Source organism: Bos indicus, chromosome 3 (assembly GCF_029378745.1).
Source record: "Bos indicus isolate NIAB-ARS_2022 breed Sahiwal x Tharparkar chromosome 3, NIAB-ARS_B.indTharparkar_mat_pri_1.0, whole genome shotgun sequence".
NCBI classification, from domain to species: Eukaryota; Metazoa; Chordata; class Mammalia; order Artiodactyla; family Bovidae; genus Bos; species Bos indicus.
In genome coordinates this window covers 81,430,366-82,583,798 of record NC_091762.1, presented here as the reverse complement: position 1 = coordinate 82,583,798, position 1,153,433 = coordinate 81,430,366, and the positions used below count along the sequence as shown (strand labels likewise).

The 1,153,433-nt window shown below is 40.7% G+C and overlaps 7 protein-coding genes, 4 long non-coding RNA genes, 2 other non-coding genes and 2 pseudogenes across 31 annotated transcripts; 9 read left to right on the top strand and 6 right to left on the bottom strand.

The window, feature by feature from the left end:
- Window positions 1-76,472: 76,472 nt before the first annotated feature.
- On the bottom strand, window positions 76,473-78,484 carry LOC109557074 (uncharacterized). The gene is made up of 3 exons (XR_002180475.2): window positions 78,021-78,484; window positions 77,711-77,830; window positions 76,473-77,019 (listed from the first exon to the last, which is right to left on the bottom strand). It is a non-coding gene; the product is annotated as an uncharacterized lncRNA (long non-coding RNA).
- Window positions 78,485-78,973: 489 nt separating this feature from the next.
- Window positions 78,974-81,553, top strand: FOXD3 (forkhead box D3). Its single transcript, XM_019957333.2, has one exon. It carries the CDS (start codon window positions 79,456-79,458, stop codon window positions 80,899-80,901), a length of 1,446 nt encoding a protein of 481 aa, XP_019812892.2. The 5' UTR covers window positions 78,974-79,455; the 3' UTR covers window positions 80,902-81,553.
- Window positions 81,554-116,373: 34,820 nt separating this feature from the next.
- On the top strand, window positions 116,374-174,442 carry ALG6 (ALG6 alpha-1,3-glucosyltransferase). 2 transcript variants are annotated; one of them, XM_070786424.1, is made up of 15 exons: window positions 116,374-116,490; window positions 119,200-119,476; window positions 137,488-137,572; window positions 145,151-145,240; window positions 146,362-146,450; window positions 148,413-148,495; window positions 149,143-149,207; window positions 153,091-153,276; window positions 154,003-154,138; window positions 155,997-156,082; window positions 158,249-158,333; window positions 161,421-161,491; window positions 167,616-167,684; window positions 167,805-168,003; window positions 173,621-174,442. In XM_070786424.1, exons 2-15 carry the CDS (start codon window positions 119,395-119,397, stop codon window positions 173,816-173,818), a joined length of 1,524 nt encoding a protein of 507 aa, XP_070642525.1. In that variant the 5' UTR covers window positions 116,374-116,490; window positions 119,200-119,394; the 3' UTR covers window positions 173,819-174,442. The 2 variants fall into 2 exon arrangements, with proteins under 2 accessions (XP_070642525.1, XP_070642526.1); XM_070786425.1 differs by lacking the exon at window positions 116,374-116,490 and adding an exon at window positions 133,173-133,208 and having other exon boundaries at window positions 119,205-119,476.
- ITGB3BP (integrin subunit beta 3 binding protein) lies at window positions 166,419-273,241 on the bottom strand. Of its 5 annotated transcripts, XR_011565851.1 has the most exons (9): window positions 273,089-273,241; window positions 252,506-252,548; window positions 225,898-226,033; window positions 214,060-214,126; window positions 190,297-190,375; window positions 189,808-189,901; window positions 189,410-189,469; window positions 177,402-177,525; window positions 166,419-166,610 (listed from the first exon to the last, which is right to left on the bottom strand). XR_011565851.1 is itself a non-coding variant. In XM_019957331.2 (8 exons), the coding sequence occupies exons 1-8, from the start codon at window positions 273,091-273,093 to the stop codon at window positions 166,606-166,608; spliced, it is 489 nt and encodes a 162-aa protein (XP_019812890.1). In that variant the 5' UTR covers window positions 273,094-273,241; the 3' UTR covers window positions 166,419-166,605. The 5 variants fall into 5 exon arrangements, 4 of the variants coding, with proteins under 4 accessions (XP_019812890.1, XP_070642529.1, XP_019812887.1 ...); XM_019957331.2 differs by lacking the exon at window positions 177,402-177,525; XM_070786428.1 differs by lacking the exon at window positions 166,419-166,610 and having other exon boundaries at window positions 176,734-177,525.
- Window positions 273,242-273,447: 206 nt separating this feature from the next.
- Window positions 273,448-328,447, top strand: EFCAB7 (EF-hand calcium binding domain 7). 2 transcript variants are annotated; one of them, XM_019957327.2, is made up of 14 exons: window positions 273,448-273,601; window positions 275,573-275,760; window positions 290,063-290,274; window positions 290,885-290,971; window positions 291,520-291,715; window positions 292,180-292,301; window positions 299,931-300,072; window positions 302,937-303,046; window positions 309,153-309,310; window positions 310,149-310,282; window positions 313,908-314,056; window positions 323,879-324,088; window positions 326,979-327,086; window positions 328,180-328,447. In XM_019957327.2, exons 2-14 carry the CDS (start codon window positions 275,574-275,576, stop codon window positions 328,252-328,254), a joined length of 1,890 nt encoding a protein of 629 aa, XP_019812886.2. In that variant the 5' UTR covers window positions 273,448-273,601; window position 275,573; the 3' UTR covers window positions 328,255-328,447. The 2 variants fall into 2 exon arrangements, with proteins under 2 accessions (XP_019812886.2, XP_070642523.1); XM_070786422.1 differs by lacking the exons at window positions 299,931-300,072; window positions 302,937-303,046.
- A 23-nt stretch (window positions 328,448-328,470) lies between these two features.
- On the top strand, window positions 328,471-333,957 carry LOC109556851 (glycerophosphodiester phosphodiesterase 1 pseudogene; annotated as a pseudogene).
- A 13,124-nt stretch (window positions 333,958-347,081) lies between these two features.
- On the top strand, window positions 347,082-415,049 carry PGM1 (phosphoglucomutase 1). 4 transcript variants are annotated; one of them, XM_070786423.1, is made up of 12 exons: window positions 375,872-376,406; window positions 381,804-381,966; window positions 382,312-382,458; window positions 384,044-384,169; window positions 386,988-387,178; window positions 388,845-388,999; window positions 393,032-393,147; window positions 404,490-404,625; window positions 407,439-407,622; window positions 410,487-410,621; window positions 413,133-413,240; window positions 414,886-415,049. In XM_070786423.1, the coding sequence occupies exons 1-11, from the start codon at window positions 376,107-376,109 to the stop codon at window positions 413,220-413,222; spliced, it is 1,743 nt and encodes a 580-aa protein (XP_070642524.1). In that variant the 5' UTR covers window positions 375,872-376,106; the 3' UTR covers window positions 413,223-413,240; window positions 414,886-415,049. The 4 variants fall into 4 exon arrangements, 3 of the variants coding, with proteins under 3 accessions (XP_019812883.1, XP_070642524.1, XP_019812882.1); XR_011565850.1 differs by having other exon boundaries at window positions 375,874-376,406; window positions 413,133-413,792; XM_019957324.2 differs by lacking the exons at window positions 375,872-376,406; window positions 414,886-415,049 and adding an exon at window positions 347,082-347,499 and having other exon boundaries at window positions 413,133-413,795.
- On the top strand, window positions 347,510-360,982 carry LOC139182222 (uncharacterized). Its single transcript, XR_011565852.1, has 2 exons — window positions 347,510-353,879; window positions 353,914-360,982. It is a non-coding gene; the product is annotated as an uncharacterized lncRNA (long non-coding RNA).
- On the bottom strand, window positions 388,395-388,467 carry TRNAC-ACA (transfer RNA cysteine (anticodon ACA)). The gene has a single exon. It is a non-coding gene; the product is annotated as a tRNA-Cys (tRNA).
- A 109,284-nt stretch (window positions 415,050-524,333) lies between the features above and the next one.
- On the top strand, window positions 524,334-994,177 carry ROR1 (receptor tyrosine kinase like orphan receptor 1). Its single transcript, XM_019957322.2, has 9 exons — window positions 524,334-524,848; window positions 787,893-787,964; window positions 850,971-851,258; window positions 851,923-851,953; window positions 950,461-950,588; window positions 952,673-952,990; window positions 954,723-954,968; window positions 973,097-973,308; window positions 989,659-994,177. The coding sequence occupies exons 1-9, from the start codon at window positions 524,758-524,760 to the stop codon at window positions 991,084-991,086; spliced, it is 2,814 nt and encodes a 937-aa protein (XP_019812881.2). The 5' UTR covers window positions 524,334-524,757; the 3' UTR covers window positions 991,087-994,177.
- Window positions 524,868-688,845, top strand: LOC139182220 (uncharacterized). Its single transcript, XR_011565849.1, has 2 exons — window positions 524,868-559,964; window positions 560,713-688,845. It is a non-coding gene; the product is annotated as an uncharacterized lncRNA (long non-coding RNA).
- On the bottom strand, window positions 955,420-955,555 carry LOC139182435 (U5 spliceosomal RNA; annotated as a pseudogene).
- Window positions 994,178-999,796: 5,619 nt separating the features above from the next.
- On the bottom strand, window positions 999,797-1,010,716 carry LOC139182219 (uncharacterized). Its single transcript, XR_011565848.1, has 3 exons — window positions 1,010,593-1,010,716; window positions 1,008,423-1,008,498; window positions 999,797-1,003,109 (listed from the first exon to the last, which is right to left on the bottom strand). It is a non-coding gene; the product is annotated as an uncharacterized lncRNA (long non-coding RNA).
- A 196-nt stretch (window positions 1,010,717-1,010,912) lies between these two features.
- Window positions 1,010,913-1,085,033, top strand: UBE2U (ubiquitin conjugating enzyme E2 U). 10 transcript variants are annotated; one of them, XR_011565847.1, is made up of 10 exons: window positions 1,010,913-1,011,422; window positions 1,012,754-1,012,835; window positions 1,013,829-1,013,921; window positions 1,018,214-1,018,311; window positions 1,029,006-1,029,126; window positions 1,040,459-1,040,507; window positions 1,049,559-1,049,652; window positions 1,063,497-1,063,578; window positions 1,074,330-1,074,424; window positions 1,080,820-1,080,948. XR_011565847.1 is itself a non-coding variant. In XM_070786412.1 (10 exons), the coding sequence occupies exons 1-10, from the start codon at window positions 1,011,357-1,011,359 to the stop codon at window positions 1,080,993-1,080,995; spliced, it is 951 nt and encodes a 316-aa protein (XP_070642513.1). In that variant the 5' UTR covers window positions 1,010,914-1,011,356; the 3' UTR covers window positions 1,080,996-1,085,033. The 10 variants fall into 10 exon arrangements, 9 of the variants coding, with proteins under 9 accessions (XP_070642515.1, XP_070642513.1, XP_070642516.1 ...); XM_070786412.1 differs by having other exon boundaries at window positions 1,010,914-1,011,422; window positions 1,049,559-1,049,647; window positions 1,080,820-1,085,033; XM_070786420.1 differs by lacking the exon at window positions 1,012,754-1,012,835 and adding an exon at window positions 1,013,199-1,013,316 and having other exon boundaries at window positions 1,010,915-1,011,422; window positions 1,049,559-1,049,647; window positions 1,080,820-1,085,033.
- Window positions 1,085,034-1,142,167: 57,134 nt separating this feature from the next.
- TRNAS-GGA (transfer RNA serine (anticodon GGA)) lies at window positions 1,142,168-1,142,239 on the bottom strand. Its single transcript has one exon. It is a non-coding gene; the product is annotated as a tRNA-Ser (tRNA).
- Window positions 1,142,240-1,153,433: the final 11,194 nt, after the last annotated feature.

Sequence of the window (1,153,433 nt, the reverse complement as noted above, 5' to 3'; positions counted from 1 at the left end):
ATGATTATCTGGGTCGTGAAGATCTTTTTTGTACAGTTCTTCTGTGTTACCACGTTAAAAATCTTACCTAAGCTGTCTTTCCATGTAAGAAAGCCCAGGACCAACTGGGTAAGTATATCTAATGTCAGGATTTTGTTAGAAATTCCATTCAGCCCCCACACTAAGCCAACATAGCCTGTATCAGTAATAAAGATGCTATTTTGGCCTCAGCATTTACTCTTATAAAAAAGAAAACCTTTCAAATTACTCTGAAAGAAGAAGAGCAGGGTATTATCTAATGCCAACTCCTTTCAGAGAACATGTCCAGCATAACTGCAGGACAAACCTTTGATTTCTATTATCTCTACCATTTGAGAGGCCAGGAGAAAACATGAACCTTAATGGAGGTGGAATTATCCTTGCTATGACTGCAGTAAATATTTGTTGAAGGGGAAAAAAATGGAAAGAGAAGATACACCATATATACTTAGTTTTAATGGAAAGCCTATTTCTGCCATATACATTAGAGAAATTGTTCAAGAACAGTTCATCCATGTGAAAATATTAGCACTGTAATTCTGCCAAGGTCAGTAAGACCTAGTGATTTGCTGAGATATCACCTTCATTTCACCAGGTAAATAAAGGCTCCTTTTTCAGTATGTCCTATCCAAGAAGGCACTCCATAGCCACAGTTAAATTATGAATACAGCACATATGTTCCATACCATATCATTTACAGCACAATTTAGCATAGACATAATGCTTTGTAACAAACTACAATACCATTCACAAAATGCATTTAAATAGCATAATTTAGTTCATTAAATTCAGTCATTTACAGTAAATCAAAATCATCATAGGAATTGAAGAGAGTACACAGTTGTTTGTTTGAATAGTTAAGCTAGGTAAGTCAATTTCTTTTTGAAGGTCAAGGACACAGTTGTTTCCATTTTCTTTTATAAAAAAGATACAGCTGGTATCAAAAGATAATTTAATGTCACTTCGAAATGATCAACCCTCTTTTTTTTGCCCCCCACCTCCAGTTGCATATCATATCCCTGCCACTCCCAAAATACAAAATTCTCCAAAAACAGTTTACATACTAGTAACTAGAAGGTGTCTACAGATTTTACAAGATCTCAAATGGACAATTTCTTTAAATTTTTAACCAAAATATGTACCTTTGGCCCTGAGAAAGGTTCAAACACTAAATCATAGTACATGTAGTCATGTTTATCTGCCTGCTTTTCATACCATATTGTAAGCCCCTTGTGGGGCTTAGTCAACCATATTTAGATTCCTACAACCTAGCAGTGTTTGTTGATTGTAAATTCTTTGAAAGCAAGGACTGGTTCTTTTATTTATCTATTTCTAGTCCTTATGGCCCCTACCATAGTGCTTCACACAGACAATAAATATTCATTGATTTAAAAATCTCATTGGAGTGGCTTACCTAAGGATACATCTTATAAGCACACAAATTCAGTATATTTTTTATTGTCTTAGTAAGGCCTGGCATGCTGCAGTCCATGGGGTCACAAAGAGTTGGACACAACTGAGTCACAAAGAGTCGGACAGCGACTGAACTGTTGGTAAACCAGTGCCTAAAATGACAAAGGCAAAGAAAGAAAAGAAGGACTTCTTTCAGGGTTTAATACAAACTATTTGGCCTATCTGATTGTTACACTGTCCGATGTTCTCTGAAAAGAATCACATTCCAGGAGGACACAATTGTCTTTACCTTACCCAAATCTTTCTCTTAGCCTTTTCCTGAAATGCTTTCACCAGAAACTCAACAATAATCGATTGTATGAGAATTTCAGCTAGAGTACAACTGCTTTAAGGCTAACGCAATCTAGACAGCATTCATGGGCTCAGCATTTATCCAGACATTCCATAACCTTATATATGCCTTGCCCTAGGCACTGTGTTAATTGCAGAGGATATGGACTCAGGTGAGACCTGAATGCTGTCCTCAAGCTGCTTAGAATGCAGCAGGGCACACCATCAATAGTGCAGTGTCCGAGGTAAACACAAGTGCTCAGAGAGAGCATACACTGTCTTGATAACAAAAAGACACCACCTCCCTCTATTCAGTACTCCCCACCCTCTAGGAAGAAGAACTAGTTTCCACTCTCAGCCTTTTTTTGTTGCTGTTATTTATTGATTTATTTTTGGCTGCCCTGGGTCTTCCTTGCTTTGCACGGGCTTTCATTGTGGTTCTCAGCCCTTTTTGAGAGGGCCTGGAGGAAGTGATAACCTGGAGGAAGTCTAAAGGAGACTACCGGGTGGAAGGGTTGCATGCTCACATTTCCTCCCTTCAGGCTACCTTTCCCCTTACTTAAAAAGGAGGCAGAGTAGGAAAGAATGTTGGAAGATGAAGAGGGAAATTTTTTAATTGAAAGTAACTGTTCTTGAAAGTTTCTGAATATTGCTGGGGAGAATATTGCTGGTATGAGGAACCACGTCAGAGTCCATTACCATGAACAGCCTCTAATTCTATTGACCCTCTACACTGAGAATATCAACAGCTCCACAGAGCCCAAGCAATAAAGCACAAACTCCTTAGACTGCATTAAACACTTCTGTACTCTGGCTTCAGTCTAGAGACTAGAAACTGCTAGTGTCTTCTGATATCCATTTTTCCCTTCTTCTATCAGCAATAAAAATTTTAGCTGGAAACACAGTTTCCCAGATAAAAAAATTATTTCCCAGTTTCCTTTACAGTTAGATGTGGCCAGATGACAATTCGGGCCAATAGGACACAAGTGAAAATGTCAGGAGGAAGCTTCTGGAACCTGAACAGACAGCAGACGCACGCCTCATCCTGCCCATTGGAACACGCCATACTGATACTGGATTGTCTACCTCCAGATTTTTAACTCAAAGGGAAATTATTTTCTATCCTATTTCAGCCACTGGATTCAGCCACTACTTGAACATCGTGTATTCTGCAACCTCCCTTTCCCCCAGGTCCGCCCATAGAGGCCTTCTATCAGCCAGGCAATGTGCTAAGTCTCTAAATACCTCGTCTTATTTCAAGCCTCACAAATACCCTGTTAGGTAGCTGCTATTATTAGTTCCATTTTACAGATGAAGAAACTGAGAATTATAAAGATGAATTTGCTCCAGAGGCTATGTTTGTAATCTTTGTAACAGCACTGTCCAGTAGAACTTTCCACAGGAATGGAAATGCTTTATATCTGAGTTGTCTAATACAGTAGCTACTACCCATATATAGCTGTGGAGCACTTGAAATATGGCTAGTTCAATTTCAATTTCATTAAATTTTAATTAATTAAATTTCGATAGCTATGTGTGGGTAATGGCTACAGTGTTGAATGCTACAGCTCTCAAGATTCCATGTTGAAGCTTTAGAAAACAGCACCACCATGCCTTGTATTGATCAGGTGCTCAATAGCTGTTTGCTTTAGTACTTTGAGTTGGATTGAGGTGAACATCAACCACATTAGACATAATCTATGTAGGGATGGAAAAAAAATGGAGAAAGGGAGAAACTTCAACAAATTCAGGGACAATATGAAAAATGATGAAGTTGAAGCGACAACAACAAAACACTCAAGCTCAGCATCAGCAGCAGAAGAACCCTCAACTCATTTTGTCCTTGCTCAAGCGGAGTCTGGAAGAGGTATGTCAAGATGGGCAAGGATAACATATATAAACCCAGTTTAATAAAAGCTGGGTTGGCATCCATTTATAAAAACCTCCAGAGGACACTGAGGTTTCTCATACTGTCTATTAAGAAACTGTCTGTAAAAGGTTGGGATGGGTCTCACTAGGCTGGAAAGAATAAGTCCAGATCACTCTATTTAACAACCATTCATCATAAATTCCATTTTTCATTTGGTGGGGAAATGACAGAAACTTACTCACTCCTGGTTACAGCAATTCAGAGCCAAAAAAAAAAAAAAAAACCTAGTTATACTATTAGACCAAACTCTAAATTTTAGGCCCCTTTGGAATTTTTCACTCTTGCTTTTACCCCACTGAGGTGGAGCACCAAAGAATGCAGTCAGGGACCCACACTGTTTAGTGAGCTCCTCTCAGCCTGGCCATTCTGGGTGTGACCTTTCACTAGGTCCCTGGCATAAGGCAGCATGTCGTCTCCTGGAGCAAAGCCAGAATGTAAGATGAAAAGCCACATGCGGAGGATGACGCAAGGGAAATAATCATGACTTTCATACTGAGAGCCAGAAAGAAATTTGAGGTCTTAGGCACACTGGTACCTAAGCCTGGGGGTTTTACTCAGCATAAAATTCCCTTAACATTTTATTTTGTAGGGCTTCCAGCCACAGAACAGTAGGTATTCTAGCAGTGGAACTTTGGGTGTGCCACTCTGCACTACCCAGAGAGGGGTCCAGATGGTGCTGTCCTGGGTTTCCATAATAACTTAAAGGGAAACATTCACAATGTCCAGAGCCCTTGATGTCCTACAGATGAAGGGGGAGGATGTCCTCAAATTCCAAGCAGCAGGAACCCACTTAGGTGGCACCAACCGTGACTTCCAAATGGAAGAGTGCATCTGCTAAAGGAAAAGAGATGGTGTCTACGTTCTAGATCTGAAGGGGGCCTGGGAGAAGCTTCTGCAGATGGCTTGTGCCATCTTGTTTAAAAACCAGCTGACCAGTGTCACATCCTTCAGGAACACAGGCCAGAGGGCTGTGCTGAAGTTTGCTGCTGCCACTGCAGCCACCCCTCCTGCTGCCTGCTTCACTCCCAGAACCTTCACTAACCAAACCCTGGCAGCTTCCAGGGGCTGCTTCTTCTGGTGGTCACCGATCCCAGGCCTGACAACCAGCCTCTCATGGAGGTGTTGTGTGTTAACCCACCGACTACTGTGCCCTGTACACAGATTCTCCTCTGTGCCTTGTGGACACTGACATCCTTGCAGCAAGAAGGAAGCTCACTCAGTGGGTCTGAGGAGATGGATGCTGCCCAGTAAGTTCTGCATGCACATGGTACCATCCTGGGTGCACACCTGTTGGAGGTCACGCCTCCCCTCTGCTTCTACAGAGGGGCTGGAGAGATGGAAAAGAATGAGCAGGACGTGCTGAGAAGGCCACAAGGAGGAATGTCAGGGTGAATGGACCGCTCCAGCTCCCACCTTCACCTGAGGTTGCAGACGGGTCTGAAGGCACAGGCACCAGTGTGCCTGCCCAGCGGGTCCTGCAGAAGACAGGAGACCTCAGCCACCACTGTGGACTGGTCTGCACCTCCCACTGCTCAGGTGACTGAACGGGTAGGAACAACCACTGAGTGGTCCTCAGCTGCCCTTCTCCAGGCTCTTACGCAGAAAAGAAATAAGGTGGATAGAAAATAAACAGCAGTTTCTTTCAAAACAAGACAAAACAATGTTGGTTGTAATGTGTTTATATTAGGCAACTAAAGGGCCCATTCAGTCCAGCAAACATTGTTTTAGTTCCTACTATGCGAAGGTAATGCTAAATGCTAAGAGCACAAATACGAATACAGTGACACATATCATAAGCTTTGGGACATTCTGTAGCAATGTTTTACGGAGAACAAATATTTTTAAAATCGCTGCCATGCCTTACATATATTACTTCAGGTAAGTCTCAAAAGCCTCTATAAGATTGATATGATTACTCGTTTTTTCAAGTGAAGAGGTTGAAGTTCAAAGTGATTAAACAACCTGCTTGTTTGTACAACTGGTAATTACCACAACCCAGATCCAAATCCAGGCCTACCTAAATCCAAAATGTGTGTCCTCAGCAGGCTTCTCGCTTCCCCCGTCCCTTCCAAATACAACAGCAAGACAATATACTCAAAGATTAGCCCCCCGAATAATATCAGATATCTTCAGGGCCTGTAACAGCATGGCCTTTCACAGACTGAAGTAACACAAACAATACCCAATCACATATATTTGATCTCCAGCGTCACAATTATCCTGTAAGACAAGTCCTGTTAATATTATCATGCCCATTTGACAAATAAAGAAACTAAGTCTCAGGGAAATTAATTGAGTTGGTCAAAAACCATACGACTACTAAAGGAAAGAATCAGTGTTGGAACCCAACGCTGACTTTAACTTCTAAGTCAATACTCTTTCAACTAACCACTCTGCCTTGAAAAACAAAGATTCTGAAATCAGAGTAAACTTTGGATTTAATATTAGACCCAATCCTCTTTGGGGAGGGTGGGAGGACTTTCTTACTCGATTACCTAGCAGAAAGCAATGGGTCTGGAAGCAGAAAACCACTAAGACATGCCTAAGAAATAATGAACAAACCAGATTCCAAGATAAAAGGAAAGCTCCACAAGTATCAGGAGAGTACCAAAGACCCCCTGTAAATCAGATATGGACTAACACTGCTGAGAGTAGGGAGAAGCACAGACAATTGGAGCTGAAAAAAAAATCTGATTTTGAATCCTAACTTTGTTGCTTACTATTTATGTAATTTTAAGCAAGTTATTTCAACCTCTTTGGACTTCATTACTGTTTTTATATCTGCCAAAGTAGATTATTGAATTTGCAAAGGTGAAGTGCTTTGCAAAAAGAATCAACAGTTTTAAGAAACTGCAAGTGCTGGGATCTGAACTAGAGTTGGAAGTTGTGAGGAGATTGGGAAAAGATTACATACAAAACCCCCTTAACACTAACAAGAACCATGAGATCATTTTTAATAGTATCTCTTTTTACAGAGAAGGAAACTGAGGTCTGGAAAAGTGAAGTACTTTGGCCAAGGTCACACAGCCAGTAAGTGCTGGAGCTATAACTTGAAACCAGGAGCCTGACTCTAGAGACCACACTTTTGCTCTCTGCACTGGGGTGCTCTGAAAAGCCAGGGAATAGCAGCAGGAGCAGGACAGGAACACTTATGGAAGCTGGCACTCAAATTAAAGCTAAGAAGCCTGGAGAAAAATGACTAGCCCGGAGCTGCTGCTGCTGCTGCTGCTGCTGCTGCTGCTAAGCCTAGAGCTGCTGCTGCTGCTGCTAAGTCACTTCAGTTGTGTCTGACTCTGTGCGACCCCATAGACGGCAGCCCACCAGGCTCCCCCGTCCCTGGGATTCTCCAGGCAAGAACACTGGAGTGGGTTGCCATTTCCTTCTCCAATGCATGAAAGTGAAAAGTGAAAGTGAAGCCGCTCAGTCGTGTCTGACTCTTAGCGACCCCATGGACTGCAGCCCACCAGGCTTCTCCATCCCTGGGATTTTCCAGGCAAGAGTACTGGAGTGGGGTGCCAATTCCTTCTCCAAGCCTAGAGCAATGAGGGTCAAATAAAGCACTGGGCAACTAACAAGTAAAGAGGCAGCAACTTGAGGTTACAAATATCACTGAATAAGGCAAAACAAGTGGTCAGAGGACTCAATTGATAAGAAACAGAAGACTCCAAGGGAAAAACAGAAAAGACAGAAAGAGAAAAATACTAATAGACAAATATGGAGGTCTCATTAGCCAATTGTTAATAGGAAAGGAATTATAATTGGGAACAGGGATGTGCTACATACTTCTTCTTTTATTACCGAGGAGCAATGCTGCTTCTGCAGCTTTAAAACTAATAAAACTAAAAGCACTAACATGTACGATAAAACAAAAAATATCACTGGATCTAGATAGAAGAACAGGGTAGAGAGGTCAAAAACCAAACAATCAGCTTGGCACAGCAGAGAATGCAAACAAAGTGCACCTAACTGGATCAGAATCCAGGGAGACACAGACTAGAATGGCAGAGCTGGAAGGGAGGGCTCTGAGACTATAGCTAGCTTCCACCCCTCCTTCATTTTTTAAGTGCGGGAAACTGAGGCCCACAGTGGGAAGTGTAATGAGTCCAGGGTCACATCATTCATTGCAGCACAGCACAGACACAAACTTGGCCCCAGGCTATAGGCAGTTCAGATTCTACAGATTCATACAAAAGACAGGCTGAGATGGAGGAACAGGTGCCAAAGAGAACACATTTCCTGACAACAGTCACTAAAAAAACAAGTCTAGATATAGGGCAAACAATCATATGCCTTTGTGGGTGTGCAGAACCCCTGTGGTCTTCTTTGTAGAACTAGGGAATCTTTGGGGGAAAGTGGAAGGATGCCTGCGCAGAGAAATCAAGATTTTGTGAACAAGCAATTGGAGCCAATGATGCAAAGGGACTATCTTTTCTGTAATAAATATCCATGAGACTTCAGGTGAGTCATTTAATCTCCCTCAACCTCAGTTTCTCCATCATTTGGATTATCTCGCCAAACAAGGCTGTTGTTACAGAATCAGGATTTCTCGATGTATTTGACAAAATTCTCGAGGACAGGGTTTGGGAAGTTACATTAATACCTGTGTTTTGGAAACACTGCATTCTCTGTCTGCCACCTTGGAGACTCAAGGTGCACATGAAATAAGCATTTCCTCCCTGGTAAAGTAAAAAGGTAATAATGTTTTTCTAGAATAGCTGAAAGCATTGAGATAATGCATGTTAGGCATCTAGTTCCATATCCACGAGCGTGCTCAGTTGCCTCAGTCATGTCTGACTCTTTGCAACCCTATGGACTGTAGCCCGCCACGCTCCTCTGTCTATGGGATTCTCCAGGCAAGAGTATTGGAGTGGGTTGCCATGCCCTCCTCCAGGGAATCTTCCCAACCCAGGGAACGAACCCACATCTCTTACGTCTTCTGCATTGGCAGGAGGAATCTTTGCCACTAGCAGCCCTGGGAAGCCCTACCATACCTGACACATCACCAGTACTCAATAAAAGAGAATTATTAATATTACTGTAATTTTTTACTGTATTAAGGCTAGGAAAAACAGGTATAAACATCCAATAGGACTCTTTTATCTTGTCAGCAACCAAAAACTCAACTCAAACCAGATTGAGCAAAAAGTAGAATTAGCTCACACAACTGAAAAGTCCAAATTAGCCCACACAACTGAAAAAACTTTTCCGGCTTTCATCTAAACTTGATCCAGAGGCACCCATCATTTGCCTCCCACTCTCAGCCTTACTCCCCTCCACATTATGTGCCACAAGGAGGCAATGTGCCATTCCGCAACGCCATGCCTACAATTCTCCCAGGTTTTGGTCCAGCGGAAAAAATATCAGCTCTTCCTGGTGACTCCCATCTGAGTTTGGGACTTTGGAACAATGTCAAAGCATCTTAGGAGTAATGAGTAAGTGAAATATATCATACTGTACATATTATATATACTGGAAAAACAATGTTATTAGGAATGGCAACTATGTGAGGTGATGAATGTGTTGTTTACCTCAATTGCAGGAAGAATTTCAGAATGTATATGTATATCAAATCATTTTATGTTGTACAGTTTAAATATATACAATTTCTCATAAAACTGGGAGAAAATAAAACACTAAAATAAACAATGTTATTAGAAGGATTTAAATACTCTAGCCAGGACTGAGTCACAAGATCTATTCCAGGTGAAGCCCTACCAACTACAATGGAAAGAAATGGTTCTCTAAAGGACATCTGGGTAGAGCTCAGAAAAAGGAAGAGCAAAAAAACCAAATATCTATTAGAAGATAAAATCTTTGTAACAAACTAATAGCAAAACAGCAAATAAAAAAGCAGACATTTTCATATATTATTGAGAGGGCAATTTGGCAAATGCACGTTCTTTTTGCCCAACTCCATTCCTAGAAGTTTATCCTGTACATAAATCACATCAGTGTGCAAGGATTTAATTTAAACAGTGATCATTGAAGCAACAGTTGTAACACAGCAAAACACTGCCCATTAATATGAAAGTTGTTAGATTATTATATTCATAGGGAAATATTACAGTTATGTTTTAATAAGGTAGATATATATGTTCTGATATGGAAATAAGTCTATGATATGCTGTAAAGGGAACAAATTGCGAAAAAATAGATAAATTTGGTCCTGCTTATGTAGATACATGGGGCTTCCCAGGTGGCTCAGTGGTGAAGAATCTGTCTGTCAAGCAGAAGGTGCAGGTTCGATCCTTGGTTGGAAAGATCCCCTGAAGAAGGAGATGGCAACCCACTCCAGTATTCTTGCCTAGAGAATCCCATGGACAGAGGAGCCTGACAGGCTGCAATCCATGGGGTCACAAAGAGAGTCAGACACGACTGAGCAAGTAAACAACACATGTAAATATGTAAAAAATATATGGAAGAATATCCAAAAAATGAGTAATACTATTTATTGCTGGGGAAGAAGTACTAGGGAGTTATAAAGAAGAAGGAAGAAGACATTTACTTTTCACTTTGTATCCTGTGGGATTTTAATTTGTTTACCTAAATACACATGATTTTTATTGCTTTAAAAAGTCTAAAAAACACCTGTTTATGTGACTATTAGCATGACTTGTAGTTTGCAGCACTGACTCTACAGGAACAAAAATGTTTGCTTTATATGTGCTGAAGGAATTTATTAAATTACTAAAAAGATTTGTAAATGGAATTTCACCATGAGACTCTACATACTTCTAAAAAATTTACAAGTCTTCTTGTTAAGAAGCAGTATAATACTGTCATGCTATTCTAGCAAATTATCTGGGCTACTGAATCAACTTGGTTCATTTATTTACTTTGTTTATCGGTCAGACCAGCCCATTACAGGATTTTGCCACTATAAATTGGCCCCTGGACTGACTCGTTCAGGCAGGAAGAAACTCCATCAAACCCAATAATTAATCGGGCAGTCCTCCTCCATATGTCGTGATGACTATTCATTAAAGCAATGCATATGGCTCTTACCTACATGTGCTAGCTTTTTGCTTTTAGTCATGGTTCAACAAATTTATGAACCTTAGATCCAATGGAACAAAGTAAAATTAGTACAGAAAATATTATAATTAGGTTGACAGTTTAAAATCAGAAAAGAAAAACTGAAATTGAGAAGAGATGTTGCCATTAAAAGTAGAACTCATGACACAGGAAACACCTTTTGATGGCCTTCTATGTGCAAGGTACAAGGCTAAACTCTAGGAACACAAAGAGATATATATGATATTGTGCATGCCCACAGTCTTCCTATTTGTTTGAAGAGATAGCACATGTATTGAAAGGAAGCTAAGTAACTATATAAGGTTATCACGGGCCAATGCCTATATTTCTATTCATCAAGATTCCCATTTAAGATGCATAAAGCATCTTAGAAATAATGAGTAAGTGAAATACATCATACTGTATATATTATATATACTGGAAGAACTATTGCTAAATTTACAGTGTTGTTATGGACTGAATATTTATGTTCCCCCCAAATTTGTATGTTCAAATCCTAACACCTAGTGTAATGGTGTTGGGAGATGAGGCCTTTGGGAGGTAACAGGTCTTGAGGGTGGAGCACTCATGAATAGGACTAGTTCCCTTATAAGAAAACACATGAGAGCTTATTCCTTCTCTCTGCTCTTCCCTCCACGTGAGGATACAGTGAAAGCACCAGTCTGCAACCCAGAAGAGGGCCCTTACCAGATTCTAACCATGTTGGCATCCTGATCTCAGACGTCAAGCCTCCAAAACTGAGAAATTTCTGTTGCTTATTAGCCATTCAATCTACCTTGTTATTGCATCCCAAACTTATGTAAGTGTATAGCAGTTAGCCATATCACTTTATAGAATAAGAAATGAATATTACCAAATTGAATTGACAATGCTTTGGTAACTTAAGTATTAATAATATAATTTCTATATGATTAGTTTTAAAATATACACCAGAAGTACAACCAAAATAATGATTTTGAATTATCACTGTGAGTTAGATATGACAATAATCATAATTACAATCATAGCTAACATTTGCCTGGTATTTATTGTGTGCAAGGTACTATTCTAAGTTACATATAAATATATATTTCATCCTCACAACAATTTTATGATGCAAGTAATTTCTCATCCCTATTTTATAGATGGGCTTTATATACTTTACACCTGGACTTTCCAGGTGGCTCAGTGATGAAGAATCTACCTGCCAATGCAGGAAATGCAAGTTCAATCCCTGGGTCTGAAAGATCCCCTGGAGAAGGAAATGGCAACCTACTCCAGTATTCTTGCCTGCATAATGCAATGGACAGAAGAGCCTGGTGGGCTATAGTCCATAGGATTGCAAAGAGTTGGACATGACTGAGCACGCGTGCGCACACACACACACACACACACTTTACAGAAAAACTGAGGCGCTGAGAAATTAAGTAATTTGCTCAAGGTAAGCATCAGGGCCAGACTTCAAAACTAGGCAGGCTGACTCCAGAGTCTATACCCAAAACCACTATGATGAATGAACAATATGCATTCTCTGAATAATCATTTTGTTCACATTTTTTAAGAGAAAATAGAAGGCGAAGAATAGTAAAGATATGATTTCTTTATTTTGGAATTCTGCACTTCCTTTGAAGCCTCAAACCATGCCTTGCACATAATAGACAATTGATAAATACCTGTCTTACAAACGGTTGAGCTCTTGGGATCCGTATTCCCACCCGCCTTCAAAAGCCCTGACCGTGTGACTTTTCCCTAGTAGTCTAGTAGAGAGGGCGGCTCTCCTCTCAGGGTTCCACACAAGAAGCAGAAAGAGTGTCTGAGAGAAAGTGTGTAACAGAGCAGAACACAGTCTGAGAACCAGCCCTGACCCCTTTTAGTTATATAACCTTGGATAAGTTGGTCAACTCCTCTTGGAAATGAATGCTCACATTTTCAAATGAAAGAGTTGGATCAGATGATTTTCAAACCGTGCTTAGAAGGAAGGAAGAAGGGGAAGCATGTGAACAGGTGCGACCTCTTTGGCTTCAAGGAGAGTAGCTCCCCTTAAACCTGTTTTACATATTAAGTATATGAGATTTTGTTGAAATAATGGAACTCGAGGCTTTACAAAGTTTGAAGACCACTGGATTTGATCAAACTCTTAAGTACTGTCTCATTTCAAATACTCTGTCCCTCTTGACTGCACAGGCACACTCCAATATGTCAGACTATTTGTTCTGACCTGTTCAAAAGACATTTTAACTGAATCTTAGAATTCTTTCCATCATTACAATTCTGGATCTATTCTTTCAGAAGAGAAATTGATTTTTTCCCTCCACCCACATTTATCAGTCCATTTTGGGGAGCTCTTCTTGCCACATCTTAAATAAGTAAATAGGATAACTGTGGTAATTGCCTGACCTGCAAAAAGTATAGAACTTCAAGGTTAATGTTCTTGGCACAAGATTTTCGCTACAAACAGCAGAATTCCTCTAACCCTTTGCTGAGGCATCGGTTCAATAATAAGAGAAAATCATGCTATGTACTGAATTACTCAAAAGAGAATTATCAGAGAGTTGATGGTCTAACCATGGCTAAACTATACTCCAAAAAGAACTAGTCTTAAAGAATTTCAGGAAGGACCTTCACTAGAGACATAGCAGAAGATACAAATATTTAACAACAATAACAATAACTATAAAACAAACTATAAATCCAAGAATTGGTACAATCCTACCCCAAATGTTGTGCTAATTGCTTACATTTAATTTTATAATTTAGCACTTCCTTCCATATGAATGAAAATAATTGTTACCATTAAGCCTATTTATTCTCTGAAATTCCTTTAGTCAGTTTTCATTAAGGACTGTCAAACACATACATCATTTAGGGACTTTTAAATCTAAATTTTATTGAAGATATATTACATATGGTTTAATATTTCAGTTCAGTGATGGCCATCAGCAATAAGCATTACTCCAAGAGTGGGACTAATTAAATATTCTAGCAAACACAGTGATCCAAATAGCAAAGAAAAATTCTGGGCACTGAGCCCAGATTCCCCACCCTCTCTTATGGTGTATCTCATGTCTCTCTCAGATAAACAAGACAATCAACAAATCTTTCATCATTATTATTGAATTTGTAGATGTGCAATAAATGATCAAATTCCTCTTCCAGGTTGCCTATTAATTTTTTTAAGCAGGAAAAGTTGCACACGAACTGCTCTATAAAAAGGTATTTTCAAAACTGAGGAGAAATATAGTTGTCAGAAATGAAATATAACTCTCCATGATGACCAGCAGTTTTCTTCTAACCTGAGTTTACCACTCCTCCAATGACTGGTGGGAAATGCGCTATTCTATAATTATGAATCTGTTTTTGTTATGCTAAAGATATTTCAACTTTGTATATTATAGAGAATATGAATCACAGCTCCACAGAAACCAAGAAATTCAGAGCAAACTCATGGTCTGGTCCCTCAGGGATTACTGGTTTTGTATTCATCAGTTAAGGCTGATAATAGTCCAATTTTGAATCTCAACTTTACATCTGAACTACTTGGTGTTCCTATGTTAATCTATTTTAACACTGAGGTGGTAGGAGGAGCTTCAGGAAGAATATTTATAAAGGGGCTTATTCATCAAACTTTCCTGGTTCCTCTTCTTCATTTCCTCTCAGCTCCCAGCAGCAGCTACTTAGTAACAAAATGGGAGCATCTAGCCCAGTCAAACATGACCTAACAACAACATTTCCTGTCATCACCAAATCTGCATTTTGGGAGTGCCATGTACCTTAAATCTTCTATCAAAGCACTCTCTCAGTTCAATGAGGAAGCTGTTAAGAAGGCAAAATCTTTGAAGCTAGAGCAGCTAATGAAACAAAAATATCTTTCCAGTAAATTTGTCAGGTGGTTATGGTCTTAAGTCACTTCTGTGGACTTCAGAATCTTCACCTTTAAAATGAGGATAATATTTCTCCAGGTTGTTGTGAGGCTAGAACAATAACATGTAATGTACTTTGTACAGAGTACTCCATAAATGGTAGCTAGCTTTATTATTATTATCATTGTTAGAAATATAATAGAGGAAACAATCACTTAGAGAAAGGAACCAGCCCAAGAACATTCAGTGAATAGACTTCACTGATTATGAATAGAGCTGTGAATATAAAAATGTGTAAGGTCCAATCTCTGCCTTCTGTCTAGGAACTCACACTCAGTAAGAAAGCAAACAAATTCTATTACCAAATGCTCTCTTCACTCCATTTTGATGCAAATCTAGAAAGAAAGGGGTAAACTCAGACCCACATCAACTATTTCTTAGGTGAAAATCCTTCTTAAGTGGTCAGCTTTTTTCACTATGGCTAAGGATACTCCAACTCAGTGGGCCCTCTCCAACCTGCCTCCCCTCCGTAATCAAGAAATCCTTATTTACACACTACTATATATAAAGTTGATAACGAATATACTTATTAGATAACTAATAAGTATAGCAAAGGGAACTCTACTCAGTACACTGGAATGACCTTCATGGGGAAAGAATCAAAAAAACAAAAAGTGGATAAACGTACATGCATAACGGATTCACTTTGCTGTTCAGCTGAAACTGGTACAACATTGTAAATCAACTATATTCCAATTTAAAAAAACACAAACAAAGAAAGAAAACAATTTCAACTCCCCTCATTTTAGAGGTAAGAAAGGAAAAAAAGTTCCCTTTCTCTAATCTTTTCCTAAGTACTCTTTAATAGACTATTAGCACAGTCTTTTAATACAGCACAATGGTAAAACAAGGTTTTAAAGCAATTCTTTAAAGATATTCTTAATGTTTTGTATAGCTATATTTTTGCTCATTAAGTGTAGAAAACTTAAAAATTACTGATAAGCCATAAAGTTAACATATTTTAGATGTATCTTTAAAGAGATAAATGACCACTCCTTTTTAAAGTATCAAAAAGGGGATAGAAAAACTCAGAAGAAATTACAATGTATCTTAATTGCTACATTTTATTTCTGATTTCCCATCTATTATTAAATATGTAACAGGACAAAATAAAGTCACAAAACAAAGAAGAAACTATTAAGAAATCCTTAACAGTGGTATTTTCCTCCTTTGAATGGAGAATTCACACTATTACTTTGGTATATTGCTGTACTGTTAACTAAAAACACTTTAACCTATGCTAACAAAACTAATCTAACTAGCTAACTTAATCTTCCCCAAATCACTAAAATCATTTTAGAGAGGAGGAAATTGAGACACAGCTATCATAATCTAGATTAGAACAAAATCAAAAAGCCTCATCCCAGTTTAATTACTCTTGTAAATCTTGACCACTAAGCTACACTAAACATATATTAAAATGTTTTTCCACCCTCACCTAGATTGCCTTCTATTTTCTCTGAGTCTGTGACACTTCAATTCTCCTAGGGGTCTAATACTGAACCTTTTATTTGAAAGATGCCTTTGGGCAATATGTTTATTCAATAATCCATGCAACATAATATAATATCACTTTTTCAAGTATGCCTATGACTTTTACATAGACTAGATCCATAAAGAGAGATGGAGAATGATACTTTGCATTTGTTTAGCAGTCTTTCAAAGTGCTTTCATATATATTATTCAGAGAGGGAGAATGGAATTTGAATTTAAGAGAAGAAAGGATGTTAGAGATTCTCAAATTCAGTGTTTCCTCACCTTCTTTAGGTCACTTGCCCATTTGAGAATCCGATAAAAGCTACAGACCTCATACCTAGGAAGACATACATACAAATTTGCATAGTTTCAAAAGGATTCTTGGAACACCCCCAGGTTAAGAACTGTCTAATTTGCAGCTCACATTTTATCAACATAGAAGCTACTATTTATCATGAAAGTATCCACACCAGGAGGCAGAGTAAGGATTATTATCCACATTTTCCAGATCTGGAAATTAAGGTTAAGAGTCAAGAGAAGTTGCAAGACTTGCCCGTAGTCTTAAAGCTAGTTAATAGCAGTAGCAGAACCCAGGACCCTGGGCTAGTCTAGTTTTATTTTTAACTGACATATATTTAACATACAATATTATATCAGTTCCATATGCTTCAGTCATTCTTCTAGATCACACTGACCATGTACTGTATTACCATAAAATTCCTTCACCATAAGAAAGCCTTTTACAGTCAACAGTTTACTTTACTTTCCATATCACACACAAATGTTAATATCCAGTGAAAAAGATCCAAACACAAAATCTGTTCTATGCACAATAGTAACTAATTACTTAGAGATCTCCAAAAGGTTTTAGTTATCACTGACACATTAGATGTTGAAATCTGGAAATTAGAATTGTAAACAACTCTGTAACTTCTGCATTGGTCAACTAAATACCAATCTGGTCAACTTCCCCTTTTAGCACCAAGTGAACATACTGGAATCCAAGCAAAGAAGGCAAAATGTTAGCACTTGTCTTGAAAGAGTATGAGAAAATAGTATTAGTAAGTTAGAATTGTTGATAAGTTCATTATAAACTATTAATAAATATTTACTGAACGAACAAGTGAATTACTAATAAATATCACAGAGTTTTTCAAGTATTTTTGCTTTCACTTTCAAAAATTATATTTAAGAATACACTCAATTATAGTACTTTTCACTTAAGATCTAAGTTAAATCAGCAACAGTATATTCAATACTAAACTATACATTAAAACATATAGTTTTTGTAATGTTTATGCAGATTTTATCAAAACAGCCTATGTTGTTAAGACAGTGGTTCTGATGAATTTTATTATAATTTATATATTCTCCCACAGCAATAAATATACATAAAATATTTATTGAGAAGAAAATATCTTAGATATGCCAAAGATACCATAGCATTTATGATGAGTGTTAAATTTTTGAAAGAAAACGGTTTTCATTAACATTTAATTTAACGTCACTTAGCAGCATGCTATCTTGCACACTCAAGATTTCTATTCCTGAGGAGCCGTCTTTGTTTATAAGCCAAAAGCCTCCATAATACAGGCTGGGGTGCTGAGCATTCTGGTTTTTAGGAAGAATTCAAGATGTTATGTTTTAATTTTGCTTATTTATGCTGGCTTTTGTATACTTCAAGTCTGAATTTTAATGTTTCATTATCATAGTTCTGTCATAACTAGATAGAATAAGAATTTTCTACAAAACAAATGCTTAATACAGCAATAAACCTGTTGAAGGAATAAATTAGCAGGCAAGTTATGCTTTTAGGATATCACACCACAGAAAATGTATTGTAGCCACTCTACCTAGTGATTAGGTTTATATTGCAATGTGACTCATAAGACTCACTGTGCTGAATAAAAATTTAAGCAATTAGTAATCTTATTTCTTAGGAAGAACTGCCTGCTATCGTATATTAACACAGATCTTGCTCAATTAAAATTGCTCACAGTCAGCAAAAATAATTTCTGCACTGTAATGAAATAATGAAATAATTATATGCAAGGGAGGACTTGTGATCTTTTTAATTATTCTATTCTTCATTTTTAAAAGGGCTATTTGAAAACGTACTCTTATAATTGATTGCTATAAATCAGTCAAACGCATTCTAAGGATCATAAATATTCTAACTTTTAAAAGACAAAGAAATGCTAAATATTCAATGGAATACTTCAATATTCAGAAAATTTAATCTGGGGGGAAAAGGATAGACTGCTCTTTGGAAAATAAAAAAGTAAATTTGTTGTCCTGTGAAAAATGAAATATCTTGAATGTCAGTAACAGAAATGGAATTAACAAGAGATCTTTTTATTGTTTTTTAAGGTCATTAGGCTGTGAATTCTATAATTATGGAAATTGTCAGTCCAGTTCTGTAAGAATGTTTGCTCCCATCCATAAGGTAGTGGAATGTTCAATCAGTCTCTCTCGTGGGAAAGTTAGGTCATAACTGTAAGTGTACCAGCAAAATTGAATTAAGCAAAGAGATTTCATTAGTATTTATAGCCAGAAGGCATCTGTAAAAGTACAGGGCAAAGAAGTTATGTGGAAGTCAAAGGAGAGGAAAAAAATGGGTTTCTAGTGACAAAGGCGAATCTGAAAGAGATATAAGTGTATAATGAATAAGAGCTATTGAACGCTACTGCAAAGAGGGAGTTGCAAAGATGTCAAATATTGATTTTCTTGTGTATGCCTTTGGACTACATATGTAATTGTTTGGATTTGCTGTCTTCATGGTACAACAATATTTGTTGTCGAAGGTTAAAAAGCATGATGTGAAATAAACTAAAAACAAGAAACATGTTGGAGAATTGTAATAATCCTCTACTCAGTATCTCATTAAGATATTTCTATAATTTCTTGCAAAAGAACACTTTTCATGAACAAAAATATTCTATATTTTTCAAGCAGAACACACAATTCTTACTATTAATTATGTTATTAAAAATTATTTGACTTGCAGTATCACTTTAAATTATACTAGGTTTTCTACTTCTTTATTTTATTGAATGGATATTCTTAAACCATATCTCTAATTCCGAAAGTACAGTTAAACCATACTTTATTTTTCAGTATGATTTCAATTAATCCAATTAAAGCTAAAGTGACAATAAAAATCTAATGTTACCCCCTTAAAAAGAAATACTTCCTATAGCATTTTTCTTTTAAAACTCCAGAAAGAAAACTTTCATTTTTAAGTCTATGTAAGCGTATAAATTTAATAACAAATCACAATCTCAAGTAATCAAATTAACAATCAAGCTAGTATGGTCCTTAGATAAACAAAATATTTTTATTTTCAGAGGTTACTTGCCCTTTGAATATTCAAGTCTTAACAAAGAATATTAACTATTATAATGCTCTTTTTACATAACAGTCTTGTTTCTTTTATCTGATTTGATTATTTATTAGGCTCTTGAATCATATTTATTAACATTACCTTGTTCTCCTTCCTACTTCAGGTTGTTTAGAAACAATAGCAAAACTCTCCAGGTGGATTTTATTGCACTTAAAACCACAATGACCACAAACTGAAAAAAGGAAGAAAGAAAAAAAAGTATGAGATGTTTTGAGCATTAGAGGTGGACAGGTGTACAAATAAAGAACGGTATAATACATGGCAGAAGTCTATCACTTTACCAGCGCAGAAAATACTAGCTAGGAAAACTGCAGAGAAAACAATGTCTGCAGCACAAGTTTCTGATTTTGTTTTCAATGTCTCACTTTTAACGTTAGTAAATATTTAATAGCAAAGTAAAACAGAGTGACAACGTTGAGTCTATGTGAAATCCAAGACATTGTTTTTCCAGTGTTTTGGAAGCATGTAGGACACCAGGAAGATAATCCAGCAGCAACAGCAGCCCCTCACGGAGGTAAATACTTGTTAGGAACAAAACATAATTCAATTCTACTCTTCTTTTCAAAAAGGTTGCTTGTGGAATATCCATCATAAAGTCATTTCTGTTTCTTAAGAGCTATTAGTGTCTGGCCCCTTGGCTTCATTAAGACACTCTTTTTCAATACATTCTTTTATTTTAGATTTCATCCCACTTCTCAGTGACACAGTGCACACTGCAATTTCTCAGCTCCCGAGGGAGATGTTAGCCACGCCCCCCAGTGACTGGCATGCAAGGACAAGGTAGCAGTGGAGAAGAAGGCGGATTTGCTGGCATGAAGTCAAAAGCATTTCTTAAACCCCAGAGGTTAAAAGGGAGTTTGGCCAAGCCTCTAAGACAGAGTGCTATATCATTCAGCTGACACTAACATTACCAAGCTTCCCATTAAGAGGGCATGGGTCTCCCACCTGTCAATCTCACCCAGTGTTTGGAGGGAACTAAAGAAGCCAGAAGTTTTGAGAGTCCCTGTCACCAGATTCCAGTGTTGCCCAAGCAAGCATTAAGAGATTATAGTAATAATAAGTATGCTTACACCAAATAAAAGGTTTCATTAATCAAACCATATTGAGATAAACCTGTCACTGGACAGAGGAGACCAGAAATCAAATGCTGTGAAAGTTCTGACAGATTGTTAAATAGAAACCCTTTAAAATAGAATTTAATTTACTGTGATATTATAGATATTTATGCATCAATAGGCAAGTGCAGATTGAGTTCAGAGGTCGGCTCTGGTATTTGAAAAATAAAAGCACAGGATGAAACAAAAGGGGACAGTTACCTTTGTCTGAAATTAGGGTTCATTAGACTAAATGGGAAGGTTCCCACTGATTCATGGAAGGAAGGAACTGAAGCACGGCATGTAATGTGGTGGGCAATATTAGATAACAGGCAAATCCAATTAAGGAATCTTCATTCTGTTAAAGACTTGTCTACAAACTTAAAAAAAGAAAACCCAAGGGCCAGCCAGAGAACAGCCCAGGTGCTAGTCTTTAGTGGTCCTCTTTTACACTGCAGTAGATGAATATATTTCCTTCACGGCCTCATGGTTAGAAATGCCGGATTTGGGAGTCAGACAGAACTGAATTCAAATCACAGCTCTGCTACTTACTAACAATATGACTTTTGGCAAATGACCTCACTTGAGGCTCAGTATCCTAGCCAGTAAAACAGAAGTAATACCAGTACTAACTTCACAGGGCTGTTGTAAGGATTGGAAAAGCATTTAGCACAGTGGCTAGCAGTGCTCCACAAACTATGGTTACTAATTCTTCCTTTCCTTCTCTTTTGTTTATGTCCTTCTTCACTTCTTCCAGTCCAGTTCTTTATGTCTTTTGCCTCCTCTTCCTTTTGTCTTCTATCTCCCTCTACCCTCCCCCACCAAGTTCCACAGCACCAACCACCAGCACCACCAGCACCTCCCAGGCCCTGGGATTGAAGGGCCTGCTGACCTCTGGTTTGCAGGCAGAGTTCAAAATGAAGTTATAAAAGGTCTTTTCATTCTTACTGCCTCATTCATGAAAGACTGTTGGAAGTTCCCTTGGATTTAGAATGTCTGAAATTTGCTTGTTCAAACTGACAGAATTAAGTTCCAGATTCTACCAAATTGATCCACAGGTGCAATCTTTCCTTCCAGGGCAATCAGCACTTTGCCACAAATTTCTTTCCGACCAGTAGCTAAAACAATTGTGATGGATCACTAAGATTTGTTTAATGAATTGTTTTAGAATCCCACATCCTAAATATTTTATTATTACAGCTTGACATCATGTGGTTCAGTCTTCTGCTGCTGCTGCTGCTGCTGCTGCTAAGTCGCTTCAGTCGTGTCCAACTCTGTGCAACCCCATAGACGGTAGCCGACCAGGCTCCCCTGTCCCTGGGATTTTCCAGGCAAGAACACTGGAGTGGGTTGCCATTTCTATCTCCAATGCTTGAAAGTGAAAAGTGAAAGCGAAGTCGCTCAGTCGTGTCCGACTCTTTGCGACCCCATGGACTGCAGCCCACCAGGCTCCTCCGTCCATGGGATTTTCCAGGCAAGAGTACTGGAGCGGGGTGCCATTGCCTTCTCCTAATTCATGCTAATTCATGTTTTCGATACTTCCATACTTCCTGGGTTTTGTTTTGTACTTTAAGTTTTCTTTTTCTTAGTGTCTCTGTTTCATTCCATTTATCCTCTTTGAAAGAAAAAGGAAGTCTCTCTTTTTTTTAAGTTCTTTTTAAAAAGAGGTTTGCATAATATCTCAGTGAAAAAAGTTGTAGAACTCACTCAAAAATGGGCAGAAGACCTAGAGACATGTCCCCAAAGAAGACATACAGATGGCCGATAGGCACATGAAAAGATGTTCAACATCATTAATTATTAGAGAAATGCAAATCAAAACTACAATGAGATATCACCTTATATCAGCCAGAATGGCTATCATCAAAAAATCTACAAACAGTAAGTGCTAGAGAAGGTGTGGAGAGAAGGGTACCTTCCTACACTGTTGATGAGAATGTAAATTGGTACAGCCACTGTGATGAACAGTATGGAGGTTCCTTAAAAAAAAAAAAAAAATAGAGCTACTATATAACCCTGCAATCCCACTCCTGGGCATATATCCAGAGAAAAATATGATCTGAAGGATACATGCATCCCAAAGTTCACGGCAGCACTGTTTACAATAGCCAAGACATGGAAGCAACTTAAGCACCCATCGATAGAGGAATGGATAAAGAAGATGTGGTACATACATACAATGGAATATTATTCAGTCATTAAAAAGAATGAAATGCCATTTGCAGCAACATGGGAGGACCTGGAGAGTGTCAGAATGAGTGAAGTAAGTCAGACAGAGAAGGAGAAATATCATTTCACACCCCATATATGTGGAATCTAAAAAGAAATGATACAACTGAACTTACTTATGAAACAGAAACAGACTCATAGACTTAGAGAATGAACTTACGGTTGCCAGGAGGAAGGATGGGGAAGGGATAGTCAGGGCCTTTGGGATGGACATGTACACACTGCTGTATTTACAATGGAAAACCAACAAGGACCTACTGTATAGCGCAGGGAGCCCTGCTCAGTGTTATGTGGCAGTCTGGATGGGAGGGGAGTTTGGGGAGAATGCATACATGTATATGAATGGCTGAGTCCCTTCACTGTTCATCAGAAACTATCACAACATTGTTTGTTAACTGGCTATACAATATAAAAATTTAAAGTTTAAAAAAAAATAAAGGTTGAAGAAAGGGTCTCTGTAGAAAAACAGAGACCTCGCCAATGCATGAAAATCAATAGGCAGGCAGCATACAATCTTATTACCCCTTCCAAGTGTCTAGAAAACTGCCAAAATGGATTCAAAGTGCTACAAAGTAGCTATGCAACTTTGAGGAAGTCATTTGTCCTTGCACACTGAGTTAGGTGCTCCTCCTCCGTACTCTGCAAATTTCCTGTGAATACCTGTAGCAGAACTCTTCCCTCACTACTAACATCACCTGCCCCATCACTAACCTATAAACCATGCATGGGCAGAGATGTCTTGTTTACTTTTGTATTCCCTGGCCAGCACTGGTGATCTTGACAAACTTTTGCTGAATTGATCAAAAATATTCATATCTAGGCCTGAGTTAAAGGATCCATTGAAACCCTCTCCAAGTTGATTAACTGAAGGAAGCATAACCACCTGTGTGTAAAAATAAAATGACTCAGACTCCTTGAGATGATTTCATATTAAAACAATAGCATTCCAATCTAAATGTCCATTGACAGATGAATGGATAAAGAAGATGTGGAATATATATATATATATATACACACACAATGGAATATTACTCAGCCATAAAAAGAATAAAATAATGCCATTTGCAACAATATGGATGATTATCATACTAAGTGATACTAGGTTTAGTGATACTAAACCTAGAGATTATCATACTAAGTGAAGTAAGTCAGACAAGACAAATATGATATTACATATGTATTGAATCTTAAAAATGATACAAATGAACTTATTTGCAAAACAGAAATAGACTCAGACATAAAAAACAAACTTACAGTTACCAAAGGGGAAGGTAGGATGGAATAATTTAAGAAGTTGGGGTTAACAGATACACAGTATTATATATAAAATAAACAAAAAGGACCCACTGTATAGCACAAGGAACTATATTTAATATTTTGTAATCACCTATAATGGAAAAGAATCTGAAAAAATATATTAATATACACTTATGTATGTATGTATAACTGAATCACTTATACACTTGAAACATTGTAAATCACCTACATTTCAAGTAAAAATAAACAAAAATAAGAAAACACAATAGCTCTCAGTAAACTTTTCCTTAAATAAAAATTTCCTCAAACATATCTCTTTTGAATTCGTTGGTGTCATTTTGAGTTTAGTCTTTACTTGTATTTTGATAGAGCTGTATTTTAAAAAGAAGTGGAAAGAGAAAAAAGTGTGTTTCAATTCTTAGCTACCACCACTCCCTCCGATTATTAAATCATATAATTTTTCCATTCTTCAGTTACCTATTTAATAAACTAAAATTGCTGAATATAGGTCACGTATTGATTTAGCTTTTGCTCCTAAGTGTCAAAAACATAATAAAAACATCTACATCTACTGTTATTATAATTGACTTTATTTTTATTTATTTATTTTTTCAGTGTTACAGCTCTATTTTATTTAGAAGATAGCAGGAGAATCCAAGACTTGAAGAGAAGAGAGTGGAGGAGTGCGTGGGGAGGGAGGGAGGGAGAGGGAGAGAGAGAGAGAGAGAAAGAGAGATAGAGAGAGAGCGCGCGCATGCACGCGGGAGAGAGAGTCCCTATAATTGACTTTAAACTGTAAATGTTCAACTTTTGTTCTGTAAATTGTATTAGCTACTTATTGCTGTGTAACAAATCACCCCCCAAATTTAGCAGCTTAAAACAACAAGCATATATTTTCCCACGTGGTTTCTGGGATCAGAAATCAGTGTGGATCAGGTGGGTTGTTCTGGCTCAGGGTCTCTCATGAGGTTGCGGTCAACCAATCAGGTAGTGCTACAGTCTCTTGAACGGTTGACCAGACCTGGAGCATCCTTCTAAGATGGCTCACTCACATGGGGATTGGCAGAAGACCTCAACCAGTTCTTCACTGGTTGTTGGTAGAAAGCCTCAGTTCCTTGCCACATGGAACTATTAATATTATAGGACTGTCCTAACATCCTCATAACCTAGCAGCTGGCTTCCTAGAGTGAGGGATACAAAGAGTACAAGGCAGAAGCCACAATGTCTGAGATTGCCTCAGAAGTGATATAGCATTATGTCTGCTATATGCTAATGGTCACATAGACAAACTCTAATGCAGCGTGGGAGGGGATATACAAAAGCCATGACTGCCAGGAGTTAAGGGACCATTGGGGACCATCCTGGATCCTCGCTAAAACAGCAATAAAAATGAATATTGAGGACTTCTCAGGTGGTCAAGTGGTTATAAATCTGCCTGCCAATGCAGGGGACATGGATTTAATCTCTGGTACAGGAAGATTCCACATGCTGCCGGACAAGTAAGCCCATGTACCACAGCTACTGAGCCCAAGCGCCCTAGAGCCCGTGCTCTGCAAAAAGAGAAGCCATTGTGATGAGAATCCTGCAGGTTCTCTAGTTATAGAACTAGAGAAAGCCCACGAGCAGCAACAAAGATCCGATGCAGCCATAAATAAATAAATAGTTTTAAAAATTAATATTCACATCAGTGGAGGAGGGAAGAAATGATTCTTACTTCTTTTGCTGTTGTTGTTCAGCTGCTCAGTCTGTCTAACTCTGCGACCCCATGGAATGCAGCATGCTAGGCTTCCCTGTCCTTCACCATCTCCCAGAGTTTGCTCAAACTCATGTCCATTGAGTCATCATGCCATCCAACCATCTCATCCTTTGTAGTCCCATTCTCCTCCGGCCTTCTATCTTTCCCAGGATTGGGGTCTCTTCCAATGAATCAGATCTCCTCATTAGAAGGCCAAAGTATTGGAGCTTTAGCTTCAGCCTCAGTCCTTCCAATGGATATACAGGCCTGATTGCCTTTAGGATGGACTGGTTTGATCTCCTTGCAGTCCAAGGGACTCTCTTGCAGTCCAAGAGTCTTCTCCAACACCACAGTTCAAAAGCATCAACCTCTCACATCCATATATGACCACTAGAAAAACCATAGCTTTCACTATATGGACCTTCATTGGCAAAGTAACATCTCTGCTTTTAAATATGCTGTCTAAGTTGGTCATAGCTTTTCGTCCAAGGAACAAACATCCTTTCAATTTCATGGCTGCAGTCACCATCTGCAGCGATTTTGGAGCCCCCAAAATAAAGTCTGTCACTATTTCCATTGTTTACCCATCAATTTGCCATGAAGTGAGGAGACCAGATGCCATGATCTTAGTTTTTTGAATGTTGAGCTTTAAGCCAGCTTTTACACTCTCCTCTTTCACTTTCAGGCTCTTTAGTTCCTCTTTGCTTTCTGCCATAAGGATGGTGCCATCTGCATATCTGAGGTTATTGAAACTTCTCCAAACAATCTTGATTCCAGCTTGTGCTTCATCTAGCATGGCATTTCGCATGATGTACTCTGCATATAAGTTAAATAAGCAGGGTGAAAATATACAGCCTTGACGTACCCCTTTCCCAATTTAGAACCAGTCCATTGTTTCATGTCTGGTTCTAATTGCTACTTCTTGACCTGCATACAGGTTTCTCAGGAGGCAGGTAAGGTGGTCTGGTATTCCCATATCTTGAAGAATTTTCCACAGTTTACTGTGATCTACACAGTCAAAGGGTTTAGTATAGTCAATGAAGCAGATGTTTTTCTGAAACTCTCTTGCTTTTTCTATGAGTCAATGGCTGCTGGCAATTTGATCTCTGGTTCTTCTGCCTTTTCTAAATCCAATTTGAACATCTGGAAGTTCACGGTTCACAAACTGTTGAAGCCTGGCTTGGAGAATTTTGAGCATTTCTTTGCTAGCATGTGAGATGAGTGCAATTGCATGGTAGTTTGAACATTCTTTGGCATTGCCTTTCTTTGGGATTGGAATGAAAACTGACCTTTTCTAGTCCTGTGGCCACTGCTGAGTTTTCCAAATTTGCTGGCATATTGAGTGCAGCACTTTCACAGCATCATCTTTCAGGATTTGAAATAGCTCAGCCGGAATTCCATCACCTCCACTAGCTTTGTTCGTAGTGATGCTTCCTAAGGCCCACTTGACTGCGCATTCCAGGATATCTGGCTCTAGGTAAGTGATCACACCATTGTGGTTATCTGGGTCATGAGCATCTTTTATGTATAGTTCTTCTGTATATTCTTACCACCTGTTCTTAATATCTTCTGTTTCTGTTAGGTCCATACCATTTCTGTCCTTTATTGTGCTCATCTTTGCATGAAAAGTTCTCTTGGTATCTCTAACTTTCTTGACAAGATCTCCAGTCTTTGCCCTTCTGTTGTTTTCCTCTATTTCTTTGCATTGTTCACTTAGGAAGTCTTTCTTATCTCTCCATGCTATTCTTTGGAACTCTGCATTCAGATGGGTATATCTTTCCTTTTCTCCTTAACCTTTCACTTTTCTTCTTTTCTCAACTATTTGTAAGGCCTCCTCAGACAACCATTTTGCCTTTTTGCATTTCTTTTTTGGGGGGGATTGTTTTGATCACAGCCTCCTGTATAATGTTACATATCTCCATCCACAGTTCTTCAGGTACTCTATCAGATCTAATTCCTTGAATCTATTTGTCACTTCCACTGTATAATCATAAGGGATTTGATTTAGGTCATACTGAATGGCCTAGTGATTTTCCCTACTTTCTTCAATTTAAGTCTGAATTTGGCAATAAGGAGTTCGTGATCTGAGCCACAGTCAGCTCCCAGTTTTGCTTTTGCTGACTGTATAGTGCTTCTCCATCTTTGGCTGCAAAGAATATAATCAATCTGATTTCAGCATTGACCATCTGTTGATGTCCTATGTAGAGTCATCTTTTGTATTGTTGGAAGAGGGTGTTTGCTAAGACCAGTGCGTTCTCTTAGCAAAGGAGAAGAAGGGAAGAAATGATTCTTAGTTGTTTAGAGGGTGGAAAGCCAGAGTTCAAATGACTTCCTCAGCACTGAGATTAAACTCTACTAACAATGGCACCCCACTCCAGTGCTCTTGCCTGGAGAATCCCATGGACCGAGGAGCCTGGTGGGCTGCAGTCCATAGGATTCCTGTCGAGAAGAGTCGGACACGACTGAGCGACTTCACTTTCACTTTTCACTTTCATGCATTAGAGAGGGAGGTGGCAACCCACTCCAGTGTTCTTGCCTGGAGAATCCCAGGGACGGGGGAGCCTGGTGGGCTGCCGTCTATGGGGTCGCACAGAGTCGGACACAACTGAAGCGACTTGGCAGGCAGGCAGCAACCCACTGGAAATAATGCATTAAGTAAGTGGATGAACTTGGGGTTCTGACTCCTTATTCAAGCTTTAATTCCTCCATCAAAACAACTCACCAAAAGTAAATTCACTTGGCCAACTTTACCTATAACTGCAGCTCTTGAGGTTGGGCGAAAATCATATTTCTCGTACACGATAACCAACATCAAGAACCAAGACAAAAACGAACCCCGTTAGACATAGGAGCTAACAGACATGGACTAGATATTCTGTGGGAAGCACTTAATTTTTATACCAATTCTCTTCAACACCTTAGCTGGTTACAAAGATCATATGAAACCAGAAACTTGGATTGTCAGCTGAAGAGTACAAAAGTCTGAAACCTGTGGATTTGACAAATCCTTCTCCAAACAAACAAGAGTTCTCCCCCTCCCTCAAAAGATAATTTTCCCTAGACCCTATTTCTATATCCTGTCGGGTAAAAAGAAAACTGGAAATTGAGACCTGGGTTCCAGGTACAGCTCTGCTATTAACTTGTTGTGTGATCTCTAATAAGTCACTTGACATCTCTGCTCTTCAACAGAAATGGATTAAAAAAAAAAGTCTTACGAGGCTAAAAAAAATCCTATAATTCCGATTCATTTGTGCTTTCAGATGACCAGCTTGCTTACCCTTATCTACTGTCAATAATGACTCTAACTGCATTGATTTCCTACTACATTGTATCAGAAAGCAATAGGAAAATGGCTGCATCAGAATTTATATTAAGCCTTTATCCATCCTTCCCCCTCCACAAAAATACTGCTGGAAAATGCTCTACGATATTCACTGTGGGAAGCTCAGCAGAAATGAAAATACTCAGCCAGTAAGGTAAAACTATTCTGTGACCAATGGAACCAAACTGGAGATAAATTTAGGTGCATGGGTATAAAAACCAATTTTTAAAAAATTGTTTTAACCAAATAATGATGGCTTGTAGAAAGACAGGAAGATGTCTTTCCCCAATGGATTCACTCTTCATGAGGTTTGGCAGCTTGATGAAAAGCAAAGGAGTATGATTCCATGGCAGTAGAGGAAATGATCTGCTCATCAGCTGGTAACCAATTTTCCTCAGAGGAGGTACAGACACAGCTAAGTCAGGCCAGAAGTTATGAATGTTCCTGGATTCCCACAAGAAAAAGTGTAGAGAAAGAAAGAAGTCTCACGTATTCATCCTAGTCAAATCTGAAGTCGAAAGGGAAGCCCTTTAACAATTTCCAAAGAAAGAATGGAAGAGAAGTAAGAAAATGAGGGAAAGAATAAAAGTAGAAAACGTAGGGGTAGAGAAAGAGAGAGACCGAAAAATGTAAGGATGAAAGAAAGAGAGCAAAAAAAAATTGTCCAGGACTAGACACTCAGCAAGGGAGCCCTGATGGTCTTATTCAATAAAGACCCTCTACCGCCTAGCCCAGTGCCTGGTACAGAGCAGGTGCTCTGTAGATGCTGAATGAGTGAAAGAATGAAGATAATGCAACAAAGAACAGCTTGGAAAAAAGTAGGATATTCATTGGCTTTGAGCTGTGTGCTTACTCCATCCCCAAATCTCACAACTGAAGAAATAGATATGAGCAAGAGAGAGAAGGTAAACAGATTAGTACAAACCTATTACCCCTCTGGAGAAAAAAAAAAAATGAAATCACATGTTCTACTGCTACATACTTTGTGACTTTTTCCAATTTTATTCCGTATTTTAATAATCTGTATCAGTTAAGTACCTCCTAAGTATTTTAGGATCTCATGTTTAAAAAAAAGAAAAAAGAATAACATTTTTATTTGTGTATCCGTTCAAAAAAGCCTAATGGTTCTAAAAAAAAAAAAAAGTGCTTTACTTGAACATCATACCATCTTTTTTAGAGCTCTACCAATGTTTCAGCATTAAAATAAATAAAATTATCAAGAAAAAGCATCTGAGTAAAATAAACAGCATTTAAATGTTTTATAGGATTTTTATCCTTCTGCAGAGTAAGTTGTTTACAAATGTGGTTCTTTTGGTTAAATACAGACACAAGATCAAATTACACTGCAGTCTGAATCCTCAGTTCATTCCCTTCCACAGATTATTTTAGATCTTGATCTAACACAACTATCCCTTCAGGACTAGTTGGATGGCCATAGTAATTGCTCAGTGACCACAGTTGTTGCAACTTTGACACAGGAGTGACCACGGTTCTAGGTCAGCTTTCATTTCACTGAGAAGTGAAGACACATAAACAAAAGTGAGACCACACACATACAGAATGACAAACACAATATCTGTTACAGAGAGGAAACAGAAAGAATAACATCCATTTTAGATCTCATGAAGACTCAGATTAAAAATATTATTTTTTTCTTCCATCATTCCTCTTTTAAAAATAAGAAAAAGGTCACTTCCACACAGGATTTTAATCAGATATGCCTTTCTTTCCAAAGAATTATATTCCTAAGTGGAAATAATCAAACCAAATAGCCTATTAATAACCCATGCAACATTCCTCAAAAGTGTACATTTTATGGGAAATAAATATTTTAGAACAAGACAGAGATTAATTTTTCTTAATAAAATGAATTTAAAATTATCTAATTTTATGTCAGCTTAATGTAAGCATTTTTAATATGGAAACTATAAACATGTTTATAATATAAGCCACCTTCTGAGGAAATGAAATTCAACTGTAAAATGAAACTATATATATGTGTCAATTGAATCAGGCATCAAATATCTATAAATACTGTTCCATGACCACCCACATGCTGAGTAAGATAAATACGAGGTGAGACACTCAAGGATATATCATACAAAATAATATATATTTAAGCAATAAGTTTTGTATATTCCTTTTTTATCAAATAAAAGAACTAACTTAAATGATCCATAACATTCTAAGAGGGGACCAAAATATTAATTTTAAAATTCATTTTATTAATTTTTCTTATGCAGATTTGCACTCTTATCTAGAATTTCTCAATCAGTATTGTTGTTGTACAGTCCTACAGTCATGTCTGACTCTGCCACCCCATGGACTGCAGCATGCCAGGCCTCCTTGTCCCTCACCATCTCCCAGAGTTTGCATCCGTGATACCATCCAGTCATCCTCTGATGACTGGATCCAGTCATCCATCTCATCCTCTGATGCCCTTTTCTCCTCCCGCCTTCAATCTTTCCCATCATCAAGGACTTTTCCTATGAGCCTTCTGTTCACATCAGATGACCAAAACATTGGTCAGCATTAGTTAGTAGGCACCCCACTCCAGTACTCTTGCCTGGAAAATCCCATGGACGGAGGAGCCTGGTAGGCTGCAGTCCATGGGGTCGCTAGAGTCGGACACGACTGAGCGACTTCACTTTCACTTTTCACTTTCATGCATTGGAGAAGGAAATGACAACCCGCTCCAGTGTTCTTGCCTGGAGAATCCCAGGGACGGGGGAGCCTGGTGGGCTGCCGTCTATGGGGTTGCACAGAGTTGGACACAACTGAAGCGACTTAGCAGCAGCATAGTAACTAACATTTATTGAGCACTTACATATCAGGCACTAAGCTAAGTGCTTTATATACATTATCTTATTTAATCCTAAAAACACTATTAAGTAAATAACTTTCCCCACATTAATGGTAAGGAAATTGAGACTTCTGATACTACAATGATCCAAGATACCCAAAAGTAACTGCCCAGGACAAAGACACAGAAATGCTAAAAGAAATAAAATAAACATTATTTTTAAAGCATGACTGATAAAGAGGGAAGGAAGAGAAAACCCCATCTATCCTAGGTGCCCAAAATGAAGAGGTTCATACAATAGAGTGAAGTTTTAATTTACTTGGAGGAGAATTAGTCTCAGTAACCTAAAAGCTTAGGTTTTAATATTCATACAGGAAAAAAGAAATGAGAATGTGCTTGTGCATGAGGAATTGAGAATCTTTAGATAAAGCCAAGACTACCAAGTGGCTGCTTTTTCTGGGAAGAGATGAACTATTAATAGAAAAGAAATATTAGCCAGGACAAGGTAACAAAGACACTTGTCCATCTCTTTTGAGCTTTAAGTTTGAGGAAAATCCCTTCCCTTAAATTCAAATTTTCTGGTTTGTGCCTCATACAAATTTGGGGATAAAATGAATATAATGTGCATGACTTAGGAAGTTTCAAACTGAGACATTAACATGATGGATGAGCCAGCAAATTTGGAAAACTCAGCAGTGGACACAGGACTGGAAAAGGTCAGTTTTCATTCCAATCCCTAAGAAAGGCAATGTCAAAGACTCCTCAAACTACCACACAATTGCACTCATCTCACATGCTAGTAAAGTAATGCTCAAAATTCTCCAAGCCAGGCTTCTACAGTACATGAACTGTGAATTTCCAGATGTTCAAGCTGGTTTTAGAAAAGGCAGAGGAACCAGAAATTAAACTGCCAGCATCCGCTGGATCATCGAAAAAGCAAGAGAGTTCCAGAAAAATATCTATTTCTGCTTTATTGACTATGCCAAAGCCTTTGACTATGTGGATCACAATAAACTGTGGAAAAATTCTTCAAGAGAGGGAATACCAGACCACCTGACCTGCCTCTTGAGAAACCTATATGCAGGTCAGGAAGCAACAGTTAGAACTGGACAGGGAACAACAGACTGGTTCCAAATAGGGAAACGAGTACATCAAGGCTGTATATTGTCACCCTGCTTATTTAACTTATACGCAGAGTACATCGTGAGAAACACTAGGCTGGATGAAGCACAAGCTGGAATCAAGATTGCCGGGAGAAATATCAATAACCTCAGATATGCAGATGACACCACCCTTATGGTAGAAAGTGAAGAACAACTAAAGAGCCTCTTGATGAAAGTGAAAGAGGAGAGTGAAAAAGTTGGCTTAAAGCTCAACATTCAGAAAACGAAGATCATGGCATCAGGTTCCATCACTTCATGGCAAATAGATGGGGAAACAGTGGAAACAGTGGCTGAGTTTATTTTTCTGTGCTCCAAAATCACTGCAGATGGTGATCGCAGCCATGAAATTAAAAGACGCTTACTCCTTGGAAGAAAATTATGACCAACCTAGACAGCATATTAAAAAGCAAAGATATTACTTTTCCGACAATAGCCCGTCTAGTCAAAGCTATGGTTTTTCCAGTAGTCATGTATGGATGTAAGAGTTGGAGTTGGACTATAAAGAAAGCTGAGGGCCGAAAAATTGATGCTTTTGAACTGTGGTGTTGGGGAAGACTCTTGAGACTCCCTTGGACTGCAAGAAGATCAAATCAGTCTATCCTAAAGGAAATCAGTCCCGAATATTTATTGGAAGGACTGATGCTGAAGATGAAATTCCAATACTTTGGTCACCTGATGTGAAGAACTGGCTCATTTGAAAAGAGCCTAATGCTGGGAAAGTTAGAAGGTGGGAGAAGGGGACGACAGAGGATGAGATGGTTGGATGGCATCACTGACTCAATGGACATGAGTTTGAGTAAAGTCTGGGAGTTGGTGATGGACAGGGAGGCCTGGCGTGCAGCAGTCCATGGGGTTGCAGAGTCCGACACGACTGAGCAACTGAACTGAACTGAACTGAACTAAGATTGGTGATCTCTCTGAAGCAACTGGTGGAAACAAAAGCAAAAAAGCCTCAATAAAGATAATCTCACAACAAAATACATGAGGAAACAATCCACAGTGAGCAAGAGTCCACATTTAAGAACTCAAAATAAAACAACATTCTGAAAGAGAATATGGATAAAGAAATAAAGCCATAAAAAGGAGGTACTATAAAAAATAATATGTTGATTATAGAGGAAAATAAAACTGTATTTTTAAAAAATGATAACACTTTTACAAATGAAAAATTAAACTCTTTAAAGTGAAAACTCAAGGCATGAGTTGAATGAAAGATTAAACCAGTTGAATAAAAGAATTAATGAACTGGAAGATAGATCTGAGGAATGAAGCACAAGAGCTAAAAACTGGGAAAGTGTAAAAAGAACTAAAGAGACATGCACGATAAAATAAAAAGCTCCAACATATCTCTGATAAGAGTTCCACAAAAAGGGACAGGGTAGAATAGGAGAAAGGCAATATTCAAAAGATTGCTGCTGCTGCTGCTAAGTCGCTTCAGTCGTGTCCGACTCTGTGAGACCCCATCGACGGCAGCCCACCAGGCTCCCCCGTCCCTGGGATTCTCCAGGCAAGAACACTGGAGTGGGTTGCCATTTCCTTCTCCAATGCGTGAAAGTGAAAAGTGAAAGCGAAGTCGCTCAGTCGTGTCTGACTCTTAGCAACCGCATGGACTGCAGCCTACCAGGCTCCTCCATCCATGGGATTTTCCAGGCAAGAGTACTGGAGTGGGGTGCCAAGATTATGGCTACTGAAATAGTGCGGCCACTTTGGAAAACAGTTTAGCAGCTTTGCAAAATGTTAAGAATAATTACCATATGTCCACACAAAAACTTGTACATGAATATCCGTAACAGTTTTATTCATTATAGCCAAAAAGTAGAAACAACCCAAATAAATGCCTTCAGCTGATGAGTGAAGAAAATGTATTATATTCATAGATGGGAATATTATTTGTCCACAAAAAGGAATGAAGTTCTGATACATGTTACAACATGAATGAACCTTTAAAACATTACACGAAGTGAAAGAAGTAAACCCAAAATGCCACATACTATATGACTCCAATTATAAGGAATATCTAGAATAGGCATGTAGGTAAATCCACAGAGACAGAAAGTAAACTCGTGGATGCCAAGGGCTGGGGAGAGAAAGGAATGGAGAGTAATTGCTAATGGATACAGGGTTTCATTTCCAGACAATAAAAATGTTCTGAGCTTTGAAAGTGTTGATGGTTGCACAACTTCGTGAACATACTACAAATCAATGAATTATATGCACACTTTAAATGGGTGAATTTTTTGGTAGGTGAATTATATCTCAATTTTTTAATAACTTAAAAAATATAGTAACCAAGGGGCTTCCCTGGCAATCCAATGGTTAATCCTGTTTCCTCTGCAGGGAATCCTACAGGGCACATGGATTTGATCCTTGGTTGGGGAACCAAGATCCAACATGCCATGCTGCTGTTGCTAAGTCGCTCAGTCGTGTCTGACTCTTAGCGACCCCATGGACTGCAGCCTACCAGGCTCCTCCATCCGTGGGATTTTCCAGGCAAGAGTACTAGAGTGGGGTGCCATTGCCTTCTCCCAACATGCCATGAGGCATGGTCAAAAAAATAGAAGAAAAAACACAGTAGCCAAGAATTTTCAGAATTGATGCACTCAAGACACAATGAATCTCAAAAAGAATAAAGGAAATTAAAGACACAATTACTAGAGTATAAGAAACCACAGAACACTGAAAATAAACAGAAATAGCCAAAAAGAAACATTAATTATTCAGTGAGGAACGATAATTAAGCTGAAAACAGACTTCTCAACAGCATAAACAGAAGTGAGAAGAAATTAAATAATATATTCAAAACATCAAGGAAAAATATTTATGAATGCATAATTCTATCAATATAATCAACTAAATTATATTTAAATGAGAACATATTAGAGATATTATCATTAGACAGAGACTTTGTCAAAAAATTTTCAATAAATCCTCATTTAATACATATTACTGAAAGAAGAAAAATCAAATCCAAAACTTTAAGAGAAATTTAAAGGAACAGTGAGGGACAAAGAAGTTGGTAAATGTATGGATAACAGTAAAGAAGAACCGATGATATAAAACAAAAATAATACTTTTAATTTACAGTCAAAGTGAACAAAAATACATGACAATATCATGTGTCATGCAAGAGAATGACTAAAATTAAATTGTTCTATGGTCTCTTCATTATTTGAAAGAAAGTTAAAGGTATTGACAAATATTGAGATTATTAAGTCAAATATACATGTTTAAATTTTACATGTGTGCCAGAATGAGAAAAAAATCAATCAACCAAAATCAACTCAGAACTAACACATGTTAGAATTACTAGATAAGAACATTAAAAGAGTTACTATAACTGCATTTCATATATTCAAAAGGCTAGAGAAAATGTTTAATATGTTAAATAGAGACATTAAAGGTACTAATAAAAAAAACAAATCAAACTTCCAGAGATTAAAAAACTGTAATATTTGAAATGAAAAATGTTTTAGATGAGACTAACATCAGATTTGGCATTGTTGAAGAAAACGCCAGTGAACTGGAAGACATAGCAATAGAAATTATCCAAAAAATAAACATAGAAAAAAACATTTGAAAGAGAGAGAGTGAGAGAGAGGGAAGAAAGGAAGGAAGGAAAAAAGGAAGGAAATAATATCAGTAAGTTGTGCAATAACTTCAAAGGATCTAGTATACCTGGAATTCCAAAAAAATAGAAAAAATATTTGAAGAAATAGTGGCTAAAACTTTTGAAATTTGATGAAAACCATAAACCCACAGATCCAAGAACTTCAGCAAACCCTAAGCACATAAAAATGAACTATACCAAGGCACATTATAATAAATTACTCAAAATCAGTGATAAAGAGAAAAATATTAAAAGCAGCTAGAGTAAAAAAGTCACCTTACTTAGAAGGTGAAGGTGAAGTCACTCAGTTGTGTCCGACTCTTTGCAACCCCGTGGACTGTAGCCTACCAGGCTTCTCCGTCCATGGGATTTTCCAGGCAAGAATACTGGAGTGGGTTACCATTTCCTTCTCCAGGGGATCTTCCCAAAGCAGGGATCGAACCCAGGTCTCCTGCATTGGAGGCAGACACTTTAACCTCTGAGTCACCAAGGAAGCCCACCTTACTTAGAGGACGAAGATAAAAATAACTGCAGATTTCTCATCACAGCAAATGTAATCAAGAAGTCGTCAGAACAACAGCTATAAAGTATTGAAATAAAAAACTATCAAACTACTATTCTATGAAGAGGGAAAATATCTTTCAGAAATGAAGGTGAATATTCACAATAGCCAAAAGGTGGAAACAATCTAAATGGCCACCAATGGATGAATGAATAAACAAAATATACTATATCCATACAATGGAACACTATTCTACCATAAAAAGAAATAATAAACTGATACATGCTGGAATATAGATGAACCTTGGAAACATTATGCTAAGTGAAAAAAGCCAGTAACAAAAGACTACCTATTACATGATCTCAGTCATATTAAAGTCTCGAATAGGGAAACATATAGAGACAGAAAGCAATGTAGTGTTTACTTAGGCCTTGGGAAGGGGGGGAAACAAGGGGGTGAGAAGTGATAGCTAAAGAACATCAGGTTTCAGGTATTCTCTGGTGGCCTAGTGGTTAGGATTCCAAGCTTTCACTGCCATGGTTTCGGTTCAATACCTGGTCAGGAAAAAGCAGCATGGCATAGAATAGCGTGCCATAGCATAGCATAGTATAGCCAAAAAAAGAATACCAGGTTTCTCTTCAGGTGATGAAAATATTCTAAAATTGACTATGGTAATAGTTGCACATAATTGTGAAGATACTAAAAACTGTTGAATTGTACACTTTAAATGAGTGAATCATGTGAATTAGTCCTCAAGAAAGCTGTTTTTGGGGATTTTCCTATTGGTCCAGTGCCTTAGACTCTGCATTCCCAATTCAAGGGGGTCTAGTTTCAATCCCTGGTCAGGGAACTAGATCCCACATGCTGCAACTAAGAGCTCCCACACTGCAACTAAAAAGATCCTGCAGGCTGCAACGAAGATTGAAGATCCCATATACTGCAATTAAGACCTGGCACAGGCCAATAATTCTTTTTTTAAAAGTTGTTTTTAAAAAAAATGAAGGTGAAATAAGAACTACTTCAAACATAGAAGATATGAATGTATTCATCATCAGCAGAGCTGCACCACTAGAAATGTTAAAGAAATGCCCTTCATGGAAAAACAAAATGATACCAGATAGAAATATGGACCTACTCAAAAAAAATGAAGAAAAGCACCAGAAATGATAACTGTGTGAGAAAATGTTTTTTCTTATTTAAATCTCATTATAATATAAATAAAAGTAATAACAATATGGTGGGAAGGTATATAGTATGCAAAATACATGACGTCAGCACAAAGGCTGGGAGGGGAGCAATGGAAATATACTAGAATATTAATATAAGGTAGTTATATTAATATGACTATAACTTGAATGTAAACTGTTATAAATTAGATGAACACAATGCATTCTAAATCAAACACTAACGTAACAAAGAAAAGTAGAATTAATAAAGCAATAAAGAAGATAAAATAAGATTATAAGAAAATACCAATTCAGTAAAAAGCAGTAAAAGAGGAAAAGGAGAAGAAAGGAAGAACAAACAAAAAATAAGATGGCAGATTTAAACCTAACCATCACAAATAATCACATTAAATGTAAATGGTATAACAACTCCCAATTAAAAGGTATCGGTTACCAAATTGGGTAAAAAAACAAACCCAACTATATGCTGCCTACAAAAAAACCCACTTTGAATATAAAGATACAAATAGGTTAAAAGTATAAGAATGGCAAAGGTTATTCTATGCTAATACTAATGAAAAGCTGGAAGTGCTATCAAAGTAAATTTCAGAACAAAGACTATTACCAGGAATACAAAAAGTTATTTCATAAAGATAAAAGAGTTGATTCATTAAGAGGGTAAAAATCTTAAGTTTATAAACCTAATAATTAAGCATCAAAATATATGAAGAAAAACCTGATTGAGCTGTAAGAAGTAAATAAGTCTACAATCTTAATCAGAGATTTCAATTTCCTTCTACCCAAACTGGTCAAATAACTAGAAAGAAAATGAGCAACTATATAGAAGACTTGAAAAACTGTCGACCAACCTAATATAATTAATATTTATATCAATAGAACACTCCACCCAACAACAGCAGAATACACACTGTTTTCAAGTGTACCATAGAACATTTACTATGATAGAGACCACATTCTGAGCAATAAAATGTCTTCTTATATTTAAAAATATTCAAGTCATACAGAGTAAGCACAATGGAATTAAACTAGAAATCAATAACAAGGACATGCAGAAAATCTCTGACTGTTGGGGAACTAAACTTCTATTAATACATAACCCATAAGTCAAAGAAGATATAAAAAAAATACAAACTGTTTTCAACTATATAAAACTGAAAATACAGCATATCAAAATTTGTGGGATGTAGATAAAGCCATACTCAAAGGAAAGTTTACAGCACTAAAACATCTATATTAGAAAAAAAAGAGATTTCAAACCAATGACTTCAGCCAAAAAAAAAAAATTAAACCAAAAATAAGAAACAGAAAGGAAGTCATAAAGATCTAAACAAAAACCAATAAAAAAAAATCAGTGAAATCAAATGATGAGAAAAATCAGTAAAACTGATATATTTCTAGCTATATTGATCAGGAAAATTTAAGAGTATAAAATTAATTGATTAGAAGGGTGCATATCAACCCAGGGGCTTCCCTGGTGGCTCAGTAGTAGTAAAGAATCTGCTTGCCAATGAACAAGATGTGGGTTCAATCCCTGGGTCAGGAAAATCCCCTGGAGAAGGAAGTGGCAACCCACTCCAGTATTCTTTTCTGGGAAATCCCATGAACAGAGGAGCCTGGCAGACTACAGTCCATAGGGTCACAAAAGTCGGACACTACTTAGCAACTAAACCAACCATATCAACCCAGATAAACCTCATAAATGTAATGCATAATGTAGAGGTGAAAAAGCAAGTTGCAAAAGAATATACACAGTATGACTCTGCTTAAGTTCACAAACATGTAAAATGTGTATATGTATGTGTGATATACATAAAGTATTTTTAAAAGAGCAAGGTAAATATGGTTTTAAAAATTCAGGATTGTAATTATCTCTGGCAAAGATAGTAGGAAATGGTTCACTGAAGGCTTCAATTGAGTTGTTGACAGTCTTTCTTTTTTAATCTGTGTGATGGTTATATGGGTGTTAATTTCATTATTTTTATAACTTATATGTACATTATATATATTCTTTTGTGTGTCTAAAATATTTCACAATAAAAATTTCAATAAAATATATAGCTAACCAGTAAAGGAGAACTGAATGTATAACTTTCAAAACAACAGAAAGGAAAGAAAAAGAACACAAAAAATGTAAGCAAAGCAATAGAATGTAGAAAAAGAGCAAAGCAAGGAGAAGGAACAAAGAAAAGCTAAGATAACTATAAAGCATGAAAGGAGATGATAACAATAAATATCCAAAATTGCAATTAATATAAATCAACTAAATTTGCCAGTAAAAAACAGAAATTCATATTGAGTTAATAAAATAAAACTTTGCATGTGTATTTGTAAAAGAAACACCTAAAACATAAAACAATATAATATCATAGAAAGGTTGAAAGTAAAGGAGTGGGAAAGTTATTTCTATTCAAATTCTTACCAAAAGAAAGTTGATGTAGACTATAAATATTAGTTAAGATAAACTTTAAAGCAAATATGCATAGGTACAAAAGAGAATCACTACATAATGAAAAGATAAATTCACCAAGAAGCTCCAACAGTTCTGAATTTAGCCACACCTAAAAACATGGCCTTAAAATATAGAAAGCAAACATGCAGAGTACTTCCAACTCTCAGTTCAGTTCAGTTCAGTCGCTCAGTCATGTCTGACTCTTTGCAACCCCATGAATCGCAGCACTCCAGGCCTCCCTGTCCATCACCAACTCCCAGAGTTCACCCAAACACACATCCATCGAGTCGGTGATGCCATACAGCCATCTCATCCTCTGTCGTCCCCTTCTCCTCCTGCCCCCAATCCCTCCCAGCATCAAAGTCTTTTCCAATAAGTCAGCTCTTCACATGAGGTGGCCAAAGTACTGGAGTTTCAGCTTTAGCATCACTCCTTCCAAAGAACACCCGGGACTGATCTCCTTTAGAATGGACTGGTTGGATCTCCTTGCAGTCCAAGGGACTCTCAAGAGTCTTCTCCAACACCTACTTCTCCAACCCTACTGTTACGTTATTAAATTCTAACTTACTTCTCCCAGCAATGATACAGATATGTATAGATACAGATGTTTTAAAGAACACAATTTATATACTTGGGTTAATGATAGAACTCTGAAAACTCTTTCTTTTCAAGTACATGTGGAATATTTAATATAAATATTAATACATACATACATACCAGGCACTAAAGAGCAAATTCTAATACTGAAGAATCTGATGCTATTGAGATGAAGAAACTGAAATTTCACTGAGTTTATAAGTAATATACCCCAGAACATACACTTAGGTAGTACATGGTTGACTTCATGGTCTCTAACAATAACCATTGCTATGCTATGCTAAGTCACTTCAGTCGTGTCCGACTCTGTGCGACCCCATAAACGGCAGCCCACCAGGCTCCCCATCCCTGGGATTCTCCAGGCAAGAACACTGGAGTGGGTTGCCATTTCCTTCTCCACTGCATGAAAGTGGAAAGTGAAAGTGAAGTCTCTCATTATACCATTTCTATTAAATGTTTAATTAAATATTAAAAAATTGTATGCCCCATAAGATAGTACATTCATTCCTTCTACATTATCAATGACACACTTGTCTCTGAGTAGGTATTCCTAATAATAGAAACATTCTATTTTACTAGAAAGCCATAATTTGAAATATGGGTAATTTTAATGGATTGTATAAGCACACTAGATAGAAAAAAAAACACACCAACAAATAAGTCAGAAAAATAAAATTATGGGAAGGTAGATTAGGGTCACATCAGTGACAGTTTATTCATTAGACAAAGGTAGAGTACAAAAGATTATTAGGGAAGTGTCATGTTTTAGAAAAAGTACATGATTCATATAAGAGGGATCCTTTCAAAATATTGCTTGCAAACTACATCATAAAGTATCCAAATTGACTCTCATTTGTTTTTGAGGTGTCTATCTCAAGAACTAGCATGGCAGTGTAGAGATATACTACTCTCTATTCCTGTGTTATGACCTTGATAGAAGTGTTTCTTTTTGTAGGATCTTGGATTTGGCCCAGAATCTTTCTGAACACAATTCTAGCAAATGTTGAACCTAGTACTGTAACAGAGAACAAGATTAGGAATTAATGTCTAGCACCAGCTCTATCACCTACTTAGCTGTGATCATATGCAAGGTACTTTGCACCCCTAAGCCTTGATTATAAAATGAGGCTGATGATATTTGCCTTACAGGATTATATAAAATAATGTAATCAGTACGTAGCCCAAGTAGCCATTTAATAAATGTTAGTCTTTCTTTTTTCCATATTGCTATTGAAACTAGTACATACTATGGGCCTGGCATTTTCATATTATCTTCAACAACTATAAATATATCCCAATTTAAAGAATTCATGGCATTCAGATATCGTGTGTGTGTGTGTGTGTGTGTGTGTATGCCTAGTCATTCAGTCCTGTCTGACTCTTTGCAACCCCATGGACTGTAGCCTGCCTGCCAGGCTCCTCTGTCCATGGAATTTTCCTGGCAAGAATACTGGACAGGGTTGCCATTTCCTACTCCAGGGGATCTTCTGGGCCCAAGGATAGAACCCATGTCTCTTGCATCTCCTGCATTGGCAAGCGGATTCTTTATCACTGGACCACAGGATAGTATACCAAATATACATCTCCTTCCAGTGTCCATGCAAATGTTCCTTTAAGGCCTACCAAGACAACTCTGTTTAAAGTTACACCTATGCCCCACTCCTAGCACTCCTAATTCCTTTAGCCTGTTCCTCTTCCCTTTAACACTTATTTCTTTCTAAGGTAATGTACCAACAGTGATATTTTTGTTGTCTTGATAGAAAGTAAGCTCCATTAGAATTGTTGTTGTTCAGTCACTATGTTGTGTCTGATTCGTTGTGACCCCATGGACTATAGCCCAACAGGCTCCTCTGTCCATGGAATTTTCCAGGCAAGAATACCAGAGTGGGTTGCCAATTCCTCTTCCAGGGGATCTTTCCAACCCAGGGATCAAACCAGTGTCTCCTGTGTCTCCTGCATTGACTGCAGATTTTTTTTTTTAATCACTGAGCCACCTAGGAAGACCACCTGCCCTATAACAAAGTGAGTGAAGTTGCTCAGTCATGTCCGACTCTTTGCGATCCCATGAACTGTAGCCTACCAGGATCCTCCGTCCATGGGATTATCCAGGCAAGAGTACTGGAGTGGATTGCCATTTCCTTCTCCAGGGGATCTTCCTGACCCAGGGATTGAACCGGGGTCTCCTGCTTTGTAGGCAGATGCTTTACCGTCAGAACTGGAGGAGAGGACTGCCCTATAACAAGTACTTTTTAAAGATTTTTAAAATTATTACTCTCAAAGCATAATACACATTTAGGATGAAGTTTATCATCAACAATAGTGAAAATAAACCCATATTTCAAAAACTCTTCTTGATAAAAAGTTCTTTGGCTAATTTCTTTGGCCAATTTCTTGTCAGCTCTAATTAGATTATCAATGCATTGCTTTTATTTTGTAATGTGCTAAAAAGAGCTCTATTTAGATCGTAATTATTTTTACCTTGTAATGCGGCTAAGGAAGACCTCTACTAGGAGGAGGAGAAAGTTAGTACTACCATTTTATCATCAATAATATCTTCAAAGTTTCTTTGCAGGAATCTTTTCATGCTTAAATTATATGCACAATTTGTCAGGTTATTTAAAATAATTTAACTATGTAATATAATCTATAAATTTCACTTAACCCAACAAATGCCAGCTGCAATCACCTCACAGTAAACTGGAAGCAAACAAAAAAACCAAAGTCCCTGGAAAGCCTCTGTATCGTACAATTCCGACTCTCATCTCTCAGAATCCTTCATCTCCCTGTTTTACACTTTCCTCCACTTAGGAGACTACTATTCTAAATCACCAAAGCAAACGAAAGAATAAATTATATATTGTTGTCCTCAATGTTGGCAAAAACAGCAAATCTGGATACCTTCCCCATTCTACAACACACACTATTATTTGATTTTTAATGTCAGAGTAAAGCTTAATTGCATGAATATCTTGTTTAGTCCCGGTAGCTCTGGTGGCTTGCATTCCTGAGATAGGTGTGCAAATGAAATCGGTCTATATGTAGTTGGTTTAGCATAGCCCCTGTGGAGATGATTTTTAGGTCAGCAATTGTTCTCTCCAAATCCCCTGAAGTCACTCTACCCCTTAGATAACAGGTGTCTTCTGCTACCTCTCCTACAGCTATCAATCCTGCAAGGCTTCAGCGATTTTATAATGCTCTTGACAACTTCAATTTGGTAAAGAATCCAGCTCAGTTGGTAAAGAATCCACCTGCAATGCAGGAGACCCCAGTTCGATTCCTGGGGCAGGAAGAAGGGCTAGGCTACCCACTCCTGTATTCTTGGACTTTCCTTGTGGCTCAGCTGGTAAATAATGTACCTGCAATGAGGGAGACCTGAGTTGGGAAGATCCCCTGGAGAAGGGAAAGGCTACCCAGTCCAGTATTCTGGCTTGGAGAATTCCATGGACAGTATAGTCCATGGGGTCCCAAAGAGTTGGGCACAACTGAGTGACTTCTACTTTCACTTTCTGACAATCTCAAGAGGCTCCACCAATCCTTAAGATCTCTGGCTATTCATTACTCTCTTACAGTCACCCTTCACTTGAATACAACCTCAGTTCAGTTCAGTTCGTTTCAGTCACTCAGTCGTGTCTGACTCTTTGCGACCCCATGAATTGCAGCACGCCAGGCCTCCCTGTCCATCACCAACTCCCGGAGTTTACTCAAACTCATGTCCATTGAGTTGGTGATGCCATCCAACCATCTCATCCTCTGTCGTCCCTTTCTCCTCCTGCCCTCAGTCCTTCCCAGCATCAGGGTCTTTTCAAATGAGTCAGATCTTTGCATCAGGTGGCCAAAGTATTGGAGTTTCAGCCCCAGCGTCAGTCCTTCCAATGAACACCCAGGACTGGTCTCCTTTAGGATGGACTGGTTGGATCTCCTTGCAGTCCAAGGGACTCTCAAGAGTCTTCTCCAACACCACAGTTCAAAAGCATCAATTCTACGGCACTCAGCTTTCTTTATAGTCCAACTCTCACATCTATACATGACCACTGGAAAAACCATAGCCTTGACTAGACAGACCTTTGTTGGCAAAGTAATGTCTCTGCTTTTGAATATGCTCTATAGGTTGGTCATAACTTTCCTACCAAGGAACAAGTGTCTTTTAATTTCATAGCTGCAATCATGATCTGCAGTGATTTTGGAGCCCAAAAAATAAAGTCAGCCACTGTTTCCACTGCTTACCCATCTATTTGTCATGAAGTGATGGGACCAGATGCCATGATTTTAGTTTTCTGAATGTTGAGCTTTAAGCCAACTTTTCACTCTCCTCTTTCACTTTCATCAAGAGACCCTTTAGATCTTCTTCGCTTTCTGCCATAAGGGTAGGGTCATCTTCATATCTGTGGTTATTGATATTTCTCCTGGCAATCTTGACTCCAGCTTGTGCTTCCTAGAGCCCAGCATTTCTCAGGATGTACTCTGCATATAAGTTAAATAAGCAGGATGACAATAGACAGCCTTGACGTACTCTTTTTCCTATTTGGAACCAGTCTGTTGTTCCATGTCCAGTTCTAACTGTTGCTTCTTGACATGCATTCTCTTTAAGAATTTTCCATAGTTTATTGTGATCCACAGAGTCAAAGGCTTTGGCATAGTCAATAAAGCAGAAATAGATGTTTTTCTGGAACTCTCTTGCTTTTTCCATGATCCAGCAGATGTTGGCAATTTGATCTCTGGCTCCTCTGCCTTTTCTAAAACCAGCTTGAACATCAGGAAGTTCATGGTTCACATATTGCTGAAGCCTGGCTTGGAGAATTTTGAGCATTGCTTTACTAGTGTGTGAGATGAGTGCAATTGTGCAGAAGTTTGAGCATTCTTTGGCATTGCCTTTCTTTGAGATTGGAATGAAAACTGACCTTTTCCAGTTTTGTGGCCACTGCTGAGTTTTCCAAATTTTCTGGCATATTGAGTGCAGCACTTTCACAGCATCATCTTTCAGGATTTGAGATAGCTCAACTGGAATTCCATCACCTCCACTAGCTTTGTTCATAGTGATGCTTCCTAAGGCCCACTTGACTTCACATTCCAGGATGTCAGGCACCATCCTGATTATCTGGGTTGTGAAGATCTTTTTTGTACAGTTCTTCTATGTATTCTTGCCACCTCTTCTTAATATCTTCTGCTTCTGTCAGGTCCACACCATTTCTGTCCTTTATTGAGTCCATCTTCGCATGAAATGTTCCTTTGGTGTCTCTAATTTTTTTGAAGAGATCTCTAGTTGTTCCCATTCTATTGTTTTCCTCTATTTCTTTGCATTGATTGCTGAGGAAGGCTTTCTTTTCTCTCCTTGCTATTCTTTGGAACTCTGCATTCAAATGGGTATATCTTTCCTTTTCTCCTTTGCTTTTGGCTTCTCTTCTTTTCACAGCTATTTGTAAGGGCTCCTCAGACAGCCATTTGCTTTTTTGCATTTCTTTTTCTTGGGGATGGTCTTGATCCCTGTCTCCTACACAATGTCACGAATCTACATCCATAGTTCATCAGGCACTCTATCAGATCTACTCCCTTAAATCTATTTCTCACTTCTACTGTAAAATCATAAGGGATTTGATTTAGGTCATACCTGAATGGTTTAGTGGTTTTCCCTACTTTCTTCAATTTAAGTCTGAATTTGGCAATAAGGAGTTCATGATCTGAGCCACAGTCAGCTCCTGGTCTTGTTTTTGCTGACTGTATAGAGCTTTTCCATCTTTGGCTGCAAAGAATATAATCTATCTGATTTTGGTGTTGGCCATCTGGTGAAGTCCATGTGTAGAGTCTTCTCTTGTGTTGTTAGAAGAGGGTGTTTGCTATGACCAGTGCATGAGATACCCCACGTCCAAGATGGTAGGTGCTGAGAGAGGGCATGCCTGCTGAGTGGCAAAGTAGCACAGGAGTGGCGACCGGCAGAGAGGAGATACCTCACTTCCAAGGTCAGGATCGGTGGCCGTGAGGAGATACCCCACATCCAAGGTAAGAGAAACCCAAGTAAGATAGTAGGCGCTGAGAGAGGGCATCAGAGGGCAGACAGACTGAAACCACAATCACAGACAACTAGCCAATCTGATCACATGGACCACAGTCTTCTCTAACTCAATGAAACTAGGCCATGCCATGTGGGGCCACGCAAGACAGACAGGTCATGGTGGAGAGGTCTGATAGAATGTGGTCCACGGGAGAAGGGAATGGCAAACCACTTCAGTATTCTTGCCTTGAGAACCCCATGAACAGTATGAAAAGACAAAAAGATAGGACACTGAAAGATGAACTCCCCAAGTCAGTAGGTGCCCAATATGCTACTGTAGATCAGTGGAGATCAGTGGATCAGTGGAGATCAGTGGATAACTTCAGAAAGAATGAAGGGATGGAGCCAAAGCAAAAACAACACCCAGTTGTGGATGGGACTGGTGATGGAAGTAAAGTCGGATGCTGTAAAGAACAGTATTGCATAAGAACCTGGAATGTTAGGTCCATGAATCAAGGCAAATTAGAAGTGGTCAAACCAGAGATGGCAGGAGTGAACATCGACATTCTAGGAACCAGCAAAATAAAATGGATTGGAATGGGTGAATTTAACTCAGATGACCATTATATCTACTACTGTGGGCAGGAATCCCTTAGAAGAAACGGAGTAGCCATCATAGTCAACAAAAGAGTCCGAAATGCAGTACTTAGATGCAGTCTCAAAAACAACAGAATGATCTCTGTTTGTAAACCATTCAATATCATGGTAATCCAAGCCTATCTCCCAACCAGTAACGCTGAAGAAGTTGAAGTTGAATGGTTCTGTGAAGACCTACAAGACCTTCTAGAACTAACACCCAAAAAAGATGTCCTTTTAATTATAGGGGACTAGAATGCAAAAGTAGAAAGTCAAGAAACACCTGGAGTAACAGGCAAATTTGGCCTTGGAATACGGAATGAAGCAGGGCAAAGACTAATAGAGTTTTGCCAAGAGAAGACAACCTCAAGCTACCTTAAAAATTCATCTTAATACCCAGTATGACACCCTCCCTTTGTGACTTATTAACAAAATACTATTCATGTATATCTTTTGTCTGCTGTGATGGATTTGCCAGAATACAGGATAAACAGCAGAGGGAGACCACAGTAGAGTACACCCACTGCAAAACACACTCAACTCAGGAGAGCAGGATAAAGAGCTCCGAGAATCAGAGCAGGTGACCAGAGTTCAAATATCTCCTGAGTTCAGTAGCCAAGAGTGTGTAATGGCTCACAAAACTTGGGGGTGGGTACTGGAGGTGTGGAGTTAAATCCCAGTAAGATGCATTATATTCACATGGAAAATATTTCTGAGATAGAGACAAGCAGTGCTACATAAAGCTGTTCTCTTTCCAGAGGCGTGTTGTCTCTCTGAGAGTTCATCTTGGCAGATCATATGTTTATTTTCAAATACTCAAAACATTTTAGAATTCTGTTTGAAAAGGTCTTTGCAGACTAAAGCACATTCTTTCAATCATCTTTAAGGATAAGAAATTATCATTATTTGAAGCTGGCTCTTATTTTAGACAATAGCCTCCAAGAGTAAGTTGTAGAAAAGTGGATAAACAAGCCAGTACTAAATACGGGTCAAGAATTAGATGTGAGTGTAAAGTGAATGGGACTGATTTTCTTCTCATGGTTATCTATAACATAGCTTATTAATTTTATCACATTACCCCATAAATGGCTTCCCAGGGGGGTGCTAGTGGTAAAGAACCTGCCTGCCAACGAAGGAGACATAAGAAACTCGGATTCGATCCCTGGGTCAGGAAGATCCCCTGGAGGAGGGCATGACAACTCACTCCAGTATCTTTGCCTGAAGAATCCCATGGACAGAGGAGCCTGGCAAGCTACAGTCCATAGGATCGCAGAGTTGGACATTACTGAAGTGACTGAGCAGACATGCACCTCATAATTATTTTGGAGTACTTTACAGAAGAGAATTTGAAAATGATATATGGTATCACAAAGAAAACTTAGAGGAGAAAGAAACAAAAGCATTTAAATTACAATATTCATTATTTACATCAAGTACGATTACCAATAACTCTAACTGGACCCATTTTAAGGATCTATCTGGTCCAAGACAATAAGCAAGAATTAAAATATGTATATTGAGAGGCTCATATATACACATGTATGTGTGCTCAGTTGCTTCAGTCATGTCTGACTCTTTGCAACCCTATCAACTACAGCCCGCCAGGCTTCTCTGTTCATGGCATTCTCCAGGCAAGAATATAGGAGTGGGTTGCCATGCCTCCTCCAGGGGATCTTCCCAACCCAGGGATGGAACCCTCCTCTTTTATGTCTCCTGCATTGGCAGGCAAGTTCTTTACTACTAGCGCCACCTGGGAAGCCCCCATACATACACACATGTGTAGAATAATCCAAGTTTTATTATACCATGACATGAAATGAAGTGAAAGTCGCTCTGTCATTTCCAACTATTTGTGACCCCATAGACTATAGCCTGCCAGGCTCCTCTGTCCATGGAATGCTCCAGGCCAGAATACTGGCGTGGGTAGCCATTCCCTTCCCCAGGAGATCTTCCCAACCCAGGGATAGAACCTGAGTTTCCCGCATTGCAGGCAAATTCTTTACTGTCTGAGCTACAGGGAAGCTGTTTGTTATAACATAGAAAAATATATTTAAAAGGGTGAAACATTTGTATAATTGGTATCATTAATGTAGTATCTTAAAGCTGGACGTAAGTACTTAAGTATAATTATGCACAAAGTCAACTTTTTTCTTGCTATGCCATCTCCAAGAAAGCTTATTTTCTCATTCCCATAAGGTCAGTCCACATTCAACCCAGTTTAATATCAAAACTTTGGTTTAAAAGACAAAATAGTTATTTTCAATATATGTTTTTTTTTTAACCTTTCTAAATATTTTACACATTAGAACATAACCTCTAGAAACCCTGGTTTGGGATTAGGGTCTACCTATAAAATAATAAGTAAAAGTTAAAGTTTCATTCAAAATATTTTCTCTGAAGAAGATATCAGAAATCACTAAATAACATATAAAACAAATATATAGTTGATGGTATTGCTACGATTTTGAAAGGTTAATATGTATCGAGAGTTTTTTAAATTCTTTGGGAAATAGCTTCATTAATTAACTAAAGGTCTTAATTTTCTTTTGTCTTCTTAGTATTTACAGTCAGAATTACTTCAAATTAGGATCAGAAAGAATAATCTCCTTCAAGTAGTAATCATAATTATTTAAATATATTAAGGTTAAGAGAATTGGGAGGTTGGTGAATATAATAAATGCTTCATCACAATATACTTTACCATTCTTCAACTGTAGTTTTTTTTTTCAAGATATACAGCGATGGCTTTCAAAATAAAATAAAACAATGTTGCATCTTAGTTTTCAAGAAATCCCTATTTTCTAAGAAATTCTTCTGTACAGCCTCTAGAGCCTTACTCCAAATATTTTTTATGCTTTGGCTATAATTGATGTAATTGCATCCTGAAATTATTGTGAATGCTGCTTTTTAAACTGGTGTTGAATTTAGCTTTCCACTTTCAGATTTTAACAAAGGACACCACCCCCATCCTCCCCACCCAGTTAGTCAGGACAAACAGCCTTATAAAATCCCTTCAGAATTGACCACACTTAGCCACAAATTTAAATATCTCCAGTCGTCTTTTAACTTCCTAACTGAGATATTTTGTTTAAAAAAGGGAACAGAGAATTTCAAATTATCCCATGATTCTATACAAAGCCTTCTGCCTAAGAGTTTAAACAACATTTTGCATCATAGTGCTTTCTTAATTGTTGTTTTTATTGATTTGATTTATGCAGTATCTTTCTTCTGAATTTTTTCAAACCACTTGTAGTCATCTCTGCCTTCAAAGGAAGAGGGTAGAGGGACAGAAACATCACTTTCCATTTTACCAGCAGAGGAAACAGATCACACATCAAGACAAGAAAATAAGAAGACTGGACTCTTCATTTCCCCATTCAGTGCTTTTAAAACTGCCTCTCTAATTCTTTAGGCCTCCATATAATTTGTTAATAAATTTAAGCAGCTGAGAAAATCAAGACAAACAGCCCTGGCTGAATCTACAGATAATTTCCTGCAGAGGGTTATGAACTTCAATCCTACTGCATAACACTCTCAAACTATTTTAGTCCTGGATGTCTCCCAGGGGTCTGGTGACAATCATATCAAATTGAGGATCCGCAATGTAGTAAGGACCACGCTAAACACACAGGCAATCATTTATACTTGGAACTTTTAACAGGACTTTTTGTCCTTTACTCAACTTCCTAATGTTTAAATCCCATTTATCCTTTCAAAACCAGGAGCAAATGCTACCTCCTTCAGGAAGTCTTTCTTAATCCTCCCCTCCCCTCCCCCTCAATCCCCCAGTGCTACAATAAATCTCTCTTCTGAACTCCCAGGAGTATTTTATTTATATCTTTTAGCCCACTTAATACATTCTACTTTATAATATTTTATGTATCTTAACTCTGCTAATATTCTGCAACTTCATTAGCTTAGGATCCATATCTGAATCTCTTTGTAAGACTTCAACACATTCTTTCTAAAAGCCAATCAGGTCGATTATAGGGATAGATAATAGAAAAAATAAAATGCTGGGCATTTCCAAATGGAAAATTACCAAAGAAAATACATGCATTCTTGAAAAGGGTATTAGAAGGCTGGATAATAGTAAGACATGCTAATTAATTAGATATTTCATTACGTCACTGTTATCAGGACTGATCTCTTTTTATATGTGTCCAAACTCCTCTCCATGGCCTCTAAGACCCTTGTTCGATGTCAAGCTGCATTTCCTGTTCCTCTGCCACAAAAAGTTCCTGTCCAACAAGCCAAGCTCTTTTTTGCCTCACGACTTGTGCCATTTTTGGTCATTCTGCCACCTGGAACACTCCTCTCCACCCGCCTCCTTGCCTCCTCACCACACAACAGCTACTCCAAAACTCTTATGTAGACTGGTTCCTTATCCTTTAGATCTCAGCTTAAAAGACCCACCAGGCAATGCCATTTTAAAATGTCACCATAGGTTTCCCTATCACGGTACTCTATTTCCTTCTTCATCACAATGTGTACTTTTTTATTTGTTTCTGAACTTGTCTACATCATCTATCTGCTCTATCAGATCCTATGCGCAAGAGCAGAAACCAACTATATCTAGTACTGTGGTTGTTGTTCAGTCACTCAGTCATGTCTGACTTTTTGCGACCCCATGGACTGCAGCTGCCAGACTTCCCTGTCCTTCACTATCTCCTGGAGCTTGCTCAAACTCATGTCCTTTGAGTTGATGATACCATCCAACTATCTCATCCTCTGTCGTCCCCTTCTCCTCAGGCCTTCAATCTTTCCCAGCATCAGGGTATTTTCTAGTGAGTCACTTCTTCACACTAGGTGGCATACACTGTGCTTAAAAAGCAAGGCTGTAGATCCATGTAAACATGAAGTGAATATATCTATAATTAAAGCCTAACTCTACAACAGGTTTACAGAAGCAGAGATAATAAGAAGAGGCGGCAAGAATATAAAAAAGAACTATACAGAAAAGATTTTAATGACCCAGATAACCACAATGGTGTGATCACTCACCTACAGCCAGACGTCCTGGAATGCAAAGTCAAATGGGCCTTAGGAAGCATCACGACAAACAAAGCTAGTGGAGGTGATGGAATTCCAGCTAAGCTTTAAATCCTAAAAGATAAGGCTGTGAAAGTGTTGCACTCAACATGCTAGCAAATGTGGAAAACTCAGCAGTGGCCACAGGACTGGAAAAGGTCAGTTTTCATTCCAAATCTAAAGAAAGGCAATGCCAAAGAGTGCTCGAACTACCATGCAGTTGTACTCATCTCACAGGCTAGTAAAGTAATGCTCAAAATTCTCCAAGCTAGACTTCAACAGTACATGAACCAAGGACTTTCAGAAGTTCAAGCTGGATTTAGAAAAGGCAGAGGAACCAGAGATTAAATTGCCAACATCACTGGATCATAGAAAAAGCAAGAGAGTTTCAGAAAAACATTTACTTCTGCTTTATTGACTAGAAAGACTTCTCTGGTGCCTCAGACGGTAAAGTATCTGCCTACAATGCAGGAGGCCTGGGTTCAACCCCTGGGTTGGGAAGATCTCCTGGGGAAGGAAATGGCAATCCACTCCAGTATTCTTGCTTGGAAAATCCCATGGATGGAGGAGCCTGGTAGGGTACAGTCTATGGGGTCACAAAGAATTGGACACAACTGAGCAACTTCACTTTCTTTCTTTATTGACTACACCAAAGCCTTTGTGTGGATCACAACAAACTGTGGAAAATTCTTTAAGAGATTGGGAATATCAGACCACCTTACCTGCCTCCTGAGAAATCTGTATGCAGGTCAGGAAGCAACAGTTAGAACTGGACATGGAACAACGGACTGGTCCTAAATTGGGAAAGGAGTAAGATGACAAGGCTGTGTATTGTCACCCTGATTATTTAACTTATATGCAGAATACATCATGTGAAATGCCAGGCTGGATGAAGCCAAAGCCGGAATTAAGATTGCTGAGAGAAATATCAATAAACTCAGATATGCATATGACACCATCCTTATGACAGAAAGCAAAGAGGAACTAAAGAGCCTCTTGATGAAAGTGAAAGAGGAGAGTGTAAAAGCTGGCTTAAAACTCAACATTCAAAAAGCTAAGATCACGACATCTGGTCCCATCACTTCATGGCAAATAGAGGTGGAAACAATGAAAACTGTGACAGACTTTATTTTCTTGGGCTCCAAAATCACTGCAGATGGTGACTGCAGCCATGAAATTAAAAGACATTTACCCCTTGGAAGAAAAACTATGACCAACCTAGACAGCATATTAAAAAGCATACACATTACTTTGCCAACAAAGGTCCATCTAGTCAAAGCTATGGTTTTTCTAGTAGTCATGTATGGATGTGAGAGTTGGATTATAAAGAAAGCTGAGCACCAAAGAATTGATGCCTTTGAGCTGTGGTATTGAAGATTCTTGAGAGTCCTTTGGACTGCAAGGCGATCAAACCAGTCAATCCTAAAGGACATTAGTCCTGAATATTCATGGGAAGGACTGATGTTAAAGCTGAAGCTCCAGTACTTTGGCCATCTGATGGGAAGAACTAACTCATTTGAAAAGACCCTGATGCTGGGGAAGCTTGAAGGAAGGAGGAGAAGGGGACAACAGAGGATGAGATGGTTGGATGGCATCACTTTCTCGATGGACATGAGTCTGAGCAAGCTCCAGGAGATGGTCTTGGACAGGGAAGCCTGGTGTGCTGCAGTCCGTGGGGTCACAAAGAGTCATACTCAACTCAGCAACTGAACTGAACTGATTGAACGATAGGTTTAAAGTGTAACCAACAAGGATCCATTAGTCATAACACAAGTTACAGCTATTTCATTCCTTAACAATTTATTCTATGAGATACTTCCTAGCTACAACTTCCTCTGCTCCTGAAGCTAGCAATAATAAATATTATCTTTCCATTTTTCAATCTTTAAAATTTCAGGTCTAAATAAAGCAAACAAGAAAGAAAAGTATAACATGAAGGAAAATACGGAAGACAATGTAAAAGAAGGAGGCTGGTTTCACTTGGTTTCATAATTCCTGAAAGAAGAATGTGCTCTTCAATTCTATTACTTCTCTAGAGTCTCAGTTCAGTTCAGTTCAGTTCAGTTGCTCAGTCGTGTCCAGCTCTTTGCGATCCCATGAATCGCAGCACGCCAGGCCTCCCTGTCCATCACCAACTCCCAGAGTTCACTCAAACTCATGTCCATCAAGTCGGTGATGCCATCCAACCATCTCATCCTCTGTTGTCCCCTTTTCCTCCAGCCCCCAATCCCTCCCAGCATCAGGGTCTTTTCCCGTGAGTCAACTCTTCGCATGAGGTGGCCAAAATATTGGAGTTTCAGCTTCAGCATCAGTCCTTCCAATGAACACCCAGGACTGATCTCCTTTAGGATGGACTGGTTGGATCTCCTTGCAGTCCAAGGGACTCTCAAGAGTCTTCTCCAACACCATAGTTCAAAAGCATCAATTCTTCAGTGCTCAGCTTTCTTAACAGTCCAACTCTCACATCCATACACGACCCCTGGAAAAACCATAGCCTTGACTAGACGGACCTTTGCTGGCAAAGTAATGTCTCTGCTTTTGAATATGCTATCTAGGTTGGTCATAACTTTCTTTCCAAGGAGTAAGCGTCTTTTAATTTAATGGCTGCAATCACCATCTGCAGTGATTTTGGAGCCCCCCAAAATAAAATCTGACACTGTTTCCACTGTTTCCCCATCCATTTGCCATGAAGTGATGGGACCAGATGCCATGATCTTAGTTTTCTGAATGTTGAGCTTTAAGCCAACTTTTTCACTCTCCTCTTTCACTTTCATCAAGAGGCTTTTGAGTTCCTCTTCACTGTCTGCCATAAGGGTGGTGCCATCTGCATATCTGAGGTTATTGATATTTCTCCCGGCAATCTTGATTCCAGCTTGTGCTTCTTTCAACCCGGCGTTTCTCATGATGTCCTCTGCATAGAAGTTAAATAAGCAGGGTGACAATATACAGCCTTGACATACTCCTTTTCCTATTTGGAACCACTCTGTTGTTTCATGTCCAGTTCTAACTGTTGCTTCCTGACCTGCATATAGGTTTCTCAAGAGGCAGGTCAGGTGGTCTGGTATTCCCATCTCTTGAAGAATTTTTCCACAGTTTATTGTGATCCACATAGTCAAAGGCTTTGGTATAGTCAATAAAGCAGAAATAGACGTTTTTCTGGAACTTTCTTTCTTTTTCCATGATCCAGTGGATGTTGGCAATTTGATCTCTTGTTCCTCTGCCTTTTCTAAATCCAGTTTGAACATTTAGAAGTTCAAGGTTCACGTATTGCTGAAGCTTGGCTTGGAGAATTTTGAGCATTACTTTACTAGTGTGTGAGATGAGTACAATTGTGGGGTAGTTTGAGCCTTCTTTGGCATTGCCTTTCTTTGGGATTGGAGTGAAAACTGACCTTTTCCAGTCCTGTGGCCACTGCTGAGTTTTCCACATTTGCTGGCATATTGAGTGCAGCACTTTCACAGCATCATCTTCCAGGATTTGAAATAGCTCAACTGGAATTCCATCACCTCCACTAGCTTTGTCTGTAGTGATGCTTTCTAAGGCCCACTTGACTCCACATTCCAGGATGTCTGGCTCTACGTGAGTGATCACACCATCATGATTATCTGGGTTGTGAAGATCTTTTTTGTACAGTTCTTCTGTGTATTCTTGCCACCTCTTCTTAATATCTTCTGCTTCTGTTAGGTCCATACCATTTCTGTCCTTAATTCTGCCCGTCTTTGCATGAAATGTTCCCTTGGTATCTCTAATTTTCTTGAAGAGATCTCTCATCTTTCCCATTCTGTTTTTTTCCTCTATTTCTTTGCATTGATCACTGAGGAAGGTTTTCTTATCTCTCCTTGCTAGACAGTGTTTAATCAAACTCTTGGTTGCAACTCATTCATGGGCCACGAGATTGATTTTGTTGGTCATAACAAGCATCTTCTCCCCAGAATAGGAAAAAAAAATCATAATCCATACACACAGTGTGAAATTTATTTTATGAAATGTGTGTTTTATGTATGTATATCAACCTAGTTATATGTATTTATATATGAGGTCATGTATTTTTTACCATTTTAGGAAATAAACCCTGAACATTCATTGGAATGACTAATGCTGAAGCTGAAGCTCCAGTACTCTGGCCACGTGATACAAAGAGCCAGAGCCTGCTCATTGGAAAAGATCCTGATGCTGGGAAAGATTGAAGGCAGGAGGAGAAGAGGATGACAGAGGATGAGATGGTTGGATGGCATCATCGACTCAATGGACATGAGTTTAAGCAAACTTCGGGAAATAGGGAAAGACAGTGAAGCCTGGCATGCTGCAGTCCATGGGATCACAAAGAGTAGGACATGACTGAGCAACTGAACAACAATAATTTTTTCCATGAATTAAAGATAAAAATACTATGAAATCTTCATATGTTGGGGAGGAGTAAGGGAGCGGGTCACTTGTAGGTGCAAAAGTGAGAGGAAAAGCTAAGTTTTATAAATCAAATAAAGTTGATATTAAAACTTTCAAAATGATAATCTGCTTATAGATTTTTGTTTTATTAATCATTTGAGTGAGAAGCATTAAAATTGATGCTGGTTTAAAACAAACCTTTAACCTCTCTTTCTCTTAGACATAAAATGCTCTGTTCAGAAATAAAACTAAATGCATTTTGAGTTTATCTTCAGATTCAATTTCTAGCTTTAAAGTACCTTAATCACCATAAAGATTTAGCAATCCAAGATCCTTTGTCTCCTCCCAGGGAGAGTGATCCTTCCTTCCTTTATAAACTAACAAGTAATACCTAGGGCAAGGATTAACCTCATTGTAAAACAAAACAAACAAATGTTCCTACCTTAACAGTTGCTAAATTCAGGTTTCCCAGCCTCAGGCTTCTTCTGAACTGAAAAATTATTTGTAGTGCCTTGTAAATATTATTTGAAATAGGAGCCCCTATATCAGGAAAGTCATTTCTTAGGATATTAATTCACATCCTTTGAATGTTATTTATTTACATGGCTTTAAAAGCAATTAAGACATTTAGGGAACACATTAAACCAGATTAATGTACATTTTTCTCTCAGCCAATCTATCATTCAAAGGCTTACCCCTACCCTTTTCCACCCAGGGAGATAAATGTTTCAGAACCACAGAGGCATATTTCCTTTCTGTCTGGTTTCTTAGAATTCATTTAAACATGCTTGTTGAAATTTCCTGTCATGTAATATTTTAGCAAGATTCCCTAAATATATACAGCATGCAGACTGTAAATATTGCATGACAAGATTGCTACCAAGTTTTCTTCCTTAGGCAAACAATACCACAGTCAAAATCCCCTACATAAACAATTCCAGTTAGTATGTAAATGAGATTAACATAATAAAAGAGTAAGCATAGCTGTTTTTCTCTAAGTCTTTTAAATAAGTAGGAGTGAATATTCAAAAAAAAGGTAAATGCCTTGAGGGCACCAGGGCTGTCTGTGAGCTATCACCACAGGTCTCCAGAAGGACAAGAGGACTGCCCGTCTCCAAATTAAAGATCACTTTCTCTCAACAACACCCAAATCAGAGCACAAAGAAAACTCTTTCCTCTTTAAAGGTACTGTGTTCAATAATTTTCAAATTCCTAAGAGGTCCCAAGGAGTTACAGATTGATATGACTGCCAGAGACAAATTTCAGGACTTTTTTGAGACTAATTTCTTATTCCTGAAAGATACATACAAAACTAAATATGACTCCCTTTAAACAAGTGTAAAATCAAGACTGTAAAAGTGAAGATATCTAAACTAATATACAAGAAATTATTTCCTTACAGAATGACTGATTCTCATAGAATGATCAGGCCTCACAGAATGATCTCTTGGCCATCGCTTGGTATAAAACACTCTGGGAAAAAAGATCAATATCAGATATTTTTCAATGCCACCCTTTTAGCAGCTCATTATAGGTAGTGATGGGAGAGAGGGACTGGGCTGACTTCTTCCTCCTGTCTAGCTACTTAAAGGTGGCAAACTAATCAGGTCTCCCTGGAACCAGCTCATTTCATAGGCTAGGACTGCTTAGAGAAATTAGAATCTTGATCATGCTTTAAACTTTAGGGTTTAACCTCCTTTGTTTTAAAGGAAAATAAACACTGAAATTTTGATTATTTTATAGTTACAATATTGGCTTCCACAAGAATTAGAGGCCTAGATCAGTTTTCTGTTTATCTATATCCACCAGGTTGGGGCATAGACTTGGATTACTGTGATATTGAATGGTTTGCCTTGGAAATGAACAGAGATTATTCTGTTGGTTTTGAGACTGCACCCAAGTACTGTATTTCAGACTCTTTTGTTGACTATGAGGGCTAGTATTCCATTTCTTCCAAAAGATTCTTGCCCACAGTAGTAGATATAATGGTCATCTGAGTTAAATTCCCCCATTCCAGTCCATTTTAGTTCACTGATTCCTAAAATGTTGATGTTCACTCTTGCCACCTCCTGTTTGACCACTTTCAATTTACCTTGATTCATGGGCCTAACATTCCAGGTTCCTATGCAATATTGTTCTTTATGGCATCCAACTTTACTTGCATCACCAGTCACATCCACAACTGGGCTTTGTTTTCGCTTGGCTCCATTTTGTTTGGCTCCATCTCTTCTTTCTGGAGTTATTTCTCCACTTATCTCCAGCAGCATATTGGGCACCTACCGACCTGGGGGGTTCATCTTTCAGTGTCATATCTTTATGCTTTTTCATACTTTTCATGGGGTTCTCAAGGCAAGAATACTAAAGTGGTTTGCTAGTGCCTCCTCCAGTGGACCATGTTTTTTCAGAACTCTCTACCATGACCAGTCCATCTTGGGTCCATGCCTACACAGCATGGCTCATAGTTTCATTGAGTTAGACAAGGCTGTGGTCCATGTGATCAGTTTGATTAGTTTTCATTTTGTCTGCCCTCTGAGGGATAAGGATAAGAAGCTTGTGGAAGCTTCCTGATGGGAGAGACTGACTGAGGGTGAAACTGGGTCTTCTCTGATGGGCGGGGCCATGCTCAGTAAATCTTTAATCCAATTTTCAGTTGATGGGCGGGGCTGTGTTCCCTCCCTGTTGTTTGACCAGATTGAGGTGGAGGTAATGAAGACAATAGCAACCTCTTTCAAAAGGTTTCCTGCACACTGCCCCACTCAGTGCCCTGACCCTGCAGCAGGCCACTGCCGACCCACACCTCCACTGGAGACTCCTGGACACACATAGGCAAGTCTGGGTCTGTCTCTTGTGGGGTCACTGCTCCCTTCTCTTGGGTTCTGGTGTGCACAAGGTTCTGTTGGTGCACTCCAAGAGTCTGTTTCCCCAGTCCTGTGTAATCAAAATCCTAAAATCAAAATCTTGTAATCAAAAGTTCTGTAATCAAATCCTGCTAGCCTCCAAAGTCAAATTCCCTGGGGGTTCTCAGTCCCTTTGCCAGATCCCCAGTTCAGGAAATCTGAAGTTGAACAGGTCTGTTCAACTACAAGACCTTCTAGAACTAACATCCAAAAGAGATGTCCTTTTCATTATAGGGGACTGGAATGCAAAAGTAGGAAGTCAAGAGATACCTGGAGTAACAGGCAAATTTGGCCTTGGAGTACAGAAAGAAGCAGGGCAAAGGTTAACAGAGTTTGGCCAAGAGAACACACTGGTCATAGCAAACACCCTCTTCCAACAACACAAGAGAAGACTCTACACATGGACATCACCAGATGGTTGATACCAAAATCAGACTGATTATATTCTTTGCAGCTAAAGATGGAGAAGCTCTATACTGTCAATAAAAGCAAGACCAGGAGTGAATGTGCCTCAGATCATGAACTCCTTGCCACCAAATTCAGACTGAAATTGAAGAAAGTAGGGAAAACCACTAGACCATTCAGGTATGACCTATATCAAATCCCTTATGATTATACAGTGGAAGTGATGAATAGGTTCAAGGGATTAGATCTGATAGACAGAGTGCCTGAAGAACTATGGACAGAGGTTCATGCCATTGTATAGGAGGCAGGGATCAAGACCATCCCTAAGAAAAAGAAATGCAAAAAGGCAAAATGGTTATTTGAGGAGGCCTTACAAATAGTTGAGAAAAGAAGAGAAGCGAAAGGCAAAGGAGAAAAGGAAAGATATACCCATTTGAATGCAGAGTTCCAAAGAATAGCACAGAGATTAAAAAGCCTTCCTCAGTTATCAATGCAAAGAAATAGAGGAAAACAATAGAATGGAAAAGACTAGAGATCTCTTCAAGAAAATTAGTGATACCAAAGGAACATTTCATGCAAAGATGGGCACAATAAAGGACAGAAATGGTATGGAACTAATAGAAGCAGAAGATATTGAGAGGAGGTGTGCAAGAATACACAGAAGAACTATACAAAAAAGATCTTAATGACCTAGATAATCATGATGGTGTGATCACTCACCCAGAGCCAGACATCCTGGAATGTGAAGTCAAGTGGACCTTAGGAAGCATCACTACGAACAAAGCTAGTGGAGGTGATGGAATTCCAGTTGAGCTATTTCAAATCCTGGAAGATGATGCTGTGAAAGTGCTGCACTCAATATGCCAGCAAATGTGGAAAACTCAGCAGTGGCCACAGGACTGGAAAAGGTCAGTTTTCATTCCAATCCCAAAGAAAGACAATGTTAAAGAATGCTCAAACTACCATGCAATTCCATTCATCTCACATGCTAGCAAAGAAATGCTCAAAATTCTCCCAGCCAGGCTTCAACAGTACATGAGCCATGAACTAGATGTTCAAGCTGGTTTTAGAAAAGGCAGAGGAACCAGAGATTAAACTTCCAACATCCGCTGGATCATAGAAAAAGCAAGAGAGTTCTAGGAAAACATCTATTTCTGCTTTATTGACTATGCCAAAGCCTTTGACTGTGTGGATCACAATAAACTGTGGAAAATTCTTTAAGAGATGGGAATATCAGACCACCTTACCTGCCTCCTGAGAATTCTATATGCAGGTCAAGAAGCAACAGTTAGAACCGGACATGGAACAACAGACCGTTTCTAAATTGGGAAAGGAGTAAGATGACAAGGCTGTATATTGTCATCCTGCTTATTTAACTTACATGCAGAGTACATCATGTGAAATGCTAGGCTGGATGAAGCCAAAGCTGGAGTCACGATTGCCAAGATAAATAACAATAACGTCAGATATACAGATGATACCACACTTATGGCAGAAAGCAAAGAAGAACTAAAGAGCCTCTTGATGAAAGTGAAAGAGGAGAGTGTAAAAGCTGGCCTAAAACTCAACATTCAGCAAATGAAGATAATGGCATCTGCTCCCATCACTTCATGGCAAATAGATGCAGAAACTATGTAAACTGTGACAGACTTCATTTTTCTGGGCTCCAAAATCACTGCAGATGGTGACTGCAGCCATGAAATTAAAAGACGCTTATCCCTTGGAAGAAAAGCTATGACCAACCTAGACAGCATATTAAAAAAGCAGAGACATTACTTTGCCAACAAAAGTCTGTCTAGTCAAAGCTACGGTTTTTCCAGTAGTCATGTATGGATGTGAGAGTTGGACAATACAGAAAGCTGAGCCCCAAAGAATTAATGCTTTTGAACTGCAGTGTTGGAGAAGACTCTTGCGAGTCCCTTGGACTGTAAGGAGATCCAACCAGTCCGTCCTAAAGGAAAGTAGTCCTGAATATCCACTGGAAGGACTGATGTTGAGGCTGAAACTCCAATACTTTGACCACCTGATATGAAGAACTGGCTCTTTGGAAAAGACCCTGATGCTGGAAAAGATTGAAGGTGGGAGGAGAAGGGGACAACAGAGGATGAGATGGTTGGATGGCATCGCTAACTCGATGGACATAATTTGAGTAAGCCTCGGGAGTTGGTGATGGACAGGGAAGCCTGGCATGCTGCAGTTCGTGGGGTCGCAGAGTCAGACACGACTGATAGACTGAAATGAACTGAACTGATATCCACCAGGGCTCAACTACTTTAATACTGAGAGTTTGTGAATGGTCTTTCTTTAGAAGTGTTCCTTTCACTCCTGCATACTGGTTAAAACCTCTGGTGGCTCAGCTGGTGAAGAATCCACCTGTAATGCAGGGGAGCGCCTGCAATGCAAGAGATCTAGGTTTGTTCCCTGGACCTGGGTCAGGAAAATCCCTGCAGAAGGAAATGGCAACCCACTCCAGTATTCTTGCCTGGGAAATCCCATGGACAGAGGAGCCTGGTGAGCTACAGTGTATGAACTCCCAAAAGTTGGACATGACTTAGTGACTAAATCATCACCACTACCACTGGTTAAAACACAGAGGTTGGAATCATATAGGCTTGAGCTGACACCAGTTGTATGGCCTTGAACTAGTTCCTTAATCTAATCACTCCATTAGAAAATGGGATTATTAATCAGTACCTGCTACATAGGGCTATTATAAAGATTAAGACAATTCATACATATAAATGGTAGTTTAAATAAGACTGAGAATCAGGAAGCAACCTGTGCAGAAGGAAGAAGAGGAAGGAGAAAGGGGCAGGGAGAATAGAAAGTGAGGGGAAAAGAAAGGAATAGGAGAGAGGGTCGGGGCCAGGAAAAGTTTGGTAAAGGAGAGAGAGAGGGAGCCATAATTATAATAATCATGCCTTTGTAAAGTATATCCACTGTACTCAGCAAACCCTAACCCTAATAAAAGTAAACAAAACCTGCTTGAATCCCAGTATCCACTACTTTTTTCTTTCTTTAATGATATTTTCAATTGGAGTATAGTTGCTTTACAATGTTTTATTAGTTCCTACAGTATAGTAAAGTATATCAGCTATATGTATACATATATCCACTCTTTTTTTGGATTTCTTTCCCACTTGGCTCACCTCAGAACATTGAATAGAGTAGGTTCTCATTAGTTTTCTATTTTATACATAGTACCAAATAATGTATTTGTGTCAGTCTCAATCTCCTAATTCATCCCACCATTATCTATTACTTCTCTCTAGCCTTGACCTGAGCGATTAGCCCAAAAAACAAAACCAAACAAACAAACAAAAAAACACACAGCCATGCTAATTGGGTTTCACTTTAAATCCTTGAAAACAACTAGCAACTGGTTTAAAAATACAGAAAATTTGTTTTTCTGGCCTTACTTCATTCAGTTTCTCAATTACAGAATGAAAATACAAGTGCTCCCCATCGTTTTCTTTGGTCAAACTCAAGGGCAAAAGATGACAACTGCAAGTATCACACAGACATAATGTCAAGTAGAGAAAGAGGAACATTTCCCTACCTGGAGATCTTTTTGTCAGCAAAGAAAACCTTTCCTAGAAGCCCCTGAACAATTTTCCCCTTCTTTCTCACTAAACAGAATGGTATTACTTTACCACGTCTTCATTAGTCTTTGGTAAGGTGGATAAAACCATCCTAGCTGAATGAAGTCAATCAAGTTTCACCCCCCTAGAATGGGGTTCATCTCTTTCAATATACATGACCAGGAGGATGACAGGAGATACCTGGAGAATTATATTAGCAGAAGAGAATTAGGCTGTCAGAAACATCACTAGATTGGTCTAAGAGGGATATAAACAGTACAAAATGAAAAGAGGTCTTTTGATCCCCCAGTATTCTACAAGCAGCAAGCAGGTTAAGAAAATTACTTCAGCTGCAAACTTGTTGCTATCCTTCATGAGAAAGGAAGGGTAACTTGGAGAATGGAAATAAGAACCCAGAAGATAGAGCCAACAGCCACTAAGAATTATTTTCAAACACTGAGCTCTAACCAAGGAAATGTCAACCTGTGCATAACTGAACATAAGAATTGCTCAAGACCAGTGACTCTTGTGTGACTCCCTATTCCGCCTTTTTGAATAAGAGTCTGTATAGCAGTTATCTTATGCCTGCTGCTGCATCGCTTTAGTCGTGTCTGACTCTGTGCGACCCCATAGATGGCAGCCCACCAGGCTCCCGCGTCCCTGGGATTCTCCAGGCAAGAACACTGGAGTTGGTTTCCATTTCCTTCTCCAATGCATGAAAGTGAAAAGTGAAAGTGAAGTCGCTCAGTCGTGTCCGACTCTAGCGACCCCATGGTCTGCAGCCTACCAGGCTCCTCCTTCCATGGGATTTTCTAGGCAAAAGTACTGGAGTGGGGTGCCATTGCCTTCTCCATCTTATGCCTAGCCTACCATTATATGTTGAGTGTACAAGAAGGAAAATAATTTGGCTCTTTAGTTCACAAGTCTTCAGAGCAAGAGAAACTGTACTCAAGGAGCTCTACGTTTTGTGGAACTTCATCTGAGAAGTTTTGTCTATACTTGACTTACATGAGAAGATTCTGAACTCTGAGGAGATGCTGTAATGGAATGAAACTTTCAGGGACTTTGGAAAGAAAAAAGTACACTGTACATATAGGAACAACGGGAACCAGGGAGCAGAGAGTGGATTGTGGTGACCAGCCTCCGAGATGGCCCTCAAAGATCACCATATTCTGGTATTCACATCCTTACACAGTGCATTCCTACATTGTATCAGCATTGTTCTGCGTGGCCAATAGATTTGCAGAAGTGACAGCATGTGATGAGACTAGATCATAAAAGACACTGTGGCTTCTGCCTTTCTTTTTATCTTAGGGGACCCAGCTACCATGAAATAAGGACACTTAAGCAGTCCTATGGAGAGGTCTCCATGGCAAGGAACTGAGGCCTTCTTCAGTCATGTGAGTACGTTCCAGTCAAGTATTCTCACGAATTCAGCCCCCATCAACAGCTTATTTGCAGACTCAAGGGAGATGCAGGGTAAGAATAACCAAGCTACACCCTGAGGATGCCTGATCCATAGAAACTATGAGAAAATAAGTATTTAATATTTTAAATTTCTAAATTTGGGGATAATGCAGAGATAAATAACAATTTAAGTTGCTGTTACTTAAAAGCTCTATAATATTTTTTCCCTAAAGACAGGCTGTTCAGAAAGACTCTCAAACCAGTTATTAAAAAAGTATTAGGGGGACAACACTGGTGGTCCAGGGGTTAACACTTCAGCTCCCAATGCAGGGGGCTGGCTTGGTGTCTGATTGGGGAACTAACATCCCACATGCCAAACGGCAAAGACAAAAACAAACTAAAAAAAAGTATTAGAGTCCCTCTTAAAAGAAAATAGAACAAAATGGTTGACACATATCTTCATCCCAGAAAAGAGCAAAATATCAAACTCTACAGTAATAATTAGACAGTAAAGCGCTCTGTTCTTTGTGCATCATCTTCCATAATGAACATAATTAATATTAAAATTATAGAGGCATTTAATCAACATGCCCACACTGAAAGGTTTAATTCAGCTGTGGGTGGCAGTGAGAAAGCCATTGGGAATGAGGAAGGGAAAAAACAGGCAGATGAAAAGAAAGATGCTACTAAAGGGTAGTGCAGTGTAGTGGTTAAGAGCCAAACTGCCTTCAAATCCTGACTGAGTGAACTTCCTCATTTGTAAAACGGGAATAATGATAGTCCCTTCCTCAAGAGATTGTTATAAAGATTAAATACATGTAGAGTACACAGGAGAGCACCCAGAACATACTATGTACTTAATAAAATCACTTACATCATCCTGGAGATGTGGATGGAATGGAAATGGACAGATGTATTTTGAGTTACAAAGAAGATTCAGTCTTACTTACTTGGCAGGTTATGCTGCTTTAATTTCCCTTCAGAAAACCTCAGCAGAGTGCAAAGAGAAGCCCTAATCTAACTGGGAGGCAATTAAAACTATAGTTCAGTTCACTTGCTCAGTCATGTCCAACTCTTGGCAACCCCATGAACCACAGTACATCAGGCCTCCGTATCCATCACCAACTCCCAGAGTTTACCCAAATTCATGTCCATTGAGTTGGTGATGCCATCTAACCATCTCATCCTCTGTTGTCCCCTTCTCCTCCTGCCTTCAATTTTTCCCAGCATCAGGGTCTTTTCAAATGAGTCAGCTCTTTGCATCAGGTGGCCAAAATATTGGAGTTTCAGCTTCAATATCAGTCCTTCCAATGTAGTGGCACCTATGTTTGCGTTAAGCACTTCTCTATCCATCAGTAAAAAAGCAGATTGAATAGGTTCTTAGTATTGAAAGCTACATCTACAATGTATGGAGTGACCCAAATAATTTATTATACAAACTTGGACACTTCTAGATTGGTTCAAGATGACAGAGTAGAAAGATATGCACTCATCTTCTCCTTGTGTGAGCACCAAAATTGCAACTAACTGTTGAACAACCATCAAAAGGAGGACACTGGGACCCACCAAAAAAAGATACCCCACATCCAAGGACAAGGGAGAAGCTACAACAAGATGGTAGAAGGGGCACAATCATGATAAAAAAATCAAATCCCATACCCACCAGGTGGGTGACCCACAAACTGGAGAACAATACCAAAGAAATTCTTGCACTGTTGGGAAGGCTCTGAGAATCACATCAGTCTTCCCCAGCTGGGGATCCGGCAAAGGGACTAGGAATCTGACTTTGAAGGTCAGCAGGATTTGATTACCAGACTTCCACAGGTCTGGGGGAAACAGAGACTCTGCTCTTGGAGTGCACAAATAGACTGGGACACTTCTGAGAATAAAATAGGCTCTAGATATAATTATATGTGAAAAATAGGCTTAAACCGAAACTATTCCAGACAAGGAGTAACGAACATTTTGGTCATTGTGACTGTGGCACAAGTTCATAGAGGCAACATGCATATTTTAATGAAATCAAACAAGTTTGCCATCTATGCACAGAATAAAGAAATGGTATCTACTTTAATAACTGCTTTGCCAGAATTTCAATAATTCCTTTCAGAGATGGCCAAACCCTTATAACAATATAACAATTACACATAATAAAAATACATCTCAGAAACACCTGACCTTGTTGACACCTGTTATCTTCTCAAAAGTCCCTCTTCCTACCTTAACAGACATTTCTCCAAAGAAGACATGCAGATGGCCAACAAACATATGAAAAGATGCTCAACATCACTCGTTATTAGAGAAATGTAAATCAAAACTACAATGAAGCATCACCTCACACCAGTCAGAATGTCCATCATCAAAAATCTACAAAAAATAAATGCTGGAGAGGATGCAGAGAAAAGGAACACTCTTGTACTGTTAGTGGGAATGTAAATTGATACACTGTGGAGAACAGACACTATAGAGATCACTAAGTTCTCTAAAAAACTAAAAATAGAACTACCATATGACCCAGCAATCCCATTGTTGCGTATATAACCTGAGAAAATCATAATTCAAAAAGACACATGAGGCTTCCCTGGTGGTCCAAAGGTTAAGAATCTGCCTTGCAATGCAGGGGACACTGATTCCATTCCTGGTCCAGGAAGATCCCACGTGCGGGCGGCAACTAAGCCCATGCGCCACAACTATTAAGTCCATGTGCCACAACTACTGAAGCCCATGCACCGAAGAGCTCGTGCTCTGCAACAAGAGAAACCACTGCAATGAGAGAAGCCCACATACTGCAACTAGAGAGTAGCCCCTATTCTCCACAACTAGAGAAAGCCCTCTCACAGAAATGAAGACTCAGCGCCAGCCAAAAATAAATAAATATTTTTAAAAAGACACATGTACCCCAGTGTTCACTGCAGCACTATTTACAATAGTCAGGACATGGAAGCAACCTAGACATCCATTGACAGATGAATTGATAAGGATGTTATGCTGCTGCTGCTAAGTAGCTTCAGTCATGTCCGACTCTTTGCGACCCCATGGACTGCAGCCTACCAGGCTCCTCCGTCCCTGGGATTTTCCAGGCAAGAGTACTATTAGGGTCCAATTCCTTCCAATTTATTACAGGAGAATTAATGCTATTGTTCATAATTCATTTACCAAATCTAGAAAAAAGAAACTTCGGTGCTCAAGCAGATAAACAGCCCAGCCAGGCAAAGGACTATTTTAAAAAGAGGTGGCCAAGTCTATAAAGATACAAGATATCCTCCTGAAGTCTTTATGCAATTGGAAGCTCTGATACTTGTAGAAGTATAAATGCTACAAACTTATAAAACATCACCTGAGAGTCCACTTGAATTTCCTCCAAACTCATTAAGTTTTGTAAATTTTAAACATCAAGCTCTCAACCTTAATTTTTTGTTTCAGCCCATTGTTTGCCATCTTCAAGATGGGCTGAAACAAAAAATTAAAATTAAAAGCTTAACATCCAAGATCCACAAAATTAAATGAGTTTAGTTTAAATGAGTTTAGTTTAAATGACGTTATAGTATACATATATTAAATACAATCGTACATTAGCCATAAAAAGAAATCTGAGTCAGTTGAACTGAGGTGGATGAGCCTAGAGCCTGTTATCAGAAAGAGACAAACAAATATTGTATATTAACACTGACAACCTAGAGGGGTGGGATGGGCGGAGAGAGGCTCAACAGGAATAGGATATATATTTATTTATTTATGGCTGATTCGAGTTGTTTTATCAATGAAACCAACACAATATTGTAAAGCAATTATCCTTCAGTTAAATAAAAAAGTCCCTCTTCCTTGCTTCCCACGGTGGTACTTGCTTCCAATTATGCTCTATTTCTTTTCTCTCTTTCTTTAATGGGTTCTTCTTCCTTCTTCCTGCTCTGATAGTCCCTTGGTCTTTTTCTCATTGCACCCACTCCCATTTTCTAAGCTTACAAACTCTCATTACCTGAACTATCACGTTTAAATACTGATGATTCCTAAGTATTTGTAGTCCCAGCTTCTCTTAAGATCTAGACCTGCACTATCCAATATGACAGCCATTAGCTACTTATTGCCATGGAGCACCTGAAATGTGACTAGTTCATAGTAAGATGGCTATAAGGATAAAATACCCACTGTACTTCAAAGACTTCATCAGGAAAAAAGTGAATAGAAAATATCTCAGTAATTTTTATATTTTTATATACATGACATGTATATTTTATATACATTTTTAAATGACGATATTTTCAGATACCTTGGGGTAAATGAAATTTATCATTGAAATTAACTTACCTGTTTCTGTTTATTTTTTTATTTTTGTTTACTTTTTAAAAAGTGACTATTAGACATACCTAACAGATAAAAGTACATACACAATTCACATTTGTAGCTCACATTTTATTTCCATTAGACATCAGTGCTCTAGAGCCTTATCTCCTACTAATTATTTCAACTCTGAAATTCCACCAGCACCTCAAATTTAGTATCTGCAACAACAGAACTCATCAACTTCTGTGTTCAGTCCATTCTCTATCTCAATAATAGAGTGATACTGCTAAACCACACATCCAGTCACACCACTTCCCTGCTCAAAATTCTACAATAGTCACTTTCAAGATTAAATGAAATATAATCTAAGCCTCTCAATCTCTACCTTCAAGGGTTTGCAATGTCTCCTCTCTCACTTTTTACAACTAGACTGAAAACTCTAAGAAAGATGGGACTATACTATGAGTCTCAACCAGAAAACAGAAAAAGGTATCGCAAAAACACAATTCACTGAAAAAAAATTTTTTTCCAGTGATTCTTAAAACTATGTGTCAAACCTGGTTCTAAGTGTTCTGGGTATTCTTAATCCTTACAATAATCCCCCAAAGAAGGTACTATTATCCCCATTTTACAGATAAATTATTTCCTTATTTACAGGAAATAAGGCACACAGAAGTGTAAGGGATATGCTCAAGGTCACACAACTGGTATATAATGGAGTTCATGGTATGTCCTGGAAGGGAGTATAGTCTCATGGGCCTATTGCATGGAGTACAAATGAAACTAGAAGATAAGTTGGAGCCAGATCACAACATACCTGAAATGCTTTCCTAAAGAGTTTGGATTTTCCTCTATAAACAATGAGGGTTTTGATCCGGGATGTGATTGGCATACTCTGACTGATATTTAAGGAGGTAACTTGGGTAGTCATGTGGATGAGGAGCAAGAGACTAGAGTGTTCCTCCATCTGTATTCTTCCTCCAGACACCCAAGTTTTCTATGTGAGAGTTACTGTGAACTCCTCCTCTCTTATCAGACACCTAGTTTTATCAATTTTACCTTCAAAATCTTTCTTCAATTCACCCCTTCTTCTCCAGTCCCACTGCACTGAGGTCACATCTTTATCACCTCTTACTGAGACAATGGAAATAGACTCTTTACTACCTCCAGTCTTACTCTTTTAGCTTATTTTTCACTTGGCCCCAAAACATTGTTGCAAAATTTTACTCTCACTGGAAGGACTGATGCTGAAGCTGAAGCTTCAATACTTTGGTCACCTGATGCGAAGAAATGACTCACTGGAAAAGACACTGATGCTGGGAAAGATTGAAGGCAGGCGGAGAAGGGGACCGACAGAGGATGAGATGGTTGGATGGCATCACCGACTGGATGGACATGAGTTTGAGCAGCCTCAGGAAGTTGGTGATGGACAGGGAAGCCTGGCATGCTGCAGTCCATGGGGTTGCAAAGAGTCAGAGGACTGAGCTACTAAACTGAACTGCCAATAATAAAGTTAAAAGCCTTCAGTGGCTCTTTATCAATTTAGTCTCTTTAACACAATATTCAGGAATCTTTATGATTTCACTCTTGTCTGCTTCCACTGTATCAATTCCAACTACCTTGTTTCAGTCCAATTAAACTATAAGCTCCTCCTCTTGTCTTGCATAAGTCTGTCTTCTCTGCCTAGGACAAGGTTCCTCCCTTCATCGACCTAACAGCAGTTACTCATCATTCAAGAGAGCTCAGGCTTTATTTCCTTTGGGAAACCTTCCTCCACATACCTCTTTTCCAGGCAGAGTTAGGTATGTCTACTCTGAGATCCTCTAATGTTTTATGATAAATATTTATACAATTAATTACATCCCATTTTAACTTCAATGAGTTATGCATCAGTGATGCATCAGTGATGCTGTGTCTTACTGATTCAGTTACTGAACCAATATTTATTGAATGTTGCCAGCCGGTTCCGCACTCCTCCCCTAGTCACCCAGAGAATGCTTGGTTAGAACATCCTCTGGTCCTGAATTCCAGGGTTCCCCTGGTGGCTCAGATGGTAAAGAGTCTCTCTGCAGTGCAGGAGACTTGGGTTTGATCCCTGGATCAGGAAGATCCCCTGGAGAAAGAAATAGCAATCCACTCCAGTATTCTTGCCTGGAAAATCCCATGGGTTGAGGAGCCTGGCAGGCTACAGTCCATGGGGTCACAAAGAGTCAGACACGACTGAGCGACTTTACTTTTTTTTCCCTCCCTGAATTCAGCTGTATGACTTTCATCCTTCTCCTATACATTGTAGGGAGACCTAGAAAAAGAGGCAGACAGAAATAACTGCTTTGGACCCAAGGCTAAGAAAGTCCTTTCTTTAAAAGCATTAGGAGAAGAATTAAAATTTTAAAAGTGTATCCCAGGTCTTGTCACATCTGTCTGTGTTCTTTTAATATGTGACTTTTGCTTTTGTGTGTGTGTGTAAATTCAGTCTGAGAGAAAAAGTATGTATTATGGCGGTGTTTCTATATGTTATCCAAATGGGTCCTTTCCTTGGGATGTGACTGAGCCAGTGGCATGGTCTTCTGGAGATTTTTGACGAGCAAGACTAGGCTGAAACTGAGAAGCTGGTTTAAACTTAAGTATGCTGTTGCCCTGTGTTCAGGAGTAGGGAGGAAAGGGGATTTCTGCATGAATACAAAAATCATTACCTTTCTGAAGGGCGGAGTTGTAAAAGGTCTTCCAGGTCATCTGGGTGCTCTGGGTCATGCATAAGTAGGAAATGGACCCAATACTTCCCGCAGAGAATTCTCCCCTAGGGACTGAATCCTCCTCTACACTCCCCTCCCCCACCCAGGACTGACCGTCTACTGTGTGTGTGCAGGCACGGTGGCCACTGCTTCTCGGACCAGTCCTCTCAACCTTCCCTCTCCTAGCCAAGCTCCGGAGATGTCAAAGATTCTTAAGCTGGGGTTTTCCAACTTGCCCCTGAAGCTAGGCGGGCGGGCCCAAGCTGCGATGTAGAGAATTCGATGTCCCAGCGACCTCCTCTGAGGAGTGGATCGAGTTAAATATAACCGCGCGAATGGAATAGCGCTAAAAATAAGGCAACAGCTGGCCGGTCCACAGCCCGGTCCCGGGAAGGGCGGGGGCCTGAGTGGTCTTGTGCAGGAAGGCCGCTCCGGGCGCAGGGACGAGGAGGCAGCAGCGTCCGCGGGCCTGGGACGGAAGGCCAGCGGGATGGGCGCGAGCAGCCAAGTGCGGGTCCCAGGGACTGGAGTCAGCGTCGCTCGGTGGCCCGAGAGGCATCTTTTGAAAGACTCAGAACCCTGGGAGAACTTGCCTGGACGTGACAAGGCAGAAGGGCTGAGAGCTGAACTCCTGCTCGCCCCGCCGCCAGAGGGAGCTGAGGGCAAGCGGGGGAAGCAGAACCCTCGAGAAGGCCGCGGCGTCGCCCGGGATCCGAGAGTGGGGGTCGTGCGGCAGTGGCCGCGCGTGCACACTCGAGGCTCCCGCAGCGACTGGTGCTCGGCCTTAGCGCCCTACACTCACCCACAAGCCCCTCCCGGCGCACGCCCCTCGGCCCTGCACCCTCCCGCGTTAGCGCCCCAACCATGAAGCCCACAATTGAAACGTTTCCAAAACGGGCTATTTATTTGCTCCCAATAAATCGATCCGCAGTGATTAAGAAATCGATGTGGCCTGGGTGGGCGACGTCGCTTTCGGGGAGGGAAAGGCGCCTCTGCCCTGAGCTCGCGGGGAGGCAGAGGGCGGGTGCAGGCCTGGGAGAGGCGTGTCCCGAGGGGGCCACACCCGAGGACCCGCAACCTGGGCGCGCGGGCCCCGCCAGGCCGCGTTCCCTCGGGCGGCGAGGGGCGCGCGCCCGCCGCCCGCGCTCCTCGGCCCCTCTCGGCCCCTCTCGCCGCCTCTTTTGCGCGCGGGGGAGGCCGTGGCCGGCAGCAGCCGCCGAACAGCTCCGAGGCTTTTGTTGCTCCTCGGCGGGCTGAATGGGGGTTTTGTAAAGCGGGACAGATAAAAATGAGCAGCATCATATTGTTTGACAGAATGATCCCATATGATGAAGTGTCGGCTCCGAAGGGGGTGAAAATGGTGAATTCCTAAAAACCCGGCCCTCGGCTCCTCCGAGAGCTGCCGGTAGCCCGGAGCGACTCGCGGACAGCCGGGCCCCGCCGCATCGCACCAAACCGTGTCGGGAAGACTCGAGCTTTCAATGCCAAGTCATTTTTAAGCCCCGATCCTGCCCAGGACCTTTCTCCTCGAGGATGAAAAGAACAATTTTCGAGAGAAAGGCTCGTTTTGATTAAATCTGACATGCTGCTGATAACTCCATGCTAATGTGAAATAATTAACATAATAGCCATAATTAAAAGCACGCTAACAATGCCATAAATTTATCACACAATTTTACTAGCTTTCTGCCCCTAACTGCTCTCTCATCGTTAATTAAACGTGTTGCCTTTTACAGAATGGATGTTTATACATTTCCAATATAAATAAATTCGAAGCCATCCTCTCTCCCTCTCTCTCTGTCTCTCTTCCTCTTCCTTTGGTCTCTCGCCATTAGAAGGCACTTCTTCGCATGGGCCCTGAGTGGCGGACACCTTAAAAATAAATGAAGTTTTGAGATGCAAATCCAAACATGAACATTAAATTAATCCCCCCCCCCCCCCCCCGCCCACCAAAGAGATCCGGAGAGGTATACAAGGGTGGTGGGAAATGAGTTGAAAATCCCACCCTCTTGGAAACAGAAATAACTTAGGTGGGGTGGGGGCCCGGGATGTCCTTTCAGCCCTTCCCACCTCCCTCGGTGGCCGTCATCCAGGCAGAGGCTGATAATAGTTTAACATATCGGTGAAGACTGTCAATAAAGAGCCAACTTTGTTTTTTGGGGGGTGGGGAGAGGGGTATATTCCAGATGGACTCCGCCCACGTTTAGTTTCCCCTGCATTAGAGGAAGGGTGGCTGCTGTCTGTGGGGGTCGTGCCCCTTACTGCGCGACATGGTCCTGTCTCCCCGTATAATAAGAAAAGTGCACCCGCGCCTGGCCGTAACGATTCTATCTCACCTCCGGCCAACGATTTATTCAACCACGGGCATAGTTTCTGACTTAAAGGGCGAGGAAGAGGGCACCTGGTTTCTCCCGCGCCTGACGAGGGGTAGGTGGGCCATTCCAGCTTTCCGAACACGCTGACCGTGCCCCTCCTCCTGTGTTGACCACTTAAGAACCCAAATTGAGTTGTAATTAATTTCCCCTTCTCCGTCATAAATTGTTTCATCCTCTTCTTGTCTCCCCCATCCCCATCTCACCCCCCAGGACACACACACTAAATCTCCCCTCCCCCGAGACGTCTCAATTTCCTTCCTATCGATCCGAACTCCACTTTTCTTGTTTCCTGTTGCTAGAACCTCGGTCCCCTCCACCACCACTACCAATCCCCGCCCCCAACGGACCCTGTCCTGGTGGTTTCTGCAGCTGGGTACCACGGATTCTGCCCACCCCAGGAGAAACGGAGGGAGCCTCATTACATTCTCTTTTGGCTGAAACGTTCCAAACATTTGAACAGGTGAGACAGCTGGCTGCCATCTTCTTTAAATCCCTCCTGGGAAGTTCGATTGTTGTGACCCAAATAATCACTCTCATTCATATTAATTGTTTGTGCCTGTGTTTTTCATTCTCCCTCTTACTATCTCCCCAGTAACCGAGACTCAGAAGATGTTTTATCCACATTTCTCTCTCCTTCCCACCCCCACCCCCAATATTTCCGTTCCCTCTATCACATCTCCCCCCCGCCCCAAGTGTGTCACTGTCGCTCTGTATCTGTCTCTCTTCTCCCATCTCTGTTCCAAAGTTGGCGGTAACTGACGACCTGTGGGCTTTTAGCCGCTAACTGGGATCATGCGGCAAACAGGATTTACTAAACCCGGAATCTAGTTGGCCTAGGACAGGACCCTGCACCATGTCGGGCTCGCGCCCTTCCGCCCTGGCGGTGTCCCGCAGTGATGGCAGCGGGAACCTTCCTGCCTCCCACCTGGGCTGCAGCTTAGCCTCCTTCCCGCCACGGCAGGTTGCGCGGCGCTTCTGTCCGCCCAGAAGAAGGAAAAGGGCGACGGGCTGCCCAGCCTAGAGCTGTTGGGAGAAATCCGCCGTCTCCGCTGGAAATCGATATTAAGCCGTTGGGCCGGCACCGGCGCAGGACGTCGGGGGCTCAGCCAGTAGGTCCCGCACGTCTCATCATTTAGCTAATCGAGTCGAAAAGTTTCTGTAAGGGCCAGACCCGGCATCAGATGGTAACACTGATTGAACAAGAGATTAGCACAATAGATCTCTAACCGAGGGGAAGCGTTGCTTTTCACGCTACGTGCCGTAATTAATGGTATGAATCAATTAATTTGACTTTTATTGTGTCGAAAGAAAAAAGCGCAACAAATGGAACTGGCGGCTGGGAGTTGTTCACCCCCACCCCTTTCCCCAGGGAGGTCCCAAAGAGACACGGGGGAATGGACGGATCGGGCCAGGTCTTGGCCGAGGGAGGCTCAGAGGCAGTAAACAGCGGCGCCGAGGGAGTGCTGAGAGCCAGCCCTGGCGGGCCGAGGAATTGAAATTAGGCTCATTTGGAGGATGCTTCAAGAAGACTGCGGAGGGCATCCCCGGGAGCCGCTAACCTTCCGCGCGTACACACACACGTGCAACGCGTCCACGCGGGCCCAGCCTCCTAGGCTGCGGTGGGGCTCCTGCCGGCCCGCGCCTGCCTCTGGGGCTGGACAACCGAAGCTGAGCAAAGGGAATTTGTGGATTCAGTTTCTTTTCCGTGCCCCTCGGACGTTCTTTTTGTAATTATTGGGTTTTGAGACAGTTTCACCGGGACCTCCGCTGCCGAGGGACAGCGGGCAGCCAGTTCGCCGCTGCAGTCGGTTTTGCAGGAAGCTGTCTAGAAGGTATCGTAAATGGTTCGGAGCCTGCGGGCGACAAAGCGGTGCAGCTGCGGGAATGAACTCAGATGCATTTTAGGGTCAAGTGCAACCGGGATATCATTTAGATACAGAAAAATCGTGGAGTTACCTGGGCGTCTCAAGATGGAGGAACTGCCCTGGTTTCAACCAGAAACATCCTGCGAAGTGGGGGTATGCAATGTGCTAGTGTTTTATCCGGGAAATTATCTAGTGAAAATTGAAGTCAATCTGTGTGTCGCACTGCCTATAAGTGAAGCAAGTTTACGTGTGTATCTGGGCTAAGGAATGAGAGAGGTGGTAGGTGAGAGAGACACAGACAGGGAATCATAAGTACTACTGTCCTCCAGGAAATACATCAGTTTCTTAGTATCATCTGTAAATACTGTATTTCACTGTTTCTTCTCAGACTATATCCCCTTGTGCTCCTTCCTCTGGTAAGGCCTGCACTCCCTTCTCAGGCCTCAGTGGCCAGACTGGGCTTGGGTTCCAGGAGCCCTTAACACCCGGCAGGCACTCGCGGCTCACAAGGAGGCTGCCTAAAAATGCAGGAGGAAAAAAAGCAGCGCATCGCGGCTTCACCGGGTCAGGAACACTATTCCGAAGTGCGCGGTCCGCGCGCCCCAGCAATGTCACGCATCCGGGGTCGGTTTGCGCCCCCAACCCTCCATCCCAGTTAAATGCCGATAGTCTTTCCTACCATCACTGACTTTCCTTGCCAAAGAAACTCGGTGTGCACTGGCCATATCCTCGCCTCCTCCTCCACCTCCTCTGCTGCCGGTCTCTGAGGAACTAAAATCTTGGAGGGTTTGTCTATACCCTAAGGGGAAAGAATCCACGTTAGTTAGCCGCAAGGAGAGTCTAGGCCGCCAACAAGCTCGCTCCCAGGAGGCTGGGCCCAGAAGCCTGAGAAGTCACACCGCCCGCTCCCCCTGAGGTCAGCCATCCCAAACAGGGCGCGGCGTCTAACCTAGAGGCCCGAAGCCTCTTCCCGTCCCCACTCGACTTACCCAGGCCGCTGCCAATGCCGGCTCCTTCCCCAGCGCCTCATTTCCGACTTTTTCACATGCTAAGTCGTTTAACAACTCCGAGCAGCTAGTTGCGGCTTTATTTATAGGTTCTCCGTTATTTTACGTCCTTTTTATTTCTCTCTGCAACTATTCTGATAGATTAATCAATAGCCATTTTCTGACCTTCGGATATCCCAACTGATGCTGCTGTGGCCGAGCGGGGGAGGGGGGGGGGAGAATATATTATTACACACACATACATATAAACACGCCCACATCGAGCCAGGAAACCGAAGACAGGACCCTGTGGTTTGACTTTAGCGGGAGGAGCGCCTCCCCTCAGCAGGTGTCTCCGCCGACTAAGCACTGAGGCAGGAGAGGCTCTTAAGTCTAATTAGCAAGACAGAACCGGGGCGCTGCCCTTAATCTTTAGAGCTAAAAAGAATCAAAAAAACAAAACTGAGACTACCAAGTTTTTCTTAAAAAAAAAAAAAAAATAGGATGTGAATCTTGTCCTACATTCTATGCCTAGGGAGCTTTGGCAAAGGGCGGGTGGCAAGAGGGGGGGCGGGGAAGGGAGAGGGGGCGGGTATGTCAGGGAAGCAGAGCCGAGGATCCGGCGGGGGCTCCCGGGCCCACACCCTCCCTAGCTCACACGCACCCACCCTCACTCACACCCACAGGCTCCCTCGACCCCCTCGCCAGGCTCCAGCCCAGGGTGGGGTCCCAGGGCGGTCCCAGGCGCCCTTGGGCCCCGCGGGATGCTGGCGCACGGTGCGGCGCGGAGTTGCGCGTCCCTTGTCCCTTTGTTGACAATTCTCTCGACCAACTTGAGTTTGGCCGGCTCCGCGGCGGCCCTGACGTCACGCTCGGTCACGTGGCCCCGCCTCCCGTTGGATCTTTAAGTAGAAAGTAATCTATCAGGCCAGTCCTTAAAACGGGACTTTCGACTGCGGGGGCTTCGGCGTCCCTGACACCCCCTCCCCCGGTTGCCCCTGCCCGCGCCCTCCTGAGCTGCTCGGCGCCCCGCGTCCCGCGCCCGCCGGCACCGCTCCTGCTCCCCACGCCCGGGCCGGAGGCAGAGGAAGGCAGGCGAAGTGAGGGGGCGCGGCGTGGAGAAGCTGCCGGGCCCGGGCCGGGTCCGGGGCCGCTGCCGGGGGCAGCAGGGAGCGCCTAGTACCGAGCGCCAGGGACAGCTGGAGTTTGCGGAGCGCTGCCACGGGGGGCGGACGGCACAGCCCGAGTCGTGCGATGCCCGGCCGCCGACTGTGAGCCAAACCGGGAGGGCCCCGGACCACCTACGCCCCCCTCCCCTCTCCTAATCCCCTGTCTTTCGGGGGCACCCCAAACCCCTTTCCTGAGGTTGGCGGCAGCCCCTGAAGACGCCCATCGCGCGCCGCTCCTTCCCCGCCGCCGCCACCAACCCCGAGGAGGGATGACCCTCTCCGGTGGCGGCAGCGCCAGCGACATGTCCGGCCAGACGGTGCTGACGGCCGAGGACGTGGACATCGATGTGGTGGGCGAGGGCGACGACGCGTTGGAAGAGAAAGACAGCGATGGGGGCTGCGACAGTCCCGCGGGGCCGCCCGAGCTGCGCCTGGACGAGGCGGACGAGGTGACGCCGGTGGCACCCCACCACGGGCAGCCTCAGCAGCCGCACCAGCAGCCCCTGGCACTGCCCAAAGAGGTGGCTGGAGCCGGGGCCGGGCCAGGGGGCGAGGCGGGAGCATCCGAGGCCGACGGCTGCAAGAGCGGCGCTGGCGGCGAGGAGGGCGGCGGGAGCGGTGGCGGGCCCGGCTCCGGCAGCGGTGCGGCGGGCGGCCTGGCCCCGAGCAAGCCCAAGAACAGCCTGGTGAAGCCGCCCTATTCGTACATCGCGCTCATCACCATGGCTATCCTGCAGAGCCCGCAGAAGAAGCTGACTCTGAGCGGCATCTGCGAGTTCATCAGCAACCGCTTCCCCTACTATCGGGAGAAGTTCCCCGCCTGGCAGAACAGCATCCGCCACAACCTCTCGCTCAACGACTGCTTCGTCAAGATCCCCCGTGAACCGGGCAACCCGGGCAAGGGCAACTACTGGACCCTGGACCCTCAGTCCGAGGACATGTTCGACAACGGCAGCTTCCTGCGGCGCCGGAAACGCTTCAAGCGCCACCAGCAGGAGCACCTGCGTGAGCAGACGGCGCTCATGATGCAGAGCTTCGGCGCCTACAGCCTGGCGGCGGCGGCCGGTGCCGCGGGGCCCTACGGCCGCCCCTACGGCCTGCACCCTGCGGCCGCGGCCGGCGCTTACTCGCACCCGGCGGCCGCGGCAGCTGCGGCGGCGGCCGCGGCGCTCCAGTACCCGTACGCGCTGCCGCCCGTGGCCCCCGTGCTGCCGCCCGCCGTGCCGCTGCTGCCCTCGGGTGAGCTGGGCCGCAAAGCGGCCGCCTTCGGCTCGCAACTCGGCCCGGGCCTGCAGTTGCAGCTCAACAGCTTAGGAGCCGCCGCGGCCGCCGCAGGCACGGCGGGCGCCGCGGGCACCACGGCGTCGCTCATTAAGTCCGAGCCGAGCGCGCGACCGTCGTTCAGCATCGAGAATATCATCGGAGGGGGCCCTGCGGCGCCCGGGGGCTCGGCCGCGGGTGCTGGGGGCGCCGGGGTAACTGGGGGCACCGCGGGTAGCGGAGGCGGTGGCGCCGCGCAGTCCTTCCTGCGGCCGCCCGGGACCGTGCAGTCGGCAGCGCTCATGGCCACGCACCAGCCTCTTTCACTGAGTCGGACGACGGCGACCATCGCGCCGATTCTGAGTGTACCGCTCTCTGGACAGTTTCTGCAGCCTGCAGCCTCGGCTGCCGCTGCTGCCGCCGCCGCTGCTCAAGCCAAGTGGCCCGCTCAATAGGGACGCGCTGGTGGCCGGGATGCGGGGCCTGGCAGCGGCCTGGATTGTCGGCTGCAATTTGCAAGCTGCGCGCCCCGCCCCGCTCCTGGCCCCCCTGCCCAATCCTGGACTCTGCCTCTCTTCCATTTCCTCCCCCTCGACCCCTCAACACCGACCTTCGGCGGCCTCCACCCAGTCCTGCACACCTAGGCTGGCGGAGCAAACTCACTGCGCGCCCGCGGGGAATATCTTTCCGTACAGGTAAAACCGAAAACCGATTTTTCCAAAACTGTACCCGGACGGCGCCTGCTCTCAGTACCTGGGGGATGAGAGGGAAATTCTTTGTACATATTTGTATAAAAATTATTGACTTTCCTTTTGGGGTTTTTATTTTTTTAAGAAAAAAAAAATCAGTAGATTTAGAGCTCTGAACTTTCATTTTTTCTGAAGGTTCACTCTCCGCAGTTTTATGTGAGAAAAAATGTATAGAGACGTTGGGAGATTTTAAATATAAAATTTTCAGAAGACGAAAGTCATTCTATATAAAAGTCTGTTTATATATAATGAATATATATGGTATTCTAAATGTTATTCCATCGTGTTGTACACAACTTTGTAAATAAAATTTTTAAAGGCTCAGCTTAATGTTTCATTTAGGTGTCTGAGGTAAATGACAAGATTTTAAAATAATATTTGCATTTTATTCTTCCCAGATGAGTTTCAAGGAATGACCTTTTCAAACTTTGCTAATTCATAATTTGAGTGTAAGAAAAATTTAATTGGAAAAATATGCCTAATTTAAATTGTACTAATATTCTTTTAGTTTTCACATAACATGGGTGTGTAGGTGGTGATTTTCTTCCTATCAATATATTACATCTAAATGACTAGATATTTCTGAAGATAAAGTAAGCTGCCATTTAAAAAACCAACCTAATTCTAAACTTCAGCACAATTTTAATTATTTTTAAACATCAGACTTCATCTTTCACAATGGAAACTTTCCAAATGAGAGTTCTTAATCATTTCAGTTAACCTTTCAAAAGAATGTTAATTCCAAACATTTCCCTCATCTTAGCATTTAAAGCCTTGATTTTTTCCAAACTATTTTCATACCCTAAGTGGAAGTGGTAATAAACCCAGTTAACTTTTTAAACATATGTAATAGCATTTTAAATTTTGTAGTGAAATTGTATTACCTATATGAACTTCATAGATGATACATAGTTGTTTTGTTTTTTCATAATATTTTCAAATAAGATGCCTCTTTTCTATGGCAATAATCAATCCACAACATAATTTCGATATCTGAAGGGTTCCTGTAAATGTTTGTTTTCTTACCAACCCACAGCTTTTCCAAAGGCCAAGAAATAAACCTTTAATATCCTCTTAAAACAGATACACCTCACCCCGTTTCTTAAACTTTAAAAAAGTACCTTAGGCTAGTTTGGTATGAAATGGGAGATCACAAAGCAGGAATGGAGAAATGTCCTTGTGGATTATTTTTAATGTGCATTTCAGCTGTTGCAACCATAAGTATTAACGTAGAAATGAAACATCTAGATGCGGAAAGTCAGTTCCCATCACCACCAACACATCCTCAAATGACATCAATTCTAATTATTTCGTAATTAATTTAGCTGTTGCAATTACGTATGCGAAATTGCTTTTTAAAACTGGAGCGGGTAGCAGTACTGTCAGCTCGGCCCTATGCGGGTGCTGTTTGCAAAACACCGTCAGTCCCCGGCGCTGACGTCCACCTCGCCTCCCTCGTCGCGGAGATGGCTCCCGGCTGCTGATCCGAGCCTTATTTCTCTGCTGTCGGCGTGGGCTAGGGCGTCACTTTAAAAGACACTTCCTCGCAAATACCGAATTTGTCTTCTGGTAAACAGTAAACATTATTGTGTCCTGAGTAAACATTCCTTCTGGATCAGAGTCCTAAAATAAAACAAGCTGCTGGGGGTGAGATCGTTTAACTTGATAAACAAGAACTTGATAATCAACCGCCACCGAGAGGAGCTACAGTAACCTTCACGAAGAAGAGATTATGGACCACACAGTCTACGGGCGGGTCCCTTCTAATCTCTTTTTACAAGGAAAACTAAACGGATCTAAATTTGTTTGTGTGTTGCAGCTATAAAAGTAACAAGTTGTTTCACAGTTGTGTCTGGCTAATCGGTTTTTACACAAACAGCAAATGGTACATGATTTGTGCAAACACATAGAGGTTATTTCTAAATTTAGCTTACACCCCTGGGAAAAGGGAAAGGCCGGGCTTCTTGAATTCACTTTTAGCCTCAAGAAGCTGCTGATCCAAGGCTTCTAAATGACATTGGATAACAGGGGCCTCATTCCATCCCTGATCCTTTGTTACTTATAAAATTACTCGCTCATATTTCCGCGCATAGCAGCAATACCGGCCGAGCCTGCGCCCGCGGCGTGACACTCGGCCACAAGCCGCCGCTTGAGATCCGCGGAGCATTTTTCCCCCCTGATATATTCGGCGATGGAGTGTAGAGGAGAGATCCGCCGGCAACTTTCCTTCCAGACACTTCCTAGCCTTGAACTAGAGCTTAAAGATGACCGTTTTCTTTATTTTTGGTTGGGTAGGAGACTCTTAGCCCCAGACCTCAAACCGACCAGCGACTCTTTTAAAAGTCCAGGCAGATGTCAGGGATATAGGCCTGGCCATTCCCCCCAAAAAGCTCTTTTTGGTTTAAGCTTGTTAGACCACGAAGCCTTAGAGCAGCAGAAGAAAATGCAAATATCATATATAATGAACACAAGCACTTGGGCTTCAAGGGAGGGCCTGAAACCCATATTTTATATGAGCGAACGCGACCACCGGCGTCGAAAGGCACTGAAAATCCCCTTTACACTGAGATTTAAAGGCAACACGACTGATATCAGCTTTTTATTTCACTTAGGCAGATTTATTTGTAATAAAAAGAGGAAGCGGATTTTTTTGGGGCGGGGGGCGGATTTTAGCTTTCGGCTACACACCAATTTAAACTGGTTTCCACTTCCTCTGGCACTTATTTCTAAAAAGTCCATCCAGTTCCGAGGGCTGTGGCCCTTAGAACATCCCCTGGATGGAGTCCCTGAGGGGGTCCCGGTACTTAGTCACTGCTCCGGGAATGGAGGGTGAATTCGGAGGTCCAGGGAAAAGCGAAGCAAGGCTACAATATACGCACGCTCTTTTCAGGGCTCTTGCTGCGATGGCGGACGTGGCCTGTAGGGGGCGATGAGCAGATGCAAAACTTCCCAGTTTTGTCTCCGAGGGTCCCAGACCCAAACCTGAGAGACCTTCCCTTCCAGGCTCCGAGCACCCTGACCCTCTTACCCTTTTCATCCTCCCGGCCTGGGACACCCAGGTCGAATCTCAGAAAAGCTGCTTTTCTCGATCACTCTCTTGGAAGGGACAGAGTCCCGAGGGGAATTGGCCCTAAAGATTGGGAAGCAATAAAGTTTAGTGATGAGGAAACATAGACTTGGAAGCAATTAAGAGTTATATTTGAGGTTATTTATTTTATACGGTTTATAGAAAGAGTCTTGGCAGTGAAAGGACCATGAAAGGCTGATGTGTGTGTGTATGTGTGTGTGTGTGTGCGCGCGCGCATGCATGTTTTAACGCAGGTTCCTTGAAGAACTGTCCTGAAGAGACTATGATCTGAAAGAAAGCCAGTTCCAGAGCCATGCCTATCAGACTGCACTCGTGTCCGTGATGGTGGCAAGTTGCAGCATTATTAGTGAATAAACTCCTCTCTGAGAGGTGGATGGGAGGTTGGAAGGTCTCAGAGTGCCCGGGTGGAGTGTGTGTGTGTGTGTCTATTTCATGGGAGGGAATGATAGGAAGCAGTGGAAAGAGAGAGGTCTTCCAGAGGGAAGAGAACATCCCAATCGGGACATAGGTATTTACTGACTGTGACCTTGGACAAACTGCTTGGTTTCTTTGAGTCTGTCCATTCCCTTGTCTCTACAACGAGAGAGAGAATGATACTTTTAGCTTGGGCTTGCAGGACTAGGTGAGTTGGTGTCAGTGGGGGGCGGAGGGGTGGTGTTTTGTGAACTGTAAAGACCTAAGGGGATGTAAGGTGGTTTGTTAGTGGCTTCTAGAAAGACAAACGGACTTCCCTGGTGGCTCCATAAAGTCAGTAAAGAATTCGCCTGCAATATAGGAGACCTGGGTTCCATCCCTGGGTCAGGAAGATCCCCTGGAGAAGGAAATGGCTACTCACTCCAGTATTATTACCTGGGAAATCCCATGAGCATAGGAAGGGTTCCGACACCACTTAGCGACTAAACCACCAACCGACAGAAAGACGAACAACTCTGTTACAAACACCTGCAGTGTTGGGCTGGGTTTTGCACCACTAGATTTTAGATGTAAAAGATGAGCAGTTCAGCCCTCCCCCCTCCCCCCGCCCCCCCACCCGCTGTCTGAAAGGATGGAGCAAAAGAGAGGCTAGTCAGAATGGGCTTTTCAAAGGAGGGGTCTCGTCCTGGTCTAAAGTCCTTCGACCCCGCCCTGGGCTTGAGGACAAGGCCGGGATGCCCACCTGCTCTCAGTCCGCAGTCCCAGCTCTAGAGGCCTGGCCTATTTCTTTCTGTTGAGTCGTCTACTTTTCTCTTTGCCCCTTTGCTTCACTGTCCGAGGCAAGTGGGGAAACCTGAGCCCTCCGCTGACAGACGCCCATTAACGCAACGCGCAGCCTCAGGGCGAATTAAAGGTAACCAGATCTCAGACCCACGTGAAAGACCACCCTCCCTTTGCCTGCCTCCGACAGTTGGCAGAGATACACCCAGAGCCAACTTCTCTCTCTTAATCATCACCACCCCCTCCCCTTGCCCTCTTAGGAATGTACTAGCCATTCTTTGCTCCCCGAGGGCAACACCAGCCAAGAAAGGCGGGTATGCAGAACAAAATTTGTAAAAAAAAAAAATGTTGCAAAATCAGCGGAGGAGTCGTAGAAAGCATTATCTTATTTTTTTTTTTCTTGAGAGGGTGTCTTATATCCGAATTTTTCAAAATAAGAAGGAAATTAGTCACCTCCCTTCCTCCTTCTTCAGATTATTTTGTGCTTAAAGCACACAGCTCGGTCCTGTCAGTTGAGATGGGGAGGTGTTCATTCTCTTGTCTGAGCCCTCTGGGTCCAAATTTCAGGGGCATCTTCAGAAAAACAGCCCTAAAGAACACCCTCTCTTCTTTCCACACAGGCCCTGAAAGTTCTGTGACTTTCCCAAGGTCACTGGGCAGCCCAAGGATAAGCCTTAGAAATGCTCAGCGGAGGAAAAATTGTTCTCTATCCTGGAAAGACGCCGCACTTGAGGAAAGGAAAAAAGCGAACAGTGACACAAAGAAGACTGGAAAGACTGGGGGTGCGGGGAGGGGGGCAGAGAGAAAGAAAAAAAGACAAACGCAGAGAAACACTGGGCCGAGCTGAACTCAGTTCTGCAAAGGCCAAGACCTAGACCCAGTGCCACCCCGCGCGGCTCCGGAGGCCCGCTACGCCCAGACCCATCCGCGCCGCGCCGCGCCTCTCGCCCAGAGCCAGGCGGTTCTTCGGCCACCTACGCCTCGATCTCCCGGCCTCGTGATTTGGGAAGGGAAGGACGAAGGCGGAAACTCCAGGCCCGAAGCTCAGAGGTCAGAGGTCCAGCCATATCGCTCAGGTCCCCACGAGCTGGTCCCCACCGGTGTCCCCAGCCCCTCCCACGCCGGGTCCACTTTGGCGCCAGCCACTAGGGCTTGGCCTGAGGGACTCCAGCTCCCCTGGACTGGAGGGGAGAGGGCGGGGGTTGGGGGGAGAGGAGAATTTGAATTGATTAGGGAGGAAACCCATCCTTTAAAAGACACCCGCTCCTGCGGCGCCCCACTGGCCCGCGCCTGGGAAGCTCGTGACGAGGACAAATCTCCGCGGTGTGCACCCGGACTGCCGTAACGCCCGAGCCCAGGATCTCCAGGGAACCCGGGGTACTAGGTACTAGGTACAAGTTAGGGCGCAATCCTAGGAGTCGTAAGGAGGATCGTGAGAAGTCGGGCAACAAGGCCAGGATCTTGGGACTGGAGTGCCCCTCGACCTGGGCCTGTTTGTCCGGCCGCCAACGCGTGGCAAGAGGTCTCTTCTCCGCCATCCGCGCCCCTCTGCTCCCGCTTCAGCGGACTGGACGTTTGGGATGCTCCTTCGCGAGATCCTGCACAGGAGCTGAAGTGCACGCCTTATCGAAGAGGGGAGTTCTCTTTCGCCCTCCACTCTCTCTTCTCTGCAGATGGTGAGCGAGACTGTTTTCTCCAAAAGATCAAGAACACATTTTTGCCAGTTACACTTATCTGCAAGGGGCGCATGCAGAGGAACGCAGCGGGCTAGCAACCCCAAACCTTAACTTTTCTGTTTGCTTTCAAGCGCCACCTGGGAGGCACTGCCTCCTCCGGGAAGCCTTCTTGAGCCTCCCAGCTCAGGTCAGTTGCGCCTTCTTGGAGTTCACGGTGCCAACTAATGAATCGTTGCCTACGTTGCCCTGTGATCTCGTTACTATCTAATATTGCTGAGCACAAAGGGAACGATCAAAAGTATTTGTCTAATAAAAGACAAACTAGGACCATGGGAATGGGGATGAGGAACCTTGAAGGCTGTTAATTGATCGAATGAGGTTTTTTCGAGATTGGGGGCGGTTTTCTTCCCATTCGTTTCCTTCAGTCTCCCCCCCCCCCCTTTTTTTCCTATAATAAATGCTTTTATAAATACCATGTTAAAGGAATTTTAAAGAGTGCTTATTAGAGATCTAAAAAGTATAACATGTCAATGTTCATAAAATAATTGGATTTTATGCAATATTTTTTCTGCCATTGTGAAATTAGTTGAAAACTTCTTGGCCTAGCCTAAAATATACCTACAGACAGTTCCACCTCCCTCCTAAGGAAGAAAGCTCCATTAGAGTACCTTGGGATTTTCAGTCCCTCTGCTTCAGTTCTTCCAGTAGAAGAGCATTCACTACCTCACGAAATATCCATTGCACATAGAGACAGCTTTATTTTTTAGAGTGCTTTTCTTTTATAGACCTTTTATTTCCTTAGAGAATTTGAGAGTCATTTGCTTAGTTGTCAATACTGAAGATGTTATATTGTCATGTGTTGGGTTTCTCTATCTTGAAGCCCAAAGAATTCACCATGGTTTGACCTCTGTGTTTGTGGAGAAAACTGAGCAACAGCTAAAGCTTTGAGAAGGTGTTCTGTATTGAGTATACATGTTCCAGGCCTGTATGGGGTCTGTTCTGAGATCTATTTTGAGAGCTCACTTTGTTTGCCACCTCCCCCAGGGTTGAGTTCAGACTATACTGGTAGTAAAAGTTTTGTTGGATGGTTGTTAGGATCTCGTGGGGTTTTTTGTTTGTTTGTTTGTTTTTAAACCAGAAAAAAACCTAGTTTTAAAAAGTTATTTAATTTCTCTTTCGTTGCTGTGAACATTGGCATAAATATTAATCTCTTAACTGTCAGTTATCCAACCCATTCACCATATGAAACTAGGAACTTAGATGGCTTCCCTATATGTAGAATTCATACAGATTCTACTATTTAATATAGAGAAGAAGAAAGAAAATCTTAGGTTATTTGGCCATTGCCTTCCAATTGAGATCAAGATACTATGTTCTTTAGTGTTATACACTTAATGGATTTTTTTTTTTTTTTTGCAAACTTATATCTAGTTTGTGTAGTCCCTATTGATTTAGGGTTTTTTGTTTTTTTTTTTTTTTAGTTACTGATGTATACTTGATTTACTGATTTAGCCTTTATATAGCTCAGTTAACTTCTTTCTTTGCCATTGTTACAGATTATACCAGTAAGCCATCTCTCAAATTCTACCATCTTGCAAATGTAAATGTTGGTTACAAGAACAAGGTGGTATCAAGATCAGCACAAATTAATCACAACCACTGTGAAACATCTGCTTTATTGATGGTACTTCAACAGCATCACCTTTCCACATACATCAGGAATTATGACTTTATGATAAAGTTGCTCTTGCTGCTGGAGGGAATTGAGTACAAGAGTTAATAGATTGGATTAAAAGACAAGAGTAATTCTTAGTCCTAGGCCTGACATTGAACTTGGAAGTATCTGATGGACTCTATATTTGCCCATATAAAGACCACAATTTTTTTTATTATAGAATATTGGCTATGTTCCCTGTGTTATACAATATATCTTTGTAGTGTATTTTATACATAATAGTTTGTACTTAATTCTCTAATCCTATATTGCCTCCTCCCTTCTCTCTCCCCACTGGTAACCACTAATTTTTTCTCTATATCTGTGAGTCTGTTTCTGTTTTATTATATTCGCTAGTTTGTTGTATTTTTTAGATTCCACATATAAGTGCTATCATTCAGTAATTGTCTTTCTCTGTAAAGACCACTATTGAAAATGTAGCTGAAAGAGAAGAGAGGAATTTAGTATTATAACTATCATTTTAACGATTCAGGCAACAGATCTTTTTGAGTAACTGTTTAAAAATTTAGAGATTTTTTTTTTAAACCTTAGTTTCACTTTTGTCTTGATTTAAGGTATCTGTTATATCAAGATATCTGCTGTTCAAATCTCCAGTAGTTTGATGACTCCTTCACTCTGATATTGGTAGTGTATATGATAGTTCAGGGGAGGAGACTAGATCACCCACCTCTACCACCACCACCCATGGGGGTCACATGAATAAAGTGAGGAAGCCCCACAGGAAACTGAACAAATCTGCTCTTTACTTTGGGAAAAGAAAGAAAGATAGTGCTAAGTCATGTCTGACTCTTGCGATCCCATGAACTGTAGCCTGCCAGGGTCCTCTATCCATGGGATTCTCCGGGCAAGAATACTGGAGTGGGTTGCCATTTCCTTCTCCAGGGAAACTTCCCAACCCAGGAATTGAATCCAAGTCTCCTGCATTGCAGGCAGATGCTTTACCGACTGAGGTATGTTGGGAGCCATCGTTCTAGTACAGAAAAAAAAAAAAAATGTATAAAATGTATGTATACATATATATATATATATATACAAAATAAAGTAACCCACTACATATGTGTGTATACGTATACGTATACGTACACACATATGTAGTGGGTTACTTAAAAAAATATTTTTTTCCACTCCTCACTATATGCAGGATCTTGATTTCCTGACTAAGGAAATGCCCCTTGTGTGGAGTGTGGAGTCTTAACCATTGGACCACCAGGGAAGTCTTAATGGGTTACATTCATTTATCTGTTGCTTTAAATATCCTTTTATAAATGAGATGAAGTGTGAGAAAAAAAAAACTTTATTAAATTATAAGAGCTAAAAACTTACTGTGGAAGAGATAGCTGTACTGTATTTTCAAAATTGATTCCCTTTCTGGGAAGGGTTTGAGATGCAGAATGATTGTCTAGAAAGAGCATGGATTTTTGGATCTGTTTCCTACGGTCAATCAAATTCTGGGCCTGTCATTTCCAAAATGTGATTTTGGTCAAAGGCATTTGGGTTCTCTGAATCTCAATTTTTTTATCTATGAAATGGGAATGGGACCACAATATGAAGATTTACTATGATAATGCATTTGGAGTGCTCAATAATGGTGGCTATTATTACTTTACAGTTTTTGCTGATTTAATAGCAGTCATATTTTCATGAAGCTACCTTTTGTTTCCCTCTAATATTATATAACCATACTTGTCACATTTCGTATTTTAAAATGATATTGATGATGCCACTGTCCCTTCCATCTGTTTGAACTAGGTATCATTTTTGTGTTCTCACAACCTAACAAATGTGAAACAATTTACTCTGTAGTGCCACTTGGTAAATCACTTTTTCACTTTCAGAGTATTTTTCAGTCTTGTGGATGAGAGGTCTTGACAATAGTCATTAAAGACATGATAGCACTTTCACAAGAACAAGGACATGTGCCTTATGTCTTTGCTGATCTCTGGGTCTAGGTGGACTAATTTTAACATTTTTCTAGATCTACACTACAATTATACTAAAAGAAGTTACTCATTGTCTGCATTGTATCTGATCGGGGAAATGCCTAATTTTGAGCTTATAAAGACTACCTCAGTTATATTATCTGGTTAATGGGAGGATGTGATGTTGTACAGTTAAAGTTGGGACAGAAGTCAGCTGATAGGGTTTTGCAGCCTGATGATTTTGGCTAAGTTACTTGAAGCCAGCTAAGTTATTTGAAGCTGTAAACCTCAAATTATGATACTCTACTGGGGACGGTCTGCGTCTATTTAGCTTGAATTAAACCCAACATTACTTTTTATGAAAGTGTCTTCCCTGGTGGCTCAGTGGTAAAGAATCCACCTGCCAGTGCAGGAGACATGGGTTCGATCCCTGGTCTGGGAAGAGTCTACATGCAGCAGACTATGCAGCAGACATGTGCCCCAACTATTGAGCTTGTGCCCTAGAGCCTGGGAGCTGCAACTGCTGAAACCCACAAGCCGAAACTACTAAAGCCCGTGCTCCCTAAAGCCCAGGTTCTGCAACAAGAGAAGTCACCGCAATGAGAAGCTGGTACACTACAACTACACTGAGTAGTTCCCGTCGGTGCAGCTAGAGAAAGCCCACACAGTGGTGAAGACCCGCCACAGCCAAAAATAAGTAAGTAAATAAATGAACCATTTTTAAAAGTATGAGAGAGAGAGAAAAAAGACAAAAGAGAGAATGGAAAACCATTTAAATGTGAAGTTGTCATGAATTCCATTCAGTGGGCATGGGACAGAGGGAAATGAAGCAAGGATGGCATGAAGTTGCTAGTTCTGGTTAGTCTCTATTCACTTATGCATTTTACAAAGTAAGCATTTTGCTTCAGAAAATCGTATATCTTGATGGTTAAATATATTGTCCTTATATTTTTGTACAGCATGGACCCTAAATGCAAAACAACTCTTTCATCTAGAGTTCAACCAAAGAGGTATCAACCTGTTCCAACAGTGGAAATGCTGATAATTAGATCCAGAAAGTGATGATATGCTTGTATATTGTAAGGGCGAATTTAAGGGATTTTGTGACTTATTTTTATTATATTTGATTTTGTTTTTACCTTACATGTTACTTTAAAATCTAGTTTCTGCACAAAATGCAATTTCCACTATACTATCTGCCTTACCAGAGCTGTTCTTGGAATCAAATGAGATAATATATGTTAAAGTGCTTTGCAAAATACACAGTGCTATAAAATGTTTCTGTCCTCTGGACAAGACTTGGCCAGAAATCCATTTAAAAGGTTTTATCCTGTGTTTTCACACAGAAAGTGAATTGTGATTGAGCACAGAACGGTAAGCACAATAATAATAATAAGGATAGGAGCTAAGAAGATAAATTGACTACATAGTACCTGCCAGGAAATGTGTTTCATGCTTCAAGCAGATTATCTCAATTAGAGAGTGCTTTGGGACGAGTTTTTCCTCTTAGGTTTCTATCCTTCTAGACTCTCTTGCTGCTGCTGCTGCTGCTAAATCGCTTCAGTCGTGTCCGACTCTGTGCGACCCCAGACACAGCAGCCCACCAAGCTCCCCCGTCCCTGGGATTCTCCAGGAAAGAACACTGGAGTGGGTTGCCATTTCCTTCTCCAATGCATGAAAGTGAAAAGTGAAAGTGAAGTCGCTCAGTCGTGTACGAGTCTCAGCGACCCCATGGACTGCAGCCTACCAGGCTCCTCCATCCATGGGATTTTCCAGGCAAGTGTACTGGAGTGGGGTGCCATTGGCTCTCTTAAAACATTCCAAATTCAAATATTACGTACACTTTCTGGGATGCCTCTGCGTTACTTGTGTGTGTGTGTGTGTGTTTCCCCTTTGTATATTGCTGAATTTAATAACTGAGAAGTGCTAGGTGAGAAAAATACTTATTTCCTAACTCAGTGTGTTTCCATGTGAAGGAATTTTGCTAGAGGACATGTGAGCCTTTCTCTATTATTCCTCTCGTGAGGGAGGAGGATGACATCTAAATGGTGAGTTTAGAAAAAAGGACCAGGCATTTGTGGACCAGCCATTCCTGCACATTTTGGACTTGACTGCTCACTGCTACTGCTCAGTCACTTCAGTTGTGTTCAACTCTGAGACCCCATAGACGGCAGCCCACCAGGCTCCCCCATCCCTGGGATTCTCCAGGCAAGAACACTGGAGTGGGTTGCCATTTCCTTCTCCAATGCATGAAAGGGAAAAGTGAAAGTGAAGTCACTCAGTCGTGTCCGACTCTTAGTGACCCCATGGACTGCAGCCTTCCAGGCTCCTCCATCCATGGGATTTTCCAGGCAAGAGTACTGGAGTGGGTTGCCATTGCCTTCTGGCTTTCAGTGTCTTCCATGCCATGACCTTAGCAGAACATGTGCTGTACTTGTGGTTGAGGTCTGCATCTGTTTAGTGATGCATATGATTGGGTAGGTAAGTCTGACTAGTTCCTAAACTATAAGCAAGTTCACCTGGTTGCGTATAATTTTTTTTAAAAAGATTATTTATTTATTTATTGGCTGTGGTGCGTCTTTGTTGCTGTGCGAGGGCTTTCTCTAGTTGCAGAGAGTGGGAGCTACTCTTCATTGAGGTACATGGGTTTCTCATTGCAGTGGCTTTGCTTGTTGCAGAGCACAGGTTCTAGGCACGTGGGCTTCAGCTGTTGCAGTGCATAGGCTCAGTAGTTGGGGTGCACAGACTTAGTTGCCCCACAGCATGTGGGATCTTCCTACACCAAGGACTGAACCAGTGTCCCCTGCATTGCAAGGCAGATTCCTAATCATTGGACCAACAGGGAAGGCCCTAGTTGCACATCATTTAATGTAGCTTTCATTAGAAATAAAGCTAATACTTAACTCTGATACCTGTGTCTACTTCTTAACTATTTCTAAATCTAGGTGGATAGGGAAGAGAAGAGTTATGAATTAGCTACTTAAAACCCTAACAGTATAAGGGAGTGAGTGGTTAAGAGCACATGTGTGGAAAGGAGATTGCCAGATTTCAAATTCCAGCTGCATTACTTTTCAGCTGTGTTACCTTGTGCAGGTTAAACTCTCTGTCTTAGTTACCTTATTTGTGAATCGGGGACAATAATAGTACCTACCTTCATACAGTTGATGAGAGGATTAAATAAGTTAATACATGTAAAGTGGTTAGAATAGTCCTTGGTATACAGGCTTCCCTGGTGGCTCAGAGGTTAAAGTATTTGCCTCCAATGCGGGAGACCCAGATTTGATCCCTGGGTCGGGAAGATCCCCAGGAGAAGGAAATGGTAACCCACTCCAGTATTCTTGCCCAGAGAATCCCATGGACAGAGGAATCTGGTGGGCTATAGTCCACGGGGTTGCAAAGAGTCGGACTCGACTGAGCGACTTCACTTCACTTCTTCATACAGTAAGCATGCAACAAATGTTAGCTTTTCTCATTATTAATACTAATAACCCAAAGATACAACCTGAATATTTGCAAATAATTTGCATTCAGCTTCTAACTTCCCTCCTTAAAAGATGTTGATTTACTGATTGTCATCACAGGGGCTTTCTCCTGGTTAATTCTCTGTGCTAAACATAGTAATTTAGTCTTTCTTCTCTACTTGTCACAATCGGTAGAAATGGGATTCACAGTGACATTCCTTAGGGGCAGTTTTTAAAATTTTTATTTATTTATTTGGCTGTGTCGGGTCTTAGTTGCAGCACTCAGGATCATCATTATGTCATGCAGATCTTTCATTGAAGCTTATGTACTCTATGTATTTGAGGTGCACAGGCTTGGTTTCTCTGTGCCAGGTGGAATCTTAGTTCCACAATCGGGGATCGAACCCGCATTCCCTGCACTGCAAGGCAGATTCTTAATCACTAGACCACCAGGAATGTCCCAGGGACACTTTTAGACTTCTTTCATGAGGTCTTCATGCTAGTCTGCTGTACTCACTCTTATTTCAGAATCACTTTGCTAATTCTATGTAATTTAGCAATAAAATATATGCTGTCATATGTAATGGGGTGCTAGATAGAGTAAAAATTAAAAAAAAAAAAGACAGAAACACCTGAGCTGCTGTTCTTAGGATACAAATATGCTGCAGTTATATTTGGGGGGGAATGTTTAATATTTTGTCATGGAAAATTTCAAACATACAGAAAAGTGGAAAGACTGTTGCAATACACACCTGTATACTCATCATCTTACCAGTAACATTTTAGTATACTTGCTCTATCGTGTAATTGATCCAGTCATTCATCCTTGATCCATCCATCATTCCATCTTACTTTTCTTAGGCATTTCAAAGTAGCGTGTTGCCATAATATTCTGAAATGCTAACCTTTGATTTATTCCTTGAAATTTCGTATAATTCCTCAATTTCCTCTCAGAGGCAGAAGTAGTGTAGCTTAGAGAATGGATCTGAAGCCTGACTGCTTGAAATCCAGTTCTGCCGCTTACTAGTCATGTGACTGTGTAACCTTACTGTTATTTAGTGTCTTCATTTGTAACAAGAGATTAATAATAGTACCTACCTCTTGAAGTTGCTGTGAGAATACATGTCAAGTGCTTACAACAGTGCTTGGCTAGCAAACACTTGCAGAATACCATCTCATGTTAGACAATGTATGTGTTTAATTCTCTTTCATTTTGGTAACACCTAAACCCCATGGGGGTAGTACCACTATTATTAAATATATTGCATATTAGCTATTGGGCTTCCCAGGTGGTGCTAGTGGTAAAGAACCCACCTGCCAATGCAGGAGACAAGAGATGCAGGTTCGATCCCTGGGTTGAGAAGATCCGCTGGAGGAGGGCCTGGCAACCCACTCCAGTATTCTTGCCTGGAGAACCCCATGGACAGAGGAGCCTGGCGGGCTATGGTCCATAGGGTCACAAAGAGTTGAACATAACTGAAGCGACTTAATCTAGACTAGCCTAGCCTATGTTAGCTATTATTATTTGTTATAGCAGAAATTCAGAGGGAAAAAGTGTCTGCTTAGTTTTGAGTTTTAAACCAGACATTTTGAAGTTGATAGCAAAAAGGAATAAAGGTTTTTAGAAAGAAACTGAGCTGTTTGTCAAACACCGAAGATTGCATCATTAACAATTGATTTCGAAACAACAGATAAAGACTCGCAGCTGGCCAAATTGTATAAATTTTCTTAGCCTTGGAGAGGAGAGAGGAGCAGAAACCAGAGAGAAGCTAATGAAGGTAAATGGGACCTTCCCCAAGCCAGGCTGATTCCCAGAGCTGGGATAAATGTCCCTGTGGATGAACTTGGGAATTTGATAGCAGAGAATTTTGCTTCCTGCTAATATTTTTTGGACTCTAAACGATGTAATCTTTTTTTTTTAATCCCATCCATCTCTTCAGTTCAGACTAGGACATTATCCACTGCCTTAGAAAAAGGAAACCGTAAGAAAGAAAATATTAAGTATTTAGCTTTTGAGCACCAAAACCCAAAGACATGGAAAAACAAAAACATGTTTTGATGAGTACAGTTGTTTCTGGTTCTAGAGGAGATACAAATTTTCTGGACTAGAAGAGAATTCAAGGGGCTTCTGAGTTTGCCAAGCAGTCAAGAATCTGCCTTCAATGCAGGAGAAGATAACTCAAGGACAGGCCCAAACAGACTGGGAAAAGTTGGTCATGCTAGTTGGGGATGGTCTTCTGTTTCCAATTATACTTGATGCTACTGCTAAGTCACTTCAGTCGTGTCCGATTCTGTGCAACCCCATAGACGGCAGCCCACCAGGCTGCCCGGTCCCTGGGATTCTCCAGGCAAGAACACTGGAGTGGGTTGCCATTTCCTTCTCCAATGCATGAAAGTGAAAAGTGAAAGTGAAGTCGCTCAGTCGTGTCCGAGTCTTAGCGACCCCATGGACTGCAGCCTACCAGGCTCCTCCATCCATGGGATTCTCCAGGCAAGAGTACTGGAGTGGGGTGCCATTGCCTTCTCCGAATTATACTTGATATTTACCAAAATTATTTAAGTGTTGTTAGGGTATATGTTGTTAGGGTGTATATATATATATATTTGTGTGTGTGATGCACTGGTCATAACAAACACTCTCTTCCAACAACACAAAAGAAGACTCTACACATGGACATCACCAGATGGTCAACACCGAAATCAGATTGATTATATTCTTTGCAGCCAAAGATAGAGCTCTATACAGTCAGCAAAAATAAGACCAGGAGCTGACTGTGGCTCAGATCATGAACTCCTTATTGCCAGATTCAGACTTAAAGAAAGTGGGGAAAACCACTAGACCATTCAGATATGACCTAAATCAAATCCCTTATGATTATACAGTGGAAGTGAGAAATAGATTTAAGGGACTAAATCTGATAGAGTGCCTGATAAACTATGGACGGAGGTTTGTGACACTGTACAGGAGACAGGATCAAGACCATCCCCATGGAAAAGAAATGCAAAAAAGCAAAACGACTGTCTGAGGAGGGCTTACAAATAGCTGTGAAAAGGAGAGAAGCGAGAGGCAAAGGAGAAAAGGAAAGATATAAGCATCTGAATGCAGAGTTCCAAAGAATAGCAAGGAGAGATAAGAAAACCTTCCTCAGTGATCAATGCAAAGAAATAGAGGAAAACAACAGAATGGGAAAGATGAGAGATCTCTTCAAGAAAATTAGAGATACCAAGGGAACATTTCATGCAAAGATGGGCTCGATAAAGGACAGAAATGGTATGGACCTAACAGAAGCAGAAGATATTAAGAAGAAGTGGCAAGAATACACAAGAGAACTATACAAAAAAGATCTTCATGACCCAGACAATCACAGTGGTGTGATCACTCACCTAGAGCCAGACATCCTGGAAAGTGAAGTCAAGTGGGCCTTAGAAAGCATTACTACAAACAAAGCTAGTGGAGGTGATGGAATTCCAGTTGAGCTATTTCAAATCCTAAAAGATGATGCTGTGAAAGTGCTGCACTCAATATGCCAGCAAATGTGGAAAACTCAGCAGTGGCCACAGGACTGGAAAAGGTCAGTTTTCATTCCAATCCCAAAGAAAGGCAATGCCAAAGAATGCTCTAACTACCACACAATTGCACTCATCTCACACGCTAGTAAAGTAACGCCCCAAATTCTCCAAGCCAGGCTTTAGCAGTACATGAACCATGAACTTCCAGATGTTCAAGCTGGTTTTAGAAAAGGCAGAGGAACCAGAGATCAAATTGCCAACATCCACTGGATCATCGAAAAAGCAAAAGAGTTCCAGAAAAACATCTATTTCTGCTTTATTGACTATGCCAAAGCCTTTGACTGTGTGGATCACAATAAACTGTGGGAAATTTTTTAAGACATGGGAATACCAGACCACCTGACCTGCCTCTTGAGAAACCTATATGCAGGTCAGGAAGCAACAGTTAGAACTGGACATGGAAAAACAGACTGGTTCCAAATAGGAAAAGGAGTACATCAAGGCTGTCTGTTGTCACCCTGCTTATTTAACTTCTATGCAGAGGACATCATGAGAAACGCTGGGCTGGAAGAAACACAAGCTGGAATCAAGATTGCTGGGAGAAATATCAATAAGCTCAGATATGCAGATGACACTGCCCTTATGGCAGAAAGTGAAGAGGAACTCAAAAGCCTCTTGATGAAAGTGAAAGAGGAGAGTGAAAAAGCTGGCTCAAATCTCAACATTTATAAAACTAAGATCATGGCATCTGGTCCCATCACTTCATGGCAAATGGATGGGGAAACAGTGGAAACAGTGTCAGACTTTATTTTTGGGGGCTCCAAAATCACTGCAAATGGTGACTGCAGCTGTGAAATTAAAAGACGCGTACTCCTTGGAACCTAGATAGCATATTGAAAAGCAGAGACATTACTTTGCCAACAAAGGTCCGTCTAGTCGAGGCTATGGTTTTTCCAGTGGTCATGTATGGATGTGAGAGTTGGTGTGAAGAAAGCTGAGTGCCAAAGAATTGATGCTTTTGAACTGTGGTGTTGGGGAAGACTCTTGAGAGTCCCTTGGACTGCAAGGAGATCCAACCAGTCCATCCTAAAGGAGATCATTCCTGCGTGTTCATTGGAAGGACTGATGCTGAGGCTGAAACTCCAATACTTTGGCCACTTCATGCGAAGAGTTGACTCACTGGAAAAGACCCTAATGGTGGGAGGGATTGAGGGCAGGAGGAGAAGGGGATGACAGAGGATGAGATGGCTGTATGGCATCACCGCCTTGATGGACATGAGTTTGAGTGAACGCCAGGAGTTGGTGATGGACAGGGAGGCCTGGCGTGCTGCGATTTATGGGGTCACAAAGAGTCGGACATGACTGAGCGACTGAACTGAACTGAAGTGAACTGAGGGTATATTGAGGATTCTAATTTAGTATTCTACTAATAAAGGCAAGACTTCGCAATATTTCATTGTTCCCATTATATATGACATAAGTAGATAGCTGGAACTCCCCAAAATTTTAGGAGAGATGTTTTATTTGTGCATTACTTCCTTGAGTTGGCTATAATTTTCTATTGCTTTTATTTTTCCTTTTAATTTAGAATGATATTTCTAAGCACTGTACATGAATAAGCTATACAAGTATAATTCATACATATTACTTTCCAATTATTTTGTATAACCATGTTTATTTACAACATAAATAAATTGGAAATGACTATAATAAGTATAAGCTATGTGGAGTTATAATTAAGAACACAGGCTCAGAGCCAGATTATCTGCATTTGAATCCTAGCCTTACCCCTTACCAGCTGTGTAATATTGGTCAGGTTCCATTTCTTGATCTGCAAAATGGGAACTGAAATAGTATCTACCTAATAAGATGGTGTGAAGATGAATTTAGTTAATACATGTAAAGTCTTGATAACAGTGCCTGGCACACAGTAGGCACTCAAGGATTGTTAGGTGATTTGCAAGTTATTTTGCCCTATTAAAAGAAAACTTAAGAGTTTATTTATAGCTAATTATTTTCATAATTAAGACTTCACTAAGAGTTGGGAAAGCAGGTGAAGACATTTTCTGAGATGACACTTTTTTTTTCTTAGCTTTTAATGAGGCCATGCTATGGACTACACTGTGTCCCATTCAACAGTCATGTGTTGAAATTCTAACCTCCAAATGACTGTGGTTGGAGATAAGGTCTCTGGAAGTAAATGAGGTTGTAAGGGTGAAGAAACACTCAGCCAAGTTTTCTTACCCCATTCTGCCTATACAAAATTGTATTTTGTAGGGATCACCCTCATTGGCACTGACTGGACAATAAGACAGCCTTACTAGTCCTAGCTGTTGGATAGAAGTTTGTTTGTTGGGGTGGATACTTCACATATTTGAGTGAGAGAGCACCATCCTTAATTCCCATGCCTATTTCATATATATATATAGGTATATATGCATGTATAACTATCTATGTGCAAAGATGATTATTATATCAATGTTTGTAAATAACAAGTAGAACAGCCTAAAAGTCTATCTGATAGAGACTGATTAAATAAATTATGCTATATTATCCATGTAATGGAATGCTCCAAGGCCATTTATGTATGGCTGATATAAATTCCATATTATATTAAAGGAATCAAGCAAGATTCAGAGCAGTGTGTGGAATATACTCCCATTGTGGGGACTGTTGTCTTTGCAGATGAGACTCGTGTTTAGGAGGAAGAAAGACATACTTTTGCTTGTTCTGAATTTTTTTTTTACCAGTTATCTATTGGTATATGTAATAAATCACCTCAAAACTTAGTGGCTAACCAACTATTTTCTTTGGTTACAAGTGTAAGGATCAGCAGTTAGGGCTGGGCTCACTGGATAGTTCTCCTGGTCTTCTCTTGGTCATGGGCTGCAGTTGTCTGGTGACTGGACAAGAGCTGGACAATCTGTCATGGACTCACTTAGGTGTCTGGCCATGGATGCTGGCTGTCATATATGCCGTCTGTCTCCAGCAGGTCAGCCTCAGCCTATTGACACGATGCCTGCATTCAAGGAGAACAAGAGCTGAAGTTTCAAGGCCTCTTGAGGCCTAGACTCAGAGGAACTCACACAACATTTCTGCCATATTTCTGTCAAAGAAAGTTACATGGCTCAGCCCAGATTCAAGGACTGAGGAAATAGACTCTATCTCTTACAGGGAGGAATGTCAAAGAATTTGTGGCCAGTTTTACTCTATCAAGACTCCCTGGAGAAGGAAATGGCAACCCACTCCAGTACCCTTGCCTAGAAAATCCCATGGACAGAGGAGCCTGGTGTCCATGGGGTCGCAAAGAGTTGGACACGACTGAGCGACTTAACGTTCACTTTAATCTATTATATACACATATTACTTTTTCCAATAAGAAACTAGTTAAAGAAATACATATCTAAACAAGTGGAGCCTGATCAAACATACAAAGTTTTGTACAGCAAAGGAAACCATTAACAAAATGAAAGATGACCTACAGATTGGGAGAAAATAACTGCAAATGATGTGACTGACAAGGGATTAATTTCCAAAATATACAAAGAGCTTATGTAACTTCATATCAAAAAACCTTAATATCAAAAAATACTCCCAATCAAAAAATGGGAGTATTCCCTGGTGGTTCAGTGTTAGGACTCCGTGCTTCCACTGCTAGGGGCCTGGGTTTGATCTCTGATGGGAGAATTAAGATCCTGCAAGGCAATGCCAAAGAATGCTCAAATACTGCACAGTTGCACTCATCTCACACGCTAGTAATGCTCAAAATTTTCCAAGTCAGGCTTCAGCAATACATGAACTGTGAACCTCCAGATGTTCAAGCTGGTTTTAGAAAAGGCAGAAGAACCAGAGATCAAATTGCCAACATCCGCTGGATCATCGAAAAAGCAAGAGAGTTCCAGAAAAACATCTATTTCTGCTTTATTGACTATGCCAAAGCCTTTGACTGTGTGGATCACAATAAACTGTGGGAAATTCTTTAAGAGATGGGAATACCAGACCACCTGACCTGCCTCTTGAGAAACCTATATGCAGGTCAGGAAGCAACAGTTAGAACTGGACATGGAAAAACAGACTGGTTCCAAATAGGAAAAGGAGTACATCAAGGATGTCTATTGTCACCCTGCTTATTTAACTTCTATGCAGAGGACATCATGAGAAACACTGGGCTGGAAGAAGCACAAGCTGGAATCAAGATTGCTGGGAGAAATATCAATAAGCTCAGATATGCAGATGACACTGCCCTTATGGCAGAAAGTGAAGAGGAACTCAAAAGCCTCTTGATGAAAGTGAAAGAGGAGAGTGAAAAAGTTGGCTTAAAGCTCAACATTCAGAAAACTAAGATCATGGCATCTGGTCCCATCACTTCATGGCAAATAGATGGGGAAACAGTGGAAACAGTGTCAGACTTTATTTTTGGGGGCTCCAAAATCACTGCGGATGGTGACTGCAGCCATGAAATTAAAAGATGCTTACTCCTTGGAAGGAAAGTTATGACCAACCTAGATAGCACATTTAAAAGCAGAGACATTACTTTGCCAACAAAGGTCCGTCTAGTCAAGGCTATGGTTTTTCCAGTGGTCATGTATGGATGTGAGTGTTGGACTGTGAAGAAAGCTGAGCACCAAAGAATTGATGCTTTTGAACTGAGTGTTGGAGAAGACTCTTGAGAGTCCCTTGGACTGCAAGGAGATCCAACCAGTCCATCCTAAAGGAGATCAGTCCTGGGTGTTCATTGGAAGGAATGATGCTGAGGCTGAAACTCCAATACTTTGGCCACCTCATGCTAAGAGTTGACTCATTGGAAAAGATTCTGATGCTGGGAGGGTTTGAGGGCAGGAGAAGGGGACAACAGAGGATGAGATGGCTGGATGGCATCACCGACTCGATGGACATGAGTTTGGGTAAACTCTGGGAGTTGGTGATGGACAGGGAGGCCTGGCGTGCTGCAGTTCATGGGGTTGCAAAGAGTTGGACACGACTGAGCATCTGAAATGAATGAATGAATGAAGCTGCATGGTATGACCAAAAAAAGAAAAAAACAAAAACAGACTCTTTTCCAAAGAAGACAGACAGCCAATAGACACATGAAAAGATATTTAACATTGCTAATCATTAGAGAAATGGAAATCAAAAACTACAATGAGGTATCAACTCATACGACTCAGAATGGTCACCATCAAAGAGTCTACAAATAATAAATACTGTAGAAGATGTGGAGAAAGGGACTCCTCCTACAGTGATGGTGGAAATGTAAATTGGTGTAGCCATTATGGAAAACTGTATTGACGTTTCTTAAAAACCTAAAAATAGAGTTACCATATGATCTAGTAATCTTACTTCTGACCATATATTTGGAAAAAACTCTAATTCAAAAGCATATATGCACCCCAAGTTTCATAGCAGCACTTACAATAGCCAAGACAGGGAAGCATCGTAAGTGTCCATCAACATGTGAATGGATAAAGATGTGGTATATAAATACCATGGAATGTTACTCAGCCATAAAAATAAGGAAGTAACACCATTTGCAGCAATATGGATGGACCTAGAAATTATCATAGTAAGTGAAGTAACTCAGAGGGAGAAAGACAAGTATCATATGCTATCACTTATATGTGGAGTCTAAAAAATAGTCGAAATGAACTTATTTATAAAACAGAGACTCACAGAGTTACCAAGGGGAAGGTGGGGGAGGGAGGGATGAATTAGGAGTCTAGGGTTAACAGATACACAGTGTCATATATGAAATAGATAAACAACAAGGATCCACTGTATAGCACAGGGAACTGTATTCAACATTTTGTGATAACCTATAATGGAAAAGAATTGAAAAAAAAGTGTGTGTATATGTGTGTATGTGTGTGTATTTGTGTAACCAAATCACTGCTGTAAACCTGAAACTAACACAATATTGTAAATCAACTATACTTCAATAAAAAAATAAGTACCAATGCTATTTGTAATGAATTCATAGGATTTTAAGAATTTGGTGGAAATTTGGAGATTAGTATAAAAACCATCTGGTTGCATAAATAAGGAAACTGGAAGTCAGAAAGGGAAAGTGTTTTGGATTAAGATGACATAATAACAGAATCAGGCACCAGGTCTTCTGCCTCCCAGTCTTGTTCTCTTAATTCCCCAATAGGAGTTCCTTTTGCAAATAAAGCTTATTAATGATCTTTGATCTAGAGAACCTGACAACATAGCCCTATTGCTCTTAAGAACTTTAAAGGTTATAGCTCAGGCAGGCAAAGGAAAAGACTAGAAAAAGAATCCAAGCAATTCTGAGAAAAGTAAAATGGGAATTTGATGGAGAAGGAAATGGCAACTCACTCCAGTATTCTTGCCTGGGAAATCCCATGGACAGAGGAGCCTGGCAGGCTATAGTCCATGGGGTTGCAAAGGGTCGAACATGACTGAGCGACTAACAGTAATGGATTTTCCAGCTCCAAGTCACTCTTTGGGGAACTGCCCCATTTTGTACTGCTTTGTGTAAAAGATAAAGACTATTGTCTAAAACAAAAAAAAAAAAGGAATTTGAATTATCCAGGTTATCTACTGTCAGTGCTTCATTCTTTTTTTTAAGGAAATATAGTCTAGTGTAGCTGTAGAATAAATCATTTACCAAGTCATAAAAAATTTGGTTACAATTGCTGTATAAAATGGGTCTAGATGATTTTTCGTTTTGGGATATTTTTCTTTTCCATTTTGGGATATTTTTAAAAACAAGTGTGAAGTATATTCAAGTTATTCTTGTTGGTCCCACTGGGAAATTAGAAGTTCACTAATAGGTCTTCATCTTTTGATTAAAGTAAAGTTGTTGATTAATTGGTTGGTTAATGAATTTTTTAATTAATTCAGCAAATGTTTATTGTGAACCCACCAATTCAAAATATTGTGCTGAAAATTGATAATAGAATTTACTCTCTTAAGAAGCTTAACATCTTTTTGCAGGCAAACATATATATAACTAACTACAACACAAAGAGAAATGAATTAGATGCTGTAAGGGAGATATTAACAAAGTGGAATAAGAATATAGAAGAACAATTGTAGTCATTCCAGCTGGGCGGAGTGGGAAAGGCTAAATCATTTGTGGCAGAAAGGAAGAAGAACCAGAAGAAATTTTTTCTACATATAGAGTGGTTAACAGATTTTCTTCACAGAAAGTTAAAGTTGGGGAATTTAAAACGTTTAAATGCTAAAGATGCATGTCTGCGGTATTAGGAACCCTTGAAACAGATAGTCACTTTTTCCCTAAAATGGGATCTTTTGGGTACATAAAATTCTGAATGGAAGAATCCCTGTAATTACCATCATGTATGGATATCTGGATTAGATGGAGACTACTGATCAATTTAAAACAAAGTTCTGGTGTGCCAAGGAAGCAAAAGCATGTAAGTAGCCTTTAGAACAGAATTCTCCGTTAACAGAGACTTCTTTCTTTGGGGGTTTGCTGCTGTTGCTGTTAAGTTGCTTCAGTTGTGTCTGACTCTGTGCGACCCCATAGATGGCAGCCCACCAAGCTCCCCTGTCCCTGGGATTCTTCAAGCAAGAACACTGGAGTGGGTTGCCATTTCCTTCTCCAATGCATGAAAGTGAAAAGTGAAAGTGAAGTCGCTCAGTAGTGTCCGACTCTTAGCGATCCCATGGACTGCAGCCTACCAGGCTCCTCTGCCCATGGGATTTTCCAGGCAAGAGTACAATGCTTATATACTCTGATGAAAGAGAGGGAGACATAGGGAGATAATTTCTTAATTTATGTAAGTATCTTTACTTTTCATATTAAAATTTATCTCATGTTCATTCACTGGCATTTTCTTTTGTGTTCAAAGATCACCTAAATGAAAAGGTAAGCAGACAGGCAGAACTTCCTTAAAGGACAAGAGAAAAATGCTCAAGTTGGCCCATGTTGCAGTAATAATGAATGGTTAAATATTTCTGTTCATTAGAAGCCTATAAACTACTCCTTTCAGAGCCCTGAAACCCTGAGAACAAGTTGAGTTGATGTGAGGATGGAGTTTTAACCAGTTACTGTTGCTTTTTTGGTTTAAATAAGACTTGGAATCTCATTTTATGAGTGCCTGTGTTATTTCTCAACATCTGGTTACCTTATGATATGCAGCTGCTAATGGAGCACAGGATGTATATCATTGGATAAATAAGAACACTATTTTTCTTGAGGGACAACACATATTCTTGGGACTTTTATTGAGTTACGTTTTACTAGTCTTTAAATATTTAGAGTTATGTACTTAAAAGATACAGAGCATAGGTATTACATCCACAGAAAGTATTTTAGTCAGTGAATGTTCAATGTAGCAGGTAGAGATGAACTTAGCACGTCTTGTAGACTGAACTGGGAACAGACTCTTCAGCCATAAAATGCACTTAACAGTCTATTTAATAGTGGTGAGGTCCTTGAAAATGCAATATCCATGCTAATCTCGCCTTTTTCTAAATCACAGATGAAAAATAGGTCAGTTAGGTAGAGCCTTCTCTTTCTATTGAAAGTGCGACATTTAATCTATTGAAACAACTACCAAAATTTTATTAATTCAATGTAAAATAAGTGTGCTGAGAAAGTAGAGAACTTTATTAAGACCACAAGTTTTTCCAAAATTTGATCTGGGTATCTTAGGTTTTAAGACTCAATAAAGTGTCTATTTGGTGGATTTGATCAAATCAGTAACACCAAGGAGGGACCAGAAAAAAAGCAACCCAGAATGTAATTAAATCTCACACTGTGAAATGGCTTAAAGGAACTAAGTGTTTTACAGAAAGTAAGAGGCAAAAACTAGAAAAGGAGTCTCCAGAGAAAGACTTGCCACTTCTCTGATGCCTCTAGGGAACATTCGTTTGGGAAGAGAAGTATACAGCTTCCAGCAGAGAACAAACCAAGTAGTCAAATTGGGGCTTAATGTAACTAGATACCAGCCGTGGTGCATTTCCTTTAAACCACAAATGTTCTGTAGAATTCTGTGGAGAGGTAAATGCAGGGTTATCTGATAAATCGTAATTGCAGTTCACTGGGGTCTATTTTGAAGAATAACTGTTCACACTTTTCTTTTTCAGACCCGCACATTTATTTAAATAGGATTTAGTACTCTCTGGCCCCACCCTCATAATCAGCTCAAGTGTGTACCCAGGGTAATACCATAGTTCCACTCCTTTCCAAGAACTATTATAAAGAACAGGAGTTCCAGTATTTGAAAAGTGAACACAATGATACTCCACTATAGCTTTGGATAGAGTTTGGGGAAAAACTTGTTCGTTGTTTTTGTTTGTTTGTTTTTAATTTTTCCTTGTCATATATTCTTGGGTGGCAGATATAGGTGTCAGTGGAAGGGAGAGGATGTTTTCCTTTTGCTAGCCCTCTTCTCCAGATCCTGAAAGAAATCATGGAGGAGGAAGGGCACCTAGAGGTTATGAACTACTGTGGATTCAATAATAGTTTAGTTCTGTTCAGTTCAGCTCTTATTCCAGAAAACTAACTCCATCAATTATAGAAAATAAATTTTTATAGTTTTTTCCAAACCTATCTTCAGTGCATATCCAGGAAGGATTATTTTCTTTCACACCATCAAAGCACCTACGTTCTTACCTTCATTTTATGAGAATCATTCAGGTGATATGTGGTAGCTACTATTACTGGGCACATGTGGTATCTCATTTAGATTTTTAAATCCATGTTCCTAGAGGCAGAGTGCTACTATTGACAATATCTGCCATCTCCCTTCTCATTAAAACCAAACCCCAAACCCACTGTAAAACAAAATGGTGATAAAAAATCACACCCTACATATTTTGTGTCCCACCCCTCTTCTCAGCACTCTTTTTTAGTTTGGCAATCTTTTTTAAGAATTGGTGAGCAAAAGCAGAAAACCAAGTAGGAAGCAAAGGCTTTATTTTTTGAATTATCCTTTTTCTCTGGTAGGGACTTTCATTCTTTACTATAAATAAAAATTTACTTAAAAATCAGACTTTAAATCTTGATGTATTTACTGTAAAATTTACAAGTTAGAACCTACTGCCATCTTGATTTATATGATTTTAAAATGGAGTTCTTATCATTTCCCTCGGGAACACTTTTTGGTTTGAATAGTTCTTACTGGCAGGTTGCCTCCTTTATACTTAGCCCAAATTTTCATTTTCAAAGACTGTTTTAGACAAGTGCCATGATAGCTCTAGCCCATGGATCTGTGTACCACATAATAGAGTGTGACAATCCACTCAGTTGTGAAAGACACTGGCGATAAAGTAATAAAGTAGCATTTGTGTTATCCCATTGGCTTTACAAATCTACTTTAACATTGACCCATGGTGTTACTCATTATTGGAAACTATAGATGTTTATAATTCTCCAAAATATATTGGTCTAAGTTATATCATATATCACATATTTAAGTTTAAATTCAAAGTCCTGGGCTGAGAGAGATGTAGATTTGTGACACTCCTTGGAGGTTTTGGGTCCATGAACCAATGAATACATTACATTGCCACATTAAAGATCTCTTTATATCTGTAATGATATAAGCACCATCCTATATTTTAATAACTTTTAAAAACAGAATTTTAAAAAATCTTCTGCATTTATGAAGCTCAGACTCCCACACCAAATTATATCTGTGGACTGTTATATATTTACATTCCTTCTGTCTTTTTTATATCTGGATATAAATAAAGATATAAAAATGATGTTCTTAGGATTGTTCCTAGACTCTGTTACAATAACACTATTTGAACTAAGTGGCAGGAACATGTACTATTTCTTTTATGGTCCAAATCGATGACATTATATGTGTGATTATGTACATATATACTGTTGAAAAATCCGTATTTATATGAGAATAATTCCAAGTGGCATCTGAAATTGGGGGTAAAAATAATGATTTATATTCTTCTGGGCTATATATAATATGGGTCTAGAAGGCAATGGCACCCCACTCCAATACTCTTGCCTGGAAAATCCCATGGATGGAGGAGCCTGGTGGGCTGCAGTCCATGGGGTCTCGAAGAGTCGCACACGACTGAGCGACTTCACTTTCACTTTTCACTTTCATGCATTGGAGAAGGAAATGGCAACCCACTCCAGTGTTCTTGCCTGGAGAATCCCAGGGATGGGGGAGCCTGGTGGGCTACCGTCTATGGGGTCGCACAGAGTCAGACACGACTGAAGCGACTTAGCAGCAGCATAAACACCTTAAGGGCAGGTTGTTTATTGAATAACTATTTGTTGAATAAATGAATATATCCATAAGTAATTATAAATAAACTTGACTAGATTCATTTAAGCAATAAAGAAATTTAAATAATTCTAATTCACAATAGATAATGCAATTTAGGGTGATTCCACTTTGGTCCCATTCACATAAGGGGCTAGTTTCGGAAGTTCCCAAAGCAGTTCATTTCATCTGTAAGGCTATTTGGTGTGTGTAAAGAGAGCGAGGGAAGGGAAAGGAGAGGAAGGAGGAGAAGAGAGGTAAGTTAAATACTCTATAAAGAGAATCTTTCCCTCTTGGGTTCTCACTGGAATAATTTATATAACAAAGGGAGAATAACTACTTAATTTTTTTTATTTACCAGTTTTCAAAATAATGAGTGCTTTGCTAGCTTCCTCCATTGGTGACCTTTTCTTTTTTTAAAGTATCTTTACAAGTTCAAGGACAATGAGACAAACAATTCACGTTTGACATGTTTCTATTCTTTGTAGTTATTATGCTTACTAATGCTCCGTGTGTCCCATCCATGGCCCATAGGAGTCTCTTCAAGGTGGTTTTGGAGTCCTTCTGACATTGACTCTAGTAGTGTTTGATAGTTTCCGTGATATCTGGTAGAACAAAATGTTCCAGATTTATATATTTCTTTTCCAAACCTGAAATTAGCTACCCATCTTGTTGCTTGTTCAGTTCAGTTGCTCAGTTGTGTCTCACTCTTTGTGACCCCATGAATCAGCATGCCAGGCCTCCCTGTCCATCACCAACTCCCGGAGTTTACCCAAACTCATGTCCATCGAGTCGGTGATGCCATCCAGCCATCTCATCCTCTGTCGTCCCCTTCTCCTCCTGCCCTCAATCCCTCCCAGCATCAGAATCTTTTCCAATGAGTCAACTCTTCACATGAGGTGGCCAAAGTATTGGAGTTTCAGCCCCAGCATCATTCCTTCCAATGAACACCCAGGACTGATCTCCTTTAGGATGGACTGGTTGGATCTCCTTGCAGTCCAAGGGACTCTCAAGAGTCTTCTCCAACACTCAGTTCAAAAGCATCAATTCTTTGGTGCTCAGCTTTCTTCACAGTCCAACTCTCACATCCATACATGACCACTGGAAAAACCATAGCCTTGACTAGACGGACCTTTGTTGGCAAAGTAATGTCTCTGCTTTTAAATGTGCTATCTAGGCTGGTCATAACTTTCCTTCCAAGGAGTAAGCGTCTTTTAATTTCATGGCTGCAGTCACCATCTGCAGTGATTTTAGAACCCCCCCAAAATAAAGTCTGACACTGTTTCCACTGTTTCCCCATCTATTTGCCATGAAGTGATGGGACCAGATGCCATGATCTTAGTTTTCTGAATGTTGAGCTTTAAGCCAACTTTTTCACTCTCCTCTTTCACTTTCATCAAGAGGCTTTTTAGTTCCTCTTCACTTTCTGCCATAAGGGTGGTGTCATCTGCATATCTGAGGTTATTGATATTTCTCCCGGCAGTCTTGATTCCAGCTTGTGCTTCTTCCAGCCCAGTGTTTCTCATGATGTCCTCTGCATAGAAGTTAAATAAGCAGGGTGACAATATACAGCCTTGACATACTCCTTTTCCTATTTGGAACCAATCTGTTGTTCCATGTCCAGTTCTAACTGTTGCTTCCTGACCTGCATACAGGTTTCTCAAGAGGCAGGTCAGGTGGTCTGGTATTCCCATCTCTTTCAGAATTTCCCACAGTTTATTGTGATCCACACAGTTAAAGGCTTTGGCATAGTCAATAAAGCAGAAATATGTTTTTCTGGAACTCTCTTGCTTTTTCCATGATCCAGCAGATGTTGGCAATTTGATCTCTGGTTCCTCTGCCTTTTCTAAAACCAGCTTCAACATCTGGAAGTTCACGGTTCACGTATTGCTGAAGCCTGGCTTGGAGAATTTTGAGCATTACTTTACTAGTGTGTGAAATGAGTACCATTGTGTAGTAGTTTGAGCATTCTTTGGCATTGCCTTCTTAAGAGCTAGGAAATATTTCATTGCTCCATTTCCCTGACTCACTTTTCCCCTTCCTCCCCTTCTTTCTCCCTCCCATTTTTCCTTTCAATAATTAAGTAAAATAAATCATAAATTCATATGGATATTTCTATCTTATGCCTTTTACTCCTTTTCCCCACACCAAGAATCCTAGTATCAAAATACTGGGATGATAGAATCTGAGTATCACATAAATCTTTATTTTCTTTATCCCACTTTACACATACAGCAGTGGTAAAAAAAAAAAAAAACAAAAACCAAAAAACCCTGCCTGCCAATGCAGGAGACATAGAAGACGCCAGATTCGATTCATGGGCCCAGAAGATCCCCTGGAGGAGGGCATGGCAGTCCACTCCAATACTCCTGCTTGAAGAATCCTGTGGACAGAGGAGCCTCGTAGGCTACAGTCCTTAGCGTCAAAAATAGTCTGACACAGCTGAAGTGACTTAGCACACATGCATTTTTTAAAATAATAATACTAATCCTAATGCCAACAACACAGCAATCATTTTATATTTTTTTTAACAGATCTTTTTTTCTTAGGGCATATTGCACTTGGGATACATCATTAAATTATTGGGTTTTAAAGTGATTTGAGGGAATTCTCTGGTGGTCCAGTGGTTAGGACTCAGAGCTTCCACTGCTGGGCGTCAGGTTCAATCCGTGGTCAGGTAACTAAGATTTGGCAAGCCATGGGGCATGGCCAAAAAAAAGTCATTTGGAACAGTTATTCTCTGTGTAGTTGAGCCACCAGTTGGATACCCATTTAAGTTCTTTTGTTTCATTCTATTTCTGGTTTCAAGGGATTTATTTTTTCCCATTTAATTTTGTTTTATAATTAACTTAATTTTCAAAGTTCATAGTCATATTAAGGACAATCATCATGTCAATATTTTGTCTTTTTTTTAAGGGGTGCAAAAAATGAAAATGACATGAAAATGAATGAAAGTAACTAAAATTCATGTTTGTATAGTCCTGACATCTATTTCTTGTATTGAAGGCAGGAGGAGAAGGGGATGACAGAGGATGAGACGGTTGGATGGCATCACCAACTTGATGGACATGAGTTCAAACAAGCTCTGGGAGTTGGTGATGGACCCGGAAGACATGTATTTCTTAGAGAAATTAGGCGAAAGTCACTAACCAGAATTTCCAACAAGTGTGATTCATGAACCACTCTGTAGGATGAAATGTTAGATTTGGGATGGAGTGTGGGGATAGAATTTCATGGTTAATGTCTGAAAACTCTATATTTTTTTAAGTTTAGTGATAACTTTTTTTAAATTTTTATTTATTTATTTTTGGCTACATTGGGTCTTCGTTGCTGCACTTGGGCTTTCTCTAGTTGTGCAATCAGAGGCTACTTTCTAATTGCTGTGTGAGGGCTTCTCATTGCAGTGGCTTCTCTTATTGCAGATCAGGGGCTCTAGAGCCAGGGCTCAGTAGTTGTGGTGCATGGGCTTAGTTGCCCTGCGGCATGTGGTATCTTCCTGGATCAGGGACCGAAACAGTGTCCCTTACATTGCAAGGCAGATTCTCAACCACTGGACCACCAGCAAAGCTGAAATTCTATATTCTTTTGGAGGGTCATGATGTATAGTAACATTGATGTATCAGTCAGTTCAGTCGCTCAGTCGTATCCGACTCTTTGTGACCCCATGGACTGTAGCACGCCAGGCTTCCAGGTCCATCACCAACTCCCAAAGCTTGTTCGAACTCATGTCCATCGAGTTGGTGATGCCATCCAACCGCCTCATCCTCTGTCATCCCCTTCTCCTCCTGCCTTCAGTCTTTCCCAGCATCAGGATCTTTTCCAATGTAGTCAATTCTTCATATCAGGTGGCCAAAGTATTGGAGCTTCAGCTTCAGCATCAGTCCTTCCAATGAGTAGTATTCAGGACTGCTTTCCTTTACATTGATATGTAATAACACACAAAAGCCTCTGAGAAAACCTGAAGTAAAGAATTCTTTTTAGATTTGTGTAACCCATTGTTTTCAAACTTATCTCTGTATCAAGAGATCATCCTCATGCTATTAAAAATTATTATTATTACCTCTTGGGCATGTTGCACTGCATGTGAGATCTTAGTTTCCTGACCAGGGATGGAACCCACGCCCCCTGCAGTGGAAGGATGAAGGCTTAACCACTGAACCCCTAGGGAAGTTCTCTCATACTTTTTTCACATTTTTTTTTTTTTTTGGACAGTAGTTATCCCACTGAATGACATACTTTGTGAAATGTTGCTGTCAAGTTTTCTTGTGTGTCCAAAGGGGATAATAATACCTTTCTAATATTCTTTCAGGGTTATTGTGATGATGAAGTGAATTGGGTATGAACAACTTTTAGCATATGAAGGAGGAGACTATTTTGCCAATAGCTAGATGGAAATTTGGAGATTCACTCTAACTCTATGCTACTTAGGTGAACTTATCCCTGGAGGAGACAAAGGTATGATGAATGTTGGAGATTTCAGATGAATAGAAATGACACGTAAGGGTCAATTGAGGAAGATATACAGATAGAAAAAAAAATCTATTTCCAACAACGTGCGTGAGTGCTAAGTTGCTTCAGTCGTGTCCAACTCTTTGCAACCACGTGGACTGCAGCTGCCAGGTTCCTCTGTTCATGGGATTCCCCAGGCAAGAATACTGAAGTGGGTTGATGTGCCCTCCTCCAGGGGATCTTCCTGTCCAGGGATCGAACCCAAATCTCCTGTGTCTCCTGCATTGCAGGTGGGTTCTTTACCACTAGTGCCACCTGAACAGCTATGATCAGGTGAATGATTTTCACCTAGAATCAGGGAAGTCCTGGGCCTGATACAGAAGAGGAAAGTCCTGGGCCTGATATAGAAAAGGGCTTGTTTTCTTAATAGGTGGAAGTGATCTAGGGAAGGGACTAGAAAATTACTATAAAAGTATGATTTGTGTGAGGGTATTGGCCTACTCCGAGTATTCAGAGTACTGTTGATAAGGTGTGTACTAGTTTGTTAGGGCTGCCATAGAGAAAACCACAGTCTGGGTGGCCTAAACAACAGAAATGTGTATTCTCATACTCTGGAGGCTAGAAGTCTGAGATCATGGTGTCAGCAGCGTTGGTGTCTTTTAAGACTTCTCTCCATGTCTTCACATTATCCTCTGCATGTGGGCATGTCCATTGCCAAATTTCCTCGTCTTATAAAGATACCAGTGACAGTGAATCCTAATGACCTCATCCCAAACTCATTTACTGAGTGTTACGTATAGACACTGGACATTCAGAGAGTGACAGTACCTAGTGGAGGAAGGCAGTTATGCTCAGCACTGTATCACCAACTTGTACCTAGTGGAGGGAAAGAGCAGGAGTAGGTATATAGATGCATTGGTGGGGCAGTTCAGCTGTGAATTAGAGGTTTTGAAGTTCCTTCCACAATTTATTCAATGAACATTTTAAGCACCAACTTTGCTCTGAATACTATATCAGAAGCTATCAGGTTGGGAGGAAGAAAGAAGAGACTGATACCAATTGTCATTATTTGAAGATATATCTTTTACAATATATTGATATTTCTGAAATATCAATATGTGATCAAACCCTAGGCCCCTGCATTAGAAGTGCAGAGTTTTGACAAGGAAGTCCCAACTGCCACAATTTTGGCTTGAACCATTCCTTTGTCAAGAGTCTTAACTCCCATTCTCCTGGCCCAGGCTTTCTTTCAAAGCTCAGCTGACTTCTCTAGGGAAAGTGTTTCTTGATAATTTTTAGTTTACATGAATGTTCTTCTCTGAACTCCTACAGTACTTAATGCATATACTAGTAATCTGACGTTTAGCATCTGTTCTATCCTTTTATGCTTTTCCAATGAGAATGAAAATTTTTTGAAGGCAGACACTTGGCCATATTTTTTCATATTTCCAGGGCTGACGGTCTTTAAAATATAGTAGGATAAAATTTTAGGTCTGAAAGTTTATCTAGCCCACTCACTCATTTCACAGGTGAAGAAAGCATGATCCAGAGAGTTGTTCAGAGCCCCTTTGTTATAAAGCCATGTTGTTGTTGCTTAGTTGCTGTTGTATCCGAATATTTGCAGCCCCATGGATTATAGACCGCCAGGCTCCTCTGTCCATAGGATTCTCCCAGGCAAGAATATTGGAGTGGGTTGCCATTTCCTTCTCCAGGGGATCTTCCCAACTCAGGGACTGAACCTCCATCTCCTCCATTGGTGAGTGGCCCCAGTATAAAGCCATAGCCAAAGCCAAAGCTGAAGCTCCAATACTTTGGCCACCTGGCAAAGAGCTGACTCATTGGGAAAGACCCTGATGCTGGGAAAGATTGAGGGCAGGAGGAGAAGGGGGCAACAAAGAACAGGATGGTTGGATGGCATCACTGACTCAATGGACATGAGTTTGAGCAAACTCCAGAAGATAGTGAAGGACAGGGAAGCCTGGCGTGCTGCAGTCCATGGAGTCGCAAAGAGTTGGATATGACTTAACCTTAGTTACTGAAGAACAAAAAGCCAAACTGGGCTTCCCTAGTGGCTCACACTGTAAAGAATCTGCCTGCAGTGCAGAGACCCAGGTTCAAGCTCTGGGTCCACAAGATCCCCTGAAGAAGGGAATGGCTACCCACTCCAGTGTTCTTGCTTAGAGAATTCCATGTATAGAGGAGGCTGGCAGGCTATAGTTGATGGGGTTGCAAAGAGTCGGACCCGACTGAGCAACTAACATTTTCATGTTCATGGTGTGTGGTTACTTTCAGGGATTATAGCGGGACTGGCTTTACAGAATGGCAGGATTCAGAAGGGGGATATGAGGGCATTTCCCTGACCAAAGTAAGGGAATGTGGTTATTATTTGCAAGTTTGGGAATATGCGGTCCAAGCTGCTTGATGGGGAAGGTGTGATGCCTACTGGAGGGCAAGGCTGTTCTTTAGCATCCCCCACAGTTTCTTGAAGATGCCTGGAGTTCAGTACTATTTCCTCCATGAAGTGGCTTCCCAGCTTAATACCTACTTCTCTGCAGGCATGCAGCCTGAAGAAAGTAAAGCCCATTGGCTTTCTGGCTCCTCAAGGGCATAGGTCCAGAGGAAGATCTCCTGCTCGTTGGTGAGGACTAGCCATGGGTTGTCCACTGTGTGAAGCGCGCCAGGACGCTCCCCTAACAGGAATCCGTGGACTAAGCAGCCGCTCAGGCCTTGGCCACGATCCCAGGAAAGAAGAGCAAGGGGCTTTCCACCTGCCCCAAGCCTCACCCAGACACCAGGCCTCTCGGATTCCAGCGGCTCGTGCTTCGCCTCCGAAGCCCGCCTTCTCCACTCCGCGCCTTTTCCCCGCCCCTCCCCACACGCTCGACGGGCTCGCTCCCGCTCCGGGCACGCGGACGGTGCGCGAGTACGCGGACGCGGAAGGCAGGCCGGCAGGGCTCTTCGCCGCGGGGGCGAGCGCGCAGGCGCCTTCCTGAAACCTGCTGCGGCGCGAATCCCTACGTTCGGAGAGCGGTGGGGTAAGAGGCCGGGTCCCTGGAATTCTGGGGCGCTTGGAGGGAGGGGGGAGGGCCTGGGGCTTGGCTGTCTGGCTCCCGGCTCCGCTCCGCTCTGGGGAAGCGAAGCCTCCTCAGTCCCGCCCGCAGGCTCGACTGGGGGCCGGGTGGGGGATGCGGTGATCATGGACGGTATCCTGGACTGGAAAGCTTGGCACCCTTGTTCCTGCGGTCCTGAGGGTCCGGCCCGCCGGAGAAAGGGGCAGACACACCAAGAGGGGGCTCTTTGGCGAGATGTCCTCTCCTGGGATAGCAACACTCCCTGGCTGTGCTGTTCACCTGGGGGAGGGACATTTTCTCACCGAAAGGAACAAGTTTGGCCCTGGGACGTGGACGACAGACATTTTTTCTGCTGAGACGCACCCTCTGGGTAAACTGGGACAGAAGAATTCTCTGCTGCCCGCGAGAATGGGTTAGGAAGCTACTGTACTTTTTGTTGTACAGAAAGGAAAAATAGTAAAATAAAACAGAAAACAAAAACAACCCTTTTTACTGTTCTAGGAGAACAGATCGGTTAAGAATTTCATATGATAATATCTTTAAACCACAAAGGACTCAGTACAATTAGGTACCTCCCTTCTTCACCCGAAGATCTCCATTCAGCAGATACTTTTGAGTTACCTGCTCTGTACCAGCCTTGTTCTATGAGCAGGGAACTGGGCAGCGGCTAAGATAGGAGGATCCCTGCTTGCTTGGAGCTTATATTCTAGTTGACAAATAAATGTTATTTCCTTTGTAACTTTTATTATAACATGTAAAAGAAAATACTGTCCACAAATCATAAATTTTAACTGATTTATCATTAAGTAAACACATCTTTTAACAACCACTTAAATCAGGAGGCAACATGTGGGATCTAGTTCCCTGACCAGGGATCGAACCTGGGTCACTTGCATCTGGAGTGCAGAATTTTAGCCACTGGACCACCAGGGAAGTCCTTGTTTGAGCCTTTGAAAGAGTAACTCCTTTCTTAAGAAGAAGCTCATTTAATTTTTGGACAACTCTAGGTGTTAGAAAAGTTTTCCTAATATTTAATCTAACACTGGTCATCAGGGTCATCTGGGTCCATCCAGAGCTGATCTGTTATCTGTTGCCTCCCTTTCAGTACTCAAGCAGTTTTTTGGTTTTTTTTTTTGACGTTTAAGTGCAGAACTTTGAATTTATTATCCCTGCAATGATTTCTGGAGTTAGATTTGGCCCATCATAGATGTTGTCTAAATCTTTTGGATATGATCCTTTCATCTGTCAGCAGTTCCGCCATTGTGTTCTTAATAAACTTGATCAGGGAGGTCCCTGGTGGCCTAATGGTTAGGATTTCCGGCTTTCATTGCCATTGCCTGGGTTTAGTCCCTGGTTGGGGAAGTGAGATCCCACAAGCCCTTTGGTGAGGCCAGAAAGCAAACAAACAAAAAACTTGATCAGCGTATTATTAGTTAAGCATTGTTATTCTTTTTTTTAAAGTTCATTATGATTATTAAGGGTCATTTATTTTGTCTTATTTTTGTTATTTAAATATGATCATCCGGAACTGTGGATAATTCATTTAACTTGGTTGTATTACTGATTAAAATTTCGACAATGGAATATCAGTTAAGTTATGGATTTTTAAATCCAGGACTTAGCATTTGTAAAATCAATTTTAAACTTGATATCTCTGCAGGAAATAGAGTGTTGTGTTGCAATTCTGGAATATATAGTGCAACACGTTAAAAGGGGCTTTTTGAGTTGGATTAGAAAAGGATTTGAGGGTACTCTTTCTGCCCCCTTCTGATGCCTATGTCAGAAGCTTTCTCTGTCTCCTTTATACTTTAATAAAACTTTATTACACATACACACACACACACACAAAAAGGATTTGAAAAGTTTATAATGGCCCATAAACTGTGTCAAACCTGGAATCAATGTGAGAAACTGATTTATTTTCATTTTTCCTCCTCCCTTGCCTCTTGTAGAATATCTTGTGATCAATGAAATGATCAAAGGTGGATGCAGTAAGAGGGAGGAAAGAAAAAGGGAATTTGTATAAATAAAATTTGAATAATACATTCACATAGCCTTATTAAATGCTTCGAGTCATTCTAACTTACTGAGATGCTAGACTTATTAATTCTAGAGTTGTTCCTTGCTATTTTTAAGTAAGAAAAATACTTTTAAATGTGCCAATTTTCCCCTAAATTTTAGCACTGCATAGCTTGTGGGTTCTTAATTCCTGACCAGGGATTGAACCTGTACCCTTGGCAATGAAAGCATGGAGCCCTCACCACTAGACCATGAGGGAATTGCCTGAATTAATTAATTGATTAATCTTTTGAGTATGAAACTGTTTTATTTTCTAATCTAGCAAGTCCTAGTTTCTCTAAATTTCCTTTATTTTATTTTTGGCCTCACCGATTGGCACATGGAATCTTAGTTCCCAAGGACCAGGGATCAAACTCGAATTCCCTGCATTGAGAGCATGGACTCTTAACCACTGGACCACCAGGGAAGTCCCGGAGAGCTAATCTTTTGAGGTTCATTTCCTGCCTGGAGGACTAGGAATAAGGAACTTAAAATTATCTGTTTTCTTTGACTGTCCCCTTCCCCCATTTCTCCGTCTTTCTCTTTGGTTTAATGTTTGTTGTTTGGGCACTATGCTCAGCTAAATCTTGGTATCTTTTTTTGTTTTCCCTGCAGGCTACTTCTTCCTAGAGATAAAAATCAATGTTTAACTGGAAACGAAGCATCAATTAAAATCCTCTCAAACTCCTAATTCCAAATAATTGATAATATTTCTCTGATCAAGAAAAGAAGTGATTGACTGCATGTTAAAAGTATTCCTGTATTAGTATTCCTGTATTTTTTTCCTCTTCCTGAATTCGAAGAAAAAATATGGAGAAATGGTACTTGATGACAGCTGCAGTCTTACTAGGACTAACAGTACGGTGGACAGTTTCTCTTAATTCTTACTCAGGTAACACATTTTTCATTTAATAGGTGAATTTTTTTTGAATCTTTCTTTTTGTCTGGTTTTTTTTTTTTTTTTTTTGTCTGTTTTTTGAGGTTTTTTGTTTTTGGTAACAGTTTATAGTTTTCTGACCGAGACAGAGAAGAATTTCAGGTTTTATTAGTGTAGTCAAGAAAAGGCACTTAAACATCTAAGGCTAATAAATAGAATTTGTATAAGAGCTAAATAGAAGCACAGGTTTGTAATATGAGAAAAGAAAGATGTATTCTAACTGGGAAGAAGACAAATTGAGAAACAGTTATCTCTTAGCTGTTGAAGAGAGAAATGAGCTAGTATTTCAAAGAGGGAGCTGAATCAAAGAAGGCTTTTTTGTTTGTTTAGGGTAGAGAAGGCTTTTATATGCATGCTAAGTTCCTTCACTTGTGTCTGACTCTTTGCGATGCTATAGACTGTAGCCTGCCAGGCTCCTCTGTCCATTGAATTCTCCAGACAAAGATACTGGAATAGGTTGCCATGTCCTCCTCCAGGGGATCCTCCTGACCCAGGGATCAAACCTGAGTCTGTTACGTCTCCTGCATTGGCAGGCAGGTTCTTTACCACTAATGCCACCTGGAAAGCCCAGGGTAGAGAAGGCATATTACTACCTTGAAAGGAAGACAGCAGTGGAGAATAAGATTGAGAATGATGTGAGAGAAATGGAGTGGGGGTGGGATTAATGGAGTCTGGTCCTGGAGATTGGGGGTGGGATTAAATTTAACCTTGTGAGTATTTATTTAATACTTCTCCTATCCAGGCACTATGCTAAGGGCTAGAAATTTAAGGTGAATATCTAATACTTAAAGGGGTCTCCATTTTAGTAGATAAGTAGTCACAATCACTTCAGTTCAGTCGCTCAGTTGTGTCCAACTCTTTGCAACCCCATAGTGGAGTGCAGCATACCAGGCCTCCCTGTCCATCACCAACTCCCGGAGTTTACTCAAACTGACGTCCTTCGAGTAGGTGATGCCATCTACACCATCTCATCCTCTGTCATCCCCTTCTCCTCCTGCCTTCAATCTTTTGCAGCATCAGGGTCTTTTCAAATGAATCAGTTCTTCGCATTAGGTGGCCAAAGTATTGGAGTTTCAGCTTCAGCATCAATCCTTCCAGTGAATATTCAGGACTAATTTCCTTTAGGATGGACTGGTATGATCTCCTTGCAGTCCAAGGGACTCTCAAGAGTCTTCTCCAACACCACAGTTCAAAAGCATCAATTCTTTGGCACTCAGCTTTCTTTATAGTCTTAACTCTCACATCCATACATGACTACTGAAAAAACCATAGCCTTGAATAGCCAGACCTTTGTTGGCAAAGTAATGTCTCTGCTTTTTAATATGCTGTCTAGGTTGGTCATAACTGTTCTTTCAAGGAGCAAGCATCTTTTAATTTCATGGCTGCAGTTACCACCTGCAGTGATTTTGGAGCCCCCCAAAATAAAGTCTGTCACTGTTTCCACTGTTTCCCCATCTATTTGCCATGAAGTGATGGGACCAGATGCCATGATCTTAGTTTTCTGAATGTTGAACTTTAAGCCAACTTTTTCTCTCTCCTCTTTTACTTTCATCAAGAAGCTCTTTAGTTCTTCTTTGCTTTCTGCCATAAGGGTGGTGTCATCTGAATGTCAGAGGTTATTGATATTTCTCCCGGCAGTCTTGATTCCAGCTTGTGATTCCTCCAGCCCAGCGTTTCTCATGATGTACTCTGCATATAAGTTAAATAAGCAGGGTGACAATATACAGCCTTGACGGACTCCTTTTCCTGTTTGGAACCAGTCTGTTGTTCGCTATCCAGTTCTAACTGTTGCTTCCTGATCTGAACACAGAGGCAGATCAGGTGGTCTGGTATTCCCATCTCTTTCAGAATTTTCCAGTTTGTTGTTGTCCACACAGTCAAAGGCTTTGGCATAGTCAATAAAACAGAAGTAGATGTTTTTCTGGAATTCTCTTGCTTTTTCAGTGATCCAGCGGATGTTGGCAATTTGATCTCTGGTTCCTCTGCCTTTTCTAAAACCAGCTTGAACATCAGGAAGTTCATGGTTCACGTATTGTTGAAGCCTGGCTTGGAGAATTTTGAGTCACAATACAATGTGATAATTAAATGTTGAAGTGTGAGTTTCCGTGTTAACATAGAAAATGATCAGGATGCACTGCAGAAAACTTTTCACAGGATGGCGTTTGAATTCAAGGTTTGAAAGATAAGTTGGAATTTGCTACGCAAATAAAATGGGGAACGTATTCTAGACAGTAGAACATGTGCAGAGATACGGTACGTGGCATGAGACCATGGTTGTAAGTATTTGGTATTCAGTTCAGTCACTCAGTCGTGTCTGACTCTTCGCGACCCCATGAATCGCAGCACGCCAGGCCTCCCTGTCCATCACCAACTCCCAGAGTTCACTCAGACTCACATCCATCGAGTCAGTGATACCATCCAGCCATCTCATCCTCTGTCGTCCCCTTCTCCTCCTGCCCCCAGTCCTTCCCAGCATCAGAGTCTTTTCTAATGAGTCAACTCTTCGCATGAGGTGGCCAAAGTACTGGAGTTTCAGCTTCAGCATCATTCCCTCCAAAGAAATCCCAGGGCTGATCTCCTTCAGAATGGACTGGTTGGATCTCCTTGCAGTCCAAAGGATTCTCAAGAGTCTTCTCCAACACCACAGTTCAAAAGCATCAATTCTTCGGCACTCAGCCTTCTTCACAGTCCAACTCTCACATACATACATGACCACTGGAAAAACCATAGCCTTGACTAGACGAAACTTTGTTGGCAAAGTAATGTCTCTGCTTTTGAATGTGCTATCTAGGTTGGTCATAACTTTCCTTCCAAGGAGTAAGTGTCTTTTAATTTCATGGCTGCAGTCACCATTTGCAGTGATTTTGGAGCCCAGACAAATAAAGTCTGACACTGTTTCCACTGTTTCCCCATCTATTTCCCATCAAGTGATGGGACCGGATGCCATGATCTTCGTTTTCTGAATGTTGAGCTTTAAGCCAACTTTTTCACTCTCTACTTTCACTTTCATCAAGAGGCTTTTGAGTTCCTCTTCACTTTCTGCCATAAGGGTGGTATCATCTGCATATCTGAGGTTACTGATATTTCTCCCGGCAGTCTTGATTCCAGCTTGTGTTTCTTCCAGTCCAGCGTTTCTCATGATGTCCTCTGCATATAAGTTAAATAAGCAGGGTGATAACATACATCCTTGACGTACTCCTTTTCCTATTTGGAACCAGTCTGTTGTTCCATGTCCAGTTCTAACTGTTGCTTCCTGACCTGCATACAGATTTTTTAAGAGGCAGGTGAGGTGGTCTGGTATTCCCATCTCTTTCAGAATTTTCCACAGTTTATTGTGACCCACACAGTCAAAGGCTTTGCAATAGTCAATAAAGCAGAAATAGATGTTTTTCTGGAACTCTCTTGCTTTTCCATGATCCAGGGGATGTTGGCAATTTGATCTCTGGTTCCTCTGCCTTTTCTAAATCCAGCTTGAACATCAGGAAGTTTACAGTTCATGTATTGCTGAAGCCTGGCTTGGAGAATTTTGAGCATTACTTTACTAGCATGTGAGATGAGTGCAATTGTGCGGTAGTTTGAGCATTCTTTGGCATTGCCTTTCTTTGGGATTGGAATGAAAAGTGACCTTTTCCAGTCCTGTGGCCACTGCTGAGTTTTCCAAATTTGCTGGCATATTGAGTGCACCACTTTCACAGCATCATCTTTCAGGATTTGAAATAGCTCAACTGGAATTCCATTACCTCCACTAGCTTTGTTCGTAGTGATGCTTTCTAAGGCCCACTTGACTTCACATTCCAGGATATCTGGTTCTAGGTGAGTGATCACACCGTCGTGATTATCTGGGTCGTGAAGATCTTTTTGTACAGTTCTTCTGTGTATTCTTGCCACCTCTTCTTAATATCTTCTGCTTCTGTTAGGTCCATACCATTTCTGTCCTTTATCAAGCCCATCTTTGGATGAAATGTTCCCTTGGTACCTCTAATTTTCTTGAAGAGATCTCTCGTCTTTCCCATTCTGTTGTTTTCCTCTATTTCTTTGCACTGATCACTGAGGAAGGCTTTCTTATCTCTTCTTGCTATTCTTTGGAACTCTGCATTCAGATGCTTATATCTTTCCTTTTCTCCTTTGCTTTTTGCTTCTCTTCTTTTCACAGCTATTTGTATGGCCTCCCCAGACAGCCATTTTGCTTTTTTGCATTTCTTTTCCATGGGAATGGTCTTGATCCCTGTCTCCTGTACAGTGTCACGAACCTCATTTCATAGTTCATCCGGCACTCTATCTATCAGATCTAGGCCCTTATATCTATTTCTCACTTCCACTGTATAATCATAAGGGATTTGATTAAGATCATACTTGAATGGTGTAGTGGTTTTCCCTACTTTCACCAATTTAAGTCTAATTTGGTAATAAGGAGTTCATGATCTGAGCCACAGTCAGCTCCTGGTCTTGTTTTTGTTGACTGTATAGAGCTTCTCCATCTTTGGCTGCAAAGAATATAATCAATCTGATTTCGGTGTTGACCATCTGGTGATGTCCATGTGTAGAGTCTTCTCTTGTGTTGTTGGAAGTGGGTGTTTGCTATGACCAGTGCATTCTCTTGGCAAAACTCTATTAGTCTTTGCCCTGCTTCATTCTGTATTCCAAGGCCAAATTTGCCTGTTACTCCAGGTGTTTCTTGACTTCTACTTTTGCATTCCAGTCCCCTATAATGAAAAGGACATCTGTTTTGGGTGTTAGTTCTAAAAGGTCTTGTAGGTCTTCCTAGAACCGTTCAACTTCAGCTTCCTCAGCATTACTGGTTGGGGCATAGACTTGGATTACTGTGATATTGAATGGTTTGCCTTGGAAACGAACAGAGATCATTCTGTCATTTTTGAGATTGCATCCAAGTACTGCATTTCAGACTCTTTTGTTGACCGTGATGGCTACTCCATTTCTTCTGAGGGATTCCTGCCCGCAGTAGTAGGTATAATGGTCATCTGAGTTAAATTCACCCATTCCAGTCCATTTGAGTTTGCTGATTCCTAGAATGTTGACATTCACTCTTGCCATCTTTTGTTTGACCACTTCGATTTTGCCTTGATTCATGGACCTGACATTCCAGGTTCCTATGCAATATTGCTCTTTACAGCTTCGGACCTTGCTTCTTTCACCAGTCACATCCACAGCTGGGTATTCTTTTTGCTTTGGCTCCATCCCTTCATTCTTTCTGGAATTATTTCTCCACTGATCTCCAGTAGCATATTGGGCCCCTACTGATCTGGGGAGTTCCTCTTTCAGTATCCTATCATTTTGCCTTTTCATACTGTTCATGGGATTCTCAAGGCAATACTGAAGTGGTTTGCCATTCCCTTCTCCAGTGGACCACATCCTGTCAGATCTTTCCACCATGACCCGCCCGTCTTGGGTGGCCCCACGGGCATGGCTTATTTTCATTGAGTTAGACAAGGCTGTGGTAAGGAAGGGTGGCGGTGAGGAGATACCCCTCTTCCAAGGTAAGGAGCAGCGGCTGCACTTTGCTGGTAGCAGCCATGAAGAGATACCCCACACCCAAGGTAAGAGAAACCCAAGTAAGATGGTAGGTGTTGCAAGAAGGCATCAGAGGGCAGACACAGTGAATCCATACTCACAGAAAGTATTTGGTATTAGATAGCATAAAAAGAAGGAAAGAAAGGATAGGGAGGCATGGCTGGAGATTTGGCTATGTAGTTAGCTGTGTTGTAGAAAAATAACTTATTTTTTACTATTTTATTATTATCATGAAAAATGATTGTAGGAAGAAAGTTGGATGTAAAGAGACAAATGAGACAATCATAATAATAGAGGTAGAGTTACTATTTTCTAAGTATTTACCAAATGCTAGACATTGAGTACTTTCCTTAATATCACAACCACTGAAGATAGGTATTATTTCTAATTTACAAATGGAAAATGAGACAACTGATAAATGACAACTGTAACTCAAAAATATTTTATTCCATAGTCACTGCTTTGACTCTGCTCTGTGGGGTCTTAGTTCCCAATACCAGGGATTGAACCGGAGCCACAGCAGTGAAAGTGCCAAGTCTTTACTCACTGGACCATCAGGGAATTCCTCGTATATGTTTTTTTAAAAAATCAGATTGTTAAAGTCCTATGAAAAACTCTGTTTGGATTTTAATTGGAGTTATATACTATACCATTGATTAATTTGGGTGAATTGGCAATCATTAACATAGTAAGGCTTCTAATTCATTAAGATGGTATGTTTCTCCAGTTATTTAAATCTTTAATGTTTTTCAACGAAATTTTATAGTTTTCTACATGAAAGTTTTACTTATCTTTTCTTAGGTGTATTGCTAGATATCCTATATATTTTTTCCCTCCCCATTGTAGATAGTATCTTTTAAAAAATTGCTTATCTAAATGTCTGTTTCAGGGGAATGAAAATGTGGTTGATTTGTTAATATTTGGCAACCTTCCAAAAATGATAATTTATCTGAAGTATGTTTTAAAGTGAAGTGAAAGTTGCTCAGTCATGTCTGACTCTTTGTGACCCAATGGACTATATAGTCCCTGGAATTCTCCAGGCCAGAATATTGGAGTGGGTAGCCTTTCCCTTTTCCAGGGGATCATCCCAACCCAGGGATCGAACCCAGGACTCCCACATTGCAGGTGGATTCTTTACTAGCTGAGCCACAAGGGAAGCCCATGTTTTGAAACTTCTGTGTTAAAAAAAAGTGATCTGTGAATTAGAGTATTATTTCCTCTTTTTTACTCCCTATCCTTTTTCTTTCTTTTTTCTTGTCTTCTTAATTCTAGTAGTTTATTACAGTGTTGAAGTAATGATTCAGGCATCTTTATCTTGTTCTTAAATTTAACAGGTGCTTTTAATTTATCATTTGTTCTTTCTAGCATTGAACCAACCTTGCATTCCTGGCATAACTCTATTTGTGATATAGTACCTTTTTTAAAAAGTATATTGCAGATTGGCTTATTAATTATTTATGATTTTATCATCCATGCTCACAAATAAAATTGGCTTACAGTTTTACTTTTTGAAATTCCTTTGTCAAATTTATCAAGGAGCCACATAAAATGAATTAGGGCGCATACCCTCTTTTCCTACAATCGGGAATAGTATTCAGAATTGAAATTGTTTGTGATTCATTTATTATTTTTTTGGCTGTGCCATGTGGCTTGTAGGGTTCTAGTTTCCTGACTAGGGATTGAACCTGTGCCCCACTGCAGTGGAAGTACAGTCCTGTGGAAACACCAGGGAAGTCCCATGGAATTGTCTGTAGTTTAAATGCTTGGCTAGAACTTGCTAAAAAAACTCTTTGGGTCTAAAATTCTCTTTGTGGGAAAATGTTCAGTGATTTAACTTCCTTAATGGTTATAGAACATTTGGGCTTTCTGTTTCTTTTTGATTTATTTTATAATTTATATTTTTCTAAGAATTTGCCCATTTCAACTGAGTTTTAAAATGTGTTGTGAAAGTTGCTCAGTGGTGTCTGATTCTTTGTGACCCCATGGACTACTGGAGTGGATAGACTTTCCCTTTTCCAGGGGATCTTCCCAATCCAGGGATTGAACCCCAGTCTCACGCATTGCAGGTGATTCTTTACCAGCTGAGCCACAAGGGAAGCCCAGGAATACTGGAGTGGGTAGCCTGTTCCTTCCCTAGGGGATCTTCCCGAACTAGGAATCAAACTGGGGTCTCCTGCATTGCAGGCGGATTCTTTACCAACTGAGCTATCAGGGAAGCCCCAAAATGTGTCATTCAGTTCAGTTCAGTTCAGTCGCTCAGTTGTGTCCGACTCTTTGCGACCCCATGAACCACAGCACACCAGGCCTCCCTGTCCATCACCAATTCCCGGAGTCCACCCAAACCCATGTCCATTGTGTTGGTGATACCATCCAACCATCTCATCCTCTGTCGTCCCCTTCTCCTCCTGCCCTCAGTCTTTCCCAGCATCAAGGTCTTTTCAAATGAGTCAGCTCTTCGCATCAGGTGGCCAAAGTATTGGAGTTTCAGCTTCAACAACAGTCCCTCCAATGAACACCTAGGACTGATCTCCTTTAGGATGGGCTGTTGGATCTCCTTGCAGTCCAAGGGACTTTCAAGAGTCTTCTCCAACCCCACAGTTCAAAAGCATTAATTCTGTGTTCAACTTTCTTTATGGTCCAACTCTCACATCCATACATGACCACTGGAAAAACCATAGCCTTGACTAGACGGAGAGGGATAAATTGGGAGACAGGGGTTGACATATACACTCTACTATATATAAAAGAGAGAACTATTGAGGACCTACTGTATAGCTTAGGGGACTCTATTCAATACTCTGTAATAACCTATATGGAAAAAGAATCTAAAAAAGTGGATATATATATATGTATATGTATAACTTATTCACTTTGCTATGCAACAGAAAGTAATACAACACGGTAAATCAACTATTCTCCAATAAAAATTAAAATAAAAAATAAAATATATTGATATAAATTATTATGTTTTCTTACTTTTTATATCTTTCCTGTATAACTAGTTATGGTTCCTTTTTCATTTCAGATATGGTTTATGTTGATTCATTTAAAAAAATCAGCCTTACTAGACATTTATTGATTTTATTAGTGTTTTCAAAAAATTAATTTGAGCTTTTCTTATCCTCTCAGTAGTATGCTTGGCTTTATTCTTACATTAGCTGTTTAGCACATGCTTTAGCTTATTAAGTTTCAGTCATTTCTTTCTAATTAAGTCATTTAGGCTATACATTTTCTTTCAAGTACCACCCTAGAGGTAATATTTTGTACTTTCTATTGTGATTTTGCTTTGACTCATGAATAATTTGAAAGTATATTTAAAAATTTTTAAATATTTAGGCTTTAACAATGATCTCTTTGATATTTTAAATTTAATTGTATAGTAGAAAATAACAACAGAAAGAGAGTCTTTATGTATGGGACTAATTCTTTGAAATGTGTTGAAACTTGGGCTAGTATGTGATCAATTTTTTTAAATGCTCTGTGTGCTTAATATGTATATATTCTCCAGTTCAATAATCTGCATATACCCATTTACTCAATGTTCTGATGCAGTTTTTTTTATATTCTTACTGATTTTTGCCAAATTGATCTACCAGTTATTGAGAGAGTGGCAGTTTCTTTTTGTAGTTTTGTCAATTTCCTTTTGAATATTTTGAATCAGTATAATTAGGTGATTTAGAATTTTTTTCCTTGTGAGTTGAATTTTATGACATCACTGTCATATCCTTGTTTATTTACGGTAATGCTTTTGTCTTAAAGTCTGTTTTCTCTAAAATTAATATTGCTTTACTAGTTTTCTTTAGCTTATTTTTTGCTTGATATATCTTTTTCTATTCTTTTACCCTCTACCTCTGAATCCCTGTGATTCAAATCTGTCTAACCAATTCCCTTCCCTAATTCCATTTTGTCTCTCTTCCTGACTTGGAGGCTATACTTTATTTTGTCCTTTCAGGACTTACTCATTAGCTTAACAAAATCTATAATGCTGTCTTGAACAATGCTAGGGCCTTAGAAACATTTTAACTATAGTTACAAATATTTACTTCCTGCCTCAAATTAAAATGGTATTATTGCCCAAGATTTTATTTCTTTCATGATTTTAGGTGTTAGTCACTGTTGCTTTATATAATTAATATTTCTTAGGTTTACCCTCATTTTCTTTGTTTGTCCGTCTTACATAGTATATCTTTCTTTGAGATCCTTTTCTTTCTTCCTGAGGTACATCTTCAGAAGAGTTTTTTTGAGAGCCTGTTGTTGGCAAACTCCATTTTTGACTGAAAATACATTTTCCTCTTTGTTGTGAAGTTTTTATGGGTATTGAATTCTGTATTGACAGTTATTTTCTCTTAATATCAATACTTCAAAAATCTTTCATTGTTTTCTAGTTTCTGTTGCTGATGTTCAGACATCAGCTGTCACTTTAATTGTCTTTCCTTAGTAGATGGTATGTCTTTTCTTTCTTGCTGCAGTTGCACTGTGGTATATCTACATGTGAATATTAAAGAATTTATCCTCTTAGGATTTTTGATTTCTCTCTCTAGGGAGTTGTACCTTCTGTTTCTTGAGAAAATGCTCAGCCATTGTCCCTTCTCATTCTTTTTCTTTCTTATAGAACTCGGGTAGAAATATGTTATATCTTTGTTCTTTTAATCATTCAACAGATATGTGTTGGTCACTCACTCTGTGCCAAGTGTAGGTGGTATAGCAGAGAATAATTTTGTTATCTCTTCAAATACTTCTCTCTCATTTCTAATCTCCCTGTGCAAAGTCTTATTAGATATATGTTGGGTCTTTTCATTCTTTCCTCTACTTTATAATTGCTTTTATTTAGCATCTTACCGTGTCTTCACACTGCTTTCTTTATAATCATCAGATCTGTCTTCCTAATTTTTACTTTTCTAATTGTGTTTGATCTGTTTTTTTACTTGTCTATTGAGTTTTCAGATTTCAGCTATTATGTTTTTAATTTCCACAACTTCTGCTTGTTTCCTATTTGTATCTTCTTGATCTTTCTGATCATCTCTTGTTCCTCAGCATACTCTCAGTATGTTCTGTTTTGTCTTTAAATAGACTAACCATGCTTATTTTATATTACCTATCAGAAAATTCCAGTTTCTGCCGTCTGATTTCATAGTTTGTTTCTGATGACTCTTGCTCATAGTACTTTGTTTCTTCATGAGGTTAGTGATTTTTTTGAATTGTGAGCTCATATTACCTAGTACTTATATCTTGTGGAAATTCTTTGAGGCCTGAGTTTACTGTGTATTTTTTCACAGAGGGTTTGTGTTGCTTCCTGCCAGGTACCTGGGCACTTTTAGCAAAAGTCAAATCAGATTCTCATCTCAAGATTTCTTTGGCATATACTTCACATGAATTCAGGTCCCAAACAGGGTGAGTGTCGGCATATGGTTAGGAATTTTGGGGAGACTTCTTTTTTCATGTACTACTAAGAGCCAACCTAGAGATAAATATTATCTTCACCATCTCGTCAAAGGTTTATTCTAGTAGAGGTTTTTCTGACACTGAATTCCTGTCTGTTCAAGTACAAAGCTTTACTTCCTTACTCATGGCATTGAGCTGGTCAGTACCTTGGGTAGTGGCCACTTAAAGATGTTTGGATACCCTCAGGACAAATGCTTACTCTTCTGGGTCTATCCTTTTTTTTGTTGTTTGTTTGTTTCTGGACTCTAAAGAATTCTATTATTTTGCTGCTAATTCAGCCATACATTAAAATTGTATATGTATAACATATAAAATAAATAATTTAAAAATATGTACTTTTCCTATACTGGAGGCGTTTTTTCTGACTTTCTGTTTCTGCCATGTTGCAGGAAATTAGTTTCATTGGTGTTTTTGAAAGACCCACAGGTTATTTTGATGTTTACAAAAGGTCGATACAGATGATGGTTGAAGCCACAGAGTTGGGAGTGTCTGTAATTGCAAGAGGAAAACAGATTTAACCACTGAGAAAACAGATTTAACCATGGAGAAGGGGAAATGATTAAAGGTGACTGAGAAGAAACGATGTAGGATTAGAGCCTAGAGAAGTTACTATCCTGGAAGCCAGGAAATCAGGGAATTTTAAAAAATAAGGACTAGCTAACTGTCAAATTTTAGACATGTCAAATAGAATGAAAATTTAAAATAGAGGATCACTAGGAGGCCATCGTGAGCCTCCTAATTATCAGACCACAAATGACTGGAATTAATAAGTAGACAGCAACTTTTAGGAGCTTTGTTAGTGAATGGAAGGAGGGAGTTACTTGGTAGCTGGAATGGGTTATGGAGGACTAAGGAAAAACCCAATTAAAAGTTGTCTTTGGAAATACGTAAGACATATCATGTGATATCATATATATGTGGAATCAAAATGAACTTATTTAAAAACTCACAGACTCTCAGACACAGAAAACAAATTTACAGTTACCAAAGGGGAAAGGGTGGAGGGATACTCAGAAGGTTGGGGATAACATATATGTACTACTATGCCAAAGCCTTTGACTATGTGGATCACAATAAACTGTGGAAAATTCTGAAAGAGACGGGAATACCAGACCACCTGATCTGCCTCTTGAGAAATTTGTATGCAGGTCAGGAAGCAACAGTTAGAATTGGACATGGAACAGCAGACTGGTTCCAAATAGGAAAAGGAGTTCATCAAGGCTGTGTATTGTCACCCTGTTTATTCAACTTATATGCAGAGTACATCATGAGAAACGCTGGACTGGAAGAAACCCAAGCTGGAATCAAGATTTCCGGGAGAAATATCAATAACCTCAGATATGCAGATGACACCACCCTTATGGCAGAAAGTGAAGAGGAACTCAAAAGCCTCTTGATGAAAGTGAAAGTGGAGAGTGAAAAAGTTGGCTTAAAGCTCAACATTCAGAAAACGAAGATCATGGCATCTGGTCCCATCACTTCATGGCAAATAGATGGGGAAACAGTGGAAACAGTGTCAGACTTTATTTTTCTGGGCTCCAAAATCACTACAGATGGTGACTGCAGCCATGAAATTAAAAGACACTTACTCCTTGGAAGGAAAGTTATGACCAACCTAGATAGCATATTGAAAAGCAGAGACATTACTTTGCCAACAAAGGTTCGTCTAGTCAAGGCTATGGTTTTTCCTGTGGTCATGTATGGATGTGAGAGTTGGACTGTGAAGAAGGCTGAGTGCCGAAGAATTGATGCTTTTGAACTGTGGTGTTGGAGAAGACTCTTGAGAATCCTTTGGACTGCAAGGAGATCCAACCAGTCTATTCTGAAGGAGATCAGCCCTGGGATTTCTTTGGAAGGAATGATGCTAAAGCTGAAACTCCAGTACTTTGGCCACCTCATGCGAAGAATTGACTATTGGAAAAGACCCTGATGCTGGGAGGGATTGGGGGCAAGAGGAGAAGGGGACGACAGAGGATGAGATGGGTGGATGGCATCACTGACTCGATGGACATGAGTCTGAGTGAACTCCAGGAGTTGGTGATGGACAGCGAGGCCTGGCTGCTGCGATTCATGGGGTCGCAAAGAGTCGGACATGACTAAGCGACTGATCTGATCTGATGTATAAAATAGATAATAAATAAGGCCATACTTTATAGCACAGGAAACTATATTCAATATCTTGAATATAAGGAAAAAGAATCTGGAAAAGTAGATATATATGTATGTATAGCTGAATCTCTTTGTTGTACACCTGAAACTACACAACATTGTAAATCAACTGTACTTCAAAAAAAGTTAAACCTTACTCTTAAACTGTCTTCTAAGAAAGCCAACAAAAGTACTTTTGGATTACTCTGTAAGAAGAGTATTATTACTGTAAATGGAAATATTTGTAGCATCTTTTGTAGGTGGTTGTTACATTTTTTTTAAATCATTTTTCAGATGAGAAAAATAGAAATGCCAAAATGGTTAATCTGTCCGAGTTCCCAACTCTGTCGTAAAGAGTGTTAACAATATTCGCATGTGACAAACTTCTGTTTTATTGGAGATTGGGAGAATTACTTAAGAGTGTAACGTCTGTGATTCTGTTGAGATTTTTTTCCCTCTATAATTGAAATACTTTTTTGATTATAGTTTGTTTTTAACGTGCTTATTTTAGTTTGCTTTCGTTTTGCTTCAGATCGTAATTAGGAAACCCTGGAGCGGGGAAACCCAGGTGAGCTTGCTTAGTATTCGGCCATTATTTCTTCTTTGGAGATGCACATACTGTATACTTTCTCTCCGCTTACCCATTGTTATTTGTAATGTTTCTTCTTACTCACTGGGAAATATAAAAGGAATTATTAGGGAAAATTTTAGCCATATTCTCTTCTCTTAGCATGTTTAAAATTTCAATGTAAAGGCAATTAGTACATATTGTTATCAAAGAAACTACTTGTTTTTTAAATTCTACATAATTCTGAACAATTCAGCAATTAATAAAATGAACATTTAAGTGGTGCTTAAGCTCATTTTCCTAAGAATGAGACAAAATTGGAGCTTTGTAAATGTACATTAATATGTTTTCTTTATGTAATTCTGAATTTCATGTAAATGAATTTGTAGAATTAATCACAGTAGAAGGAATCCTTTTTGCCCTTCCCAAGTGAAGCTCCCTTAGGTGCAGTTGGGTTGTCCTTCTGGGTTGCTTTAAGGGCACTTTAGCAGTTTTAAAAACTTAAGTACTAATTTCATAGCCAGTGTCAGCTGAATTTATTGAAGTAGGTCAGACTCTGGATAGAAACTTGTTTCTCAACCCTAAAGAGAGTCATTATCCATTCTTCTATTTGTTAGAGAATGGTAGTAAATTCCTCCACATTGACCACAAGTCTAGAGCAATTTCAGAAAATCTAGATAGTTGGATTTTTTCAGGTATAGGAAATTACTTAAGATTCTCTATGACTTTTATTATCCCAGTGGACCAAAAAGCAAAGAAAAACAAACAATAAAAGTCAATTCCTATCTTCCTATAGACAGTAGCTGTATGCTTAAAAAGAGAAGCATACCCACCAGCGTACATACGTACATCTATAAAATGCACATGCAAGGATGCAGTTAATTCATTGGGGAATTATTTTCCTTTTTTTAAAAAATTGTAGGTTAATTTCCCATTCTGTTCAGTTAATGGAGCAAGTTTTAATTGAAAGTATATACTGTATGTCTCACAATATGTTTCCTTTGAACTCTGGAAAAATCACATTCTGTGTCCATTGGAACTAAAATTCTCATTTAGGTCGCTATTAGAAAATAGTATAATCATGTGACCAAATATATGATACTGAAAACATAAGTATCATGAGAAGTCAATTTTTTTCCTTTTTAAAAACCTGCTTTACTTACCTATTTTGATTTCTGCTTTTTTTATATGCTGTTTGTTAAACAAAAGGAGGAGATAATGCTCTGAGATATTGTGGTAACAGGTTTTCAGTTCACTAAACAATTGATACACTTCCTTTGGTGTTAATTTTTTGTAATGTCTCTTGTCTTCTATTTCTTATTCAACTCATGATTCTATATATATTCAAATCATTTCTGCTCTGACAAGGACTCAGGCAATGAGATTAAACACCTGTGAGTTTGAATGTTACTGTGTCTTACTGTGTGACGGTGCACAAGTTATTTTAAAATTTCAGAGTTTTAGTCTCTTCATTAGTAAAATGCTGATAAAATCATAGGTTGAGGATCAAATGAATTACATCTAAAGTTCTTGGCACTTTATTTTGCTCTTAAGTACTTAGAAATGTTTTCACTACTGAAGTTGCTAATAATTCTTTTTCCGTAATCACACTGAGAATCCCTGGCCTCATGTAAGGAAAATAAGTATTTCACCACTTGTTTGAATAATAAAACAATAATATAGAGGTTTGATGAGTAATGCTTAAAATATATTGTTGTTGTTCAGTCACTAAGTCATGTCCAACTCTGCGACCCCATGGACTGCAGCACACCAGGCTTCCCTGTCCTTCACTCTCTCCTGGAGTTTGCTCTAATTCATGTCTATTGAGTCAGTGATGCTACCTAACCATATTATATATCTACATAAGTACGATGTCTATAGTTTGCCGTTCTGAGAAGTCAATAATTAATGATCAGTGTGCTTTTAATTTATGCCTGAAGGTTTTGTGGCGAATTTGGCAGTTGAGCTGGTTCTTAAACGTTGGATATGAGTTGAAACAAGAGTTATATGAATAGGGAGAGAGAGTAAGCAGCATGAACGGAGGCTTGGAATTTCAAAATGTCAGATAGTAACTTAAAGATGTTTTGAGGCAGGAACCAATGTATGGGCATTGTGTTAAAGTAGCCTTGGTGTAATTAATTGGTCTGTCACAAACTGCTTAGTGTTGCACATTTAGTAAGTGGAAAATCAGAGACTCAAAATTTCAAATCTTTTTTAACTTAAAATCCTTGTTATATTGATAATATTGACATCCTTGCTACATCATCATTCACAGAGAATCTGCTAGGTGCAGTTACATCCGGAGAAAGCAAAAATGAACAAGACATAGTACTTTCCAAGAGAGAGAGACAGGGGTAGGTTTTTGTGTGTGTATCCATGTGTCTCTACTGTGGGCAGTTCTTTGTGGCAGTCACTCACTGTGTATACCCTTTGGAGATGTTAATCTGCTTTCCCCATGATTATAGGGAGTATCTCCTTGGTGGAGATGTTAGCATTTAAGGAATAGTGGTATAATATGGCTGTTAAAATGCAAAAAATCTACTTAATGTTGTGTTTCAAAGCTAGAGAATATCTGGGTTAGAGTAAAAAGTGATAATATGTCCTTCACCAGTGTGGTACACCTTCCCAATGGATTAATGAATATATGACTACATGTGATTTTTTTACTTGCTGATTGAGAAACCTGTGTCTGTACTGTACCTATTCGGGCTTTCTCATAAAATTTTGTAATCAACTGCTAGCTAAAGAGTGGTTTGTTTACTATTTACTAAGTGGAATTACCTTTATGTCATGTAAAATGATTTAGGGTTAAGAACCTAGTTGTTGAGGCAACAACTTAACCAAGTTGTGAGGCAATACACAACAGGAGCTAGGAACATGAATTACGGAGCCGGTCTGCCTGGGTTCCAGACCAGACTGTGCTACTCATTACCTCGGTGACCCTGTTTCCAGTTTGCCAGCTATGAACTGGGGATGATAATAATCCCTACTTCATTGTTGTATTTGGCATGTAGTAGACACTGTCTATTGATAGTTATTAAAGATCTATTATCCCTTATTTGCAATTTAGAAGTTAACTATAAACTGGCAGTTTTTAATATAATTCATTTGACATCAAACCCTGACGTAATCAATGTCTTTGGTTTTTGGTTCTATACTTGACCTTAAGTTATTATAGTTAGTTTATAAAAGCTCTTTGTAAATTATAGACATATGTTATTACAATTGTTTTATGATACTTATTGGACAGTATAGTTTACAGTGTTTCTCATGAAGTAAAAATAAACTTGGATATCTTGTGATTAGTATTATCAACTGGCTAATTAAAAACTAAGTAAAGGATTTCCCTGGTGGTCTAGTGGTCAAGACTGGGTGCTTCTAGCCCATAGGGTGTGGGTTCCATCCCTGGTCGAGAACTAAGATCCCACATGCTGCACGGCATGGCCAAAAAAAATAAAAATAAAAGAAACCTAATTAGTGTTAATATTTATTGAATGTTTATGTGTACCAGGTACTACACAGAGCATTTTATGTTCATTATCTTCTTTATTCCAGCAGTCCTTTAGGTGTGATAGTATTGATTCTGTTTTTAATGTGCTGAGGCTTAGAGAGCTAAGGTCATTTGCTCCGGGACACAGTGTCACTCAGTGTGCTAGCAGGGCCACAATTCAGACCTCATCTCTGACTTTTGAAGTCACTTCTGTGTCCTTTTCTTCTATCTATACTATCTTTATAGTTTAGAAAATTTTCATGAGGAAATAAAATCACTAGTATACTAAAGTATATATATATATATATATATATTTTTTTTTTTTAAAGATTCTTTGCTTTATAGAATTTTTTACCATTTAAGAAAAATACTGAGTCTTTCAGTGAACTGGAGTTACAAAATTCCAATTTACAAGCAACTTTGGGAAATTTATATTGATTGTGTTAAGGGAGGTACTTATATACTCTAAATACTGGGGAGGGGAGTTGAAAATAAACACAAATTGGCTTTCTTTTAAACAGAAAATGCTAATTTAAAAAGCTTATGTAGCTGACAGTGGGACAGGAAGTTCTGTTTTGTTTATTAGGGCAAAGGAAGGCAGTGGAGCTCACAAGGTGAGTGCTCTGCAGTGAACACCTATTGGTTCCCACTCAGCTTCATGCGCTCCCCTAACATTATCCCAGTTGTAACCTCAGTGTCTGCCCTTCCTCATTCCTTGAATGTGATTGCCGTAAGACAATGATAATTGAAGTATAAATTTATTTTGCTTTGTTTTCCTTATTATTTTAGGTGCTGGAAAGCCCCCTATGTTTGGTGATTATGAAGCTCAGAGACACTGGCAAGAGATTACTTTTAATTTACCCATCAAACAATGGTATGGATAATTTTAACTTGATTTTATTATCAGTCAGTTAATGTAGATTATTTGAAATTACTTAAAAGGAAAATACTCTGTTTCTTCATCTTTAGCATCCTCTTCCTATTTACTGAAGTCACATATGTTACCCTGTATATTGTCAGCTCATTTTGAAATTTTATCCCCCTGAAAGTTACCATATACTCAACTACCAGCTGGAATATGATACAAAACTAGAACTTTAAGGATAGGACACTGTATGCCATGAAAGCTCCTGAGGATATAAACTGTGAAAGTTTATGGGCTTAGAATATTTCTTTTGGCGGTTCCTCAAAGTTTCTCTGTTAGGAACGTATGAGATGTAAAGAAGCAGTAGCTTAGTGATGAAGAATGTAGATGTTTGAGTCAGACTGCCTGTGTATGTGTGTGTGTTAGTGTTCAGACGGAGCCTGTATTCTTTACTGGCAGTGTGAGCTTTGGCAAGTTATTTAACTGTCTCTGCCACAGTTTTATCACTCACAGAATAGAAATAATAGAATACATATTTCACTGGGCTATTGTGAAGACTGAATAAAATGATTCACTTAAAGCACTTACACCAGTGCCTGAAGTGTAATGAGCTCTCAATAAATGTTAGCTGTAGTTATGTCTTCAAAAAATCTGTGCATTGCCATTTTTGTTGAACATGTTCTGATAATTGATGATAGTATTCTTTTTTTACTTATTATGTGCCTGGTAGATTATTTGATTAAACCTGGTTGTACAAACTGTTTTTATCATTCTCTTGATTGCTTTGGTCACTGCTTTTATTTAACTCCTTTATGAAAGAGAGTTATATATAAGAACTTCACATTGAACTCTCTATTAACAGGTTGGCTCTACCTACTCCAAATTTGGAGTATTTATAATAGAGATCAGCTAAATATTTGATATTCTTGTTTTTTTTAATAGATGTGTGCATATTTGTTTTTTGCTTGTTTTCGACCTCACTGCACAGCTTGTACGATCTTAGTTCCCTGACCAGGGATTGAATCAGAGGCCATGGCAGTGAAAGCACCAAGTTCTAATGTTTAAATGGTGTGATTTCTTTTTTTTTCGTAGTTTGAAGTTTATTGTTATATCATTCATAATGACTGTCATTGAAAAAGATATATCTCAATGGCATAGTTTACAAAACAGAAAATACATACTTTTGACAGGTTCACTATTTTCTACAGTGGATATAAATCTGTATTGGCAATAACATTTCTAATATTTTGAATTGTCTAATTTTGTCAAATTTGATTAGTTTGCCATTTTTGTTACCTAGTAATGTGACTGAAGAATGGTTTCTTATTTTTTAACTTCAGTTTTCCAAGTGTGAAGTCTTTCTGTGTTCATCTAGAAAGTTAGTTATAGTCAAAACTTTCAAGTGATATACTTGTCTGAAATATGAAATCAGAATCTATCAGGTAAAGTTTTAAAATGTCAGCTTTATAATTCTAAATTTAAAAACTGATTTATTCCATTTCATTATACATAGTTGAAAGTGATAGATGCAAGCAACTTTTTTCTTTAAATGACAATTTTTATAATTTTTATAATGACAATTCCTTAATGTGTGATGTCAGAAGCACTTTTGGCATTAAGTAGTAGAAAACCTCGGAGAAGGCAATGGCACCCCACTCCAGTACTCTTGCCTGGAAAATCCCGTGGACGGAGGAGCCTGGTGGGCTGCAGTCCATGAGGTCGCTGAGTCAGACATGACTGAGCGACTTCACTTTCACTTTTCACTCTCATGCATTGGAGAAGGAAATGGCAACCCACTCCAGTGTTCTTGCCTGGAGAATCCCAGGGATGGGGGAGCCTGGTTGGAGGCCATCTATGGGGTTGCATAGAGTCGGACACGACTGAAGTGACTTAGCAGCAGTAGAAAACCTAATAGTAGTTAAAGCAATAAAATAATTATCTCCATAAGTAGGTCTTTGCAGGGCTGGTAAAGTGGCTCAATGATAGCAGTTAAAGAACTCAGGCTTTTCCATTTTCTTCCTTTCCTCTCTTCTTGGCATGTTGGCTTTTCATCCTGAGGCTTTTTACCTCAAGATCAGATGACTGCCAAGGCTACCAGCACTGTGACGTTGTACAACCATATTCAAGGCAGGAATAATAAAAGTACCTTATTTTTTACGTCTCTTTTTGTTATGGAGCAAAATCTTTTCCACCCTTAAAGCAATCATTAATAGAAATGCCTGGCTTAGTGCAGGCATGGTTTATCACCTGGGGTAGGAGAAGTGTCCACCTACCCTGAGTATGTTGCTTTTTAAAACAAGATCACAGTTTTATAAGTGAGGAATTGTGGGAACCACTGTTTATTTCAGCATTGTTATAACTATGAGAAGCCTAAATATATTTTGCTAGGGGAATGATTAAAGTACATTTCTCCTATATGCATGTGTACATTTTTTTTCTAGGTAGATTCCTAGAAGCGGAATCTCTAAAGTAGCCAGTTATAATAGATACCAATACCAGAATCTCTTACCCTTACCAATATTTAATAATAACAATACCAGACTTCTAAAATTTCCATTTCCTTGAGTACATGTGATGTTGATTTTCCTTCATGTCCGACTCTTTGTGACCCCATGGACCATATAGCCTATCAGGCTCCTCTGTCCGTGGAATTTTCCAGGCAAGAATACTGTAGTGGGTTGCCATTTCCTGCTCCAGGGGATCTTCCCAACCCAGGGATCAAACCCACGTCTCTTGTGTCTCTGCATTGACAGGCAGATTCTTTGCCACGGTGTTACCTGGGAAGCCCCTGGTGTATTTACTGATCATCATATTTTTCTCAAATTTGCATATTTATATATTTCCCCCATGTTACTGATGAATTGCTGATCTTTTTTGTAATGATTTGTGTGATTTTAAGATAAAAAATTACATTAACTTTCTCTCCTGTGTAACAAATGACCACAAAAACGGTGATTACTTAAACACACACTTGTTTTTCATTTTTGGTTGCCCTGTGTTCCTCATTGCTGTGCCGGGCTTTCTCTGGTTGTGGCAGGTGGGAGCTGCTCTCTGCTCGTGGTGCTGCCTTCTCACTGCAGTGACTTCTCGTTGAGGAGCGTGGGCTGCAGGTGCACAGGCTTCGGTAGTTCTGGTTCACAGGCTCAGTTGCCCTACAGCATGTGGAATCTTCCTGGACCAGGGATCGAACCTGTGTCCCCTCCATTGGCAGGAGGATTCTTAACCACTGTACCTCCAGGGAAGTCCAAAACACACATTTATTATAGAAGTCTGGGGCACAGCTTATTTCAGTATTATGATCAGAGTCTCCGGAGGCTGCAATCCAGTTGTCGTCTGAGACTGCAGTCTTATCAGAGGCTCAGCTGGGGAAAGAACCATTTCCAAGTTGCCTCAAGTTATTGGCAGAATTAATTTCCTTGCATCTATAAAACTAAGGGCTTTGGTTTCTTATTGGAATCTATCTTTATCTTCTAGAGTCTCCCTGCAGTTTCTTGCTCTGTGGCTTCTCCACTATGCCCACTTACAGAAACATGACAGTTTTCTTCTTCCAAGTCAGTGAAAGGGAGTACTCTGTAGCTTAGCCAGCAAGATGGAATCTTCCATATATGTAAAACATAAGCATAAGAATGATCATCCTGTCACTTTTTTTGTACTTGGTTGTTTACTAGCAAGTCACATGTCTTGTCCATACTCAAGGGGAGGGAATTAATGTACACACACGTGGCAGGAATACCAGGAGATGGGTTCACAGGGATGACTTTAAAGTCTGTCTGCCGTAGTATTCGGCAGTGTATAATAGTATTCTGCAGTTTAATCATTTGTTTTGGTGTGTGTATATGTATAAAATAAATATCTTCTTTCTGTTCTTTGAATTTTTCTTAAGGTGTTTTTTATTAAATTTTTACATTTGATATATAGACATTCTTTGAACTGTTCTTGAAACTTCTTTAAGTTTGGAACTGTTTTAAAATAGAATATATTTTTGTACAGAGCAAAAATAGCCACAATATATTAGAAAAAATTACATTTTGAAGTTAATGATAACACATTTGGAGTAATTTTATAGTTTGCTGTGGCAGCTAGAGTTTTTTTCTGATAAAACATCTACTGAGATTACATGGGAATTCAGTGGGAAAGGACATTCCATTCCAATGGTATTTATCCAACTTTTCAGGTGGATCTGATACATATAAAGCAGGAGAATTAACTATTTGCTTTGTTTCTACGGGTAGATTTTGAAGCTTTACTTGAAACAATTTTAAGCTATCTTTTTCCACAAATTTCTCTCTTCTTACTTATGCATTTCCATAAAGTAGGTAGCACAGTTAGTTGTTGGTTGTATTATTCCTTCTTCCCAGTCCAACCGGTGGTTTTACTGTTAGTGTATACCTTTGCATACCACCCATGCCTCCTTCGCTATCTCCAGTGGACCTCAGTGTTAAAGTAAATGAAAAATAGCTTTTGCCTTAGAAGAAGCTGAAAAACAAATCAAATTATATTGTTCAAAATGTGATTTTTGAATTATCTGATGCTTTTCCACTACTGTATCCATCCCAGTGGTTTTGTAGCTAATGACCACTTAGAACTACTGTTGCACTCACTTTGTGTCAGGCAGTTGCTTCACAGTTTTACATGTTTAATTCAGTCCTTCAACAACTCTTTGGGGTAAATACAATAAAACCTTGTGCTAATGCTCCCTGTCATTACGTGAATTTGGAAATAACGCAGTTTGGTACCTGTGTTCAGGTAACCCTATTTAGAGAAGTGGGTCCTCTGGTTTCCACTATTGGCCTGGCCCAGCTTCCCAGTTTCAAGCTGTTGAAAGGGACTCTGACTTATATGGAGTCTTGGGTTCACTGTATCTTGATTTTGAGTTCCAGCCAGATAGATACAGGAACCAGGATTGTTCACATGGATGTTGCTGCTGCGGTACATAACTGTCACCAGAAGATACCATGCTGTACTGTGCCCATGGCTGTCTAGCATGCCCTGATCATTTTATTAATCCTCACTCCCTGCATACAAACCTACATATTGTGTATCAGACACTAAGAAAAGTAGACCTTTTGAAGATGAATACAGTTGATCCTTGAACAACATGGGTTTGAACTGTGCAGGCCCCTTTATACATGGATTTCTTTCAATAGTAAATACTGTACTACAGAAACCATGGTTGGTTGAATCCGAGGTTGTGGAACCTAGATCCAGAGGAACCTCGGAGAGAGATGGCTGACTGTAAATTATACTTGGATTTTCAACTGCATGAAGAGTCACTGCCCCTAATCTGCATGTTGTTCAGGGTCAACTGTAGTAGGTTATTTAACTGGATCATGATAAAGGCCAACTTAAAACTTTTTTTTTTCAGTCTCAGAGTAAGGGGTTGTGATGTCAAAAAATTGTGACCCATTTGAAACAGGATTTTTTTTTTTTTTGCTTTTTCATACTGTTCATGGGGTTCTCAAGGCAAGACTGCTTAAGTGGTTTACCATTCCCTTCTCCAGTGGACCACGTTTTATCAGAACTCTCCACCATGACCCGTCTGTCTTGGGTGGCCCTACAGAGATCAAATTGCCAACATCTGTTGGATCATCGAAAAATCTAGAGAGTTCCAGAAAAACATCTGCTTTATTGACTGTGGAATATTGACTGTGGAAAATTCTTCAAGAGATGGGAATACCAGACCACCTGACCTGCCTCTTGAAAAATCTATATGCAGGTCAGGAAGCAACAGTTAGGACTGGACATGGAATGACAGACTGGTTCCAAATAGGGAAAGGAGTATGTCAAGGCTGTGTATTGTCACCCTGCTTATTTAACTTATATGCAGAGTACATAATGAGAAATGCTGGGCTGGATGAAGCACAAGCTGGAATCAAGATTGCTGGGAGGAATATCAATAACTTCAGATATGCAGATGACACCACCCTTATGGCAGAAAGTGAAGAAAAACTAAAAAGCCTCTTGATGAAAGTGAAAGAGGAGAGTGAAAAAGTTGGCTTAAAATTCAACATTCAGAAAACTAAGATCATGGCATCTGGTCCTGTCACTTCATGGGAAATAGATGGGGAAACAGTGGAAACAGTGACAGACTTTATTTTTGGGGCTCCAAAATCACTGCAGATGGTGACTGCAGCCATGAAATTAAAAGATGCTTGCTCTTTGAAAGAACAGTTATGACCAACCTAGACAGCATATTCAAAAGCAGAGACATTACTTTGCCAACAAAGGTCTGGCTAGAAAGCTATGGTTTTTCCAGTAGTCATGTATGGATGTGAGAGTTGGACTGTATAGAAAGCTGAGTGCCAAAGAATTGATGATTTCCAACTGTGGTGTTGGAGAAGACTCTTGAGAGTCCCTTGGACTACAAGGAGATCATACCAGTCCATCCTAAAGGAAATCAGTCCTGAATATTCATTGGAAGGACTGATGTTGAGGCTGAAACTCCAATACTTTGGCCACCTGATACGAAGAACTGACTCATTGGAAAAGACCCTGATGCTGGGAAAGATTGAGGGCGGGAGGAGAAGGGGATGACAGGATGAGATGGTTGGATGGTATCACTGACTCAATGGACATGAGTTTGAGTAAACTCTGGGAATTGTCAATGGACAGGGAGGCCTGGTGTGCTGCAGTCCATGGGGTCGCAGAGTTGGACACGACTGAGCAACTGAACTGACTGAAACAGGCTTAGGGATAGTGATTATTTATATTGTATATAGTTTGGTGTCCATTATTATAAATTCTTGTAATGATTGAGAAAATTATTTGGATAGAGGAAGCTGTCTAGTTATAAAGATTATAGTTAAGGAGTCTTATGTAAATTATTATAGTCTATGTAGTCTATAAATTTTCATTTCTTGAGTCACAGTATTCATATATAGTTTCTTCCCTTTCTAACCAACTGGTTAATTGGTTAACCAGTTATTTTAAATAGTTTAACCAATTATTACATGATGAATTAAATAGTTTAACCAACTATTAATTTATGAACTTTACATATAGTGTTTTTCCTTAATTCACAGAATTTTACATGTAATAGGCTCTCATTAAATGTTGGTTGAATTGTGTTCAAAGTGATATTAATAAGTCTACCTGTTTCACGCAGTATTTCTTTCTTTGCAAACCAAATCTTTACATGATTTGAACATTCATTTTTTACTTTTTAAAATTGTGATTTCACATTGTTTCTGTAATTTTTAGACTGTCAGAAGCAAATTCTCTTTTTCGTTGCATATTTTCTTTTGTATAAGTATTAGTCATTGTTTAAGTTTACTAATAGTAAAATGACAACAAGTTCCAATTTGCCTGTGACAATCTTGGTTTACCTCTATTGTTATGGCTTAATTATTAATAGCTTCCTCTTTCACTCTTAAGAGTACTTCAGTTTAGATAATAATTTAGTCACACTACTCATTAACAACTTTAATTGTGAGTTCACAAAAGTTTTTGAGAGAAGAGGAAAAGAAAAAATGTAGATGATTTTTTTTTACCTTATATGTTTTTTCAAGTTAAATGACATGATATATTGAATACAAGTCTATTTCTTGAATATTGATTGATGGAGTGGTGCTTTCTTTTTTTTTCCAGGTATTTTAACAGCAGTGATAACAATTTACAGTATTGGGGATTGGACTATCCACCTCTTACAGCTTATCATAGTTTTTTATGTGCATATGTGTAAGTTTTTCTTCTTTAACATAACTACATATTTATGCCCTTAGCAGATGCAGTAAGGAACAGTTTGTTGATTGGAGGAGAGATCATTTGTAGCTATTATTGTATTATGGTTTGTAGAGCACCATGCCTTTATAATTGGTTTGTAGGAAAGTTAACTATCAGAGTTTTAATATTTGTGTAATCTTTTTGGTGGAAATGCTAGAAAGAGATGCAAAAAAATCTAGCTTTGTTTTGAAGTAGAAATGTTACCAATTATGCATGGTTTACTGAGAAATATATCTAATATGATTAGTTGTGCATAGGAAAGCTTTTTTCCTGGAATGGCCCAAAGTAAATGAAAAATAAAGGTCTAAATGGTATTGTGATTAACCAGTCAAGTTAGAAACTAGAAGTACTGTAGTGTTTCACTTATGATTTAAGATCGGATTGGAATTCCTTCTTTTACAGGCATGGAATGGTTTATAGATGATAAGGCACTTCTGTTTAGTAGAGACCCAGTTCTACTCTGTAGTGGTATTCCATTTCAGACCTGCAGTGTGTCAGTAGAAATTTGAGGAACTTCTTCACAGTATCTTCTGAACTTATTTTACCGTTTCATATTTTTAAAAAATTAGCTTCCTGGACTAAAAATATGTCTCCAAACTTCATGGTAACTAGTTGTACTTTTCAGTGTTCTGGAAAATGTAATACTATTGAAAACTTAATGTATCTTTAATAATTATGTTCAGTTTTATGCAGTGATTTATGATTAACAGCTATTTATTGTAGCCTATTATGATAACTGAAAAGATGATAAATTATAAAGCTGTGATCCTCAGTCCTAGTATCTTGCTGTTTACAAAGTACATGTTTAGTAAACGCAAGGTGACACATTAGATTGTTTTCACACTGAAAGTATCATGAAGGTAGGGCTTTCAGTTAAAATGTTACATGAGTTTGTTGGAAGATGAGCAAGGTGGACTCGGTTTTTTAGCTTTAGTCAGTTTCACATGGTTAAATACAAAGAGTTAAGCCTTAACTCTATTGCTCCACTTCTCAACATAGATTCATATGTCCTCAGGTGTCCTTATTGCTAAAAGTGATGGGGCATAAAGTGCATGTATATATGCTTTGATTTGCAGGGCAAAGTTTATAAATCCAGACTGGATTGCTCTCCATTCATCACGTGGATATGAGAGTCAGGCACATAAGCTCTTCATGCGTGCAACAGGTAAAAGAGCAGTAGATGTTGAATGTAACATTGAATTAAACATTTTTTTGAACTGGTTCTATTATTGTCCTTACTGACTTTTACAGTTGTGTAACTGTACATATGCATATATATGTATACTGTTTGAGCAAATGTGTATGTAAACTAAGACACACAACAGTAGAAACAAATAACTCTGGGTGCTTTACATTTGTTATTATCTCACTTAATAATATGGACACCCAAATGAGGTAAAATACTGTTGTTAAGCTGAGTGAGGGCAATATTATTAGCTCACCTGAAGTTGGTTAGCTCTGAATTAAAGTTTTAGTTGTTTAGGCCTTTGCTTTGATAAATCCCTTTCACTTTTAAAGTAAATTACAGTTGTATGGGCTTCCCCACTGGCTCAGTGGTAAACAGCCCACCTGCCAATGCAGGAAATGCAGGTTCAGTCGTTGGGTTGGGAAGATCCCTTGGAGAAGGAAGTGGCAACCCACTTCAGTATTCTTGCCTGGGAAATCCCATGGACAGAGGAGCCTGGTGGGCTACAGTCCATGGGATTGTAAAAGAGTTGGACATGACTGCAACTAAACAACAACAGTTGTATATCATACATTGTGTTGCTGTGTAGTGTTGCTGAACTAATCTTTATAACAAATGTTTATTGAGCATTTTTTGTATGCTAAGAGTTGAAAGTAATGAGCTTACATTTTTTTTAAACCTTTACAAGACTTAGGCTTTTATGGGTCTTTTCCTTAATTACTCTAAGTCTTGTCAGATTTGTTTTCTTTACCATTCATGCCATGATAGACTCTCAGGTCCAAGAGAGAACCTGCATTGCCCCTCCCTCTCCCACACCACTCCACCCCCCCCACCCCCCCCCCGCCCCCCGCTCCAATGCTTTAATCCCATCTGACCTGCATACTCACCTCATGATATTTAGCTTCTGAGCCAGTACCTGTATCTGGAGGAAACTCACGACTTTTAGACATAGTCTGTTCTATTTTCAAAGAGCTCCAATTATTAGAAATTTCCTTCTTATATTGAACTTTCACAAGTCATATGAAGTTCTGTTTCCTTGGGCCACATAGAACAAGTCTGGTCCTTTTTATACCTAACACCTGACAGACATGTGAAGTTATCTCCTCTCCAGGTTAAACATTCTTAGATACTTCAGCTCTTATTAGATGACCAGTTTCTTGAATGTAATCATGGTTTTGAGGCCTCTGGTTGTACTCCTTTGAATATGTTCCAGCTTTTCAGTGTCATCTTAAATATAGAATCTGGGGATGAAAATAGATTGCATGTATCTAACACTGAATGTTTACTATTGTTTACCTTATTCTTGAACTTAAATATATGTTTTCTGGTACAAGAGAAAAATAGGTTCTTTGGATAGCTATGTTGTATTGTTGAAGAACTTAATATATTAGTTTTTCTTGGTTCTGAAAGGACTGAACATTCAGAATTATGAATTGCTTTATTTTTTCCCCACTTTTTTTCAGTTTCTTCTTCACCTTGGCCTCTCAAGGTCTTTGTATGCATTAATTAGCAAAACTTTATGAATTTTTATAAATATTCACATTTAAAAAGATTCTCCTATGCATCTCCACATTTGAGGTATTGTTTGCATCAGAAAATTTGGAGCATATAGATATTGAGGGGAAAATAAAAGTTTACTTCCCTTGCTTTGAGTATTCTTAATTTTTAAATTCAGGTCAGGGCAAAGAGAGAATTAGATACATTTAATTAACTTAATGTGTGAATTTATTAGAGGAAATTAAGACACTCTCTAGTCCTATATCAGTTGAAATTAGGCACAGGTGAAGGGAATGGAAAGGGCTCCATGTGGAAAGGACTCATCCAGAGTGGGTAGCAACCTTGTGTTAATAGAATTCCCACTCAAGGTTGGAGGGAGGTGACTAATAGGTTATAGTAAATCTTGATGAACTCTCGATTAAAATCATTTGTTTGTTTTTTCAGTGTTAATTGCTGATTTGTTGATATACATACCTGCAGTGGTTCTGTACTGTTGTTGTTTAAAAGAAATCTCAACTAAGAAAAAGGTAGGTTTTGAAATAACTTGACATTTCATCTCTGAAATGTTTTATTAGCTTAGCTATTAAGTGTAGAGCTTAAGGAAGCTATGCTTTTGGGAATAGATAATAGGGAACAGTATATCTTCTGTCAATTAATTTTCATTTAGAAACATTAACTTATCTTAGAGTAATTATTTTAATGCCCAACTGTAGTAATAAGAGGCACTGAATTTTAGAAGTTATATACTTCTGAGTTACACAGAATTCTAAATTTATTGCTTAACTGGTAAATTTGAATGTTGGGTTGGCTTGGGAGAATGACAACTGAAAGGCATTTTGAAAAGTTGCTATATATTCTCATATTCACAGTTAATGAATATTCTCTTTGGTCATTTTATATAGATTAATTATTAGATTAATTTATCTGATTTGTATATCTAAAAGTGCTTTCTCTAACAAATACCTTTTAGTGATTTTTTTTTTCATTTTTACTGGAGTATGCTATGTCACCTCCATGAAAACTTCAGTATTTAAAGAGTTGTTTTATAAAAATGAAATATTTTGATAAATAGAAGGTAAGAATGGAATATTTGCTACTGTGTTAAATGAAACTATGCATTTACCTTGTTTGATTCAAGTAACAGATTATTATTTCATAATAATTTTCTTTACAGATTGCTACTGCATTATGCATATTGCTATACCCAGGCCTTATTCTTATCGACTATGGACATTTTCAGTATCCTTTACTGATTTAGAAATGAAGTCAGATGCACATCATGAAATCTAGGCTCCGTTTGTATAATGTTGTCATCTACAATGTCTTATTTACTAGGGTTCTTGCTTATATAAACCTTTTAAAAATGATAAAAGTATCTCTTCACCAGGTGTTTACTTGATGGGTAAAGTTCAGATTTATTAAAAGTAGAAATGCTTTTTCACACCCATTTGGCTTGGGAATAGAACACTGGTAACCGATTAGCTCTTCTGGAAAGTTAGAAAAAGAATGCCAAGTACAGTGATGCTCTCCTAATACTAAAAAGGTAAAACATCTTCTATCTTTTGTAAACGTTATCTGACACTGACAAAAAGACTTCCAGTTTTTGAGTTTTAAAACAAAATGTTCTTCTAACAAATAGTGGTAACTGGAAGCTTCAGGAAACTAAAATTTAATGATTAAATCTGTGTGGATTTGGTGTGTTTAATTTTTGATACCTAAAATAAGCAACACTCAAGTAAACAGATTGTAGAGGAAAGTTGATAAAATCTGTACATGGCTCTCCAGTTTGTCTTCTAATGCATTAAATATTGCTGGTTGTCTCCATCTGTCCCAAAGGAAAAAAAATCCATACCACGATTGCTTAATTAATCATTTTTCCTTTTGTCTCTAGTCTATTTTAGTAATAAAATTAAAATACATATATGTCAAAAGACTTGTGAAAGATATTCAGATATGTAGTTGCTTCCACCATGTTTTTTATTCTGTCCACTTTCCTAATTGAGCTCTTTTTTTTTTTGCTTTGTAGAATCATGGCTTTCATATAGTCTAATAGGAACACCAAGATAAAGAAAGGAAACATGAAGTTGTTTATAAGATTTTTTTAAACTATATTTACTTTGAAATGTTAACACTCATTCAGAAAAATACATAAAGCATAAATGAATCGGCTGTTACCCATGTCAAGAAATAGAACATTGCTAGTATCCAAAATGACCCTGTGCACGGCCCTGGCACTGCTCCCTCCTCCTTTCTCAAAGACAGCCACATACTGACTTTTGGAACACTATAGTCTGCTTCTCCCCCTTCTTTGAATTTAACATGAGAGAGACAGCACAGGAGGTGTTCCTTTGCCTTAGGTGTTTTTGGTGCAGCATCGTCTTTGTGAGAGTTATCCTTGTGAGAGTTATCCGCGCAGGTCTATGTAGTTGTGGTTTCTTCTCTTTCTCACTGCTTTGTAAGATTCCACTGCGTGAGTACACGTGATTTTATTTCTGATAGACATTTGGAGTGTTTCCAGGTTTTGGCTATGATGAAACTATGCTGCTTTGAACTTTCTTGTAAGGATCTCTTTGTACACATGTAAATATATTTCTTATTTCACAATTCTTATGAGTGGAATTGCTGAATTATAGGGTATGCACATGTTTAAGTATTCTCATATGGTTTTTAAGTGTAATCTACCAAGTAACACTCCTGTGAGCAATGGTATAGGTGCTTATCCTCAACAATTGTCAGTTATTTTCCTTTTAACCATTCTGGTAAATTTGTAGTGGCGTCTTCTCTGTGACTTGAATCAAACTCTTAAAACTTTTAGGATTATGTCATTTTATAGGAACACATTTTTTTAAAATACTGTTTACTTTACTTTCATCATTTGTAAAATGGAGATGATAAAAACCCTACTTTTTAAGCTTCTTGAGAATTAAATGAATTCACATTTGTTAAACATTTAAAACCCTACTTGGGAGGTGCTAAATATCATGTAAGTATTTACTGCTCTTATTATTTGTATTGTTGCTATTGCTTCTGTTATTACTGTTTTTTAATTTTTGGGCTCTGAAATTTGATATTAGTCTGGGCAGAGGCATTTTTGACAGTTGTTTTGGACACTATGGATCATTCGTTTTGAAGACTCATGTTCTTCAGTTCTGGGAATTCTCATGAATAATATTTTTTTATAATTCTCTCCCTTTTTTCTGAAGCTTGTTAGACAGATATTAGATCTTTCATCTCCATCTTGAGCATCTGTCTTTGTTTTATATTTTTGAAGATTATCTTGCTTTATGTCTAACACTTGTATTAAATTTCATTTGTTAAGCATATCTTAAATTTCAGTTTACTTTCTTACCCCACTGTTCTGTGAATTATTTCTCTTCTCCTAGGTCAGTCTTTTCTCCTTTTCACTTTGGTTCTTTTTCTCTCATAGTAGTAGTGCAAGTCACTCAGTTGTGTCTGACTCTTTGCAACCCCATGGACTATACAGTTCATGGAATTCTCCAGGCGAGAATACTGGAGTGGGTAGCTGTTCCCTTCTTCAGGGGATCTTCCCAACCTAGGGATCGAACCCAGGTCTTCTGCACTGCAGGTGGATTCTTTACCTGCTAAGCCACCAGGGAAGCCCAAGAATACTGGACTGGGTAGCCTATTCCTTCTCTAGCAGATCTTCCCAACCCAGGGTCTGCTGCATTGCAGGTGGATTCTTTACCAGCTGAGCTACCAGGGAAGGCCTTTTCTGTCATAGGTGTTCCTTAAATGTCTATTTGATCCTGGTGTGTTTATTCTAAGAATAAGGCAGAAGAGAAAGCTGCATGTGAGCTCTCTATACTTTTAGTCCACTGTGGGGTGCATGGTAGGGTTCTGGCCAGCACTCTGGGATCCTTAAATGTCACAGTGTGGAGGAATTTGCATGATAGTGTTAACTTAGTTGCTTGGATAGTTTATTCCATTTTGGGGGAGAGAAATATTCCTTCTTTCGTTGCCCAGCGGTAAATGCTTTGGCTCCTAGATAATCTTTGCAGAGGCATGAGGTGGGATGTGCCTTCTCCATTTGGAATTTTCAGTTAATCCTTGTTTTCTTTTTAACATCCTCAAGTACTCCAACCTACTTGTTTCCAGAGTTCTCTGAGGGTGTGCAGGGCGGATAGGCTCCTTGCTAGCCTGAGCTTCCTCTGTGTGTTCACTAAGCTGTGGCTTCTTTTAGTGTATTTTATTGGTTGCCACTTCTCTGTCCTCTTTCTGTCTTCTACAGATGTGTTGAAATCTTTATCTGTTATAACCGACCCCTGTTCTCTTTATGGCTGTAGCTGCTACTGCTGCCAAGTCGCTTCAGTCATGTCCAACTCTGTGCGACCCCGTAGATGGCAGCCCACCAGGCTCCCCCGTCCCTGGGATTCTCCAAGCAAGAACACTGGAGTGGGTTGCCATTTCCTTCTCCAATGCATGAAAGTGAAAAGTGAAAGTCAAGTTGCTCAGTCGTGTCTGACTCTTAGCGACCCCATGGGCTGCAGCCTACCAGGCTCCTTTGTCCTTGGGATTTTCCAGGCAAGAGTACTGGAGTGGGGTGCCATTGCCTTATGGCTGTAGATGTATACTTTTAAAAATTCCCCACTTTAAGGGGGTCTCAGGAAGGAGAGGAGGTAAACATGAGTGCTCAGCTTCCCATTTTCAAATGAAAATCTAGTTGTGATACTGTTTTCACATAGCAGTGTTGTTAATTTCCAATCAAGCACATGTATTAATTCATATTATTGATGCATATTATAGAGGAAGGATAGTGATATTAGTAAGTTCAGTGTTTTTGTGTATTTTTAACTTTTGGAGCATTGATTTTGGTACGTTGTTACAGTAATATGGTAAAATAACCCAGCAGAAACAAAGCTATGTGTTACTTATTTAGAGTTCTTTAAACCTAAACAAATCAGTTGCTCTGTTTAGTAGTAGATTTAATATATTTGAGACCACTATATATAATTTCAAATTTGCTTATCAATTCAATACTTTCAGCTTTTATTTAGAAATTGTTTTGATTATACATATTATTACAGAATCACATAAGTAAAATGTTCTTTAAAATGCAAAATCTCTTTTACTTATTGAGATAATTTCCTTGACATGAGAACATATATAATTCTGTGAGTCTCGGCTTTGCTTTGTGGGGTATTCTTGGAGTATCTTATGACTGGGACCTGCTAGGGTCCCTGGCATTTTGCTTAGCTATAAACTATAAGCAGATGGAACTTTACCACTCCTTGCCATTTTTTTGTTTTTTACTTGGCAAGTGTTTTAAAAAAGGCCTCAAAGGAAAGGGGTGAGTAGCTTTTAAATAGCAGAATTCAAAACATCAGCTAATTTATTTGGCATACTTACCTTGGAGGAAGGTGGTCTTTGCCCCTTGGTGATTTCTTATTAATGTGTTGGTGGCTGTGTTGGCTCTCTTTCCATTGGAAAGAGAGATTGTTATGTTCTATACTATTGTATTTTAAATCTTCCTAATGAGAAAAATATTTTGATCAATGAATATTTATGGGGACTTCCCCGGTGGTCCAGGGGTTAAAACTCTGCACTTCCACTCTAAGGGAAGTTCGCAGGTTTGATCCCTGGTTGGGGAACTAAGATCCCGCTTGCTATGCATTGTGGCCAATAAATATTTTAAAATACATATATTTACTGGAGGTAATGTGGATTGGCTTGGTAGAACATTGCTATAGGATTTCATCCCTTTAGAGCATGTTGTATACTTATTAGAAAGACATCCCAATTTGACATTTTTCTTCATGGCTGCCTAGGAGTGGCATCTAAGTTAAATGTTAATAAGGATGGTGATAGTCTTTTTGTTGAGGAATTGCACATATTAATAGTTGTAAATTTCTTAACCGTGATTTAAGTAGACTCTCATTCATCTTAAACCTGTGTTGGTGGCATAGATTTATCATTACTGTACATTTGCATTTATTATAGTTAGTGAGCCACAGACTGATTTCTCAGAATTACTGACCTCTCTTTATCTTACTGTTTCCCTCTGTTTGTGTTCCAGGTTGGTGTTGTTAATTAAGCTGGCTTGTACTGTCGTGGCTTCCTTCATTCTCTGCTGGCTGCCGTTCTTTACAGAGAGGGAACAAACCTTGCAAGTTCTAAGAAGACTCTTTCCGGTTGATCGTGGGTTATTTGAGGCATGTTTAAGGACTTTTCTCTCACTCCCTTCTGTTACAGGCCTTTCTCTGTGACCTCTGGGGATTTCATGTAGAAGACTCACAAGGAATAGTGACTTCAGCTGCTCTCTTCCTGCAATCATTCCTTGCCATTTGTTTAATCTGTGCACAACCTCTAGCTCAGCTGGCATGTTCTAGTACATTACATGAGTAGGTAGTATTTATGCCTCCATGAGATCCATAATTCAGTTATACATTTTTCTAATGAAATAGAGTCCATAATGAAAGACAGCATGAAAAGTTGCAGCTATAAAGTTAACAGTTTTGTGGGGTTTTTTTGGGAGGGGGTGTTATATTCTCTTTTTAGTCCTAGGAAATTATTTATTAAACTAATAATCATGTTTGGTTCAGAAAGATCTCATAATTCCTTATGAGATATATAACCTTCATCCATAGTAATTTTTAATGAGAATCATTCATTTCATTTAATGCTAGCTTAATCACTGTTGTTAAACTTTTATTGCATGGATAATTTGATTTAGAGTCAGTAATTAAATTAAACAAACCATTTTTCTGAAACAAAAAGGTCTTTTAATAAAGTTAGAGACAACATATTTATAGATAATTTGCTTTTGAATAAACATTTCTTTTAAAAAGAATTAGACAAGCATATGTATCTTTCTAATTTTTGAATATATAAAATTCTATAGAATATCTTTCAGTCAGTCTGTGGGAGGATGGAAGAGAAAGAGACTAAGAGAATTTGGTGTTGTGAAGGAACAGAAATGTATGCCTTGTATGTCACTTGGGATAATGATAGTGACCGTACTGAGAATCATAAACAATCATTATTGCCATCACCACCACTTACTAGGTACCAGACACTTCACATGTAATTTTATTTGATTCTTTGCCATAGTGGTGAGATAGTTATATATACCCATTCTTACAGATCAGAAAACTGAGGTCAGAGGTTCATATAGCTAGTGCATGGCAGAGCTGTAGTTTGAACTCAGAATGGTGTTCCTAACTTCTTTATATATCCTCTAACCTTAACACTTATATAAAGAAAAGTTTAATCCTCCATGTAAGCTGCCTGGTTATTTGCCTTTGCTTCTATTTCAGAAATGGTGTTTACCATGGTAATTATAAAAACGAGTGTCATGCATTTTTATGGTGGTGTTGGTCACCTTCATTCACTTGTTGCCCTCAAAATCTGAAGAGCAGTTTCACTGGCCCAGCAGAGGGAAGTAGGATGGTACAGTTGTCAGTGATAGTTACTTTCTTGATGTTATGCCTACATAGCTGTGAGTTAAGCAGCTCTGCAGAGGATGGGTTTCATGATCAGAGAACTGTAGTTACAAGTATGATTTTGAAAGTGATTCTAGCACAGCTGCTAATGTCTTTAAACTTGTTGATTCATTAACAGTTGACTCTTACCATTGCTAGTAGCTAGTAGTCATTATCTTACCATTGCTAGTAGCTAGTAGGCATGTGGTAAATGGGTCAAACAACGTGTATTCTACAAATCAGAATACAATTAGAATACAAAAAGTAAAGATTTCTTAGATACATTTCCAAAGATGAATAACTGTATTTAGGGACAATGGGCTGCACTTTGAAAAATATTAAGTATTTTTTGGGAGCATCTAAATTATGATTGACTAGTGATTTAGATCACCTCCCATGCGAAAAATGAAAGTTCCCATTGTTTGAGTGTGTGTGTGTTCTTTGGAGAGTTTAATCAACTTAATTATGAAATTGTGAGCAAATATTTCCCATGACCCAAAAGTTTATCTCTTTAGAGATTTAGGACTTTGTGGAGTTTAATATTTCTTTTAATCATACTAGAAGGTAAAACTAACAAATTTCTTTTAAGGATAAAGTAGCCAATATTTGGTGCAGCTTCAGTGTCTTTTTCAAGATCAGGGATATTTTGCCACATCACATCCAGATAATGATCAGGTAAGAGACATGAAGTTTGTATATAGTGTTTTATAAGCTACTCTTAAAGTGTCATGGCAATACCTCATTTATCTGGCATCATAGGAGTAAGGTACTCTTCATTAGTGCTGCTGCTAAGTCGCTTCAGTCGTGTCCAACTCTGTGTGACCCCATAGATGGCAGCCCACCAAGCTCCTCCATCCCTGGGATTCTCCAGGCAATACTGGACTGGGTTGCCAGTTCCTTCTCCAATGCATGCATGCATCCTAAGTCACTTCAGTCACGTCTGACTCTGTGCAACCGCATGGACAGCAGCCTACCAGGCTCCTCTGTCCTGGGATTCTCTAGGCAAGAATACTGGAGTGGGTTGCCATTTCCTTCTCCACTTCATTAGTGAATAGTCCACATAACGTAAACTTATGCTGCTGTATAACAGAAGTCTTTTATTTGAAACATTTTATGTGAAAGTTATTGTTACTACTTCCCTCTTCCTTAAACAGAGTATACTAAACATGATTTACCATGACCTTGAAGAGTCACGAGTTTCCGTGGTGTATCAGTCAGGGTGAGAAGTAAAATGAGTAGTAGGTCCGTGTGTGTGTGTGTGTGTGAATTTATTACGAGGAATTGGCTTATACAGTTGTGGGAGCTGGCTAAGCAAACTGGAAGTCCGCAAGGCAGGCATTCAGGAGAGGGTCTCTGGGGAAGGGAGAGCTGTACCAATCCCTCCAATCCTCCTCCTCCCCCTTCCCCGCCCCCCCCCAGCCCCCCCACCCCCCACCCCCTCCCGCCGACTGCTGTTTGGAGTCTGAGCTCAGGGAAGGCCTAAGCCCTCTTTATAATTTTTTTAATAAAGCATTGAAGTTTTTAATTTATTTATTACTTATTTTCGGCTGCGCTGGGTCTTTGTTACTGCCTGTGGGCTTTCTCTAGTTGTGAAGAGTGGGGCTTCCATGGGCTTCTCACTGAGGTGGCTTCTCTTATCGCGGAACATGGGCTCTAGAGCACAGGTTCAGTAGTTGTGACGCAAGGGCTTTGTTGCTGTGCGGCTTGTGGAATCTTCTTGGACCAAAGATTGAACCCACGCCTGCTGCGTTGGCAGGCAGTTTCTTAACCAGTGGATCACCAGGGAAGTCCGCTAAGCCTTCTTTTAAAGGCTTCCAAGTGATTCAGGCCCAAGATAGCACCCTTTTGATTAACTTAAAATCAGTTGAAAAGGGACTTTAATTAATCTGCAGATCTCTTTCCTGCAGCACCATCATTAGTGTTTGAATGACTGGGAGGTGTGTGTGTATGTGTGTGTGCTGCCTGCCTCTTTCCTTCCATTCTTTTGGAGAATATCCTTTGTAGCCCACCTTAACAGGAGGCAGACTAGTAAAGCTGACAAGCCACAAAGCTCCCTCAAGTGGGAAAGTCAGTTATTATTTTGCCTTGTAACTATTGTTTTCAGGGCTTTCAAAGGCTGTTTGCCTTGGTACTAAGTGGCTCCAACTGTGCTTATTGCTGAGTTCTTTTTCCTCCTTGCCCATCAGTCATCACAAGGAGAAGCTCTGGCACCTTCCCACTCCCTTTCCAGCTTGTTCTTTATGATTTACCATGGGTTGAAAATCAGATAATCAACTTTTGTGAAATGAGGGCTAATGAGGTTCTCTTGTGAGTAAATTGTATGAATGTTTGCGTAACAAATACAGAATTGTTTCTTTATACCTGGTTTTATTTTCTTGTTTTGTTGTTGTTCAGACACTAAGTCGTGTCTGACTCTGTGATCCCATGGACTGCAGCACACCAGGCTTCCTTGTCCTTCACTCTCCTGAAGTTTGCTCAGTCATGTTCACTGAGTCCATGATATCTGTTTTGAGTGTTTGCTGATTGACTTTTAGCTGTCTATCTTTGTATCTTTCCCAGAATAGATACTAAATACTAAAATAACATAAGCAATATTTAGTTCTACAGTGTTTTGTTCTGTATTATATAATCACATATATATTAAAGCGTGTACATTTTCAGTGTCTGGATTTTATTTAAATGTTATTTGGTCTTGAATTTATTACTTAATACATAAAAAAACTTTAGAAATCAATTTAAGTTGATAAGTAATGTGATCCTTACATTTTAAAAAATGTTTCTTTGCTTTAGTTGTATACTTCTATAAAGAAAATAAATGTTTGATTTTTGTTACTTTTTTAGCTTTTGTTTTACATTTTTGAGCCTGCTTCCTGCATGTATAAAATTGACACTTCATCCCTCTCCTAAAGGATTCAGATTTACTCTGGTAAGTTGCTCATTAGTTTAGATACTTAATTCTTGCTGCAATTGAGTTTTTAAAAATATAAATAATTATATTCCTGCTTTGAACAGGATTTATTGGATTGAGATATAAGACATTCATTTATTTGGCAAACATTTATTGAGCGTTTGACACACTTAGGTGCTGTTTTGGAGTAGGCTGAGCAATCAGAATCTTTCAGTTTAATTTAATTTCCTCGTGTTGGTCAGTAAGGGAATGCAAAGAAGAAAACAGTGGCGATGGACATGTTTAAATTGTTATGCTTTAAAGCTGGGGTATTAAGTTCTGTCAGGTACAATGAGTGCTATGATAGTGTGGGAAAGGGAGACATTACTTTGAAGGCAGATTTTAGACAGTTTCTTAAAGCAAGCGGGATTGGAGCCAAATTTTGACAACTGAGCAAGATTTGGACTAGGTGGTTAAGACAGGAGGAAGACCTTGAAGGTACAGATGTGGGAAAGGATAAGGAATCATGCGGGAACAACTGTTAGCCAGTGAGATTTGTGTGACTGACGTAGGAGTGTGTGTGTGTCGAGGTTAGGAGAGTATATAGGGAGAGAGAAGAGTCAGAAAGGATCAAATTGTGTAAGACCTTGTATATTTGCTTGAATAATTTGGGGTTTGATTTGTGTGCAAGAGGAGCAAAAAAGATTTTGGAGGAAAGGGGACAGATCACCCTTTTAGGAAGATGACTTGTGTCAGTTGGAACATAGACTGGGTATATATTCTACATTTGGGGTTTCTCTGAGTGGGTTTATAAATTCCTCCTGGTTGTATTTCTGTGGTGTTTAAAATTGGTTCCATGTACCTTGGTCTATAAAATGACACTTAAAGACTATCTTTTTAAAATATCAAGAAAATTTAGTTTATGAAAATAGTCCTAGTGGACTTCTAAAGGGACAACGTTTTATTTTTTATTTTTCTAATTTTTGGCCATGCCACGTGGTTTGCAGGATCTTAGTTCCCCAACCAGACAGCAAACCTGTACCCTTGGCTGTGAAAGTGTGGAGTCTTAGCCACTGAACTGCCAGGGGATTCTCTAAAGGGACAACATTTTAGAAATTAGGGTTTCAATTCTGGGACTGCCACTTATTTACATTGCATTCTAAAAGCAAGCCAGAGCAGAGATATCAGTCAGGAATTTCAGAAGTGCTTATCAGTTCCACAGTGCAAAAAGCATAGTTTCATGTTCCTTTTTTTTTTTTACATTACCTTCTTATTGATGATTTCTGTTGTTTGTTTCTGTGAATGAACTCTGAGCACAGTAAGTCATCCATAGTTAATACTCTGTTGGATGTTTAGAATAGGAGGGATGTGGTTAGTAATATTCTGATGTCTTCAGTAGGCCTAACTTGAAATATTTGCAAGCTTATGTAAAATTGTTATTCCATGCTAAATAACTATATTTCAAAGGTGCCGAAATGAGATTTCAGAGTGTTGATAACTGTAGCAATATTAGAGATGATTACTTTTAGGATTAAAAGCAGAAAAAAAAACATTTTCTTTCTCTTAATTTTCTAATTTTGTTTATTGTGTTTTAATACCAACCATTGTGTTTAAAAAATAAAAAAAATGTAGTGAGTTACTTTTGTTGATGTTTTAAATTCTTCTTGACTAGCTTTAAAAACATTTCCCATTATAATTTTAAAGTGTTTTCCTTTCAGTCTAGATTGAATTATTTCTTAATATAGGTCTATAACTGAGGTAATTGGTAGTACGAATACTAATAAATCTGTAGTGGCCAAGTGATTTTTACCTATTATTTTCAGGACGTATTTTTTAAGTGCCCTGTAGCATGCCGGGTCCTCTCCTCGGTGCTGGCATGCCAATGAGTGACAGCTGATTATCCCTGCTTTCTTAACTGGGGACACTCATGCTAGTTGGCACAAGGACAGTAAATAAAATGAATCAGTTAATAGGAAAATATCTGGGCATAATGAAGACTATGAAGAAAGTAGGTTTATGTGAAAAGAGGGCTGGTGGGGTTTGGTTAGGGTAGCACTACTTTAGGTTGAATAAAAGGCTTCTCTAGGGAAGTGACATTTGAGCCTTGAACTGAATGACTGGTCAGAAGTAACCAACTACAAGACGATCTGGGCTCTGACTTGATAAAAAGTAAATTTTTTTCCCTTAAGGCAAGTTCGAGACGTTAAAGGGACAAGTGTGAAATAACTGATGTGAAATGAGTGAGGGAGACATTAAAAAATAGATTGGAAGAGGAAGGCAGGACCCAGATTATGTAGAAGTTTAGATTTTAATTCTAAGTGTAATGGGAAGCTATTGGAAGATATTAACCAGGGAAATTTCATGATCTGATATTGTGGCTAAATGGAGAATGGATTATAGGGGACAAGAGCATTACCACTTAGGAGGTCATTGTAGTGGTCCAGGAGGAAGATGGGGGTGGCTAAGACCACCTCTGCCACCATCAGCCGGGTGGAATGGAAAGAAGTGGGGTGAATATTGTATTAGGAGATGGTGTAGGTAGAATTTGCTGATGGATTAGATGTGAAGCATGTACAAGATAGTGAGCCAGGTTTTTTGCTTGAGCAACTGGATTGGGTGTATATAGAGAGATGTCTAATATGCAGAATATAAACTCCTGAAGATAGAGTTAAGTTTTAATTTAAAACCCCAGATAGCAAATGATTACTTTATAAAACATTGAATATATTTTACTGAAGTGCCTGTTTTAAAAACACTCAAATAGATTTATTTTGTCACTTTCAAATTTTGACCTTCTTGACTTCATACTTTTTAAATTGTCAGAGATTCTAAGGGAGGATGAAGGTATGATTATTGTGTCTGAAGTATTTAGTAGTTTTGTTTATTAATAACTAAGACTCAGTGAACTTGTTTTAGATGGTTAAGTATTACAATAGTTAATTTTCAAAATATTTTGATAATTAAATTTGAATAAAATATTATGCCTCTTACAATTGTATATAATTTTCCTTTTAGCTAGAAGCTATATTAAACTCTAAAATGTTACTTGAAATGATTTTAATCTGACTTATACTAAATTGCTATTGTAAGTTTTTGTATCTGATTTTCTGTCCTTTTTCCTTAAAGGTTAGCTGTGCACTATCATTCTTTTTATTTTCTTTCCAAGTGCATGAAAAGTCCATTCTTTTGGTATCACTGTAAGTAAAACGGTTTCAAGTATGTGTTTTATTTATTATTATGATATATACATGAATCTAATACTTACATATAATCGTCTAAGTGCAAATCAAAACTATACAAATGTAACACAGTTGCATAAAATTATTTCATAAAATCACATTTTTTTAGAATGATGACCTGTTACAATTTTACTTCTTTAAACTGGTAAAATTTTATAGAATCATTTCTGACATACTTAGTATTTCTTCCTGTTTTTTCATTTTGAACTTGCTAATAAAAATGGTCTTCTAAAGATGGCTGTACTCTGGCTGAAGCCTGTTTGTCCTCTTTGCCTTTTTCATTTCATTCATTTCTGTTACTATTCAATAGCCTGGTTCTCTCTGTTAAGCTCTTCAGGGTTTTTTTTTAGTATTTTGCCTCCTTTCTAGTTCTTCTGTCAAGACTTTTGTTTAGACTCTACTGGTAGTCTGTAAATCTAGGAGCATTAATTCTTTTTCGGATTTCATAGAAATTGGGTGGCAGTTGCGGGTGTATTATCCCACTATTAAAATAATGCCCAGAACACCGTGGAATACTTGAATCCTGTCCTAGCTCAGTCCCACCTCACCCTGTTTGCTAGGTTCCTGTGAAAGATACATGTATGAAATGACCAATGACTAGTGGAAGGAAGTATTGCTTTTATTAGGTGGTGCTTTGGACTAAAACCTAAGTGTACAGCTTTAGAATAAGCCAGCCTATGGGGCAGGCCTCTTTCCTCTGAACAAAATAGTCTTGTACAATTGTAGACTGAGAGGGCAGAATAATTTCACCCCACAAATTCTAAACTTGAGTTAGATCTGAGCCCTGTTGTGTAAGCCTCGGCTGACCCTACACAAATCCCAAGTGCCAGGGGATGAAATTATGGAGAGGTGCTGCTTTCAAACATGTATAATTTCCCCCAGCATTTCTACTCTGTAGAAATGTCTTTGATCGATGACCTGTAATCTGACCATTGAGGTTAGCTCGTGGTCCCTGAATTTCTGGGAGTTCAGACTCTACAACTGTATTTCGATTATTTATAACAGTAAGTGACTTTAATTTTGATCAAATATTTTAAAGTTAACATTAAAAGTTCTTCTCGATCTGGTTCCAGCTAATCTATCATTAAATGAATATTTCATTCAATAAATATTTATTGAGGTCCTACTATTTACCAGGTACCGTTCTGTGCACTTGGGATATATCTGTGAACAAAACATAACAGAATTGCTACTTTCTTAGGTTTGATTCTCAAGGACAGACACTAATAAATAAAAATAAGAAATTAAAGTGTTAGAAGGTAATAAAGGCCATAAAGGATACATAAAAGAGATTAAGAGAAGTTGAGAGTTATTGGAGGTGGGGTAAAGGAGCAAGTGCAGGTTGCAGTTTTATGAGGATGTTGAGGTAGACCTTGTTGAGATATTTGAGTGGACTGGATGAGATGAGGGTTAGCCCAATGGTTATCTGGGTGAGTAACATCCTAGACAGCCAGTGCCGAAGCCCTAAGATGGGAGTATGCCTGATATATTCAGGGAACAATAGAATGAGGTGATCAGTTGCATCAGATGCTTTGAATAGGTCAAATAAAACAAGGGTTAGGAATAGACTGTTGTACTGAAGTGGAAGTCACTGGTGACTTTGAAACGGCTAGTGTTGATAGAGTGATGCAGGGAAAAGCCTGATTAGAGTGGGTTTAAGACATAACAAGAAGAGAAGAATTGAAGACAAGTATAGATCTTTTTTTAAAGATATATGAAAGTGAAAAGAAAGTCAAAGTGTTAGTCACTCAGTCATGCCCAACTCTTTGTGATCCCATGGATTATAGCCCACCAGGCTCCTCTGTCCATGGAATTCTCCAGGCAAGAATACTGCAGTGGGTTGCCATTCCCTTCTCCAGGGGATCTTCCTGACCCAGGGATTGAATCCCTGTCTCCTGCATTGCAAGCAGATTCTTTACCCTCTGAGCCACCAGGACAGTTACATACATATGGTAAAATACACCATTAGTACATTCACAGTGTTGTGTAACCATCACCACTGTCTACTCATAGAATATTTTCATCTCTCCAAAAAGGAAATCTTGTACACATTAAGCAGTCATTCCCCATTCTCCCCTTCCCTTAATGCTTGTAACCACTGATCTGCTTTCTCTGTGAATTTGCCTATTTTGGGTATTTCATATAAATGCAGTCATAAAATACGTGGCATTTTGTCAGACAACCTCTTTCACTTAGCATAGTATTTTCAGAGTTCATCCCTGTTGTACCATGTATTAGGCCTCCATCCATTTTTGTGCCTGAATAATACTGCATGGATGAATATACATTTTGTTTGTCCGTGCATCAGTTGATGGACATTTTGAGTTGTTTTCACCTTTTGACTATTGGGAATAGTGCCGCTTATACACATGTATTTTCAGTTCTCTTGGGTTTATACCTAGGAGTGGAATTTCTGGGTCTCATAGCAATTCTGTAAACTTACTGAGGAATCACCAGATTAATTTCCACAGAAGTTATACCATTTTACATCACACCAGTAATGTATGGGAGAAGGCAATGGCACCCCACTCCAGTATTCTTGCCTGGAAAATCCCATGGACGGAGGAGCCTGGTAGGCTGCAGTCCACGGGGTCGCTAAAAGTCAGACATGACTGAGCGACTTCACTTTCACTTTTTACTTTCATGCATTGGAGAAGGAAATGGCAACCCACTCCATTGTTCTTGCCTTGAGAATCCCAAGGACGGGGGAGCCTGGTTGGCTGCTGTCTATGGGGGTCACACAGAGTCAGACACGACTGAAGCAACTTAGCAGCAGCAGCAGCAGTAATGTATGAGGGTTCTGATTTCTCTGCAACCTTGTCAGCATTTGTTATTGTCTGTTTTTATTTTTGCCATCCTAGTAGGTATGGAATGGTATATCACTGTGCTTCTGATTTGCATTTCTTAATGACTAGTGATGTTGAGCATCTTTTTTATGTCCTTGTCAGGCAATATGTATATCTTCTTCAGAGAATGCCTGTTATTTAAATCCTTTGCCCAGCTTTAAAGTGGTTGTTTATCTTTTTCTTGTTGAGTTTTGGAAGTTCTCTGTATATTCTGGATATTAAACCTTTATCACATATATGATAAGCAGATACTTTTTTCCATTCTTTGAATTTTCCCCTTCTTGATAATGTTCTTTCATGAACATTTTTAATTCTGATGAGATCCAATTTATCTTTTCCTTCATTGTGTTTGCTTTTGATGATGTATCTTACAGACCATTGCCAAATCCAAGGTAATATTTATCCTATTTCTTCTAAGAATTACATTTAGGTATTTGATCCATTTTGAGTTAATTTTTGTATATGGTGTGGGACAGGTTGGTAGTTCTTTAAATGAGTTTTGCTGAAAAGGGGAGCAAAGAAATTCTGCAAAAACTGGCAGAGAAGTTGGGGACAAAGAGGTTTGTTATTTAAGATAGAAGAGAGAATGCCAGAACATGGTCAGTAGAAAGGGAAAGAGTCGGGCACGACTGAGCGACTTCACTTTGACTTTTCACTTTCACGCATTGGAGAAGGAAATGGCAACCCACTCCAGTGTTCTTGCCTGGAGAATCCCAGGGACAGAGGAGCCTAGTGGGCTGCCCTCTATGGGGTCGCACAGAGTCAGACATGACTGAGGCGATGTAGCAGCAGCAGCAGCAGTGATACAGGAGAGATAAGAGTTGCAGGAGCAGTGTCCTTCAAAGAGGGAGCTGGAGTGGTATCTAGAGCGTAAATGGAAGGATTGGCTATGGACAGGTGCATTCGTGGTTCATCTTAATAAAAGAGCATGCTGTTACCAGTAAAGATGCTAAGGAAGAGAGCAAATGTGATGGTGATGTCTGTGAAAGTTCTCTTTTCATTGCTTCAAATTTCTTATTGAAATGGAAGGCAAAGTCATTAGGTCAGAGTAGGTTGGAAATGTTGGGAATATGAGGAGAGAGGAGAAAGTGTGAACTATTTTTCTAAAGAGACACAGACTAGGAACAGACTAGGGAAATATTAAATGACTGCTGGACACTTGAAAATCATGTATTTTTTTTGTAGATAGTGTGTAAAGAGTTGAAATTATTGAGTAATGAGGGAAGTGATTCTTGAGGCTGGTGGATGATAACAAAGATGAGGAATAATAGGGAATAAAGCCTGACGACAAGAGATTCAAAGCTGGAGCTTGTTAGGGCAGGGAGAAGGGAGAGCTGGTATGGAAGTCATGATGAAGATCAAGGAGGTTCTTTCTCTCCTCTGGGCCAAACTGTTTGAAGGTTGGGGAAACAGGAACAATAAAACAGGCACAACTGAGAAGGCAGAGGGGCAGCATTTTCTTCTTCGGGGGGAGAGAACCAGAATTTGTTTTGAACAAGGTAGTGAAAGAAGAGGTTGAGAATGTTGAGGATTTTGCTGCTTAGTTACAAATATTAAGTGCCTTGAAGCTAAGCGCTGAGTTCTGTCTTCTCACTGCATCCCTTTCAGAGCAACACTTTGACATAAGCGTTGTTGTTCATTTGCTAAGTTGTGTCCAGCTCTTTGTGACTCCATGGACTGCAGCACGCCAGGCTTCCCTGTCCTTCACTATCTCCTGGAGTTTGCTTAGACTCATGTCCATTGATTTGGTTGTGCCATCCAACCGTCTCATTCTCTGTTGTCCCCTTCTCTCCGTGGCTTAGATGGTAAAGAATCTGCCTGCAATGCAGGAGACCTGGGTTCAATCCTGGGTTGGGAAAATCCCCTGTAGAAGGGAATGACTATCCACTCCAGTATTCTTGCTTGGAGAATTCCATGGACAGAGGAGCCTGGCAGGCCACAGTCCACGCGGTCACAAAGAGTTAGACACGACTGAGTGACTAACACTTTACATAATACATTTTCAATAAATGAATATCAAGTGATTAAATAGCAAAGGATTCTGACCCAGAAAGAGAAAATAATGTTTATTGAGTCATTTTCTAAATGCTTGTAATTAACAGAAATACATACTGATTTTAAAAGCATCAAGCAATCAAAGTCCTGTAGTATTTTCTTTTAGTGCAGTAGTTTTCAGTCAGTTATAATCCCAGGCTTCACATCTCATACGCTAGTTGCCATGAGAAGTCATCCTTTTTAAGAAATGAGAATACAAAAATCTTTTAAAATGAGGAGACCCCTAATAAAAATAACAACAACAACAAAATATAATTCAACAACTACTATCACTAGTAAAGTTATTTTTTTTTACTGAAAAATAAACACTAGATAATACTTGGAAGAGTTCAACTACTCAGCAATCCAAGTTATTATTTCCATATATACATAAGAAAAAGGTTAAACTAATCATTTGTTCAAGGTCATAAGTAAGTGTCAGGAATGAGGCTCGGACTTAGGTCTTCTGACTAGCCCCCTTCTTCATGAACACAGCCACAGTTGAATCCAGAAGGTAATAACGACTGGGGGTGATTGGTGCTCAGGAGGTCACAGATGTTGGACCCGTGACCCTAATCAGCTCTTTAATAAAGCCAGTTGGTCCATCTATTGGTGTTATCTTCCTCTTCCTATACTGTTTCTCTTTCCATGTAGCCTTGTCTTACTCATTTTTTCCTTTTATTCTACCATCATCAACCCTTTATCATTTTTCTTTGCTTCTGTTGGCCTCTATTCAGTGGCCAATGATGATCCTGTCTTAGCTTTTAACTTAGCTGAGTATTAGGTCACACGGAAGAGCATAAAAAAGTTTGAAAACTTTCATACCAAGTAGGGTATTCATATTTACCAACTTGGATGGAATATATGGAAAAGCTTGATTCTCTGAATGTTCAGTTGTTTATCCTTTCTTTAAGCTACTGTTTGTATGACAGAGAAAAAAAAGTTTCATTAATGATACTGGAAGAAGCAGTTTTCCAATTATTATGACAAGCTGATACCGTCTCTCTGTCTAGATTCACTTAGTTTGGATTGATAGTTATTTTAAAAAATGAAATCAGTAGTCCCTATGGAGACCTTGCTGGCTGTGTTTTGTGATTTTTGTGTTTTTTTAGCTATGTCAAAAATCAGATAAAATGTGTTCACATTTTTACATATAAGCATTGAAATTATATTCTCTAAAATATTTTTCTCTGTTATTTTAGACCAGTCTGCTTAGTTTTAAGCGAAATTCCTTTTATGTCTACTTGGTTTTTACTTGTGTCAACATTTAGGTGAGTCAAACCAATTTCCAATATAATATGTTCAGTATAGTACTTATAAACTCATTTAAAACTTTTTTACAAAGTGATTGTGGTTTGAATTGACAATTCTCTTTTGTTTTTCCTATATAGTATGCTACCTCTTCTATTAAAAGATGAACTCCTAATGCCTTCAGTTGTGACAGTGATGGCATTTTTTATAGCTTGTGCAACTTCCTTTTCAATATTTGAAAAGACTTCTGAAGAAGAATTGCAACTGAAATGTTTTTCCACTTCTGTTAGGAAATATTTTACATGTTTTACATTTCTTCCCAGAATTATACAACACTTGGTAAGTTGTTTTTCTTCCTAGCATTTTTGAGATATAATTCCCATAAATTCACTCATAAAATCTACCCACTTAAATCATGCAACTTGTGTTTTAAATATGTACACACAGAGTTTTACAATCCTCACACTACCTAATTTTAGTTTTCCATCACCCCAAAAAGAAACCCTGTGCCCTGTAGCAGTCATTCTCCATTCCACCCTCACCCCAGATCCAGCCTTGGACATCCACTGATCTACTTTCAGTCTCTATAGATTTGCCTATCTGGACATTTCATATAAATGGAATGTATTAGTCCCTTAGGGCTCCTATAATAGAACACCACACAAGGTAGCTTAAACAACAGAAACTTATTTTTTCACAAGGCTGGAAGGCCAAAATTAGTGTGACATCAGCATTGGTTTCTTTTGGTTTCTCTTTTCCCGGTTTGTAGGTAACCTTGCTGTCTCCGCATGTGGCCTCTTGGTGTGTGTATCTGTGTAGACAGAGAATTCTTTGGTGTCTTTTCCTCTTCTTATAATGCCATCAGGCCTATAAGGTTAAGGCCCTACCCATATGATTTATTTAATCTTAATTTCGGCTCATCTCCAAATGCAGTCACATTGGGGCTTAGGGCTTCAACATATGAATTTTGTGGGGACATACATTCTGTAACATGGAATCATACAAAATGTGGTCTTCGGTGACTGGTTTCTTTCACTTAGTGTGTTTTTGATTTTTACCTGTGTTGTAGCCGTCTATGGGGTCACACAGAGTCGGACACAACTGAAGCGACTTAGCAGCAGCAGCAGCGTGTATCAATACTTCCTTCCTTTTTACTGCCAATTTCATTATATGGATATACCACATTTTATCTATCTAGTCTTCAGTAGAGGCTCATTAGGTTGCTTCCACTTTTTGGCTATTATGAATAATGCTGCTGTGAAGATTTGTGTCTAAGTTTACTGGTACACATGTGTTTCCATTTCCTTCAAGTATATACCTAGGAGTGGTAATTCTGTGTTAACATTTTGAGAAACTGCCCAGCTATCTTTCAGAGGGCTGCATGATTCTGCATTCCCACCAGCAGTTTATGAGTGTTCCAGTTTCTCCACATCCTTGACAGCACTGGTTATTATCTTTTATTATAGCCACACCAAATGGATGTGAAGTGGTATCTCATTGTACTTTTTCCATTTCCCTAGTGACTAATAATGTTGAGTATTTTAAAAAATAATTTCTTTGGAGAAATGCCTATTCAAATCCTTTCCCCCCCTTTTTTTTTTGGCTGCATTGAGTGGCTTGTGGGATCTTCGCTTCCTGACAAGGGATTGAACCCAGGCTGTTGGCAGTGAAAGCATGGAATTCCACCAGGGAATTCCCATACATTGCCCAGTTTTAATTCGGTTGTTTCTGTATTTTTGAGTTCTCTATACATTCTTAATGCAGGTCTCTTACTAAATTGCAAATATCTTCTCCCATTCTGTGGGTTGCTTTTTGACTTTCTTGATGGTATTGTTTGTAGCATAAGAGTTTTCATTTTTATTAAGCCCAATAGCAGTTTCTTTTGTTGTTTGTGCTTTTGATGTCATACTTCAGAAACTGTGTATAACCAAAGGTCATGAAGATTGATGTTTTCTTGAAGTGTTTTATAATTTTAGTTATCTTTAGGACATTGATTCATTTTGAATTAATTTTTGTGTATGGTGTGAGGTTGAAGTCCAACTTTATTCAGTTGTTCCAGCACTAATTGTATTGGCACCCTTGTAGAAAATCAACAGATCTTAAACGTAATGGTTTATTTCTGGACTCTCAATTCTGTTTCACTGATCTGTATTATCTTTATGCTGTTTCCACACTGTTTTGATTACTGTGGTTTTGTAGTTAGTTTTCAAAACTGAAAATGTGAGTCCTCCAGTTTTGTTCATTTTCAGGATCATTTTAGCTGGTCTAAATCTGTTGTATTTCCGTATTCTTTTTAGGATCAGCTCATTAATTTCTCTAAAACCCCAGCTGAGATTTTTATAGGGATTGCTTTAAGTGCGTATTTAAATTTGTGGAGCATTACCATCTTAGCACGATTTAGTCTTCCAAACCTGTGAACATAGGATGTATTTCCGTTTATTCTTTAACATCCTTCAATAGTGCCTGAAGTTTTCAGTGTGCAGGTTTTGCACTTTTTTGTTGTTAAATTCATTTGTATTTTATTCTTTATGATGCTTTTGTAAGTGGTATTGTTTTCTTAATTTTGTTTTCATAATGTTCATTGGTACTGCATAAAAATACAACTGATTTTTAAAATATTGAACTAGTGTTAAGTTTTTAGTGAATTCCTTATGATTTTCTATATACAAGATCATGTCATCTGTAAATTATGATAGTTTTATGTCTTCTCTTTAAATCTAGATGCCTTTTCTTTCTTTTCCTTGCCTAATTACCTGGCTGGTCAGCTCCAGTACAGTTTGCTGAACACATGTGACAAGTGTGGACATCTTGTTTTCTTCCAGATTTTAGGGGGAAGTCATCCAGTCCTTTAACGTTAACTATGATGGTAGTTGTGGGGTTTTTATATATGGCCTTTATTTGGTTAGAAAGTTCTCTTCTATTCCTAGTTTGAATTTTTTTTTAATCATTAAAAGGTATTGGATTTTGTCCAGTGCTTTTCCTGTGTCTAATGATATTATCATGTGTTTTTTTCTCCTTTATCAATATGGTATATTACATTGACTGATTTTTATATACTGAACTATCCTTGCAGTCTTGGGATAAATTCTACTTGATCATGGTCTATAATCTCTTATATGTCACTTTCTTGGGTTTGTCAGTATTTTGTAGAAGACTTTTGCATTTTGTATTCATAAGGGATATTGGTCTGTAGTTTTCTTTTTTGTGGTATCTGTATCATTTTGGAATCAAGCTTAACGTTGCCTCATGGAATGAGTTAGGAAGGGTTCTTTTTCTACTTTCTGGAAGAGCTGTGAAAGACTGGTATTAATTCTTCTAGAAACATTGGGTTTAATTCACCAGTGAAGCCATCCGTTCTTGGATCTTTTCTTCATGGGATCTTAAAGATGACTGATTCAGGAGGGAGGGATAAAATAGGAGTATGGGATTAACAAACTACATAAAATAGGTAAGCAACAAGGGTTTTTCACTGTATAGCACAGGGAACAACTTTCAGTATCTTTTAATAACCTATAATGGAAAAGAATCTGAAAAAATATATATAACGGAATCACTTTGCTGTACACCTGAAACTAACATAATATTGTACATCAACTATACTTCAATTAAAAAATATGATTAATTCAATCTCTTGTTAATAGGTCTATTGAGACTTTCTGTATTTCTTGACATAATTTCAGTAGTGTGTCTAAGAATTTGTCCATTTCATCTGTTATCTAATTTGTTGGCAAACGGTTGTTTATTTATTTATTATATTCCCATACCATCCTTTTTTATTTTTATATACGGTAAGGAGTGATATTACTTTTTCATTCCCAACTTGGGGAATTTGTACCTTCTCTTTTGCCCATGGTCAGTCTAGCTAATGTTTGGTGGTTTCATTTATAAATATTTTTACACAGCCTACTTTTGGTTATTGATCTTATCTATTGTTTGTTTTCTATGTCATTGATTTTGGTTCTAATTTTATTATACCCTTTTCCATGTTTGGGTTTGCTCTTTAGTTTCTTAAAGTTCAAGTTAGAGGTTGTTGATTTGAGACCCTTCTTCCATTTTTATATAGTTATTCAAACCCATATAAAACCCCCATTTTAAAGCAATATTCCGTAAACTTTGAAATGTTTTTTAATTTAGTTAAAAATATAGTCCATTTTTTGTAATCAATTTTTTTCTTTGGTTCATGATTTATTTAGGCATCTGTTGTTCAGTTTACAAATATTTGGGGATTTCCTTGACTACTTCCCATTTTTCTATTCCAATTCTAATGTATTTGAAGAACAGACCTTGTATTATGTCAGTATTTTCAAATCTATTGACTTTGTTTATTTCGCCTTCATTTTTGAAGGGTATTTTTGCTCTCCGAACATCATCCATCCCATTGTCTTGTGGCCTCCATATTTCCTAATGAGAAGTCAAATGTTAATCTTACTGAGGATAGTTTATGTATAGTTTTAGGTACTTCTTAGATACCCAAGTAGAGATTTTAAGGAAAACTTGAATATATGAGCCTAGAGTTTAGGGGAAGAGAGGTCCAAGTTGGACACAGTAATTTGAGTCTTCAGTATATAGATAGTAATTAAAGTCATGTCCCTGAATGAGTGAGCTCACCAAAGGTGTGATTATAGATTGAGAAGGAACCAGCAAAGTTCTGAGAAAGATTAACTAGTGATGTGGGAGGAAACCAGGAGAGAATGATGTCATGGAAGTCAAGTGAAGGAAGGGTTTCAAGATACCAGTTATGTGTTATTTTGAATGCTGCTGAGAGATCCATTAAGGTAATAAGAACTGACTACTGGGTTTAGTTTAGTGGAGGTCATTATAGATCTTTACCAAGGCAGTGTCATTGGAGAATGGAGTGAAAGCCTAATTGGTGTGGGTTCACTAATGAATGGGAGAGTAGACACAGCAAGTGATAGGTTACTCTTTTAGTCTTTTGGGCTTCTGTCTAGAATTGATCACTGCATTACAGTTTTTTTCAGGTCCCATCAGTTCTGTCATAATCCAGCCATTAAAGAATCTTTCAGGGTTCCATTATGTCCCACTTTCATCATGAAAGTCACTGACTTCTGTTTCTCACTTCTTGTTTTCTACATTTACTTAAGCAACTTCTGTGTCCTTGTCTCAGTCAATAGCTATATTGTTCAATACAGTAGACACTAGACACATGTGGTTAAATTAAAAATTCAGCTCCTCATTCACAGCAGGTACGTTTCAAATGCTCAGTAGCCATATACGGTTAGCAGCTACTTTTTGGGAGTACACATTTAGAACACTGCAGAAAGTTCTGTGGTATGGTCTGAACAAGGAAACTGGTGCACAATTACAATAAATGCAGTTATGTCTACTACTCATTTTGGCATTTAATAAGATGTGACTTTGTGATTTTATTTAACTAGTTCATGTAGTCCCCTAAATTGGAAGCTCTTTGAGGCCAGAGGACATTTTCTTTCATGTGTCCCACGATGCTCTACTATAGAACTAGCTCATTGAAAGTATTCAGTGAATATGAAATGTAATATTTCATTTGCTGTGGAAAACTTCATAGATGAATTCTTGGATTAACTTAGAATTGTATATCCCATAGACCCTTGGAGCATACCGTGAATTTAACCCTGACTAGCAATATTATCTATTCCAGGTACCTTTTTTTTTAGTGCTTGGGTGACATGAAATCTAAAGGGGTTCTCAGGCTTTGGCTACACATGGGGATCACTTGTAGAGCCTTCCCCAGAGATTCTGATTTAATTGGCCTGGGATGTGGTCTGAGAGTTGAGATTTTTTTTTTTAAACCCCAAATGACTCTTACATACAAACTAGGTTGAGATCCATTAGTAGAGGAGATTGAACCCCCAGCTGTCCCCTTCAGTTCTGCTCATTTACTAAACCAGTGTTACCAGTACATTCAACTGTTACCTTTTATACTGTGTAGTAACACTTTTTTCCCCCCTTCTTATAGTTTCTTATGTCAGTGATCACTATGATCCTTCTGACGACGATGACTGTCACACTGGATCCTCCTCAGAAACTACCGGACTTATTTGCTGTATTGGTGTGTTTTGTATCCTGCTTACATTTCCTATTCTTCTTGGTATACTTTACTATTATAATCATGTGGGATTCCAAAACTGGAAGAAGCCAGAAGAAAATCAGCTAGCTGTGTCCCCAAAGAAATGTGAAAATGTCAGTGCCGCAAGGCTTTGTAGACTTTCTGCTATGTATGAATAAAAGAAGCATTTTGAGAATCCTGGAAATAGGAAAGGAAATGGTGCAAAGTTATTGTTGTCGACCCAAAATAAATCTATATGGCACCAAAGCAATGAAGGCTTTTATTTTCTAACTACTGAGTGACGAAGACATATTATAGTTTTTTTATGTTCAGTTATTCACGTGGGAAAATAAGAGAAACGTGTCCTTAATCAGTGTTTACTTAAGAAATGTACTCTATAATTTGTTGTCTTGAAAAAAATCTGCAGATACAGTGAGCTTAATTGGAGAATTTAGTCCCTTATTTTTGAAGGAAATCACTAATTTTGGTATTCAGATTTAGTTTTTCTTATATTTTAGAATGTTTTAGAAATTATATCTCAGGGATTAAATTTGTGATAATCTTTTAAATTACTGTGAGAAGGCAATTTAAACTGTTTAAAGCTTGAACACGCCTTATTACCATGTGTAAACTTGAATTTTTTTAGAAAGGCAGAAAGACTAAACTGTGTTTTTATTTATTTCTAAGAACTCTGATTTATTTGAATGCCATTAAACAAAGAATTTTCCTGAATTTAAGTGGTTTGAATGAAGTCTTTCATGATCATTGGCTCTAAACTTTCAGGTTCATTCTGTTTAAATGGCCTTATCCAGGGAGGGGTTCATCCTGTTCTTCTTTGTTATGACATGGTTCAAGGTTACCAATGCCATAAGCATTGATCCATATCATACTTCGTATTAACTTAGTCCTATTAATACTGTATGACTCTATATTAGAAAAAGCACATCTTTACTATAGTATTCAATTGGTAAAAATAATTTATAACCACATAGTTTCTCATGTAAAGATACGTTTTCTTTAGTCTCTAATAAAAAATAATCACTTCCCTACCAACTTATGTTTTTAATGAATATATTTCTTTAGTAAGATAGCCATTAAAGCATATTAACTAAGTGGTATATTTTAAAACAATGCAAGTCAAACACATATACACACATAAGACAATTTGGTTCTAGACATGGACAGCTGATGCAACAAGGTATAGGTTTTTAAGTCCGGTAAAGGAAGTAGGTTTAGACAAAGCAAAAAATCAAGAAGTATTTCTTTCTCAAAGCAAATGTGCATAAAGACTCAAAGGGTAGATCAGCACAGAAAAAGCAGCCTTGAATCGCTGCCGAATCAGCAGGAACATCGCTGTCCATGGTCACCATATATAATCACCATGCCCAAATGTCAGCATCTTGGCTGGCTGGTGTAGTCTTATTTTTTGTAATAGAATACTTGCATTTAATACAGGATGTTGATTTAACTCAATGATGAGAAAGTTCTAACTTCTAAATAGTTGAAACAAATATTATTTGAAAATGAAAGTATATATAAACAGTAAAATAGAATACACTTATATTCAAGGTATCTTACAGGTAAATTCTAAATAAAAATACATTTCTAGACTATTTAGTTATATGGAGTTACACTGTAGGTTTACTGGAGATTTGTAGCAATTTTAAGTATCTCATATCTATTAGAAACCAATTTAAGAAGAGTCCACTTTGAGCAATTAAGTACCAAAAAAACAATAGGGATATTTTTTTTATAAAGACATTTACTTATATAAAAATTATTAAAGATGCCTCCCTTTATTCACTAATATCCCTGTCAAAAAATGATCTTAGGAAAGTTATTTTCAAGTTCTTTTATAGGCAAAAGCTGTTTCTGAAAAATGGAGTTTTCTCTGTTGCCATAAACTTAGGTTTGATTCTTAAAATGAAGACAGTACAGTGTATGTTCATGTATCAAATATGAGGCAACAGAAGTCATTTTGCCTTGAAGCCTTAGGGAGGGGAGAAAAATCCCCAATGTAGCATTCTGTCCAAATGATAAACCACAACTAAGTGAGTGAAACATTTACAAAAGTCAAGGCAGCCAAAGGAGCCTCTCTGTTCAATACAAAGAGAGTAAGAGATGGATAGGATGTAACTAAATAATGGTTGGAGTAACATAACAGTTTCAAGTCTCAATTGGTCCTTCTGTTATGTTCATTGGAAGATCAGGGCCAAGTGTATCCCCCGCCTTTTGCCTTCCTCCCCCCACACTGCCTCCATATAAACATTAGTTTTGTGTGTGGATCTTTCTGCTTTGTCCTTCATGTGGCCTCCAAGGGTGATAAAGCGAGAGTCATCTGATCTACAATGAAAAGAACTGGGAAATGATTCTTAGCCGACCCAGCTGTTCTGAAAGGCAAAAGCTTGGTATATCAAGAGGTCAAACATACAGTAACTGATTTAATAGCATTAAGCACATAGCTACATAACTTGAATTACATATGAAACCAATCTTACTTCTTAACCCTTCATTTCCTGACTAATGTAGGTGTCTTTATATGTTTTGCTTTACATTCTGAGGTTAGTTTTCAATGCTGGAACACACAAACAAATTAACCTTTTTGGTATATTTTAAGGTACTCTCATTTTAAGGACTATATCACAAAGTATTCTTAATATTTAGCAGATTATCTTAAAAACCTTATTTAGATTGTCCCAATAAAATCACTAGTGAAGGCAATTAGTTTTATAAATTGAGTTACTATTTAGTTATTTCAATTAATAGTTTTAAAAAATAATTCATTTTCATTTTAAGAGGCAAATCTGAAATTCTCTAAATGGAAAGTTAGTTTCAACTTCAATTTGTTAAATTTTGTTTCACATTTTTCACATAGTATTTTTATTTTCATGATACAGTGAATTAAATGACATGGTAATATACAGATTTTGCCAAGGCTTAGGGTGAATACCAAAGGAACAGCATTTTCCCCCTATGGAAATGGTCAAAGAAAGGTGCATAAGTATGGGGAAAAAAAAGTGCCATCAAGTTATAACACTGTGATTCACTCTTCCCCTTTATTTTGTGACAGGACAAATAGATAATACAAAACAACACTGGAGAAAATTAAAAATTTGATGCTTCGAAATGTGGAGGGAATCACATGTTGTCCCATGAGATAAGGTCTTTTCTTTATATTCAGGAGATTCTGTGTAATTCAGTTTAAAAACAACCTCACATTGAAATATCTGCACTGAAAAATGCATTCCAGCATTTTATAAAAGATGTAAGAATTTTAAAACTTTGAAAATATTTTTTCTGTACAAGCATAGGCATAACTAGAATAAAAACATCTATGAAGTAGAAGCTAAAGTAAACTTACAATTTTAAAAGCTTTTAAAAGGATCTAATTAGTACAAATCTAGAGCTTTAAGTTGGAAAATCAGGACCTACTTCCACTCACTATTGGGTTTAATCTGAGTTTTAAGATATAGAGCTCTACCAAAGGTGCCATTTTCATACAAACTATAAGTCTATCCACAGATGATAAAAGTATACAGAAGTGTACCAGATACATAATGGAAGTCAGGATCTTCTATATGTTGGCTTACTTTAAAGGGTCAAGAAGAAATGTATTATTTATGTTGAGATTATCTACTGGTGTGTGTAGAAAGTTTAAATTAGCTTCAAGAAATTTTATCTAGACACGCACCTGCCTATGCTATGATCTGGTATTCACTGCACAGATTAATTACAAACATTTCTTCTGTTCCTTTAAATATGATCAGGCAGATACAGAAGTTGGTGTTCATAGTGAGTGTGTTTCTTCTAAACGCCTGTGGGATATAAAAGGTGATTATTAAATCATCAAGAATTAGTTTCCAAATTAACATGCATCTCATACATGACTTGAGAAATGACTTAAACACCCATTTACTATGTAATTTGGTACCTAATTTAGTTAGGTATTGGTAATATCTTATTTGCTTATTTTTGAATCTTCAAAGCAAGATTCACCTTCACAAATAATTGTCACTATGACTACTCTGACATGGCACACTTCATTTTATGAAGATGGATTTGAGATACTTCTGAGAGAGTTCTAGAACTCCAACATGACCTAATGAAAACACCAAGTCTTACATGCCTTTGTCTGTAAGCCTTCAGGGCCTTTCAGCAGGTGTTTCCTCCAACAGCTGCCCCCCCAAAAAAGAGACCATCTTTACTGGCATTCCTATTCAGGGTATGTCCCTCTGGGGACTCCTAGTGGTGATAGAAGTTCTTGTCTGTCTGGTTTTAGGATCCTTGTGAGATGAAGCCTTTGAACAAAACACCCAATGGCAACAGATGGCATGTATCCCTACAGGGCGTGTGGACCCCTTACTTCCTGAAATATCCCTTCCTTGTTTATACTGGCAGCTATGAATAAGTCATATATGGTGAGCCCCTAACCCACTCCAGTGTTCTTGCCTGGAGAATCCCAGGGACAGGGAGCCTGGTGGGCTTCCGTTTATGGGGTCGCACAGAGTCGGACACAACTGAAGTGACTTAGCAGCAGTGGCAGCATGATGGTCCACATATATTCTTCCTGTCCTACAAGAAGATAGTTTGCCAACTCATTTGAGTCTGGTCAGAATACCTACAGAAGATTTTAAGCATTCCAGTGCTCCCCTAATATTATTATAGGTTTTTGATACAGTTACCAGAACTAAAGCTAATACTCTAGAAGAAAGGAAGACTGCCATTTATTAAATAATTACTATGGGAAAGGTGGGCCACCCCAGTGGCTCAGTAGTAAAGAATCCACCTGCAATGTAGAAGTTGCAGGTTCAACCCCTACGCTGGGAAGATCTGGAGAAGGAAATAGCAACCCACTCCAATATTCTTGTCTGGAAAATCCCATGGACAGAGGAGTCTGGTGGAAAGTCCATGGGGTCGCAAAAAAGTCAGACACAACTTAGTGACTAACAACAGCGAATAGGAAAGGTAGTAATTAAGCTAATTATTTTATTTAATTTTTAAATTTTTGGCCACACTGCATGGCTTGCAGGATCTTAGTTCCCTGACAAGGGACTGAACCTAGGCCCTGGCAGTGAAAGCACTGAGTCCTAACCACTGGACTTCCAGGGAATTCCTCAAGCTAATTCTTGTATGTAATCCACAAGGTAAATATCACCAGTCCCATTTTACAATTAAGGTTTTGGGAAACCGAGTGCCTTGTTTAAGGCCACACAGCTACGTAGGTGGTAGAACTAGTGCTGGACATCTAATCCAAATCCCATTCTCTGTTACAATGTCAGGCCCTGCAAAGAATCATCATCAGTTGATCATGGTTGCCAAGACAGCTGTGTCGAGAAAGATTCTGAGGCCAAATTCAGGGTCCAGCAAAAATCAACACTTTGATCAATGTGATACATATCATAGCACAGAAGCAGGGAGCAGCAGTATGTCTGTTATCTCTACACGGCCATACTGTTATAGAGATGAAGATCTCAGAACACAAATGGAAAGAAATTTAGATACCGTGATGCAGTTCATGAGCAGTATTTTGACAGAATTCATCTTTCACATAGCAATTATATTTTATTCTTTCTAAAACATATTTTAGATTGTTACTTCTTTAATAATCTTCATGGGTTCATTTCTGCCTAAAGAATAAAGTCTGAACTTATTAGCCTGGTGATCATAACTGTCAATGATGTGTCTGGAATCTACTGTTCAGTCGCTCTGCTTCTCTGCCTTTTCTGTTCAGTGTTCTCTCTGCCTAGAATGTTTACACAGCCCATCAAAATTACCCATTTTTCAAATTCCAGCTTCCTACTAAAACACAAAGCTTCCATTACGAGGGCCTGGAGGGCCCTCTGTTAGAGATTATGCAGAGTGGAATAACTAGAACTGATTTTAAAATCATGAACCCTTAAATAATGACCTAATCACTCCATCCTGAGGTGGCCCATTTTGTGTATTTCCATACTGCTTACCCTTCATTTGTTACTTAGAGTAGGGAAGAATTTTTACACTTCTCAGTCTGAAGAGGAAGAAACTTCTGTCAACTCTTCTGCTTCCAGTAGCCCATGGAAAAGTGACAAATTTGACTGACTGACGTCCAGAATAGCAGACCACGTTTTATAAGTCATATTCAGTCAGTATTCTTACACAGCACTCTTGTGCCCCACTATTTAGTTTCCCTTTCACGGTCTACTCTCAAGCCCAGTGGCCTTTTGCTCTTCTTAATTTCATGTTGTAAGGAGAGCAGCCCATTCATTCTTTTCTGCAACCAAGCATATAAGGCATGTCTGCAGTTATAGAGGCACATGGACATGGATCTATTTAAAGATCCAGCTTTCTCCTCAGGTCAGGAGAGCACATAGATTTTAAGATTTGCATTCAATATGGAAGGGAGGGAGGGCTTCCCTGATGGTTCAGCAGTAAAGAATTTGTCTGCAATGCAGGAGAAGCAGGTTTGATCCTTGGGTCTGGAAGATCCCCTGGAAAAGGAAATGGCAATCCACTCCAGTATTCTTGCCTGGAAAATCCCATGAACAGAGGGACCTTGGTGGGCTACAGTCCATGGGGTCACAAAGAGTCAGACATGACCGAGCACTTTTATCCAGCAGCATTTCTTCCATCTATAGGAGAGAGAAGGTTCCACTTCTGCCTTAGTCCACATTAGTACTCCGAGCTTCTACCAGAGGGCCTGCCATATTGGAGGTTATTAAGTCCTCCACTAGTCAAGTTGATACTTTGATCCTCAATGGATTCATAATCCTTTTTTATACTTGCTACAGGCCAGAATCCTGGAAAGACGAGTCTGAACTTGTTATCACTTGCTTGCTTTATTTGATTATCATTTCATGTATATAAACCTTACATCCTCAGTTTGAATACTAGATGGGCAGTATGCAAAGGGCTTTGTTTATACTAAGCCTCACACTTTTGCTAACCAAGTGATTTACATTGTTTCTAGAAGATTTATCTCAGCATCCCCTGTAGTATTCCTAGTTAACATTAGCCAAAATCATGCTTTCTCGGAGGCTTCCCTGGTGGCTCAGATGGTAAACAATCTGCCTGCAAATGCAGGAGACTGGGTTCGATCCCTAGATCAGGAAGATCCCCTGGAGAAGGGAATGGCTACCCACTCAAGTATTCTTGTCTAGAGAATACCATGGACAGAGGGGCCTGGAGGGCTACAGTTCATTGGGTTGCAAACAATCAGACATGACTGAGCAACTAACACTTTGCTGGTCTTCATACTGTCTATGGCCTATGGGTTGCTGTCTCCCTTATTCTAACATTGTTTTATAAAGGCTTCACTTTTTAAAGGCTTTGAGAGTGAATTAATATGGGGTGCTTATGCTCACTGAACAAAATCGGTCAGGATGAATAATTACTGAAGTGTAATAGGGCAGAAGCTAATGTGTAGACAGGGAATTTGGTCACACAGTGGTGTTAGGGGTATCACGACTATCAGAGGTTTCTAGGGCATAGGACAAGGTCAGGAAGTTTAATATCCTCTCTTAGTTATACCAGTTGGGCAGCTGTGACAAATCCATAAAAGAAGAACATGGAAGAGAAGGATCTAAGGAAGCCTAGTGTAAGGAAACTCATAAGCAGGTTCTGAAAGATTAGTAAAATTTTGATGATGGGGGGAAAAGGTATGTCAAGTGGAGGAGACAAGAACAAAAGTAAGGAAACGAGAAAGGGATGTTCTAAGGAATGTTTTCAGCAATGAATGGCAAATAATGTGGAGTAACTGAGACACACAAATTAGAAAGGTAAGTTGTGGTCAGATCAGGGAGAATTCTAAACAATGGTATAAATTTGGATTTTACGACATATATGGTGGAGTGATACTTTTGAAATCATAATTCGTTCAGTAGCAGGACAGGCTGTAGGGAAACAAGAACAAAGAGCACAGAGGCAGGTTACAATGAGGATGCAAGTAATCTGGATGAGAGCTAATGAAGGAATAAACCAGTGCAGTGTACATGGAAAGGAGAAGTAATGTTCTGGGAAGTGATACAACTTGATATCAGTTTGGATGTGGGGACAAAAAGAGAGACAGAATTGTAGTTTTCAGCTCTATCACTGGATGAATGTAATCCCTAAAAATGTACAATGAGGGACAACATGGGAGGGGGGAGGGTGAAGTCAGTATATTTGGGGAATAATGTATAGCAGCTGAGATTGTTTATAGCTCAGGAGGAAGGTGAAAAATAGATTTGGAAACCATATACACAAAGGTGAGAACAAAAGTCAAGGAATGGATGAGGTCATGAAGAAAGAGTCCAAGGTGAGAGAAAACAATATCAAAAGAACCTAGGGAGGACTTTCCTGGTGGGCCAATGGTTAAGAATCCACAAGCCGATGCAGGGGACATGGGCTCACTCCCTGGTCCAAAAAGATCCCACATGCTGTGGGGCAACTAAGCCCATGCATCACAACTACTGAGCCTGTGTACCTAGAGCCCGTGTTCCAAAAGGAGAAGCCACCACAGTGGGAAGCCCACACAGCACAACTAGAGAGCAGGCCCCACTCGCTGCAAGTAGAGAAAGCCTGGACGCAGCAATGAAGACCCAGTGCAGCAGAAATAAATAAGAATTCAAAAAAAATCCAGGGAAATGTTTACAAGGTAGTCAAAAACATTCAACCATTATTTCTCTGTAGGTTAACCTTAATTCTTTCAAGTCTTTTGAAAGTACTACTCAAATAAAAGACTCAGAAAAACACCCCTAACATATGATGATCTTTACTAGAATCCATGAACACAAAGCTATTCTTAGTATTCTTAAGATTCCCCCAAATCATTTATTAATGAGACTGTCCTATATTAAATGTGTATATTCATCTGCCAAATGTATAACTGTGAATATTTATGTATGAACTGTGTATTTATGATCACCATCCAATAGTGTGATGGATTTCCATAGTTTATGGGTCAGAACCCATAGTATATGGGTCAGAAATTTTATAAAACACTTAACCTTACAGTGAATGATTGTGTCTTTGTATATATATTGTATACGTAATAGAATCTAAAACCTTTGACCAGTTATGAAACGTGACATTCACTGATTACTCCTGTGTAGTGGGCAATTAATTAGCACACTAATTAATGAATTAATATGCAATTATTCACTTAATCAATTCAGCACATTTCCAAATCCACTGACTTGTTTGTATCTTGTTCAGTCTGATGTGCCCTACAGAAACTATAACCTACCTGTCACTGTTAAGTTAGCTGTTTTTACTCAATTAAGGGCCTTCTTTATACTAAAAATATGCCCTCTTTGAAAGCTAGCCTGGCAAGCTCAATAGTGTTCTCTTTCAATTGGCCTCTAACTCATAGATCTTGTCAGATTATCTTCCTATTATTTATAAGAATAGATTAAATATAATTTTAATTAATGCATCAAAGCTCATGTTCCTATTTTCTTTACAGACAATACCAAATTTGATAATACAATTAAAATGTTTTGAACTGAAAGAAAAAACAGTGAAATATAACAAGGGTAACCTTAATTATAAAGGTGAAACTACCTAAGTTTAAAATGGTTTTAAGGAATTCACAGCTGTCAAAATCATATAATTCTATATGAAAGAAAGAATATTTTTTTCCAGAAAACAGTGTAAAGTAAGTTGTCATAGTATATGATACAGAATAAATGCTTAATCAAAATGAAATTAAAATAAAGAGCCTAAACATAAAGTTTTATTTTACATTATAAATAAAAGCTTTGGGGCTATAAATTCTTGTTTCAACATCCTACAGATTTGCCTGATTCTGTTTCAGAATGCACATTTAAGAATTTAGGATGAAAACTACCAAGAAACTCATTATAATGTGTGGTTATGTTTTATTATAATTATTCATCTTTTATGCTAGATTCTATAATCCTGAGAGCAGGACTATGTCTGTCTCCTTAATTAGTGTATCCACAATGCTAGAACAGTGCCTGGCTCCTAGTAGGCATGCAATAAATATTAAATGAATGAGGTATGTAAGGAAATAGCCATTTATACCTAGTTGAAAATATCTAGATAATTCCTTAAAAAAAATTCTTAGAGTGGCCATTCATTTTTGTTCATTCACTGAACATGTATTGTGGAGCTTCCATCCAGGTTCAATACTACGGTATAGAGATAAGACTGTCTGTTTGCCAAGGAGAGAAGTCCAGAGAGAGCTGTGTAACCAGACAATTACAATACACTACAGCATGGTACATTTATAAACATTCAGACAAGTGCTGTAGAAGCCTAGAAGATGAAGCAATTTCTTTTTTACCTAGGTTATCTGGGGAGAGTTTCAAAGAATGTGATGTTGAAGGCTGACCTTAAGGAATGAGCAGGAGTTTGCTAGACAGAGAAGGAAGAAACTGTAGTCCAGGTAGAAAGGGAGGTCATAGAGAAGCCTGGAGTCCTGAAGGAGAGATTTCAGAGGACTAAACCATATAGTATAAAGAGTGTGAAGGAAGAAGACTCCTTTCTTCCTATGTGAAGTCTGAGGTAGAGGAAAAAAATCATCTACTATTTACTGATTGCCAAAGTCCTGCTTTTAACTATATAATTAATTATATAACACTATAAATATCTGCTTTATGATTATGTAGAGGTGTTTAAAATACACAAACCACTTAGAGAATTTATCTAACACTTTAAGGAGCTTTTCTAACTACTCTAAGAGTTAAAGTGGAAAAAAAAATGTTCATCTGTCAGGTGACATAAAACCAATTTCTACTAAATGTGCCAGAATAATTTTTCTCCACCTCAAGAACAGTTAGTCTTCAGTCTGTTCATTACTGTCTTTTTATAGTATTTTTATTTAATAAAACCTATTAAGACTACCATACAAATCTCTTTACTTATGCTTTTATCTTTTAACTGATCAATTTTTATATTGCTGACATCCCTTCTTCACCATTTGCTCATTTAAAAATTCATAGTATGTGAGATATGTCTCTGGAGAAAATGTCTATAAAATTTGTTACAGCTGGCAAATGTGTATGAGTCAGTGATAGCACATGACTAAATGCTTCACAGAAAATAAAATTTGTTTCTGTAGTAAGCAGAACTGTTTAAATGTTATTTATTTTTATGTTTCAAAGAAAATATATTGTGAAGTGCTGCATTGATTTAATACGCAACAATGTCTGTGTACACGCTGTAGAAGGAAAATTTATGAAACCTTTGCACAACTCCTTTAATTGAATTTTCCAAATCTCTCACCACACACAAATAATCAATATCTTCTGCAGAGAAAACCAGTCAGAATTATTACAGTCTTCCGTTTCAATTTTGTTGTCATCAGCACATACAGAGCACCTGGATATTTGTAATGTCTGATAGCAAGTTATTTACACCTCTTAAACACATAATTGCTATTAAGTGAGTTAAAATCTATGGTGTAAAAAGTTTAACTGATTATTTAAAAGATAAAAGCACCATACTTTTAGTAATGTATAAAAAAATTAAATCATAGGAGAAATTATTTAAAAGGCTTTGAAAAGTAATAAACCAGTTTGTGTTTCCTTAAATCCTAGACACATCTCAAGTAAGCAGTTGAAATATAGCCCCAAACAGTGATGAACAGTGTAAAGCACAAGCATTAACATTAATAAGAGGAGAAGGTATGACCCACATACAGGATAAGTGACAACTGAATTCGTATAAAGAGCTGAGGACTACAGTTGTACATTAATGTGTGTTTGTGTTACCAAAATTAACATCTCTATTTTTTAGCTCTAAATAAACTAAGAATGTTAAAAGCATAGTGGAATTTTTGTTGTTTCTTCTGAAACATGTCTAAACTTCAAACCTGTGTTTTTAATACTGGAGTATTTGTCTGAAAAAAGATACTGCTTCATGTTAAGCTATAACAGAAAAAAATAAAAGGGAAGTAGTTTTCTAGGAGTAAAAGTATTTAGCTGATAAGACAAATACTTTTTCAAGACTGAGTAGGGGAAAGAACAACATATTTTTAAGTTAAAAAATACTTCAGTGGGTGGTTAGAATGAAAAGGCAATATCAAACTATTTATATAGTCTTAAGACAGAAGGAGTTTAAAATTTGTCCTTTGGACCAAGAATTTGAAAACCTCAAAAATCCTATAACCAAAATTAATTTTACAATGCAAGAAGACAGTAATCTAGTTAAAGAAAATCAGAACATTTATAGTTGGCATTTTTTTCTTTTTAAGGCCAGAGCTAGAAATTTTGAAATATTTAGTATTACAGACAGCTGAAACAATCAACTTTTTTGAACAATGTAAAGTTCAGATGGTTACATTTCTTTTAAAATATGCATATTTCAACCTACACAATTATTCTCAAAACAGATAAAATATGTTTTGGACTGAAGCTAAGTGTCTAGATTTCATATCTTGGCAAACGCTCTACAATTTGCTTACATTCTTTTAAAAAACATTTTGTTTACTGGAAGTACTAGTCATGGACAAACAATGATGGTATTTTCTAGTATCTCCAGAAAAAATGAAAATACTCAGTACCACATAATGCCACCTATTGTCTCAGGAATATTTGTATCAAGTTGTTTTATGCAGAGGTTGACTATGTAAAGTAAATAAATTTCATGCCTTCTCATGTGATGATAATGTGACAGTCCTTCTGTATCAACCCAATGAATGGTCATATGTTTTAAATCTTCAGCATAACAAATTAAAAATAATTTTGAAAATTCACATCCAAATATAACAGAAGAAAACCTTTCATTTCATTATTTTTCTAACAGTCATAAAGCCAATATTATTAAGGAAAGTGAAGACAAGCTTACTTCCTAAGTAACTGAAAAAAGAAAGAAGCCTTCTTTTGTTTAAGAAATCTGTATTCTGTAAAGGAGGTCTTCTTTATTCACACGCTTTATCAAGTCATTGCCTAATTTGCAAGGTCCAGTTCTGAAAATTATGAAAATCTCATTGTACTTTTAATGTTAATATGGATGTTTTAAATTTCCATGGAATAGGTTATACAAAGCCTTAGAATGTGTCTCAGATGTCTATTTAAAACACTAGAGTCTTATCTTTACAATTATACTTCTCTGACTATAATAAAAACTACAACTGCTGCTAAACAAATTAGCAGTAAAATGAAAAAAATAAAACTAAAGGATTAATTCAAAGGCAGAATGACAAAATAAATGCTGGAATTCTCCTGGTATTGTCTATTTTAACTATTCTAGGAAAATTTGACAAGAATCTGAAGGAAAAAAAATCTGAAGGACATTCTTCTGATAGTGAAATAAATAGTGTGTTTACTCTCATTTTCACTAATTACCTAATATAACAAATCTAAAACATATTAAAAACATATTAGCTGATTTTTATATTATGTCATTTCTAACTATATAATTTCTAATGTTATGGAGATTCTCAGAACATTTTAAAATTTAAATAATTCTGGATAACAGCATAGTAAAAGAAAAGTAAAGTAGAAATTTCTGTAAAAAGCTGATGGCTAGATCCCCAAATAAGGAATATGTAAAGCATATTAGTTTGGACTGTCAAAAAACTAACAAAGTCCTGTTAAAATGAATGTATGAATAGAAGGGGTGAAAGTTAACTTGGCAAAGAAATTTACATATAATGTGCATGTGTTAGTGTGCTCATCTTTAACCAAAAAAAAAAAACCCCACCAAAATTAAAAATATATATATACATTAGGAACTGGAGGAAAAAATAGGGAAAAGCATTCTGTAAAATGCTTTTGAATTTTAGCTCAAATTCAAATTAGAAAAAAAAGCTTCAATCTATTTTCCAGGCAATATTAATATAAAAATAAGATTAAAAACTAATGAAGATTTGAATACCTCAGTAAGTATAAACAGTCAATGTAGCTCTTGCCAAGAAACAAAATGGAAAATGACTTCTATATTCTCATATATATAATATATATTACCATATAGTTTATATTATGTAGATATTATATATTTAATGTATCTTAGCTCAGTTAGCTCAGTTTATATTTAAACCACAACAAATAACCAATGCTTATCAGAACCTTTAAAACATGATTTAGTGATACAATCTCCTCTATGCATGAAGAAACACTCAGCTCTCAGGGAAAACCTGGTAATGGGCAAGTCAGTTTTAATGCCTAAAATACTAGAAAATAGATTTAAGGCTGATTCATGCAGAAACATACAAAGAATCCCTACGTATTGGATAACTGAAAGGGGGTGACTGTTTTAACACGTGAACATAACTTTAATGTCTTAATACATGTTTACGGAAGGAAATAATACTTTTGGGAATTTTTTTCCCATTAACTATTAGCAGTGACAGTTCATCTATTTGTTCTATAATTTTCCCTTCCTCATTCTTCCAAACTGTTGGCAAAAGCCTAATGTAAAGCCTAATTCTAATTAGCTCTAGGAAATTAATAGATTAAAAAAAATTACATCATTGCTATTGTATAAATAAAAGAAAGATTTTCTCTAGTTGAGAAATAATAAATATTCTTATCCTCTAAAACTTGTCAAGTCAGTAGAGATTAAAATCATTGAAAGCTAGTTACACATTATAATCAAGATACACTGCACTGGAGAGAAATGATCTCAATCCTTTTCTAGGGAAGAGCTGCTTGTATGTACTTAAATTCTATGGATCCTAATGGGAGGTAGCTGTCCAAGCAAAGGGCCAAGGAAGCCTGCTCAGATATCTTCCCACATGAGTTTTGGAGTTTTCCCAGTTGGCCTCTGGAACTGACCAGCAGGGAATCTCAGCTTTTCCTCCTACAAACTCATCGCTAACTTTGTTAAAGATCCTAAACACAGACTAAATTGGTTGAGTTATGTCTTATGTTTGAACCTGAGAGCTGGGATGGCTGGATGCTTTCATTTGTTTTAGGAAGACACAACACAGAAAAATACAAAGACCAAACTTTTTGACATGAGACTGATTTTCAGTTGGAATCCCTGCTCTGACATAGGCAGCAGTGTCTTTTGGCAAACTACTCAACATTTTATTGTGTCTTTGTTCCTTATCTATAATGACAATAACAGCTATCTTGCAGGGTTGTTGTATAGATCTGCTGATCCTAGTGTTGAGAACATAGTAATTATTAGTCCTCAACAAAGGGAAGTCACTGGTACTCAAAAATGGTAGACTAACACATGGCTACCCACTTCAAGGCCTACCTCCGTTTGCAGAGATTGCCAAATGGCATTCCTGTCAGTAATATTAAAATGATCCCTCAAGTTGGTCTAGTGGCTTTAGTATTTTATAGTCTGTGATTATTTTGCTTACTTAGGTGTGAATGTGCATGTGTTATGGGAACTTAGTTTCCTAATTTAGTTTCCCATAGTGTGAAATGCTCAGAGGTATGAGTTCACAGTAGAGCAAATGTTATTAAAAATCTCACAACACTGCCTACAAAGTAACTTTTTATGTTTTGTGTATCTTTCTATATCAACATTAAAATCTGCCATATATGCATTATTGCCCAATCTGTCTGTATTTTCAAAAAGAACTTTTAATAAAAGAAATAACTATAACTTAATCTAAAAACTGTATTTCAAAAGTTCAGTCATCAGGAAAATTGATCTTACTGGACATGGTCTTCTGCTAAATGCAGTATAATGTTTTTCCAATGAGATTGGTGGTCTTTTAAAAGAATACACTAGAACAGGGCTCATGACAATTGGCTGAAATGGTAAAATGAGATGAAAAGATCTCTTTATACAATAAACTAAGACAGAATTCTTTACCTTTGTTGGGAAGTCCTGAATTCTTCTTTTTAAATAGTTTTTGCTTTATTACCTTAGTCACTAAAGGAAAAAAATTAATATGGGATATTAATCATTTCTCAATTTGGAAGAAACAACTTAAAAAAATACATATATTTATAAGTATCAAGTACAAAATGCAATACCTAATATCTTATGTAAAGAATGAGAACTACATAAATTAAGCCTAATATGAGTTACCAAGGAACACTCTTTCCCTCACATTCAGGAAGAATCTCTGAAACAACACATCCTAGCAAAAGATATATGGTTTCCTGTTCTAAGTTTACAAACAAGCAATAGAGAGAAACTCATTAAAAACTCATAAATTAGGGGTGGGGGGACAAAAAAAAAACCACAAACTCAAAAATTTCTCTTACTTAGTTTTTTTGTTTTCTGCATTTCTCTTTTAAAGACACATGATGCATGGGGGATACCAATGAGATTTTCAAGCTCTTTACTGCCCTTCAAAGCCTAAAAGAAAGGCATTTTAAATGAGTTATGTTCTCTATAAATATAATACTACTGACAACTCTAGTGAAAATACAGTACACTGCTTCCTTTCTCTGAAAAACTTAAACTCTGTGATAATGAAATTTAACTTTTTCTGGTAGGTTAACTAAAGCCTTAAAATATCTGAATAAAACCAATCTATTAACTACAAAGACAAAACATAATGATAAATTTACTTTTCAATGTGAAGTCAGGTATTACTAAAATATTATGGTTAATTAATGTTCATGTAAGAAATTCTTATGAAAAGTAAAATGAATATATCTTCTGTAAACTCTTTCCAGGATTGGATTCTCCTATGCTTTTTCTAATGGGGTAACAGAATTATGAAAAATTATATGCCAAAAAAAGCAAACCTGTATACTACTTAAATTTTGCATTATTTCCATGAATTCTTCTGATGATTTTTCAACTTTAGATAGCAACACCATGAATCTGTGAATGAAAAAAAAAAACAAAAATATTCAGTAAGATCAAGCAGTTGAACACGGCAAGTCATTTTCAAAGCTTTAATCTTTTTAAAAGAATCTTATATTCAGTTTTTATCATTTTCTTTGCATTTTTCAAAGTGGTAAAAGATGTAAATGCTCCTCTTTCAGCTTTCACTCCTTTACAAACAATATATTTTACCAACCATCCTATCCTTTGGCATTTCACTTTCTCATCACCACTGAGCAATGGGAAAGAAGAGATATATAGTTGGCTTGTCCTTTCTCCTTCATACCATTTTGAAAGAACAAATACACCACCATCATCTTATTTACTAGGCAGAAAGTGAAGAGGAACTAAAAAGCCTCTTGTTGAAAGTGAAAGAGGAGAGTGGAAAAGTTGGCTTAAAGCTCAACATTCAGAAAACTAAGATCATGGCATCTGGTCCCATCACTTCATGGCAGATAGATGGGGAAACAGTGGAAACAGTGTCAGACTTTATTTTGGGGGGCTCCAAAATCACTGCAGATGGTGATTGCAGCCATGAAATTAAAAGACGCTTACTCCTTGGAAGGAAAGTTATGACCAACCTAGATAGCATATTCAAAAGCAGAGATATTACTTTGCCAACAAAGGTCTGTCTAGTCAAGGCTATGGTTTTTCCAGTAGTCATGTATGGATGTGAGAGTTGGACTGTGAAGAAAGCTGAGAGCCAAAGAATTGATGCTTTTGAGCTGTGGTGTTGGAGAAGACTCTTGAGAGTCCCTTGGACTTCAAGGAGATCCAACCAGTCCATTCTGAAGGAGATCAGTCCTGGGTGTTCTTTGGAAGGAATGATGCTAGAGCTGAAACTCCAATACTTGGGCCACCTGATCCAAAGAACGGACTCATTGGAAAAGACTCTGATGCTGGGAGGGATTGGGGGCAGGAGGAGAAGGGGACGACAGAGGATGAGATGGCTGGATGGCATTACCGACTCGATGGACGTGAGTCTGAGTGAACTCCGGGAGTTGGTGATGGACAGGGAGGCCTGGCGTGCTGCAATTCATGGGGTCGCAGAGTCGAACACGACTGAGCGACTGAACTGAACTGAAGTCTATGAATCAGTGTTACCCAGTAATTTTTTTTAAATTAAAAAATAAGTTTTTTAGCTTAATATATTCCAATGACAAATACACCAAGGTACTCTTTTAAATTTGAAGACAACGAAAGATATGTTTGGCCACATTCATGTGTCTATACTTTTAAAAGCTGCACAATATTGGACCTAGTAAATATACCAAAGATGATTTAACTATTTCCTTATGGCTGCAACTTTAGTTTCTTTTCGTATTTTAAGATCTCACAGTTTGTATACGATAATCTATGCCAGTGCAATTTAACAGAAATATAATGCAAGCCATATATATAATTAAAAATTTTTGAATAGCCACATTGAAAGTAAAAAGAATTAGGTGAACTTTAATTTTAATAATATATTTTATTTAACTCAATATATCCAAAGTATTACCATTTCTTTTTTTTTTTTCCAGAATATTCACAGCTGCTTTATTCAAATTGGTCACACAGTAGAAACAATCCAAAGATCCAAGAGGAGAATGGATAACAAATTGTGGTATATCCATACAACATAAATTACTACTCAACCGATTAGAATGAACTACTAACACAGCAACACGGATAAATTACAAAGACATTGCGCGTGTGTGCTTAGTCGCTCAGTCGTGTCCGACTCTTTGCGACCCTCTGGACTGTAGCCCGCCAGGCTCCTCTGTCCATGGGATTCTCCAGGAAAGAATACTGGAGTGGGTTGCCATGCCCTCCTCCAGGGGATCTTCCCAACCCAGGGGTCAAATCTGCATCTCCCCAATCTCCTGCATTGCAGGCAGATTCTTTACCACTGAGCTAATGGGGAAGCCCCCACAAAGACATTATGTTATGTGAAAGAAGACACACACACACAAGTCCCTTCTATATGACTCTATTTACATGGAGCTTAACAACCAACAAAGGAATGGATGGAGTTTAAAAAATACTACAGTGTGGAAACAAAATCATAATGTAGTTATCTTCAGATTAGAAATAGGATAAAAACTGACCAGAAGGGGAAGGAGGAGGAAATCTTTTGGGGTACTAGAAAAGTTGTATTCTTGACCTGGGTGGTAGTCCCATGAGCATATACACATATCAAAGTTCATAGAGCAATACATTTCAGATTAATGCATTGTACACACTTTATTTTATGTATGTACTCAGTCAGTTGTGTGACTCTTTGGGGCCCCACGGACTGTAGACTGCCAGGCTCCTCTGCCCATAGAATCTTCCAGGCAAGAATACTGGAGTAGGCTGCCATTTCCTATTCCAGGGAATCTTCCCTACTCCAGGGAATCTTCCTGACCCCGGGTTCAAACCCGCAACCCTTATGTCTCCTGCATTGGCAGGTGGATTCTTTACCACTAATGCCACCTGGGAAGTCCCATGTTATACCTCAAAAATAAAATACAGTATTTTCAAAGCAGTGCTCTTCCTGGGCACATCTTTAAAGCACCTGATGTCTCTATATTGAGAATGCTATAATTCCAGAAAGGTGTAAAATCTCATCTTTGCTCCTTTCCTTTCTTAGAAGATTAGATCTCATTCTTCTTAGCCAAATTGAGCAATGATTAGTTACTTCCCAGTTTACAGAGTCAGATAATGAATCTGAGTCCCACACAGTGCAAATTTATGTGTTCCTAACTGAGAGCTCTTGTCAAGCCACTCCACACCCATGGGATCCTTCCAGCAAACAATCTTTCTGTCTTCAATTTACACTTTTCAAGTCAAAGGTCCCAATTTGCTTTCTACTGGTAAATGTCCAATTTGATATTATTCTCTTCAAGAACAGCATCTGACTTTGTCTTACATCTCATTGGCAGGGGCTAAATAAATCCCTCTTCAACTGTGATTTTTCAGATCCCTGTGTTTGCGTACTGAGGTTCACTGTTATTTTTCTGAAAGTACTTCTGGAAGCTCCTGTCTTGGCCTCTACACTGCCACCTGCGCGAAGGGCGAAGGGTCGCCGTTGGTGGCCGGTGCGCCCGCCGGCTGTGTGATCTCTGCGGTGACCGCTGCTGGAGGAGGTAGCGGCGGCCTAACCCTCGGCCTCCAGGCGTCTCCTCGCTCCTGGGCAGAGGAGGTCTCCGCTTCCCTTCCTCCCAGAGGGTGAGCTTCCCAACTAGCCCGCAGGTTCTGCCACCGTCCCTCAGAGCTGTCCTCTCTACCCCTTTCCCGCCGCCCCGTGAGGCGCAGCGCTCCGCCCCCCGCAAAGTATTACCATTTCAACATGTAATCAATATAAAAATTATCCATGAGATACTTTATACTTTTTTTCAAAATTCAGTGTACACTTTATATTCATAGCATATCTCATTTCAGAATAGTCACATTTTAAAAGTTCATTAGCCAAAAATAAATAAAAGTTCATTAGCCATGTGTGGCTGGCTAGTGACTACTGTTTCAGAGAACACAAATCTGTCCTACCAATTTTATGAGAGAAACTAGAAATTCTATTTAAATGCTTTTCAAAATCACATCAGTGTTATCCATTAACATTTGTGTGTGCTATAAAAATAAGACAAACGTGACATTAAATGTTCATACACAATGAATATGAACAGTATGTTTCAACTAAGTAAAATATGTATATAAGTATGTGAGCAAAGAATGGAAAGAAAGCGATATGCAAAAGCTAAAAATTATGTGAACACAGTGGAATCCCAAGTGATATTTTTTTCCTTAACATTTTCCTTCATTATTACACATTTTAAATTAGAAGTTGTCTGTTTGTCTGAGGTCCCAGCTGCTTACCACTGGAGCCTCCATATGAGACAGACCACCTCCATATGAGACAGACCACCTACCACCTACATATGAGAGACACTACCTCCATATGAGACAGACTACCTCCATATGAGAGAGACTATCATAAAGGAATTCTGGCTCCTCCAATTAAGCTCCAAAAGCCTGAAGGAGCAGGAGGACTTCAGTGACTCCCACTCAAGGCTGGGAACCTCCAGCTTCCCCTACATTATTCCTAAGCCCACTAAGTACCTCAGAAATACAAAGCTGAGGCAATTAAGCTCCTTTGCTATGAGAAGGAGTCCTAGGGGCTCTTTTGCTGGCATCCCTTTCCTGGGAGGATTAGAGTGGCAGAGCCTCTTCACATGGTCTTACCATTCTTTAAGGAACTGATGCTGTTCCCTGTCTACCCCCAGGCAGTTGTGTGGGAAGGGCTAAATCCTGCAGTGTTGCCATTGTGAATGACTCCAAAAAGCTCTGTTCAGAAAGAGCGAGAAGTGAATGGCACCCCCAAGAACTGTGGTATGTAAGTGTACCCAATGAATCTATTAGTAAATCTTTCTCCTAAGACAGTTATCCAGCAGCTAACCAACCTGTTCAACAGCCTCGGAGTTTTTGGACTGAGGATCAGTTCCCCAAGTATCAAGATATCCTTCACATGCCTAAACTTGCTTGCACTGCAGGACCGATTAGAGTGGTGGACATTCCATCACTCTTGTCATTTTTAATTTCCTTTCCTCTCTTTCTCATTATACTTCTCGCTAGGTGAAATTCTTTTCCTCATCTCAATGGTAAGCAAATTCATAGAATGGCTTTTAAACTGTCATCCAACTGCTATATTTTGAGAAATTCAGGAAGTGTTCTCCATTTCTACATCTTCTGACAAGATGGTAGACAAGACGTCATACTCTTTGGAGATAAACAACTTGCTGAGCAGCTTTTGGGAGAATGGTTGCCACTGTCTTCATCCTAGACAAAATGGCAATATTTATATTTAATCTCATGTGCTGGAAGCTGAATTTTTATTGCCAGGGATAGCATTTTCTATATTTTCAAAGGATAGTTTCAACTATACTTTGCTGTCCTAAGACAGCATTATTGTTTGCTTTAATATTATCTCTATGTGCCTTCAACTAATTTAGTTGTTTCTGAAAACCAACAATCTTTTATACCTGCCTACAGAATACATTTCTGCTACAAAGTTTCCAAGTTATTGTTGCCCCTTTTATTCAAGTTGGTAAGTGAAAGTATCATCAGTGGGTGCCATCATATTTTATAAAACACTATTCCTTTCTTAAACAGATTTGCCTCTGGCTGGACTACACTGGGTCAAATCCTTCATCTTATAATGACCACTGCAAACTATGCAGATGTTGATGGGTACGGCATCCAGATATCCAGTGGCTGCTGCCTGTTTCATGACCTCCTTACAAAATTTGATAAAATCCTATATTATGCCCAAATTCCACTGTTGTACAACTTGAGAAATATGAAATCTTGGTCTTTCTTGAATGAATCATTTTTTTGTTTCAGCAGTGTAAAAATTCAGCAACATCTTTTTTTTAACTAGTTTTGTTAACTAGTTTTTTAAATTGTCTAGTACTCTGTTTTTAAAAAGAAACTATGATCCAGTTGGTCTGGCAGAAGAGAAAGCTGTTCAAGTTCTGACATTTTTTGCCAGACTGCCTTTCCTCAGAGCAGATTCTTATGGTATGTTCACTATGAATATCCATTTTTCTCTTGAGAAAGCCACATGCCCCAAATTCAGGGTTTTTGATGTATTTTCCAATTTGCCTAGAAAAGTCTCACTGTAAAATTCAGTTTTCTCATTTTCCCCAAAGAGAAAGTCTTATTATTCTGAAGAACAACTGAAATTAGAGGCTTTGCTCATATAAAATACATAGAGGGACATATCCATTAATTATGCTTTAAATTTCTTCCATAGTGATTTCTTCAGTCTCAAGCAAGTGATACATAACTTTTAAAAGTATCATTCTGCTTCAATTCTGCTTTTTTCCCTATCTTGACTACTTTCAATTATTTTCCATTCTTAACTTCAAGTTTAACTTCGTTATTTTCCTTTTCTCCATAAAGCTCCTCAGATATATTCTGAGCGAAGAACTAAAAGAACAAGGAGAAGTTATCCTTAAATTGGCGACTCTAACTGAAAACTTATGATACAGGTGATTAGCAAGCATTAACTCAGCTGCTGCTATGCCATCACAAATGTGGAAGGGAGGTCATCAATTTCTTCAAGATTCCCTGGCATGCAACCCATGGTGCCTACTATACTGACTGTGCAGGCAATGTGGATGCAGTGGAATAAGATGTGAAACCTCTAAAAGCCATAATGCCCTGTAAAGATACTAATTTACCCTTTTCTGTAACTTCCAACTGTTTGGCACCTTTCTTCCTCATTAGATCATAAGTTCCATGAAGGTAAGGACAGTGTCTACCTTGTTTATGTTATAAACCAAGTTACCTAGCATGGTGTCTATAGTATGGTAGATATTATTTGATGGAACAATGAATAAAATATAAAAGACCTAATCCAGTGAACATTCATTCCTAGATCCAAGTGAAATATGCTCATCTTTCATTTTAATGTTCTTTTTCAGTTCAGTTCAGTCACTCAGTTGTGTCCGACTCTTTGCAACCCCATGAATCGCAGCACGCCAGGCCTCCCTGTCCACCAACTCCCAGAGTTTACCCAAACTCATGTCCATTGAGTTGGTGATGCCATCCAGCCATCTCATCCTCTGTCATCCCCTTCTCCTCCTGCCCCCAATCCCTCCCAGCATCAGGGTCTTTTCCAATGAGTCAACTCTTCGCATGAGGTGGCCAAAGTATTGGAGTTTCAGCTTCAGCATCAGTCCTTCCAGTGAACACCCAGGACTGATCTCCTTTAGAATGGACTGGTTGCATCTCCTTGCAGTCCAAGGGACTCTCAAGAGTCTTCTCCAACACCACAGTTCAAAAGCATCAATTCTTTGGCTCTCAGCTTTCTTCACAGTCCAACTCTCACATCCATACATGACTATTGGAGAAACCATAGCTTTGACTAGACAGACCTTTGTTGGCAAAGTAATGTCTCTGCTTTTGAATATGCTATCTAGGTTGGTCATAACTTTCCTTCCAAGGAGTAAGCGTCTTTTAATTTCATGGCTGCAGTCACCATCCGCAGTGATTTTAGAGCACCCCAAAAATAAAGTCTGACACTGTTTCCACTGTTTCCTCATCTATTTCCCATGAAGTGATGGGACCAGATGCCATGATCTTCGTTTTCTGAATGTTGAGCTTTAAGCCAACTTTTTCACTCTCCTCTTTCACTTTCAACAAAAGGCTTTTTAGTTCCTCTTCACTTTCTGCCATAAGGGTGGTATTATCTGCATATCTGAGGTTATTGATTTTCTCCCAGCAATCTTGATTCCAGCTTGTGCTTCTTCCAGCCCAGCGTTTCTCATGATGTACTCTGCATAGACGTTAAATAAGCAGGGTGACAATATACAGCCTTGATGTACTCCTTTTCCTATATGGAATCAGTCTGTTGTTCCATGTCCAGTTAGTTCACATATTGCTGAAGCCTGGCTTGGAGAATTTTGAGCATTACTTTACTAGCGTGTGAGATGAGTGCAATTGTGCGGTAGTTTGAGCATTCTTTAGCATTGCCTTTCTTTGGGATTGGAATGAAAACGGATCTTTTCCAGTCCTGTGGCCCCTGCTGAGTTTTCCAAATTTGCTGACATACTGAGTGCAGCACTTTCACAGCACCATGTTTCAGGATTTGAAATAGCTCAACTGGAATTCCATCACCTTCACTAGCTTTGTTATTAGTGATGCTTTCTAAGGCCCACTTGACTTCACATTCCAGGATGTCTGGCTCTAGGTGAGTGATCACACCATCGTGATTATCTGGGTCGTGAAGATCTTTTTTGTACAGTTCTTCTGTGTATTCTTGCCACCTTTTCTTAATATCTTCTGCTTCTGTTAGGTTCATACCATTTCTATCCTTTATAGAGCTCATCTTTGCATGAAATGTTCCCTTGGTATCTCTAATTTTCTTGAAGAGATCTTTAGTCTTTCCCATTCTGTTGTTTTCCTTTATTTCTTTGCATTGATCGCTGAGGAGGCTTTCTTATCTCTCCTTGCTATTCTTTGAAACTTTGCATTCAGATGCTTTTATCTTTCCTTTTCTCCTTTGCTTTTCGCTTCTCTTCTTTTCACAGCTATTTGTAAGGCCTCCTCAGACAGCCATTTTGCTTTTTTGCATTTCTTTCCCATGGGGATCGTCTTGATCCCTGTCTCCTGTACAGACTTCAAAGTTCATTAGTTTGTTATCTCACTGAGAAAGCTGGGTGGGGGAAACAGGGAGATGCTGGTCAAAGGGTACAATCCTTCATATGTAAGATGAATCAGTTCTGGGGATTTCATGCATAGCATGGATATGCAGATGATACCACCCTTATGGCAGAAAGTGAAGAGGAACTAAAAAGCCTCTTGATGAAAGTGAAAGAGGAGAGTGAAAAAGTTGGCTTAAAGCTCAACATTCAGAAAACGAAGATCATGGCATCCGGTCCCATCACTTCATGGGAAATAGATGGGGAAACAGTGGAAACAGTGTCAGACTTTATTTTTCTGGGCTCCAAAATCACTGCAGATGGTGACTGCAGCCATGAAATTAAAAGATGCTTACTCTTTGGAAGGAAAGTTATGACCAACCTAGATAGCAGATTCAAAAGCAGAGACATTACTTTGCCAACAAAGGTCCGTCTAGTCAAGGCTATGGTTTTTCCAGTGGTCATGTATGGATGTGAGAGTTGGACTGTGAAGAAGGCTGAGCGCCGAAGACTTGATGCTTTTGAACTGTGGTGTTGGAGAAGACTCTTGAGAGCCCCTTGGACTGCAAGGAGATCCAACCAGTCCATTTTGAAGGAGATCAGCCCTGGGATTTCTTTGGAAGGAATGATGCTAAAGCTGAAACTCCAGTACTTTGGCCACCTCATGCAAAGAGTTGACTCATTGTAAAAGACTCTGATGCTGGGAGGGACTGGGGGCAAGAGGAGAAGGGGACAACAGATGAGATGGCTGGATGGCATCACTGATTCAATGGACATGAGTCTGAGTGAACTCCGGGAGTTGGTGATGGACAGGGAGGCCTGGCGTGCTGCAGTTCATGGGGTTGCAAAGAGTCGGACACGACTGAGCAACTGATTTGATCTGATCTGATCTGATGGTAGCTATTCCATGCATAGCATGGTAGCTATAAATACTACATTGTATACTTTGGTGGCTCAGATGGTAAAGAATCTGCCTGTAATGCAGGAGGCTTGGATTCGACCCCTGGGTTGAGAAGATCCCTTAAGAGAAGGAAATGGCAACCCACTCCAGTATTCTTGCCTGGAGAATTCCACGGACAGAGGAGCCTAGCAGGCTACAGTCCATGGGGTCACAAGTAGTAGGACACAACTGAGCGACTAAGAGTGCTGGAGACAGTAAGTGATACTTCAAACTGATAAAGAGAGTACATCTTAAACATTCTCACAAAGAGAAAAAGGTAACAATGTGAGATGTGTTAATTAACCGAACTGTCATAATTATTTTAGTGAATACGTATCACATTATATACTTTAAATATACATATTTTATTTTTCAGTTATACTTCAATTAAGCTGGAAAAATTTTTTTAAAAAGAAAGCTAATTTTCCCAATCCCCTAACCTTCTGCTACACACATGTCTTTCTAATGTATAATCCTGGACTTTCTACCTATTTGTTTTATTCCCTCTGTTTAACTCTCCTTTTACTTAAAGAATATTCTCTCCACCACAAACTACTGCTCAAAACAATGATTTAAGCCAATCTCCACTTCCTCCATATTGAAATTAAATTCTAATATTCAGATTTCTCCCTTACTACTCTACTAACACTATATACTCTCAAAGGTCAATCTATACCTCCCTCCCTCCCACATTTCCCCTCTGATAGCCATAACTACATTCTCTAAGTCTGTGAGTCCGTTTCTATTCTATAAATAAGTTCATTTGTGTTATTTTTTTTTTTTTTTACTTTCCACACAATACCGTACTTGTCTTTCTCTGACTTCCCTTAGTATGATAATCTCCATGTCCATCCATATTGGTGGAAGTGGCATTATTTCAATATTTTTAATGACTGAGGAGTATTCCATTGTGTACATGTACCACATCTTTATCCATTAATCTGTCAATGGATATTTAGGTTGCTTCCATGTCCTGGCTATCATAAACAGTGCTGCAATGAACACTGGGGTACATGCATCCTTTCAAACCATGTTTTTCTCTGAATATATCCCCAGGAATGGGATTGATGGATCACACGGTAGCTCTACTTTTAGTTTTTTAAGGAACCTCCATACTGTTCTCTATAGTGACTGTACCAATCTACATTCCCACCAACAGTGAAGAAGGAGGCTCCCTTTTCTCCAACCCTCTCCAGCATTTATTGTTTCTATTGTATAGATTTTTTTTGATAATGAACATTCTGACTGGTGTGAGGTGACATTGTAGTTTTGATTTCCATTTCTCTAATAATTAGTGATGCTGAGTGTATCTTCATGTGCCTCTGGGTCATCTGTATGTCTTCTTTGGAGAAATGTCTATTTAGGTCATCTGCTCATTTTTTGGATGGTCTATCCATTTTGTTTATGATTCCCTTTGCTGTGAAAAAGCTTTTAATTTTAAATAGGTTTCATTTTGTTTTTATTTTCACTATTCTAGGAGACAGCTTGAAAAAGATACTGCTGCAATTTATGTCAAAGAGTGTTCTGCCTATGTTTTCCTCTAAGAGTTTTATAGTATCTAGTTTTACGTTTAAGTCTCTAATCCATTTTGAGTTTATTTTTATGATGTTAAACAATGTTCTAATTTCATCTTTTTACATGCAGCTGTACAGTCTTTACAGCCCCATTTATTGAAGAGACAGTCTTCCATTACATAGTTTTGTCTTCTTTGTTGTAGATTAATTGATCTTAGGTGTGAGGGTTTATTTCTAGGCTTTCTATCCTGTTCTATTGATGTATATTTCTGTTTTTGTTTTAGTACCATACTGTTTTGATGACTGAAGCTTTGAGTATAGTCTGAAGTCAGAAAAACGGAGCTGGATCAATCAGGCTCCCTTTCTCAAGATTGCTTTGGTTATTCTGGACCTTTTGTGTCTCCACACAAACTTTAAGACTTTTTTGTTCTAGTTGTGAAAAATACATTGGTAATTTGATAGGAATCACACCGAATCTGTTGGTTGCCTTCGGTGGTATAGTCATTTTGACAATATCAATTCTTCCAATTCAAGAATATGGTATATATTTCCATCTGTTTGTGTCATCTTTGATTTCTTTCATCAGTGTCTTATAGCTTTTGGAGTACAGGTCTTTTGTCTCTGTTCAGTTCAGTTCAGTCGCTCAGTCGTGTCCGACTCTTTGCGACCCATGAATCACAGCATGCCATGCCTCCCTGTCCATTACCAACTCCCTGAGTTCACTCAAACTCATGTCCACTGAGTCAGTATGCCATCCAACCATCTCATCCTCTGTCGTCCCCTTCTCCTCCTGCCCCCAATCCCTCCCAGCATCAGGGTCTTTTCCAATAAGTCCGTTCTTTGGATCAAGTAGCCAAAGTATTGGAGTTTCAGCTTCAGCATCAGTTCTTCCAATGAACATTCAGGACTGATTTCCTTTAGAATGGACTGGTTGGATTTCCTTGCAGTCCAAGGGACTCTCAAGAGTCTTCTCCAACACCACAGTTCAAAAACATCAATTGTTCAGCACTCAGCTTTCTTTATAGTCCAATTCTCACATCCATCATGACTACTGGAAAAACCATAGCTTTGACTAGATGGACCTTTGTTGGCAAAGTAATGTCTCTGCTTTTTAATATGCTAAGTTGGTCATAAATGAACACTGAATTTTGTCAAAAGCTTTTTTTGTATCTATTGAGAGGACTGTATGTTTTTTATTCTTTAACTTGTTAATGTGGTACATCACACTGATTGACTTGCAGATACTGAAAATTCTTACATCCCTGGGATAAATCTCACTTGATTATGGCATATGATTCTTTTAATAATATTTTGTTGGTTTCAGACTGCTAGTGTATTGTTGAGCATTTTTGTGTCTGTGTTCTTCAGTGATATTGGCCTTAATTTTCTTTTCTGTGTGTGTGGTATCTTTGTCTGGCTTTGGTATCAGAGTGATGGTGGCCTCACGAATGAGTTTGGGTGTGTTCTTTCCTCCACAATTTTTGAGGCTAGTTTCAGAAGGACAGGTGTTAACTCTTGTGTAAATGTTTTCTAGAATTCACCTGTGATGTCATCTGATTCTGGACTTTTCCTTGTTTAACTTTTTAATCACAGTTTCAATTTCAGTACTTGTGCTTGGTCTGTTCATATTTTCTATTTCTTCCTGGTTTAGTCTTAGGAGACTACACATTTTTAAAAACTTGTCCATTTCTTCTAATTGTCCATTTTATTAGCATATAGTTGCTTGTAGCAGTCGCTTATGATCCTTTGTATTTCTGTGTCTGTTGTAATTTATTTTTCATTTCTAATTTTATTGATTCTAGCCCTCTTTCATTTTTTTCTGATGAGTCTGATAAGTTTTATCAGTTTTGTTTATCTTTTCAAAGAAAACCAGCTTTTAGGTTCATTGGTCTTTTCTATTGTTTTCATCTCTATTTCTGCTCTCATCTTTCTGATCTCTTTCCTTCTACTAACTTTTGATTTTGTTTGTTCTTCTTTCTCTAGTTGCTTTAGGTGTAAGATTAGGTGATTTTGTTTCCTGAGGTAAGATTTTATTGCTATAAACATCCCTCTTAAAGCCATTTTTGCTGCCTCCCATAGATTTTGGATCATCATGCTTTTATTATCATTTATCTCTAGGTATTTTTTTATTTCCTCAGTGATCCATGGGGTTGCTTAGTAGCATATTGTTTAGCCTCAAAGTGGTTTTTTAAAGTTTTTTTTCTTGTAGTTTCTCCTAAGCTCATAGCATTTAGGTTGAAAAAGATGCTTGATTATGCTTTCAATTTTTTAAAATTTACCAAGGCTTGCTTTGTGGCCAGCATATAATCAATCCTTAAGAATGTTCTATATGCACTAGAGAAGAATGTGTATTCTGCTGGTTTTGGATAGAATGCTCCATAAATACTTAATTAAGTCTATCTGGTCTGAGCGACTGAACTGAACTGAACTGATCTGGTCTAAAGTAACATTTAAGGTCTGTGTTTCCTTGTTGATTGTATCAAGATGATCTGTCCACTGATGTTTAAGTGGGGTGTCACAGTCCCCCGTATTATTGTGTTACTACTGATTTCCCCTTTCATGTTATTAGTATTTGCCTTATATATTGGAGTTCTCCTATGTTGAGTGCATATATAATTACAATTGTTACATCTTCTGGGATTGTCTTGGACTGTTGGACCTCTGTCTCTTGCAACAGTCTTTATTTTACAGTCTATTTTGTCTGATATGAGTACTGCTACTTTAGCTTTCTTTTCATTTCCATTTGCAAGAAAGATGGAATATCTTTATCTTCTCACTTTCAGTCTGTATGTGTCCCCTGATCTAAAGTGGGACTCTTGTAGACAGCATATATATGGGTCTCGTTTTTGCATCCGTTCCAGAGAGTCTATGACTTTTGGTTGGAGCATTTAATCCATTGATATAAATATCAATATGTATGGTTGTATTGCTGTTTTTTAAATTGTTTAAGATTTGTTTTTGTAAGCCTTTTTTCTTCCCTATTTTGTTCTCTTCTCTTGTGACTTGATGACGAACTTTAGTGTTGTGTCTAGATTTCTTTTTCTTTCTTTGCGTATATCTACTGTAGATTTTCAGTTTGTGGTTACCATGAGGTTTTAATATAGCAGTCTATATATAAACAAGATTGTTTCAAGTTGCTGATCTTTTAATTTCAAATTTGAATTCATTTCAAAGAGCTCTCCTTTCTCACAACTGCTGGTTTCCATATCATGTTTGTGTGTGGATGATTTCCTACCTTTACTGCATGTTTGCCTTTATTGGTGAGCTTTTCCATATGTAATTTTCTTGTTTCTAGTAGTGGCCTTTTCCGCTTGGAAAAGTTCCTTTAGTATTTGTTGCAAAGCTGGTCTGATGGTACTGAATTCTAATATTTTTTTGCCTGTCTATCAAGCTCTTGATTTTTCTGTTGATCCGTATGACAGCCTTGCTGGGTAGAGTGTTCTTGGTTGTAGAGTTCTCCCTCTCATTACTTTAAATACATCATGCTTCTCCCTTCTGAGCGGCAGAGTTTCTGCTGAGAAATCAGCTGATAATGTTATGGGAGTTCCCCTGTATGTTTTGTTGTTGCTTTTCCCTTGTTGCTTTTAATATTTTTTAAAATTTTAATTTAATTTTCATTAGTTTGAAATCTAGGTGTCTCATGTGTTTCTCCTTCGGTTTATCCTGCCTAGGACTCTCTGCACTTCCTGGACTTGGGCGACTAATTCCTTTCCTTGCTAGGGAAGTTTTTAGCTATTATTGCTTCAAATATTTTCTCAAGTTCTTCATTTCTTTTCATTCTTTTTTGTTTCCTGGGAGTGATCTTCACCATCCTGTCTTCCAAGCCAATTATCTGTTCTTCCTCAGTTGCTCTGCTATTGATTCCTTGTAATGTTATCTTTCATTTCAGTCACTGCATTGTTCTTCTGTTTGTTCTTTAGTTCTTCTAGATCTTTTTTAAACATTTCATGTATCTTCTCAACATATGTCTCCCATTTTTCCCCAAGATCTTGGATCATTTTCACGTCATTACTCTGAATTCTTTTTCCATTAGATTGTCTATCTCCACTTCACTTAGTTGTTCTTCTGGGGTTTTATCTTATTCCTTCATCTGGGATGCATTCCTTTCCCGTCTCATTTTGTCTAACTTTCTGTGATTGCAGTTTATATTCCACAGGCTGCAATCATTCTTGCTTTTATGATTTGAAATCGGGTAGATGAGGCTAAGATACTTACACAGGCTTTCTGGTGGGAGGAACTGGTTCCTGTCCACTGGTGGGTGCTGGTTCTGCCCCCTGGTGGGCAGGGCCATGCTCAGGAAAATGTTAAGCAGCCTGTCTGCTGATGGGTGGGGCTGTATTCCTGTCCTGTTGATTGCTTAGCCTGAGGTGTCTCAGCACTGGAGCTTACAGGCTGTTGGGTGGGGCTAGGTCTTGGGGAGAAAATGGCGACCTCCAGGAGAGCTCATCTTAATGAGTACTTGCCAGAACTGCCACTGTCAGTGTCTTCTTCCCCATAGTGAGCAACACCTGCCTCCCACCTTGGCAAGAGACCCTCCAATACTAGCAGGTAGGTGTGGTCCAGTCTCTTAAGCTTTTCCCCTAGGAGCTGGTGCACAAGACTTTGTGTGCACCCTATAGGAGTAAAATCTGTTTCCCCTAGTCCTGTGAAATTCAATCAAAACCCACTGGCCTTCAAAGCCAGATTCTCTGGGGGATCTTTGTCCTGTTAACAGACCCCCGAGTCTGGGAAGCCTGATGTGGGGTCCAGGACTTTCACTTCTGTGGGAAAACTTCTGTGATAGAATTATTTTCCAGTTTGTGGATTGTCTAGCTTATTGCAACTGTGTTCCTCCTACCATTGCATTGTGGCTTATTCTTTGTCTTGGGTTACAGAGTATCTTTTTTGGTAGGTTCCATTGTTTTTTATCAGCAGGATGCAGATGACACCACCCTTATGGCAGAAAGTGAAGAGGAACTAAAAAGCCTCTTGATGAAAGTGAAAGTGGAGAGTGAAAAAGTTGGTTTAAAGCTCAACATTCAGAAAACGAAGATCATGGCATCCGGTCCCATCACTTCATGGGAAATAGATGGGGAAACAGTGGAAACAGTGTCAGACTTTATTTTTTTGGGCTCCAAAATCACTGCAGATGTTGACTGCAGCCATGAAATTAAAAGATGCTTACTCCTTGGAAGGAAGGTTATGACCAACCTAGATAGCATATTGAAAAGCAGAGACATTACTTTGCCAACAAAGGTCCGTCTAGTCAAGGCTATGGTTTTTCCTGTGGTCATGTATGGATGTGAGAGTTGGACTGTGAAGAAGGCTGAGTGCTGAAGAATTGATGCTTCTGAACTGTGGTGTTGGAGAAGACTCTTGAGAGTCCCTTGGACTGCAAGGAGATCCAACCAGTCCATTCGGAAGGAGATCAGCCCTGGGATTTCTTTGGAAGGAATGATGTTAAAGCTGAAACTCAAGTACTTTGGTCACCTCATGCAAAGAGTTGACTCATTGGAAAAGACTCTGATGCTGGGAGGGATTGGGGGCAGAAGGAGAAAGGGATGACAGAGGATGAGATGGCTGGATGGCATCACTGACTTGATGGACGTGAGTCTGAGTGAACTCCGGGAGTTGGTGATGGACAGGGAGGCCTGGCGTGCTGCGATTCATGGGGTCGCAAAGAGTTGGACACAACTGAGCGACTGAACTGAACTGAACTGAGCTGTGATTTTAATGTTTTTGTAAGGACTGAGCTCACTGTAAGGTCTGAGCTACCATCTTGTTAAACAATGCATAGTCATGTTGTCCCTGTAGTTGTTTTTCAATTCAAAATTTTTTCTTATTGTAGTGTGTGCGTGTGTATGTATATATATATATAAAATATAAAAGTTGTCATTTTACCATTTTAAAGTGTACACTTCAGTGGTATTAATTACATTCACAAAGCTTTACAACCATCAACACTATCTATTTTCAAAACCATTCTATTACCACAGACTAAAACAAATACAATGAACTATTTCAGGCTTCCCCTGTAGCTCAGTTGGTAAAGAATCTGCCTGCAATGCAGGAGACCTGGGTTCGATTCCTGGGTCAGGAAGATCTGCTGGAGAAGGAAATGGCAACCCACTCCAGTATTCTTGACTAGAGAATCCCAGGGACAGAGGAGCCTGGCAGACTATAGTCCATGAGGTCGCAAGAGTCAGACATGACTTAGCAACTAAACCACTACCATTACCACAAACAGAAACTCCATAACATTAAACAATAGCCCTTAGCCTCTAGTAATCTCTGATATACTTTCTCTTTAAAGTTGCCTACTCTAGATATTGCACATAACTGAAATTGTATAACATTCGTCCTTTTGTATTTGGCTTATTTCACTTACCATGTTTTCAAGGTTCATCATGCTATACAGTATGTATCAGAACCTCAATCATTTTTATGCCTGAATAATTTTTTACACGGTGTGGAATTTTGATAGGCATTACATTAAGTGTATAGATCACTTTGGGTAGAGGTACAGATACCTTAACAATATTAAATCTTCTGCCCATGAAAGCAGATTGTTTTTCCATTTATTTAGGTCTTCTTCAATTTCTCTCAGCAATACTTTGCAGTTTCCAGTGTACAAAGTCTTTCACCTCTGTGGTTAAATTTATTCCTAGATATTTTATTCTTCTAAGTGAAGTGAAGTGAAGTCACTCAGTCATGTCCAACTCTTTGCGACCCCATGGACTGTAGCCTAACAGGCTTCTCCGTCCACGGGATTTTCCAGGCAAGAGTACTGGAGTGGGTTACCATTTTCTTTTCCAGGGGATCTTCCTGACCCAGGGATTGAACCCAGGTCTCCAGTATTGCAGGCACACACTTTACCCTCTGAGCCATCAAGGAAACCAGGAAGGATTTATTCTTCTAAATCCTACTATAAACAGAATTGCCTCCTTCAATTCTTTCAAACTGTTCACTGCAGGTGTATAGAAACACAATGGATTTTTGTGTACTGATCTTATACCTTGTAATTTTGCTGACTTTGTTTATTAGTACTAACAGCTTCTTGTGCATTCTTCAGGAGTCTCTCTATGTAGGATCAAGAAGATCAAGTTATCTGCAAAAAGAGATGGTTTTATTTCTTCTTTTTCAATTGGATGCCTTTTACTCTTTTTTCTTATCTAATTGCTATGGCTAGAATTTCCAGTAAAATATTGAATACTAGTGGTGAAAGTGAGCATGCTTATCTTAATACTGATGTTTGGAAGAAAGTTTCCATTTTTTTCTGTCCAGAATTTTAAACAGTTGAAAATAAAAGTAAATACTTGTCTCCCTCTTAGTCTTTGATTGCCTACAGAATATAAGCATAATTATACCTTCATCCTATGGTTTTTTTTTTCTAATTTTATTTTATTTTTAAACTTTACATAATTGTATTAGTTTTGCCAAATATCAAAATGAATCCGCCACAGGTATACATGTGTTCCCCATCCTGAACCCTCCTATGTTTTCAATAAATATTTTCTACTAAGTTACCCAGAGACCTTCATTTAAGCAGAAAGTGATACATAAGTCAGTATTCTTACATATGATCAAATACTTAAAATACAGTAAAGAGAAAATTAGAGTTCTGAAATATGGTTAATTGTCACAATTAAATTGTATAGATAAAAAACAAAAAAAAACAGAACCTGATTCTAGCATAACATTACTATTAAAAAGGCTTTACTTGGATAAGTATAGAAATAAGTTACTCTTTTGCCTACAAGAGAATAAGCCAGTGATTGAAAATACACTTTATATAGCAAAGAGGACTATTCTATGTCTTGACTGTGGTGGTAGATGTGATAAAATTGCATATAATGAAATATACGTATTTCATTATACAAAGAGAATTCATGAATTAAAAAAAGGCCTTGACTGTGGTGGTAGATGTGATAAAATTGCATATAATGAAATATACATATTTCATATACAAAGAGAATTCATGAATTAAAAAAAGGCCAATTAATAGGATGATGGAGTTAGAAAATCATTACTATGTAACTGTCTTAGTTTAGTAATTGTTAGTCGCTCAGTCATGCCCAACTCTTTGCGATCCCATGGAATGCAGCCCACCAGGCTCCTGTGTCTTTGTTTACTGGCTCAGTAAATTGTCCTCCCAAATGTGAATGGGTATCATCCAATCCACTGACGCTCTGAAAAGAAGAAAAAGTAGAGGATGGGAGGTTGAGTTTGCTGCCTGTCTGCTCATGCTGGGACATTGCTCTTGTGCCCCTGAACTGAGATTCACACCACTGGATCTCCTGATGGTTAGCCCTTTAGACTTGGACTGGAATTACACCACTGGCTTTGCTGGGTCTCCAGCTTGCTGACGGTACATTGTAGGACTTAGCCTCCGTATTTGCATGAGTCAATTCTTCACAGTAAGTCTATCTATATGTGTAATTATATACAATTCATTATTAATCAATAATTATTATATCACACTATATTTCATTCTCATTATTACACTACTATATGTATGCACATCTGCTATTCTTTCTCTTTCTCTGGAAAACTGTAATCTAATACAACTGCCAAAACAAATCATAAAATGTTATAATCACTTAAAACTTATCTAAAAGCATGAAATAGTTTAATTTCAGATTTAAAAGATATAAGTCAGATTTAAAAGATATAAGTCTTTTGAATGGTTTTATAAAATAATAAAGGAAATCTAAGAATATACGTGATTCAAAAATCATTGCTTGCCACTTGATTTCTATATATCCTTTTGGACAATTTGAGTTTCTATTATGTACATCTATTGTCTATTTTAAAATATATTAAGTGAGTTAAAAAATAATGTTTTTATCTTAATATCTAGCTGAAATTTGTTTCACCAAGGAAGCTAGAAGTTTGGTTAAAGGAAGGAGGAGTAGTAATTTATAACAAAACTATTTGTGGGATAGAGCACATAAAAATATTTGGACTGGGGGGAGTATGACTAGGGAAAGCAGCTATAAAAAGATAAAGGGGTACAGGTGATATATACAGATGTCAAACTAGGAGACCTCTTTGATAAACTCTTATTTTTGTCCCTATTATACTCTATGTGGCATTCTCCATATTTTTTTTTTTTTTACCCAGACTACCACTGATTAATACTATACATTACCTACATTATGAAAAAAATATACTTGTAGCCTGAAATGAGGTCTTAACCACAAATTACAACACAATTTGTATGGAAAATGCATTCTAAGATTCATTCAAATGGTTTAAAAATTATTCAGACCCAAGACTGAACCAGAAAAAGATAGAAAATATGAACAGACCAATCATAAGTACAGAAATTGAATTAGTAATTTAAAAACTGCCCAAAACCAAAAGTCTAGGACTAGATGGTTTCACAGGTGAATTCTATCAAACATTTAAAACCTGTTCTTCTGAAACTAAAAAACCTGCGGAGGAAGGAACACTCCCAAACTCATTCTGTGAAGCCAACAAGACCTTGATACCAAAACTAGACAGAGATATCACACAAAAAGAAAATGACAGGCCAATACGACTGTTGAACATACGTGAAAAAATCCTCAACAAAATACGAGCAAACTGAATCCAACAATACATTAAAAGGGTCATGCCTCATAATCAAATGGGATTTATCCCAGAGATGCAAAGATTTTTCAGTACCAGCAAATCAATGTGATATACCACACATTAACAAACTGAATAATAAATTTCATTTATTTCAATAGATGCAGAAAAAGGTTTTGATGAAATTCAACATCCATTTATGACAAAAACTCTCAGTTGGCACAGGGGAACATATCTCAACATAATAAAGACTATATATGACAAATCCACAGCTAATATCATACTCAATAGTGAAAAGCTAAAAGCATTTCCTCTAAGATCAGTAACCACACACCCTTGCCACTTTTATTCAACATAGTTTTGGAAGTTCTAGTCACAGCAATTGGAGAAGAAAAAGAAATAAAAGGAATCCAAACTGGAAGTGAAGAAATAAAACTGTCAATGTTTGCAGATGACATGATATTGTATACAAAACATCCTAAAGACACCACAAGAAAACTACTAGAGCTCATCAAGGAGTTGGTAAAGCTGTAGGATACAAAATTAAAATATAGAAATCAGTTGCATTTCTATGTACTAACAACAAAAGACAGAGAAATCAAAGAAATAATCCCATCTACCATCATATGAAGAAGAATAAAATACCTAGGAATAAACCTACCTAAGGATTTACTTCAAAAATTATAAGATGCTGAATTCAAAGAAATTGAAGACAACATAAACAGATAGAAAGACATAACATACTATGTTTCTGGGCTGGAAGAATTGATGTTGTCAAAATGACTATACTTACCCAAGGCAATCTACAGATTCAATGCAATCTGTATCATATTACCAATAGCATTTTTTCCAGAACTATAACAAATAATTTTAAAAATTTGTATGGAAACACAAAAAACCCGAATAGCCAAAGCAATTTTAAGAAAGAACAGAGCTGGAGGAATTAGACTCCCTGACTTCTGACTATACTACAAAGCTACACTCATCAAAACAGTCAAGTACTGGAACAAAAACAGACACATAGATCAATGGAAAAAGATAGGAAGCCAAGAACTAAACCCATGCAGTTATGGTCAATTAATCTACAATACAGAAGGCAAGAATATACAATGGAGAAAAGACAGTCTCTTTAATGAGTGGTGCTGGGAAAATTGAACAGCTACATGTAAAAAATGAAACTAGAACATTATCTAACACCATATACAAAAATAAAATGTATTAAAGGCCTAAATATAAGACTCAATACTATAAAATTCTTAGAGGAAAACATACGCAGAACACTCTTCGACATAAATCACAGCAATATTTTTTTTGGATCTGTCTCCTAGAGTAATGGAAATAAAAGCAAAAATAAACAAATATGCTATAATTAAAATTATACATTTTTCCACTGGAAAGGAAACCATAAATGAAATGAGAAGACAACCTACAGACTGGGAGAAAACATTTGCAAATGAGGGAACCAATGAGCTTAATTTCCATATTACAGAAACAATTCATACAAGTCGCTAACAAAAAAACAAACAACTCAATCAAAAACTGGGCAGAAGACCTACATAGACATTTCTCCAAAGAAGACATACAGATGGCCAACAGGCACGTGAAAAGACATTTAACGTTGCTAATTAGAGAATTGCAAATCAAAACTACAGTGCATATCACCTTACATTGCTCAGAATGATCATCATCAAAAAGTCTATAAATAACAAATGCTGGAGAGGGTGTGGAGAAAAGGGAAACCTCCTACACTGTTGGTGGGAACGTAAACTGGTGTAGCCACTATGGAAAACAGTAGGAAGGCACCTTAAAAAACTAAAAATAGTTACCGTATCATTCAGCAATCCCACTCCTGGGCATATATCTGGAAAGCACTCTATTTCAAAAAGATGCATGCACCCCAATGTTCATAGCAGCATTATTTACAATAGCCAAGACATGGAAGCAATCTAAGTGTCCACTGACAGATGAATGGATAAACAACATGTGGTATAACCCAATGGAGTATCAGTCAGCCATAAAAAGAATGAAATAATGCCCTTTAAATTGGACGGACCTAGAGATACTAACTGAAGTCAAGTCAGAGAAATACAAATGTCATATGATATCACTTATATGTGGAATTAAAAAAAAATGACATGAACTTATTTACAAAACAGAAACACATTCACATAGAAAATAAACTTATGGTTATCAAGGGAAAAGTGGGGGAGGAAGGCAGGGATAAATAAGCAGTTTGGGATTAACAGATACACACTACTATATATAAAACAGATAAACAACAAGGACCTACTGTATACCATAGGGAACTATATTCAATATCTTGTAACAACCTATAATGGAAAAGAATCTGAAAAGAATACACACACACATATAAAAAACTAAATCACTGTGCTGTATATCTGAAACTAATACAAGACTGTAAATCAACTGTACTTCAATTTAAATAAATAAATAAGATTTTGAACCATAACCTATAACCCACTTCTAAGTCAGGGAAGGTATATCAATTTACAACATGAGTCCATAAGCCCCCAGTGGGTAGATACTTCATTTTCCTCATGTTTACCCATCTATCACATTGTATGGCACAAAGAAGATACAGCTGGAAAAGTAAATGAGCTGAACACATGAACTACTATGAAAATTCAACTCCCTGTTCTGCTTATTTCAATTTTTCAAGTCGTAGTGAACAGATATAAATATTCTTTCCAGAATACACAGGCAGTAGCTTTCTACACAAAACGATTTCATTCAAGGCACTATTGACAGGCCAATATGAAAATTGTTGACTGATGGCCAATAAGCCTTCTAGGTTCCTCTAGATTCCTCATTCTGCTGGCTTCACTATGTTCCTATCTCCTGAACCAGTTATTTTTTAGGCATTATGTTCTAAAATATTACTTCTCCATCCATCCATTACTTTTCCAGCCGTATCTTCTTTGTGCCATACAGTGTGATGGATGGGTAAAGATGAGGAAAATGAGGCATCTATCCATTGGGGTCTTATGGTCTCATGTTGTAAATTAATATATTACTTCTCCATCCAAAGAGGGTGTTTTCCTCAGTTTTACCCTAAGCTAGTTTCTTAAGCATAGACTGGGAGAACTGGGCTAAATGGCTATTAAAATTAAGGTATCATATATCACCATCATTGGAGACGGAAATGGCAACCCACTCTAGTATTCTTGCCTAGAGAATCCTATGCACAGAAAAGCCTGGTGGGCTGCTGTCCATAGAGTCGCACAGAGTTGGACATGACTGAAGCGACTTAGCATGCATGCATGCATGCATATCACCATCATATGAACACTGTTAAAACACATCAAAAATAAAGTATGTTACTTCTTTAAGAAAAAATAGTTCTACAGACTTTTTATTCATTTCTATAAACTATAAACATTTCTATAAACCATTCATTTCTCAAAAGAAATGATTTATCTTAAAACATCACTTTAACAAATATGACCTTTTTAAGACACATGCATATTATTTCAGCAAAAACAAACTTACTCATTGTCTTGCATAGTAGATTCCATTCTTTTGTTTATACTGAGGTGATTCAAGTTTTCCCTCTTTCCTATGTGTGCAATAAAAGGAACATAAAGTTAAAGCAAAATTGTCAAACTTTAAATAGAATTTAGATCACCAAATTTTAAATAAAAAATAAAAGGGTAGACAAATGAAAGAACAGTAGTTAATGAAAAAGTATCCTGCAATTTGGTATGGGAAAATTTTTGCAATATTGTGAAGAACTTTGCAATAGGTACTTTGTTTCTTTTTTATTTCCCATTCTAATTTTTTATTTTTATTTTTTTTCCATTCTAATTTTTTATTCATGGATTATATTATACAGAAGAAACAATCTTTTGAATAAAATTTCTATTGGGGCTTGGTATATTAAAAAGAAAAACTAGATAAACCCAACTGAATAATATAAACTTTACTTTATACAGGATGCTTTCATCAAATATTTTAATAAAAATTATTAAAGTTTCCAGTTTATATTATTTAACTCCTATTTTTTTGTCTCACAGTTAACAACAAGGAATTGTTGATACTAATATCTAGAAAATAGTGAGCTCCTCATGATAGCACAGTAAATCAAATATAATTTTAGGGACAAAAGTACCTGACTGCTTAAATGCTAAATGATTTAGTAAACTCTTGGAAATACCTTTAATGCCTTTGAAGATATTTCAAATACTGCATGGTGTCATTTATAAGTGGAATTTAAAATATAATAAATGAATGTATATACAAAACTGAAACAGACTCACAGATAAAACAAACTTGTGGTTACCAAAGGGGAAAGCGAAAAGGGGAGGGACAAATTAGTGGTTTAGGATGTATAGACACAGATAATTACATCTAAGACAGTGAGATACACTGTATAGCACAGGGAATGATACCTATTATCTTCTAATAAATTGCAATGGAATATAATCTGCAAAAATACTGAATCACTATGCTGTAAATCACAATATTGTAAATCAACTTTTAAACTTCAATTTAAAAGTGCATATTGACTTAGTCCTCATACTTGAGGACACATTAGCATAGTTAGAGATTCTGTGTTTTACATATACTGGCCTTTTACTGAATGAATAAAGAAGCAAATGAATGAATAATCCAAACTCATTACTACTAATGAAAATCAGTGAAGAAAATTCATTTTTTATAATACAAACATTGCCACCTTCACTACACATTTTAATATAGCTCCATTTGCTCAACAACTAGCAGTTACTACTTTTCTAAAAAATTGGTACAATGCACCATGAAAAACAAGCTCATACTCTCCAAAAGAAATATAATGTCACTTATTAATTTAAAATCTACTAACAAAATTTTTATAAAAGGCAAAAGTCAAATTTGAATATTTGATTTAACCCAATATACCCAAATATTCTTATATTAACACACAATCTACATAAATTATTATATATATTATTTTTTCCAAACTAAGATTTTAATATCTGGTGTGTATTCTTATAGCACATTTCAATTCAGATCAGTCCCACTCCACATGTTCAACATGTACATGTACTGGATGGCATAGTTCTAGATAATACTGCAGGAGGATCCAATACTTCCAGATGAAATCAAATACGCATATAACATGAAGGCAACTTCTTTAAAATTTAAGTGTGATTTATTAACACATTAAAAAATATATTGTCTGGAACAGACTATCCATTGCTGGTTGACATTTTTTTCTTCATTTAATTTGTACTCCATTACTCTCATTTGCTTCTATTTCTAGAGGAAATTTACAATTTCATTGACTGAGGTGGTTCAGAAACTAACAATAATTTCCCTCGTTGTTACTTTGGAACTTATGCCTTCTCTCAAAAAAATAAGTCATAACTAAATTTTTATCTCATAATAGTCTTTAATGCCCAAAACAGAAAAACTTGCACGTCTAGAAATTTTGCTAAAGTCCTAGTTACCTCTTGTTATTAACTTTTCATTATTTGATTTATTGGTATCCTTAAATTCCAAATAGAATAAGTCAATATGGTTAAGAGTTTATTTAATAAAAGATGAATGGGGAAAAGAGTAACAATATTTTACTTATGATTTTGGAGAACTTTGGGGAAGTAAGTTCATTAAAATCTGTCTCTCAAAAAAAGTGTTTTTAATAGAAAAACCACAAATGAAAAATACATTATATACTTTTATTTCATAAAACAGTATTAATCGTTGCCTAAAGATTAATACTAACTTCCTGAATTTTGAATTAAGCTATTTCCATTCAATAAAGTTCCACCATATTACTTTGTTCTTTTAACCTGTAATTAATTATTTTTCACATTTTTAGAAAAAGCAGTCAGTAGTGCTAGGTGAGAAACAGCAAAAGACTGCTTTATTTGAATTTTCACCAGGTGTTTTAGGCCTTTCTAAATATTCAGATATTATAAGGGGATTAGTCAGATATCACGAACTATAAAACATAACTAATAGCATTAATTTCAATCTTCTCATGGAAGGACTTATGTTTTGTTTTTCTTTTATATATATATATAATTTTATTTATTTATGTTTGGCTGTGCTGGGTCTTTGTTGCTGTGCAGGCTTTTCTCTAGCTGCAGTTACTGGGGCTACTCTAGTTGCGTGAGTGCTTCTCATTGTGGTGGCTTCCCCTGCTGCGAAGCACGGGTTCTAGGGCACACAGGCTTCAGTAGTTACGGGTCGAGGGCTCAGTAGTTGCAGTTCCTGAACTCCAGAGTACAGGTGCAAAAGTTGATGAAATTATTTGCAGAGCAGCAGTGGAAACACAGACATAGAGAACAGCCTTATGGACAAGGGACGGGGGTGAGGGTGGAGAGGATGGGATGTATGGAGACAGTTACATGGAAACTTACAGTACTATACGTAAAATAGATAGCCAATAGGAATTTGCTGTTATGACTCAGGGAACTCAAGCCAGGGCTCTGTAACAACTTAGAGGGGTAGGATGGGGAAGGAGATGAGAGGGAGGTTCAAGAGGAAAGGGACATATATATATCTGTGGCTGCTTCATGTTGATGTTTGGCAGAAACCAATAAGAGTCTGCAAAGCAATTATCTTTCAATTAATAAATAAATTAAAAAAAAAAGTTGTGGCGCAGGTTTAGTTGTTCTGAGGCATGTGAGATTTTCCCAGATCAGAGATTAAACCCGGGTATCCTGCATTGGTAGGCAGATTACTTACCATTGAGCCATCAGAGAAGCACCCAGGATTTATGCTTTTCAACAATAGACATTTCAATTGTTAAATAGGAGGAATTTTAATGTCTCAAAGAATAACATTTGGATCAGTTATCAAAGAGTACTGAGTGGACTCTATCACAACAAGAGTTTTTCACTTATTTAATAATCACTTTTCCTTATTTCATTCCATGTTATTAGCAATTAACATACACTAAAGTACTGTGGATTCTACGTACTCTTCCTTGCTACACTATATATGATTAATAATTGTGTACTTGCTGCTGCTGCTGCTAAGTCGCTTCAGTTGTATCCAACTCTGTGCGACCCCACAGACGGCAGCCCACCAGGCTCCCCTGTCCCTGGGATTCACCAGGCAAGAACACTGGAGTGGATTGCCATTTCCTTCTCCAATAATTGTGTACTTGATTCCCTTTAAATGTAGTTTCACAAAACACTGGTGATAAATGTATTATCACTGAATCGGGACTGCCTTAAAAATTGTATTTGGACTTTCTGGTAAGGCTCCCAGAAGCCCTTTCTTGAACTAATGAGGATATCTTTCAATAGATAATAATGATAATAATGTTTAGAAGTATAATCAACAATGGTGATGATGAAGTGCCTTTAGGGCCAGGCACTGTTTTAAATGTTACATTATATTAACTAGTTAATTTGCACACCTCTGAGATAGTCATTCTTACTCCCATTTTGCAGATGAGACAACAAATGCACAGAATGGTCATAAAATTTATCTGAAGCTCCAATGCTAGTAAGTGGTACAGTCAGGATCTAAATCCAGCCATTTAGCTACAAAGATTATTCTATTAGCCAAGATGCTATGATTATTTACTAACAAATTAATTTAAAGTTCAAGCAGGTTTAGGCCAGTATCATGCTGCTTCTTGATAAATATACTTTACACTTGGCACATCTCAGGGATCTTTTGGTCCCAAACCAGGAATTAAGAATTGAGGAAAACTTTGACCCAGAGAGGTTTAAAATTACTTGTCTGAGATGTCACATACTAAAATTTTTTTTCTAAAAGAGTTATTGCAGATCAAGTTGGAGTCTGTAGGCTAAGAGGTGAATGAGATCCTATTATTCTTTTAATCGAACAATTTCTATGTAATATTTTTCTATTTATATTTTTCCTATTTTCTTCTACTTTTTATGGTTTGTTCTATTGTTCTTTTTCTATCTTTCTGAGTTGAATGTTCAGCTTTTTAGTTTTCAGTCATCTTTTTAAAATATATGCATTGATAAATGTGAACCCACTATGAATGCTTTCATTATCATGCCATGTTTAGGTATAAATTTTTTCCTCTAAGTGCTGACATGTTTTTATTATCACTCAATTCTAAATATTTTATACTTTATAACAAAAAGATACTCAAATAGCCAAACAGTCTTGAGAAAGAACAAAACTAGAGTTTCATACTCTGATTCCAATATAAGACCTGAAACCATAAAACTTCTAGAAGAAAGCATAGGCAGTAAGATCTTTGACATCGGACTTGGTAATATTTTTTTTTGATATTATCTTCTCAGGCAAGGGAAACAAAAGCAAAAATAAATAAATGGAAACATATTAAACTAAAAAAGTTTTGCATAGTAAAGGAAACTACTGTCTACTGAATGGAAAAGATATTTCAAAATGATATGTCTAGTAAGGAGTTAATATCCCAAATATACAAAGAACGTAAACAATTTAACATCAAAAAACCAAACAACCTGATTATAAAATGGGCAGGGGGTCTCAACAGACATTTTTCCAATGAAGATATACAGATAGCCAGCAGGCATATGAAAAGATGCTCAAATGACTAATAATCAGGGAAATACAAACCAAACCTCATATGTGGTCAGAATGGCTATTATCAAAAAGAGAAGAATCAACAAATGTTGACAAAGATATGGAGAAAAGAGAATCATTATGCACTACTAGTGGGAATATAAATTAGTGCAGCCACTATGGAATACTACTAGAGGCACAGAGTAGTGGGAAGGAGGAATGAGATGAAGGCAGTCAAAAGGTACAACCCTTAGTCATAAGACAAATAAGTACTAGGTATGTAACATACAACATGATGAATATAATTAATACTGTGGTATGTTATATATGAAAGCTGTTAAGAGAGAAAGCTAACAGCTCCCATCACAGGGAAAAATTTTTTCCTTTTATTTATATCTATGTGAAACGAGTAAGCTCTGGGAGATGGTGAAGCACAGGGAAGCCTACATGCTGCAGCCCATGGGGTAGCAAACAGTAGGACATAACTGGGAGACTAAAGAACAACAGCAGAAAGTGAAATGGGTGATGGATGTTCACTAAACTTACTGTGATAATCATTTCATGATGTATGTAAGTCAAATCATTATGTTGAACAGCTTAAACAATATGTCAATTATTAGTTCAATAAAACTGGAAGAAAAAGTATGGTTTGAATGACAATAAAAACAAACACATAAACTATCTCCATCATTCCTAACTTTTTAAATCTATTTTATCAGTTTCTGAAAAAATAGCCTACTATGATTAAGGACTTGTGAATTTCTCCTTATAATACTGTCCTATTTTGTCACATCTTGCTTGAGTTTTTATTTTTCATGCACATAGGTTCAGGATTCCTTTCCTGGTACTGAATCTTTTATTCTTTCATTACGGGAAAAAAGTTCTATTATTTGCAATAAAGCCCTTTTGTCATAATAACTATTTTGGTCTATATTAATATTAATATTCTTATACCAACTCTTAGTTTTTTAAGAAGCTAGAATTTACTGTTCTACCCCTTTATAATAAATCATATGATGTCTTTGATAATAATATTCATAAAAATAGCTAAAATATGTATTTCCTTATTGCAAAATTCAGACTTAAATTGAAGAGAGTAAGAAAAACCACTAGACGATTCAGGTATGACCTAAATCAAATCCCTTACGATTATATAGTGTAAGTGATAAACAGATTCAAGGGATTAGATATGATAGACAAAGTGCCTGAAGAATTATGGACAGAGGTTCGTGACACTGTACAGGAGGCAGGGATTAAGACCATCCCCAAGAAAAAGAAATGTAAAAAGGCAAAATGGTTGTCTGACAAGGCCTTAGAAATAGCTGAGAAAAGAAGAGAAGCTAAGGGCAAAGGAGAAAAGGAAAGATATACCCATTGAATGCTGATTTCCAAAGAATAGCAAGGAAAGATAAGAAAGCCTTCCTCAGTGATCAGTGCAAAGAAATAGAGGAAAACAAAAGAATGGGAAAGACTACAGATCTCTTCAGGAAAATTAGAGATACCAAGGGAACATTTCATGCAAACATGGGCGCAATAAAAAATGAAAATGGTATGGACCTAACAGAAGCAGAAGATATTAAGAAGAGGTGGACAGAATACACAGAAGAACTATCTTCTTCTGTGTAGTCATGATACAGATCTTGAAAAAGATCTTCATGACCCAGATAATCACGATGGCATGATCATTCACTGGGATCCAGACATCCTGGGATATGAAGTCAAATGGGCCTTAGGAAGCATCATTACTAACAAAGCTAGTGGAGGTAATGGAATTCCAGTTGAGCTATTTCAAATCCTAAAAGATGATGCTGTAAAAGTGTTGCATTCAGTATGCCAGCAAATTTGGAAAACTCAGCAGTGGCCAGAGGACTGGAAAAGATCAGTTTTCATTCCAATCCCAAAGAAAGGCAATGCCAAAGAATGCTCTAACTACCGCACAATTGCACTCATCTTACACTCTAGCAAAGTAATGTTCAAAATTCTACAAGCCACACTTCAACAATATGTGAACCAAGAGCTTCCAGATGTTCAAGATGGATTTAGAAAAGGCAGAGGAACAAGAGATCAAATTGCCAACATCTGTTGGATCATTGAAAAAGCAAGAGAGTTCCAGAAAAACATCTACTTCTGCTTTATTGACTACACCAAAGCCTTTGACTATGTGGATCACAATAAACTGGAAAATTCTTCAGGAGATGGGAATACCAGACCACCTTTCCTGCCTCCTGAGAAAGCTGTATGCAGGTCAAGAAGCAACAGTCAGAACCAGACATGGAAAAATGGACTGGTTCCAAATCAGGAGAGAAGCATGTCAAGGCCGTATACGGTCACCCTATTTATTTAACTTATATACAGAGTACATCATGTGAAATGCCAGGCTTGATAAAGCACAAGCTGGAATCAAGATTGCCAGGAGAAATATCAATAACCTCAGAAATGCAGATGATACCACCCTTATGGCAGAAAGCAAAGAGGAACTAATGAGCCTCTTGATGAAAGTCAAAGAGGAGTGAAAAAGTTGGCTTAAAACTCAACATTCAGAAAACTAAGATCATGGCATCCGGACCCATCACTTCATGGCAAATAGATGGGGAAACAATGGAAACAGTGAGAGACTTTATTTGGGGGGCTCCAAAATCACTGTAGATGGTGACTGTAGCCATGAAATTAAAAGATGCTTGCTCCTTGGAAGAAAAGCTATGATCAACCTAGATAGCATGTTAAAAAGCAGAGACATTACTTTGCCAACAAAGGTCCATCTAGTCAAAGCTATGGTTTTTCCAGTGGTCATGTATGCATGTGAGAGTTGTACTATAAAGAAAGCTGAGCACCAAAGAATTGATGCTTTTGACCTGTGGTGGTGGTGAAGATTCTTGAGAGTCCCTTGGACTGAAATGAGGTCCAATCAGTCCATCCTAAAGGAGATCAGTCCTGAATATTGATTGGAAGGACTGATGGTGAAGCTGAAACTCCAGTATTTGGCCACCTGATGCAAAGAACTAACCCTGGAAAAGACCCTGATGCTGGGAAAGAATCAAGTGGGTTGGAGAAGGGGACGAGAGAGGATGAGATGGTTGGATGGCATCACCAACTCAATGGACATGAGTTTGAGTAAGCTCTGGGAGTTGGTGATGGACAGGGAAGCCTGGCATGCTGCAATCCATGGGTCACAAAGAGTTGGACACGACTGAGTGACTGAACTGAACTGAAAATATGTATTAAACACTTACTATATGCCAGTCACTGTTCTAAGTACTTTTTGTATGTTAATTCTTTTAATTCTTATAACAATCCTGAGGTAGATGTTATTTTCCCCATTTTAAAGGCAAGTAAACAAAAACACAATTAAAAGTTCAACTGACAGATATTCCATCTGCTCCCTGAAGATTACAAGGACCTTAAATTTGTAATTCCTTCCTGCTTCCACATATATCTTCCAAGCTCTTATGGTCTATTAGTACTTGTTTTTAACCCCCTCTTTTGCTTTATAGTCAGCAGAATTGGTAATCACATTTTTATAACTAGGTTTATAGATTTACCAACATGCTTGTTAATTTATTATTTTACCACTGCTCTTTGCATTCCATTCCTTTATTTGAGGCTCAGTTATGATGCTGGGAGGGATTGGGGGCAGGAGAAGGGGACGACAGAGGATGAGTTGGCTGGATGGCATCACTGACTCGATGGACGTGAGTCTGAGTGAACTCCGGGAGTTGGTGATGGACAGGGAGGCCTGGCGTGCTGTGATTCATGGGGTCGCAAAGAGTCAGACACGACTGAGAGACTGAACTGAACTGAACTAACTGAACTATGAGCATGTACTCACAGAAGAATATTCTTTAATAATCTTTCAAGGAGTATTTGTGAATGGTTAATTCTCTCAGACTGAATGAAAATACCTTTACTTCATTCTTACTTCCTGAATGAAAACTTCAGATGTGATTTTCAGTTGGTATTATTCCATTTCCTGCCACAGACTATAGATACTGATGAGAAGTCTAATGTCGGCCTGTCGCTAAAATTTTGTCTTTGTTTTTGATGTTCTGCAGTTTTATCATGATATGATTAGGTGTGAGTTTGTTTAATTCATCTTGCTCAGACAAAGCATGTTATTCTAATCTGGAAATTTCCATCTTTCCTCAACTACGAAAACCTGATAGTTCATATATCTTAGACTACTGCCTCTGCTCCTTTTTCTCTTCTTTCTTGTGGAACTCCTATTTGACATATGTTGGAGTTTATTCTATCCATTACTTTCCTTTACTGCTTTATCATATACTCCATCTGTTTATCTGTCTATGCTGTTAACACTGCTACAATCTGGGGTGATTTCTACACATCTATTGTCTATTTTACAAGTACTCTCTTTGACTGTCAAATTTGGTGTTTATCCTTCCACCCCAACTATTAAAAAACAAGTGCATTCTTAGGAGTAAAGGAACACAAAATTTTACCATCTTTTCTCTCCTCTAAAAAGGATACTACTTTGGAAAAATTTGCCAAGTGGTAGGGACGGGGACAGGAGAAGGCAATGGCAGCCCACTCTAGCACTCTTGCCTAGAAAATTCCATGGCCGGAGGAGCCTGGTAGGCTGCAGTCCATGGGGTTGCTAAGAGTCGGACATGACTGAGGAACTTCACTTTCACTTTTCACTTTCGTGCATTGGAGAAGGAAATGGCAACCCACTCCAATGTTCTTGCCTGGAGAATCCCAGGGATGGGGGAGCCTGGTGGGCTGCCGTTTATGGGGTCGCACAGAGTCGGACACGACTGAAGCGACTTAGTAGCAGCAGCAGGGACGGGGATGACCCCTCCTAAGGGGCAGGGCAGTATAATGACACACACACAACCAAACATAAATGTAATCAATATACACAATGACAAATGAGAGAGAGGGAGAGTGTATGTGTAGGCATATCTTCACTGTATAAACTGGAAGCAGTCACTCCATTTGAGGGCTATGTAGAATTTAAGTAGAGGTAAGACTTATATCTAGATTTTTTTCCTTTTATAATTGTAAATAAATTTAATATTGCCACCTGTTCACATAGTATGTAATTCCACTGAACATAGAAAGCACATATAAATACCTGGAGGAAGAATATTCCAGGTTGAAAGAAGTGCAAGTGCAGTTCTTGTGGAGGCAACAGGCTCAGCATGATTGACAAATAGCCAGAAAATAAGGGTGGCTGAAGTACTGTAAACATGGGAAGGGCAGGAGAATAAATGAGACAGATGAGCACCTAAAATGTCTTTGAAAATGTGCTTTAAGCAGAAGTGCTTATTTAAATTGTACCTTGTGTTTTGTACAATACTTAAAAAGTAACGCTGTTAACAGAAGTTATAATTTCATTTAGAACTTGTAAGACAAGCTTTTCTATTTTTAAAATACAATAAGATGACATATTAGGAAAATCAATATAATGATTACAAATGACATAATCTGCTACAAGATCCTAGGCAGAATTCTATTTTGAGGCTTGTGTGAGAACTATATATCAAAGAATACATAAAACACATATGTACAGTTTAATGAATAATTATAGGGTGAACCAGCATAGCCATCATATAGAAACAGAATATTACCAGCACTCTAGGAACTCCTGCTATATGACTTTTCAAAAAAGAGCTTACCAAGTACTATAACCGGTGATAATTATCCACTTAAATGTCAACTGAGATCATGTGACCAATCTTTTTATGGGCAAAAGAAATGTTCCCTTAAGTCCATATTTAATTTCAATATGGAAATTAAGTACGTATCCACTTAAAATCTATTCACATTTCAGTATAGAGATGTTCCATATCTAAGGCACTAATTTTTCATTTTAAACAAAAGGTGTATCAAGTGAATTAAAGAAAAAACAACAACCCAGAACTATAGAGCTTGAAGAAGACATCTACATCTTCATGTATTTTTGTGAAAGCAAACTTAACAGTGATAGATTAAGAAGCACCTGATTAAAGTCATTCAAAAGTTAAGATCTCATTATAGGTTTCATTACAACAAATTAGGTAAAATGAGGAGAATTCTTTGTTTCTCTGTAGCTTCCAGTATATACTTAGCACTCAAATGTTTTACAATAAATATGAATCAGGCTAATCACAGTATATCTAAAATATATTCTTTTCAATTTAAGCCTACTTAATATTTCATATTATAGAAACTTGACAGGTCACTGATTCACGACTTTTTTACAATATTAAAAATTAAGCCTATGAAATCTAGATTCCTGCATCTTTTAAATGAATATTTTAGCAATAAACTACCAGAGGATAAGAAATATATGTGGTCAAAATTAAACTAACAATAATTTAAAATAAAGAATTTCATATTAAAATTAGATTATTCTCTAACAGTAATTATACAAACCTTTTGCAAGTGCACTTAAAATAGTAACAGAAGAGAATGAAATACAATAAATAAAACAAGCTATAAAGACACAGGAAATGTGGATAAAACTCAATGGACAACATGAATAAAAATAACATTTAGAAGTATTAAAGTGTAGTGCATTACCTGAATTATGTGCCCTTTAATTTATGCACATGATAGATAGCTTGTTAACTTGTTAAGGGGCTAAACTACTATAATTGATAGTGGCTGAAGGCAGTCACGCCATAACTTCTATTTAATGGATGGGAAAGTAAGGTAACAAAGTCTGCAGCAGCATTTTAATGTAACTGCCTAGAGATTACATTTATGTCCAAAGTATTACCTATATTCTAGTCTTTTCTATGTTGAATTCTTTAAAAAAGACAAAAATCAGCTGCTGCAGGATTCACATATTATTAAATCAAAATTCCAATTTAACCAACACCTAGAAAAAATCTCACAATAAGCAGAAAAGAATGTTCAACTAACCATTTGATGGTCCATTTCTGTTTTCTTGTTCTTTTGAGCTTGTGGGAGAAGCAACTGGGCTCATCTGACAGGTTCCAGTTGTTGGAGAATAGTCTGCAGCGCTTTTCTTCCTTGTGATTTTAGGAGAACCAAATGACTAGAAATAAATATTAATTTGGGACAAATATATTATGTTTAGTTACAGACCTTTGGAAATACATTTGAAAAACTTACAAAATTCAAACAAATACTCTTTTCTTTGCTCTTTCTTTTTGGATTTAAATATACACCATCACTATCTTCAAAGTGAACACTGTTATTTCAAGGTATGCACATTTTTCAGGTCTCCATACTAATTAGGGTATCTCAATCTGATGTTTATGAAGTTTTAACACTGAAGGATTGCTACCTTCTGAGATGGTATTTCCAAGCAAGTAGAGACAACCAACTCTGCCAGTTACATCAGACATTTGCTGTCAGCACAAGCATGGCGGCTGGGATGGCACACGAGTGCGGTTGAGAGGAGCTACCCCACGTCCAAGGTCAGGGGCAGCGGCCGAGAGGAGTTACCCCACATCCAAGGTAAGGAGCGGCAGCTGAGCTTTGCTGGAGCAGCCGTGAAGAGATACCCCATATCCAAGGTACGAAAAAGCCAAGTAAGACGGTAGGCGCTGAGAGAGGGCATCAGAGGGCAGACAGACTGAAACCACAATCACAGAAAACTAGCCAATCTGATCACATGGACCACAGCCTTGTCTAACTCAATGAAACTAAGCCATGCCCTAAGGGGTCACCCAAGACAGGCGGGTCATGGTGGACAGATCTGACAGAATGTGGTCTACTGGAGAAGGGAATGGCAAACCACTTCAGTATTCGTGCCTCGAGAACCCCATGAACAGTATGAAAAGGCAAAAAGATAGGACATTGAAAGAGGAACTCTCCAGGTCAGTAGGTGCCCAATATGCTACTGGAGATCAGTGGAGAAATAACTCCAGAAAGAATGAAGGGATGGAGCGAAAGCAAAATACCCAGTTGTGGATGGGACTGGTGATAGAAGCAAGGTCCGATGCTGTAAAGAGCAATATTGCATAGGAACCTGGAATGCTAGGTCCATGAGTCAAGGCAAATTGGAAGTGGTCAAACAGATGGCAAGAGTGAACATCGACATTCTAGGAACCAGCAAACTAAGAAGGACTGGAATGGGTGAATTTAACTCAGATGACCATTATATCTACTACTGTGGGCAGGAATCCTTTAGAAAAAATGGAGCAGCCATCACAGTCAACAAGAGTCCGAAATGCAGTACTTGGATGCAGTCTTAACAACAGAATGATCTCTTGTTTGTTTCCAAGGCAAACCATTCAATATCACGGTAATCCAAGTCTATGCCCTGACCAGTAATGCTGAAGAAGCTGAAGTTAAACAGTTCTATGAAGACCTACAAGACCTGCTAGAACTAACACCCAAAAAAGCTGTCCTTTTTTGGACAGATAAGAAAGATCTGTCCTCAGCAATCAATGCAAAGAAATAGAGGAAAACAATAGAATGGGAAAGACTAGAGACCTCTTCAAGAAAATTAGAGATACCAAGGGAACATTTCATGCAAACATGGGCAAAATAAAGGACAGAAATGGTATGGACCTAACAGAAGCAGAAGATATGAAGAAGAGGTGACAAGAATACACAGAAGAACTGTACAAAAAAGATCTTCATGACCCAGATAATCACAAAGGTGTCATTACTCACACACACCTAGAGCAGGACATCCTGGAATGTGAAGTCAGGTGTGCCATGGGAAGAATCACTACAAACAAAGCTAGTGGAGGTGATGGAATTCCAGTTGAGCTATTTCAAATTCTAAAACATGATGCTGTGAAAGTGCTGCACTCAATATGCCAGCAAATGTGGAAAACTTAGCAGTAGCCACAGGACTGGAAAAGGTCAGTTTTCATTCCAATCCCAAAGAAAAGTAATGCCAAAGAATGCTTAAACTACTGCACAATTGCACTTATCTCACACACTAGTAAAGTAATGCTCAAAATTCTCCAAGTCAGGCTTCAGCAATATATCAACCATGAACTTCCAGATGTTCAAGGTGGTTTTAGAAAAGGCAGAGGAACAAGATATCAAATAGCCAACATCTGCTGGATCATTGAAAAAGCAGAAGAGTTCCAGAAAAATATCTATTTCTACTTTATTGACTATGCCAAAGCCTTTGACTGTGTGGATCACAATAAACTGTAGAAAATTCTGAAAGAGATGGGAATATCAGACCACCTGACCTGCCTCTTGAGAAACCTGTATACAGGTCAGGAAGCAACAGTTAGAACTGGACATGGAACAACAGACTGGTTCCATATAGGAAAAGGAGTATGTCAAGGCTGTATATTGCCACCCTGCTTATTTAACTTATATGCAGAGGACATCATGAGAAACACTGGGCTGGAAGAAGCACAAGCTGGAATCAAGATTGCCAGGAGAAGTATCAATAACCTCAGATATGCAGATGACACCACCCTTATGGCAGAAAGTGAAGAAGAACAAAAGAGCCTCTTGATGAAAGTGAAAGAGGAGAGTGAAAAAGTTGGCTTAAAGCTCAACATTCAGAAAACGAAGATCATGGCATCCGGTCCCATCACTTCATGGGAAATAGATGGGGAAACAGTGGAAACAGTGTCAGACTTTATTTTTGGGGGCTCCAAAATCACTGTAGATGGTGATTGCAACCATGAAATTAAAAGACACTTGCTCTTTGGAAGGAAAGTTTCGACCAACCTAGACAGCATATTCAAAAGCAGAGACATTACTTTGCCAACAAAGGTCTGTCTAGTCAAGGCTATGGTTTCTCCAGTGGTCATTTATGCATGCGAGAGTTGGACTGTGAAGAATGCTGAGCGCTGAAGAATTGATGCTTTTGACCTGTGGTGTTGGAGAAGACTCTTCAGAGTCCCTTGGACTGCAAGGAGATCCAACCAGTCCACCCTAAAGGAGATTAGTCCTGAGTGTTCATTGGAGGGACTGATGTTGAAGGTGAAACTCCAATACTTTGGCCACCTAATGCGGAGAGCTGACTCATTTGACAAGACCCCGATGCTCGGAAAGATTGAGGGCAGGAGGAGAAGGGGATGACAGAGGATGAGATGCTTGGATGGCATCCTCGACACAATGGACATGAGTTGGGTGGACTCTCAGAGTTGGTGACGGACAAGGAGGCCTGGCATGCTGTGGTTCATGGCGTTGCAAAGAGTCGGACACAACTGAGCGACTGAACTGAGCTGAACTTGAAGGATAATTACAGGGCTAGGCAAGAGAAATGCTCAGCAGTTCTCTCAGTAAGACCCACAGGGAAATCCTAGGAAGAGTTAGTGGTGTCCTACAGCTTCACAAAGTTGCTCTGACACATGTCCTAATGATGACCAAAATAATGTTCAGTATTTCAATTTCAATGCAATTGAGTATTGCATATAAGGCCTTTGAGAATTTTACCTATTCTAAATAAATCCTCTCTACAGCTTCCTGCTCTGTGTTTACATAGACCTCGTGTATACCTCTTACTGGAGTTAGTGAATTCTAATAATTCTTTACATTTCTGTATACTCCACTAAAATTTACGTTTCTGAAAATAAATTGTTATTTCATCTTTGTAGTCTAGAACTAAAAAATGTATGATGAACAGATGATTCAAAAGGAACAGTCCAAGCCAGGACATGGAAGCAACCTAGATGTCCATCAGCAGATGAATGGATAAGAAAGCTATGGTACATATACACAATGGAGTATTACTCAGCCATTAAAAAGAAAACATTTGAATCAGTTCTAATGAGGTGGATGAAACTGGAACCTATTATACAGAGTGAAGTAAGCCAGAAGGAAAAACACCAATACAGTATACTAACGCATATATATGGAATTTAGAAAGATGGTAACAATAACCCGGTGTACGAGACAACAAAAGAGACACTGATGTATAGAACAGTCTTCTGGACTCTGTGGGAGAGGGAGAGGGTGGGAAGATTTGGGAGAATGGCATTGAAACATGTAAAATATCATGTAAGAAACGAGTTGCCAGTTCAGGTTTGATGCACGATACTGGATGCTTGGGGCTAGTGCACTGGGATGACCCAGAGGGATGGTATGGGAAGGGAGGAGAGAGGAGGGTTCAGGGTGGGGAACACATGTATACCTGTGGCGGATTCATTTTGATATTTGGCAAAACTAATACAATTATGTAAAGTTTAAAAATAAAATAAAATTAAAAAAAAAAAACAAAACAAAAGGAACAGTCCAATAAACTTAGCCATGTGATTCCACTCAAAATATATTCATTTGTTCATTCATCCATTATTAAATGACACCTATAGTCCCAGTCACTTAGGCTATTCACATTTCAGTTCAGTTCAGTTCAGTCACTCAGTTGTATCCAACTCTTCAAAAGCCCACGGACTGTAGCATGCCAGGCTTTCCTGTCCATCACTAACTCCTGGAGCTTACTCAAACTCATGTCCAAGTTAGTGATGCCATCCAACCAACTCATCCTGTGTCGTCTCCTTCTCCTGCCTTCAATCTTTCCCAGAATCAGGGTCTTTTCTAAAGAGTCAGTTCTTTGTCAGGTGGACAAAGTATTGGAGTTTCAGCTTCAGCATCAGTCCTTCCAATGAACATTCAGGACTGATTTCCATTAGGATGGACTGGTTGGATCTCCCTGCACTCCAAGGGACTCTCAAGAGTCTTCTCCAACACCACAGTTCAAAAGCATCAATTCTTTGGCGCTCAGCGTTCTTTATGGTCCCAACTCTCAAATCCATACAGGACTACTGGAAAAACCTTAGCTTTGACCAGATGGATCTTTGTTGGCAAAGTAATGTCTCTGCTTTTTAATATGTTGTCTAGGGTGATCATGGCTTTCTTTCTAAGGAGCAAGCATCTTTTTATTTCATGGCTGCAGTCATCATCTGCAGTCATTTTGGAGCTCCCAAAATAAAGTCTCTCACTGTTTCCATTGTTTCCCCATCTATTTGCCATGAAGTGATTGGACCAGATGCCATGATCTTAGTTTTGTGAATGTTGAGTTTTAAGCCATCTTTTTCATTTGGGCCTCGGCTTATCTTTCACTGTTTGGGACCTCACTCATAATCCACTTTCTCCAAATACTCATCATCACACTATTAATTGTTTCCTGTTCTGAATTCCCTTTAAACTTGTTTTCTATAATACTTACCCACCACCCAGCATCTGGCTAACTAATGTACATACAGGAATGAAACAAATTGCTCTGGCCTCATAAACAGCAGAGAACAGGTCTAAAGGTAGTATGTGTGCTATAGAAATTTGAAGAGGGAAAATCAAAATAGTCTGCAGTAATCTCACAGGATTCCTGTGAGAAGGAAGCGTGAGGCTTAGACGAGTGAAAACAAAAGGTATGAAAAACCTGAAATGTAGAGATGAAATGGACAGCAAAGGGTGGATTTGGGGGATAAAGGAAATGTCTGAAGGGTCATGATATGTTGCAAACATTGTAGAATTACACTTTAGCTTGGTTGCTGACTTGAAATAGTTATATAACTCTCTACTGTCAACTATTCTTTATTTTTAAGACACCATGGCAGAAATAGTAGCTATGTTACCTTTTCCAATAATTTTGGTATTAGTTCCAGAATCTATAGCATCAATTATTTTTTTACAGTTAAGATTTTAAATGATAGATACTTCTTTGTATTGGGGGAACAAAAGGCATTCCATTCTTTATTTTCTGTATCCACAGTAGCCACAAATGTAACCAATTTCTTTTTTAAAAAAATCAAACTATAATATCAAGTTATAGCTCTAAAGCAATCTTTTTCGTAAGGTGAAAGGGTTTTAAGTCTCTTTATCAGGTGGCTATTATTACCCCTCTACCTTGAGTTTTCACCTGTTTATATGTATTCAGTCATAAACTATGACATTTGTCCAATCCAACCCCACTTTTCTAAGAATTTATTGCCCAGAACTATTTCACAGTGTATGTACAAGAAATGAAAGTCACTACGCTAATGTACATTGATGTCAATCTGTTTTCCTATTTTCACCAAAAATTATTTTTCCAATTGCCAAATATCTAAGCATTGCAACTGTAGATCATATATTTCTCCTTGAAAACAATTTTCTAGCTTTCGCAAAATAGGTCTTCGTGTGTGTACATGTGCGTGCACATGCGTGTGTATATATAAAATTTTTGCCCTCACCTTAAAAATACTAAGGCTTCTCCTTTGCTAGCGTTTTTTTTGTGTGTGATGTGTTGATTACAAGGGAAAATGTCTGTCCACAATTGTAATATGTGTGTGTGTGTGTGTGCGTGTGTGTGTGCTTAGTCACGTCCAACTCTTTGCGGCTCCCTGGGCTGTAGCCCGCCAGACTTCTGCCCATGGAATTTTCCAGGCAAGAATACTGGAGCAGGTTGCTGTTTCCTAATCCAGATCTTCCCAACCCAGGGATTGAACCCGAGTCTTTTGTACTTCCTGCATTGGCAGGCAGGTTCTTTACCACTAGCGCTATCTGGGAAGCCCATATAATGGTAATATACTTGGAAAAAAGAAAGTCTACCTTTCTCTACTATCCCACTAAATATTCTGCATATTTATATGTATCTGTCTACTTAGAAACAAAAATGTATAATCTTACTTCTTTTTTATAATTTTATTTCTTTATTTTTATTTATTGGCTGTGCTGGGTCTTTGTTGCTGAGTAGACTTTCCTCTAGTTGTAGCAAGTGGGGGCTACTCTTCACTGCAGTGAGGTCTTCTCATTGCAGTGGCTTCTCTTGCTGTGGAGCACCAGCTCTAGGCACACAGGCTTCAGTAGTTGTGGTTCCCAGGCTCCAGTGCACAGGCTCAACAGTTGTGGTGCGCGGGTTTACTTGCTCCACAGCATGTGGGATCTTCCTAGACCAGGGGGTCAAGCCTGTGTCTCCTGCACTGGCAAGTGGATTCTTTACCACTGAGCCACAAGGGGAACTCCAGAATCATACTTCTTTAAGTTCTATTTCTCTCCAAGTTTAACCTAATTTTTACACTCTGAAGATGATCCTAGAATCCATTTAAGAATTTCCATTTTGCCAAACCACAAACATCGAAGGACGTGGCCTACTTAGTCCAAATGTTACTGTACTTTTTGTAAGGAGGTCAAACCTTGTATATTAGCAAAACTAAAATTTGAGCATTGATTTTTCTGCCCAGAACAAAAGAAATGAATGTTCACTCCATAATTTCAAATATATGTGACATCCTTTCTCAAGTTCTTTCACAAATTGTAGCCTGCTTCATCACCTTGTTTAAAGCATATTCTACCAAAAAGAGTTATTGATTTTTACCTATTATAAACAGTCTAAAAAGTACCAACTTAGGGTTCTTTCAGGATGAAATATGGTATACAATGGGTCTGCTACTATTATTATGAAATATTAGCCTATGCTATCACTGAAATGTTTAAAATACAGGTACTGTAGGTATTTGGACAACGAGAAGCAAAAGGAAAACTAGGGTAGCTAATAGAGACAATTCTTTATAACCTTATACTGGCTAAACCAGTTATTGGAATGATGCACCTAAGACACTATGCATCACTAGTACTTATGGAATTACATTAGAAAATTTAAAATACCAGCTGTCTCAGGGATTTTTCACAATTTAGGCTTAAGGTTCCTAAAAGAGTTCTAAATCTCAACTGTTTTCAGTTAGGGGCTATTATGAATTAAGATGCTAAGAACATTCTTGTATGTCTTTTTGTGGCTATATGATTTTATTTACTTGGAAAGTCCAGGAGTAAAATTGCCAGGCTATAGGATGGCTGTAGATTTATTTTGTATACATAAAATAAAGGCTCAATAGTTCTCCAAAGTGTTTCAGTTCAGTTCAGACGCTCAATTGTGTCTGACTCCTTGTGATACTGTAGACTGCAGCTCGCCAGGCTTCCCTGTCCATCAACAACTCCCAGAACTGGCTCACACTCATGTCCATCTAGTTGGTGATGCCATCTAACCATCTCATCCTCTGTCATCCCCTTCTCCCACTTTCAATCTTTCCCAGCATCAGGGTCTTTTCAAATGAGTCAGTTCTTCGCTTCAGGTGGCCAAAGTATTGGAGTTGCAGCTTTAGCATCAGTCCTTCCAATGAATATTCAGGACTGATCTCCTTTAGGATGGACTGGTTGGATCGCCTTGAAGTCCAAGGGACTCTCACGAGTCTTCTCACAACATCACAGTTCAAAAGCATCAATACTTTGGTGTTCAGCTTTCTTTATAGTCCAACTCTCACATACACGACTACTGGAAAAACCACAGCTTTGACTAGACGGACCTTTGTTAGCAAAGTAATGGCTCTGCTTTCTAATATGCTGTCTAGGTTTGTCATGGCTTTTCTTCCAAGGAGCAAGTGTCTTTTAATTTCATGGCTGTAGTCACCAACTGCAGTGATTTTGGAGCCCAAGAAAATAAAGTCTTTCACTGTTTCCATTGCTTCCCCATCTATTTGCCATGAAGTAATTGGACCAGATGCCATGATCTTAGTTTTCTGAATGTTGAATTTTAAGCCAGCTTTTTCACTCTCCTCTTTCATCAAGAAACTCTTTAGTTCCTCTTTGCTTTCTGCCATAAGGGTGGTGTCATCTGCATATCTGAGGTTATTGATATTTCTCCTGGCAATCTTGATTCCAGCTTGTGCTTCATCCAGCCCTGAATTTTGCAAGATGTGCTCTGCATATAAGTTAAATAAGCAGGGTGACAATATACAGCCTCGATGTACTCCTTTCCCACAGTGTTTATATCATTTTAAATTGCTATCAATAAATAAGAGCTCTAAATCCTGCACATCCTCACCAACCTTTAGATTGTTTTAGGTGTTGCTGTGTTGGTTTTTAAAGTCATTCTGTTTTGATATTGCTATCTAGCTATTCTTTTCATACTGTTCATGAGGTTCTCATGGCAAAAATACTGAAGTGGTCTGACACTCCAAAAGCTGGCTTAAAACTCAACATTCAAAAAACTAAGTTCATGGCATCTGGTCTCATCACTTCATGACAAATAGATGGGGAAACAATGGAAAGAGTGAGAGATTTTATTTTCTTGGGCTCCAAAATCACTGCAGATGGTGACTGCAGCCATGAAATTAAAAGACATTTGCTTCTTGGAAGAAAAGCTATGACAACCTAAACAGCATATTAGAAAGCAGAGCCATTACTTTGCCAACAAAGTTCCGTCTAGACAAAGCCATTGGTTTCTCCATGTATGGATGTGAGAGTTGGACCATATAGAAAGCTGAGCACCAAACAATTGATGCTTTTGCAATGTGGTGTTGGAGAAAACTCTTAAGAGTCTCTTGGACTGCAAGGAGATCAAATCAGTCAATCCTAAAGGAAATCAGTCCTGAATATTCATTGGAAGAACTGATGCTGAAGCCGAAACTCCAATACTTTGGCCACCTGATGCGAAGAAGTGACTCATCTGAAAAGACCCTGATGTTGTGAAAGATTGAAGGGAGGAGGAGAAGGGGATGACAGAGGATGAGATAGTTGGATAGCATCACCAACTCAATGGACATGAGTGTGAGCAAGCTCTGGGAGTTGGTGATGGACAGGGAAGCCTGGCGTGCTCCTGTCCATGGCGTCACAAAGAGTCACGCACAACTGAGTGACTGAACTGAACTTAGCTATTCTAGTGAGTGGGAATGGTTATCACTTTGTGGTTTTAATTTGTATTTTCAATGATGAATAACACTGAATATTTTTTCATTTGCTAATTTTCCATTTAAATATCTGTCTGAGATTTGTAAAGCTTGACAGCTAATGATTTGGTGACTGTTATGTGACTCAGACTATGTAAATGTAATGTATTGATCGTTCCAAATGTGCTTTTGGGTTTTAATTGTATACAAATTTCTTTTGTATCAAAAAAAAAAAAAAATGAAGTATCTTTCAGAGGATTGTTCAGCAGCCAAAGGGATCTGAAACATCATCTTAAGGCTGCTCTTCTTAAAGTGGGAAATTCTGATATTAGTGACAACATGAATGAACCTGGAGAACGTTATGCTAAGTGAAATGCAACGAGAGAAAGACAAACCACTTCACAGTCTCACTTACATGTGAAGAAAATAAAAAGGGGAGGAGGAGCTAAGATGGCAGAGGAGGAGGACGGGGAGAACACTTTCTCCCCCACAAATTCATCAAAAGAACATTTAAACGCCGAGTAAATTCCACAAAACAACTTCTGAATGCCGGCTGAGGACATAAGGCACCCAGAAAAGCAACCCAAGTCTTTGAAAGGAGAGAGAAGAAATACAGCTCCACCCACCAAAACACCAACACAAGCTTCCCTAACCAAGAAACCTTGACAAGCCACCTGTACAAACCCACACACAGTGAGGAAATGCCACAATAAAGAGAACTCCACAAACTGCCAGAATACAGAAAGGACACCCCAAACTCAGCAATTTAAACAAGATGAAGAGACAGAGGAATACCCAGCAGATAAAGGAACAGGATAAATGCCCACCAAACCAAACGAAAGAGGAAGAGATAGGGAATCTACCTGATAAAGAATTCCGAATGATAGTGAAATTGATCCAAAATCTTGAAATCAAAATGGAATCACAGATAAATAGCCTGGAGACAAGGATTGAGAAGATTCAAGAAAGGTTTAACAAGGACTTAGAAGAAATAAAAGAGAGTCAATATATAATGAAAAATGCAATAAATGAAATTAAAAACACTCTGGAGGCAACAAATAGTAGAATAACAGAGGCAGAAGATAGGATTAGTGAATTATAAGATAGAATGGTAGAAATAAATGAATCAGAGAGGATAAAAGAAAAACGAATTAAAAGAAATGAGGACAATCTCAGAGACCTCCAGGACAATATTAAACGCTACAACATTCGAATCATAGGGGTCCCAGAAGAAGAAGACAAAAAGAAAGACCATGAGAAAATACTTGAAGAGATAATAGTTGAAAACTTCCCTAAAATGGGGAAGGAAATAATCACCCAAGTCCAAGAAACCCAGAGAGTCCCAAACAGGATAAACCCAAGGCGAAACACCCCAAGACACATATTAATCAAATTAACAAAGATCAAACACAAAGAACAAATATTAAAAGCAGCAAGGGAAAAACAACAAATAACACACAAGGGAATTCCCATAAGGATAACAGCTGATCTTTCAATAGAAACTCTTCAAGCCAGGAGGGAATGGCAAGACATACTTAAAGTGATGAAAGAAAATAACCTACAGCCCAGATTATTGTACCCAGCAAGGATCTCATTCAAATATGAAGGAGAAATCAAAAGCTTCTCAGACAAGCAAAAGCTGAGAGAATTCAGCACCACCAAACCAGCTCTCCAACAAATACTAAAGGATATTCTCTAGACAGGAAACACAAAAACGGTGTATAAACTCAAACCCAAAACAATAAAGTATATGGCAACGGGATCATACTTATCAGTAATTACCTTAAACGTAAATGGGTTGAATGCCCCAACCAAAAGACAAAGACTGGCTGAATGGATACAAAAGCAAGACCCCTACATATGTTGTCTACAAGAGACCCACCTCAAAACAGGGGACACATACAGACTGAAAGTGAAAGGCTGGAAAAAGATTTTCCATGCAAATAGGGACCAAAAGAAAGCAGGAGTGGCAATACTTATATCAGATAAAATAGACTTTAAAACAAAGGCTGTGAAAAGAGACAAAGATGGTCACTACATAATGATCAAAGGATTAATCCAAGAAGAAGATATAACAATTATAAATATATATGCACCCAATACGGGAGCGCCGCAATATGTAAGACAAATGCTAACAAGTATGAAAGGAGAAATTAACAATAACACAATAATAGTGGGAGACTTTAATACCCCACTCACACCTATGGATAGATCAACTAAACAGAAAATTAACAAGGAAACACAAACGTTAAACGATACAATAGACCAGTTAGACCTAATTGATATCTATAGTGCGGGGAGCTGCCCGTGAGAACGGGGTCCTTTGCTTGAAGGACACAGCTCTGGGAGCTGCCTCAGTCCTTGAGGGTTTGCTTGCAAACATAGCTCTCTGTCCCGCCACCCCAGAAATTAGGCGCTTATTTACTGCAGACACCTGGAGTCTGTGCAAACTTACAACGCACAGAGAAATGTTATCTGGTGAAGAAATAATAACAGGGAGCCAGTCCCATGCTCTCAAGATTTCTTGTGACTGTTTGTAAGATGTATAGGACAACCAAGAAAAAAAGTCAACTGTCTTGTCTTTCTCACACTCCTCTGTATAAATATGAGATACTGAATAAAGTTGGTGTCAGACTGCGTCCCTTCGTGGAGACGTGTCTGAACCTCTCGACCCCATCTTTGTTGTAGTCTCTTGCTTTAGTTTCTTTCTTAGCCCCGCCGTGCACGTTCTCGGGACCTGATCGACTTTGCCGGCTGGCACCGGCACTATAGGACATTTCATCCCAAAACAATGAATTTCACCTTTTTTTCAAGTGCACATGGAACCTTCTCCAGGATAGATCACATCCTGGTCCATAAATCTAGCCTTAGTAAATTCAAAAAAATAGAAATCATTCCAAGCATCTTTTCTGACCACAATGCAGTAAGATTAGATCTCAATTACAGGAGAAAAACTATTAAAAATTCCAACATATGGAGGCTGAACAACATGCTGCTGAATAGCCAACAAATCACAGAAGAAATCAAAAAAGAAATCAAAATTTGCATAGAAACTAATGAAAATGAAAACACAACAACCCAAAACCTGTGGGACACTTTAAAAGCAGTCCTAAGGGGAAAGTTCATAGCAATACAGGCATACCTCAAGAAACAAGAAAAAAGTCAAATAAATAACCTAACCCTACACCTAAAGCAACTAGAAAAGGAAAAAATGAAGAACCCCAGGGTTAGTAGAAGGAAAGAAATCTTAAAAATTAGGGCAGAAATAAATGCAAAAGAAACAAAAGAGACCATAGCAAAAATCAACAAAGCCAAAAGCTGGTTCTTTGAAAGGATAAATAAAATTGACAAACCATTAGCCAGACTCATCAAGAAACAAAGGGAGAAAAATCAAATCAATAAAATTAGAAATGAACATGGAGAGATCACAACAGACAACACAGAAATACAAAGGATCATAAGAGACTACTATCAACAATTATATGCCAATAAAATGGACAACGTGGAAGAAATGGACAAATTCTTAGAAAAGTACAACTTTCCAAAACTCGACCAGGAAGAAACAGAAAATCTTAACAGACCCATCACAAGCACGGAAATGGAAACTGTAATCAAAAATCTTCCAGCAAACAAAAGCCCAGGTCCAGATGGCTTCACAGCTGAATTCTATCAAAAACTTAGAGAAGAGCTAACACCTATCCTGCTCAAACTCTTCCAGAAAATTGCAGAGGAAAGTAAACTTCCAAACTCATTCTATGAGGCCACCATCACCCTAATACCAAAACCTGACAAAGATCCCACAAAAAAAGAAAACTACAGGCCAATATCACTGATGAACACAGATGCAAAAATCCTTAACAAAATTCTAGCAATCACAATCCAACAACACATTAAAAAGATCATACACCATGACCAAGTGGGCTTTATCCCAGGGATGCAAGGATTCTTCAATATCCGCAAATCAATCAATGTAATACACCACATTAACAAATTGAAAAATAAAACCCATATGATTATCTCAATAGATGCAGAGAAAGCCTTTGACAAAATTCAACATCCATTTATGATAAAAACTCTCCAGAAAGCAGGAATAGAAGGAACATACCTCAACATAATAAAAGCTATATATGACAAACCCACAGCAAACATTATCCTCAATGGTGAAAAATTGAAAGCATTTCCTCTAAAGTCAGGAACAAGACAAGGGTGCCCACTTTCACCATTACTATCCAACATAGTTTTGGAAGTTTTGGCCACAGCAATCAGAGCAGAAAAAGAAATAAAAGGAATCCAAATTGGAAAAGAAGAAGTAAAACTCTCACTATTTGCAGATGACATGATCCTCTACATAGAAAACCCTAAAGACTCCACCAGAAAATTACTAGAACTAATCAATGATTATAGTAAAGTTGCAGGATATAAAATCAACACACAGAAATCCCTTGCATTCCTATACACTAATAATGAGAAAACAGAAAGACAAATTAAGGAAACAATTCCATTCACCATTGCAATGGAAAGAATAAAATACTTAGGAATATATCTACCTAAAGAAACTAAAGACCTATATATAGAAAACTATAAAACACTGGTGAAAGAAATCAAAGAGGACACTAATAGATGGAGAAATATACCATGTTGATGGATTGGAAGAATCAATATAGTGAAAATGAGTATACTACCCAAAGCAATTTATAGATTCAATGCAATCCCTATCAAGCTACCAATGGTATTCTTCACAGAGCTAGAACAAATAATTTCACAATTTGTATGGAAATACAAAAAACCTCGAATAGCCAAAGCGATCTTGAGAAAGAAGAATGGAACTGGAGGAATCAACCTACCTGACTTCAGGCTCTATTACAAAGCCACAGTTATCAAGACAGTAAGATACTGGCACAAAGACAGAAATATTGATCAATGGAACAAAATAGAAAGCCCAGAGATAAATCCACGCACATATGGACACCTTATCTTTGACAAAGGAGGCAAGAATATACAATGGATTAAAGACAATCTCTTTAACAAGTGGTGCTGGGAAAACTGGTCAACCACTTGTAAAAGAATGAAACTAGAACACTTTCTAACACCATACACAAAAATAAACTCAAAATGGATTAAAGATCTCAACGTAAGACCAGAAACTATAAAACTCCTAGAGGAGAACATAGGCAAAACACTCTCTGACATACATCACAGCAGGATCCTCTATGACCCACCTCCCAGAATATTGGAAATAAAAGCAAAAATAAACAAATGGGACCTAATTAAACTTAAAAGCTTCTGCACAACAAAGGAAACTATTAGCAAGGTGAAAAGGCAGCCTTCAGAATGGGAGAAAATAATAGCAAATGAAGCAACTGACAAACAACTAATCTCAAAAATATACAAGCAACTCCTACAGCTCAACTCCAGAAAAATAAATGACCCAATCAAAAAATGGGCCAAAGAACTAAATAGACATTTCTCCAAAGAAGACATACAGATGGCTAACAAACACACGAAAAGATGCTCAACATCATTCATTATCAGAGAAATGCAAATCAAAACCACTATGAGGTACCATTTCACACCAGTCAGAATGGCTGCGATCCAAAAGTCTACAAGCAATAAATGCTGGAGAGGGTGTGGAGAAAAGGGAACTCTCTTACACTGTTGGTGGGAATGCAAACTAGTACAGCCACTATGGAGAACAGTGTGGAGATTCCTTAAAAAACTGGAAATAGAACTGCCTTATGATCCAGCAATCCCACTGCTGGGCATACACACTGAGGAAACCAGAAGGGAAAGAGACACGTATACCCCAATGTTCATCGCAGCACTGTTTATAATAGCCAGGACATGGAAGCAACCTAGATGCCCATCAGCAGATGAATGGATAAGAAAGCTGTGGTACATATACACAATGGAGTATTACTCAGCCATTAAAAAGAATACATTTGAATCAGTTCTAATGAGATGGATGAAACTGGAACCTATTATACAGAGTGAAGTAAGCCAGAAAGAAAAACACCAATACAGTATACTAACACATATATATGGAATTTAGAAAGATGGTAACAATAACCCAGTGTACGAGACAGCAAAAGAGACACTGATGTATAGATCAATCTTCTGGACTCTGTGGGAAAGGGAGAGGGTGGGGAGATTTGGGAGAATGGCATTGAAACATGTAAAATATCATGTAAGAAACGAGTTGCCAGTCCAGGTTTGATGCACGATACTGGATGCTTGGGGCTGGTGCACTGGGACGACCCAGAGGGAGGGTATGGGGAGGGAGGAGGGAGGAGGGTTCAGGGTGGGGAACACAGGTATACCTGTGGCGGATTCATTTCGATATTTGGCAAAACTAATACAATATTGTAAAGTTTAAAAATAAAATAAAATTAAAAAAAGAAAATAAAAAGGTCTAATTCACAGAAACAGACAGTAGGAAAGTGGTTTTTAGTCACTGGGAGATGGAGGAACAGAGGGTACAAACTTCCATTGTAAGATAAATAAGGTCTGAGGATCTAATGGACAGCATGGGGACTATAACTAATAACACTATTATATAGTAACTGAAATCTGCTAGAAGGGTAGAATTTAAATGTTCTTACCAAAAAAGAAAAAGAAAAAGTTGAAGTTATAGATGGATTAATTGATGGGAACAATCCTTTCACAATGTGTGTGTGTGTGTATAAAAAAGACACACACACATATACGTACACACAATGAATATACATGTTCACAATCTATAAATCAAATCACCACATTGTACACTTCAAATATCTTACATTTTGATCAATTATATCTCACTAAGTTGAAGAAATGGAGAAGGAAATGGCAACTCACTCCAGTATTTTTCCCTGGGAAATTTCATGGTCAGAGGAGTCCGGCAGGCTATAGTCCAAGGGGTCACAAAGAGTAAGACATGACTTAGCAACTAAACAAAAACAACGAAGAGGAAAAAAGTGAAAGCCTTGGGTCATCCTTTTTTTCTCCTTTCCCTATTTCCTGTTTTAAACCAGATTTTTCCTAAAAGCTTGACTCCTACCTTACATAGACATATTCATGTGATTCTTGAGTGTCTCCATAACTTTTGAATGATTTGTGTAAAATAACCTGAAGACGTTAGGAATGTCATTCCTTGTGCCAAACCTTGTGAGTCAAGACTACTCCTTGATATGATTCATGCCAAAACTTACATTGGCATATGAATGAACCAAATCTACTTAATTTCCTATTGAGAGAGGAGAAATGGGAGGCTTTCATGTAGAAAGAAGGGGTGGGAAACCAAGAGAGGAAGATGAATGTATATTTAAGTCACTCAGGAGCCTTTATGCAGATACAAAAAACTTAAGTTGAAATTTATGTTTAATAAGAGATGGACAAATTAACAACTCCATGTTTTACTGCTGCTGCTGCTGCTAAGTCACCTCAGTTGTGTCGGACTCTGTGTGACCCTATGGACTACAGCCTACCAGGCTCCTCCATCCATGGGATTTTCCAGGCAAGAGTACTGGAGTGGGGTGCCATTGCCTTCTCCACCATGTTTTACTACTAGACAGTAAAGCTTTGTGCCAGTTCTTGAATTTATAGGGAAGGAAGGATAGCCTGATCCTCTGTTCTTTCCCTGATTCCTTCTTCTCATTCCTGAACTAGAGAAAACTGAGCTCCCTTGACCTTTGGTGACTCTATCAGCAGTGTGTGTTCTTGGTTGTACTAGATACTTTCTTTCCTTTCTGCAATAGGTTTACTATTATGTTTCTGCTATATGCTGATCCTTTTTCCCTTTCCTCTTCTCGCCAAGAAAACTCAATGAATAAAGACGTACTGATACTGAAAGAAAAGAGGATAAAAAATTTATAAACACACACACATCTAACAAGAGAGCCCCAAAATACAAGGAGCAAAAACTGACAGAACTGAAGGAAGAAAAAGAAAAATAATAGAGGAAACTTCAATGCCCCATTTTCAATAATAGATAGACCAACTAGACAAAAAAATCAGCAAGGAAACAGAAGACTTGAACAATACTATATACCAGTTAGACCTAACACATATCTATCAAGCCCTCCATCCAACAATAGCAGAATACACATTCTTCTCAAGTGCACACGTAATATTAGCCAGGACAGAAGATATGTTAAGCAGCAAAAAAAAAAAAAAAAAAAACAACCACTCAGTAAATGTGAAAAAAATTAGAATCATATAAAGAATAGTTTCTAATCACAACAGAATTTAAAATTACAAATTAAAAACATAAAGACATTTGGAAAATAAATTTATAGAAATTAAATAACATACTCCTAGACAACCAATCAAAATGGAAATTAGAAAACATATTGAAGAGAATGAAAATGAATCATAACATATATAAAAACTTATAGGATGGAAGTAGTACTCAGAGAAAAATTTAAACACTTACATTAAAAAAAGAAGAAAGCTCTCAAATCAATAACCTAAGCTTTCAACTTAAGAAATTAGAAAAGGAATAGACTAAACCCAAAGACACTAGAAGAAAAAAAATATTAAGGAGAAAGCAAATGAAATGGAAAATAAGAAAAAAGAGAAGATCAATGAATTCAAAAGTTGGTTCTTTGGGGAAAAAAAAAAAAAACAACCCAACAAACCTTTATCTAGACTGACCAAGAAAGAAATAAGATTCAAATTAATAAATCAGGAATGAGGGGGAAGATATTACAACCAACCTTGGAGAAATAAAAGGGATTATAAGGGGATACTATGAACAATTGTATGCCAACAGATTAGCTAATCTAGATGAAGTGGACAAATTCCCCAAAATACACAGCCCACCAGGACTGAATCATGGAGAAATGGAAAACTGGAACACATTAAAAGCAAGAAAACAGATTAGATTAATTCAGAACACTTGTGAAAAAGAAAACTGTAACGCCAGAGAGCTTCACTGGTGAATTCTAGCAGCATTTAAAGAAGTGACATCAATTCTTCTCAAATTCTATAAAAAAGCAGGGAACACTTACTAACTCATTCTATGAGACCAGCATTACTCTGATAGCAAAACCAGATGAATACCTTAAAAGAAAACTATAGCCCAATCTCTGCAACAGAGAGAACAAAGTTGGAAGACTCATATTTCTTAATTTCAAATTTATAGTAATTAAAAAACTTTTTATTTTGAAACACAGCATGGTGGTGGCATAAGGTCAGATGTGTAGACAAATGGAATAGACTTGAGAGTCCAGAAATAAATTCATATATTGCCGGGGTCCAGCCCCGGTTGATCCAGGGAATTTGAAGCGTGGACGGCGTCGGCGAGGATCAGGATACAATAGCTTCAATTAGATATTAATTAAAGATGTAAAGAGTAATAGAATGAGGATAGCTCAGTAGGAAGATTCAGTGGAGAAAAGAGGCTGAGTAGCTTGGTTTACGCGGGAGACTAATAAAACTTTAAGACAAGAAGCTTGCACCACTTACGTAGGCCGCAGGCATCCTTCTGTTCTCCCGAAGGAGAGGAGATACTGAGGCCTCCCCGGTCGGATCTTAGAAGCCCAGGCAAAATTAGTAAGCGTGGCAGGTTCCGCGCTCCAGATGGAGACTCAGCCAGAGTGTAAGAGAGAGCGCGACATGGGGAGACCAGTATTTTGAGAAACTGATCCCAATTCTTTATTTTCCATGGTCTACTTTTATACACTGAGATGTTATGCAAAAGTCACGTGGGGTCAGCAGTCCTGACTTTTATCAAAGTCAGGTGCTTCATACAAATGTATACAGAGGTCTTAGGGGTGTTACATCATCTTCTGGCCAGGGGACCTGCTGACAATTTATGACCCTCTCCTTGTGACAGCAGTCAGTCAACAAGGACACTTATTTCTCCAGGGGTGATTATTCTTAAAACAGACGCCACCCAAATAAAGTTACATTCCTATAGGGTGAGGGTGTAGTGGGTTTTAGTTAAGGAAAGAATTTACTTAGCCTAAGGTCTAATGTGATTAATATCAAAGGTTAATACTTATTTGTTCTATATATTCATTAATGTGTGTAAGGGCAGGGGATGTGGAGACTTAGCAACAAACATTGGCTCAACAAATGAAAAACCCTTCACCAATACAATTTCTAATCAGCCCATTATACTTATACTAATAGTTTTCTAACTTTTCTAAGGAACCTGTTTTTAGAAGGTTTAAAGCATCTCGTGCCTCTCACGGTTGGGAGGCTGTGAGCAATCACATGTGGCCGGACAAGCCTGTCAGGCAGTTTGTAGGTTTGTAGAGTTTGAGGAGTTTGTAGGTTGAAACACTCCTATCACGCCCAGGAATTATTATTAACATGAGCTCTAAGTTAACTCCTTCTCCAAAAGAGGTGGTGGGGGACAGCCCCCCGTAAAGTCAGAGGTGTAGGTGAGAGCACAAAGTAGCAAAGTAGGCAGGCTCTGGTTATGGGGGTAGATGCTCGAGGATTTCCAGGGGTACTCCTGAGGCTCGATCCTGCCTTTGCTTATGTCGAGCCTCCTTCCTCATGACCTTTGCCACGGGCGGAGTACCTCACACCGGCCCCCAACAATATATTTATAGTCAACTAATCTTCAATAAGAGTTCTAAGGCCATTCAATGGGGGAAGTAATAGCTTTTTAACAAACATTGCTAGGACAAATGAACTACATGCCCCTAATATCACACCATGTCAAAAATGAACTCTATTATCTATTAGATTTTTAACATATGTGCTAAACACTATAAAACTCCTAGAAAGAAATATAGTGGAAGTTGGCATTACTATAGGTTGCACAAGCCATCAAAGAAAAAAATAAGTTGGACTTCATCAAAATTTTAAACTTTTGTGTATCAAAGGAGTCTATCAAGAAAGACAATCCACAGAACTGATGAAAGTACGTGCAAATCATATATCTGATAAGGTAACAGTGTTGAGAATATATAAAGAATTCTTACAACTCAACAGTAAAAAGACAACCCAATTAAAAAATGGGCAAAGATTTGAAGATATTTCACCAAAGAAAATATACAGATGGCCAATTAGCACAGGAAAAGATGTTCAATATTACCAGGGAAATGCAAATGAAAACCACAACAGGATATGACTTCACACCCAGTAGGATGGCTAGAATCAAAAAATCAGATAATAAGAAATGTTGAGGAGGATGTGGATAAACTGGAACCCTTACATACTGTTAGTGGGGATGTACAATGCTGTAGAAAAGACTTTAGCAATTTTGTAAAAAGTTAGAATCACCATATGACTCAACAATTCCACCCCAGGTATATAAGAAAACTGAAAACACATTCATACAAAATGCTGTACAAGAATGTTATATACAGTATTTGTAATAGTAATGAAGTGGAAACAACTCAAAGGTCCTTCAGCTGTATGTGTGTGCTACGTCGCTTCAGTCATGTCTGACTCTTCGCAACCCTATAGACCAAAGCCTGCCAGGCTCCTCTGTCTGAGATTCTCCAGGCAGGAATACTGAAGTGGGTTGCCATGCTTTCCTCCAGGGGATCTTCCCAACCCAGAGATAGAACCTGTGTCTCCTGCATTGGCAGGGGGTTTCTTCACCACTAGCAGCACTGAAGAATGCAAGCCCATTCTTCAGCTGAGGAACAGAAAAACAAAAGGTGATATACCCATACAAAAGAATAAGATTGAGCCATAAAAAGGAATGAAGTACTGTTCATGTGATAAACCTTGGATAAAACTTGAAAATGTTATGCTAAATGAAAGAAGTCAGTCACCAAAGGCCACATATTGTATGATTCCATTTATATAATATGGCCAGAATAGGCAAATCCACAGAAACAGCAAATAAATTAGTAGTTGCCAGGGAATGAGAGGAGGAGGGAATTGAAACTAACTGCTAATAGGTATGGATTTGTTTTTGGGGTGGTGGAAATGTTCTGAAATCAGATAGTGATGATGACTGCACAATGTAATGAGTACATAATAAATCACTGGTGTATACTTTTAAATTATGAATTTTACATTATATGTGAATAAAAAATGCTAAAATTTAAAAGAATTGAACTGTCAAAAGGTATATGAGATAATTGGGAGAATGTGAGCAAAGATGTCCACTTAAGGAATTAATGTTAATTTTCAGAGAGATTTTTTTTGCAGAGATCATAGCAGAGGTGGAAGTGGGGTATAATACTATTATACCTTTTTTAAAGTCTATCTTTTAAAAATAATTACTGGAGTATTTATGGATGATATGGATGATGTTTGAGATTTGCTTCAAATAATCTAGTACAGGGGATACTGAAGTATGCATGGGAGCATATATGAAACAATATTAGCCTTGTGTTGATACTTACTGAAGCTGTACAGTAGGCAGCTCATTCTCTATAATCAAAATTCTCCAAAATCAAAAGGCAAAAAAGGGATCAGTATTTGGTAACTGTAGTGAAATAAGGAACTATAAAATAATCATTAATGAATTAAAAAAAACATTAGAAGATTGAGAATTTTACTATGGGTGAATCAGGCTGGCAACACTTGAAACCAAGACCACTTTGTACTTGTGGAAGTGATGCAACAGGAAATACAAAGACTACCTATGAGGCATTCTTAGCAAAAATATGAACCAGAATCTAATCAAGCCTCTAGCTTTAATGACATTTTATATGAAATGTGAAGAAATGTGAATTGTGAAATAGAGAAATGTGAATAGAGAAATCACTTTTCTAAAGAATACAAGAAAACAATAAACTCTAGAATGTGAAATACACTTATGGAAAAAATATTTCAGTTTTTTTCCAAAAGATAAATTATAAGAAAAAGAGTGAGATTAAAAAAAAAAAAGTGAGATTTTAAAAGATTTTAAAAGACTTGGTGCAAAAAAAAGACTTATGATACATAAAAACCATTACAATGTGGAAATCTTGTTTGGATCCTGATTTTAATAAAAAAGGACATTTTAAAACAACCATAGAAATGTGAATATGGACTGGGTAAAAGATATTATTAAGGAGTTACTTCTTATTTTATAAGTTATGATAGTGGCACTATAGTTATGAAAGAAGTCATTATCTGTTAAAAATTCATACTGAAGAATATTCTAATGAAATAACATGTGTGAGATTTGTAAAATTCCAGGGAAAAATATACAGATACATACACACATATGTAAATATATGCATACATATATAGAGATAGTTGAAGCAAAAATAGCAAAATGTTAATACTTTTGGAAGATGGGTGATGGTTACATGGTACTTCATTGTATTATTGTCTCTACTTTAGTGTATGTTCAAAAATTTACGTAATAAAAAGGTAAGGAAAAAAGCAGGGGAAGAGGAGGGAAGGAGAGGAGAAAGGAGCAGACATGAGCCAGACCAATAAGTGAGCCTACAGAATGTGAGCTGTCATATTTTCTAAAGCCCTGAAATCCAATGTTCTTTCTAATTTCAGGAGTCAGGAAAAGTTTTGTCTCAGAGAGATGAGATAATGGGAATAATCAGACTTAGGAGTATCCTACTAATGGTAATGCAGTAATTTCGACTGGGTATGCATGTCCCAATCAGCAAACTTCCCCTAAATCTGCACTGCCATTCCTCTGGCAGAATGCCTATTAAGTTGGCCTTTGCCGGGAGAAATATCAATAACCTCAGATATGCAGATGACACCACCCTTATGGCAGAAAGTGAAGAGGAACTCAAAAGCCTCTTGATGAAAGTGAAAGTGGAGAGGGAAAAAGTTGGCTTAAAGCTCAACATTCAGAAAACGAAGATCATGGCATCTGGTCCCATCACTTCATGGGAAATAGATGGGGTAACAGTGGAAACAGTGTCAGACTTTATTTTTCTGGGTTCCAAAATCACTACAGATGGTGCCTGCAGCCATGAAATTAAAAGACACTTACTCCTTGGAAGGGAAGTTATGACCAACCTAGATAGCATATTCAAAAGCAGAGACATTACTTTGCCAACAAAGGTTCGTCTAGTCAAGGCTATGGTTTTTCCTGTGGTCATGTATAGATGTGAGAGCTGGACTGTGAAGAAGGCTGAGCGCCAAAGAATTGATGTTTTTGAACTGTGGTGTTGGAGAAGACTCTTGAGAGTCCCTTGGACTGCAAGGAGATCCAACCAGTCTGTTCTGCAGGAGATCAGCCCTGGGATTTCTTTGGAAGGAATGATGTTAAAGCTGAAACTCCAGTACTTTGGCCACCTCACGCGAAGAGTTGACTCATTGGAAAAGACTCTGATGCTGGGAGGGATTGGGGGCAGGAGGAGAAAGGGACGGCAGAGGATGAGATGGCTGGATGGCATCACTGACTGGATGGACGTGAGTCTGGGTGAACTCTGGGAGTTGGTGATGGACAGGGAGGCCTGGCGTGCTGCGATTCATGGGGTCGCAAACAGTCGGACACGACTGAGCGACTTATCTGATCTGATCTGGTAGGAAGTATGCTCCTTCCCTTCCCATCTGCAGCATCTGTTCTCCAGTTCCTTCTCTGAGGTAGCCTGAAAGAGATTAGGTCAAGCTGGCTAGGTATATGAGCAGGTTACAGCTGTCCCTACAAATTCATCTGAACTGCCACTGGTCGTTATTTGTAATGAATAATTTTCAAATTACTTGTAATAAATAATTCAACTTTGTCTTTGAAAATTCATCTAAAAACAGTGTTTGAAGGGTAATAACTTGAGCAACCCCAATACTGTAGGTGTTGAGAAATCAAAATCTTTATCACTCCTCACTACCCTCGACAATTTGGGAGGACTAGCAAATAGTGGTACTTATAGTATACACACTATATATGAAATGGAGGATCACAGGGGATGAGCCATACCTCAATTTCTCCTATTAGGGGAATCATAAGGAAAATTACTTTTGCAGACTTGCCCTAACATCATGGAGCATTATCTTCATGAAGGTCCATAGCCACATTGGGAACACTGGGATTTGCTAGTTCCAAACATCTCTGGGAGAGCAAACACTAGATGTTTAAGATGAACAGACTACACTTCAACCAACTAGGATTTAAGAGCCATCTCCTTTCCTTCAATACCACAGTTGTCTTCTTTCAGCATCATGCTGGTAAGGCAAAATGAGCACAAAGTTACTACAAGTTCCTCTGTAGCTTCAAAGCAATTAGGTGCTTATAGGTCAGAGAAGGCAATGGCACCCCACTCCAGTACTCTTGCCTGGAAAATCCCATGGATGGAGGAGCCTGGTGGGCTGCAGTCCATGGGGTTGCTAAGAGTCAGGCATGACTGAGCGACTTCCCTTTCACTTTTCACCTTCATTCATTGGAGAAGGAAATGGCAACCCACTCCAGTGTTCTTGCCTGAAGAATCCCAGGGACGGGGGAGCCTGGCAGGCTGCCATCTATGGGGTTGCATGGAGTCGGACATGACTGAAGCGACGTCGTGGTAGTAGTAGTAGACGACTTATAGGTGATGTTTTAAATGTCTGATTTTCCTTTGCATGGGCTAAGGCAGCCTCAGTGGAACCACTGGCATATAGGTAGATTCTTGGGAACCAGGCTGCTTCAGGGCTAATTACTGGAGTAGACAGATGCATAAATATAGCTAAGGAGAGAAGCCTAGATGTAGCGCCAGAGCAAAAGTTGTGAGATCTAAGACAGAGCTGCAAATAAATGATGAGGCAAAAGTACAAAAGCTGAAAATATCAGAAATAATAATAAATATTAGAAATAGGTTAGAAAATAGAAATGTTGAAGGCCCTGGCTAGGATTTAAGGAATCTGCATTTAGCAGTCGGTGGCCATGTGGTACTGTCAACTGGTTTAAAGGTACAGAACTGGGCCAAACATAACAATGTATTTTTCTAATACAGGATATTCACTGTTTCACTGGCTACCTTGATACATCCTAATCTGGAAAGAAATTAGATAGAAAGCTATCCATGACAACTGTACTTTATGAAAAGGATGAATTCCTAAATGGCCATTCTCTTTCATTCAAATGGTGTTACCACCTCCCAAAGAACAGTCTTGGGGCAGAGAAGAACTGTATTTCATTTCAAGCTGGACTACTCATCTACCAAAACACCATTCTGACCAAAGAAACAGATGCAAAATTACAGTCACAGCTGCATTCTGTACCGAACAAGTTGGATAATGGTGTTTTAAATTGCTAATTACACCGCTAATGATTTTTTTAGTGGCAATGCAGTATTTTGCCACCTTTGTTTAAATTTTTTAGAAAAGCATCTAGGAAGTTTTAAAAATGGTAAATTGTTGAATACCAGTCTTCTGAAGAGAAATTCCATACAAAACCCATTTGTTGAAATGGCATTCTCATATGGGATCTCATATAGGAGCCCATTTATTGACTAGCTCTTTATTTTAATTTACTTTCTCACCAATTTATTTGCATTTAAAATTACTAAGGCCATAAGTATGCTAGTATTAGTGTTTGTATCTAGATCCACTGTTGGTATGAAAAGATAATAAACAGATACTAAACTAGCATATGTCATGATATGCTGGTATTGGGAATGTGCTACGACAAGATTTATAAAATGTAACAGCAACAGTACAATTTTATTCTTATTGTGATAACCATGGTGAAAGTTATTACAGTGCTAGTATTTTATGTTTAATCATGTCAGTGAGGTGAGGGGGTAGGTACCTTTTTGATATAAAAATGTTGTTAATGTTTTATTTCAATTTAGCAGATTACAGAATGTAGATTAAAGCACTGTCACTGTTCCATTTTTATCTGCATTTAAGTTGCAAAGCATTTTTTTCTACTAAATTACTTCATTAAGGCTTCTAAATAATTTGTCGCTTAAATAAAAATATCAAGCCTGCAAGGAATTTCCATATATTACAAACTTTATATGTAGAAAATGGTGTGCCAATAACAATTATGTCACAGGAGTTTCTGATACTTCTTACATTTAGTATAAGAGAAAATTAGCTGTTAAAAAAATAAAAATACAATCTTATTATGTTATCATGCAACTACAAATTCACAAGTAAATACTTACATCTGCTTTTAACATACCATCCAATTTCAGTGATCTTTTAACACTGCAAACAAAATATTTAAAGACATCTTAGATTTAATATGCTTCAAATAGCCAAGTATTTAAGAGTAATCTGTATAAACAAAGATTCCATTTTAAGTTACTTTCACCAACTAAAGTAGAATACCTATGAAGAAAGCAATTTTCACAATGAGGAAACTGTTTAATAGCATATATCAAGATGAAATCATAATTAAATATTTAAATGGATTTTCATATATGAGTTGTATATATATGCACTATCATACAATTCAAACTTTAAAGTTATATAATAAAATAATCTTAGTAAAAAATTAGTATCTGTGTGTGTTTTAAAATATCACTAACGAAAAATTATAGATAAGAGCAAAATCATTTACATACCTTCAATGGAGATGTTGAAAGCATTTTATTTGCAAAAATAATACACTAGATATTAAAATAAAGGTATGAGCAAGGTGAAAAAGTTTTACACATTATTCTAGCTTTAAACATGATTCAGTGCAACCAGACTATGACTAAACTGAGGAACAGATGCTCTATGTCTTTATAAGTCCCCAATCCATAAGAAACTACTTTTTTGTCTCCTTCACTATACTGATTCAGGAACATGCCAGGCTCTCTCTGTGCAAAATCTGTTCTGCTAAACTGGATGCCCAGCTGTTGGTGACAAAGCTTAGAAAGGAAAGCTGAATATTTATAATACTTTATTTCGTACAGCTGTCTTCTAAAGAGCAGTCATCAACATTTTATTGAAAGCAGACTAAATGCTCAAAGGAGAAAAAGGTCAATATAAATTAAAACTAGTTTTCCCAGTGACAAACGCAGCATTAAAAGTATCTTCCTAATCTCTGAGAAAAAGTAATTAAATTACTTAAAATATTAGAGAATTTGAGCATAAAGAAAAAAATTTATTATAGCTTTATTACAGAAAACAAAAAAAATCATAGATCCTAAAAAATGACTATTCATAAATAACTGACTACTGAATTTCGAACAAGTGACAGGAGCAAAAATAGAAGAAATAGACAATTTATAAAAATTATTCAGCAATAAATGTTAAATACAAAAGTTTATCTAGAATAGTTCATTTAATTTTGCTATTATATTTACATTAGCCTAACATATAACATTATTTCTTAAGATTAACTAAATTGGTTTGAAGAATTACTCATATCTTTTAGAAGTCCACTTGAAATCAATTTAATGTGAATTCTCAATAAAGCAAGTGAACAGAGGTATGAACAAATAAAAATGGCATTTAATTCAAAAAAGTACACATATTTAGTTTCGGAATATATATTACCCTATTCAGATGTGTGAGACGTTTTTGTATTTATAAAACTTCAAAGTGAAAGTGAAAATGAAAGTTGCTCAGTTGTGTCCAACTCTTTGCGATCCCATGGACTACACAGTCTGTGGAATTCTCCAGGCCAGAATACTGGAGTGGGTAGCCTTTCCCTTTTCTAGGGGATCTTCCCAACCCAGGGATCAAACCCAGGTCCCTGGCATTGCAGGCAGATTCTTTACCAGCTGAGCCACAAGGGAAGCCCATAAAACTTCAAAAGTAGAAATCAAAAACTAAAAGTACACAGTACAGTTTTAGCCTTTGTTTTTACATGCTGTTAAGATGCAATACGACTTTTCAGAAGTAAACAAACCCCACCCTGACATTAACTGCTCAAAATACTATATTGCTTTATGAGTGATGGCTAATTCTTAGAAAACTAAATGCTTGTATTTAAAAGGTTTCTAGTTAGGTCTGACATTGATCTAAGAAGAAGCCCAAGGAGATATATGATAGTAAATAAGAAAGTAATTTGAGTTAGACTGTTATCTTCCCCTCTCTTCAGTGAAAATCTAAAAACATGGTTTATTGTGGGTAATGTGGTTTTCAGATAATTCAGGCATCTAATGACCAAAAGCTGGTAATATTTACAAAAATCATAAAGACATTTACCAGACAAGACTAGGAGGGACCTAAGAGATTATTTGGTTCATCCAATAGGGAAGACTTGGTGTGATTTATCCACTATCACACAATCTCAGGGAAACTCAGATTTCACATCCCAATAAATCCTTGTTGAATCGAGGGGGAGGTGCTAAAGAAGAGGTAAAGAAGAGCAAACTACTAGAGGAATTTATGAACATCTATTTTTACCATTCTGTTAGAACTGGGCCCAGTGTCAAGATATAAATTATCAAATTAAGCACCCACTAAATGCTTTTACCTTTTTGAAAAAACAACCAACAGTAGCACAAACATGAGATGATGTTAAATGGATTAGGACTGTGTTAACAGAAACAGAAAGAGATGGATGAAATGCACAAAGGATAGGCAAAACTTGATTACATGTTTATATATACAAATATTTTCCGAAAGTATTTATTCATCTGCTACCAGTATTAATTAGCAATTAAAAGTGATCTATCTCTGGTAGTTCTATAAAGTAATAAATAAGTATCTCTTGTGGTTACTACCTTGGTTTTAAAAAAATTTAAGTCACTCAGTCGTGTCCGACTCTTTGTGACCCCACGGACTATATGGGCCACAGAATTCTCCAGGCCACAACACTGGAGTGGATAGCCTTTCCCTTCTCCAGGGGATCTTCCCAATCCAGGGATTGAACCCAGGTCTCCCACATTGTAGGCAGATTCTTCACCAGCTGAGCCACAAGGGAAGCCAAAGAATACTGGAGTGGGTAGCCTATCCCTTCTTCAGCATATCTTTCCAATCTAGGAATTGAACCTGGTTTTATCAGGGCTTCCCTGATAGCTCAGTTGGTAAAGAATCTGCCTGCAACGCAGGAGACCCCAGTTTGATTCCTGGGTTGGGAAGATCCCCTGGAGAAGGGAAAGGCTACCCACTCCAGTATTCTGGCCTAGAGAATTCCACGGACTGTATAGTCGCAAAGAGTCAGACATGACAGAGAGACTTTCACTGGTTTTAAAAAAGGGGCATGTCAAAACAGGCAAAGAACTCAAATAGACATTTCTCTGAAAAAGATATACAAGTGGGTGGAAAACACAAGAAATGATGCTCAACATCAATAATATTAGGGAAATGCAAATCAGAACCACAAGATAACACCACAAGTCATTAGGATGACTACTATCAATCCCACCCCACCCCCCAAAAACCCCTAGAAAACAGGGGTTTGCCAGGATGCAGAACTGGAACTCTTATGCTGATAGGACTGTAAAATGGTACAGCTGCTATAGAAATAGTTTGGCAGTTCCTCAAAAAATTAAACATAGAATTAACATATAATCCAGCAATCCCAATTCTGAACATATACCCTAAAGAACTAAAAGCAGGGACACATCTGTACATTCATGTTCATAACAGCATCACTGACAACAGCCAAAAGCTGAAAGCAGTGCAAGTGTCTGTGGACAGAGGAATATGTAAAACAAATTTGGCATATATATATATATCTGTGTGTGAATACACACAATCACACACACACCACACACAAGGGAATATTATTCAGCCTTAAAGGGAAAGAAATTCCACATGCTACAACACGGATGAACCTTGAAGACATTATGCTAGTGAAAAAGCCAATCAAAAAGGGACAAATACTATATAATTCCATTCAAGTGAGGTGCTTAAAGTAGTCAATTCATAAAGATAGAAAATAGAAAGGTAGTCACCAGGGGCTGGGAGGAGAGGTGAATAGGGAGTTACTGTTCAACAGACAGAAAATCTCAGTTCTGCAAGATAAAAAAAAGTTTTGGAAATGAATGATGGTGACAGTTATACAACTATGTGAATGTACAGTTGATCCTTGAACAACATGAGTTTGAACTGCGAGGATCCACCTATACTTGAGCTTTATTTTTCCAACAAATACGTACTGTAGTACTACACAAACCATAGCTGGTTGAATCCGTGGATGTGGAACAAGGGATACGCAATGCTGATTGTAAAGCTATAAGTGAACTGTAACTGGTGTCCTTAATCCCCAAATAACTCAAGGGTTACCTATACTTAAATGCCACAGAACTACACTTTAACTAAGTCATGTCTGACTCTTTTGTGAGCACATGAACTGCAGCCTCCCAGGCCCATCTGTCCATAGTACTTCCCAGGCAAGGATACTGGAGTGGGTTGACATCTCCTTCTCAAGTATAGTCTCAACTCAGGGACTCAATATGTGTCTCCTGCATTGGCAGGCAGATTCTTTACCACTGAGTCTCCAGGGAAGCCTCACTATATACTAATTACATCCCACCTATTATTTCCTAATTACACCCCTCTTATGGGTAACTTTAAATTCTACAGGTTTTCTTCATTTCCACCTTAACCCATATCCACACCTATGCCCACAATTTGAATGTAAGTCCAGCTTTAGGTGTACTAGGTTTAGATTCACTGGGATCAAATTCTGTTTGCTACCAGCACTACTGCTGGTGAGGATTTAAGAAAGATAAAGAATATGGTTTTATATCAACAGGCAGAGAGTAACTGTATAGAATTAGCCATATTACTCTTTAAGACCATCTTCCACTATTTTATTTAGCTTACCACATGGTAATATCCTGACTAGGATTCTCTAACTCATCAGAGGGCTTCTCTGCTAGTTCAGTAGTAAAGAATCTGCCTTCCAATGCAGGAGACACGGATTGGATCACTGATTCAGGAAGAGCCCGTGGAGAAGGAAATAGTAATTCACCCCAGTATTCTTGCCTGGAAAATCTCATGAACAGAGGAGCCTGGTAGGCTACAGTCCATGAGGGCACAAAGAATCAGACATGACTTGGCAAATGAATAACAATTCATCAGAACAGAACAAATGCATGAGTTTTAGTATACAACATTACTAATAGCAGTTACAATATTTTTTTAAAAAGTTGTTCTAGAAAAAAATAAACTATCATTTGATTTTTAATTAAGAACCAGGAATGATACTTCAAAGACTCATGAAGCTACATGAGTTAAGGTTCCCTTACAGGACTTTCTCTTTTTTAACATTAAACAAATATATTGCTTAATGGATTATTATAAGGCAACCACACTTGTAACCATCACTGAACAAATAGAAGTTTGCCATCTGTCTATGGCCATACCACCCTGAATGCACCCAATCTCATCTGACCTCAGAAGCTAATCAGGGTCCGAGCTGGTTAGAACTTGGATGGGAGATGTGTTTCATCTACCCCCACCTCCTGCCAAACCTTTCTTTTGTCCCATCCTGTTCAGCCTTTTTTTTCCCTCATAAGTAACCACAATTGTGACTAACAGTTATCCATCATCCCTTACAGGACTTTTAAAACATTGGATTAAATATGACTTGAGTAGCAGAACTGAGGCTAAGTGTGTGTATGTGTGGGGAGGAGATAAAATTAGTAAGGCAGATAAGACTCAGGGAGCCTTGATGTTATGCCAAATTCTTTCTCTAAGGTTGGGCAAATCACATAATCTCACTAAGCTTCATAAAGTTGATAGTAATACTGGCCTGTAAACCAGTAAGACATTTCTGATGGATATAAAAATATCATTTGGTATACCGTGCTTCCATTTACTCCTCTCTATAATGGAGATATTACTGCCAGCTACAACTACATGAAGAGTGTTTAGAAGATTATGCAATATGCTTATGAGACCCTTAGAAATCCTTTGACTAAAGGCAATGGCCAAATTCACATCCCATGTGACTCTTAAAGATATAAATTAAGAAATCTAAAATGATGTTTTTCATTCTACATATGGGAATAAGCAAAGAAGGAATAAGAATCTCCCATCTCTTTTGCATTCTCCCTTTCACTCAAGTTTATGCTCTTTTGTGTTCAACATTCACAGAGGTCATATAATAATTCACTATCACAGTATGGGTAAGTGGGACTATCACTCCAATGCACACAGAAACATGGTTACCACGTGAAAGTAACTAATGATTAATCTTGCTATTCTTAATGATAAAACTGGCCCAAACCATGACCAGTTATTGGGCAACATGTTTACGGTGTCAAAAGTTTCTCTATCAAAAGACTGATAGAGAACTGGGCTTCCCCGTATAGCTCACAGGGTAAAGAATCTGCCCGCAATGAGGAGACACAGGAGACACGAGTTTGATCCTTGCGTTGGGAAAATCTCCTGGAGAAGAAAAATGGCAACCTGCTCCAGTATTCTTTCCTGAAAAATTGCATGGACAGAGGAGCCTGGAGGGCTATAGTGCAAAGGGTCAAAAAGAGTCATGTATGACTGAGCGACTAAGCACACAACCATGTCGGTTTGTATCTAAAGCAGTCTCTTTATGTGGATTTGTATCTTATCAGTTCTGGAAAAATCTAAGCCATAATCTCTCCAAATACTGGTTCTCCTTGATTCTACCTTTCTGCGAATCCCTCTAGAAGAAATCTTAGATTTTCTATTCCATTTTTAATATGTCTAAACATCTATTTCTTATCATTAATCTCTATGCTACTTTTTGCACAGTTTCTTCAGGTCAATCTTCTAGTTTACAATTCTTTCTTTAATTGCATCTAATTTACTGTTTAACCCATCCATTAGCATTTTTAAATGTTTATTTCTATTTATTTGTTTATGGCTACACTGGGTCTCCATTGATGCTCACGGACTTTCTCTAGTTGTGGCAAGAGGGCTTCTCATTGCAGTGGCTTCTCTTGTTACAGAGCAAGTTAAAAAACAATTTGATGAGTAGTTTGAGGGGTAATTTAATTTTTATATATTTTAAAGTTAAAAATATTCTAAGTTATCTGTACCAGAAACCTGCAGTACAGCACACGGAGCTCAGCTTGATGCTCTACTATAATGCCAAGTGGGTAGGACGGACTGGGGGTGGGTGGGAGGCCCAAGAGGGATTCGAATATGTATACACAGAGCTGATTTACTTTGTTGTATGTACAACAGGAACCAACATAGTATTGTAAAACAACTATGAAAGTGGAAGTTGTTAGTCATGTCTGACTCTGTGACCCAGTGGACTGTAGCCTGCCAGGCTTCTCCGTCCATGGGATTTTCCAGGCAGAATATTGGAGTGGGCTGCCATTTCCTTCTCCAGGGGATCTTTCCAACCCAGGGACTGAACTTGGGTCTCCCGCATTGCAGGCAGACTAGAAAGAAGGGAATCATCTAATCCAATCAAGTCCATATAATCTAATGCTATAGACCTAAGCACTCAAAAAAAAAAAAAAAAATTAGGAATAAGTTTTTGTTATCCTTGACCCAGACTTTAATACTTATTACATTTTGTCCCAGTTGCTTTACCATTCTCTATATAAACAAACACGAATATATACATATACAATTTTTTTTTTTTTTTATGATCTACTGAAAATGTTAGAGACCCTGTATCAGTTCAGTTCAGTCGCTCAGTCATGTCCGACTTTTTGCAACCCCATGAATCACAGCACGCCACGCCTCCCTGTCCATCACCAACTCCCGGAGTTCACCCAGACTCATGTCCATTGAGTCAGGGATGCCATCCAGGCATCTCATCCTCTGTCATCCCCTTCTCCTCCTGCCCCCAATCCCTCCCAGCATCAGAGTCCTTTCCAGTAAGTCAACTCTTCACATGAGGTGGACAAAGTACTAGAGTTTCAGCTTTAGCATCATTCCTTCCAAAGAAATCCCAGGGCTGATCTTCAGAATGGACTGGTTGAATTTCCTTGCAGTCCAAGGGACTCTCAAGAGTCTTCTCCAACACCACAGTTCAAAAGCATCAATTCTTCGGCACTCAGCCTTCTTCACAGTCTAACTCTCACATCCATACATGACCACAGGAAAAACCATAGCCTTGACTAGATGAACCTTTGTTGGCAAAGTAATGTCTCTGCTTTTGAATATGCTATCTAGGTTGGTCATAACTTTCCTTCCAAGGAGTAAGCGTCTTTTAATTTCATGGCTGCAGTCACCATCTGCAGTGATTTTGGAGCCCCAAAAAATAAAGTCTGACACTGTTTCCCCATCTACTTCCCATGAAGTGATGGGACCGGATGCCATGATCTTCGTTTTCTGAATGTTGAGCTTTAAGCCAACTTTTTCACTCTCCTCTTTCACTTTCATCAAGAGGCTTTTGAGTTCCTCTTCACTTTCTGCCATAAGGGTGGTGTCATCTGCATATCTGAGGTTATTGATATTTCTCCCGGCAATCTTGAGACCCTGTATAACTTTATTCAAAAATATTTCTGTGTGTTTTTCTAAGAACAAGAATATTCTCTTACATAATCACAATACAACCAACAAAGTCAGGAAATTTCTTTGATTGAAATACAATTAATTTCAATAACTGAACAATAATTCAACAATTGAAATACATTAATTTCAGATACACAACAAAATGATTCAATGTATGTATATACTGTGAAATGATCATCATAGTAAGTCTAGTTAAAATCCATCACCACACTCATTTATAATTGTTTTTCTTGTGATGAAAACTTTGAGGGCTACTCTCTTCAGTTCAGTTTACTCACTCAGGTGTGTCCAACTTGGCGACTCCATGGACTGCAGAACACCAGGCTTCCCTGTCCATCATCAACCCAGGGAGCTTCAGTTCAGTTCAGTCGCTCAGTCGGATCCAACTCTTTGTGACCCCATGGATTGTGCACTCCAGGCCTCCCTATCTGTCACCAACTCACAGAGTTTACTCAAATTCAGGTCCATTGAGTCAGTAATATCATCCAACCATCTCATCCTCTGTCATCCCCTTCTCCTCTTGCCTTCAATCTTTCCCAGCATCAGGGTCTCTTCAGATGAGTCAGTTCTTCCTATCAGGTGGCCAAAGTATTGGAGTTTCAGCCTCAACATCACTCCTTCCAATAAACATTCAGGACTGATCTCCTTAAGGATGGACTGGTTGGATCTCCTTGCAGTCCAAGGGACTCTCAAGAGTCTTCTCCAACACCACAGTTCAAAAGCATCAGTTCTTCCACGCTCAGCTTTCTTTATAGTCCAACTCTCACATCCATACATGACTACTGGAAAAACCATAGCTTTGACTGGATGGACCTTTGTTAGCAAAGTAATGTCTCTGCTTTTTATATGCTGTCTAGGTTGGTCATAACTTTTCTTCCAAGGAGTAAGTGTCTTTTAATGTCTTGGCTGCAGTCACCATTAGCAGTGATTTTGGAGCCCAAAAAATAAAGTCTGTCACTGTTTCCACTATTTCCCCATCTATTTGCCATGAAGTGATGGGACTGGATGCCATGATCTTTGTTTTCTGAATGTTGAGCTTTAAGCCAACTTTTTCACTCTCCTTTTTCACTTTCATCAAGAGGCTCTTTAGTTCTTCACTTTCTACCGTAAGGATGGTGTCATCTGCATATCTGAGGTTATTGATATTTCCCCCAGCAATCTTGATTCCAGTTTGTGCTTTATCCAGCCTGGCATTTTGCATGATGTACTCTGCATTTAAGTTAAATAAGCAGGGTGACAATATGCAGCCTTGACATCCTCCTTTCCCAATTTGGAACCAGTCTGTTGTTCCACATCTGTTTCTAACTGTTGCTTCTTGACCTGCATACAGATTTCTCAGGAGGCAGTTAAGGTGGTCTGGTATTCCCATCTCTTGAAGAATTTCCCACAGTCTGCTGTGATCCACACAGTCAAAGGCTTTGGCATAGTCAATAAAGCAGATGTTTTTCTGGAACTCTCCTGCTTTTTTGATGATCCAGTGGATGCTAGCAATTTTATCTTTGGCTCCTCTGCCTTTTCTAAATTCAGCTTGAACATCTAGAAGTTCTCAGTTCACATACTGTTGAAGCCTGGATTGGAGAATTTGGAGTGTTACTTTGCTAGCATGTGAGATAACTGCAACTGTGTGGTAGTTGGAACTTTCTTTGATATTGACTTTCTTTGGGATTGGAATGAAAACTGATCTTTTCCAGTCCTGTGACCACTGCTGAGTTTTCCAAACTTGCTGGCATATTGAGTGGAACACTTTAACAGCATCATCTTTTAGGATTTGAAACAGCTCAACTGAAACTCCATTATCTCCACTAGCTTTGTTTGTAGTGATGTTTCCTAAGGCCCAATCGACTTCGCTTTCTAAGGCCCACTTGACTACTCTCTTAGTAACTTTCAAACATACAATATAGTATTATTAACTATAGTAACCACACTGTACATTACCTTCCCAGTACTTAATGTATTTCATAACTAGAAGTCTGTACCTTTTGACCACCTTCCTTCAATTCTTCCCTCCCTATCCCCCATCTCTAGTAAACACAAGTCTTACCTCTTTTTCCCTGAGTTTGTTCTTTTTAAAGATTCTGAATATAACTGAGATTATATGGTATTAACCTTTCTTTTTGATATTTTGTCTAGCATAAGGCCTCAAGATGCCATCCATATTCCAAGTGGCAGGATTTTCTTTTTCGTTATGGTTGAATAATATATATATATATACACACACTCATATAATACTCACACATATATACACACACCAGATTTTCTTTATCCATTCAACCACTGGTGGATACTTGGCTATTGTAAATAATGCTGTAATGAACATGTACATGTATCTTTCTGGGTTAGTGTTTTGATTTCCTTCAGAAAAACACTCAGAAATGGAGTTGCTGGATCACATAGGAGTTCTATATTTTGAGGAAACTCCTTATTGCTTTCCATAGTGGCTGCACCAATTTAGATTCCCACTAGGAGAGCCCAGGATCCCCTTTCTCCACATTCTCACCAGCACCTGTTATCTCTTATCTTTCTGATAAGAGCCATTCTATTAGGTGTGAGGTGATATCTTATTGTGGTTTTGCTTTCCATTTTAATTAGTGATGCTGAACACCTTTTCATGTACCTGCTGGCCATCTGTATGTCTTCTCCAGAAAAAATGTTTCCTCAGATCCTCTGCCCATTTTTTAATCTGATTGGTTTTCTTTTTTTTTTTTTTTCCAGGGCGCGGCCTGCATCGGCCCTTCCGCTGAGGAGCGGCCCTCAACGTCGGCTTGGTCTGGGCTGGGCTGGTGGGAGCAGGCCTTTAAAAAATGACCTCTCTGGAACTGATTGGTTTTCATTTTCTTTTTTTGCTATTGAGTTGTAGGAGTTCTTTGTATATTTTGGATTTTAATCCCTTATCAGATACATAATATGCAAATACTTTCTCCCATTCTGCAAATTGCCTTTTCATTTTGTTGATGAAGAAGATTTTTCTGTGCAGAAACTTTTTATTTTGATGTTGTCCCACTTATTTTTCTGTTAATGCCTTTGCTTGCAGTGTCAGATCCAAAAGATCATTGCCAAGACCAATGTTATGGAGTTTATGGCCTATGTTTTCTTCAAGAGTTTTATGATCCTAGGTATTACCTTCAAGTCTTAAATTTTGAGTTGATTCTACATTCATGAAAAAGAATACATCAGCCAGCAATTTTCTTACAATTCTTTTTTTGTACTTTGGTTTCTGATGGGGGTGGTATCTGTGTTACTAGGATTAAATGAGTTGGGATATATATATATAGCTTTAAATCTAGTCGATATTCTCAATCTTTTCATTGGTGTCTTTACTGCACTTAGATTTAATGGAATTATTTTACAGTTGGGTCTACATTTTGCTACCTGTTTTCTGTCTCTTGTTTTTTTCCCTCTGATCTTCCTTTGCTGCCTTCTTTTGATTAGATATTTTTAATATACCACTTCAATTCTTCTACTGTTTTTTTTACTTTTTGGTTATGTATTATCTTTCTTTGTAATTTTTATTAGTTACTTTGGGAACTATAACATACCTTTTTAACACATCACAGTTCATTTAGAGTTAATACAACTTTACAAAAATGTAAGACTCTTACAGTGTTACTGTCCACTCACTCTGTCCTTTGTGTTATACTGTTAAACATACAAACGTTATAAAACTCACAATAAGTATTATTATTCTTGCTTTAAACACTTGCGTCTATTCAAGAAGTTATAAGCAAAAAATATATACAGTTGACCCTTGAATAACATGGGTTTGAACTGTACTAGTCTACTTATACAGATTTTTTTCAATAAATATACAGTGTACCCTCCATATTAATGGGTTTCACATCTGTGGTCAAGATTTTCACCCATGGTTGGTTGAATCTGTGGACAGAAAACCCTTGGATACACAGGGCCAACCATTTCCATTTTACTAAGCCATTTTATATAAGGGACTTGAGCATACACAGATGTGGGTACATGTGCGGCTTCCTGGAATCAATCTCCTTTATCAAGGAATATAAAGCATATTTTAATGTTCTCTCAGAGAAACTCACCGATTTTCATGATATGTCATCAGAATGGACCCCACAGAAATACTGTTTAACATAGTTTCCTCCAATACTAAAAGTATTCCAACTATAACCTTAACTCAGTCGACAGCTTGGAACAGAATAAAATTAACTCACAGAAACAGATGGAATGTCCTTGTCTGAATTAGTATAACGCTGCTGCTGCTGCTGCTAAGTTGCTTCAGTCGTGTCCGACTCCGTGCGACCCCACAGACGGCAGCCCACCAGGCTCCTCCGTCCCTGGGATTCTCCAGGCAAGAAAACTGGAGTGGGTTGCCATTTCCTTCTCCAATGCATGAAAGTGAAAAGTGAAAGTGAAGTCACTCAGTCGTGTCCGACTCTTAGCGACCCTATGGACTGCAGCCTACCAGGCTCCGCCGTCCATGGGCTTTTCCAGGCAAGAGTACTGGAGTGGGGTGCCATTGCCTTCTCTGAATTAGTATAATAATCCACAGTAATTAGAAAAACTAAGCAAGTAATACTAGGAATCTTTAAAAAGGAAAAGATATAATGGGGCAGGGGAAGCACTTAAAAGGAGATTTGATTATTTATAGGAAGAGCTATTACAAAACTATGTTTGACTTTAAAGTGTAAGTGTTAGTCACTCAGTCATGTCTGACTCTTTGTGATCCCATGGACTGTAGCCCGCCACGGTCCTTTGTCAATGAAATTCTCCAGGAAAGAATACTGGAGTAGGTTGCTGTCTCCTTCTCCAGTTCTCCTGTGAGGGGAAATTAGAATTGGATGCCTCAAGTCCAAGGGAGGCCCCTGGGCATGTTCATTATCAGAGTGTGCCTCTCCTTGTAAAGTGCTTCTGACTGCCAGACTGTTTGTGAGCCACTCAGGGGCCATTGCTCTTTCAATCTTAACGTATCTAATGTGTACTCCAAAGATCTTTCCTTTGGGACAGAAGGAAATATTTCCCATTTTCATCTGTCCCAAAGATGAAATGACTTTTAGTATTATGCAAATAATAATCTGACTTTTAGTATTATGCAAATTATGGAAAATTCTGAAAGAGATGGGAATATCAGACCACCTGATCTGCCTCTTGAGAAACCTATATGCAGGTCAGGAAGCAACAGTCAGAACTGGACATGGAACAACAGACTGGTTCCAAATAGGAAAAGGAGTACGTCAAGGCTGTATATTGTCACCCTGCTTATTTAACTTATATGCAGAGTACATCAAGAGAAATGCTGGGATGGGGGAAGCACAAGCTGGAATCAAGATTGCCGGGAGAAATATCAATAACCTCAGAGATGCAGATGACACCACTCTTATGGCAGAAAGTGAAGAAGAACTAAAGAGCCTCTTGAGGAAAGAGAAGAGTGAAAAAGTTGGCTTAAATTCAGAAAACTAAGATCATGGCATCCGGTCCCATCACTTCATGGCAAATAGATGGGGAAACAGTGGAAGCAGTGTCAGACTTTATTTTTCTGGGCTCCAAAATCACTGTGGATGGTGATTGCAGTCATGAAATTAAAAGACGCTTGCTCCTTGAAAGGACAATTATGAGCAACCTAGACAGCATATAAAAAAGCAGAGACATTACATTGCCAACAAAGGTCCATCTAGTCAAGGCTATGGTTTTTCCAGTAGTCATGTATGGATGTGAGAGTTGAACTATAAAGAAATCTGAGCGCTGAAGAATTGATGCTTTTGAACTGTGGTGTTGGAGAAGACTCTTGAGAGTCCCTTGGACTGCAAGGAGATCCAACCAGTCCATCCTAAAGGAGATCAGTCCTGGGTGTTCATTGGAGGGACTGATGTTGAAGCTGAAACCCCAATACTTCGGCCACCTGGTGTGGAGAGGTGACTCATTTGACAAGACGCTGATGCTGGGAAAGATTGAGGGCAGGAGGAAAAGGGGACGACAGAGGGTGAGACGGTTGGATGGTATCACTGACACAATGGACATGGGTTTGGGTGGATTCCAGGAGTTGGTGATGGACAGGGAGGCCTGGTGTACTGTGGTTCATGGGGTTGCAAAAAGTCGGACACGACTGAGCAACTGAACTGATTATGCAAATATAAACATGGTTTGAAATTTGGCTACAAAAGATGAAATCTCTTTAAAGCAGCAACTTAATCATTCAATTACTATTTATTGAATAACTATACTAATCCATGAGATCAATGAGTAACAACGTAAGTGTCACAGTTGGTAAAGTAGCAGAACCAAGATTCAAACCCTGGTTTGTCTTACTTCAAAGTCTTCAAATCCAAAAATTAAAAAAATTTAAGGTTGCAACCTAGATGGAGAAATAATGATGACACTAATTTTATAATGTACACAGGAGAGAAGCAAAGTTGAAAGGGATGATGATTAGCCTAATGGAATCAGGAACAGCATTTATCCAATGCATTTGTTTTCCCAACTCCAAGATAGCATCTGCTTTATATGACCAAAGAGAAGGCGGAGAAAACTATAGTTATTGAGACTATAATTCAAGATAATTTCTAAATCTTTAAAAAACATTTTGAGTAGTATTTGACACTAAAGAATACATATAGAATGATTAGTTTATGAAGCATAATGTGAAAATAAACACCCATAAACTCACCATACAACTTAAGAACTAGACCATTACCAATATGGATGGGTACACCTATATGTGCTGTCTCTAATCCGTCTGCTTTCCCCAGAAAGGCTATCATTAAACTAAATTTTGTATTTATCATTCCTCTGTTTTTCTTCCATAAATAAACTTATTATAAACATACAGAATCCTCAACTATAGTTTTTTGCTTGTTCTTAAGCTTTATAAGGGCTTCCTTTGTGGCTCAGCTGGTAAAGAATCCACCTGCAAAGCCCAACACCTGGGTTCGATCCCTGGGTTGGGAAGACTCCCTGGAGAATCGACAGTATTCTGGTCACTTCTAGTATTCTGGCCTGGAGAATTCCATGGACTGTATAGTCCATGGGGTCACAAAGAGTTGGACACAACTGAGCGACTTTCACTTTCATGCTTTATAAAGGTAATATGCTATATGTAATTTTCTACAAATTGGCTCTTTCATCCGGTATGTTTTTAAGATTCACCCATCCACTCTATTGTTATGGGACATTACTGTTATACTTCCTTTACATTAATTTAGGCCATGCATATTCCAAAATTACTTGTTATACTTTTTCCATGTCAATGATAAAATAAATTAGAGAGGAGATAGGTCACACAATCCCATGCCAAAAATGCCAAGTTCATATCAAAAAGTTATCATCTCAACATCACTTAAAAGCCATATCACTTTCACATATAACTTATCAAGATAACTTTTTGCACCATTATTTGTGACCCTGCAGTTTAACCACGTTGAAAACTAAAAGTTTCCTAACAATTATGGAGATCCTCTACCGAAGTACTTTTGCATTACATAACCATTAATTTCATCTTGAATCACTTTGCCAAAATTAACTCAGTGAAGTTGCTATATATCAACTTTATATATATACATATAAAGCTGCTATACAACTTTAAGGTCATGTATTTATTGTCAGAATATAATTACTGCAGACTCTCCTAAGATAACATGTACCAGTTAATATGTTAAGAAAACAGGTGCCCAAAAGGTCCACATTTAAAAGTTTTTAGGGGTTCCCTACTATCTACAGCAGAACACAAGCATACCTCAGGAAGTATCACTACTTATTATGCAAACACAAACCACATTCCACTGATTTCCTATTTGACAGGGAATTTGCAACGTTATCCTCATAGTTTTGTATAAGTGCTAACTGGGTTCTTTTTCTAGTGCAAGAGTACAAAGGCAAGTCTTTTTTCTTCATTCTGGGGAAAGGAAAACCTCTTTAATAATCCATAACTTCTAAAGGTATAAGTGAAACATATTTATTGGTACCTGTGTGTAGGATACCTTATTAGGTGCTGCTGCTGCTAAGTCATTTCAGTTGTGTCTGACTCTGTGCAACCCCATAGACGGCAGCCCAGCAGGCTCTGCCATCCCTGGGATTCTCCAGGCAAGAACACTGGAGTGGGTTGCCATTTCCTTCTCCAGTGCATGAAAGTGAAAACTGAAAGTGAAATCGCTCAGTCGTGTCTGACTCTTAGTGACCCCATGGACTGCAGCCTACCAGGCTCCTCTGTCAGTGGGATTTTCCAGGCAAAAGTACTGGAGTGGGGTGCCATTGCCTTCTCTGTATTAGGTGCTAAGCTCTCTTATCTAGAAAGTAGAGATAACAGCAGCATCTACCTCCCAAGGTCTTTTTTAGGATTCAATCAAAAAATGTAGGTAAACAGTTAATTACAGTATCCAAATCATAATTACATATTCAATAAATGTAGGTTATTATTTCTGTAAATCTTCCCACTTTCACATCAATTCTATTTCCTTCAGATGTTCCTCCTTCCACCTTGTGTTACTCTGCATTTGGCAAATACATGGGGAAACAATGGACAGTGACAGATTGTATTTTCTTGGGCTCCAAAATCACTGCAGATGGTGACTACAGACATGATGTTAAAAGATGCTTGCTCCTTGGAAGAAAAGCTATGACAAACGTGAAGGGAAGTGAAGCGAAGTGAAAGTTGCTCAGTCGTGTCCGCCTTTTTGTGACTCCATGGATTGCACAGTCCATGGCATTCTCCAGGCCAGAATACTGAAGCAGGTAGCCTTTCCCTTTAACAGGGGATCTTCCCAACCCAGGGATCGAACCCAGGTCTTGGGCATTGCAGGTGGATCTTTACCAGCTGAGCCACCAGGGAAGCCCAAGAATACTAGAGTGAGAGGCTTATCGCTTCTCCAGCAGATCTTCCCGACCCAGGAATTGAAAAGGGGTTTTCTGCATCCCAGACGGATTCTTCACCAACTGAGCTATGAGGGAAGCCCTGACAAACCTAGAGAGCATATTAAAAAGCAGAGACACTTCTTTACCTTCAAAGGTCCATCTAGTCAAAACTATGCTTTTTCCAGTAGTCATATACGGATGTGAGAGTTGGACTATAAAGAAAGCTGAGTGCCGAAGACCTGATGCTTTTGAACTCTGGTGTTGGAGAAGACTCTTGAGAGTCCCTTGGACTGCCAGATCAAACCAGTCCATCCTAAAGGAAATCAGTCCTGAATATTGATTGGAAGGACTGATGCTGAAGCTGAAGCTCCAAGTCTTTGGCCACCTGACTCGAAGAACAGGCTCAGTGGAAAAGACCCTGATGCTGGGAAAGACTGAAGACAGGAGAAGAGGAGGACAGAGGATGAGATGGTTGGATGGCATCACCAACTCGAAGGACATGAATCCGAGCAAGCTCTGGGAGTTGGTGATGGACAGGGAAGCCTGGCGTGCTATAGTCCATTGGGTTGCCAAGAGTTGGACATGACTGTGAGACTGAACTGAACTGAAAATAATGGAGAAAAGTTACTCTAGAAGTGCACAGGAGGAGGGTACCTAAATCAGCATGGGGACAAGAGGCAGCCAGAGAACTTCATATATTACATATTATCTCCGCACTGATCATAGAAAACACCCTCTTCCAACAACACAAGAGAAGACTCTACACATGGACATCACCAGATGGTCAATACCAAAATCAGACTGATCATATTCTTTGCAACCAAAGATGGAGAAGCTCTATACAGTCAGCAAAAACAAGACCGGGAGCTGACTGTGGCTCAGATCATGAACTCCTTATTGCCAAATTCAGACTGAAATTGAAGAAAGCAGGGAAAATCACTAGACCATTCATGTATGACCTAAATCAAACCCCTTACCATTATACAGTGAAAGTGGGAAATAGATTTAAGGGACTAGATCTGATGGACATAGTGCCTGAAGAACTATGGACGGAGGTTTGTGACATTGTACAGGAGACAGCAATCAAGACCATCCCCGAGAAAAGGAAATGCAAAAAAGCAAAATGGCTCTCTGAGGAGGCCTTACAAAAAGCTGTGAAAAGAAGAGAAGTGAAAACAAAGGAGAAAAGGAAAGCTATACCCATTTGAATGCAGAGTTCCAAAGAATAGCAAGGAGAGATAAGAAAGCACTCCTCAAAGAAATAGAGGAAAACAACAGAATGGGAAAGACTAGAGATCGCTTCAGGAAAATTAGAGATACCAAGGGAACATTTTATGCAAAGAGGGGCACAATAAAGGACAGAAATGGTATGGACCAAACAGAAGCAGAAGATATTAAGAACAGGTGGCAAGAATACAGAGAAGAAATGTACAGAAAAGATCTTCATAATCCAGATGATCAGGATGGTGTGATCACTCACCTAGAGCCAGACATCCTGGAATGTGAAGTCAAGTGGGCCTGAGGAAGCATTGCTACGAACAAAGCTAGTGGAGGTGATGGAATTCCAGTTGAGCTATTTCAAATCCTGAAAGATGATGCTGTGAAAGTGCTGCACTCAATATGCCAGCAAATTTGGAAAACTCAGCAGTGGCCACAGGACTGGAAAAGGTCAGTTTTCATTCCAATCCCAAAGAATGTTCAAACGACTGCACAATTGCACTCATCTCACATGCTAGTAAAGTAACGCTCAAAATTCCCCAAACCAGGCTTCAATAATACATGAACTGTGAACTTCCAGACGTTCAAGCCGGTTTTAGAAAAGGCAGAGGAACCAGAGATCAAATTGCCAACAACTGCTGGATCATTGAAAAGGCAAGAGAGTTCCAGAAAAACATTTATTTCTGCTTTATTGACTATGCCAAAGCCTTTGACTGTGTGGATCACAATAAACTGTGGAAAATTCTTTAAGAGATGGGAATACCAGACCACCTGACCTGCCTCTTGAGAAATCTGTATGCAAGACAGGACGCAAGTTAGAACTGGACATGGAACAACAGACTGGTTCCAAATCAGGGAAGGAGTACGTCAAGGCTGTATATTGTCACCCTGCTTATTTAACTTATATGCAGAGTACATCATGAGAAATGCTAGGCTGGAAGAAGCACAAGCTGGAATCAAGATTGCCGGGAGAAATATCAATAACCTCAGATACGCAGATGACATCACCCTTATGGCAGAAAGTGAAGAACTAAAGAGCCTCTTGATGAAAGTGAAAGAGGAGAGTGAAAGAGTTGGCTTAAAGCTCAACATTCAGAAAACTTAAGATCATGGCATCACTTTATGGCAAATAGATGGGGAAACAGCAGAAACAGTGTCAGACTTTATTTTTTGGGCTCCAAAATCACTGCAGATGGTGACTGCAGCCAAGACATTAAAAGACACTTACTCCTTGGAAGAAAAGTTATGACCAACCTAGACAGCATATAAAAAGCAGAGACATTACTTTGCTAACAAAGGTCCATCCAGTCAAAGCTATGGTTTTTCCAGTAGTCATGTATGGATGTGAGAGTTGGACTATAAAGAAAGCTGAGCGTGGAAGAACTGATGCTTTTGAACTGTGGTGTTGGAGAAGACTCTTGAGAGTCCCTTGGACTGCAAGGAGATCCAACCAGTCCATCCTTAAGGAGATCAGTCCTGAATGTTTATTGGAAGGAGTGATGTTGAGGCTGAAACTCCAATACTTTGGCCACCTGATAGGAAGAACTGACTCATCTGAAGAGACCCTGATGCTGGGAAAGATTGAAGGCGGGAGGAGAAGCGGACGACAGAGGATGAGATGGTTGAATGGCATCACCGACTGAATGAACATGAGTGTGGGTAAACTCCGGGAATTGGTGATGGACAGGTAAGCCTGGCCTGCTGCACTCCATGGGGTCGCAAAGAGTCGGACACGACTGAGCAACTGGACTGAACTCAACTGATATATTATCTCCACTCATACCCCAAAGAAAACGTTCTTTACTGAGCTTTGAACAACAACAACAAAAGTCTACAGGGCAATGATAAGCAAGAAAACTAAAGCCTGAAGTTAAGTGATTCACTCAACGTTGGTCAGCTCTTTTCAGAACTGGCTAAGCGTCCTCTTTTGGAAGATGAAATTTAGTTCTCTTGGGACCCGGTTCGTGGGCTCTGCTACAAGTTTATAGGAACTTAACCACACTAATCTAGAAATTAAGGGGCTTTATCAAATTATACGGCGTTTTGCAATGTACTCTGGTCCTATTCTCGGTATGTTAAACATATTTGAAATCATTTCAAGCAATACATCACTAAATATAGCCCATAGCCTATAAAATCTGTCAAAAGCCTTGGAGAATCAGAATTAAAGTGAAGAAATACTACTAGATAAATAAAACTGGAAGGAAGAGAAGCAGAGTTGGGTTGGGGTACCAAGCACCAGGAACAGTCGGAGAAACAGACAAATTTACTCTCTGAAAAGGACAACGGAAAAGGTTACTGGGCCACAAAATATCTACTCGTCTTGCTCACAGAGGTACCCAAACACAGCAACACCCGAAGGAAGAGATACTTACGGCATTTCGACTTTTAAGAATGCACCTCCGTCGCCAGATGAAAATCCCTAAGTAACTCCTTCCGTAAACAGAGAACCTTCTAAGAGAAACACTGAAGCCTGAAAAACGCGGGCCAACAGTCACTCGACGCTGTGCCACACTCAAAGAAGACCGCCGGAAACATTCCGCCAGCGACAAGGGATCCCAGTGTACGCCAGTAAGAGGGGAGGAGAGTCAACACATAGACAGCACTCAGCCCCTGCCAGGGCAACGCAGGGCCCTCTCTCAGGATTCTGACAAGAAGGCCCCCTGAAAAAACGGAGACAGAGCCATCTCTGTTCACTCTGGAATAAGTATCCGCAGATTTCTAGCCGGACCATTTAGGGAGGTGCTCCGCATCTTGTTTCCGGTGGCGGAGAGGTGCAGTTTCCATGGTAATTAAAAGAAGGCCGAGGACTGTACTGCTGCAGTGAGAGGATTGCGGAGGCTTTCAGGAGAATTGACTACGCTCCCCCGTTTGTGACCTGCAGTTAGGTAGCAAGCAACTCGCTGTCTCTCTCTTTGCCCGCTCCGTCCCTCACTGTTCGGCTTCCTTTTCTTCACCCGCATCTTTTATTACTTTGTCATACGTAGCCTTGCTCCATGTCTGTACTTAAAATGTACATATAAATGCGATTTTATTCCCAGAGTAATACAAAAAATAGAGAGATGTTGCCCGAGATCAGCCCTGAACGTATTTTACAGTGTAGGGACGGTGACTAGATGACTCTCTGTTTTCACTTGGCCCTCTAGAAGCCTTAGGCGCTTGTTAACAGTTTATTTTTCTTGCTATTGTGTGGCTGGTTATTTATGGAGCATTTGCTGCAATGTACTCTCTAGGCCCCTGTCTTGGTCTCAGGCTGGAGTTTTAAATGCAGGAGGTTTCCAAGCCTGAGGAGCTGAATTATATATTTAATTATGCTTCAGTTTAATCTCATATTACAGAGCGGGGGGCGGGGGGGGAAGAATTCTGGAACATTTTTGCTGTGGGATTTCCATTTGAGGGCGTCAGTTTATTTGGAAAGAACAGTTGAGGACAGTCTGAAACACACACACACAAAACCTTAAATTTCTAAGTTTCTGGCTTCAAAATGAACGTTCATTCTCCTTTCCTTATTGAAACAGATTTCTTTCACATTTGTGAAGATACGCGTGCACGCATATGTGTTTAAAAACTGTGATGCTTAATTATAGTTATACCAATTTGCAGTAACCAGACTGTGACACCACATCCCTGTGGGGTCCTTCTAAATCTGGTGTAAGATGAAAGTGTCAGGCAAGCGGTCTGTGTATTATAAATAGGGTACTTCATCCATGATAAGCGATTATTATCTTTCTTTCCCAAGTGTAAAAGACCTATATAATTCAAGAAGGTGTTAGTAATTTAGGCCTCCTGAGTAAGAATCCAATGAGTCCTGAAGGGGACCCTACCTGTGTCGTCTTATTGTTGAACTAGAAATATTCAATTTATTAGGTTGAAATGTATTTTTAGAAGTCAAAGCTGGGTAAAATAATGTTGGAAGCTGTTAGATCACCAGCACAGTTACTATAAGGCACCACTATAGTGCCTTATAGTAACTGTTGTACAAGAAACCTTTTATAACATTAAAAAAGAAGAAACTGTTACCGAAATTTACATGCTTTTGCTGCTTACTCTTAGCTGGGTGAGATCTCTGTCTCTCAATTTTCGTATCTGTAAAAGGTTCAGAAAGTACCTGACCACTGTAGTAGGTATGTATCAAGATGTATGACAGTTCTTTAAACTCTTATGAGCAGAGGTGCTGTATAAACCCCGAAATTATTGTTAACATTATTATTGGTGGTAATAGAATACAGTAAAACCGCAGGATAATGCTATACATGGGATTTTAAGAATTCAGTCATTTTAAATGTGGGGCTGCAGTATTGAGATGTTAGTGAAATGATGTGGTTGATGCTGCTATGGAGATGAATGCCAGCTGCCAATCACATTATATTCAAATTATCATTATGCTGGAGTTTCACTCTATAGTTTATTTAGCATTTATTATGTGCCTGGCACTGCTCTGTATGCTTCAAATGTGTTAGTTTAATTAATCCTCATGACAATCCTAGGATGAGTCTCAACTGACTGTCCTCTAATTTTGAGAGAATAAATGCGTGCTTTTCCTTTGCCCTATGAGTCTTCTTTTGTATTTATGTTACATCTTTGTTTTAGCTTTGTTCTTTGGGTTCTCATGTATATATTGTGTGTATATATATGTATATATAATATATTTAGAAATCAACTGCCAAAAACTTATTCTAGTTTAACATATGATAATATAACCATATGCGTATTATAATGTACATCATTTTTCCACATATAAAAACCTTCATGTCTTTATTCTCCTCCCCCACCCACCACCACCATTTGAAAGCCAAAGTGACGTTTTCATTTTAGGACTAACAGTGACTAAAACAAAATTTTAAATTATTTTCTAATAGAATGGCCATCAGTCCAGGAAGTGATGCAGCTTTCTCGGGTCAGAAACCAACGCATTCAGAGAGTCCTCGATCAAAGAAATTTCTGCTAACTGAAGAAGAGATATTTTATATGAATTGTAGAGCTGCCTACTTAACTGTTTTCAAAAGCAGTTTAGATAACATTATTTCTAAAGATCAACTTTACTTAGGTAATTTTTTTGACTAAGTAGTTTTCCTTATTTGCTGAAAGTTAACAAATCAGAAAGACTCCAATTAAAATTACATTGTTGAATCATTCCAGTTACTTAGTTAAGCTTGAGCGGTAGAAGTACATTATGCTATTGTGCCATTCTAATTGTATGTATTTATTTATTTTTGGCTGCACTGGGTCTTCCTTGCTCTGCACGGGCTTTCTCTAGTGATGAGACGGAGATACTCTCTAGTTGGAGTGCATGGGCTTCTCACTGCAGTGGCTTCTCTTGCTGCAGAGCATGGGCTATAGGGTGCAGGACTTCAGTGATTGTGGTTCCTGGGCTCTGGAGCACAGGCTCAATAGTTGTGGCACATGGGTTTAGTTGCAATGTAGCATATGGGATCTTCCTGGACCAGGAATTGAACCCATGTCTCCTGTATTGGCAGGCAAATTCTTTACCACTGAGCCACCAAGGAAGCCCATATTATGTCATTTTATATAGCTACATAATCGAGGTTTGATGGTTAGATGTAGCCTACCAAGCTCCTCCGTCCATGTAATTTTCCCAGCAAAAATACTGGAGTGGGTTGCCATTTCCTTTTCCAGGGGATCTTCCTGACCCAGGGATCAAACCCGGGTCTCCTGCATTGCAGGCAGACGCTTTACCATCTGAGCTACCAGGGAAGCCCTCACATAATCCAGGAGCTTCAAAATAAAACTTTCAATGTTTGTATGGATTCAGTTCAGCTCACTTCAGTCGCTCAGTCATGTCCAACTCTTTGCAACCCCATGGACTGCAGCACGCCAGGCTTCCCTGTCCATCACCAACTCCCGGAGCTTCCTCAAACTCATCTCCATCAAGTCAGTGATGTCATCCAACCATCTCATTCCCTGTCTTTTCCAGTGAGTCAGTTCTTTGCATCAGGTGGCCAAAGTATTGGATTTCAGCCTCAACATCAGTCCTTCCAATGAATATTCAGGACTGATTTCCTTTAGGATTGACTGGTATGATCTTCTTGCAGTCCAATGGACTCTCAAGAGTCTTCTCCAACACCACAGTTCAAAAGCATCAGCTCTTTGGCACTCAGCTTTCTTTATAGTCCAACTCTCACATCCATACACGACTGCTGGAAAAACCGTAGCTTTGACTAGACAGAACTTTGTTAACAAAGTAACGTCTCTGCTTTTTAATATGCTGTCTAGGTTTGTCAAAGCTTTTTTTCCAAGGAGCAACCATCTTTTAATTTCTTGGCTGCAGTCACCATTTGCACTAATTTTGGAGCCCAAAAAATAAAGTCTGTCACTGTTTCCATTGTTTCCCCATCTATTTGCCATGAAGTGATGGGACTGTATGCCATAATCTTAGTTTTCTTTTTTTTTAAAAGCTTACACCAATTATTTGCTTTAAAATGTTCTTTTAAATTCTTATATTGGTATTTTAAGATTTATGATAATAGATTACAATGCTTTTGACAACTGAATCATTAGTCTAAATTTGACCTACACTGGAGAAAATGTAAAGGATATGTATGTATTTATATATATGTACACATATATCCATGTGGGTGTGTATTGAATGATTGTAAAAGGGCAGTATTAAAAAATAAGTAAAATTTTTAAAGAAAAGAATTTGAGGTTCTGTTTTTTAGGGATGAGGGTTTCACAGAGTTGGTCTTCTGTTTTCATTATATTGTTAATTTTTTAATTGAAGTATGGTTGAATTACAATGTTAATTACTGCTGTACAACAAAATGACTCAATTATACAGATATCTATATCTGTATCTCTAAGAAGGCAATGGCACCCTACTCCAGTACTCTTGCCTAGAAAATCCCATGGGCAGAGGAGCCTGGAAGGCTGCAGTCCCCGGGGTCATTGAGGGTTGGACATGACTGAGCTACTTCACTTTCACTTTTCACTTTCATGCATTGGAGAAGGAAATGGCAACCCACTCCAGTGTTCTTGCCAGGATAATCCCAGGGACAGGGGAGCCTGGTGGGCTGCCAGTTCTATGGGGTCACACAGAGTTGGACATGACTGAAGTGACTTAGCATTAGCATATCTATATCTATCTATCTATACATTCTTTTTTCATATTCTTTTCCATTATGATTTATAACAGGATACTGAATTTAGTTCCCCATGCTATACAGTAGGACTTTGTTGTTTATCATTGTATATATACCAGTTTGCATTTACTAGTCTCAGACTCCAAATCCAACCCCTCCCACCCTTCTTCACCTTGGCAACCGCCAGTCTATTCTCTATGTCTGTGATTCTGTTTCTGTTTTATAGATAGGTTCAACTGTATTTTAGATTCTACATATAAGTGATATTATATGGTATTTGCCTTTATTTTTCTGACTTCTCTTAGTATGATAATCTCTAATTGCATTGATGTTGCTGCGAATGGCATTATTTTGTTCTTTTAATGGCTGAGTAGTATTCCATTGTATTTATGTATCACGTCTTTTTTATCCATTCATATGTCGATGGACATTTAGGTGGTTTCTGTATCTTCACTATTGTGAATAGTGGTGTTGTGAACATAGGGATGCATGTATCATTTTGAATTATAGTTTTGTCTGGCTATACGCCCAGAAGTGGGCTTGCTGAGTCGTATGGTTATTCTGTTTTAATTTTCTGAGGAACCTCCTAACTGTTTTCCATGGTGGCTGTACCAATGTTACATTCCCACCAACAGTGTAGGAAGGTTCCTTATTCTCCACACCATCTCAGCATTTGTTGTTTGTAAATTTTCTAATGATGGCCATTCTGACCAGTATGAGGTGGTACTTCATTGTAGTTTTGATTTGCAGATCACTCATACTTGGCAATGTTGAGGATCTTTTCTTGTGCCTATTGGCCATCTGTATGTCTTCTTTGGAGAAATGTCTCTTTAGATCTTCTGCCCATTTTTCAATTGGGTTGTTTGTTTTTTGTTGTTGTTGAGTTCTATGAGCTATTTGTTTAATTTGGAAATTAAGCCCTAATCCGTCATGTTGTTTGCAAATACTTTCTCCCATTGTGTTAGTTATTTTTTCATTTTGTTTGTGGTTTCGTTTGCTGTGCAAAAGATTGTAACTTTAAGTCCCATTTGTTTATTTTTGTTTTTATTTCTATTGCCTTGGGAGACTGACCTAAGAAAACATTGGTATGATTTATGTCAGAGAATGTTTTGTCTATGTTCTCTTGTAGGAGAGTCATGTCTTATGTTTGAGTCCTTAAGCCATTTTGAGTTTAGTTTTGGGTATAATGTGAGGATATGTTCTAACTTCATTGATTTACATGCAGCTATCCAGTTTTCTCAAAACCACTTGCTGAAGAGACTGTCTTTTTTACACTGTATAGTCTTACTTCCTTTGTTGAAGGTTCACTGACAGTAGGTGTGTGGGTTTGCTTCTGGGTTGTCTGTTCGGTTCCATTGGCCCATAGTCTGTATTTGTACCAATACCACATTGTTTCGACTACTATAATTCTGTAGTATTTTCTCAACTCTGGGATGGTTGTGCTTCCTGCTTTGTTCTTTTTCTTCAGGATTGCTTTGGCAATTCTGGGTCTTTTATGGTTCCATATGAATTTTAGGATTATTAGTTCTAATTCTGTGAAAACTGTCATGAGTAATTTGATAGGGATTGCATTGAATCTGTAGATTGCTTTGGGTAGTATGGCTATTTTAACAGTATTCTTACAGTCTAAGAGCATGGGATATCTTTCCATTTCTTTAAATCATCTTCAGTTTCCTTTATTAATGTTTTATAGTTTTTAGCATACATGTTTTTCACTTCCTTGGTGAGGTTTATTCCTAAGTATTTTATTTTGGGGGTTGTGATTTTAAAAGGTATTGTTTTTTTCATTCCCTTTCTGATACTTCATCATTGATGTACAGAAAGCAACCAATTTCTGTATGTTAATCTTGTATCCTGCTACCTTGCTGAATTCATTTATCAGTTCTTGTAGTTTTTGTATGGTGTCTTTAGGATTGTCTGTATATAGTATCTATCATTGGCATGTAATGACAATTTTACCTCTTCTCTTACAAATTGGCTACCTTTTGTTTCTTTTTCTTGTTTGATTGCTCTGGCTAGGACTTCAAATACTATGTTGAAGAGAAATGGTGAGAGTGGACATCCTTGTCGTGTTCCAGATTTTAGCAGAAAGGCTTTCAACTTTTCACCATTGAGTGTTATATGAACTGTGGGTTTGTCATAAATAGCATGTACTATTTTGGGATATGTCCCCTCTATACTCACTTTGGTAAGAGTTTTTATCATGAATGAATGTTGAATTTTTTCAAATGCTTTTTCTGCATCTACTGAGATGATCTTGTGGTTTTTGATTTTTGTTTATATGATGTATCAGAAACAAAATGGACTGATTTGCATGTGTTGAACCATCCTTGTGAACTTGGAATGAATCCCAGTAGGTCATGGTGTATGATCTTTCTTATATGTTGTTGGATTTGGTGTACTAACATTCTGTTGAGAATTTTTGAATCTGTACTCATCAGAGATATTGGCCTAGTTTTCTTTTTTGATGGTGTCTTTGTCTGGTTTTGGTAGCAGAGTGATGGTGGCTTCATCAAATGTCCTTGGGAGTGTTCCTCCTCTTTAACTTTTTCGAAGAGTTTGAGAAGGGTCAGTATAAGTTCTTTTTTGTGTGTTTGGTAGAATTCACCTGTAAAGCCATCTGGTCCTATAGACTTTTGTTTGTGGGGACTTTTTAAATTACAAAGTGAAAGTGAAAGTTGGTCAGTCCTGTCTGACTGTTTGCGACCACACAGACTATACAGTCCATGGAATTCTCCAGGCCAGAATACTGGAGTGGGTAGCCTTTTCCTTCTCCAGGGGATCTTTCCAACCCAGGGATCGAACCCAGGTCTCCCACATTGCAGGCAGATTCTGTACTAGCTGAGCCACAAGGATAGCCCCCTTTAAATTACAAAATCTATTTCAATTCTAGTGATCCATCTTTTCAAATTGTTCAAATTATATATTTCTTCTTTTTTAAAAAATCTATTTCCTTGTGGTTCAATTTTGGTGGCTGTTTGTTTCCAGTAAATATACAGGTTTCTAGGACAAGAAACTTGTCCATATCTTTTTGGTTGTCAAATTTGTTTTCATATGATTATTCCCTTATGGTGAGTTATCAGTTATGTCTCTTTTTTTCATTTCTTATTTTATTTATTAGTGTTCTCTCTTCTTCTTGGTAAGCGTGGCCAGAGGTTTGTCAATCTTGTTTATCCATTCAAAGAACCAGATTTTGTTTTGTTTTGTCTTCTTTTACTTTTTCTATTTTTTTAAAATCTCTATTTTATTTCCTTTCTGATGTCTATTACTTTCTTCTTTTTGCTGACTTCAGGTATTGTTTGTTTTTCTTTTTCTAATTCTTTTAAGTGGTAGGCTAGGTTATTTATTTGAGATTCTTCTTGTTTTGTGAGGAAGGTCATATTGCTTCCTTCATATGAATTTCCCTCTAATAACTGTTTTTTTAAATTTATTGATTTTTTAATTGAAGGGTAATTGCTTTACAGAATTTTGTTGTTTACTGTCAAACCTCAACATGAATCAGCCATAAGTATATATATATATATATATATATCCCCTCCCTTTTGAACCTCCCTCCCATCTCCCTCCCCATCCCACCCCTCTAGGTTGATACAGAACCCCTGTTTGAGTTTCCTATGCCATACAGCAAATTCCCATTGGCTATATATTTTACATATGGTAATATAAGTTTCCATGTTACTCTCTCCATACATCTCACCCTCTCCTCCCCTCTCCCCATGTCCATAAGTCTGTTCTCTATGTCTGTTTCTTCATTGCTGCTGCTGCTGCTGCTAAGTCACTTCAGTCGTGTCCAACTCTGTGTGACCCCATAGACAGCAGCCCACCAGGCTCCACCATTCCTGGGATTCTCCAGGCAAGAACACCGGAGTGGGTTGCCATTTCCTTCTCCAATGCATGAAAGTGAAAAGTCATTGCTGCCCTGTAAATAAATTCTTCAGTACCATTTTTCTAGACTCCGTATATATGCATTAGAATACAATATTTATCTTTCTTTCTGACATACTTCACTCTGTATAACAGGTTCTAGGTTTGTCCATCTCATTAGAACCGACTCAGATGTGTTCCTTTTTTACGACTGAGTAATATTCCGTTGTGTATATGTACCACAATTTCTTTATCCATTCGTCTGTCGATGGACATCTAGGTTGCTTCCATGTTCTACCTATTGTAAATAGTGCTGCAGTGAACAATGGGATACATGTGTCTTTTTCAACATTGGTTTCCTCAGGGTATATGCCTAGGAGTGGGATTGCTGGGTGATATGGTGGTTTTATTCCTAGGTTTTTAAGGAATCTCCATACCATCTTCCATAGTGGCTGTATCAATTTACATTCCCACCAACAGTGCAACAGGTCTTTTCTCCACACCCTCCCCAGCATTTACTGTTTGTCAACTTTTTGATGGGGGCCATTCTGACTGGTGTGAGGTGATACCTCATTGTAGTTTTGATTTGCATTTCTCTAATAATGGGAGATGTTGAGCATGTTTTCATGCATTTGTTAGCCATCTCTATGTCGTCTTTGGAAAAATGTCTGTTTAGGTCTTTTTCCCACTTTTTGATTAGGTTGTTTGTTTTTCTGGTGTTAAGTTGTATGAGCTATTTGTATATTTTGGAAATTAATCCTTTGTCAGTTGTTTCATTTGCAATTATTTTCTCCCATTCTGAGGGTTGTCTTTTCACCTTGCTTATAGTTTCCTTTGCTGTGCAAAAGCTTTTAAGTTTAATCAGGTCCCACTTGTTTACTTTTGCTTTTATTTCTGTTACTCCAGAAGGTGTGTCATAGAGGATCTTGCTTTGATTTATGTCATCAAGTGTTCTGCCTATGTTTTCCTCTAAGAGTTTTATAGTGTCTTGTCTTACATTTAGGTCCTGAATCCACTTGAGTTTATCTTTGTGTATGGTGTAAGGAAATGTTCTAATTTCATTCTTTTACATGTAGCTGTCCAGTTTTCCCAGCACTATATGTTGAAGAGGCTGCCTTTGCCCCATTGTATATTCTTGCCTCCTTTGTCAAAAATAAGATACCCACAGGTGCATGGGTTTATTTCTGGGCTTTCTATCTTGTTCCCTTGGTCTATATTTCTGCTTTTCTGCAAGTACCATACTGTCTTGATGACTGTAGCTTTGTAGTGTAATCTGAAGTCAGGAAGATTGATTCCTCCAGCTCCATTCTTCTTTCTCAAGACTGCTTTGGCTATTTGGGGTCTTTTTTGTTTCCATATGAATTGTGAAATTTTTTGTTCTAGTTCTGAGAAAATTCCATTGGTAATTTGATAGGGATCACACTGAATCTGTAGATTGCATTTGGTAGTAAAGTCATTTTCACAGTATTGATTCTTCCTACCCAGAAACATGGACTATCCCTACATCTGTTTATATCGTCTTTGTTTTCTTTCATTAGTGTCTTATAATTTTCTGTGTACAGTTCTGTTGTCTCCTTAGGTAAATTTATTCCTAGATATTTTATTCTTTTCGTTGCAATGGTGGATGGGATTGAGTCCTTATTTCTCTTTCTGATTTTTCATTGTTAGTATATAGAAATGCAAGTGATATATGTGAATTGATTTTGTATCTTGCAACTTTGCTAAATTCACTGATTAGCTCTAGTAATTTTCTGATACTATCTTTAGGGTTTTCTATGTACAGTATCATGTCATCTGCAAACAGTGAGAGCTTTACTACTTCTTTTCCGATCTGGATTCCTTTTATTTCTTTTTCTTCTCTGATTGCGGTAGCTAGGACTTCCAGAACTAAGTTGAATAATAGTGGTGAAAGTGGACACTCTTGTCTTGTTTCTGATCTTAGCGGGAATGCTTTCAGTTTTACACCATAGAAAAAAATGTTTGCTGTAGCTTATCATATATGGCCTTTACTGTGTTGAGGTAGGTTCCTTCTATGCCCATTTTTTTGAAGAATTTTAATCATAAATGGGTGCTGAATTTTGTCAAAGGCTTTTTGCATCTATTGAGATTATCATATGTTTTCTATCTTTCAATTTGTTAATATGGTGTATCACATTGATTAATTTGTGTATATTGAAGAATCCTTGCATCCCTGGAATAAACCCAACTTGATATTGAAAGCAGAGACATTACTTTACCAACAAAGGTCTGTCTAGTCAAGGCTATGGTTTTTCCAGTAGTCATGTATGGATGTGAGAGTTGGACTGTGAAGAAAGTTGAGCACCGAAGAATTGATGCTTTTCAACTGTGGTGTTGGAGAAGACTCTTGAGAGTCCCTTGGACTGCAAGGAGATCCAACCAGTCCATTCTAAAGGAGATCTGCCCTGGGATTTCTTTGGAAGGAATGATGCTAAAGCTGAAACTACAGTACTTGGGCCACCTCATGCAAAGAGTTGACTCATTGGAAAAGACTCTGATGCTGGAAGGGATTGAGGGCAGGAGGAGAAGGGGACGACAGAGGATGAGATGGGTGGATGGCATCACTGACTTGATGGACGTGAGTCTGAGTGAACTCTGGGAGCTGGTGATGGACAGGGAGGCCTGGCGTGCTGCGATTCATGGGGTTGCAAAGAGTCGGACATGACTGAGCGACTGAACTAAACTAAACACATGGTGTATGAGCTTTTTGATGTGTTGCTGAATTCTGTTTGCTAAAATTTTGTTGAGGATTTTTGCATCTATGTTCGTCAGTGATATTGGCGTGTAGTTTTCTTTTTGTGTGTTGTCTTTGTCTGGTTTTGGTATCAGGGTGAAGGTGGCCTCGTAGAATGAGTTTGAAAGTGTTCCTTCCTCTGCAATTTTTTGAAAGAGTTTTAGAAGGATAGGCATTAGCTGTTCTCTAAATGTTTGATAGAATTCTCCTGTGAAGCCACCTGGTCCTGGGCTTTTATTTTTTGGGAGATTTTTTATCACAGCTTCAATTTCAGTGCTTGTATTTGGGTTGTTCATAATTTCTGTTTCTTCCTGGTTCAGTCTTGGAAGATTAAACTTTTCTAAGAATCTGTCCATTTCTTCCAGGTTATCCATTTTATTGCCATAGAGTTGTTCATAATAGTCTCTTATAATCCTTTGTACTTCTGCATTGTCTGTTGTAACCTCTCCTTTTTCATTTCTAATTCTGTTGATTGGATTCTTCTCTCTTTTTTTCTTGATAAGTCTGGCTAAAGGTTTGTCAATTTTGTTTATCTTCTCAAAGAACCAGCTTTTAGTTTTATCTGATAACTGCTTTTTATGCATCCCATGATTTTGTAAGGTTGAGTTTTCCGTTATATTTTAAACTCTTCTGGTTGCAGATATCCCACAAACCAGTGAATTTGGTCCTTACTAGGTGTGTCAAATGACTTGGTGGTCTTTATTCTTGAGAGGGTGGTAAACAGAAATACCAGATAATATTATATTCATGTCAGTTCCATCAAGGCAAATAACTTTAGGAGTAGAGAAACTGAGTTATTGTATCAACTTCAGAAGCACTTTCCTGAAATAAAAATCTGACATATTTTTGCAACAAGGTCTTAGATTTGTATGCAATAAGATTTCTATTTGAGGAAATATAAAATTTCAAATCATTGCAATTTATATTTTATTTTAATTTGAGTTTTGTCTGTGCTTTTGAAAGTTGGTTGAGATCATGAATTTACTAAGTTTAAAGGTTTAACATGCCTTCTGCTACTGTGGCATTTGGTTTGTATTAATAAATCAATGAGTATGTATTACTCAGGTGCTATCAGTCTTACAGAACTATCTGGGAGGATAATAATGCAATGCTTACCTTTTCAGCTTTTGGTTTTATTGTAGAATAGTCTTTGTAAAATTGCAATGAAAGCTTTCAGATAATCTAGATTTTAACAAACTGGTTTTGTGAACCAGTGATGTCTCTTTCTTAACTATTGTGCTTTTCATTGGTATCCATCCATCTTTTATGTACATACCATGTGTTTTGACATTCCATTTCAAAATAGGATAAAGCAGTTTCTTTTTCTTTCCCCAAAGTTTCTTTTTGTCCCCCCAACTTACCAGTAATATAGGTATTATAAACTCATATCAAAGCTTAAAATAAACCCTGGCAAAAGGTCAGTATTTTGGTGTAAACCTTTAACCATTTACAGTTACACAGTTTTTTCACTGTTTGTTGTCATTGTTGTTGTTCAGTAGCTAAGTTGTGTACAACTCTTGGGTACCTTGTGGACTGCAGCATGCCAGGCTCCTCTGTCCTCTGCTGTCTCCTGGAGTTTGCTCACATTCATATCCATTGAGTTGGTGATGCTATCCAACCATCATCCTCTGCCACTCCCTTCTCCTTTTCATTGTTATGGGACTTAACAGTGAGCTCCAATTCTAAAACTAAAGACTAAAGTTACATTAGTATTTACTAAATTTTACCTGTTTCTTAGATATGGAAATGTATAACTACTACATATTTTGGCATAATTTTATTCTGAGAAAGTTGTTCTTTTAAACAACCTAGTACATTTAAAAAGCATTTTATTATTGAAGATAGCAATAAGCATTTGAGCTGCCACTTGTGGGAAAGAGTTATGCATCCATTTTCACAGAGCTGGACAGAAAAAACACCCTTTTCCAACAACACAAGAGACAACTCTACACATCAGTTCAGTTCAGTCGCTCAGTAGTGTCCGACTCTTTGCCACCCCATGAATTGTAGCACATCAGGCCTCCCTGTCCATCACCATCTCCCGGAGTTCACTCAAACTCACGTCCATCGAGTCAGTGATGCCATCCAGCCATCTCATCCTCTGCCGTCCCCTTTTCCTCCTGCCCCCAATCCCTCCCAGCATCAGAGTCTTTTCCAATGAGTCAACTCTTCGCATGAGGTGGCCAAAGTACTGGAGTTTCAGCTTTAGCATCATTCCTTCCAAAGAAATCCCAGGGCAGATCTCCTTCAGAATGGACTGGTTGGATCTCCTTGCAGTCCAAGGGACTCTCAAGAGTCTTCTCCAACACCACAGTTCAAAAACATCAATTCTTCGGCGCTCAGCTTTCTTCACAGTCCAACTCTCACATCCATACATGACCACAGGAAAAACCATAGCCTTGACTAGACGGACCTTTGTTGGCAAAGTCATGTCTCTGCTTTTGAATATGCTATCTAGGTTGGTCATAACTTTCCTTCCAAGGAGTAAGCGTCTTTTAATTTCATGGCTGCAGTCACCATCTGTAGTGATTTTGGAGCCCCAAAAAATAAAGTCTGACAATGTTTCCACTGTTTCCCCGTCTATTTCCCATGAAGTGATGGGACCAGATGCCATGATCTTCGTTTTCTGAATGTTGAGCTTTAAGCCAGCTTTTTCACTCTCCTCTTCCACTTTCATCAAGAGGCTTTTTAGTTCCTCTTCACTTTCTGCCATAAGGGTGGTGTCGTCTGCATATCAGAGGTTATTGATATTTCTCCTGGCAATCTTGATTCCAGCTTGTGCTTCTTCCAGGCCAGCGTTTCTCACGATGTACTCTGCATATAAGTTAAATAAGCAGGGTGATAATATACAGCCTTGACTTACTCCTTTTCCTATTTGGAACCAGTCTGTTGTTCCATGTCCAGTTCTAACTGTTGCTTCCTGACCTGCGTGGACATCACCAAATGGTCAATACCAAAATCAGATTGGTTACATTGTTTGCAGCCAAAGACGGGAAACTATACAGTTAGCAAAAACAAGACCTGGAGCTGACTGTGTCTCAAATCATCAGCTCCTTATAGCAAAATTCAGGCTTAAACTAAAGACAGTGAGGAAAACCACTGGGTCCTTCAGGTATGACCTAAATCAAATCGCTTATGATATACAGTAGAGGTGGTGAATAGATTCAAGGGGTTAGACCTGGTAGACAGAGTGCTTAAAGAACTGTGGACGGAGGTTTGTAACATTGTACAGGAGACAGTGACCAAAACCATCCCAAAGAAATGTAAGAAGGCAAACTGAGGAAATGGCTGGGAAAAGAAGAGAAGTGATACGCAAAGGAGAAAGGGGAGGGTATACCCAACTGAATGCAGAATTCCAGAGAATAGCAAGGAGAGAGAAGAAGGGCTTCTTAAATGAACAGTGCAAAGAAATAGAGGAAAATAATAGAACAGGAAAAACTAGTCATCTCTTCAAGAAAATTGGAAATCTCAAAGGAACATTTCGTGCAAGGAGGGGCATGATAAAGGACAGAAACGTAAAGGACCTAATAGAGGCAGAACAGATTAAGAAGAGGTGGCAAGAATACACAGAACTGTACAAAAAAGGTCTTAATGACCCACCACAAGCATGATGGTTTGGTCACTCACCTAGAGCCAGACATCCTGGAGTCTTAAGTATGCCTTAGGAAGATTACTACCAACAAAGCTAGTAGAGTTGATGGAATTCCAGCTGACCTGTTTCAAATCCTTAAAGATGATGCTGTTGAAAGTGCCACACTCAATATGTCAGCAAATTTGGAAAACTCAGCAGTGGCCAGAAGACTGGAAAAGGTCAGTTTTCATCCCAGTTCCAAAGAAGGGCAGTGCTAAAGAATGTTCAGACTATCAAACAATCGCATTCACTTCCCATGCTGGTAAGGTTATTTTCAAAATCCTTCAAGCTACTTCAGCAGTACTTGAATTGAAAACTTCAAGATGTACAGGCTAGGTTTAGAAAAGGCAGAGGAACCAGAGATCAAATTGCCAACATCTGTTGGATTATAGAGAAAGCAAGGGAATTCCAGAAAAACACCTACTGTTGTTTCTTTGACTACACGAAAACCTTTGTGTGGATCACAACAAATTTTGGAAAATTCTTAAAAGAGATGGTAATACCAGACCACCTTACCTGCCTCCTGAAAAATCTGTATGCAAGTCAAGAAACAACAGTTAGAACCTTACATGGAATAACTGACTGGTTTAAAATTCAGAAAGAAGTACAAGGCTGTATATTGTCATTCTCTTGTTTAACTTTTATGCAGAATACATCATGTGAATTGCCAGGCTAGAGGAAGTTCAAACTGGAATCAAGATTGCCAGGAGAAATATCAATAACCTCAAATATGCAGATGATACCACCATAATGGCAGAAAGTAAAGAGGAACTAAAGAGCCTCTTGATGAGGGTGAAAGAGGAGAGTGAAAAAGCTGGCTTAAAACTCAACATTCAAAAAACAAAGATCATGACATCTGGTTCCATCATTTCATAATGAGTAGAAGGGGAAAAAGTGAAAGTAGTGACAGATTTTTCTCTTCTTGGGCTCCAAAATAACTGTGGATGGTGACTACAGCCATGAAATTAGAAGACACTTGCTTCTTGAAAGGAAAGCTATGGCAAACCTAGATAGCATATTAAAAAGCAAAGACATCACTTTGCCGACAAATGTCCACATAGTCAAAGCTGTAGTCTTTCCAGTAGTCATGTACAGATGTGAGAGTTGGACCTTAAAGAAAGCTGAGTGCTTAAGAATTGATACTTTGATTTGAACTGTGGTGCTGGAGAAGACTCTTGAGAGTCCCTTGGACAGCAAGGAGATCAAACCAGTCAATCCTAAAGGAAATCAACCGTGAATATGCATTGGAAGGACTGATGCTGAAGCTGAAGCTCCAATAGTTTGGCCACCTGATGCGAAGAGCTGACTCATTGGAAGAGACCCTTATGCTGGGAAAGATTGAAGGCAAAAAGAGAAGAGAGTGACAGAAGATGAGATTTTTGGATAGCATCACCAGTTCAATGGACATAAACTTGGGCAAGCTCCAGGAGATAGTGAAGGACAGGGAGGCCTGGTGTGCTGCTGTCCATAGCATCGCGAAGAGTTGGATGAGACTTAGTGACCAAACAACAATGATGAACATTTTAGACATCATGACATTGACAGTAATATTCTCAAACTAATGATTTCCTCATAATTAAGATATTTGTTGAACCAGAAAAATAATAAATTATTCATTTTCTTTATTCTTATGTCCTCAAAACAATTAAGTGAATGATTGTTTTTAATCTGTTTTTTTCCTCCAGGCATTCTTATGCGGTAAATCAGATATTATCAATTAATTAAACTATGTAAGTTGGGAATAATGTCAGAATGGGAAGAACCTATTTAATTCTGGCATTAATACATTGAGAATTTGTAGCTGGTATAATAACATATATGTATATTTTCATATTTGAAAGGCATGTATTGATTTCACTAGACTATCAACACCAAAGTTAATATATTGATATGTGTGTACTTTTATATAACATTATAGTGTATAATGATTTAAAGAAAAAATACACTTAAAATACTAATTCCAGATGTTACTGTAACAAATAATACTTGTTTTATTGGGCAGCTCTTCAGCACGCAGGAAGAAATCCATCCCAAAAGACCATTAATAAGTATTGGACTTCTCAAACTGCCAAACTGAATTTTGATGATTTTTGTATAATTTTAAGAAAGGAAAAACCAACCTCAAAAGCAGAATTGCTAAAATCATTTAAGCAATTAGATGTAAATGATAATGGCTCTATTTTACACACTGATCTTTATAAGCTTCTAACAAAGGTAAGATCTGTCAAACAGTTTTATAATATGCCTATTTTGCAAAACAACTTGGAATCTAGCTTTGGCTACCAAAGTCCACATAAGAAAGAACTGTTTCACTGGCAGGTGAAATGAATCATTTATATATTGTTTGTAAAGTACTTAAGGATCCTTCTGTATGAAGTATGCTTTTTGAAAAAAAGAGAGTATAAAATTGAGCCTATGTTGTGCTCCTTTGCAATTCTTTCCTGCCAGAACAATTTGTAAATCAGTGATAAGTTCATATGTGAAAAGTAAAAGAGAACTAAAGTATAAATGAGATTCAGAAACCATTCTGTTTCTTGGTACAGCATGAGAGAGTATTCTTACTCTAAATTTAATAGTAGTTATTCTTGAATCTATGATATATATATTTGAAATTTAGTAAACTGAAATTCAGTTTTTATACACTTTATAAAATTGTGAAATTTTATTTTATGTAACAGGTTCATTCTTGCTTGACATTATACTCATTCTGAGATTTTTAGTGTAACATATATTCAAACTTACCTACAGAAAAGATTAAAATTTCCATTCTCCCCATACATGACAAAGTAATCGTTATGTTGCTTTAAATACTTTTTTCTTCCAGAAAGGTGAAAAGATGACTCGAGAAGAAGTAAATGCCATAATAAATTTGGCTGATGTAAATGCAGATGGCAAATTTGACTATATCAAGGTACATAAGCTCATTCTGATGTAAATTTGCCTACTGGATAGAAGAGGTATTTTTAAAGAGGCATATCATTTAAATATTGACAATGATATATATATGTACTAATTTTACTTGAAATTTAGTCTCTCCAGTCCAATTGTAATCTGATGACTACATTAAAAATAATATTATCAACTTAAAATACATGCATGTGCATACACACACGAACACACACTGTCTTCTCTGAAATATGCCTTTTTGAGAGTGGAAGAATCATAAAAATTATTTAGAACAAATACAAGTCTACACATGTCTTGTAAAAAAAATAATAAATCACCTCTCTTTGTGTAACATTTTATTTTCATTCAGGGTATGGCCTCCTCATTGAATTATGGCTGCATTTCACTAGGGCACTTGAGGGTGGTCAGTCTGATTCAAGAAAATAAAATGAGTAACCTAGTTCAATAGGAAATATATTCCATCTATCATTCTTGCCTACTAATGTACATTTTCTCCTCCCAAATGTATGATTGAATGTTTTATCCACTGGAATACTTTTTTGTTTCCTGTAGTTTTGTAAATTATATATGGCAACCAATGAACAGTGTCTCAAAACGACTCTAGAAAAATTGGAGGTTGACAGTAAACTGAGGCGTCAGCAGTTTGGAAGCCACGTGGAAGGGTCCCCTGAAAGGGCCCCATCACCAGTAGCAAAAGCATCACCTAGAATCATAAGAAAAGCTGATCAGGAATCATTCTCAAATAAAGGTATTTACTTTTCTGTTAAGAATTAAGGATTGTAGTCCTTAATTTTTCCTTCTGTCTTAGCTTATCAGTGATAAATGAAAACCCAACTTTTGATAGCTACTGTTTCTGGACTCACTTAACTATAAAAATCTAGTAAAGTAAAATTTTATTATGGAACTTGGCTATGCTCATTATGTTTTATTAAAACTAAAATTTCAGGCCAAAAGATGACATATTTAAATAAAGAATCTTATTAGTAGGTCATAAATTCTAAATTAAATAAATCTTATTAGTAGATCATAAATTAAAATCATAAAGAGCCATTAAAGCCTTATAAATATAAAATCTTTTGAGTTTATTTCAGTAGGAAGAACAAAGAGAATGAAATTAATATATAGTCCTTTCATACTACACTGTGTTTAGAAACAGACTTCTTATCCACAGCTTTTCATAATGTAAGACTAAATAACTATTACTTCTTACAGGTGACACCAGGAATTCTTCACTGGCAACAGCTAGACAGTTCAAAACATCTGTTTCTTTCACAGTTACCATGGGTGCTGATAGCAATCAAAACTCAAAGTTAATTGAGCCACACTCAATAAAGGTATAGTATTTTAAATGAATGGATACAACTTTTTCTGAAAACAAATTTGACATTAAATTTATTAATGACTATTTAATGTTTACAGAGAATAGGTAAAGTTTATGAAGTAATTCTTTGAGGATTTTTGGGGATCGCAGCATTTCTACCTATAAGCCAGTCCTAATAAGTTAAATGATGAATAGGAATATTAAAAGGACTGCAGTTTAAAAATAATGATTCTTCAATTTTTGAACTTGATGAGGAGATTATGCGTGTACTTTGCCAAGCAGTTTTTTGGTTTTAACAAATACTTTTAATAGGTGCTTCTTATAAATAAATCATTCATTCAATATCAAGTTCCTTTGAGAGAAAGACAGCAAAGTCACTTTACTAAGTCAATATTTGTAGAGTGTTAATATTGATCTTCTTCCTTTGTTTTCCCTTTCTAGACTCAACCTTTACTAGTTTTCTTTCAACAGAAAATAATAGCTACAGAAATATAAAACATTAACTGGAAACTGCTAGGATACATTAAAAATGTGTATCTAGGGACCTCTGTAAAAGGGGGGAAAATGGTTATGACCACATACTATAACTGCTGTTAGAAAACTGAACTGATTGTTCTCAAGAGCTACATTTTTGTTTCAAATAACAACTCTGTATTTGTTATTGAACTCTGAAGTCCCTTATATCTTTAAATTGCTAGACAGTGACATTTGTTCTATATTAAAATTTTAAAACATTATCTCAAAGGAATTTTGTTCAGACTGTTTAGGAATCTGTACACCCTAAGCAATTTGGTGTGCATGTCCAACATGTTCACACACAATATTTAGTGTTCCAACAATATTATTTTCCACCAATGGAAACTTTCTGTATTTTGCAACTGAATTAAATGCTAATGAAATCAACTTAGTTAAATATCTGTTGTTTACCTGGTTTAATTATATACATAAATATAATTTTAGCCAGTATAAATAAAAATTTATTCTATCCATGTGGCTCTGAGGGTAAAGCATTTAAATATTAATGTGGGTTATATTAAGGCCAACTATTTCTGTGCTTCATGCTGTTATTTATTGGGCCTATACCAATACCATTCCTTTAATTTAGTTCTGCTCAACAAATATTCGTTAAAAAGGTAACAGTGCAAACTATTTTTAGTGTAGTGGGCACTGAATAAAAAAATGAAGATTTCGGTCTCATTATTAATAATATACCAAGTTAGTATAGCATAATATTTCATTTATTAATTCATTTATTCAACAAATATTTATTTATGCCTTGCCACACAGCTTGTGAGATCTTAGTTCCCTGATCAGGAATTGAACCCAAGTCCTCAGCTGTGAAAACATGGAGTCTTAACCACTGGACTGCTAGGGAATTCCCACGACAACAAATATTTATTGAATGACTCTTTTGTGCCAAGCATTGTCCTAAGGTGCTGGTTAAAACCTTAGAATGGACAGACCTGTGTTTAAATTTTAGCTTTGTCACTTAATAACTGTGTGACCTTTGATAAGGTGGTCAGCAGCCCTTCTGAATTTTAGTTTCCTTATCTATAAATTGGAAGTTGTTAAATTTAGTGTGTTTTTTAAAGATTTAAACACCTAACATATATAAACCATTTATCACAGTGCCAAGGATATATTAATAGTTTTACTTTAATAAATAATATTGTCGTTAATATTATTATAAGAAAGTGAAGTCGCTCAGTCATGTCCAGCTCTTTGCAACCCCATGGACTGTAGCTTATCAAGCTCCTCCATCCATGAGATTTTCCAGGCAAGAGTACTGGAGTGGGTTGCCATTGCCTTCTCCAGGGGATCTTCCCGATCCAGGGATCAAACCCAGGTCTCCCGCATTGCAAGCAGATGCTTTACGGTCTGAGCCACCAGGGCAGTCCAAAGTGAAGTTGCTCAGTCGCGTCCAACTGTTTGCAACCCCATGGACTATACGGTCCATGGAATTCTCGAGGCCAGAATACTGGAATAACATTACAGATGGATTCATTACCAGCTGAGCCCAAAAATACTGGAGTGGGTAGCCTATCCCTTCCCCAGTGGATCTTCCTAACCCAGGAATCGAACAGGGGTCTCCTGCATTGCAGGTGGATTCTTTACCAACTGAGCTATCAGGGAAGCCCAGTATTATTATGGAACAAAGAAATTACTGCAGGTCTTAATATGGGAATGACATGATGAAAGATAATTTAAGAAAAGTTATTCTACTATTGTATTATGTATGGAGACTTCAAATTAAGGAGACTATTGAGAGGGTGATAGAGGACAGCTAGGCCAAGAGTAGTACCTGAACATAGTAAGGAAGGGACAGATCTAATAGTCCGGGGGTCCCCAACCTTTTTGGCATCAGGGACCCATTTCGTGGAAAACAGTTTTTCCATGGACCAGGCCAGGTGGGGAATGGTTTGGGGATGATTCAAGTGCATTACATTTATTGTGCACTTTATTTCTATTCTTTGGCTATCTCAGGATATTCCACCTTGACCTTTGGGTTAGGATTTGCTCTCCTATGAGAATCTCGTGCTGCTGCTGATCTGACAGGAGGCAGAGCTCAGGCAGGAATGCAGGCGATGGGAAGCACTGTAAATACAGATGAAACTTTGCTCCCTCTCCTGCTACTCACCTCTTGCTGTGCAGCCTGGGGGCTGGGGACTCCTATAATAGACAAGGCCAAAATTAATCTGTAGGCCATAGTAATTGTGTAACAGAAGACTAAATCTTTGCATCTAATTACATCAACAACAAGGAAAGGTATTTAGGTATTAGGAATTAGGTGAGAGGTAGTAGGAGAATTTAATGATTGAATGAAGAAGGCATACTGTCAACTTGTAAATTCTGTGACTTTCATATAAAATCTAATGTCTTTTGGAAATACTTCATAGCTTTCATATTTCTTACCTGACATTTTCTTGTCCTTTTCCTGATCTTGATATTGCCTACTGTTTTGTATTCTCTAATACTTCTTACATGAGCAGAAATGATTTTTTAAAAAATCTGTGATCCTTTTGTTATTCAGCAAAATTTAGTTCTTTGTTTGCATTTTACTTTGAGGTTACTTTTAAATTTTTCTTAAATTTTATATGTTTCTTAAGTTTCACAACAACTCTAAAAAGTACTTGGTTAGGAATATAGTTATTGTATAATTTGTTTTAATTGAGATTGGTAGAAAAAAATTACTAAGAGAATTATTAAATTTTCTTCAAGGACTTTAAATCTATTTTAAACAAGTTTAGTACCTCAATTTTATGTGTAGTGGAGAAGTATGGAATTAGGACAGATAAGAAGGGTCTTTTCAGAAATTAGAAAATTATTGTAATGGGGTACGCATAAAGCCAGATTGTAAACCATAAATCCACACAAATGATAAAAGACTTGAATTATACCCTTCAAGGAGGAGGAAAATATAACCTTTACAGGAACTATACATGTATTACTTTCTGTATGCTATACATAGGTACTGTATCACTGTTCTTTTCTCAGCCCTCAATTCTATCTAAATATTTACTTTAGATTTTATCATGTACAGGGAATGTCAGAAATTTTTCTTAAAGAGAATAGCTTCAGTTGACAGTCATGGCTAAAATTAGAGAAAGTCATGAATTATAAATTCCAGAGATTCAGTATTATATCCAGACCCCTAGTTAGAAATGCCTACATCTATTTTACATATATGTTCCATGTGCTTGGTCGCTAAGTTATGTCTGACTCTTTGCGACCCCATGGACTGTAGTCCACCAGGTTTCTCTGTCCATGAGATCCTCCAGGCAAGACTACTGGAGTGGGTTGCCATGCCCTTCTCCAGGGCATCTTCCCAACCCAGGGGTCAAACCCAGGTCTCCTACACTACAGGCAGATTCTTTACCATCTGAGCCACCAGGAAAGCTCATTTTACATATATTTATGTATAACATGTAAGTTATATATGTCTATATATGTAAAACAAGAAAAATATAAACATTTTATTCTTGAAATGGTTGTCTAACTTAATTTTTATGAAAGCTCCAGATAATAATTTTCTTATAAAAGTCTCACATTTTCAAAATGTTGATCAATTCAACTTGTTGATTAGGTTGGCAATCCATATCAATTTTTTCCCTTATAAATCATCTATTTAACCTCTTGTTTTTAAGTATGTACAGTTTATGATTCTTTATTAACAAAAAAAGTTCAACAGCAGTCTGTTTACTTACTTTTCTTAACAGACAGCAAATAGCCTTCTAATAATGTAATAGAAGGTAATCTTTATAAGAAACAACAGTGATGTTGATGATGGTGATGATGACATACAAGTTCCTCTTTTGACCAAGTCCATAGCAGATGAAGGGCTTCCCAGGGGGCGCTAGTAGTAAGGAACCTGCCTGCCAATGCAGGAGACATAAGAGATGTGGGTTTGATGCCTGATCAGGAAGATCCCCTGGAGGAGAGCTTGGCAACCCACTCCAGTGTTCTTGCCTGGAAAATCCATGGACAGAGGAGCATGGCAGGCTGAAGTCCATGGGGTTGCAAAAAATCGGACATGACTAAAGCGACTTAGTGTGCACGCAGACACGGCAGACCGACTACTTAAATTCTGCCTCACCTAAACCTTTAATAATGCAGAATTATATGTCAAAACAAATTAAATTCTCTAGTGTTCCAGGAAAAATATAATTTTACTGATAAATTTAAGTTTTTGATAGCTAGAATTTTCAACTTTACTATTTTTAATTTATGCTTTTAAGCATTTCCTTGTACATTGTGAATGGAATAATATTTGTATATGACAAATGAATTTTTTCCTTTTATATGAATTTACTTGAATTGGTAGAATATAGCACCACCTTATGCCCTGTGTAAGAATTACAAGCTACTGTTTTATTTCTGCTTTATATTGTCAAAAATTATACATGGAATTTCTTACTCTAGCATGCTAAGATTTTATTTTTTAAACTGAACCTTCTTTCATTTTTCTCATAACACTCAAACTGTCAACTTAATCTATAATCCTTTCAAATTAATTTATTTGAAAGAGCCAGATATTTTGTCAGTACTTTTTTCCTTTTAATTTATAACATTTTAGTATAGGTCCTAGAGAAAAAGCTTTGTGTGATTGAAAGTCTATTTGTTTTAAAGGAAATTTGGGGTTGAATAAGCATTGCGTGTTTAATAACTCTGATAGATTTAAAGAATTTGAATTCTTCCTTTGAAACAAGAGAGATACAAATTCTCCTAATTGTGTTATTTACTATTCAAAAGAATATGATTATCATATTGAAGTTTGGTTGATTTATATAGTATGGCATTTGGCTTTCTTCTATTTTATAATAGCTATTGTCTTAACATTTTCTAGCCTTCTTAACCGTGTATTATATTTGATGTCTTTCAAAGAAACTTATAAATACTCTTCTACTTATAGCTTTTCTAAAATTAGAATTTTGGAAAGACTTCTAATAAAAATTTTAACTCATTCCCCAGCCAAATTTTATAAAAACATGTCCTGTCAGCCAGAAATATCATAAGCACGTGGAGAAATTCTTCGTCTTTGAGTTTCCCAAATGCCACATCCTGTCATCCAGCCAACTTGTCCTCTGTCATCCCCTTTTTCTGCCCTCAATCTTTCCCAGCATCAGGGTCTTTTCCAGTGAGTTGCCTCTTTGTATCGGGTGGCCACAGTATTGGAGCTTCAGATTCGGCATCAGTCCTTCCAATAAATTTTCAGGGTTGATATCCTTTAGGATTTGCTGGTTTGATCTCCTTGCTGTCCTAGGGACTTCTCTAGCATGACACTTTGAATGAAAGTATCAATTCTTCGCACTCAGCCTTCTTTATGGCCCAACTCTCACATCCGTACATGGCTACTGGAAAAACCATAGCTCTGGCTATACAGAGCTTTGTCAGCAAAGTAATGTCTCTGCTTTTTAACACGCTGTATAGGTTTGTCATACCTTTTGTTCCAAGGAGTAAGCATCTTTTAATATCATGGCTGTAGTCACTGTCCTCAGTGATTTTGGAGTCCAAGAAAATAGTCTGTCACTGTTTCCATTGTTTCCCCATCTATTTGCCATGAAATGATGGGACCAGTGTACCAGGCAAGGTGCATTGCTTTTTAGTTTCATTTAAACATTTTTTTAACCTAGGGGTAGGAGGCAGCTATCAGAGAAGGCCATGGTAACCCACTCTAGTACTCTTGCCTGGAAAATCCCATGGAAGGAGGAGCCTGGTAGGCTGCAGTCCATGGGGTCGCAAAGAGTCGAACATGACTGAGCGACTTCACTTTCCCTTTTCACTTTCATGCATTGGAGAAGGAAATGGCAACCCACTCCAGTGTTCTTGCCTAGAGAATCCCAGGGACGGCGGAGCCTGGTAGACTGCCATCTATGGGGTCGCACAGAGTTGGACATGACTGACGCGACTTAGCAGTAGCAGCAGTAGCAGGAGGCAGCTATACCCATAATTTGAACACAATTAAAAATTTTTTAGCTACTAAAATCTGTTTTTTTAGTAAAAAAAACAAATAATTATATTTATACATCAATATATGTATAATTCTGAATAATGCATTATCATACTTAATAATTTCATAAATATGAGGTTTTAAATCATTAAAATATTAAATATTAGATTAAAAATCATGGCAGATATTAAGTGCAGGAAAAAAGAATTTTGAATATAGCTGATAGTACGGAGAGAAAGCAAGGCCACCTAAATTCAGATATAGGTTTACAATCAATGAGAATTGTGAATTAAGCATATCACTTTATTTTTCAGACATTAAAAGAGAAGTCTGTACTGAGTTGCTTTTTAGATTTCTACCTTTAATATTCTGTAATTCTAAATTAATATCCTTTATCATTCCAGTTGGGTAAATGTAAATACAAGGAGGTTAGTTGAAAGTCTATACATACTCTTACTCATCATTAATAGTTGTACTTTTGACTGAAGCCCGCTTTGAACTTCACTGTGTTATAAAAACTTTGAATTTACTACCCTAAATATATTTTCTTTTTTTTTAATTTTATTTATTTTTTTAGTTGGAGGATAATTTTTGCAATATTGTGTTGGTTTCTGCCATACATCAGCATGAGTCAACCATAGGTGTACATACAGCCCCTCCCTCTTGAATCTCCCTCCCACCTCCCAAGCATCCCATCCCTCTAGAGCTAATTTAGAGAGGTCTTTCTCAAAACTAGTATTTATCAGCATTTTGCTATAGCTGTGAAGTGAGTTTAGTGTTTTAGTTACCTAGACTTGAAACAAGTATTTTGGTTGTCACATACTTTGTCTTTTAAATATAAAATCCTACTGCTTTTTCTCTCAACATATCAGTTTTAACAATCCTTAGTTCTCCATTCTTAATATGCTCTAAGCACTAACCTCACCCTGATTATTGCAGCAGCATGTTTATTTATTACTTTGTTTCAGTACTTCTCCAACTCTCATGAACTGTATTTTTCATATTTCTCCTATTATATCTTTTCCTAATTTTTTGTTACTTAAATACTGCCTCTTAAAGATGTCACAAATTCCTGGATGGCATTGGCTCTAGTTGACATTTCTTTTTATATCTTCCCTAGGTTTTTCTTCATTGCTCTTCATGCTGGAAACTTGTAATGAATATTCTTTGAAAAAAATTTTTCCTTTATTCCAGGAGTGGCAATGTGTACAATCAAAAGGTTGCTTTTTCTTAGAAGAAGATGGTGAAATCATTAGTCATCAATACAAGATGCAAATAGCTCAGAGATCCCTGGTTTATATAACAATTAAGCCATTAAGCCTGAGTCAAGCTGAAGGCAAGTTTAAATTTTCTATATTTAAAAAATACATCACTTTATGCCAGCTTTAAAAATACTTATGTAAGTATTTGATGGTTCTAGTTAGTGAAGAAAATGGATTTGCCTAAGAAACATGGTTACGTACATTTAAAGAAAGTTGTTTATACACTATGTTGTCACATTATGCAAAGTAAGAGACGTGGTTATATATTTGAAGAAAAAAAGTAATTTAGACGTTGACTGTGTTGTCATATTATTCAAAGAACAAAATGTTACCTGGTTTCCTCTTGACATAGAATTAACTTTTTATCCACTAATTAATCCTTAGCTTTTTCCATTTATCAATTCTTTAAGTGAATACACATGAGAGAACTTCAGTAGGAGCGTAATTTGGGACAAATAAGAGCTGCAAGTATTTTTGAATACCTTCAAAGTCCTATGTCATATGACTTAGTCCTTATTTAATAATTTTTGTATGGTAATGGTAATACTTTTCTGTACACCAATGATAGATAAAAATTAATGATTTCCTAGCGTCTACAGTCGGAGAAGGCAATGGCACCCCACTCCAGTACTCTTGCCTGGGAAATCCCATGGACAGAGGGGCCTGGTAGGCTACAGTCCATGGGGTCGCAAAGAGTTGGACACGACTGAGTGACTTCACTTTCACTTTTCACTTTCATGCTCTGGAGAAGGAAATGGCAACCCACTCCAGCGTTCTTGCCTGGAAAATCCCAGGGACGGGGGAGCCTGGTGGGCTGCCGTCTATGGGGTCTCACAGAGTCGGACATGACTGAAAGCGACTTAGCAGCAGCTATGTAATAAACTACCCCCAAAACTCAGTGGCTTAAAATAATTAAACATTTGTTTGCTCATGAGCAGGTCTATTGAACAGTTTTTTGGTCTGAACTGAGCTTGGCTTTTTTCTGTGGAGCTCACCCATACCGCTGTGATCAGCTGCAGGATAGCTGGTGGCTGGCTTTAATTGGTCTTGATTGGGCTCTTTTCTTTGTGTGGGCCTCAGCTGAGACAACTTGGTTTTGCCTTGTGTAGTCTCTAATCCTCTAGTAAGTTAGCCTGGACTTGTTCTTATGGTATAACAGGAATCTGAGAGAGAAAGCAGAAGCAGCATAGGCCTGGGATCAGAACCGGCACATTACTTCTGTTACTCTCTGTTGTTCACAGCAAATCACAAGGCAAGTACAGATTTATAAGGTGGAGAAATAGATTTGATCTCTTGATGAAAGAGCTGCAAAATCACATTGCAAAGGGCTGTGAATGCAGACAGGAGCAGCCATTTTTTGCTGTCTTCCACAGGAAGCAAGGGAGCAAGTTTAGTGGATGTAGGGGTGGCGGAAGGGATGGATGAAGAGCAAGGGGCAGGTAGAGGGAATCCTCTGTTCAGAGGCTCTGAGGTGTAGAGTGCGCCTGGTGTTAGAACAAGGTGGCTAGAGTGGCTGTAATGAAGTAGGGAAGGAGAGAATGGTAAGAGATGAAGACAAAGGAGAAACAAGGACGAAACCAGGTAGAGTTTTGTTTTTTGCCATAATGTTGTAAAAGTGCATAACTTGGACTTTTACTCTGAAAGAAATAGAAATGAAAAACCCTTAGGAGGCTGCCATCAAGATTTTCTCTTCATCTTTGATTTTCAATAGTTTGAATATGTGTCTTGATGTTCTTTGTTTCTCTTGTTGATGCTGTTTTTGAATTTTGGAGAAGTTTATTTTTTAAGTTGTTGTTTGTTTGTGTTTATTTTTTGGTATTTATCCTATTAGAAAGCCCTGAGTTTCTTGGATTTATGTTGGTTATTGTTTTTAGAAAATGTTGAATCTTTGTTTCTTCTGCGCTCTCTCTTCCACTTCCATGCCTGACATCTTGTTTTCCTCTGTGCCCCCACAGATCAGCCATGCTTGCATCTCATCCCTCCTTAGAAGGGTCTGTCTTTCCTTGGATTTCAGACTTCATGGTAATCCTGTGACCTCATATCTTATGGGTTTAAGAAATGCTATGATTTTGTAGTTTGTGCATTTTTTTCCTATTGTTAGGATGGGAGCAGCTTTCTTCCAACTTTCAACTCTATTAGAGGATTTTGAGTAGAGATGGAACATTTTCTGACATTTTAGCAAGAGCAGTCAGGTTGTATATTGAAAACAGATTGAAGGGTACTCAGGAGAAAGCAAAGAATGCTTTTGCTTTGAACGGAGGTGCAAAGGAGATAAGAAGTAGAAGATTCTGGATGTGTCTTGAAGGTCAAACCATAGCATTTCCTGAAGCTTGTTTATGACATAGGAGGGACGGAAGAAGTTAAAGATGATTCCAGGATTTGGGGGGTTGAGCAACTGGTTTGAGATACTCTTCTCTGTCTCTTACCTGAGATAGAGAAGACTATAGATGGACAGTTTTTTCTTCAGGTGTTTGGATAGTTTTAGGCATAGAAATCCAAGTAGAAATGTCAAATAGGCAGTTGGATATATGGGTCTAATGTTCCTAGGAAAAGTCTATCAGGGGATATGAATGATGTCTAACATCTTTTCCTCCTATGCTCCTTTACAAGTGAGCCAGTACTTGTATCTTGTCCCTTCTTGAAAGGGTTGTTTTTCCTTGGATTTCAGTCTACTTGGTTGCGTTGCAACCTTAGCTCTCTAATGAGTTTTTAAAATTTATGATTTTTAGAGGTGTATATATGCAGAATGTTTCTAACAAGATCACTTTGTATAGTTATATGTCTTATTGAAAATGTCTTTTGATGTTTACATATGAAAATGGATGTGAATTAAAAAAAATAATTCAAAGGGGAAAGAAACCATTAACTTCTTTTTAAAATAGGAAAGATCTAAGTAGTGATTGCTTATTTTAAGATGTTTGGGGTTTTTTGTTTATAGGAAAACCATCCCCTTGGTTGTCAGTTGATACTGCCTTATATATTCTTAAGGAAAATGAAAGTCAAGCAAATCTACAACTTCTGTATTTTACCGAACTACGAAATAGAGAAGTATACATGTTTATTTTCTAATGTATAGTTAAAAGTATAATATGATCTCAAGTTTGGGGAAAATAATAGTTTTTCTATATATCTTTAACCTTTTTTTCTTCTCTTTCAATTAAGGTAAATACAATTCTTATCATTATTCATATGTTTTTATTAATTGTGAAGGATTTTAATTTGCTGAGATTTAAAAATTGAGGATTTATTGGCAGCCTTGACTTTATAACTTATATGTTGTGTGCGACATTATAATTCACTTTCATCTTTTCTGATACCCTGATGCCCCCCCCACATGTGAACATTTTTTTTCTTATACTCAATAAAAATGATTGTTGCCAGGGAATTTTTTCCCCTTAATTCAAGCAGTTCAACTTTGAAAAAGTTCCTCTAGATGTTTGTCTTACTTTTAGTACTACTGCAAAAAAGAAAAACTTCATATCCTCAGGCTTTCCTCATATTAGAGGGTCTAAAAATAGATTGATCTGAAGAAATGCTTTCAAATGATTTTGTATGTTGCCCATGGGGTTGTTCTGATCTTTTCTAATTATATATTTACTCAGAGGCCAAATATGTGAGGCAGATACATAAATGTGGCTATTTATTTTATGAGGAATACAAAATACATCTGCTACACAGTAGCATGAATAATACTATTCAAGAGCTTACTGCAATATCATATTTAATCTTTATATAGGCCCAGCGACAGACAAACATTTCCCTGATGGAATGTTATATAAAAGTCTTTATTGTCGGCTTCCTAACAGACAAGAATAGTTATAGTCAAGAAACAAATAAAATGACAAAAGTTAATGTTTTGACTAAACTCTTCTTCAAAACTGACTACATAGTTAAGTTCAAGATAAAAAACATTGTCTAAAACAATGGCTTTCCTACTTTGTTTTGTCTAAAATTACTTTCTTGTGATATTGCATATATAAAAATCTTAGTACATAGCAAGCCTGTAGTAAAATTTGAATGAGTTTCTATTTACCTCTTTACTGTTTACTCCTCTGTTTATCTGTAATACGTCATATTTACAAAGGATTTTTACTTTTAGTTTCACAGTTATTTTCTTTAAGAAGAGTTTTGTGCCCATGAAAGACTTTGCATTTGCCAACTATGGCAATTCAAGTTTATACGTGGAGACAAGGAGGTTCATCAGAGAACGTATGTTAGGAAACAGCAAGAATTGTTTTTCACACATGGATATCAGTTTATATCTGGCCAATCTAAAAGATTATGATTTCCAAAAGATGAGTTTGGTCAATGTTTAATTTTCAAAATAGCCCTCACTTATATTGGGTTGCTTCTTATAATCCAACATAGGACATGGTCACTTTAGTATGATTATCATTCCTCTGACTTGTGAGAGCAGAAATAGGGCTGAATTGAGAATTTGAATGAGCAACTTTGTTTTGCATTTGAGGGTTTCCAAAGTGGCTTAGTGGTAAAGAATCTGCCTGCAGTGCAGGAGACATAGATTTGATCCCTGGATCAGAAAGATCCTCTGGAAAAGGAAATGGCAAGCCACTACAGTATTCTTGCCTGGAAAATCCCATGAACAGAGGAGTCTGGTAGGCTACACTCCATGGGGTCACAAAAGAGTTGGACATGACTTAGCCACTAAACAACAATAAATTCTGTGCTGAAGCAGAAATACCTATTTGCTTAGATATGGGCTTCCTCTGTGGCTCAGCTAGTAAAGAATCCGCCTGCAATGCGGGAGATCTGGGTTCATCCCTGTGTTGGGAAGATCCCCTGGCTACCCACTCCAGTATTCTGGCCTGAAGAATTCCATGGACTGTATTGTCCATGGGGTCGCAAAGAGTCAGACACAACTGAGTGACTCACTTTTACTTTATACACAACTAGAAAATGCTTCAGTTCTTAGGTTTAATATATTTGACAGAGACAACTCCTAGGTTTTATAGGAAGCCATTGGGCTCCAGAAAGCACCTAGAAGGTACATGCTGCTAAGTCGCTTCAGTCGTGTCTGACTCTGCGTGACCCCATAGACGGCAGCCCACCAGGCTCCTCCGTCCATGGGATTTTCCAGGCAAGAATGCTGGAGTGGGGTGCCATTGCCTTCTCCGTAGAAGGTACGTAGGGATGTCATTTTGTTTTCTTTCATACAACAGGAAAATAAAATGTTTTCCTATACAAATGTCTTGGCACTAATTATAAATATCCTATGATGGAAAAGAATTTGTATAAGGTAGGTTTATCTGGGATTCTACCATCTTGTTTTAGAGTACATATTACATAAATAATAGTAAAATTCCAGTGTTTTTGTTCACATTGGATTTTTACAAATATGGCTAATTCATACAAATAGTGAATTCTTTTAAACTGTATTAAACTTTTATTTTCTGTCAATAAAATCTGAATTACAAATCATATATTTATATTTGAATCATATTCAGTTCAGTTCAGTCACTCAGTCGTGTCCAACTCTTTGCCACCCTATGGACTGTAGCACGCCAGGCTTCTCAGTCCATCACCAACTCCCGGAGCTTGCTCAAACTCATGTCCATTGAGTTGGTGATGCCATCCAACCATCTCATCCTCTGTTGTCCCCTTCTCCTCCCACCTTCAATCATTCCCAGCATCAGGGTCTTTTCCAAAAGTTAGTTCTTCACATCAGGTGGCCAAAGTGTTGGAGCTTCAGCTATAGCGTCAGTCCTTCCAATAAATATTCGGGACTGATTTCCTTCAGGATTGACTGGTTTGATCTCCTTGCAGTCAAAAGCATCTATTCTTCGGCACTTAGCTTTCTTTTTAGTCCAACTCTCACATCCACACATGACTACTGAAAAAAACCATAGCTTTGACTAGACGGACTTTTGTTGACAAAGTAATGTCTCTGCTTTTTAGTATGCTGTCTAGTTGGTCATAGCTTTTCTTCCAAGGAGCAAGCATCTTAATTTCATGACTGCAGTCATCATCTGCGGTGATTTTGGAGCCCTCCCAAATAAAGTCTCTCACTATTTCCATTATTTCCCCATCTATTTGCCATGAAGTGATGGGACCGGATACCATGACCTTAAGTTTTCTGAATGTTGAGTTTCAAGGCAACTTTTTCACTCTTCTCTTTCACTTTCATCAGGAGGCTCTTTAGTTCTTCTTCACTTTCTGCCATAAGGGTGGTGTCATCTGCATATCTGAGGTTATTGCTATTTTTCCTGGCAGTCTTGATTCCAGCTTGTGCTTTATCCAGCCTGGCATTTCAAATAATGTACTCTGCATATAAGTTAAATAAACAGGGTGACAATATACAGCCTTGACTTACTCCTTTCCCGATTTGGAACCGGTCTGTTGTTCCATGTCAGTTCTAACTGTTGCTTTTTGACCTGCGTACAGATTTCTCAGGAGGTAGATCAGATGGTCTGGTATTCCTATCTCTTAAAGAATTTTCCACAGTTTTTTGTGATCCACACAGTCAGAGGCTTTGGTGTAGTCAGTAAAGCAGAAGTAGATGCTTTTTTGGAACTCTCTTACTTTTTCAGTGATCCAACAGATGTTGGCAATTTGATCTCTAGTTCCTCTGCCTTTTCTAAATCCAGCTTGAACATCTGGAAGTTCACAGTTCATGTACTGTTGGAGAATTTTGAGCATTATTTTGCTAGCGTGTGAGATGAGTGCAATTGAGTAGTAGTTTGAACATTCTTTGACATTGCCTTTCTTTGGGATTGGAAGGAAAACTGACCCTTTCCAGTCCTCTGGCCACTGCTGAGTTTTCCACATTTGCTGGCATATTGAGTGCAACACTTTTACAGCATCATCTTTTAGGATTTGAAGTATCTCAACTGGAATTCCATCACCTCGACTAGCTTTGTTCGTAGTGATGCTTCCTAAGGCCCACTTGACTTCGCATTCCAGGATGTCTGGCTCTAGGTGAGTGATCACAGCATCGTGATTATCTGGGTCATGAAGATCTTTTTTGTATAGATCTTCTGTATATCCTTGCCACATCTTCTTAGTATCTTCTGCTTCTGTTCAGTCCATACCATTTCTGTCCTTAATTGTGCCCATCTTTGCATGAAATGTTCCCTTCAGTTCAGTTCAGTTCAGTCACTCAGTCGTGCTCAGTCATGTCCAACTCTTTGCAACCCCATGGACTGCAGCGCACCAGGCCTCGCTGTCCATCACCAACTCCCGGAGTTTACTCGGACTCATATCCATTGAGTTGATGATGCCATCCAACCATCTCATTCTCTGTCGTCCTCTTCTCCTCCTGCCTTCAGTCTTTCCCAGCATCAGGGTCTTTTCAAATGAGTCAGTTCTTTGCATCAGATGGCCAAAGTGATTGGAGTTTCAGCTTTGGCATCAGTCCTTCCGATGAATATTCAGGACTTCCTGAATATTCGATGATTTCCTTTAGGATGGTCTGGTTGCATCTTCTTGCTGTCCAAGGGACTCTCAAGAGTCTTCTCCAACACCAAATGTTCCCTTGGTATCTCTAATTTTCTTGAAGAGATCTTTAGTCTTTCCCGTTCTGTTGTTTTCCTGTATTTGCATTGAGCAGTGAGGAAGGCTTTCTTATCTCCTTGTTATTCTTTGGAACTCTGCTTTCAAATGGGTATATCTTTCCTTTTCTTCTTTGCCTTCAGCTTCTCTTCTTTTCTTAGCTATTTGTAAGGCCTCATCAGACAATCATTTTACCTTTTTGGATTTCTTTTTCTTGGGGATGATCTTGATCACTGCCTCCTGTACAATGTCATGAACCTCTGTCCATAGTTCTTCAGGCACTCTCTGTCAGATCTAATCCCTTGAATCTGTTTGTCACTTCCATTCTATAATCGTAAGGGATTTGATTTCAGTCATACCTAAATGGTCTAGTGGTTTTCCCTACTTTCTTCAATTTCAGTCTGAATTTGGCAATAAGGAGTTCATGATCTGAGCTACAGTCAGCTCCCAATCTTGTTTTTGCTGACTGTGTAGAGCTTCTCCATCTTTGGCTGCAAAGAATATAATCAATCTGATTTTGGTATTGACCATGTGGTGATGTCCATGTTTAGAGTCTTCTCTTGTATTGTTGGAAGAAGGTGTTTGCTATGACCAGTGCATTCTCTAGGGAAAACTCTGTTGGCCTTTGACCTGCTTCATTTTGTACCTCAAGGCAAAATTTGCCTATTACTCCAGGTATCTCTTGAGTTCCTACTTTTGTATTCCAGTCCCCTGTAATGAAAAGGATATCTTTTTTGGGTTTTAGTTCTAGAAGGTCTTGTAGGTCTTCATAGAACTGTTCAGCTTCTTCAGTATTACTGGTCAGAGCACAGAGTTGGATTATTGTGATATTGAATGGAATATGAATCATATTAGGCAACTATAACCCAGAAAAATTACTTAAAGTTTTTTCTCTTTGTTTCCTGTTGAAATATTTGCACACAGTCAAAACTCAAAATAGTATTTTAAGACCATTTTCAATATAACAAATATTTCATAACTAGTTATTAATACTAATGGATAAAGTACATAGTATTATATTTTAGAAACTTTAGTTAGGACTTAGTGAATTCCCTTAATGCTGTTAAATGTTAAAAATAAATTCTAGAAAATTTTATAGAATCACAATTTGCTTTGTTTCATAAAGTCCACTACCTTCAAGTGAGTATATTAAATTAATATTCATTCATTTTATATGAACTATGTAACTTTACATAAAATATACCAGAAATTTGCATAAAATATAGCAGATCTTTTCCAAATACACATTAATCTTTCATGCTATAATCATTCAGTATGAAAGAGTATGGGTAGCAAGATTATCCAACATCCCATTTTAAAAACAGCCAAAAAAATTAAAACTATTCCCCTTAAGTGCATCACTGGCATGTTTGAAGAATATTGGGAAGATTTAGAAGTTGTATAACTTCTAACCTATTAGAATTTTAGTTATTTTATAAATATATAAAGAACTGCATCTAATATTACTGGATTTAGCATTAACAAAAAGAGTTTGAAGCCTGTAAAACAATGATAGAACCATAATAGAATTGGTGAATATTAGTTAAAAAAAAAAACTGTTTCTAATGCTTCTCTTTCATAAGAATGATTAAAAGTCATTAAGACTCATGGCGTTTGTTTGTTTTAAAAATTCTTTTGAGAAAAGACGTTTGGGTGGACTGGTGAACTAGGACCTGGAATTTACTGGTTAGTTCCTTCCACAACTGGCTGCAGGCTAAGAAAAGAAGTAAAACCAGTAACAGAAGAAGCCCAACTTGTATACAGAGATGAAACAGGGGAATTATTTCTTACAAAGGAATTTAGGTAAGTTTTGTTTATTAAAGTCCGAGGTATAACACTAGACTGGATGTGGATCAGTAGCCTGCCTTCCATCCTTTCCTTTGGCTAGCTGCAAACCCCAGCCCCAGTTTCTAATCAGTAGCTCAACTCATCCACTAGGCATCTGACTGTGACCTTCTATTCATAAGGTTTTGAATGGGATTGCCATTTATTTCTGGATTCCGTATAGTTGGCAAGTCAACTTTAGTTACAAATTTACTGATTTCTCCTCCACTAGAAATAGGTCCTGCTAATTGTACTATTGTCTGAGATAACTGTCTAATATGAAATCCAAATAGGGTAGTTCTCCCATATTCTAAATATGTAAGTAAGATCTTGCTACCAGTAGAGAGGAAGAAAGATGGAGACAGGTAAAAAGAAAAGGGGAACTTCTGTTTGAGTTCCTGCTACATGTTAAGATACTGCGGTTGCTTTAGAAGCTTGATTATGTCATGTAATGCTAGACAGAGTAGAATGTATATTTGGATACATTAACTCTGTCATTCACAAATACTGTTTTTATTTTATTCTTTTCCAGTATGGTTTATTACAAGATATTGAGTATAGTTCCCTGTGCTATACAATAGGACCTTGTTGTTTATCAATTCCAAACTCCCAGTCCAGCTCCCCCCAGCTCTCCCTCCCCTTTGGCAGCCGCAAGTTTATTCTCCGTGTCTGAGTCTGTTTCTGTTTCATAGATGAATTCATCACAAATATTGTTTAATGCCTTGATATAACTTCCTTTTGAAAGTTATCCTCATCGAAACCTTCTTCAGTCTAGTTGCCTTAGAGACAAATAATTTGCTATTTTTTTTTAATTTAGGTCAACTTTATCAGATATATTTGAAGTAATTGATTTAGATGGAAATGGTCTTCTTAGTCTTGAAGAATATAATTTTTTTGAATTGAGAACAAGCGGTGAGAAGTGTGATGAAGATGCTTGGGCTGTCTGCAGAGGTAAGCATTTTTTCTTAATGGGTGTGTTATATTCGTATATATACCCTTTCATCCTTAAGAAGTGAAATATCAAATTTCTCCATTGAATATTATAGCAGTTGCTGCTGCTAAGTCGCGTCAGTTGTGTCCGACTCTGTGTGACCCCATAGACGGCAGCCCACCAGGCTCCCCCATCCCTGGGATTCTCCAGGCAAGAACACTGGAGTGGGTTGCCATTTCCTTCTCCACTGCGTGAAAGTGAAAAGTGAAAGGGAAGTTGCTCAGTCGTGTCCGACTCTTAGCGACCCCATGGACTGCAGCCTAACAGGCTCCGCTGTCCATGGCTCCGCTGGGATTTTCCAGGCAAGAGTAGTGGAGTGGGGTGCCATTGCCTTCTCCGTTATAGCAGTTAGGACAGTTTAAAAATAGTAGCATTGTTTGTAGATCATAACAAATTAAACATTTATTTTTCTTAAATTGGTAGTTGGTATAGTACTCAAGTTAAAAGAAAATGTAAATTACTTACTCATAATTACTGCGTTCTTTGGAGCTTAGAATATAAAAACTTTGTCTTAGCTCTGATAGTGAAGACTGAAGTAGTGAAGAGACCCAAACTGTGCCCAGGAGAGGGCAGCAAAGAGCTAACAGACTGCTGCTACTGCTGCTTGCTAAGTCACTTCAGTCGTGTCCGACTCTGTGTGACCCCATAGACGGCAGCCCACCAGGCTCCCCCATCCCTGGGATTCTCCAGGCAAGAACACTAGAGTCAGTTGCCATTTCCTTCTCCAATGTATGAAAGTGAAAAGTGAAAGTGAGTCGCTCAGTCGTGTCCGAGTCTTCGAGACCTCATGGACTGTAGCCTACGAGACTCCTCCGTCCATGGGATTTTCCATATTAAGAGGTTTCCAGGAAGTTGTTTATGTATGTTAAGAATTGTTTTGTTTTTTGTATTTGAGTTGAATTAAGAAAGGCCACCCATGGATGTATGCTGCTGATAAGTCACGTCAGTCGTGTCCAACTCTGTGTGACCCCATAGACGGCAGCCCACCAGGCTCCCCCATCCCTGGGATTCTCCAGGCAAGAACATTATGGAGTGGGTTTCCATTTCCTTCTCCAATGCATGAAAGTGAAAAGGGAAAGTGAAGTCGCTCAGTCGTGTCCCACTCTCAGCAACCCCATGGATTGCAGCCTACCGGGCTCCTCCATCCATGGGAGTGGGGTCCCATTGGAGAAGCCAAAAATACTAACATGGGCAAAGAAAAATGAGAGTGAGGTGAAGTCAGTTGTTACTTGGGAGAAGACTGAAAAGAGGATAGAGCTTGTGTATTTAGTGAAAGTGAAAGTGAAGTCACTCAGTCGTGTCCGACTCGTAGTGACCCCGTGGACTGCAGCCCACCAGACTCCTCCATCCATGGGATTTTCCAGGCAAGAGTACTAGAGTGGGATGCCATTGCCTTCTCCAACATATACACACTACTATATATATAAAATAGATAACTCATAAGAACCTACTCTATAATACAGAGAATTCTCAATACTCTGTGATGACCTTTATGGGAAAAGAATCTAAAAAAGACTGGCTACATCTAAGGACTAAAAGGTCAAAGGAGAACGCCGGAAAACCATAGCCAACTATAAATCATAGAGCAAGAAGTCTGAGAAGGTTGGAATGTAGTCAAGAGAGAGATTAACTCACATGTTGCTGTCACTGGAGTAGTAATGTGTCCTAATCCTCTGGTTCTTGAAATGGTCTTGGCAGTCAGTGAGCTAGGGAGGAATCTGATCAATCTATTTTTCAAAAGAGCAAGTAAAGTAGAAGTATTATTAATATAAAGTTTTTTTTTTAATCTTTTATTAACTTTTTATTTTGTATTAGGGTATAGCTGACTAACTGTTTTTAACTGAAGTTTTATGTAGTGTAATCAATAACAAGAAATACATATTGATTTACAATTTTAAACTTTGATTAACAAGATTGATAACACATAATAGAGTATTAGTTTTAGGAAGATGCAATCATCTTGTAACTTTATTGATATAATATTTTGATTCTCTTTCTCTTTGTCATACTTGTATGGGTATTTCTGAGTTCTCTGTTCTATTCCACTGAACCATTTGTCTCATCTTTCACTAATACCACACTTCTCCTGATTACTGTAGCTTTAAAGGAAGTCTTGAAGTTGGGTATTAACAAACTTTAAAAGATTAATGGAGAATTGATAATTTTAAGTTTTAAAAGTAGATTAGTTATTGATAGTCTCTATAGCATTATATCTATATACATTATTCTTAAAAGTAATTATTTCTTTGTATTATATATCAAATATTAATGTTTTCATCTTGCTCCTCTACTTAGTAGCTCCAGCTTCCATTTTAGTTGTTACTGTATCTCTCTATGATCTAATTTAATCTACATTTCCTTTTTTGTCTTTACAAAAGTTATGAATCACTTTCCAAACTCTAAGCATTTTAAACTATTAATCAGTCAACCAGTTTTAAACAGCTATGTCTCTGCCTCTTTTCTCACAGTAACGTGTATTAAAGAGATGTCTCAAATAAGAGTACCCATTTTCCTTGGGCATATTATAGATGGGAGTTGGAAAATAAAATCTTTCTTTGTTGTAGGGCAGTTAACAGAACATAATCCAAAATGAGTAGCTATTTTTTATCTATTTCATAGTCACATTCAAGAGTTATATATAGATATTTCTACATGAATTTTTGCTTATAAACAGTGTTAAAATGGGCATACTTAGATTTGTGTGGGACATTCATGGACTCAAAGTATTCCCTATTATCTAACAGTTTTTAAGGACCAGGGGACAATTCTATTAAAATTAAAGCAGTTAAGCATATAATAGTCTCCTTGAATCTGGCACCATTCACTTTTCCCTTTTGAAATACCAGTAGTTTGGGGGATATTACATCAAATTCATTTGCATTTAAGTGGCAAGTAAGTATTTTAATTTTTGAAATACAGTACTGGCTTCACCAGTATATACCCTAATATTAAAATACATGTTAGTATATACTCTGATAAGCAGGCAGCTTGGAATTTACCCAGAAAAATTAAGACTTCCTCTAATTTTGAAATATATTTGTACTATTTATGACTTTAGCTCTTGTTGAAAAACTAAATCTGTGATAGTGCTTATGCTGAGTTGTGGGAAATTAGAACAGTATCTCTCAAACATGTTTCGAACCACTCTTTTTTTTTTAAATATGGTCTTTGTTTATTTATTAATTAATTTATTTTTGGCTGTGCTGGGTCTTCGTTGCTGCGCGCAGGCTTTCTCTAGTCCCCGTGAATGGGGTCTGTCTCTAGTTGCAGCGGGTGGGCTCAGAAGTTGTGGCGTGCGTGCTCTAGGGCACAGGCTCAGTAGTTGTGTCACACAGACTTAGTCGCCCTACAGCATATGGAATCTTCCCAGACCAGAGATCGAGCCTGTGTCCTCTGCATTGGCAGGGGATTGTTAACCGCTGGACCACCAGGAAAGTCCTTGAGCCATTCTTATTTCACTTTGATAGTGCTCACAGATTCTTAAGGCCTCCTTCAAAGTAAACATTTATGAATAATAATATAGCCATTTTAGTAAATGTATGAACTTAAAATATGTAAGGAAGAAACTTTTGGTTGTTTTGACAGAGAATTTTGATACCAAGAAAAATGAACTAACAAGACAGGGCTTTATGGATCTGAATCTGATGGAAGCCAACGACCGAGAAGGAGATCCTCGTGATCTCTGGGTAACTCTGCACTCAATGGGCTACAATAAAGCTCTGGAACTGACGGAGGTAAAGCAGTCTTAAAGTTTGCTGTGGGTGTAATGTACATAATATTTTCCCCCACAAACATTTTCTTGACACAGGACTTTTGAATTGGGCTCTCAAATCCATGAACTTCAATATACAAATGAATCCTGGGTGCAACAGTATGTTTCTGCTAGTTTATGCAAGCTCTTATATGAAATTTAATTGCTCACAACATCTTAATAATTCAGGAACAAAAGTAGTTTGAGCCTATGATATGCAGGAAAAAGATTGGTAATATGAAAAGTTACATTTCTTAATTGGTGATGGCTGTTTGAGTTGCTAAAATTTCAACAGTTGCTTCCGTTCCGAGACTTCAGAGACTCTTTGTCCTAATAGAATAAAAGCCCTCCTAAAATAAGGAGAATATGTCTGTATGAGAACTGGAATTCTGATCTTTTCACACGGGTACTCCTTGGGTTAATATTTGTAAAACACTTGAAACAGTGCTTGGCTCTTATAAAGCACTATGTATGTATTAGCTATGATTATTATTATTTATTAACATGTAAGGTATAAAAGTTGAATAAGACTTGCATAAACCAGAGGAATAATAAAAATTAGGCCTATTTCTTAAATTTTATATTTTTGTGTCCTTTAATAAAGTTTAAAATAAAGGATTTAAGAGTTTTAGGCCACACAAATTAGATAACAGTACATTTGTTTATAATTTAAAAATGGTATCTGTCCTTTCTCTAAATACATCAACCTAGGAGGGTAACACTACCAGAAACAAATTTTAAGTTTGGGGTGTACTGAGACTTTGGTTTAGTTGCTAGTTTTGACATCATTTAAAATTCCTCAAAAATTTGTTTTCTGCGAAGTTCTCTATACTTTTTTGCCATTTTTATTAATAAGAGGTGAATAGTTACAGTAACTTTTTACATTCTACTTTAACATTTAGTGAATCTTACATCTTTAAGCATGGTGAAAATCAGCACCTAATCTGTGAATAATATTGTGTCTGCTACACATGCTTCCATTTAACAGAGGAGTTAGTTAAGAGACGATTGTGACATTTTAAGTTAAGAGAAGATATAGCATTTAAGATTAAGTTACAGTAAGATTTAAGTTAAGAGCAGATAATAGCGTTTGCTGATATCATTGACTTTTGAAATCACAAGAAGGATTTCTGAGATAAAGATCTTTTATTTAAATTTTTAAAATGTATTTAATAGGTAATAAGTTCCATTGTTTGAAGTTCCAAAAGTAAAAAATTTATATATATGTATATATATATATATACATATATATATACAGTGAAAATGTCAAAGGATAATGAGACCACCACTCAATAGCTGAAATAAAAAGACAAAACTGAATTGATTGCTTACTGCAAGGGAGAGCTATGCTGGTCAGGCACAAAGCAGAATGTTCATCTTATTTATAAAGGGCATTGGGGAAGCATGGTTATTCAGATGAGACTGTTGGTTGATTGATATACTCAGTGATATATTTATTTACTTTGAGTCTGTCTGTGACTGCTTGACTTTCAAAAGTGAAAAGCCAACCCTAGCTGACTTACAGAAGTATGTTTATTGAGGTGAGTTGTTGCAGATCAGTTGAACATATTTGAAACAAGTTCTGGGGCCAGAGATCAAGGTGGCAGAATAAAAGGACTTGGAGTTCACCTCTTCCCACAAATGTATCAAAAATACATCTACATGTGGAGTAATTCTCACAGATTACCTGCTGGACACTAGCAAACTTCATATACAACCAAAACTACAAGAAAGATCACCATGTACGGGTAGGGTGAAAAAAAAGGAATCAGAATGGGACAGAGCTGTACCCCTGGGAGAGATCTGTGAAAGAGAAAAGATTCCCTCACCCTGGGAACCCCCTTCACCAACTGGGAGATCAGCTGGGCAGAAGGGGAGATTCAGAGGCTCAGCGGAGAGTCAGCAGCTGGCTTGGAGCAGGCAGAACAGATTGAGACCAGCATTAATGGTCCTGGCAACCTCACCGCATACCCCAGCCTGAGGGTCGCATCTGCTGGTGTGCACAGTGGCTCGGTGGTGAAACTCAGACTTCAGCAGACAGCCCTGGATATAGGACTAAAGTTGACTACATGGAAACAGCTTGAAGGTGCTAGAGTGTGGTCCAGGCTGCGACTGGGAGTGTGCACAGAACAAAGCCCGAGTCCACTATAGAAGTTCTGTTGTTATGCAAGCAAAGGGAGGGGCAGGGGCCCTATCCTTGCAGCCTTATTCTCCAGTGACCTCACAGTGGGTGCAGCTCTGCCTCCACAAGCTCTTGGAGCATGTAAGCGCTGCAGTTGCCCACATGTAGAGGCAGAGCTGAAATCTGAGCTGATCCCCAGGACTGCTTGATTTCAGAAGCTGGGCTGGAATCAGCCTTGTCCTGCGGCTTTGCAACTTTGATGGATGTATGTTGCCAGGACTTTATAATCTCAGTGTCTGTGGAATATCTGCATGGATTTACTGGTGCTTCCACATCTGGGGCAGGTCTGGAGTTAGCAGCTGCAGGTTTTATGGGTGTACACATGTAGACATAGCACTGGGGTCTGCCCTGATTCCCTTGTGCACACATATAGTTGTGCACACAGAGCACAACTTTGTGACTATGGTGGGTCCCAGTGCCTGGCTTCAGTGAAACTGCACAAGGGTCCTGCACTGGTGGCTCCATGAACACGGTGCCTGAGCAACATCCAGGTTGACTGCCTGATTCCCAGGCTGAGATGAGGTTGTAGGCAACATTCCATAGATGAGGTTCTACAGAAGCATTGCAGGCCAGAAGAGAGTAGCAAGTCCTGAAAGGGAAAAACTGGCATCTAGGATAATCTACCCAGCAAGAGTATTATTTAGAATAGAAAGGGGAAATAAATTTTTCAGTAAGCAAAAGCTAAAAGAATACTAAATTCTTTTGAGTATTTAATGGCAACCCACTCCAGTACTCTTACCTGGAAAATCCCATGTACAGAGGAGCCTGGTAGGTTGCAGTCCATGGGGTTGCTAAGAGTCGGACACGACTGAGCAACTTCCCTTTCACTTTTCACTTTCACGCATTGGAGAAGGCAATGGCACCCCACTCCAGTGTTCTTGCCTGCAGAATCCCATGGACAGAGGAGCCTGGTAGGCTGCAGTTCATGGGGTCGTTACGAGTCAGACATGACTGAGCAACTTCACTTTCACTTTTCACTTTCACGCATTGGAGAAGGAAATGGCAACCCACTCCAGTGTTCTTGCCTGGAGAATCCCAGGGATGGGGGAGCCTGGTGGGCTGCCATCTCTGGGGTTGAACAGAGTTGGACACGACTGAAGCAACTTAGCAGTAGCAGCAGCAGCAATACTAAACCTATACTAAAAGAAATACTGAAAGTTATTCTATAAATAGAAAAGAAATAAGAATCTACAGAAAAGAGAAAAATCACAAATAAGGCAGTGTATATAAAAAAAAATTTGTGAAAGTGATGATAACCACAATAAACAGCAAAAAGGTAAATGTGAAGATGTAAAAAAGGACATCAAAATAAAATGTGGGGGAAGGGAGTAAGAAAATATACATTTTTTAGAGTGTGTTTGAGCCTATATGACTCCCAGATATAGTAAGAGGTTAACATACTTGAAAAATAAGGTAACCACAAATCAAAAGCATTCAGTAGATTCACAGAAAACAAAACCAAGAAAGCTCAAGCATAATGCAGAAGAAAACCATAAAACCACAAAAGGAAAAACAAAAATAAAAAGAAGAACAAAGAAGAAATGCAAAGTCAATTGGAAAAAACAAGAGTTAAATGAAAATAAATACATATTTATCAATAACTTAAATGTCAGTGGACTGAATGCTCCAATCAAAAGACATAGAGTGGCAGTTGGATAATAAAACAAGAGCCTACAATATGCTGCCTGCAAGAAACCCACTAAGGGTGAAGGACACACACAGATCAAAAGTGAGAGGATGGAAAAAGATATTTCATGCAAATGGAAATGACAAGAAATCAGGGGTAGGTGGCAGTACTGATATCAGACAAAATAGATTTTAAAGGCCATAAAAAAGATAAAGGACACTATATAATGATAAAAGGATCAATACAAGAAGAGAACATAACACCCATTAACATATGTGCACCCAATATAGAAGCACCTAAATGCATTAAAAAAAAATATATTGACATATAAAGGGAGAATTGAGAATACAATAATTGTAGGAGACTTTAACACCCCACTGACATCAATGGACAGATATTCCAGACAGAACTTCAGTAAGACAACAGAGATCCTAAATGACATAAAAGATCAGTTAGACTTAATTGCTATTTTCATGACCTTGCATAAAAAAAAAAAAAAAAAGCACATTCTTTTCAAATGCACATTGAATATTCTTTAGGCTCGACCACATGCAGGGATACAAAACAAGCCTCACAAATGTAAGAGGACAGAAATTATTTCAAGCATCTATTCTGACCCACAATACCATGAAACTGGAAGTCAACCACAGAAAGAGAAATGAGAAAAAATGATTACATGGAGATTAAACAACACACTACAAAGTGGGTCAATAATGAAATCAAAGAGGAAATTTTAAAAGTACCTTGAGACAAATGACAGCCACACAAACTCTGTTCAGTTCAGTCGCTCAGTCATGTCCCACTTTGTGACCTCATGGACTGCAGCACATCAGGCTTCCCTGTCCATCACCAACTCCCAGAGCTTGCTCAAACTCATGTCCATTGAGTTGGTGATGCCATCCAACCATCTCATCCTCTGCCGTCCCCTTCTCCTGCCTTCAGTCTTTCCCAGCATCAAGGTCCCTTCAAATGAGTCAGTTCTTTGCATCAGGTGGCCAAAGAATTATTGAGTTTCAGCTTCAACATGAATCCTTCCAATGAATACTCAGGACTGATTTCCTTTAGGATGGACTGGTTTGATCTCCTTGCAGTCCAAGGGACTCTCAAGAGTGTTCTCCAATACCACAATTCAAAAACATCAATTCTTCAGTGCTTAGCTTTCTTTATAGAATGCAGCAAAATCTATAGGATGCAACAAAAGCAGTCCTAAGACGGGTCAGTTAGTCTAAGAGCATACTAGATGTTATTTTATATATATTTTACTCTCCTAGTAATTTGATATGCCTTAGAGAGAGCCATAATTTAATCATTTGAGCTAAACTATTTCATTGTAAGGAAGTAGATTTTTACAAGGAAACTAGGCTACTTATTGTATGTCAAGCCTATATTATCCTTTTTATTTTTTAATATAACCCCATCAACAAACAATACTATGTCAGGATTTGGTATTGAAGTGTCCAAAAATTTTGTTCTGAGTATGGATACTTCCTGATTTATAGAATCATAATGAGGAAATTCTCCTTATTCAATAAGGGTTATAGAGTTGTTGCATTGAAAATATTATACCAGCAAATGGTAATTCAGTGAGACTGATAATTCATAATTAATTAATTGGTATAAAAATGTTGAATGTTTCCATTAATGATGGGGATATACACATGTAACATTTTATTTAAAGGATTAATACAAAACCTAAAGGTATTTTGACTAATTTAGTTTTGACTGATATCTGGAAGTACTCTGAGACAATGAGGCTATTCAATTAAGGTATTGCCTTTGATGGGCATTGATTCTTTGATATGTGCTATGTTATTGAGTTAATATACCTAGAGCATGACCTAACATTTTCATATTTGTAAAAACAAAAAAAGAAAGCTTTATGATAATCTAGGAAGAATCCATTTATAATCTTATGAGCTGTGTTCTAATTGGTTTGAATATGTCTGTAGAGGATTTTGCCCATAAGGTTTCTGGAACCATAGCTATTTCTTTGGCAGTTTCCTGAATTATATATTATGTAAGTAATCTAATCTCTAGATGAGCTACATTTTGACCCCACCTATTAAATTAGTAGGTATTATGTCACAAAGACTAACCAAAGTATCAGTTATAAGTTAGGATTTAGGAAACAGCTTAGGATTGTTTGTTAAATCTCATTAATTGAATCATTTTAGTAAACCAAAATTTATTTTATGTTAAGCATTCTTTAGGTTACTATACCAGCTTCTCTGGTGACTCAGTAGTAAAGAATCTGCCTGCAAAGCAGAAGCAGCAGGAGACACAGGTTCGATCCCTGAGTCGGGCACATTCCCCTGGAGGAGGGCATGACAACCCACTCCAGTATTCTTGCTTGGAGAATCCTGTGGACAGAAGAGCCTGGCGGGCAACAATCCATACATAGGGTCGCAAAGAGTCAGACATGACTGAAGCAACTCACTCTCAGTTTGTGTCACCTTTTCCTACCTTATTTTTTTAATTAAATCCCCTAATTTAGTTTTAAAATTATAGATTATCCATTCCCTCTATCAATTTATAAAGGCAGAACCTCTTTCAAAGTGCAGTATAACTTCTTTTTTGTTGTTTTTTTCCAACTTTTTATTTTGTATTGACGTAGAGCTGATGAACAATGCTGTGATGGTTTCAGGTGGACAGCAAAGGGACTCAGCCACACATATATATGTATCTGTTCTCCTCCAAACTCCCCTCCCATCCAGGCTGCCACATAACACTGAGCAGAATTCCATGTGAACAGCACAACTTCTTTATTGTTCCTCCTGCAAGTACATTGCTTTTATATCACCATAACAATAATTTGCTTTTTTATTGAATGTTGATGAACAAATATATGTCTGTTTTTTTGTTTTTTGTTTTCCCTTTTTTTGCTTCTTTTTTAAAAAAAGAATTTCATGAATAAAATCTTTTTAGAATTCAGAACTGGGAAAATTTTACTTCATTTTCTTTAGATTTTGAGAGCTGTGTAATATTTTCTGTGTCACTTTTATCTTTGCTAACATGTAGCTAAGAGCCACATTTTGTGCAAAACTTAAGTAGCATGTCCTAATCTAGGTTTTCTTATTCCTATCTTCCTGATCTTCCTTTTTATATATTGTTAATATTTTTACAATTAACAATTCATAATGAATAGTTTTCTTCCTTGTTGTATGCTTCCTATTTAACTTAATATGGTAAAAAAAAAATGAGTAAATAGAAGGTTAAACCCATGAACAGGAGAAAAAAAAAAGGATACAAAGGGCACCTTTTTTATGTAGATAAGATTTTATTTAAAAATTTCAGGGAATGCGTCTTTAACAAAGACCTTTTAAGATGTTTATGTTCAGTAACAGGTAAACTTAATATTGATACTGTTTGATCAAGTAAAACAGATAACTAAGACTTGGAAAATGGTTAAAATAATGCCAGAATCTATTCAGTATTGAAAATTCAGTACTTTAAAATGCAACAGTCATCAATCAGTTCAGTCACTCAGTCGTGTCCAACTCTCCGCGACCCCATGGGCTGCAGCACGCCCGGCTTCCCTGTCCATCACCAACTCCCGGAGCTTGCTCAGACTCATGTCCATCGAATCGGTGATGCCATCCAACCATCTCATTCTCTGTCATCCTCTTCTTCTCCTGCCTTCAGTCTTTCCCAGCATCAGGGTCCCTTCAAATGAGTCAGCTCTTCGCATCAGGTAGCCAAAGTATTGGAGTTTCAGCTTCAGCATCAGTCCTTCCAATGAATATTCAGGACTTTCCTTTAGGATCGACTGGTTGAATCTCCTTGCAGTCCAAGGGACTCTTAAGAGTCTTATCCAACACCACAGTTCAAAAGTATCAATTCTTTGGCCCTCAGCTTTCTTTATGGTCCAGCTCTCACATCTATACATGACTACTAGAAAAAACCACAGCTTTGACTAGATGGACCTTTGTTGGCAAAGTAATGTCTCTGCTTTTTAATATGTTGTCTAGGTTGGTCATAGCTTTTCTTCCAAGGAGCAAGTGTCTTTTAATTTCATGGCTGCAGTGATTTTGGAGCCCAAAAAATAGTCTCTCACTGTATCCATTATTTCCCCATCTATTTGCCATGAAGTCATGAGACCAGATGCCGTGATCTTAGGTTTTTGAATGTTGAGTTTTAAGCCAGCTTTTTAAACCAACAACAGTCATTATAATTTTTTTAGAATTCTATATTGTGAAATATTTTGATACATATTGAGCTTCCCAAGTAGCTTAGCAGTAAAGAATCTGCCTGAAATGCAGGAGACACAGGTTCAATTCCTGGGTCGAGGAGACCCCTGGAGGAGGAAATGGCAACCTACTCCAATATTCCTGCCTGGAGAATCCCATGGACTGAGAAGCCTGTTGGGCTACAGTCCATAGGGTTGCAAAGAGTTGGAAACGACGGAAGCAACTTAGCTTTCTCTTTTTCCCTTTTTGATACATATTACCTATCAGATATCTCCAGCAACTCTTGGCAGAAAATACAATGTTTATCCCCACTTTCTCTGTGAAGAAATCAAGCCTCAAAGAAGTTAAGTGACTTCCCTAGATTATGTAGCTAGTAAATGGCAAAACTCAGTTACAAACTCAGATCTTCTAGTCCAAGATTTTTTTAGTCTGCCATCTTTTATAAAAGGTAACTTTATTCTTGCCAAAGGTTGGAGTCAATAACTATTTTAAAACTTGTTTAAAAGATAAAAATCTATATTGTTCTACTAACTTCAGACTTTTATCTTTTGTCCCCCAAATAAAAAGTTGATCATCAATGTGTATGAATTCATTCATTTCCTCAAAAATTACATTGTAATGCCTATATACAGTAAGCTTACAATAAAGAGGCACTTAGGTTACAGTTATGAATAAGTCAAAGATTCTACCCTCTTAGATATTCCATGAAGAAGGATGGCTAATTAAATGCAGAACTAATAAAAATCATTTAAAAGTGTTTTGAAGGAAACAAACCAGTGGTCAAAATAGAGAAGAGTCGGGTAGTGAAGGAGACTGGGGGACCAGAGCAGCTCTCTCTGCAGAAGTGACACGTAAGCTTAATCTTGAAGGAGGAGGATGAGGTACACACTGAAAAGATGTGACTCTTCCAAGCTGAGAGAACACTACCTATGAAATCCAACACTGGAAAGTGTTTTATTTTTTCTAGGGTCTGAAAGATCAGAGTAACTAGAGCACATTAAAGCAGGAGATTGGGCTGTATAGAGAGTCAGAGGTTACCTTGTGCACATCTTGTAGGCTATGGTAAAAACTAAAGAGTAGAAATTAGAAAAATCTATTTCTAAATGCAGAAAATCTCTTTAGATCTTAGATTTTCATAGTTACTTTTACACTAACTTTAAACTGTGAGAATTTTTCTACATTTTGCTATTTTTGGTGTTCTATATTCACCTACTGTTTCAATTATAACCATAATTTCTTTAAGGTTACAGATGAATTCTTTCTGTAACCTTAAAGTTAAGAAAGGAAATTAAGTAACTAACATGACATGAGTTAGCTTTAGAGCAAATTGAGGGGTCTGGGTAAAAGAGGTTTTTTTCCTTTTCTATGGACATTATCAGTTAATATGCAACCAAAAAACCATGATTTCGTGCTTTTTTATTACTCAACTCATTGTACTTAAACTTAATTAATTCTTAAATGTGTATCAGAGGAATAAGCTAGAAAGTATAGTGTCTTCTTAAATCGTATGATTTTGTTGTTTGTGTTAGTCACTCAGTCATATCTGACTCTTTGTGACTTCATGAACTGTATCCCACCAGACTCCTCTGTCCATGGAATTCTCCAGGCAGAAATACTGGAGTGGGTTGCCATTCTCTTCTCCAAGGGATCTTCCTGACCCAGAGATCGAACCCCAGTCTCCTGCACCACAGGCAGATTTTTACCATCTGAGCCACCAGGGAAGTCCAAATCATAAGATAAACATACTAATAATAAATAATTTAAATTATGTCAAAAGACTAAAACAGAGTGTGCTTTTTTTCATTTCAGGCATGCCCATTTGTCATTGATATCTATGCAGACAAATGCAAGCCAAGAATTAAAGCTGTCCATATGGAGGCATGCAGTGGACAACTTGAGAAGGCCATTTGTAAATCTGTTCTTAACAAAGGCAATGCCAAAGTGATGGATGGCTATGAAAATATAATTATATATACTTACAAGCGTGACACCTGGATAACAGCAGTTATTGAAAACAAGGTATCAGTTATGAGGTGGTTCTCATAACTGCAATGGTTAATACATTCCATCTTCTTTCTTACCCTATCCTTACATAGCAATTAAATAACCCCATTACATTAATAATATCTATAATAATCAGTTTCTTTTTCTAATCAGGTTTCTAACTCAAACTGGGCATGATAATTTTTATATATTTTTAAAGTATATTTATTTCTGAGATGCTCATTTTTGTGTTTCTTTTTGAGATAGTTTTCTCTTAAAATATGAAAATTAAATATTTGGAGATCTGTGAAGATAGAGCATAATCTGGGTGCAAAGTATTTGGTTTGTTACTAAATGTCTTCACACATACATAGCTATTTTAAACAGCACACATCATGTTTTAAAGAAATGTAAACAAAGTAAAGAATTTAGCCCAACTTTTTTTTCTTTTATTTTTTAATTGGTGGAAAATTGCTTTACAATGTTATGTTGGTTTCTGCCATACAACAAAGCAAATCAGTCATAATTATACATATATACACACACACACACACACACACACATATATATATATATATCCCCCTTCCCTCCTGAGCCTCCCTCCCCTCCCCCATCTGACTCCTCTGGGTCATCACAGAGTGCTAGGCTGGGCTCCCTGTGCCTTGTAGCAAGTTCTCACTAAGTATTTTACACATGATAGTGTGTATATGTCAGTGCTACCTTCTCAGTTCGCCCCACCCTCACCTTCTCCCGCTGTGTCCACAAGTCCTCTCTCTACTAGGTTCATCAGTACCATTTTCCTAGAGTCCATATATATGCGCTAATATACGACACTTGTTTTTCTTTTTCTAACTTCACTCTGTATAAGAGGTTCTAGGTTCACCACCTTCCTAGAACTGACTCAAATGCATTCCTTTTTATTAGCCCAGCTTTTTAACCCAGACTTTGCAGTATCAAAAATCCTACAGATTATCATCATGTTATCTAATTAAACATATTCTACTGTCTAGGATCTGTTTTTATCAAGCCAGTTATTTCTAGCTTTGTCCATCTTCTGTGCTATGAATACTATTGATATTGCATGTCAAGAGGATGCTCACATAAATTCTTTAAGTCAGAGACACCTAGTTTTCTAAAAACTATATATTTTCATAAATCTTACTCAAGACAGCTAGGCTTTTAGAACTGTTGGTTTATTTGTCTTTGTTCCTGGATGAGATTTACATTATTTTTATGCCTGTCATAAATTTCTTTAAGTGCTTAAAATTTGGCCGAGTATTGTGAGTATATATTATGTAACTAACTCTCCTAGTCATAAGACAGGCCACTAGAACGTGTACCATGAGACTGCTTTCAAGGAGTTTAGGGGCTATTTGTAAAGGCAAAATTAATACTCTCAAAAGAGATCAAAGAATAGTTATATAGTAGTTTGTATGTGCAATAGGAATTATACTGTAACTGTATCTCTTGTAGTTGATGTTAGTTGGGACTGTAGAAGTTGGGGAAGGATTTGTGATTAGGGAGGAACGGAATTGTGATGTGTAATTTGAGCATGTGGTATAGGATTTGAAGGGTAACTAGGATTTAGATAGGCAGAGGGCCGGCCCTTAGAAGCAGAGGAAACAGTGTAAGGAGAAATATGCTGCTGCTGCGGCTAAGTCGCTCCAGTCGTGTCCGACTCTGTGTGACCACAGATGGCAGCCCACCAGGCTCCCCCGTCTCTGGGATTCTCCAGGCAAGAACACTGGAGTGGGTTGCCATTTCCTTCTCCAGTGCATGAAAGTGAAAAGTGAAAGTGAAGTCACTCAGTCGTGCCCGACTCTTAGTGACCCCCGTGGACTGCAACCCACCAGGCTCCTCTGTCCCTGGGATTCTCCAGGCAAGAGCCTCCAGGCAAGAATACTGGAGTGGGGTGCCATTGCCTTCTCTGAAGGAGAAATAGGAGTAAGCCTTAATGTGAACTATAAATGAAAGAATGGGAATATCTCCTTTGCAGAAGCAGAGAGCTTTATTTGGAGAAGCATTTGAAAGGTAAATAATACAGGCTGAATGGATCCAGATTATGTATGTTATATTAAAAACAAGATAGAGGAGTCTAGACTTGAGGAAATAAGATAGATTCCCATCCAGTAGATTGCTATCTTCAAATGGATCATAACACTTTGGAAAGCGATTCCTAAGATCCTGCATGTTTCTGTTTCTGCCCTCTGTGTTTTTTGTTTGTTTTTGATTATGTGGATATGTGTGTGTGTGTGTGTGTGTGTGTGCGCGCGTGCGCACATGCCCTCTCTGTTTTATTAGGATTAAAAGGGTGGAAGAGAGCCACTACCTTACCTCAGTTCCTCTGCACTTCTGTTACCTTCAGTTCTCAACCCTCCATCTCCTTCTTTTTCCTCAAGGAAAATTAAATTTTTCCACCAAAATGAGGTAATAACATTTTAGAGCTTAACATGTGCCAAGCACTTTAACGCATTTGCTTCTCACAACCCAGTGAGGTAAGTACTATCCACATTTTATACACAAGGAAACTGAAGCACAGGGATGTTAAATAACTTGCAAAAGGTCACACAGCTAAGTAATAGAAGAGCTGAGAGATGAATCTAAGTAGTCTATAATGTTGCATTGCCCCTGTGTAGTCATCAGGGAGTGACTGCAGGTTCTTTAACAGGGTACTACTTTAATTTGTACATTTCTCTCATTTATCAGCTTCATTCTGTTTTCTCTCCAACCTAGAGGCTGTCTATTATCAATGGTCTGTCATCTCAAATATAACTTCTTCCATGATATTCTGTCTTGTTTCTATGTTTCTATAGAACCCTGTGAAAATCTCTTATCCCAAGACTTGCAAAGTGTTTTGTAATGATCACTTTGTTTGTATATATTCAGTAAAGAAAGGACTAGCAACTTATGACATCTTTTTTTATAGTCAGACGATAAAGTGATTATTCACGTCAACAATGAGCTGAGTGAAAACTGTGTAAACAACAGAGGCCTCGGCATATTTGCAGTAGAAGTGGCACCAAACTCTACAATGGTAATGCTTTGCTTTTAATTAAAGGCTTTTGTTTTATCAGTTTGAAAAAATTGCAGTTAATGCTATGAATAAATTTGTAGGTATGAAGTAAAGTGGAAAATTGTGTTATATTTGTATTAGTACCATCCTGTACAAGAAGGTAGGAAACTGGTTCTAATCCAGTTCTCACTATTTGGTTCAGTGATTATGGGGCATTCATTTAACCTCTCTGCTGCAGTCTCTATAAGTGTAAAATTAATGTGATATCACCAGTTTTAGGTACTTCACAAAGTTAATGTAAAGATAAAGTGATACATGTGAAAAACAGTATTGAATATTATATAGAACTACAAAGTAATATTAATAGTAATTGGACTTTTGATAATTCAGAATATTTTTGTCTCCATTATTGATTTTCTAAGGTAACCTAAAAGAGAAAATGCCTCTGAGTGTTAGATAGCCAACTAAGTCAGGAGCTGAGTAGCTGAAGTTCTGTGTTAGCAGAACTCTAGGCGTCTGATTTAGCCAGGAGTTCAAAGGCAGGGAGAGATCAGTAAACCCTGAAACTAGTCTGCTGCTGCTGCTGCTGCTGCTGTTAAGTCGCTTCAGTCGTGTCCGACTCTGTGCGACCCCAGAGACGGCAGCCCAGCAGGCTCCCCCGTCCCTGGGATTCTCCAGGCAAGAACGCTGTCTAGTGAAGAGGAAAAGGAAGAAGCTTTCTGTTCTTACCCTTTTCCTCTCTGTACTGTCTATGAAATCCTAAAACATTCTAGAACAGGATAAAGAGAATTTATTTTTGCTGTTATTCCAGTGAGGATTTTTAAAAGTGCTCTAGGCTTAGAGAGGAAATAATACTTACTTCCCTTTCTGCCATCCCTCTTTACCCACCTTCACAAATACCAACCATCAGCTACTGTATTACAGTACAATTAGGCTGGATTAGTCTGTTGGAAATCAGATTGTAGATTGCAGGTCCTTGCTAAGTACAAATATTAAAGAATTTTATCTGCACAGAGATATTTTTTATATAGGTTCTAGAAATGTCCTATTGAAAAATTAGCCCAAAATTATAGTATGTAAAAGGAAAGTCAAGGCTTTCTGTTTTTATGTGCAGGTCTGTCAACATGTAATGGCTCTGAATGAACGACAAGAATGGATATATTATTGTGTGTATTCCCTTATATCTTAAACACTATTTTTAAGAAATTACTGTGCTTGAGACTGTCAAACTAAGAAGAATTATTTCAAGTTTGGTTTGTTATTTGTTGATCACTACAGGTAATCAATTTAACTGATGTACATAATAATCTATTTAATTTGTATGCATTTGGATTTCATGTCCTTATTATATACTGTATTATTAAAATAGAAATAATTTTTAATGTGTGGCCTTCTTATTAATGTAATGGGATACTTGGCATATTTCATTTGTGACTAATAATTTGAAATTAAATTACAGGTAAGCTTTTAAAAAGTAACACTCAATGAATTCTATAAAATCCTATACATTCTTGATGTATTCATCAAAAAAAATCCTGAAATAGAATATAAATGCCCCAGTTGTAGCCAGTGCCTTGTGCTTTATCCCTGTACTCCGGCCTGTCCAAGGAGCACAGTGGATCCAGGACTCCCATCCTCACCGTATAGTTAGAGGCATGTGACTGTGAGAGGACCAGGGGAGCTCCAGGGCCCCCTTTCCTTCCTGCTGCCTCTGATTGGCTGGTGACCCGCAGCCCCTTCACCACTTGCTTCTTCACCAGCAGCCTCTATCTCCTGCTGCACCTCTTCACAGCCTTGAGCATGTGCCCTCCCACAGGGCTCTGCCAGTGCTAAAGCCCCAGGACCAAGTTTCTGCTGTTGGTTGCGGCAGTCCCAGTGAGTCTGAGAACAGTTGGATGTTATGTTTACTTCTAATGAGATCACTGGCTTAATGTACAAGAGCACAAGCAGATAGGACTGATGGGACTGGTCAATGTAATTTGACCTTTGAACAAATTAGAAAGTGTAACCCTGCAGGAGATTACAGATCCAGAAATAATTTCCCTAATGAGAAGACCTCTACCCTCAGGAAAGCTGGGGCAGAGTGCCTGAGCCATAATCTCACAGTCTTTCTTGATGTCAAAAGCCATGCAAATACTGCTACTGATGTACTAAAGAAAATGTGTATGGAATTTCTTCAACTAACAATAATAGTATCATTTGCTTTTTCTTGCCAGAAGTTATCTGTAAGATGAAACAAACAGATCATAGTGTAGTAATGGCCATTAATTTACAAACCTTGGAACCTTAGACATGCAGATTGGACTGTGATACTCTGTGGACACAATGCATGTTTGTGGTAATGGACATTTCATTTGCCTAAAGCAAATGTAATACCTTTACGGTATCTGTGTGGAATTTCAGGTTTCCTCCTGCAAAAGAATTTTGTATCCCCAGACTACTTGAAGAAGTGGTCAACTTAAAGGCATGCAGGTTGTTGCTTGGACTGTTAATACCTTTGATGAAAAAATTTACCATGAGTTTCATCTTGGTTCCATCTCTGACCCTGACAGTGTGTTGAAAGACTGCACATCATTTCTAGGCACCCCACAACCCCCTGTCCAAGGAAACGTGTACAGGAACTGCCTACTGATGTCATGCAGGGATATTAAAATAGCCCTTGTGCTAGCCCACGCCCTGGGAGATAAGGTGGCTCACATAAGTGATTGTCAGTAATTGCATTTTTACCCGAACCAAAGCAAAACCCTGTGTTGCCAACATGTTGCATGGAATGCCTGAGTTCAACCCTTGCTCTCGAAAATCCGGGTCTGCAGAAAGGCACAGTAGCTCCTACCCTGACCTAGGTGAGGCATACATCTTCACTCAGTGAGGATAAACACACTGAGTTTTGATTGGGGTACAGATGCAAATACATGAGAAATGCACCATCACTCAGAGCTGACATTTTAAAACTTGCCACACTTTTGTAACTTACTTATTTCAAATATTGTATTCAGCTATGTTATCAGTGTATTGTGGCTGTCAAACTTGTGACCACACTAAAAATCACTAAAAGGAAAAAATGTGAATGCAGAAATAGCCATTATATACTGTAGTTTTCCAATGAAAATATAATTAAAGCAAAATTTGAAGAAATTCCTTTGGTATTAAAGAAGTCAAAATCTAATCACAACAGTGGGAATATTTTGTTCTGTTGGTAAATTTTTTAATGGATTTACTTGTAATTATTTTTAATGAAATTATTTTGAAATAATAGGCATTAAATCTGAAGAGCGTTTAATGAAGTAGTATAGTGCATGAAAAACTATATTAAGCAATTAAAAACTGTGTAGCCATATCAGTAACAGAATACTTGGCTAGTAAATGTCAACTTTTGAAATATGAATACCAGTGTATTATTTTTACCCAGCACATGCTAGCACGTAGTTTAAATGTCACTTGGATTTTTGGCCCTTCATTGGATGTCTGTAAAATGGGTTGTCATTACCTAGCAGTTTGAGTTCTTCGAGTGATATCTTAAAAAGTAATGCAGGACTTCCCTGGCAGGCTAGGGTTTAAGACTCCATGCTTCCCCTGCAAGGAGCATGTGTTCAATCCCTTGTTGGAGGAACTAAGATCCTGCAGGCCACAGGGCATGGCCAAAAAAATAAGGAATACAATTCAAAAAACATTTTATTAATTGCCAAATGCCTTATAAGTCAAATAAATGTGGCCCTATATTCTGTTTCACAAAGTATTGAGTTGCAGGAAATAAATTGGCTGTGCTACCGAAAGTATGTGATAAAGTTGCTATCTTTACTCCCAGTTTTAAAAAGACTTTTTATAACAGGATGATAGGTAACATTGGAAGATGGAGGCCCAGGAAAGAATAGTGAGCACTTAAACATTATCTTCCACCACTGTTACCACTTAGACATACCAAGCCTTTCACTCTTATTAGAGGGGGAAAAAAATCCAGCTATCATGGTTCCATCTTCAGTTATTCAGTTGAAAGGTATTTTGTTTCAAGTTAATCTTTCTTCCAAGTGAATGAAAATCCAAGGGTATCAGCTAGTTAATGAATGTAACTTTTCCATTTTTGGAAATAAATGATTTTTTTAAAGGATTACTTGAGTACTGTGGTACTAAAATATCCAGAAAAGTTTAATTCAAGTCCTGAAATACCAGACTCACAGGTTGATAGTGATTCTTTATTCAACCAAAATATTGTTGATTAACATGTAAAAATGTTTTCTTTAAAGGTGCTTCCTTTTTTGAGGGTAGTTCTGTACACATTGACTATTATTTTTAGAGGTAACTTTGCATGTTGTTTAATTTTAAAATCACAAGGATTCAACTTACAAAAAAGACCATCTAAGTTCCCCAAGTCTCTCCTTTGCTCTCAGTCCCATCCCTGGCTATCTCCATAGTATCTACATTAAAGGTCTCCATGATGAATTTTATCTACAGTAAACACTTCCTCAAAATTGGCTTTCTTTCCCATTATTATTTATACATGTTCTTGACTTTTCATCTTTAAGAAAGCTCTCATTCCCCATCTATCTCTATCATTGTTCTGTCCTCCCCTTCACACGGAAATGACTTGAAAGAATTGTCTATATTCACTTTCTTGACTCCCATTCTTTCCAGTTAATTCTACTAGTGATTGTTCCACCAAGGACATCAGTAACTTCCTTATTAAATCCAGTGGATATTTTTAAGTCTTCTTTCCAGTGTTAAGACATTGTTGATCTCTCTGACACCATGCTTTCCAGATTTTCTTCCAACCTCTGACCATTCCTTTTCAAGCTTCTTTCCAACCATACTTCTGTACCTTCTCCCAAATTCCACATCCTCTCTTAACTCACTGTAATTCCTTCCTGCTCCAAAATTCTACAGTTCCAATATTTTATAACCAAATAAGTGTTAAATATCAAATGCTGCCATAAGTAATTCTTAAATTACTATATTTAATAATTTATTGATTTTTCCATTACATTTGTAGTGACCTATTTTTTTAAGCCAGTGACCTTTTTTAAGATCTATTTTTGGTGTAGGTTAAATATGAAGCAGAAACTTAATCCACCACACTGATCATATTTTGGATATAATCCAGGAAAGTGGGAATGTATTTCTGGTTTTGACCACCAGAGGGTGAGCATATTATTTCCTTATTCATTAGTATACACATATGCCAGAGAGAGAGAGAGATACAGAGACAGAAGCTGACTAGTATTTCTCAGCAATGGGTTAAATCCTTTATGACTTCTAAGATGGCTTTGGGGAAATCAATTGTATCATATATATATATATATACACACCCATTCTTTTTAGGGAACGGATAAAAGATTATTTCTGGTTTGTAAACTGGATACTAAATCTTCAGCTCTTTCACTTCTTCATGAAGTTACAGTATAAAGACATAAAGAGATAGCCCTGCTAGCTTTACATGGGATTATAAAGCTTATTTTTGCTACTCAGGCTAGTTTACTTTCTGGAAAAAATAAGAACTAAATAAGGATTTGAATAAAAAAGAGGCAAATAATGGAATTGATTTAGGGAAGGTAGATGAAATTCATGCAGAGACACAATTTAGGGGCCAGGAACTAGGAATGGTTGCTGAAAATCTAAAGGGTAAAGGGTTTTAATTGAAGTGTATACATATTAACTATGGTTAATTGTTATCTAAGGAAGAAGAAGAAGAATAGACATTCTCAATTCTTATGAATAATTCACAAGCTGCATATATTTGTGATATTTGACCCTGTTGATTTGTACTTTTAAAAAAGTTACTCTTTTTTTTCATTAAAAAAATCTTATGACAAATTGTATAGGGATCACTGGAAAAAAGAAAGTCTGCTGAAGACTAGTTAGATCAACTCATGGGAGGGAACAGATTTAAGAGTAAAATTAATAATGTTGAAAGGTTTCCATGTTTCTGCGTTTGTTATATCTGTAGTGAAAACAATGTGTTTAACACCATACACTGAATTTTGTTATGTTCTATATGTTGCTTTTTTCCTATAGTTCAATACAACTAATGTTTTATCAGAAATTCATCATTAGTCTTTTTCAACCTGTGACTTCATTTTTTTTTCTTGTTAAGTAAATTTTAACTAGTTAAGTGTCATTTCTAATTTAATAATGAAAGCAACAAGAAAAACGTAACCAAATTTACTTAAAGATTTGGATAGCAAAGTTTTCTATTCTACAAAGGGAAAAAAGTGGGTAAGTGGCTATATGTAGCTCCAACTCTGATTAAATACATTCTCTATTTATACACAAAGAAAGCTTACAAAGCTTACAAAAGCTTACAAAGAAAGTATGAGAAGTACTCTCAACAAAAATTTATTTAATTTTTGATACAGGCCAAGCCCTTCATCTTTGAGAGTTTATATAGAGAATCCTAAATTCTTCCCACAGTGCCATTCTAGCTCCTTCAAGTAGTGCATCTTATATTTGTACATAAGGAAGTGTTTAGTAAAACTGGATGGCCAACTGTTTTCCTGTCCTGAAGCACTTAAAACTAGTAAGAATATACTTGAGGTCAAAATCTTACAGATCCTAATGACGTGAACACACTTGTAAACTCTGGTTCATCCATAATTAGATTATTTCCATTTTTCTCCACCTAACTCATATTAAGTCACAGTTTATTATCTGAAAAATATCATTCTAACACACATAGAGCTCAAATCTCCTCCCTCCCCACCTTTGTAAAAGCCTGTACAAGACCTACACCATCATTTGAAGTACTCAGGAACCAATGGGGAATTAAAATGATTTCAGCATTTAACAAACCCACCCTTATTACTGGATATCTGGAGGATCATCCTTGAACAGTCAACTCAGGGAGATCCACCCCTGTGCCAGGACCCAACTTAACCATAAAATCTACATCAAAGACAAACAGATTTCCTAAGCCAGTGTGTCCCAAAGGAATTGGGTAGTGATCTCATTAATACAAAGATTCTGACTCGGATGTGGAACAAAGCCTGTGAATATGTGTTTCTAGTAAGCTCTCGGTGATACAAGTACTTCTGGACTGTGGAACATTTTAAATAGCAGATATCCAGGACTAAACAATATTTAGAATTCTACAGCCACGTTCCTCCCAAATTTTCCCGTGATTTGTTCCCAGCCTACTTACTCTCTTCTGCATGACCCACTTTTATATGACAGTTCACCCAAACTCCCTTTTTAATAACTATTGGTGCAGCCATGCAGTTTGCCACATTGTCTATCTCTCCAGTCACCTCAGGTCCACCCATGTACCAGGACCCACCTCAGTGGAGATTACTTCTTGTAATCTTTGGCCTCTAGAATCCCTTCCTTCACTTTGACATCACCTCCAGAGTTTCTTATCTAGATAATAAGAGTAAGAGAAAGAATGAAGTACCAAAAGGGAGTTTAAGATAGGAAAGGTGTCTTTGGGGAATCTGAAATCCATCTGAGAGTTACCAGATAATTAAAATGTTATCAACGCAAGCTTACAAGTGTAAGTCAAGTGATCAATCTGTGCTTAGGAGTTCAGAGAGAAGAGAAAGTAATCCCAGTAGACTAAAGTAGGGGAGTTTTACAGGAAATAGGAGAGAGAAATTCTACTTTAAAATTTGTACAGGGACTAGATTGGTGAAATGGTATCAGATCAGATCAGTCGCTCAGTCGTGTCCGACTCTTTGTGACCCCATGAATCGCAGCACGCCAGGCCTCCCTGTCCATCACCAACTCCCGGAGTTCACTCAGACTCAGGTCCATTGAGTCAGTGATGCCATCCAGCCATCTCATCCTCTGTCGTCCCCTTTTCCTCCTGCCCCCAATCCCTCCCAGCATCAGGGTCTTTTCCAATGAATCAACTCTTCGCATGAGGTAGCCAAAGTACTGGAGTTTCAGCTTTAGCATCATTCCTTCCAAAGAAATCCCAGGGCTGATCTCCTTTAGAATGGACTGGTTGGATCTCCTTGCATTCCAACATTTAAGGAGAGGGAATAATGTAAGCAAAGGTGCAAGGGTAGAAAAGTTTAAGTAAAGGATGTGAGGAGATCGGTGAGTACACCCATCAGAGAAACACAAAGGGTTGATACGAAGTTCCTGGATGGCAAGTTAAAAATTTAGTTCTATTCATTGGGGATGGAAGGCATTGAGGTTACAGATGGGAGTGAAATGACTCAGATGACCCTACCTCCCACTGCGCCTACCACAGTCCTAGTTTATACCACCCAGCAGGAATAATTATAACAGTTATTGATATCCTCCTTTTCATCGTTCAAAGTTACCCAGTTTGAACAACAAATTATACAGTCACCCCAGACATAATGAAATTAGTATTTCACTTGAATGGATTAGAACACTGGTATGCAGCGTGTGGTCCCAAAATGTGTGATTCACAAATGGAGAGAAAAAAAATTACATAATACATTTCTAAAGGTATACATAGATGTTAAAAAGAAGACCAACATATTATAAATTGGTTAGAAGTATGGTTACATTCCCCAAAATTTAAAAATAGTATTTTAAATTTTCTTTTAGAAACAATTGGTAAACATTCAATATTTTATACATATTCTTAACTTTATTCTTTATTTTACAATTTAACTTAAATTCAAGGCCAGCTTAATTTCAATTATCTGTATGAGGTTAGTGTCAGCATACAATAGAAATACAATAGTGCCAGTTACAGAATACCAGCATTGTAACCTTTTTGGTAATTACAGATATAAATATGCAGCATTACTAAAAAGTACATATCTCTGTGTCTTTTATAAACATCTGTTGCAAAAATTGTTTGGATTTAGCTTCTTAAAAAGAATTGTTTTCTTCCTAGCAAAGCAGTAACAGTTTTGGAAGTCAAGTAGACTGGTGACCGGTATACAAGGACTCATTAATACAATTAGCAAGTATCTAGCACACGTATTATTTACAATACAGAAGTAGTAGACATGATATCTGTCTTCAGGAGAAGAAAGAGCTGAGGAAATGAATTGCATGTTATCTTATTAAGAGTAATATTAAATCTTAAATTAGTATACACTGATCATTAAGCATAAACTAGTGATGAGGTCACTGTGGAGAAGGACTGTGAAGAAGGCTGAGCGCCAAAGAATTGATGCTTTTGAACTGTGGTGTTGGAGAAGACTCTTGAGAGTCCCTTGGACTGCAAGGAGATCCAACCAGTCCATTCTAAAGGAGATCAGCCCTGGGATTTCTTTGGAAGGAATGATGCTAAAGCTGAAACTCCAGTACTTTGGCCACCTCATGCGGAGAGTTGACTCATTGGAAAAGACTTTGATGCTGGGAGGGATTGGGGGCAGGAGGAGAAGGGGATGTCAGAGGATGAGATGGCTGGATGGCATCACTGACTCGATGGATGTGAGTCTGAGTGAACTCTGGGAGTTGGTGATGGACAGGGAGTCCTGGCGTGCTGTGATTCATGGGGTCGCAAAGAGTCGGACACAACTGAGCGACTGAACTGAGTGATGAGGTAGGGTATGGGAACAGAAGAGGGAAGGGAAGACATGCTCAATCTGAGGGGAGAAGGACAATAAGATTCTCTTGGAGGCTTGAAGGAATGAAAGAAGTGTGGTTTGAAGCCAAGTAGTGCTTTGATTTGTTTTCAGTCATGCAATATAATATTTTTAAAATTAAATAATGGGAAAAGGCACCTTTTCATAACTATTAAAGGAAATGAGTCATAGACTTTATTGTGAAGTGCTGTACTAAAATGAGATTATGTTTCGTAGAAACAGTTTGGACAAGTTAGAAAGATTAGTGTGGCTGGAAGATTTAGGGAAATGAACTTCGACCTTGAAAGGATAAGAGGGATTCAGAAGTTGGGGGTGGGGGGAGGAGGGTGAAGGAAATTTCAGGCATTTTCTCATGCTTTTCACTTTTCCTAGAATTTCCTGTATTGTATCTCTGCTAGTAATATCATAGGCAGTAAGTCCATAGTCATATAGTTATTGATTGCCTAATATGTATAGAGCATTGCTTTATTTACTACATATACAGAAGTGAACAAGCTAGATTTTGTTCCTGCTCTCATTAGATAGTCTATCAGAGAAGATAGATTGTGAACAAATATTACCCACTGGGCCTTTAACATACATTTTTAAAAATGTTTCATTCTTCATGAAGCCCTTAAAATCTTTCCTCAATCAAGAAGAAAGTATTATACTTCTTACACTTCTATTTTAACACATACTTTTTTCTATAAAGTTTTAATTCTGTATTAAAGTAATTATTGTACAATAAATTTGACCTTTTGTTGGGGGAAGAGTGAGGTTATACATGTCTATTAATTTAGCACATGTATAGCTTCATTTAACCACCACCACAGTCAGGATACAGGGTAGTTTCAGCACCAAAAACTCCCTTGTACTATCCCTTATTGTCACATCCTCCTTTCCTCCCAGCTCTTTTCTCCCAGTTCCTGGCAATCACTGATTGTTTTCCATCACTATGGTTTTCTCTTTTTGAGACTGTCATATGGGATCGTGTATTAGGTAACCTTCTGAGACTGAATTTTTTTCATTCAGCATAATGCTTTTGAGAATTATCCAAGTTGGTGTATCAGTAGTTTGTTCCTTTTATTGGTGAGTAGTTTTTCATCATAAAGGCGTACCATAGTTTCCTCATTCATCTGCTAGGTTATGTCCAGTTTTCGGCAATATTAACAGAGCTGCTGTAAACATTCAGGTATAGGTTCTTCCGTGAATTAAGTTTTCATTTCTCTAGGGTAAATACCTGGAGGTTAGATTACTTTATCATATGTTTAAGTGTATGTTTGACTTTTTAAAGAAACTGGCAAAGTGTTTTCCAGATTGGCTCTACTAGTTTGCATTTCTACCAGGTCTGTATGAGAGTTCCAGTTGTTCTGCAACCTCATTACCACTTGGTTTGTCAGTATTTTTTATACCAGTCATTCTAATAGATGTGTGGTGTTATTTCACAGTAGTTTAAATTTGCATTTCCCTAATGGCCAATGATATTGAACAACTTTTCATATGCTTCTTTACTATCTGTGTAAATCCTCTCTAATGAGTATCTCCTAAGTCTTTACCTATTTTAAATTGAGTTGTTTTCTTACCATTGAGTTTTGGAGATCCGTTATAAATTCTGGATACAGTTTTTGTTAGATATGTGATTTGCAAATATTTTCTCCTAGTCCATAGTTTGCCTTTTCATTCAAATTGTGTCATATGGAGAGCAAGTGTTTGACGAAGTTCAATTAATCCATTTTTCCTTTAATGGATCATGCATTTGGTGTCACTAAGCTGTTGCCTAGGCTTCCCTGGCGGCTCAGAGGTAAAGAATCCACCTGAAATGCAGGAGATGCGGGTTTGATCCCTGGGTTGGGAAGATGCCCTGGAAATAGCAACTCAATCTAGTATTCATGCCTGGGAAATCCCACTGACAGAGGAGCCTGGCGGGCTACAGTCTATGGGTCGCAAGGGAGTCAAACATGATATAGTGAGTAAACAACAACAAAAACAATTTCAGAATCATTGACTACAGATGACTTTAACTTTTATTCAAATAAATTTTAAGCACTTAAATAATTTACAGGTGTAAATAGAGTAAATTTTAAATGGTTTTCTATTACTGACACATGTAGAAACAAGTTATTTTAGCAAATTATAAATAGATCAAAATTTAACATAATGAACTAATTCTACGGCCATAAAGAATCTATGATTTAGGTTTAACAAAAGAACAAACATGATATTTGCTGTGTTATTCAGTATTAATTTGCTTGGGGATGTGGAATCATCAATTGTTAATAGTTACCTGACAGCTACAAATAATTGAAAATTCTTGTAGAAGATTATCTACAACGTACCTATTTCATCAGATTTGTCATCGTTGAGGGACTGCCTTACAGGCCAGGAAGAACTCTTAGGTAGGAGAGAGATTTGAGTCACCATTCTAGGCCTAAACTGGAGACCAGCCCAATATTCCTCAATACATAGTGTTACACCATTACTTGACACCACCAGATAGGAAGTTGAGTGTACACAAAGGGTTGTGTTTTGTTTTTAAACAACAGTATGATACATATTTTTATTGTATGCCATATAGGTGCTAGTTTCTAAGGCCTTGTCTGCTGCTGCTGCTGCTAAGTCGCTTCAGTCGTGTCCGACTCTGTGCGACCCCATAGACGGCAGCCCACCAGGCTCCCCTATCCCTGGGATTCTCCAGGCAAGAACACTGGAGTGGGTTTCCATTTCCTTCTCCAATGCATGAAAGTGAAAAGTCAAAGTGAAGTCGCTCAGTTGTGTCCGACTCTTAGCGACCCCATGGCCTGCAGCCTACCAGGCTCCTCCATCCATGGGATTTTCCAGGCAAGAGTACTGGAGTGGGATGCCATTGCCTTCTCCAAGGCCTTGTCTATGTGTTGTTAATGGATTACTTTTCAGTATTTTTTATTTTGATAATCAGTTTATGTATAACTCATATACATGTTAAATGGCTAGTGCCACTAATCACCCACTTCACTACCCAGTGTTTCCACTATAAATTCTATACATGTCTTTTTCATTATAAATTCCATATGCATACTATTTGCAATTTGTTGAAGTCATCAAAGATTGCTATCCTATAGCAAACATATTTCTTTAAATCATTATAGTTGGAATGCAAACGATGATTTGTGAAAGGTGAAGGTAAAGCTGCCTTAATGAACACTGTATTTGGAAATGGAATTTGACCAAGTATTGTACACTTATTTAGCAACAATTTAACCAACCTATTTATATGCACATGTATATGTAAACAGAGAAATCATTCAACTCTTTCACAGAATCGCCAACTGCTTGTTCCTTGACCTAGATCAAACCTAACAAAATTCAAGATAATTTGGTTTAGGAAGGTTTCTAAATGGCATGTTAATAACTTACTTAAGAAGCAAATCTTCAGGCTTCCCTGGTGGCTCATTGGTAAAGAATCCACCTGTCAGTGCAGGAGACATGGGTTTGATCCCTGATCTTAGTTGCTGCGGAGCAACTAAGCCCATGCACAACAACGACTGAGCCTGTGCTCCAGAGCCTGGGAGCCTCAACTATTGAGCCCATGTGCTGCAACTACTGAAGCACTCAACACAGCCAAAAATAAATAAAATTATATTTTTTTAAAAAGGAGTAAACCTTCCTTGCCTTTGAATTAACCTAATAGGTCTGAATTCAGGTGTATGGATGGCATACAGAAGAAATATGTCTGAATCTTCCTGCTGGATTGATGTTCCTAAAGTTCTCTTTCAAAGTTAAGAAAAGACTTTTTCACACTGCAGTTCTTGGCCTTTAAGTGTTGGAGTATCTCAGAGCTTGCTGTTGGACTCTTTCCCCCACCTCCCCATATTCTCTCCCTAGGTGACCTCATTCATCTCATGTTTTCAAATGTTATCTATATGCTAATGGGATATAAATTCATATCCCTTGACCAGGTCTCATTTCTAAACTCTAGACCTCTATGTCTAAAACCTTACTTTATTACTCCTCTTGGAGGCATGACAGGCACCTCAGACCCTGCAAATCTAAAACAGAATTCATGACTATGCCATACTACCCTCCAACCCCACATTTTTTATAGTGGTTCCAGTCCCAGATTGCCAGGAGACACTACTGCTTTTCACTAGGTGTATACCCTATTCATATAGTTTATTAGGAAGTTCTGTTGACTCTACTTTCTGAAAATCTCTTGAGTCTATTCACTCCTATACATCTCCATTGACTTCCATCTAGTATAATCCACCCACTACGGTTTTCAACTTGCCAATCTGGTTTCACTTCATCCACATTCTTTTACTCATCCACACAACAGACAGAGGGATCTCTTAAAAATGCTATTATGATCATAGTATTTCTCTGCCTAAAACACTTTTGACATGCTACAACAGGGATGACACTTGAAGGCATTTTGCTATGTTAAATAAGCCAGACACAAAAGAAGAAGTATGGTATGATCCCCCTTATATGAGAATGGAATAACCAAATTCATAGAGACAAAGTAGAATGATGGTTCCCAAGGGTTGAGAGGGAGGAATGAGATATTATTTAATGGGTACAATGTTTCAGTTTGGGATGATGAAAAGGTTCTGGAGATAGTGGTAATGGTTGTGCAATTAAAGTACTCAGTGCTACTGAATGTGCTTAAAAATGGTTAAAGTAATGATTTTTATATTATGTATATTAAGGGAGGGGATATTTGTATACTTGTGGCTGATTCACATTGTTATATGGCAGAAACCAACATAACATTGTAAAGCAATTACCCTCCAATTAAAAAAAAAAAACTTTTGATTGCTTGTTGCTATTATGATAAAGATTCCAATGTTTGACACCATCTAGAAGGCCAGACATGATCAGGCCCTCTGTCCCTCAGTTTCTATGTTACAGTTACACTGATTGCACTTTACACACTTACAGTGTGTGAACAGTTACACTGATTGCACTTTACACACTTACTGTGTAAACACAGTTACAGTTTAAATCTCTGATGACAGAATTTCCTTCTTACTTCAAACCTGCCCCCTTAACATTCCCTCTCATGGAATGAAATGTTCTTTCCTCCTTTTTCATCTGACCAACTACTGCTCATCCTTCCAGTCCTCAGCTTATACATCACCTCCTCCAGGATACTTTCCCTGACTCCCTCCAATGATAGATCCTCCTGTTTACATTTTAAATCACCTCTAGGTATTTGTAGCATTTATCCTAATTCTGATTTGTTATTTAGTATTTGTCTCCTCTAACATATTGCGAGCTCTCTGGGACCAGGGACTATTCTGACTTGTTCACCTTTTTTTTTTTTTCCCAAGATTTATTTATTTATTTTTGGTTACACTGGGTCTTTTGTGCTGTGTGGGGGGCTTTCTGTAGTTGTGATGAGCAGCAGCTACTTGTGCAAGCTTCTCATTGTGATGGCTTCTTGTTGCAAAGCACAGGCTCTAGGATGCACAGGTTTTAGTAATTGCAATGCTTAACACCTCTTAGAGAGCTGGTGCTTAGTACCAGTTCAAAAATACATCTGTGGAGTGAGTGAATCAATGAATGGATGCCATCTAAAGGATAACTTATTAATGAAATAACATGAGAATTACCACTTAAAAGAGGTAATAAAAAGAAAAAATGTATTTTTATTACTATAGAAACAATATAAATTCTGTATACAAAGCATGGAAGATCCAGATAAAGCACAGAGGAAAATAGAAAAATTATTCTATCCCACAACTCAGAAGTAATTATTGTTATATATGTTGATCTATTTTCTTCTAGTCCTTTGCATGTGTTTCTAAAAGAAAGAAATTAAATAGCTCAAGTAGGATAATATTATATATACAATTTTTAATGGATAAATTGTAGTTTATTTAATCAGTTTATTTTCTAATTAATTTTTATTGGAGTATAGTTGCTTTACAATGTTGTGTTAGTTTCTGCTGTACAGCAGAGTAAATCAATTATCTTTCTCTCTTTAGTCACTAAGTCGTGTCCGACTCTTGCGACCCCATGGACTGTAGCCTGCCAGGCTCCTCTGTCCATGGGATTCTCCAGGCAAGAATACTGGGGTGGGTTGTCATTTCCTTCTCCAGGGGATCTTCCACCCCAGGAATTGAACAGGCTCTCCTGCATTGCAGGCGAATTCTTTACCAACTGAGCTATGAGGGAACATATATCCACTCTTTTTTAGATTTCCTTCCCATTTAGGTAACCATAGAACATTGAATAGAGTTCCCTATCCCATACAGTAGGTTCTCATTAGCTATCTGTTTCATACATAATAGTGCATATATGTCAATGCCAATCTCTCAACTCATCCCACCCCCCCCCACTTGGTAATTATGTTTGTTCCGTACATCTGTGACTCTATTTCTGATTTGCAAGCAAAAAAGTTCATCTGTATCATTTTTCTAGATTCCACACATAAGCAATATTATGTGATATTTGCTTTTCTCTTTCTTACTTCACTCTGTATGACAATCTCTAGGCCCATCCATATCTCTGCAAATGGCACTATTTCATGCCTTTTACTGGCTGAGTGATATTCCATTGTGTATATGTATCAGATTTCTTTGAGCAGACACAAATCTCAGTCCAAATTTAGGTGTTCAGGAAATAATATTTTTTTTCTAGAATTCATCTTGATTTCTATTTCATTTGCCAGAGATAATCTATCTTGGACTGTCACTAGGTACAGTTAGCTTATATGGTGCCAAACATAGGGGAAGAAGAGTACCTGGCATCTGATACCCAGTGTCTCTGGAGGCACACGATCATCCTGTCTAACTCTTGGCCTCTGGTCCACACTGCCGAGAATTCTCATTTCTGTTTGTATGGGCAGATCAGGTCCAGTGGCTTCCTTTCCGTCTTCAGTTGTCACCCAGGAGGGAATGAGAATCATTCCGCTACTTTTGTCAATACTACAACTTGGAAATCTCTGTAGGTCAATTTCTGAGTGCAGAACATGTGAATATGATGGGATATAATTTCCACGATTGTTGTTACATGGCAAAAGGGAGATTATCCAGGTATATCTGATCTAATTATACAAGCCCTTTACAAAGCAGGCATTTTCTCTAGCTTTTGGTGGAAGGAGGAGGCAGAGAATGCAGCCAGGAGAAGGACTCACTCACTGTAGGCAGCCTCTAGGAATAGAGAGAGGAGCCTGGCTCATAGCCAGCAAAGAAACAAGGACCTCTGAGTTATAACTGCAAGAAAATGGATCCTGCCAACAACATGAATGAACTTGGAAGCAGATTCTTCCCAGAAGCTCCAGAAAAGAGCCCAGCCTCACCAATATCCTGATTTCAGCCTTGTTTTATACGGCCTGTGAACATTCAGTCCAGCAAAACCCACCCAGACATGTGACCTGTAGAACTGTGATAATAAGTGGGCATTGTTTTAAGTCACTGCCTCTGTGGTGATGTGTTACACGGTAAGAAAAGTAACATAAGGGGATTACATCAAGGTGAGGTTACCAGGAGGCACAGAGATTGGAGACTGTGCCACAGGAGCACAGTCAGGGACAGCAGAGTCTTGCCCAGGTCAGCAGAACCAGCCAGTTAACTCATAAAACCACAGGCAATAATAATAATAAATGGTGACCATCTACACTCAAGAGTGATTTGTTATGTAGCTAAAGCCAATTATTAAATTATTACATCTTGTGAGGTGAGAGAAATATGGGACAATTCCTTGTAAATGAAAATTCCCATCCTAGTTCCAAAGATAGGGAAGAATAGAGAAAGAGCATGTGATGTGAAGTTGAGTTCACTGTTTTATAATGAGTGACCACTTATTGAGCAGGTATTAGTACTGTGCAAACAGCTCTATATTCAGTATGTCAGTTAATCCATACAACTCTGAGAGGTAGGTATTTCTAAGACTCAGTGATTCTATGTTATATTTCATTTTGTGGAATCAAGTAAACTTGATTACAGCCAACCATTCTATTCTCAATGCACTAGCCTATAAAATGGGGTTGATTATACTACTTAATTCACAAGATGATACTACACTGAATGATGTACTGATGCTGAAGTTGAAGCTCCAATATTCTGGCCACCTGATGTGAAAAGCCAGCTCACTGAAAAACACCCTAATACTAGAAAAGGTTGAGGAAGAGGATAAGGGGGAGACAGAGGATGAGATGGTTGGATGACATCACCAACTCAATGGACATGAGTGTGAGCAAACTCCAGGAGACTGTGAAGGGCAGGGAAGCCTGGTGTGCTGCAGTTACGGGGTTGCAGAGAGTCGGACATGATTTAGCTACTGAACAACAACTCTGTAAACTTTGTGAACTTCTGTGTAAATATTAGAAATCAATATCAGTTGTCCAGAATTTAGTTTTCACATGTTATTTACCTCTGAAATTTATCTGTAGTGGCTGCATTAAAACCCATATCTATATCCACATGACACCTATATCAACCTGTATATGAACACTTGATTGCTGAGAGTCAGCAACTATTTGCATCATTCAGCCTCCCTCCTGGATCAAGCTATACCAATTAACCATTAAATGGCCATGAGTATAATCAATTTCACAGGTTAACAATAAGCTTTGGTTTTGGAATTGTGGAAAGCAAGTTAATATTTTTTGACCTCTATGTTTGGGTCTCTGTGTTTCAGGCACCAGGCCACCTGATTTACTTACACCAGTTGATTATGACTGAATCTGGTCCAATTATGATTTGGACCAGAACATGGGTAGTTTCTAAAGTGTCTTAGGTGAGTCTACTGTGTATCCATGATTGAGAACTACTGACATACAAAACCCCATTAATTCTTGTAGAAATTCTAAGATAGGGTTTGTCTCTATTTTATAGTAAAGAAGCAGATGCCCACAGATATTGAGCTTTCCCCAGTTAACACATCTTGTAAATGACACATTTCTCAAGCAGAGGAGACAGTCACTCTCACTAAATCAAGGGAGATGCTGAGCCTAAAAGAAAGACTGATGATTCCTACTTAACAATCAAGATTTTTACTGACTGTGTATCCTCCAACCCTTTATGGCCACCTCAGTTCTTGATCTCTTCACCAATTTTCTACTATGTGAATAACTGATGTATTTTGGTGGTAATAATGTATGTGTTTGTACATACATTTCTCAAGCCTTCTTGTACATTTCCTAGTTCTCCCTGGTGACATGCAGGCAAATCACTGTAAGAGCTCTGGTTTGGGAGCCACACCCACCTGTGTTGGCCTCCTGCATGTACTTATCTCTGTGGTCTTGACTAGTCATTTTACTTTTTAAATCTCAGCTTTGTGAGTATAAAATTGTGAAAATAATAAAACCTCTACTTTAGAAACATTATATTCGATAAATATTACCTATTATTGTAGCCACCCTAACCAGAGGAAGTAGTGTGTGGCCCACCAGTAAACAGGTGGAAAGCAGTAGGTCAAATTAGACCTTTGGAGTTGCTTCCTTTTTCTAACATGCGGGGGTGTTCAGTCACTTAGTCACACCTGACTCTTTGTGACCTCATGGACTGTAGCCCGCCAGGTTCCTCTGTCCATGGGATTCTCCAGGCAAGAATACTGGAGCAGGTTGCAATTTTCTCCTCCAGAGAATCTTCCCCACCTAGGGATCAAACCCTCCTCTCCTGCGTCTCCTGCATTGGCAAGGGGGATATTACAAATACCCTAATGTTTAGAGAGAGAATAGAAAGATTAAAAAATCAAAATCTAGTGAAGGCTGGCACTTCCCTTGCTCAGAATGTGCTTCCAGAAAGTTATTTATGCATGAAACTCCAGCTTAACCACAGGAAATGTTGTAGAGAGCTTCCTCCACTCACAATGGGGCTACCTCCTGATAAACCCACTGGAAGCTGAAAATATGATCATGAGGGGGAAATGCATTTAGTACACCTAATCCATCAAACACGGTAGCTTAGCCTAGCTTATCTTAAACGTGCTCAAAATACTTTAGCCTGAAGGTGGACAAATTCGTCTAACAGAAAGCCTGTTCATTACATGAATGTCTCATGTTATTTAATACTGTACTGAAAGTGAAAAACAGAATGGTTGTATGGGTACAGAAGGGTTCTACGTGTATTGCTTGTTCACTCTCTTGATCAGGTGGCTGACTGGGAGCTGGAGCTGGGTTCGCTCAGCTGGATTCACACAGCTCAACATCACCAGAGCACAGAGAGTACCTACTGCATATTGCTGGCCCGGTAAAAGATCAAAATTAGAGGTACGGCATATCTGATCTGATCTGATCTGATCTGATTAGAAGCAATAAGTATTCTACTTATTGCTTTCACACCATCAAAAAGTGGAAAAATCCTAAGAGGAACCTTCCCATGTCTTAGTCCGCCTGTCCCTGCTCTGTATTTTTCCCACTTTGCCTTAAGTCCTTGCCCCGTGACCCAGTCCCTACCCAACCTCTGCTCTTCCACTTAGGGGAGGAGTTGTGGATTTTATTTTACTGTGGATTGGTCGACAATAGAGGGTAAATCAGAGAGGCTCCACCCATCTCACAGGAGGCTGGGGGTGGGCGCTCCCCATTCTCCTCCCTCTAGGACCTGCAAGGAGGTGGGCTGGCAGCGGAGGGCCCGTCCCCTGTCCCTTTAAGGAGGAGGGACGAGCACAACCGGCGTGGCCCCGACCCCGTCCGCGCCCTCATCCCAGAGCAGCTGCAGCCACAGCTCCGGCCGCCCCTCGCTTGGCAGAGTCCGCTGGGCCCCAGGAAGCAAGTCGCCACCATGGTGAAGATCGTGACCGTTAAGACCAAGGCGTACCAAGACCAGAAGCCGGGCACGAGCGGGCTGCGGAAGCGGGTGAAGGTGTTTCAGAGCAGCTCCAACTATGCCGAGAATTTCATCCAGAGTATCATCTCCACCGTGGAGCCGGCGCAGCGGCAGGAGGCCACCCTGGTGGTGGGCGGGGACGGCAGGTTCTACATGAAGGAGGCCATCCAGCTCATCGTCCGCATCGCCGCCGCCAACGGGGTAAGGGACGTGCCCGCTCCTCGGTCGCCCCAGTTGCCCGTCCGCCTCCTGCCGCGCGCGCTCCCACGGGGCCACTTCCGCGCGCGCGGCCGCCGAGTCTCCACCCCCAGCTCCTCGGCGCTCTCTCTTCCTAGCCTGCGGCCGGGCGTGGGTCGCCCCGGGCGGGAGAGTGGCCAAGGGGAGCAGCAGAACTGCTCTTCTGACCGCTCCTCCCATCCCTCGCCCACCCCTACCCCGCCCTGGCTGGGCGGGGAGGCGCGAGGCTGGGGGCAGGGCTTGACCTTGGGAGGCCCGGCCCTCTGCCTCCTGCCCCACCCTTCTCTTTCCTCCTCTCCGCTCTTCCCCTACCCCTGCTGTCGTCCGGGCCTCTGACATTTACATTAACCTTTTTTGCCTGTGAAGATACAGTTACCGAGCCGAGCGCAGTCACCTTAACCCTGAAAGGTTAGAGGCCGCCGCCTTGCTCAGAACCCTCCTTGCATCCCGCTGGGTTGCCTGCTATTCCCGTCTGGGACTGGCGCTGCCCGCTGGCTGCGAGCCCCAGGCTTTGGGCACCCTCCCCTCTGGTGGTACGGCGCTCCAGGGCTCGTTCCCCATCCCCTAGTTTTCTGGGACAGAGCTTCTGCCCTCTGCCCTAGCGCCGCCTGGTTGCTGGGGCTCAGGCTTTTGAAAAGGCTAGTCTTTGCCCGGTGTTGCTTCTGGATCTGTTCCACCGAGGTTGCTGGAGCTGAATTTTCCTTAGAACAGAACCTACCTACTCAAGCTCGCTCATATGTAAGCAGTCGTGGCAGGCCAGGAAGTTAACGCAACACCTTGGTTCCTCCCTCAAGCCAAGGAACGTTAACCGACTAAGAACGGGCAGGTCCACTAACGTGAGATTTTGAACTAGATTCGAAATTATGAATTATGAAGTGTATGGAAAATAAGTATATTCCAGCATTTAACTTAAAGCCATAGTTTATTGTCAATACATTTATTATCATTAAACATCTATTATGTGCTTACTTCTCTTATCAGTACTTGTGCTATAAGTACTTGGGATATATATATTCCTGACCTCAGGAAATAGTCTAGAAGTGGAAGTGGACAGGAATAAGCAGACAAACTAGGCTTCCCTGGTGGCTCAGAGGTAAAGAATCTGCTGGCAATGCAGGAGTCCAGGGTTTGATCCCTGAGTTGGGAAGATCCCCTGGAGAAGGACGTGGGAACCCCACTCCAGTATTCTTGCCTGGGAAATCCCATGGACAGAGCAGCCTGGCGGGCTACAGTCCATGGGGTCATAGGAATTGGACACAACCGAGAGACTAAACCACCACCACAGTGTGTTTGGTGTTGTGAGGGAGTTATGTGCCAGGTACTGAAGGCGCAAGAGCATGGCAGGCTGTACTTGAGAGTGGAAGGTACAGTGAGAAAGTCTTCACAGAGGCGTGGTAGTAGATTTGAGGCTTAAAGGATGAGTTAAGGTTTCTAAGGTGCATTTGTCAGGGGAGCAATTCTAGGCAGAATAAATACCATAGGAGTTGGGACAGTTCCCTTGGGCAAATTATTCAGTTTCTGATCCTTTGCCCCTCCTTGTTTGTGAAAACTGGAAATGACAATACATATCCAGAGAGGCTCTTGTGACGATTAAATGAAGCAACATATTTAAAGTACCTGGTAGCCCTCTCTCACCTGGAAACTGAATGACACCTGTAGGGAAACCTCAAGATGAGTTTGAGGGCAGGACTTCCTGTGATGAATGTTCTGCTAATATGGGGACATTGAGTTAATCATACCCAACCTGGTGCAGATATTAACCTCCACCCACCCACCCCGCCCCTGCCGTAGGTCTCAGTTTTGTCTCCTACCTTCCTCTACACTTAATGACCCCAACCAAACTAGAGGGATGCCTTCTTAGATCCCAATAGGGTACAAGTGACAGCAGTTTAGCTCAAGCGAGAAAAGAGAGAATTTGGGGTGCCTTCCAAATGCTCATTTCCTGCCTAAAACTTCAGCCAGATAGACAGTGTCCTCAACCATTCCCAGTGGGAATCTAGCATTTGGAAGACAGTTCTGGAGTATCCGTGTTTCCTACTATAATATCTCTTGCATCCCAGGAACAGAGGGGACAGTTCCTTGTCTCTTTTCCTGACTGTGTGGCATGGGCCAGGGACATCTGAAAAGTTTGCTGCAGTGAAAAAATAAAGCAATACATGCAGAAGTATCTTGTAAAGTATAAAACATGAGGTGTGTTTTAGTGTGTTTGTTTCCTGTAGAGTGTGAAACAACAGAGTCGGAGGATGGGGTTGTCTCCAACCTACGTCCTCAACACACTTTACTCTCTCACGTCTGTTTCCGCCTGGAACATCCTTCTCTCCTCTTCAACCTTAGATCTGGGTTTAGTTGACACTTCCCTGCTCCTAATCCCTGAATCAGGTGCACCTCTTTTCTGCTCTCATAGCCTGTTTTGCCCACCCCCATAATAGCACTGACTGCGTCTTATAGCGGTTGTTGATTCGTTCATCTGTAACCCACTTGGCTTCCAACACAAACCTTTTTGACTGTAAGCCCCAAGAGATGAAGACGGGGCTTGTCTTGGTTTCTGCTTTATCCCAGGAGACCCTTCAGATTAACCACAAGTTCATCTTGAGCTCCTCACCAGTGTTTGTGATCCTCACACTGGTTGGTTTGACCCATAAATGTCTCCTTACCATGCTGATTAAGCCCCTTGGACTCACACAATGTAGTGACTATTTCAACTTACTTTTTAGCAACTCAGATGTTTGTAGGCATATTAGAGTTCAGAATAAGAGACTAATATTTATTCAGAGTTAAAATCCTTACCTGCAAATCATACCTGGGAGTACTTCATGGGTAGAATCAATCACACTCAACATCAGGCAAAAACAAATTCATGTATCAGTTACCAAAATAAGGTGTGTAGTAGAATCTATAGGAAAAATGGATCTCATCTTCCCTGCATGCCATTTTCTCAGATTATCTAAGTTTGGAAAAAGCCAAATTTAATTCTAGGGAAATTCTTGTAACGTATGGATAAGTCTATCAGCCCTGGGGTGGTGGAAATTAGTATTTCCCAAAATTCTTCTCAGGTCTTCTTGCAAACTCACACGACTCATTTGTGTTTTAAAAGCTCTGAAAATTCTACTTAACATTGCCCAATCCAGTTTTCCCAAACTTTTAACCAGGATATTATAACCATCCGTGAAACTACTTGCTTTGCGATATATTTATTTATGGAAAAGATCAACTGGATGAAATATCAGAAGACCAGAGACCAGGTTCCAACTCTACCATTTCTAACAGGTTGGCCAAGTCAACCAAATCTTTCTGTACCACCACCTACCTATTGCATTTCTTCTTTTCAGAAACACTTTGGGTCAGTCATAAAGAGAAAAGAAGAAAGAAATTGTTCCCAATATGAAAACATAATGTTCAAAGTGTTTCAGACTCATGGCTAAATCTTCATTGGCCGGATTTGATTGGCAGTCCTCACTGTGTTTACTCAGGGCTTCTTTCACCTTTTCTACCTTGTGTCTCAGGGATTCATGTGAGTGGTGATTGGGAGAAGCACTGGGAAGGGGGATTTCCAACAGTTGAAGTTATAAAACCAACAAATCCCCAAGGCAAAGGCACCCCCTTTCCACCCTTTCCAAACAAGCCCCTAGGGTTAGACTTCAGTGGTCTATTCCCTTTGAGGACACCAGGTAAGAAAAGTCTTCTCAAACTTCTCCCAACTAAAAATAAAAATAAGCCCTCCATTACTTGGCACACTCAGTAGCCATTTTTAAAAGGTGATTTCCAACTTTGAGCACAGCTCCAAAGGCCACAGAATGACTAGGTATGTCTGCATCAGGTTCAGGGAAATTTAAGGGAGAATGAATAGACCATTGAAACTTACCTGCTTAACTTTCTTAGAGGTGTAGCCCACTCAGATCATTCTTCTAAAAGCTCTTCTAAAGTCTGAAGGGGTCCAAAATATGTCACTGTGGCATAAAAGCTATTTTGAACTGAAGGCATTTGCAAATAGACATTTTTCTGAACTCCTTTGTCTGCATAAAAGCAGAGTCTTCTCAACTGTCATAAATCCCCTCCCTGGGAGAGGGTTTCTGGAAACCAGGGAAAATTGACTCAGCACCACACCTAAACAGACATTATCACAAAATTATAATATTGCTTCCCCATTGTTTTAAAGCCCCAGTTATCTTTTTGAAAAGTCATTTGTTTTCCCAACACTGATAACCACAGTGAAAGTGCTCATCTAGATAGAATTTTGAAGCCGAAAATGTTAGCTTTTCTCTTTTGGCCTCTATGCTTTGTCCCTCCCCTGATTTCTCCATCACTGATGGTCACTTTAAGACAGGAAAAGCTAGTTGGATAAGAAGTCAATGTCCTTAATGGGTTATCTGCTGGTAGGCTAGCTCCCACCGTCTGGCAGAGAATCCTAGGAAAGACTTGAGGCCACAGCCTTTTCTGCTTCATCTCCTGTTTCATGGATAGCTGTTTTAGCTTGGGTATACAAATAGTCTTCATCTCAGCTCTGCAGTGCACAAATCACTAGGCTTGGGCAACATGGTGTACAAGCCACAGCCAAAGAAAACTTCCCTTGGCAGAATCATAATCTCCATTTCTGCTTGCAGACTGGCTAGTCTTTGTCTGAGCTTCTCTCTGTATTGTGGCAAGAAGCAGCCAACAAACATTCCTCTTCTGAACTCTCCTAACCATCTGCCTAGAGCTACACCTTTGGTTGGCCCATGGTCTGTCTTCCAAGATAGCAGTGGTAAAACTTTTGCCATGGCCATAAAAATTATGCTAATGCTGCATATTTAGATTCTGTTTTGGTACAGAACACCAAATTTTATGTTAGTTAAAACGTAGGTTTTGGCTGCTATAGTAGAGTTCTAAAATAAGTTACTTAAATAAAATAAAAGTTTGTAGTAATAGAACTCTTTGTAACAGACTGGGTGTGGGGAGTCCGGGCTGGTATGGTGGCCCCATTGTGTCAGAAGGTGCATCTTTCTTCTCTCTTGTTGATCGGCCTCCCCTAGTGAGTTGCCCTTATCTGCATGGTCCAACATGGTTGCCCACCACCCTATGGTCGTTTTAACTAACAGGAAGGGGAGAAAAGGGAAGGAAGGCACACCTTTCTCAGATACTGCATGTAATCAATTTCATTCTTGTTCCATTGGCTGAAACTTAGGCCAAGGCCTCCTCTAGCTGCAAGGGATGCTGGGAAATACAGGCATACCTCATTCTGTTGCACTTTGCTTTATTGTGCTTCTCAGATACTAAATTTTTTGCAAATTGAAGATTTGTGGCAATCCTGTGATGACTTTTTCCTATAACATTTGCTCATTTCATGTCTCTGTATCAAATTTTGGTAATTCTTACAATATTTCAGAATTTTTTTAATCATTATTGTATTTGTTACATGATCAATGATTTTTGAAGTTACTTTGCAAAAAGATGATAACTTGCTGAAGGCTCAGATGATGATTAGCATTTTTTTAACCAATAAAGCACTTTGAAATTAAAGTATATACGTTTTTTTAGACATAATGCTAATGAACACTGAATAGACCACGGAATAATATAAACATCATTTTTATACACTGAGAAACCAAAAAATTTATGTGACTTGCTTTACTGCAGTACTCACTTTTTTGCAGTGGTTTGGAACTGAACCTGCACACTCTCTGACGTATGCCTATACCAATGCTATGCTGAGTGCTATGTGTTAGGCTAAATACTGGAGTGTCAGTCTAAATGAAAGGGAGAATTGATATCACGGAACACCCCACAGCCCTCATTATCCTAAACATGCTTTCCAAATTTAGTGAAAACCACTCAGTCATTTTCAAGTGATAGAGTTACAGAGAGAACACAGAAACTTAATTTTATATTGATAACTAGATTATTTGAAAAGACCTTGACTATCACTTATTCCAACTACAGGCCTAGAAAGGAACCTAGCCACAATCATTATGGAGGACTTTTTAAATAAAACAGCTTTATTGAGATATAATTCACACACCACACAATTTATCCATTTAAAGTATATGACTCAGTGTTTTTTTTAGTACATTTATAGCATTGTGCAGCCATCACCACAATCTAATTTTAACATATTTCCATCACCTTAATAGAAGCCCTGTGCATTAGCAATCAATCCCTCCTGCTCCCCTACCCCTTCTTTGTACGCAACCACTCCTGTACCTTGTTCTGGATGTGTGCTCGGTCACTCAGTCATGTTGGACTCTGCAATCCTGTGGACCATAGCCCACCAGGCTCCTCTGTCCCTGGGGTTTCCCAGGCAAGAATACTGGAATAGGTTCCCAACCCAGGGATTGAACCTGTACCTCTTCCGTCTACTGCGTTGGGAGGTGGATTCTTTTTTTTTTTTTTTTTTTTTGGGAGGTGGATTCTTTACTACTGTGCCACCAGGGAAGCCTGTACTGTACCTGAGTCCTCTATAAATTTGTATAGGTGGATTTTACACAGACTGAATATTCAGTTTTGGTTGCCACACATTTGGCAGGTAAAGCCCTAGGAATGCGAGAAACAAAGGCAAAGGGTCCACATCAAGAATAGGAGTTAGTGTCCTGTGCTTCTGTGCACACTGTCTGAGCGTTATTGATACACAAAGGTCCTCATTCTCAGGGGGCCTCCAGTTGCAGGAAGGAGACTGACACAAAAACAGACAATCACCATTACATTTTATAAGAGCTAATACTTGAAGAGATCACTGTGGATACCGGGCAGGGACGCCTGCCCCAGCTTGGGGTGGGAGTGAGTGTGGGAGGAGATAGTGTGTTCAATGAAGGCTTTCTGCAGGAGATGAGCCTACTTTTCTCAGTAGACTCTTTGTCCAAAGCCAACCAGGCTGTCAAAAAAAAAAGAAGTTTCTCCAGGAGAACAGCTTCTTCATTTCCAAGTGTAAGCAGTCAGATTTCTTTTTTTTTTTTACAGATATATTTGAACTTATATATCCAAATTAGTATTGTTCCCTGCCAAATCACCACTCTGGGAACCGTACACTTATTCCAGTGATGCGTCTAGTGCTGAAAGCATTTTGAAACTCCTCTATGGGAGTTATTTTTCAGCCAGTCGGTTTATGGGTCACCGAGGGAAACCAGTCACATTATTTTATAGTCATGCCTCATTTTTCACCTAAAACGATATAACAAGATTTGATCACCCACTTTATTCATTAGACGTGGCTCCAACCAATTTTCATCTCTTTCCAAAGTTCACGTCTATTCTCAGAGGATGAAATTTGTCGTGACTGAAGACTTTCAAAGAAAAGTACCACAGACTGTAAAGACAGTTGCTGAAAAAGAGCTCCAGAAATGTTAGTGCAGTGTCAACATTGAATACATGCGCTGCTTCTCAGGGTGCTTGTCTTGAAGGAGAAAATATTAATTCCGATGAAAATGCTCTCACGTAACTGTTGAAAATGAGTTACATTTTGTACTGTTCAAGCACATTGAAGAGAAGAATTTAGAAGACAGGTCATGATGAGGGAGATTCTGGCATGCTGCTTACCTTCTACAGTTTACCGCAGAGGCCTGGGAATTCAGTTCTCTTCCATCCCGATAAACATCTCAATATGTTTCAGTGCATTTAGAAATTGTGCACAGTAGGAAGGTTTGTGAAAACCCAAGTAGACAAAATGACCCTGAGCCTGGAAAGGAATCCTATCAGCTCAAAGCCACAAGAAACAAAAACCTAGATGTTTAGCCTATACCCACCTCAGCTCCGAGAGATCATCCCAGGATTGCAAGGAGGCCAGAAAATGGAGCTGGGATGCCGTAAGTGGGTGGAGATGGGGAAGGACCTTTTGCTTTAGTAATAAAACTATTATGTTACACTGCTCCCATGAGGACTTTGGAAAATACATTTTGTGGAGCAAAATGAAATCCACTTAAAAATGAAGCAAAAGGGAAATAAATGTAGAAAGCTCAGAGGGAATCAGGAATAAGGTTGGCTCCTGTCACAGAAGCCAGCTGCCTCTCTGTGTTGGGCCATGCTGTTGATGCCAAGCCCTCTGAGGTCAAATCCATGAGAAATACTCTCATCACACAGTTCAGCATAGCCAGTCACCCTGTAAGTAATGACGAGAGTAAATGATGCCTGCCTTTGCCAGTCCAGGTTCAATGCACGATACTGGATGCTTGGGGCTAGTGCACTGGGACGACCCAGAGGGATGGTATGGGGAGGGAGGAGGGAGGAGGGTTCAGGATGGGGAGCACATGTATACCTGTGATGGATTCATTTTGATATTTGGCAAAACTAATACAATTATGTAAAGTTTAAAAATAAAATAAAATTTAAAAAAAAAAGACACATAGAAAGGGAAAAAAAATCCATATAAGGAGATGAAGTAAAATTGGGGGGGTATTTATCATAGTGCCTGACATAAGCATTTAGGACTTCACTTTCACTTTTCACTTTCGTGCATTGGAGAAGGAAATGGCAACCCACTCCAGTGTTCTTGCCTGGAGAATCCCAGGGACGGGGCAGCCTGGTGGGCTGCTGTCTCCGGGGTCGCACAGAGTTGGACACGACTGAAGTGACTTAGCAGCAGCAGCAAACAAAAGATTCTAATGATTCTAATAATGTTTATGGTTATTCCAAGCTCTGAAGCCAGGGGAGGGCAGAGGGGATGGTCTTCTGCGCCTGCCAGCACCTCCCATTCCATCTCTGTCCATACATTATCCCTTGAATTTGATCTGTGAGGCAGAGGTTCACAGTTGCTGTGTCAGTCACAAGCCCATTGATCTGAGGCCTTCACCTCATTGGAGCCGTGAGCTAGCAGTGGGTACTGGAAGATGGGTATCTCAGGATGGATCTGAGGGATGGTTAGCTGACCCATGCCAATGTCATGCTGTAGACCAGAAGCTGCAAGAGATGTATGCTGGCATTGCTGTGAACCTCCTAGACCACAGGGATTTTCTCATTCAGTAAGCATTGCGGAGCACTCTTTATGTGCCAGGCAGTGTGAGATGGTTGTAGGTACAAAAATGAATAAGACAAAGTCTTTGTTCTCAGGATTCATGCCAGTAGAGGAGAATTTATAAGCAGTTATAAAAATAGGGTCCGAATACTAGTATATTAGCTTCCTGTTGCTGCTGTGACAGATGACTCCAAACTGGGTGGCTTGAAACTACAGAAATGTATTTTCTCACGTTCTGGAGACCACGAGTCTGAAATCAAGGTGTTGGCAGGGTTACACTCTCACTGAATCTCCAAGGGAGAAGTTCAGGGAATCAAAGGAACACAGAGCCACTCAACCCCACCTCGAAGGGGAAGGGAAGACCGAGGATGTCTTCTCTTCCCAGGCAAGGTAATTTCTGAGCAAGTACAGATGATAAAGAGGAATCAGGGAGAACTTAGCTGAAAGTAAAGTGAGGATGGAGGCAGGGTACAATCACTGGTTTAAAATGTATATACCTGATACCTAATACCAATGCTGTCCTATTTAAAGTATGCTAATAGTAATGACCGACAAGATTCCAGACAAGAAGATTCCAGAGCTCCGTTATCCACAGTGCTTCTGTAGACTCCTGACAATGTCAAATGGAAGACAGGCCATTTGGTGGCTCCTTACCAAATAACTTTAGTTCACAGTGATGGGTTGGAATGGAAGATTTTGATTCAGATCTCAGTTGCACAATTTATTGTACAATATCATGTATTCTGGGCTTCCCTGGTGGCTCAGATGGTAAAGAATATGCCTGCAGTGCAGGAGACAGGGTTTTGATCCCTGGGTCGGAGGATCCCCTGGAGAAGAGAATCACTACTCACTCCAGTATTCCTGCCTGGAGAATTCCATGGACAGAGGAGGCTAGCAGTCCATGGGATTGCAAAGAGTTGGACACGACTGAATGATTAACACTTTCATATTTTTCATCATGTATTCTGCTTAACTAAAGCTCAGTTTTTGCACTTGTAAAATGGAATCAATTCTAGTATCTGCTCTGTTGGGGAGTTTTATGATAATTAGTTAAAATAATGAGCATACCAAATTTTGGGGAACTGTAAAGTGCATCACTTCACAGGAAATAGATGGGGAAACAGTGGAAACAGTGTCAGACTTTATTTTTGGGGGGCTCCAATATCACTGCAGATGGTGATTGCAGCCATGAAATTAAAAGACTCCTTGGAAGGAAAGTTATGACCAACCTAGATAGCATATTCAAAAGCAGAGACATTACTTTGCCAACAAAGGTCCATTTAGTCAAGGCTATGGTTTTTCCAGTGGTCATGTATGGATGTGAGAGTTGGACTATGAAGAAAGCTGAGTGCTGAAGAATTGATGCTTTTGAACTGTGGTGTTGGAGAAGACTCTTGAGAATCCCTTGGACTGCAAGGAGGTCCAACCAGTCCATTCTAAAGGAGATCAGTCCTGGGTGTTCATTGGAAGGACTGATGCTAAAGCTGAAACTCCAATACTTTGGCCACCTCATGCGAAGAGTTGACTCATTGGAAAAGACTGATGCTGGGAGGGATTGGGGGCAGGAGGAGAAGGGGACGACAGAGGATGAGATGGCTGGATGGCATCACTGACTCAGTGGACATGAGTCTTAGTGAACTCCAGGAGTTGGTGATGGACAGGGAGGCCTGGCGTGCTGCGATTCATGGGGTCGCAAAGAGTCAGACACGACTGAGCGACTGAACTGAACTGAACTGAAAGTGCAACTCAAATGAGAGTTTCACTGTTGCTTTAGGAGAGTCACACCAAGGTGACTTTTTTTTAACCCTTTTAAAATATATATATATTTTTTTTTTAATTGAAGGATAATTGCTTTACAGAATTTTGTGGTTTTCTGTCATACATCAACAGGAATCAGCCATAGGTACACCCATGTCCCCTCCCTCCCAAACCTTCCTCCCATCTTCCTCCCTATCCCACCTTTCAGCCTGTCTGACTCAGGGAGCTCAATCATGGTGACTTTTGGCTTAAGCTTCCTGCCAAAACAAATCTCAACATCCAATTTTATCTATCATCTTTCAAAGTCCAAAACTCAGATGTGCTAAAGAATAACCAAAAAGTAAATAAATATGTCATGCCATTTTGAGGATCTTAATGCTGCTACTGCTAAGTCACGTCAGTTGTGTCTGACTCTGTGTGACCCCATAGACGGCAGCCCACCAGGCTCCCCCGTCCCTGGGATTCTCCAGGCAAGAACACTGGAGTGGGTTGCCATTTCCTTCTCCAATGCATGAAAGTGAAAAGTGAAAGTGAAGTCGCTCAGTCGTGTCCGACTCTTAGCAACCCCATGGACTGCAGCCTACCAGGCTCCTCCATCCATGGGGTTCTCCAGGCAAGAGCACTGGAGTGGGCTGCCACTGCCCTCTCCGAGGATCTTACTGGTATATCCATATTACCCCTTTTACATTAGAATTTTGTTTCAGTATAACTTTTTTTTTTCAGTGTAACTTTTGATGTCAGACAGATATGAGTTTGATTCCTAGATATGCTGTTTATTACCTGTTTAATCTTGAGCAAACTGTCTGAACTTTTTTTTTTCTTTACTCATTAGTAAAATTAAAATAATATGTCTTTAGAAAATAAGAAGGTAATGTGTAGGAAGTTACCTTGCACAGCGCTTCACATATAGTCATGATGAGCAGGTTGCTACCCTGGGTAGTAGGGATTTTGATGAGAAATACAGACACTTTCAACTTTACTTTGCTTATAGTCCCCCAGGCAGCTCCCACCTTCTCAGTTTCTCTTTTCTTCCAGTTGGCCAGTAACCTATCAAGATGCTCCACACCTATTAGCCTATAAATTTCAGAACAGAAATGTCTTTCTTACAGAGAGAGTGTTTCATGCACAGGTCCTGGGGTAGGGTGGGGGACCTGCTCGACATAATTTCAGGTTTCTGAAATATATGATCAGCCTGATCATAAGTTATCTCAAAAGAATACAGCACCAAGCCCCCAAATCAGCAAAATTGTCCCAAATGGCTCAGTACTAATCACAGTGTTTGGTATTTGCACACCAGGTCTACTCATTAGGGTTTTAGGAGTGGTTCTAGTATAAGTTGGTTGGGTCTGCTTGCTCCAGCAACTTCTCCTGAACAACATTTGAGGGGTGATTTTACGTGCCAATATGTGCAGAGCATTTTCTTGTTGCTCAGTACTGGACTGTGCATTTGGGGCACACAAATGTATAAGTGGTCTCCAGCTCCCTGTGGAGCTTGTCATACAGTGGGCATCGCAAGACAGCGTGGCAGTGCCTCCGTAGATTGTCACTGGGAGTCCAGGGAGAGGGGCATTGGAGAGGCAGTCAGAAGCTTCCAGGGGAGATGTGTCTGAGCCAAGTCCTGAAGAATGATGAAAAGGAAGCCTGGAAAAAGTGGAGACATTCCATGTAGAGGCAGTGGCAAAACAAGGAGGCCATTGCAGAAAGCAAGCCCACAGGCTTCAACATTAAATAGAACTCCATAGCAGAGAGGGAGAAGAATGGCAGGGCAACCTGAGATGAGTTATCACCACATAGGTCCTTAACGTCAAGGCTTTCTGTTATACACAGGCCAGCCTGAAACAGTCTGAGAATTATCTTATGATCCCAGTGGGAATCAAGAATCTTAGAGACATAAGTCAACAAATGTAGAAAGCTATTTATAAGGGGGCTAGAGTATTTGTCCAGTAACGCATGAAGGCTCTATCAGTTTGCTAAGCCTGTCTGGCTTTAACCAGCAGATTATATGGCATGTAACCATCTGTATATGACCTGATGTTTTCATCAGGGCAAGTTTTAAAACTTGGGTTGGTTGATCTGAATCCATATTGTAGAATGAATGACGCACATTTCACTAAGCTAGATCACACGTTTATTTAACAAAGAGAGAGAGAAAGAGACATACACTGCAGCTGTACTGTTTCTCCTCAGTTTGGTCACTAAGTCGTGTCTGACTCTTTGTGACCCCATGGACTGCAGCATGCCAGGCTTCCCTGTCCAACACAAACTCCCAGAGCCTACTCAAACTCATATCCATCACATCGGTGATGCTATCTAACCATCTCATCCTCTATCGTCCCCTTCTCCTCCTGCCTTCAGTGTTTCCCAGCATCAGGATCTTTTCCAATGAGTCGTTTCTTTGCATCAGGTGGTCAAAGTATTGGAGTTTCAGCTTCAGCATCAGTCTTTCCAATGAATATTCAGAACTGATTTCCTTTAGGATTGACTGGTTGGATCTCCTTGCAGTCCAAGGGACTCTCAAGAGTCTTCTCCAATACCACAGTTCAAAAACATCAATTCTTCTGCACTCAGTTTTCTTTATAGTCCAACTCTCAAATCCATACACGACTACTGGAAAAACCATAGCTTTGACTAGATGGACCTTTGTTGGCAAAGTAATGTCTCTGCTTTTTAATATGTTGTCTAGGTTAGTCATAGCTTTTCTTCCAAGGAGCAAGCGTCTTTTAATTTCTTGGCTGCAGTCACCATCTGCAGTGATTTTGGAGCCCCCCCCCCCCCCCCCCCAAATAAAAGTCTCTCACTGTTTTCATTGTTTTCCCATCCATTTGCCACAAAGTGATGGGACCAGATGCCATGGTCTTTGTTTTCTGAATATTGAGTTTTAAGCCAACTTTTTTTCACTCTCCTCTTTCACTTTCATCAAGAGGCTCTTTAATTTTTCTTCGCTTTCTGCCATAAGGGTGGTGTCATCTGCATATCTGAGGTTATTGATATTTCTCCTGGCAATCTTGATTCCAGCTTGTGCTTCCTCCAGCCCAGTGTTTCTCATAATGTACTCTGCATATACATTAAATAAGCAGGGTGACAATATAGAGCCTTGACGTACTCCTTTCCCAATTTGGAGCCAGTCTGTTGTTCCATGTCCTGTTCTAACTGTTGCTTCTTGACCTGCATACAGATTTCTCAGGAGGCAGGTCAGGTGGTCTGGTATTTCCATCTCTTGAAGAATTTTCCAGTTTGTTGTGATCCACACAGTCAAAGGGTTTGGCATAGTCAATAAAGCAGAAGTAGATGTTTTTTTGGAACTCTCTTGCTTTTCAGTGATCCAGCAGATGTTGACAATTTGATCTCTAGTTCCTCTGCCTTTTCTAAATCCAGCTTGAATGTCTGGAAATTCACGGTTCATGTACTCCTGAAGCCCTGGCTTGGAGAATTTTGAGCATTACTTCGCTAGCATGTGAGATGAGTGCAGTTGTGCGGTAGTTTGAGCATTTTTTGGCATTGCCTTTCTTTGGGATTGGAATGAAAACTGATCTTTTCCAGTCCTATGGCCACTGCTGAGTTTTCCACATTTGTTGGCATATTGAGTGTAGCACTTTCACAGCATCATCTTTTAGGATTTGAAATAGCTCAACTGGAATTCTATCACCTCTGCTAGCTTTGTTCATAGTGAGGCTTCCTAAGGCCCACTTGACTTCGCATTCCAAGATGTCTGGCTCTAGGTGAGTGATCACACCATCGTGGTTATCTGGGTCATGAAGATCTTTTTTGTATAGTTCTTCTGTATATTCTTGCCACCTCTTCTTAATATCTTCTGCTTCTGTTAGGTCCATACCATTTCTGTTCTTTATTGAGCCCATCTTTGCATGAAATGTTCCTTTGGTATCTCTGATTTTCTGGAAGAGATCTCTAGTCTTTCCCATTCTATTGTTTTCCTCTATTTCTTTGCACTGATCACTGAGGAAGGCTTTCTTATCTCTCCTTGCTATTCTTTGTAATTCTGCATTCAAATGGGTATAGCTTTCCTTTTCTCCTTTGCCTTTATTTTTTTGTTTTGTTTTTATTTTATTTTTTTTTAATTTTATTTTTAAACTTTACAATATTGTATTAGTTTTGCCAAATATCGAAATGAATCCACCACAGGTATACCCGCGTTCCCCATCCTGAACCCTCCTCCCTCCTCTCTCCCCTACCTTCCCTCTGGGTCGTCCCAGTGCACCAGCCCCAAGCATCCAGTACCGTGCATCGAACCTGGACTGGCGACTCGTTTCATACATGATATTATACATGTTTCAATGCTATTCTCCCAAATCTCCCCCCACCCGCCCCACAGAGTCTAGAAGACTGATCTATACATCGGTGTCTCTTTTGCTGTCTCCTACACAGGGTTATTGTTTCCATCTTTCTAAATTCCATATATATGCGTTAGTATACTGTATTGGTGTTTTTCTTTCTGGCTTACTTCACTCTGAATAATAGGCTCCAGTTTCATCCATCTCATTAGAACTGATTCAAATGTATTCTTTTTAATGGCTGAGTAATACTCCACTGTGTATATGTACCACAGCTTTCTTATCCATTCATCTGCTGATGGGCATCTAGGTTGCTTCCATGTCCTGGCTATTATAAACAGTGCTGCGATGAACATTGGGGTACACGTGTCTCTTTCCCTTCTGGTTTCCTCAGTGTGTATGCCCAGCAGTGGGATTGCTGGATCATAAGGCAGTTCTGTTTCCAGTTTTTTAAGGAATCTTCACAGTGTTCTCCATAGTGGCTGTACTAGTTTGCATTCCCACCAACAGTGTAAGAGAGTTCCCTTTTCTCCACACCCTCTCCAGCATTTATTGCTTGTAGACTTTTGGATTACAGCCATTCTGACTGGTGTGAAATGGTACCTCATAGTGGTTTTGATTTGCATTTCTCTGATAATGAGTGATGTTGAGCATCTTTTCATGTGTTTGTTAGCCATCCTTTGCCTTTAGCATCTCTTCTTTTCTCAGCTATTTGTAAGGCCTCATTAGACAACCATTTTGCCTTTTTGAATTTCTTTTTCTTGGGGATGATCTTGATCACTTCCTCCTGTACAATGTCACGAACCTCCGTCCATAGTTCTTCAGGCACCCTATCAGATCTAATCCCTTGAATCTATTTGTCACTTCCACTGTATAATTGTAAGGGATTAGATTTATGTCATACCTAAATGGTCTTGTGGTTTTCCCTACTTTCTTCAATTTAAGTCTGAATTTGGCAGTAATGAGTTCATGATCTGAGCCACAGTTGGCTCCCAGTCTTGTTTTTGCTGACTCTGTAGAGCTTCTCCATCTTTGGCTGCAAAAAATATAATCAATCTGATTTCCAAATTGACCATGTGGTGATGTCCATGTATAGAGTCTTCTCTTGTGTTGTTGGAAGAGGGTGTTTGCTATAACCAGTGCATTCTATTGGCAAAAGTTGTTAGCCTTTGACCTGCTTCGTTTTATACTCCAAGGTCAAGTTTGCCTGTTACTCCAGGTAGCTCTTGACTTCCTACTTTTGCATTTCAGTCCTTTATAATGAAGAGGATTTCTTTTTTGGATGTTAGTTCTAGAAGATCTTGTAGGTCTTAATAGAACTGTTCAACTTCAATTTCTTCAGCATTACTGGTCAGGGCATGGACTTGGATTACTGTGATATTGAATGGTTTGCCTTGGAAATGGACAGAGTTCATTGTATCATTTTTGAGGTTGCATCCAAGTACTGCATTTTGAACTCTTTTGTTGACTATGATGGGAGAGAGGTACAGCGCAGCTGTACTGTTTCCCCTAGATCTCAGCGAAGGGGCTGGGGTCGTCTGTGATCTTTTTTTTTTGTCTTGTTACTTTAGTATCTGTCACTGTAACTTTTTCTCATCACTTTTCTACCCCACACTGAAGTTCACCTTCTGGAATGAGCACCTTGAAAACCTGTCTCTACCGGCAGTTACCCAGTGCTTCTCTAGGAAGCAGCACAAGCTTTTCGCCTTAACCACGCAGATTAACCAGCTCTACCTCCTTCACTATTGCTACTTCTAATTCTGTTCCTTTTTGTTACTGCACAAGTCTGTGTGCTATAGAAACTACCTGAAATGTCAGGTCTCAGGCAGAGGTTCTCTGTTGTACTTTGGAAAGTCCTCTATGATGGTGGGAAGAATTTTACAGTTGAAGTTGGTCTCAGCGTGAGGACTGCTTACTTGGCTACTGCCTGGAAAAACTCATCTTTGTTCATCAGGGACCCTATTCACTGAGGTCCTTTACCTCTCACTACTGACGACTTATCCACTCAGACATTTGTTAACTATCCACCATGCTTCATTCCAGGCACTGAGGTTACATAGGAACAAGTTCTGTCTTTCTCCTCGTCACTGAGCAAGGAAGGACGCTTGTTTGTATATGCACCATGTTATTTAGTGATAAGAACCAATACTCTGGGGCAAAGGAAAGAGGTGTGTGTGGGGGGGGTCCACCTAAGGGTCTCTCTCTCACACCAGCCACCCAGCTGCGAAGGAATCAGCTGTCACTGGAGTTGGGCTTTTTTTCTCTCTCTTTTTAACCATTTATTGTATTAGTTTCCTGGGGCTGCTGTAACACACAGCACCATAAAGTGAGTGGCTTAGAACGACAGAAACTTACTCTCTCACAGTTCTGGAGGCTGACAAGTCCAAGTGCAGTGGGTTGTACAGGCACCAAAACTCATACTTTCCACTTGGACAATATCGATTTGAGAGTCACCTGGAATCTATTTCCTCTTAATTTTCTCCAAGTTAAGATGCACTTGAGTATCCAAAGGAGCCATACAGCCTATTCGTGAGCTTTGGCATTAAAACTGGCACGAAAGCCTGCCTTCCAATATATTAGTTGTGAGACTCTGAGCGTATCGTTTATTCTCTAAGCCTCAGATTCCTCATCTGTAAAATGGGGATGATGAAGATATCTGTATCACAGGGTTGTTATTTGCATGTTACTTGCATGAGAACCTGCATGTAGTCCTATGATAAGCCCTTTATATGATCTTCTTTAATCTTATCAACTCTTAAGAAGTTGGTATTTAGATCTCTGTTTCACAGATGAAGAAATAGAGGATCACTGATTTGTTCAAGATCACTAAGATACTACAAATTATCAGGAGTAGGAATTCAAACCCAGAATTCACTGTGCTGAATTCTTCAAGGAAATTCATTTTAATAGAGTTACCTAGAACTCTATTCCCAAATCTTTTGTGTTGTGGTATAACATTTGATTTTCCTGAAGCCTTGTTCTCACTTAAATCTTAAGGTCCAGTGAGAGTCCTACCTCTGCTCACTTGAGCTGCTGTTCATCCCAGGAATTCCCATAAATGATGTAGAGTAGAAAAAATGATCACATTTCTTTAGATCGCTGTTTTAAAAGCTGTTTCTTGTTAAGTACTTGCCATTCACATGGCCGCCTGTTATAGTAGGAGTGTAGGCTCTGGGGCCAGATTGCCTGTGTTCAAAACCTGTCTCCACACTTTCCCAGCTACCTGACCTTGGGTGGATGACATAACCTCTGTATCCTAAGGTAAGGGCTGAGAATAATGGTATTGATCTTGTAGGGTTGTTGTGAAGATTGAGTTAATGCTTGTAAAGCTCTTGGGATACTGCCCAGCACATCAAGACCTATTGCAATAATCTCCTACTGGACACAGCCTTTAAAGCAGTGTCATTGTCCCTGTACAAATAAGAAAACTGGAACCAGAAAGGCCATACACAGCCAGAAGCTGGTAAAGGCAGGGTTCAGACCCAAGACTGTCTGACCCCTTCCTTTACCTTTTCCTTCCCTATTGTAGGTGTCTACTTTGACTGACCCATAGCATTGATCCACTCCTGCCTGGGCCTTCTGCTCTAGAGATCAAGGCATGTGTTAGAAAGATGGAATAAGTCTTTGCCAATATCTCTGTTTTGGTTGTTTATGTAACAGTTACTGAGTGGCTAGTCTATAGCCAGGCATGGTGATAAGGACTTTACATGCCTTTCTTCATTGATGTCAGAACCTTTAAAGGAAATTTTTCTATCCCCATTTTACAAACATTTCAGCTCAAAAAGATCCCATAGAAAAAGATGTCCTTCCTTTCTTTCTGTTTCTTTACAGCTGCACATCCTAGTTTGGCTAAGCCATGTAATTGGAAACATGCTTAGTAATGAGATAGAAAACATAACATCACTGTTCCTCTGTTCTTCTTAAAACTCAATAAATCCACCACATTTTTACTATTTGATAGAGGGTCAATCACTGACTACCACAAAACTACAAGGGACATAGGAAATCTTGCTTGTGTTTCCATTTTCTACCACAAGAGGGAAACATACAACCATAAATGATTTGAAAATAAAGCCATTCTTTAGATAGCCCTCTTTTTACTAAGAGTGGTGAGTGCCATACTGTGGTTACCTAGTCGAGGTGACATTCCACTGGAAATGGTCCTGTGGCTAGGAGTTGCGAGCCGCCTGCTTGGTTCAGAAATCCCAATGGGTGGACCAAAGCTATTGTTGTCACAGTAAGAAAACAGCAATTGGCTGAATTTTCAAGCAGTTGTTGGGCCACACCTTTGTAGGGCCAACTGAGAATAAAATGCGAATTTTGCCACCAAGGTCTGGTGTCCAGGTTCACACTCAGGGTGTGTCCCCGCAGTATCCAAGAATTTTCCAGACAGACCTAGGCTCTCTGGATCTCCACTACAGAGAAAATGTGATGGAAGAGACGTTTGGATGTTGGTTTGCCTTTCCCTGTGAGATTGGGGGCCTTCCCTACAGTCACACCGTCAGATGAAATTGCTACTGAAAAATGACTTCCAAGCAAGCGTTTTCAAGCAGTGTGTGACTCTTAGCACACAGAATGCTGGGAAAGCTATGTTCCTTCAAGGAAGCATAGGCATCAACAGAGAGTGTTTTCAGGCCTGTATCTATCAGGAACTGTATAGCTTCTAAGACGTGAGACCTCCAGGTGTGCCCAGATGACCTAACTTCCAGAGTGAGGGCACTGTATCTCCCTGCACTTTCAAAGCTGTGTAAACACATTCCTAGGTCATACCAGGACTGCCCATGAGGAAGCAGGCTGTGGGAGTGTGTCTAAGAGTGCTGAGTGCCATACCGTGGTCACCTAGACAAGGCGATATTAGCTCAAACGGTAAAGAATCTGCCTGCGATGCAGGAGACCAGAGTTTGATCCCTGGGTTGGGAAGTTCCTTTGGAGAAGGGAATGGCAATCCACTCCAGTATTCTTGCCTGGAAAATTCCATGGACAGAGAAATCTGGTGGGCTACAGTCCATGGGGTCACAAAGAGTTGGGACACGACTGAGCGACTAACACACACTTTTTACCAAAGGATTTTGATACATAATTCCTGGTAATTAGACAGAATATGGGAAAATATTCTATTAGCTCCAAGTGAATATTCTTCAGGAATATTAAATGAAAAAAAAAAATTGAGGATGCTCCAAAAGGAAATAAGATAAAAATGCATATAAAAATTTTATATGAACTATATACATTGTTTTTTTTTTAGGTCAGAATGATTAAATATTGGTGATTTCTTATTAGACAGGAGTCCTCTTGACGTGTACTTTTTGTATGAAAGTTAATTCCTAAACCTTGAGCATCTTCATGGTGCAGAGATTGTTTTTAGGTTTAACCACGCAAATTAAGAATGGCACTTGTGGAGTGGAAAACACCTTCTAAAAATTTTCTCTTTCCTCTGAGCACTCAGAGCACACTTACAAGCTCTCAGAGTTTACTTCTTTTTGAAATGACTTGTTAACCTATTTATCTCTCCGTTTAGACCAGAAGTTCAACAACTTGAATCTGTCATCTTCTGGTGGTCCACGGTGCCTGACAATATCACTGGAGAAAGTCAGTTTACATAGTAACCGTTGGACACGGGTGGGTCAGCAGGGGGACAGCAGACTGACGGATGCTAAAGGATGTTCACACTTCTAGGCAGCAGTTCTGTTTGTTTTTAACATCCAAATGTGCTTCAGGAGGGTGGTTTTTAAAAGATAATTTTGTTTATTTTTGGCTGCACTAGATCTTTGTTAGTGCACGTGGGCTTTTCTCTAGTTACGGCAAGCAAGGGGCTTCCCTCTAGTTGCAGTGCGGGCTTCTCATTGCGGGGGCTTCTCTTGTTCTGGAGCCCGGGCTTTAGTACACTCGGGCTTCAGTAGTTGCGGCTCTCAGGCTCTAGAGCACAGCCTCGATAGTTGTGGCTTAGTTGTTCCCAGGCATGTGGGATCTTCCCGGATCAAGGATCAAACTCATGTCTCTCACTTTGGCAGGCAGATTCTTTACCACTGAGCCACCAAGGAAGCCCAGGAGTATTTTTTGAACCTGAGATTCTGTACAGCTCTAAGCAAACCATCTGGTCCTCATAATTCTTCTGGCATTGTACCTGTAGAGCTTAATGTAGTTTTTCCTTTTCTTTAAAAGACATTTCCTAACTCTATTAAAACAGATATACTCATAGATAGGTATTAAATGCAGCTGTATATTTTCAAATTGACTGAAGGCAGTCATAAAAGCTAACTCTAATGTAGGGTTCACAGGGCACTAGAACCAGCCAGTGCTAAGCTTTTTTCATTTGTTAACTCATCGTATCTTTATACAACACACCTGTGCAGTAGGTACTATTTCTTTGCTTTTTTAAAACTCTCTTTAAAAGATGCATTTTTAAAGAATAACTGAGGAGTAAGTGACATATAACATTGTATTAGTTTCAGGTGTACAATCTAATGATTCAATATTGCAGTGTTGTCAAATGATCACCACAGTTAAGTCTAAGGAGGTGTGATGTTCAATCCCCACTTCAAAGATGAGAAAATGTGGGCACTGACAGGTTAAGTACTTTGCTTAAGAGCTCCTTGTGATTGGCTGAGAATCTCAGACTGTGAAGGCAGTCTTTTTTGCCCCCTTCTTGCAGGATGGGACAGCAGGTGGAGCCTGCCTCATACCTGGCGAGTAGAGCCATGCTTTGCAGAGCCCCATTCAACACAGTGAGGAGCTATAGGTGTGGCAAGTAATAGAAACCCAGTCTGCTAGAGGGAGCCTCTAAGAGGACTGTATCTTAAGGCCAGAGGGTCTCCTGAAAGCCAGGGGCAGGGTGGGCACATGCGCCTTAAAAGAATCTGAAGCAGGAGGAGCCCGGGCAGTTAGCCTTGGACTCTCCTGTTTATCTTAGCAGTTTGCTTCATTTTCCTCTCTCTCTGCTGACTCAATCATCAGTGTAAGTTGGGATTTGTGAGCATCTGTGTCTGTATGTGTGTGGATGAGATCTTAGTTATAAATTTATTTACTCAAACTCCTATGAATATTACAAGTTTAGAAATCAAATATTTTTGTTTACTTTTTGAAGCCTTTGTCTAACAAGCAAAAGTGTGGAAATATTCCCATTGTTCTCATGTAATCTAATAATGATAATAGCAGATACCTGTGCAGGGTGCCCTACACCAGCACTGGTTTTAGAATTTTCTGTATATTACTTCATTCAATGGTGACTGTGACAACATGCGGGGGGGGAGGGTACTGTTTTTCTCCTCAGTTTTTCAGATGGGGGCAGTGGAAGCCCAAAGAGGTTAAGTAACCTGTCTGAGGTCACACAGCCAGTGACTGGCAGAACTGGGTTCCAGCTCCATCAATCTAGCCCTAAAGTCCATTCCTTGAAACACTGCAGTTAGCTGTCTGCATCTGATGATTTAAATATAAAAATATGGTATATTCAAAGTTTCCTTGACTCTTCCAGTAATGTTTATAACTTTTATAAAATTATCTTAAAATCCTAAGCCAAAATAAATTACTCAACTATACATTGTAAATTGGTATCACAGGGCTGACCTGTTAGGTAAACTAATATCCCAGATTCTCTTAACGTACTTAAAATATAGATTTTCTCCAAGACTTATTACAAAACAGTAGTACTATGTTTGGTTTATTTGATTATCTTTCTACTATGAGTTTGCTTCACATCAATACTTAATTCTAAATCTTTTTAAGTTAAAAAGTGCCCAATTCAAAAACCATTCTCTTATTCCAAGCAATTGGCTTTCCCTGGTGGTTCAGATGGTAAAGAATCTGCCTGCCATGCAAAAGACCTGGGTTCGACCCCTGGGTCAGGAAGATCCCTTGGAGAAGGAAATGGCTACTCACTCTAGTATTCTTGCCTGAAGGACAGAGGAGCCTGGCGGGATATAGTCCATGGGGTCGCAAACAGTCAGACACGACTGAGTGACTAACACACACTTCCACTGGAATTGGGGGTGACACTGACTGGAAATCCAACAGTGGAACCGGCCCAGTCCAGAACTCATGCCAACAGCGGGGTCTCAAGTGGCTTGTGTTCACAGACCTTTCCCCATTTCTCATGTCTCATGAGTCTGCAGTCCTTACTCTCTTGAGAAGATCCATCTAACTGATATTCTGCCTGAAACTACTCTGAATTCTTTTCCAATTCTGTGTATCAGATCCCCAGCTCTTAGATGTGCCCGAGTGATCCAGAGACGGATCTGCATACTAGCTCTCTCATGTTCCCATGTATTCTCGTGTCTGCCGGTTACAGTTCTATAGATATTCTCATGACATGAGGTCCCTGCCCCACAGCTTCTGAGTTTATCTGTCTTCCCAGTTCAAAGACTAACTAAATCTGACTGGTACACTTTTGAGTCCTAATTCTATATTCCTAGAGGAGAAAATATGAGTGATCCAGCTTTGGTCAGTTGTCTGCCCTTGATGATCATGGCCTGAGTCCCACAGTAGAAACATGGCCCTAGGAGTCCACCGTTGTGGGGTGGGGTCAGGGACAGTTTAGAGAAGAGAGTGAGCAGAAGGGGTCAGAGGAAAAAGAGGTTGATTGGGTAGTGTCTTCATGTTGGAGGAGAGTAACCTACAGAGCCCAAACTGGCCAAGGACTCAGAGTTAAAGAAGTCTTATGCAAGAGGAGCAGCTCTGGATGGGGTCACAGAGACCAGGATCCTCAGATCCACCTCAGCTGCAGGGGGAATCCTTTTTGCAAGCCTTGGTTAATCTTTTTCCAGTCTCTCCTTCTCCAAGCTATTTGATACACTACTGGCAGCCAGTCAACTTTGAAAAAAAAAGCAGTTTGTATTCCTTCTGCTTAAAAATATCCATAGCTTCCGGTGCCTACAAAATAAACCTCACTGTGGTTCATGAGACTGTGTAACCTTGTCTTAGCTACTTCTCCAGCCTCACCCCATCACTGCAGCCTCTTGAGAGCCACAGTCCCATCCAGGCACCTCTGGGACATAGACAGTCGTTGTGAGGCAGGTTATCATCATCCTATTTTCATCCTCAGGGCATTGAGGATGGAAGGGTGAGGGGCTAACATTTACTGATAATCTACTGGATGCCAGACACAGGTCATAAGTGTTTTCATACATGTTGCCCGATTCAGTACTGAGAACAACCTTCATTGTGATCCCTAGCTTACAGATTCAGGTCAGTTAAGTGAATTGCTCAAGATTGTACCTCTCATGTATTTTAGAAACCAATATATATGTATATTTTTTTAATGAAGGATAATTGCTTTACAGTGTTGTGTTGATTTCTGCTCCACCTCAACATGAACCAGCCATAGGTATACGTATGTCCCCTCCCTCTTAAACCTCCCTCCAACCTCCCAGTCCATCCCACCCCTCTAGATTGTCACAGAGCACTGGGTTTGAGCTCCTTGTGTCAGGCAGCAAATTCCCACTGGATGGCTGTTTTACATATGGTAATGTATGTGTTTCAGTGCTGCCCTCTCCCTCCCCTACTGTGTCCACAAGTCTGTTTAGAGTCCAAGATTTGAGCCCTGGTTGTGTCTGGCTCCTGAACCTGTGGTCTTTGCATTATCCTGCAGTGTCTCCTCTGTGGCAGGCATTCAGTGCAAGCTTACTTACTGTTGGTTGGAGAAATGAGTGACTTTTCTCAGCTGGTGATTCCTGTCACTGGAATCACAGATCATAAGTGTTTTCGTACAGGTTGTCCAATTCAGTGCTCAGAACAACCTTCATTGTGATCCCTAGCTTACAGACTTGGGTCAGTTAAGAGAATTGCTCAAGATTGTACCTCTCATACATTTTCGAAACCAATATGTATTTCTTTAATTGGAGGATAATTGACCCCAACACTCGGGCAGGCACCTGCAGCATCACAAGCATAGGGTTTTGGCCTGGGGGCGGGGGTCTGATGATCCCTGCTGCTTTCAACCGGGTTAGTAGCTTACTTTCTAGTGCTTCTGCTGAAAGACAGGTTACCAGTTCTAAATAATGTGCCCATTCCTGTGGCATTTACTAAAGAATAATTCTTGATGTGAAGAGGTGAATCGTTTCAGGCCTTGGGTCCCACTCTCCCATGAGCCCTGGGACATGGCAGTTAGCGATCCAGTAAACATTTGTCGGTGGAAAAAAAGAAAGATAGAATGAATAAAGTATTGGCAAGTCTTCTGTTTCTGCTGTCTTCTACTAGGAAGGCATCACTGCTGATCAGAGTGGAAACTGGAGTCTTTGCGAGGCTGGGAGCGAAGGGGTTCATAACTCTGCCATTGTGAAATTGATTGGACCCAAGACCAATATGAAAGTTTCTTGTCTGAAGGGAATAATCCTTAAATCCCCCATATGGTTTAAATGTAATTTGTGTCATTGTGAAGGAGTACTGGCGAGGCAGGCGAATTCATTAGGCCAAATTGGGTTCGCTATGCTCGACAGTAACGTTTCTGAAGATGAAGTTCAACCTTTGCTGGAGAGCTCAAACAAATGAGTTTCTTAATAGCTGTCCCACTTAGTCTGAGCGTCTTCGGAAGCTTAATGTTTTTAATGCTTCTCCTTTTTTACCACACTTCACAGTCCATCTAACATTGCTGCTTCTGGTAATATTTTTATATGGGGTTGAGTTCTATAGTGTCCATAAAATTATGACTCAGGCCCATTTTTAGAATAGAAGCTTTTTTAGGGCAAGTATTATATCTTTTTGGTTTAGTTTTGCATGCTGACAAACACCATGCCAGCACATGTAGTTGGTAAAACATTGCTCTTTGCTTTGAGGTACCAAACTCTCTCCTTTGGAGCCTTAGGCTTGATGTGCACTTGAATTGCTGGGTATTCATTGGCACGTGCAGGAGCCATGAGAGATGAGAGTCTTTCCAGTCCATGCCTCACTGTGAAGCTGGCTCACATGCAGTGAAGTAAAGAAAAGTGTATGTGTCCATAAGGACATTCCATCCTAGAGGGGGTCTGGGTTCGCCTAGTGACCCGATTCCCCAGGTTTCATACGTAGGACTTCTCAATGCTCAAACGCTATGGTCTATTTCCATTAGTGTTAAATAATGTTTTAAATATGAAGATGCTCTGCTGGAGAGGAATATTTAAAAGGCTTCAAAGTGAGAGACCATCAAATAATGAACCCTGAAGTGGCATATCAGCTGTTTGGAGAGATAGGGCTGGAAGAGCAGCAGCATTATGAAGTTTGCAGTGATTCTTTTAAACTATTTTAGAGTCAGAGGAGTTACATCTGGAATACTTTCTGTATCAGTCAGTTTTTAGGTGGTGATAAACCTGCAAAAGGCCTAAGAATAGGCTTATTTCTGGAGAAGTACAGCTTTTACATCTGTTTCGATGTGAAGCAATATTTTTAGAAACAAATTTTGGTTGGTACAAAAACACACCGATAAGCTGAGGTGTTCTAGTATCTAATTGGTCACTGTCTTCAAAAAAACAAAACAAGCATTGCCATGCTTTGAAATAACACCTGTCAGATCTTATGCTACAAATAAACTCACTTTGATGCTTGTGGGGTTTTTTTGGTATGTGTGTTGAACATCTATTTTGAATTTTCATAATTGTGCCTTGAGTCTTTATGATTTCTCGTTTTATGGAATTTATTTGCACTGACCATAAACTGTAAATAAAATAAGTAAATGTATGGGAAAAGCCCCTAAGAGAACAGTACTCTCCCTAGCTCTGGATTCAGAAAGAGCTTTTAGAGAAAGTGGTCACCCACCAGCAGAGAACATGCTGGAATGTGTGAGCAGAGAAGCTTTAGTGGGGATGTTGGAGCCCCTTACAACCAAGTGTTCCTGAATCTTCGCTGGGGTTTCAAGACCTCGTTAAGGAAACTACCAATTACTTGGTTGATTGCTCTGTTATTCTCAACGAAAAAACTGTTGAGTTGTTATTTCAGAAATATGGCTCTATTATTAAATATGTCAAGACATATATACTGGTGTAATTTGTGAACCTATCAAAAACAAGAGAAAACTGGCCACCAAACTGAAAAAATGTGAATTTACAAAGTGCATTTGTAGTAAGTTGAAAAACACTGAGTGTGTAGGCTACTAAAGCAAGCTTACTTCACAAGAGTTTTAATTTTAAAAATGCAATAAAGGGGCAAAAATAAGCTATGGAATATAATTGTCTTTTGACTGACTGGTTTTCAGCTTAATAGATGTGTCTTGTGAATTGTGTTAATGTTATGTCTTGAGGTCCTGCTTGCAGATGGGCCAGCTCCATTTGCCATATGAAGGAGACCAGGCTCCCTTGGTAGTGGGGTGCTTTCTGCTCATGGCCTATTAGTTCTTGGTCCTGTGTGAACAGCACCTGGAACAAAGAGACATTCTTGCCTCACAGAAGGCTGTCTGCTGCTCCCAGGGCCTGTCTGCTTTTGGACCTGGCTGGACAAGTTAGTAGGAAAATACCCAGATTTTTGTTTTTTGAGGGATTACTACTTTTCCCTTGAAAACCTGACTTTTATGCGCACATCAAACTCCCCAGACATGTGGCATAACTAGTCTCGATTTACTTTCCAAGTCTCCTTAACAGGTTCACCAAAACCTTGACAATGTGTTGTTCACTTGCTCAGTCCTGTCCAACTCTTTGTGACCCCATGGCCTGCTAGGCTCCTCTGTCCATGGGATTCTCCAGGCAAGAATACTGGAGTGGGTTGCCGTGCCCTCCTCCAGGGGATCTCCGCAACCCAGGGATCGAACCCAGGTCTCCCACATTGCAGGCGGATTCCTTACCATGTGAGCCACCAGGGAAGCCCTGTTCATCCCTACTTTTCTATAAATTCACAGAAATGACCAGTTGTTGATCATTCAGGGCATGTCTGTGAGTCTCTATTCTTCTCGAATTGAATACTATTTAGTTAAATCTTCGGTGGCCAGTGAATAAATCTGTTCTGTTTGATGCCTTTTCTCCCTTCTAACTGGGATTGTATGTGGGAAGTAAAAAAAAAATCACTTGAGTATCAGATATTTGAGTATCAAAATGATGGTGATGAAAGGAAACCAGAGGTAACTGAGATCCGTCATTTCCATTTTAAGACTGACCTTTAATTTGCGAGATGGCATGAAACAACTTTAGCTGCAGATGGCCTTATCAGAGATGACTGCCAGCGAGGCTCTGGTTTAAGGGTGTCAGTGGCAGCGGGAGCCACACCAGGGCGTCTTGTTCACGAACCTGCTCCTCAGGACTGCACTTGCTCCGCCTTTGCCTGGCTCTGGGAGGGGAGTCTGGAAGCCACCTGGTGTTTGTAACTGAAGTCTGCTGCACGCAGCACCCTCTGGACCTATCTCCACCCTAACAGGGGAATGAGGCAAAAATAATTGAAGGGTATTTGGCGAGGTTGTGGGCAGAATGTCCTCATCAAAACAACACTGAAGATCTGCTTTGAGTGTGGGTGTGGGTGGGTGTTTGGTCATTCACTTTTTCACATGGGGCGACGACAACAGGAATTAACCCCGCTTCTTCATTGAGAGGGATCATCCAGGCAAGATCTCTTTTAGTTACTCGGGTGACACTGTAGCAGCTTCAGGTTGGACAGACTATTTTGGGGACCCTTGACTGCTTTCTGGACACCCTCGCTGAGCCAAGTGGTGGAAATGAAAGATGAGTGATTTTGATGAATGGATTTCTGGGAAATACAGAAAAATGGAAGAAGGTCCTCTCCCTCTGTTGACTTTTACTACAGCTCCCTACTATGACCAGAAACCAGGAACTAGTGGATTACGGAAGAAAACCTACTATTTCGAGGAAAAACCATGCTATCTGGAGAATTTCATCCAGAGTATATTCTTTTCCATAGACCTAAAAGACCGCCAGGGAGCCTCACTGGTGGTTGGTGGAGATGGGCGGTATTTTAATAAATCGGCAATAGAGACAATAGTGCAGATGGCAGCTGCCAATGGGGTTGGTATATGATAAGTATTGCTATGTTTCTCGCTTTCCATATAACCTCTTAATTCTGCAAAAATATACCCAAGTACAAAGATTTGTATGTTGTATACACCTCAATGCTACTAATATCCGATTAAGTTTGATTGTGACTTCAGAGATTGTATATTGTGATATTACCCCTGAAATTACACTTGTCGCATTGGGATTTGGGGATGTAAACTCAGTTTCTTATGCTCTGTGCCTGTTGCTTGAAAATGTACCTGTTGCTTTTAGACATTTAAAGCTCACCCCAGCCTTAAGCTGTCTTATCTACATTCTAACCAGTTTTGAGGGGCACTCTGTCCTGCGTAGGAGGCTCTTAGGAGCCACGGAGAGAGGGAGATTTTGTTTTCTTTCAATGGCTTCCTTGTTGAAGTTCAGTCACTTGTCAAACAGGAAAACAAAAGCCAGGGCACGCTGTTATTTGTGGATCCTGGTAGTCGTGCAGAAATGCTGGGAGAGAACTGGAAAATGTTAGGTGTGAGCCTTCCAAGAGGACCTGTTAGAGGGGAACCCACTTATAATGACCTTGGATACAAAGAAGTCCTGTGTGTGGTGAATTTGTGCAGCAGGGTAGAGATAATAACTTCTGTGAGCCTATAATATAAGGAGGCTCTGCTAAAGCTCTGCATTGTGAAAAACTGTGTTGGCTGAATTAACCAAATCGGAAGGAATCTTGCACCAGGAAGCATTGATATTGATAATCTAACAATTTGCACAGTCTCACTGATTTACAAGAAGGCAGGCATCAGAACATTGCTGTTTTTGCTCTGCAAATTCCTCCGTGGGACCAAAACTACATTTTTAGTGTTTTGGATTACACTTAGCAATAATTTGGAGCACATAGTCCTTCAGTACTTATAAATTTTAAAACTTTGTTTTATTTCCTTTCTGGAAGTGATTCTGAGAACATAAAATTTAGCATTATAACCAAGTGCGTTAAGCATTTATTTTCAGTGTATTTTAACAATACACTAAGCAAGTGTGATTGCAAAAGTCAAATTAAAAAAAAAAAAAGCATATGTTAGTTACCAAATTCTATTTAGAAGAGTTTGTACATCCTATTGTTGTTAATGTGAGATTCCCTTTGTACCCAGTTTCAGAATCTGAATGCTTCTCATATAAAATTTGCTGATAAAGCACTCAAATATGAAATTATGATGCATACACATTTTTAAGATAAAGTGTGACATGCTGTAAATTTCATCTTTGAGGAGAGCTGCAAAGGCAATGGTATTGAGATGCTTTTAATCTTTTGGGAGAGAACGAATGAAACATTATTTCTCTGCATATATCTAGATTGTTGAGTGAATCTGGTACACTGTCCCCTTTGCTGTGATATATTTGGCTTCATTTCATTTTTGTGCAAAGCAGAAGGATGTGGAAGGGGTGGTAGGAATGTGTAATTCAGGCAGACCCTGCAGACTTTCTCAGATTTACGATCTGAAGGTTTGCTAAATAATGCATTTAAGTGCTAATAATTGACTAAATATGGTAACTGCCTATTTGTTAGAGCTGTGGCAGCCCAAGCAATATTTTCAAGTCTTTTCAAGGACATTCCTTATTAAAAATAGTGTTGCATTTGAAGCACTTGTGCTACGCAGCTGAATTACGTAAAACGCTTAGTGGACCGATAAAGCACTTTCATCTGATGAAACCTATCAAATCCTATTTAGTTTGATTTCTTTTTCTAACATACCCGAAGTTCTATTTTAACATCCCTTTGATTGTGGGCAGAATTTAGGGAGGTAATCTAAAGGAAAGATAATTTATTGCCACAGATTTTGGTATTAATAGAAGTCAGGGTTCTTTCCTCAGTTTTGTCAATACCCACTATACCCATGAGCCAATTCTAAGAGAGCTTTTCAGCCTGGTGAGCTACATGGAAATAATTTCATTTCTTCCCTTTAGTACGCTTTTATCTGGTACGTTTATGGATAGTAGAATACACTTTGCCTTTCCTTTTATTTGCACAGAGCTGTCTGCAGTTACAGGTGATTTTAATGTACAAAATAAAACATTGGTAGGGTCTCATTTATGGTACTGGTGTCTTATTCAGTCCCCAGAGATTTATCCTTGAGATAATTTTAGAAATGAGAATAGAACCTGTATATATGACTGGCAGAGCAAAGAAAATGGAACCTTTTGTTTGTTTGTTTTGTGTTTTGGGGAAACATAAGCAAACACCAAGCCCTAGTTTCAATTGAAAGGAATATTTTAATGTTTGCTCCCTGTCGTGGTTAACTATAAAATGTTGAGGGAGAAGGAGGTATCCGGTTTAGCAGCAGGACTTGAGTTACACAGAAGGGAGCGGTGGGCAGGAGTAAGGGCAGGAAACGCTTTTTGGTGAAGGACTCTCGGTGCAGGGCTGAGGGCTGAGGGGGTGTCTCTAAGTTGGTAGACATTTGGGACCCAGGGAAGGTTTTTTTTTTTTTTTTTCCCCTTTTTTGTGTTAAAGTGCATTTGTGTGTTAGTCACTCAGTCATATCCAACTCTTTGTGACCCCATAGACTGTAGCCTGCCCAGCTCCTCTGGCCATGGGATTTCCCAGGCAAGCATACTGGAGGAGGTTGCCAGTTCCTCCTCCAGGGGATCTTCCCTACTGAGGGATTGAATCCGGGTCTCTTGCATTGCAAGCCGATTCTTTACCACTGAGTCACCTGGGAACCTCGTTGTAAAGTATATCTAACACAAAATTTGCTGTTTTAACCATTTTTAAGTATGCAATTCAGTGGTGTTCATTACATTCATAATGCTCTGCAACCATCACCACTGTTTCCAGAACCTTCTCATCATCTCATCTAAAACTCTGTACCCACTAAACAGTTGGTTTCCATTCTCTTCTTCCCCCCATCCCCTGCCAACTCTGGTTCTTCTTTCTATGAATTTGCCTCTTCTGTGTCCTTCGTATAAATGGAACCATCCAATACTTGTCCTTTTCTGTCTGGCTTATTTTACTTAGTGTAATGTTCTCGAGGTTCACCCATGTTGTAACATGTATCAGAATTTCCTTCCTTTTAAAGGCCAAGTAATATTCCATTGTATGTATATACCACGTTTTGTTTATCCATTCATCTTTCAATGGACGTTTGGGTTGTTTCCACTTCTGGTTATTGTGAATAATGCTGCTGTGAACATGGGTGTGCAAATACCTGTTTGAGTCATTGCTTTCTTTTTGTGTCTATACCTAGACGTGCACCTTCTGGATCATATGGTATAGGGAAGGTTTTTGAACAGGGAAGGAACACAGAACTATGGTCTAGAAAGCTGAACTAGGTGGGCCTGGTAGGTCAGATAGATTCAGTGAGATAGAGCAAAGGAGGTGCAGGTGGGAGAGAGGCAGGGGAGATTGAGTCAGGAGCTTAGCAGTGCTCCAGACATCCTTAAGGGGAGGAGGACAATAGAGTAATGTCTCCCAAATACCAAGTTGAAGACGAATATTCTTGAGCAAGATTCATGGGAAAGAGTCTGCTCGGGAAGGTCAGCTATTCCTATTCTTGGGCTCAAGAGAAAGAACCTACCAGGGGCTTCCCTTGCTTCTCCTGATTTTCTTACTGTTACTTCCTGGTATAAACCTCTCAGTCTTGGACCATTACTGAGTGCAGATTTCACCATAAGGAATGGTAGAATTATGGGGTGACCTGTGTGGTGTGGCTTAATATTCATTTATTAGCTTCCCCTTCTATGTTAAGCACATACGGGATCGAAGTAGAAGTCAGTGTGCTTGATGCACAAACACAGTTTTCGTATTACTCCACCAGTCACTGTGGCTGCTTAAATTGCCATCTCTAAGCTCCTCTCATCAAAATTATGGAACCGCTCAACCACAGAGCAGTTTTCATCAGAACAGCACCCAGAAACTGCCAGAAGCGTGAGATGTTACCATTTCCACTGTATTGAGTCAGGGAGTTGCCACTTCCTGAGGGAGGCAGGACATAAGAAATATATTAGAATAACAGAAATTGTTCAGGGATAGACATCCAAGAGCCAAAAGGGGCCTGGAATGAAGCGGCTGCTTCCTGGGAGGTGGTTGATAATGGAGAGGTTTAATTATAAGCCAGTCAAGCTGTTAGTGACCTACAGGAAAGTGGCAAAGCTAACAATCCCAGAAAAACCTCCCCTGGGAATCCAGGTATCTTATTGGCATGTTCAGTATTAGAAATGCATCTTCCACCATCAAGTCATTTCTTCAACTGCATTTATCTTGGGTAGGGCAAGAAGAAATAGCAACTGGAAAACTTAAATATGTCCCTGTGTCTTCAGAGGGGAGGGTGGAAGAAGGGCACAAACTCCTCTTTTTTAAAATCTTTTCATGAAGCAATCACATTTCTAGTCAGAGGCACTGACGGAATTCCCTTCTTTTCCGACTTGCAACATGTTGAAACAGATATAAATTACAATCATTTCAGTAAGGAGCTGTGCTTATAGATACTGTCTGTGAAAGATATGGGCAGGTGAGTTAAGAACCAACCTGTAGCTCCTTCATGTAGGTGGTCCTGGCTGGTTTACCCAGTAACACTCCCAGCATTCCCTGCCTCAGGCCCAGGAGGAAGCCCAGGTACACCCTAGTGTGGATAGGTGTGTTCTGCTTTGAGGAACCCAGTGTGTTAGGTGTGACATGTATGTGTGAAATAGCTAGTGGGAAGCTGCTCAGGGAGCTCAGCTCAGTGCCCTGCGATGACCTAGAGGGGTGGGATGGTGAGGGGAGCTCCAAGAGAGAGGGGGTATATGTATGCATAGAGCTGATTCACTTCATTGTACAGCAGAAACTAACACAGCATTGGGAAGCAGTTATACTCCAATTAAAGAAAAATCCAAGCTTGAATGGCAATAAATTTGTGAGATACATTTTATAATATTTCTTCATACAAAGTTTGCCCCTTTTACTTTTTTAGATATTTTAGTTTACAAAAGCCTCCTCTTTGGGTTAGAATTCCTTTAACTAGTCAAATTTATAGTCTCTTTTCCAATTTGGATTGAAAGTATGATTGAAGTGGATAAAAATGTGGATTTTCCCACAGATTTATAAGGTATCCAAATTATGAACCCAATCTGGAAAGGCCCTGTTTTCTTTTCTTGCCACAACCTTATAGCACTCCCAGATCATACACTATAAAGTCCCCCAAAACTATCTGAAGAAATGGCTTTTGTTCAGCAATGCTGATTCTATTTCAATAATAGTATTACTCAACAGCAACTATAAAATACTTCAATATAATAATACTAATAACCCAAGCTGTTAGACGTTCATTAAAGGGCATCATTTTGGGTCCAGTAGAATATTTCTTTGTCCATCTAGCTGTTCTGGCGTCACTGTGTGGTGGCTCTGGATTTATTGATGTTAAAGTGTGTATTCTGGCTTTCTTCTAGATTGGTCGCTTGGTTATTGGACAGAATGGAATCCTCTCCACGCCTGCTGTATCATGCATCATTAGAAAGATCAAAGCCATCGGTGGGATCATTCTGACAGCCAGCCACAACCCAGGAGGACCCAATGGAGATTTTGGAATCAAGTTCAATATTTCCAATGGAGGTGAGTTTGCTGTCATTTTAAGTACAGCCAATGTTATGTTCCTTAGGGCAAACCCATAACCTAGGCCTTGGAAGGTCAGGATTCTGGTTCTCATCCTTAGCAAGAGAGCTTTTTGTTTCCTTTTGGTGAAAATGAGATGCTTCTCATTTTGCCATACCTGAATATGAGATGCTCTGCATGAATGATCATTAACATATTTTCTTTTAGAAAATTCTGATACTTTGCTGCTTGCATGATGGCATGGCAGATGCACTAGTGAAGAGGAATTAGTTGATGAGCTTTGTGTTCTTTGTATTTCCATGTCAGCTATACAAAATGACCTACTCTTTGCTGTTCGGTTTCCAGGTCCTGCCCCGGAAGCAATAACTGATAAAATTTTCCAAATCAGCAAGACCATCGAAGAATATGCAATTTGCCCTGACCTGCATGTAGACCTTGGGGTTCTGGGAAAGCAGCAGTTTGACCTGGAAAACAAGTTCAAACCCTTCACAGGCATGTTCACTCTCCTCCTCTCTTGCACCTTCACTTTCACTTCTAGCTCCAACTTGAAGGATTTGCCTTTCAAGGTTTTAATAAAGTGGGTCTTTATCTCTGGAAAGATTGTGGTCACCAAGCATTGCATGCATAAATTAGCAGGTCTGGAATTGGGTCTGGGGGTCTAGAGACCTGGGCTGTCTGGGCTCTGCTGGGGATGAGCTGAGGGACCTTGGGTGAGTCAATTCTAAATCTCTCAGCTTCAGTTTTCATACCTATGAAACATACAGCCTTGACGAGAAGACCTGTGACATCATGTTCATAGCTGTCTTTTATTGAGCTTTTATTATGTGCCAGGCTCTTCAGATGCATTATCTCATTGGATTCTTACATTAGCCCTGTGAGGGCAGCACTGTTACTATTCCCTTTTTCCAGATGAGGAAACAAAGGCAGAGAGAACTTAAGGAACAGACTCAGGGTCACATCGTTGGTGAGTGGTAAACCAGGGTTCAAATGCAGGTGTGAATGCACATCGTCGGTGAGTGGTAAACCAGGGTTCAAATGCAGGTGTGAATGCACATAGCCAGTGAGTGGTAAACCAGGGTTCAAATGCAGGTGTGAATGCACATAGCCAGTGAGTGGCAAACTAGGGTTCAAATACAGGTGTGAGAGATTCCAAAGCCTGGCCCTTGACTTCATTTTCAGTAAAATCAACTTAGACCATTTTGGGGGCTAAATTTAAACTCACTGTATAGCAGCTGTGGTAAACATTTTATTGTTGAATGATAATGTATGATGATAATGGATGAAATACATGTTTGCAAAGTTATTCATATTAATACAACGAGGATGAGATGGTTAGCAGCGTGACTTGTGTTTCGACTTTGCTCTCACGTGTATTCTTTCATCTGGACTGCAAGTTTGTGGGATGCATTTTGTGTTTGAACCTACCCAGAAGGACAGACAATTGCATCCCAAGGAAGAGGAAGGGGTGCTTTGGTATATCTTGAAGACATTATTAGGGTTTAGAAAATACCAGTAGAGAATTTCTTAAACATTTCATGTTTTGAAAATGTTCAGACCCCTGAAAATTCAACAAGACTTAGTCCTTATGTTTGTTTTATTCCTTTAGCAGTGCATGTAAAAAGTGATTCATTAAAAAAATTTTTTCTCTGCTTTTTACCATTAAGTCTTAATGGCAATGGGCCTGGAAAAAGTAAAGTAGGTGTTACCTTTTCTGTTATTTTTTGACACTAAAATATACTTCCTGGAGATGAATCAACATGGTAGTAGAGCAGTTTACCATCAGACAAACCTCTGTCAAAATTCCTCAGTGTGCCACATCCCAGCTGTGTGGGCAAGTTACTTAATCTTTCAGAAGTTGAACTTGCTCGTCTATAAAATAGAACTGATAACATTTACTGCTCAGGAAATTTGTGTTAGTTTTGAATAAGAGATCATGTAACAGCCCTGGCACATTGGAGCTGCTCCATAAATGTCCTTTTAAGGTAGCAATTGCATGTTTACAGCCATATAATCATTTCAGAGGATATTTCAAAAAGTGTTTAGTTCCTCCATCTTTTAATGTTGCTTGTTCTCACAGTGGAAATTGTGGATTCGGTGGAAGCTTATGCTACAATGCTGAGAAACATCTTTGATTTTAACGCGCTGAAAGAACTGCTTTCTGGTCCAAACCGACTAAAGATCCGTATAGACGCCATGCATGGAGGTATGGAGCCCTTTCTCTTCTTTTCTCTCAAAGCTATGAAGCAGCTCTCAACTTTGTGTATCATGATGCCTTAACAAGCCTTTTCTTAAGGCTGTCTCTGGCAGCGTTTACACCATTACTTTCCAATCATTTCAGAGTGATATTCACCGATAAAATCTAACTGTAGGCAGCAAAAATTCCTCATGGTAAGGTAGTGTGACGGTCAGTGTTTCCACATTAAGCAGCAGGTTTTGAGTAACATGCAGCTATTTTTGTGGACTCTCCCTCCCCCTCAGAAGATGCCTTGGATTCTTCCTGAACACCCCCATCTATTCCCAGGGGGAGCCATGGTTTGCTAGATCTGATAAATGTGCTCCTGAGCCCCACACCCCAGTTTCCTGTTCCCACACGCGCCTTTTCTTAGAAGCTGACCAGAGCACGCCGAGGGTTCAAGTCAGGAGCAACAGGATGTATGTCTCTCCCTCTTCTTCCTCTGTGGGTTTTGTGGCCAGATCAGTAGAGGTGGCAGCCGTCACCGAATCAGAGCCGTGAGGTTCTCTTGATGTAGGAATATGGGAACTCCTGAGCCCTTGGCTTGTCTATTTGTTTTGTAATAATTTGGAAGTTTAGGATCTTTTTCTTAAAAATATATTTATTTGTTTCTTATTGTTGGCTGCATCAGGTCTTACTTGCAGCACATCGGGGCGTTCCTTGTGGCACGCAGGTTTCTCTCTAGTCGTGGTGGGAGGCTCTCTAGTTGAGGTGTGCAGGCTCAGTAGTTATGGCACGTGGGCATAGTTGCCCCGCCACATGTGGGATCCTGGTTCCTCGACCAGGGACCAAACCCACGTCCCCTGCATTGGAAGGTGAGTTCTTAACCACTGGACCACCAGGGATGTCCCTAGAATTTTAGAATCTTTGAGTGGCAACGATTTTCCCTGGTGCTGGAATCCATCTGCCTGCCTAGTTGGGGAAGACTTTCTGCCTGTGCTTGAACCATTCCTATGATCCTGTCCAGGTCCTTCTGTTACACTGCAAAATCTGTTAGAAAACTTCTCCTGGTGGCCTGAGATGGTCTATCTCTGGAACTGCTTCCTTGGGTCCTAACTTGCCTCTGGAATCTCACAGAATGGGCCTCCGTTATTCAGACAAAGGCCATTCTGACTTTTCAGAACATTCAGCAGCCATGCATTGAGTAGCTACTACATGTATGCTTGGGGGTGTGGGTGTAGTCAGGGATTCTGTAGACAATGGCACCCCACTCCAGTACTCTTGCCTGGAAAATCCCATGGACAGAGGAGCCCGGTGGACTGCCGTCTATGGGGTCGCTAAGAGTTGGACACGACTGAGCACCTTCACTTTCACTTTTCACTTTCATGCATTGGAGAAGGAAATGGCAACCTACTCCAGTGTTCTTTCCTGGAGAATCCCAGGGACCGGGGAGCCTGGTGGGCTTCCGTCTATGGGGTCGCACAGAGTCAGACACAACTGAAGCGACTTAGCAGCAGCAGAAGCAGCAGACACTTCCTTCAAAGAGCTTGTGATGCTTGGGGAGATGAAGTGGCTAAGAAACCAACCACTGCCAGGCCAACAAAATGAGGGTTAGATAAAATTTCAAGTATTCTCCTTGGGGTGTGGAGGAAGGCGCAGTTTGACTGAAGGTATCAAGACAGGTTTCTTGGAAGAAGTGGCAACCAATTCAAGCTTTTATGAAAGAAAGATGTAAGGTGGTGGAAACTCCAGTGATGGTTATGCCCAGCTGAGGCAGTGGCTGCAGCCAATGCATAAAAGATGAAAAGGAGATGTCACATTAGGGGAATGAGCAAAAGCCTTGGTTGGCTCGAGTACGGGGCTTGTGATGGTGTATTTCCTAGGAGAAGCTGGTCTCCAAGCTGACGTCTTTCTGCAAGGCTTTCAGTTGTTCCTCAAGAGTCTCAGTTTCTATGCCCCTCATGGCTCTGGCTGCCTTGTCCTCATTCTGGGGTGTGTCAGTAGCCTCCTTAGCATGCCCCCAGTGGGAGACACGTATTCTATATTGTCCTGACCTCTGCCGCATATATTGGAACCTTCCTTGGTTGAAAGCATTTAGAGATGATCGTAGCACTAAGTGTCACTGTGAAGTATGTGACGGGTTTGCCCTGTTGTGTGTTGTTACTGTGTTTTTGTCTGTATTCTTTTAATCAGCTTGTTGGATAGCTTGATAGAGGAGAAAGATTAGGACTCTGAATCCTAGCTCTCACTCCTACTATCTGTGTAAGTTTGGGCAAATAGCTTCCTCTCAGAACCTCAGTTTTCTTATCATAAATTGGAGGTGGTAATCATAATACACAAGCCTTTATAAAATATGGGCTGTTGCTTGTTCTTGGTGCCTCATCTCTATTAACTCATTTAATTCTCACATCTACCCTGTAAAGGTAGCTTTACTATTATTATTCTCATTTTGCAGTTGGCATAGATGGAAGCACAGCAGAGATATTAAATAGCTTAAATAACTTTCCCCAAAATGGTAGAGCCAATAATTGACAGCTGAGATCTGAACCCAGATACTCTGATTCCAGAGTCCAGGTTCTTAAAGCGCTAAGTTGTAGCACCTCATGGGCCTTTTTGAAGGACTGAGGAAATGTTTAAGAAGCACCTGTGTAGCAGGATCTTCATAAAGCTTCGCTTCCTCCCCTTCTCCCACTCTTTCCTAATCCCTCATTATTCCTACTTGTAGAACTTTCTACTCCAGACTCTCTGCGGTTTGTGCCATTTTCCCTAGATTGCCTCTACCTAGTCCCCAGTCCTCACCTTCTGTAATCAGTTTCATTTCTGGTTCTTCATTTCATGCTCTGCATAGTTGTGGGACCATATGTGAAAAAAATCCTCTGTGAAGAACTCGGCGCCCCCGCGAACTCGGCAGTGAACTGTGTTCCCCTGGAGGACTTTGGAGGCCACCACCCTGACCCCAACCTCACCTACGCAGCTGACCTGGTGGAGACTATGAAGACAGGAGAGCATGATTTTGGGGCTGCCTTTGATGGAGATGGGGTGGGTAAAAATGCATTTAAGTGAACTCTGATGCAGGCCAGGCCTAATGTGCTAAATGGGGGAAAAGCAGGCCCTGCAGCCTGGAGTGCAGTCAAGCTCCGTCACTGCACCTGGAGTCAGGGCTCAATTATTAGAAGACCCTCTTGACAGGATGACTTGAAGTGGAACCATGTGTCTAGTGTTTGCTGAGGAGGGCAGGGTGATTAGGGCTTGGTTATCATGTCATGACTGATGCTCCATGAGCTGACTGGGTTCTCGATCTCCATCCTTAGGTAGATTTTTGCTCTTAGCCAGCAGCTGGATCCTTCTTCAATCTCTGGAAAGGGTTTTGGCCATATGATATACCCATCTATTCATTCACATTAGCTGAAAGATGAAACTATAATGAGAGAATTAACAGTTTATTCTTTAGCTACAGTTAATATTTGAAATAAACATGCTCTTTTATTTGCACTGGTGAATATGTAACAGACAAGGAGGGACAGTTTCTTAGAGATAGTAAACACTACACATATTTACTTGCTTAAAAATATATTTTGGTGGTTGCTATTGTTCTTTAACATCAGCTGGAATTCATTGTTTCCTATAAAATAGGTTTTCCAATATTAATATTTGGGGAATATTAATATTTGGGAAATAGCATAGGTTGGGACATTACCTGGTGGCTCAGTTGGTAAAGAATCCACCTGCCAGTGTAGGAGATGCAGGTTCGATCCCTGAGTAGGGAAGATTCCCTGGAGAAGGGAATGGCAACCCACTCCAGTATTCTTGCCTGGAAAATCCCACGGACAGAGGAGCCTGGTGGGCTACAGTCCACGGTGTCTCAAAAGAGTCAGACACGACTCAGTCACTAAACAAATGAACAAGCAGACTTTATTTTCAGTGTGTCTTTCTGTTGCAGTGCATCCTGGGTTTCCTCTTTACTCTCAGTTACTTGAGTACTTCCTGTGTATCAGGCACCAGGAGAACAGTGAGGTGACACCATATTTTGTTGGGTCCTGCACCAAATGGAGGTGCCAAGATTTAGGAGCCTTTCCTTGAGGAAATCTGCTTTTTCCTTGGAGAATGCTTGGTAGACCTGAAAGTGAAAGTGAAGTCGCTCAGTCGTGTCCGACTCATTGCAACCCCACGAACTGTAGCCTACCAGGCTCCTCCGTCCATGGGATTTTCCAGGCAAGACTACTGGAGTGGGGTGCCATTTCCTTCTCCAGAGGATCTTCCTGACCCAGGGATCGAACCCGGGTCTCCTGCATTGTAGGCAGATGCTTTACCGTCTGAGCCATCAGGGAAGCCTAGCAAGCTTTAAAGAGCCCACATTTCCTCTCACTGTGATCTCTGCTCTCTTCTGGGAGAGAAGAGAGGTGTTTGGTTCCAGAGTTTGGAGAAGGTCAGGGAGGTTACATTCAGCTGGCCTCTGGAGGGAGAACAGAGAATTCAGCCTGGAAGGAGTTTGCGCTTTAACTCAAAACAGTTTTAGCTCTTCGGCACGGAGGTGCCATTGGCCCAGCGGTACTGTACAGATCAATTAGGAATAAAGTCCAGTGTCTAGAACCCAGTATGAATAAATGTATCAGCTTTAAATTTTACAAAACCTCCATGTAAGATCGTTTGGTTTCTTCAGCACTTTGATTAAAAGATCTCTCTTTGAATCCCCCTTCTCCCAAAGGATCGGAACATGATTCTGGGCAAGCACGGGTTCTTCGTGAACCCTTCAGACTCTGTGGCTGTCATTGCTGCCAACATCTTCAGCATTCCATACTTCCAGCAAACTGGGGTCCGTGGCTTCGCACGCAGCATGCCCACCAGTGGTGCCCTGGACCGGTAGGTCTCTCCACTCCCTTGCTTCCCAAGCAGGCCCTCATAGCACCAGGAGCACCCTTCCTCCCCTTTCAGTTCAGACATCTGATGCATACATAGTGTGTTATCTAAGGGTTTTCTTTATGAAGGAATGGTGTCCTTTTTTCTGGATTGGATGTGCCCCACTGTGCTGCTTTAGCACTCTGCGTCTCTCCCATCCTGGCTCTTCTCACGCTGTGTGCTGATACTCTGTTTACTTGACTATCTGCCCTGTTGAACTCGAAACTAATACAGAGAAAAGAACGTCCTTGTCACTGTGCTAAACTCTGACTGATCACGGCGTGCCTGGTACACACACACACACACACACACACACACACACGCCTCATTTTAAAAAATGAATGATTGAATGTTAATGAATAAATGAATGGATGGCACTTCTGCTGTAGTCAAGACATCATTCTAGAGACTCACTTTCTCTGGGCAGTGTGCACAGAGTAGGGATGAAAGACTGATGTAAGATCAGTATTTCAACAGAACTTTTAAAAAAATATTCCCCATCCAGCCCCCATCAGATGCCCATACACACAAGCATAATAAATGTTCATTTATTCAAAATCTGAATAAACATAAAGCTAAAATAGTTTAAAAAATACATTCAGTTTTGGAGAAACAAGGAACCCAGTGACAGTAAACAGTTGGTATCTTTGACTTGCTTGTTTATTTATTGTATATCATCTCATTTGAAAAGGCTTTAGGTTAGCTTATGAGATCACATTTAAAACATCTGAAAAATGGAAGTCATAAATGAGCACAAAGCAGAGATGTTGACTACATCATGTTCAGATCAGATCAGTCGCTCAGTCGTGTCCGACTCTTTGTGACCCCATGAATCGCAGCATGCCAGTCCTCCCTGTCCATCACCAACTCCCGGAGTTCACTCAGACTCACGTCCATCGAGTCAGTGATGCCATCCAGCCATCTCATCCTCTGTCGTCCCCTTCTCCTCTTGCCCCTAATCCCTCCTAGCATCAGAGTCTTTTCCAATGAGTCAACTCTTCACATGAGGTGGCCAAAGTACTGGAGTTTCAGCTTTAGCATCATTCCTTCCAAAGAAATCCCAGGGCTGATCTCCTTCAGAATGGACTGGTTGGATCTCCTTGCAGTCCAAGGGACTCTCAAGAGTCTTCTCCAACACCACAGTTCAAAAGCATCAATTCTTCAGTGCTCAGCCTTCTTCACAGTCCGACTCTCACATCCATACATGACCACAGGAAAAACCATAGCCTTGGCTAGACGAACCTTTGTTGGCAAAGTAATGTCTCTGCTTTTGAATATGCTATCTAGGTTGGTCATAACATCATGTTAGGTGTCCAATAAATAGTTCCTGGATGAATGGGTAAAGAACAAGTGAATGAATGAAAGGCTGAGGCTAGGGAGGAAGAAGAATGTATGTACTTGGTTCTTATAATCATAACTATTGCTCACTAAACATTACCTTATGCTAGACACTAAGCATATATTTTAAGTCATTTAATTCTCAGATTGGCTCCATGAAGTAAATACTGTATTTAACTCCTCTTTACAGATGGGAAAACAAAAGGAAAAAGAAGTTAAATAATTTGCCCAAGGTGACCCAGCTAGTAAATGATAGAGCAGGATTTGAACCCAGAACCTTTGCTCCCAAACACTGGGATGTGCAGTGCAGTAGTTTTCTGGTGGGTGTGTGTGTGTGTGTGTGTGTGTGTTATAGAACTAGTGCTGACTTCACTTCAGCTAAGAAAGTAATGACTAATATCATATAGTAATTTGTAGTTGACACTTTTTTTTTTACATCCACTGTCTCAATTGATCCTCATAGCAGTCCTTATTTTATTTTTTTACTCGTTTTGGAGTATAGTTGATTTACATTATTGTGTTAGTTTCTGCTTTACAGCAAAGTGAATCAGCTATAATTAGATATAGCCAGTCTTTTTTAGATTCTTTTCCCATAAAGGTCATCACAGAGTATTGAGGAGAATTCTCTGTACTATACAGTAAGTCCTTATGAGTTATCTATTTTATATATAGTAGTATCTATATCGGAGAAGGCAATGGCACCCCACTCCAGTACTCTTGCCTGGAAAATCCCTTGGACAGAGGAGCCTGGTGGGCTGAAGTCCATGGGGTCGCTAAGAGTCGGACACGGCTGAGCAACTTCACTTTCACTTTTCACTTTCATGCATTGGAGAAGGAAATGGCAACCCACTCCAGTGTCCTTGCCTAGAGAATCCCAGGGATGGAGCCTGGTGGGCTGTCTATGGGGTCGCACAGAGTCGGACACGACTGAAGTGACTTAGCAGCAGCAGCAGTGTGTATATGTCAGTTCCAATCTCCCAATTTATCCCTCCCCAACTCTTTTCCCCCTTGGTAACCATAAGTTTGTTTTCCCATCTGTGACTCTATTTCTATTTTGTAAATAAGTTCATTTGTACCATTTTTTTTTTTTTACGATTCCACATGTAAGTGATATCATATGATATTTGTATTTCTCTGGCTGACTTACTTTGCTCAGTATGGCTATCTCTAGGTCCATCCATATTACTGCAAATGGCATTATTTTGTTCTTTTTTATGGCTGAGTAATATTCCATTTCGGAGAAGGCAATGGCACCCCACTCCAGTAATCTTGCCTGGAAAATCTCATGTATGGAGGAGCCTGGTGGTCTGCAGTCCATGGGGTCGCTAAGAGTCGGACATGACTGAGCGACTTCACTTTCACTTTTCACTTTCATGCATTGGAGAAGGAAATGGCAACCCACTCCAGTGTTCCTGCCTGGAGAATCCCAGGGACAGGGGAGCCTGGTGGGCTGCCGTCTATGGGGTCTCACAGAGTCGGACACGACTGAAGCGACTTAGCAGCAGCAATATTCCATTTATATGGTATTTGTACCACATCTTCTTTATCCATTCATCTGTCAGCCAGAAGAGTAGTTAGCAGCCGTTCCCAGGACTCCACAGCTACATCAGAGCTAGAATTAGACCCTGGTCCTTCTGCCTCCACATCCTCCCTCCAAAGCTGTGAGCTGGTTTGTGGCCACACTATTGTCCATTAGACTGATCAGGTCCTGAAATAGCTTCTGTGTAATCCAAAAATAGTCTAATTCCAATTTATGTGGATTATATGTGATAATCCACATATAGAATCACAATGGAAAATACTTCATTACCCAGAAAGAAACTTTATTTTCACAGTTTTAAAAATCATAATTTAATTTTCCTCAAATATTAGAATTGAAATATGATATTGTTTTGCTAGTGATAAGCATTTTGGGAAGCAAATCTCACTAAAAAGGTGAATGAAATGTAGGTAACTCTTCCTGTTCAAAGGGAAAGGAATCTAAAAAAAGAGTCCCTCAAAAGTTTCAGATAGAGTAAGGATAATATAGGGAGAAGTAAAAGATGTGTTGCAGGGGACAGGGGACCACGGATTGGTGTGGATGCAGCTAGAGCTGACAGGAGCCCCCGGGCCCTGTCCTCGCGGGGCCTTCCAGGGAATGAAAGGAGCACTGACCAGATCGCAGGCAGTGGTCATCCTGGCTGTGTGACCTTGGACTGAGTCACGTAACATTCTGGGTCCTGTTTCTTTCTCTGTGAAATACTGACCTTCCAGACCCAATATCTTCTGGCTCTATAATTATAGGTGCATCGAAACATCATTGTTTTGTTCATTATGGAATGGTTATAAATGCTGTCTGTATCCAAAACACATGGGTTTAAATAGCCCCCCAAACAGTTTTGTCCATTTTGCCACTGTTACTTCTTCTAAAATATTAAATTCAGTGACCTGAATTAATTCTTTCTTCGTACTCTGCTCCCCCTCCTCTGACTCCACATATAATAGCCCATTGTGCATGAGTTTTTTCATACGATTTTCCACCAATCTTAGAATTATGTGTACCTCTGAGCAATGCTAAGTGGGAACCCTTGATTACAATAACGGTTGCTATTTTCCATCCCTCACATGGCTACCCTAGCAGTCCTGCTGTGATGTAACTTTGATTTCATGCCTTTGAAGGGTGGCTAATGCTACAAAGATCGCTTTGTATGAGACCCCAACTGGCTGGAAGTTTTTTGGGAATCTGATGGATGCAAGCAAACTGTCCCTTTGTGGGGAGGAGAGCTTCGGGACTGGTAAGTATGCAGCCTTGAGCTGTTTTTTTCCCTGTAAATGCTACTTGCAGTGAAAGCTTAGACTGCTAAAGCAGCACTGAAATAGCAACGGTAGCTGATATGTCCTAAATCAAGATACAGCTTATTTATAACAACCCTGATGGAGTGTACACATTTGAAAAAGCAGCGAGCACGTTCCACCGGGGAAGGTTAATTTTACTTTCGGAGGATCACATCTACCAAGGCAGGAAGTTTGGGCAGCGTGGCCATTGAGTCTGTGGGGATTAAACAGAATGATAAACACATTTTTCTCCCCTTAGTGGTCAAGGAAACCTTTATAAATGTTTTTATTTCTAGGAAGAAATATGGTGGAGTGAGTCAGTTTTTCGTTTTTATTTAAGAGACGTTTTCACCACAGTGTTAAATCTTCTTCTTTAATAGGCATATGTTTTCTGTAGCAACAGGTTGTAATTTATTAAGGTTATGTGGAGGGAGACCATTAGGGTGGAACTGAGTTGCTAGGTAATCAAGAAATTGGCCATGAAGCTCTATATGTGAATTGTGGTGCAATGAAAGAGAAGAACATGGTATGCTTAGGGGATGTCCCACGATCCTTAGACCCCACTTTCCATGTTCTCCCTTCTTCTTTGTAAGTTTTTAAAAGTTTAATTTATTTTTAATTAAAGGGTAATTGCTTTCAATGTTGTATTGGTTTCTGCCATACAACACATGCTTTCCCTCCTTTTCTATGCCTTTCCAGTATGGACTTGAAGTCCCACTTCCATGACCTTCCCAATGACCCCATCCTACATCAGTCTCTCTCTTTTCTAAACATTCATTCAGGCTTGTGGCCCTTTCCCCAGGGTGGTCTCCAGCAGCCAGGTTGCAAAGTACTTCAGTGGCCATATTTCCTCTCCTCCTATTGCCTCTACCCAATATTTTGAAGTAAAAGAACCAATCTTCTTGATCCTCAGTACTCTTCTTCCACCCTTTGTCAAAGAAAAATTCAAAATCTATCAGCCTTGCCATTGAGTTGCAATTCATGCTGGTTAAACAGAATAAAAGGCTGATTTCTTTTCCTATAAATCCTAGGATGGGGTAGATGTTGTTGTTGTTCAGTCGCCCGGTCGTGTCTGACTCTTTGTGACCCCATGGACTGCAGGATGCTAGGCTTCCCTGTCCCTCACCATCTCCCAGAGTTTGCCCAAGTTCATGTTCATTGCATTGGTGATACCATCCAGCCATCTCATTCTCTGACACCCTCTTCTCCTTCTGCCCTTGATCTTTCCCAACATCAGGGACTTTTTCAATGAGTTGTCTGTTTGCATCAGATGACCAAAATACTAGAGCTTCAGCTTCAGCATCAGTCCTTCCAGTGAATATTCAGTGTTGATCTCCCTTAAGATTGACTGGTTTGATCTCCTTGCTGTCCCAAGGACTTTCAGGAGTCTTCTCCAGCACCTTAGTTCAAAGGCATCAATTCTTTGGCATTCTGCCTTATTCAGCTCTCACAACCATACATGAGTACTGGGAAGACCATAGCCTTGACTAAACAGACATTTGCTGGCAGAGTAATGTCTCTGCTTTTCAACACACTGTCTAGGTTTGTCATCGCTTTCCTGCCAAGAAACAAACAGCTTCTGATTTCATGGTTGCAGTCACTGTCAGCAGTGATTTTGGAGCCCAAGAAGAGGAAATCTGTCACTACTTCCACCTTTGCCCCTTCTATTTGCCATGCAGTAATGGGCCTGGATGCCACGGCTGTAGATTTTTTAATATTTAGTCTTAAGCTGGCTCTTTGACTCTTCTCCTTCACCCTCATCAAGAGGCTGTTTAGTTTCCTCTTAGCTGTCTGCCTTTAGAGTGGTATCATCCGCATATCTGAGGTTGTTGATGTTTCTCCCACCTATCTTGATTCCAGCCTGGAACTCATCCTGCCTGGCATTTCTTATGATGTGCTCAGTGTATAGGTTAAACAAACAGGTGACAGCAGACAGCCCTGTCGTACTCCTTTCTCAATCTTGAACCAATCAGTTGTTCCGTACAGGGTTCTAACTGTTGCTTCTTGACCCACATACAGGTTTCTCAGGAGACAGGTAAGATGGTCTGATATTATCATCTCTAAAAGAGCTTTCCACAGTCTGTCATGATCTACAGAGTCAAAAGCTTTATTGTAGTCAGTGAAACAGAGATAGATGTTTTTCTGAAATTCCCTTGCTTTTTCTATATAATCCCTCAAATGTTAGCAATTTGATCTCTAGTTCCTCTTTCTTTTCTAAACCCAGCTTGTACATCTGGAAGTTCTTGGTTCACATAATGCTGAAGCCTAGCATGCAAGATTTTAAGCATGACCTTACTAGCATGGGAGATGAGTGCAATTGTTCAATGGTTAGCACACTCTTTGGTACTACCTTTCTTGGGAACTGGGATGAGAATTGACCTTTTTCAGTCCTGTGGCCTCTGCTGGATCTTCCTGATTTGCTGACATAATGAATGCAAAATCTTTATGGCATCCTCTTTTAGGGATTTGAATAGTTCTGTTGGAATTTCATCACATCCACTAGCTTTATTAACAGTAGTGCTTCTTAAGGCCCACTTGACTTCACACTTCAGAATGTCTGGCTCTGGGTGACTAACCACACCATCTTAGTAATCTGGTTCATTAAAATCTTTTTTATACAGTTCTTCCAGGTATTCTTTCCATCTCTTCTTGATCTCTTCAGCATCTGCTGGAGGAGGAAATGGCAAACCACCCCAGTATACTTGCCATGAGAACCTCATGAACTGTATAAAAGGGGTGGGCAGAATGAACTAATAAATTTGAGATGCCCAGTGACAAAATTCTAAGTGATTTAATACCCTTGAGGAAGTGATGTTACTTCTTGGTAATGAATTGGCTTATGGAATTGGAGGGTATTAAGAATAAGTTTCGGAGAAGGCAATGGCACCCCACTCCAGTACTCTTGCCTGAAAAATCCCATGGATGGAGGAACCTGGTAGGCTGCAGTCCATGGGGTCGCTGAGAGTCGGACACGGCTGAGCGACTTCACTTTCACTTTTCACTTTCATGCATTAGAGAAGGAAATGGCAACCCACTCCAGTGTTCTTGTCTGGAGAATCCCAGGGACAGAGGAGCCTAGTGGGCTGCCGTCTATGGGGTCCCACAGAGTCAGACACGACTGAAGTGACTTAGCAGCAGCAGCAAGAATGAGTTTGGAGGTTGAACAATGTCTACAAAAAAGGCTACATGATTTCCCAAGGTCTAGGTCTTTGGTCAGAGATATCAAGGCTACTGCTTAGTTCTGTCCTACCTCATAAAATATGGATGGTGCCGTATTACTCCACGGGATGCCAGATGACTACCCACTGGACCTGTGAGGTGGTCTCTGCCTGTGAAATCCCCTCAGTGTTATCCAGTGCAGGTTGGGATCAGTCATTCTTCCCTATGGGTGAAGCTGTCACTGAAGGCAGGTACCGTGTCTAAACCTTTGGTTTCCTGACTCCATGTACCTATTCCAGTGCTGAGCCTAATGAAAAGAGAAAAGTCTAGAACAAGGTCTTCCTGTGTGTTTGGATGTGTGGAAAGATACTAGTTCCATGAAGATCAGAAAACTTGGAATACACCTCTCTGTCTTGGACATTCATGATGATATTATCATTTGAAGATTCCAAAACATTCTGCCATAAGGAATCCAGTTTGCACGGTTTTATGTAAACATTGTTAACTGCAATATCTCTTTTTTGTGGTATGTTTAGTAACACATTGCCCCTCAGACCCATGTGGATAGCATTGGGCAAGGCGAATCAGAGTCCTAGGGCCAAGTCACCATCTAGGTGTTGCCTGGCTGGGAACAGGATTGAAGACAGGGTGCACAGGCTGCTCCTGCCTCGCGTGACAGGCCTTCAGATACCGGAGGGCAGTTCTCAGGTCCTCTCTTTTCCCGACCACCCATGCCTAGTCCTCCAGTCATCCCTCACTTCATATTGTTGATATACCTACCACTGGTTTCTGAATGTTTCCCCATTCACCAGTGCCCCTCATAGAAGATCATGTCTAGAACTGAGCCCAAATCCTCCAGGGCTGACTTGACAAGTAGAGAGTAGATGGATGACTATTTCTAGAGAACTGGACCCTGTACATTTCTTGATATGACTTTCATTTATGTTAGCTTTTTGGACATTTCATAACACTGTTTAGCTCATTTAATGTTGTAGATAATTATACCCCTTTAAGCTTCTACTCAGTAGCATTTGCCAAGAAAAGTCCCCAGATTACATTTGTGGAACTGATTTCTTTGAACCCAGGCATTAGACTTTAAATTATTCCTTGTTAAGGCTTGTTCTTATTTATTTATTTATTAACCCATCATCAAATACTAAGTGCCAACCATGGTTTTATCTTCCCTTTGATATCTTTTATATCAAAAGAAAGGATTCATCCTGAGAAAAATCCACAAACTTGTTCTCTCTCTCTTTGAAAAAAAGACAATTGTTCCATAATATTTATGAGAAAAACATTTACAAAGCCAGGCTCATAGCCATGGATCACCACTGCTGAGTGAGCGCAGCTGAACTTACTTAACTGAACTTCTGATCTACTTGTTTAGAGAGGAGTTAGATTCCACCTGCTATGTCCCTTGTTGGCAAATGTTTCCAACAGTTCCTTTACAGAGTGTCTCAGGATGGACATTAGTGATCCTACAAGCTTTGAAGTATTTGAATTCTATAGCTTAATTGAGTGCCAGGTCATTTATTTATGTGTTTTTCTAAGTTAGAGTAGAGGTAATTTCTCAGGAAAGCCTCCCTAACTTTCCAGAGTGGGTCAAATCCCCTTATTATTAGATCTCACAGCACCACACACCTCTCCTTCCTTGAACATAGTACAGCTGTAATTTTACAAGTATTTACAATTATTTGATTAATGTCTGTTGGTTCCACTATACTGTAAGCTCCATGAGGACAGGAGTCATATTTGTCTTGTTCTCCACCATATCCTCAGAGCCTGGTATAAATCCCAGAATATAATAGGTGTTCAGCAAACACTTGTTGAATGAATGAGAGAACACACTATTCACTTGGCACCCCCCATTCACACAAACCAGAGCCCTGGTGTAGGAAAGGAAAGGACTTTAAACATTATGCAGTGTAGTTTCCTGTGTTTTGATGGAGTCATGAGTGTCTAGTTGGTGCTCTTCTGCTTAGACACTCACCTCTGGCAGAATCTGGGACTCTTGCTGGGACTCAGCACCACTCTACTCCATAGTACAGAGCTGAGGACCCACGGTCTTTGCAAGACAAGATGACCTTTTATAAAAGAAAAGGAGAAATTTACTTGCAAAGAGGTGCAAAAGAGTCAGACTTCACAAGAACTGGCTCATCAAATAAAATAAATCACTAGCATTTAAATGCACAAGCTGTAAGATTACTCTTACCAAGTACATGGTAGTCTGTTCATGGTGGAGAAACAGCGACTGTCTCACGTGATTAGTGTGGCCACCAAGGCTATGACACTCATCAGTGTCACAAATGCCAGGGATGAAGGTGTTTTTGTTATGGTACCAGAACGGGACAGGGTGAACTTCCTATTTTTGGTTGACCTCATGGTACAGTTATTTTCCTCCTGAATTGTGGGTGATGATGCACATGTTTATACACAATGGTAGAGGGAAATCTTGAATTCTTGGGAAAACGGGAAGAAACGTGAAGTCACTGAATAAACTAGAATGTCACTGCTTTTGAAATTCTTCCTTGGGAAAAGGAGGGAGAGGGCATGGAATAGAGGGATAGGAAACCAGGTTGAGGAGTAACTTGGTATCATATGGAAATAGGCCAGTAAATTCTGATCTGGCCCAGTCTAGAGGTTAGCAATATTTTTCTCCCATCTCATCTTGAAAAGGTTCTAGAGATGATATATATTATATGGGAGTGGTCTCTTAAAGAAGTACAGCATTCATGCTTTGCAAATTTCCTTTAATTTTAATTTCTTATGAAAAACTCTTCATATTTATACTTCATCAGCTCATTCCTCAAATGTTTGTTGAGCTTTGGCTCTGTCCCAGATACTGAATTAGGTTCTGGGAACACAGTGGTAAGCACAGCTTCCCTGTGGAGGGCTCCACGGACGCCACATTTGAGGAAGGAAGTCAGACCCTGGCCAGGTTATCTCAAGGTGCAAAGCAATAGAATCTGAAGTACAGAATGTGCCAGGGACTGTATACTCAGGGCACCTAACCTGGTTTTGTGGTGAGGGGATTAGGTTTTTCTATCTAGTTCTCTGCCTGTTCTAATTTACATACCTTCGAGTACATTTTCCTGTAGGTAAATCTCCCCACAGGAAGGTTAGAACATCCTGTCTCTGGGAATTTCCTAGACAGACTATTCCCAACAGCACTGGGCTGATACCCTAATTATAACTAACTCTGTTAAACTGTTACCTGCATGTCTAGCTCTCCATCTTGCTCATCTGTGAGGGCAAGGAACGTGTCTCACTCATCTCAGTGTTTTCTCATATCCTTAGAACATGGTAGACACTGACTCATACTTGTTGAGTGTAAAATGGAGTTTGGGTTAAGACACATTTTCTGCCTGTCAAGTACTTACCAATTTCCTCCAAAGGAAACAGAAATTCTAGGGGCAGTGATGAGGCAGTGCAGGATAAATAGCTAAATGGAAAGTTTGAGGGTTGCCAAGGGGGAGCTTCCCCTTGAAGGCGGGAGTAGTGTGGAAAAGGCTTTCTGAGGCGCTTTCCTGCCCTTTCAGAGGGAAGTCATCTGTGCAGTAGAAGCCAAAGAGAACAGAGCAGGTCTGCTGGAGCACCGGTCAGTCAGCTGGGGTCTGGTTGTTCTTTGGGCAAACCCTTCCTGAGAGCTGACTGCACACCAAGCATGAACCGGGTACAACTCATAGTGTAGGGTGGGGTAAGAACAGACAGGGTGCGACAGAACAGAGGTAAACACGGAGGATAACAAGGAAGGCACCCTGGATAAGACGGAAGTCGAAAGTAGTTACAGATGTTAGCCAGGCTAATAGTTATATGTGGGGCAGAAATTTCCAGGCAGAGAAAACAGCATGTTTAGGAGATGGAAGGAGAAATAGAGATGGTCAGAGAAAGAGACAGGCAGATGCTCAGGTTTCCAGAGAACTCTGTGGAGCTCTTTTTCAGCTGTCATGGCCCATCCACAGACCGTGGCCTGGCAACAGCAGGAGCCTGGGCTCTCCTGAGGTGTTCGTATCAGTAAATGAAACCTAAGCCCTGAACTGTTGGCGCTTGGCTCCCTTAGCAAAGGTTGACATTTTTCTTGGCTAGGACCCAGAGTGTGCTCTGACTGAGCAGAGTTTATACATATCACAAGGTGCTGATTAGGCCAAAGTCGAGTGACAGGTGTTTGAAGATGCTGAAAGGGCAGAATCCCCACGGGCTTAGCTGGTCCCTGAACTGGACCAAGTTTGAAGAGACCTGAAGCAAAGCTTGCAGTTAGGACTAGTGGTGCTTGCTGATAGTGTATCCCCTTCCTTATACTTAAGTGGGCTTGGCGTCTTCTTTTTTTAAATTAAAAAATGATACCAGTAATTCATATAATAGGAAAATTGGGGAAGAAGAGAAAAACACTGTAATCCCATTGCACAGAAAAAAAGAGTATATTAGGTTATATTCCATTTTCTTCCCCAGTATGTATAGTTAAGGGACATTATTTTTGAAAGCTTAATGAGATAGTAGAGAGTATTAATTTTCCCTAAAAGTTTATTTTTCCCTTATTCATAATGGTACCTTATATTGGTTTCAACTGTTATATGGTACTTGGGCTTCCCTGGTGGCGCAGACAGTAAAGAATTTGCCTGCTTTGCATGGTACTTAACAGTTTATAAAAGATTTTCATCCTCTCTCACAGAAGAGTCTTAAAATTGTGTGAGAAAGGTGGCATTACTCCCATTTTACAGTTGAAGGAACTGTATGAGGCTCAGAAATGAGGCTCAGAAAAGTTACATGATTTGTCCAAATTCAAGCAGCTTATAAGTAAGTTTCAGATTCAGGTTTTCTGATTCTTAAATATAAAGCATTTTTCACTGACCCAAAACTGCCACACCTGCAAAAACAATAGTAGCTTGAGAAACACATCTACACACCATTGCCTTTTTTTCACTAGTAACTGTCATCATTCATTAGAACTCTAAAGAAAATGAAATTTACCCAGACTTCTTAAGTACTAGTCAGAGTTACTCAGCATTTTTATATATCCAAGGTGATTAGTGAGATTAATGAGAATTTTCAAAAGAGACTGGAGATTGTGTAAATGGAAGATAATATTTATTTATGTTATACAAGGCAGATATTTTGTTTAAAAATATTAGGTGTGTGATTTAGTTATCTCCGAGTAACTTGGTTAAAGTTGGGTAAGATTTTTAGATTTTATTTTCATGTCTACACAAAAAGCTAATTCTTAGAACAGGAAAAGCACAAAGGAATACTGCCCACTATGCTTTCAGCTAGTCTCCCCCTCCCCCCAAAATAGAAAAAGAAAACAAAAAGGAAGGAAGGACAGAATAAAGAAAAACAAACTTAGGGGCTCACAGACAAATAATTCCAAGCTATACACTTCTGTCATGAATTCTCATATACAGAAGTAGCTGCCAGGATCTTACTGCTGAGGGTAAACTGTTGCCAAAGCATATCATCATCTGCAAAAGATGTAGAAGCCAGAGAGCCAACTCTCTGTTGCTTGAAAGAGCAGTAAAGGCAAATAAAAGTCCATAGCTAATAAAATTAGGTAAACATTTGTAACTTTCTTGTTTAATGTGCTAAAAGTATTACTTAATATCTGTAGTTTTGCCAGCATACAGGTTTTGAGAACCACTGTCTCTAAAAGTGGTGTCTTAGAAAGACTCTTTTGGGGAGGAAAAAATTGTGTATTTTTATGAACCAAAAAAGAGAGAAGATGTTGCAGTAGATTAATTAATTGATTAATTCATTCATGTGCTCCTTCACAATCTGTTATTTAATATATTCCATGTAAGGGTAAATAAAAGATGCCTCCGAGAAATACATGGTTGAGGTGTGAAATGCTCATAAATGAATTACTGAGGCTTAAGGAGCAAGCATGGTGCTGCACCACAGGTTTAAGCAATCTTGTTATATAAGAAGAGCTGCTGCTGCTGCTGCTAAATCGCCTCAGTCGTGTCCGACCCTGTGCGACCCCATAGAGAGCAGCCCACCAGGCTCCCCCATCCCTGGGATTCTCCAGGCAAGAACACTGGAGGGGATTGCCATTTCCTTCTCCAATGCATGAAAGTGAAAAGTGAAAGTGAAGTCGCTCAGTCATGTCCGACTTGCTCTTCGCGACCCCATGGACTGCAGCCTACCAGGCTCCTCCGTCCATGGGATTTTCCAGGCAAGAGTACTGGAGTGGGTAGCAAGTAGGTCATAACCGCCTAGGGAAGCTGGGAGCTAGATTGGAGAAGATATTTGAGCTGGGTCTAAAAGGATGAAGAGAGGAAGGAAACAAACTTACTTCATGCCTCATTGCCATCATTGTGCTACTCTCATAATTCTAAGGAAAATAAGACCCAGTGAGAAGTCAAGAAGGACAGAGAGGCACATGAAGAATTCAAGGCATGATCATATGCAAAACATTATTAGAGGGATTGTATTGAATCCTATTCAGAAATCAGAAAGTGGAGCTCAATATCATTTGCTTTTTTTATTTTTAGAATAAGGACGTTAAAGGCAAAAAATGAGAGTTCTGTTCCAGATCAGGTTCTTGGAAAAGGGTTCCATGCATAAGTGGGTGTGTGTGTGTGTATGTGCTCAGTTGCTCAGTCATGTCAGACTCTTACGACCCCATGGCTGTAGCCCACCAGGCTCCTTTGTCCATAGGATTCACCAGTCAAGAATACTGGAGCAGGTTGCCATTTCCTCCTCCAGGGGATCTTCTTGACCCAGGAATTGAACCCATGTCTCTTGTTCTTCCTGCATTGGCAGGCGGATTCTTTACCACTGTGCCACCTGGCAAGATCCCTCCGTGCATATAAAGTACATCCAAATGTGCTATTTTGTTATTTTCAGTCAAGATTTTAGCAAGGACCTCAGCAAGAGACAGATGTGCCATGGTTTGTTTAACTAAATCCTTTTTGGTTAAAGAAAGATGTCCTAGAACTGGAGTTCCTGGATCCACAAGCAGGTCAATTTTTAAGGCTTTCATATTTTTTGCCAAATTGCTCTCTAGAAGGACTATAACCTTGTTGGAAACAGCATGTTGGAATCCCATTTTCCTTATACCTTCCCTAGTATTAGGTGTTCTCATTTTTAAATCTGTGGCCATTTGTCAAACAAGTAGCAGTTTCTTATCGTGGCTTTAACTTAAATTTGTCTTCTTAAAAATAATATTATATTATTTTATATATATATAAATATTATATTAATCAGGTACCTGTATTCATTTTTTTGATGAATTGCCTATTTATATTCTTGTGGCCTATATTTCTGTTGAGGCTTTGCTTTTTCCTTAATATATAAGAGCTTTTTCTATATTGTTTTAAACATCTACTTTATTTGCAAATGTTTAAATTTTTTTTTTAGTTGGTCAATGGCCTTTTAATTTTATCCATAGTAGTTTTGCTGATAGAAATGCTAATTTTTAAGTAGACAACTAGAGAGACTTTTTCCTTTATGAATTTTGAATTTATATGTGTTTGCCATCTCTAAGATTAAAAACAGTTGTATATGTGTGTGTGTATAGGATATATGTATATATCCTAGTATTTAAAGGTTTTCAGTTTTTATATTTGAATGTATAATTCATCTGGAATTCTTTTTGGCATGGTGTTTAATGTATAACTCATCTGGAATTCTTTTTGGCATGGTATTTTATAGGGAAAAAACTGATTTTTTCCCAACTGTTTAACTAGTTATACAAAAACTACTTAAAAAGTAATCCATTCTTTCTTACAGCATTGAAGTGACACTTTTATCATTTATTCAGGTCTCATATGTGTTTGGTCTCTTTCCGGGTACTCTCTTTTGTTGCATGAACAATAATTAATTATTTTAATTATTAAAAATTCACAATGGTCATGTTCTTTTGTTTTTTCCCCCTCAAATTCATACTTCATAATTGATATATCACATTCTACCAAGTTATTCCACTGACATTTTTATTGGCATTTGCCTTAAACTTCTAAATTACTTAGGAAAGCATGAACTTTTTTTCAGTAGTTTGTGGCTTTATTCAATAAGTGGTTCCTTCTGTGTATTCAGGTTTCTCAGTAAAATTTTATGACTTTTGGTTGGATCATGTTTACCATTGAGTTTATTCTCAAGTATTTTAGAGAAGTCACACTTCTCACAGCTGCTTGCTGTCCCCCACCAGGTTCTGACCACATCCGTGAGAAAGATGGTCTCTGGGCTGTCCTTGCTTGGCTCTCCATCCTAGCCACCCGCAAACAGAGTGTGGAGGACATTCTTAAAGATCACTGGCAAAAGTATGGGCGGAATTTCTTCACCAGGTAAGCCACAGCCTGGCCAGGAACAGAGGTGGTGCGGGGAAGTGAGCAGAGAGAAATCTCACGTGTACAAATTCTTTCCTGTCTTAAGTGTTAATAAAACCTCAGTTCATTCACTTCTATCTATTGGGGATCTTTAAATCTATTGGGGATTTTTAAAACAATTCAGTTGGGGTTGAGATGAAGTCAACTTTTATGTTAGCTATAAAGAACAAGGCTTAAAAATTTTAGTTAACTTATTCAAAAGAATGAATGTTTTGTCAGCCTTTTAAATGTACCTATCAGATGGCTATGATAATAGCATTGGATTTGGATTCAGAAAAATGGATTAGAATTTTATTTCTGCCCCCTAGTAGATTGGGAAGTCATTTAACCTCTTTCTGTACTCAGTTTTCTCATTCGTAGAAATGGAAATAGCAGTCTAGCTATTGAATGGATTAAATGAAATATGAGTCTGAAAGTGTTTTATAAACTCTGAGACACTGAGAATATGGAAACTTTTTCTGAAATTATGGAAACAATTATGCTTAGTAAATCAACTTTTCTGACTCATTAAAATAGGTCCCCAAAGGCTGTGTAGTTGTCAATGCCTCTTTCATTGATTCAATAAATACTGACTGTGTACCTACTTTCGGCCAGGCACTGGGGCTTCTCAATGGACAAAATACTTGAATAGTTAGTAAGTCTTCTGTACTATACATATTTCTATTTTTAAGATGCATTAACATTTTTTCCAGTGTGCTTTTCACTAATTTCAATTTGCCTTTCCCCTAGTAAGTGTAAAAATAACAGATTTTTTCCCCTGGATCTCACTATTCTAATTATGGAAAAGAAAAATGAGAGCAAGGATATTAGATAAATTACTTATCTATAATAAATGTAAAGATATAATTTCTCTGAACTTCAGTTCCCATCTCTATAAAAATAGGTGAGTTGAGACTAGAGAATTTAAAAACTATATCACAGATTCAATGGTCCATGATCTTTGGATAGTCGAGAAAGAATTCACCCTTAAGCAACTTGGTCTCCTTAATCAGAAAACTTTTTTCAACTTTGGACAAGTTCGTTGCCATCTTCCTCCCTCAGGTTATTCTTTGGTGGAAGGTATAAGTAATATCTGCCACACAGTAGCCCTGGCAAATACAGCAAGAATCTCTACTTTCTAAGAACCAGAAAAATCTGGTAATTCAGAATAGCAGTCATGAACTCTCTAGAGCCCAGAGGATCACGAAGGCAGGATCATGTCTGTTTTTGTGCTCCATGGTATCACCAAACACCTAATTCATAGCGACATTGTATAAATATGCTTTGAATAGATAAATGAGTTAACAAGTGAACAGTAGATAGAATGGACTAAGATTAGAACAGTTTGTTCAAAGAGAGGGTCACTCTTGAATCAGTTAGAAGCCTCCATCTAAAAACTATCAACATATTTTTAGTAATCTTAAATAACTGCTAACCAAGTATTACAAAGTCCTTAGAACCTGAATCTCTGGTTAGTTAAGATTCCATTCTACCCTCCATTCATTTAACAAAAGTGTTCTTTGCATGCCTTGTTTCACATCAGCTGCAAAACAGTTATCGATTAGGCAACTGAGATTCTGAGAAATGAGGCAACTTGCCCATAGTTGGACAGTTAGTAACCAATAAAGGCTGAATTCATAGCTCCTTCTGTCTGATTCCAGAGCCCAGATTCTTTCCATTATAATACCCCTCTGTGCCTAGGATTTATAGAACATTTCCCTCAAACACCCAAAGGTCACAGATGTAAAGCACAAACACCTGGTTGTAATTTTGTGCTGTTTATCATTTTAACTGGGGGAAAGAGCTGACTTCAGGATTAAGGGGACTGCTGTCCTTGATTCATGGAATCCTGGAGCCAGAATAGTTGGCCTTAATTCCCTGGTATTTCTCATGTCTCAGAGGTGTCATCTTGCACATATATATTTGTTTCTCTATTGCAAATAAATATAGACTGTGCTATCTTGAGCCTCTAAAAAATAACTCTCTCAAGAGGGTGTGTGCCACCAGGACAAGGAAAGACACCTGTAAGAATCTTTAACCTCACAAGAAAGAAGTCAAGAACAATTCTTGGAGGAAAAATCACGGTCACAGCATTTCATTTGTAATATGCTTTGATTTTTCTCTTGGCCCATTTGCATCCACACCAGGCTGCTGTGTCAGGGTGAACACTGTGGATCAGAATCCACTCTCACTGAGCGGAGGGAGGCGTTCCAGGTGTAAAGAGTTAGGGCTTAAAAAAAGAATGAGTTAGGGCTTGGCTCCTTCATTTGGTCAGTGAAAACTTGGCCTTACTCGTGGAAGCTCCTGTGGAGACTGGAACTCTCTTTAGCCAACATCTCAGCAGCCTCAGTCAGGTCCCAGACTGGGAGCCTTCCAGCATGGATCCCAAAGAAGCTCCAGCTGTTTGGAAGAGCAGTGCCTGAGTCACGTGTGCCTTCATGCAGCCTTCTTTAGAGATAACTCTGCTTTTGTTTCTACGGGCTCTGGAGGTGGTGATTAAATGTTAGATTGCATCTCTCAAAAGCCTTTGAAGCTGCTAAGAGCTTTATTCTGTAGAAAAGCCCAAATGGGAGTTTTCTGCTCATTCAGAAGCCCCTAACCCTTTCCTGAAAACTTCCAAACGCTTCCTTTCATCCCTGGCCTGCTCCATCCCCAGAGAATGACACACTCATATTTTTGCCAGCTTCTTCTGAAGTTAGATGTTTGGGGGGAGGGCCAAACAAATGATGCAAAAAGTGCTGATATCCGTTGGTGTGATTTGAAGTCAGCCTCAACTTTGTGATTTCTCCCAGGTATGATTATGAGGAGGTGGAAGCCGAGGGCGCAAACAAAATGATGAAGGAGTTGGAGGCCCTGATTTCTGATCGCTCCTTCGTGGGGAAACAGTTTCCAGTGGGTGACAAAGTTTACACCGTGGAAAAAATTGATAACTTTGAGTACAGCGATCCGGTGGATGGAAGCATTTCAAGAAATCAGGTAGGAACAGATCTATGTGTACATGGGAGAGAGTCCTTGGAGCTTGGTCTCTGAAATCTCAAGAGAAAAAAGAAAAAGTTTTCTTGGTCATTTGTCTTTTGCTGCCCTGTTTTCTCAAGTGACTTTCTGCTGAGTCACAGATGATTTGCACGGGTACTTGTAGGTAAAATGGTTTCTGCCCTAATTCTACGCTCACCCCTATGCCCTCATTCTAGGATGCTTACTCTAGACTCCAGAAGGACTTTTACATTCTCCAGAATTCTATGTAAGAGGTCATGTCGAATGTGAGCACAGAAAAGAGCCCTAGAATCTTAAAAAGATGCAGAGCTGCTGCCTTCGATCTCAACCTCCTCCCTCTCTCTCAAGAGACTGTAGCAGAATGCCAGCATGGCATGAGAGTGATCTCTTTATAGATATTTCTGTGATCTATTCTAATTTCTAAAAAGGAAGAAAAAAACAGACAAGCCATTTGTGAACTTAGAAACGTTCACTGTTATCACCTGCAGCACATGACTTGAAGCTGACCCTAACATAGCAGTGTACATCACAGTGGAGACCCCGAAAATGTCCGGATGGAGACAGAGTTGTTAGGGCTTCCCTCACTGGGTGCTGGGCACCCAGGGTGCGGCCTTGTCAGCTTTTCTCCAGGCTTCTCACAAACACCCGGGCCCAGGCTCCTCTCTCTTTGGTTCTGTTGCTATTGTCACAGAATGGACTCAGAATTTAGAAACAGAGGGATTTCCCTGGTGGTCCAGTGGTTAAGACTTCACCTTCCAATGCAAGGGATGAGGATTCAATAAGATCCCACATGCCTCGTGGCCAAAAAACATAAAACAGGAACAATATTGTAACAAATTCAATAAAGACTTTAAAAATGGTCCACATTAAAAAAAAATTTTTTTTAAAGATAGAAACAGAGATGATTAAGAGGGAGATAAGACTCTGCTATAGCTTTCCAATTAGCTTTTTTTTCTGATCCAGATTTTTGGCCTGGTCCTTCTCAAGGCATCCAGCACGCTTTGAAGGAGTTGGGCTGCAGGGTTTATTTGAAGTCTCTCTTTGGAGAGCAGGTAGTGGATGGGTGAATGGAGCCTGGCCACAGTGACCCTTGGTGCCTGGAGTATCCCTTTCTCAAAATGTTGGCCCCGTAGTTCTTTCTCCTTATGCCTTTTCACCATCTGGGAGAACTTTGGGTCCAGTCTGGATGATTGTAAATGATGTCTGAGCTAATTAGAAAAAGAGAGGCCTGGGGTGGGGGTGTAGGAAAGGGGAGGGTGGAGCCCAGGGCACGGCAGAGCAGAGCAGAAGTTTTTGTGGTGAAGCCTTCAAAGAGAGAACAGACCTTTAGGAGAAGTAACCCCCAACTCTGCACTGCATCCCACGTCTGCCAGGAGTGAGGTGTGCGTGGGAGGGCCATTGGCGTGGGCACAGTCCCTGCTCTCTGCGCTCTAAGGAAGTCAGCAGCTCCACGATCTATAAGCAGAAAAACCAGGGAGGAGGGAAAATCTGAAGTAGATACAGCATCTACAATCAAGTGGAAAGAACGTAGAAGCTTCAGGTTGAGGCTGTGGGGAAGGAGACCAACTCTGGTATATGCCTAGAAAGCAAGAAATGGTAAATGGATATTAACTGTGTCCTTCCCACATTGACTAACTGGGAAGGTCCTCTGGGGTTTTCACCTGCCGTCTCCACTGCTGAGTGGCACGATGAAACACTGGATGGGATTGGGTGACAAATAGTAGATGAGAGGTAGTATCTTTCCTTTTGGTTGATCATCAGCTTCACACAAACTTCTTTCTGTGGAAGAACTGACATACTTAGCAAGACTGAAGGGTCTTCAAGTAACTGTCTCACCCAGCCTTCTTACCTCAAGAGTCCCCATCCTTTTTCCCCTGAATCAAGATTATTGAGGACAAGAGATGCGGCCAGAGAGGGAAGAGAGAGGGCTGGGGAGAGAGAGACTGGGGTTGGCATTGCACCCACGTGGACCCTGCTTTGAATCACCAGGTGTTGGTGGAGACTGACCACTGGATCCTGATCAATAGGTTGGAATAGCTGGCCTCGACTATTTGGGGCACCTGGCTCCCTGACCTCTTTTTGAGGCTGTCTATGAGGATTTTGCAAAGAGCCCATCCTCTGGTCCACTTGAAATTTCATCTGCTCTGGTTTCAGCCCATTCTGATCATGTTTCCCTCCTGATCTGGACATTGACTCTCTGTATCTAGCAGCTTGTTTGTTTTCTTCTTTCTTTTTATAAATTTATTTTTCAGTTGGAAGATAATTGCTTTACAATGTTGTGTTGGTTTCTGCCATACATTAACATGAATCATCCATAGGTATACACATGTCCACTCCCTCTTAAACCTCCCTCTCATCTCCCACTCCATCCCACCCCTTTAGTTTGTCACAGAGCACCAGGTTTGAGCTCCCTGCATCATACAACAAATTCCCACTGGCTATCTAATTTTACATATGGTAATGTATATGTTTCCATGCTACTCTTTCAATTCGTCCCACCCTCTCCATCTACCACAGCTTATTTATTTACTTATTTATTAAGCTTCAAACTGGAATGGCTAGCCCAAAGATCACAGGGAAGTGGGATGAGAAGGCCAATGTTGTGTCCGCCAGCCTCCCCAGGATCCGGTCTCCCACCTGATCCTGGAGATGCTTCTCCTCCATAAGCCAGCCCCCATTGGCTGGATGCAGTGACAGGCTGACCAAAGGCAGGCCCATGGGGCTCAACTGAGGCTGTTTCTCAAGATCCTATGATTGATCAAGTATGGATGAAGCTAGATCTCCAAATGGGCCCCTCAAAATTTTCCAGCCTTCACTCTCCCTTCTAACGCTGTTATCTTTCCCAGGGCTTGCGGCTCCTTTTTGCAGATGGTTCTCGCATCATCTTTCGACTGAGCGGCACTGGGAGCGCGGGCGCCACCATCCGACTGTACATCGACAGCTATGAGAAGGATCTTGCCAAGATCTACCAGGACCCCCAGGTAATGCCCGAGCCCTGAGCCCTGGCTGGTTCTTTCTGTTGGAGGAGGGGATAGTGGTTCCATTTCACCTGCATCCTCACAGCTCATCTCTCAAATGATCCAATGGAGGGGCTCTCTTTCCTTCATGTCTCCTTCAGAAAACAAAAATAGCTATCAATTATCTGAGCATTTTATATTTGTCAAGCTCTGTTTGAAAACATTATCCAAATTGGTACACTCATTTCATTCTCAAATCTCTTATTCTTATCTATTAATATCCCTACTACAGATAAGGCAACAGAGGCTCAGAAAGGTTAAGCAGTAGTTAAAAGGTTCACATGCCTGGTAAGTGGCAGATTCAAGAGAACTAAACTTTCAATCAGCCCCAGTCTGGTGCTCTGATCTGTTGGTGATTATTTGCCACTTTGCTAGGTCTCGTCACCTCCCCTGGAAGAACACACACTGATTCCAGATTTGGTCCAGGGTACAGGGTAGGGAGGGCTGGGGTAGTGGGTAGGGAAAGCTAGAGTAGGGGTTAGCGAGGGAAAGACTGTTTCATGACCCAGAAAGAAAGGTCTTTATGGGAGAGTGGACTTGCAACTTGTGTTTTGGGTTCCCAGCCCCACCCAGAGTGTCTCCAGGAGTATGTCAGAGTGAGGAGGGACTGGGAGCCAGGGATAATGACTTGGAGGACAGTCATCATCCTTGTTCCTTGTCTTAGGAACTGCTCCCCAACCAGAGTTCCAGAGCCAAAACCAGTTTAGGAAGTATAGAGGTGGGTTAGCCCCTTGGCAGCTCACAACACACACTGTGCCTTAAAGCTCTGAGTGGACTTGCAGTACAGATGCCTGTTTAAATAGTGTTCACCATGCCTGTTTTCCCACAAAGCTTTTTCCTTCTAACACCTGATTAGAATCCTGTGAAATTCATTTGAAAACCCCTGGCATAGTGCTTTTGAGCATCCATTTTGGAATTAGATCTTGTTTTAAATTCAGTTCCTGCCAGTTAATACCTGTGTGTCCTTGGGTAAGTCTTTTTAATGTTCTGAGCTTTGGTTTCTTTGTCTGTAAAATGGCAGAATGCAACTTACCTCAATGTTATAGGAATTTAAGGAGATAATGAATGCAAAGTTCAGAATATTGTGGCTGACATATGGGATTAGCTTTTGAGAAAAAGTGGCTCTTACAGTTGTTTTTACTACAAAAAGAGAGAAATGGAAGGATCCTTCACTTTCTCAGATTTTCCAGTGGCCGGGCACCAGTTTCGGTTATTGCCACATCCCTGTGGTGTTGAGACATCCCTAAAACTAAAATCAAAAACAATGGTATCTACCTTGTAGACCCACAGAATAATAGAGCAAGAGCAAGAAAGGAAGTTGTGCTTCTCTGTCTTAATACCTGACACATGGCAGGTACAAAGAATGAATGAAAGATGTTTCATCTGAACTGTAGTCCTTAGGAGATGGGAGGGCATTGAAGGATGTAGGGTGCCCACATGCCCAGGGGCACCTTCTTTCCAGGTGGGGACTTGCCTTCTCCTGCTCTGGAGCTGCTGGCACTCAGCCTCAGCACTTCACTGGGGCTGTTGGAGCCTCCAGGGGAGTGGCAAGTGGTATGTGAACCTGTGCAGTGGTTCTCCAGCTTTCTTCTAGGTGTAATGAGTTGGTGGAGATTTAGGTGAGGGAAAGCAACAGTGGGCAATAGAACATGAACTACTCTTGGCTTTGCCCTTGAATCACCAGGTCAACTCACTTCACTTCTTTGGGTATCAGTTTCCTCATCTATAAAATGAGCAGTTCAACTAGATACATAGTTTTCTTTTTTCATATTAAAATATTTATTTATCTAAGCAACAGCAGAATTCATTTTTTTTTTAAACTTAAGTGAGAAGTTGGAGAAGAAAATGGCAACCCACTCCAGTACTCTTGCCTGGAGAATTCTGGGGACAGAGAAGCCTGGCGGGCTACAGTCCTCAGGGTCGCAAAGAGTCGGACATGACCGAGCGACTAACTTTCACTTTTTTTTTTTCAAGTGAGAAGTAGGTGGGGGTGGTGATGTTGTTGTGTTTTGGAACGATATTTTTGGGTAGAGTGTGGGAAACAAATTGGAGGATGCAGAAGCTGATGTGGAAGCACAGTTGTTCCAGGTAAAAGGGAGGGCTTGGTTTAGCGAGAGCTCTGGCACTGGGATTGGGAGAACTGGGTGACCTAGAAGGTTGGTCACTTAGGATGCTGGGGGTTCAACAATGGGAATATGAGAGAAAGAGGTGTCAAGATCAACTCTTAAAAGTTTATTTGCTAAATACGATAGACTGTGGTGTCACATTGTTGAAACAGGGAATGCTGGAACTAGGTTTCTTTTGTGGGGAAAGAACCATGTCTTTGTTTTTAGACTTAGAGAGTTTGAGGAGCCTTGGGGATATCAGAGTACACAGATGAGGGTTTGGAGCTCAGAGGCCAAGTCAGGGCTGGAGCTCTGGATCTGTCTCTAGAGAAAGTGGTAGCAAAGATTGTTCTCTTTGTGTCTCCCTCAGGTCATGTTGGCCCCCCTTATTTCCATTGCCCTGAAGGTGTCCCAGCTCCAGGAAAAGACGGGACGCACGGCACCCACTGTCATCACCTAAGAAGACAGGCCAGATGTGGTACGTCCCTCCACCCCAGGCCCTCCGAGTCATCTGATTGAAGAGCACAGACAGAAACAAAGCGTATTCACCCAGGCTTTTTAGGATTTGGTTTTTCCACTAACCAGTTGTTGACAAATGGTACTATTCCAAGGCTCTGCCAATTGATATGCCTGCAGGAGCCATGTGGGGAAGAGAAAGGAAAGAACCCAGGCGCTTATGCTGCTGTCGGTTCCTTTTCGTGCCTTTGTGCGCTGCTGCTGTGTGGGTGTTTGTCTCCTTAGCACCGGGTCCTGTTTACACTACACTGGAAGATGGAGGTTGAGCATCAGTTTATGAGGCCAATGTCCATCCTTAGGATCTGCCCCATGATATGACAGTGAGAATTCCTTTCTCCTTGGTGAGCCTTTCCCTCATTTAATGTTTACATGTCATCTAGGAAAACGCAGTTTCTGGTGCCTTCTCTCCAATCAGCTCTTTCTTCAGAGTGAGACGTACTTGTCTACAGATTTCTCTCATTTTGCAGCATAGTCCCATTCACACAAGTATTTTGGGATATTAAAGCAAAATAAGGTACCATGTCTTGGTGTGTCTTTTTTCTTACAAAATGCTCTTTTGATTTCAGAAAGAAACCAGATTTTTTTTTTTTTTTTTTTTAAGAGGGGGAGGGTGGTATTGTATTTTGTTTGGATGTCCTAGCTAGGGAAAAAATGTTCTCTGCGCTAGGTTTAAAATTAGACTCAAGAACTGTAATTTCAAATCTTAGCAGGGTCAACCAAACCCTGACTCCTTCCGTGGTGGATAAATTAAGCTCAACATGGTTAACTTGGAACAAGGGGAAGGAAGAGAGTGTTCAGGAGATCTTAAATAGCAAAGACTGCCTCGTGCCCTGGGTGCAGAGATGCCACGCTGCCTGTTGAGGGGACAGGCAGAACTCTCGGAATCTCAGAGCAGGATTACCAGCATTTGGCTGGAAATCTTGAGCTCATTGGCATCTTATTCCTCTTAGAACATTTACATTCAGCCCCTGAGTGCAACTTAGTAGTTAAAAGCATAGTTTTGGGAGCCAACAGACCTGAGTTTGAATCTCACTTGAAACCTTGAATGACCTTTGAGTATCATTCTCCTTACCTTTAAAATGGGCTTGAAACCTAGTTCTAACTTTGCAGGCCACTGAGAGCATAAACAGTGGATCTGTGAAAAGCTGGGGCAGGGTGTCTCATTCACAGTAGGTTGTCCAACAAGTGGGAACTAGGATTGTGCCTACACTATTCTTTCTAGACTTTAAAGTATAGGGAAAACATAAACTATAATCGAAATATTTGAAATGCATTTTGTGGTCTGGAAGACACTTCTCGCAAAGCCACCTTGCTGTACAGAGAGCAAGAGAGGCAGCCCAGCTCTGCACCCCTGCCCCACCCAGGGTGGAATTCCCATCCCAGGCAGCAGGGCCTTTACCTGGGGTAAGATTTCCAGTGTTACCATTTAACAAGGGTGTCCAGCTCAGCAAACAGAACTGAGCTTTGATAATGATGAGATGGAGAGGAGTAATTATTGAACATCAATTAATCCTACTCCAGGCACTGTACTCAGTGCTTTCCATATACTCTGTAAGTGCTGCCAATAACCCTACGATGTAAGTACTTTAAATTTTCCCACTTTACAGGTGAGGTTCAGCTGTTGTCCAAGCTCACACCACTGGAGAAGCATGGCATGGTCCCAGGCAGGGAAGCCTCTGGTACTGACTGGCTACTTCTGAACTACTTCTAACAGGTGGAAGAAAAGCATGCAAATGCCCCCATGTTTTACTTATTAAAAGGTTTCGCTGTGTGCCTTGGGTGCCAGAGACTGTTAGTTTTGGCGTTGTTGCCTAGCACCCCCACACCCACCCCCGCCCCCCGATCTTGAAACCTGAGTGTATCAGTCAGCCAGGAAACACACACTGCCCCATTGAGTGTGAGATGCCTTGGGAAGGAAAGGATGTGTGACACATAGTTACTGCCCTCCAGCTGCCTTGGAGACAGGCTGGGGGAATGAAGTCCCACACAGAGAGAAGGCTGTGTAGGATAAGTGCCTTAGGGATTGTGTAGGCAACACAGGCTGTTAGAACCAAAGTTTCCAAGTGCCTAGACACTGGGCTAGATGCTTTCTAGTAACCCTCCAAGTGAGACATGCTCGTGCCCCCTTTAGAGCTGAGACAACTGTAGCTCAACGGAAGCTTAAGCAATCTGCCCCAGGTTTTCAGATACCATGTGGCAGAAGTGGAATATTGACCCCGAGTCTTGCTCGCTTTCCATGAGCCTTTTTTGCCTCCCCATCTGTTGAATCAGCTGCAGACAGTTCAGGCCTGTGGCCCCTGGAACAGTTTCAAGAATTTCTTCCTCATCCTTGATCATAATTTAGCTGCTTTCCCTAATCCACTTGGCTGCAGCTTTGGGAGCTGATGGCTCAAGGGGGAAAGAGGAAGGTGGCCGGGGCCACGAGGCAGTGGGAGTGGGCAGGGATATGGGCTGCCCTTCCTCCCTCTGTGGCTTCCAGAGAGACACCCCCACACATGTGCCCCCAGGAGTGCCAAGAGACGGAGCCCTGAGAGACTGGCCAGCAGCGCACAGCCAAGCTTCCCCGCCCCCAGGACCGATGCGGTCTGTGAGTCAGCCCTGTTTTCTTTGGGGCATGGTGAGGATTGCAGTGAGAAAACTGGGTTTGAACTGTCTGGGGCCCAACTCTGAAATTTCACTTTTCCCCTCCCTCTTGACATTTAGCTCTCATCTCAGAAAAGCAGATTCCTGTTCAGAGATGTTCCTCAGGCCCAGGAAATGGCCAGGCTTTCAGGGGGTGGGCCCTGCCTCCTGGAGAATGACAGCAAAGACCGAGTTCCCAGCAGTGCCAGCGAGGCCAGCTCTGGGGCCTGGGTCCCTCTGCCTCCTCGGCCCCAGAGTTCATCCATGCTGCTTCTGCTGCATTTCCTGTTGACTTATCAGACAGAAATTGACCTACTGTGTAAGAATCTTCCAGAAAACATAATGTATGAGAGATATACCCCTCATGTTTGTCTGTTCTGAACCCGCAGCAAGAGGAGATGGATATAAGAGACAGCAGCTATCATGCACAGAATCATTGTATCCTACCTGGGTTACAACAGAGGACCCCTCATGGCCTCTTGCCTTCATCTTGTCCCTTCTCATCCAGCATTTTCATCACCATTAAATGTTTTTCAAATGCTGAAGTCCCAGTGCATTTGAGTGGCCTACAAGATTATGCAAACCTGCCTGCCACTTACCCCCCGACCCCCCACCCTTCATTTGACTTCTTTCTGATGTTGGATGCTTCAGGAATGAAACCACCTGCTGTTCTCTGGAAATGCTGTGCTGTCTTGCCTCCAGGCCTTCAGACCTGCTCTTTTTTGCCTGCATTATCTTCCTCCGCCACCCTCCTCTCCCCCATATTCCCCACCTACTACTCCTTCCTCAGGCTTCGATTTAAATACCATCTTCTTCAAGAAGTTTTTCCTGGGCTTGGGAGCTTTTTCTAGTGTTCCTGCGGCAGCGCCCTCTTCATGGCACTTATCATACCCTATGCTAACGGCCTGTATACCTTCCATTTCTCCTACTGTCCTGGAAACCCCGGAAGGCAGGGACTGCCTTTTTCACCAGTGTTCGGCCCAAATGATAGAGAATCTGCCTGCAATGTGGGAGACCCAGGTTCGATCCCTGGGTCGGGAAGATCCACTGGAGATGGGAATGGCTACCCACAGCAGTTTTCTTGTCTGGAGGATCCCATGGACAGAGGAGCCCGGCGGGCTACAAAGTTGGTGAGTTGACCAACTTTGACAGTTAGTGACTGGCTCACCAAGAACTCATAAAGCTTTAGAGGCTGCAGGTGAGAAGTACTCAGGACAGAGGGTCAATGTGGACCCTGGTAGGGGATGGGAAGTATATCATGGTCACTTTGAATAAAACTAGATTTACATGTTTTGGAGGAGGAAATAGCAACTCACTCCAGCAACTCACTCCAGTATTCCTGCCTGGAAAATCCAAAGGACAGAGGAGCCTGGCAGGCTACAGTCACGGGTTCACAAAGAGTCAGACATGACCGAAGTGACATCACACACACAGATTTACGTGTTAAAAGTATTTTATCTCCATTGCTACAAAAGTTAGTTATGGGGACTTATAAGACGCCGTGCTCCTGATTCAGGGACCTGGATTCAGTCCCTGATCAGGGAGCTAGATTCCACCTGCAGCAGCAAAGACCTGGCGTAGCCAAATAAATTTTCTTTAAAAAAGTTAATTGCAGGTGTAACTGAAGGAGGGTTCTATTAATACCAATGTAGCCTGAAAATAGAAAGGAGTCATTTTTCTTTAAGGAGTAGACTCGACAAAGGCAGGCGCAAGACCAAACTCCCCCAACCTCCCAGCAAGTTCTTAGAAGGGAAGCCATGATGGGAACAGGCACGCGGCTGGCCCTGGGCCTCACGCTGGCGGGCACACAGCGTGTACTTCTGGGAGACTGAGTGACTCTCCTCCATTTCTATTATGAGAAGCAAGAAGCAGTCCCACAAACTTGACATGTCATTATCCAAAAGAAGGGAGGTTACTGCCAGCAAGAGTATGTCTCATGTCTGTCTGTTGGTCCTGTGGGAAGTTTTGAGGGCTTTGGCTCTGTTTTTACCAAATGTGAAAACTGTACCTAAATACATTAAGTTGGATTTGTGGGTGAAGGATAATAACTATTTTTCCCAAAGCATGTCTTTCATGATTCAGAGTGCCACTCTCCAGTTGACAGAAGGGCTAGTCAAGAGTACCAATCATTTGCTTTTCATGGCAGCATTGTTTCATAAACACTCTCATAAAAGCTCGGTCTCCACTGGTTTCTGACTTCATTTCTGTACTTTAATAGAGAGCTATTATTATTCCAGATAAAGAAATGGAAACTTTGAGAGTTCTCGTGCCCTGTGCAGAGTCTCACAATCACAATGAAGGAGAAAGCTGGTGCACCATCTCCACCCACCCTTGGTGTCTGGGATGCTCTCTTTGGTTTACCACTGCTGTGTAACAAAGCCCCAAAGCTAGTGCTGTTAAACTGGCAGGGACAGCAAGGAGATCAAACCAGTCAATCTGAAAGGAAAGTGACCCTGAATATTCATTGAAAGAACTGTTGCTGAAGCTGAAGCTGCAATACTTTGGCCACCTGATACAAAGAGCCAACTCATTGGAAAAGACCCCCATGCTGGGAAAGATTGAAGGCAAAAGGAGAAGGGGCCACAGAGGATGAGATGATCAGATAGCATCACTGACTCAATGGACATGAATTTGAGCAAACACTGGGAGATAGTGAAGAACAGGGGAGCCTGGTGTACTACAGTTCATAGCGTCACAAAGAGTTGCACATGACTTAGTGATGGAACAACAACAAGGCTCACAGATTCTGGGGGTCAGGAAAGCAGACAGGGTACAGAGGAGATAGTTTATCTCTGCTCCACCGAGTCTGAGCCCTCACCCGGGAAGGCTGGAGCAGCTAGGAATGACTCATGGGCTAGGGGCAGGAATCATCCAGAGCCTCTCACACTTGAAGGCTGGGTTCAGCTGGGAATGTCGGCAGCTTGGCCTACACACCATCTCTGTATAGCTTGCTTTCCTCGCAATCTGGTGCTGGCTTCCAGAGGATGCTGCTCGAGAGCAGATGTGTCACGAGAGCTGGGCAGAAGCTGGGTCTCCTTTCGTACCCAGCTTCAGGAGTCAGGCAGCATCACTTCTGCTACATCCAATTGGTGATGACCCACTCACTCAGGCCAGCCCAGATTCTAGGGATGGGGCATCACACCTACCTCTTCTTGGAGGAGGGGCAAGGTCATATTGCATGTGGCTGGAAGCTCTATAGCTATCTTCTGGAAAACACAGTCTGTCACAATGCTGGGATTAGTATTTTCCCCCACTAAAAATACCATTCTGAGTCAGATGGGCAGGAGAATGAATTTAATCTTGAAATTATTTTTGCTGAGAGCATCCATTTGTCAATTTTCCAAGTATAGACATGTGCTATTGTTTCATGTTCCCAGGCCCATGGCGGACACATTGTACATCTAATCAACTGCAGTACTATTTCTACTAAGTCCAGACAGGGCCCCAGACACCTCAGTACAATGCACTGGACAAGAAATATGTATCAGTGGTAGTGAGAATGTCACTGAAAACTTATTCGCTACTTCTGAGAAATATACAAATGTTTAACTAACATGTGTGGGTATGAAAGCCTTTTTGAATATAGACCAGTCAATCTGTCAATTGACGCCCAATATGGAGAAAATTAGTAGTTAGTGCTGAATGAGACTACTCCAAAATCATGACTGCAAAACATATTAGTAAAATAATTGTGCTGATGTTTTTTAAACTCAGTAGTGAATTAAAGTTTGATTTCACTAATTTAAGATCATGGTCCCAGCTATTTTCTACACTTTGGCTTTTTCCATCTGCCACTTTTTTTTCCATCTGGCACTTTGAGGCCTCACCTGTAGGAGTCTTCTGAATCTGACTCCACAACAGTATTGTCAAATAGGTAGATTTGCAGTAAACATGACATACAGCAATCAGATTATTTCCCCAAATTGTGTAAGTCACTACTACTTATATATTTTGACCACCTTTTCAGTACCAGATACCATTTAACCACTTTATATATGCCATATCATTGAATCCTTATCAGAATCCTAAAGGTGAGCATTCATTATTAGCTCTAGCTTTTGTAGGGCTTCCCTGGTGGGTCAGACAGTAAAGAATCTGCCTGTAATGCAGGAGACCCAGGTTCGATCCCTGGGTCAGGAAAATCCCCTGATGAAGGGAATGGCTACCCACTCCAGTATTCTTGCCTGGAGAATTCCAGGGACAGAAGAGCCTGGCCGGCTACAGTCCATGGGATTGCAAAGAGTCAGACACAACTGAAGCAACTTAGCACACACAGATGTAATGCATTTAATAGCTATATTGAGCCTATGCTATGTGCCGGCCACCGCTCTATACTAGAGATCACGTGCTGGTCAAGAACAAAGTCATTAAACCAACAATGACAATTCCCCATGACGGGCACTAGGGGAAGGTATATGTGCATCGACAGCTGTGGGAATGGTGGGTCCAGGGTGCCTGCACACGGCACACAGCCCAGGGCCAGAATCAGCTTCCACCCAGAGCTGTTAGCAAAACACATCTCCATATGTGAGCTCACGGGGCCCACTGTCTCCCTCCGTGACACCTTGAGTGTCTGGCTCGGAAGCATGCCATGGCTGTGGTTATTCTCCTGGTCTGTCAGGGCTGTCAAGGTCCTGCCTTTGTCTCTTAGGACAGCGGATGGGTATGTAGCAAAGGGCAAATTTGCCTGCTCACTCCCTTAGTGTTCCTGGACTGCTAGTGGTTTTATTTCCTTCACAGAGATGCTGTGTTGGACCTGTTTCTCTAAGTCAGATATTTATTTGAAGGACTTCCTGGTGGCTCAGACAGTAAAGAATTTGCCTGTAATGCAGGAGACCCAGGTTCGATCCCTGGGTCAGGAAAATCCCCTGATGAAGGGAATGGCTACCCACTCCAGTATTCTTGCCTGGAGAAGTCCATGGACAGAGGAGCCTGGTGGGTTGCAAAGAGTCGACATGACCGGGTAACAAACACTCTAAGAACTCAGCGCTACCATTCTACGTTGCCAGCCTCACTGCCCCGGGCCATGGTGTGGGAAGGAATTCAGGTTTCTGGAGCCCTCTCATGCACTTCTCAATTTGGGGTGGAGTCATGAGAGCCTCCCACACCTACTCTCTGACTCGGGCCTGGTCAGCAAGAGGGCACAGGTGCTCTGTGTTAGGAGGTACCCAGGCTCCACAGGCCACATCACCTCCCCATGAGATGTCACAGACTGGGATGAAGACCAACCCAGAGCCTGTCCTGGTTCTCATCTCCTTTTCTCCTGTTCCCTCTGTCCTGGTCCAGGAATGCAGGATCAGGGCAAACTGAGAAGGCATAGTGGATGTGGGGTCATGCCAGAACATAGGCTCTCAAAGCCAGGCTGGGCCTAAAAGATGGAGAAAAATTGTCTCTGGGGGGCAGCATAACTACAGGAAACCCCAAGCTAGGTTGAGAAGGAGACTGGAGTTCCAAGTCTGAGAAATGATGCAAATATCAAGGCTATGGTGGGTTCGGTTCAGCAATAGGTAGGAAGAGGAATCATGAGGACAGAAGTTAGGAAGGCCAGAGCAGATGGGGAAGGGGTCAGGAAGGGATCAGGAATGCCCTGGTGGCCACCGGTCAGCTAAAGGTCCATGTGGTCATCACAGGGAAAAAGATGGCTGAAAACCTCAGCAAGGGACTGTGAACAAACACATACTCGGCAGAAATTTTCTCTAAGTGCATCCTAGATTAAGGATCTCTAGAAAAGTGTGTGTTCGTTTTCTTCAGGTACTCCCCAAGGTTTGAGTTGTTTGGAATTGCTTTAAAGTTGAAGATTTCAGGACCATGCACACAGAATGAACTTCAACCCCAAACCCATGAGAAGACTCGTATCTATATACTCTTGAAGGTGATGGCTTTTTTTCTAGCTAGAGGCAAATCAAGACACAAATGCTTTCTTATTATCTCTCCTTGATGATGGGTACATTTTTTCCCCCAGTCGATAATTTCACGATTTACTGAGATTCCCAACTTTATGTGGGGTGTGGGCAGGGGTAGGAAAGTTCTCAGTTCTAAGCCCATCTCATTTAGACCTAAGACTCTCTCTTCTTTTAGGGCTGTTAAAATGTAAGTTTCTTGGTTACCTAAGACTGGAAGAACTTCCAAGGGAAAGTAGCTTCATCTACTCAATGCTCCATTCTTCAATTTCCTCCTTGTCTTTGACTCCTAAAGATTTTCTCATACTTTCTCACAAGTTCTACTCTGCGTTTGAAAGGATCTTTGTGGGGCTTCCCTGGTGGTCCAGTGGCTAAGACTCTGTGCTCCCAATGCAGGGGCCCTGGGTTTGATCCCTGCCCAGGGAACTAGATCCCACATCTAATGAGTTTCCATTGAAACTAAGACCTAGCTCAGACAAATAAATAAATAAAAAGAAAATACATATTTAAAAAATAAATAAAAGGATCTTTGCTATGGTTTATTGAGCATTTCTAGATAATTTCTATGTTGTAGGCAAAGTTTTAGTTTGCCTAGAATCTGAAGTCCTTTCTGCCTCTACCCCTTTATTTCCATTTCAGTCTTATAATAGCCAGTGTGGTCTTTTAAGAAATAAATCTTATCTTGTTTTTCACTTGCACACAGCCTATCAGTGGTTTCTTACAGCTTTTTGTTAATTATGATGGTATTTTGTCAATGTTTTTATATATCCCACATTTTCCCCCACTTTTCTTCTATAAGCAGTACCATTTTCTTGGGGGAGTCTCCTCCCATATTCCATATAGCTCCAAGGCTATCAGTCATGATGCCTCCCTATCTCCTTTCTTCACCCTCCACCCTCATTCTAGCTACAGTGGTAGAAATGTGACCCAGGTTAGGCTAATCATTGCCCTGCCTCCCAGTGGACAAAGTGATAGGTCTAATGGATCCAGTGGTCTGGCGTGTGACCAAAGCTGAGCCAACTGTCTTTCCCTGATTTTTCTTTTCAAAATGGAGATGGAGGGATAACTTTCTCTTCCTTTTGGATTGTAAGTTATAAAGATATAGGTAGGTATGGTGAATATCAGTTACTATTTTCCTACCAGATTGACAGAATATGTCACTGCAGGAGAAAATTAGGCCAACTAGCAAGAAATGCAGAAACAAGCAAAGACAATGAACTCATTGAAAAGAAAGTCTTGATAATACTATTTGAATTCCTGGATCCAGCCATACCTGAAGTTTTAATGCCAGACTTCCCAAATATATGAACCAAAAAGTTGCCTTTTCAGCTTAAACTAATTTGCATTAAGTCTTTGTCATATGTAACAAAAAGAGATTTGGCCAATATAAAGCCAAATCCTTCTCATGACATTCTAGGGCCCTGTGTGATTTGGTTGTTGCCTATTTCTGTCTGCAATCTCACTTCACACCACTTTCTTTCTCTTTCTCTCTCTCTCTCTCTCTCCATCAGTACAGAGCTTCTAGTTCTTCAAATGTACCAGGCTTCTTCCTGTGTCAGGGCCTTCACACATGTTCTCCCAAATCACTTTGCTGGCTAATTCCTACAGATCCTTCAGGTGTCTGCATATAGATTATATCCTTAGGCAAGGCTTTCCTGACTAATTGACCAGGCCAGAGTCCTCTCCCCTTCTACACTGTATACTCCTACAGCATCCTGTGCTTTTCCTTCTAAACACTCATCACAGTTATAATGTATAAATTCCTCACTTACAATAGGACAATTCCTTGTTTATAGCTCAGCCTCTCCACTAAACTATAAAATTCGTGAAGTTCGGGACCATTTGCCTTGATACACTGATTACGTATTCAGGGCCAACCACAATGCTTGGCACAAATTAGGGATGCTAAATATTTGTTTGGCTTCTCTGGTGGCTCAGCTGGTAAAGAATCCACCTGCAATGTGGGAGACCTGGGTTCGATCCCTGGGTTGGGAAGATTCCCTGGAGAAGGGAATGGCTACTCACTCCAGTATTCTGGCCTGGAGAATTCCATGGGGTCACAGAGAGTCAGACAAGACTGAGCAACTTTCACTCACTCAAAGATTTGTTGAATTTTTTAAAAATGAAACAAATGGGCCAGCTTTTGACTTGGAAGCCCATACTTTCCATCTCTGTGGGCTTTATGAACTAATAAATAAACATTGGCAGTCCAGATTTGTAATGTGACCACAGAAGTCTCCCTGGGGAAGCAGAGAAACTAATGTATAATTTAGTCAGGTATTCTGAGCTGGATTTCTGCCTGGCCAGACCAGATGGACTCCCAGGAGATGGCAGTATTGTACAGTCTCTGACTCACCAAGCCTCCCAAACTCACTTCTCTGAGGCCCTGGGAGCCACCAAGCTTGGCCTTGACACCTTCTGCCCCAGAAGCCAAAGTTCCTGAGCCTTTGAAAGCAACTCAGAAGCAGAGCCTTTGTTTCAGTAACTGGCAGTCTCCTGATTCAAGATAAACAATCCCTGATGGATCCACTAATCTGGTTTGTGTCCTCTGTTCAAGAATCCATCTTTCTCAGAGTGGCTCTAAGGCTGCCTTTATGTTCTACAATCTCAGGTCACAGAGTCGGTACCTCTTGAGGCTGTGGAAGATTCTCCCTTCTGCTGCTACTGCGAAGTCACTTCAGTCGTGCCAGACTCTGTGACCCCAGAGACGGCAGCCCACCAGGCTCCCCAGTCCCTGGGATTCTCCAGGCAAGAACACTGGAGTGGGTTGCCATTTCCTTCTCCAATGCATGAAAGTGAAAACTGAAAGTGAAGTCACTCAGTCATGTCCAACTCTTAGCGACCCCATGGACTGCAGCCCCCCAGGCTCCTCCGTCCATGGGATTTTCCAGGCAAGAGTACTGGAGTGGGGCTCCATTGCCTTCTCCTAATTTCTCTCAATTCCAGAGGCTGCTACTGAAGGAGTAAAATAACACAGCTACCAACATGGACCCACAGGTGGACAATCCTCTGTTCACTTATTGGGTGACTCAGGACACACACATCACCTTCTCTCAAGGAGACAGTAGTAATATCTCCTTCTCAGGCTTGTGCGGGTGATGGAGCCAGCAGTGTGGGGACTGCCTGGAGCATAGTCAGTGGTCAGTGGTTCCTCTTCTTTCTCCTCCTCTGCCTCCCAGTCGCATCACCATGGGGTGGCCATGTGCGCCGGAAAAAAAGGCCAGAAGGCCTCCTCAGCAGGTTTTTACTGGCAAATGTCTAAAAACACCAAGCTTCTTGACTTCCCCCCAAGCACCTACCTATCCCCAATGTGACAGTAAAGTCAGATTAGTAAGTACCCCTGGACACTGGAACATGCCCCCGTCAGATAATCCATATCACTGGTCCTATCCAGGTGAGCCTTGCTTCTGCTGCTCGCTGCCGTAGGAAACCAGGTGCTCCTGGGAATCCTGAGATCCACCCTGGCCCACAGGCCTTGGCTCCCTTTCAGTTCATTTGTTTCTTTTGTGGTGGAGCATCTGGGCCATAGCGCTGGAAGTGTTTTGGCCCTGATGCTGGGGCCCTTATCTCCATGCTGTGCGAGCGCCATTCCTGCCATGTCAGAACCCATTAGAGGCCACTTTGGTGAGGCTTTTGAAGGAGTAATCGGTTTGTAGAGGGAAGGGGCTGTGCCAAGCCAGGCCAGATGGAGTAAGTAATGAAGGCCCCAGATTAATCTCACTTGTCTCTTTTTTCTTTTTTCTAATATGAAGGCTCAACCCAAGAGCTTGGCAGTCTCAAGACAAATTATACTTGTCAGCTTCAAAGCATAAGTTCCCTTCCAAGTCAGAATGTTTGCACTTTCCCTCTCTCTCTCCCTGTCTCCTTTTCCTCTCTCTTAAAATAAAAAACTGGAGTAAAAAATGGGGCGCATATGAAATGTTGTGACATTTTTGTATCATTGTAATAATAAAAGCATCTATTGAGCATTTAACTATGTAGTAGGCAACATACCGCATCCTCTACGTGCATTCCACTCATTTATTTCTCACCATAACCCGATAAAATAGGAATAGATTAGTATCCCCATTTTATAGATTAGGAAACCAAGGTTCAGAGAGGATGACAGACTTAAAGTCTTAGTTAGGAACTGTGGAGCAAGGACTCAAACGTAGGGTTGTGTTAGTCCAACCACTACACTTTACACACTCTTTAGTCTTAAGAGCTGCTAATCTCTCTTGTGTAAGTCTTTGTCTGAAGGGAGAGCTTAGCTCTGAAGCCAAGAACATAGTTTCCTGCCTGTTTCCATTGTTAAAAACTCTAGAAAAAATGGTACTGTTGAAGCTATTTGCAGGACAGGCCTGAGATGAAGACACAGAGAAAGGACTTGTGGACCCAGGGGGGAAAGAGAGGGTGGGACAAACTGAGAGAGTAGCATTGGAATATAGGCATTACCATATGTAAAACAGATAGCTAGTGGGAAGTTGCTGTATAGCACAGGACGCTCAGCCCAGGACTCTATGATGACCGAGAGGGCTGGGTGGGGCATCAGATCAGATCAGTCGCTCAGTCGTGTCCGACTCTTTGCGACCCCATGAATCGCAGCACGCCAGGCCTCCCTGTCCATCACCAACTCCCAGAGTTCACTCAGACTCACGTCCATCGAGTCAGTGAGGAAGTTTCAAGAGGGAGGGGGTGTATGTATACTCATGGCTGATGCACGTTGTTGTATGGCAGAATCCAACACAACATTGTAAAGCAATTACCCTCCAATTAAAAATAAATTAAAAAACTCTTCCTGGAGTCTTGGGCTGAAAGTAAGATATGACAACTGGTTTCCCAAAGAAGCATTTCCTGAGGTATGCATTATGGAATCCTAGTCTTTGACATATATGGGAACACAGATCCTGTGACTAAATAAATTTGGGAACCACTACTTATATCAGTCTCTCCTAGAGTCACAAGGCATGTGAGCAGGCAAGAAGTCCTGAAAGTAAGAAACCTTGAAGAACTTTGTTTTGCTCACTTGTTTCCCCAAATTATTTGGCCCAGTTAGTTTCTCAAGGCATACCTAGAAAGAAGGCATACAGATGGCCAAAAAACACATGAAAAGATGCTCAACATCACTAATTCTTAGAGCAATGCAAATCAAAACTACACTGAGCTATCACCTCCCACCAGTCAGAGTGGCCATCATCACCCCAGCATTGCCTGACTTTCACTCTGACCTTTGCAGGCTTTGGGCACAGCTAGGGGTATTGTCAGAAGCCCTTACAGATCCTGCTGGAGGAAGTCCATTCAGGCTTCCTCTCCTGCCTCATAGAGACCCACCCCCTGTCACTTGTTCTTCTTCCTGTCTTTCTGACCCCCGTGGTTCCAGAGATCCCAGCTCCTGACACTGAGGTCAGGCCACTCTTGTTAGGAAGCTTGAGGATGTGTGTCTGTGGATTTGGCTCCAGACCCTCTGTGGGACCCAGCTGCAACATCTTCCATTACTCCTCTCCCCACAGGCTGATGCAGAGGTGCTTCCGAAAGAAGTATCACCATAGCTGATTCCAAAACCATCTTTTTGGGAAATCTTAAGTCTTGGTCTTACATGGAGACCTAGGCATTCTAATGATCTTAACTGGCAGGGTGAGGTAATTATTATTATCACAGTTATTATTATTTTATTACTATTATTATATTACAGTTATTATTATTAGCAATTATTGAGTGGCTGTGATGTGCTCCTTGCTGTATTTGGGATATGTGGAATGCACTCAGACCGCTGAACACCAGCTGATCCCTGTTTTTCTAAATAATCCTTTCTTAAAGGTCACTGAGAAATCAACTGACTTTTTTCCCCTCCTTCTTTCCTCCTTTCCTTCCTCTTAGGTCATCAAATATGTACATGCCAATCGAGGATGTAGTGGTGAGCAAGGAAGGACGTGGTCTCCATCTTTGAGGAAGCTCAGTTTGGGGAGGGAGAAAGAAGGACAATTACAGTTCAGTGAAGGAGGCCTGGGGCTAGGGGAGAAGAAAGGCATGGAGGGAAGGGTGACGTCGCCAGGAAGCAGACACAGGTTGATCCTGACCTAGCTTCCCACCCGCCCCCCGCCCAGGAATGCTGCTAAGCTACTAAGTCACTTCAGTCGTGTCCGACTCTGCGACCACATAGATGGCAGCCCACCAGGCTCCACCGTCCCTGGGATTCTCCAGGCAAGAACACTGGAGTGGGTTGCCATTTCCTTCTCCAATGCATGAAAGTGAAAACTGAAAGTGAAGTCACTCAGTTGTGTCCGACTCTTCGCGACCCCATGGACTGCAGCCCCCCAGGCTCCTCCGTCCATGGGATTTTCCAGGCAAGGGTACTGGAGTGGGGTGCCATTGCCTTCTCCCCTGCAAGGAATAAGTTACATCTATTCAAGAGCAGGACATCCTAGAACACGAGGGTGAGGTTTAAGCACCCACCTGCACCCCAGAGACCAAGACAGAGGGCATGAGAAGGTAAGAGAAGCGAGGACACGTTGGCCACATTGTACCTCCCCCAGCACAAGGATTGCTCTCCCCTGAGACTCCGGTCTTCCAGTAGGAAATGGGAAACCAGGGCAGCAGCCCTCCCAGCACTGTGGGTCATTGACATTGTGGGAGCCCCTGTTCTGATCTCACACCAGTGGAGACTGCAGGGGTGTCTGCGGGGCTCAGCCACTGTCCACATCCTGTGCTCTGAGTAAATCCACTTGTGCCCCCACACTGCGGTCAACTCTGGTTGCAATGACTGCAGCCTACAGGGACCTTGTGGATAGATTCTTTCCCATTCCCAATCCTCTGATTTTTCATTAAGTAAACAACAGCTGTGTTCAGATTTCAAAGTGACTCTATCTCTGAAGTCTCTGGTTTTGAAGTCCCTGCTCTGTTAAACTATCTTTCAAATTTGAGAAGCTTGGTGGTTCCAAATTCTGGTCTCTGGACTGTCATATGTTTGTTTAGAAGTTTTAATTAGCATGCATCAATTTAGACTACTTCGGTCTCCCTGAAAATGATTTTGATAAATAATAGGTCTTGCTTGTTAGGTAGGCTCCTGGTCACACCAAAAAGCCCCAGGTTAATCAGCCCCATCGTGTTTACTTATTTTCAAAGATTCCTTACCTTTTATTGAATGCCAGGCACGATGTTAAGAGCTTTACATGGACTGGTTCATTTATCCTTTTGAAGAATGATATAAGGTATTTATTCTTATTATACAGATGAAGAAACCAAGGCCCAGAGAAGTTAAGAAACTACCAAAGTCACACAACTAGGAAATAGTGAAATACAAATTGCAATTAAGGTCTTTGATCTTATCTACCTTAACTACCTTTGATCTTAACTCTTAATTCTTAAGACACATGAAACCCTCCTGGTAATATGTTTACAGACTCTCTGAGCTGACCCATTTGAGAGACAACATTGGTTTTCAAATTAAAATCTTCGTATGCATATTAAAAATCATTCCTATCTCTGTATTTATGTTTTATAAGGGACTATCATGTCTTATATGTAATGTCATCCATCCATCCATTCCTTCACCTGCCCATTAGCTCATCTTTCCATGCTTCCCTTCCTTTAACCACCCACCTTCTGACCCACCTGTTCATCCACTCATCCACCTACCCACTTACTCATCTACGTACCCCTCCATCCATCCATCCATCCATCTACCCATCTATCTATCCGTTCAACCTACAGCTTTCCACATAGCAGACTCTATTCTAGATGCTGAACACCCCCTGACACATCACCTCCATGTCGTTTCCCATGCTCAAAGTGACTTCCCTCTTCCTCTCAGCCCATCCAAATGCAGCCCAGCTCTCATAACCAATTCAAATCCTTCATTTCCCTTAAAGGCTGCACTCACTACACTCATCCACATAAACTCAGTCTAACTTTCAATTGCATCTAATATCAAAGAACACAAGACCTAGAATTTGACAGACATGGACTGAAATCCCAGCTCTGCCCCTGCCATAGCTATGGAACCAAATTGTTCTTTTTGAGCCTCTGCCTTTCTTGTTTGTGAAATGGAAATAATGATAATAAGAATAGTAATAATGATAATATCTACCTCATAAGTTTGTTGGATGATTAACTGAGAAACTGAATGTAAATTATATAGTATTGGTCATAGCAAACACCCTCTTCCAACAACACAAGAGAAGACTCTACACATGGACATCACCAGATCGTCAACACCGAAAGCAGATTGATTATGGTTCTTTGCAGCCAAAGATGGAGAAGCTCTATACAGTCAACAAAAACAAGACCAGGAGCTGACTGTGGCTCAGATCATGAACTCCTTATTACCAAATTCAGACTTAAATTGAAGTAGGAAAAACTACTAGATCATTCAGGTATGACCTAAATCAAATCCCTTATGATTATACAGTGGAAGTGAGAAATAGATTTAAGGGCCTAGATCTGATAAACAGAGTGCCTGATGAACTATGGACTGAGGTTCGTGACATTGTACAGGAGACAGGGATCAAGACCATCCCCATGGAAAAGAAATGCAAAAAAGCAAAATGGCTGTTTGGGGAGGCCATACAAATAGCTGTGAAAAGAAGAGAAGCGAAAAGCAAAGGAGAAAAGGAAAGATATAAGCATCTGAATGCAGAGTTCCAAAGAATAGCAAGAAGAGATAAGAAAGCCTTCCTCAGCTATCAGAGCAAAGAAATAGAGGAAAACAACAGAATGGGAAAGACTAGAGATCTCTTCAAGAAAATGAGAGATACCAAGGGAACATTTCATGCAAAGATGGGCTCAATAAAGGACAGAAATGGTATGGACCTAACAGAATCAGAAGATATTAAGAAGAGGTGGCAAGAATACACAGAAGAACTGTACAAAAAAATCTTCACGACCCAGATAATCACAATGGTGTGATCACTCATCTAGAGCCAGACATCCTGGAATGTGAAGTCAAGTGGGCCTTAGAAAGCATCACTATGAACAAAGCTAGTGGAGGTGATGGAATTCCAGTTGAGCTCTTTCAAATCCTAAAAGATGATGCTGTGAAAGTGCTGCACTCAATATGCCAGCAAATTTGGAAAACTCAGCAGTGGCCACAGGACTGGAAAAGGTCAGTTTTCATTCCAATCCCAAAGAAAGGCAATGCCAAAGAATGCTCAAACTACCACACAATTGCACTCATCTCACATGCTAGTAAAGTAATGCTCAAAATTCTCCAAGCCAGGGTTCAGCAATACGTGAACCATGAACTTCCAGATGTTCAAGCTGGTTTTAGAAAAGGCAGAGGAACCAGAGATCAAATTTCCAACATCCGCTGGATCATGGAAAAAACAAGAGTTCCCGAAAAACATCTATTTCTGCTTTATTGACTATGCCAAAGCCTTTGACTGTGTGGATCACAATAAACTGTGGGAAATTCTGAAAGAGATGGGAATACCAGACCACCTGACCTGCCTCTTGAGAAACCTGTATGCAGGTCAGGAAGCAACAGTTAGAACTGGACATGGGAAGGGAGGAGCTAAGATGGCAGAGGAGTAGGACGGGGAGAACACTTTCTCCCCCACAAATTCATCAAAAGAACATTTAAACACCGAGTAAATTCCACAAAACAACTTCTGAATGCCGGCAGAGGACATCAGGCACCCAGAAAAGCAACCCAAGTCTTCAAAAGGAGGTATGAAAAAATATAAAAGACAAAAAAAGAGACAAAAGAGGGAGGGACGGAGTTCTGTCCCGGGAAGGGAGTCTTAAAAAGAGAGAAGTTTCCAAGCACCAGGAAACCTTCTCATTGCCGAATCTGTGCTGAGCCTTGGAAGCACAGAGGGCAATATAACAGGGAGGAAAAATAAATAAACAATTAAAACCCACACATTGCGAGCCCTACGGTAACTCCCCCAGTGGAGAAGCAGCGCAGACGCCTGCATCCGCCATTAGCAAGTGGGGGCTGGGCAGGGAGGCGTGGTGCGGGCTGCATCGCAAGGATCTAGCCTGAATACCCCAAGCGCTATCTGAGCGAAATAATTTGGGCTAGCAAACCAGACTGTGGGATATCTACCATGCGAAAAGCCAGCCCTAACCTAAGACACCGCCCGGCCCACGCATGGAACAAAGGACTGAACAGAGATAGCCGGCAGCAGACCATCCCCCTCCGGTGATAGGCAGCCAGAGCCAGAAGGGGACAATCGCAGCCCCAGAGAGACATTATCTACAAAACTGTAAGCAGGCTTCTTTGCTAACTATAACTTCTTGGGGGGCTGGACGGTCAACATCTGCCTGAGAAGGTGCGCCGGTGCACACCTAGATAACCGAGCGGCGGGGAGGCGATAAGTCGCAGCAATCGCGCACGCCAAACACCTCATCACCTGAGCTGCTCGGATCTGGGGATCTGGGAAAGGCACAAAACGCAGGTCCAACCGAGAGTCTGCGCCTCTGAGGACTACCCAAGTGCCTGAACCTGAGCGGCTTGGACCTGGGAAGTGCAGGCAGCCCAGGGCCGGCCACAGATGGTTCCCAGCGGAGCAACCTAGAGCCTGAGCAGCGTGGGCAGGGAGGCTACACGCGCCATGAACGGGGGGCAGACCCAGTGTGGCTGAGGTACTGTGAGCACACGCCAGTGTTATTTGTTTGCAGCATCCCTCCCTACCTCCCCTCAGCATGACTGAACAAGTGAGCCTAAAAAAAAAAACAGTGTCCTCCACCATCCCCTTTGTGTCAAGGCGGAAACCAGACACTGAAGAGACCAGCAAACAGAAGAAGCTATAACAGAGGGAACCACCTTGGAAGCTACAGGCAATAGATTAAAACCCTGAGGTTAGTACCAACTACATAGGAAGGAGCCTATAGATCTTGAGAAATATAAGTCGGACCAAGGAACTAGCCAAAAATGAACTGAACCCTCAATACGCACAACAAAACTGGAGAAAGTCCTAGATATATTTTTACTATTTTTACGATCATTCTTTCTTTCTATTTTTATTTAAAAAAATTTTTAAGTCCTTTATTATTCCTTTAATTTTCACTTTTATAACCGATTACTTTGCAAAAAAAAAAAAAAAGAAGACCCCATTTTTTAAAAAGCAAACTTCATATATATATTTTTTATAATTTTTTTGACCTTGTTTTTTTTTTTTCCTTCTTTTATTTAACATTGTATTTTTGAAATTCCAAACTCTACTCTAGATTTTTAATTTTAGCTTTTTGGTATTTGTTATCAATTTTGTACCTATAGTTTTTTTTTAATATAATTTCTGTGACCCTTTTTTATTTTTTCTTTTTCTTTTTCTCTGTTTCTTTCTCTTCTTCTTTTAAATAACCTTGTATATCTGAAATTCCAAACTCTACTCTAGATTTTTAATTTATGCTTTTTGGTGTTTGTTATCAATTTTGTACCTGTATTTTCTTTATAATTTATGCGACTTTGTTTGTTCTTGTTTTTTTTTTTTTCTCTCTCTCTCTTTTTCTTCTTCTTTTTTTAACATTGTATCTTTGAAATTCCAAACTCTACTCTAGATTTTTAATTTTTCCTTTTATGTATTTGTTACCAATTTTGTACCTTTAAGAACCCAATCTTCAGGCCCCATTTTTCACGAGAGAGCGAGATTACTGGCTTAACTGTTCTCTCTCCCTTTGGACTCTTCCCTTTCTCCACCAGGTCGCCTGTGTCTCCTCCCTAACCCCTCTCTACTCTACCCAACTCTGTGAATTTCTGTGTGTTCCAGACAGTGGAGAACACTTAGGGAACTGATTACTGGCTAGATCTGTCTCTCTCCTTTTCATTCCCCCCTTTTATCCTCCTGGCCACCTCTGTTACCTTCCTCCTTCTTCTCTTCTCTGTATAACTCTGTGAACAACTCTGAGCGGTCCAGTTATGGAGTGCACATAGGAGGAGATTACTGGATAGCCCACTCTCTCCTCTATTGATTCCGCCTCATCTCATTCGGGTCACCTCTAACTCCCTCCTCCCTCTTCTCTTCTCCATATAACACTGAAACTCTCTGGGTGACTCTCACGGTAGAGAAACTTTTCATCTTTAACGTAGATGTTTTATTAATGGTGCTGTGTAGAAGGAGAAGCTCTGAAACTACTGTAAAAATAAGACCGATAACTGGAAGCAGGAGGCTTAAGTCCAAACCCTGACTCCAGGGAGCTCCTGACTCCAAGGAACATTAATTGACAGGAGCTCATCAAATGCCTCCATACCTACACTGAAACCAAGCACCACACAAGGGCCAACAAGTTTCAGGGCAAGACATACCAAGCAAATTCTCCAACAACAAGGAACACAGCCCTGAGCTTCAAGATACAGGCAGCTCAAAGTCACCCCAAAACCACAGACATCCCATAACTCATTACTGGACATTTCAGTGCACTCCAGAGAGAAGAAATAAAGCTCCACCCACCAGAACACCGACACAAGCTTCCCTAACCGAGAAACCTTGACAAGCCACCTGTACAAACCCATACAGAGTGAGGAAATGCCACAATAAAGAGAACTCCACAAACTGCCAGAATACAGAAAGGACACCCCAAACTCAGCAATTTAAACAAGATGAAGATACAGAGGAATACCCAGCAGATAAAGGAACAGGATAAATGCCCACCAAACCAAACAAAAGAGGAAGAGATAGGGAATCTACCTGATAAAGAATTCCGAATAATGATAGTGAAATTGATCCAAAATCTTGAAATCAAAATGGAATCACAGATAAATAGCCTGGAGACAAGGATTGAGAAGATTCAAGAAAGGTTTAACAAGGACTTAGAAGAAATAAAAGAGAGTCAATATATAATGAATAATGCAATAAATGAAATTAAAAACACTCTGGAGGCAACAAATAGTAGAATAACAGAGGCAGAAGATAGGATTAGTGAATTAGAAGATAGAATGGTAGAAATAAATGAATCAGAGAGGATAAAAGAAAAACGAATTAAAAGAAATGAGGACAATCTCAGAGACCTCCAGGACAATATTAAACGCTACAACATTCGAATCATAGGGGTCTCAGAAGAAGAAGACAAAAAGAAAGACCATGAGAAAATACTTGAAGAGATAATAGTTGAAAACATCCCTAAAATGGGGAAGGAAATAATCACCCAAGTCCAAGAAACCCAGAGAGTCCCAAACAGGATAAACCCAAGGCGAAACACCCCAAGACACATATTAATCAAATTAACAAAGATCAAACACAAAGAACAAATATTAAAAGCAGCAAGGGAAAAACAACAAATAACACACAAGGGAATTCCCGTAAGGATAACAGCTGATCTTTCAATAGAAACACTTCAAGTCAGGAGGGAATGGCAAGACATACTTAAAGTGATGAAAGAAAATAACCTACAGCCCAGATTATTGTACCCAGCAAGGATCTCATTCAAATATGAAGGAGAAATCAAAAGCTTTTCAGACAAGCAAAAGCTGAGAGAATTCAGCACCATCAAACCAGCTCTCCAACAAATACTAAAGGATATTCTCTAGACAGGAAACACAAAAACAGTGTATAAAATCGAACCCAAAACAATAAAGTAAATGGCAACGGGATCATACGTATCAGTAATTACCTTAAACATAAATGGGTTGAATGCCCCAACCAAAAGACAAAGACTGGCTGAATGGATACAAAAACAAGACCCCTACATATGCTGTCTACAAGAGACCCACCTCAAAACAGGGGACACATACAGACTGAAAGTGAAGGGCTGGAAAAAGATTTTCCATGCAAACAGGGACCAAAAGAAAGCAGGAGTGGCAATACTTATATCAGATAAAATAGACTTTAAAACAAAGGCTGTGAAAAGAGACAAAGATGGTCACTACATAATGATCAAAGGATCAATCCAAGAAGAAGATATAACAATTATAAATATATATGCACCCAACATGGGAGCACCGCAATATGTAAGACAAATGCTAACAAGTATGAAAGGAGAAATTAACAATAACACAATAATAGTGGGAGACTTTAATACCCCACTCACACCTATGGATAGATCAACTAAACAGAAAATTAACAAGGAAACACAAACTTTAAACGATACAATAGACCAGTTAGACCTAATTGATATCTATAGGACATTTCATCCCAAAACAATGAATTTCACCTTTTTCTCAAGCGCACATGGAACCTTCTCCAGGATAGATCACATCCTGGGCCATAAAGCTAGCCTTGGTAAATTGAAAAAAATAGAAATCATTCCAAACATCTTTTTTGACCACAATGCAGTAAGATTAGATCTCAATTACAGGAGAAAAACTATTAAAAATTCCAACATATGGAGGCTGAACAACACGCTGCTGAATAACCAACAAATCACAGAAGAAATCAAAAAAGAAATAAAAATTTGCATAGAAACTAATGAAAATGAAAACACAACAACCCAAAACCTGTGGGACACGGTAAAAGCAGTCCTAAGGGGAAAGTTCATAGCAATACAGGCATACCTCAAGAAACAAGAAAAAAGTCAAAGAAATAACCTAACCCTACACCTAAAGCAACTAGAAAAGGAAGAAATGAAGAACCCCAGGGTTAGTAGAAGGAAAGAAATCTTAAAAATTAGGGCAGAAATAAATGCAAAAGAAACAAAAGAGACCATAGCAAAAATCAACAAAGCCAAAAGCTGGTTCTTTGAAAGGATAAATAAAATTGACAAACCATTAGCCAGACTCATCAAGAAACAAAGGGAGAAAAATCAAATCAATAAAATTAGAAATGAACATGGAGAGATCACAACAGACAACACAGAAATACAAAGGATCATAAGAGACTACTATCAACAATTATATGCCAATAAAATGGACAACATGGAAGAAATGGACAAATTCTTAGAAAAGTACAACTTTCCAAAACTCGACCAGGAAGAAATAGAAAATCTTAACAGACCCATCACAAGCACGGAAATGGAAACTGTAATCAAAAATCTTCCAGCAAACAAAAGCCCAGGTCCAGACGGCTTCACAGCTGAATTCTACCAAAAACTTAGAGAAGAGCTAACACCTATCCTGCTCAAACTCTTCCAGAAAATTGCAGAGGAAGGTAAACTTCCAAACTCATTCTATGAGGCCACCATCACCCTAATACCAAAACCTGACAAAGATCCCACAAAAAAGGAAAACTACAGGCCAATATCACTGATGAACATAGATGCAAAAATCCTTAACAAAATTCTAGCAATCAGAATCCAACAACACATTAAAAAGATCATACACCATGACCAAGTGGGCTTTATCCCAGGGATGCAAGGATTCTTCAATATCCGCAAATCAATCAATGTAATACACCACATTAACAAATTGAAAAATAAAAACCATATGATTATCTCAATAGATGCAGAGAAAGCCTTTGACAAAATTCAACATCCATTTATGATAAAAACTCTCCAGAAAGCAGGAATAGAAGGAACATACCTCAACATAATAAAAGCTATATATGACAAACCCACAGCAAACATTATCCTCAATGGTGAAAAATTGAAAGCATTTCCTCTAAAGTCAGGAACAAGACAACGGTGCCCACTTTCACCATTACTATTCAACATAGTTTTGGAGGTTTTGGCCACAGCAATCAGAGCAGAAAAAGAAATAAAAGGAATCCAAATTGGAAAAGAAGAAGTAAAACTCTCACTATTTGCAGATGACATGATCCTCTACATAGAAAACCCTAAAGACTCCACCAGAAAATTACTAGAACTAATCAATGATTATAGTAAAGTTGCAGGATATAAAATCAACACACAGAAATCCCTTGCATTCCTATACACTAATAATGAGAAAACAGAAAGACAAATTAAGGAAACAATTCCATTCACCATTGCAATGGAAAGAATAAAATACTTAGGAATATATCTACCTAAAGAAACTAAAGACCTATATATAGAAAACTATAAAACACTGGTGAAAGAAATCAAAGAGGACACTAATAGATGGAGAAATATACCATGTTGATGGATTGGAAGAATCAATATAGTGAAAATGAGTATACTACCCAAAGCAATTTATAGATTCAATGCAATCCCCATCAAGCTACCAATGGTATTCTTCACAGAGCTAGAACAAATAATTTCACAATTTGTATGGAAATACAAAAAACCTCGAATAGCCAAAGCGATCTTGAGAAAGAAGAATGGAACTGGAGGAATCAACCTACCTGACTTCAGGCTCTATTACAAAGCCACAGTTATCAAGACAGTATGGTACTGGCACAAAGACAGAAATATTGATCAATGGAACAAAATAGAAAGCCCAGAGATAAATCCACGCACATATGGACACCTTATCTTTGACAAAGGAGGCAAGAATATACAATGGATTAAAGACAATCTCTTTATTTATTTATTTTTTTTTTCATTTCGATTTGCTTCCTGGATACGTGCGGCCACGTGGCGCAGCACGGCAGCCTCAGGTGTGGACGGCGCAGGAGCTGGAGTGCCGGGCTCCCGGGCGCAGAACTCCAGGTAGTCCATCAGCAGCCGGGCGGTGCGCTCCCTAAATGGGTCTACCATGGCTCCGCCTCTCAAGACAATCTCTTTAACAAGTGGTGCTGGGAAAACTGGTCAACCACTTGTAAAAGAATGAAACTAGAACACTTTCTAACACCATACACAAAAATAAACTCAAAATGGATTAAAGATCTCAACGTAAGACCAGAAACTATAAAACTCCTAGAGGAGAACATAGGCAAAACACTCTCCGACATACATCACAGCAGGATCCTCTATGACCCACCTCCCAGAATATTGGAAATAAAAGCAAAAATAAACAAATGGGACCTAATTAAACTTAAAAGCTTCTGCACAACAAAGGAAACTATTAGCAAGGTGAAAAGGCAGCCTTCAGAATGGGAGAAAATAATAGCAAATGAAGCAACTGACAAACAACTAATCTCAAAAATATACAAGCAACTCCTACAGCTCAACTCCAGAAAAATAAATGACCCAATCAAAAAATGGGCCAAAGAACTAAATAGACATTTCTCCAAAGAAGACATACAGATGGCTAACAAACACATGAAAAGATGCTCCAGATCACTCATTATCAGAGAAATGCAAATCAAAACCACTACGAGGTACCATTTCACACCAGTCAGAATGGCTGCGATCCAAAAGTCTACAAGCAATAAATGCTGGAGAGGGTGTGGAGAAAAGGGAACCCTTTTACACTGTTGGTGGGAATGCAAACTAGTACAGCCACTATGGAGAACAGTGTGGAGATTCCTTAAAAAACTGGAAATAGAACTGCCTTATGATCCAGCAATCCCACTGTTGGGCATACACACTGAGGAAACCAGAAGGGAAAAAGACACATGTACCCCAATGTTCATCGCAGCACTGTTTATAATAGCCAGGACATGGAAGCAACCTAGATGCCCATCAGCAGATGAATGGATAAGAAAGCTGTGGTACATATACACAATGGAGTATTACTCAGCCATTAAAAAGAATACATTTGAATCAGTTCTAATGAGGTGGATGAAACTGGAACCTATTATACAGAGTGAAGTAAGCCAGAAAGAAAAATACCAATACAGTATACTAATGCATATATATGGAATTTAGAAAGATGGTAACAATAACCCTGTGTACGAGACAGAAATAGAGACACTGATGTATAGATCAGTCTTCTGGACTCTGTGGGAGAGGGAGAGGGTGGGGAGATTTGGGAGAATGGCATTGAAACATGTATAATATCATGTATGAAACGAGTCACCAGTCCAGGGAGGGAGGAGGGTTCAGGATGGGGAGCACGGGTATACCTGTGGCAGATTCATTTCGATGCTTGGCAAAACTAATACAATATTGTAAAGTTTAAAAATAAAATTAAAATAAAAAAAAAAAAAGAACTGGACATGGAACAACAGACTGGTTCCAAATAGGAAAAGGAGTACGTCAAGGCTGTTGTCACCCTGCTTATTTAACTTATATGCAGAGTACATCATGAGAAACACTGGGCTGGAAGAAACACAAGCTGGAATCAAGATTGCCAGGAGAAATATCAATAACCTCAGATATGCAGATGACACCACCCTTATGGCAGAAAGTGAAGAGGAACTAAAAAGCCTCTTGATGAAAGTGAAAGAGGAGAGTGAAAAGTTGGCTTAAAGCTCAACATTCAGAAAACGAAGATCATGGCATCCGGTCCCATCAGTTCATGGGAAATAGATGGGGAAACAGTGGAAACAGTGTCAGACTTTATTTTTTGGGGCTCCAAAATCACTGCAGATGGTGACTGCAGCCATGAAATTAAAAGACACTTACTCCTTGGAAGGAAAGTTATGACCAACCTAGATGTCAAATTCAAAAGCAGAGATGTCACTTTGCCAGTAAAGGTCCGTCTAGTCAAGGCTATGGTTTTTCCTGTGGTCATGTATGGATGTGAGAGTTGAACTGTCAATTAGGCTGAGCACCAAAGAATTGATGCTTTTGAATTGTGGTGTGGGAGAAGACTCTTGAGAGTCCCTTGGTCTGCAAGGAGATCCAACCAGTCCATTCTGAAGGAGATCAGCCCTGGGATTTCTTTGGAAGGAATGATGTTAAAGCTGAAACTCCAGTACTTTGGCCACCTCATGTGAAGAGTTGACTCATTGGAAAAGACTCTGATGCTGAGAGGGATTGGGGGCAGGAGGAGAAGGGGACGACAGAGGATGAGATGGGTGGATGGCATCACTGACTCAATGGATATGAGTCTGAGTGAATTCTGGGAGTTGGTGATGGACAGGGAGGCCTGGAGTGCTGCGATTCATGGGTTCGCAAAGAGTCGGACAGGACTGAGTGACTGAACTGAACTGAACTGAACTGAATATGTTTTTTCTTCTCATAGCCACGTTGCCCCTCCCACTCCAAAAATTGGACCAATGGATTGTACTACAGCCATCAGATTCAGGCCTTCATTGAGTATAATTAATTAAATTATAATTAATTTAATTAGTTTTAAATTAGTTATTTAATGCATTTGAATCATTTCCTTGGTAAGACACCTATAAATTTCCTCCAGCACTTAGACCACATCTTGGATATCTTCAGCATCCTTCCCCTGCATGTGGTTTCATATGGTGCTAGGGGCATAGTAGATGCTCCATAAAAACTGTCAGGTCAAACTGAGTTAATGTTTCACCCACTTCTCTCAGTTGTCAATCAGGAACACTCAGGAAGTCCTCAAGAGCCTGCTGCAGGCCAGGGCTCCCATGAGCCTACTTGCACTGTAGCCCCAGCAAGACTGTTCACATCCTGGGCTTCTCTCCCTTACTGTGACTTCCAGACTGCTCCCACCCAGGGTGTGGAAGGAGTATGGACAGGGTGGAGAGGAAGGCAGCTGCAGAAGCCGTGTCCTAAGACTCAGTAACATGAAATAGGGCTCGTCTTATCTTCTGGCCCTGGAGCCACCAAACTTTTGCCAAATGGGCTCTTAATGCTGAGAGATAAGGGCGCCAAAGGGGTCTCAAAGAGTTAGACACGACTGAGCGACTAAGCACAGCACAGCACAAGGGTGCCAAGGGGAAGACAGTACAGACAGTAGGGGTGGATGGAGGTGAATGAAAGGGCAGGCCAGACTGTGGCCAGCCAGGGTGCTTATCTACACAGAGTTCCAAGATGTGACTGGACTAATTTGGCAAAATATAAACTGGTCCTGACACATATACCCTATTGATAACATAAAATAGATAATAAGTACAAACTGTAGAGCACAAATAATTCTACTTAATGCGCTACGGTGACCTGAATGGGAAGAAAGTCCAAAAGGGAGGGTATAAATGTATGTGTATGGCTGATTCATTTTGCTGTACAGTAGAAATTAACATAACATTGTAAAGCAACTATACTCCAATCAAAATTAATTTTAAATAAATAAATTGGTCTTGCTACCCCTGAAAGTGAAAAGCAAACATGTTAGTCACTCAGTTGTGTCCAACTCTTTTGGACTGTAGCCCACCAGGCTCCTCTGTCCAATGGATTCCTTCCCTAGAGGATCTTCCTGACCCAGGGATCAAACCTGGGTCTCTTGCATTGCAGGCAGATTTTTTACTGTCTGAGCCACCAGGGAAGCCCCTGCTCTCCCGGAAGGAGATGGCTTCTATCACTGGGAATGAAAAGTACTCTCTGTTAGCCCCAGCCAATCTCTGGAATTTTTGTGAAACTCACAGTTGGTCACACTCTGATGAAGTTCTAAAAACCATAGAATGAATGCGTGGTTCGTGCTCTTTACTGGGAGTGTATGACTCATTTTATCATCTGAATTTAAAAATCCTCTAAAGTGGCTCCTTAAGAAGTCTACTTTGGGAAGTCAGCAAAGAAAACTGGAGACAGAACCAGAATTCTGAAAGGTGGGAATTTTTGTCCAAGTTTTCCTCAAGGTTGATTCTGCTTCAGCCAGTCGACAAGAACTAGCAATTAAGTTGTATCAGTAAATAGTGTTTTTTTTGTAGGAAATTAGTATTTATTCATAACATGTATCCATAGGAAGTCGCAAGCTTCACTTAATAACTGCTGAATAAATAATCAGAGAAGAGAGATTTGAAGGTGCAGCAAGTGACTGCTGCCTGAATGTGTCCCGGAGGGAGGGATGTGTTTTGTGTATACCTGGCCCTGACTGGGGTTTCCTCAGAGGCTGACTCCAAGACCAGGAAAGTGTAGACAGTTTATTTAGGGGTGGGGTTGAGTTGGGGGGAGTGAGATAGGGAAGGAAAGAAAATGAAGGGGGAATGTGTTTTCAATCACCTTACCATTGTGGAAAACTAAAGCCTGACCTGACTGGGGACTCTGGGAGTCAGTATAGAATACCTGCCTTTGGGTTCCTGTCCCAGCGGCCCGGGGAACTGGAGTATTTATACACCAACTGTCACAATTCACCAATAGAGTGCTGGCCTGTTGAAGGGTGGATTCTACGGCTTGTCTGTCCTGCCTTGTAACATGCAGAGCAGTTTTCCTCCTAAAAAGCAAACGAACAAAGAAAAAACCCTAAGGCAAAAAGATGCAAATGTTGAGTGTCTGTGGGGCTGCTCACTCTGAGATGGGAAGGCCTGAGGGGATATAGGTGGGCAAACGCAGCATCTGTCACCCTAAGGCAGGGGTTCCCAACCTCTGGGCTGCTGACCGGTACCTCCTGTCAGATTAGTGGCGGCGTTAGGTCAGAAATAAAGTTCACAATAAGAGTAATGTTCTTGAATCATCCTGAAACCAACCCTCCACCCCCAGTCCATAGAAAAATTGCCTTCCACAAGACGGGTCCATGGTGCCACAAAGGTTGGGGACCGCTGCCCTGAGATGTTGCCAGACCTCAGGCAGTGCCTGGCCATAGCTGACACTCAGTATTCTCCCACTAAATTAATGAATCCACAGCTGCACCCATTTGAGAAAGGCCACAGCAAAGGCTGAAGAGGCAACCCGCAAGTGTAGCAGGCAGTGGCAGGGCACCCAGGTGCGGTAACTTCTCCACACCTCAGGCATAGACTTTGATTGGAGGACTTGGTCCTCCACCGTGGTGGAGATGAAGAGAGGACTTGAAAATTCTAAAACAGCTCAAGCAGGAGAAGCAAAGGATTCCTAGGGCCAAGGTGCTTCCCACAGGTCTCCAGGAAATGCTGCCAGACCGATGTTGTGTTGTATCCTAGACCCAGAACTAGAAGTGGTCTCTGACTTAGGAACCAAATTGCTTGATGTGGGAGGCAATGTTTTATAAAATCAGAATTGGATGATGAAAGAGATACAGTGGGGGTGGGGTCAGGAGAAGCAAGGCAGTTGGGATGGAAGTCTCAAAGCTTGGGTGGCCCCGAGGAAAGGGTCTAGTCCACCACACCGACGTATTGTGACCATTGAGCGTGCTGGTTAGCTTATCTGGATTCTAAATCTAGTTTTATCACCTGTTAGCTGTTGGTTTCAGAGAAGGCAATGGCACCCCACTCCAGTACTCTTGTCTGGAAAATCCCATGGACGGAGGAGCCTGGTAGGCTGCAGTCCATGGGGTCATGAAGAGTCGGATACTTACTGAGCCACTTCACTTTCACTTTTCACTTTCATGCGTTGGAGAAGGAAATGGCAACCCACTCCAGTGTTCTTGCCTGGAAAATTTCAGGGACGGCGGAGCCTGGTGGGCTGCCGTCTATGGGGTTGCACAGAGTTGGACACGACTGAAGTGACTTAGCAGCAGCAGCAGCTGTTAATTTTGGACATTTGCTAGACTCTCAGCCTAGTTCATTCATTTACATACAGAGCTAATCCCCACCTTGTGGTTCTATGAGAATAAAATGAGAGAACACAGATAAGTGACTTTTTGCCATGTTTGCCGGAAACTGTGCTGAATATATGGCTGATGTTTCTGTCCCAGGCCCCTGTCTGTCCAGCTCTCCTCTGGATCCCCAGTAGCTCACAGAGTGACTGGCCCAGAGCAGTTGCTTGAGAAATAATGCTAATTGAAATAATCACTTGCATTCTTCCTATGTCTGTTAATTCATTAACTCTCTGCTTTCTTTCCAAGAATTGTTGAAGTTTACTTCCAATGTCCTGAGTGTGTGAAATTTGAAAAAATTCTGCTGTTAGAACTTAAGTTGGGGACAGATTTACTGATCTTACCTTGTACAAGGCATTGTGGAAAGCAATCTCTGTGAATAACTTTATTTAATCCTAAGTATTCCACTGAACCCTTTGGAACCCATTTCTGTAGGTCAAAATGGTTAAATATTGACAATTTCATATGCTTCTATGCTGCTGCTAAGTCGCTTCAGTCGTGTCCAACTCTGTGCGATCCCGTAGACGGCAGCCCACCAGGCTCCCCCGTCCCTGGGATTCTCCAGGCAAGAACACTGGAGTGGGTTGCCATTTCCTTCTCCAATGCATGAAAGTGAAAAGTGAAAGTGAAGTCGATCAGTCGTGTTCGACTCTTCGTGACCCCATGGACTGCAGCCTACCAGGCTCCTCCATCCATGGGATTTTCCAGGCAAGAGTACTGGAGTGGGGTGCCATTGCTTTCTCTGATATGCTTCTATACATGGGTATTGTTATTCTTGTTCAGTAGCCCATTCGTGTCCGACTCTTGAGACTCCATGGATTGCAGCACGCCAGGCATCTCTGTCCCTCACCATCTCCCTAAGTTTGCCCAAATTCCTGTTATTGGTGATGCCATCCAGCCATCTCATTCTCTGATGCCCTCTTCTTCTTCTGCCCTCAATCTTTCCCAGCATCAGGGACTTTTTCAATGAGTCAGCTGTTCGCATCAGATGATCAAAATACTGGAGTTTCAAGTTCAGAATCTGTCCTTCCAACCAGTATTCAGGGTTGATTTCCCTTAAAATTGACGGGTTTGATCTCCTTGCTGTCCAAGGGACTCTCAGGAGTTTTCTCCAGCACCATAGTTCAAAGGCATCAATTCTTTGGTGTTCTGCCTTCTTTATGGTCCAGTTCTCACAACCGTATGTGACCAATGGGAATACCATAGCCTTGACTTGGACCTTTGTTGGCAGAGTAATGTCTCTGCTTTTTCAACACAGATGAAAAATCAGACTTGCCTGATCCCTAGAGGACCCCTAGAGCTGAGATGAGGATCAGGTAAGGAGACTACTTAACAAACATCTTAAACTATATTGATGTTTATAAATGGACTTTCCTTGAATGTTCACTGAGTGCCTATTATGCATTGAGCAGGCGCTAGACACCCATTTTCCAAGCTGCAGAGGACTCTCCTTCTTCCTTCCTTCCTTCTCTCCCTCCTTTCCTCCTTTCTTTCCTTCCTTCCTTTTTCTCTTTCAGTTTCTGCTTCTCTTTTAACTTTGATTCCTATTGTACTAGTTACATTTTTTTCAGATGCAAATAGCAGAACAGAAACTGACTCTGGTTTCATTGAGTCAAAACAAGAGTTGATTGGAAGACTGTGTGGGCTCATAGGAGCTTCAGAAAGTCTGGAGGACCATACTTCGAACAGGCTAGAACAGGGATGGCTCCAGAGGGCCAGAAAGTCAGCCTGTTTCCTAGAGAGAACTGTGGCTGAGACAGGCTTCCTGGTGCAGACACAGCAACCCTAGGCATAGATGCCCTTCTGCCCACCACCACAATTACTACAATAAACAAATTTTAATGACCTTCCGTTTTCCACCATCCCTTCAGGAGTCCAAGCCCAGGACACGGGTGTTCAACTGTCTGATCTGGGCTTCTATGCCGTGACCATAGCTGCCAGGAGATCAGGAGGCAAGGCCCCACCCCTCCCAGGCTGCCCCGGGAGGCATTTCCTAATAGAAAGTGGGATTGATACCGATGGCCCAACCTGCAGATGTTCACCACAGCTGTGCAGGCTAGTCTCTTTCACCTCCCTTCCAGAAAAGGGAAAATACCTCAGCTGCCCTGTAATTACTGAGAACCTCAAGGAAAAAAGTGAAAAGTACAGCCTGTCAGTCTGAGAGTCTAATGACCACAGTTTAAACAACACCAGGCTTTTGTCTGCTCGGCTACAGGAGAAAGGGAGAAAAGAAAAAGTTTTTATCCTGATTTTAGAATCTGATGGTGAAAGTTCTGAAGTCCTTGTTAATTAAATGATTCTGTGAACGCAGTGTGACTCTCTGTAGTTTGCCATGAGCTGAGGGGCTTGTAGAAAATGTCTTTCCTTGTTCCTTCCCCCCTCCCCCTCTCCCATCCTCTCAGGCTTCCAATGTTGTGCATACATATTCATTTATTCATGAAGCACTGAGTCTTCATTGCTGTGCTTGGACTTCCTGTAGTATGGAGCGCAGGGACTACTCTTTAGTTGTGGTTCGCAGGCTTGTCATTGCAGTGGCTTTTCTTGTTGGGGAGCATGGGCTCTGGGTGCACAAGCTTCAGTAGCTGCTGCTTGCAGGCTTAGTTGCTACCTGGCATGTGGGATCTTCCAGAACCAGGGATTGAACACATGTCCCCTGCATTGGCAGGCAGATTCCCAACCACTGGAACATCAGGGAAACCCCCATACATGTTTTTTAATGAAATTTTATTGAGTACTTACTATGTCTCAAGACCTGTGCTAAGTATAGAGGGGAAAAGATGAACAAAACAGAATTCTCAGGAGCAGCCCTGAGAGAATGAGTTTGTAGATATGTGTTTGAAAAGAATGAAAGTCATTGTTAATTGTACAATCAGACCTGGAGGGTTCTGAGAATTGGGGAATGCTTTTTATTTAGATGAGTCTTCCCTGGTGGCTCAGATGGTAAAGCATCTGCCTGCAATGCGGAAGACCCGGGTTTGATCCCTGGGTTGGGAAGATCTCCTGGAGAAGGAAATGGCAACCCACTCCAGTACTCTTGCCTGGAGAATCCCATGGACGGAGGAGCCTGGTAGGCTACAGTCCATGGGGTCGAAAAGAGTCGGACACGACTGAGCGACTTCACTTTTCACTTTTATTTAGATGAGTGTAACATGTCTACTTCTGGCTGGCAGATTCATAATTGAAAACAAAATATTCTTAGCTGCAAAGGCCTGTGGATGTTCTCAAGGCAGGAAGCTTTCAGCCCTAACTGAACAGAGTAAATCATCTTCTATTTTTTACCAGTAGGGGGCGACAACACAGTGGATTAAAGTTGGACCTTGGGGGAGGAAATCTATAGAATACATCTAACCTCTTTATACAGAATGTGGGTATATAAAGTGTGGGAGTTGATATATATATATATATATATATATATATATATATGTATATGTATATGTATGTATGTATGTATATATATATATATGTTCCCTGGTAACAACTGGTAAAGAATCGGCCTGCAATGGGGCAGACCTGGGTTCGATCCCTCTGTTGGGAAGATCCCCTGGAGGAGGGCAGGGCAACCCACTCCAGTATTCTTGCCTGGAAAATCCCCATGGACAGAGGAGCCTGGAGGGCTGCAGTCCATGGGGTCGCACTGAGTCGGACATGCCTGAGCAACTGAGCACAGCACAGCAAGTGTGTGTGTGTGTGTGTGTGTGTGTAGAAAGCTGTTTCAAAACTTTGCAGTCTATTCTCAGGGAGTAGGTCCTTAGGTTAGCAAGGGAGGAAATTCACATAAAGAAATCAGGTCCAGTATAAAATCAATGGGCTTTAGGTTATTTAAGTTACAATTGCAAGAGTCTAGGGGACCAAAAAACCTAACAAGAGTATTCCTCAGTGTTAAGACATAGTGTATCCTTATGGCCCAGTTGATCAGAAGTATTTACAGGGCAGCTACTTGGTGGTTCTCCCTAGAAGAATGGAATTCAAAGAAGGCCACGCACCTTCAAGAGAAATATAAATTTCAATATCTTTTTAATTGAGCACATGATAATGAGATTAACATTTTTTTCTGAGATCTACTTTACAAGGTTTGGAAGGTAAATGGAATCTGCAGCTGCTACTTCTGTAATAAATTTGGGCTACTGGCTTTCACAAACCTCTCTGTCTTTGAGAAAATGCAAGATGACTTCCATCCATCAATGACTTTCATCATTGAGTTGTTTTACTAATTGATCATAAACACACATGAGCTGGTGGCACTTTGTTGGGGTCCTGAGGGATATGGAGGTCACAAACACATGTTCTCTGTGCAGAGGGCACTTGTAATTCGGTTAGATACGTAAAACATGGGAACAAATGTGCCATTTAATAACAATGGAAAGGGCCAAATGGGTGATTTGATTGGACAATTGGGGTGACAGAGGACTGTCCAGCACAGGGGACGGAGTGTGGGCCTCCTGTCAGCTGGCACCTGGCTCTTCCTGGGCTGGGATGAGCCTGGGCAAGTCCTCACGTCACTGGGAAGCCAGTGGGGCTCCAGGGACAGAATGCTGGGTTTGATTCTAGAACCAGCCCCTCAACTCTGTGGGAACTTGGACAAGTTCAGCTCTCTGAGCCTGTTTTCTCATCAGTCAAGTGGAGATTATAGTAACAGTGCCACTTATGGAGTTGTTTGTGGATAATCTAGGTAATCCATGAAAAGTATTTCGTTGACTGTCTGGTATATTGTTGGCTTTTAGTATATTGATGGTACCTCAGCTTCCTTTGACTTCTCTGGTGGCTCAGACTGTAAAGAGTCTGCCTGCAGTGCGAGAGACCCAGGTTTGATCCATGGGTCAGGAAGATCCCCTGGGGAAGAAAACAGCAACCCGCTCCAATACTCTTGCCTGGAAAATCCCATGGATTGAGGAGCCAGGCAGGCTATAGTCCATGGGGTCACAAAGAGCTGGACACAACTGAGAGACTTCACTCACTTCACAGCTTCCTTTTCTGAAAATGGGTGATAACAATGACCCATAATTTCATAGGGTTGTTGTAAGGATTAAGTGTAACAAAGGATATAAATTGCCCAGCACAATTCTCAGCACAGAGAAGTATTCGAGAACCACTATAGGTGTTAGGAAAGATCACTTCATGCCAGGATAGTCAGGGGAGGATTCCTGGAGGAAAAGAGTCTTGAAGAATGGATGCTCTTTGGAAAGGATACAGGATGGGACATTTAGGCAGGGGTACTGACACACAAGCAAAGCATGGATGTGGGAATGTGAAGGATGTACTCAGTAGAAGGTTCAATTTAGTTCAGTCGCTCAGTCATGTCCGACTCTTTGCGACCCCATGAATCGCAGTACTGCAGGCCTCCCTGTCCATCACCAATTCCCAGAGTTCACTGAGACTCACGCCCATCAAGTCAGTGATGCCATCCAGCCATCTCATCCTCTGTCGTCCCCTTCTCCTCCTGCCCCCAACCCCTCCCAGCATCAGAGTCTTTTCCAATGAGTCAACTCTTCTCATGAGGTGATCAAAGTACTGGAGTTTCAGCTTTAGCATCATTCCCTCCAAAGAAATCCCAGGGCTGATCTCCTTCAGAATGGACTGGTTGGATCTCCTTGCAGTCCAAGGGACTCTCAAGAGTCTTCTCCAACACCACAGTTCAAAAGCATCAATTCTTTGGCACTCAGCTTTCTTCACAGTCCAACTCTCACATCTATACATGAGCACTGGAAAAACCACAGCCTTGACTAGACAGACCTTTGTTGGCAAAGTAATGTCTCTGCTTTTGAATATGCTATCTAGGTTGGTCATAACTTTCCTTCCAAGGAGTAAGTGTCTTTTAATTTCATGGCTGCAGTCACCATCTGCAGTGATTTTGGAGCCCCCAAAAATAAAGTCTGACACTGTTTCCACTGTTTCCCCATAGAGCTCCCGAATAGAGCACCTGATCAAATCAGAAACTTAGGCTGCTAGACTCAAGGAGAGCCACACTGCAGTGGCCAAAACTGTGGCTGGGCCCTGAGACAAGCCTTTCCAAAAGCAACTTCCCTCTCAAGGCCTCAGCTTTTGGGCTGGTTGACTTGAACAGGAATGATTCCTCATCATGGATTCTTCCAGTGCTAACGTTCTCTAAGTCAAACTTTATCCCACAGTGGATTCTAATAGATACATAATCATAAACATACTGTTTACACAGCCCTGGAGGACTTTGACATTCACTTGTGATGTCTCAATGCTGACCCAGGAAAAATGCTTCAAGTTCTTCATTCATCCTTTCATTCCTCTGTTCAACTCTTTGTCCATCAGATGTTTGCTGAGCCCCTACTACATGCAAAACACTTTAAGATGTCAGGGCTTTCTTTCTAAAACCAAGATCTGACCAGACACAGCCCTTCTGCTTTCGGTGACTTCTCATTGCCAATTGCAAACTGCGGGCCATGCACACCATGTTCTTGCCCACCTGCATGTTTCTGTTCACCCCGTTTCTCTGTCTGGGTTATCCATCCTCATGGTCCAGATGCTCTGAAATGTCCCTTCCTCTCCGAAGCTGCCCCCAGACTTATCTTGGTTCCCATCCCCGCCCTATGCTGGCATATTGCTCTTCCTTCTGTGCTCACACAGTGCTTTACACCAGCTCTGTTACTGAGCTTGTCACCTTTTAAGTTAGTTCCTTGTTTTTGTAGCTTTCTCTCCTGGTAGACTTTTAACTTTAGGAACAGTGTTTTCTTCATCTCTGTAACCTCAATATCTAGCCTACCGCTTGGCACATGAGAGGTGATTAAATGTTTGATGAATTCACTTGTTGAAACGTTGAAAGTGGATGAGAGTGGTGATATGCATAATAAAGACAATAATAGTAACTATATCATATATTTCTTACATGCTGAACGCTGAGCCAAGAGCTTTATATCCAATATGTGCTCTGTTTAGTTTTAATCCTCACACTGCCCTGGGAGGTGAAGGGCATAACGACTCTGGAGTCAGAGAGGCCAGGGTTTGAATTCTGGCTCCCTGAGTGCCTGCAAACTCCTGCACTCTATGTTCTGCATGAGGAGGTTGCCTAGGGGTGAAGAGGGGCCAGCTGCAACCTCCACTTGCCAAGCCAAGCACTCTGGAATGGTCATGTGTCTGACTTTTCTAAATGTAAACAAAAGACATCCTTCAGGCAAGCACTGGCCTTGTCTGACTCTACCCCTTGCTGGCTGTGGCCTGGCATAAGTTCCTTACCTCTGCTTTTTGCCTTGACTTTCTCATCTGTAGAATGGGGCTATAACACTACCAGCCTTAGAGGGCTTTTGTTTGGGTGAGGTGGGATAACACATGTAATGGCCTTGGCATTTGTCTCACACTTGTATTCGGTATATGTTATTGTTATTATTAAGTAGGAGTAGCTTTATTTGTCAAATAAAAGAGAATTTTGAGAAAAAAGAGTTGGCAAAGAGCAGAACATGGGGGCCTTCCTCCATTTAGAAGGAACCAGGAGAGTGGAGAGCTGCAAACATTAACAGAGTGAGTTAGAGGAGAAACTGGATGAATGTCAAGCACTTCTGAGAAACTAAGCTGGAAGAGGCTGAGAAAAATCCCCTGGATTTGACAGTTAGAGGTCATCCCTGGTCTTTGAATGAAAGGTATCAGACTAGCAGTGGGAGAGAAAACTAGGTTTCTGTGGGTTAAGAAATCAATGAGTGATAAGTAGAAATAGCAACTCTGGCTTATTCGTCAGAAATTAAGTGGTGAAGGGTCAGAGACAAATATGTTGGTTGCTCTAGGGGGATGTAGGATGGATAAAGAGCTCTCTTTCTTGGACTTTATTTCAGGAGGTAGGCATCCTCTTCAAAGGACCAGATCAGTGGAGCTCTCAGGGAATGTGTATGGACCCTCTGCCACACCTGCACCCTAAATCTGTTTGGAAAATCTGTCAATCTCTCCAGATGCCTAGGATGACCAGGAGGAAGACTTGCTTTAAATATCCAACTTCTAGATGGGCTTTTTTTTTTTTTTCATTTAAGGAAAGAGGAGAGTTGAATGTATTTTTTTAGGCAGAGGACAGTCGACAGAACACAGGTATAAAACAGGGGTCAGGATAAAGCACCTAGTGGAGGGATTCGCTGTGGGGGGTGGCGGGATGGGAAAAGAAAGGGTGAAGACTCATAGGCAATTGAGGGGTGTAGCAGAAGGAAGTTGGAGGACTCTTTGGATGGTTTGTCTTTCTTGGAACAGAAAGAGGCAAGTCCTGCCAAATGTACAATGAGGGAAAGGTGAAGGGCTGTGCAGTAGTCAGGATAGGTTATGTGCTACAACAAACGAGCCCTGAGTTTTAGTGGCTTCACACAACGAAAGCGGATTTCTCTTTCCATCAAGTCCAGTGAGCATGGGGTTCAAAGTGTGCAGCGATCAGGGACTCGGCCTCTGTACGTTTTATGGCTCCTCTAGGATCTCAGAGTCTTTTCCTGGAACTTCTGCTCAGCTGGCAAACACAGGAAAAGAGAAAGATTGTGGAGGTTTGTGCAGGAGACTTCAGAGGCCACTCCTGGAAGTGTGTGTTCCACTGGCCAAACCTACTCCTACCTGCAAGGGAGGCTGGGAAATACCATCAAAGCACGTGTACCATCCTGTCCTGCCTGCATGCCCAGTGCCTGGCAGTGCCAGACCAGAGTGGGTCTCAGTGAGCATGGCTGAATAAATGAACATTACCTCATTTGCTCGTCATGACTTTTCTATATGGGCAGAGACCTGGTGTCCTAGATCTGAGCGAAAGGTTGGGCTTGGTCCTGTGACGCTGCTGTGTTTCAGGGATCCCTCATACTTTCTGTACCTATACGTCAGTTACTTGATATTAGGTGAACTTGGCAGAGTGATGCTGACTTGCTTTCAGGGAGATAAAGATCAAGGTCTTTTTTCTAAAGCCTAGTGCTATAACAATTTGAGCTAATCAGTCAGAAAAATATATTAAAACAACCCCTGAGCCACAATTTCCAACCCAGCCCATGATATTTCTAGCCAGATCCTACCTGAACCAGCCAGTCCCAAGATGAATAGACAAATTGCTGAGATAACCATCCTCTGGTTAAGCTAAATAGTTCCTTTTCAAACTTATTGGTCACAAGTTATCACTGATTCAACTGCATCCTAGAGGAAATGTTTAAAACCCAGGACTGGGATTAGTCTTCCCCATGGCCTTTATAATGGCCCTTTTTATGGATAACACAAGCTCTAGAAAGAGAAGGAAAGCCAGCGATGTGAGTCATAGCTTCCCTAAAGGACAAATGAAGTACTCCTTATCGGGCTGGTAAAGCTTGCCTGCAAGTGGAGCATGACGTGGAACCGCGTCAAGTAGGGAATGCCAGGGATATTTTTATAAACAACTCCAGAGATATCAACAATGTGGGCCTGGTGCAGAGATTCCCATATTTGCAGATGACATTTCACGAACAAGGGTGCCCGCGAATGAGAGTGAGTGCCAACGAGCCCAAGAAGGAAGAAGGAAGCAGAGGCAGACAGTTATAAAACAAGTCAGTGTTTCAGACCTAGGGGTGCACGTAGATCAGCGCTGACATCTCTGACTTGGGCAGCCTGGCCCAGGGCCGCAAAGGTGGGTCTGTGTAGCTGAGTGCCGGGTCATGCAAAGGGGGATAGGGTACCCAGTGTCAGAGGCCCTGCCTAAGCTGAGGGGACCACAAGCATGAGGGCCCTGATGGTGAGGAGATGGGCATCACATCAGTGGAGCCCTTAGGGAACATGGACTGTTCCCTTCCACTGGAACCCCAGTGTCTAGAGAATCTGGCCATCTCTTCAGACTACTGAGATGGCAGGGAGGGTGACTTATCTCAACCACCCACCTCAACAGGACTGTACTGAGCTGCTCATGATAATGTAACTCATTTCAAAACAACTGTGGCGTGGTGTCATGCAAAGAGGCCGGTCTTTGGATCAGTGAATTCTAATGCTCCCAATTACCTCTTCATAGCTGTGTGGCCTTGGGCAGTTTATTCAGCTTCTCTGGACCTCAGTTTCCTCTTCTATAGAAAGTAATTCTATTCTGCAGGTTAGCAAGGATTTCATGTTATTGTGCATGAAAAGAGCCGAACCCCCTGCCTAGAAAACACGGGGTGCTTAATAATGTCCCCTCCCTTCTCTTCAGGCCTTACTCTGGGCTAGGCTTAAGCCACAGGGCAGCCCTGGACCACCTCATTGCATCCTTCCTACAGTGCCCACCCTGCCCCTGGCCCACATGGGCCTGCAGATGGCTCCAGCCGACCTCCAGCCTGGTGGTTCCAACTGTTCCCAGGCTGCGATCAAGATCTAGACCCAACACACTTATATTTCTCTGTTTCTTGGAAAATAGTAGGCAAGAGTCTAGCAGGCAAAGGCTCAAGGTTGAGAACCTCTTCCAGGCTTCACATAACAAACCACAGTCAGCCTCATAAATACAGGCCGCAGTGGTTGGGCTGCCCAGTCCCTCATGTCTACATCTATCAATGTCCACACCAATGTCCAGACTTGCAGTGAAATCATCTAAAACACAGTGGCTTGACCTCAAGGAGGGTTGAAAGTCAGGCACATTGATACCATGTAATTTGCATAAGTTGAGCTGGTTTAAAGGGGAACATGTTCATGGACAACCAGAGGGTATTCTGTGTTCTTGAATGAGGTTGCAATGTTGTTTATTATGGTCTAGAGAACCCTTCACACATGCATGACTCTAAGCTAGTGTTTATTGCACAGGAACATCTCTGGATCACTTTTCCTGGCACCTCTGGGAATGCTTACACACACTAAATTTGGGGAACCCTATCCTTCCTCCTTGACCTTGTCTCCTGTCTCTCTCTCACTCTGCTTCAGCCACCCTGCTCATCTTACTTGAACTCCTACTCCAAGCTTTCCCACCTGGAGCCTTGTTCCCACCCTTCTTCCTGCCTGCGATCCTTCTTCTTCACCTCCTCCAGGACTCATCAGAGAGCCTCTTAATGACTACCCTTTAGAAAAAGGCAACCCACCTCTGTCATCAACAGAGGATGAGATGGTTGGATGGCATCACCGACTTCAGGACATGAGTTTGAGCAAGATCCAGGAGATGGTGAAGGACAGGGAATCCTGGCATGCTGCAATCTGTGGGGTCGCAAAGAGTTGGACACAACTGAGTGACTGAACTGAAATGAACCTCTGTCATCCTTTCCTTATCATGACAACTTTTTTCCCCTTAGAACTTAGCGTCAGACCTGTTATGCTTTATTTATCATCTGTCTGCTCCCCACTGGAATGCAAGCTCCACAAAGACAGGTTTTCACTTTGTTTACTGCTGTCTTCTCAATTCCTAGGACAGCCAGGCTCCTAGTAGGTCTTTACTTGGTGGAGAGGTATTGGACTTGATCTTCAGTTGGTCTGTTGTCAATATAGTGAATATGTAGAACGATATCATTAGTCACATTATGCAGAAGAGCAAACTGAAGTTCAGAGATGTTAAGTGACTTGCTTAAGATCACCAGCTAGTTGGAGGCAAGGTCAGGACCAGAATCCAGGTATTCCAAGGCTTGATCTGAGGCACTGGCTGAGAACCACATGTGTCTCATTAATGCCCATTTACTAAAGGAGGACATTATGCCTTGTCTTAAAGACTACCTTTGAATGGAGCAGTGACTCCATTTAAGCTTGACTGATTTTTGCTCTCATGGACTTGTCAAAAATTGGAATCTAGGGGTGTCAGGCAGAGACTAGGGTTTTTTAATAAAATCAATTTTTAGTTCACAATCCTCTACTCTGAACTCTGTTTATTCCAGGTCTAATGCAGAAAATATACACACTAAAAAACAAATTAAAAATAAGTGATAAGTGAGATAGAAACTGCCCAGGGCTGTCAGGAACTTATGTGCCATGCTATGTGGGTTTGAGTAAATATTTGCTTTGCAAGCCAAGAAGCAATATGTATTTACTGAGGCAGTCTCTGGCCGAAGGGCACATATGCTAGCTACTTCTGGGATTTGGCATAATTTCTCCCGAGAAGTGTGCACACAGGCCTAAGCATCACGGTGTTCTGAAAAGGGGAGGCAACTTGGTATTGGGACACCTGGATTCTCCTTTGAGCTCTGCCCCTCTCTTGGTCGGTGAATCTAGGCCACATATTACCCTCTCTGGACCCTTTGCCCTTAGCAGGATCCTATAACTTCAAGAGAAAATACCAATAGTTTTCTGATCAGCAAAATACTGGGATGACAGAGAGGGAGGGAAGGTGGGAGGGAAAGAGAGAGAGGGCTCTGTGTACTTTAGCTGTCTCTGTCTTATGTTTTTTCCACGGAATCAATTGTTTTCTTCATTTTTTCCCTGATACTGTTAGGGGAAGCACGCTGATTGAAACCGCCCACCCTGGCCAGGCACCATAGTAACCATTTGCATGAGTTGTTTTATGACAGGAGGTCCTGGTAAGGAACGGAACTAATAAGCCACCAACCAGAAGAGTTCGGGAAAGGTCAAAAGGAGACACCACCTGTCCAACCACCTCCCAGAATCCTTCTCTCTGGTGTCCATCTTGGCTGAACAAGGTGTGCACCACCAGGAAGGACTCTGAGTCAGAATGATTGGCTAAAGACAACCCAGAAACCAATCCCATCACCATAAAACCCGAGACTGCAAGCCATGTGACAGAGCTGTTCTCCTGGGTTCCCTTACCCTTCTGCTCTCCACCCAGGTGCCCTTTCCCAATAAAAGCTCTTGCTTTGTCAGCACATGTGTCTCCTCAGACAATTCATTTCCGAGTGTTAGACAAGAGCCCAGTTTCGGGCCCTGGAAGGGGTCCCCCTTCCTGCAACAATACAAGCATCTGTCTTCCCAACAGTTTGTAGCCAACACCAGAACCTTCTGTGGGATTTTGCTCTGCTCTTGAACGAGAGCTAGTACCTGTGCCCGGGCCCGTCTGGCTTGGGGAATTAGTAGTTGACTATACAGGGTGAAGGGGCTGGGGCTGCATGAGTCCTCTGTCAGAAACATTACTCTCCAATCCCACAAGGGGAAAGACGTTCATTGCACATCTGCACACATTCTTTCAGAGCCTATTTATTGACCTTCTGCAACCAGGACATGCTAGGGCACCAAGCTCATGAAGCTTCAGGTCTGGTGATGGAGTGACGACTAACAAACCAGGCACATTGCATGTTCCCAGGACACACTACAGAAGCTGTATCCATAGTAGGGCTAACTAACTCAGACCTGTCTCTAGGGGGGAATTCTAGCAAACCTTCCCAAAGTAAATGATGCCTAAGAAGTTATTTAGGCAGAGGTAAGGAGGGAGGAAGTGTCTGAGGGTGTAAATGTATGTAAATACAGAGGCAAGGGTGGGAGTGGAGTGTGTGTGTGGCTGTGATGGTGGGGTTGTTTTTATTTTTATTTTTTGGCCACACTATATGGCATGCAGGATCTTGGTTCCTGGACCAGGGATTGAACCCACGCCCCCTTCGGTAGCAGGGAAGAATCTTAACCACCAGACTGCTAGGGATGGCCCTGTGGGGTTGTTTTTTAAATAAGGCAGGAAGCCCAGGGGCTGGAATGTTGAGTGAGGGGAGGGGCAGGAGATGCGGTCTGAGAGGAAAGAGGGTGGATCTTGCCTCAAGTTTCACTAGCCTCCAGAAAGAGTTTGGATTTTGTGCCCAGGGCAGTGGCAGGTTCCTGGCGTTGGGGAGCATCAAGTTGAGATTTCCATTTTGGAAAGCTCACTTCCACTGCAGTGAGGAGCCCCCTCCAGAGGCAGGCGAGGCTGGAGGACCAGACACTGGGTAAGAGGAATCGCAGCATGTAAGAATCTGTTGCCTCTAAGAGCAGGTCCAGGCTTTGGAGTTCCTAGAAAGAGCGTTGGTTCCTGTCTTTTCTCAGACCCCTGTGGTTCCTTTTCTCCAGGCACCACAGCATTCTGCAATTGGATTTTAATGAATTCTGGGGCTTCTGTCACATTAGAACAATGGGATCCAACCCTTTTGAGAGAGAGGACCCTTTGTTAACATGAAAGGCTTCACCCTCATGGCACAGTTGTTATGCTTTTAGTATCTGTTAATTGAGAAAATACCTAAGAACAAAGCCTCTGTAAATGCAGGCACACTTGAAAATTCTGCCTACGTATATGTGGGAGCCAGTATTTTGCCAGTCTATTGACATGGCTGCTGTAACATGAATCTCTAGAACCATCTGAAAGAAGTCTGCATCCCCCCAAGGGGCTGGGAACTGCTGTCCTGGAACATGTGTGTTAAGAAGCCACATAGCCATCTGTCCCCAGAACACGGTGCACGGCCGCCTTCTCCGTAAACCATGGGGAGCATAAACTCAGCTGGTTCTCATTGCACAGGGCATGCCATATTGTTGCCCGATGTAATGTCAATTTTTATTTATTTGTGTTTGTGAAAAGCAGGGCTGATTAGACCACTTAAAACTACACAGGCTAGTTAGAGCCAGGCTGGCGTTGGTGATTTCAACTGCCCTCCCGAAAGTCCTCGGTGCTCCCAGCCCATGGCCTCCCTCTGAGAATGTAAACTTGGGGCCTTGTGCTATCATGATTTCTATTTCATCCTGACTCTTATAAACTACCATATAAAAAGCAGCCGCTGAAGGTTTTTTTTTTTTTCTTTTTTTTCAATTTCATTTTGAGGCTTGGAAAATCACAAAATAAAAATAGCCCTGAGAGTGGAAAGTTTGGGGGAGTTTGTTTAGCTTTCTTTGAAATGCACTTTGTGAAGGAATAAGTAAGTCATAAGATCCCTCTTTGTGGAGTGCCTTACAGTTTACGTAATTTTTTCACATCCCTTTTTTCCTATTTGATTGTTGCGGAGACCCGGTGAGATGTGGGTTATTACTATCCCTACTTTGCAAATGAGACAGAAGCTCCAGGATAGTCAAAGATGGGGCAGGCCGAAGATTACATGACCAGATAATGGCAGAGGCAGACCAGGTAGGTCCTTACCCCAAATCCTGGCCTTCCCTTTCCCTTCTTGGTCCCTCCTCAAGTCTCCTCACCCAGGCCCAACTCCCATCTTCCTCTTCCTTCATGGCCATTCTCATGAAGAAAAGGTGTCTAGGCCCTGTCTGGACAAGCACAGTCTCCTGGCTGATCACCAAGGGTCTCCCCCGACAAGGGACATATACTCAGTATAACATCTATTTAAGACCTGAGTCCCCTCACAGGCTGCCAGCTCCTTGAGAGCTGGGGCTTCACCTTGGTCATCTCTGTGTCCTTAGGGCCCAGAACAGCATCTAGTGGCCAATGTTTGTGTGGAGTGTGCACTCAGTCGTGTCCAACTCTTTGTGACCCCGTGGACTGTAGCCTGCCAGGCTCCCCTGTCCATAAGATTCTCCAGGCAAGAATACTGCAGTGGGTAGCCATTCCCAGGGGATCTTCCTGACTCAGGGGTCTCCTGCATTGTAGGCAGATTCTTTACCTTCTGAGCTACCAGGGAAGCCCACTGGACAGTAGATGCTCTGTAAATGTTTTCCAAATAGAAATATTATTGAATAAGAAAGTTCAACCATTCTTCAGTTTGATTCCATTTCTCTTGGAATGAAATTTCTCTCATTCATTCCCTGATGATGAATCGGCCATTAGAAGACTGATTAAAATCTTCCAGTTATTACTTGGTTCAGCATTTCCTAGCTGTGTTTTGAGGAGTGTTCTGAGACACATCAGAAACTTTCATGGTCATATAAATTTGGGAAATACTGATTCAATAAGGTCAACAGATTTTTTTAATTGAAATTTTTCTCCAAGCCCAGATTCTCTTCCAGGTCTGGTTCCCTTCAAGCTCTCCCCATCTGTGTGAGTTTCAGGCATACCTCTCCATTCTCACGATTGTTTAATGAGTAGCTTTTAAACACACACATCTGCCCTCGTACGTGGAACTATTTTCCCAAATGGTCCATAGCTTTCAGGGCGGCTTCTTTCACAGTTTCTTCAGTTCTCAGTAAAGGGAGGAGACTTCCTTCTCCTCTCCTTTATAATCTTCCCTGCATCCCACCCACCACCAGGTCACAGACCTCCCCCCGATGGCAGAAAAATTCCCTTTCCTATAGTTCCTTTCTTTTAGCCTAAGAGTGCTAACTGGAGAAGGCAATGGCACTCCCCTCCAGTACTATTGCCTGGGAAATCCCATGGACGGAGGAGCCTGGTAGGCTGCAGTCCATGGGGTCGCTAAGAGTCGGACACGACTGAGCGACTTCACTTTCACTTTTCACTTTCATGCATTGGAGAAGGAAATGGCAGCCCACTCCAGTGTTCTTGCCTGGAGAATCCCAGGGACGGGGAAGCCTGGTGGCTACCGTCTATGGGGTCGCACAGAGTTGGACATGACTGAAGCGACTTAGCAGCAGCAAGAGTGCTAACATCTTTTTTCATTTAAGGAACTCTTTCCTTGACCATATCATGTCTTCAAGCAGTGGCTTCATTTCTGTCCTTCTCCTTGACTTGGAACTTTTGTGAACAATTGCTCTCATCCAAGGTCACCCCCCACCCACCCTCCTGAGGGCGGTCAGCCTCCAGTGAGGGGTGAATGCATAGGAATCAAGTCAGCCTCCTCACCTAGATTCAGGATTATTCTTCAATTCTGTCCAAGTTGCAGCAGTCCACCTTGGATTAGCTGAGAACTGCTGTGAGGGCTTCCATACGCTACCTTCTCCTTCTGTTCAAACTGTCCCTTCATGTCCTTCAAGGTGTTTATTCTGAGACTATTCTCCCCAGAGTTTGCCATATGTAAATGTCCATCCCAGGATCCAATTCCCAGGAAATCTGACCTGCAGTAGTTGGTTCCTGAAGTGTCTAAGGATGAAGATGTTAATATAAAACTTTTGCACTTGTTGCTGGCAGTGAGAATGTTATCACTGGTCGTGGAAGATGATTCCAGGCACAAGGTGGCAGGGAAATGGCTAAAATTTTCCCTGTGGTGAACTGGGAAGGTATGCAAGGGTATTTCCATACAGCGGTGAGTTAGGTGTTTGGGTAAAACAGAGGTAATATGCTACAAGGAGAATGGAATTGGATGAGTGTGGCAGGGAGCAATTGATATTTTGGAGACAGATAATGAGATAGTGAGGGTAAATATTCAGCAGCATATGTGGAGACTCCCCATCTCCTGGAGTCTAGAACAGAGAGATCTGAGCTGACCCAGGATTTCATCATAAGAGTAGGGTTCTAAACTCAGGCAGGGTTACTCCACCAATGTGGACCCCTAATTGAAAAGGAATAGGACCCTGAGATGTGGCAGGAGGATGTATGGCTTTATGTAATTTGAATATCTTATGTCTCTAGATTGCTTGGAATCTTCTAAGTCTCCAGCAATAGCCCACCACTCCCCGCTAAAGGCTAGAGCCTCCCCTTCTCTTGAAGACAATGCAGAGCCTTTGCCTCACAAGCTAACACATAAACACCTATCTGCCTCCCTTTGGTCACTAGAAAAAAATAGGATTCATGATAACATATTCCAGCTAGGGAAGCGCTAGGCTTAGTAAAGGAAAAGAGGACTGTAACCCAGAGGAGCTGCAGGACAGAACCAACACATACCAAGACCATAAAACTGGATAAGGAAAAGTTTAAACATATGGCAGTTCTCTCCCTGACTAGGATCCTGGGAGACAGTGCTGAACACACTTTCAGAATGACTCTTAAATGTTTGGAGATGCTTATAATCCACAGTTAATGAAGCTGAAATACCATAGTTTCTGTGGAAGATGTTGGAAGCAGCGACAAAATGGCTCAGAGAGCTGTGCAGATTAGAATGGATTAACTATATAAGGCTGGAAATCTACCAAAAGGATCTATTGCACAGGTGGGCCCAGAAGACACCTTACTTGCCAAAGCAATAAAGAACACACTGACCAGAGGAAGATCAGCATCATCGAGAAGCTCAGTGATGGCTGTTCCCTGTAGACCAGAGCTCATGATAGGAGAATTGGGCTCCTGATAACAACAGAGATGACATGATCCCCCAAATAGAGGTGAGATTTCAGCATTGACTGCCAGAATCAGGGTAGTTGCCACTGTCATAATGATCCTCAAGGAAGAAAAGCGAGCCTGATCTATAGAAAGCTGTATTCCTAGTAGATTGAATACATGGATCTGGAAACCACAGAGTTACTATAGGAGTAGCTTCCTTGCCATCATTCCTAGTTATCCACGTGGGGAATTTGTGCTTCATCCCATGACTCTGGGCTCTCTGTAAGTTTACTTACAGAAAAGGAAGTGCTTCCAGAAAGAATTCCATGAATTTTTTTTTTCAGCTACCTCTTGCTCTCTCGAAATATCAATAACCTCAGATATGCAAATGACACCACCCTTATGGCAGAAAGAGAAGAACTAAAGAGCCTCTTGATGAAAGTGAAAGAGGAGAGTGAAAAAGTTGGCTTAAAGCTCAACATTCAGAAAACTAAGATAATAGCATCTGGTCCCATCACTTCATGGCAGATAGATGCGGAAACAGTGTAAACAGTGGCTGATTTTATTTTTCTGGGCTCCAAAATCACTGCAGATGGTGACTGCACCCATGAAATTAAAAGATGCTTATTCCTTGGAAGGAAAGTTATGACCAACCTAGACAACATATTCAAAAGCAGAGACATTACTTTGCCAACAAAGGTCCGTCTAGTCAAGGCTGTGGTTTTTCCAGTGGTCATATATGGATGTGAGAGTTGGACTATAAAGAACGCTGAGCACCAAAGAATTGATGCTTTTGAACTATGGTGTTGGAGAAGACTCTTGAGAGTCCCTTGGACTGCAAGGAAATCCAACCAGTACATCCTAAAGGAGATCAGTCCTGGGTGTTCATTGGAAGGACTGATGATGAGGCTGAAACTCCAATACTTTGGCCACCTGATGCGAACAGCTGACTCACTGGAAAAGATCCTGATGCTGGGAAGGATTGGGGGCAGGAGGAGAAGGGGATGACAGGGGATGAGATGGTTGGATGGCATCACTGATTCGATGGACATGGGTTTGGGTGGACTCCGGGAGTTGGTGATGGACAGGGAGGCCTGACGTGCTGCGGTTCATGGGGTCACAAAGAGTCGGACATGACTGAGTGGCTGAACTGACTGAACTGAACAACAGTCAGGAAGAGGTAGAGCTGCTGGTACACGGTGGGGGCAAGGAAGACTATGTTTGGTACCCAAGAGATTCATTTGAGTGTTTCTTGATACTTGTTTACCTAATTTTGATGGTAAATAGATTAAGTGCAATAGTTATTGCCTGAGAAGGCCAGGGTGACTTCAGAAATGAGAGCCTGGCTCACCTCTCCAGGTAAGTTATCTAAACCTTCAGAGGCACTCGTTGAGGATGAGGGGTCAGGATAGTAGAGGACAAAGATGATGAGTATCTATTCTGTCCTGTGGTGGTCAGTGCAGTAGTTCATACCATTAACCTTAATTTTAAGTTTTTTCAGAAGAGTCCACTGGAGTCCTGAAAGATCTCCTTCCAGGACACATACCAACAAATAGATCTGAATATCATGAGGGTGGACTGTAGTGAATGCTCCGGTATACCTGCCCAATTCTCTTCCCTACCTCCATCAGGACCAGCTACTAAGAGTGTTGTCAATGGACAGGGGGCACAGCTGAAGAGGGTCACCTTGCCCAGCGTCACACACCTGTCTTGAGGGTGGCATCAGTCCAATGAGTCATTGCTGTGAATTATAAAGGCTCAGCCACATTGCCCCAAGTTGGGACCATCCAAGTGCCAGATTTCCCCAAAGGATGGGCTGATGGTGCTATTTTTGTGACTGCATGACCACCCAGCTTCATCCTGTTCCAACCCTACTCCTTTATTTCACAGACCTTGATCCTGGAAGCCATCTCCAAAATTCTTTGTGAATGCTAATTTTTTACTCAGAGTCTGTTTTCCAGAGAATAAGGCAGATAACAAAAACCAATTCTCTGACCCAAAAGAACAACAGATCTCACACACACACACACACACACACACACACACACACAAATAACAGTAAACTCCAGAAAATTAGATTAAAAAAAAAAGATATTTGGAGGTAGGAAGAAAGAGAAGAAAAGTCAGAAAGAAAGATAAGAGTTCTCTCAAAAGATCAGCAATGTGTCTGATGACTGACTTCTCTAGAGAAAAATGTACATATATTTTACTGTATTATCTCATTTTTTTATATGGCATCTCCTCAGGCTACCATAACAAAATAACACAGACTGGGTGACTTAAACAGCAGAACATTTTTTCTCAGTTCTGGAGTCGGGGAGTCTAAGCTCAGGGTGCCAACATGGTTGAGTTCTGGTGAGAGCTCTGTCCATGGCTTGTGGACAGCCACCTTCTGACTATGTCTTTACATGATGCAGAGAAAGGACAAGCACTCTGGTGTCTCTTCTTTTTTTAAAAATTGAAGTAGGTTTGATTTGCGGGGCTTCCCAGATGGCTCATTCATAAAGAATCTGCCTGCCAAGCAGGAGACATGGGTTCAATCCCCAAGTCAGGAAGATCCCTTGGAGAAGGAAATGGCAACCCACTAAAGTATTCTTGCTTGGGAAATCCCATGGGCAGAGGAGCCCCGAGGGCTATAATCCATGGGGTCTCAAAGAGTCAGACATGACTTAGTGACTAAACGGCAATGACAGCATAGTTGCCTAGCAATGTTGTTTAATTTCTGCTATACAGTGAAGTGATTCAGCTTTTCGTACATGTAAATTACTTTTCTTTCTTTTTATTTTAATTTGTTGAAGTATAGTTGATTTACAATGGTATGCTAGTTTCAGGTGTACAGCAAAGTGAATCAATTTTATATATACCAAAAGTTTTTAAGATTCTTTTCCGATATATGCCTTTGCAGAGTATTAAGTACACATTCTTTTTTATATTCTTTTCCATGATGGTTTATCACAGGATATTGAATATAGTTCCCTGTGCTATGCAGTAGGACTTTGTTGTTTATTCATTCTCTGTACAGTAGTTTGCATCTGCGAATCTCAAGCTCCCAGTCCATCCCTCCCCGAACCCCTCCCCCTTGACAACCACAGGTCTGTTCTCTACGTCTGCGAGCTTGTTTCTGTTTTCTAGATAGGCTCATTTGTGTCATTTTTTAGATTCCACATGAGTTATATCATACGCTGTTTATCTTTCTGACTTACTTCACTTGGTATGATCATCACTAAGTCCCCCCATGTTGCTGCAAATGGCATTATTTCACTCTTTTTATGACAGAATTATTTCATTGTATATCTGTACTATACCTTCTTTATCCATTCATCTGTCAATGGACATTTAGGTTGCTTTGGTTGTTGTAAATAGTTTTGCAGTGAACACAGGGGTGCATGCATCTTTTCAAATTATAGTCCTCTCTGGATATATACCCAGGAGTGGGATTGCAGGGTCACATGGCAACTCTATTTTCAATTTCTTGAGGAACCTCTGTACTGTTTTCCACAGTGGCTGCACCAACTTACATTCTCACCAGTGGTGTAGGAGGGCTCTCTTTTCTCCATCCCCTCTCCAGCATTTGTCATTTGTAGACTTTTAAATGATAACCATTCTGACTGAGAGTACCTCAGTGTAGTTCTGATTTGCATTTCTCTAGAGAAAATATGGAAGCCAGAAATGGTGAATTGATATCTTCAATGTGCTAAAATAAAATGACCCATAATTCCATACTCAGGAAAGTTATCAATCAAGAATAAGAGTAAAATACAGAAATTTTCAGAAAAACTAAAACTGAGAAAGTTTACTAACAGCAGATACTTATTGAGAAAAATGGCCGAAATGTGCAAGGATATATGATTAGTGGAGATTTTGGTAAATTTGTAGATAAAACTGAGAAAACTGAAATAATGATAATATCTAGTCTCTGGGGCAAAAAGCCAAGAACTTAAACATGGAAAAAAATAGTGTGTTGTAAATGATCAGATTTAAGGCATTCTAAGGTTGTGGTATTTTCTGAGAAAAAAATAAAGATACTGTTTGTACTTTGTTGAAAAGTATAGACTTGGAGCATTTAATTTCCAATCAAGTACAGGGAAAAGTAGGATGAAGAAGAGGAAGAATGCAGTCAGTCCAAAGAATATAATGAGTGGGTATAAAACAGTAAAGACAGAAAGAATAGAAAAGACAGATATAAGAGGGTGGAAATAATTCAATCAGTGATCACAATATATGTAAGTGGATTAAACTCTCCTGTTAAAACACAAAGACTCAGCCTATATAAAAAGGAACTTACATAATTTCAAATATAATATATGAATACAGAAAAATTTAAAGTTGAAGGCTAGGAAAAATACGGAGGAAAATGTTAACCAAAAAAAGCAGCTGTAAAGGAAAAAAGCTTTAAGAAAGATAAGGAGAATCACAGCACAATGCTGAGAGGTTCAGCTTATCAGGAAGGTCACCGTAGAAAACATATTCACTAGGTTGGGAAGATCCTCTGGAGAAGGAAAAAGCAACCCACTTTAGTATTCTTGCTTGGAAAATTCCTTGGACAGAGGAGGAGCCTGGAGGGCTACAAAGAGTCAGACATGATGGAGCAACCGAGCATGTATGTATGCAATAGCATAGCTTCAAAACTGTACATTATATACATATACATATTTAGATCTATAAAGAGTTATTCACAAATTCTTCACTATTTTAATACAGTGTTCTTGGTTATTGATAGATGAAGCAGAAAACAACATTGGCAAAGATATTTAAGATTTGAACAACACAGTTCAAAAAACTTTTAGGAAATTGTCCTGGTTCATATTACCCTTCCTCCCTGCCCAGAGTTCTCCTTCACTCCACGTGCACTCCCATTACTCTTGCTCTGGACCGTTTCATTTGCTTATCTCAGGGAAGTTCTTGATTCCTTCTTCTGTGCCTCAGTATGTTGTTTGCCTCTGGTTTGAGGCTCTACCCTCATTTGGCTTTCCCAGATTCTTAAGCAGGTTCTTTCTTCTAGTGTCTTAGCTGGGAGAAGTCCCTGATGGGCAGGACCAGACTTTGACCCCCTTGCCTTTCTTACATTACAAAATGAATAGGTGGGCAGGTTCAGATACCACATAAATGTTGGCACATGTTGGGGAAGGGCTCATAAATGTACAACAAATATTAACTTAGCTTCAAGAGTTTTCTTCCAGCATCCTTTCTCTCTAGACCACAGTGCCTAGCCAAGTCAGATCCTAATCCTTAAATGCAGAGAGCTTTATCATCCTTCAATTTCCCAGCCCTGCATCCCTACACATTTCAGGTCTTTATCTTCCTTCTCAGTTTAGTCCTTGTTTTCTACCAGTTTGTACCAGTTTCAGGATGAGAGTCTGAGAATGGCTTCTCTAAGTAGGGCTTTTGACAGGAGTAGCAGAGGCAGACAGAAACCACCCATAGTATCTACCGCACATGCTGGGCTCTCCCAGCTGAAAGCTTTCTTAGACAATGAGAATCCATCTGGCAATAAATATCAAGGGCTACAAAGCAGATTCTACTCTTCAATCCAGTAATTCTACCTCTGGGAATTTACTACAAGGAAATAACTTCAGCAGAGGAAAAAGTCATCTGTGTAAAGATGTTCAAAGCAGTCCAATTCATAAGAAAAGAATCAGTCCAATTCATAAACTGCTCAGTCATGTCCAACTCTTTGTGACCCCATGGACTGTAGCCCGCCAGGATCCTCTATCCATGGGGATTCTCCAGGCAAGAATACTGGAGTGGATTGCTAGTTCCTTCTCCAGGGAATCTTCTCAGCCCAGGAATCGAACCCAGGTCTCCTGTATTGCAAGCAGATTCTTTACTATCTGAGCCACCAGGGAAGCCCATAAGAAAAGAAGACTGGAGACAATTCATATTACCACCACTGGGGAAATGACAGAGCAAATTGTAACACATTATCACAATAGATACTCTATAGCTGTTTCAATGACAAATATACACACTAAGCCAATTCTTAGAAATGAACTTGTAAACTTAATATTCAGTGACAGGCAGCAGACTGGAAAATATTATCTGTTGCATGCAAGACCTTCTAAATCTTGAAGTGAGATAGGATCATCTGGTTCTGAGGACAAGGAAACTGAGGCTCAAGGGGTGGGTGAAACGGAATCAAGGGGTTTAGTGCCCTTCCTTCCTGGAGAAGAACTAGAATTGGAGACTGGGTCTCTCTAGTTCAAGTCCATATCCTCCTGAGAAGGCAGCTCCCAGCTGTGTCTAATTTTCTGGCAACTATGTAAAGGAAACATAGAGTGATCCAAGGAGATTAGAGTTTATTTTTAATTGTCCTATTAATGAAAAATTGTTTAAATTTAAGTTAGAAATAAACAAAGGACTAAAATGAGATCTGTCCCAGGAAGACTAGCCTGAACATAGCTTGACTAGGCACCCCCTATTAGGATCCCTGTAGTATAGAAGCCCACACTGGTTATCTCCCCATGAAGTATCTATATCATCTGAGGGCTTGTCCAGCCCACACATGCCCTCTTGTCTCTGGCTCTGACCCTGCATTGAAACCCTATACCGTAGTGAGCTACTGCTCCCGGTGGAAGCATGAATATTTATTTTCAGTTTGTTTGGAGCCAAAAAAGACGAGTAAAAATCACTGGTGAAAGCACGGTCTTCAAAAGGTTCCTGTGAAACCCCAGGAGCTTGTATCTCATGTGGGAGGAATAAGCATCCTCTTATTTTAAACACGAACAGGTGACATTGTATAAAATAAAGCATATCTTGGTATTTGTGTGAATTTTGGAGTAAGGATAATTTTGGTTCAAGTCTTGACCCAGCTATAATTGTAAGATCTATTTTACACACGTGTAAACACATGCACACACCGTTTTGGTTTGTCCTTAGAAATTCTTAGACCTGCTTGTTTATCTTGCTCTTTAATAAAGCTGAATTTTGTAACCAAGGAAATATCCTAGTTCTTGGGCCTAAAGATGTCTCAGCAAAAGATAAGGATTAGAGATACTTTGTTTCTTAAAGGTTTTCTGTTTTTTGGTAGCTGCTGCTACTGCTGCTAAGTCGCTTCAGTCGTGTCCGACTCTGTGCAACCCCAAAGATGGCAGCCCACCAGGCTCCTCCATCCATGAAATTTTCCAGGCAAGAGTACTGGAGTGGGATGCCATAGCTATAGATTAAGTATTACTGTCCCCTCCAAATTCAGGTGTTGAAACCTAATCCCCAATATGATAGTATTTGGAGGTGGGGCCTTTGGGAAGTAGTTAGGTCATGAGGGCAGAGCTCTCCTGAATGGGATTCAGTTCAGTTCAGTCGCTCAGTTGTGTCCGACTCTTTGCGACCCCATGAATCGCAGCACGCCAGGCCTCCCTGTCCATCACCAACTCCCAGAGTTCACCCAGACTCACGTCCATCGAGTCAGTGATGCCATCCAGCTATCTCATCCTCTGTCGTCCCCTTCTCCTCTTGCCCCCAATCCCTCCCAGCATCAGAGTCTTTTCCAATGAGTCAACTTTTCGCATGAGGTGGCCAAAGTACTGGAGTTTCAGCTTCAGCATCATTCCCTCCAAAGAAATCCCAGGGCTGATCTCCTTCAGAATGGACTGGTTGGATCTCCTTGCAGTCCAAGGGACTCTCAAGAGTCTTCTCCAACACCATAGTTCAGAAGCATCAATTCTTCAGCACTCAGCCTTCTTCACAGTCCAACTCTCACATCCATACATGACCACAGGAAAAACCATAGCCTTGACCAAACGAACCTTTGTTGGCAAAGCAATGTCTCTGCTTTTGAATATGCTATCTAGGTTGGTCATAACTTTCCTTCCAAGGAGTAACTGTCTTTTAATTTCATGGCTGCAGTCACCATCTGCATGATTTTGGAGCCCAGAAAAATAAAGTCTGACACTGTTTCCACTGTTTCCCCATCTATTTTCCATGAAGTGATGGGACCAGATGCCATGATCTTTGTTTTCTGAATGTTGAGCTTTAAGCCAACTTTTTCACTCTCCACTTTCACTTTCATCGAGAGGCTTTTTAGATTCTCTTCACTTTCTGCCATAAGGGTGGTGTCATCTGCATATCTGAGGTTATTGATATTTCTCCCGGCAATCTTGAATGGGATTAGTGCCCTTAATAAAGAGACTTCACCGAACTCTTTCCTTTCCTTCAACCATATGAAGACTTAGTGAGAAGATGGCCATCTAGGAACCAAGAAATGGGCTCTCACCAGACACCGAATATGCCAGCACCATGAGCTTGGACATTCCATCCTCTAGAACTCTGAGAAACAGAATTCTGTTTCCATAAGGTTCAATCCCTGGATTGGGAAGATCTCCTGGAGGAGGAAATGGCAAGTCACTCCTGGTATTCTTGCCTAGAAAATACCATGAACAGAGGAACCTGGTGGGCTACAGTCCATGGGGTCACAGAGAAATGGACATGACTGAACACATGACGGATGGATGATGATAAGCCACCCAGTCTATGGTATTTACTGCAGCCACCCGAACAAGCTAAGACATTGGCTGATGTTTTTGGTTTTACTCCTTGTTCTCCACTAGGGCACCTGTCAGCAAGAGCTGCAACAACAGCAGTCCTTTGGACTCTTCCTGAGACTCGGCACCTACAGTCCAGCTGACTGACTTCACCACCTCCTGCTTAAATGCTCCTGATTGGAGAAGCAGTTGGATCACATGCATGAGCTGACCTATGAATAAAGGGCAAGGGACCATTTTGAAGTAGCAGCCTCCTTGACCTAAAGAAACCTTAAAGCCAACCCAGGCAGAGAAATGGTAGATGTCTCCAAGCTCAAGGGCAATAGACCCACAGGACACCTTGCCATCAGACCAGCTTCTGAATTGTCTTTTTTCGGTACTCTTCAGAGCCAGAGGTAAGTTCTTTAATGACTTTGCAGAAGTAGCAAGATATTGTTACTGTCGTTAAGTCGCTAAGTCGTGTCTGACTCTTTGTGACCCTGTGGACTGTAGCCCCAGGCTCCTCTGTCCATGGGATTTCCCAGGCAAGAATACTGGAGTGGGTTGCCTTTTGTAGCAAGATGAGGTGGTAGGAAAAGATAAGGGAAATGGGATTGTAAGAGCCTTACAATGAACTGATTTCCTGTCCTGCTTCTTGCCTGGTGTCATGACCATATCCTTTGAGTTAAAAGTAATATTTTGAGGACTTTCCTGGTGGTCCAGTGGTTAAGAATCCACCTGCCAATGTGGGAGACATGGGTTTGATTCCCTGGTCCAGGAATATCCCACTTGCTAAGGAACAACTAAGCCTGTGCGCCACAACTACTGAAACCCACGCACCTGAAGTCTGTGCTCCACAAAAACAAAAGCCACTACAATGAGAAGTCTGCTCACAGCAATGAAGAGCAGCCCTGCTCACTGCAACTGGAGAAAGCCTGCCAGCAGCAACAAAGACCCAGTGCAGCCAAAAATAAATAGTTTTAAAAATTAATATTTTTATTAAGTGACAGGCAGTTGGGACTTTTTTATTTTTCTTGGCTATGACAAAAACATAGGAAAGAAACAATAGCTGGAAGGCCCAGGAGCAGGAAGAATAGCTCAGGTACAAAAGTCAGGAGCTTGGGTTACAGGGAAGGAATTAGAAGGGGAGGCTGTGCTGTACAGACCCCTCTGAGAGCCACCCGCAGATATAGTGACTTCCTTTCAGGGAATTTCATCTCTCTCATCTTGAGATTCCTTATCTGTAGATGGGGCTGATTCTCCCACGTTGCAGAGTTCTGGCTCTAGAGAGAATGTCTGGCTAGCAGTAGCCATTTAATGAATGAGAAATATGTCCATCATCAATATGCTTTTGTCTGTTGGATTCCCTTCTTGCCCTTCTTGCTTCCAAAGCTGAACTGGCTGTGAATCAATAGGAAATCGGGCAGGACAAGTGTTACCATGTGTGATGGTTCATGTTATGTGTCAAGTTGACTGGGCCACAGGGTGCCCAGACATTTGGTCAGATGTTGTTCTAGATGTATCTGTGAGGCTGTTTCTGGATGAGGACTAACATTTGAACCAGTAATCTGTGCAAAGCAGATGCCTTCCCTGATGTGGGTGGCCTCATCCAATCAAATAACAATCTATATAGAACAAAAAGGCTGAGTAAGAGGGGACTACTGTTGTTTTATTGGCTTGAACTGGGAAATCAGTCTTTTCCTTTCTTTAGGCTCAAACTGGAATATCTCTCTTCTTGGGTCTTCAGTTTGCAGGCTTTCGGACTGGAATTTGCTCCGTTGTCTCTCCTGATTCTCAGGCCTTTGGACGTGGACTAGGACCACATCATGGGCAATCCTTCATCTCCAACCTCTTGATTGACAATCTTGGAATTTCTCAGCCACCATCACTGTGTAAACCAAGCCCTTATAATTAATAAAGAAAACATATCTATTTCTCTTTCTCTGAAGAATCCTGTCTAGTACAATACTTAGGGCTCAGATTTTAGAGGCCAGGCCCAGAGGAGGACCTGCAGAGCCAGGGGAGGTCTTCCACACCAGGAAGGAGGAGCCCACCTACAGAAGCCAAGAGCAGGCACCACAGGAAGAACGGGAAACTGTGCCCCTCGCCTTGTTTGCCCTCTTTAACTGCCAGAGACAGTCTGAGCTGGTCTGGCTCCTGTGTGTGTTCTAGAAGTGGCCCCTGTTTGGCTGAGCCAGGAGGGACCTTAACATCAGATCAGATCAGTCGCTCAGTCGTGTCCGACTCTTTGCGACCCCGTGTATCGCAGCACGCCAACATAAGAACTGGTAAGATGAAGCATACCACTCTGAGTGTGCTCTGAACACCTTGCACATAATAGAACTATAATCTTGCAGCATCCCACTATATTTTGAGAACATGCCTGTCTCTCTCACTGGTCTGTGAGCTCTGTGTGGAGAGGGACTGATTCAGATTCATCCCAGTTCCCTCACAGCCCAGCTCAGGACCTGACACCAAGCTTGGCTCATGGTGGAACCTTTTGTAACTCTTACTGTAGATAAGCATTTGCGTGATGGAAACATTTCCTTCTTTCCTTCTTTCCCATACATTTGTCTCATCTATTTCTCAGATGTTAAGGATTTTGAACCAAGTAGTCTTTGGGGGGACCAGGATGGGCTAGCCTGTGTTGCAGTAACAGCCTACTTTAAAATCTCAGTAACTTAACACAAGTTAATTTCTGACTCATGCAAAGTTCCCTGTAGTTCTGGGCAGCTCTCCAGAACAGCTGCTCTGCATACAGCAGCTCAGCAAGCCCAGACTCCTGTGATTTGGAGTCTCCATCATCTCAGCTGGGGAAGGGCAGGCGCTCGTGGACAGCACACACTCCACACACTTTCTCGGCTGTGTCTCGGCCCAGTTATGCAAGTGCTACATCCCCTCAGAGCCAAGGGGCCAGATCTACTCCTGCAGCCACACCTACCTAACCACACACTTGTTAGGATGAGTGGTTTTCTGTGTGCCCAGGAAGGGGGAGACCTGGATACTGGTGTGTACTAATCGTACCTTGATTTGTTGTTGTTTAGCTAAGTCATGTCCAACTCTTTGCGATCCTTTGGACTACAGCCTGCCAGGCTCCTCTGTCCATGGGATTTTCCAGGCAAGAATACTGGAGTAGATTGCCATTTCTTTCCCCAGGGGATAGTCCTGACCCAAGGATCTATCCTGTGTCTCCTGCATCTCCTGCACTGGCAGGAGGATTCTTTACCACTGAGCCACCAGGAAAGCCCACTAATCATACCCACCAAGCTAAAATGTAGGGCAGCCTGAATTAAAAGTGAGAAAACTACCATAATTTATGTTCTTGTTTTGATTCATCCAGTCATTTATTTATTCATTCAACAATTACTAATTAAGCACCTCCTAGATGTTAAGCATTTTTCTATGAACTGGAGCATAGCAGTGAGTAAGACAAAGTCTCCGACATTACGAGCTTACGTTCTAATAGAGAGAGACATCCAAATAGGCATATAAACTCTCAGAGGGTTATATATGCTATAAAAGAAAGTAAAAAAGAATAAAAGGCTATAGAGAGATGGAGGAAGTTGCTGTTTGGGATGCAGTGTTAGAGGAAGTTTTTGTTGATAAGAGATTTGGTGAAGTGAGGGGGACAAACCAGTACATGGAGGGAGGGGAGGCAGTATTATGGGCAGAAGTAAGATTCAGGGCCATGGTCAGTTCCTTCATCTAGTTCATTCATTTAGCAAACATTTATTGAGCTCTCCTCACCATGCCAGGCCCTTTCTTAAAGAGCTGGTGATTTAAATATGAATGAAACCCAGACAGTGGCCTCCAGCAGTCCAGTCCAGTAGGGCAGATGGATTTGCAAACAAATACAATGAGAAGTAAGGTGGGGGCTTCCCTGATGGCCCAGTGGTTAAAAATCTGCCTGCCAATTCAGGGACACAGGTTCGATCCCTGGTCCAGGAAGATTCCTCATTCCACAGGGCAACTAACCCTGAGTGCTACAAATACTGAACCCTCATTTCTAGAGCCCCTGATCCACAAAAAGAGAAGCAACCACAATGAGAAGCCTGAGTACTACAACTAGAGCATAGCTCCAACTCACTGCAACTAGAGAAAGCCTACACATAGCAATGAAGACCCACTGCTGCTGCTGCTAAGTTACTTTAGTCGTGTCCGACTCTGTGTGACCCCATAGACGGCAGCCCACCAGGCTCCCCCATCCCTGGGATTCTCCAGGCAAGAACACTGGAGTGGGTTGTCATTTCCTTCTCCAATGCACGAAAGTGAAAAGTGAAAGTGAAGTCTCTCAGTCGTGTCCGACTCTTAGCGACCCCATGGACTGCAGCCCACCAGGCTCCTCCGTCCATGGGATTTTCCAGGCAAGAGTACTGGAGTAGGGTGCCATCGCCTTCTCCGAATGAAGACCTGGTATAGCCAAAAATAAAATACACAAATAATTTTTAAAAAAGAAGTAGGGCGTCAGAGGAGACACAAAATTGAGAACTGCAGTTTCCATTTGCATAGAGAAAGGTCAAGAAAAATGTTATGCGAGAGGGGACTTGATGGTCTAAAGTGGGAATTAGGAAAATCAGCTATTAAGATGAAAGCGTTGTATGCATTATTTCTGCTGTGTAACAAAATGCCCCCAAACTGTGGCTTAAACCGCAATATTTCATTCTTTTTCATGATTCTGTGCATTGGCTGAACTCTATAGGACAGTTTTTCTGGCACATGTGGTCCTGACCAGGTCACTCGTGTGGATGCATTCAGCTGGGAGCCTTGGCATGGGCTGATGTCCAGGGTGGCTTCATTTTCATGTCTTGTGCCTTACTGAGGGACTGAAACATCTGTGGCTGACTGGGCCTCCCTTCCTCTTTCTCTCTCTCTGTGGGATCTTTCATCTGAACTTCTTTACATGGCGGCTGGATCCCAAGAGGGTGAACAGAGGCTGCAAGGCCTCTTAGGGGCTGAAAGTCACAGTGTCTTTTCCACTGCATTCTGTTAATCAAAACTGATCAAAAAGCCAGCCCAGATCCAAGAGGAGGGGAAACAAACTTGACCTACTTCCTGTCCAGGGCTGGAAGGAATTGGTGGAGGCCCTATTTTCAGACAGTCTACCACAAGCGTTAACAATACAGTAAAGCAGACATGTCTATGTGCTCCCACGCTGTCCTCCCAACTTGAGCCAAAATCACTAATTGCTCCCAGCACACTTACCTGCTGAGCCTAGGAGCTTCTCAAGCTTGTACTCTGGGCAGATTGACCAGATTCAGGGCAAGAAAGGAGACCCATTTGTTATCCCCAGTCATAAAGGAATATAATAACTGCCAAAAATGCATCTGTGATATGATTATATAAACTCTTTAGCTATTGTGTCTGGAGATAAACTAGGGATGGGAAAAAGCAATAGGATTCTGGATGATGCATCTCATACTTTTGTGATGAATGCGTGCATGCCTGCTCAGTCTCTCAGGCATGTCCAACTCTTGTGACCCCATGGACTGTAGCCCATCAGGCTCCTCTGTCCATGGGATTCTCCAGGCAAGAATACTGGAGTGGGTTGCCATTTCCTCCTCCAGGGGATCTTCCCAACCCAAGTTCTGAATCTTGCACTGCAGGCGGATTCTTTACCACTGAGCCATCAGGGAAGCCTTTTGTGATGAATAGGCAGTTTTAAATGCCCAAGGGATGTGAAAACTTTAAAAAGAATTATACTACAGAACAAAGATGGAAAAAGAAGAAAAACCTCTTGAGGAGGGTTTGGGTGAAGAGCAAGCATGTCTGGCCTGGAGAGAAGGGAATTCAGGGAAAGCATAGGAAAGGAGGCAGCTGACACAGGCATGTCAGGGGGTTCTGGAGAGAACAATTTGGGCTGAACTCAAGAGACTGTTCTTGGTTTCTGGCCAGAATGGGCTTGACACTCCTCAGCCCTGGAGCTTGGGGAAATCGACTAGCTGGGCTTAGAGGTACAACAGGTTGGAATGCAGAGGCAGCTTTATGTGTCCAGTTCAGCTAGCTGAATTCCACAGCAAAGCTCAGTACCTGTATTTGACCTGCTTCCATGGGGTTTCAACCCCCAGGGGTACTATAATGTATTAAAATCAGTTTTGGGCTCTAAACTGCTGAGAGTGTTCTATTTCAGACACCTCATCATAAAAAAAAGTTACAGAACAACAGTTAGGACTGAGCTCATAAGAACTGAGGCAAGAGAGGAGAAATCTACGCTATTGCCTTCAGTGGTGTTGGCAGCTGAATTAATTAGGCACCAAAGCGAGGGGCCAGGAGGCTTCCTAAGAGATCCTGAACTTGTGGTATCTCCTGACCATTTAAGTTTTAGGTATTCTGGCCTTTTCTCTTCAGCAAAGCAAAATCTCAATGTAGAGGCACTGTGAGGAATTTAAGGTAAGGATATCTCTCCCTTTCCTCTAGACAGCAGTGATGTGTTGGGAAGCACAATGGATCTGGAGTCAGGAGGGGTCTAACCCAAGGGGCGTCTGTAGCATACAGTGTTTTGGTATCATCTAGACTTGGACTTGGAGCCAGACCTTGCCATTTCCTGGCTTGCTGGCATGCCCCAGTCAGTAAGTTTGTAAGGTGGTAGTAATGATGCCTGCTTTTTGAAGTTGTCATGAAGTTAGTACCTGTGGTAAAGGAGTAATAGCTGCAGAGCACTTGTCATCTAATACAGGCTTTTATCCTTAGTGTTCATCAGCCTGTGGACCTTCAAATAAATACATTTTTTTCTTAGCTAACGAATGTGAATTCTGCTGCAACTTGGTTAAAGGGAGCTAGTCCAGTTGCTGAGTGGTCCCAGATGCAGTGGCTGCCTGCTGCTGCTAAGTCGCTCCAGTCCTGTCCGACTCTGTGCAAGCCCATAGACGGCAGCCCACCAGGCTCCCCCATCTCTGGGATTCTCCAGGCAAGAACACTGGAGTGGGTTGTCATTTCCTTCTCCAATGCATGAAAGTGAAAAGTGAAAGTGAAGTTGCTCAGTCATGTCCAACTCTTAGCGACCTCATGGACTGCAGACCACCAGGCTCCTCCATCCATGGGATTTTCCAGGCAAGAGTACTGGAGTGGGGTGCCATGGCCTTCTCCAAGTGGTTGCCTGCTCCTTCCCTAATGAGTAGGAAAAGATCCTTTTGTGTTGAGGTTTCAAATCGACCATCTACGAGGCCAGATTACTATAGGTTCTGGAATTCGGGGAAAACCTTTTCCCCAGATAAAATAGAAAATTGCATTTCCTGACATCACAGCTACTATCTGGGTTTCCTTCTACATCAGTATCATATTATGGCTACTGTAGCCTGTTAAAACATTTACCATAAACTCTCCCCTAGGGTATTTCAAGGCTCTCCCCATAAAACTTCCTAAGCAGGAAAATCCTCTGGGAATATAAAGATGGGTATGCATTAGGAGAAGGATGGGAACATTTCAGTTTATGACTTAAGAAACCTTCCCTGGGGTAACCGAGGTGGGGGGTGGGGCAAGTTTCTTCACAAGGGTTTTTTACTGAGATATTTCTTCTTCAGTGTTGGTATATGTGTAATGTTGTTCAAGTCCAAAATATTTCCTTATTGCATCTGCTGTGGTGTTTGTCTGGCTGAGAGAGGCTCAAAGCTTCGATCAGATTCTTTTCTAGACATTTTAGAAATGCTCTTTTTTTTAGGGTTTCAAGATATTTGCCTTCAAGTTTCAGTTTCGTGACTGTTCACTCTGTTCTGATCATGAGGACCTGAGAGGTGATCTATTTGTAGAGCGAACACTGAACGTGTCCTGTGAGCCAGGAGCTGTGCTAGACTCGGGAAGGAGAGAGCAGCGAGACGAGCCTCAGCCCTGAGGAACTCAGTCCAATGACAGTTGCTCCTCTGGCCAAAGGCCATTCTTGTCCTCAGAAAGGCTGGCTAAACTATATATACCTTATTGATTTATTGCCTGCATGAGATGTAGAGTAAATTATCTTCTACAACAGCTCAAACCCTAGCACTCAGCTGCCATATTTAGTTAGGGTAATGCTAGATGTTGTAACAAGTAAACCCCCAAGTATGTTGGACCAGTAGAACAGAAAATCATTTCTTGCTCACTCTCAGCCCAAATGTGAGCTTCTTTTTAGCAAGCTGCTCTTCTCCCAGCAGGGAGGTCTGGGAGGGCCTGTGATGGGACCCTCTGCTTTCTACCAGAGGATGGGAGGAGTAGGAATAGAGAAGAAACAACCGCTTCTTAAATACACTGACTCAAGGTGACATAGAGGACTTCTGTTCTCCTCCCATCAGTGAGAACAAGTCCCACAGTCATGTCGAGATACAAGGGTGAAGCGGGGCTTGGCTTGGCAGTCACTTCCAGCAGTGTGGCTCCACGGTGGAGTGCATACACCATGCTTTCTGGACAACTAGCTGCCTTAGCCATTTCTGCTTTCCATGAATAGGTAAAAAAATCTGTAATGACCTTCCCACTGATTTGCCCATCTCACTCCTGTTTCTTGGCTTACTTTGTTCCTGTGTTTTACTCCAGGATCGCGTAACTCCCTTTATAGGGTGACGAGATTAAAAGAACGGTGAACCGGATTCAGATGATCTGGGTTCTAGAATTATGAACACTATCTCACAGGCTGATCTTGAGCAAATCATCTTTCTTCCATGTGTTTCCCTTTATCTGTAAAATAAAGATACTAGTACCTACCATTCACATTCAAAGTGCCTCGCACAGGACCTGACAAATAGGGGGAAACTCAATGCATATTTACCTATTAATTGAGTGAATGGTGAAAGAATTTTTTATCAGCCGTTTTTCTACTAGCTTCCACTGGTTCCTGTGGTCATGTTTCTTAATGTTATTTAGGTATGTGGTGGGAGGGGATGGGAAGGGAATTGGAGTTTGCTCAGTGACTCAATAAAGTCACTGAAGGCAGAGACCATGTGTGAGCTCCCTTATGTACATCCACTCCTTAGCGTGTATATGAAGGGGATGCCTAGTAAGCCTGTGCTCGGTAAGTGAATTTTGTCGAATTATGGGGAATGATTATGCTATTATGCCTCCAAGGGACTGAACATTGAAGTTATAATCATAACTTCATACATCACAGTTATGGCCATAGGCTCGGGCTGGGGTCTCCCAACCCTTAAAACTCAGATTATTTTTGTTCTTCTGTTTCCAAGGTGCAAGGCAACATTTCCAAGGTGGGAAAGTCAATATTGGCCCTTTCCTGACTGAAAATGTGAGAGGACCCTTCTGTTCACCAAGTAGATGGCTTTTGGCCTCTAGACTGACTTTGGAAGCCAAATTGCACACTTGAGTATTCAAAGCAGTAAGTCTTTCTAGCAAATTGTAAGCAACTGGTGCTGGGTTTGAGTTAGACATTGAAAGACTTGGTTTCAAATCCTGAATGTGCCACTAATTGAATAGGACTGAGTGTCTGAGTGGAAAGAGCATGAGCTTTGCAGCTCAACAGCTCTGGCTTCAAATTTGGGTTTGTCTGGGAGGTTTTAGGCACCTCATTCAACCCTCCAAGCCTCAGTTTCCTCATGTGCAAAATGAAACTATATCCTGCCACCCTCCTTTCCTGTCTTGGTCACTCGCAGGTTTGTTGAGAGGCAATTTAGTATAAATGTTGAATGATTAGGCTCTGGTGGCAGACATCTTGGCTCCTTGACAAGTTATAACTTTTCCATGCCTCAGTTTCCCAATCTATATAATGGGGACAATAGTACTTCCTACCCTATATGCTATTGTGAGGATTAACTGGGTTAATTGATATAAAATGCTTAGAAGAGTGCCTGGCACAAAAATAAGCAGTTAGCTGTAATACATAATAATAGCTATTATATTACTATTATTATTTCTATTATCAAGAGAAATAACTGAATGTCAAGTTCTTTGATAATTTTAAGGCCATAAATCTTAGATTTCATTTCTAAAGCAATAGACCTTCCCCTGTCTTCACCCAGATCTATGGAATCATAGGAAGTTTCTTAGTATCCAGGAGACACTTGCTGGAATTTTATGCTTCTGGTTCCTGTGGCTGAGGGAAGGTGGACTTCCTCCCCATCCAAGCCTGCACTCTGGTGCTTTTGCCCCGTTGGGCTTGGAATATGTGTATCCTTCAGTGCAACTCCTAGTTGTACTAACCAAGGCATTTCCCACCGTGTGTTTACACTGTCCCTGGGGTGGGAGGGAACTGGCCTCAGGACAGCACCACAGAGGAGAAAGCAGGGTGCCAGGACCTCTCTTTGTGTGAGCCATCTTCTGACACTTCACCCTGGGAAACAGGGTGGGACATGGGGCTAGTGGGGGAAAAGACCACACGCTAGGAGGCTGAGAACGTGGAGCTTAAGGTCTGACTAACTTGCGTCTGAATCTCAGCTTTCCCTTTCCAGGGTTATGTTACGCTGGTCATTGACTTCACCAACTTGAGCCTTGGTGTGTTCATCTAGGAACTGGGGATAATAATGCCTCCTCTCTAGAGTGGGGATGAGCACTGGGTGGGTGCCATGCTTCAGTGTCTAGCATGCAGCAAGTTCCAAAATGTGAACTAGAGCCCATGGGCTGAGGGTCCGCAAAGCTGGCTTCAGATAAAACCTCTGCTACAAAAGTTCTGCAAGGCTTTGGGCAAGTCAGTTCATTTCTCTGGGTCTTAATTTTCTTCATCTGTAAGGTGGGTGTGGTGGTTTTATACCATGTCAACTAAGTTGAAATTATTTTCCCCAGAATTTCCTTCCCTGTATGGATCCCATTTCAAATTGGCTACAAGAGAAATCTGTGCTATTTTGGAAGGCAGCAGTGAAGTGGGAACCATTTTAGTGTAGCAGGCACTGTGACAGCGTGTGCTCATGTGCGCACACGTGCACACACACACGAATTGTTGCAGACCGTCTATGGGGTCGCACAGAGTGGGACATGACTGAAGCGACTTAGCAGCAGCAGCAGCAGCAGCACCTGGACCCACAGCTCCTTCAGCTCCTATTACATCGTCCTGCAGCCTTTTCAAGTCTTGGGCCAGAGTGTGTGCAGTTGTACATGAAGGGCACAGCTTCTCCTTCACTGTGGTGAAGTGTCATTAAGGTTGAAGGTGGTAGGAGACGGACACAGGCTCTGGTTCATGTTCAAGAGTCCCTGTTTTCCATTCAGATTCCAGTGTGTCCTTACTTTCCATGGCATCCTGTTCAGCTTTCCTTCCCGACTTCTGGTTTCAGCTGTAGGCACAACATTTGACACAGACTTTTCTCCAGAAGCTTACCCATTGTAGAAGTTCTAATTTCTATGATAAACCCCTTATTCTATATCAAACCAGAGTGATTTCACTTCTCTGCTCAAATCCTAACTGACTCAGTGGGGAAAATAGCAGTAACCTCACAAGACTACTTTAGCGATCAAATGAGATGAAGGACAAGAAATTGCTTTGAAAAGTACAACATGTGTTATAGATATGTATGCCTTTTCAAAAACTCACATATAGACAAATGACTTAATAAAATTCCCATTTGTAATTGATTAAAATATTTCTTGGAGTTCCTTGGTGGCCCAGTGATTAAGAATCCACTTGCCAATGCCGGGGACATGGGTTCGATTCCTGGTCTCGGAAGATTCCAAATGCTTCAGGGAAACTAAGCCCATGTACCACAATTACTGAAGCCTGCACGCCCTAGACCCTGTGCTCTGCAACAGAAGCCACCACAATGAGAAGCCTTTGCCCTGCAACTAGAGAGAGCCCTCGCTCACAGCAACTAGAGAAAGTCTGTGTGTAGAAATGAAGACCCAGAGCAGCCAATAACTAAATAAATAGTATTTCTTACAGCAGAACTCCTGGTCTCCCCAATATCTGCTGTACTATCTTCTTTCCAGGTGCTCAAGCCCAAATCTTGGATCCTCCTGGACATCACACTCTCCTACATGTCCTTTCTCATGTCTAGCAGCCAGTCAACACTCACCAGATCTACCACTAACTCCCTGGTCCAAGCCACCAGGCTCCTCATCAGAGTTAAAGTTTCCTTACCGGCCTCCCTGGCCCCAAATGATCCATTTAGAAACTGAGTTAGATCACACCCTTCTCTGCCCACAGCTTTCCAGGGTTTCCCCCTCTCAACGACCTCCCAGGTCCTGTCTCTCACTGCTTCTCTGAGACCGTTGCTCACCACTTTTGTCCCTGCACACTCTGCTGCAGCCACTAGCTTCCTTGCCATTCTTCAAATGTGCTGAGTGCGGGCATGTTCTGCAAACAGGACAAAGTGTTTCAGAGAGAAGGGACAAGTCTGGAATGATGGTCGTGTGGTATTACTGTTGGCTTAGACACATCTGGGGACATCACTTGCCACCCGTGCACAAATATTTACTAGTAAACTCTACGACCACAGACCAAAGCTGGATGTCATTCTAGGAAGTGCTTTTCACCAGAAAATAAACACAAATTGAAGGCACTGTTAATCTTTCTGTTAACAGCAACAATTCCAATTTTAATTATTACAATCCACAATAACATCTCATGTCTCTGTGGATATCCAGGGATTTCAAATTGCTTTCCTGTCCTTTATTTTATTTATCTTCCCAACAGATCTAGAAGTTTGGTGTTACTTCTCCCCATTTTACAGATAGGAAAACTGAGGCTCAGAATTGCCCAGCATCAAAGAGCCAGGAGTTGACAAAGCTCAATCTCAAAGGCAGGTGTGTTGATGCCAGGCTTGATATCCTCTTCTTTGTGCTATATTTAGAGCTACTTCTCGTGCCAAACTGATTCATATGTAGGATCAGATGTGAATGAAAAACATTTTTTCCATTGCTGCCACCCACAGTTCAAAATGTTCCCACTATGTCCAAATTTGTGAAATTTTACACTTACTTTTAATGCAAATATCCCTTAGATTTGCATAAAGAGTACCTCTATAGATAAAATGGCTTTTTTGTTGTTGTTCTGTGGAAATTAGGAAGGAAAAGAAGGGAGGAGTATTGGGAAGCATGTTGTTCAGGTAATTGAACACATATATTATTGTCCTCGTTTTATGAATGGTCAAGATGACTCAAAGTGCTTTAAGTAGCAAGTTGGCAGGCAGCAAGACCATCATATCACGTCTGCCTTGTAAATGAGGGGCATTGGATGAAATATTGCTAAATTTTCTTCTAACACACCATGTGCCCAACTTGCTAAACCTTTACAGTGAAGTTGTGATGTGTGCTGTGTGCTCAGTCGTGTCCGCGTCTGCAATCCTATGGACTGTAGCCCACCAGGCTCCTCCGTCCGTGGGATTCTCCAGGCAAGAATACTGGAGTGGGTTGCCACTTCCTCCTCCAGGGGATCTTCCAAATCCAGGGGTCGAACCTGTGTCTCCTGCATTGGCAGGCAGATTCTTTACCACTGAGCTACCTGGGAGGCCCCTGGCACACAGTAGGTATGAATAAATGGCATGGGAGGTAGTTTGGGATGGTGATTAGGAACTCTGTGTGCATGCATGCCAAGTCGCTTCAGTTGTGTCCAACTTTTTATGACCCTATGGACTGTAGCCCTCAAGGCTCCTCTGTCCATGGGGATTCTCCAGGTAAGAATACTGGAGTGGGTTGCCATGCCCTCCTCCAGGGGTTGTTCCTGACCCAGGGATTGAACCCATGTCTCCTGTGGCTCCTGCATTGCAGGCAGATTCTTAACTGCTGAGTCACCGGGGAAGACTGATTAGGAACGCTGCTCTGGTCCAAATCCTCCCTCTGCCACCTAATAGCTGTGTGACCTTGGGTAAGTCACATAACCTCTCTGAGCCTACCTTTCGTCATATACAAAATGGGGATAATAAGTAACTTGTTCCAAGGATTAAATGAGATGATCCTCATACAGGACCTAGCACAGCATAAAGGATCTGGCTCATTGTCATCATCAGGAAATTTTGACTGCTGTTATTGTTACTATTTTGTTTTTTAGTCTGCATGTATGCTGCTTTTGCTCCGAGAACAAGGATGATGATGGGAGCTGTGGTGAGTAACAAATGGGAAGGAGGTGAACACCCCATTTCCTTAGGGACCTTCATATTCTGTATAATGAGGAGGCCTCTCAGAAGTCAGCTAGACCAAATGCCACCTCATTTTCTATCGGCTCAAGTCCGCTTGTGTGGTTTGGGTGAAGAAGCTGATGAATAGTGAGGAGAGCAGCTCAGGGCCCTGAAGTGGGGGAGAGTATGGGAGGGGAGGGGAGGGAAGGGGAGGGAGAAGGGAAGGGGAGGGAGAAGGGAAGGGAGGGTCAGGAGAGTGCTGGGCAGATGGAGGAGACACACTGCTCATTGGATCCCAAGAAGTTTGGTGGCTTCTGTACTTACATTCCAGTGCAGGAGGCACAGGGGGCTTGGAGGGAGTGAAGTTCCAGGCTGACCATCACAGCGGGCAAGAGTGACCAACTGGGGGATGCCATCTTTTTTCTTCTGGGGGCCTGAGGGGCAGAGCAGACTGTCTAGCAGTTTTGTGCTCTTTCCTCAGGACAAAGCATCCAAGGCCTTCAGGTCACCCAAGCCTCTGGTCAGTAGAGATGAGAAGGTGCAGGAGGTGTGGAATGGAAGGTCTCTTTCTTCCCACGTGTGATGGGGCCTGATGGGCCTGCCTAGAGATACGTGATCACCAGTGCTCTCAGGGCAGCTAAGGCAGCCCCTTCCCCTGGGCACAAATGAGTGAGAAACGACCAGACTTTGGACCCCGAGTTGCTTCCCACATTGAGGCTATCCCGAGACCCTCCCAGGACATCACCTCAGGCTTCAAAGAGAGAGCTGAACTTTGAGGAGTTTTTGTTGCATTTTTCTTTTCTGATGCTAGAGATACAAGCTGCTGGTATTATTCAGTGGAAACAAGGCAAAGGATTGTGTTTACCTGGATGACAACAACAATGGAAAAGAAGAGAGCGTTCGACACCTAGAAGTAGTTGCTCGATAAATATTTGTTGATGGCCGAATAAGGCTCATACAGAGAGAAAACGGCTTACAAGAGGAAAAGAATCCTTGAAACTGTTACTGGTTGGTGATAGGATTAGTGGTGATTTTTATATTTGCTGTGTCCTCTAGAGTTTACTCTTGCCTGGAAAATCCCATGGACGGAGGAGCCTGGTAGGCTGCCGTCTATGGGGTTGCACAGAGTCCGACACGACTGAAGTGACTTAGCAGCAGCAGCAGCTAGAGTTTTGTGTCCTGGGTGTTCATTGGAAGGACTGATGCTGAAGCTGAAACTCCAATACTTTGGCCACCTCATGCTAAGAGTTGACTCACTGGAAAAGACCCTGATGCTGGGAGGGATTGGGGGCAGGAGGAGAAGGGGACAACAGAGGATTAGACGGCTGGATGGCATCACTGACTTGATGGACATGAGTTTGAGTGAACTCTGGGAATTGGTGATGGGCAGGGAGGCCTGGCATGCTGCAATTCATGGGGTCGCAAAGAGTCGGACACGACTGAGCAATTGAAATGAACTGAACTGAACTAAACTTAATGAGAATATTATAATAGCAGGTAATTATGACCAAGAGGAAACCAGAGCAAAACTGAGGGGGTCATTTTCATATGAAGCAGAAACCTGTCTGTAGATGATTAACAGTTCAGTTGTGGGAACCAAGGCCTGCTGAGGAGAGATGCATTTCTACACCGATTTCACCTCAACTCTTTCTCTTTGTGAGCTCTTTCTCCTCATAAAGTGCTAAATCTCTCCTTACTGCAGAGGAATGCAAACCAATCCCCTTCTCCTCCAGTTAATTATTGCCTAGTCTAAAATCCTGCCAGTGTTGCAGAAGCAAGATTTTTAGTTGTTGATTAAGACATGAGAATTGGGACTTCCCTGGTGACCCAGTGGTTAAGAATCTGCCTTGCAATGCAGGGGACATGGGTTTGATCCCTGGTGGGGGAACTAAGATCCCACACGCCACAGGGCAGCTTAGCCCATGTGCCACAACTACTGAAGCCCAAGTGCCCTAGAGCCTGTGCTCCATGATAAGAGAAGCCATTGCCATGAGAAGCCCGCACACTGCAGCTAGAGAAAGTCCTTGCGAAACAGTGAAGACCTAGTGCAGCTAAAAAAAAAGACACAGTGCTTTAGAGTAGACAAATGATTTGCGTGCCTTAAATTCTACTGTGAAAAAAACAAAACCACAACTCAAGGTATATGTTTTTTCAAAAAGCATTTTCTCCTGATTTTAGCATGGGGTTAGAACTAGATAAAATTTTCAGTAAACCGTCCTTTTACTGTGAACTGGCTCAGTCCACAGGACATAGATCGACTATTGTCCAACTAGGGACAGGCTAGATTTGGGGAAATCCTCTCCTAGGCCTCTCCCTGTTCTTTTATGAGGAGCTGGTTCTGAAATATTTCCTCATTATCTTCTAATCCACAGCCCTGTGGGCTAAAATAAAGCCTGCCGAGGGAGCTGTGGCTGTTTTAGGATTAGACCAGAAGAGCCTGGTTCCTGTGCTATCGGGTGACAGGATTCAGAGACCAGATGGGATTGTCCTCTCCCTTTCCTAAGGCCTGGTCACTAAGGAGACACGATTGCTCTGGCTGACACAGGCACAGCATGAGCAAAGTGGCATTTAAAAAAGAACTCTATCACTTTTCCTTAAACTACTCAGAAACCCTCTTAGTCACAGGGCCAGGATGAAGTACTTGAACTTTTGACTAAGGAATAGGTCTGAAAATTCCTCATCTAGGGAGATTCCTAGAATGCATTCTCTGCATCAGGGAATTCCCATTCCATCCTTGTTGGGCAATTGCCACAGGGATCTGTGTTTTATTCCTGGATCTGCCCTTATCTTACTGGATGATGCTTCTCAAGTCACTTTGCTTCTTTGGGCCTCAGTTTTCCCATCTGTAAAATGGGTACAATAATCTTCCTCTCATAGCTTTGTTATGCAGATGAAATAAAGTAGGTTAGAGGGCCTGACCAGTGAGGAGTGCTCAATTATTTTAACTCTCTTCCTTTTTTCTTTCTCTGCAAAGAATTAGGACAGCACCGAATGCACTTAGCACTGTCAGCTGCTGCAGCAACCTATGCTGAGTCCCTCCACATAGAACACCCGAATCAGAACTTTAAAGTGAGGTGAACTCGGGTTCGGCTTTAACAGTCCAGGAGCTCTGAGTCATGCTTCATCAAAGATTAATTGCTAGAGCTCTTTGGGAAGGACTTGTGCTGCCTTGGGTGATGGGGGCCACACCCTGATGCTTGGGAGTTAGTGACAGTGGTTGCATTTTGTTGTTGGTTTGTTTGTTTTAAAATATCCACATCCTGTCCCACAGCTGGGGCATAAAATCAAGCTTTAGTTGTGGGATTTTTGTTTACTTTATTCACTAGCTGGGCTGGTCAGGAGTTTAACTGAGGTCAACGCCTTTATGTTGCTTGGATTCTGCAAAGAGACTACTGCAGTTTTCTGGCTACTAAATCTACTGGTATCAAAAAAGGAACTAAAAAGATAAGTTGACCTACACAGTCTAGTTGGTTTTGGGAAAAATTCACTGTTTTGCTTAAAAAGTTACAACAGACTTCTAAATGTTTATATATTTTTAATTTGCCCAGGCAGTGTTGGCGATAGGGAATTTGCAGAAAAAAATCATTAAAGAAACAAATGTGGCAGCTCTTGCAGCTGCAAATCATTGATCAGCTCTACTTAGAAGGAAAAAGGAAAGAGAAAGAGAAAAAAGAAAAAGAACGATTAGCCTCCTTGCCAAGGACGAACTCCCTGTCAGTTCCCATAAAGTCTTTCTCACGTCCTTTCAGAACATTTCAGAGGTCTGGAAAGTATTTGATTTGTAAAGGCTGAGAGGAGACAAAATAGAGCTTCCCAAAAATATGTTTCAAAACTTAATGACACTCTATGTTATTTCCATGATAAACAATGCACGTTCATTAAAGAAAAATAAGAAAATATTGAAAAGAAGAAAGGGTAAAAATTCCTGGCTGTCCAAACACAGCTATTATTGACACACTCATGTCCTCTCTAGCATGTTTCTTCATTTGTTTCTCATAGATATAATGATGGGGTGTGTACGTTTTTGTTCTCCGTCTTTCACTTAACAGATAATAGCATTTATGGAAGCCTTGCTCTGCACCAGGCACTGTCTGCTGCTACTCAGTATGTCTAAGCCAGTCTGACATTCTCACATGTCCATCACCACCATCAGCTCCGTACACATGGTTAAGTTCCTGTCTGTTTCTTTGGCATCACATTGTGTTAAAACAGCTGGATGGAGTTTCACCCAGTTTGACGGGTATTTGAGGATGGTCTTACTTCAAATACGAGCTGCATAACACAAAACTTTCACCGCAGGAAGCCTCGAGTGGAGGGGGGCCTCAGCCTTTTTGTTTCTTCCCAGAGGGAGTTACTGGGCCACTTCATTCCGAAGACTTCACTGAGTTCAGTTCAGACATTTATATTTTCAAAAGTTTGTCATCATTTTATGGGTGTGTTCAATATATTTCAAAATAATGTTTTTCCCAGTGGGTATATGTAACAAATGATACCTGACCTAATGCTCTCCAAAGTCAATAGTAATTCAATGTCCAGAAGAATTTTTTAAAAAGAGAACTTTAAAAGAACCTAACGTCAGTCGAATGGTTGAAATGTTTGAAATCCAGCGGAGACATGCGATGAGCAGTCTCATGGCAGTGATCCAAGGGCACCTGGGGCAGACATCCAACCTGGGAATGTTGAAATACCCACGTTGACAGGTGTTCATCCTTCAGAGCAGTGAAGCTGAGGTATAAAGAGAATCACCTTTGATGCCAATTGGGAGAGACAGGCCACTGGGTTAAGCAGCTAAGAATATAAATCCACAGTGGTTTCAAATATGAAGCTTAACCCTAAATTCCTCTGGGCAGATACTCCAAGATAGAACAATGAAGCTGCCTCTCCCATGACAACTCTACATTAAGGATGATTTGGGGTGAGACATGAAGATGTGTTTCTGTACACTCCAATCCATAGGAAAATGCACGAAAACATTTTTTTACAAAGTGGAAAATTATTAAAGATCTTTTCCAGTTATTATGACTCTATACATTAATTTTGGAATAAGGTCTATTAAACAATGATGCTTCTGGGCAATTTCATATAATACAGCTTGAAATGATAATAAGGACTACACTTGTTAAGGTAAAACCCCTCCTAATATTGGATTGGCAAAAAAGTTCATTCAGATTTTTCCATACAGTGTTAAGGGAAAAACTCGAACAAACTTTTTGGCCAACCCAATACTAAGAAATATGCTAGATGACATGCTTAGTATTGCATGCTTCATTTCAAATACTCTCTACTGCAATCTTTATTATCATGTGATAGATACCATTATGATTCCTATTTTCTAGATCTCGGTCAGGACTAGGGTGAGGCAAGTCCATTTCCCGGGGTATACATTTAAGGAGGCACTCTCAGGATCCTTAAACTTTTCCATGAGTACAAACTTTGCCATGCAAACATCCTTCACTTACCTCACCCTAATTCTGATGCTTTTTTATAGATGAAGGAGCTGAGGCTCTAAGAGGTTAATTGTCTAAAGTCCTCAGCTAATAAGTGGCAGAGTGAGAACTTGAGCCTGGTCTTGATCAGTCCCAGGTGATTTCAGTTCTTCCTTTGTTGAATAGTGACTGGATAGCTTCTATAATGGGCATCGTGGAACTACAACCTCAACTCTTAAGAAAACAATAGGCAAGTGGGGGAAGGGAAACAGATGTATGTGTTAAGATGACATGTGTATTATCTTAACAGTAGATCTCAGTTGACATTCTTTTAGGGAATGAACATTCTTTGTTTACAAAAGTGTCTTAATAAATTATTGATGAAACTTTGTGTGTTGGCAGAAAAATAACAAATAAAATGGTCATACTGTTCATGGAAAAGTGAGAGAAGGGAGGGAGGGCGAGGGAAAGTGAGAGGAGAAGAAGTTGGAGAAGGAAGAAGAAGAAAGGAAATAGGAGGAGGAGGAAGGGAGATGGAGGGATGACATTCTGTGAGCTGATGTGAGGTTGGGGATTATGTAAGAAGAAAGGCACTAAAATTTCCCTGTTAAAAAGAGGATACTAAACCACAGTTTAAGAATAGAAATGCCTTGAGTCAGTTCTAATGAGATGGATGAAACTGGAGCCTATTATACAGAGTGAAGTCAGAAAGAAAAACATCAATACAGTATATTAACACACATATAAGGGATTTAGAAAGACGGTAACAACAACCCTATATGCAAGACAGCAAAAGAGATACAGATATAAAGAACAGACTTTTGGACTATGTGGGAGAAGGCAAGGGTGGGATGATTTGCGAGAATAGCATTGAAACATGTACATTACCATATGTGAAATAGATGACCAGTGCAAGTTTGATGCATGAAGCAGGGCACTTAAAGCCGGTGCCCTGGGACAACCCAGAGAGATGGGGTGGGGAGGGAGGTTCAGGATGAGGGGACACATGTATACCGCGGTTGATTCATGTCGATATATGGCAAAAATCACAATGTGGTAAAGTAATTAACCTCCAATTAAACTAAATAAATTAATTTAAAAAAAATAATAGAAATGCCATGACCTCCCCTATCCACCCCTACCCCCACTCCCCCACTACCCCAAATTCAAGTGCTCATCTGAATCACAAACCCTTGTTATGAGGAGGGATTTAGAAATTTAGGAAAAGCCCAGGCCCACCAGTAGTCCATGCTGTACATTTTCACAAATTAGTAAATCAAACCTCTTCTAGGTGGATGCTGAAGTAAGCACGTTCACCTTCAGGTCAGGTGGGGTTTCCAGATCTCCCTGTCCCCTTATTTGATGCCCTTGAGCAGAGCGTGATCTGTATAGGGCTCTATGATGAGTTTGGTCAGGCCTGGGTCAACATTATGCTGACTAGAGGCAGCAGGGGTAGAAGCAGGAGTTGCAGGAGGGGGATAAGGAAATATAGACCCCCTGGGTATTACAAAGGCCATATGAAAGGCTTTGGACTTCCACAGGTCATAGAATTGTTGGAATTTAATGGAACTTTTCCAGCTCTAGGGGATTAAGATCTGGATTGCCTGTATAGGCACACAACTACACTGTGAAGTAGTGAGTGTGCTGCTGGAAGTAGGTGCAAACTGCTGTGGACTTCAACAACTAATCTCCTTGGGAGAGCTGGGGAAGCTTCCTGGAGAAGGTGACATTTAAGATGCTATTCAAAGGCTGAGCTTGGTTAGAAGAGAGGAGGAAGAGATATTTCACAGAAGAGGGCATGGTGTATTAGCAGCATGGGGAGGGGTTACTTTGGTTGCTGCAAGTCTTGTGTGTGGGAAAGTGACATGGCACAGGGATTGGAAGAAAGCCATAGCTGAAGTTTTAACGGTCTTAAGTGCAAGGTTTTGATTATCCTGTAGGGACCAGGGAACCCCTGAAAAATGGCTAAGTCATTAGAGAGCTTTCTCTGGCATTGAGGAAGAGGATGGAGGAGAGAGGGAACATTTGCCATATTCCAAGTGACTCATGATGAGACCAGAACTAAGCAAAGAGCAGTGGCAGTGGGGGAGACTGTGCTGCTATGAGTAATGTCCATTAATTAGGGTTGCCAGGACTTGGTAGGGGACTTATAAGGGATGAGTCACAGGTGAATCAAAATTTCTAGTTTGAGCAATTAGGCTCATTATTGATTCCCAGTCCTCAAACCAGAATGTGTATTGCTGTATTTTGAGGGCCTCACCCCCATGCCTTGTCCTGAGACAAGAGAAGAAGTTGTTTCTTAGTCTCCCCAGGCCCAGGTTCAGAGAAATAAGGACAGAGCAGCTGTGTACAACTTGGCTTTTTCTTATATGCTCAGGAGCAGAGTGAGGTCAACCGGGGCAAATGTTCTGTCTTTCCAGGTGGTGCCTGATAGAGCAGGAGGCAGTCCTTCCGGGCACTTCCACCAGCTTCCCTGGAGCAAAGCAAATGAGCTGCGTTAGCACCTAGCATGAACGTGGAAGGGTACTGCTGGCACTGAATTAGTGAGATGGGTGAGGAAATAAGACTGGTAGAAGAATGACTAAATTCCTCTCTCACTCTTACCGATGCCCTGTCTTTGTGGATCAGCCTGAGACAAGCCGTGGTTCCCAGGGGCTCTCAGGAAAGCCCATCTGAAGTCTGAAGTTGAAAGATCCAATAAGGAAAGTCCTGTAGATTTGACAGAAAATATTGCTCCCATTTTAAAGATGATGATATTCAGGCCAGAGAGGTTATGGTTCTTCAGGCAGCAAGGGTCAGAGTCAATAATGATAGCTAACATAGTGGTGGTGGGAACTCAGTGCAGGCATTGTTCTCAATATCTTTTTTATCCTTTCCGGTTTTATTGACATATAATTGGCATATAACATTATATTACTCCAAGGTATAAAGCATAATGATCTGATATCTGTATATAGTTTTAAGTTGCTTTTCTCATGATGAGAACTGTTAAGATTTATTCTCTTAGCAACTTTCAGATATACAATATTGTTAACTATAGTCATTGCGCTGTATATTACATCTCCAGAAATTGGTCTCTTATAACTAGATAGGGAAACAGTGGAAACAGTGGCAGACTTTATTTTTGGGGGCTCCAAAATCACTGCAGATGGTGATTGCAGCCATGAAATTAAAAGATGCTTACTCCTTGGAAGGAAAGTTATGACCAACCTAGACAGCGTATTAAAAAGCAGAGACATTACTTTGCCAACAAAGGTCCGTCTAGTCAAGGCTATGGTTTTTCCAGTGGTCATGTATGGATGTGACAGTTGGACTATAAAGAAAGTTGAGCACAGAAGAATTGATGCTTTTGAACTGTGGTGTTGGAGAAGACTCTTGAGAGTCCTTTGGACTGCAAGGAGGTTCAACCAGTCCATTCCAAAGGAGATTAGTCCTGGGTGTTCATTGGAAGGACTGATATTGAAGCTGAAACTCCAATACTTTGGCCACCTCATGTGAAGAGCTGACTCATTGGAACAGACCCTGATGCTGGGAAAGATTGAGGGCAGGAGGAGAAGGGGATGACAGAGGATGAGATGGTTGGGTGGCATTACTGACTCAGTGGACATGAGTTTGGGTAAACTCCAGGAGTTGGTGACGGACAGGGAGGCCTGGCTTGCTGCGGTTCATGGGGTCACAAAGAGTCAGACATGACTGAGTGACTGAACTGAACTGAACTAGAAGTTTATACCTTTTGACCACCTTCACTCATTTCCCCTCCCCCAGCCCCCTGCCTCTGGCAGCCAACAGCCTGTTCTCTGTATCTATGAGTTGTTGTTGCTTTTTTTTTAAGATTCCGTATATAAGTGAGATCATGCAGTATTTGTCATCCTGTGACTTATTTCATGTAGCATAACAATCTGAAGGTCTATCTCTGTTGTCACAAATGGCAGGATTTCCTTCTTTTTATGGCTGAATAATATTCTACTGTATACAAATGCCAGAGCTTCTTTATCTATTCATTTGTTGATGAACCCTTAAGTTGTCTCCATGTCTTGGCTGTTGTAAATAGCGCTGCTATAAAAGTGGGGGGTGGATAGCTTTTTGAGATAGTGATTTCATTTCCTTGTTCTCAATGTCTTTTTTGATTATATCATCCTTGTGATGTTGGCACTTGTATTATCTCCATTCTATAGGTAGGGAAATGGAGATATTGAGAGTTTAAGTAATATGTTTAAGGTTACAAATTATATACACCACCAGGGAAGCTCCATACATGACGGTGCTGGAATTCAGTTCCAGGCAGTCTCACATCAGAGCAGGTGCCTAAGCACGATGCGCCTTTGAGTTCATTACCAGCCAAGTCTTCTACTTCCAAGCCCATTGCTCTTTCAAATACATTGTAACAGCCAGTTCTTGGCATGCAAATGTCAACTCTCAGTCCAATTTTTTCATATGTAAAGATTTCAAACGTGTACCTCTGGGGAACCTATGATCTCAGCCACATTGTAGGAAATAAGTTGCTGGAGTTTATTGTCTTAAATTCAGATCACAAACATAGGATTAGCAGTGTGGTAGAAGCACTAGTAAAAATTCATCTTATTAAATGAACATCTGTTTCCTGGAATTTGACGGCATTCCCACACGTATGGCTAGGTTGGGATGGCTCACTGAGAAAGTTTATTTTCTAATGCAGCCTTCTTAGTTATAAAAGTTATAGAGATGAAGTCAGTGGACAAGCAGTCTGAATTTTAGTATCCTCCCCACCCCAAAAGAAGGCATTCTTCTATCTACTCAATTCTAGAGCCATTGTATCTTCCCAGTCAATAAGACACAGAAGGCTTGGGCACAGAAATGGCATTTAGTGGAGAAATGGCAAGGAAGTGGGCGTGATTCAGGATATTAGAAAATGTTACTGCCTTTCATCTGCTTTTGGGAGTGGGGTTGAATGCTGTGGGGGACTGACTGCAAAAAGTGTCTGCAGTTTCTCTAAACACTTTGCAGTGTGGCTCTGTCAGCCACCAGGAGAGGGAATCTGTTTCCCCAACCCTTGAATCTGGGGTCTGCCTTTTGACTGTCTTACCAGTAGGATGTGGCAGAAGAGATGGCATGTCTGAGGTCTTGCACATGTCTACTCTCTCTTGTTCCTCTTGTTCACCACAAGAATGATCCCGAACTAGCCTGCTGGGTGATGAGATCCTGTATGGGGTAGAGCCAATTCATCAGATCTTCCACCCTGTGGAAGACACATGAGCAAGCTGAGCTGACATCATCTGAGTCCATTCCCTTATAAGTAGAGTTACTTTGCCAGTCCCTAAATGCATGAGAAGTAATAAGTGGTTGTGGGTTTTTTGGGTTTTTTTGCTGTTAGGTTTCTTTTTGTTGGCCATACCTCATGAGCAGGTGGGATCGTAGTTTCTCTGACCAAGGATCGGACCCATGCCTCCTTCAGTGGAAGTGCAGAATCTTAACCACTAGACTACCAGGGAAGTCCAGTTGTGGTTTTAAGTCACTTAATGTTGGGCTTGTTTGTTATGCAGCATTGTTATGGCAACAGATAATTGATAAAAGCACCAAGGGCAAATCTCATCAGTGACAGGACATCTGTTCCCCTTCATCACGCCCTCTTTCCTATGTCCCTCCTGGCTTGTTTGGCATTTGCTTCCAATAGTGGTTATAGTCCCGTCCTCACAGAGGCCCATAGAAAAAAAGAAGTCAGGTTGTGAATTACCTACTTGGGAAAGGTGACCAAGTCTTAGATTACAAATGTACATATTCATGCTCTGCCAGCTTAGAAAACCAGGTCACCAACGTATAAAACATCTAGACCTTGCTCCCTTGTTTCCATCAAGCTTGTACTTTAATCATCTCCATTTAATTTCCCACTTGGAAATGGCTCCACTTCCCATTTAGAGAGAAGTATAACAGAGTTCAGAATCAAGAAACATGGAATTGCACAAATCTGGATTCAAACTCTGGCTTAGGTATTAACTGACTATGCACCCTTGGTGAAGTCCCTTAACTCATTGAACCTCAGTTTCTTTGTGCATAAAAATGGGAATAATAAATGTACCTATAGAGTTATTGTGAGTATTGAGTAACATGAGTTTGAGCAACTCTGGGAGATAGTGAAGGACAGGGAAGCCTAGGGTGCTGCAGTCCATGGGGTTGCAAAGAGTCGAACGTGACTGAGCAACTGAACCACTAACAACAACAAGCGACATATTAGGAACGTATAAATGCTCAGTAAACAGTAGTTTTGACTCTTCGGTTGATTTTCCAACCCCATTCTCTCCAATTCCTAACTCTAGCCTGGGTTCATACTGCCTGCTCCACCCCCAACAATTCTCCCCTGGAACCAGTACTTCTGTGTACTCCCCGGGACCCGAGTCCAGTCTCTAGTCGCTGTGAACGCCCAGACAGATGGCCTAGTGTGACCACTGCACCTTCACTCTGAGGTGGGACAGAGCAGAGCCCGGGCCCTCCTGCAGGTGGGTCAGTGGACAAGTCCCACCCTGCCCCGAGCTCTGCTGACCGCTTTCAGTGATTCTCACACAAGGCAATGCTCCTTCTCCCCTCGGAAGCAGGATTAGGTTTCCTCCCATTCCCATACACTTCAGAGACTGCTGCCCCTCTCACATTTCAGACGCTGACCCGCTCCTCTGCACTTTTCCCCTCTGCTTGTCTGGAGACCCGCATAATGAAATTCAGACAGCGGTGAATGCCGCGCTCTGTCTGCCTGCCCCTCCAAACAGGGGGACGAGCCCGAGGCTGCCAGCCTGGCATAGGAGCGTGCTTCTCCCATGGCCTCGCCGCAAAACTGGGAGAGAGGAGCAAGCCTGGTGACTTTCTTTCTGTCAGCTCAGAGATTCCTGTTTTCCCATCTGCCTGTGGGGGAAGGCGGTGGGGTGGAGGATACATGTGATATATAAAATGAAACAAGCTTTCCAAAAACAACAAGGCTGAATCATACTAACTTACATTTGTGGGACACTTAGCTCTTTCACACGCACTGTCTCTTTCACACGCATTGTCTCATTGGATTGCCATAGCAGCCCTGGGAGGCAGACGGGACAAGGTTTCACAACGCTGTCTGACCATGAGGTCGCCCAGTGAGGAGGTGACAGTGTCTTGGCCTGCACACTGGTCTCAGGACTGCACACGCGGTGCTCCATCCTCTGTGTCTGAGGCTGTCTTCTCTCTTGCATTTCACACCACGACTGAGGCCTGACACGGGTAAAATTTCCCAGAGAAACATCCTTTACAGCAGAGAGGAATGAACAAAATTACTACCAGGTCCTGTTTTTTGGTCCAAAACAATTCTCTCAAACTTATGAATTCTGATCAATTATGTTGTTTATATTAAACAGATCTTATATTCTTAATATAAAAGTAAGGTTTTAATTTTAGCTTTCATCAGAGCAAATAGACGTCTCAGGAAGATGGCTTTGCTTAACCCCTGCTGGTAGTGGTGGTTTAGTCACTAAGTTGTGTCTGACTCTTGCAACCCCATGGATTGTAGGCTCCTCTATCCACGGGATTTCCCAGGCAAGAATACTGGAGTGGGTTGCGGTTTCCTTCTCCATAACACCTGGTAACTTTAGGGATGTGTGGTACCAGTTCTAGACGCTGCCAACCAGAGTGCCAGGTGAGTATGTAACACACATGCTGATAACCACAGCGGGCACCTGAAGGAATGCTTCAATTTAGCCCCTATCTCAGTAAGAATTTTTCTTTTTTTAAAATTGGCATTGTTGACTGGGGCTTCCTTTTAAGCATCTGGCCAAAACATTCCACCCTGCATTCTTTGACAGTGAAAAGACACATGGTTGTAAGGTATGTTCAGCGTCTGAACGGCTGAAGAAGTGAAGTTTCCAGCATTATCAGATGCACTGAGTGAGCGCATGTGCAGAGCAGAAAACATGCACCCGAGGCGGGAACTCAGAGCAGGAAGCACACGGAGCCAAGGGACCAGCTGTGGGGGGCTCAGCTGAAGAATATAAACCCAAGTTTCAGGGCCTCAGAATTGTCCCTCTCTGCAGTACCTTACAGGCTGCTCCAGCAGCTGTCTTGATGGAGCCTTGAAGAGGGTTCTACTGTCAGCTGGGTGTACCCTCCTCCACTCCCATGTGGGAGATCAGGGGTCCCTAAACTGTATCTCCAATTCTAAGGGAATCGGCAGCTCCAGCTAGCTTTGCCAACCTGTGCTGCCTGTTCCAGAGCCCTTGCTAGTGGACTGTTTTCTCCAAAGAGGACTCCAGGGGCTGGCAGTCCTCATACAGATGGGGATTTCAGCACTCTCATCAGGGCAGATGGAATGCAACCCCAAGTCAGAAGTGGGGGGACCATCCTGAGAGCTGGTTCCTTTGGTGTGTGTTTGAAACAAAGAGGAATATATTTCAAAGTGCTCTTGTAATTGGTTACAACCATGGAGTTGAGATTTACTGAAGGAAAGAGACGGAATGTGATCTCAATAGTTAGTATGGACCAGGGCTTCCTATGTGCTACATGTGGATCCAAGTATCATCAGTGAATTAGCTCAGTGTCTTCTCAACAAGTGGAGAAGGCAATGGCATCCCACTCCAGTACTCTTGCCTGGAAAATCCCATGGATGGAGGAGCCTGGTGGGCTGCAGTCCATGGGGTCTCTAAGAGTTGGACACGACTGAGCGACTTCCCTTTCACTTTTCACTTTCATGCATTGGAGAAGGAAATGGCAACCCACTCCAGTGTTCTTGCCTGGAGAATCCCAGGGATGGGGGAGCCTGGTGGGCTGCCGTCTCTGGGGTCGCACAGAGTCGGACACGACTGAAGCGACTTAGCAGCAGCAGCAGCAGCAACAGCTTCTCAACAAGTCATGCAAGGGAGGTACTACTGCACTCACCCCCTTTCACAGGTAGAGGGTAAGCAACTTGCGCAGGATAAACAGCTAGAATATGGCAGAGCTGGGATTTGAAGCCACACTTGTAACACCACGTGGTGGTACCTCTCACTGCCTGTGCTATGTACCCAATGTAAGAGTGACAGAACCTTCTTTAGTCTTCTTTATGGCAAGCGATTGCTGAATGCATGACTTGCACTGTCCTCCGCAGTCCTTACAACATTCCTGGAGAGAAAATGCTGTCATCAGTTCCATTTTCTAAATGAGGAATCTGAGACTCAGAGAAATGAACTTACTTGAGGTTATGCAGCTAATAAATGACTTGAAAGCCCATTCTATTTTGCTTCCTTACTGTAAACTGCATAAACTGTAGACAGCACAAAACAAATGCAAGGATTTTGCAGAGATGCTCCTCTGTATTCTGGACTCTAGATAGGTACGCATGCACTTCTAAGACATTTTTAGAGGATTTGAGGTCTGGGAGTTAGGCAATATGGTGAAAAGCAAAGAACCCCAAGCTTGTGGTCAGCAGATCCAGGTTCAAATCCCACCTTTGGTGACCACGTCACAGTGCTGCTCGGTTCCCTCGTTTGCAAAATGGAGGTAATGGCAGAGCCTGCACGTGGACCTTGAGTGATAAGACACGGGGTACTGTTATTATTTAACACACAGGAAGAGGGCTTGTTTTTGTTTTCACATTAGAGTTCACTCTTGGTGTTATATATTCTAAGGATTTTGACCAGTATATAATGACCCATATCTACCATTATAGCATCATAAAGAATCGTTTCCCTAAAGCCCCTCTGTGTTCTGCCTATTTATCCCTCCCTCACCCAACCCTGCAGCTACTGATCTTTTTACTCTCTGCATAGTTTCACCTTTTCCAGAATATCCTATAGTTGGGATAATACAGTATATAGCCTTTTCAGGTTGGCTTCTTTCCCTTTAGTTATGCGTTTAAGTTCCCTCCATGTTTTATTCATGGCTTGATAGCTCTTTTTCAGTGCTGAATAATATTCCATTGTCTGGACTGCCACAGTTCATTTATTAAGGGGTTATATTTTAGCCCAAATTAGATGAGAAAACTGAATCCAAGAGAGGTTAAAAAGGGCTCAGATCCTTCAGCTGATTTGTGGCAGAGTCAGGAGTTGAGAACAACTCTTCAGCCTCCAGTCCAGCACTTTGGCTACTTTCACAGGCTGATTTTCTGACATTTCCTCAAGCTTGAATTTTAGGATTCTCCTCAAATTTCATCCATTCACTAAACTACCACTTCTGTATTTGTGGAATTAAAGATTGAAGAGAGTTTGGACAAGGCAAATGCACATTCTCCTCAACCATCTTGTTGGTTAACAGCTTCTGTTTCCTTCCTCATGTAGGAGTTTTAAAATAGCAGCTGAAAAGTATTAAAATTGGTAGAGGGGTTTCCATCTTTCCTGTCTTCTGCTTCTCTTTGGAGAATGTGCCATCTAATGATGATTGGGAGACATGGACGGCATGGGAGATTTCTTTAGGGTAGTCTTATCTGCTGCAGAGGCAGGTGTGGAGCTGTGGGAAGAGGGAATCAGACACTAGGGCTTTACCTACATAGCTTCAGTTAAACTTCACGTCATCCTTGAAATGTAGATTTATTAATGTCATATTTCTTGGAAGAAGAATCTTGCCCATGCTCACTCCTCTTGAAAGTGGCAGAGGTTCCTTCTAATCCATGTCGTTCTCACTGTAAGAAAGTTTTAAAGACTTTGTCATAAGAGACAGCTGTAGAATCTGGCAGACACAACTATGCAAAATATTTAGAGGACTTTTGAGTGGAACAGGGAATTAGATTTATCCCCAGAGAAGTGTTACATAGGAAGCTGATGTTAGGGAGAACTTCCTATTAGAGGATGGCTTGACAAAGGACTCACCTGCCTTAACTCATCCAGAGAACCTCCTCACTGGAGGAGCATTTAAAGAGAAGTAGACGGGCCAATTGGAGAAGGCGATGGCAACCCACTCCAGTACTCTTGCCTGGCAAATCCCATGGACGGAGGAGCCTGGTAGGCTGCAGTCTTCGGGGTCGCTAGGAGTCAGACACGACTGAGCGATTTCACTTTCACTTTTCCCTTTCATGCATTGGAGAAGGAAATGGCAACCCACTCCAGTGTTCTTGCCTGGAGAATCCCAGGGACATGGGAGCCTGGTGGGCTGCCGTCTCTAGGGTCGCACAGAGTCGGACACGACTGAAGTGACTTAGCAGCAGCAGCAGCAGCAGACAGGCCAGTGGTCAGGGATGTTTTTCAATCATTCAATCAATGTTTAATGAATAGCCATAGTGTGTCATCACTGATTTAAGACTGGGGGTTCAACAATGAACAAAACAGGCCAACAGAGAACTTGTCCTTGTAGATTTACATTGCAATGGAATATAGTGGTAGGGGGAATTGTACCAGTCTCTGGTACATCAGACTAGGGGGCCGCCATGATGCAAGTCACAGATGCATGCTAGGAATGAGGGGGGAACTGACACTCCCCTGCAGCTGTCACCCAGTGACTGATGGGACACAACCCCAGTCCTCTTATCTCTCAGATAGCTGCAAGATCTATGCTGATTCCCTGAGTTCCCCCAGCAGGATGACACTCCAGTTGTCTGTGACCGAAACCTGCTTGACTGATTCCTTCCTGTCCCTATCTCATTTACCATTGCCGAGCCAGTGGTCCCTAGAATGACTTCCCAAGTAAACCACTTGCACTAGAATCCTTGTCCCAGAGCCTGCTTCTTGGGGACCCTAAAGTAAGACCTTCCATTTGGCTAAGTGTCAAGGACTTGAGTTTTCATCTTGACTCTTGGCTCTGCGCTCTTGGACAAGTCACTAACCCTCTGTAACTCCTCATATTCTCAGTTGTAAAATAAGAGTGTTGGATTAGATGAAACATATTTGTGCCATCTATATTCATATCCATAAGCATACATAGCACTTAAATGTGCAGACTCCTTTACCTGCTTCTGAAAGAGCATTCACAACTCATTCTGTTTATTTCACTGAACCAGGTCTTCGTTGTGGCATGCAGATCTTTAGCTGTGGCATGTGAACTCTTAGTTGTGGCATGAGGGATCTAGTTCCCTGACCAGGTATTGAACCTGAGTCCCCTGTATTAGGATCATGGAATCTTAGCCACTGGACCACCAGGGAAGTCCCCCACATCTCATCTGATTCTTAAAATACCTGTATGATTTAATAATGAACTTTGGGTACAGACGACTTAGGGTTTCCCTGGTGGCTCTAGTGGTGAAGAATTTGTGTGCCAATGCAGGAGACATAGGTTTGATCCCTGGGTCGGGAAGATCCCCTGGAAGAGGAAATGGCAACCCACTCCAATATTCTTGCCTAAAGAATCCCATGGACAGAGGAACCTGGTGGGCTGCAGTCCATAGGGTCACAAAGAGTCGAATACAATGGAAATGACTTAGCGCACACGCATTTTTATTATTCACCAAGACTTGAAACGGGTTATACTGGCTTTTTACCCATCTCTCACTGCCTCCAGCAGGATTTGTGGATCACCATGAGGGGACTTTTCTGCACATGAAATAAAGTCTCCATATATACCCAGAAATTTTTATAAACTTACTTGCACAGGAGGCATTGTTCTTTTTAGTGAACCAAATGCTTTTGCTTCCTATACCAAAAGTTACATCTTCTAAGAGGAATTTTGGTGTGTAGTTCAACTGTACCCCAATGATTTCTTTTTAAAATTGTGAGGATAAGCTATTATCAAACGCACAATAAAATGGGAGGATTTAGATGTATCTGGCATCAAGGGTTTAACTGATGTTTGTAGCAGGAAAGAATGACTATATTTCTTAAGTCATATCCGATTTTGTGGATAAGACTATATTGGATATAGCTGCCATTTGATCACATTTTTTTTCTGTTGCTGCCATCCCCACCCACACAAATACACTCTAGTGCACTATATAGAGAGAATAACAAAATCCAGCATTTCATGCTAGATTTGGAAGGCTGTCTTGTTTCCCTATTGTAGTGTTCTGAGTAGGCGTTTGAACTCTGAAACCGTGAAGACTGAGCCCCTCAAACAAGCTCTTTCTGTGTCTCAGTGGGAAACTCTTTGGTTCTTTTCTTCAGTTTCTTCAGCTGTAAAACAGGAATCCAAATTATTCCCTCTAGCCCAGGGATTCTCTGAGCTAGTCTGTAAAATTACACAGAGATGAAAAACCCCGTAGTGATGATACACACCTAACATTATTATGAGTCTAGAGCTCAGAGTTCAGTGAGATTAAACAAAAAAAAGACCTAGCATCCAAGAGGAAAACCCCAAAGTGCTCTCTGCTCAAATGGGGGTATTTTGTGCATAACTTTTAGGGGTCAATTTCTGTGCAACTTCCTGGGGTGACCTTGCAAATGTTTTTCTCTTTTCCCTAAAGACAGCCCTGTCCGTCATAGTTTTATAGGCTGTCACATCCCCCCACCCCTTATTTCTCTTTTAACTGTAGTGAAGGAAAAAAATTGAGTGCAGCTTCCTTGCTGATTGTGAAGAACAAATCTGTATCTCTTTGGAAACTTGCTGATCAAAAGATTTGTGTCATCTGTGTGTAGTACATTTCTCTGAGGGGAAAAGGCAAGTAATCAGGCATGCTTCTCTTCTGAGAGGAAAACAGATGCCCTGTGTGTGTGATGGGACTGTGTTTGAAAACAAAGTCAAGAGCCTGGGGGAATTAAAATGGTGCTGTCTCTGCAAACGTGTGGAGATAATGGGGCCCAAAAAGAGACGGCACATTCCAGAGCTCTTGGTGTCTATGGCAAGAAGCAGATGAAATGTGTCAATAAAATCTGGCATTTATTAGAGAGATAAGGAAGTCTGGAGAAAAGGGTATTCTCTGAGTAAGGCAAGAAAACGGAAATGTTTCTGTGCTGTGATACCAACTTCTGTCTTGGGTCTGGGGGCACCCAGTTTATTATTCAGAATATTTAACATATTGCCTTACAATGATTGTTAGTTTTTGGAGTGCTCTTCTCTTGGTTGATGGTGTTTACAAATCACACCAGGCAATAGATCTTTAATTCTATTATTGAAAAACAATCATAGAAAATGGGTTGTGAGTCATGTATTTTCTCTAGGGAATGAAACCACAAAAGTATTGACCAGTGACGTTTTCACTGTTTGAAATAGCAAAACAAAACAAACCATGGACACGCAGAAGGTCAGTGGATTTTCCTCCCATGGGGGGCTCTTCCAGAGGTCTATCTGACTGTCTAAGGCAATTATCCTCACGGTGACCTGTGTTTCATAGCGGCGACATGCCCTGTGATCAGAATACCGAAAACTTCAAGGTATTCTTTGTGTCGATATTTTGTAATTAGGAAAGACAAATGAGAAGATGTATCAATTTCTAGACTTTGGTTTTCAAAAATGTTTTTAGATGGACTAGTACTATTTAGTTTATTGCAGGCTTCCTGATTCAGTGTTTAGGTTGAAAGACGAAAAATATTTTGTATTGATAGAAGATCAACAGCAGATGTACATCAAGGTCTCAAGCATACGTTTTAACTTACATTTGTGTGCCGTGAAGAACTATCTCAGCGCCAAGAAGTGATTTCTATTCACCAACTGTAGGCAGTTTTGGAGTTTTTACATAGAAAAATAACATTTTTTTTGTGTGTTATCTGTTGATTTTCACCTTTTTTATTCTGAATATATTTTGTGTGTTTACTTCATGGGCTCATTTCAGGTTTAATGTGGAGCTGTCTCTATATCCAGGGCAGCATTGGCTTTTACACCCATCGGTTTCCTCGGGAAACTTAATGTGGCCATAAAATTGCTCAAAGTTGTGGCTCTTGGAGACCAGGTCTATGGAGACAGGGCACTTGCAGGCACATCTGACCAAGGTAGGATATCAAGTTGGATCATTTGAGATTCAGAACCTTCAAAGTCGATCCACTTTGGTGTCCAAAAAAAGTCCAGATTGAATATCTACATTACTCAAATGTGCTGGAATATTACCAGATCTCTGCTTCAATTGGTGTGTGTGTGTGTGTGTGTGTGTGTGTGTGTGTGTGTGTGTGAAAACTGCTTACACATGCAGCCTCCAGGGAGTCAGTTCTGTTGAATGACTGTCTGAATGTCAACACAGCTCATCATCATTTCTAGATGACAAATCATAAACACAATTGGCCCTCTGGACATGGCAGTTAACTGTGTTAACCAGTTAAGGTGGAATAGTGGAAAACGGGTTGTACATACAAACATGTATGGGTCCAGCTTTATATTATAATAAATGAGGCAGGCCTGGTGTCAGGGTCTGAGAGATGGTGGAGACCATGAAGACCTGAAGGCTCCCACTGCCCTCCCTCAATGAATGCTCAGTGTTGCCATATCTGCTAACATTTTTCAAACCAAGCAGTAAATTCAGATTTTTTAGGTAAAAATCTCTCAAACTTTAAATGTTGACTTAAGTTTCTTAAAACACAATACAGTTAGACTCTAAACATTTCAGAAGACCAAATATGGCCACCAGGCTACCATTTTGAGATCTCTGAATTAAATGACTCTTTGAGTAGAACTTCTCTGTTCTCCATCTAGAAACTGTTTTTCCAGTAACTTCAGAGGTGTCCCTTTTTACAAAAGAACACTGGACTGTGAATTGAAAGACTGGGTAAGCTAACTCTATTTTTCCCAACTGCAAGATCAAGGGCAAACACTTAGCTTTGCTCATCTTCAGTTTTATAATGTATCAATTCATATTACACACACTTATCTGACTCACAGGTTAAATTCACCCAGCTAATATTTATTGAAAATTTACTTGAGTATATCCTATTTTATTTATTTCTCAAGAAGGCCTTATGAGGTAGATATACTTAATATGAATGCAGAGGTAAGGAAACTGCAATTCTGCAAATTTTAAGGAAACTGCTCAAGGTCGTGAAGCTAATTAGTGATGGAGTGGAGATTCAAACCAAATCTCATATTAAACTCTACTTTCCAAGAAGAGAGCAATTCTTAAAATAGATAAGGAACCATAATCCATTTAAATCATCATCTTAATCGACAACATTATTATGATGTTTTCTTATCTAGACCCTAGACACAGAGTTTACAAGTAGAATCTTATCTGGGCAAGTTACTGTATCTCTTGGTCTCAATTTTCTTAACTCTTAAGTGGGGGAAGTAAGACTTAGGAGGTGAAAATTCACTTAGAAGGTGTATTTCAAGGGCTATATTTAGCCCAGAGATATCTTCTGCTAAGTCTCTTCAGTAGTGTCCGACTCTGTGTGACCCCAGAGACGGCAGCCCACCAGGGTCCCCCGTCCCTGGGATTCTCCAGGCAAGAACACTGGAGTGGGTTGCCATTTCCTTCTCCAATGTATGAAAGTGAAAAGTGAAAGTGAAGTCGCTCAGTCGTGTCTGACCCTCAGCGACTCCATGGACTATAGCCTACCAGGCTCCTCCATCCATGGGATTTTTCCAAGCAAGAGTACTGGAGTGGGGTGCCATTGCCTTCTCCGAGAGATATCTTCAGGTGGGCCTAAATAACTTTTTATGTTTTTTAAAAAACCTATTATTGAGGTAATACAAATGACATAAAATAAAGAGCACCTATAAAGTATATGATTTGATAAATTTTGCCATTTGAACACAACCATGAAAACTGTCACAAAATCAAGATAATGAGCATATTCATCACCCCAAAACTTTCCTCATTTCCCTTGTTTAATCTATCCACTCCCTGTCCTGAAACGACCTGCTTCCTTTCACACTTGTTTGTATTTCCTAGAATTTTATATAAAAAGAATATACTGTTTGGGGGGTCTGTCTTCTTTCATTCATTTGGGTCTTTGTTTCCTTCCTTTGTATGGGAATACCATGGTTTGTTTTATTATTCAGCTGTTGATAGATATTTGGGCTGTTCCAAATTGGGGCTACTACAAATATACCTGCCCTGTCCAACCAGGTATAATTTGTATGAACATATGCTTTCATTTTTCTGGGTTAAAAGCCTAGGAGTTATATGGCAGGTCCTATGTAGTATACGTTAAATTTTTAAGAAATTTCCAAATTGCTTTGTAAAGTTGTATCATTTGACACACCTACCAGCAGTGTATGAGAGTTCCAGTTTCTCCTCACCCTTGTCAACACTTAGATGAGCAGTCTTTCAAGTTTTCATTCTAATATGTATATGCGGGCTTGCATGCTCAGTTGCTCGGTAATGTTTATGGATTGTGCTTTTGGTCACTAATTTTAAAATACTTGCCTACTCCAAGATCACAAAGATTTTCTTCTATATCTTCTACATGATCTTTCTACATACTTAATTTTATATAATTTGAAAATTATTTGCCAACATTTCAAAGTTGGAAGATTTTATTTAAGATACTTGAATTTCCAGTTTCTTTTAGAAGGGAAGAATTGGGTATACTGGCCTGCGTTCCCAAGGATGGTGCTCCACTGGATTGAAATGATCCAGTCTACCGAGGTCCCATTGCACTGGCTTCACACCTTTGCATTCCCAGCCTTGCTACTGTGAGTGCACAGAAGTACCACCGTGGCTAGGTGCCCTCTACCACCATTTGCAGCTTTAAACTTTGAAGACTTCTGTAAATCTTCCTTTTATTATTGCATATGAGCCTGCTTCTGGAGGTTAAGAGAGTGAATTACTCTGCAATGGATCTGGAATCAACTTGGAGATTCTGGAAGAATCACTGTACTATCTTTGACAATCTGGGGAAATTTTAAACATAGGTTAAGTCTGAAAGCTGTAACTGGACTCAGCTTTGAACATTTGCCTATGCCCTCATCTGACCTCATTTGCTTTCCGCTGTATATTAACATAGTTTATATATGGTAAGTATATTCCATAAAGTGCATATATCTTAATATGTGCAATCTGATGAATTTTCAAAACTATAACTACCATTCCAATTATGATATACAGCATTCTCATCTCAGAATTTCCCTTTGGTACCTCTCCAGTCTATCTGCGGGGGAGAGAGAGAGGAATGCAAGCTCCCCCTCTAGAGTCAGCCACTAATATAATATCACTATAGCTGAATCATCTCTGTTCTTGAAATTCATAAAAATTGAACCATATAGTAAGTACTCTTTTGTGCCTGTCTTCTTTCTCTGAACATAGTATTTTTTGAGATCCGTCCATGTCATTATATCCACCAGTAGTTTGTTCCTTTGAATTAGTGATCATATTCCATAGAACAAATATGCCTCATTTTTTATGTATTTATTTTTATGTTGGTGGACATTTGATTGTTTCCAGTGTCTTGCTTTTATGAATAAAGCTGCAATGAGCATTGCTGTACAACTTGTGTACATAGAGTTTTATTTCCTTTTGGGTAAATATCTCAGAGTGAAATTGTTGGATCATTAGGTAGGGGTATTTTTATCTTTACAAGATACTTTTAAAAGTTTGCTACAGTGCTTATAACATTTTTCACTCTCACCAGGAATTGATGAGAAACTCAGTGGCTTTCCATTCTCTCAAAAATAAATACATAAAAAATGAGGAAAAATGAGTATTTTCGTCTCTTTAATTTTTGCCATTCTCATGATGTGAAATGGTAGCTTATTGTGATTTTAATTTGCATTTTCCTGTTAAATAATAATGTTGATCACTTTTTCTATCATTTTATTGACCATTTAGTTAATTGTGTTTTTTTCATGAGCAGATGCTTTGAATTTAGCTAAATTCTAACTTAACAGTTTTCTTTCACAATTACTGCTTTCTATGTCCTAAGAAATCTATGCCTAGCCTATTTTTACAGATACTTATGTATATTTTATTCTAGGAGATTTACAGTTTTAATTTACATGAAAGCCTTGATTCAATTCAAATTATTTTTTCTTTATGGTATAAAGTGCAGATCAAGGTTCACTTTTTCTCCAGTTGGTATAGCACATGTTTTAGACTCCTTTTTTCAGTTGAATTATGTTGATGCCTTTGTAAAAAGAAAAGAAAAATCAATTGTTATTAAATATTTGTGAGAACCTATTACTGGATTCTCTGTTCTGCTTCATTGGTATATTTTTCTGCCTTTATGACATATTTATATTACTGAGCTTTTCAGTTCATGAGCATGATATAGCTCTCCCTCTATTTAGGTTTTCTGTATTTTCTCCCTATAATATTTTGTAGTTTTTTAGTGTTGCAGCTGCTGTTTGGTTGCTAAGTTGTGTCTGATTCTTTGTGACCGCATGGACTGTAGCCCACCAGGCTCCTCTGTCCATGAGATTTTCCAGGCAAGAATACTGGAATGGGTTGCCATTTCCTTCTTAGGAGATCTTCCCAACCTAGGGATCAAACTTGCATCTCCTGCCTGGCAGATAGATTCTTTACCACTGAATCACTTGGGAAGCCAGTTTTTTAATATAGAAGTCTCTTTATTTCCTTCATGAAATTTATCCATAGGTATGTATTTTGGTGCTCTTACCAATGGAATTCATCTTAAAATCTTACTTCCAGTTGTTTCTTACTAATATAATAGATATTCAATGGACATTTTATATGATCACGTATACTTTCTAAATTAACTTATCCAATTTATTAGTAGGATTTTTAAATTGTAGTTGCTAACTCTTTTATGTTTCTATGTCCAAAATCACGTTAACTCCAAAGAAAGACAGTTTTATTTTCTTTTTCCCCAGTATTAATACCTTTTATTCCCTTTCTTATCTTGTCATTGGCAAGTACTTTAATGTGATATTAAATAGAAATGGTGAGAGTGCACATCCTTGGCTTGTCGCTCACATTAAAGGGAACATGTCCAATATTTCTTCATTAGCCATAATGTTTTCCTTAGATACCTCTTATCAGATTGAGGGGACTTCCCTGGTGGCTCAGACCGTAAAGAATCTGCCTGCAATGTGGGAGACTGGATTTGATCCCTGGGTTGGGAAGATCTCCTGGAGAAGGCAAGGGCAACCCACTCCAGTATTCTGGCCTGGAAAATTCCATGGACAGAGGAGCCTGGCAGGCTACAGTCCATGGGGGTCATAAAGAGTTGGACATGACTGAGTGACTTTCACTTCACTTCACTTCATCAGATTGAGAAGGTTCTCTTTTACATCTAGTTTTATGAGATTTTTTTTTTTTTTTTTAATAACAAATGGGTGCCAGATTTTTTTCAAGGGCTTTTTTTTTTAAACTATTGAACTATTTAGATGATTTTATCATCAAACCTGATAATTGTATTGATTAGATTTGTGAATTACATTGTTTTAGAATGTCAAAACAACCTTGTATTACTGGGATATACCACAACTTGGTCACAATATATTATCCTTTTTATCTTATTCTACCAATATTTTGTTAAATAGTTTTATATATGGTTCATGAGAGATATTGCTTGAATATTTCTTTTCCTTGAACTATCCTTTATCAGGTTTTGGTGTTAGGATCATGGTGGCTTATAAAATGACTTAGGAAGTATTTTCTTCTCCTCTATTTTTAAAAAGAGTTTGTGTAATATTGGTGTTATTTCTTCCTTAAGCGTTTAATAGAATTCACTTGTAAAGTCATCTAGACTAGGGGGTGTCTTTGTGGAGAGGTTTTAAATTAAGAATTCAGTTTTGTTTCATAGTTACACAGCTATTTAAGCCCTTTATCAGTTGTAAGTTGTGTTTTTCAATGAATTTGTCTATTTCATCTACATTGTTTAATATGTTGATGAAGTTGTTCATAATAGCCCTTTACTGTCTATCTTGTTTGCATTTGTCTTTCTTTTTTTGGCCATGCCACAGCTTGTAGGACATTAATTCCTCTACTGTGGATGGAATGAATCAAACCCAGGTTCCTGGCAATTAGAGTACTGACTCCTAACTGCTGGACTGCCAGGAAATTCTCTCTCTTTCATTCTTGATGTTGGTAATTTGTGGGGTCTTTCCTCTTATTTTTATTGATCAATTTTACTTATTTTTAGTGATCAATATCGCTTAGCATATAGTCCTTCTTGGGACTTCCCTGGTGGCTCAGAGGTTAAAGCGTCTTCCTGGAATGTGGGAGACCCGGGTTTGATCCCTGGGTTGAGAAGATCCCCTGGAGAAGGAAATGGCAACCCACTCCAGTACTCTTGCCTGGAGAATCCCATGGACAGAGGAGAGTTACAGTCCATAGTGTCGCAAAGAGTTGGACACGACTGAGCGACTTCACTTCACTTCGCTTCATAGTCCTTCTTGATGAATGTTTTGTAAATGCTTGAAAAGAATATGTTCAAGTTTTTTATATCCTTACTAGTAATTACTAAGAAGTATTCAAGTCTCCAATTATGATTGTTCATTTTCTGTTATATATTTGGCTTTATCAATTTTTGCTTCCCATACATATACTTTTAAGCTCCATTAATAGGAACATACACATTTAGGGACATATACACATAAACATGAAATTTAGAATTTTTATGTATTATCAATTCTTAGCATTTGAAATCCCTGTTTGTTTCTAACAATACTCTTTGTTTTGAAGACTGTTTTGTCAAACAATAGTAAAGCCACCCTAATTTTCTTATTGGTGTGGTGCACTTTTTTTGTTTTTGCTTTCAGCCTATATTTTTATATGTCAACTGTGTTTATCTCTTGAATATAGCAAATATGAAATTTGCATTTCCCTTCCTCATAACCCTGGAGTTTGTCTCCACAGAAGGAACTCTTCCACAAATCTTACAATAAGAGTTCCATTAAATTTTAAGCTGCTGTCTGGTTATTGTGGATTCCTCAGCCAAAGGGCCAGTATGTCAGTAAAGGAGTTACCATCCTGGTGGGAGTAACTGGCCCTGATTATCAGGGAAAGAATGCTATTTTTTTAGTTTAATTTTTATTTTATATTGAAGTATAGTTGATTTATAATATTAGTTTCAGGTATACAGCAAAGTGATTCAGTTATACATACACATATACCTATTTTTTCAGATTCTTTTCCTATATGTTATTATAGAATATGGAGTAAAGTTCCTTGTACTATACAGTAAGTCCTTGTTGGTTATCAATTTTAAATGTAGTCGTGGGGGGTATATGTTAATCTCAAACTCCTAATTTATCCCTGCATCCCACTTTTCTCCTTTGGTGACCATAAATTTGTTTTTGAAATCTGTGAGTCTCTTTCTGCTCTGTAAATAGTTCATTTGTATCATTTTAAAGCATTTCACGTATAAGTGATATCATATGATATTTGTCTGTCTCTATTTTACTTAGTATGATAGTCTAATAGTAAAAACATGGAAACAACCTAAATGTCCATCAACAGAGGGTTGGTTAAAGATGATGTGGTACCTATATACAATGGAATATTATTTGGATATAAAAAAGAATGAAATAACATCATTTGCAGCAACATGGATGGACTTAGAGATTATCATAAGGATGCTGTGTTTTGAATAAGGTGTCACAATTTATTATACATGGCATGGCCACACAAAACCCTAGAGGTCTATCCTGTGATTCTTCTACTAAAGGTTGCAGTTAATTCCATATGATTTTTCCCATTACAGATACCTCTAATAATATAGGATTGGCTTCCCTGGTAGCTCAAAGAACCCACCTGCAATACAGGAGACCCTGGTTCAATCCCTGGGTCAGGAAGTTCCCCTGGAGAAGGGATAGGCTACCCCCTCCAGTATTCTTGGGCTTCTCTGATAGATCAGATGGTAAAGAATCCGCCTGCAATGTGGGAGATCTGGATTCAATCCCTCGGTTGGGAAGCTCCCCTGGAGAAGGCCGTGGCAACCCACTCTAGTATTCTTGCCTGGAAAATCCCCCCGGACAAAGGAGCCTGGTGGGCTGCAACCCCTGGGGTCCCAAAGAGTTGGACATGACTGAGCAACTAAGCACAACACTGGTCACATGGGCCCAAGCAGCAGGACCACTTGCACTCCACTTGGGGAAGAGCTTTTTATTTTATATATTTGTGATAGGGACCTTCTTCTTAAGGATATGCCTCTCCTTCAGCCAACTGAGTTCTGGTCAAGAAACTGGTCCTGGCCTGAAACCTGATAAAGTACCATGATTTTTTCTTAAACTGCTTTCCACCTACTGATCATCCATCCTTGATTAATTTTGGCTGAATGGTTTGAACAATGCCCTTGTTGCCTGCCCACATATTTTCTTCCTTGGGATGCTGTGTTCTATTAAACATCTCCGTAACTCTGTGAGCCAGGCTTCCCTGACTGCCCCTCCAACCTCACTACTCATCACAATAATTGTGTCCATGTTGTGTCTTTGGTTAAGCATTTCCACCTGGCCTTTATTTTGGGATATTATCATCCTTATTACTATCAACAATCCATATTCTAACAGCATCTCTTAACATCTGTTCTGGCCTACAGAGGAGGGCCACTACTGAGCATCTCAGTCATTCTGGTGTCCTCCTGTCATCTGCCCCTCTTTCCCACACCTACTCCTTGATTTAGAATTATTTTAATCCTTTCTTTCAATATTTCTCTTCGTGATCTCAAATAAATAACATACAGCCACATCCTGATTAGTTTTAGTCATGATCTATTTATTTTCTATTTAATTGAAGTATAGTTGATTTACATTGTCATGTTAATTTCTGCTGTACAACAAAGTGATTAAGTTACACACACACACACACACACACACACACACACATATATATATAGACATTCTTTTTAAAAATATTCTTTTCTATTATGGTTTATCATAGGATATTGAATATAGAACTCTGTGCTATACAATAGGACCTTATTTTTGGTCATTATCTATTCAACTTTCCATAAGAATTATGACCTCTCTTTCACAATCACCCACCCCTGCACACAACACTGTATACTTCCCATTCTCCCACTCTCTCATATTGATTGTAATTTTGGTTGGATTCAGTGTTTGCAGTATGATGTTTCTATGTAATTTCTAGCTACAGCTAAACCATGTAACATACTATATTTATTTTTCCTTTTTTGTACAACCATTTTTTTGTACTCCATGGAGTTAATCATTGTTTATATTTGTTTAGTTTTCTACATGCTTATCACCAACTTCTCCCAAAACTTTTCCTAAAAAGCAAAAGTTTCTCTTAGGCTTAAATTCATCTAAGAAGCTATCAGATGGTAATTTTTCTCCTAAAGTCTTCAGATCTGTTCCAATCTTGGATAATTCTCCCTGATCAACTATTCTGTTTCCTTCCTGCAATACACATTCTTTATCATCCTGGAAATTCCTCTCCTCTTTTACCTAGTTTCTAAGTATTCGTTTTTGTTTGTTTGTTTGTTTACTTTCTGAATAGTTGCCATATATCCTCTGATGGTATCCTTGGACAGTGTATATGATAGACTAAGGACTTCCTAAAGATCCTCATGTCCTAATCTCCAGAACCTGTTCTTTACATAGCAAATTCACTTCTTTACATAGCAAAAGAGACTTTGCAGATGTGACTAAGGATTTTGTGATGAGGAGATTATCCTGGGTTGTCCAAGTGCATCCTATGTAATCACAAAGGTCTTTATAAGAGTGAAGATGTAAAGATGAAGTGGAGAGTGATTTGAAGATGCTACACTGCTGGCTTAGAAGATTGTCATGACCCAAGGAGCACAGCTCTCAAAGCTGGGATAACCATATTCTCTCCTAGAGCCTCCAGAAGGAGCCAGTCCAGTTGACACCTTGGTTTTAGCCTAATAAAACTGACTTTGCATTTCTGGTCTACCAAACTAAGATAATAAATTGATATTGTTTTAAACCATGAAGTTTATGGTAATTTGTTACTGAGCCCATAGGAAACTAACACAGTGCATATATATGGAAAATGCTTTTGAGGATCTGCATGTCAGTAGATGTTCTTCTCTCACTCCAAATGATAGTTTAGTGGAGTGTAGAACTCTAAGTAAAAAATAATTTACCTTCAGAATTTTGAAAGCATTTGTCCAAGCCTTTTATTTTTGTTTCAGACATAATAATTATTTTTAATTTCCAGGACTATTGTTGTTCTCACATCTTTCTCCCTCTTCTCATCCCCTGAATCCTGTTCTTATTCCATAAAAGCAGCTTCTTCATTTATCTCCCTGAATGTGGAACAACAGAATGTGTGTGTGTGAATTTTCTTCTTCGTATTCCATTTCTTCCAAGTTACTTTTTTCTTATTTATTTTTATCTCTTATGTTTAAAACCTTTCTCTAAATGGTACTGTCAGCATATATTACTTTGAAGGTTTATTGAGGCATCACTGACATATGTACTTTAAACTGAATATATTTAAAGTATACAATTTAAAACATTTTAGTTTATTAAGCTATAGTTGATTTACCATGTAGTGTTAGCTTCAGGTGTACTCCATCAGATTCTTTTCCATTATCAATATCATTATCAATTTTTCCATTTCCAATATCAGGTTATTACAAGATATTGAATATGGTTTCATGTGCTATACAGTAAATCCTTGTTTATCTATTTCATGTATAGTGAGGAAGAGGCTTCTTGCAGTTTCCAGCATGGGCCAGGTGGGGTGGGTATGACAACTCAGGTGGAGGTGCCAAGGATCTACCTCTAGCCTTGGCCTGGTGATAATCTTTTTCACAGCCTTCTCAACATAGAAACCAAAGCCAGAGTGTGGCTTGCATGCAGTTACCTGTGGTCACACACCGAGAAGATGTTCCTACTGTAAGTCCCCACATCCCACCTGTGGCTCCAAGGTGTAAAGGGCTACACACAACACTGCAGCTCCCTCTGCAAACCCCACACTGCCCACATGTTCTAAAAGCCTCTTGTCCACACCTGTACCCAGACTCCCACTGCATGCTTATGTCATTAGTTGCTTTTAAGGGGGGCCCTATTGCTTGCTTTAGTCTGGCCAATACAATACCTTTGCTGCTGTCTGGTGGGCTGAACCATACCTTCTTCAGTGAGGTCTGAAGCTCTTCTAAGTTTATCTTCCTTCAAGTACTTTCCTTCAGTTCAGTTCAGTTTAGTCGCTCAGTCGTGTCTGACTCTTTGTGACCCCATGAACGTAAGCACGCCAGGCTTCCCTGTCTATCACCAACTCCCAGAGTCCACCCAGATTCATGTCCATTGAGTCGGTGATGCCATCCAACCATCTCATCCTCTGTCGTCCCCTTCTTCTCCTGCCTTCAATCTTTCCCAACATCAGGGTCTTTTCAAAAGAGTCAGCTCGTCGCATCAGGTGGCCGAAGTACTGGAGTTTCAGCAGCCCTAGCGACTTAGCCGCAGCAGCAGGATAACGTATATAGTTTCCTTAAGTCTTATGGTTACTCTTTTATCATAGTTAACAATTAAAAAATCTTAGAAATAGAATTTGGAGAAGGAAATGGCAACCCACTCCAGTGTTCTTGCCTGGAGAATCCCAGGGGCGGGAGAGCCTGGTGGGCTGACGTCTATGGGGTCACACAGAGTCGGACACGACTGAAGTGACTTAGCAGCAGAATTAGAATTAAACTTCCTCTGCTTAGTCTATGGTGTGGTTTCTATCACCTGATTGGATCCAGACTGCTGCAGTGAGTTTTGACATACGTATATACTGTAAAACCATAACCACAATCAAGGTAGTAAACATATCAATCACTCCCCAAAGTGTCCTTATGCCTGTTTGTCATCCATCCTTCCATTTCTCTGTACCCAGGAAAACAATGATTTGTTTTTTTGTCATCACAGGTTAGTTTGCATTTTCTAGAGTTTTATATAAATTGAATCATGTTGTATATATTATTTTTAAAAAATCTAGCTTCTTTCACTCAGCATAATTATTTTTATATTCATCCATGTTATTTTATGTGTTAATAATTTATTGCTTTTTACTGATGAATAGTATTAATATTTCATTGTTTGGACACCAGAGCTAGTCTATCCTTTCACCTGTTGATGGACATTTGGGTTGTTTCCAATTATTGGCAATGAAAAAATAAAGCCACTCTGAAGTTTTGTGTGAGAGTCTTTGGGCAAATCTTTTCATTTGTCTTGGAAAAATACCTAGAAGTGGAACAGTGGGATCAAGTGGTAGATTAAAATTAGCTCTTAACTGGAAAACTGTTTTCCAAAGTGATTGTACCATTTTACATCCCCATCAACAATATATGAAAACTTTAATTGCACCTCATCCTTGCCAGCACTTGATATTATGGTTCATCTTTTTACCTTTAGCCACTCTAGTGGGTAGGTAGTATTATTTCAACATGGTTTTGCTTTGAATTTCCTTGATTAGTAATGATGCTGAACATCTTTTCATATGTTTCTTTGTCATCTATATATCTTCTTTGGTGGTTTTTGTTCATATATTTTGCCCATTTTTAGAATTAGGTTGTTTCTCTTCTCATCATTGAGTTGTAAGTTCAGTTCAGTTCAGTCTCTCAGTCGTGTCTGACTCCTTGCCACCCCGTGAACTGCAGCAAGCCAGGCCTCTCTGTCCATCACCAACTCCCGGAGTTTATCCAGACTTATGTCCATTGAGTCGGTGATGCCATCCAACTATCTCATCCTCTGTCATCCCCTTTTCCTCCCGCCTTCAATCTTTCCCAGCATCAGGGTCGTTTCAAATGAGTCAGCTCTTTGCATCAGGTGGCCAAAGTATTGGAGTTTCAGCTTCAACATTAGTCCTTCCAATGAACACTCAGGACTGATCTCCTTTAGGATGGACTGGTTGAATCTCCTTGCAGTTCAAGGGACTCTCGAGAGTCTTCTCCAACACCACAGTTCAAAAGCATCAATTCTTCAGCACTCAGCTTTCTTTATAGTCCAACTGTCACATCCATACATGACTACTGGAAAAACCATAGCTTTGACTAGATGGGCCTTTGTTGGCAAAGTAATGTCTCTGTGTTTTAATATACTGCCTAGGTTAGTCATAACTTTCCTTCCAAGGAGCAAGCATCTTTTAAGTTCATGGCTGCAGTCACCATCTGCAGTGATTTTGGAGCCCCCCCAAATAAAGTCTGTCACTGTTTCCACTGTTTCCGCATCTACTTGCCACGAAGTGATGGGACTGGATGCCATGATCTTCGTTTTCTGAATGTTGAGCTTTAAGCCAAATTTTTCATTCTCCTTTTTCACTTTCATCAAGAAGCTCTTTAGTTCTTCTTCACTTTCTGCCATAAGGGTGGTGTCATCTGCATATCTGAAGTTATTGATATTTCTCCCAGCAATCTTGACTCCAGCTTGTGCTTAATCCAGCCCAGCATTTCTCGTGGTGTACTCTATATATAAGTTAAATAAGCAGGGTGACAGTATACAGCCTTGATGTACTCCTTTTCCTATTTGGAACCAGTCTGTTGTTCCATGTCCAGTTCTAACTGTTGCTTCCTGACCTGCATACAGGTTTCTCAAGAGGCAGATCAGGTGGTCTGGTATTCCCACCTTTTTTAGAATTTTCCAGTTTATTGTGATCCACACAGTCAAAGGCATAGTCAATAAAGCAGAAATAGATGTTTTTCGGGAACTCACTTGCTTTTTCCATGATCGAGCAGATGTTGGCAATTTGATCTCTTGTTCCTCTGCCTTTTCTAAATCCAGCTTGAACATCTAAAAGTTCACGGTTCCCATATTGCTGAAGCCTGGCTTGGAGAATTTTGAGCATTACTTTATACTAGCGTGTGAGATGAGTGCAATTGTGTGGTAGTTTGAACATTCTCTGGCATTGCCTTTCTTTGGGATTGGAATGAAAACTGACCTTTTCCAGTCCTGTGGCCACTGCTGAGTTTTCCACATTTGTTGGCATATCGAGTGTAGCACTTTCACAGCATCATCTTTTAGGATTTGAAATAGCTCAACTGGAATTCTATCACCTCCACTAGCTTTGTTTGTAGTGATGCTTCCTAAGGCCCACTTGACTTCACATTCCAGGATGTCTGGCTCTAGGTGAGTGATCACACCATCATGATTATCTGGGTTGTGAAGATAAGGTCAGCATAGCGGTGCAAGGCGGCTGCGCAGCGCTGGGCAGGCTATGAGGAGATACCCCACGTCCAAAGGAAAAGGAGAAACCCCAGCAAGATGGTAGGAGGGGTGAATTTCGAGTTTAGAATCAAACCCCATTCCCGCCAGAAGCTCTCAGAGGGCTCAAACAAACCTTGTGTGCACCACGACCCAGGGACCCACAAAGACTGAGACAGAACTGTGTTTGAGCATCTCCTGTCGAGGTACGGGTCAGCAGTGGACTGCCAAAGGGACAGGGGCTCTGGGTGCAGCCAACTTGGGTATGGAATAAGTCCTCTTGGAGGAGGTGGCCATTAACCCCACCATACAGCTGCCAGAACTTACATAGGAGTGGGAAATAGACTCTTGGAGGGCACAACAGAACCTTGTGCACCAGGACCCAGAAGAAAGGAACAGTGACCCCACAAGAGACTGACCCAGACTTGTCTGTGAGTGTCCAGGAGTCTCCAGCAGAGGCGTGGGTCAGTGGTGGCCTGCTGGAGAGTTGGGGGCAGTGAGAGTAGCAGTGCATGCATGGGACCTTTTGAAGGAGGTCACCGTTATCTTCATTACCTCCACTGTAGTTTGGCCCCAGGTAAATAGCAGGGAGGGAACACAGGTCCACTCATCAACAGAAAATTGGATTAAAGATTTACTGAGTTGAACCCACTCCAGTACTCTTGCCTGGAAAATCCCATGGACGGAGGAGCGTGGTAGGCTATAGTTCATGTGGTCACAAACAGTCAGACACGACTGAGTGACTTCACATCACATCAAGAGTGGCTTAGAGGGTAAAGCATCTGCCTGCAATGCAGGAGACCTGGGTTCGATCCCTGGGTTGGGAAGATCCCCTGGAGAAGGAAATGGCAACCCACTCCAGTACTCTTGCCTGGAAAATCCCATGGACGGAGGATCCTGGTAGGCTACAGTCAATGGGGCTGCAAAGAGTCGGACACGACTGAGCGACTTCATTCACTCATTTGCTCATATGCAAGTCCCTAGTCAGATATATGCTTTGCTAATATTTTATTCTAGATGATGGTTTACCTTTTTATTTTCACAGCAATGTCTTTCAGAAAGCAAAAGCTTTTAATTTTGAAGAAATATAACTTATCATTATTTTCTTTTACAGTTCATGGCTTTTGTGTCTTCTTTAATAAACCTTCACCAAACCCAAGACTGCTAAGATTTTCTCCTATATTTTCTTTCAGAAGATTTATAGGGTATAACATCTTGGTACTAGTTACAATCCCTTACTGTTTTTGAATTTCTTGTTAATGAACTGATGGAGATACTACAATTAGGCGATGTTAAACACACACAGTATCTCAGAGGTATAGCATGGACGAGAAGACATAACATTGGGGTGCAACAAGGAGCACATGTGTCTTTTTATCCGTTTTTTACCCCTGTACAAACAGGCCTGTGAAGCTACTGGAACAAAATATACAAAATCAAGATTATGCTAGAAATCCAACCTGTGTGATCACCATATTTATGCCCTTCTCTCACCACATAATATAGAAGTTTGGAGAAAAAAAAAAAGCAATTTATTGAATAGGTACCATGCTATGCACTGTGTTGAGATTTTATAGTCAAGGTATGTAATATATACTTTTATATTTAAAATAACTTTGTAGGATTGGATCTATTATTATGTCTATTTTTTCTGATGAGAATATTATACAATAAAGAAGTAAAATGATTTGTTCAGGTCATCTAGCCAGGTTTGTCTAGTGCTAGGGCCTCTGTTCTTAATCACTAATTATAATATCTCATAAATATTGGTTGCTTACTGTGTGATAAGCACTGGGCTAAACCCTTTACAAGTGTTAACTAATTTAATCTTTAGAGCAAAGTTAGATGGTGAATATTACAGAGATTCAAGCTCTTGCAGCTATTAGCACAAACCTAGGATTTGAATCCATGTTATCTGGCTCCTGAGTCCTCACATGTAACCATCATTCTACTTGGTTTCTCCAAGATAAAAAAATTAATGGCTGTATTTGTTGGTAAGTCAAGCAAATGTCCCATATGAATCTCTCTCCGCAACAACTTTCCAAAATATGAGGTAGTTTCTTCTGTGTTCTCCTTTGCACTTGACCCCATTGTTTGTCACTATCCTGCACCTTTTCCACCTTCCCACTGTGACTTACCACACTTATGCCTTCCAAGTGTCCATAGTAATAATACACAGAGCCATGAGTGTGCTCCTGGGAGAGGTAATGGTGGGTGGTCGTCTCCCTAGCAGCAGCACCTCAGCAGGTACCTCATAGCTGCAGCCACGACTCTGAAGACAGTGGCTCCTCCTGGATTATCTGATCCATTTGCATCAATGACTGGAGTGGTTAAGGGAGAGGGCAGGGCCATAGGAGGTCTGCAAGATGAGCATTTCTATTGCTTGTATCTTTTTTAACACATCCCACTACTTGGGTATAATGTAGAGACAGATTTGACTTAGGCTTGAGTTCTACCTTTTTGCCTTGTTTTTTTGGTTTTGGGCAACTTTTTTTTTTTTTTTTTTTTTTTTAAGAGTGATAAAAAAACATTTGTTAAGCAAATGCTCAGTATCAAGCCCTGTGCTAAACACTTCACATTTTTTATTTAACTGAAATTTCCCATTCTGTAAAGTACATATTTGTATTTTCTTTTAACTAATGAAAGAAATTAAGCAACTCTGGGGCAAATATCTTCACCTTGCTTTACTTTAGTTTCTTTGTGAAAAATAAAGATAACACTGACCTCATAGGAATTTTGATGGTCTAAGTAAGCTCACAGTCCATTCTGAAGGAGATCAGCCCTGGGATTTCTTTGGAAGGACTGATGCTAAAGCTGAAACTCCAGTACTTTGGCCACCTCATGCGAAGAGTTGACTCATTGGAAAAGACTCTGATGCTGGGAGGGATTGGGGGCAGGAGGAGAAGGGGACGGCAGAGGATGAGATGGCTGGATGGCATCACTGACTCGATGGACGTGAGTCTGGGTGAACTCTGGGAGTTGGTGATGGACAGGGAGGCCTGGCGTGCTGTGATTCATGGGGTCGCAAAGAGTTGAACACAACTAAGCGACTGAACTGAACTGAAAGTAAGCTCAGGGGTTTCCTAGGTGGCGCAGTGGTCAACAGTCTGCCTAAAAAAGCAGGAGATGCAGGAGACCCAGATTCAGACCTGGAAGATCCCCTGGAGTAGGAAATGGCAACTTACTCTAGTACTCTTGCCTGGAAAATTCCATGGACAGAGGTGCCTGGTGGGCTAAAAGAGCCATATTTTGAAAAGTTGTTGCAGAGAGAGATTCATAAAAGAGCCAGACACAATTTAGCGACTAAACAACAACAAAATATTATAGTTAAATTTCCAGGGATCTGGGATGACTGAGGGAATGCTTACTCTGGACTGGTTGATGCAGGTTCCAGTTTTGGCTGCAGCCAGCTGTGGGACCTTGGGCAAGGGAGTTTCACCTTCCTGACTCCCAGGTTTCTCCTATATAAAATGTTAAGAGGGATAATTTCCAGGGCCCTTTCCAGCTGTCACATTCCTCACATCTATGATTCTGTGATTAAGTTCCTGAAAAGCTCAAGTACTGATAAAAGTGCCATTAAGTTCTGTATACTCAGCACTGCCAGCCATCTGTTACCTGAGATACCTGGGCTGAGCTGTTATGGGTGCGGTTTGGGGGCAGGGTGTGTGGACAGGAAAGGCTCTTTGTCTGACAACTGAGTGTGTTCTGTAGACGATGGAAGACTGTATAGCAAGCCAGGATTCTCAGTGTCCTGAGATTCCTCTGATTTCTGGGCCATGGTGTATTGAGGCCAACCATCAAAGACAGTTTTCTAACAAGAGAACCTTGTGCAGTAAGTTCCTCAGGCAAGTGACAGGAGATAATTGAGATAGGGTTGAATGGGTCTCAGGCAGAGAAACTTAGGGACAGACCTATCTGGGTGATAAACTGGTTGACCCAAGAGGTCTCTCTGTCCATCATTCCTTGACCTCAGGTCAGAGTGATAGAAAGGGCGGAGGCTACCAGGGCAGCTGGAGACACTCTTGCTCTGAAGTCCTGAGAAGAATAAGTGACTGTTTGTCCCACATGGGTTAGTCATTCACCTGCCTGAAGGCAGAGGGCCTCAAGCCTACAGTCTAGATCTGCTGGGACATAATTTGGGCTACGAAGTCCTTGCCTTCAAGGAGGTGACTGCTCATTATAAAATCCTAAATCTAGGTTCTTAGAGGCTAATGCTGCACCAATTATGCCTACTGACCATCATCAAGTGCTTATTATATGCCAGGCTCTGGCCAAGAGCTTTTAGGCCCATCATGGTAAAGAGACTGAGTCTTTTTTTTTTTTTAATACTCTTATTTATTTGGCTGTACCTAGTCTTAGTTGTAACATGGGACCTTCGATGTTCCTTATGTCATGCAGGATCTTCATTGTTGATTGTGGGATCTATTAATAATTCTCTGACCAAGGATCAAACCCAGGCCCCCTGCACTGGGAATGTGGAATCTTAGCCACTGGACCACCAGGGAAGTCCCAAGAGACTGAGGGCCATCCATTATCTGTGTGACTCTGGGGAAGTCACTTACTCTTTTTTTTTGCATTTCAATCTCTAAAACTGTATTATGATGATAATCTATGTAAAAGTGCAAAGAGACATAAAAACTTGTGATGACTGTTAAGTGCCAATGGAAGATGCAGGAACAAATGCACACAAAGCACAAGGCAAAGACATATTCAGTACGTGATTATTTATACTGTGGGTTTCTCCGTGTTCCTCTAGGCCAACACTGGCAGGTGTCCCTTTTTTGCTCTTGCATACTCATAGCCTAAAGCAGGGCCTGGAACATAGCAGGTGCTCAACACTCTACATGATCAAAGGCCCTCTCCACAAGGTCATAAGCATTTATGCATCACAAAATTCATAGTGTTTAATTAGGAGAAATGGACAAAAACATACTGTTAGTAGGAGACTTTAATGATCCCTTTGGCCAAGCAGCTTAAAAAAAAAGCGAAGGCACAGAAGGCCTGCTGCTACTGCTAAGTCACTTCAGTCGTGTCTGACTCTGTGCGACCCCATAGACGGCAGCCCACCAGGCTCCCCAGTCCCTGGGATTCTCCAGGCAAGAATACTGGAGTGGGTTGCCATTTCCTTCTCCAACGCATGAAAGTGAAAAGTGAAAGTGAAGTCGCTCAGTCGTGTCTGACCCTCAGCGACCCCATGGACTGCAGCCTACCAGGCTCCTCCATCCATGGGATTTTCCAGGCAAGAGAACTGGAGTGGGGTGTCATTGCCTTCTCCACAGAAGGCCTAAGTAACATAATAAACACCAGGTCAAACTGAGATCATCACCTATCTCCAATTCTGAAGACAGAAAAACACCTTCTTTGAAGAGACCAAGGGGACACTGACAGAAACTGACTACAGAAATCTTTAATAAGTCTCCAAAAGGAAACGGTACTGATGACTTTGATTTCAATGCAGTGAAACTAGAAATTGAAAACAAAAATGAGAAACCATAAATCACTTTATTGGTCAAAGAGAAACTCAAAAGGGAAATTGCATGGTATCACTAAATGTTCTATTACCCAGGGTTACACAGCTAAGAGAGGAAAAGCTGAGATCGCTACTATCTGGGACTCCTAACTAAGTCATTTAGCTACAGGTTTGCGAGCCAGATAAACCTCCCTGAGCCTCGATTTCCCTTTGTCAAGTGGCCCCGAGGTCCCCCCCGCTGCTCAATTCGGGCTGCAGGTTTGAGGTGTCGTGGGGGAGGGGAGGTGAGCTTGCTGGAGGCGCGGGAACAGCAACCTCGGGACGTCCTCAGGGTGCGGGTGTTGAAAGGCGGCAGCAGAGGGCGCTGGGTCGCCGGCCTGGGTCCGCCTCTGCCATTGGTCGGGGCCCAGGCGCTGGGCTGGAGAGTTGGTGGAAAGTGACAAGTTGAGGGAGGCTGAGTGCAAGAGAGCCAGCGCGCAGAGCGGGAGGAGCCGCCGCGGCCGCCACGGAAGGAGCCCCGGGACGGCAGCCCCCGGGCGCAGGGCGCGCTGTTCTCAGAGTCCGCGCGGGCGAGACTCGCCCTTCGCGAGGGCGACCCCGACAACCCGCGACTGAACTGACTGTCCAGCCGCGGCGAGGCTGCAGCCAGAGGGCTGGGGAGGGACCGCGCTTACGGGGTCCTGAGCGGCCGGGCGAAGGCGAAGGAGCAGGTTAGACGGACAAAGAACTTCGCAGACGCCTCTGGCATCCTCCGGGGAGAGCGACCGGGACGAGGTGGCTGGGACCCCGGGCAGAACCTGTGGATGTTCTGCGCGCGGCCTGGGAGCCGCCGCCGCCGCCGCCGCGAGAGGAGGAATGCACCGGCCGCGCCGCCGCGGGGCGCGCCCGCCGCTCCTGGCGCTGTTGGCCGCGCTGCTGCTGGCGGCGCGCGGGGCCACGGCCCAAGGTAAGAGGCGCATCGGCCAGTTTGCGGGCCCCTCCGGCCCCGCCCAACCTCCAGCCGGTTTGTCCGGCACTGGGTAGACGGAAAGCTCCGCGCGCGCCTCGGGGGGGCGGCCGGCGTCCCGTCGGGTGACTCTCCAGCGCGACCTCAGGCGCCGGGGAGACAGGCGAGGATTCACCCGCGAACCTCGATGCGGGCCGGGGGTGCGCCCGGGACTTTTTTCCGGCGCCCAGCCTCAGTTGTCAGCGCTGACAGGAAGCGTGGAGGGGTTGGGGTTCGTGGGGCAATGGGATGCTTTTCGTCTCCCCATCTCTCGTTGGACCCCTAAATGAGCTTCAACTTTGTTCAAGTCCATCCTGCTCCCAAATCGCAGCGGTCCTGGAGAGCGTGGTCCAGAAGGGAGTTTGTATTTTCAGGGATGCCTGCGAGAGTCTGTGTCGTCCGCAGGCCGACCCAAACAAAAGCGCTGTCCTCCTGGGGCTCGGGCGGCCTCGCATCTCCACGGTGCCCGACTCGCCGGGCTTCTGGAGGGTCACGATGGAGGCCACAACGTGTGCGCTGCCGGCGCCGCCACTTTGTGCAAAATGTGCTGTCAGAGGCGGCCTGCCGCTCCTAAGTGCACGTGTGTGTGTGTGTGTGTGTGTGTGTGTGTGTGTGTGTTACGAACAAGAGGGGAAAAGCCAGCTAATGCATACTTGATTTTGGTAATCTCCAAAGACAATCGCAACAGTTAGAGAAAGACTTCACCGAAAGCTCCGGCGTCTTAGTTCGCTGCGGGAAGCTGGGATCCTTGCTGAGTCTGAGCCGGGACACAATGAGAGGGAAGAGCCGGGCTGCGCCTGTGGAGACAACCGATTCATTCTTTGGAGGTTGGAGGGGGAAAGTTGATTAAAGTCTCCAGGGTTTTGGGCCTCACTTTTAACATGCATCCCTTGAGGGAGTACTGGAGCCCCTGAATTCTTCCCTCCCTCCCTCCCTCCCAGCCCCAACCTATGCTCTTTTATCATGCATCTTTCATTTTTAAGTTAACGCTGTGCTTTTAGGGAGAAAAAAGGCTCTGGGCGATTTAGCAGTTGAGGGGAAGAGATCTGTTCCCTACATGGACTATGACTGCAGAATTAGTTTGGACTAAAATCTAGCTAATATTTTTTCGTAGTAGAAAAACACACTCTGGAAGGAAGTTTTGTGTGAATTTTGATTTCTTAGAGATGACTTTGGGGAAGTGGGAACCACATTTTCCGAGGATGATTCTGAAACTGATCCTATAGTGTGGTTGTGCTAATCTGGAGACTCCTCCGGGGTAAATACAGCTCTTAATTGTAATTAAGATGTACATCAGCAGGGAGTGCACCTCCCTGATGAAAAATCCTAATGAAATGTAAACAGCTTGGTCACATGGATGCTTGCTTCCTTGATGCCAAACATCTGGTTCCATGCCACACACCTGGGTGAAAAGTAAAAAATGGGCCATACTGCCTACAACATTGTAAACAGTCGTGATGTCAGGTTGCAGGGCGAATTGAGGTGGAGATAACCAGGGTGATTCTAGCGAAGGCAAGGCTTCTAGTTTGGGGCCTTGACAATTTCAGTTATATCCTCTGTCTACTCCTTTCCTTCTGTATAACCTTTCGGCAATTGATGCTTTTAGATCATGGGGAAGGGGAAGAACCAAGGAGAGGACATGGGGGTCCAGTGTACCTTTCCTTCTTAATCTGCCTTTAAGTAAATGTCCAGAAAATCATTTTGTAATCATTGTAGACAATTGTAATGTAGATACTGTAATCATTGTAACAAAATTGTAAGCAGTCACCCAAATTCTATCTTAACTGTCTACAAGCTTAAAAAACTTAAAATTTCTCACAAATTTATTGTTTGTTTAAAAAGTATAAAAGTTGCCACTTCTTTGGCCACTTCTTAGGTCCCATTTCTGTGGAACCTCCATTTGTATGAATTAAGATTGTTTCTTTTTCTCCCATTAAAGTTTATCTTTTTTTTAAAAAGAGTATTGCCTATCCTGAACTCTTCAATAATGAGCTAAAATCCGTTATTACTGTCTTATTTATTGTCTAATAAATCCCTTTCCATTTCTGAGAATGCTTGATCTTTTCTCTGGGGACAGATCTACTGGAACTCAGATTTATTCTTGTCTGATCCAAGATTCTCAAGGTAACTCAGCCAGAGGCTCAGGAAATCAGCCTAAAGGGAGATATGTTTCATTTATTTATTTTAAAAAATGCTCAGCGTTTCTCCCACCACTTCTCTCTTTTGTTAGCCAGAAGTAGCAAACCTTTACATTTATTTTTTTCTGTCTGTTCATTGTTTTCTCCCTATTGACCTCTTACCAATCCAGAGCTAAAACTCTCTAAGAAACTGAAGCCTTGATAATTGTACCCAGAGTTCAGGGCATTTAGAACCCACTCTAGCCTCTCAGAGTCTTATAGATTCTGTGGTTTGGCTGCTTGGAGTCAGAGGGTGGTGGCCTGCTACTGTTTGCTGTCATTTTGTAAACTTTCCAAAGCTGTTTTAATAGGTGCCTGTTCTGTCTGCTTCTAGAATCAGAGTCTTTGGAGGGCAATAAGACTGTTAGCTTTCTAGTGAAAACACCGGGGACCAAGCTATTCAGCCCCATCATTATTGGAGACACCTGAAGATCTCCCTGGGGAGCCACATTGAGGCCCAGTTGACAAACAGTGTGGTCCCACTGCCTCTGGCAGTGTGTTGGGAATATTTAATTTCTAATATCGATTCAGTTTCCTTATGGCTGTACTGCTATTCTGATACCTGGGGTTATCTTCCTGATATTTGGTTAGGAGTCCTTTTACAGACTAAACTTTGGTCTGTATTTTCCTCTCTGTCTCCTACATGGCGAGCATAGGCCTCAAATTATACTTGAAAGTTTCTAAATGGTGTGTCACTTGCATCCATTAGTGTCCAAATTGGCTGTGGTTTGGTGGTGACCACATACCCTATTTAAAATATTTCTGAAAATTTTACCCAGCATCCTATGGAGAATGGAGGGCTTTGTAGACTATATGTATATATATGTGTGTGCTCAGTCACTCAGTCGTGTCCAACTCATTGCAACCCCATGGACTGTAGCCTGCCAGGCTCCGCTGTCCAGGGGTTTTTCTAGGCGTGAATACTAGAGTGGGTAGCCATTCCCTTCTCCATGGCATCTTTCCGACCCAGGGATTGAACCCATGTCTCCTGCGTCTCCTGCATTGGCAGGCAGATTCTTTACCACTGAGCCACCTGGAATAGCCACCTGTGTATATATACACACACACACACACACATACATATATGTATATCTATATAAATGACATATATACATATATAGTAAGGGTGGGCCATAGATTTTTGTTGAATGGAGAATAATCTCCTTGGGCATATATAAAGTTGTATAATTTTAAAGTGGTATAATTTGCTTTTCCTAGTAAAAACTCAACATGGTATATTTTCAAGGATTTTTCCTTCTCTTTTCTCGTCTTCTAATGTGAAGAGAGTGTGGTAGAACTTAACAGTTAATAGTTATGAGCACAGGTGTTGGAGTTAACAGAACCAGAATGGGTTTGAATCTTTTCTCTTATACTTACTGGGTATGGTGATCAGTTTTTCTGAGCCCTACCTGAGCATATGAGATCTAAGTGAAACCATGTATGGCAAGTACTGGAGAAGGGCACCCAGACTAGAGGGTCTTAAAATTAAGACCTAAAATTAAGCCTTGAAATTAAGGCTATGCAAACCCCCAGAAATAATACACAAAAGTTAACGTGAATTTTTATGGTTGTATGTTTCTAGCTATAATCTGACTTTTAAAGAAAACTATAATCCCCCAAAGATAGGAGCGTTGATTTGGAGTGTTTGATGCCTGGGGCAATGAGTTGCCTTCCTGGGTAGGTTGCCAGGGATTGCCGGGGCTCCTGGGCCTTAGCCCACATCTGCACAATCCATGGGGCCTCTATCTTGTCTCACTTTCTGCTTTCTCTCCCACCAGGCCGGCTGTTATTGGGCCTGAGAGAAGCTGATGAATGGTGCCAAATCCTTTGACCTCAACTAGGAATGTATTTCCCTGAACCCAAGCATTCCGAGATGCCTCTGTTTATACAATTTATTTAACAAACACTTGCATAATCCTTACAATAGGCCAGTCACCATTCTAAGCACTTTGCAAGTATTAATTCACTGAATCCTCACAACAGCCCCATGAGGAAGGTGGTGTAATCAGCTCATTTTGATTTAGGCATAGAGAGGTTAAATTGCTTTGTTAAGGTCACATGGCTAGGAAATGGCCTTGCTGGCCTTACAGACCGTAAGAGTTCATGCTCTTATCTAACTGCTGCCCTGGACAGTCTTTCCTGCTTTAAGTCTTAAAATTTACACTCCTTTTATGTTATGTAGTTGCCAAAGGGGCTATTCCCCAAGGTATTCTGAGAGTAGCAAAGGAACATTTTTTTTAGCCGTATCTAGGAGTTATAAGAAATGATTGTACTTGTGCCCGACTCTTTACAACCCCATGTGCTGTAGCCCACCAGGCTCCTCTGCCCGTGGTATTTTCCAGGCAAGAATACTGGAGGGGGTTGACATTTGTTCCTCCAGGAAATCTTCCTCACCCAGGAATCAAACCCATGTCTCCTGTGTCTCCCGCATTGCAGGCAGATTCTTTATCCGCTGAGCCATCAGAGAAGCCCATAAGAAATGATTGGAGACAGCCAATTTCAGTTTTCCTTCCTGTGCTGGAGTTCCCCAAGCCAGACCTGCTGTAATTCAGAGATAGACCGGAAGGGCCTCGGATGGTCTGCACCTCTGATCAAGAGGAATTATATCGTTGTAATGAACTGCAACTTGGATGCGGTTTGAGGAGTGTGTCTGGCAATTCCTTCCAACCAGCGATGAGATATATTTTGATGAAGTGCCTGTATTTGCATCGTGGTGTACAACTTGGGGTGTAGGCTGAACAGGGGTGATTTATTAGAATGTTCTCTGGTGGGAGAGCTGGCTTGCCTGCTCCAAGTTCCCGATGTGAATTAGACCCTTGCAAATCCAGCCCCAGCTGGGAAACACTCAAGTCTCTGAGGTCTCTTTCTTGACACAAGAGCCTCAGCCTGGCCTTACCTAATCCCCGAGGTGTGTCGGGAGAGACTGTTCTGTAGACAGACGAAGAGAAAGGAATAGCCTTCTTTGAGTCTGAGAAATTTCTCTGGAGTTTAAGTGGGCGGTGGGGGGAGGATAATGGGGTGGGGGGGAACTCTTCGAAATCCTTAACTAAATGCAGCTGCTTGTTACACGGAGCCTGACTTGCATGCCAGGAATATCTAAAAAGCTAACGAATACAAAATAAAAATAAACAGCAGTAAAAAGGCTCTCTCTTTGTTGCAGTAAGCTTGGTTGGGGTTTTCAGTTTGTTTAGGAATGGTATAATCGTGGCATCCACTTTATTTTGGTAAAGCAGTGAAACGTGGATTGATGTTATGTCGTGGGGTGCTGCTACCACCTGAGCCTTTTCCCTCACACCTCCCCCTCAGAACGCCCAGGCACGGACAGCCACAGGGCCTGAGGCTCAAACTGGTGCCCCTGAGTGAATTACATTGAAAGAGGGCAGATAATTTAATGGGATAATGTTGGCAGGGCCAGCAAATTTCACACCCCATCTCTCACTAATAGAAAGGCAGTAGAAGGCTACAATATCCTCAGATGAAAAGGTTGTATAAAAAGGTTCTGCTTAACAGTAACTGTCTGACCATAAATAAGGTTCTGTAGAGTTTTGATCCAAAAGCTGTTATTAAATACTGATAAGCCAAGCCTCATAATGTTTGGCCTCCTTACATTTCCTTTTTTTTCCCTTCTCTCCATAGAACCATAGATTTCTTTTTTAAGAGGGGGAAGGGACCTAAAGATCAACCAGTCCAAACTGTTTATTTTTTCAAGTATTTCTATACAGAAAGGACCTTCTTTTATAGCCATTTAAAGAGGTGGTATGGAGTAGCAGGAACGGAATGGGGTTGGAACCTGAGAGACTAGGGTTTGAATTGGGGCTTTGCTGCTTGCTGGCTCTATGAACTTGGGCAAAGTTCTTTGACCTTCTAAGTCTTGGTTTCTTTCTCTGCAAAATGGGGATAAGAGTAATATCCACTTTGTAGGCTTTTTGTGAGCATTAAAGGAGATAATTGATACAAAGCCTAGTAAACCTGTGTTAGCTGTTATCATTAGCAGGGGCTTGCTGGAGAACTCAGAACAAGTGGTTCCAAAACAATGATCATTATGCTGTGAGATAAACCAAGACTCAGCAGCAGTTTTTACAAGATGGTAGAACTCTTGAATGTTCAGTTTTACAGGGAGCATGTAGATACTCTAGATGTGAGCAGTCCCCACTAGTGCTGGGGATCCCGGAGGAGATGCCGCAGGGCAGCTTCGCAAAGCCTTAAAACAAAGACTTTTTTCAGAACAGTGAGCTCTTTGGGGAAGAGCAAGCCCTCCCTGGTGCTTGGTGTAATTCCAGAATCCTGCAATGGGGAATGTTACATTTCAGGGCCCTCTACTTGTAATCTGACCGTTTTTAGCTCCAATATCCAAATAATCTTGCTGAGCACAACTTGAAAGAGAAGGATAATGGCCAGAGGAAAGAATCCTGAGGTGCTCTGTTAGCCATTTAAAATTTCTAAGTACAAGAAAAAGAAGTTCACGTTTCCCAAAGAGAAAAGAGTAAAGAAATGTGTGGGAGGGGGGAGGGGAGATAAAAGGATTTCTAAAGATTCACACCGGGTTTGTGTGTTTTATTTGTATTTTTCAACAGTAAAGGGCTGGTCATTCAGTGCATTTCAACTAACATTTGTTATATATTTATTATGTGCAAAATACAGTGTTAGTGCTCAGGAATAAAACTTTATCCTTGCTGTCAAGGAGAGAAGGAGGAGGGACAGTCTTACTTTTTAAAGAACCTACTATGTGCTAGGCATAGTTCTTTATTGGTATTGGGTTTATATGTTCCAGCATCCCTTTGATGCTGGACTTCTGATCCCATTTCTCAGATAAGGAAGTCAAGGCTCAAATATTGTGGTAAGTGTCTTAGCTAGCCTCACACAACTCTTAAGTTGGGTTTGGCATTTGATGCTAGGTATTTTGACCCATCCTTGAAGTGTAATTGGAGAGGCAGGATGAATAGATACGGGCTTCCGCATGTCAACTAGCTCCCCCATTCATGCATTATAGTAACTCCCCTACATATGAACCTTCAAGTTGCAAACTTTCAAAGAATGTGCCCCTATATGCCAGCTGTTGTACTGTACTCCTGTTTTTTTCAAGGTACTGTCCTGCAAGATTATAAGTGTTTTATTTTTTGTGTTTGTTTTTTATGTGCTATTTGTGTGAAAAGTACTATAAGACAGTTACAGTACAGTACTCTACAGCCGATTGTGTTAGTTGGGTACCTAGGCTAGCTTTATTGGATTTAGGAACAAGTTGGACTTATGAATGTGCTTTCAGAATGAAACTCATTTGTTGTGAGGGACTTACTATAGGAAAGAATTGTGGAAAAAGTGCTCTGGGGACATAGGGGTAGAGGATGTTAATTCTCACTCAGGGAACTGGAGGGTCAGAGGGAGAAACCCATGTCCTTCAGGGGCTTATTGTGAGGATGCAATGAGATAATTCATAGACGGTGCTCAGAATCCTGAATGCTCAGCTGCAGTTCTGTAACCAGAGACAGGCCTGGTCAGGATTTATCTGCCTCAAAAGCCTGTGTGCTTATAGTTGTTCTGCTGTGCTCCTTTTCAGCAGGCATGTGGTTGTAGGAAGAGTAAGTCGCTGTGTAGCCCACAAATAGATGGGAAAACACCAAGACAGTTTCTCTGGTATCTTCCCCACCTGCCTTAATCCAGATATTCAGATTCAAGTCTGCTTTGGGCAGGGGAGAGGATTTGCACAGGTGTGAGTTTGGAGAGAATTGTGAAGCCTAATCATGAACCATAACAGTTCTGGAGCTCTGGCCAGGACCTACTGTGTTCTCCATTCATTCTCTGACCATACATTTTCTATGCACTTACTCTGAGCCAAATATTTTGCTAGTCACTAGAGATATAAATGGGAGTAAGGCTAGGTCCTTCCCTTGGAGAATTTTTCAGACGGCAGGTCTTTGGCAGAGACTTCTAGCTAGTCATCAGATCTGTTTCATCTCTTCCCGGGCACATGGCTAGACTACTTTCTCAGGTCCCTTGCAATTGTAAGGCCATGTGACTAAATATTAGCCAATGGAAAGAGATTGAAGGCAATGAGTGTCACTTGTACACCTGACACACAAAAAGCTTCCCAGGCAGGATTGCTATGATCTTGAACGTGGGAACTCCAGGAGTCATATGTTGAAGATACCACAAGATGCAAATGGCTTGGAATCCACCCTTAATGACTGCCCAGTGCAAGCTACCCATTAGTCCGCACCTGTTTAGGTGAGCAAGAAATGAACTTCTGTTGAATGAAGGCTAAGATGTTAGGGATTATTAGTTACAGTTGTGCTTCCCTGGTAGCTCAACTGGTAATGAATCCACCGGCAATGCAGGAGACCTGGGTTCAATACCTGGGCTGGCAAGATCCCCTGGAGGAGGGCATGGCAACCCACTCTAGAATTCTTTCCTGGAAAATCCCCATGGACAGAAGTACCTGGCGGGCTACAGTCCATGGGGTCACTAAGAGTCAGACACAACTGAGCAACTAAGCACAGCACAGCACAGTGTTATCTTAAGGAACATTATTTATAGAACTAATATTTTATATGTATCTATCATATCGGGCTCCCCTGGTGGCTCAGATGGTAAAGAATCTGCTTGCAATGTGGTAGACCTGGGTTCCATCCCTGGGTTGAGAAGATCACCTGGAGGAGGAAATAGCTACCCACTGCAGTATTCCTGCCTGGAGAATCCCCGTGAACAGAGGATCCTGGCAGGCTACAATCCACAGGCTCACAAAGAGTCAGACACGACTGAGTGGCTAAGCACAGTGTATCTATCATATGAATAGAGTTGTAAACCGTAGTGCACCATGAGATGAAATTTGTGAGTCTGAATCAGTATTTTAGATAGGACTATAATAGGGATATATCAGAGTGCGTTACATTAATCAGATGAATATTGTTTGGAGAAATTTTAGCTTCAGTTTGGTACATGCTAATTTGGGTTATTATTGAGCTCTCGTGATTAAAAGTTTGAAAGCCTGGTCTACTGGAGGCAGACAGGTCAATAGCTTTGTACAATAGAGTATGGTGGTTATGGTAATAGTGGTGAGGTCCCAGTGCTGTCTCGGTTAAGGAAATGCCTAGGAAGCAGAGAAGGCAAAAAGGGTTAATCTTTCCAGTCAATTTGTATTGGTGGCCTGTGGTGCAGTGTTGAAAAGGATGTTGTGGTTTCTTCCAGGGTCTCTGGGAGGGAATGCTGTGATCTGATGGCAGCGTCTCCCATGAGCTTGGGAAGAGGAGTAAAGGCTCTGACCTGGTTTGCATCTGACCCCTTAGCAGGGAGTCTGGGCTCCTTCCAGTGAATTCAACCCCTTCCCCAATTATTTATGGTATACATACGATGTCTGTCTGGAGCACCATACTCAGCACTGTGGGGATTCTAGACGAACTATGACTAGCCCTTGGGGAGGTTATCTTTTAGGAGCAATAAAATAGGCACTTGTGTAATAATTATGCAGCCAGCAAATACAGAATTGGCAATTACAGATGCAGAGTGCCGAGAAGTCTTTTGGGAGGAAATGGGGTGTGATATGAGCCAGGAAGGATGGAAGGATTGAGATGGAGAGTGGAGGAGAAACGCTGGACGTTCTGCCGCTGCCCTGGTCTCCAGGGACTTGCCCAGGCTGTCCAGCCTTCTTCAATTGGGCCTTCACCCTGGGATGAAGCTGATCTTCAGGGATGGAAGAGTAAGGAAGAGGAAAGATGGCTTTGAGTGGTGCCTTTATGTTTGTTTGTGTAGGAAGCCAGCAGGGGAAGGGAGGAAGAAGCAGGGTTTTACTGGGAGCCTGATGACTTATTTTTCTCTATAAAAGGGCATCCCAGAGAGTTAAAAATCCAGTACGTTGCTGGGTCGCTTGTCAAAAGTATCCTGTATCTTAGTGCCTCTGCTGCAGCAGTTTTGTATTGTAATGAAGTCTTTTAAACCCTAGTCTACCCCTTGTCTGTGTGATAAACATCATACTAGTAGGGTAATACACATCAAACATCCTGTGTACCAAGAGCTATTTTAAGTTCTTTAAGTATTTTAACTTGTATTGTCTTCAGGGCAATTCTGTGAGATAGGCAGTAATTATCAGCTCCATTTTCCAGATGAGAAAACTGAGGTACAGAGAAGGTAAGTAATTTGATCAAGATCAAATAGCAAGTTAAGTGGGAGAGCCAGGATTTGAAAATAGTTATCCTGAGTCTGGGGCTTGGTACTTGATCATTATGCCATTTTCCACCTCATTTAAAAAAAAAAAACTCTGATGATTCAGATTCTCTGTAAGATCCAGCCAAATAGCTACATCAAAATAATCATAATTGAATCTTCCATGTGTGTAGGGCTTTGCAGCTTACAAAACTATTTCCTATATATTACCATTAAATTTTCAAATAATCTAATAAAACAAGATTTCTTTCTTTAGCTTTCTATCTTTCTCTCTCCCTTTTAAAATTAGGCCTATGAGGTTGGCGCTGAGGTCACTACAGCTGATGGAGCCTGTCTGAAACCCAGGCTTTTTAACTTTGGGCTTTTAGTGGTTTATGCCCTTAGTAACTGGGGGAATTTCTTGGCAGTCCTAGTGGTTAGGATTCTGAGCTTTTACTACCAAGGGCTGGAGTTTGATCCCTGGTGGGGGAACTAGAGAGCTGCATGGTGTGACCAAAAATTAAGAGATTGGAATTTGTGACCCTATGAGACTGATGTTGGTCTATTGTTACTGCAGTTTCATCAGTAAATGAATTTGCCTGATTCTCCGAAAATCAGCTATTCATTTTGGAAACAATTGTGAGTCATTTGTAGGTGGAGCCTTGAGCTAAGATCCCTGTAATTTAAGAAAGTTCACTTGCAAATAGACTGAGAGAAGTTACTTAAAAAGAAGGAGTTTCCTAAGTGGTTGGCGATTGCCGTGTGTAGTGGAGCCAGTAACAGAAGGGATTTGGCATCAGAAGGTCTTGTGGAACTAGGCTCAACCCTTTTCTGCCAGGTCAGCAAATGACTTGACCTCCCCGAGACTCAACTTGCTCACCTATAATATGGGAAGCATAAGGGTGCCCACCTGCAAAGGGTGGGGAGGACCACCGGAAGTGCATGTGCAGTGCCTGGGTGGTGTTTAGTGTGTGTTTGTAGTTACTCCCATGAATTAAATGGAGAGAATGAGAGTGCACTGCCTCCTTTGAGATTTCCCCAGGATGTGATAGAGCAAAATTTCTAAACGTCAGAACCTTTCTTTTATAATATAACCATCTCTGGGGCAGACCTTCCTAGCACCTAGAACTTTTAGGTTATAGCTATATTAATATTTCTCAAGGACAGGGACTTTCTTAAGCCTTGTGAAGGTTGAACATCCTAAGGTAAGAACAGATCCTGTTGCCTGAAATCCTAAAGTTCCTGGAAAGGCTCCTATCTGTTCTTCCAGGGAAACTGACATCATTTCCTGATGGGATTAGGCATCCATCAAGACAACCATTTTACTTTTTCTCCACAAGAGAGATTATTATATCCTCACCTCTTGAATTTCACACCAATGTAGTCATAGTTTGTACAGAATTTTCATACTCCCTGCAGAGGATTGGTTGTTTTTCTTTTTCCACCTTAATGTTCAGTGTGATGGAAGTTAGCTCGTCTCATACGGACTCCTCTGAGACCTGTGCCTTAAGAAAGTGGTGCTTAGTTCCATGGTGGCTCTTTATCGCCTCCCTTCAGAGAATTGCTGGGTGTTATATAGGAACTTTTAGTCGCTAAATATTGCCTGTTTGAGATTAGCAGTAGGCTGACTGACAATAAACAGCAACAATTTTTGATGATGTTCTCAATCTACCGGTGAGTTACCCTCTCTTCCTCTACGCTGCTCACAGCATGCTCTGCGCACTCACATCCGGTGTCCCTGAGCCAAGGAATGGAGTGCTTTGTCTGTGGCCAGATAGTCTTCAGAGTGCCAGAACCTGCAATGGGGGCTTCCCAAGGGCCACTGATAAACAGCATCTCTTCCCGCTTCTGAGCAAGGGAGGAGCTGAGTTGAGCTGAGCGCGCCCAGTTTGTTCTCCCCAGCTGGCAGCAAGGCACCATATCCGACTGCCCTGCAAGTAGTCAGTCAAGGGGTGGAGAGAATCCAGCACTTCCAACACTGCTTGGTTTCCCTTCCCAAGATGAAAGTAAGGCATTGCTCCCTTACACTGGCTGCAACTTGATTTTTTCTTTAAGGAGTACTTGTCAGATTTCATCTTTGTGTTGGGATTAAAACTATATATGTGTGTGTGTGTGTATACACACACATATATACGTATAGGGATGAAATGGTCAAAATGTTTTATCAATAACCCTCCCAGCTCTCAGCCTCAGGACTCAAGTTTAGAAAGTTTCTTAACCAGTCTGGGATGTTAGTGAAAGTAGATTCCCCCAGACTCACAGGATCAAATCAACAGGCCAGTGGTCTGTCTGCTAAGTGTTGATGTGGAGGAGAGAAGGACAGAAGGGACCTGGGAGCCACAGCTCCTTACCCGCCAAGTGACACGTCCTGTATAAACTCCCAGGAAGTCACAGGCAATTCCATTTGGATAAATATTTGTTTAGCAACTAAAGCGGATACAGGAGAAATATATGACAGGATCCTCTTCAGTAGGAAGTTTACTGTTTTTGTTAGGCAAGATTGATATCCCCACATGGTTTGAGACTAACTCATTGAATCAAACCTCACTGTCCTGATCTTTGTGTAGAGTGGTTTCTCTGTCATGCAGCCTCTAGAATCTGTGTAGTTAACACTACCCCTCCCCGCATCCGGCTCAAGTTCTTCCCTTTCTCCATCTCTCCCCCTCCCCCACCCCGCCGTGAAATCTTGTTCTTCAACCCCCAGTGCTCCCACATTCAGGAATTCACTTTTCTGTCTGTCTTTCCCGGGTGCTCTCACATTCAGCCAGCGTTTCCACACAGGTCTCCTAAGTCATACTCATTTATTTCCATTTAGCCCAAGCCTCCATGTTAATGGTATAATTATAGTCACCGTCATTTATTGAGCATCTACTATGGGGTGACACAGCTGGCAAGGCATTTTGTATTTTGTAATGGAATCCTATTGTTGTGTCTTTACAAAAGTGTTGCCCTGAATTAAGCTTCCTCCTTCTGCCCCCTTTATCTACTGGGAAAAGAAACTTTGTCCACTGTCCAGCCTTGTTATGGGGAGACTGCCAGTCATAACCCTGCCCCCAGTCTCACTATGATGGGCTAATTATAGGCCATTCTGGGATATAGGGGCAGCCACTTTAGGGCAGGGAAGCTGAGAGATGCCCTTGGCCATGTCTCTGCTCTAGAAAGAAGCTGGTGTGTAGGAGAGAATGACTTTGATCTCTGGAGTAGGTACTACTGAGAGGTGTGGCAAGGATCCAGTCTTTCCTCCATCTCTCCCCAGTTTCTGTTCATAGCCCATAGACACTGCTCTGAGGGAGGTTAATGTGTCCTAACCATGCACATATCATACCTCACTAATTCTCACAACAAAATGAAGTGGTATTGTTTTCTTAACCTAAAAGAAAAGTGGTTTGAATGCTTTTTTCCTCATGAGAAATTATGTCCACTAAAAACAAAATCAGAAATGCAATGTGAAGACAAAATTCCCCATACTCCTATTTCTCAGAGATAGCTTCTGATAGTGTTTTCCATACATGTATATTCATAAAAGGAGGTCAGTCTTTTTATTCCCAAGAGAAAACTGAGTCTCAGAGACGTTAAAGAACTTCTCCATTGTCATATAACAAGAGCCGCTTTCCATTCTACCTACTTCTCTGTGATCAAGGAGTCAGTCTTAGTTAACAACCAACTAGTTGAGCATATTCTTGATAGAAAATCACCAAATATGTGTTGCATGAATGCAAAATTCAATGTAATTAAGTGCCTTGAGGAACATGCACATGTAAGGTTTGTAGATCAAGGAGGAGAGAGGTATGAATTGTTTGGAATTATTGGCAGAGGTTTCTAAAGGAGGTGGCATCTGAGATGGAGAGCCGATATTAATTTGTTTTTCTCCAGTATGCTGTGTCTTGAGTGGTCCAAGCCAGCGGTCCCCACACACTTTCCTCTGCTGGGGTTGGGCACCACCCATGGCATACTGATAACCTCTGAGCATTTCTGAAAATGCACAAGGTCAAAGTGAAAGTGTGTCCATGGCAAAGGGGGCCAGAGGAAGAGACATATGGTATTCAGAAGGAAATTCAGAGTTCTTGGCACAATAGGAAAGTAAGACCTAAAGACTGATCTAAAGCAATGAAGTGGGGAAGGGGAAGAGTGGAGGCATCACCAAAACTGTGATCAGGGAGGCTCTGATGGGACTTTCAGGCAGGCCTTCCCAGTCTGGGTGCTGCGCCATCTCAGGTCTCACCTTTGTACACAGTGACGTTTCCATGGCTGTTTCCTCCCATGGGGACATCCTTCCCCAGCCTATCGGCTCCCAGTCCTTTGGTTTGACTTAAATGTCACTTCCCTGACTGGCCAGACTAGGTTGGGTTCCCACCTACTCTCTTTCATAGCACCCTGTATTTAAAAATACTCGCGATTATGGTTTGTAATTAAATATTTATTTGTGCAGACTTCCCAGGTGGTGCTAGTAGTAAAGGACTCGCCTGCCAGTGCAGGTTAGATGTAAGAGACACGGGTTTGATCCCTGGGTGGGGGAGATCCCCTGGAGGAGGGCATGACAACCCACTTCAGTATTCTGGCCTGGAGAGTCCCAGGGACAGAGGAGCCTGGCAGGTTGCAGTCCATAGGGTCGCACAAAGTTGGACACAACTGAAGCGACTTAGCATGCACACACATACATTTGTGCAATTATTATTTTGTGGCATCTCCTATTTCACTGGGTTGAATGCACCTTAGAATAAGGCTTGAGTTTGGATCACAGGCAGCACAATGCCTGGTAGCCAACTGAACAACTCTCCTTACTTTTACTCAGCTTTGTCCTTCCTTCCTAGAGACTGGGATCATTCCAGTTGGCTTTGCTGTTACTCTCTGAAAATTTGAAAACGCATCTTTGAACAACTGAAAATCTCAAGGCTATCTTTTCCAAAAGAGGAATCTCACCCCCGTAAAAAGCCAATCTGGACTCAATTAAACGTGCTGTGGGCTCTATTTGCAGGGGAGCAGGGAGCAGCTGAGAGCGGAGCTGTTTTCCCAAGATGGAAAATCTGTGATAACTCTGAGTTCTGCTGCTATAAATTAGGGTCACTCTGCCCTTAATTGGCAGCAAATTAAAATCTCCCTTCAGGTCCTCCTCTTTCTCTTCTTTCCTGTCTATTCTGTTTGAGAGAAGATGTGGAAATACTGGTGCCCTGCCGCAGGGGAGAGGGCACCATGCCTGAGGCCCGAGGCAGGTCAGGGCCGGGAGGGCCACCAGTGATTCTGAGCATCCTTCTTCCACCCTAGTCCCTTTTCTTGTCCTTCTACTCTCCCCTTTCTTTCTTCAGGAAATTTGGAAGTTCTCATTCCTAGGGAAATATCTCCAGGGAGCTCTTGTTCCCTCTTAGCAAGCAGAGGGAGAAAAAATTCTCTGAATTTTGAACTCACAAGCAATTTGTATGCAAATACGGCCAGAAAGGCCCGTGTGTCTTTGCATTTTCCCACAGCACCTTTTTTAAAAATCCCTACGACCATGTGCTTCAGGCTAGGAGCAGGAGAGAAAACAGAGAGCTTCACAAATTTAGTTGAGTTCTTAGGGCTTGAGGCAGTGGTGAAGAAGAGGGGCTGTTTTTTGTCTTGCTCTTTCGGTGGCACTCTAGGGGGTAGGTGGTCCCCAGGCCCTTGAAAGGCACTTGCGCGGAGCTGACCTTGCGGAAGCACGAGCAAGGTGATGCTGTGCAGTGAGGTCCAGGCACAAGTCCTGCAAGTGTGGAGGACAGAGCAGTGAAGCAAAGCACCGGGTTGGATTGTTAGAGAATCAGGAAAGATGTCTCGGTGGGGGGTGATCCCCTGGAAAACGTGTGCCCGGGAGGCCTTAAAACAATAACCATAAGACATTTTTTATACTATTGATAATAATGGGTGGGTTTATTTTGACAAATGTGTTCACAAAAATCTACCTTCCGTGATATCTGGTGCTTGACTAAGGGATAAAGACCATTTCTGAGGCCCCCCTCTCTCTCTAAGCCAGCGCTTCCCTGAGAACCTCAGCTGCTCTATCAGGGCCAAAACAACTCAGAGGGAGGCTGTGACCCCCGACATCTTAGTGCCTGGTGGCGATAGGGTTCCGGAGCCAGTTCAGGACTCTGCCTCTCCAGGGGGTTGCTCTGCTCTGAGATCTGGGGTCTCAGTTTCTTCATCTCTGCAGTGGGGATTATAACTCCTTCCCTGAAGATTATGGAAGATTAAAGGAGATGAAGGATGTAAAAATATTTTGTAAACTTTACAGTCTTATCTGAGATTGAAGAGTCAGATAGCAAGCAAGAGTTGATCTCTGTTTCTTGGCAATGGATCCAGCAGGCTTCCTTTATTCACACAACAGATATTTATGTGACTCACATTGTTTTAGATGCCAGAGGTAAAGCAGAGAGTAAAACAAAGACCCTACTCAGGGAGGAGTTCTGAAAATAAAGAAATGGATGAGAGTATCAGAAAAATGAATTAGAGTAAAAGAACTTGTGGTGCAGAGAACGATGGGGTGGAGTGCGCTCTGTTGTATAGGGTGGTAGGGAGGGCTCTGTGATAAAGTGTCTCTTGGGCAGAGTCCTGCAGGAGGTGAAGGACTGAGCACTGTGGCTCTGTATGTGGGGGAGGGGATGTCCTCCAGGAGGGGACCAAGTATAAAGGAGAGTATAAAAGCCTTGAAATGGAAATATGCTTTCAATTTACAATCTAACAGCAACTGCATGTATTACTACTAGTAACATTTGTGTGCTAGGCAATAGTCAAGTATCACTTAATCCTCACAAGGACCGCATTAGGAATGCCCTATTGTTATTCCCATTACATAGATGAGAAAACTAAAGCATCATTTACAAGTCAAGCATTCAGATAACTGGGGTAGAAGAAATAGCTCTCTTTTATATGAGAGTGTATGAAACAGCCCTGCACAGAGGGAAGATTACATGGTGTGGAGAGAAAAAGTCTGGATTTGAGCCTGGCCTGCCACTCATCTGCTGTGCCACTCATCTGCTGTGCAATCTTGGGCAAGTTCCCTAACCTCTCTGGGCCTCAATTTCCTGATCTGTATGATGGGCTGATAAAATCCCAGAGGACTGTTATATTGAGAAATCCAGGTGAAAGGACGTTGTGAATTGCAAAGCATCATGAAAATGTTCCTTTATTATTATTATTATTATTATTAGAACACCAATTCTCCTTCCTTGTCTCTTGAAAAGAGAGTGAATGAGAGAGAAATGGAAGTTTGCAAGTTACATAATTTCCCCTGTTCTTTTCCCGAAATATTTTCTGCCGATGTCTTTGATGGTGAATCAATTACAGTACCCAGTAAAATTCACAGGCATTTTTCTGAAAGATTAGGGATTCCCTGGTTTATTTCAGTTCACTTCAGTTGCTCAGTCATGTCTGACTCTTTGTGACCCCATGAACCGCAGCATGCCAGGCCTCCCTGTCCATCACCAACTCCCGGAGTTCCCCCAAACCCATATCCATTGAGTCAGTGATGCCATCCAACCATCTCATCCTCTGTCGTCCCCTTCTCCTCCTTCCCTCAATCTTTCCCAGCATCAAGGTCTTTTCAAATGAGTCAGCTCTTCGCATCAGGTGGCCAAAGTATTGGAGTTTCAGCTTCAACATCAGTCCTTCCAATGAACACCCTGGTAGCTCAGCTGGTAAGGAATCCACCTGCAATGTGGGAGACCTGAGTTTGATCCCTGGGTTAGGAACATCCCCTGGAGAAGGGAACAGCTACCTACTTCAGTATTCTGGCCCGGAGAATCCCATGAAATGTATAGTACATGGGGTTACGAAGAGTTGGACGGGACTGAGAGACTTTCACTTTTTTCTGAAAGATTAAGGATGTATGTAGTGAAGTTGGTGGTGAGGCTTCTCACCTTTGTTCTAAAGAAATTGTCTGAGGTCTTAGAACTCCCAATCCACTCTCTTCCATAATCCTAGGCTCTGTGTCATCCCCAAGCCTAGAATTTTCTGGAAGTTTTCTCTAATTTTGCATTGTGTAGATAGTAGGTGCTCAATAAGTTTTAAATGCTGCTGCTGCTAAGTCACTTCAGTCGTGTCCGACTCTGTGCGACCCCATAGACGGCAGCCCACCAGGCTCCCCCGTCCCTGGGATTCTCCAGGCAAGAACACTGGAGTGGTTTGCCATTTCCTTCTCCAATGCATGAAACTGAAAAGTGAAAGTGAAGTCGCTCAGTCGTGTCCGACTCTTAGCGACCCCATGGACTGCAGCCTACCAGGCTCCTCTGCCCATGGAATTTTCCAGGCAAGAGTACTGGAGTGGGGTGCCATTGCCTTCTCCGAAGTTTTAAATAAGTCACCTTAAATAACTGTGGGCCTTAGGAAGTACCACTACATGGGCCTTAGGTAGGATCACTAAGAACAAAGCTAGTGGAAGTGATGGAATTCTAGTTAAGCTATTTCAAATCCTAAAGATGATGCTGTTAAAGTGCTGCATTCCATATGCTAGCAAATTTGGAAAACTCAGCCATGGCCACAGGACTGGAGAAGGTCAGTTTTCATTCCAATCCCAAAGAAAGGCAATGCCAAAGAATGTTCAAACTACCGCACAATTGCATTCATCTTACACATTAGCAAAGTAATGCTCAAAATTCTCCAAGCTTGGCTTCAACAGTACATGAACCATGAACTTCCAGATGTTCAAGCTGGGTTTAGAAAAGGCAGAGGAACCAGAGATCAAATTGCCAATATCTGTTGGATCATAGAAAAAGCAAGAGAGCTCCAGGAAAACATCTACTTCTGCTTTATTGATTACACCAAAGCCTTTGACTGTGTAGATCACAGGAAACTCTGGAAAATTCTTAAGGGAATGGGAATACCAGACCACCTCACCTGCCTCCTGAGAAATCTGTATTCAGGTCAAGAAGCAATAGTTAGAACTGGACATGGAACAACAGACTGGTTCCAAAGAGGAAAAGGAGTCCGTCAAGGCTGTATGTTGTCACCCCACTTATATAACTTATATGTAGAGAACATCATGTGAAATGCCACGCTGGATGAAGCACAAGCTGGAATCAAGATTGCTGGGTGAAACAGCAATAACCTCAGATATGCAGATGATACCACCCTTATGGCAGAAAGTGAAGAGGAACTAAAGAGCCTCTTGATGAAAGTGAAAGGGGAGAGTGAAAAGCTGGCTTAAAACTCAACATTCAGAAAATGAAGATCATTGTATCTGGTCCCATCACTTCATGGCAAATAGTGAAACAATGGAAACAGTGACAAGCTTTATTTTCTTGGGCTCCAAAATCACTGCAGTTGGTGACTGCAGCCATGAAATTAAAAGACATTTGCTCCTTGGAAGAAAAGCTATGACCAACATAGATATCATATTAAAAAGCAGAGACATTACTTTGCTGACTAAGGTCCATCTAATCAAAGCTATGGATTTTCTGTAATTATCTATGGATGTGAGAGTTGGACTATAAAGAAAGCTGAACACCAAAGAATTGATGCTTTTGAACTATGGTGTTGGAGAAGACTCTGGAGAGTCTCTTGGACTGCAAGGAGATCAAACCAGTCCATCCTAAAGGAAATCAGTCCTGAATATTCATTGGAAGGACTGATGCTTAGGCTAAAACTCTAATACTCTGTGGCCACCTGATGGAAGAGCTGATTCATTGGAAAAGACCCTGATCCTAGGAAAGATTGAAGGCAGGAGGAGAAGGGGATGACAGTGGGTGAGGTGGTTGGATGGCATCACCAACTCAATGGACATGAGTTTGTGTCAACTCCGGGAGTTGGTGATGGACAGGGAGGTCTGTTAGGCTGCAGTCCATGGGATCACAAAGAGCTGGACACAACTGAACTGAACTGAAATAACTGTACCTTTAAAAATTACTCTGTGCCTTTGTTAGAGAGTCCTGTGAGATGAATGAGTAAGCCCCAGTGGATTTGGAGAAATGAGTATTATTATTTGGGGCTATAGAACAGGGCTTCCCCAGTGGCTCAGCAGTAAAGAATCTACCTCTAATTTAGGAGACGCAGGATAGACACACCCTGTCACACTAGGGTGTGATACCTGCATCTGGAAGACCCCTGGAGAAGGAAATGGCAACCCACTCTGGTATTTTTGCCTGGGAAATCCCAAGAACAGAGGAACCTGGCAGCCTAAGGTCCATGGGGTCGCAGAAGAGTTGGACATGACTGAGTGACTGAACAACAACAGTAGAATGGATAACTGAGGTAAAGGGACTTATCGAATAATTGCCGGTGAGCTCAGTTTTATTTCTGGAGAGGACTGCTTTTCTTCCACTCTGGTGGTGGTGGGACAGTAAGTTCATTTGTCTGTCAACCGATGGAATACCTATGCTGCTCTGGGCACAGTGCAGGACTGTGGGGAAACAGTAGTGTTTGTTCTTGGGAATGCTCTTAGGACATGCTCAGGACGTGATCTCTAATCTGAGTGCTGGCTGCTTCACCACCTGGCACCTCCAGAAAATGCCAAGGTTGTGGCTGCTTCATCGTCACCTGCTGACAACTGGCAGGCATGTGCCCATCTATCTGGCACAACATCCAGTGCCTGTGATCAGACCCGAGCCATTGGGTCTGCGTTTTGTTTCCCCAGCGTGGCGGTGGCTTCCTGCGATAAGCTCCATCTTGGCTGGGATGCGTCCTTCCCTGCGGTTGGGATAACAGCCTCCTGGGGATGGTGTTTAATCTTAGGAGAGGCGGAGCCCCCAGGGAAAGAATGCTGTCTCTCTCTGTGTGCATCTAGGATTAGGCGGAGCTGCCTGCTGCTAACACAATTAGGTGAGGGCGAAGGCTGATCGCTGGGACAGGATTCATGGGGGTGAGCTTCCTGTGTGCCCCCAAGAAGGCCTTGCTCCCTGTCACAGCTTCTTACAGTTGAAGGGGCCCCTGAGAAAGTGAAATAAGACAGAGTCAAAATACTGACCTAGAAGTCCAGTAAACCAGCTTAGCTGACGGACCTTGGACAAAACTCAAAGCCCCAGTTTCCCCATCTGTAAACTTGGGGTGGTAATGTTATCTACCTCATTACGTTTGGTGAAGATGAACTAGGATAAAGCTCCCAGACCCCTCAAAGATACTGAACACACAATAACTGAGGCCAGGTTGCCATGTTACAGGTGAGGAGCCTGAGGCCCCCCACTGACTTGGTCAGAATGGACTCCTTATATTACTCAGTGCAGGAGTCTGGAGTGGAACTTGGCTTTCCCTGCCTCTAGCACCAGGCCACGAATGAATCAGTCTCCTTCTCTGCTGGATGGGGGTGGTGGCCTTCAAGTCCTGTTTGGCCTGGATTGGAGGCAGAGAATGAGGAGCAACTGGGGTAGGTCTGCAACAGATGTCAGAGTCTAGAGGTGCTTTGTCCATCTGGACCACTAACTGGGCACCACATCACTTGAAGGTCAAACTGAATTTCCTTATCTATAAAATAAGGTGGCTGGGCTTCCCTGGTGGCTCAGACAGTAAAGAATCTGCCTGCAATGGGGGAGCCTGGGGTTTGACCCCTGGGTTGGGAAGATCCCCTGGAGAAGATAATGGCAACCCACTCCAGTGTTCTTGCCTGGAGAATTCCATGGACAGAGGAACCTGGCAGGCTATAGTCCATGTGGTCTCAGAGTTGGCCACAGCTGAGTGACTAACACTTGACTGGCCCTTCCAGCTCTAATTTTTTTTTAAGAAAACTGGTGGAGGAAGCAGAGAACCAGAAGGAAGAAGTGGAGGAAACATACCAATATTATCTGATAAAAGACTAGCATTTTCTAAATCCTTACTACATACCAGTTGTCGATGTGACTGGTGATGGAAGTAAAGTCCGATGCTGTAAAGAGCAATATTGCATAGGAACCTGGGATGTCAGGTCCATGAATCAAGGCAAATTAGAAGTAGTCAAACAGGAGATGGCAAGAGTGAACATTGACATTTTAGTAATCAGAAAACTAAAATGGACTGGAATGGTTGAATTTAACTCAGATGACCATTATATCCACTACTGTGGGCAAGCATCCCTTAGAAGAAATGGAGTAGCCATAATGGTCAACAAAAGAGTCTGAAATGCAGTGCTGCTGCTGCTGCTGCTGCTAAGTCGCTTCAGTCGTGTCCGTCTCTGTGCGACCCTATAGACGGCAGCCCACCAGGCTCCCCCATCCCTGGGATTCTGCAGGCAAGAATACTGGAGTGGGTTGCCATTTCCTTCTCCAACGCATGAAAGTGAAAAGTGAAAGTGAAGTCGCTCAGTCGTGTCCTACTCTTAGTGACCCCATGGACTGCAGCCTACCAGGCTCCTCCATCCATGGGATTTCCCAGGCAAGAGTACTGGAGTGGGGTGCCATTGCCTTCTCCGCTGAAATGCAGTACTTGGATGCAATCTCAAAACGACAGAATGATCTCTGTTCGTTTCCAAGACAAACCATTCAATATCACAGTAATCCAAGTCTATGCCCCAACCAGTAATGCTGAAGAAGCTGAAGTTAAATGGTTCTGTGAAGACCTACAAGACCTTTTAGAACTAACACCCAAAAAGATGTCCTTTTCATTATAGGGGACTGGAATGCAAAAGTAGGAAGTCAAGAGATACCTGGAGTAACAGGCAAATTTGGCATTGGAGTATAAAACAAAGCAGGGCAAAGGCTAACAGAGTTTTGCCAAGAGAATGCACTGGTCATAGCAAACATCCTCTTCCAACAACACAAGAGAAGACTCTACACGTGGACATCACCAGATGGTCAATACCGAAATCAGATTGATTATATTCTTTGCAGCCAAAGACGGAGAAGCTCTATACAGTCAGCAAAAACAAGACTGGGAGCTGACTGTGGCTCAGATCATGAACTCCTTATTGCTAAATTCAGACTGAAATTGAAGAAAGTAGGGAAAACTACTAGACCATTTAGGTATGACCTAAAAGTGGAAATGACAAACAGATTCAAGGGATTAGATCTGATAGAGTGACTGAAGAACTATGGACAGAGGTTCATGACATTGTACAGGAGGCAGTGACCAAGATCATCCCCAAGAAAAAGAAGTGCAAAAAGGCAAAATGGTTGTCTGAGGAGGCTTCACAAATAGCTGAGAAAAGGAGAGAAGTGAAAGGCAAAGGAGAAAAGGAAAGATATACCCATCTGAATGCAGAATTCCAAAGAGTAGCAAGGAGAGATAAGAAAGCCTTCCTCAGTGATCAGTGCTAGGAAATAGATGAAAAAAATAGAATGGGAAAGACTAGAGATCTCTTCAAGAAAATTAGAGATACCAAGGGAACATTTCATGCAAATATGGGCACAATAAAGGACAGAAATGTTATGGACCTAACAGAAGCAGAAGATATTAAGAAGAGGTGGCAAGAAAACACAGAAGAACTATACAAAAAAGATCTTCATGACCCAGATAACCACGATGGTGTGAACACTCACCTACAGCCCAGACATCCTGGAATGCGAAGTCAAGTGGGTCTTAGGAAGCATCACTACGAACAAAGCTAGTCGAGGTGATAGAATTCCAGTTGAGCTATTTCAAATCCTAAAAGATGATGCTGTGAAAGTGCGCCACTTAATATGCCAGCAAATGTGGGAAACTCAGCAGTGGCCACAGGACCGGAAAAGGTCAGTTTTCATTCCAGTTCCAAAGAAAGGCAATGCCAACGAATGTTCAGACTACCACACAATTGCACTCATCTCACACATTAGCAAAGTAAAGCTCAAAATTCTCCAAGCTTGGCTTCAACAGTTCACGAACCATTAACTTCCAGATGTTCAATCTGGTTTTAGGAAAGGCAGAGGAACCAGAGATCAAATTGCCAACATCCGTTGGAACTTTGAAAAGGCACGAAAGTTCCAAAAAAACATCTACTTCTGCTTTATTGACTACATCAAAGCCCTTGACTGTGTGGATCACAACAAACTGTGGAAAATTCTTCAAGAGATGGGAATACCAGACCACCTGACCTGCCTCTTGAGGAATCTGTATGCAGGACAAGAAGCAACAGCTAGAGCTGGACATGGAACAACAGACTGGTTCCAAATCGGGAAAGGAGTATGTCAAGGCTGCATATTGTCACCATGCTTATTTAACTTAAATGCAGAGTACATCATGTGAAATGCCATGCTGGATAAGCATAAGCTGGAATCAAGACTGCCGGGTGAAATAGCAATAACCTCAGATGTGCAGATGATACCACCCTTATGGCAGAAAGAGAAGAAGAACTAAAGAGCCTCTTGATATAAGTGAAAGAGGAGAGTGAAAAAGCTGGCTTAAAACTCAACATTCAGGAAACAAAGATCATGTTTGCGTGCAGAACCATCAGCACACAGGGAATGACTGGATGTGGTACAGTGAAGGGGAGCCAGAGCCCTGCATGTGGAGAAGGGGAGCTTGTGGTTGAAAGGGCAGGTTCAGGAAGGTTGAGTGGGAGGGGCGGCAGCCAGGCCAGAGCCCCAGGGGGCTGATGGATTACATTCCTCTAGTTAGAAACCATCAGAAACTCCACTGAGAGGGGCTCTCTCAGCTCTAGAACTTGCTGATGTCTCCTTTTGCAAAGGGGAACGTGAGTTATATCTTTCAGTGGTACCTTTCTGTTCTCTTGGTTTCCGAAGTGTGGCAAGACCCAAACCCAAAGTATTTGCACTAAAGTTGTTAATTTTAACCAAGTGGTAGAATATAATCAAAATGTGAGACAGCTGAAATGCTGCCAATTTTTCTTCCTTTGAGGTTGTTTTCTGTCCTTTTAGACAAAGTTCTGTTGAAAACCTGGCGAACGTGTGACTCTAGGTGGGGGACATGACACTTCCGTGGACCTACTATGTACTTGGGCCTCTGCTCACTAATTTCATGGAGCGAGCTTCCTTGAGCTCTTAAGATTGTTAAAATACAGTTGAAAACCCCAGAAGACTTGGGAGTGATTTCTGAATGGTGGGAGGGCGAGGGAGGCTTTGAAGCCATCCTATTTGAACACTTAGGCTGCTAAGTGCAACTCTTAAAACACTTCACGTGTCTTCAATGGTCCAGTGTAAAGGATATTCAGGAACATAAATCCCTGCTGGTAATGGGGTAAAAACCCCTTTTTCCTCCCTAAATATTGATTTAGAATAATAGCTTGTTTTGAACTTTGTCCCAGCAAATTAATTTTTAATTTAGAAAAGTACCTCTAGGGAAAACTTACCATATAGGTACAGACAATTTTGGAGATGTGTCTGCTTATAGAAATCAAAAATGGGGAAAAAAGGTAAAGACATTACTCTAATTAGAATATGCCCTCCCCCCACACCTCCCCTGAGATTAATCCACTGACACATGATTTTGAGTATCTTTGTAAAACCTTGTGCTAGAAACTGAGGGAGAGACTACAATTTAGCTTCTGTCCTCTAGGGGTGTGTGTGTGTGTGTGTGTGTGTGTGTGTATTTATTTATATATGTGTGTGTGTTGTGTTTCATGGGAAAAGAAGATGAGTTGTTTTTTTTTTTTTTCAGAAACTTTGTTTTGAGGAGAGAGAAAGGATGATATTAAGGCATAGCCAAAGAACTCTGGCCTAAAAGTCAACAACCTTTCACTCATCTCCTAACCCTGCCTTTAACAAGCTGTGTGACAGCAGATAAGACCTTTGCCTTTTCTGATTCTCAAGCTCTTTTCTGCAGAGCAATGGGACTGTAGACCAGCAGCATCTCCATCACCTTGGAGCTGGTTCGGTAGGAATGGAGAGCCTAAGGCTCCTCACCAAATCTGTTTCATCAGAATCTGCATTTTAATAAGACCTTCAGGTGATCTGTATGAAAATTAAAGTTTAAAGCATTGCTTTAAAGAATGATCCCTACTCTAATATTCTAGTATTTTGTGTTTTTTCCTAATATGTAGTAAAACGCACTTATGAAGAATTTATTCAGGACTGAGCCAGGCACTTTTGCCCTGCAAAAGTGTACTTTATTAAAAAGATTTAAAGGCAGAAACATGGACAAATAGCTATGTATTCAGCTACCAAAGCTATATATACATGTTTCTCTTTTGCCTTGTGTTTTAGATGTTGGCAGTATGGTAAGAGCAGTGAGAGAGGGGAAGAGGAGCTGGGAAGCCAAGGTGATTGAAGGTGGGGTTGGCAATGGCCTGCGCCTTCTGAGCTGGCAGGTGGCACAGTACTCAGCTCAGATCCTCAGAATCATCAGAAGGTTCTGAGGATCAAGCACCATCAATGATTGCAAAATAATATTTCATATTTTCAAATATATATGTATGTTGCTTTGATGAACTGAAAATAAATTCATATTCTGATGAATATCAGTGACTTTCTGATATTCTATGTTTTCCTAATTAATTGATCAGTCAGTCTCTCAGTCGTGTCCTCTCGGTCATGTCCAACTCTTGTGACCCCATGGATTGTAGCCAGCTAGGCTCCTCTGTCCGTGGAATTCTCCAAGCAAGAATACTGGAGTGGGTAGCCATTCCCTTCTCCAGGGAATCTTCCTGACCCAGGGATTGAACCTGGGTCTCCCGCATTGCAGGCAGATTCTTTACTGTCTGTGCCACCAGGGAAGCCCAATTAATTGATCTACTAGATGGGAGAGGGAGTCTCCATGATTTTTTGCATTAAAAGGAGTCTTCTTGCTTGAAACCAGTGGGAACTACTGGAATAGGGAATAATAGTTGATGACAAGATGATGAAAATAACTAACACTGAGAACTTTCTCGATACCAGGCATTGTGCCTTACATAAGAAAGGAGCTTAGGTATCTGCTAATAAATTTACGGATAAGGAAACTGAGGCTCAGAGTGGTATGGTGATTGATTCATTCCTACCTTGAGGTAGTGATGAATAGATATAGGACCAGAATTCAGGTGTCCTGGCCATCGGCCAGGTTTATATCTGCTGTGCTAGACTTTGTGGCCTGTTGGGCTACTAGTAGAATGTGCAGACTGTTGAGTAGAGAGCTGGAAATTTTCCTGTGTTCCTGCTGTGGTGGTCAAAGGCTGGCAGAGTCTGGAGGGCCTCATGGCATCTGGGATCCTCACTGTATTTACAGGTGAGCGCACCTGGCCCAGAGAGGGAAAGGTACTTGTCCAAGTTCACACAAGTAGTTGGGTTTAGTTCTCCCTCTATCTGCAAGTTAGCTCTTTACAGATAAACTTTTTCACAAGAGCATTGGGTAAGTGAAACCAGGTGAATATGTTTTCTGATATTGTATCTTGTGAAGATTATGTATCTTTTAAAGGGATTTAAAGTAGTCACTGGTAATTATAAGCGCTCAAATTATTGTAATAACAATAATTTTTAGTTTATTATTATTTTTTAATCAAGCCCTATATGTGAAATTTAGTAGCAGTTTTTTTTTTTTTTTTTTTTTTTAAACTGGAACTGATTACAGCCTTGAATTTTCCCATCATGTTCTCTATCTAAATGATGACCTTTGGGAGGGCAGACTACCAAATTCTTATTCACTGAAAATAGTACCACGTGATCATTGGAAAACATATAGCATAAAGGGACAAAGTCAGTGCTGGCCATTGGGGCAACTTCATCCATCTTATACCCACAACTAAGACTCATTGAACAGAGAAGCTGTCTGCTAAGCAGTAGGTCTCCTGATCCTCAGAAAATAAGAATAGAAGAATCATTGTCCAGGAAGGTGTCAAGTGGTACAATTTTTACTGATCTAGCAAAGTAGAAACTAGGTTAGAATCAGAATCAGCTTTGTGGGCATGTAACCTGTGCACCTGAACCGGGCCCCTGCCCTCTGCCTGCACAGTGGGTTTAATGCTCTGCTGTTGCAGTCCTGAAATTCTTCATATTATTTTGAGTAAGGGGACTTGCCTTTTTCATTTTGCACTGAGCCTTACAAATTATGTAACTGGTCTTGGTTCGAATAATTCAGAATCAGGACCAAGAGCCCCTGAGGAGCAAGTCAGTCGAGACTGCAGCCTTTTGGGAAGAGCTAGAGGGTGAGGAGGAGGCCTGACCTCTTGTGGTGGTATAGAGGTTTGTGTGCTTGACAGACAGCCTGAGGTCGGGAAGGAGGGCAGGGTGGATCTCTCACTGTCCGGTCACTTTGCCTTGTGGTGATAGATAAGTCACTAGCCTCTCTGCAAGTCTCCTTTGTGTCCCAGTCACACATAGTACTTAGCCCATAGGAGGTACTAATACTTTGTGGCTGGTTACTGCTGCCCTGTAGTGTACCATTTTGGTAGATAAACTTTGGAAAAATAGATTGAAGCGCTTTGTGTGAATTGCATTGTAAGCTTTTCTATTTTCAGTGTTATCACCATACCTCATGTTTGGATGATCCGGGGGCCTTACATTAATTTCCCTGCTGGTGATCTCTTTCTTATATGAATCCAACTAGCTAGATGACCTTTCCCAGATCCAGCACCAGTAGACACATGACCTTAGACACATTTATTAAAGGTTTCTAAGTCTCAATTCCCTCATCTCTATGAAAAAACATGATCATGTCTGCTGTTAAGGCTTTTAGGAAGTCTGGAGATTAGTGTAAAGCCCTAGGAATAATAGTGACTGGCACATAATATGTGGTCAGTTAAGAGTAGTTTTTCTTCTTCTTATATATATTTATATATAATGTATGAATGATATACAAACAGTTTTCATCATGTACTTGCTCTCGTCAAAAGAATCTTCAGTGGCCCTCTTTCCATGGCCATGGAGGGGCAAGGCAGTGCATAATTTAGCTGCAGTCTGCAATGCCTAACTTTCCCCGTTAGTATTTGAAGAACTTCTAGAATATGAGAACTCCTTGATCTGGAATTCTGTGTCATTTCTCCAGCGCCCAGGAGAGTGCTGGGCATGTAGTGTCTGTGTGGTTGTTGACTGCTGACTGCAATGTATTTCAGGAATGTACTGTGACTCTGCTTGTTTTCCATCTGTTTATACCTCTTAGCTCCTTCAAATTGGAAATGGATTATGATTTTGCATTTGAATCAGGAGCAGGAAAAAACATCCATCCTTCATCTCCTGTTTTTGTTTTTTTTTTTAAACAGCCACTGTCAATCTCTACTGGGATTGTTTGTTTACATGTTTGACTCCCCTTCTGAGCTGTGAGCTCTGAGTAGGGAAGAATGGTGTTTAATTCACTTTTATATCTTCAATGCCCAGCATGTGGGGTCTGGCACAAATGAAAGAGACATTCATTTAATATTTGTCAGATCAATGAATATTGGAAAGTTCAAATTTTTACGTCAGACAAGGGAGATAGTGGGAGCCTTCTTTTTTACTAGAAAAAACATTGTTTATTAGATCTGAATGGATCATTTAGAAAATATGCAGTTGGCTTTTTTGGTCAAAGAAGAAAATCAGTATAAAATGCTTAATTAAAAGCAGAGGCTAACATTTCCCCTTGTAATGAAGGCAGGATCGCGAGTATTTTCCTTTCCTTAGCCCAGATGGGCAGGCAGCCAGGCCCAGAGACAGGGATGCTATGCAGACAGATAAGAAGGTTTGACATTAGGAGGACTGGGTCCTGGGGTTACCCTAGGTCCATCTTTGCTTGTGTTTCTCCTCAGGGATGTTGAAAATTTGAGAGGCATTATTTCCTTTAAGATACTCCAAAGACATTGCCAACTGCTTAAGATGTTTGCACTGTTACCTATAAGATTACCATTTGTTTGTGAACTTAAAATGGCAGGTTTTGCAGGAGTATGTTCTGAATTTGATGTTGAAAATCCCAAGAGGTGTGGGTCTTTTTTCTTGTTTTTCTTGGTGCTCCTGGGTTGGGCCCTTAATAAATGGGATGCCTGGAGCTCTTTCCCACATATCATCTGCAGGGTGGGTCCTGACCTGGGTGTAAGAAGCTGATGAGGACCTGGATTTAGGGAGGCAAGGAGGACAATGATGTTCTAAATAATCTCTGCAACCTGGAGAAATTCGGGCCCTCTGAGAAGGACAGTGAGTGAGTGGGTGTGCTCAAGGACAGGACACTGCTGCTCGGTGTGGTTTGAGGACCAGCAACATCAGCATTGCTTGTTAGGAAAGGCAGAGTCTCAAATGCTACTCCTCCCACCACCCCTCCCGCATTCGCCCCCATCTTCTCTTATTAAATCAGACTGCATTTTACCAAGATTCCCAGATGATCCGTATGCACATTAACATTTTAGAAGCACTGCTCTGCTGAGAAAGTCTTTCTCGTCCTTGAAGTTTGATTGGCTTTTGGGAATTCTAGAATGTAGCATAATCCCTGATCCCAGAACTGCCTTAAATACCAGAACTGCCACCACGGATGTATTACGTGACCCTTCTTAATCTTAATTTTTTTCATCAATGATATGTGTTGTTAATTTTTAATGTATTTTTGAAGATTGATTTATTTTATTTCTGGCTGCACTGGGTCTTCGTTGCTGCGCACAGGCTTTCTCTAGTTGTGTCTTGTTGCCATGCGCAGGCTTCTCGTTGAGGTCACTTCTATTGTTGCAGGCTCTAGGAACCTGGGCTTCAGGAGTTGCGGTGCACAGGCTTGGTAGCTGTGATGCAGGGCCTTAGTTGTGCTGCGGTACTTGGGATCTTCCCAGACCAGGGATCAAACCTGTATCCCCTGCATTGGTAGGCAGATTCTTAACCACTAGACCACCAGGGAAGCCCCCTTTGTGTAAGTTAAGTGAAATAATGTAATGCTCTTAGCTTATAGCAGGATCTTAATAAATATTACTTGCTGATACAATTTTTTATCTGACTTTATTTTTTATATATTTTATCAGGTTATTTTATATGAACCCTAGTGCAAACCAGAGAAGGCAATGGCACCCCACTCCAGTACTCTTGCCTGGAAAATCCCATGGACGGAGAAGCCTGGTGGGCTGCAGTCCGTGGGGTTGCTAAGAGTCGGACACGACTGAGCGACTTCACTTTCACTTTTCACTTTCATGCATTGGAGAAGAAAATGGCAACCCACTCCAGTATTCTTGCCTAGAGAATCCCAGGGATGGGGGAGCCTGGTGGGCTGCCATCTATGGGGTTGCACAGAGTCGGACACAACTGAAGTGACTTAGCAGCAGCAGCAGCAGCAGTGCAAACCATTCAACCATTTGTTATGAATGGATAATTGCTGTGCTATCATTACTGAAATGTAATTTGGCATTAATTTTGCCGTTTGCATGAATGAATGAATGGCCTTAAAGTACTCTGAACCTCAGAGTACTATGTGAAGTATACACTTCCAGAAAACGCCATCAAAACTTTTTTGAAAAAAAGCTTTGACCTATAACCCAGCAGTTGTACTGATAAACCTTTGTCCCAGATGTATGAAAACTTGCATCCCTATGAAAGCCTGTGCATGGTTTTCTCTAATAGCATTATTTGTAATAGTCAACATTTGGAAACAATTCAGATGTCCTTTAATGGGTGAATGGGTGAAGTGTGGTACCTCCATATCATGAAACCCAACTCAGCGGTAAAAAGATGTGAACAGTGTCATGTGCAGCAACTAGGAGAGGTTTCATGGGAGTTGTTCTGAATGAACAAAAACGAATCTTAAAAAATGTGTGCATATAACATTCTCAAAATAACAACATTTTAGAGATGGAGAACAAGTTAATGGTTACCCGGCACTGGGGACTGGGTTGGGGGATACTGAGAGGGGATGAATGGGAGTATAAAATGGTAGCATGAGGACCTTACTCTGCATCTTGATTGCGATGTGGGTATATGAATTTACACATGAAGAAACTGCATAGACTATAATACACAGTCACAACCGGGCACACATAAAACTGGAAAAATCTGAGTAAAGCTTAGGGATATCCTGAAGTCAATTTCCTGACTTTTATGTTATAGTTATGTAGGATGTCACCACCGTGGAAACTGGGGATGGGGTGGAGAACATGAGTTCTCTTTCTGTGTTCTATTTTTGCAGCTTCCTCTAACTCTATGATTATTTTAAATAAAAAAGTATGGTGCTTGAATGGATGTTTACAGGCATATTGTGCTTTATTATATTTTGCAGGTAGGTTTTTTTTTTGTTTTTGTTTTTTTTAACAAATTGAAGGTTTGTGGCAACCCTGTGCTGAGCAAGTCTATCAATGTCAGCTTTCCAACAGCATGTGTTTACTTCCTATCGGTGTCTCATTTTTGGTAATTCTTGTAATATTTCAGGCCTTTTCTTTATTATTTGTTATGGTGATCTATGATCAGGGATCTTTGATGTTACTATTGCAGAAACTACAACTTGCTGAAGGCTCAGATGATGATAAGCAGTTTTTTAGCCATAAAGTATTTTTCAATTAAAGTATGCACATTGGTTTTTTAGGTACAGTACTCTAGACATTGGGAAAATGAAAAATCCATGTGACTCGCTTTATTGCGATATTCCCTTTATTGTGGAATCTGGACCCAACCTGCTGTATCCCCGAGGTATGCCTGGGTTTGGAAAGCATCCTGCCCAGGACTAGTGAAGAAGCCTGGTGAAGCTAAGTAAATGAAGTACACAGACCTTTGTTCAGGACTGCCTTTTCCATGCCCCTGGGGCAGGACTCTCCTCTGAGAGGGGAGTGGTCATGGCCCAGCCACACTTTCTCCTCTTGTAAGGAGGTGCCACTATTATCTATCACTCCCCAAGGCTATCTCTTGAGGTCACTACAGTGGGCAGTGCTACAAATGAGTGCTCATCTGAAGGCATCCTAAGTAGTCCCCTGGACCTGAATGTCCCCTGAGGTGGCCCCTCCTTGGGAATGCTGGAGACACAGTCTAGGCAGCCTGAGACCTTGTCCTTGTGGCTCAGCTCGCTCTTCACGTTTTCATATTAATGTGTCTTTAATGTGTCACCGGCTTTGAGCAGTTTCCTCTCAGTAATGCGGTTAGTCCCTGGGGAACATTCCATAGCCAGATGAACTTTAATCCCTGAATGCTCCAAAAGAGAGGGTTCTTGTTCCTCTTTTGAAGATTCTGTTCCCCCATAAGGAAAGTGCATGATTTAATTAATGGATGAAAGAAAAGGGCCCAAATGGAGCCAGAAAGAAGTCGGCAGCGTTGCCACCCACCTGCAGACACACAATAAGATAAAAGAGCACCTGATCAGGGAGAGGAAGGACCCCCAGAGGGAGAGGATTGCGGCACAGAGTTGGGAGGCCTGTGCTCTAGGACCAGCTCCGGTCACTGACTATGTGTAACCTTGAAGCTCAGTTTCTGTGGGATTCTTTTTTTCTTCCTTTTAAAATGGGAATGAGAATATAGACCCTTTCTACCTCCAGATCCTGATGCTGCGAAGAACTGAAGGCAAAAGAAGGGGCTGCAGAGCATGGAGGAGAAGGGGTTAGAAAGCATCACCAGTTCAATGAACATGAATTTGAGTGAACTCCGAGAGATATTGAAGGAAGGGAATCCTGGGGTGCTGCAGTCCATGGGATCGCAAAGAATTGGACAGGACTTAGGGACTGAACAATAACAAAACCTCCAGAAATGTGTAGATAACAGTAAGAGGAAAGGGGAAGTCCACTGCCAAGTTGAAGATGCCCTACAGTGTAATCTTTTATGCAGATAATGCACTACCTAGAATGAAACTGCCAAGACAGTTTAAGAGAGGAAAGATGAGAGAATACTTGTTCTTGTTTTTTAAAGAAAAAACAAAGCAAAAAAGATGATTTCTTGGTAACGATTAGTAACCTGTCTTGTCTTTTAATGATCATAATAAAATTATAGTAGTGGTTGTCCATCCATCTATATGGGCATTTTTCCTCGTATAAAATGCTTGTGTCCTTGGCTTATAAGTAAGGCACACTGTGCTGCTCTTTGGAGACTTAGAACATAGTAAAGGTTCTGAGGCCCTGCATCAGAAAAACCTGTTTGACTTTGTTTAGTCCAGTAATTCCTTAGTGTATTACCAGCGGATCCCCTTCCTGCCCCCTGACTTTCTTTTAAGATTTTATGTACCTGGATTAAGTACCCTGGACTAGCATTCAGCTCAGCAATACTTTGAAATGAGTTCTTGGGGTGTTAGCTTGTTTGTGCCTTTCATATGTTATACATTTTATAAATAATTTAGTTTTTCTTTCTCTACTTTGGTTTCAAGGAAACTCAGAGAAAATCCATAACTTCCATTTTAGAATATTGTGACCTTCTTATTTTTATACTATATTTTCCTGGTTTATTTCCTTGTCTTATTGATATATTTATGAGCTCTGACTTAAAATGCTGGTTATTATCTTATGTTATATTGTAAGCAACTTTAAATTTTTTTCTGGGTGAGATGGGCTATGAATATAAAGAAACAACAAACTACTACTAATAATATAAATAATCTAAAAATGACACTAATTAGTCTTTACTGAATAGTAAACACTTAAAAAAAATTGTGTTAAAAACAAACACAGTTATTTGTAAGGCACTGTACTGGGTCCTTTGCATAAACAACTTCTTTATTTGATCGAAATGTTCCTTACTTTTATCCTAGGAAGTTTCAGATCTCAGGAGTCCAATTTAGATTCTCAGAATCTTACAATTATGAGGGACTTTTGAGAGCATCCAACCTTAAGAAATAACCCTGAGGGAGGTGAAAGTCTAACCATCCAGGGCAGATGGTCTTCTGAGGCTCTCCATGGCAACCTGCGGCTAATCTCTGCCCTTCTGCCACTTCTGAGAAAGTTGCTTTAGGGAAATGCAGTTTTAACTGGGACCATGAAATCATTAATGATAGGAAAGGTGGGGTTTGGGTGGCTTGTATTTGGAATATGGAGATTCAATGGCTTTCTCTCTGGGGGAGCCGCTGTTGCATGCTCGGATTATCTAGGACGATTTCTGCTTGCTGAAAGAAGAGGGTAGGGTCTTCTCCACCCAGCTGGGCTTTGCAGGGCTCTCTCATGTACTGAGCTGGTGCCAATATCTGTCTTTTAGTTCTCTTGCCTTCACAGCCCAACATCTCATTCAAAATCTGTCCAGTGGGCAGGAGGCAACTGATGTTCTTCTTCCTCCTCCAGAGCCATTTCTGGCTGTCTTAGGCTTCAGAGAGCTTTTCCACATTTGGCACTGGGCTTTGCAGTTCCTAACTGCCTCACCTTTTGATGCGTTTGTGTCCTCGTCTCCTGGACTAGCCTGGACCCTCCTGAGGGCAGGGATGATGCCATAGCCACGGTTGTTTCTCAAGTCCAGTACATATTGATCCTGGGTGGGGGTATTTGCTGCTCCTGCTGATTGAGGTCAGTCCATAGTGTCTAAACATGAGCAGAATGCAGGGCTCTTTGCTGGTCTCTGGTAACAGAAAGGCGCAGGGACACTTTTCAGGTTATAGTAATAACTCTGAGCTCTTTGAGGGGAAGGACTAGGATTCATTCATCTCTGCCTCCGGTACCCAGCACAGTGCCTGGTGTACAGACGTGTGCAGAGGCTGCTACTTGTTCCTCCCAATGTTTGTGGCTGTTGCTGTGGTTGCTGTTCTCTTTTCCCTCCTCCCTCCCTTCTCTTTCCTCTCCTCCTCCATCTATATAATAGGAGCTTTCTCTGGACACATTTGCCAGCTCTCCTTGCAGCTGAATATGGTCCTGTGACCAGGTTTTGGCCAAAGGAATGTGAATGTGAACAGATGTAATATGTCTTAACTTCCGAGTTGTGCTCTTAGAAGCAGACAAGTGAGCCATCTCTTACTGTTTTTACTTCTTGGGCTGGAATGTGTGTGAACAATTTTCAATTGTATGAGTAAAGGTGACACTTTCAGAATGGCAGAGCAATGAGATGGAAGGATCCTGGGTCCTCGTCACCCCTGAGTTGTCTGAAGAGTAAACACTGTTTAAAAAAAAAAGTGTTAAAATAAACACAGTTATTTGTCAGACACTGTACTGGGACCTTTGTATAAACAACTTCCTTATTTGTTTGAGGTGTTCCTTAGTTTTATCCTAAGAAGTTTCAGATCTCAGGAGTCCAGTTTAGATTCTCAGAATCTTACAATTAGGAGGAACTTTTGAGAACATCCAACCTTAAGAAATAACCCTGAGGAAGGTGAAAGTCTAACCATCCAGGACTGAATGCTGTTGTTTAGTCGCTCAGTCGTGTCTGACTCTCTGTGACCTCATGGACTGTAGCCCTCCAGGCTCCTCTGTCCACGAGATTTCCCAGGCAAGAATACTGGAGTGAGTTGCAGATTCCTGTTCCAGGGCATCTTCCCAGCTCAGAGGTTGAACCCGCTTCTCCTGCGTTGCAAGTGGATTCTTTACCACTGAGCTACCTAAGAAGCCCCCTGGACTGAATAACTGGACTTTTTATTTCAAAAAGAATGTGTATATGAGAAAGAAACTTCTTCCTTGTTTAAGTTTTTGTAACTTTGGGTTTCTTGGTACAGCAGTCTATTTTGAATTCTAGTTAATTCAGTAATTAATAGTTGTATTCTAATTAATTCAGTAATTGTATTCTAATTAATTCAGTAATTTGGTGTTTAGTAAATGGCTGTTGCATCAATGAATGAATGAATGAATACTTGCCTTACCTTTATTACCATATAGTTTTAGTAGCAGTCCAGTGCACACGTTTATGTTGGGAAAGAAAGTCTCTCATGTGACTTTCTCCTACATTTCACTGGCCAGAACTGTGTCAGATGCAGAGGAGGCTGTAAATTTGAGTTTCATTTTCTAGTCTATAGATAAAGAGGCTAAAAAGGGTGTAAGAGAGGGGAGGAATCAGTAAACCAATCTATAGTGCCTCTCAGTCACATAGCTTTGACTTATATTGTTTATAAGTACAGGACTTAATTTTTTTTTTTTTAAAGAAGTATATAAGCCACATAATTTGAGTATTGCCAGGAAGAGATATAGTTCTTATCCCAGATGAACCGGATTCTAGAAAGATAAGATGTCTTCAAAAGAACACAGGTAATTATCAGTAGGGACCCTGGGGCTAGATGTGGTCATCCTGTCATACAACTTGATCCATGGCCACCTGGAACTGACTACAAAGGGATATTGATGCCAAGGCCACCTGTTGTATTCAGTGTCTTAAATGCTTTCTTTGGAGCCATAGCCAGTCCTGGATCTGACACTGCAGAGTCTGTAGGCTATCTGGAAAAGCTAGTGTCAGGGCCATCAAAATTATTCAGCAGATACTTACTAAGCACTTCCACTTACCAGCCTAACTGGGTGATAGGGACCCAGAAACATGCTCTCTGCCATCAAGAGGGAGACGGAAAGACAAACCGATGACCACAGTGTAACGAAGGCTGTGTACGGGATGTCTACATACTGGGAGCAAAGGAAGGCAGAGAGTCTTCCAGAAAGAGCAGCAAGAGGTACCTGGAGCTGAAATATCTCTATTTCAGTGCAAAAGAGACTCAAAAACAGTGGACCTCAGATACCTGGTCTGCTTCCAAATTGTGTTTGAATTAGCATCTTGTGGGTCACATGTGCATTGTACTTGTTACTCTGTGGGGAATGTTTCAAAGTCTTGAATTGAGGCACTGCCCCTCTTTGTGGCTAAATTAGGCACTTCAGAAAACCTGAGACCACTTCCAGTCTGACTCTTAGGCAGTGGGATCCTGGAAGGCCAAGTTTAATCAAATGAGTTTTTCTTCTTTTAACTAAAGAGGGAAAGTTGCTCCTGAGTATCCTTCACTTTAGGTGGTGGCTATGGAATCCGGAAAGTATCTGTGTAAGAAAATCTTGATAAACTAAAACTGTCTCCTTATACCTTTCCATAGGCAAGAATATGTTAGACATTTGGCGATTTACACTTAAAAGATTTTCTTAAAGCAAGGCACACAAGAAGATCAAAGAAGGTCCTCTGATATGCTGACAAAGAAGGTATAGAGAGCTCAATGCTGGTTAGCTCATCTTAGCAGGGGCAATTTCAGAAAATGAAGAAAACTCATCGGCAGTTTAATTCACCAACTCTTGGATTCCAATGTCGCAAACAGACTGGATGCAGGCAACTTGCCCAGGTTCCGTGGAGCTTAAAACCAGGTGTTTGTGTAGGGGGAGGAAAAACATCCAAAATTTATTCAGGAAAAATGTATTCAATTAAGACAAGAGAAGCCCATTTTGAGAATTTAGTACATATGTTCATTTTATAGGTGTGCTGGGAAATTATTAGCACGTGAATGGATTTGGTCACAAAGCCTTTGGGTTGATTTGGAGGAAGAATGTTGCTTCTTGGGAAGTGGCCAGAGGAGTCGAGAGATGTTTTGGGAACATTTTCTATTCTCCTTTTTGTTGATGGCTTCCTAGTTGTCTTGGAGTGGGAAATGCCAACCCACTCCAGTATTCTTGCCTGGGAAACCCCATGGACAGAGGAGCCTGGTGGGATATAGTCCATGGGGTTGCAAAGAGCTGGATGTGACTGAGGAGCTGAGCATATCCTAGTAGTCTGGTCCTGAACCTCTCCTGTGTATTAGGAAATCACACAGAAATATAAGATATGCTTCATTTCTTTACTTAGCTATGTCCAGAACCAGTGCTGAGTTCTGGAGATGAAAAGGCACAGTTCCAGTCTTTAAAGTAGGGTGGGCACACACACATATAGTGTAAATAATGTAATATAGCAATAGATGGTATTAGTGTTGTGATTTTGGAGGACTAGTTGTCTTGAGGATGTCATAGAGAAGATGGAATTTAAGCTGGATGTTAAAGGGTCTTGAAGGTGATTTTCAGGAAAAAGAGATAGGAAAGGACAACTGGGTGGAGGAATCAGCCTGTGCAAAGGCATAGAGGTGTAAAATAAATGGCACCCTTGGGGGAATGGCTGGTGGTTCATTTAGCTGGAGGAAGGGTTTGGGGAAGCCTGTGGAGGGTGTTTTGGGAAGTGATGCTGGACTACAGGGCTACCAAGGTGGTCTAGTGGTAAAAAACCTGCCTGCCAACATAGGAGATGCAAGAGATGTGGGTTCGATCCCTGGATTGGGAAGATCCCCTGGAAGAGGGCATGGCAACCCACTCCAGTATTCATGCCTGGAGAATTCCATGGACCGAGGAGCCTGGTGGACTATCGTCCATAGGGTCACAGAGTCGGACATGACTGAAGCAACTTAACACTCACAATATCCTAGCCTGGGAAATCTAAACTTGAGTTTAAATCTAAACTAAATGAGTTCCCTGTACTCATTGAGGGGCAAAGCCATCCAGAAGTCTGGATGGCTCAGGTAGTTGGCCTGGGAGGAAGAATTGCCTTATCTTTGGCTCTGCCTCCTCAGGTCCAGTACTAGTAGTGTTAGTCGCTCAGTCATGAGTGACTCTTTGTGACCCCATGGACTGTAGCCTGCCAGACTCCTCTGTCCATGGAATTCTCTAGGCAAGAATACTGGAGTGGGTGGTCATTCCCTCCCTCTCCAGGGTGTCTTCCTGACTCAGGGATAGATCTCCTGCCATAAAGGCAGATTCTTTACCATCTGAGCCACCAGGGAAGCCCAATACAAGTCTGATCTGAGAAGGAAGAGGAAGATACCTGTGAGTGCAGACACTGGAAGAAAGAAAGTTTTCCCTGACCAGGAATCAAACCTGGGCCGTGGTGGTGAAAGCACCAAATCCTAGCCACTAGGCCAACAGGGAGCCTCAGGTCCAAGTTGCAATTAATTCCAATAGGTAAAAGCTTTCAGGAAGTAAAACAAGACTCTTTCAGATTGTGTGTATGCTCAGTCATGCCTGACTGTTTGTGACCCCGTGGACTCTAGCCTGCAAGGCTCCTCTGTCCATGGAATTTTCCAGGCAAGAATACTGGAGTGGATTGCCATTTCCTACTCTAGGGGATGAAATTTCCCGACCCAGGGATCTCTTGCATCTCCTGCATTGGCAGATGGATTCTTTACCACTGAATCACCTGGGAAGCCCTCTTTTAGGTTAGAGTTGGTAACCTAAAGCCTCCAGATCAAATGTGGCCTGTGGCTTATTTTTGTAAATAAAGTTTTATTGGAACATACCCACACACATTCATTTATACATCGTCTATGGGGGTTTCTGTGTAACAATGTGGGAGTTGAATAGTTGTAACAGGGACTGTATGGCCTCAGTCAGTTCAGTTCAGTCACTCAGTAGTGTCCAACTCTTTGAGACCCCATGGACTGCAGCATGCCAGGCTTCCCTGTCTATCACTAGCTCCTGGAGCTTACTCAAACTCATGTCCATCGAGTTGGTGATGCCATTGAACCATCTCATTCTCTGTCATCCCCTTCTCCTCCCACCTTCAATCTTTCCCAGCATCAGGGTCTTTTCCAATGAATCAGTTCTTCGTATCAGGTGGTCAAAGTATTGGAGTCTCAGCTTCAGCATGAGTCCTGTATGGTCTGCAAGTGGCTCAAATACTTACTATGTGGCTCTTTATAGAAACATTTTGCTAATTCCTATTTTAGATTATAAGGTCCAGGAGGGCTGGAAACATAGCATAGACTCACTATGTTTCGGTTAAATGAATAAATGAATGGATAAATGGAGAGAAATTCTGAATTTATTAAGTACATAACTTGACAGTGAACTTTTTGTGACACTTCAGGTCCCAGTTTCCCTTTAAATAAAATAAGAACAGGAATACTTATGAAATAGGCAGAACTTAGGAGGATTATTTCCTATAATACAACTTTGAGTGTTTAAATGCCATTAAAAATATAACTACCATCTATTAAGCTTTATATGTGTTGAGCGCTCTATTAAGGGCTTTATTTTTATTGCCTCATTTAATTCTCATACCACTTACTATGAGGGAGGAATTATTGACCCCAATTTATAAATGGAGGAATTCAGCCCAGAGAGGCAAAGTCATCTGCCAAGGTCACACAGCTGGGAAGGGATTGAGCTGTGTCTAACTCCAGCGTGACTTGTTCTGAAGCATTTCCACCAAGTCCCACTGCCTCTGAATGTTGTTAAGTGCTCCTTCTCCTTTTTGAAATAAGAGAAGCAGATATTGGTCTTGGGGGTCTCAAGACATGGAATAGTAAAAAGAAAAAGAAAAAGAAAAAGATTGGTTTTTTATTTTTTCCTTTTTTTAAAAAATTGAAGTTTAGTTAATGTACAATTTATTGTATATGTTATAGGTGTACCATATAGTGATTCACAAATTTTAGAGGTTATACTTCATTTATAGTTATTATAAAATCTTGGTTATATTCCTTGTGTTGTACAAATATATCCTTGTGGTTTATTTTCTACATAATAGTTTGTACTGCTTAATTCCTTTCCTCTGTGTTGCCTCTACCTCCTTCCCTCTCCTCACTGATGACCATTAATTTGCTCTCTATATATGCAAGTCTGTTTCTTTTTTAATTATATTCTCTAGTTTGTTGTAATTTTTAGATTCCATATGTAAGTGATATCATATGCTATTTGTTTGTCTCTGTCTGACTTATTTCACTTAGCATAATACACTCTAAGTCTGTCCATGTTGTCACAAGGTTACAAGTGGCAATGTTCCATGTTTCATTATTTTCTATGGGTGAGTAGTATTTCATTGTGTGTGTGTGTGTGTGTGTGTGTGTGTGTTTATGTATACCACATGCTACCTGACTTCAGATTACACTACAAAGCTACAGTCATCAAAACAGTATGGTACTGGCACAAACCCAGACACATAGATCAATGCGACAGAATAGAGCCCAGACATAAACCCACACACTCATGGTCAGTCTGTGACAAGATAGGCAAGAATATACAAGGGGAAAAAAAACAGTCTCTTCAGTAAGAGGTGCTGGAAAAACTGGGTAGCTAGATCTAAAAAAATGAAATTAGAACATTCTCTAATACCATATACAAAAATAAACTCAAAATGGATTCGAGACTTAAATGTAAAATCAAAAACTGTAAAGCTCCTAGTAGAAAACACAGAACACTCTTTGACGTAAATCATAGCAATATTTTTTTGGATCTGTCTCCTAACGCAGAGAAAATAAAAATAAACAAATGAGACCTAATTAAACATAAAAGCTTTTGCACAGCAAAGGAAACCATTGGCAGAATGAGTAGACAACCTACTGAATGGAAGAAAATATTTGCAAATGATATGACCAGTAAGTGGTTAATATTCAACATATATAAATAGCTCACGCAATTCAACATCAAAAAACAAAACAAAACAGCCTGATTTAAAAATTTATAGAAGACCTAAATAGATATTTTTCCAAAGAAGACATGCTGATGGTCAAAAGGCACATGAAAAGATGCTCAATACCATTAGTCATCAGGAAAATGCAAATCAAAACCACAGTCACCTGTCAGAATGGCTGTCATTAAAAAGAGCACATATAATAAATGTTGGTGAAGGTGTGGAGAAAAGGGAACCCTTGTACACTGTTGGTGGGATGTAAATTGATGCAGTCACTGTGGAAAACAGTATGGTGGTTTCTCAAAAATTGGTTTTAAAATTTTTAACCTTTTAAATAATGTAGACAACAATAAGGTTACTCATCATCAAAAGCACACTCTCGAAAACACTCCTCCTAAAAATTCTGCTCAGTTATGTTATATAGAGAAAGCTAAGTAAAAATCATGTTTTTCCCTTGGAAAGATGAATCTTGGTTAAGTTTTAGGGATTTGGAAACTTTTCATTTGTTTAGCAATGTTGTATGTAGTGGTAAGATGCGTTTAAATGCTGCCTTGTTCTAGAAACCTTTTGCCCCATTTGAAAGGGCCTCTCTTAGAACCATGAGCCCAGCATATAGCAGACAATCAATAAACACTGACTGATTGAATGAATGAATGCCTTCCAGCACTTCATACACACAGCCTTCCAGTATAATTGAATGTGTGTGTGAGTATGTCCTTACTTATTACAGAGTAAATACCAGTGCCCTTGCCACATGCTTTTACCACTGCAGAACCTACCTACCACAGGGCCCGACACTAAATAGATGCTTAATAAACATTTCTGGCATTAAATTGATGGGCAGTCTATGTGCCAAAGCTTTGTGGACTGAGGGAATGACATGTCAGAAACTAATGTGAAGATGAGATGGATTTCTCTCTGTAGCAGAGGAATGATTTAAACCCACAATTACATTGAGGGTGAGAAGTCCAGTAAACAAAGACAGAAGAGTATTTGTTGCTTTAGATAGAAAGCATATTTGTTTCTTTTATTCTGGAAAATATATTCAGGAAAGGTCATTGAGCTTGCTATTTCCACTCCCCCCTTTACTTAGTTGCCAGTTTGTGGGTTTGTTTAACACAGATACTTGACTTTTATTTATTTTATTTTTTATAATTTTATTTATTTATTTGGCTATGCCTGGTTTTCATTGCTGTGCGAGATTTTGTCTAGTTGCAGGGAGCAGGAGCTACTCTCTAATTGCGATGCACAGGCTTCTCATTGCAGCGGCTTCTCTTGTTGCAGAGCCCAGACTCCAGAGCTTTTGAGCTTCAGTAGTTGTGGCACACAGGCTCACTAGTTGTGGTGCGTGGGCTTAATTGCCTTGAGGCATGTTGGATTTTCCTGGACTAGGGATTGAACCCATGTCTTCTGCATTGGCAGGCAGATTCTTTACCACTGAGCCACCAAGGAAAACACTATATTTAACTTTTAAATGAAGCTTTTATAGTATATGTGACCCTTAATCAGGATTTTTTCCCTATCTGTCCCTTCTGTTGCTGAATAGTTTATCTCTTTTGTGCTCTACATGCTGCTGCTGATGCTAAGTCGCTTCAGTTGTGTCCGACTCTGTGCGACCCCATAGACGGCAGCCCACCAGGCTCCCTCATCCCTGGGATTCTCCAGGCAAGAACACTGGAGTGGGTTGCCATTTCCTTCTCCAATGCAGGAAAGTGAAAAAATAAAGTGAAGTCGCTCAGTCGTGTCCGACTCCTAGCAACTCCATGGACTGCAGCCCACTAGGCCCCTCCGTCCATGGGATTTTCCAGGCAAGAGTACTGGAGTGGGGTGCCATCGCCTTCTCCAATACAACCAGTCATTTTGCATACTGTTTTGGATTGCTGAAATGGCAACACCTGGAACAGTTCCTGTGACCCTTTTAGCTTTGGGGAATCAGGCAGCTGCCCTGAGACCTGTTTCAGTCAGCTCAGGGTCAGAAATGCTCATCTGCTTTTGTTTCCATGGAAGAAGCTGTCCTGGAGCTCTGGGCAGACACAGGTATCTTCTGTGCCCTTCAACAAGCAGGCAGAATCATGCATCACAACCTTAGCCTGGTATGACCCCTTAGAAACAGGTTCCCCAGCTTTCTGACATACTTGTTTTCTTGCTTGTAGTTGCCTATGATTTTAGACAATTCCTTTAAAAGACAAATGCAGCTCTTCAGGTTGCTTTAAGGATCAGGGCAGTGACTTTTTGCAGCCTCTTACTACTTCTGTATTTTATTGAAATGTCTCTATTTCCCTCAGCTAGGAGTTTGGATCTACTTTGCCCCATTCCCCTCTCCACCAGCCTTTTTCCTCTCACTTAATTTGTTTCTGTCTACAGCTTTGATCTCTTTGGAGAAAAAGCACCAGGGCACTGGAGTATTATTACTGGCCTCTGTTTGTTTATTTTTGCAAATACAGTATAATTAGTGGTTGGTCTTTTGGCCAGCCTGATATCACCTGACCCTCAGCAGCCCTCATTCTTACAGGTTACTCTATGGGAGAAAAATTAGCTTTACCCATTTTTATTTTCGTTGATGTTGGTGAGAGTCTCGAAGTGATGATGACTTTTTGGATGTGGAAAAAAGCAGAGCCAAGGGAATACCAGTAATTATGCTAATCTGAGAGCATTAAATCTTCAAATATTATGCATTTTTGGATAAGCAATTCTGTTGTTTTTGAAGTGTGGTTGTCTTTTTGTTTCTTGGGTGGTGGCCTGTAATTTTGTATTAAAGGAAAAATACCTAATCCTTCTCTGCTGACTTGCTGTGGAAATAGGACTGACTTATTTCTTGTTTTCTTTTGTGTGTATGCATGCATGATTTTTTTTTTGGAGTGTTCATGAAAGGAAGCTAGAATGTGTGGGTCTAATAATATACTACTTTGTGTATGAAGATGAAACTAATAACAATAATAATAATGATAGCATCATTAAAGGTGAGAGACTTTTAACTTTCAAAGCATAATTCCTTATATAAACGTATTTTTCTCAGTCAAAACAGTGATTTCAGCTACTTTCTCTACAGTGATGATGGATTTGTGAGAGCTTATCTGACTGTTCAGGTGAGTTTGAGAGATTCCATCCCAGAGGTTCTTAATTGGAGGAAAGTATAGAATCACCCGGGGGCCCGCTATACATCATCCACACATAGCTCTTGCCCAGGACCTACAGACATGGGCAATACAGAGGTAGGAGAGACCTGCTTATTTGGAAAAAGCTTCCTGGGTGATTAAGAGGCACTGCATCAGCCCACTCCCTCTGCTGGACCCCTCCAGGGATTGTGATCATCTGTCATGGTGTGGGGAGAGTGGGGACACCATGCCCATCTGTGACTGGAAGCTAAGAAGAGCAACTACTCATCTGGAGATTATGTAGAACCCACAACAGCAACCACTCTTGGAACCTGGTCACAGGCAAACTCTATTAATTCTTTTAAGAATTGAATATTTGCCTTGTGCCCAGTGACTGTTCATAGAGGGTCCTGTCTCATGTAACCGTTTAAACCAGTTCTATCACCAGAGAAATGTGTTAGCAGCCCCTTGAAAGAAAACGAGCCTTCAGCTGGATTCAAGAGATAGGATCTGAGGAGAGTGCTTTGATGGATTTTCACCAGTAAGGGTTTCTTGAACCTCGGTTTCTTGGTCCATAGTATGGAGCTAATGCTATGCACCTTATAGGACTGGGAAAGAAGTAGAGAGTCCATAATGCTATGGACTCGGGAAGAAATAAGAGTGACATGGGCTCGGGTGCTGCCTCTGTTCCATGAAACCTTCCTTAGCCTCCCTGAGTAGCCTTGTCTTCATTTTCAAGACGAGGATAAGAATGTGCAGCTCCTGGGCTTGTTGTGAGGACTATATGCAGTACAGTAAGAAAAACACCTTACTTTCTGCTTGGTACATGGCAGATATTTAATCCATGGTAGGTATCTTCCTTGCTACTTTGTATTACGTGACTCTGAGGATGGCAGGGATCTGTTTTGGACAGCTATCATCCTGAGAGGGTCTACCTAATGTCCTGCATTCCTGTAATGATAGTTATAGTAATGGTAGAAAGAGTTCCCTTTTATTGAGTTCTAGCCATTGTACTGGGCATTGGACATACATGGGGAGAAAAAGATGGATATGGTTCCTGACCTCATTGAGTGTAACAATGAGAAGACTCTAAAGAGAAAGTTTTCAAAGCATTACTCTTCTCTATGTGTATAAGAGGAAAGCTTTAATGTAGTAGTGAAAGTGAAAGTGAAGTCGCTCAGTCGTGTTCGACTCTTTACGACCCCATGGACTGTAGCCTACCAGGCTCCTCCATCCGTGGGATTCTCCAGGCAAGAGTACTGGAGTGGGTTGCCATTTCCTTCTCCAGGAGATCTTCTCAACCCAGGGATCAAACCCGGGTCTCCCGCATTGCGGGCAGACACTTTACCATCTGAGCCACCAGGGAAACTCAGATGTAGTAGGGTGGCTTCTAAATGTGTATTTCATAACATAGCAGGTAGAGTGTGGAACGTGTCTATTGGGAGGAAACTGGAGTTTTGCATTTCCTGCTTGCTTGTGCTTTTCAGTGTGTGGCTATAATGCTGCCCTGCCTGAGGTTTCGGCAGTTAATATTTCCCAGGGCAGCATGATATAAATGCCCCGTGGTCTGTACTTACTAGAAGGATATACCCAGGGCAGAGTGGGGGGAAAGGACCATTTTCAAAGTCCCCTTTGAAGAACTTTGTTGAGCTTTATCTTGAATTTCTCCCCATCTCCTTCCTCAAACATTCCTGGTGCTTGATACACATAAACTATGCCCATGTCTTGGAAGATTCAGGTTTGACCACCGTAAATTGGTTCATATTTCCAGCAGGGCAGTTATTTAATTTCCTGTTGGAAGTCTACAAATGTTGGCACTGTTCACTCTTTGGCAAAGGACCAAAAGCCAGTACAGTATCATTAGTCTGCTCTGGTGTATAGATTAAAGCACGATTGTCTTTAATAAGAGGCCATCCCTGTTTAGGATGGGGCTTGGGGGACTGCAAGGGCATGGGGGAGCATAACCGAGCTTTCTAATCAAAACCAAAGTGCAGTGACTGGGATTCACTCATGAAAAGGGTTAGAAGAAGGGCAGAGCTCTGTTTCCTTGTCTTGATTTCATTTGTTTGGGTTATTTTGCTCTAGACCCTGGGAGAGTTTGGGAGGCTGAGACTGGCCAGGTCTGTGCCATACCCTCATTAAGACTTCTCAACTCCCTCTTCTTCTCTGGATGTATTGCTCCCGGGAGCCACCCATCTCCAGAGTGCCCTGGGGAAGAAACATAGAGTGTCTCCACAGAACCCACTGTAGTAACTGCCATGCGGTAGAGCCGGTATTTACTTACTGAGGCTCTGAAATGAGTGAGGCACTTTGAGATATGAATTATTATTGCTGAGACTGTGCAACGAGATTAAGTCATCTGCAGCCAGTGAGTATCTGAGTTGGGGTTTGAACCCAGTGTGATTTCTCTGAAAGGTTCTTCCTCTTTCCATGTGTTATATCTGGACCCTAGCAGGGTTCTGAAGAAAGAAAGGGCTTGAGATTTTGGAGGGAAGGGTGAGAAGCTTGAAAATTTGGAGCTTGGAGGATTATTTCTAGATGCTTCTTACCATGTTAGCCTTGTCTTTAACTAAAGGATCCTTCAGTGTTGGCTCCTTAGTAGAATCAGCACAGAGATGTATTTTCCCCCCTCCAAATGCTGTATCATGAAAAATGTCAAACATGGAAGTTGATGATGGTAAATTCTTAAGTTCTGCCAATTCTTCCTCTTTTCTCTGTACCAGACACCATGCTAACTGCTTTATTCACCTTATCTCGTTTATTCTTTCAGTATTCCCAATTTATAGATGAGCAGACTCTTCCACAGAGAGGTGAACTTCTTGTTTCTCTAATTAGTAAATTGCACAGCTGAGATTTGAACCTGGTGCGTGGAGACCGTGCTGCGGCATTTCTCTGCATTTCAATGAATTCTTCTTGGTGTTTCTGTTCTTTTTCAATATCATATTATTTAGAAAAGCAGGGTCTAGATGGAAGGTCTTCGAAGGTTACTAATAAGGCAAAATTGCTAAAGCCCCAGAAATTGAAGGCTCCCAGAAGCTTCTAAAGAATCTCTGGGGCAAGATGTAGTTTCCTTGAGCACCTTTGTCGGACTTTCTCCAGGGAAGGGGCAGTAGTTCTGCTCTCCCCAGAGTAGCCTTGGAGCTTTTTTTTTTTTAAACGATTGACTCACATCTTCCTTTCACATGTTAAAAAAATCCAAACTCTACCTTGGGTCATCAGAGTGTTAATTTTTTTTTGATAGTGGGATCATCTGTGGCTTCTTCGGACCTATTGATAGGACATCTTCCTTTCCTGGGACAGAAGGTGGTATTTGTAGGCACTGGCTCATGAGAGCAGGTATCAGAGTGTATGTGATTTTTGTAGGGGACTAGGCATGAATGATAATTGGTGCTTTTCAGCATCTACATGTTTGAACCTGCTTCATTACTGATTGGATATGACCTTGAGCAAGTCAGGACTTCCGTGGTAGCCCACATTGTAAAGAATTTGCCTGCAATGCAGGAGACCCAGGTTCAATCCCTGGGTTGGGAAGATCCCCCTGGAGAAGGGAATGGCTACCCACTCTAGTATTCTTGCCTGGAGAATTCCATGGACAGAGCAGGCTGGCAGACTACAGTCCATGGGGCTGTAGCAAGTCACACAGCTTCTTAAATTCTGGGCCTCCCTGGAACAGTAATCATTGTCAGGAGGATAGAGAAAAGGTATAGGTAGAGTTCCTTCCATCAGGAAATTTAATCTTAAGGAGGCAAGACATATATTCATGAAAAAGATACCACTGAAGAGGGAGGGCATAGCAACAGACAGGAATTGCTCTAGAAAGGCAGTGAAGAGAGAAGTAATTTGGCTGGCATAGTTGAGGGGAGGAAGAGAAAGTACCTGGGGCTTAAACTTGGGTTCAAATCTCAGTGCTGTCACTCAATAGGTGTGTAATTTTAGACTCATTGGTCTTCAAGTTTTCATCATAAAATGCAGTTAATAACACCTGTATCACGGTATCATTGCTAGGATTAAGCTTACATAACATATGTAGAGCTCCTAACACAATAGTTCTTGTTGCTATTGTTGTTCAGCCACAAAGTCGTGTCCAACTCTTTTGCAGCCCCATGAACTGTAGCCCGCCAGGCTCTTGTGTCCATGGGATTTCCCAGGCAGGAATACTAAAGTGGGTTGCCATTTCTTTCTCCAGAGGACCTTCCCAACCCAGGGATTGAACCCGTGTCTCCTGCATTGCAGGAGATTCTTTAGCACTGAGCCACTAGGAAAGCCAACCATCTCATAGTAGTTGGCAATTAAAAGATATCTCTTATGAGTAGGAAATGGGGGACCTGAGGCAGGTCTTGATACCAGAACAGGATTTGGGTGTATGAAATGACCCAGTCCTGAAAGTATTTTAGAAATCACCATATCATCAAGAAGCATATTTGAAATTCCAAACTCTTCCTTCTCTTAATAAGGCATGTTTGTTTTATTTAAATTTGTTTGCTTGCTTGGTAAAATGTCATTGGTAAGATGTCAACATGTCAGGCAATTGGGGGTTCTTCCCCTCCCACCCTCATCATAGCCCCTGAAATCTGTTGTAATTTTCTACACACCTGTTTGATTATTTAATGAAATCTATCTTTCCATACTGCAACAAGCACAAAGAACCAGTGTTCAGTAAGAATCACGTTGGCAATGGAGGCTATAATTGCACTATTGCATTTTTTTTCTTTTCGGTATTTTGTTTTGTTTTTAGTTAGGAGGCCAGGAGGAGGGAAAATTGCCGCAGAAGAACTGAAATCCTGGTCTAGCACTCTGAGTGAATTTTTTCTTCCCTTTTTTCTATCCTACCTTGCGGTCATTTCCTCTGTGTGCAGATTAAGGTTTGATGTGAATTTTGAGTTTCGCTGAGATTAGTTCTTTTATGGCCTTGAGGAATGTGTGGATAAAGAACTTAAAACATATCAGGAGTTGACAGTAAAGTTAAAAAGTCAAATGAAAGTTCTAAATGTGTCACTTTCTTGGAGTGGTTCTGTAGTGGTAGTATTAGGACTTTATAAGCATTTTCTCATATAATCTTTCTAACAACCCTTTGTTGTAAGATAGGTATTATTTTTCAGTGTTATTAAGTCATTTGTTAATTTCTTGACAGGTATTGTTTTTATTGCTATTATACAGCTGGAGACACAGGGACACAGATGAGAGAATAACTTATGTGAGGTGATACAGCTAGGAATGACCTGGGATTTGAACCTAGTTCTCTGACTCCAAGCCCTTCCTTTGAGTCTGGGTGGAATACACTCCGCTACAGGCTTCTCTCCTATAGCAAGTAATTCTTGTTTCTGCTTTGTGAGGAACCCCTGGGAGCAGAGGAAGGGAAAAGAGGAATTCTTTGTATTCACTTTTCATCCAACTAAGCCCGTTTGTTTTTTGTTTATATTTTTTTCAGTATTTTTAAATATGTATTTATTTTTTATTGAAGGATAATTGCTTTACAGGATTTTGCTGTTTTCTGTCAAACCTCAACATGAGTCGGCCATAGGTATACATATATCCCCTCCCTTTTGGAACTCCCTCCCATCTCCCTCCCCATCCCACCCCTCTAGGTTGATACATGGAGGAAAATTGCTTTATAGTGTGTTCATTGCAACTAAGCCTTTTTATGCTCAAGGTTATAATGAGAAAAGAAGTACCAGAGCTACCATGTGTTAAATATTCTTTTTGTGCCTGAATCAAAGCACTAAGCAAGGTGCTTTGCATAATTCTCACCTTGAACCAGGTTATCATTATCCTTATTATATTGATGAGCTTCAAAAAAACAAGTACCTTGTCCCCAAATTCACCCAGGAGAACGTGCTGGTGTTAAGATTTGAACACAGGTTTTGGGAATACCATCTTGCCTCCCTATGCAGTTTTTAATGACTTTTGCCTGACAATCACATGATGGTGCTTATGGCTTTAATTTTGAAGACCTTTTAAAATTGTTGCATGGTTGATATATTTGGTAACCATTGGAAACTGCCGAAACTTTTCACTGCTAGATTTGGAAGAAAATAACAGTGAGTTGACGTGTTCGTGATTCAAGACTTCTGGGAAACTGAAAACACCCGTGTGTACTTATTTTGAGTCAATACGTTACTAACGGCTCTGGCCCAAAAGGAGAAATATCTGTCTCCTGAAATTGAGTGCAGGTCTCTTAGTGGCTTACCCCAGCAGGGAGCCAGTTATTACATAAGCTGAATACCAGGTCCATGGGTTTCCCTAGCCTGAAAAAGAAGCAGCATCTGCAGTTATGAGGAAAACAGAAAGACCCATTTCTCTGTGGAGTGATACTGAACAGGCTGCTTCAGCCATGAGAATATTCTGGCCAGAGGAAAATGTAGCTTAAGAAAAGCCCCAGCTGGTCCAAGTAACTTAAGCCCCGCTATTCATGAAATATTATCTGACAGCCTCCCCCTCCCCAAGTGGCTGGGGACTGAAGCAGAATTGCTCCAGGAACCTGTGTTCTCATTTTGGCATTATAGGCTAGGCAGTTTCAAGAAAAGCTGTAATATTTAGATCAAACCTTTGTGTGTGTGTGTGAACATAAAAGCATTTAATAAATGTACTGGCAGGCTTTCTGTGGGAACCTAGAGCCTATTATACAGAGTGAAGTAAGTCAGAAAGAGACAGAAATATCATATTAACACATGTATGGAATCTAGAAAGATGGTACTGATGAACTGTCTGCAGGGCAGCAGTGGAGACTCAGATATAGCAAACAGACTTGTGGACACAGGACAGGAAGGAGAAGCTGGGGCGAATTGAGAGAATAGCATTGAAACATGTACATTACCATATGTAAAATTAGATAGCCAGTGGAAGTTTGCAGTATGGTGCAGGGAGCTCAAATCCTGTGCTCTGTGACAACCTAGAGGGGTGAGATGGGGTGGGAGGTGGGAGGGAAGTTCAAGAGGGAGGGGGCATACAAATACTGACGGCTGATTCATGTTGATTAGGACAGAAACCAATACGATATTGTAAAGCAGTTATCCTCCAATTAAAAATAAATAAATTTAAATTAAAAAAAAGAGGAGACAAAATAATGTTAGGAATTCAAGAGATAATATAACTATAGATACATGAAAAATATTCGATGCAACTTTTTAGCAGTAACTTGAATGTTTATACTGAAAAAAAAAGAATTAACCAACACTGATTTCTAAATAAGGGCTTTTGCACATGTCTAGAACTGTGCTTGCTGATATGGTAAATACAGAGATGAGACATGTAAAACACTAGAATGGAAGCCCCATGAAAGCAGGGATCTATTTTGTTTATTCATGACGTCTTAATATTTGGAAGTGTCTGGCATATAGTGGATGCTAATACGACATTTGTTGAATGAGTGAGTATAGGTCTCTGCCTGTAAGAGCTTACACCCTAGTTTGTTTGCATCATAATAATTAATGTTTATTAAAACAGTGGTGTGTTTATTACAGAAAATGAGAAAAGAGCAGATAAGTAAAAAGAAAAATAATGAGGAGATAATAGTTATTTTCATTTAAGAAATATGAAAGCTTTTTCTATGTAAACTTTTGAAATATTGAAAGCTTTTTCTATGTAAACATTTTTAAGTTGATTTTATGACTTGCTTTTCCCCCTACTTATCAGTGTTACTGTGAGCAACTTTCTATATCAAAACATAGCACTCAAATAATCAACTTTTAATCATTGCAATATTTAGTATATATGTGATTGTATCACAATTTTATGAAGTTCTATTGTTGGACAGTAGGTTTTCCACTCCCCTTTCTCTCTCTTCTCTCTTTCTAGTTTGAACAATGCTCTGCTTGTCTCTCAACTTTTCCACATATCCATGATTATTTTCTTGGCAATAATTCTTAGAAGTGGAATTACTGGATCAAAGGTCAGAGGCTTTTGATACATATTGAATATAATCATGTTGCTCACCATGAAGATTGGGAAAATGCATAACCCTCTCTACTGAAAGAAAGTGCTTTTTCCTTTACCTAAACCAACATCGTGCATTGTCATGTTAAAATACTTGACTGTCTCCTAGGTTAAAAAAGTGAATATTGTCATTGATGTTCACATACTTTTGATTTGCTAATGATGTTAAAAATCTTCCTTATATGTTTTTGGTCATTTGTGTTTATTCTTTTGTGAGTTACCATCATCTTAGATATTCATGAGGACAGATCTTTTCTTGGATCCTCACGACCCATAGTGGGACTTGCTGTGGCATTTATCTCACAGTTACACCTCAAGAGCCATTGATTTCACCCACCCATCTACCCATCTCTTTATTTGTTGATTTATTCAACAAGTACTGAAGACCTGCTAGGTACCAGGCAGAGAAATAGAGGGTTATAATTTAAAACAGTGCTTTGAATGTTTCTGATATTGTTGCTCTAAAAAACAAAGCTTATATTTTTAGGAAAGACCTTAATATAAATCGATACAATGAGTGGCTACTCGAAAAGTTTTTTCCCTAATGAATTTTCTTTAAGATAATAAAACTGAGCCAGCTTGTTTTTCTAAGCACCCATCAAGGGTAGGTAGACAGAGATCAAGAAAGTTTTTCTGTAAAGGGCCAGATAGTAAATATTTTTGGTCGTGTAGTCTCTCTGAAAGCTACTCAGCTCTGCTCTGAGAGTTAAAAAAAAAGGAACCATAGACAAATGAGCCTCGCTATGTTCCAATAAAAGTTTATTTATAGCCACTGAAATTTGAATTTCATATAACTTTCACATGTCACAAAATATTCTTTTTCTTTAATTTTTTTCAATTATGTAAGAATATAAAAACTTTTCTTAGCCTATACGTCCTGTGAAAACAGTAAGTGAGCTGGATTTGGCCTGGGTTTGTAGTTTCCTAACCCCTGGAGTAGCATACTGTAAGGCAGAGAGGAGCCATTCTGGTGTTGCAAATTTGCTATGAACAACTCCCACAATTCATGAAGGATAATCAAGTTGAGTTTAGCTGGGGCTGGGGAATATCCTGACTCTTAGTGAGGAGCATTGTGTAGCTTTTAGTGTTTTAGCAATATTTAAATTATCGAAATGTATTTTAATTATATATTTACTCATACAAAAAGTCCACAGTTAAGTATGATAGAATAAAAGTCTCCCATATCCTTTCTCAAGGATATAAGACATATTTTGGTGTATTTCTTTTTAGTCTTCATAAATGTATACACTCACATATGTGTGATGTCATTCTCTATAAACTCTTATATCCTGCTTTGTTTCCAATCATATTATATGGGAATATTTTTCAGTGCTGTTAAATATTTTAGTGTAAACTAAATCCACAGTAAGATACCACTACACACAGAATGGCTATAATAATAGTAAAAAAAAAAAAAAACCAAAAAACCACCCACAGTAACTTATCCAAGAGAAATGAAGCCATATGTCTATAGGAAAACATGTATGCAGATGGTCAATGAAGCATTATTTATAATGGCCAAAAAGTGGAAACAACCCAAATGTTCATCAACTAATGAATGGATAAACAAAATACGGTATGTCCATAGAATACTGTTTAACAGTAAAAAGGAGCAAAATAGTGATACAGATTACACAGCGCGGATAAACTTCAGACACATTGTGCTAAGTGAAAGAAGCCAGACACAAAAGAACTTTTATTATATGATTATATTTATGTGATATTTCCAAAAAAGGCAAAAATCTAGACAGAAAGCAGGGTAATTTTTGCCTGAGGCTGGAGTTGGAGCGGAAGCTCACAGGAACAGCAAAACTCTTGGGGTGATGCATGTGTTCTAAAAGTTGAATGTGGTGAGGATTGCTCAGCTAGGAGCATTTACTAAAAACCATTGGACGACACGCTTTCAGTGGGTGGACTGTGTGACATGTAAATTATACCTCAATAAAACTGTTAAAAATATTCTTTGAAAACAATTGAAAAAAAATTTTTTAATTAAAATTTTATTTATTTTTTGGCCACGCTACACAGCATGTAGGTTCTTAGTTCCCCTGCCAGGGAACAAGCTAGCACCCACTGCATTGGGAGCACAGAGTCTTAACCACTGGACTGCCAGAGAAGTCCTGAAAACTCAATTTTTAATGGCATCATATTCCATTGTGTGAGTATTCAGTTTCTTTATTCTGTGTAACTTGGAAGAAATGTTCAGAGTTTATTTTCTCTTTAGCTAAAATCCATAATCAGTAGGTTAGATTGGAGCCACTGAACGTAAACAAGACTGATTGAGTGGAATGACTCCTAATTCAGTGGGCAAGGAACTTAGTATGGTCTCAGTTCCCCCTCCAGCAGAGTGGACCTGAGTCCTCTTGTCTGTAAAATCGATAAGAAAAGTGGGCACCAGGAAATAACTGGGCCTAAGAGGGTGGAGAAAGGAAACAGAAAACATAGGAGTGATGGTAATATGCAAGACTGATTTCCTGAGAAGTTTGAAGCCAGAAACTATTACTGACCCTCTGTCTCCACATTTGCTCTTCTCCTGCTGGGAGGAGGTCATTGGGAACCACAGGGTCCCGAGGCAGGTGATCTCTACTGAGGAGAATAAGGAATTGGACCAGGAGTTGGGGTGGCATCTGCTGTAGAAACTGGAGGGTTCTACTTGGCCTCAGCCTCTGCCACGGGTTGGAGCACCATTGGAGCGATTCGGTCACCGGGAACTGTTAATACCTAGGTTTTGTGTTCCCAAAGGGAACCATAGAGCTCATCATAGGAATACCGAGGTTAGAAATACTTTTACAGTCAAGAGTTTAGAAACATAGCTGTGAAATAATAGCTTACCATGTTTGCTTTCCAAGGGACAGCTGAAACTGGTTGAGATTGAACTGGTCACTGATTCCTTGTGTTTCTCATCTCTAGCCGAATTCCAGGTTTTCCTAGAGCACGGCGAGCAGCATCTGAACCAGAGAACACAAAGGAAAAGTGGTGGAAACCTAACTTGTAAATGTTTTTTTCATTAGATCCAGGCTCCCAGCCACCAATAAACTCTCTGCTTTTAAAAATCCTTTATTATTTTGTGAATTTTTAAAAAAAACTTTTTTCCCTTTATTCATGTACTTGGGATCTTCTTAAAATGTTATCAAGCATTTATCTATTTAGTCCTTCCAAAAGGTAACAACATTCTAAGTTTTTGCTTAAAAGAGAGAGGAGGAAAAAAACATTTAATAAACTTGCTGTAACTTGAGCCTGTTGGTGGTCTTGGAAGAAACCCAAATCCAGGTTTGGTTGATACTGTGTAATGTGAATGCAATTAGTAGTGGTTTTTCTAAAGTAGAAAGAGATGTAGAAAAATAATGCACAGCAAATTTAGGTCAGAGCTGGGAAGCTTATAAATCCTTATTTTTGTTTTCATTACTTTAAGTAATAGGGAAGCTTTTGTCTTTATTACATAATTTCCTTAGCAATAATACATTTTAAAACATTTTTTGAGTTAATTTCATATGTTTGATCAGAAAGCCACAGTTCATAACCCTGGGATGTGGCTGCTGGCACTGTTTATGTACAGAAGATTTCTTGTTCATCCCTAGGCAGCCAACACTAAAATCACGGATGGGGGCAACATTCATCACCTGTTTCTTCTTTCAGTAGAAGGTCTGACAAAGCAGTTTTCAAAGGATCCTTCTGCTAGGCAAGGGAGTAAATTGACCTGTGTATTGTTCAGTCACCAAGTTGTGTCCATCTCTTTGTAACCCCATGGACTGCAGCATGCCAGGCTTCTCTGTCCTTCACCATCTCCCGGAGTTTGCTCAAACTCATGTCCATTGAATTGGTGATGCCATCCAACCATCTCATCCTCTGTCGCCCCCTTCTTCTTCTCCCTTCAGTCTTTTCTCCTGCCCTCAATCTTGCCAAGCATCTGAGTCTTTTCCAATGAATTGGCTCTTCATATCAGGTGACCAAAGTACTGGTGCTTTAGCTTCAGCATCTGTCTTTCCAATGAATATTCACGATTGATTTCCTTTAGGATTGACTGGTTTGATCTCCTTTCTATCCAAGGGACTCTCAGGAGACTTCTCCAGCACCACAGTTTGAAAGCATCAGTTCTTCTGTGCTCAGTCTTCTTTATGTTCCAACTCTCACATCTGTACATGACTACTGGAAAAACCATAGCTTGGACTATATGCATCTTTGTCAGCAAAGTGATGTCTCTGCTTTTCAAAATGCTGTCTAGGTTTGTCATAGTTTTTCTTCCAAGAAGCAAGTGTCTTTTAATTTCATGGCTTCAGTCTCTGTCTGCAGTGATTTTGGAGCCCAAGAAAATCAAATCTTCCATTGTTTCCACTTTTCCCCCATCTATCTACCATGAGGTGATAGGACTGGATGCCATGATCTTAGTTTTGTGAAGCTGATTTTTAAGCCAGCCTTTTCACTCTCCTCTTTCACCTTCATCAAGAGGCTCTTTAGTTTCCTCTTTGCTTTCTGCCATTAGTGGTATCATCTGCATATCTGAGGTTATTGATATTTTTCCTGGCAATCTTGATTCTAGCTTGTGATTTTTTACATTTTACATGATATACTCTGCATATACATCATGTGGTGTTGGAGAAGACTCCTGAGAGTCCCACGGACTGCAAGGAGATCAAACCAGAAAATCAGTTCTGAATATTCATTGGAAGAACTGATGCTGAAGCTGAAGCTTCAACACTTTGGCCACCTGATGTGAAGAACTGACTCATTGGAAAAGACCCTGATGCTGGGAAAGATTGAAGGTGGAAGAAGGGGACAACAGAGCATGAGGTGGTTAGATGGCATCACCAACACGATGGACATGAATTTGAGCAAGCTCTGGGAGTTGGTGATGGACAGGGAGGCCTAGTGTGCTGCAGTCCATGGGATGGCAAAGAGTTGGACACAACTGAGCAACTGAACTGAACTGAACTCTGCATATAAGTTAAATAAGCAGGGTGACAATATACAGCCTTGACATACTCCTTTTTCAATTTTGAACCAGTTCATTGTTCTTGTCCGGTTCTAATCTATTGCTTCTTGATCTGCATACAGGTTTCTCAAGAGACAGGTAAGGAGTTCTGATATTCCCATCTCTAAGAATTTTCCACAATTTTTTGTGACCCACAGTCAAAGGCTTTAGCATAGTCAATGAAGCAGAAGTAGATGTTTTTCTGGAATTCCCTTGCTTTTTCTATGATCCATCCGATGTTGGCAATTTGATCTCTGGTTCCTCTGCCTTTTTTAAATCCAGTTTGTACACATGGAATTTTTTGGTTCACGTGCTGTTGAAGCCTCCCTTGAAGGATTTTGAGCATTTCCTTGCTAGCATGTGTATTGGTGTTGCCCTATTTCAGAGGATGTGATTTGATTCTAACATTCAAACCTATGTGATCAGACTGTAAATTCTTCAAGGACAGGGGTTATGTTATCCTGGTGGTGCTCAGGAAATAATATCTCTTTGTATTCTTACCCTCCAGATTTAAGATGCAATTTTACTCCTCCCAGCTGCACCATTGTCCTCATGCTTCTCCTTGAACTTGCCAGCAAACTCCTGCTTTAGTATCTTGCCATTTTCAGTTCCCTGTGCCTGAAGGCCAGATACCAACCTGAATCACTCCCTCACCTTTTCCAGGTCTTTGTTGAAAAGACACCATCTCAGGGACACTCTACCTATTTTCTTTCTTTCTTTGTTTTTTTTTTTTTTTTTTTCATAATATCACCAGTTCAGTTCAGTTATTCAGTTGTGTCCAACTCTTTGCAACCCCAATAACTGCAGCACGCTAGGCTTCCCTGTCCATCACCAACTCCTGGAGCTTGTTCAAATTCATGTCCATCGAGTTGGTGATGCCATCCAACCATCTCACCCTCTTTTGTCCCCTTCTCCTCCTACCTTCAATCTTTCCCAGCATCAGGGTGTTTTCCAGTGAGTTAGTTCTTTGCATCAGGTGGCCAAAGTATTGGAGCTTCAGCTTTAGCATCAGTCCTTCCAGTGAATATTCAGGACTGATGTCCTTTAGGATTAACTGGTTTGATTTCCTTGCAGTCCAAGGGACTCTCAAGAGTCTTCTCCAACGCCACAGTTCAAAAGCATCAGTTCTTCAGTGCTCAGCTTTCTTTATGGTCCAGCTCTCTCATCCATACATGACTACTGGATAAACCATAGTTTTGACTAGATGGACCTTTGTCGATAAAGTAGTGTCTCTGCTTTTTAATATGCTGTCTAGGTTGGTCATAGCTTTTCTTCTAAGGAGCAAGTGTCTTTTAATTTCATGGCTGCAGTCACCATCTGCAGTGATTTTGGTATCACCACCATCGGATAATCTGATTTGCTGATAGACTGTATATCCTGTCTATTTATTTGGTTTATTGTTTGTCCTGCCACCACTAGAATGTGAGCTCCTGGGCAAGGGTTTCTGTCTGATTTGGCCATTGCTGTGCACCCAGTGCTGGAAACATAAGAGTTGCTACAACTTGAATGAGTGAATGTTCCACTACTTGCTGGTTACGTAGTAGTGGTGGATTTGTTTGTTCTCTTGGAACAAACAAATTTTGATTTGTTTGATTCCTTTGTCTGATTCTCCATTGTTCCATAAAATGGCATGTATAGGTCATATAAAAGCACATTCATGCTCTGTCATGCAAATGCCTTCATTTGTGTCTTTCCTTTAACAAGCCAGACCCCAATCCCGCCTTCATAGAGCTTAGTCTTATGGGGGAATTGGACAAATGCGTGAATGATCCTAGTAAACTGGGCTAGCAGCCCTGATAGGGAAGGTGTGATGAGCTGTGGGAGCACCTCTGAGGGACTCCTAACCCAGATAAAACCAGGGAAGGCTTCCACGAGGAAGGGACATTGAAACTGAGATCTAGCGATGGAATTGGCGTTGAGCAGGCAGAGTCAGGGTGATGCTCTAGGTGGAGTGAAAAGTATTCCAGGCAGGAAGGATAATGTGTAGAGTCTGGAAGTGAGGGACCATGAAGTATGGGGAAGACTGAAAGTCATCCAGTCTATCTGGAGCACACATGTGCAGGTGGCAAGTTAGACAGAGGTGTGGCTTGAGATGTAGTCTGGGGACAGATTAGGGAGAGCCTAGCAGGCCATACAGGGAGCTTGGGTTTGTGGATCTAAGGGTATTGTGGATCCATGGAATGGTTTCAAGGACAGGACTGTCTTGTCAGACACAACAGTCATTTTATGGAGTAAGACAGGTTTTTCTCCCTTGATGAGAAACTTGAATATAAATTCTCTAAAAGGAAGATTGAAAGTTAAGTCGCTCAGTCGTGTCTGACTCTGCGATTCCATGGACTGTAGCCCACCAGGCTTCTCCATCCATGGGGTTTTCCAGGTAAGAATACTGGAGTGGGTTGCCATTTCCTTCTCCAAAAAGGAAGATTATGAAAACAAAAAAGCCAGAAAGTGAATCTTTAGACTCCGTGAAATCTGCTGAAATTCTATTGAATCTGACTGGTGAGTTTCACAGCAATAAATTTAAGGATTCCGCCCACCCCTCCCAAACACACATACAAATGCTTAAGAAGCTTAATTATCTTTGGGTGCATAGCTCACAGCTTAAGTTAGGGGACATGGTATTGCTACAGACATAGAAACTCCCATTGAACTTCACATCACAGTGGGGCAGACAAATATAGCAAGAATGAGGAAACAGAGAAGTTTCTAATCTTAGCATTTAGACCCATAAGGTGTGAGTGTTCCTCCTACTCAGCACCAATTGCCAATGCAAAAAACAAGGTTGCACCTTTAGGGCATAAGGTGGTGGAGGAGATAGCAGGCAGATTTTGGTCCTGTCCTTGCAACTTATATATCATGATGTGGCTTTAGGAACCACATAACCTCTTTGAGCCTCAGTTTCTTTTTCCTGAAAATGGAGTTAAGGCTATCTGTCTTTCAAATTTGTTAGGATTCAGTAAGATAAAGTACAGTCAGCTCTGCTATAGCATTTATTTTAAAAACACAAATTTGTTTCAATCTGATTGATAGAATAGAGAACTATTTGAGGGTAATACGGATTTCATGTTTGTTTATGATGGACTTTATCTGTGAGAAATGCTAGGTGAACTCAGAAAACTGTACCCAGCAGAAGTGAGCTGCAGAACATGCATCTCAGATATTTACGGGCTCCTGCAGTTCATGTGTGTTATGAGCCACACCCATCCACACCTGGTGTTACAAATTTCTGATTCCTAGTAATCCTCTGCCCACCACTTCTCAATAATCCGCAAGCTGCAACCCTTCCAGCACCCACTTCTACAAGCAAACTTCAGGTCTTTTCCAAGATAAACTATAATGTTCATTATTAATGTACATCTAAACCATTTAACATGCAATACTATGCTACGGTGTTTATTGGATCCCTATCTTTTATTCTGTGTCACTAATACAGTTTTTGGATGGTGTGCCCCAATCCTATTTTCTCCTAAGCTGTGTGGTTTTTATTACAGTGTAGTGATTTTTTGGAATTTGTATTTGCTGTTATAGCAGACCTGTCTCTATCTACATCATCTAATGCAACTCCTGGCAGACTGTGGACACTTAGGAAAAGATAGCACTTTTACTACTATCAATATTGATCTCCTTAAATATGATGTTGGATTGTGGCAAGGATAAGTATTAATAGTTGGAGTATTTAATTGCTTGATTGTGAGTGAAATGGAACAGCTGGGTTGGAAGGGTTTTGTTGCCTTTGTGTTTTTCGGAGTGTGTAGTGGTAGACGGACCACTATTGGGGTGTTGTTGGTGACAAACCAAGTATGTCAAGAAAAGAGCAAGCTGGGAAGAGTGAAGACATGGTCATTAAAAAAATGGTCATTAAACAATGTAGAGCACTGCCCTGGGGAAGAAGGGTTGCTTTGTATTGTAAGATTCCAGGGCTTGTGAGCAACTTGTCACTTATAAAGCTCAGGGCTCTGCTCTGCACAGCGGGCAGTGGCTGCTGTGGGACAGGTGAGGAGTCAAGAGAAGTGAGGCAAGGGCTTGGAGATTCTACCTTTGAAGTTCCTTTTTAAAAAACTAAAAAAAAAAAAAAAAAAAAAAACTAATAATAATGTGTAAAAACAGATAACTACAAGGCATACCAGGGTCAATTTTACACAAAAACAAGCCAGAGTTTTCCAGCAAAACTTCTGCTTACCTTTTTTTAGTGGTCTAAAAGAATAGCTTGCACATGGACATATTTATACATGATTTCTTTAGTCATGCCCTTGGACTGGAAATATAAAGACCCCGCTTTATTTATGGCTCCTGGCATGCTTTGGAAAAGTGAAATCACGTTGGTACCTTTTCCATCCAGAGCTCTTTTTTTCTTCTTCTTTTTTATTTTATTTGGGGGGTTTTGTTTGTTTGTTTTTGTTGATTTTTTTTTCAACTTAAGGAGAAAGTGCAATTTGTTGCTGATCTGGATTTAATTTCTCTCTAACATTCTGTTTGGTTTCATCCTTTCCACTCTGGCCAGGCTGTTAAACTCTTGGAATAGTAAGACTCTTGGGATAGTAAGATGTCACCTTCATCTTGGATGTTCTGAGTCAAGCAAAGGGGGAGAAGTGCCAGGGCATTTGAGTTGAGAGTTAGCAGAGTCTGCATCAAGTATTTAAAATGGGATACTTGGAGCCTGCAAACCAGAGGCCTTAGTATAATATCACTAGGAGAATTATTTTAGGACCTCCAGATAAATTAAAAACTAAATTTTGAGCAGTCTGTCTATATACTTATATATAAGATTCTAGGTAGAAGGTGTTTCAAATATATTCAATTTTGTTAAATTAGTTTTCCCTTTAATCATAGAAGGGGTACCGTTATTAACATGCCAAATCTTAACAAAACTATAAAGAAACTTAGAGTGCAGTATTCTTTTATGGCAACACTCTTACTCCAGTGCTTTGAAAATGATGTCGTCTTTTTTAGTTTTTTTCTATGAAGAGTACGTGGGGTTTAGGCTTGCTGTTAAGTTGATTTTCCTAAAGCCAAGAATTATTACATTTCTTCCTCTGAGATCTGTTCTCCTCCCTTTCTAGCTCTCTGAAAATGTGGATGGTCTTTGCACATGGGAGTTTCTGAGCTCTGTGTATTGGCTGTAAGAACACATGGGAAATGGACTGCTGTGTTGAGATCAATCTGTGTGAGGCAATCTGATGGGCTGGTCTGGACTTGTAGATAATGTCCAGAAGGAGCTGGCTAGCACTGCTGTTTTCCCCAGCCACAAACCTAGATAAATGATCCTACTTGGCAAATGACTCTAATCAACATTTCTAGCTCTGCTGAACATGGATGCCGTGGCAAGCACATAGGTCAATCATTGGCTGGGGCAGGTGGCCCCATCTGGTCAACCTCCTTCCTGAAGCCTGATTTACCAGTTGTTTTCACCTCCTTCCTTCCATAAAACCATACAACTTTAAATACCTTGGTCCTGTCTATTTTGGTGGATTTCTGCCTTCCTTAGTCTTGCATAATAGAAAGAGCATGGGCTCCAGAAGCTTGGGTTTAAATCCAAGTTCTGTTATTTTTTGACTTTGCAATTTTAGGCAAGTGACTTAATCTCTTCTAAGCCTTTGCTTATTCATTTTAAGAATAGTATCAATCATCTCTCCCTAGCAGAGCTATTGAGATAATATGTAGTGTCCAACACAGTGCCAGGCACACAGAAGGCTTTCCGGAACTGGAATCCACTCAAACTTTACCACTTACTTTTTTATGAGTAGGCCAATTACTTTAATCCCAGTTGACATGCCTGCAGAGCGACAGAATTAGTTGATCTTACTTTCTTCTTTGTGCCAGGCTCAGTCCTAGGTCCAGGGTCTTCACAGAGGAGAAAGAAAGGAGAGTGTCTAGGAAGGTACTCCCAGCTTTACTTAGATCCATTCATTTAACAAATGTATTTTGACACCTACTGTGTGCAAAACCCTATTGAGGAAGATACTAAGATGATTCCATTACTAATTTAGTCCACGTTTATAGGTTGTCTGTTTTGTGCCAGATAGTGTTACAAACACTAGGGGTAGAAAAAGCGTGTGGGTTAGCTCCTTCCTTGGAGAAGCTCACAATGCAGTAAAAAACACCTAATGGTGGGAAAAACAGATGAAAATTAACGTGATCTGGTTGATAAAAGGCACTTGCTTTGCTGAGTAACGCTGACTGCACACAGCAAAATAAGTTGCATTTTCCCAAATATTTAGATCTGGAAACTTAGGGCTTCACTGAGGCAATATGTTCTCATTTTGCAGCTGAGGAAACAGCCCAGGATTGGTTCATATATCACACATTTCAAGGAAAAGTTAAGCTGAGTCCGGCCTCCAGCAGCTTTTATCTGTGGTTGAACCCACTCCTTTTTTTGATCCTATTGTTATCAGTAGCAGATGTGCTCTTCACCTTTTGTAAACTATCCCGTTCCAATTTCCCAACAGCTCTGCTGGGATTAGGACCATTATGAATTAAGGGAACTTGCTCAAGGTTGCACAACTTGAAAGAGTCAGGATTTGAACTTAGGTCTATCTGATTCCAGGGTCCCAGCCCTTAGCCTCTATCCCATAATTATCGATGATTGATCTTCACTGAAGTATCTGTAGGCTGTTGTAAGCTTTGGGGACTGTGTGTGAAAAAAAAGACAATGCTATGAATTGTTTCTTAGGACTTGCTTATTTAAACCACTGGGAAAGCTAAATTTATGAACAATAAAAAGACCCTATAGGTGTCTGTATGCTAAGTGTGGCCAAAAATAAACAGGAAAAAAGTTATCATCAAAAAAGTTCCCCTGGGACTTTCCTAGTGGTCCAGTGGTTAAGAATCTGCCTTCCAATGCAGGGGACACTGGTTTGACACCCTAATGGGGGAACTAAAATTCCACATCCTATGGGGGCAACTAAGCCCGCTTGCCACAGCTACAGAGTTATGAGCTCTGGAGCCTGTGTGCCACAACTAGAGAGAAGCCCGTGCATCACAAGGAAGGTCCCGATGCAGCCAAAAATAAATACTTAAAAAGTTCTCTTACATCCGGTTTCTTAAGATTTCATAATCAGAGGGGTAATTGTGAGCAAATGAGTATAAAAAGACCTCTGCAGAATTTCTGTACTTGGCACAGATCAAACCTAAATTCTTAAAATCACTGATGCCTTATTTAAAGAGCTTAAAATTCTGAAGATGACTGTTCCACAGCCAAACAAAAACACCCCCTGGCTCCTTTGTGACCACTAATGCAATTGACTTTCCACCTTTTAAGAATGTCCCCACCCCCTCCTCCTTGTCTTCCAATTAACTCACGTTTATTTTATATAAAGCTCATGGGCCTGTTGAGTTGATAATGCTAAAGGCTGACAACCACATAGAGGTACGTCTTACAGTGATGAAGTGTGTGAGCGTGTTTGAATTTTCTGTTACCCAGCATCAAAGACACCGGGGCTCTGTCCTGGGTGAGTGGCAGGAGAGACCAGACTTCACTTGGCCAAAGCAGCGGGGTTCTAATGGAATGTTTCTGCTCCCCTTAAAAAAGGTAGTCAAGCATCTGTACTCCCCACTGAACTCCAATTTCCATTCTGCTTTGAAATTCTGCTTGCTCTGTCAGTGAGAGCCATATGACAAATGTTCAGTATGTCAGATTTGTTTTCCTTTTAAACTACATGTGAATTTCACCTTCAAAGTAGGGCTATGTTAATTTCCCAAAGCTCTTTAAATAATTGTATTCTTTTAAAAACGTACATTCTATTATTCTTTTTTGGGTTGTGTTATGACTGGTGTTTGGAAAGTGGTTAGAGGATCACGCGACGGTTGCATATTGGGTAGTGTGTATGTGATACACATTCCCAGATGTAAACAGCCGCTAAATTCATTATCTAGTTTGTATAACTGTTCTACTCATTTCACCAGGCTCAATTTAGTCATTTCCGGCTAGCAGAGTAGGTTTTTTCCTTCAAAAAAGTTGTTTGCATAAGCTTTTCTGAAAAGCATTAGTTTTGTCATATTCATGTTTATGTTGATAATTAATTGTTTGTGACTGCCAAAAGAAAGGGTGTATCTAATTGTGCGTGGACCAAGTTACTCTTTTTGTCGTGTTTATATGGTGACTAGTTCATACATTAATCGGTTACCTGTAACATCTATTCAGAATTTCAAAGAATGAATCTACACATCTAGAATGTTTGTAAGTTTCCCTTGCCTTAAAAAGTCAGTTGATTAGTTTATAGAGAAGAGAGAGTCTAGGTGGACAGGGAAGTCAGGTCTTGTCTTTCTAAGAGGAGCCATTCTAGAATGATTTTGGTAAAATAATGTTTGTCTCTAAATCATTTCTCTATCTATTTACCTATATTTCTATCTACCCATTAATCTCTCTGTAAAGCAAACATCCCACTCACTTAACAAATATAAGGAGTAGTATAAATCTTGAAAGAGATTAATACTTTCAGCAAAGAGATCAAGCAGTGACAAAGTACTAACTGTCTGGTCTCTTCCATCTCTCCATTCTCCTCCTCCTTCAGTTTGATTTACTGCAATTAGAATTTTACAAATAACTTATGTCCATTAAAGAAATAGAATATTGAGAAAGTGAAAAACTGTTCAGTCTCCCTTAGGCTCAAACATAATCACTTTTAACATTTTGGTATATTTCCTTCTAGCCTCTTTTGCCCTATGCATCCATGTTTAAAAGTTCCATGTGTGATCCTCTTGTGATCATACACTATTCTGTATCAAGCTTTTTTCACTTAACGTGAAAATATTTTTCCAAATCTTTATAAATATTTTCTTTCATGTCTGTTACCCACAGTGGGTACAGTCTACATAGTTTATTGAGCCATCACTTGATGGTTGAATATTGGGTATTTCACCTACACTATCTTTTTTTGGCCCTGCTGCATGGCATGTGGGATCTTAGTTCCCCGACCAGGGATCAAACCCATGCCCCCTGCAGTAGAAGCATGGAGGTTTAACCACTGACTGCCAGGAATGTCTCTCACCTCCACTGTCTGTGGAAATGAAACACCAGTAACAACAAAACAACATCAAACTTGAATTCCATGATGATCCAACACTGTAGCTGTACATCCTATCTGCCTGCTGTGTTATTCACATGGAAGTGAGGGGAAACCCCTCTTCATCCGTGAGAAGTGTACATGAAACTAACCAAGGAAGTGTTTATGAACAGCCAACAAATCAGTAAGAAATGAGGACTGGTAAATGGAGTCATTTTATTTCATAAAGGTACCTCAGAGCTTTAAGCCCCACTCCCCTCGATTTTCAGTCAGTTTAGATTTCAGGGGTCAGTACATGATGCACCGTGATCTTGCCTTACACGGAGTTCAGTGTGAGACATCAAATTCTCCTTACTGAATTTTCAGAATCTGTGAAATAGGACTCCAGCCAGCCTGGAAAAGTCTACTTGTCTGTTTAGGTATTTATGAATGATCTTTCAATACTGGGTAGAAGACTATTTGTAGTTGTAGATGGAAGGTAAATGCTCCCAAAGATCCCTGTGCTTTTCTTTAAAAATATAAGTTGTAAAAAGTGCATTCCTTTTCTCCCTGAGGAGGCAATTTGGCTTTGGACTCTGGAGCCAGACAGCCTGCACTGACTTCCTGTTCCACCACCGTCTGCTGGGTGACCTTAGACGAGTTATCTGAACTTGTGTAGGTGAGCAAGCTTCCAGTTTTCTCATCTGGAAAATGGGGGTAATACTACTCATTCATAGGTGTGTTGGAATGGTTTAAATAAGTTAAACACAGTAGGCACTCAGTAGGGTTAACTATTATGTTTTCCCCAGGCTCCTAAAGTTGTGCATTTCTAGTGCTTTAGATCACTTCTGTGCATGTGTAATGTTCTTCAGCATCCCTCAGTGAGGGGCTTTTCTCTGAGCACTTCTTCCCCAACTGGCTTATGATAATCATAATAATTTCAGCTACCACTTAGAGGGAGTACTACGTGCCAGGTGCTCTGTATTATATGTATTATGAAGTGTATTATTCCGTTTTCACAGGTGAGGAAACGAAAGGTTGTAAAGGGTAAGTAACTTGCTCAAGGTCATAAAATTGCTGCATGTAGGTCTAGAAACTAAATTCTGGTCTGGCTTATTTGCCACCACAAGGCTTTTGTAAATTCCTCTAAGGAGGGAACTTTTAAAATCTGTTACCGCTTTTTTTTTTTTTTTTTTTAAAAAGATTTTTTGATATGGACCATTTAAGGTCTTTATTGAATTTGTTATGATATTGCTTCTGGTTTTTTGTTTGTTTGTTTGTTTTTTGGCTGTGAGGCATTGTGAGATCTTAGTTCCCTGACCAGGGATTGAACCTGTACCCACTGCATTGTAGTGTGGCGTCTTAACCACTGGACCACCAGGGAAGTCCCTGCTTACAGTTTCCAGTGCAGTTCTTTGAACAAACATGGTAGATCCTCAGTCAGTATTTTTTTAAAAATGAATGAATGAAAAAGTGAAATCGCAGATAAGAGAACTTGGAACTCTTATCTAGTAAGAAAACCAATCGTACTGCTTTTTAACAGCCGTGAAATTATTAGTCTTAGAATTATGTTCTGCTTCTGAACAGAACATTGCCCATGAGAGAATGATAGATTTGTAATTATTTGCATATGACACTGGTTGTATTTCATGTGAAACAAATTTAGACACTGTATGTGAGATCCTGATTTGAGAAAATCTAGCATTACATAGATAATTGTTGCAGCAACTTTAATTTAAACAAAGTGAAGTGAAAGTTGCTCTTTGCGACCCCATGGACTATACAGTCCAGGGAATTCTTCAGGCCATAATACTGGAGTGGGTAGCCTTTCCCATCTCCAGAGGATCTTCCTAACCCAGGGATCGAACCCAGGTCTCCCACATCGCAGGTAGATTCTTTAGCAGCTGAGCCACAAGGGAAACCCAATTTACACAAAGGCTCTAGCTAATTCTAGGTCTAGTTTGGCCATTTGGTTAACAGACATTTATTTAACAAATACACTGGGTCAAGCCCTCTGCTGGGCACTAGGAGTTTAAGGATAAATATGATGGTTCCTTTGAATGCTCTGCCTAAGCTCCTGGAGAATCCAGCAGTCTTTTTATATGTTGGATAGAGGACATTATGCACTCCCATGGTTTTGGCGAATGGCCTGTATACCTATATCTTTAACAGAGCCCCTCCTTTTTTGACTCAATCAGCTGTTTGCTTGCTATGTCCACAAAGAGGTCTCAGAGGCCTCCAAACTGAATTTATCCTTGAATCTCTAGGCTCCCTGTGCCCCAACCTTGTACTTGTTATATATTTTATCTTAATTGGTGGTATCACTGTCCTCCCCTTCATCCAAACTAAAACACTCAGTAATCTTTGATTCATTTTTCTCTCTCACCTTTTGCATTTAGCTAGTTACCAATTTTCCTGATTTTCCCTCCAAAATAAATCCTCAGCTGTGAGGGATTTTAGATTTTACCCTATTTGCAAATGAATGAGTTAGCCGGTTTCTTGGACACTGGCAGAAGACCGGAGACTTCTGGGTTAGAGACAAAGGAATTTATTGTTTTTAACTATAGCGGTAGCCAGAGTGTCAGCATTTTGGGGCAACAATTCCAATGGGGTGTCATGAAGAGGGCCAGATGACACCTATATATGCAGGAACCCTGCATTTAGGAAACCTAAACCTTTTATATTGGATAGTAGACATGTTTTTCCTTTGCTCTAGAGGAAGACGATGTCTTCCAAGGCTGTTGTCCATATAAACATCTTTGAAAGGATAATCTGGGGCCAAAGGCAGCCAGTGCTTTGCTCATGATTTGTATAGAAATTCTAGAAACCCACAGAGAATTGTCTCCCTACAAGTATGTTTCGCATCTGTTCCCTCTTCTCTTTCCTTACACTGTTAGATCAGGCCACACCATCGCTCACAGGCTATATTGCAACAGCTTCTTATCTGGTCTTCCCAGTCCTTCAAGTCAGTCTCCCACACCTTGCTGGACTAGCCCTGTGCACCAGATCTGACTGGGTCACCTCCTGCTTAAACCTATTCACTGCCTGCTCACTGTCTGTGGTGAAAACCCAAGCTCCTTCGTGTGACACTATGGAGTTCTCCAAGCAGCCCCTGCCGGTCAGTGCAGCCTCAGGGAAGGGCAGCGTATCAGAGGGGTTACCTCTTTTTCTGCTCAAGTTACTTTACCTGTGTGGCCTCAATTTCTTCATCTGTAACATTAGGGTGATGGGACCTCCCTTATGGGGTTATTGTGAGGATTATGTCAGCCTCACATGCAGCCTCCATCCATGTCGCCTCTTGATTGGGTTTTCCACTCTGCCTCATGTTATAAGATCTGACCACATGCTTTTCTGTCTTGCTTTTCGCCACAGGGAGGGCCTCTGCTGCCCTCTCCCCCTAATCCTTAGTGCCTGGGTTCAGGCTGGTGAGACACATCCTTTCTCCTTCCTCTGAGACTTGCTCTGAGTCTTCCTCTGAGACTTGCTCTGGGACTGAGCAAGTCTCAGCTGTTGAGCTGGAGGTATCCTTTAATGAGTCAGTTATTGCCACTGGACTATGGCCTTGGAGAGGATGGGGCTGTCTTATTTACCTTTGTCTTGCTGGCATAGAGCATGTGTTGGAAAATTGTTGAATGGATAAATGAAGGAGTAAAAGCAATTCATGTTCTACTGGGGTGATTGGAGGCTGGGGAGGAGGGCTGGAAGGCAGTTAAGCAGCCTGATAGCAGTGAAGGGGATCTGAGGAAGTGTTGGGCTGAGGTGAGAATTAAGCCCTGTAGGAGTCTAGTGCGGGAAGTTTGCTTGTTCATGGGGCTTGGAAGCCTGTTTAAAGTTATCTATTGAATGAAAGCGGCCCCTTCTGTTTGATTCTAATTATTCCATTTCCTGAAAGAAGCTATTGCAAATGGAAGGTCATGCAATCTGCCTTCTCGTAAGATTTTCAGTTCCTCAGAATACAATGAATTCTCTGTTACCTGGCGGAGCGGGTAGAATGGAACTTCTTTTTAATTAAATTGTGTCTGCCACAGAAAGTGTGTGACCTTATCCCTCCTTCTGAAGTCCCCCAGATCTTCAAGGCCTGGCTCCAATCACCCTCCTTGAATTTGCTGTCCCACTGGTGCACTCTGCATTTTGAGTTATCATTTTATGTGGGCATGTCCAATTCCCTAATGAGACTGAGAATTTATTAATTTTCCCTGAAATAGTTAACGGCATGCCTTTGAATTGAGAAGGCTCTCCACATACATTTATTGAGCTGGAATTCTCCATATGTGATAACCACTCTTGAATAGTTAGAACACAGCCTTAATCTCAGAATGTCAACTGTCTCCTCTAGAGTCTCCAGTTCCTCATGATAGCAGCTTCTCAATGAACGTTATAAATGTCTAATTTATAATTTTTATTAATTTTGAAATAAGGAAAACTGATATTTATAGAAAACTATTTGGAAAATAGTGATAAACAAACAAACCCCCCTGAAACAGCCAATACCCAAACCTCCTGATAACGACTTTTAGTATTTATGATATGCTCTCTTCCTTTGCTTTGCATTATTATTTCTCTCTCTCTCTCTCTCAGCATACAAGGGGTCTTATTTTACCATTCATTGGGCAGTCTGCTTACTTCCTCCTAAGTTCAGTAGATATTTATAGAAGTGATGGTGCTGAAGACGTTCTCGTAGCTGCTGTTTCGGCCCTTGGCCCACCACGTTGCCTTGTCACTGACTGTCCTTGTCTGACTTCTTTTTGTCTCTCTGGATTGACAAGCTGTTGTGTTCTGCTGTTTGATACCTGCATGCGTCTTAGTGATGAGTTCCCATTTTTTGAAATCTCTGCTGTGTCCCAAATACTACATGTGTTGTACACACTTTAAAAAAATCTGTTTTCTGATAGACTGAATATTAGTAATGTTTCATTTTATAGATGAGGCATTTGGTTTAGGGATTTAATAACTATTAAGGATCACCAAGGTACAACTTAATCTAATTGCCACCCTCCTTCACGCTACTTACTTAGCTTTAAACTTGAACTTTCCTTAGTTGGAAAACTGGATTTTAGGAGCTGTGTCCAATCAGATTTTGGCTTTAAATTTCCCTCCAAGGGTACTACAACCCACATCCCTGGACCAACATAGTGGATATCATAAGCTTTACTGGAAAGAATGTGTGTGTGTGTGTGTGTGTGTGTGTGTGTGTGTGTGTCTGAGAAATGTTGTGGCTCTTGCTTTTATTCCTCATAGTTCTGAGACAGACTGCCCCCACATCTGTTTTCAGCCCTTAGCCCCAGTACCAGAGTTATATTCTATTAACTCAAGGCACCTTTTCTTTGTAATTCATGTCAGTTTTCCTCCCAGCCACCTGCACAATCTCCTGCTTTCTCTCTGCCTTGCTCTCCAGGCTGTGAGTAAGTTCTTTGTGTATTTGCTGTTTTTGATAACCTCAGCTCGAGATTTAATGTCAAGGTGGGGTCCCCATTAAAGATGCTATTAATCATCCCTTCCCTGTTTGAAGATTTCTGTGTTGGCAAGCAGGCAGATAGAAGTAGCTGTATGTTTCCCAACCAGATGGACTGGTAGCTGAGGTGGGGGCTTTGAGCTGAAGCACATTCCTGTCGTTATTTGGCAGAAGAAAGGCCACTGAGATTAATAGAGTAATCCTTGCTTGTGATCCAGATTCATCAGCTGAATCATAGAGCCTCAGTATTGGAGAGGACCTTGAAACTATCTACTCCAACGGTGTGATTTTATACTTGAGGAAACTGAGGCAACAGCTAAAGGAAGCGATTGAAGATTATGAATGGCTCAGGCTGCCAGGGACTTATGACATGATTGAGCCTTGCTCTCTTTTCCTCTGGGGAAGGCTAGTGAGAAATTTAGGAGAAGGCGATGGCACCCTATTCCAGCACTTTTGCCTGGAAAATCCCATGGATGGAGGAGCCTGGTGGGCTGCAGTCCATGGGGTCGCGAAGAGTCGGACATGACTGAGCGACTTCCCTTTCACTTTTCATTTTTATGAATTGGAGGAGGAAATGGCAACCCACTCCAGTGTTTTTGCCTGGAGAATCCCAGTGACGGGGGAGCCTGGTGGGCTTCCATCTATGGGGTTGCACAGAGTCGGACACGACTAAAGCGACTTAGCAGCAGCAGCAGCAGCAGTGAGAAATTTAGTCACACTTCTCAGGTCACACAACTTGTTGCAACAGAGCAAGGACTCTCCTGTGTTCCTGACTTCAGGCCCAGGAGGGGTGACCTGGAGCCAAACCTGTGTCCATCATTTACCTGGGTGGATCTGTGGCATTTGGCTGGTGCAAGAGTGTTCCCTCTCTCGCGTTTCTTGTGCATGTTGAGTTCTGGTTGGAGAGACAGGAGTTCCTTCTGCAGTGAGGGTATAGACAGGTGGGGGCTTCCCAGGTGGCACTCGTGGTGGAGAACCTACCTGCTGATGCAGGAGAGGTGAGAGATGCAGGTTCTATCCCTGGGTCAGGAAGATCCCCTGGAAGAGGCCATGGAAACCCGCTCGAGAATCCCATGGACCGAGGAGCCTGGTGGGCTATAGTTCAAAGGGTCACAAAGAGTAGGACAACACTGAAGCAACTTAGCATGAACGCACATAAACAGATGGAGTTCCTTGATGTCCCCTTCAAGTTGACTCCCAAGGGTGTCTGGCTGGACTCTCAGTCCTGTGTTCTTGCCTCTGTCCCTCTGTCCCATGGAGGTCTTTTTCTACCTACACAGATGGGACTGCCTTCTCCAGTGTGTCAGGAGCAAGGGAACCAGTGAGGGGAAACCCAGGAGAGAAGAAGCCAGGGAGTGGGGCAGGGGTTGCTGGTGGCTCAGAGGTGCTGGCTGCTTGCAGTGGGGTTATGGGTTTTTAGAGAATTCCAGCTTTGCAGTGAAGATAGTACTTGCAGAATCCCCTCCATGGTGGGTGAGGTGTATCTTCCACATCCTGTACAAAGTGTCCAGACCCAAGACCTCCTACTCTCCCTTCATTACCTAGCTTAGTTATACTGGTTCATTCTTTTGCTGCTTTTTAGGGTTCAAGCCTATGGCTTGAGTTAGGAGAAAGATGAGGTTTGTAAAGAGGTCTTTCTGGTCCTTCCAGTACTAAAGCCCTTTGGATAAGAGCCAGGGAGATTCATCCCCCAGCGTCTAGATGGTGGTGGAGGATTCCTGCCAGAAGGATCTGAGGCAGAGGGCGCGGAGGCTGCCATGCCAACGTCTCCACACCTCTGGCAGTGCAACAAAGAACTTCTGTCTGCCCTGCAAGGTTAGGTCGGTAAAAGCCACTTCAGTGGAAAGCCACCATCATTTTGCAACTTGATAATTAAAATTCTAGTATAAGAATTAAAGAAAACATGGGGCTCCGTTACTGAATCACTGAAATCCAGCTGCAGTGACTCTGCTATTGTTCCTCATGAAAATCTGTGGCTTTCTCACACACCTTCTTTGTTTCAAGCCTTGATTCAGGCTTAATCACCACAGGAAATAAGTCCCATGTGTCTGTTCATTGGTTCGGCCATAATCGTGATGAGGCTTTTGTGATGGGGAGAAATAAAAGATAGTCTTCAAATTAGGTGAGGTGGTACATGGTATCTCATCAAGAGCAGAGGTAAACAAAGCCCACAGCAAGGTGCTTTCGGAGCTCCTGTTTTGTTTTCCTGACAATTACAAGTATGAAGGCCAAAAAGAAGAGAAATAAGAATGAGGCAATACTGCTGAAGTGGACCATCAACCTGAACTAAACGGATTGATTTCTTCCCTTGCATACTCGGAGAAAATGGCCAGTTGTCGCTTTCTGCTATTAATAAAGAGGTCACTTTATCATTAGGTCTTTGAATCTGCATTTAATGGCTAAAGCAGATGGTTATAATTTCTGGCTTAGTGTGGCCACCTTATTAATAAAAAAAGAACTGATGGAAAGGAAAAGGCTTCTTCATTTTTAACTACAGAAGCATAACACAAATGTTTTCCAGCCTTTCTTTGTGTGGAGAGCAGACCTAGAGACTGCAGTAAGATCCTGTTACACATTTGAAAAAAGACGTTTGCAGAGTGGAGGTAACTCCATTTGAATCCTTCCTTTGTTAAACTTTAAAGGGACACTATAAATACATGCCCCTGCTTCGTGGAAAAGGTATTTTGAAGGAAGCTCCAGGATTATATTTAAAAGTAAATTAATGTTTTAATAACATAAAGAAGAAAGTAGAAAACATCCATCTCATTTCAGAGACTGGAGGTCTGTGGTATTTTCTAAAATTATTCTCTTTGCTTACATTATTTTAAACTGCTTTTTTGGATCTAATTACTAGATTTGGATGAATATATCAAGTATCATATTTTGGTTTTTTTAAAGTCAACTGAATTTTTATGAAAACAATGGTGAAAATTTATGGTAGCAAATTTCTGTTTGGTATCACTGAGTCTGTATATTTCCTTATGTACTGTACTTAGTCACTCAGTCCTGTCTGACTCTTTGCGACCCCATGGACTGTAGCCCACCAGGCTCCTCTGTCCATGAGGATTCTCCAGGCAAGAATACTGGAGTGGGTTGCCATGCCATCCTCCAGGGGATCTTCCCAACCCAGGAATCGAACCCAGGTGTCCCGCATTGCAGGTGGATTCTTCACCATCTGAACCACTAGGGAAGCCCATGCTTTCAAATTCCTGACCATTATAGGGAAATATAATGGTCAGGAATTTGAAATCACGGTGATTATACTGGCAATTTTTTTGTTACGTTCTAGCATTGTGAGGACAGTTTGGGAACTACTTCCAATCATGAAGATGGCATGATTTAGAGCCCTAATGCACCTGGGTAGCAGGGCCAAGAAACCAGGGAGTTCTTTCCTAAAGCTCCAAAGAGTGCTTTCATCAATTTATTTACCCTATGACTTACATATCTTTCAGACTGTTGGTCATATCCTGGGATCTGTTTTGACAATGAATTTCTGTTCCATTTAATGAATAGAATGTGATGAGGATGTAGTGGTTGACTCTGAGATACAGAAAAGTACTGAATTCTAGGGATTGAAATATCTTCAAAGGTTACTTTGTCCACTGGTTTTCATTTTTTTTCCACTAATGATACCTTTAAGAATTTACCATGGACCCATATGTAGAAATAGTTTGAATTTCAAATTATTAACAATAATATTTTCCAATTTTTATTAATCAAAGGCATGTATAAGAACCCATTTAGTTCATTTGGTCATTTATTTGTCAGTCTGTTGGCTTATTCATTCATTAACATTTTATCTACATTTATTTTTGACTAAGCACTGTGCTTGGGCAAGGGGAAACAAAGGAGGTTGTGATGGCCATTAGACTTGTTAAAATGCCCAGATCATGGCTGGACCATTGTTTTTTCTACCTTTGGACTCCAGGATACACAAATATCACTACATGGCCAATCCATCATGCTTTGTTTGTCTTCTTTTTTAAATTTTGAAATATCTTAAGTATACATTAAAAAAAAGACAAATTCCTTTTCACCTTACCATACTTCCTTCAGATTTTTTAAAGAAATAAAATAGCAGAATACTCCTTCCTAAATCCTCTTTCTTTTCTTTTTCAGAGATAATCTCTCAACTAAATATAATGTTTTTTTTTTTTAATTTTCATGCATGTTTCTATGCTTTGTTATGGATGTATAAATCCAGTAATAATGCATGGTATTGCTTTGCCCAATTTTAAACCTTATATAAATAATAACTTACTGTACCTGACTCTCCATAGCCGCCTCTTTTTGTTCAATATTATACTTTTAAAAAATTTAATCTTGTTAATTTAGGAAGGCAGATTAAGCTAGGAAGTTATTTTAGGTGATGTGCAGTAACTATTCTATGACGTTTTCACGATTATCAAGTACTCATTCTTCTGTTTTCCTTTTTTTCAGTATTATAAGCAATACTGCTGTGAAAAATTTTGACCATTATTTCTGTGAACATGTGAGAAAATTTCTTTAGGCTCTATACCTAGGCACACGATAAGAGTATACATGTCTTCAGCATACCTAATTGCTGAATTCCACCCCAAGTACTTTGTTCCAGTGTGAATTCTCACCTACAGCATACGAGTTCCTATTACTTCTCACCTTTTCCAACTCTTGGCATTGGAAGTATTTTTAGTTGTCTCTTATTTGATGGGTATAAAATAAACTATCAGAATTTGGATGTGTACAGATACGCCAAAAGTAGAATAAATACATCCAGCAAAGACTGAAGGCTTTCCTTTCCTTCCTGTTTGAATTCTATTGTAGGGCAGATTTGAGTTTGTGGTTGGGGAGGGGCATCCTCATCAAAGCCGGTGTGGCCCTTAATCAGGGTGCTGTACTGCAGTAGAAACACAGTTTTAACCACTGGACCGTCAAGCAAGTCCCCAACTATTCTTTTACATGTTGCTATCCAGTTGTCCCAGGTGGCTCAGTGGTTAAAGAACTTGCCTGCCAACGTGAGGAGATGCAGGAGATACAAGTACGATCCCTGGGTTCAGAAGATCCCCTGGAGGAGGAAATAGCAACCCACTCCAGTATCCTTGGCTGGGAAATCCCATAGACAGAGGAACATGGTGAGATACAGCCCATAGGGTCACAAAGAGTTGGACACGACGGAACACATGTACCCATTATACACAGAACATATTCTTATGGATCTTTCTAAGGAAAGTGAAAGATCTACAATCCAAAGTGATAGAAGTTGTGTTTGGGTGGGAAGCAGTAGTCACTATGGCCTGACTTACAATGGATTTGAGGTAAAGCACCCTGGTCCATGCTCTAGCAGAGGCTGCTTCCAGCTTGTCTCTGGCTTATGCGTCCTCATCCATAAAACAAGAAGTTGGATTACTCATTCTTTCTTCAAGTGATGATTCTTTTTGGTTCCAGAATTCCATATTTCTCAATAGTAATGTCCCTTGGTACTTTAAGATGGTTTTGAATCATTGCTACTCAATTTTTCTTGAGATGAGAGGAACTTAATGCAGGAGCCATGACTCAGGGAAGAACAGTTAAAATTGCTAAAAAGTCCCCTTTGAAATTGCAACCTAAATTAAAATTGTGTAGAAAAAGACCCATGCAAAAGGCGATAAAGAAGAAATAATAATGTATAGACTGTGAGTGATTATTCCCCTCATTGCCCCATTTTCCTGTTTTCCAGATTTTCTTTAATGGTCATAGAGTAATATTCTTGGAATAAAATAATAAACATATGCAAACAATTATAAGCTCATTTGGTAGGAAAAAAAATGTGATTTACACAAAACATGTGTTGGGCAAAGGGGGAACACCTGTATATGAAAAATGATTTGTAATAATTTCTTAGGTAATTCCTGTAATCCTTCCCCAGGTTAAAGTTGGTGGATGATAAGTGTCTTTCTTTATGTACTGCTGCTGGAAGGATCCAGCGAAGATAGAAGGCCACTAGATTGGTGTCTTAACATAAAAGCCATGGCAAAGCTGAGCGTAGAACCATTTGAGCTTCCCTGAATAGGTTAAGATCAAAAGAGAAAGTGAAAAGCCAAACTAGAGAATTTTAACCATTGGGTCATGTAGATTATCCTGTTCCAAAGATGTCTGGCAAATCCATACTGTCCATCAGAGGTAAACATAAGAGTGAAAACATAATGCCAACTACATATGGAGTGTCAAATATGCATGTGATCTTTCAATTCTGGGAAGACCCTGGAATGTAGGAATAGCTGTTCTGATTGATAGTTGAGGGTTCAGATAGCTTAAGAAACTTGCCCCATGTGAGGAGCTAATCAGTGGTGCAGCCTGGATTTGCCCCAGTGTTTCACCCTGAGGAGGCCTGCATGTGTGCATACGCTCTTGCCCTGGGAGCTTCTCCTTCCTTGTTTAGAACCGAAAGCTGCTCCCTGCAGCTTTTCCACACGTTGCTTCATTCTCTCTTCCCGAGCTCTCAGCCTCAAAAATCTGCTCCCTCTTTCACATGACAGCCCTTTAGATCATTGACAAGGGTTATCATGTCCATTTTGCTCTCACCCCTGCTGTCCCCCCACCCCCTACCTCAGTCTGTCATTTCTGAGAAGCTTGGAGAGGTGTTTTTATTCACAGATGCCTTCGGAAATTTCATGGTTTTTAGACTCATGCTGAGTTTGTCCAGATGTGCCAATATTTGTCTTATACTATATAAATTAATTGTCCAGAAGAGGAAGAAACCTTTGTAGGCACTTACTCACTAATGCAAACCAGTGCCTTTGGGTGTAGATGGAAAGGAAAAAATTTTTAAAAATGAACCAGATCGCTTTCACTTGGAGAGTGTCATTGAATTCGCACCCTACTTTTAGGACAAATCTGTAGGGTGACGATTCAGTATTACTACAGAGTTTAGCCATGGGAAACTCAGGCTGACACTTGTACTAGAGCCCAGCTTTTATGTGAAGACATTGCAGAGACGGAGAAAGTGTGATAGTCTCATGTTTTATTATCAAGATCTATAGCCCAGTGTTTGTAGCCTGGTGGCAAAGAAATTAGTGCCTCTCAGATTTAGCAGAGTAACTATTATTAATATTATTACAAGATAATTGTAACACTATTGAGTAAAGTTTAAATGAAAAGCACAAACTTTTAAGGAGAGAATGTTGTAACATTGTTATATATGCAACTGAGCTCTCTTCATGCGCCAGAATGAAAAAAGGTGTCTAGAATGAATGAGCCTCAAGATCTAAATAATAATCATGAACCCTTTACCCCTACCCTCACCATCTACAGCAACAGCTGCTTCTAGTGACGTGCCTGGCAGTGTGGTTTGTATTAGATATCTCACTGAATTCTCAAAACTTGGAGGTCAATACTATTGTTACTCTCATTTTGCAGATGAGAAAACAGAGAGGTTAAGTATCTTGGCCAAGTTCACATATCTTCTGTGGAGCAGATTGAGAGTCCTAGCTGATACTTGACTCTTATACCGTGTTTCTTTTCTTAGCAAAATAGACTATAAGTTGAGCATTAAACAATGCACTGGGGACACATTAAAAAAATCTTTCATTATAAATGAAACATGAAGGAAAATTTTCCCAGTATGAGGTTTTCATAGTGACACACTCATTCTTGGTAAAACTAAAATTAAACCAAGACATTATAAACCTTCCAATTCCACATCCAAATATACCTTTTGTATATTAGTATAATTCTCCATTAAAACCACAGCACAGATTAGATCACTCTAAACGATGCATAAAGGCAACATGATTTGATGTAAAGATCACCAACTTCTCAGAGAGGTGAAATGACTTAAATTTTAACTAGTGCTGCCTGTAACCGTCTCTGGGGCCTTGGTCCAGTCTCATATTCAGTCTTGAGTTCTCAATGTTCCCATCTGCAAAATGGGAGTGTTGCACTCTGATTGTGAAACTTCCTTTTAGCTTCACATGATGCATAATGTGGAAAATTCTTAGAGATGGAAATACCTTACCTGTCTCCTGAGAAACCTGTATGCATGTCAGGAAGAAACATTGAGAACCTAATATAGAACAATGGACTGGCTCAAAATTGAGAAAGGAGTTTGTCAAGGGTGTGTATTATCACCCTGCTTATTTCACTTATATGCAGAACACATCATGCAAAATGCCAGGGTGGATGAATCACAAGCTGGAATCAAGATTGCTGGGAGAAATATCAACAACCTCAGGTATGCAGATGATACCACTCTAATGGCAGAAAGCAAAGAGGAACTAAAAAGCCTATTGATGAGGGTGAAAGAGGAAAGTGAAAAAGCTGGCTTAACACTCAGCATTCAAAAATCTAACATCACGGCATCCTGTCTCATCACTTCATGGCAAACAGATGGGGAACAATGGAAACAGTGACACACTTTATTTTCTTGGGATCCAAAATCACTGCAGATGGTGATTGCAGTCGTAAAATTAAAAGATGCTTGCTCCCCGGTCACTTAGACAGTAAAGACTCTGCCTACAATGCAGGAGACCCAATCTCGATTCCTGGGTAGGGAAGATGCCCTGGAGAAGGAAATGGCAACTCACTCCAATATTCTTGCCTGGAGAATTCCAGGCACTGAGGAGCCTGGCAGGCTGCAGGCCATGGACTCACAAAGAGTTGGACACAACTGGGCGACTAACCGGAGAAGGCGATGGCACCCTACTCCAGTACTCTTGCCTGGAAAATCCCGTGGATGGAGGAGCCTGGTGGGCTGCAGTCCACGGGGTCGCTAAGAGTCGGACACGACTGAGCGACTTCCCTTTCACTTTTCACTTTCATGCATTGGAGAAGGAAATGGCAACCCACTCCAGTGTTCCTGCCTGGAGAATCCAAGGGACGGGGGAGCCTGGTGGGCTGCCGTCTATGGGGTCGCACAGAGTTGGACACGACTGAAGCGACTTAGCAGCAGCAGGGCGACTAAGACTGCTCCCTGGAAGCAGTGTTGACAGACTTGACAGACTTAGTGTATTAAAAAGCAGAGATATCACTTTGCCAACAAAGATTCATGTCGTCAAAGCTATGGTTTTTTCCAGTAGTCACGTGTGGATGTGAGAATTGGACTACAAAGAAGGCTGAGCACTGAAGAATCGATGCTGTCAAGTTGTGGTGCTGGAGAAGACTCTTGAGAGTCCCTTGGGCAGCAAGGAGATCAAACCAGTCAATCCTAAAGGAAATCAGCCATAAATATTCATTGCAAGGACTGATGCTGAAGCTCTAATACTCTGGCCACCTGATGTGAAGAACCGACTCATTGGAAAAGACCCTGTTGCTGGTAAGGATTGAGGGCAGAAGGAGAAGGGGGTGACAGAGGATGAGATGGTTGGATGGCATCATCGGCACAATGGGGATGAGTTTGAGCAAACTCCAGGAGATAATGAAGGACAGGGAGCCTGGCGTGCTGTAGTCCATGGGGTCACAAAGGTTTGCACACGGCTTAGTGACTGAACAACACAACCATGCATAGTGTGTGTTTCTCTGGTGGCTCAGAGGTAAAGAATCCGAATGCAGTACAGGAGACGTGGGTTCGATCCCTGTCTTGGGAAGATCCCTTAGAGAAGGAAATGGCAACTTACTCCAGTATTCCTATCTGGAAAATCACATGGACAGAGGAGACAGGTGGGCAACAGTCCATGGGGTCACAAAAGAGTTGGACATGCCTTAAACAACAGCCAAACAGCCATGCCTAGTGTGAAATGCCTGCTAACTTCAGAAAAAATAAAATGCCTTTGTTCTTTAACGAAAATAACCAACCTCAAGCCAAACTCTTGCTTTGAATTTTTTACTCACTGAGGCTTTATTCTGAAAATATATGACATATTACTATCCTGCTGCCCATCTATTTAAGTCATTCTCCAACTAACTTGTCAGGGCTTATCTAAATCTTAGCACCATTTAGGTGTGGTTGATTGCCTGGAAGGAGAAGTTTCCTGACTTCTTTCTCACATGGATTAGTACAGTGAAAATCTGTTTGGCTTCCTTCTCCTTTCCTTTGAGGACTTTGCCACTTATTTTCCAGCAGCAGTTTTTGAAAGCCAAATCTGAAAGCAGGATGGAATGGAGATATTAGCCGTAGGTCACAGTCGTCTGTCTCGTGAATTTCTTCTCCGCTTGTTTCTTTTCCCCTTGCTAAGTTAACTTCCTCCTTCACAAAATACTTGAACACACTTTTTATAGAGCATATCTTGCAGGATGGTCAATAGTCTTTTTCTCTTTTTTGCCTGCTGTGCATTATAAATCCATCAGAAATAGAGACAGAACATGTCTGTGCTTAGATGGTATCTGACACAAAGATGCTGCTCAGTAAAAGGTGAATGAGTGAAAAGATGCTGCTCAGTAAAAGGCAAATGAGTGAATAAGGTAGAAGAAGAGTTGCATTTCTAAATATATACTAATGAGCAATGCTTTAAGTTACATGAAAATATCCATTTATGAAACAGACAATTCGAATGTTTCCTCTTCGACCATTCTTAACCTGATCTCCTGAGCATAATATAATTTGCTTCTCTCCTCAAAACAGTTTTGAGTGCCATTTGTTTGGTAAGTAACTATGTAGTGTCTCAGGACATTTTTTCTGTTCTCATAATATTTGTTGTTTTCAAATATTTTATGATTGTATGTTCTTTTTTTAATCACAATCTGTCTCTATATAAAGGTTATAAGTTATTTGAAGGTAGGGATAGATACCAAATATTAATATTTATTAGTATAAAAAGGTATTAACAATATAATACAATAATTATATTTAATACAATTATAATATTTATCTGTTAATTTTAAAAATTATGTTTTCTCTGTGTTTCATTTGAATAGTCTTGATATTTGTGTTGTCAAGTTCACTAATTTTTATCTTCTATAATATCTAATCTGATATATATAATCTGATGTTAATCTGATCCAGTATAGTTTTCATTTCAAACATTGTAGATTTCAACTCTAGAAGTTTGATTTGGGTCTTTTTTTAATGTCTTCAATGTCTCCACTCAATTTTTGAACATATGGAATATAGTTATAAGAATAGTTTTAATATTCTTGTCTGCTAATTCTAACTTCCTGTGTCAGTTCTGGGTCATCTTTGATTGATTTTTCTCCTCATCAGAGGTCATATTTTCATGCTTTTTGCATGCTGGGTAATTTTTGATTGCATGCCAGACACTGTGAATTTTTCCTTATTGAATGCTGAATGTTTTTGTATTCCTAAAAATATTCTTTGTTCTGGAATGTAGTTAAGTTGTTTAGAAGTAGTTTGATTCTTTTGAGTCTTGCTACTAGGATTATTAGGACTGGAATAGTACTTGATCTAGGGCCAATTATTCCCCAAGACAGAGGCGAGACCCTTTCTATGTGCTCTCCCAATGCCTAGGAATCATGAAGTTTTTTCATGGTTCCAATTGGAAACATCCTTTTGGAATCCCCCCACCCCCAATTCCTTGGGTAACTGCCTCACACACATGCACTGATCGATATTCTTCTCGAAATTCACTCTCTGGGAAGCTGTCTCCTGGTATTCTGTCTCTGTTTTTTTTTTTTTTTTTTGAACAATTAACGCTTTTATTTTTTGGTAGGATATAAAAATCTGTCTCTTAAATCAATGCAGTCTCTCCAAATATTTGGCTGAGGTACTTTTTCTTACAGATTCTAGTTGCCTTGGGCTCCCTGGACTGTTAACTCCATTTACTCCCCTCAGGAAGTCCACTTGAGTTTCCCCTGCTCCCACACACCTTGGCCTGGACTCTCTCTCAGGTAGTAAACTGGGGGATCTGCAGGGTGCACTTGTTTTGTTTCCCTTCTCCCAGAGATCATTGCCCTCGGTGGACTGGTATCCAGGTCTTGACAGCTGTCCCTCTTTCTCCATCTGGGCCGGGAGTGGAAGCGATCCTTTTATTCTTCCTGTCTAGAATGATCTTTCATTCCCAACTTCCAAAGTGCGCCATCCCTGAGCTCATGAGACTGGGTAAGGAGCCTTCCCACTGTGTCCCCATCATCCCCGTGTCTATAGTGGCTTAGCAAGCACTCATCTCCCTGCATTGTTATCGCCGTTTTTGCTCTTTCTTTATTAGATCTTCTTTTCTTTTTTTGTTGATTCTTTTTTTTTTTTTTTAATTTTATTAATTTTTAAACTTTACATAATTGTATTAGTTTTGCCAAATATCAAAATGAATGCACCACATGTATACATGTGTTCCCCATCCTGAACCTTCCTCCCTCCTCTCTCCCCATACCATCCCTCTGGGTCGTCCCAGTGCACTAGCCCCAAGCGTCCAGTATCGTGCATCGAACCTGGACTGGCATCTCGTTTCATACATGATATTTTACATGTTTCAATGCCATTCTCCCAAATCTTCCCACCCTCTCCCTCTCCTACAGAGTCCATAAGACTGTTCTATACATCACTGTCTCTTTTGCTGTCTCGTTCACAGGGTTATTGTTACCATCTTTCTAAATTCCATATATATGCGTTAGTATACCGTATTGGTGTTTTTCCTTCTGGCTTACTTCACTCTGTATAATAGGCTCCAGTTTCATCCACCTCATTAGAACTGATTCAAATGTATTCTTTTTAATTGCTGAGTAATACTCCATTGTGTATATGTACCACAGCTTTCTTATCCATTCATCTGCTGATGGGCATCTAGGTTGCTTCCATGTCCTGGCTATTATAAACAGTGCTGCGATGAACATTGGGGTACACGTGTCTCTTCTTTTTCTTAAGGGCAGGAAATATCTTTTACGTCTGGATTTTCAACACTTAAGGTAGTCCCAGGCATTTAACAGTTACTCATAAGCCTTTGTGGAATGAATAAATGAGCAAATAAGATTCAGTTTACAAAATATCGATTTCTGAATAACTTTCAGGAGCTTTTTTTTTAAAACAAAACAAAACGGGAATGGATACATGTAATGTATGGCGGAGTCTCTTCACAGTTCACCTGAAACTATCAGCTATACCCAATACAAAATAAAAAGTTTAAAGTTAAAAAAAAATAGGAATGAGATTAACTGTGTTTTATATATGTAGTTTAAGACTTTAAAATTTCCAGATAATCAGTTGTTTATGATGGCTTAAACCTAGCTTTTAATCTGTTTATTTTCTGTTGCCTCTCATTAAGAGGTGATTAATAAAAGCCACCTAATTAATGCTTGAAGTAAAATATGAAAGTAAAGGACCTAAGAATAGATTAACTATATTTTATAGACAAAGACAATGAATATTAACTTTTCAGTAACCCACTCTATGGTTGTGGTGCATCCCAAGTCTGTGATTTATTTACTGGGGTGGTGTTCTTATCTCAAGTGGCTTTTCCATGTTCGATGTACTTGGATATCTGTTATCTAAGTAGAGTGCAGCTGGTCTGCAAATAGCTGTGAGTCTGTACCTTCTTATCAACTGGAGACAATTGACAGTGGATATGTGCCACGGGGGCCATGGTCAAGTGCAAGTCCATACTATATTTGGGTCTTTTAGAGTCCCTAGAGGGAACTATATTTGGTAAGCCTCTTAAGACTATCTTGTTCTGTTTCCTCAGCACCTCTTGGTTAGCAAAGGTGCCTTTGGAGTCTTCCTATTCTGTTATCCCCATTCCACAGTTGACATGATGGAAGTGGCTTCAGACTTGTGTTTCTAGACTTAGTGTTTTTCTTTTTTTTTCTGTGCATTAGAGATGATGAGATCTGATTTGGCAGACTGCAGTGAGGATTAAATGAAGTAATAAATGCAAGTTGTCTATCATACTTCCAGGCACACAGGAACCCCCTCCCACTCCTCCCAACCTAATTTAAAAGTGGCTACCTGCCCCTGAAATTGAACTATACTGACTGGTTACCAACAGACACATGAAGTTATTCTGTCTGCATCTCTCACTTACCAGCTTTTCCTTTAAGGAGGTTTTATGTGTGTTCCTTTGCTTTTAGGCCAAATACTTATTTTCCTAAAATGGTGTTTTCTTGACTTAAAACAGTCTTATGCTTTTCTTTGTTTTCACTGCTGTCGCCTGGTGATCGAATTATTTAAAGCCATCTTTGTCCTTCCTCCTCCTAATCCATGGCCAAGGCAGGGGGTGGCTTTAATTAACAGGAACATTCTGCATTAGCTAAGCAATTTCTCATTCTACCTCTCAGTTATTGATTAAATCTCTCCGTGAAGCACAAATGAAGACTGGGTGTATTTTGCATATTTTCCTAGAATGGCATAGTGATTCTGTGGCTAAGCCAAGATTAGACCTTGCTAGTTCTAAAAATCTGACTTTTTGCTTTAACGGGTAAACTATGTTGCCTCCAAAACGATGAGTTGAGTTTAGCTTTCAAGTGTACTTTGTATTTAAATCTGATGATAGACTTGTTTTTCCTTTTGTCTTGTTTAGATGAGGGCTTTGGATTCTTTTCTCTGCTGGGCTGGTACATCTGCCCTGACGGTGACCGAGGCATGTTTCTTGATGCTGTCAAGAATGCTAATTAAGATACTTATTTTCTTTTGTCTATGTTTATGATACTTGTAATTAGGTTGGTTAGATGGTAAACTGTGTTATCTCTCACTACAATGAGCGTGGTCCTCTATACACAAAGGAAAGTTTGAATGTGGGTGTGTGAGTGAATAAATATGTATGTTTATATTGTTACTGGTTTAAAAGCTCCCAGCTTACTGGTTTAAATATATACAGTCTTAGATGGGAGGTGGGATGATTGAATAAGAAATTAGACTGTGTTAGGATGGCCATGGGCCTTTGAGTGCCTATGTACAGATTAGAAAATGTGCCCATTTCAGTGTTTGTCTGTCGTCCCATGTCATGATGCTCCGTGTGGCTGGAGGAGTCCTGGATGGACTTCTGTCCCCACCTGCTCCCTGGGTTGGGTGGCCATCTGCACTGCTGGATGACGACCTTCTGTTTTGTTTGGCTAGGGAGTGTTGGTGTTGAGTGGTCTTCATGAGGGCAGTTACTGTTATCCTAGGCAATGTCCCCTTGAAGAGCAGGCGCCAGGGAGATGAAGATTCCCCCACTCCACTCTGTTCTGTCTTTGGGACTTTTTGTGCTGCTTCTCTCCCTCCCCAACTTTAAAATCTATTTCTCTGCAGCTTTTGTTCTATTGAAGGCTTGGTACCAAATGCTGTCGTCAATGTGACTTATGACCACTAGCGGCTTCATTAGTTTCTCCCATTTTGGTGGAATCAAGGCCAAACACCCATACTGGTGTTTGAGGTCCCGCTTGTCCTGGCCTTACTCTATTTTATTTTTATTTTTTATTAGAATATAATTGATTTATAATATTATGTTAGTTTCTGCTGTACTGGGCTTACTCTAGCCATTGAATTGCTTTTTTTCTGTTCCTCTATAGACACTTCTTCTCAGGCCATTGATGCCAACAGGCTCACACCTCGTGATCATAGCCCATGTGGCTCCCTTTGCCTGGATGCCCTCCACTGGCCCTACACATTCTGTAGAATCCTTTCTGTTCTTTTTAGCATCACCAACTCAATGGACATGAGTTTGAGCATCCAGGAGATGGTGAAGGACAGGGAAGCCTGGTGTGCTGCATCCCATGGAGGGTCACAAAAAGTTGGACACAACTTAGGCACTGAACAACAACAATAAAAAGCCCACTTTGGGTAGCTGTTCTTCCATGAGGATATATCATTCCCTCTTCCTGACCTCTTGGGTCATTTTTCAAAGCCTATTTGACTGTTTAAATTAAATATTAAATGCTAAATATATAATCAATGTTAGTTCAGATTAACTCCTTAGATCAAGACCTTACACACAGTTTATGCTCAATATGTAACTATGGTTTTTACTCTATTTGAATCACTTTCAGCCATTCATTCATTCAATCATTCAAAAAACAGATGTCCTCTCTGCAGGTGCTACTCCAGGTCTCGGGATTCAGAAATGGGTGAGATTTACAGATTAGGGTCCTAAAGCAGGGGTGATGGTCTGCAGTTTTTGGGGAGAGACACCATCGTAGGAGCTGGGATGGTCTCTTCGAGTCTCTCCCAATCGTCATACTCTAGGCTTCTAACACGACTTCCTCCAATGTTCTGGTCACACAAGGCAGTAGAAATAAAGCCTTCACACTGGGTAGATATATTACTTCTGACATTGTTTCTACCTCTTAAAATGGGGAGAACAGGATACGTGCTACATGTCATTATGAGCTAGATTCTGGGCTAAGTGCTTTACCCTTGTGATTGGATGGAATCTTCCAAATATCCCTATGAGATATATCTTGTTAGTAACTTTATTTTACAGATGAGGAATCTGGGACACATAAGGGTTAAGAAAATGGCATGCATGGAGGAGCTATGAGTTGAACCCAGGTGTGTCAGAGAGCAGAAACCACATTCTCATCATCATGTAGCATCATACTACGTCATGTGTTAAGATCCCCTGTACACAAGGTCAGAGTAACTAGCTATTATTATTGCCACTATTACTGTTCATAAATTTCGGCCTTTCTTTCCTGCACTGCCACCAAGTAGTATTCAGTTCAGTTCAGTCGCTCAGTCGTGTCCGACTCTTTGCGACCCCATGAATCACAGCACGCCAGGCCTCCCTGTCCATCACCAACTCCTGGAGTTCACTCAAACTCATGTCCATCGAGTTGGTGATGCCATCCAGCCATCTCATCCTCTGTTGTCCCCTTCTCCTCCTGCCCCCAATCCCTCCAAGCATCAGGGTCTTTTCCAATGAGTCAACTCTTCGCATGAGGTGGCCAAAGTATTGGAGTTTCAGCTTCAGCATCAGTCCTTCCAATGAACACCCAGGACTGATCTCCTTTAGGATGGAGTTGTTGGATCTCCTTGCAGACCAAGGGACTCTCAAGAGTCTTCTCCAACACCACAGTTCAAAAGCATCAATTCTTTGGTGCTCAGCTTTCTTCACAGTCCAACTCTCACATCCATATGTGACCACTGGAAAAACCATAGTCTTGACTAGATGGACCTTTGTTGGCAAAGTAATATCTCTGCTTTTCAATATGCTATCTAGGTTGGTCATAACTTTCCTTCCAGGGAGTGTCTTTTAATTTCATGGCTGTAATCACCATGTGCAGTAATTTTGGAGCCCCCAAAAATAAAGTCTGACACTGTTTCCACTGTTCCCCCATTAATTTCCCATGAAGTGATGGGGCCAGATGCCATGATCTTAGTTTTCTGAATGTTGAGCTTTAAGGTAACTTTTTCACTCTCCTCTTTCACTTTCATCTAGAGGCTTTTGAGTTCCTCTTCACTTTCTGCCATAAGGGTGGTGTCATCTGTGTATCTGAGGTTATTGATATTTCTCCCAGCAAACTTGATTCCAGTTTGTGCTTCTTCCAGCCCAGCAATTCTCATAATGTACTCTGCATATAAGTTAAATAAGCAGGGTGACAATATACAGCCTTGACGTACTCCTTTTCCTATTTGGAACCAGTCTGTTATTCCATGTCCAGTTCTAACTGTTGCTTCCTGACCTGCATATAGGTTTCTCAAGAGGTAGGTCAGGTGGTCTGATATTCCTCTTTCAGAATTTTCCACAGTTTATTGTGATCCACACAGTCAAAGGCTTTGGCATAGTCAATAAAGCAGAAATTGATGTTTTTCTGGAACTCTCTTGCTTTTTTGATGATCCAGCGGATGTTGGCAATTTGATCTCTGGTTCCTCTGCCTTTTCCAAAACCAGATTGAACATCTGGAAGTTTGCGGTTCACGTATTGCTGAAGCCTGGCTTGGAGAATTTTGAGCATTACTTTACTAGCGTGTGAGATGAGTGCAATTGTGTGGTAGTTTGAGCATTCTTTGGCATTGCCTTTCTTTGGGATTGGAATGAAAACTGACCTTTTCCAGTCCTGTGGCCACTGCTGAGTTTTCCAAATTTGCTGGCATGTTGAGTGCAGCACTTTCACAGCATCATCTTTTAGGATTTGAGATAGCTCAACTGGAATTCCATCACCTCCACTAGCTTTGTTCGTAGTGATGCTTTCTAAGGCCCACTTGACTTCACATTCCAGGATGTCTGGCTCTAGGTGAGTGATCACACCATCGTGATTATCTTGGTTGTGAAGCTCTTTTTTTACAGTTCTTCTGTGTATTCTTGCCACTTCTTCTTAATATCTTCTGCTTCTGTTAGGTCCATACCATTTCTGTCCTCTATCGAGCCCATCTTTGCATGAAATGTTCCCTTGGTATCTCTAATTTCCTTGAAGAGATCCCTAGTCTTTCTCATTCTGTTGCTTTCCTCTATTTCTTTGCATCGATCGCTGAGGAAGGCTTTCTTATCTCTCTTTGCTATTCTTTGGAACTCTGCATTCAGATGCTTATATCTTTCTTTTTCTCCTTTGCTTTTCGTTTCTCTTTTTTTCACAGCTATACATCATAGCTATTCAATAAAACTTTATTGAGTTTAATTGGTTCTGCATTTTGTGTGTGGGGAGATGGCTAACTGCCGTCTCTAAAGAGAAATCTTCATAGGAAAATATCATAAAATGGGAAAAGTTAACAACGAAGTACAGCAGCCAGAAAGGCAAACCAGTTAATGAGATTCTGTATTGGAAAGTTGGAAAGAAGCTAAAAAGAATGAAGGGTACAATCTGGTGGTTGACAACATTTGAAAATATTCTGGCCAGCAGATAGTGTTCTGAGCGAAAGAAATAGAGATGAGTCAGTTACATGGTTCTTCCTTACCATAATAACAGAGAGGAGGTGGGGCACAGTCTTTAAGGTTTAAAAGACAATTTGTCCTGCAGTCTCTTCCCTTACCTTGACACAAAGCTTGTCATGACCAAAAGATTTTATTTTGTCTGATGAGGGAGTTAGGTTAGATTTTCTTAAAGATGACTGGACCAGAAAATTAAAGATTTTCTGTTTTTGGAGGGGAGCTTTATTCTGGGGAGAAGCATAGCTATCCAGGAGGAATCTGATAGAGACCAGGAACTCCCTTCTTCCCGTACCTCCTCCCAGTGCTTCACAGGCAGAACGAGGACATTTTTAAAGCTTTGTGAGGAGACAAAGCCGCAAACTGAGACGTGGCTGCCAAAACGTTTTTTATGGTCCTCTTGTGTTAGAGAGAAATGAGTGCTGCTGTGTATGCAAATTGAGAGCAGCATTTCCCACTTTGGTAATAGTCTGTCGTTTGGTTTTCTTTTGGATTTCAGCCCTTTCTCTCTCCTGTTGTTATTGCTCTGTTGCAGCCTGCATGAGTATTGAATCTTCAGGGCCGGATAGCCAGCTGCGGTGATGCCCATTTACACTCCAAGACAACTCTAAATGGGGCTTCCCAGGTGGCACTAGTGGTAAAGAACCCGCCTCCCAGTTCTGGAGACATGAGACACGGGTTTCTTCCCTGGGTTGGGAAGCACCCCTGGAAAAAGGTATGCAATCCACTCAAGTATTCTTGGAGAATCCCATGGGCTGAGGAGCTCAGCCACGGGCTACAGTCCGCAGGGTTGCAGAGAGTCAGATGTGACTGAAGCGACTTCGCACACATGCATAGCTCTAGAGAAAATATGTCTGCCCGCTGTCCAGCACCTTGGGCTGACATGCTCAGGAAGATACCAGAAGCTCCACCACAGCCCCCACCGCACCAGCAGGCTTGCTGGAAGATTATTTCCCAGGAAGTAGTTTCTGCTTCCCTTGACTTCTTTTTCAGCATCTGTGTTTTGCAGAAGCACTTATGATTGCTTTGCTGTGTGACACCTGGAAATACAATTTTCTTGGATTCTGCATTGAAATAATGGCCTTCATCAATAAAGTGGGAAACTATCAGAATGCTGAGAAAGTGTTCAAATGACTTGAGGCAATTTCAAAAGACTGATGTTCACTCCAGTCGGCCAGAAAGTCAGTCCTGGGCTTTCCGTGGTAACATGGGGCTTGGGGGTGGAGCGGCCCTTTCTGACAAGTGTAGGACTGATTTCTTGTATTTGCTAAAGTTTGTTAAAATAAAAATTCTAAATGACACATCCTGTAAAGAAAGTGAATGTCAATGACCTTTTATTTCAGATGAAGTAAAACATAGAGTATCCTATAATTTCTCTTTGCTATCATTTTTCCCATTTTAGGGTTTTTCTTCCTGTGAAGTTTCAATAAAATGCTTAGAAATATATTTTGCTTTATTGTAGACATGATATATTTTAAGAGGCTTTCTTCTGCTCTGTGTCTGATCCATATGCCAAATGTCTTGACTTTATATCTCCATAACCCATGTGATCTTTCTGTGACTGCAGGAGAGACATATCTTTGAAAGTAGAATTTTGAGTGAAGAAAGCTAGCAGTTAGGGATTGATGACAAGGCTCTTTGGCTCATTGTTAATTCCAGCTGGAAGCTATATGCTGTCTCTTTTTAGGTCCTTGATCTAAGTGTATGTTTTTCTTTCTTACTGTGGATTCTGTCCTTTGGCAGAGATGATATTTCTCATTTAATCTAATATAAACATGTCATCCTTCCTGATATAAACATGTGGTCCCTCTGTACCTTAGTGTCATTATCTGTAAAATGGGGCTAGAACATATTTCTTGACCTTCTCCATGGTTATCATGAAGCTTAAGTGGTAATATACAAAGAAGCCTTTTGAGAATTATTAAGTGTAATATAAACATAAAGTGTTAATCGCTCTGTCATATCTGACTCTTTGCGACTCCATGGTTGTAACCTAGTGGGTTACAACCCACTAGGCTCCTGTGTTCATGAAATTCTCTAGGTAGAAATACCAGAGTGGGTTGCCATTTCCTTCTTCAGGGGATCTTTCTGACCAAGAGATCAAACCTGGATCTCCTGCATTGCAGGCAGATTCTTTATCATCTCAGCCACCAGGGAAAGTGACATGCGATTAATTATAGCCTTTATGACATACAATTAATTATGGCCTTTATTATCTCATTCTATTTTGTGATCTCATACAATTGGACTCCCTTCAGCTCTATCAAGGCTGTATTGTTGTCTTCTTTTCAGAAAAGTTAAATGTTCATTGAATGTCACAAAGCAAGTTATGGTAGAATAAGACAAAAGCTCAGGTCTCCTGACTCACAGACCAGCAGAATGCTTAGATTTGATTTCTGCTTTGCCTTATCATCTGTGTCATCTTTTCAGTGAGTGAGATAACTATCTCTTTTGCAGGGTTAAAATAGTACCTTAGAAGTAGCAAAGAATACCGCATCACGGTGGTCCTTTTTAACCCTTATTTATTGTTACCTTCTTTGTCTACATGTCCTGGGCTGTCATGAAGATAGGAAGACATGTTTGACTAGGCTCTGGCCTCCAGGGATTGACGGTCTAGTGGAAGGAGGCAGGTGAACAAATAAACATCCAAGAATCTTAGTTCTTGGCCCTGCTTCTTACTTGCAAGGTCTACCTGGGCAAGTCATGAATGTCTCTGGGTTCAGGTTTTCCACCTGCCCAGTGAGAGTATTGGACTATATGTACAAGACTGTCATGCTCATTGAGGCCTCTTCTAATTTGTCACCACCTATCAGTCTCTGGGACTGCAAAACTATACTCTGGCTGAATCTTCACAAACTGAAATAAAGGAAAGCTATTAACCTGATGGCATATTTTTTAAATCATTATTTATGATAGAGTTCACAGGCTATCTACATTTTCTAACACCTAACGCCTTTGTATTGAGACATAGATGGTGATACTTGTTTGGTTAACCAAATGTCAACTTTGCAAAATAGCAGACATGAACATCCAATGAGGATTTAATAAAGGACATTCATGAATTAATTAATGCATTCTCTACTATTCTCTGCAGTCCTTTAGTGCTTTTATGATAGGAACCTTTATTGTATTAGGTCATCTCCCTATTTTTCCTAGAAAGGACCATAGAATAATAATAGCTAACATTTATTTTGTGTTTGTCTATGTGCTAGGTAGATGTCCTAAGTGCTTTCTTTATGAAGACTCATTTAATCTTTACCACATTTGAAGCTGGTGTTATTATCAATCCCTGTCTTAGAGATAAGGGAACAGAGGTACAGAGGAATAAGTAAAAGTTACTTATTTTTAAGTAACTTTTATTAAGGAATAAGTTCAAGATTACACTGCTGTGAAGAGACAGAGGCAGGATTGAAACTTGGGCAATTGGTCTCTAGCCGTCACTGTTTTCATGACTGGACCATTGTCTGATGAAAGCCGCTTGCCCTCAATTCATGTCAGAGAAACTGGAGAAATTCATCTGTTACAAAGCCACAAAATGAGAAGGCACATGAAGCATCTTATCTGTGGCTCTAAACTTGGCCAGATCCTCAAGCGTAAGGGCTCTTACTTTGTTCCAGGGTTCCCAGTCTGTATTCTTTGTCTCATGTGACTCATGAACCTTTGGGAATTATGTACAAATTGTATTTATGAGTCCATGTATGCTGTTTTGGTGTCAGTTGGGGTAGACTGCTTGGTGATTTCCTGTACATTACTCCTACTCTGTCACTGGCAGAGTTCTAGCTGACAGGTCCTCAGCAGCCCTAAATCTGAATGAATATTCTAGGGCTAAAAACTTGGGCATAACTATCCACTGAACAATTTGAGTGACTGTGGGAACCTAGGAGAACAAGACTTTCCAAAATTCCCCCTGTTCCTCAGAGCTGTGTTGCCAGGATGCAGTCAGACAGTGCCCTTTTCTGTCCTTGAAGTCCTCCAAAATTTTCATTTTTTTTTCCTTTCTTCTCAGAAGTGTGGAACCTTCTCAGAAGGTTTTGAGATTTTTTTTTGTTTTATATTATTTTACTTCTTCCTTACTGGCTTTGTGCGGAAATCAGATGTTTATAAGCTTTTTATTACTTATCAATCCATGAGTTCAGTTTCCCATTTAACTTTTATGAATGTTTTCTTTGTTAAGATGAGTCCTTTCAAAACCTTGTAAAGAATGTTTTACCGTATACTAATGTAAGAGTGGAGTGGTAAAACTAGAAAATCTGACAGGAAACACACACATACACACATGTATTCCCATAGGCAGTTTAGCTTCAGTTTACAGAAATTAAGTGTATCTCTTATGGAAAAAATGGAAAGATGTTATCATTTTATTGTTGTGTTATTTTGTAGTCCTTATTCTGTCCTAATCTCTGATTATGGCTGGTTATGTAGTTCTTTTTTGGGATGAAAATGGGCCACACATATTATGCTGGTCTAGATATTAGAGAGCTGACAACATTCTACTACAAAGTAGTTTTGTTTTGGTTCAGATGAGTAATAAAACTAGTCTATCTATTTTGCTGTAATCTGGCAAACTTTACCATCTATATCATTCTTTTGCATTACAACAAAATTTTAATGTTGTTTCAGTGGGACTTCCTTTAATGACTTTAAAGGCATTGCCTTTACAGACAGGCTTTGCATTCAGATCCCAGCTCTGTCATTTACAAGCTGTGCTACTTTGAACAAGTTTATTTTATCTCTTGGAACCCTATTTTCTGCACCTGTAAAAGGGGAGCAGCAGCAGCAAAGGTGAAAGTAATAATTGCATGTTGCTCAAAGGTTTGTGAGGAGTGATGTAACCCTATACATTTATCATAACTTTTCACACAGTAAGCACTTGCTAGATGACTCTTGTTGATTGGTTGATTATTATTATTGTTGTTGTTGTCATTATAATAATATAATATATTATCATTATTCATTGTTATCATATACACACACACACACACACATATATATATATATATATATATATATATATATATATATATGCCTGGTATATTGCCTGGCACATAGTAGGCACCAGACAAATATTTTATTGACTTTGATTGGACATAGTTAGCTTTGGTGACTGAGTCAGAGGTGGCTAGTGTCTCACTTTATTTACTAGATTAGCTAGGATGAAATTGTTGAAGGAAACAAATCATGTCTCTACCTTTAACATCCACAAACTTCATAGTGAGGTGATCTTGAAAGCAAACAATGAAATGTGGCAAAATGGGTGGGGAAAAGATACAGCCACCTTCGAGGCTGTTTCTAGGAGCAGCAGTTGTTTATCACCCCAGAGGCTGACACTTTGCTTCTCTCCCTTGAATGAGGAGAGTGGAGTGGGGCAGAAAGGTTGCTGGTTGTGTTCATTAATTTTCTTTCCAGAACTGCCATGTGTCACCAGATTGCCCCCAGCCACCAATGCTGTTTGGCAGACTTCTCTTTGCCCAAGAGAAGCCAAAATGTTAAATTGGTGGAGCTGACTAGATCTGACAGAGAAATGCTTCACTCTGGCCTGGATGTCTAAGTGAATTTGGTGTACTCCTTGTGGTCTGGGGCAAATGCTGGAAGCTATTAGAATCCTGAACAAAACCCTCCATTCAAAGACTGCTCGTTTCCTGCTGGGGTAATCCAAGTATCAAACACGAACAAATCTGGGCACGGAGAATGTGGTGGCTCTGTGCAGAATCCACCGAGGTGTCTGAGACAGCTCCCCCAGTGACTGAGAACGTTACTTCCACTTGATCATCTCGAATCAGTGGTTTCTTTTGAAAATCAGAGCGCCATGTTTCCTACATCAAGTATGGATGAGAACTGGTTGCATTTCCTCTTGTCAGTCAAATTTCAGACAGGGGAACTTTCTCCTTCCCTTGAGTTCTAGAGGCCTTCGTTTTTGTTTTCAGTTTAGTGTTTTGTTTTCTAATTCTTTCCTTTCAAGTTTCCTTCCAAAATCAGAGAATATCATTAGCCACAGAGTCTGCTCTTTTAGACTTGGCCTGTTCAGTGGCTGGAAACGATTTTATTAAGAAGCCTTTATGGGGAAGTTATGGTTTATCTCATGAAATATCTGAATGTGTCATAAACCGTTTCCTTTCTGTACCAAAATTTATTTTCTGTGAAATTCCAGGTGTTCTTTTGCATAGACTTGAAAGGAAAAGAGTTGTTAGTCAGTTCAGGGTTTTCCCTAAGAAGAATATTTTCTTGTGATGGATTAATTGAGGATGAAATCAGATAGCATAGGTGAAATCACCGGGTATGCATAGAGAAAGCCATTAGTTTAATGCATTTTGTGGGACAGCTGGTTTTGAATGGTGTGACATTAAAGTTAGGCAACTTTTCCACTCCTGCACTTATCAGACTGATGGGAGCTCTTTTCTTAGATACTCTCACTCCTGCTAGACTGGAAACTTCTGGAGAAACTGAACAAACCCTTATTCATCATTGTATTCCTAGTTCCCAGCATCTCATTAGACACATAATTAATGCTTTTTAACAATGAATGAATAAGTAAGATGTTTTTATAAAACTTGAATGTTAGACCAGGTGGTTGGACAAAATAAAGCCGTAGAGTGAGTTTATGAGGCTTCCTCTTATATATTCAACCTCATTTTCACCTTCTGTCTATGCTTTTTCTAGGGGTGGTTTACGTAGTGAATCTGGTTTTCTTTCCTCATTAAGGAATTCAGCTACATTACTTAATAGTCCCAGTCGTGTTCCTTTCCCCAAAGAATCTGAATGAGACGTGAAATACATGAAATGATAACGTCAAATGGGAAAGATTAACCTATTCTGATGACTTTTAAGGAGTTCTAACTAGCAAGCAGCTCCCTTGTCGGTAGACAGTGGTCCTGTGTTATGTCAGGGGTAACATGGTGATTCACTTTCAGAGAGCTTTTTGTCTTTTCCTCCAAGTTATGCTGACCTCTCAGATGAAAATATTCCCCATCTAATAAAAGTCAAAGCAAATTTATGGACCTGCTCTTGACCACTTGTCCTTTATGCTTTCATAGAAAAAAATAAATCTAGATTAAGATTCATAGGTTACTGTTGGACCGTGTAAATGGTGGTCAGGGGCCCAATAGTCTACTTTTCTTGGTTTTCCCATATTTTCCTGATTATGGCTGTTTGGGAGGGATATCGAAGCTTATGAGGTGAAGGCTGCTGCAGAGAATGGTAATGTAATTAGTTCTCTGTACAAACATTAGCTGCTGCTCTCATTCTCCAGCACCACACAGGTTGGGCTGAGTTGAGGCTGATGGAAGAGTAGCTGAGGCCTGTCAGGACAAATGAGAAGGAAGACATTCTGTAACTAACGGTCCAGAATGTCTGTTAGTGGTATCTTTTGTTGCCAGTTCAGTTCAGTTCAGTCGCTCAGTCATGTCTGACTCTTTGCGACCCCATGGGCTGTAGCATGCCAGGCTTCCCTGTCCATCACCAGCTCCTGGAGCTTACTTAAACTCATGTCCATCGAGTCGGTGATGCCATCCAACCATCTCGTCCTCTGTCTTCCCCTTCTCTTCCCACCTTCAATCTTTCCCAGCATCAGGGTCTTTTCCAATGAGTCAGTTCTTCACATCAGGTGGCCAAAGTATTGGAGCTTGAGTGTTAGAATCAGTCTTTCCAGTGAATATTCAGGACTGATTTCCTTTAGGACAGACTGGTTGGATCTCCTTGCAGTCCAGGAGACTCTCAAGAGTCTTCAACACCACAGTTCAAAAGCATCAGTTCTTTGGCGCTCAGCTTTCTTTAGAGTCCAACTCTCACATCCATGCATGACTACTGGAAAAGCCATAGCTTTGACTAGACGGACCTTTGTTGGCAATGTAATGTCTCTGCTTTTTAATATGCTGCCTAGGTTTTTCTTTAATATGCTGCCTATGCTTTTCTTCCAAGGAGCAAGCATCTTTTAATTTCATGGCTGCAGTCACCATCTGCAGTGATTTTGGAGCCCAGAAAAATAGTCTGTCACTGTTTCCATTGTTTCCCCATCTATTTGCCATGAAGTGATGGGACTGGATGCCATGATCTTAGTTTTCTAAATGTTGAGTTTTAAGTCAACTTTTTCGACTGAGGGACCATCACTTTCTTTTTTTTTGGCTTCCCTTGTAGCTCAGTTTGTAAAGAATCTGCCTGCTATGTGAGAGACCTGGGTTCAGTCCCTGGGTTGGGAAAATCCCCTGGAGAAGGGAAAAGCTACCCACTCCAGTATTCTGACCTGGAGAATTCCATGGACTGTATAGTCCATGGGACATGACTGAGCGACTATCACTTTCATTTTGTTGCCGACACCATGACAATTGCCCTTTCTACCTATTCCCATGGGATTTTTGTCTTTTCATCACTCATTCAACAAGTATTTGTTAGATGTCTACTCTTTATTCTGTTTGCTGTCTATTTAAGGGATTACTTAAATGGCTCATGAATGAGTGCGTGATGACTCAAACATGGGTCTGTTCCTCAAGATTCTTGTCACCTAGGAAGGGAGATAAATATGAGACAGAGAGTAATCAGGTCATAAGATATGGCAAGATGCAGAACAACAGGCTTTGGAATTCGATAGTCTTGATTTCAGGTTCAAGATCTACCACTGTTTAGCTCTTTTGACACTCAGCCTGGTTCAAGTTTGGTTTCTCAGCCTTTAAATTGTGAATAATACGTTCCATTCCTGGGAGGATTGCTTTAGGACTTGAAGGAAAAAATAAAAGCTACAAAGGGGGCTTGGTGTAAATTAGACACTTGATGAATGGCAGCTCTTATTACCTAATTATAATAGACCAGGTACAGATATGTGAGCTTGGAGGAGGTGATTGTCACCCATTGGATGGTGGGGAGAGGAGTGAGAGTGTCAGAGAAGGGACCTGGAGTTTCATGGGGGACAGACATCTGAGCTGAGCTTGGGAAGATGAGTAGGATTTGGACATGTGGTGAGAGGAACAGAGAAGAAACAGTGTTCAAGACTTGTTATGTATTTTTACACTTTTTTGTTTGTTTTCAGCAAATAAGCACTCACTTTCCATCATTTTTATTTGCAGTATGTGAATCAAATCATCATGTTACTGAAACCTTAACGTGAATCCCAGTGCCAAGAATCATGTGTTTCTTCTGTTTTCTTTTGTTGTCCCCCAGCACCCTCTATAAACAGTGTCTATTGAATGATTGCAGAGGCTCATGTCCTGGCTGTGTTGAAATGTCTGCATTAGTAGGAATGTCCCTCTGAAGCCACTGTACCATCACAGGTGTTTTAGAAAAGATGCTCAGCTCCTAAGTTCTAGTTGTTTCTTAGAACAGTGAAAACCTAGAGATATTAGAGCAGGATCATAACCTGTGGGCTCATGCATGGCAAAACCTTGACCATGATAATGATGATTGTGGTTATTACTAATTATTTGGAACTTCTAACAATCCAGAATTTTAATTTGTGAAGGACACATCACTCCTTGGTGAATCTGAATATGCTGCCCTTATCCCAGTGTTCTTCCATGCTGGTCTGCAGCTCACTTTGGCTGGGCCAGCTTTGGCCTTTCTGCCCAGTCTGTGTGTCTATGTTCCTGGCCTCTGTGCCAGCCTGCCACGTCCTTGAGATAAAGTATGCTGTACTACCTCTTGTTAGGCCTGCTAAGAAAGGGGCTTGTGTCCTACAGGAAAAGTATCTGATTCACAGTGCTCTCTTCTTTTTGTATGCGGTGAGCTTCATCTTGCTCTTCCCCACATATTTTTTAGAATAATAGTATTAATGACTGTTATTATTATTCTGGTACACAGCTTAGCTCTGTGGTGTTGGGTTGTTAGGAATCCAGTGTTTGTTCACTGTAGTTGTAATTTTTCTGTTTTTCGTCTCAGAGTAGGAAAGCGGTACTTGTGGAATACCTCATTCTATTATTCTAGAATGCTTGTTAGACTCCCCAAAGAGGTAATATACTGTCCATAAGATTTGGGCCTAGAGGCATAGGGTATGATCAAAAGGAAGCTTGCAGCTGGACATAGTTCTCTGTGAAGTGAGAGAGGTAAGTAAGTAACCCCAGATAGGCCTCCTAACTCAGAATTTTCTAAATGGTTGATGCTTGGCTAATATGTTATAAAGCAAATTAGTTTATTTATGTATCACATAATTATATACTCTGTATATAATATGTAATTGAATGATTATTTATTGCACATAAGTATTATAACAGAAACTGAACTCAAAACCCAAGGAGAAGTGTGTGTGGTTGCATCACTTGTAGAAATCAAACTTTTAATATATTTTTGGGTTCCTTACTAGTCCCTGTCTATGTATCCATTAACAGTATGGTTGCAACCATATGGTAGATATCCTATCCGGGAGTGTTCTGCTGTTTCCAGCTCCCCTCCTCCACACACATCATTATGTTATTCACATATGCTTTCAAAAATAAGTATCAATATATCTCCATGTAGACGTTTCGTTTTTCTTATAGAACCTGTGGTTTAAGCTCTGGGCAACTAAAGGAAGCTCCCACTCCCACCTCACCCAGGCACTTTGTTTTCTTTTTGCAGTGAGAGGGGGAGTTAGGTGTGGTGGCAGGAGGGTACTGCCCAAAGTTCATTGTCCAAGGCTGTCTTTGGTGCTTTCATCAGAAACCTAGAGGCATCATCTGTCAGAGTTAAACCTGTAAAGAATAGACTTTACAGACAGAGAAGGAGAAATATTGTATGGCATCCCTTATGGAATCTAAAGAGAAATGATACAAATGTACTTATGTACAAAACAGAAAGAGACTCACAGACTTAGAGAATGAACTTATGGTTGCCAGGGAGAAAGAGGAAGGGGAAGGGATAGTTAGGGAGTTTGGGATGTGTACACAATGCTGTATCTAAGATGGGTAACCAACCAGGACCTACTGTGTAGTTCAGGGAACTCTGCTCAGTGTTATATGGCAGCTTGGGTGGGAGGGGAGTTTGGGGAGAATGGATATACGTATTTGTATGACTGGGTTCCTTCGCTGTTCACCTGAAACTATCACAACATTTTTAATCTACTATACCCCAGGACAGAAGAAAAAGTTAAAAAAGCAAAGAGGAGACTTTAGAAGGAAATATTTGAGGGACTCTGGGACATTCTGGAGATAGGTTCCTACATATCACTTTGAGTGGAGAAGTTAGGTGCAGGTAAATGGTGACTAAAAGAACCAGTACCTTGGCTTACTTGGAAGTGCTTTTGCACTTGGGTTTCAATCCCTATGATGCTGTAGGTGTCCTGTCTCTCTGCCTCTCTTTCTCTCTATCCTCTAAGAATATGCAGCATCACTTTGGAGACAGATGGTAGGGATTTCAGGGGAGTAAGATAGCTAGAAACTTTCCAAAAGTTCTAAAAGTGGGCACAGTGCATATGATGTTTTCCAAAGTGAGTGCTAGGGGTTAGAAATGAAGTTGAGGGTGAGAGAGAGTGGAACCAGTGGAGCAGAGAAGAGCAGTGGCTTTGAAGTCAGACAGCAGAGGTTCAGATCTTTGCTCTGGCGCTAGTTTGGTGGCCTTGGACAAATTTCTTAATGTTTCTAAATCCTTCTATGAAGAAGATAATTACTGAGCATCACAACTAAAGTTGTGATGGAGATTAAATTGGATGATGTAAATAATGTACAATGCCTGGTATAAATAGTAAGCAATCAGTGAATGGAAAGCATTATTACTATTGTTATTTCCTGTTTCATCTTATTGCTTTCCAAACTGGTATCTCTCGACTAAGGTAGCAATGAGGTTTGTAAGTCATTTTTGGTATTTCAAAGTCTGAGGGAAGTAGACAGTTTTGCTCATTGTAAAAAGGACATGGGAGAGTTTTTTGAAACATGGCACCCTTGGGGGAAGAATACCAAAGATATCTGTGGTGTTGAAAAAGCTGGGGCTTCTGACTCAGAATGTTAGCAAGTTCTTTAATGGAAGCTTGTGGTTTTCCAGCACTCCTGGGAGTAAATAGGGGATAATATGTCCAAGGCCTTGATTGATTGGTACGAAGGATCATCTCTGTGGAGTATCAGAAGTCTCCAGAGTCCCCATTGCTCAGTCGTGTTAACTGGCTTGTTGAACATGCTCTCTCTGCCAAGTGTCTTCTTGGAAACTGGAAGCACTGAGAAAACTGCTAGGCAAATGGAAACCGGTTTCTCTACCCAACTGGGTAGAGCATTTGCTCTAGGCAACCAGACAGGCTCCAGGAGACAGTTGTCTCTACAGTGCCTTTTTTTAAAAGCTGTAATTTAAACTGACATCACTTGATTTTGACATTGCAATAAGGTCTCTGTAGACTTAACATTATGTTCATTTTCCCATGCACATCCTTACTGGAGATTGATGGATTTACACCAACATGGAAACTGGCTGGAATGGAAACCATCCAGAAAATGATTAGGGAGCTTGAAGCTTTTTGAAACTGGGCACAGTGTGATTTAGTCATTATTGTTTTAATGAAACTTGTCTTAGCTGGGGTCTCTTAACCACTTGTTTTCTAGTTTTAATACTGAGTCACTAATTTACACTAATGAGATGCTGTCAAGATTAAACACCAGTCTTATACTGTGTTTGCCAAAGTGTAAGATCTAAACCTGAGATGTGGCTTTGCAAAATCCTTTGTATTAAACTTGTGGAGAAATAGAAACAAACAAACTGCCTGGTTTCAACAGAAACTGTCAGCATACACATCTGGGAAGAAACTCATGGTAAATATGTTTTATATTATAACAGGGTGGTCTACAGTAGGTCTCGTCAGTAAACAACTAAATATCACCCTTCCCTCAATTTGCATACTGACGCATCTGGTGTGAAATGCTGTTCCCATCAGCTTTTGATGATCTTGTCTGTGGATCATCCACTATGAGAAGTGTCTCTTAAAAAAGGGAAGCAGCAAGGCAGAATAGAATGAACATAGGTGTTAGACTCAAATACACATAGGCCCAGGTCCCTTTTTTTCCAGTTGTGTGGCTACATAAATGTCTTAACCTCCTTTTGTCTTGAGTTTTCTCACACGCAGCATGGGGTGGTAACATTTATAGGGCATTGCTGTTGAAAGGTTTAGTAAAGGTGGTTCAGGTAGACAACGTAGCACCTCACATACAGCTTGTGCTCACTTAAGGGTAGATAGAAACACACACACGTTATCCTATTGAGTTCTTCCCAGGTTTGTCCAAGGCCACCCAGACTTTCTTGGTCTTCTCTCCCATTATCAGTTAGTGTATGTTCTTGGAGGCAAAGTGATTTCATCATTGGTTTGGAGGGAGGAAAATAATTAAGGCAAGTCTATTGCGAGAGAATCCACCTATCTTTCTGCAAGGTCAAATGTAAATGGTTTTTAGACTGCCCTTATTTTCTTTCACTTCTTCTCTTCATTAGTGGTGCTAATGGAAACATAATTACCTTTTTACTTTGTTAGTCATAATCTTTTGGCCTCTTCACATCCCAAATATTGAAAATATGTTGTGTTTTTATGATCTCTTTTGGCTTCCCAAACCCAGAGAAAGCCAACGAGAGGGTAGAAGATGACCTGAGAAGTTTCCATTCCTGAAGGTAATGAGGGTATATTTATGATTTTTGTTCTTCATGGAGACATTGTTCCTATAGAGAACTTTTCTCTCTCTCTCTCAGTTGGAATCAGAGAAGATGGTAAGTGATGGGAGATATGCACTCTGAACTGCTTTCATCAAATCCTGCTACAATTTCTCTTTGCACTTAGTTCTGAGGTCATTGGTGCTCTGTGGAGACTTGCCCTCCACTGATACCTTTGCTCCTACTTTCAAGGTGGACTTTGGATGCTTGTTTGAGTGATTGTAGCTCCTGCTGAATGGTGTTTCTGTTTCAAATTGTATCGCAAAATATAGAGTAAGATATTTTTTTGTTGGGAGATCTTGTTTCTCTTCTTAGTCTATTCTCCGCTTTCACCCCTCCAAACTATTCTTTAAAAAACAAAACAAAGCAAACAAGACCCTATACTAAGAAAACGTCTTGAAGGAGTGAGCAGCCTAGGTCAAAATATTTTCCTGATAAATGGTAGAATTCTGTTGCCCACCTTGTGATTGGCTTATTTCAGTGTTTTAGACTGAAAACAATTTAGACTCACACTGATGGAGATGAAAAAGAAAAAAAGTATTTAATATCATTAAAAACTCTCAGAATTGGTTTGGGAAAAGTATTCTTTTTCTATGGAAAATTCACCATCTTCTCTTGAAGCAACATAAAATTTTTAGGCCTTTTATGTCTTTTATCAAATAATACATTGTTCAATAGAAAAAAAAAGCTTTAAAAAATCATACTAATAGTAGTAGTGAAAATACGTACACATCTTCATTTTAACAAAGAATGCAGTCATTCATGGAAACTCTCATCTGACTTACATTTAAAACCATTGCCATGGTTCTGATTGGCTTTTTTGCTGGGAAGTGCTCATATTCTGGAGTGTGTTTATAGATCTTGACCTCGATGCTTCTCCTGAGTCAGAAACTGGAAGACGTTTTGCTGGAGGGACGAACAATGAGTGCCCACTGCTGCTATACCTAGGTCTCAGGCTGACGTGTTAGGAGATGGTTCTGTGGTCCAGGGAGACCCAGAAGGCTGAGGCCATGGTTTCCTACTCAGTGTAGAAACATGAAAAACAGACCAGACACACCCTAGGAAAAGATAACTATTAATGAGATATGCTAATCCACTCATTAACCAAAGAGGAATTGGGGAAGAAGGAAGTGGAAAAGAGAAATTACATTAAAAAAAATAATTACTCTCTTGCTTTAGAATGCAATAGTGTTTTTGGCTTATTTTCTAAGAGTGGTATGTTTTACCTTTGTTCAAACTTGTCAGATTTTCAATGTAAAGCCCACTGGAAACATTTTGTCTTCCTTTTTTTTCAGGGGCGGGGGAGTGCTTCTTTGGGCCTCTTAAAGATGATTAAAGGTTGTCATTTGTAAGGACTTTTATGGCAGTTTTTGATAATGGTAGTGCAAGACAGGATAAATGGATTAGAGGTCACATGTCCAGTGTTCCATGTGGTACAGGGACCATCTCTGCTCTCTGAGTCATCTCTGCTGACTTTCACTAATGAGTGAACAGATCTTCCACTTCTGAAATGCAAGAGTAATATATTAAGCTAGGGAGCATTTCCTCTATTTGACACCTGTTGGCTACTCAGTAAAAATTGGTAAACAAATGAATGATGATTCAGTTATGTCCTAGAGCTACTTCCCACATCTTCTTAGGGTAGTTAGGGCCCTCTTGACAATTTGTGAAAATGGTACATATGGATACTTTTGAAATTTCCTTTCTAGGCCAAACAGCCCCAATTACTCCATAGTTTAAAGCCTACATTTTATACTATTTTCTTCCCTTCTTGCTCTCTGCTGGACAATTCCAATCTGTCAATGTGTTTCTTAAAGTGTTGTGAAAACACTTGAATGAAATGTCCCACATAAAGTCAGATGAACATAGGGAATAATGAAACATTTCTCTTTTGGTTCTGGACTCTGTTATTATTATTAAAGGAGCCAGAATCTCTTGGACTTCTTGGGGTCACCATGCTTAGACAGATGGATAGTAGAGTGTCAAAGGCAACAGCCTGGAGCCAGCAGCCAGGTTTGAATTCAGACTTTGCTGCTTATGAAAGGTGTGACCCTGGACAAGTTGCTCAGCCTCTCTGTGCCTCAGTTTCCTCATCTATAAAATTGGGGATGATCTTAGTACTTACTTCATAGGGTTATTATAAAGAGCAAATGAATTAATTTATGCCAAGTGCTTACGGTAGTTCCTGGAACAAGATAAGCTATTTGGTTTTTATTGAACAATGGAAAGCCTCCAGGTCTTACTATCCGAAGTGCAATTAACTTTCCTCAATGAGGCTTTAGAATTAGACAGGCTTTGTTTAATTCCTAGCTCTGTTACTCTGTGTCCTTGGGTAAGTTACTTCACTTCCTAAGCTTCTGTTTCCTCATCTGCAAACTGAGTATACAAAGATTAAAATAGTGTCTTCCATGTAAGATCATTAGGAAGAGTAAATGAAATCCAACACGTAGTACTTGACGCATTGTAAGTGCCCTGGAAAGATTTGCTAATATTGTCATTTGAGCTTTTAAGCCGTAATTAAGGTTATTGAGCACAATGGGCCTGGTTTACACTTTGCTTTTCTTTTTTGAAACTCTACCTGATATACCTTGTATATAAGCTCCACTGAATTAAAAGAGTAAATATTTAAATTGAATGTTCCCTTTGGGTCTTACCTTGCATAAGCAGAAGCAGTGAAATTCTTCTAAGCTACTTAAAACTGTATGCTCAGTTTATGGTGCTGTTTGGTTGTTCTGAAGAATGTATTCTCTTTGCCACCTTGCACTGTCTCATTTACTTGGGCTTCAGTATAAATAGACTTGCTTGATCACTTCTCTCCTCTTTAATTGCCATCTAGAATTTCTAGGGAATACTTAGGCTGGTAGCTGCATTGCTCACCAGCTGGTAGCCTTTCTTGCTTTTCAAATGGCCTGTGAGGTGGGTAAGTAATCAGGTGAGTGACAAAGGTTATAACCAATTTTCTAGGGACTCTGGGATCCATTTTTCTTGAGTCTTTGAAGCTTTAAGCAAGTGACTGCTATGGTTGCTGAGAAAGTGGGAGACGGTTTTAGAAAAAATGGTTTATAGTTATTAATGTTTTCAAATCTTGGTTGGATTTTAAAGGTGGGTTAAACTGCTAAAGTGAATATAAATTAAAACCAGTTAAACAGAGGAGTCCCTCGTCCATTCTGTCTTTGGTGTGCTTAGAATTCCATAAATTTTATGGGTTTCAAAATACTTGCCTTGTTTTGAATGTTTCTAATAAGATGGAGTGAAGTGGCTTACACCTCGTGAGATATGGAACCGTTACCCAGGAATGCTGTTTGGCGCACATATAAAGAAAGCTCTGGTCTCTTGATTCATAAAAAATGTGTGGCTCGTTTCCCTAGGACATGTGCATTATTTTCACAGGAATTTCACTTTTAACTTCCTCCCTCCCTGTGCATCACTTGTACATGTTTGCAATTCATCAGCTATGGTTTCCCAAATTTCTGCCTCCACCTCTCTCAAGCCACCTCCATCCAACTAACTCAAAGAGAAGTAGATTATATGGGGAGGAGGAACATTTCCTTAAATACCTCATCATTCTGTATGTAAGGTGGATTTGAGAAATGGTCTGATTGTTAGCCTAGATGACTCAATGCAGTTATGCAACAGTTTCCATGAAAGAGAGAGAGAATGAAAGAAACTGCTGATTTTTTTTTCTCTCTCTCCTCCTCTTTTTGCAGTCTCAAGGCTATATTTTAGGTTGGCTATACAGAAATGACGTTGTACTGTGCCGACTCACCCGCTAACCCAAAATACACCAATGGAAGTCTCTGCATAGCTCAACCAATGAGAATCTCATGTATTGCCCTCTTACTTGTCCATGAGATTCCCAGAAAAAAAGAAAATAGCTAGCTTTGGCTAAGAAAGCAACGGCTTTTTTTTTCTGCAATGAAAATAGCATTTTTTTTTTCCTTCTGAAGTTTTCTTAGAAAATGAGAGTATGCAAGGATTAGTGCTGACTGGTCTCATTTGGATGTCCAGCTTTTTGATTTTCTGGTGAAGCTGGGTCATTTCCCTTTGGATGCTTGATGTAGTGGAAAGAGCAGTGGTGTCCAGTTCTGTTCCTATTCAGCCATCAAGATCTAAAGAGCTAATAGGTCTGCCCAAAGTTGAAAGGAAAATTCCTCTGGGAGGGGAGTTAAATTCTTCTGGCTGGAAATCCAGAATGGTTACAAATCTGACCTTTGGAGCTAGAGTGACATGGGTTTTGATTCTTGCTCTGCCACTCGGTGTGCAAGTAGGGCACATTGCTTAACCTAAGTCTCAATTTTCTCATCTGTAGGATGGGTATAATAGTGCACACCACCGGATGGTATATCCCTAATTTAGTGACAGTTCAGTCACTCAGTCACGACAGACTCCTTGTGACCCCATGGACTGCAGTATGCCAGGCTTCCTCGTCCATCACTGACTCCCAGAGCTTGCTCAAACTCCTGTCCATTGAGTCAGAGATGCCACCCAACCATCTCATCCTCTGTCATCCCCTTGTCCTCCTGCCTTCAATCTTTCCCAGCATCAGGGTCTTTTCCAAAGAGTCGGTTCTTCGCATCAGGTGGCCAAAGGATTGGAGTTTCAGCTTTAGCATCAGTCCTTCCAATGAATATTCAGGACTGGTTTCCTTTAGAATAGACTGACTGGATCTCCTTGCAGTCCAAGGCACTCTCAAGACTCTTCTCCAATACCACATTTCAAAAGCACCAATTCTTGGGCACTCAGCTTTCTTTATGCTCCAACTCTCACATCCATGCATGACTTCTGGAAAAACCATAGCTTTGACTATATGAGCTTTTGCAGGCAAAGTAATGTTTCTGCTTTTTAATATGCTGTCTATATTTGTCATAACTTTTCTTCCAAGGACCAAGCGACTTTTAATTTCATGGCTGCAGTCACCATCTGCAGTGATTTTGGAGCCCAAGAAAATAAAGTCTGTCACTGTTTCCGTCCTTTCCCCATCTATTTGCCATGAAGTAATGGGACCAGATGCCATGATCTTAGTTTTTTGAATGTTAAGTTTTAAGCCAGCTTTTTCAGTCTCCTCTTTCACTTTCATCAAGAGGCTCTTTGTTCTTCTTCACTTTCTGCCATAAGGGTGGTGTCATCTGCATATCTGAGGTTATTGATATTTCTCCCAGCAATATTGACTCCAGCTTGTGCTTCTTCCAGCCCAGCATTTTGCATGATGTACCCTGCATATAAGTTAAATAAGCAGGGTGACAATATACAGCCCTGACATACTCCTTTCCCAATTTGGAACCAGTCTGTTGTTCCATGTCTGGTTCTAACGAATGCTTCTTGATCTGCATACGGATTTCTCAGGAGCCAGGTCAGGTGGTCTGGTATTCCCATCTCTTTAAGAATTTTCCAGTTTGTTGTGATCCACACAGTCAAGGGCTTTGGTGTAGTCAATAAAGCAGAAGTAGATGTATCTCTGGAATTCACTTGCTTTTTCTATGATCCAACAGATGTTGGCCATTTGATCTCTGGTTCCTCTGCCTTTTCTAAATCTAGCTTGAAAATCTTGAAATTCTCGGTTTACGTACTGTTGAAGCCTAGGTTGGAGAATTTTGAGCATTACTTTGTTAGCATGTGAAATAAATGTAATTGTGTGGTAGTGTGAACATTCTTTGGCATTGCTTTTCTTTGGGATTGGAGTGAAAACTGACTTTTTCCAGTCCTGTGGCCACTGCTGAGTTTTCCAAATTTGCTGGCATATCTAGTATAGCACTTTCACAGCATTATTTTTAGGATTTGAAATGGCTCAACTGGAATTCCATCACCTCCACTAGCTTTGTTTGTAGTGATGCTTCCTAAGGCCCACTTGACTTTGTATTCCAGGATGTCTGGCTCTAGGTGAGTGATCACACCATTGTGGTTATCTGGGTCATAGTTCTTCCGTGTTTTCTTGCCACCTCTTCTTAATATCTTCTGCTTCTGTTAGGTCCATACTGTTTCTGTCCTTTATTGTGCCCATCTTTGAATGAAATGTTCCCTTGGTATCTCTAATTTTCTTAAAGAGATCTCTATTCTTACCCATTCTGTTGTTTTCCTCTTTTTCTTTGTACTGTTCACTGAGGAAGGCTTTCTTATCTCTCCTTGCTATTCTTTGGAACTCTGCATTCAGATGGGTATAGCTTTCCTTTTCTCCTTTGCCTTTCACTTCTTTTCTCAGCTATTTGTAAGAAAATTTAGTGACAGTGTACCAATATGTGAGTCAGGAGTATAGAGTGTGGCACATGGAAAGAGGAAAGGACATTATAACATGTAATTTTTATTCTTCCTTCATTTGTGAAGTTACGCTGAGAAGACTGATTTTGGAGTGAGTAGGGTGAGGAAACATGTTTTTGGAAACATGGAGTGGGAATGTGAGGAAGAGAGGAGAAATTCCTAGTATTCCTTGTCTAGAGCCTCTATACGTAGCCTTTCCTCTTACTGCAGGCCAGGGGAGACTTCAGTATTTTTCTCTGCAATTTCTAGAGAGTATTTAGGGGATATTGATTTTTAGGGAAGATTTATACTTCCAATTTGAAGAGGAAGATTATCTCTTAAAGAAACAATTTGTTCTAATTTTTTTGTGGCCTCAGCAGGGAAGCATTAAACGAATGAGATGGGGGCCCTCTGATACATGCTGTCAAAGTTGATAAACTATCTGGTGAATTTGGTATGAGCATGTCACATAAAACAGACTCCTTGTGGAGATGCTGGAGGCTGTGTGCAGGTCCAGCTCTCCAGCCTGCTTTGGGGTGAGCGGAAAGCCTTTTTCACCCTGGAGCCTGGATTCTCACCTTGGAAAGTCCCCTCCCAAGATGGAAAGCAGAATGCTTTCCAAGTGCTTACCTCCAAGGACTCTTCAGTATCTCGCTGAGTTTCATGCCATCCTTTTTCCCTTTGCATCTGCCTTCTTGCTTTGCTTTGGCACACAGCCAGAGAGAGGGTGGGCAGATGGTGTGACAGCCCCTGGGACACTGGAACACCCTTACTACCCTTCTCTGCCACCAAGGAGGGTTCACCTGCAGGGAACTAGGGAGAGGAAGGGGGGCTCTTTTTAGTACTTTTATAGGACTCAGTGTGGAATGCCTGCAAAGGCTTGATTTCCAAACACACCTCAGCATTCTCAAGCATTAGGTTCTTGCATTTCCCTTTTGCTTTCACAACACCATTTCCATTCCTTGGCAATGAGGAACAATTGGAAATAAACCTAATTGTTATTTACTTAAGAGTTTCAAGCCATGCAGCTTGTAGCAGCCTCCCGGCTGTCTCTGCACATTTCTATGTGCCCTTCTAATCTATTCTCCACATGGTAGCTGGAATGATTTTTTTTTTTTCAAAAACAGAAATCTGATCATGAGCCTCCCTTGTTTAAAACTCTTTAATGGCTACCATTTCTTTATTGGCTAAGGGCTGAAATCCTTACTGTGGCTTGGCTTACGGTACTCTGTGGGTCTGGCCTCTGTCTACGTTGCTTGTTAGCATCAGCCTTTTTTCATCCTTTGTTCTTTCTTCTTCCAGAACACTTCATTTAAAGGTGGAGCACCTCCCCCAGTCCTCACCCTGGTTCTTCTCACTCCTAGCATTCTTTTTGTAAGCACTATTAAGCTTTGTTATCATTGTGTAGTTGTGTCTTTATTTCTTATTACTCTCTCCTATAAGACTGTAACCTAAAGAAGAAAGCACATAGCAAGAGTTGATGAGGATGTGAAGAAAAGAGAAAGCTTGTATACTGTTGGTGGGATTGTAAATTGATGCAGCTACAATAGAACAATAGTATGGAGGGTCCTAAAAAACCTAGGTATAGAACTGCCATATGATCCAGCAATTTCACTTCTGGGTACTTACCTGAAGAAAACAAGAACACTATTTCAAAAATATATATGTACCCCAAAGTTATTGCAGCTATTTTACAGTAGCCAAGATATGGAAACAATCCAAGTGTCCATTGATAGATGAATGGGTAAAGAAGAGGTGTGTATATGTCTTATATGTATGTGTGTGTGTGTGTGTGTGTATCAGCCATAGATTGAATGTAATATTACTCATCATTAAAAATTGAAATCTTGACATTGGGACAATATGAATGGTTCTAGAGAGTATTATGCTTAGTGAAATAAGTCAGAGAAAGGCCAATACCATATGATCTCACTTACATGTGGAATCTAGAAAACAAAACAAGTAAATAAACAAGCCAAAATGAAAACAGACTCAGATACAGAGAACAAATGGGTGGTTGCTAGAGGGGAGGATAATGTGAAAGCAAATAGGTGAAGGGGATTAAGAGATAAAAGCCTTCAGTTAGAAAATATCAATAAATAAGCCACAGGGATGTAACCTACAGCATAAGGAACATTGTTAATAATATTTTAATAACTTTGCTTGGAGACATGGTTACTAGACTTATTGTGATCATTTCATAATGTATGCAAGTGTCAAATCACTATGTAGCACACTTGAAACTATCATAATATTGTACATCAACTATATTTCAATTAAAAAATAGGAAAATAAAAAAGGCTGTAAACTCCATGAGGGTGGAGAACATATTGTGTTTAGTTCCTATTGTATAGGAAACCTGGCACATATCAGGTGCTCACCATTCATTTGTTGAATAAATTCTCTCCTTCCTTCCCTCCTTCCTTCTCTAAAGAGGCTGATAACCTAAAATATTAAAACTTATACTGAAAGGATAATTTAATTTAGAAGGAAATAAACCATCAGGTGAGGGAGAAATAGAAGCCATAGGAATTTGAAATAAGTCAGGGCTTACAGTTGAGCAGGAACATAGCTTTGAGCAGAATGTTATTTATTTATCTTTTATTTTCTTAATTAAGTAGTTAATTATCTTTAGTTAAGAAGGAATGCAAAAAAGGAAACCCAAACAGATTACTTCCTTCTTATTATCTGGTGAAAAGAGGCTTATCTGGTGATAATGGTTTCCTGGCATTAAATTTGACCTGAAGACTATAAGATGAGTTTGAATCTGTAAAGGAGAAAAAAGAAAAAAACCCATTATTGTTCCTATCATGGATGATGTCTTCTCTTGTGGTTTTGCCAAAGGGACAGGTTTTGTGAGAGGGAGTGAGGCAAGATGAGGTAGACATTTAAGCCTGTGTATAATTCAGAGAGAACTTTATACTGCTAGAGAGACAGTCTGTGGTGCGATGGTGGGGGGGCATCACCCTTTTTGGTACCATTTCTTGTGTGTATTCTGTGGGACCTTAAGGGGTTCTGTGGGGACAAACAGTGTCCTTTAGTCAGGTACATTTACAAAATGCTACACACGATATCCTGGCCTTCTTTTGAAGCTGTTTGCTATACACCAGCAAATAAAGTTGGTTAAGAATCTGCCTGCAGTGCCGGAGATCCTGGTTCAATGCCTGGGTCAGGAAGAGCAGCTGGAAAAGGGATAGGCTAACTATTCCAGTATTCTTGGGCTTCCCTTGTGCCTCAGCTGGTGAAGAATCCACCTGCAGTGTGGGAGACCTGGGTTGAGAAGATCCCCTGGAGAAGGGAAAGGCTACCCACTCCAGTATTCCTGCAGAATTCCATGGACTGTATAGTCCAGGGGGTTGCAAAGAGTCAGACACGACTGAGCGACTTTCATTTTAACTTTCAACAAATAAAGACCTTGAGATGTCTTACATCAGGGAAGTTTTGTTTAGCTGCTTAATCCAGCATTTTCAAACTTACTTGACCACAGAAAACATTAGTATGGAAATTACCTCAGAGTAGACCTGGGGAAATGTTAGTTTAGGAATTGAGGGGAGAAAGAAGAACCAGCATGTTAGATGAGGTAAATTTTCTACTTTGTTGAGAAGGAAGTTGAAAAGGATTTTAAAAAATTGCAGTGGTGAGTGTGGTGGGAATGCCTAGCTCATAAGGACTAGGGATTGAGGGTCTTCCCTTTATGAAGGTGATGAGGAGCACACTTATTTCACAGAAGGCCCTAGACAGGTTGCTGGTGTGAATTCAGACTCTACCACGTCTTAGGTGGGTAAAACAGGAAATAACCTAACATCTGGATCCGTACTTCTTATCTGTTCTTCTATGAGTTAAAAGTAATGAAGCTTGTGTAACACTGAGAGCAGTACCTGGCTCAAAGTGATGACTTCATAAATATTGGCCATTGTTATGAGTCTTGTTGGTTAAATGATGCCAAGGAATTAGCAAGCCCTTTACTTGGTATGAAATGTAGAAACTTCTAATAGCCAAATGTATTGTTGTCACTGGGCCTTTTCTAGCTTGACTGAGTGACAGTATTTTTAGAAGCTGATGGGGATACTGGTTTCCCAGCTGGGAAAACCCTGGGTTCCATGATAAGCAGAGAGGACTGCACTATTTGGTCCTACAGTACTGCTGTGGATGTCATGCTATCTGCAAGTTCATCCAAATCTGTAATCATAATTGGCCCTGGTGACTATCAAGTCTTCTGTGATAGTCTTTTGAATTGTATCTTTAAAAGATACTTTCCCTGGAAAAGACTTTGAGCCTAGTAAGTTTACTTGTTACATAACCGGAGCTTTCTTTGACATGTTGGCTCTCTTGTTGATTATGCCAGATTCTTTCTGGTTTCTAGGAAATTGAATCAAGAGATAGGATGTCTTATTTTCTAGGTACTCGATAGATAAAACTGAATGCCATCCATCCATCCATCCATCCATCCATTCATCCAAGTATCCAACCATTCATCCATCCAACTATTCAACCATCCGAACATCCATCCATCTAATAAACATTTTATTGATCACCTACCACCAGCCAAGTACTACTGGCCACTTTCATTTCACAAAGCCCCAGAATGTGGTTCTAATTTAATGCTAGGAATTCCAAAGAGGTCACTGAACATTACCTATGGAAACAAAGGAGACATTGATCTATCTTAACTTTCTTACCTTCTACAGGTTCTGTTCTGTGCATATTATGACTTTGCAAGAGTAATATTAAATGAAGTTTAAGATCTGAAATATCCATTTGATAGAGATACACAAAGAAAAGCTAATTAATAAATAATTAAGTGATGATGCTGGCCCTAATTTGACGTTTACGTAAGTGCAGCTCCCCCTGGACTTGTCCCAGGGACTATCTTTAAGAAACCTGGTGTGATAATAAGTCTCTTTAGGAATTTTTTCTTTTTGGTTCGAGTGGCTGTCTCTAAAGAGTGTTCCATGGGGAAGCAATCTTCATAATACAGATTTCTTGTAGATAAAACTTTGGCAGACCTGTTTTCAACCCTGGCATTTAGACCTCCTAAAATTACTATCAGCTCATGGGTATTTAGAAGATAGAAAGCTGGGAAGGCAGTCAAATTGGTTCCAGGCCTTGAAGGCCATACATATATGTATATCAGATGGGGTCTGTGAATGCCAAGACCAATCAGGTCTGCCTTCTCGGGGAGCTCTGTGCAGAATCAGGTGGAAAAAGTTCTTAAGTAGTGACCAATTATTATTCTGTAATGTTAATTACAGTTGACGCAAATGATCAGCTCTTGCTACTACCAGAATTATATTGTTTATAAGGCTCTTATATGAACATAAGAAAATTTATTTTTTAAGTTCTAACTCACTGGTAAACAAAGTCATTATACAGCAGGCATTTATTGAATTAATTTAAGCCAGTTACTTTGCCCTAGGTCTAGCAATACAGAGGTGAATGAGGCAAGATTTCTGCCCTCAAGGAAATTAGAAAATAGTATAGGGTTTCAACTTGAGTTTCAGATCCAATCAGTTAGTAGTGACAGCCTGGAGGGTTGTGTTGGAAAGAATTTTGAGGCTTCCTCTGGACTCGGTGATTAATTAACACCATCTTCCATGAAGGTAGGAGAGGGACCATGACCCACGTGCCACCCATTTGCTATCCCTGGTCTTCTGGGAGACACAGGCAAATGTAAGTTGGTATGTTGGGTACTTTAGTTGAGGACTGTATGGGATGTTCTGGGAACACCTAACTCTGCCTGTGAAGCAAAGAATGACTTCATAGGTGGGTGACACTTGGAGCTGAGACTTGAAAAATTAATAGTTGACCAGGTGAACAAGCAGAGACTAGGTACCCTAGGCAAAGGAGGTAAAGGGATAGAAGATGTGTTTGGGGAAAGGCAAATTATTCTGTGCAACAGGGAGAATGAAGAGCTTTGCAAAGGCCAGGTCACACGGAGTAGTTTAGATGTCCCAGGCCAGGAGAACAGTGAGACAGCACCAAGGAATGCTGAGCCCTTGATAAATATTAATCTGGAATGAAGGCTCTAGTGGCATCTGTTCGAGCTCTGGCCTCTGTCCTTTTCTGTTCAACTTTTCTATCAGTGAGTTGATTAGACAAAGATGACGTACACGCTGGTCATATTAGTAGAAAACCCAATATTTGGAAGGTCTGTGAATCCGTATGACTTAATGTGATGCTATATGTCTCAAACAGCTTGAATGACTCTAACCAGAGAATACTTAATAGGGAAAAAAAAATCTGTACTTTGGTTCAAACAGCCAACTGTACAAGAACAGGATGGAGGAATGCTTGACCTGGAGGTAATATACAGGAAAAGGGTCAAATTTGGGTTGCAAACATTACTAGTTCACAGTGTGATATGGCCACACATGGGCAAGGAGTGTTCAAAGAGGAATAACAGCCCTGTCCTCTTCTATTATGTTCAAATCATAGAAGGAATGTTCATTTTTGTAAAGAATATAAAGATAAAAGTCAGCTGGCCCATGTTCAGAGGAAAGCAACAAGGCTGGAGACAGGTATTTTGGCTGATGATTTAGAGGTTGCTAAACCTGGAAAAAGAAAGCACGGGAACTGTCCTCAAATTTTTTGAATGTATTGAAGGCATAAGAATTGGGTTTATGTTACGTGGGATGATTAAAAAAAGGGGGTAGGCATTAATGAAAGGCAAATTTCAGTTCAGTTTCTGGATGAAGCGTCCAATGACAAGATCTCTGAAGTAGGAAGGACAAATAGTTTCCTGTCCCAGAAGTGATGATTCAGAGTATGTATTAGCACTTGCTGGAGATATTATCAAAGCGATTTCTATGTTAGGTAGGGGTCTGGACCCGTAGATGCTTTCAACTCTGAGATTTTTTTTACTCTAGAGGGAAAAAAGATCCCAACATGGTACTGTCTTTACTGAAGCCAGAAAATGAACATCCATAAATCTGAGTTCAACCTTTGAGTGGACTGTCTTGGTGGAATTGACTTCTTGTTGGGGAAGGTTTCTTGATCAACTATGAACACAGCAAAGCTTTTCTGCTCCTCATCCAGTCCTTCTCTGTTCCAGTCTTAGATTCTCCAACCTCTTAAAAAAAAACACACAAAAAAACCCTTCTCTTTTTCTTGCTTTTGGGGACACTCATGACACTCCATAAAATATATCCCCAGAAAAAAGAGGCACTATTCTATAAAAATACATACCTATAACTTGGAGGACAAGACACAAAATGCCCCATTAACTAGCTCTGAGCTTTTGTTAAAACCAGTGTTATGACGGGGTGAAATGAGCTGGCCCCAGAGAGAAGGCCAGACAACACGGGGGAGTCCTTTTGATGACTGGCAGACATTCCTGCTGTTTGCAGCTCCACAAAACTCATGTTGTCTCTGCTGGCCAACACCCTGTTAGAAGTTTTGCCAGCTTCAGTTCTGAGTCTGATTTCTCATGCCAGGTTCATCTTGCTGCTGAATAAATGAGGTTCCCACTATCAAGATACTCTTTCCCCCTCCTCTAGGAGAAGTCTTCATCCATGGGATCTGTAGCCATTATGGATGAGGGGAAGTGCGGGTGAGGTAGGGGGAAGCAAAGAATATATATGCTGTGCACCCATCCAGCTTCTGCTCCCAGTTTCTTCCAAACTCTGCCTGTTAATCACCTGTTTACACTGCCAAGAATGCTTGACTGGGTAATGATAACAGGGGGAAAAGCAGTGAAAGGAACATCACAAGTTGTGCTCAAGTGGAGTAATCCCTTCCTGAGTTCCAGGCATTTTGGTGACTTTAATGCAGACTGAGTGGCTTCTCTCATTCTTTCTGCACTAATGGCTCCCAGAAGGCAGCCGGACTCTTTGACCCCTTGACTATCCCCATGTAGTGGTTCCCACATGGGGAGCGGTGCCACTGGGCTTGGTGCCGTCTTTTGCCTCATCCCTTCTCCGTTAGCATTCCTGCCTGCTGTCCTGGTGACTGTCTGTAAAGTCAGACTGGTGGAGTTGCACTTCTGTATATAATGTGAGGGACTCACAAAGACTAACTTGCCTCTAGTCTCTTCTCTCCATGGCCTGCCCTGATGCCACAGTCCTGGGATGCTTCAGCTGAAAGGGAATTCAGAGGTCCCTAAGCCTAACCCATTTTTGGCAATGAAGAAACTGAGAACCAGACAGGTAAAGGAAGTTGCTCAAGGTCACACAGCTAGTTGGTAATGGGACCTGAAACTTTGATCTCTTGACTCACAATCCAGGGATTTTTTTTTTAACTTTAAAAAGTTTCCATTTTATGCATATATATATATAATTGAATTATATATATTATATATACTATGTGTATATATGAATTGAAATAGTAAAGAAAACAACATATATTTTTTTCCAGTTTTATTAAGTTATAATTGACACATATCAAGCTAGACTTCAACAGTACATGAAGTGAGAACTTCCAGATGTGGCAGAGGAACCAGAGATCACATTGTCAACATTTGTTGAATCATAGAGAAAGCAAGGAAATTCCAGGAAAAGTCTACTTCTGCTTCACTGACCACACTAAAGCCTTTGACTGTGTGGATCACAACAAACTGTAGAAAATTCTTAAAGAGATGGGAATACCAGACCACCTTACCTGACTCCTGAGAAATCTGTATGCAGGTCAAGTAACAACAGTTAGAACCAGACACAGAACAACTGACTGGTTCAAAATTGGGAAAGGAGAACAACAAGGCTGTATATTATCCCCCTGCTTATTTAACTTCTATGTAGAATACATCATGTGAAATGCCAGGCTGGATGAAGCACAAGCTGGAATCAAGATTGCTAGGAGAAATATCAATAACCTCAGATATGCAGATGACACCACTCTAATGGCAGAAAGTGAAGAGGAACTAAAGAGCCTCCTGATGCGGGTGAACGAGGAAAGTGAAAAAGCTGGTTTAAAACTCAGCATTCAAAAAAACTAAGATCATGGCATCTGGTCCCATTACTTCATGGTAAGTAGAAGGGGAAAAAATGGAAGCAGGGGAAAAAGTGGATTTTATTTTCTTGGGCTCCAATATCACTGTGGATGGTGACTGCAGCCTTGAAATTAAAAGACACTTACTCCTTGTAAGGAAAGCTATGACAAACCTAGTGTGTTAAAAAGCAGAGACATCACTTTGCCAACAAATGTCCCTATAGTTAAAGCTATGATTTTTCCATACAGATGTGAGAGTTGGACAATAAAGAAGGTTGAGCTCCAAAGAATTGCTTTTGAATTGTGGTGCTAGAGAAGGCTCTTGAGAGTCCCTTGGACAGCAAGCAGATCAAACCAGTCAATCCTAAAGGAAATCAACCCTGAATATTCCTTGGAAAGATGGATGCTGAAGCTGAAGCTTCAATCCTTTGGTCACCTGATATGGAGAGCTAACCCATTGGAAAAGACCCTGATGCTGGGAAAGATTGAAGGCAAAAGGAGAAGAGAGTGGCAGAGGAAGAGATGATCAGACAGCATTGCTGACTCACTGAATATGAATTTGAGTAAACTCTGGGAGATAATGAAGGATAGGGACATAGACATAAAAGGAAGGACATAGACAGTGCTGCAGTCTATGAAGTCACAAAGAGTCAGACGTGACTTAGCAACTGACCAACACAGCAAAAGCAAGTAGATAAGTTTAAGGTGTTACAATATAATGGTTCGCTTTATATAAACTGTGAAATAATAACCACGGTAGGTTTAGTTCACACTCAATATCTCATATTGATGCAATAAAAAAAGCGATAATACAAGAAAAACAATTTTTCTCCTTGTGACAAGAACTCCTAGGTTTTTAATCTCCCAGCAGTTTTCCTGTATACCATACAGCAAGGTTAACTATAGTTGTCAGGTTGTACATTACATTCTAGTACTTTGCTGTTGTTTAGTTGCTGAGTTGTGTCCAACTCTTTTGCGACCACCAGAATTTTCTGTCCATGGGATATCCAAGGCAAGTATACTGGAGTAGGTTGCCATTTCCTTCTCCAGGGGATCTTCCTGACTCAGAGCCTGAACCCACATCACCTGCATCCCCTGCATTGGCAGGCTGATTCTTTAACACCTAGTACTCATTTATCTTGTAACTGGAAGTATGTCCCTTCCTCTGATTCCCCTCTCCCCTAACCTCCTCTTCTGGCAATCACATGTGTGATCTCTTTTTCTGTGAATTTGGTTTGTTTTTAGATTCCATGTATAAGTGAGATCATAGTGTCTCTCTCTGTTTGACTTATTTCACTGAGCATAATGCTCTCACGGGGCTTCCCTGTGACTCAGTTGGTAAAGAATCTGCCTGCAATGCAGGAGACCCGGCTTCGATCCCTGGATCAGGAAGATCCCCTGGAGAAGGAAATGGCAAGCTTCTCCAGGATTCCTGCCTAGGAAATCCCATGGACAAAGGAGCCTGGTGGGCTACAGTTCATGGGATTGCAAAGAGTTAGACACAAGTGAGCAACTAAACCACCAAAGCACCAATGCCCTCACAGAAGTTCATCCATGTTACCACAAATGACAAGATTTCCTTCTTTTTAAAATAATATTCAGACATAGATGTAATCACATTTTCTTTATCCATTCACCCATCAATGGACACTTAGACTGTTTCCGTGTCTTGGCTATTGTAAGTAATACTGCTATGAACATGGGAGTAAAGATTATGTCTTTGAATTAGTGTTTTTGTTACCTTTAGGTGTACTCCCCAAAGCTGGATCATATGGTATTTCTATTTTTAATGTTTTGAGGATCCTCCCTCCTGTTTTCCATAGTGGTTGCACCAGTTTACAATCTCATCAGTAGCACACAAGGGTTCCCTTTTCTCCATGCCAGCATTGGCATCTTTTTTTTCTTTTGATAATAACCAAAATACGCTTACTCCTTGGAAAGAAAGTTATGACCAACCTAGATAGCATATTCAAAAGCAGAGACATTACTTTGCCAACAAATGTCCGTCTAGTCAAGGCTATGGTTTTTCCTGTGGTCATGTATGGATGTGAGAGTTGGACTGTGAAGGCTGAGTGCCGAAGAATTGATGCTTTTGAACTGTGGTGTTGGAGAAGACTCTTGAGAGTCCCTTGGACTGCAAGGAGATCCAACCAGTCCATTCTGAAGGAGATCAGCCCTGGGATTTCTTTGGAAGGAATGATGCTAAAGCTGATACTCCAGTATTTTGGCCACCTCATGCGAAGAGTTGACTCATTGGAAAAGACTCTGATGCTGGGAGGGATTGGGGGCAGGAGGAGAAGGGGACGACAGAGGATGAGATGGCTGGATGGCATCACTGACTCGATGGACGTGAGTCTGAGTGAACTCCGGGAGCTGGTGATGGACAGGGAGGCCTGGCGTGCTGCGATTCATGGGGTCACAAAGAGTCGGACATGACTGAGCGACTGATCTGATCTGATTCTAAGAGGCATGGGGCAATATCTAATTGTGGTTTTAATTCACTTTTCCCTAATAACTAGTGACGTTGAGCAGTTTTTTCTACGTGACCATTTGTATAACTTCTTTGGAAAAATGTCTCTTCAGGACCTTTGCTCATTTTAAAATTGGATTATTTGGATTTTTTTTTTTTTTTTTACTATTGAGTTGTATGAGTTCTTTTTAGTTTTTTGATTTTAACCTCTTATCAGATATATGGTTTGCAAATATTTTTCCTAATTCCATAGGTTGTCTTTTCACTTTATTGACGGTTTCTTTTGCTGTGCAGAAGGTTTTTAGTTTGATGGAGTCCCACTTGTTTGTTTTTCATTTTGTTGCTTGCGCTTTAGGTGTTTTATTCAAAACATCATTGCCAAGTGCCATGTCAAGGGGCTTTTCCTCTATGTTTTCTTCTGAGGGTGTCATGGTTTCCAGTTAATTTTTGTAAGTGATGTAAGATAGGGATCCTGTTTTTTTCTTTTATGTGTTAATATCCAGTTTTCCCAGCACGACTTTTTAAAGAGACTGTCTATTCTCCATTGAATATTCTTGGCTCCTCTGTCAAATATTAGTTGACCATAAATGCCTGGGTTTATTTCGGATCCAGAGATCTTTATCCTCTCTCAGAATAAAGCATTGCCTCTTTCGAAATGGACATATTTATTCATTTATTTATTCAGAGATTCAGCAAATATTTATTGAAGTGTGACAGAGATGAATAAAGCCTGTCTCCACAAGCTACTTGTAGTGTAAGGGAGAAGACAAGCACTTAAACACAGACAGTTTTGACTCAGTGTAGAAAGTGCTGGCAAATTGCTGTGAGAACATAGAGGTGGAAATGCCTCACTGAATTTGGGGGTCAGGGAGGGAAGGAAAAAGCACTAAGATAATCTAGAGAGATAATATAGTACAGTAGTGACTAAGAGGCTGACTCTAGATCCAGACTACCTGCACTGGAATCCAGACTGCCACTTACTCACTGAGTAACCTTGGCTAAGTTGCCTCATTTCTGCATGCCTCAGTTTTCCACTCTGGAAAATGGGAGTACTTGTCTCTTAGGGTTATCGCAGGATTATTACTGCATTAATACTTGCAAAGCGCTTTAAAAGTTTATTAGAATAGAGTAAATCCCATATGTTAGCTATTATTGTTGACAAAAGCTGTATTCAAGTGGTAGTATGCTGAGAAATGGGACAGACTGCGCATTTCATTGGTGACCAAAGACCCAGAAATGTTAATGTAAGTGCCACAGAGAACTGGTGGTTTCCACTGGGGCTGTTCAGAGGGGAACCAGGCTTGTGGGTTGGAAGTGCTAGGTGCCACGTGGAGGAAGTAAACAAAAAGAGATTTGGGGAACAAGGGATTCTGAAGGCTGTAATTCCCCATCTGCATGGTTTTGTTGACGTTGAGGCCACAGAGGGGTGAGCATCATTCAGTTGAACAAGCAGGGCTATTGGCAGTGTCTGAGGCTTGGAGGGGCCAGCAATGGTTCTGGGCATGGCCCTTGATTTGAAGGAGCTTCCTTCCAGAGGTGGAAACGAACGTGCCCATAGATTCTGTGCCCTGGAGAGACACTGCATAGGGCAGTGGGGGAAAGAAGGAAGAAAGCAGAAGCTTAGAATGTTGTCATCTGGCCCCAGTTCCTAGTCCTTGCCTAAACTATTTGTTTGTTGCCTTAAAGTATTTCCCTCCCAAAGACAGCTACACAGAGATGCTCATGGATACAGATTCAATGCAGCAGAGCAGACTTGATTCTTCTGGATGTGAACCCTCCTGTGTGTTAGAAAGAACGTCTCTTTATGGGCTACTTTCTCTTTTGGAAAGCGAAGTGGTCAGGCTAGACAGTTTCTAAAGTTCCTTCTGGCTCTAACAGTCTCATCCTTGAGCATTGTTAATTTTACCCACATTGTTTTCACAACTTGCCAGGAATCTGGGAAGGTCTATGACACGTGGTCATTGCAGTTTTGCTGGGGCAAGGGTGTGATGAGAATGGGTCAAAGCAAAGTAAACGTTGCTTTGCTGACCACCTAGTCTCCACTCGTCCATTCCTGGCATTCCTAAACTGGGGGGTGAAGAGGGCTCTGGTCTTCTCCTGCACAATGTTGAAGTCCAGCTGTAGTACCATTTCTCCTTGGATTTAGAGAAGGAAAATGGTTCCTCCTAGGGCTCATGTTTCTTTCTTCTCCAAAAGAGACTTTTATTTTAAATCTTAGAGAAAAGCTTCACATACTCAACCACTTACCTCCACCCTAGCACAGATCCTGCTGAAATGTGGAGTGCTGGGCTACCCAAGCCCTGCTGTATCACCACCAGGCAGGTGGGATGGAGCCAGAGTTGAAGTTTGGGCAACTTTGAATTATTGTAGCTACCTTGATATATGATGTTTTTCTACGCTGTATAAAGAAGGATGGAAGGATCCTGACCTTCTACACTCCCTTCTTCTCCCAAATGAATTTCTTGTTTACTCAAGGGGGTAGACTGACAGCGAGGGAGACGGAGGGCTTCTGTGTCCACCTGGGTAGGTTGAGCAGTGGCTCAGGTGGGTGGCTCGGGGCATGTCTCTGAGAGAGGGGGTTGTCTGAGGGCCCTCAGTGGTGTGAGAGTGGAGAAGGTGGCAGGCCATACCTGTCCACTCTGAGGTGCTTTCCTTTCTTCTGTAACTAATACGCAAAAGGAGGAAGAGGAGAGTAGGCTTGAGGCCATGACAGGGAACCAAAGCTTTGTATACATAAGGTAGAGTTTTTATTGTTTACTTTTATCATTCCTATTGAAGTATAATTAACATAGATGAATTTCATGTGTTCAGTTCCATTTGTTTTAACGAAGTGATAGAACATTTCATCATTCCAGAAAGTTCCCTAGATCCCTTTCTTGTCAGTCCTGTCCCCTGTCTCTATTCCCATCCTCCCACCTAGAGGCAATCACTTTCTGACTTCTGCCATCAAAGATTACTCTCAGGGCCGTTTTTCTTTTAATTGGAATATACTTGCTTTACACTACTGTGTCCGTTTCTGCTGCGCAGCAAAATGACTCATTCATATGTATACATGTAACCCCTCTTTTTTTTGGATTTCCTTCCCATTTAGGTCACCAAAGAGAGAGCCATTTTTAAAAACACATGTACTCACTGCAACCTGTATAAATACAGGAAAGGTTACATTTTATTCAACACTTCGCCTTCAAAAATCACAAGGTGGAGTTAGGAGCAGCTTTCCTCTTCCTGTGTGCAAATCCTTTGATATGCTGGGCCTTGATGACCTCATCTCTAAAATGAGTATGATCATAATAATTCCTACCACACAGCAGAAAGTGGAAAGAGTAATAGCACACATTTATCAACCACTGACTATGTGCCAGGCACTCTTATAAACACTGCAATTCATTATCTTATTTAATCATCATGGCAACACCCTGAGATAAGTACTAATTTCCCTATTTTACACGTGACAAAACTGAAGCTCAAAGAGGTGAAGTAACTTCCTTAGTGATGGTTTGAAGTCAGAAGCCTGTGTGTCCAGGGCTTTAACCCACAGCAGATCTATGAATAAAGGACTCTTCTTAACTAATGTAACAGCCAAGCAGAAGATACTGTTAGTTTAAAGGAAGTATCTATTGGTCAGATAGTACAGTCTTCCTATTTTCTTTTTCATTTAAATATTTGCATTAAAAAATTCTGTAGCTCTTCAAGCTACATCAGTGGTTATTTGTAATTTAGAACCATAGCTGCTAAATTAAACCTTGTGTTAACAACAGAAAAGGCAGAGGAACAAGAGATCAAATTCCCAATCATCCACTGGATCACTGAAAAAGCAAGAGAGTTCCAGAAACACATCTATTTCTGCTTTATGGACTATGCCAAAGCCTTTGACTGTGTGGATCACAATAAACTGTGGACAATTCTGAAAGAGATGGGAATACCAGACCACCTGACCGGCCTCTTGAGAAACCTGTATGCAGGTCAGGAAGCAACCGTTAGAACTGGACATGGAACAACAGACTGGTTCCAAATAGGAAAAGGAGTCCGTCCAGGCTGTATATTGTCACCCTGCTTATTTAACTTATATGCAAAGTACATCATGAGAAATGCTGGGAGAGAAGAAACACAAGCTGGAATCAAGATTGCTGGGAGAAATATCAGTAACCTCAGATATGCAGATGACACCACCTTTATGGCAGAAAGTGAAGAAGAACTAAAGAGCCTCTTGATGAAAGTGAAAGAGGAGAGTGAAAAAGTTGGCTTAAAGCTCAACATTCAGAAAACTAAGATCACAGCATCCAGTCCCATGACTTCATGGCAAATAGATGGGGAAACAGTGGCTGCCTTTTCTAAAACCAGCTTGAACATCTGGAAGTTCACGGTTCATGTATTGCTGAAGCCTGGCTTGGAGAATTTTGAGCATTCCTTTACTAGCGTGTGAGATGAGTGCAATTGTGCAGTAGTTTGAGCATTCTTTGGCATTGCCTTTCTTTGGGATTGGAATGAAAACTGACCTTTTCCAGTCCTGTGGCCACTGCTGAGTTTTCCAAATTTGCCGCCATATTGAGTGCAGCACTTTCACAGCATCATTTTTCAGGATGTGAAATAGCACAACTGGAATTCCATCCCCTCCACTAGCTTTGTCCGTAGTGATGCTTTCTAAGGCCCACCTGACTTCACATTCCAGGGTATCCGGCTCTAGGTTGGTATGACTGATCACACCTTTGTGATTATCTGGGTCATGAAGATCTTTTTTGTACAGTTCTTCTGTGTATTCTTGCTACCTCTTCTTAATATCTTCTGTTTCTGTTAGGCCCATACCACTTCTGTCCTTTATTGAGCCCATTTTTGCATGCAATGTATTTTATAATTATATTTATGATTGATATGATTAATAATAGTTATTATTAATGTAATTTAAAATTGTATAACTACCATTCGAGTCCCTAACATGTATCAAGTAAATGCTCAGCATTGATATGTATTATTTCTGATCCTCACTATAACTTTGCACAACAGGCATTGTATTAGTTATATATTGCTGTATAACAAACAACCCCCAAATTAAGCAGTTTAAAACAGCAAATGTTTATTATCTCACACAGTTTCTGAAATCAGGAATCTGTGTGAGACTTAGCTTAGTGATCCATAAGATTGCTGTCAAGCTGTTGGCTGGGTCTGCAGCCCCTGAAGGCTTGACTAGGGCTGGGAGTTCTGCTTCCGGGCTCACTCAGTGACATGTGGTCATCTGTACAGGGCTGCTCACAACATGGTTCCCCCCATAGTGAGTGAGAAAGAATGCCCAAGATGGAAGCCACGATCCCATCACTTCATGGGAAATAGATGGAGAAACAGTGGAAGCAGTGTCAGACTTTATTTTTGGGGCTCCAAAATCACTGCAGATGGTGACTGCAGCCATGAAATTAAAAGACACTTACTCCTTGGAAGGAAAGTTATGACCAACCTAGATAGCGTATTCAAAAGCAGAGACATTACTTTGCCAACAAAGGTCTGTCTAGTCAAGGTTATGGTTTTTCCAGTGGTCATGTATAGATGTGAGAGTTGGACTATAAAGAAAGCTGAGCGCAGAAGAATTGATGCTTTTGAACTGTGGTGTTGGAGAAGACTCTTGAGAGTCCCTTGGACCGCAAGGAGGTCCAACTAGTCCATTCTAAAGGAGATCAGTCCTGGGTGTTCATTGGAAGGACTGATACTAAAGCTGAAACTCCAATCCTTTGGCCACCTCATGCGAAGAGCTGACTCATTGGAAAAGACCCTGATGCTGGGAGGGATTGGGGGCAGGAAGAGAAGGGGACGACAGAGGATGAGATGGCTGGATGACATCACCGACTCTATAAACATGAGTTTGAGTGAACTCTGGGAGTTGGTGATGGACAGGGAGGCCTGGCGTGCTGCAATTCATGGGGTCGCAGAGTTGGACGCGTCTGAGCAACTGAACTGAACTAAACTGAAACTCTTAGGAATTACTCTTCTAATAGCTTTCATATATAAAATCCAGTAGTGTTAATTGTACTTGGGCTGTACATTATTTCCCTGTTACTTATTTATCTTCAAACTAGATGTTTGTACATATTGACCACCTTTACCTAATTTCTCATCCCTTCATCTCTTGCCTCTGGTAGAACAAATTTGATCTCTTTTTCTATGAGTTTGTTTTTGAAGTGTAATTGACCTACAAGCTATGTTATTTCCTTGTACACAACACAGTGATTCTATATTTCTATACATTTTGAAATGATGACCATGATAAGCATAGTTTTCATCTGTCATGATATGAAATATCACATAATTTTTGACTATCTTCCTCATAGTACATTTCATTCCCATGAGTCATTTATTTTATAACTGGAGGTTTATACATCTTCATCTCCCTCACCTATTTCTCTCCTTCCCTCACCCACTTCCCATCTGGTCACCACCTGTTCTGTGTATCTAGACTCTGTTTCTGTTTAGTTATGTTTCTTCATTTGTTTTGCTTTTTAGATTCCACATATAAGTGAAATCATATGGTATTTGTCTTTCTCTGTCTGATTTATTTCATTTTACCATAATGCCCTCTAGGTTCATCCATGTTATTACAAATGACAGAATTTCATTCTTTTTTATGGCCAAGTAATATTCCACTGCACGCACACGCGCGCACACACACACACACACACACACACACACACACACTTAGGCACTTTGCTTCCATATCTTAGCTATTGAAAATAATATTGCAGTGAACATAGGGGTGCCTATATCTTTTCAAAGTAGTGTTTTTATTATTTTTGAGTAAATACCCAGGAATGGAATTGCTGGATCATATGGTAGTTTTATTTTTAATTTTTTGAGGAATCTCTATACTATTTTCCATAGTGACTACACCAGTTTACATTCCTGTCAACAGTGCATGAGGGTACCTTTTCCCCACATTTTGCCAACACTTATTATTTGTTGTCTTTTTGATAATAGCCATTCTGACAAGTGTGAGGTGATATCCCACTGTGGTTTTGGTTTGCATTTCCATGGTAACTAGTGATGTCAAACATCTTTCATGTGCCTGTTGGCTGTCTGTATGTCTTTTTGGAAAAATGTCTCTTCAGGTCGTCTGCCTATTTTTCAATTAGGTTTCCTTTTTTGGATGTTGACTTGTTATAAGTTCTTTGTTTATTTTGGATATTAACCTTTTGTTGGATATACCATTTGCAAATCTTCTCCCATTCAGTAGATGACTTTTTCATTTTGTTTATAATTTCCTTTTCTGGGCAAGAATTTTCTTGTTTGATATAGTTCCATCTGTTTATTTTTGTTTTCCTTGCCTGCAAACACATATCCGAAAAAATATTGCTAAGACTGATGTTAAAGAGCATACTACCTATGTTTTCTTCTAAATGTTTTATGATTTCAAGTCTTATGTTTAAGTCTTTAATCTGTTTTGGTGTTAAAGTAAATGTTCTGATATAGGAGTACATCAGTAGTGTTCTGCTTGCGTATGAATGAAGCTACCAGCAAGGGAAGATTTTTGCTTTTCTCTTCTAGGGTAAGTGTAGTACCATTTTAAAATATTTTGAGATCTGTGGAGGACACTAATAAACCACGTGAAAGTCTAGTCATGTTTGAGATTCTAGAGGATTGGTGTGTAGATGATGTTTTTGCAGACCATCCCAAGCCACCCTGGCTTACCACATCCAGAAAAGGACATTTTTATAGTTGCCTCCTCTGCAACAGGACCTGACCACTGGGATAAATTTCCCTGTCATGACCTACTTAAGGAAATTTCATTTTAGGGAAAGAATTCAGGGAGATTATATGGTCTCTAGCTGGCCCATTAAACTGTAAATATTTAGGCACTATTTAATGTATGTACCAAGCAAATAATAAAAGTTATGCATACTTCTCAAGCTCCTTTGCTTTGGAGAGCTCAGAGTATCTTACAGAAATAGGAAGATATCACCTGTCTTGTCTTGTTCACCAATTCCTTCATCTTATTATTAATTTGCCAAATTGTCCTACTACTTCAAGGGAATTCTTTATTCAGTCTACTCATTCATTTAACATTTATTTTATACTTACTCTGTGCTAGAAGTAATGGGTATAAAATTCCATAATAGATGGGAATTAAGATGAAAAAGGTAAATTTCCTGCCTTCAGGGTGCTCATAGTCCAAAGGGAGATTCTCATGAAGAGGCAATCAACCCAAGGTGATTTTTCATTTATTATAAATCACAGGGGAAGCTTCTTTATTCTGGATAGGAGATGCTGGAAGGTTTCCCAGAGGTAATGAGGAAGAGTTAGCTAAAAGAAGAAGCAATGGCAAGAAAATAGAAGACGAGGATAGTGATGGAGGAATTCCAGGCAGAGGGAATCATTCATAAAGACCCAAAAGTGAGAGGCAGAATGGCCTACTTGGGAATAACAAGTTGTCTGGACCTTAGCTGACGACTCTGTCTTCCACAGAGATAGCAGAATATTATATTTCTCTAGAACTGTTCCAAATACAAGCATGCATTTACCCCCAAGAGATACAATATATAGTAAAGAGCTCAGAAATGATGATAGCTTATATTAATATTATTATTTTTAACACCATGACTGATAATATTTTAAAACTGCATTTTCTGCTTGGTATTCATCATGGCCCTTGGGAACAGACATCTAGGACACATTATGGGTTCACCATGAGTATCTTGTAGCCCACTGCTTCCTGGTAATCAGCCCCACCAAATGCTCATTCTCTCAATGTTCTGCAGATTTGCAGCAGTCACAGGGTCCAGTTTGGGGAAAAGTTCTGTGTTTGATTTATAACATAAACATTTCCATCTCTGCATCATGAGGGCCCTGTTAAAAATAGCAACATAAAAAGCTTTTTTGTGTGTGGTGAGTTAGAAATCCCCCAGAGACTGTCAAAGAGTGATACATATAAAGATACTTTCAAAAAATTATTACAAGTGAAGTGAGTGGAGGGTGGTGGTGGCACTGAGCTCATGGATGTGGTTTACCTGAAAAACACCTCACAGGAAGACTTGCAGGTTGCCTAGGACTTTCATTTCAGAATTTGCAAGTCAAAGAAAAAAGATACTGTCACCTTTAGTTTGTTTAAGCCACTTTGCCATTTGTGATTTTTTTTTCTTTTTATTATTTTAAAAATAATAAATGTTTTTACTTTTTAATGGGCCGAGAATTGTGCTAGGTGCTAAAGATGCAAAGATGATTAAGACATGGTCCATTTTCTTGAGACTCTCAGAGCCTAAGGGGTGAAGAAGTACAAAGAATCATGAGGATTCAGGGCAAAGATGAATGTGTGCAGGGGAGAGCTTCATCCCTCACTGGGAGGACAGAGGAGGCTCTGGAGAAGATGACAGCAAGTTGAGTCTGAAAAGATGAGGAAAAATCCGTCTGACCCAGAGGCCTAAGCGTCTTTAAACACAAGAAATAAACCTACTGTGGTTTATGAAGAATGGTTTGTCAAGAGCCATAACAGTTTATATTCCTATGAGCACCTTTAAGTATATCAGAGATGACCATCTACCTTGTGAGCTATAGCTATGTTTATTGTCTATTTCACAGATGAGAAAGCCTGAGAAGGCATGGTTGAAGAAATGTTATTTCCCCAAGGTCACCAAGCAGTGACTCTAAGCCTGAAACCCCACATTCTTTTTCTTACTGTAAAACCCACGCTTGTGCAAGTCTCTATTGGACTCGAACCAGCAGTCCTGGGTTTGGCCCAGCTCTGCCACCACTAATGAGCCCCATGAACTTGGAAAAGTTGCCAGAGTTCTCTAAACTTTTGGTGTCTCATCTGTAGGATGGAGAGAGTAGGATTTGAGAACCCCTGCCCCCACCCCCAGCTGAGATTCCTAGAAACAGAACCAGGAAGACAGCTGGGGGGTGAGGGTGGGGGGTGACAGGAGAGATTATCAGCTGCTGTCACAAAGACTAGCTTTGTGGCAAGCTTGGTTGCCCAAAGGCACAGGCCCTCCCTCCTGCCCAGGTGCTATGAAACCACTGTGTTTGGGCTCATCACTTGCCTTTGCCAAGGACCAAATGGCAGAAGAAAGCAAAAAGCAGGATGGCATATTTCAGAATGGATTCATTTTAATGGCGTCAGCCACAGAGGGTACGGTTTCCCTGGCTTAACAGTGGTGGACACGGTGTACAGTGGGAGGGGCGTTTCTTTAAGGGGCGGTCGACTGTGTGTTAAGGCAGTAAACATCTGGGCACAGTGTCGCTGGGAGGATTTTGTATTGAGAGGGCAGTGAGGCGTGAAACCTCAGACTTCTGCGGTACTTCCTGCTACCAAAGTGATGTCAGAGGCATGCTGTTCCCAGATCTGGTCCCGATTTCTCAAGTTCTGCTTCCACGGTGTGGCAAGAGGAGGAGGAGGCACAGGAAAATCTAATTTCTAGGAGGGTACACATAAAGGTGGGGCTGAGAGAGGGAAAAAAGGATGTGTTAAATTTGGCCTTGAAGATAATTACTCGTTTCTGACAGCTTATATGTCAGGTGAAAGGAAGCTGATTTTTGGCTTTTTTATTTCAAATATATCTCTATGACGTCTACATAAAAGAGTTTTGGGTTTTGTGTGTATGTGTCTTTGTTTTGTTTACTGACTAGGTAGGGACTCCCTTCTTCTTTAGATTTATAGGCTTTAGTGTTTCTAGGAAATAAGAGAAATAACAATCTTTTCTTTCAATTAATAAAATCCAAAGTATTAGTAATCTCTGGTAGTGCTATGCAAGTGGGTCGACATTCGTGTTCTAAAAGTTTATAAGAGAAAACACTTTGATGGTGTTGGTAAATGGCCAGTATGTTGCTCTCTGCAGTAACCATTCTCATTCATTCGTTCATTCATTTACATATAACCTCTCACCCCCTGCACACATCACACACATCTTACATTTGTACAATTAAATGTGTGGCGTTTATTCCTATTGTGCTTATTCTTGGGATTCTTTAGCACAGGGGAGATTTCTGGGCTAGCTGGGTTTAAAAAAAAAAAAAAAGGCAGGAGGAGCAAAGAGGATCTGATTCTTCATTGTTTACACACAGAAACCACTGCCACTGCCCTATGCATAATCCCTCCTTCAGGGCAACGGATTAGTGAGTTGGCAAAGTGGGGAAGACGGAAATGGTAGTTACAAATATTGTGCAAATTGTAGAATAAAAGCTGGTTTTCATTTGAGTTGGCCATTAGGTTGGAATCTGTTTGGCCAGAAGGTCAAAACCCTTTCTCTGGCAAGCGCATTACATCTTAAACATATTTTCTTTATTTTGTCAAATAGACTAAGGTCCTTGAAATCCTTGACGGGAGTGTGGGAAATCCTACAGTACTTGTTTTTCCTTGGTCCAGAAGACTCTTGGACGTGAATTATATGAGATTTTTAGGTCATGTTATTTAAGCCAGCTTTGACTACCTTTAAAAAATAAGTATTTGAAGGACATATAACATTAATAAACTCTTACAGCATTAAAAAACTCTTACAGTATTTTTTATATAAGCATGTGATTTGATGAGAGTTTGGGAAAAATTATAGCACATTTTAGAAAAAACCTTATAATCCCTCAAGGTAGAGATGGCAACCAACCAATAGCATGGTAGATGGCTGATGGAAGTCCTTGGACAGAATGAGCAGAGTGTTGCATTCTTGTCATAGGTTTGTGTTCTTTGAACATAGGTCTTATTACTCAGATTTAGAAATGTGCATAATAGTTCTCCACATTCTTCTTCATTGTCTCTGGTTAGGTAGTGGGTATAATTTTGTCTTTAAGTTGGCTACATTTTTGGACTTGACACTGTGAGTAAAGGCTAACATCTACCACACACAAATAAGCCCTGTATCTTGGTCTCATTAAAAAGATGATTAGACCTTAGAAAGAGGACCGTCCATATTTACCAAGTTGGAGTTTAGAGTTGGGACAGATGGAGTCAAACTAAGATTCTGTGGTTCCCCTACAGAAAATGTAACAACCAAGAATTGATAACCACTCATCTCAATGTGCTGTTAGTTTCTTTCTGAAGTCACTGAATCACAGACTCAGCTGATAGAAAATTGCAAGGTACTTTGTCCGTCTCTTCCCCCTCTCGTTTTACCATAAGGGATCGAGGCTCAGAAAGAAGGAATCACTGGCCCTGAAGACTTAGCTATTAAATTGACTTTTTCTTTCGAACATAGTTGGGAATTTTTAGAATTTTTTTCTTTTCATCTTGAGTCTAGATTCACTATGATTTTCCTTCTATTTTATCTTCTCTTATTTTCTTTGAGACTGGGTGTGGTTTCTGCTCAGAAAATGACACCCATGGATGTCATGGAGATGGCTTCTATGAAATTAGAGCTATGACTGGGTCCAAGATGGCCTCTGTTCAGCACAGCTGATCACAAGGTCTCTAGAGGGACTTAGGGGTCATGACATCCAACCTCGGGCATGATGCATTCTTCCATCCACAGTGTTCCAAATTGGTTAATTCCTTGATCCTTCATTCACAGTATGCTTCCTCTTTAACCAAAACAGCCAAGCCCATTATTAAACAAGTTTCATATTATGTCCTTTTCATTGAATAATTCTACCATATTATCAAAGAAACATACAAGTAAATAACACGTGCACTTTCTAAAGTTGTTTTGATAGCAGGTAGAATTTTAAAACTTCTTTAGCACCTGAATCACCTGAGCTTTGCTTGAATTGTGGTGGCATTTCTGGGACTGTGAGCAGGAGCCCTCCAACATTGGTTTATGTTCAATAACTTCAATGCTATGCTATCTGAAACCTGCTCCAATATATACTGGTTCCTCTTTTACTCTGAATGACTTCCTCAACACTTGAGAATGCTTCTTCTTTTTCCTCTTCATTTTAAGTTGACTAAAAAATCACTGGCATGATCCTTCCTCATCTAATCAAGGAACTGGTTTCTGTTTCCTAGTAATGAAATCAGGGTAAGATGGTGATGTTGGCAAAGCACTGGAACTCACTGGCAGAATACTGGGTGGAAACTGACTAGTCCCTGATTCTTTTATGAGACAACTTGAAACTTCTTACAAGCAGGGGTGAGCCAGTCACAGGAAATGTTGAGTGGTATGTGACCACATTTAACCTTCTGCTCCATGGAAGCTGCTGTCTGTAAAGCCTCTTAAATATGCCTTCCACATTCCCACTTCACCTTGGAGCCTTATTCCAAGATGCCAAATAAAAGGACCGGAGTTCGAATTCTGACTTTCTATTAATTACTAGCTGTTGAGCTTGGGTAAATTCCTTAATCTCTTGAAGGTTAATAATAGCTACCCCAGAGAGGTAGCTATGTGTCAAATGAAGTCATAGGTGTGGAAATGCTTTGTGAGTTCTACAAGGTCATAAAAAAAAGCATGCTGTTATTATTAACAGTATTTTCAGTAGAATTTTCCTGACCACTTCACCTCTCAGGCTTTTGCCTTTGTCTGCACTTGCTGTTGCTACTGCCCTTTGACCCTTTTATCTACCCATCTATGATGCTAGTTAACCCATCCCCAGAATAGAGCTAGTCTGTCTGGCCAGTCTGTAGTTCTAATATTTTAAAGTTAATTTTGTGCTATTTTTAGAATATAAAATATCCTTTGATAAAATAAAAGAATAAACCATATGCCTAGCATATATACATTTTAAAGAATAAAACAATGTTTTGTTGTTTAGCCGCTAAGTCCTGTCTGACTCTGCGACCCCATGAACTGTAGCTCGCCAAGCTCCTCTGTCCATGGAATTTTCCAGGCAAGAAGAGTGGAGTGAGTTGCCATTTCCTTCTCCAGGGGATCTTCCCAACCCAGGGATCTAACCTGCATCTCCTGCATGGGCAGATGGATTGTTTAGCTGAGTTCCCAGCTAAATTAAAAACAAACAAACAAACATGTATTAGTCAACATTTATTGACTGCTTATGAAATGCTTGACATTGTGCCCTGTCTTGGAAATATCCAGACAAATAAGCCAGTCCCTGTCAGAAAATAACTCCCTACCTGGGGTTGCGGGGCAGAGGGCAGGGTTTGTATTGAATGCACAGACAAAGAGGGAGAGAGGCTTTTCTACCTGGTGAGATTCAGCTATATTCGGGAAGTGTTCTTATTCTAGATTGTTAGTGCTGAGTTGTTTCAGTGGTGTCTAACTCTTTGCGACCCTAGGGACTGTAGCGCACCAGACTTCTATATCCAGGGATTCTCCAGGCAAGAACACTGGAATGGGTTGCCATGCCCTCCTACAGGGGATCTTCCCTGCCTAGGGATCAAACCCATGTCTCTTACATTTCCTGCATTGGGAGGCGGATTCTTTACTGCTGGCGCCAGCTGGGACGCCCCCTAGGCTGTTAAGTCATTTGCTATTTTAAATTATTTTGGAGGTTTGTTTTCTTGTTTCTCAGTTCTCCCATTCTTTTCTAATATATGAACTCAGTGAGTCTTGGAGCTATACCTTCATTAAACGTTTTTTTGAGCACTTACCATTACCAATATAATGTCAGATCCAGGAGGGCACAGGTCTTTATTTCTCTTGTTCACTGATATATCCCTAGAATAATCTCAGGAATGTAATATATAAAATGATATATATTAATGTGTTAATGTAATATTAATAAATATTTGTTAAATAAACTGTCACATTGCATTAGTTCAGCTAGTACTAGCTGTCATAACTGAATCCTTAAAAATTCAATGGCTTCATATAACCAAAATATGAATATTTGTAGTGGATTGGGAGACTGCTCCATACAGTTATTCAAGGACCAAGTTGATGGAGGTTCTGCCATCCTCAACTTGTGGCTTCTACAATTATATTAACACATCACCAATCTCCAGCCAGCAGACAGGAGAGGGAGAATGTGAAGGGTTACAAGGAGGGTGTTTTGGGCCAGAGCTCAGTTCATTACCTTAGTGCATTTAGACGACTGGTGTGGGGCTGGGGGACAAAACGTGTAGCTCTTTCTTGGCCACTTCCTGTCAATAACTGCATCGTGAAAGGGACTCACAATTCTTGGACACCTGGCCATCTCTGCCTTATAAATAAGACACCATTTGTCTCCCGTTGACATGTGGGTCTCCCATAACCTGGGAGCTCCTTTGGGGCGAAGGATCCATCTTATCCACTCTGTCCTTAGTTCTCAGCACACTGTGATAGTTCAAAAATATTTTCTGAATTGAAATCAGTAGTTTTTCTGTTGGGTACCTGGCACCATAATCAGTTCAGTTCAGTTGCTCAGTCATGTCCAACCCTTTGCAACCCCACAGACTGCAGCACATCAGGCCTCCCTGTCCATCACTGACTCCTGGAGTTTACTCAAACTCATGTCCATTGCGTTGGTGATGCCACCCAACCATCTTATCCTCTTCATCCCCTTCTCTTCCTGCCTTCAATATTTCCCAGCATCAGGATCTTTTCAAATGAGTCAGTCCTTTGCATCAGATGGCCAAAAGATTGGAGTTTCAGCTTCAGCATTAGTCCTTCCAATGCATACTCAGGACTGATTTCCTTTAGGATGAGCTGGTTGGATCTCCTTGCAGTTCAAGGGACTCTCAAGAGTGTTCTCCAACACCACAGTTCAAAAGAATCAATTCTTCAGCACTCAGCTTTCTTTATACTCCAACTCTCACATCCATGCATGACTACTGGAAAAACCATAGCTTTGACTAGATGGACCTTTGTTGGCAAAGTCATGTCTCTGCTTTTTAATATGCTGTCTAGGTTGGTCATAACTTTTCTTTCAAGGAGCAAGCATCTTTTGAATGCATGGCTGCAGTCACCATCTGCAGTCAATTTTTGTTGAAAGAATTTTAAAAAGGAAAGAATAAAGGAATAAGAAGCTATTTGCTACAATAAAAGTGTGCCAAGTCTGTTACCTGGTGCTAATATGGTTAAGTATTTAATAAAGAATTATTAGAAAAAGGAGGGGAATAGAGAAAAAGAGAATAGAAGGAAGGAGAGAGTAGGAAGGAGAGATAAGACAGAAGGGGTGAGAGAGGAGGGAAGGAGAGAAGAAGGGGCCTGGCATGAATGGGAGAAGGAGAGAGATAGAAAAAGTGCAAGAGGGGAAAAAGAGAAGGAGAGGAAGGTGGGGGGAGGAGGAGGAAGGAGGAAAGAAAGAGAACACAGCAGGTTCCTGAGAGGTGAGCTCTGAGGCCTGATCCTCAATAAAGAGAAGGATTTCCCCAGCTGGGAGGTCAAGGAAGGCTGCCCAGAGCAGTCTTGCTCCTTGGCTTCAGCCCATCCTGGTCTCCCTGCTTAACTTCTGTGACTTTATGATCTGCCCACCCTAACACAGGACAGAAATATCTCCCTGCCCTGTGATGGGGAAATGAAGTTCATAAATCTCCTGGCAAGTTTGTGCTTCTCTATGGAGACGGTACATAAAGTACCCCCGCCACCCACGGAGAAGCACCAGGAGAGGCAGAGCGCTCAGTCACAGGCGACCAGCTCCCCCGCCCAGGCACACTTCCCGCCTGCAGGTTGGAGGGTACAGATCTGGGGCGTGGAGCCACTGGCCTCCAAGGGCCCGAGAATACTGTGTTTATTTTGCCTCTCTAATCAGTCTCTCTTGCTTCTGGCTCATTGAGTTTCCCCACAAGATCCACATTGAGAAGTTTTTTGGGATGTGATTGATGGCAGCTGCACACACAGGCGCGGGTGTATGGTGCTCAGATGCCTAGCAGAGTCCTGGACCACAAACCCAGGGCTGTTACTGCAGCCTTACCAGGTACATGCAGGCACTGGAAGTGTTTGCCTTTGTTTCTTTTGTGCCTTTAACATTTCGCCTCTTTTTGCCTCCTGAATTTGCACATTCATGGAGTATGATACATTTTACAAGGTGCTATCACATGCGCTTTTGCAGTGTTCTTCCAAGGTGATGTTCATATACTTGTCTATAGATGAGGAAACTGAGACCCAGAAGGGTTCAGCATCTTATCCATGGTGCCTGACATCACTCCACCTTGTTCAGAGCCTTCACCCAAGCCTCTTTACAACAACGAACGATGCATGGGCTTGCTGTCACAGATGTAGTCCTTAGCTCTGAAGGGCATTCATGGAAATGTGTTTGGATGACCAGAGTCTAAGAGTGAATTTAACTTTGAGAGTTGGAAAAGCAATGATCTTTGTTCTCTGAATAGATACCTTCTGCTGACTTGGGTTTTAGAAAATTCTTCTAATTTCCATGTATGACTTTACAGAATACTTGGTACTGCTGTAAAATTGCTAAAACCGTAAATGGTCACTCTTGGTTTTAAATATCAAACCAGATGAAGGGATGGAGAGACTTCTCAATGTTAGAGGAGGGAAAATCATTTAAATAGCAGAATGGACACCATATGGTAGTTTTTTCTTTTTTTCTTTAAAGACAGTGTCCGTCTGTCACCACATAATCCAGGCTAGGAGAAGTATCGAGGGATTTAGGATTTAGTGAGACTGGTGGTGCTGAAATTAACTTTGAAAGACAAGGTTGTTTACTCTTTATACTAATTTCCATGCTTACTGCTGACTCTGATTTGGTTTGAAGAGAGATATTCCAGGAAGCCATTCTTACCATTATGGAAAGGAAAAGTAACCACGAGTGATATCATTTTCTTTGGCTGAGCATCTGATAACCATGTATCAGAGTGTGAAGCAGTGGACGGTGAGAGCTGAGCTGCCTCCATCCCAGGGATCAGGAAACTGAGGCCTGTGTTATTAAAGTGAATGAAATGGACTTCCCTGGCAGTCTAGTGGTTAAGAACCACCCCCTTCCAGTTCAGAGAACATGGGTTCAATCCCTGATTGGGGAACTAAGGTCCCACATGATGTAGGGTGTGGCCAAAAATTTTTTTTAAAAAGCATTGTTTTATATTAAAAAATAATAAAATGAATGAAACCATTGCTTCTCTTATGGTAAAAGTTATATATAAAACTATAAAGGAAAAAGATACAAAACAAAGCAACCTGTAATTCCACATGTAAGAGGAAACCACTATTAATATTTTTATCTTCCAGCAGTGTTTTATCATCATACACATTATATATTAACTTGACATCTTACTGTATATATCTGTTTTGAAATGTCATTTTAAAATTTAAATATATTATAAATATTTATTCACGTTATCATTTCTTCATTTATTCAGATCAGATCAGATCAGTCGCTCAGTCGTGTCCGACTCTTTGCGACCCCATGAATTGCAGCACGCCAGGCCTCCCTGTCCATCACCAACTCCCGGAGTTCACTCAGACTCACGTCCATCGAGTCAGTGATGCCATCCAGCCATCTCATCCTCTGTCGTCCCCTTCTCCTGCCCCCAATCCCTCCCACCATCAGAGTCTTTTCCAATGAGTCAACTCTTCGCATGAGGTGGCCAAAGTACTGGAGTTTCAGCTTTAGCATCATTCCTTCCAAAGAAATCCCAGGGCTAATCTCCTTCAGAATGGACTGGTTGGATCTCCTTGCAGTCCAAGGGACTCTCAAGAGTCTTCTCCAACACCACAGTTCAAAAGCATCAATTCTTCGGCACTCAGCCTTCTTCACAGTCCAACTCTCACATCCATACATGACCACAGGAAAAACCATAGCCTTGACTAGACGAACCTTTGTTGGCAAAGTAATGTCTCTGCTTTTGAATATGCTATCTAGGGTGGTCATAACTTTCCTTCCAAGGAGTAAGCGTCTTTTAATTTCATGGCTGCAGTCACCATCTGTAGTGATTTTGGAGCCCAGAAAAATAAAGTCTGACACTGTTTCCACTGTTTCCCCATCTATTTCCCATGAAGTGATGGGACCGGATGCCATGATCTTCGTTTTCTGAATGTTGAGCTTTAAGCCAACTTTTTCACTCTCCACTTTCACTTTCATCAAGAGGCTTTTTAGTTCCTCTTCACTTTCTGCCATAAGGGTGGTGTCATCTGCATATCTGAGGTTATTGATATTTCTCCCGGCAATCTTGATTCCAGCTTGTGTTTCTTCCAGCCCAGCATTTCTCATGATGTACTCTGCATAGAAGTTAAATAAACAGGGTGACAATATACAGCCTTGACGGACTCCTTTTCCTATTTGGAGCCAGTCTGTTGTTCCATGTCCAGTTCTAACTGTTGCTTCCTGACCTGCATACAAATTTCTCAAGAGGCATTTATTCACTATTCATAATAACTAACATTTCAAACTGTCTCTCTGTGTGCCAATACACATTGCAAACAGGAACTCATTTCATCCTTACAGCAACTGTCTGAGATAGTATTAGTATTATTACCCCCATTTTACAGATGAGAATGCTGAGGTACAGTGGGGTTACACAGCATGCAGGATCATATAGATAGGAAGGGACAGAGCCAGAACAGGCACCCCATGGATTATGACTTCTCTGTCTCCTGGGACCCAGCACAGCTCTTGGCCTGCAGTAAGCTAGTAACCTTGAGTGTTGAATGAGTGTTGGTGATTAGAAGACTGATTTGGTGAATGAGAATTTGGGGAGTGGTCTTGATTCATAGCTGATGTGTGAATTACTTACCCATGGTTCTATGACAGTCAACAAGGATTCTGAACCAACAGCTGATCACCTACAGGTTTACAGAACTGTGACACTGCATCTCTACCTTTGGCCTTGGGTGTTGGTTGGCTCTTCTTGATTCCTAGTTTACTTCTTTACTAAGTCAGTAGCTGTGATAAAGGAATATAATGCCTGTATGCTTAAGGGCCTGTGGCACTTCTTGACATATTTGGGGGTTTCTAGCTAGGCAAATGGACTCAGCAAAAATGAATCCCACTTTTCAGATACTGAAATAATCTCTTTTAATATTTCAGTGAGAAAATTTTATCTTAAGTAGTAAACAGAATCTGATTCCAAATGAATTTCCTAATTCCAAAAACGCTTCCAAATACACTCTCTTGATTTTTGAATAAAATTTATCAATTTTTTTTTTATTTCTGAAAGGCACACAATTAAGCTTACTAGTTACAAGCATCGGAGAAGGCAATGGCATCCCACTCCAGTACTCTTGCTTGGAAAATCCTATGGATGGAGGAGCCTGGTGGGCTGCCATCTATGGCGTCGCACAGAGTCGGACACGACTGAAGCGACTTAGCAGCAGCAGCAGTTACAAGCATAACCTTAAAGATATTGTTGGTTTGGTTTCAGACCACCACAATAAAGCAAACATTGCAATGAAATGAGTGAATTTTTTTGGTTTCCCAGTGCATATGAAAGTTATGTTTACATTATACTATAGTCTATTTAGTGTGCAATAGCATTATTATAAAAAAAGTGTATATACTAATTATATACTTTATTAATTGTGCACTTACTATTATATACCTAATTAAATATTTTATATCTAAAAAATGCTATCCTCTGAGTTTCAGTGAGTTGTAGTAGTCACTGATCACAGATCACCATAATGAATATAATAATAATGAAAAATTTGAAATATGCTTAGAATTACCAAAATGTTACACAGAGACATGAAGTAATAAAATACTATTGGAAAAAGGATTACAATAGACTTGCTTGACACTGGGTTGTTGAAGACCATTCAATGTGAAAAAAATGCAACATCTATAAAGTGCAGTAAAGCAAAACGCAATAAAATTAGTTATTTTGCTTTTCTGAGGTCCAGAAAATTCATTCTTCTTTCCATCCATTTATTTATGAAAGCAGCTCTCATGAGGTGTAGGTTGTGCTGGACAGTGGAAAAAGCTAACAATCTAATGAGGAAGGCAGATACATAAGGAAGAATAGCAACGTGGTATTCTAAACACTGAGGAAAGTACAGAGGGGCAAGGTGAGTGTGAAATTGGGAGAAGAAAAGACTTGTTTATAGTGTGATACTACCAAAACATCCAACCATGGTATATTCAAGTGATACTTTCAAGGTTTAGATTTCAAGAGTTTCCTAAATTTAGTCAGTCTGAGTCTGTAAGTATAAGAAAAGAGCTTATCCTTAGCTTAAAAAAATCCTTTGTCTATTACCTAGTTAAAAGGAAAAGAAAGAGGAGTTGTTATGTGCACAGTTTTAAAAGTAATTCGGAGAGTTTCACGTGAATTAATGGAATCAATAGCAACCAGGGAAACTTTCCAACCCCAGCTTAATCGGACTTGAGCATGCAATAATAGAGACTTTTGTTTTTTTGGATAAATAGGAGGGCTGAATCTGTGCAGTGCTGGAGATGTAACAGGAGCTTAGGGATTACTTGTAAGTGGCACATGTGGTTGAAAATACCCTGAGCTGGGAGTTAAGAGGTGTGGAGTCTAAATCTGGCTTTGTCACTACTATCAGCCAGGTCAGAGTCTTCATTCAGCTGTGTGACAGAGACCTGAAAAATACTGGCTTAAAATGTTATGGAGAAATACCTTGCTTAATTTTCTCATGTCATGAAAAGATGAGCTGGGCAGTAGAGAACTGACATTTCCATCCCACAGTGTCTTCTGGGGCCCAGATACGTTTTCTCTTTCCCTCAGTTAACCTTAGCATCTGCTCATCATTTTGTGGTCATATGGTAGCAGATCTACCCTCTGCCTCATGTTCATGTTCTTGATGGCAAGAAGGGGACAGGCACCAACTGAGGCAGCCTCCTTTGAAACTTGCTCAGAACCTCTGCTGCCCCCACCCCAGTTATGTCCAAGTTCATCTCATTGGCCAAACCCATATCATGTGACTACTCCCAGCTAGCTGCAATGGAGGCTAGCAAGACATCCTCAGATGATCCCAATGCTGCTTCCAATGAAATCAAGGTTCTGTTATAAAAGGGGAAAAGGGTAACTGGATAGTGAGTAGAAATCTAAAAATTTCTGTCATATCAACTATAAAGTAAATGAACTCAATCAGTGGTTGCTAACATTTTTTTTTTTTAAATGCACCGTCCTCCCCTTTTCATCTTTAAATCTTCATAGGTCCAGTTCAGATCCAGGTAAAAGTGTATTTTCTTTGGTTGAAATTGGAGTTGGGATGCCAACTTTCTTATCTCCCTCTTGGTGAAGTCATTTATTTGAATTTGAAGTGGTTTCATTGGTTAGTTTGCATTCTGCTTCGGGTTTATATTTATCCATCCTTATTGATTTTATTTACTTATGTGTTTGTTTATATGTGAACCATGAATATGGTTTTAAGAGTCAGAATTATACAGGAAAATTGAAAACAAGTCCCTCCTAACCCCGCTTATACTCCACTCCCACCTTCCCATCATGTCCACTTTATATCTACTCACCATCTCCCCTAGGCATCAATGTCATTAGTTTCTGGTTTAACCTCCCTGAATTTTTGCACCAGTGTGCAGGCACATATGTGTTTTCCCATTTCCTGTATTATAAGAAGCAAGATACTGTAATTGTCTTTTGTACTTGAGAGTCTATACAACTATTTTGTATAGATAGTTGTAAGAAATGAAATACTGGTGAGGCCAGGGAGAATGACAAATGTTCAGTAAGAGAGGTGAAACCAAACCATAGAGGGAGAGACCTAATCTTCTTAGGAAAGGTTTATGAAGGAAGCTGCATTCAAGCAGGGTCTTAAGAATGGTTGATGTAGCCAGGAAGAGTGCTGTGTGTTTTTCTTCATTTATGATCTTCATAGAGAATTTAGAGATCATCTGTCAATTCAGTTTAAACTCACACTGTGGCCACCTGTTGTAGAGGAAGAAACTGAGGCCTTAAGAAATAAGGGGACTTAACCTAGATTCACCGGAGAAGGCAATGGCATCCCACTCCAGTACTCTTGCCTGGAAAATCCCATGGATGGGGGAGCCTGGTGGGCTGCTGACTATGGGGTCGCACAGAGTTGGACACGACTGAATGCCTTCACTTTCACTTTTCACTTTCATGCATTGGAGAAGGAAATGGCAATCCACCCCAATGTTCTTGCCTGGAGAATCCCAGGGACGGGGGAGCCTGGTGGGCTGCCGTCTCTGGGGTTGCAGAGAGTCGGACACGACTGAAGCGACGTAGCAGCAGCAGCAGCAACCTAGTCTCACAGCCGGATAGTGGCAGTATTGGAAATAGCCAGGATCTTGACTCACAGTCCCATAATCTCTTCCTCGGTATCTAAGATTTCAAAATGAACACAAGGCAGCCCTGTTCCTCTCAGAGCTGGGTAATTTTTCCTTTGCCAGCTTGGTTTGCACCTTTCAGTTCATTTAATCCCAAATCTCAAAATTCAACCAGAATAATAACAAAGTTAAACCAACCTGTTATGGGCTTAATTGTGTCCCCTTTCAAAATTCATATATTGAAGTCCTAACCCCCTCTGCCTCAGAATATGGCTGTATTTGGGAATAGGGCTTTTAAAGAAGAAATTAAAACGAGGTCGCTCGAGAGAGTCCCATTCCAGTATTACTGGTGTCCTTGTAAGGAGAGGAGACTGAGACAGATCTGCACAGAGAAAGGACCAAGTGAAGATAGAGGGAAAAGATGGCTGTCTGCCAGCTAAGGAGACAGACCTTGAAGAAATCAACCCTAATGACACCCTGATCTGGGCCTTTTAAGCTTCCAGTAGTGTGAGAAAATATGTTTTTGATGTTTTGATGCTCCCCAGTCTAAGGTACTTTGTTTGGGCAGCCTGAGTAAACTAAGATACAGCCTTAACCTACTCTTTGGGGCAGCTGGTGGGGTCTCATGCCAGTCTATGGTGTCTTAGCTCCTGGTGGTTGTAGCTCCTAAGCTTTCCTATTGCTGAGTGCTCACTGGGCTCTGTCTTACATCACCCACTCAGTCACCTTCTTCAAAGGCAAGGGAATAATGGAGGGGAGTTCACTGTAGTGCAGAGAAGAGCAGAGTGCAGGTCAGGAGCCTCCCAGAGCTATTCATGGCCAGCAAAGCCTTAACCTTCTGGGCCCCAAGGGTGCGGAAGTCTGGCCATTTCTAGCTGCTAGATTCTCTAAGTAATATGGGAAAAAACTATTTGTTGGTTTTAAATGCATACTTAGGGATTTAAAGGTATTTTCTAAATTATATGTTTTTCATTAAAAACCTTTTATCCCCCCAAATGCCCCACCTCACTACAGACTTTAATGCACAAGGATACTAAGATTTTAAAATGAGATGGTAGAATTATGAGTTGTTTTAATATTCTTCTTCAGGCCTTTCTATATTTTCAGTTTTCTTAATAGATGTATGTGACTTTATGGGGAAGTATGGATCTTAAAGGTGAAAAAATTCTAATACTGTATTAGAGCCAAACAACAGTAAATGATAGGTGAATTAAAAAATATTTCTTGATTTCAAGGAGCTCCAAAAGAAGACAACGTATTTCTAAATGAATGGGTAATGAGAATAGTTGTAGGGTTGGGAAGTATAAAGCTCTTGATGTCATGAATGTTTCATATTTTATAAATTACTCTTTCTAACACAAATGGTAAAGCAAGAAAGTGTTTACAATCTTACATTTATTGACATCTAGAGTATAGAAGGCAATATAGATCTAAAAACAATAAAATATGGGCATATTAGTCAAGATGAAGATGGAAAAAGCTGTCACGAGATGTCTATTCATGATTTGTTCATTAGATCATGGACAGAGAATCCTGGTGGGCTACAGTCCATAGGGTCAAAAAGAGTTGGACACGACTGAAGTGACTTGGCACGGCACGGCACAGCACAGCAAAGCATATGTGATAATGGACTCCCACTATCATGGAAAAACTCATTCTGTTGACATTCTGACTTGGCCTCAATTGTACTTGGGGAGAAGAAGGTGAAGATGAGAGTGTAATTTAAAGTTAGAAAATGGATTCAGAAACTATTAATGTAGACATAGCCAACTAGTCTCACAAGAAAAATGAGAAAATTTCACTGTAATTTATAGCCTAATCCCCCAAGTAATTAAGCTGCTGTTATTTAAGTTACTAATGATCAAAATGAAATAATTCACTTGAAATACTGGGTCTATGCAGATAGGAGAGTATTATAACAATTACTGACTCGGGCTTCCCTGGTAGCCCAGCTGGTAAAGGATCTGTCTGCAGTGCAGGAGACCCTGGTTTGATTCCTGGATTGGGAAGATCCCCTGGAGAAGGTATAGGCTACCTACTCCAGTACTGTTGGGCTTCCGTGGTGGCTCAGCTGGTAAAGAATCCGCCTGCAATGTGGGAGACCTGGGTGTGATCCCTGGGTTGGGAAGATCCCCTGGAGAAGAGAATGGTTACCCACTCCAGTATTCTGGCCTGGAGAATTCCATGGACTGTATAGTTTTAACTTAGACGGGGGCTTCCTTGGTAGTTCAGTTGGTAAAGAATCTGTCTGCAATGCAGGAGACCCTGGTTTGACTCCTGGATCAGGAAGATCCACTGGAGAAGGGATAGGCTAACCACTCTAGTATTCTTGGGCTTCCCTGGTGGCTCAGCTGGTAAAGAAACCACCTGCAATGTGGGAGACCTGGGTTCGATCCCTGGGTTGGGAAGATCCCCTAGAGAAGGGAAAGGCTACCCACTGCAGTATTCTGGCCTGGGGAATTCCATGGTTGTATAGTCCATGGGGTCAGTAAGAGTAGAACACGACTGAATGACTTTCACTTAAACTAGGCTAGACTTAGTCATCAAGTAGTGTCTGACTCTGCGACCCTCCATTTAAATTGCCCTTTGATAATCTAGATTCTTGTCATTTCCTATACCTTTGCCAAACTTGGGTAAAATATAATACCCTTACAGTACGTGGAAGAACAGATCTCAGCAAATGGTTTTGCTTTGAGGCCTTTTCCTAAGTCCCTAAGCAAAACAAAATGGTAATAGAGATTCATCCATCTCTGTGTACATTTCAGTTGGAGCATGCACCTGTCCTCATATATACAGATTCTGACAACCTGAGACCTCTTCTTTGACATTGATTACAGGGATGACCACTCTTTCAGTGTCTTCTTTTGTAGAAAGCCAGGATCATTTTGGAAACATATGGTTTCCCCTCAGGAGCACATGTGCTATCAAGATCTCTGTGTATGTGTTGGTAAAAGACATTTTATGTATGCTTTGAGTGACCTTTCCAAGAATTGCACACAGACTGTGAATATTCAGGCCTGTTCCACGGATTTCTCTTAAATGCAAATCCAGCTGTGTCAGTTCCCTTAACCTGTCCTGTACCTGCTCAGGGTTAAGCGTTGCAGGCAGCTCTTTAGTGAGTGTCCGGAGCATAATTACCCAGATGCACCTGGGTGGGGTTTAACCCCTTGTACCCCCACCCTCCTGCCAGAGTCACATGGGAGATTCAGATGTTCAGGAGATGCATGGTTAGTGAAATCGCTTCCCTCTCTGGAGGTAACTTGATCTTGTCAAACAGTGCTTTTTTACAGAACATATGTGCTTTAGTTTGATTTTAAGGTTCTGAAATAACATTCTCCATTTTGCTCACCACTGAGGCATGTGCACAGAAAAGAAAATCCTATTTTGGTTACATATAAAATTTTATTTTTAAAATTGTTTTGTCAAAAGAAAAACCATACATTTTCCCACATTAAAACTAAAGTGAATACTGTAATATTACTTTATTCAGAGCCAAAAGCAGAAGAGAAAAGGTGTGAAAATTGAATTTGGGGGAGCCAGGAGTAAACCAAAATGACTTCCCAGAAATGGTTATGTAGCTGCTTTTCCTTGCCTGGATTTTGGGGAAAGAGAAAATAAGAGCTATTAAAAAAAAAAAAAAAAAAGAAAACATGTTAAATTGATCAGGTTATGAGCAGCTCTCTCCAGATGCCTTGAGTCTCATATATGCTGGAAACAAGGTCATGTGTTAGGTGTGGGATATTCTAGGTAGAGGGTGGCTATGGCCTCACCCAGGACCATGACACAGTAGAAGCATGTTGGACAGGGACATAAGGAAACCCCTGGATGTGGAGTCTCATGGGTGAAGAACTTAGATTTTGGTGGCCTTCTGTTGGGTCTGTTGTACAACCTCAGTCAAGTTACTTAAGCTTTTTAAATCTCAGTTTCTCTCTCTGAAAATGGGGCATTGATGCTTCCCTCATAGACTTCTTTTAATAATGAGATGAAACCAACTATGTCAAGGATTTAGTGCCTACATTCTAACTATATAAAGGTAGGTATTTATGAGCAAACAGCAATCTAAGTCACCCTTAGGAATGAGCTAGGATACTCACAGCCAGTGTTAAAAACACTCGTGATTGTCATTGTTTTATGATTACAAAAGGCAGTTCTGCCACAGATATGTGACCCTGGGTAAGTTGCTGTGCAGATGCCTGAACTTTGCTTTTCTTATCTATAAATCTATAAAATATGAAATTTTAAGCTATAATGCCTCTGGTTCTAAAATTTTGTGAATCTTTGAATTCCCTCCTGAACCTTGGTAAATTCTAACAGTATTTTCTGTGTTTAGCTATAGGCAGAGTTGCCAAAGTTCAGGTTATGTTCTTGCCGGTAACTAGAACTTAAGTGTCAGGCAGTTCTCTTTATCCTGGTAGCAAGGCAAAGAAAAAGAAATATATTTCAAGAGCAAGAGTAAGAAATATATTCTTACTGCTCCTTAATCTTACTATGAATTTAAAAATCCTCCCATATTCAAAATCTGCGTTCTCCTGCATCTCAGACTCTCCTGATCTTCCTTAGTACTTTAAGATAACATCTAATGCACAAGTAGTGCATTGCTTCTTCTACACTATTTTGATTTATGTTATGACACTGGCTCCTCAGAACAATTCCATGGGACAGACTTATTATTACCTCCAGTTTACAGATGAGGAAACTGAGGTCTGTACTTGCCGAGATCACATAGCCAAGAATTGGCAGATATGTAGTACTTACTCCAGTCTTTTTACTGCAGAAGCATGTTTCTGCCACTCAATTGGGCTCCCTTATAAGGTGCTGAAGCCTTTTGTTGACATGAAGGAGAGAGGCAAAGAAATGAATGAGGTCACAACTGGAAATCCTACACAGAAATGCTGATTCCTTCTTCATGACTCACAAGTTTAGGCCTTTGGCTCCCAGCATCTTTTTACAGGAGGACTCATTTTCCTATTGTAAAAGGAAGTTTATTATTTAATTATTATTTAATTAGATAAGTAAAATACAGATGAGTGAAAGGATAATAAAAAGCATTCATACTCCAGTAATGCTTGAGTGCACGCATGCTTAGTCATGTCTCACTCTGTGACCCCATGGACTCTAGCCCACCATGCTTCCCTCTCCATGGGATTTCCCAGGCAAGAATACCGAAGTGGGTTGCCATTTCCTCCTCTATGAGACCTTCCCAACCCAGGGATCAAACCTGCATCTCCTGCCTTGGCAGACAAATTCTTTACCACTGAGCCACCTGGGCTTCCCGTGTTTCTGACACCTTGGTAGCTAGTGAATGTGTCACTTTGAATCTGCTTTATCTCCTTTTGTACCTCACTTCCCTTATTCCCTCTTGCCTTCCACCCTGGGATTACACTGTCCTCCCTCCATAAAGCTTTAGCATGGATACTTTTCCTCAGATTCCTTTAAAAATTTTTTTATTGATTGACTAATGTCTTTGGCTACACCAGGTCTTAGTTGGCGGCTTGTGGGATCTTTTAGTTGTGGTATGCACACTCTTAGTTGCAGCACGTGGGATCTACTTCCCTGACCAGGAGTCAAACCTAGGCCTGCTGCATTGGGAGTGCAAAGTCTTAGCCACTGGACCACTAGGGACGTCCAGGTCCTTTTTTTTTTCTTTTACCTGGAACACTGAACTGAGATGATGGTCATTACATTTATAGTATCTCTCTGTTCAGTAAGTGCATAGGAAAAAAATACCCTCAATTCAGGCACTTTTAGTAGATACCATTTTTATTAATGACAACAGAATCTGTATGTATTTGAAGAAAAGTAGTATGGTGAAATTGTCTTCAGGTACTGTTTGGTGATGGGTGGATTAAAGGACCTCTGCATGCCTCTCCCTGCCCCATTGTTCCCAAGAAGGTCCGAAAGCCATGGCGGGATTTTTAAGTGAGACTAGGTCATCACAGCCATTTTACCCTTCACTTGACCTTCTTGCTGCAGTGGAAGACTCTGAGCCATAAACCTCAGCCCATGCAGCCTCCACCGCAGATGCCTTTCAAGTGTGTGAAGTCTCTCGGCCTGCATGCATTTTCCCAGAGCGAGGCGCTGTACACATCTGGGTCAACTTTATTCCAGTTTTCTTTCCTCTCTTTTTTTAAAAGTCAATCAGTGTGAGTAACTGCTACATGAAACCATGAAGAAAATGGAATAAATATGTTGGAAATGCTAGAAAATGATCTGCAGTTGTTTATTCTCCTCAGTTTTACTTCCTGGGCTTATTTTTAAGCGTATTCAAAGAGTTTCAGCAATCCTGAAGAGTGTTTGGCATGCTGCAAAAAAAAAAAAAATATGGTCTATTCTCTAATAAGAAAGAACTCTTGTACTGTGCTTCCTGGTCTGGAAGTGTGCTGAGGAGTAAGGGGGAGCTAGTCTCCAGGGAAAGAGCCTCTTGTGTGCTGATTCAAGCTCTCTTAATAAGATACTTCTTTACTCTGGTACCTGATTCAGTGTGTTTAATCTATTAAGCAGTCTTCACTGGGCTCCCCTTTGTTTCTCGAAGGCAGGGATTCTGTCTTACATGTTTTCATGTACCTCCACGATGCTGACACCTAACAGGCACTGCTTAAACTCCTTGAATCATAAGGTGGACAGTGAATTTTCCCCTCGGATGAGTAAATAATGGTGATTTGCACAATATGCCCGTGTTTCAAAGAGCAAATGTTAGAAACATAATTTAATGTGAACAATTAGTGAACAAGACAGTGAATTTGTTTGCACAATGTACTGTTTTCAGACAGCTCTTTGGCTGTATTCACAGAAAGGGCTCATTTGTCTGGTTCAGGCAGAAATGTAGAGAGAGGTATGTGAAGTCAGGAATGGTGAGGTTTGTGTGCCAAGGTCTCAGGGGCCTCAAGGGGGAAGCAGTGGACTTACGGAGTCAGAATTCTGAGATCCAGTCTTGCCTCTTGAAATCTGAATCTTCCTCCATGAAGCTTTTCCTGATCCTTGAATCAGATACCTAACCTCCTGTGACCTCAGAGTGCCATGTTGGGACCACCTTTCTCTTAGCTCTGCTTCTGGATGGCCATATGTGGTCTTGTGTGGTACCTTCCACTAGGTTGTTAAAGAAGGTTTGGATTCTTTCTGACTCATCCATTTGACCCTCAGAGTGTCTAGCATAGTGCTTACCACTCAGGCCACTGCACAAATGCTTGTATAAAGCAGGCTTACCAATCCCAGGTTTCAGAATGCTAAGGATATGCATCCCATGCAGGCCTTTAGTTGTGTAGTGAGTTGAATAATGGATCATAAAAAGATGTGTCCACATCCTGGAATCTGTGAATATGACTTTATTTAGAAAAAGGATCTTAGAAACACGAGTTGAGAGTTTGTGCCTCTGGACCTTTTCTCTTTGGCAGTTAACCTTAGTGATGCTTATTTTGAATGGTTTCCAATGAAATAATTAATTGCACTTAGTATCAGTGGAACTGATGAGTGACGATGCTGAATGATACCTTGATACCACAATGGATGGTGATTTTGGTCTATTAGTTTACTAGTTATAGTGAGTTAAACGGTGGATCCCATGTCCTAACCCCTAATTCCAGGTGTTAGGACAATAATTTCACAATCTTTCTCTAAATGATTGTGATCTCATTTAGAAAAAGGGCCTTTGCAGGTATAATTAAGGATCTCAAGACAAGATAGATTATCCTGAATTACCTCAGTAGCCATAAAACCAATGCTCTGTCTTTACAAGAGACAGAAAAGGAAAAGACAGAAAGAAGGCCATGGAAAGACAGAGATTGGAATGTTGCAGCCATGGGCTGAGGAGTGACTGGAGCCACCCAATGCTGGGAGAGGCGGGGAAGGAGTCTCCTCTGGAAACTTGGGAGGAAATGTGACCCAGGTGACACCTTGCTTTCAGACTTCTGGCATCCCGAAGTGAGACAGAATAAACTTTTGTTGTTTTAAGCCACCAAGTTTATGATTATCTGTCATGGAAGCCCTAGGAAACTAATATTATGTGGACTGGCCTGGAATTTCGATTCTACTCCTGAAAGTATTAGTCGCTCAGTCATGTCTGACTCTTTGAGACCCCATGGACTCTAGACATCCAGGCTGTTCTGTCCATGGGATTCTCCAGGCAAGAGTACTGGAGTGGGTAGCCTTTCACTTCCTTAGGGGATCTTCCTGACCCAGGGATTGAACCCAGGTCTCCTCTATTGGATTAGTCTGGAATTTCAGTTCTACTCCTAGCTAACTGTAAATTCCTCAAGGGTAGAGACTATGTCTGTCTTGTTCCCAGTGAGACCCCCAGTGCCCAGCGGCACAACAGACACATTGTAGTCTTCCATTCAGTGTTCATTCCCTTTTCCTTCCTTCTTCTCCCGTTGTCCAAAGTTACCTCTGCCGCTAAGAGCAGAGGTAGTTCTAGAACATACTTCCACTCTTCCTCACCGTCCTATTTGTGACACAGGTTGTCAGTCATTTCCCAACATTTGTTCTCCTTTTCTTTGGCTGGCCTTCCTTTGCAGCTGGATATGGCTATGCATTCATGTTCTGGCAAGCTGTAAGTGGAAATGTTATGAAGTAGCTTCTGGGAACTTTCCTAATAAGACAGCTGGTAGGTGCCCTTTGCCCCTTCTTCTTCATTTTTCTTCCTCTGTCTGCCTGGAATGAGGTGCTACCATTTTGGACCATGAAAGCAGGAGTCCTACCAAAGGATGGAGAATGGTGAGTTGACAGGGCCAGCATCCCTGTGTGGAGCAGAGCTGGTGTACTAGCCCTGGGCTGCAAGCTTCTGGATTTTTGTGTCAGAGGGAAATAAAGCTCTTGTGTAAGCCATTGTTATTTTGTGTGTGTGTGTGTGTGTGTGTGTGTGCATGTGTTTGTGTGTGTGCGTGTGTGTGAAATTTGTCAGCACCTGCAACTTGGGACTCCAAGGGGATTACTTACTCATTACATGGATTATTACCTTCAGAAATCAAACAAGCAATAGATTCTTCAAGTCCCTTCCTCACTGTGATGTTTCAAACACCTGTGGCCTCAATTTTTTAACTGAGGAAGCACATGGTCTAGCTTCTAGAGCTAAACAGACTTGGGTTCAAACCTTGACTTGCTTGCACATTACTGTGGAATGACCTAACCTCAGTTTTCTCATCTGTACAATGGAGAACAATGCCCTCTTAGAGTCATTGTTCTATTTATTAGAATGACATCGTGTCTATTAGTAGATACTGTTAGTTGTAGTGTTGTATCTTTATCTTGTTTGAACTAGTGAAATCATTAAGGTTAGGGAAAGGAGGAAACAAACTGCATGAGTAAAAGTTGAAGCCATAAAGCATTGAAAGGAACACTTTGAAACAAGAAAATTTCATACAGACAACCTAACATTTCACATCAAGGGACTAGAAAAAGAATAAATGAAGCCCAAAGTTAGTAGAAGAAAGGAAATAAAGAATGGAGTGGAAATGAATGAAATAGAGATGAAAAGACAATAAAAAAGATCAGTGAAACTAAAAGCTGGCTCTTTGAAATGATAAACAGAATTGACAAACCTTTAGCTAGACTCACTAAGGGAAAAAAAAAGAGAGAGGGCACAAATAAAATCAGTAATGAAAGAGGAACGGAGAAGGCGATGGCACCTCACTCCAGTACTCTTGTCTGGAGAATCCCATGGGTGGAGGAGCCTGGTAGGCTGCTGTCCATGGGGTCTCTAAGAGTTGGATACGACTGAGCGACTTTACTTTCACTTTTCACTTTCATGCATTGGAGAGGGAAATGGCAACCCACTCCAGTGTTCTTGCCTGGAGAATCCCAGGGACAAGGGAGCCTGGTGGGCTGCCGTCTATGGGATTGCACAGAGTTGGACACAACTGAAGCGACTTAGCAGCAGCAGTGGCGGCGTTATTCTGATACCAAAATCAGGCAGATACTGCAAGAAAAGAAAATTCCAATATCCCTGATGAACTCAGATGCAAACATCTTCAACAAAACATTAGCAAACTGAATTCAACAATACATGAACAGAGTCATACACCTTGATCAAGTGGAATTTATTCTAGGGATGCAGAGATGGTTTGACATCTGCAACTGAATCAACATGAAACATCATATTAACAAAATTCGTAATCATCTCAATAGATGCTGAAAAAGCACTTGACAAGATTTAACATTCATTTAAGAGAAAAACTCTCAACAAACTGGGTATAGAGGGAAGGTACCTCAACATAGTAAAAGTAGCATTTTGACCCATCCAAGAGAGATGCTGAGGAAACTGGGTAAGGAATTCCAGCTTAAGCTGTCAATGCTGGGTATTGGCCAAGGGGATGAGATTGGATATTTAAATTCATTCAGGCAACATTTCTTGAACTCCTACCATATACTATGTGTGTGGGGGTTTCATGGGGTTATTTGGGTGGGCTTCCCAGGTGGTGCTAATGGTAAAGAACCCACCTGGCAATGCGGAAGATATAAGAGATGTGGGTTCAATCCCTGGGTTGGGCAGATTTCCCTGGAGAAGGAAATGACAACCCACTCCACTGTTTTTCCCTGGAAAATTCAATGGGCAGAGGAGCCTGGTGGGCTACAGTCCATGGGGTCACAAAGAGTCAGACACGACTGAAGCAACTTAGCATCATCATGAGGGTATTCAGAGGTAAATTAAGACATGATCTTGATCTCATCTAGTGGGAAAGATAAAGATTTTTATAATGCAAGAAGACTGTTTAAATACAGTATTCACAAAGTACTGAGGGAGCACAAGGGTCTGTCTGAGGGATCTGGAGAAAGCCAGACCTCTTCCCATTTAGGTTGTGTCTTGAAGGATGAATAAGAGTTCACCAGAAGAGGAGAATATTCTAGAAAGGACAGGTCACATGTACAAAGGCAGAGAGACACAAAAGACCTAGGGCATGGTTGTGCTGGTTTATCCCATGTTAGAGATGGGAGAGAGGGTTTAGTGGGTTTTGAGGCTGGAGATGTATCCTGGACGTTGCTGTCTAAGGAGATGAATTGCTTCTCTTTTTAGTTTGGGGGAGGCCAGGGACCTTTTTAAGGAAGGAAATGATGTGGGCATTTCTCATCTGATGCTTTTACTTCTCCCTATCTTCTGAGTTGGAATGCTGCCACTAAGGGCAGAGGAGGAGGAATCTTCTGGCAGTCCTGGGAAGACACAGATATTCTCTATCTTGGTTGATATTAACAAAACAAATTATCATTGGTGTGAGGAGAAGCCCTTCAAATAAGAAATGGACAAACTCTGTTGGTGACACTGATAGTGACACCAAATCTTCCTTATTTTCACTTGGCTGGGCCATGTACTTTTATTTTTCTCCCTCTCTTTAAAAACTGTTGTATTTCTAGTTTAAAAAAAAAAAAAAAAGCTCCATCTTCAGGAATGCAGTGTGGTTTTACTTCTGGTAAGAAGTGAGGGAAATTTAGCTTCTGGATTTTTCTATGCTTGATAAAGGGCATAGTGTGTAAATGTAGGTCATAAGACTATCTCCAACTTGATCTCAGATTTATAAAGGAAACTATATATGCATATATAATATAAATTGCCCTTTGGGTTACATAATTTTCTTCTATATTTTCCACTTTTTTTTTTTTTTTTTGGAGAGCAAATAAATCTTAAATATTTTTAACAAAAGTTCTCAGTGTAATCCCTGTACTCAGCCTCAGAAACAAAAACAAATTTCTTGGGAGGAGGAAGGATAGAATTAGGGGGAAGCTGTGTGTTTTGGAAAGAGTTTGGTTTCTGTCCCGTTGATACCTTTTACTGGGCTGTTGGTGAAGATTTCGAAGGTTCTTTCATTATTCAGTCAGTGTGTGTTTAACAGCCACTCAGCCACCAACTCACCTTACTGGGCAGACTTATTTTAGACCAAAGGCCAGTCCCTGGCCTATCTCCCTGCCTTTCCTTGAGATTTTCTTAGCTGGGCTCCAGGTGGCCACCATGCCCTGTGATTCTGTCATCCTCTCATGCTGTGAGGGGCTGCTCCAGAGCCCTTCATGAACAGATTGTCCAGCTTGTTTTGAGAAGAACAAAGACAATAATAAAGTCAGGAGAATGGCACGGCCAAGGTGATTCATACGGACAGATTTTAATGTTTTTTCTCATACGATGAGCAGTTTCTTTCTTTGTTTCTTTTTTATGCTTATTATTATTTCTTTTTAGCGATTAGACTACCAGTGTAAGAACCTGGCATTTTTTTTTTAATTAAAATTTTTTAACTATTTAACTGAACTGTTAAATATATATATAATATATAAATAAATATAAATTTACTTAACTATTTAACTGAACTGAACTATTTTTGATTGAAGGATAATTGCTTTACAGTATTGTGTTGGCATTTCTTAAAAAACTAAATTTTTTTTAACTGTTTAACTGAACTGTTAAATATATATATATATTTAATATATAAATAAATATAAATTTATTTAACTATTTAACTGAACTATTTTTAATTGAAGGATAATTGCCTTACAGTGTTGTGTTGGTTTCTGCCAAACATAATAAGAACCTGGCATTTTAAAAAATTTATTTGTATTTATTTGGCTGCATCAGGTCTTAGCTGTGGCATGCAGGATCTTTGTTGTGTCATGTGTAATCTTTTGTTGTGGCACATGGTGATGAGTGCCAGTTCAGTAGCTGCAGTGAGTGGGCTTAGTTGCTCCAGGGTATGTGGGATCTTAGTTCCCTGACCAGGGATCGAACCTGTGTCCTCTGCATTGGCAGGTGGATCCTTAACCACTGAACCACCAGGGAAGTCCTGAGCACTTTCTTGTCTGCACTTCACAACACTGTTGTCAAATGACCACCCCCCCCCCCTGTAAATGCCAGCTTCCCCTGGGGAGCCTTCTGGAACCCAGCAGCCTCAAGTTCAAGGCAAGGGTCTAGTTCTTTCTTCTGAGAGCAAGCATCAATACCAGGGATCTCCTTGCCTGTGTCTGGAACTGTAGATTAGGTGTGCAGAAGCGATGGCTAAGTTTTAGAAGTTGTGCTGGGTGTTTTTAAAATTGTATATTGAAACAAAGCTTTAAGATTAAAAAAAAAAATGAGTACACATTGCTAGTTCCCACTTTTTCTTTTCCAGCAGCTGCTGAATAACCAGAGCCCTGAAATGAACCAGAGTATTCAGGAAGGTCAAGCACAGAGGGAAATGTTTTATTAGAAACAGGCTTTTTGGTTGTGACAAATTGTATGTGAAATTTCAGGTAGAGACCCACAAGGTTGTGATGGCTTCAAGCATGTTCAAGTGTGGTCAGAAGGGGAAGCCTGCCCTGCTCGGTCTGTTGTGTGGTTTTGCTTCCTGCAGGAGAGGTAGGCAGGAGGAGAGAGAAAGAGGCATACAGCATTCAGGCTGTGACCATCCCTGGTGTCCGAGTTCCTGCCAGGGTCAGAAGACTTTTCAGGAGAAGGGAGAGTGAGAGAGATTGAAAGAGAGGTCTGTTAGGCAAAGCTGAGAATCTTTTAGTTGAGGTAGAAGACAGTCCAGATCCCTTTGATGACTCTTGCTACTGCTACTGCTAAGTCACTTGAGTCGTGTCCGACTCTGTGTGACCCCATAGACGTCAGCCCACCAGGCTCTCCTGCCCCTGGGATTCTCCAGGCAAGAACACTGGAGTGGGTTGCCATTTCCTTCTCCAATGCATGAAAGTGAAAAAGTGAAAGTGAAGTCGCTCAGTCGTGTCCGACTCTTAGCAGCCCCATGGACTGCAGCCTACCAGGCTCCTCCATTCATGGGATTTTTCAGGCAAGAGTCCTGGAGTGGGGTGCCATTGCCTTCTCCATTGATGACTCTTAAGGGACTTTTAATGAGCTTCCCAGGTGGCTTAGTAGTAAAGAATCTGCCTGCAATTCAGGAGATACAGGTTTGATCCCTGGGCTGGGAGGATCCCCTAAAGACAGAAATGGCAACCCATTCCAGTATTCTTGCCTAGCAAATTCCACAGACAGAGGAGCCTGGCAGGCTAGTCCATGGAGTTTGCAAAAGAGTCAGACATGACTGAGCATGCACAAAGCTTTTAATAGTCTGATCCTTCCCAGATTGTTCTATTAACCTGTCCTAGTAGCAAATGTTATGTGTATAACTTGACCCTCAGACTCCTCTTGTCTGCCTGGCAAACTCCAAATCCTCCTTCAAGGATGAGTTCGGGTGATCATTGAGCCATTTTTAAAATTTGATTTGCATCTGCTCCCTTATTTCTCTTCATCACTGCTCCATCCTTCTTCAGGGCAGAATCAATTGCTCTTCTGTGTTGCTTCCACGTGGCCTGGCTCATGAACACTGTGAGAACTGACAGTCACAGCATGGGGGAGCAGATGGGGTCTGGGAGAGCTTCTCCAGGAACAGGCTCTCATGAGATGATATGTGCAAACATTATTTGTTAGTTGTAAAGCACTAATGTGCCAGGGTGGTCATCACTGCCCTTTAATGAGTAGATCATGCTTGGTGTTTTCTCATTAAATCCTCACAAATACTTACTGGAAAGTAGGTATTAGCATCACCTTCCTTTTAGAGATGAAGAAACTGAGTCTCAGAGAGGTTAAGTGGCCTGCCTGAGGCCCCGTAAATGAAAGCGTCTAAGTTGGAATTTAAATCCAGTTCTGACTCCATAGTCTTGACCCACGACACTGTGTGCTGGGCCTGTGGGGAACTCAGATAGGAGGGAGACATGTGTTTGCTGTCAAAGCTTCCAAGTCCAGGTGGAGAAGTAAGCCAGTCCCTGCCAGCTGGGGTACAGTGTTGGATGGGATAAGAGTTCTAGGAAGGTGAATGTGAAGTGTTTGGAGATTTGAGTTGGTTTTCAGGGGGAAAAAAAGAGGCTTTGTGGAGACTGTTCATTTGCCCTGCACCTTGACCGATGGGTAGGGTTTTTACAGCAGAGTTCGAGAATAGAGAATGGAGGAAATTGCATGAATAAAGGCTTGGGAGGAGTGTGTGTGTGTGTGTGTGTGTGTGTGTGTGTGTGTGTGTGATGGGGAGCCTAAGAATGAGGCTCTCTTTATCACTTGTTGAGGACTCCGGGCTCATAACATTTCCATCCCTCCTCAGCTCCCTTTGTCAAGACAGAAGATGGTTGGTATGTAGGAATAGCTGCTCTTCCAGTAGTCCTCTTGTGAGGTGGTACTGCTGCCCTGGGCTTGGAAACACTTTTGATTGTCACAATGATTGGCAGGGGGTGGGATATGCTGGTTGCATGTGAAGCAATGTGCTTCTATTGGCACTTGGTGCCCCCTGAACCACATATGCTAAATATCTTGCAACAGATGGATCAGTCCTGCCCAAGGAAGAATTCTCCCACCCCTAAGGCCGCCAGTATCTCCCACAGAATGAGGGGATCTCTCTCGAAGTGCACATGTGTAGACTGCCCACCCCCCCCTCCCCCCGCCCCAGCCACTGCAGTGTCCCTCTGGGAAGCCTGATTCTGTTCCTGGCATCCCTCCCCTTTCACATACACTAGCATGCTCTGGTTTTATCCCCATTCCATACCTAACCTCCAGGACCTGCTATTTATACTGCTTCCACAGCTTATAACTGAAAATACAGTTTCTTGCCCTGTTTTTCTCCTCCTGCCATATCCTCTTGCAGCTGAGACTAAGGAAAAGGCTGCCGTGGTAGGTTTTCATAGCCTCCCTCTTAGCATGAACAATAACTGCAAAATGATCCATCTGATCTGGCTACCATTGTGGCGGGGAAGAGGATGAAAAGAGCATTCATTGCGCCAGGCACTTCTCAGCAAGGGCTCATCAAAGTAGAAACCCAAGTGGCACATACTTGTGGAGAAAGTATGAAAGGAGTAGGGCTGGGGGAGTGGTAGGGATTGAGGAAAACCCCAATAACATGGTAATAAGAGACAACAGACTACAAAACCCCAGTGAAGCCAGGAATAAAGGAGCCCAGTGCCTCACAAACACAGGATTGAATGAGTTTCATGTTTAATGTAAATACACCTGCCCTTTGGTCTCTGAAGCGCTGGTTACAGGTTTTAAGATAAAATAGAGTTTTGAACACTGTGCCAGTGTAACTTGATTTTGCCCCTGCACTGGCTGTACACTTTGTTCCCAAACAGTCTCTAGAGACAAAATATTGCTCTGGCCAGCTCGAAGGTCTCACCTCCTGCTATTTCCCTCAGTCACCTCTGCTTCTGCCTGGGCCTTCATCTTAGACTACTGCGCTGCTGATAGAGCAGAGAGACAAGGAGACAGGCGGCCAGGAGTCATCTGTGCTCAATGCCAGAGCAGATCATTTTACCCTCCAAAGTCTCCCACTGTGTTAAGGATAAAGACTAAAATTGTCAATCTCTCCTACAAAAACCCTGCCTGCTTCTTTCCTCCAGTCTCACCGTATTCTCCTCAGTCTTTTGACTCCAGCAATCAGACCTGCTTTTAGTCCTTGAACCGTTTTCTGTGCAGCATCCAGCCTCAGGGCCTTTGCTGGCTCTCCCTCTGCAGTGCTCTCCCTCCTCTTCTTTTTTCCCGTTTAAGTCTTGTTTTCACAAGTCAGCATTAGATAGCTCTTCTTTAGGGCACTTTCCCTGAGCCCACCTCCCTGCCCCAAACGCACACACACCAGAAGAGATCGGGTCCCCTCTTACATTTGGTCATGGTGCCCTATACTTTACCTTAATGACTCTTGTACCAATTTATAATTATATGTTTGTATGATTACTTGATTAATAGTGCCCTCTTGCACTGGACTGTGAGTTCCGTGAGGGTAAATCTGCTTTGTTCTCCATAATAATTCTGGCACCCAGCACCAGACATGTGGAAGGTACTCAATCAGTATTTGTTTGATGAAGGAATCTTTGACAGTGTTACAAATAAATTGGAAAATGCAAAAATGCAGAATAGAAGAAAGACTATAAAAAGCAGTGATACTCCTGTAATCAAAGAAAAAACACTTTCAAATTTTGGCCATACACCTTTTCTGATTTCTCATTTTAAAATAATATATTGAGTTTTCACTTAGTAATACTGTAAACAGGATGAAATGTCTATGAAATTTAATTAGTTTACCATCATTTTATTTAATTCATCTCTTATTGTTAGACCCAAATTGATGATATGATCTGTGCTTCTTGGAAACTGATCAAAAATAATGTAAAAATTGTATCATGTTTACTCATCTAATCAACATTTTACTTTATCCAAAAGGAGTATATAATATGAAATTAGGACTGACTGTCTGGGAAGATGGAGGCATGTGGCAGATGGAACTCTAGACACATGGGGAGAGCCCTGGCCACAGGAAATGGCTGTGGTTGGTGGAGAGGAAAGTGGTGGGGCTGTTAGGAGTAACCACCTGCTCCTGGTGGAAGGCACGTTGTTGTGGGAAAGATCCTGTGTTATGGCAGGATCTTTGCTGGCTTAGTGATGTGGGCAAGCAAAATGGATGCTTTGAGCTTATCTGGGGGCTTCTAGCGCTGATGGGTTGGTGACTGGGGGTAAGGAGAGAATCCCTTAGTGGTGCTTTCCTAGCCCAATGCTAGGTAAGAAAAGGATGAGATACCTGGGCCTGGGGAGGGGGCTGTTGTTTCAAAGCCAGGACTCAGCACCACCGTTCATCTCTCTGACTCTTGTCTAGCGCCTCTAGTGGCCGCCCTTGTTGTTAACCCTGACTCGGGTGCCTTGGTGCCTCTGGTAAGCCAAGCCAGACTCAGGCTGGTTTTGAGTGACTGTGAGCAGGAAGAGGTTTCAGGAATTTATATGCAAGATTCACCATTTTGCACTTTCTGTGGAAGAGTCCCTCTGAGAGTCAGGATAGTAGAAAGCTGACTATATTTCAACCACCACCCTTGGAATGCTTATCATGAGTAGACATATTATACTACATAAATCTCACCACAATCTCATGAGGTAGTTAACACTGTTACCCCCCGTTTGTAGACTAAGTACCTGCGACTTGGAGAGTGTCAGAACCAGAAATTGAACATAGGTGTGTTTGACTCCAGACCCTGTGCTTTTCCAATCCCTATTTTTGAAGAATCTCAGTAGGTTCTTAAGCATGAGGCCCATTACTCTCTAGAGCATTTGTAACCCAACTGTATGAATTGAAACAAGGCAAGCTCTGTGCTCCCATTTGGGGAAAGTTAATATTTCACATGCTCTCGAGAATTTAGGAGCTTGGTAAAAACTTACTATTAAACAGGGATTTTCTTTAATTCCTTTTGTTTAAAGATTTTCATGTGAAACACTCTATGTTCTGTGCCTCCCTCTGAGACGTCAGTGGTGCCAGAGACCGTTAGGGAGTTTGTGTAAATAGAGAGCGGGCCAAATGCTGCCCACACAAGTAGTGAGGCTCGAGGCTGCATGTGCAGAACAGTTTCACAGTTAGCCCAGGACTCCGTGGAGTATCTGAGGCTTCATCCTGGCCTGCAGATCTGTGGACATATAGTGTCATCAGGAGCCCTGTGGGCATTGTTCAATGGGTGCCTCAACTCCAGCCAGCCAGGAGACCAAGACCAGTGTGAGCAAATATCTTTCACCATTGATGTTAAAACAGATAAAGCTGCCAAGGAAATAAAACCAGTTAGTCTCAAAAGATCAATATTAACTAATGCCAGTGCATATGTTGATTTAAAAAAAAAAAACAAACCTGACACTTCCTACAAAAGACAGAATAGCTAGAGAGTAAATAACTGTACAAAAATGCTTTGAAATATCTTTGAAATGATGGTTCAATGCACAGGGTCAAAAGATAGAACTGGTTCTCGTCAAGCAATTTTTAAAATGCCTCATTTTTATTTAACATTGTTTTGGGGAAGGACTACATTCTATTGACACATTGAGAAAAAAAGTTACTTTTTGTTTTTCTAAAACTAATAAGAGCCTAGGCATTATGATTAAAGACCAAAAAAGAGCCAACTCTGATGAATGCCCCCTTTCTTCAGCTACAAAATTTAATAGCTGCCACAGAGAGTTTTTTCTTTTAATCAGCAAAAAATTTATTTTGTCCTTGACATTTTATGCCAAAAATCAGCCCAGAAAGTATGTTTTATAGCCTGAGCTGAATTGCCCTACAGGTAGAGTTTTCCTGTGAGCAGCCTTCACTTAAATGACTTTTTTTTTGCATTAGATAACAAGCCAGTATCAACTTATTAGATAACCCTTTCAATGTTTCTGAAGATAAAAGGAAACTTAAGCAGAGATAGCAGAGCATTATGAGTAACCATTATGGGTTCCTATGGGAGACAAAATACAGGTTCCACTGACCTCATAAGTTCCTAATTCTGTGACCTTGAGTGAATTACCCTTCTAGAGCCTGTTTCTACTTTCATTTGGGGATCATAACAGTGCCAACATCAAAACATCGTTGTGATGATTAATGCACCTAAAGCATTTGACATAGCCTTGACACTTAGTGATAATCACAAGATATTACTGATGCACAGCTATATATAACTTAAAACATTGCCTCAGAGAAGGCCTTCTTATGATTTGACAATAGGACCGAGCAGAAAATATGATGTTTCGACTATATAGAAAAACTACCGAGTGTAAATTTAGCACAGGCAAAATCCATGTAGCTTAAAATACTGAAAGCTGATGTTGTTTCTTGAATGTTATAGAATTGCAGTACCTTATTAAAAGTGATAGGAAGTCCATCCAAAACCTCCTGTCCTTTTTATATCTGTAAAAACAGCTGGGGTGATCCAGAAACAGGGTACCTGTTGAGTGCAAGGGACAGTGTTAGGCATATAAGATAGTACAGAGAAATGTAAGGTGCCTTTCCTGCCTTGGTGGAATATTTAGTGTAACTCAGGAAGTTAAAAAATAAATAAAAAATCCCTAGCTCCTAAGTAATTGAGGAAGGAAAGACCCCCCAGGCTGAAGGATTGGTAATGGAATGAGGAATGGATTTCAGCTGATTTTTACAGGATGGGACATAGAGAGAAGAGGGAAGGCCTCTTAGAGGTATGGGTTCATTATGGGTTCATGGCAAGAGAAAAGTCAGTAAAGTGGGAAAGAGCAGGGCATGAGGGACGGGATGTGGTTAAAAAGTGAAAACTCATTAACATTTAAGGCTACCTTTGAACCTGAAGTGTCTGTTTGTCTGACTGACTGGATTGAGTAGACCTGTCCATCCAGCCATTCTCTACTACCAGGGTTCACTACCTCAGGGTATCTTATTTTCATATCAAAAGGCGGAAGGCAGATACAGATATGAGGAAGTACTTTGCTTTTCACTCCTGTGCCAACATAGTTTACATACCAACACTGATAATCCGTCAGCCCACCTCTCCTGGACACTTAATCATTTCCCTGGAGTCTACTGAAATAATTCTTCTATGCATTACCACGCATGTTTCTGAGTGTCTGCTTTTTAAGATAAATTTGTATTCCTTCAAGTGATATTCCCCTAATGTTCTGAGGTGGCCCGTGTCATGCGTTTCTTCTCAGAGCCCCAGTGGATGAGTTATGAAAGCAGTTACCTCCAAGTCCTGTTAATAATAATGTCTGGTACTTGTTGAGCATTTACTATGTGCCAAGCACTGTTCTAAGTCCTTCACATGTACTCATTCATTTAATTCTCCAGAATGGAGAGCAGTAGGAGAAAAGGAAGAAGGGCAGAAGTTGTACATGGACTGATTAAATAATCTTCAGTTAGTTCTATAGATATTAATATAGGGTCTGTTATGTGCCAGGCACTGTGATTCAGTGCTGGTGAAATGAATGAATAAACAATTTAAGGTTGAAGTAAGTTAGTAATTACATCCTAACTGCTAGTATGGTATTTTATTAGCAACCTGCATTCTGCATTGACTGTTTATTGAACGTATTTTGAGTTTTTGAGAGCAGTACTTATTTATGCCTTCATGTGCATACAAATCACCTGGGAGTCCTGTTAAAATGCAGATTCTGATTTGAAAGCTTCATGATGAAACCTGAGAGTCTGTATTTCCAGCAAGCTCCTGGGAGATAGTAATGCTGCCTGTCTTGCTTGCTCTTTAAGTAGCAAGATTTTTGAGACTCGAGTAAATGGAAGAGGGAACACAAGAAAAGTAAAGGCAAGAACATGTCACTTTCACACCAGAAGGGGCAGCAAGTCTGGGTTGGGCCCACATATCCTAGCAGAGGCCTTACCTTGATTTTCATTGTCATTATCATTAGATTCTTATGCACCTGCAGAAATCTAGGAAATTGGATCCTCAAGGCCCAGTATCTCAGTTTATAACTCCTAACTCACATTGAAGTTAAAGGAGCAACGTGAGCTCTTCTTCTTAGGGACCCAATTTGTAAGTTGTGATAGAGAACATGGTGGACTGGAAGCCAGGAGACCTATGTTCTCTTGAGAGCTCATTTACACACTTGCAGTATGGCCCTAGTTGAGTCACCAGGCCTTTCTGTGACTTGGTTTCCTCATCTGTAAAACAGACTAATGGCATCTACCCTGTGAACTCCAGGATGGATTTGAACCCCAGGGTGGACTTGAACCCCAGGGTGGACTTGAACCCCAGGGTGGACATTAGTAGATGACATAGGATATGAAAAAGCTCGTGGAAAAACCAAAGGAGTATTCCAAGTATGCATTTTCACAACTAAAAATTACAGAGTCCTCAGCAGTAGGTGGGAAAGAGGGGCTGTATCATGGGCTCCTACTCTGGTTTATATCTCTCTGTTTTCTTTGTTTGTTTGTTTTTAAACGACTCTCAGATTATTCTGTATTCACTAGACATGTAGGCCTTCTGGGAGGTTACCTTTGGTTTGAGAACAGGCATCTCAGCCTCTGCTTGATGGATAGAAACCTCCAGACTATCACTGCTTGTCCTTTCCTACCCTGAGCAGTGGATGGAAGGTAATATTTGTTGAGCAATTGATGCGAGTTATTTTATTTAATCCTCACAATGTTTCTCGGAGGAGGGTCTTATTGCAGATTCACAGATGAGACACCTAAAGCTCAGGCGGGCTCATTTGCTTGGGGTTTCATTTTGTTCTTCATATTAAAAGAGAAGCCTTTTCAACTTTGTAGCCCTCAAGATGTGATTACATCACTTTTGCAAGACTATAAAAGTTCTCAAGCTCTGGGATCTGGTTAACAGTTCACCTTGGGCATGTTATTCCAAGGGTCGATATCATGAGTTTAGGGTGAAGCCAAGAATTTTGTGTTAAACACCCAGCAGCCCTATGAAGCTGGCTGTTTTGTTATCCATGTTTTAGAGAAGAAGAAACTGGAGACTTAGAAAATTAAGAAACTTTTGCAAGGCCTTGTGCCTCTCAAGGCAGGTCAGCCTGGACTTAAGTCCTGGTTTTTTGGACTCTAACGCTCATACCGCCATATTGAATGGATTAACTTCTCTTGTTGGCCATCCAGGTTTAGAAATGGGGAGTGGCTGTCAGTGGAAAAAAGCTTCTTGAAACTAATAATAATAATGCCAAGAATAATGCCAACTGCCACCTTGCTATGCTTCTGTGGGGTATCCTCTCATGGCCATAATACATCTCGTCACAGGGCATATGAGATCACAGAGCTGAAATAACCCTGAGTGACTGATGTACAGCAGATGGCATGTGACACCTGCCCTTGGATTTCCCAGCATGGTGCTTCAGCCCTGCTTAGTGCTCTCGGAGTACTTAGCATACCAGTGGAGTGCTTGGATCCCTGAAAGGGCTTCCTACAGATGGTGTATCTTCTACTGGGACAAGATTCTAGACACTGAGGAATTTTGAAAGGCACAAATTATTGGATGCACAAAGTCCTGTCCATTTGAAGTAGTCACTTAATCTCTGCAAAGCCCGGTTTTCTCATCTGGTAAATGGGAATAATGATAGCTCTTCCCTCAAAGGTATGAGAGCTGATTGAGCCAGTGTGGCCAGATTGTTGATAGGTACACAGTCAGAGAGGATCACTGTAGCTTGACTTCTGGATCGCATCATCTTAGATTTTTCTCTTTCCCTGTCTTCTCATCTATAATCCATCAGCACACTGTCTTGAATCTGTTTTTTGTGCCTAGCTACCACCTTAGTCCTTACTCACCTTAGACATTACTTTGCCAACAAAGGTCTGTCTAGTCAGGCTGTGGTTTTTCCAGTAGTCATGTATGGATGTGAGAGTTGGACTGTGAAGAAAGCTGAGTGCCAAAGAATTGATGCTTTTGAACTGTGGTGTTGGAGAAGACTCTTGAGAGTCTCTTGGACTGCAAGGAGATCCAACCAGTCCATCCTAAAGGAGATCAGTCCTGGGTGTTCTTTGGAAGGAATGATTCTAAAGCTGAAACTCCAATACTTTGGCCACCTCATGCGAAGAGTTGACTCATTGGAAAAGACTCTGATGCTGGGAGGGATTGGGGGCAGGAGGAGAAGGGGATGATAGAGGATGAGATGTCTGGATGGCATCACCAACTCGATGGACATGAGTTTGAGTGAACTCCAGGAGTTGGTGATGGACAGGGAGGCCTGGCGTGCTGCGATTCATGGGGTCGCAAAGAGTCAGACATGACTGAGCAACTGAACTGAACCACCTTAGTCCAGACTAGCCTCAGCTCTGGTGTAGATTACTATAATACTATACTATTCATACTATAATATAGTACTATAATAGCCACCTACCACCTACCTGGTCCCCTGCTTATACTCCTACTGTGCAGAGCATCCAGAGTGATTTTATTAAAGTATAAATAGGATCATTCATTGCTTTCCTTAAAGCCCTCTGGTGGTTTCCCATTGCATGCTGGAACAATCTATACCCTTTGGCCTACAAGTTGTTACCTGATCTGGTCTCTGCCCACTGCCTTACCTTTACCTCATGGCCCTCATCCCCAGGCTTACTGTGTGCTTCAGTCATGGTGACCTCCTTTCTGTTCCATGGATGTGCCAAGCCTGGTGGCCTGTGGACCTTTGGGCTTGCTCTTTGTTCCTCTGCCTGCATGCTGTTCCTCAAGATCTTTGCATGACTGGAAATGTGATTTAGAAACATCTCCCAATTTCTCAGTAGAAAATCACCAGGTCCACTCCTCCAATTTCTCTAACATGTTACTCTGTTTTAGTTTTCTTCATGTACTCATCATAGCCTGAAATTTTCTTGCTCATTTGTTTAATAATTTGCAGTTTATGTCCTTTCACTGGAAGGTCAGTTCCCTCACTTTACTCATAATCACATGTCTAGTTCCTAGAAAGGGTTGGCATATGTGAGGCACTCAGCAAACATTTATTGGTTGAATGAATAAGTGTGATCTTTATTGTAAATTACAAATAAATATAAGAAAAATAAGAGGAAGGCATTCAATATTTGTCTTCAACCTGAAGCTTAGGATCCAGTGATCATGGATAGACCTAATGTGAAATAGTAGTGAGTAGACAGATCAATAGGGAAGGCAATGGCACCCCACTCCAGTACTCTTGCCTGGAGAATCCCATGGATGGAGGAGCCTGGTAGCCTATAGTCCATGGGGTCACTAAGAGTTGGACACGACTGAGTGACTTTACTTTCACTTTTCACTTTTCACTTTCATGCATTGGACAAGGAAATGGCAACCCACTCCAGTGTTCTTGCCTGGAGAATCCCAGGGACAGAGGAGCCTGGTGGGAGGCTGTCTATGGGGTTGCACAGAGTTGAACACGACTGAAGCAACTTAGCAGCAGCAGCAGCAGACAGATCAGCATCCTCAAAGCATTGCTTGATAAGAGGCCACCTCCTTCAGCCCATTGCTTCCAAACACTTTTGTTTGTATATTCAGTTATTTAGCAAGAGCCTGCTGCCTTCTGGACTCTGTGCTGAACTCTGGGCTTCAAGCAACTAACCACGAGAGACCTAGTCTCCACCTTCACTGAGATTAGAGTTTGCAGAGGAGACTGGCATTGAGCACAGGCATTTTCAGATTAAACAGACATTTAACAAGGAGAAGAGAGCAGGGAGCCTGGGAGCATTTTGTAGGAGAGCCTGTCCTAGAGAACTAGGAAGGCCTCCCTAAGGGAGTGATGTTTAAACCAAATAGGATGGATGCTTTACTTTGTCCATGTTTTCTCTTGAACGTCTTATCATTAGCCCTTGAGGAAGGCACCCAGTTGTGTAGGTCAGGCCAGCAAAGGGGATGCTTCTTTTGGAATCCTTTTATCCCAAAGAGATAAAGGACACCTCTTTATCTCTTTATAAATTAACCTGTGTGTAAATATTAGTAGCAGCCTTATAGGGATGTTGGTATCTTCATTATTGATGAGGAAGCTGAGTCTCAGTGGATAGGGGAATTTGTCCAGTCCATGTCCCTGGTAAATAGTGGATTAAGCACACAGTTGCATGTATTCCAAGCCCTACACTCCTTTAGACAATTTTAGGTTTATCTGCCCCTTTGTGATCATGAGCAGTTTAAGATCTTGTTGGTTTTGTTGCCCCAACCACTTGGCCTATTCTGGATTTTTAAGAGTTAAAAAATTGGCTGATGTCTGTTTCAATACTAACAAAATGTCTCAATATTCACAGCCCTTTGAGATATCTTGACAAGTGAGATACCAAAATGCAAGTAGGCCCCCCCAACTTTTTTTTTTTTTTTTTGCCAGCCATCCTAATAATTTGGCACACTGAGACTGAATGGTTTTGAACCTTCAGGCTGCCTCTGAGTACCTGCATCCCCACCCCCATGCAAGTCACTGATACTTTCTGTAAAGTGGCCAATACAATCTTATAGAGCTGGTCAGGGAAATGCTCATGAAATTGATCTTGAAGTACTTGGCAATGGCGAGCTTCATAAGAATTCTTGGTAATAATAATTAACTTATTTTGGAGGATGAATTTACTTAGGAAAGCTCCATCTGCAATGAGGGTGGGCCCCTCTTTCCTGTTGCTCCTGGCACGTGCTCTTCTCCTAGTAACATTTGCTGCAGTCTGGGTGGTTTGTCTGCATAGAGACATCCAGAAAAGTTGGTGGGAAAAGCCAACAGGCCATTGGCACACAGAGACTGGGGTTGGCACCAGTCACAGTGAGAGCATTGCTTTTATTAGCAACTTAGTCATTTTATAGCAAGCGAGGCAGAAGTGCCTCATATGCAGACTCAAGATGCAAATGTGGCTCTGCGGGTAAGAGGAACAGATATGGCTGGCATCCCACAGAACTCCCAAAGTATGGACAGAATATGCCTTTCACTCTTGTGGTGGGAAGACTTGGTGTAGAGCAGGGGTCCCCAACCTCTGGGATATAACACCTGATTACCTGGTGGAATAATAATAGAAATAAAGTGCACAGTTAATGTGCTTGAATCATTCTGAAACCATCCCCTCTGACTCTGGTCCGTGGAAAAATTGTCTTCCATAAAACCAGTCCCTGGTGCCAAAAAGGTTGGGAATATTGTAGAGGCTTGCTTCTAGAAATACTTGCTGTCAGTCTCTCCTAGATCACATGATGTGGTATTTGCATCCCATTTCTACCTTTCACTATTAATAGCTCTGTGACTTTGTGATTACAAGACTAACCTCTCTGTTCTTATCTGTAAAATTGGGATGCTAATGACATCTATCTAGCTGTTCTATGGAATAAGCAAGTTAATACAGGTAAAGCACTTAGAACAGTATCTGGCACTTGGTGAGTGCTCAGCGATGATTGGCTCTCATTGTTATTAAGCTGAAGTTAAACCTCAATATTGCACTCTCAGCTTCTCAGAGGCCTTTAAGAGATAGATTCCTTGGGACTCCTTGGGAATCTGAGCTGTGTGGCCCTCTACTCTTTACCGCTCTGTAACCTGTGGTGTTGGAGAAGACTCTTGGGAGTCCCTTGGACTGAAAGGAGATCCAACCAGTCCATCCTAAAGGAGATCAGTCCTGGGTGTTCATTGGAAGGACTGATGCTGAAGCTGAAACTCAAATACTTTGGCCACCTCATGCGAAGAGTTGACTCACTGGAAAAGACCCTGATGCTAGGAGGGATTGGGGGCAGGAGGAGAAGGGGACTACAGAGGATGAGATGGCTGGATGGCATCACCGACTCGATGGACGTGAGTCTGAGTGAACTCCGGGAGTTGGCAATGGACAGGGAGGCCTCAAAGAGTCAGACATGACTGAGCGACTGAACTCAACTGAATTGAACAATGAAAGGACCCTGTGTACCCCCAGATCAGTCCTGATGAAAGACCAAAGCTCATAAAAATCAGAGGGAAGGGTTTGGAAATTTAACACAGCTGGGCATCCCAGATGAAAAGGATACGTTTTTAAAGACCCATTACTATTTATGCAGGCAAACACACAAATAGGCCAGTTGACACTTCCTGCCTCAAGGATGCAGGGTTGTGACCTGACCCTTTCCAGTCTTCTAACCCCTCCTATGTTTTCTCTCTCTTCCTCTTTCTTATTTAATATAATTTTTACTTCCTACATCTGTCAGTAAGGACTGAATATTGGGCATCTATCATGTAAATTGCTGTAATAAGAAAGTCACGGTTCCTAACCTGGGGAAGCTTTGAAATGTCAAAACATATGGTTTTACATGTGAGCACATTTATCCTGACCAGATTCCGTTCGTTCCTTAAAGCCTGTCTTAAATATCACTTCCGCTAGGAAGCCTTCCCAGAATTCTCCTTGTACTGTTAGCTATTTTCTTTCTTCTTCTCTTTTTTGTTGGCCTCCATAACAGAGGTTAAAGCGTCTGCCTGCAGTGCCAGAGACCTGGGTTCTATCCCTGGGTTGGGAAGATCCCCTGGAGAAGGAAATGGCAACCCACTGCAGTACTCTTCCCTGGAAAATCTCATGGACAGAGGAGCCTGGTGGGCTACAGTCCACGGGGTCGCAAAGAGTCGGACACAACTGAGCGATTTCACTTTCACTTTTCACAAAACTTTGACTTTAATCTTATTAAGATTGTGTCTGCTTGTTTGACTTGGGTATTAGACTAGAAGCCATCCAGAGGGATGTTGTGTAATCCTTATCTATCTCTGTATCCTCTAGTACTTAGGCATGCAGCATATGTTTGCTGAATGAGATGGTCATCTTGTCACTCAGTCATGTCCAACTCTTTGTGATCCCATGGTCTGCCAGGCTGCTCTGTCCATGGAAGATTCTTCAGGCAAGAATCCTGGAGTGGGGTGCCAGTTCCTTCTCCAGAGGATCTTCCCAACTCAGGAATCGAACCCAGGTCTACCATACCACAGGCAGATTCTTTACCATCTGAGCCATCAGAGAAGCATGCAGTATGTTTGTTGCATGAGATGGTAAACAAATGTAAATGGTAAATAAGAAAATAAAAGCCAACACTTACTGCTTGTGTTTTGAAAAGCAATTCTTAGTTCCCCTCCACTGTAATGGTAGCTTACATTTACTGAGGACTTCCTTTAGTTTTTTGTACTTTTCCTACAGAAACTTATTTGATCATCCTGCCTGCCTTAAGAGGAAGTATAATTAGCATTGCCATTTTATAGGTGAAGAGACAGAGGCACATAGCTGTTTGGAAACTCATGCTGGAATTCATACCCAACAGTCTGACCCAGAACCTGGCCTCTTAACAGCTACACTAGACTGCCTTGAAAGACTTCAGAGAGAGTTTTAGAAGTTTTTATGGGTCTTCCTCTCTCTCACTCTAAAGGCAGGGATTCTGGCTTATTGGATTCTGTTGCCAACTGAACCAGTTCAACTTATCCATTCAACAGAGGTCAGGTTCTTTTTGGTTAGTTTGGGAACTGTATCTCCTCCCCAGTAACCTATGCTACAATGAAAGCAAGTCATAGACTAAATCTTCCACACGTATTAGCATTTTTTAGCCAGTCAGCATAAAAATCCTCATAAATCTCTTTCCTTTAAGGCTCCATGAAGTCCCTTCTCTCTGCCCTGGAGGTCCACCAACCATTCTTGCATAAAAAGTTCAGGCTGAGACCAGCGCTATAATATTCTAATATCAGAGTTGGCTAGTCTTCTAGCCGAGTCGGGAGGTAGACTCCCTGTGTTGAGCACACAGAGCTTATAGAATTCTTAATCCATGAGTTACTCCTAAGTCTTTTTGCTGGAATAGAGATAACCTTACTATGTTGTAAGCGAATTACATTTCTTGAGTGTTGCTCACTTTACCAATGTAAATTTTTTCTAGTACCCCTTAGTAATTAATGTTCATCGATGACTGATGGCTCAGATGGTAAAGAATCTGCCTGCAGTGCAGAAGACCTAGGTTCAATCCCTGAGTCGGTAAGATCCCCTGGAGAAAGGAAGGGCTATCCACTCCAGTATTCTTGCCTGGAGAATTTTATGGACAGAGGAGTCTGGTGGGCTACGACTAGTCCACGGCGTTGCAAAGAGTCAGACACAACTAAGTGATTAATACTATGCTGTACCTGCGCGGTTAGTTGTGTCTAACTCTTTGTGACCCTTTGGACTGTACCCAGCCAGGCTCCTCTGTCCGTGGGATTTTCTAGGCAAGAATACTGGAGTGGGTTGCCATTTCCTTCTCCAAGTGATCTTCCCAATCCAGGGATCAAACCTGCATCTCCTGTGTCTCCTGCATTGCAGGCGGATTCTTTACCCACTGAGCCATCAGGGAAGCCCTGATTAACCTATAACACTAAGCGGACTTAGACAATATTTGAAGTGATTACAGTTGCATCCTTTACATTCTAACTAATTACATCTCAGTGTGAATTCCTAGTTAGGGCACTTGAAATGTTAATAAAAGCTCCCCCTAGAATAAAGGCCTTTGTTTAAGTGATATAAATGTTAACCCTTCATCCCTCAGAGGAAGACAAAAGTTAACTTAGAAGCAAATTTGTCCATCTCATCATCAGTATTGCAGGGCTTTCAAGTAAGTCACTGATAAGGTGACAGCCTCATACAGAAGTTGTTTCGAATAGTGGGAAGAGGTAGGCTTAGAAGTCAGACAGGATTTGAACCTGTGTCCAGCTGACGCTATGGGTCTTGATGTGGAAGGGCTGCTGTAAGTGGGTGTTTCCCAGCTGCCTCAGGGAAATCTGGTCATCTGCTGGGTATTTATTCCACCAATTTTTTCCTGAAGCTTGAAGATTGGACCTGAGGGTTGGAGGAATAGGTTGTGGGACCAGAAAGAACTGGTGGAGTGGGCAGCAGTTCTGAGTCTTCTGTGCCTACCTGTCCTGAAACCCTTTATCTCTGCATCTCTACAGTAATCACCAGGAGTTCTCAAAGATGCCCTTTGCCTGCCTAGTAGCAAGACCAGGGATCATGCCAGACTTAATTGATTTTGTGTTGAAAGTTACAAGAACTTCTCTTCCCTTTAATTTTCTCTAAATTAAGCACTGTGGAAGGACAAGATGACAGGAAACAACCAACAGTCCTGAGAAAGGGTTCACTGTAGTGATGACTTTTGCTGCCTCTTATAGCTGTGGGACATGGTCAAGCTTCTGGGCCTTTCAGAGTGAACCTCATTTTTTTAATGTGTAAAACAGAGCTAATAACATTGACCTCAAATGGTTGTGAGGGTCAGTGAAATTCTCCGTTTAAGTGCCTACTTCTAGGCAGGAACTTAATTGATATTCCTTAACATGCCCAGAAATGAGCCTTGATAGCCTAGTGTGGTTTTAAATCCTCATTCACGTATCTGGCACATCATAGGTGCTCAGTAAATATTGGTTGAATGATGAATATGGTTGCTTTGCTCTCTTTCCAGGCTTTTAGCTAGATAACAGAAGGGTTAGGAAGTCATTAAAAGATGTTACCTTTTAAGGGCAAAGATAGTAACATTTATTGAACACCAGCTACAACCAAGTGCTTTCAGTGTTATTTAATTACAACAGTCTTGAAAAGCTTTATTATGCATATTTTTATGTGAAGAAATTAGGACTCTGAGAAGTTCAGTGAGAAAGCCAAAATCACGGACCTCCATGGAGGGGCTGGAATCGTATCCATAGCTGGCCACAGATCACCCACCCACCAAGCTCATGAGCGTGTTGAGCCTACATATCTCATGTGAGACATGCCATCTGCTTGAACTGAACACACAAGATGCAGAACAAGTTCCAGATCTTAACATCTGGGCATGGGATAGTTATGGCTTCTGTACAATGAGCTGCTATGAATGAAGAAGTAGAGAGAAGCAGGATGAGGACTGATTGGTGCCCAAAGTGCTCGGGAGCCGGGCCTTATCTCAGCTCCATCCTCTGTTCTGTCTCTGGCTTGGGAAACACAGGATTCAGTGTGGGCTCAGACTGTTAGTGAGGAGTAATATGTTGGCAATTTGATCTCTGGTTCCTATGTTTTAGAAAAGGCAGAGAAACCAGAGATCAAATTGCTAACATCCGCTGGATCATTGAAAAAGCAAGAGAGTTCCAGAAAAACATCTATTTCTGCTTTATGGACTATGCCAAAGCCTTTGACTGTGGGGATCACAATAAACTGTGGAAAATTCTGAAAGAGATGGGAATATCAGACCACCTGACCGGCCTCTTGAGAAACCTGTTTGCAGGTCAGGAAGCAATAGTTAGAACTGGACTTGGAACAACAGACTGGTTCCAAATAGGAAAAGGAGTACGTCAAGGCTGTATATTGTCACCCTGCTTATTTAACTTATATGCAGAGTACATCATGAGAAACGCTGGGCTGGAAGAAGCACAAGCTGGAATCAAGATTGCTGGGAGAAATATCAATAACCTCAGATATGCAGCTGACACCACCCTTATGGCAGAAAGCAAAGAAGAACTAAAGAGCCTCTTGATGAAAGTGAAAGAGGAGAATGAAAAAGTTGGCTTAAAGCTCAATATTCAGAAAACTAAAATCATGGCATCTTGTCCCATCACTTCATGGCAAATAGATGGGGAAATAGTGACTGACTTTAATTTTTTGGGCTCCAAAATCACTGCAGATGGTGATTGCAGCCATGAAATTAAAAGACACTTACTCCTTGGAAGAAAAGTTATGAGCAACCTAGACAGCATATTAAAAAGCAGAGACATTACTTTGTCAACAAAGGTCTGTCTACTCAAGGCTATGGTTTTTCCAGTAGTCACCAATGGGTGTGAGAGTTGGACTATAAAGAAAGCTGAGCACCGAAGAATTGATGCTTTTGAATTGTGGTGTTAAAGAAGACTCTTGAGAGTCCCTTGGACTGCAAGGAGATCCAACCAGTCCATCCTAAAGGAGATCAGTCCTGGATGTTCATTGGAGGGACTGATGTTGAAGCTGAAACTCCGACACTTTGGCCACTTGATGTGAAGAGCTGACTCATTTGAAAAGACCCTGATCCTGGGAAAGATTGAGGGTAGGAGGAGAAGGGGACAACAGAGGATGAGATGGCTGGATGGCATCACCGACTCAATGGACATGAGTTTGAGTGAACTCCGGGAGTTGGTGATGGACAGGGAGGCCTGGTGTGCTGTGGTTCATGGGGTTGCAAAGAGTCAAGCATGACTGACTGAACTGAACTGAATGTCACAGAGACAATGAGGCAGTGATGGCCAGTATAAGGGATTCAATGATAAGGACAAATTTAAGAGCCCATGGGTTACTTACAGTGATATGGACCAGGTGGCTGCCATGGAGCAGGGGGCCCTGGGACTTTGCACTGAAGATCCTAACTCTGAGCTCCACCCTCCTGATCTGAATCTAACCCTAATGCTCACTGTTTGACCTTAATCAAAGCCCAGTCTGCTCATCTGTATAATGGGCATGATGCTGATTATACAAACCTCATTGCCTTGTCATATAGCGTTGACAATTTTCAGCACAGTATCTGGCTCTAGTAAGCATATAAAGAAATGTTAAGTGTGATCATTGTTGAAAGGCCACATTCTACCCTGAACTTTACTTATTTCCTGGATAGAACTCGTGGGGTGATTTTGAAGAATAAAGCTGTTTACTGAATTCTTAGCCTCTGACCTAAATTTAGAACTGCTGGGCAGAATCCAATTTAACAGATATTTAAATTTCACAGAAAGAAAACATGTGAGTCGACCTTGGCAGGGTTTCCTTTTCTAAAAAGTTTATTTAAAAATTTTTATTTTTGCGACGTCAGGGTCTTGAATGATAGACAGCCTGTGTCTAATGTCTGGGGCTGAGAAAATGTAGTAGGACTCAGGCCCGTGGGGTCAAACTGGCCTTTCAGACAGAGCCTGTCATAGATTTTCTGAGGGTTTAGATGATGTAAAGGGGAGTTAACCCATCCCACATTGTAAATTATTTTTTCAAAGGAAAAACAAGGGAGCCAAGAAGCAATTTGTCATGATCCTTTTACATTTTAACTGGGTCAGAATTTAGCAATCTGCCATCCTTCTCCAGCTCTGTGTGATTTGGGGAGAATTTCTGTAAACCAAATGGTTAAGAGTAACTTGTTTGTTTTTTTCACTGAAACGTAAAATAAAAATTTCAGTAATCCACCCGACTTCCCGCACCCTCCCACTGCAAAAACTATTGTCCATGTGTTAGCTAGACTGCAGGAGGGAAGAGATCTGGTTATACCAATGTGTTCTTTGAAAGAAACTAACCATTGAATGGCAGAAAGTTCCAAACCTGGGATGTTTTGAAAATGTTACAGTGCATTCCACTCAACAAGCTACCCCAGTGCAAACAACCAACCAAGTACCCAGTGGCTTGCAGGTTTTTGGCTACCCAGAGTAAGTGTCACCTCATTATAATAATCATGCCTACCCTCTCATGAATATGCATGTCTCCTAGGCGTGAACTTTCTTGGTCCAGCAGTTTGAGAAGACAGGGCTTGGAGAACTATCTCTTTGTCTCCTTACTTGTCATGAGTAATAAATGTTCCCTGTCTCCTTATTTGTCATAGGTAATAAATGCTTCTGCTTCGATTGAAAGAACTTTGGTGTGTTCACTGGCCATGCACCTCAAGCAGTGGACCAACTGAGTCCAGTCATACATGTTTCTTGACAGCAGAAGTTAATTTTCAGCCATTGGTTAGGGAAACAGAATGGAGGGAAGCTTCATGCTTATAACTTAGCTTTACCAGTCCAGGAGATCATTTGCTGGCATCAGGTGGACTAAGATTCTGCCACTTCTGAAGTCCAGGCTCTGTTGTCTACTGGTAAAATGATCTTTGTCTTCAAAGCTCAGCACAGATAGTTGAGTATCTATATTCTCACAGTTCTAGGGGATAAAAGTAGAATGGTGAATAGGTGACATAGTTCTTGTTGGGGTCTTAGAACTTAATAATATTGATGATGATTATAGAGGAAGAGGAGAAGTTGCAGTAGCAGCAGCTGCCATTCACACAACATCTGTGCCCGTCACTTTCTGCATCTCTTCTCGTTTAATCATCTCAGAACAGCAAATGCCTGCTTGAAGGAGGCTATTTTAAACCTCATTTAACAAATACAGTAAGGAAAGTTCCCTGATATTAAGCAACTTGATCAAGTCTCCAAAGAGAACAAGTAGATCAGCTTGCATTCAGCCCTGCATCTGCCTTCTCAAAGACTATGCTTGAAACCAGGATACTGCACTCTGCAGGGATTAAAGCAGATGTGTATGAAGATCACTAGAGTATGCTGTAGTGTGTGTGTTGAAGCAGCAGTGTCCCAGGTGCTTTGGGAACATGGATGAGAGAGACTCTGGTTTGCCTAGAATGCTGGGCGTGGTCTCTTAGAGGAAGTTCTGCTGGAGCTGAGTCTGCTGCTGCTGCTAAGTCACTTCAGTCGTGTCCGACTCTGTGCAACCCCAGAGACAGCAGCCCACCAGGCTCCCCTGTCCCTGGGATTCTTCAGGCAAGAACACTGGAGTGGGTTGCCATTTCCTTCTCCAATGCATGAAAGTGAAAAGTGAAAGTGAAGTCGCTCAGTCGTCTCCGACCCTCGCGACCCCATGGACTGCAGCCTTCCAGGCTCCTCCATCCATGGGATTTTCCAGGCAAGAGTACTGGAGTGGGGTGCCATTGCCTTCACCGGGAGCTGAGACTGGGGGTGGGTAAATAGAAGTTCCCACTGCTGAGGAAGGGCAGTGAAGGCTTTGCCAGTAGAAGACACAGCTAATGGTAAGTTATCATAGTTAAGGGAAACTTGTGGCACACTAGGGTGGGGTGGGGGACACAGGGAAGCAGATTCATTGTCGTTATTGTTTAGTCACTAAGTCATGACTCTCTGTGACCCCCATGGACTGTAGTCTGCCAGGCTCCTCTTTCCATGGGATTCTCCAGGCAGCAACACTAGAGTGGGTTGCCATTTCCTCCTCTAGGGGATCTTCCTGACCCATGGATCAAACCAAATCTCCTGCATCAGCAAGCAAAGTCTTTACCACTGAGCCACTATTGTAGAGGAAGGCACAATCAGGCCTAGGTATATTGGACTAGAGAAAAATTAAGTTTCTCCAACTAAAACTACCAAAGTGGTTAAAAACCTAATCATTTACCATGTGGGTTTTTTTTTTTTTTTCCATTCTATGATTTGGTTATTGAGAAGGCTTCTTCTCAGGATTATATATTATATAATGTCCACACACTTGATTCCTGAGAAAGGAAGCCAAGACCATATTTAATCACAAACTGTACAGTGTCAGTAAAGGTCCTGGTACCCTGTCTTGTCACTGCCCTGAGTGGCAGTAATTTACAGCCTGAATCAGCAAGTGGAGCAGGAGGCAGCCTTGAAAGCAGTCAGATTTGTTGGTTAACTGTGGTTAACCCAGAGGTCAGAAGCAGTTTCTGTCTAGCACATGAGATAACTTTTGAAACATTTGACAAGTTGCAGGGAGCATTACAGGAACATCTACACTTGTGATAAAAGGAATTATTTATGAGGTAGCTAAGGTTTCAAATGTAAGAGGAAAAAAAAAAAAAGTCCTGTAAATTATGAAGACTTTGGTAACAAACCCCAGTTGAATCTTGCTGAGATTTCTGAGAGGGTGAAAGGGAGATTAGCCAGGAGTAAAATGGGAAAGTCCATTTAAGTTCTCAGTGGAATTCCGTTGGCATTACCTGCTGATTGAAAGTGACAGTCCAAAGAAATGTAAGTGACCATCATGGAGAAAGGATTAATGCCTTGAGCCTTCCAATTGGATGTCTTTTGTGTCATGAGTTACTATGGAAAACTCTATTGGTGTTTTCCAGCTGATCTAGTATTGTCTAGAAATAAGTGAGAAAAATCAATTGGTTCCAAGGACATCATCACAAAGCATTTATAATCTATTAGGTTCCTGCTTTGACTTATCAAAGCTGAAAAGAAAGAGGGTGCTCTAAAGTTAAAAAAAAAAAAAAAGCAGACACCTCAGATTCAGCTGCTTTCTGAAGTCTTTCTTTTTTTTCCTACAGAGTGTTCATTGTTGTATTTAGCAATAGAGTACATGCTTTGGGGGGAATAATGATTCTGTATTTTAAATACCCTTGCCTCAAATGCTGCAATTTTAGCTTTTTGGAGGTTACATGACTAAGTCAAGAATTGTTTTTCTACACATGTAGGAGTGCTGGAAAAACAGAAATTAATTACAAAGAAAAAATATACCTAGCTCTATTCAGTACAAAATACTTCTTCTTTCCTTTCGTGTCTGCTGGTGTATATGCAAGCCACACAGAAGGGGAGATAATGACCTGAGAACTGGCCTTGGAATAGCACATCCTGCCAATGTCACTTCCAGCTAGATATCTGGGGAAAGTGCTATAGCCCTTCTGAGCCCCAGAGACTGATAAGCACCTACTCTAAGTCCTCACTAATGTTCTTATCAGGATCAATGTAATTCTCATTACGTGTTCTCTGCCTACTTGTAATGTACCAAACAGACGTACTGTGATGAAAGTAAACTCTCTGAGGGCAGGGATTGTTTCTAATTTAGGCCCCTTTATATCCCCTTTACCAAGCGCAGGGCCCTTTGATGAATAAACGAGGCAATCAGTCACTGGGTTATCTCATCAGTGGCCCGGTTTTTATTACATGCCCAGTGTGTTTCATGTCTGAACCTTCAGTTGGCACTTTTAGCTAGGAGCAAAGGATGTAGTCTCTAAATTAGGAGATGCCTCAGAATTGGCCAAGGAAATGGGTGAGGATGTTATTAATTTTCAGCTCCCTTCACTTGACTATGGGCTTCTGGAGAGTGAGGGACAGGTGTCATTTGTCTTTCTAGCTCTCAGCCAGTGAGCCCTAACACAATGTTTTGCATTTGTCAGTGAGCAAGAAATGTTTACTGGATGGAATTTCTGTTGGCTCTGGGCCATCCATTGTTGCCGTCTCAGCCTTGTTCCCACTACCTGCTCTGGATTGAGATTTGAAGCTAGTACAGAACCTTGGCAGGCTTGTGGGTTTCAGCTTCTCCCAGTCCAGGAATATCCTTATCATGTGTCAACACTGTTCTAGATAGACCTTCCACATTCTGCACCCTGGTTGTTCAGTTCAGTTGCTCAGTTGTGTCTAACTCTTTGCAATCCCATGGACTGCAGCACGCCAGGTTTCCCTGTCCATCACCAACTCCCAGAGCCTGCTCAAACTTTTGTCCATTGAGTCAGTGATGCCATCCAACCATTTCATCCTCTGTCATCCCCTTCTCCTCCCGCCTTCAATCTTTCCCAGTATCAGGGTCTTTTCCAAAGAATCAGTTCTTTGCATCAGGTGGTCAAAGTTGGAGTTTCAGCTTCAGCATCAATCCTTCCAATGAATATTCAGGACTGATTTCTTTTAGGATGGACTGGTTGGATCTCCTTACAGTCCAAGGGACTCTCAAGAGTCTTCTCCAACACCACAGTTCAAAAGCATCAATTCTTCGGCGCTCAGCTTTCTTTATAGTCCAACTCTCACATCAGTACATGACTACTGGAAAAACCATAGCTTTGACTAGACAGACCTTTGTTGGCAAAGTAATGTCTCTCTTTTTTAATATGCTTGTGTTACATAATCACTAATTGCTCATTCAAGAGCCCAGACACTTTCTAACTTCAGATGTTATCAAAGTTTTTTTTTTTTAAATTCACCTATGCATGTGCAGTGACACTTCTCACCCTCTAACTCAGGCTACCTCAGATGGACATCTTAGGCATCTTACTGAGAGAAGCGAGTAATCCTACTCCTGACTGGGGAGGGGGAGAGGCCCCATTGGAAATACAGTTGTTAAGTCATGGTCCTGTGGTGCCCTTGGAAAGTGAGGGATACCTGATCTTAGAGGAGAGAACTATGACAGAGGAGGCAGCTAGTATTCTTTTGGCCTGTTTTTAATGTTCATATGACACAGATTACAAAAGAACCTGTTTGGGCTGTTTATTTTGACTGGTTGCTTCTTCCAGTGATTAAGTCATTTCTCTTACTTTAGATTCATTTAGACAGGTAGAGTGTGGCTCAGACATCCAAAAGGGTCATAACTGGTTTCCTACAATGCTCTTCTGGGGCTTCCCCAGTCGCTCAGCAGTAAAAAATCCGCCTGCAGTGCAGGAGAAGTGGGTTTGATCCCTGGGCCAGGAAGATCCCCTGGAGCAGGGCATGACAACCCACTCCAGTGTACTTACCTGGAGAATCCATGGATAGAGGAGCCTGGCAGACTACAGCCCAGGGGGTCACAAAGACTCTGACATGACTGAAGTGAGTGGGCACACACATACACACACAGTACTCTTGTGCTCAGATACTACCACCAGCTTCTATTCCTCTCTCCTCCCAGGCTTAACTCCTTCTCTTCCCAGGCTAAACTGGGATTTTTACCTCCTCAAAGAAGCCTTCCATGGTGTCCCACGGGGCATATACCTGACTTCATACTCCTCGGGCCCCCCAGCACTCCTCTTGGTGATTTTCTCCAGAGACTCCATTTATGCTGAGTGTGTCCACCTGCTCTCCACTGTATTCCCAGTGCCCTGCTCTGACCTGCTCCATAAAAATGACTTGTTCCATGAATCAATTTTGCCCATAATTTTAATCACTTCTTTCACTAAGCTAGGCTTTAAGGTTTTGTACATTGTTAATTTTCATCTTATTTTTAAAGTTTATAATTCTATGAAGAAATAAGTTTTGGCCTTAATTTCATTTCCTAAAATATCTTGGATCATCATAGCCTGAAGGGAAAGGAGTTGATTTCCAGAATGCCTTGGAGAAGTGATTACCTTTCTTTATTTTCCTTGTGTCTGCCAATGGTTCTCTAACTTTGCAGCATATTAGAATCATCTGGGGATCTTTTAAAATTCCTGATACCCAGCTCAGCTTCAGACCAATTAAAGCAGACACCTGGGGACATGAATGTCAACATTTTTAAAGATCCTAGGAGATCCCAATGTGTCTCAGAGTTAGGATATCCCAGTGTATAGGGGGTTTTTGTTGTTATTTTTATAAAGGTGGTCTAAAGAGGGAAAAGTCCTTTTTTTTTACCTGAAATCCAGAGAAACAAACATCAAATAAACAATTTGGGGGAATACATTCTGCATTTTATTTTCATGAGAGAGAAAACATCCAGATATAAAGTTATTTGTCAGAAATCAGAAATTATTATTTCCCCCCCCAAAACAATGTAGGTTAAAAGTAAAGATACAAATGAAAGGAATGTCTATCAAATGGGCTTTTGTGTTGCATTTCAAAACATATCCTCTGGCATCGGGTGCTCCTGGATTTGAGTTCTGATTTTACAACTCACTAGCTTTGGGATCTTGAAGAGGCAACATTACACTGCTCTGAGCTGCATATACAAAAACAGAGATGAAAATACCTAGCATGGGGGGAAATTACAAATACACTAAGTGTCCTTAGAGGATCTGGTGCCAAACATTGACTCCATTTTTCTTTCCCTTTCCTGTATGTTTTGAGTCAGTGGACTCAGCTCTCTTTCCTAAACCTTTCACTTGTAACACATCTCCAAGAATCCCTGAGATTTAGAAAGATTCACGTACCTAAGTGCTTTCTCAATTACCAAGGACCATTCTGTGGGTTTCTACACCCATCTTATTGTGAAGGGTGAAAGCATGAGTGAGAAGGGAAGCTCTTCGGAGCTAGACTTGTGTGTCCTGCAGAAAGAAATGGATTAGAGGCTCTGTTTTGATAGATCCATTTTTCAGGAAGAGTCTGATGATGATTTTCTGGCTCTGGAGTGATTCATGAGTCCTGCAGGGAAGGCAGATTTTCAATGACTACATACCAGACTAAAATTAGAAGTGGCAGCTTATACTGTCCGCCCCCGCCCCGCCCCCCCAACCCCGCCACCGCATAAAGAACCAGGGATTCTTGAGAAAAAAAAAAAGAAAAAGGCTGATTCCATTTGCTGGAGCTAGGAAGGTACACATTAAGCCTGGAACATTCTGTTTTGTGCCAGTAAGTAAGCCAACTAATCGGTGATGTCAAGAAGATACAAGAACCAGTTTGAAGGGGATTTAGCTGGTCCAATCTGGAACAATTTGAGTGATAAAATAAATAAGGACAGTAACAGATTGTAAACCATTGAATAAAATCAATGACTCAGTTCTGTGATAGGAAGATGGAGGATAAGGACATAAATAGATATCAGCAGAAAAAGAAAGGGCTCTTCCTTATAGTGTAATGCCTACTGATAAAGGTAGGGGAAGTAGTAGAATTGGGAAAGTCACTATTTTGCAACCCCAGAATTGTTTAGGCAAGAATCATCGAAGGATGTCACATGTTATTATTTCTTTGTGGTAGAACATTTAAAATCTTGTCTCTTAGCACCTTCGAAGTATATAATACAGTATTGTTGACTGTCATCACATGCTGTGCATTAGAGCTTCAGAACTTAGCCACCTTTTAATTTCAGGAGTATTCTTATTATTAAAAAATACATCCTCAAGTATGAAGGGGTGAATGGGCATGATGTATGCAAATACTCTTCAGTAGTTCAGAAACAAATAAGTACACACACGATAGAGCAGCTGTGGTGAGATGCTGAAAATTGACCCATTGGGTTATAAAAGGGCGTGAGGGAGTCCTCTAGGTAAAGTATTTGCAGTAAAGTCAACAAGTGGAGCCCAGCCATCTGCCTCCGCTGACGTGTCTTAGTCCAGGCAAGTCATTTGTCATCTCTGAGCCTCAGTCTCCTTGCCTTTCAAATGGAGATAACATAGTCACAGTGCTTTTTGTGTTGTGTGTGTGAAAGGCCTTCTAATTGCAAAGAGCTGTAGACAAATTTGGGGATATTTTAATCTACATACTTCCTCACTTCCAGGGCTCTGGATTGATCTCAAGTCTTTGGCTCCTTCTGCTGTATGCTGCATGCATGCCTAAGTCGCTTCAGTCGTGCCCGGCTCTGTGCGACTCTATGGACTGTAGCCCACCAGGCTCCTCTGTCCATGGGATTCTCCAGGAAAGAATACTGGAGTCGGTTGCCTTGCTCCCTCCCCAGGGGATATTCCCAACCCAGAGATCAAACCCCACCCTCTTATGTCTCCTACATGGCAGGCAGATTCTTTACCACTAGTGCCACCTGGGAAGTCCCATATACCAGCTGCTTGTGTTTAAAACATACCCCCTCCCTCCTTAACATATGAGATAATGGTACGGCGACCACTAATAATACTGCTAATATCTAATGCTTGCGCAGTTCTCTACAGCTTGTCTAGTGCTTTCTGTGTGCCTGGCACTCTTCCAATTACTTTGCCTGTATTATCTCATGTAATCTTCACCAATACCCTGGTAGGTAGGGAATGTTATCTCCATTTTACAGAGGAGGAAACTGAGGCAAGATGAGGAGCAAAGCTAGGATTTGAACCCAGAGCTGCACCTGACCAAAGAGAGTGTTTTTTCCTATAATTTCCTGAAAGTGTGATAGGGACTGGAAATGGCTTGGGATTCAAACCCAGGCAGTCTATCCTCAGTTTCTGCTCTCAGCTAGGACCCTCTCAGTTCAGTTCAGTTCAGATCTCCTTCAGAATGGACTGATTGGATCTCCTTGCAGTCCAAGGGACTCTCAAGAATCTTCTCTAACACCACAGTTCAAAAGCATCAATTCTTCAGTGCTCAGCCTTCTTCACAGTCCAACTCTCACATCCACACATGACTACTGGAAAAACCATAGCCTTGACTAGACAGACCTTTGTTGGCAAAGTAATATCTCTGCTTTTGAATATGCTGTCTAGGTTGGTCATAACTTTCCTTCCAAGGAGTAAGTGTCCTTTAATTTCATGGCTGCAATCACTATCTGCAGTAATTTTGGAGCCTTCAAAAATAAAGTCTGACACTGTTTCCACTGTTTCCCCATCTATTTGCCATGAAGTGATGGGACCAGATGCCATGATCTTAGTTTTCTGAATGTTGAGCTTTAAGCCAACTGTTTCACTCTCCTCTTTCACTTTCATCAGGAGGCTTTTTAGTTCCTCTCCACTGCTTCTGAAATCTGTATCTCCTGTGCCTAGCATCCGTCCTGACTCAGCGTGGCACAGACCCATATGTGTCTATGGAATAAAGAGTGGGGAGCAGAATGATTTGGAAAGTACAAGGATTTGGAAATGGAAGGACCTGACTCAGAATCTTAGAATCTTCACTCTCCTTTTACGAGCTACACTCAGCTTCTCTGAGCCTCAGGTCCTGTGTTTGGTAAGAACAGTGTTCACATAGGGGATGATGCACTAAATGGTCACGATTCTCCTCTTCCTTCTTCTCCTTTTTCTCTCTTTCCTCCTTCTTCCTCCTCCCCCTGTTTCGCCTCCTTCTTTCTGAACCTTTCACTATGAACAGCATCAACATTGCTTTTAAATAGGCATTCTTTCTCTCTTGCTTCTATTATGATTTTTGCATACCGTTTTTATAGTAATTGTGAGCCTCATTGTGCTATTCACTTTGTCTCCAATTAGATTGATTTTCTAAGGGCAAACAGTCATGCTGTTTTCATTTTTGTACCGTCATTGTCCAGCCCCGTGCATGGCCCTGAGAGCAGAGCCATTGCCAGCTCCTGTCACACATTTGTGAAATTTAGAAAAGGCCCTCCCTCTGGCCAGGTGCAGGTCTGCAAGCATGAGACTTGGGCAGCTTTCATATGAAGAAAAGACCACCTTTCCTTGGAAGACCACAGTCCCCTGCTGGGAGCACAGCCTGGTGAGTGGAGCTATATTTCACTTTCCACTGTCCCTGCTCCTGGGGCCTTTGTGTGGTCCACAAAATAGTGACTGTCTACAACAGCCATTCCTGAGGGCTACCCAGAAATGCTTGTTGAATAAAGTGAATGAATAGGCAAACAGGTGATGCATCCCCTCCTGGAATCCTTTCCCCTCTCAGCCGTGACTCAACCAGAGAAGTGATTCCATGGCTGCTTTATACCAACCCCAGAGCCCAACCATTATCTTCCTAGTTAGACTTGTCACATGAAATGATGCTGCCAAAGGATTTTGCCCTTCCTTACATTCTTTGGAGTCTAACTGTGAAGATGGTTGCTCCTCTGTCACAGCTTTTGAGCAGAAGAAGCCCAATGGAGGCCCAAATCCAGGTTGAGGTACTAGTATCCAATCCCAAATTGCCCCTCCCAGGTCACAAGAGATGGTCTCTGCATGGATGTAGCTCAGGGCTGGACCCCTGGCCTTCACAGGCTTTAACATGTGTACAGAGGAACAGGTTTCCCCTGCCACTCCCCAGTGTGGTCCCTAAGTGCAGGATGGGAAAGAACTTCATTTGGCTAATTGCAAGCATTGGCACTGCGAATGCCAGGTAAGAGCTCTACTCAACAGGCTGGAGCCCTGTGGTTAATTGACCTGAGCTGGTGGGTCACATTTGCAGTGAGACCCTTGACCATGTCATTTGATTACAGGTAGGGTCATTTCTCCTTTTTACATGTGATTTATGGTTATTCTTTCTCAGTTAAATAGTTTTGTTTTAAGATAGCAAAGTGCTAAAGTATTTATTTGTTGTTGTTTAGTCCCTATGTCATGTCTGACTCTTTTGCAACCCCATGGACTGTAGCCCACCAGGCTCCTCTGTCCGTGGGATTTCCTGGTAACTCAGTGGTGAAGAATCCACCTAGCAATGCTGGTGGATTGATCCCTGGATCAGGAAGATTCCCCCAGAGAAGGAAATGGCAATCCACTCCAGTATTCTTGCCTGGGAAATGTCATGGACAGAGGAGCCTGGCGGGCTGCAGTCTGTTGGGACGCAAAAGAATCAGACATGACTTAGCGACTAAACAACAAAAAAAAAGCATTTTATTACTGACCAGCTCCATGGACAGTGGAGCCTGGTGGGCTGCAGTCCATGGGGTCACAAAGAGTCAGACACGACTGAGCGACTAACACACACATGATAATACAAACAAAAAGAAAAAAAAAAAAACAAAACTCATAACCCCACTCAGCCATAACCACCATAAATACCCAGGTTTACTCTTCCAATTCCCCCCTTTCTTTTTCTTTCCCTGCAACACACACACACACACACACACACACACACACACACACACACAAACAGCATAGCCTCACCTACATTGTATTTTGGAACAGGTTGGAAATTTGGAGATTATACTGATTTGTAAAAGCGATCGAGTGATCTACAAACATAAAGTATTATTAATACGTTAGGAATGGAGGTGAGATTATACCTTAAGTTCCACAGATATAAGTTTCTAGTCCATCATGCCTGAAATAAACTTGCTGGAATGTAAGTCTTTCTTTTATGCCAAGCGTATGCTAACCAAAGAACCTACTTCCCAGGAGACTGGCTAAACCAAGCATGTTGTGTTCCATCTTTATGATGAAATACAGATTTCCCATTAAAAGGAAATCTCTTCCTTTCAGAAGGTTGAAAAAGATGAGACTTACAAAAAAAGAGGGCAAAAAAAAAAAAAAAAAAAGAATCCCAGCTGGTTAAATTTAGGGCGCTGAAAGAGATCCAATTGGCAGATAATCCCTGGCCACGGGCCCATAACATTTTCATTTGATTGTACATTGGATACATTTTCATTCATTTCTAAGCCCTTGCCTTTCAGTGTTTTGTTCCTTGGAGACAGGCAAACTAGTATCAATAGCTCTCTTGGCCTCTGTCAAATGGCTTGATTTACTTAAGTGGTCTATTTCGTTATTCCAGTAAGGAGGGACTTGTATTTGTTGATGCATTTCCGAGAAAGATTGTGCAAAGAAATTCTGAGATTTGAATTGCTTTTGCTTGTCCTCTCATTGGTAGACTAAGAAGATGTTGGGTTAAGCGGTGAGTGTGGGACACAGGGAAGAAGGCATTCTGGACCCTCGGTCAGGAGACTTGGCTTCTCAGCTCTGACACTGACATATGTATACAGTCTTGGCTAAATCACCTAATGGCCTTGAATTTTAATTTCATCATCCTTCAAGTAGGGATAATTGACTCTTCTCTGCTTTTTTCTCAGGGATGTTGTAAGGGTGAAATGACCTAATCCAGTGGCTCGCAACCTCAGTTGCACGTCAGAATGACCTGGGGAGGTTGTGACAAATATACTTTGCTAGTCCCACCCAACTGATTAGATCAGACAGTGCTGGGTGTAGATCCTGGGCATTGTTAATTTTTTATATCCCAAGAGATTCTACTGTGGAATCAGGGTTGAAAACCATTGAAATCAAGGAGAAAACATTGGAAGGCCTGAGACTATAAGGCAAAAGAAAATATTAAAACCATCCACTTTAGTGTGGTGCTAGGCAGTGTTCCTTTAGGATTGATTGGTTTGATCTCTTTGTAGTCCAAGGGACTCTCAAGAGTCTTCTCCAACACCACAGTTCAAAAGCATCAATTGTTAGGTGCTCAGCTTTCTTTATAGTCCAACTCTCATATCCATACATGACTACTGGAAAAACCAAAGCTTTGACTAGATGGACCTTTGTTGGCAAAGTAATGTCTCTGCTTTTTAATATGCTGTCTAGGTTTGTCATAGCTTTTCTTCCAAGGAGCAAGCGTCTTTTAAACTTCATCTACTAATTTTAAAACATCTACTTCCGCTTTATTGACTATGCCAAAGCCTTTGATTGTGTAGATCACAACAAACTGTGGAAAATTCTTAGAGATGGGAATACCAGACCACCTTACCTGCCTCTTGAGAAACCTGTATGCAGGTCAAGAGCAACAGTTAGAACTGGACATGGAACAACAGACTGGTTCCAAATTGGGAAAGGAGTACGTCAAGGCTGTATATTGTCACCCTGCTTATTTAACTTCTATGCAGAGTACATCATGAGAAATGCTGGGCTGGATGAAGCACAAGCTGGAATCAAGTTTGCCAGGAGAAATATCAATAACTGCAGATATGCAGATGACACCACCCTTATGGCAGAAAGTGAAGAGGAACTAAAAAGCCTCTCAATGAAAGTGAAAGAGGAGAGTGAAAAGTTGGCCTAAAACTCAACATTGAGAAAACTAAGATCATGGCATCCAGTCCCATCACTTCATGGCAAGTAGATGGGGAAACAATGGAAACAGAGACTTTATATTTGGACTCCAAAATCTCTGCAGGTGGTTACTGCATCCATGAAATGAAAAGCCGCTTGCTCCTTGGAAGAAAAGCTATGACAAACCTAGACACCATATTAAAAAGCACAGGTAGTACTTTGCCAACAAAGGTGCGTCTAGTCAGAGCTATGGTTTTTCCAGTAGTCATGTATGGTTGTGAGAGTTGGACTATAAAGGAAGTTGAGAGCTGAAGAATTGATGCTTTTGAGCTGTGGTATTGGAGAAGACTCTTAAGAGTCCCTTGGACTGCAAGGAGATCCAACCAGTGCATCCTAAAGGAAATCAATCCTGAATATTCATTGGAAAGACTGATGCTGAAGTGGAAACTCCAATACTTTGAACACCTGATGCAAAGAACTGACTTCTTGGAAAAGACCCTGATGCTGGGAAAGATTGAAGGCAGGAAGAGAAGGGGATGACAGAGGATGAGATGGTTGGATGGCATCACTAACTTGATGGACATGAGTTTGAGCAAGCTCCAGGAGTTGGTGATGGACAGGGAAGCCTGGTGTTCTGCAGTCCATGGTGTTGCAAAGAGTTGGACAGGATTGAGTGACTAAACTGGGGCAGTGTTCAAGTGGTGTCACCTGGAGACCACTTAAGGGCTTGTAAATCAGTGAATTTCAAACTTTTTGAACCATAACCTTAAAAAAATCAAGCCCCAGTAAAAATAGCAAACTAATACATAAATATACTCAGTTGCATATAAACACAATTTTCAGGGGACAGTGCTTTCCTTTCCTATGTGTGATTCAATCTAATATTTGTTTTTCTTCTTTTCTGTTCCATTGAAGTGTACACTACTGTTTTATTTTTTTCTTTTTATGCTGGTGGAAAGCCACAGAATTGATTTAATGATCTGCTCATGAGTGCGGACTTGTAGTTTGACAAGCAGCAATAAAGAGAGGGAGTGTTTCTGGTAAGCAGGCTCATCTGCTCTTTGATGCTTAGTCCCTCTAGTTCCAGGCTGACACTGGTGCTCAGATCCACTTCCCTGCTCTCCCTCCCATCTCCGTCTTTACTTGTTACTTCAAGCATACCCGCTAGGACTGTCCCAGTTCTAAACATATTTAGCCCTGAATTGTGTGACTTGGAGCTTTGCTTTCTCTTTCCACATTCTAATCCCTGAAATGGTAGACCTTCTGCATTAAAAATTACTTTGTACTTCACCTAAAATTTGAGAAACAAATCCAACCCACATTGTCAATTGAATTTTTTATGTAGTTTGATAAAGAGCTTCCTTAGCATAAATACAAGAAGTTACAGTTAATAGGTAGCTCTAGCTACAATGTGGTGCTGATGATAATTCCAGTTTCTCTAGGGAACTGGGAAGCACCCTAGGTCACCTGGAGTGAACAAAACTATCTCCCTCTTGTTCTGCCCAGACCCTGTTTTCCTCAGGCTTCCTTCTCCTCCTCTGTGTATCCTGCTGTTCTAAGTAGATTTGCTTCAGCTACAGAAAATTCTCAGCTTCTTCCTCTGTGCTCTTTAGCAGTGTGTCTGTCACAGTGTGGAGTCAGCCTCTATCACCTGTCATTAGCTCAGGCTTCTGATGGCATTTCTACCGGTGTGCAGTGTGGGCAGGCACTTGAAGTTCAGGTTCTCTCCCAGAACATACTAGCTAATGAATTGGAGCAAACTCCAGGAGATAGTTGAGGACAGGGGAGCCTGGCATGCCTGCAGTCCATGGGGTCTCAGAGTTGGACATGACTTAGCAACTAAACAACAATAGCAATCAGTTGCCTACTGATTCGTTCTCTCTGCTTTATCACCATGGGGTCTGGAAGGGAGATTTGGGCAGGAAGAGACCTCTTCCAGGTATAACTATTTCTAAAATTTTCTCCCAGTTCTTTTTCCCAGTGTCTGTTTACCTTTTTGGGGAGTGGCTGGGGGTGCTCTGCTTAATTTGTGTTATATTGCCTCAGACTTTGTTTGACAATAGCACAAAATCAAATGCATTCAAACTTTTCAACATATAATCGAGCATATTAACGTGTGTTATTCTCACTTAATGTCTAAAGCAGTCGTTGACAAAAGATGTTATAGTTTCCACTGTGTATAGGGGCTAACTGGAGAAGGAAATGGTAGCCCATGCCAGTAATCTTCCCTGGGAAATCCCCTGAACAGAGGCACTTGGTGAGCTATGGTCCATGGTGTCGCAAAGAGTTAGACATGACTGAGCAACTAAGCACGCCAAGGGGCTAACAGGCTCAGGCTCAGAGCATTGCAGTGACTTATATGGCTATTAAGTGTCAAGAGGTGGGATTCGAGCCCAGGTCTAGAGCCTAAGTCATGACCCCTGTCTTCCACATGAGGGTTCTGTGTATCTATCACAGGCAGTCCTTGCTCCCTCAAGACATGTGTGACCCAAAACAGAAAGACTGGTAGAAGGGGTGCCCTGATGCCAGGCATGATCTTGGCATGAGTTGAGGTGATAAGTCCCACTATATGCCTGGTTCCCAGAGTTGGTAGTTGGCCTTCAACAGACCTGTCACCCTTCTGGAGCTTCCCTGTTGGCTTGGACAGTAAAGAATCTGCCTGTAATGCAGGAGACCCAGGTTTGATCTCTGGGTCAGAAAGACCCCCTGGAGAAGAGAAGGGCAACCTACTCCAGTATTCTTGCCTAGAGAATTCCATGGACAGAGGAGCCTGGCAGGCTATCGTCCATGGGATCACAAAGAGTCAGACATGACTGAGCAAGAAGATTTACTTTTGGGGATCAGGCTTGCCTGAGGCTACCACGATTGACCAGTGTACCAAATCTTTCCTGGCAATGGACGCCGAGTTAGGCTGGGAATGAAATCCAGTGAAAAAATAGATCCATCTCGCCCCACCCTTGCCCTGCAGGGGATGCAGGCAGCCTTCTCTCAGACGGCTGTCTCGGTTCCACGGTGATAGGCGTCCTGAGTAAATACTCTGATAGACTAAACACACATTGCCTGCGTTGGCCCGAGGAGCAGCCATCCCGGGAGCACTCCCAGTCCAGTCCCCTGTGTGGCAGCCCGACCTGTTAATCATTGCACTGGCAGGCTGGCCAGGATGGAGATATTTAGCTTGGGCCTTGAACGTTACCCTGTATGCTAATGTGAGCGTTCTTAGAAATGTAATTTCCGTTCTGACCTCCATGGACAATCCTTATAGAGAACACAGACATAAAACAATTTGTGAAATGTCAGGAAGAAATTGCATCTAATGGGGGGTACTTCTGCCAAGGAAAACATATTTCAGTTTTAAAGCATTCCCATCCATACAGGGATATTTGAAAATGACTCTTGGATCTGCAATGGGGCCTGAGCACTTTTCCATGTCCTTTAATAAGCTGTAATGTTTGTACCAGCCAGCTCCAGTGCAGGCTCCCCACGGACTGAGGCAGCCTGTGGAGGAGATGCGGTAGTGGGCTGAAGGTGACAGGTGAGACCTGTGTGAACTGGCATCAGCCAGAAATCCTTCCTGGGGGTCAAACCAAGAAGATTTACAGTGGGAATAAATACTGTGTACCATAATGATCTGCCTGCATCTGTTACAATGAAGAATCTGATCCCAGTTGGGTCTTGAACCCTTGGCCCTTCTGACACTTGATACAATGGCTGAGAAGCGTGTCCTTCACCCTTTACAGTCTTGTGTTAGGAGACACACTGTCTTGCAAAATTGTGCTTATGAACAGAGACCACTTAGAAATAATAATAATGTACTGATAACACTTGCTATTATTATGAGTGTTTATAATATGCCAGGAATAAGTCTCTTAACTAAATAATCTCATTTTAACCCTTTCAGTAGCATGACAAGATAGATATTGCTCTCACTCCAAATTTTACTTTTCAATTTTCAGGGAAAACTGAAGCACAGAAATTGTCCAAGTTCACACAGGTAGTCAGTGACTGACCTGGAATTTGAAAATCATTTCCTAGACTTGTGCAAGATGGTTGACTGGGATAACAAAAGGAAAAAACAAACCATAAAAAAGAAGTATTAAAATTTATATTTATACTTACATTTTAGCTCAGCTCATCCTTTACTCTTTTCTGTTTTTTGTATATGTTTTATTTGTTGTTTCTGTTTCAGTCGCTAAGTCATGTCTGGCTCTTTTGCGACCCCATGGACAGTAGACCACCAGACTCCTCTGTCCATTGCATTTCTCAAGCAAGAATACTGGAGAGGGTTGCCATTTCCTTCCCCAGGGGATCTTCCTGACCCAGGGATCGAACCCATGCCTTTTGCATTGGGTTAGAAAGATTTCTTAAAGTAGGAAATAGCAACCCACTCCTGTATCTTTCCCTGGGAAATCCCATGAACAGAGAAGTCTGGTGGGCTATAGTCCATAGGGTCGTAAAGAGTTGGATGTGACTGAGCAACTGAGCACGCACAGATTATCTGAGCAGAGATAGCACGCACAGAGGACTAACCTCCGAGTCCAGCTGAGAGGAAGATTTATTTTCCTGATAAGTAACTGATAGTGATAACATCATGGGAAAACTGATACTTTCAGAGGACGTAAGCTCCTTAAAGGTAGACATTTTTGTCTGATTTGTTCACTGCCATACGGTCAGTACTAGACCTAATGCTTGGTAGACATTCAAGGTAAAAGGTGCCCATGAAGTCTGGGAATACAGATGAAAACACACGATGAAGAAATTATTACTGTTGCACTGTAACACATGACATGTTCTGTGACATCACATGGTGTGTGAATGAATTATCCTTCACTAAATGCAGAACTCAGTGTTTGATGCAGAATTGCAGGGAAATATGATTCCATCAACCCTTGCACAGATATGAACCTTTCCACATGACGAAGGCAGGAGTGGGGAATTTAGTAGAGAAAGGGCTTATGATGAGTCAAGAGCATGAAGGAGGGGAAAGCCAAAATAAGTAAAATCAAATCCAGATTCAGTTTCATGCAGTGACTTTCACTGATCAACAATTGCTCTTTACCTGCCCCCTGAGGAATTGCTTTCCTTGTGCCCACAATGTCCCCACAGAGAAAAGAAGTTTTTTTGTGTGAGCTGAGGTAAATGGGGGAGGTTCCAGCAAGGAGGTAAAATTTGAGCCTGGCTTTGGATTGGTGAGGAGAAGAAACAGATACATTTGAATAGTGTCTAGTGTACAAACCTGAACTTATTTCATTCTGTGAGATAGCCTGGTTTTACGCCCATTTTATACAGGAAGAAAAAATGAAGCTTGGAATGGTGAAACGGCTTGCCCACATTAACACAGCAGGAATTCTGACTGCAGTGCTCTTCTCTTTTGTTGCACTCGACCATGGCCTAGACAGCCTTCCCAGGACCTGTCTGGAATCTTTGCTACTGCTAGGGGTTAAGGGCTTAGTGGTTCACTCCTTCAGTGGTCTGTTCCATTCTCTTAAAAATGGAAAGACTTCATATCATTTCTAGAAGTGCTTAAGTTTCTTAAAGGGGATAACCTGGGAATTTGAGGACCCTAGCAATATTCTCCTCCTTCAGTACCCCAGTCCAACCAGTGCCGAACTTGTATAGACCAAGGGAAATTGTGTGTGTGTGTGTGTGTGTGTGTGTGTATGGGCAGTGGTGATGGACATTTTTGATTTTCATTAGACAACATTCATAAGTGTTGTCACACTTATGAAATTCATTTTTCACAAAAACATTCATTTTTCCTGAGTTGATCCAGTTGTTTTGACCTTTGTCCTGTGACTATCTTGAAGATGCCTTCATCTAGCTTAATCTCTTAATATGTGCATGGCGGTTTCCAAACTTGGATATCCATCAGATTCATCTGGCCTACTTGTTAAACACACAGAATGCTTTGCCAGCCTCTGGAGATTCTGGTTAAATAAGTCTAAGCCAAGCCTCTCAAATGTAATTGCAAGCATCAGAAGTGAACTTGAGGATAGACTGAAATTAGTGAGCTATCCCCTACACTTTCCAAGGAATTAATGAGGGATGCCCTATAGGGGTTAAACTATTCCTAAGTCAGACTGAAGGAAGCAGAAAATGGCACTGAGATTTCATCAAAGCCTTACACTTAGTTGTGGGGAATCACTGTTCATCATGGATGAGGAAAATTCGGCCAAAAGCCTTCATCAAGCAAACAGTAAATGTCATTTAAAAGATAGTATATGAAATAAAGTCCCAAACTTTGCATCCTTTCTAAGCAAGAAGTTCTCTTTGAGTATTCTGCTGAACTTTTAAAGGTTAGAAATAGGAGGGACCTAGTGAGAGGCACCGGAGAAGGCAATGGCACCCCACTCCAGTACTCTTGCCTGGAAAATCCCATGGACGGAGGGGCCTGGTAGGCTGCAGTCCATGGGGTTGCTAAGAGTCGGACACAACTGAGCGACTTCACTTTCACTTTTCACTTTCATGCATTGGAGAAGGAAATGGCAACCCACTCCAGTGTTCTTGCCTGGAGAATCCCAGGGGCAGGAGAGCCTGGTGGGCTGACGTCTATGGGGTCACACAGAGTTGGACATGACTGAAGCGACTTAGCAGCAGCAGCAGCAGCAGCAGTGAGAGGCACTAAGTGATTTGTTGTCTTTGTCATTAGCCGTAGAATGGTCATGACCCATTTTCTGAGAGGTCACAAGAAGCCATGGAAAAGGGGACAGTTAACCACCTGGTTTCCTTGCCCTGATCCTATTTATCATTTGGGTGTTTAAAGAATGTAGTTGGCTTTTGGGTCCATTTTATTGTGCAGGAAATCTTTTTAGAGCGTGCCTGTGTGGCAAACCTTGTTCCAGGCCCCACACACTGTTGAGCTAGACAGAGTCTCTAATGTGCTGACATTCTTGTGGGAAAGACAGGCAAGAAATGAATAGAAGAAATATTAATAAAGATCATGTGAAAATAAAGATCACATCAGTGAATGAGGAGGAACATGAGGAAGACGTAGCAGGTGATGGTGGGGACTGAAGAGAACACTTCCCTAAAGGGAGTATCCAGGCCAGTGCCATCTGAAGATTGGAGAGAGTGATGCAGGTTAAGTGACTGTGTGGAGAAGGATCTCTGGAAGTGATGCAGATGATGCTCTTGGCTCTGTCCTAGGGCTTTATTCCACAGACTGTCTTTAGAGATGCTAGGACTTTCCAGTATATTTAACGATGTTCATTGTTTGTTTGATGAAGGCTCTTTACTATATTTTTATCATCCTTTTCCATGATGAGTGGTGATCTCCTCTAACTAAGTTCACAGATTTGATGATATTTCTGCCTGTTTTTCTTTTTAAGACACATACCACATACCTACCCACCCCTGTTTATATAAGCTTCAGGCTCCATGAAGCCTAGATCTGTTCCTGGCAACATAGAGTACAAATGTGGTGTAGTACAGAGGAACTCAGAAGAACCTAAAGGAAAAATGAAAATTGGTATGAAAACCTAGGCTCAAGGGGGAGTGTGGTGCTAGATTCATTCATTCATGCATTGGTTCATTCATTCAATATTAATTCATTGAGTAACGTGCACTAACAACCAAAAAAGAAATTGAGTCCCTGTCCCAGTACAGCTTCCATTCCAGTGGAAAAGAACAGAAAATGAAGAAATATATATATAATGTGTCAGGTGGTGAAAAGTAATCAGCCAAGGGGGACACAGAGTGTATGTGTGTAGGGTGGGGGTGGCAGGAGGTGGGAGCATTTGCTGTTTTATCAGGGGTGAGGAAGGAAGGCCTCTCTCACATTTTCCATTTGAATTGACATGTAGAGGAGGTAAGAGAGTGGGCCATATAGGAGAGGAATATTCCAGGTAGTGAAACAGCAAATACGAAGACCCCAAAGCAGGAACATGCCTGGTCTTTCTGAGAGAGGTGCTAGAGATGGAGGAGAGCAGGACTAGGTAATGGAGGCCCTTGGTAAGGAATCTGCATTTCATTCTAAGAGCAGTGGGTAGTCTTTGGATGGACAGTGCTTTAGGAGTCTAGGGAAGGAGAGAATATTGGGTATGAGAGGCTCACACTGACTTCGGATTGGGTCTGTAGGGATCCAGTAGGTTAGGCGGAGCTTAGCATTAAGAGAAGACCTAGAAGGAGCCCCAGCAGAAGCCCAGGTGAGGAGCTTGAAAGCAGACTCTTTTGAGGGCCAGGTGACAGGTGAGCACTGACATGAGTTAGAGTTCTACTCTGGGAGAGTGCTGGGGCTGATTTGCCTGAATCATGGGAGTGCTTTGCAACCAGGCCAGTGAATTTAATATTCAGTATGTAAATTCCAGGATGCCACAAATAGAACAGTGATGACTCCAAAGTTTCTGTCCAGGAATGTTCTGGGGATGGCTCCCTGGTTGGAGATAGGAATGATGGAGGGGACAGAAGATGTGTCTTAGCACTGGCAAGTAAGAGTTTGTACTTAGATTGTGCATTGACTTGAGGGTGGCTTTGGGGAGGGTGGTGGTCAAGCTTTGAAATCTTGCGCTAAAGCTACAATGCATAGCAACCACCCTGTTCTTTCTTGCATGGTGTTTAGAGTTATTAAGGGGTGGGAGCAACGAAAATTATGGGTATTCAACCCTGAATCTTCACTGGAAGGACTGATGCTGAAGCTGAAGCTCCAGTATTTTGGTCATCTGGTGTGCACAGACAACTCATTGAAAAAGTCCCTGATGCTGGGAAAGATCAAGGTCAGAGGAGAAAAGGGCATCAGAGGATGAGATGGTTGGATGGCATGCACTTGGGCAAACTCCGGGAGATGGTGAGGGACAGGGAAGCCTGGCGTGCTGCAATCTATGGGGTCGCAAAGAGTCAGACACGACTGGGCAACTGAACACCAAAACAACAAATCCTTAGCTCTGTATTGGGAGAATGAAAATTAAATGATGAAATCTGTGACTTAGGAAGTTTGACAAGAGTGAGTCTGAGGAGGCATTCATTCATCCATCTATTCAGTGATTAATTTTTGAATGCTCCAATGTGCCAAGCGGCAAAATGAAACTTGGATATCCCTGAGTTCAGATCCTATCATACCACTTACTAGCTGTGTGACCTTGGACAGGTTTTATTTAATGTCTTAGAACCTCAGTTTCCTGATCTATAAAATATCAATAACAATATGTACCTTAGCAGTTGCTGTAATTAGAGATAACAGGTACACACTGCCCAACCCAGTGCTTGGCACCTAGTATTAGGTGCTCAATAAATGATAACTCGTGCTGAGTTGCAGTAGATGGGAGACACTGGAGGCAGGGAGTGGTTACTGTGGCAGCAGAGATTTGCCTCAAGGGCCTTCCTTAGGGTGAGGGTGGGGTTTTGTAGAGCAGAGGGTAGCTTTGAAGACCACCTTAAATAGAAATAGGGACCAGAAGGAGAGAGTGCATTCAAAGATAACCTGAAGGTTTTCAGAACAGAAAATAGGGAAATATTCTGCCCCTCCCTCCCTCAAAAAAAGAACTGGGAAGAAAGTGGACTGGATAAGAAATCATAGATAAGAAGTGACTTCATTGAATCTGTGGTAATAGTCGAGTAGAGAGAGTCTCTAAACTGGGGAAGATACAGTGGATCCCAGGAGTGAGACTGAACTAAACACTTGAGTTTAGTATAACTATCATTGTGACAGAGTACTAGTCACGATGGGGTTGCTATAGCAAAGACCCCAAGTAATAGTGGCATATGTAAGAGAAGTCAGAGCAGAAGCCATTTGGGGCTTTCCAGTCTCTTATGTTGTTTCTCCACCTTTACTAATTTGTAGTCTTCATTCTCGTGGTCCAGGATGGTTTATCTGCACGCTTGCATCCCATTCAGAGGGAAGGGGAGATGGGGATAAAAGTGGGCATACCCACTTCTTACATTCTGTTGGCCAAACTTGGTCATAGAGTCACAGATAAGTTACAAGGGAGACTGGGAAATGTAGCTTTCTTCTGAGAAGCCAGATTCCTAGGTACAGTTCTATTATTTTGGATGAAGTGTTCAGGCCAGCTATCAGTCTCTGCCGAGGTAGTATTAAATAAAGTCCTGAGGATGGGTGAGATCATGGAGAAGTTTAAGACGGGACTTCGGAGTTGGACTTTCATACTTTAGTAAGCCTCTCTGTTATGGCAACGGGAGGATTTAAGAAGTCAAGGAAAAAACATGGAAGTTAGACCAGCAGATCTAAGATCATCAGTCAGCCCTAAAGGAAATCAACCCTGAATATTCCCTGGAAGGACTGATGCTGGAGCTGAAACTCTGATACTTGATACGAAGAGCTGACTCATTGGAAAAGACTGCAATGCTGGGAAAGATTGAGGGCAGGAGGAGGAGGGGACAGCAGAGCCTGAGGTGGTTAGATGACATCACTGCTTCAATGGACATGAATCTGAGCAAACTCTGGGGGATGGTGAAGGACAGGAAAGCCTGGTATGCTGCAGTCCATGGGGCCGAAAAGAGCTGGACATGACTTAGCGACTGAACACACACATAGACCAACAGGCAAACGGGGCTGATATAGGTTGAGGGATGGGACAGTAGACAGCTGTGTCAGGTCCTGACGGTCCAAGGGGAATGGATTGGTGATTCATTATCATGGCGAAGGCTCTCAGTGGTGAGGGATGGGAGTGAGCAGAAGCTGGTCTGCAGAGGGTGAGGCTGGGACAAGCGAGGACAGTGAGTGTGGGTCACCCTGGAGAGGTTTGGCAGGCAGTTAGAAGGACCTCGGAAGAGATTGGAACCTCAGGGGCCAGTCAGGTTAAGTGAAATGAAGTTCACATGTCTGAAAGCATTTACAGATATTAATTTTACCTTTTTTTTTTTTTTAAATTAAGAAGAGGCCTTTTAAAGAAAGGAAAAAATCCTCTTAACTGAAAAGAACTAATCCTTTTAGGGAGTTTGCTAATGTAGGCATAAATTTTTTTCTTTGGCAGCTTTTTTTCCCCTCCCATCTCCCTCAGATAATCTTATCTCAATTTTGAATCAGAAATCTTATTTATAGCTTTTCTAAAGAGAATTATTTCAATGAGGGCAGATTCTTTACCCTTTGGACTTATTTTCTTTTTAAAAATAGATAAGTTATCCCTCCTTTTTCTCAAGAGAGACAGTTAAATTATTAATTGAAAAACAATGATTGTGAGCTAAAAAGGGGGGGTGTAAATCAAAGGAGGAGGAATAGATTCAGCTGGCTTCCTGTTTTTCTGTTTCTTTTTCTTTTTTTGGAGGGAAACGAAAAATGCCAAAATTCCATCTTTCCCTCAGGACCGGAAGAAAGCTTCGTGTATGTTACATCCTTAACAGACCTGGAATAAAGTGGGGAATGGTGTGGTCTTCTCACGCTCTTTCCTCCACCCTCTCCGTCCCTCCCCTCTGCTGGATCTGATCTAGAGGAGCAGCTTAGCATTCGTGGCTCTGAGACAAGCGGGTCATACATACTTATAACAGCTATAGTAATTGTACTTCCTTCTGCCTGCACGCTCCTATATACGCTACAGTATGTATCACTGTGTGCATTACAGGCTTACATATCAACACTTTCTCATGACAGCCTCACTTCCTGCTGTTGTCCCAAGTTCAGTGATAAAGGAACTGTGACTTAGGGACCTCTCAGCTAGAAAAGCAGCCAAGCCTGGTTTTGAAGGACATCAGTAGTCATGTATGGCTGTGAGAGTTGGACCATAAAGAAAGCTGAGCGCTGAAGAATTGATGCTTTTGAACGGTGGCGTTGGCGAAGACTCTTGAGAGTCCCTTGGACTGCAAGGAGATCCAACTAGTCCATCCTAAAGGAGATCAGTCCTGGGTGTTCATTGGAAGCACTGATGTTGAAACTGAAACTCCAGTACTTTGGCCACCTCATGATAAGAGCTGACTCATTTGAAAAAACCCTAATGCTGGGAAAGATTGAGGGCAGGAGGAGAAGGGGACAACAGAGGATGAGATGGTTGGATGGCATCACCGACTCAATGGACATGAATTTGGGTAGACTCTGGGAGTTGATGATGGACAGGGAGGCCTGGCATGCTATGATTCATGGGGTTGCAAAGAGTCCGACATGACTGAGCTACTGAACTGAACCGAACTGAGTCCTAGGATGGTATACTTTGGTCATTGAGTACTTGTATCGTGAGAGAAGGCAGAAGGGCAGGTCCAGCTGTCTTTGCATCCCTGTGACATGCTCTGCTGTCCTGGCTCTGTGGGCACCCTGGCTCCTGACGGTGGTTTTAATACTGGTGATGCCAGCCATCCTAGGGCATGTTCAGTCTGGAGCTTGGATGAGATGATTACTGAAGGAAAAGGAACTTTCACCAATATTCTGAAGGCATGAAGAGGGCATCTAAACCCAGGCCCAGCATGAATTCATCTCTAGATAAGTTCTTTCTGCATCATTCTAGTGGGAGACCTGGTCCTCATCAACCTGATCACTGCCAACATCAGAAAGGCAAAATTTATTCCTAAGGAAGGAAGAGTATCACTGATCAACAGACCATGACCCTCAGGAAGCTGAAAGGGACCCAAGAACAAATACTCCCAGATCTGTACCCAGAGTCCCTGAATCTAATTTGTTAGGTAGTTGAGAAAGTAGACAAATTAATATAGGTGAAATGTTTAATGTGGCACCTAGGACATTAGTAAGGATTCAGTAACATTGACTGTTGTTTATTATCAGACAGGCTCAAGGCAGTGGCCCGAAGAATTCCACCCCAATTCTCTTAACTCCCACTAATTCAGTGTATCTGAGGGGTCCTGTATCACTGTCCTGTATTTACTTTATGAATTGCTTGTCAACATTTTGGTACTTTGTGGAAAAAGCTTGTGGAACCAACTCCACAGAGAAATACAGTTTTAAAACTCATTTTCAAACATTTAAAAATTAATAGAAGGCAGTGGTAAAAGAATTCAAATCTCTGAAACATATAAATCTAAGAAAGAAGGCTCCTCCCACTCAGCCCCTGATTCCCCAGTCCCATTTCTTACAGGTCACATGGGTACCATTTTCTTGGCCATCCTTCCAGAACTTTCAAGAATGCATATGCAAATGTAATGGAGTTGAAAACACTGCACTCTGGTGTGCTAAGAAAGTGTAATCTCTTTTTTTTTTTTTTATTAATTAGCTCGTCTTGCTCAGCCTTGCCTCTTTCCTGGAGGGGGAAATAGACTTGGATTCAAGCCCTGGCTTCTCCACATCCTCTGCTTTGGGTTTGGCTGGTCCAGTCGTGGGCTGCTGTTTATTGAAGAAGTCTGTGATTGGTGAACTTGTAAGCAGTTCTCTTGGTGGAAATGTTACTTAGTTTAAAAATCATAACACACATACTATCACCTGTCTACTGCCTATTGCTGCCTCCTGCAACATCTTCCTGAGAGTCACTGACAGCTTGGAACGCCCTTCTGCAGCTTAGAGGTGCCAGTGTTACTGGGCTGTTGCAATTTCATGTCATGACAGGGCCTCTGGGTGTGGATGTCCCCCTGCCTTCCAAGAGTTCCTGGCGAGAAGTGTAATACCTTCTCTGAGCGGCTTTTACTTTTCCCTAAAGTGCCTAACTCTGTCCTCCTTCACCTTTGTGGAATTCCAGCCCCATTGCTGGGGGTGAAGGTCCATGATGCCAACAAGCCTCTTTTTTCTCCCCATACTTCCCCAAGGCAGCAGTGTGGGGGCTTCCCTTACATCCTCTTCTACCCTACTCCCCCTGTCTCCTGCGGTCATAGTCATGAGACAGCTGCTGAGAAGGAAATAAAGAGCATATTTTCAAAACACTGTATCTGCTGCATGAGTCAGTTTATCTGTCAGTCATTCTAACCACTCATTCATTCATTTCACTTTTCTCTAGGATTGTTTTGAACTTGATTTTTCACTGATCAATATCCCTTGATGATCTTTCCCATGCAGCACTTAAAAGAGAACCGACCTCATCCCTCTAACAGCTGTTCAGAATTCTGTCATATTGCTCCATCAAGGTTTATTTACTCCTTTTCTTGTTGATTGGCATAGAATTGTTTATGATTATGCAACTACATCTGAAAGACATTTTATGCTCTCTGCTCTGATTTTTTTCCCCTTCCTTTGCAAATTCCTTTACTTGTCACCTAGTACACAAGCAACAGTACACCCTGCAAGAGCTTCTCTTTCCTTGTGAGGCCCTCTGCTGCGAAGTGCTGCCCATTCTTCCTTTATACTTTTTAGCCTTTGCTTGACACTTTCGACAACAGAAGCATGTGACTGTGGTTTCAGGGGAGGAGCAGCAGCAATGGCAAATGAGTATTCCAATCCCCAGGTGCACACTTTTTCAGTAAGTGCATATTCCTAGTCCCAAGTAAGAGAAGTACATTTTCAGAAAGGATCAGCATTTCTTCTTTGCCCAGAGAAAAGAAAAGAGAGTAGAATTACATAGCTGATCAGTTAGGATAAACCTGAGTATAGTAACTTTTACGATCTGAAGTTGTATTCTCTTACCTAGGAGAAGTCTGAAAGTAGGTGGCGATCTGTGGTTCATATGGAGGCTCCGTGACATTTTCAGGACTTTCTGCTCCATCTGTATCTGCTGTATCCACAACACGTGGTTTCCATCCTCAGGTTCACAAGGTGGCTGCTGGAGTTTCCTTCATTACATCATGTTCCAGGCAGGGAAAAGTAGAAGGAAAAGGACAAATGAGGCACATGTCAGTTGTCTCCTTTCATAGGAGTTTCACTACCTCCCACGTAACACTTGCATTTATATCTTATTGGCCGGAAATTGTCATATGGCTGTATCTAGCTGCACTGGAGTTCTGTTAGTAAGGAATAAGGGAAGAGTTGATTCCAGATAGGCAGCCCACTCTCTCTGTCTCATGTGGTTTGATCCATGGCTTGGATTTCTCATTTCACCAAATGCTGACACATATGGAATAGTAGTTGCTGCTCAGAGCAGAGATGTGAAGTAGCTTAAATTTATTTCTTTGCTCTCTCCCATCATCTGGGTTTCTGCCTCCTTCCTCCTGAGGATCTCATCACAAACTGTTCCTTCCTGAATGATCAGAGAACTCTTGGTGTAGTTCTTGGTCATAATGTAGAAGCATATCACACATTCCGAGTTCCTTTTCCCCACACTCCCCGTCAGAGCTTACATGTTCTGTCTTCTCTTTGCTGGGCACAGCTAGGCAGTGTGTTTACTAATTGAAGCAATGGGACTCGGAATCAGTGGTTTACCACTCCAGTGCCAGTTGCCAATGCCTCCCTTACGTTCCCCACTGCTTACCTTCCAACAGCACTGAGTCCCCTTCCTTGGATTCATTGTATCCCTTAATGAGTCCAGACACTTGCACCGGCAGCCCCTTCTGCCTGAAGTGTCCTCCCCATCTGCATATGTCTTCTCTAGCCCCATCTCTAGCATACAGTGCCCATTTTAAATGACCCAGTTCAAGCATTACTCCTGCAAGAAGCCTGTTCTAGTTCTTTGCCTTTAGTGTCTCCCATCTAAGCTCACAGTCCCTCAAGTGCCTTGCTGTCAGTTTATCAGACCGAGTCATCAGTGCTAATGCTGACTGCCTTCCCCCACCAGATGCTGAGCTCCTTGACAGCAGGGCAGGGATTTTACCACCTCCGTCTTATGTCAAGGAGGATCTTTGTTGCTGTTTGTTGAATGAATAAATAGCAACATTCAGCACTTTGATTCAGAGAGAAAGTGTGAATTTCCTTCATGGAGAGATCTTTTGTTGATGGGAGATCTTCACACAGCCACATCATGATGAAGGTATCTTCCTGTTTCATCAAAGCAAAAGGTGTGCCTAGAATGGCTGCTCTATTAAACTTATTAGTGGTGGCCCTATGGTCAAGAGCATCAAGGGAGAAGGTCATAGTTTGTGCAGCTGAAGGGATTCATGAAACTCCATCGGCCACTTGAATAAAATACTGGGCTTTCTATAATGGTTTATTTTTGAGCAGGAACAGGTCTGTGGCACTAATCCTGTTTGAATCCTGGAACCCTGTTTAGCAGAAAGATGAGCCGGAGACCTCAAGTTACATTTGTTGTTAAAGTTTGACCAGACACTTGGTGTAAGTGTGTGTCATGCATGACTTTGCTTAAGTAATTAACATTCCTGTCTAGGTTCCTTAGAAGGGGCTTGTGTTAGAGAGCCCCTCAAAAGACTGATTTAAACCTTTGAACTTCAGTCTTTCCATTTATTGCCAATTACTGATATGCTTAAGTTTCATTTTTCTAAAAATGCAAGAAGGATTAGATCTTCTAGGAAACATGTTTATTATTAGGAGAGTCAAGCTTGGAAAGTGGGGCAATTTCAAAATGAAGAGCTAAACGTAAAAGTGGTATTAGAGAAAGTGTTGGGGGACTAAGTCCAAAAGTACTTTTTGAAGTTAGGGAAAGAGAAGAATTAAGGTGAAGTTGACAACGGCATTCAAATATTTTAGGCACTGTCTGGAGGCAAAGCAATTTGGTGCACTAGAGGGCTGACTTAACATTTAATTACCTCCCTCTTTTCTTTCTTCCTTTTCATCTTTCTTCCTCTCTCCTTTTCCTTTCTTCTTTTCTGCCTCCCTCCCTCCTTTCTTCCCTTAATCCTTCCCTTTCTTCATTCCTTCTTTTCTTGTAACTCCTATTAAGTGCCTTTAAAATTATAAGGTCCATGAGAGTAGGAGATTGATCTAACTTGTCAATAGGGGTCTTCTTAAGGAAGGAAGGAATGGATGCTAAAATGGGCTTCCCAGGTGGCTCAGTGGTAAAGAATCCACCTGTCAAGCAGGAGATGCAGGTTCAATCACTGGTTTGGGAAGATCCCCTGGTGAAGTAAATGGCAACCCACTCTGGTATTCTTGCCTGGGAAATCTCATGGACAGAGGAGCCTGGTGGGCTACAGTCCATGGGTTAGCAAAGAGTCCACATGGTTTGGCGACTGAACAGCAGAGAGTAGGAGATCGATCTGACTTGTTAATAGAGGTCCTCTTGAATGAAGGAAGGAAGGAATGGATGCCAAAATGTGCAAGCACTGGAAATACTAAAAAGACAGAACTGAGAATGGAAAAGTAACACAGATCGGTGCAATATGGAGATATAAGTATATGGAGTTATATACACGGGGGCTGCTAAGGAAGCAGAAAGCTAGGGCCTAGCTATGGATGGAGGAAGGAGATGGGGGCAGCAAGGCCTCCTAGAGTTGATGATCACTTAGCTGTGTCTTGAATAATGATCAGGTGATAATCTGATAGGTGCATGGAGAGAGTGCATTAGGTGGAACCAAGAAGGATGAAAGATGTGGAGGTGAGAGCATCTTGACACTGGCTGTGCTCCCAAACTATCTCTGTGTTATCTGTGGGCAAGTTCAGGGCAGGGGTGGTGGGTCATGGTGCTTGGAGAGGTCAGTGAGCCACACAATATGTGGCAAGTGAAAGAATTCTATCACTAGAAAGGATTCTATCTAGATGTGATGGGCCACATGATGAATTTAAAGCAGGAAACTTTAAGGATGCCTTTAAGGAGAAAAAGAAAATTCAGAAGTTATTTACTGGACCAGAATAAGATGGCTCAGTAGAACCAGATGAAGGCTGAAACTTGGATATGGTACAGGATGAAGGGAGGGCATGGATTTGAGAAATACTAGAACTTGCTGCCTAATCAACTTAATAATAGTGCCTTATGTACTTGACAGTGAGTTTCTCAATAATAGATGCCATGTGTTATCTTTATACACTTAATACCTAGATCAGTATCTGGTATCTAGGAAAAGTATCTGGTATTTGGTATCTAGGAAAGCTTAAATTTCAATAATGTTTGTTTAATGAATGATTTAATTAATTAATTATCTAATTATAGTAACCTACCTACCATATATGTCAAAAAGTGCTAGTTGCCTCCCAGGATCTGTTTCTCTTTTAGAAAAAGAACTCTGCCTTTTGGCTTCATACATTGCCTCCCAGCTAAAAGTCTGCATTTCCCAGTTGCCTTTACAGCTAGGTGTGGTCATGTGACTAATTCCTAGCCAATGAGACCCAAAGATAACTGCCACTTGGAACTTCAAGGATGACTTCTAAGAGGAGGAAGCACCCTTGACTCCTTCCTTTCTACTATCTGCTTTTTCCTTTCAGTTATCTAGAATGCAGATTCAGTGCCTGGGGCACCAGTATCCATCTTTCTAAGGATGGTAGAGCAGTAAAATAGATGGAATCTGGGTCCCTTCTATAAAAACTGACATTACAGTCTGATTCAATTTTTCCTTGAGCCAATTCTTGATCAAATATTTATGAGTCTTATTGGATGTCTAGTGCTGTGCCAGGAACAGGGACATTTTTTAAAAATCACATTTCTTGTCCCATAAGGGACTTATAGTTGATCTTCAAAGGTTCTGAAGGAAACATTCCCTTCCTAATTTTTGAGGTGATACAAACCAACTTGTGGATTTCATCAGTGTGTGTGCAATTAGTTGTGCTAATTCCCAGGAAGCTTGCACCCTCAGCAGTGGGGGTACTTTTGACTGTTCACCCAAGCAGTGTTAGTAACACGTGGTAGTCTGAAATCAGCGGTGACTCCTGATTTCTGAATGTGTGCTCATGTACTCCAATCTTCTGTGTCTGAGCATCTGGATGGTGGGCTAGAGGCATGACCTGAAGCTCTTTTTAAAACTGAGGATTATAGGGAGTTTGGGAGGAACATATACACACTGCTATATTTAAAATGCATAACCAACAAGGATCTACTGTATAACACATGGAACTCTGCTCAACTTTATGTGGCAGCCTGGATGGGAGGGGAATTTGAGGGGGAGAAGGGATACATGTATATGTACGGCTGAGTCCCTTTGCTATTCTCTTGAAACTATCACAATATTGTCAATTGGTTATACCACAAAATATAATAAAAAGTTAATAAAAAATAAATAAAACTGAGGATGAGTTTCTTAGCTAGGCATGAAGAGGCTCACAGTTGAAAACCAAAGGAACAGGTTCATTAAATGTACTCTTAGGTGTTAACTTTGTATTTAAATTTCCCCATAGTCTTTATGTCCTAACAGATAACAGGAAATAGAAAATAATCTAGTATTAGTTGCTACTGTTTATTGAACATTTTTTTAATGTGCACTGTAGGTATCATCAATTATTGCATTCTAACAACTGCTTGAAGAAGAATCATTATTTGAATTTTACAGATAAAGAAACTGAGGTTTGGAGACATTAAGAAATCCCATATCTAAGGGGACCGATGTACATATGTGGGCTTCCCTGGTGGCTCAGCAGTAAAGAATCTGCCTGCAATGCAGGACAGCCTGGTTTCATCCCTGGGTTGGGAAGATCCCCTGGAGGAAGGCATGGCAACCCACTCCAGTATTCTTGCCAGGAGAATCCCTTGGACAAAGGAGCCTGGCAGGCTATGGTTAATGGGGTTGGAAAGAGTCAGACATGACTGAAGTGATTGAGCACACATACATGCGTGTATGTGTGGCTGATTCACTTTGCTGTATAGCAGAAACTAACACAGCATTGTAAAGCAACTATATTCCAATTAGAAAAAAGAAATTTCAGGTCTATATGATTCCAAAGCTCCCCAGTGAACTCTCTGTCCTTCCTCAGTGACTTTAGATGCTACACTTACACTCTTTTCCTGGTGAGGCTGGACAGGAAAGGTTAGACCACCTGGTTTGTCAGCAGTCAGTTATGAAAAGCGTGGCTATTACTGGCTGCTTATTATCATAAATAGTGTTGTCATTGGCAACCAATAACAGTGTTTCTATACTTCATATTTTCCCAGAATTACATTTTTTAACACCCAGCTTGTTAAATGTATCGGAGCAAACTGACCACAACTTGTAACATTTTCTTTAAAAGAAGAAAAACTGAACCCTGAGTTTCCAAAAGCCCATTAGGGCAATGTGAGGACTCCTTCCCCAGGACTTGCACAGTTGAAAGTCATTGCCAATGAGAGTCATAAGGTGCTTAGAGAGATTATTTTGTACTGTTGTGCTGTTGTTGCCTCATTCAATATAATCCAAGGTCTTAGTTTTTTCCGTGGCTATAACAAGATACCATAGACTGGGGGCTTATAAACAACCAAATTTTATTCATCACAGTTCTGGAGACTGAAAGTCCAAGGCCAAGGCACTAACAGTTTCACTGGATGGGGAGGACTTCCTTCCTGGTTCACAGATGGCTGTCTTTTCTCTGTAACTTCCCGTTGTGAAAGGGGCTAGCTAGCTCTCTGGGGTCCCCCTTAAAAGCACACTAATTCCAATCATAAAGACCTTCATGACTTAATCATTCCAAAGATCCTGCCCCTTAATACCATCTTATCAGGCATTAGCTTTTAACATATGAATTTTAGGAGGACACAAATAGTGTGTGGCATGTAGAGTTCTGCTTCCTATGTCTGGGGATTAAGTTTTTCTTATGTGCATGTGTGTGCACATTGCCTGGCTGTGTCTGACTCTGCGATCCCATGGACTGTAGCCCACCAGGCTCCTCTGTCCATGGAATTTTCCAGGCAAGAATACTGGATCAGGTTGCCATTTCCTTCTCCATGGAATCTTCCTGACCCAGTGAGTAAACCGGCCTCTTTTGAGTCTCCTGCATTGGCAGGGGGATTCTTTACCACTGTGCCACCTGGGAAGCCCTAAGTTTTTATTATATCATTTGCATATGAAGAGGATAGTTCCTTTTTGGAGACTTGGGTTTCAGATTAGTTGACAAAATGATAGATTAAGCTTTCAGTGCTCCTAAACTAAGTATGGGAAGCGGTGATTTTAGAAATGCATACCACAGACAGATCTGGATTCTAATTCCATCTTCATTATTATCCAACTCTGTGACAGGGAAACCTGGCATGCTGCAGTCCACAGAGCTGCAAAGAGTTGGCATGACTAAGTGAAATGAACCGTGATCTTGGGCAAGTCACTAAACCTCACAGCCTTAGTTTATTCCTCTTTAAAGTGGGCACAGGACTATTACTGACAGAATTCTATGTTGGAAGCAGCGTGTGGGTCCAGTGCCTGACACAGGACAAACACTGAATATCTGTCACCACAATCAGTTATCGTTCTGATCTTCGTGCTCTATCATGTAACGTCTCAGATGTGATAAAAACCAGTTAGCTTCTTTGAACGTTGCCAAACAAGAAGATAGTCATAAAGCACGTTGGAGTCGCTTCTCTGTTGGTTCAGTTACCCAGAACTGTCAAAGTGACAGCTGGAATCCCCTTCATTGAATGTCAGCTGTGCATGTCAAGATACGCCCCCTGGGTCTCATGCGTGTAGCTCCCCATGGATGGTGGGACACACCCGAGCTCAGCATGTTGACAGAGTCACTACCTTGGCTTTTCATGAGAACAGTCTGTTCTAGCCTGAAGTCTTTGAGATTTGCACAGGGACAAACAGATGCCTAGGTTTGTAAAATTTCCTGCTAGGTAACCTGGTAGGTATGATCTATCTGAGGGCTTCAAAAATTTACCTAGTCTGAGGTGAGTTTTTAGATGGGAAGAAGCTAAGGAGAGTCTGCGGAGAAGGCAATGGCATCCCACTCCAGTACTCTTGCCTGGAAAATCCCATGGATGGAGGAGCCTGGTAGGCTGCAGTCCATGGGGTCACTAAGAGTCAGACATGACTGAGCGACTTCACTTTCACTTTTCACTTTCATGCATCGGAAAAGGAAATGGCAACCCACTCCAGTGTTCTTGCCTGGAGAATCCCAGGGACGGGGGAGCCTGGTGGGCTGCCGTCTCTGGGGTCGCACAGAGTTGGACACAACTGAAGCGACTTTGCAGCAGCAGCAGCAAGGAGAGTCTGAATGAGTCTCTGTGGGTGTCCTGCCCAAACCCCATACCTCACACTCCTCCATCTGAATGACACTTCCTGCCCATCTCAACCCAGCAGTCCTTATTGAGAGCCTCTTTTTCTCTTTTTTGTAATTAGTTTTGCTTTCTAATTATTTGACTGCCTCTTAAAACCTACCAGCTTCCCAGCTGGCACAGTGGTAAAGAATCTGCATGCTGATGCAGGAGACTCAAAAGATACAGATTTGATCCCTGGGTTGGGAAGATCCCCTGGAGGAGGAAATGGCAACCCACTCCAGTATTCTTGCCAGGAAAATTCCATAGACAAAATTCCTGGTGGGCTGCAGTACATGGAGTCACAAAGAGTCAGACACAACTGAGGGACTGAGCACACACCTATGCAAACACTTCCTTATAATTGAAAACTGAAATAGTATTGTTTCAGGTTAGTCAAATTTTAGTTTCCACTTTGACTGAGGGAACTGGCATTACCTATTGTGAGGCTAATCTCCTTAACTGGAACCTGAACACACATTGAACCAGTTGGTCTAAAAGATTCTTACTTCAGATCAATTCCTGGGCCAGTCAATACCACCTTTGCACGTGGCCATGACATCCTGTTTTTCAGTGACCCGTATTTTCCCCACTTACATTCCACTTTGATTCTGTGCTGTGTTATCAGATGGAATTCTCTAAGTTCTATGGAATTTAATTTATTTGGCCTCTTCAGGTTTGGGATTTTCTTAGATGAGTTCCTAAGGGGACTTGCTATGGTTTAGTAGAGGCTCAGCCTAAATGAATTACAGTTGACCCTTGAACAATATAGATTTGGGCCATGTAGGTCCACTTTGATGTTGATCTTCATAAGTAATAAATACCACAGAACTACAGGATCCATGGTTGCTTAATCTGAGGATACAGAACCTCAGATACTGAGGAGCCATGAATATAGAGGGCTGACTATAAATTATAAATGTATTTTCAAATGCTTAGAAGGTCAGTGCCCCTACTCGCCATGTAGATCAAGGGTCAACTTGTATTGTAATTGAAGGGCTTAGAACAGAGTTTGGCACATAGTAACTACTCAATAAATCATAGCAGTTTTAGAGGTGATTGTTATTAGTCTAATATTTTATAAACCCTGGTACACATAATTATTTATGTCCTGTATCCAATTCTTGAAATGAGTATAAGAAGTTTCTATTCCTTCTTAAGAAATAACATCATTAGGTTATTGAGTAACTTGAGGAAAAACAATTCCTGCATAAAATGGAAGGTGAAACGGTAAAGATACGGTCCTGCAGGGGAAAATAAACACTGTTCCCTGTGATAACTCCTCTCTTCTCTTTCTATCGTCTACCACCATCACTGACCCTGCTGTAGTCATGTCTGTATTTCCACACTTAATACATGCCTGGCATGGGCAAGAAGTTCATAAGCATTGAAGTGACCTAAAGCCACCTGCTCTCATGCTCATTCTTTCATTTGCTATTTTATTTGTGTGACTTTGTCATGAAAGTGGATGATGAAATCAGCCTTTCTCTCTGGGGTTTAGCTTCCTCATTCATACAGTGGAAGAGGGAGTCTGGACTAGAGGATATTTTAGTTCCCTCTGGCCCTGACACCTCACGGTCCTCTGTGGCATTTGGGTTCCTGTGGCCAGTGGTGTGCTAGGACATGTTATGAGTGACTATTCATGTGAAGGTGAGGTCGTTTTGCACAAGCGTTTTTTTTTTTAAATCCTGGACAATGAATTAGGTCAAGATCTATTTAAGAAGCTCCTCTTACAACTGATACATAATTCCTCATGATATTTTGTACTCTTTAGGCCTTTAGAGATTGGTATCGGTATATGTGGAGAAGGAAATGGCAACCCACTCCAGTGTTCTTGCCTGGAGAATCCCAGGGATGGTGGAGCCTGATGGGCTGCTGTCTATGGGGTCGCACAGAGTCGGACATGACTGAAGCGACTTAGCAGCAGCAGCAGCAGCAGCAGTATATGTGTGTATGACTGCATGAGTGTATCTCTAAGTATAATATACTTGTGCATCTGTTAATAATTTACAGGTAAATGGTAAGAAGTTTTTCTGCCAGATCAAGAAAGTTAAATAATAATTACATTATTAATTACCTAGTACTTCACTTTTAGGAATCTGTTCTAGAGAAATGGTATAGAATATAGATAATTTTGGAGAAGGAAATGGCAACCCATTCCAGTATTCTTGCCTGGAGAATTCCATGGACAGAGGAACCTGGCAGGCTACAGTCCAATGGGGTTGCAAAGAGTCGGACATGACTGAGCAACTAACACACACTCATAGATAACTTATGGACAAAGTTATTAATAGCAATCTTTCAGTATTAAAAAAATAGAAAAATGCTCAGCAAGAGGAGAATGATTTTATAAATTTAGTATATACATAAAATAGAATAGAATATTAAGAAATATACTCATATTTTATTCAATCTCAACTATTTAAAAATAGCGTGTAGAAATGGAGTGGGAATAACCCCAAATGATAATAACGATTATTTCTGGATAAAAAGATTATGAAATATTTTTATTCTCCTGTTGACATTTCTCTCTGTTTTTTATAGCAATGACTAATATTTTCTTAAGAGAAATATAAAATATAGAAACCTATGCAAATATCTAAATTTATTGCGGTATTTAAATTTAGATATTTGGAACTTATTTATATATTTAGATAAGCTTTATCTAAATATAGAACCTTACCTAAAATAGATATTAAAGAACACTAAGAATATCAGTGCCAATTTCTTGGATGCATGGGAAATACCATACCAGAAAAGAGTGAGATGAATCAAGCTATGCTACTCTGAAGTTGATTGTACACACCCACTAGGTTCATGCTTGGCAGCAGGCCCTTTTCTAAAAGGTTCTGAGAGTGGCATCCAGTGAACTGCCTGGCTGAGATCCGTGTCCACTGCACTGGCAGAAAAAGAAGGTCCCATGTAGACCCTTCTGCCTGTGACCACAACAGCACAACCATCAAGTCTGCAGGAGTTCACTCAGCACAAGGTGGTGCAGAAGGTGGTACAGACCCAGGAAATAACAAAATGAAAGAATAAGTTTTTATTAAGTGTTCTTAATGATGAGGTGTACTAAGCAAGACCATCCTTGGAATCCTAGAGTTATAGAGCTACTGGGGAACCTTCCTTATCACTTTATCCTGGATTCTTTCAGCCCACAGAGAGTGAAATCCTGTTTGGGGTCATCCCAACTACTGTGGCTGTGCTGCTTTCTGATTGTGTGGACCTAGACAGTTTACTTCATGCAAGAAATATTTACTGAGTTGCTGCTTTCTGCCAGGCTCTGTGCCAGGTGCTGGGAACAAAAATATGGAACGAGATGGAAAACCTGCCCCCATGAAGTTTAATGCCCTCAGGGGTGGAGGGGATACGGGCAAGCTATTTCACTTTGGGCACTCCTGCTTTCTTTCCCTTTCCCTCAAGTTCTGCTGCTGTTTGTGGTTTGGTACCACCTTTATACTTCTCTCGTATTCCAGGCTCTCACTTGAAAGTTTCCTTCTCTCCCATCATCCCAACCAGTACCTGCCGAGTGATGGTTTCCCATCCGTTTGTCCATTCTGGGTTGCTCTTCTGACCTCAGACTCAGAGCCAATTGTTAGCTCCCATTGGGTGTCTAAGAACCATCTAAAGCTCAGCTTAACCAAGACTGAGTTTGGTGTCATCTTCTCCTCCCATCCCCACCCAAACCAGTTTTTCTCCTGTGTTTTATCTCTCCACACTCCTCTGTCCATCCAGCGCCCAAGCCAGAAATTTCTCCTCTTCCATTTCCTTTCCTGCTCTCCAGTCTGCATCTAATGACCCATCAAGTTCTGTTGATTCCCATTCTTACAGAACTATTGTTTATTTTGGTCCCCTCTTTACTCTAATCCCTGCTTCTTTTCCTCAGGTTTTCTAGCTGCCAGTCATTTCTTTTTAAATAAAAGAACTATTTATTTGGCCACATCGTGTGGCATGTGGAATCCTAGTTCCCTAACAAGGGATCAAACCTGGGCCCTTTGCAGTGAAAGTGCAGAGTCCCAACCACTGGACTGCCAGGGAATTCCCAATCATTCCTTGAGGAATGTGACATTCCAGATAACTAGTCTTTCTTAGTGTAACTCTGATTACATCATTCCTCCGCATAGCACCATCTCTATGTCTTCCCCTGCCCTTAGAATAAAGAATAAAATCTAGTCTGCTTGCTATGGTCATCCTGACTTCTCCAGTCTCATTGCCTATCCCGCTTTTCCTTAAATCTTAAAGCGTCAGCTACCCCTTCCCTCTCTTATCTGGACCACTCCATTTTATTTCTTAGATCTTGAATCAGGTATTACTACCTTCAGGAAATCTTCCCCAAATTCCTAAGTGTAGGTTGGACACTGCTGCTTCCTGTTCCCATAGCACCCCATCCACCCCCCTTTCATCACTGTTAAGACATTGCCTGGTTCCTCTCTCACCAGATCATGGGCTCTGTGAGGGGAGGGGCCATTACCTTTTGGGTTTCTAGAACCTAGTGCAATAATAGGTAATGGTAGATACTTAATCAATTGATTAAAAATAAGTAATTTTTATTTCTTCAGGTCACATTAATCTGGGCATAAAGAGAAGATCAAAATAATAATAATAGAACAATATTTTTGTTCTCTTGGTTCTTCCTTGATTCAAACCCTGGCTGGTAAATCTTTCTTCTATTAGGAGGTGCTCCAGTCTGTCTGGAAAACTGACCCTAGATGGTCCACTTCATGAGCTCATAGGTCCTACATGGATGTGACTAAATCCTAAGGTCAGCACACTTAAAAATGAAATAAACCTAACTATACATGGAGCTGCTTTGTTAGATTCTGATCAGAAAGAGGGGAATACCAACATTAGAATAATAGCTAACATTGATTGAGAGCTTCTCATATGCCAGTCATCATTCTAATTGCTTGTATGAATAATTTTGATCTTCTCAACAATTCCATGAGGTAAGTAGGATTGATTATTCCCATTGAACAGATGATAAAATTGAGGTCCAGAGAAATTAAGTAGCCTGCCTAAGGACACAAAGCAGAGGCATGGAATCAGCTCAGGCTGTCTGATTCCAGGGCCCTCGCTCTTAGCCACTACACTTACCGCTTTCCTAGCTGAGGTGTAAAGGGCTTTAGCTCTGATTTTCTATGTTTCTCTGGTGTCTGTCAGCAATAAGACATTCTCTGTTTAGGGTCTTCTTCTTCCTCAAACACTGTCCGAGGTTGCTCTTGAACCCAGACAACCCAGATGGAGTCAGTCCTTCTCTTAAAGCCCTCTGTGGCCCTTTCCTTACCTCTTGCATAGATGCTCATATTCTTCAAAACAGAGAGTGGCATTTTGGTTCAAGAGTGGACTCTGGGCTCAAACCTCAGTTCTGTCATCTATTAGGTATATGACCTTGGACAAATTATTTAACCTTTCTATGCCTTGCTTTCCTCATCAATAAAATGAAGATAATTCTGATCTTGTATAACCCATAGGCTGTTGTGAAGATTAAGGGAGTTAATATATGTAATGCACTTAAAACAGGGCTTGGCACATAATAAGCAATAAGTCTGCATTAGCACTTTCATAATTTAAATAATCTCATTAATATTTACTCCAACTGGTATTAGGATGCTTTGATTGTTAAATACCAGGGTAGCTCTACTACTGTTCGTGATGTAGAAATCTACCAGTTTCTTTCATCTCATTATGGGCTTTAAAAATATATATTACCCAGGAAGATAAAAATAAATCATGTGCAAAACCTCACATGAAAGGTTTTCATAAATCTTGTAAAAGTTGGGCCAAGTTTAAAGTTCGCTGCTTAGCTTGATTTAAAGCCCTTCATTGTGAGCATTCTAATAGTGGTGCTTATAAAGGGAGGATCTGGAGCAGTCTGGCTAGCAGTGTGTGTGTGTGTGTGTGTGTGTGGTCACTGGAATCATGGCCTTTTATCTACTTGATGGGTGTGAGTCTGGCTAGCAGGGTGTGTGTATGTGTGTGGTCACTGGAATCAGGGCCTTTTATATACCTGATTGGTGTGAGTGGGTGTGAGTAAGAAGAGTTAGCTCAGGCTCAAGGAGAGCCTGCAGATGAGAAAACTTTGTCTTCAGTCATGTCACACCCATGATGGTAGGTAGTAGACTGTGTGATGGGGTCCCCAGGTGGTGCTAGTGGTAAAGAATCTGCCTGCCAATTCAAGAGACTTAAGAAATGTGAGTTCGATCCCTGGGTCTGGAAGATCCCCTGGAGGAGGGCATGGCAACCCACTCCAGTATTCTTGCCTGGAGAATCCCATGGACAGAAGGGCTACAGTCCATAGGGTTGCGAAGAGTCGGACATGATTGAAGCGACTTAGCAGGCACACACGCAGACTGTGTGACGCCAAGTTCGTAGTGCTTAACATGGCATTCATGGCCATCCTTGACGTCCTGATCAAACCTACCGTCTACTCTATATTCTTCTGCTCTTACTCTTTCTCCTGCCTAGAATTTTCTCACTCATCTCTCAATAAGACCTGATCCTGTGTGTGTCTCAAGGTCCTGATTAAAACCCATTTTCTTCTTGGAGCATTTTCTGAGGTCCTCAACCTAACGTATACTTTTCCTTCTTTGCCCTACACTCCTTTCTCTGATGTATATTTCAATTCCTAACTTCTGTGTACTTATAGGAAATTTCCCTCTAGCCCTGGCTCTCAAATATTAATACATTCTTTTGTTTAACCATTAAAACAAACTTCTGAGGCCTAATCATGTTTACTTTTTTGTTGAGAAACCCAAAGATCAGAAAGGTTAAGTGATTTGCCCAAAGACACAAAGCAAAGTCAGACCAACTCTGACGCTCTTTTTTCTGCCCCAGACTCTGTCTTTGATATCCTATGCAAGGCTTGCTTACTTTTATATCACCCCCTGAGATGCCTAGCATAGCTTTAGGCTCAATAAATTTCTTTATTCATTCAACTGATGCTTACTGAACCTATGAAGTATTAGTGAAGCCTTGGGCCCTGGCATTTCATAACTACAGAGGTTCAGGGAAGGAAAGAAGATGATGTGATAGGCGCATTTGTATTTCACTTAGTAAAGTGGGTTTCATATGGTTTCCCAACTTCACTGCCAACAGGGCAGGTAGGTGACTGGGTGAAGCAGACTGGATGTAATATTTTGAAGAGTGATGTGGACATCACAACTGGATATCAATATTCTATCTAATGGAAATGGTCACTGTAGAACTCTATCAAACTGTTGACACTTTGGATTATAGGCCTAGTGTTATGAGATTTTCCATTTGTTCAGAAAAACTGGAAATCCAGGCTTGTACAATTTCCTTTTTATTCAGTGTTGGCAGTTAATTTAATTTTTTACCAAAGACTGAAGATCTAAACAATACATGGCTGGTGGTTACCACTTTCTGCCTCAAAATGCTGAGTATTGAATTGACTATGCAGTCCACAGTGCCGGCATTCAGAGGCAGGGAGTCAGTGCTGAGGATGAGCTGGGTCCCTCTTCTCTTGGTCTCACTCACCTGCTGGCCCACCTGGCTTTGCCACAATCACTCCACCTCTGTGCCCTCTGCTCCCTTGGCCTCTTCCAGGGTGACGGCTGTCCTGTCATCTCTGCAGAGATCCCTGACACTGGATCTTGCTCTCCCATTTAGCTCCTTGTCTTTAGTGTGATGAATGAGGCTGAGCAGATGACAAGCAGAGATCACTGGGCAGAAGATCAAACGCTCCCCCTGGGCTGCTGAGAGCATATTTATGACTTTGCTCTTTGGAAAGTTCCACCCATGAAAACGCAAGGCCTACAGAGAGTGAACTTCTACCCTCCAGATACCGCTCCTCTGTCCCAGTGGGAAAAGAGAGATTTGCACAGGGGCTGCCAAAGGAGGACCTCTGAAAACAAAGTTGATAACAGCCTGTTGGAGATTTTCTACGGCTGGAGCACTTTATAGAAATAGGGTCTACATTAAGAGACCTATGGAGATACTTCAGGTTTCTGATCTGATGACTCCGAAGTAACATCAGTGTTTGTTTAAAGTGTTGATGAAGGAAGTTATGCTAAGGGACTCCTGGTTTGGTAAATCATATAGTCTCCAGTATCGTGGCACAAGATTTTCCAACATATGACTTAAGCGTCGGCAACAGACATTCCGGATGTTTGTTTAAAATGTCAGTCCCTGGCCTTCATCCCAGATCCAGGAACAGGGTCTGGGAATATGCATTAAAAAATATATATATATCTCAGGAGGGTCTTGTGGTTGCAAAGATTAAGAAGCTTTGACTAATGGTGAAAATGAAACAATGACCACAGAGCCCTAAGTGTTCTAAGTGCTGTATATCTATTCCTTATAACTTGCCTATGAGGTACCTGTTTCTCAAAGTGTGGAGTAGTTTGCAGTTGAAATTTCAGATGACATATAGATAAACTTTTTCAAAAAATTTAAGTTTTATGCTTAACTTATATAACTCATGTATTTAACCAACTAAACTCATAATTTCATATGTATTGTATCTTGCTGCCGCTGCTAAGTCACTTCAGTCATGTCTGACTCTGTGCAACCCCATAGACGGCAGCCCATCAGGCTCCACCATCCCTGGGATTCTCCAGGCAAGAACACTGGAGTGGGTTGCCATTTCCTTCTCCAATGCATGAAAGTGAAAAGTGAAAGTGAAGTTGCTCAGTCCTGTCTGACTCTTCACGACCCCATGGACTTCAGCCTACCAAGCTCCTCTGTCCATGGGATTTTCCAGGCAAGAGTACTGGAGTCCGTTGCCATTGCCTTCTCCGATTGTATCTTAAATGAAGGCTAAATTTATTTGAGTAAAAACAGTGTATCAACTAAGGAAATAGTATGTCAGTAATAGCTCTGGTTGGTCTTCCCTGATGGCTCAGTGATAAATCTGCCTTTCAGTGAAGGAGACATGGGTTTGATCCCTGGGTCAGGAAGATCCCCTGGAGAAGGAAGTGACCACCCACTCCAGTATTTCGCCTTGAAAATCCCATGGACAGAGGAGCCTGGTGAGGTACAGTCGACAGGGTTGCTAAAGAGTTAAACATGACTTGGCAACTAAACAGCAACAAGTAGCTCTGGTAACAAAATACTGGGGAAGTAGAATGTTACAACTTGAAGTTTGTGAAGCACTGAAATATGTAAGAAAGCTCTGTACTGAGCCAGAGAACTTGGATTTAAAATCTAGAGTTAAATCCTTACTATCTGTGTGCCCTTGAGCAAGTCTTTATGCCTCTCTGAGCCTTAGTTTCATTTTCAGCAAAATGGAAACCAACTTTACTAGGCTGTGCTGAAGAGTAAATGAGAAAACATAAATAAAAGAGTACATAATAGATGGTGAAGAAATATTGTCAAACGTCATCAATATTACTTGAATTTTCGTAAAGCGTTAATTGAATATGTCTTCCATGTGGACGTTACTTGAATCTTCCTGAGAATGTGTTAGATGTATAAACTTTTATTTTTTCGTGTCTTTTTTCCCAGCCTATGTCTTTACCACACTTACTAAAACATTTAAAGGGAAAGCACTGAATTGAGTTTTAAGATTTGAGTTCTCATCTTAGCCCTGCCTCTGGCTACTTACGTGACCTCCAGCAAAGCATTTTGCCCCATTGAACCTCAGTCTTATAATCTACAAAATGGATTTGCGATGGCTTCCAAGGTTTCTCCCAATCCCGGCATTCTATTTGCATCAAAGCTACTTCTTTATTATCTGGAACAAATGGAGAACAGTCAGAGCACAGATCAAATATCATTTTAGCCCAGTAGGTGATTTGCTAAAACTGCTCTCCAGAAGCCTGATTTCCTAGTTTTTTGTTTTTCACATTCCTTTGGGGGTGCTAGTGAACATTAAAACCAAATAGCTGGCAGAAGGAAGAGGAAAAAAGATGATGCTGGAGCAAAGACTCTAGATTCTTCACAAGCTAGAAATATCTTCCAAATGAATAAAAGTTGATTATATGTTTATAGTGTAGTTTGACAATACTGTAGCTTGTCAATGAATCATGCTAGCATTAGACTTGAGAGTATCCCATCATTCAGCTGTGCCTCTCTGTGTCTTCCTGCCTTAGAAATAGCAATAATCTGGATTTTTAAAGTGGAAGATCAGTTTTTTAAAAAGTGAGTTAATAACTAAGATAGCATAATTAGCTGCCGGAGTGATTTCTCTGAAACCAACTATTTTGGGCTCAGCTATCTCTTGGGAAATCCCATGGACAGAGGGGTCTGGTGGGCTACAGTCCATGGGGTTGCAAAGAGTCAGACACAACTTAGCCGCTAAAACAACAACAACAAATCTACCAGTTAAGCAGTTATGCAGAATTCTGTGCCTGGAAGTGTGAAATAGAAAAATCATGGGATGCTGAAACTGCTGAACACACACGAAGTGGTGCCACAGTGCCCCCACCCTGTGCCAAAGCACATTTCTGGGCATTATATAATTTCTCTCTGGCTTTGAGATCACACAAAGTTGATGCTGTGTAATTTGCTGAGACAGTATTCCACCAGACATTTCCTTGGTGGTGATATCTTATCTTTATTAGGGACCTGTGAATGGAATCAGAGAAGAGGCCACCATTATTTCAGCCCACATGCAGTGTCTTGCCATCTTCCAAAATTTATGCTGACAGTTGCTAAACTGGATAGTATTTAATTGGCTGAACATAAATCATGGCTTGGAAATGACATTTCTCCACTTGGAAATTATTTTTGATCATCCACTGGGCTAATAGTGCTGTGGAATTTGAAAAAAAAGAAACGTGTATTTTATATGGTTTCAACAGCAAAATATATGGTAGAGGTTTTGCCCTCAAGGAGTGCTCAGTCACTCAGTTGTGTCTGACTCTTTGTGACCCCATGGACTGTAGCCTACCAGGCCCCTCTGTCCATAGGGTTTTCCAGGCAAGAACACTGGAGTGGGTTGCCATTTCCCAGCAAGTGTGCTTAAGTTCAATCTCCTAAGAAACTGACATTTTTCTTGCTGATGATTTCCCTGAATAGATTTTCATACCAGTTTGTGTTGGGAGTGCCATAGAAATCATCAACCATTGCCCTCCCTTTTTATTGATGTTGCAGAAGTTTTTTTGTCCATCTGCGGTGGGTGTACACTGGGGGTTATGATCAGTCCAGCTAAGATTATAATTGGAGGATCTTGACTTTAATCCCAAACCACCTCTTTTATTTTTGCATTCAGGGAGGGAAAGAGGAAGTACAAGACATGCTTTATAGTGGTAGTTGATGTTGGCTTCCTGAAAGAACCACCCTAATGACCTGTTGAAAGGCCGAAGCTGCATTTATTATTGTGATAAGGGAGTACACTACCTTGAAAGAGAAGAAAAGGAAAAGCTGTGATATTTATGATGTTTGGGGATTTGAGTTAAGACCGTTCTTTGAATGCAGAGACTTGATTGAATTGTGTAAGGATCAAGATGTAATAGTTTAGAATTAGTGAACACCACTCTCAGTGAGAATGATAAACAGTCATTTCATGCTGTCTATGGAAAAGTTGATCAGTTTGATGTTTATTAAATGGGGTTTTCAGGAAGTTATTTGCAACCCTTATCTTCCTGGCCAAGAATTTCCTGGAATAGTAAAATCAAGCTGATGAAGATTAATGGAACAGTAAAGTCATGTTAATGTGGACAATAAACTGTGCGATATAGATAATTTTGGTCTCAATGATAATTACACACTTCTTAGGCAAAAACAGTGTGCCAGATCACTTATATACTTTTTTGTTGAAAGTTCAGTAGGGACAAGGATTATTTTGCAGATTATTCTGTCTCTAGTTCACACACATAGTGTCTGGCGCATGGTAAACACTCTGTAAATAATTGTAAAATGTTTTAGTTTTGTTATAGTATTATACTTCAAAACCTTACACAGTTGATACATTCCATGACCCAGAAATTTTACCTCTGGGTATACAAACCAAAGAAATTCTCATACACTCCTCTAAGGGAACAAGCTCAAACTCTTCCAGAAAATTGCAGAGGAAGGTAAACTTCCAAACTCATTCTATGAGGCCACCATCACCCTAATACCAAAACCTGACAAAGATCCCACAAAAAAAGAAAACTACAGGCCAATATCACTGAGGAACATAGATGCAAAAATCCTTAACAAAATTCTAGCAATCAGAATCCAACAACACATTAAAAAGATCATACACCATGACCAAGTGGGCTTTATCCCAGGGATGCAAGGATTCTTCAATATCCGCAAATCAATCAATGTAATACACCACATTAACAAATTGAAAAATAAAAACCATATGATTATCTCAATAGATGCAGAGAAAGCCTTTGACAAAATTCAACATCCATTTATGATAAGAACTCTCCAGAAAGCAGCAATAGAAGGAACATACCTCAACATAATAAAAGCTATATATGACAAACCCACAGCAAACATTATCCTCAATGGTGAAAAATTGAAAGCATTTCCTCTAAAGTCAGGAACAAGACAAGGGTGCCCACTTTCACCATTACTATTCAACATAGTTTTGGAAGTTTTGGCCACAGCAATCAGAGAAGAAAAAGAAATAAAAGGAATCCAAATTGGAAAAGAAGAAGTAAAACTCTCACTATTTGCAGATGACATGATCCTCTACATAGAAAACCCTAAAGACTCCACCAGAAAATTACTAGAACTAATCAATGATTATAGTAAAGTTGCAGGATGTAAAATCAACACACAGAAATCCCTTGCATTCCTATACACTAATAATGAGAAAACAGAAAGAGAAATTAAGGAAACAATTCCATTCACCATTGTAATGGAAAGAATAAAATACTTAGGAATATATCTACCTAAAGAAACTAAAGACCTATATATAGAAAACTATAAAACACTGGTGAAAGAAATCAAAGAGGACACTAATAGATGGAGAAATATACCATGTTCATGGATTGGAAGAATCAATATAGTGAAAATGAGTATACTACCCAAAGCAATTTATAGATTCAATGCAATCCCTATCAAGCTACCAACAGTATTCTTCACAGAGCTAGAACAAATAATTTCACAATCTGTATGGAAATACAAAAAACCTCAAATAGCCAAAGCGATCTTGAGAAAGAAGAATGGAACTGGAGGAATCAACCTACCTGACTTCAGGCTCTACTACAAAGCCACAGTCATCAAGATAGTATGGTACTGGCACAAAGACAGAAATATTGATCAATGGAACAAAATAGAAAGCCCAGAGATAAATCCACGCACATATGGACACCTTATCTTTGACAAAGGAGGCAAGAATATACAATGGATTAAAGACAATCTCTTTAACAAGTGGTGCTGGGAAAACTGGTCAACCACTTGTAAAAGAATGAAACTAGAACACTTTCTAACACCATACACAAAAATAAACTCAAAATGGATTAAAGATCTAAACATAAGACCAGAAACTATAAAACTCCTAGAGGAGAACATAGGCAAAACACTCTCTGACATACATCATAGCAGGATCCTCTATGACCCACCTCCCAGAATATCAGAAATAAAAGCAAAAATAAACAAATGGGACCTAATTAACCTTAAAAGCTTCTGCACATCAAAGGAAACTATCAGCAAGGTGAAAAGGCAGCCTTCAGAATGGGAGAAAATAATAGCAAATGAAGCAACTGACAAACAACTAATCTCAAAAGTATACAAGCAACTCCTACAGCTCAACTCCAGAAAAATAAATGACCCAATCAAAAAATGGGCCAAAGAACTAAATAGACATTTCTCCAAAGAAGACATACAGAGGGCTAACAAACACATGAAAAGATGCTCAACATCACTCATTATCAGAGAAATGCAAATCAAGACCACTATGAGGTACCATTTCACACCAGTCAGAATGGCTGCGATTCAAAAGTCTACAAATAATAAATGTTGGAGAGGGTGTGGAGAAAAGGGAACCCTCTTACACTGTTGGTGGGAATGCAAACTAGTACAGCCACTATGGAGAACAGTGTGGAGATTCCTTAAAAAACTGGAAATAGAACTGCCTTATGATCCAGCAATCCCACTGCTGGGCATACACACTGAGGAAACCAGAAGAGAAAGAGGCACATGTACCCCAATGTTCATCGCAGCACTGTTTATAATAGCCAGGACATGGAAGCAACCTAGATGTCCATCAGCAGATGAATGGATAAGAAAGCTGTGGTACATATACACAGTGGAGTATTACTCAGCCATTAAAAAGAATTCATTTGAATCAGTTCTAATGAGGTGGATGAAACTGGAGCCTATTATACAGAGTGAAGTAAGCCAGAAGGAAAAACACCAATACAGTATACTAACGCATATATATGGAATTTAGAAAGATGATAACAATAACCCTGTGTACGAGACAGCAAAAGAGACACTGATGTATGGAATAGTCTTATGGACTCTGTGGGAGAGGGAGAGGGTGGGAAGATTTGGGAGAATGGGATTGAAACATGTAAAATATCATGTATGAAACGCGATGCCAGTCCAGGTTCAAGGCACGATACTGGATGCTTGGGGCTAGTGCACTGGGACCACCCAGAAGGATGGTATGGGCAGGGAGGAGGGAGGAGGGTTCAGGATGGGGAGCACATGTATACCTGTGATGGATTCATTTTGATATTTGGCAAAACTAATACAATTATGTAAAGTTTAAAAATAAAAGAAAAGAAAAGAAAAAAAAAGAAATTGACTCACAGACTCCTGGAAGCTGAGCAGTCTCAGGTCTGCAGAGTGAGCCAGAAGGCTAGAACTATGCAGTTCAAGGTAGAAGAGGTCAGCCTCAGGGGTCTAGAGCTACAGAAAGAATGATCGAATGGCCCAGAAAGAGCCAAGGACAAACGACCAGCTTAAATAGGATGCAGCTGTTAGAAGTAATGATATAGATATGCTGATGATGACATAGATGAATTTGAAAGTACAATGCTGGGTAAAAATGATAAGTAACAGAAAGAGATCTAAAACTCAACTCCAGGTACAAAAATTAAAACTACATACACACAGAATGACAATGCTCATTTGCAAGAATGTTTGGGAACTGGTAGATTACATGTCAAACACTGGGGTGGCTGCGTGGGCTAGGGGAGGAGACTATGGGTTAAAGGGAATCAACAGAAAAATAAATAAGAGAGGGGTTTTTCCTGGACCAGTGTTGATAATGAACAAGGAATAAGGAAAGGGATTAACTCAACCCTTTGCATCAAGGGTCCAACATTTTTACTAAAAGAAAAAATAGATTTGGTATTAATTTCTCTGATATAAGAATGATATAAGATATAAGAATGATATAAGAATGAAGCAGCTAGGACCTGAGGAATGTGAAGAAACAGCCCAAGGTTGTGAAGGTGGTGGGAGATCCCTCCCAGAAATGAGAGGCCAGGAGAATCCTTGATGCAGACTGTTCTCTTAAGTCACACTGCCATGGCCCTACCTCCCTGGGACAGTCAATCCACATAATACAATGAGTCAGCACCGGTGTGACCTCATATCACTGCTGTTCCTTTTTTGTGCTCCTTCCTGCTGACCAGTGAGGAATTTCTCCAAATACTAAGGTCCCACTTTTGTTTGAGAATTTACTTTAGAAAAGTACCACCATTGGCCTTACACCTATGATTAGCCAAAGCTTCTATAAATGGTATCATTTTGGGGGCAAGGTAATTGTCAGGTTGGGCCTGGGCAGACACAGACCTCAGCTGTTATCTACAAGGTCACTTTCAATCTCTTGCCCTTTACCATCTGTCAACAGACGTCTCACTTGGTTTATGTTAAGCTTAGAAAATGGGGTTTGGGTTTAGGCGGAAGGCATGGTTGGCTTCAGCTGCCTGGCTCTGGGAGGGAGGGAAGTGGGAATGGCCTTAGCTACTCTGGGGCTCTGTGTAAGGGGGCCAAGGAACACTTGCCCCTCCAAAGGACACTTGTCTCAGGGGCCAGAGTGCTGTCTGCCCACAAACAAAATCCTCTCCACTGAATAGCTTGCCAGGGTGGGTTATCAGGAGAGGTCAATTACAGAAACGGGCCCAGGAAGCTGTCGTGATCACATTAGCAGATTGTGAAAGGAGGATAGATGAGGCTTTTGATTTTGGGATTTAGTAGAAGAAAAAAATACACGCTTGTCTGGATCACTCATGTTGCCAGATCAGATAAATCTGAATCACTTTGGTATAATTAATAACAATAATAGCAGTGACAATAAATATAAAATTGGCCACCATCATTTATTTTTTCATCTAGTCTATAGGAGGCATCTACTCTGTAGGACTTCCCTGGTGGCTCAGACGGTAAAGTGTCTGCCTACAATGCGGGAGACCTGGATTCAATCCTTGGGTCAGGAAGATCCCCTGGAGAAGGAAATGGCATCCCACTCCAGTACTCTTGCCTGGAAAATCCCATAGACGGAGGATCCTGGTAGGCTACAGTCCACGGGGTCGCAAAGAGTCAGACTCGACTGAACGACTTCACTTCACTTCATAGGAGGCATAGGAAGCCTGGTGTGCAGTAGTTCATGGGATTGCAAAGGGTTGGACATGACTTAATTATTGAACAATAGGGGGCATGGTGCTTAGGGCTGACATCTATGGTCTCATTTCATTCTCGTGATTTTTTTTTTTTTTTTTTTTTTACTTATGGAGACTCTGAGGTCCAACATACTACACAGCCTGCTGAGCCCAGAATGGAGCCAGAAGAGGAATCAGGTCGCACAAGCTCCCCTGTCTCTGCTCCTGCCTCATAGACATTTGGCCCCAACCTTAGGAGTCTAGTCTGTCCTGGGACAGGATAGGGTGGGGTGGGGCTGGAAGCCCAGAGAAGTTAGAAGCATCCCAAGTGGGGCTAAGTGAGACCTCCCAGAAGCTAGGATTGATGTTGTCTTCAAGGCAGAGTTTGCTGGTTGACACTATGCTTTCGTTTCCTCTCCGCACCTAGAGAGAGTTCCTTTGTTATCTTCTGAAAGGCAACTCTGATAAGAAGGGAGTTCATCCAATGACTCAATCAGGATGCAGATCCTGATGTAGACTGGGCTGATGCATGACTCCTTCATGGTGTCTTGAGAGTCTGGGGTCCTGGATTTCTCTGGCTGGGAGTCTCCACCTGGTCCTGGCCACTGGGAAGATGGATGGAAGGCAGGGGAGGGTGGGCATGGCCCAGGGTTTCAGGTTTGCTCTGAGAAAGCGAAGGTGCCTTGCCCAGAAGTGGGTGCAGTCCATTCATTTCCCTTCCTCTGGATCTCTTCATGGCTTACCCACATGGAGTCACACCCTCCCTTCCTTGGCAACCAATGGCCTGAAAGGGTATAAAAGCCCACTTTGCCCAATTCATTTTTAGGACTTTGCTCTCACTGCCTCCTTTTTGGTTTTCTCTTGTTAATGATGATTTGTCCAGTAACAAATAATACTAAAAATAATTAATAATAATGATAGTAAAATAATTAGTGATAGGCACTGTTCATGCTAAGAAAGATTGAAGGCAGAAGGAGAAGGGGACAGCAGAGGATGAGATGATTGGATGGCATCACTGACTTAATGGACATAAGTTTGTGCAAGCCCCGGGAGATGGTGAAGGACAGGGAGGCCTGGCATGGTGCAGTCCATGGGGGTCATAAAGAGTCAGACACGACTGAGCAACTGAACGACAACTGTTCTAATTGCTTTACATTGATGACTTCATTTGATCCTCTGTATGACCTTGTAAATTATTCTGCCCAATTGGCAGATGAAGAGACTAAAGCTTGGAGAGTTTGGGAAACTAGTTCAAGATCACACAGCTAGAATATTGAGGAGCAGGGAACACAACCCTATTCTGTTTTCCTTCAAAACCTGGGGTACTCTCTGCTTGACCACACTGCCTATAAAATGAGGCTGGTAATAACAGTGGCCCTGCTTGCTTTGCAAGCCTGCGGTGAGGATCAAATGAGACAGTAATTGGGAAAGCACTTTGAAAATTGCAAAGCACTGTATAAATATATGGTATTATTCTAATGTATCACTGGCGTACAAAAACATTACTCCAACATTTCATTTAGGAGAAGACACACCAGACCATTATTCAATAAGATAACACCACATGTGATCCTTTTATCATTCTCAGAATGTTTACGAAGTCCACGAAACCAAAGCCATTAAGAAGATCTTGTTTTCTGGGGAGACTCAGTAAACTTGGAGCAAGCTCAAGACATCTTTAAATAGCCAGGAAGTTAAACTGAAGAGACTGCATTAAGTATCAGAGAATTAAATGTCCTTTCAAACTCTGGGAGTTTAAAATATACGATTTTGATGAATTAGAGTATTCCTAGGAACTGCTTTCAAGGAGTTAAATGAGAATTCCCTTGGGACCAGTGGGAGCTATGATAATTATACAAGATAATAGTAAAAGTAATTACAACAAGTGGAGCAGTGGGACATCCAATCAGACTCCCCAGTTAACTTGATAATGCGTACGTGTGTGTGTGTGTGTGTGTGTGTGTGTGTGTGTGTGTGTCCGGTTAACTTGATAATGCGTACGTGTGTGTGTGTGTGTGTGTGTGTGCGCGCGCGCGCCCGGTTAACTTGATAATGCGTACGTGTGTGTGTGTGTGTGTGTGTGTGTGTGCGTGCTCAGTTGTGTCCCACTCTTTGTGACCCAATGGACTGTAGCCTGCCAAGCTCTGCTGCCCATGGGATTTCCCAGGCAAGAGTACTGGAGTGGGTTGCCATTTCTTTCTCCAGGGAATCTTCCTGACCCAGGGATTGAACCTGTATCACTTGTGTCTCCTGCATTGGAGGAGGATCTCTATGGGTGCCTTGGTGTTCTTACTGGTAAAATGGGAATAATAGTAGTGCCTACCTTTTAATGGTATTGTAATGATTAAATAAAAAATTGAAACAGTGCCTGGCACATACTAAGCACTCAGTAAATATTACCTTGAGCTGTTATTGTGACTTACTAAGCTCACAAAATATTTATGAACAACACAAGAAGAGAATGTTAAAGGCACTATTATATATTCAGCTGTAATGATTAAGAGCTTATAATGTGCCAGGTATTATGATCTATCTATACTTTATATGCAGAGAAGGCAATGGCACCCCACTCCAGTACTCTTGCCTGGAAAATCCCATGGATGGAGGAGCCTGGTAGGCTGCAGTCCATGGGGTCGCTAAGAGTCAGACATGACTGAGCGACTTCCCTTTCACTTTTCACTTTAATGCACTGGAGAAGGAAATGGCAACCCACTCTAGTATTCTTGCCTGGAGAATCCCAGGGATGGGGGAGCCTAGTGGGCTGCCGTCTATGGGGTCGCACAGAGTCGGACATGACTGAAACGACTTAGCAGCAGCAGCAGCAGCATACTTTATATGTATCATCTCTTTGATTATTATGACAACATCAGAAAGAAATTTTATCACCTTCTTACATTTTGCAGATTTGGAAACTAAGGCCCAGAGAATACTGTGTGATAGTCTGAATTGCTCTCTTAAATTTCTTTATTCTTTACCACTTCCCCAGACTATCAACACCTGGCAGCTGGTAGCAAGTCCTCTGCTTGGTATTGATGATATTGGTTGATACTGAGATTGGAGAAAAAGATTGTGCAGTGTCCTAACCTCTCTTCTCACACTGCTGAGAAATGGGCAACAAGAAGGAAGACCCTTCTGGAAGCAATGGCTAAGAAAGTTAAAGTGGCCTTTCCATACCTTTTCAGGGTTTTGCAGTTCTGATTACATTCCCCAAATAGAACTATCCTTGAAGCTGCTTTGAACCTGATTTTAAGGCTTTAGAAATACTCAGTAAGACAGGTGTATGGGGCTGGTACCTTGTAGTCCCTCAGGATTTCCAACTGGGTTGATTTAGAGTATTATCACATCAGTTGTTGCTTAGTCGCTAAGTCATGTCTGACTCTTCTGTGACCCTATGGTCACAGGGTCATCAGGGCCCTCTATCCATGGAATTTCCCAGGCAAGAATAGTGGAGTGGGTTGCCATTTCCAGGGGATCTTCCCGACCCAGGGGGTGAACCTGCGTGTCCTGCATTAGCAGGCGGATTCTTTACCACTGAGCTACCCCGGAAGCCCCTTTCACACCAGACCACAGCATTAAAATTCCTTTAGCTCCCCATTGTCCAAAGGGATTCACAAGGCAAGAATACTGAAGTGGTTTGCCATTCCCTTCTCCAGTGGACCATGTTTTGTCAGAACTCTCCACCATGGCCCATTCATCTTAGGTGGCCCTACACGACATGGCTCATAGTTTCTTCAAGTTAGACAAGTCCTTGAGCACACCATGAACAGGATGAAAAGGCAAAAAGATATGACAATGAAAGGTGAACTTTCCGGGTCGGTAGTGCCCACTGTGCTACTGGGGAAGAGTGGAAAAATAACTCCAGAAAGGATAAAGAGATGGAGCCAAAGTGAAAACAGCGCCCTGTTGTGGATGTGGCTGGTGATGGAAGTAAAATCTGATGCTGTAAAGAACAATATTGCATAGGAACCTGATATGTTAGGTCCATGAATCAAGGTAAATTGGAAGTGGTCAAACAGGAGATGGCAAGAGTGAACATCGACATTTTAGGAATCAGTGAACTAAATGGGCTGCAATGGGCAAATTTTATATGCCAACAAGTTTGGAAAACTCAGCAGTGGCCACAGGACTGGAAAAGGTCAGTTTTCATTCCAATCCCAAAGAAAGGGAATGTCATAGAATGTTCAAACTACTGCACAATTGCACTCTTCTCACATGCTAACAAAGTAATGCTCAAAATTCTCCAAGTGAGGCTTGAACAGTACGCGAATCAAGAACTTCCAGAAGTTCAAGCTGGATTTAGGAAAGGCAGAGGAACCAGAGATCAAACTGCCAACATCCATCAGATCATAGAAAAAACAAGAGAGTTCCAAAAATACAGCTACTTCTGCTTTATTGACTATGCCAAAGCCTTTGACTGTGTGGATCACAACAAACTGTAGAAAATTCTTAAAGAGATGGGAATACCAGACCACCTTACCAATCTGGGGAAGGAGTACGTCAAGGCTGTATATTGTCTCCCTGCTTATTTAACTTCTCTGCAGAGTACATTATGAGAAACGCTGAACTGGATGAAGCACAAGCTGGAATCAAGATTGCCAGGAGAAATATCAATAATCTCAGATATGCAGATGACAACATCCTTATGGCAGAAAGTGAAGGGGAACTGGAGAGCCTCTTGATGAAAGTGAAAGAGGAGAGTGAAAAAGCTGGCTTAAAACTCAACATTCAGAAATCTAAGATCATGACATCTGGTCCCATCACTTCATGGCAAATAGATGGGGAAACAATGGAAACAGTGACAGACTATTTTCTTGGGCTCCAAAATCACTGCAGATGATGACTGAAGCCCTGTAATTAAAAGATGCTTGTTCCTTGGAAGAAGAACTATGACAAACCTTAACAATATGTTAAAAAGCAGAGACGTTACTTTGCCAACAAAGGTCTGTCTAGTCAAGGCTATGGTTTTTCCAGTAGTCATGTATGGATGTGAGAATTGGACTAAAAAGAAAGCTGAGCACTGAAGAATCGATGCTTTTGAACAGTGGTATTAGAGAAGACTCTTGAGAGTCCCTTAAACTGCAAGGAGATCCAATCAGTCCATCCTAAAGGAAATCAGTACCTGAATATTGGTAGTCCTGAATACCAATATTCATTGGTAGGACTGATGCTGAAGCTGAAACTCCAGTACTTTGGCCACCTGATGCAAAGATCTGACCTATTGGAAAAGACCCTGATGCTGGGAAAGATGGAAGGCAGGAGGAGGAGGGGACGCAGAGCATGTGATGGTTGGATGGCATCACCGACCCCATTGACATGAGTTTGAGCAAACTCTGGGAGTTGGTGATATACAAGGAAGTCTAGCATGCTGCAGTACATGGGGTCACAAAGAGTTGGACATGGCTGAGCAACTGAACTGTCCAATGGGAAAATGTTTTGATTCTTTAATAAGCATGGTAGAGTGAAGTATGTTATACCTTCAAGATCCAACAGACCCAAGTCTGAATTCTGGCTCTAGCTAGAATCATCAACTAGCTGCAGGATTTTGAGCTGAGAATAATTTCTCAGAGCCAGTTTCCTCATTTACTATATAATACTTCCTTGCCAAGTTATTGTAAAGATTAAACAAGAAACAATGGGAGGCAAAGTACCCCACTCCATGTGGCTCACAGTAGTTGATTACTGAATAGTAGTTCCTGTTCTTTCTTTTAGCAAAGCACATGTAAGCTTTTCTAAACAGACCTCAGTCTATGTATTAATGTATTCTTACTATGTGCCCTATAGTTCATAAAGACCAAGTTGAAACATGTCATTTTCAAATTTGTTACAGAAATGAGGTCATTTATGTGAAACTGCCTTGCTTAATTGCCTGGGCAAGAATGGTCTAATTAACGTGGAGTGAATGAGGGTGGCTGAATAGGAGGAGACAGGGATATTGAGAATATTTCCTTTCAAGGGGTCCCAGATTGAACCTCAGACTCAGGGAAGCCTCTAGAGGGGAGAGGGAAATGGAAAGAGGGGAATGGTCAATGAAAGAACAGAGTTATGGAACCTGTATACTGCTGCCACCTCCCTCACCCACCAAAGTATTTGCCCCTCTCTCTCCCTGAAGCCAGACCACAGCCTGTTACATTTAAAGTTTGCTATTTGTTCAGCTTTGAAAGGGTGGTTCATGGCATAGGGTTAAAATCAGTGCATAGTGATTGCTTTGTGGCTCAGAGAATTATCCCTGGCTCGTTCTGCACTGGATGCTAATCCTGTAAATGTCATTTGTGTGTTGCAGCTAGCTGTTGACTTCATGTTGACTTTCTTTGTATCAAACATAAGCTCCTAAAAGAGTTTCTGTGCAGAGGGCCATTTAAGGCTGTGTAGTTGGTTTGGGATTGACTGGGAATATAGCCTCTCCTGGAATTGCATTTAGGATCTTGACTCAATGTGGTATTTTCATGCTGATGTTTCTCTTGGTCCTTTTTTTGTGTGTGTTGGGTAGCTGGAAATGGACAGATGCACAACATGAAGCCTCTTGGGTTTCTATAGTAGCACATTTCATATCTGGCATTGTCAGCTCATTAGCTGTTCTGCCTAAGTGAATTTTCCAACTGATAAAAGCATTCCCTGTTGAATGCCAAATGGTTTGCTGTTTGATGGAAATCTTCCTTAAGGGATTGCCCACACACCTCTGTCGTTGTAAAGAGGGCTACCTTTTCACAATAATGCGTAGTCATCATTGTGAGTTATTGCACAGTGCTGCCACAGCATGCAGACCCACTGTCTGTTGAACTCTAGACTCATTGCCCCAAATTGTTAGGCTTTTTGAGTCCTTGGGTCCCCTTTCTTTCTCCTCAGAGTACTTTCTAGTTTATCTGCCTCCATCTCCTTTCCTGCTCTCCATTTGTTGTGTCTAGTCAACTCTAGGCTGAGAAATCTGATAACTAAGTTTATGAAAAGTGTGTATAAACAGCTTCTGAGTGAAGACATTTAGAATTTTCTAAGGAGGATGAGCTTCAGTGCTTAAATCTAGGTTGGCTCACAAAAACAGAAAGAGCCCTTACTTGGACCATATTTTGTCAGATGTTTATTTACCCGATCTGCCCAACTTGAATCCCAGGACCCAATCCAAATGTTAACTGAGACCTCCAAGTTACTACTAGCTGAAGGAGTTCCTTTAAGTGGGATTTATAAGAACTTCAAAAGGATTCATTCAATCATTTCTTGTTTACTGCTAGGCACTCAGCTAAGCATTGGCTATCTAGAAAAACACAGTCCTTGCCTTTAAGATAGTATAGCTGAGAGTATAGATGGGGAAGAAACACAGCAATAGAGGAAATTGGAGAACAGTATAAAGGGGTGTCTGACTAGGTTCTTGTACAGCTCAGAGGAGGGCATGATGTCTGCTTGGAAGACTGAAAGATAAGAGAAAATTTGCTCCTCTGTACCTCCCTCCTTCATTTCATTTATGACTTTCTTTAACTCCCTCATTCTTACATTCAATAAACATTCACTTAGCACCAACTCTATTCCTTGCACTGAAATTACAGTAGTAAATGATGATTCCTGTTCTAATGTGAATATTGGAGAAAGAATTGAGGGAGGGCAGAGGGATAGAAATGACATCCCAGCAGAGATAACCAAGGCATGAAAGGTGAAGTGTCTTTGGAATGGTGAGCTGTAATTTAACATAGCTGGAATAATGGGAAACTAGATTATAGAGGACTTTGCATACTCTGCTGAGGGCTTTAAACTTTATCTCATGCACAGTCGATGCCCAGTGAAGGTTCTAACCAAGGGATTCTGAGAAAAGTGTAACCATATGGTGTGTGGATTATGGCATGGAAGACAGACAGTAGCAGAAGAGAACCAAACCCATACCATCTAATGAATCATGTATAATTTTGAACTTCACCTTAAATTCTGGGTTTTCTTCCTCAGTTCCCTAAAATCCATGAATGGCTTTTCTGTTGTTCCTGCCTGTACTGTTTTTACCCCTTGATGCTTTTGCACGGACCCAAGCAGTCAGAAGCTGTAGGAGGTCTGAGAGCCTGCCTGACTCTGGGAATGGCTCATAGATGAGTCACCCTTGGTTTTGCTGTGGAATGATTTCAGCAGAAAATGTATTATATAAATAAATATTATACTGGTTTTTAATCTACATCATGAGGACTAAATGAGATAATGAGTGTGAAATTCTCATGCCTGACCCATAAACACTAAATAAACAACAGTTGTTTTCAACTGAGCTTGTTCTACTTTGTCATGCATCTGGCAATGTTACACACTTTGAGCTTTTCCCCACTATTCTGTCAGTTCTTCAGCCATGGGGGCTGAGGGTGTTAATCTTTGTATCATACTGACTTTTAATTTAGGTTGTTTAACATGTCATACCCTCATTCAGTCACGCAGAGACACACGCCTACTTTCAGAGAGCAGTGGATATTCAGTTTTAATTTATCATGGCATGTAAACTGGAAGAAAACCTCAGGGTAGTGTTCCTGGAGGTTTTAATGAGAACAACATTCTCTTTGCATTATCAATGTTCCTCAGTCTCCACTTGGCTGGAGCCACTACCTCTGGCTTCAGTTAGCTATTTACATTCCTCTATTTTTATATAAATTGTGCTATATTAGCATATATTTCACACTGTGACCTAGTGTTTCCCAGATCCTTTAAGCCAGGCTATTTGTACATTAGTCAACGTCAACGGAAGTAAAATCGAAAATTGAGTACAGACTATAGCCCTGCTACATCGCACACTCTGTCATGCTGAAATGAATCCCTTGTTCTAAGAAGATTTGCTGTGAAATACAGTCTATTTACATTAAGGAGACCTCTGTATATTTAAGGCGTAATTGTTTCAGGGCCTTCATTAATTCTTGAACTGCAAGACCTAGACTTTCTTTTCTTGTATCTTTTCTATAACAATGGGAGTCGGGGGTTTTCAAAAAAATCACAAATTGGTCCTCATTAAAATGGAGCTGGAAATGGTTTGCTGGTAACATGCTTTACAAAAATGAGAGAATCTCATTGTAAATCAATTCCAGGGCCCAGCTGTCCCAGAGTTCAGGCTGGGAAGCTCCAGGATAAAAGGTAGTCTGTATTTGGGGGGAAAACTAAAACAATTTATTACTTCTGTAATGGATGAAGTGCTTATCTTGTCAGAGAATTTTAGAGTTGTAAGGAATCTCAGAGTTCACTTAACCCAGTCCCTTCCTGGAATAGTAATCCCTTCCCCAGCATCCCTGACATATGGACATCTTGTCTCCACTTGAACATTTCCATCTCACTCCTTTTAAAAAATATCGTGGTTAGATATACATAACATAAAATTAGCCATTTTAACCATCCTTATGTGTACATTTCAGTGGCTTTCAGTTCAGTTGTTTGGTGACTGTCATCACTCTCCATCTGCAGAGCTTCTTTGATTTTTCCAAATTGAAACTCTGTACCCATTAGATGAGAATGCTTCATTCCTTCTTCCTCCTCAACCTCTGGCAACCACCACTCTACTTTCTATGTCCATGAATTTGATGACTCTAGATACTTCACATGATTGGAACCATAGTATTTGTCCTTTTGTGACTGGCTCATTTTACTTGGCATAATGTCTTCAGAGTTTAGCCATGTGTCAGAATTTCCTTCCATTGTACATATATACCACATTTTATTTATCCATTCATCTGAACATGGGCACTTGGCTTGCATCCACTTTTGACTATTATGAATAATGCTGCTTTGATCGTGTGTGAACAAATATATGGTTAAGTTCCTGTTTTCAGTTATTTTGGGTATATACCCAGAAATAGAATTGCTGAATCATATGGTGATTCTATGTTTAATTTTTTTAGGAAATACTACACCATTTTCCACAACAATTGGACCATTTTACATTCCCACTAACAATGCACAAGAGTTCCAATTTCTCTACATTCTCACCAATACTTGTTATTTTCTGTTGTTTAAACTCCTTTTAAAACAATGTAATATAATTGTAATATCTTGTGCTCTGGCTTTGAAACTTGGCTCAATCACATATTTGCTGTGCGAGTGTAGACTATTTAATCACTCTCATTTTTTTTATTCAGTTTGTATTTTTTGTAAAATATGATTAGTAGAGGAGATGTTGATAATAATAACCTTATTAAATTATGAGGAGGAATGAGACAATTCATTTAAAACACATTTTGATATCTAAAAATTATAGGCTATCAGTGGATATTGGCTTCTGGGTTTTTGGTGGCAATTGATTAGATCATTCTATTTGCGGGGGTGGGGGAAGGAATCTTATTGTTAAATTATCTTCTTTATTTTCAATTAAAATCTGCTTTGGTGTAACTTCTGTAACTTGTGTAATGGTTACCTTCAATCCACCAGTCCTATTTCTGCTCTTTACAGCCTCACAGAATAAACCATATCTTCCTTCTGTGTATCATTTGTCTGATATTTGAAAACAGCCGTCAGTCATTCACTGGTCTTCTGCTTTGGCCAAGCATTCTGGGTTTCTTCTACTGTTTCTTAAGTAATGTGGTTTCTAGATCTCTCATCATGTGCCTCAACCAGTTCTGTACCATAGTTTGTCTGGTAGAATAAAAGAATAAAGTGACTGGAAATTTCACACCCCACCCCCTCAACATTCTTTTGAGTTTATTCCCTAACAGTGATGTCCATAAGGAAGAATGGATCTGTGGATGTTGATGAATCAGTTCAATAGACTAAGCTTCCCTTCATTCCTTCCCAACATTTCTTTTTCATTGCTCAGAATGCCCGAGGACTGTAGCACTTGCTTTTATTCAGTTTAGGATCAGTCTTGCATCATTTCACATATTCTCCATTTGGTTTTTTTCTCTGAAAAATACCAGTGCTGTTTCTGGAAGTTCCTGAGTAGTTGAATGTATCCTGCATTTTTCTGATTTATACGCCTGATTTATCTAAATATTTTTTCATTATAAGCTCTGACATGCAAGAAGACTTTTCAGTTTTATTATGAACTTTTTACTCTTAAGGACAAAAATCTTAAATCTCTTTTCAAGAGAGGGGAAGTTGTATTTTTATGTAGGATAAAATAATTGAATGGTATTCTCTCTTGGCAACTCAGCTGTGTGTTTGAAAACCTAGTTCCTCAGGTATCATCCTCCAAATCACATGTCATATGCTTATATTTTTAAAAAGGTAAAAGCCAGAGTTTTTTCCTTTCTATAAAAACAAAAGTGGTGAAGGGGAAGGGATAACAACTCACTTTCTTGGCATTTTAATAGAGTATTCAGAGTACTCCCAACATAAGGCACTATTCTAGTTGAAAGGTATGTTAAAACTATGTGTAAACTCAAACCCTGGCTTTAGGGAAGGACTAGCAGTTTCACTTACAATTGATGTACATGAGCTTTATGGCATGGGTTTTATAACTTCTTTAGCCACTTGGAACATTAAAAAAAATATCCAAAGTTGTAGCCATTTTTCAAATATTTACAGCTGCCAGATTGCTGACATCCAGCTAAATAAGGCCTTATTTTGCAAAATCAAATCCATGTGGTCACTTCTTAATTAGCCTGTTTGCCATAAATGCCTTTGGGGTGATGTCATCCATGCCTGGTGATGAGCATCCCAGCAGAGGCATTCCACACCTGGCAGTGTAGCAAACCAGCCAGCCACCAGTGAAGAGTAGGGAGCGTCAGCTCTTCTTCATCATTTTGATCACTCTTGTCCCCCACTGCACAGTGGTAAAGAATCCACCTGCCAATGCAGGCTATATAAGAGATGTGGGTTCGATCCCTGGATTGGGAAGATCCCTTGGCTAAGGAAATGGCAACCCACTCCAGTATTCTTGCCTGGGGAACCCCACGGACAGAGAAGCCTGACGGGCTATAGTCCATGGGGTTGCAAAGAGTCGGACAGGACTGAGCACGACAAGTTGGTATATCCAGTGCAGCACAGTGTCACTTTGGTTACTTTGTGATTTAGTTGGTATATCCATTAAAATCTGCTACCTTGAAGTTTGCAGACATTGGCAGTTAGTGCTTTTGAGTTTATTTAAGGTAAAGAATTGAAGACTTAGAAATATCTGTGCAAAGAAGGGATACCCAATTGGTAGCTGTTAACCTCTAAGCATATTAGAGAAGCCAGTCTACCATCACCAACATGGTTGCCATGGAATGTGATGACCCTTCTCTCCTCTGGATCACCTTTCTTGCTTGACTGACTGCCTCTCTCGGTTCCCATTTCAGTGTGGAGCACATGACATGGCAATAGGAGAGGAAAATGTAAAAGATGATGTAAAAGATTGGGTCTCCCAGTGTGACCCAAATTCCCTGACGTTTTATTTTAACATTATAACTTTGGGGCAGAATTTCCTTTGTCATATTGTTTTATTTTGTGAACTTAAAAAAAACCCCACAACCCTTGTAAATTTCAAACAGAATTTATAATGTAAGTAGTAGATACAAAGTGAAGTCGCTCAGTCGTGTCAGACTCTTTGCGACCCCATGGACTGTAGCCTATCAGGCTCCTCAGTCCATGGAATTTTCCAGGCAAGAGTGCTGGAGTGGATTGCCATTTCCTTCTCCAGGGGATCTTCCCGACCCAGGAATCGAACCCGGGTCTCCTGCATTGCAGGCAGACGCTTTACCGTCTGAGCCACCAGGGAAGCCCTGGAAGTAGTAAATGGTGCATTAAATGCCAGAGAATGGACAATAGGTTAATATATATAATAGGCTAATTATGTCATATAGACTTCAGCTCAGGATATTTGTGTTTAAAGAGATGGACTATTTCATACATTCTAGTAAAAAGAATTAATTAGTGGTGGTGTAAACAGAGGCCACTGTAAAGTAGGAGACAGAACCAAGGGTTCAGGTCTTAACTGGCCCCTTTTCAGCAGTGACTTTTGGCACTTCACCCTCTCATCCTTGGTTTTTGTGGGATAGCAACACTACCCCACAGAAGGGGATGGTAACACTTCAGTAAATGTTTATGAAAGCATGTATGCATGTTCTTTTCAAACTGCTGTTGATGCGTGGATTGTTCTGGTCGGGTGGTTCTGCTGGTTAGTGTTGCGTGTGCTGTAGTCCTCGCCCCACTCCACTCTTCCTCTCCTGCTCATTGCTGTGACAGCTACCCCTTATCAGTGTGAGAGACACTGGGGAAGGTCCTGCCTCTATTGACCCATGTCCTCTTTACCTGCCAGTCAGTGAGATTCAGCAAATATTAGGTCCTTAGTAAGTGCCTGGCACCAGAGGATGTGAAGATGAGTGCTCAAAACAAAACAAAAAGAACATGCAGCAATATATAATGAATTATGTGTAGTTCCCCAAATTTACTCATCTCCCAGGGACAGAAGAGCCTTTGGTTTGCCCAGCTAATGTCTACTTGTCCTTGAAGGTTTCAGAGTCAGTGTCCCTTGGCAACTTGTGGTGGTCATTTCTATTCCTTGCCCACTGGCTCTGATCAGGTGCTCCTCCTCTGGGGTCCCATAACATGCTGGCATACCCCAAGGGAAACACTTATCTGAAGGAGGAATCATTTTGAGTGTGTGTTTTAAAAAACTCCCCCATTTTGCACATGGTATAAAAAACTTTAAGTACAGAAGGATATATGGTAAGAGTGAGTTCTTCTTACCCCTGACTTGTAGCACCTCAGGTCCCCTTCTCAGATGTAGACATTTCTCAATTTTTGTGTATCCATTTTATAGCTACTATATATATATAAAAGAATATACAGTATATATATGCACAAACATTATATATATTGCTAAAATTATATATATATAGCCACAAATATAAAAGTACAGGCATTTTATTCCTTTTTATACAAATGATATTTTTCTATATACATGATCAGCACTTTGCTCTTTTTAGAAAATGTAACTTAAGGATATATTTTGGTGATTTTTTCCTAATGAATACATACAGAGCTTCTTTATTCTTTTTAACAGGTACATTGTGTTCCACTGCAAATATTGGATAGGCCATAATTTATTTAACCAGTAACCATGTAGCTGGATGAGTAGGTTGTTTCTAATCTTTTTCTGTTATAAACAATACTACTTTGAGAATATTGTATAAATATAATTTCATACATATTTCAGAGCATCTGTAAGATAAATTCCTAAAAGTAGAATTGCTATTGACAAGGTATTTGCATTTAAAATTTTCATAGATGTTGCCAAGTTGTACCAATTTATGCTCCTACCTATCAATATAAGGGTCCCTATTTCCTTATATCCCTCCCAGTACAGAGAAATATCAAGCATTTCTTAAATTCCTAATCTGATTGGGGGAAAATCACAACACGTTGACATTTTAATTTACATTTCTTACATTATCAAGTGATCTTAGTATGGTTTCATGTGTGTGAAAACCACATGTTTTCTTATTTGTAAGTTGTCTATTCATTCCATTTGGCCTCTTATCTATTTCATTCTTGGTTTTTTTACCCTTGCTTATCTGTAAGAGGTTTTGTTTACTATTATGACTGCTGGCCTTTGCCTTTTGAGTTGTAATAATTTTTTCTTCCTAGTTTCTTCTTTTTTCCTTATTGAATATTTTAAATGCAATCCGATGTATCATCTTTCTTTTTATAGCTTTTAGATTTGTGTCAAACTTTGAAAAGCCCTTTTCACTCCAAGTTTGCTAAGTAAAATAATCCTGTGTGCTAAGGATACGCTTGCTTGATGGGGACCTTGAGGCAGCAGGTCAGGAAAAATGAGGGCAGCAGAGAAGGCTTGTAGGGGAGGCCTGAGAAGAGGGAGGACTCTGGGGCTGATGACAGCTATGGGACCTCCACCGTGACCTCGGGGGGAGGCAGTGTAACAGGACCCATCAGCTCACTTCCTTCTCCCATGCAGTTCCACCAGCTGCAACAAATCCCCCCAAATACCTTGGACTTCCCTGACAGAAAATGTATGCCCACATTCCATTCCATGGGGAAGGTATACACCTTGCCTGAGCAAAGCAGGTATTGAGAACATTGTCTTATCAGCAGGCAATCAAGTAGCCCATCATGGTAGGTGACACACATGAGCGAACAGGCCAGCCCATCCATCACATCCACAGTAGCGCTGGTCGTTCCTGGTCACTGCCAGTGACCAGGAAGGCCTCCTGAAATGCTGCTGTTTGACAGCTCTGGGAGGAGGGAGAGCCCTCCCTTTTCATATAAGAGGGGCTCTTTGGCAAATCCAAAGCATGCTCTTGCACTGTTGTGGAAAGTTCCCATGCCTGCAGCCACAAATACCCAGCTGCTTAAAGGCTGCAGGTAGAACTACATTTCAGATACAGATATCAACACCTCGGAACCAATTCCAACTATTTCCATCAGGTTTGAAAACCGAAACAGACATGGCAGATTGATGGTGGAAGAGAAGAGTCACAAAATTAAAGCAAAGTTACTTTTCTTTCTAATAAAAGAATGAAGGAAAGAATATTGCACCAGGGGAATGACCAAGTGACCAAGTCAGTGTTCTTTGAATCGCAATTGCTCTGAGTCTGTGTTTACAAATGGGTGAATATCATTCCTTGTAGATCGTTGTGTAAAAGGATCCTGTACTTTTGCATCTCTTTAGTCTAATCAAATGAGCTGTCCACACACAACCCTATCTGACGAGGGAGGTTTACCCTGGTGGGTGGCGCTCCATCCTGCTTCACAGCAAGGAAAGGAGGCTCCTGCCCCATTTGTCTCTTGCCTTTAGTTTCTCAAACTGGTTTCTGATGCACGAGAATATTTCAAATTTGGTCAGTTTATTTAGTGGAAAGACTGTGGGCTTTGGAATCAGAAAGACTGGATCCAAATCCTGACTTTTTCACTCTATGACTTTAGTCTAGTTCTTAACCTCTTGGGCCTTAGTGTTCTCATCTGTAAATGGGTATCTATAACTAACCCACAAGTAATGCACATGACAAAGTGAAAGTGAAAGTGAAGTCCCTCAGTCGTGTCTGACTCTTTGCGACCCCATAGACTGCAGCCTGCCAGGCTCCTCTATCCATGGGATTTTCCAGGCAACAATACTGGAGTGGGCTGCCATTTCCTTCTCCAGGGGATGTTCCCAACCCAGGGACCAAACCCAGGTCTCCCGCATTGTAGGCAGATGCTTTTACCATCTGAGCCACCAGGGAAGTCAAACCATCCCACAATTTAGTGACCAGAAGCAACAAGCATTTATTTATCTCATGAGTCAGTGTGTTGGCTGGATGGTTTTCTGGTCTGAACTGGGCCAGGCTGGTCTCAACACCTTCTTGTAAGCCAAAGCAAGTCACCAAGTTCAGCTCAGATTCAAGCGGGGGAAGTAGGCTGCATCTCTTCATGGGAAAAACTGCAAAAAGGTGTAGGTACAGGGAGGAATGAATTGTGGCCATTTCCATCTACGCACTACTTCATACATATAAATGTGATAACATATGGGGAGTGCAGCTATTATATCACTTACACATTCAGAAGACATTTGTTGAGTGCCTGCTATTGTGTACAAGTCAACAGCTCCTGCTGTGCATGATGTAGAGTTAAGTCAGACCTCGTCTCCAGCCTCTATAAGCCTTCAATCTTAGTAAAGAACACTGAAGCAATTGTAGGTCACCTTACAAAGTGTAAAGTGTCTTAAGAGAGGAATTGATAAAACAATATGTTATCTAAGAAGAGGGAGAGATTAAGAGGCACTGGGAAGAGATTCTGGCCCCAATTTATGCTCTGCTTAATGTTTCCCTCTATTTAATTTTAATTATTGATCTCCCCAGGCTATCAATAATGACATGGTGCAGGAAACCCAGTGCAGACGGGCAAAGCATTTTAAACTGGAGCAATTTGAGACAAATTAAGTATTTGAAAATTGCCAGCCATTTAGATCCAACACACCCAGGCTAATGTGGCTGGAGCAAAAGCATCTTACTATCTTGTAGGATAATAGTAATCCTCCTAAATTTACCTCTGATTAAAATAATTTCCACTAATCCAGGCACCCCTCAATCCCATTAACTTAAACAGTTGGTTTCCAGGGACAGGCAGAAAATACAAATTATACGTTCAGTAGATTTTTTCTGAAAATATTTTTAAAAAAATGTTTATTCCCCACTCCTTGGAACTTTGAAATGACTGAATTAACAGTGTGCTAGAGGGGATTAGAGAAAACCCAAACCTTAATACTGGAGATGAGATTTCAGCAGCAGGGTAACCACTTGTGTGGAGCCAGGTTTGGGTGAGGAAGATGGTGCTTACATTCTCTTGGCGCTTGATGACACACCAGGGGACGTTAGGCAAGTTCTCTGGCCGAGTCTGGGTTTCTTCAGCTCCAACCAGGGTATGATTATCTCGGGCCTTGATCCTTCACATGTGGAGTCATGAGCTAATGTCTGTTCTGTGTACAGGCTTTCTTGAAAGGAAAAGTGCTACCTAAATACAAGGTACTTGTATTACTGTGAGGTCCTTGAAATCTTAATAGCTTTTTCAACTGTGTCCAAAGTGGCCTTCTCTTTGTAAATGCTTTAAGTGGATGAGAATCAAAGCTGAAAAGGGTTTTGTTCCTCCCACGTTGTATGCCTAGAGTCAGAGGACTGCTCATTTTTAGAGTGTGTCCAGTTTCCTATTTGGTGAAGAGCTTCACAAACATAAAAATCCCAGCCATTGAGATCCATGTAATGGAGATACTGGTGGAGATAAAACTGCCCTGCTCTTCACAGGATGATAATTTTCCTCCCGAGAGTCCAGTTGGCCAAATTGTTGGTCAACCAATTAAGAGGACCTTCTAGTTAAACATAAATATTTTGCTTTGAAAGACTTTCAAGTGGTACCAATTTTGTCCTTGGTTAATATTCACTGGGCTCTCTCAGTATTGATGAGATTTCTGACTACTTTGAGATTTTTATGACAAAAAAAAGAAGTTTAAATCAGCCAACTCCCTTTACCTTAGATTCTTAAATTACATTAAACTTCTCAGTTTAGTTAAACTTTTTTGTGTTGTTTGGATTTTTTGGCAGGCATATCATTATATGAGTTTCCCCACACTGGTGGGCTGTAGAGAACTGATGCTTGACTGGTTATATAAGACCCACTTTGGGAGATTTAATAGTTTAGGGATAGGAGGTCCAAGAATCTATGTTTGTCTAATGTGCTCCCCACCTGGGTTTGGGAATTGCTGCATTAAATACCCCTCAAGTTGTATCTATGGTAAATAAAATAGTCTTTACCAATCAGTGATAGCTGCTACTCTGCTGGGCACTGAACTCATCTTCGAATATTTTCCTAGTTAATCCTCATCGCAGTCCTGCAAGCTCACTACTAGTATGCCTATTTTATGCATGAGGGACTGAGGTTTAGAAGTATGAAGTAATTTGCCTGAGGTCATAAGTTAGTGTGTGACAGACTCAGTATTTGAACATGTCTGATTCTGAAGTCAATATAACCCTTTCATTCGTTCCTCTGCCATGGTGCTTCTCATCTAGCACATTACATGATCATGTCAGAACCAGGTAGGACACAAAGGAAGCATGAGACATGATCTTTGCCCCCAAGATGTTTACCAGGTAATCAGAGTGAAAGGAAGAACACTTACTGATGACTAAAGGACACATGGATTGTAGAATTGAGGGCAAGCTGCAAAGTAGAAAATTAGAAGAAAACTGCAGTCTTTGTCTTCAATAGAAAGCTGAATATCACTGAGTTAGCAGATTTATTATATTTTCCTATTAAACTGCATGTTGTTTTGCTGTGATTTAAACATAGCTTAAGGTAGGAAACAGAGGTATCTTATTTGAACTTCAAACACGAGAAAGATTTTATTGATGTCAGCACTACACTATTTCAAGGAGATGAAATTTGTGCATCAAGTATTCTGTTTTATATATTTCATTTTTTATTGGTCTGGCTAAAGCAGAAGTTATTTAGCTTGTGTGTAGTATTATGTTGAATGGACAATTATTTTCTCTCTTTCTAGAGCCAAGTATAAATCAGAAAGGTAAAAGGAACTAGAAATTTGGAAACTCTTAGGTTACACTAGCCCTCCATTGCTAGCAGATACTTATGTTGCTAAGGAGATAAAGACACAAAAGACCCACTCCTGGTTGAAAAATCGATTTAGGAAGTACACAGGGCTGGAGCTAAATCACTAAAGCTGGAAGAGACATTCCCTGTTTCTAATAGGAGACTCGTGTTAGTAGCCAAGTTCTGCAGGCAAGGGCAGTTACGTGACTATGGCAAGTGAAGACATGCAGAGGTCTCAATCTTTGTTCACTTTTTGCAGAAGTCAATCCTGTTCGATTAAAAGGAGGAAATTAGATTATTCAGGCTCCTTATGTCCATTAAGCATCTGGCTCTCCATGAACCACATCCATAAATTGCATCACCAAAATCTTTGGTCAGGACAGGGTCTTCTGAGACTGTGCTAAGCCCGTTTACCTCCCCTACCCTCATTAACCCCCTTCCCCACTGCCAATCTCCATCCCATACACAGTGTTTATCATATGGTGTTTTAATTCTTTATTTACTTCTTTGTGTCCCTACCACACAGTGATTTCCATGAAGAAAACAAGTCGATTTTGTTCACTAGTATGTTCCAGCACCTAGATAGGACTTGACTGGTCAGGTACAGAGTAGGTACTCCGTAAATATTTGTCAAGTGAAAGAATGGATGGATGAATTAATGAACAAGTGAATATGATCACATTAAACTCAAGGTGAAAGTAAGGAGTTTTTAAAGAAATCCTTTGCAGCCATCTAGTTTTCTAAATTGTATGCTAATGTTCATATGCTGATGCTCAAGCTGGTTTTAGAAAAGGCAGAGGAACCAGAGATCAAATTGCCAACATCTGCTGGATCATGGAAAAAGCAAGAGAGTTCCAGAAAAACATCTATTTCTGCTTTATTGACTATGCCAAAGCCTTTGACTGTGTGGATCACAATAAACTGTGGAAAACTCTGAAAGAGATGGGAATACCAGACCACCTGATCTGCCTCTTGAGAAATTTGTATGCAGGTCAGGAAACAACAGTTAGAACTGGACATGGAACAACAGACTGGTTCCAAATAGGAAAAGGAGTATGTTAAGGCTGTATATTGTCACCGTGCTTATTTAACTTCTATGCAGAGTACATTATGAGAAATGCTGGACTGGAAGAAACACAAGCTGGAATCAAGATTGCCAGGAGAAATATTAATAACCTCAGATATGCAGATAACACCACCCTTATGGCAGAAAGTGAAGAGGAACTAAAAAGCCTCTTGATGAAAGTGAAAGTGGAGAGTGAAAAAGTTGGCTTAAAGCTCAACATTCAGAAAACGAAGATCATGGCATCTGGTCCCATCACTTCATGGGAAATAGATGGGGAAACAATGTCAGACTTTATTTTGGGGGGCTCCAAAATCACTGCAGATGGTGACTGCAGCCATGAAATTAAAAGACACTTACTCCTTGGAAGGAAAGTTATGACCAACCTAGATAGCATATTCAAAAGCAGAGACATTACTTTGCCAGCAAAGGTCTGTCTAGTCAAGGCTATGGTTTTTCCTGTGGTCATGTATGGATGTGAGAGTTGGACTGTGAAGAAGGCTGAGCGCCGAAGAATTGATGCTTTTGAAGTGTGGTGTTGGAGAAGACTCTTGAGAGTCCCTTGGACTGCAAGGAGATCCAACCAGTCCATTCTGAAGGAGATCAGCCCTGGGATTTCTTTGGAAGGAATGATGCTAAAGCTGAAACTCCAGTACTTTGACCACCTCATGTGAAGAGTTGACTCATTGGAAAAGACTCTGATGCTGGGAGGGATTGGGGGCAGGAGGAGAAGGGGACGACAGAGGATGAGATGGGTGGATGGCATCACTGACTCGATGGACGTGAATCTGAGTGAACTCCGGGAGTTGGTGATGGACAGGGAGGCCTGGCATGCTGCGATTAATGGGGTCACAAAGAGTCGGACACGACTGAGCGACTGAACTGACTGACACTATGGCTTTAGGGAACACCCGGCGCAACTTAATTTTCTTCCCATTGCGCATGGGACTTAACCAAGACTTCCTTTGTTTTGCAAAAAAAAAATGAAACTCTCAGGCTGTCATGGAATAGCAGCTAGGAAAGCATCTTCCTTGGATCCCTTGTTTCTTTTGAGATGTGGGTGACTGAATTGAACAGGGACAATTATAGAGTAATAGACTTCTATTACAGAAAGGATGATAGAATATGAAATGAAAGTGTGTGTGGGCCATACAAAGGGGGAAAATAAATGGCAGACCCCAAAAGACAAAGACAGATGACACAGCAGGATGATAAGGAAAAACTGCCAGGAGGTGCTTTTGAGGGAAAAAGCCTATAAGGAAGAGCAGTCAAGTAGAAACAAGAAGAAAAGAGTGAGGTTTGTTGATGTCATTCGAAATCTGAGGTGTTTGCAGCACACGAAAGGAAATGAAATAAAACCTCTCTAGGAAGATAAGACCAATTTCTAAGCTAAACATTTTTCAACATGCTTCCTTCTTTTTTTTAACTGTCTTTGCCAGCTTGTTCTGAAGCCAGAAATAAAGTAGCTCTTTTGTTGCACTAAGCATCCATGAAGTCTAGTGGCACCATGGGTGGATGAGGGAGTGCTAACTTTGGGTCTGTACATTTGAACTCCTCATTGGGGAAGATTAAGGTTTGAGCCATCTGGAAGTTTCTCTTATAACTTTGTACTAGCCCCAGGAAGAACCTGCCTTCCTAGTGATTAGTTGAGATGTTTCCCTTTTTCTTTACAGAAAAAAACCAAACAAACAAACCTAGAAGCCCTTGGATTTTGACATCACTATTTGTTTCCTTCTTGAAGAAAGCTGCTTCTTTACAACTGAGAGTGAACATTGTTGATTTATGTGCAGGTCCCTTAGTGTACTGTAATATTTCTAATACGCAGGCCTCCTCTCAGACTGTAACAGTCTTTCACTAATTCTGACCTTTTCAGGTTTCTGTCCCCAACCTGGAGGTTGTACTATTCCTCACTGCTGCCTTGGAACCCTCTGATGACCTCTATTGTACCTCTCATCACAGATTTATGTTTAGAGCTAAGTCAAACTTATTTAACACATTTTCTAACGTGTTTGCTTATTATTGCCTCTTGCATGCAACCCCTTTGTTCTAGATCCAATTTTCCTCTTCAGTTCAGTTCAGTTCAGTCGTGTCCGATGCTTTGTGACCCCATGAACTGCAGCATGCCAGGCCTCGCTGTCCATCACCAACTCCCAGAGTTCACTCAAACTCACATCCATCCAGTTGGTGATGCCATCCAGCCATCTCAACCTCTGTCATCCCCTTCTCCTCCTGCCCCCAATCCCTCCCAGCACCAGAGTCTTTTCCAATGAGTCAACTCTTCACATGAGGTGGTCAAAGTACTGGAGTTTCAGCTTTAGCATCATTCCTTCCAAAGAACACCCAAGACCAATCTCCTTTAGAATGGACTGGTTGGATCTCCTTGCAGTCCAAGGCACTCTCAAGAGTCTTCTCCAACACCATAGTTCAAAAGCATCAATTCTTTGGTGCTCAGCTTACTTCACAGTCCAACTCTCATATCCATACATGACTACTGGAAAAACCATAGCTTTGACTAGATGGACCTTTGTTGGCAAAGTAATGTCTCTGCTTTTGAATATGCTATTTAGGTTGGTCATAACTTTCCTTCCAAGGAGCAAGCATCTTTTAATTTCATGGCTGCAGTCACCATCTGCAGTGATTTTGGAGCCCCCCAAAATAAAGTCTGACATTGTTTCCCCATCTATTTCCCATGAAGTGATGGGACCAGATGCCATGATCTTCATTTTCTGAATGTTGAGCTTTAAGCCAACTTTTTCACTCTCCACTTTCACTTTCATCAAGAGGCTTTTTAGTTCCTCTTCACTTTCTGCCATAAGGGTGGTGTTATCTGCATATCTGAGGTTATTGATATTTCTCCTGGCTCTTACTAAAATACAAAAAAATAAGCACAAAAGGCTACAAGTGTGTTTGAAACATTTTTATTTTTAACAGGAAGAAAATGGCAGCAACTAAATGTCCAAGGTGAATGGTTACAGTGTGGGAGTATATCTGAGCAGTGGAATACTACTCAGCAGTATAAAAAGAATATTCCATTGATACACACAAGAAATTGGGTGGCTCTCAAGGCCTTGTGTGAGTCTGTTTATATCACATTCTTGAAATAAAGGAATTATAGAGATGAGGACCAGATTAGTGGTTGCCAGGGATTAGAAATGGTTAGGAGTGAGGGATGAGGGTGGCTCTTAAAGGGGTAGCACGAGGGAGATCTTTGCAGTAACGACATAGCTCTGCATCTTGATTGCAGTGATAGTTATACAAGTCTATAGTTGTAATGAAATTACAGAGTACTGTACACATACATTGTAACAATGTGAAATTCCAGGTTTTTTAATTTTATTTTTTAAATGTTTAATTATTTTTCTTATTTGGCCATGCTGGGTCTTAGTTGTGTCACACAGGATCTTTGATCTTCCTTGCAGCATGCATGACATTTTGAGTTATGCATGTAGAGTCTTTTTTTTCCAGTTGCATCATCTGTGATCTAGTTCGCTTACTACGGATTGAACCCAGGCCCTGTGAAGAGTCTTAACCACTGGATCACCAGGGAAGTTCCAAATTCTAAGTTTTGAAAATGTGAATACATAAAACATGGTCCACTGGAGAAGGGAAAGGCAAACCACTTCAGTATTCTTGCCTTCAGAACCCGTGAACAGTATGAAAAGGTGAAAAGATAGGACACTGAAAGATGAACTCCCCAGATTGGTAGGTGCCCAATATGCTATGGGAGATCAATGGAGAAATAACACCAGAAAGAATGAAGAGAAGAAGCCAAAGCAAAAACAACACGCAATTGTGAATGTAACTGGTGATGGAAGCAAAGTCCAATGCTGTAGAGAGCAATATTGCATAGGAACCTGGAATGTTAGATCCATGAATCAAGGCAAATTGGAAGTGGTCAAACAGGAGATGGCAAGAGTGAATGTCAACATTTTAGGAATCAGCAAACTAAAATGGACTGGAATGGGTGAATTTAACTCACAGGACCATTATATCTACTACTGTGGGCAGGAATCCCTTAGGAGAAATGGAGTAGCCATCATAGTCAACCAAAGAGTCTGAAATGCAGTACTTGGATGCAATCTCAAAAATGAGAATGATCTCTGTTCGTTTCGAAGGCAAACCATTCATATCACAGTAATCCAAGTTTATGACGCTACCCAGTAATGCTGAAGAAGCTGAAGTTGAATGGTTCTAAGAAGACCTACAGGACCTTCTAGAACTAACACCCAAAAGAGATGTCCTTTTCATTATAGGGGACTGGAATGCAAAAGTAGGAAGTCGAGATACATGGAGTAACAGGCAAATTTGGCCTTGGAGTACAAAATGAAGCAGGGCAAAGGCTAACAGAGTTTTGCCAAGAGAACACATTGGTCATGGCAAACACCCTCTTCCAACAACACAAGAGAAGACTCTACACATGGACATCACCAGATGGTCAATACAGAAATCAGATTGATTATATTCTTTGCAGCCAAAGATGGAAAAGCTCTATACAGTCAGCAAAAACAAGACCAGGAGCTGACTGTGGCTCAGATCATGAACTCCTTATTGCCAAATTCAGACTGAAATTGAAGAAAATAGGGAAAACCACTAGACCATTCAGGTACAACCTAAATCAAATCCCTTACGATTATACAGTAGGAATGACAAATATATTCAAGGGATTACATCTGATAGAGTGCCTGAAGAACTATGAACAGAGGTTTGTGACATTGTACAGGAGGCAGCAATCAAGACCATCCCCAAGAAAAAGAAATGAAGAGAGACAAAATGGTTGTCCGAGGAGGCCTTACAAATAGCTGAGAAGAGAAAAGATGTGAAAGGCAAAGGAGAAAAGGAAAGATATAAGCATCTGAATGCAGAGTTCCACAGAATAGCAAGGAGAGATAAGAAAGCCTTCCTCAGTGATCAATGCAAAGAAATGGAGGAAAACAATAGAATGGAAAAGACTAGCAATCTCTTCAAGAAAATTAGAGATACCAAGGGAACATTTCATCCAAAGATGTGCACAATAAAGGGCAGAAATGGTATGGACCAAACAAAAGCAGAAGATATTAAGAAGAGGTGGCAAGAATACACAGAAGAACTATACAAAAAAGAGCTTCATGACCCATATAACCATGATGGTGTGATCACTCACCTAGAGCCAGATATTCAGGAGTGCAAAGTCAAGTGGGCCTTAGGAAGCATCACTGCAGTCAAAGCTTGTGGAGGTGATGGAATTCCAGTTGAGCTATTTCAAATCCTAAAAGATGATGCTGTGAAAGTGCTACACTCAGTATGCCAGCAAATGTGGAAAACTCAGCAGTGGCCACAAGACTGCAAAAGGTCAGTTTTCATTCCAATCCCAAAGAAAGGCAATGCCAAAGAATGTTCTAACTACCACACAATTGCACTCATCTCACACGCTAGTAAAGTAATGCTCAAAATTCTCCAAGCCAGGCTTCAACAGTATGTGAACCATGAACTTCCAGATGTTCAAACTGGATTTAGAAAAGGCAGAGGAACCAGAGATCAAATTGCCAACATCCATTGAATCATCAAAAAAGAAGAGAGTTCCAGAGAAACACCTACTTCTGCTTTATTGACTATGCCAAAGCCTTTGACTGTGTGGATCACAACAAACTGTGGAAAACTCTTCAAGAGATGGGAATACCAGACCACTTTACCTGCTTCCTGAGAAATCTGTATTCAGGTCAAGAAGCAACAATTAGAACTGGACATGGAACAACAGACTGGTTCCAAATAGGGAAAGCAGTACGTCAAGGCTGTGTATTGTCACCCTGATTATTTAACTTATATGCAGAGTACATAATGAGAAATGCTAGACTGGATGAAGCCCAAGCTGGAAGTAAGATTGCCAGGAGAAATATCAATAACCTCAGATATGCAGATAACATCACCCTTATGGCAGAAAGTGAAGAAGAACTAAAGAGCCTCTTTATGAAATTGAAAGGGGAGAATGAAAAAGTTGGCTTAAAACTCAACATTCAGAAAACTAAGATCATGGCCTCCAGTCCCATCACTTCATGGTAAATGGATGGGGAAACAATGGAAACAGTGACAGACTTTATCTTTTGGGCTCCAAAATCACTGAGGATGGTGACTGCAGCCATGAAATTAAAAGACGCTTACTCCTTGGAAGAAAAGTTATGACCAACCTAGACAGCATATTAAAAAGCATAGATATTACTTTGCCAACAAAGGTCCATCTAGTCAAGGCTTTGGTTTCCCCAGTAGTCATATATGGATGTGAGAGTTGGACTATCAAGAAAGCTGAGCACCAAAGAATTTATGCTGTTGAATTGTGCTGTTGGAGAAGACTCTTGAGAGTCCCTTAGACTGCAAGGAGATCCAACCAGTCCATCCTAAAGGAAATCAGTTCTTAATATTCACTGGAAGGACTGATGCTGAAACTGAAACTCCAATCCTCTGGCCACCTGATGTGAAGATCTGGCTCACCGGAAAAGACCCTGATGCTGGGAAAGATTGAAGGCAGGAGGAGAGGGTTACGACAGAGGATGAGATGATTGGATGGTATCACTGACTCAATGGACATGTGTTTGAGTAAGCTCCGGGAGTTGGTGATGGACAGGGAAGCCTGGCATGCTGCATCCATGGGGTCACAGAGTTAGACATGACTGAGCAACTAAACAAAAACTGAACTGAACAGAATACATACGTTTAATTGGAGCAAAACTGGGTGAAAAGTACATGTGACCTCTTTGGTCTTTACACACCCTTTTGATTTCTTGTGGGGACATTTTTCCCTATCCTAGCCAAGTCCTAGGTGGACTCAAGCACCCTAGCAACTTCTCTGGCTATTGGTGGAAGTATTTCAAGCCCCTCCCTCAGAGTGGGGAGATCTCCCAGGCTCTCATAAAGGCTTTAGGCAAGAACGCAGATCTCCCTCTGGCCACAGGTTGGCCAATGAGTATTGCTAATGCAACCCCTAGCCTGAGGGACCTGTGTTTATAGGTATCTTCTCCATCAGCTTCTACTGAACTGTTTTCTTCTTTTTTGACACCTGAGAATGTCCTTTCCTTTTAGTTATCAGCTATACATTATATTTTTTCTTGTGGATTTTTACTCAGTACTCTTGATGTTTTTTGCCTAGTTGTGGTGGGGGTGTGGGTAATGACTTGTGGGAAGAGGAGTCCCTATCTGTCCATTTCTGTGGTAAAGAACATGCCTGCCAGTTCAGGAGATGTAACAGGTGCAGGTTCGATCCCTGGGTTGGGAGGATGCCCAGAGAAGGAAATGGCCACCCACTCCCGTATTCTTGCCTGGAGAATCCCATAGACAGATGAGCCTGGTGGGCTACAGTCCATGTGGTTGTGAAGAGACGGACATGACTGAAATGACTTAGCACACTGCCCTCCCCTCCCAAGAGACTGGAAGTTTTTGAAAAATGTTATGGACCAGGTCAAGCTTTTATCCCGGTTCTTACGCCTAGAAAGTGTTACTTGTATTGAATGAATGGATGAATGAGTGAGAGAATCTCTAAAGTCCCATGGAAGAGCCCCCAACTATGGTAGTTTTTAAGTAAGGTAATTTTCAAAAATATGTGTATTCATTTTGAAGAAGATGTGTGTCATTATGGTGCTTTGTGTAACATAATTCCTTTAAATACAAGAACTACATATGATCCATAGTATTAATTCAACAGATTTAAAGAAGGAAATAATATTTCCAAAGGAAAAAAGGCATTTAAGTGTGATTCAGAAAGTATCTTCTCTCTTCCCTCTGTGTCTCTCACCACGTTGGGGGGTTTTAGAATTAGGCAGCCAAGCATTGATGGGGAGGAGTGTGGCCTCTGGTACTGCTTGTCAAACTAAGTTCTGATGAACTTGGAGTTCACAGGGGTCCTCTGGAGCAGAAGAGGGCTTAAGCTAGAGAGCAAGCGGTTATGTCTTTTGGCATTACCCGCCCCCTGTTTTGGCATAATTGGAGACGCTAACTCTGCTGTCAGACTGCCTGGGTTTGACCACAATTCCCACCCCTCCCCAGCACCCTGAGTAGACAGGTGCCCTGATTTTCTACCTCAGGCTTTCCAATCTTGGAATGAAGTTAATAACGGTACCTACCTTATGGAATTGTTGAGAAGATCTCTTGAATGTCAGCTTCTCAGACACTGAGAGGACAGTGGACAACTGTCCTGGACAACTTTTTTTTGTTTTTGAAATTCTCTATGTATAAGAATATGAATAATACTACAGAATTTGGTATATTTTAAATTTCTCTTCAACAGATTAATGACTGCCACATGAGCCATAATTGTGCCATTTACGAGGTCTTTATAGATTTTATTAAAAATGTGTAGATGGTATCGATGGGTATTGAAACAGTTTAAGGCTGCAGGATTGTGCCTTCTTTCTTTGTGACTGTACTGGTAAATTGTTTTGAAGATTGCATTAGACATCCAAATTTAAGGTCACTGAGGATTAGGTCATTGTAGACACTGAGCATAGTAACTCTCCACCCCTGTGTATCTCACACTGGGTGAGGGAGACTCTGACTTTCCTCTCCCAGAGTGGAGGGGCCCCTCGTGCAGGACCCTAGATGTGGGATGATTGTGAACTGAGGGCTGGAGTAATGCTCAGGCTGACTAACCCCAGAGCTGTTGGGGGATGTGGCCTGCCTGCCCATCTAAGGAGAGCAGAGTGTGACTTTGCTTTGGTGGAGCTGACACACCTGGCTGTGGGCTTCTCCACTGAGGTGCTGGTGGGAGGAAGGAATCAAGGCCAAGAATGTTGTGTGTAAACTGACACTTCATACCGGAGATTTTGAAGTCTCCTTCCCACCTTCTTCCCCCAAATGATCACAGACAGAAGCCTTCTTTTCCCACAGAAGACAGTGTGCCCCTTTTGTGTGACCGACACTGGCTGTTTGGAAATTCCTTGTGCATCTCTCTCAACTCAGTTTCTAAGGAGACGTATCATTCTTATGGGCACAGTCAAGGGAAGATGCAGAGCAATGAGAAGGCAGTATGCATTTATTTCTGTTTTTAAAATGTATTTTATTGAAGCATGCATTTATTCCCAAGCCATTTCTAAGGCTGTATCTATCTTGAACTGTGATTTTGGCCAAGTCTCTAGACTGCTATGGGCCTAATTTGCTTCATCTGTCAGATGAGGAAGTTGTATCAGATAAGAGGATTAAAAAATCTTTTGTTTAAATCATTGGTGCCTTTTCCATACACCTGAGTATGTAATGCAGAGAAATGTGGAATTGTTCCTGTTGAAGATGGAGCTATTGCCTGGGTCTCCTGTCTTTGTAACTGCAAATCCTCCAAGGTTCCCTGTAAGGATACTTCCAGAAATCCTTAGGCTTGAGTCATGACCTAGTTGAACTTGTAAGAAATGAGAATACTGAAAATAACACTACATGACACTTCAGTTTTATATCTAAGGAGAGAAGGACCCACATATGGATTGTCACATTAAAATGTGTACCCCTTTCAAAAAGTTATAAATTTGTGAACTCTGGGCAGGGGGAAGCCCCAGAGTGGTTGGTTATTAAACTGTGACACACAAGCAGCAAAAAAACCTGCAAAAAACAAAACACATAGCTTGCTAAATAAGTCTTTGGCCTCTAAGGCCACCCAGCTATCACACTGTAAACTCAGTGTCACTGGCCAGAAAAGGCCCTCGGATAGCCACTTGTTCCCTCACACTTGGCCTTTGTGACACTGGGCTGGCCACCAGTCTCGTGAGAATGCTGGTTCGTGCCTGTGTAACCTCAACTTGTCACTGGATCAGGATACAGGATGTGGCGTGGCTGGGGGCTTCTTGGAAGAGCTTGTGCATCCTGTGAACATGGGGTCGCTCCCTGCCAACTGCTGAGATGAACCAGTAATCCTTGTGGAGAGCACAGGCTTTTATCAATGAGAAGGATTCAAGGCTTATTATTTTTTTTCCTTTGCTCCAAATAACACTCCCACTGTTCAGGCTTAAATACCAAAACCTTATGGTTTGCAGAATCGGTGCCAAAAAGTCACTCATCAGTGAAACTGCAAAGATAATAGCTCCTATTGATCAACTCCGGAGAAGAATGGCTTGCCCTCCTGCAGAGGTCAGGAAAGATAAGGGATGGAGTTTTCTCAAACATGCTGGATTTGCCTAAATTGGATAAAACCGCATAAAAACACTGATGTTCTAAAAGAACTGGTGACTGATTCAGGAAAACCTCACAAAATGAAAAGATCATCTTGGATTAGTAAGGCATGCAAAATAGAGTCTTTCTTAAAGTACAGCAAATGTGTTATTTCAAACTGAGACAGTGACACAGCCACTAAACTGGAGTATATCCATGCAGAGTATGTTCATCCGCCTTTCTAGACAGAGGGAAAGGCATGAAAGATCTTAAATATCCACTCTATGCTGGGCACCCTCTTGGGTGCAGGACCCCTTTGGTTGATAATCTGCTCTAGTCCTTACCACATTTCCTATGAGATGGCTTGTATTGTCCCCATTTTTCAGATGAGAAAATAGTGGTCAAAAGATGTTAAGTAACTTGGTCCTGATCACAACATTACTAATAGTGGCAGAAATTAGTATTTTAATGTAGGTGTGTATTTTCATTAAAAATTCTACTGTCTCCTAGTTGGCATGTACGAATTTGCTATTATCACGGTGATGTTACGCAAAGAGAGGCTGCTAGTCTGGTATTAAATATCTCATCCTTTTGCCACAGTAAAGAGAGTAAGAGAGGAACTGAATCCATCACTGAAGGTCCCGTAGGGTCAAGACTGGTGGTCACATCTCTCTAAGGCTGCTGCTGACCTTGGAATCAAGGCTGCTTAAATCAAGATGTGCTCAATTTTTCTCACTTAAGATTCAGTCTTCTTTTCAGGAGGTGAGGGGGAAGCTTATTAAACATCATTTTTGTGAGGGACAATTACTAACATTAAACTTTTCACATTAAATAATCCAGCCTTACTTAAAAAAAAAAAAAGTAGCCTAAGAAGATAATATTTGTCAGGGAGAATATTCATATTTAAAACTATTTTATCTGTTTTTATTATCATTTTATCTGAAGAGCTGAACATGTGGTTATCTCAAGGAATAGATCTTGAAGCTGAGAACAAAATTCCTCAGAATCATCACGATCAATTAATGAGGTTATGAATTGAAATTATCTTTTCTGTAGCGCAAGAACTGAGTGGTAATTAGTGTCCAGGGACACGTGGGGGAACAGTTTTACTGTTAGCAGTGCCAAGAATCTATTCATTTGTCATCAGTCTCAAATTATATCCAATCAGCAATTCAAATTCAGGCTAGAAAAACCAAATGACATATAGCTTACTTTCTATAAAATTAATACTGTAAAATGAAACCTATGTTTCTGGCAATTTAGCTGTGAGCAGCAGTAAGATGAAGCTATGAAAATATTGAATGTAAATGCTGTCAAGATCTGTCTTAATCCCACCACTTCCCCACCCTTTGCTTCTTTGCCTGAGTGGCCGCTGTGGCTGCCATGCTTCTATTCCCAAGCTCCCTGAAGTCTGGGTACTGGAGTGCTTGATGAGCCTTTTTATAAGAGGAACCACAATGGTCCAAAATACTGCAAACAAGGGGCCTTTATTCAAAGAGCCAAAGTGGGTGGCAGCAGCAGGGGGCTCAGAGTGGAGTTGTGGTTGGAGTCACACGTGGAGGCCTCTAGAATGTAGACAATTAGCACTTCCTGGTAAAATCACCTTCATGAAACACCCATTTCTAGGACAAGTGGTTGATAACAGGAGCACTGCCTTCTCCAGTGGTTTTCTATTAAGCAGTTTTCTTACTTGGGCAAATTTTCCTTTTTGGCTTCATATTTTGGAATTCTGTTTGCTGTAAGATCCCAGCCTTACTGCCCATCTGACTTCGGTTCCCCTGAAAAGAATGCATGCTGTTGTTGGCTCAGGATGTGGGAGGTGACCGGGGCCTTTTGGGGTGGGTAGGTTTTGTGTGGCTTGTCTACTTTCTTTCCCACCTGTTTTCTTTCCCACCTGGACAGGGGAAGAAGAAAGCCAAGAAGGTCTGCACAAACCAAACAACCCCTTTGTCTCTGCTGTGCATGGCAGGTTGATTAGAGACTCAGTAGACAAGCTAGAAGTGGCCTCTGCAAGGTCTCCGTGGGTAAACATCCTGTCCTTGGCAAAGCTCACTGATGACGGCATGCGGCTTCTATGGCCATGTGGCAGATGGCCTCCATCAGTAAATAAGGAAATGTAGAAGAGTGTGCTTATCTTGGTGAAAGGGTAAAGCCAGAGAGAAGTAAGGTGAAAAACAAGTCAGGTTTCAGGCTTAACAACTGGGCAGCATGGGCTGGCAGGAGGTGTGTGGGTGGTAGAGTCAGACAGACCTAGGTTTAAATACTAGTTCTTCCTCTGCCTTGCATTCTAACACAGATCCGTTTTCAGTGGCTACCTAAAAGAACCGTGTTGAAAGGCTGTAAGGCAGATCCCGGGTTTATAGGCAAAAGGATCCATAATTGATCAATGATATCTGAAGAAAGCGGATGTGATAGCATGGGTGCCATAGATCTAATGACCCAGTCTCTGGGCTCTCTGAGATCCTACTTAGCACAAAAGCTCTGTAATAGATGTGTGTGTGTGTGTGTGTGTACATGGCCTAAGGGGAGATTAATGCAATCCTATTAAAATGTGCTAGTAGGATGTGTCATGGGTTTTAATAAAAGCATTGTTTGTATACTACAGTATATCATAAAGAGTTTGAAAATTTTCATAGTGTATCATGTCCTTAGTATTTTGGATTTGCATGTTTGCTTTTATTTATGGTGGTTTTTAAAGTTATCTTTGAATTTTGGTTTCTACAAATTACTCTCCATATTAAAATCCTTAGCTTCCATTTGTCTTGACTGAAGGTTTCAATATAAAGAAACCAATTTGTCTATTAAGAGAAATGCTATGAATTCACAAACACAAATGAAACCAGCATCAGGAGCAATGTTGATCTCATGTTTCATGGAAAGACTATTGACTTTATTAACGTAAGACTGGTCTTTCAACAAGAAAAGGAAGAGTTTGTATTTGATCATGTTTGGTCATTTCTGCAGGTTTGGTTTTTTGTCAATGAAATATTTGTATTTAATTTTCAAGCCTGTGTTTTAAAGGAAAAAATCCTCAAATCTGGCCTCCAGTATGTTTGTCTGGATAGCCTCTATAATACAGGCGCCTCTGCCTGGCAGGCTGAGCAGACATTTAAGTTTAATAAGCTATGGGACTGCGTGGTCTCTCTCGGAAGGCAGGGCCTTTGGAAATCTCCTGTAATGCTTCTAACAGTCCATAAGTTACTATATTTAATATTGCCCTTGTCTTTCTCCCCTCCCTTCTCTTTATTTTCAGAAACAGAGTTGTCAGTCACTGCTGAGTTAGTGCCTACCTCATCATGGAACATTTCAAGTGAGCTCGACAAAGGTACACAGTGGGGACACGCAGGGCGGAAGTGGAGGAGGGGAGGCGTGAAACGCCAGGTTTACTCCTGGCATGGCTGTCCTTGAAATCAACTGCTTTTTAGATCACCAGAAGGAGGCAGGGGCCAAAATAAATCCCCTGTTAACTTTGTGATCAGTTAACATTTAATTACTTGGAATTCTATTATTTCTGGAGAGGGTTTTTTTTTTTTTTTTTTTGCCTCTCTCTTTCCTTTCCCTTCTTCTTCTAAAGAGTTCCACATGGTAAAAATGCTTCAAGATGTGAAAAAGGGTAGTTTCTGACCTTCCTGACACTGCATCCAGTGGATCTTATTTAGAGGATTTGATTCTGCCTGAGCCAGGATTGATCAGAGATGTTTGTTGGGTGACCTTTTATGGTGAGTATTTGATGTGCTTGCAGGGTTCAGGGCAGAGTATCTGGAAGGTTTGTAATTGCCTGCGTGTACAGATGGCCACTTCCTGTGTGCAGCTGGAGAACAGGCTCCTGCTATGCAGCTGTTGTAGCATTAATTAAGACCCACCATATGCTAAGCACTGGCTACTCTATAGAGATCCTATGTCCTGGAAGATAAATCAGGCCATGTTCAAACCCCCTGCAATTGGCTCATCCTACCTTTCCAGCTTATTTCTCTTTAGACTGCTCTTTTACGTGTCTCCAGCCAACTTTCTGTTTCATTGTCTATATCCTGTGCTTTTCTGCTTCTGCCTTTTGTCTAAGCTGTTCTTTCCATCTGAGTTGCCCTTCCTTCCTTGCCAGTCCCCACTCTCTCCCTCTACTGGGCTTAGTCGCTCATTCATGTCCAACTCTTTGTGATCCCATAGACTGTAGCCCACCAGGCTCCTCTGTCCTTAGGGATTCTCCAGGCAAGAATACTGGATAGGGTCACCATGCCCTCCTCCAGGGATCTTCCCAACCCGGGGATCGAACCCAGGTCTCCCACATTGCAGACAGATTCTTTACCGTCTGAGCCACCAGGTAACACATTACTTAAGTTTGAGCATATAGTCTATGTTAGCCACAGTCTTATCTAATCCCTCAGCAGGAAGTAGCCTTTCTGTATTTGGAACCCCATGCTGCTGCTGCTGCTGCTAAGTCATGTCAGTCGTGTCCAACTCTGTGCGATCCCATAGACAGCAGCCCACCAGGTTCGCCCGTCCCTGGGATTCTCCAGTCAAGAACACTGGAGTGGGTTGCCATTTCTTTCTCCAATGCGTGAAAGTGAAGTCACTTAGTCGTGTCCGACCCTCAGCAACCCCATGGACTGCAGCCTTCCAGGCTCCTCCATCCATGGGATTTTCCAGGGAAGAGTACTGGAACCCCACAGTCTTTTCTTATGTTCATCTCTTAGCATTTTCTGTGTTATATCATGGTGATTTACATAATTGTCTATCTTGCCCTTACACCTGGAAATTCCTTGTAGGTAGGATATCTATTTTGTTCTTTTTTTTCTTTCTCCTGTCTCTATCAAAAAATCTAGTACATACTCTCATTCATAAGAAATTCTCAATAAATATGTGTGGAATGATGAGTGAGTCTTACTGTATCTAGAGTCATATATATGGATGGGCTATATCCATATATATGTGTAAGAATACTCACATTCAACAGTCTTATCAAGTTTCTAATTTAATTCAGGTGTGATTCTAGGTTCTGGAATTATAGTGATGAAAGGAGCTCAAAAGTCACTGTCAAAAATTGCCTTGTATGATCAGTTCTCCTTTGTCTGCTCATGTATTCAATGGGAGTTGGATTTCCTCCCTAAGGAAAGAGACTGTTACTTTATAAAACAATAATAGGCAAATTTAGTTTGCTGGTTATACTTTTTAGGCATTTTAGAGTGGCAGGATGAGGTGAGATGTCTTTTCACCTTAGATCAGAGGACATTTGCAGTAATTTTTATTGTCAAATTTGATGTGGACATTCTTTTTCTTTTAAAAAAATATTTATTTATTTGGCTGTGTCAGGTCTTAGTTATGACACACTGGCTCCTTAGTTGTGATGAACAGGCTTAGTTGCTTCATGGCATGTGGGATTTTAGTTCCCTGACCAGGAATCAAACCTACATCCCCTGCATTGCAAGGCAGATTCTTAACCATAGGATCACCAAGGAAGTCCCTGGACATTCTTTTTCTAAGTAAGAATTAAAACAGAGACGTAAAATATGTTACGCCTCTCCATCTTCAGCACCAAGCATAGTGCTTAGGAGGCAATAGATTTTCAACAAATATTTGTGGATATTTTTAATGGAAAAGAAGAAATAAGTGCACTAAATGTGCCTACTCCGTGCTAAGCACTGTGCCAGGGGCTTTCGAGTATGTGAATTTACTTGGCAAGCTCTTTATGGAACCAACAGAAAGAAGTATATATCTTTACACATTACATGTTGCTGATCAAGTTCCAGTTATGGCTCTAGAAGGACATAATGTGTGTGTGCTCAGTCGTGTCTGACTCTTTGCAACCCCATGGACAGTAGCCTTCCAGGCTCCTTGTCCATGAAAATTTCCAGGCAAGAATATTGGAGTGGGTTGCCATTTCCTGCTCCGGAGGATCTTCCTGACCCAGGAATCGAACCCATGTCTCTTGCATCTTCTGCATTGGCAGGTGGATTCTTTACCACTGAGCCACCTGGGAAGCCCCGAAGGAAATCAGTATGTGCTAAAAAGGCAACAAAGCTACCAGTAAGAACCTAGCCTGCCAGACTATGAATTTCTAGCAGACTAGCACTATAATTCGGAGAAGGCAATGGCACCCCACTCCAGTACTCTGGCCTGGAAAATCCCATGGATGGAGGAGCCTGGTAGGCTGCAGTCCATGAGGACACTAAGAGTCAGACACGACTGAGCGACTTCACTTTCATTTTTCACTTTCATGCATTGGAGAAGAAATGGCAACCCACTCCAGTGTTCTTGCCTGGAGAATCCCAGGGATGGGGGAGCCTAGTGGGCTGCCGTCTATGGGGTCACACAGAGTCAGACATGACTGAAGCGACTTAGCAGCAGCAGCAGCAGCAGCAGCAGCAGCAGCCCTTCAAGAAAGAAGTACTATCAAGAGTAGAGAACCTACTGATCAAAGGGTGAAACTAAGGCAGTGGCCAAACTCCTTTGATCGGTTAGCATGGCCTCCCAGAGAGCATGAATGGCTTTCCAGGGCTTCTTGATGTCTTCTTTCTCTAGAAGATATTTAGTGTATGATCTCTACTTCCCATTGAGAGTGTAAGTGAAAGACGATTGATTCGTTTGTTCATTGAATGGTGAAATCTTTATTGCTTCCTACTCTGATCTGGGCATAGTCTGAAGAATCAGGATCAAAAGATGAATCAGACCAAGGTTTCTGTCCATCATGAACTCAGAGCTGAGAGAGAAAGACTAGTATCTAAAGGCATAATGAAATCTTTCTAGTCGGATAGAGTTGTCAAGGGACATTCCTTCCGATCACAGAGAGATGTTAGTGTAAATATACAAGGGGGAAAAAATCCATCACCAGGCTGGTGTGCAGAAAGGAGAAATCCCCAGGTGCCTGAAATGAAGAGCAAGCAGTGATCAGTGGGAAGGAATGAAACAAAAGGTCCTGTGAAAACATGGGAAATATGTATGATTCTTAGGGGGCTAGAGTTTCAGAATCCTATGGGGATGAGAGCTGAGGCAATAGGAAACAAACTCCTTACCAAGGCTGTCAATGAAGAATGAAGGGCCTTAGCATGAAATAAGGGAATTTCTGCCGAAGATTGAATAGGGAAGTCTGTCAACTATGCTGGGCCACTGGGATCACCCTCAAAAAAATTAAAACCCCAGCCTATGCTCTACATGGGTATGGGGTTGGGGTACTTCTCTTATAGTGCACAAGCCACAAACCAAGAAGATAATGTAAAAACTGTGTCTGGAATTGATTAAACTATGAGATCCTGAGAGGGGCAGCCTAAAGCCAAGTCATAAAAATGTCTCAACATTTTTATGTTGCATGGGTTTACCACAAAAAACAAAATTTAAAAACTCAAAACCACAAAACAACAAAACTCCTGATGTTAAGTGTACTTTTAAATATTTTAGTGTGTAGAAGAGAGGGAAAAAGCCACCATTAGTGAGAGTCAGACAAAAGACATGGAGAAGTTCCTATCTTAGAAACTACAAGCAATAGATCAATTTGAGAGAGTAAGTATGTTTAACATGTTTTCTGGTAAAAGAGGAAATAGAAACCATAGGGCAAGTACAGGATAAGATGACCGAAAAGTAGACATTTTACATGAACTAAATAGAAATTCTGTAATTTAAAAATAGAGTTATAGAAATTAAAAATTCATCAAATGCGTTAAACAGTAGATGTACTCAGCTGTAGAGAGAAGTGGTGAACTGAAAGATAGAGTCAAGATAATACGGTAGTTCAGAGATTAGAACATCACCTTAGCCATTCCCTCACCCGCTTTTCCCCACAGTGCTTAGACAGACACTAAGACAACATTCCAGCCTTGGTGGACTTTGCCTTCTAGAGGGAGAAATAGACAATTATGAGTCCTTTCATTGACCCCATTGACCATGCTATCAATAATACCTCAAAACATTTAATGTGGGTGTGCCATATCGCCCCATATATGTTTTGCTGCAAATCCTTACCAGGCTGTATTGACATCATCAATTCTGGGCCCATCTCTTTTAAAGTCAGGGCTCTCTTATCCTTTGGCAGCTCTTATTGCCCAACACAGTGCCTGGTGTGTAGTGGAAAACATGTGTTAAATTGTATGGGTTCCAACACCATCTGTGCCAACTTATAGTTATTATGTGTGAATTCCTACTAGGGGTGGGGCACTTGCCAAGCATGTGAAGGCATCATTTGAATTCACAGCATCCTGTGCAGTAGAACAGGCAGGCATCTGAGGCTCAGGGGGTTAAAGAACTTGGCTGAAGGGCAAAGCTGATGAGTGGTAGTGCCAGGATTCCCACCAAGGCCTCCAGGCTAAGTCCAGGGAGCCATGCCCAACATGGCAGCTGATTACGCTATCTCCCTTGCATTCATATTCCCTCCTCCAGTGGGACAATTGCCCTTACATGGAGAAGAAGTAAAATAAAAGTCTGTCACTTGGTATTCTCTAATGCCTTTCTGTTCATCGACCTGCTCTATTCCACTTGTAATCCCAGATTGGCTTCTCAGCTCTGTTTCACCCATCAGTCCCACTCTGGTTCCCCAGCTTCATGCTGATCCTGGTTTTCTGTTAAATGAGTCCAGTCAGTGGCATTAAACAGTTACCTGTTTATCCTTTCCAACAGGAAATGAAATTTAAAAGAGACAAGGCCACCCGGGAAGAGCCGTTGAAAGCTACTATTGATGGGGCACAGGGGTAATTTCTGAAACAAATGCTTCAGAACCAAGTGCCTCCTAAAATAAATCGATCTACAGGGGCCTAACCTCAGCTTCCCCATGGGGGTTTTGGGGTGGGGCGTGAGGAGGGCCTCTTTCCCCCTCTTCCATTTTCAGTCACATGAGGTCTCAGAGGTTCTCTATAGAAAGCCAAATGTTTCTTTTGGAGAAAGCACTGGAAATTGCACCCGTAGGTAGCAGAAAGGGAGGGAGCCTCAGCTTAAAAAAAAAATACTGAGGCCTGATTCCAACTGCGAATAGTTCTCTGTGTTGACAGACTAGATTTGGGGGTATTTTGTCCTGCTTTGCTTTTTTAAGAGCTGGCTTTCTCTACCAGCTCGGAGCTTTACACATAGCAGGGAGGCATACAGCAAAGTTCTTATGAGCATGAACTCTGGAGTTACTATGACTCTGAGCTTCCTTTTGCTCACCTGTGGAGCAGAGGCCTTGGTCTTTATCAGCTGAGATTGTTTTCCTGGCCAGCTAACACATCTGTGGGTCACTCTTGGGTTGTGCCCTAGGATACCTGCTTGCGTGGTTGCAGTAGACAGATACATGCTGGCCTCAGCCCCTTAGCTCACTGTCAAGGGCTGTGGCCTTGACTCAGGGAATGGTTGCTTCCTCTGGTCCCCGCTCTCTGTTACTAGATTTGTCCTTGGTACATAAAGAGTCTATTTAAATGACATTGGAGTTTGGTTCACAGCTAGACCTCCTGGGGCAATTGAGTCCTTTCTTTGTCTTCTAATTGTATGTTTCTGGAGCAGGGGCAGTGGGTGAAGGGGCCAGAGATGAATGAACTGGATCAGGAGTCTTGGTACTTGGCAAGCTAAAGTATAGTCTTCCTAGGACTAGTAGCTTGTCAAAGGAATTTCTGGGGATATCCGTGTGGTATTCTAAACCACCCAAGTTCAACAGGCTTTAATCTTATGCATTGTCTTCTAAATATTGATAGCACTGTTTGCTTTGAAAGACTGATATCATCCTGCCACTACAAAAGCACTTGGAGGCTATATAACCCTTATATAGAAAATGGGAGAAGTAGTCTCACTCCAAAGGGTTACATAGAGTCTAAAGCCCCACCCAGGTGGCTCAAATGGTAAAGAATCTGCTTGCAATGCAGGAGACTCGGGTTCAATCCCTGGAAAAGGGGATGGCAACCCACTCCAGTATTCTTGCCTGGAGAACTCCATGGACAGAGGAGCCTAGCAGGCTGTGGTCCATGGGGTCACACAGCGTCAGACATGACTGAAGTGACTGAGCATGCACGCATGCACCCACTCCAGTATTATTGCCTGGAGAATCCCATGGACAGGGGAGCCTGGCAGGCTACAGTCCATGGGATCACGAAGAGTTGGACAGGCCTGAGCAACTAAGCATGCACACACGCACAGTCCCACCGTAGTCTCTAGAACAAATAGCTACTCATTGCAGGTAATGCTATTGCCCCCACCCCTTCTTATTCCCAAGGGGAGGGTAGTATGATCCATTGAATGAACACTTGACAAAAAACTTAGAATCTACTCACAGCTCAAATCCACAACCAGTTCAGTGACTTGTAAATTAAGCTTTAGGCGTCAATGTTCACACCTATAAAAAGAGAGTTATCAATCCTTCTTCTCTAAGGCTTCAATGCTATAGGGTCCAGTATGATAGCCACTAGCCACCTGTAGCTGTTGAGTACTTAAAATATGGCCAGTCCAGAATGAGATCAGTGTGACTATAAAACCTAAACCAGATTTCAATGGCTTATCTCATTGGAAAAAGACTTAAAATACCTTATTAATAACTTTTTAATTGACTATATAAATCAATCACTTAAACAGTTATAGAAATCCAATCATTAAAACTATCATTTCCCATATATCAAATTTAGTGAAATACTCAGGGAAACTCAGCCTGGTGCTCTGTGATGACCTAGCGATGTGGGATAGTGGGGTGGAAGGGAGGTTCAAGAGGGAGGGGATATATGTATGCTTATGACTGATTCACATTGTTGTATGGCAGAAAACAGCACATTATAAAGCAATTATTCTCCAAATAAAAATAAATTTAAAAAAGAAGAAGCAGCAACTATATATGTATATATATATTATTAAAATTAATTTCACCTGATCTTTTTTAATGTGGCTACTAAACAATTAAAAATTACACATATCACTTGCATTATAATTCTGTTCAAAGCTGCTGTTCTAGTGAACCAACAGCTAGAACCTCAGATGAATCTCCTAACCTATGTTTTCTCCTTGCAACATGAGGAAATGTTTTTATATCTATACAAGATTTAATGTTCTAGGAACTGGTTTTTATTAAAAGAAATTTTTTGAAAACTGATTTTGTGTGTTTGTGTGTGTATGTGTGTGTGCTTCAGTTGCTTCAGTCATGTCTGACTCCTTGCGACCCCATGGACTGTAGCCTGCCAGGCTCCTCTGTCCATGGATTTCTCCAAGAATACTGGAATGGGTTGCCATTTCCTCTTCCAGACCTAGGGATTGAATCTGCATCTCCTACATCTCCTGTTTGGCAGATGTGTTCTTTACTATTAGTGCCACTTGCTGCTGCTGCTGCTAAGTCACTTCAGTCGTGTCCAACTCTGTTTGACCCCATAGACGGCAGCCCACCAGGCTCCCCCATCCCTGGGATTCTAGGCAAGAACACTGGAGTGGGTTGCCATTTCCTTCTCCAATGCATGAAAGTGAAAAGTGAAAGTGAAGTCGCTCAGTCGTGTCCGACTCTTCGCGACCCCATGGACTGCAGCCTACCAGGCTCCTCCGTCCAGGGACTTGCCAGGCAAGAGTACCGTAGTGGGGTGCCATTGCCTTCTCCAGTGCCACCTGGGAAGCCCCAATTTTGTGTGTGTATAATGCTTAAAAATATGTCAAGTACTTTATGTGTAATGGATAAGCATTATTGATTATAATCTCATCATTAACGCTCAAGAAAGGCTATATTTTAAATAATCTCCCTCCTGTGGAGAAAAACTTTATAGGTTAGAAGTCCAAAGTGTAATGGTTACATGAAGGATAGCAATGGGACCCCAGAACAAGTGAGGAAACCCCAGGTCAGGCAGATGTTGGGTATATTCGAACAGTGCTCTGATGATCCAGCATTGCCTCTGACTCTCAGACTTCACTCTGCTCTGTTCTGTCTTGCTGTCTCTGCTCCACTGGCTTCCTTTAGTTGCCTCTAACAAAGTGCTTTCCTCACCAACGGCACTGTCCAGAATCCCCTTTCTCTTGCTTTCTCCCTCCTTTGTGTCTTGAACTAATTGTCATCTCCTCAGATAAGCTTTTCCTGGTCATCCATAGTTTCCTTTTCCTTTATAATGATTTTAAAAAGTAGGGGAAAATCTGGTCTAGGTTTGGAAGCAGTGAGACGAACCCCTTCTTGATAAGGAAGCAAGGGAGCTTCTTGCTAACTCTACTGCGTCTGGTTTACCCCTCATTGACTCAATACAAGCTTTCAGTCCCTTTGCCTGGAACCCAGCATGGAAGCATGTGACATGGGAATCATTTCCTTTTCAACCAAGCTCCTCTCTCCAGGACTCTTGTTAATCCTCTTTACTTGACAGGTCCTTTCACTTTAGGGAAGGGAACCTCCAAGATGAGAACTGTGGGATTTTGTCATAAAATAGAATAGAAAGGACCCTTTATGGATAATCTTGATCCTTCAAAGCCTGCTCCAAGGAGAGAAGTTGGCCACTGAACACCACCCCTGGGGCAGAAGGAGTCAGCCTCCCATTCAGTACTCTGTCCAGCTGTCATTCCAGCTCTAGCACCAGCTCTCAGCACCACTCCTTCCATCAGACTTCTCTCCCTTCCCCGGTGTGCTGCTGTCAGTGGGGCTTTCAGCTGAGAGGCCTGGGGCCCTCGGGTGTTCTGCAAATGGCCAGCATGGCTGTGTGAGGGGCACAGAGCTCCCCCAGCAACTACAGCCCAGTTGAGACAGAGTGGCAATTGAACAAGCCTGGAGATGTTTATGCTCCTGTGCTTACCATTTAGAATCAGGATAGAGATTAATCTACCTCCTACCATGGGTCTCAGATTCCTTACTCACTTGGTACTATTTTCAGTGTGTACGTGTGTGTATGCTCAGTCGTTTCAGTCATGTCTGATTCTTGTGACCCTATGGACTGCAGCCCATGAGGCTCCTCTGTCTATGGGATTCTCCAGGCAAGAATACTGCAGTGGTTGCCATGCCCTCCTCCAGGGGATCTTCCCAACCCAGGGGTTGAACCTGCATCTCTTACATCTCCTGTATTGGCAGGCGGGTTCTTTACCACTAGTGCCATCTGGGAAGCCCATTCCTCACAAAGACAAATCACAGTCTTGCATTGATAAACAACCAGGAAGCAGCAGAGAGAACGTTTCTTGATACTTCCAGGCAAGCTTTGTCTTGCTGATGTCTTCGACTAGATTTAAACCTGCCTACGTAGAGACCTTCCTGAGCACCCACTTCAGAAATGGCTTTGGAATTTGGCCTCAAGCTGCTTCTAGAAACTTGTGGACTAGAGTCCTACTCACAGGGATTATAGGAGGCCTTTGTAGTGGCACCCCACTCCAGTACTCTTGCCTGGAAAATCCCATGGATGGAGGAGCTTGGTAGGCTGAAGTCCATGGGGTTGCGAAGAGTCAGACACAACTGAGCGACTTTACTTTCACTTTTCACTTTCATGCATTGGAGAGGGAAATGGCAACCCACTCCAGTGTTCTTGCCTGGAGAATCCCAGGGACAGGGGAGCCTGGTGGGCTGCCGTCTATGGGGTCGCACAGAGTCGGACACGACTGAAGTGACTTAGTAGCAGTAGCAGTTGTAGTCCTGGGCCTACAGGACTGGTCAACCTTTGTTTGAGGACTCGAAAGGACATTTGGACTTAGAGGCCTCTTGCTTGACAAGGGAGGGAGAAGAGACTCTACAAAATGCCATGAGGCTCCTGCCCCAACATCCATCTCTCCACCCCCTCCACTCCTTCTTGCTGTGTTCTGGAACCAGTCACTCATGGTTCCCCATCCTATTTAAAGCCACTGTGAAAATTCTGCTATTCGCTATGGTAAGAGTACCCTCCCACCCACTTGCCACCCTTAAATACCCTGTACAAATCCATCACTTGGAATAAATCTTTCCTGACCCCACCATCCCCCACAGAAAATCACGTCTTACTCTGTAGGGGAAGTGGTCATGCCCCATTGCACTGCTGGGGAATGCTGATTCCACGTATATATTTTCATTTTCTTTCTCCTTCCTCTCTCGTGCAAGGAATATGCATTAAGCATCTTTTCCATGTCAAAGAAAGCCCTCATGGCCCAGCCATTCTAATAGGAGGGTCAGTCAGGAAGGGCACTATGGAAAGTGCTTTCAGAGCCACAAGAGTAGCTTGCCAGGCTGTGAACCCCTTGACATCAGAAGTTAGGTGTTATTTCTGCGTCCCTGTAGCTCTAACTCTACTCAGTTCAGTTCAGGCGCTCAGTCGTGTCCAACTCTGCGACCCCGTGGACTGCAGCACACCAGGCTTCTGTGTTCATCACCAACTCCCGGAGCTTGCCGAAACTCATCCATCGAATTGGTACAGATATTTGAATAGATAAATAAATGAGTGGTGAAAATCAGAACATCAGAATTGAAAGGTACTTTAGACTCATTGTCCTCTAACACTGCTAGTCTCAGAATCACCTGGAGAGACCCAGGCTCACTGAAGCAGACTAGACCCTAAGTCTCTATAATTAAATCAGCTTCCCAGGTGATTCTGATTCTCTTCAAAGTTTGAGGTCCACTGATAGAGCTGTAGGTCTTAACCCCTGCTGTGACTGGGATGATTTAAAAAGTTGTTAATACCTAGGTCTGGGCTTCCATGGTGGCTTAGATGGTAAAGAATCTGCCTGTAATGCAGGAGACCCATGTTCGATTCCTGGGTCAGGAAGGTCTCCTGGAGAGGGAATGGCTACCCATTCCAGTATCCTTGTCTGGAGAATTCCATGAACAGAGGAGCCTGGTGGGCTACAGTCCATGGGGTCTCAAAGACCGAGTGACTAACATTCAATGCCTAGGTCTGTTCCCCACCCTCATTCTCATTTCACTTTTCTCATACACAGTCTGACTTGAGGGGTTTAAAAGCTCTCTGGGTGATTCTAATGTGCAGCGAAGCTGGAGAACCACTGGTATAGAGTTCTAGGCTAACCTACAGATCTTACCATAGTGTTCTAACAAGTGATTTAGTCAGGTACAGATGCTTGGAACTTTCTCCATTTCTGTGCTTAATTTTCTGAGGTAATACAGAGAAGAACTGGGCTTGGAGTGAGAAGTCCTTGGTTTATATTTGAGCTCTGTGGCTAACTCAATTTCTTGAAAATTGTGCTTTACTTTTGAGGGGTTTTTTTTTGTTTGTTTGGTTTTTTTGCCCTTTTTATCTGTAAAATGGGAGAGAACACCAGACTGCCAGGGTTGTCTTGAGCACAAATGTGATGACAGAGGTAAGAGGGCTGAGCTAGGTCCCAGACCTGACTATTAATAAATAAATATAGAGATAGATTGACACTGATATTGACTTAACATACTTTTGAAGATGTCTGAATAAGTTGGCATAACTCCATCACTTATTTAATATGGCCATAGGGAATAATATTTTCCTGCCTTATAAAGTAACACCACAGTTACCATATACTGAGAGTTTTTTATGTACTGTAAACACATAAAGTGATTTACATGTATTATTGCATCTAATCCTCATGATAATTCTAAGAGATATTATGTCCATTTTATGGATAAACAAACTGAGCCATGGACAAATGTAATTCACTGAATGCTGCTGCTGCTGCTGCTAAGTCGCTTCAGTCATATCCGACTCTGTGCGACCCCATAGACGGTAGCCCACCAGGCTCCCCGTCCCTGGGATTCTCCAGGCAAGAAGACTGGAGTGGGTTGCCATTTCCTTCTCCAGTGCATGAAAGTCAAAAGTGAAAGTGAAGTCGTTCAGTCGTATCCGACTCCTAGCGACCCCATGGACTGCAGCCTACCAGGTCCCTCCATCCATGGGATTTTCCAGGCAAGAGTACTGGAGTGGGGTGCCACTGCCTTCTCCAAATTCACTGAATAGTGCCCCCCCCCAAAACATATGTCCACATCCTAATCCCCAGATCCTATTAAATTTTTATTATTTATAAAAACAGTGTTGGTAATGTAATTAAATTAAGGAAAGGACCTTGAGAGGAGATCATCCTGCATGTCAAGATGGGCCCTAACTGTCTACTGGTGTCATTATATAAGCTAGTGGCAGAGGGAGATTTCCTACAGACCCACAGGGGAGGCTGCAGAGATTGGAGTGGTAGAGCCACAACCCAGCAATGCCCCAGAAAATGAAAAGAGGCAAGAATGAATATGGTCCCCAAAGGGAGCAGGGTTCTGCCTGATTTTGGACTTGCAGCCTCCAGAATTGTGACAGAATAAATTTCTGCTGTTTTAAGCCACCAAGTTTGTAGTAATTTGTTACAGCAAAATCAGGAAACTAATAAAAGCAATTTCAACAATTTGCCTAATATCACAAGCTGTGAAACTAGAATTCAAACCCGTGTCCTTACCCCAATATAGTCTAATGCCTCCAAACTGAATTGGAATTTGTACTAGAATATCTTAGATTCATTTGCTCGACAAATGTATATTGCATGCCTACCATGGACAAAGCCTTTTCTAGGGTCTAAAGATGCAATAATGAACAAAACAGAAATGGTCTTGCCTTCAGAAACTCTTAAAGGGCTTCCCAGGTGGCTCAATGGTAAAGAATCCGCCTGCATTCAGGAGATGCAGGAGACGTGGTTCGATCCCTGGGTCAGGAAGATCCCCTGGAGAAGGAAATGTCAACCCACTCCAGTATTCTTGCCTAGAGAATTCCATGATCAGAGGAGCCTGGCGAGCTACAGTCCATGGGGTTGCAAAGAGTTGGACAGGACTGAGGGACTAAGCACACATACACTAAATTCAAGAGACATTTTAATAATTAATTTACACATGTGCTATACTAAAAATAATTTAATTGAAGCCATGATAGATGATTTAAAGGAGAATTATGAAAGCATAGTTGTATAAAAACAGACTGTAACCCTGGAACAAAGGGTACATCCTCCTTGGCTAGGCCCAGCTAATAGCCACCTGAGGTCAGGGTTGCTCTGCAGCTCTTCTGGCCTGTTTCCTGAGAGGTAACACGTCTACAACTTCATTTTAGTCCTCCTGCACTTCAGGAGAAGCCAGTCCAGATACAAGGCAAGTCTTTTGCTTGGGATAAGGCACACAATAGGAGGAAGGCAGTAAGGCCTTCAGCAGGCAGTGAGCTCTGCAACCCATTACAGACATCATTCTGAGGCAGTGGAGTGTGGGGAACTGTTTTTAGACAAGGTTGGAAATTTTTGCATTCCTGTGCCAGGCAAGATTTCCTGTAGAGCCCTGAGAAGCTCACTAATCATCTCTTTAGTTCCAAGTGATATTACTTCAGGGCAGTTCCTGTCAAGGCCCCATGCTTTAATATCTCTTTGCTTGGGTTTATTCCATCAAATGCTTCATTTGCTTTGAAAAAATGCCCCGAGCCTCAGCTGGCCCAGCAGCTTAGGAAGTTCAACTCGCCGCGTGCCTCAGAGGGCTCCTAGCTCTGACCCTGATTGCTGCAACTAAGACTAACTTATTTTCTGACCATTTTCTGCAAATGATTTCATTTTGGGGGCCCTACATCAACCCTGATCCACTCCAGGCTTTGCAGTACAGTTGTGTAGAATACCAGTTGATTTGCGAGAATTCTGTATCCATGGCCTTTACTTATCCTCTGAAATCAGAAAGCTGTGTTTTCCTGGAGATCCTTCGCAGGTCTCTCATTTCAGTCCTTTCCCCCAACTCTTATATTCCCTTATTCCTTCAGCAGGTTTTTATAAAGTGCTAGCTGTGTGCCAGGCATTGTAGTAAAACAGAGTAGTGAAAACACAAAATTTCTCACATGAGCTTCACTTCCTGGTGGTATCAGCAAACTCCTGTGTGGAAAGTTCTGTTCCAGCTAATCCTTCTTGAGTTCCCTCTCTGTCCCCGGCACTGTATTAGACATTTTACTCACAATACCATCCCATTTAATGTGCTATCAAAACCCTGTGAGGTAGGTAGTATTATGTCCACTTTTCTAGGCAGGAAAATAAGCTTAGAGAAGTAGAGTGACTCAGCTCATAAATGGCAGAGCCAAGAGTCAAATCCAGATTTTTCTGACCTCAAAGTCCATACTCTCCATGACTACCTAGTTCTAAAGTAATAATCCATGTTCATTGGAAGGTAAAAAATAATGGCATTATAAGCTTATGAAAATCCTTTCTGGAAGAGGGTATTCTTAATTACCCTTAGGTGATTTTTCTAATATGTGTTTTTGCTCTAATTTCCGCATTTTCTTCAATAAATATCCTGTACTCTTGTAGTCAGATAAAATATAAGTACAATACATAAGAAAATAAAAAACAAGTACTCAAATACATGGACTTGCACGTTCATAGTAACACTGTTAATGATAGCCAGAAGATAGAAACAGTCTCGATGTCCATTCAGTTCAGTTCAGTCGCTCAGTTGATGTCTATTAGTGGGTGACTACACTGACAAGTTGTGGTATGCACACAACAGAATATTATTCAGCCATAAAAATGAGTGGAATACTGATACAGATTCAGAGTGGATGGACCTCAAAAATGTTACACTAAGTGAAAGAAGTCAGATGCAAAAAGTTCCATGTTCCATTCATGTAAAAAAAATATCCAGAATACTGCAATGCCTAGAGATTGAAAACGATTAGGTTGTTGCCAGGGGCTGGGATGAGGGAGAATAAGAACTGCTTAACAAGTCTGGGGTTTCTTTTTCAGATGAGGGGCATATTTTGGAAGTAGATAGAAGTGGTGGTAGTGTAACACTACATATATACTAAATGACACTGAATTTTGTAATTCACTTTAAAATGGTTCCTTTCACATTATTTGAATTTTGCCTAAATAAAAATAAGAAAATTCAAAATAAGTAAAAGAGACATTGATACGCTTTTATCCTACTATTCTTTACTGCTGGTACTGTGTGCTATAAAAATGAATTTGAAATCTCCATGCCAGGGCTGTTTTTATTTAGAGTTGCAGCCCCTAATCCAAGTAAGAGTCTTGGCCTGCCCACTAACTAAAGTAACTTGGGCCAGTCACTTAACCTCTTGGAACTTTAGTGCTCTCAGCGGTCACACAGAATAATGTCCACTGGGATCATTATCAGATCCTAATAAGATAATGTTGTGCTCTGCAAACTGTAAAGTGACTTACATTAATTCCCCCAGGCTTTGTTTTTACATCAAGAACCACTAAGTAGGGACTTCCCTGGCAGTCCTGTGGTTAAGATTCCATATTTTCATTGTAGGGGCATGGGTTTGATCCCTGTTTAGGGGATTAAGATCCCACATGCCATGTGGTGTGGCCAAAAAAAAAAAAAAAAAGAATGACTAAGTTATTAGAAATCATCTCCAACTGCTTATCAAGTATGTGTGTTAAAAGAATCATGAAAACAAAAGTAAGTGGTGAAATCTTGGTAACGTGTATATATTGAAGTGTGTGTGTTAGTCACTTCAGTTACATCTGACTCTTTGTGACCCCATGGACTGTAGTGCACCAGGCTCCTCTGTCCATGGAATTTCCCAGGCAAGAATACTAGAGTGGGTTTCCATCTCCTTTTCCAGGGGATCTTCCCAACCCAGGGATTGAACTTGGGTCTCCTGCATCACAGGCAGATTCTAATGCTTTTTGTTGTTATTGACAATGTTGTTTTTTATTTGTGGGTGTTTTGTTCTTGCCTTTGTGATAAAGTCTATTCAGGTAAAGACAAATATTTTGGCTGGGGATGGGGAGAAGGCGAGGTTTAGAGAACAGGATACATGTACCCCAATGTTCATTGCAACATTATTTGCAATAGCCAAGACATGAAAGCAATCTAAATGTCCATTACAGATGAATGAATAAAGATATGCTGTGTGTGTGTGTATATATACACACACATACATATGGATATATGTGCATATATGTATGTATATCCAGTATATATGTGTGTGTGTGTGTATACATAACAAACTGTAATGTTACTCAGCTATAAAAAAGGATGAAATAATGCCATTTGTAGCAACATAGATGAACCTAGAAATTATCATACTAAGTGAAGTAAGTCAAAGACAAATATCATATGATATTGCTTATATGTGGAATCTAAAAAAAAGAAAAAACAATGATACAGATGAAATTATATACAAAATAGAAACAAAGTCACAAACATTAAAAAAAAAAAAATTATGGTTACCAAAGAAGAAAGGGGAAGGAGAGAGATAAATTAGGAATTTGGGATTAACATATGCAAACTACTATATATAAAATAACCAATGACCTACTGTATAGCATAGGAAACTATTCTCAGTATTTTGTATGTGTCCCAGGTGGCTCAGTGGTAAAGAATCTGCCTGCCAATGCAGGAGACACAGGAGACGTGAGTTTGATCACTGGGTTAGGAAATTCCCCTAGAGGAAATGGCAACCCACTCCAGTGTTCTTGCCTGGAAAAATCCCATGGACAGGCTGCAGAATCGGACAGGACTGAGCAACTGAGCAGCAGACACACATAAGGAAAAAGAATCTGAAAAAGAATTTATATATAGATGTGTGTATATTTGTGTGTGTGTGTAGCTGAATCACTTTGCTATATACCTGAAACTAACACAACATTGTAAATCAACTATATTTTAACTTTTTTAAATCTATCTGCATATTTACAGTCCCTAGCAACAGTGTTGGAGAAGGCAATGGCACCCCACTCCAGTACTCTTGCCTGGAAAATCCCATGGACGGAGGAGCCTGGTGGGCTGCAGTCCATGGGGTCGTTAAGAGTCAGACAAGACTCACGACTTCACTTTCACTTTTCACTTTCATGCATTGGAGAAGGAAATGGCAACCCACTCCAGTGTTCTTGCCTGGAGAATCCCAGGGACAGGGGAGCCTGGTGGGCTTCTGTCTATGAGGTCGCACAAAGTCGGACACGACTGAAGCAACTTAGCAGCAGCAACAGTGTAGGAGAATGCACCATTCTACTTATTTTCACTTGAGCTAAGTATTGTCATTTTTTTAGTCACTATCAATTTTAAAAGCAAAAATGGAATGTCATTGTTATTTTAACTTTCATTTCTTTGATAACTAAGGTTGAATTTTTTTCTCCATTCAGTGGCATTTTTTCCTCAATGAATATCCATTCCTTTTTCTCACTTTATTAATGTATTTATCTTTTTTACTGCTTTGAAATCTGCATCTTTAAAACTAGCTTTTAATTTTGCTATGTTATGTGTTCCTTTTTCATACAGATAACTTTTAACTTTACAAAAGCAAATCTAGCAATCCTTTCCTTCATGATTTTTTACTTTGATGTCATGGTTAGGAAGGCCTTTCCTTCCCCAGGGTTATAGAAGGATTTATATTTTCTTGAAGATATAAGTAAACACTTCCTTTTCAAAATCTGGATCAAGTTGAATAATATTCCCAGCCCTAGAAAGAGCAACAAATTAATCTAGTGCCAGAGTCAACTGTATCTCCACAGCTTGGTCACACAGTATCTCCCAGATAAACTGCCCCATAGATGCACAACAAGCTGTGGGAAATTCTTAAAAAGATGGGAGTATCAGACCAGCTTACCTGTCTCCTGAGAAACCTGAATATGGGTCAAGAAGCAACAGTTAGAACCGGACATGGGAGGAGGAGCTAAGATGGCGGAGGAGTAGGATGGGGAGAACACTTTCTCCCCCACAAATTCATCAAAAGAACATTTAAACGCCGAGTAAATTCCATAAAACAACTTCTGAATGCCGGCAGAGGACATCAGGCACCCAGAAAAGCAACCCAAGTCTTTGAAAGGAGGTAGGAAAAAATATAAAAGACAAAAAAAAGAGACAAAAGAGGGAGGGACGGAGTTCCTTCCCTGGAAGGGAGTCTTAAAAAGAGAGGTGTTTCCAAACACCAGGAAACCTTCTCACTGCCGAATCTGTGCGGAGCCTTGGAAGCACAGAGGGCAACATAACAGGGAGGAAAAATAAATAAACAGTTAAAACCCGCACACTGTGAGCCCTACAGTAACTCCCCCAGCGGAGAAGCAGCACAGATGCCTGCACACGCCACTAGCAAGCCGGGGCTGGGCAGGGAGGCGCGGTGCGGGCTGCAACACTTAGAGTAAAGATCTGGCCTGAATACCCTGAGCGCTATCTGAGCGAAATAATTTGGGCTAGCAAACCAGACTGTGGGATATCTACCACGCAAAAAGCCAGCCCTAACCTAAGACACCGCCAGGCCCGCGCACTGAACAAAGGACTGAACAGAGATAGCGGGCGGCAGACCATCCCCCTCCAGTGACAGGCAGCCAGAGACGGAAGGGGACAATCGCAGCCCCAGAGAGACATTATCTATAAAACTGTAAGCAGGCTTCTTTGCTAACTAAAACTTCTTGGGGGTCTGGACGGTCAACATCTGCCTGAGAAGGTGTGCCGGTTGGACACCTAGATAACCGAGCGGCAGAGAGGCGATAAGTCACAGCAATCGCGGCGCCAAACACCTCATCACCTGAGCTGCTCGGATCTGGGAAGGGCATGAAACGCAGGCCCAACCGAGTCTGCACCTCTGAGGACTACCCGAGTGCCTGAACCTGAGCGGCTTGGACCTGGGAGGTGCAGGCAGCCCAGGGCCAGCCACGGATGGTTCCTGGCGGAGCAATCTAGAGCCTGAGCAGTGTAGGCAGGGAGGCTACACGTGCCGTGAGCGGGGGCAGACCCAGTGTGGCTGAGGCACTGAGAGCACACGCCAGTGTTATTTGTTTGCAGCATCCCTCCCTACCTCCCCACAGCGTGACTGAACAAGTGAGCCTAAAAAAAAAAAAAGTGTCCTCCACCGTCCCCTTTGTGTCAGGGCAGAAACCAGACACTGAAGAGACCAGCAAACAGAAGAAGCTATAACAGAGGGAACCGCCTTGGAAGCTACAGGCAATAGATTAAAACCCTGAGGTTAGTACCAACTACATAGGAAGGGGCCTATAGATCTTGAGAAATATAAGTCAGACCAAGGAACTAGCCAAAAATGAACTGAACCCACAATACTTACAACAAAACCAGAGAAAGTCCTAGATATATTTTTACTATTTTTACGATCATTCTTTCTTTCTTTCTTTCTTTTTTTTAATTTAAAAAAAAAATTTAAGTCCTCTATTATTCCTTTAATTTTCACTTTTATAACTGATTACTTTCCAAAAAAAAAATACCCTATTTTTTTTAAAGCAAACTTCATATATATATATATTTTTATAATTTTTTTTTACCTTTTTTTTCCCTTCTTTTCTTTAACATTGTATTTTTGAAATTCCAAACTCTACTATAGATTTTTAATTTTAGCTTTTTGGTATTTGTTATCAATTTTGTACCTATAGTTTTTTTTTTATAATTTCTGTGACCCTATTTTTTTTTCTTTTTCTCTGTTTCTTTCTCTTCTTCTTTTAAATAACATTACATATCTGAAATTTCAAACTCTAGATTTTTAATTTATGCTTTTTGGTATTTGTAATCAATTTTGTACCTGTAGTTTCTTTATAATTCATGCAACTTTGTTTTTGTTCGTTTGTTTTTTCTCTCTCGTTCTTTTTCTTCTTCTTTTTTTAACATTGTATTTTTGAAATTCCAAACTCTACTCTAGACTTTTACCTTTTGCTTTTTGGTATTAGTTATCAATTTTGTACCTATGTTTTCTTTATAATTTTCGTGACCTTGTTTGTTTTTGTTTGTTCGTTTTTTCTCTCTTTCTTTTCCTTCTTCTTTTCTTTAACATCGTATTTAAGAAATTCCAAACTCTACTCTAGATTTTTAATTTTTGCTTTTATGTATTTGTTACCAATTTTGTACCTTAAGAACCCAATCTTCAGTACCCATTTTTCACTAGGGAGCGAGATTACTGGCTTGACTGCTTTCTCTCCCTTTGGACTCTCCCCTTTCTCCACCAGGTCGCCTGTGTCTCCTCCCTAACCCCTCTCTACTCTACCCAACCCTGTGAATTTCTGTGTGTTCCAGACAGTGGAGAACACTTAGGGAACTGATTACTGGCTGGATCTGTCTCCCTCTTTTTCATTCCCCACTTTTATCCTCCTGGCCACCTCTGTCACCTTCCTCCTTCTTCTCTTCTCTGTATAACTCTGTGAACAACTCTGAGCGGTCCAGTTGTGGAGTGCACATAAGGAAGAGATTACTGGCTAGCCCACTTTCTCCTCTATTGATTCCACCTCATCTCATTCGGGTCACCTCTAACTCCCTCCTCCCTCTTCTCTTCTCCATGTAACGCTGTGAAACTCTCTGGGTGACCCTCATGGTAGAGAAACTTTTCATCTTTAATGTAGATGTTTTATTAATGGTGCTGTATGGAAGGAGAAGCTTTGAAACTACTGTAAAAGTAAGACCAATAACTGGAAGCAGGAGGCTTAAGTCCAAACTCCTGACTCCAAGGAACATTAATTGACAGGAGCTCATCAAATGCCTCCATACCTACACTGAAACCAAGCACCACACAAGGGCCAACAAGTTCCAGGGCAAGACATACCAAGCAAATTCTCCAGCAACAAAGGAACACAGCCCTGAGCTCCAAGATACAGGCAGCCCAAAGTCACCCCAAAACCACAGACATCTCATAACTCATTACTGGACACTTCATTGCACTCCAGAGAGAAGAAATACAGCTCCACCCACCAGAACACCGACACAAGCTTCCCTAACCAAGAAACCTTGACAAGCCACCTGTACAAACCCACACAGAGTGAGGAAATGCCACAATAAAGAGAACTCTACAAACTGCCAGAATACAGAAAGGACACCCCAAACTCAGCAATTTAAACAAGATGAAGAGACAGAGGAATACCCAGCAGATAAAGGAACAGGATAAATGCCCACCAAACCAAACAAAAGAGGAAAAGATAGGGAATCTACCTGATAAAGAATTCCGAATAATGATAGTGAAATTGATCCAAAATCTTGAAATCAAAATGGAATCACAGATAAATAGCCTGGAGACAAGGATTGAGAAGATGCAAGAAAGGTTTAACAAGGACCTAGAAGAAATAAAAGAGAGTCAATATATAATAAAAAATGCAATAAATGAAATTAAAAACACTCTGGAGGCAACAAATAGTAGAATAACAGAGGCAGAAGATAGGATTAGTGAATTAGAAGATAGAATGGTAGAAATAAATGAATCAGAGAGGATAAAAGAAAAACGAATTAAAAGAAATGAGGACAATCTCAGAGACCTCCAGGACAATATTAAATGCTGCAACATTCGAATCATAGGGGTCTCAGAAGAAGAAGACAAAAAGAAAGACCATGAGAAAATACTTGAAGAGATAATAGTTGAAAACTTCCCTAAAATGGGGAAGGAAATAATCACCCAAGTCCAAGAAACCCAGAGAGTCCCAAACAGGATAAACCCAAGGCGAAACACCCCAAGACACATATTAATCAAATTAACAAAGATCAAACACAAAGAACAAATATTAAAAGCAGCAAGGGAAAAACAACAAATAACACACAAGGGAATTCCCATAAGGATAACAGCTGATCTTTCAATAGAAACACTTCAAGCCAGGAGGGAATGGCAAGACATACTTAAAATGATGAAAGAAAATAACCTACAGCCCAGATTATTGTACCCAGCAAGGATCTCATTCAAATATGAAGGAGAAATCAAAAGCTTTTCAGACAAGCAAAAGCTGAGAGAATTCAGCACCACCAAACCAGCTCTCCAACAAATACTAAAGGATATTCTCTAGACAGGAAACACAAAAAGGGTGTATAAATTCGAACCCAAAACAATAAAGTAAATGGCAACGGGATCATACTTATCAGTAATTACCTTAAACGTAAATAGGTTGAATGCCCCAACCAAAAGACAAAGACTGGCTAAATGGATACAAAAACAAGACCCCTACATATGTTGTCTACAGGAGTCCCACCTCAAGACAGGGGACACATACAGACTGAAAGTGAAGGGCTGGAAAAAGATTTTCCATGCATACAGGGACCAAAAGAAAGCAGGAGTAGCAATACTTATATCAGATAAAATAGACTTTAAAACAAAGGCTGTGAAAAGAGACAAAGATGGTCACTACATAATGATCAAAGGATCAATCCAAGAAGAAGATATATCAATTATAAATATATATGCACCCAACATGGGAGCGCCGCAATATGTAAGACAAATGCTAACAAGTATGAAAGGAGAAATTAACAATAACACAATAATAGTGGGAGACTTTAATACCCCACTCACACCTATGGATAGATCAACTAAACAGAAAATTAACAAGGAAACACAAACTTTAAATGATACAATAGACCAGTTAGACCTAATTGATATCTATAGGACATTTCATCCCAAAACAATGAATTTCACCTTTTTCTCAAGCACACATGGAACCTTCTCCATGACAGATCACATTCTGGGCCATAAATCTAGCCTTGGTAAATTCAAAAAAATAGAAATCATTCCAAGCATCTTTTCTGACCACAATGCAGTAAGATTAGATCTCAATTACAGGAGAAAAACTATTAAAAATTCCAACATATGGAGGCTGAACAACACGCTGCTGAATAACCAACAAATCACAGAAGAAATCAAAAAAGAAATCAAAATTTGCATAGAAACTAATGAAAATGAAAACACAACAACCCAAAACCTATGGGACACTGTAAAAGCAGTCCTAAGGGGAAAGTTCATAGCAATACAGGCATACCTCAAGAAACAAGAAAAACGACAAATAAATAACCTAACCCTACACCTAAAGCAACTAGAAAAGGAAGAAATGAAGAACCCCAGGGTTAGTAGAAGGAAAGAAATCTTAAAAATTAGGGCAGAAATAAATGCAAAAGAAACAAAAGAGACCATAGCAAAAATCAACAAAGCCAAAAGCTGGTTCTTTGAAAGGATAAATAAAATTGACAAACCACTAGCCAGACTCATCAAGAAACAAAGGGAGAAAAATCAAATCAATAAAATTAGAAATGAAAATGGAGAGATCACAACAGACAACACAGAAATACAAAGGATCATAAGAGACTACTATCAACAATTATATGCCAATAAAATGGACAACGTGGAAGAAATGGACAAATTCTTAGAAAAGTACAACTTTCCAAAACTGGACCAGGAAGAAATAGAAAATCTTAACAGACCCATCACAAGCACAGAAATGGAAACTGTAATCAAAAATCTTCCAGCAAACAAAAGCCCAGGTCCAGACGGCTTCACAGCTGAATTCTACCAAAAACTTAGAGAAGAGCTAACACCTATCCTGCTCAAACTCTTCCAGAAAATTGCAGAGGAAGGTAAACTTCCAAACTCATTCTATGAGGCCACCATCACCCTAATACCAAAACCTGACCAAGATCCCACAAAAAAAGAAAACTACAGGCCAATATCACTGATGAACATAGATGCAAAAATCCTTAACAAAATTCTAGCAATCAGAATCCAACAACACATTAAAAAGATCATACACCATGACCAAGTGGGCTTTATCCCAAGGATGCAAGGATTCTTCAGTATCTGCAAGTCAATCAATGTAATACACCACATTAACAAATTGAAAAATAAAAACCATATGATTATCTCAATAGATGCAGAGAAAGCCTGTGACAGAATTCAACATCCATTTATGATAAAAACTCTCCAGAAAGCAGGAATAGAAGGAACATACCTCAACATAATAAAAGCTATATATGACAAACCCACAGCAAACATTATCCTCAATGGTGAAAAATTGAAAGCATTTCCTCTAAAGTCAGGAACAAGACAAGGGTGCCCACTTTCACCATTACTATTCAACATAGTTTTGGAAGTTTTGGCCACAGCAATCAGAGCCGAAAAAGAAATAAAAGGAATCCAAATTGGAAAAGAAGAAGTAAAACCCTCACTATTTGCAGATGACATGATCCTCTACATAGAAAACCCTAAAGACTCCACCAGAAAATTACTAGAACTAATCAATGATTATAGTAAAGTTGCAGGATGTAAAATCAACACACACAAAGCCCTTGCATTCCTATACACTAATAATGAGAAAACAGAAAGAGAAATTAAGGAAACAATTCCATTCACCATTGCAACGAAAAGAATAAAATACTTAGGAATATATCTACCTAAAGAAACTAAAGACCTATATATAGAAAACTATAAAACACTGGTGAAAGAAATCAAAGAGGACACCAATAGATGTAGAAATATACCATGTTCATGGATTGGAAGAATCAATACAGTGAAAATGAGTATACTACCCAAAGCAATTTATAGATTCAATGCAATCCCTATCAAGCTACCAATGATGTTCTTCACAGAGCTAGAGCAAATAATTTCACAATTTGTATGGAAATACAAAAAACCTCGAATAGCCAAAGTTATCTTGAGAAAGAAGAATCGAACTGGAGGAATCAACCTACCTGACTTCAGGCTCTACTACAAAGCCACAGTCATCAAGACAGTATGGTACTGGCACAAAGACAGAAATATTGATCAATGGAACAAAATAGAAAGCCCAGAGATAAATCCACGCACATATGGACACCTTATTTTTGACAAAGGAGGCAAGAATATACAATGGATTAAAGACAATCTCTTTAACAAGTGGTGCTGGGAAAACTGGTTAACCACTTGTAAAAGAATGAAACTAGAGCACTTTCTAACACCATACACAAAAATAAACTCAAAATGGATTAAAGATCTAAATGTAAGACCAGAAACTATAAAACTCCTAGAGGAGAACATAGGCAAAACACTCTCTGACATACATTACAGCAGGATCCTCTATGACCCACCTCCCAGAATATTGGAAATAAAAGCAAAAATAAACAAATGGGACCTAATTAAACTTAAAAGCTTCTGCACAACAAAGGAAACTATTATCAAGATGAAAAGGCAGCCTTCAGAATGGGAGAAAATAATAGCAAATGAAGCAACTGACAAACAACTGATCTCAAAAATATACAAGCAACTCCTACAGCTCAACTCCAGAAAAATAAATGACCCAATCAAAAAATGGGCCAAAGAACTAAATAGACATTTCTCCAAAGAAGACATACAGATGACTAACAAACACATGAAAAGATGCTCAACATCACTCATTATCAGAGAAATGCAAATCAAGACCACTATGAGGTACCATTTCACGCCAGTCAGAATGGCTGTGATCCAAAAGTCTACAAGCAATAAATGCTGGAGAGGGTGTGGAGAAAAGGGAACCCTCTTACACTGTTGGTGGGAATGCAAACTAGTACAGCCACTATGGAGAACAGTGTGGAGATTCCTTAAAAAACTGGAAATAGAACTGCCTTATGATCCAGCAATCCCACTGCTGGGCATACACACTGAGGAAACCAGAAGGGAAAGAGACACGTGTACCCCAATGTTCATCGCAGCACTGTTTATAATAGCCAGGACATGGAAGCAACCTAGATGTCCATCAGCAGATGAATGGATAAGCAAGCTGTGATACATGTACACAATGGAGTATTACTCAGCCATTAAAAAGAATACATTTGAATCAGTTCTAATGAGGTGGATGAAACTGGAACCTATTATACAGAGTGAAGTAAGCCAGAAAGAAAAACACCAATACAGTATACTAACGCATATATATGGAATTTAGAAAGTTGGTAACAATAACCCTGTGTACGAGACAGCAAAAGAGACACTGATGTATAGATCAGTCTTTTGGACTCTGTGGGAGAGGGAGAGGGGTGGGGAGATTTGGGAGAATGGGATTGAAACATGTATAATATCATGTATGAAACGAGTCACCAGTCCAGGTTCAATGCACGATACTGGATGCTTGGGGCTGGTGCACTGGGATGACTCAGAGGGAAGGTATGGGGAGGGAGAAGGGAGGAGGGTTCAGGATGGGGAACACAGGTATACCTGTGGCGGATTCATTTCGATATTTGGCAAAACTAATACAATATTGTAAAGTTTAAAAAAAAAAAAAAAGAACCAGACATGGAAAAATTGACTGGTTCAAAATTGGGAAAGGAGTACGTCAAGGCTGTTACCCTGCTTACTTAATTTATATGCAGAGTACATCATGCAAAATACTGGGCTGGATGAATCACAGGCTGGAATCAAGATTGCCAGAGAAATATCAACAGCCTCAGATATGCAGATGATACCACTTTAATGGCAAAAAGCAAAGAGGTACTAAAGAGCCTCTTGATGAGGGTGAAAGAGGAGAGTGAAAAAGCTGGCTTAAAACTCAACATTAAAAAAACTAACATCATTGCATCTGGTCCCATTACTTCATGGCAAATAGAAGGGGAAAAGTGGAAGCAGTGACAAATTTTTATTTTCTTGAGTTCCAAAATCACTGTAGACAGTGACTGCAACCATGAAATTAAAAGACTCTTCCTCCTTGAAGGAAAACAGTGACAAGCCTATCCAGCACATTAAAAAACAGAGACAACACCTTGCTGAGCAAGGTCCATATAGGCAAAGCTACAGAATGTTTCCAGTAGTCCTGTATGGGTGTGAGAGTTGAACTATAAAGAAGGCTGAGCGCCAAAGAACTAATGCTTTTGAATTGTGCTAGAGAAGACTCTTGTGAGTCCTTTGGACTGCAAGGAGATTAAAACTGTCACTCTTAAAGGAAATCAACCCTGAATATTCATTGGAAGGACTGATGCTGAAGCTGAAGTTCCAATACTTTGGCAACCTGATGTGAAGAACTGACTCATTGGAAAAGACCCTGATGCTGGGAAAGATTGAAAGCAAAAGGAGAAGTGGGCAGCAGAAGATGAGGTGGTTAGATAGGATCACAGACTCAATGGACATGAGTTTGAGCAAACTCCAGGACACAGTGTAGGACAGAGGAGCCTGGTGCTCTGCTGTTCATCGGGTTGCAAAGTGTCAGACAGGACTTAGTGACTGAACAACAAGTCATATAATCCGATCTTCTAGTTGATTCCTAACTCTCTTCTAAAAGCCTCATACATGTTTCCACACTGACCTTCTATATGAACACTTTCTGATTAGAAAGCTTTTACATGAACACTTTCTTTAGTGACATTATAGAAGCCTAGTCTACTCTTCCTTTTGAGAAGTTCTAAGGTTAGGATGGTCTTTCTTATGCTGAACCAACTGGCCTTCATTTTCATACTTCCTACCATGTCTACACCTTGTCAGAAAGTGTATGAAAACTGCTCTTCATAGTCATATTGGCCTTGTTTCCACTCGGGTGCTCAATAGCTGTATGGTCTTCAGTAAATTACTTAACCTCTTGGAGCCTAATTTTTTATCATCTATAAAACAAGAATTTAAAAATTCCTATTATTATACATTCTAACTGTGAGCACTTAACATGCTGAGCAGTTGTGGGTTGTCATTTATGACCTAATTATGTCTCAAGATTTCTTTAGTTCTAAGGTTCTAAGATGTGTGTGTACTGTTTGAAACAGTGTTTTATAACCTATGATTAATAAAGAAAGGCATAGTACATCTCCTGATAAGTTTGTAAGTATACTGAAGAGAAGCAAGGGTCAAAATCAATGCCATTAAATAATAATTTCAGTAATCTGTTATGAAACTTATTGTTACATAGATGTCTTCATTAGTTTCAGTATTGCTTTAAACTTTGGAATAAAATGACAGATAGTCTCTGGGGGTCTTTTCTGCTCTTAGGTAGAGGATCTGGCATATGGACACCTAGACGTCTTGAGATGACCTTAAGGATTAGGGGAGAACATACATGACTGTGGTAGTGCATTATCGTTATCACGTTATTGCCCACAGAATCTTCTCTTTCTCAGGCTAAACAGTTACTGTTCTTTTCATTATTTTTCCTCCTAACTTGTTTTCTAGATCCTTCCCCCAAAAGAGGTAGCCTCCTGGAGTGAGCACACAGTATTCCTGGTAGACCTGGACCACATAAGATGCAGCAGCACCATCTCCTCCTTTTGCATTTTTATTCTTTCTAAGCCTTTGGGTAGCATCATCTTATTATTGATTGAACTGACTGACCCAGTATTCATATTTTATTTCAATATACTTCATTTATCATGTCATTTGATGTTATCATTTAGCATACTTAAAACCTTCCAACTTTGTATCTTATTCATTTGGTCCTTGTCTAAGACATTGATATGACTGTTGGCTGGGAAAGGATTTAGACAGAACCCCCAACCTGATTATATCTTTTCTTATTGCAAGTATGGAGAGCTATCTCTCTTACACTTGTATATAATTGAGGATCATGTTTTTGAGCTTCTTTCTGTTTCTCTGAACTTTTTAAACTCAGCATTCCTATTTGTCCCATTAATGCATTTGAAAAGTGTTTGCTGAACTTTATGTACCAGAAACTGTGGTAATATGTGCCTGTCTTCAAGAGGCTCACAGTCTCATGGGAGAAACAGACTAAAAGGAAAGGGTAAAGATAGAAAATATGAGTGAGTTGTGGATAAGGCTTTATGGAGGTCGTGGCATTTGAACTGGGTGTTACAGAATGCATGGAAGTTTGCATAGCAGAAAGCATATCAAGGACACATCCTGCCATGCCCCAGATTTATTTCCTTAAACCACATGAATGCCAAAATTGCATGTTCATTTTCTCCCATAGTTCCTACTGTTCTTCAAACAACAATTCCTTGTTCAGAACTAGATTCTATTACTGGCATTCTAGGAGATGTGACCCCCATTCAGGATCATTAAGAATAGAGAATATGCATCGTCTTTTAGCTAGTAGATACTTTTAAGGTGTATTTAGATCACTGAACATCTCCTATCTCTCTAATGTCTTACCTCAGTGCCAGTTTTATGGTAACAGTAATTACAATACTATAATAATTTTTAGCATTTATAAAGTACCTTCCATGTGCCAGGTAGTAGTACTTATATATATTACCAAGAATAATATATATCATAAGTAGTGCTTACATATATTATATATTATCTTTCTACCATTAACAAAGAAGAGGCATAAGTTCAAAGAGGTTGAGAAACTAGCATAAGGTCAATTAATAAAGCAGCAAAACCAAGATTTGAGCATTAGGCTTTCTGTCTCTGAAGCCTGGCCATTTATAGTTCCTCTTGCCAGTTGGTCAGTATACCCATCCACTCTTCTCTTAGGTCTTTACTCGTTGATTCGCCTCAGTAGTTGCCCTTTGTATTAGTCTGTGGGGGCTGCTGTAATAAATATCATGGACTGTGTGGCTTGAACAGCGGAAATTTATCCTCTCACAGTTCTAGAGACTGGAAAGCCTGAAACTGAGGTCCATGAGGGATCTGTTTCTGGTGATGATGTTCTTCCTAATTTGCAAAGGTTGCCTTTTCACTGTGCCAAGAAATAGCAGAGAGAGAGAGGAAAAGGAGGAGGGAGACAGAGATTCTGCTCCGTATAAGGCCACCAGTCCTATCTGATGAGGTCCTCACTCAAGACCTCATTTAACCTTGCTTATATCCTGAAAGCCCTATCACCAAATACAGTCTCATTGGAAGTAAAGGCTTCAACATATGAATTTTAGGAGGATACAATTCAGTCCATAGCAGCCTTCTTTAAACATCTCTTACATTTTCACTTCTCCATGCTTTTGCTTATGTTATTCCCCCAGCATAAGCTTTCTGCCTTCCCAAATCCTTTCAGTTCTTGAGTATCCAACTCAAGTGTCACTTCCCATGAAGGCTTCTTTGATTTTCTCATGAAATTTAGTTGTTCCTTTTCTTATACAATAATAACACTTTGATTTAGTCCCTCTTTTACCCGGACTACATTATATATTCAGGCCTCTTGAAAGCAGAGACTCTGCCTTAATATTCTCTCAACTGACCTACCCCTAATTCTATTGGTACTCCCTAAGGATGTGACGAGTTATTCATTAGTTCTAAGGAATTAGGTAGGTTTAGGCTGAAGAAGAGAAGACTACAGGAAGCCTCATGACTCTTCAAATGTTGGAAGTGGTGCCTTACAGAGGGGAGAGAGAAAATGGTTCTGTGTTCCCTGACAGTTTTGAATTGAGACTACCAGATTAAAGTTACAAAGAAGTAAATTTCAGTGCAGTATATGAAAGACCTTTTTAATTTAAAAAAAAAATGGAAAAGGGAAGAAAATTGATGTTCATTGATAACCAAGAGCTTAAGAGTTGGTCTTCACACATTATTTCTCCTCTCACATAGCCTTATAAAATAGTTCTCTTCTTTTATAGATGATAAAACTAAAGTTCCAAAAGTCTAAAGACCTAGTATAATCTCATGAGTTAGTCTCCTTCACTCATTCCTTCATGAAGAATTGATCTCCCTCCCCCTAAATGTATTTAAGCAGACTATGTGAACATTTTTTAGAAATGCTATATCAGGAATGCTTTGGGGGAGGGGGCAGTCCTAAGATGGCGGAGGAATAGGACGGGGAGACCACTTTCTCCCTGACAAATTCATCAAAAGGTCATTTGAATGCTGAGCAACTTCCACAAAACAACTTCTGAACACTGGCAGAGGACACCAGGCACCCAGAAAGGCAGCCCATTCTCTTCGAAAGGAAGTAGGACAAAATATAAAAGAGGTAAAAAGAGACAAAAGAGTTAGGGACAGAGACCCATCCCGGGGAGGGAGTCATGAAGGAATGCTTTGGGGAAATTGATATAATTAAGTCTTTTCTATTTCTAAAATGCTATAACTCAGGGATTCTCAATCCCTGACATTGATTTAATGGGAATAGACCTATAAAACCTATCTTCTGTCATTCTTTTTCAGAAAAGATACATTATAAAACTGTTATTAAAATTATTGCAAATTATCATTAAAGTATTTCATGTGTTAGTGGTTCCATTAGTTCATATTTATGAAGCTGTCTGGTGGAAACAGCTTTGGAAATACCCATGCTAACAAAATTTCTTGGGCTCCAAAATCACTGCAGATGGTGACTGCAGTCATGAAATTAAAAGATGCTTGTTCCTTGGAAGAAAAGCTATGACCGACCTAGACAGCATATTAAAAAGCAGAGACATTACTTTGCCAACAAAGGTCTGTCAATCAAAGCTATAGTTTTTCCAGTAGTCATGTATGGGTGTGAGTTGGACCTTAAAGCTGAGCACTGAAGAATTGATGCTTTTAAACTGTGGTGTTGGAGAAGACTCTTGAGAGTCCCTTGGACTGCAAGGAGATCAACTAGTCAATCCTAAAGGAAATCAGTCCTGAATAATCATTGGAAGGACTGATGCTGAAGCTGAAACTCCAATATTTTGGCCACCTGATGCGACAAACTGAGTCATTGGAAAAGACTCTGATGCTGGGAAAGATTGAAGGCAGGAGGAGAAGGGAACAACAGAGGATGAGATGGTTAGACGGCATCACCAACTCAATGGACATGAGTTTGAGCAAGCTCCGGGAGTTGGTGATGGACAGGGAAGCCTGGCATGCTGCATTCCATGGGGTCACAAAGAGTTGGACACGACTGAACAACTGAACTGAACTGAGGCTAGATGGTGGCAACAGTTTTCTAGCCTGGCCTAGATAATGGCAACAGTTTTAAAACAAGGGCTATTTCATCTGGGGAAAAAAAAGGACAAAATATATAAGAAGTCAGATGGATAAGGTACTTAGTTTTGCTATCCTGATTACATTCCATGCTGAAAGTGGGGGCCCATACACTGAGCCCCTTCACTGCCAGCTTCTGCTGCACACAGCCAGTATTCTGAAGCAGCCACCATTTTTCAGGGTGATTCATGTGTGAACATGTCTCCTCCATAAGAATTTGGGTCTTGTTCTTCTAGAGTCAGGCTCTTATCAGACCAGAAATGTCTCCTCATACAAATGCATCCAAGTTTGGGAAGTTTATGAATGATAAGGATAGTTGTTCACTCCAAATATGCAGCTGTTTTGGTCTGTGATATCTTATATTTGGCTACCCTGCTTTCTGTATTCAACAATATTAGACCTTAGAATCCTGTTAGTCTAAGTTTAGAAATAATTTTTAAATGATTGTATATCTCTATCTTCTCAATTCAGATAGTTTAACTCAATGTTCTCTTTCCTGTATGAAGTCATAGTCTTGAATTTGAGCAAGGCCTTCACTTGTGTGGGGGTGTATGTATATGTATATGCATGGTTTTTTTTTTTTTTTTTAACATTTTGGCATGTGCTAGGAAGAATCCTGTCTATTCTGTCTTTTGCCCCACCACACCCCCACTTCACCCTGGTCAGGGGAGAGATGACAACATTGAATGAAAGTGCCAGGAACATCTAAAAGAAGTTCAATTTTTTATTGTTGCTGTTTTTTTTTTTTTTTTTTCTTTGCTTCTGATTTATTTTCCCAGGGAAAATATCACAGAAATCCTCCTCTTGTTCCATTTGTTTTATACAAAACACGAGTTCCTTGATGGAGGTGGAGAGAGAGAATGATATTTTTTAGTAAATTCCAAGGCAAGAATCACACCAGTCAATCTGACTGCAAGGAGATCAAACCAGTCAATCCTAAAGGAAATCAGCCCTGAATATTCACTGGAAGGACTGATGCTGAAGCTGAAACTCCAACACTTTGGCCACCTGATGCAAAGAACTGACTCATTGGAAAAAACCCTGATGCTGAGAAAGATTGAAAGCAGGAAGAGAAGGGGATGACAGAGGATACGATGGTTGGATGGCATCACTGACTCAATGGATATGAGTTTGAGCAAGCTCTGGGAGTTGGTGATGGACAGGGAAGCCTAGCGTGCTGCAGTCTATGGGGTTGCAAAGAGTCGGACATGACTAAGCAACTAAACTGAACTGAACTGAAGGGAAGAATGTCATCAAAACATTTGACTATGAAGTTGACACTATTTTGGGATCATTTAACCTAGTCAGCCTCAAGTTTAACAGACATGACTCAGAGAGGAGAAAGATTTAATCAAACAGTACTTGTGTGGTGGAGGTGGGACCAGATGCATTCCCTTGCCCTCATTGCATAGCCTCTGAGAAGTCTTCCAAACTTGTGTTTGAGACCAGACTGAGTCATTGGCCACATCATGCTATCAGGGCAGTGTGTCTTTACTCCTAAATCACAGTTTGGTTGAAAATCTCAAGAATTTGAACCCACAAAATGAAATCTGCAATTAACTGACATTGTATTCTGCACTCAACCTTTAAAGACAAAGATGGGAAAAGTAAGAAAATAAATACGGGATTTATTGAAAAAGCAATATCTTGTATTTTTCCACTTATATGAGATACCTGCATTGCAGGTATATTCTTTACCAGCTGAGCTACCAGGGAAGCCCTCATATGAGACACCTAGAGTAGTCAAATTGATAGAGAAAGTAGAATGATGGTTTCCAGGGGTGGGGAAGCAGGAAGAATGGGAATCATTGTTTAATGGGAACTAAGTCTTAGTTGGGGAATATGAAAAACGTTCTTTGGGTGGATGGTGATGATGGTTGCACTAATATTAATGTACTTAATGCCACTGAATTGTACACTTGCTGCTGCTACTGATAAATTGCTTCAGTCGTGTCCAACTCTGTGGGACCCCATAGACGGCAGCCCACCAGGCTCCCCCATCCCTGGGATTCTCCAGGTAAGAACACTGGAGTGGGTTGCCATTTCCTTCTCCAGAATTATACACTTAAAAATGGTTAAAATGGTAAATTTTATGTTACATATATTTTACCACAGTTAAACAACAACATCCTTGGTCCAATCTAGAATCTTTACACCCTTATGTGTATGCATCCCTAGATGTCCTAAACAGGCTGTCCTAAAGAGCAGTAATAACAGATTTTGTAGTCATCAAAACTATCAAGGGAAAGCATGACAGATATCCTCATCCTCACGTACAGATGAATGAACTGAGGCCTAAACTTACACAGCTGACAGACGTAAGAGTTGGTACTGGAATCCAGAGTTTCTGATGTATGTTCCTGGAGTCATGCAAGATCCAGTGTAAAAAGTTTTAAATGGATACTTAACCTATTATATTTACTAACCCTGGAAAGTAGACTAATATATTTCAAAAGGATTTTCAACAACTTGGAACACTGAAGAGGAGGTTTTTAAGATGAAAATAAATTAACTTTGTCACCCCATTATCTAAACATGCTGATTCACTGAGGTTTTATTGTATAGTAATAAATATTGGCACTTACCTATATAAATACTTTATTATGTATCAGGTACTATTCTAAGCTCTTTCACTATACTAACTCATTTAACAAAGGGTAGTAGTTATAATTTATAACAGAATTTATTGAAACTAACATGTGCTGAACACTCTCCCAAGAGCTTTATATACTTTATATCATTTAATCCACATAACAAAGTGAGGCAGCAGGTATTAATAGAGCTGGGAGGTACATTTGCCCAGGGACATTTGACAGCAAGTGACACAGTCAGAACTGAAACCCAGGGCTGCCTATCTCTTTACAGCTACTCAGGCCCATGGTGTGGTGTGCATCTTCCCAATCACTGTCATCTCCACATATTAATTAGATCATTCAGGCATGCTGGGGCAGTGTCTGAGTGTGGGTGCTGCTTGGCTTATAGTTTGCTTCTTGAGGGACTTCTAAATTTCAGTCTGAAATTCTGGCTGGAAATTTGATTCAGTTGCTGAAAGTAGAAGAAATACAGCTTTCATGTTCATGCACAATTTGCTTTTTCATTTTCTTTTATTATCTTGAGACTTACTGTAAATCATACTTTCCCATCAGTCGTGGAGGTTCTGATTATGTTCATGGGGTCCAGCTAAGAGCAAGGGCAGTAAATTACTGCCACTTTGTTTGAAAATTTTTTTAGCTACAGTACATTAGCTGCTTTTGTTTGCTTTTCCACTGGTGGTATGCACGTTTTTATTTCAGAACTGGTGTTTCTTGAATATCTCATTTGTGAATAGCATAGCTTACAAAAATGGAAGGATTGGAGAAAAACTATGCAAGAGGGTGTCCTGTTGGCATCTGTAAGATTTTAAAGCATTTATAGCTAAAGTGAGTTATTGAGTTCTCTTTTTCTCTCTTTTGCACACAGCCACGTACACATGGACATATACTCTTGCACACTCATTCTCTGCCTTCTCCTGTTCTCTCTGTTCTACATTTCCCCCAAAGCAATTGCAAGGTAATGATCAATATAGCAACTAACATCAGGTAACTCCCAAGAAATGCCTTCTTCCAGGCTTCTCTAAGTATTTTTGTTTATATAAAAGATTGATAGATCAGAGGGTCAGGGGACATGTTTTATTGTAAGTTTCTGTTCTAAATTTCCTGATATTTTCAGTAAGGAAGGAAAAAAAAAAAAAAAAAGAAAACCTTTTAAAGGCAAAAATGGGACAAATAAGAACCAGATCTGAAAGTGATTGTCAAAATGTCAAAAAATAACTGCTTTTCCTTTTTTCAAAAGCATTAATCTTGAGGCAGCTACCTTTCTGTAGAATCTCCCTAATGGTTTGACTTAATTCTCTTGCTGGACTGTCCACAAACAGAGTGGCTTCTAAAGTGACACCCGAACCCCTCAATAGCTTGTAGTAATTGGTGCGGAGTTCAGAGGAGGCATTTGTTTATGTTTTTCAAGTCACTTCATTTGATAAAGTGGCAAGAAAGGAGGCCCTGGCAACCCTGAGTTTGAAGGTCTCCTTGTGAGCTGGCATTGCTTTAATGTTCACAGGGTTCATCCTAAATGTGCTAGAAAACAATGATAATTATACAGGGTCTGGGTGAGAGTGGAAAGTAACTGTTTTTCCATGAAATTGGTCAGTTTCTGAAGTGGTTTTGGAAAGAATTTCAGTTCACATGAAGAAGGAGCTTAAGTTAGAGAATTTTCATCCTTATTGATAATCTACACAATAGTCCTTTCATTTTCTTGAATTTTGTAATAGACAGCTCTGAAGGAGCCTGCCTACTTTACAGTAACTGCCCCATTATCTGTTAACTGCTCCCTGGACCCACTGAGATGGGTCTTCAACAGTCATGCTTATGTTATATAACCCTACCTCTCTGGGGAGAGTTGATTGGATTAGGAAGGAGATGCCCTAACCACACTGAGCCAGCCAGAGTCTCTTTCCTGAGAATTTGGAATTGGAATTCAGAGACAAACAGTCAGTGTTTTTGAGTTGCTGTTAGTGCCCTGAGATGAATGTGGGGGCCATGCAATGGATCTGTGTTGTGTGTTGAAAAGCCAAGAAAGCTGGTTTGCAAAAGAGAGATTTAAGTAGTAGACTCATAGAGAAAATCAGAGATCGGGGGTGGGAGGGAGAGTCTTGACCTGATTCCCAGCAGCTTTCCAGTCCTGGTTCCTGTTCCTCTGGATGCTTTGCCATAATGCCATGAAAACCCTTGCAGCCTATGTTAAATTCCCCATCCACATCATCAGTCCCTCCTCACCCTCTTAGATTAGCTTGAGCTAGCTTACTACATGCAGAGTCTTAACAGACATAGGTTGATTCTCTCAAGCATGTGTGTGTGTTTGATTACAGAGATGACATAGTGAACAAATAGGTAAATGTTTGTACTTCCTCTTTTGTGCCTGCTGGAAGTTTTGAATTGGGAACAAACCTCAGAGATCTCTTAGTCTTATCCTCTCATTAGACAGATGGGGAAACTGAAAACTATAGATGTGAAGTGATTTGCCCAAGGTCACACAGCCAGTACTTGATCCCTGGACCTCTAGTTCTTAAACCAGACAGTACTCTTTCTAGGCTGGCTCCCTAATGCCTTACATCCATTCTAGCTGGCCCCCTAGTACTGTCCATATATATCCAGCCAACAAATACATATTTCAAAAGCTCCTGTTCTATGGCAAGTCATGGAGTCATTCTTTCTATGTTCAATAACTTAACTGTGTGGTAGAATTAAAATTCTTATGCTTATTTTCACTTCATTCCATGGGGTTTCCCATCTGAAGGACACCTGGCTACCTTTGCTAGTCCATCATCAAGCAAATTCATCCAGAATTCTCTCAGAGTATACTGTTCTCTATGCCTCTCTTGTTGCTCTCTTCTTAAATATCGCTAATCATCTATGTCCATCTCTTACCTCCCTTGGAAGCCCCTTGAAAGCAGGAGCTGTGGATGAATCATTACCTGTTCTTCCTAACTCAGACTCTATCGCAAGGCATGTCTTCCATCAATATCTGCTATTCTGGAGAATTTATTTCACTCCTTAGAATTTCAAGTGAGACTATTTATCAGTCATCTATTGCTGGGTAACAAACCAATCCAAACTTAATGGCTTCAAATAATCATCACTTATTAATAATGATTCTGTAAGTCAACTGGACTCTATCTCTGGTTCTTGCTCAGGGTCTCATGTGGTTGAAGTCACATGTAGCTGGGGTTGGGGTTATCTTGAAGGCTTTGTCATTCACATATCTAGTGTCTGGTGTGAGAGGATTCAGACAGCTGGTGGTTGAAACAGCTGGGGCTCTAAAAGCGACTCTTTCTCTCTCTCCATGGACTCTCCACATGATGGCCTCAGAGAAACTGGACTTCTTACATGGTGCTTGAAAGCTCGAAGAGGAACTGTGCCAAAAGAGACTAGCAGAGGCTATGTAGCCTTTTCTAATCTAGCCTCAGAAGTTGCTCACATGTGACACTTCTGCAACATCATGTTCATCAGAACAATCACAGAGGCCCCCCTAGGAACAAGGAATGGAGACACAGACACTGCCTTTTTTTTTTTTTTTAAACTTTACAATATTGTATTAGTTTTGCCAAACATCGAAATGAATCCACCACAGGTATACCCGTGCTCCCCATCCTAAACCCTCCTCCCTCCTCCCTCCCCATACCCTCCCTCTGGGTCGTCTCAGTGCACCAGCCCCAAGCATCCAGTATTGTGCATTGAACCTGGACTGGCGACTCTTTTCATACATGATATTATACATGTTTCAATGCCATTCTCCCAAATCTCCCCACCCTCTCCCTGTCCCACAGAGTCCAGAAGACTGATCTATACATCAATGTCTCTTTTGCTGTCTCGTACACAGGGTCATTGTTACCATCTTTCTAAATTCCATATATATGCGTTAGTATACTGTATTGGTGTTTTTCTTTCTGGCTTACTTCACTCTGTATAATGAGAAGAGTGTCAGTGGATTTGCAGACATTTCTGTATCTCTGCCTTCTACTTCTTCACATATAGGAGAGGTGAAAGGAAATCAGTCATTTATCCCTGGCCTCAAGGAGCTTGCGTTTGAGTTGGGAGCCATGGTTGCCTGGCAACCTCTGGCTTCTGCCTCCCTGACAGTTACATCCTTTCCATCTGCTTTGCCACTCCTAGTCACAGTCACTCACTGCTACTGCTACTGCTACTGCTACTGCTGCTAAGTCACTTCAGCCGTGTCCGACTCTGTGTGACCCCATAGACAGCAGCCCACCAGGCTTCCCCATCCCTGGGACTCTCCAGGCAAGAACACTGGAGTGGTGTCTATTTATGGAGGAAGAAATAGGGATACAAAATTGGAACCCCAGGAAACCACCCCCTCCCCAGCTCCTCACTGACTTATGTTCCCTGCCCTGCTGGGTCAGCTCATACTTCAGGAAGCCCAGCTCTGAACACAGATTTTCCCCTTAAGCTGAGCTGTAGGAGTATCAGGGGAGGAGGGACTTGGAGAGGTATCTGTTAACATGATAGTTATGAAGTTCATGATGTAAAGATGTTTCAAGCACTCTCAGTGTGGTTGGATATGTGGGTGCTGTTTTTCGTTGTCCTGATGATTCGGGGATGCAGCTGACATTTACTGGGCAAGGGCCTATGTTGGTAAACACCGTGTCACGTGCAGGGCAATCCTGCAGAAGGAGGAACTTCCTGCCTCCGTGATGACCCCACTAAGGAACACAGGAAGTGAGGAAGCAGAAGGAACTACACTGTAGCAGCAGATGCGTGTGGGACATGCTGGGGTTGCGGGGGGGCATCAATGCTGATGTCTTGCGTGTCCCCAACAGCTGTATGGCTCCTGCCCACTGCCCTCACTCCCTCCCTCTCTCCGCAGCCTTGCTTTCTCTGGCTTCCAGCCTCTGCTCTCCATCAAGGCCCAGCTCGAGTGTGACTCCCTCCTCTCTCAAGCCTTCCCTGACTTATATGGCTAGATGTGCTCACCCCTTCCAAAGCAGAAACATTTTTTTCTTGCATCTTCCCCTTTTGATTATTTTTATCAGTTTCTTTTCCATCAGTACTCTGTAAAGTCCAGAAAAGATGGGACAAGTACCGCCCCAGTGCCTACACAGATGTTTAATAAGTGTTTGCTTATTTTTCTTCTGTTTTCTCCTTCTCTGGACTCCTTCCCTCCTCTAAATGCCTGCACATTCCCAGCAAGAGGACAGGAAATCTGGGGTTTCTCTCCCATCCACTCTGCTCTGGCTCTTGTACATTCTGCCTGACAAAAGGCAGGGGGCTGTGGGGCCCCTCTGCCATTGCCACACAGCCCCCCAGCCAGCCCATATTAATCTCACCTCCCCTCTCTCCTGATGCCTTCAACACTCACTCTCTTGACCACATGCTTAACTTTTATGCTCACTCTGACTTGTACTTTCAAGTGAGATCCCTTTTCTTTCCTTCAGGATCTTAAGAGGCTCCAGAAGGACAGAAGACATACCTCTTCCTTTCTAAAAAAATCTTACCTGCTACTCAATGTCATCTCCTTAGGAAGCCCTTCTGTGACTCCTCTGGCCCAGAAAGCAGGTTAAGTTCCCCCCTTCTGGGGTCCTCTGTCACCATGAACATACTCAGATCACGATTGTTTCTTTCTATTTGATTCTATAGCCAGCAGGAGAGATCTTGGAACACAGGTACCTAAGTCCTTTGGTTCATTTAGTCATCAAGCATTTTCTGCATCTATTTAGAGCAAACCTGTGCTAGATTTAAGTTGCTTGTAACACTGAAAAGAGCCTGGTTCAACCCCCAATGTTCAATCTTGTGTGTTTGATTGTTGCTGCTTGCAGTTAATATTAAGAAAATATTACCCACTGCAGTTTTCATTCTGGATGGCTTAGTACTTTTCTGGTTTCTTGAAAAAGCAGTGGAGCCAATAATCTCTAATTGTTGAGGAATTTGGTTCCGACTTTAAGGGCAAAACCATCCCATTCAGGACAGAGAATATTTGGGTGACAAGAACTTCCCTTATGCATTGCCCTGCTAACAGGAGACCTGAGATGTGGTCAGGTCAAAAGATGCCTTCAAAATTTGAAGTGCAAACCCTGGACAGTGAATAGAGATGGGAGAAGAATGTTTTGTGTGCCCTTTCATGTTCCCTGAAGTTTATTTTCTGGGATAGCTTGAGATGGGGGTTTTGGCCTTCATGGAGTGGAGCTAGAAGACTGGGATTGACACAGAAAGGGATTCGAGTTCTGCTCAGTCAAGATGTGGCTTTAGGAGACTGAGAGGGTATAGCTGTGTGGTCCCTATAGGAAGAGAAATTCCTTGGCCAGAATGGCAAACTTTTATTTGGAAAACCACTCAGGCTCCACTTAGAACCATTGAATGCTTGAGAATTTCTCTTGACTGGCCAAACTGCTTGTTACAGAATTAGGCCTGTGCAGTGAACATACATAAGGACTTGATCTCAGAAGGTGCTTAACATGGCTTGGTTCTTCCTCACACAGAGCTCCCTAGCAGGGCTGAATGCACAGCCGTTGCTTGTGCCTGATGTAGAAGCATCTACAGGCTTCCATAGCAAGCATCACACATCCTGCTGATGCTGAGGCGTCTCTTAGCCACGGTATTGAAATCGCAGAGATGACTTATGATGTGTTCTGTTTGTGTTGGCCACAGTCCAAACCAGAAACGTATCTCAGGCCTGGCCTTCTAGATACTATCTCCAGTCATTTTAAAGTTCATTATGTGGACCCTCTCATCCTGTGCTGCTCTAGCAAAGGTCCGTCAGCATTTTACAAAGGTTCATAGTTCAACCATAAAGGGAGATAAGGCAGTTTTCAGGTTTCAGTGTGGCATGCAGGGCCCGAGTCCAGGAGTCAAAAGCTTTGCTTTTTGTTGTTTCTAAGTTAGAGCCTTGGGCTTCCCTCAGCAGTAAAGAATCTGCCTGCCAATGCAAGGGACATGGGTTTGATCCCTGGGTCGAGAAGATCCCCTGGAGGAGGAAATGGCAACCCACTCCAATATTCTTGCCTGGGAAATCCCTTGGACAAAGGGGCCTGGTGTATCATCCATGGGGTCACAAAGAGTCGGACACAACTGAGCAACTAAACAATAAGAGCAATGTTATAATGAAACAAGATACAGCTCATGGTTTTGCTGGTATTACTTGGTTTGATTTTGTAGGATTGGGGAAAAGCTGCTAGTAATGTCTTTGAATGTAGATCTACCCTATACCTGAAGAATTCTTTGGCCCATGAATTTATTTATCATCCTAGCATTCAGCTGAAAACAGGGGTGGGGTTGGGGTGGGAGCAGAGTAGTTAAATTTTTTTGGACCATTTCAAAGTTGGGATGGATAGAGACCTAGGGAGTCAGGAACAAGATTAGGAATATTTCTCTAAGAAGCAGAGACCATTCCCCAAGCCAGAAACCTTGTGTCCTGGTGAATTTCAGTTCAAAGAGATTGATCATGTCAAAAATCAAGTCATTGTCCTGATGGTTAAGTGTGTTTCTGTTCATCATTTCAAAGTGTTCTTATTATTTCTAAATGTGAACAAAATATGCACACAGGATCAATGTGAAGTAAAAACGATACCCTCAAGTGATAAAATGACAGACATTGTGGTAAAATAGAACGGGTGGTCCAATAAATCACCGAAATCCACAGAAGTCTACAACTAGGAAAAAAGTCACTAGAGTAACCCTGTTAGCAGTGGCCAGTGATCTCAGTAGATAACCTGCTCCAGGAGTAACAGTAAGGGCAGGTGAAGACCACAGCATCTTTGCCAGATAAGGGGGTACCATCCAGATGGATTCAAGTGAGGTGTTAATGGAAGAAGTTCTTGGTGACACTAGGGTGTATGTGTGTGTGTGTTGCTCTTTGTGACCCCGTGGACTGTAGCTTGTCAGTCTCCTCTGTCTATGAAATTCTCCAGGCAAGATTACTGGAGCAGGTAGCCATTTCCTTCTCCAGGGGATCTTCCCTACCCAGGGATCGAACCTGGATTTCCTGCATTGCAGGCAGATTCTTTACCGTATTAGCCACCAGGGAAGCCCAGTGACACTAGGGTATAAAACAGTAAGTTGAGATGGGGCAGGTTGGGAGTAGGGGCAGAAGGAAGTCAGGATACAACAGAGTCCAGTCACAGACAGCCTTGACCTAGTTATGCTAAAACCTCTGTAAGCCGTGGGTGTCTTCCTTAGGATGAGGCTAGAAAAACCTGTAGAAATGACAGGGGTCTGGAAAGGATAAAATACAGTAATGTATGTAAAGGCCTGATAGAATCAGTGTTCAACATATGTTTATTCCCCTCTCCTCCTACCTTTTTTAATTATAGCCGGAACACAGTCATCTCAAGGCTGGAGGCCAGCCATTCATTCTCTGTAGATCTTAACTACTTCAGAGGAAAAAGTAGTTTTCCTGAGTTTTTAAGAGTCCATTTACATACAATTGGCCTACTTGTAAAAAAAAGACCTATTCTTTAAAACAAACCTCTTGGTGGTGGCAAAGTTTTTTTAAACTTTCTTGAATTGCTAGGTGCTCTTTCTGTGCTTCCTAAGGAAGGACTTATAAAGACGGCATCTTTTCCCTAGTCCAGATTTATAGGAGGTTTGCTCTAAGTGCACATTTGCAGAACCATTTCTGATGTCTGTGAGTTTCCTCCCCCTTCATTGACTGCTTGTTATCTTTGGTGCTATGGATACTCCTTTTGTTTATTATAAGTTTAACTTATTTCACTTAGACTCCTCTTTTTTATTCTGAGATAATGCCCCCACCTACTGCTTTTGCTTTTTAAAGGTACCTGGTTAACTGTAGCTACAGACACTCTTTAAACCCCCTCAGAGGTCACAAGCCTGAGCTCAGCCTGAAGCATTAGTACTTTAACTTTTAAGAAAAAGTGAGTGTTAGGCCAGAGTGTTGGGTTTGTGGGGACTTTTTTTGTTTTTGTTTTTGTTTAGCCATCATGTCCCATGGTCTTCAGCAGCCTGGTTCAGCCAGAAAATGTTTATCTTCATTGAGTCATCTCTGTACTTGACTGGAGACAGGTTTGAAGACTGGCCAGTTCAAGACAGATGTCTTGTTTGGAGCTGTGGTTTCACTCTTGATCAATAACATGACCTTAGGCAGCATGTTTAGTGGCTCAGGGCTGCTTTCTTTGGAACAATGAGGGATGTATCGATAGTAGAGAATCTTTCTGGAGATCTTTTGATCCGTAAAAACAGGGCTTAGCAGGGAGCCCAGCAAGGATCAGTAGTCAGATAGCTGTAACTACTCTAGCCAAGTGTTCTACGTTCACTGCTGAGGAGAATCATTTGAGTAGCATATAAAAAATGCATAAATGTGGACTCCACCCAGGATCAACTAAATGTGAATTGCTAGGGCTGAGACCCAGGTGCCATGGAATTTCTTTTATTATTATTCCTCAGGCGATAGTGATGTTCCGGAGGGTTGAGGATCTTTGGCTTTAGCCCCCTATAATGAAAGCTTTTCATGTTCCAAAGAAGGATGATCTCATTTAAATCCCACAACACTTTAGGGTAACAAAAGTTATTAGCCCCATTTTACAGTTGGGGAAACTGAGACTCAGAGAGGTTAAACAACAGCAGGTGAGAGGAAGTACTCAGACACGGGGACGTGCAGTCCACCTTCAGAGTCACGTTCTTTATTACCATGCCGCAGTTCATTATCATGAATAGCACCTCCAAAGAGGCTCTTCAGTGGAAACTAAGATCCAGCAAGTGGGGTCATCCAGTGGTCTCGGGCTCTCTCCATAGCTTCAGCTTACCGACCTCCTGCTTCCCTTGTGTGGGGAACTTCCCAGCAGCCCCTCGTCAGATAACGAACTGTGGTTATTCAGAAGTCCCTTGCTATTTCCACTGATTTTTATTAAATGCAGCTTGTGGCTCCGACTCAAGAATGTGCAAGCCGATTTAGATTATGTTTTGCATTGAGTTTATTAAGATAAAAAATATTTCCTGAGATAGTGAGTCAGAAATATTTATGGTGAAGTGTGCTGAAAGTGAGTGCAGGTTGATAGCATGAACAGAATGTTCTCTCAAAGTCGAATGTGATGACCTAACTGTGTTTGGCAGCCTTCCTTTATGTTTAGCTAAGCATTTTATTTCATGTTGGGAACCTCCTTCCTCTTCTGAAAAGTATCGGTCCTGTAGGGAGCTAGGATTTGGCATGTGCCTCTTTGGTACTGAGACCCAGGCCCTAAGCCTAATTGTCACTGGCTCCCTGGCTGGCTGACTGGGTTGCCATGGCAAAGGGCTGTTAAACTTTCTGTATCTGGGTTTCTCTCACCTGTCAAAATGGCAATATAACTCTTGGCCCTGCCTCCCTCCCTAGGGAGAATGGGAGGGCACTTTGAAAATTAAGTAATAAATGTTGGGAGGGATTTGTGGATGTGACGTATTGTCAAGCGGGTAAGTAATAAATGGGGTGTCTCCAAAGCTCATTTGCCTGAAATACACTTGAGCTTTCCATTTACTTAATCAACCAGCATTTATTAAATGCCTACGAAGTTCACCATATAACACATGGAGTGCTGGGGGGAATACAAAAAGGAGGAAATAAGAGTCTCAGTTCCCAGAGAGCTCATAAACTAACTTCTTTTTTCTCATAGTTCGCTTTTTAAGTTGATTAAGCATCAAGATGAACAGTGCCTGTGGTTTATTTAAAAAGCTCCTTCTCCATGATAACTTCTAGTTACATCATAAGTAACTAGTAGTGATTAGTTGTTCTCAGAACTAGTGGATATTTTCTCATTCTGGATGGACTCATAAAAAGGGCAACAATTTTCCACAGTCCTGATCAGGGGTGATACGAGACAATGAAAGACTACAGTCTGGCATTATTGGGAAGTGGGACATTGGCTAATAGTATGGTCTCTTGTGTCCAAAGGTCTGGGTTTGGGTCCTGGCTCTGCCACTTTCTAGCTGCAAGACTCTTGGTAATTACTGAGCCTTTCTGTATCTTGTTTCCTTATCGCTGAAGAAAAAAAAAAAAGTAAGAATAGGGTCTACCTCAGGACTGTTTTCAAGATTAAGTAAGTTAATATGTACAAGGTGCTGAGAATGGTACCTGGCACCTTGTAAATGCTCAGAAAAATGTTAGCTGTGATCATCACCTTCTGTGGGTAATGGAGGAAATGATGGCACTGAAAGAATACTGTCATTTTCTTTGCTTATATTATAAAAAATATAAATATCCTTTTTAAATTCAGATTCCCCAACTTTTGCCCAGATCTACCAAAATCACTTAGTGTGTGTGCCTGTGTGTTAGTCAATCAGTTGTGTCCAACTCTTTGCGACCCTATGGACTGCAGCCCTCCAGGTTCCTCTGTCTATGGAATTCTCCAGGCAAGAATACTAGAGTGGGTAGTCATTCCCTTCTCCAGGGGATCTTCCCGACCCAGGGATCAAACCCAGGTCTTCTGTATTGAAGGTGGATTCTTTACCTTCTGAGCCACCAGGGAAGCCCAAAATCACTTAGGGTTGCCCCCAAATCCCAAGCTGCTTATTCAGAAATAGAAAGCAGACCATACAAGCCTAGCTTATAGCATTAGGGAACTAAACTAAACTATTTTATTCTGAGAGCCTCACACTGGTTCAAGACCCAGAAAAGCGGCAGAGGGTAGCTGTGAAGTGGACTGGAAAGAACACCAAGCTTAGAGTCTAAACTCTGGCTTTACCTTTTATTACCTGGGATAGGTCTAGGATATGTCTTCAAGTTTACTGAACTGCAGCTTACCCATCCTGATTGTGTAAAAATCACAGTAGGTAAAATTTCTGGGGGCTTAGCATGAATTGAAACAGTGGTAATACACTGTACCAAATTGTACTAGAAGGTACTGTATTCTCTCCCACCGTACATGTGTAGTTTTTTTTTTTTTTAAAGAAAAGCCAAAATTGTGAATCACTGTATTGTATACCTGCAACTTACATAATATTGTACATCATCTGTACTTCAATTTAAAAAAAGAAAGCCAATCATACTTAAGAATATCTTTGATGAAACAGCAAAAGTTATTAATTCTTGACCCATGAAGTATATATCTTTTTTAATATTCTGTATGGTGAAATGGGAAGTAATCATTAGCACTCGTGCTGACTGGTGAAGTACTGTGGTTGTCATAGAGAAAAGCATTTTATTACTTGACAGAATGATTGATAATGAAACTAATAACTATTAGTTATTCTTGACAATAAACAAAACAAGTCTAACACTTGAAGGAAACATAAGATAGTATTCAGTTCAGTTCAGCCACTCAGTCGTGTTTGACTCTTTGTGACCCCATGGACTGCAGCACGCCAGGCTTCCCTGTCCATCATCAACTCCCAGAGCTTGCTCAAACTCATGTCCATCGAATTGATGATGCTATCCAACTATCTCATCCTCTGTCATCCCTTTTTCCTCCTGCCTTCAGTCTTTCCCAGCATCAGGGTCTTTTCTAATGAGTCAGTTCTTCACATCAGGTGACCAAAGTATTGGAGCTTCAGCTTCAGCATCAGTCATTCCAATGAATAGTCAGGACTGTTTTCCTTTAGGATGGACTGACTTGATCTCCATACAGTCCAAGAAACTCTCAAGAGTCTTCTCCAACACCACATTTCAAAAATAACAATTCTTCAATGCTCAGCTTTCTTTCTGGTCCAACTCTCACATCCATACATGACTACTGGAAGATAGTATTGGTTGCCAATAATAAAATTTGAGCTTTCCAGCAAAAATTTAAAATTAGGAAAAATTTTAGCCACTACATTGAGCTTGGCAATTTTTACTAATGAGATAGATGGTGATATTAATAGATGTGATGTTTCTATATTACTTGATAAATGTGTTCATATCTGGAAGATCTATATAACTCAGAGGACCAATGTTTTCTAAATGAACAATGCATGGTGTTGCAAAATCATAAGTGAATAAAATATCTATTAAATTTGCAAGATAAATCAATCCACTCTAATATAACAGATTATGAAAAGCTCATTGGTATGGTTTTAGATTTCACATTACAACTAATCTTTAAGAAACTCCAATTTGTCTGCTGGAGAGGATGTAGAGAAAAGGGAACCCTTCTACACTGTTGGCGGGAAAGTATGCCATAGTGCAGCCACTATGGAAAACAGTATGAAGGTTCCTTAATAAACTAGAGTTACCATGTAATCCAGCAGTTCCACTCCTGGGCCTATATTCAAACAAAATGAACACTCTAATTCAGAAAGACACATGTACCTCAATATTCATAGCAGTGCTATTTACAGTAGCCAAGACATGGAAACTACTTAGATGTCCACTGACAGGTGAATGGATAAAGATGTAGTATATACATACAATGGAATATTACTTATCCATAAAAAGGAAAGAAATAATGCCATTTGCAGCAACATGGATGAATCTAGAGATTATCATACTGAAGTAAGACAAAGAAAGACAAATATCATATGATATCACTTGTATGTGGAACCTAAAATAAAAAAGAACTTATTTATGAAACAAATAGACTCACAGACATAGAAAACAAACTGCTGCTGCTGCTAAGTCACTTCAGTCGTGTCTGAATCTGTGCGACCCCATAGACGGCAGCCCACCAGGTTCCCCCGTCCCTGGGATTCTCCAGGCAAGAACACTGGAGTGGGTTGCCATTTCCTTCTCCAATGCATGAAAGTGAAAAGTGAAAGTGAAGTCACTCAGTCGTGTCCCACTCTTCATGACCCCATGGACTGCAGCCTACCAGGCTCCTCCGTCCATGGGATTTTCCAGGCCAGAGTACTGGAGTGGGGTGCCATTGCCTTCTCCCTGAAAACAAACTAATAGTTACCAAAAGGAAGGAGGGATAAATTAGAAGTTTAGTATTAACATATACACATTACTATACATAAAATAGATAAACAACACAGACTTACTACAAGCACAACACACTATATTCAATATTTTGTAATAACCTAAATGGAAAAAACTGAAAACGAATATATATAACTGAATCTCTTTGCTATATACCTGAACCATTGTAACTCAACTATACTTCAATTAAAAACATGTCAAAAAAAAAAAGCTACCATGTGTCAAATTTTGGTACAATACTAAATAATAAATCAAACCCCCTATGACTTTACAGTGGAAGTGAGAAATAGATTTAAGGGACTAGATCTGATAGACAGAGTGCCTGATGAACTATAGACAGAGGTTCATGACATTGTACAGGAGACAGGAATCAAGGCCATCCCCAAGAAAAAGAAATGCAAAAAAAGCAAAATGGCTGTCTGAGGAGGCCTTACAAATAGCTGTGAAAAGAAGGGAAGTGAAAAGCAAAGGAGAAAAGGAAAGCTATACCCATTTGAATGCAGAGTTCCAAAGAAAAGCAAAGAGAGATAAGAAAACCTTCCTCGGTGATCAATGTAAAGAAATAGAGGAAAACAATAGAATGGGAAAGACTAGAGATGTCTTCAAGAAAATTAGAGATACCTAGGGAACATTTCAGAGAAGGCAATGGCACCCCACTCCAGTACTCTTGCTTGGAAAATCCCATGGACAGAAGAGCCTGGTGGGCTGCAGTCCATGGGGTCATGAAGAGTCGGACACGACTGAGTGACTTCACTTTCACTTTTCACTTTCATGCATTGGAGAAGGAAATGGAAACCCACTGGAGAATCCCAGGGACGGGGGAACCTGGTGGGCTGCCGTCTATGGGGTCGCACAGAGTTGGACACGACTGAAGCAACTTAGCAGCAGCAGCAGCAGCAGCAGGGAACATTTCATGCAAAGATGGGCTCAATAAAGGACAGAAATGGGATGGACCTAACAGAAGCAGAAGATATTAAGAAGAGGTGGCAAGAATACACAGAAGAACTGTACAAAAAAGATCTTCATGATCCAGATAACCACGATGGTGTGATCACTCACCTAGAGCCAGACATCCTGGAATGTGAAGTCAAGTGGGCCTTAGAAAGCATCACTACGAACAAAGCTAGTGGAGGGGATAAGATTCCAGCTGAGCTATTTCAAATCCTAAAAGATGATGCTGTGAAAGTGCTGCACTCAATATGCCAGCACATTTGGAAAACTCAGCAGTGGCCACAGGACTGGAAAAGGTCAGTTTCCATTCCAATCCCAAAGAAAGGCAATGCGAATGCTCAAACTACCACATGATTGCACTCATCTCACACATTAGTAACGTGATGCTTAAAATTCTCCAAGCCAGGCTTCAGCAATACCTGAACTGTGAAATTCCTGATGTTCAAGCTGGATTTAGAAAAGGCAGAGGAACCAGAGATCAAATTACCAGCATCTGCTGGATCATCTAAAAAGCAAGAGAATTCCAGAAAAACATCTATTTCTGCTTTACTGACTATGCCAAAGCCTTTGACTGTGTGGATCACAATAAACTGTGAAAAATTCTGAAAGAGATGGGAATACCAGACCACCTGACCTGCCTCTTGAGAAACCTGTATGCAGGTCAAGAAGCAACAGTTAGAACTGGACATGGAACAACAGACTGGTTCCAAATAGGAAAAGGAGTCCATCAAGGCTGTATATTGTCACCCTCCTTATTTAACTTATATGCAGAGTACATAATGAGAAATGCTGGGCTGGAAGAAGCACAAGCTGGAATCAAGATTGCAGGGGGAAATATCAATAACCTCGAATGTGCAGATGACACCACGCTTATGATAGAAAGTGAAGACGAACTAAAGAGCCTCTTGATGAAAGTGAAAGAGGAGAGTGAAAAAGTTGGCTTAAAGCTCAACATTCAGAAAACGAAGATCATGGCATGTGGTCCCATCACTTCATGGGAAATAGATGGGGAAACAGTGGAAATAGTGGCTGACTTTATTTTGGGGGGCTCCAAAATCACTGCAGATGGTGATTGCAGCCATGAAATTAAAAGACGCTTACTCCCTGGAAGGAAAGTTATGACCAACCTATACAGCATATTAAAAAACAGAGACATTACTTTGCCAACAAAGGTCCATCTAGTCAAGGTTATGGTTTTTCCAGTAATCATGTATGGATGTGAGAGTTGGACTATAAAGAAAGCTGAGCACCGAAGAATTGATGCTTTTGAACTGTGGTGTTGGAGAGAACTCTTGAGAGTCCCTTGGACTGCAAGAAGATCCAACCAGTCCATCCTAAAGGAGATCAGTCCTGGGTGTTCATTGGAAGGACTTATGCTGAAGCTGAAACTCCTATACTTTGGCCACCTGATGCGAAGAGCTGACTCATTTGAAAAGACCCTGATCTAGGAAAGATTGAGGGCAGGAGGGAAGGGGACGACAGAGGATGAGATGGCTGGATGGCATCACCGACTCAATGGACATGGGTTTGGGTGGACTCTGGGAGTTGGTGATGGACAGGGAGGCCTGGCATGTTGCAATTCATGGGGTCACAAAGAGTCAGACATGACTGAGCGACTGAACTGAAGTGAACTGAAATTATTTGAGAAGTTGTAAAAGTACCTCCCTTCTCCAACTGTATGAAGCCAGCTTTTCCTCATATATTTCAACCAGAACAATATATTACAACAGATTGAATGCAGCAAGGGGAGAATCCAGCTGTCTGCTCTTAAGCCACATAGTAGATCAACAACAATAGAATTAGCGACAAACTCAGGTGGCTCATTGAAAAAGAATCTGCCTGCCAATGCAGGAGATGCAAGAAACTTGAGTTTGATCCCTGGGCTGGGAAGGTCCCCTGGAGAAAGAAATGGCAACCCATTCCAGTGTTCTTGCTGGGAAAATCCCATAGACAGAGGAGCTACTTGGCGGGCTACAGTCGGTGGGGTCACAAAGAGTCAGACAGACATACAAAGGGTGTACAGTGATATCTTCTTGTTTTAATTTCCATTTCCCTGAAGATATATTATGTGGAACATTTTTTCATATGCTTTTTTGCATTTTTTCTTCTTTGGTGAGGTGTCTTTTAAAGTCTTGGTGGTGGTTGTAGTTGAGCTGCTAAGTCATGTCCAACTCTTGCAACCCCATGGACAATAGCCCTCCAGGCTACTATGTCCTCTGTCCATGGGATTTTCCAGGCAAGAACACTGGAGTGGGTTGCCATTTCATTCTCCAGGATATGTTCCCAATCTAGAGATTGAACCTGGGTCTTGTGCATTGCAGGTGGATTCTTTAACCGATTGAACCACCAGAGACGCCCCTTAAAAATCTTGGTCCATGTTTTATTGGGGTTGCTTTCTTACCACTCATTTTAAGAGTTCTTTGTATATTTTGGATAATAGTATTTTATCAGATGTGCCTTTTGCAAATGTTTTCTTCATCTGTGGCTTGTCTTCTCATTCTGTTGATATTGTCTTTTGCAGAACAGACATTTTTAATTTTAATAAAGTCTCATGTATAAATTATTTATTTCACAAATCATGTCCTTTTTGTCATATCTAAAAAGTCATTTCCATACTCAAGATCAGATCATCTGGGTTTTCTTGTATGTTATCTTCCAGGAATGTTGTAATTTTGCTTTTTATGTTTGGATCCATGATCCATTTTGAGTTAATTTTTGTGAATGGTGTAAGATCTGTGTCTAGATTCATTTTTTGCTTGTGAATGTCCAGTTGTTTCAGCACTATTTGTTGAAAAAACTATCCTTGCTCCTTTGTAGTGACTTTGCTTCTTTGTCAAAGATCAGTTAACTACACATAGGAGTCAACTGGGCTCTATTTCTGGTCTCTATTTTCTTTCATGGGTGTATAATGTCTATTCTTTCACTGATACCACAGTGACTTGATTACTGTAGCCTTACAGCAAGTCTTGAAGTTGGGTAATGTCAGTCCCCCAACTTTGTTCTTCTCCTACAGTATTATGTTGGCTATTCTGGGTCTTTTGCTTCTAATATAAACTTTAGAATCAGTATGTCAATATCCACAAAATAACTTGCCAAGATTTAGGTTGGGATTGCACTGAATCGATATTTATTTTAAATCTTACTTCTTGCTTTGTCACTGTGGATGGCTTTTTTTTTTTTTTTTTTTTTTTTACCATCCCCATGCCTTAGATATCTATGTGTAAGATGAGAACAATAACAATGATTTGTAACAATGCCTGCCATGGTAATAAGTACCCTTCAGATGTTAGCTATTATCATCATTATTATTGTATCAGTGTCACCATGGTCATTATTACTAGTACCACATTGGGAGACATAGTTCATTCAGAGGCACAGAGCTAGAGGTGGAGTCAGCAGAATTGGAATTTTTTCTCTCTCAAACCAGATTATGCCCTATCTCCCACTCACCACTCTGCCGTTTCAGCCTTTGTCATCTACAAAAGAAGGGAAAGAAGGATGAGAAAGCTTCTATAGTTCAAACACATACCGTCACAGATATTGAATCAAGCCACTAAAAAAAATATTTGTTAGAAAACAAAATTGAAATGGACACATTTTTAAAATCTTATTGGCTTTATTCAACAGTTCATAAATTGGCAGCATCCCATCTAGCAGACAGAAAGGAGTTTTGAAGAACTGTGCAAAATGCAAGACTTTTACAGGTAGGGGCAGGACAAGGTTGTTCCTAGTAGAGTAGATTGTTTATTGCAAAGTCACTTTCCTTTCAGTTCAGTTCAGTCACTCAGTTGTGTCCGACTCTTTGTGACCCCATGAACCGCAGCACGCCAGGCCTCCCTGTCCATCACCAACTCCCGGAGTTCACTCAGACTCACGTCCATCGAGTCAGTGATGCCATCCAGCCATCCCATCCTCTGTCGTCCCCTTCTCCTCCTGCCCCCAATCCCTCCCAGCATCAGAGTCTTTTCCAATGAGTCAACTCTTTGCATGAGGTGGCCAAAGTACTGGAGTTTCAGCTTCGGCATCATTCCTTCCAAAGAAATCCCAGAGTTGATCTCCTTCAGAATGGACTGGTTGGATCTCCTTGCAGTCCAAGGGACTCTCAAGAGTCTTCTCCAACACCACAGTTCAAAAGCATCCATTCTTTGGTGGTCAGCTTTCTTCACAGTCCAACTCTCACATCCATACATGACCACTGGAAAAACCATAGTCTTGACTAGACAGACCTTTGTTGGCAAAGTAATGTCTCTACTTTTCAATATGCTATCTAGGTTGCTTTCCTTTAGGGGACAGCAAAGGTCTATCAGGCACATTACCTCACTAGTGCTGACCAGCTAATTCCAGACTGACTGGTTTAAGAATCCACTCCTGTTGATGGTTGCTCTAGATTGCTTCCATGTCTTGGCAATTTAAATAGTGCTTCATTGAACACTGGGGTGTATGTATCTTTTTGAATTAAGATTTTCCTCAGATATATGCCCAAGAATGAAAGACTAAAAAAAATGTACAACCTAAAAGTTCTATTTTCATTTTTTTAAAGAAATCTCCATATTGTTCTCCATAGTGGCTACTCCAATTTATATTCTCACCCACAGTGTACGGGGAGCTTCCCTTTTCTCCATACCGTCTCCAATACTTATTGTTTCTAGATTTTTTTTGGTGATGGCCATTCTGATACCAAGAAGATGTGGTACATATATACAATGGAATATTCTCAGCCATAAAAATAACAAAATAATGCCATTTTTCAGCAACATGGATGGACCTAGAGACCTAGAGACTGAAGCAAGTCAGACAGAGAAAGATAAATGTCATATGATATTGCTTATACAGGGAATCTAAAAAAGAATGGTGCAAATGAACTTATACAAAAGAGAAAGAGTCACAGATGTAGAAAGCAAACATGATTACCAGAGCAGGTAAGAGGAACGGATAAACTGGGAGATTGGGATTGACATATACACATACTATAAATAAAATAGATAACTAATTAAGATCTACTGTATAGCATCAGGAACTCTACTCAATACTCTGTAATGGCCTATATGAGAAAGGAATCTAAAAAAGAGTGTATATATATGTATAGCTGATTCACTTTGCTGTACAGCTGGAACTAACACATTTTAAATCAACCCTACTCCAATAAAATTTTTAAAAATAAAAATAAAAAAAGTCTACTCCTGGAAAAGGTTAAAACTGTAATTAAGTTAGGTGTTAAGTCTCGGTTTGGTGACATGGACTCACTTCAAGTGACTCCATTTTGGACCTATTTTCTCTTTTTTAACAGTATTAATAGCCAGGTTTAAATGTAGAAGCCAAATTTCTTTGTCTGGCATTCAAATTCAGTCAGTATCAGCTGTCTGCTGTCAACTGAAAAAAATGAACACCCTAAAAATTGAGAATTATATTTTATTTGGTTGACTTACTGAGGACTTAAGCCTGGGATACAGCCTCTTAGATAGCTCTGGGGACAGTTCTGAAGAGATATGGGAGGGGCCAGGATATATAGGAGCTTTACCAAAAAAAGCCCGTGGGACTACCCTGGTGGTCCAGTGATTAAGACCGTGTGCTTCCAAAACAGGATGCAAGTTTAATCCCCTGTTGATGAACTAAGGTCCCACATGCCACATGGCACAACAAAACAATAAATAAAATCTAATTACTTATTTTTTAAAAGTCCCCCAAAACCAAATGAACAAAAAAGACCAGGTAGTAAGAGAACATCGAAAGATTACTGCTAATTAAAGAAAGATTAGATATATAAAGTTAATGAACTTAGTGCTTTTCTGTATATGAGAAGGTGTAAGAGTCTGGGCTTAATGAAGGTATTCCTTTGGTACGCGCCTTAACTATTAGGGCCAGTATTTTGTTTTTATCTCCATCCTGAATCTCCTTAGAGTGTGCTGTTGGTGGCTGCAGTGGCTGTTGGCTTGATGGCCACACATCTTTTGTTTACTGTTATGGCCGGTGACATGCTTAGTCCACACTGCCATCGAATGCTTCTGTAGCTGCCCTTATGGAAGCAGACACTATTCCAGGAGGTACAGACCTCGCAAGCCCATGTGGTAGATCATGACATCAAAGCCAGGGAGGTGAGGGACTGCCTGACAGCTAGCTAGCAGCAGAAGTGATATCAGGCCCAATTTACAGATTTCCTCTGCCCTGGGCTGCTTTCACTGGGAGGCTCAAGTGTTCTCTGAAAGAAATGACTAGTCTAAAACCTGCAGTAGCCACAAGTGCTGAGTGTAGACCAGAGAGTTGGGTCCCTTTGCGTGGCCCGTGAGCTTGCTCCAGGAGGATCCAGCTAGATCTGGGAAGATAATGGATTACAGCCAGGGGCTTGTTAGCAACACGGGTGATAGCAATGATTTAGACATGCGTTTTTATTTTATTTTATTCCGGTCACAAAATGCTTTTGTGTTGTTTCAGCCAAATGTTGCTCTGATGCTTCCAGTCTTTGCCAAACTGAGGACCAGACCATTTGCTTGTTTTACTTACTAAGTGAGCAGCTACAGATGGCAAATAAACCGAACATTATTCTTTATTAGTAAAAAGTTAAAACGAAATTCCCTGTGTTTATGACAAGGCTCCTTTGTTAAGTGAACACAAAGATTTGTTTACATTTCCTTTGTTCTTCCTGGAAACATGCTGCTTGAACCAGCTACTACACTGATTTCAAGATGTCTTATAACCCTTGTTTTTGTTTTTAGGTAAATATGATTTAGAGCTGCACAGACAAATTAACTATTCTTGCCAGCAATGTGCTAGTTATGTGACTTCAGGCAGGTGGCCTCACCTCTCAGATCTCCTGTTCTGTAAATTCAGGACTGAACTCAGCCAGGAAACTAATCAATTTGATGGATAATCATCCCTCATTTTTAAGTACAAGTTATTCGTGAGAAAATGAAAAAAAAAAAAAAACCTGACAATAACAGAAACGTTCATATGCTGCTTGCTGTGTGCCAGACCCTGTTCAAAACACTGTGTATAATTAATTTAATCCTCACAATAACCCTATGAGGATGATAAAAGTATTGTCCTAATTTCACAGATAACAAAACTTGAAGCACAGAGAGGTTAAATAACTTGCCCAAAGTCACACAGCTGATAAGCATCAGAACCAGGATGTAAATGTAGGCATTCCAGTTTCAGAGCCTGTGAGGGTTGATTTATCTGGTGGATCAGTTCAGTTCAGTCGCTCAGTCGTGTCTGACTCTTTGTGACCCCATGACTGCAGCACGCCAGGCCTTCCTGTCCATCACCAACTCCCGGAGTTCACTCAGACTCACGTCCATCGAGTCAGTGATGCCATCCAGCCATCTCATCCTCTGTCGACCCCTTCTCCTCCTGTCCCCAATCCCTCCCAGCATCAGAGTCTTTTCCAATGAGCTAACTCTTCGCATGAGGTGGCCAAAGTATTGGAGTTTCAGCTTTAGCATCATTCTTTCCAAAGAAATCCCAGGGCTGATCTCCTTCAGAATGGACTGGTTGAATCTCCTTGCAGTCCAAGGGACTCTCAAGAGTCTTCTCCAACACCACAGTTCAAAAGCACCAATTCTTTGGTGGTCAGCTTTCTTCACAGTCCAACTCTCACATCCATACATGACCACTGGAAAAACCATAGCCTTGACTAGACGGACCTTTGTTGGCAAAGTAATGTCTCTGCTTTTGAATATGCTATCTAGGTTGGTCATAACTTTGCTTCCAAGGAGTAAGCATCTTTTAATTTCATGGCTGCAGTCACCATCTGTAGTGATTTTGGAGCCCAGAAAATAAAGTCTGACACTGTTTCCACTGTTTCCCCATCTATTTCCCATGAAGTGATGGGACCAGATGCCATGATCTTCGTTTTCTGAATGTTGAGCTTTAAGTCAACTTTTTCACTCTCCTCTTTCACTTTCATCAAGAGGCTTTTTAGTTCCTCTTCACTTTCTGCCATAAGGGTGGTGTCATCTGAGGTTATTGATATTTCTCCTGGCAATCTTGATTCCAGCTTGTGCTTCTTCCAGTCCAGCATTTCTCATGATGTCCTCTGCATATAAGTTAAATCAGCAGGGTGACAATATACAGCCTTGACGTACTCCTTTTCCTATTTGGAACCAGTCTGTTGTTCCATGTCCAGTTCTAACTGTTGCTTCCTGACCTGCAAACAGGTTTCTCAAGAGGCAGGTCAGGTGGTCTGGTATTCCCATCTCTTTCAGAATTTTTCACAGTTTATTGTGATCCACACAGTCAAAGGCTTTGGCATAGTCAATAAAGCAGAAATAGATATTTTTCTGGAACTGTCTAGCTTTTTCAATGATCCAGCGGATGTTGGCAATTTGATCTCTGGTTCCTCTGCCTTTTCTAAAACCAGCTTGAACATCTGGAAGTTGGATCAGCCCATACTAAATTGTTTTCAATAAATTTGAGTACAGCTTCAGAGGATACTGGCTTCCCTGATGGCTCAGGCTGATTATAATATAGGAGACCCGTTTGATTCCTGGGTCAGGATGGGTTTGCTTGGAGAATCCCATGGACAGAGGAGCTTAATGGGCACAAAGAGTCGGACACGACTGAGTGATCAGCACTTTCACTTTTCAGAGAATGGTTGAAATACTCTACCCAGCGACAGTACTCTCTGTCTCTGGGCTGATCTGTGTTCCTAGAAGAAAAAATTTGAAGAACTGTGTGTCTGTGACTGTATCATGTGAAGTAACTGGGCTTTGGGAGCAAAAGAAGTTGTTAAGTTCCTGTTCACCCTTTTACATTTTATGCTATGGGGGCCAAGAAGCTTGCTGGGAGTTTAGGCAACTGCCTCTGGGTGGGTGGGGGGCGGGGAGAGGGGGAGGCGGGGACAAAGAAATAAAGTAGAAATGGCTTTTTTTTCTTGACTAAAACTCAGCAGTCATGAGATGCCTCAGTGATGATGTCTCACCACTAAGATGCTTGGCACCCAAAAATTGTTGTTCTGGCCTCTGGGGAGTGAGGTTGATATTGGCTGGCTTTGATATTTAACGTAGGTAGAAATCTGGTAGGGAGAACCAAGCTGTGGGAGTACTTGGGAGCTGGTACACCTCTTGCCACTGAAGACAACCCTCCAACTCAAAGCTGGAGGCGTGCTCCTGAAAAGACAGGAAGCAGGATGAAGCTTCAAAGAGAAGGGCCTGCAGGGCATATCAGGTCAAGTGAGGTACTTGGCTTTGGGAGGGAAACCATAACACCAGTCAGAACACGTGCCAAAATCTTAGACCCATTCACCGGATAATCCTGGCTGGAGGTAGGGGAAAATCACAACCCTGGCTGTATATGGAAATGTGTAAATGCTAGCTCTTCTTTAAGGAAGAAATCTGAATTCTACCCCCACTCCTCAGTGGAGCTCAAGCTACCAAAGCCATCTGATGGAGTGGAAAGTGCTAGGTTTTGGAACCAGGGAAAACTGAACCAGACCTTGACAAGTCACTTAGCCTCTGTGGTCCTGTGTCTCCTCATTGTCAAGCGGCTATAACAGCTCCTCATTTCCAGGGTTATTGGACAGGTAAATATTAAGGTAAAGCCCCTGGCATATGGCAGGACTTAGGGTGTGTTTGTTCTTACTACTGAACTAACCAGCTGGCACAGTTGGACTTTGTCTAGCTGCTTGGCTGAGCCTGAGGACCCAAAGCTGTTAGTGTTGGAAGCTTGGGGTATAATGTACAACTTACTGTGTGACCACAGGGCCAACCAGCTAATCTCCGAGACATCTCCTTATCTGCAGCCAGGCATTGTGATTTCTGTGCATTTCCTGCTTTGCGGGATTGTTAGAGGCTAACAGGAGACAAGGTAAAAGCATTATACAGAAGTTATTATAAAAATAGCAGAGGGACTTCCCTGGCAGTCCAGTGGCTAAATCTTTGTCTTCCACTGCAGGGGGTGCAGGTTCCATCCCTGCTTGTGGAGCTGCATTCTCACACGCCTTGTGGCCAAAAAAACAAAACAAAAGAGAAGCAATACTGTAACAAATTCAATAAAGACTGTAAAAGTGGTCCACATTAAAAAAAATCTTAAAAGTAATTTAAGAAAAATAAAAATAATAGACCATTGGTTAACATTTTTGAGTGCTTACCTTTTGCCATGGGGCTTCCCTGGTGGCTCAGATGGTAAAGAATCTGCCTGAAATGTGGGAGACTGGGGTTCAGTCCCTGGGTCAGAAAGATCCTCTGGAGAAGGGAATGGCAACCTGCTCCAGTATTCTTGCCTCAAGAAGTTCATGGACAGAGGAGCCTGGCAGGCTACAGTCCATGATGAGTCGGACGTGACCGAGTGACTAACACTTTCACTTTCGTCTTTGCCATAGCTAGTTTAAATATCTTCCAAGTCTCTCCTGATTTAATTTTAATCCTCTCACAGTTTTGTCAGGTAGTCTTCTTTATTATTTCTGTTTTTTAGTTGGTTAAACTGAGGTATAGAAAAAGTTAAGTAACTTGCCCAAAGTCACCCAGGGGACAGACACTGGATTCCAACACAATTAAATTCCAGAATCTGCCCAATGAAGTATTAATAGCTATGCTTATATTGGCATTGTTGTGTGACGGCTACTTCTGGGTTTCTTTTCTACAGAGAGTGCATAGTTATCCACTCTTTAGGTTCCCAATAGAATTGCAAAGCCATTCCAGTAGCTCCAGAAAACCACCTGTAAACTAGTTTCTACTCTCTGACCACACCTCACACATTAGGAACACATGATAAATGCCATTCACATGCATGACTCATTCCTGTGGAGCTGCCCAGACTTTGACAACCTCTCTACCCAATTGTTTGTGGAAAATTAAAGCAAATAGTGAATGATTTATTGTTGGCCTTTATGAAAGCATTTACAGTCATCTGAGTGGTTAAATTAGCCAGTTGTTGTTGTTCAGTCACTAATTCTTGTCCAACTCTTTGCAATGCCATGAACTGCAGCATGCCAGGCCTCCCTGTCCATCACCATATCCCAGAGCTTGCTCAAAGTCATGCCTATTGAGTCAATGATGCCATCCAACCATCTCACCCTCTGTCGCCCTCTTCTCCTCTTGCCCTCAATCATTCCCAGCATCAGGGTCTTTTCTAATGAGTCAGCTCTTCACATCAAGTGGCCAAAGAGTTAGAGCTTCAGCTTTAACATCAGTCCTTCCAATGAATATTCAGGGTTGATTTCCTTTAGGATTGGCTGATTTGATCTCCTTGCAGTCCATGGGACTCTCAAGAGTCTTCTCCAGCACCACAGTTTGAAAGCTTCAGTTCTTCAATGCTCAGCCTTCTTTATGGTTCAACTCTCATATCCATACATGACTACTGGAAAAACAATAGCTTTGACTATACGGACCTTTGTCAACAAAGTGATGTCTCTGCTTTTTACTAATACACTGTCTAGTTTTGTCATAATTTTTTAATTTCATGATTGTAGTCACCATCTGCAGTGATTTTGGAGCCCAAGAAAACAAAATCTGACACTGTTTCCACATTTTCCCCATCTATTTGCCATGAAGAGATAGGACCAGATGCCATGATCTTCGGTTTTTGAATGTTGAATTCTAAGCCAGCTTTTTCACTCTCCTCTTTCACCTTCAAGAAGAGACTCTTTAGATCCTCTTCACTTTCTGCCGTTAAAGTGTTATTATCTGCATATCTGAGGTTGTTGATATTTCTCCCAGACAGTCTTGATTCCAGCTTGTGTTTCATCCAGCTGGGCATTTCGCAGGCTGTACTCTATATATATGTTATATAAGCAGGGTGACAATATGCAGCCTTGACGTACTTCTTTCCCAGTTGTGAACCAGTCCATTGTTCCATGTCGAGTTGTAACTATTGCTTCTTGTCCTGCGTACAGGTCTCTCAGGAGGCAGGTAATGTGGTCTGGTATTCCCATCTCATTAAGAATATTCCACAGTTCATTGTGATCCACACAGTCAAAGGCTTTAGCATAAATTAGCCAGTTAGATATCTCAAAAACAAGTTGTCAATAAAATTCTATTAAATTCAACAAATTTACTGTGTTCTGCCTGTGCTGCCATACATTTAGGCACTTGTGGCTGTTTAACTTATATTTTAAAATTCAGTTCCTGGTACTTCTGTTGCATTCAAGTGGTTAAGACTTTGCCTTCCATGCAGGGTGTTCAGGTTCGATCCCTGGTCAGGGAGCTAAGATCCCACCTGCCTCATGGTCAAAAAACCAAAATGCAAAAAGCAGAAACAATTTTGTTACAAATTCAATGAAGACTTTAAAAATGGTCCACATTAAAAAAAAAAAAAAAGACCTCAGTTCTTTAGTCACTATAGTCATATTTCATCTGCTAAATAGGTCGACTTGTGACTACTAGCTACCAGTTAGACAATGCAGATTACCGAACATGTCCATTATAGCAGAAAGTGCTGCTGGATAATGCTGCCAGATGGTAGGATACTCTGAGGATGCAGTGATGACCAAAACATTCTGCCTGCTCCTAAGGGCTTACTGTCTAGCAGTGAAGACAGCTGCTTAGCAAGCCATCCCAGGTTTTAGTGAGGGAAGGACAGAGGGCAATGGGAGGTATTGAGGCGGGGGATCTACCCAAGGATGAATGGTCAAGAAAAATGAAGTCAAAGAAAACTCCATATATGGTATTGAGTAATTGACCAATTTTTAAACTTTGTTGTACTTAGTTTTTAAAAATTAAATCAATTATTTACTCTGCAACTGGATTCCATAACTATATTTAAAATATTATTGAAGAATAACCTTAAAATTTATTCAATATTAAAATGTTTAATGTAATAAATCTCAGAATAAGCCGAATGCAAAACAGTATGATTCCATTTATGTGAATTCTAGAACAGGCAAATTAATCTCTGATGGTAGAAATCAGAGCTATAGTTGCCTGGCATTGGGGAGGGGTTGTAAGTAGGAGGAGTGATTGACTATTAACGATCTTGGGGGTACTTTCTGGGATATTGATAATGTTCTGTTGTTCTATCCCTTGATAGGGACATTGGTTACAGAGGCACATGCATTTGTTGATACTAGAGGAGCTGTGTAATTAAGACTGATACATTTCATAGAATGTAAATTATATCTCAATTAAAAATTGAATGCATGAAATAATTTTTTATAATGTGTTGCAGTTGACATGGGTAACGTTATGGAAATAGTTTCATTCCTTCATCATTTTGTCTGCTAGCAACCTGGCCTTCATAACCCTTGTTATATCATCACTGGCAGGAAGATCTTCAGCATCCTTCTTGATCTTGGGCCATGTAGACATTATATTGCTCCTACTTTTCCAGCGTTTCATGCTTTCTCTTTTATCAAAAGTGGAAAAGCTGGTAGGATCTTTGCCAGAATGTTACAAAGGATATATTTTGGGGTGAGGAGATTTGAGGTGAATTTTGCTTCTTTTTCTTCTTCACTATATCATTTGCATTTACAACAAGGAGCATGTAGTTTTTTTTATTACTCTGAAACACAAAAGTTCATTTTGTCTTGGCCTGGAAAGTCCATTTATCCATGGGTACTACATAATCATTTGAAAACCGGGTTTTATTCCACAGTTAGTAACACATTTCCTTCCAAGCAGCAGGATCGGTGGGTGGTTCTTTAGTAGTCGTGGGTCCCGATAAAGGGCTAACTTTATGCCTCGTCTGTCTCCACCATGCTGCTCCTGTTAAGTCTCTCTGTGGTCTGGGACACACAAAGTGACTGGGGTCTGTTGGAGGTGGTCTGCCCCTCTCATCTGCCTGCTTCTCCCTGTACGCAGATTCTTACCTGACCCTCGATGAGCCGATGAATAACATCACCACGTCCCTGGGGCAGACAGCTGAACTGCACTGCAAAGTCTCGGGGAATCCGCCTCCCACCATCCGCTGGTTCAAAAATGATGCCCCTGTGGTCCAGGAGCCCCGGAGGATCTCCTTTCGGGCAACCAACTATGGCTCTCGACTGCGGATTAGAAACCTTGACACCACAGACACAGGCTACTTCCAGTGTGTGGCGACAAATGGCAAGAAGGTGGTTTCTACCACCGGAGTCTTGTTTGTCAAGTTCGGTAAGCAGCTTCCTATCGGGGATGACCTTTAACTCTCAGCCTCCATAGGGGTGAGGAGGGATGGAAAAATGAGCATGTACTGGGTGTGCCCAGCAACACAGAAGCTGGAACACTTGTACCCATTTTAGAAATAAATAAACCAGCAGTTAAGTACCACGTTCAAGGTCACCTAGCCAGTAAACAGCAGAGCAAGAGCAGGGTCCAAATCGCTCTAACCTCCGCTGCAATTCTAAATCACCACACCAGTGAATTCTTCTCAACAAGGATGTTTCTTGTCCAGAGAAGTTAGGAAGATTTCCAGCACACGTGCCCCTTTTTGATCCAGCTGGTATCAAAGACCCCTGCCTGTGGTTGCATCAGTGTCCTTGTGCTCATTCAGCCTCCCACTGAAACTCCCTGCATCTCATAATAATGCCTACTCTGTTGACTCATTTTTCAACCCTGGTCTTAGCATTTTTCAGACTCTAAACCGTGGGATAATCTCATTCGTATGTTTTTTCCTAGAGGTGGCTGGGGGAGCTGGAGCAAAATAATAAATTCCAGAAAAATAAATATCACCTTGGGGTGGTTGAGAACCTTACATTGTAATGGTTTGACTGTACTGAAGCTTACCTTCCAATAACCCAGGCTGACTGTTTTCTTTGTTTTTCTTTCATTTCTTCAGGCCCCCCTCCCACCGCAAGTCCAGGATCTTCGTAAGTACTTGCATCTTCTTTCGTGTCATTTTCAAGGGTTTCTGCCAAGGTTGCTAGGCCAAAGGCCGTTTTGTCCTCTGCTTGGGTCAAAACACTGTGTTCCCAGATTTCATTCCATTTTGCCCTGCCCTCATTCCATTTTGCTTTTTCTTTGATATGAAGATTCACAGGAGACCAGCACTGGCAGTAATCTCAATTGTGGTAATGTTGATTCTGAACAATCAAAGCAAAGAATCTACTTACATGTATTATTTTCAAATTAAACTAACATTTAGTTACAATGGATTTGGTAAAATCAAACCAAAAAGTGAAACAGTGCTGGCTTAGGAACCTATACTGTAGCCTTTGCCTCAAAGGGTCTGTACTTCATTCCTGATGCTTTACTTATTGAGCAGGTCATCTGCTAGGTGATCACTTTATTCTTATTCCCTTTAAAGAACTCAGAGGCAGAAGTTTTGACTTGCCGAGGAAAAGAAAGCCCTCTGTCTGGATGAGAGTTATGTTTGTTTCATTTTGAGTCTCAAAATCCAGTTTCTTTCACTGACCCTATTGTTAATGCAGTTTTCCTTTTCTGTTTGAGGTAATCTCTTCTTTCATTCTAGGAGCATTCACTTGGGTCATTTTTCTTTGTGTATATTTTTATTTGGGCAGGGGTTGGGGATGACCTGCTTATTAAAATCCTTGCTCTGCAAGAAAATGTATTTCATATTCTGTGGATTTCTTAAGTAAAACTCACTGGGCTCTGCCATGAGAGCATCCAAATGCCTGACCTAGACTAAACCAATGGCAAATACAACAACCGCTTAATTTGCTCTAATCCCCTCTGTGCCTCTTAATTACAGTGTGGGATATTTTAATATATTTGTGTGTGCCTGGAGGTCCAATGGCCCACAATCCCATTAATAAAACAGGTAATGGGTAAAAATAAACACTGGCTTTCAGCCACACTGTTCTGCTATTTCATCAGCCAGTTAAAGGGGACTGTTAAAAAGTCTTTAAAATTACTCATGTGCTAATTGCATTCTACTTACCCAGGTAGAAAATGTTGATTGATCTTAAAGCAGGTCAGAAGTGTGGTCACTCTGCCTTGCATTTCTTGAAGTTAATCTTTTTTTTAAATGAACTCGCTTATTTGTTGATACATGGAATCCTTTTGAAGTCTTATTTAAACAAAGATGAAAACTTTTGTTACCGGCTGTAAAAATGGTTCCCACTCTGGTACCTTGTTTGTTCCTGTTAATCTGAGTTTCAAATGCAGCTGATAATCTCTGTCCTAGGTTGATTAATGTGGTTCACTAATCTGCCTTTGTTTTTAAACACTGGGCTGTTGATTTTCTACCTGTTGTATTTGTATCAGAGTTCCTTTTTTTAGTATCAAAAGTATTTTTAAACCTTTTTATGTCTTTGCTTCTTGAAGTTTTCATTCTTTCTTTGCTACTGCCTTTCTGATGAACCCAGTCTATTTTCTCATGATTTTTAACTTCTTACAAAGATAGGACACCACTTTTGTGAGCTGATATCTATGGAAAGGTTATTGAAGTTCCTTAAAGATTCTCAGTGATAGCTCAAAGTATCCTTTGATGTCAGGCACTCTGTTTTATGTGAGCTGTTCATTTATCTATCATGTTAGTCTGCGGTAACATGAACTGTACAGTTGCCATGTTTGCTTGAAGGGAGCTACAATAAAATACAATCAAAGTTGGAAATCCCACAGGGCCTTCTGCAGCTCAATTTTCATCCCCATTTTGGCATTGCTGGTTGGCATTTTGGTACCCTTTTCTTTCATTCCCTTAGAAACTGGCAGTAGAGCCTGCTTTTTTCTCCTTTCTCAGTTGCCACCACTTACCCTATCTCCAAGAGTTCCTCTCTTCATAAGACTAACTCCCAAATGGAATGCTAGTCCCCTTCCCTATCCTCAACAAGATGCCAAACCTCCCTACAAGGGGACAGGCAGAATGCAACAAAATCATAGCCATGGGGGATATCACCACACAGGAGCGCTCTGAAAGCCTTTTGTCAGACCTCACAGTCTTTTCCCAAGGCAGGAGTGAAGTGTGGTTATAAGAGTGTTCTTGTCGCTTGAAGGTGGCACCATAAGAGTTACTGCAAGGAAATCAAATGCAAGTGCATGACACACCCTGATGTTTGGAGCAGTGAGATGTATTAGATGTATGTAACCTGGCGAGGGCTGGGCACCAGTTGAGGCCACAGCACATCCCTAGACGGGGACAGGCTTGTAGGGCCCTTGGGATTATGGCTCAGAAAGACAAAGCATGTGAGGCACTTGCCACTCCCCCTAGGGACTGCATCAGGTCTTCACATGAAGCTTCCAGGATAGCATTTTAGGTTGTAGTAAGAGCAAGTTTGAAACGTTGGTTTGGCTTCTGTTCATAGCTGCGGGCTAGCTTTCTTCTGTCATTGCTGGGTCCTGGCCCGCCTCTAACAATTATCGGAGCCTGGGGCATAAATGCAAGTGGAGGCCCACATACCACATGTCTACATATTTAAATGTTGTAAATCAAGCTAGCAAACTGTTCAGTGAAATCTGTTCTGTCCTCCCACGTTGACAAATATACTTTCATAATGACCAAATTTAAAAATACATGCAAAATTTGTATGACTAGAAGCCAGGAACTGTCAAAACTAACCACTTTAATGATTCTTCTTCATGTCTACATGTTCTGTTCATGAGCCAGAGATGATATAAGTAATTCATAGATTGTTATGTATTAGTTCCATTAAAACTTCTTTTATTGCCTTCATTTCAGCAAAATGAATACCTATGTTGTTTTCCATGGGATTTTCAAATAGTGTGTATTCTTTTGACATTCTTTGGCTTGTAGATGCATCACCCCATTTTCCGCTTTGATATTCTCACAGCATTCTCCCTTTGTGTGCGTCACTAAATTTCCTCTTTCATAAAGATACCGGTCATATTGTATTTGGGCCCATCCCAGTGACCCTGTTTTAACTCGGGTACAGGGTAACAACTGACCTCTGTAATCGAGTTACCCTATTTCCAAATATGACCACGTTCTGAGCTACTGGACATTAGGACTTCAACATGTTAATTTCGTGGGGGCAGAAATGATTCAACTTATAATGCTTAATATTAAAAAATTTATCTCAACCATGTGAAACTCTTGCAAATATTACCCTTATTTGTGAGAACTTTTCAGAAGCAATAATTGAAATACATGAAAATGAATGCTTGGTTATATTTGGAATGATAGTTTATTGTATGAGAGTCTATTGTATTCAAACTGAAAAGAAGTTGACAAGTTGATTGATTTGTCTCTTACTGCAGTGCTTTTGCCACTGCAAGCTTTCCTATGCTCCAAGCCATGTCCATCACTCCCCCTGGCAATGACACAAACCTTCACAGGATAGAATCACAGTTGTCTTCTGTTTCAAAGACAAAGGATGAGAGATGCAGAGAAGCGATCCCTGGGACTGGAGCAGTGTTAAATCATGGACATGGATGTTTAAGGTTTGGGTCACTGAGCCAGCACTCAGTGGCACAACCGTAGAAGCAGAGAATCCCCTGTGTACTCTACTCTCATTCACTTTATTTTCTGTGTATTTTTGGTACGTGGGCCCAGGACAGGGGCCTTCTTTTTTTACTGTTTTTAATAACAGTTTTACTGAGATATACTTCATATACCATAAAATTCACCTTTGTAAAGTGTTTCTAGTATATTCAGTGTTGTATAACTTTCACTATTACCTTATTTTAAAACATTTTCATCACTTCATAAAGAATCTTCTCCTCTGATAACCTCTCCTCTACTTTCTGTCTCTTTGGATTTACCTGTTTTGGGTATATCATGTAAATAGAATCATACGGTATTTGTCCTTTTGTGTCTGGCTTCTTTCACTTAGTATAATGGTTTCAAGCTTTGTCCACATTATAGCATATGTGGCTACTTCATCCTTTTTATGGCTGAATAGTATTCCATTGTATTCCGCATTTTCTTTATCCATTCGTTTATTGGTGGACTTTTGTATTACTGCCATCTTCACTTATTCTGAATAATGCTGCACTGTTGATGTACAAGTTTTTGTGGGGTGTGTGTTTTCTGTTTTCTTGAATGTCTACCTAGGAATGAAATTCCATGGATATATGGTTATTCTGTATTTAACTTTTTGAGGAACTACAAAATTGTTTCCCAAAGGGGCTGTGCCATTTTACACTCCTGTAAGGAATGTATGAGGGTTACAACTTCTCCTATTTTCCTTTCATTTATTTTTAATTATTATGACCATCCTAGTGGATGTGAAGTTGTGATTTTGTTCAATTGTAATTTTAATTTGCATTTTCCTAATGCCTAATGATGTTGAACATCTTTTCATATGGTCATTAGGTACTTGTACATCTTCTTTGGAGAAATGTCTGTTTGAATCCTTTGTCTATTTTTAAATTGGTTTTGTGTGTATGTGTCTTTTTATTCTTTAGTTTTAAGAGTTATTCACATATTTTGGATACTGTACTCTTATCAGATATATGACTTGCAAGTATTTTCTCCCACTCTGTGGGAGAAAAATATTCATTTTCTTAATAATGTCCTTTGAAACAAAAAGGTTTTTCATTTTGATGAAGTGCAATTTATTGTTATTTTTTGGTTGGCTATTTGTGCCTTTGAGAAACCATTGCCTGAAACAAGGTCACAAAGGTTTACTCCTATCTTTCCTTCTTACTTTTATAATTTTAGTTCTTTTGTTTAGGCTTTTGGTCCATGTTGAGTTAAATTTTGCCTGTGATGTGAGGTAGGAAATCCAGATTCATTCTTTCGCACATGGAAATCCAGTCTTCCTAACACAGTGTGTGGAAAAGACTATTCTTTACCTATTGTCTTGGCACTCTGTGAAGAACCAATTAACTATAAATGTATGTGTTTGTTTCTGGACTCTCAATTCTGCTCCACCCATCTATGTGAGTTTCCTTGGGCCGGGTCCCCACACAGTCCTGATTGCTGTAGTTTGTAGTAAGTTTTGAAATCAGGAAATGTGAGTCTTCACTTTCAGTCAGTGTTCTACTGAAAAAAACAGAGCCAGTAAAATATTATAAGTATGTATAAGTGAAGAGATTTATTTTGAAGAATTGGCTTACATGATTGTGTGGGCTAGCTAGCCAAGTCTGAAATCCACAGGATAGAGTGTCAGGAGGGGCAGGCTAGACACTCCTCACCAGGTACTCATGCTGCTGTCCACAGGTAGAATTTCATCTTCATCAAGAAAACCTTAATTCTGCACTAAAAGCCTTTCAACTGATTGACTCAAACTCACTCATTTATTGAGGATGATTTCCTACAGTTAGCTGACTACAGATGTTAATCACATCTAAAAAGTATTTTCACAGCTGCAACTGGACAAGTGTTTGAAAAACTGGGAACTATACCTTGCCAAGTTGACGCATAAAGCTGATCATTCCACCTCCAAAATTATTCTTTTTAAAGACTTTTTTTCACCTATTCTGAGTTTCCTTTTATTTCCATATGAATTTTAGGGGCAGCTTGTTAATCTGTGCCAAGAGGCCAGCCAGGTTTTTTATATGAATGGCATTGGCTCTATTGATGAACTTGGAGAGTGTTGCCATCCAAACATTAAATCTTCCAGTGCATGAATATGAGATGTCTTTCTATTTAATTTCTTTCAATTATGTTTCATAGGTTTCAGTGTATAATTTTACTCCTTTATGTTAAATTTATTCCTAAATATTTTATTATTTTTCTTGCTATTGTATATGAAGTTGTTTTCTTAATTTTCAGATTATTCACTGCTACTCTATAGAGACACAACTGATTTTTGTATGTCAGTTTTATGTCTTTGCTAAGTCATGTCCAATTCTTTGTGACCCCAAGGACTCTAGTAGCCTATCAGGCTTCTCAGTCCATGTGATTTCCCAGGCAAGAATATTGGAGTGGGTTTGCTGTTTCCTTCTCCAATTTAATTTTATACCCTTGCTAAACTCATTTATTAGCTCTGCATGTATGTGTGTGAATGAAATTTGCTCAGTTGTGTCCAACTCTGTGACCTCATGGACTGTGGCCTGCCAGGCTCCTCTGTGCATGGAATTTTCCAGGCCAGAATACTGCAGTGGGTAGCTGTTCCCTTCTCCAGGGATCCAACCCAGGTCTGCTGCATTGCAGGTGGATTCTTTACCATCTGAGCCACCAGGGAAGCTCAATATATGCATGTGTGTATGTGTGTGTATATATGTAGCTGGTAGTTTAGTTGTTAAGTCATGTTTGACTCCTGTGACCCCATAGACTGTAGCCTGCCAGACTCCTCTGTCCATGGGATTTCCCAAGCAAGCATAATGGAGTGGGTTGCCATTCCTATTCCTTAGTATTTTCTATCATATGATCATGTTATCTACAAATAGAAACCACTTTACTTCTTTCTTTTCAATATATGTGCTTTTTATTTCTGGTCTAGAGCCTCCTGTACAGTGTTAAATAGAAGTAGTGAGAACAGACATTGTCTTTTCCCTGATCTTAAGGGAAAAACTTTATGATGCTAGCAGTTGTTTTTTTGCAGATACCCTTTAGTTCTGTCCTATTCCTACTTTGTTGAATATTTTTTACTATAAAAGGGTGTTACTTCTGCTGCTGCTAAGTCACTTCAGTTGTGTCCGACTCTGTGTGACCCCATAGACAGCAGCCCACCAGGCTCCCCCGTCCCTGGGATTCTCCAGGCAAGAACACTGGAGTGGGTTGCCATTTCCTTCTCCAATGCGTGAAAGTGAAAAGTGAAAATGAAGTCGCTCAGTCGTGTCCGACTCTTAGCGACCCCATGGACTGCAGCCTCCTAGGCTCCTCTGTCCATGGGATTTTATTTTGTCAAATGTTTTTCTGTGTCTATTGAGATGATCATGATTTTTTGGTCCTTTATTATATGTTGGTGTGGTATACTATGTTGATTAATTTTTAATATTAAACCAAGCTTAAAATTCCTGGGCTCACCTGATAGCTGAGCTGATAAAGAATCTGCCTTCAATGCAGAAGACCTGGGTTTGATTCCTGGGTCGGGAAGATCCGCTGGAGAAGCAATAGGCTATCCGCCTCAGTGTTCTTGGGCTTCCCTTGTGGCTCAGCTGGTAAATAATCCACCTGCAATGTGGGAGACCTGGGTTGGATACCTGGGTTGGATCCTGGGTTGGGAAGATCCCCTGGAGAAGAGAATGGCTACCTACTCTAGTATTCTAGCCTGGAGAATTCCATGGACTGTATAGTCCATGGAGTCGCAGAGTCGGACATGACTGAGAGGCTTTCACTATATTCCTGAAATAATTTCCACTTGGTCATGATGTATAATGCCTTTTTGGTGGTGGTGGTTTAGTTGCCAAGTTGTGTCCAGCTCTTGCGACCCCATGGATTGTAGCCCACCAGGCTCCTCTGTCCATGGGATTCTCCAGGCAAGAATACTGGAGTAGGTTGCCATTTCCTTCTCCAGGGGATCTTCCTGACCCAGGAATTGAACCCGGGTCTCCTGCATTGCAGGCAGATGATTTACATATGTTGCTGAATTTAGTTCACTAGTGTGTGTTTTTGAGGGGGAGTTTTGCATCTGTGTTTATAAAAGGTATTGCTCTGTAGTTTTCTTTGTGTGTAATGTCTTTGTTTAATTCTGATGTCAGGATAATACTGACCTCTTAAAATGATTTGGGGAGTAGTCTCTTCTATTTTTGAGGAAGGGTTTGTGAAAATTCTTCTTTGAATGTTTCAAAATGTTTAAAATTCACCAGTAAAGCTATTTGGGCCTGAACTGTTCTTTGTGGGAAGTTTCAAAATTAGTGATTCAACTTCTTCACTTGTTATAGATCTCTTCAGGCTTTCTGTTTATGAGTCAAGTTTTGTGTCTTTTTAGGAATTTGTCCATTTCGTCTAGATTTTCTAAGTTGCTGATGTATAGTTGTTAAGAGTTTACCTTATGATTTTTTAAATGTCTATAATATCAGTTGTGATGTTTCTTCTTTCATATCTGATTTTAGTAACTTGTATTTTTTTTTTTCTTGGTAAAACTAGCTAGTCTAACTAAAGATTTGTCAATTTTGTCAGTCTTTTCAAAGAACTTACCATTTTTTGAAAACTGAGCGTTTAATTAATGTATTGTGGTAATTCTAGAAATCAGATCACTTCCTTTCTGATGTTGCTGTGTTTTGTTGTTCCTGTTTGTTTAGTGACTTTTCTGGAATAATTCTAAATAGTCTATATTCCCTATCATATATGCTACTGGAGTCTATGCTCAGCTCAGAGATCAGCTAACAATTGGACAGAAATTACTTTAAACCAGTAAGTCTCCCACCCTTTGCTGAAGGGTTCCATGTATGTTTTGGAGGAATCCCCTTAGCACTCCAGTTTATAATTCTATCTTTGCTTTCATTTCCTGCTTGAGCATGACCTCAAAGTTAGCCAGAAGTGAGAGATTAAGGCTTTCTCGGATCTTTCCTACGTATGCACACAGCCCCTCACATGACCTCATGTGAGTGCATCCTTCCACATCCTCAGAAGTATGTCAGAGGTTTTCAAAGTCGCCTATGACTGTCTCATTCCTTAGATCCTCCCTTTGAGAGCTTTTGAGCTTTTTTTTGGCCAGGCTCCGTTTTTCCCCAGCTGATACTGTTAGCCCAGGCAACTATGAGGTTGTTGTTTTTTTTTTTTTAAACAAATGTCCTGGGGCTAAGGCTTTTCCCACCCAGAAGCTCCAAGTCCAATTAAAAAAAAAAATCAAGCCCTGTGAATGGGGCTTTTCCAGAGTCCTGCTCAACAGGTGAAATCATGCCAGTTCTCTGCAGACAGGATTTTGAGGCCCTGCAACCCTCTTTGCCTCCTCCAGTGAGCGCTCTGCTGCTGGCTTTCATAGCTGCCAGTTTTCAAGGTTACTGCCAAACTCAGGAGGGGCAGATGAGAATAGGGCAAGTTGAAATTCCATAGGACTCTGATCTTTTCTTGAATAAATTCTCAGAGTGTTGCAAGACTTTGGCCAATTTCCAGAATTCTGAAAAGGATGATTTTCACATTTTTTCCCCAGTATTGCTGCTTTTATGGATGTACAGATTTTTAGAGGTCCTTTGTCTGTCATTCCATATTCCCCACCTCCACCAGGGCATGTTGTTGATGTCTACAGACACTGCAGGTTTGGTACTATCTTAGGAGGCCTCTGAGGCCCCAGAGTATTGTTCCATATGATGACAGCTTCCCTTTGTTGAATTTCTTCCCCCAAATAAGGCAATGGTTGGGACTTCTCACATATATCACCTCTCTGTTCCAAAACAGCTCTCCAGGGAAGATGTTTTGATCCCTGTATTAGTTAACAGGCTCACAAAAGCTAAATGGCTTTAACTGGACCTAGTTCATATTCAACTTCTTCAGTTTTAATCTTTAGGGATTATTAAATTGATGGATTGGACCCTGTGAGAACTGGGGAGTCCCAATACTACATCACTCACGTTTGCCTAGGCCTCCTGGTATATCTCTTGAGAAATACACCTCCTGGTATATTTCTAACAGGCAAACAGATCCAGTACAGCAAATACTAAGCCTCAGTTCAGTCCAACAAATACTTATCAATCACCTACGAAATGCCAAGCTTTTGGCCAAACTCTGTGGAAACTACAGAGACTAATCTTTGCCCTCCAACTGCTGACCCAGTGTGCTGGGGCCTGAAAGAACAGGCCTTTCACTTCATCAGCAAGTGCTTCTGACCCTCCACCTCCTCTTTTTCATCTCCCCTGTGACCCTCCTCTCTACCACTCTCCTATTTGAAATTCTGTAACCACCTTAGCACTGCTTTACCTTCTTCCACCCTTGTCTCCTATAAGCAATTTCTCATTGCAGAAACCAGAGTGAGCTTTTAAAAATATTTTCTGCCCTCTTAGGCCCCTCACTCCCCTGGACTTCCCATTTGGAATAGATTTCTGACTCTTTGCCCTGATGTGTAAGACTCCCTGCCTCCCTCTGGCCTCCCACCACCATCATTCAACTCCAGCCACGCTGGTAGAGGTTCTGTTCCTTGGACTCTCCAGGCTTGTTTTGCAGGCCATAGGATTCCTGAGCTAGCCGTTCTCTCTGCTTGAAAGGCTTTGTTCTGAGATCTTAGCATGAGTTACTCTTTTCTTGTCATTTAGTGCCCACCTAAAATGTCACCTCCTCAGAAATAATCCCTGAATCTAAAGTAGCCCCAGGCACTTTCTATCCTATAACATGCTTCGTTGATATCAGAGTATGGTCACCACCTAACATTTTATTTTTTATGCCTTTATTTGTCTGCAAAATAAGTTTCATGAGGTCAGAGCATTATCTGCTTCATATATCATTCTATCCCAGTCCTAGAACATAGCCAACATTCAGTAAATATTCATTTAAAAAAAGGAGAATAGGGGGATGGGAGGAAGGGAGGGAGAAAGACAACATCTAACTTCCCTTGTGGCTCAGCTGGAAAAGAATCTGTCTGCAATGTGGGAGACCTAGGTTCAATGCCTGGGTTGGGAAGATGCCCTGGAGGAGGGAACGGCTACCCACTCCAGTATTCTGGCCTGGAGAATTCCATGGACTGTATAGTCCATGGGGTCACAAAGAATTGGACACCACTGAGTGACTTTCACTTGAGATGGCGATAATAGTACCTATCTTATAGAATTGTCATTGGCAGTGATGAGACTATGAATATGGAGTACTTAATACCTCATAGAATTCAGTAAGTATGCCTCCAATGAATGAAACAGTATTTGTTGACTGACTGACTGAACTATTCCACTGTCTTATGATACATGAAAAGTCCTGGCGTGGGGCCTGGTAGATAATTAAAGTTCAGTGATTTTAAGCCATATTTCTTTTCTTTCATCTTATGAGGTCTCCTGAAGAATCAGTCTGAGAAAGACCATGGTTAAGAAAAAGTATCTCATAGGCTTGTTGTAAAGGTAAAATATAAGGTGATGCCTATAATGTGGGTAGCACTGTGCCTGGCGCACATCAGGAGCTTCATAATGTTGACTGATGTTACCATCATAATCATCGCTGTTTTAGCAAAAAGGCTATGCCTTCTTTCCGGCTAGAGTCCTTCTGGACAACACATCTAGATGTGAACCCCAACCAGAGACCTTGAAGTCTCTATTTCCTTTCCTCTCATTGGCCTTTGGCTTTAGTCCCTTTTCTGCAGAAAGATAAAGTGACCAGCTTTTGATGAATTCTTTCCTTTTCTTATCTGCTTCCAAGTCTCAGCCACAGTGAAGAAGTGTAGCTGGGCGTTAGCCCAACCCAGGAAGTGATAATGTAATTTTCAATTCAAGATAAACTCAAGGATAACTTTCAACACAGCTACTCAGGCAGTTCAGGGGTGGAGGTGCCCTATAGAGAGGAGACGGGTAAGTCACTCAGCAGCTGGCCCAGAACACAGGGGGCCACAGCTCCAGTGAAGTAGCTGACCTCCATCTCTTCTTCAAACCCCTTGAGACTCAGTTCTCTGCAGAGAAGGGGCAGAGGGAGGGAATGTGGAGAGATTAGATAAGAAGGATTTACCAACCCCACTGGGAGATGGTTCCAAAAGTATAGAAGGTTGAGAAGCCAAGCTCTTACATCCCAATCCACCTCCATCACTCAGCAATTCCCACTGTATGAATAGGGTGTGGAAAGCTTCCAATTAGAACTATACTTGTGAATATTGGCAAAGTGTGTCGTGTGTGCAGAGCACATTTAAAAGGAGAAGAAGGAAGATAAGTCCTTGTTTTCGAGGAGCACGTGTTGTGCTATGAGGTTCTCAGTCTGTGTGTTAGTCATAAAATATCGCCACACCTAACACAGCACCTAGCACATAAGTTGGTGCTCATCGAATGTGTGTTAAATTGAACGTCTGTCCTGAAATCTTTTCTCCACATATAACAAAATTTTATTATTTGCTTAACACATTTTTATCAAGTTCCTTCTGTGTTCCAGGCTTCTGGTTCTTAGAAACTGTTTTTAAGTCATACAGTGAGTGCCAGACGGCAAAGCCAATCCAAAAACCCTCATTCAACATCATTTAAACTTTTCTTTCCAGTATTTATGAGCCCTAATATAAGCTTTCACTGTAAGTTTCAGAGCAAGTACTTTTCAAGAAATGGAGAACATTTCTACTCCAATTCTGGCTTTGAGTGAACAGAAAGCCCAGAGATATGAGAGTGTGATTTTGAGCACTGCTTCTCAATTGTAATTGCATAGAAGTCAGCCGAGCTGTTGCTAAAATGCAGATTCAAAGGTGTAGGTCTGGGGTGGAGCCTGAGGCTCTGCATTTCTAACAGGCTCCCAGCAGGTACAGGCTCTGGTGATGCTCGTCCACATACTTTGAGAAGCAAGGGTCTAGAGAAAAGGCACTTGTCAGGATTCTAGTCCTTTCTGTGCCATTCACTAGCCAGTGATCCTACACAGGATGCTTACCTTCTTTGGGCCTCAGTTTCTTTATTTTCAAACTGAAGAACTTGAGTTCAGTGTGATCTAAGAGTTCTTCTATATCATACTTTTATGACTCAATTTGTTATTTCCTTTAAGATCTTTTCAAGTTCTGAATTTCATGTAATTTACTCTTGGGTTCCCTTTCTCTTCTTTGAGGTGTTAATTGTTCTCTTTTATCTGTCCTGTGCATCCCTCCTGCCCATTCCAAGCATGGTGATATGTAGTTAGATCAATCAGTGAGAGTGATTTTGCAGAGAACTACCACATAGCAACCCTCCCCATCACCACTGCCAGGTTCTGCAGTTATGTGGTTTTGTGCCCTTCTGGATGAAGAGGAAATAACCATTCATTCTGCTGGTCAGTAGCAGGTTCTGCTCACCTCATGTTAAATAGAGCAACATTTTCCTTCCATATTTCTTTATGGGGCTCCTGAGCGTAGAGTACCTCTGTTTGAAATTAAGCAAAGGGATCACAGCAGGAGGTGGTATTGAAGACAGCCCTCTTTATGTAGATGTTTTTAAAGAACCATCCCCTGGCAGTCCAGTGATTGGGACTCTGTGATTCCACTGCAGGGGACATGGGTTCCATTCCCGGTTGGAGAACTAATTCTGGCCATGTGACCAAAACAAAACAAAAATTTAAAAATAATTTGTTTTGTTGTCTGACTGGCAGGCCCTGAAGGCTTATAGGAAAATAAGGACACTACTTTGCATGTGTGACTTGTGAATAGAGGTTCATTACTGATTTGTGCACTCATACAGTTTTATAAGAGTCTTCCCTGGTGTCTCAGTCAGTAAAGAGAGACCCTGGAGATGCGGGAGACCCGGTTCGATCCCTGGATTGGTAATATCCCCAGGAGAAGGACATGGCAACTCACTCAGTATTCTTGCCTGGGAAATTCCATGGACGGAGGAGTCTGGTGGGCTACAGTCCATGAGGTCACAAGAGTCAGACACAACTTAGTGACTAAACCACCACCACCCACAGCTTTACAAGAGAAACAACCGAATCTTACAACAAACACAAAAAATGAAATGTTATGAATAATCTTGACTATGCTAGAACATGGGAGATGCTACTCAAAGTGCAGTGACAAGTAGAAGCCGCAGCCATGCCTAGACTGGCAGGGCAAAAAGAAGATGTGGTTTTACCAGAACCCAAGTGTAGGGTCATCTGTGGAGGCTGAGATGGTGACAAGCCTGTCCTGTGGGCACTGAGGCCATGAGAAGGTTCTCCCATTGATTACCCAGGGCAGAAAGAAGGGGCGAAATAATTTGGCTTCTGCCCTCCTCCCTACTTTTAAACACCAGCCAGTGCCTCCCATCAGGGGAACTCTACCAGAAGTCAGCTGGCACAGGAAGCCTGTGACTAACAGCCTGCAGGGGCCGCCTCCTTGTGGATGCTGAGCTAAGCAGGGGAAGGGTGAGGAGTGAATTCATGGCCACACAGCACCTGAATTAATACCCCAGATTGATTTCCATGCCACTAGAAAGCTGGGGTAGAGGCAAGGTAGGAGGAAATTATGAGTCACAGAGAGCACATTCAAAGCTGCTATTCCTGCCAGGTCTTCAGGTGAAACCATCAGCAGACAGTTTAGATTGTAGAACTGGGACCTGAGACGGAGATCAGGACTGTAGTGGTAGTCACAATAGTCATTTTATCTAAGTCAATGGACAGAGTTTCACAGGGGGTAAAATTCCCAAGAGAGATTGTAGAAAGGAACAAGAATAAGAAGACCTCTTATGTCTGTATGACTGTAATCTTCAGAACATTTTTCTTATGTCTTTTGATCTTACAACTATCCAGTAGCTTTCACAGCATAGCCTGGCACTTTACCTTCCTAACTAGAAAAATAGAAACATTGATGATCATGTCTGTGTTCTTTCTTATCATAATTAGTTCTTTCAAACTGTGTAGAGAGTGCTCAGAGGTGCTCAGAGTCTAGATCTCAATATTTATTAACTCTTGGAGGCTAAAACAAGGACAGAAAGCTGCTAGAAATTTGCTTCTTGGGATTCTATAGACAGAATTTGCTAAACGTGGTGAACAGGAACTACGTGCTCTTCTGTGCCAGGCATGGGCCCTGCACGATGAGGACGGGCTCATGAATCCTTCAGGGTAGGCAGCATTAACTCCTCAGGCAGATTAAGTGACATGTCTTAGTCAGTCCAGGCTGCTATAGCAAAAAACTATAGACTGAGTGCTTTATGAACAACAGAAATTGGTTTCTTACAATTCTGGAGGCTGGAAGTCCAAGATCATGGTTGGGTTCCTATAAGAACTCTCTTCCAGATTTTAGACTTCTGTTTTCTCATTGTATCTTCATATGGTGGGAAGAGGGAAAGAGAGCTCTCTGGGGTCCCTTTTATAAAGGCGCTAAACCTATTTATGAGGGCTTCACCCTTATGACTTAATTACCTCTCACCTTCTTATACCATCATACTAGGTTTCAAAACATGAACCGACAAAGAATTAATCTCCAAAATATACAAGCAGCTCATGCAGCTCAATACCAGAAAAATAAACAACCTGATCAAAAAATGGGCAAAGAACTAAACAGACATTTCTCCAAAGAAAACATATAGATGGCTAACAAACATATGAAAAGATGCTCAACATCACTCATTATCCAAACCACAATGAGGTACCATCTCATGTCAGTCAGAATGGCTGCCATCAAAAAGTCTACAAACAATAAATGCTGGAGAGGGTGTGGAGGAAAGGGAACCCTCTTACACTGTTGGTGGGAGTGCAAACTAGTACAGCCACTATGGGGAAAGTATGGAGATTCTCTAAAAAATTGGAAATAGAACTGCCATACGACCCAGCCATCCCACTGCTGGGCATACACACCGAGGAAACCAGAATTGAAAGAGATACGTGTACCCCAATGTTCATCGCAGCACTGTTTGCAAAAGCTTAGGACATGAAAGCACACTAGATCTCCATCAGCAGACGAATGGATAAGAAAGCTGTGGTACATATACACAATGGAATATTACTCAGCTGTAGAAAAGAACACATTTGAGTCAATTCTAATGAGGTAGATGAAACTGGAGCCTATTATACAGAGTGAAGTAAATCAGAAAGAAAAACACAAACACAGTATATTAATGCATATATATGGAATTTAGGGAGATGGTAACCATGACCCTATATGTGAGACAGCAAAAGAGACACAGACTTTTGGACTCTGGAAAACGTGAGGGTGGGATGATTTGAGAGAATAGCATTGAAACATGTATATTACCATATGTGAAATAGATGACCAATCCAAGTTTGATGCATAAAGCAGGGCACTCAAAGCCAGTGCACTGGGACAACCCAGAGGGATGGAAAGGGGGTTCAGGATAGGGGGACACATGTATACCCATGGCTGATTCATTTCAATGTATGGAAAAAACCACCACAATATTGTAAAGTAATTAGCCACCAACTAAAATAATTTTTTTTTTAAAAAGAGAGAGAGAGAGAGAGAGAGACTCTATTAGCAAAGGGTGAAGCCTTGACCTGATCCAAGACACACAGACTCCAGGGCTCAGGCTTTAGCTAGTCAGCTACTTGCCTCCTCTGGGGGGAGAAGATCCATTGTTGAACTCTTACATTAGTTACCTAATGTGTTCAACTGCTGAAGGGACTCACAATACTTAGTTTATCCTCATGGAACAGTTTTATTACAGGCAAGGGATACAGTACAGCAACAGTAAGACATGGATATCAATGCAAGGGGTCCAGAGATCTCAGGTGCAAACTTTGTCTTACAGCTGATTGCAGAGAATACCCTTTGTCAGCAGGTCTCAAACCTCCACTGGCCTGCATGTGAAACATCTGGGTACCAAGAAGTCCAAAGTCAGCTCATCTTGGAGGCCATTTGTTAGTGAACTGATCACATAGACACATTCCAGCCACAGGACACATCTCAACTGATGAAACCCCAAGACTCCACTGAAACCAGGTGCAAATCATAAATCCAATTATTATTACTAAATGATGCTGACAGGCCAATATATCCTGCCCTAACCAAGTTGAACTCATGGTTACAAAATATTTATCTTTAGTAAATGCATTCCATAGTCACTGCCAGCAATTGGTAACATTAGAAGATTAGTCTGGGGTCAATTCAGGCCATGCTCTTGATTTTGCTTAGTGTGTAAGTCAGGAACCTCCTCCTAGAACTTGGACAATGGTCAAGTAACCTAAATGCAAATGCTTGCCATTGGGATGGGAAATATTCTATAGAGAATGGAAAAACTATCATTTCAGTTATCACAACATATGTTACTTCAACAGATGGTCTAGTATTTCCTTGCATGCATGCATGCTCGGTCACCTCAGTCATGTCTGACTCTTTGTGACGCCATGGACTGTAACCCAGCAGGCTTCTCTGTCCATGGGATTCTCCAGGCAAGAATACCAGAGTGGGTTGCCATTTCTTCCTCCAGGGGATATTCCTGACCCAGGGATCAAACCTGCCTCTCCTGTGTCTCCTACATTACAGGCAGGTTCTTTACCCACTGAACCACCACCAATTTCTAATGTCCCTACACTCTACTAGGTACTCTAAGATTGTACTGGGTAACCATTCTGTATGCTCACATAAAACCCACTTTTTCTCAAGGCCCTTAGAATATAATATGATGAGTGCTGTGATATTTACCCGTGTCTCTGGAACAATGTTGCCCACTAGAAACTTAATGAAAGTTATATATGCAATTTTGAACTTAATAGTACCCTAACCCTAACAGAAGCAGAAGATATTAAGAAGAGGTGGCAAGAATACACAGAAGAACTGTATAAAAAAGATCTTCATGACCCAGATAATCACGATGGTATGATAACTCACCTAGAGCCAGACATCATGGAATGTGAAGTCAAATGGGCCGTAGGAAGCGTCCCTACAAACAAAGCTAGTGGGGGTGATGGAATTCCAGTTGAGCTATTTCAAATCCTGAAAGATAATGCTGTGAAAGTGCTGCACGCAATATGCCAGCAAATTTGGAAAACTTAGCAATGGCCACAGGACTGGAAAAGGTCAGTTTTCATTCCAATCCCAAAGAAGGGCAATGCCAAAGGATGCTCAAACTATTGCACAATTGCACTCATCTCACATGCTAGTAAAGCAATGCTTAAAATTCTCCAAGCCAGGCTTCAGCAATACGTGAACCGTGAACTTCTAGATATTGAAGCTAGTTTTAGAAAAGGCAGAGGAACCAGAGATCAAATTGCCAACATCTACTGGATCATCGAAAAAGCAAGAGAGTTCCAGAAAAACACCTATTTCTGCTTTACGGACTATGCCAAAGCCTTTGACTGTGTGGATCACAATAAACTATGGAAAATTCTGAAAGAGATGGGAATACCAGACCACCTGACCTGCCTCTTGAGAAACCTGTATGCAGGTCAGGAAGCAATTGGACATGGAACAACAGACTGGTTCCAAATAGGAAAAGGAGTCCATCAAGGCTGTATATTGTCACCCTGCTTATTTAACTTATATGCAGAGTACATCATGAGAAACGCTGGACTGGGTGAAGCACAAGCTGGAATCAAGATTGCTGAGAGAAATATCAATAACCTCAGATATGCAGATGACACCACCCTTATGGCAGAAAGTGAAGAGGAACTAAAGAGCCTCTTGATGAAAGTGAAAGAGGAGAGTGAAAAAGTTGGCTTAAAGCTCAACATTCAGAAAACGAAGATCATGGCATCTAGTCCCATCACTTCATGGGAAATAGATGGGGAAACAGTGGACGCAGTGGCTGACTTTATTTTTCTGGGCTCCAAATTCACTGCAGATGGTGACTGCAGCCATGAAATTAAAAGATGCTTACTCCTTGGAAGGAAAGTTATGACCAACCTAAATAGCATATTCAAAAGCAGAGACGTTACTTTGCCAACAAAGATCCATCTAGTCAAGGCTATGGTTTTTCCAGTAGTCATGTATGGATGTGAGAGTTGGACTGTGAAGAAAGCTGAGCGCCAAAGAATTGATGCTTTTGAACTGTGGTGTTGGAGAAGACTCTTGAGAGTGCCTTGGACTGCAAGGAGATCCAACCAGTCCATTCTAAAGGAGATCAGTCCTGGGTGTTCACTGGAAGTACTGATGCTAAAGCTGAAACTCCAGTACTTTGGCCACCTCATGTGAAGAGTTGACTCACTGGAAAAGACTCTGATGCTGGGAGGGATTGAGGGCAGGAGGAGAAGGGGACAACAGAGGATGCGATGGCTGGATGGCATCACTGACTCGATGGGCATGAGTTTGAGTGAACTCCGGGAGTTGGTGATGGACAGGGAGGCCTGGCATGCTGCAATTCATGGAGTCACAAAGAGTCAGACACGACTGAGCGACTGAACTGAACTGAACTGAAATTTATAAATACCAACAAAGCATTCTTCTAATTTTTCTTCTAGTTTTTACAGTAAATTTATAAAACTCTGTCAATTATAATTAAAATCTTCTGCATATCAATTCATGTTAAATATATAAAAATCATGATTGTTGATTTGTTTTGTGAAGTCTCATTCACAACATGCATTCTCATACCTGACCAGTTAGGTTGCGTGTGTACATGGTCATTCGGTCATGTCCAGCTCTTTGCAACCCCATGGACTCTAGCCTGCCAGGCTTCTCTGTTGTGGTATTTTCTAAGCAAGAATACAGGAGTGGGTTGCCATTTCCTACCCCAGGGGATCTTCCCCAACCAGGGATCGAATCTGCATCTCTTGGACTAGTTAGGTTACGGTACGCTCTTCCTTTCCTTGGAGCTGCAAGTTTAACATGTTCACATCCATTGCAACATCAATGAAAAATATAAATCATTCTGCCATTTTTTCTTTTTGTTTTTCATTATTGAGTATTTGGCAAGCATTCATTCTATTTCAAGGAAATGTGTAGTCAGAGTCAACAGCAAAGTATATCTTTGTTAAACTCTTCCATAATTCTGTCAACAAGCACTGGCAATGAACACAAGATCATGACATTGATTACCTTTGATTTCTTTCACCATTTCTGTAAACTGGCAATGATTCCATTTGCATGTATATATGAAACAATTTTAATAACTGTATGCATGGCGCTTTCATAGTGTCTGCTTAATAAAACTGAACGCAAATATTTTCAATATGTATTATACAGAACTAAGCAATAAAGAAACTATCAGTCTTGTTTTAAGATTCCACTGTCTAGATTTTTGACCTAACAGTTGGAATACCATTCATTGTGATAGAAACTAATTTTTTCATACCTAGGTGAAATTATTTGACGAATGTAAAAGATTAAAATCTACTCCAGGAGTTCCATTTTATGCGCTATGAATTGACATTTTCTTTGTGAATTTGGAAGTCATTTAAAGTAAAATACACCCAAAGTATTAATTGGCCAATTTCTTGTGTAACTTTCATCTCATCTAAAACAAAATATAAGTTCCTACAATTTTTCAACTTATGAATCAGTTGGTCTTTGACTTTGTTAAAGAAGTTTTACATTCTACAGTCTATCTATAACTAAAACAATAATTTCTATTACCATCTCTCCATCTCAAAGCAGTTTTACACTAGGTCTAAGTAACACATTCAGATTTGGTTAAAGTGTTTAAAAAAAAAAACAAAACCTTTATTTGTACAGCATTTAACTCTGATTTCAGATGGCCCATTTCATTGACTGTTGATAGGGACAAATTTTTAAATCAAAATCACTGTGTATTTGCTGAAAATGCATCATCAATATTGTCTACTTTATAATCTTTAACTCAGCACAATAAACAAACAACTTTTTGTTTGACTCTGCCCAACTGACATTCATCATGAAATTTGCAGCATAGTTTATTCTAGTCTCATTTTCCTATCACTGTTCTGATCTTAGTACTCTCTTCTAAACTGCTTCTAATTTCTCCATCTGTAGTATGCCATTTTGGAAAAGGAAATGGCAACCCACTCTAGTATTCTTGCCTGTGAATCCCAGGGACAGAGGAGCCTGGTGGGCTGCCGTCTGTGGGGTTGTACAGAGTCGGACACGACTGAAGCCACTTAGCAGCAGCAGCAGCAGTGTGCCCTTTGGTCCATCTAGTCAGAGCTATGGTTTTCTAGTAGTCATGTATGGATGTGAGTTGGACCATAAAGAAAGCTGAGCACCAAAGAATTGATGCTTTTAAACTGTGGTGTTGGAGAAGATTCTTGAGAGTCCCTTGGACTGCACGTAGATCAAACCAGTCAATCCTAAAGGAAATCAGTCCTGAATATTCATTGGAAGGACTGATGCTGAAGCTGAAGCTCCAAAACTTTGGCCACATGATATGAAGAACTGACTCATTTGAAAAGACCCTGATGGTGGGAAAGTTTGAAGGCAGGAGGAAAAGGGGATGATGGAGGATGAGATGGTTGGATGGCATCACAGACTCTATGGACATGAGTTTGAGCAAGCTCCGGGATATGGTGATGGACAAGGAGGCCTGGCGGGCTGCAGTCCATGAGACCGCAAAGTCAGACATGACTGAGCAACTGAACTGAACTGAGTGTGCCATCATTTTAAATTTCAAAGTTCATCCATAGTTATTTTTAGCTAGAAAAGTTAACTGACTCTGTAATAATGAAAATAATAGTATTTCAATTTAATTACCAAATATGATTTACATAGGTTTCACCATAATTCATGCTGTATGTATAAAATACTCAAATAAGCACAAAACAATGTTACCTGGTGTACAGAAAAGAATCACTGAATTTAATCAGTGATTATATAATCAGTGATTTATAATCAGTGATATAAATCAGTCTATTTATACCTTATAGATTGGTGATGTGTTAACATGTAAAGTTGGAAGCAATGTGCTTGCTTGGTATGTGAAGTATAGTAAAATCTTAGGTGATACAGCAATTAAAGTAAAATGTAGTCCTACCAGAACAATAAAGTTGATTTTAGCAGAAAAGTATTTTATACTACTTCAGTTTTTAATTTAAATTAACTAAAATTGAAAAAAAAATCATTTTCTCAATGAATTAGCCACCAAATAAATGTTCAGTGGACATATGTGTTTTGTGGCCACCATATTCGACAGCACAGCTCTAGAATCTATTAGATCATCAACTCAGTGGCGGCAGCAATCTTGCTCACCTGTTCACGCTTTATTCCCAGTGCACAGTAGGGGCTGAGTAATTGTTCCATTAAAATGAAATAATGCATTTAGCACTTAGTAGTAAATAAAGGCACTTAGTAGGCCTTTATTGAAGTGCTAATTGGATGATGTGCCACCTGCTCATTCATTTGCCAGTGACCTGTACCCAGGCAGCCACGGCCCCTCAGTGAGTCCACTCTGACCCAGAAGGACAATGAACAATCACATCATGGCCTCATGCCAAACACTCCTGAAAGCACCATCTCACTAGTGTTGTCCAGCCTATTTCATTGAATTCAGGAAAAATAAATTAAGTCAAGATTTGTAACCCTGATAAAGCTCTCTAATGATTAGAGCACAGGGAGGAGATTTGATACTTGGGGACAAAATGAGAAGCATTCTGTTAAACTTGGAGACTGGATGATGTTCTAGCTTTGTGTTGGGCAGGTATGTGAGGCATCTTCCAGCACAGTGCTCCACCCCAGTCCTCAGTACATCCCCTCTCCATTTTGTTTGAGAGAGACTTTCTGCAGAATAGTATTTGTTTGAATCGGTTTTCTGTGTTGGGCTAAAAATAGAAATTCAAAAACGGAGCGGCAGTTGGACAGGATTTCAAAGCCACATTCAACAGGCTATGTTTCCTCCTGGAGTTAAAAAAAAAAAAATTATATACGTAAATGACTGTTTGGGTGATCATCCTGATTAAAGAGAGAGGGAAAATTACATAGAGAAACACTGTGAAGTTGCAAAGTAAAATGTTATTCTTTTAGATTAGGGTTAATTGTGAAACAGTCCACGAGGCTGGCAGGCGGATCCTGCAGAGGGTCAGGACAATGGGAGGAGGCAGCTCCCACATCTGCAGCCAGCAAGGGGCGAGGGGACCATGGCTGTGAGTGGGTCCCTGGCTCAGCTTCCAAATGGCTATGGGTACCTGGCTCTTCTGGGGAATCTTCCTTGCTTTTATGATGATGACAACAATGACAATGATAATGATGGCAAAATATATGTAACATAAAATTTACCACTCTAACTATTTTTAGGTGGACAGTTCGGTGGCACTTAGTATAGTCGCTGCTACAATTGTTGTACAGTCATCACTTCTACATAATTGCAAAACATTTTCGTCACCCCAAAGGGACACTCTGTACCCATTAAGCAGTCACTCCCCATCCCCCAAGCCCCGCCCTCAGCCTCTGACAACCGCTAATCTGCTTTCTGTCTCCCTGAGTTTGCCTCTTCTGGACATTTTATATAAATGGAATCATGCAGGATATAGTCTTTTGTGTCTGGCTTCTTTCACTGAAGCATGTTTTCAAGGTTCCTCCATGCTGTAGCCTGCATCTTCCTTGTATTTTGATGGCCTTAGGTGAATACCTGGCATAAAACAAGAGGCCTGGCATAGGAACTGTACAGACCTGGGTTTGGATCCCAGGCTGGTTTCTTAAACTACAAAATTAAAATGTTGGAGGTGTCCACCTCAGAGTCTTTGGGAAGGTTCCCTTGCTAATATTGCTAATTTAGCAAATATTAATGGGGCAACCACTGCGTGCCAGGCCAAGGCTTTGGGAATGCATTGACAGACAGCACCAGGCAAATTCTTTGCCCTTATGGACCTTGATTCTAGTGGGAATCAAGACACTAAAGAACAAACACAGACAACAAATACAGGTACAAATAGGAAGAATATTGGGTAATGTGTAATTTGGGGGTAGGGGTAGGAAAGGGGCTGCTTTCATAGCTTGGTGAGCAAAAGTTTTTCCCCAAGGAGTTGACATTTGAACTGACATGTGAAGAAGGAAATGAGCCAGCCTTTTGAAGAGCTGGGAGAAGAGAGACTGTTCTAAGCAAAAGAACAACTCAAGCAAAGTTCCTGAAGTGGGAGGGGGTTTGGCACAATCACAGAATGGAAAGTAGGCCAAGGTGGCTGAAACTGGGTGAGCAGGGCTGGAAGGAGCGGCATGAGGTTGGAAAGATAAGCAGGTGTGATGTGGGCATCTAAAGCCAAGAGTGGTGGAAGCCGTGGGGAGGCTTTAGCTGAAGGAATGTCCTTTTCTAATGTATAGACAAGAACCCTGGCAGCTGTGTGGAGGCTGCATGAACAGAAGCCAGAAGGCTAGGAAGGAGGCTGTTGTATTAGTCCCAGTGGGGAAAAAATAGGTGGTTTGGTGACTTAGTCTAAGATGGGAGTAGGTAAGTTGCAAAGAATTAAGATCTGAGATGGCCTGGAGAGGAGGCAAGTATAATAGCTTATGTTCAATAAATAGAAGTAAACAGAACATATGAAATCAAATGAGAAAATACATGTAAAATACCAAAAATTGCCTAAGGACAGAGCTGGTATTTAACTCATGCCCCCTCTTCCATCCCACCTTCACAGCCCCTGTGCACGTACTCATAAACCTTGGGCTTTGATAAAGCATATTATTAGTCTCATCCTCACCCAGATTTTTCCATCATCAGGGATGAGTGGGGACTACTGGGAGAGGGACATGGATATGTCTCTGATTTTCGTGGGAAAATCATCTTTGTGTTCTCTACCCTTGGCACTTGATTAATATCTGAACAGTAAATGAATGAGTCATGGACACTCCAATGCAGCCTGGCTCAGAGTATAAAACTTCTGGGGCTGCAGAATAACCTGTGAGGTTTTCTCTTCTGTAAAAATGGTGATCATAACAGCATCTACTCAAAAGATTGTGCGGATTAAGTGTGATAATGTGTGTGACTCATTTTGCACAGCGCCTGGCATGTAATAAGCCCTCAATGGAAGTTTGCTATTATTCCAGTTAATAGGGGTCTGCTTTCTGTGGCTTCTTCTTTAGGGTCGTTAAAGATAGATGGCCCAGGGAGACTCCTTTTGGGGCCCTGGATTAAGTGGGGGAATATGGATACATCTCTAGAGAAGAGGGGCTCCAGTTCAGGAGCCTGACTGTGCCCCTATTTTCAGCATCCCAGGGGACATGAAAGTGGAATTAATAAAGTGCCTTAGGTTTACCGCCTGATTTCCTGCAGATTGTCTACCAGATGAGACAGAAGGGATTGCAAATGCAAATGGAAAGTGGGATATTGCACGCTGGGGCCAATATAAATATATTTTGGGGGGAGGGCAGAACAAAGGCCTGAGGGCCTGATGTTGACAGAAACCATTTTACTGTTAATATATTACTTCATCCTAATAAAAATGATAGTTCCCCCAGGCCTGCCAGAGAATGGGAGGGCTAGAATATCTATACCTACACATGCCAGGAACCTTAAGGGATAGGAGGGGCAACCTGCACGTGACTCTGATCCATCCCCCTGCAGTAACCCTCCTGGCATGTTTGTGGGAGGGTGCTCAGCAAATGGTGTCCACCTTGGAGTCAGAAGTCTGGGTCCCAGCTCTGCCAGGCCCCAGCTGCAGCCAAGAACTCAACTGGGAGCCACAGTTCTCTCTGATTAAATTCAGAAAACAAATGAACCCCCACAGAGTAGCTGTGATGAATAAACAACTACTTATTCATTTGCGGATGAGTAAGGTCCACAGAATTTAAAAGGAGCACTCAATTAAAAAGAGCCTCTGCGCCAAACTCACCTGCTCTGTGTGTCCACCTCCCTCCACCACAGGAAGCGTGCAATTCCTGGCTCCAGCTCCAGCCTCCTCCTCCCTCCCTTCCCCCACTCTGTTTAGTTCACCTCCTCTCTGTAAATCTGTTTTATTTCATTAAGCCCACTGCAAAATGTGTAAAGGTTGCTGGGCTAAGAAAGCGGAAGGCCAGGGCAACCTCTAAGGAAATATTGGCCACTTGGGGTCCTTATACTTGTGCAGCCAACCAGAATATGCCAGCTACTCCTCTGCCTGCCCCTTTATTTTCCCCATTTCCTCCATCATAAATGAAGGCAGGAGGTTTTGATGTCATGAGGGGAACCTCCGTGAGTGGAAATTCTTAGGCAGTAAGTTGAGAATCTCTTCAGTTTTAAGAACACTCAGGCCCCAGAAGTGGACGTGATGAAGCTCCCCAGTTTGCCACGCTGCACCTTTCATTTTCTTCCCCTGAAAGTTTCCACTGGAAATTCCCCAGCTTTGGTTTGAGCGCTTGGCTCTGTAATCTTGGAGACATTCAGCATACACCCCACAATTAAGACTTTGCAACTCCACACAGCCTTTCTTAAGAGAAAGTTAGAGTCAATTAGATCATTTGAAGATGGATTAGCCTGCCGTCTGCACAATATTAAGAAAAATCACGTTGGCAAATGACAGGGCCTCTTTGAAGAGCTCTAAAGGAAAGCCACTAATGAGCTCTACACGGGGTTTCCCCCCTGTTCCCGAAGGGTTAACACAATTTGTGGGAAAGGAAAAAAATCCCCTGTGGTATTAAAATGCTGTGTCAGAGATTTGTAAGCTCTCCTTTGTAGCTCTGCCCCTCGGCCTGGCTCACTTCAGTTGAGATCAGGTTAATAAGAGCTCTGTCGCTGCCTGGCAGTTCCTAATGGGGTTACAGTCTGGTGCCTGACCAGAGAAGAACCGTTATTATTATTGGTATTAAAGGACTCAGGAATTTGATACAATAAGGTAAGGGACATTTGTTGTTCTTGCTTGCCCAGTATCCATTCATCCTTTCTGACAAGAGCAGCTTGCTATTCCTTTGGGGAATACTGTTTAATGTCCACTCTCAGTCTGGATGGAGCTGGTCCAATTCCCAAGCTAGAATGACCACATGCCCAAGCCAGCTAAGTTGGTGTTTTGGAGAATTCAACCATGCACCAAGCCACAGGACTTGTCAGTTACATGAGCCCATAAACACCTCTTCCCTCTACCCTAACTTTTTTTTGCTTTCAGCTTCTCCAGGTGGAGTTTTCTGTTATTTGCAGCTAAGAATTCTGAGTAATACAAATATTAAAGGAGCTTGTACTATACTAGGCATTCTGAAAGGATAGCAAAGAAGCATATATAAAGTTATCTTACTCTTAGGAACCACCAACTTCAAAGAGTCAAGTCTTAGGTATATCAACTAAAGGATTGAACACTATGCAGCATAATTAAATTACAGAAAATATGTTCTGTGGGAAGTCGAGAGGCAGAAATTGGTGTGGGTATGTGGGCTTCCTGGCAGAGGTTGAACTTGAGCTAGGTCCTAAAGGATAGAGAGGATTAGTTGAGACCCAGAAAATGTGGTGCCCTGCAGGAGGCCCTGGGAGAACTCAGAAGCAAGATCCTTTGCGGGCAAGAAAAGAAAAGTGGATTCTAACATGTAGTGAGGGCAGATACCAGAGGACTTGGAATCGCAGGATGGAAAGTCTGAACTTACCCAGATAGTTCTGTTGTAGGGAAGATCCACACTTGTTTGCTGCTGCTGCTGCTGCATCACTTTAGTTGTGTCTGACTCTCTGCGACCCCATAAACGGTAGCCCACCAGGCTTCCCGTCCCTGGGATTCTCCAGGCAAGAACACTGGAGTGGGTTGCCATTTCCTTCTCCAATGCATGAAAGTGAAAAGTGAAAGTGAAATCGCTCAGTCGCGTCCTACTCTAGCGACCCATGGACTGCAGCCCACCAGGCTCCTCCATCCATGGGATTTTCTAGGCAAAATACTGGAGTGGGGTGCCATTGTTTGGGCTTCCAGTTTAGGCAGGTATATAGTATCATATAAGCAATATATGCATTCCTGCAATAAAGTCATAACTTCCTAATAGGGGTTAAAAGTATCTGCTTCTGACAGTTAACCACAGTGCAATCTTAGGCAAGTTACTTTAACTTCTCTCAGCCTGTTTTCTCATCCTATCAAAATGTATGTTGATAGAAGCTTCCTCATAGAAATTTTTGGTAAGGATGAAATGAGATTATTGATGCTTTATTGCACACCTGGCACATAATACACAGTAAATGATATTAATACCTTTGAATCATTTTCCCCATTTATCTTTCACAATTGCAATAGCCATGCAATGGCATGTGATTGCAATAGACATGTATGTACAATTGCTTTCATTTTTTAAACACTTAACATTGTACCTTAAATATTTTCCGAACAGTGACTTGATCTCCCTATCTCTCATCACTAATGTATATGTTCTCCTGACTAAAATCAGTCATTTCTAAATAATGTTGCACTTCACATCCTTAACACATGTGGCTCTTTGTAAAGGTTTAGGTCTCAATCTACTGATTCACTGTTTCTTTAAGCTCAGACTATGATTCTGTCTACACCTTTTCAGAAAGTGTTAAGTCACACCCAAGTTAGCAAAGACCTTTTATAAATTGTGGATTATGCTGGCTTGATGGGCTGCCACCAGAAGCTATGATTGTCATTATTTTTCCATCAGTGAATTCCCTGTGGTGTGATATTCCATGCCTCATCTTTAAGCAGATTTTATTTTGGGTCTGAGTGTCAGCTCAGTTTCTCTGTCCTTCTTGCTGACAGAGCAAGAGGAATACTGGCATCTTTAGCTGGGAGTTGTTACCCTGGTCTCTCTGAGTCTTGTTTCTTGGAGGCAGATGGACTCTGTGGCAGAACAATTTGAGTCTGTCTGTCTGTTGCAAATCAAAGCCTTAACCCCTTATTTGGGTCCCAGTAAGAATTTCCTAAAGTACTTTGAAATCAGACCCTTCTACTTACACCTGGAGTCACCAGTCAGCCCTGCCCACAGATCCCTGGGCTGATGGACACACAAAACTAAGGGCAAAGGTGAGCTTTGCATTTCTTCCCCAAGCCCTAAAATTCCTTTGAAATCTTTATGATCTGTACCTTCAGGGATCATGCAAATAGCTTGAGGAAATCCTAAAATTGTGTTTTCTCCAGATAAGCATTTAGGTCAAAGGAAAGACCTTTGCGTGCCTTCACAATGGACAGAATTTTGCCTGAGTTTAGAAAAGTCCACCAAGAAGAAAAATGGCATTCAGCATGTATGCAGTACATTGAGAAACAGTTTTCAAAGGATAAGCAAGAGAGAACAATTCTCTAGAGTAGTGACAGCATCCTGGAAGTCTCAGACCCCACAGACACTTGGGATAAATAGTAAAAGTCTAAGAACTATTTGTGAAATTTCAAAACTCCCATTGATAACTGCATATTATTATTATTACCATTTTATTTTTCAACAGTACAGGATCACTAATACCAGAAATTTGTTTCAAATTGTATCAACTAAATGAAAAAATATTTGCACTCTTATTATGCTAATTAGAGGATTTAATTGACAGTGGTGTTTTAATATATTTACTGAATATGTTATATTTTAATAAGTTTGGTTAATTATTTTTTAAGTTTACAAAGATGCTTATTTTAGTAAAAATAAGGGGAACAATTACTTTTACCTAATTAGCTCCAATACTTTGGCCACCTCATGCAAAGAGTTGCCTCATTGGAAAAGACCCTGATGCCGGGAGGGATTGGGGGCAAGAGGAGAAGGGGACGATAGAGGATGAGATGGCCGGATGGCATCACCCACTCGATGGACGTGAGTTTGAGTGAACTGCGGGAGATGGTGATGGACAGGGAGGCCTGGCGTGCTGTGATTCATGGGGTCGCAAATAGTCGGACACAACTGAGCGACTGACCTGAACTGAACTGAATTAGCTGTTAGTTAATTGAGATTATTTAAAAAGCTGTGTGACTTTGGACAAATTGATTGACTACGAATAAGATCTTTTATAAGGTATGTGGTCCTGAACAAGTTACTTAAACTATCTGAGCCTCATTTTTCTCCTTTATAAAAAAAAGTAATAGACTCTCCGCATAGGGTTGCTATAAGGAATAAAAGACAATACGCAAAGAGTAGTACAGCAACAAAGTACCTGGCACACTGTAAGGGTTCAATATGTAAGTATTTTCCTGTAAAAACTGTAAATATGTATATTTGACAACAATATGTAAAGTTTAGGTCTTAGGGGGAAGGTGGATGTAAAATTTAAGGATTCTTACAGTGGTGAAAAAGTTAGCAAACAGCCTTTTCGCTCTGACTGGGGTTGGCTACTTAAATAAAACAATTAGCAACACCATGATGAGAATGAAATGTCCACTAAAATTCATCTCCACTTGGTAGCTACCAGGCAGCATTCCTTTGAGCGCTTTCACACCTGGCATAACATACCTCTCTCCCTGTGTGTTGGTGGCTGACATTACCCCAGTTCCTGAAGGCAGAGGTGGAGCTGAATGCTGTGTCTGGGAAGAGAGAAGCTGACAGGCAAGTCCTCTGATCCTCGCCCAGGGGCCTGCTCTGAGGGGTGGCATCAATACTGCTTTTGTTCCACCTTCAGCGGCTGGCTCACAGTTGAACCTAGAGAGGCTGGCTGTTACGGCTAACCTGATCCACCAAGGACAGACGGCAGCGGCCAGGACCAAAAGTTCATTCCGCCTCCAGGATCTGGCATGGTGGTTCTCCCTACTGAGGAACCAGTCTCAGGGAATGCTGACTCTGTTTTTGGCATTCAAACCCATTCCAGATTTCATGGATGTAAACTGGAGGTTTGAAATGTAATATCACTGTTGAAAAGGCCAGAACCATCAGCACAGAACGGGTATACCCTTGTTAATTGTAAAACATAATAATTTCCTTGTACTCATGCAGGTGAATTGTCATTCACTCATTCATCAAATATTAATTGAATTCCTACTAAGTACTAGGCATTATGCTCAGTGTTTGGGACATAGAGGTGAAAAAATTGTGTCCCTGCCCTTATATTTGTGAACTAGTGGAGAAATTGTCACCTGCTTAGACAAACACGAGGTAATGTTCTAGAGATGGTAAGGGACCCCCTGAGAAAAGGAAATGGAGTCTGCCTAAGAGGCTAAGAATAATAATAACTGCAATTTATCAAGCATTTGTCCTGTGTCCATCACTACACCAACACTTGGTGTATATTATTTTATTTAATTCTTTAAACGCACCTATAAAACTGATTATCTGGTGGTCTGATGATCTTTCTACCTCTTTAGGGAAGGTCATGCAAAGCAGATGACCTCTGAGGGTCTTAAAAAATTGCTGACTGGACAAGGGGAGAGATTGTTCCAGGCACAGAAAACAAATTGGTCCGTCTGGAGACCTTTAGATCCCCGGTATGTGTGGAGCACAGAGAGTATACGGGGAGTATTCAGATGTAAGGGTGTTGATTGTAGTGAAGTAAGAAGTAAATGAGATAAGGCTTCAGATATGGATGGCTCTTAGCAGAACTAAGATGTGGAGGAAGGAGACTCAGTACTGTGGTGCTCTAGTCAGGGAGGAATGGCTGCCTTTGTTGGTTGGATTGAGATGGAGAGTCTACTCCTATAGGTAGGCTGTGAGAAGGGGAGAATGAGAGGGAAAAACTGAAAAACAGAATAGGAAGAATGATGAATGGAAACAGGTCTTCATCCTCCTCAGATTAGAGGAAAGATAAGAAGAGACCTCAAGACATAGCTAAGTTTGTGAGAATAAATCTGGGAGGGAGGACACAGACAGGAGGAGGCAGGAGGAAAAGACATGATCTTGAGAGTTGTATGTGTCTGCTGCCTGCTCTGTCTGTGAGGTTAGAGAGAAGTCTTCTGAGGGGGATGAGGAGTAAAGGAGTATGTTAGGGCCTTGATGACAGGAGTGAGGGTTCAGCGTCATTGTTACATGCAATTACAAGATGCTAATGAGAGCCCTCTGGATCTTGAAGAAGCAATCAGTGTTCAAAGGAGGAAGAAGAGAGTGACTGGTGGGGAGATGGCTGATAGCATGTGAAAAACTATTGAATGTATTGGGATGGTTGAGTGGAGTGGAGAAGAGATGCTGTAGAAAAGACTTCATAGGTGACTTCAGCATCTACTTTCAGACATCTAAATGAGGGAGTGGATTTATGCCAAGAAATGGTCATTACTCAGAGGCAGATTGTAGCTCCAACATAAAAACTGATAAGTAGGCAGTGTTCTCCAATGACGGAATAATCTACCTTGTGAAAGGTTCTAATCATCTGTCAAGGATCTTACACAGGAAATATGGTAAGCTTAATTAAACAGCCTCTTAAATCCTTTCAATACTAAGATTTTATGGTTCTGTAACAAGTAAAATATTAAAATAGAGGGTAGCCAGTTTCAACATTCTTGCAGGTTGTCCTGCTTTTTGAGCATGAAAACTTTGATTGTGATGTTCAATAGGGTTTACGGAGTTCAGTCATTGTAGAAACAATCTTGGAATTTTTGTTAACTTCGGTAGGATTTTTGTCAAGACTAGCAGAAACCACGCTCTAGAGAAGACCCTTACCTGGCGTGACTAAAGGAGGACCTGTTTTTATCTGGTTTGAAGTCCTATTCTCAAAAGATGCTTTGTACATCTTCCATGTCAAAGAACTGTCTTTTCATTTGCACTTCCCGCCGCCCCCCGCCCCCATCAGGATCAGCTGCTTTCTTTTTTGGAAACCATTAGTCTATCTCCGTGATTCTTAATAGGGCTGATCTTGACCTTCAGAAGACATGTACATTGTCCGGAGGCAGTTTTGATTGTCGTGCCTGGAGAGGGGTGCCCGTGGCATCTGGTGGGTAGAGTGCAGGAATGCTGCTAAACCACCACAATGCACGGAACAGCCCCCACAATAAAGAATTACCCAGCTCAAAATGTCAGTAGTGCTGAGGCTGAGAAAACCTGGTCTATTTTTAAATCTTCTAAATCACTTGCTTTCATCACATTCTGTAAAAACCCTAGATGCCTGCTTTTATTTTCTAATATAAGAATTGTTGCATGGCTGAATGCTCTGTCTCTGTGAACTGCACACTCCACCCATTCCTTTCTTCATGTTGTAGCCATAAGAGGGACATTTTTAGCTCTCTTTGGCTAGAAAAGTCATTTTTGATGGGGCTCCAAACAATAAACAGATCTCTCCCTGAATAAAGGCAGTGATGCCATAACTTTCGGGTACCAGAATTGGATGTCTCCTCACGGCAACAGCTCTGTGCCAAGGGTATGGATGGAGGAAAAGCTACAGATACAGCTGCATGGCACCACTTAACTTTAACTAAGGGCTCATATCCTTTTTAAAAGACTGGGTATTAGAGCTTAGCCATGAAGCACCCCTGCCGATTTTCTAAGCCCAGACAAGACCAGGACATTAATACTGATGCAAATGTGACTTCAGCACAAGTACACACTAAGAATATAATACTTGACTAGGTCACTCCTAATCTTCTAATTATCAGATAGGCCCCATACAACTCATGCTACCTATACCTACACATCTGAATCCCAAATCACACCACAGTTTTCAGGGTATTAGATGATAAGTTATCCCTTTGTAGATTCCAGGCCTTCTACCCACTGAAGAATCCTAGGACAGCATCCTTTCATGACCCTACAGGAGTAGCCTGAGCCCAACAGAAACAAATCAGGGCTGATATTTTGGTTTTCACCCCTTACCTTTTACAGGCTGGATGGCCTTGGGGAAATCATTCAGATTCCTAGAAGCTACATTTTCTTATCACTGAAATGAAGATATCTACCTTCCCATTTCTGGAACTCCATTCTGAGAAAATACTCTTTAATTTGGATGAGACTTTACATACAGAGTGATTTATTGCTTTTTTGTTTAACATTAGACATCATCATGATAGATTCATTGCAACACATCTACAGAATGAAACGTGCCAATGAAAAAAATAATATGTGTGAGGAGTTTTATTGACTAAGAAAATGCTTGTGCTCTAATGTCAAGAAGCAGAAACAAGATACAGCATTCACATAAACACACATAGATCTCAACTATATAAAATAAGTAAAGAAAAAAGTCTGAAAGGAAACCAAGCTAGTACCAAAAGTTTATACTTAGTTTTTTGTTAGTACATATATAACATTTAATAGAATAATGCTAGGGTATGCATTTTTTTTTTCTTTCCTTTTGAAAGCAGAGTATATAACACTTGAGTATGAGAAACATTGATTTAGTTCTGGACAAAACTGGGGCTGGAGATAAAAATTTTGGAGTCATGGGCATTTCAGTAGAGATTGATCAATGGATAAAATCATCTAGGATGAGCCTGTTGTGTGAGAGGAGACAAAAGTTAAAGACTGAATCCTGGGAAATCACAACGTTTAAGGAATGAGTGAGAAAGATAAGCCAGGGAAAAAAATAAGCAACTTTAATCAGTATACAATAATAATTTTTATGGATTAAAATAGTGGCATTGAAAAGAAAGATGGAATGATAGAGCTGAGAACTATTTTAAAAGAAGTATATTCCAAATTGCATATAAGTGATAAGGGTATTGGAAAAGCCAAAGATCACTTGACATTATCTAGTTTGGAAGATGAAAGAAGGCTGATACCAAAGCAGAGATGAGATCCTTTAAAACGGAAGCATATATTGTGGGAGATAAGGAAGGAAAAGCTTAGTTTTGCATGGATTATGTCTGAGATTTCCTTTTGAGAGAGAGCCTGCTGTAAGAAAGGCACTTAGCTGATAGCCTCCAGCTGCAGCACCTTGGGGATCAGCCATAGCAGGCAAGCAGGTCACACTCTCCCCAGGCAGCTCAGAATCAACCAGTGACTAATCTCCAAAGGGATAAAAGAGCTGAGCCTTTCTGTCCCACATTGGCCCCTCTGATGGGTAGTCAGTGCCCTGGGGCGCTCCACTGGGCTGGCCCAGGCTCCGCTGCACCTCCATCTGGTTCTCTTCCTTCCCAGTCCTCCTTCCTTCCCCTTCTCGTTTCTCAGATTCTAGGACTATATTTTACTCTTTCCCCACTTTTCATCCACAAACATCAGCCCCTAATAAATCTCTTGTTCTTTTAACTCCATCTTAGCATTTGCTTCCCGAAGACTGGAACTGACTCAGGTGGTGGTTGTATATCCACATGCAAATATGTTGAAGGGAAAACAGGACGAGCCTTAAAGACAACCAGGATTGAGAGAGAACTGAATTCCAAGGGCCTTCCCAACATCACAATCAGAGGGAGGAGTGGAGGACCAAGGTTTGAGCCCTAAGTGACGCTCATCATTGGAAGGGGGTAGAGGAGAAAGGAAATTCATTATGGGAGGAGGAAAGTTACTGGCGATTTAGAAGGGAAACCAGGTAAGCACAAGATTGTAGAAACCATGGAGGACAGAGAGAGCTTTTGGGGAGTAGGCGATAAACAGTTCAAATTTTTCAAAGGAAAATCTGAATGGGGTCTAAGATCTTACATTTAGAGACTGAAATTATGGTTGACATTGAGAGATTGCTTCAGGGAAAGAATGGTGCCTTATGTACGGTAATCAACAATAAACACCGGGAATGCCTGATGGTCTAGTGGTTAGGATTCTGGGCTTTCACTGCCATGGCCTCGGTTCAATCCCTGGTGGAGGAACTGGGATCCCCCAAGCTTTGTGTTGTGCTCAAAATAAAAAGAAAGACAAAAGGAAGGAAGGAAAGAAAAAAAGGAAGATGGAAAGAAGGAAGGAAGAAAGAGAAAGAAAAGCTGCTGGAGGTAATGATTTACAATGTTTGTGAATGAAAGGAGAGAAATTGGGCTAAGAGAGAAATAAGATGACCATTTCTGGAAGAGATCTTTGAAGATGCTAAGGAGAAAAAACAACCATTGTGGGGTTAAAATCCTAGAGGTAGTGGGAAGAGAAAAGCTACTCAGGCCAGGTGGTTAGATGTCAACAGGGAGAGAGAAACCTCTTCCCTGGAACTTGGAGGGAAGAACAAGAACATGGTTGGAATGACACAGAGAAGGATGAGAATAATGGGTGAGAAAGAGGAACTTCTTACTCATATTTTCCAGTAACTAAAATGACCAGGAAAGCCTTTGAAATTAAGAGGATGGGTTGAGAAACTATTTAATGATGAGGGGAAGGTCAGGAATAGCTAATGTGCAAACTCAATAATTTATCCCTTAAGAAATGTGATAGGGTGAAGGAAATTGTTTTGTTTTGTTTTGTTTCTTTCTGGCTGTGCCACACTGTCTGTGGGATCTTAGTTCCCCAACTAGAGATCCTAACCACCGGAGCGCCAGGGAATTCCCAGAGGAAATTTGTGCCTTAAATACATGAAGTTGGGTGTCTGTAAAAATACTGAACCAAAGGACTGTGACTCTAATTAGCAAGAAAGGACAAATAAATACTGACATTTCTCTTAGAGTTTGAGTGTTCCCAGCTAGGAGGTAACCTGAGTGTTCAGGGAAAGGATCTTAAACTGTGAGATCTACTACTGTAATTATCAACATGCTTAGGAAAAGGAGCTAGTGTGTAGGGATACATTTGCTGTGTTTGGATGGTATTGTATTTATTCATCATTACAATGGATGATAAAGATGATGAGAATAACAGAGAATCACCATGTTCTATGTGAGACCTGATAAGATCAAACAAGAAGTGTTGGTCTCCTGAGCAAAAGCTGTATATCATCAGTCTGGATATACATAGTATTTAAGCTTTATAGCTTTATCCTGGTCCCTGAACTCTTTTGGCTATAAAGGAAACCTTTATTATTGACATTCCTGTTGTTGTTGTCCAGTCGCCTAGTCGTGTCCTACTCCTTGCAACCCCATGGACTGCAGCACACCAGGCTTCCCTGTCCTTCACTATCTCCCGGAGTTTGCTCCGGTCCATTGAGTCGGTGATGCTATCTAACCATCTCATCCCCTGCCACCCTCTTCTTCTGTTGCCTTCAGTCATCCCCACCATAAGGTCTTTTTCTCTTCACATCAGGTGGCCAAAGTATTGGAGCTTCAGCATCAGTGTTTCCAATGAATATTCAGGGTTGATTTCCTTTAGGATTGACTGGTTTGATCTCCTTGCAGTCCAAGGGACTCTCAAGAGCCTTCTCCAGTTTGAAAGCATTCATTCTTTAGCACTTAGCCTTCATTATGGTCTAACTCTTACATCTATGCATGACTACTGGACTATCAGTTCAGTTCAGTTGCTCAGTCGTGTCTGACTCTTTGCAACCCATGAATTGCAGCATGCCAGGCCTCCCTGTCCATCACCAACTCCTGGAGTTCACCCAAACCCATGTCCATCGAGTCGGTGATGCCATCCAGCCATCTCATCCTCTGTCACAGCTTTGACTATACTGACCTTTGTTGGTAAACTGATGTCTTTGCTTTCTAATATGCTGTCAAGGTTTGTCATAGATTTCCTTCCAAGGAGCAAGCAGGGGGAAAAGTCACTATTATTAAGTATGAAAGTACCTGCATGCGTGCTCAGTCACTCAGTTGTGTCCGACTCTGCGACCCCATGGACTGTATGTAGCCCACCAGGCTCCTCTGTCCATGGATTTCCCAGGCAAGAATACTAAAGTGGGTTGCCATTTCCTTCTCCAGGGGATCTTCCTGGACCAGGGATAGAACATAAATCTCCTGCGTTGGCAGGCGGATTCTTTACCATTGAGCCACCTGAGAAGCCCAAAAATAATTTTCCTATTGAAATAATTGTTTCAATCATCTAACATCTGCAAACTTGTAATATCTTAGAACATGACTGTACATTTAGAGCAGATCCCAGAACAGTAGCCTGAAATCATCTGAATATCAGCATCTGTAGCAACTCTTGTTAGAATGATGAGCCAGATGGGCTCTAAGAGCCAGTCCATGGAGAAGCCTTTACACTGTTCTTATGAAAAGTACTAACTGCAGTACAAAGAAATGAGCCAGGCATGTCAGTTTCTCAAAAGCTGCCAACTGGTGTGTCTGCAAGGATGACTTACGCTTGCTAATTACCCCCCAAAGCCCTGCAACACGACAAAGCTCTTTATTCGCCTGACTCTGAAGCTGCGCTTGGAGACACCTTAAGAAGGTCCAGTGATGGGCCAGCTTTTGCCACGTAGTGGGCTGTGCAGGTGCTGCCTCTTGGCTTCCAAGCCTGTTTCAGTCTCAGCCTGGCGGAGTTTGCAGGAATGTCATGTGAAGAGATTTATAGTACTTTCTGATTCCACCCAACTCCAAATCACTATATGAATAATATTTCTTATAGTATACAAGTCAGTCTGTGAGCTGTCTCAGCCAAAATCAACGGAATGAGCAAGCTTAAGGAAATACTTTCTTTTCCCTTTTAAAGAAATTGTTTTGCTGAAGTTTTACAAACCTCATAAAAATTAAGGGTTCATTTGAATCTGGGAAAAAAGACTTGCTTTATCTAGGCTCCTTTGCCAAAAGTATTTAAATGAGCACATGGTGGATGTTAAAGCGCCAAAGAAATAGTATCGATTATGCATTCCCAACTTCTCTGACTCTCCAGAGCCCTTAAAACACAGCATTTTCGTCCAGGTGTTAATGGGACGCTGCAGCAAGGAAGGCAACTTCAGGTAGTGTTGTAACATGGGGGCTCATGGGCTGGGTGCTCTGGAACCCACTTAGGGCTCCTGACTGCTGTCCTATTCAAAGCTGACAATGGCACCCATTGTTATAAGCAAGCGTCCATCACGAAAGAGCTGCCATTACGGAGTGGAGCCCAGGTTTCCATATTCCCAACATGGCCAGAGGTTTCATTCCTCGAGAATGTGTTTATTCAGCCTAGTAAAAACATTAAAAAGGGGAATAAATCTCTGCCGACCCCAAAATGCTTTTCACCACAGCTGTAAACCATAAAACATTTAGAAAGGTAAGCCGGACCAAAGATAATATAGTTCCCCCAAGCAGTATGGACCTGGAGGTGGCCCTTGCAAAGACAGCTGCAATGCACAGGACTCCCCTGCAAAATCATTAAGAGAAGGACAGGCTCTATAAGGTGTTAAATTATTAGTAGTAGATTTTTTTTTCTCTTTTTAGAGGGGGAGGGCAATAATAAAAACCATGTGCTCAGCAGCCTGCTTGGCTATATAAAATAGAGAGGCCTATGACTTTAAGTGTTGTAAAAGGGGTTAATTGTCGATTTCTGAATGTGGCAAGTTTATTGATCTTGTTAACAGCAACGAAGCATGTGCCATTGGTTACCATGGAGGGAAAGAAAAACAGCCTTCCATCCTGTTATTCCATGGACACCCTTCCTGATCTTGGAGCCCAAGTTAAAGGACGTCATGGTAAATGCAGCATTAAAATTGCTTATTTTGCACTTACCTGAATTTGTGCCCCATCCTTATGGTTCCAGTTCCTCCTTGCACGTGTGCTCAGTCGCTAAGTCGTATCCGACTCTTTCTTTGATGCCCCATGGAGTGTAGCCCACCAGGCTCCTCTCTCCATGGGATTTCCCAGACAAGAATACTGGAGTGGATTGCTATTTCTTCTCCAGGGCACCATCCCAACCCAGGGATAGAATCTGCATCTCCTGTATTGACAGGCAGATTTTTTTTACCACTGAGCCACCTAGGAAGTTCCCCTATTCCTCCTTACAATTACATTTTTATGGCCAATTTTGAGGTGCCTGCTGTGGATCAGTGCCTTTCACAGAAAATGTGTATTTATCTGTGTAACAAATCCATGCAGTGGACAGGGATTAGATAGCCATTTTACAGATGAGGCAACTGAGGTTCAGAGAGGCTAAGAAAGTTCTCTAGTGGTACAGAGTTTTTGAGCAGGTCCCAACCAAGTCTTTGTATTCCAAGACCAGAGCTTTTCCACTAATTATGCAAACAATTCATTGGTCTATTCACTCCAGTAGACATTTATTGACCACCCATTGAGAGCCAGAAGCTGGTCTACATTCTGTGGATAGGAAAATGGATAAAGCTGACAGCATCTGTGCCGTTGCAGATCTATATTTTAGAAACCATTATCCCAGCTTTCAAGACCCACCCTCTGTTCTAAACTACTTTCACATACACAGTCATCCTCTGTAATCTGATACTTTATTTTGCTCTTGAGTATTGTTTTGTTGCTATTTTGTTTGTGTGTGTGTGTGTGTGTGTGTGTGTGTTCCCTTTGGCTCCCTCCAGCTAGACAATAAGTCCCCTGAGGGCAGCACTATTATCTAATGCTTCTCCTTTTCACACTCCATCCTGCACAACCCTCTAGATAAAGGGCATCTGGCTGGTTCTCTGCTGCAGAAAAGCCTCGTTGTTCTCATGTTAATATTTAAGGTTTGTTTCAGGCTTAACTATTGCCACTTCGATGACTGAACTTTGCTAAATATTATACCTACACCGTCTCATTAATGCTGTAACAGCTATATGTACCATTTTCAACTGAGGAAATTGTGGCTTATGGAGACTAAGAAAGTTGCTCAAGTTTTCATTGTCAGTAAGAAGCAGAGCTGGGATGCTGGTATTGCTCTGACTCAGAAGTCCAATTTCTTTCCACCATGTACTAGGGCCTGCCTGAGCCATGAGAGAATCTTTGCCCACCTGAAACAGAGAAAACGTCAAAACACTCTTTTGTATGATATGCAGAATTTAAAATAGGATGAATTTAAAACTTGGGTCACTTTAAGGCTACCAGACATTCATTCATCCAGATACAAAAATCATTTTGTATCTTGGCTCCCTTCCCTACTGTCTATTTTGTGATCCTCTTAAAATGTCATCTACGTTCAGGTGCTCTAATGGAAGGCAATGGAGTGGGTGACTGAAGCAACAGGAACTTATATCTCACGGTGTAAAGTTTGGAAGTCCAAGATCAGGGTGCTAGCACGATCGGGTTCTTGGTAAGGTCTGTCCTCCTGGCTATGTCTTTATGCCGTGTGCCTGAGTCGCTTCAGTGGTGTCTGACTCTGTGATCCTATGGACTGTAGCCCCCAGGGCGCCTCTGTCTATGGCATTCCCCATGGACTGGAGTGGGTTGCCACGTCCTCCTCCAGGGTTATGTCTTTATGTGACCTTTTTATTGAGTGCACATAACTAGGAATATCCCTAGTCTCCTCTTCTGGTTATAAAAAGAGGGCACTAATCCCATCTGAGGGTCACAGCTTCATGATCTAATCTAACTTTAATCCTCTCCCAAAAGCAGCACCTCCCACTAGAGGTTAGAGTTTCAACATATGAATCTTGGGTAGACACAAACATGCAGCCCATAACAGCACCCTTTTTCAATAGAGTAATTTATGAAGAAATCTCTGTGTTCTTAGAGAAGTGACAAATCAGAGACTGGCCAAAGTCAGGAAGGAAATGGTAGGTTCATACCTGCTTGTGATAACTGACTCAATAAAAAGATTAATATTAGCATGATGGATTGGGGTCTGAACCACCATGGTACATTAGCAGTTGGCATCCATTCGGAGAAAAGATGGTGGGACAAAGCCAAAGCATGAGCCAACTGCTGTGAGACAGAACCCAGCTGGAGCCACCAGGGGTCCCGGACATGAGGTGGAGGCTGACCCTTTCTTTTCAGAGTTGATGGCATAGTTTCCACCTTAAGTAATGTGGGCTTAATCTTCATTTACATTCTCCGATCTACACAGAAATGTATTTATTATTGTCTCGTGATAAGCGGTAATGATGTAAAGCAGGGCTCCCTGAAACTGCTTGCAGTTTCCAGGGTCTGGACATAAAGGCACAAAAATGTAGTGAGGAGAGACCTGCTGCATGACAGAATTTATTAGAATAAAAACAAAACCAAAAAAACCTGAAAGAAAAGAATGCTAGTCCTTTTGGAACTTTTTATCAATCAGTCTGTCAACAAGTAACTGATAATTTCTGGATGTGAAGATTTGGATAACAAATGAGTTACAAGTGTAGCTGGGTTTTGTTTGGTTCCTGCATGTGGGTAATGACTCCATTGGTGAGGATGGTCAGAGAGCAGCAACTAGGACCCTGGGTCTCCTGTGAATGCTTGTGTTTATTTAATGAAAGGCTACTGCTTTCACTGGGCCTTGCTGGAAGAGTGAGACCTTGCCAAGCTGCATTTTTGCCAGTTGTGGTTTTAAGATAACAAATTAAAATTTGTGCACCCAGCTTAAAACCCGTGGTCTTTTCATATAGACACAATTCAATTCAGTCTCCTTAAAAGAACATGACTGTAATTATTGCTTCTCAATATTACTGGGTGTGAGACACTATAAGGAATGATTCAGAAGGGAATGATCTAGTATTATTCTGTGTGTCCCAAATATGAATAGCTCTTCTAACTTTGGAGGAGATAGGTCCCTTCCACCCAACTGTATGAGTCTTATGGGCATAGCCACCAGAATGCTAAACTCTCAGAGCACAGAGACTTGTCCAAGGATGAGCAGATGATATAAGTCAGACAAATCTCCATCCTTCCACAAAATTTTTCTAGTATGGACCTAACAATAAAGCTCTCTTGTGTTTCTAGATGTGTTATTGCTGTATAAATCGGGATTTGCTGTGGCTATAAAACCAGGAAGCTGAGATGAGAGACTGATAGGAGTACCTGATTCCCTGGATCCAGTCTTGCCTGAACCACTCCACCCCCACTTTTCCCAGACATTGGCTAGTGAGCCAGTAAATATTCTTTTAGTGCTTAAACTACTTTAAACTACTTTTTTTTTTTTCAAGTCATGATTCTGTCATTTGCAACCAAGAGACCTGAGTGATACAGGTCTGATTAGAAAGATCAGCCCCAGAGAAATGTGATCCTTATAACTTGGTAGTTGGGAAAAGCATTTAGGCAAGCCTTACTTTAGATGAAATAAGGAGGAGGCAAATGCAAAAGACAGTACACTTCAGGACATTAAGGGCTAGTTTGAAATCTTTGAGGTGAAATACAGGCTGCAGAATATAAATTTTGTCAGAGAACCAATCTACAATGTTTTCTGTAGAACTGAGAGCAGAGCTTAAAAATGACATATCTAGTTTGTTCTGGATACAGGTTTTTAAGAACATTTTTAAACTATGTTTTAAAATATATTTCCATGGTGACTAAATACAACTGTTGGCCTTTTTCAGGAGGATTACTCTGAAAATGAACATAAATTATTATATTGAAAATTCTGATACATTTCATCTTTGCTATACTGTTTTATTTCCCAAGTGAGTGCTTACCATTTTAGCTGGCTTGATAATAGCTAAATAATCAAACCAGTTGGTTAAAAAGTGTGAGTATGGACAGGCTCTGTTGAGGGATATTAACCAGAGAATAAACAGACTGGAATGTACACATCAAGCTCACTTTTTTTTCTTTTTTGAAAATGTTAACAATAAGTAAGGTACATTTCTGTGTCTATATCTAGACTTTTCATAAATGAGAAAAAAATATGTGAAAACCTGGCCACAACTTACAGTTTTTGGAGGGAAGAAAATATTTGATATTCACAGTGGAACAAGGGAAATGTAACAACTCTCTTGCACATTGAAAAGGAAGTGCCTATTGAGTTCTCCATGTCCAGATCAATTGCATTTATCCCACATTTAGGTATGTCTCATGGGTCATTCAAAGAATACCGAGAGGGTCACATGACAGGCCTTTGGAGAGAAACAGAACCATGTTCATAAATATCTATTCAAAAGAGCAAAGGATCTCAGGAGTCACATTTGGGTGAACTTTAGCTGATTCATTGAAATGTTAATTATGTCAAATATTTCAAGAACCCTAAGCTGCCATAGTATAAAAACTCTCTGATACTCTGTTTAGTCAATACATAAGTACTTCCAACTGTTAAATGTACATAGAGCAACAAATAAAGATGAGCAAATAAGCAAGTTGGGATATGATATCATCAGAGTGCAAGGAAATGACCCAAGAGCTCGGTGTTCTAGAATTAAGTGTTTTCTAAGAGGAAATCAGTTCCTCCTCCATATGACCATTGTTACAGACTAAAATCTGGATTCTGTTTGCACTTGACTACACAGAGTAAGAAAGAAAAAATATGTTTTTATGGTGTGAAGCAAATGGCTAGGGTGGTTTTCCTCAGTGAAAATCAATGTGAAGTTTTACTCCGAGGCCAAGAAAATGGTGAGGGAGTGGTAGAAGGGATACTCTAGCTCACAAATATCGTTAACATTTCCCTATTTCCCCTGGTGAGCATCTTTTTTTTCTGACTGCATGGCTTAATTCTATGCACGGACTCTAATCTCAACTTCTCACACTGATATGGGCCTATTATAATAATGGCCATTTTATGTATTAATTCAAGCAATCTTCAAAGCAACCCTGTTAGTCTTATACATTTCTTCTCATCCCCAATCGGAGACTCAGTAAAATTAAATGCTTGTTCAAAGATCCTGTAGGTGGTTAGAGACAGCTAGGACTTGAATAGCAATCTGTCTGAGTCTGAAGCCCATCAATTTAGTTCATTTCAGTCACTCAGTCATGTCCAACTCTTTGCGACCCCATGGACTGCAGCACACCAGGCCTCCCTGTCTGTCACCAGCTCCCAGACTTTACTCAGACTCATGTTCATCGAGTCGATGATGCCATCCAACCATCTCATTCTCTCTCATCCCCTTCTCCTCCTGCCTTCAATCTTTCCTAGCATCAGGGTCTTTTCCAATGAATCAGTTATTCATATCAGGTGGCCAAAGTATTGGAGTCTCAGCTTCAGCATCAGTCTTGCCAATGAATATTCAGGTCTGATTTCCTTTAGGATGGACTGGTTGGATCTCCTTGCAGTCCAAGGGACTCTCAAGAGTCTTCTCCAACACCACAGTTCAAAAGCATCAATTCTTTGGCATTCAGCTTTCTTTACAGTCCAACTTTCACATTCATACATGACTACCGGAAAAACCATAGCTTTGACTAGATGGACCTTTATTGGCAAAGTAATGTCTCTGCTTTTGAATATGCTATCTAGGTTGGTAATACCTTTTCTTCCAAGGAGCAAGCATCCTTTAATTTCATGGGTGCAGTCACCATCTGCAGTGATTTTGGAGCCCAGAAAAATAAAGTCAGTCACTGTTTCCATTGTTTCCCATCTATTTTCCGTGAAGTAATGGGACCAGATGCCATGATCTTCATTTTCTGAATGTTGAGCTTTAAGCCAACTTTTTCACTCTCCTCTTTCACTTTCATCAAGAGGCTCTTTAGTTCTTCTTCACTTTCTGCCATAAGGGTGGTGTCATCTGCATATCTGAGGTTATTAATATTTCTCCTGGCAATCTTGATTCCAGTTTGTGCTTCATCTAGTCCAGCGTTTCTCATGATGTACTCTGCATATAAGTTAAATAAGCAGGGTGACAATATACAGCCTTGACATACTCCTTTTCCTATTTGGAACCAGTCTGTTGTCCATGTCCACTTCTAACTGTTGCTTCTTGACCTGCATACAGGTTTATCGGGAGGCAGGTCAGGTGGTCTGGTATTCCCATCTCTTTCAGAATTTTCCACAGTTTATTGTGATCCACACAGTCAAAGGCTCTGGCATAGTCAACAAAGCAGAAATAGATGTTTCTCTGGAACTTTCTTGCTTTTTTGATGATCCAGTGGATGTTGGCAATTTGATCTCTGGTTCCTCTGCCTTTTCTAAATCCAGCTTAAACATCTGGAAGTTCACGGTTCACAAACTGTTGAAGCCTGGCTTGGAGAATTTTGAACATTACTTTGCTAGCATATGAGATGAGTGCAATTGTGCAGTAGTTTCAACATTTTGGGGCATTGCCTTTCTTTTGGATTGAAATGAAAATTTACCTTTTCCAGTCCTGTGGCCACTGCTGAGTTTTCCACATTTGCTGGCATATTGAGTGCAGCACTTTCATAGCATCATCTTTCAGGATTTGAAATAGCTCAACTAGAATTCCATCACCTCCACTAGCTTTGTTCAAAGTGATGCTTCCCAAGACCCACTTGACTTCACATTCCAGGATTTCTGGCTCTAGGTGAGTGATCATACCATTGTGATTATCTGGGTTGTGAAGATCTTTTTTGTATAGTTCTTCTGTATATTCTTTCCACCTCTTCTTAATATCCTCTGCTTCTGTTAGGTCTCTACCATTTCTGTCCTTTATCGAGCCCATCTTTGCATGAAATGTTCCCTTGGTATCTCTAATTTTCTTGAAGACATCTCTGATCTTTCCCATTCTATTGTTTTCCTCTATTTCTTTGCATTGATCACTGAGGACATTGATCACTGAAGCCCATGTCTTACCACTAAACCCATTGCAATATGCAGTTCACTCCCAAAACATGTGGTGTTGCCACTTCTGACCCAAAAATGCTTAAAAAATTAATGAACTGTGGGTGCTTCCTCCACACTCCAGACAGGTGCACTTTAGCACAGTGATATAAGTTTGTGGGAGCTTCCGAGGTAGCTCAGTAGTAAAGAACCTGTCTGCCAATGCGGGAGACCCAGGTTCAATCCCCTTAGAGAAGGAAATGACAACCCACTCCAGTATTCTCGCCTGGGAAATCCCATGGACAGAGGATCCTGGTGGGCTCCAGTTCATGGGATCACTAAAGAGTCAGACACGACTTAGCCACTAAACAAGTTTGTAAAAGGTCTCACTAAAGTTCAAAATACAGATTGGGTCCAGCCAACCAAACAAAACTAGAGCTGTGCTATTTCACACTTTGCATCAGCACCCCTAGATAGCTGAACACAGACCAAAATACTAGCCTTATAGACTGTGAGAAGATAAGTAAACTGCTTTTAATGTATTAAAATTCAGCATATTTTAAGCACGTTTTATAGATGAGGTTGCTGCTGGGGAAGAAAAGAACATCACAGATTTATCCCTTTGTGTCCTAGGATCTCAAAGAGCATCCTCTCAGCCTGCTGGTCTCCAGTCTTTGATCATCCAGGGCACATGTCCCATTCTGGGCTGGGGGTGCCCTGGAAAAACTCTTTCAGGTTCTGTCCTCCCACACCTACCTACCTACCTGGTATTCTTCCTTTTCATCTCAACCACTGACCACTGTAATATTCTCCCCTCTCCTCTTCTCCAGTCCCCTGTCCTTCTCTCCCTTCCTCTGCATCTCTTTCTTTTGCTTAACCTATTCCCATCATAAGATGTAGCACCAAGCCATGCCTTTTCTCCTCAAAACTTAGTTTCTTGAGGTCTGACGTCATTCACTCCCATATCTCAGCAGCAAATAATATCTCCTTAAAGAGTCTAATGAGTTGGATGAATGAGTCAATGGAGGAATGGGGTCTTGGATCATTTAGTTCCTTCAAGACTCATTGAAGTCATTGAATTTAGTAAGCCTGTAATCATTTTGATATCATATTCCCCCCCCTTTCAAATTACTTATCCACAGTTTTGAGTATGACTCTAGAAAGGGTGGGGAGTTGTGCATGCTTTTAATGTTGAAATTTAATTCTCCCTTCCCTCCCTCCTCTGCTCTCTCCCTTCTTTCCTTCCAAATATCCTTTAGACAAGCAAAGGAAAAAAAAAAACTTCATTGAGACTTTATAAACCAATGGTATCTGATCATGTGACTTCTAAGAAGTGAACTGTTAGAATGACTCCATGTTTTATAATGGCAAGAACTTTGGGCTGGACATCAGGAGGCCTGGCTTTAACCCTGGTCTTCGCTTTCATTATGCCCTGAATTCTGGGCAAGTCACTTGGCCTCTCTGTGCCTGGTTTTGTCATCAGTAAATGGGTAAGGTGGGACTAGTGAGTGATTTTCAGTCTGTTCCTGGGAGCACTCAAGTATTCATGGTGCTGCCTTAGGATCTGCCCCAAGAAGGATGCTGGGAGATGGAAATGGTTCTAAGAATAGGCTGACTTATTCCTCCCCCATCTCTACTTCAATCAGAATAAATGTTCTTGGACTTCCTTGGTGGTCCAGTGGTTAAGAATCCACCTGCCAATGCAGGGGACATGGGTTCAATCCCTGGTTGGGGAAGTTCTGCATACCACTCAATGTGGCCCCCCAAAAAGAATAAATGTTCTTGTTAAACTGTTTTTTAAACTCTATCACATTTTTGAGCTTCTGCTTGGTAATCTATTCCAAAAGAGTTTGAAAACTACTGGAGTAGATTATCTTTAAAGTGCCTTTTGGCATATCTGATTTCAATATATAAATTATCTGCTTGTGATCTTCATTCATAGAAAGAATGGAGGCTTTCTTTTCCTTGTGTGGCTGTTGCTCTAAGAATGAATTTCTTATCATGAAAATAATCTCCTTTTCATCCACTTTCTACCTGGCTCAATACAGTACAAAATACACAAGCCAGACCTGTTATCCCCTGTGAATATCTTCTGTGTAGACACATCTGTGAGTGGTGGAGCTATGAAAGACATGTATGTTTTCACAGTTGCCACCCGGGGCCAACTGTTTTGGTAAGAATGACCACGTAGGACAGCTTTGTGCTCTTGAGCTGTCCTCTGTTCACCAGGAAATCACAAGCCATCATCAAAGCAGAGCCCAGGTTGCTGATCCACTTTGAAAGAGACATCTTTATGGTCCTGCTGACATGTCCTCTACTATATTAATAATGCATTTGGAGAGGGTGCGTTTGGTTTGTTTTCTGGACAAGTTGGATGAGTCTCTCTGTTTCAGCCACAGCCCTTTTTAGGGTTTGTTTTTCCTACTGTCCCGGGACAGACACCTTAATGGGTTGCTGAAAATGTCCAGGCTGTTTCTGGCTATGGAGGTAGCCGGGCTCCAACAATGGAAGGCATTTAGCAGAGCCTCATGTTTTAGAACAGGAAAGACTCCAGAGGGCATGTCATCTGGTGTTTTTCAAGATGCTTTTAAATTTTTTAAGCAGCATACTTTCCCCACCCCCAAACAAGGCTGATGCAAAACTTCAATTTATAAAACAGATAATAGAAGGGGATGGAAGTAGGGGAATTCTACCAAACTTCACTTCCCTTGCTATTTGCCCTCCCCGACACTCAGCAACACCTACTTACGGAGAAACCTCTGACTTCCAGAAACAGTTATAACCTCACTGACACAGTCTTGTCCTGAACCCCTTTTTTGTTTGTCAAGAAAATGAGACACAGTGAGTTTTAATGGCTGGTCGAAGACCCCACAGCTGTAGATGCAGGGTCAGATTGCAAAGCTTCTGATTCTCGTTCAGCCTCCCCGCCTCAGTTCCTACCACTGCCTCAACTTATGCCACCTCACTTTTAACATTGGAAAAAAGTAGGGAAAAAGAGTTGTGGACCACGCAGTGTGCTTGATATTTATACATCTGTCTTTAATTCTCAGAGCAAATTTATGTGCTGGGCATTATTATTATTCACATTTTACACATACGGGACATGGACCGAAAGAGGTTAAGTCATTTGTCCAATGAAACTCAGTCAGAAGTGGTGATCTTAGATGGAAAACTAGTCCCACCCAATTTCAAAAGCTGCTCTTTCTCCTACACCACAGGATAAAGAATACAGACTAGGGCTTGGTGGGGGATAAAGCCCTTTCTTAAAGTGGCAACTTTAGGTAATAAAGCTGGACTCTGATTTCATGAGATACTTTGTAGCTCTTCTTAAATAACTACTGTCCAGCTGTCCCTCTCCAAAGTTTGTATATCTTTTGTAAGCACTTGGAGACTATTTTCCCAAACCTTAGCCAACTACACCTCTCCTCTAGGAACTTTGCCTGTCGCTCCTGCTCCTCACACCATCCAGAAATTGGGACTTCCAGAAGCCATCATTTTCATGTTTGATTCAAGTCAGGTCTTAAATGGACCGAACTAGGAATGAGGATCAGGAGAGAGTCAGCACAGAAGATCAAGAGGCTTACTCCCCAAATATATTGAACGTTGAAAAGAGAACCAGAGATAGACATGGAGAGACATCCTGTGATGGCTTGCTCCTAGGTTTTATTCCTGTCCTTCAGTTCAGTGAGATACCCTTTTCACCATGTAGTACAGTCTGTCTTTTCTTTTTTAAGCTGTGGTTGCTATTACACAAAACAGAACAGTCCTGTATCATCAAATTCAGGGTTCTGAAGATTCTTCAGGTGGGTCAGACTACCTTCCAATTGCAGTCATGCTTATTGTGCGTACAAGCCATCCTGTGCTGACATTATTAGAGGCTTCAACAGTCAGCTATTTCATTCTTTGTCTACACAGAAACATGTCAGTGTGCAAAACCCCTTTTCACACAGATATGGTACAATATCCAGAGAAAGTTGATCTTTCTCTGGTCCTATTGACTTGATGAGAGGTCTCCCTCCTATCCAGAATTTGTAAAATATGTATGTACAAAATCATTAAGCCAGGAATACAAAGCTAAATTAAGTAGAGTAAATTGCTTTCTATTTTATAAACAGATTAATTTGAGAAGCAGAATCTAAGTTATTATCGTGTTCAAATGAAAATACCCTAACTTTCCATGAACATTAGAATAAATAAATTATGGTATGATACAGTCATAGCATATTGGATAGCAACAAAAAGAAAAATACTGCTTTAGCAGCAAAAAGCAACAAGTTACAGCTATGGGCATCAACACGGGTGATTTCCACAGATAGGTTTCAAGAAAGTCAAGTAAAATGAAATATAAATTATTTAATTAAGTTGCTCTGAATTTTCAAAAAGATAAAAAACTAACATAAGGTGATAGAAGTCAGAACAATGGCTACTTCTGTGGGGAATGACTAAGAGAGCTATACAGGAAGTTTCTGGGTTCTGTAATGTTCTATATCTTGGAGGAAGAAATGGAAACGCACTCCAGAATTCTTGCCTGGAAAATCCCATGGACGGAAAAGCCTATGGGGTCACAAAGAGTTGGGTGCAACTGAGCGACTAAGCATACAATGTTCTATATCTATATTTAGATGGTAGTTATGTGGGTGTGTTTGCTTTGTAAAAATTCACTAAGCTCTATATTTATGATTTGTTCAGGTTTTCTGTATATATATTATACTTCAGCTTTAAATGCTTATCCCACAAAAGTCTAAATTACTGGAAATTAAGCACAAAACTTACTCTGTTAGGTCTTGGTCTCACATTATATGAAATAGAAATTAGACTCAACATTCTTAAACCTGGAAGAGATCTAAGAAAGAGTATCTTAGTTCAATCATGAATATTTTACAAAAAGAGAGACTAGGGCCAAAGAAGTGAAGTGATATGCCATAAATTTTACAGCTTATAATTGGCAGAGCCAAATTTAAGGCTTACATCCTTTAGCTATGTTAGCAAAGATATTCCAAATAAACCTCTTAAAGAATAATATGCTAAAAATCAATTCATTCTGAAGTGTACTTTATTCTCAAGAAAGGGTTTGTAAGATAAGTAAATAGTGTGAACAATGCTATCAGTGTTTGCATGGAAACAATGTGATAGCATTCCTAAAGATTCATTCCCTCTGCAACTCCCTCATGACATAGCCATCAGGTTTAGTTTCTGAGAATTTTGGCAAATTTACATCTGACTCGAAACCTCATCCCCGGGCTCATATTTGAACGAAAGTCTTGATGATGTCAAGGATGATGACAATGTCAACAGTAATGACAAGAATATTGTCTTACACTTGGGTGGTGTATTCATTTCCTAATGTGCTCACTTATTTTCCTACTTGTTGCTACAACAAATGTCCACAAAATTGATGACTTAAACAGCCTTGCAGTTCTGGAGGTCAGAAGTCTGAAGTCTCACTGGGCTGAAAATCAAGGTTTCTTCTAGAGGCTGTAAAGGAGAATCTATTTCTTTGCCTTTCCAGCTTTCAGAGGCTGTCTGCCCTCCTTGGCTTCTGGTCCCATGCATCGCCAAACCCTGGAATAGGCAGTAGAATCTTTCTTACATTTTATTACCCTAACACTGACTTCTCTGCCTCCTTCTTATACATTTAAAGGATGCTTATGACTACATTGGACCCACCCAGATAATCCAGGATAGTTTCTTCTAAAGTCAGCTAAGCACTGATCTTAATTCCATCTGCAACCTTAATTCTCCCTTGCCCTGTAACCTAATGTATTCAAAGGTCCTGGGGATTAGAACATGAATATCTTTGGGAGCTGTTATTCTGTCTACCACAAAATGAAGTCACTCAGTCGTGTCCGACTCTTTGTGAGCCCATGGACTGTAGCCTACCACACTCCTCTGTCCATGGGGTTTTCCAGGCAAGAGTACTGGAGTGGGTTGCCATTTCCTTCTCCAGAGGATCTTCCCAACCCAGGGATTGAACCTGGGTCTCCTGCATTGCAGGTGGACGCTTTACCATCCGAGCCACTAGGGAAGTCCAGGTAGAATTGTATTTGTGTATTTTCCAAACACATGTTTTCTTTTTCTTTTTCTTTTTTAAGCCTCAAAACAATGTCTTGACTACAACAAAGTTATTCTACTCTGGGTACAATTATTCTCATTTTATCAAGAAAAATAGAGAAGTGAAGTGAATTGCATACATTTCTGCATCTGGTTAAGCCAGAATCAGCCAGATTTCCAAACTGTCCTTATTCAGTGATAAATGGTCCTTGTCAACAGCCAGCTCTTGGCAACTTTAAGCTCTAAAACCTCTTAAGTCATGGTGGACAGTTTGAAGCATTTAAGATGTAAAGACTACTTCAGTTCAGTTCAGTCACTCAGTTGTGTCCGACTCTTTGAGACCCCATGAATCACGTCACGCCAGGCCTCCCTGTCCATCACCAACTCCCGGAGTTCACCCAAACTCATGTCCATCGAGTCAGTGATGCCATCCAGCCATCTCATCCTCTGTCGTCCCCTTCTTCTCCTGCCCCCAATCCCTCCCAGCATCAGAGTCTTTTCCAATGAGTCCACTCTTCACATGAGGTGGCCAAAGTATTGGAGTTTCAGCTTCAATATCAGTCCTTCCAGTGAACATCCAGGACTGATCTCCTTTAGAATGGACTGGTTGCATCTCCTTGCAGTCCAAGGGACTCTCAAGAGTCTTCTCCAACACCACAGTTCAAAAGCATCAATTCTTCGGTGCTCACCTTTCTTCATAGTCCAACTCTCACATCCATACATGACCACTGGAAAATCCATAGCCTTGACTAGACAGACCTTTGTTGACAAAGTAATGTCTCTGCTTTTTAATATGCTATCTAGGTTGGTCATAACTTTCCTTCCAAGGAGTGAGCATCTTTTAATTTCATGGCTGCAGTCACCATCTGCAGTGATTTTGGAGCCCCCAAAAATAAGTCTGACACTGTTTCCACTGTTAAACCATCTATTTGCCATGAAATGATGGGACCAGATGCCATGATCTTAGCTTAACTACTAATTGCTATTGATGGACAAATCTTCAGAAAGAACTGACATTCTCATTCAATCTTTACACAATTGCTACTCATCTACGAGGCTTAACATCTGCCTCACTGTCTTTTATATTTAACCCTCAGCCCCAGTCACGTGCTTATCACAAAGCCACATTTCTCAGGACTTCCCAGGCAGTCCAGTGGTTGCGACCTTCCAGTGTGGATTCAATCTCGGGTTGAGAAGCTAAGATCCCACATGCTTCATGGCCAAAAAACCGGAACACAAACAACAGAAGCAATATTGTAACAAATTCAATAAAGACTTTAAAAAATGTTCCATATCTCCCCCCACCAAAAAAAGTTGGGGGGGGGGGGCGAAAAAGCAACATTTCACTGGCTCTAGAAGAACTTCAGCTCTTATAAATTTGTTCCAGGTAATTTGGGGAGGCCCCAAGGAAGTGCTGAAATTAATTGAAAACTGCCAATTAACTGGACCCAGAGGTATACATAATGCGTGTGAAGTCCATGCGGCGTGGTCTGGGAGAAAGACCATTAGCACAAGCATTTGGGTTTTTAAATGGGCTGTACTTCTGTCCAGAGGCAGCCCCCCTGCCAGCTCACACCCCTCAGTCATGACACCCTCACAAACTCCCTCTGAAATGGTATAAGAATGGGTCAGTTTATACAGGTCAAGCAACTCAAGGTCTTCACTCTCTCAGGGATAAACAGAAAAGGAGTGTTTCTGACCCGTCTCTCAGCCCAAGTTCTCTTACAGAGATGATGCTGTCTTACTTCTCCCATTCCTCCAGAGGACAGCATTCTCTGAGAGCTGTGTGCCACAAACTGGGACTCAACAAAAACAAAAACAGCCCAGCCAGAGGTGAAAACTCTTTGCTGGGTGCAGGCCTGACTTTGTCATCACTCTCTGGGTAACTTGTTCAGGTTTCTTCCCAGCGATCACCCCTCCATGTGCATGAGGATGTCATCTCAGGTTCCGTGATTCTTCAGCTCCCATCCTGCCAAGTCCAGCCAGAGGGGATCTCTGTTCACAGAGATTCTTTTATCCCAGCTGTATATGGGGCAGCACAAGTTTTGTAAGGTTGTTACAGAGCTAAAGCAGACCCTGTTTGACTTCAGGACTTCATCAGCCTGGAATAATTTTCTTTTAGTCATAAATAAATCATTTCCTCAAGAACCATGAGAAATAAACATTAGGGCTCTGGGTGAAGTAAGTTACGGAAGAGAATTAATGTTATAAATAATAATAATGGAATCTTGTAGGATTTTTTGCTGTTCCTAAAGCACTTTCACATATATTATCCACTTAATCAAGAAATGTTTATAGGCGGGGCCCCAGTGCTGTGGCTACATCAGGAAGTGAGGCATAGCTTGTGCTCACAGGAGGTTTATACACTTCTGGAATTATACAGTGAGTTTGCTGAGGAATGAACTTGTGATCTTGAATATCAGAGCACACCTCCAGCACTAAGCTATGTTTCATTCACAGTGTATATAACTGCAGATAACTCCATAAGGCAGGCGGGGTCTTTTACCCTCTTCCCAAGGATGAAGAAACTAAAGCTCAGAGAGGTTATGTGCCTTGCCAAAGCCCCACACACTTGTGTGCTGGGATCTGCCTTAAATCCCAGTGGTCCTTCTGGTGCATTGGCTTGTTGGAACACATAGTGCTAGGCCCTTAGGAAGCCAATGGGCCAAGCGCTGTAGGCATTAATGGCTACTAAGTGCTCAGTCGATGTCTGTGGCTATTATAGTTATAATTGTTAGTGTAGCATGAGAAGGGTGGGGAAATTAATTTGAGCATCTGAACTCATCAGAGGCCACTGAAGGTACATTCTGCTCCAGAGTGTTTGCATTCTAGCTGAAAGCTATAAAAGCAGAAATAAAATGTTTATATTTTCTCTGTGTGTGTGCTCAGTCACTCAGTCATGTCTGACTCTGTGCAACTCTTTGGATTGTAGCCTGCCAGACTTCTCTGTCCATGGGATTTTTCAGGCCAAGAATACTGGAATAGGTTGTCATTTCTTCCTCCAGGGGATCTTCCCAACCCAGGGATCAAACCCAAGTCTCCTGTGTCTGCTGAATTGCAGGCAGATTCTTTTAGCACTGAGCCATCGGGGAAACCCTTTGTATTTTCTAGTGGATCATAAATCGAGAAATAATGATAAAAACAAATGAATTGGCTGGCCCAGTATTTTAGAGTTTACACATTGGCTAATAGTTTTTCCCCTGAATTAAGTAATGAAGATAAAAATTTCAAGCAGCACATGCTCATTTTTGCTAAAAGAAGTTTATAGGTTTATTGTGGCAAATAAATTAGGTATTTAGTGAACTGAATATTTTAAAAATTGGAAAAAGATTTCTGAAAAACTTTTTTAAATGTTACCACAATAGATACTTAATAATCATATCTTGAACTAAATTGAATTCAATAGACTCTTTTGGTTTTTGAAAATGATTAAAAGTGATTTTTTAAAATGTCTATCAATAATATCTCCAAATACTGATACATTGGTTTAGAGGTTGTTGCTCACCAATGATTTCTTATCAGCCTCACTTAATTTTAATAAATAAATACTCTAAAAACATCCATTCTATTTTTAAGTCCAGTTGTAAAATAAAGCTGGACTCATATCAAAATCCCTGCTGGTGCATGCCCTCAAGTGATCAAGACTACACATATCTAATTCAAAACAAATCTGTTGGAAGGGTATCGTGAAGCTAGTGGTCCACCCTCCGCAAGAAAACATCTAATTCTATGGAGTCCAGAGTTAGTCCAGAGTCAAAATCCAGACACCCTGGGGCCTGTAATTCAACCTAGGTAGGTGCCCTCTCTGTGCCTGCACCGTGAAATAGATGGCTTCATAAGATTGCCACATCTCAGGAGACAAGTCTTTTCAGGGGCACTCGGTGATTAGGCCAAGTTATTTGGGAAAACCAGTCACTGTATTTATTTTTACAAGCCAGATGCCTGCACATAGTGCATTCTTTTACAAAAATAAAAGAGGGTTGGAAAAAAAGAAAGGTTCAGGGTCACAGATGAAACCATGAGAGTGTTTTACGGTTTTATGGGTAGAAATCCTCCTTTATTTTTACATTCTATGATGATTCTGAGAAAAACAGTTCAGCTGCTCTGAGTACAAAAAATGGGAAAGAGTTCTAAGTTATGCCCAGAGTATGACAAAGACCTGAAAACCAGAACTTCAAGGGACTCTGTGCCTGAGGAATTGGAGAGTGTGTCGGTGCCTTGGGGGGTGGGGGTGGGTGCAGGGAATAGGGAGTCTCTTCACCATGAATCTGCCTGCTTCCCAAGGAGTCTTCAGGAGCTCTTAGGCTGATTTGATCAACATTAAGTAATAACCAGATGGAATGTGTGGAACTGATTGAGAGGGTTTAACTAATGCACTTAGTAACCCTTCATGTGCTGATGGAGTTAAGGGAGGAGGAGGTAGAAGAGGTCATGGTACAAGTTCCTGACCAAAACTGGCTGAGATTTTCTCATAATCCACAGATATTTGTTGAGCACCTGCTATGAGCCAGTGACTGTTCTAGGAACTAAGGATAAAACAGTGAAAGAAATAGGCAGGGATTCTGCTCTGTCTCTTATGGAGCTTACGTTCTTTTTTTTTCTTTCATTTTAATCATCTTTAGTATTCTTGTTTGTACAACAGTGAACGTGGTATGTAATGAGAGTCCATTTATCCATTCATCTTTTCATTCCATCACTGGACAGGGACCTTCTGTGTCAAAATGCTATACTGATTGTTAGATGGAGCTTACATTCTTGAGGGTGAAGCCAATGAGGCCAGGGAGGGATGGCTGTTTAAGAAGAAATAGAAAGTAGAGGAAATAAGTGATGTGGTCGAGAGTGGCTACCTGATTTACGTTGGCTAGGAAAAGCCTTTCTGATAAGGTGACCTTTGGGCAAATGCATGAATGAAGGAGTGAGCTGCTAGTCTGTTTGCAAGCAGTGTATTCCAGACAAAGCAGACACCCAGTGTAAAGGCTTCTTGATAGAAGCATGCTTGGCCTAATCAAAAAGTAGCAAAGAATCTTAAAGTTGATTGAATACAGCTGTCATCTTTTTATCAGCCCGTTGGAAACTTCTGTATGCTGTATAGTTATTAGACAAAAAGAGCTGGAGCCCATTAATAACTGCAGCACCTCCAAAATCCAGGCAATGAGGAGGAGAAGACGCTGCCCTTGAGAATCTGCATGGGCCTGGGGCAAGGTTGGGGGAAAATATGAGACTGAGGCATAAATGGCTACTAGGCTTCAAGTAGCAGAACCCTGACCCCCACATTCCTCCTGTTTGTTTTAACAGCTCTACTTTAGCAGCACCACAAGAAGGAGTGTGGAAAGTGTGGAATCAGATCTGTTTGTTCAGTTTTTACATTTCAGACGATTAAGTGAAATGCTAAATGAAACCAAATCTATATTCCTGTCAGTGTGAGGAGGAGAAGGAAAATAAACTCCAGCTCCTGGTGTAGACAAGGAAGAATGACATGAGCACACCCAGCTCCTTCACACCCTCTCCCGCTTCGTGCTTCCAGGAGCAGCCCCCCGAGGCCCTCAGAGCTTACATTAGATGTGTCCAGAGGGGATGTCTGGGGAACTCCGAGAGCCCCAAGAACTCAAGGACCCATTGTTGGATCCCATAGCTGTGCATTTACACAGCTGTCGTTTATTACATGTCCACCATCAGCCTGCATTGTGCTCAGTGCTCTGATGGGGGACTTACATAGGCCATGGTTGTCCAGAGAAGGGCTTCAGATATCAGACTAGAAAAGGCGTCCTGAAGAGGGCAACATGTATCTCAAAGCCAGACAAGCAGGATTTGATTGACTTTGTTTCTAACAGTTTATTCATTGCTCATCTGCTAAAAGGACTTCCCTGGTGGCTCAGGCGGTAAAGCGTCTGCCTACAATGTGAGAGACCCAGGTTCGATCCCTGGGTCGGGAAGATCCCCTGGAGAAGGAAATGGCAACCCACTCCAGTATTCTTGCCTGGAAAATCCCATGGATGGAGGAACCTGGTTGGCTATAGTTCATGGGGTTGCAAAGAGTTGGACATGACTGAGCAACTTCACTTTCACTTTCATCTGCTAAAATCATCTAAGAGATATGGTCAAGAATGGGATTTCTCAACCTTGACATTACTGACATCGGGGCTGGATAATTCTTTGTTCCAGGGTGCTACGTTGGGCATTATAGGTTGTTTATCAGTATCTTTGGCCTCTATCCACTAGATGCCAGTAGGCCCTTGGCCCCCAGTTGCAATAAAACTCAAAAATATCTCCAGTCACTGCCGTCTGTCCCCTGCCGTGCAAACTTGGCCCGTGTTAAGAACCACTGACAGCTATGGAAGTCCTAGCCCAGGCTTGATATGACAGAATCTCCAGGTATAAAAGAATGAAGCTCTTCTCGCAAACAGCTGGTCTCATGTTCCGCTGAAGCTTAAACAATGGAAAACAGGCTGAAAAGGCGGCAGGAAGATGTTAGGTTAGCTATGCAAAAGAATTCCTTGCTTTCAAAGTCAGTAAGAACTTGGAAAACCTCAATGTGATAATTATAAAATATCTTCCACTTTGGGTATGTGCATGAAACAAAACCTTATTAACCTGCTTATTAAAAGGAAAGATTAGTCTGCCTTAGAGGACAGTCAGAAAATAAGCTGTTTCTAAAAATATTGCCATTTCAGTTCTTTGAAGTAGATTTAGCAGTTTAAATTTGCTTGAAAATGGTTGATAGTAAATGTGGGTTTGAGCTTTGGTAAATGTTTAAAATTGTTTGTACTTAGTACAAAAATTGAATGTAAATGACTTTCCCATGAATGTTTATAAATAGTATGGTTTCACAAGTGAAACCAATGTCCTCTGGATTGTTATGGACACTGTAAGTATGGACTTTCGGTCCTGCCATTATTTAAATTAACACAGATTCCAAAGTAGTTGGGCCTCACCTCACCAAAAAAATATGAGGTTTCATCTAAAAGGAGGGGAAAATTCACATTTATTGAGCACCTATTATATACCAGATGCTGGACTAGGCTGGTGGTTCTCAACCAGGGGTGATTTTGCCCTCTGGGGGACATTTGGTAATGTCTAGAGACATTTTTGGTTATCACAACTGGAGGGGTGCTGCAGGACTCTAGTGGGTGGAGGCAAGGGATGCTGCCAGCTCTTACAATGTAAAGGACAGCCCCCCGCAAGAATTATCCAGCCCATAGCATCAATAGCACTGACGTTGAGAAACCCTGGATTAGTTACCCATATTATCTCATATAATCCTTCTACCATTCCTTACAACATCCTCTGAGTTATTAACTCCATATTGTAGATGAAGAACCTGAGGCTGAGAGGGATGATGCAACTTGCTCAAGAGCCTAAAACTAGTTAATACAGGAGTCAGGTTTCATCTCCTCTGGTCAGTCATCTCTGCTCTAGCCAGCTGCCTTCCTATAGGTAGGTTTTAATTTATTATGATTATGATTTCTACTGAAAACCATGTGTGGTGGGGCTTTGCAAGGAGGATGCTGATATGTCAGAAAAGAAAATCACAGATTTTTGTGCCCAGTGCTGTGCTAGGCAACATAGTTCCATATGTCTTATTCCCTCCTAGATAATCTATTCTTGGTGCAGAATTGTGGTCCTTTGTTCCACTTTGTCTTCTATTGTTTTCTAGATGTGCCATTTTTTTCTGCTTCTCACTTTTGTGCATGTGCCAAAAGTTTGGAAGGCTTTGCCCTGCATCAGTCCATCTTCCCAGAGTCCCTTCCTGCCATGGAGAAGGAGCGTGCAATTGACAGATCATGCTATCTAATGAATTTCAGTTTTCTCATCTGAAATAGGGACAATAATACTTTTCTCACGTGGTTGTTGAAATGATTATGTGAGAATGATAATAATAATCAGTAGAGTCCTTTATTACATGCATGTTATGTACCAGGTATTATATTAAGGGCTTTACATGCATTACCTCATTTAATTTTTAGAATAACCTTTACAAATCGAGTTGAAGCACAGAGAGGTTGTGTAGTTTGCTTGTGCACATACCATGAGTAGACAGCACAGCCAACATTTGAACTTGAGATGTCTGGTTGTAAGGCTTAGGCTCTCTCAACCACAAAGCCCTCTGTCAAGGGCTTAAACAGATGTGAGAGTTGTTATGGGCACTGAAAACTAGTTTAGGTGATTAGAGAGCCACTGTGTGTGCCAGCGGGTCTCAATGGAGCCATCATAACCAATTCCTCTTCCAGTTTTATCACTGAGATGATCTTTGTAAGGTGCCTATTATATTTCACTTTTGTATTTTCCCAAGTTTAAATAAGGAAACAAGAGGTCTTTAAAAAAAATCTGGCTTTGTGAATAAATTTTCAAAACACATTTCAAAGTGCCAGCAAATTAAATACTGTTCTTGAGTTGTATCATTTTTTTTCATCAATTTGCTTTTTAGATTTCTATTTTAAGCCCTGCACTTAGAGCTGATTACAATAACCCTTATTTAAAAATGTAATTGTACTGAGCCTCACCTCTGAGGTATTTGCAAATTTGGTCTCACTATATTACCAAGTAAAATAATCATTCATCAAGTGGAGGTAGGGTAGAGAAAGAGCACATTTCTGTAGCCCCTTCTATTTCCTGAGGGAGCCAGCCATAAATATTCAACATCGGTGGCCAAAATTTGGCGTTGTGCTAAATCATAATCATTTTAATGGCAAATAAATGACGTTTCATTGTATTATACAGTTGTATAAATTGGGAGAGGGGTTGACTTGAGTGTCACATTTTTGCTGTCTGTTTTTCTGTTTTTCTTTTTTAATCACTTTTGGGGGACTTCCTGCATGGCTCAGTGGTAAAGAATTCACCTGCCAACGCAGGAGACACAAGAGACACGGGTTTGATCCCTGTGTCGGGAAGATGCCCTGGTGCAGAAAATCCTCTGTCAATCCTCTCCAGTATTCTTGCCTGGAAAATTCCATGGACAGAGGAGCCTGGCAGCCTGCAGTCCATGGGGTTGCAAGGAGTTGGACATGACTGAGCAAGCACACACACACACACACACACACACACACACAGAATCACTTTTTAGCTGTAAGTACTAAATCACAAAACATGAGGTGACTGCAGACTAGCAAAATTTCAAATAACTCCCTATTTGCAGCTCTCCACTTCTAAGATGAAGAGACAAGTGATGTGGGCAGAAGCCAGCAATGGGATTTCTATGGGGCTCCTGAGCCTGGACAAGTTATGTTTCACGAGCCTCCACTGTACCCACCACACACATACACACACAAACACACACACACACATTTTAAAACAAAACAGTGAATATTAGTGAAATTAGTGGCATTGATCACTAATGACAGTTTTGAAGCCAAGAATCAGGGAGAAGAAGTCCCCAAGAGATGTCCTGTGTCCTAGGGTTTATGCACAGAGAAGGATGGGAGGAAGTGGTTTGGCAACTAGTGTCAACAAGCTTCTGTTATATGGGTCACTGTTACAGGATCCTGAGTATCCCTTGGGGGAATTGTTAAAAATAATGTTTCAGTTCAGTTCAGTTGCTCAGTTGTGTCCAACTCTCTGTGACCCCATGAACCAGAGCATGCCAGGCCTCCCTGTCCATTACCAACTCATGGAGTCCACCCAAACCCATGTCCATTGAGTCGGTGATGCCATCCAACTATCTCATCCTCTGTCATCCCCTTGTCCTCCTGCCCTCAATCTTTCCCAACATCATGGTCTTTTCCAGTGAGTAAGCTCTTTGCATGTGGTGGCCAAAGTATTGGAGTTTCAGCTTCAATATCAGTCTTTCCAATGAACAATCTGATCTCCTTTAGGATGGACTGGTTGGATCTCCTGGCAGTCCAAGGGACTCTCAAGAGTCTTCTCCAACACCACAGTTCAAAAGCATCAATTCTTCAGTGCTCACCTTTCTTCACAGTCCAACTCTCACATCCATACATGACCACTGGAAAAACCATAGCCTTGAGTAGACAGACCTTTGTTGGCAAAGAAATGTCTCTGCTTTTTAATATGCTATCTAGGTTGGTCATAACTTTCCTTCCAAGGAGTAAGCATCTTTTAATTTCATGGCTGCAATCACCATCTGCAGTGATTTTGAAGCCCAAAAAAATAAAGCCAGTCACTGTTTCCACTGTTTCCCCATCTATTTGCCATGAAATGATGGGACCAGATGCCATGGTCTTAGTTTTCTGAATGTTGAGCTTTAAGTCACTCTCCTCTTTCACTTTCATCAAGAGGCTCTTTAGTTCTTCTTCACTTTCTGCCATAAGGGTGGTATCATCTGCACATCTGAGGTTATTGATATTTCTCTCAGCAATCTTGATTCCAGCTTGTGCTTCCTCCAGCCCAGCATTTCTCATGATGTACTCTGCATATAAGTTAAATAAGTAGGGTGACAATATACAGCCTTGACGTACTCCTTTTCCTATTTGGAACCAGTCTGTTGTTCCATGTCCAGTTCTAACTGTTGCTTCCTGACCTGCATACAGATTTCTCAAGAGGCAGGTTTAGAAGTCCTACTAATCCAAATCTAGAAGAACTAGGGGAGATTAATTTTTTTTAAGGGCCTCAGGTATCTGGGACCCACTCCAGACCTACTGATCAGACTCTCCAAGGCTGAGGCCAAGACACAGGAATGTGGATGAAGCTCCACAGTTAATTCTGATATTAACTCCTGCTTTAGAGGAACCTCAGGGTCCCTCTCTTCCTAAACTCTGTTTGGCAGAATTCCTCTAGCCCTAACCTAATCTCTCTCAATGTCTAGTGGGAAGTCTACACGTAGCTTGTTAAGAACGCACATTTCTGGATCCCTTTTGAATCAGACCTCTAGGGGTGTTCTTGGCTGTCTGCATCTTTAGTTTACCCTCTTAGGTACATCTTATGGACACCCAGTTTGAATAACACTGCACCAAGAATTGTTCTGAGTTTTATCAGGACAGAGACAGCCAAAACTCCTACTCTCTGTAGATCAGCTCCAAGGAGCAATATTGGTCTACACAGTATTTTCACACTTTCTATTTCTTTTGGTCCTGAAAGTCCTAAGAGGCTGCTGTACCTGGAATTATTTGTGAAGAAAATGAGGTTCAGAGAGTGTAAGTGACTTATCTAGGGTTATCACACATTCTGAGCAGTGGCCAAGTTTGGACTCTACACATCTTTTTGACTCATGTCCTAAGCTCCATTTCCTATGTTAATGACTTTGTACACAGTGCTTATACTGCATATTCACACACAGGATTTCCTTCAAGCTATTGAAAATATCTTACAGGCATAGCAGATACTATCCCCACTTAAAATAATAAGATGGTGTCACTAAGAGATTAAGTTCTTTATTCAGGGTTCTATGGTTGTACCGTTGATAAATTTGGTATTGGCATGACATCTGATTCTTACTGCCAATGCAGAAACACAGTCATAGGTTCTATAGGATTCACAGCTAGCAAAGGATGATTCTGTTACATTCAATGGCACTGTTACCAAAGCAAGAAGAAAAATCTATTATTGATAGAGTAACAGATTTCATTCTTCCCTTTATGCCACGCATTGCGCTAAAGCAGGAATAAGAGGTTCAGGAAGGGCCCCAACACTGATGAAGAGACATTATTTCCTGTCCTCAAGGAGGTGACAGTCAAGTAGAAAGTAGACTTAAATGCTTTAGAAAAAAAAAATTCAACCTAAAGGGTTCTACAAAACTTTCAGTTCCTGCTAGGAAATATAATAAACTAGAATATTCCATTCAGGTGACAATCAATATTTTGCAGCACCCACTGTGTGCTAAGCACTGTAGTAGAGCCCAGGCATATAATGGTCACTAAGACTGACCCTGTACTGGAGAGTAGACTGTTTAAGCTTTGGGGATGCGTGGTGTTGAATGAAAGTAATTTCTAAAGACAGAGACTTCTTACCACCCAGAATCTCTGCCACTGGTCCCAGATTTACCAATAGACAAAGTAATTCCTTAGGGAACTAGCAATACAAGGACATTAAAGAGAATCATTGGGAAAGAATGTGATATTTTAAAAATACTCCAGTGGTCATCATGGGAGAAAATAGAGCTTTGTGGAACTTGCTGGCATTCCTTTCCTCCCTCCCTCCCTCCCATTCATTCATTCATTCTATGATGGGGTGGGATGGGCAAGGAATATGTTGTCTTTGGGGGGCTTTTGACATCCAAGGTCTTACTCTGGCCTTCAAGCAGATATAACTCAGACCAGAGATAACCCTACAGATCTCTCACATGGACATACTTGAAACATGTTTCCATCTGCTAAATAATATCTCTGAATGGCATTTAGAACATGGGCAACAATGAGCAAATTGTTAGTGCCTTTGAGCTGGGCAGGGCCAAAGACTCAGAAGACTTTGTAAAATTTTAAGCACAGAAAGTAATTATTATAAGCACTTACTTATCACTTGTATGTTTGAGACATATTATACCAAGACACCTAGTTCCCTTCTGTTATGGGATCATAATCATTACAGACCTGCATTCTATAGGTTGCCCTTGGGTTGAGAAGGGAGATCAAGCCAGTTGCCATGAACTATAGAGCTTAAAGTGACTCTCAGCTGCAAAATGATCATGTTTAAAATCTTCCTGTGTGTGCAGGGACTGCTCTGGCAGTACAGTGGTTAAGACTCCACATTCCACTGCAGGGAGCACGGGTTTGATATCTGGCCGGGGAACTAAGATCCCACATGCTGTGAAGCCTGGCCAAAAAAGTTTTTTTAGAGAGTCTTCATATGTTTTTCTTTTGCCCTCCGGATAAAGTACAGACTCCTTTCCTTGAATTAGAAAGCCATTCCTAATTTGCTCTGTCCTCTGTCACTCTAGCCTCTTCTAGCCCTAATGCCCCTCCCTAATCTCTCTAGTGGAGAAGGAAATAGCAACCCACTCCAGTACTCTTGCCTGGAGAATTCCGTGGACAGAGGAGCCTGGTGGGCTGCTGTCCATGGGGTTACACAGAGTCAAACACAACTGAAGTGATTTAGCAGGCATGCATGCATTGAAGAAGGAAATGGCAACCCACTCCAGTATTCTTGCCTGGAGAATCCCAGGGACAGAGGAGCCTGTGGGCTGCCATCTATGGGGTCACGCAGAGTTGGACACGACTGAAGTGACTTAGCAGCAGCAATCTCTCTCTACACTAATCCTGAACTGAGACTCTTAGTGCTTTCTTACTCAATGTTGTCTGCATGTTCTGTTCTTCACCCCTGGAGTATTCTCACTCCTGCTTTTCCCCCTTCAGCCCTGTTTAGACCTCACTTTCTCTGGGAAGCCACGATGAGGCCCCCAGTACAAGGTCACGTGCCCCCCTCGGTTCTCCCCAGGCTCCCGTCGGAGCTCATGTCTGCTCCACCAGGGACTGTCTGTCCATTCTCCATCTGGACAATATCCACAAACAGTTAAATATTTGTGGAATGAGTGAATGAGCAAGTAGAACTAGAATCAGTGGGTAGATCATTCTAATGTCCAAGATCATGAAGGCAGCTCACTCTCCTCCTATGCCCATTCTAAAAGACAACCACAGTATATATTGTGAACTCTAACCAGATTTTTGTGTACGTAAATACATGGTAATCTGGGAAGAGACACTACTAGCGGCAAGTACTGCTCCCTCCATTCGACACTGAGGAAAGTGAAGGTCAGAGACAGCAAGTAACTTCCCCCAGGTCACACACTCTGTCAGGTGTAGAGCTAGGAATATAATCCAAATCTGTCTAACTTCAAATCACCTCAAGGACAGACAGCTAGTATCACAGCTGGGATTAGAACTCAGATCTTGTGATTCCCGTTCTCTTTATTCTATATGATTCCTGCCTGAAAAACAGAATAGCTAATAAGGGTTATTTTTGTTTTTAATTTCTAAGTTGGTTGTTGTTGTTCATTCGTTCAGTTGTGTCCAACTTTTGTTGGACTGCAGACCCCATGGACTGCAGCAAGCCAGACTTCCCTGCCCTTGACCATATCCCAGAGCTTGCTCAAACTCATGTCCATTGAGTCAGTGATGCCGTCCAACCATCTCGTCATCTGTCATCCCCTTCTCTTCCTGCCCTCAATCTTTCCCATGCAAAGAGTTGACTCTTTGCATCATGTGGCCAAAGTATTGGAGTTTCAGCCTCAGCATCAGTCCCTCCAATGAATATTCAGGATTGTTTTCCTTTAGGATTGACTGATTTGATCTCTAAGTTGGTACTTAATATATTAATAGTTCAAGGATATCTTATGAAAAATCACATACTCATTGGCTACATATGCTTTCATCTCCTTTTGAGAGTTAAGCTTCCTTATTTTACCAGATGACAAATGAAAGCAAATAAATTTAGCACTCTCACAAGCTCTTCAGAAGGCTTATATATCTTGGAAACAGAATACAACAAAGCATTGGAGGGGGCCAAGAGTAGATAACAATATGTTAGGAGAAGTGGGATAAAGACCTTTAACTTGAAACCATTTATATATATATATATATATACTTTCACACCATATTTTTGTAAGTCCAGGTAATTTCTGAGTTTCTGATCCAAATCCTTTTCTCCAAAATGCGTGCTAAGAAACTCGGAGCTGTAAAAAAGAAAAGAAAGGACAATGATGCCATTCAGAAACTTGTTCCAAATCCTCATCTCTTTCTTCTGTCAGAAATCCTCTGTTGTTAGTCCCTGGCATTCCCTAGAGATTTCCTTCAGAGCAGCATTCTTGTGTTTTTACTAAATTCCTGTAAGAGAATGTTTTGTTTTTAAGAGCCAGACTCAAGAAAGCAAATCAGTGTAAAAATACATTTGGTAGTGATTTTTGTCAGTGCTGCCATCTGACAGGATTTGAAGATGCTTCCATTTCTGCATGGACAATAGCTTTGTTATCTGCTGAGATCTACAAGAGCTCTACAACTCAGGAAATCTGTGTCTTGGCCCCCTGCTCCAAACTTAGCTCATGCATTACCCTAAACTTGGGTTTGCAGAAGAAAATTACTTTAGTGTTAATCCAGTTGACTTGAAAGTAACTTTGGCTTCCCCAGATTCCTATTTCCACAATCTACACTGATTGCAAGCTGATTTAGTAGTCTTCACACATGTCTTAAGAACACACAGGAACATGGGTCCCCAACATGCTGGCCACTGTCTCCTGGTCTCTCTCAAAGCCTTAGGAAGATGTTCTGTAAGCTGGTGATGCTCTCAATGCCATGGCAACATGTCAGTGGCCCTATAGTGACACATTGCAGGGTGGACCTGGGAGTGGGTAAGAGATGATACCTTTGGGCTAGTCATTTTACATTTCTGTGCCTCCATCTGTAAAACACTGGTGACAAATGAGGTGCCACATAGAAGGAAAAAGCTGATCAAATCCTTTGAACCCTCTAACAGAAAATCTGTGGACTAAAAACATATGATTAAAAGTAACAAAATCTTCCTGTGTTATTTTTGTTTCCTTGTTACCATGTGTTAGATCTGGGTTCCTTTTCCACAACGAACAGGCCACTCAAATGTGATGGTTTTTAACACTTTTTTACAGTGGTTTACCCAAAGCTCATCAATAGAAAGTCCTTATGTTTCCAAACCCTGGTCAACTTGGCAACAACAGTCCCAGAAAATGGTGTTGTTTACATGATGTGCCTTCCCACGAATTCTACCCCAGATGCTTGGGTTCCATCACAAAGCAGTGAATGTCCTGCATGAATAGGAGCTTGGCAGTGGGGTGGAGGCCCGATCTGTGACTTCTCCATTCAGAGGCCATGAGCTTTTTTTTTTTTTTAAACTTTCTTTCCCCACCCCACCCCCCTTTTTGGCCACACCTCAGGGGATGTGGGATCTTAGTTCCTGACCAGGAATTGAACCCGTGCCCCCTGCAGTGAAAGCAAGAAGTCTTTACTGGTCTGCCGGTGAAGTCCCAAAGCCATGAACTTTTGAGAAATGGGTCTTTCTTGGTAGATTCAGTTCAGCTCAGTCACTCAGTTGTGTCCAACTCTTTGTGACCGCATGAACCGCAGCATGCCAGGCCTCCCCATCCATCACCAACTGCCAGAGTCTACCCAAACCCATGTTCATTGAGTTGGTGATGCCATCCAACCATCTCATCTTCTGTTGTCCCCTTCTACTCCTGCCCTCAATCTTTCCCAGCATCAGGGTCTTTTCCAATGAGTCAGCTCTTCGCATCAGGTGGCCAAAGTATTGGAGTTTCAGCTTCAACATCACTCCTTCCAATGAACACCCAGGACTGATTTGCTTGGAGGATGGGCTGGTTGGACCTCCTTGCAGTCCAAGGGACTCTCAAGAGTCTTCTCCAACACCACAGTTCAAAAGCATCAATTCTTCGGCACTCAGCTTTCTTCACAGTCCAACTCTCACATCCATACATGACCACTGGAAAAACCATAGCCTTGACTAGACGGACCTTTGTTGGCAAAGTAATGTCTCTGCTTTTTAATATGCTCCCTAGGTTGGTCATAACTTTCCTTCCAAGGAGTGAGCATCTTTTAATTTCATGGCTGCAATCACCATCTGCAGTGATTTTGGAGCCCAAAAAAATAAAGTCAGCCTTTGCATATATTTTTTTTATTTATAAAAATAAAGTCACTGTTTCCACTGTTTCTCCATCTATTTGCCATGAAGTGATGGGACTGGATGCCATGATTTTAGTTTTCTGAATGTTGAGCTTTAAGCCAACTTTTTCACTCTCCACTTTCACTTTCATCAAGAGGCTTTTTAGTTCCTCTTCATTTTCTGCCATAAGGGTGGTGTCTTCTGCTTATCTGAGGTTATTGATATTTCTCCGGGCAATCTTGATTCCAGCTTGTGCTTCCTCCAGCCCAGCATTTCTCATGATGTACTCTGCATATAAGTTAAATAAGCGGGGTGACAATATACAGCCATGATGTACTCCTTTTCCTATTTGGAACCAGTCTGTTGTCCATGTCCAGTTCTAACTGTTGCTTCCTGACCTGCATACAGATTTCTCAAGAGGCAGGTCAGGTGGTCTGGTATTCCCATAACTTTCAGAATTTTCCACAGTTTATTGTGATTCACAAAAAGTCTTTGGCATAGTCAATAAAGCAGAAATAGATGTTTTTCTGGAACTCTCTTGCTTTTTTGATGATCCAGCTGATGTTGGTAATTTGATCTCTGGTTCCTCTGCCTTTTCTAAATCCAGCTTAAACATCTAGAAGTTCACGGTTCACATATTGCTGAAGCCTGGCTTGGAGAATTTTGAGCATCCCTTTACTAGCGTGTGAGATGAGTGCAATCGTGCAGTAGTTTGAGCATTCTTTGGCATTGCCTTTCTTTGGGATTGGAATGAAAACTGACCTTTTCCAGTCCTGTGGCCACTGCTGAGTTTTCCAAATTATCTGGCATATTGAGTGCAGCACTTTCACAACATCATCTTTCAGGATTTGGAATAGCTCAACTGGAATTCCATCACTTCCACTAGCTTTGTTTGTAGTGATGCTTTCTAAGGCCCACTTGACTTCACATTCCAGGATGTCTGGCTCTAGGTGAGTGATCACACCATCATGATTATCTTGGTCGTAAAGATCTTTTTTATACAGTTCTTCTGTGTATTCTTTCCACCTCTTCTTAATATCCTCTGCTTCTGTTAGGTCCATACCATTTCTGTCCTTTATTGAGCCCATCTTTGCATGAAATATTCCCTTGCTGGCCTAGTATTAATAACTTACATGGTAACCAGCACATAATAAGCCTCTGCTAAACGTTTAGTGGATGAAAGAATGCATCATTTAATGAGACAGTTGTCAAGTTTCATAGATTTTATCTCCCAGATTGCTCTTAAGTATGCTGGCTTCTTCCCTTTTCCTAAAGCCCCCTTGCTTACTCTGCTATAGCATCTTATGTTTCTCTTTATTCTGGTGAATATTTTTTATACTACATTGTGTTATAGTTATTCACATAAACATATTTTCTTTTCAACACTGTACATACTTTAAGGACAGAAATCGTATTTTATTCATTTGTATCCACCAAATAGCCTGATAATGTGCTTTTCACGAAGAAGCACTTAATATTTACCGAAAGAATGAATCTGTTAGTAAAAGTGGATCTAGCACTTAGCAGTTGACAGAGGGCTTCCACATATACCTTTTTGAAATTCCGCAGTATACTAAACAGGCAGGTGGTTGAGTCACCAGCCCCGTTTTACAGATAAAGAAGTTAAAGGTCAGTGTGGTAATGCTAGGGCTTCCCAGGTGGTGCTAGTGGTAAAGAACCTGCCTGTGTACTGCTCTGGGATCTTACCTAGATCCTAGGTGAGGATGTTGGAAGTCTCCAAGCTGGTCTTAATATTTTAAATTGGAAGACACATCAATCCCTCATCATGACTTTCTCCTCCATGTCATCAGGGAAGATGAGGGACAAAGAAAAGAGAAGTTTGAGGGGAAAACTTTCACTGGAGACAATCACACATGTGTCCAGCTTGGTACCTGGGATGTCACACCCAAGTTCCATATGTCTTTTAAGAACCCCTATTTATAAAGCTCCTAAGAGTATACTTCAGAGGAGACCCAAGTACAGGTTATCCTGGGGAGTTCCAGGATTTAGTCTCTAATAAGAAAAGCATGACGCTAAAACTATCCAAGGATTTCTCTTTTGAAATTAGACAGATCTGGATTGGAGATCCAGCTTGAACATTTAACAAATTTCTCCTCATCCTTACCCTCCTCCATTCATCTATAAAATGAAGATAGTAATACTCTGACTCATGGGAACACATGCAGATTCAAAGAGGGAAATTTCAAGGTGCTTGGCATAGCTCTTGGCATGGGGAACCCAATCCATCCTCTTCCTCTTCCCCTGAAATTGCATATCTGTGCCTTTAGGAACCTGGCCGGCTACAGTCCATGGGGTCGCAGAGTTGAACATGACTGAGCAACTGAGCATGCATGCCTTTAATTCTTTCTACATGTAAGACCCTGACTTGTGAACTTGGGCCCAACATGAGTCTCACCTACTGGAAGGAGAGAGAAGAAAAGCTTAACCTAAGGACTGAAAGAGAAGATGGTGCTAGGAAATGTCAGCTGCTTCTTGCTCATTTGTCACCATGTTTTAGCAGCTTGAGGCCGTCCTCAACTTGCAAATGACTAGCACAGAGCTGAGTCAGACCAGCAGAGATCCTCAATAGGCCACTTGTTAGTCGGTGTGCACCTATTGGATACTCCCTGTGAAATGCTGAGAACCAAAAGGAGAGAGAGTGGTTTCCAGAGGGGTGACTGAAGAGGGGAGGGGCCTAGCCATTGAGAGCAAATGTGCCCCCGGCAGGTGTGAACACAAAGCTGGCTTCCTTGGAAGGTTAGTACCAAAAGGAAGCCTGGCCCCATGGCCTTGCAGCTCCTTTAAAGAAAAGGTGAGAGAGACAAACTTAGGTAGACATTTCTGCTGTACAACAGGGACCGGGGCTATCAACAGTGCTGACAGATCAACTGAGAGGTGGTTTAAGGTGGCATTAACAAGACTGGCATGTTGCCTTTTCTGATTGACAAGATTCAAATGGGCATCAACTGCCTTTCAGTCCCACTGAGAAGTGATGAACGATGAGAGGATCAGAGTGTCAGCCCTGGGAATTCCTGGCAGGGACCATGAACCATCTTTATCTTGATCCATCTCCTCTCTTCACAAGTAAGACATCATTGGATAGGTGATAAACTCCCCATTCACAGGAACATTTCAGGAAAAAAAACAAAAAGAAATTTTAGAAAGAATTGTTTGCCTTTTATTTTGTTACGGTCCAACTTTCGTTGAGTAGGGGTAAATTAGGCAAAAATAAGATGGTTGGGAATTTTTTTTAAGAAAAGTAATTTTAAGTACCATATGTTTCATATCTGGGACTTTGCTCCATTACTTACTAGGTGAATAGTCTCGTTTTACTCATCTGTGCATGCATGCAAGCTAATTTGCTTCAGTCACATCTGACTCTGTGACCCCATGGACCATAGCCCTCCAGGCTCCTCTGTCCATGGGATTCTCCAGGCAAGAATACTGTAGTGAGTTGCCATGCCCTCTTCCAGGGCATCTTCACAACCCAGGGATTACTCATCTATATGTAGGATAAATAGAACTGACCTCTTAGGGTTGTAGTGATAATTAGAAGAGACAGAACATGATCTCTTACAAAGTATATATACTTGATATTAATAAATGTTGGCTGATTTTAATAATATTGCTTTTGTTTTCTGCTTTGGCTCTCTTTCTGTTCCTACCCTGATGCACGCATCAAGGGTAAGTGGCTTTGTAAACAAAGGTTGGCATCATGCACTTAGGTATCATGTGGGCCTGGCTGTGAGCTTGGCCAAACTGCTTCATTTCTCTAAGCCTCAGTTTCCTGTCTATTAAATAAGAGAATTAATATCTGCCTCTTTTGATTGTTATATGGTGAGAATAAGATGGTCTTTCTAAAGTGCTGAACCGTCCATGTGCCTACAAGTGGTTGACATTACGATGTTTATAACAAGGACTCTCAAGGCGCTATAAAGTACAAAATCATCAAAGAAAGCATCTCTTCATTCATTCAACATTTATTTCTTACATACTTATTCTGTGCCAGACACAGTTTGGCATTGGGGACACAGATTTACAATGTGTTGAAACAAATAGGGAGTTTCTTGTGAACTCTCGGTCACTAAGGAAACGAGGCCATCCCATTTGCCCTGTACTTTCAAGTTAATCCACGCTCTTCTGCAGAATCTTCACATTCCAGCTGCGGGATGGCTGGGTTTCATATCTCCTCAGATCAAAAAGTGTTTCTATGAGCAGCGATGCTGAATATTTAACTGGCTGTATCAAACTTGAAAGGATGGTGCAGCCATTTTGTGTTTTATGTCACAATTTTTTAAATGTTATGCCTGGTGGATCTGCACATGGTAGATATAAAAGAGGTTTCAAAGAGGGCAGCTTTACAGCATGGGCTTTTAGATTGCCAGGCTGCGTTTTTGAGAAAGCCACATGAAAGAATGCCTTTTTTTTTCTTTTATGAGTATTACCTCGGAGAGTATAGCTCTTTCACAAAAGCAGTATGTCATTTTGAGCACTGCCGTCAATTGATTTTACTGATACTGTGACAGTGATTTTGACTAACATATAAATCAACCTCTTACATGACAAACATTTACAGATAAACTATCTGCTCACCATGTGTATGTCCCCCAACCGAGTAACACATGAGTGTATTTAAATGTAAGATATCTTTTAAATGTAAGATATAAAGAAAAAGTACGATCTACTCTTCCTTTTCATGCCAATCTCCATAGTAAGAAGAATACTTGGCCACGACTCAGGATCTGGCCTCTGGTCTCTGTTCTGCCATGACTTTTAGAGGAAACTCAAGTTGCACCACCTCTAAGAAGCCTTCCCTGACCACCCAGCTTCCTGTGGCATTTTCCTGCACTAAATCTATTACACCGAGGTTCTGTACTATATGATTTAACACACTTGTCTCTCTAGTTGTTTCAACATTTGATATCTTATCTGTTTAGAAAGATTACATGCTCCCTGAGAGTAGAGGCCATGTCTCTTGAACTCTCTGAGATAAAGGACAGTGCTGGAAAGTAAATATTCTCCTCACCTGACACCTGATTAACTAAGAAGATGAGTGATTCATCAGTGATGTTAAATTATATTCTGCTAAACATATTTGGCAGAGAATAGAAGGAGATGGTAGAATGGAATTTGGGCTCAGAGGAAACTGAATGAAGAGGAAAGGACATTAGATTTGGCATCAACCGACTTGGTATCAAGTCCCCATCTTTCCAATTAGTAGCCAAGGGTCAGACAGAAGCTACTTAATCTCTTCAATCTCATATGCCTCATCTTTAAATATCCACCTCATAGAGTGACCTTCAGAATCAAATAAGAGGATGAATGGAAAATGCTTTGGAAATAGGATCCACTTTGCAATGTTATATTTAAATTCAATTTAAAATTTGGTTTGGATTTTAAAAATGGATAATTTTCTGTCCTCAAACCAATGAGGAAGGGAAGAAATGATAAAAATCACATTTTCCAAAATAATAAAGGAAAGTCTCCCTAATCTTTGCCCTTTTCTCACACCAAGTCATCCCCTGCACCCATTGATTAGTTTGGTACATTCAGGAAGGGTTTTGTAGCTCACAAAAGCATTTTCACATGCCTTGTCATACAAAAATCCTGAGATCCAGACCATGGGTGGTGGGGAGGAAGGCGGTTTCGGTAAGGCTTCCCATTTCATTAATAAGCAAAGTGAGACTCCAAGAGGCTTTCAAAATGCCCCCACATCACTAGAGGAGGCTCAAAGGTTTGCCTTCCTCCATCCTCCATACTCTTTGCAGAATATCACCTAAGCTGTGCTATGCACAAATCCTTTGCAAGGCTTTTCCAATCACCAGCATATTTAGGTCTGTGTCCTAGCCAGAGAGATTGGTTTCCTAGCATTTTTCTTGATAAAAATGATTAAAACATTCAAAGTAAAATTCCATCTGATTTAATATTGCATAATGAGTCAACATCATGCTTCTGTGCTTTCTGTTTTGGTAGAACATGGCAACTAGGTTAAGAATTAGCTGGAGCTGAGACTTCCCTGGTGGTCTGGTGACTAAGACTCCTCGTTCCCTATGCAGGGGGCCCAGGTTCAATTCCTGGTATCAGGGAACTACATACCACATGCTGCAACTATGACCCAGAGTAGCCAAATAAATAAATATTTTAAAAAATAATTAGTTGAAACTGATTCTAGCTCTCATCTGACACTTGCTGGATCAGAGAAACATTGAGAATCCTCTTTGAACCTCAGAGAATTTGGGCTAACAATACCCAGCTCCCAGCACTTTGCAGGGAGAGTGAGCATCAAACACTTCCTCCCCTATGTGACTCTGGGCAGAAAGCTGCTGGTATTTCAATGGCTCCCCGCTCTGTGAATAAGGTTGGATTTATGTGTGAGCAACACATGAAGGTGCAGCATTTGGACCCGTAAATGCTGTGATGCCTTGACAGTGTTAATGAAACACTTCATCGTGCGTCAGCCAGCATCACCTTGACAGGCCATCTCTGGCTGAGGTAACCCGAGGGCCAGTGTGAAAAGGACATTTCACCCAGGATGCACCAAGATGCCTTGTTTTTCTTCCTTCATGAAGAACTGCTTCAATTAATTTTTTCATGCATAGTCCTGACCCCTTAGCTCCAGGTAGAACACTGTACGTGTATGAAGGGAATTTTGACTTTTATCGTGTGCATTCAATGAGAAAGTGGTTCTCCTTTTACTGCCTTTCCCAGCCCTCTCCCTGTTGGCAGAACTTTTCCATGAGGCAGTGAAGCAAAGGTGATTCATACCCCTGTAGTCATGCTTTTTGGTTTTTTTAATCCTTCTTCCTAATTCTGAACAGCTTCTTAAAAGGGATGGGTGGGGGCCTGGGGTCTATCGTCCATGAGTTGGCCTCAATCCACGGCACGTGTGTTAGAGGCAAAACCATGGTGTGAGGTGTGGGGAATGGTATCCTGACTCTGGAGATTAAGCGGATGCATGAAACGGCTCAGTAGTTATTCAAAGGCTGCTCGGCTGCAGAAGGGAAGAACTAGGTTGTGAACCGAGTTCGTCTGACTCCAAAGCCTTTGCCCTCGGATATGATGGCATTCAAGTTTTTTGAATGCAGCTTTCTTTAGCAAGGGCCTTCTAGAAGCAAACGCTTTGAACTTAAAGGCAAACCTTCCATGGGGGAAGTTTGTGTATTGTGGTGGTCCAGTTGGAAAAGGGTGTTTTTTGAGGGGCTTCCCGGGTGGCGCTAGTGGTAAAGAACGCTCCTGCCAATGCAGGTAGACATAAGAGACAGGTTTGATCCCTGGGTCGGGAAGATCCCCTGGAGGGGGACATGGCAACCCACTCCTATATTTTTGCCTGAAGAATCTATGGACAGAGGAGCCTGGCAGGCTGCAGTCCATAGGGTCGCACATGTGGGACACGACTAAAGTGACTTAGCATGCACACATGTGTTTTTTGAGAGGCAACAAGCCTTTGGTCCTTCTCAACTGCTCTCCAGTGAGGCAGGTATGTATTCTGCATACATGTAGGGGCCTCTTTCCTGGGTCTTAAAAGAGTCAACTGAATAATCATCTAATTCTTGATAAATCCTAATACCGAAAGATCAGGACTCTCCCCTGTGACCAGGACCCTGGAAAGCTGAGAGGCAGTGACACAGTGGAGTCAGAAGGCTTAGGGGAGAACTGGTGGGAGGATCATGAGAAGTACCTAGTGGGAAAGTAAAGCAGCACCATTAGGCAGAAGTACCATGTGAGCCACAGACACCAACCACATGTGTAATTTTAAATTTTCTAGGAGCTGCATTTTAAAAAGTAAGAACAGTGAAATGAATTTTAATGTTTACATTTTAACATATTATTTTAGCAATATGCTTTATTTAGCCCAGTAGAGCTAAAATATTATCATTCAACATGTAATTAATATGAAAATATTAATGAGTTATTTTACATGTATTTTTTGTAGTAAGTCTTTGAAACCCAGAGTGTATTTTACATGTTTCAGCTGGCCATACTTAAGTGCCAGTGGCTAGTGACAATTGTATTGGATCATGGGACTTGGGACGCATCTAACCCCAACACAGACATTGCAGCCTCTCCCCCCTGCCAGCCCTTACTTTCTCCTACCCCTGATTTATTTTTCTGCATACAAGTTATCACTGGACAAACTGTATTTCCTTTCTTTGTCGATAGTGTATCTCTCAGTGGTAGTTAGTATACAGTCTGGCTGAATGGTTGAATTTGCTCAGTCGTGTCCGACTCTTTGCAACCCTGTGGACTGTAGCCCTCCAGGCTCCTCCATCCATGGGATTCTCCAGGCAAGAATACTGGAGTGGGTTGCCATTTCCTTCTCCAGGGATCTTCCCGACCCAGGGATCGAACCCAAGTCTCCTGCATTGCAGGCAGACGCTTTAACCTCTGAGCCACTACAGTCTAGGTTGGTGTAATAAATGAGAAGAAACAAAGGAAGTAAGGAAGAAAGAAAGGTGGATAAAGATACAGTGGCTTAAACAAGACAGAAATTGATTTCTCCTCAGTCCCAAGGTGGCTGCTCAGAGCTAGAAGGGGAGCTCTGTTCCCCACGCTCACCCTGAGCCCCTATATTGCTCCTCTGCCTGCCCCAAGCTGTGGCATCCGTCTTGTCCTAGATGGCTTCCTCAGCATCTTCACAGTCACATGCTGGTAAGGAGCACATTTTTTCTTTTATTTTGTAAAGACTCAGCCCTCTCTTCCTCCCTTCTTCATGCCTCTCTTCCTCCCTCTCCCTCCCTTCCTTCCCTTCTTCCTTCTTTCCTTCTGTCCTCACCCCCTGCCCCATGTCACTTCTTTCTTCCTTCAGAGCCTGATGCAGAGCTAGTACACTTCACCTCTGCTCGCATCCCTTCGGCCAGAGCGTAGTCTCACACCACCTCTAGCTGAGGTCTCCTGCTCGGCGAGCCAGTGGCCAGCTGGCGTGGCAGCTCTACTGCTGCAGGAGGGACGAGCCACCACCCTCCCCCAGTGGAGTGCCAGCTTCGTGAGGGCAGGGGGTGGGGGAGGTTTCGTTTACTGCTGTAGCTGCAGCAGTGGTCTACGACGGGCAGGACAGTGGGAGCACCTCCCCAGTGGAGAGAAATATTTTATATGTCATTGTTTGAATCAAAAGCACAGTGTGCAATAACAGCAGAGTAAATTGAGAGTTGGTTTTATGATTGTTTGAAAATTCTCCACAGACCCTTAACCCCATATTGGCTGCACCAAGCAGGCTGCTCCCCTGCCCTGTGCTTGGTTCACCACTGAGCCCTGATACCTAGAATAGTTGTGGGCACGTAGCAGACAACTGGGTATCTGTGGAGTGAATGAATAGAGCTACTGCTGCCTCCTCACCTGACATTTTCTCCCTGCCAGGTAGTAGTCCGTATGACATCGCCCACAGTTGGCTCCTCTTTAAACTGTGGGCTCCTTGAGCACTAGAACCTACATCTGCTGTCACACCCTGGCCGGCCAGGTGCTCAGCTGATGCTGGTTGGATGAATAACGTTCACTGAAGGCTGTTTTCCTGGGCATCCCATAGCGTGCACTTAGCTGCTCTCGAGCAGGACTTTTCTATCTGATTCTCTTCTTTCTGTCAGAACGGCAGAAGATAAGCCTAGAAAGAGAGACGGGCTCCCGTGTGTGAGACAACTTATGCACCTGGTTGAGGAATCTGCACGTTATCCTAAAAGCAGCAGGGGACCATCAACATGGTTTACCTGGGTGGATCTTTAATTGGAGATGAGATTTAGTGATGTGAGGAAGAAGGGAGAAGAGGGAACTAGTTGGCCTTTACTTCTCAGACCGCTGACTTCAGTTCTGAGGGCGCTGGAAGTTCCTGGTTGTCTTCAGCCACTTCAGAGATCATCATTCGTTTACCATCTCAGTGCAAATATTCCTCCTCTGCTCTCCATTCTGATGAGTACAATCTCTGACTCATTCATCTATGTGTCTGCCCATCCTCAGCAGGCCTGTACTGGATACCCTGAGGAGATATGCTCCTTTAAGGTCTGGGCTCTGCCCACTGCTGGACCCCCAGGGGTGGGAACGGTGCCTGGCGCCCGGTAGGCTGTCAATAAACACGTTCTCTGACTGAGCACCATGTGCCAGGATGGTGGAGATGAGGCAATGAGGAGGGAAGATGAAGAACACACGTGTCTAAGAAAGGATGCAGAGTGTGTTTGATGAACCTGAAGAATGTTGTCATGTTCCCTCAAGTCTTCTCCTCTCAGGCTTCCCTGTTGTCTAGCCCCTTAAGCCACTGGTCTTATGACATGATTTTAGTTCTGTTCACCAATGTAGAGCCCTTTTGAACTCTGGTGTTCAGAGTAAGGCCTGATAACTCCAAGTGAACTGAAAGCAGTAGAGAGGAAAGCAAGACGGCACCTCCCTCATTTCAGAGAGCGCACTCCTAATCCTAAGTGCCCTTACCATCAATCAGCCTTTTTGGTAGCTACCTTCCCTCCCTCTCTGACCAGTGAAATAGACCATCAGCCAATACACCATCCCCATATACACCATATGAACCGCCTTCTCTCACCACCACCTTCCTCAGCATCCCTCCTCACATTTCTCCCTACAGGTTTATTAAGTCTGCCAATCTAGAAGGAAGAGCTCACCCAAATAAAGCACATTATAAACATGGTTCTTAGGCTGTTGCTATGTCTCTGCAGATATTCTAAGCACACAATTCAGTGGCTATAATTAAAGCCCAGAGAGACATTCACTACTTCTCTTGAGGGGCTCTACACCTCCCTGTACTATTGTGGATTTTCTTGATTTTATTTACTGCGGTATTCAGAGGATTTGGTTTTCCTCTGTTGGATTTATGACATTATTATCCTTGGAATTTATAAAAGAACACTGTGCCTGGCATGACATGAAACCAACTTAAAAACACAAATTTGCCACTTAACTATATGATCTTGAACAAGTAGTTCAGTCTCTCAAAACCTCAGTCTCCTCATCTAATAAGAATAATGATACCAACAGTAGAATAGACAGAGAGGATGCATAAAATGTGCAAATTGTTTACATAACTAATACAAATGTTTCACAAACATGCAAGCACATGAAAAGGATGTTTAACTTCACTATGGATAAAAAATGAGATATGAGCTTAAAAAGGGATAATACCTAGTAGGTACCTTAGCAGGTACTTGTTAGCAGCGAGTGTAGAGAAATAGACCCTGTCCTACACTGATGGTAGAAATAATCGTTAGAACTACTGCTGATTATCCATCATCATAGCTGAGAGACAGTGCAGCTTGGAGCCTATAGAGTCCAAGAGCATATATCAGGGACTAGGATACTTGAATTCAAGCTTACCTGCATCGTTTACTATCCCTTCCTTCCTTTCTTCATCTTTAAATAAGGAATCAAATGACCTCAAGATGATAGAGGACTATTTGGAAATATACGTAAAAAAGCTAAAAGATCTGCATACCTTCGACCTAGAAAATAATTCCACTCATTGTTTTTAGCCTAGGAAATAATCATAGATGTGTATAAAGATCCATACACAAGGATATTCACCTCAACATTTTTGTAAATAACAAATAGTTGGATACAACCAAAATGTTTCACTGCAACCACTACAAACCAATTTTAGAAGAATAATGATGAGGAAAATACATATTCCATTCAAAAGAAGAAATTATGTCTCATGTAATTCCACATTTTAAAAAGAATTCATTTCTGTGTCTATATGTATGCATAAAAGATATTTGTTAAGAGTGATTTTCTGTGGGTCCTGGATGTCTGGTGATTTAAGTTTTCTTCTTTGTGCTTCTATTTTTCAAAATTTCCACAACAATCTTTGCTTTTTCAAATCAAGAGTACCCTTACATATCTTACAAGAATGTGGTAAGACTCTGAAGTTATTCTCTGTGTTGAAAGGTCTTAAGAATGTAGTTCCTTGTGTGAGATGTGATATTAATCTCCTATTTTGCATTTCTTTCACATTTCCTTTTTGTCCTCTCCCCTGCCCTTTTCTCTCCCTCCCTCTCTCTGCCAAACCCTTGACTTTCCTTCCCTCTCACTCTGTCCCTTCTCTCTAGGCTCTCTGTTCCTCTTCCTGTCCCCTGGGCATTGCTCCACTGCCTCTATGAGTAAGAGTCAAACACTTGCTGACCCTGATCTGAAGCTCCTCAGTTGATCCAAACTGAGCAAGAAGTGAACAAGTTTCTTGCATTTCCTTTCAGACCTCTAGTAGCCCTGACACACATCCTGGACTAATTGAGACTCTGCGAAACGGCCGTCTCTCAGTGCAGAGTTGAGCTCTTGTCATCTAGCACTGAATTACCAACTTCTCAAATACTGCTGGGAAGGTGGGGGCAGGGCCGCTTGTTCCCTCTCCATCCCAAATGCTCGATGCCCCTGCCTTCCAAAAGGACTCGAAAATAGCTTTGTCAAACAAAGCATGAACACTAGGAGTTTCCTGACATTTTCATAACTACGAGCATATGATTTGCAGTTCATATTGAATAACGATGTAAGAAATCTGCCAAGAAAGCTCCAAACACTATTTCCAGCACTGGTTCATAACCAGTTACAGCTGCCTCACCGCAGAATAGGAGCACAATAGACTACCAGGTTCCGTGGTTAGCCCGCTTACAAAGTTTGTATTGAGTTACTAGGAGTCGTGCTAATGGGGGAGTCACTCTCCTGGAAAGCATTTAAGATGAATAAAGCTGAGGGTTTAATGTACTAATGAAAAAATTTGTCAATATTTAAATCAAACGTGTGAACACTAAGTGTTTTTACATACATTTGCCGCAGAGGTTTCAAGGTAGTCTTTGGCCTTCCAGACATGAATAAAGGAGATAGATGCACTGTTAAACTTTCGAACAATGACAAAGAAAAACATGGAGTAATTGCTTCACTCAAAGCCTGCCAGGAAATTAATTGCCTAAGAGACATATTTTATGCAGTGTCCAAAAAACTGCAGAGTCTACGGGAGTGGCTTGCTTTCACTAGGAGAAAACATATGTCACCTCTCACCAAAGATGTTTATGTCTTCTCACAAACCTGTCTTTTTTCAGCCTAAAGACATTCCAACTGGAAATGACTACAAAGCCAGGAGTTGATAGGTTAGGGGTGTTTAGTAATGCTTAAAATAATACCCTCATGGAGTCAGATATAATGCTGTCCTGCAAGTCCTGTGGAACAGCAACCTGGATCTCTGGCACTTGGACGGCTTTTTGTTTCTGCTTAGAGAAAACAAGGTGGGAGGGAGTGGGGAATGCTGAGGCTGCCTTTGACCTGCCAACTCTGAAGCTCACAAATTTGGGGTGGCGGGACTCTGGGGGAGTTGACTAAGAGCACTTAAGAAATAGGGATGAAACCTGCCGTGGTCCACCTTTGGGCTTGTGTTCCAAGGAGGGCTTGCTGAAGGCTGCTGGTGTTGCAGGCTGAAGGAAGTCTTTGTAGCCACAGCTAGGAAGCATAGCATGCAATTCCGTAAACATTTATTGGGCGCCTACTGCGAACCAGGTTAAATGGACTGGGATCAGCTAGGAGTGAGGTTGGGGATCTCACTCCAAGACCATAAAGAAAAATAAGAACAGCCACTGCACTTCAAGAGCATTCTGCCTGGTAGAGGAACACACAGCTCAAAACAAAGAATCATAGTGTAATGTTAAGTGCAGGAGGTGGGAGAGAGCAAATCTGCTCATGGACTAATCAATGGGTTTCAGGAAAGCATCTTAAAAGAGCTAAGCCTGAACTAGAACTGAAAGGATGAAGGACAGTGAGCCAGGTGGAGAAAGGTAAGCACGCATTTCTTGGAAGGAAACAGCCAAGGTACGAATGTCACTAATAGTGTGGTGTGTTCAGAAAGTATGTTATTGTTGTTGTGCTCAGTCACTAAGCTGTGTCCAACTCTTTAAGATCCCATGAACTGTAGCCCATCAGGCTCCTCTGTTCATGGGATTTTCCAAGCAAGAATACTAGAGTGGGTTGCCATTTCCTCCTCCAGGGGATCTTCCTGACCCAGGGATCGAACCCGAGTCTCTTGCATCTCCTACCTTGGCAGGCAGATTCTTTACCACTAAGCCACCTAGGAAGCCCCTTCAGAAATTACAAGCTGTTCTTTATTACCAGGGCCTGGGGTTTGAGGAGGGCAATGACAAGAGATGGACTAGAGAGGTGGATGGGTTGGACATTCAGGGGTCGTATGAACTCTATTAATATGCTATTAACACATTAATGGACTGTCACCAGGGAACTTTATGCAGTGGAGAGTGACTGTAGTTGTAAGAAAGAGATGATCTGATCTAGCTATCAGGTAGCTCATTCTGCAGTGGTGTGAAAGATCAATTTACAGGGTCAAGAATGGAGGTCAAGAAACACATTAGGAGGTTACTGCAGTCATCTTGATGGGACATGATGAGAGCTTAGACTAGAATAGCCTTAAAAGGTTAGAATTGGAAACAGCATATCAGATGGCTCAACTTCTATATTATACAAATAGAATAACTTAGGACAAACGAGGGTGAGTGACCTCTCCAAGGTTACATAGAAATAAAGCTTGTTGGCAGCCAAATCAGGACCAAGGACCCTGGTCTTCTGATTTCCAGCCCAGTGACTTTTCCACTCATCTGTGCCAAGATCAGTCCCAGCATCCTGCTTGTTAGCTAATACCCTAAAGAAACTTGAAACTTACTTGGCCAGCACTTTTCCTGTCAATTTCTAGGAAGTGAGAACACTCTTTGCTGGATAGAGAGACCCTGTGTCAAGCCAGACTGTCTGGGAGGAATCTTTTCTGTTCATCTTCTTCCTCTCTAATATCTCCCTCAACTTTGCCACTTTCTTCTCCTCCTCTAGAAAACCAACTGCTGTTTACAAAATTCTCTCCCTTTTGCTAAGTCCAAGAAGCATACACACCGCTGAGCACCTTTTCCTGAGCTTGTTTCCTCAATACATTTCTCAATACGTTTCTCAACTAATGGCTATCTCATTGCTAAGCACTGGGACAATTTGGAGGACACATGGTTCAATAAAATCAAGAGTGACTGTTTCCATCTGAGCTCCTTCCTTGTCTGTATACATATAACCACCTTACATAGCAGCATATCTGTGCAAATACTGCTTGGTGTTTCTTTTTCATTCAACCTTGTGTGCACATATTTTCATATATTTGTATTAACTTTGTAGTATTTCTTATAGTGGAAACAGCAGGAAATTTAGAGTGAAGCCTAAGGCTTTGGGCAAGAAACTTACTTAATCTCTGAACCTTGGTTTCTTCAACTAGAAAATACTGCCAACTTGAGAGTTTCTGGCACATGGTTCCTGTACAGAAACCATCCATCCTGCCTCCCTGCCTTTTTGCTGGCTGTTTCTGGTTTGGGGCAATATACTATTTTCATAAACACCTAGATATGGTTACAAATGATACTCATAGCTTTAAGTCAAAGGTCATGCTTCTTTTCTCAATTCACTTCGATGATGAGAATACTGTTGAAGAAAGAGTACAATCTTGATAACTTGTGAAGATAAATGGAAGAAAGAAGAAAAAGAAGAGGGAACCATTTTAACTTGAAAACGAAATTAGCTAAGAAGTTTGTGGATGTCTAATCTCATTAACATTGAAGTAGCCAGTATTGTATACCTGAGGATGGCAGTGTGCTTGATGAAAATTGCCAGCCAAAGGGAGGACACAGATTTCCATTTTAGATGCCCTTTGGCAGCTTCATGGAGGGTGGATTTGGAAGAGCAGAAGATTAGAGGCTGGTCTCCCAGTTAGGGGAGTCATCAGCTGAAGGGTGGTGGGTGCCTGAGCCTAGAGGGGGGATCAAACCGAGGTCTCCTGCATTGCAGGTGGATTCTTTACCAGCTGAGCCACAAGGGAAGTCCAAGAATACTGGAGTGGGTAGCCTATCCCTTCTCCAGTGGATCCTTCCAACCCAGAAATTGAACCAGGGTTTCCTGCATTGCAGGCAGATTCTTTACCAACTGAGCTATCAGGGAAGCCCTCTGGAAGGAGAAGAGGGGACAAATTTAAGAAGTGCTTTGGAAGCCAATTTAGTTTTCCAGTCAAACTGTTGCTCCTCTTAAAGGATGCCCATTTCCCCTTCCTTCCATTCTTTGTGTCTTCCATTCAGCAGAACTAAGTGCATGGGGAGGTTGAGTGGCTGGGGTGGGGAAGTGGAGAAATTGTAAATTTCAGGTTGTGAGATGAACTCAGGTTCCTCTCTGTTGCCACCACACAGAAGTTAAAGTATTTTTTTAAAGTGGGAGAGATTTAATTCACTCATTAAGCTTGTCTGTATCTATTGTGTTGACACTGTCAACAACTTGCCACTCAGTGCTGTTCTAGGCAATGGGGACATACCACAAGTGACCAGACCACAGTTGCTGTTCCCAGGAAGTGTTTATATACACAATTAAATGTATCAGTACAGAATATGTCTGATGATACTAAATGTAATAGGTAATAATCAGATGAGGGCGAGAGGACAGTGGTGGGCATGAGGTCAGAGAAGTAGTAGGGGCAGCAGAAATCTATGTAAGGACATTGTAAGGACTCCTGTGTGTCCTTAGCATGTGAAGGGAAGTCTCTGGAGGAATTTGAGCAGGAGAGAGACATAAACTGACTTAGGTCCTACAAGGATTCCTCCATCTGCTGAGAGGGAGACAGAACAGGCTGGGGAGGGTGGCTAAGAGTGGGAGTAGGAAGACCAGTTGTGAGTATTCTGGAAAAAAATTCATGCAGAGATAATGGTGGCCTGAACCAGAGGGCAGCAGTAAAGGCAGGTTTGGGATAGGTTTTGAAGGAGGAGGTAGAAGCATGGGCTGATGGTTTGGAGACGGTTGTAAGAGAATGTAAAATCGAGGAGAATGTCATAATTTTTGTTGTGGGTAGTTGGAGGAAAGAATTGTTATTTCCTGGGGTGGAGGAAGAGTTCCAGAATGGTCTTGGAGGGAAATAAAGGTTGCAATTTTAGACATGTGGAGTTTGAATTCCTTTTAGATACTCAAGGGGAGATAGGGAGGCTGAAGTTCAGAGAGTTATTTCAGCTGGAGATATGAGTGTGGCAGTCCTCAGTACAGAAATGGCCATTTCAAGCTTGGGCAATGGAAGATCAGGTAGGCAGAGAGAGAGAATATGAGGAAGAGGTCTGAGTGCTGAACTCTAGTGTTGTCAGTGACTAAAATCTTGAACTAGCAAAGGAGACTAAGAAAGCACAGCTAGAGAAGGAGAAGGAAAACCGACAGAGAACAGTGTCTAGAAGCTGAGTGAAAAGTATTTCAAGGAGTGATGAGTTGTGTCAGATGCTGCTGCTAGGTCAGTAACATTAAAGACGACCTATCGGATTTAATCATGGAGACCACTGACCTCGACAAGAGCTCTTTTAGTGGAATGTCAAGGCAAAGGCCTGATTGGGTTGGGTCTAAGAGCCAATGTAGGAACTGGGGAAAGCAGGTGCAGGCATCCTTGAGAGGAGCAGTCCTATAGAAAGGAGCACGAAAATGTGCTGGTACCTGAACAGAGCCACAGAGAGTTTAAGGTGGGAGATATTGTAGCACATTGGGGTATTGATGGGAATAATCCAATAGAGATAGGAGGAAATGGCAATAGAGCTGAGAAAAGAGACAATTGCCAGAGCAATACCCATGGATAGGTGAGAGGGATGAGGTTCGTGTGCTTGAGTTGATGGTCGTTGGACCTTAGAATGGAGCACAGAGGGTCCACTCCCGGCAAGAGAAAGGAGGCAGGGTCCATGGAGCAGACCAAGGAGGGGTAGTTTAATCAAACTTCTCTTCTTAAAGGCTAACCCCTGTCATGTCCTTTCTGATTCATAAGCCAGACCCTACTTCTGTCCCAAACGTGTCCAGAGTTCACACACAGGCATAATTTTATGTATGAGTAATCTTTGGTCTGATGAGAAGGAACCGCAAGGTGCATAAAAAAGGGAGTGGAAGAAAGAGCTTCCAGCCAGAAATCTAAGCTAAGATCAGTACTACCAGGGTGGTTATTTTTTGTCTGCTTTCTTTTCTCCAGTGCCTACAATAGTACCTGGCAAGTAGTAGGTAAATCTGTATACCTATTTCTAGAATAAATAAAGCAAAAAGAGAACTTATACTTCATAAACAACTCTCATGAATGAATAGTTTGTATACATGATCTTATTTAATATACTAGTTTTATAGATGAGGAGATGACATACTTAACACAAAGCCACACACAGCTGGAAGGCAGCTGCCAGGACTGCGCCCAGTTCTGTGGGTCTCCAAAGTCCAGGTCTTACCCCAGCACTGCACTCAGCCCAGCCAGCTACTTGGTGAACTTCTTCAAGTCACACAGCTGTTAGCTCTTCTGCTTTAGATGGGGTTGGACTAGAAGCTGGAAAGGGCTCGTTCCAACTGAATGACTCCCCTAGATAACAAACAGGCTCAAGGGACAGCTACAGGCTTGGTGCCTGCCCCGAGTTCACCGGCCCCTTCTATACATACCAGCTCTGCCAGCAGACCCCTTACCATTTTTTGCCAACTCTGACATAGCTTCAGCTCTCTCCATGAAACAGCTGGAGATTCTCTAGTCTGTGTCTTGGGTTTATGGCCCTTGTGGCAGGTTATGAACAAGTTGAACCTTCCATCTTAGGCCCTGATCCCCAGCCTTAATTCTCCAGCTCCACCACTTGCTCTCCTGTCACTAATCACATCACTTTCTGACATCCCCTGTCTTCACTATAAAATCCATCCCCTCCCCATTTTTTCTTATTATTAGAATTTTGAAGTAGCAGACTGAAATAAGATAATGTTAAAAGGACTTTAACAGAGTATGAGAGCAGGACTGAGCCCACAGAGTAGCGAATGGTGTGTTGAACCTTATCATCCTCCAGACGCTGTGGCTGAGGACCCTCCTCTTGGGCCTGTCCTGCCCCCACCATTAGTCCCATGAAGTCTCACTGATTTCAACTCCACTTATCTTGGTGGCATACCATTTAATTCATGATCTGTTGAATTATTCCTCTTTGAAGCTATCACCTCCTCCAGAAGCCTTCCCAGCCTCAGTTAGATACCTTTTCTTTTATTTTCAGCACAAGGCTTCAACAAACTTGGTGGAAAAGAGAGAAAGAGAGAAGGACGTAGAGGGGAATGAAGGTGATGTTTATCACCTTCATGTTTCTCCCCCATAAACTGTAAAGTCCTGGTGAACAGGGATATTGTTGGCATCTCAACACCAAGGATATAAGACCGCTCTGCTCTCCACTTTCATGTTCCAGTTAAAGCACTGCCACAAATCCACCCTCTTTCCTCATTTCTCCTTAGGGAACCCACTGGATTTCACAGCTCTGTCCCAGAGACCCCTTGTCCAACAGATACCACTTGTTCAGTTACCATGTTCCCATTTAGTGCATCACCAGTCAAGCTTTATGTTCATGTGAATTTCTGCCTCTTTACATTTTTTTAATGTGTACATTTTTTTTATGTTTGACCATGAGCACCTCTATACTGCATTATTTGGTGTTGTTTTGGGGGAGGCATTATAGTCACCATGGCTTTTTATGGAAGCTAGTATTCTTTCCTAACTGCCATCAGCAGAAGGAATGGGAAACAAAGCTGAGACAAAACAAAAGCAAAAATGGGGGATTGAGTTTCACCCAACTTCTGAGTAGTAAGACGAAATCAAAACCCTCCTAAGAAATCCCTAAGTTCCCTTTACCGCTCTTTCCACAAACCTTCTCTTTTTTTTGCAATCCATGGTCTTAGGCATAAAAGGAAAATGAAAAAAATTTCAAAGCAATCTTAGAAACATTGTGGTTAAAAACCTGACTGGATTGCTATGTGTGCATGTCATATTATTCTGAACTTCCGTTATTCTCAACAGGCAAATTTAGAGTGTAGTTTGAATACCTAATATTTGGAGAACTGCCAAAGAACATCCAAAAGGTTTCTAGTGAGAACTTGGGGGCTCCAAAATCCATCTGTGCCCTCCCAGCACCAGCCTAAGCTGGGCTTCGCATGTGGCTCAGTGGTAAGGAACCTACCTGCCAATGCAAGAGATATGGGTTCGATCCCTGGGTGGGGAAGATCCCTTTGAGAAGAAAATGACAGCCCACTCCAGTATTCTTGCCTGGGAAGTGCCATGCACAGAGGAGCCTGGCGGTCTATAGTCCATGGGGTCACAAAAGAGTCAGACACAACTTAGAGACTAAACAACAACATTAGAGGAAAAGTCAAATACCCTAGAGCTTCTTAGAAGGTGAAAGGCTGCCCCACCACGAAAACCTCAGTAATCAGGAGGGGGCAGAAGTCACTCATTCTTCTGAGTAGTGACCTTCCATATTCTTAAAAATACTGTACTTGTATAGTCTTATCGTTTCAAATGTGTGTTTAAATAGGAATAAAATCTATTACACATGTAATTTTCCCTTAAATTACACTCGTGAGATACAAACCTGGGTAGTTCTGCTCCTTCTCCAAAGTGAAATGCAACCCTTGTATTTCTAAACATCTCTATGAAGCAAAGCCAATACCTTCCCATTTCTAAGTTGGATACAAGTAACTATTATGCACTGCTCTGGAAACTATGACAGAGCGTTATTCATCTGTTTGTTTTAATGGTTCATGGCCAAGGGGGGAAAAAAACTTAAAATTTTTTATTTAATTTTTTAAAGCAAAAGAGTGGTGTGAGAAAGAGCAAGGGACTCTTTTGCTAAGGAAATAAATGTTACCAATGATCAGTGTCCAGGTGTGGGCAACAGCACATGTTACTTGACACAGGCACCTCGAAATTGCTCGTGCTCACAAAGGAATTCCCAGTAAGAGAAGGGCTATTAGGGTGGGCTGAACTCTCAGCCTTGTAGGATGAAGTCTTCTCTGTGAGTCATCACCCCTCTGGGCTGACGTGCCTTGATTGGCTCACTTTGAAAGCTGATCTTAAAGGTCAAGTATGTTAACACGTTACCCTCTTTGATGCCCACTTTCAGATGGATCTTTAAAAACAGAGTGTGGTAGATAACATTGGGATCCCATATTTAACCTCTAATCTCTCCACCACAGCCAGCCTGAGGCAAAGCATACCTTCAGTGGCCCCAGTAGCTCTCCTTCCAAGACCACCTTCTCTCCTTCACTCCAGCCAGCACTTTCCACGTCTCCACTTATATTTATTCTGATGCCTCTTCTCCAAGGGCCGTCTCTTCCGAGGTATTTGCAGTTAAAGCTTATATGACTTAAATTATTTTCTCTCCTCCTGGTTGGCTGTTAACCAAGGATGCCTCAAGGCTTAAAGTTGTCTCAGGAAAAGGAAGGAGGTGATTTTGGAGAGACACCAACTTTTTTAGACCATGTCAGATTATATTCTATTCTTCAAGTTTCTGTGTCTCTGAGCTTTTATCCATATTGGAGAATTCTGCATCCCTTACATCGATTCTTAATTTTATCTTGTATCCCCCCCTTTTAATGAAAAGATAGACCTGATTTTTCCCCTTTAAGAGATCTAACTTTGCCTCCCTAGAGAGAACCCAGCCTCTGAAATGGGAGGCTTTGCACTCAGCCCCAAGCTTACTAGTGCCTTTCCTGGGAAGCAGCATGGGTGTGGATCTGCCGTGGCTATGCTCTAACCAGATTAGCTAAGATGTGGCCTGATTTACAGATTTAAAAAGGGGTACCTCCCATCCACTTTTGGTCATAATGCTCTTTGCACTGTGCCATGCTTAGTCACTCAGTTGTGTCCGACTTTGCGACCCTATGGACTGTACCCCACCAGGCTCCTCTGTCCATGGGGATTCTCCAGACAAGAATTCTCCAGATCAGAGTGGGTTGCCATTCCCTCCTCCAGGGGATCTTCCCAACCCAGGGGTCAAAACCAGATCTCCCACAGTGCAGGCAGATTCTTTACATCTGAGCCACGCAGCCCCATGGACTGTAGCCTTCCAGGCTCCTCTGTCCATGGAATTGTCCAGACAAGAATACTGGAGTGGGTAACCTTTCCCTTTTCCAGGGGATCTTCCCAACCCCAGAATCAAACCCAGGTCTCCCACATTTCAGGTGGATTCTTTACCATCTGAGCCACCAGGGAAGCATGATGGTCTTTGGGAAAACAAATACAGCTTACCAGTTATATTTGCATTGGTAAAGTGAAATTACTTCCCACATGAGAGAAAATAAACCACGCTTTGCTAAATGAGCATAATTAGGAATACTACATCTCCTTGAACTGTGTGATGGATTTCGTTCAGACCAAGATTCAGGGCTCTGGGGACAGGCATCTTGAAGGGATTTCATCTCCATGGCTCAAAATAGGACTTCTAAGAGGTGCCAAGTGGGGTAAATTCAGAAGTGTTGGATGATTTCACTCAAGGCAGTCAGTCCCTTCTGAGCCTGCCAAGCTATGGGCTTGCAGAGCACTGTCTCTGGCATTCCAGTTGAAGAACCAAGAGAATCAGAACAAAGAAACCTGCTGGGACTGTGTAAATTGCCAGCACTTTTGGCCAGTGAGTTTGCTTAAAAACAATCCCCAAAATCTCTCCCCAGTTCTGAGCCTTAAAATTCCAACTGTTGTTCCCTCTGCTTTGTCCTTTGGGTATAAATGAGATTTTTTAAATAAAAAAATTGAGATAAAATTCACATAAAATTAACCATTTAAAAGTGAGCAATTCCACAGCAGCTAATATATATACCACCATCTCTCATTCCAGAACATTTTTATCACAACAAAGTAAAACTCTACATCCAGTGAGTAGTTATTCCCTATTCCTCCATTCCTCCTGTTCCTGATAACCATCAATCTGCTTTTTATCTTTATGGATTTACTTATTCTGTAAATTTCATATAAATGGAATCATGTACTCTGTGGCCTTTCTCATCTGGTTAATTTCATTTATCATAATGTTTTGAAGATTCTTCCACAGTGTAGCATATTTTGGTACTTTGTGCCTTTTTCATGGCTGAATAATTTTCCACCATATGTATCTACCACTTTTGTCCATCCATTCATCTATTGATGAGCATTGGAGGTTGTTTCTACTTTGAGGCTATTTTGAATAGTGCTGCTATGCACATTTGTGTACAAGTATTTGTTTGAAATTCTTTTGAGTAAGATTTTATAGTTAGCAAAGTGCCTTTAAGTCTATTCTCTTCCCCCTAAGGAGAGACATGCATTTTAACTGGTCTTAGTACCTCATAGGGGAACATTTTAGGGCCTCACTCATCAGTAGGAATCTGTTCAACTGACTAAGGCCTGCCATGCCCCACTGTAAAATCTGGTGCAGAAGAAAGTGGTTTCCAGTCTGAAGCATCATTCTGGTATGGAGAGGGTCATATCTATGAGCTAGGCTAGGTCATCTCTGCATCTATCAGGTCTATTACAGTTCTGCTGGTCAGTCTGTGCACAGTGGAGTAGCAGGGAGGACAGCTCAGCAGCACCCTCTCCCTCATTCAGCACTTGTTGGCTGAGTTGGATATTGTACACTGTCCCAGGCCCTGGAGTTGTGAAGCCAAGCCGGACATGGTCCCTGCCTTAGAGACAAACATAATATGAATTCAGAAGTCTGTGGGAGTGGTGTGGTAAAGGTGCTGGGTGGGCGGGAGTGTGGGGTAGGCAGTGACTGACTTTCCCAGGAAGGAGGGGTTGGGAGCACCTGATAATAAAGGCGATCACAAGGTGAGAAAGCAGATGGACAGCACTCCAGGCCTCAGGAAGAGAATAGACCAAGCCAGTGGGGCAGCAAAGAGCATTCCCTGCTTTGAGACGAGCAAGGTCAACAGCAGCATGGCTGGTATCATCAGGTTCACAGGCTCATCAGTCTGGGAATGAGGCTGGAAAAATGAGCAGGAACTAGGGAAGGGCTTTGTGTACTGCAGCCAGTAACTGTGGTGAGTTGGAAACTGGGATGAATTTTAGGCAGGAAATGACCTGCTCCAAGTCTGTGTTTTGAAAAGATACCTTTGTAACTAGTAACTGATGAACCAGACTCCCTTCCCCTCCCTCCCGGCCTGCCTTCTCTGTCATCTCACCGGCCCTCAGCCAGCCCTGGACTGAAGTGCAAGGTCAGGAAGATTGCCTTCTTCTTCACACAGGGACCTCTCATCAATTGCCCTGCCCTCCTTGTATACAACCTTCTACAGAGAGGAAAGTGCTCATAGCAGCTAATAAAAATCAATCAATACTGAGCCCTTCCTAAGTAGGTCATTTCTCCTGGAAGTACTTGAATTTAGAAGTAGGCCAATCACAAATAAGTGAACTGTTCATGATGAGAATTCAGCCACCCAGGGATAGGTCCAGAGGGATTCTTATAAAGTTGTTTTAAGGAATAATTGAGGTCATCTGAAGGCCTTCCTGATACCCTCACACCATAGCATCTCCTGTTCATTTATACACAATGAGGTTCGCATCTCCTCACCTTCTTGTAAAACTCTTTCTTTTTTTTTGTTTTAATTGGAGGATAATTACTTTACAATACTGTGCTGATCCCCGCTGTAAAACAACTCAAATCAGTCACAGTTATACCTATATCCCCTCCTTCTGCGGGGGGAGGGAGGCTCAACAGGAAGGAGATATGTATGTAAGTCTGTCTTTTTTCTTTTACTTTTTCTTTTGAAATATTTATGTTTAATAAAAGTTGTAAAAGTAGTGCAGAATTTCCATATTCCCTTATCGCCTAATGTTAATGTCTTGCATCAACATAGTACTATTATCAGAAGTAAGAAATGACCATTGGTGTGCTACTACTTACCTTCCCAGGAGGCACAGTGGTAAAGAATCTGCCTGCTGATCCAGAAAATGCAAAAATTACAGGCTCCTTCCCTGGGTTGGGAAGATCCCCTGGAGAAGGAAATGGCAACTCACTCTAGTATTCTTGCCGGGGAAATTCTATGGACAGAGGAGCCTGGCAGGCTACAGCCCTGCTGCTGCTGCTGCTAAGTCGCTTCAGTCCGACTCTGTGCAACCCCATAGATGGCAGCCCACCAGGCTCCCCCGTCCCTGGGATTCTCCAGGCAAGAACACTGGAGTGGGTTGCCATTTCCTTCTCCAATGCATGAAAATGAAAAGTGAAAGTGAAGTCGCTCACTCTTAGCGACTCCATGGACTGCAGCCTACTAGGATCCTCAGTCCGTGGGATTTTCCAGGCAAGAGTACTGGAGTGGGGTGCCACTGCCTTCTCCAAGGCTACAGCCCAGGGGGTCTCAAAAGAGTCAGACATAACTGAGCATGCACAGGCATGCTCACTACTAAGTAATGTATAGACTTCCTTCAGATTTCCACAGTTTCTCTATGCATATTAAGGGTTTCTTTTGAAATCATGTATATAAGACAACAGTTGCGTTTGCTCTCTTTTCTCCCTTAAACTGAGGCACCCTTCAGAAACCCCGTCCCCCACTGGAAGCACTAAAGAGAGCACTAGCTGGCTTCTCTGGTGGCTTAGTGGGTAAAGAATCTGCCTGCCATGTGCAGTGGTGGGAGACCTGAGTTCAATCCCTGAATTGGGAAGATCCCCTGGAGGAGGGTATGGCAACCCACTCCAATATTCTTGCCTGGAGAATCCCGGTGGACAGAGGAGCCTGGTGGGCTGCAGTCCGTGGGGTCGCAAAGAGTTGGACACGACTGAGGGACTAAGCACACAGCGGGAGTCTCATGGTCCAGACTCGGCACAACTCCATTTTGGCATCCACTTGGGGTGTTCTGCATCCTTTCAGTCCCTGTACCTCACCCACCCACCCACCCATCCTTTCTTTTCCTTTCCTGCTCCCCTTTCTCAAAAAACTACATCTTGGGCTTCCCTGGCCCCATATTATACACTGCACTGTCCTCTTTTTTGGAGAACGCTTGAGAGCCTTATTCCAGACCCAAGAAGTTCACCCAGCAGTGTGTAACCATTGACTCCCACAGTCACTGTCAAACTCCCTTGGGCAGCATGTTTCCCATTCTTTGTCTGTGGTGCTTCTTGGGTGGATACTCCTACTGCTGCCACATTGGTTGCCATCACTCTCAATCCTGTGTGACCACCCCTCATCAGCTCCTTGCTCTGGGAAAGGGGGAGACCCTGGAGGTGGCGGGCAAACTGTATTTGCTTTTCCCTATCACCTGGCAGCGAATTTGGAAGGTTGTAGAGGCTGGCAACCCAGTAACTAAATTACCTTTAGGAGAATCATGTGTGCCCATCACAAAGCATTCCAGCCTCTTGACATCACGGCGAGGTGGCTGGCGCATGTTGATGCCAGGTACTGTGATGGATGGCCAGAATTCCATCTGCCTTCTCCTAGTGTCTCTTCTCCCTAGAACGCAGCCTCAGGCATGCTCACTGCAAGCGCCCTTGCACTCTCACGGCCTTGCTTCTTCATGTTTTTAATTTGCTAACCATGGAAGACATCAGCGATGAAAGAAGTGTGAGCTGGAGAAAGGCATAAAGCTGATTAATGTTGGAGGAGTGTTTGTTCCCCTCCAGCCACGGCTGGCAGGAAAAATGGGAAGGATGAAAGGAGATTGTGACTTGACTTTTAAAAGAGAACCTTTTCGCCACCTGTGCATGTGTGTGTGTGCAGTCACTGAGTTGTGTCTGACTCTTTGTGACCCTTTGGACTGTAGCCCGCTAGGCTCCTCTGTCCAGCAGACACGAACACATCTTCACAGTAGAGAGCCCCTGTAAGCAGTGGAAAAACTCCCATATGCAGCTATTCGGAGGGAAGTTGCATACCGAGGTTACAAGCACAGGTTTGGGGGCAAATCTCATTCTTCTGCTTACTGTGCCACAGTGGACAAGTTCTTTTGTTCTTTCTGACTCTACAGCTTTCTCATCTGTAAAATGGGAACACTTACATCTTCACCTTCTGTATAAGACTGTTGTCAGCATTAAATGACTTAATATTGACTTTGTATGTAAATGAAATTTAACAATGCCTAAAACAGAGTAAAGGCTCATTATAAATCCTCTTATTTATTATTAGGCTGATTTACTTTAAAGTAGGATTGAAAAGCAGAACATTATAGCCTGGTAGTCAAGCTTGAGCTTGAATTTTGTGATTAAATCCTAGCTCCTCCACATGCTGGCCTTGTGAGTCTGAGCCAGTTACTTAACTTCTCTGAACTTGAGTCTCTCACTCAGATAAATAAGGATAATAACGCCACAAGGGGCTACTTTGAAGAAAGCACTTATCATAGTACTCAGCACAGAGAGTGGCAGACACTTAATACATGTTTGTTTTTCTAGTGCTGTGGTTCTCGACCACAGTCAAATCACCTGAGAGCTTTTTAAAATGCTTGAATACCTAAGCTGCATCCCCAGAGACTGTGATTTAATAGGTCCAAGGTGGGGTTTGGACATTGGAATTTGCGAAAGCTTCTTAAGGAGATGGATACACAGCCAGGACTGAGAGCTACTCCTGAGCAGGTGACATCGCATACTCTTTTTGTTTGTTTGCTTGCTTGGTTTTTTATATCTGTCCCCAAGAGACTGGACTGGTCAGAGTATCAGGAATTCTGGGCACAATAAAAAATGTAATACATCTGCAGATCTAAAGCCCTCGATAAGAAATAGGCAGCCAAAGAATTGCATTCCATTTTATTCTGAAAAACAGTATTCAAAGGGTCTTTTCAGAATCTCGAATTGGAAAGGTGGTAAGAAGCTTAGCCTAAGCCTCACACATAAAATATGGGAACTCCCAGTAGGTCAGGGATTTATATCTGGGGGTAATTCCAGGGTTTTGTCCTCCCAAGAGATATAAATTGAGGCCTTGAGAGTTTAATGTGGGGGAGGAAGAAGTGTTCTCATAATGACACCTTAAAAATCCAGGACTCTGCTAATGCCTAGGGATAGAATAGCATCATCTATAATAGCAGGGGGGTGATGGTGTGGGGTACTTTCTGGCCTCAGGACTCCAGTTTTCAAGATCCAAGGCTGGGTCATCAAGAAACTTCTTTCTCCCCATAGGTTTATGGTATTAGTTACCCAATAAAAGTGGGGTTAATTTTACAACCCAAGTAAAATTTAAGCCAAAAAGGCTTCAACATTACTCTAGGATTTATGAAAGTAAACATGTGGAGTGCTTGCAGGATTTTGCAACATTAAAATTTCAATGTCTTTATGTCAGGTGTATGATATATTCATTTGTATGTGTACTTAAAGGTTACGTTTCTAAGAGCTTTGAACTACAAACTATTTGGGAGACTGTACTAGAGATACTGCTCCCATCTCCACCTTTAACTTGACTGTTTTAGTGAGTAGGGAGTACAAAGCAGCTGAAAACGAGTGTCTTTTAAGGATCAGCTCGATCAGATTTTTTTCACATGGTTTCCTATTCTACCAGGCTTTCTAGACTCCCTCCCTGAACCCTCAGGTGTGGGTGTCTAGGGCCAGAGCTATGAACACAGTTGAGTTTACAAAGCAGAAGCTTAACAAATAACTATCTTTTAAATATCTTCTTCGGTACCTGCTAGTGTTAGTCGTTCAGTCATGTCTGACTCTTTGCAACTCCATGGACAACTGTAGCTGTTGTCCTCTGTCCATGGAATTCTCCAGGCAAGAATACTGGAGTGGGTAGCCATTCCCTTCTCCAAGGGATCTTCCCAACCTAGGATCAAACCTGGGTCTCCTGCATTCTAAGTCACTAGATTGGCAGATTCTAAGTCACTAGGGAAGCCCTCTCGGTAACTGTAAGGACTTTAATAATAATTATATGTTACCTCTGTGTAGCACTTTTTTAAAGCTTTTACACAGTTTGATAGGATCCTCATGACTTTGGTTCAGCAGTAAAGAATCCAATGCAGGAGACACAGGTTCTATCTCTGGGTCAGAAAGATCCCCTGAGGAAGGAAATGGCAAACCACTCCAGTATTTTTGCCTAGGAAATACCATGCACAAAGGAGTCTGGCAGGCTAGTCTACGGGGATGCAAAGGGACATGGCTTAGCAACTAAACAACAAACAGCAACATGACTTTGACCTATAGGGTTGGGAGGTCAATTATTATCTTCATCTTTTAGAGAAGAAAACCATAGCTCAGAGGATTTGAGAGGTTGCCTAAGGATAAGAAAGTGAAAGTGTTAGTCGCTCAATGATCTCCCACTCTTTGTGACCCCATAGACTGTAGCTCACCAGGCTCCTCTGTGCATGGTATTTCCCAGGCAAGAATACTGAGTGGGTTGCCATTTCCTCCTCCAGGGGATCTTCCCGACTCAGGGATAGAACCCAGGTCTCCTGTACTGCAAGCAGATTCTCTACTGTCATAGCCACCAGGGAATCACACCTAAGGATAAGCAAATGTTAAATCCAGCAGGAGAATTTGTTCTCCTGACTTTTGCTCTAAAGTATTTTAACTTAGAACAAACCAAAGAAGAAAAAAAATGATACTTCTTTCAGGCAAGATGTTGCTTCCAGCCAGGTTAACAGAGGAGGAGCATCTAGGGCAGAAGTCAGACCACAAGCCTGGCAGGTAGCCTTCTGCTTGGCTGTAGTTTGCCTTTCAGAATCATACTGATATCTTGTACTCTGGTGTCTTAGGCTTATCATAGGCCCGAGTGGGAGATTTTGGCCTCTGTCCTTTCAAGCTGAGCGTGCCATCTTGGGTCCTAATCTCCAGCCTTGGCTCTCTAGCCATTTGCTCCACAGTCACTAATCACACCACTTTCTGGAATCCCCTTCTTCAGAATGGGGCTTCCCTCATAGCTCAGTTGGTAAAGAATCCGCCTGTGATGCAGGAGACCCTGGTTCAATTCCTGGGTCAGAAAGATCTGCTGGAGAAGGGATAGGCTACCTACTCCAGTATTCTTAGGCTTCCCTTGTGGCTGAACTGGTAAAGAACCTGCCTGCAATGCGGGAGACCTGGGTTTGATCCCTGGGTTGGGAAGACCCCCTGGAGAAGGGAAAGGCTACCCACTCCAGTATTCTGGCCTGGAGAATTCCATGGACTAAGTCCATGGGGTCGAAAATAGTCGGACACAACTGAGCGACTTTCACTTTATCTTCAGAATAAAATCTGTGCCCTCCCTTTTATTATTATAACTTGAGGCAACAATTTTTTTTTTTTTAAGATTTTGTTTTGTTTTAGCAACTTATGAAAGCAAGAACAATTGATATTTTCTCTGGATTTTCTGGGACTAAGTGACTGATCTGAGATTGCCCAGTCTGCGGTTTGCCATGGACACTCTCTGCAGTGTGGGGGTGATGGGTCTCAAGCAGGAGCCATGTAACTGGACTGCCCTCTGCTTTCCTTCCCGCAGCACCCAGCTTCTCACCACTTGGAGCTTCCTAATTGACATATCAGTCCGAGTAGGTCTTGGGGTGATGCACCCACCCCTTTGTAGCAAATGAAACAGAAATAATCTGTGTTTAAAAAACAAAAAACTGTAGAACATGTGCCCAGATTTCCAACTCATTTCCTCTTTACTCTTACAACTACATCATCCTCCAGCCCACCACCAGCTGCGAAAATAAAAGTGTTTTCTCCCACATTTAAGGATGATTTTGTGCTTCAGGATGATATTTCTAGAGGTGAAGGAAACTTGACCAACGTGACCAACAGATGTTTTAAGCGATGGATGAAACTGAGGAGGAAGCCAGATTCTTTAACCCAGTCTTTAGGATACTGTGCCCGACTGCGCCCCCTAGTGACTGTCTGGGGCATCGCGCAGTGAGCGCCAACTGCGTGTGTGTCCTGCACGAGCTTATGTATGTGCTCTGTTTTCAGAGATGAGTATGAAGAAGATGGATTCTGTCAGCCGTACAGAGGGATTGCCTGTGCAAGATTTATTGGCAACCGCACTGTCTACATGGAGTCTTTGCATATGCAGGGGGAAATAGAAAATCAGATCACAGGTTGGTAGCAATGAAATTACATTTATACTTTGCACAACAGTTTTTCTCCCCAGAAGTTTTATTGAGCCCTTCTCTTGACAAAGGATTAGTCAAGGCATAGGGGTTAGGAACGGGGCCATAAAGAAGCCAGAGATATAATCTCTGCTCTGAAATTTACATTAGAATAATTTATTAAAGGTTGCCCTTAGAGGAAAAGGAGGCTTTGAGAAGTCTCACTTTTATTCAAACACTCAATAAATATTATTGAGTGCTTTTGGCATACCAGGACCTGGGCTGGGCATGGACGATGTGATGGTGTGGGGAATAAGCCAGGTATGTCTCTGCCCTCACAGAGCTTACTGTTTGGAAATAACATTGTGTTGACTAAAAGCGGATGAATTTAGAGTTAGAATTCTGGATATTAATCCCAATTTGCCATTAGTGTGACTTTGGAGAAAATCTTTCTCTCCGTGGAAATCTCTTTCTTCATCTGGGAAGTGAGTGAGGAGGCGAGACGACCATGGGTCTATTCCTGCTCTAGCTTTCTCTATTTACCCTCCACTTTTCTGAATTGAAAGGATCTTTTTAATGGAAATCTAATGCTGAAGCACGACCTGGCACATACGAGGTAGGTAGTGTCGGCCGCTACGCACGATTCTGTGTACCTTGTCGGATGGTCACAGCGGCCTGTGTCTCCCCCATTAGTGTGGTTATTATGCCTCGGTGCCCTGTGCATTAAATACATTAAAGTGGCTGTTCTGAAATTCTAATAAGGTTTCCAACATTAGCACTGAAAATATAAGACACCCCATTGCATCTGATATATTTCAGTATATGTCCCAAATGTTGACCTGGAATTCAGATGCCCTGTAGTTTAGCTGGCAACCCTATGATTTAAGAGAGGCAAGAACAGACCCAAGACACATAGCCAAAGGCCCAGAAACTATGTCACAAGAGGAATTTGAGGGAACCAAGAGGCGGCCAGGGGAATTATTTAACCTGAAGAGGCAACTATAGGAAGACGTATTTGCCAGGTGCTAAATCTCTCAGGCTTTCAAGAGGAAAGTCCGTAAAATTCCAGAGAAGCAAGACTGGTAGGGAGAAGCTATAAAAGATACCTTTCAACTTAATAAAAAAATCACTTGAACATACTTTTTACTAAGTATTTACAAAAATAAATGGAAATTCTGATATAAGTATATAAATATTTGGTCACCCATTTATAGTAATCTTCTCTTGGACATTTTCAATGGATATCAGCTTACTGGAAAGTGTTACAGTTTTTTCTTTTTTAAAAAAAATCCATTTAACTTTGATTAACCCAGCACTTTTCCAAACTTGTTTAGCTATGGAACCCCAGTTTCTCAGACACTTTTAACATTCTACATAATTAATGTTCTGAGGAACATGCTTTGGGAAACTGTATACCAACAACTTCACAGGCTGCCTTGTGATTATAAGCTCCTTGTCAGTAGACATGTGCAAAGGCTGGTATGGGGATAAGAGATTAGGCAGAGCAACCACTAATATTCTACAATATACCTTGGACAACTGAGTTGTGCTCTTTGAGAACTTCCAAATGAGTTGCCTCATGTTCAGAAGATGGGATCAAAAGTCTTCAAATTATAAGGAAATTAAACCAGTTACCCAAGGTCATCCAAGAACTGAGAGGCAAGACTCAGAACTAAATAAATCCTGTGATTGGGCTCAGCCACTGTATAAAGCAAGTTCTGCCCTGCAGCTGTCAAAAGTTTTAGAAGCCTCACAAAACTAATAAAAAGTACCGGAAGAAACACAAAGTTCTGTTGCTTTGTAGTAAAAATGAAAAATATATTGTACTTTAACCTAATTAATTCTTTTTTATTAGGAAACAGTACATATGTAACTTAATCCTGTTTTTTTAAACTTTGTAGTCAAAATTATTTTTTTCAAGCCAGTGAAAGTAAGCTGCTTAGACATCTGAAATGAATCTCCTTCCCTTGGCCTTGTCTGTTTGAGTACAGCAGATTCCTTCCAATGTGTGTTTACATCTGATATCTGTTGACTGGATAACCAGGGGAGATAAACCCTGCCTCTGGGAGTTAATAATTGTGTTTGTTTTCCAGCTGCCTTCACCATGATCGGCACCTCCAGTCACTTATCTGATAAGTGTTCTCAGTTCGCCATTCCTTCCCTGTGCCACTACGCCTTCCCATACTGTGATGAAACCTCGTCGGTCCCAAAGCCCCGGGACTTGTGTCGCGATGAATGCGAAATCCTGGAAAATGTCCTGTGTCAAACAGAGTACATTTTTGCGAGATCAAATCCCATGATATTGATGAGGCTGAAACTGCCAAACTGTGAAGATCTCCCTCAGCCCGAGAGTCCCGAAGCTGCAAACTGTATCCGGATTGGAATTCCCATGGCGGATCCCATCAATAAAAGTAGGTGGTAGCCCCTGACCTTCTGTGCTGCCTCAGGGGCCAGCAGCCCCAGGAAAACTGGACCTTGATCCTCAGTATTAATTTTGTGTTGGTAGTCAGATTACTTCCCAGTGGTCCAGATATCATGTGGGGGCTGAGCTTCCAGTGGGTAAGATGCAGTGCCATTCTTCAAAAAGTTACATGAGGAAGATAATTTTAAAATATGGCTTCTGGTTCCTTAATGACTTAAAAATAGAATTACTGTATGTCCCAATAATGCCACTCCTGGATATATGCCCAAAAGAATTAAAAACGGGTGTTCAAAAAAAAACTTGTGCAGAAAGGTTCATAATAGCTCTGTTCACCATAGCTAAAAGTTGTAAACAACCCAAATGTCCATCAGTGGGTAAGTAGATGAATATATTATGGCATATCCACATAACGAAATATTGCATGCTGTATGCTAAGTCATTTCAGTCGTGTCTGACTCTGTGGGACCCCGTGGACTGTAGACTGCCAGGCTCCTCTGTCCGTGGGATTCTCCAGGCAAGAATACTGGAGTAGTTTGCCAGGCCCTCCTCCAAGGGATCTTCCGCAATGAGATATTATTTATCCAAAAAAAAAAAAAGTAAAATCCTGTTACATCCTATAATATGGCTGAACCTTAAAAAGACTGTTATAGAAAGAAGTCAGACACCATTGTATGAGTTCATTTATATACAATATCCAGAGTGGACAATTCCATGGAGATAGAAAGCAGATTGCCAGGTGTAGGGACTAGGGGAGAGTGTGGAATGACTGCTTAATGAAATAGGGTTTCCTTTGGGGATGATGTATGTGTTCTAGGATGAGATAGTAGTTAAGGTTGCACAATATTTTGAATGTTCTAAATACATTAATGGTAAATTGCATTATATTGTATTATACCACTATCTATCTATCTATCTATATATGGGAGTTTGCCTCCATCCTCTCACTGCCAACAAACAAAAGACTGTTTTCTGTGCATTTCCGCTCCATCTATATTATTCTTTACTGGTAATGTTTTCATTTCCTTTTGGCAGTTAACTCTTTTATTAGTTAAATAAGTTAGTGCACCTAAAATGCTTAGAACTATGCTTAACATATAATAGCAATACCATCTTTATTACTATTATTACTCTCATCTTATCATTACCCCTCCAGATTTCAGTTTATTTCAGCTTAATCCATTTTTGCCATGGTTTCAAGCATCATCTCCCAGAAGGAAGACTTAGTAGGACCTGCTTCTTGAAGATGTCCAGTGTATCAGCACGGCAATGGCCAAACTCCTGTCGGAAACCCCTAGTGCACTGCTGCTAAGGAACATCTTCTGAGGGCTACATTCTTTATCCCATGACCTATCCATCTATCTCATGTCTAAGGTCACCAAGCAGAAATGGAAAGAACAGTCCCTGCACCATTCACTAGGCGATTGCTCCTGTGCCCCTGGATCCTGCCCCGGTTCTGATTTTTTTCTGTGTTCCATATAAAAAATAATTGTGGAGACTGGTTTCCCTCCTCAAGCATACTCTCTAAATCCTCCCAGCAGTGTCACTGCAAGGTCTGCTCTGTGTCCCAGCCCAGCATGCGGGAGACTGCCACGTGGCCCCGACCGGCAGGGAAGCCTCGGCCGTGAGGGTAACTGCACGTCTTCCCTCCAGAAACTGCTGGCCAGGATCTCCGGCACTGTCTCTGTTTCTCACACTTTGGGCTCTTCTTTCATGTATTTCAGATCACAAGTGCTATAATAGCACAGGCGTGGACTACCGGGGCACCGTCAGTGTGACCAAATCAGGGCGCCAGTGCCAGCCCTGGAATTCCCAGTATCCCCACACGCACACCTTCACCGCCCTCCGCTTCCCAGAGCTGAATGGAGGACACTCCTACTGCCGCAACCCGGGGAATCAGAAGGAAGCGCCCTGGTGCTTCACCTTGGATGAAAACTATAAGTTTGACCTGTGTGACATCCCAGCATGTGGTAAATACTCTCACTGCTTTCCATGGCTTCAGTCACTTTGAAACAGTGGTCCTCAACCTTTTTGGCACCAGGGACCAGTTATGTGGAAGACAGTTCTTCCACAGTCCAGGCGATGAGGGGATGGTTTGGGGATGATTCAAGGGCATTGCATTTATTGTGCACTTTATTTCCATTCTTATTACATCAGCTTCTCCTCAGAGCATCAGGCATTAGATCCCAGAGATTGGGGACCCCTGCTTTAAAAGATCCCAGCTCTATGCCCCTTCCCTTAGGAGAATCATATAAGGGGGCAAAGGAGGTTGATAATGTTTGTTTGATCTCTAACTCTGTTTCTAGGATAAATTTTGTTGTCTGAGCAGAAAATACCTTTTTGGATACCAAAGCACACTCTCATGGAGAAGGCAATGGCATCCCACTCCAGTACTCTTTTTTTTTTTTTCTTTTTTCTTTTAGCCTTGCAAAAGCAAGGCCTCAAAAAATTGAGTAAAAACTCAGAATTGTTCCTCTCCACGGAAATCTTTAGTAAAAGGCGAAAGATTTACCACTCCAGTACTCTTGCCTGGAAAATCCCATGGACGGAGGAGCCTGGTAGGCTGCAGTCCATGGGGTCGCTAAGAGTCAGACACGACTGAGCGACTTCACTTTCACTTTTCACTTTCATGCATTGGAGAAGGAAATGGCAACCCACTCCAGTGTTCTTGCCTGGAGAATCCCAGGGATAGGGGAGCCTGGTGGGCTGCCATCTATGGGGTCTCACAGAGTTGGACACAACTGAAGTGACTTAGCAGTAGCACACTCTCAAGGAAGAAACTGCTTTTATTCCTGCTGCCGTTGTATTAGTGGGTATAACAGGCACCATCTCTCTGGAAGTACAGGAGAAGCAGCTTATCACAGTCATTCGTGAAGTGAAATGTTATGCACGATGGTCCATGTCCAAGTGTACCTTTTTTAGCACAACAGGTGTATTGGAAGCAGAAAGAGAACTGTTTTTTCTGTGTCCTTGAGAAAACCCACAAGAGAGAATGAATCTATAGCCAGTACTCAGGGATCCAGGGCAACCTGCGGATAAACTGTGTCCTTTGCCTCATCCTTTTATACTGCAGAAATATAGGAAGAAAATGAAACTTCTGAATCAGTTTGTACCTTTTTCTAGAAAATGTTTGGAGGGTAAGAGAGAGAATGAAAATGTTGGTGATACTGGGAGTTTCAGATGATTTTTTAATGATTTGTCTTCCTGATTATAGTTCTCATAAATAACATCACTTGAGTTTCCCAGGCCTAGGGGGAGCATCAGGATGTCATAGGAAAGCCACTCCAGTAAAATGGAAATAATAACGATTTACATTCAGGGTTTCTTAAGAGAATACGTAAGTTGTTAACTGAAAAACTCTATGATATCTGGAAGATAGTAAATGTTTAATAAATATTTTCTTGTGTAATTTTTATGTAGTCAGTATATATATAAAGAGGAACTAACTGTAATTAGTATGTATGTAATATACACATATCGAGGGCTTCCCCAGTAGCTCAGCAGTAATGAATCTGCCTGCAATGCAGGAGACCTGGGTTTGACCCCTGAGTAGAGAAGATCCCCTGGAGGAGGGCATGGCAACCCACTCCAGTATGGTTGCCTGGAGAGTCCCATGGACAGAGGAGCCTGGTGGGCTACAGTCCATGGGGTCTCAAAGAGTCAGACACGACTGAAGAGACTGAGCACCCATGTACTCACTACACATATAGAGAAATGCTTGTTTTCAGCAAATATTGTTTGAGCCTGTTGTGGAGTAGGGAGGCTGAAAAAGGAAAAAATGTGATTCATATTACAATCGCAATGCAGTGTGTGTGATACAGTAGAAGTTAGCACAAATGCTGTGAAACAAAGAACAGGAAGCTGAAATATACTACAGCAATCATTAGGGAAAAGTAGCAAAAATATTGAAAGAATTCTCAGTTATGAAAATTGGGGAAACCATTATACTACAGTTTCCTTCTTACATGTTATCTGTTATGCCATATCGTCTTCCCTTGCAAAATGGTTTTAGGGATGGTTCAATATGCTCAGTTTGAAAAAGAGGTGACCAGCCACTAGGCTTTAAAATGCCTTCATATGCAGCATAAAGAACAAATTATGACATTAACTCTTCCAGAGCCACCATTGGAAACTTCAAAGAAAATTATTCTGTATTTTTTAAATGATGAGCACTTAAAATTTATGGTTTTCCCACATGCTATATTCAACATGAAAAGGAGAGTTATAATCACTTACTTAATTGCCCCATCCCTTCTCCTACATCAGGTAGGTGTGAAAATCTGCCAGAGAGCCAGGGATAATTGCAACAATTACTGAGCACGTCCCATGTGCTAGGCATCATTCTTGGGGTTTCCAAGGCGTTATTTATACTCACCCTCTCCCTGAGACAGAGAATGGTATTATTAACCCTTCCCTGGTGGCTCAGATGGTAAAGAATCCGCCTGCAATGGGGGAAACCTGGGTTCGATCCCTGGGTTGGGAAGATCCCCTGGAGGAGGGCATGGCGACCCACTCCTGTATTCTTGCCTGGAGAATCCCCATGGACAAAGCAGCCTGGCGGTCTGTGGTCCATAGGGTCGCAAAGAGTCAGACACGACTGAGTGACTGAGCACAGCACATACTGCTCATGATGAAACTGAGGCTCAGACAACAACAGAGTTACTCCACTAGTCTGTCTGACTCATCTTCCTGCTACTCCATTGTGCTGTCTTAGGAGACTGATCTGTGTCCTTAAGGAAACCAAATGAATTATTTTAAGGGAAAAAAATGCATTGTTACTTGACTCCAGGTGAACACCATTGTCCTGTGGGTGACTTTTGGCCCAGAATTTCCAACTGCAATCCTCATCTGAAGTAGGGAAATACACAGACATAGGGAACAGATATGTGGTAGCCAAGGGGGACAGGGAGATAGGAGGTAAGGATTGGGAGTTTGGGATTAGTGGACACAAACTAGTATATATTGGCTGGATAAACAGCAAAGTCCTACTGTATAGCACAGGTTACTATGTTCAGTATCCAATGAAAAGAAGAGACACATGTATTAACTGAGTCCCTTTCTCTCAGCAGAAATTAACACAACACTATAAACCAAGTATACTGGAATACAATTTTTAAAAATAAAAAAAGAAGTAGGGAGATAATTTACTCATGAGCTGGAAGGTTTGTTGATAATTGGGTTCAAGCTTTATTACAATTAGTTTAAGTCAAGACCTGATACCTAGAAAGTATTGATTTTCATTTCAGCATCATTCTTTAGGGAATCAGACCAAAAACACTCTCTGAGGCATGAAAGAAAGCCTTGAGCAGTCTTTCAGACCTTAGACAGAGAGAGAAAGACCACCTATATTCTCTACCATGTGCCTGCATGGTGCTTCGTGCTTTCCGTCTTCATCTCCATCTAAAATTCATCACCACACTGTGGGACAGATGTTATTAACATATCCTACCAAGGTATATGTCTAAATGAGATAACTCATAGCACTGGACCTTGAACCCTTGTCTACTTGCATATAGCTCCGACCAAACTCGAAGTTCGTGTTCTTTTCCCAGACACTTTGCTATCTCCCACTGAAAGATCTTTCAGAAATAAATAAAAGGATGACAGTAGGCTCTCTGGATTTCAGTACACTGATTCCCATAACATGATATGGCATCAAAACACGTTCCCTTGCTAATGAAGAAATCCATCACAGTGCTTCTCAGTATATTATTATAGTATTAATCAGTTCAGTGATGATCTCAGGAAACCCTAAGATATTGCTTTCTGAATATCAATCTGCAGAATTCTGAGGACTGGTTAATTCCAGTCACGTGAGAGAGAAATTTGGATGAAAGGTAAATCTACAGATGACAAGCCAGTTTTCACCACTTATAATAATAATTTTTTTAAAAGAACATTTTCACTTCATTTTGAAAGAAAACAGTTCCTTTTGGATTCTTCAGGCCAAGCCACAAATACATCCATTAAAGGAACAGGGAATCCTTGACATGTGATCAATAAACAGCTGCTGAGAGGCTAGCGGCTCCCTAGGGTATGAATTACAGAAGAGAGTAGGTCGGCATCAGCTGTTGTTCTAAGATGAGTCTTCTTGTAATTGCCCCTCAATAGCCCACCTCTAACAAAGTAATCATACAGAATCCTACTTTTATAACATTTCTTTAGAGCATTTGCTTTTTTTCTCATTTCATCCTTAGAAAAATCATGAAAGATAAAGTAGGAATTTCCTGCCCTATTTTAACATATGAGACAGCCAAGGTCTAGGGAAGTGGTAGGACTTACCCAAGAACATAAATGAGTTAATAGAAACCAGGTCTCCTGTCTCTGGGGCCACTCACTCTTTGTTCCATACCAGTGGTTCTCCAACAGGGGAAGTTTTGCCCTCCAGAGAACATTTAGCAATATCTGGAGATATTTTGGTCATCACAACTGAGTGGGGTTGGGGAAAGCTTTATTGTTGCTGTTCAGTCACTAAATTGTGTCTGACTCTTTGTGACCCCACGGACTGTATGTCACCAACAGGCTCCTCTGTCCATGGGATTTCCCAGGCGAGAATACTGGAGTGGGTTGCCCTTTCCTTCTCCAGGGGATCTTCCTGACCCAGGGATTGAACCTGTACCTCCTGCTTTGGCAGGCAGATTCTTTCTTTGACATTGAGTCACTAGGGAAGCCTGGGGGAATGCTACTAGCTTCTCTCGTGCAGAGGCCAGGGATGCTGCTGAACACCCCAGAATGCACAGAACAGCTCACACAAAGAATTATCCAGCCCAAAACGCCAGTAGTGCCAGGTTTGGGAAACTCTGAGACTGAATTAGAATTACACAATTTAGACTATAGAATATAGTATATTGTATATACTGTATAAATTATATAATTTAAACTATAGAATAACAATATTAAACAGCAGTTACCATGTATTGATTGCTTACAAAGAACCACTATGTGAAGAGTTTTTCTTTTTAAAGCATTATCTCATGTATAGTAGCTCTATAACTGTATGAGTTGCATTTTATTTTACCCAGGAAGAGAAAAATGAGACTTAGAGAAGTTAAATGACTTGTCCAAGGCCACACGATTAAGAAGAAGTGGACCCAGGATTCAAAGCTATAGCCTGTCTTGTAAATTCTATGATTTATGTATGTGTGTGTCTGTGTATATAAATAGATAGGTGGGTAGATGGATGGATAGATAGATAGATTGATAGATTGGTGATAGAGATATGGAGAATAACTTTGTATCTTATAATGAGGTGTAAGCTTGTGGGGCATATTTGCAATGAGTCCTTTTCCTCCTTCCTCTCCAAGGGGATGGAATCTCATGGGAATGTTCCTGCATTCTTTAGTTAAGTCAAAGTTAAAGAGGTTGCAAAATCTCCATGGGGTTTCTCATTTTCCTACTGATATCTTTTGTTTTCATTTCAACTAAGTAAGGCTGAAAGAAGTATAGACCTAATTAAATGCAGAATGTGAGCATTTGTTATAGTTTCTAGAATAAAGGCATTTGAGAACAGTGTGCCCCAGATCGTTTTATCTGTGAACTTTTACTCTAAGACAGAACATAAAATTAAACACAACCAAATATGTCTGTTGTGAATTCTGGGAATTGGCTTAGCTAGGGCTGTGTGCATGAGCCCAGGCAGCGCCTGGAGAAGAGGAAAGAACAAAAGAAGTTTGCGCCAGACTTGAGCTCTTATCTTCCCTGTCTTTTCTTTCCTATCCCAGATATCCAGCAATTAGAACAGTTATTATTTATTCATTCACTTACTGAAACCAATGTATATATGTTGAACTTCTACTATGCTTTAGATTTTATGAACAAGCTGTGCCCTCCTGTAGCTTACAATCTAGTAGAAGAATCAGAGGGGGAAAATACAAATCACTTTAAACACTATAGTTCCCCGTGTTCCTGTGTGCTGTAATGTGCTTTTCTGTGTGTGCTAATACTTGCTATTGGTTGAACACTGTGTGAAGTTCTTTACAATAGCATCTGGCCTATGACTTAGCTGATGCTTAATAAAATGTGTGGAGTTAACCCTCATAATAACCACAGGCTAAAGGTATCACCTCCATTTTACTGATGGAAAAGCTGAGACAATGTTGTTTTTACTAAAGATAAGATTGGGTCCGCAGGATTCAAGGTCCAGCCTGTGTCCACCACACTACAGATACTTAAAGAACAAATTCTATCTTATTCAGAAGAAGAAACATTCCTTTATCGTTTTCCTTTCCCCTTTGATCCTTATGAGCTCTCTAGGTCATCTTTTTTCTTAATCTTTGTTTGTTTGTTTATTTATTTTTGTCCATGCTGGATCTTTGTTAATGTGTGGGCTTTTCTCTAATTGTGGTGAGCTGGGGGCTACTCTCTAATCGTGGGACACGGGCTTCTCATTGCACTGGCTTCTCTTGTTGCTGAGCACAGGCTCTAGATATACGGGCTTCCGTAGTTGTGGCACACGGACTTAGTTGCTCTATGGCATGTGAAATCTTCCCGGACTAGGGATCTAGCCCATAGCCCCTGCATTGGCAGGTGGATTCTTATCCACCAAGTTACCAGGGAAGTCCCTCTCTATGTCTTTGATTTTCTTACTTGAAGCTGCGCAGATGCAGGAATGGAGCCCCCAGCCATAAGACATCTACTCTGAGACCAGGGTGTTCAGGGTGTTCTTAGCCTCAGCCTGATAGGGACTAGTTCCCCTGGCAGCTCCACCCAGGCCTCACATCATTTGCCCTTTTCCCGTTAAGTCCTAAGTCTCCTCCCTTCCTGGCAGCCCTGGGTTCCCAGTCCTCAGAGTTGGCCATCTTCCCTGAGATCCTGCCTGCAAACCTTCATTTGCTACGTTTTCACCTCTAGTCCCTGTGGCCACCTTCCAAGCCAAATACTGTGGACTGGGTGGAAACGAAGTCGAAAAAGAAACATTTGCCTATGTTCTTTCCAACTGGCACCTAGGCACACCTCCCAACTCACAGTTTCACTGTAGCCCTTATCATTGCTGTTTTGTGCAGCTCTGAGAGGGAAATTGTGAAAAATGTCTATTTCTCTGGGAGCTCCTTTTGCATTGATCTGACCATTTCCCTTGGTCCATATTTTCTGTCTTCTCAACTAATTAAGATCTCCTATTTGTTTCTTTTTTTGAATTGTAGTGAGGAGGCAGAACCTTGATTACACTCACGTTTTCATGTTCAAACCATAGCCCTTTATTTGGAGAAGGAAATGGCAACCCACTCCAGTATTCTTGCCTGGAGAATCTCAGGGACGGGGAAGCCTGGTGGGCAGCCGTCTATGGGGTCACACGGAGTTGGACACGACTGAAGCAACTTAACAACAGTAACAGCAACAGCCCTTTATTTCCACCTTGATGAGTCTTGATTCTTCTACTATCCAGGCCAGTGTGTTTGAATCACTGGTAAATAAAGGTTTCTTCATCCACCAAAGAACCAGAGCTTCCAAACAGTGGTATTGTTTTTACTCTTAAACCAGCTTCACCAAAGAGTACCCATTGATAAGAAAAGTAGTAAGCCATTTGGCTCCATATGGAGTTTTCATACCTGGCCTGTTGCTTTTGTATTTCCTTTTAAGTCCTTGGCTTGCACCGGTTTGCCAAAGGGCACGTTGCCCAATTCTGTGCCTGAATAGCCCTGACTTGTCCCATCACCTTACAAACACCCACCCTGGGTTCTGCTTTGTCACAAACCATTTTCTCCAACGTGGTGGTTTACAGTTTGGGGCAAGGCAGATGTTTTCCAGATTGCGAACACTGCAGTTTTTAACTCACTCTGTCAGCAGCCTTCTCCCATATTTCATAGAAGACCTGTTGTAAGGCAATTTGTCTTTCAGCCATTTCTTCAAACCAAAATTGAACATTACTGTGGATTGGATGTTGGGGAGGGGGAGCAGAGGAAGGAATAGAGCACTGCTTTGTATAGTTTGAAGTTTTCCGGAAGAGTTATTTTTGTGCTCCAGAGATTTTCAAGATGTACTTTGGTCTCCAGTCTTTGTCTATTTTCAGCAAAGTAAAGAACAATCGTTACCAAAAACTTATAACTGAGTCATGTTTCACAAACATGTGTCAACATAAAATAATTTTCTCTAAAAGGATTTTTTTTTTTTTATTTTATTGTCTCCAGTATATATTGAGTCACTTACCTAGTGTGTCAGCTACTCTAGCAATAAGCTTTGGAGGCCTTTAACTCTTTGGGCCCACCCCCATGCCGATAGGAAGTGCTCCTTGTCATTTTGAACTTTGAGTGACAGAACTCTGCTGTAACACCATGGCAATTGTTGTTACTGGCTTTGCATCAGTCAAGATTCTGGCAGGAAACAAAAAGCACAAGCAAATAGACTAAGGAGAATTTTATAAAGATATGGTTTTTAAAGGTGTTGGCAGGATTAGGGTAAACCAATAAGGTGCAGGACCTGGGGCTAACAGGAGTGAAGCAATACCATTCTAGGCCTGGAGAGTCGATTACCCCTCCCCATAGAGTACAGCCGAGGTGGAAGAGAGGGCTGTCCAGCGTGTGCTGTGGCCTTTGGTAGAGGCAGGCAGGCAAGCCTCTGCAACCCAGCAGGAAGGGAGCCAGAGGAATAAACACACCAACCGTACTCTCTCTTCTTGCCCTGGGGTTCTTTTTATCATGCTAGTGCCTCCCAAGAGCTGGACCCAACTGGAAGCCAGAGTCCCATTAATCCTGGGCGTAGAGATCAGCCTCAGCATAGAGCTGCATAGAAAATGACCAAGACTAGATCTGGTGAGCTGGGGACACTTAGGGGAAGTATTCATCACTGGCTTTAAATCAGTTGCTTCGTAATAGAGTCCAAAGTTCAGTGGGAGTCTAAGTAAGGTACATCAACTCCGTTTATAAAATCAGAGCATCTTAAAGGAAGATAGAAATCAAACAACCTCTGCTTGAACATGCCAGAGACCTGCAGAGACAAGGTTATCTCTTTAACCAAAGTTATGTGCTGGCTCCCCCTGTTCAAATCTGCCTTTGTATGCCAGACGCTAAAACTTGTATGTGAAATCTCCTGATTTTTTTTTTTTTTTCCTTAAATGTGAGCCACTACTTTAAATTGGGGGGAAATAAAAAGCTAGTAAGGAACAAGTGTGTATACTATAACTGGTTTTTAACATCTGGTGTCATCTTTTATTGAATTTTGAGACTTTTATTGCATCCTTCATTCAGTTTTTTTTCTCCTTTGATCCAAAGAGCATATAGCTCCTCCCACCTTTCCTTACCGATCCTCCTCTCTGAGTGTTCTTGCTCCTCCAGATTCCTTCTTAAAAAACATGACTCTTAGAGTTGAAACAATTTTTGACATCTTTAAACCAGAACAGACCAGAAGAGGACCATGATTCTTGATGACTCAGTACTGCCAATGAAGGCTGTCTCATTGCTATATGTGCCAGCTCTGAAAATTTTTTTCAGAAATTTCATCATGCTGTTGCTGGATCCAACTGAGTCTTCAAGTCTTCACTAAAATTTATGAATCTTCTTTTGTTTGTTTGTTTTTAGTTTGGTTATATCAAAAATTATTTAGTAGATCTGTTGAATCATGGACTTCTCTAAGCAGGGCTTTAACCTAACTCCAAGTTATCATATTATAAAATTTCCACTGTGGGTTTGAGGGTCATTATTCTAACCTGTTGTGTATCATCCTTTAAAATTTTATTTCTGTAGTCAACTAATTATCTTTCTTAGATTCAGGCCATTTCAAGTTTGATAAACATGTCATCATCAAGTAGTTGATGACAGTATTGAACAGGCAGGTCCTCTCAAGGATAGCCTTCTATAATTTGATGTTGTTTGCTGATTAACACTATTAGAGTATAGCCATGGATGAAGAACAAATCCGTCTATTGATATTATTGTCTAGTCCTCCATCTTTTGTCCATAAGGATATCATGAATCACTTGATCAAATGTTCTGCTAAAGTTTAGACATGTTTGTCCTATCACTCCAAAATAATCCTATCAAAGATTAAAGACATTTAATGTTATAGAACCTATTGAATTTTGGAATCTTTTTTTCTTAATCATTTTTTTCTTAAATGTGAGCCACTACTTTAAATTGGGGGAAAATAAAAAGCTAGTAAGGAACAAGTATGTATACCAGAACTAGTTTTGAACATCTGGTGTCATCTCTTATTGAAATTTTAAGACTTTTATTGCATCCTTCATTCGGTGTTTTCCCCCTTTGATCCAAAGAGCATCAGATCAGATCAGATCAGATCAGTCGCTCAGTCGTGTCCGACTATTTGCGACCCCATGAATCCCAGCACGCCAGGCCTCCCTGTCCATCACCAACTCCCAGAGTTTACTCAAACTCATGTCCATTGAGTCAGTGATGCCATCCAGCTATCTCATTCTCTGTCGTCCCCTCCTCCTGCCCACAATCCCTCCCAGCTTCAGAGTCTTTTCCAATGAGTCAACTCTTTGCATGAGGTGCCCAAAGTATTGGAGTTTCAGCTTCAGCATCAGTCCTTCCAATGAACACCCAGGCCTGATCTCCTTCAGAATGGACTGGTTGGATCTCCTTGCAGTCCAAGGGACTCTCAAGGGTCTTCTCCAACACCACAGTCCAAAAGCATCAATTCTTCGGCACTCAGCTTTCTTCACAGTCCAACTCTCACATCCATACGTGACCACAGGAAAACCCATAGCCTTGATTAGATGGACCTCTGTTGGCAAAGTAATGTCTCTGCTTTTGAATATGCTATCTAGGTTGGTCATAACTTTCCTTCCAAGGAGTAAGCATCTTTTAATTTCATGGCTGCAATCACCATCTGCAGTGATTTTGGAGCCCCAAAAATTAAAGACAGCCACTGTTTCCACTGTTTCCCCATCTGTTTGCCATGAAGTGATGGGACCAGATGCCATGATCTTCATTTTCTGAATGTTGAGCTTTAAGCCAACTTTTTCACTCTCCTCTTTCACTTTTATCAAGAGGCTTTTTAGTTCCTTTTCACTTTCTGCCATAAGGGTGGTGTGTCATCTGCATATCCGAGGTTATTGATATTTCTCCTGGCAATCTTGATTCCAACTTGTGCTTCTTCCAGTCCAGCGTTTCTCATGATGTACTCTGCATATAAGTTAAATAAACAGGGTGACAATATACAGCCTTGACGTACTCTTTTTCCTATTTGGAACCAGTCTGTTGTTCCATGTCCAGTTCTAACTGTTGCTTCCTGACCTGCATATAGGTTTCTCAAGAGGAGGGTCAGGTGGTTTGGTATTCCCATCTCTTTCAGAATTTTCCAGTTTATTATGATCCACACAGTCAAAAGCTTTGGCATAGTCAATAAAGCAGAAACAGATGTTGTTTTGGAACTCTCTTGCTTTTCTGATGATCCAACAGATGTTGGCAATTTGATCTCTGGTTACTCTGACTTTTCTAAAACCAGCTTGAACATCAGGAAGTTCATGGTTCATGTATTGCTGAAGCCTGGCTTGGAGAATTTTGAGCATTACTTTACTAGCGTGTGAGATGAGTGCAATTGTGCAGTAGTTTAAGCATTCTTTGGCATTGCCTTTCTTTGGGATTGGAATGAAAACTGACCTTTTCCAGTCCTGTGGCCACTGCTGAGTTTTCCACATTTGCTGGCATATTGAGTGCAGCACTTTCATAGCATCATCTTTCAGGATTTGAAATAGCTCAACTGGAATTCCATCACTTCCACTAGCTTTGTTCGTAGTGATGCTTTCTAAGGCCCACTTGACTTCACATTCCAGGATGTCTGGCTCTAGGTCATTGATCACACCATCATGATTATCTGGGTCGTGAAGATCTTTTTTGTACAGTTCTTCTGTGTATTCTTGCCAGCTCTTCTTAATATCTTCTGCTTCTGTTAGGTCCATACCATTGCTGTCCTTTATCGAGCCCATCTTTGCATGAAATGTTCCCTTGGTATTTCTAATTTTCTTGAAGAGATCTCCAGTCTTTCCTATTCTACTTAATAATTAAAATAATTAAAGAAATGCAAATCAAAACTACAATGATATTTTGCCTCATATCCATTAAGATGGCCACTATCAAAAAATAGAATATAGCAAATATTAGCAAAGATGTGGAGAAATTAGGACCATTTTACACTGTAGGTAGAAAGGCAAAATATTGTAGTAGCGACTATAGAAAGCATATGGATATTCCTCAAAAAGTTAAAAATAGAATAACCGTATGATCCAGCAATCCTACTTTGAGTGTATATCGAGTATATATCCAAAAGAACTGAAAGCAAGATCTCAAAAAGATATTTACACACCCATGTTCATTGCAGCACTATTCACAATACATCAAAAGCAGAAAGCAAGTCAATGCCAACCAGTAGATGAATGGGTAAAAAAAAAATATTTTAATGTGGTACTTACATACAATGGAGCATGGTTCAGCCTTGAGAAAGAAGAAAGTCTTGTCACATGCAACAACATGGATAAACCTTGAGGACATTATTCCGAGTGAAACAAGCCAACCAAAAGACAAATACCATATGAGTCCACTTACATGAGATATCTAAAGTAGTCTAGTTCCTAGAAACAAAAGGTAGAATAATGGTTGCCAAGGTCTGGGGGGACGGGGAAATGGAGAATTGTTCAATGAGTACAGAGTTTCAGTTTTGCAAAATGGAAAAATCTGGAGATCTGTACAATAGTATGAATATACTTTACACTATCGAAATGTACACTTCCAAATGGTTAGGATGGTAAATTTTCTTACATGTTTTTTATTACCATGATTTTTAAGAAAAATTTTTTAATTTAAAAGATTAGCCCAACTCTTTCCTTTTGTAGAAAATGTAGGCCCCAAGATTTCAAGAAACTTTTAGTGAACTTGTGTGGATTCCAGTTACTAAGGTTTTTCTCAAGTACTCACAAATGAGTTACTGCCCCTAACTTAATGTGGTTAAAACATTTTCCAAGGAGAAAAATGTTAATCACTGTATATGGGCTATTCAGAGTCTTTTAAAGAATTCATTTGAGAATACATAAGGCAATAGATCATCTCCTTAGTATTTCTATCATTAAGTCGAGAGAGCGAGTGGCTGGGCCCAGTGTGCCAACTGAAGGCCTATTTGCCACCTTTCCTGCTTCAATTTCCAGGTACATGCTTAAATATTACCAGTGCAGGCCCCCATCTGCCACAGGCCCACTTATTTTGTAGTTTTCAAATAATAAATGGTGGCACCTCTGTTTGTTTTCTATGGTTTTTTAAATTTTTTCAGAAAAGATCATAATTCAACTTGTTTAATTTCCTTTGAATTCTAAGGTTCTGTAAGACTTCTTCCCACCTTTGCCAGATTTAAGATCTGAGTACTTTCTTTTTTTAACTCAAAGTAATATCCCAGATGATGTTTCACTTCATAAAAGTACCTCTTAAATGAGAAATCGTGTTTGCCTTGCTGTAAGCCCCAAGAGAAGAAAGAAGCATTTTCTCCATTATATTTAATTACTAATCAAAGTATTGAATATCATTGTAAAAATAAAATAGGAATGTCAGATGTGAACTGTGATACCAAATTGTTGATTTTTAAAAGAAAATTAATCATGTGGTCCAGGCTAAATGGTTGGTTTCAAAAATCCCAAGTATTTAACTTGATGTAACTAATATGTGCATTTAACTTTTAAACAGTTATTCCAAAGTTTTAAAAAATCTTCCCCATTCTAATTTTCAGCCAATTTTCTTTGCAGTGCCTCTGAGGTGTCTATTACCCTTTAAAATGAATAGTAAGAATAATGTCCATTGTTCTTATGTGATTCTTTTTAATAGTATAACTCCCACTAGATATTAGTCCTTACTTAGAAGGAATCTTGGAATCTTAACAAGAATGATGAAAAACAATTCCATATAGTGTTTTAATTTTTATTAGTCATATAATTTAAAAAGCACAGAGGCATGGAAGACAGACAGACTTACATTCCAACCCTGACTCCACCACTTCCTGTGTTGTTGTTCAGTCGCTCAGTGGTGTCCAGCTCTTTGCGACCCCATGGACTGTAGCACGCCAGGCCTCCCTGTTCTTCATCATCTCCCAGAGCTTGTTCAAACTCATGTCCATTGAGTTGGTGATGCCGTCCAACCATCTTGTCCTCTGTCGACCCCTTCTCTTCCTGCCTTCAATCTTTTCCAGTATCAGGGTCTTTTTTAATGAGTCAGCTCTTTGCATCAGGTGGCCAAAGTATTGGAGCTTCAGCTACAGCATCAGTCCTTCCAATGAATATTCAGGGTTGATTTCCTTTAGGATTGACTGGTTTAATCTTGCAGTCCAAGGGACTCTCAAGAGTCTTCTCCAACACCACAGTTCAAGCTTTGGCAAATTTATCCTTTCTCAGCCTCAGTTTCCCTGTATGTGAAATCAAGATAACCTGGACTTCCCTGTTGGTCCAGTGGTTAGGACTTTGCCTTCCAACGTGAGGGATTCAGGTTCAACCCCTGGTTGGGGAGCTAAGATCCCACATGCCTCTCTGCCAAGAAGCCAAAACATTAAACAGAAGCAATAGTGTAACAAGTTCAAGAAAGACTTAAAAAATAGAAAACAAGATAATCCAAAGTGTGGGGTTAAAATGAGGAATAAAAATGCTAGGACATTAGAAAGAAGTTGGGCAAATGTTAGTTTTCTAATTTTCCATGAGTAAGGTTAGTTGTTATGTGGAATGTTTTTATATGAAGTTTTTTGAGCCAGACGGTGACTCCCCTTCTGGCCAAGTGCAGAGAGCCGTGTGGGAAAGGAAGCGTGTAGTCAGTAAGACTTACAATGAGCCTGAATTTGTTTTCTGTCACTTCCAACATGACCGCGTAGTGTTCTGCTTGATTATTTCACTTGGCAAGAAGACACTGTCCTCGTTTGCATATCCTCCAGTGTAATCAGAGGGAGCCAAGTTTGACAATTTTTAAAGGATTTAGCTTCTTGAAGTTTGTTCTCCAGCAGACCTACACGGGGATTTGTCCCAGACCTCCCGTTTACAGTCAAAGGCGTTCCATGAATAATCTGATACGGAGTGAGTACAGAATAGATTCCTTTGTTTGCCAGACAGGTGAGGGCTCTAGTTTCTCTTGTTGCTAAAAATGTGGCCAGAAAAATGACTAGCTTTACATTCGTGCTAAATTAACCTCATTCCTTTTGTAATCTTACCCTCAAAATGATTTCACTGAAAATCCAAGAATAACAAGAGGCACTTCCCCCCCTAGGGGCCTGAGAAACTTGAAAGTGTTTTATAATGTTAATAACAATCATAGATGCAATGGTTTATCTCTGGACTTTCTATCCTGTTCCATTGCTTTACAGCAGAAATTAACAAAAAATTATAAGGCAAATTATACTCCAAAAAAATTAGCAATAATAATAAAAGTGTTAGTCACTCAAGTCATGTCCAACTCCTTGCGACTCCATGGACTGTAGCTCACCAGGCTCCTCTGTCCATGGGATTTTCCAGGCAAGAATACAGGAGTGGGTTGCCATTTCCTTTTCCAAATAATAATAATAGCAGCATTGAATAACTACTCAGCAGTTTTCAGTTTTCCCAGACTCTTTGCTGACTATCCTCTCTCATATGAACTAAACAAGGTTGGCAGAGCAGGTTTTATTATCCCCCTTGAATAATTGAGGTTAGAGAGAGGTTTCTGGCTTACTGTTATTTAGAATTTCCAGCCCAAAGCTTTTATTCCCTGAATCTTCCTACTCTAAAGGTGGAGGGTAAACATTGTGTGATTGAGCTGTAACAGGTACTAGAATAGATACTTTCCATGTTTCTTCACTTGTGGTTTATAACAGTTTTCTGAAATATACCTATTTTGCAGATGAATTTGCTCAGAGAAGCCACGTGCCTACTCAAGGTTACACAGATAATGCAAAAGTCCATCTTCAGAGATTTCTCACTCTAAAACATAATCTCCTTTGTTGTGTAAAGTGGATGGATAGATAGATAAAGAGATATAGCCATCCCTTTCCCTCAGTCTGTCCACCCACCCGCAGACATGCAGACATAGGCGTCACTACAACGTCCAAAACCCAGTTCCCAACGACTAGTATGATTAGAACAACCTTCAGAGATGCCTGGGTTTATGCTCACTTGCCACAGTGTACAAGTGGAGAGTTCAAAAGCATCATACCTGGCAAAGCTTCAGTGTTATTCCCCACCTTTCAGGCCTCCTTCCTTCCTACTTCCATGAAACAAGAGAAAACCTACCCCAGGAAAATAGGTGCAAAACAACAGCCACTCTCAAATGACTGGCAATCTAGTGTAGTACTGGAGCAGGAGGTGTGAAGCAAGACCAACTGGAGAGGAATCCGAGCTGTTGAACTACTGGCTACATGTCCTTGGGCAAGTAAATTAACCACCCTGCCCCTCAGCTTCCTCATCTGTAAAAGCAAGGATGAGGATGGTGCCTATCCCATGGGGTTGGTGGTGAGGATAAAATGAATGAGTTATGAAAAGTGCTTGGAACAATACTTGGCCCATATTAATAATAACAGCTAACATGATTTTCTGCTGATAGAAAACACTCAATAAATATTAAAACTATAACTTTTATTATATTCAGTAAGCAGATTTCACCCTTCTGCCAGCTCCCCTGAGGGTTAACACACAGATGACAGGCTTTAGGGCCCCTTTCTAACTTCTCATGTTGAATCTGTTTCTATGGAAAGTGTGACTAATTACTGCCATATCTCACTGAACTGCAGGTTCCCAAATAAAGTGTGCAAGTAAAAGCTATGTATAGTATATTCTCACTTACATGTATTGAGGAAGCTTACTATTTAAAGGGATTTTATGGTCTCTCCACCCCTCTATCCATATTTCCCTTGTAGCATTTCCAATAGCATATTGTAATTATCTTGTCTCTGTTTTCCTTACCAGATCATGAACTCCTTAAGAGCAAAGCACATGTTGTATTTCATTTTATTTTCCCAGTACCTAGTGGAGTGCTTGCCAGTAGTAACTTTTGTTTATTGACTAACTGAGCAAATGGGAGGATGAGGGAATGGATGCATGGTTGATTCTTTTAAGTAAATAATCAACTCTCAATTTTATGTCAGTCTGACTTTTCACACTTTGGATTTTCTTAAAGCTATACAGCTGATGACGTGTTGGTGATCAGGGTGCATCATTATGCAGCCCCTCTAATTACTGTCTCATAATGCTTGCATTTGTCCTACCAGTCAGGTTATTCATTAATTTTAGCATAAACTCAGGGCATTGAGTTTAACGGCCAGACTCAAACCAAAAAAAGAAAAATATGTGTCCTTGTGTCCTTCTGTACATATGATTTTATATATATTCTTTTATATTACATTATTTTCCAAGCAATGCTAACAGTGGATGTATCAGATTTCAAAAATATACTTCAAAGGGTTACCACTCATAATTATTGAGTTCATATGAAACTCTTTAAGAAGAATTCTTGGCTTTCAAAACAGTGTCAAGTTATACAGTGATGCTGTGCGAGAGGGAATTGTAGACACCATCCAAAACAGACAGATACTTCACTTCTGTGGCTGAGAAAAAGCGAGACCCAGAGAGGTGAATGATTTGTGCGGGGTCACACAGCTCAGCAGAGATGGAGCTAGCCCTGACTTCTGGTCCTCATAGTCTCCGGCCAGGGGCTTTGTGGTCCCTGGGGCCAGTATTCTTTGGTGATGTTGATTCTGGAAGATACAGGACTGGCCCTGTGTGTCCACGCCAGCCAAGACAAGGGCACGATTCCTGGAATGCTACATTGTGGTTGATGTGGGCTAGCGGCCAATGGAAGAAGACCTCTGCAGTCCACATTAACACTCCTGGATGTATACAGTCCACCCACGTGGCGTTTAACTTTTAAGGTGTTGGAGAAATGCAGGTCTGCTGCTAAACAGAGGTGACCCACACACATGCGAAGTCTTCGTAATGTCCTTCTGCAATTTTTAAACATTTGAACTCTAAACTTTTCAACTTTAATAAATTACATTGAAGGTTTGATAGAAACAAATTGTAATAAGCAAGGGTTCTTTTGTCTCACGGAAGGTTTGTGTGTATTGAAGAATAGGAGATCATTTTAAAGCTCTGCTATGTAATATTATCTATGTTATTTGAACTACTATAACTTTTGCTCTTTTCCATTTCTACACCCAGATTCAAAGGATTCCAAGGAGAAGAATAAAATGGAAATCCTGTACATACTGGTGCCTAGTGTTGCCATCCCCCTGGCCATTGCTTTGCTCTTCTTCTTCATTTGTGTCTGTCGCAATAACCAGAAGTCGTCGTCACCACCTGTTCAGAGGCAACCAAAACACGTCAGAGGTCAAAATGTAGAGATGTCAATGTTGAACGCGTATAAACCCAAGGTAAAACTAGCAGTCCTGAGCTGCACTTATTCTATAGACTTCAAGTTAAAGCAAAACTTACCACCCTCCCGAGCTTAGAAATCAAATGATATAGAATCAGAAGTTGTATTAGTACTAGCGTGCATTGTCAGCATAAGCATGCATCTCTAACTGTCCCAGGCAGCTCGAGCATACTTTCATCAGTGTGACCACTTTGGGGCTGGATGATCACCTCCCTGCCTTGCATAGAGTTTGCAATGGAAGGAACACTTATGAGATCATCTCTACCAGCCCTGCAGGACTCAGAGTGTGAGCTATTTTTCTAAATTTTCAAAAAGGAAATCCCATATTCTTCCAATTAAACTGAAAAGAGCTGAACAGACAGAGAAATCGAACACTGTTTACTAACTTTATTGTCAAAAAACCCTTTTATTTGCACAACAATGTGCATGTGTTAACACTACTGTACTGCACACTCAAATGGTCAGTTGTGTTACACGTTTTTTACCACAGTTTAAAAATCTATTTCGTGCCTAACCTAAATCCCCTTCTCTTTGGTTTCCATATATTTTAAGAGAAGTTTTGTCCTTCTTACAGTCTTTGAATGCTGTTTTATGATAGCCCTTAGCTCTCTCCTCTCTCATGCTAAATCAATCCACTTCCTTTTAGTTTTTCCTCCACATCTTTCAACATTTGGGTTGCTCAAGGTCCTGGCAAGGAAACCAGGGTCACTGGCCCTTCCCTTAAATGGAACACACATCACATCTTGGGGCTGAAATACAACAGAGGCTTTCTCTCCGGAAAACTAGCACCTCAATCTCAGGCCTCTCGGGAAAGAGATTTCATTTAAATAATTTAGGATTCTTGCATCCACAGAAGCCTGCTTTTTCTTCATGTTCCCACTCCATAGGAACATTCATTCAGCAAATATTTATCTTCTCTGTGGGTTAGAGACTATATTATTCTTTTGACTCTCATAAAGAGAAGATGCATCATTTTTTTATACAGTTTTAGAGAAAAAAAAATGCCTTCACACTCAAATCAATCCTTTCACCCAATAAGTAGCATAATTGGGCCTGACACATAGCTCTCATTTGATCTTACTTTGCTTTGCTGTTGGATATTTGTTTTTAATTTTAAAAGACTTAAAATATTTTTCTATTGCAGAGTCATACTTGTTGGTAGGGTTATGGGGTTTCTTAAATGCTAAAAAATTCATCATTAAGCATTCTGTCCCAAACAAAACCACTGTTCTCTTAAGTGTGAATTTTTACCAGAAAAAAACCCACAGACCCTGGAGACCACAGAGTTCACTCAGTGGGCTGGGGAATGGGTCGGGGGTGGGCGGAGGTTTAACTCTTGATATCCTAGCTGCTTTTGGCCAATTTACATATATTGTAATGTGTTACATCATAGCACCCTTAATCCTTACAATTAATAGAAGAAAATAGAAGGGTTAATATTAGTGCACATTCATGTAGGCATACCTAGTTGACCTTTTACATATCCCATGACTTCAAACTTGTAATGCAACAGTCTTTGTTCTATAAGAATCTTTCCCTGTCATTTCTGTTATGAAATGCTGAGAATCCTTACAAACACCAGAACTCTGGGTGAAAGTGAGGCCCAGATCAGTTTGGTTCCAGTAGTCACTGAGCAGCAGCCACCATCCTGGGGAGGTGGGCTCCTTGTTGCTATGGCAGGAGTCATAGAAAGAGTCATTTCCATTTGGAGAAATCATCAGTTTTGTAGGTCAGCCTCAGTCTGCAGCTTAATTCCATTGTTATCGGAGGTTTCTTTTGCAGCGCAACATGTCCAACATGCATGATGTTTGGGATTTATATCATCTTTCAGACAAAGATCTCAGAAAGCTTGTGGTGTCACAGAGAAAGCAAATATACATTCAGCGATACAAATTTTCAGAAATTATTCTAGGAACTTTTACATTCATTATCTCATTTTAATCCTCACACCCATCACATAAGGGGGGTATTATAATCACTATTGTACAACCAGGGTAACTGAGACTGCAGATGAGTTAAGTAACTTACAGAAGGTCAAAGAGCTAGTAACTGGAAGAGATAAAATATGACTAGAGTATTTTTCGCATTGGAGAAGGAAATGGCAACCCACTCCAGTGTTCTTGCCTGGAGAATCCCAGGGACGGCGGAGCCTGGTGGGCTGCAGTCTATGGGGTCACACAGAGTCGGACACGACTGATGCAACTTAGCAGCAGCAGCAGCAGCAGAGGATTTTTCAGCTCTAGGTAAAGCCCTTGAATTTGCCTGACACTATGATTTCTTCTTTTTAACTGAAGAAATCGTGCTGTGAAGGGGGAGTAGGCGGCCAGACAAACAACTAAATGCAACTCCATTTGTCAGTTTGCGCTGAACGCTAACCACAGGGATCACCTGGCTTGTGAATGACCTCCCGAGAGGCCTGGGTAACAGTTGTAAGCCTGAGTTATACAGCCCCAGTCCTGCCAGGGACATGTGAAATTTGGCCAAAGAAATAACAGTCCTCCATCCTCCATGGTCATGGAGACAAATGTAACATACGCTGGGATACATTTTTTCCTGAGACTTGGTAAAGCAAAATATTGTTTTCATCATTTCTGGACCATTTCCTCAGCATGCCTTGCAAAATCTCCCAGTGTCAAGATTTTTCCAACACAAGGCGTAGAGTTTCGCCTTAAACACCTCACCAGCAATTCTGAATCAGACTGCAAGAAGGAATGTCTCGAGCATATGTGACTGGGTTGAGGAGGGAGAGGGAACAACAAAAACAAATGCTAAGGTTTTTTTTCTTTCTTTCTCTCCTAAGAGATTTGGCTCCAATCAAATTTGACTTATTCAGCTGTTTGTTTTGGTTCTTACTGAGTGCCTTTCCTGGAAAAAGCACAAAGGACTTTGTCGACCTTAAAGAAAATTCCTAAATGTAAACAGTTGATCTCTAAAACTGGTTTGAAAGGTCACCGACACATAAATATTACATGTACCTATAAAATCTAAAAAGAAGGGACATGCATAAGAAAGAGAGGGGAAAAGAGTCCTGAAAACAAACACCCTACCAGAATAAAATCAAAAGGAGATTTGAAGGCTGGGACGAGAAAAGAATGAAGGATGGAAGCTGGTCGGCCCTGGCCTTATACTTATTTATCCACATGAATGTGCCCTTCAGGTTTTAAACTATCTCTTTCCACTCTCTCCACTTGCTGAGCTGATTTTACCCACCCCTGCCCCCACTCCCCCACACTGAGTGTTTGTATTAAGAAGAGGCTTCTCTGGGAGATTAGAAATCCATACCCACAGAGGAGACAATAGGCAGCCCAGACAGACTGGCGATGGGACCTGGCTTGAGTCCCCAGAGAGGTGGCCGGGAAAGTTGGAAGTTAAAAATTTGATGAGGCATGAGTCTCCTTCAGATATGTGGGGAAAGGAAGCCAGTGGACCAGAGAGGCATCTTAACTCTGAGCCTTGAACAGTCAGGAAATAGAGGTGCTCCCCCGGCCCCATCACTAACTGCCCTGTGACCCTGAGAAGCCAGTTTGCCTGTCTGTGTCTCAATTTTCTCAGCTGTTCAGAGAAAGAGGTCAACTGTGTTCATGCAAAGGACCGTTTGTTTATTTTCCTTTTATTTTGTTGGGCTAAAGATTTCAATCCTTTCTGTTGGATAAGTTCATCTCCTATCTTTTCCATCTTTAAAATCCTCTGACAGTACTCTGGTGATGCAGAAACTAAGGAGGGTTATTCTATCTTGCGTTACACATTTTACAATCTGAGCAGGATTTTTTTTTTTTTAAGTGCTACAGAAAATGAAACTTCTCCAAGAATTCTGGAAACCCTAACTTCCCGTCTCTCTGCTTCTTTCCCTTTGCCTCCCCCCAGCTCCTGCCACCCTGCCCCAACTGTCATGTCTGAAACACAGAGTAGTGTCCTAGGGGAGGAACGCTGTGGAGTTCACCTCCTGGGGAGTTAGGAAGGGGAGAGCCTCCCCCTCAAGCTCAGGGTTAACCCAGTTCTGTCTTTCCCTATGTGACCCATTTATGTGGGATTTAGATCCACAGAAAGGTTAAGGGGTGGAGGAATTTGAAAATGAGGAGCCAGGAAGACTAGGGGGAGGGCTACAGGGTCAAACTCCTGCAGCTCTTGGCTGATTATAAGGAAGATTTGGGGGAAAGCAAAGTTTGCCTATAGCTTTCTAAAACTGGTGGCTGTATTTTATTTTATTTAGTTTTTAAACTTTTATTTTATATTGGGATATAGCCAATTAATAATATTGGGACAGTTTCAGGTGAACAGCAAAGGGACTCAGCCATGCATATACATGTATCCATTCTCCTCAAACTCCTCTCTCATCTGCGCTGCCACATAACATTGAGCAGAGTTCCCTGTGCTGTGCAGTAGGTCCTTGTTGGTTATCCATTTTAAATATAGCAGTGTACACATCCCAAACTCCCTAACTACCCCTCTCCCCTCACCCACCCACTAGCAACCACAATTCATTCTCTGTGAGTCTCTTTCTGTTTTATAAATTCATGTGCATCATTTCCTTGTAGATTCCACATAGAAGGGATGTCATACAATATTTCTTCTCTATCTGACTTACTTCATTTAGATGACAATCTCTAGGTCCATCGATGTTGATGCAAGTGGCATTGTTTCATTCTTTTTAATGGCTGAGTAGTATTCCATTGTGTGTGTGTGTGTGTGTGTGTGTGTGTGTGTGTGTATGTGTGTGTGTGTATACACAAAGGATCCTCTTTCTGCATCCCTCTGTCAGTGGACATTTCTGTTGTTTCTGTATCTTGGCTATTGTAAACAGTGCTGCAGTGAACATTGCAGTGCATGTATTTTATTTCTCACCTAACCCTCATTTCTGTTTCTTCACTTCCAGACTATTCCTCTCTCCTTTTCTTTTCCAGCCAAAGTATTCAGGCTTTACTGAATGGACTGACACTTGATTATATTCCCTGGACCAGTCCCTTTTGCTAGCAACATACTTTCATCTAAAAAGCCCTGTTGTGGTTGGGGGAACCCTTGGGAACCCCTGTCCTTATCCAATGTCACTACACTTATTGCTAAAACATCCTCAATAACTTTTCCACTCATTCTTTAAAGCCATTGTCTCCAAGGCTTCTGAGCTCATCATGCTATTCACATGGCCTCTGGGGAATCACTAGTGATGTAATTTAATCCAATGACCTTTCCTAAGTCTTCTTCCTCCTTAATTTCTCTGGAGCATTCTTCTTAGCCACCATCTTGAAATACTTTTTCTCTTGGCTCTCCTCCTATCTCCTCCTGTTTCCTTCACCAGTTCTTTTGACTCCCTAAAGGAACACCTCCTCTGACGTTTGTCAGTTCTCTTTCCTCTTTCTTTCTCTCATGCTAATTTCATCCTCTGGCATTGCTTTAGCTCCCAGTTGACATCATGATTCAGCAATCTGGAAGGACCTAATCTCAAGTTATCAAGTTCTTTCTCCCAGCACCCAGGAGTCTCTCTGGGCCTAAATTACCTTACTCTCTGGGCCAAACTTACCTTTCCAGCCACATTTGTTCTTGGTTTATTTCTGGGAAGTAGTATGATATGCTTCAAAGATCAAGGATTTAGAGACAAAGAGATATGATTATAAATCTCAGCTTCATTATTTACTGGCCATGAGATCACTGTTTTCTCATTTATAAAACAAGGATACAAATAGTGCTCAGAAGAGATTTTAAGATTTATTTTTATTGAGGTATAATTGGCACACATGATATTAGTTTCAGGTATATAACATAATGATTCGATATTTTTAAGTAGTGCAAAATGATCACCACAACAGGCCTAGCTAACATCTGTCATAGTTACAACAGCTTTTTTCTTATGATGAGAACTTCTAAAATTTACTCTCTTAGCAACTTTCAAATGTGCAGTACAGTATTATGAAGTATATTCACCATGCTCTACATCCCTATGACATTTTATAACTGGAAGTTTGTACCCTTTGACTCTCTTTACCTGTTTTGTCCCTCCCACCCAAAAAGCTCCCCTCCCTGCACCCACCCCCCACCACTAGTAGCCACCAATCTTCTCTAAAAGAGATGTTTCTGACACTTCAAGATAAGTGTGTCTGGCACCTCACAGGTACTCGACAGCTAGAATTTACTATTATTGTTTGCTACAGCGAGAATATGAACAGTCACAAACCTTTTAGTCAACTACCAAATGTTGTGTATAGGATTCTGCGGGCTGGGGAGGAAGATATAGGATTCAGCAGCCCACAGCATTAACTGGGGACAAGGGGATCAGAGCAAAGATTATAGTGATAACTCTTTAGGTAGCTCTGGTATTCCTGGGCCCATCCAGTGAGCATAAATCCTCTGCCCCACATCCTGTTCACACCCTGGATAAAACCCCTCAGGATGGACAGGACAGTCTCTACCCTGTGGTGGTATGAGGACTGGGGGCCATCCAGTTCAGAGCTCAGCTTTAAACTATGTCTGAAGAAGCTTTACTTCTAGGAAGAATGAGTATTATAAATGGATATTATGAAAAAGCTAAAGTACTTTATTTGCATTATCTCAATATAATCTTTACAATAATCTTCTGATCAGATTAGCTCAGTCGTGTCCAACTCTTTGCGACCCCATGAATCGCAGCACGCCAGGCCTCCCTGTCCATCACCAACTCCCAGAGTTCACTGAGACTCACGTCCATCGAGTCAGTGATGCCATCCAGCCATCTCATGCTCTGTCATCCCCTTCTCCTCCTGCCCCCAATCCCTCCCAGCATGAGTCTTTTCCAATGAGTCAACTCTTCGCATGAGGTGGCCAAAGTCCTGGAGTTTCAGCTTTAGCATCATTCCTTCCAAAGAAATCCCAGGGCTGATCTCCTTCCGAATGGACTGGTTGGATCTCCTTGCAGTCCAAGGGGACTCTCAAGAGTCTTCTCCAACACCACACTTCAAAAGCATCAATTCTTCGGCGCTCAGCCTTCTTCACAGTCCAGCTCTCACATCCATACATGACCACAGGAAAAACCATAGCCTTGACTAGACAAACCTTTGTTAGCAAAGTAATGTCTCTGCTTTTTAACATGCTATCTAGGTTGGTCATAACTTTCCTTCCAAGGAGTAAGCGTCTTTTAATTTCATGGCTGCAGTCACCATCTGCAGTGATTTTGGAGCCCAGAAAAATAAAGTCTGACACTGTTTCCACTGTTTCCCCGTCTGTTTCCCATGAAGTGATGGGACCGGATGCCATGATCTTCGTTTTCTGAATGTTGAGCTTTAAGCCAACTTTTTCACTCTCGACTTTCACCTTCATCAAGAGGCTTTTTAGTTCCTCTTCACTTTCTGCCATAAGGGTGGTGTCATCTGCATATTTGAGGTTATTGATATTTCTCCCGGCAACCTTGATTCCAGTTTGTGTTTCTTCCAGTCCAGCGTTTCTCATGATGTACTCTGCATAGAAGTTAAATAAACAGGGTGACAGTATACAGCCTTGACATACTCCTTTTCCTATTTGGAACCAGTCTGTTATTCCATGTCCAGTTCTAACTGTTGCTTCCTGACCTGCATACAAATTTCTCAAGAGGCAGATCAGGTGGTCTGGTATTCCCATCTCTTTCAGAATTTTCCACAGTTTATTGTGATCCACACAGTCAAAGGCTTTGGCATAGTCAATAAAGCAGAAATAGATGTTTTTCTGGAACTCTCTTGCTTTTTCCATGATCCAGCGGATGTTGGCAATTTGATCTCTGATTCCTCTGCCTCTTCTAAAACCAGCTTGAACATCAGGAAGTTCACGGTTCACATATTGCTGAAGCCTGGCTTGGAGAATTTTGAGCATTACTTTACTAGGGTGTGAGATGAGTGCAATTGTGAGGTAGTTTGAGCATTCTTTGGCATTGCCTTTCTTTGGGATTGGAATGAAAACTGACCTTTTCCAGTCCTGTGGCCACTGCTGAGTTTTCCAAATTAGCTGGCATATTGACTGCAGCACTTTCACAGCATCATCTTTCAGGATTTGGAATAGCTCAACTGGAATTCCATCACCTCCACTAGCTCTGTTCGTAGTGATGCTTTCTAAGGCCCACTTGACTTCACATTCCAGGATGTCTGGCTCTAGGTCAGTGATCACACCATCGTGATTATCTGGGTTGTGAAGATCTTTTTTGTACAGTTCTTCTGTGTATTCTTGCCATCTCTTCTTAATATCTTCTGCTTCTGTTAGGTCCATACCATTTCTGTCCTTTATCGAGCTCATCTTTGCATGAAATATGCTATTTCTCATATGCTATTCCTTTGGTATCTCTGATTTTCTTTAAGAGATCCCTAGTCTTTCCCATTCTGTTGTTTTCCTCTATTTCTTTGCATTGATCCCTGAAGAAGGCTTTCTTATCTCTTCTTGCTATTCTTTGGAACTCTGCATTCAGATGTTTATATCTTTCCTTTTGAGCCTGATTTTGGGAGGTGAGAAAACTGAGGCTTGAGATTAAGATTTTACCCAAAGTCACTCAGCTGGTGAGTGGCAGAGCCAAAACTCGAACCCAGGTGTGAGCAGGTCTGGAGCCCAGTGTTCCTTAATTTTCTGGCTGCTGAAATACACATGCCCAAGTTACAAGCCCACCGTGGCTCATGCAGACATACAAATTACTGACGTCTGTTCTACCTTTTTACAGGCAGAATTGACCCTCTCCCACTGACACTATAAAGTAACCCCACCACAGAATCAACCCTGGTCACTACCAAACATTCAAACTATCAGAAAGTTACATTATAGAGAAAAGAACTGTTTCTGAGGTTAAATCACTTCCAGAGAAGCGTAGCTGAACTCTGAGCAAATGTGGCCAGCTATTGGTTGGAATGTCCTCCAGGATTTGATTGCTTAAGCCGGAAGGCACTTAGTTTGGCTGTAGTCTTTGAAAATGTCCATAACCTCTCCAAATCAAATGGTTGTGGCCTTTAAGCTTTAGAATGTAATCATTTCCATTTATGAGTGGGGTCAGTTGTTTCACAATTCTACCACTGTTTACCTAAGAACCAGTAAAATGCACAGGAAAGGAAAACCAGCTTTAGAGTCAAATGAATTCCTCTCAGATACTAAAAACTCTCAATCTTGTATGCTATCCAGGGCTCTTATGCCCAACTCAGGTAAAGGCTGCTGTTGAATGGTTTTATTCACTTATCCCAGTCAACTAGTGTGAGCAACAAAGGATCAGCCAAAGTCTAGGTCATCAGAAACCAGAGAGTAATTAATTACACCTTGACATTCCACTTTTACACCAGTGGGACTCATGCTTCTAAAATTGTGGAGCCCTCTGAGGCTCCAAATGAAAACTACCCTCTTTTTCCCAGAAAAGTGCTCCATCTTTGAAGCCAGACATAGGTGGAGCTGAATCTTGGCATTACTACTTAATAGTTGTGCTTCCACAGGCAAGCTACCTAACTTCGAAGGCCTTAATTTCTTGATCCATAAAGTGGAGAAATCATAGTATGTATCTCATGGGTTTGTGATGAGGGTTAAATGAGTTGATGCATTAAACAGTGAGAGAGCCCATGAGGGAGTATAGTGTAGTCATGAGGAAGACAGACCCTGGAGTCTGAACTTACAACCTAAATACTAGTTGTGTGGTCACTTAACTGCCGTTCTTCAGGTTCTGCATCTGTGAAACGGGGATAATAGTCATAGTGACCAATTTCATAGGGTTATTGTGATATGAAAGGAATTCATATGTATAAAGTACTTATAGCCTGACACATAAACACTCCACCCGCAGCCCCAACTTGCAGCCATTATTATGATCTCAGCATCTGGCACATGGCAAGTATTCAGTACATGGTAGCTCAGATTACAAACATCTAGAATAGGAACTGTGTCCCCTCTCCTCGTGATTCTTAAATGGTTTCTCATATGCTATTCCCTGTGTATACTCTTTGGTATATAGTATATATAGTATCAGTTGACTGAGGTAACCAGCTATGAAAATACATCCTATACAATTGGTTGCACATGAAAATAGAATAAACTGATGACATGGCCCAAGCTATAAAGTGATGTCTATTTCAAAACCTGAATCTCTTAAGACAGGAGCCATGCAGAATATAACCCAGTAAAACACTAGTTGATGGCTCTTACATTTTTCTCTGCTGGCATTTCCAAAGCATCTTCCTAAAGCAGAGTGTTACAGTCTCTGTCTCTATTAGTCAAAATTGCTCAAATTGGTTCTGCAGAGAGATTGTAGTCATTCATCATGCCAGGAGCAGGAACCAGACACTCATGAACTGTCTGATCCAGGAAGGCATATTCTTTTCTTTCCTTTCTTTTTGAAAGTCATATTCCATTTATTCCAGTGGTTCTCTCATTTATTCCAGTCCCAGAGCATCCTCATCACCTGGGAACCTGTCAGAAGTGCAGAATCTGACTTACGGAATTAGAAACTCTAGGAGTGAGGCCTAGCAATCTGTGTTATAACAAGCCCTCTGGGGGATTCCAGTGCCTGCTCTGGTGTAGACTCTGCTGGTCAGTACTTGAGATTCAGAGAGTAAGTCTGCAAGGAATATAGTTCTCAGAGAAGCCTCCAAAGAGAAGCAAACCTGGTCGTATCCTCCTATTATCCCAAATACCACCCCCTTCCCCCTGCAATTCCAATAGGGCCACGATCTGCTTCATTATTCCTCTAAGAGAGCTGAGGACAAATGCCGCTTGTGGGACCTCCCTCTCCTGCAGATACTTGATCCAGCTAGAATCGGCATGTGTGTGTAGTGAAAGATATTTGTGAAAGGGCAGCAGTGGTAGGGCATGAGGCATGGGAAAGGAACCAGTGTAAGGGACTCAAGGACTGTGGGAGGAGGTTTGTCCATTGCAAGAACATGGACGTCAGTCCTCTCCCAGCACCTGCTGCTGAAGCTACCTTCCTGTCCCGGAGCACCACCCTGGCTTCTGGTTCACACCACCGTCCTGGGGCTCTGCTTTCTATCTCTGTGTCTGCGTCACTCTGGACTCAAAGTAAAGCCATCAATCATGCCCCATTCAGGTTAGAGGTGAAAGGTCACAGAGCGGAATCAGTGCTGCATGCCAACGTTGATGGCCATCACACAATCCTCACCTCATTTCCTGTGGTAATCATTTAGGAAAAGTGAGCAGGAAATAGCAGGTTAGTCGCAAGCTGTGTCACCCAGAGGTGTATTATCACCTAAGGTGTAACTTCCCAAAGGTGGAGAGAGAGAAAGTTGCTGAGTCTGTCGCTCTTATCCATCTTCTATCTACATAATTGCAGTTTTTTTAAAAACTCTACCCATGGTTCATTGCTTTCATACTTCAAGTTAATGGATGTAAAAGGGGCACATGTCCTCACTTAGTATGCATCACTCAGGTGAGAGAAGCCTGGCCTCTGTAGCAGCTGTTTAGATAGGACAATACTCATATGGACTCACACCTAACAACTCACCATCTAAAAATGTTCTCTCTTCATTTTCTTTCTGGTCAGAGCTCATTGAAGCCTGAATACAGTTGCTCTTCAGAAATTTCAAGGGGAAGAAATACAATCAGATTTTACAATAATGTATCAACTTCTACATCAACTCTGATTTTTCTCCCCCGCCAAAATTATATAATTTTTTAAACCACACTGAGGCAGATGTGTGTTTACTTTGAGAAGTAAAAATGTTAACATTTAAACTGAAAGCCTGTTTCACTTTTAAGGTACTTAATTGCCTTACAGCATATAATAAACGGAGCCCATCTTGTCATTCAACTAATGGAGGGAGTGATAAAGAGATAGGAGCCCAGGACCCTATTCATTCCAGCTTTCCTTTGTACTTGGTTTACTTTGGCATCGTGCCTCATGTGTATTTTACACTTCTTTACATTTTGTACATCCCTGTATGACAAATACTTGTCAAACAAAAACTAAACAGATTTATAACCCTTTAACTTGAAATGAGCCAAAATTGAACTGCCAAAACTTTATGACTTCATTTTCTTTCATAGTTTTCCACTACATTGGTTCAAACAGACAAACCCCACTTGAGGTCAAGCAGAGGTCATTTCACTTTCATTACTAAAATATAATTTACAATATGCCAGACCTAAACAAGTTTAGCCTAAAGGGTTTGTATAATGTAAACCATCTGTTCCTCAACAATACAGCTAATTTCCTGCCGTCACCATACAGTCTACTGACTGCTTCTTTAAGGATTTTTATGATTTTTTAACTAGTTCAGGATTTATGTAAAATTTGAAAATGAGTCTATAGTTAAAACTCATTTGTACCAAATAACTTGAGCATTTAAAAAATGCAAATCACTGTGTAAATTGTTCCCCTGAAACCAAGCTCTGAGCAGCTTTTTGGTTTTGTTTTTTCTTTTTTTTCCTGGGTATTTCTATACCGGCTGCTGCACAGGTGTTCCAAGAAAAGGTTTTGTGAAATTGGTCGTTTTACTTTCCATGCTTCTTTCCAAAGCAAATCCCCAAATTTGGTTATGACTATCTCTTGTGAACTATTCCTTCCTTCTATCGGCTGGAGAAGGGTATGGACTATATGCCTTCTGGCCCACTGGGTATTATGACAAGGTACACTTGGAGTCAAAACGAACTTTTTTCATGCGTCTGAACAGGGAGAAAGAACAATTATCATTCCACAGAGTGGCCACACACCGAAAGCTGACCTCACAGCCCTACAAGGTGTCAGGCCCCAGGCTGAGCTGACAGAGGCATGCTGTGTCCAACTGGGATTGTTGGCCAGCGGGCTTCTCTGGTTTCAACAGAAGGCCTTATACACGCAAGGACAGCAGTTTTGGCTCTCTTAAAAATTCTTGATAATTTTCTAAGCCTCTTTCTCTGTCTATAAAATGGCAAGAGTAAAAGTTCTTCTTCCATAGATGAATACCAGAGAACTAATTTGCTTACCTCAGTGTAGGGGAATGCAGCCGGCCTTCTTAGCCATGAAGCCCCAGGGGCCATGTGTCAGGCCAGCGCCAAAGTCCTGTCCACCTCCTCTTCTCTTCCCATCCACATAAGTTTGGCCTGCTTGCTTCCTTTCCCATCTGCCACCATCTACTCTTCCCCATGGGTTTTTTTGCTCCCTCTGCCTCCATCTGCATCTTCCAGAATCCTCAGAGGAAAAAGCTACAGGACACTCAAATTCTTACCCACCCGCAGGTTCCAAGACAGACTCTCTGTCATTTTTAAAGAATTAAAAAAAAAAAAAAACTACAGGAGTACAAAGAAAGATTAACAAGAAACTTAAACATTCCTTTTTTTTTTTTTTTTTAAACATATATGGCTATCTAGAGCTATTTGAGGCTGGGCTGTGCTGTGCTTAGTTGCTCAGTCATGTCCGACTCTTTGCAACCTAATGGACTGTGGCCCACCAGGCTCCTCTATCCATGGAGTTTCTCCAGGCAAGAATACTGGAGTGGCTTGCCATGCCCTCCTCCAGGGGATCTTCCCAAACCAGGGACTGAACCCATGTCTTCCACATTGCAGGTGGATTCTTTACCATCTGAGCCACCAGGAAAGCCCAACAATAATAGAGTGGATAGCCTATCCCTTCTCCAGGGGATCTTCCCAACCCAGGAATTGAACCAGGGTCTCCTGCATGCCGGCAGATTCTTTACCAACTGAGCTACCAGGGAAGCCCTATTTAAGGCTGTAAATGGATCTAAATCATTTGCATTGACTCAACTTTTTGGATTACTTCCCTAATATGGATAATAAAATTGATTTAAAGACCACTTATTAGGTGGAAATTACTTTCATACATCGTTGGATTTAATCCCTACTGTAATTATGGAGGCTAGATATTATATTATCTTATAGATGTGGAAATAGAGTTTTAGAGAAGTTAAGTCACCCAAGTTCAGTCACCTATAATACAGGACTTATCCCACAGGATTGTTGTAGTAATGTTAGTTGCTCAGTTGTGTCCAACTCTTTGCAACTCCATGGACCATAGACCACCAGGCTCCTCTGTCCATGGGATACTCCAGGCAAGAATATTGGAGTGGGTAGCCATTCCCTTCTCCAGGGGATCTTCCCAACCCAGGGATGGAACCCTGCACATCTCCTGCATGACAGATGGATTCTTTTCCATCTGAGCCACCAGGATATTTGTCAAGTGCTTAGAACAGTGTCTGGCACATAGTAAATGCTATATAAATATTAACTATTATTAATGAAAAGCAGCAGATCCAAAGTGCAAATTCAGATTTGTGTTGATATGAGTCCAAAGGTCACATGGTTTGAATTATCCCACACTGCCTATGGGTTTGCTTCAGTGGGGGAGTCCTAAATCCTCATTGAGCATGTGCATTCTAGGTCGTTTCAGTCATGTCTGACTCTTTGTGATCATCAGGCTCCTCTGTCCGTGGGGTTCTCCAGTCAAGAATACTGGAGTGGGTTGCTCTGCCCTCCTTCAGGGGATCTTCCCAACCCAAGGATTGAACCTGCATCTGTGTCTCCTGCACTGGCAGGCAGGTTTTTACTACTAGCACCACCTGGGAAGCTTAATCAGTTTATATTCCTTGAGTTTAGTTCCTCATCCCAGTTTCCCTCAGAAGTACTTTATTACCCCACCGTTACCTTTCTCTAATACCAAAAGCATGGGGATCCTGTTTAGATCAAAAGTAATACCTTCCGTGCCATTCAAGGGACTTTCCCATAAATTGGATTCATTTAAATCATTAAGAAAACTTCTGAGGGAAACCCTCAGTTCTGTTGTGTTCAATTAAGTGGGTATCTTGCTGCAAGTTTATTTACACTTATCATTAGGTTAATGGGCATTTTGCCCTGGAAAATATCAGCCTAGAACAGAGCTAATCATCATGAATTCTAGATTAGCAGAGTTTGAATTGGAGAAATTTTATACTTAATTTTCCAAACTGTTAAACTGTGCACAGAGCTCTGAATTCCATATGTATTTGCAGAATTGTCAACTTCAATTGGGATACTCTCAGCAGTATTTTTCTAAAAAATAAGGATTAAAGTCCATTTAAAGGGATTATTTTAAAAAACCAGTTTATGTACAAATACATTGCTTTTAAACTTTTTCCATAACAAATTAGGTTAAACTTCAGGATAGATTGGAGATGAGTTTCAAAAATAGTAAAAACACATGACATAATAGACATTTACTTTCAATATTAAATGTCACAGCTTAATACTTATTTTCATTGTGTGTTAGTTGCTTTCTCCTGTTTTAAGGTCAATCAGTAAATAATTCACTTGCAAAGCTGTAGAGATAATCAGTTGGTTTAAAGGCAATGGCTCCCTTCAAAACATTGAAATCTGATTGAAAGGACAAAATATAAAATGGACAAATGTTGTTTTTCTTTCATTAAAAGAATAGCAACAGCGAGATAATAATTTAAAAGTTAAACAGCCCTTGTCATGTTCCAGACATCATGCAAATTTGCAAAAACCCTACAAGATAAGTACAATGATTATCATCCCATTTTATAGATGAGAGAATTGAAGCACAGAGTGGTTCAATATTGTACCCAGGGTCACACAGCTGGTGAGTAGAGAGGGCAGAATTTCAACTTGAACTATCAGTCTGCAGAGATCATGCAAGTAACCAGTTACCTCACTGTGTCCTGCACGTAGCGACATTCGGACTATAAAGCTAGAGGGATTGTAGAAGAGGCAAAGACCAGAGTGGTCGGGGGAGTTTCAGAGCAAGGATTCGAAAAGTAGAGAGGAGCCCCTTCCAAACCTCCCCATCTCTACTATGGGCACCTCAGAACAGTCTTTTATTTTGGTTTCTCTGGCTTTTAGCTCAATATACACCTTAAAAATAGGACAGCATTGGAAGAACAACGGTGTAAGGCAAGAACATGCATGGTGTTTGCATGTGGATGATAAGGAAACCTATTCAGCTAAATGACGCCATCATGTAGAGGGGTAGCAAGGGTAAGAGCAAATCACAGATACTCTGAAGTGCCAGGCTAAGCATGAAGGCTGTATCCTCTGCAGCACTTCTTCTCACACTCCAGTGTTCACCAAAATCACCTGGGGTCTTATTAAATGCACACCCTGATTCTGTAGGTCTAAGGTGGGCCCAAGAATCTGCATTTATCATGAGCTTCAAGTGGTGCTGATATTGTTTTTCCCAAGACCACCCTTTGAGTAGGAAGATTCTAGGCAATAGCAATAAAGCACTGTAGGAGCAGGGGGTGTGGATGGAGGGATAGGTGAATGATGGACAGAAATTTGCCTATGGCTAAGTTGCAGCCAACAATTTTAAAGACTTCTAGATGTACAACGTTGTATTTAATTTGATATATAGAACCTTTCTCGATATAACCCATCCCTCCTTTCAGATGCCAGCATATCTTGCCTTAGGAAATGCTTTAAACAACATTTTTTTCTTTTCTTTTCCATACAGAGCAAGGCTAAAGAGCTGCCTCTTTCCGCTGTACGTTTTATGGAAGAATTGGGTGAATGTGCTTTTGGAAAGATCTATAAGGGCCATCTCTATCTCCCAGGCATGGACCATGCTCAGTTAGTTGCTATAAAGACCTTGAAAGACTATAACAACCCCCAGCAATGGACAGAATTTCAACAGGAAGCCTCCCTGATGGCTGAACTACACCATCCCAATATTGTATGCCTTCTAGGGGCTGTCACTCAGGAACAACCTGTGTGTATGCTTTTTGAGTACATGAATCAGGGAGATCTCCATGAGTTCCTCATCATGCGGTCCCCACATTCGGATGTTGGCTGCAGTAGTGATGAAGATGGGACTGTAAAATCCAGCCTGGATCACGGAGATTTTCTACACATTGCAATTCAGATTGCAGCTGGCATGGAATACCTGTCTAGTCACTTCTTTGTTCATAAGGATCTTGCAGCTCGCAATATTTTAATTGGAGAGCAACTTCACGTGAAGATTTCAGACCTTGGGCTTTCCAGAGAAATATATTCTGCTGATTACTACAGGGTGCAGAGTAAGTCTTTGCTGCCCATTCGCTGGATGCCCCCTGAAGCCATCATGTATGGCAAATTCTCTTCTGATTCAGATATCTGGTCTTTTGGAGTTGTCTTATGGGAGATTTTCAGTTTTGGACTCCAGCCATATTATGGATTTAGTAATCAGGAAGTGATCGAAATGGTGAGAAAACGACAGCTGTTGCCATGCTCTGAAGACTGCCCACCCAGGATGTACAGCCTCATGACAGAGTGTTGGAATGAGATTCCTTCCAGGAGACCAAGATTTAAAGATATTCATGTCCGACTTCGGTCCTGGGAGGGACTCTCAAGTCATACCAGCTCTACCACTCCTTCCGGCGGAAATGCCACCACTCAGACAACCTCCCTTAGTGCCAGCCCAGTGAGTAATCTCAGTAATCCCAGATATCCCAATTATATGTTCCCGAGCCAGGGTATTACACCACAGGGCCAGATTGCTGGTTTCATCAGCCCACCAATACCTCAGAACCAGCGATTCATCCCCATCAATGGATACCCAATACCTCCTGGATATGCTGCGTTTCCAGCTGCCCACTATCAGCCAGCAGGCCCTCCCAGAGTGATTCAGCACTGCCCACCTCCCAAGAGTCGGTCCCCCAGCAGTGCCAGTGGGTCAACCAGTACTGGTCACGTGACCAGCTTGCCTTCATCAGGATCCAATCAGGAAGCAAATATTCCCTTACTACCACACATGTCGATTCCAAATCATCCCAGTGGGATGGGTATCACCGTTTTTGGCAACAAATCTCAAAAACCCTACAAAATAGACTCAAAGCAACCGTCTTTGCTAGGAGACTCCAACATTCATGGACACACCGAATCTATGATTTCTGCAGAACTGTAAAATGCACGACTTTTGTAAATGTGGTATACAGGAGAAACTAGAAAGTCGTAGAAAATATTTCTATTCAAATATTTTTATTAAAGTAAGGTTCTCATTTAGCAGACACTGCAACAAGTATCTTCTGTGAAGTTTAACTGTGTCTTACCAACCAGGGCAGACACCAGCCAGAAAAGAAACTTTGTGGGATCAACACTCCATCAGGGTGTATGCCCTGGCATTGGGATTGGGACATCTGGTTTCAAGTACTGAACACTGTAAACCAGTGAAGAGGAAAAGGACCTTATGATTAAGTATCAAACCAAAAAGGAAAGTCAAATGGTGCTTTATGTATTCACCTTTGGTCACCATGACTGTTCTCTCTCCAAAATGTATATACCGTAGAATTTGTCTACCTGCTGTCTTTTCTTCAGGACAGATGTTCAGGAATTACATTGATTCAATTTAGATTCTGTGCATGTTTGTGTGGAAGTGATGTTCAGAATCAATGAGGAAACTTTAGGCCAAATTTAAAATCCCAAATGGAAATGAGCCATAAAACAAGTGTAAGTTTCTAAGACAAGTGTAAGTTTCTAAGACAAGTGTTAAGTTTCTGAAGCCTTCTATACAGTGGGGCTTCTTGGAGGGTGCAGAGTACGCTTCTCTGTGAATCTCCTCTGTTGATCATGAAGGCCTTTCCACAGTGTGTTTACACAAGCCCTTGAAATAACTAGGGCATCAGATCATAAGAAGGCTACATGTGGATGCTGAAGTTGATTGTGGGTTGATAGTTCTCTGTGTTGCATTAGAAATGAGGCACCAAAGGCAGCATAGTCAGAAAAGTGGCCTCTTGGCCTAGATCAGCATCCGTGGGAAGGGAACAGGGTTCCCATGGGGACAGCCTCACAGAAGCTTCCCTGGACCAATAACATTGAAGAATAGAGGTGTGGCTACAGACCAGATCATCTGTGCTTGCCTCCTCCTGCATATGAGTTGTCCAAGATATGGGAGTGCACACCATCAGTGGACTCTGGGGCAGGAGGAACTCTTTGTTATCAATATCTAGTTAATTTAAAGTTTCTCACACTTTATTTTCTTATCTGGAAATGTTCACAGATTTTATTCCAACAGCAACAGTTATATGACAATTTATCCATAGAGTTAGTTGGAATCCAAAGACTATAAATTCTATTTGCAAAATATTACATATCTTTGAAAACCAAGTACTGAGTTCTCAGCAAACATTTACCATGAACTGAATTTTTTAAGCTGGTAAATAGAAGCAAAATGATCATTTTTGCCTTAGTTAGAAGAAGGTATCAAATGTGCATCTCATGCCTGACCTGCTAGACATCTTTTGCCAAACTTAGAGTTCTTATGGGTTTCAAGTTCTGTATAAAAAGGAATACTATGATTGATGTTTCTCTTGTTAAACAAAAACAAAAAAAAAAACTCCTTTATTCTAAGAACAACGTCTCAAAGTCTCATTTTTTTTTAAATTTTACAGCTGAAGAGACTTACAAAGAGACTTACAGGATATAAAATAATTCCTGGCAATAATATTTGATAAAGAGAATGTAGGATAATTAGAAGCACATTGACATTTCAATTTTGTAAAACAACAAATTCAAAGAAATATGTTTACAAAAATGTGTGGCAATTTTCCCAAACAATGAATCTTCAGACAACAAATATGGACCTATAGGTATTGTGAACATAAAAAATTGGCTATATTCAGATTTATTTGGAAATAATACAATTTTACGGCATAAATAAGCTGATTCAGCAGTTACATTTTTTTAACTTTAGGTAAAGGCGAATATTTGTATCCTTTTGTTGCTATGCAACTGTTTAATGATGAAGATTCAACCACAATTTTGTATATCATATGACAATCAATTGTTTTCCAAGAATATTTATTATTTTAAGGAAACACAATTTCAGTGAATCTGAGTTTTTCTAGGAGTCCCTTAAAGGGAAATTAGCATTCCATGAGCCAGTAAAATATCTACTCTGGAAAAACATTACTATGGGTAAAAAATAAATTCAAGTTAGTTTTTTATAAAGAACTATAACATTTATTTTAAACATTTTATAATTACTGAAGTCATTAAGGTGAACAAACTAAATTTCAAAACCACTTGTAATAATGTATTTTATAAAGCACTGTGATACTGCATAACACAGTCCCTTTTGTATTAAAATAGTATTTTTTCACAGACTGAAAAATATCTTTCGCTTTGTGGACAACATTTTGTAAGATGACTTTATTTTCAGATCTTTTCCCTTTTTTGCACAAAACTATGTTTATGGTTTGTATCACAGAAATGAAATATATCTCTGCATTTTTATATCTGGTCTGTTTCCTTGTTTCCTTTGTTTCTAACTCGATATAGATTTTTTTTTCGAATATATAATGGCACTACTCAGATATCTTGCCCTATCTTTCCTTATTTTCACTGCATGCATTTAATCACTGTATTACTTAATGTTTGATTTGTTATTATGGGCATTTCAAATAGACAAGCATGAAATTGTAATGACAAGAAGCCTATTTTATATTGAGGATATATGCATTTGTATTTCACACACCAGAGATATTAAACACTGATTATTTTATGCTGCTGTTTATTAAAAATGTTTACCATAAACTATTTCCTGAATATTGCTATCATGGAGGTATTTGGGAATTTTAATATTATTTCTCCTAATGTTTGACATTTCATAGAAAGAGGAATCATAATTTCTATTTACTGCTATTTCATTGAAATGCTTTTTTTTTCAAGTAAGCTGTTATAATAGACTTGAACATTCTTTTGCTAGTGACCACAAGTGGAAGGAAGAATTCCAGTGATTTTTATGACCATATATCACCCACCTATAGATGGCAAGATTTAAATTTTTAAAATCAAAATAATATATTGAGTAATTACTTGACAATTAAATGGATTGTCAAAATTGGGTTTTAAAGTTGAATCTTTTTCTGCCTTGATGTTTCCGTATGAACTGAGACATCAAAACTCATCTTAGAACTCTGAAAAAGCTGAGTACATCTTATCATGTTCAACTTAGATTCCAACCATATTGATAAAATAAAAGAAATGTGGCCATTTCATTGTCACAGCTTATCTTTATGACCTTATTTGCCCAAAAGAAAGAACTCCCCATCTGGCGATTAATACACACTGTCAAAGAAAATGAGTATCATTATGAAAGTTCAAAGAACTTGTCCATTTCTGCTATTTAATACAGAAGGGGATACAATAAAACCTTCAGGGCCTTATCCATATGTTTTAGGTATAGCTCTTGTCACCACCTCAGCGATCAAACTCAATAAAGCAATCACTTCACATGTCAGTGAGATCTGTGTCAGGTTGGGTTTTTCCCTCTCAGTTGAATTCCTCAGTCTGCCCTTCACTCCCATTTCCTTCTTATGTCTCCAGGCTCTTCCCCTCCCACCATTCCCAATTCCTTCAACTCTGGGATGGGGGGACTTACCCTTAAATCCCTAATTATCAACATCTGCAGGCTCACAGCACTACCTCAGATAATGCCTCCTACAAACCTCTCAGTACTAATTAAAGATGAGCTCTGTTATCTACACACCTTCAAAGATGGTTACCGAACACAAAGGTTCTCAAAGTGTCCTCAGACCAGCAGATTTGGAACTTGTTAGAAATGCACATTGACAGGCCCCACTTCAAAGTAATGAATCAGAAATTCTGGGGCATGTTCCCAAAATTGTGCTTTAACAAGCCCTTCTATTGTCTAAAGATTGAGAATTAGAGAACCAGCCTAGAAGTCTAGGGGTGGAAGGTGGGAGGATGCTCATTACATCCTCAGTAATGTGCATATAAACATTTAATAGCATTTCAAATGCTTTAGTCCCCTTAAAGGTAGTCAAGTTTTGCTTCAGCAAAAATTCAAAAGAGAAAACCAAATGTTGTATATTAATGCCTACATGTGGGAATCTAGAAAAATCGTATAGATGAACTTATTATTTGCAAAGCAAAGGGGGAAAAGAGGGATGGGAAAAAATGGGAGATTGGGATTGATATATATACACTATGTATAAAATAGATAACTAATGAGAACCTACTGTATAGCACAGGGAACTCTACTCAATGTTCTGTGCTGACCTAAATGGGAAGGAAATCCCAAAAAGAACAGATATATGTATACATGTAACAGATTCACTTTGATATACAGCAGAAACTAACACATTGTAAAGCAACTATACTCTAATTTTAAAAAATAATAAAAGGCATCAACATAAAATTCAAAGCTAAAAATGTTTGGATTAAGCATTTGACAATTGATTATATTTTTCTGTAGTTGTTCACTTGGAATGGAGAAGTAACAGTACCTAGATTTTTCCAAAAATATACTCCTTGTCTAGTTCACTCAAGCCCACAATGTTGGATGGTGACTGAAAGCTTTTTCTTTCATATGAACAGGCTCAAAAGAGCTGGTTTCTTAATGTACCTTTTTTTGGCTCCTTGTACTGATGATTAACACAACTAAAGTAACTGTCCTCTGTTTTGCAACTTGAGGTCAAGGTTAGGCTGGTCTTTCTTGCAAGGATGGAAGGCCCAGCTCCAAGTAAGCATCAAGCAGAAGCAACTACAGAGGCTCCCCGCCACCCCTGAGCTTCCTATGACAACCTGACCCAGTTGGCTGGATGCAGTCATCTGAGCCTGGTTATGCTGTGTTCCTTTGCCATCTACAATCTATCAGTCCCCACTGGCTGGCCTGTGGACTTTTCTGTGCCACTATGCTCCCCACTGCCTTTAGAGCCCAAGAACTCTGGGCGAGGACCGAAAAGAAGAGCTAAGGGAGGTGCAAGAGGTGACTTTCAGACTCTTCTTAATTTATACAGCATCTTTTTCAACCAATAGTTCAAACACCAAAGCAGAAATGCTATATAAGAGGAGCAGAAGGAGCAAAGGAGCACACAGATAAGAGGAAAATTTTGCAGTCAAAAGATGACTGCACCCAAAATTTGTTACCATAAATGTCGAGTATTAGGACCCGGTTAATGCAGAGGAAGAAAAGCCTTACAAACCATCAAAGCACCCAACATCAATGTAATCCTCTGGGAAATTAGACTGGGAAGGCTTAAAAACATAGAGACATACAAGAAGGTCATTTGACACATTTATGACTAGTTGAATCTTAGGCACCATGAATTGCTTATTCACACAAGGACTATGACATTCACTAACCAGGCCTGACATCATGCTGATCCTTACCCAAGTGACCAGGTTATTTGCTATTCTTATCCAAGAATGGTTCAATTAGGAGAAAGGCCCCTCGTTAAGAATGGATAGGGTATTGTGTACTTACAGGCCTTCCCAGGTGGTAGTGGTAAAGAATCCACCCGCCAATGCAGGAGACATAAGAGCTGTGGGTTCGATCCCAGGCTCAGGAAGATCCCCTGGAGGAGGAAATGGCAACCCACTCCAGTATTCATGCCTGGAGAATCCCATGGACAGAGGAGCCTGGTAGACTACAGTCCATGGGGTCACAAAGAGTTGACAAGACTGAAGTGACTTAGTATGCATGCATATTATGTACTTATACTTTTTAGAAGGTCAATATTTTAAGAGGTCAACATGCTGAAATAAAGATAATTGAGGGGATATTAAATTTGAAGCAAAGTGGTTCTAAACAATCTTCATGGACCTGTGTTATTAAATGTAAATTCAAATACACACGTGAAACACCAGAACTGACAGCACAAAGCCATAGATTAGTGCTCAAGCTCTTCCTGGCCCTAGAGACCCTTGTATCAGAAATAAGTGGAGATCAGGCTCCATTCGGTGACAAGTCCTCCTAAGCCACTGTAGTCCTTGAGTATTAGGATGATAACTCCAGTTATCACTGGGGTCCATTCTAATACAATTACCTGAAAGGTTTCTTTTGGGTCACTGTCCCTTAAAATCACTTGAAAGGAGCTGAAACTGAAACTCCCTGTAGGGAAAGAGCAAATTAGCCAGGGTGGCGCTGGGCAGGCTCTCTCACCCCACGTTTTGCAAATATATCCTTATGTAACAGCTGAGATGACACAGCACTGTGCATGCGTGTCGTGATGTACCTGCTTGGCCATGAGCCTCTTTTGTTCTGTAAACTGAACATAAGCCCCACCTGAGAAACCCCTTTTGCCGCTCCACCGCCATTAGACAATAAATATATCTGGTGTTCTGACGGCTCCTGGAGTTTTCTCCCAGCTTCCCCATTCACGCCTTGCCCACCCTGGGTTCAGCAAGCCAGTGTGAGAAGCGAGACAATTGGTGTCGTCGGCAGGATACCCAGCAGGTAGGGGAGCCTGAGGCTTCAATGGAAGAAGGAGGCCAGTGGGCCACCACACAGCACGTGTTAGCTGGTGGCCACGGTCGTCCGGGCATGGGTGCCAGTGGAAGACTGGGAGGTGGTGGATGGGTCACCAGATAGGATTAAAGAGGCATTCCAGGGGCTGAGTTCCCGTTTGCCAAACAAAGCGGCGTGTACTGCTGCCGGCACTGTGGGGTGGGTTTCTTTGATTACCTTGAAGGCCAATATGGATCGTGCTCTCCATCATGCTGCACAAGTGCACGAGTTTCAGAGACAAAGGAAGAGCTAGAGCAGCGTCTGCACACGCTGAAGCAAGAGATGCCTGGCCTTGAGGAACCCAGCGCCTGGAACTATGAGGTAATGAGGGTCAGTGACAATGAACATCATGAGACCATGGGTCCTCGCTTGTTAGCAGGCCCACTGTAGAGCAGAAAGTGGAACATGAGCAGTCCATGGCCCCGGGGGACATCCTCAAGGGGCCCCCAAAGTGACTAAGCTCATGACATATCAACTGTATACTCAGGCGGAGTTGGTCGAGTTGGGTAAGCAATTTTAGCAAAAGCAAGGGGAACCCTTGGCAGCATGGCTTTTGAGACTCTGGGACACAGGGGTGGAGGGTATCATTTGTTCAGGGACAACATAGCATGGTTGGCATCTTTAACCCCTCACCCCTCGTTAAGACAAAGGTTGCAGAACACTAGGCAACTCATTCAGGGGGTCCTTAACCAAACACACACCTGGATGGAATGGATTAATGCCGCCATCCGCACCCTTTGGGTGAACGTGGGAGAGCTCCCAGATGCTGTGAGTAAATGGTATACCTATGCCGAGTTGACCCAAGTTGTGAGAGAACTGGGTGTGAAACAATCAATGTTTAACCCAAATATCCGAGACCCAGATGACAAGCATTTTACTGGTGGCATGAAAGACGCCATTTTGAACAATGCCTCATCCACCACTTCTGGATCCTTGACTGCTACTCTTGCACCCGATTGGGGCACCCCGTCTATAACCTCAATGGTGGCTAGCTTGGGAGAAATAGAGGGGCAGTGGCAGGCCAAAGGTGTTAGGAGCATGAAGACCCTGAAGGGAGGCCAAGCTGGGAAAGACCCTGTCCGGATGGCATGAATGCAAATGTGGCCCAATTTTCTGGCAGCAGGAATTGCCAGAAATAAAATTGATAAATAGCCCAATGCTCTGCTCCTAGAGCTATGGAGGCAATTGAGACCGGAGCAGTGGTTAATCAAGTGAGAGAAGTGTCCACAGCAAGAGATACGGGCAGTTCAGTTCGATTTTATGGCACCCAAAGATGTTCCTTCAGATGCCCTTTTCTAGCTTTGAATAGAGCTCAGGCCAAGGTGCCTGCCCAAAGAGCCCAAGCAGAGACTGGAGGTCCCATGTAGAACTGGGAAGCAGTTCACTGATCACTGGCTAATGTACAGAGTAATGGCCCTGGTTGACACCAGTGTCAAATGCAGCCTTGTTTATGGAAAAGCGGAGCAGTTTCCCAGTCCTAGGGCACACGTTGTTGGCTGTGGCAGCCAAATGGTTAAGATTGAGTCTGTGTCCTGTGATGTAGATTTAGAACAGTGTACTGTAAAGGTTGTGTCCTGTGGTGTATGATGTAGATTTAGGCTGTGTCCTGTGATGTAGGATTAGAACAGTGTACTGTGTGCTGTGGTCATGGCACAGGGAAAAGAGCAAGGGGCAGAACTGAAACACATTCAGAAAACTTGTGCTCAGACATGCTGTATATTATGTGCCCATCTCACATCCTCTTGGTCAACACCAACTCTGAGCCCAAACCTGATCAGAGGACATGGATGATGAATCCTGACCTACTGAGAGTCGCAACTAGCCACAGCATCACAGTCAGCGGCAGGGATGGAGGATCTTCTTCCAGGGAAGGGGGCAAATCCTAGTTAGGAACACCAGTACCAGCCCAGCCCGTGGAAGCCCTGAGGGCACACAGTCCGTTTAGCAAACCCAGGGCACTAGTCTCCTGTGTTTGCAGCTAATCACTAATTGGTGCTCTTCCCAGCTGAGCTCAGAGTTAGCCTTAGGTTTGACATACTGCCCTAAATAACCTACTCATCAGCCAAAGATAGCACCAGGAATGAAACATTACCCAGCTGCACAATAGAGTAATAGCTGCCAAACCCTGTCATTATGACAATTGTCTGGGGAGATTCTAAAAATCCTAAATTCTCAAGACCACCCCTGAATGTGCCATAAAAGTGACCTTACAATCTATAAATTCATTCCTCAGACATAGAATCCAACCCTGTATGTCCACCCACCCCCGCTTCATGGACCCTGGATGAAGAGAAGAGAACAGGCACATGTACATCTCAACTTCTCCCACGTATGAGCCGAAAGACCTTGAATAAGTAAGGCACTCTCTACTTCCTTATCCACAAAATGGTGTAACTGTAGCATAGAGGTTAAGATTAAAGGTTCTGATGTCAGACTGCCTGGGCTTAAACCTCCCCTTCACTCTTTGGTAATCATATGACTTTACACAAGTTACTGAACTGCTGTTTCTTCACCCGAGAAAGTATCCACTTCACAGAATTGAAGGTGAGGAACATGAGTTGCAGAGAAGAGCGCCTGACACAAGAGTTCTCAAAAACATAGTCTATGGCTTCCCTGGTGTCTCAGATGGTAAAGAATCCATCTGCAATGCAGCAGACCCTGGTTTGATTCCTGGGTCGGGAAGATCCTCTGGAGAAGGGATAGGCTACGCACTCCAGTATTCTTGGGCTTCCCTGGTGGCTCTGAGGGTAAAGAATCAGCTGTGGGAGACCTGGGTTTGATCCCTGGTTTGGAAAAATCCACTGGAGGTGGGCATGGCAACCCAATCCAGTATTTTTGCCTGGAGAATCCCCATGGACAGAGGAACCTGGCAGGCTATAGTCCACAGGATCACAAGGGGTCGGACACAACTGAGCGGCTAAGCACACACAGCATACGATTTTATATTTTTTCTCTAATATCTGTCTTTGAGTTGATATAAGCATTTAATGAGAACATATACACATACATGAGAAGTATCTGGCACATAGGAGGTGCTCAGAAAGTGACAACGTTGCTGTCACTATTCAATGTGTGTTAAACAATTTTCATAAAGGAATACATTATTTTCTAATGTGGCAAAATATTTAGAGCACAAATATCCTACTTAATTATTCATGCATATGCCATAATGTAGAACACTCTGTTCTGTGCCAGTGAAGTGGGGGTAGGTTTAACCTGTCAATAAGTTTCATCATCTCCCTTCAAACCACCCCTAATAAACACACACTAAGTAAAAACAGCTTCAGGACACATCCCTAAGCCATCCCTAAACCATATGTCACCCCTTTCACCCCCTCCAAGCCGACTGCCACCTCAAAGGTCCTTCCATGTTGAAATTCTGGAACTCCCCTGGGGGCAACTGAGAGACTATGGGAAGGTATATGAAATGCTTCATCCCTCTTTGTAGATATATATGTGACAGAAACCTAGAATAATTATATCCTTTAACCAGTACCCTCCCCTTACACACACACACACACACACACACACACACACTCACACATAATAGTCATAGTCATACTTAGATATTATAAACTGCATTATCTCTCAGTGACTGGTGTTCCCATGTTGGGAACAAAGGAGACATAATTTTCTTAAAACACTTCAGTACAAGTAAAGAACCCAGGCAGACACTGCATTCCTTCATCATCATCGTTGTTGTTTAGTCGCTAAGTTGTGTCTGGCTTTTTGCAACCCCATGGATTGTACACACCAGGCTCCTCTGTCCATGGGATTTCCCAGGCAAGAAGACTGGAATGGGTTGCCATTTCCTTCCCCAGAGGATCTTCCAAACCCAGGGATCAAACCGGCATCTCCTGTGTCTCCTGCACTGGCAGGCAGATTCTTCACTGGTAAACCACCAGGGATGCCCCATCATAGGCAACCCTAAAATCCTCTCCTGATGTGATTCTGGGGATTATGCTGTTAATGCAAGTTCCTGCATCCGACTACACACAAAGAGACCAAACAAACTGGAACATCGGTGTTTGGAGCAGAGAAAGGTTTATTGTAAGGTCATGAAAAGAGAGGAACCGGCTCATGCCCTGAGAAGCCTCAAGCTCCCCAAAGGGTTTCAGCAAAGTATTTTTAAAGGGCAGGTTGGGGGTGGGGGGTCGCAGGATAGTGATCAGTGTGTGCACAGTTCTCTGATTGGCTGATGGTGAGGCAACAGGGTGGGGTCATGGGGGTTAACTTTATCAGTCTTTAGGCTCCAGGAGGCCTGGGGCTATGAGCTTATAGGCATCAAGTAGTTTCTCCTTTGGGGTGGGGGTGGGGTGTTCACATCTGCAAAACAACTCAGGAAATTTGCATCAAATACTATCATCTAGGTACTTCTGAGAGGAGCTAAAACAGAGGATATTGGAGAAGGAAATGGCAACCTACTCCAGTATTCTTGCCTGGAGAATCCCATGGACAGAGGAGGTTGGCAGGCTACAGTCCATGGGTTCACAAAGAGTCAGACACGACTTAGTGACTAAACTACCACCAAAACAGAGGATATGGAGGGAGGCCTGTCCAGGAAAGGCTCTTTAAGGTCGTGGTCGGTTACAATGTTTCAGAAGTTTGATTACAAGGTTTGGGCACCAGCCTGCATGAAAAACAAACTGACACCAACCTTTAAACACCAACCTCCAAAAAAGAGCAGTGTATACAACTCCCCTGGTGGCTCAGACGGTAAAGCGTCTGCCTGCAATGCGGGAGACCCAGGTTCAATTCCTGGGTCGGGAAGATCCCTTGGAGAAAGAAATGGCAATGCATTCCAGTATTCTTGCCTGGAAAATCCCATGGATGGAGGAGCCTGATAGGCCCCAGCCCATGGGGTTGCAAAGAGTCAGACACGACTCAGTGACTTCACTTTCTTTCCATACAACTCCCACCCTGCAAAAGTTCTTGATGCCCAAGCTAGGATGACCAATGGTGCCAGCTTACCAGTGATTATGACAGTTTTAGCTCTTTGAAAGTCCTTTTCCCCAGGAATTCCCCCAGACCCAGGCAAAGCTGGACTTTCAGTCACCCAGGCCAAAGCAAAGAAGATGACATAAGGGTCAGCATATATTGATTCTGAGTCCCCTTCTGTTAGGGGATCCAATAGATCCCTGCATCTCAGGTCCTTGACAAGGAGAGACCTAATTATTTTACAGTTAACAGAATTCTGAAATTTGGGAGTGCCTGCAACTTCAACTTTACAAAGGAAAACCAAGCATTTCTTTGAGCCTAGGCTTTTATAAGCTAAAATAAAAATGTTTAAATGAGAAATTTCAGGAATTCAAGTCACTGAGCTATGCTGCCTACCTCTTTCTTCCTGTTTGATCTTTGAAGATTAGCATTCAGTATTTTTCATGACATTTATATTGAGGAAGGAATATAAGATTATTAAAAGCAGAGAAACTCAATATTGGGAACGCACATCAAAAGGTCTTCAAGACAAAGAAGGGATCATATGATTTGAAACCAGAGTTACTAGAAGCATGTGTGCTGCACTTCATTTTCTAGTTAACAGCGTAACGTACGTCAAAATATGATTTAAAACACTTCTCACAGCTGAGCTGACATTTGGTGATCCTCAGCCTTCTTTTGCTCTTGAGGATGGGGGTTCAAATCCAAATGAGGTTAACACTTTGTACTGGTACATATTCCTGGTGGATGAGGAAAACAGTCTTTTAGTTTAAGTAAAATGAAAACATCTGTTCCACTCCTTAGGGAAAGAATTGTTTTTTAAAAGGGAGGGAGGGAATTCTTCGTTGTTAAAGCTGGAGATGGCCTCTAACTCTGCAAATGTTTAATAAAATAGACTCTCAGTTGCCTTGCTCACCTAGGATTATGAAAACTTGTGCATGAGGCATGGTTCACTTCATTTTTCAGGGTGCCATACCCATGTTATCCCCTAACATTGTCTAAAGCCATATGTTAATGTCTATCAGTTGGTTTTTTTCCACTAAATCAGATAAACTTAGTTCAATAAGTGACTGATCTTTTGCCATATAACTCATTTTGGTCAATAGCGATGCATGTTGGGTAATAAGCTGTATAAGTTAGCTGTTGCTCCAAAACAAAGACTACAGACTTAATGTATGTTCAGTTGCTCAGTCGTGTCCAACTCTTTGCAGCCCCATGGACTGTAGCCTGCCAGGCTCTTCTGTCCATGGAATTTTCCAGGCAAGAATACTTGAGTGGATTGCCTTTTCCAATTCCAGAGGATCTTCTTGACCCAGCGATTAAATCCATGTCTTATGCATCTCATGCACTGGCAGGCGAGTTCTTTACCACTAGTGCCTCCTGGGAAGCCCACAGACTCAATATCTTAAAACAATCCTCATTTATTAGCCCATAGCCCTTTTGGTCAAATCTGGGTACAGCATGACTAAATTGTCTGCTCAGGGTCTAATGAGTATTGATTGTGTTCTGATTTGAAGTTCAGGTCCTCTTCCAAGCTTGTGTGTTTTTCCCACAATTGAGTTGCTTATGGTTGTAGGACTGAGGCCCTGATTCTCTTACTAGCTGTCAGGCAGCAGCCACTCTCAGGTCCTAGAAGCTGCCCACATTTCTGGCCATATGGCACCTTCCATTTTCAAAAGAGTCAGCTGAGGATCTCTCTCATATGGAGTCCCTCTCAGGCTTTCAATGACTTTGGGAAGAGCCCAGTCCCATTTGAAGGTTCACCAAATTAGGTCAGGCTCTCCGAGGATAATCTGCCTTTCTTAAAGTCAACTATGCCTCAAAAGTCAACTTAATCGCAGAAGAAAAACGCATCATATTCACAGTCCTGAGGATTATGCAGGGGGTGGAGATATGGTGGTTATCTTACAATTCTGCCTACCATAAGAAATGCAGTGCAACATTTCTCTTTTCAATTCTTTGTACTATAGTGTATGGTTTCTTATGCTTTTTACATCACAGGAGGCTATTATTAAATTAATGAATTCATTGTCCCTGTTCTAACAAAAGTCTATATGCACAGATTTATACACATAGATATACAGACACATTGTCCACAATTTCAGCCACCCTACCCACACCCCAAGAAGTTGATCTACATAAAAACTCTGTAGATGGAGGCAGAATAAGCTAGAGTGATGAAGGGGAGTCCTTGAAGTATTTTAAGCAAAGAATTACATAATGACATGTTAGCTTAAATTACTGTTAAGTTTTATAAAAGGCAGGTCTGGAGACAAAGAATGCAGTATAAAGACGTTCTGTGCTTTGGCAACCGATGGCAAGGCTGTGAACTCAGGAACTGGTGATATGTCTGAGAAGCTAGAAAAGCAGCTGGTTTTAGTATGTGATTGAATTAGAGTCATGAAGAGGAAGTGGGGTCAGAGCAAACTTCAAGTTTCCAGCTAGGGAAACTGGGTAAAACAAATGGAACAGAAGGCTGGTTGAGAGAATGGAAGGTAACAAATTTATTTTTGGACATTTTGAGTTTGAAATGTCTTTGGGACAGCTTGGTGAGAACTAGGCAGCTGGGGGCACTAGTCTCATGTCCCAAGGAGAGGGTAAGGTTAGCAATAGATTTGAGGTGTGAGAATATATGGGGGCTTCCTGGAGGTTCAATGGTAAAGAGTCATTCTGCAATGCAGGAGATTTGGGTTTGATCACTGGTTCGTAAGATCCCATGGAGGAAGGCATGCAACTCACTCCAGTATTCTTGCCTGGAGAATCCCCATGGACAGAGGAGTCTGGAAGGCTTCAGTCCATAGGGTCTCAAAGAGTGACACAACTGAAGCAACTTAGCACATGAGAATACACTAAATTTGATTCTCACAAGACTAAAGTACCATATAAATTTCAATTTCTAAAAATTCAAAACAGAGAATGCTTTAATTTTATCTTCTACTTTATCATAATTTCTCCTAGTGGGCAAAATATTGTCCACTGGGGAAGGGAATGGCAAACCACTTCAGTATTCTTGCCTTGAGAACTTTCATGAACAGTATGAAAAGGTGAAAAGATAGGACACTGAAAGATGAACTCCCCAGGTCAGTAGGTGCCTAATATGCTACTGAATATCAGTGGAGAAATCACTCCAGAAAGAATGAAGAGACACAGCCAAAGCAAAAACAACACCCAGTTGTGGATGTGACTGGTGACAGAAGTAAAGTCCAATGTTGTAAAGAGCAATATTGCATAGGAACCTAGAATGTTAGGTCCATGAATCAAGGCAGATTGGAAGTGGTCAAACAGGAGATGGTAAGAGTGAACATCAACATTTTAGGAATCAGCGAACTAAAATAGACTGGAATGGGTGAATTTAACTCAGAGGATCATTATATCTACTACTGTGAGCAAGAATCCCTTAGAAGAAATGGAGTAGCCATCATAGTCAGCAAAAGAGTCTGAAATGCAGTACTTGGATGCAATCTCAAAAACGACAATGATCTCTGTTGGTTTCCAAGGCAAACCATTCAATATCGCAGTAATCCAAGTCTATGCCCCGACCAGTAACCCTGAAGAAGCTTAAATTGAACAGTGCTATGAAGACCTACATTCTAGAAATAACACCCAAAATAGTTGTCCTTTTCACGACAGGGGACTGGAATGCAAAGTAGAAAGTCAAGAAATACCTGGAGTAACAGGCAAATTTAGCCTTGGGGTACAGAATGAAGCAGGGCAAAAGCTAATAGAGTTTTGCTAAGAGAATGCACTGGTCATAGCAATTACCCTCTTTCAACAACACCAGAGAAGACTCTACACATGGACATCACCAGATGGTCAATACTGAAATCAGATTGACTACATTCTTTGCAGCCAAAGATGGATAAGCTCTATACAGTCAGCAAAAATAAGACCAGGAGGTGACAGGGTTCAGATCATGAACTCCTTATTGCCAAATTCAGACTTAAATCGAATAAAGTAGGGAAAACCATTATACCATTCATGTATGACCTAAATCAAATCCCTTATGATTCTACAGTGGAAGTGAGAAATAGATTCAAGGGATTAGATCTGATAGACAGAGTGCCTGAAGAACTATGGGCAGAGTTTCATGACATTGTACAGGAGGCAGTGATCAAGACCATCCCCAAGAAAAAGAAATGCAAAAAGGAAAAATGGTTGTCTGAGGATGCCTTATAAATAGCTATGAAAAGACGAGAAGTGAAAGGCAAAGGAGAAAAGGAAAGATATACCCATTTGAGTGCAGAGTTCCAAAAAATAGCAAGGAGAGATAAGAAAGCCTTCCTCAGTGATCAGTGCAAAGAAACAGAGGAAAACAATAGAATGGGAAAGACTAGAGATCACTTCAAGAAAATTAGAGATACCAAGGGAACATTTCATGCAAAGATGGGCACAATAAAGGACAGAAATGGTATGGACCTAACAGAAGCAGAAGATATTAAGAAGAGGTAGCAAGAATACACAGAAGAACTATACAAAAAGTATCTTCATGAACCAAATAATCATGATGGTGTGATCACTCACCTAGAGCCAGACATCTTGGAATGAGAAGTCAAGTGGGTCTTATGAAGCATCACTTTGAACAAAACTAGTGGAGGTGATGGAATTCCAGTTGAGCTATTTCAAATCTTGAAAGATGATGCTGTGAAAGTGCTGCACTGAGTATGCCAGCTAATTTGGAAAACTCACTAGTGGCCACAGGACTGGAAAACGTCAGTTTTCATTCCAATCCCAAAGAAAAGCAATGCCAAAGAATGCTCAAGCTACTGCACAATTGCACCCATCTCACACGCTAGCAAAGTAATTCTCAAAATTCTCCAAGCCAGGCTTCAACAGTTCGTGAACCATGAACTTCCAGATGTTCAAGCTGGATGTTGAATATTGAATCTGGATATTCAATCCAGATGTTCAATCACTGATCATTGAAAAAGCAAGAGAGTTCCAGAAAAACATCTATTTCTGCTTTGTTGACTACACCAAAGCCTTTGACTGTGTGGATTACAACAAACTGAAAAATTCTTCAAGAGATGAGAATACCAGACCACCTACCTAACTTGCCTCCTGAGAAATCTGTATGCAGATCAAGAAGCAGCAGTTAGAATTAGACACAGAACAAAAGTCTGGTTCCAAATAGGGAAAGGAGTACCACAAGGTTGTGTATTGCCACCATGGTTATTTAACTTATATGCAGAGTACATCATGAGAAATGCTGGACTGGATGAAACACAAGCTGGAATCAAGATTGCAGGGAGAAATATCAATAACCTCAGATGTGCAGATGACACCACCCTTATGGCAGAAAGTGAAGAACTAAAGAGCCTCTTGATGAAAGTGAAAGAGAAGAGTGAAAAAGTTGGCTTAAAACTCAACATTCAGAAAACTAAGATCGTGGCATCTGGTCCCATCACTTCATGGCAAATAGATGGGGAAACAGTGACAGAGTTTATTTTTTTGGGCTCCAAAATCACTGCAGATGGTGACTGCACCCATGAAATTAAAGGACGTTTGCTCTTTGGAAGAAAAGTATGGCCAACCTAGACAGCATATTAAAAAGCAGAGACGTTACTTTGCCAACAAAGGTTCATCTAGTCAAAGCTATGTTTTTTAGTAGTCATGTATGGATGTGATCCAACTCGACGCACATGAGTTTGGGTGAACTCTGGGAGTTGGTGATGGACAGGGAGGCCTGGCGTGCTGCGATTCATGGGCTCGCAACAGTCGGACACAACTGAGCGACTGAACTGAACTGAACTGATGGATGTGAGAGTTGGACTGTAAAGAAAGCTGAGAGCTGAAGAATTGATGCTTTTGAACTGTGGTGTTGAAGAAGACTCTTGAGAGTCCCTTGGACTGCAAGGAGATCCAACCAGTCCATCCTAACGGAGATCAGTCCTGAATATTCATTGGAAGGACTGATGCTGAAGCTGAAACTCCAATATTTTGGCCACTGGATACGAAGAACTGACTTATTTGAAAAGACCCTGATGCTTGCAAAGATTGAAGGTGAGAGGAGAAGGGGACGATAGAGGATGAGATGGTTGGACGGCATCACTTACTCAATGGACGTGAGTCTGAGTAAACTCCAGGAGTTGGTGATGGACAGGGAGGCCTGGTGTGCTGTAGTACATGGGGCTGCAAAGAGACAGACAGGACTGAGCCACTGAACTGAACTGAATTTCTCCTAGAACAAAATTTTATACAGAGAGTCTGCATTTACTATCACAGATTTCTCCTGTTAAAGCAGAATGAAAGACCATAGTATCATCAAAGAAACCTGGTTAAAATTCCTTAATTGGTTCCCACTCCTTTCTCATGGAAGCAGCTCTTTATTTGCTCCCACCATATGTTGCCAGTGTTCCATAAATGCAAGGGAAAAATCTGTCAGGCTTTGAAGGAGAGTCCCACCAAAATTCAATCTCAGGTCCTAGTTGATGTTTTCATAAGAAAAATTCCTTAATATTCAGTTTTATAAAACAAAATCAAATCATTCTATTGTATCAAATGTTAGTAAAGTGAAGATATTGTTGGAAATTTCTCAACTACCCTACCTGGACATGAAAATGATCATGGGAGTCTGCTAAGTGGTCTCCCCTACAATCCATTCTCCACAAAGAAGTTGGAGTAATTTTGTAAATGTAGAGAATAACACTCTCATCCCTAAAGCCATTCAATGATGCCCTGCTGCTGCTACCGCTAAGCCACTTCAGTCGTGTCCGACTCTGTGCGACCCCATAGACAGCAGCCCACGAGGCTCCCCCGTCCCTGGGATTCTCCAGGCAAGAACACTGGACTGGGTTGCCATTTCCTTCTCCCAATGATTCCCACTTCTATTCAAATAAAACCCAAACTTCCCTACACGTAGAGCTCCAACCTAATCACATCTCCATCATATTCTCTCAGGCCCTGCCAGTTCCCATTTGAAGCCAAGCTTTTTCCTGACTGAGAACTATTGTCTTTTCCTCTTCCTGGAACTCTTTGCCCTCAACATTTCAAATAACTGGCTCCTTCTCGTCCAAACTATCATGTATCACCTCACTGCCCACTCCTGACAGAGGACTTCCCTGACCATTTCTAACCCTTAGCTACTTTTTATTACATTACTGTTTTATTGTCTATAGTATGTGTGATCTGAAATTATGATTTTTGCTCTGTACACTTGTTTTTGTTTTGTATATTTATTGAATACTGGAGCCAAAAAGGTAGTCACTTCATCTGAATTGTACAGCACATGAGAAGTGCAAAATGAATATCTGTGAAATGAATGAACTAATTAAACTGATGTCCTGTTTTCCACAAAATTAGTAAACAGTAAGAAAAAGTACTCTGAGAAAAGATGCCAGCTTCTGTAGTTGACATGGGCAAATTAGCACCTTTAAGAGGCTCACAGTTGGCTGAAGAAAGCAATGGGTAATTGTGATACAGCCTGATAAATGCTATGCCTGCCTGCTAAAGTCTCTTCAGTCTTGTCCTACTCTGTGACCCTATGGACTGTAGCCCGCCAGGCTCCTCTGTCCATGGGATTTTCCAGGCAAGAATACTCCAGTGGATTTCCGTGCCCTCCTCCAGGGGATCTTCCCAACACAATGATCAAACCCATGTCTCCTGCGGCCCCTGCATTGCAAATGGATTTTTCTTTTTTAACCGTTGAGCCACCGAGGAAGCCCAATAAACGCTAACAAGGAGGTAAATATATGGTCCTCTAGGATCACAAGAAAGGAGCCTAATCTTGGGTGATTTCATAAGGACTCGTAGGCAAAGGTAAATCTGAATGATGAGTGAAGGAAAAATGGAGGGGTAGAAGGATGAAATGAACGTGGTAAATATCTAGATAGAACGAACAGAAAGTGGCAAAAGTCAGCAAGACATGAGAATTTTTGACGAGATGCAATGTCCTGTTGCAGAGCATTCTTCCAGAGTAACTGAAGGATTCGATGATATAATAATGTACGTGAACATATCATGACCGCTGAAGTGCCATATGAAAGTGAAAGTCGCAGAGTCCTGTCCAACTCTTTGTGACCCCATGGACTATACAGTCCATTGAATTCTCCAGGCCACAATACTGGAGTAGGTACTCTCTCCCTTCTCCAGGGTATCTTCCCAACCCAAGGATCTAACCCAGGTCTTCCTAATTGCAGGCGGATTCTTTACCAGCTGAGCCACAAGAGAAGTGCCATATAAGTTATTATAAACAACCGCAGACCAGTACTGTCTGTCATATATTACCTGATAGTTTCTCATATTCAAAGAAAAAGAAAAGATGATTTCTGAGGACTTCTAGTGAAGTCCTCTCTGACTTAGACTTAAACCCTAGACCCTCTGACTTTTCCCCCTACGCCAACAAAATGGACGGACGTAGCAGTCGCACCAGGCGCGGAGATAGAGTGGGCAAGGAGGCCTTAACAACGCTTCTCATTGGCCTTTCAAACTGAACCTTTTGGATGATTGGCTGTGGAGGTTTCCAGAGGCCACCCCACATCGCTGATTGGATGAGGAGCGGCCAAGTGCCCACCTCCTCTACAGTTCCGTTTAGTCTTGTTGCTTGGCAACCGATTTGCATCTTCTTGCCCAACCCGCACACAGTTACACCTGTGAAGCGGAGACGGTGACTGGTTAAGCACACCCTAAACTTAACGCCTCTTACGCCCACTTCATGCACAAGCAGCACGAGTAGTCTCAGGGTTTCATCCACGTTTACCTTCAGGCTGGGCTGTGGGCTGGCCCCGCAAGGACACACCGCAGTAGAGAAAGCGCTCAAGTCTTCCTTCTGAAGTCCTCCTTTAGAAGAGTCAAAGGAGAAAAGAAAGTCGCTGCTACGTGCCCAACATAGGTCCACATCTCTTGGGAGTATACAGCATTCCGAAGCTCGAGAAAGCAAGTATTTATACCAAGTTAACTAGGTATAGGAGAGTGACCCATAACCTCAGACACTTGCCTCAGAGGGAACCCTAGTAGTGAGGGGACAGGATCAGAGGCTTTTTTGCCTTATCATGTACAGCAGAGCTTACATCTTGCTAAAAAGAGAATTCCAAGAGTTGAAGAACAACAATTATGAGGTGAGTATTGGAGACATGAAGGGTGTGTTTTTTTGGGGTACGAGTTTTTAAAAGCAGTTTAATCTGTGTTTATTCCACAGGGCATAATTTAGTTAAATCTAATTTGCACTACAGACTTGTTTAATGAAACTATTTCAGTATAATAATCTGTTTCATAATAACTATTAGTATTTCATAATAATAGTTAATAGTATTGAGCACACTATGCTGAGTATTTATGGACTTTAATCCCTGAATGTAACAGTCTATCAGGTAGAAAATAACTAGTAGGTGCAGGGTTGCATTCACTAATTATCAATTGTGCATGCATGTTCAGTGGCTAAGTTGTGTCGGACTCTTTGCAACCCCATGCACTGCAGCCCACCGGGCTTCTCTGTCCATGAGATTTTTCCAGGCAAGAATACTGGAGTGGGTTGCCATTTCCTTCACCAGGGGGTCTTTCCCACCCAGGGATGTAACCTGAGGTCTCTTGCACTGGCAGGTGGATTCTTTACCTCTGTACCACCTGGGAAGCCCCTCAATTACCAATACAATATTGTAAAATAAGTAGGTAGTGTTTTGTTTTAACCTACCAGAAACCTAAGCCTCAGAAAGCTTTCAGTAAATATTTGAGCTCGAGATTCCATCACAGGGTTTTTTGACTCCAAAATCTCTTGCTCTTAAGTCTTGAGTTCTGTTTCTTCCTGTCTAGTGCACTTTTTGCCAATTGCTGTGACATATAACACCTAAATGTCTTTCCCTTATAATTTTATTTTTTAAATTTTATTATTTTTGGTTTATGCTGGGTCTTCATTGTTTTGCACAGTAATGCATTCTTGTTCCTCCATTGGAATAATGCCTCAAGTGTAGGAAAATTTTATTTTTATATATGAGCATAATTTTATTTTATTTTATTTTTTTTTGAGCATAATTTTAGAGTTGGGTTTTTCTTAATGAAAATTTCTTACTTCATGCCTAATATAGCATCTGTAGGGTTTTTTTTTAAAGCTATGAAGAAATACATGCTTTCCAACTATTCCTTTCTTTTTGAATTTGAATCTTAAATTGCCTATAGAATTACATAAGTCACATATTCCATTCTTGACCTTCCCATCCCATTTGTGATTTTCATACTAATGATTTATTTAAAATTTACTATTGCATGTATTTTCTGGAATCTGCCTTAACTTCTGTGTAATAAGACAATATATAACACCTTCTCAAATCAAAAATTTTTATCAATAAAAGAAAAATTTAGAGCTTTTGGAATTCATTGTAACCTAATATCTGATTTCCCAAGCTGCAATAAATATTTAATCTTTTTTTCTGCTTTAATTTTTCTTGATGTTTAGGGTATTACTGCCTTTCCTATAAGTGAAGATATGATGCAATGGGATGTTGACATTGAAGGTCTACAGAATACAATTTGGCATGGTTTGTGCTTTGAAAACCAATTTATTTTTTTTTAAAGCCTTTATATTATTAGCCTAATTTCTTTAAGGTTGCACTGTACAAATTTTCTAGAATCCCTTAAGTTTTCACATGTTAATTTTTTCATGGTATGGCTTAATTTTTTGCCATTTGTCAACATGGATGGAAATTTCAGGTTTGAATTTTTCTTTATGCCCAGTCTTAATGTTATCATGTTTTTACGAAGCAGACATAGGAAAACATATCAACTGAGAATATCATCTAATAGTCTTCCATGAATTCAGAGAATAACTAACAAAATGCTTACTGACAGAAAAATCCCACAATTATGTCTCTTTTTTTTTCCCCTCTATGATTTTCCCACAGATGTCCATAAGTCAAGTTCTCAAGAAGACTAGGCAACCATAAACTTTAATGACCATGCCCTCTTAGAGTTGCAGATTAACAAGATACATTTGCTTAGTGAGATAGGGGAGAAAAGCATGTAAGTGGATAATTACAATAAAATAAAAACATGTCCTGTTATGAATTTTGAATGGAATACTGAGGAGGCAGTGATTAGTTAATTTTACCTTGGAGAGTCAGGAACAGCTTCCCAAGGAAGTGACACTTGAGTTGGGTCCTGAAGAATGTCTGAGGATTCACCAGGTTTAGAATCAGAAGGAAGGGCAGGTAGACTAAACAGCTTAGCGAGACCTGAAGAGAGAGGATTCTGGAGCAGAGAGTAAATATGAGAAACCCAGTGAATAGGCTGGTATTAGAAGGACAGAGTTAGTGGATGAAAAGGGTTGGTGAGAATGTGGCTGAAAACACTGGGTTAGATTGTGAGGAGTCTATTATACCATCTAGAGGTGTCTGGGCATCCTCTAATCCAATTTACTTATTATAGTAAAACTCTAGGGACATTGGGGAAGATAAACTGTAGGCATAAACATCAATATTAGGTTACAGTTAATCTGTGACACTTTAGTAAAAATTTTTATTTCTGTATCACAGGAGCAGTCTTCCAACTGAGAATAAATTTTACAGCAGAGTATAATTTTGTCCCTCCAGTTGTGAAATTCAGAACAATTCCTTTTCATCCAAATGGTAAGGAACAAATAAAATTATTATCATAAATTCTGTCCATATTAATGTTATTCTTCATTAGTGTTCAATAATGTTTATTTTTAACATTGTAAAGTAAGCATACTTACTGGGGAAAATATTAAAAAGCAGGAAAAAAATTATCATCTGAATCCTAACTCAGATACTATTCTCAACATTTAATGAGGTTTATTTCCTTTCTTCCATGTATGTATTTTATCTCCATAGTTGAGTTATTACACAAAGATGCATATATTTTTATTTAAAATGACATAATACATTTATTCCTGCAGTGTTAAACATTCTTCAAAATATAATTTTGAACATGAATGATATTTGTATGTCTTCTTTGGAAAGATGTCTTTTCAGGTATTCTGCCCACTTTTGGTTGATTTGGGGGTTTAATATTAATTGTGTAAACTGTATATTTTAGATATTAACCCCTTGTCGGTAACATCATTTGCAAATATTTTCTCCAATTCTATAGGTTGTCTTTTCATTTTGTCAATGAAATTGCTTTGCTATGCAAAGCTTTTAAGTTTAATTGGGTCCCATTTGTTTATTTTTGCTTGCCTTGGGAGACTTGAGCCAAGAAAATATTGCTATATTTTATGTCAAAGAGTATTCCATGTATGTTTTCTTCTAGGAGTTTTATGGTTTCTGGTCTTACATTTAGGTCTCTAAACTGTTTTGAATTTAATTTGTATATGGTTGAGGGAATGCTCTAATCTCATTGTTTTGGCTTATTGATACAGCTATCCAGTTTTCCCATCACCACTTGTTGAAGAAACTGTCTTTTCTCCATGGTATATTCTTGCCACCTTTGTTATAGTTGAATGGACCACAAGCGCATGGACTTATTTCTGGGCTCTCTGTTCTGTTCCATTGATATATGTGTCTGTTTTTATGGCAATACCATGTTGTTTTGATAACTGCAGTTTTGTAGCATAGTCTAAACTCTCAGAGGGTTATACCTCTAGCTTCATTCTTTTTTCTCAAGATTTCTCTGTGGCTCCATATGAATTTAAGGATTATTTGTTCTAGTTCTGTGAAAAATATTCAGGATATTTTGATAGGGGTTGCATCAAATCTGTTGATTGCTTTGAATAGTATGGCCATTTTAACAATATTAATTCTTCCAATCCAAGAATATGGGATATTGTTCCATTTCTTTGAATCATCTTCAGTTTCCTTCATCAGTGTTTTATAGTTTTCAGGGCATTGGTCTTTCACCTCCTTGGCTAAATTTACTTCTAGGGTTTTTTATGCTATTTTAAATGGGAATTTTTTTTTTTTTACTTTCTTTTTATGATATTTCATCATTGTTGTTCAATCACTAAGTTGTGTCTGACTCTTTGCAACCCCTTGGACTTCAGCACACCAGGCTTCCCTGTTTTTCACTATCTCCTGGAGTTTGCTCAAACTCATATTCACTGAGTTGATGATGCCATCCAACCATCTCAAACTCTGCCACCCACTTCTCCTGCCCTCAGTCTTTCCCAGCATCAAGATCTTTTTCAGTGAGTTGGCTCTTTGTATCAGGTTACCAAAGTGTTGGAGCTTCAGCTTCAGCATTAGTCCTTCCATTGACTATTTAGGATGGACTGTTTCATCATTAGTGTATAGAAATACAATAGATTTTTGTATATTAATTTTTTTTCCTTCAGCTTTGCTGAATTCATTTATTCTAATAGCTTTGGGATGGAAACTTTAAGGTTCTATATAAAGAATATGTTTAATATTCTTATTCATATATAATTAATAAAGATTTGTTTCCAGTAACAGTATTGGATATACAGAAAAGGGAAATGTCCATAAATAGCTACAATGTACATAAATATAGGAATTTTTAAGTAAAATGTATTATAGCTATATACATTGCTTTTAAACATAACAAGAAAGATATATGAAGACTTTACTCGTTGGTCATTGTTATGTCCCTAGAATCTTCACTCCCTGGCATAGAGTTGGTGTTCAAATATTTTTTTGAAAAAACTTGTCGAAAAATGTGTTGACAATTTATTAAATGAAAAATACTTTGAAGAATAAAATGTAATTAATTTTAAAAACACAATAACTACATACACAAAAGTGTGTGTGTGCATTTTTTCCCAAATACTATTAATAATTTAGTTAATTGACTGTATTAGGACATAGGCTAACCTTTTCAAATGACTTTCCAATGTACATATAACAGAACAAAGCTGGCAGAAAGGTTTTACCATCTCAACTTGTGGGTGCCATTTCTGGACCTAAGACATTTATTCTGTCACTATTTCCAGCCAGTGGGAAGGGGAGAGAAAAAGAGAAGAGGGCAGAACAGCTTCCTTAAGAAAATAGGATCCAAAAGGTGCACACTTTACTTCTGCTGATGTCCCACCGTTAAGACTTGGTCACACTGGTCACATGGCCGCATCTTGTTAGAGGAAAGGCTGGGAAAATGTGGGCGACTATGTATGCATCTAAAACCACACGACGGGTGGAGGGGAGGCAGGCATCAGGCTTGAGAGAAGAAATGGAAGAAAGGAAGAACAAACCCTGGAGGACCATGAGTAATGATCTTGAAACTTTTCATATCGTTTCTTGATCATCTTTTGTACTATTGAGTCATAATTTCAGTTTTCACTTACCACAGTTTTAATACCAACTAGAATTTTTTTCTAAATACTTTTATCATGTTGTTCACTCACATCTTTTGTCCATTGCACTGTTAACCTATTATTGTAGTTTCAAAATACAATGTCCCTGGAGAAGGAAATGGCAACCCACTCCAGTATTCTTGCCTGGAGAATCCCATGGACAGAGGAGCCTGGCGGGCTACAGTCCACGGGGTCGCGAAGAGTCGGACATGACTGAGCGACTTCACTTTTTCACTTTCAACCTCTCTCCTCCCATGTTCTCAGTATTTGACCTGCAGCTCTCTTTCAGCCACTGGATTCATGGGTTCAGTCTATTTGTGAAGCTGTGATTAGTTTAACTGGAAACCATTGTGATGAAAAGTCCTTCGTTTTTATTGACATGCCAATCTTTTCCCCCAAACAAATCAATTAAAGGGTAATTTACTGGAACTATGGTGATTGGCTTCATCAACTGGAACCATATAAATATAACTGGAATATTCTTAAACAAAATGAAACTTTTTTAAAGTGTAAATTTATTACACTAGTCCACAGAGTTTTAATATTTGGATTGTCTGGTTGGTCTAACAAAGAACCTAGCCAACTTTCCTCTTTGTAGGCTTTTTTAAAGTACTGTACATATTTGCAATCACTTTGTGCGTAGATTCCTATTGAGTAATTTTCTTCTATCAGGCCACAGCAATGACTGCAGGTTCCTTGTTTGTAATGTAAGTGATTGAATACATTTTGTTAATATGTTTTTATTCCTATGTTTCGCTATTAAATTTTTTATAACATTTCCAAGACAAAAAAATGACAAGTTTATGCTTTGAAAAATTTATGTAATTAAAATTTCACAAAACTAATCTTTTTAATTTAGGAGTTATTTGGGTTTTGACACTGGGGTTGCACCAACAGAAATGTAAGATGCTTAAAATTATTACACTACTTCTGTTGGTTGGGGATTTGGGTTTGAGAGTTCTTTGGTTTTATTTAAAAACCTTTTTTTTCTTTTTCCAAATTTAAAAGCCTTAAATGTACTGTAAGCCTCCGATTGTTGTACAGCTGGGTTGCGGTTGACTGCCTATTTGTGTGGTGTTGCCTGGATGCAACACAGTGGTTGGTCATGGAATAAAGGATACATTGGAAAAAAAAAAAATACAATGTCCCAAACCAAAGACCCCTCTTTTCACCTTTTCAACATTTTCTTCCCTGATCTTTCCTAAAGATTGCAAGATCTTTCCATTGGATATAAATATTTTTGTTATTTTTTTATAAAAATTGTTTGTACATTAACAAAAGTATTTTTAATAATGATAACTATCATTTTTTGAGGATCTACTCTATGCCAGGTACTTTATTAAGGACTTTGTTTTTTAGACTCTTTTCAGTGAAAGTAGGTACTTCAATCATATTCCCCATTTCACATACTAGGCAAATGAGACCTGGAGAGGTAGTTCATTGCTCAGTGTCCGTTGCTCATAAGTGGAGGAGTCAACCGTCAAATGTATGTGTATCTGACACCGAAGTCCATGCTCTAACACCTGGTCTATACCAACTGTCACATTAATTGCAAAGTTTGTCACTTGTTTTCTAACTTAGCCTATGATATGTTGATCTTCATAAGTTTTAAATGATAATTTTATGTATAAATATTAATATGTTATTTTAATACAGTAGACCCACATTCTGGCAAGCCCTGTATAGATTTTTTGGACAGCCCTCATAAATGGAATAGAAGCTATACATTGAGCAGCATCTTACTTACCCTCCAGGTAAGAACAGATTAATAATAAAATGCTGTCTTTGTTGTTTTTGTTTAGTTGCCCAGCTGTATCAGACTCTTTTGGCGCCCCCCAAAGAGCCCCCATGGACCCATGGACTGTTGCCCGCCAGGCTCCTCTGTCCATGAGATATCCCAGGCAAGAATACTGGAGTGGGTTGCCATTTCCTTCTCCAGGGGATATTCCTGACCCAGGGATCAAACCTGTGTCTCCTACGTTGGCAGGTGGATTCTTTACTGCTGAGCCACCAGGAAAGCCCAATGATGTCTTTAATACATTTAATTACCCAATTATTCAAAGTATAAGGAATAAAATATACAATGTATATTTAAATATTTAAAGGATTTGAGTAAGCTTATATGACTCAATATTTCTACATCAGAATTGTAAAATGGAACTTGAACTATAAAAACTATTATTTTTAAAGTGAAATTGATAGCTTATGCCCTTTCCAACCAAACAATATGTATTTTATAAAAGAAGAAAAGAATTGTTTGGATGGTTTCAATTCTGGAAATATACTCTTAGGCTTGCTTTTGGCTCCTAACGTCACTTTGTAGTGTTGAACAGGCCGTTTAGATCTTTCTTCATTCATGAACCTTGCCTTCCTCAGAGAGGTGAACAAGTGACTATAGTGTAAAATAGTCAGCTTTACCCTTTATGACAGCACTAGAGACCTGCTTTGATAAGCTTTCATATCAAACCCAGTGAACAATTAAACCAGGAATTTCCTCCTCTGCTCAGTAGAACCCTGTTTATAGAATGTATCCTTTGCATCCAAAATCTATGGTATTTAGAAGCATGCTTCTCTGTTGTGTGTTTTATGTTATTCCTGACCCTCAAAGAGCCTCCTTTCTCATCCTGAGATGTTGAATGATTTGAGCGTCACTTGCTTTGACCACTTACATCTGGCCCAGTGAGATTCTATCCACCAGATTTTATCCATGGTAAAATTCTATCTACTCATCATTAATAATATTTGGAGATAAAGTATTAAATTTTGATTATCTAAAATACCTGGAGAATAAAGTGTTCTGGCTTAATTGAATTTTCTCAGTAACATAGAATTATAATAAAAATTCCATCTCTCTTATGTCTTGTTTTCAAAAATAAAACTATCATTAGCTTTCTAGTCATCTTAGTATGCTGAGTAAAATTTAATATTTTTAAAAATTCAGTGTTGAATTTAATCATTCATTCATTCTACAACTGTGTGTTGAGCGTATGTACACCTGGTGCCAGGCCATGCTCTGGAAGAGAGATTGGAGCAAAAACTTTGAGGAAGTAAGTGAGCGTGATGTGCAGAGATTTGTGGTTGATCTTTCAGATTCTTTCAAACTGAGTCATCCTATCTCTTCCACCTAAGTAGAAACAGCCTTAAAAACAGTAAAAGTGAATGTTCTCATGAGGGCAAACCAGAATGAAATGGTGAACATCTTGAGTTGCAGAATAATTTAATCAAGGTAAATTGGGGACTGTGAGTTTAGATGGCTTGGCTTCACTTCTTGGTTCTGCCACTTAATACCTTTGCACTTTTGGAACAGGTTTCTCCACTTATCATTCCCTCCATTTCTTCATCAGTAAAGTGGGGCTGTTAGTAGCTAACTCATAGAGCTTGTGAGGACTAAATGTATGGACTAAATACATGTAAAGTACTTAGAACCATGAGTGGTATAAGAAAAGAATTCAATAAAATCTGGTTAATATTTTATTGTTCTCAATTTTAACCAGTAATAAAAAGTGACAACAAAGTGTTCCCTAATATATCGTGAAAAGCCAGTAGATTACACAGTTGCTTTTATTTTTCAAATAGTTTTATAAAACAGATATGCCCACATTAGAAAACATTTTTAAGATAGTAGAAAGGAAAAGAAAATCACTGGTAATCATAAAGAAATTCCTTCCCTGTTGTTATTAACATTTTCTTCTGATCTTTTCTCTTGTGTTTTGGTTTTAAATCTTCAGTTCCACATTCCCTACAAGGTCAAGGCCAAATTCTGTTGCCTGACAAATGATCTACTTCTCACACCTTGGCCTTAACCCTCCGAAACACACCGTGGCATCCGCTCTTATTTATATCTTTATTATTTATTTATTTTTTTACTCACAGTGCTTGGTTCAATTCAGGCTAAAAAGCATTTATAGAGTTCTAAACTCTAAAGTTACAAACCAAATCAATCTTGGACCTTAAGAAGTGCTCAGTCCAGTTCTGCATCTGACTAGCATCCCGTTTTATTCCCTCTTTCTCCGTCCTTTTGGCAAGCAGCTGCTCACATTTTAAGAGGTCAAAAGATGCCTCCTCTGAAATGCCTTTCCTGATTTCCTTTCCTAGGTGAAATTAATGGCTTTGGTATGCGGAGGGGGGCTTTCTTTGTGAAGTGTTGCCTATGTAAATGTGTGTGAGAGAACTATAATGCTATAAAGCAAATACTGTTTCCTTATCTGCCTTCCCCTATTAGACTATAAGCCCCTGAAGGTCAGGAAACAAGTCTAATTCCTGTGGTAGATACTAAGTAATATGACTGAAGCAACAAATCTGTTTTTACATAGTTGCAATGATAGTATATGTGTTCAAATTATACAGCTTATTACTTTATCACTTAACATTTCACTCAAGTAATTTCCAGGTTGCTACAATTAATATTTTAATGGCTTATTTAATAGCTCTTTGGAGTTCAGTGCTGCCCACTAGAACTTTAAGCACTTATGGAAATTTTCAATATCTGTGCTGTTCAATATATAACCCCTAGTCTCTAGTTCTACTGAGCACTTGGAATATGGCTCCTATAACTGAGGGACTGAGTTTTTCATTTTATTTAAGTACTAATAATTTAAATTGAGATTACTTTCTGATTACAACCTTTTGAATAACAGGTGATACACAATTATAATTATCACACTGTTTTCCATGGGGTTGGTACTTGAACTGGTTTTTAAAATATTTTCAAGTCTAAATATGCTAATGATATGCTCCTAAATTTCTATGATCTTGATTTCTTTGAAAATTTGTCCTTTCATATATAAGCAAAAGTAAATATCAACACTCATCCACAGAAGGAATTCCAAATTCATGGGCTTTAACTAATTGGATAGTATAAAATATACTTACTGGTACAGTGAACAGTATGACAAGGCAAAAAAGATAGGACATTGAAAGATAAACTCCCCAGGTCAGTAGGTGCCCAATATGCTACTGGAGATCAGTGGAGAAATAACTCCAGAAAGAATGAAGGGATGGAGCCAAAGCAAAAACAGTACCCAGTTGTGGATGGGACTGGTGATAGAAGCAAGATTCAATGCTGTAAAGAGTAATATTGCATAGGAACCTAGAATGTTAGGTCCATGAATCAAGGCAAATTGGAAGTGGTCACCAGGAGATGCAAGACTGAACATTGACGTTCTAGGAACCAGCAAACTAAAATGGACTGGAATGGGTGAATTTAACTCAGATGGCCATTAATTATATCTACTACTGTGGGCAGGAGTCCCTTAGAAGAAATGGAGTAGCCATCACAGTCAATAAAAGAGTCTGAAATGCAGTACTAGGATATAATCTCAAAAATGACAGAATGATCTCTGTTCGTTTCCAAGGCAAACCATTCAGTATCACAGTAATCCAAATCTATGCCCCGACCAGTAATGCTGAAGAAGCTGAAGTTGAATGGTCCTATTAAGACCTACAAGATCTTCTAGAACTAACACCCAAAAAAGATGTCTGTATCATGATAGGGGACTGGAATGCAAAAGTAGGAAGTCGAGAGACACCTGGAGTAACAGGCAAGTTTGAACTTGGAGTACAGAATGGAACAGGGCAAAGATTAACAGAGTTCTGCCAAGAGAACTTCACTTTCACTTTTCACTTTCCTGCATTGGAGAAGGAAATGGCAACCCACTCCAGTGTTCTTGCCTGGAGAATCCCAGGGATGGGGGAGCCTGGTGGGCTGCTGTCTATGGGGTCATGCAGAGTTGGACACGACTGAAGCGACTTAGCAGCAGCAGCCAAGAGAACGCACTGGTCATAGCAAACACCCTCGTCCAACAACACAAGAGAACACTCTACACTTGGATATCACCAGATGGTCAACACCGAAATCAGGTTGATAATATCCTTTGCAGCCAAAGATGGAGAAGCTCTATACAGTCAGCAAAAACAATACTAGGAGCTGATTGTGGCTCAGATCGTGAACTTCTTATTGCCAAATTCAGACTTAAATTGAAGAAAGTAGGGAAAACCACTAGACCATTCAGGTATGACCTAAATCAAATCCCTTATGCAGTGGAAGTGAGAACTAGATTTAAGGGACTAGATATGATACAGTGCCTGAAGAACTATGGACGGAGGTTCATGACATTGTACAGGAGACAGGGAGCAAGACCATCCCAAGAAAAAGAAATGGAAAAAGGCAAAATGGCAAAAAAGGAAAAAGGCAAAAAGGCCTCCTCAAGGAAGGAGGCTTACAAATCGCTGTGAAAAGAAAAGAGGTGAAAGGCAAAGGAGAAAAGGAAAGCTATACCCATTTGAATTCAGAGTTCTGAAGAATAGCAAGGAGAGATAAGAAAGCCTTCCTCAGCGATCAGCGCAAAGAAATAGAGGAAAACAATAGAATGGGAAAGACTAGAGATCTCTTCAAGAAAATGAGAGATACCAAGGGAACATTTCATGCAAAGATGGGCTCAATAAAGGACAGAAATGGTATGGACCTAACAGAAGCAGAAGATATTAAGAGGTAGCAAGAATACACAGAAGAACTGTACAAAAAAGATCTTCATGACCAAGATAATCACGAAGGTGTGATCATTCACCTAGAGCTGGACATCCTGGAATGTGAAGTCAGGTGGACTTTAGGAAGTGTCACTACAAACAAAGCTAGTGGAGGTGATGGAATTCCAGTTGAGATATTTCAAATCCTAAAAGATAATGCTCTGAAAGTGTTGCACTTAATATGCCAGCAAATGTGGAAAACTCAGCAGTGGCCACAGGACTGGAAAAGGTCAGTTTTCATTCCAATCCCAAAGAAAGACAATGCCAAAGAATGCTCAAACTACCACATAATTGCACTTATCTCACACACTAGTTAAGTAATGCTCAAAATTCTCCAAGCCAGGCTTCAGCAATACGTGAACCATGAACTTCCAGATGTTCAAGCTGGTTTTAGAAAAGACAGAGGAACCAGAGATCAAATTGCCAACATCTGTTGGATCATCAGAAAAGCAAGAGAGTTCCAAAACAACATCTATTTCTGTTTTATTGACTATGCCAAAGCCTTTGACTGTGTGGATCACAATAAAGTGTGGAAAATTCTGAAAAAGATGGGAATACCAGACCACCTGACCTGCCTCTTGAGAAACCTGTATGCAGGTCAGGAAGCAATAGTTAGAACTGGACATGGAACAACAGACTGGTTCCAAATAGGAAAAGGAGTCTGTCAAGGATGTATTTGTCCCTGCTTATTTAACTTACATGCAGAGTACATTGTGAGAAATGCTGGGCTGGAAGAAGCACAAGCTGGAATCAAGATTGCTGGGAGAAATACCAATAACCTCAGATATGCAGATGACACCACCCTTATGGCAGAAAGTGAAGAGGAATTAAAGAGCCTCTTGATGAAAGTGAAAGAGGGAGAGTGAAAAAGTTGGCTTAAAGCTCAACATTCAGAAAATGAAGATCATGACATCTGGTCCCATCATGGCAAATAGATGGGGAAACAGTGGCTGACTTTATTTTTCTGAGCTCCAAAATCACTGCAGATGGTGATTGCAGCCATGAAATTGAAAGACGCTTGCTCCTTGGAAGGAAAGTTATGACCAACCTAGACAGCATATTCAAAAGCAGAGATATTACTTTGCCAACAAAGGTCCGTCTAGTCAAAGCTACGGTTTTTCCAATGTTCATGTATGGATGTGAGAGTTGGACTATAAAGAAAGCTGAGCGCTGAAGAATTGATGCTTTTGAACTGTGGTGTTGGAGAAGACTCTTGAGAATCCCTTGGACTGCAAGGAGATCCAAACTAAAGGAGATCGGTCCTGGGTGTTCACTGGAGGGACTAATGTTGAATCTGACACTCCAATACTTTGGCCACCTGATGCGGAGAGCTGACTCATTGGAAAAGACCCTGATGCTGGGAAAGATTGAGGGCAGGAGGAGAAGGGGATGACAGAGGATGAGATGGTTTGATGGCATAACCAACACAATGGACATGGGTTTAGGTGGACTCCGGGAGTTGATGATGGATAGGGAGGCCTGGCGTGCTGCAGTTCATGGGGTTGCAAAGAGTTTGACGCCACCAAGCGACTGAACTGAACTGGTATAGTTGTTTATTGATGCTTCAAATTTATTTATCCTCTGGATAGCTTTTTATCTTATTTCATAAGGCTACTTTAGAAGCTGGACTTTTACTATTTCTGCAGGGTATCTGATTTGTATATGTTAATTATTCCTTTCATTCCAATTCTTTAAAAAAATCATTTAATGTAGCTTGTGTGTATATTATATGCAAGTTCTTAAGCATAGTGTTGAATGCAAAGACCATTGAATAAACTCTACCAAATGTGTCTCTCTGAGTAAGCCTCTCTCTCCAACCAAAGAGCAAAGCTTACTCTTGAAGAAAAGTTTCATCTGCTTCCCACCCACTTTGAAAGATATAGTGCAATCCACATCAAATCCTCATTTAAGCAGTTGCAATATTCTTGAAAATATAGCCCAGTGTGTTTTCCAAATATGAAAAAAAAAGAAAATTCTTGTTGCTTTTGAAATATCAGCTGTCAGATTATTGGTCTTATTAGTGAAAGATTGCTATCATTTCCATGACTCTTAAGCCACAATAATCTACTCTGAGCTGTATCTACACTTAGACATTCTGGTTGTAATTATTTTGGCTATGTTTTATTATCTAGATTCTGGTTGGAATTATTTTGGCTGTATTTTATTACCTAGTTTGTTTGTTGTAATCTAACATTCAGCATACTGAATTATTGAATAAATATTTCAAATTTGTGTTAATTTTGAGATTCCAGATAAATAGGATCATAACCTAACAGAACTACTATGTTTTGGTTCCTCCTGGTCACCTATGTTATCCAGATGAGCAGATAGTATTATAGGCAGAATTTTGAAGATGTCCCCAAGACTCCCACTGTCTGGTTACTCAGTCAAACTCTAATCTAGGTGTGAAGGAATTTTGCAGAAGGAATTACCATTACTAATCAGCTCACCTTAAATAGAAAGATTTCCTGAATTATGCAGGGTAATGACCAAAATAATCACATGAGCCCTCACCAATAGAAGAGGAAGACAAGAGTCTCTCAGAGAAATGGAGTAAAGTCGGAGGAAAGGAAATTGTAGGAGAGGTCCAAGCAAAAGAAGGTTTTTTTTTTTTTCACACTTTTGCCTCTGAGACATAGAGGTCCAAGTGTAAGTACCAGCAAGAGATGTCTCAGGGTTGAGGGCAGCCCCCAGTTAACCATCAGCAAAGAAACAGGAAACAGTTCTACAAACAGTGAATTCAGGAACTGAATTTATCTAACAGACAACCATAGGAGTGGAAAAGGTCAGTTTTCATTCCAATCCCAAAGAAAGGCAATGCCAAAGAATGCTCAAACTATCGCACAATTGCACTCATCTCAAACGCTAGCAAAGTAATGCTCCAGATTCTCCAAGCCAGGCTTCAGCAGTGCATGAACCGAGAACTACCAGATGTTCAAGCTGGAATTAGAAAAGGCAGAGGAACCAAAGATCAAATTGCCAACATCCATTGGATTATCGAAAAAGCAAGAGAGTTCCAGAAAAACCTTTACTTTTGCTTTATTGACTACGCCAAAGCCTTTGTGTGGATTACAACAAACTGTGGAAAATTCTGAAAGAGATGGGAATACCAGACCACCTTACTTGCTTCCTGAGAAATCTGTATTCAGGTCAGGAAGCAACAGTTAGAACCGGACATGGAACAGCAGACTGGGAAATAGGGAAAGGAGTATGACAAGGTTGTATATTGTCACCCTGCTTATTTAAATATATAGAGTATATCGTGTGAAATGCTGAATGAATGAAGCAAATGAATGAATGAATGGATGGATGAAGCACAAGCTGTAATCAAGATTGCAGGGAGAAAGATCAATAAGCTCATACACACAGATGACACCACCCTTATGGCAGAAAACAAAGAGAAACTAAAGAGCCTCTTGATGAAAGTGAAAGGGGAGAATGAAAAAGCTGATTTAAAACTCAACATTCAGAAAGCTAAGATTATGGCATCCAGTCCCATCATTTCATGGCAAACAGATGGGGAAACAATGGAAACAGTGACAGACTTTATTTTGGGGGACTCCAAAATCACTGAAGATGGTGACTGCAACCATGCAATTAAAAGATGCTTGCTCCTTGGAAGAAAAGCTATGACCAACCTAGATAGCATATTGAAAAGCAGAGACATTACTTTGCCAACAAAGTAGTCAAATCTATGGTTTTTCCAGTAGCCATGTATGTATGTGAGAGTTGGACTATAAAGAAAGCTGAGTGCTGAAGAATTGATGTTTTTAAACTATGGTATTGGAGAAGACTCTTGAGAGTCCCTTGGACTGCAAAGAGATCCAACCAGTCCATCCTAAAGGAAATCTGTCCTGAATATTCACTGGAAAGACATGCTGAAGCTGAATCTCCAATACTTTGGCCACGTGATGTGAAGAACTGACTTATTTGAAAAGACCCTGATGCTGGAAAAGATTGAAGGCAGGAGGAGAAAGGGACGACAGAGGATGAGATGGTTGGATGGCATCACTGACTCAATGGATATGAGTTTGAGCAAGTTCTGGGAGTTGGTGATGGACAGGGAAGCTTGGCGTGCTGCAGTCCATGGGGTCACAAAGAGTTGGATACAACCGAGTAACTGAACTAAATTTTGCAGAAGGAGTTTTGCATTCAGGAACAAAAACCTGAATGAACTGTGAGACACATTCTTCCCAGAACCTCTAATAAGAGCCCAGCCAGCAGATACCTTAATTTCAGGCTTGTGCAGTCTTGAGAAGAGAAGCCAGTACAACCAACCCCAGCTTCCTACCTGTAGAAATATGAGAGAATAAATTTGTGTTGATTTAGATGCTAATTTTGTGGTAATTTGTTATAGCAGTGGTAGAAAACTATGGTTGTTCAGTTGCTAAGTCATGTCCTTTTGTGACCCCATGGACTGCAGCATTCATACTTGCATGACCTTCACTACTTCCAAGAGTTTGCTCAAACTCATGTCTATTGAGTCAGTGATGTCATCCAACCATCTCATCCTCTGCCACCCTCTTCTCAGCATCAGGGTCTTTTCCAATGGGTCGGCTCTTCATATCAGGTGGCCAAAGTATTAGAGCTTCAGTTTCAGCATCAGTCCTTCTAATGAATATTTAGGGTTGATTTCCTTTAGGATTGACTGGTTTGATCTCCTTGCAGCCCAAAGGACTCTCAAGAGTCTTCTCTAGCACCACAATTCAAAAACATCAATTCTTCAGTGCTCAGCCTTTTTTATGGTCCAACTTTCATATCTGTACATGACTACTGAAAAAACCGTAGCTTTGACTATGTGGACCTTAGTTGGCAAAGTGATGTCTTTGCTTTTTAATATGCTCCCTAGGTTTGTTACAGCTTTTCTTCCAAGGAGCAAGCATCTTTTAATTCCATGGCTGCAGTCACTGCAGTAATTTTGGAGTCCAGGAAAATAAAATCCGTTACTACTTCTACTTTTTCCCCTTTTATTTACCATGAAGGATGGGACCATGAGTGTCTTGAGAGAAAGGACAATGTCTCATTTGTCTTTGTCTCCAGGTGGACACATTGTAGGCATTTAATAAATGCTTCTTGAATGTTGTATGTACTGGTTTGTCTTTTTGCCCTAAGAAAAAAGCTGCTTTAAAAATTCTATGTTCTATATGTTTTCCTATAGTTATGCTTTCTAATCCAGTGCTAGAAAATCCAGTGAATTTGAAAGCAGCCCATATACTGATGAAAGATGAAACTCTGTACATGCCATGATCTTAATTTTTTGGATGTTGAATAAACTACTTGTTTTTGTTGTTCAACCTCTAAGTCATGTCCGACACTTTCCAACCCAATGGACTATAGCACACCAGGCCTCCCTGTCTCTCACTATCTCCTGGAGTTTGCCTAAATTCATGTCCATTGAGTCGGTGATGCCATCCAAACATCTCATCTTCTGTCACCCTCTTCTCTTTCTCCCTTCAATGTTTCCCAGCAGAGAAAACTACTAGTGATATCAAATTAAGCATTCAGTAATCTGTGGGGATATTGAATTGCATGCAAGCTTTTAATACATGTGTTTGTTTATTCATGATCTAAATATCTCATGTTAAAATGTAATTATTTTTTAATGAAATGTTTCAGTGTTTCCTAATGTTTAGTTCCCTTTACACATAAATCAATTTAAAGTTATGTGATAGGAAGGAATAATTTACAGGGAGGAACTTGTAACTTGCTTTGATCCTAATGTTTGGCTCATGAATGTACAGTATAAAACCAAGATAGATCATGAGTGTCTTGATAACAAGGACCATGTCTCATTTGTCTTTGTCTCCAGGTGGACACATTGTAGGCATTTATAAATGCTTCTTGAATTTTGTATGTCCTGGTTTGTCTTTTTGCCCTAAGAAAAAGCCACTTTAAAAATTCTGTGTTTTATGTTTTCCTATAGGTTATGCTTTCTAATCCAGTGCTAGAAAATCCAGTGAATTTGGAAGCAGCCCATATACTGATGAAAGATGAAACTCTGTACAGACTAATAATTCTACGACTTTTCCACCGGCCGTTACCATGTAAGAAGTGACTACTTATTGTTATTTGCCAGTTATTAATTATTCATAGCAAGTAAATAATCTAGCAAGTAACTTGCATACAACAATATTTTCTGTATCCATTTTCAGTAATGAAATCATACTAAGAGCTCTCCTGTTGTACCTGTGTCAAATCCATCTGTGTAATCCTTTCTTTTTCTAATTGAAGTATAATTGACTTACAACGTTGTGTTGGTTTCAGGTATACAGCAAAATGATTCAGTTATACATACATATTTATCATTTTATATATGTGTTTTTTCAGATTCTTTTCTCTTATAGGTTATTATAAAATATTGAGTTTAATTCCCTGTGCTGTACAGTAGGTCCTTATTGATTATATATTTTATGTATAGTAGAGTATATATGTTAATCCCAAACTCCTAATTTACCCCTGCTTTCCCCTTTGGTAACCACAAGTTTGTTTTCTATGTCTGTAGGTCTATTGCTATATTGTATATAGGTTCATTTCTGTCATTTTTTTAAAGTCCACATTATAAGCAGTATCATATTTGTCTTTTTCCATTTGGTTTAGTGTGATCCTTTTTTTTTTTTTAATTATCAAAAATTGTAAGCTTAGTATCTTTAAATGTCATGGTCATGTGGACAAATGGTGTCCGTGTCATAAAGATATGACATCAGTTTTTAACTCTCTGATCTATAGTAGCTATTTCTCAGACTTTACCCTCAGTAACCACCAGAGCTTACTAATCTGAGACTCCTCTCCCCTTGGTTAGGAAAACCATCAGCATTTTTTTTTTCTAGAGAGGTCCCCTTCTAGGTTTTCCTTCAAAGAATCTATGTGGAAATGACTGAGGCTTTGCAGTCTTTCTGTTCTGTTGACCAATGCTTTTCTGATACCCGTGGTCATTTCACTCTCTTCTTACCCACAACCCTTTCGTAACTCTTAACTCCATCACCTCCATTGCTCCTTTGCTTTCTCTACAATGAGAAGAGCAAAGCTATTGGCTCCTCTTGCCCGGAGGGGTTAGCCACAGGTAAGGGTTGGGTTTCCTGGTGACATAGCGTTTTCCTTTACAATCTGCCCTTCCTTTCAGCGGTACCCAACAGCATCACACAGTAACTGGCATTGTTACCTCCCCTATCAGCAGGACTTGCTGCTCAGGCTCACTCTTCCAAAAGGATCTCTCTTGTGCTTTTTCTCTTCACTAGATGTCTATGGTCTCCTCTTCTTTCCCTTTCTGGGACCTGCCATTAAATGCATACAATTTGTGATGAAGTTCAAGTGCTTTTCCACAGAGCATCTGAATCTGATGTAGTATTGATCAGGCATCTTTTTCAGTATCTTCAAATATGTCATGATTGTCACGGAGTTCTTCAGAATTCTCTTGACAATTTTAAGGCTGGTGTGTCCACAGAGGAATGGTACTTCTTCAAGATGATCATATTTCTGACCAACCAGAATCTGTAGCATTCCCTTGCTGTATCCTCTCCACTCAGGAAATGTTTGTGGAATGAGCAAATGAATGATACGTATCCCTTAATCTTTCATCAAGCCCCATAGTACTACCCTTGCACAAGAATATTCTATACAAAGCTATATCCATATTCTGGTGAATGGTAATTTAAGAACCGGTTGTAAAGAATTTTCATGATAAATGATTCTGTGCATTAGATTTTGGTTTTAGCCTGAAAGAGAAGGATGAGAAGAAACTGGAAGACAAGGTGGCCTTTTCTTTTCTTCTTTTCTCTCAGGCCAGTGTCACCCTTCATTCCTTTTAGTCCTCCAGCTTTGCCATCAACCCAGACAGGAAAGCTGTCCAGGTTGCCAAATCACTGAACAAATGAGCGACAAAGCAAATAGTGCTTTGGCAGGTTTTCACTGTTCGCTTTATGTGTGTTGGTGAAATATGTGGAAATCCAAGACAGTGAACAGTTTTCAGCTTGCCTGCCCTCACGGCAGGACTGGAGGAGTACCTTTAGTGCCAGGAAGAAAATGATTTTCTGCAGCTTCGTAGGGAAAGACTGCTGTAATGAAGCAGAAGCAGCTGTTATGGTGGAAAATAAAGTGCAAAAAACCATGTTCACTCTAAACTAGATGGTTGTATAGTACGATGTGGATTTCTGAGAAAAACAACATCCAGTGAGAATTAATTACCTATAATGACTTGGGCTTCCCTGGTAGCTCAGCTGGTAAAAATCTGCCTGCAATGCAGAAGACCCTGGTTCAGTTCCTGGGTCAGGAAGATCCACTGGAGAAGGGATAGTCTACCCCACTCTAGCATTCTTGGACTTGCCTGATGGCTCAACTGGTAAAGAATCTGCCTGCAGTGCAGGAGACCTGGGTTTGATCCCTGAGTTGGGAAGATCCCCTGGAGGAGGGAACAGCTACTCACTTCAGTGTTCTGGCCTGGAGAATTCAATGGACTGTATAGACCATGGGGTCGCAAAGATTCAGACACGACTGAGCCACTTTCACTTTAATGACTTGAAAAAAAGGTCTCTACTACTTTACTGCAAGAATCAGATCTCATATTCATTTAATATACTAATAAAGAGGTCTAGAAAGTACATTGGAGAAGGCGATGGCACCCCACTCCAGTACTCTTGCCTGGAAAATCCCATGGACAGAGGAGTGTGGTGGGCTGCAGTCCATGGGGTCACTAAGAGTTGGACAGGACTGAGCGACTTCACTTTCACTTTTCACTTTCATGCATTGGAGAAGGAAATGGCAACCCACTCCAGTGTTCTTGCCTGGAGAATCCCAGGGACGGGGGAGCCTGGTGGGCTGCCGTCTATGGGGTCGCACAGAGTTGGACACAACTGAAGCGAGTTAGAAGTAGCAGTAGCAGCAGCAGAAAGTACATAGAAGAAATTATCATCCCATTCTCAAATAACACAGAACTGGAGTAGATAATTAATTACATACATGAGAAACTCAAGAGGCAGCTAACTGTATCATCTCTGTAGGCATTAATTTTAGGCTACAACAATGTTGTCAATGCCCAGTAGCAGTGTCTGGCTATAGGTATTGAGTAAACATTTGTAGATTGAATGAATAAAAAACACATAAACTTGGATCCTGGTTTTACTTCATAATTTACAAAGTGCTTTCACATGCATTTATCCGCCTGATCCTCAGCCTCTTCCTCAGTGAGGAAGCTGAGGATCAAGATGAAAGGATTAGCCCAAGGCCACACAGAGCTAAGGTACAAGGCCAGAGAGCCAACCTGGATATTCCCATTGCCCCTCCAATGGGGTAATGCAATTAAAACCTCCAATTTAATGCAATGAACATAAAGTCATCCATTTGGAATCAAAGAATTAAATTTCCAAGTACAGAAGAGAAGAGACCTGACTTCATGGCAGAACGTTAGTCTATGAAAAACTATCAGAAAACTCTTTGAACAGAAGCCTAATGTGAATAATAATTAATTATTAATAATAATTATTTACCAAGCATGTGTTAGATGATAGCTTTCCTGACTCTGGTTTGTTGTGCCCTCATCCAAGCATGCTTAACTTGGAGCCTCACATTTCCTGTGCTGAAGAAACTGTACACTTAGCTAATGGAAGGAAAGCTAAAAGGCAGTTGTAAAATCCGCTTTCAAATATTTGAAGGGATTTCCTATAGAAAAGGGAAAATTCTTCTCCATTATTCCAGTATACTAATATCAGACTAACATTGAAGCTACAAGTCAGTCATATCTTCCCTAGAACTGGTAGGTTGTAGCCACTGATGTCCATGATATACAGGCTTTGCCCTATTTTGTGTCAGAACATACCTTGAATACACCAAGGACTTTTTTTTTTCCCCTCATAATCAGTGGTCTGGAATTAATTTTGTTATCCTAAGCCTAAGACTCCCATTTGGTATGTAGACATGCCAGTGCCTCTCATCCCCCCAAGTTTGCCTACCATCTAATGTGTGCCTGAAGAGCTAGGTCTTTGCCTTGGTGGATTGACAAGAATGCACAAACTGTGAGCTCAAACCCAACTTTTGGAGATCCCAATGACCTTCCCATGTCTTGGCAGCCTCTTCTCCTTGTGGCCTGGACTCTGACCCCCTTACTTATAGTTTGTGTGCTCACACTTACCAAACTGCCTGGAGCAGTCCTGGGGTAATCATGTCCCGTTCTCCCTTCATTCCCCCTTCACTCCCTTCATTCCAGTTTGGGCAGTCAGTTACAGTCAGTTGGGTTAGCTGATCTTCCTAGATGTTGCATTTGCGGCATGCCTCAGGGGAAAGTCCATCCAGCAGGTCCCAGCCGACCAAACACAAGGAAAGATTTTCTAACCATTCAAGTCACTTACTAACGGGCAAGACAGTGTTGACAGGTGGTAATCTCCCCATCACCAAAGGTATGCTTTCATAGCTTTCATTCATTTGGCAGAGCTTAATGACTTGATTTTCAGGGATGTTGTCAAAGAATATTTTGCCCAGTGTCAGGAGTTGGACAAGGGGATTTTTCAAGTGCCTCCCAAGTCATATTTCAATTTGTTTATGAAAACTTGGAGGTCTGGAAGAAGACAATGTATAAAATAACTGTGTTGCCTCCTAGATTCTGAGTAAGTTAGAGACTTTCTGTTACAAAGGGATTTCATATATAGTGGTCCCCCCTTATCTACCATTTCACTTTCCATTTTTAGCCATCTGTAGTCAATTGCAATCTAAAAGTATTAAATGGAAAATTCCAGAAATAAATGATTCATGAGTTTTCAATTGTGCATCATTCTGAGTAGCGTGATGAAGTCTCTTGCCATCCAGCTTCATCCTGCCCAGCATGTGAATCATCTCTTTGTTCAGCATCTCTCACCCATTAGTCATTTAGTAGCCATCTGTGTTATCAAATGAACTGTCTGATATCTGAGGTATCTTAGTGCTTCTGATCAAGTGACCCTTACTTAATCATGACCCCAAAGGACAAGAGTAGTGCTGCTGGCCATTCACACATGTCAAGAGAAGCCATAAAGTGTTCCTTTAAGTGAAAGTTCTTGACTTGTAAGAAAAAATCTCATATCTGAGGTTGCTAAGATTTACAGTAAGAACAAATCTTCTACCCATGAAATTGTGAAGGAGAAAGAAATCCATGCTAATTTTGCTGTCATACCTCAAACTGCAAAAGATATGAAAGCATAAGTGCTTAGTTAAGATGGAAACACGATATTAAACTTGTCCGAGATATTTTGAGAGAGAAAGAGACCACATTCACATAACTTTTCTTGCAGTATGTTGTTACAATTGTTCTGTCTTATTATTAGCTATTCTTGTTAGCCTCTTACTGTGCCTAAGTTACAAATTAAACTTCATCATAAGTATGTATGTATGTATAGGGAAAAAAACATAATGTATATAGGGTTTCATACTGTCCATGTTTTTTTTTTTTAAACTTTACAATATTGTATTGGTTCTGCCATATATCAAAATGAATCCGCCACAGGCATTCACGCGTTCTCCATCCTGAACCCTCCTCCCTCCTCCCTCCCCATACCATCCCTCTAGGTCGTCCCAGTGCACCAGCCCCAAGCATCCAGTATTGTGCATCAAACCTGGACTGGCGACTCATTTCATATATGATATTATACATATTTCAATGCCATTCTCCCAAATCATCTCACCCTCTCCCTCTCCCACAGAGTCCAAAAGGCTGTTCTATACATCAGTGTCTCTTTTGCTGTCTCGTATACAGGGTTATTGTTACCATCTTTCTAAATTCCATATATATGCATTAGTATACTGTATTGGTGTTTTTCTTTCTGGCTTACTTCACTCTGTATAATAGGCTCCAGTTTCATCCACCTCATTAGAACTGATTCAAATGTATTCTTTTTAATGGCTGAGTAATACTCCATTGTGTATATGTACCACTGCTTTCTTATCCATTCATCTGCTGATGGACATCTAGGTTGCTTCCATGTCCTGGCTATTATAAACAGTGCTGCGATGAACATTGGGGTACACGTGTCTCTTTCAATTCTGGTTTTCTCAGTGTGTATGCCCAGCAGTGGGATTGCTGGATCATAAGGCAGTTCTATTTCCAGTTTTTTAAGGAATCTCCACACTGTTCTCCATAGTGGCTATACTAGTTTGCTTTCCCACCAGCAGTGTAAGAGGGTTCCCTTTTCTCCACATCCTCTCCAGCATTTATTACTTGTAGACTTTTGGATCGCAGCCATTCTGACTGGCATGAAATGGTACCTCATAGTGGTTTTGATTTGCATTTCTCTGATAATGAGTGATGTTGAGCATCTTTTCATGTGTTTGTTAGCCATCTGTATGTCTTCTTTGGAGAAATGTCTATTTAGTTCTTTGGCCCATTTTTTGATTGGGTCATTTATTTTTCTGGAATTGAGCTGTAGGAGTTGCTTATTTATTTTTGAGATTAGTTGTTTGTTGCTTCATTTGCTATTATTTTCTCCCATTCTGAAGGCTGTCTTTTCACCTTGCTTATAGTTTCCTTTGTTGTGCAGAAGCTTTTAAGTTTAATTAGGTCTCATTTGTTTATTTTTGCTTTTATTTCCAATATTCTGGGAGGTGGGTCATAGAGGATCCTGCTGTGATGTATGTCAGAGGGTGTTTTGCTTATGTTCTCCTCTAGGAGTTTTATAGTTTCTGGTCTTAGGTTTAGATCTTTAATCCATTTTGAGTTTATTTTTGTGTATGGTATTAGAAAGTGGTCTAGTTTCATTCTTTTACAAGTGGTTGACCAGTTTTCCCAGCACCACTTGTTAAAGAGATTGTCTTTAATCCATTGTATATTCTCGCCTCCTTTGTGAAAGATAAGGTGTCCATATGTGCGTGGATTTATCTCTGGGCTTTCTATTTTGTTCCATTGATCTATATTTCTGTCTTTGTGCCAGTACCATCACTGTCTTGATGACTGTGGCTTTGTAGTAGAGTCTGAAGTCAGGCAGGTTGATTCCTCCAGTTCCATTCTTCTTTCTCAAGATAGCTTTGGCTATTCGAGGTTTTTTGTATTTCCATACCAATTGTGAAATTATTTGTTCTAGCTCTATGAAGAATACCGTTGGTAGCTTGATAGGGGTTGCATTGAATCTATAAATTGCTTTGAGTAGTATACTCATTTTCACTATATTGATTCTTCCAATCCATGAACATGGTATATTTCTCCATCTATTAGTGTCCTCTTTGATTTCTTTCACCAGTGTTTTATAGTTTTCTATATATAGGTCTTTAGTTTCTTTAGGTAGATATATTCCTAAGTATTTTATTCTTTTCATTGCAATGGTGAATGGAATTGTTTCCTTAATTTCTCTTTCTGTTTTCTCATTATTAGTGTATAGGAATATTTCTGTGTGTTGATTTTATATCCTGCAACTTTACTATAATCATTGATTAGTTCTAGTAATTTTCTGGTGGAGTCTTTAGGGTTTTCTATGTAGAGGATCATGTCATCTGCAAACAGTGAGAGTTTTACTTCTTCTTTTCCAATTTGGATTCCTTTTATTTCTTTTTCTGCTCTGATTGCTGTGGCCAAAACTTCCAAAACTATGTTGAATAGTAATGGTGAAAGTGGGCACCCTTGTCTTGTTCCTGACTTTAGAGGAAATGCTTTCACTTTTTCACCATTGAGGATAATGTTTGCTGTGGGTTTGCCATATATAGCTTTTATTATGTTGAGGTATGTTCCTTCTATTCCTGCTTTCTGGAGAGTTTTTATCATAAATGGATGTTGAATTTTGTCAAAGGCTTTCTCTGCATCTATTGAGATAATCATATGGTTTTTATTTTTCAATTTGTTAATGTGGTGTATTACATTGATTGATTTGCAGATATTGAAGATCATACACCATGACCAAGTGGGCTTTATCCCAGGGATGCAAGGATTCTACTGTCCATGTTTTTAAGCACCACTGGGGGGCTTGGAGGGTATCTCCTGCCAATAATGAGGAACTACTGTAAGCTCATACATCTTTTTTTTTTCAGTTTGTCCCAGTGAATTTTTACTTCTGTGTGGTAATATGGTCAAATTGTTTTTTGTTATCATGTTTATTTTGACATTTAAAGGATGCACGTGTGCATACTCAGTCACTCAGTTGTGCCCCATTCTTTACAACCCCGTGGACTACAACCCACCAGACTTCTCTGTTCATGGGAATTCCCAGGCAAGAATACTGAAGTGGGTAGCTATTTGCTCCTCCAGGGGAGGGGATCTTCCCAACCCAGGGATCAAACTGGCATCTCCTGTGTCTCCTGCATTGGCAGGTGGATTCTTTACCACTGAGCCACCTGGGAAGCCCTATTCAAAGCATAGAGTTCATATAATTAAAAAAAATCTTTGGTTCAAACAAAATGTATAAGAATATAAAAATAAATAATAGTAGCCAAACCTAAGGTAATAATTTTTCTCTTAGCTAGGCATATTCCTTTAGCTTTTGTTAAAGGAGAGTCATTCTACTAAGTTTCAGATTCTTATCTAAATAAACTATAATTTAATTACTGACAGTCAAAATACAAGAATAGAGAAGAATTATAGCAATATTAGGGAGATTATACTACTAATTCACATTATGTAGTACTTTAAAAAAAATGATTGTGCAAATACATCCCATTCTGCTTACAGTGAGGAAGATGTGATAAGCATTTGATTCTTCAGTTTAAGTTCTCAATTTGTTCACTGTTCTTTTTAAAGTCCTCATTACAATAGAACAAGTTTTAAAGAAACTTGTTTCTATAGCTGAAGCAGATGATGTCTCAGAATTTCAGGTGTTTTTTTTCTTCAAAGGGAGTATTGGTTGTTGAGTATTCCTATAAGAATTCTGTTTCCTCTGGAAAAATATTCTTTCTGAATATCAGCAGAAAGGAATTTAGTCCAGTAGTATAACTTACTAATTAAGGAACATGAGCTTTAGCACCATCATTCAACCATAATTTTGTTGTTGATGATTACAGTATTATCACAGATAGATCTGATATCTACAGGTGTCAGGCAATGTAAAAATTGTGACTTTAACAGGGTTAGTGTGTGTGGATCTGTTTGCTGGGGTTACAAATCTCGTTTTTCCTGTTTGTACTTCATTGCACCAGATAGTCTAATAGCTTTTAAGCTAAGTCTTAAAGCAGTTTTACTAAAAATCTTAAGTATTTATTTTCTATCAAAGAAGTATTTATTCATAGCTTTAAAGGACAAATAATCCAAATCAGTTTTTAAGGAAATACAGCAGATTTATAAGCCCCACCATCCATAACTAAAAGGTGCTCCCACCTCCCACAAGGTACCAACCTCTTTCAACACATTTAGCTGTTTCTTTTGGAATTACCATTGTATTTCTAAGTGTATTCAATACTAAAATTCTAGGATTTTTAGTTTAGATATGACTCATGGGCTTCTTCTGAAAGATAAAGATTGAAATTTTATGGTGCCATCTCCACTCACATTTTCTCTCCCCCGTTCTCCTAGTATCATTCATTTACATTAATATGACTTAGTGAATATTTTTCACAAATGAGCTCTGACTGACTTTTCTTTTCTTGGGCAAATGGCCTGTATTTTTATTCCCTTGGTTTTGTTTTTTGGATTTATTTTGGTTTGTGTTTTGGAAGAATATCTACCATTTATTCTTCCCCCAAACTTTCTGACAAAACTGTTTTGGTATTCAGTTTGGTTTTTCCCCTGGGAAACACCTTTGCTAGACACTCATTCATCCTCCTCTTCCAGTTCTGAACTGGCAGTTCTCTCACAGGAATCCTGGGAAGACCTTTCTGCCCACCTACTGAACGGGAGCTCTTGCGTGATCTCTCCTTTTCCTCCTGGTTGGTTTGCTCCTTCATTTTGTTGAAACACTTCTGCCAGGAGCTTCCTAGGACAGGGGCGCTAAACCTTTCCTTACTTTACATGCCTAAAAATGTATTCACTCCACTCTCATATGTTCATAATTTGGTTACACTTTAGTTTGAAAATAGTTTTCTTTCAGAATTGTAAAGACTAGTTTCCAGTATTACCCTCAAGAAGTCTGCTTTCATTCAGATGTCTGCTTCTCCACATGTGATTTATTTTTAGTGGAAGCTTTTAAAATCTTCTCTTTATTCCCAGTGGTCTGAAATTTCTTGATAATATTTCTTGATATAATTTCATTTTTTAACCTCTTCATTCATCATGTAGAGCATTTCATAGGCTGTTTGAATCTCGAACTCTAATTCTTTAGTTTTGGACATTTTTCTCATTTGATTTCTTTTATAATTCCCTTCCCCTCCAGTTTCCCTGTTCTCTCTTCTAAATCTCCAAAGATTTGGATGTCGGATCTACTGATCTGTTATGTAAACTTTTTAAAAAATCTATTTTCTCCAATTATCCTTCTCTCTGTTTTTTTTGTTCTATATTCTGGAAAACGTCCAGAAAAGTATGTTTCTTGTTTCTATTTTCTTCCTGTTTATTTGTTATCATTGTTATCATTCATAATAAGGACTTTACTCAATTATCTACCCATCTTTAACTGTGCATCTTTAACTGTGTGAAAATCATTCATGGAATGATGAATGAAAATAATGAATGACAATCATTCATTGAAAAGACTGGAAATTTTGGATACAGGCTAGACTTGCTGATGGTTTTGTTTCATTATCGATTAGTCATTGAGGATCTGACCTTACCATTAATTAGGCTTAACTGTTTATTCTGAGATGAATCCTCCAGTCATATGCCTGAAGAGAGAAAGGTTAACTATACTTGCACTCTAGGAGCTGGACAAGGAGAGAGAGTAAGGAATATTGCTTATTCAATATGATCTATTTGATTTATTCTCTGTCATCAGTCCCTTACCATACTCTTGTTCTGCTGTCCCCTGAATCTCTCTGGCTCAGCCTCTCCAGAATAAGGTATCTTCCCTCCTGCCTAGGCAGCGGTGGTCATCTGGTTGCACAGGATGAAGGCTATGTCTTTGGTATCCACAGTATACATTTCACCTTTCAGGGGTATCTGGTACCTCCAATTCCTAAGTTGTTTCTCAAGTTCTGAAGTGTAAATCTGCTTGCTTTTTATTGGCCTTCTCTCATCATGTCATTAGGTTTCAAATTTCTATGACCTGTTAAGATGGTTACCACTTGACATCTGCTTTCTATCTTGAACATTTTTCTTGCCATCTTTCTTTGGCTCTTGAGGTTTTACACCTTTTTTTTTTTCCCCCGACCCCATGAACTTTAGCCTGCCAGGCTCCTCTGTCCATGGGTATACTCCAGGCAAGAATACTGGAGTGGGTTGCCATTTCCTTCTCCATACACCGTATTTTTATTCCTTTCTTACCATCTTATTGGGGCCTTGGAAAGAATGCACATAGGGACATACATTCAGTCTCCCTTAAGTAAACCAGAATCTTTTCATATTTTTCTTTATAGCAAAAGATGATGGTTCTGAGTCACCAAAAGAGCCACATAAACTTAACAGGTAAGTTTTCCTTTATACAGTTCTATGCAAATTTATACACTAAAAGAACTATTGGCTTAAACTGTATTTTCTATCATAATTGTATTTTCATCTTTTGACTTAGAAAAATTATTTCATTTAAATATATCTTCCCTTCCAATACCTTTTAAAAATGATTCTTTTTCAGGAAGAATGTGAAAATCTTGAGTTCTTTCTAGACTATTTAATTAAAATTGAATGTAACTATATTAATTGCCTAGTCTTTTATTTTTTATTTCTGAAAAGGAAAAAAAAGACCATTGTCTACATTATAGCCTGACCATTATAGATCACAAATCTCCAAGCAGTTTAGGAAAAGAATAAGTCTTGGAGTGAAATGGTGAGAGTTAGGGTTGAAGCCATTGTACACTTGGGAGACCGCCCACCTGACAGTGTGACCTTGAACACTTGGACAGGTGTAGGTTCTGCAGCTTTTAGGTTCTCTAACATTTGCATCAGCCTAATTTTATTTATTTATTTATTTTTTTTAAAAAGCGTCTGGGCAGCAGCGACACGCAGCCCGCGAGGGCGCGGTGCTAGCGGCCAGCAGCCCTGAGCGCGGACACTCGGGCTCGGCCGCCGGCCCGGACACGGAATGACGGCCCTTGCCCAGCCTAATTTTAATAGTCAATCGGATGTAGAAAATAGCCAACTTACTAGTGCTGAAATAATACTTATTCTATCTTGGTTTTATACTGTACATGCTCCAAAACAAGGATCCTCTTAGTGGATTAATAATAGTAAAATGTTCCCAAAAGACTGAAATCAAAAGGAGCACTCAGATCCGGACTTTGTCCCAGAATGTGCTGCTGCTGCTGCTAACTCGCTTCAGTCATGTCCAACTCTGTGCGACCCCATAGACGGCAGCCCACCAGGCTCCCCCGTCCCTGGGATTCTCCAGGCAAGAACACTGGAGTGGGTTGCCATTTCCTTCTCCAATGCATGACAGTGAAAAGTGAAAGTGAAATCGCTCAGTCGTGCCCGACTCATAGCGACCCCATGGACCGCAGCCTACCAGGCTCCTCCATCCATGGGATTTTCCAGGCAAGAGTACTGGAGTGGTTGCTATTGCCTTCTCCCCCAGAATGTGAGACAGTGTTATACCAAGGGGCTCTGTGCCTGGAAGTGTTAGAAGATCAGAACGAGAAGACCCAGAACAACTGATGAAATGGTTAATTGGAACATGACAGCAAGAGCATTGACCTTGTCTGTCCCCCAGCACTGAGATGAAGCCCAGCCATTAGCAATGGTGGCATTTGTCTCAGGCAGGAGCAGGAAGAAGGGGAGACCCTGTTACAGGGAGGAAACTTTGGCCCTTTGGTTCTTTGGGGCGCTGAGTCCCTCATCAGACAGGCAGCAGGGTAACCAGACAGCACCATGAGGATCCAGCACTGATCACAGGACTATAAAATCTGGAGCCTGGAAGAAAGAATTCACTAGAACTGTATTCAGAAATGACTCAAGAACCATGGTGAGATCAACTTGTAGTTGGTATTTTCTTGGAAAATCAAGATTTATGACATTGAAAGGGAAAAAAAGAAGTGAAAAGTTGGGAGAGAATAATGTCTTATAGTACAGTGAGATTCTAGGCAGAGGGGATACCTAGAGTATTGACTAATTGAGTATTGGATGTGAGCAAGGTGTGCTGGAGGGCTTCTTAGGTGTCTCAAGTGGTAAAGGATCCACTGACAATGCAGGAGGTGCAGACACCAGTTCAATCTCTGGGTCAGGAAGATACCCTGAGGAGGAAATGGCAACCCATTTGAGTATTCTTGCCTAAAGAATCCTGTGGACAGAGGAGCCTGGTGGGCTACAGTCCATGGGGTTGCCAAGAGTTGGTTGGGACTGAGCATGCACACAAATGTGTTAGAGGATCAGAAAGAAGGCCACTGCAGCTGGAACACAGCAAGGGGGAAGAAGGGATGGGTAGGGGTGGAGTAAGAGATGTAGATAGGGCTTTATAAACTAGGTAAGGAATTGGCATTTTATTAATCTTGCAGTGGGAATTGGGACACAACTGGACAGCTTTTAAGAAGAGAAAGATGTAATCAGATTTACATTTTAAAAGGACCACTTTAACTGCCTTCTGGGGATCAACTGTGAAGGATCTAAGGGGGAAACAAAAAGAATTATTTGGTTATTTTAGTAGACCAGGGGAAAGATGCGTGGTTTGGGCTAGGGCTAAGGGCATAAATGTGGAGTGGGAGATAAGTGGATGAAATGGTTGGATTCAAGGCTTTAGCTTGACTTATTGGGGCAAGAGAGAAAGTGGAATCAAGGATTAGTAATAGATTGTGGTTTGAACTGGATGGGTACCACAGTGACATACTAAGATGGGGGAGATTGGAAGATCACACGACTGGCTTAAACTAACAATCCCAGTTATTGATGAGGACGTGATTGTACTGTAGCGCTCCTCTGTCTCTGTGCCTGTTGACTGCCCACAGCCAGTTCAGAGCACAGTGTGGCAGTTTCTTGTCATGTCAAAGGTTCACCTGCCCTCTAACCCACTCCTAAGTATTTACCTAAAAGAAATAAAAGTATATATTCACAAAAGACTTGTACACAAATGTTGATAGCAGATTATTTGTAATATCCCAAACTGAAAACAACTAAAATTTCCATCAACAGTCAATATTATATATTCAGCAGTTGAATATATAAATAAATTGTGTTGTATTTATAAGCTGAATACTCTCAGCAATAAAATTGTTGATACATGCAATGACATGGAATAATACAGGCATTATGTTGAGGGGGAAAAAAAAACTCAGTAATGAAAGAGTACATGCTGTAGAGTTCAATTTGTATGAAGTCTATGACAGGCAAAACTCATGTATGGTGATAGAGAACTGGATCAGTGATAACTCAAAGTGTCAAGGGAGCTTAACTGGGAAGGAGCTGTAGGGAACTTTCAGGACTAGTGAAAACATTCTGTAACTTGTTTGGGCTTATGGTTTTGCAGGGGCATGCTTTTATCAAAACTTATCAATCTGTGCTCTGAACACTTGTACATTTTATTGAATGTAAATTATACTTTAACAAAGCTAATTTTAAAGGTATTCAACTAACTTTACAACTCTTCTAAATCTAAAGTTACTTCAAATAAAATCTTTTTTAAAAAGGCATTCAAACTCTTCCAGTAAATAGAGACAGTGAATATGTCACCAAACTTCCAAACTCTGATTCTAAAATCAGAATTCATTACAAGAAAGGAAAATTATATGTCAGTATTCTCATAAACCTGAAATGTATAAGTCCTAACCAAAATATTAGCAAATTAAACCCACTGATATATAAAGAAGGGATAGTACATGATGACTAAGTGAGTTTTGTTTCAGGAAAGCCACATTGGTTTAAAATTTGAAAATCAATGCATGTAACTCAGTTAACCAAATAAAGGAAAAATAAAAACATAGACTTATATCTGTTAATCTAGAAGAAATCATTAATACTCGTTCATGATAAAAATTTTCACCAAACTGAGGAATAGAAGAGAATTTCCTTATTTCAATAAAGGGAATCTACAGAAATCAAACCAGCTAATCTTAAAGGAAATCAGTCCTGAATATTCATTGGAAGGACTGATGCCGAAGCTGAAGCTTCAATACTTTGGCCACCTGATGCGAAGAACTGACTGATTGGAAAACACCCTGATACTTTGAAGGTTGAAGGCAGGAGGAGAAGGGGATGACAGAGGGTGAGGTGGTTGGATGGCATCACCAACTCGATGGACATGAGTTTGAGTAAGCTCCATGAGTTGGTGATGGACAGGGGAGCCTGGTGTCACAAAGTGTTGGACGTGACTGAGTGACTGAACTGAATTGAACAGAAATCTAACAGCTAACCTCACACTTAAATGTGAAATGTTTAATCCTTTTCTCCCGAGTTTAGGAGCAAGGCAAGTATCCACATTATCACCGTTTCTATCTGACATTGTATTGGAGTCCTAGCCAGTGCAATGAGGGAAGAAAAAAGTTATAAAATTTGGAAAGAAGACAGTAAACCATTGGTATTCACAGATAACACAATTATATATATACTGAAATCCAAAAGAATATACAAATTTGAAAGTTTGAAAATTAGTAAGTAAATCTAGCAAGGATCTTAGCTCGAAGATGAATATTCACAAATTAACTATTTTTATATATAAGCAATCAACATAAAAATGAAACTTTAAAAATACCATTACAACAGCATCAAAATGTAACAAAAGATGAGTAAGACATTTATGCTGAAAATCACAAAATATATATGGGAGGATTTTTTTCAAGACCTAAAGAAATGGAGATATACAATGTTTACCACTTAGGAAAGACTCAATATTATTACAGTATCAAATCTTCTCAAATTGTAGATTCAGTTCATTCTCAGTCAAAATCTCAGCAGCCTTATTTTTTTTTTTCTGGCAATTGATAAGGTAGTCTAAAATGGATCTAGAAATGCAAAAGGTTTAAAATAACAAGGCAGTCTTGAAGAAGAACAAAGAGGATCAACAGTCTCAGAGACGAGGACGTACTAGTAAGCTAGAATAAATTGTACTATTATTGGAGCTATTTAGGTCAGATTCCTGTCCCTATACCAGTTATCAGTGAAGTCCTGATTTAGAGCTGGGGTAAGATCCAGTCCCCACAGCAGACCACATGGCATGTATGGAATGGGAGAAGAATGGAACAGCTATTGAAGAGACAACCACAATATCCAGTGTGACAACCTTCATGTATGTATTATTTTTAACTGGACCTGAATCTTAATGAGTATGACTTTGCACAGGGGGCAAAAGAGTCTCTAATAGAACTGCTTGTACAGACATGGATGTGTAAGATTGTGGTACACTTAGGATTGTCAGGAAACAGTTCTATGTGTTGGAGCCTCTGCATGTGAGGATGAATGATGGGAGAAAAGATTGGAAATGGCCAGATGATGAACCGCCTCGAATTCTATGTAAAAGTCTTTAGATGTCATCCTATGGAAGTAGATAACCTACTGTGGCTTTCAAGCAGAGACATAATACCCTGGAATAGGGAGAGACCAAGGTAGAGCAATCAGATATTACTGGAGCACAAGGCAGAACGACAATTAGGAGGCTATCTGGAGTTTGCAGGAGAAAAATGATGAGGCACTTATCCAAGGCAATGAGGAGCCCAGCTGACACTGAGCGCTGAGGGGTGCTAAACCCCTCCTTGACTCTTTTCGTGCGTGCTTGCATTGAATGCTCACAACCACCACTGGAGAAAATTCTGTCTCTGAAGACGTGAAGAGGTTAGGTAACTTGTTCAGAGTCACACAGCTAATCAATAATGGTGCTACCATGTTTTAACTCAAGCCAGCTAATTCCAGAGCCTGTGCTCTTAGTCATGATACTACGTGACTCTTCATGGTTTATTTGTTGTTGTTGTTGTTGTAGTTGCTAGTTGTGTCTGACTCTTTTTCGACCCCAAGGACTGTAGCCTGCCAGGCTCCTCTGTCCATGGGATTTCTCAGACAGGAATACTGGAGTGGATTGCCACTTCCTTCTCCAGGAGATCTTTCTGACCCAGGGATCAAACCAGTATCTTTTACATTGGCAAGCAGATTCTTTATCAGTGAGCCATCAGAGAAGTCCTCATGGCTTATTAGCTAATTTCTTTTTAGTGCTGAATAATATTCCATTGTCTGAATATACACCACTTAACTTATCCATTCACCCATTGATGGCATCTTGGTTGCTTCTACATTTTAGCAATTATGAATAAAGCTGCTCTAAACATCTGTGTATAAGATTCTGTGTGCACCTAAGTTTTCAGCTCCTTTGGGTAAATACCAAGGCGTGTTATTGCTGCATTGTGTGGTAAGAGTATGTTTAGTTTTGTAAGAAACTACCATGCTATCTTACAAAGAAGCTGTACTATTTTCCATTCCTTATCCAGAGATATTTAAGGATTTAGTCATTAGGCTTTGGCAATGGCTGGGGTGTTGCTTGCATGAAATAGGGCTACCATGATTCTCTTCCTTTAATGATCCTTTTGGTTTCCTTCACTCCCCGCCCCCCGGCCCTTAACTGTGAATTGGTTTCTGCCCTTTCTTTTCTGAACACTTATTCTTTTGGAGTTTGTTTTCCCTAATGGTGTCATCTATCAACTTTTATGTTGATTTGACCTAAATCTCTTATTTCCAGTCCCAATTTCTCAATCACACTCCTAGAGGTCATCACCTACAACCCATGTTTAAAATTAAACTCATATTTTACTTCAGTTTCTCTAGACACTTTCTATTAATAGCAAAAATAACTGGCCTTCTGGGTTTTAGGAGAATATGTGACCCTCAAATTCCTTTACTTTTCACACTCTATCAGGCAGCTGATTCAGTCAGTTCTTTAGCATTCTCATAAATTCATCTCCTCCCCTTCATAATCTTTGCTCCCACCCTAGTATTGGCTCTCAAGATCTCTTGCCTAAGTTACTGAATTCATTTCCTAACTGGTCCCCTTGCATTTAATCTCTCATATAATCTACTCTGCATGCTAGTGCTAGAGAAAACTCTTGCTCAAACATTGATTTCTTAGTTTACTTGCCTTATTTGAGAACTTCTGATTACTCTCTATCACCTAATAAATCAAGATCACTGAATCAACTCTAATCCATTCTCTGCCTAAATTTGAAGACCTATCATTGCCTCATTTCACCTATCTTAATTAAATGCCAATTCTTCTGAAATTGGAACTTTTCCCTCTGGTCAGTTATCTTGTTACTATCACCTCTTCCCCTGGCATCCTCTCTATGTAGGCATGAACACACCACACTCCTTGCCATCTAAGCTATTGTTAATACTGTTTCCCTGGCCCAAAATGCCTCCTTCCTTTGTCCTAGGTCTATATCCAAGTGACTCTTTCCCAAGTGGCTCCAAAATAGTCACAGCTCCCTCCTCCAACTTTCTTCCTTATTGCCACTGCCAAAGACACATTTTTCACTATAGTCTCCAAATGTCTGTTAAATGATGTGACATTTATTATGTTAATCTATAAAGCTATTCTACTTAATAGTTCAGGTATATATCTTATTTTCCCAACAGGATAATAAACCCTGGTGTTCAGTTTAAAATAATGTCTTCTACTTTTTCATATTCTTAGTGCCAAAAATAATACTCAATAAATTCCTATTACTGGTTGAAACTATAAACACAGGTATTTTTATGCTGTATCTATCCATTAGTAGTTTATCTGAATAATAATAGTAAATAATTATTGTTCTCTTATTTTAAGGGGTTATTTCCTTTATAGAGTTGAAGATGCAGATATTCCCAAGTGTTCAAGGCATTCTGTTTTGTATATTCACACTATACTAAAGTTATACCTTTTAGGGTAATATTTTTAATTATTCTAGGGGAAGAAGAGAAAGCCCCTGAAGGCTAACAGCTTGAAATTGAACAGGACACCATTGGGAAGGGAGAGGGTCATGGGTCGTCGTCAAAAGACAGAAAACAATGGAGACGATTGTGCCTGAAGATGGTGTATTTTTTTTCACTAGACAGTATGTTGACAGTTTCCTTCCTCTTGGGTCATTGTTGTCTGCTAAATGATCTGTGACAGCAGATTGATCACAAGCTTTCTCATGCAGGAGATATAATGCAGTCTTTCATTTTGTTACCTCCGTTGCCAAATGCCGAAACATTTTGTTGGCAAATTAATGTTAGTTTAGTATATCATTTAGTAGTATAAAGCACTGAGTGTAGCTCTGGAAGCAATAATAGTAGTGATTAATTTATCTTCACCAAGTTTCAGGTTTCTACTTAAGTGTGATTACAGATGCAATAGCACACTTGAAAAATGTTAGCCTTAAATTTTAGATGTCCATAATTATTATTTAAATAAATGAATGAATTAGTACATTCAGGTATTGCCCTATTACTTTCAAAATTGAGTCAAAAACTTAAGCACCTATGATTTACCTATAAAAATTAATGTTAATAACCTATTGTAACTGAAAATTTGCTTCTTCCTCCAGAGCTGGGAATTTAAAACAGACATAAGGTCTTTTACATTTGATGTTTAAGCATCCATTTAAGCCAGTTAATTGATGATTTCACACATCTAAAAATTACCTGAAAGTAGTGTTTTGTTTATAGAGTATTGAGAATCCCTGCATTCAAAATGTTTGTAGGAAAAAAATCAGAAATGCAGTTGTCTAAGAGTAAGAGACTGTTTCATAATTCCTTTTTAATACTTTGTAGCAGTCTTTGCTCTTCCATTAGGATTTGGTAACATTAGCACAGAGGAAGGAAATGTGCTGGCAGTAATATTAGAAAAGAGTTGTTTATTTTCCCTCTTTGGAAGTAATCAGATTTCTGTATAAAAATTAAACTAATCTCAATTCTGGTGTTTCTTTTCTCCTCATAAGAAAAAAGAAATAAAGGTGATTTTACTAAAATTCAGCATAGAAATGTAAGAAAGATGTTTAATGTAGAAAGATAAAATATACAGCTGTGATGCTTTATTTAAAGTTCTTTTTACTGTTAGTCACGAAAGGCAGTCATCTTAAACCTACATTTTTTTCTTTTTATAATATACACACGGATGCACGTTTATACTTATTCTTGAAAACTGGTTTGGGCAGATCTTTTTTGTGATTTGCATGTATTAGCAGAAAATTATGTGAGATTAATTTGTTAGAAATAACCATGCTAGAATTTGCAGATCAGCCTAGTGGTTTGTGGGGGCTCCCCAGGTGGCACTAGTGGTGAAGAGCCCACCTGCCAGTGCAGGCATGTGGTGCCCATAAAGAGGCGTGGGTTCAGTTCCTGGGTAGGGAAGGTTCCACGGAGGAGGGTGTGACAGCCCACTCCAATATTCTTGCCTGGAGAATCCCACGGACAGAGAAGCCTGGCAGGTTACAGTCCATAGAGTTGCGAAGAGTCAGACACAATTGAAGTGACTTAGCGCACACACACACGCTAATGGCTTATAACAAAATATCTGAAAGAGCCCAATCTGATAAAATAATTTTGAAAAGCAAGTTTGCATGCTACTCACTGCCCGATTTTATTTTGTATTTTCAGATCAATTAAACCAGTCTCATTTAGTGATTACTACAAGACATGGTCTGGAATAGCCACATCAAAAGCCACAGAATATTACAGAACTCCATGTAAGGTGATCTAGCCTTGTCTTATTTTGTGGGGAGTGGGGTGGTATATTAATCTCTGAACATTCTTAGCTTATCTTGCCTTCAAAGACTAATTGACATATATTTGGAATTTGAGGGTGATAAGCTTCTTTGTTGGTTCTGTGTACTAATCATTCAATAACTGTTCATTTAGTCCCCCTTTTGTATAGAGTCCTGGACTAAAATCTGATCAAAAGCCAGAAGGAAGGATAGACAGTTGGAATAATAAAAGATAAAGTTCTCAGTTTTTTGAGATTTACTTTACTTCCTCACCCCAGAAGGAAGCCTTCAGAGCAGGAGGAAACTTTTTAATTCTAAACACAATTATCCCCAAAGCCAGAGATATTATTAAGTAGAGGAATAGCAAGAAAACCTGGGGCTGCTCAATTATATCAGTCTAGTGAAAGATCATCTGTTACCATCATATAGTAAGAGCTGAAAAGATTCAATGGGAGAGCTGGACAACTTTCTGGTCCCTTTTAACCTAATCTTTAGAGTGCTATGTTCTGGTTTGTATCAAAGTAGGTTATCCAGTCTGTGCATGTGACTTTCAAGCTATCCAACTGAAATGGTACATTCTAAAGTTATCAATGACTTCCGAATTCTCAGATTCAGTGATTACTTTGTTCAGTCCTTATCTTACTTGAACTCATATTGGCTATGCTCTCCTTATGACTCCATGGTTTTCCTCTTACCTTTCCAAGTGCTCCTCTGCCTCTTTCCTTAGGAATAACTTCTTCATTCAATATTTGCTGCCCAGCTCTCTCTGGGAGACATCATCCATTACTATGGTTTTCATTAGCCCACATGCCAATAATTTCTAAAGCCTCATCTCTAACCAGACTGTCTTCTGAATTCCGAATGCACATTTCCAGCTATGTAATAAGGTTCAGTTCAGTTCAGTTGCTCAGTTGTGTCCGACTCTTTGCAACCCCATGAATCGCAGCATGCCAGGCCTCCCTGTCCATCACCAACTCCTGGAGTTCACCCAAACTCATGTCCATTGAGTCGGTGATGCCATCCAGCCATCTCATCCTCTGTTGTCCCCTTTTCCTCCTGCCCCCAATCCCTCCCAGCACCAGAGTCTTTTCCAATGAGTCAACTCTTTGCATGAGGTGGCCAAAGTACTGGAGTTTCAGCTTTAGCATCAGTCCTTCCAAAGAACACCCAGGACTGATCTCCTTTAGAATGGACTGGTTGGATCTCCTTGCAGTCCAAGGGACTCTCAAGAGTCTTCTCCAGTACCGCAGTTCAAAAGCGTCAATTCTTCAGTGCTCAGCTTTCTTTAGTCCAACTCTCACATCCATACATGACCACTGGAAAAACCATAGCCTTGACTAGACGGACCTTTGTTGGCAAAGTAATGTCTCTGCTTTTGAATATGCTATCTAGGTTGGTCATAACTTTCTTTCCAAGGAGTAAGCATCTTTTAATTTCATGGCTGCAGTCACCATCTGCAGTGATTTTGGAGCCCCAAAAAATAAAGTCTGACACTAAGGTACTTCATATCTAAGATGTCCCAAAATGAACTCATTATGTTGCCCCCAAACCACTTCTCCATCCCTTATTATTTCTCTTGATCAGTAGTAGATCACCATTCTTGCATTTACTTGCCAAGCCAGAATCATGTACATTTCCTAGTCCACTTTATTTCCCTCATTAAGCCTTAGTGATTTTATCTCCTGCAGCATTACAAATGTTTTCCCTCTACTCCACCTCTATGACCACTGCCTTAATTTGTGATCTCATCATGTTTCATCTCATCTTTGTGATAGTCTGGTTTTAAGAGAACAAAATATCACCTCTCAAACAATCATATCTAGTTTCAAGGCACAAATAAGAGCAAAAAGAACTTCCCAGGTGGCACTAGTGGTAAAGAACCCGCCTGCCAATGCAGGAGACATAAGAGGTGTGGGTTCGATCCCTGGGTTGGGAAAATCCCCTGGAGGAGAAAATGGCAACCCACTCCAGTATTCTTGCCTGGAGAATCCTATGGACAGAGGAGCCTGGCAGGCTACAGTCCATGGGGTCACAAAGAATTGGACATGACTGAAGCAACTTAGCACACAAGAGCAAAAAGAAGTACTAAACGTAATAAATATAAAAATGTGAGATCAAATTATTTCTAAGAAATTACTTGCTCTTTCAGGATGTTGGTTATTAGCTTATTTTGTAATTACACATTATCTTCCTCACTGATTCGTGGATTAGTGGTTAAGAAAAATAATTTGTTTAAGGTACTTTAAGAAATAGTCTTTAGCAACACTATCAGTATAAAAGAGTTTTATTGATTTTGGTACCAAAATACATGAGCATTGACTTCATTTCTAAAATTTTGATTGACTGCTTCTTAGTTAATTCAGCAAATGCATCTTGAGTATTTGTTATGTAAGAGGCCCTGAGGAGCTCAGATGGGTTCCAGGAGGTGATAACCCTTAACAGACATGTCGAGAGGCAGTTGCCATGCTTCAGGGAACAATTCAGTGTCCAATTCCTTCAACCAGAAAACAAACAGATTGTTATAGGATGGTGCTTTATGGAATAACGTGTAAATATATAGAGGCTCTAGAAAACTCCAAGCTGCTAAGGAAATAATGGAAGCACATGCCCAATTAAAGAAAATTGGAAATGATTTCTTAGAATAAAGAGTAATTTTAAAATGGAAGAAATAATGCAGTGTCACTGGCTGAAATTTCTTCTTCAAAAGAGTTTGACACCAAAATATTTAATTTGGTTCTGTTTCTACATCTGTCACTAAGCTAGTATGTAATTCATTCCTTTTTGTGAAGGCAATAGCTGGTAATGGTTACCTCTAGCCCAGAAGAATTTCTGAGACTGATTCTAGCCCTTGGTGCAAGATTTCACAATCACTCTGTCTCTTTTTCCTACAGAGATTTGTATAAGAATGTTTCAAAAGCTTTCCTTCAATAATAACCAGCACTTAATTAAAAAAAATTAAATGTAAACCTTACATGTTCTGCTGGCCATTTTGTCTTTGCATAGTTCAGCTGGCTAAGATCCAATACTATCTTTTTAATGGCTTAATTTCCTGGCAATAATAAAGATGAAGCTTTCAGATTATAGAATGCTCCTTCAACCACTCAGGAATAAAAGAGAAACTTCTATTAACTTCATTTCTACAGTTATATTTTTATCACTGGGAGGATTATTAAACTCTTGTGCATATTTTAAAGAGCTTTTTATTTTATGAGTAGTGATGAGTGGTTATATTATGATTTTAAGTTTTAACTCTATTGCATATCTTTGTGCCACAAATAGTAAGTTTATTCTTGTGTGATACAGAATAACTGTATAATATAGTTTACAAAGTATATGCCCTATTGGTGTTTTTTTGTTCATTTTTTATTGAGATATAGTTGATGTACAATATTATGTAAGTTTCAAGCATACAATGATAGTCACAATTTTTAAAGGTTATATTCCATTTATAGTTATTATAAATTATTGGCTAAATTCCCTGTGTTGTATATTTCTGTAGTTTGCTTATTTTGTGCCTAGTTGTTTGTATCTCTTAATCTGTATTTTTTAATCATTTCAATATTATTGTTCTTTTTTCACTTATCAACCAATATTTACTGAACACCAAATTTCTGTCATCCATAGTTGTATATGAACCCAATGAGCTGGGCGTTGTTATTACTCTGTTTTACACATGAGAAAACCAAGACCAAGGGAAGCTAAGTAATTTACCTAAAATCACACATGGAATGTGAGATATTGGTAACAGTGTAAATTCTGGATGTATATTGCCAAGACCCTGCAATTTACTAGTAGTGTGACCTTGGGTAAGTTTCTTAACCTCTCTGTGTCCCTGTTCTCTCGTCTGTAAGATGAGAATAATCACAGAACATGCCTCATAACACTGAGACTCCCTAACAGTGCCTAGTGTGCAGTGAGTGCTCAGTAAGTGTGGCTACTGTTTATAGTACAGTTAGGCTGGGGCCCAAAGACCTGAACCGAATCCTCTGATTCCACATTCATTGTTCTTTGTTTATATTACATTGCCTCCATAATATGATATAAAATTGTTCTTTCTCTATAACTTGAGATTTAAATTCAAACCCTGAAGTATGTGTGGTACATTTTCAATAATTACAATTATTTATTCATAATCATAGACAATCATGGGAAAATGTACTGATGATCCACTGTTCTCTGTCCATCACTATAAAATGGCAAATAAAAAGTTTGGCAGAGAACAAACCAATACATCTGGTTGTGGGCAACAGCACCTTAATGACAAAATCCGATCCCCATAAGGAAATGTTTATGTTACAGGAAAAGAATTCCTTCAGACCAGTGTACCCTGCGATAGTGAGCAGAGGCTTCCTGGCATTTGTTTGCTGTCAACAAGACAGACCAAACAGCCTGAAGCATCATGGGAATGCTTGCTTTCACCTTGGGATACTTTAATTCCTCGAGCCTTTGAAGTAGCGATGAGGGCAGGTATCTCCAAAAATACATTTAGATGCAAGAGGCAGTATCATCAAATTCCAGTGCAGTGGTCTCAGTCTTGACCACTCATTAGAATCCCCAGAGGAGTTTGTGAAAATTCCTGTGTTAAAGGTGCACCCCCAGACCAATTATAGTAGGGTCTCGGGAGCAGGACCCGGGGAGAGTAGTTTCTACAGCTCCCCAGGTGGTTACAATATTCAAGCAATGGAAAGGCCCTATGGGAAAAGCCTGATGTCAGAAATTAGAGACTCCTAGTTAAGTGAATTTAGGTTAATCATTTAACTCTTTGTATCTCATTTTTCATTTCTATTCATTGACAAAAATATACTATCCTAAGTTGTTCCTCTATGGTTAGCATAAGGTAGTACGTGTGAAAATAGAACTTACTAAGGTAAGTTAGTGCTTATATATTTCTTTGGACATGACAGTCCCAGAGTGCAAAAAAAATTTTCAGATCAGCCTATACAGATATTGGACAATAGGTGTATCGTGGAAGAAAACAGTAGAAGTGATGTCCTGTAATCCTCAGAAGTAAAGGCAGGAAGAACTATACTATGGAGGCAATAGAGGATGCTTTCTACCAAAGATTACAAAATTGCCACAGTGTCAAGTTCCGGTAGCAATGGGAGATTTTAATGAAGAATTTCTGACAAAATCTCACCAGTTCTCATTTCTTCATTATTCCCCTCTGAACATCATCCACTGACCATATTCTCTGTCTAGACAGCAGGTTGTATTGAAGACAAAAAGATAAGCATTATGATAAGCTTTTTGAGGCATTTAACATTAGATGGCAATGGCACCCCACTCCAGCACTCTTGCCTGGAGAATCCCATGGACGGGGGATCCTGGTGGGCTGCAGTCCATGGGGTCGCACAGAGTCAGACTCGACTGAGTGACTTCACTTTCACTTTTCACTTTCACGCATTGGAGAAGGAAATGGCCACCCACTCCAGTATTCTTGCCTGGAGAGTCCCAGGGACGGGGGAGCCTGGTGGGCTGCCGTCTATGGGGTCGCACAGAGTCAGACACGACTGAAGTGACTTAGCAGCAGCAGCAGCAACATTAGATGGTAGGAGACAAATGAGTGAAAAAACTATGAGAATAAAATTTTTTAAGTCACTCAGTCATGTGTGACTCTTTGCAACCCCATGGACTGCAAGCATGCCAGGCTTCCCTGTCCTTCACTATCTCCTGGAATTTGCTCAAACTCATGTTATCAAGTCGGTGATTCCATTCAACCATCTCATCCTCTGTCACCCCCTTCTCCCCCTAACTTCAATCTTACCCAGCATCAGGGTCTTTCCCAATGAGTCAGCTCTTCATATCAGGTAGCCAAAGTATTGGAGCTTCAGCTTTAGCAACAGTTCTTCCAATGAATGTTCAGGGTGGATTTCCTTTAGGATTGACTGGGTTGATCTCCTTGCTGTCCAAGAGACTCTCAAGAGTCTTCTTTAGCACCACAGATCAGATCAGTCGCTCAGGCATGTCCAGCTCTTTGCGACCTCATGAATCGCAGCACGCCAGGCCTCCCTTTCCATCACCAACTCCCAGAGTTCACTGAAACTCATGTCCATTGAGTCAGTGATGCCATCCAGCTATCTCATCCTCTGTTTTCCCCTTCTCCTCTTGCCCCCAATCCCTCCCAGCATCAGAGTCTTTTCCAGTGAGTCAACTCTTCACATGAGGTGGCCAAAACTGGAGTTTCAGCTTTAGCATCATTCCTTCCAAAGAAATCCCAGGGCTGATCTCTTTCAGAATGGACTCGTTGGATCTCCTAGCAGTCCAAGGGACTTTCAAGAGTCTTCTCCAACACCACAGTTCAAAAGCATCAATTCTTCGGCGCTCAGCCTTCTTCACAGTCCAACTCTCACATCCATACATGACTACAGGAAAAACCATAGCCTTGACTAGACAAGCCTTTGTTGGCAAAGTAATGTCTCTGCTTTTGAATATGCTATCTAGGTTGGTCATAACTTTCCTTCCAAGGAGTAAGCATCTTTTAATTTCATGGCTGCAGTCACCATCTGCAGTGATTTTGGAGCCCAGAAAAATAAAGTCTGACACTGTTTCCCCATCTATTTCCCATGAAGTGATGGGACCCAATGCCATGATCTTTATTTTCTGAATGTTGAGCTTTAAGCCAACTTTTTCACTTTCACCTTCATCAAGAGGCTTTTTAGTTCCTCTTCACTTTCTGCCATAAGGGTGGTATCATCTGAATATCTGAGGTTATTGATATTTCTCCCAGCAATCTTTATCCCAGCTTGTGTTTCTTCCAGTCCAGCGTTTCTCATGATGTACTCTGCATAGAAGTTAAATAAACAGGGTGACAATATGCAGCCTTGACGAACTCCTTTTCCTATTTGGAACCAGTCTGTTGTTCCATGTCCAGTTCTAACTGTTGCTTCCTGACTTGCATACAAATTTTTCAAGAGGCAAATCAGGTGGTCTGGTATTCCCATCTCTTTCAGAATTTTCCACAGTTTATTGTGATCCACACAGTCAAAGGCTTTGACATAGTCAATAAAGCAGAAATAAATCTTTTTCTGGAACTCTCTTGCTTTTTCCATGATCCAGTGGATGTTGGCAATTTTGATCTCTGGTTCCTCTGCCTTTTCTAAAACCAGCTTGAACATCAGGAAGGTCACAGTTCACATATTGCTGAAGCCTGGCTTGGAGAATTTTGAGCATTACTTTACTAGCGTGTGAGATGAGTGCAATTGTGCAGTAGTTTAAGCATTCTTTGGCATTGCCTTTCTTTGGGATTGGAATGAAAACTGACCTTTTCCAGTCCTGTGGCCACTGCTGAGTTTTCCAAATTTGCTGGCATATTGAGTGCAGCACTTTCACAGCATCATCTTTCAGGATTTGGAATAGCTCAACTGGAATTCTATCACCTCCACTAGCTTTGTTCATAGTGATGCTTTCTAAGGCCCACTTGACTTCACATTCCAGGATGTCTGGCTCTAGGTCAGTGATCACACCATCATGATTATCTGGGTCGTGAAGATCTTTTTTGTACAGTTCTTCTGTGTATTCTTGCCACCTCTTCTTAATATCTTCTGCTTCTGTTAGGTCCGTACCATTTCTGTCCTTTATCGAGCCCATCTTTGCATGAAATATTCCTTTAGTATCTCTGATTTTCTTGAAGAGATCTCTAGTCTTTCCCATTCTGTTGTTTTCCTCTATTTCTTTGCATTGATCACTGAAGAAGGCTTTCTTATCTCTTCTTGCTATTCTTTGGTACTCTGCATTCAGATGCTCATATCTTTCCTTTTCTTCTCTGCCTTTTGCTTCTCTTCTTTTCATAGCTATTTGTAAGGCCTCCCCAGACAGCCATTTTGCTTTTTTGCATTTCTTTTCCATGGGGATGGTCTTGATCCCTGTCTCCTGTACAATGTCACGAACCTCATTCCATAGTTCATCAGGCACTCTATCTATCAGATCTAGGCCCTTAAATCTATTTCTCACTTCCACTGTCTAATCATAAGGGATTTGATTTAGGTCATACCTGAATGGTCTAGTGGTTTTCCCTACTTTCTTCAATTTAAGTCTGAGTTTGGCTATAAGGAGTTCATGGTCTGAGCCACAGTCAGCTCCTGGTCTTGTTTTTGCTGACTGTATAGAGCTTCTCCATCTTTGGTTGCAAAGAATATAATCAGTCTGATTTCGGTGTTGACCATCTGGTGCTGTCCACGTATAGAGTCTTCTCTTGTGTTGTTGGAAGAGGGTGTTTGCTATGACCAGTGCATTTTCTTGGCAAAACTCTATTAGTCTTTATCCTGCTTCATTCCGTATTCCAAAGCCAAATTTGCCTGTTACTCCAGGTGTTTCTTGACTTCCTACTTTTGCACTCCAGTCCACTATAATGAAAAGGACATCTTTTTTGGGTGTTAGTTCTAAAAGGTCTTGTAGGTCTTCATAGAACCATTCAACTTCGGTTTCTTCAGCGTTACTGGTTGGGGCATAGACTTGGATTACTGTGATATTGAATGGTTTGCCTTGGAAACGAACAGAGATCATTCTGTCATTTTTGAGATTGCATCCAAGTACTGCATTTCGGACTCTTTTGTTGACCATGATGGCTACTCCATTTCTTCTAAGGGATTCCTGCCCGCAGTAGTAGATACAATGGTCATCTGAGTTAAATTCACCCATTCCAGTCCATTTCAGTTCGCTGATTCCTAGAATGTTGACATTCACTCTTGCCATCTCCTGTTTGACCACTTCCATTTTGCCTTGATTCATGGACCTGACATTCCATGTCCCAAGAAAATAAAATCTGTCACTGTTTCCATTTTTTCCCCATTTATTGCCATGAATTGATGGGACTGATATCATGGTCTTGGTTTTTTCAATGTTGTGTTAAAAGTTTGTACAAATATGGTGGCATCTGTCCTCTCTCAGATAGTAGACAAAGCAATGGAGAAAATGAGTCTGTAATATAAGAATAATGGGAATATTCAGAAAAGGTGACCATGCCATTTGGGATTTCATAATATATAAGGAAGAGAGTGCCATACGTACTCAAGTAGAAAACATAGGAAAGGCAATTCCAAAGAATTAAGGAAAGACATGAATTATCCTTCAATGGAAACATCAAATTTTGTGAATTCCCTGGTTGCCTAGTGGTTCAGTTCAGTTCAGTTGCTCATTCGTGTGCAATACTTTGCAACCCCGTGGACTGCAGCACACCAGGATTCCCTGTCCATCACCAACTCCCTGAGATTGCTCAAACTCGTTTCCTTCAAATGGGAGATGCCATTCAACCATCTCATCTTCTGTTGTCCCCTTCTCCTGCCTTCAGTCTTTCCCAGCATCAGGGTCTTTTCCAGTGAGTCAGCTCTTCACATCAGGTAGCCAAAATATTGGAGCTTCAGCTTTAGTCCTTCCAAAGAATATTCAGGACTGGTTTGATGTCCTTGCAGTCCAAGGGACTCTCAAGCGTCCTCTCCAACACCACAGTTCAAAAGCATCAATTGTTTGGCATTTAGCTTTTTTTTTTTTTTCTATATTACCAATATTTCTTTTTTTTTTTTAAACTTTACAATATTGTATTAGTTTTGCCAAATATCGAAATGAATCCGCCACAGGTATACCTGTGTTCCCTGTCCTGAACCCTCCTCCCTCCTCCCTCCCCATACCCTCCCTCTTGGTCATCCCAGTGCACCAGCATTTAGCTTTCTTTATAGTCCAACTCTCACATCCACACATGACTACTGGAAAAATCATAGCCTTGACTAGACAGACTCTTGTCAGCAAAGTAATATCTGTACTTTTTAATATGCTGTCTAGGTTGGTCATAGCTTTCCTTCCAATGAGCAAGTGTCTTTTAATTTCATGGCTGCAGTCACCATCTCCAGTGATTTTGGAGCCCAAGAAAATAGTCTGTCACTGTTTCCATTGTTTCCCCATCTATTTGCCATGAAGTGATGGGACCAGATGCCATGATCTTATTTTTTTGAATGTTGAATTTTAAGCCAGTTTTTTCACTTTCATCAAGAGGCTCTTTAGTTCCTCTTCGCTTTCTGCCATAGGGTGGTGTCATCTGCATATCTGAGGTTATTGATATCTCCCCCAGTGATCTTGATTCCAACTTGTGCTTCATCCAGCCTGGCATTTCACATGATCTTCCATGTCCAGTTCTTGACCTGCATACAAGTTTCACAGGAAACAGATAAGGTGATCTGGTATTCCCATCTCTAACAATTTTCCACAGTTTGTTGTGATACACACAGTCAAAGGCTTTGGAGTAGTCAATGAAGCAGCAGTAGATGTTTTTTCTGGAATTCTCTTGCTTTTTCTATAACCTAGTGGATGTTGGCAATTTGAGCTCTGGTCCCTCTGCCTTTTCTAAATCCAGCTTGTACATCTGGAAGTTCACCGTTCATGTACCGTTGAAGCCTAGCTTGGAGGATTTTGAGCATGATCTTGCTAGCATGTGAAATGAGTGCAATTGTGCAGTAATTTGAACATTTTTTGGCATTGCCTTTCTTTGGGATTGGAATGAAAATTAATCTTTTCCAGTCCTGTGGCCATTGCTGAGTTTTTCAAATATGCTGGGATAATGAATGCAGCACTTTAATAGCGTCATCTTTTAAGATTTGAATTAGCTCAACTAGAATTCCATCACCTCTACTAGCTTTGTTCATAGTGATGCTTCTTAATGCCCATTTGACTTCATAATTCAGGATGTCTGGCTCTAGGTGAGTAATCACACCATCATGGTTATCCACGTCATGAAGATCCTTTTTGTGTAGTTCTTCTTTTATTCTTGTTAACTCTTCTTAATATCTTCTGCTTCTGTTCTCTTAATATCTACTGCTTCACTGCTAAGGTCCAGGTTCAATCCCTGGTCAGGGAACTGAGATGCCATAAGCTGCTAGTGTGGCAAAAAAAAATTTTTGTGTGTTTCAAGTCTTTGACTGTGTGGATCACAACAAACTGTGAAAATTTCTTAAAGAGATGGGAATACCAGGTCACCTTACCTGCCTCCTGCGAAACCTATATGCAGGTCAAGAAGCAACAGTTAGAGCCAGACATGGAACAATAGACTGGTTCCAAATTGGGAAAGGAGTACGTCAAGGCTGTATATGGTCACCCTGTTTATTTAACCTATATGCTGAGTACATCATTCAAATAGTAATGAATGAGTAATGAACAGTACATTTGAGAAGACATTTCTCAACTTTTCCGTGTCTGTCTGTGAAGTGGCTATTATAATGGTAAGACTGCATATCTACAAGTACCCCCATACATAGTAAGAATTCTATTAATGTTAATTATTATAATCATCTAAAAGTAATAATGAATCCTGCTAAGGACTCTGGGGAGTGCAGGTTTGCTTCCTTGAAGGAAGGAAGGAATATATTCCAAATAACAAGAAAAAGAATATCAACAAAGTCTATAAGAATATGTATGTATGTGTGTTTGAATTAAATACATTAAAGTATAGATAGGAACATTGCTGGTGAAAATCATGTAACATTAATAGAAAAAAAGGAGAAATGTTTTTTGTGTCAATGACAAATTTCATCAAACTGGAAGGCATTAATTAATCACTGTTAAGAAGGAAGCTCCAGATAAGGAGAAGACTGGTAGGGAGCATCAGGTTGGTTAAATAGTTCAGGGCTGTAAACCCAGGACAATTAGAAGAAAGAGAGAGAAAAAGAGGTGGGGGATACGGGAGAAGGGAAGGGGAGGAGAGGAGGAAGAGGCAGAAAGCCAGGGGGAGGACAAGGGAGATAAGGAAGGATATATATGTGTGTGTGTGAATGATCTGGCTTAATAGTATTTCATGTAAAAACTACCAGTGCTTAAGCTTAGTAGGTTTTCAATAACTTTATGTGAAACTGATTGAAGGCATAAGGCTTATAATTAACCACAGACATATGAGCCAACGGTGTAATGTGATTTCCAGAATGCCGAGGCAGATCTGAACTAAATTGATCTGTCTGTTTTGAGGGAGACAGCAATCCCACCTGCATCTTGCTATTGGTATGAAGTCAAGATTCTGAGCCAGTTCTGGATAAAAATTCTAATAGGAATATCAACAAAGTTCACCGCTGGGCTGAGAATGGTTAGGTCTCTAGAAAATCATGATTTAAGAAAAAGTTGAAGGAACTAAGACTGCCCTGAGAGCTATCTTCAAATATTGGAGGGATCCTGCCCACGGGAGAGGGATAAATTTACTCAGTATTGCTGAGGGGGTCAGAAGGATGAACAGAGGAAACTCAGATTAAGCCCTCAGATTAAGGAAGGACCGTGTGACCTAAATAACTGTCAGTGGAATGGGCAGTCTCAAAATACAGAGGAGAATTTTCTGTCATTGGCAAGGGATTTAGAGGCTGGATGATCATTTGTTGTAGATTTTTGCTTCATCGAAAATCATGATCTGTAATGTCACATCAGACTCCCAAGGTTTTATTTTTTTCACTTGAAGTGCTGAATTAGAATTTTATTAAACAATGATGTCAGTTTCTATAAGCTATTTTAACACTGTCTTCATTTCTGTAAGTGATATATAAACAATTGTCAGTATAATGATAAGTTCAGTCAGTTCAGTTCAGTCGCTCAGTCGTGTCCAGTTCTTTGCGACCCCATGGACTACAGCATGCCAGGCTTCCTTGTCCATCACCAGCTCCCAGAGGTTGCTCAAACTATGTCCATCGAGTGGGTGATGCCATCCAACCATCTCATCCTCTGTCTTCCTCCTCTTCTTCTGTCTTCAATCTTTCCCAGCATCAGGGTCTTTTCCAGTAAGTCAGTTCTTAGCATCAGGTGGCCAAAGTATTGGAGCTTCAGCTTTAGCTTTAGTCCTTCCAATGAATATTCAGGACTGATTTCCCTTAGGATGGACTGGTTTGATCTCCTTGCAATCCAAAGGACTCTCAACACCAACACTCTCAACACTTCTTCTCCAACACCACAATTCAAAAGCATCAATTCTTTGGTGCTCAGCTTTCTTTATGGTCCAGCTCTCACATCCATACATGACTACTGGGAAAACCATAGCCTTGACTAGATGGACCTTTGTTGGCAAAGTAATGTCTGCTTTTTAATATGCTGTCTAGGTTGGTCATAGCTTTCTTTCCAAGGAGCAAGCGTCTTTTAATTTCATGGCTGCAGTCACCATCTCCAGTGATTTTGGAGCTCAAGAAAATAAATTCTGTCACTGTTTCCATTGTTTCCCCATCTTTTTGCCATGAAGTGATGGGACTGGATGCCATGATCTTAGTTTTTGAATATGGAGTTTTCACTCTCCTCTTTCACTTTCATCAAGAGGTTCTTTAGTTCCTCTTCACTTTCTGCCATAAGGGTGGTGTCATCTGCATATCTGAGGTTATTGATATTTCTTCTGGTAATCTTGACTCCAGCTTGTGCTTCATCCAGCCTGGCAGTTCGCATGATGTACTCTGCATATAAGTTAAATAAGCAGAATGACAATATACAGCTTTGACGTACTCCTTTCCCAATTTGGAACCAGTCTGCTGTTCTATGTCCAGTTCTAACTGTTGCTTCTTGACCTGCTTACAGGTTTTGCAGGAAGCAGGTAAAGTGATCTGGTATTCCCATCTCTTTAAGAATTTTCCACATTTTGTTGTGATCTACATGGTCTTTGTATAAGAGCTTGTATAAGTTACAAAGTTACAATCTGATTATTCAAACAACATCCAATATCATGAAATTTAAGTAAAAAGAATTTGGAAAGTGTCTGAGGATTGTAATGTGACTTGAACTATGATAGTATGTGTTATTGCCATATACCAACTTAAGATATGAATTATTTTAAACTTTGAACAGTTGTTAAAGAATGTATACATAGCTCCTTTTTATATTGTTCCAATTTCAGTTCTTAAAGATCCGAATTTCATTAAACAGTATTATAATTGGAGGAAAGATGATCTAAGACATACTAAAGAATGGAGTTTAAGGTAAGTAATTTTAAGTGTCTAGAATATTTTACTGTGCACCTGAAATATCTATTATTCACTTTCTACTAACTAAACTATTAGAAGAAGCCCATTGAATTTCTTTAAAACCTGAACAAAACTAAGTATCATTTTATCCTTTCATATGAACCCAGATGGGAAATATCTTTGCTATCTACTGGCTTCCAAAGATAGAGACAGGACCTGAGCCACCGTGAAGGGATCTCACAATACTTTTCCTGTTAATTTTCTTGTTTCCATCCTCGTTGTTGTTCAGTCACCAAGTCATGTCCAGCTCTTTGTGACTCCATGGACTGCGGCACACCATGCTCCTCTGTCCGCCACTGTCTCCCAGAGTTTACACAAATTCATGTCCACTGAATCAGTGATGCCATCTAACCATCTCATCCTCTGCCACCTGCTTCTCCTTTTGCCTTCAGTCTTTCCCAGCATCAGGATCTTTTCCAGTGAGTCAGTTCTTCTCATCAAGCGGCCAAAGTATTGAAGTTTCAGCTTCAGCATCAGTCCTTCCAATGAATATTCAGGGTTGATTTCCTTTAGAATTGATTGGTTTGGTCTCCTTGCAGTCCAAGGGACTCTGAAGACTTCTCCAACATCACAATTCAAAAACATTAATTCTTTAGTGCTCAGCCTTCTTTATGGTCCAACTCTCTCATCTGTATAGATCACCAGTTAGCATTTCATCTTTCTCATAGCTTCAAATACCTTTTCTTCTTTCACAGAAGGATTATTCACTCAGGAACCAAGTATATTAAATTAATGAGGAAGTATGTAATTAAATACAATGTTAAATTGTGACAGTATCTTTTGGAATTACTTTTAGACCACATTAAGGAAGGGACCTTAATCTCAGCTTTGGTCTTGTGACTTCCAAAGGCAGGTTTTTTGCTTCATCATGTTAGAGCACAGATTCCATCTCCATTCTGTGGTACTGGCTGTGTTGCAGTGATCATTTATTCTGATGTGTTTATTTCAAAGCATGCGGTGAATGTGCTACCACAAAGCTAGGGGAATTACAGTTCCTATTTTTTGTATTTATTTCATTTTTTAGCTCCTTGTTAGCACTGTGACCTCTTTACTAGGTGAAAATACAGGATTAATAAAAATAGTGTGCTTATTATTAATTTGTGTAGAAACCAAGGCTCTTAAAATAGACTTTCCTGTCCTTTAATATCATAGTTCAGATCGAGTTTTTCAGTTGGAGACTTTTTTTCAGATAATTTCTGCATCAGCCTTCCTTCGAGCCAAAATGGAGAAAAGCTTTTGCATTAGATGGATACTTTTCCGCTTTCAGAGTAAATTGCAAGCATTAGAAAAGTTTTTACAGAGCAGAAGTTGAAGAAGTATGAGCATGGTTTTTGTGTTTTTTTCTGGAAGGCATGTTTCAAGTTTCGCTTAAAGAAACCTACGTAGAATATAAGGTTAATTTTGCTTTGACATGACTTCCTTCTCAATTTCCTCTGACAGAATTACCTTGTTTTATTTGTTTGATTATTGATTCATTATGTAAGGCCAGTCCCAGAGAACTCAAAATGTAGAAGGAGTAGGACAATGTCATTTTCACCTTATCCACCCACTTCTCCCATATGGCTGAAATAATTGTGAGCTGTTGGAGTGCTAGAACATTTTCCAAAATACATTATTTTGAAGTTATAGGTCAGATTATCATGTGCATGGTAACCCTGTCAGAATAAAACTCTCACACCTTATGCCATCTGGTGGTTGATGAGAATATATTTAGATCAGATGATAACAAAACATTGATTTAAACAATATTTAAAGTGTTTAAAAGATATATTTATCTACATAATTTTATTGCATGCAAAAATATAAAGTATGGTAGAATCCGTTTTTTTAAATAATTAATAAAAATCTTGTTTATCAAAATATATAAGGTATAATAAAGTAGTCAATTCACGAAATTCAAGTAAAATTTTTGGGAATTTATGCAAGTGAGTAGTTGGTCTATGTGTACATGGAATATAATACTTTATGCATCTCTATGGTTTTAATATTTGAAAATGCTTTCCTCACAAGGAAATTTCCCCTTTGAAAAAACCCAGAAAATGCAAATTGAGAGTCTTTCATCTACAAAGTTCAGGAAAAAGACTTATCCCTTCTGCCTCGTGGCCCTCTCCCTACTGTCTTCCCATCCCCCCATCAATCAAGACTGATTCATAAGCTACCCTAAATTTTTTTTTTTTCTTCCCTATTGTTTGGGAACATAGGATCTTTTCACCACTTTGTGCTTTCTGCCTGGGATATCTTTCCCAGCAGGGTCTCAAGTTAGGATTTGGTTTGAGTTAAAAGGTGGGACGTGAGGCACTTAAATGCAGGGACATGGGAGCCAGACTTTTTGCATCTGAATCCTGGCTCTGCCAGTTACCAATTCTGTGACCTCGGGCATGTTATCTGACTGCTTTGTCCCTCAGTTTCCTTATCTATTAAATGGCAGTAATAACTCTACCCACCTCCCAAGGAGATTGTGAGGATTAAATATACTGATACGTGCATGTAAACGCTTCAGACAGTATCTGGTACATGTAAAGTACGCCCCACTTGCGGTTCACTGTTATTCATCTTTTCCTGGCTGTGGCCCTAGATCAACTGTCACATGCAAACTCTTCCTTTCTGGGCAGCATGGGGTAAGGGGGTGGGCTATAGTGTCAGACAGATCTTGGGCAAATTCTTACCCTCTCTGAGCTTATCTCCTTATCTGTTATATGAGATATTACCTACTTTGCAAAGTGGTTTTGCATTTGATCTCTTGAATGAGATCGTATATATAAAAACCACATAGTGTTAGCATATGGACCTTCAGTAAATATTAGTTCCCAAGGAGAGGGGCTGACAAAAGCCCATGTTCCCCAACTTTTTAGAGAATAAAAATAGAAACATGTAAAATTGTTGAAATTTTCTTAGTCTAGAAACCAAAAATCAACACCTGTCAAGGCCACATGTATTTCAATCCCACTCTACCCATGGTTCTTTTCCCTTCTCTGTCCTGTTATCTCTTCAGCCTGGCAAAGTGCCCCACAAGGATGGCATGAAGATCCAACTCAAGTGTGTTTTGTGGAACAGTCCCTGCTTCAGGCTCCCATGTCCCCCCATCCTGTCCTTCTGCAGTGCTCTGTCCCTGTCTCTTTCGGTGCCTGTGGTAGGGAAATTCATCTGTTCATGCAGAATGATAGGGGCAGGACTGCTTTTGTAGCTTTGTATTCTCTGCACTTAGGCTGGTACCTGGCAACTAGTAGGCACTTGATTCGTGTAAGTTGAATGATACATACGTACCCTGTTTTCCCACTTAATAAAAGGATTAAATGTGAAGGCAGTTAATTTTAGGACAAGTAAAATGTTGGGGCCCATTCTAATGTACTGATTATGGTTATATTTGGGGTATTTTAAGGGTATAGTCATAGAGCAGTGATTGAAAACTGGAAATATAAATGACTGTCATGAATATTTTATGCAAATTCTTAAGTTTTACACATGTTTTTAGTTAGTATTAATAGGAACTCACTGTCATTATAAACAGCTCATAAATATTCATGAACCAATCATTTGGTTTGGTGTTCATTTCTAAGGTCTTTTTTCTTTCTTGCCGGACTTTTGGCTATTCATGAAAAGGCTTTATATCTACCAAGACATGGGAGAGAATATGAACCTAGAATCTAATCAGTAGTTCATATTTATTTTCTCCAGAGAAAAGGAAAGCTACAAACTAGGAAAGCAGTGCAAGCTTTTCTTTTGACTATCCTTACTTAAGCACATGTAACATGACTTTTACATCATACTCTATACCTAGTGATTGCTTATCTGGTCATGGAAGGAACTATGGCAGTCATCTAAGCTTTGTCAGCCAGCAAGTTATCTAATAAAAGTTAGCAATTCTGGAGAAGTTTTACATTCGGTGTGACTTCGGGAAAGAATATTGCCCTTGTCCATACCTGAAGTACAAAGGAAACCGAAACTAACATGATACACCTACTGTATGCCATGCATTCTCTCTGCATTTCCTGATGTAGCACTGGCCACACTGTGGGGCGGACAGTTACACCTCCAAGCATAAGCACACGCCTGTAAGTGTAACCCACAAGAATATCCATCAGCCACCTTCAAAGCCACAGCAAATCAACCTACACTCCAAGTCAGACCACTTCCCTTGTCATACAGACACAGCCTCATGACAAGGTTCCTAGCTTCCCTCTTCAACTGGATTGTCACTCCTGGGTTTCTAGACAGGATTGTGGAGGAAATGTAGAGGTAGCTGTGAAATTAAAAGACGCTTACCCCTTGGAAGGAAAGTTATGGCCAACCTAGATAGCATATTCAAAAGCAGAGACATTACTTTGCCAACAAAGGTCCGTCCAGTCAAGGCTGTGGTTTTTCCAGTGATCATGTATGGATGTGAGAGTTGGACTGTGAAGAAAGCAGAGAGCCGAAGAATTGATGCTTTTAAACTGTGGTGTTGAGAAGACTCTTGAGAGTCCCTTGGACTTCAAGGAGATCCAACCAGTCCATCCTGAAGGAGATCAGTCCTGGGTGTTCATTGGAAGGACTGATGCTAAAGCTGAAACTCCAATACTTTGGCCACCTCAGGAAAAGACTCTGATGCTGGGAGGGATTGGGGGCAGGAGGAGAAGGGGACAACAGAGGATGAGATGGCTGGATGGCATCACTGACTTGATGGACATGAGTTTGGGTGAACTCCCGGAGTTGGTGATGGACAGGGAGGCCCGGCGTGCTGCGATTCATGGGGTCGCAAAGAGTCGGACACGACTGAGCAACTGAACTGAACTCAACTGAACTGAATGAAAAAATGAGGCACAAAGAGATTAACCAACTTGCCCAAAGTTATTGATAAACACATACTGTTTTTGAAAACTGAAACTTTATTTCCCATCTGCCTATAAAGATGTGCTTATTAAAAGCTTAAAATTTTCAGGTACATGTAAAAATACTACCTACCCAATTACTAACATAAGTCAAGTCTGCTATTGTGGAAAAGTTTTGTGGTTTTGGATCGATTTTAATTCTATTATTAAACAGTGTTAGTTCCTTTTTTCTTCTGTATAAAACGGGTTGTGCATGCGTACTCAGTCATGTCCGACTCTTTGTGACCCCCTGGACTGTAGTCCATCAGGCTCCTCTATCCATGAAGTTTTACAAGCAAGAATACTGGAGTGGGTTGCCATTTCCTACTCCAGGTGATCTTTCCAACCTAGGGATCGAACCTGCATCCCCTGCATTGCAGGAGGATTCCTTACCTCTGAGCCACCAGGGGAGCCCTTTAATAAAAATGGATTGTTGTTTCTGTTGTTCAGTTGCTGAGTCATGTCCAACTCCTTGCAACCTGGTGGACTGAAGCACACCAGGCTTCCCGGCTGTTCACCATCCCCTGGAGTTTGCTCAAACTCATGTCCATTGTCAGTGATGCCATCCGGCCATCTCATCCTCTGTCACTTCCTTCTCATCCTGCTTCAGTATTTCCCAGCATCAGGGTCTTTTCCAATGAGTCAGCTCTTTGCATCACATGGCCAAAGTACTGGAGTTTCAGCTTCAGCATCAATCCTTCCAATGAATATTCAGAGTTGATTTCCTTTAGAATTGATTAGTTTGATCTCCTTGCAGTCCAAGAGACTCTCAAGAGTTTTGTCCTGCACCACAATTCAGACATCAATTCTTTGACACTCAACCTTCTTTATGGTCCAGCTCTCACGTGCATATACGACTATTGGAAAAAACATAGGTTTGACTATACGGACCTATGTTGGCAAAATAATGTCTCTGCTTTTTAATATGCTCTCTAGGTTTGCCATAGCTTTCCTTCCAAGGAGGAAGCATATTTTAAAATGGATTGTCATGTGTTATATCAAAATACCAATATAAAACTTTCTTATATTTGTAAAATATACTCTTAGTTGTACTGTATTTTAAATAAAGGGGTTAATGTTCATTGTTTCTAAGTTCCTTTAGTGTCTGGTTTTTTGACTGTGTGTTTTAACTCACAAAAATATGTGATCATCCTTTAATGTAACTGTTTGATTCCAGTTTCTCCAGTTATATAGAAAGTATCTATTCTGGATATGTTAACTTAATGTATGCTTGTGTTATCCTTTCAGGATTATTGAAGTTAAACATTGTTTTTGTAGGTTTACATAATTACATATTTAAGGCATTTTTAAGCAGGAATTACTTTTTTATTCCCCAAAGATTAAACCTTGAGTGCCATCTTGTGGTTAAGAGAGAAATGGCATTAGAATGAGTATTTCAAATGTCCTTGTTAAAATAAAGACATGGAAAAAATTAGAGGAGAAAAATTCTTTTAAAAAATAATTTTACTTAGTGTCTACTTAGATATTTTTAGAGACTGGAAGTTCAGTACTTCAGGAACATTCAAGTAGCTCTAACCTTCCTTATTTCAAGCTTAAATCTAACATCTTGTGATATTCAGCTATTCCAAATTTCTTTCATTCATTTAACAGACTTTTCTTGAACACCTATTATGCACTTTTACATATGTCTGCAAAGCCATACAGAAAATGAGAAATTGCCTCCATATTATAAAGAGGATTTTAACAGAAAAAAAGAAAAAAACGAATTCGCTAAGGTTACACACTCAGTGAACGACAGAGCCGAAATTCAAATCCAGGCCTACCTACCAGATGCTACAAGGCATGCCTTATTTGATGAGATTGAGCATCAGCTCAGACACTAAGCACCTTGGCTTTTGATGTGGGTAGAAAGCGTGATTCAGGGGAGACTGCTGTGGCAGAAGGGGCTTCCAGGTGGCCCTAGTGGTAAAGAACCTGCCTGCCAAGTAAGGAAACGTAAGAGATGTTTGATATGTTTACTGTTCATTAAACAATGAATATTAACTCCTTTATTTAAAATACAGTACAACTAAGAGTATATTTTACAAATATAAGGAAGTTTTATATTGGTATTTTGATATAACACATGACAATCCATTTTAAAATATGCTTCCTCCTTGGAAGGAAAGCTATGGCAAACCTAGAGAGCATATTAAAAAGCAGAGACATCATTTTGCCAACATAGGTCCATATAGTCAAACCTATGGTTTTTCCAATAGTTGTATATGGATATGAGAGCTGGACCATAAAGAAGGCTGAGTGCCAAAGAGACGTTCGATCCCTGGGTCAGAAAGATGCCCTGGAGGAGGGCATGGCAACCCACTCCAGTATTCTTGCCTGGAGAATCCCATGGACAGAGGAGCCTGGCAGGCTACAGTCCATGGGATCGCAAAGAGTCAGACATGACTGAAGAGATTTAGCAGGCACGCACGTTGTGGCAGATGAGAAAGTACTGCTACTGTCCTTCGAAGCAACACAGGTAAGGCTCCTCTGTTTTGTGGACTTGCCCTTTAAGTCTCAGAAATAGTCATAATGTCTTTCTCTTTCCTCCTCTTAAGTTTTCTCTTTTTCACAATAAACACACCCAGTTCTCTCAGCTGTTTTTTTTTTAATGAATTTTTTTACTCTTTATTGTTTCTCTCTTATGGATATGATTCATTAGTTTTTCTCTCAAAAGGTTGCCCCCAGATTTTACTGTGGATCTTTGGCTGCAGCACAGAATCTGATGGATCTTCCTGTATTATAGACAGCGTCAGGGCTTAAGGCTGCTTCCTCTTCCATCTTTCTTCAGAAAGAGGGCTTTCAATTCAGAAACATCCTAGGCTACCTCCCACCTCCTGCCAAAAAGGGAATCATTTCTTTGGTTCTGCTCCCACATATAACACTTCTGAGAGAGTGATCTCTCTTTTTCTTTTTCTCTCTTTCCCTGTCGCCATTGCCTACCCCTACAACAACCTACCCCACTCCCCAAGGCCATAGAAATGTGTTGCATGAATTTGCTTATGCCTTGGTCTGAGCAAGGTAAGACTGAAGACAGCTGTGGTTCCCTAAAGGCTTATTAGTGTATATTTTACCTGACGGGAAGGATAAAAAGGAGGCCAAGAAGTTTCTTAGAGCTTGTTACTGAAAGTCAGGTTACTAGATGGAAGGATGTAATAAGTTTTATGACACTTGTTTGTACATAGAGCAACTTCTCAAGAATGTGTAACAGTTTACAGAGCCACCAAAATGATACAAGAATTTAATAAGAACAAGCATTAGATTTTTTTGGTTATTTTTAACTTAATAAATTATTGCACCTTCCCTTATAGTCATTTTAATTGCATTTTTAATTTTAAAATTGTGACAAGATTTTTTTTATAATTTATATTTTCAGTTAGATAAAGGCAAATGTTTAAATGAAAGAGGAAATATTAATATTATATAATTTTTGAGGACAAAGATTTACCACTGGGGGAGAAAAGGTATAAATCAAGTTATACTGTTCTCTAACTGAAGTCATGTTTGCTTTGAGGAAAATAAGATTATAATGATTTTGTTTGTTTTGGAATTCATACAAGACTTACAGAGCTAGAAATGGTGTGCATTCCTACTAGTTAGAGTGGCTAGAACTCTTAATTCAAAGGACATTGGATGGAAGCTTCAGAAAGGTCATACATTAGGAATGGGGCTATAAAGATAAAAAAAGATAGGGCTAAGTCATGTCCGACTCTTGCGATCCCATGCACTGTAGCCTGCCAGGCTCCTCTGTCCATGGGATTCTCCAGGCAAGAATACTGGAGTGGGTTGCCATTTCCTTCTCTAGGGGAACTTCCTGATCCAGAAATTGAACCCAGGTCTCCCACATAGCAGGCAGATGCTTTACCGACTGAGCTTGTCTCTAAGTAAAGGCTATTCTGCACCCCTGTGGACGCCTAAACACAAACCTTGAAGTACTAAACTGATTTGTAAGATACTGAGCTTCAGGCCGCAGCAATGGACAACTATATATAAAGGAAAATAACAAAATTCAGCACGCGGCAACATAAAATTTACATTGTCCATCATCCCATCAAAAATGATCAGTTGTACAAAAAAGCAAGAAAATATAATTCATAGCCAAAAGGAAATCTATCAGTATAAATAGATCCATAACTGATAGAGATAATAGAATTAGTAAGTGTGAACCTTAATGCAGCTTTTATACATCTTATGAAATATACTCAAGGATCTGAAGAAAATCATGAATATAAGGAAAAGTAATGGAAGATATACAAAAGACTAAGGGAACATCCAGAGATAAAACAAATATAAAATACTTTAAATACAAACTATATGGAAAGAAGCAAATTAGATACTGAAGAAAAAATGACTAATGAACTTGAAAATGTAGCAATAAACACTCTTGAACATAAGCATAGTGAGAAAAAAAGATTTGAAGTCCCAATGCTCTGTGGGATATTATTAAGTGGTGTAAGATACATGTAATTGGTGTATCCCCAAAAAACTGACAGAAAAAATATGCAAAGAAATAATTATGGCAGAAAATTTTCCAAATTTGATGAAAGATACAAACTCAGAGACGAAGAAGCTCAACAAATCCCAAGAAGCAGAAGAATAAAGAAACCATTCCAAGACATATAAAAATAAGATTTTTATATGTGATAGAGGAAAATCTTAAAAGCAATGAAGGTTAAACACACATACACACTGCATATAGAGGAACAAAGATAAGAATAACCAATAACTTCTTCTTAGAAAACTTGCAAGCCAAAAGATAATGAATGCCAGTTTTAAAGTGTTAAAAAGAAATTGTTAACCTAGAGTTTCATCAGTTCAGTTCAGTTGCTCAAGTCATGTCTGACTCTTTCCGATCCCATGGACTGTAGCACGCCAGGCCTCCCTGTCCATCACCAGCTCCATCACTGTCCATTAACCTAGAGTTTCATCAGCTCAGTTCAGTTGCTCAATTCAGTTCAGTTTCCATGTCTGACTCTTTCCGACCCCATGGACTGCAGCACACCAGGCCTCCCTGTCCATCACCAGCTCCCAGAGTTTACTCAAACTTATGTCCATTGAGTCGGTGATGCCATCCCACTATCTCATCCTCTGTCGTCCCCTTGTCCTCCTGCCTTCAATCTTTCCCAGCATCGGGTCTTTTCAAATGAGTCAGCTCTTTCAAGGATTGCTGGGAACCAGCGGAAGCTAGGAAGAGGCAAAGAAGGATTCTTCCCTGAAGCCTTTGGGGGAAGCCTGGTCCTGCCAACACCTTGTTTGTAGACTTTAGTCTCCAAAACCAAGAGAAATTAAATGTCTGTTATTTTAGGTCACCATGTTTGTAGTAGTTTATTATGGCTGCTCTAAGAAATTAACATACCTTTGTTATACCAAATGATGTCTTTATTATTCTTAAAATATTACTCTAACACCATATTTGTTTACTTTTCTAGATACTTTTCCACGGCATAACACATACAGAGTAATTTCAGTTTACCACTGCATTAGTCAATACTCAGAATGGCACCATAGTCAAAACTCATTGCTCTGCTCCTTGGGTTCATCGGATTTGTTGGCCTTATTTTTTTCAAAAGTAATGTACACTTCCCAAACTTCATAGAAATTAGACAATTTTTTTCTTCTTCTTTTAACTAAGTACAGATGTTTTTCATAGGCTTTTTTAACCTAAGTTTCAAGAATAGGTCACTCAAACCTTATACATAGTCTTCCAGAAAACAGAGTGGGGAAAAAAACTCACCAAGTTATTCAACACATTGACATCAAAAGTTAACAGTTATTTTTTAAATGTTATTTTTCTAGAAATTGTGTTTGGCCTTTCCATTTATATTCATAAGTGACAGCTTCTTCTTTTTGTTATTCTAGGTATATTGCTGCCGTATCTCGGGTTGCTAGAGAAAATATAAAGCCTCAGAAAGCCAATTATCAAACTGGAAGAAGTTATGTCTGCATACCTCCAAGTAAACTGAGTTCGATCTATTTGTTTTACTTTGTTTTTAGGACTAAGATACTAGTCGTATTAATGCATTTAAATTTTTGTTTAATTCAAGTAAGTTGAAATATGTGAGGTCTAATCTTTTGTTCTCCTTTTGAAGTTGCTTTATTCACTCTTTCTGACTAACACAATAAATTCAGTAAACTACTTACATAAGAATTGGAACTTTGAAAAAAAAATGGATTAGTTTTACTCTCAAGCTTTTGTAGCCTTTAATAGGTGAATACACAATTTGAAAATCCAAGGCTAAATTTCAAAATGTATAAAAGTAGCAAAAATAAGTAAAACACTAAACTGACTCCTAGAGCTCATTTTAGATTTAGAGATAACTGCAATATGGCTAAAAAGAAAGGAATAAGTTAGTTGAAATGTTTTGGGTATTTTTTTTTTTTAAGAATTAAAGTTTTTTCAAAGAAACATTTGGAGCAGATTGGGGGCAGGTCTTAAGCAAGAAGAGAGAGCTTGTAATTTATCATGGAAATCAGCTACTGTAGAAGGAAAAGCAAAATGTTTGGGGTCAGAGAATTTGGGTGGAGCCAGCAGGTCTGTGTAATTTAGGACAGCCTCTTAACCTCTGAGCTTCAGTTTCTTCATCCTCAGCTAGTGCTGGGTACATGGAAAATGTCCAATATGTATTTGTTTCCAAAATCCTTCCCTACCTCACAGGATTCCTTCCGTACCTCACAGGATTCTTGTGAGTAAATGACTCCACATAGGTAAAAATTCTTTGTGAACTGGAAAGTCTTATGAACTATTAGTTACTGCTTTTGCTGTTGCCTGTCCTTGAAACACAACCACATCTAATTCCCAGGCACAGGCAGTAACCTTCAATCAGTGATTCTTCAAGGTCCTACTCCCCTGTCTCTAACTTTCTGTTCCCAGGCTCCATATCTATCTGGTTAAGTTGATGATTACAATAATTTCTGTTCATGCTTTGTCAAACTGCTTTCTACAGCTCAAATCTGCTTATGTTTTTAGCATATCTAAAACCTCTTGTTTATCATTTCCTTCAGGAGAAAATGTCTACCCTTTGATAAGGCAAAGTCCTTAATACTCTAATATTTGTCTGCCTTTCCAGCGATATCATTTATTGATGTTTTACTAATACCATAAACACCACACTGACTTAATAGGTCATGGTTATTTATTCCTGTCTTCATTTCAAAAAAATTTGAGAGGTGCACCGTTTTCTTATACACCCCCTCCCGCCAAAGACCATTGCTTCCTTTTCCTTCCTTTCTAGTACCTAATCCTTTGAGATTTAACTCAGGTTTCTCTAAGAAACTTTCCCTGTGGGCTCTCATAGCATTTCTATCATGCCTTATCATGCTCTGTTAGTTTTCTATTGCTATGTAACAAATTACCACACTTACTGGCTTAAAACAACACATATTTTTATTTCAATTTCTGTGTGCTCAAAGACAAGGCACAGTGTAGCAGGACCCTCTGGTTGGGATCTCATTAGACTGTGATCCAGGTATCAGCTGGGCTGCATTCTCCTCTGGAGGCTCGAGTGGGGAATCTGCTTGTTGTAAGCTCACTGAGGTGAATACACAGAACTGTTGACAGAATTCACTCCCTTTTGTCTTTACTACTGAAGATTTTCTTGCTGGCTGTATGCTGGAGGCTTTCCTATGTTTTTAAGGCTGCCTGCAGTTCATTGCCATGTGGGCTTTCCTAACACAGCCTCCTGCTTCATCCACCCAACAAGGAGAGTCTCTAGAACAAGTCCCATAGCAAGGTAGAATCTTATGTAATGTGACATGATCATGGAGATGAGATTCCATTACCTTTGGCATATTTCATTGATTAGAAGCAAGTAGCAAATCCTACCCACACTCAAAAGGGAGGGGATTACACAAAGGTGTTAACACCTGAATGTGGAGATCATAACAAGTCACTTTAGAGTCTGCCCCCCACACATGCCATGTTATAATGGTCTCTTTATGGCCAGTCTCATTCAATAGAAGGTGACTTCCTTGAGGGAAGGGGCTGCTGACCTCTCTGCACAGTGATAGGCATGGAGTAGTCATTCAGAGCTCATAAACAAATGAGCAAATGAATGATCGAATGGGGTAGAGTTGTCATGGTTTCAGCAGCCCTGTGATTTTGGAGAAAGGGGGGATAAACTCATGGTGAATGAGAAAAAGTAAGAAATGTGAGCTGGGAGAGAGAATGTTTTAAAGAATGTCCAGAAACTCACTTAATTTCATTTAATTTAGTGCTGAACCATGTCCACTTTGACATTGAGGTAGACTCTCTTTTGTGTCTAATCTTATTGCTAAGATACTAAACCTAAGAAGTTGTGACCAATTAGATTATTGTTCGGAAATTTTCACTCCCTATCTTGTTCTACCACCACGGGCCAAATATACTCCCTTGACCCTTGACTTTGAGCTTTGCCATACTACTTGCTTTAACCAATGGCACTTTACTGGGGTGTGATGTGCTCAGAAAAACACTGGGCTGGAAGAAGCACAAGCTGGAATCAAGATTGCTGGGAGAAATATCAACCTCAGATATGCAGATGACACCACCCTTATGGCAGAAAGTGAAGAGGAACTAAAAAGCCTCCTGATGAAAGTGAAAGAGGAGAGTGAAAAAGTTGGCTTAAAGCGCAACATTCAGAAAACTAAGATCATGGCATCTGGTCCCATCACTTCATGGGAAATCGATGGGGAAACAGTGGAAACAGTGTCAGACTTTATTTTTCTGGGCTCCAGAATCACTGCAGATGGTGATTGCAGCCATGAAATTAAAAGACGCTTACTCCTTGGAAGAAAAGTTATGACCAACCTAGATAGCATATTCAAAAGCAGAGATGTTACTTTGCCAACAAAGGTCTGTCTAGTCAGGGCTATGGTTTTTCCAGTGATCATGTATGGATTTGAGAGTTTGACTGTGAAGAAAGCTGAGCGCTGAAGAATTGACGCTTTTGAACTGTGGTGTTGGAGAAAACTCTTGAGAGTCCCTTGGACTGCAAGATGATCCAACCAGTCCATCCTAAAGGAGATCAGTCCTGGGTGTTCATTGGAAGGACTGATGCTGAAGCTGAAACTCCAGTACTTTGGCCACCTCACGCGAAGAGTTGACTCATTGGAAAAGACTCTGATGCTGGGAGAGATTGAGGGCAGGAGGAGAAGGGGACGACAGAGGATGAGATGGCTAGATGGCATCACCGACTTGATGGACATGAGTGTGGGTAAACTCCGGGAATTAATGATGGACAGGGAGGCCTGGCATGCTGCGATTCATGGGGTCGCAAAGAGTCGGACACGACTGAGCAACTGAACTGGTGTTCTCAGAGTTTGGGAAGGATTTGTGCAATTTGGTTTGCTCTTTTTCACCTCTTCCATCATCCCAAGAGCATGCCTGGACTAGCCCTCTGGTCACCAAGCTTCCCAATCAAGCTTCCCAACCATTCCCAACTCAGAGAGGCCAACACTCAGCTGACCTGTAGATGTGTAACCTAAACAAATGCTTGCTGTCATATGCCACTGGGATCTTGTGATTGTTTATAATATAGCAAGAGTGAGCTTATCCAGGATACCAAAGGGAAATATGACTCAGCTAGAAAAGAAATGAACTCTGTGCTTCCCTTTTGCAGAGAAGGGTTAGCATATCATGATTTGCTAATGTGAAAAAAATTTATCTCAAATTTTGGAGGTGGGAATAAAGAGGAGGCCATAATTCTTGAGGAGCTGTGTGTATCATACATGGCAGTTTTCTCAGACAGCAGTTTCATGCAACTCTTCACACACTCTCACTTTTACAGATGTGAGGGCTTCATAGAAACCTCCATGAGCCCACAATGTCTATCCCGTGTAGAGTGGTCAGCTGTGTGCAGCATCTTGTGCTCCCCTTGCACTCCTGGTGTTTCCACTCATATCCATGCATCAGACTGACCTAAAGCAGTGATGTTCTTCCAGCTGTGGCCTTCCAGACTTCACTGTTCCAGGTCTTTCCACACATGTGTAATCCCTGTTTCATGTCTTAAACCTTTCATTCTTGTATTATAAGTGCTCTGCTTTTCTAATTAAACTGAGGCTGATACAGAAGTGAATGGAAATGAACCATCGGGCAATAAACCAGAGCCCACCAATCAGAACAAAATTTAGTCTCTTCATGGACAAAATTATTTTAAGACTAGAAAAAATTTTAAGAAGCAGAGTTTTCAAGATCCATCCCAAGAAAGGCATACAAACCATAAGGTAATGAGAATTTGTGCTTCTGTAACTTATTTTAATGTAGTAACAAAAGTTATTGGTTCATTCCAACCAGTAAATCCAAGGTTTCTCAGAGGGGTTTATAATGCTTAAGATTTTCTGGAGGAAAAAAGTTCAAAATAATATTTACTTTTTCTGTGTCACGAGGAAACATTTTTATGTTTGTTTTGCCTTAGGCTCTGCTAATCTAGCCAGAATTTCTTTTTATGCTTCCTGGGAGTGTGGTTTTTTTTTTTTTTTTTTTTTAAAAAAACAAAAAAAAACAGAGTAGGAACTAAGAGGGCAAATAATCAAGGTCATTGACTCCCAATATTCATTCCACTTTAACAACTGTTGTTGGCCAATCATAGTAATCTCATTTTCCTTGCCAGTGACTAGCTTAGGAGCAAGGTTCACAAACCAGCCTGAGAGGAAATACACTAGGAGCTTGCAAGGGTAGTTTTCCTACTTTTAAAAACGAGACCCTGGAGAAAAGCCTCCATTTTTCCTCTGGATATCGCTGTGTCTGATATGAGTACTAGAGTGACCACACCTCTCTTCACTGTGACTCTGAAGATGAAGACAACGCCCGAGATGGTAGAGCAAAGCTGTGGAAAGAATGTCCTAAATGACATCGTTGAGCCACTGTATCATTCAGTCCTGCCCTTCCTCTGATCTTCCTCTTCTATGAGATGAGACACTTCTCTATTGTTTAAAGTGGTTTGAACAGCATTTCTTGTGACCAAAAGCATATGAACTCAGAACAGCTCAAACATGGCTAGAAAGTATAGTTAATCCGTCAATGATATGTTCCTAAAGAAGATTTTCTCAAGGAAAAGAGAATTTAGTTCTAAATTAATGAAATCTAGAGATTAATGTTAAAATATAAAAATAAAAACTCAATCATTGGTGACATCAGGCTTCTTATAGAATAATGGTAGCTGTCTAAACTCAGATCCTCTGCAAATCTTTGCAATAACCAAAGAAATCAAGAGAACAATTCATTCATAATCCTTGCCTACAGCACAACTAGAAGACAATGAATATGACAAGGTTCATTCGATTTGTTACTGGGGAAATAAACACAAAAGTATTATGAGACAGAATTTGTCGGGGTCCACGTGCTGGGCAATGAATTAGGTGGCAACAGTTACACAGAGAGAGGAGAACACAGTGGGATTGTAGGGGTAGCGGGACATAAATAGCACCAACTTGGGTTCATCCCTGGAAAGCAAGTTCCCCTCACTGAGTAGAAATATTGAGAAATAAAGATACTGTATCTATATTCTTTTAAAATGTAACCAATTTGTTTCCCTGTTTATGAGACGGATACAAGAAAGATGAGACTTCTTTGCCTGATATATGAGGTGTTCCTAACCTGGCCTCAGCCTAACTAGCCAACCCCACTCAACTGTCCACACACTGTAACACCGTGATTTGGGATCCAGTGGACCAATGATTAACTATTATAAGCTGAATGTCCTTGGACAAGTTACTGCAGGGTACTTATTTTCTATTGTCTCATCCTTAAAGTAAAGATAATAATACCTGTCCATCTTAAAGTTAAATAAAATAAAATTTAAAAAAATAATAATACCCGTCCATCATAAGCATTGTGTATAAGTTAAATTATATTTTGCATGTAGCACATGCTTAGCATAGCACCTGGCAGAGCGTAAATACCGAAGCATCAACTCTGATTACCTCAAAACCCGTCAAGTTCTCTCTCTCATACCTATGTGCTGTGGTCTGTGCTGTGTCCTCCATCTAAAGCAGTCCCGTCTCCCTCCTTTGCCCCCTCTCTTCAGCAAACTTCTTGTCTTTCAGAGCCCACATCTGTTTTCCCTTAGAGCCTGTGATTCCATCCATGTGCACACATCTATGTGAAGCACTCACGGACACCTTTCCCTTGTTACACCTACTGGCACTTAGCAGGGCTCAGTAAATATATGAGCATAAGAAGATCGACCAAAATGAAAAGAATGATTTATGAAAAATAAGTTCATTGCAATTGTAAAATTTAGAAACTTTAAAAAGGTTACTTGCATTCACTTAGATGATCTTAGGCATTATGGTACAAATGCAGGGACACGTTCTCTTACTGTTTTTCCTGCCATGTCTATTAAATTTCTGGTTCTTGTGTTTCTCATTCTAGTTCAAACTTCTCCTGATTCACAAACTAAAACAGATACTGTCACAAAGAAGGACAAAGAAAAGGAGTGGTGGAAGAGAAAGCCGGTTGAAGTTAGCATAAATGAGCCATGGGAAAACGAAGTGGATGATCTGGTTGCCTGGACCAACTCCCTTGATACAGATGCCTTGGAAGATTAAGCTCCAGGATTTAAAAAATGAACAGCCTCAACCACAGCTCAGCTTCATGGAGCAACTCTGGAAGACTCTTACAGCTTGGCTTCCTTTTTTTTTTTTTCCCAAATTTGTCTCATCCTCTCACTGCAAGAACAAATTAGAAATTTAAGTGTGAATCAGTGAATATGTTGTTTTGGATTTTTTTGAGCTCTCTTTCATTGTTTGACCCCAGGTTAGCCAAGCAGCAGTATTCATTATGGTTTTCCAATTAGTGGTATTTTATCCAGAGTTGTTAGACGACCAGACACACATTTTTGCTGGCAGGACTTGGATCGGGAAGAGGCTAGTATTGGAGAGGAGCACTCAGGAGCTTCAGAGGCTGGACATTAACCCAAGTAGAGGATCCACGGGCTCAGATGGTAAAGAATTTGCCTGCAGTGTTGGAGACCTAGGTCCAATCCCTGGGTTGGGAAGATCCCCTGGAGAAGGGAATGGCTACCCACTTCAGTATTCTTGCCTGGGGAATTCCATGGACAGAGAAGCCTGGTGAGCTACAGAGGAGTCCATGGGGTTGCAAGGAGCCTGACATGACTGAGTGACTAACACACACACACAGGATCTATACATTTATCTCCTTCTGCCTGGTTTAGCATCTTATTTCCTCCATATTCAAGGGAAAGGATGTCATATGTCCAGTTCACCAGTGTTCCTGTTCTGTTTTCTCTTAAAGGACATGCTGTCTTTTCTCTTTGACCTTAACTAACCATCCCCTTATATTCTCATCTTTATTCTTTCCCTTCTTTTTTTTTATTTTTGCTGTGTTACCCCAACCTGAAAATACACTGAAATCTCTCCTAAACTACATCTCCACCTCTGACCCTGCATTTTCACTTCCCTCAATACTATGTTATTCATATTTTCTCAGACTTACTGATAGTAATCTGTCACAGACTCTCTGTATTTCTTTAGTTCATGTTTACATGCAGTGCACAATAAAATCTGTCTTATGCTAGGTTAAAATTCACTATGATCACCAAAAACTTCCATATTTCCCAAATTCAACAGATGCCTTATCTTACCTGGCCTCTAGGCTATATTGGATATTATTGATCACTTTTCTCTCTGTGTGTTTTTTAATGTTTATGTGCTAAGTGCTAAGTCACTTTAGTCATGTCCAACTCTTTGCAACCCTGTGGACTGTAGCCCACCAGGCTCCTCTGTCCATGGGATTTTCCAGGCAAAAATACTGGAGTAGGTTGCCATTTCCTCCTCCAGGGGATCTTCCTGACCCTGGAATTGAACCCATGTTTCTTATGTCTCCTGCATTAGGAAGCAGGTTCTTTACCCCTAGCACCACCTGTGAAACCCTTGTTTCAGCCTTGCTTTAAAAAGAGACTTAGTTTGTAGGTTACCTACCTACACAACACAGTTCTCCCCCAAACACCACAAATTGTGTGTCTTCCTATCTGCCCACCTGTCTGTCTGTCTGTCCATCCATCTATCCTAACTTGGGTCTAGGTATTAAATAGGTCTCTCCCTTATTTCTAGAGAAACTGATTTTAGTTGCTATGAAAACAGACAAAAGCTCTGTCTACGTACTTTGATGTCTGGGCACTTCCCTGGGTAGTAGATATTTCCAAGTCTACCTGTGGTAGTTCATAAAATAAGTTCTCGACATTGTAGTGCTGGATCTTGTTATCCTCCCCAACCAGAACCAAACAATTCCAGCAGCTGTCTCAGATCTCTCCTCATTTTATCAGTGCTAAAGTACAGTCAGAGCCAAATTCACAACCCCATCCAGCTCCTAGCAATTACAGTTCTTTCTACATCTAGTAAAAGAGCCATATTGCATGGCCTACCCCATACCTCAGTGAAACTACAGAATGTAGCTCAAAGGTGCATTTTGCTGATGGTCACAACAGAGGCTGGGCCTCTGACTCTTCTCTGGTAGTTCTCTAGGAGGACAAACATGTGAATTGTCAACAGATAAACAGCAGTCACCAAGAAGTCCTGGACAAGGCAGTCAATCAAAAATGTTTCTGTGATATCAGCAGTCTCATAAGTATTTTATCCTGTCTATTTCTAATCTTTTCTTTAGGGCAAAGTAGTTGCATTTGTTACTTTCCTTTCTTGCAACCGAAGACCTGGGGGTGAAAATGGGTGGTGGGGGGAAGTGGGGAGAGAACAAGTTTTTGTAATAGATACTTTAGTTAGTAGAACAGGATAGTTAATTTAGTTACCTTCACTGACCATTCATTCTGGGTCTTCAATATGCATTTTCCTTCTACTCCTAGCTCTTGGTGGAAGGTTCTTTTGGGCTGTAGCCCAGTGCTGCTCTCTACACATTTGTCTTGAACATCTTGCCACTATGAGAGTTGCACCACCCATGTATATTCTTATTCTCTGACTTTTTTATATGTGCCTTAAAAGACCTTTGCCTTAACTTTCCAGTGTACCTGAAACTCAACTCAACAAGCCCAACTTAAACTCATTTCCTCCTCTTCATCTCACCCCCAGCAGACTACCTCCTGCCTCTTATGTTTCTTTTTTCAGTTAAGGAATAACCACAAGATAAAAACTTGGGGATTACTATGGACTTCACTCTTTCATTTATGGCTTGTTGATCCCCAATATTTAGCATATTGTCCATTCAATGTCTTAAATCCATCTACTCATTCCTGTCCTCACCGTCACTGTATATTTTGAATGCCTTTTCATCCATAGATGAGATTATAGTTTTTTTGATAACATCATTCACCTACCTAAAATTCTTCAGAGAATCTCTGCCTGAAAGATAAGGTCCATATCACCATGTGCATCACGTCAGCCCTCACCCACCCTCTTCATCCTCATCCACTGCAATTCCCCACCTTGTGCCTGAACTCCTGTTTTCCCACGTGTAACATGCTCCTTCCTGTTTCCCTGCCTCTACTTATGCTATTTTCTCTTCCCATAATGCCTTTGCCCGTCCTCACTTGATCAGCTCCTCTTCATCCCCTGAAACTCATTCAGGAATCATCTCCACAAAATCTTCTCTGCACACCGCATACCCAGCCCAGACTCTCCATAGAGTGTGTGTAGGTGTGTGCAGTTCTATTGTTGTATGTTTGCCCATCTGACTCTCCCACTAAATCTTCAAAGTATAAGCTAACCAGACAGAAATCCACTTTAGGAGATCTCATCATGTAGGACCCACAGTCCAACAGCTGCCACAATTCTTTCCACCTCAAACAAAAGCTGCTGTTTCAGAGAAAGAAAAATATCATATGATAGCACTTATAGGTGAAATCTTAAACAAAAATAAGGTACAAATTAACCTATTTACAAAACAGAAATAGAGTCACAGGCATAGAAAACAAGGTTACCAAAGGGGGAAAGCGAGGAGAGAGAGAATTTGGGAGATTGGGACTGACATATACACACATAAAAAAGATAACTGATACGGCCTACTGTTTAGCACAGAGAACTCTACTCAGTACTCTGTAATGACCTATACTGGAACAGACTCCTAAAAAGTGGATATAAAACAAATAGCTAAATATGTAAATCGGGCTTAAAAAAAAAAAAAAAAAAAGACTACTATTTCACTGGGGCTTCCCTGATAGCTCAGGTGGTAAAGAATCTACCTGCAATGCATTGTCTTAGAATCTGCTAAAAAGTAAATTTGGAAAACTCAAGTGATGAAAAGGGAAGCTTTCGTTAACAAGCAGTGTCAGGAAGCATTTAACAGGAGGCTTCCTGTGTGCTGTTTTGGATCTGTCAGGAATTCTCTGCTCCTTATTAATTCCTGAATATTCAGGAATTAAGGGGAGAGTGAAGCCTCTCCCAGGACTGAGGAATCCAGGCATTTCCTTCATTAGCGTTTCTATATGGTGATAAGTACCCTCTTCCTTCTTGTGAAGCATACGGTAAAAGTGATTGTTTACAAATCTCTGTCTTTAATATGGATTGCCTATGTTTTGTAAGTCTGGAATTTTAATCTTTATCTTTGCTGAGACTAACTACTTTGTAAGACAGTATATATGCGCACACCATGTTGATTAAAACACCTTTGCTCCATCAGAGCTCTGGTCCCCGTGTCTGTCTGTCTCTCTCTCTCTCTCTCTTTTTTTCAGGCTTGATCCCCTGGAGCGCAGAGGCTCTCTGAGTTCACTTTCCTGCTCAGGCTTCTAAGACCCTCTCTAGAAGGTGCTCTGCGCATTCACCCCATTGAGAGGGTGCCTGAGGCCTTCGTGAACAGGGCAAGCCCCGTGCAGGGGCTTTATTGGCTTTCTGTGTAAACCAAGGAATATCAGCCTCTTTCTCTCCTTTATTTTCTTATCGTCGACTTGGGACCACCAAGTTCCGGTCCATTAAAGGACCTCAACAAGCAGGAATATACAAACAAAGTTGATTCTGAAAATAGATGTTATGTTTAAAAAAACAAAAACAGCTTCAGTGAGGTAGATTGACACACAATTAATTGAACTATTTAACGTATGCAGCTTGAAACGTTTTGTTTATGATACAGCCATGTAATCATCGCTACCATTAAGATTGTAAACATATCTGTCATTCCCAAAACTTTACTCCTGCCTCTTTGTAATGTCTCTCTCCTGCCTCAACACTTCCTGCCCTTCACTCTCATTCCCAGACCATCCCTGATCTTCTTTCTGTCCTTATAGATTATTATGAATTTTCCAGAGTTTTATGTACTTGAATCATACTGTAAGTACTTGTTTTGTCTAGCTTCTTTCACTCAGCACAATTGTTTTGAGATTGAGTCATGTTTTGTATATTATCATTCATCTTTAGTGCTAAGTAGTATTCCACTCTATAGAAATACTGTGGCTTGTTTATCCATTCACCTGTTGATGGGTATTTGAGTTGTTTTAATCTGGAAACTGTTACAAATATAAAAGTTGCTGTGGTAGATTCACCCTAAGATGACACAGTGCGTCATGCTCTTGTAGAATCCCTTCTCCTTGAGCATAAACAGAACCTGTGACTTTTTCTAGCCAATAGAATATGACAAAGGTGATTGGATACTCACTTCTGCCAATTATGTTTTGTTATATAAGACTCCATCTTAGCAGATTGGAGAGAGATTGGAGAGAGATTGTCCTGCTGGCTTTCAGGAAGTAAGCTGTCATGGTACAAGAAGCTCACATGGCCAGAAACTGCTCATGGCTTCTAGGAGTTAAGAATAGCCCCTGGGTGACATCCAGCAATAAAATCGTGACCTTGGCCCTACAACCACAAGGAATTGAATCTGTCACCATGTGAGCTGGAAAAAACCTGAATTCCAGAAATGAGTGTAGTGTGGCCAATACCTTGGATGCAGTTTAGAGATCCTAAGCATCCTACTAAGCCATGACTGAACTCCTGACCCATGGAAACTGTGAGATAATGAGTGTATGTGTTTTTTCAGCTGCTAAAATTTGGGGAAATTTGTCAAGCAGAAATAGAAGATTGAAACAGCTGATAGAAACACTTATGTAAACATTCTTGAATGGACACATGCTTTATTTTCTCTTGGGTAAATACTTAGAATTGAAATGCCTAGATCATATGGTATTTACATTTTTAAGAAATGGCCAACTATTTTTCAAAAGGATTTTGCTATTTCAGTTTCCCACCAGCAGTGCATGAGAGTTCTAGTTCCTCTACTTCCTGTCCAACACTTGGTATGTTCAGTCTTTCAAATGTCAGCCATTCCAAAAGGTGTGTATTGGTTTATCATTGTTTATATTTACGTTTCCCTGAAGACTGTGATGATCAGCATTATGTGCTTATTTGCCATCCTTTTATCTTCTCTGATGAAGCATCTGTTTAAATCTTTTATCCATTTTTCATTGTTTTTTCCCTGTTATTAAGTTTTGAGGGTTCTTTATTTTTTCTGGATACAAGTCCTTTATCAGATAAATGACTTACAGATTTATAATTTACAACAAGTAACTAGTCTGCCACTTGATTTTTCATTATCTTAACAGAATCTTCAAAGAGCAGAAGTTTTTAATTCTGATAAAGTCCTACATATGTTTTGTTTCTTTTATAGATTGTGTATTGTGTCTGAAAAACTCTTGCCTAAACCAAGGTAACAAGATTTTCTCTTATTATTTTCTGTAGAAATTTTACAGCTTTAGGTTTTACATTTAGGTTCTATGAGGCATTTTGAGTTGTATATGGTACAAGGAATGGATCAAAATTATGTGTGTGTTCCTTCTTTTCCCTCCCTACCTCCTTTCCTTCCTTCCTTCATTCCTCCCTTTCTTTCTTTCTCCATTTGTTCAAAACACTATCCTTTCTCGGCTGAATTATTGTAGGATCTTTGTCAGAAAGCAGTTATCCATATATGTATGGGTCTATTTCTAGATTCTGTGATCCACTGACCTGTGTATCTTTACATCAATACCATATTGCCTTGATTATACTATTGTTTTAATTTCTTGTTTTAAAATAAGTTAATATTAGCCCTCTAGTTTTGTTAGTTTATTTCAAAATTGTTTTGGCTATTCTAGATTCTTTATATCTCTATGAGAAATATAGAAATAATTTCTATATTATCTTAGGAGAAGCCTATCAATTTCTACAACAACAAAAAAAAAAGTCGTGAAGATTTCTATTGGGATTGCAGTGAATATATGGGTCAATTTGGAAAGAATTGACATATTAACTATACTGAGTCATCTCACTTATGAATTCTCCTTTATTTGGATCTTCTGTAATATCTCTTAAAACTCTTTCTAATTTTCAATTGTTCATGTGTAGAATATGGAAGTTAAATTTTGTCTGATGATATTCTTATGTCTATTGGGCTTCCCAGGTGGCACTAGTGGTAAAGAACCCATTTGCCAATGTAGGAGATGTAAAGAGATGTGGGCTCGATCCCTGGGTTGGGAAGATCCCCTGGAGGAGAGCATGGCAACCCACTCCAGTATTCCAGCCTGGAGAATACCATGGACAGAGGAGCGTGGCAGGCTATAGTCTGTAGCATGGCAAAGAGTGACTTAGCATTAGCACTGAGATAAAAATATGATTTTTTTAGATTATTAACATGGTAAATTACATTGATTTATTGTTTAAAATATTAAACCAACTTTGCATTCCCAGGGTGAACTTCACTTGATCATGGTATGTTATCCTTTTATATGTTGTTAATTTGATTTGCTATTGTATTGTTTAGAATTTTTATATCTATGTTCATGAGGAAAATCAACGATTGTTTTCCTCAAATGTCTTTGTCTAGGTTTGGTATCAGAGTAGTGCTAGTCTCATAGAGTGAATTGGGAAGAATTCCCTTCTTTTTAATTTTCTGGAAGAGTTTTTGCAGAATTCATGTTATTTCTTCTTTATGTTTCGTATAATTCACCAGTGTAGCCATTTTGGCTTGGAGTTTTCTTTCTGGGATGTTGTTAAATTAGAATTAATTTTTTAAAAATAGCTTTATGGCTATTTATCCATTTCCTTTTGAGTGACTTTTGTTTGCATCTTTCATGTAGCTTATCCGTTCCATCAAAGGGGTCTAATTTTTTAGTATGAAGTAATTAATAGTATTTCCTTATTGTCCTTTTAATATCTGTAAATTCTGTGGTTGTGTGCCTTATATCTATCTTCTCTCTTTTTTAACTGTGCTAAGTAGTTTGCTATATGTATTATCTCATAATAATCCACAATAATAAATAACTGTTTATTTTACAGCAGTTCTAGTAAGAGGGTATTATGGTACATACTATTTTCTAACTTTTTTTGGCTCATAAGGTAATTCTTTTTAAAAATTTATTTTTATTGGAGTGTAGTTTCTCTACAATGTTGTGTTAGTTTCTGCTGTTCAGCAGAGTGAATCAGTTACATGTTTACACCTGTCCCATCGTTTTTGAATTTCCTTCCCTTAAGGAAATGGCACCCCACTCCAGCATTCTTGCCTGGAAAATCCAATGGATGGAGAAGCCTGGTAGGCTACAGTCCATGGGGTTGCAAAGAGTCAAGGACAGGACTGAGCGACTTCACTTTCACTTTCACTTTAGGTCACCACAGAGCACTGAATAGAGTTCCCTGTGCTATACAGTACGTTCTCATTAGTTACCTATTTTATACATAGTATCTATAGTGTAAATGTCGATCCCAATTGCCCAGATTATCCCAACCCCACCCTCCCCCAGATCCCTGCCTTTCTTATCACTATATTCAAGGCAGTGAGAACATTCCTTAACATATCAGAATGTTTTCATTACTTGGCTACAATTCTATTTATATTTTCTACTTTTAGATACAAATAGAAAAATACACTAAAAATATATCAAGGCCAAAGTAGAAATGCTTAAAAAAAAATCCGAAGGAGAATATTTTCTATTATTTAACCTAAGCAGTGCAGCATGAGATAGTAGTCAGGAGCTCAGATTCTGGAGCCAGAATGCCTTGGTGGATCATCCTGTGCTTGCTAGCCATGGGACCTTGGGCAAGTATCTTGGTTTTCTCATCAGTTAGGGATGGATAATAATGGCATCTAGGTTCCTACGGTTATTGAGAAGTCCTCATGCATTGATACATTATTTCTAAAGTGCTCAGAACAGTGCCAACCTATAATAAGTGCTCTGGCAACCACTGCAGTATTCTTGCCTGGGAAATCTCCTCCCACAGAGGAGCCTGGTGGGCTGTAGCTGGGGTTACAAAGAGTTGAACACAACTTAGTGACTAAACTACCATATAAATAAGAAAACATAAACTTTACTTGCTTCCACTGATTGTTCTAATAAGGTATGAAAGAAATCAAATCCATAAAGCCTAAACTGAAGCCCATAAATCTATAGTTATATTAAATACTCCAGGTGATTCTGATGGAAGTGATCACAGGATGACACTTTGAGACCATATAATTCCACGATTCATTTCAAATCCACGATTCATTTCAAACATGAGTACAGGGCATGACAAGTGGTATCAGCTGGTAATGGGAGTGTCACAGTATGTGATAAAGCCCCACGACTGAGTGTAGAACCTGATTTGGAGAGAGAAATCTGGTGTCCTCTTGAGGAGAGTGAAAAAGTTGGTTTAAAGCTCAACATTCAGAAACCTAAGATCATGGCATCCAGTCCCATCACTTCATGGGAAATAGATGGGGAAACAGTGGAAACAGTGTCAGACTTTATTTTAGGGGCTCCAGAATCACTGCAGATGGTGATTGCAGCCGTGAAATTAAAAGACGCTTACTCCTTGGAAGGAAAGTTATGACCAACCTAGATAGCATATTGAAAAGCAGAGACATTACTTTTCCAACAAAGGTCCATCTAGTCAAGGCTATGGTTTTTCCAGTAGTCATGTGTGAATGTGAGAGTTGGACTATAAAGAAAGCTGAGAGCCGAAGAATTGTTGGTTTTGAACTGTGGTGTTGGAGAAGACTCTTGAGAGTCCCTTGGACTACAAGGAAATCCAACCAGTCCATCCTAAAGGAGATCAGTCCTGGGTGTTCATTGGAAGGACTGATTTTGATGCTGAAACTCCAATACTTTGGCCACCTGATGCGAAGAGCTGACTCATTTGAAAAGACCCTGATGCTGAGAAAGATTGAAGGCAGGAAGAGAAGGGGAAGACAGAGGATGAGATGGTTGGATGGCATCACCGACTCAAAGGACATGACTTTGAGTAAACTGGGAGTTGGTGATGGGCAGGGAGGCCTGGTGTGCTGCAGTCCATGGGGTCACAGAGTCGGACACGACTGAGTGACTGAACTGAACTGAATGGATTCCCCCAGCCTCCCTTGTGAATGGCCCAGGCACATTCAGGAAAGGGAGGAGAAAAGGAGCAGGAAATTCTATTAATTCTATAATTTTTCGATCCATAAGCATACTTCATTTTATTGTACTTTGCTGTATTACACTTTGCAATTTTTTTTAACAAATTGATGGGTTTTGGCAACCCTGCTTTGTCAGATGATGGTTAGTATATTTTAGAACCAATTTTTTTTTTTTTAATCTCTGGGTGCTTTTTCTTTTAAAAAGATTTTGCTTCTTCTAGTTTTATTATAATTGTCATACTGTTTAAGGTGTATAGCATAGTGACTTGACTTACATAGGTAATGAAATGATTAACATAATAAGTTTAATAAACATCCACCATATCATACAGATACAAAATTAAAGAAATAGGTAAAAACTTTTCCCTGTGATGAGAACTCTTAGGATTTACTCTCTTAACAACTTTCATACGTATCATACAGTGTTATCTTTATCATGTTGTACATTTCATCCTCAGTACTTATTTATAACTGGAAATTTGTACCTTTTGGCTATCTTCATCCAGTTCCTCCTCCCCTCACACCCTTTCTCTGGTGGCCACAAATCTGGTCTCTTCTGCGAGTGTTTGTTTAGTATAACTGATTTATACCGCTATATTAGTTCCTGGTACCCAATATAGTGATTCAGTATTTCTATACATTTCAAAGTAATTATCATAAGTTCAGTTACCATGATAATATATTTCAAAATAAGTTATGTATAATGATTTTTTAAACATAATAATGTTTTAAAACATTGCACACTTAAGAGACGACAGTATAAACATAACTTTTATATGCACTGAGAAACCAAAAAATTCATATGACTCACTGCATTGCATTATTTGCTTTATAGTGGTGATCTGGAACCTGCCATATCTCTGAAATATGCCTATATGTCATATTAAATTTTTGAAATTTACTTTAGTGTTCAGACTCCTCTTGCCCTCCAGATGGCGCCAGTTAGCTGCTAGTTTATGTACTGGAGTCAAGGTGCACTGACCTTTTTCCCAGAAGCCAGGTATACAATCTTCTTCCACTTCAAAGGTATGCAAAGCAGGCAAACATAATTTAAGAGTGAGAATATTTTGCTTTTCTTCCCTAGAAAGATGTTTACTCAGTACTAGGAAAGGTTTACTAAGAAGAAAGAAATCCAGAGCTTACAAATCATGTACACTGATAAAATCATAGAACCATCCTGGAGAAATCATCAGTTCTGACCAATGCCTCCAGGCAGTACCACACAGATGAGAATGAGTACAAAGAGAACTAGAAAAGCTCAGGGTTTTGTGTAATGACTTCCAGACACCAGTGCATTCACTGAGAGCTGCTTTACTTCCTACCTGAGGGAAGGAAGAGTTCTCTAACAGCTGGCAGAGAGCCACAAGGCTTCAGGGCCTATCTCCCACCTAGATGGCCTCTGCCTCCTTGTTTCTTACTTGTAGACCCTGGGTGTCCCCAAAGAATAAATGCTCAGCAGCTTTGCCTGTGGAGGTGTCATGGGAGACCCTATCTTATGCATATCCGTTTTTTGTTTCTTAACAAAAACGATAAGGAGTTTGTTTGTTTGTTTGTTTGAGACTCAATTAAATTTAACCCACTATGTCCAGAGAATAAGATCTAAATCTTACCTAAATATTCAGTTCCAGGAGGAATAATCAATATTTACCTTTCAGGAGGGAGTTCTTTTTGGCTTCTCTGAATTCCAGATGCAAAAATATAAGCCCACTCCATAGTGGGTTTTCATCATAAAATTGGAGAACAGCTGGCTCTCATTTTCTGAACAATATCTCTTAATAGATGTGAAGGCTAATTTTAAGTGTTCCATACTCCATAGTCATCTACTATCTGTACTAACCAACTCCAGCCCCTTTTGTTTTTTGTCATGACTTGAATGTCCAAATCCTGCCTCAGACCCTTCATTTCCCTCTTAAGTTCTAGAGAGCAGACCAGAATTCAAATGAAAAGTGTTCGCTCTAATGACCAAGGATAATTATATTTATGAGTTGAATTCTGTTTCAGCAAATATAATGACAACATCCAATCTGATCTCCTGAGACTTTTTTGCATGTCTCAGCAACTAGCTCATGTTAACAATGCACTGCGGTGCTAAGTCACTTCAGTAACAATGCATTATTGATAGAGAAAAATGTTTCCTGTAGCGAAGAAAATCATATATAATAGATGTGTTCACAAGTTGTTATACATGTTGAGGTCAAACTACATAATTAAGGTATTGTTCTGCTTAAGTGTATGTATAATAATTAATGTCTAAAACCTTAGTCTATGTCATCATTGAGAGCTATTAATAGATGTGTGTGTGTGTGTGTTAGTCACTTAGTCATGTCCGACTCTTTTGCCAACCCCATAGACTGTGGCCTGCCAGGCTCCTCTGTCCCTGGAATTCTCCAGGACAGAATACTAGAGTGGGTTGCCATTTCCTTCTCCAGGGGATCTACCCATCCCAGGGATTGAAACCAAGTCTCCTGCATTACAGGTAGATGCTTTACTGTCTCAGTTGCCAGGGAAGCCCCTCGAGTGGTATTAATAAGACAGTACCACTCTAATGTCCAAAAATGTTCAAATTATAACTGATTTCTCACACTGTTTTACCACCAGAAGTAAGTTTCCCTTTGTTCAGATGCAAATAACAGAAAACCTAACAGAGGATTAAAGAAATAGAGTTCCCTTTTCTCACAGAACAAGGAATTCTAAGGTTCAAAGTTGAAGCCAGTGGTCCAGCTTGTTGTGCAATGATACCATCTAAGACCCAGCTTTTTCTACATTTCCACAGTGCTATTTTTACAGTTTTGGCATTTGTCTTCATACTTTCAGTTTCATGATTACAAGATAGCTGCTGCAGCTCAGACTTCTCCTGTCTTTAACAGAGAAAGAAGGGAGGCGGAAAAGAATGAGGAGTGTTGCTGGCTGCTACTTCTGTTCCAGAGCAAAGGGCTACCTCAAGATGACTTAGTGTCTTCAATGCTAGAAAATAAAACTGCTGGCAAATTTAACATCAGTTCTGTTAGTAATACAATTTATCCATACCTTCACTTTTTCATTTATGGTTGATTCAGTTCTTGGTTTATAATACCCTTTGCCACATTTTAAAGTGCTTGAATTGATAAGGAAGGAAATGGTTGGTTCTATATTTCAAATTGTATTTTTTATTTTTATACTTTTGTTCTTACAAAAACGTTGACTCCCTTTGAAGCAAATAAGAGACAGGCAATTGAGACTGCAGAAATTCTAGGCATTTATATCTTGGTTAGGTAACCAAATATCCTGGGTGGCCTAAGACAAAGACTTTTAACATTTCATATAAAAGCAAGGATATAAAGAGTCCTAATATCAGATCTTCCTTGAAGTAATTTCTTCTGAGTCATAAAATAGCTTGGAAAGAAGGGATCATAGGATGATTAGGCCCATTCTGTATTTCAGAATTTGTAGGCTTCAGTGATGTCGACAGTCCACCAAAGTCTCATAAACTAGGGTATGCTTAGAACTTGGTGCACTGAAACACACACAGCAGCGGTCAGGGATGGTCAGACCCAGGGTGGCCCCAGAAAGAGATGGCTTCATGTCAGCATCCAGTATAAACTGCAGTCTAGAGTCGAAGAGACTCTGATGCCCCCAGGGAGAACAATGTACTCGCGATCAAGCAAAACTTAGATAATTGTCTAATAACAGTATAAACTACAGTGTCCTGGAGATGGGGAATTGATGGAGGTGTAGGGGAGGGTAGGATTCAGCATTTAAGACTTTGACATGCAGAACTGATTTCATTCTATAAATAAAAGCATTCTGAGACTTAGGTATCCAAGCTCTCCAGCCTTTAGGCCTTCAGTTGATTGCTTCAGCGATCAAGTAAGTCCTGAGAAATTGTTCTGTATTTTTTAAGAATCTGATTTGTACAAGGGAGAACCAGAAGAGCTCAGGAATTCTTCTTTATCTTTAATTTGAATTGAATATAATTTGGCCTAAAATTAAAAGAGAATCTTATCATAGAAAATCTAAAGAATGTTCAGATTCTCAAGACAGCTAAATGGAAGTGAACTTTTATTTACACAGAAGTAAACTCAGGATGTACTGTCTTGTTTTGATCAGAGCATCTAAAAGATATCCCATCACTGGCAAAAATAAATAAGTAAATAAACATAACAACTTTTAAAATAAAGGATTTGAGAATGGGAAAAAAGCCTGAATTTCATCCAAAAGCTTAGGAAATTTAGATCAAAATAGATAGAGTCTTCCAAATTCAGTTTGTCTCCCAATTCCAATTTAAAAAGAGAGAAGTGAATTTAAAGAAAAATAAGAATTTCTGCAGTTTAAAACAGCAGCTCACAGCTTATAATTTTGCCAAAATTAATTCCATTTGTCCTAAAATCGAGTCATCAGTACAATCTTTCTATGGACCAGAGTTATCTACTTTTGCATACAGATGGTATCCCCGTTATTTCTATCCTGACATCTGCAAGGGTGTGATTGTTGATTTGTTGCTTACAAAAGGAAGGAATCAAATAGTGTATTAGTTAGCTTACTATATAAGAAACTACCTTAAAACTCTGTGGTTCAAACCAGCAGCCATTTTTTTTATTTCACAATTTTTTGTTTTTAGCAGTTTGGGTTGAACTTAGCTTTTCATTTCTTCTGGTAGCTTTGGGGCTCAGTCATGTGTACCTGCAACAGCATCCAGCTTAGTTGAGGTCTGTCTGATTATTCATTTGGGCCCCGGTGTGGTGGGCCTTATCCAATCAGTTGAAGACCTGAATAGCTCAAAAAGGCTGACCACTCCATGAGTAAGAGAATTATTCCTATCTTATGGACTTCCCAGGGGTTGCTAATGGTAAAGAATCCACTCGCCAATGCAGGAGATGCAACAGACTCAGGTTTGATCCCTGGGTTGGGAAGATCTCCTGGAGAAGGAAATGGCAACACACTCCAGTACTCTTGCCTGGAAAATTCCATGGACAGAGGACCCTGGCAGGCTATAGTCCATGGGGCTGCAAAGAGGTGGACACAACTGAAGCAACTGAGCTCTCCCACACACATGGACTTGAATTGAGATATCAGCTCTTCCTGGGTCTTGAGCCTGTTGGCCTTCAACTGGAACAAAACCATCAGCTCTCTTGGATTTTCTGCTTGCTCACTCACCCTGTAGATCTTGGGACATGACAGCCTCCATAATCACATGAATCAATTGCTCAAATAATAAATGCATTTCTCCCTATGTATATCCTATTGGTTATTTCTCTAGAGAACCCTAATACATGTAAATATTCAAACTCATGTGCATATTCATTCATTCAACATATATATATTGAGTTAAGTGCTGGGGCTAGTGATGAATCCTGCCCTCACTGAGCTTATAATTGAGAGTATGAATAAATGGACATGGTTTGATGAGTGAAGTTCAAGCTGGGTTGGTGTTACAAGGACCCTAAACTGAGACTTGAGGAACTAAGCTAAACTTCTCAGAGGCAGTAACATCTAAGCTGAGCCCTGAAAAATTAGTGAAGTTAGCCAGGCAATGAGGAGAATTGTAGGAAATGGCATGGGCAGACAGAACAGTTTGTCTAGTAACCTGCATGAGACAGGCAACAGCACACAACACCTGAGAAGACCTCAAAGTACTTAATTATAACTGTTTCTTAGAGTAGATGGGCAAGAGGCAACAAAAGTGAGGCAAGAGAAAGAGACAGGGGTTGGACCATGCGCACAATTGCAGGCTAGGTGAGAAGTGATAGCGACCAGACGAAAGCAGAGAAGACAAAACTGGATGGATTCAAGGGTTACATAGGAGGCTGAATTGATGCGAGTAGATGATGAATTACACTGTAGGAGAGAGGGGTCAGGGGTCTGGATGGCCTGAGGGATATGGGGGCATTTACTGAGGTGAGGGGTAAGAAATTTGGGATGGGATGTTGCTACTAATCCCCACAGTTTGTCTCACTTTTTAGTGGCAGACTTCATATCCATTTTAACCTGATTGCAAATGAATTAATCTGGGTTCTGGAGGTAGACAGACTTGACTCAAAACTGCTCCACCACCTACGGGCTATGAGATATGACCTTGGGAAAATTACTTAACCTCTTTGAGCTTCGTCTCCCTCATCATATTTCACAGAGTTGCTGTTGGAGTCAAATACTAAACTATATATAAAGTGCTTCTCACAGTGCTGCATTCAGTAAATGCTAACTACAATTACTGCGTTGAAAGTGGTGGAAAGAGAAAGGAAGAACATTAGACCCAGATGCCGTTCAGAAAATTCAGGAGTTAAAACTAAACAGGAGCTTAGGGAGGAAGAGAAGACACAGGGTCTGAGGAAATGTAGTAGACTAGGGCCCCTAGACCATTGTCCCATCTCTCCTGAGACGCTTCTTCCCAGTGAGAGGCTGACCAGAGATGCATTTGCTCCCTGCCCCAGAAACACATTCTGACCTGCTTCCCTCTGCCCCTAATTGTTCCTCAGTATTTGTCTTTTCATCTGTTTCTCAAACTCCCAGCACTGCTTTCTGAAAATATATACATTAACAACTTCCTTCCTTCAACAAGAAAGAGCGCAGGTCCTATGGCACTGCCCTTGGGTGCCTGCTCTGAAACCAAACCTCCCAGATTCCCATCTGACCACTGGTTAAGTCAAGTGACTTAATCTGTTGTGACCTCAATTTCAGAGGGAGTCAGTGAGAATTCAACGAGTCAATATTTTTAAAACTGGTAGAACAATTGCTGGGCCAAGTACACCTTTAGAAAATGTTAGCCACTATTACAGCATCAGCAGAAAGACTAGTGAGCCACGATGGTGCCTTCTCAAGCCGTTAGGTCCTGAACGGAAAGTGAAGTGAAGTTGCTCAGTTGTGTCCAACTCTTTGTGACCCCATGGACTGTAGCTCACCAGGCTCCTCTGTCCATGGAATTTTCCAGGCAAGAGTACTGGAGTGGGTTGCCATTTCCTTCTCCAGGGGATCTTCCTGACTCATGGATCAAATCCGGGTCTCCCTCATTGCAGGCAGATGCTTTACCATCTGAGCCACCTGAACAGAAGTGGTGTCCAAACCAATGGGTAATAAGAGAGGACAGTGGTCCTGGGTGCCCCCTGCTGGGATGATAGACACAGCAATACTTGTCAGTTTCTGGGTGTTATTTCATTTCAGCTCACAATTCATGGGGCGGGTATTTGAAGTTAAAGAACCCTGTTGGGATTAGAACCCAAGACTTCATGAGGTTCTTAGTAACATTTTTAGTATATTGGGGAAAAAATATTGGTAGATCAGAGATAAGTTAAAATATCAGTTGGGAGCCCACAGATAGCTAGAATCCACAAACAGCACTCCCTAGTAAACCTGGGAATTAAAGAGAGTAGGAAACCATCGTTCTGCTGTCCTGGGAGAAGCTGCAGGGAGATTCTCTCATCTGTACAATGACAGCTGTCTCTCTTGCCCCTGCAGGGCCCCCAGCCTGGCAGGGGGATCGAATCCGCCAGCCTCTTCCTCCTCTCCCAGCTGGGCTGATCTGGAAGGCCGCCAGCCTAACAGCCAGAGCATTTGAGGAGGCCTGATTTTAATAAATTCCTGTTTCTTGTAGCAAACCGGTTTTTCAGTGCCTTTTTAACTCAACCATTCTTGATCATATCAGGACTTAAAACTGGCAGTCAGCTTGGCAGCTTGTGTGCAAATTGTATACAATGGCAGATTGTTTAGCATTTATTATGATCCAGAGCAACTGAAGGCAAAGGGAGGGAAGGAAAGCAAAGAAAGTAAAAGAAAAAAAAAAAAAGTCCAAATCTCATATATAATTACATAATACAGTGAAGTCACAATTCTCTTTAAGGAAAATATAGAATCAATTAGTCTCTCACACACATATCAACTATGAAAGGGACAAATGATGAATTCTAAGTTGATGCCTTTTCCCTTTTCTTCTTCTTCTTTGCAACACATTTCATATCCAAGGAGACTTGTTGTTCTGTCACTAACTCATGTCCGACTCTTTGTGACCCCATGGACTGCAGCACTTTAGTCTGCAGGAAGTCAGTCTTCCCTGTCCTTTACCATCTCCTGGAGTTTGTTCAAACTCTTGTCTATTGAGTCAGTGATGCCATCCAACCATCTCATCCTTTGTCATCCCCCTCTCCCCCTTGACTTCAATCTTTCCCAGCATCAGGGTCTTTTCCAATGAGTCGACCCTTTGTCTCAAGTGACCAAAGTATTGAAGCTTCAGCTTCAGCACCAGTCCTGCCAATGAATATTCAGGGTTGATATCCTACTGGTTTGATCTCCTTGTTGTCCAAGGAACTCTTAAGAATCTTCTGAAAGAGTCATAAATCAAATCCCGAAGGAAAATAGCATGTTTAAAGCATATTAGAGACAAGGAAGAGAAATGAGAGTGGGTCTGAGAGGGCCAAGGAGAGGACGAAAAAAACCAAATGAGTAACAAGTATCAGCACATTAAAATTATTGGGTTGAGGGAGAACATGAAATTAGACATGATGTGAATTGAATGGTTAGAAAGTGTCCTACTTCATTCCTATGTGCTCAGAAAAAGTGCTACCTGTGATCTATGTTTTCGGCTTCCCTTTCCCAGTTTTATCAAACATCTCTACGCTTTTCTAGACCTGTCGCAGGTGGTCGCAAAGACAAGCGTTTCAGGGCATCCTGTTCTAGTCCCTGCCCTCAAGTGCTAGACAGACTAACCCTCCTCTTCTCCCATTTCTCACGCTCACTAGCTCCATGCTCTGTGCTCAAAGCCTGCATCCGAAATAATCAGAGAAACTAGGGAGTGTTTATAGATGTTAATATGCCCCAGGTTGTGTTTGCATTGTTCTGAAGCGAAGAAAGTGTATAGTTGTTCTATCAGAATTCTAGGCACCCAGGCAGTCCTGCTGGGGAGAAGTTAGCTGTGAGCAGTTCAGCTGTGTCCAATCAGGCCTATCACAGGGAGACCGAGGGTTCATTTACAGTAGAATCGATCTTGTTGTGTATGTGTCATTACTAAGGGCAAGGCAGAGGCTTACTGGCAGCCAGGGCATGCTTTGAATGTGATGCAGGGTTCATGACAACGGTCTGAAAAAATCAGAATGTACTCACTGAAAGGATGTAGAATCCTAATGAGGGTAGATTTTTAAGTCACTTACTTATTATGGATTCCAGTGTTGAGAGATAGCTATGCAGGCAAGTGAAAAAACACAAGTAAATTAAGCCAGGAATAGGTTTGGATACATGGTAGGGTCAAAAGCTAGTTAGGTGGGAAGTGGAGTAGGGGTAAGGAAATGGAATAGAAATTTTAATTCTACTAATCAATTTCCTATTGAACACCATTATGTCCTTGGCATTGTATTAGATTCAAAAGTATAGGTCTTGAAACTTACCATCAATATTTTAGTCTCTTTTGGGGTGGGAGGGTGAAGGTTGCACAATCCAGCGCATAACCCAATGAGAAATGGATTGTTAACTGAGGCACGAGTTGGAAACGAAAACATAGGAATCAGGTGAGAAACTTTTAAAAAACATATTCTAGATCTCATGACTCAGAATCTCTGAGATGAGCTGAGATGAAAATGGGCTTCCCTGGGGTGAAAATCTTCCCAAGGACGTTCAGGTGTGTACCCTGGTTATGAGCCGCTGAATTAGACCAGCCCTTTCTATACCTGATCATGAGAATCACCTGAATTGCTTCTTGAGTTTAGATTCCCTGGTTCCACCCACCTCCGGAGCTGCTAATTCAGAAGCCCTGGCGCAGGGCACAGAAATACGTGTTTCTAACAACTACTCCAAGTAATTTATATAAACAGGTAAATTTGAAGAATACCAAGTTAGCTAATACTTCCTTCTTCTTGAACTACTCATTTAGCACCTTCTATTGTGCTGAATGCCAGGAAAACAGAGGAATTCTATCCTTCCAGCCTGCCGAAGCCCACAGAGAAGGCAAATACAAGGGAGGTGCAATGAAGGGCTGAGTGAGGAGAGAACAGAGGTTTTATAAGGACTATGGTCAAAGGAGATTTGTTGAAAAGGATGAGAGTTGAACTGGACTGTGAAGCATTTGGTTCTACAGAAAAGAAGGAAGATGTCAGATGGACAAAGGTCAGGTGAGTGTGGCTTGTTCTGAAACTTGGAGAAGTGAGCACTGGCATGGCTGCCTCTTTGTGAGGAACGGGCGGTCATCATATTTAATAGGAGAACCGCAGGATGGTCAAAGTATGGGCTCGAGGATTAGAGCCTGTGTTGGACTGTCCGCTGTGTCCCTAAGATGCTAGAACCCACAGGTACCCGGTTATCTTACTGTAAAATGGAAATAGCAATAGGCAACCTATTAGTGACATTTAGTGAGCAAGTATGCTACCTACCCAGAGAAGGCAAAGGCACAGGCACCCCACTCCAGTACTCTTGCCTGGAGAATCCCATGGACAGAGGAGCCTCGTAAGCTGCAGTCCATGGGGTTGCGAAGAGTCGGACACAACTGAGCAACTTCACTTTCACTTTTCACTTTCACACATTGGAGAAGGAAATGGCAACCCACTCCAGTATTCTTGCCTGGAGAATCCCAGGGATGGGGGAGCCTGGTGGGCTGCCGTCTGTGAGGTCGCACAGAGTCGGACACGACTGAAGCAACTTAGCAGCAGCAGCAGCATGCTACCTACCAGCTCAGCGGTAAAGAATCTGCCTGCCAATGCAGGATACGCAGATTCAGTCCCTGAGTCAGGAAAGTCCCCTGGAGGAGGAAATGTCAACCCACTCCAGTATTCTTGTCTGGGAAATCTCAAGGACAGAAGAGCTTGGTGGGCTATAGTCCATGGGGGTCACAAAACACCAGACATGACTGAGCAACTATAGCATAGGTATATAGCATGCAACTATAGGGAGCAGCAGCATGCTACCTAGTATTTCATATAAGTACTCCATAAATGTCATTATATTTTACAATGTTTACTGCTTACAGAGCGCTAGGGGCATTACATTCTGTTTCTTGTGTTTATTCTGAGTGCTTGAGTGTTCTTTCTAAAACTTTGCACAAAGCTTTATATTTGCCAAGTGCTGCAGTCCTTATTATTTATTGTTTCTCACATCAAGGGTCCAAGGTCTCAGCACTTAACTCGAGAAAGTGGTATTAGAATGCCTTGGGGATCTGCTTGAGGGTCAGGGAAGCTTTTCAGCATCCTAAACATAAATATCTTCCAAGTAAAAGCATTGATTGGAAGCCCGGATGGATAAAATTGCTGCAAAGTTAAAGACTTCTGGGTAAAAGGGGAAGAGCTTTATGGAGCCTTCAATGACATGCGGCAGCATTATGCTAACCCTCTCCCCGAATCCCGTCTACTGCATTATCTACTGCTTCTTACTGTAGTTCAGTGTCCAAGAAGGTCCCCCATCCCACAACCAGGTGGGAGTCATATGATCCCTGCTTACTTGTCAAAAAATAGGTTTGATTTCTGGAGAGGTCACATTGGTGGCTGAAGGTCACAAAGCTAGTAAGTTGCAGAATCAGTATTCAAACTGGTCTTCATATCTATCTTCATTGCCCTTTTAAGCTTTCTGGGAAATATGGCATTTGAAAGTAATTTTTAAATAAAGTAGGTATTGATGGAAACACTCAAATAGCACAGAAGTGCTTGAATCAGGGAGCAAAGTTACCTCCCCACTTCCTCTCAGAGAAAATCACTGCTCCAGTTTGATGACATCCTGTTAGGCACTGCCTGGTGCCGGTAAGCATGTGCACATGTAAATCTGCATCATGTCTTCTTTGAAAAAGTAAGAAGTCTCCTTCTAGTCATACAATTCTGTAACCTACTGTATTTCCCCTAAACAATGCATCCCAGGGAGTTTTAACATATAGATCAGCCTGCTGACCTTCAAATTTATTTTCCAAGGCACAGAAATGTATTCAACCAATTCCTTATTAATGAGCATTTAAGTTGCTTTGATTTATCTTATTCTTTTTTTATTAAAGTATAGTTGATTTACAACATCATATTAGTTTCATGTGTAGCATGGTGATTCAGTTATGCAAACATACATGGATATATATTCTTTTTTAAAATTCTTTTCCCTTATAGGCTATTATAAAATATTTAGTCCTCTGAGCCATATAGTAGATCCTTGTTGATTATATATTTTATAAATAGTAGTGTATATATTAATCCCAAACTCCTGATTTATCCCCCCTTGCAATGGCACCCCACTCCAGCACTCTTGCCTGGAGAATCCCATGGACGGAGGAGCCTGGTGGGCCACAGTCCATGGGGTCGCTAAGAGTCGGACAAGACTCAGCGACTTCACTTTCCCTTTTCACTTTCATGCATTGGAGAAGGAAATGGCAACCCACTCCAGTGTTCTTGCCTGGAGAATCCCAGGGACGGGGGAGCCTGGTGGGCTGCTGTCTATGGGGTCGCACAGAGTCGGATACGACTGACATTACTTAGCAGCAGCCCTTGAATAACTATGTTTGCTATGTCTGTGAGTCTGTTTCTGTTTTGTAAATAAGTTCATTTGTATCTTTTCTTTTTAGATTTGTAGTTAGTACTGTGCATTGTGATTTATTTTATTCTGTGAAAAAGTATTTCTTTAACTATTATTGGCCATGTATCTTTTTGAACTAGTACTATTATGGGGGAGATTCCTAGAAATTGAGTTGCTGGATCAAAAGGAAGATTTGCCTTTTATTTTTATGGATATTTCCAAGTGCTGAATAGCTCTCTAAAGTGTTTGTCTCAATTTATTATTACACCAACAGAATACAATGTGATTATCCCATAATCTCAGCACCACTAAGTATTACTAATCTTTTAAATTTTTCTAGTGTGATAAGTGAGGTGTTCATTCATTGACTCTTCATTCATTCAATCAACACAAATGCCTACCATGTGACAGAAACAACTTTAGCTCCTGGAGATACTTCAGTGTAAAACACAAAGTCTCTGTCCATACAAAGATTAACTGTTTTAGAGATAGAAAGGGTAATATATGTAATAACAAATATATACTGGATATATGATAGGTCAGGTGGCAATAAGTGTTGTGGAGAAAAATAACTGTATAATGGTAATAAGGAGTGAGGGAAGGAGGGTTAGAATTTAGTACAGCGTGCACAGAGAAGCCCTGTTCATACTTGAGCAGACATCTGAATGAAATAAGGGACTGAGTCAAGCCTTTGCTAAGGGAAGAATCTTCCTGGTTCAGAGCACAGAAAGTGCTCTCAAAAGCCCCAGGACAGGAGCCCACCTGGTCTCTTTGAGAGCAGGGAAAAGGAGCTATGGCTGGACTCAAGTGAGCAGGTGGGGGACGGGTGGAGAGGTGTCATGTAAAAGCCTTTGGTTTTAACTCCAAATGAAAAGAAAATCTTTGGAGTGTTTCAAGCCAAGGCAAGGCATATTTTAAAGGACTGCCCTTGCTCCTGGGTCCAGGCAAGGTGGGGCAAAGGTGGGTGGTAGCTAAGAGATGAGTGAGGAGACAATGCAAAAATCTAAGGGAAGCGAGGTGGTAGTTTAGCCCAGGGTGGTAACAGGGGAGGCAAGCAGAAGGATCAGATAATTTCGAATGTTGAGCTTACAGAATTTGCTGATGCTTTGAATATAGGATATGAGAAAACCAGGTATATCAAGAATGCCCCCAGGATTAGGGGGCTGAACAACAGAACATCATTGCCATTTCCTAAGATAGGGGCAATTGCCAGAGGAACAGGTTTGGGGTTGGTGGGAAATCGAGATTTAGTTTTGGTTATGAAGAGACTAACAAGCCGGCCAGGCAGATGACCCCCAGAAGTTCCCTCTGAGTTGCCTAGTGATGAGCTAGCTGGGATGGGTGGTTACCAGTGCCCCTTGAAGAAGCTCAGGTCTCCAGGTACTGTCAGTACGACTGCCATCTGGGAGAGTGGAAGAGAAACAGAAGAGAGATGTAGTAGTAAGAATGCTCTTGGTCACATGCATTGTTTGCTTTAGTAGCCAAGTTCAGCTGCGTGTGTGTGTGTGTCCATCACACATTAGGACTGGCCTAGATATTCTTGGGTTCCATGTACCTCTGCGTCTAGGAATAAGACATCTTTTTTGTTTTCTAATTTTTATTGGAGTATAGTTGCTTTACAGTGTTGTGTTAGTTTCTGCTGTACAGCAAAGTGAATCAGCTATATATGTACAAGCATCCCCTCATTTTTGGATTTCCTTCCTGTTTCGGTCACCGCAGAGAATTGAGTATAGGTCCCTGTGCTCTTCAGTAGGTTCTCATTAATTATCTCTTTTATACATAGTATTGTGTATATGAGAATTAGACATCTTTGAATTAAACTTTTTATAATGTGACTATTTGGGGATTGTCTATACTTATTTTCTCCTCTTTACTAGGAAAAATTTACTATACTCTGCTTTTGATACAGCTTCTAATCTAGGCTGGAAAGCACAGGGGATAGGCTGATGCTGACCAGGGACTGGCTTCTCCACTCATCAACCAATTTCATCCTGTAAAAACTATAAGAGAAGGTGCTTCTAGTCATGCCATATATTGTCTGAACCTTATGTCAGGGACAGTTACATTTTAGATGAATCCATCTTCACACATCCCTCCTTTATTAAGCACATTCTTATGTGTCAGGAACCAGAGGAAAATAAGACCTAGTTCCCTGTCCTAGTTCAATAAAGGAGACAAGCTTATAAACATAATATAATAAAAGGAGGAAAATGTAATTTAAAATATTATAGAAACATAGAGAATGAAAACCTAATCAATTCTGATAGAGTTTGGAACGCTTCCATTGGAAGTGAAGTAGCCAAGTCATAAAGATGAGAGGGGATTGTCTGAGTAAATGGGAAGAAAGTCCATTTCTGGTAGAGGAGACAATTTGGGTAGAGGTAAGAAACAACAGAGAGTACATGCAGAACTATACATGCAATGATGTTCCTGGAGTTCGAGGCCAAAAATGGCAAGCCATGGGCTGAGGACTCCAGCAAGAACCACCAGTGATGGAGGTCTCCTGTACTAGATCCAAGAGCTTGGACTTCATCCAGGGCTTAGGATTCCAGTGAAGGATTTACCTGTGATGTGGGCAGGTCAGCCTTCACCTACAGGACAAATTGACATATTATTGGACTTAACATTATTTAAAGATGTCCTGCCCTTTCATATTATATAAGAAAAGTAGAATAATACTGTAAATCAAGTGAAGGACTTGAAGCCTCATTCCTCGTCTATTTTCCATATGAACTTGCGCTAGTTAACAACTCTGAAACACAGTTTCCTCATCTGTAAAACTGGGATAGTAATCTTCATGTACTTCATGGAATTTTTGTGAGATCCAAATGAACAAAAATATTCATAAAGGCCTTTTATAAGAGGTAATATTATAATTCAAATTAAAGTTGTTATCAGTTCATTTCAATCACTCAGTCATGTCCGACTCTTTGCGACCCTGTGAACTGCAGCACGCCAGGCCTCCCTGTCCATCACCAACTCCAGGAGTCCTAATAACACTTTTCAAGAAATTCTATATATCAATGTTATTTGTGTATACATTTGTCTTTACTGTGAGATCCTAGAAGCATTTATCCATCTTTATGCCCTTATAATGTGTTGCATCTTGTTTTACATTGACTATGTAGATGCATAAATAATGATTATTTAATTGAATCAGTGTGGTGGTCACTTATTTTCCTTGTTGCTAAATTTTATAATGTAACACCTAGAGCATCGGAAGGTAAGTCTAAGTAGTATATACAACAGTTCTCAGATGTTTCTAGAGAAAACAAGTCTTATGCATTTGTTTATTTGGCTTTCTGTTTAGAATTAATGCTCTCCCTCCTTCTAAAAATGTATGAAGCATCTTGCATGATTAAACAAAATGTTAAAGGACCATGAACATCAAAACAAAATCAATCCCATTAAAATGAACAAAGGAATTCAAAAAGTAGATGAATATTATCAAGCACCTTGAATGGGTTAGTTTCTGCATTTAAGACCATTAGTGCTGAAAGCATCAGTGATTCTTTTTTATTTGTTTAATTTTTCCATAGTGGACAGTAGTTTTCAGGGAAGGGAAACAGTCTATTATTTCATTTCATGCCAGAACCTCAGATTTGTTTTGTTCCAAGTTTTGATCAATTTAATCTCCAGATTCTACCGCAACTGTATAGAAAGTGTTTTGGTGAACTTCCTGTCACTGGACCTTGAAAGTGGCATTTTTTTGTTGTTGAGCTGCACTCACTCTTGAGACAATGGTGCCTTAAAAGCTTGGTACATGGTTAAAACACTGCAGGATTCTCTTGGGAAAACATATTACCACCTCATTAAAACTGCAATAGTTTATCATGATTTACAGTGAGAAAACTAGGAAATAAATTATTGAGTAACTTATTAACACAAAAGAATTCTGTCACGCTAAATTATGAACTGTAGTTTAAGGCTTCAACTGTAGGCTTCAGAAGCAGAATATATAAAGGATGTTCTTCAAATGCCCCACTACCCAAGAATGGTCATAGGACTCTTGAATATCAGTATCTGGAGAAAGAATATGTGGTTCCTACTAGGCTCTTCACAAATTATTTCAACATAAATGGGACTTAACTTCACAAAGTTGTTATAAGAGATAAATAATGTGTGTAGGGCCTGGTACATATCTATGGAAGGGAACTGATGAGATTTTAGTCTCCTTAACACTTCTAAAAATCAAGCTTTTATTGACACAGCTGGAAAATCCACAGAAAGAAGAACAAGCCAACAGCTATAGAGCACCTACTAGTTGTCAGCATAGTATATATATGTATCTATTTACTCTTCACAACTACTTGCTCAGCAAACTATTTTTGCAGTGAAGAAACTGAGACTCTGAGGGATAGAGAACTTACCCAAGTTAGTTAGGGACAGAGTCTGTCTGATCTATCTGACTTCAAAGAACATCCACTTCACCATACAGCTTCTACACTGAAATAGCTCATTTATCCCTCATGCTTGGGAAAAGAGGTATCAAGATAACTGAAGTTTTCCCTTTAGGCACAGAAAATCTTAAATGGAAATAATTCTAGAATACATTGCTTTTCTACTTTAAAAATCAGGACATGCTGAAGGGAGATTAACTTTTAAAAAAAATAAAAGATTATTGTATAAATGAAGGACTAGTTCACTTATGCGTAGATATAGGTTGACGAGAACTCACATGACTGCCTCCCCATGGCTGTGAGATAGACCCTACGGTCGGTCATTTTGTACTGTTCTGGGCAGGATCAACAACTTAGTGAAGCTCAAGTGACAAGGTAGAAAGATTCCGAGGCCCAGAAAACTTCACAGAGAAGAGCCAACAAACTGTTTATATGCTTACATACCAAAAAAAAAAAAAAAAAAGACTATACCCAGTGTTGGTAAAGTTTTTTTTTTGGTAAAGGATCATGCAGTAAATATTTTGGCTTTGCAAGCCACATGATTGGTGTCATGACTACAAATGCTGCTGTCATAGCACAAAAGCAGCCCTAGATGATTCATAAGTAAATGAGTGTGGGTATGTTCTAATAAAACTTTATTTATAAAGACAGGTAATGGGCCAGATTTGGCCCCAAGGCCGTGGTTTTCTGACTCTTGATTTATATAATTTAAAGCATACTCTTTTAGGTCTGTCAGAACAAATGAACCTATATTCTAAGTTAAGTGCAAACCTGAAACTTGTTAAATCTATTTTCCTTACCATCTGGTTGCTATCTAGACATTTTTCTTTTTCCTCATGGATGTGGAGAGATAGTTTCAGTTGCATGACCTCCTACATAAAGTAATATGATCATCTTTCTATACAATTTTTCATTGCATGAAAGATCAAAGTACCTTCTCCCTTCAGTCAAAAGAATCCACATCTTCATAGTTTTCATCAATTTATTATTTTGTATTTTGGCAGAACTCAAGCATGATACTTTTTAGTATCAGAATCCCCATTACAACCTTGTCAGTTTCAACCCATTTTCCTTTATTTTATTTTTTTTAATTTAATTTTATTTTTAAACTTTATATAATTGTATTAGTTTTGCCAAATATCAAAATGAATCCGCCACAGGTATACATGTGTTCCCCATCCTGGACCCTCCTCCCTCCCCATACCATCCCTCTGGGTCGTCCCAGTGTACTAGCCCCAAGCATCCAGTATCGTGCATCGAACCTGGACTGGCATCTCGTTTCTTACATGATCTTTTATGTGTTTCAATGTCATTCTCCCAAATCTTCCCACCCTCTCCCTGTCCCACAGAGTCCATAAGACTGTTCTATACATCAGTGTCTCTTTTGCTGTCTCGTACACTGGGTTATTGTTACCATCTCTCTAAATTCCATATTTCCTTTATTTTATAAACATTATCAGTCACACATGTCAGGCAGTGAGTTAATTTTCTTTCTATCACTTATTGCTCTGCAAAGTGAGAAATTTAATTTAGGTGGGCTTCCCTGGTGGCTCAGATGGTAAAGAATCTGCCTGCAATGCAGGAGACGCAAGTTCAATCCCTGGGTCAAGAAGATCCCCTAGAAAGAAATGGCAACCCACTCCAGTATTTTTGCCTGGCGAATTCCATGGACAGAGGAGCCTGGCAGGTTCCATGGGGTCACAAAGAATCAGACATGACTGGGTGACTAACACTTTCTTTCTTTCAAAAATTTCTTCCTTGTGAATTTTTAAAAGACACATATTAAAACAGTCATTTCTGAAGCTATAGCATCAATAGACTTCCCATCTTAGTTTCCATTTATGGGGCTTAGTTTCCTGAGCCTCTGTAGTTATGTCCAAGTTTATTATAGTAACCTGAGAATGTACAGTTTTTACGTGTATAACTGAGGGTTTATTATAAAACAACTAATACATGACTTCATGAGAAAATGTATGATACCTATATTTGGGGTCTTTCTACATTTAAAATTAACTTACCTGTGGCTGTGATGGAGAAAGTAATATCAGAACAAACAAATAAGCAGAAAATTTAGATTAAAAAGCAGAAGAGCAACCAGATAAGTAACAAATCTAGATTAAAAAAAAACAAAAATAAGGAAAAAAAATATATATATATATATCTGCAGGAAGCCATTGAGAGACAGCTAGAATGTGAGGGATCAAGATACTAGAGAGAAGGAAATGTTACTATTTCTAAATGAGTTCATTTGTGTCATACTTTAGATTCCAAATACGTGATATCATATATCATTTGTCTTTCTCTTTCTGACTTCATTTAGTATGATAATCTCTATGTCCATCCAAGTTGTGCAAATGACATTAATTCATCATTTCTTATGTCAGAGTAATATTCCATTATATATATATATATGTACATATATGTATATATATGAAATTGAATGGTTCTATGAAGACCTACAAGACCTTCTAGAATTAACACCCCAAAAAGATCTCCTTTTCATTATAGGGGACTGAAATGTAAAAGTAGGAAGAAAGACTGGGAGTAACAGGCAAATTTGGCCTTGGAGTACAAAATGAAGCAGGGCAAAGGCTAATAGAGTTTTGCCAAGAGAATGCACTGGTCATAGCAAACACCCTCTTCCAACAACACAGGAGAAGACTCTACACATGGACATCACCAGATGGTCAACACCAAAATCAGATTATATTCCTTGCAGCCAAAGACGGAGAAATCAGGTTATACTCTTTGCAGCCAAAGATGTAGAAGCTCTATACAGTCAGCAAAGACAAGACTGGGAGCTGACTGTGGCTCAGATCATGAACTCCTTATTGCCAAATTCAGATTTAAATTGAAGAAAGTAGGGAAAACCACTAGACCATTCAGGTATGACCTAAATCAAATCCCCTATACAGTGAAAGTGAGAAATAGATTTAAGGAACTAAATCTGATAGACAGAGTGCCTGATGAACTATGGATGGTGGTTCATGACATTGTACAGGAGGCAGTGATCAAAACCATCCCCAAGAAAAAGTAAAGCAAAAAGGCAAAATGGCTGTCTGAGGAGGCCTTACAAATAGCTGTGAAAAGAGAAGTGAAAAGCAAAGGAGAAAAGGAAAGATATAAACATCTGAATGCAGAGTTCCAAAGAATGGCAAGGAGAGATAAGAAAGCCTTCCTCGGCGATCAGTGCAAAGAAATAGAGGAAAACAATAGAATGGGAAAGACTAGAGATCTCTTCAAGAAAATGAGAGATACCAAGGGAGCATTTCATGCAAAGATGAGCTCGATAAAGGACAGAAATGGTATGGACCTAACAGAAGCAGAAGATATTAAGAAGAGGTGGCAGGAATACACAGAAGAACTGTACAAAAAAGATCTTCATGACCCAGATAATCACGGTGGTGTGATCACTCACCTAGAGCCAGACATCCTGGAATGTGAAGTCAAGTGGGCCTTAGAAATCATCACTATGAACAAAGCTAGTGGAGGTGATGGAATTCCAGTTGAGCTATTTCAAATCCTGAAAAATGATGCTGTGAAAGTGCTGCACTCAATATGCCAGCTAATTTGGAAAACTCAGCAGTGGCCACAGGACTGGAAAAGGTCAGTTTTCATTCCAATCCCAAAGAAAGGCAATGCCAAAGAAGGCTCAAACTACCGCACAATTGCACTCATCTCACATGCTAGTAAAGTAATGCTCAAAATTCTCCAAGCCAGGCTTCAGCAATATATGAACCGTGAACTTCCAGATGTTCAAGCTGGTTTTAGAAAAGGCAGAGGAACCAGAGATCAAATTGCTAACATCTGGATCATTGAAAAAGCAAGAGAGTTCCAGAAAAACATCTATTTCTGCTTTATTGACTATGCCAAAGCCTTTGACTGTGTGGATCCCAATAAACTGTGGAAAATTCTGAAAGAGATGGGAATACCAGACCACCTGACCTGCCTATTGAGAAACTTACATGCAGGTTAGGAAGCAACAGTTAGAACTGGACATGGAACAACAGACTGGTTCCAAATAGGAAAAGGAGTATGTCAAGGCTGTATATTGTCACTCTGCTTATTTAACTTCTATGCAGAGTACATCATGAGAAACACTGGGCTGGAAGAAGCACAAGCTGGAATCAAGATTGCCAGGGAGAATATCAATAACCTCAGATATGCAGATGACACCACCCTTATGGCAGAAAGTGAAGAAGAACTAAAGAGCCTCTTGATGAAAGTGAAAGAGCAGAGTGAAAAAGTTGGCTTAAAGCTCAACATTCAGAAAACTAAGAACATGGCATCCACCGCCATCACTTCATGGCAAATAGATGGGGAAACAGTAGCTGACTTTATTTTTGGGGGCTCCAAAATCATTACAAATGGTGATTGCAGCAATGAAATTAAAAGATGCTTGCTCCTTGGAAGGAAAGTTTTGATCAACCTAGACAGCATATTAAAAAGCAGAGACATTACTTTGCCAACAAAGGTCTGTCTAGTCAAGGCTATGGTTTTTCCAGTGGTCATGTATGGATGTGAGAGTTGGACTATAAAGAAAGCTGCACACTGAAGAATTGATGCTTTTGAACTGTGGTGTTGGAGAAGACTCTTGAGAGCCCTCTGGACTGCAAGGAGATCCAACCAGTCCATCCTAAGGGATATCAGTCCTGGGTGTTCATTGGAAGGAGTGATTTTGAAGCTGAAACGCCAATACTTTGGCCACCTGATGAGAAGAGCTTACTCATTTGAAAAGACTCTGATGCTGGGAAAGATTGAGGGCAGGAGGAGAAGGGGACAACAGAGGATGAGATGGTTGGATGGCATCACTGACTCAATGGACATGGGTTAGTGAACTCTGGGAGTTGGTGATGGACAGGGAGGCCTGGTGTGCTGCAGTTCATGGTGTCACAGAGTCGGACACAACTGATTGACTGAACTGAACTGATATATGTATTTGACTTTGAGAAATATATATGTGTGTGTATATATATATATCACATATATCTTTATCCATTCATCTGTCAATGGACATTTAGGTTGCTTCCATGTCTTTGTTGTTATAAATAGAGCTTCTATGAGCATTGATCAAGAAGGAAATGGCAGCCCACTCCAGTATTCTTGCCTGATAATCCCATGGACAGAGGAGCCTGACCGGCTACAGTTAATGGAGTCACAAAGAGTCTGGACACAACTGAGTGACTAAGCACACATGTATGAACATTGAACTCTTTTCAAATGAGAGATTTCTCTGAATATTTGCCCAGGAATGGGATAACTGGATCATATGGCAACTCTATTTTAAGTTTTTTAAGGAACCTCCTTATTATTTTCTGTAATGGCTATAGCAATGTATATAACCACCAGCAGTGTAGGAGGATTCCCTTCTTTCCACACCTTCTCTAGTATTTGTTACAGACTTTTTAATGATGACCATTCTGACAAGTATGAAGTGGTATCTTGTAATTTTGATTTGATTTATCTAGTAATTAGTGATGTTGAGCATCTTCTCATGTCCTATTGACCATCTGTATGTCTTCTTTGGAGAAATGCCTATTTAGGTCTTCTGCCCATTTTTTGGTTGGGTTGTTTGGCTTTTTATTATTGAGTTGTATGAGCTGTTTGTATGTTTTGGAAATTAATCACTTGTCAATCATATTGCTTTGCAAATATTTTCTCCCAGTCTGGAATTTGTCTTTTCATTTTTGTTTATGATTCCCTTTGCTGTGTAAAAGTTTATGCTTAATTAGGTCCCATTTTTAATTTTTTGCTTTTGTATCTATTGCCTTAGGAGACTGACCCTAGAAAACATTGGTATGATTTATGTCAGAGAATATTTTGACTATGCTCTTGTAGGAGTTTTATGGTGTCACATCTTATTTATAAGTTCTAAGCCATTTTGAGTTTAATTTTGTGTATGGCATGAGAGTGTATTATAACCTCATTGATTTACATGCAGTTATAAGCTTTCCCACCACCACTTGCTGAAGAGATTGTCTTTTCTCCACTTTATATTCTTGCCTCCATTGTTAAAGAATAATTGACTAGGTGTATAGATTTATTTTGGGGCTCTCTGTTCAATTCTGTTGATCCAGATGTCTATTTATTTGCCAGTACCTCACTGTTTTGATTACTGTAGCTTTGTAGTATTGCCTGATGTCTGAGAAGCTTATGCGTCCAACTTTGTTCTTGTTCAAGATTGCTTTGGAAATTCTGGGTCTTTAATGGTTCCATATAAATCTTGGAGTTACTTGTTCCAGTTCTGTGAAAAAATGTCATGGGTAATTTGATAGTGGTCATATTAAATCTATAGATTGCTTTGGCTAGTATGGCCATTTAATAATATTAACTCTTCTAATTTAAGAGCATGTGGGTCTTTCCATTTCTTTGAATCATCTTCAGTTTCCTTTATCAATGTTTTATAGTTCTCAACATATAGGTCTTTCACCTTGCTCAAGTTTATTCCTAAGTATTTTTTGTATGTGATTTCAAAAGGGATTTTTTTTTTTTTTTTTTTTTTTTTACTTAATAATACTGGAGTGCATAGCCATTCCCTCCTCCGGGGGATCTTCCCAACCCAGGGGTCAAACCCAGGTCTCCTGCATTGCAGGCATATTCTTTACCCTCTGAGTCACCAGGGAAGCCCCATTTTATTGTTAGTGTAAAGAAAAGCAACCAATTTTTGTAGACACTTGGCCATTCCTTTTGGATGGCCATTGTCCAATTTTGGGGCACGTAATTGTTCATAATGTTCTCTAATGGCTTTTTGTATTTCTACTCTATTGGCTATGATTTCTCCTCTTTCATTTTTATTGTATTTGGGTCCTCTCTCTTTTCTTCTTGATGAACCTGGCTAAAGATTTGTTGATTTTGTTTATCCTTTCAAAGAGCCAGCTCTTGTTTTATTGATTTCTCTCCCCTATTGCTTATTAATGTCAATTTTATTTATTTCCTCTCTGAACTTTATTATTTTCTTCCTCCTTCTCACTTTAGGCTTTGTTCATTCTTCTTTCTCTAATTTTTTTAGGTGGTGGGTTAGGTTGTTTATTTGAGACATTTCTTAGTTTTTAAGGAAGGCTTATATCACTAAGAACTTCCCTCTAAGAACTGCTTTTGCTATATTTCATAGATTTTGTGTCGTTGTATTTTCATTGTCATTTTTCTCAAGTAATTTTTAAATTTCCTCTTTGATTTCACTGTTGGCCCATTGTTTTTTTTTTTTTTTTTTTTAATAGCCTGTTGCTTAACCTCTACGTAATTATCTTTTCTCATTTCTCTTCCTTTGGTTGACTTATAATTTCAAGCCATTGTGATCAGAAAAGATGCTTAAAATGATTTCTATCTATCCTCTTGAATTTGTTGAGGCTTATTTTGTGTTCTGGTATGTGGTCAATCCTAGAAAATGTTCTGTGTGCTTGAAAAGAAAGTGTATTCTGGGCTTTTTGGATGTAGTGCCCTGAAAAAAAATCTATTGGTTCTAATTGTTCTCTTGTATCATTTAAGATCTCTGTTGCTTTATTGATTTTCCATCTGGAAGATCTGTTCATTGATGTGAGTGAGGTGTTAAATTCTTCTACTGTTGTTTTATTCTCATGAGTTTCTTCCTTTATGTCTCTTAGTATCTGTTTTATATATTTAGGTGCTCCTATATTGGGTACATACATGTTAAAGAGTATAATATCTTCTTGCATTGCTTATTTTTATCAGTATTCATTTTCCCTTTTTATCTTTTTTTGTGGCCTTTGTTTTAAAGTCTATTTTGTCTGATATGAGTATTGTAATCCCCACTTTCTTGTCATTTCCTTTTACATGAAATACCCCTTTTCATCCCCTACTTCCAATCTGTGAGTGTCCTTCACCCTAAAATGAGTCTCTTTTAGACAGCATACAGTAGGCTTTTTTTGTTGTTGTTCAATCTGCCACTCTATGTCTTTTTATTGGGGCTTTTATCCCATTGACATTTAACAAAATTATTGACATGTGTTTTTATTGCCATTTTAAACCTGTTTCCCAACTGATTTTGTATTTCTTCTTTTTTTATTTCTTTCTGTTTTTCCTTTTGTGGTTTGATGATTTTCTTTCATATTATGCTTTATGCATACTTTTTGGTTTTTGTGAATCTATTGTATGATGTGGTCCACTGGAGAAGGGAATGGCAAACCACTTCAGTATTTTTGCCTTGAGAAACCCATGAACAGTATGAAAAGGCAAAATGATAGGATACTGAAAGAGGAACTCCCCAGATCAGTAGGTGCCCAATATGCTACTGGAGATCAGTGGAGAAATAACTCCAGAAAGAATGAAGGGATGGAGCCAAAGCAAAAATAATACCCAGCTGTGGATGTGACTGGTGATAGAAGCAAGGTCCGATGCTGTAAAGAGCAATATTGCATAGGAACCTGAAATGTCAGGTCCATGAATCAAGGCAAATTGGAAGTGGTCAAACAAGAGATGGCAAGAGTGAATGTCGACTTTCTAGGAATCAGCAAACAAAAATGGACTGGAATGGGTGAATTTAACTCAGATGACCATTATATCTACTACTGCGGGCAGGAATCCCTCAGAATAAATGGAGTAGCCATCATGGTCAACAAAAGAGTCTGAAATGCAGTACTTGGATGCAATCTCAAAAATGACAGAATGATCTCTATTCATTTCCAAGGCAAACCATTCAATATCACAGTAATCCAAGTCTATGCCCCAATCAGTAACACTGAAGAAGCTGAAGTTAAACAGTTCTATGAAGACCTACAAGACCTTTTAGAACTAACACCCAAAAAAGATGTCCTTTTTATTATAGGTGACTGGAATGCAAAAGTAGGAAGTCAAGAAACACCTGGAGTAACAGGCAAATTTATACGGAATGAAGCAGGGCAAAGACTAATAGAGTTTTGCCAAGAAAATGCACTGGTCATAACAAACACCTTCTTCCAACAACACAAGACTCTATACATGGACATCACCAGATGGTCAACACCAAAATCAGATTGATTATATTCTTTGCAGCCAAAGATAGAGAAGCTCTATACAGTCAACCAAAACAAGACCAGGAGCTGACTGTGGCTCAGATCATGAACTCCTTATTGCCAAATTCAGACTTAAATTGAAGAAAGTAGGGAAAACCACTAGACCATTCAGGTATGACCTAAATCAAATCCCTTATGATTAGACAGTGGAAGTGAGAAACAGATTTAAGGGCCTAGATCTGATAGATAGAGTACCTGATGAACTATGGAATGAGGTTCATGACATTGTACAGGAGACAGGGATCAAGATCATCCCCATGGAAAAGAAATGCAAAAAAGCAAAATGGCTGTCTGGGGAGGCCTTACAAATAGCTGTGAAAAGCAGAGAAGCGAAAAGCAAAGGAGAAAAGGAAAGATATAAGCATCTGAATGCAGTGTTCCAAAGAATAGCAAGAAGAGATAAGAAAGCCTTCCTCGGTGATCAATGCAAAGAAATAGAGGAAAACAATAGAATGGGAAAGACTAGAGATCTTTTCAAGAAAATTAGAGATACTAAGGGAACATTTCATGCAAAGATGAGCTCGGTAAAGGACAGAAATGGTATGGACCTAACAGAAGCAGAAGATATTAAGAAGAGGTGGCAAGAATACACAGAAGAACTGTACAAAAAAGATCTTCATGACCCAGATAATCACGGTGGTGTGATCACTCACCTAGAGCCAGACATCCTGGAATGTGAAGTCAAGTGGGCCTTAGAAATCATCACTATGAACAAAGCTAGTGGAGGTGATGGAATTCCAGTTGAGCTATTTCAAATCCTGAAAAATGATGCTGTGAAAGTGCTGCACTCAATATGCCCGCTAATTTGAAAAACTCAGCAGTGGCCACAGGACTGGAAAAGGTCAGTTTTCATTCCAATCCCAAAGAAAGGCAATGCCAAAGAAGGCTCAAACTACCGCACAATTGCACTCATCTCACACGCTAGTAAAGTAATGCTCAAAATTCTCCAAGCCAGGCTTCAGCAATATGTGAAACATGAACTTCCTGATGTTCAAGCTGGTTTTAGAAAAGGCAGAGGAACCAGAGATCAAATTGCCAACATCTGGATCATGGAAAAAGCAAGAGAGTTCCAGAAAAACATCTATTTCTGCTTTATTGACTATGCCAAAGCCTTTGACCATGTGGATCACAAGAAACTGAAAATTCTGAAAGAGATGGGAATACCAGACCACCTGACCTGCCTCTTGAGAAACTTACATGCAGGTCAGGAAGGAACAGTTAGAACTGGACATGGAACAACAGACTGGTTCCAAATAGGAAAAGGAGTATGTCAAGGCTGTATAGTGTCACCTTGCTTATTTAACTTCTATGCAGAGTACTTCATGAGAAACGCTGGGCTGGAAGAAGCACAAGCTGGAATCAAGATTGCCGGGAGAAATATCAATAACCTCAGATATGCAGATGACACCACCCTTACGACAGAAAGTGAAGAGGAACACAAAAGCCTCCTGATGAAAGTGAAAGTGGAGACTGAAAAAGTTGGCTTAAAGCTCAACATTCAGAAACCTAAGATCATGGTATCAGGTCCCATCACTTCATGGGAAATAGATGGGGAAACAGTGGAAACAGTGTCAGACTTTATTTTTTTGGGCTCCAGAATCAGTGCAGATGGTGACTGCACCACTGAAATTAAAAGACGCTTACTCCTTGGAAGGAAAGTTATGACCAACCTAGATAGCATATTCAAAAGCAGAGACATTACTTTGCCAACAAAGGTTTGTCTAGTCAAGGCTATGGTTTTTCCTGTGGTCATGTATGGATGTGAGAGTTGGACTGTGAAGAGGCTGAGCACCGAAGAACTTATGCTTTTGAACTGTGGTGTTGGAGAAGACTCTTGAGAGTCCCTTGGACTGCAAGGAGATCCAACCAGTCCATTCTGAAGGAGATCAGCCCTGGGATTTCTTTGGAGGGAATGATGCTAAAGCTGAAACTCCAGTACTTTGGCCACCTAATGCGAAGAGTTGACTCATTGAAAAAGACCCTGATGCTGGGAGGGATTGGGGGCAGGAGGAGAAGGGGATGACAGAGGATGAGATGGCTGGATGGCATCACTGACTCGATGGACGTGAGTCTGAGTGAACTCCGTGAGTTGGTGATGGACAGGGAGGCCTGGCGTGCTGCGATTCATGAGGTCACAAAGAGTGGGACATGACTGAACAACTTAACTGTTTTTCAAGTATGTTAACCCATTAATATATCTATTTACTTTAGCCTGGTAGTCATACAGGCTTAAACACATTGTGAAAAACTCTTATATTTTCTTACTCTCCTCCCCAACATTTATGATTTTCATGTCTTCTTTTATAGCTTCATGCTTATCCTTTTGCTATTCATTGTAGTTATCACTATCACAAAAATTTTTTTTTTATTTTTTTTAACCTGCAGAGACTTATTTAAGTGATTTACTTTCCAACTGTGATTTTCTCTTTCCTATAGATTCTTGCTCCTTTTAGAGAAGACCTTTCATATATTTCCTTTAGAATATGCTTAGTATTTCTGTATTCTTTTAGTTTTTCCTTGTCTGGGAAATTCTTTTTCTTGTCTTCTATTCTAAATAATGATCTTGCTGGGTAGAGTATCCTAGATTGCAGGCTTTTCCCTTTCAGGACTTCGAATATATCTTGTCTTCACTTCTGGCCTGCGATATTTCTAGAGAAATCAGCTGTTAGCCTTATGAGGATTCCCTTGCAATTAACTCTTTGCTTTTCTCTTGCTGCATTAGAATCCTCTCTTTATCTTTAAATTTGCCATTTTAATTAAAATATATCATGGTGTAGGTCTGTTTGAGTTCATCTTGTTCGGAACCCTCTATGCTTCCTGTCCCTGGATATCTGTTTCCTTATTTACATTTGGGAAGTTTTCAGCCATAATTTCTTCACAGGCACAAACTTTTAAATTGCTAATTATTTTGATCTGAGAAATTGATGACAAGATATAAATTTTCATTTTCAAAATATGTTCCATCTTAAAAATAAAAGGGCTTTTCTACTCCAGATAAATATATTAAGTGAAATTTAAAAACTCAATGGGACTTCCCCGGTGGCTCAGATGTACAGAATCCTGCCTACAATTCAGGAGACCTGGGTTCAAGCCCTGGGTTGGGAATGGATGGGTTTAAGAGCAGATGAGACAGAGTTAAAGAAAGTCAAGTGACTTGGAATATATAGGTCGACAGAAAATATTCAGACTGAAGCATAGATAGCAAAGATGTGGGAAATGTAGAAAAGATCTTAGAAGACATATGGCACATGGTAAAAGCTTTACCAAAAAGAAAGACAGGCCCTACTCAGACACAAGGACTTGAGGAACAGACTTTAAAAAGCTAATAGAATTTTATAAGTAATGTGAGGCCAATAAATTTGAAATTTTAAATAAAGTGACCTGAGACTTCCCTGGTGAACCAAGGGTTGGGACTCTGCACTCACAATGCAGGTGGCATGGGTCTGATCCCTGGCTAGGGAACTAAGATCCCACATGCTGCATAGTGTGGCCAAAAAGCAAAATAAAATAAGCCATCTATAGATTTCAAATAATTTTTTTAAATAAATAAAGTGAACAAAAGTTTGAACACACAACTTAGCACACTGATGGAAGAGCAAATAAAAAACCCAAACAGTCTTTTTCCTTAAAATGAAATTAATTTTGTAATTAGGAACTTTCCCACAAGGAAATCTCCAGGCTTACATGATTTCATTGGTAAATTCTCTCATCATTTCAGAAGAAATAGATCAATCTTGCACAAGCCCTCATAGACAGATAGATATCTTTAATGCTAGCATAGCCTTGAGACAGACTGACAAGAATATTACACTATAAGATGAAAATTCAGGCTAATCTCTTCCATGAACATAAATACAAAAAAAAAAAATATTAAGTATTAACAAATCAAATCTAGCAATGTATTTAAAAATTTATATATCATTACCAAATTTTATTTATTCCAGGATTGCAAAGGTAGTTTAATATGGAGAATCATTCAATGTAATTCACTATATTAACAGAGTAAAGAAAGAAATCTATTGTATCCATAAATTTTAAAAAGCACGTGATAAAATTTCATATCCATTAAAGATTAAGTATGTATATATATAGGAGAATAGAAGGGAATTGCCTTAATCTGATATGTTGTTGTTGTTCACCTGCCCAGTGGTGTCCAACTTTTTGTGACCCCATGGATTGCAGCACACCAGGCTTCCCTGCCCCTCACTATCTGCCAGAGTTTGCCCAAATTCATGTCCATTACATCAGTGATGCCATCTAGCCATCTCATCCTCTAACTCCCTCTTATCCTTCTGCCCTCAATCTTTCCCAGCATCAGGGACTTTTTCAATAAATTGACTGTTTGCATCAGGTGACCAAAATACTGGAGCTTCAGCTTCAGTATCAGTCCTTCCAATGAGTATTCAGGGTTGATTTTCTTTAAGATTAACTGGTTTGATCTCCTTGCTGACAAAGGGAGTCTCACAAGTCTTCTCTAGCTCCACAGTTTGAAGGCGTCAATTCTTTGGCACTCCGCCTACTTTACAGTCCAACTCTCGCAACCATGCATGACCACTGGGAAGACCATAGCCTTGACTATATGGCCTTCTGTCAGCAGAGTGATGTCTCGGCCTAATCTGATATAGTATTTGCAAAATACAGCAAAAACTACCCTCTATAATATTTAAGGTTTTTACTCTGAGATTAAGAATGAATCGTGGATGTCTGCTATTCCTATTTCTAGTCAACAATATCAGGTCAAAAGCAAAGGCTCAGAAGAGAGAGCAGATAGCAACACCTCTAGAATCATGAGTGACATAACCATTTTCCATTCCTATGTTATGGCCCCAATATTATTCCACACCTAGTGCTATCATAGCACCTAAAGCACTTGATTGTGTCTATATTTATTTGCAAGTTGACTTCCATTAAGTGATTTATAGGCTTCCTGAAATAGGAATCTTGTTTGCTATAATCCCCAGAACTTTATACAGTGCCTCCTCATGGAAGACACAAGTTAACTATTTTGTTAAATTGTAATGTTCCCCAAAACTCTTTGTCCAAGTTACTATTGCTGTGGAATAAGTTATTTCAAAACTCAGAGGATTAAAACACTAACCATTTTATATATGTATATATGGATTCTGTGGGCAAAGAATTTCAGTTGAACTTGGTCAAATGACTCTTCTGCTCTTTGACTGTGGTACTCAGCTGGAACATGGGCTAGACTGGAGAGTCTGAGACTGTTTCATTAACATGTCTGGGTCTTAGTGGGGAGAGCTGGAGGAGTAGGCTTGTCTGTGTCTATTAATTGAGTGTTTACATGTTATCTCTCCAGCACAGAAATCATACAGTAGTCTGGCTCTTTTCAAGGTGGCTGGCTTCCCTTTGAAGGAGAGATCTAAGAAAATCAGGCAGAAGGTGTGGAACATTTTCTGACTTAGCCTCAGAAATTATATAGAATTATGTCTGCTGCATTCTATGGGCTGTCAGTGCCTCATAAGGCCAGCTCTGATTCAAAGTGAGAAATCTCTCGATGGCAAGGTCACTTTGTACAATAGCATGAAGGATGGGAGATATTGTGGCCATCTTCAGAAATCTGCTACCTCCATCTTGTCTCAAGCGGTTTCCCCAACAATCCACCAGAGTTTATGACATTCCATCATTAAAACTGTATTTAAGTAAAATATTTATAGTGTGTGTTAATAATAAAAAATAATAATATAGGAAGTATTTGGAATTAACTAAGCCATACTGTTTTTTAAAAAAGAATTATACCCTCTAATAATTAGACTCTAAGGACAGCACATCCTCAATCACTGTTCCTTCTCTATTAGGAATTTGACCTAGCATCAGTAAAATGAAAGCTCTGTGAAAGATTTTTTTCTTTGCTCTCTTCAAGATCAGAGTGTCATGTTGCTCTATCTGACATCTAGGTACAAGGAAACCTGGGAATTTGAGCTTTGACTTCAACACTGTGGGGGCTAGACTCATAACTTAGGAATTTCCCAACTGTAAAAAAGTTATTCACAATAATATGTTGGGCAATCATGAGTGTGAATGCAAATGTTCATTGTGTAGTGTTAGAATCTTAATCATTTTTCTACCATTTATTTTTCAAAAACTTTTCCTGTGTTTTCCTTTAAAATTATATATACATATGTATTTGTTTGTTTGTTTATTTGGCTGTGCTGGGTCTTATCTGTGGCTTGTGGGACCTTCAATCTTCATTGCGGCACACAGAATCTTTCAGCTGTGGCACGTGGGCTTTCTTTAGTGGTGGCATATGGGACCTAATTCCCTGGCCAGTGGTTGAACTGGAGCCCCTGCATTGGGAGTGCATAGTCTTAGCCACTGGACCACCAAGGAGTTCCTTCCTATGTTTGTCTTTTCCCTATTGATCTTACTCATTTTTTGTTTTGTGTTTTGGTTTTTTACAGGGAAATTTTTCTTTTTCTCTAGTCATAGTTATTTATTATTTCCTTGTGCTTTCTTACTGCGAAACTTTAGAATATGTCTGTGTTCCTAAGTGGTCTATCTACAGAGAAAAATTGCCTCCTCATGCCCATTGGAAGCATTCTGATCCATACTCTCCAGTGTTTTATTTCCGATGGTTAGCACAATACTGTTATGCTTTCGTTGTTACTGTTCAGTGTATGGAAACAGAAATTATAAACTTAAAAATCTTTGTTTCAGCCTTCATTAGAATTAAATTAAAATGTAAACCATAAAGCACAATGGTATTTAATCAGAAGTCTTTGAGAGGAAATAATCTTGTTGATAAGGACTTTGACATTTCAAAGCACTGGACTAGTCATTACCTTCCTCATGAGATAAGGAAAGGATGAAAACATTTACATTTCTGTGCCCTCAGAAGCACAAGGACCAAAGAGTGTAGACAGGTGGGGAAAAGGGCAATTTAACTGTAACATATCCTATTTGCTCACATATGCATAAAATACCTCTAAAGAACAGGATAAGAAACTAACAATAGTGCTTTTCCCTATGGAGGGGAAGTAGGAGACTGTGGGATGTGGGTGGGGAAGCTCTTCACTATTACACCGTTACGCTTTTTGAGTTTTTAATCATATGCCTCTGCTACCTACATAATAAATAATAGATAAAAATAATACATTTAGATACAGATTTTTTTAAGTCTTATTATGTTATTGAGAAGTAGCAAGAAGCTTCTTGTGATATTTAAGATTTTTAGAAATTCTTCTGGGACTATTCAATTCAGAGTGTCTATTTAATCTCACAGAAATGTAACCTCTGACAGTAAAACATGGATTGACCGCAAAAGCTTATAAATATCTTATTGTTCATTTAACCCCCAGTATGTTTGGTATAGAAAAGAGAATTTGTTTTCTTAAACTGCAAATCTACCATCCAACTTCGTGTTAAACCAGCCTATGTATGCATGTGTGCTAAGCCGCTTTAGTCGTGTCTAACTCTGCTATCAACTGTAGCCTACCAGGCTCCTCTGCCCTGGTGGGCAAAATAAGATTCTCCAGGCAAGAATACTGGAGTGGGTTGCCATGACCTCCTCCAGGGGATGTTCCTGACCCAGGGATCAAACGCACATCTCTTATGCCTGCTGCATTGGCAGGCAGGTTCTTTACCACTAGCGGTACCTGGGAAGCCCCTAAACCAACCCATCACTATGTAAATCAAGTAAGCTCTTATATTATTTATTAGCAAAGACCTTAAACCCTTCATTTCTCCTTTAAAAAAATTAAGGCAGTTACATTTCTCTCAATCAAGACATTGACACTTGGATTATTTCAGCTGTCTACGAATTTGATTACTATAAATCAGCTCCTGAGAGATTGATAATGCCAACCTTGTACTTGGCAGCCAGGTAACCAGTGCCTCTTGGTGTCAAAAATTTGGTCAGAAATTCTATATGTAAGTAAACTATTTTTTCAACAATATAAACATTTGGATGTCTGTAAATATGGGCTTCCCTTGTAGCTCAGTCAGTAAAGAATCTGCCTGCAGTGCAGAAGACCCAGGTTTAATCCCTGGGTCGGGAAGATCCCCGGGAGAAGGAAATGGCAACCCACTCCAGTATCCTTCCCTGGAAAATCTCATGGACCAGGCTCCTGGTGGGCTGCAGTCCATGAGGTTGCAAAGAGTCAAGCATGACTGAGCAACTAACACTTACTTACTCATTTAAATAAGAGCTAACACTTCCCAGGGAGCACTAGTGGTAAAGAATCTGCCGGCTAGTAAAGAAGACATAGGAGACACCGTTTTGATTTCTGGGTCAGGAAGATTCCCCGGAGGAGGGCATGGCAACCCACTCCAGTATTCTTGCCTGGAGAATCCCATGGACAGAGGAGCCTGGCAGGCTACAATCCATAGATTCTCAAAGAGTCAAACACAACTGAAGTGACTTGGCACACAAACAAGAGCTAAAAGGTAACAGGGAAATATAATAATGACAAGAGTATTAATCAATTCAGTTCAGTCGCACAGTCATGTCTGACTCTTTACAACCCCATGAATTGCAGCATGCCAGGCCTCCCTGTCTATCACCAACTCCCTGTCTATCACCAACTTCACTCAAACTCATGTCCATCGAGTCAGTGATGCCATCCAGCCATCTCATCCTCTGTCGTCCCCTTCTCCTCCTGCCCCCAATCCCTCCCAGCATCAGGGTCTTTTCCAATGAGTCAACTCTTCGAATGAGGTGGCCAAAGTATTGGAGTTTCAGTTTCAGCATCAGTCCTTCCAATGAACACCCAGGACTGATCTCCTTTAGGATGGACTGGTTGGATCTCCTTGCAGTCCAAGGGACTCTCAAGAGTCTTCTCCAACACCACAGTTCAAAAGCATCAGTTCTTAGGTGCTCAGCCTTCTTCACCGTCCAACTCTCACATCCATACAGGACCACTGGAAAAACCATAGCCTTGACTAGACGGACCTTTGTTGGCAAAGTAATGTCTCTGCTTTTAATATGCCATCTAGGTTGGTCATAACTTTCCTTCCAAGGAGTAAGCATCTTTTAATTTCATGGTTGTAATCACTATCTGCAGTGATTTTAGAGCCCCCCAAAAATAAAGTCTGACACTGTTTCCACTGTTTCCCCATCTATTTCCCATGAAGTGATGGGACCCGATACCATGATTTTAGTTTTCTAAATGTTGAGCTTTAAGCCAACTTTTTCACTCTCCGCTTTCACTTTCATCAAGAGGCTTTTTAGTTCCTCTTCACTTTCTGCCATAAGGGTGGTGTCATCTGCACATCTGAGGTTATTGATATTTCTCCCAGCAATCTTGATTCCAGCTTGTACTTCTTCCAGCCCAGAATTTCTCATGATGTATTCTGCATATAAGTTAAATAAGCGGGGTGACAATATACAGCCTTGACATACTCCTTTTCCTATTTGGAACCAGTCTGTTGTTCCATGTCCAGTTCTAACTGTTGCTTCCTGACCTGCATACAGGTTTCTCAAGAGGCAGGTCAGGTGGTCTGGTATTCCCATCTCTCAGAATTGTCCACAGTTTATTGTGATCCACACAGTCAAAGGCTTTGGCATAGTCAATAAAGCAGAAATAGATGTTTTTCTGGAATTCTCTTGCTTTTTCAATGATCCAGCGATGTTGGCAATTTGGTCTCTGGTTCCTCTGCCTTTTCTAAAACCAGCTTGAACATCTGGAAGTTCACAGTTCACATATTGCTGAAGCCTGGCTTGGAGAATTTTGAGCATTACTTTACTAGCATGTGAGATGAGTGCAATTGTGCGGTAGTTTGAGCATTCTTTGGCATTGCCTTTCTTTGGGATTGGAATGAAAACTGACCTTTTCTAGTCCTGTGGCCACTGCTGAGTTTCCCAAATTTGCTGGCATATTGAGTGCAGCACTTTCACAGCATCATCTTTCAGGATTTGATAGCTACCATTAATTGAGAACATACCGTGTGTCAGGCATCACACAAAGAAACCTTTACACATATCATATTCTCATTTTCCCAACAACATTAAGCAGAATTGTTACCTGTTAGGCGAGGTAAATAAGGCTTGTGGAGGCTCTGAGATTGGCCATGGTCATGTAGCTGGCAGAGCTAGAATCTAATCCTGTACCTATTCTAAGGCTCTGACCCCAATCAATAACTATGTCTGATGGGAAAATAAGGGGACAGAGGAAGGAGTTACGGGAAATGTTTTGCTTTAAAAACATTTTTTTTAAAAAGTAAAAAACTTTTTAAGATATTTTAATGTTTAAAGTTCAAAGGAAAGAAATCTGCTCTGCTAGGTTCATGGTAAAACTGTAAATGTATTTGGGAAGTGAGTAATAGATAGCCCCAGCAGGAACTGAGGACTACTAATAGATCTCACTGTTCTCACTGGCAGTGTCAGAAGCCACTGTGGGGCCTCTGAGGGTCTTGAGCCCACAGATAAAGTGAGAGGTGAAGAAGAGCCCAGATAAAGGTGAAGAAGGATCCCCAGAGCTGGGGACCATGGCAAGGGCAGCTGCTTCTTCCAGGGTCTTCTGCATGTATGAGACAGACAGGGGAAGAAGAAATGAGGGGACACAGAAATCAAACTGCAGCCTTGGGAGTGGACGCAGAGAGTCTTGCCACTGTCTACACCTTCCCATATCCCTACCTAGACATCCCCAAGCCACAGGACCGCAGACACTGTGCTGAAATGGGGGTGGCCACAACCAGTATCATTTTCTCTACTGAGACTTCCAATAGGTCAGAATGAGAAGAGGAAGCCTTGAACCCAGCTGTATCTGCAGCCAGCAACTCTGACCTTCGGATGTGTCTCTTGTTTACTCCATTTATTCTTTCAGAGAATAAATACTACTTCCCAGGTGGCACAGTGGTAAAGAACCCACCTGCAGCTCAGGAGACGGAGATTTGATCCCCGAGTCAGGAATATCCCTTGGGTGAGGTTATGGCAACCCACTCCAGTATTCTTGCCTGGAAAATCCTTGGACAGAGGGGCCTGGTGGGCTACAGTCCATAGAATCGCAAAGAGTCAGACACAACCGAACTGACTGAATACACACATGCACAGCAAGTGCATGAAAAATTTGAAACATGCTGCAAAGTGAAATAATTTTACAGTGAACACCCACCACCTAGATTCTACCATTAAAATTTTGCTCTACTTGTTTGTGCTGTGCTGTAATAAGTTGTTTCAGCTGTGTCTGACTCTTTATGACCCTATGGATGCTAGCCTGCCAGGCTCCTCTGTCCATGGAATTCTCCAGGAAAGAATACTGGAATGGGTTGCCATGCCCTTCTCCAGGGTATCTTCCCAACCCAGGGATCAAACCCACATCTCTTGTGTCTCCTGCATTGGCAGGCAGATTCTTTATCAACTTGTGCCACCTGGGAAGCCCTCTACTTGCTTATCAGTTATCTATTCACCCTTCTATTCACTCATCATTAAGTCTTGATTCTGAAAGTTCAGGATGGAGCAGAGGAGAAGGCTACCCTCAGAGAGGAAGCAATTTCTAGTTCAACCATGCAATGCAATCTGCCTGGATTACTTGTATGTCTAGGGTCTTCCCTGGTGGCTCAGACGGTAAAGAATCCGCCTGCAATGCAGAAGACCCAGGTTCAATCCCAGGGGTCAGGAAGATTCCCTGGAGAAAGGAATGGCTACTCACTCCAGTATTCTTGCCTGGAGAATTCCATGGACAGTGGAGCCTGGCTGGCTATAGTCCATGGGGTCCCATGACTGAGTAACTAACACTTTCATTTTTTTTTTCCCCCTAGGGTCTTATCCCCTCCCTAGCTCCTCAGCACTAGCTCAGACATTCTTTCCTATTCTTCTCACCATTAACACTGGTTCTCAGCATCTTCATTCATAAGGTATGTGCTCCATAAAATCTTAGAGGTGAAAGACATTTTAAAGGTCAATAATGTCCAGCTCCTACAGAGTAAATAACCTTCTCCCTTAGGCCTTTATATCCTCACAGGGATACATTCTGTATAATAACAGCTTTCATTTGTATAACGGCTTGAAATTACAAAAGTGCTTTCATGTAAAGCTTGGCACACAGAGAAAATGATGGCATCTATGAAGCACATCGGGGTAAACAAAGTCAACTAGTTCATGAGTTTGGGCTGCCCAGACTGTTTGCTGCCGCTGGTTTAAGGGAACTGGAATCTCAGCTTATTAGTAGCCTATTCCAGGCATGCCTGAGATGTCCTTTTGCTCTAGGAATTAACAGCCTAGGTCACTTATTAATCAAGGAAGTTTCCCAATGTCTCTTAGTCTCAATTTTTTTCTGAAGAATGGGTTTGTTGCTATTAACTACCTTAAAGAATAACTGTGAAAAAACAATTCACCGAGCCCTTCATTAACCAGTGTATTTCCTTCATATTATGTGACCATCTCACTAATTCCTAGTGGAGGTACTGTTGTTTTTCACACCCTAAGGATAAGACCAAGCACCAAATATGCTAAAAGTGATTTTCATGAGGTTATCTAGTTAAGTGTGGAGAAGGCAATGGCACCCCACTCCAGTACTCTTGCCTGGAAAATCCCATGGATGGAGGAGCCTGGTAGGCTGCAGTCCACAGGGTCGCGAAGAGTCAGACACGACTGAGCGACTTCACTTTCACTTTTCACTTTCATGCACTGGAGAAGGCAATGGCAACCCACTCCAGTGTTCTTGCCTGGAGAATCCCAGGGACGGGGGAGCCTGGTGGGCTGCCATCTATGGGGTCACACAGAGTCGGACATGACTGAAGTGACGTAGCATAGCATAGCATAGCATCTAGTTAAGTGAGGGTCAATGCCAGGATTTGAAGCCAGGTTGGCCAGGCTACAATACTCACCCTTTCACCTCTGCACCAGTGATTCTCAATCTGGGGCAATTTTGCCTCCAGGAACACCTGGTAGTATCAGGAAATGTTTTTCGTTGTCACAACTGAAGGGGATGCTGCCAGAATCTAGTGGGTAGACACCTGGGTTGCGTCTAAGTGTCCTACCCTGCACGCAACTGTCCCTCCTAACAAAGCATTATCCAGCCCAAATGTCTACGGTGCAGAGGTTGAGAAACCATGTTTCATATTTGTTGTCTCCAACTTGAGAGAAGACGGGCCTCCCAGGTGGCCCAGGGGTGAAGAATCTGCCTGCCAGCGCAGGAGAAGCAGGAGAACTGGGTTCAGTCCCTGGGTTGGGAAGATCTCCTGGAGTAGGAAATGGCAACCCACTCCAGTATTCTTGCCTGGAAAATCCCATGGACAGAGGAGTCTGGTGAGCTACAGTCCCTGGGGTCGCAAGGAGTCAAACGCAACTAAGCATACACACTATTGACCAATTGAGAGGAAAGACAGTGCTTCCCAAATGAAGCAAATGTTTAGAAGGTTTGATTGTTGTTTTTTCCCTAATAGACCACTTGGTAAAGAATCTGCCTGCAAAGCAAGAGACCCCAGTTTGATTCCTGGGTCAGGAAAACAGAGAGGCTACCCACTCCAATATTCTTGGGCTTCCCTTTTGGTGCAGCTGGTAACGAATCTTCATGCAATGTGGGAGATATGGGTTCGATCCCTGGGTTGGCAAGATTCCCTGGAGAAAGGAAAGTCTACCCACTCCAGTCTTCTGCCCTGGAGAATTCCATGGACTGTATAGTCCATGGGTTCGCAAAGAGTCAGACACGACTAAGCAACTTTCACTTTCACTGAGGAGGGGGTCAGGGCTGCATCAGGACAAACATGCCTGTGGGCACGCTGATGGCAGGCCCACCTATAGGCACTATTTCTGTTGCCTGAGAAGCCATAATTCTCATTTTGCAAAAGTCTACATGTTCAAAGCTGAATTAATTCCTTTTTGTATAGTGTCTTTGGTGCCAAAGATCCTAAACTCCCTTGACAAATTGTGTGACGCTTAGCCTCCTCTCAGCTGCATCCTTGCTCTGAAGCTGTAGGTGCTAGATAATTAGAGACAAAACCAAGAATTCTGTAAAGAAAGAAAGAGACAATCAATCCAGCCAGGAACCAAAAGAAATTTGTTGTCACTTTCCTTCAGTGTGGTTTCTCCAGCAGCTGCTCCTTCCAAAGCCTCAGCAGGAAGACTGTGGCTGAGGAGGGCAGAGAGGCTCTGGGCCATGGGCAGCCACCATGGTACCCAGCCCCAACTCTGCAGAGGCTTTTGTTCAATTATTGATGTCTGGGGAAGGAAGCCCGTGGGCTGGCTGGGCTAGGATGGCAGACATGATCCAGGTGAAGCAGGAAAACCATCAGGAAGGGAGAAGAGGGGGCCTAGTCAGGTCTGTCCATGTTGATCAACGTGAAAACATGTCCAGGAGAGGTGATTAAATGAAAAAGCAGCTTACAGAACAGCTCCAAGGGTGAGATCATTAAGTTATAGCATGTGTGTGTGAGAGACAGAGAGAAAGAGGTTTCAGAGACTTTCACCCAAAAAGTGAGTGGGGGTTATTTCTGAGTGTTAGGATTGTGAAGAATTTCTATGTTCTTTAGGCTTTCTGGATTTCTTTACTAATAAGTAATTACTATTTTCAGAACCTCAAACACCACTTCCTGGAGGGGAAGCAGGGAGAAGAATAAGATGCAAATAAAGGTATGTGGAGCAGCAAAAGCCAGTCATCAAATTTTCAGAGTCTTAGTTGCCTTTATGGGTCATGCCTGAGGACAAGCTCACTAACATGCTTAAGGAACAGGCCGGCCAGTCGGGTAGTGGGGAAGAAATGTTGTTTATTAGACAAGAAAAGCCTGGCTCCTGCCTCAGTCTAGGAAGCCAGCTGTCTCCTTAGAGAGGCTCTCCCACTAAAAGAATATTAAAGCTTCCTGCATTCTAAAAATGAGAATACTGAGCACCAAATATGTTAAAAACAACTTTCATGTGGCTACCTAATTAAGTAAGGGTCAATGTCCGTACTTGAATCCAGGTTGGTCAGGCTGCAGTGTTCACCCTTTTAACCTCTGCACTGCTGGTTCTCAGTTTGGGACAATTTTGCCTCCAGAAGCATCTGGTAATATCTGGAAGAGTTTTTGGTTGTCACAACTGAGGGGGATGCTACCAGCATCTAGTAGGTAAACACGAGCTGCTGGCTGTGTGTCCTTGGGTAAATTACTTACCTTATCTGTATCTCCAGTTCATTTTTTACATAAATGGATAAATTAAAAATGCCTACTTTATAGGGTTGATAATTAAATGAGTTAATAGAAGTGAAGCACTTAGAATAGTAACTAGGGCATAACAATCACTTGATTGGTGTTGCAATGATTCCCTATACCCAGGCCACTACTCCATGAATACTAGATGCATTAGTCTATGTCCTCCAGAGAAACAGAACCAATGGGATACATTCATATTTATAAGGATATTTATTAATTATTAAAAATTGGTTCATGCATTTATGAAGACTGATTTGGGGAAATCTGCAGAGGCTGTACTTGAGAGCTGGTAGTGCAATTCCTGTCTGAATCTGAAGGCCTGAGACCCAGGAGAGTCAATGATGTAAGTTCCATAATGAAGGCAATCGGGCAGGTGGCCTTTTAGCCTCTTTTTCTATTCAAATCTTCAACTGATTGGATGAGACCCACCCACGATGGGAAAGGCAATCTGCTTTACTCAGTTTGCCATTCAAATGTTAATCTCATCCAGACACAGCCTCACAGACATACCCAGAATACTGTTCAACAAAATATCTGGCCACTCTGTGGCCCAGTAAAGCTGACACACAAAATTATCTGTCATACTAGCCAACCAGCATCCCCTCAAACATGGAAGAAATAAAAGTTCCACAAAACAATGCTTATATTATACACTTTTAGAATGGCCACATATTTTGCAGACCTTACCATCAATTTCATTTCTGAACTTCTTGAATCTGGGTTTGGCTACATGACTTGTTTTGGCCATTTGGGAATTAACAAACAAACTGCAGATAATGGAAAGTGCTTGCTCTCTGCTGCTTTTTTTTTTTTTTTTTTTTGAGTGTAGTTGATTTACAATGTTGTGTTAGTTTCGGGTGTGCAGAAAAGTGATTCAGTTATACACATACACATATTCATTCTTTTTCAGATTCTTTCTTGTCGGGAGCCACGTTAGGCATTACTGACAAAATGGAAGCATGGCCCTAAACCCCCTCCCTTTGTTCCGTAGGCATGGACCCGGGATGAAGGAGTTAGGCTTTGTGATTCTGACTTGTTTTTTCCTTTCCTCGGCTGAGTTGACTGAAGAGAATATTAAGGTGCTTATTGTTTTTGAGAGGAGCATGAGAAGGCATAAAGCCTTCTGCTGCTGCTGCTGCTGCTAAGTCGCTTCAGTTGTGTCCGACTCTGTGAGACCCCATAGACGGCAGCCCACCAGGCTCTGCCGTCCCTGGGATTCTCCAGGCAAGAACACTGGAGTGGGTTGCCATTGCCTTCTCCATTGTGTGAAAGTGAAAAGTGAAAGTGAAGTCACTCAGTCACGTCTGACTTGTAGCGACCCCATGGACTACAGCCTACTGGGCTCCTCCATCCATGGGATTTTCTAGGCAAGAGTACTGGAGTGGTATGCCATTGCCTTCTCCGAAAGCCTTCTGCAGCTGTGCTCAAAGACTAATTCATAAAGTTAATCACTGACATTTATTCAAGGACTTTTACAAAAAAAGTGTTCCAGGATGAGCACACAGGCCACGGCTTGAGGCCATGGGAGGGATTGCTATCTGAAGCCTATTTGTGAGAAAACTGTTTATGGCAAAGGAGTTTGCTGAATTTAGGGCTTAGGAATAATTTAAATAGTTAGAAGCTAAAGATTTAAGGATTGCTGTAATGTTAGCATATTCTACTATAGCTTATAGAAATTAGGGACTTTAGAGATATTATTAGCTAGAAGCCCTTTCTAAGAAATAGTGATCTTAGAATACTAGGGGCAAACAGGACTTAGAAAGATAAGAAATAAACTGAGGAATGCGGTATGGAGCCCAGACATTAGTATGAGTTACAGTGTATACACAAGGACACATGAGAAAAAGTAGATAAGAGAATCCCTGAGGAAGGAACTCCTTTTGAGGGGCAACAATGATTTTTGGAGAAGGCAATGACACCCCACTCCAGTACTCTTGCCTGGAAAATCCCATGGATGGAGGAGCCTGGAAACCTGCAGTCCATGGGGTCGCTGAGAGTTGGACACGACTGAGCGACTTCACTTTCACTTTTCACTTTTATGCATTGGAGAAGGAAATGGCAACCAACTCCAGTGTTCTTGCCTGGAGAATCCCAGGGACGGGGGAGCCTGGTGGGCTTCCGTCTATGGGGTCGCACAGAGTCGGACACGACTGAAGCGACTTAGCAGTAGCAGTAATAATTTTTGGAGAAAAATAAATCTGGGTCTATGGGAACTAAAAATATCAAACCTCTGACCTAATGCTTTTGTAAAAGTATAAAAGAGAATCATAAGCCTGAAATAAACAGGCAGTCCAAGAAAAATGAGAGGCTGCTTCAGTTTCTCACCAACACGACTCACCCCTTCAGGTTGAATCCCTGGCTGATGGAGCTGAACTAGGGCACTTTTCTCAATTCTTTTCTCATAAAGGTTATCACAGAATATTGACTATAGTTCCCTCTGCCATACAGTAGGTCCTTCTTGGTTATCTATCTTATAGATAGTCCTGTGTATATATGTTAATCCCAAAATCCTGATTTATCCCTCCCCACCACATTTCCTCTTTGGTAACTATGCTACAGATGTTTTCAACATCTGTAAGTCTGTTTCTACTTTGTAAATAAGTTCATTTGTATCACTTTTAAAAAATTGATTCCGCATATGAGTGATATCATATGAAATTTGTCTTTCTCTGTCTTACTTCACTTAGTATGATAATCTCCAGGTTCATCCATGTTGCTGCAAATGGCATTGTTTTGTTCTTTTTTATGGCCAAGTAATATTCCAGTCTGTATATGTATATATATCGTATCTTCTTTATCCATTCCTCTGTTGATGGACATTTAGGTTGCTTCTATGTCTTGGCTATTGTAAATAGTGCTTCAATAACACTAGGATGCATGTATGTTTTCTAATTATGGTTTTCTCTGTATATATGTCCAAGAGTGGGATTGCTAGACCATATGGTGGTTCTATTTTTAGTTTTTTAAGGAACCTCCATACTGTTCTCCATAGTGGTTGTACCAATTTACATTCCCACCAACAGTGTAGGAGGGTTCCCTTTTCTCTACATCCTCTCTAGCATTTATTCTTTATAGACTTTTTGATGATTGCCATCTGACTGGTGTGAGGTGATACCTTATTGTAGCTTGATTTGCATGTCTCTGATAATTAGTATGATGCTGCTGCTTTTGGAACCCAGCCTCCACGTGGAGAAGCCTGGGCTGGCATGCTGGATGATGCTCATGCCCCGTTGTTCCAGCTCATCATCAAATTTGTGATTGGGCTTCTGATTCTCCAGCCCCAGTCCAGTTTCAGCCCAGGTCAGAAAAATCACTCTGCCCAGCAACAGAATCTTAAGAACTTTTTTAAAGCATTATTTTTTTAAAGCCAGTACGTTTTCTGGGTTTGTTACACTATGAAAGATAACTGATGCTAATAGGTAGTGGAGGAGGGATGTAGCTATAACAAAAACTTAAAACAAGGTCAGGCGTAGGTAGGGGAACTGACTAGTGAGAAGCTGGAAATGTGGGGAGGAGGCTGTTAGGAAAAACTGGGGAAATGATGAGCCCGTCATTAGTGGAGACTGAAAAACCATTGAAAGAACTAGCATAGCAGGCTGGAAAAAGGATGAACCCACGTTACATCACAGCAAAACCATTGACAAAGTGTTGCCTATAGTTACCTGAAAGATAGAAAATTACTAATCAGTAGATCTGACTAAAGAGATCTCCACATAGATATTGAAAGTGTAAGTTGGGTGCTCTCAGCTGCAACAAATATTAGTCACTAGTTGTGTCCAACTCTTTGTGACCCCACAGACTAGCCCACCGGGCTCTTCTGTCCATGGAATTCTCCAAGAAAGAATTTGAAAGAAATTTAGAGAAACTAGGACTTGCTGGATGAGAAAATAAAAGTTTCACGTTTTTAGTCTCTCTAGAGAGCTAAAGAGTTTCAAAGTAAGAAATGGCTCAAAGCAAAGAACAAATTGAGAATATGGCTGTAAGAGTCTTTCTTAAGACTTCCAAAACACTTAATTTAAGGTGAGTCTAAGTGTGAAATAATAGAAAATATGTATGTTGGCCAGAATTCAGTGGCGTGGCCACACAAACATGGTATGGGAAGGTGGATTACCTGGATGCCCAGGAGGCAGGGAAATGGTGGGTGTGGGGGTGAGAGGCAACTGAAGGAAGTTTTAAACAACAGAGGGCTTCCCTGGCAGCTCAAAGGGTAAGGAATCTGCCTGCAATGCAGGAGACCTGGGTTTGATCCCTGGGTTGGCAAGATCCTCCAGAAAAGGGAATGGCAACCCACTCCAGTATTCTTGCCTGGAGAATCCCATGGACAGAGGAGCCTGGTGACCTACAGGCTATGGGGTCACAAAGAGTCAGACATGGCTGAGCGACTCACACACACACACACACACACACACACACACACTGAATGACAATGGAGGTGACAGAGTATCAGAGTTATCATGATTATTATTATATTTTTGGTATTGGAGATTTAAAAATTAATGTATTACTTAGAGCCCGAATATATAGAAGCAGAGCATTCTCTTTGAAGCACAGGCTTTGAAATAAGGCAAAATTGGATTCATATAGAGCATCTGCCACTCAGCATCCAACCCAAGCTTCAGTTCAATTCAGTTCAGTTCAGTCGCTCAGTTGTGTCCGACTCTTTGCGACTCCATGAATCACAGCACGCCAGACCTCCCTGTCCATCACCAACTCCTGGAGTTCACTCAGACTCACGTCCATCGAGTGAGTGATGCCATCCAGCCTTCTTATCCTCTGTCGTCCCCTTCTCATCCTGCCCCCAACCCCTCGCAGCATCAGAGTTTTCCAATGAGTCAACCCTTCGCATGAGGTGGCCAAAGTACTGGAGTTTCAGCTTTAGCATCATTCCTTCCAAAGAAATCCCAGCACTGATCTCCTTTAGGATGGACTGGTTGGATCTCCTTGCAGTCCAAGGGACTCTCAAGAGTCTTCTCCGACACCACAGTTCAAAAGCATAAATTCTTTGGCGCTCAGCTTTCTTCACAGTCCAACTCTCACATCCATACATGATCACAGGAAAAACCATAGCCTTGACTAGACGGACCTTTGTTGGCAAATTAATGTCTCTGCTTTTCAATACGTTATCTGGGTTGGTCGTAACTTTTCTTCCAAGGAGTAACCCAAGCTTAGGAGACCCTGAATCCAATGGTTAAGAGCAGGCACTTTGCAGCCCCCACCCCAGCTCTGGGGTCAATGCCAATTCCACTGTGGGATCTTGCTTTATTTTTCTGAGCCTCAGTGGCCCTGTCTATAAAATGAAGATCTATTACCTATTTCATACAACGGCTGAGAGAATTAAATGGATCTTATTATGTAAATTGTTTACTACCTGCCTATTGCACTGTATGGTAATCAGTAAGTGATAGTGTGTTTATTACTATTCTTCCAAGAAGGGCTCCTGAAAGATATCAGTTCCCTAGGGGATGGCTCCACAGGGATGAAAGCTAAATGCTTAGGTCAGGATGTACACAAATACTTGCAAGTCCACCAAAAGCATGTCCTATGCCAGTAAAAGAAATAAAGGCATTCCTGACATTTCAACAACAGAAGACCACTCATGCAGGTGCCCGCAGCAGCCTGTGACTAAAATTATGCTGGAAACCTCAGCTAGATTCTCAAATGGCCTAAAGAGTAAGGTCCAGTGCTTCTCATTAAAAACACAGCCAGACAGCATTTTATAGCCTTCCCCTTTTTATTGTGAAATTCCCAGTTTCTCTCTACTCTTCCTGCTTTCACTTGAAATATATTTTCCCTGAATAGAATGAGACCTTACGTGTTGTGGGTTTTTGAAAGTGCAGCATCTTATTTGCCATATCATGATACAAAACAAAAACTAGGAAGGAGATGGAAATAATTACCAAGAAGCAGAGTGTTTGAAAACATAGATATATTAATCTCTTTGGATTGGTTAATATTAGGACCAGAAGGATCCTTGGCAATCTTTAGTTAGATGCTGAAATTTCAAGCCAGATTATTTAAATCTGAATCCTGATTCCACCACATAATAGCAATGTGACCTTGGGCTAGCCTCATTTTCCTCAGCCATAAAATGGGCATAACAGTAATACTTATTGCTCAGAGTTGTCCAGAGGGTTGAATGAGATCACATGTGGGAAAAACTACAATGAGAAAGGATGAGTACCAGAATGGCTTTCCCATCCTGCCCTTACCATGTCCCTGCCTAGGAAAGGGACTGTCCTTCATTGTAGGATCATTACTTGCAGCTGGTAAGACCAAGGAGGATATGTGACCATAGCTGAGCCAATCAGATTTCTGCCCCAAAATTTTGGAATTGGGCACAAACTGAGTTACTGGGCTGTAGGAGCTGCACCTATGTAATCTCTAATCTGGGGAACCAAGGTTTACATTTTGATGGGGGCTGCATATTGGGGGGCTTTATATGCTGAAGAGCAAGCAGAGAATTTGTCTGCAAAGAGAAGAGACAGGAGCAGATGTGTCACAAGAAAAAGAGACGAAAAAGAAGGTGAAAGAGAGACTGAGATAATTACTTTTGGGTATCTCCAGATATGAAGCCTGAATGCATTCCTCCTTTGGGGTAAAACTGAAGTCCTCTTGGGCAAAATACAATGTTCTTGTATTACACCCACCACCACCTTCCCATCTTCCCTCTAAATTGATTTTGAATGAGTTTCTCTTACTTAAAATCAACAAGCCCAAATAAAACAAGGTCCTTACGCATAATGCCCTGGGCGCCTGAGAACAGAGCATTCTCCCAGGACTGAGTGGCACTGAGAGGAGCTTTACAGTCTAAGGCCTTTAATTCACACAGTGGGAGACCAAGACCAAGATCATGGTGATGTCCCCAAGTTCACACCGCTGATGGGTATAAAGCCAGGATTTCAAATTAATCTGAACTTGTCGTTTGAGAGGAAGATCTGACTCCAGGCTGTTATTCAACCAAGAGAATAAATGTAATCAAGAGTCCCTTCTCCCTCCTCTGCTTCAGTTCAGTTCAGTTGCTCAGTCCTGTCTGACTCTTTGCGACCTCATGAACCTCCTCTGCTTGTCAAATCTCAATTTAAACTCAGCCGATGCCTTCCCTCATCTCTGCACCTCCAGTACTTCCTTCCTTCTACTCTTTTTTTTTTTTTTTTAATATTTATTTATTTGGCTGTTCTGGGTCTTAGTTGTGGCATGCAGGATCTTCAATCTTTGTTGCAGCATGTGGGATCTTTTTGTTGCAGCATAAGAACTCAGATTGCAGCATAAGAACTCAGATTGCAGCATGTGGGATCTAACTCCCCAACTAGGGATCAAACCTGGGGCCGCTTCATTGGAAATATGGAGTCTTAGCCACTGGACCACCAGGGAATATTCTGTTCTTATTTGGCCACTTAGCACATACTTTTTTCTCCTTTCTCTTTGATGGTTTATCTATCTCCCTATTTGTCCTGTCATGGAATAACCACGTATTGACTCGTATTCAGCTGAGAGGCAGAGTTCTAGAGTGGAAAGGGCAGAGGACTTTTTAACCTTATTCTGGGTCAAATCTTGACTCTGCCTTTCACTGACAATATGCCCTTGGGACTGATACTCATTAATGATGACAAAAATTATGTACTGAGCATTCATAATGTACCCAATACCATGTTGTGTGCATTATATGTGATCTATTCAATATTCACAATAGCTCCAGGAAATAAGGGTGGTTATTCTATGCTTGTAAAGAATCCGCCTGCAATTCAGGAGACCCCTGTTCAATCCCTGTGTCAGGAAGATACTCTGGAGAAGGGATAGGCTACCCACTCCAATATTCTTGGGTTTCCCTGGTGGCTCAGTCAGTAAAGAATCCACCTGCAATGTGGGAGACCTGGGTTCAATCCGTGGGTTGGGAAGATCCCCTGGAGGAAGGCAAGGCAGCCCATACCAGTATTCTTGCCTGGAGAATCCCCATGGACAAAGGAGTCTGGCGGGCTACAGTCCATGGGGTTGCAAAGACTTAGACATGATTGAGCAACTAAGCATGGCATATCACAAGCACATTCTATGCTGACAGAAGAAGAAACTGAGCTTGACAGAAGTAATCAAGAGAACTGAAGTACACAGTTAACAAGCGGCAGAGCTGTGATTAACAGCACCAAGCTCTGCAACTTTCATTTGGGGTCAGGAGTTGTAGCCTGACTATGAAAGAGAGTTTGTGAACTTGATTTAAATGTAAGTTTACATACCAAACACATTTCTTTAAAATAGATGTTTTATCTGTTAATAGAAATAGGAAACAGAAAATCTACAAATGCTGAGTCATTTTTTACAGAAGACTGAGAAAAGATAAAATACCCATATCAAAAACTAAGGACACACAAAGTGGTGGCTTTGGGGTGCTGATGACCCAGATATAGCTCTATCAGAAGCATGGCCAGAAATCCCTGCTCTCCTTGGGTGTGTGCTGTCGCTTCAGTTGTGTCCAACTCTTTGTGACTCCATGGACTGTAGCCTGCCAGGCTCCTCTGTCCATGGGATTCCCCAGGCAAGAATACTGGAGTTGGTTGCCATGCCCTCCTCCAGGGGATCTTCCTACTGAGGGATCCTCGAACCTGCCTCTTCTACATTGGCAGGCAGATTCTTTACCACTAGCACCACCTGGGAAGCCCTGCTCTCCTTGGAGCAGCACAATGTTCCAAGCCCACCTGACAAGTGCCAGATGCAGCTCCTGTCTCCAAAGGAAAAGGCAGGAATAGCAAATGGCTGAGCCTGTTTCCTGTGGAATAAGCAAAGGGAAACATCATAAAATCAGTTGAAATAGTTAATCTGTGATTAATAGCTGAGAATATTTTTTTAAATTCCCCAAATAATTAGAGTAACTTAAAGGGCCCCCAAAAGCCCGCAGTCTCTGCCCTTCATCTATTAGTTATAAGTGGAGCCATAGAACCCTCTGTGGCTGGAACTGGAGCAGAAGAAAAGTTTTACTGTTTACATTTTCTCTTTCTAATATTTGGCACAAAAAGTATTTAAACCCATAGTCGTCATTCAGATGTCAGCATTCAGAGCCTTTATAGATGCTTAGTGCTTGCTTATATTTCCTTTCCTCTGGTTTAACCACCACCGAAGGGAGACCATTGACAAGATGCTGGGTGTGCCAGCTCCAGTCGGGTGTTCCCCCTGGAGCCAGCCAGCCCCCTCCCGCTCTGGTCTTTGATTCTAGTTCCTGCCTCTGGGGCATCCCTATTGCCTTCTGGACCCTATGTCAAATTCACATGTCCCACTTTTCTCTCTTCTCTTCTTTATCCCATGTCTCTTTGTAACCAGGTGTGTCCTGTGAAGTCAGTGTCCTGAGTTGTTCGGTAAATGGCAATATTATGACAAGGCCTACGTAAACCACATTATTTTCATGGCTGGGTGGGGTTCAGCAATAAGATTGAGAACTGGACTGTCTGGAATTCCTGGGGTGAACCATGGGGCAAGTGAGGCTGGTTGAGGATAGTTGGCCATCATCTATAAGGATGGGAAGGACATTGATTACGGCCTTGCTGTGCAAAAGTGCTGTACATTTGGAACCCCATTGTTGAAAGTAACTATCTCTAGAAGAACAATTTTTAAAGAAGTGATACCATGAACCATAACCAGAGGGGACTGTATTGTTATGAGCGCTGGGTTGGTGCTGCCAGGGCTTGTAGAAATTAGAGGTTGATATTCAAAGTATCTGACAACTGGTAATGGTGTGAGGACATTCTGCTGCTAAGTCGCTTCAGTCGTGTCCGACCTGAAGAAGTGCCAATCAAAATGCAGACTGTACCGACCGAGAGCATTCCTGAGAAAAGAGTCTAAAATGGGATGACTTAATCACCTGCTGTATGGCTCCCCTGCCATGATGACAGCGATGAACCAACTACCTGGGGAAGAAGTGATCCAAAAGGCTTCAGATTGGGCGACCTCCATTTTCCTCAACAGACGGCTTGGTGTTTTCTATTTGGTAACTGTGGTCTATAATGTGGCCGTTAAGAGATCACCAGTTTTTATGTCACTCTGAAATAAACAATAGGGGTAGTTAGGGAAATGGCAATTTTAAATTGCCCAGGTGATAAATATGCAACTTCACACACACACACACACACACAATATTGAATACAAATAGTTTCCACTTCTTAAGTATTCCCAGCCTTTTGCTGAGTATTTTATATGTTTAACTTTATTTAATCTTCGTAAGCAGCCTATGAGAGAGAATCTATGATTCCCATCCTACAGATGAGAAATTAAGAAGTGGAAAAGTTAAATAGCTTCCTCAAGGTCACAGACCAGATAGTCAAACCTGCTGCTGCTGCTGCTACTGCTAAGTCGCTTCAGTCGTGTCCGACTCTGTGCGACCCCATAGACGGCAGCCCACCAGGCTCTCCTGTCCCTGGGATTCTCCAGGCAAGAACACTGGAGTGGGTTGCCATTTCCTTCTCACACCTAGGTTTTTAGAATTCTGAAACCTATAATCAGAATGACTCTGCCATCTTCCCAACCCAGGGATTGAACCCAGGTCTCCTGCATTCCAGGCAGACGCTTTAACCTCTGAGCCACCAGGGAAGCCCTATGGATAACAATGACTGCTAATAGTTAATGTTATTGAAGGTAAGACTAGTAATTCTTTTTCAAACTTTAGCTATCTCATCACTTGAGTTTTTAGCCCTTCAAAGAATATTGCATGATAGTAAGCAAATGCAAGTTCCCCTGAAGATCAGCCATGATCATGAAAGTGCAAATTCCTACACTTACTTAGAGATTCCTTGACAGTGAGCGCTAGCCTTCCCTCTCCTTGCCCCAGCCCTTCCAATAGCTGTGTAGGCCTCTATCTCCCTAGATTAAATTCTTTTCCAACCTGAAATACCTAGAGTAGTTTGTTTACCTGACAGACCCTGAGAATATACTTCCCACCAGCCATTGCCTACCTGTTCATAACCATTAATAGGTAATGAAATGTTACTAATAAAGCAATGATAAATACATATTGATTACCTACTATGTTCATCATTGTTTTTTGATGTTGGGACAGCATTAATAAGAAATAGTTACTTCCCTTGAAGTAACTATTATGAAGTAACTATTATGCTCTTATATTTGTAAATATTCATTGAATAAATGAATACAAACAATAAGAAAAATAAACACAAACAATAGTATAGATAGAATAGGATGGGTTTGAACTAGAGGGTAAGGTACACTTAGGTCTGTAGTCCACTTATTATTTAACTGTTAACTGTCAGTGCAGAGCCTCTTAGGACATTTTCCTCATTTTAGTTTCACCCCATAGAAGCAATATGGGTTTGGGATAGAGCAGCCAACCCTTTTTTTTTTAATTTAGATAATTTTCATTTTATATTGGAGTATTGTCGATTAACAATGTTGTTAGTTTCAGCATACAGCAAAGTGATTCAATATTACTTATGAATGTATCTATTTTTTTCAAATCATTTTCCCATTTAGGTTATTATAGAACATTGAGCTGTGTCCCCTGTACTATACAGTAAGCCTTTATTGGTTATCTATTTTAAATATAGCAGTGTGAACATGTCAATCCCAAACTCCCAATCTCTCCCTTCCTGCCCACTCTTTCCTGCTGGTAACCGTAAGTTCATTCTCTTAAGTTTCTGAGTCTGTTTCTGTTTTGTTGGTGCTCAGTCACCCAGTCATGTCTGACTCTTCACAACCCCACGGACTGCAGCACTCCAGGCCTCCCTGTCGCTCACTCTCTCCTGGAGTTTGCCCAAGTTCACGTCCATTGAATCGATGATGCCTAACTATCTCATCCTCGGTTGCCCTCTTCTCCTCTGCCTTCAGTTTTTCCCAGCATCAGGGTCGTTTCCAATGAGTCCGCTGTTTGCATCAGGTGACCAAAGTATTGGAGCTTCAGTTTGAGCATCAGTCCTTCCAATGGAAAATATTACCCTAGTTCAGTAGCCATCAAGAATTGGTTGCTCTTGGGAACTCTCTTAAACTATTGGTGGGAACATAAATTGGTGCAGCCAGTAAGGGAGAACAGTATGGAGTTTCCTTAAAAAACTAAAAATAGAGCTACCATATAATCATGCACTCCTGGGCATATATTTGGAGAAAATATGGTTCAAAGGGACACAAGAATCCCAGTATTCATTGTAGTGCTGTTTACAATAGCCAAGGTTCAGAAACAACCTACAAGTTCATCAATCAGTTCAGTTTAATCGTTCAGTCTTGTCTGACTCTTTGCGACCCTGTGAACCGCAGCACACCAGGCCTCCTTGTCCATCACCAATTCCCAGAGTCCACCCAAACCCATGTCCATTGAGTCAGTGATGCCATCCAACCATCTCATCCTCTGTCGTCCCCTTCTCCTCCTGCCTTCAATCTTTCCCAGCATCAGGGTCTTTTCAAATGGGTCAGTTCTTCACATCAGGTGGCCAAAGTATTGGAGTTGCAGCTTCAGCATATAAAAAGGATATTCTTTTTTTAAATACTTATGTATTTGCTGCCTCAGGGCTCAGTTGTAACTCATGCGATCTTTTTGTTGCCAAGCGGGGGCTTCTCTCTAGCTGCGGTGCTCAAGGCCCCAGAGCATGCAGGCTCGGTATCTGCAGAGTGTGGTCTTAGTTGCCACACAGCATATGCGATCTTAGTTCCCCAACCAGGGATTGAACTCGTGTCGCCTGCATTGGAAGGTGGATTTGTAACCACTGGGCCACCAGGAAGTCCCTAAGCACTAAGTTTTGAGGTTATTTGTTAAGGTACACAGTAGTCAATAACTAATACAGGGCCCAGAAATTCACCCACAAAATGCATTAAACCCCTTGCCTTCTCCTCTCTTCTAGAGGTCCAGACTCCTGGAGGTCTCTTACCCTCTACTTTAACAGAAACTTCTCACTGTCTTTCTCTGTTCAATCAAGTTATACCTACATCCCATTTCTCCTCATCACAGCCACCCCCATATAACATGGTCCAGACATGTCCTGTCTCCTACAGAGAACAGTCCCTCAGGAGTAATCTTCCTCCTATTCTCATTGCTTTTATCCTAAAAAAAAATCTGTCTCTGCCATGTTTATCTTTTCTATCCTGAGATGAGGAGAAGAGGGAATGGAGAAGGATGGTGAGCAGGCAGAAGAGAAGGGATGGCTGTCAATAAGTTTATCCCATCACATAATGCATTGGGCTATGAATTAAATAAGGTGACATGTGACAATGCCCAGTTCAGTTCAGTTCAGTCGCTCAGTTGTGTCCAACTCTTTGTGACCCCATGAACTGCAGCACACCAGGCCTCTCTGTCCATCACCAACTGCCAGAGTCCACCCAAACCCATGTCTATTGTGTTGGTGATGCCATCCAACCATCTCATCCTCTGTCGTCCCCTTCTCCTCCTGCCCTCAATCTTTCCCAGCATCAGGGTCTTCTCAGATGAGTCAGCTCTTCTCATCAGGTGGCCAAAGTATTGGAGTTTCAGCTTCAACATCACTCCTTCCAATGAACACCCAGGACTGATCTCCTTTAGGATGGACTGGTTGGATCTCCTTGCAGTCCAAGGGACTCTCAAGAGTCTTCTCCAACACCACAGTTCAAAAGCATCAATTCTTCAATGCTCAGCTTTCCTTATAGTCCAACTCTCTCATCCATACATGACCACTGGAAAAACCATAGCCTTGACTAGATGGACCTTTGCTGACAAAGTAATGTCTCTGCTTTTTAATATGCTGTCTAGGTTGGTCATAACTTTCCTTCCAAGGAGTAAGCATCTTTTAATTTCATGGCTGCAATCACCATCTGCAGTGATTTTGGTGCCCAAAAAAATAAAGCCCAGTTCAATGGATGACAATGACAAAAGACCACCCAGGCTATCTTAGTTCCCTCTTTTCTCTTCAAGCCACACAGATCCACTTTGTGTTCACCTCAGTCCTTCATCTGTTTGCATTAGCATTTCCTGTTTCCTCTGATAGGAATGCCCTGTCTCTTCTTGACTCTTTGGTGACCTCTATGAAATCAGCTCAAATTGCAACTGGTCTGGAGACCCTGCTGTGCCCTTCCCAGGCCAACCACACTGCCCACTTTCTTCCTCTCTGTGCCCGTCTCTCTCTTATTAATGTTTATCTGTTGCTATAATTATTGATCTCATTTGTCATTCCCTGCCCTGAAGGGCCTCAAGGACAGGGAATATGTTCTCATGTTTGTAGCCTTTGACACAAAATTTGCTGTAGGAGAGAGAAGGAAAGAAGGTGAGAAAGAAAGAGAAGGAAAAGAAGGGTAGGAGATAGCAGACATTGACTGGTTGCTTCTGAGCATCCATTTCCCACTTCTCTGATGTCCTTTGAGGGAATTGCCTTCCCCTTGCTCAACCCCAATGTCAGGATGTGATTGATCCCACCCCAAAGAGTAGGCCTGATTGACCCAAAGAAATCACAATATTCCAATTTCCTGGCTACAAATGGGTTCAGAGATGAGTATATAGCTGAGTCACAGACATTTTCTGAGTCTTTAGAGAGAGACGAACTTCCTTCTATAAGAGGTGCTTTTCTCTTCCTGATTGATATGAATAAAGAACAAGGAATGAATGAATAAGGAAGTGTGGAGCCCTGGGCGCTGCTGGCACCCGCATGTACTTCAAAGAGAAAATCTATCTGAGAGTGAAACAAACATTTAGGAGACAGAGGCCAGAAATGGAGATAGGGAAAAAAACAAAATAAAACTGCACACTGATCACGTTGTCTGCACCCTGAATCAAGCCACACCTACAAGTGTAACCCCTGGTTTTCAGATAAGAAAACACTTTCTTTGTTGTTGAAGCCAATTTTAATTATAATCCTGGCAACATAAAGAATCCTACATGCTACAAGAAGAAAAGAAAGGAAGTTAAATTTTCTCATCGAAAATGTTTAAGATAAATACAATTTGGTATTCAAAGGAATATGCTTCATTTGCCTGGAAAATTCATTTATCTTGAGTTTTTCATTCCCCAGTGATGTCAGCTGAGAAAGATATCACTATACCTCTCTGCCTAACTACACTACAAGCTTATAAAAGGCAGAAACTATTTCTTCATTCATTTGACAAATATGGAGCATCTTCCAAAAGTCAGGTGCTGCGCTAACACAAGAAGAAGATAAGGTCCTAGTCAGGTGGAGACAGCCACATCTGTTTATCCTCTGTGGTGTGTAGCTCAGAGCCCTGCACATCAATGGTGGGCAATAAAAATCAATGAACTATTTCATGACTTCTTATGTGCAGCTGCAGAGCAGCTGAGAATCGGTTACAAGGAATTAGAAGAGAATAGGAAACGGGAGACTGGAAAGAATGCTAATTTGGTCCAGGTTGAAGAAATTGTAAAGGGAGTCATAAAAGAGAATGTTATTTGAGAGACCAGGTCAGTTAGAAAAGACTCGAATTCAGGAGCTGGCTCAAAGTAAAGCTGATCAGTTACGGACTTGCTAGGAGACCAGAAGGACCCTAGAAAGTCCAATGTGTTCTGTAGGCTCAGAGTGAAGGAGTATGAGCGAACAGGTCAGGGAGGAAGAGAAGAGCTATTAACCCCTGACCATCTTGATGAACCAAATCAGGTGAAGTCCAAAAAGTCTCTCTCTGTGCTTTCTCCTCCCACCTCTCCTTGAAGGCCCCTTCCCCGGGCACCCTATAGAGCCCTGCCTAAAGCCTTCTGTAGCCCAGCCCTACCTACAGAATAAACTCCTTAATGCTTGCCCACATCAGTCTCTCCCAATTTCTAGACTCATCTCTTAATTTTATTCCAAGCAGAACTTGGACAATCCTATTACTATACTTTGTTAACATTTTAATCTCTCCTACTATATTCTATACATTATACTCATCTTTGTGGCCCCAGCACCTAGCTCCTATATTGATATCTAAGCTCTTGCTAAGTGACTGGTGAGGCATCGTGATCAGAGGGCCAAAGGTTAGACAAGCGGGCCCAGCTTTGATGCCTGGTTCCTGCACTTACTTACTGTGGAATCTGCATCAAGATATCTGATTTCCCAGCACTTGAATTTCTCATCTCTACATAGGGATCTTAGTGGTAGGCACCTCTGATTGTTATGAGAGTTACGTGAAATAACATATGTAAACCAAAGAGACCAGTGCCTGGCACAAAAGGCTTAATTTAAAGCTGGGTATTATCACTGTCTGAACTTGGGAAGTTCAAGGTTAAGCTCTGACAACTTTTAAAATCCCAACCCAACTTTAAGAGTCAGATCCGATAAAATCAATCATCAGAGCAGCTAATGCTGTACATTTGTGTGTAGGGCACCCTGTGCTTCACAAGGCATGCTTTGTCCTTTCCCAGTGTCCCCAGCCCAGCCCCAGCACATGAAGAGCAGACTTTTAATAAATGTCCTCAGAACAGGATGTAGGAAGGTGTGGCCTTTTCTCAGCATGAGTGGACCCCAGGTATTAGTGTCCTAGGGTGAGTGCAATAAATTATTGCAAACTAGGTGGCTTAAAGCAACAGAAATTATTCTCTCACAGTTCTGGAGCCTGGAAATCTGAAATCAAGGTGCCCACATGACCACCATTTCTCCAGAGGCTCTAGAGGAAAATCATCCTCACCTCTTCCACCGTCTAGGGGTTCCAGGTGTTTCTCGGCTTGCAGCAGCAATGCTCCGGTCTCTGCCTCCACCTTCACATGACCACCACCTCCAAGTGTCTGCATATTCCTCTGGTCTGTCTTCTATAAAACACTTGCCATTGGATTTAGGGTCCACTCGGGTAATCTAGGCTGATGTCTTTTCTTTTCTTTTTTTTCTGCTTTTTATTTATTTTTAAAGCCATTTTATTTTATTTTAATTTTATTTTATTTTTAAACTTTACAATATTGTATTGGTTTTGCCAAATATCGAAATGAATCTGCCACAGGTATACATGTGTTCCCCATCCTGAACCCTCCTCCCTCCTCCCTCCCCACACCATCCCTCTGGGTCGTCCCAGTGCACCAGCCCCAAGCATCCAGTATCGTGCATCGAACCTGGACTGGCAACTCATTTCATACATGATATTATACATGTTTCAATGCCATTCTCCCAAGTCTTCCCACCCACCCCCTCTCCCACAGAGTCCATAAGACTGTTCTATACATCAGTGTCTCTTTTGCTGTCTCGTACACAGGGTTATTGTTACCATCTTTCTAAATTCCATATATATGTGTTAGTATACTGTATTGGTGTTTTTCTTTCTGGCTTACTTCACTCTGTATAATAGGCTCCAGTTTCATCCACCTCATTAGAACTGATTCAAATGTATTCTTTTTAATGGCTGAGTAATACTCCATTGTGTATATGTACCACAGCTTTCTTATCCATTCATCTGCTGATGGACATCTAGGTTGCTTCCATGTCCTGGCTATTATAAACAGTGCTGCGATGAACATTGGGGTACACGTGTCTCTTTCCCTTCTGGTTTCCTCAGTGTGTATGCCCAGCAGTGGGATTGCTGGATCATAAGGCAGTTCTATTTCCAGTTTTTTAAGGAATCTCCACACTGTTCTCCATAGTGGCTGTACTAGTTTGCATTCCCACCAACAGTGTAAGAGGGTTCCCTTTTCTCTACATAGGGTGATGTCTTTTCAAAATAAGTCTTAATTATGGTTATAAGGATCCCTTTCCAAATAAGGACGTATTCACAGGTCCCAGGTAGACATATATGTTGGGTGGGCGTATTTGTTGGATGGGTTACCATTTCACCCACCACGCCAGGCATGACCTCAGGGCAGGTCACCTTTGCTCTGACAGGAGACACTGGAGCTTCTTGGCCTAGCAGAAGTAAGGGGAGAAGGCACTTATTGCCACAGGGAAGTACACAGCAAGGCCATCCCTCCCTGCCTGATTTTGGCTCCTGGGTTGAGGGGAAGGAAGCTGCTATGAACCCAAACCTATATCCCTGAGTATCACAGAGTGTGGAGGATGGAAGTGAGAGCCTGATGGAGGTTAGCACAGTAGGAGGGTGCAGTGAGTGTTCTCACCAGGAAAGCTCAAGCTGGCACCAGGTGGACTTGAGGTTGGAGAACTTTGGACCCAGCCTCCCAGCAAGAGGTCCTGATTTGAGAAGTGTTGCAAGTATGATATCAGAGAGTATAGAGAGAGAGCCAAAAGAAGGGGTGCTGCTGGTATTTGTCAAGGGTCCCAGTGGCAAAGATGTCACCAGGGCGAGTGAGCATCTGAGTGATAGTGTACTACCAGGCAGCAAGGTGAGGGTGAGAAGCACGAGCCACTGAGGCCTGACGGGATTCTCTTGTTTCTTGTCTCTGCTGGGCATTTGGAAGCAGTTGGTCTGGGGACATTCTGAACTCACTGGGCAATGGACTGAGAATCAGTGGGAGAGTATAAGTTAGGAAGGACCCATGAGGGAAACAACAGACTCCTGCAAATAAGGGCACATGAGAATTTAGTTTGGAAAAAACTTACCCTCTAAGCTAATCATAAAATGCTGGCATTTGATGGAAAACTTACTCTTGAGTACTTTTCTAAACATATCACATGAATTCTTGTAGTCTTCAGTCATCATCTTACGGGATAATATTCCCATTTTACAGATGAGGAAAATGAGGCAAGAGAGACCAAGTAATGCCCAAGGTCTCACAGCTAGTCGGTAAGCATTTGACTAGATTTGAAGCCAGGGAGTCTGGCCCTAGTCCAGGCTTGTCCCCACTACAAACTAGTTGCCAATCGTGCTGGTTATGAATAAGGGAATCTCATGGAATCTTCCCTATAGAGTAGGCAAGGCAGGGATTATTGTTCACTTTGCAGATTGATGCTCAGAGGAAGTCAATGACTTAGTTAATTTCAACCAGCTAGACAGTAACAGAGCCAGTGTTTGAACCTGGATCATCTGGGCCCAGCTTAGTGTCATTTCTATTTCTCCATGCTGCCTTCTTCAGTTGTGGGGCGTGCCCAAGTAAAAGAAAACAGGAACTTTGGGTTGGAAGCATTGCTGTGTTTCGTGCCTAAACCTGTGCATCCTCTGAGGGGCATGTACAGTTATTGATTCAATTAAACCAGTATACTGTATACTGAGCCCCTTCTGTCACCAGGAATGTGGATGGATGGGGAGCTGCATCTTGGTGATGGTCGCTAGACTCCCTACCCGACCCCAATAAAAAACCAGCACCCTCTACACAGCCTACAAATGCTCAGACCCGGCTAAGGCCTTATCACCAATTGAGAATGATGCCCGGATCAGTGAGAAAACCCAGGTTGCCAGATTCCAGCTGCAGTGCTGATCTAACAAGTTGTGTAACCTTTCTGGGCCTCAATTTCCTTTCCTGTAAGATATGAAAGCTGGAATGAACCACTTTCAAGACACCACCATATGCTTACTCTCTAGGAGTCTGTGACCTCCTAAATTAGAGTCCACACCTTAATCTGTGATGGAAACTGATCTCTTACAATAATAAAGCTTGTGTGGTTCTGATGTATTATTTCATGTACCTTCACAGTCACACTGGGAGATAAGTGTGGGGGCATGGGGAAGGGGGACTGAGACTTGGAGACTTATGTTCTGGGCCTGTCACCCCACAGCTAGTAAGATCTGTACTCAGGCTTAACCTGTGCCGGGCTTCCCTGTTAACTCAACTGGTAAAGAATTTGCCTGCAATGCAGGAGACCTGGGTTCAATACCTGGGTTGGAAAGATCCCCTGGAAGAGGGCATGGCAACCCACTCCAGTATTCTTGCCTGGAGAATCCCCATGGACAGAGGAGCCTGGCAGGCTACAGTCCATGGGGTCACAAAGAGTCAGACACAGCAGAGCAACTAAGCACAGCACAGCACACTGACAGATGCCATCGCCCTTGCCCTGGCTCAGAACAATGCCATCCTGTCTGCACCCCACCCCCATATTGCCCTGTGTGGTCTGGGTCTACACATAGCCGTCTGCGCCCGTGAGGACACTGCCCATCTTGTCAGGCTCAGCTGCCTTCTTGCTGGGCTAGGGAAACAAGGCAGGTATGTGGGCATTGTCAGGACCGCAGCGCCTCAGGTTGCTGGGAGAGAATTTACTGAAACGGAGGTGAAAGCCTCCTTTCCTGACTTCTGCTGGGCTAGGGCCCCACATCAGACCCAACCTGATGGTTTCCTGGCTGCCAAGTCCTTGGCAGCTGCCAGTTTCAGGAGGTTACCAACCACTGGGTTTTTGAGGTTTTCTCAGCTTTCAAGTCTGGCCACTTACAATCCCTTGCCAGGCCTCAGGCCAGCCCTGGCAAATGCCTTTGCAGCTGTATCCAAAATAAAACAACTCTTTGATGAGCAGCATCCTAATGTAACAGAGCCCCAGGGTGGGAGGATCCAGACCCTTCAGAAAACTGGCAGCCCAAGGTCCTGCCCAAGGTGCTGGCAGACAGGCTTACCTGGAGCTGCCAATTTAGGAAATCTCAGACCAGCTAGAATCACACACACACACAGAACCAGAGCCACACACTGTCCTGTGACCCGCTTCTTCATCATTCACCACTGGTCTGGGTTGTTGGTTGCCTACAAGATATGGTTCACTGTACTCATTCATCCCTGCTCATGGCCTTCAAAATCTTCTTTGCCCTCTCTATGCCTCTGCATCCTTATCTGTATAATGAGGATAGTAGTTGTACCTCACAGGGTTGTTAGAGAATTAAATGAGAAGATGAGTATCCATTGTACCTCACATAATACCTGGAACATAAGCATACAGCCTGTGGTGTTAGCTCTGAGTAATCTACAGATAACAGTTAAATCATTCAATAATTAAATATAAACATTCTAAGTACGAATACTTGCCAAGGCTGTTATGTGCCAGACTCTGTTGGGTAATGCGAGTGCAGCAATGAAGGTAACTTGTGTAGAGTTTGCCAATTTCCATGTTGTCAACACTCCCACTGTGGCAAATTCCAAGCTACAGCGTCATGTCCCTGATCATGGAGTTGGGAAGAGACGCACCTGGGAGCTCTCATGAGCCGGCGCCAGCCAGTGCCGATCCTGGTGGACATCCACAGGGCCTCCTGGGAGCTGAACTGATGGATAGATGAATGAATGAATTTACAGACCACTGATGAGCTAACAAGTTCCCCTGCCCCAGGTCAGCTCACCATCCTTGGTCCTCAACTTTGGTGAGGGAAAACCATGTGTTTCACAGGGTAGGAGGTCTCAGTGATGCCTAGTTTAGTCATCGCTTCAATTAGACTAACACTCTCCATGGAAATAACACACATTCCTAGAACATTGCACCCCAGGAATTTAGATTTACCTATAGGATAGCCCAAGGTGGTGCTAGTGGTAAAGAATCCACCTGCCAATGCAGGAGCCACAGGAGACATGAGTTCGATCTCTGGATCAGGAAGATCCCCTGGAGGAGGGTATGGCAATCCACTCCAGTATTCTTGTCTAGTCTAAAGAATCCCATGGACAGAGGAGCCTAGCGTGGTACAGTCTGTGGGGTCACAAAGAGTCAGACACGGCTGAAGTAACTTATCATGCATGGGATAACTTATATTCATGGGATAGCCCAGGAATATTATGGTAGAACATCTCACCTGTAGAGTGTAGTCATTTCCTGGTTTGAGATATTCTAGCTTGACTGTAATCAGTCAAGCACACTGTTGGTGGAATTTATACTTCCTATAGAAGACATCTATTGCTTTATCTATCTGACACCCTTCTGTTTTAGTCTAGAAACAAAATTCCCTTTTTTCCCAGGAAATCCTCTTATCTGAATTCCATCCATTTATCTTGAGTGAGTGTCACCACATTCTTGGAAATGCCATTTCAAGTCACAATTGAATAGACCAAGGGTAA

Coding starts and splice junctions, on each gene's coding strand:
- ALG6 (XM_070786424.1), top strand. CDS start 119,395: ATGGAGAAATGGTACTTGATGACAGCTGCAGTCTTACTAGGACTAACA. Junction 146,451..148,412: donor GCTCTTCATGCGTGCAACAG/GTAAAAGAGCAG, acceptor TTGTTTTTTCAG/TGTTAATTGCTGATTTGTTG. Junction 161,492..167,615: donor TCCATTCTTTTGGTATCACT/GTAAGTAAAACG, acceptor CTGTTATTTTAG/ACCAGTCTGCTTAGTTTTAA.
- ROR1 (XM_019957322.2), top strand. CDS start 524,758: ATGCACCGGCCGCGCCGCCGCGGGGCGCGCCCGCCGCTCCTGGCGCTG. Junction 524,849..787,892: donor GCGCGGGGCCACGGCCCAAG/GTAAGAGGCGCA, acceptor CTTTATTTTCAG/AAACAGAGTTGTCAGTCACT. Junction 950,589..952,672: donor AATAGAAAATCAGATCACAG/GTTGGTAGCAAT, acceptor TTTGTTTTCCAG/CTGCCTTCACCATGATCGGC.
- FOXD3 (XM_019957333.2), top strand. CDS start 79,456: ATGACCCTCTCCGGTGGCGGCAGCGCCAGCGACATGTCCGGCCAGACG.
- ITGB3BP (XM_019957328.2), bottom strand. Junction 189,470..189,807: donor GCAGAAAACAAAAAAACTAA/GTAAGAGAAATT, acceptor TTTTTCCTTTAG/TGACTAAGGTAATAAAGCAA. Junction 178,283..189,409: donor TTCAGGACTTCCCAACAAAG/GTAAAGAATTCT, acceptor ATCTTCTTGTAG/GACAGGAAGAATATATGTGG.
- UBE2U (XM_070786412.1), top strand. CDS start 1,011,357: ATGTACAGCAGAGCTTACATCTTGCTAAAAAGAGAATTCCAAGAGTTG. Junction 1,040,508..1,049,558: donor GAGCCACATAAACTTAACAG/GTAAGTTTTCCT, acceptor TTGTATTTTCAG/ATCAATTAAACCAGTCTCAT. Junction 1,074,425..1,080,819: donor TTATGTCTGCATACCTCCAA/GTAAACTGAGTT, acceptor TTCTCATTCTAG/TTCAAACTTCTCCTGATTCA.
- EFCAB7 (XM_019957327.2), top strand. CDS start 275,574: ATGGCCATCAGTCCAGGAAGTGATGCAGCTTTCTCGGGTCAGAAACCA. Junction 290,275..290,884: donor TTTATAAGCTTCTAACAAAG/GTAAGATCTGTC, acceptor TTTTTCTTCCAG/AAAGGTGAAAAGATGACTCG. Junction 309,311..310,148: donor TTTCTTACAAAGGAATTTAG/GTAAGTTTTGTT, acceptor TTTTTAATTTAG/GTCAACTTTATCAGATATAT.
- PGM1 (XM_070786423.1), top strand. CDS start 376,107: ATGAGTGATTTTGATGAATGGATTTCTGGGAAATACAGAAAAATGGAA. Junction 384,170..386,987: donor TATAGACGCCATGCATGGAG/GTATGGAGCCCT, acceptor TGCTCTGCATAG/TTGTGGGACCATATGTGAAA. Junction 389,000..393,031: donor ACCAGTGGTGCCCTGGACCG/GTAGGTCTCTCC, acceptor ATGCCTTTGAAG/GGTGGCTAATGCTACAAAGA.